This window comes from Canis lupus, chromosome 11, assembly GCF_011100685.1.
Source record: "Canis lupus familiaris isolate Mischka breed German Shepherd chromosome 11, alternate assembly UU_Cfam_GSD_1.0, whole genome shotgun sequence".
Lineage (NCBI taxonomy): Eukaryota > Metazoa > Chordata > Mammalia > Carnivora > Canidae > Canis > Canis lupus.
Genome location: NC_049232.1, coordinates 70,631,251 through 71,756,754, shown reverse-complemented (window position 1 = coordinate 71,756,754; position 1,125,504 = coordinate 70,631,251). Strand labels below are relative to the sequence as shown.

Here is a 1,125,504-nt window from a genome sequence, read left to right as displayed (position 1 = left end):
GGTGGAGGGAGATGCTGACTCCCCACTGAGCCGGGAGCCCGATGTAGGGTTAAGTCCATGAGCCGATGGCAGATGCTTAACTGACTAAACCACACAGGCACCCTGGGAGTAGCTTCAATAATATATTACTAAACTGTCACTGGGGCCCTAAACAGCTTGGGGTTTTTTTATAGATTTTTTTTTTTTAAGTAATCTCTACACTCAATGTGGAGCTTGAACTCACAGACCTGAAACCAAGAGTAGCATGCTTCACCAACTGAACCAGCCACACGCCCCAACAGCTTTGTTTTGATTTGCATTTTCCTGATGATTAATGATGTCAGGGATCTTCTCAAGTGCTTATTGGTCATTTATATCTTCCTTGGAGAAATATCTATTTACGTTATTTGTCCATGTTGAATTGGGTTGTGTCTTTCTTATTGAGATGTAAATGTTCTATATATTTTCTGTTTCTAGTCTCATCAAATACATGACTGGTAGATATTTTCTCTCATTTTATGGGTTGTATTCACTTTCTTGATAGTGTCCTTTGAAACACAAATATTTCATGTTTTGGACTCCAAAGTATTATGTTCATGCTTTTGATGTCATATCTAAAATCCATGGTCATGAGGACTTATCACTATATTTTCTTATAAGAATTTTATAGTTTTGGACACCTGGGTGGCTCAGCGGTTGAGCATCTGCCTTTGGCTTAGGTCGCGACCCTGGGGTGCTGGGATTGAGTCCCACATCGGGCTCCTTGCAGGGAGCCTGCTTCTCCCTCTGCCTATGTCTCTGCCTCTCTCTGTGTCTCTTATGAATAAATAAATAAAATCTTTAAAAAAAACAATTTTATAGGTTTAGCTCCTACATTTACATCTCTGATACATTTTGAGTTAATTTTTGTAAATGATGTGAGGTAAGGATTCATTCTTTTGCATGTGGCTTTCCAGATTTTTTTACCCTCATTTGTTGAAAAGACTCATCTTTTCCCATCAAATTGTCCTGGTGTCTTTATTGAAAATCAGTTGTCACACAGACACACAGCTTTATCTCTGAACTTTTCATTCGATTACCATACTAATCTACATATCTACCTTTACACCAACACTGCACTGTCTTGATTCCTGTTGCTTCATAGTGTGTTTTGAAATCAAAAAATTTCAATCCTCCAACTTTGTTGTTCTTTTTCAGATTGTTTTGTTACCCATGAGTCTCTTGAAATTCCATGCACATTTTAGGATCAGCTCTTCATTTTCTACAAAGAAGCCAGCTGGGATATTGATTAGGATTGCCTTGAGTCTATAGGTCAATTTAGAAAATATTGTCATTTAATCATTTTCAAGTCTTCCAATCCATCTAACAATCTAGCAGTTGTTTCATTTCAGTTATTATACTTTTCAACTCTAGAATTTCTATTTGGTTCATTTTTGTAATTTTCAGGCCTACACTTTAACCTGTATTTCCATTGCACCTACCAGTATCTTCCCAATTACAATTCATCAAATGTGCACTATTTTTGAGAGTGCTCTTGAACTTAAATTCTAGTTTAAATTAAAAAAATTTTTTTTTAATTTAAATTCAATTTGCCAACATATAGAACATAATTAGGTTCAGATGTAGTTTTCAGTAATTCATCAGTTGTGTCTAACACCCAGTGCTCACCACATCTCGTGCTCTCCTTAAGTCCCATCACCCAGTTACCCCCCCACTTCCCCTTCAGCAACCCTCAGTTGGTTTCCCAGCATTAAGAGTCTATCATGATTTATTTTCCTCTCTTATTTTTTTCTCGTTCAGTTTTCCTTCCCCTCCCTTATGGTCCCTTGCACTATTTCTTATATTCTGCATATTAATGAAACCATATGATAATTGTCTTTCTTCGACTGACTTATTTCACTCAGCATAATACCCCCATCCATGTCAATGGATGTTCCATCCATGTCAATGTAAATGATAAGGTCCATCCACATCAATGTAAATGATAAGTATTCATCCTTTCTGATAGCTGAGTAATATTCCATTTTATGTAGATGAATACATAAAGAATATCTCACATCTTCTTTGTCCATTCATCTGTTGAAGGACATCTCAGCTCCTTCCACAGTTTAGCTATTGTGGACGTTGCTGCTATGAACATTGGGGAGCAGGTGCTCCTTTGTTTCACTACATCTGTATCTTTGGGGTAAATACTCAGTAGTGCAATTTCTGGGTCATAGGGTAGCTCTATTTTTAACTTCTTGAGGACCCTCCACACTGCTTTCCACAGTGTCAGCACTAGCTTGCATTCCCACCAACAGTGGAAGAGGGTTTCCATTTCTCCACATCCTCGACGCCATTTGTTGTTTCCTGTATTGCTAATTTCAGCCATTCTCACTGGTGTAAAGTGGCATCTCATTGTGGTTTTGATTTGAATTTCTCTGATGATGAGTGATGTGGAGCATCTTTTCATGTGTCTGTTGGCCATTTGTATTGTTCTCTTTGTATATGTGCTACTAAAGCAATCATATTGTATGTTTTCTTTGGAGAAATGTCTGTTCATGACTTCTGCCCATTTCTTACTGGATTTTTGTTTTGTTTTGTTTTGTTTTGGATGTTTAGTTTGATCAGTTCTTTATAGATCTTGGATACTAGCCCATCACCTGATATGTCATTTGCATATATCTTCTCCCATTCTATAGGTTGCCTTTTAGTTCTGTTGACTGTTTCCTTTGCTGTGCAGAAACTTTTTATCTTTTTATCTTGATGAAGCTCTAATAGTTTATTTTTGCTTTTCTGTTCCTTGCCTTTAGAGATGTGTATTGCAAAAAGTCGCTGTGGCTGAGGTAAAAAAAGGTTGCTGCCTGTGTTCTTCTCTAGGATTTTGGATTCCCGTCTCACATTTAGATTTTTCATCCATTTTGAGTTTATCTTTGTGTATGGAATAGAATGGTCTAGTTTCATTCTTCTGCATGTGGCTGTCCAATTATCCCCACACCATTTTATTGAAGATAAATGATGCCATGTCTTTTCTCTACTGTATTTGTCAAAGATTAGTTGATCATAGAGTTGAGGGTCCATTTCTGGGTTTCCTATTCTCTTCCATTGATCTATGTGTCTGTTTTTGTGCCACTACTCTGCTGTCTTGACGATCACAGTTTTGTAATACAGCTTAAAGTAGAGCACTGTGTTGCCACTAGCTTTATCTTTTTTTCTCCCCAACATTCTTCTGGTTTTTGGGTCTCTTCCGGTTCCATACAAATCTTAGAATTATTTGTTCCAACTCTGTGAAGAATTTTGATGGTATTTTGATAGGGATTTCATTGAATATTCAATTTCATTGAATATACCCAGATTGCCCTGGGTAGCATAGACATTTTCACAACATTAATTCTTCCAATCCATGAGCATGGAATGGTTTTCCATCTCTTTGTGTCTACTTCAGTTTCTTTCATAACTGTTCTGTAGTTTTTAAAGTAGAGATCCTTTACCTCTTTGGTTAGGTTTCTTCCTAGGTATTTTATGAGTTTTGGTGCAATTGTAAATAGGATCGATTCCTTCATTTTTCTTTCTTTAATCTCATTTTTAATATATAGAAATACAACTGTTTTTTGTGCATTGATTTTGTATCTTGCCACATGGCTGAATTCCTGTTTGAGTTCTAGCAATTTTGGAGTGGGGTCATTTGGGTTTTCCAAATACAATATCATGTCATCTGTGAAGAGTAAGGGTTTGACTTCTTCTTTACCAATTTGAATGCCTTTTATTTCTTTATGTTGCCTGATTGCTGAGGCCAGGACTTCTAGTACTATGTTGAATAGCAGTGGTGAGAGTGGACATCTCTGTCGTGTTCCTGATCTTAGGGTAAAAGCTCCCATGTTTTCTCCACTGAGAATGATATTCCCTGTGAGCTTTTTGTTGATGGGTTTTATGAAATTGAGGTTTAGTTCCTTCTGTCCCTACACTTTGAAGAGTTTTAATCAAGAGAAGATTCTATATTTTGTCAAATGCTTTTTCTGCATCAGTTGAGAGGATCATATAGTTTTTGTCTTTTCTTTTATTAATGTGATCTATCACATTGATTGATTTGCGAATGTTGAACCACCCTTGCATCCCAGGAATAAATCCCACTTGGTTATGGTGAATAATCCTTTTAATGTGCTGTTGGATCCTATTGGATATTATTGTGGTGAGTATTTTAACATCCATGTTCATCAAGGATATTGGTCTGTAGTCTTCCCTTTTGATGGGGTCTTTGGTTTGGGGATCAAAGTAATGTTGGCCTCATAGAAAGAGTTTGGAAATTTTCCTTCCATTTCTGTTTTTTTGAAACAGCTTAAGTAGAATAGGTATTATTTCTTCTTTAAATGTTTGGTAAAATTCCCCTAGAAAGTCATCTGGGAAATTTTCAACATTCTTTTGTAAATGAAGTTCATTCCTTTGAGAAGAGATTAGAACTGTCCATGTTAAGGCCTGCTTCTTTCCTCTAGGCAAAACCTCTGAGCCAGGGCTCTATAACTGGGGTTTGGAATGATGCCATGCTTTTAGCTGAGTGACACTACCCCCTTCATTTAGGGGCTGAGTGCTCAGTGGATGGGAGTGGCAGGTCTTCTCGGTCTGCTTCTTCCAGCAGGGAACCACTGCCTTACAAACTGGGACAAGGGAGATTGGTGTCTCGGTATTTTCAGTGGTATGTGCCCAAAGTAGAGCCTTTATCCAATATGGGATGTGGGGGGTGCTGAGGAGAAGAAGGGAGCAGTCACCACTTGGCTGCACACATAAAACCTCAACAACAGGTAGCTGAGAGCAGAATGAGAAATGCTGACAGAGTGTTCCCCTGGGAAGAAAACCCCTTGACCAGGGGCCCGAGAGAGATGGATTCCTGTGTTCCTGATAGCATAAGTCTAAAGTCCAGTTTCTATCTTACTGGGATTGGGGAGCGAGTGAATGTTTCTATGGGAAGTCTGTCTATGCAACTTCTCACATTGTCATACCAGAATTAGAACTCAAAAGTAGGTGATTTTTAAAACAAGGTTTATTTATTTTAGAAAGAGAGAGAGTGAAAATGCACAATCAAGGGGAGGGGGAGAGAATCCCAAGCAGACTCCTTGCTGAGCGTGGAGTGGGCTCCATCACACAACCCTGAGATCTTGATTTGAGCTGAAAATCAAGAATCTGATGTCCAACTGACTGAGCTACCCAGAGACCCCAAAAGTAGGTGATTTTTATACCAAATTTAATATCCTAAAAATAAGGCTAATGATCATAGCACAGATACTTGGCAAGAAGAACAACGAAAAGGAGGTAAGTAGGGCAAAGGAACAGAAAGAGGAAGAGCAGTAAGAAAAGTACGTAATAGAGGGGGAAACGACAGCAAAAAGATGGAAAAGACATTTCAAAACAACCAAGTTTGACTCAAGTTGGGGCAAAATGGACTTGGGTATGAACAGCTGACATGATATTGGTACCCTTCACTTTGGCCCTTCATCATATACGGACCTACCAGCATCACCCAACTATTTCATGTGCGCATGTGTTGAGTTCCATAAAAATGACCTTGAGCTCTTACCAAAAATTATGTTTTCCCCTTATCTATCTCAATATATATAAATCCTCCCTCTCCTTGAAGGATCTGATCAAATTCCACCTCCTCCAGAAAGCATTTCCTTATTCACACAGAGCTGCCGTGATGTCTGTTTGCTCCACTCTCTGATTTTTTCAAATCATTTATCTGTTTTGTGAGGTGATAATTTTTACCTCCCTTCTAGAGCTACCTGGTTCTTGCTTAATTCTGTATCTAATTCTCTAGGATACCCTGAGAGATCCTCCCAACATGTTTCTCTATTCTTATGTAACCAGAGTAAACTTATAATCAATAACCCTAATCAATACAGATACACCATGTTTTTTTTTTAATTACAGAGGTAGATTGGTGATCCTCATAATGATATCTTCATAGTCTTCAAATCATCAAATGTATAACAGATGAATGGAATAAATGAATGCCAGAAATAATGAAATGTGCTTATTATCAGATTAGAAAACTAATAAAAGCAATTCAGTAACCTTGTGGAGAATGTAGTAAAGACAGAACCGGGGAACCTGGATTCTACTCTTCATGGCTCTATCACTAAACTTCCTATGTGATCTTGAGCAAAGCACCTGCAACTCTGCTTCAATTAGTTGATCTATAAAGGAAGGAGGCATATTAAGTTTCTCTCCTGCACAGAGTTTTTGGTATGCTATGCAGAAGCCTATGATAAAACAAAATGAAAAGGGTAACAAATTCCCAGGTAATTTAAATTTAAGAGCAAGATAGTTTTTTTAATTAAGTGAAAAAAAAAACATAATTAAAAAGTGACTGTAGCAATAAGATGTTACATACTCCACTTCAGCTTCAAAAGGACATGTCCCTTCTCCTCCCCCAATTACATAACCAACTTGAACAAAGATCTCATAACCTAGAAATGTTTATTTTTAACCAAGAGAGTACACTGGACATAACATCACAGTTTGGAAAATCTTATCTCCCCAGAGTTTTCAGCCTAGATAATTGGATCAGCCTCATCTCACAAATGCTGCTAGGTCCCAAGTCTATAGAGAAATCTGGTTTAAAATTGCCACTCAGAGCTGTGCAGGACCTTAACATCTCAATTAAATCGTTGACATAAGAACAATCAGAGAAGAAAATGGAAAAGTGAACTGGGTAATTCTGGGGGGAAGGGAATTTGGTTCCTTCAATGCGTAAAATATGATCTTCATTTAAGCACATATTGTCAGATATTATCAGGTCTAAATATGAAGATATAAAACTACAGTAACAAATAATTCAACAAAAGGTATCCAATTTCTCCATAGGGGATTTTAATTCAGCATCTATACAAGAAAAATGAAGCACATTGGACTTTGCCCAGATTACAGAAGGAATCACTCCTGGGTCTGCCATAGGGAATCCTCCAAAGTAGACCAGACTTTGTAACAACAATTTGCCAGCAGCTATATCTGCCAAATGCCAATAAGATATCAGAATCCCACTGATATCAAGGGGAGAAGATACCTTCTAAGGATGTACCAAGCATATGGATTCATCATGTCAAAGATCTGACCTTCAGAAAAATTTTTTTCTAGAGTTTCTGTTCTGCTCAGAAGTCATGTAGTGTTACCTATTGAAGGAAGAACCTACTTCTAAGGAAAAAGCTAGAAAGTTGTAATCTTATCCCCCAAAATAATACTTCCTCACAGTTAAAAAACCTTTCTTACACTTTGAGTAAGTGGTTATGGTCACATTTGGAAATGATACCTGGTAAGGACTGGAAAACAATTCATATGACAAATTTATTCCACTTGAGTGAAAGCCCAGTGTTAGAATGGAGACAGAGCAGACTTGGGGCAGGCAGATTTGAGTTTGAATCTGCTTCACAATTTACCAATTGTGTAACTTTGGGCCTCTATTGTATCTCCATCTATTAACCTGAGCATAAATGTACTTTGCTTATGAGGCTGTCAGAGGAGGACATGACAAACTTCTAGCACAGTGCCTGACACATAGTAGGCATTCTAGATATATAAGATACCACATTGTTTTCAGTTTTTTCCTTCAAATTACAACTTAGAGTGGTCTGTGCCCTTGATTTTCATCTGAGGAATAATGATGGCACTAGAGCAAATAAATATGTTGACCCATAACTAAGGCTGTCTAATCCCCCCCACTGCGTTCTCTTTAGTGTTCCCTTTAGCTTGGATGTATTCTTGGTCGGTGGTATTGGGTTGGAGGAAAGAGCACTAGATCCAGCATTTCCCTAATTCATTGGCAGTATGACCTTGAATACATCCCCTGGCCTTGCAGAGACTTAATTGTCGCATCTGTAAGCAGGAACTCATCATACAAACTCTATACTCCACTATCTGATTTTTTCAAGTCTTCACTATCCCAAATATGCTCCCCAAGTTACCAGCTACCCTACATGGAATCCCCAGCACCTCCTTTAAGTCCAAATAGCATTTTACAATTTAGAACATGCTTTTATTTTTATTTTTTTATTTTTTTTTACTTTTTATTTATTTATGATAGTCACAGAGAGAGAGAGAGAGAGAGAGAGGCAGAGACATAGGCAGAAGGAGAAGCAGGCTCCACGCACCGGGAGCCTGATGTGGGATTCGATCCCAGGGTCTCCAGGATCGCGCCCTGGGCCAAAGGCAGGCGCCAAACCGCTGCGCCACCCAGGGATCCCTAGAAAATGCTTTTAGATTCATTGACTCAGATTAAGTTCCACCAACCAATTCATCTGCCCGGTACTATGACATGAGAGACAATCAAACTTCAAATCTACTTGAACCTTCTCAGTTGAACCAATTAAATAAGGTAACAAATCTAGAAATGTGTTGAGAATAATTCCAGACTCATATTAAGATCAATATATGTAAACTACAGTTGCCATGTACCCCAGGGCCATGCCTTATATCTCCCAAAGTGCATCTCTACAAATCCCAGTGTAGATGTGACAGTGTGGGGCATGGAGGGGATGCACCTAATAAATACTCACTAAATGGATACGTTGGTTTGGGGACATGTCTTGGAAACTAAACACTTTCAGATATTTAATAGGAGAGGTCTTCAGTAGTGAGGAAAAGAGAAATACCTTCCTAGAACAAGTGGATTAAATAATTGTGTGTGTGTGTGTGTGTGTGTGTGTGTTTAACAGCACTTCCTCCAGTCAATGTCCAGCTAACAAAAAGACAGCACATCTTCACAGCAGCCTACCTGTCTGTGTTCCAAAGCCTCGGTGCTAAGATACATCGTAGACTTCATGAAGTTCCATGGAAAGCTGAAAAACTTTCCAGGCTTTTAAGCCTCCAGGAAGGAGTGAGCATACAAGGGCACACGCTGGAATTGCTTAGACCTTATGTTCTACGTGTTCTTCAGTTCAAATATCATCTTCATAAGGCTCTCTGGACAACCCATCTAGAAGTATCTGAACCCCTCTTCTGAGTTTGAGAGTTATCTGTATTTCTTCTAATTTTTATACTTGTTTATTATCTAATGTTATTCACGCACATGGTTTTGTCTTGAGGCAACCCTGGTATAGCAGCAAGAATTTGGATTTTTGGAATCTGGAGGATCATCATTTAAATTCTGGTTCTGTTACTTCCCACCTGAGTGTACTTGGGCAATTTTTCTGAGTTAATGGGATCTACACATATTCTACATATCCTACACATCATTGGTAGGATAAAATAAAATAGCACATGTGGATAGTCAACAAATGTTAGTTTCTTTCTTTTCTTTCCCTCTGTCTCCAACCATATGGCTTTTTATGTTCCTGGATGGCAGGCACTCTTCTCTAGTGAAATGCCCTCCTCAGAGAACTGAACATTTATTTAATTTGTTCTCCTGTCCTAAACACACCTTGGGCGCTCTTTGCAGTGTATTTCTAAACACACTTTGGGCACTGTTAAGACACGCAAACTATCTTTCCTCTCCCACCCATTCAAAAGTGAGGGTGTAGAGCCTTCCTTGGGGTAGTTACTCTAAGAGGAGTGGACAAGTACAGATTATGAATTTTGGTCTCATTCTTTTCTGATCCCCACAAGCACCAAGTGGATTAAACACACACACATACACACAAATAAAACCCCCAGGTACATACAGTGCTTATTCCTGGAGAAGTAAAATCAATCAGTTTATACAGGACTTCAAAGAATTGTTGTGGAAGATATACGATTAAGTCCAGGGAGATCAAAGATCATACCTGACTTTCTGCCTTCACATTGAACAAGAAGTATGTGGTTTCATGGGTGGCCAAGGATTAGGAATACTTACTTGAAATATAATTTTACTTCATGTGAAGGTAATTGGGATCTAAAAGGAACACAAACACACACACACACGCACACACACACAGAATCAAGTACAAGGTAAACACATTAACACACACACACACAGCAGAGTCAGGGACCTGAATCAGTCTGTACTCCTGGGGGAAAACAAGTAATTAAACTGACAGGTAACAAACATTCAAAGATAATTACCGGTAATGCTCAGACACACATTTGATGATTAATAGCAGTAGATTCCATGGAGGTGATTAATAAGGAGGCAGGCGGTGTAGAGACAATATATAAGTGATTAATAATGAAACTCCCTTCAGTCCTTGAAGCAAACAGGATGGAGGACTAAGGAGTTAGTTTGTCTTTCCTCACAGCTGCTGTGAGAAGGGTTTTGTGGCATGGGGAAAACCAGGAATGAGTTGAAGATCGTAACTTGCAAGTAGAAATTATTCATGGAAGTCATTCAGTCACTCAATTTCACTGTCCTCATCTGAAGATGGGACAGGAGGGTAGCTCGGAACTTTTCTAGCTTTACTGAAAGAATGATTATCACCGATTTCTTTAAATGTCTGTTTTTAGACAATGAACAGAGTGGGTGAGAGACTGGAGGCAGATTAGGTCAAGAAAGTTTAATAGTAAAGATTAAGAGAGACAAATGTGGAATATTTTCTAACAATTAAAATTAAGAATCTCTGAGATTCAAGCTTCGAACTACTGATTCATGCACCAGAAAGCATGCACTGAATAATTGTCTATTAACTACATTTATGTAAATTCAGAAGGTTGAACATAGCTCCATCATCCTAAATAGGATGCCTTTTAAAGCTTAATTCTCTGAGAAATTTCAGCAAAAACTTTTCATCCAGAAAAATAATCATCTGCTAAATTATTGAAGTGCAATTGACATATAGGGTTGTGTTAGTTTCAGGTGGGCCACATATTAAATAGGCAATTCTATGCATTACTCAGTGCTCACCATGATACGTATCTGTCGGGGTACAGTGGTACTACAGTGCTGTTGGCTATACTCCCTATGGTGTACTTTTCACCTCTGACTTATTTGTAGCTGGAGATTTTATATCTTAATCCCCTCTCTCTAGTTTGCCCATTCTCCTACCAACCTCCTCTCTGGCAACTATCAGTTTGTGCTCTGTATTTAAGTGTTTTGATTTGTCCTTTAGATTTTTTTAGATTCCACATGTAACTAAAATCACACCATATTTGTCTTTCTAGGTCTGACTTATTTCACTTAGTATCACATCCTCTAGGTCCATCAAAGTCGTCACAAATAGCAAAATTTCATTCTTTCTATGGCTGAATAATATTCCATCATATATGTGCACAGTATCGTTATCCATTCATCTATCAATGGACACTTGGATTGCTTCCATATCTTAGGTATTGTAAATAATGCTTCAATAAACATAAGGATACACATCTTTCTGAATTCATTTTCTGGGGGGCTAATATCCAGTAGTAAATTACTGGATCACATGGTACTTGTATTTTTTAAATTTTTTTGAGGAACCTGGGCAGCCCCGGTGGCTCAGCAGTTTGGCGCCGCCTTCAGCCCAGGGCCTGATCCTGGAGACTCAGGATCGAGTCCCACGTCGGGCTCTCTGCATGGAGCCTGCTTCTCCCTCTGCCTGTGTTTCTCTCAATCTCTCTCTCTCATGAATAAATAAATAAATAAATAAAATCTTTTTAAAAATTTAAAAAAAATTTTTTTGAGGAACCTCCATTCTGTTTCCTACAGTGGTTGCACTAACTTATATTCCCACCAACAGTGTATGAGGGTTCCTTTTTCTCCACAACTTTGCCAACACTTGTTAATTCTTGTCTCCTTAACACTATCCATTCTGCCTGGTATGAGGTGCTATCTCATTTGGGTTTTGATTTGCATTTCCCTGATGATGAGCAATGCTGAGCATCTTTTCATGGATCTGTGAGCCATCTGTATGTCTTCTTTGGTACAGTGTCTATTCAGGTCCTCTGCCCACTTTTAAAATCAGATTTTTTTTTTTTTTTTTTTTTTTTTAGTGTTGGGTTGTATAAGTTCTTTGTATATTTTGGATATTAACCCTTTATTGAATATGTAATTTGCAAATTCTCCTTCTACTTACTAGGCTACCTTTTTTGTTGTTGTTAATAGTTTATTTGCCGTGCAAAAACTATTCGTTTTGGTGTAGTACTAGTAGTTTATTTTTGCTTCCATTTCTAGAAAAATAATAAATCTTGAATGGAATGGAGACCAATAAGAAATCTCTGACTGATGTTCAATATGTTAAATGTGGAATCCCCAAAAGTTCTCCTCCCTCAAATTTTCCTTGATATCTTTGACTGGTAGGTCTTTGAACGTGATACAAAAAATAATAATAACAAAGGAAATATTTCTCCATGAGACATGTCTCAAAAGAAGTGGAAGGTATATCCTTGGTAAAGCCACTGATCTAGTCTTACCATTTTATTGACAAGGAAAATGAAAACAGAGTAATTTTCCCAAATATAAGCAGTTGGGGGAAAACTATATTAAATCTAACTCAATACTGGACTCTGGACTTAGAATAAAAACATCTAGGTAAGGGGCACCTGGGTGGCTCAGTCAGTTAAGCATCTGCCTTCAGCTTAGGCCATGATCTCAGGGTCCTGGGATCCAGCTCCACATCAGGCTCCTTGCTCAGCAGGGAGCTTGCTTCTCCCTCTCCATCTGTCTGCTGCTCCCCCTGCTTGTGCTTGCTTTCTCTCTGTCAAATAAATAGATAAAAATCTTAAAAAAAAATGCACACACATATGAGTGATTTGTCCCTGCTCTGTCACTAACTGTAAACTTCAACAAGTGACATAAAAACTCCCTCTCCGTGTCTCAGAGTAGTCTTCCAGGGCTGTCAGGGCAGACATTTCAGGATTCTGTGACTCTTTTCTGATTAGACACATTCATTAAGAAAAAAAAAAAAAAACATATTAGCTTTAATGCCAAACCTATGAGGATAGGGAGTTGGAAGATTTTCTCCTTCCAAACAAATTCTTATTTAGTATTTCAAACAGAAAGGAAACATGATGATGAATAGACCCCTACAATCTCAAGGTTGTTTTTTTCCTGATACTATTAGGTCCTTGACCTTCAATTCTTACTTATATATTTTTTGAAAGTAAGTTTTCTATTTTCTTGCTATGTGGGAGACCTCTCAGGGGAAAAATGGCTAAATATTTTGGGACACTGTCTACTTAATTTGATTATTTACAAGATTGGTGTACTTTTTAAAGATTTTACCCAACTTCAATAAATTAAAGATTACCTGTTTTGTAGCTACACATAGAATGCTCTTCCCAGACTGGGCCATGCTTGGCCATATCTTTTGCCAACATTGTTAGAGCCAATTTCTCTCCCTACTTTATTCCCTTTAAGTAGAAGCTATCTTATATTTGACAATTAAAATGATGTGGATGGGGGATCTCTATGTGGCTCAGTGGTTTAGCACCTGCCTTTGGCCCAGGACACCATCCTGGAGTCCCAGGATCGAGTCTCACGTCAGGCTTCCATCATGGAGCCTGCTTCTCCCTCTGCCTGTGTCTCTGCCTCTCTCTCTCTCTCTCTCTCTCTCTATCATGAATAAATAAATAAAATCTTAAAAAAATAAAATTATGTGGATGGAAGAGAAATATTTCTTGCCCACTTTTCATTAAATCCCCCAAATCTCTTTTTAACTCATCCTTAATGCTTTGGACAAAATTATATTATTAAAAATGTCTAAAATGAGCACTACTTTCTATTCTTGGTCATGAGATCTAGAAAAGGTCTTCATTAGGATGAAGCATTTGGGGATATCTTACCAAAACTGTTGTTGAGTTTAAGTAGGAGAAAGGAAATAAACAAAGAACAGATAAGCCTGGGGCACCTGGGTGGCTCAGTGGTTGGGCATCTGTCTTGGCTCAGGGCGTGATCCCGGGGTCCTGGGATTGAGCCCCATATTGGGCTCCCTGCAGGGAGCCTGCTTCTCCCTTTGCCTGCATTTCTGCCTCTCTCTGTGTCTCTTATGAATAAATAGATAGATAGATAGATAGATAGATAGATAGATAGATAGATAGATAGATAGATAGATAGATAGATAGATAGATAGATGATAGATAGATAATCAATCTTAAAAAAAAGAACGAATATGTCCCACAATTTTGACATTATCATCACCTTTATCATCATCACCATCATCATCATAGCAAACTCTCATAGCAGTATTCTCTTCCAGGCACTGTTTTGAGTATTTTACACATGTTAATATCGTGAAATAGAAATGAAAATGTATTCACAGCTTGAGTTAAGTTATAAAAATCCTACTTGTAATGGCCTATTGAAAATTGGTCCATTCAAGTACATCTCTCCTGCAAAAAGCCATCCTGGAATAAGAGTACCACCCAGTGGTGATGTTTTTGTCTGTTAAGTTTAATATTCATTCCCATTAGGATGTGTCTTCCCCCTCTAGGAAGGATAGTCATACTACCTTTCACTAGGTAGGATTTATTTCAACCTCAGTTTATCTCTCTATGGCAGACTGTAATAATTTTCCTTCCCTTCCAACCTCTGTCATCATTCACTGAGGACAAATTTTACTTTTCTACTCTGTGAGGACTTGGGTCTTGGGCATGTGACTTGCTTGACCAATGAAATGTGTGTGAATATAAAGCAAGCAGAGGCTTTGCATTGGTTTGTGTTGTCTGACTTGGTCTCTTCCACTCCTGCCTTATACCGTAGGAAGATAATAGTCTTGTAAACACTATGGCTTAAGACCTGAGTTCTACAATGACAGATAGATAGAACCAACCTGAACCAACTCAAGCTTGAACCAGTCTCCCAGTTGACTTGCAGAACTCTGAGGGATAAATAAGTGTCTGCTGTAAACCACTGAAATCTGGGGAGTAATTTGTTATGCAGCATTATTATAGCAATGGCCACCTAATATATTCTCCTATGTCCATAAGCATGCTAATTAACTCCGTTGCTCCCCAGCCCCTTTCTCTCACAATTCTTGTTCAATTACCTTCAACAAATCTACATACTCTTTTCAATTCCTCCCCAGGTTCTATTTATGAGTCTCCAGAGTCTCTAACAATGGCCAGTAAACATAAATAAATTCTACTGATAAACCTTTATCAAAGAAAGAGAATTAAAGTATACTTAATTAGAAATTTGAAAGATAGGGGCAGTGGGTGCTCAGTCAGTTAAGCATCTGCCTTTGGCTCAGGTCATGATCTCAGGGTCCTGGGACCCAGGTCCGCATCAACATCAGGCTCCCTGCTCAGCCAAGAGTCTGCTTCTCCCTCTCCCTTTGCCCTACCCTCACCTCATGCTTGCTCTCTCTTTCTCTCAAATAAACAATTTTTTTAAAAGGAATTTGAAAGATAGTTTTAAAGTGATTTTATGCAATATAACTATATTCTTTTTATTTATTTATTTTTATTTAAATTCAATTAAATTAGCATATAGTGTTTTACTAGTTTCAGAAGTAGAATTCAGTGATTCATCAGTTGCATAGAACACCCAGTGCTCATTCCATCAAGTTACTATTTTCATATTTTCTTTCAATGCTCTTTGCAATATTAGATCCAGATTACCTGGGTTTGGATCCTGTCTTCAACCTCTACTAGCTCTCAGGTCTTAGACCCCTTACTGTCTCAGCTCTTTTACATATAAATCAGAATAACAGCGAGTATCTACTGTGCAAGATTCTTGGCAAGGTAAATTTAGTTCATAGACACAAAATGGTAAAAATAGCCCTGGAAAATGGTAAGAACTCAAAAAAATTTGGCTATTAATTCTATCATCATCACCTACCACATTTCAGAGCCAGAGGATGATGTTATGGTTTACTTAGTTATTCGTGAACGTGCTTGAAATGAATGGATACCTCTAATTCCTTCTAACAGGAAGACATAACTACTACTTACAATTCTAGACAGCATATTACTATTTGCAAAGTGCTTTAATAGGCTTGAAATAAACAGTCTTCAGAATGCCAAGGAGGAGAGTGAAACAAAGACTTTTAGAAAATCTGGTCTAACAACAGCATGGAGCAGGGATTCGAGATCGGCAAAGCGAAGGCAGGGACCCAGTTAGTTGAATATAGAAACCATCCAAGTAAGAGGATCAGAGGATCTATAGGATGCAACAACCACACAGATGAAGATGGGGATGGAAAAAAATGAGTACCTGACAGAAGTTTCAAAAAGTTGTTTTTTGCTGAGTCATTCTGGGAGATTGTTCCCTGAAGATACGTTTGCAAAATGCACACTCTTATAAGTTTGGCAAATCCTAATCATCTCACCAGGATGTCCTGTTCCTTCTTTTCTTATCAAAAGATCAGAATTTTCTGGCCTAACCTCAGATGTAAGAAACCCTCTATCCTCTCCTTACTCACTGAGTGTGGCTGACAGACTTTTAGACCTAATGCCCACCTCCTCCAAGAAGCCTACCCTGGTTGGTCCAGAATCATAATCTTTCCTAGACCCAGGGGTTGAAGGGTGAGCAGAATGATGACAGCTTCAGGATACTACTTTAGCAGCCCTCAAGAGCACAGAATATCTCTATTTGGACTCTCAGACCTCAAGAGCTGAGAAAGGCCTTCTTCACTGCTTAAGCTCTTGGAGGTCACATGAAATCTTTGAAAATCTCATGAGAGCTATGGATTTTCTCCCCAGAAAAATGCATATTTATACATCCATACAATTATGACACATAATTTTTGGGACCTCCCCATGTATGCTTCATTGGGGTATCTGTGAAGAACCCACAGTGTCTAGCCCAGTGCTTGCTGATCTAATACTCTGAAAACTGACTTAATAAAGGGATTTGACAATGTGGCTCACTGAGAATTTCTTCACCCACATCCAATGAACTTCACCCACATCTGGGGATTGTTAATCCATATATGTTAATGAGGGAAAATAAACCAAAGATCCTTTTAGGGACTAAATTGTGTCTCCCCAAAACTGATATGTTGAAGCCCTAACTGACAGTGTGACTGCATTTGGATGTAGGGCCCCTAAAGAGGGATTAGGGTAATGCAGTCATAAGGGTGAGGCCCTAAACCAGTAGGACTGGTGTCCATATAAGAAGAGGATGGGCAACTAGGAGTGCACTGTCACAGAGAAGAGGCTGTGTGAGGACCCAGCGAGAAAGTGGCTGTCAGGCAAGCCAAGGAAAGAGGACTCAGCCCAAACCTGCTGACACCTTGATGCTGGACTTCCAGCCTCCAGAACAGGATGAAAATTAATTTCTGTTGTTTAAGCTCCTTAGTCTGTGGTGGTTTGCAATGGCAGCTCTGAAAGTCTAATATAGGTCCTGTCTCCAAAGAACCATATTCAGAAAGCAAAGGAGAAGCAGCCCGAGGAGAGACAGTGGGTTCTGGGGATCCACGAGAAAAGAGACCACTTTGAGCTTGACTGATCTGGGTTCAAACCCCTACTCAAAACCTCAGAAGTGACATTTTTCTGAAGACCATGTGTCCCCTTGGAGATTTCTTCATCATTTCTAAAACAAATACTTTCCTGGGGGAAAAAAAAAAAAAAGTGTTCTGAGAGTTAAGGGAGAGAATGTAAAGAGCCCAGTGGACAGTTCTGCATACCGTCATCATTGATGGCACAGGGCTCTCACAGGGAGTGGGAGCAAGAGATGAAAGTGATTTTTACCATGTTCAGTCACTGCCAAAATCATCAAAAATGTACAAATCTCTTTGCCCCTTATTGCAGAATATAGCTCTGTCCACCCTGAGAGAGGGTGACAACTCCCACGGTCTTCCTTAGGAAGACTAGCAGAGGGCATATCTCAGGTGCTTGTGGGATAATCTGGTGACACCATGATTTGTTTTAAAAAAGAAAAAAAGCTCAAAATTCTACCTATATATTGGAATTACCTAGGGAGCTTTGGAAAAACAAACAAACAGACACGATATCCAGGCTCTCAGACCTCTGAATTGGAATCTCAGAGGCAAGGTTGGGCTATTTATAGTTGTAAAAATTTCCAGATGATTCTAATGTGCTGAGATTAAGGTCCACTGCTATAGCGCCCCCCCCCCTTTTTTATGGGAAAACTGTGACAGAGGGGGTGGATTGAGGGATGAAGGGCAGAGAGCCAAGTCTCACATCCAGGTCTCTTGATTCCCAGTCTTGGGCTTGCTAAGACATACCAGTATTTTCAAAGGACCACACTGTGGCCATCTACATGAGAATCACCCAGGTCACTGCTAAAAATGTGTATTTATAGGTTCCATCCCATGTTTACTAAATCTGAATCAAAATGAACAAGCTCTCCAGATGATACTCAAGCCTAAATTTGAAAACCACTTCATGACATGATGCCACTGCCACTCTAGTTGAAAGATCCATCTCTCTCTATAGATAGAATCTAATGTTCTTTGCAGGTATAAAAGGCAACATGCAGGAGGGAGATCCCTGGGCTGGGGGTTTCTGGTCTATTTCTGGCCATGGATCTTACCCGTTCCATAAACCAGCCACATGATCCAAGAAGCCATAGGAATGGAGGAAGCTGGATAGCAGTCATTAAGAACTTTTAGGGAGGTTTGCCATTGTTTTTTGCAGCATAAGCCATACTGTTGTGGTTCCCTTAAAGGTAAAATGACTATCAACCATGGATCTCTCAGAAATGTTGAGTATCAGATGTGATATTATTGTACATTACGTGCCTGACACAGCATCTGTCAAGTAACAGGTGCTCAATAAGATCCCCACCTCTGCTTCTCGTTTTGAAAGAGAAAATCCAAGTGGTTACCACCATGATGTTCCTCCCACTGTAGGGAGTCGTTAGTCTGGTTGGGGTTGGGGTAGGGAAGCCTTCACTTCCTGCAGGCTAGTATGATGAAGCAGGTAGCAACTCCAGAATTTCTGCACAGGGGCTACAGGTCAATTAGTGATGGGGTAAGGAGGCATTTGAGTATCTGTGTTCCTGCACCAAACACATGATAATTACCTAGGCCTCCCCACGCAGCGGGAGGTCCCCAGGCCAGCAGCATCAGCATTACCAGGGAGCTTGCTAGGAAGGCAGCATCTCAGGTCTCCCTCTGGATCTGTTGAATCAGAATCTGTATTTTAATGACATAACCAGTGCAGTGGTGTGCACGTTAAAACTTAAACAGGAGCGGCTTGGAAGGACCTTGATGGAAATAGAGGATCGAGGGATACCCCTCTCAAGTCACCCCGGACACCAGCTCTCAGTTAGGAGCAGTACCCCAAGCAGCTGCGGAGAGGTGCCTGAGATCGCCACACGTAGGAGGGGAAGAGAAGGATTAAGAGGGGAGGAGACACAGAACAACTACCCTCCAGTGTTGTTTCCAACAATAAATAAGTAAATGGGCCCAGGAATACTTTTTAAAAACAAAACTTCACAGAAAAGCGAAATCTGAAACAAATATCATCAGAACTGTTCTTGCCTAAAATAGTGGGGAGTCAGAACTGCCCTCCCCCACCTCTGCCCACACCAGCCTGAAGTCCCCTCCAATGAAACCCAGCTCTGAAAACCACTGGCCTACATGTCCTTGCTGCTATGAGTCAATTGGGAGGTGGCGTGTGGAGGCTGGAGGAAGTGGTCTGACCTTATGGCCTCGTCCTTCGCTAAACCAAGTGAGAGACTCAGTCAGGTCAGGTACTCTGTGTGATTGCATTTCGGGCAGAAGTTAACCCACCAGCGTTCGGGCCATGTGACTTCCAGGCCAGCTCCACGCAGAGATCCCGCAGATCTGTGGGTGGCTCCGGCGCTCAGCTAATGAATTAAGGCATTCATGAACAACCGAGACAGACTCCTTCTTGCCCAAGCAGTACATCACCTCAGTGCCTAATGAGGTCCTTCTCGGGACCTGTTACACAGACCTAATAATACACCGGGAAGCAGATGGATCCAGGAAGCAAATGAAACTCACAGTTGCTGGTGCGATCGTTTAAATTGAGAGAGTTGGGCTCAGAACCAAATTATCACTGCCGATTCCTCGAACACATTTTGAGAAGTCTGCGAGAGGAGCAAGTTCATTGCAAGGCATCATCATTTTTGTAAACACAGGTGGAAATAAAGGGATTTCCAAGGGTGAAGGTCTCATTTTCCACTCAGCTTCTTATTAAATGGAAATTCAGAGACTGGAGTTGAGGTCAAACGCAAGGTCCAGTGGAAGATGAAACACATGCAAATGTCTGGAAATTCAAATGTTTGGTCCCAGAGGTCTCTAACCTGCAAAGGGCTGTTTGGACTGTCAGTATATTGAAATCACACATGCACAAGGAGATAAATATATCTAATGGGGGGAATGGTGATTTTTAATAAATAATATTAATGCAAATTATAATTATAACCAAGTTTGATTGAATGGTAATAACTGATCTGCTATAATTATTTGTAACATGTGGTTACTTACAGTTATTAAGTTCCTGCTATCTGCCAAGCAATTTATATGCGTTATGTCACCTTTATTCACTGCTGATTCTCCAGCAGCTTGAACATTGCCTAGTGCATAATAGGGGCTTGACATAGCCGTATGAAATAAATGCACAAATACATGAAAATCCCCTCACTAGCTCCAAAGGATAGCTATTATTATTTTCACTATATGGGAAAAAGTAATCAAGACTTGGAGAAATTAAGTGTCTTTCTCAAGACCAACCAGGTACCATGTGTCAGAATCAGCATGGCGACAGGCTTCTTCCCAAGATGCTGCAGGGACGTGTATACATGTATGGATCGTCATGACAACTAGAATTTGAACACTTCCTTTGTGCCAGATACTACACTAGCAATTTGACATATTTTATTTCCTTTCGTCCTCCTCCCAGCTCCTGATTAGGTAGGTACCAGGACCCCTTCTGACAGAGAAAGGAAATGGAAATTTGCAGGATTGAATAATTGCCCAGGTCCTTGTACACACGTGTGCTAGGGGCAGATGAGGCTGTTTCCAAGGCCAAGATATTCATCACTGTGCTACTCACTGCGTCCCCTGCCAATATATACACGAAACTCACACGCGAAACAAGCCATGAATTACAGTGCCAGGATGTGACTGTCCATCCTGCTCTAAAATTCTGACAAATGAATGTAAGCCTTCAAAGAATAGATTCAAATGTTTGCAAGGAGTTGGTGAGGTGAAAGGCTCTCTACAAATTTTTTTATGAATTAGAACATTCCAGGTAGGTTTTCTTTGACCTGGTCACTAACTAATGATTATGTGGTCCTTAGTGAACAATTGATGGGATTTATTAAATTACCCCAGACTTTGAGACTCTGAAGAGCAGGAACTGTGTTATTTCATTTTTTCTCCCTCACGTAGAGGTTCTTAATAAAGTTCGGAATTAATAAGCAAAGAAAATGATCAATCTGTACATTCTTCCTTCTAGTTCTAGCATTATTACTGTATATGATTCTAATAAACTTGAGGATTAAATTACTTCGGTGGTAAACCATCCCATTTTTGTTCGTTCTATAATAGCCCTAAAGAAACTCTAAGAAGCACCTCACAGTTCCTTACCCAGATGGAGAAGTTAATAAACTGAGAGGCTGAGCCCAGTCTTCCTAAGCCTAGATACCAAAAGTGGTAGATGTACTGCCATTAAAACTAGATTATACCATAAATCCAATGCAAGTTTGATCAACGAGTGGCAGCTTTACCTCAAATTTGACTGGCACCAGCCATGGCCAAGAATACAAGGAGCTAGCTCTCCTACGCCACCCCACTGGATAAAGGGAAATAATGTCACTTTCTGGAAGTAGTAGCTGAGTAAAATTCTTACCTGTACCCTCTTAAACATCAAACAAAATATGGTAAGGTCTGTTATGATAATACCAATTTCTCACTTTCATGAAACACCTAACAGCCTGCCAACCACTTTTGCTTTTATTATTTCATTTGAACCTCAGCAAGCTGGAGAGATACGCAAGCAGGGGTGGGGGATGGGTTTCAAGAAATTATCTGATTTTCCCAAGTGTACAAAGTAACAGAAAAAATACCATAATATGTGTCTTATAATTTCTTCAATGGAATCCTCTGGCCCTTTCCAAACATGAAGCCAGTTCCAGCTGCCTCTTAATGTTCTGGGAGGCAGCCTGGTCTAGTGATGCTGGCATTACTTAGCATCAGAGAGAAAAGTTTAGGTCCATCTTGGCCCATTACCATCAGTATGAATTTAAGTAAGAAATTTAGAGGCAATGATTCCCTCAGCCATAATATAGGTTGGTACTCTCTTTGTCCCAAGGTCAGTTTGATGGCTCATTACGGTGAAGCATGACATGTACCAGCACATATTAAGTATATTATATGTTATTTCTTCTTCACCTTCCTCCTAAAGAATGTGATCACTGCAGAGGGATCTTTCCAAAGAGAGAGAGAGAGAGAGAGAGAGAGAGAGAAAGAAAGATCCTGAGATATTGTGGAAATAGTGAATTTAGGCCAATGGTGGACAGGACTAAACCAAAAAGTACCTGCTGGTTTGCCTAGGAGACTGCCTGAACTGGGTCTTTTTATGGAGGGGAAGCAGATACAATGCATTTTCAGTTGTGGCTGATGAATCAGTATTGTGGTAGACATTGTACTTCAACAGAGACAGGAAAGGACAGTTGGAGGTATCACTTCAAAGTAGCCCCATTAAAGGTTTGCTAAATTCCACGTGGTGAACCTCAGTTACATTGTGATTCCTATTCCCTTCAAGGACTCACACATCCAGATGCTGATGTGAAAAGAGATTAAACCTAGGGAAAAAATTCCAAATGATATTAAGAAAAGCCATAGAGCGGTGCAGCCTGGGTAGCTCCTGGCTCAGTCATTAAGCATTTGCCTTGGGCTCAGGTCATGACCCCGGGGGGACCCACATCATGCTCCCTGCTCAGTGGGAAGTCTGCTTCTCCCTCCCCCTCTGCTGTTCTCCTCACTCGTGCTCTTGGTTCTCTGTGTCAAATAAATACATAAAATTGAAAGAAAGAAAAATAAAGAAAGGAAGAAAGAAAGAAGAGAAAGAAAGAGAGAAAGAAAGAAGAAAGAAAGAAAGAAAGAAAGAAAGAAAGAAAGAAAGAAAGAAAGAAAAAAAAAGAAAGAAAAGAAAGAAAAAAGAAAAGAAAAGAAAAAAGAAAAGAAAGAAAAGAAAAGAAAGAAAAGAAAAAAAAGAAAAGAAAGAAAAGAAAAGAAAAGAAAAGAAAAGAAAAGAAAAGAAAAGAAAAGAAAAGAGGCATAGATAATGCATGGAAGTTTCCAAGTCTTTCTCAGACACATATCATTGCTTGTGGCTCTCCCAGCAACCCTCTGAGGTAGGCATTACTACCCCCTTAAACTTAGAGATAAAATTGAAAGGCACTTGCTGGAAACCATTAAGTTAGTAAATGATAGAGCCAGGGCCTAGACCTGACCCTTAGACCCACTCCCCAGTCTCCTGTTATTTCTATTCCATGATGGGTTGGCTGTACCCTAGAGTTATGAGATGAGCTACAACTCCAGAAATGGAGCTATCTTTTTAAATATCTCATTATTTTTGTCTGGATTACAGTTTATTGAGGGAAGATTGTCCAAATGAAAAGTGATGACCCAGGTTCTAACCCTAGGTCATAGTCTATGCCCTTACCCCTAAACATAGCATAGAGCACTAGACTGTGAAGATTCCCATATCATCCCCAAACTCAAGGCCTTCACAAAAATATCTATCACAGTCCTTTCTCTTGGTTCCACTATGGTGTCTGCCAACCTAGAAAGAAAGAACCATAGGACTGTGAAAAACATCAAAATAAAAACTCAGTATCCTAACCTATTGGCCATATCCACATAGTATGGGTCATTCTAGCACATTCTAACAGATATTAAGAACTCTTAACACTTTGTTTCTTCATTTATACATTTTATTTTCAATGCAATAAGTCTTATTCTCTAGTGTAATTCCCTAATGAATCCAGTGAGCAACTCCCATCAAGACATAACTAAGTACAGTTTTCATAAGGTTTAGACAAATTCTATTAAACCTCTGTGACTAAGATATACCCAGAGATAGAAACAATTCTTAAAAAAACCTTTTTTAGCCACTGCAATAAGTTCAAACAAATGATATGTGCACAGTTACATGTGGTTGAAAGTCTAAGATTCATTTTCAAAAGATAAATGCTCAGACATATTAAATTCAAATAAGCAGTAATTACCTTCTCATCATCTGTCAGTATCAACATATATAAAATAAGAGGATTTTTTTAAAAGATTGGGTTGTATTTATTTATTCATGAGAGGCAGAGACACAGGCAGAGGGAGAGTAGGCTCCCTGCGGGGAGCCTGATGTGGGACTCGATCCAGGGACCCCAGGATCATGACCTGAGCCAAAGGCAGAGACGCTCAACCGCTGAGCCACCCAGATGTGCCAAGAGGATTTTTTTTTTCCCATTACTGGAAGTTTATGCATTCAAGGGACATTGAATGAAAGCCAACCCAGTTCAACTCTGTAAATAGGAAGAGCTAGCTGGTTGGCTGAGGAACTCTGGGTTTGCTCAACCTGGCCCCCGTAGGTAGCACACTGGGGCCTCCCAAGTAACTGTAGAATCTGAAGAAATGCATCCAATTTAATCCAACTAAACCATGAGACTCTCCTTTAGACCCTAACTTCCTTGATACATAGTCCTATGAAGTACACACGGGAGATAAAAAAGAGAAAATCACAAGCTGAGAACAAGGTGATTTCCAGATTATAAGCAAGAAGACAGGAAAAAAAATCATAAAATGCAGGCAGCAAGAATTTAAGAAACAACATAAATGAAGCTATTTGGTAAAAGGGCAAAAAAAAAAAAAAAAAGAAGGATGTCTCTTGTGAGAGTCAGGAGATATTGGATGGATCATTGATCATAATGCCAGGTACAGCGTAAGCACTCAACATACAGAAGGCTCTAAGAGATACTAAAAGGGAAGGTATCATGGCATCACTGTGGGTAGGGTACGGTGTCAGAGCAGATGCTCATGATGTCAATCACAGAAAGATAATATGCAATTTGTCAATATCTTCTGAAACTTTCAGGAAGTTTGTAAGCTTCTATTTAGAAAGATTTCCATAAAACGATTAAAAACGAAAATGTATTTTCTTAAAAAAAAAAAAGAACCAGCTTCAGTGGATTGCCTCATTTTCTGGGAACTCCAGGTCAACAAGAAGGGTCCTGTCCACTTCCGCCTTTTTTGTTTTTACTTTTACATTTGATTAGAAGTGATATGTGCCTTTTCCCAAATCACCTATTTTCCCTTCCAGTGGGTCAGTCAAGCTTTTGCTCATTTGCACCTGGTTCTTTGCTCTCCATTTCCACTTCATGTATGTCGAATGCACAGACTCATTAATATCTTTATTTACCATCTATCTCATTCTACAAAAGATTCAAGGTGGCTTGTAGGGAAAACATACACGCTGATGTTAAGAAACACACACATAAAAATGAGAATCAGGGAATCTATTTCAGTGAAAATACCTGCTTACAGGTAGGCTGCATCCCAAAATAGAGATCAGCTGCGGTGAGCATATCTGGTAAGCGCATGGCCCAAGCGTACGTAAATGCTAGGGAGTACCGTAGGTCTGGGGGGTGGGAGGAGGGGAGGCATTGAGCAGTGTATATGGGCTCCTAAGGGAAGATAAGAGAGGTTGAGTCAGCTGACCCGAGAACAAATTCTAATCGTCAGAGGGAATAATGACTTTAGTTACAGGTACTATGGGTGTTTTTCAAATCTGTTGCTGAGCCAATCAACTGGAAGGGTATGGGGGCTCTAAGTAAACAATATAGGGTCTAATTTAGTGAATTCTGCTAAGTATAGCAGAACTGCCAATAACGCTGTAGGACCTCTCTAACGGAATGTAACGCCAAGTCAGGAGAGGAATCAAATGTCCCCTTGTAGGGGCGCCTGGGGGCTCAGTGGTTGAGCATCTGCCTTTGGCTCAGGGCGTGAACTTGGGGTCCTGGGGTCCTGGTATCGAATCCCGCATCGGGCTCCCCACAGGGAGCCTCCTTCTCCCTCTGCCCGTGTCTCTGCTTCTCTCTCTGTGTCTCTCGTGAATAAATAAATAAAATCTTTAAGAAACAAAACAAATATCCTCTTGAACTGACCTCAGTCTCCTGAGAATCTTTTGCTCGGCAGTGGCCCAAATGTCCAGGGATGGTGACACTTGGCAGGCTGGCGGCAGCCACCCAGAGGGAGCTTGAGAACGGCAGGAGAAACTATGATGCACGGTGGGCAGAGGAAACGAAATCCCCTCCCATGAAAGCCATTCTGCATGGGAGAGGGAGGGCACATCGGGGCTTCATGAAGCACTTGCAGCCACCAGTACAATGTCGCTGATTCAGGGACAGGGCCAGCACTCCTGCGGACTGCTCCACCTTCTAAACATCCTACAATACAAAATTCTTAGCCTTGCCCTTCCTGCTGCCCACTCTGGGGACTCAGGCTTTCCCCACTTTCTTTATCTCTTGCCCTCCAAGGATTATGCTCTAGTCATCTCATTGGTTCTCTAGATTTTTATGATATAGATAATAGAGAAAAAAAAAAAACACAGGGAAGCAGAAAAGAAGGATAAGAGGTGCCTCGAGGTAGCCAAGGGAGAGGCCTTCTCTTGAAGCTCAGAGCAAGGCTGCACACAGATGACGTTGAGAAGGTTTCTGGTTTGGCTTGTTTTGTTTTTAGAGAATGGTGCCAGGGCAGTGATGGGAGGTGAGGGTGGGGCTAGAAGGAGGAGAGGGGTTTAATGAGCCTGGATGTGGTCTCCACATGGCATTGCGGCCATGAGGCTTGAGGACTGCAAGTGTCACTGAAAATGTGTTTGGGGGACGGGGACAGGACCATGTGGCTCGTGGACCGTGTGGCTCGTGGACCGTGTGGCTCGCTAAGGTGCTCTAAGCCTGGCCCTCGAGGGGCCTGGTTCTGTACATGTTATCCCAGCGACGACTTCTTGGCCTTCTGTGTGGATTTCTGGCGTCCAGCACAGCAGCAGTTCCTAACAGAGCAGCAGAAGCTGCAGGAAATGTGTCCATGAGCATATGTGAGAAATTTCCAGGGACTCAAAACACACACACACACACACACACACACACACACACACACACATACACACCACTTAATGGGGAGAGGGAGAAGAGGAGGTTCTGCAGAAGGGAAAATATTTGTAAATTCTGTATCAGCGGCTGGTGGCAGGAGCTCGTGCAACTTGAATTATCGCTGTTGATGAATTCACAGGCAGGTAAAGGGGGGCATGTGCATTCTGTGTGACTTACAATAAAAGGATGTCCCCATATGCTTATTAAAGATGGTTCACAATCACCTAAGAGAAAAAACAGAGATTACTTTGGTACGGCAGACAAAGCCTACGGTGATCTGGCTGTCACGTCAGCCTCGGTTTTCACCTGAATTCTCGAGACGTGGTTCTCAGTTGTGGGAGACCTTTGCTCAAGGATGGTGAGGGCGGGGGGATGCTGCCGGGTCTGGTAAGTACAGGTCAGGAATTGGGCTAAACTTCCTACAATACAGAGGACAGTCCCCAGAGGACCATTCCTACCACTGACCCGAATGCCAGGAGCACTGAGGGCGAGAGACATGGTCTAGATACACTGAATCTCTTATGATTACTCCAGCTTGGCTTGGCTCCCCAGTCCAACCCCCTGTAGGACTGTTCCCTCTTCCTCGAAAGCAGAGCCCAATCCTAAGCAACCACCAAGCTCTTACTCTTCCACTCAACTCTGGTCATGTCTCTGAGAACTGCCTTGGCTCTCAGAGAATGACTTGGTGCCGTTTCCTGGATTCTGTCAATTGTGTACACTTTTATTATGGCAATATTATAATTATTGGTAACGTCCTACCATTTTTCTCTCCCCCCCTTCCACCATATTGGAAATTCACCAAGGCAAAGAGGGGGTCATCTTTGTATTTTTAATCTTTAAATTTCCATCTCTTGGCATAATGTGATCCAAAAGTATTTGTTGAACGGATAAGCAAATACATCATTTAATCTCTGGGGTTTCTTTTCATTTTAAAAATTGGACATAATGATGTCTGCTGTGCCTATTTCATATATTTATTAACATGATTAAATGAGGTAATAGATGGCAAATTATTTTATGTTTGATAAAGATAATAGCTTCCATTTACCAATCACCTTCTATGTGCTTAGAACTTGGCTAGATGCTTTACAACACTTCTAATTCTCCCAAATCGGTAAGAGGAGTGTTGTTATTCCCCTCTGTACAATGAGGACAACTGGGCATAAGGAATTCAAGTGACTTGTCCAAGATCACAGTTAGGGAACAGCAGATTTGAAGCTCAAATCCAAATTTCAGGAGTGGGAAGGTAGTATAGACCTTGACATCAGTGCAAAAGCCTGAGCGTTCAAAGATAGGGAGATTCCAAAAGATAGGGAATTTATCCAAATAGTCAAGGGAAATATTTTTTTCCTGTCACCTGACCAACACTGAGACCTTTCTCAGGGAACCTGGAGTTTTAATAGCACAATTACCCCCACCTGATTAATCAGAATTGCTGTTTGTTTGTGCATGAAAGATAACTCATTATGGCAAATATGCATTAGAAGGCCATAATATATGCATTTATTCAATTAAGTCTAATGTATTATTTAAGGCTCAGTGTGTGATATTTATCACTAGCAAATGCTAATTTATACAGATTATCGGAGTCTAATTAGGTGCACAGTTTATAAGGATAGCCTGCTACTTGGAAGGTACAGCCATGACTTACTCTGCTCTGGGCCAGGACATGAGAGAGTCTGGCAACCGACACCACATGCACACTTTGTCTCCTAAAGAGCGTTAAAAGCAGGCGGTTGGACCCCAGGGCCATGGCCCCTTCCAGTTGCATGTGAAAGCCACTGCCAACACCTTGAAGAAGTACCACTTACTCGGAATCACATTTTGTCTTGAGCATCGATCGCCTCCATCAGGCCACCAACCAGAGTTACTGCCAAGTGAGTACTTGTCTTCCCCATTTAACCAACCCACCTATCGCCATACACATTCACTCGATAAACGCTTCAAATCTGCTCTGTGCCAGGCTCTGTACTCAGCTCAGAGGATACAAAGACAGAAGGCGTGAGGCCCCTGTATCAGGAGATAAGAGTTATGCGGACTTTAAGGGCACAGACTGAACCATCCCGCAAGTCCAGAGACAGAGCCCTGACTGTGATTTGTCAGCTATGTGATTCCAATCAAGTCCCTTTAAACCTCCAATCCCGAATTTCCTCATCTCATACAGGGGAGAACTGACACCCGCTCCTAGGGTTGTTGTTTGTATAAAAGAAGCCAGTACCTTTGATACCAGATGTAGACGTTCCCTCTCACCCATGCAAGGCCAGCCCTTGGGTCCTGCTGTCTTCAGTTATTCAATCACACCCAACATTGCTTGACTCTTTTCTTTTTTAAGACTTTACTATAGCTTTTCCTGTGAAGACAGAGTACAGTTTTAATATTTTTTATACCACCGCAATCCAACCTAAAACATCTTTTTTTTTTTTTTAAAGATTTTATTCATTTATTCATGAGAGACACAGAGAGAGGCAGAGACACTAGGTAGAGGGAGAAGCAGGCCCCATGCAGGGGGCCCGATGTGGGACTCGACCCCAGGACTCCAGGATCAAGCCCTGGGCCAGGAAGGCACTAAACCGCTGAGCCACCCAGGGATCCCCCCACCCTAAAACATCTTTACCAGATTTAATTGTTTTTCCGGTTTGTTTGATCCCTCCATCCTACCAGGCATTGCTTCTCTGTCTTTTCCTAGATGGAATGTATCTTGGTAAAAGTTGTTCTCAGGCATTGGCTCTCTCTTCAAACTTCCATGCCTTGCACCTCAAAAGGAAATTCCTAAAGTTTACAGGCCCGAGTGGGCAAAGGGGCTTTTGAAAAACTCTGCTTCTGTGGGTCAAGATCAGTGGCCATTTGCATGAAATGAACTGTACCCAATTTGGGGAAAAGACTCTATAAACGATCTCTGCGTATGAGCTGCCATAACAAAGAGATTGTTTCTTGGTAACTAAAAGAGGAGGGAAAGGAAGAATTAGATGGGCTTCAAACAAGGAAAGAACTTTATCAAATTTAAATCTTTGGTAAAATCTCTCAAAAGGCTGTCACAAAGCTGCTGGGGTTAAAGTAACAATGTCTTGCAGCTGTGGACTGTTTTTGTTGTCAAGCCGGAGGGCATTTTACCAGAAACGTTGTTGAGATGAACTACTTAGCAAAGTGAAGAAGAATGTAAGTCATCACGATCTTAGTATAACTGTTTCCTCCCAAAAGAGAAGTTACAATGATTGCACTGACCACCATCCACTCCCCACCAGAACTCAGCCTCTGAGATGTTAATCCATTAGTGTCAGCAGTGAAGCAATAAGCGAGTCATCAAGAAGAGGAAGACGTGGTCTCAGCCCATCCTTCCAGCCGATCTTCCTCTATTCCTCACTCCCCCTTTGCTTCCACTAAAGGCAATTCTCCTCATCCCATAAATGTCTTTCAATTCCCCCTAAATTTGGTTTTTCACCTATTATTGCCTTAATCTAGAATGATCTCCCTGGCCACCTCCACCTATACACACCCAAATCTCACCCATCCTTCTAGGCTCAGCCCAAGAACAGTTGACATTTTTTTTAGTCCATGTTACAGACTAGATACTGAGGAGTTGTTTTATTTGCATGAACTCCCTGAATTCTCATATTAAACCTAAGAGGAGCACAAGTATTATCCCCGTTCCACAGATGAAAGGACTGTGGGAGGTTAACGGACTTGGCCTAAATCAAACAGCTAGTACAAGGCAGAGCTGGGATTTGAACCCTAAAATATGACCCTAGAATCTCATGCCCTTAACTTCTATGCTCCGTGCTTTTTGTGCTTGTCCCCTGGAATGTTCTCCTCTCCATGGAGCTTCCATTTTTGTTCATTTCTCCTAAGACTGCTCACATCTTACCTTGCACTGAAAAAGCCTCTCTTCCTTTTCCTCTAATAGATCAGATGAGGGTTGAATCCACATTAGTTTTATCTGTTTACCCAAAACAAAACAAAACAAAAACATACAGGAGGGGCCCGATGACTATAAGAGCACAGACATGGTGGCAAGAGCCAAACTTTACAATTTTTTCCGCAGAATGGATGTGCTCATTTTAACATCCAAAAGGTCATTCCTGAACAGTAGAAATCCAGGGAACTACTCTGTGGTTAAACAAAGGACCCTTCCCCCCTACTCACTGCTCTCCTCTAAGTAATATCTGGGCTGAAAATGTTGGTTTATATAAGCAGACTGATTAAGTATGTGTTGGGGACTTAAAAGAACAAAAAAAGAAAAAAAAGGGTGGGGGGGGGGAGATTTGTCTCCACAGCAGGAAATGAGGAGAGAGAGAGAGGAAGCAACTAGAGAAGCCAATTTGTTTTTCCAAACATGAAAGAAAAAAAAAAATATATATATATATAATTTAACCAGAAAATTATCTCCAAACATCCAGGGAACCCCCTGCCTGTCCAAAGAGACAAAGCACACAAACGTTCTATGTGTGTTTTCGTGGGTTGTTAATTTGGTGTGAGCAGTGCAGGGGAGCAGCATGAGGAGCCCAGCAATGCACACACCCAAGACAAGAGCAGAGCCATTAGGAACCGGAGGACGCGTGAGGCTAGCAAAGGCCGTGGGTCCGAAGAGCCAGGGATGCAAGCAATTCCACTGCAACGTGTGGTGTGACAGGGAGCGGGATCGGACCTCCTACCACCACCAGTTTTTAACTGAAGTGCCTTGGGTCCTTCCAAGCTTGGTAGTAGGAGTCACCTGGGATGATTCAACACAGATTCCCAGCCTCCCTCCCAAGCTTCTCAAGTCAAAATCTCCCCCCGAGGCAGCCTGAAATGTTGAAACTCAACAAGCGCCCAGTGTTTCATAGGGTCAACTGAGGCAGGGCAGCATGGCCTTGAGCAGTTGGAGTGACGTTCCTGTTTTGTGCAGGGATTAGAATGTCCAGGTTCCCAGGATAAGGTGCAGAGGGAAGCCAGATTAGAAACTGGGGGGCCAGCAGGTCATTTCAACTCTCTGGGCCTCACTGGCCTGGGCTGTGAAGTTTCCTTGCCAGCTTTACAGCTCTTCTACTACCTCTAGCCCATGCAGTGCTTCCTGAAGGTGACCTTCTGGTGTCTGAGGGGATGTTTGCCAACAGCCATCCCGTCATGACCACCTAACTACAAAGGCTGAGGCCTTCCCAAAACAAGTCCTGAGCCTGTAGGAAGGACCTTTATGGCAGCCAGTTGTCAATATGGCCTCCGAAGAGTCTATCCGCCAGCCATGGGGCCTCCGAGACACCTGCTTCCAAGTAGGATAATTCATGATGGTAGAAAATCATTCTGTAGAAATAGCAAATTATGGTTCCTAGGCTAGTCACAAATGACACTGCAGCCTCTGCTTTGCTCTTGTGTATCAGTGGATCACTCTCTAGGTGGGGACAGCCACTGAACTGTGAAGAGGTGCAGAAGTTCTTTTTATGTATTATTTATTTATTTATTTATTTATTTATTTATTTATTTATTATTTATTTATTCATGAGAGACACAGAGACAGAGAGAGAGGCAGAGACATAGGCAGAGGGAGAAGCAGGCTCCATGCAGGGAGCCCGATGTGGGACTTGATCCCCGGTCTCCAGGATCGCGCCCTGGGCTGAAGGCAGGCGTTAAACCGCTGCGCCACCCGGGCTGCCCGAGGTGCAGGGGTTCTGTGGAGAACTCCACATGGCTAGGAGCCGAGGCTCCTGCAATGGTCACCTGCAGTCTGCTGGTTGAGCCATCCTGGAATCAGGCCCTCCAGTCTCAACCGGGCCTCTAGATAAGAGCAGCCCAGGCCAACATCTTGACTGTAAACTTCCAAGAGACCGTGAGCCAGAACCACCTCAGTAAGCCTCTTCTGAAATTCTGCTCCACAGAAACTGTGTGAGTTATTGTCATTTCAAGCTGCTGTGTTTTGGGGCGATTGGTTATAGAGTAATAGATAAATATACCATCTCTCACTCGTCTTTGACGATGGCTTCAAGGGGACCTAGAAGTTGATGGTCCACGCGGGTCCTAGCTGGCATAATAACAACGACATGCTTCAAAGGAATACTAACCACTCTACATGTGCAATTTTATGGAAAATTCCTAAGAGACAGACACCGTTATGCCCATTTTATAGATAAAGAAATAAGGTTCGGAAAAGTCAATATGTTCAAGGCCTCTGATTTAATATGGTGAAGTCAGAACATGGAAGAAAGGCGTGCTTCAGAAGGAATTCTCTCTATGTCTTCAGGATGAGTCCCATTCTATTCTACGTGTAGACCACATTTTCTTTATCCATTCATCTGTCAATGGACATTTAATTTATTTCCACATCCTGGCTCTTGCGATAATGCTTACTATGAAGGTAGAAGTACAGATAACTCTTTGAGATCCTGATTTCAATTATTTTGGATAAATAACCAGAAGTGAGATGACTGGATCATCCGGCTGTTCTATTTTTAATTTTTTGAGGCCTTACAAGAGGAGGACATTCTGTAGCATTCCACGACATGCATGAACCTTGAAGAGATTGTGCTAGGTGAAACAGGCCAGTCACAGAACAAATACTGCGGGGGTCTAATTACGTGAGGCATCTAAATGGTCAGGCGCATAGCCGCTGAGAATAGCAAGGTGGTTTCCAGGGGCTGGGGGAAATGGGGAGCTGCCACGCCAAGGGTATAAAGTTTCCGTTATCTAAGATGAGTACGTTCTAGAGCTCGGCTCTACAGCACTGAGCCTGTAGACAACAAAACCGCCTTGTACGCGTAAAATGTGTTAAGAGGGTAAATCTCGTGTTAAATGTTCTTAACGATAATTAAAAAAAAAAAAAACAAAAACAAAAAAAAACACCTTCCAAACACCCTCCCAACTCCTGATCTGCTTGGCTGTCAAGTCCCAGGCGCTTTGTATCTATTTTAACTCCTCCCTAGTGGAAGGCGTTGCATCTCCCCAAGCTGTGGTCCTCACGTCGGTGGGAAGGGAGTCCCTGAGGCCACCCCTGGCTCTGCACGCAGGGGCAGGAGTACGGGTTCAAGAGCAGGCTCTCTGCGTCCTCCGTATAATGGGGATCACAGCTCCTCGACAGGGCCACAAAGAGCTCAGTTGCACCACGCATGTGCCATTGTTCTAGAAACTCAAACACTTAACACCAGAGCAAATTATTGTTTTCCTCATTATGGCTGGTATCTGTATTTGCGCCGAGCTCATAGAGATTATTGGATTAAAAATGCCAATTACGACTGCCCACCTAGGGTCTGTGGGTAGGCCTCAGCTTTAAAGATGACAGTCAATACATCCTTCTTCCCCAGAACGGGAAAGAAGCATCGAATAGCTATTTATTGTCTCCCAGCTATAATTGATTATGGGATAAGAGTTGTTTTGTCAATCTTCCACCACAGTCCTTGAATAAAAGGTTAGTAAATAATAATGTAAACACACACACACACACACACACACACACTACATTCTCTCTTGAATCCTGCCCACGCAACCTCTTTTACATGTGTCTCTTTGAAAATGGTCTTTATGAATATCAACTTCTGGAAAAAAAATGGTTTCTTATGTTGAATCATCGTTAGTAGAGAAAGAACAAATTAAAACAAATGCCTTGTCTCCCCACCCTTGGGACCCACCCTGGTAGACGTGAGGGTGGGGGAGAAGAGAGGGAGTGAGGGCGAAGGGAGGCCAGAGAAAACCCAGGCCCGGAATTTCCAAGCCAGAGGGACACTTTTTCTTTAAAATTAAAAACACAAATCAATTTCATTCAAATTCTAAGAGCAAAAAAGGAATGGGGGATTTGACTGGCAATGTTTAGAAATAAACAATTTCTGGAAATTGATTGAGAGGTTCTGGCTTTTTAAAGAAGAGCAACAATTTCCACATGCACAAAGGCCCCATCTCATCAGCCGTCCCCACTGCCTTCTCCTAGGCATCTCCCTGTCTCTGAGCCCATCTCCCTCCCCATCTCCTCCTCCCCATCTCCTCCTCCCCATCCCTGATCCCCATCTCCTCCTCCCCATCTCCTCCTCCCCATCCCTGATCCCCATCCCTGATCCCCATCTCCTCCTCCCCATCCTTGATCCCCATCTCCTCCTCCCCATCTCCTCCTCCCCTTCCCTGATCCCCATCCCTAATTCCCATCACCTCCTCCCCACCACCTCCTCCCTATCACCTCTTCCCCATCCCTGATCTCCATCTTCTCCTCCCCATCCCTAATCCCCATCACCTCCTCCCCATCTCCTCCTCCCCATCCCTGATCCCCATCCCTAATCTCCATCACCTCCTCCCCATCACCTCCTCCCCATCCCTGATCCCCATCCCTAATCTCCATCTCCTCCTCCCCATCACCTCCTCCCCATCCCTGATCCCCATCCCTAATCTCCATCTCCTCCTCCCCATCACCTCCTCCCCATCCCTGATCCCCATCTCCTCCTTGTCCTGGAACTGGGGCGCACCCCGCCCCCAGCACAGCCTCCTGGACTTGGGGCTGAGCTGCTCCTGCCGCCCCTCCCCTGCAGCTCTCCCCTGGCAAGGGTCCTCCCGCTGCCCTCCGGGTCCCCACCACGTTTCCGTGTGAGGGTCACAGCAGAGGGGGGACTAAGGATGGAGGAAGCTGAAGGGTGGGGTGTGCGGCCATCAAGGCAGAGAAAGAGCAGGACAGGCGCACCGAGTAGGGCGGGAGGCTGAAGACTGAGGGGTCAGAGAAGGCAGGGCTCAAAGAAACCTAAGTCGCAACTTTCTCTGCCTGAGACGCGACTCAAATCACGTCCCAGCCCCCGCCCCCCGGGCCCGTCCTGCCCCCCCCCCCCCCCCCCCCCCCCCCGGCCCCGGCCCCCCGCCGCCGCCGCACCTGCTCCCGCACCCTCCCGGCCCTGGGTCCCCGGGGCTCGGCCTCCTCCTCCTCCTCCTCTCCCGGGGAGGGGTGGGGACCGGCTCCTCGGCTCCTCTCCGCGCGGGGGAGGCCTCGGGGCGCGGGGGCGCCGCAGTCCTCGGCTTTAAGCCCGGGTGAGGGGAGCCCCTGCCCCCCGCCCCCCCAGCCCGGAGCCCCGGAGCCCCGGAGCCCCGGAGCCCCGGAGCCCCGCCCTGCGGCTCTGCTGGGCTCGGCGCGCCCGCGCTTGTGCGGCCCTGCACCGCCACCCTGCGCCCGCCGCCGCCCCTGCACCCGCGCACCCGCCGCCGCCTCGCTGCTCCCCACCCCGCGCGCCCCTGCACCCCGCCCGCGCAGGGACCCCACCCCACCCCCCACGCCCCCGCCCGCTCAGGGCACCCCATCCCCGGGCCCGGCCCAGCTCAGGGCGCCCCCCCTCACCCCGGCTCCACTCAGGGCCCCCCCACCCTGGCCCGACCCCGGCCTCACTCAGCACCCGCTACCCGCCCCCGGCCCCGCTCAGGGCCCCCACCCCCAACCCCGGCCCCGCTCAGGGCCCCCCAGCCCCGGCCGCTCAGGGACCTCCCCACCCTGGCCCCCGCCCCGCTCAGCACCCCCAAACCCCCGCCACCCTCCCCACCCCCACCCCCACCCCCACCCCCACGCCCCGCTGAGCACCCGCCCCCCTGGCCCGCTCAGGGCCCCCCACCCCCCGGCCCCACTCAGCACCCCCTACCCATCCCCAGCCAGCTCAGGGCCCTGCCACCCCCGGCCACGCTCAGCATCTCCCCTGTCCCCCCCCCCGTCCCCGCTCAGCACCCCCAAACCCCCACCACCCTCCCCACCCCCACCCCCACCCCCATCCAAGGCCCCTCTCAGCACCGCCCCCCTGGCCCCACTCAGGGCCTCCCCCCACACACCCTGGCCTCACTCAACACCTGCCCCCCTGGCCCCGTTCAGTGCCTTCCCCCCGGCCCCACTCAGGGCCCACCACCCCCTGGCCCCACTCAGGGCCTCTCCAGAGAGGCCCAGCTCCCCAACCTTCAGACATGTGCCACTGATTGTAGTTGCACGTTTACCAAAACGCGAAACCGTCCTGAAATTAGGTGTGCGTGCGTCTTGTCCTCTACCACGGAGGGAACTGGCAGGTGGTGGTGACCATAGTTTTTTTTTTTCCACACTTTGAGAATAGCAGGAAAGGTGCATGTTGAAGGAGGGAGAAAATACTGCAAACACAGGCCTCCCCGATGGCTCCGCTGCCTCCCCTGCTTACCTGCTGACCCCTTGCTCTTCCCTGCACAGCCGAGCTGGGGCCTACGAGGCCAGCAGGCAGCAGAAGCTGCAGAAGCTGCGGCCCCTGGGCAGGTCCCTCTGTCGCAGCCTTCCTTCTCCCAACTGCGTGGAGAGGGCCCCACCAACCTAATCACGGAGCTCCCATTCAGACAGGGGACGAGGTGGGTTTAAACACACCTGTGCGCAACCAACGGACGTGAGCGTCCGGAGACAGAAGCGATGCGCCACAACTTTGATCTTCCCCAGCTCCCAAGGCACAGAGCTGCCCTGCACCCCCCAGCCACTCGGTCCATATCCAGAAAAAAATCCTAGATGGAGGCAAAGCAAACTGCAACACACAACAGCAAAATGGCCATGGAACCAAGGTGCGTGGGCAACACCGCCGGCCCCACGCAGGACTCATGTTCGATTCCCTCAGTCCTGACACAAGCGTACTGCAAACGCTGTGGGTCAAGAGCAGGGGGCACGGGCAGTGGAGGCTGTGGGGGTGTCTTCAGGGGACACCTCTTAGAAGGTGAGTTGTGTGACCCACCCAAGGGACCAGGCTCCAGACGAAAGGCGAGGGCGGCCTTTGGGAGGAGGTGAAGACAGCCCAGGAGGCCCTGGACACCTGCCTGCAGCATTAGCCGGACTCCGGGCCTGACTTCAGAACCTGTCAGGCTCCGGAAGCCAAAGGGTATCCCGTGACGGATCACCCTGCCCTGTGACCGAAGCCCAAGCAGAAATGTAGGGTGCGCCCCATTCCGTCTCACACGGTGTTGGACATGGTCCAGCCCAACCTCTTCATTTCACAGGTGCCCGGAAAGCAGGGAAGTGCGCGTTGTGCTCAGGAGGCCTCTGCCTACGCCTCGCCGTGGTTGGAAACGGTCTCTGTGCTAAGTCGTTGGGGACAGCGGCCTGTTGGCACTCGTCCTCCCACGGGCATCATCGGACGTGCCAGTGTGAGCCAGGGACAGGCCAGGCAGGCAGCTGCTCCCAGAGCAACCACTGGAAGAATCATTACCCTGGAAGCACAGAGCCAGGAGCTTGGATACTCTCGGTCTCGAATGAAACAGTCGCCGTGAGGCCCTTGGAGTTGGTTAGTGAGAGGCTGGAAGCGTAACCCTAATTGCTGGCTCATGCATCCCTTCTGTGTAGGTTTCCATGATGAATACAGTTATGATTATTTAATTTGTAATGGACCAGAAGGAACTGATTTGACTGTGGCTGATAGCCAGGAACTGAGGATGCTGAGACACGGATTTTTCAAGATGATCTCGAAATAAAAGACAGTAGCCAGGAGTTTTCTTTCCCTCTTGCCAATATGGTACGTGCTTCTCTTCCTATTGAAGTGGAATAAATTACCTCACTTCGTCACCCTGCTGTCTTTCGGGGTTAAGCCACAGGACGGAGGCCGTGGTGGGAATTCTGGGACCATCGAGTTCCCAGGGATGCGGAGATGAACTCGTTTGGGTAGAACAGACACCCAGCCCTGGTGCTGCCATGCAGCGGCCCTGGCTAATCCATCAAGCCATTTGTGTCTCTTTTTTAAAAATATATTTATTTATTTATTCATGAGAGACAGAGAGAGAGAGAGAGAGAGAGAGAGAGAGGAGGGAGAAGCAGGATCCCTGCAGGGAGCCCAATGGGAGACTGGATCCCAGGACCCCAGGGTCACGCCCTGAGCCGAGGGCAGATGCTCAACCGCTGAGCCACCCAGGGATCCCCAAGCTCTTTGTGTCTTGAAGCATCTCCTTGGCGCCGCTCCAGATTAATCAGAGTGGGCACTTCCAACCTTTCGAACCTGAGGTCTTGGGAGGATGACTTCTCAAAGTTGTAGTTAAGATCAGAATCTTCTGATACTCAAAACATCTTCACCTGCCCTTTGAATGGCAAGCTTCATAAGGATGAACAGCATCTCCTTTTTTGCTTTGGGATTTTTAAAGATTCTTCAATCAGTACATGGATTGCATTTGTATCTAGCGTCTATGCAGTCACTATGGGATCCAGAACAAAAGGTCACACTCAGAGAACGTTTCCAGCCTACAGCACCCAACACTCTCTATGCCTTGATGCCTTTTCTTAAACGGTTGTCAGCGCTGAAAATGTCTCCTTTACTTCTTCTACTTGAAGCTCTGCCCAGATGCCACGTTATCCTCAGGAATTCCAGATCTATCTTTACCTAGAACCATCTTCTTTCCCAACAAACATTAACTCTTGCCTCTTCCATTCTTCTGCGACATTTTGTTACATGGCGAAACTAGACCTCGGTTACTCACGTCTCTGCCTATCACCTCCACCAGGCTGTGAGCACAAAACTCCAAAATATGTTGGACTCATACGACGGATAGAGGGTGCCTTGGACAGGACAGGCTTCCAATGAATTTTAGTTGGATCAAATCGAGTTCCTAGAATCATCGCCATTAAATATAAAATCACAGAACTTAAAACTGGGATGGACTTTACAGGTTATGTGATCCAGGATGGGGGATAGGATTTATTTTAATCCCAATCCCAATCAGTTGTCAGTGGCTTCCAGGAGCACCATGTTGGCACAATTCAGGCAAAGTCCAAGGTTGTAGGAAAGAGCGTTGAGTTGGGTGTGTGATGTCTGTCAGCAGCAGGGCAGGAGGAAGTATGAGTGTATGCATCGACTGCCACTAGGAGTCAAGTCCACCCTCAACCAGTTAAGGATGGAGTGGGTAATCTGGGGTTGGGCTGGAACACTGAATTGGAAGCCGTACTATGAAGCGGTTGTATAACTGGATTCAAATATCTGATTCTCTTGGGGCTTTAGTTTCATTGTCTGAGGCAAGCGTAGTGGTTCTCCCTCTCCTTACCTTGCCAGACTCTTGTGATGGTTGAGGATATGGTCCTAAAAGCATTTTACAAACCATAAAACCATGTACAAATAGGTGATGTTCCCGTAGAGCACTGACCTCAGCGGCCATTCGGTACGTGGAGAGAGAGAGGGTCCAATCCTTGAAAAAAAGATCGGCTATTACTGAAAGCGGGTCGGGCACTTTGATATTGAAGCATGCTCCTGGTTTGAGACGATGATTTCTCTACCATGTGAGAAATGGTCACATTCAGGCATCATATACCAAAAAAAAACTGGAAACTGACCAGGAGCGGAGACCATTCAGGCCGGAAAACAGCTGTCTTGTCACTGCTCTTACTCCCTGGCAAGTAACTATGTCACTGGCTAGTGACCTACGGCGTTTGGACTGGACATTTTCTGCTTTCTCTCTCTTCCGCTGGTTTCCATTGCTAGGGCCTAGTTCGTGGTCTCCTTACCTCTCTTTTGTGCTATGGCTTTAGTGTTCTAACGGGTCTCCCCTTCTCTACTATCATCCCCCCGAAATCTAGCCTCCCCGGAGCCGGCGGGGTGATCCTTGAAAAATATAGTAATACCCTGCTACTCTTCAGTTCACAAATCTTCAACAGCAACCTGGTGCCTTCGGGTAAGGTCCAGAATGATTAGAAGGGCAAATATAGGCCTATTAGCAAAGCAACCTCAGCTTAGTCTTCCAGAATCCCCTCCAGCCATACTCCTACTCATTGAACCCTCTAGAAAGAGCCTTTGTGTCTCCTTGTCCTTAATTTTCTGAATTTCCATGTCTTTGGGTCTTGGTTAGCATTGTACAACTCCGAAAGTCCTATTCACCCATCTTATTAGCAAACTTCCATTCCTTATTTAGGATGAAGTGGGGACATCAGGAGGTCACCTCTACTAAGACTGTTGTTCATCCCCAGGCGGAATTAATCATGGCCTCCTCTGTGCCACTCACCTCACGTCGGGTCTATGCTACCCAGGTGTTTCCCTCAAGTTTTCACTCCTTACAGTGTCTAGTCATCAGTAAATATACAGGTTTGTGCACCCCATGTCTTGTGTTCTAGAAAATGCTTTCAACATATTTTGAATCCTCCCCCTGAAGCATAGTCGTCTGTTCGGATGTTTCTCTCTCCTGTGAGACCACGACTTTGTAAGGCGAGAGGCTCCCACCCTTGTCATCTTGCGGTCAACGTCTACAGACTAGCCCATCTGCTGGTAAGTCAGCTTGTCCTACTCTCCTGTGCAAAAGATTTCAAACTTAAAATAAGACCCAAACTCCCCACTGGAGCATCAAGCACCAGGCCCTGTGCGAAGACTTCCAGGCTCTTTCACTGTCACTCTTACCTTCATATTCTAAGCGTCACTATTCCCCAGAGTAAACTTCTTCCCATCTTATTAGGCCTTTGCTTCTCCCCCTACCTGGAAAGCTGGGCCCAAAACTTTCACAAAACCCAGTAGGTGCTGATCCAGCTCTGAATGCAAGGCTAGCTATGAAATCAAAAGTTAATAAAAATCTAATTCACCCAAGGCTCTGGAGAGATGGACAGGCAGGAAGAGAATATTTGTGTAATGAAAGAGACTGACGGGAAGGTGACATCACTTAGGAGTTTTTGGTTCTACTCCCCCCACTCCGTGCTTGTGCCTTAGGTGTTCGTTCTCCATTCAGACACCTTGTCCCTGGGAGGGTGCCAGCGGACCACCATGTCTAAATCCGTTCCAGTTCCGGTCACTTCCCACCTCTTTTATTTTCTGCAGATCACTTCCCATGCCCTGAAATTATCCTGCCTATTTATCTGTTCAGTGTTTACGCTAATGTCCTTCCCCTGGAATCCAAGCACCACGAGGGAGGACACGGTCTCTGCTCTGTTCGCTTCTGCGTTCCCATGGACTAGAAGGTTGTGCTCAGTACGACGTGTGCATTTGTGAAGAGAGGAGATGACTTCATCTGATTCCTTGGTAAGTGTCTGTGGAATGAATTAGCTGATAATTACTTTTAAGGTGGCAGCCACAAACTTTTTAAATTTTAAACCCGAGCTGTTTCCAGTAATCTGGGGATAAATTATTCAAGTTGTACAATATCCAAGAAGGTTCCTGAGGCTCCCTCGTGCCGGGCTTATCTCTGTCGGTTTGGCCCATTAAGCAGAGACTCAACAGGGCAGGTAACTCCATCACAGTAGCATCTTCATAGCGGTCCTGGACGAGAAAGAAGTAAACTAACTCTCTGGTTGGTGCCAGGGTTGAACCTGAAGCCAGAAGGGAAGATCTTATATTTCCCGAAGACGTTATTTTATTTCCGTCTTTCTATTTTCATCTATTTTCTCCTACCCTCCTCCCCGCCACCCACATATAGGTCCAGAGTTTATTTCACTAAATTTTTCACAAACCAAACCAGCAGCTCATTTTCGAGGTCAGCGGGAGCAGGGGGGAATCGGGGCAGTGGGTGAGTGCAGGTGAAAAAAACAGTCATTTAAGAGCGCGCAAATCATCCATCTGGCACGCAACCAGACTTCCTGCCATCGAAGATTCCTCTTGTCCCAACTCTACATGCACAAAAGCATTAGTTCTTCTTCAAAAGCAGGGAGCAGGGAAGCCCAGACAGACAGATTAAGTCACTTGCTCAAGGTCACCCCACAGTTCCAGGTGGCCAAGTCCAGCTGTGAGACCCACAAAAGTCCCTTCAATCAGCAGTTCTCCCTAAGGCTGTCTTGGCACTTGGCTTCTTGCCCGTAATTTTCCTGGCTCTGAATGGGAGGGGAATTATGGAAGAAAAACAAAGTTAATAAAAATCAAACTCACCCAGACCCCGAAGGGATGGACAGACCAAAAGAGACTGTTTATTAGCGCCAGAGATGGCACAGGAAGGAGAACTTTTATTAGTTATTGGTTTATACCTACCCAGGTCTTTCTCAGAGCTGCCCAAGGCTCTTTCTGACTTAAATTTTGAGTTCTGAATTTTCACATGGATCTTTGTGAGCCTAGAGGCATCCAAAAGGCACAAGAAAATAGTGGTGCCAGATTTGTGGGAAGGCCTGTTGTGTAATGTTGGACATGTTACTTGGAAGTGGAAGCCAAACATGCCCCCCCCCCACCGCCCCCTACCATCAAAGCTCGGAAGGGGCACTGTGGTGCATGCCAGGTCAGTTGGAGACATCCTCGCTCCTGTCATCCTGGTCACTGTGACTGGTTCAAAGATAAACCCATGACCCAAGCTAAGCTAATGGCTAATCTACAAAGACACTTCCTCCTGTCTAGGATTTCAAGCAGTAAGTACCAAGCAGGCTTGGTGCTCTGGGGTCAGTCCCCGACGGTCCACCAAAGCTCACTCCAAGATGCGGAAAGGAGCTTCTACCAAGCTGAAGAAACAAGATGGGGTGGAGGGGATTGGGGATTCTGAAGGAAGGGCATAGGTGCTTTCTCTATAAATCCAGAGACCCTTCACCACCCTTTACACCCATGCACACACACACTCCCAGAAGTGCCCATCTTCCTTGCCGATGGCAGACGTGACCTGCTATACTCTCCCTGGGACATGCCTTTGATGGTGCCTCCCCACGCTTTTCTCCTTGTGTCCTCTCTGGTTGGTTCCCTTCTCCTTGTGTTGGTTTCTCCAATCCCTACTCCAAGGCTCTTCCATTCTCACATGATTCCTCCTAGATTCTCCCTACCTGTAACTGCCCCTGAACTCCTGTGACCCCTTACCCCTGCTTCTCATTTCCCCCAGAGAGGTGGTGCTGGCACCATTTCTCAGCACCTGTCACTGTTTCCCACTGCCTTTCCCACAGTGTGGGGGTGGAACATGGAGGTGATGAAAGGCACCAGGCACGGCCTGGAGGGGTCAGGTAAGGCTTTCAGAACAAAGTGACTTATAAGTTGAGTTCTAACAGATGAGTGGGGATTCACTGAAGGACAAGAGGAGCAGAAGAGTGTTCCAGCAAAGCAGCAAAATGTTCTAAGGCATTGGCCTGGAAGAGCTCAGAGTACTCTCTGCATAGATATCGGTAGGACAGAAACGAGAGGAGGCTGATTCTGGAGCAGATTCTGAAGGTTGTGGCATAGTGGTTGGTTTTGCCTAAAGGGAAAGGGAGAGACGCTGAAGATTTAAGCAGGGTTCCTGCCTCTGGGGCCCATCTCGCTCTCTTTGCCTATCGGTGCCTGTCAGTTCACCTCGGTCTTTGCATGAACTCTTGCACCTGCTGCTCTCTCTTATTCCTTTGAGTTAGCTCTGTGTCTCCAAGTCTTATGAATTCTGGCCTTGACTTCTGGTCAGTCACCACCTTCAGAACATTTTGGAGCCTGACAATCTCTCGGGGGCTTGCCCAAACCTCTTAGGACTAGTCGCATGCTCTTCTCATGGCTTATCAGTGACTCTTTTGGCTTCTGTCAGAGTCTGTCATAATTCTGGTTGTCTTTTTACTCCTGAGGTGTTACCATCCTCCATTTTGGACTATAAACCTTTTGTTAATGCATCTGTTTCTGCTTGCAGAGTCTGGCTTGGTGCTCCCTTGTTGACAAGAGAATCAGAGCTCTCTCCTCTGTAGTTAAAGATGAAGCTTCATGGAATTAGCATTATTCACACATTCTCAGGCCAACCTCCTAGAGGTACAGTGTTGTTTGAAGAGATGATAGGACAGACTTCATCACCCATTGGGTTAGGTGCATGCCAATCATAATATCTTGGCCAATTAGCTGTAAAGAAATGAGGAGGTTGGATTCCAAGGACAGAACCTAGAAGCTCACTGGGCAGGTGAGAGTTAGCAGGGGTATTTTTCTCCAGGACCTTGTTAAGAGATGATGTGAGAAGATTACTTTGCCATTGGGTCAGGAAGCAGTACTTCACCCAGGGAAATTAAAACCCAGAGGAGCTTCAGTGGTGGCAGCATTTAATGATACTTCCTGGACACAAATCTAATAGTAGGAGCCTGGAACACAAGCATAATCTTCAAATCTTGCTATAGGATTGGGATGGGGGCAAGGTAGCTATAGACGGGAAGGCAGGAAAGACATGCAAACATTCAGTCAGTCGTTGGCTAAAGGTTATTTTATTTTATTTTTTATTTTTATTTATTTTTAATTTTTTATTGGTGTTTAATTTACTAACATACAGAATAACCCCCAGTGCCCGTCACCCATTCACTCCCACCCCCCGCCCTCCTCCCCTTCTACCACCCCTAGTTCGTTTCCCAGAGTTAGCAGTCTTTACGTTCTGTCTCCCTTTCTGATATTTCCCACACATTTCTTCTCCCTTCCCTTATATTCCCTTTCACTATTATTTATATTCCCCAAATGAATGAGAACATATAATGTTTGTCCTTCACCGACTGACTTACTTCACTCAGCATAATACCCTCCAGTTCCATCCACGTTGAAGCAAATGGTGGGTATTTGTCATTTCTAATAGCTGAGTAATATTCCATTGTATACATAAACCACATCTTCTTTATCCATTCATCTTTCGTTGGACACCGAGGCTCCTTCCACAGTTTGGCTATCGTGGCCATTGCTGCTATAAACATCGGGGTGCAGGTGTCCCGGCGTTTCACTGCATCTGTATCTTTTAGAAAGACAGCAGAGACAAAGGTACAGTTCCGATTCTCATGGGGTCACAAGCAGAAAGGGAGATCCACATGCCGGGTGTCATGGAGACTCAAGTTGTTTCCTGGAAAGGCCAAATTTTGTTTGGGGCGGGGGGTTGCAATGGAGAACCATTGACAAAACAGTGAAGTCACTTTGGAAAGTCAGTTTGGCAGAGGAAGTTGATAGCAGAGGTCGAGAAGGGAGGCAGGGAGACAATTTAGAAGGTTGTGCCCTGGACGGAGACCACAGGTGATAGCCCCCGGGGAGGTGGGTGCGCTGCACCTCAGCGGGCAGCTTCCCCGTTTCTGCAGATAGTTATTACCTGTGTTTGTCTAGCATGTGGTTCTGAGACAGTAACTCCAGACCACCTTACTTCCTTATGGTTGAAAGCAGAATAACCCTAATAACAGTAACTGTACTTATAATAATACTAAGTTATATAAAATAATAGAAATAATATTAACTATATCAAATAACCTATACATATTATATTGTCCTCACAATGACACATAAGATATGTACTCTTATTTTCCCCATTTTAAAGATGAGGACACTAAGGCATAGCAGGTTTCATTTTAACCAGGTCTTTTGAAACTAAATACCGTGCTCTTTACTCTGCTAAATAATCTGCACAGACAGAAAGGGCTCATTTCTTTTTAATTATTATTTTTTGTAAAAATGTCAAAAGAATAAAAAATAAAAATAAATAAAAATGTTAAAGAGTGGTACATATTATATGATGACATTTTTTCTCTTGGCATTAAAAATACATTTTCTATAGAAGAATTTCATATATGTGACCTGTCATAAAAAATCACCTGGCAACCTGATATGAAAATATGTATATCCTTTCTCTCCTCATGGGGATTTTGATTCTGTAAGTCTAGGGTCTGGCCTGTGCTCTTATTAATCACCGTTGGAGACTCCAGTGATCAGACAAGTTTGTCAAACATTCTATATATGATGCTTTTCACTGACTGTATAAGATTTAATTATGTATTTCACAATTTAATTTATAGTTCTCTGCTGTTAGAGTGCCAGTTTTAATGATATTTTGATACCAATAAATACTGTGATGATCAGACAAGTGTACATTTCTGATTATTTCCTTAGAAAACCTTGGCATTATAACTCATCTCTCTAGCTCTGTGATTGAGTTCCCTGTGCATGGGACCCTAGCATGAGTGCTTCTCTACTGCAAATAATTCTTGGAATTTGGTCATTTAAAGATGAGATTTAGGCTATAGATTGGGGGAAAGGAAGCACATAAAGCAAAAATGTTTAAATTGGCCTGTGGTGTGATGAGCACTGGGTGTTGAACGCAACTGATGAATTATTGAAAACTACTTCTGAAACTAGTGATGTACTATAAGTTGGCTAATTGAATTTAAATTAAAAATAAATAAATAGATTGATATGTTTGACTTTTTCCTAACATTTGTCAATTTACACACATTAAACGCCCATTAGCATTATACTGGGTGCTTTCTATTTATCATATTTGAGCACCTCTGCAATCCCACAAGAGAATTTTTTCTTCTTTTATAGATGAGTCAAATTGAGTTTAAACATGTTCCAGTATTTGAGCCTGGATACAGTTCATTCCTGGACCATTTCTGTTTTCCAACACACTATAAGTGTCTTCAATTCCACTATCAACAAACTCTTATTTTTAGATTTAACAATATTTATACATTCCCCACAGCTTCCCTAAAACTTCCATAAAATATGTAACTTTAAAAAGTCCAGGAGCCATCAGTGGGCATATGTTCTGGAAAAGGAGAGGGCAAGCCCCTATTAGCTGAGCCTGTGATAGAGATAAGGCATCTCTTTTGATGCCATTTGGCAGAAACAAACTTTGAGTCCGGAGAAGAAACATGCATGTGGTCCTCTGAACGGGGCTGCAGTTTAATTTCAGCCGCGTGCAGAAAATTGAGGACAGTGAGGCTGACAGACCAGAGATGAACAATATTTATAGTCACATTATCTACTATATCCAAATTATGGAAAGAGCCCTAGTATCTATTGGCTGATGAATGGATAAAGAGGATGTGGCATATTTATGTACAATGGAATATTACTCAGCCATCAAAAAGAATGAAATCTTTCCATTTGCAAGATATGAACAGAACAAAAGAGTATTATGCTAAGTGAAATAAGTCAGGCAGAGAGAGACAAATACAATGTGATTTCACTCACATGTGAAGTTTAAGAAACAAAACAAAGGATCATAGGGGAAAAAAGTGAGAAAGAGAGGAAAATCAAGAAGCTGACCTTTAAATATAGAAAATAAGCTGATGGTTACTAGAGGGAAGGTGGCTGGAGGGATGGGTGAAATAGGGGCTGGAGATTAAGGGGTATACTTGTTGTGATGAGCTCTGGGTGTTGCATGTAAGTGTTGAATCACTAAATTGCACACCTGAAACCAATATTATTACACTGTATGTTAACTAAGTGGAATTTAAATAAAAAATAAAGTGGAAAGAATGAAAATAAAAGAGATGAACAGGTGGCTGGGGAACTGTACCAGTGTAATCTTACTTTTAGTAGGAAAATAAGTCAGGCTATCTGTGTTCCTATTCTGCTACTTTCAGTGGGATAGTCCAGAGGTAGCGTTAGGGAGAGGGCATATTTGGCACCCCCTTGGCATATAGTTGAATCTCTGCTTAATTCCTGAGTGAACCTGCGCTGGTCTCACCATCTCCTGAGCCTAGGTTCCTTCATTTGTAAAGCAAGACAAAATCTAATCAGAGGATGATTGTGGTAATTAAATGTGATAATGTGACTAAAGGGCTTAGTACATTTGGATTCATAGTGTACCCTTATTATTAGATCATTCCCTGCCGTCCCAAAAAGCTCCTTCTTCAGAGTGCATCTACCCTGATTTTCCCAGGAGACTGCACAGCATTCACAGAAACCCACTGCGGTACATGGGGTGGTTTCTGAGGAAGGTTTGTTAGAGGCTGTGGGTACTAATCCTAGAACAGGAAGACGCCTTTGTCTTCAGCTCTTACTTTATAGACGCTATTGACAAATAGCTGAGCTTGCACCAAGGACACCAATTGCAGTGCTGTTAATTTTTTTAAATTTTTTTTTCTAATGCTGTTAATTTTAACCCTGCTATGTACTAAAGGACATTGGTTAAGTCACTTTGGACACAGATGGTATTGTTCTAAAATGGAGATAATAATAATACTAGCAAACATCAGGAACATTACAGACATCAAAGGAGAGATACTGGTAGGCAAGCGCAGTGTGAACACATCTTTGTTTTAATGATGACTCTGCCTCTTTACTGTTTTGACCTGCACGTTTTATTTCTGATGACCAATATTCACACCACCACAAATAAGAGGAGTGTAACTTATGGTTAAAATCTCTTCTATCTCTGGCATTCTGTGTTTCTGTGGCTTGACTAAAGTCCTGCCAAGGTAGATAAAATCTGGGTTACTACAGTCCTAGTTTGGGTGTTTCTATTTTATACATTATCTCAGCTCAGAGATGTATACTTTATGGCTTTCTGGGGAGTCTTGTTCCAATGAAGAGCTGCCTTGTGTGGTTTCTTCAAATTGCAACTTTTTCTAGATCCTTGTAAAACCCACGTCTTATCTGTGTCCCAGGAGCTCACCTGCCTGCCCCAATCCATGCTCTTTCCTTGTTGTGAAGGTCATCACACTGTAATTTACACTATATCGATGAAGAAAACTTAATCACTCATATGTCAAGAGATCTAGTTTCAAGTCCCAGGCATTCTTCTGTGTGGTCTAAGATTAGACTTTCAGGAAAAAAAAAAATTCTAGGAGCACATAAATTTAAAATTTGTGGGCCTACCAGTTAGTCAGAGCTAAGAATGACTCATCGATGGCACAGCAAGTGTTTCAAGGCCTAGAACCCAGACATCAAGTCTGGCTGACAGCAATCAATGAATTGCAGAATCGATGACTAAATTAAGTTATGCTTAAAATGGGTACACCTGGAACTACAAAATCATAGAGTTCTAGATCCCTTCAACCTGAAGACATTGAATTTTACCCAGGATGTGAAAGCCACTGAACTTTGAGTATATTTCTATGGGATATAATAGAGATAACAGGGATCCACACTCACCGCCTGAGTTGTCAACTCACATACACCATTTTCTTGGGGTGCCTGAGTGGCTCAGTTGGTTGAGCATCCAACTCTTGGTTTCATCTCGGGTCATGATGTAGGGATGGTGTGATGGAGCCCTGAATCAGACTCCACAGGGAGTCTGCTTAGGATTCTCTCTCTCTCTCTCTCTCTCTCTCTCTCTCTCTCATCTCTCATCTCTCATCTCTCTCTCTTTCTCTAATAAATACATATTTTTTAAATACACATTTTCTCTATTAACCGAGACATTAAGGAAAACCAAGGCTGAGGCAAACATGAAGGAAATCTACTTTGTCATTTTCTCCCATCCTTAATCCCCCCTGATTATGTGTTTTGGGCTAGTTCACTAAAATTTCTTCACATTTTATACAGGTTTCTGAACACTCATCTCTAGTAAATACGTATTTATTTTTTCCTGCCTATGATCTGTCTAAAGTCCAAATCTGGAATTTTGCTTTAATATGTGAGCCATTATATGTCTTGTTTTTCCAAGGCAGGTTTGAGGTATATGCCTGTCAATTGCAATTGAAAGTTTATCTTCCCAATGGGAAGATTATCTGACTTATTAAAAATAGTTTTTGCTTTTCCACTTATTTATAATATCACCTTATAATATATAATTCCACTTATATATAATATCATCTAAATATCAGACAAATTAGCAGATTTTGATCACTACCCATAGTTCCAGTTCCAGGAACTAGGGTAAGAGTTGAGAATAGAGTGATGAATAAGACATGGTCCCTAGAGAAGCTCAGTCTAGTTGAGGAGATAAGTAAGCATCTATAGAAATAACTAAAACATAGCATGTCTGACCACAGTTATGATGAAATCATGGGAGGAAACCAACTCGTTTCCTTAGAGAAGTTAGAAAGGCTCTATAGAAGAGTTGATATTTGAACTGGATAGGGAAGGCTGATTAGAAATTTTTCAATTTTTCAATAGATGGGTGCCTAGTGGTTCATTTGATTAAGTATCAGACTCTTGGTTTCAGCTTAGGTCATCATTTCAGGATCTTGAGATCAAGGCCTGGGTTGGACTCTGTGCTCAGCAGAGTCTGCTTGAGATTTTCTCCCTCTTCCTCTGCCCCTCCCCATTTAAATAAATAAATAAATAAGTAAATAAATAAATAAATCTTTCTTAAAAAAAAAGAAAATAATGTTTTCAAATAGAGCAAGGGCTGTCAATCAGAGGCACTTTTAACTCCCGGGGTACATTTTGCTTGTCATAACTTGAAGTGTGCCAAGGATGGTACAAAAACATCCTATAATGTATAAACATCTTCCACAGCAAAGAATTATCTGGCCCCAAATACCAATAATCATAAGATTGAAAAACGGCAGTAGGATTATTAAGAAAGAATGTTTTAATCTTTTTTTTTTTTTTACATTTTTTTATTTATTTGTGATAGTCACAGAGAGAGAGAGAGGCAGAGACACAGACAGAGGGAGAAGCAGGCTCCATGCACCGGGAACCCAACGTGGGATTCGATCCCGGGTCTCCAGGATCGCGCCCTGGGCCAAAGGCAGGCGCCAAACCGCTGCGCCATCCAGGGATCCCAGAAAGAATGTTTTAGAACAAGGTACATATAAATCCAGGAATCAGGTTTGCTCAGAATGACAGCATGGCAGTGTCTCGATGCAGGGGAAAATAGGTTGAAGGCAAATGATAAATATTCTCTGAAAGTAAGGACTTTGAACATTGTCCTGCAGGTGTGGGAAGCTGTCTGGGTTCTTTTACGACTGTGATAAGAAAAAAAAAGGCCTCCTAAATTTGAAATCCTAAAAATGGAACAGGTTCTTGTGACTTTGAATGTGTGGGGCTACCAAAGATCAGTGGAGATGAGATTACCATAGAAGACAATCTTCGAGAGCTATGAGGCTAGAATAATCAATGGGTTGTTAACATTACTGCTGAATTTGACCAAAATGGTTCTAATGATACTGATAATGAAGGAAACCACTGGGTCTGGCTTCCCTCTAAAAATGTTTACTGGATACCGAGCCAAGCACAAGCTCTTCCTGCAAAAAGCCTTTCCCATCTCCCCTGTGCCATTTATTCCCACTTTGGACATTGTGCCAATTCATCTAGGAAGAATTAAATATTTTTATAATGAATCAGATGCTAGTGACAGGTGCCAGATTGACGACTCTGGAGGAGGAAGCTTGAAGTGCTCACGTTTCTCACACTGAGATGACAAGAAGAAGAGTTATGTGTGCTGAAAGATTTATCGTCAAGCTGTCCACAGGCACCTCTTTGGCCTCCAGAAAGTGATCTAAAATTAGACACAATCTGGAAGCCTCTTAGAGCCAAAAAGAAGTGTGTCATCATGTTGATGTTCCTCCCTCTTGTTACCTTTGGTGGAAGTAAACTGGAGCTTGTATCCAAACAAAGTCCACAGCAATACTCAAGAGGTTGCACATGGCATTCTCCTACCTTCCTTCTGTGTCATCACCACTTCGTAGTCGCTGAACTTTAGAGTTAAAAGACATCCCAAAGGTCATGTAATTCACCTGCTCTGTTTTACAGATGAAGGAAGTAGAAGCCAGAATCAGATTCATGACTTACTTGGGATTGTACAAGCTGTCGTAGAATAAACTAAGGAGAATTGCTAGTTCTTTCTTCTCTCTTGAGTGCTGTCCCACCCCATTTCTTTCTTTCCTTTTTTTACAGCTTTATTGAGATACAACTGATACAACATTCTATAAGTTTAAGGTGTACAAATGTGATGATTTCATACAGTTATGTATTATAAAATAACTACCACAATAAGGTTAGATGATACATCCTCCGCCTCACATAAATACCCCTTTTTTTGGTAGTGGTCATGGTGAGAACATTTAAGACCTACGCTCAGCAACTTTCAAGCATACGATACAGTATTGTCAACGGCAGTCACCAAGGTGTATGTTAGATTTCCCAGAACTCATCCACCCCATGACTGGAGTTTTGTAACATTTGACCAATGTCTCATTCCGCACCCTCTACCCCAGACCCTGGCAACCGCCACTCTACTCTCAGTGTCTATGAGTTCGAGGTTTCTTTTTGGATTCCACATATAAGCGAGGTCATACAGGATTTGTCTTTCTTTGTCTAATTCATTTCACTTAGCATAATGTCCTCAAGGTTCATCCACGTTGTCACAAAAGGCAGGATTTCCTCCTTTTTATCACTGAACGATATTCCATTGTGTATGTACAACATGTTTTCTCTGTCCACTCATCCCTCAGTTGACACTCAGGTTGTTTCCATATCTTGGCTATTGTGGAACAAGTTTAAAATAAACATGGGGGTGCAGACATCTCTTTGAGATAGGGATTTTGTTTCTTAGAGTACATAACCGGATCTACTTCGTAAGTGGGTGTCCCTTGGCCAACCTGACTCCCCTTCGCATCCCACCACCCTGCTCCTCTCAACTATGAATAACAGTAAAATTATCATTAGAGAGTGCCCAATCTCACCCTGACACCATGCTACACTCTTCACACATATTAACCCTGATTTTCTAACAACCTTGGGAAATAAGAATTATAGTAACCATTCTACAAATGAGGAAACTGAGTCTCACAAAGTTTAAGATGCCCAACAATGATACAGTTAATAAACAGTCATTCAAAGTCAATGCCTATATAATAATGTTATGCTTTATGATCTACACAGGTCGGCTTCAAAAAAATGTCCTTCTATTCCTTTCAGCTTTAAAAACTTTCGTGTCTATCAGGTGGCTCTTTTCAAGCAGTTGTCAGAAAATCAAGCTGACTGACAAAAAAAAAAAATTAAGAAAAAGACTTTTTCCTCATTCCTAATATATCTTTCCATGTGAAGGAAGCTCAGTTTGCATTTTGCAGATGGTTTTTCTCCCTTGCTGGCTGTTATCATGAAAGGGTAGTGGATTTTGTCAACTACTTTTTTTCTGGATTTATCAAGATGATCATGTGGATTTTTCCCTTCTTTTTTCTGGCAATATGTGTATTAAACTGCTTTTTTATATGTTGAACTAGCCTTGTATTCCTGGGATGAATCTCACTTTGCTATAATCCTTTACATGTGTGTGTGTGTGTGTGTGTGTGTGTATACATATATATAGCTGTATTTAGTTGATAGTATTTTATGGATGATTTTTGTGTCTATATTCATAAGGAATATAGGTCTCTCATTTTCTTCCACTGCTCTGGTAATAAAGGCTTTATAAATCTTTCTTTTTTAAAAGTTTTTGTTTAAATTCCAGTTAGTTAACATAAAATGTAATATTAGTTTCAGGTGTATAATATAGTGATTCAACACTTCCATACATGGCCCAGGGCTCACCACAAATGCACTCCTTAACCCCCATCATCTGTTTCAGCCACCTTCCCCTCTGGTCACCATCAGTTTGTTCTCTATAGTTAAGAGTCTGTTTCTTGGTTTGCCTCTCTTTTTCCCTTTCCTCATTTGTGTCGTTTCTTAAATTCCACATATGAATGAAATCGCATAGTATGATACGGTATAATATATGGTATTTGTCTTTCTCTGACTTACTTATTTGGCTTAGCAAAACAGTCTCTGGCTCTAACCACATCATCGCAAATGGCAAAATTTCATTCTTTTATGGCTGAATAATATTCCACACCACATCTTCTTTATGCATTCATCAGTCAATGGACATGTGGGCTCTTTCCATAATTTGGCTCTTGTAGATAATGCTGCTAGAAACATCAGGGTGCATGTATCCCTTTGAGCAAGTTTGTTTGTTTGTTTGTTTGTTTTTGTATTCTTTGGGTAAATACCTAGTAGTGCAATTGTTGCATCCCGGTTAGTTCTATTTTTAACTTTTTGAGGAACCTCCACACTGTTTTCCACAGCGGCTGAACCACTTTGCCTTCCCACCAACAGTGCACAAGAGTTCCCTTTTGTCCACATCCTTGTCGACATCCGTTGTTTCTTGTGTTGTCGATTTTAGCCATTCTTATGGGTGTGAGGTGGTATCTCATTGGTTTTAATTTGTATTTCCTTGATGATAAGTGATATTGAGCATCTTTTCATGTGTCTGTTGGCCATCTGCATGTCTTCTTTGGAAAAATGTCTATTCATGTCTTCTGCCTATTTTTAATTGGGTTATTCATTTTGGGGGTGTTGAGTTTTATAAGTTCTTTATATATTTTGGATACTAACCTTTTATTGGATATGTCATTTGCAAACACCTCTTATTCTGTAGATTGCCTTTTAGTTTTGTTGACTGTTTCCTTTGCTGTGCAGAAAGTTTTGTTTTGTTTTGGTGTAGTCCCATAGTTTATTTTTGCATTTATTTTCCTTGCCTCAGGAGAAAAAGGTTGCTGTACCCAATGTCAAAAAGGTTACTGCCTGTGTTTCCGTCTAGGATTTTTATGATTTCAGGTCTCATATTTATATTTTTTGGGTCTCATATTTAGGTTTTTAATCCATTTTGAATTAATTTTTGTGCATGATATAAGAAAATGGTCCAGTTTCCTGTTTTTGCATGTTACTGTCCAGTTTTCCCAACCCCATTTATGGAAGACATATTCTTTTTCCCACTGAGTATTCTTTCCTGCTTTGTTGAAGATTAATTCATTATATTAATTATGGGTTCATTTCTGGGTTTTCTGTTCTGTTCCACTGATATATGGGTCTATTTTATGGCAATACCATAGTGTTTTGATGACTACAGCTTCATAATATAACTTGAAGTCTAGACTTTTGATGCTTCTAGCTTTGCTTTACTTTTTCAAGATTGCTTTGGCTCCTTGGGGCCTTTTGTGGTTCCTTGCAAATTTTAGGATTGTTTGTTGTAACTCTGTGAGAAATGTGGGTGGTGTTTTGATAGAGATCTTACTGAATGTGTAGATGGCTTTGGGTAGTATAGGCATTTTAGCAATATTTGTTCTTTTAACTCATGAGCATGAATCTTTTACTTCCTTTTAGATCTAGCAGTATTGAAAACAGAAACCTCTGATTGTATCTCCCAGGGAAGGGAGTGGACATAATCAGAGGTTTCTAAAAGTTGCAACAGACATGAACATCAAGAATATAAGATTTGGAACCTGAACCTTTGAATCAAGATTAAAAATGAAATATGCTACATAGTGCTTTCAACCTGTAACAGTGATTTTAACCACTCATCTCCCCGGGGGACTAGCTATACAAGATTAGGTAAGACATTATACCCTCCTAAGCCTCTATTTCCATCTCTGAAATTGGGAATCAAAATATTCACTTTCTAAACTACAAGTATCAGTACAGCATGTGTTGGAGCCTGCTCATGCTGGCTCACAAGGCAAATCTCTTCACAACTCCACTTCAGCTGGAAGATTGAAATCTGCCATGATGGAAGTGATTTTTTCTCAGGACATCAGGGAATGTTACATAAAGGGCTTTTTCCACCCAGAGAACCAGTTGTTAAACATTTACCAGCACACTGCTCCAACCTTGTGTTTCACTAGCATAAGCTAAAGCTTCTACTGCCCCTTCTGTCCTCAGCTGGAACATTCCTGGGTTAGATTTATTTCTTGTCAGGAGATAAGCAAAGGCGAGAAGAATGCAACTCCACTTGGTTTCCCAAGAAACACAGTTTTTATGATTTAAGATTCCTTCATTCCCCATTTATCTCTTGCCAAGTGCAGCTTAGAGAACTTAGTCACCCACAGGAATCGGTATCTTCCAGCCTCTTTGTGGCCCCCTTACCAACCAATCCATCTCCTCTGGATATCCTTTGAAAGATAACAAACCAATAATTGGTATGGTAATTAAAGGTTGACAGTGTGCTCTCAAGGCTTTATTTCATTTATGTTATATGACTCCCTTTATATAGTGGGTTTATTGTCCATATTTTTTCAGTTGAGAAAACTGAAATTCAAGAGCAAGTACAACCATGTGTGTGTTTAAACCCCTCCTCTCTCCCACAGCCTCGAGGTCATCAGTCAATCATGGCCTTTCTCTTTATACGTATCCCTTGGGGATACATGTACAGTGCTTAGCAGAAGACCTAATAGTCAGGAAAGGCCAGGATTATTTTTAGGAGTCTGTGAATTTGACATTTTGGAGTATTCAGTTGTCGACATCATTTTTTGCTTTAGCATCCATGGCTAGATACTCAACTGGTCTTCCCATCTCAAATATGACTTTTCTTTTTCTCTCTCTACTCTAAGCCTCTGTTATGTTTCCTTAAACTTTCCACACTCTTGAAGGTTTGTGTTCCCTGGGGTTGCATCACTGACCTTCTGCTCATGTTACTACACATCCTCTCTAAGTTATCTGCTTGGGTTCTAGTCTGGTTTATAGATAGTGGCTACCAAATAAGTATCTCTTGTCAGACCTCTTTTTAAACTTCAGGATCATGTCTTCAGTTGCATGATTAAGTGCAACTCAAACTTACTACATCCATAATAAGAGAGATCATCATCATTTCCAGACCTGCCCGTCTTTTGTTATTTTCTCTTTCACTTGATGGCACAGCTCTTCACCCTGTTGCCCAGAGTAGGACTTTACATATCAGATGTGACTCTTCTCTCTGACCCTTCTTGATCTTGCAGTTTTTCCATCTTACATGTTGCTAACGTCTGTTATGGTAGTGAGCTGAAGGCACCCCTAAAAATATGTTCCCATCCTAATCCCTGAAGCCTGTAAATGTTACCTTATTTCAGAAACAGCGTTTGCAAATGTGTTTAAGGGTAAATGCTATAACAATGATCCTTAAAGGAGAAAGGCGGAGGAAGATTTAAGGCACACAGGGGAGGAGGTGATGGGAAGGCAGAGAAAGAGATTGGAGGCATGCAACTGCAAGCAAAGGAATGTCAAGGAATGCCAGCAGCCATCAGAAGCTAGAAGAGACAAGGAATGGATCCCCCCCCACCCCCCCCCCGCCACACACACACAAAAAAAAAAAACTGGAGGGAGGAGCATGGCCCTGCCAACACCTGAATTTCAAACTTCTGTCCTCTAGAACTCTCACTGCTGTTTTAAGCCTCTAAGTTTGTAGGAATTTGTTACCATGGTCATAGGAACTAATAAGACTGCTTCTCTCCATCCCTACTTTCATGCCCGTGTTCTGATTCTCACCTTGTCTGATTAGGATGGCAGTAATAACCTCTCTCTCTCTTCCTATTTTCAGTCTGGTCTTCCTCCAAGTTATCCCCCAATAGATGCAAATCAAAATCATATCACTACTCTGAACAAAATACGATAAATTCCAAAATCTTTAATGTTATTTTTAAGTTGTTCACAATCTGATGTTTCTTCTCCTTTTGCAGCCACTTTCCCTTCATTCCATGCTTCACCAACATTGACTCTCAATGGTCTCTGCACTCACACAGTTGTCTCTGCTACTTGCCGTCAAGTTTCTTATGCCTTCTGTTCATTTTATATTTATTTTCTTCTCCACATCTTCTATGTTACTCTGAACTTAGTACACATTTTAATAATTAAACTCTTCTTTCAGTTTTTATCCCTCACCACACTATGAGCTTCTTGAAAGCAGAAGCCACATCTTATTTTTCTGGCACTTCTTTTCCAAATAAATCTTATTCATTTTCCTAATTTCCAGGTATTCCTAGCATGTGGGTGAAAACAGATGTTCAGCAAAAGTAGACTGCTGAAACTTATCTAATATTGAGATAAGTCTCCTAATCCAAACAAGGTAACTCTACCCTAATCCAAACAAGGTAACTCTACCCATGTCATGATGATTTTAATAACATTTTTAAAGGATTATCCCATCCAAATCCAAGTCTACTATCAAGACATTATGTTGCTAATGACATGGCAACACACTACCCGTCACCATCAACTGATCTAGATTTTAGCACTTATCAGTTAAATAATTAATGAAATCCTACCTCTTTCAGGAAGCCTTCTTCAACTGATGAGGGTGAGATTATTCTTTTCTGTATTTCCAACTTATTTTGGCATTATATCTCTCCACTAGATAGTCGTCATTCTCCTTTCTTCTTTTCTTTTATACATACACATATTATACTTTTGTGTGTATATGTATGTACACAAATATGCACGCACATAGGATTGTGTGTATTTATTTGTAAATGTATATTGATATAAACACAAACAGCCATCTGCATTAAACCTACATTCATAAACAAATATGTATATACACATAAAAGCTACATATATATGGTTTATATATGTATAAACTATATATATACAGTTTATTATATGTATATAATATTCACATTATTCACCTCACATTATTGAGTGAATGTATAGGAAACATACTTTGGATAAAGATAAGAACAGATGTGGCTGTAAATCACAGAAATCCGAAGCTGAAGAGAACTTAGCAATTAGTGTTCAATCCCTTTATTTTACAGATGAAAAATGGGAATTCAGAGAAGGAAGTGGCTTACCTATTATTGTTAATTTGGTGAAATAGGAACAGAACTGATACCAAAACTCTGTTAGCTGGCACCATGGCTTATGTGCTGTTCCATTCCTCCCCCTCCACACTGAAGCACAAGATTTAGCTTCTGACATTCTCTGCAATATCTCTAACTTCTTCCCTTAAGATTCTAAATGATTCATTCTTTTTCTGTACTTTTTGGTCAACCCCTAGTCTCCATCACCCTTGCCAGCTTCTATGTGAAATTTTAAAATCTCATTCCCTAGGGAATAAGAGAGACCTGCTAACCAAGTGCCTAAGTGAGACTGGCCTCTTCAGTGAGTATGACATTAATAAGATTTATAACATGATCAGGGCTTGCAATTGGTGGTGACAACTGGAGATTACCCCAATAAATATTTGACATGATTTTGAAAGCAATAAAATATTTTACTTTTTTGCCCACAGTTTTCTCTGAGAGGAAGAAAAGAAAAAGACACTAGAGGGCAAGATAATAGTGCTATAATTCTTCCTGAAGGAGATTATGGTTGTCCAACTCTGGATAGATTTCTCTACAGGTATGAAGAGGTGTCAGACTGGGCTCAGAGTCCCTGTTCTCCACATTGACAATTTCCAGATACTTGGGAAACTATCTTGTGAAACTATTTATGAAGTTTTGGATAAGGAACAACTTCCTAAACTCTGTCGTCAGAATTTGGATAAACTTTCTTTTGATACATCAATTCCTTACATTTGGTTCGTTTGCCATGCCCAGTGCTTCAGGATTTCAATATATAATTCTAAGATGTGAGAATGAAAGAGTATGAAGGCATCATTTTTATAATAAATTTATTTTTTATTGGTGTTCAATTTACCAACATACAGAATAACACCCAGTGCTCATCCCGTCAAGTGCCCCCCTCAGTGCCCGTCACCCATTCACCCCCACCCCCGCCCTCCTCCCCTTTCACCACCTCTAGTTTGTTTCCTAGAGTTAGGAGTCTCTCATGTTCTGTCTCCCTTTCTGATATTTCCCACACATTTCTTCTCCCTTCCCTTATATTCCCTTTCACTATTATTTATATTCCCCAAATGAATGAGAACATATAATGTTTGTCCTTCTCTGATTGACTTACTTCACTCAGCATAATACCCTCCAGTTCCATCCACGGTGAAGCAAATGGTGGGTATTTGCCGTTTCTAATGGCTGAGTAATATTCTATTGTATACATAAACCACATCTTCTTTATCCATTCATCTTTCGATGGACACTGAGGCTCCTTCCACAGTTTGGCTATTGTGGACATTGCTGCTATAAACATCGGGGTGCAGGTATCTCCCTGAAAGTCTCAGAGGGTAGAAGCCATCATTGCATCTATGCAGGCTACAGGTGCAGAGGATGCACAGCTCCAAGAAATAGAGGAGATGATCACAGTCCCTGAACGCCAGCAGCTAGAAACCCTGAAGCGCAACGTCAACAAGTTGGATGCCAGTGAGATCCAGGTGGATGAAACCATCTTCCTGCTGGAGTCCTATATTGAGAGCACCATGAAGAGACAATGACCCAGAAGAAGAGCCTTTCTCAGAAAATCTGAGGAGATTGGAAGGAAAAATAAAGGAGGTGCCTAGGTGGCTCAGTTGGTTGAGTGTCTGCCTTTGGCTCAGGTCATGATCCCGGGGTCCTGAGATTGAGCCCTGTATTGGGCTCCCTGCCTGGTGGGGCATCTGCATCTCCCTCTGCCCTTCCCCCCTGCTCCTGCGCTCGCCCTTTCTCTCTCTCTCTCTCTCTCTTTCTCTCCCCCACCTCAAACAAATAAATAAGATCTTTAAAAAAAAAATGAATCTGAATCTTTGGGGTAAATCCCCAACAGTGCAATTGCTGGGTCCTAGGGCAGGTCTATTTTTAACTCTTTGAGGAACCTCCACACAGTTTTCCAGGGTGGCTGCACCAGTTCACATTCCCACCAACAGTGCAGGAGGGTTCCCCATTCTCCACATCCTCTCCAACATGTGTGGTTTCCTGCCTTGTTAATTTTCCCCATTCTCACTGGGGTGAGGTGGGATCTCATTGTGGTTTTGATTCATTTTGAGTTTATCTTTGTGTATGGTGCAAGAGAGTGGTCTAGCTTCATTCTTCTGCATGTGGATGTCCAATTTTCCCAGCACCATTTATTGAAGAGACTGTCTTTCTTCCAGTGGATAGTCTTTCCTCCTTTATCGAATATTAGTTGACCATAAAGTTCAGGGTCCACTTCTGGATTCTCTATTCTGTTCCATTGATCTATGTGTCTGTTTTTGTGAGTATGAAGGCATCTTAAAGTATATTTCAGTTTAGCCTGTCAGTTGTTTGGATCCTCTTTAATATTCCCAACAAGAAGTCCTCCAATAAATTTCTGTGCATATATCCATTGATTAGGAGCTCACGGACTCATGTGCTAGAATAAGTTAATTCATGAAAACCATTGACTATAAAAACTCATCCTTATCTGAGCTGTACCTTGCATAACATGTATCTGATGGTCCTATTTTTATCCTCTAGACCTACATGGGTTTAAATCAAATCTTTCCTCTCTGTGATAAATCTCAGATATGTGAAGACAACAGTCACTTCTAACCATTCACAGACAGACCCTGTTGGAGACCTTCAAAGCTCTCATTATGTGCTCCAAAAGGGGACCAACAATTGGATACTGGTTGACACACAGGATCTAGAGGCACATTGTCTTGGTTTAAATTCCCCTGGAACTACACCTTGAGACCAGGATTAAAGTTCAAGTAGTTTATAAGAGAGGTGATGTAAAAACAAAACAAAACAAAAACACTCTGTAAGGGAGTAAGGAAGTAAAATAGGGATAAACAATAAACAATGAGCTATGAAGCAAGTTACCACTGAGGACAGTTGTCACTAAATCAGATCTCAATCTGAGAGGTCAGTATGGAACACATGCCTCAATTCCCATAAGGAGAGGGAGGTGGGGGTTTTCTCCACCCCCTCCTCTCAATCATTGCTTTCAGAATGCTTGAGGGCGGCTCTAGAGGAATATTAATTTCCAACCACTTCCAACCTACTACTGCATAGGAAAAATAAGCTCCAGAAACCAGAGAAAACCCTAAGGCAAAGGAATATAGATACTGGCAGTCAAAAGTCAGCCAACTTACATGAAAAATAAATGGATTGAGGGGACATGGATGGATATTGATAGTTTCTGCTACTCCCATTCAATGTTAGCTTAAAGAGTGTTGGCATCCAACAGTGAGAATATAGTAAACTGACCATGGATTGACTTATAAGACTTCTGTCTCCCCTGGTTCAGCTCAGCAAAGTGGGGGCATAAAGATATAGGAGGGATAAATTGTGTCAAAAGTGGACCATATACCCCATACACACCCTCTAATTACAAATTCCCTGAGCAGGCATCTGAAAACTATGGCCTGTGGGCCGAATCCTGTTTCTACACAGCCTATGAGCCAGGTTAGGAAAAAATAGGAAGAAGAAAATTTCAAGACATCTGAAAATTATATGAAATTCAAATTTCAGCGTGTATAAATAAAGTATTATTGGAATACAGCCACACTCATTCATTTATGTATTGTCTATGGTTGCTTTCACACTATAACTGCAGAGTTGAGTAGTTGCGACAGGGAACATATGGCCTACAAAGCCTAAAATATTTACTTTTTGTCCCTTTACAGAAAAAACTTTGCTGGCTCCTACACTAGAAACTTGGATAGGTCTAGTCTGTAGTGGGGAGGTGAGAAGATGAAAATCATAAGGAGAGTTTGACATTAACACTACAGCATCTGGGATTGAGAATTAAATATAATAGCTAGTGTTCTAATATCTTAAAGTGGCTCAGAAGTAAAGGAACAAAACCAAGACATTGTTAAAGAGATTTCTGTAGAGTAGAGTTGGGGTAGTCGTAGGAAGGATTAAAACCACTTCATGTTTGTACTCCAGAAAATATATATTCGTATCCATACATGTTGGTTGTATAAGTTCACGTAGGATGGATCTCAGTCTGAGAACTTCTGGGGAATGTGGAGAGGGGAGGGAGGGTGCCTCTCAGAGGGGGGAAAAGGCAAAGGAGGTTTCTCATTTCCAAAATAGCCTGCCTAGGCCAAGGAAAGTGGGGCCAGAGGCTGCCTCCCTCCACGCAGCCCCTGTGTGTGTTTGTGTGTGCGTGTGTCTCCCTGCACTTAAAATGGAGCCCCGTGACCTTACAGCACCTTTAAGGCTGTACTCATCTGGCTCCTGTTTAACCTTCTGAGCAAATCACTTTCCACCTTCTACTTTGATCCCTAGGACACATCCCCCATTGCTTCCTAATCTACTTGCTCTTCCTCAAACACACCAAACTCTTTCCCTTCCAGGAATCTCTCTTTGTTCTTCTCTACCTGACATCCTTCTCTTTTAGCTCATTAGATAGCTGGTTCATTCTCATGTTTCAGGTGTCAGCCTATATGTCACCCACTCAGGGAAGCCACTTAAACTGGATTTATCCCACCACCTTATTTGTTTTTCTCAGAGCACTGACCTCTATCTAAAGTTGTGTGTATATTTATCTAATACATAAAATAGAAGTTTTGTCTTTTGTTTGCTCTATCCCCAGCTCCTTAAAAGGTCGCATATAATTCCTTCCTCTCAATTTCACCCTGAACATAAAGCTGCACTGAAAAAATTAAATTTAAAAAATTTTTAAAAGATAATTGGCCATTTAAAGCAAAAAAAAAAAGAAAGTATCTTGGGGCTGATGGCATAAGTAGAAGTAAAAGGTACGAGAAAAAAAATGAAGTTCAGCAAAGAGAAATGAAAGTATACTATTTTAAGGTTCTTCTATACATGAATCAGTATAATGTCATTTGAAGGTATACTCTGGTAATTTAGAGTATAAACTCTAAAACAACCATTTTAAAATAACAGCAAAGAATCTTACCCAATCAGCTAGCAAAAGAGATAAGATGAAATCATAAAAAAAAAAAAAAGATGAAATCATGAAAACTACTCAACCCAAATCAAATAAGAGGAAAAAGGGGACCAAGAACAGATGGGACAAATATTAAGCAAATACCAAGTAGTAGCCCTTAACCAAGTAATACTAACAATTACATTAAATATAAAACATCTCATTATTCCATTTGAAAGGCAGAGATTGTCAGAATGGATAAAATAATAAAACCCAAATATATACTATCTATAAGAAACATGCTTTAAGTATAAAGATTCAAGTAGGTTACAAGTAAAAGGATGAGGAAACATGCCTTGCTAAATAAAACAAAAGCTAGAGTGACTGTATTAATATCAAACAAAGTATCATCAAGAGAGATAAGTTACCCTCAGGAGAGGTGGTAAAAGTATTCATTGCTTTATGTAAGTCTAAAATAAAAATGTTACAAAAGAAAAAAAAAGGTGCATCTATTAGGCACTTAGTAAATACTCTTTGAATAAATGAATTACGTGGCTTTGAAGACATCAGAATAGCAAAATTGTAGAAAGTTCAAAAACATTGTCATTTGGTAACATGGTGTCGCCTTCCAGACTTGGGCAAGAGTCCTAGCTCTGCTATTTAAATGAGTATGTAATTACCCTAGGCAAGTTCCTTAATCTCTTTGAACTCCTTTCCTTATTTCTAATTTGGGAAAGAATACCTACCTCTGTGAGAGACTGTAAACATGAATAAGATAATAATGCTTGCAAAGTCCCAAGGCACACAGGAGGGCTAAATAAAGGGTAACAATTCCTGGCCTCTGCTATTATCATTGCTATCAGGCTGAAATTGGAAAAGATCTTCTAGGGGATAACCTTGGCCCACACCTGACATCACAAAGACGCAGAGGTCCAGGGAAAGAAGGTGCTTAATCACCGCCTTGCGGTGAGCTCAGCTGCAGACCAGGCCTGGGGTCCAGATCGACAGTCTCTCGAGTTCTGTGCACTTTTCCTTTGCCAGCCTGCTGCCAGCTTAACACCAGACATCAATTGTGGGCATTCTGCAGAGTTCTTAGAAGTTGAATGCCATGTTGTGTGTAAAAAAAAAAAAAAAAAAAATCCCTTTGCTAACCAAGTAATGTTTGTGTGAAACAGTCTTGCTGCAAACTTGGAGATGGTGTCTCTCGTTCCCCCGGCAGCCTGGAGCCCAAGCAGAGTTCAACAGTGCAGAGTAATCATATTCTGATTTTTCTAGCCCTTTTTTATATACCCATTTGGAGACCTTTCATGTCCTGGGACTTTAGTGCTCACTCTAAATAAAGTAGAAAGATGACTAAGCCATCTTGGCTCTGCTCCCCTCCCTCCTGAGTATCTCATGAGAATGAACCCTCTGTCTCTGGAGCAAACCAAATACTGCAGAGAGAAATACTGCACGAAAGCAAGGATTACTCTGCACTAAATAGTAATTGGCCTAGAGAGTTGAGATTTGACTATACTTCTTATGGCAGAGAATTAGCCTCCAAAGCGAGGGGAAAACAAGATAGAGCAATGCTGCAGGCTGAAAAGAAGCACTGGGCTGGAAATTGGAGACCTGGGTTTTATTACTGAGTCTGCCAAGAGATCTCTGACGGCTCTGGGGAGTTCCTGAAACTGCTTTGGGAGTCAGTTTTCTGGTCTATAACAGGAAGGGGTCGGGATAGGTTATGTCCTCTCCCCTTCCTGGTCTATCTTGCTAGGATCATTCATTTGCTATGAGGAGAGATGAGAGAAAGCAGGGAGGCAAAAAAAAAAAAAAAAATGCTAAGGAATATGGGAGTATGTATAAGAAGGAGTGAAGAGAGGGGCAGAAAATCGAATTAGAAGGAAGGTAGGAATGAAATCAAGACTGAGTCAGGTATGGGGAAGCCGCGTGGATTTTGCAGTCACTCTTGGAGATGTGATACACTAGAGGCTTAGGAGTGAGGCAGCTGAGAAGATTGGCTCCCAGGCTTGAAGAATCTCCATGAGAAATTGTGTTAATGAAATTTGCACACAGTTTGCCCCTTCCTCATGCCTTCTGCTGCCTGGTGGATTATCATCCAGACTGGAGTGTTTCTGATCTCATCTAATTTTCCTCCCCGAGAGAGACGAGGGCACTGAGACCATCTGTTCTGGGGTTCCCTTCTGGATTACACCCCACCTAGGGGCTTGCTGTGGGAAGGAGACAGCCATGTCCCCCCAATTTCTCTGCTCTTGCAAAAAAAAAAAAGGAAAAACCCCACAAAACTTCCATAAATCCAGAGTCTCCCATGTACTAGCCTCTTGTCCCTAGTCAACAGCACCGCCTCCACCCCACCACCAAGCACACAGCTGGCAACAGTGCTGTTTCCATGGTGATAATGAATGGCAACAGGCAGTAATCAAGAAGGGTCGCTGGAGTCATAAGTCATTACAGATTGCATTTAAAGGGACACAGCCACCTTTAAAATGATAAATGACTTCTTTATAGCCTCTCCCTGCTCCAGTCGCCCAGAAAAAAACAACAACAAGGAAAGGTTTACTGGACATTGGTTTTACATGTTTCCTTTTTTTTTTTTTTTTTTTTTTTTTCCACTTGGACAATGGAATCACACTTGTGAGTTTTTCCATGAGGATGTCCTAAGCCTACACACTCAGGTTAAGGGCCCGGGGACAGGCAGCCTAGACAAAAATGAAGTCTTTCTCGATTTCTGTCAGAATTTGAAATCTCTAGATAACAGATTCATCTACCTGGTTCCAAGCGTCCTAGGAATTATGTCCACTGAGATTTCAGCTGCATTCCAGAATAATTGGACATTACATTAAATTTGCGCTCAGAACACACGGGCTTAGGTTTCAGCCGCACCCCCGAAATGGTGACCTTGGGCAATTCCCTTAAGCGTTTTTTGAGCCTCAATGTCTTCATCTTTAAATTAGAAATAATAAAACTTAGCTTGGAGGGTTGTTGTGAGGAGCAATTGAGATCCTAGATTCAGAAACAGTGTATGATACCAAACCGCCCTTTCCTAATGTACAATGTCTTTTACACACATTATTTTAAAATACAGGCTGGCTGGCTCAGTGGTCGAGCATCTAGATGCCTTCAGCTCAGGGTGTGACCCCAGGGTCCCAGGATCCAGTCCTGCATCCGGCTCCCTGCATGGAGCCTGCTTCTCCCTCTGCCTGTGTCTCTGCTTCTCTCTCTGTGTCTCTCATGAATGAATGAATGAATGAATGAATCAATAAATAAATAATAAATAAAATATTTTAAAAAAATACAAGTTTAGAGGTGAGTGTAATAGGCTTCCAGTACAAAAGAAAAAAATATCCTACTTTAGATAAGGCTGGGTAGGGACGGGGCATTTTACTGTGTGACTTTGAGGAAGTCACTTGTCTTTTCTGAATGATTTCTTTCTTAATCTGTAAAATGGGAATGCTGACTTCCATCCTGCCTGTTGGTGGGGTTGCAGCGAACAACAGATGAAATAACCCCTGTCTACGTGCTCCCCATACAAACTGCTCAGTATTATCTACACGTAAGCTATCGTCATTTAAAAAGCATCTTGCAAAAGCAAGATTGGGATAGTAATCACATCCAACTTTCCTTTTTTCTGCTGCAAACCTTCCACTTCAGACCTAAAGTAGTGTCTAATTAAAGTCCAATCCTCCATGAGGTTAAAAATAAATTCCTCGTTTCACCCTGTAATTTATACCGGAGTCTTTACTATTCCCTCCAGTCTCCAAAGCTGAATGCTCCCTAATGGTCTTATTGACAACCTGAGATCAAATAAGCATGTTAATATAGAACAGACATTTATTTGATCTGAAGAGCAAGAGAGTTGGTCCTAAAATGGTTTTTGCATAACAGGTATTCCTCATGGCAAAACATACAATTATTTTTGAGATCTCTTTGTGGACTGAGATTTAAACTAAATTGCATGCCATTAATATTTCTCTCTGACTGCTGGTCTCAGTTTTTTAATTAGGTAACATCTGAGGCAGGGTGCAATTTAGATACACAATGATCCATCTTCTATATTAAGAGATATTAATAATAATATTAGTGATTAATTATGCATGTCACCTCACAGAGGTCCTAATGCAAGCACAAATCAGCTGTGGCAACCTAAGAAATTCAACTCTGCTTATTCACATACTGGGAGGTGTGTGTCTGTGGCCCTCTAGGTGTCTTCATTGCATAAATCTTATCATTAAATTTTCCTTTCAAATTAACTCACATTCAGTGGCTTATTAAAAAAAAAAACTTTCTACTGCCTTGCATCTGGAACTTTAGAAATTTATATTTTATCTGAAAATAGCATCACTAAAGGTTTTGTCAAACAGTTTCTTATGTCACTATAGAAACTTAATACAGCTTCCTTTATTTCATCCAACTCTTCAGGTTGAAGGCAATGTACTAATCTAAAACCACTATCATAATTGTTAGTATCGTCATCATTGTTATTGTTGAATTTCTGTTACTTGAATTAATTTGATCTTATATTTTGATGTTAAAATTTGTAGTTCCAGAAATGATCTTATGTATTTTTGTATTTACTGATCACATCTCTGTCCCTACCTCTGGGGGAGATGATTAACCTGTTGACCACATGTACGTTCATAACAAGAAAAGGGAAGTGGAAATGCCCCAGAGAAAATGCAGCACAGCGTTCCTCTTCTTTCCTAAACCCGACAACCTCAATACACACTGCCCCAGTATTCTCTGGAAGCTCATTCCAAGGCCTGGGTCTAGAAGGCCCACTGGAAGGCGGTCCGATTCATTTGTCATTCATGCCCATTTCCTGCCGTGGAGCAAATCATATCAAAGGAGGGCACGCTCATTCCTGAATCAGTCCACTTAACCCACAGTCCATCTTGCTTCCTCCCAGCCTAACATCTGTTGACTAGCAGTAGCAACTTCGCACTTAGTTTTTCTGTTTCCAGCCTGGCACAGATCACCTCAGCCATAAAACAAGTTTTTCCCATCTTGTCAATATTGACATTTGGGGCCTGATGATTGTGTGTTGCGGGTGGTTGTCCTGTACATTGTAGGATGTCAAAAGCATTCTTGACCTCTACTAACTGAATACCAGTAGCATAACCACTTCCAATTTGTGACGACCAAAACTGTCCCTTGGGGACCAAAATTACCCCCTCTTCAAGCCTACCAGTAAAAAGGAGGTTGGAACCGAAATGTTGATGACCCTGGATTACTAAGACAAACAAAACCATAGATGATATGGGACAATCAAATCATCGTTAAAATGTGAGATATTTTAAAAAGATAACTTATTCAGAAAACAAATTAAAGTAGAGAAAGATTAGGGGAGATAAGTCCAGAAGAACTACAGCAGCCCAGGGTAGAGAGAATTAGGTCCAGAACTATGGCGAGGGCAGGAGGAACAGGGAGAAATAAGGGGTTTGATTGAGAAACATTTTACCAATACAAGTGTAGGACTCAGCGAATATCAGATTGAGGATTGAGAGATGGGAAAGAGTTGAAATGACCTCAAGCTTTCTACTTAGAGGACAGGAATAATTACGATGCTATAATCAAATACAGCTTTATAATCATCTCGCTTTGTTATAGTAACCAGGTAGCATCACATCTTATTTACTACACAGTGAGCATATAGGGGACTAGGTGGGCGTCCTCTTTATCTTTTTGTCTTTGAATCTATTCAATATCTAGAATTAAAGAATACGAGTAGTTGTCTTTTATTGGAAGTAAAGCAATAATTTAGCTAATTGCTAATACCTTAGCAATACAGTGCTAGCACCTATATTAGGTACGTTTCCTATAATCCATAAAGCAGTCTTTGAAAGATCAAGATGTCATCGCCATTTTATAGCTGAGAAAACCGAGAGGCCTAGAAGTGAGGAAATGTGTCCAAAGTGACATATGGATTAGTGGCAATTTCACTGTCTGGTCCCAAAATCAATGTTCTATTATTTGTGCCATCCTACCTCTTAATTAAAAACTTGCCCTAGTTCCATGTATCCCCTCGCCTCTCAACCAGGTGCCTTCTTCCCTGATTTTGGAATAGAAAAGCTGAGCAAGGGCACAGAAGGATTTTTGGCTCATCTGCCTCCCCTTCCTCCTTGCCCTCCTCCCTCCTCACCTTTCCTCCCTCTCCTATTCTTTCTCCTTCTAATGCTCCTGCTTCTCCTTCTTCTCTTCCTCCTTCTCCTCCTCATCCTCTTGGGTTAGGAATTTCTGTCTTTTCCACAAAGAGAAACTTTTCCTCTCTCTGAAGCACAGGGCAACAGCTTAGCAACTGCCTGCAGGCATTGGGAAATTGGACTGTTTTTACAAGGCCAGAATGTTTGGGCTGAATGTCAATGAATTTAAAACATGATCGATTAATGTACCTTTCACCACCACATGTGAGTTAAATGATCAGGAGCAAAATTGCTTGGAGCAAAACTGCAATATTTGATCAAAGCCAGAATGTTAGAAAAATGTCTGCAGTTGGTTTTTCCAACACCGAGTCTTGTTGGTTTTCCACTTCCCTAGCTGAATGCTCAACACCTTGATCTGTGTATAACCAACCTATCTGGGAAGGAGGGGTTGCCTAAGCATGGAGAACCCTTTGTCATTTTTTATTTCATTCAAGGCCTGTACGTAAACATGGTCAGGGGTGCATTGGGAAAGATCCCCCAGGAGGAGGCCAGGGTGGAGACTGGACTGTGTCAATCATCTCTGTGCCTCATGAGACGGTTCAATGTACCAAGCATAATGCTGCCCCCATGGTAAGATATCAGTCAGTGGTGATCAAGAGATTTAGACAATACTGGTCAAGGTTTTTCAACGTTGAGAATAAAAACAATTATGGTGAAAATGAAATGACTATGATGATGGCGGAATACGGACATATGACAGAGGGTTGTCCCGCCAGGAGATTATATGCACATGAGCACTAAGCAAGTTAAAAGCCATTTATGACTTTCTTAGTGAAAGCTGGACCAGAGACTTTAGCTTAATCAGTAGTATTAAATAGTCTTAAATCTTCCCCTTTGATGCTTTATTCAAGGTCAGGATCTTGCTTTTGCAATGTCATAAAAATTAAGCCAAAATCACAGTCACTAGTGTCATAGGAAAAAAGGAGTGAGATAGACAAGAGATAGTACATTCTCCTGTGGTCTCTCATATTAAGATGGCCCAAACTGTGCAGCGTGTGTCCAAACCTCTGCAAAATACCACCAAAAACAGTGTATAGAGATTTCTTGGCTTCCCACTCAAGGAGAAAGTCCTGGTTCTTTCAAGCAGATGAGCATGGACTAGTAGAGATGCAGGATACAGAATTACAGGAAGGGAAAAAATGTAGGTCACTGCCTGCTTCTTTTCTTTAAGGTATGAAGACCCTGCCCACTAATAAAGCATGGCCCTGGTTTTTAACTGACAGCAAACTAGAAAAAATGGTGGGGCAGCAAATTTGAAGATTGCTCTATAAGCAGAAAGGTCCAGAAATTACCCACTTCACTCTATCCTGAGACAGAAACATTCTCTCTCTTTGACATGATGATAAAACAATGCTCTCATTCTGGGCATTGCAAAATAGATGCCAGCCACCACCTCAGCTCCCAGAGATAGTACTTAGCCAAGAAAAGAGATGGACAAGAGGAAGCTCTGTTTCAAACGGAGACTTTCTATTAAGAACTACCTTCCAAAAAGACTAAATGATTTCCCCAAATCCATGGTGGGGCTGCCTTTTAGCTTCACATTTCCCCCAGTTGATGATGACAGCAGCCCAAAGGAGGTACATCATATGTGAGGATAAATGGCATAGATTACAACTATCCTAGGCACAGCACTTATTAACCAAGCACCCCATCACCTCTCTACCTGCCTGATGTTCATTTAAAGATGAATTGAGAAAGTGTGCAGCCTACCCTAATTGCTCAAAGGGAAGGTGCTGAGTAAGCAAATAGACTATATGGTAAAGACCAAGCACATGATATGTAAAAATAATGAAGTGTATCTTCTGTGTTCCTGTATTTGCCTTTCTTCTACCTTTTCCTAATCTATGGCAGAAATTTAAGAATTGAATGGATTGTAGCTCAATGAGTTAGGTGGACCTGGCTCCACCATTTCTTGGCTAAATATCCCTGAACAAGTTATGCAAGTTCCCCAAGGTACAGTTTGCTCCTGGGTAACATAATCTTCTCCCCTGAATGACTATTAGCATAAAGTGATTTAACTCATGTAAAACATCTATTTCTGGTTATAACCTTAGGTAAGTCATTTTTCCTTTCTGATCCTGTAGTCCTTCACCTATAACATGAGGCAACTGCACCTAAAAAAATTTTTTTTAAAGAGCTATCATTTTTAAGTTCATATTATATGGTAGACACCACATTAAATCTCACTTCTCCATACACATACCCGGTCAACATATGTCAAAATTGGCCAAAGGTAAAAAATCCCTTATTTAAATGACTGTTGTCCATACTTTCCCCCAGACTTGGAATGGGATCTGGTGATTTTCTAACTTTGAGAAGTGTTATCTGTGATTTTTATTGTTAGGCAGGCTATGAAAACATGAAGGGTTGTTACCAGGATTAAATGAGACACAGAGTAAAATGCTTGATGCATAGATGGTGTTCAAAGTGTTTTGTCTCTGCTTCCACTTAAATATATTTTTAAAATTTTATTGAAGTACAAAGTACATTTAGAAAAGTGCACTGCTCATAGGCATGCAGTTCAGTAAATGTTCAGACGGCGAGAATGCTGTGGAACACCTAGGTCAGGTAACAGAGGGTCACCAGCCCCCGCGAATAGCCCAGTGCCCACTTCAGTCCCTGTTGCCCCAAGAGTAAACACTCACTGCCCTCAGCTCTAGCACTGTGGAGAGATGTTGCCTGGTTTCGAACTTTATATAAATGGAATTAAACAGCATACACTCTCATTTATGTCTGTCTTCTCTGGCTCAAAATCACACTCATGAAAGTAATCCGTATTATTGAGTATAGCACAGCCTTTCCATTCTTGCCCTTATATCATATTTGATTGTTGTTTCTAAATTCTACTAGACGGACATTTAGTTTCTGAATACTTACAGGCGATCAGAGACGACAGCCTCATCCGTGTGTAACATGCTAAACATGTGTAGACATTCCTGTTGAGTACATATCTGGGTGTGGAAGTCTTGGGCCATAACGTTGGCCTATGCTTGACTTCCAGATATTCTGTAAAGTAGGTTTCCAAAAAGGCTGTGCTGATTGTACGCACGCATCAGTGGTACCCATCGTGTCCACTGCGCCGCATCTTGGACAATGTTTGGTATCACCAGTCTTTTACATTTTGGCCGTTTTGGCAGATGTGTAGCAGTATTTCATTGTGGTCTGAAGACTCATTTCCTTGACATGTGGTAATGTTGAACATCGCTCCATATGCTCACTGGCCATTTTTGTTGTCTTCCCTTGTGACTTACCTATCATCATTTTCTTATTAACACCCAAATTCTTAAGACTCACACACAGTTGAGTCTCATGATTCGTGAATCCTGTACTTTCAAATTCTCCTACTTGCTAAAATTATTTGTGACTCGAAACTAGTACTCATGTGCTTTCATCGGTCATTCACAGACACGTGCAGAACCATGAAAGTTTCATTCTGGCGCACGTGCTCCCCGCTGAGGTTGACAAGCTGATGCTCTGTCTTCTTTGTTTCAGCTCTTGTACTATAAACAAGTGTCCTTTTTGTGGCATGTTTGTCACATTTTTGTGCTTTTTGTTGGTTTGAAATGGCACCCAAGCATAGTGCTGAAATGCTACCCTAGGGTTCCTAAGCTCAAGGAACTTTTGTAAGGCTACGCCTTACAGAGAAAATAAGTATGATAGGTAAGCTTCATTCTGGCCTGAGTTACAGCACTGTTGGCTGTGAGTTCAATGTTAATGAATCAACTATATATATTAAATATGGTATCTTTAAAAGAAACACACATAAACCAAGTTTATATATTGTTCAGTTGGTGGAAATGTGATCAGAGCCTCACAGCAACCCAACCCTGTATTTCCCGTAGGAGCCATGGTTCAGTATTCACCAATTCAGTGTTTGCAGAGATTTTTATAGAACATGACTACTGTAAATAATGTGGATTGACTGTACCTGACACCTTACCTGCTAGCTAAGATGGGCATTATGGCCCTATTTGACAGATGAAGGAAGTGAAGAGCAAAGAGGAACCATAGCTTTTCCAGTACTGCACAGGCAGCTAATTCACATTCAGGCCTCATATCTAGATGCCTAGACTCCCTGCCACGAGTTTTCTGTAGTGGTTTGGCCCTTGTGGTAATCTCTCCCTAGAGCTGTAATTTTTGAGCCCCACAGTAGACTTCTCCTGATCAGATGCACATTGGAACCAATTTCCTTATCAGTTTTGCTTATTAATTCCAAAGGTTCTCTTAGATGCTTCTCTCTGAAAGGATGAACTACAGTTCTGGTGGTTTGTAGTTAATTATATAAACAGCAGCTTGTTTATAGATATCTTGTTTAAGATAACGCTGGACTCTGAGGTGGAATCTAGTTCAAGTTCCAACACCCATAAGTCAGTGGCCTTGAATAACGTGGACATTCCGAGCCGGTTTCTTCAGCTATAAAACAGGCATAATAGTTCCTGCCTACCTTTCATTAGGAAATTGTTCAGCTTTTTAAATCCAATGAGTATAGGTTGGCACTGCACTAACTATGTGGGGAGATATAAAAGATACACAACTTCTTCCCTTAGGAAGCTGGCAACTTGTCAAAGAGAATAAAGAATGTGTATAAATAGCTACAATAAATAAGAAGTACTAAATGCTAAAGAAAGTAAAGAGTTATTGAAAGAGATAAGGGAGATGATACTTCCATCCAGCAGGTATCAGGAATAACCTGAAAAGAGGAGAAGTGAGAAGTAGGTCTAGAAGTAGAAACAATAAAAATGATAGCTATTTTTTATTGGATATTTACCATATACTGGACTCTTTGCATGTACCATATTAAGTCCATATTTAGCAGAATGAATTGTGGTAAATTCATACAATGGAATTTGTGTTTCACAAGGTTTGATCTTGGCACTATTGATATTTTGGGTCAGAAATAATGCCTTGTTGTGAGGCACTGCCCTGTGCATTGTAGCATGCTTAGCAGCATCCCCTGGCCTCTACCCACTAGATGCCAGCAGTGCCTCTTTCTGGTTGTGACAACCAAAATTGTCTCCAGATATTGCCAAATGTCCTCCGGGGGGCAAAATCGCCCAGGTTGAGAAACAGTGCTATGGAGTAATCCACGTGGTGTGCTAGAAGGGGGCATGAGTCTTCATGTCAGACAGCTTCCATTGGCTATTCAAAGGCCCTGTCACCTGCCAATCCTGGGATTTTCTGATCCTTTTTCCTCAGGTATAAAATAGAGGTAGTGATAAGAACAATTGGGATAAGTAAGTTAATTAAGATGCATAAAATACTTCCTTTGGCACAGAACAGGTGTTAGGGAAACAGCAGGTATTATTTTTATTTAACTCTACAATAACCTGACAGTTAAGAATTATCCCTATCTTCATTTTTCAGATCGTACTGGGCACAGAGAGTTTGAATAATTTGTTCAGGGTTACTTTGCTCTCAAAGCACAAAGGCAAGTTGGCCCATCTGAATTGCTTTAACCAATAACCACATTTCAATAGATCGGGTGTGGGGGGTGAGGAGGGGCTTGGCAAGGGGTGGAGGTCATGGAGTAGAAATCAGTTCTCGAGGGTCAAGCATGAATAGGGTGGGGGGAGGGGTGTGAGAATCCAAGGAAATGTTTCAGGTACAAACAGGGAGAAAGCTTTTAAATCTCATTAGAGAGATAATTTGGATAAGGTGGAGAGTGAGAAAGACATTAAATGGAGGAGAGTGTATTTAAATTGAAAATTCAAACCAAAGATATAATTTTGTCAACTCTCATTATAAACACTTAATCATTTACAAAATAACTCTTAAAAACATACCTAGAGGTTTAATGAGTCACACCTTCAATTTTTAAGTGTCAGGTTCCATGCTGTCAAGAAGGGATAACTGTTATTACCACATTTTATTTATTCTGAGATGCTAAGCAAGTGGCAGATGGAAGAAAAATAATGATTTTATTACAGGCGGCAATAAGCAGAACAAAGAAAAAGTTTGTCTTGATGTAGACAAAAATGGGAAGTTGCTGGGCTTTAGGCACAGCTCTGTGGACTTCAAGCCCTGCGACCATGAACGTGTCACCTCTCCCAAGCACACCTTCTGGATCTCAGTGTCCCTACCTGCAAAGCAGAAGGCGGGGATTGCACCAATGCAGTCAGGTCCCTTTCTGCTCCAACAGAACAGGAGTCTGAGTTTGCCCACATTCTGGGCCTGGTGGCAGCCTCTCTGGCTGTCTGCTTTTTAAAAGGCCACCATGTTGCAGCCCTGGCTTGGCAGGGCACTGACCTTTTCAGAAGGAAATACGGTCTGACATCTGTGGTCTGTGGTCCACTGATCCATCCGTTCCACTCCTTTTCTGCTGAAAAAAAAAAAAAAAAAAAAAAAAAAAAAACAACCCACAAGCCCACACCTTGTAAGTAAGGCACATCTTACTGCCTCTCACCTTTTCTGCCTCCTGCATCCCACTCAGCGAGGAACTGTTTGGTTCCTACAGCCAAGGAGGCAGCTACTAATTGTGGGGGCGAATTTTCTCTCATCATCTATGTCTCATCACCTTGCAATTATAAAGTTTTTCTCTCAGGCTCAATGCTCTCAGTCATCTATAGCCTCTTAGCATGTTAGGATAGAGAGGCGAATGGGAGCACCCAGACTTGCTTTACAGGTGAGGAAACCGAGCCCCAAAGAAAAAAATGGAACAATGCAAATGACAGAGCCAGCATGGTACTAGAGTGCTGGGGCCTCAGCACTCAGTCTGGTTTTTACTCGTCTTCTTCTGGACAACCATGGGTTCCATATTGTATTTGGGCCTTGTTTCTTTTGGTGAGATGGGAAAACAGACTTTCAGATTTCAGATTTTTATTTATTTTTTATTTTTTTAAAAATTTTTATTTATTTATGATACACACACACACACACACAGAGAGAGAGAGAGGCAGAGACATAGGCAGAGGGAGAAGCAGGCTCCATGCACCGAGAGCCCGACGTGGGATTCGATTCCGGGTCTCCAGGATCGTGCCCTGGGCCAAAGGCAGGCGCCAAACCACTGCACCACCCAGGGATCCCAAGATTTCAGACTTTTAAATGGAAGAGCAAAAAAATGAAAAAAAAAAAAAGATGGAAATTAGTGGAACGCATGATTAGTTAGTGATGAAATATACAGGATGTGCAGTGCTAGTGGACATAAAATTTATCTTTGACAACAGCTAGTACCTAGGGTGATACCTACTGGATTAGAGTTTTTCATTAAACATCAAACACTGAAATCAACACTCCATGACCAAAGCCTGACTGACCCAGGCTTTCAGCCTGGGAAGGCACGGACCTCATTTTGGGTCTGGAGCTCCACAGGCGCAGGAGGGTTGGTCCGCTTTTGTTCCCTGATGTATCCTAAGTGCCTAGCACAGTGCCTGACACATAGCAGGTTCTCAGTCGGTGTTTGTGAGGGGTTTCTGATTCATGCAAAAATGTTGACACAGCTTGTATTAGTGGATATTTGATAAGAGGAAGAAAACAACCACTCTACTTGAAACCAAAATACCTGGCTTCTATCCTAAACACATTACCATTTCCTTCTTAGTTGGACAAGGCATATTCCTCAAAATAGGGATAATTTATTACTGATTTCAGAGACTGGTAAGGATTCAGTGTATTAACAGATGATAAAAACCTTCAAGGTAATAGGTAATAAAATGCAAATGTGAGGTTTTCTGGCTACGTAAACACAGATTTTCTTCACCTGGGGATTGACTTCGGGGAAACGTCTCAATTCGGTTGTGTGCAAAATCATATGGGCTTTTTTATTTTTCTGACAAATGGCCCTCAGCTATCATCCAAATCTCAAACATTCATGAAATCCAAAACGGAAGCACCTCCACATACAGTTAGTTACTCATAATGGCTATTAAAACTTACTCAGCACATCCTGGTTGATGTGCAGACTCTCTGAGTCCCTGGCTCCTCACCCAACTGGCTCCCACCTCTGGTCCTCTTAACTGGACTCCAAAGCCCACCCCCCAACTTAGGACTTTGCTTCCAAAGCTGTGTGTCTTCCCCCAGCAGTGCCCCCCTCGTGGTCTCTCAGCTTAATCAGTGTCCCTCTGGCCCTCTTCCACTCCCAATAACTGCTCTGAACCTCCGGTGGCCGTAAGGCCCTGTTTCATGTATCTCTGACTCCTTCTGTCAAGTTTCTCCTGGCCCGTTCTGGTTCTGGAGGACCCTGACTGCAGCTGCTGTCCATCTACAATCGATGCCTACTCTCATAGAGCATCATCCTTCTTCTCTGCCTGTCTCCCTTCATCATTTCCTTCAGCAAAGACTTAGAGGCGTCTACCATATGCCATACACTATTAATGAGTTAATTAATGTATTCATTCAACAACTATCATCTGAATGCTTATTATAGGTCTGCAGTGAAGAATAAATCTTATTTTCCCTCGTGGAGCTTACATCTCGGGCGGGGGGGTGGGGTAGGGTGGGGGACAGAAAGATGAATAAGACCTGGCGACGGCCTTCACAGTGAACATAGAATGTCTAAGGTTTTGGCAGCATTGATTTCCGGACTAAGATTTTCAGCCTTTACTTTGCAGACAGTCAGGAGTCGTTGAAGTTTTTAAAGCAGGAAAATGACATGTGCAAAGAGATATTTTAGGACGTTCAATCTGGTGACACCTACAGGGTAGACTGGAAGTGGCAGGGCCTGGGGGCAGGGAGCCGATTGCTGTAATTGTCAAGGAGAAAGGTAATTAAGGTCTAGGCCAGCACGGTGACTTTGGGAGTGGAGACAAGTGGAGAGGTCCTGAAGGCGTTGTGAGGACTCGTGACGGGGTGCAGAACAATGGAAGAATGAACAAAAGATGAACCGAGCATCTTAACAGCCAAGTGGCAGAGCCTCTATCCCATCTCCTCGGCGTCCCTGCCTGTCCCCCCCCCCCATTCCGGGGAGGTTATATAGCTTTTAATATCTCCTTGGCATATATTTTAAGCTTCAACTGCCCTGTCTCCATCCATCGCCCACACTGTCATTAGGGGACTCGTGTAAGAGGCTGAACATCCATGGAGGAAATTGCAGGCTTGGATTGCTCAGGTGTCACCCAGAAAAGACTGTTCCAAAGGCTGTCCCCTCCTCTCCCGGTATCTAATGACCCCTTCATTTCCTGTCACTCCCCTTCCCTAGTGGTATTTCAATTTTTCCATGGGGAAAAGAGGGGGGGAAATCAACAAAATACCCCTGTTTTGTCTGCTGCCCCACTGCGGCTGGCAAGAGCCTGAAGGAAAGGTGGCAAGGGCACCGAAGGAGAGCCAGTGGGAGGAGAGGGGAAGGGCGAGGGAGGCACCCCCACCTGACATCTCAGCCTGCCAAGCAGCTGAGTGCATCTGGTAATTACCAGTAAGCAACAGGATGTCCAACCCTCCAAAAAGGCCAGGCTCTGGGAACGTTGACAGCAATGCTTGAGGCTTCCTGGTTGATGCCTCTTCACTTCTCCATGTGTGTTTCTCCCAGAGGACAGTACCGGAGCCATTCCTGCCCAGGACAGGAAATATCACTATGTGCTTCAGACTCCACATTCAGGGGTCTTGGGCAAGCCATGCATACCTAGGCAGCTTCAAAGTTGCAGTTTCCTCCCCTCCCTATAACCCCACTTCTCACTCAAATAAGCCAGCAGCTGGGAGATAGGCGGCCTACACGGTGCCGGAAACTACGCTGGGATGTAACAGACCCTCCGTATGAAGAGGACACGTTCCTGGCACAGGTGCCTCTCCTCTCTGCTTTCATTGCTTCAGATTCCCTCGACGACTGAGGATTCACCATGACCTTCCGTCACCTTTTGGTAGGTCTTGGGACTGTCTGGTTCTCTCCCGTGTTTGCCGCAAGGGTCTCCTGTCCACCATATTCCTAAAAGAGGGATTGCTATTGTTATAAATGGGAAATTCACAAAAAGCACATTGCAGTTCTACCTGAATCTCAATTTTCACTGTCTGCTTGGGACCTTCTGCTCCCTGGCCCCTGTCTGGGGCTATGCTAGAAGTAGGGAACGTAGATAGGCAAAAGCGTCAGAGTAGAGGATTGACTTTATCAAGATCGATGCAGCTTCTCCTCAACACTGCTGTCACCGTTCAAGCTGCTTTACCTCTAAAGTGCTTCCACATGATTATCTGATTGAGGCTTCCCAATAATCCAGCCCAGGAACAATCCTTTGCTCCCGTTATGCAGATGAGTGGCAAAATCCTGATAGAAGTCCTACAATTGCTGGATAGAATTACCACAAGTGGTAACCACAGCTCCTAAGTCTGGTGCTTTTCCCTTTCAACCAAATCCTTAGGAAAGTGGTAGGTAAGGGAAGGACAACTTTACAGACTATCATTTTCCCCAGAGCTCATTCTAAACACTCTATATCTCAGTGCCTCTGGTATGTCAGTAGGTCACAGCAGGGATGGGACACACATGCACACACGAAAAGTTCAGTATTCCTTTGTGTCATCTAGCCTGTGCCTACTACAGAATTTCAGAGAAAAGGAAGCAGAATATCATGTTGCATACCTTCCACCTGTCAGGTACTATTTTTGATGCTGTGATTGCATGTAATTTCCTATATTAGTCAGACTTCTCTAGAGAAATACAACCGATTATAGATGATACTTTAGATGACTGATAGATAGATAGAGATAAAGACATATAGATATTTGTGTGGACATTATCATATGAATTGGCTCATGTGGTTTTGGGGGCAAGTTGTCCCAGGATCTGCTGTCTGTAAGCTGGAGAACTAGGAAAGCTGGCAGTGAAATTTATTTCTAGTACAAAGGCCTGAGAATGAGGGGAGCCCATGGTGCAAGTTCTAGTCCAAATCTGAAAGCCCAAGAACCAAAAGCACAGATGTCTGAGGGCAGGAGAAGATGGATGCTCAAGCAAAGAGAATAAATTTATCCTTCTTTTATTATATCCTTCTTAGATCCTCAATGGATTGATGTTGCCTACATTGCTAAAGGTGATCCTCTTTACTCAGTCTACCAATGCAAATGCTAATCTCTTCCAGAACACCCTCACAGACACACCCACAAATAATGTTTTACCAGCTGTCCTTCAGCCTCCTCTAGCCCAGTTAAATTGGCACGTAAAGGTAACCGTCCCACGGCCATCGAGTTCCTTAGATTCACAGTCATTCACTCCACAAATATCACTAACTGGTTGGCAGCATTAAACACAACACCAACAGACAATTAAAATAAAGTGTACTAAGTGCTACGTACCCAAGGAGTAGGTATGCACGCCGAGTAGGCACCCAAGGACTGGGCTTGTCATTTTATCACACCCCTTCACCTATGAGGGCACTGATGCTCAGAGACGTCAATTTTTGTGCCCAAGTTTATAAAGACAGTGGTAAGCTCCACGTTTACTCATACAGAACAGTCACCAAGATACATTATTCAGCCAAGTGTAAAACGGTATGACTAATGTACCACTATTTGTGTATTGGGAAAAGCTCATTTATCTGTACTATTGTATAAACATCTTTGAAGAAAACACGAGATACTGGGTAGCTGAGATTACATCCAAGCGGGATCCGGGAGGTAGAGAGAAAGGGAGATTTGGGTTTCACTGTGCAACCCTTTATGGTATTTGAATGTTTTGTTTGTAAATACGTATGACTTGAAGATAAAGGCATAAGGCATGCCTAAGTTAAAAATTGACTGAAGTGATTCAAACTCAAGGCTCAACACACCTCGAGGATTGTTTGTTGAAATAAAGAGCTACTGGGTATGTAACACGAAGCGTACATAAGGCCACAAAAATATAGGGGAAGGCAGGTGGGCTGTAGGTTCAAACGGACTGGGTACAGAGGTATGAATGACAGTGCCGTGTTCTGGAAGACTGGTCCTTCTGACACGGCTGCCTGGTGATGGGCATCCAGGAGAGCGGGGCTGGCTGGAGGTCAGGCTGTAGAGGCGCTTGACGCCTGTGCTCCTGCTTTGGACGGGAATCCAGCTGTCATCAGAGAATGTTATGTTTGGGAGCCACTCTCCTAAATGGGAGCATTATTAGCAATTGTGTCAAATTGCCTTTTCCTAAAGGTCTCCCCATGGCTGCCAGAGCTTTAATGTTAATTGGACAGATTGTCTTTGGATTTGAAACACAAACTGTGATTAATGAAACAACTGTTAACGAGTTTGGCCCGAGGTGGTTGTCTCCACCTTGCTCCTCCTGCTGATAGAGATTCGACGAGGTCCTGCCGTGCATTTTTGGCCACTGTGCCTGGCATGGGGAAACTGGCAGCCTGGCCCGAGAAGGAGGGCAATTTTGAACCGGATGCCATCTTTCAGATCTGTCCCTCCACTTCCCTCATTTTATGGTCAGGGAAATTGAGTCTCAACAAGGGAGAGAGTCTTGTCTAAGGCAACCCAGGGAGTGGGTATCAGAGCAAGGCTACAACCGAGGAACAGGCTTTTATTCCTAGAAGATATTTAACCTCTTTTTCCCTTTCTCTGTCTTTTCTAGCTTTCTCTCCTTGCCTTCTTTGGGCATTTTAGTTATCAGACCTGCCTTTATCTCACCAATCTGTTGTGCTCCAAAGTATGTCACAGACGCATTATTTGTTCCTCCACCTTCCTTGACTGATGTAGGTCTTATGAGCTCATCTTTGGTAGAAGTTGGTGTGGTGACATAGAAATATAGACTTTAGGGCACCTGGGGGGCTCAGTCGGTTAAGCATCCACCTTTGGCTCAGGTCATGATCCCAGGGTTCTGGATTGAGCCTGCTGCTCCCTCTGCCCCTGCACACTGTTGGTTCTCTCTCTCTCTCTCTCTCCCTAAATTTTAAAAATTAATTTAAAAATTAAAAAAAAATAAAAGAAATACGGACTTTACAGTCATGGGAAACAGGGCTTGTGGCTCATCTCTGCTGCCCACAACCTATGTGATCATGGGAAGTTTCCTCAAATCTAAAGCCAGCACAATGATACTTACCTTAGAGGATATGGCAAGCATGAGGAATGTGATGTAGGTCAGGTATTCAGCGTGAGCCTAGGTGACAGGGACTACCTGGTTGCAAGCTCTAGCTCTGTCCTGCCCCACAGATCTATCATATATGGCTGTCACAACGAACCTTCTGAGGTTTGTGCTGGTCTGTGACTTTTAGTTTTGGCGCATTGGCAATCTGAAACAGTACACACCATTCCGCGTTTTTGTCTCTAATACCAGAAATTGCAGTTATTTTCAGCAACAAATAAAGACAAAACAAAGCTCAAGACAGGAAAAAAACCTAAAGTAAAAGAACATTCTTAAATTCCAGAAGTAAGAAGTAAAGAGTGATAAGTATTCTAGGGAATACCAGAGAGAATTTTAGTAATCTTGGACCTAATGTTTGCCCTTTGGGATAGAGGATATAATTTTAACATCATTGCAAGGATAGCTTTTGTCCTATTTCTCTGTGGGTAGAAATATATAACTTATGTTCTATTTCTCCCTATAGATTTATCAATGTATTTTAAATTCCTTTATTAAAAGATGTACCTTTAGGTCATCTTGTCTTCTTAAGGAATTGAATCTTATCATTTTAAAATGTCCCTCTTGATCTCTGGCAATACTTCTTGTCTTAAAATCTACTTTGTTTGGTATCAATATAGCAACTCCAATTTTATTTGCTTTAGAGTTTGTATAGCAGATCTCTTCCTACCCTGTTACTTTGAACTTCTCTGTATCTTAATAAAATGCAATTCTTATAAATAGCATATGCTTGGGACATTTTTTAAATCAAGCCTGAAAAAAACTCCCCACTTTAATCAGTGTTTAATCCATTTACATTTAGTGTAACTATTAATATGATCAAGTTTACGCCAATCATCTTGCTTTTTGTTTCCTATTAGTACCTCCTGTTTCTTGTTTCTATGTCACTTATTTCCATTATTCTTTGGGATTAATCAAGTACTATTAGTATCCCATTATATCTGTCACTTAAAATCTATGCCTCCTTTTATTTAGCTATTATTAAATAGTTTTACTATTTAGACTGCCAAGTTTCTTTAGAAATGCAGGGCTTCTAATTGCTATTTTGCCTGAAAACTACTTGGGTTCTGGTACCACTGATGCTATTAACCTTAAAAATAAAACTTCTAGCTATTTGCATCTTCCATTGTACTCATTAATACTTTAACATTTGTAATGACAAAATTGCTCTAAGTAAAAACAGGTTTACTCAGTAATAGCAGAGAATTGCAATCCAAGAGAAGCAAACTATTGCAAAACCATAGGCAAGTCGAGAGAACAAAATAGAGGATACACTCTTTTATGGAGGAATGGGGCCCTTGGGAAAGGCTGTTATACACTAAAAGTTCATTGGAGTAACTGGAAATGTAAAGACTAGTGGCTTTTCATTCACTGAGTGGTGACATTCTCTTATTGGCTGGACTCTTGCCAGGATGGGGAGGAAACCTTTCTTCTTCCTACTGGAATAGGAGAGTAACAGCTAAAGTAATAGGGACTTGCAAGGTAGGTCTCTTCCAGTTGGGTCTGTAATTGACCAGGAGTGGCAGGGCATGAGAGTTCCCTCCACTGGCCTTCATTACATTTCAATGAGATTTCCCTTTATTAATTTTACAGTGCACAGCTCAGGAGCCAATCAAGGATTCAGGAGCTTATACTCAGATTTTAGAATTCCTCCTTCCGGCATTTCTCCTCTTCAATTTCCAGTTGTCCTGGCTTTCCCAAATTCTGTCATTTGATTTTTTAGGCAAACCAGACTGCCCATCGTGTTTGATCTCCAAGACATATGAATGGGAATGACCTGTTTCACTTCTATGCTGACCCATATAAGCTTCTAAGTTCTTTCCTTCTTTTTGTTGGAAGTAAAAAGATGAAGTTGATGAGGCCCAGGGAATGGCGGAATTTCAAAGGAGAAGAAGATTGCATTACCATAGGAAGACGAGCCACATTTCAAGCAGAACACTCACCCTAGATAGTCATGTTAGTGTGAAATATTTATTATGTTAAAAACTAAAATTTTGGAGTCTATCAGTTCTTATGCAGAACCAACCTCAGTAAAAATGCAATGGATTGCTAAATGTGTGTATGTATGTTTATATGCATTTATTTACTTACAGAAAAATTATTCATAATGTTTTTATTCATAAATTTATTGCTAAACTCATATTAAATAGTATGTATGGAGAGTTCTTGTGTTGCAGTTTTGCTCAAAACTTAAACATGGCAGTAAGTACAAAAGCACATATTTTGTTATACTGTTTTGTTTTAGGAATACCACTGTATGCCTTCTTATGACTCAATTCTCCTACTACTTTTCTTTGTTCAAACAGCTAGGACTATTTGTCCCTATAGCTTGTCATGAGGTCATTTGGCTCTCAAATGTATCATTTATTATGAAGTCTCTGGCAGTACAGTCTTCTCATTAGCCTGCAACATTTAAGATAGTGTGACACTCCCCTTCACTGAATCATTTTCATGATGTCAAATTAAATTCTTAATTTATGAACTAAGTCAGTAAATTAATTTCTTAGTCCATGAAAATATCTTTTGATTACAGCCTATTGCTGAGAAAAAGTAATTTTGTCATTACAAATGTTAAAGTATTAATGAATACAATGGCAGATGCAGAACAAATATTGTCATTTTGACATTCGGACTTGCAAACTACATGCTGTCATACTTGCTTACCAACACATTAGAAGTTAAATGCTGTCACTTGGCATCATAACCTGGCATTGACATAATTATAAAAAACAAATACAAATATGAGCTTTGAAATTAAATGGTAGTCTTGTTTATAATATTGCAATTTAGAAAATGTAAGGAATGCCAACATTAATTATTTTTAGACTATCATCAAAATGATAATTATTAGCATGTGGCCCAAAGACAAGTATATTTTCTGTGACTTTGCTTATAATTGTAAATAATTAAAAACAAGGTAAATGTCCATCAGATTAAAAGCATGACTTCTGGAGTTAAGCTTTCTGAGTTCAAATGCTAACCACCACTTCCTAGATGCATGATCTTGGACAACTCCCTAGAATTCTGAGTTTCTATTCCTTCAAATGTAAAATAATAGTGGCTGTTGTGTGGAATGGTGTCTGTTCATATTTACACTATTCCTGCCTTTCTAACTTCTCCGCTTTATCGCAAGGCCTACAAGATTAGAAACTCTATTTCCTGTACCCGTTCTTGCTAATGTTCCAACCTAGTTTAGCCAAAGAAAAGAATTTCTGCAAGATTATAGGGCAAAAGAAAAGAAAGCCATTCTTTTTTTGATACCAGCCTCAATGGTGGCAGCAGCCTAAGGTGGACTCTGGCCATGGCTGTGATGCTGGTAACAGCAGGCAGGAGATTTCCACCCAGTGGTGACAGCGGTAGTAACAGGCTCTTGCAGTAGCTGCACCATAGCTAACTCTTGCAATGGCAGCAGCAGATGACCTAGTGAAGTGAGTTAGGGCAGGAGTGGCTTCTCACAGTTTTTCATATCTGAAACACTACCCTTTGATGGGGTATGCGGGGGGGAGGCCAGGGGGTTCCAATCCTTCTAATTATTGCATAGCTTGATTATATATATTTATATATTAAATCTCTCTTTGTCTGAAATACCCAAACTGGTTTCTGCTTTCTTGACTTCATATTAATTGATAAAGTAACTGCATCAATATAATAAAGTTGCCATGAATATTTATAGTATAAGCATAAAAATACATAGAGTAAGCCCCAGAACACGGAAAACTTGTATTAAATGTCAGCTTCTGCCTTTGGCATAGCTATTATGTCCTTGAGGATGTGTCCCACGCTCTTGTTCCTCCCTATACGGAGTCTCCTATGGTTATCTCTTGGATATTGAAAATGTTATGTTATAGAGACAATAGATTCTCCTGTATTCTTTCCAAGAGTGAGGCATTTTGTTTGCTTTGCTTTAACAGAAGATGACGTGGTTGGACACAGAATGCAAAGTTTGTCTCTTGGACAGCAGCTCAAAGTTCAGTTCTTTCAGCCATAGGCAGCTTATTTAAACTCTCTACTCCATGCATGAGTGATTCAGCTGTCAGAGATTTGGGGAAAGTTTATGTACAGAGTGTGGGCTTTCCGTCTCTGGCTCTGTCCTTTCCAAGGCCTGCCCCTTTCTAGCAAATATGATTGCTCTAATCTCTAACGAACCTCTGCTTTTGAAGCCAGCAAGGCTGTGAGCATGTTCTCAGAGTTTTAACTGCCCTGCATGATGCAGACTGGGGACTGTCTTCACGCTAAGATAAGCAATGAAAAAGTGGATGCCATTTTCTTTTAAATTTTAACTCTCTATCCAGGATATGCCTACTCTCAGTCACTCTCCATTGCCTTGCAGTAGTAGTTTTTTTTTTTTTTTTTAATATTTTGTCTGTTGCTTATTGTCATCCATGGGAAGGCCAGTCTGATGGAGGTTTCTTTGGCCTTTAGTGGAAGCAGCTGTTGCTGTGCACACTTTAAATATCTTATTGGTATAAGCACATATGCATATTTCATTTACATCTTGCCGCATAACAGACTACTTTAAAACTAAATGATTTGAAATAAGAACATTTTTAATTCTTCACAATTTTATTAGTGAACTGGCTCAGCTGGCTAGGTCTTTTGCTCCATGTGCCCTTAAATACGGTCTCTCGCCCAACTGAATTCGGCTGGCAGGTAGGCTGGAAGTTCCAAGAATTCATTCATATACCTGGAAACTCAATGTGATTCCACTTGGCCTTTCCACGTGGCAAGCTTGGGCTTCCTCTCTAAATAGTGACCTTGGGGAAGTTGGCCTTATTACATGGCAGCTGGCTTTGCAGAGGGAAGACTCAGAAGCCTTCAGACTTCTTAAGGCCAGGGGTCAGAAGCCCCACAGTGTCACCTCTGCTGCCTTCTATTGGTCAATACAGGTCACAAGCCCAGTTTTAAGAAGAAAGAAAATAGACTCCACCTCTTTTTTTTTTTTTTTTGTAAATTTATTTTTTATTGGTGTTCAATTTGCCAACATATAGAATAACACCCAGTGCTCATCCCATCAAGTGTCCCCCTCAGTGCCCGTCACCCAGTCTTGATAAGAAGAGTGCCATAAGCATGCAAGAAAGGGAGGAATGTAAAAAAAAAAAAAAAATGAAGGAATGTGTGACAGCCTATTTTGCTGACTAGAGACACACACACACAAACACACACACGCACGCATGCTCACAAATATAAAATTTTGGTGGACCTAAAGGAGCAGAGCTGTACAAGGTAGAGTCTTTAATTTTCCCTGTGGGGTATTTTATTTCTTAAGTGGTAGGCAAAATAAGGAAATATAAATATTTGTTAATTCTGAGCAGCCAAGTGGATGGTTGTTTGCTCTATTATTCTGTTATGTTTTGGCTTGTCTGGTTTGTTCTGCATGTTTAAAGCTCTTCCTAATAAAAGGCTCGTCAGCTTCTTGAACTCATAAGGCTGTATCTGTGGGTCACGCTGGCCCCTCTTGATTGGCACAGATCCACAGGTCTTAGACTCCTCCTATACTAACAGTAATTCCACCTCGAGGGAGGGAAAGGACCAGATGACCTCTGGAAGCCCCTCTGAGCTCTGCTTTCTGCTGTCTCTGGATCATTTCATTCCCAACATTGCTCCTTAATCACTCGCCTAGTCATTCTGCTCAAAAACAGTTCCCTTTATCATGATGTTTTCATACCCTGAACTCTGCTCATTACTCTGCTCCCCACCTCATTACCAGAATGTGTTGCTTGAGTCTTGCTCACTTAAAAATGATCTACCATTCCGACTCTGTAGAAATTACCCAGCCAACAGGCATCTATCTCCTTCAGCATCCATCAAGCTGAAGAGAGTGATTAGTGAAATTGCAGGGACCGGGACACTCCACCAGGGTCACACTGGTGATTTCCATCCTCTAGTGCTACAGAGGAGTACCTTCCAGTAGACCCATTTTGAAATGAAAGGCAAAGAGTTCAGATAGGCTTTGCTGACTGATGAGAGGGAATCCATTTGTTAACCAAACTTTCCAACTACTTAAATAGAAATAATAATAATCTAATATAGGAAAACATTGTAGAAAATAAGCGGGGAGACATAGGACTAACATGTTCACTCAGTCTTCTTTGTAAGAATAGAGTAGTAAAAACAGCCTAATAGACTTCTTCTGAGGGAATAAGGACATAAATCACAGTATTTGTACCCAAAGGATCAGAATTTGACCACTTTAGATATTGAGGTAATGTCTTAAGCCCTGATGTGGAAAAGTGCTCATGCTATTTAAATTAAGGCCAAAATTTTCAGGAAGAGTTGTATAGTTTTATAATATGATCCTATTTTATAAAGATTTTAGATGATTGTATATTCAGAAGAAAGAAAAAAAAGAATGAACAATAGCTTTCTGTTGTTGAATGCCTCCTAGATGTCACACACCATGCAAGTAGTGTGCACACATTGAATTACCTAATCATTCCTCACAGCATGGGGTTGGCTTTATCATCACCACTCCGCACATGTGGAAACTAAAGCTTAGAAAAGTTAAGGAACTCGTCCATGAATGCCTCGCTAGGAAGTAACTAAATTTGTATATGCTTCTTGGCTTTCCCACCACCAGCGCCTGAATACTTAACCAATTCCAACATTACCGAACTTCTCACGTTTCAATTTCTCTCACTGTCAAGATCATCGTACTTCCTGTCTTTACCTACACCCCACAGTCTTCCTCTGATATTCTTGGCAGACTTTCTTTCACCCTAATGAAACTTTTTTTTTTTCTTTTACTGGGGCATTCTAACATATGGTAACTTTTACCTGAGGATTCTTAAATGTGTTTCTAATAGTTAAAACACATAGTTCAAAATACAAAAGGATCCATCATCCCATCCCCCAGCCACCCCAGTACTGCGCGCCAAAGGTGACCACTGTTCTCTATTTCCTGGGTCTGAACCTCCAGCAGAAATTTATTCATGTAGAAGCGAATACATGGATATTCTTTTCCATCCTTTTGCTCAAACAGTGGCACATGATTCACACCGTTTCTCACTTTCTGTATAGCAATATAACTTACAAATAATTCATAGCTGTAGGTGAAAAGATTCCTCATTCTTTTTTTTTTTTTTTTTTTTTTTTGGCTTCGTAGTATTATTCTAGTACATGAAAGTCATCTATGTAAGCAAGTTTCCTACTGATGGACATAAAGGTTGTTTGCAATTCTTTGCTTTTATAAACAATGCAACAATTATTTTTATTCATTATTTTGCGTGCATTTATGCATCTTGTTAATGAATGAGTATATTTATGATTTAAGTGTATACTTTCAAATTGTCTCTGAGTTCTTGCCAAATGAGAATCCTGCCAGCAATGTGTAAGATTATCCTATTTCCTCACATCCTGATCAATACAGTGTATAGTCAGACTTTTGGATCTTGGATTATCTGAAAAGTGAAAACTACTGTCTTGGTAATTTTAATTAGCCTTTCCACAGATTCACAGCTGTTTTCCCACTTGTTCAAGTCTTCAAGAACATTTTACATTTACATTTACATTTTTCTTCATATAGACCATGGGCATCTCATATTTGTTGCTATTTTAAATTGAATCTTTTCTTCCATTATATTTCATAACTGTTTTAACTTTGTGTTACTTGTATTATGAAAGTTATTGATTTCAGTATATTAACATTTTCCAATCTACTTTATTGAATTCTCTGATTATTTGTCATAGTTTTCATTTTATTCTCTTAGATTTTTCCAAATATATAATTATATTACTTGCAGTAGTGATAATTTTACATATTCATTCTCAATATGTATATCTGTGGTTCCTTCTTTTGTCCCATGGCACTGTCTAGCACCTTCTGCAGAAAAAAAATATATTAATTCATAGTTGCAGGTTTTGTCACTGTTTTTGTTGACAGTGAGTTCTTTATTTCTAATGTTAATGAAAGTGCTTTTACTGTTTAGTGTTTCTCTCCATTAAGCAGAATATTTATCTTATTAAGAAAATAGTTATTTTTGAAGATATTATTAAATATGATAATATATTCAGTCTTTTAAAAGCCTCTAATGAAGCACTGTTTAATAGAAATATAAGCCATTAGTGCAGGATATATATATATATATATATATATATATATATATATATATATATACAAATACAGATATAGATAATTTTAATTTTTTAGTAGCCACACTTTAAATAGTAAAAAATAAACGAGTAAGATTTTTTTACTTTATATAGTAAAAAATAAATGAGTAAGATTAATTTTCAAAACAGTTTTATTTAACTTAATATATCAACATATTATCATCCTAACATGTATTGAATGTAATAATTATTTTCTTAAAATATTTTACCTTTAATTAATCTCTACAGCACTCCACATGGGGCTCAAACTCACAACCCTGAGATCAAGAGTCACATACTTTTCAGACTTAGCCAGGTAGGCGCCTCTTGATATTATTGCTAATGAAATATTTTATATAGTTTTCTAGCACTAAGTCTTTGAAATCTTGTGTGTATTTTTCAGTTTCAGCACATCAGGATGAGCCATAGTCCATAGCTCAGTAGTCACATGACTCTAGCATCTACTTTACGAGACAGCACAGCTCTGTTTCGGTATCTTCAGGATAAGCTCTAAGCATCAGATTGGCCTTCACAGATGGGCCTCTGCTGGGAACTCTACATCATTACCTCCTCTCTGGGCTTTTGAAGGCCTATTCTTTCTGCTTGGGACATTCTAACACCTCTTTTCACCTCATTAACTCTTAGCTATCTTCAGCTCAAAGCCAATCTTACCTACTCCCAGGAAGCCGTACTTGTCTCAAGTCGAGGTTGGGTTCCTATTCTCTACATTCACATCATAACATGTGTCTATACTTCTTCCACCAGACTGTGTGCTTCTTGAGATGAAGGACTCTACTTTGCTTCTCTCACCCCTAATACATACCAACAAATACTTGTGGCATAAGGGAAAAGTATCGTTGCTTGAGATAAGAGCCTTCACGCAGAGCAGAGGAAAACAGTATGTCCTGTATGCCTTTTGAATGAGGCAAAAGAAAACTTTGAATACCACAGAAAAGGAAGGAAGAGTTAGGGTAGAGTCTTAGAAGTGGCTGGATTAACAGAAAGACAGTAAAGCATTAGGCACACACGACAACATGCAAGTTATGACATCTCAGTGTCTAGGTTGCAATTTAAGAAAGAGGAGGAAGTAGGAGGTGTCTGTCCATATCTCCTTGGAGAAAGGAGATGTAATTTGCAGGAAGCAGACGATAAGATCAACAGCTTTCAATTCCCCTGGGCCACTTTTTTTTTTTTTAAGATTTTATTTATTTATTCATGAGAAACACAGATTGAGAGAGAAAGAGAGGCAGAGACACAGGCAGAGGGAGCTGCAGGCTCCATGCAGGGAGACTGGGACTCCAGGATCATGCCTTGGGCCGAAGGCAGGCACTAAACCACTGAGCCACCCAGGTGCCCTCACCAGCCACTTTTAAGTTTAATGCTTTTTGTTCCCTGGTTGGTATAATGTCATGAATAAATTGCCATCTACCAGTTACCACACTAAAGGAATCTGCCCCATCAGGGTGACCCTTTATTAAGAGAGGTCATTATCCATAGCAACCTGGAAACGTACTACTAGGTATTTCAATGCTGAAACTCTCTCTCTCCCTCTCTGGACTTATTTTTTAAAAATATTTTATTTATTTATGAGAGAGAGAAAGAGAGGGAGAAAGGGGGAGGAGGAGCATAAGGAGAAGGACATGCAGACTCCACACTGAGCATGGAGCTGGACGCAGGGCTTGATCTCACGACCCTGAGATCATGACCTGAGCAGAAACCGAGAATCAGATGCTTAACCAACTGAGCCACTCAGGCACCCCATGGTCTTACACTTTTAAATTTTTTACTTCCTAAGACACATACATAGATTCTGATCCATCCTATATAATCCTATCTGATCCACCCCTTTATAATGGAAGAAAGATGCATTAGCTTTCAAACACTCAGCCAATGTTTGAGACTTGTGGAGCCTATCTTGGGAAAATTACTAAATAATAACAACAATAACAGTCAAATGGTTACCATGTGCTGCACACTTACTATGTATCAGGCACTGAGCTGAGCACTTTATCTACATCATCTCATTTAAATGTCACAGACTTTACAAATAAGTCATGGACCCAAGGTCAAATAACTCATAATTAACCAAGCTGGGACTTGTTCCCAATATGTCTAATGTCAGAGCCCATATATCCATATATTATATGTTATTACTTGCAATTTATCAAACCCATATAGAATTCTATTACTGAAAATCTCAGTCATCCATCTTTGCTTTTGGCCAACATGAGAGCATTTGGATTTCACTCTGGGTCACTCTTCTGCAGGGAGAACTTCAACCCCCTCTTGTTTAGCCTTTTGATTAGACCAAGGAAAGATGCTTCCGTGTGTCTGCTACTCTCTTTCCCATGAGAAAATGGGCCAAATGATTGACTCAGACCCTTTTGCACACACGGAGCCCACAGCAGCTCATCAGATGTCTTCTGTGTAAGGGTCAATTACCATGTGTGCTTGATAGTAAACCAAGGAAATAAAGGACAGATGGAGGAATTTGGTACAGTGACTGAAGACACTTTCACAGCTGCTGTGGTGATTACATCACCAGCCACTTGGCTTTCAGTGAAGATTGCCTCTTGATAACTCTTAAAGAGAAGCAAAAGCATTTGTCTTTGCGATGCCATATTTAGAGGTTTAACGCATAGGGGCAGAAAAGTTGCCAGGTCCTAAATCTTAGTGGTGCTAAGCTTTGACTATACATTCAAGTCCCAGGTTGTACACCCTGGAGACCAATTTCATCAGAATTGCTGGAGGTGTGATCCAGGCTTCAGTATTTATTATAGTTCCCTGGATTTATCCAATGTTCAAATCAATAAGAGAACCACTGCCCAAGATTAATGTTTCGCTTAGCTTATGTTAGTTACCAAATGTAAAGTAACAATTCACCTCTATTTTATTGTCATTTTCTAAGTCATCGGCATTGCAAAAAGAAAATGTGGTCTATTCAATATCAGTTCTTTGAAATATCTGATAATTTCTTCATGATCACATGTCATAAATATGTGTATAGATAGGTCCACAGATAGATATGTTATCAGATATATCAATGTACCTTATATATTTTAGAAAAATTGCATTACTATTTTTGTGTAGAGTATATTTTTATATATGACAAAGCTTGTTAATCCTGGAACTTTTTTATCTGTTAAATCTATCCTTTTGTGATAAAGATATTTTAAAACCTGTCAATGATTGGATGTTTCCCTGTTTTGCAAAAAGTGATATCAATGTTGCTTTTATATTTTGAAGATATGTTAAGTGCATCAATATTCTTTAAATTATGTTTCCTTGATTTTTTTATTTTGCTATTAAGTAATATTTCTTTATCTCTAGTAATGTTTTCTGCCTTGTATTTCATTTTGTTGGTATATTGCCTCATTATGTTTTGTTATGTTAATACTTGCATAATATGTCATTTACTTTACTTTTCTCTTTTCCTTCCTTTTATGTGATTTTATTTTAAGTGGCTCTCTATCAAAAGATATTATTACTGGATTTTTAGAAATCCATTATGATAGTATATCTTATATGGATAAAAGTATTCAGAATTTTTATGTCTTCCTAAACATAGCAAATACCTTAGAATTAATACCCTAGAGCTAACTAATGTGTTACCACTGAACTCCAGGGCTCATGATGATAATTATCTTTTAGAATTTGTTTTACATTTTTCGCAGAAACATAATTATTAATTTTGCATTCAGTTAACTAAATGTACTAATATATTCTCAATTTCTGTGTGCATAAAAATATCTTTTATTATTTTCTTTTTTAAACTTTTACCACTGTTTTTTATATCCCACATCTGCATTTTGGGTTAGCATCTCCATTTTTATAAAACACACCCTGTATTTTTTTTTTTTCTAGAAAGAGCCTGGGAGTATTAACCCCCTTTTATGTCTTTTGGAACTCTTATAAGGTTTAGGTTGGAGAATTTCAAGCTATTCTTGATATTTCTTTATTTTTCTCCTTTAGTTCCTCCTCTGGTGGAGAATTCTGGGTAAAGTTCTTAATATTCCCTTCCCTATCATTATTTTTTATTGGGTTTATTAGTAGGGTTTTAATCCATTCTATTTGTTTTCTACTTAAATGTATCCATTTTCAGCATTTCTAATTGGTTCTTATTTATGTCCACAGTTCTCCAGTTTCATTTTTTGTTTGTTTCCTAATTTCAGATGTGATTTGAGTGTTTTTTCCCCTCTGTGATGCATACACATTTTTATTATGAATCTTTGTCAAACATTTTGTAGAATTAAATTAATTCATGGTGAATTTATGTTTGATTTTTGGGTTTTGTTAGCTAATTTTCTTAGTATAACTTTCCTCCTATGGCAAAAAAAAAAAAAAAGTGTTTTTGTGTTTATTTTGGTGTTGGATTTTTTGCCTATTCCTCTTCTTACCCCTCCCTGTATCATCAACACATTTATATGCAGATACTCCTTGAGTAGCTACTATGCACCCATCCCTGTTCTAGCCCTGGGAATATCTAGTGTGCAAAATACACAAATATCACTCCCTACAAGGAGCTTACATTCCAGAGGGAGAAAACAGACAATAAATATAACACATATACAAATCATACAGCATGTTAATGATCTTGTAGTTGTCCACACCTGTTCCTCCAGGACTCCCGGTCCAGAACGTTGGTCAGGCGCTCCTGCTCCGCGGAGCTATTGAGCAATAGTGCTCAAAGTGAAGTACATACATGGGTGCTGATCTACAAACTCTTTGTAGCTTTTCCATGACATGACAAGTGTAGAGATTTAGACAGAGGCTTTGGAAACTCTTATATCGATTTGACAAAGCAATTTTGTTCCTGTCAAATCTGACAGGAACAAAATTCGTCCTTGTATTTTGTAGCTCTACTTTTTATTTTATTTCTCAATTTTCTTTAATTATATTTTACTTAAAAAACTCTGTGGTGAAATGGGGGGCGGGGATCTGTGTTCTTTCAACACAGAGTCTGAGAAGCATCAATATAGAAGTTCTTCTGATGTGGGAACTAAACCAGCAGGGGCTTTGTTAACGTCTCGATCGAAAGGCTATGGGCTATGTCTGTGTCCTCATTCCTCTGTAAGTGTGCAGTGTTATGGAAACCAGAACCTATAGTAGCAGTCGATAGTTTGTGTTTCTCAACTTCTTTTTATTGCGGGGGCATCTGAGCCCCAACTTGAAGCAGTAAACTTGCCATAGAACATTTTAGTTCCAATTATCTGGTGAGCATAGAAGAGATTCTCAAAATACATCTAACTCTGCCACTTGACAGAAATACAAGTTCTCCTCCTTCTGAGAATTTTGCTTGGTCCAAACTGACCCCTGGAAGAAAGTGAAAAAGTACTAAACTGCCTGCCAAAATTCATAATCTCCAATATTGGCTCGGCCATTGACTAACTGGTGACCTTATCGAGTCACCTAGCCCCTTTTACAATTTAAGCTTTATAATTTTTTACAACTCTTTGAGACTAGTAGGGGAGGGGTCTTTTTTGTAAAGAAGGAAAGTACATTCAGGAATGTGCAGTGATGTATCCAAGGCCAGTGATTCAGACAAACCCAGGTCTGTCCCAAAGTGCATATGTGCTATCCTATAAGATACTAAAATTGGATGGAGTCCTCTCCTTGGGAATATCAAAGATGGTAAAACTCAAATCCTGTTTTAATAGCAGCATTCTTTTCATAGCAGGGATCTGGAACCTAATCCCAGTTGGGAAGTGCTCACTGAACCCTGCCTGTAGCTGCTCTAGCATTGCTTGAAGATGCTCGGGTGTTACAGCTAACACAGCACTAAACTCTCTTCCATTGTCAGAGTTTAGAAGCTGTGACTGAAAGGCACTAGTCAAGGTAAGGAGAGCACATGGCCTTGACAATGATGTGTGTTTACACAGATATGGCATGGAAGCTGCTGTGGAAAGGATTTGACTCAACTGGAGGCTGATCTAGACCGTCCTGATAATGCTCATCATTTTTCCCTCTCTCCTTTACATTCTTCTTCTTTAGTGGAAGTTGTCTTATACACACCCTGACTCCAACTTCTAGCTGCACTCTCCCTTGAATATAGGTCAACTTCCATTTCAAAAAATTACAATAACAAAGAAGAATTCTGGAGATCAAAGCTTTACCTGTACTCTGACATTTGACTCCTAGGAACATTGGGTTCCTTGTGTAGTTAAAACAAAATTTGAGCTCTTGTATACACACGTTCCTTTAACACTATCTGTATGATATTTATTCTCAAAGCAGTATTTCCTCATGTGTGCATCTCTCATGAAAGATTAAAGTGCATATATTTTCAAGTGTTGTATTGTTTGATCTTGACAACAGCAGCTGATTATTAGAATACCAAAAGTACTCCTATTTTATAGATTAAGAAACCAAGGTTCAAAGAAGTAAATCAACCAAAATTTCATAACCCTTAAGTGCAGGAACTGAGGACCTCAGCTTCTAAGTATGCTCTCTCCTGTGTAGTATTCTATTTTACAGAAAGCTCAATGAGAACCATTTTTTTCGAGGAAACTAAGAGTAGTAGCTAAACTGTTTGTATGTTTTATGCTCTGCCAGCGGGAGCAAATGCCAAGTGTGTGAGTCGCTAAGTATTTAGTAGGATGAGCTATGCCTTTAATATCCTTTATTCTCTTTCTACCTCAAACATCCCAGCTGCCAAAACAAAATAGGGGGGAGGGGATGAAGATCGTCACATTACAAAGGTAAAAGGGAATGAGGATGGTGCCTTTTCTCCCATTCTAGTTTGAAATACTGAGATTTCAGTACAAACAGGGAATCACCCTGTTTGACCTCCCGTTCTAGGGAATGCAATGTTTTCAGTAAGCCAATGAATGCAGAACAATGGAGATAGACAGCTATGGGGTTGAAGAGAAGCAGCCCTGCCACTTAGCACACCTAGGACAGGTTGCTTACCCGCTGTGCACTACAGCTTTCTAATCTGTATGAAGATTCTGGTCATAACAATATACACACTAGGCTTTTCAGCAAAGCTGTTTTTAAACTGTAAAGAGTTATTCAAATATTAGTTCTTATTTTGTCCATTTTGCACTTTTCCCAAGAGTATAAATTCTACTCTAAACACGGGTTAACTTGCAGAGATCCCAAACACTGGACATGTGTGGCAGTAGCAATTGCAATCAAGCATAGTGTGACCTTGGGAACATCACATAAGTTTTCTGTTGTTCCTGTGATCCTCACAGAACAACCAAATATTATCCTTACTCTCACTTTGAGATGAGCAAGGTTGTATATAATTAGGAGTACATAATCGCATGTTTATGATCTTGGGTCATGTGTGTGTGTGTGTGTGTGTGTACATACACATATATATGCATGCATGCACACAAGTATGCCCTCTTCTTTTGCAAATGAAATGTAAATTTCTGCAAGTTGAGAACTGTATTTCCTCTTATCTCTTACTTTTATAGCCCTGGGGAATAGAAATATAATTACTGACTATCAAAGCAGGAGGAGACTTTAGCCTCATTTAGTCTGACTCTTTTCATTTTATAGATAAAAAAAATAGGAACCCAAATGTACAAATAATAGGTGATTTGCCTAAGATCACCCAGCAGAGGTTGGTTTAAACCAGACCACATTTTCATCTCAGATCCTTGTTCTTTCCATTATATATTACAGTAGATATTTGATATATAATTTTCAAATGAAGAAGGAATAACTAAAAATCATTTAGATTTGCATTTTACATAGTAGAAAGCAAGTGCAGTGATCAAACATACTTTAACAAATGCTGTATTTCCAGAGCTTTGTTTCTTTATGCTAATACAACTTAAGAATCTTCAAAAGATAGTAGGTTGGTTTTTTCAAAGTTCTTTGAATGAAGAATCCTTTTGAAGGACAACAGCTATTAGAATATAATAAGTATCCAATAAATATAAATGGATAGGTGAACAAAAAATAAACAACAGTATCCTAGGGTTTCAACCTGAAACTTGACTACCTGTTTTGTTTAGCTTTTTATAACCTGCATAACCTTGGATGGGACTCTCCAGTCTGTAGCAAGATTCCTCTTCCTAAAACGGAGAGAGGATGCCCTGCCCAACCTACTTTAAGAGGCATCGAGGGGGATCCCTGGGTGGCGCAGCGGTTTGGCGCCTGCCTTTGGCCCAGGGCGCGATCCTGGAGATCCAGGATCGAATCCCACGTCGGGCTTCCGGTGCATGGAGCCTGCTTCTCCCTCTGCCTGTGTCTCTGCCTCTCTCTCTCTCTCTCTCTCTGTGTGACTATCATAAATAAAGAAAAGCAAAAAAATTAAAAAAAAAAAAAAAAAGAGGCATCGAGGAAGGTCAAACTGGTGTAACTGCAGAACCTGGTGTAAAGAATGAGTCTCGTGGGCACCAACCACTCTACTTTCATTTGGGGAACAACATTATCTTCCCCCCACCCCAGCAACTACTTTTTCCTTTCCCTCAATCCATGTGATTCCTATTGGAGCCACAATGTTCTGATATAAACTTGACCCTCCTCCAGCTGGACTTCACAGGTCAAGAGCTGCATACCACACTTGGAATTCTCTCCATTGGGATGTCAGCCTTGGAGCTGAGGGAGAATCAGTTGAGAGTTAGCAGGTATTTAAAGAGCTGTAGGCATTTCCTTTGTTCACTAGCCACCAGTCACAGCCCTCAGATAATTCAAATTGTGTCCCCACCTGATGGCTTTTCCACGTATTGCTTCCTGTCCCCCCCTCAGATATTGGCAGAGCTGGCCCCCTGTCTCCATTCATGTCTCAACTCTAATGTCACCTCTTCATATTCCTCCTCTGACCACATAACCAAGAAAGCACCCCATGTCATTCTGTGCCACTGACTGTTTCATCTTCCGCATAGCTCATCTCAGAAGCTGAAACCATTTTGTTTACTTACGTGTTTCTCATGTCTGACTCCCCTGCAAACCAGAGGCTCCTTGAGGGCAGCAACTTTGTCTTGTTTACCCCTACTTCCCCAGCCCTCAGACGGATGCCTAACCATATTCATTGATTCATAAGCTGGTAAAGTCTCTAGGCTCACAATGATCTTTCAAGGTCAGCAACATTGTCCTCTTCTGAGAGCGGAAGGAGCACAAACTCCAAGGATGCATTCATTTTTTTCAAGACTCCACGGTTATAAAAGAAAGAGAGCAGTGGTCATTTTCCATCTGGCCAGGATGGTTTCTCTAGAATCCATCTGCTGTCAGATGATTCATTTTAAATCAAAAATAAAATTTTGTTTTTGTTTTGTTTTGTTTTGTTTTGTTTTCTGGCAGGGAAGGGGAGATAGTTGGGTAGAGGTGTGTCCATGTAGGTATCACATGCCAATGGCACCATTTGGAACCATTAGGCATCACAGAAAAACTCTACCATACAACCACAATGCCTTTTTTCTCCCGCCTGTGTCCAGACTTGTTTTTGGATCGGTCCTTGCTTACAAGTCTGGGGCTGGAAGACTTGGAAGGCCCCAGGTATCACTACAGTGGCAGCTGCCAACCTACTAACACTGATATTGCCTTCACACCAGTAGGCCTGGATAAGCATTAGTAATAAGGGAGAGGAGAAGGGATGCCTCCCTCTGCTTGCTGCTTTTCAGTTGGACATCGGTGGGCTTTGTTTTACCAGTGAAATATATATTTTTAAATGTCCAGAAAAGAAAGCCAATATTTGGCAGAGCAAGAGTGACCCCTACACATGCTCCTTCCTGTGGGGATTTGGAATAAGATTCTGTTTGTTTGAGTTTATGCAAGGTCAGACCTAGCTGCGATTGGCAGAGGTAACTATTCCCACCTTTACTCTGCTGCCAAGTCAGGAAAGAAGCTGAGTTCTGGCCCATTTTTCATGTTGGATGAACCTCATTCAAGACAGGTAGAAAAATAAATCCAAGGTCACACAGAGAGTCTGATATTATTAATAGTCTGAAATATTTTACTTAATGCCCCACACTTTGCATCATTAACTCATTTAATACTTACAGCAATCCTACAAAGTAGACATTATTACCTCAAAGGAAGTTAAAACCAAGAGAGGTTAAATGATTAGTCCAAGACCACACAGCCAGGCAATCACATATAATTTGAACCTATGAATGCTACACTAAGTCTATGCTCTTACCTGTGTTATCACGGCCAACTACTATTTTGGAGAACATGTCTCCCCGTGATTATCCCACCTCCACATACCTTCACAGGAGAATATTCCCATTTCATACAACTTTATGAGTGTCACCACCCAGAACAGGGCTTCAAAGCCTCCTGCATTTCCATGGCAACTGTCACATCTGTCTCATTCCTTGTTCTCCATTTCCTATTATTCATCTCAAAGCAATTTTGCGGACTGGTGTGATTCCAGGTTACTACAGGGAGGTACCAATGGCAAAAACAAGTCAGCAGCAGATCTCACATCCAGAATGCTCAGTTGACTCCACAAAGGCCAGAAGCCACAGTCAGTACCAAGCTGTCTTAAGGAAAATGGCTAGCAAACCAATGTTTCTCCAATAACCCTTCCCTTCTGGGTAAACGATTAGCCTGGAAGTCTCCCCACCTGTGTACCTTGTGACCCCAGGTGGATAGTTTAACCTCTTCAAACTTCAAAGTTTTAATTTAAATGGTGATGTGTTATAGTACCATCTATATCATAAGACTACTGAACAGAGTAAATATTCCAGTGCACATGAAGTATCTAGGGCAATGTCTGATATTTAATAAGTGCTCTGCAAGCTGTTCTTTGTAGCTCCTTTTGTTCTCAATCACTGTTTGCAATGACCTGGAACAAGCTAAACACCGTGTATACTGACAGACTGACTTTTTGAGTCTTCTTTCTCCCCCATAAGGCTGATTTTAGCATTTGTTTAAATTTTCCTGAATAAACATTTGTGACTTGTTTGTTTGATTACCTATAATCCTCTGGAGTTTCCTGTGTCTGTGTGTTATTCTCTGGAAAGGGTGTGGGGCCATGGGGCTCACCTATTTCTATCACCCATAAGACTAGCCCTTTCCCAGGGAACAGCTGCTGGGCTTCCGCCAGACATGTCAGAGACCCAGGCCAGTAGGTCTGCTTGGACTAATCGATCCCGAGGAGATCCCTGTACACAAGCATATGCATGCTGGGAGCTCCTTATGGGAAAGAACCCGTTGTATCCATTTCCATATCTCAGCATCTGGCTCAAGCACAAGACAGAGACAGCAATCAGTATGTGATGCCAGGAGAAATCCTATGCAAATCCCTACTTTGTTGTGAGCTCTTTAATAACAACAAACAACAACAGCAATTTAATGATTACTATGGTTAGTGACTGCGCTGAGCACTATATATGGATCATCTTAGGAAATCCACAGAACCTGTGAAAATATACTATGATTATCCCCATTTTACAGATTAAAGAACTAAAGCTCAGAGTCAGCAACGGTAACAGAGCCAAGATTGAACCCAGGCTACCAGACTGCAGAGACCATTATTCGAAGCTAATGGCAACGGTTATCTCTTCCCTGCTTGTACCCGATGGCGTAACTCCTGCTATCCTGGCTGCAGCTCATGGGAAGCCAGCTTCTCCATTGGGGGGGGTGGGGGGAGCTTACTGCTTCACAGGGCAGAATTAGTCTCAGATTGTGCCAACTGCCAGAAAGTTCTTCCTCATATTGAGTTTAATTATTTCTTGGAGTCCCCCCCCCCCCATCTACTCTACATCTGTCCTCTGGAGGACCACAGAAACAAGGTCTCGTGTCTTTCCCATATGTTAGCTCTTGTGCTCTAATGAAACCAGTCTCCTGCTCACTCCAACTAAGGAAGACGGATCTTAAGCAGAGAAGAGGACGGTATGTTAAAAATTAACCAGTTATTTATAAAAAATAATCTATGATAATGATGCTAGCTAACATTTATAAAGTACTTTTTTTTCCTTTTAACACCAGTCTTTCTCCATACCTGAGTGTATGCCTCTGAGTTTCCAAGCAGAAAACGTCCCCTCGTTGCTGTTAAAACAGCTCTCCGGATCCCTGGGTGGCTCAGTGGTTTGGTGCCTGCCTTCAGGCCAGGGCATGATCCTGGAATCCCGGGATCGAGTCCCACATCGGGCTCCCTATATGGAGGCTGTTTCTCCCTCTGCCTGTGTCTCTGCCTCTCTCTCTGTGTCTCTCAGGAATAAATAAAATCTTAAAAAAAAAAAAAAACAGCTCTCATCAGACCTGTGAACCATACTATCTACGGATATTGGCTACCTCGTTAATCCTACATCTGTGTTTCACATGGGTAAATGACAGGCTGGGATGATTTAGTGGATTGAGACAACATTGCTTTGATTTCTTTCCCACTAAAATTGAATCATGCCAGAGTAAATGCAAACTGGAGTCTTTGTGGGTTCTGGGAAGAGAGAGGGCTTGGAAAAATTAGAGGCCTTATTAGTTTAAAGCCCCTTCCCAGAGATTGACCTCAGCCCTCCCTTTAGCTCTTGGACTGATAATAGTTTCCAGTGGAAACAAAAGAGGAATAAATAATGGGTGAGTGTCAGGAAAAATAGCATCATGCATGCATTTGAGACTTAGTGTCTATGGCATATACTGTTGGTACCCCACCTTCATGTACCCCCTTGGTCCATGCCATCTGAAGGTTCCATGGACAATTCCTGCCTCTAGTACCTATTCATCTTCCCTAAAGGCATCCTCTGGCTTCAGGAATGGTGTCAATCTACATGTGGGGCAAGATGGAAGATCTAAGGGGTTAATGACCCCAAGAGCAAACTTCATCAACAAGACTCATAAGAGTTAGTGATTAAATATCCCAGCCTCCTTGCTCCTTAGTGGGACAGTTATGAGGTGTGTTCTATAGTCCTTATAAGGATCCTCAGAAGGACTGTTAGTTGCTCCCTCAATGACACATCTTTTGGCATCCCTCCTTCCCTGACTTATTTGCTCACTCCCTCACCTTGTTTCCTAGGATTGCCTCCCAGATAGACTGAATTCAGAACCTTGTTTCAGTGTCTCCTTGTGGAGAAACCCAACCTTAGACGTGTTCTTGACAATACTTAAATGAGAATCATAACCTACTTTATAGGATTGTTGGGGGAATTAAATGGTGTTTGTAACATTATGGCACAGAGCCTGGCCCATGAGTTCCAGGCAAAACAACAACAAAATGCAGTGCTTCCTCTCTTTATCCTTGGCACATCATCCTTGTTCTCATTTTCCTTTTCCTCTTTCTACTGGTTCTCTTCCTCACTCAGTCAGGGTGAGTGAGAATTGAGAATTTTATTTGAGAAGCAAATTTTATTAGCCATCAAATAGAAAATTTAAAAATATTAATTCAAGGGATGCCTGGGTGGCTCAGCGGTTGAATGTCTGCCTTTGGCTCAGGGTGTGATCTTGGAGTCCCGGATGGAGTCCCACATCGGGCTCCCTGCATGGAGCCTGCTTCTCCTTCTGCCTGTGTCTCTGCCTCTCTTTATGTGTGTCTTTCATGAATAAATAAATAAATAAATGAATAAATAAATAAATATTTAAAAAAATAAAAATATTAACTCAAGACAAATCAAAAGTGGGGGACACAAAAATTAGTTAGAATTTGGAAAAGAATTTCATAGCTTTGATTAAAACAAAGTGCTATCATTCCCAGGACTCACTTTTATTGAGTGCTGGCTCTACTGCACGTAAGTAGATTAAACTGAGCAACCTTTCTAAGTGATAAATTAGACATAGAGTTACTCAGTAAACTATATATGATATAAAAAGGGCAGAAATAGACATTCTTAGAATAACAAAAAAAAAACCTCAAAAACCTTGTGATATTATTATATGTGGAGGTCTTGGGCAAGGGTTAACAAATATGCCTCAACACCTGCTTTTGTAAATAAAGTTTATTGGAACACAGGCATAGTCATTTGTTAACTTATCACCTATGGTTGCTTTTGTGTTATAAGGTAGACGTGGATACTTGCAACAGAGACAATGGAGTCCACAAAGCCTAAAAGATTTATTATCTGGCCCCAGAAAAAGTTTACTAACTCCTGGTCAAAAACACTGCCTTGACATTAAAAAAATGTATAGAGTACCAAAAACATATATATCTTTTTTTATAATCCCATGCCATGAATAGTATCTGCTATCCCATGATTTTTCAACCATACTTTCCTTTCTCGGTTTTTTGGTCTGAAGAACACTTTAATGGGCAATAGAGCAGGCCATCCAAAAACAAAAGCAAAACCAGCCTTCCCCTTTTGAGTTATAAAAGAGTTATATGAAAATTTAGGTTAGAAAAGACAAGATTTGACAAGGCAACACTGTTGACCAATGGGTAGCCACACACCCCCACCTCCATCCTAATGGTAAAATAAAATCTATTCCAAGAGTTGTCCAGGCCTTAGCAGCTCTATATATAACAAACATGAAACATGATCTTTTTAAAAACAACCCAAATTATACATAATGCATGCTCATATTCTTAAACTGATCTGTTAGAGATGCTAAAAAAAGATTGCATATATTTCAATTTTCCCAAAATGTCTCTTTCTCCAACACCAACTATTTTTTCTCCTTTACAGAGCTCCAAAAATTCTGGAGATCTTCCTAAAAATAAAAAAAAAAAAGAAGAAGCAGGTCTGAACATGCTATTCCACTGCTTAAAACCTCCAAAGATTATCTTTTTATACAGATTAATTTCAGAGACTTTGATTCCTCACATCTACTTAACTTTTCAATCTTGTATCCTGATAGCAACATCCCCACACAGTGTCACTTTGCATACCCCAGGCCATAGTCTTTTTCTGCCACTTTCTATGCCACGTACTCTTTCAACCCAGGCTTTTGTTTACATCGTTCTCTCTGCCTAGAACAACCCCCTTTGCTCAAATTAATCTTTTTTTAATGTCCTTTATGGATATTATACTTATACTTACCTATAGAAGTCTTCCTGAGTTCTCTTAGTGTCGATGTCTACTCAAACTTCTGCATCTCTAGTTAATAATCCTTTCATTTACCCAGTTGCTTAAGCCTAGAATCTGGAATCATTCTTATGTCTCTCCCTCCTTCACCCCTAATATCCAATTTATTTCCAAGCTTTGTCCATCCAACACTCAACGTATGTATTGAACCTGCCATGCTTACATCAAGACACAGGGATCTCCTTAATGGCCAACTGTTTATCTTTCCATCTCATATCCATCCTTGACTGCCTCCAATCTATTCTCTACTCCGGTAAACTAATTTTTTTTAAAATCGTAAATCAGATTATATCTCTCCTCTGCTTAAACTTTCCAGTGCTTCTCTCCTTACGTTTGGAATAAAATTCAAATATCTTGACAAGGCCTGCAAAGTAACCCATGATCCAGCCCCTACGCCCTCACCCTGGCCATTCTCCAAATCACTGTCCTCCAGAACTAGATGCAGGCAACTTTCTGATGCAGTCTTCAGAAACTTTGTGATTCTTTGCCCTACATCTGAATACTCTTCTACTCACTCTTTACTCACTTGCCTTCATTCTTTATTCCTACTAAACAAGAAAGTCGATTTGTTTGGGATGCTTTTCATAACTCCTAAAACCAAATCAGAGTGCCCTTCATTATCTTGCTTCATAGTACTCGGTTTTCTTCATTCATAGACTCACTGCAACTTGCCACTCTGTATTTACTTATAAGTAACTCTAGAATGTTTGTCTTTCCTACTAGTCTGCAATCTATAAATGTATGAACACGTTGTCTTATTCAACACTCAACACCAAGTGTCTCTCAGTGTTTAGTACACAATAGGCCCTTATTAAATATTTGCTCAAAGGAGAAATGAACAAATGAATAATTGAATGAATGAATGAATTATATATATCATATTGAACATTTATCACATAGTTGAACCAGTTATTGCACTTAAAACAGTTTACCTGTTATCAGATTTTTAAGTGTATATTCCTCTTTCTCTTTCTGAATTGTAAGGCCTTAGAGCTGATTGTACTAATTATTCAGAATGATAACTCCCACAGATCCTAGAAACTGGACCTTCCATTAATATAAGTTGGTAGAAATTAATTGCCTTACTCATTTGACTGTAATGTAACCTAAGGACAATATAAGCATAATATATACAGCTTTTAGTCTCCAGTGCCTGGCACATAGTAAATGCTTGATGATAGATGCATGCATGCCTGTCTCTTTATCAGGAAGAGGACAAGTCAGTACTCCACGAAGGGGCCTGGGAATGCAGGAAGAAGAACCTTTGGCCTTTTTCCTAATGACATTGATATTCCCTTTTAGCATTGCTCAATCTTTTTTTTTTTTTTTCCTGGGTTCATTCTTGTTCATTAAATGTGTCTGAAAGTCCACTCTATGCAAGCATGATGCTAGGCTTGGAGGCCAGAAGGCTGAGTAGGACCGTGTTCCTTATTTAAGGAAAGGTAGAGAAGAACATAAGCAATAAGGATGATATAGGTGTGGTAGAGATTATTGGTGCCTCACCCAGATGATGTGCTGGGTCTGTTGCACTGAGCTCCACCTCTTAAGAGTGCTGGCTACTTGGATTCACAGCTGCCTTCATTTCCAGGGAAAGATACACTTGAATGCTTGGAGCCATGTACCTGCACTAGTGATGGGCCACAATCAAATGGATACAGATGTACAAACGGCAGCTATATTACCCTAGGGAGGGAGACAACCTTGTGGTGTGGTTTTGCTTCAGAGTCCCATCTCTATAGATTGGGCCAAGGCTAGGCTATGCTTTAGAGCACATCTGTACTTGGCTCTTTTCCCCTTCTTTTCCGTACTTCAGTCTCTACCTTACAGATTTTTGCTAATGAACTCTTCCTCTGTAAATCACATGGACCTAAACCCCTGTCTCAGGCTCTGCTTCTGGAGAACACCACTTAACTCATAATATGATAGGTGTTTTGATAGGATAAGTGCATGTAGCTATAACAGCACAGGAGAGAGTATCAGAGATGTGGTCTAGAGTTAACGAGCCTGGGAGGGCTTCACAGGAGGGGGCATCCTGAACTGAATCTTCTTGTAGGTATAAAAGACTTCAAATCTATCGAAATGAACGAGAATAATATAAAACCCATACTCTCCACCTAGATTTAACTAATGTCAACATTTTTTCATAGATTTTTCAACACTTACCCAGAATCAAAGATTACCAATATGGCAGAAAATTTCTTTGTAGGCTTTTTAAATTCTATATCCTTTCTTTTATCTCCAGAAGCAACTTTTAGCCTGGTGATGGAATTAGTAATTCACAATCATAGTTTTGTATTTGGACATATACTTAAACAATAAGTGAGATTTTGTGTGTTATGATAAATACATGTTAACACCATACATAAACCTGGCAACTTTTCATTTTACTCTGGATGTCCAATCTTTGGGTTTACCCATGTTAATACATACAGATGTAGGCATTCATTTCCATTGCTACGTAGCACTCAATTACTGTGTCTTGTTTTGGCTTCTTTTTGTGTTCTTTCCTATTTTCTATTGTAGTGAAAAAAGTTATCCTTATTTCCCTTTTTAAAATTGGAAGTACATTCCATTGGGGTTAATTTAGAGATTACTTTTTAATTTTAAACATGCATGACATATTTAATAAGGTTTAAAATTAGTCAACATGTCTGTTTTCTGTGTGAATGTTGTGAGACACATAGGACCTTCTCACTATGAAATCTTTTTCCAAATATCATATTTAATTGGCAATTTGTTTTCTAATTTTAAAAACACATATAAGTAGATACTTCTTTAGGAAAAAAAAAAGGGTGGGGTGCCTGGATGGGACAACAGTTTGAACATCTGACTCTTGGTTTTAGCTCAGGTCATGATCTCAGGGTCCTGAGTTCATGCCCTACATTGGGCTCTACACTTAGCAAAGAGTCTGCTTAAGATTTTCTCTCTCTCTCTGCCTCTTCACCAGCTTGCATGCACCTTCTTTTTCTCTCTAATAAATAAATAAATCTTTTTAAAAAATAGGAAAATACTATATGATTCCTTTTATATGAGGTGCATTAAGTAGTCCACTTCATAGTAACAAAAAGTAGAATGATAGTTCTGGGGCTTGGAAGGGAAAGGAGGAATAGTGTAATGGGTATGCAGTTTCAGATTTATAAGATGAAAAAGTTCTGGAGTTCGGTTTCATACTAATGTGAATATATGTCATACTATTGGATTGTATGCTTAAAAATGGCTAACATAATAAATGTTGTATTATGAGGGGCTTTTTTTAGCACAATTTCAAAACACCAGAAAAAAATTAGCCTGTTTTCCCGTGACCATCACTGTCCTCTGGATTTACATTCTCTCTTGTTAGATGCGTGCTAGATATTCCTAGTATATCTTACAGGTCTAATTTTATCTTTCTTTTCCTTATATCTGTGAGCTGCATTTTGGGTAATTTCCTCAAAGCTATATTCCAGCTCACTAATTCTTTTCTGTTCTAGTCTACTGTAGTATCCATCCATTGGGTTTTTAATGTCTACAAATACCTTAATTTCTAGAATTTCTATTTTTTAATCCACCTATTAATTTTCCATCTTCTATTGCTCTTAACTAACAGACACTACTTTCATTTATCATTTTATCACTATAAATATACTTGCTTTGAAATCTCCTTCAGATAGTTCAATCATCCAGCCATTTGGTACAAATTCCATTTGTTTCATGTGTGGACTCCCCTACTTTGTGACTGTTTCCTTGTGTGGCATGTAGTTTTTTACCAGGATGTCATCTCAGTAGGGGTGTGTATTATGGGAGTCACTTGTGTTTTGCCTTATGGAAGCATCCCAATGGGTTAATTTGAGATTATTTGCTTTTTTATATTATGTTTTAAAAAAATATTTGAATTCAATTTAGGTAACATATACTCTATTATTAGTTTTAGGGGTAGAATTTAGTGATTCATCAGTTGCATATAACACCCAGTGCTCATTACATCTTACATTAGCTTTTTATCTTTGGAGTCTTAACCCAAAGATTACATGAGTTTGAACTCTGCAAGTATAGTTGGTTTTGGCCAAGGATTCTGACTTCTCATAGGTTCTGATTTCCACATATGGCCGGGTGTGGGGGCGGGGAGAGAGGTAGTGGTAAAATCACTATTTCACAGATAAGACATTCTTGAAGGCTCCTATCCTGGCTCAAGGTTTCAGTTCACCCAGGTGAGCAAAGCCCACATTCACTTATATAACCTCTCCCACTCCTGTGAGTTAGAAATCAGCCTGTATTCGCAGCTCCGATGCCAGGTCCCTCTTCCATGCTGGCATTGTGGATTTCCCTCTCTATGTGTTAAGGTTGGCTGTGTATTATTTACTTTTATTATATTTTATCTAACTTTTTTTTTTATGTATGTAGAGTGGGAAGTGAGATGAATCTTTCCATATATGCCCAGGCATCCATTTACTGGATCAGAGCTAAGTCTTAAAACATGAGTGAGTTAGGCAAAAAGAAGAGGGAGAAAATGTCAAGCAGAGAAAATAGCAGAAGGAAAGATGTGGGAAATAGCATTATGAGCTCCTTCTTGGGGACTTAGTGTAGGTGGAGCCTGGGGCTCCAGGCTGCCTCTATGCAGGCTGCTCCCTGGAGCCGACAGAGTCAGTTACTAGAAGGAGAGGCTACACAGATGGCAGACATGACTCGGTCCTTCTGGAGAACGACTGGGGTCAGAGATGATGTCACTGTGTCAGCCATGAAACCAGGGATGTGGAGAGGGGGCAGGTATGCTGCTGTAAACAAAAGCCAAATCAGAACATGCAGTAAACACATGAGTCTGCTGTGATCAGCTCTCAACACATGCTGAGTCTGGGGCAGGTTCAACTGGACATTTTCCCAGAGCAGCACCCAGGGCCGAGAGGACTGATGCCTTATGTGTGAGTGTGAAAGGTGCCTGGGCGTGTGCCTTGCTGTAGAGGGGATTTAAGGTTGGGAAGAAACTTTCCAGCAGAATATGCTGCTTCTCCAAAGTCCTCATGGCTGGCCTTTCATGGTGAATGTGGGTGGTATAAAAACTTGGCTCCCAAATGTGTGAGGAACTTGGTGCCAGGGAGGGAGCAGTCTGCATCTGGAGTACCTGCACGAGCTGGAGAGGGAAGGCATGTAGAGCTGGAGAGGGAAGGCATGTATTGCTGGAGGGGGAAGGCATGGGTCGAAGTGTTGCACTATCTTCCCTACTCAGGGGATCTGCTCCCAGGACAAGGTGACCGGTGCCTTAAGACACCAGGGGAAAGGAGGCCACGGTGTGCAGAGCTTCAGGCAATGGGTTTCCCACTGGCTCCTGAGAGCCCCAGGGTTGTTCTGGAGATGGGGCTCAAGGCTTATTCTTGGGAGCAAGAGCAAGGCTGAGCTAAGACATCCTCCTATTCCTATTCCCAACAGAGTTGCTTCTATTTTTCTCTGGGGGATGGGAGTAGGCAAAAATGTTCTAGACATTTTTTTACTCATTTTATTGAGTTAAAATTCTCATAACACAGAATTCATCATTTTAACCATTTTGAAGTATACAATTTGGTATCTTTTGGTATATTCACAATGTCGTACAGCTATCATCATTGTCTAATTCCAGAATATGTCCATCGTCCCAAAAATGACCCCTATATTCATTAAAGTCACTCTTTATTCCCACCTTCCCCGAGCTTCTTGGCAACCTCTAATCTCTTTACTATATGATTTGCCTATTCTGACATTTCATATACGTGGACTCAACAATGTTTGACTTTTGTGCCTGGCTTCTTTTACTTAACATCATGTTTCAAGTTCACCTATGTTGTAACATGTATGGCTATTTCATTCCTTTCCATGGTGGAAAAAGAGTCTATGAATAGACCATGTTTTGTTTATCTATTCACCAGTTGATGGACATTTGGTTTGTTTCCACCTTTGGGTGTTATGAATAACGCTGCCATAAACATTCATGTGCAAGTTTTTGTTTGAACACGTGTTTTTAATTTTCTTCGGTTTCTAGGTTGTCTTTAAAAAAAAATATTTATTTATTCATGAGAGACACAGAGAGGGACAGAGACACAGGCAGAGGGAGAAGCAGGCTCCCTACGGGGAGCCCAATGTGGGACTCGATTCCAGGACCCCAGGATCATGCTCTGAGCCGAAGGCAGACGCTCAACTGCTGAGCTACCCAAGTGTCCCAGGTTTCTAGGGTTTTAAATGAAAAATATTCCTCCGCTCCTCCCTTTACCCACCCTCCCAAATATGCTCCATATCAGTGACTCTGGGAAACGATATAATTAATGTTTCTTAAATGGGAATATGAATACTCCTGGGTGTTTGCATTTACATGCCAGTGGGTATACGAAGCCAAAGGAGAAACACGGCACATCTTTTTGAAGTAAGCTTACTTAAAGATTGGGGGAATGGGGAAAATTATGTTTTATATTAAATATAGATAAATACCAAGTATTTTATTGATTCTCAGACATTCATATATTAACACCTTCAAAATTAGAATGCATTTTACAATCGATGTTGTGTCACAATTTAATTTGCAGTGTTTGGGTTTTTTTTTTTTCTTTCCTCCTTAGTGATAAAACAATGATGTGTCTTACAATAAATGCATCATAGCTTTTATGGATTACAGTGTTATGGAATACAATCTACAAATCACATATTTTTAAGATAGAAATGGGAGACTTCAGAGTTTTTTGGAGCCACAACCTTCCCTGACTAGTCTTCATCCCCTGGGGCTGTGGAATGCAGTGGTATTGGCTGTGCCAAGGACACCAAGGTACCCGAGAGCCCCACGTAGACGGCTTTGCATCATGACCCACCCTAGGGGCCTTAATCTACTCTTGCTCTCTGATTTGCTTTGTGTTGCCACCCTCATCACAGAGGGTGATACTAAGATACACACACTCTCTCCAGCACTCTACCCCAATAGTGGATAATCCCCCTCCTTTATCTCCCCTCAGTGTAGCTGAGACAGGGTGACATTTTCAAGAAGAATTTTACATAAAAGCCAATGAAAAAGGAAAAGGAAAAAGAAATAAGGAAATAAAAATAGTACTGAAATTGTCATATTTTCCCATAATTGCATTTCTGATGTTACCATTCTACAAGAGGAAGAATTTCAAGAAGACCCCTCAATTTTGGCAGAAATTGGGGACTAAGAGAAAACCTTGGCTCATGATTTGCCTCAGTTCAGATCAGCTATAGCTGCCATTCACCTTCTCCTTGCTATAGAGTGAGAGCCTGAACCGCATGATTTCTCGGATTCCTCCACTGCTAACATCCTACAACTTAGTGTTTTTGTTTTTTGTTTTAAAGTTCTGGCCCAAGCAAAATGCCACATGTTTTGTCCATAAAATGGCTTGGAGATCACTTGAATAGTTATGAAAGTAAAATCTCTTGCCAAAATCATAAAGAGAGAAAAAGAAAATATGATCTCCCTGGTTTAACTAATGAAAACTAGCTCTGCATTTTCTTTTTTTTTTTTAATTTTTATTTATTTATGATAGTCACAGAGAGAGAAAGAGAGAGAGACAGAGACATAGGCAGAGGGAGAAGCAGGCTCCATGCACCAGGAGCCTGATGTGGGATTCGATCCCGGGTATCCAGGATCGCGCCCTGGGCCAAAGGCAGGCACCAAACCGCTGCGCCACTCAGGGATCCCTAGCTCTGCATTTTCAAAGTACTTGAGTCCCAAGAAGGAGTTAGTTCAGAGGTGAGTGGTAAATTAGCAAAACTTTGCTAACAACCATTCCATAGCAGTCTCTTAGGGAAAACAACTCAAAATTAATGAACACATTTTTCCAGATTTAAGAAATATAACAACAACAAAAACTTAACTTTGAATCTAAATCGGAAACACTCAATGTTCCAGTGACTGGGTGTGTGCTTCTGAAGTCGGGTGAGGGGGCCACACTGCCTAACACCTCCCCACCCTATTAAATGCTTCCTTGTCTTTGTACGTCAATCTGTAAGAGTAGGAGGGCTTCTCTTTGGGAGCTGATTATTTTTGACACCTGAGAGTCCTCCTTTTCCAACGCAGTCTGCCTTGGGAGAGGAGCACTTTTGACAGGGGAGAAGGAGCATCGCATCACTGCCTTCACTCTGGAGAGCAAACTAACTAAAGAAGACTAAAGACAGGTTGAGGCATGTTACAAAAAAAAATCTATCGAAGTTGTGAGTGCAATCAAAATCATGTCTATGGGAAAAGTAGAAGGAAATGAGATTCTATAACCTAGAAAAGAGGATACTCATGAATCTAGGGGTCAAAAGGGAACTATCTGTGGATGCATGAAGATATATTATGTGAAAGCAAGATTGGGTTCATTGTGTAACATCAAGAAGACAGCTATTGGTACAATATGAAGTGAACTGTACAAATTTCTAACAGTTAAATTGGCCCGAGATATCACGGCATGCTTTCACAAGATCTCAGTTCTTCAGGAAAGGAGGTGTTCAGGCAAAGCCTGCTCATAATCAGTTGCAAGAGCTCTCTAATTGAATTTCAATAGTTAAGTAGTAGAACTTCATTTTTAACAATGTTTTAATCCTGAAGTTCAAATGACTCCCAGTCTGTGACAAGGGAACTGAAATTCTCAGCTGTTCCACAAGGAAGGAAGAGAATAGGCATTGACAGCATTCGGGGCCTTTTGATTCAAGTTGAAATGCAACCCAACATGGCAAGAATTTCAAGAACAACAGCAAAAAGCTCAGCCTGCCTCACTCCCGCAATGTCTCGGTCATACAAATTAGAGATCACGGGTCACCCCTTTCCATCAGGTTTACGTCTCCCTCCTGACTCTTAGGCCTCTCTGCAGGTTGCAGCCATCCTTCCGAAAACTGCACTGTTCCCTACATACCACTTGGGGGAAAACTGCTGGCCAAGGCACCGTCATGTTCAGACCAGCTGAGCTCTCTCATGGTGTGCTGCAATTCAGGCAAAAATGTTCTCTTTCAAGATGGATGACCCTCTTGCCGGCAATTGCTTGGATAGAGTGTTCGTTCAAACATGCTGGGCTTGTTACCAGCTCAGAGGACAGAAATTGTGCAGGTAATTTCTACTCACTGTCCAATCTGTTGCTTGCCCACCCTGATGCCAGCTCCTGTTCAGTCCTTCCCAAGATAGATGTGACATTATACACACCACTTTACGATTCCTAACACAGCAGGTGCAGTTAGATACATCCAACACCATGTTAATAAGAGTTCTAATGACGAACCAAAATAACCTACCTGTCACAGAAGCTATGTCACTCCCTAGGAAAATTAAAGTGGCAAATCATCCCACGCATGGTCTATTTTTCCTTTGTCTCCACTTCATCCCTTCCACCTGCCCCTCAAACCTCTCTTCCTTCCTATGAGCGGTTTCAGCAGACCCGGTTTGGTTGCTAAATCACCATTTGCTGTGCCAGTGGTGGGATGTGCACTGAGCCAGGAAACAGAAGAGCTGGGTAGGAGTTCAGTATCCCCTCTACTTCCTTCCCCGGTGGAAGTGTCCACTTCAAGAATCCACCACAGGCCATGCTGAAATGCTCCTGCTGCAGGGATTACAGACCCAGAATGACCCTCCTCCTGTAGCATGGACTGCGGCACATTCAGAAATGCCCTAAAAATGGTCATAACCTGGAATAAGGGCCAGAGAACTTTTCCTAAAAAGGGCCAGATAGCAAATAGTTTAGGCTCTACAAGCCAGATAGTGTCTGAAGCAACTGTCCAACTCTGCTGCTGTAGCTCAAGAAAAGTCATAGATCATCTATAAACAAATGACCATGGACATGTTTCAATAAAACTTTATTTGTAAAAACAGCTAGGGAACCAGATTTGACTCTCAAAATGTGGTTTACAGACCCATGATCTAGTGGGAGAGACCAACGAGTGATCCTACTGTTACAGTATTCAACAGTGAGTGACAAGATGAGAGGGAAGCGGCTGGACGTGGTTAAGGAAGGTTTTCTGGAGGAGGTGAGGTTTGGGTCATAACTTGAAGGAAGAAGAGCTGTTGGTTCACTTGCCTGCCTCTTCCGCTTCCACCACCATCCGCCCCAGTGGATTCTCTATCTGTGATTAGACTCCACTGGATGTTGAGGTTTCTGAGAGCTATAACTGCGTCTTTGCCACCTCTGTATCTCCAGGGTCAAGCTCAGTGCCTATATATCATCAGGATTTCACATATGTTTACTGGATTAACTTTTACCCATTTTGACCACTCTTCCCTTTGTTTCTTCGAAGGTGGCATTTATGTTTCATTCTGCTACAGCCTCGTGGAGACTTAGTTACAAGGCAAGGGAGTCCTTATAATGTGCTGGCTACTGGTCCATCTCATAGAGCCAGACTGCCTTTGATTTCAGGTTCTGTGTCTTTTATGCTCTTCTGACCTCTCTGTGACTCAGTTTCCTCTTCTGTTAAAGGAGACTAATGACAGTATTTACCCCATGATCTGTGTGAAGATCAAATGAGTTAAAGTGAATACAGTATTTGGAAGGGTTCCTGGCAGCAAGGAGCTATTCATTAAATGCTGGCTATTATCAACATTACAAAGCTGGGCCTAGTCTCTTCATAATGCTCTTGCACCTCCATGGTGGGAGGGGAAAGAGGTGCTGCTAGAAGCTGCTGACATTCATTTGGAAATTCTAACCAACTTCCTAGCTCCAGCCTTATTTGTTTGTTGTTTTAATCTCTCTGCCCTCAGCTGCTGCACAAGGAGAGGAGTTGATTGGCAGCTTAACTGTTTAAAATCAATATAAGAAGCACTTGGAGATTAAAGCAATTTAAGCAAGGTACTGGCTGGGGTTGGGAGCAAAACTGCTCTTGAAGGAAACAAGCAAAGGAGATGAAGAAAGTGGGTCAGAAATGAAACCGCGTGAAACTGAGTGGAGGTGAGATCACAACAATAGAGCAGCACGACTTTTTCATCAGAGAGAGATCATTTCTTTTTATAAAAAATAAAATCAAATAGAACCTGAAGCCCTAATCTCAAAATTGCTCCTGCCTGGTACTGATTGTTCTGCTGATTTAAACACACTTGTCTCTACCCTCTGCTCCCCGCTGCCATGCCCCCCACCCACACGTGCACTAGCTTTCCCCTTCTCTGATCTCTGCAGGAACTTGCCACATAGGGATAGAGAGAGAACATGTCAGCCTTGTTGCTGACACCCATAAAACCAAATCCCACTGGGTGAGCCAGAGAGACGAAGTGAGCAGATGCTAGGGTGTCATGGTAGACAGCCACCTCTACTACGATGGCAGCCCCCATCAGACACTTGAATCCCTTAACCCAGTCCGGCCTCACCTAGCAGTGAGCTCCCCTGCAGGGAGCTGAATCTATGTTAAATCCACAGAAAGATCAATGGGTTCTGAAGTAGACAAGAGATCTGCAGTGTCCCCCTTTCTTACCTGTCTCTGACATACATTGGAACCTCCATCTCTTGCTCATTCCCCTTTAATCCTCCTGCCTTACTCAGTCTGTGCACTAGGACTTAGGTTTTTATGAGCTTGACAGTGCTTAATCATGTCCCTTACTACAACTCTTCAAATCTGCACCCTTCTCTCTCCCACCCTGTTTACACCACAAACTGGTCCCCTAGTGGGTTAACTTCATCTCTAATGAGGAATCGCATGTGTATAGTTCACAAGAGTGATTCCACACTTTTGATTCTAGGTGGATGATCTAAATTCTTCATAAAATGTGGGTGATTTTACGTGCTTAGAGAGCTGGGAAGAAACAGGCACCTGTGGTGTTGGGACATCCAATGATTCGGAGGATTTGCAACTCACATCAAAGAAGAAGGACAATAGAGGAAATCACCTAACCACATGTAGAACATTTTAAGCAAGATGTGGTCCATACTGTGGGCGTTATTCCTATGCACTCTTAGGTCTTGTCTTCAAGACACAATCTGCATCTCCCCTTTCAAAAGAGAAAGGGAGAGTTCTTTACAAAAGATTGCAAACTAATATATGTTATTGGAAGAATAGAATAGAATAGAATAGAATAGAATAGAATAGAATAGAATAGAATAGAATAGAATAGAATGTCACCATTTGGTAACCATCAAGAAATAATGGATCAATGACAGAAGTTTAAGCCATTGGGTAAAGGGTTCTTAAGAGACAGGATATTCAGGGGCATCTGGGTGGCTCAGTCAGTTGGGTATCTGCCTTTGGCTCAGGTTGATCCTCAGGTCCTGGGATCCAGCCCCACATCAGGCACCCTGCTCAGTGGGGAGTCTGCTTCTCTCCACCCCCCCTCATTATTCTCTCTCTCTTTCTCTCTGTCTTTCTCAAAAACAGTAAATAAAATATTTTTAAAAAACCTTACTCCCTTTATAACCACCACCACCACCACCAACAACAACAACAACAACAACCACAACAACAGGATATTCATGGGATTTCAAACCATGGTCCCATAGGTAACTTCTTAAATAAGGAAAGAGAATCATCATAATGGGGACACCTAATGGCTACTATCTTAAATCAAGTGATCAAACTTAGCAACACCAATAATAGGATAAACTGGTATTATGTGCCTCCTGATGTAATTCAAAGTCAATTATACAATATCTTCCCAAAATGTTTACCTTGAATCTATTCATGAGGAAAAAGGAAAATCCAAAGTTTGGGGAAATTCTGCAAGACAACTAGCCTGGAATCTCAAAAAAAAATTGCACTTGAATAAAAATAAATAACTGGGATGCCTGGATAGCTCAGTTAGTTAAGCATGCAACTTGATGATTTTGGCTCAGGTTGTGATCTCAGAGTCATAGGATCTAGCCCACAGTGGGCTCCAGACTCAGCAAGTTTCTCTCTCTCTCTCTCTCTCTCTCTCTCTCTCTCTCTCCCCCTCTCTCTTTCTCTCAACATGGACAAATAAATCTTTAAAATAAATAAATAAATAAATAAATAAATAAATAAATAAATAAACAAACATCCATATATACATGAACAAAGGGGGGACTGTATATCAAAGGACAATAAAGAAAGATAAAAGCCAAATGCAATAGGAGACCTTTACTTGGATCTTGGATTTGTTAAAACAACTATGAAGTATATTTGAGGAGCTCTTGGATAATTCTACTAAAGACCACAGGTTTCGAGTTACCACATCAGGGTCAAATTTCTTGTGTATGACAAGGTCCTTGTTCTTTATACATAGATATAGTCTAAGGTATTTGGGACTGAAATTTTATGATGACTGCAAGTTACTTTCAAAAGATTCAGATAAAGGGGGCACCTGGGTAGCTCAGTTGGTTGAGTGACCGACACTTTTGGCTCAGGTCATGATCTCAGCGGTGTGAGATCGAACCCTGTGTTAGGCTCTGCACTGGGCATGGAACCTGCTTAAGATTCTCTCTCCCTCTCCCTCTGCCCCCACCACTTGTGTGTGTGCCCTCTCTCTTTCTCTCTCTCTCTCCCTCTAAGAATAGGTGGGGCACCTGGGTAGCTCAGTCAGTTCAGTGTCATGATCTTTGGCTCAGGTCATGATCTCAGGGTCCTGAGATAGAACCAGTGATGGGCTCCGTACTCAGCAGGGAATCTGCTTCTCCCTCTGCCTCTGTCCTTCCCTCTGGCTCAGGCTCATTTTCTCTCTCTCTCTCTCTCTCTCTCAAATAAATAAATAAATAAAATCTTAAAAAAAAGATTAAGAAAAAAAGCCCTTTTGTGTGCACATGTGTGCCCGTGCATGTATATATGCAGATAAAGTAAATGTGACAAAATGCTAGCATCTGTGAATCTAAATGGAGGATATATGTATATTCACTACAGCATTCCTTCAGTTTTCTCTGAAGGTTGGAAAGTTTTTCAAATAAAAATTCAGGGAGATGGAAACCCACACACACACTTTAAGAAAACTGTAACTTTCTTAGAAAGTCACCTGAGCTTTGGGACAAAGTCCCTGGAATGCCCCTATCCTTTCCTCTCCCCTAATCATTACAAAAGCTTTTGACTTTGTCACTAAATTTTTCACCTCACTCCATACATGTTTTTTCTTGTAATAAGGAAAATTTATGTGGGGTACAGTGATGCTGAATCAGGATAAGGAAGAAGAGAAGGGGGGATCCCTGGGTGGTGCAGTGGTTTGGCACCTGCCTTTGGCCCAGGGCATGATCCTGGAGACCCGGGATCGAATCCCATGTCAGGCTCCCGGTGCATGGAGCCTGCTTCTCCTTCTGCCTGTGTCTCTGCCTCTCTCTCTCTCTCTGTGTGACTATCATAAAAAAAAAAAAAAAAAGGAAGAAGAGAAGGGACATGGGCTAAAATCAGAGAAAAGTGTGCTGAGGAAAGGCAGAAGAGAAAAAGATGACTAGTGGCAGTAAGGGTTGCTGATAGAAATTGTGAGGGCGACTAAATGTCTGCCCCAGGGGAGCCCTTTGCCATGACCATCACCACCTCCTTATTGTGGACACATTACTCTTTCCCCACTCTCTATGGTCTTCTAACCTGCCTCAGTAGCCTACCAGACCATGTCTACCCCATGTAAGGACCTGAATTGGGGCTGTGGGTGCAACCACATCTGACTGAACATCTACAGCCACCATCATGAGACAGGAACATGTCTGATTGCTTGGAGCCTTCTATCTGATTCTGTCTTCCAGAAACTCTGGCTCATGCCCTCTCCACACACAGTGGGCAGAGCTGTTTTCCCCTACACACCCCTGCCTACAAAGCAGAGGACCAAAGACCTGTGGGGCTCCGTCCTCCACTGCTGCCAAGCAGTGTGATGCTCCCGTGATCTTTGCTCTGCTCATTTGCCTTTCGAAAATCCCTACTAAATATTCTGTTTTGCAAAACAAGCAAGGTCTCTCAACTCTCCTGCTTCTGTTGTTGTTGCTATTGTCTTGCCCTTTAATTAAATCTGACAGCCAGGCAGGCATGTTTGAGCTGGAGGTAAACCAAGGCCAAGCAGAATTGGAGCAGGGCATTCTTCCTCTTGAGAGCTGGAGTCTCAGTACAAAGCCAAGAGTAAAGCAATGAGAAAACCAATAGACGTCAGCCAAATTAATTTTCATATGTGAATGGTGCTTGTGATTACCAAGGGTGGTATATGGTGAACACTTCTTCTCTTGAGTCATTTTTATCATTGTGCATACGGTTGTTGTCTTATGGTCTTTGCTCACTGGTCTAGCTCACCATTTCAATGCCAGCTTTAGATTAGATAATGGTTCATTCAGAAAAATGACAGTTACCACATTTGAAGTGTCTCCTACGGGCTTATTCAATGGACAGCTTTTGAGACCCTACTAAGTACATAGTGGTAGAGTCGGCTTGTATCACTTATCAAATCACATCCCAAAGACATAGTCACCTACATTGAAACATAGAGTAGTAAAGGTGATCCACCTGCAGGACTGACCCAGTCAGGAAAGGGGCAGAGAAGGTGTTGAGGAGGAAGTTATATTGAGCCGAGATATTCAAAACAACAAAGAGTTAGCTAGGCAAAGCGTGTGTGTGCATGTCTACATTAATATTCACTACAGCATCATTCACAATAACCAAAATGTAGAAACAGCTCCAATGACCATCAACAGATTAATGGATAAACAAAATGTGAGATGTGGGTGTGTGTTTGTGTGTGTGTGTGTGTGTGTGTGTACACACGTGGACTATGACTCAATGTAAAAAAAAAAAAGGAATGAAACTTTGATGTGTGTTAAAACATGAATGGACCTTCAAAACAGCATATTGAGTGAAATAAGCCAGCGACAGGTAGACAAATGTCGTATGACCCCTCTTACATGAGGTACCTAAAATAAACAAAGTCAGAGACAAAGTAGAACAGGGGTCACCGTGGGCTGAGGAATTTTCATTTAATGGATACAGAGTATTTGTTGAGGATGATGAAGAAGTTTTGGGTAGGGCTAGTGGTGATGGATAGCCAACATTATGGATGTAGTCAATGTCACGGAACTGTACACTTATGAATAGTTAAAATGACAAATATTTTGTGTATATTTAACCACAAAAAAAAGGGATTTTTAGCTTCCTGGATAAACCCAAGAAAAGAGTCGAGTAGAACTAGTTATCGGGTGAGGACAAAGGCCATCATGTGTGTGGTGTATATATGTGTGCACAGGCATGCATCCCTGGAGATGGGCTAGATCTTGGGGTGGGGTGGGGGAACCAAGGGCACTTAGCCTGAGGAGGAGATAACCAATGAGGAAATTCAGGTGCTCTAATGACCATGGAGGGACTTTGATGAGTGGGAATGTTTAAATTTACCTAGCATTCATATTTTGGGTTGAAGGAGATGGATAAATAACACCTCTCTCTTCCCCACTGGGAAGAAAACATGAGACAGAGAGAAATGAAAATGAAGAGGAAGGCTATGAACCCCCGAAATTAAAACATTTTTTCTGTCACTTTCAATTTTAGGTTTCACAGCAATGTTGTGATTTAGGTTCCATCAGGACCCCAAATCTCTTTGTGAGCAATATGTTGCGGACCTCAAGGAAAAATGTCTGAACTTCATGATTTCATGACAGAGAAGAAGGAAAATCTTTAGGCGGTAAGACGGGAATGAGATAAATAATTTAAATGTGTGGAATAAGAGAAAGATGTGATGAGGGGGAAATGGAAGAATTTCATGATGATTAGAAGAAGGCTGGTATTCTAGATATCAGCAAAGATGCACCTGATTATTTTTGTAAAGCAGTAAGTGGATGTGTTAGAAGACGCACATAACACACATAAGAAAAATCATTTCTTTAATAAAATATTTTTATATTCTGCTCAAGAAAACATAGCACAAAATGAAAAACAAAACAAAACGAAGCAAAAATCCCATACCCGACCTGCTTCTTGGCCTGTTCCTGGGGTGGATTCCTTCATTTTTTTTTTTTTTCATTTTTAGGAGGAATGAAGATGCCACCTTCTTTTCCCATCTTAGAAGAGGCAAGCAACCAGGTCAATCACTCCTCTTAGCTGCTGCAGTAGATCAAACCTTCACATTTCTTCTCCTGGAGGGTAAGGAGCCTGCATCCCTCACTGACTCAGCATGCCTGACAGTAGTAACATCCACTCACAGCTTTTCCTTCTGTGTGGGAAGGGGCTCTGTGGGTGGGACTCCCTCTCTTGTCTAGCAAAACTATTGCAAAGTAGGCCAAGGCTCTCCTATTTATTAACAGGAATATGACAAAGTAGTAAGCATGTAACTTAGAGCGTCATGATGGGAGATAAGACTATAGGATACCTCAGTATTTATTCTCTACTTTTATGGCAATTTACACACAAATTCTGCCTTCAGACTTGAAGGGCTCACACCTGTGTTCTAAGTCTCCATGCCACAGTGTATCAAGTCCATTCTTGTCCCCAGAGGAAGGAATGGTTGTAATCATGAAAATGGCCAAAATGCCTAGGCTTTCAAGGAAAGATTTTTCTGAGAGTCTCTGACACCTTTTATCATTTAATTTTCCCTATTAATGGAATCTTGTCTCACATTTAGATCTTTCATCCATTTTGAGTTTATCTTTGTGTATGGTGAAAGAGAGTGGTCTAGTTTCATTCTTCTGCATGTGCCCTACGACCCAGCAATTGCACTGTTGGGGATTTACCCCAAAGATACAAATGTAATTTTCCCTATTAAAAAAATTTTCCCTATTATTTGAGAAAAAAAAAAAAAGCTGAATGATGGACACTTCAAGGTATAGAAATCCTTGCATCTGGCCAGCATTCTATGGTAAATTAATGTAGGAAGCTACTGTTTCCTGGCACCATAGAGTGGGTCACCAAAACAACAGTTAACCCTTGTGTGTGTGTGTGTGTGTGTGTGTTGTAAAATATTGGGTCCATGCATTTTCAACTTTATACAGGATGACCTACAAATAAAGTAAATTCTAATTCAACCCAAAATGTCGTCTTTAAGAATGATACTCTTGCACCCTAAAACATTTGAGCCAAACATTGTAGACTCCTTCTGAGGTGCATCACTTACCCTCAAGCCAATAAAGGGATGCTAATAGTTAGGTATCCATACCCCTAAAGGTGGGGCCCTCCCAGGAGCACTGTCAGAAATATGTATCCCTCTATTTGCATGGAGACACACAGGTTCTCCATCCATTACTGAAACCATCTCATATTTTCTCACCATTTCAGAAATGGTCATCTATGGCCTCTAACTGTTCCTTAGAGCAAAACCAGTGAGTTTGACAGAAGCTTCAAGGAGCAGGTCTTTGGGACTCTGATCTGAGCTGGAAAAATGGTGCCTCGTGACCCAGTGGCATACACTCAGGAGGTGTGGATACTTGGGGTAGTTACAAATTTAACACAATTGCTTGGAAGAACAAAAGTAGAATGATACTTCTGGGAGTCATGTCTAGACAACATTACTTCCCAGGCAGATCTTACTTTTTATACCCAACAGAGATCTTATAAATAAAAGCCTACCCAAGACATGAGGCAGGGTTTTCATCTAGTTCTCTCTTATTAACTCCCTAACTATTGCCAATTTTTCTTCCTGTATGGACTCACAAATTGTAGAGCATGACTCATTTTGAAACACTACTTTCTATTTTTCTAAGCCTATAAAATAGTTTTATTATCCCTGTGGTTATTTTGTCCAATTCACAACTTCAGTACTTTGGGCACTGATGTCTTATTGGAGAGTCTAGCTCATTATATGGTAGATGAACATTGCCTGGATCATACATCGTGAGCCATGGCTGCAAATTCCCAGGATCAGCCCCCCTCCTGCCGACCGTGACCTTTGGAGCAGGGTTGGTTGTTTCCCCCCAGGAATCCTGCATGTCTACACGGTGTCTTATTTTAGTGAATGCTGCTCTCTGTTGCATGGAATTTTTAAGGCGTGGATAGCTTCAGAGCAATTTGGGGACGTTTTATCTACCCCAGAGCAATTTAGGTCCGCAGGGAGACTTAAAGTGCTCCTTCCTTCTACCTCATATCCTTTACGGTTCTACTCCCAAAGGGGCTCAGAAGGTTGTGCCCTCCTCTGTGAGGGATTCCAATTATATCAGACAGGTTCATTACCCCAGACCGAGGTATAGACAGTAATTTCTTGGAGGCTTCCACCACTTAGAGTACCAGTGAACTCTTAGTGAATATTCTTTCATGTTAATACAGGCCTCACTTTAAATGTGCAGTCACTAGTTACACTACAGGATACTTTTAAAAAATCATGTTCGCACGTCAATCAGCTAAAGTTTGTCATGTATCTTATTTGACATAGTAATTATTAGCGCACTGACACTCCACTGAATACCTTCTCCACTTAATCAAATAGAACAATGTGGTTTTGTGGTTGAGATCTCCAGTGTTTACACAGCTCTGGTGGCACTCTCCTTCCAGGCACAGGATAATATCACATTTCCATAGTGCCTCATAGGTACCCAGATAGGACCGTGTGTCCAGTGCTGGTCAGTGGGTTGGGAGAGGAAGTGCTGTGCATCGTGTCCAAGATGAGATATTTAATAGCCGATAGAAGATCCTTTTTCATTCCCTTTGCCTGCCTCATTGGCCATGAGAGCCATGTGTGCCAGATGACACAGGTGTGGTATGATGGGGCCTCCGTCAGCCTATATCACTGAGTCACCGCATGAAGAATATTTGGTCTGGACGGTCTCCTAGACTTTACACGAGTGAGAAATATTCCTGAGTTTTTGCTAAACCCCTGAGATTTTGGGTTTATCACTGCAGCTAATCTACCTTTTCTCACCCATAAAGGTTTCACCCATAATTGATCATAATGTCACATGGCCCGACTTCCATTTGCAGTTCACGTTTAGTGTGACCCAGGTGTCATTGAGATTCAGAGCTCATGGCTCATCTCCGTATAGTGCCACCCAGGCTGCCACGAGCAACCACAAGAGGCTGTACTACAGTTACTGTAAATTGCGTCCCTTCTTAAAGTCCAAGTTCCATGCATGAAATAGGCGGGCGCAATTCTGGTGAGGTGAACGGCACCTTGAAAAACGTGTAGTTTTTACCAGAATAACAGGTGGGCCGCCTGGGTGGCTCAGTCGGTTAAGTGTCTGCCTTCAGCTCAGGTCATGATCCCGGGGTCTTGGGAGCGAGCCCCGCATCAGGCTCCCTGCTCAGTGGGGAGCCTGCTTCTCCCTCTCCCTCTGCTCATTTCTCTCTCTCTTTCTCTCGTGTTCTCTATCAAATAAATAAAAAAATAGTTTTTTTTAAAAAAAGCACTAACAGGCATATGTAGACTAGAGTAGCCAAATATTACTGTGATGATGTCACATTGAATCTGGGTAGTTCTACGGCAAAATCATTTACCAGGCTGCTTCTTTCACTCACAGGTTTACGGGTTGCGCCCACAGGAGATGGGGGATGCTCTACCACAGGTCATGTGTCGTTCACATCATAAGGCTTCATTATGGTCCCAGAGGCCATCCAGGCCATGATCTTCTCACGCTGGGTAGCAAAAGCACAAGAAACGGAGACACATCAAGCAAGCACATCTAAAGCTTCTGCTCATGGTGTATCTGCTAACCCATCATTGGCCAAAGTAAGCCAGATAGCCAAGCCTAGGGTTGGGGTGGGGGTGTGTTCTCCACTTAATCTATCTACAGTCACTTCAAAGCCATGTGGGAAAGAGGCATATAATTCTATTAAAGGGAAGGATTGGAAAAAAGAGAAAAAAAAGTCATTCTACCAGACAAATCAGACTAGAATAAGAAAAAAATAACTAAAGGTCTTTTATTCCAAATGACTATGAAATCTTAAATTATCTTTCCCCATGATATCATTCAACTACATATTCAGTATTCCCTGAGCCTGAAATATGTGTGCTTGTTATTTATTTATGTATTAATCTATTTACTTGGTTTTTGATTATTTATTTATGGTTTTTTGGGTCTTGGCCACCCGCTAGCTAATTCTTATCTTACCTTCTCCTCCTTTGGCAAAGGGCATTTTCATTTCCCTACATACTTAATTCTTCTTCATAAATTATAAAATGACAGATAACTCCTGATTCAATCAGAGGGTTGTCATAATATTGCTCCCTTGAATTGTGTGAACAAAAGTATATATTCAACACAATATACTTTTTCCTTTCTTAGTTTATGGCTGATTTCTTTAGGATTTATTTATTTGAGAGAGGGAGAGAGGGATCCCTGGGTGGCGCAGCGGTTTGGCGCCTGCCTTTGGCCCAGGGCGCGATCCTGGAGACCCGGGATCGAATCCCACATCGGGCTCTCGGTGCATGGAGCCTGCTTCTCCCTCTGCCTGTGTCTCTGCCTCTCTCTCTCTCTCTCTGTGTGACTATCATAAATAAATAAAAATTAAAAAAAAAATTTAAAAAAAAAAAAAAAAAAAAAAAAAAGAGAGAGGGAGAGAGAGAGAGCAAGCAAGATCAGGAGGGGCAGAAGGAGAGGAAGGGAGAATTTCAAGCAGACCCCAGGCTGAGTGTGGAGCCTGATGAGGGGCTCAGTCTCATGACCCTGAGATAGCAACCTGAGCCAAAACCAGGAGTCAGATGTTCAACCCACTATACCACCCAGCCACTCCGACAATTGTTGGGTGTTGTTTTTTTTTTTTTAACAATAAAATACCAATTGATTAAATAAGTCATCTCTACTACTTTTTCCATTGCGACTTAACAAAGAAAAATTCAGGATTCCTTACTTATTTGTCATCAGACACATTTCTGGGGCCTGTCACAGTGAATGGCCTTACTAATACTTGTATTCCATCTTTCTTATCCATCCCTCGGTCCTATACATCATGAAGGCATGTGCTTGGACACACAGTCTATAAAGTGACTAATGAGAAGATAAACAGTGTGAGAACCATCAACTACTCAGCTGCATTTTCAGCTATTGAGGTTTTAAGCTGGGACTTGAAGCCTTGTATGGTTCTATTCTAGGTGCTGAGACTGAGGGGACAGGTAGAAAAAAAGCATTTAATATTCAAAATGTGAGCCTATTCTTGGAGCATAAGTGCTGTGAACTGAGCTACCTGGTACTAACAGAAAACATTTATTGAACGTCTGTGTTTCAGCACTGTCCTAAGCTCAGGGGATATAGCAACAAACAATTCAGACAAAAATCCCTGGTCTTGGGAACCCTGGGTGGCGCAGCGGTTTGGTGCCTGCCTTTGGCCCAGGGCGCGATCCCGGAGACCCGGGATCGAGTCCCACATTGGGCTCCTGGTGCATGGAGCCTGCTTCTCCCTCTGCTTCTCTCTCTCTCTCTCTCTCTCTGTCTCTCTGTTACTATCATAAATAAATAAAAATTAAAAAAAAAAGATTTTAAAAAATCCCTGGTCTTATGGTGCTAACATTTTATTGGGATCATAAGGAATCAGGAAATAAAATCTTTAATAACTTTCAAAGGAAGATTCTAATATAAAAATTCCTCAAATGGCTGCTTTTACTTTGGACACACCCTTACAATCAAACTATGGAAAAAACTGAGAACTTATTCCATGTTTATTTAAATATTAGTAGTAAGGGTGGCTGACCCTAGCAGGTTGAAATACTTTGACACAACCAGAGGACTGCTATTGAAAATATAGAAAAGGTAACAAAGAGTGTGTTTTATCTTCTGAACTCTCCTGATTATAAGAATACACATCCCTAACCTCTTTCCCTAGAGATATTAATTCAATATACTTTGGGTGGGCTCTGGAATCAGGATGACTAACAACAAATGGCTCAGCGATTCCTATCATCAGCCATGTTTGAAAAACACTGCAGGAGGAATAATGAGAGTGTAGGTCCAGGCTCTGAACCTCATTTTCTTTAATCATCTCAACAACCTTGCAGTGTAGACATCTTTGTCTTTCTTTTCAGGCAACAAGAATACTATCTCCAAGATGACAAAGTTAGTAAGAAGTAGATGTGAAGTTTAAACCCGGGGTGCTTGAGTGGCTCAGTCAGTAGAATGTGCAACTCTTGATCTCAAGGTTATAAGTTTGAGCCTTACATTGGGTATAGAGATTGCTGAAAAATTAAAATCCTTAAATAAATAAGTAAATTAAAAAAAAACAACCCCAAAATAAAAAAGTGTAAAAACCAAAGTCTATATCTGAGGTTCATAGGTTATTTTTTGGTTTTCTATCACAGCATACTGTCTTTTTATTTGCTCATGAATTCATTTGTTTATTCCAGTTTTGTTTCAAAAGATATATATTAAGTATACGTCCTTGAGACAGATGATATGGGATTAATAAGAGCCAAGGAACTGCACATCTACGAAGTATGACAGTTGAGTGAAGTCCGTAAGACATCCGGCGGGATCTCAGAGGAAAGGTCAGTTGCAACTGGGTCAGTTATGCCTCCTTCAGAGGAGGTGGCGTCTTCGAGTGTGGACAGCTGGGTCAGAGGGGCAAGAGTTCTAGATACAGGAAACAGCATGAAGCCAATGCAAGGGTCAGAAAACAACAGATAACAGAGAACTGCAGGACTAAAGAAGAGAGGTTTCTATAGCCATATGCCTAATTTCAGGACATTTGGAACAATACTTAAGATGGGCAGATTTCACATATATATCAGAGTCCTGAAAGTTTGGAATTTATGGTAGCTCCAGGCCAACCTTCCTGCTGGACACACTCTGCCGACGTGTGTAACAGCTGCCCCCTTTACACCAGCATCTTCCCCGCTTCTCTTGCCTGATGTACACGTTTATGTCATCTCCGCAGCCCCTGTGCGCATTTGAGTTAAACCCTGTGATTCGAGGACATAGAGGAAGCAGCAACAGATGAAGCTGGGAAGAGAGGGTGCGGCATTGGCGGGTTTCTTTCCTCGGGGGACCAGTTGATGGACAAGTCAGCTAAGGGGCCTGGGCCTGTCTGGTGTTAGCTGCTTAAAGAAGCTTTTAGCACCTCCCTGTGTGGGGAGCCAGAGCCCGGACGCAGTGACAGCCTGAGACAAGTCCACTCCTGCCCAGGAATTTACAGTCTGTGAGGCCTGCTGGGTACGTACCCCCTAGACAGAGGGTGGGCACCCGGGAGGGGTAGGGCTGCGGAATTGCCGACTCGGTCAACAGCCTTTGCTTAAAAGGTGAAACTAGTCAGTGATTAGTGAAGTCCCACTCCTCCGTTATTACCTCGGGGCCTGTTCTGTGACTTAAATGTTAGCTTTATTTAGCCAGCCGGGGAAATTACCGTGGCTCAGGGAAGCGGGGAGCCCCATGAATTTCTAAGATTGGTTTGGCATTTTCTTAACCTAGAGATAAATGTTGGACCACGTGTCGAGGGAAGAGGGAGACAAAGAAAGAGAGAGAGACAGAGACCACTACAAAAAGAGAAAAATTCAACAAATACTTTCCTGGTGGTCAAGATGGTGACCATATGGTGGAGAACATGCTAGACATGACTTTTTTTTTTTTTCACCAAAAACAAATACTGTAGAAGTTATTTATCTGAATACCAAAGTGCACAACTATGAAGGCTCTCAGTCGGCTAAGCCCAGAGCAGATGGAAATCCGGGGACAGGAACCAGCCAGTTGGGTGACGTGCATCTGAAGACTGATGCTCATTCTAAGAAATGGGCGAAGGAACGTTCCCCGAGGAGGCCGGGGAGGTCAGCGTCGTGGCAAGAGCATGCATTTTGGAGCTCGGCATTTCACACCTTAAACGGTGTTCATTGCTCGCAAGCTCTGCGGTGATGAGCAAGTCTCTTTGAGCCTCCGTTTCCTCTTCTATAAAAATAGGAATTATAACTTTTTCGTTACAAAGTTTGAACGAGGATTAAATGATGGCACCCCGTCAGACACCCAGTGGGCACTTTATAGATAAGAAATCACACTCCCTCTTCAGCTTTCTCAGTGACATGGCCCAAGTCATTAGCAATCCCCACTAGCTGTATTCATGCCAAGGCATAAGAGACAAACACAGGTCCCAGAACCTCTAAATGAAAACTAATGAAAAATATATGTCCTCTCACTGCCTTATTTGGCTGCCTGCAAATTATGTCTCTTGACGCATGCGGGTTCCTCTGCTATTCCATGACTTCAGACACTGAACTTTGAGTCTTTGTCACATCAGCAGCACCAAGTAATTCTATACAGAAGTCTGACATTTCCAGTTGAAAAAAATAAATTGATTAAAATTCAAAAGGCATGTAGCGTTCAACATTTAAAGGTCGAGGAATCTGGGGAACTATCAACTGTAAGATAATTCAACATTTAACGTGGGTGGGGGCAATGAGGATGTGTCTCCTTCCTTCATTGCCCCAGCATGTGACTGCTGGGAACGTAATTGTGGCAAGTGTAATTATGGCCTCAAGATGGGCCATCCGTCTTTGGGGATCCTTAGCAGTTGGACTTCCGGAGAGTAAGGAAAGATTAGTTTGATTTAACAGGGATTATGTCTTTATTTTTGTTAGGTAAGAAAGAATCTTTGCTTTATTTTCCTTTTGAAATTCCCAAGATGGCTGCAGGCCAGTTGGTCTTTGCTCAAAGAGAGAATGGGGGCAGAAGACCTGTAGACCATGAGCTCAAGGATTTGACTTATCAGGCTCCATGCTTGGCTTATTACACTGGGGCGGTGGAAGTCCCACTCATCATTATGTAACAAATGCCTACCGTAAGACTGGCATGTAGTACGTAAGCATGCCATAAATATGTATTTATCGAATGAATTAAAAGACCATGTTTAGGCTCTTTTAGATACTATTAGATCTTGGGCCTACTTCTCAATTGTTACGTTATTTGTCAATCATCTGTTAGCTTTCTGCTTCCTCCATCAGACAGTGCTCTTCTTTAATTCAGGGACTGCTTTTTGTTTTATTTTTTTTTCTTTTGTTTTGTTCTTGTTTTTGTTTTTGTTTTTTTAGGTCAACACTTAACCCCATTCCTGACAGTGCCCAGCACAGTGTCTGGCAAAGAGTAGGTGTTCATTGGAGCAAAATGTGTTAGAACCTGAGCCGTGTAGCAGTGAGAATCCTGAAATGGAATGCAGGAAACCAGTGTTCTAAACCTCTGTCCCACCACCAATGTGTGATGTGGCCTATACTATAGGTCTTACTTTGCTCATCTGTCAAACGAGAAGTTTATGTTCAAATATCTCCAGCGTCCCATTGACTTCTGGTATTCTTTGATCCTTATTCCTGTTTTATCAGGGCTTGATTCATTAAAGATCATTTATTGAACCTCTGTAGGGACTTGAAATTATTGCAAATAAAAGAGATGTCTTGCGGAAACACACAATGACTAAGGAATGACATGACTGCTCAGAGCAAATATCTAAGGAGTTTTTATGATGGGGCTGCTGATCATTCGTTCTCATTTTTACTAAGAGGGACAAGCTTTGGTTACTGCAGGCAAGGATGCAATTAGACATATGGAGAGATTTCTTGATTACTACGGGGATAAAATGATGCTTACTTTCAGTCTCTACAGGTGAGAGCTAGCGTCCCCAATGAGTCAATCAATGCACCAACAAATATTTGCTAAGCCTGCTTGCTGCTCATTTTCCTCTTCACAACATTTTGCTCAAAGTGTGGATCATGAACCACCTGCATCAGAATCACCTGGAGCTCATGTTAAAAATGTAGATTCTTAGACTCACTCCTACTGAATCTAACTCTCTGGGGCTAATGTCTAGAACCTGTGTTTTAATAAGCTCCCCAAGTGACATTTCTCTGCATCCTAAAGTTAGGCAAATGCTCTTCTTGAATTTAATAGTCTTAAGCAATATTTTCTCACAACCTGGTAGCTGTTAAAATTGACAATGATCAATACTATTTGTTGAGCATCAACTGTGGACCAAATATTTCACCTGTGTCATTTACAGCAGTCACACTAACCCCATGAAGTAGGCATTATCCCACCAAAGACATGAATAAAACAGACACTGAGTAACAAAGTGATAGAACCAGGAAATGGCAGAACCCAGGTCTCCTGACCTTCAATCCACAAAGACATAGCTGCTTTTCTGACATGCTAACATCCGGGAAGAACACTCTGTGAGACACACGTTCTGTAGCCTTGACCTTGCTTATATCTAAAAGGGGAGAAGAGGCAAAGAAGGTCACAGAGATGCAAGCTCATCCATATTCAGCTTGGTCTGTTAGTCTTGGAGAGAAGACTGAGCAGGAGATGGGTCTCTAGGTCCCTACAGAGATCCTGAAGTATAAAAATTCACAGATTTTTTTTTTCCTTTTCTTGCAAGGAGAGTGTGGGACTTTGTGTGTGATCCTACTGTGACCCCTGCAGGTCACTCAAAGCAGAATAAACTGAAGACCTCCATCACAGATGTCAGTCCAAAGGAAGGACTCTGGGGAGTCCCTTTCAAATGGCTCTTATTTGCATTATTCCTTGTAATTGCAAAATAAAATCTCCCTTCAGATTCTCAGCTTCTGGAGGTCAGCAAAGGTCATAGAGGACCTGCCCCCTCCTTGCTTTAAACAAGGGAAGGTAATAGCTTATTAACTGGTAGAACCGACAATTTCACAGTGAAACAAATAACCATTTATGTCTATTATCAATGACTACCTGACAGGTATGTCAAAAGTGAAAGGCAGGGGCACCTAGCTGGCAGTCCGTTGATAATCTCACTCTTGGTTTTGGCTCGGGTCATGATCTCAGGGTTGTGGGATCAAGCCCCATGTTGGGCTTCATGCTGAGCATGGTGCCTGCTTGAGATTCTCTCTCTCACTCTGCCCCTCCCCCTATCCCTCTCTATCCCTCTCAAAAAAAAAAAAAAAAGTGGAAGGCAAGTTTGAGATAAGTAAAGTGAGCCGGTGGTATACAAATGCAGGTGACTTCAGTGGACTTGCTTAGTTTTTTCCTACCATCATCTAAATATTTGGAATATAGTCCAAGATCTTCAGTCAGTATCCAACTGAATTCTTTAAAGGTTAAAAAGTCACGCAACCAACTCATCTTGGAATGGTTAAGAGAAAGCATTATAGAAGCAGAAGAATGTTGAAATGACTTTATTTCTCACTGAGGCTTCATTTTCTCTACTTGCCAGGCTAAGTGGACTGGAGGTTGCAGAAATAACCGAGTCATAGTCCCATTTTTGAAGAGCTTATGGCCTTGTGTTTAATTTGCTATGTTAGGAAGAAAAACAAAATAGCCTATTGCTGGGGAATTCTCAATTTAAAAGAGACCTTAAGGCAGGATTAGCTTAAGAAAATCAGATAAAATTAAGGTCATGAGGACTAGGTGAAGAGCATGGCCAGGAAATTGCTTGAGTGCCCTTGGATAAGTCACTTAACCTCTCTAGACCCAGGTCTCCTTATCTCAGATGTAAGGGGGTTGGATTAGGTGATCTCTATAGTCCTTTGTGACTCTGAGAAACTATGATTCTACTTCTATTTTTATAAACTTACAAGCTACTGAACTAAAATGCATGACTTGTCCAGAAATACTAAATCCATTAAAATACATTCCCCCACTGCTCGAAAAACCTGAAATCCACCTTAGTATCTCAGGCTCCTTAGTGAAAACCTGGACTAACCCTATCAATTTAGAAATGAAGATACTAAAGTCCAGACAGGGAAAGGAACTTGCCCAATGTCACGTGTAAATTAGTGGCTCATACTCTTACAAGGCTGGTTTCTAGATTCTTAGTTAGGAAGGAAGCCCATCCAGTGCACTTCCCACCCCACTGCCTTGCTGCCTATACACTCAGTACTGAGTAATTTTTAGAATTTTTTAGCAAATATAAAATCACTTTATTAGTTTTGGAACATAAAATATATTATGCATTACTTTTAGATTGCTTTTAGAACCAACAGTTTTACTGTTATGAAAGATGCAGGAAAAACAGGAGGATTTTTTTTAAATGCCAAAAATATTAACAGAAAACAGAATATCTTCTTACCATGTTTCTACATGTCTTTCCTTCATACTTGTACTTTGATCTCCAATCAAGGACTCTAGAGATGTTGTAGAGGCAGACATTGAAATGGTAGAGTTATTGAATTAGTGATATTTGTTTTGATGAAGTTAGTGAAGGACATTAGTTTGATTATATAATTTTGGATGCTTTTTGTAGCCAAACAAATTCAGACATAGACCGTAAAGGAAACTTATTGCATCAAATACAAAAATGTACACAGGGCAAGCTTGAGGTCAGAATTGATCCAATAGAGCAACAGTATCAACAAGAAAAACACCAAGCACATCTCTGTCACTCTTTCTACTTCAGCATGGTTTCGTCCTAAGGTTGGTTCCTTTTATAGTCACAAGGTGCTTTCCAGAAATATCCTGGGCTATGTACTTCCTGATGTATGTCCAGTGAGAGATGAGTCATCTTTTTCTCTTAACTGATCCACAGAGTTATGAATCTGACTTTTAGTGGACAGACTTGGATCACTTATTCTTCTTGAACTAATAAGTATAATAAGATAAAACAACTATTATCATAGTAACGTGTTTGTTGGCTTAGTGGAATCACTGCCAACCTGTTTAGCTGAAGGGGGAGAATTTAATTCCTTCTCAAACTCCATGTGTTCTACACAGTACTTAAGAGGAAGGATGGATGTTGAGGAGAATGCCATAATTTGCAATGCTTAGAGTAAATGTAATACTGACAGTGGTACAGATGATGAAGATGACCAAGTCCCAAAGAAGAATGCACTTGATAGAGGTGGTTATGTTGGTGAAGGTGGTAAAGCCATAAAGATAATAAAGATAATGATGCTAATGGTGGTGGTAACAAAGATAGAGAGGTGTTACAAGTGAAGGTGATGATAATAATGAGGTTAATAATAAGGAAAAAAGCAATAGGTCAACATCTAGTTAACATAAGCTTATTAAATTTGCATACCTTTATCATGCATTCTTACATAATTTGTCTCTGGCCACAGCTCTTCCCATAATGCTAGTGTATCCTCTTTTCCTGACCACTATTGATTGGCCCAAGGATGGACACCTGATCCAAGAAAAACAATCCATAGTTTGGGCTATCCTAAATGAATTGGAACCTATATCAAGAATTTTCACCCTGGGATCCCTGGGTGGCGCAGCGGTTTGGCGCCTGCCTTTGGCCCAGGGCGCGATCCTGGAGATCCGGGATCGAATCCCACATCGGGCTCCTGGTGCATGGAGCCTGCTTCTCCCTCTGCCTGTGTCTCTGCCTCTCTCTCTCTCTCTCTCTGTGACTATCATAAATAAATAAAAAAATTAAAAAAAAAAAAAAAAAGAATTTTCACCCTGACAATAGTTGTAGTCAGAGGATGATGGTCTCTTAAAATGGCAGGTCTAATATCCTTTATTGTTGTATGTTATCTGTTCACAATGATTTATTCCCTCCCCACCCCTGCCATGCTCCTCAGCCCCATTTCTCATGGCTTTGCCATGTAACATATCCCAACCAATCTGTTAAGAGCAAACATGATTCTAGTCTCACATGAACAGAAGCTTTCAATTTGATCGCATGGTTTGGCTGGGTTCTCTCATTCTGGCCACTTCTCTGAAAACAGCATGTCCCAGATAGTGGCTCCTCCTTCAGCCTAGATTGTAGAATAAGAAAACATGTGGAATCCAGCTTAGTCTTCTGGGGCTGTGGTTGACCCAAAACCTTCAAGAAGTGTAAAAATTAAATTTGTGTTGGTAAGATTTTGAGATTGTTATCTAGCATAATCAAGACAAAAACTGATGGATACATACTCAGGCCTACTAAGAACGGAGTTTGCAAAGCCACGTGCACATGTAGATATGAGGAAACAGAGAACCAATAAGAAATCAAAGGTCGTGGAAATAAATAACTAAAGAATATCTCAATATTTCTATCCTGGGAAAAGCTGGAGGAAAAGAGTTGGGCCTCAGGACACTACATTGGCAACCTGAGGGCAGTACGAGATGCAATAGCCCTGGGGCACAATGCTCACACCTTGTAACCTCATCCCTACACCTGTCACTGGAGCAGGAGCAGCTCCACACTAGGCCTTCTCCCTGAGGCCCTTATATTCTATGCAGGGTTCATTGCTCTTTGGCTTATTTCCTCCTGAGACCAGGTGAAGAAGGGGGCATCTCACTACAATTGATTCAACTCCTTTCTCTTACTGAGGACATTATTTCCAATGAATCAAACATTCTTCAATCTGCATCCTGTTTCCTAGACATTAATCTTTTGGCTCAGCTACAGTTTTTGTTAAAACATACACATTCAGCAAACACAGTGGCATTTCCTCTGTTTTCAACAAGAGAGAATTTCTGAAGGTAAAATTTCCCATCAACAATATGAAACTCGCCTTATTTTTTTTAAGTCACATAATATTAGATAATCACAAGCAGACGTTTAAGAAATTATCTCCATAGAATCTCAATTACTTCATCTGTAAAAAAAAAAGAAATAACTATATCTCTATCCCTAAGATAGAGATATATCTATCTTAGGACCATATGAATCTTATATAAAAGAAAGCATGGAGAGTGCCTGACACAGAGCAAATACAAAGTACGACTATTATTATTATTGGCGGAAAGGATGGGGTGGGATACCTGGAAGAAAAGGAAGGGAAAAGAATTTGTGAATTAAATAACAAACATAGAGACTGATAAGGGGCTGTTTGGGAAAAGGCAGAGAACAGTTATGCAAACAGCAAACCTGTCCAAAGCTAACAGGAAAGGAAACCCAGAGTGAATTCCATCTGCTTTCTGCTTGCACCTGCTATTTATTTACTTTTCAGCTTCATCAATCGAGGCCAAATTGTTATTTTTTTTTAAATCTGAAAACATAAGGAGAAAAGAGAGAGACGTGGAGAGAGGGAAAGAGGGAAGGGGAAAGAATAAAACGATAATAGCTGACACGTATTGAGTTCTTACTATGTGCCAGGCACCGTTTTAAGAACCCTGCATGAATTAATACAGTTACCATTCACAATCACTCTGTAGGGTGGTAGGTTCCTCTTATTGTCCCTATTTTACAAATAAGGACTGACATGTAGAGATATTGAGTGACTTGCCCAAAATCTAATAGCTGATAAAAGGGAGAGTCATCATTTAACCCAGCCAGTCTGGCTATTTAAATCTCCACATTAAATAGCCTCACAAGGTGAGCAGTATGGAATGGAGAAATATCCTAGGTAGGGGGATGGGGAGAGAGGAAAAAGCACATCACCTTCTCCCTGTGGTTGGGCAGATCTTTATACATGAGATGGAAAGCAGTTCTGATTTGGGAGCAGATCAGTTTAAGACTCATTCTAACTTTTTACTTGGATGTGTCATTCAGTTTATGACTCTTGAAGTTTCAGTAAATCTCTGAACCTCAGTTTCCTCATTTGCAAAAACCTATAGCTTTCCAACTCATCTGTGTGGGTAAAATAATAATAGGACAACACTTATCTGCTGTAAAAATTAAATCATGTAATTTAGGTAAAATAATTAGCGCATAGCAACTGCTCAGTAAATGATAGCTATTATCATGATAATTATATGTTATTATTAAGTTAGTTGGAGAGCAAGAATCAAGAAATTCTCCATGAAAGAAGTGGTATTTCAAGAACTTCTGGCGGATGGGAGGATTTGCACAGGTAGAAATCAGATGGATTGGTCTAGGAGAAGGAGAGCATGAACAAAGCCTAGTCATAGGAAAACACAGAATTGATGTTCAGAATTCACTATTTCAAGAATCAAAGGAAGCATGTGGTACATTTTAGAAATGCACTACTCTACAGAATCGTTGAAAGGCAACCCTTAGGAGCTTACCATGGCAGTCCCCCAGTCATCTAGGAACTTTTACCAAGTGGAAAGACAGTCTGAGGGGCATCTCTATAGTGGAAGTTCTATTCCACAAGACACAGGGACCCATGATCAGCAGGACTGCCAAGGAGTATCCATTGGAGATCCTCTCCTGTCAGAAGAGTTGGCTTCTCCCCTTATTTTCTTCTAGTTTTAAAAGAGACACTGACCAAAACCATTTGGGGATCAGACTCCACGTCCAGAATCTTATTATTTAAGCCAAGTCCAGATGTGTTTGAAGCTCCTCAGATACATCTCCTTATGTATCACTCTTCTTTATCCAGAACTCTATGACCTAAAAAGGCAAAACCTTCCCCCACTGCCCCAACATACAATGGTGAGTGGCGACGGAATGAAGGACATGAAGGACATGAAAAAAAAAAAAGAAAAAAAATTTCTCCCACTATAAAAGGGAGAAATGGAAGGGCTATAGCTGTCACAGTTCTGGGTACATGTTGTCAGGTCCCCCCTGATCTAGGAGCAGGTCATGTCCTTTGAATAAGGTCTGGATCTACTCCCCATAGCTCTCAAGATCATTAATATCTTTAGCTTCTCACTTGGCCCTCAGGGATCTTGACTCTACCCTCTGAATTGTTTTCACTATTTTATAAGAGATTGTAAACCTTGTTCACAAGCAAGTAAATTCCTTAGCCTATTTCCTGCCTGTAAGCACGTTGAGGGCTTAGAGACTTCAGAAACATGAACCATCTCAGTCGCTTCCAATACAAGCTGGTATTACACTGGCAATCCAATTCCCTAAAAAGCTTTATGGGCTTTCTACATATCAGTATAGAAATGTAGAACCATTTGACAGAAGCAATAGCTACAATTCTTCCGACATGCCTCACTTTACTTCAGCCATGTGTTGTTTCTTACGCTGCTGTGGGACAGATGCCCTTGAGATTCTCAGAAACCCTGTGACAGTGCAGGTTTACTGGGTACAACTTTAAATCCTTCTGGTCCCTTAAAACCTTAATTTTGATACCATCCAGCAATTTCTTACTTTATGAATTATTTAAAATTTTAACGAAGGCCAGATTTTGGCCAAAAATTAATCTCTTATTCATGATTTTTCACATACCACTTCGGTCCAAAATGACAATGGTTTTGCCAATCTTAATCCATCTTTGGCCTTTAAAATAATTTCCCAAACCAGTGTTCCTCAAAAATAAAAGCCAATTATAATACTTTCTTGACCATATTTCATTTCCTAATTTAACTCCACAATTACATTCATAAAATAGGATTAAAATTTACATTTTGCTGTTTTAAAAAAAAGGCTCGGAGAGGTTAATTTTCATTCGAAAATTACATTGCTATTAACATAACTGGCGCTTAAACTTCAATTTGTCTGTCTTCAAAGCTAGAAAATTGACCAATTTCACTCCACTGTGTTTCATCATAATAATCTTACCCTCTGGCACTACACTTTACAGTTTACCAAGCATGATCTCATTTGATCTCATTTAATCCAAGCCTGAGCATTTGGAAAAGAATTCTCTATCATGGCCAAGTAGAGGGATAAATTGTAATATAAAACTCCCTCTTTCCTCATTTCACCAACAAAACAAAAGTAAATAATTTCAATATAACTTCTCTTCTACCCTATGGCAAAAAAAAGAAAGAAAGAAAAAGAAAGAAAGAAAGAAAGAAAGAAAGAAAGAAAGAAAGAAAGAAAGAAAAAAGGAATAATGCGAATTAAGACTGAAGGAATGATCCTTAAGGAAGATTCGTCCTTCCTACCTTACCATCCTCCCCTCCCCCCTCCAACGATCACAGAAAGAAAGAAAGAAAGAAAGAAAATGATTTGCTAGTCATTTTCAACCAACCTATCCTAGAGTTCCTGATAAACTTATCAACTATTAATGATGTTCACCAGTTTTCTTTCCTTCCACTGAGTTGGGTTGATCTGTGTAATACGAAGGATGGGTGTGTGGTTGGGGAGAAACATAAGACTGGAAAGTATTTATACAAACCATGGACACTATCCTTTGTGGACATGGTCACTAAGTCTTTCACATGGAGAGTGTGGTTGATGCCCAAGGCTTAGGAGGACCCAAACTTTCTACACCCATTTCTAAACTTCACTCAACAGTATAAAAAAATGTGAATTTGGATTTCTGTGCATTTGTTGATCATTCAACATTTTGAGCTACCACCTAGTGGCACTGCATGCCAGCCAACAGTTCAGAGTGGACAGCTTTGCTCTGTTCTCCGTATAGCTGGGTTTGCTTGTCCAAGTGATTGCCTTTTTTGTTGTATTTTGACCTTCCTATCTTATAATTGTGAATGGAAAGTAGAAAAAAATGCAAGTGCTGCTACATGCAGCAAGAGCAGAGATATAATAAGCTTAATATAATCAAGGAAAATGTGGAAATCACTCCAGCATAATGGTGTAGTATGTGTGTGGGCTTTGAATGCAGAGCTTTCTGCTTTGGATTTAGGCTCTGTCACTTATCAGGGGATGACCTTAGGCAAAATGCTTTTTTGTCTTCTATAAAATAGGGATTATAATAAAATTCCTTTCTCATATGTTGTGTGAGGATTAAGTCACATAATCGTGAAAGATGTTACTTAGAGACCCTACAAGACAGTGGTTTTCAAAGTAGGATTTTTCTGACCAGCAGCATCAGCATCGCCTAGGATCTTGTTGAAGTACAAATTCTCTAGTCCTGCTCCAGGCTCAGAAACCCTGGGAGTGGGCCCAGGAACCTGGGCAACACCAAACCATCCAGGAGATTCTCACGCCGATTCTAATGCCGATGATGCTGTAAATTGTGATGGGGAAGAGCAGGCTCAGAAGTTAAATGATCTAGATTTAAATTCCAGTTATAAAATAATAAAATAAAATAAAATAAATAAAATAAAATAAAATAAAATAAAATAAAATAAAATAAAATAAAATAAAAATAAAAATAAAATAAATAAAAATAAAATAAATAAATTCCAGTTCTGCTTCTAATTGCATGATTTGGGGTGAACTCCATAGCCTGTTAGTATCTCAGTTTTCTCATCAGCGAATTTAGATCGACACTATGTGTATTCTAGATTTTCAATGAAATCTTAAAGCCTATCTGTCATTTAGCAAGTCTTCAATACCTGATACCTACGTGTTTATGTGGTTCTGGCTATTGTTTTACTACTTCTGACTTTAACAACGCTTAATCCAAATGGCCTTATAATTAAATGTGAAGAAAAATCAAAATTAAAGAGCATGTATGAAATATTGAAAACATATCATGGGAGGTTTTTTTTTTCCTAAAATCAAAGACAACTATGAATTTTATTGGTTTCCTAGCTATTTGGAAAATGACCCTCTTCTACAATGTGGTAGTTTATAGCTTGATTTCTGTATTTTTGACAATCATGTACTTTTTAAGGAATGTATTCTTTCAAAATGTACTGCCTTATCAAAATATCACTGTCCCAAAGCTGGATTCCTTCAGCAGGGACTTCCTAGCCTGCCAAGACGGACAGAGAAAGAAGGAAAATTTCCATAGCCTTACAGTCAGGACTCTGAAGGCAGTCCCTCTCAGTACAGGACTGGTATTTGCTTTGGCCAGAGACTCACTCCAAGAAGTACCACTGGGGACAAGTTGCTCCATGCCCCATCTCTCAGAGGCAACCTGAGGAGATAGGATCAGCAGACTCTGATGGTGGCAGGTAGGCATAGCACAGGAACTGAAGGCAGAGGAAACAGAAAAGACAGCAATTGTGGGCCAAGCTGCTGGGAGTATCAGAGAGTCTTGGCAAGTGAGGCCAGGACCCAGGGCAAAAGCAACCCTCCTCCTATAGAGGAAGAGAGAATCGATTGTGCTCCTACTCATTTTTTAAAATTTATTTATTCATGAGAAACACAGACAGAGAGAGAGAGAGAGAGAGAGAGGCAGAGGGAGAAGCAGGCTCCAAGCAGGGAGCCTGATGTGGGACTCGATCCTGGGTCTCCAGGATCAGGCCCTGGGCTGAAGGCCACGCTAAACCACTGAGCCACCCGGGCTGCCTTCCTACTCATTTTTCAGCCACTAACTCATTATGAGACTCAAGACAAGTCTCCGGCCTTCTGAGTTCCTTTATCTGAAAAGTAAAGTGAGAGCTACTGTAAAAACCCAGGATTTTAATGATTTGTATGTAAGTCAAAAAACTACCCATGATGGGTGTGTTTTCTAAGAAATGCTCTTGACCATGATGCTCTTTTGCCACCCCCCACCCCCCAATGCTGTTGCACATCTTTCCATGCACCTTGGAACTGCAACACTGGCATCCCCTAGGCCTGACCTCAGGCCTTGCCTCTAAAGGTAGGGTTTTGGGCATGGCTGTGTTTCCCCCTCCCTGATGATTGGCCTGGTAACAGCCATTGTTGTCATGGATGGCCTAGACATGCCTTTACCCACAGGACATCAGGCTACTTCTGACTTCCTAGCATTTCCTAACTTGCTAACCTTCCAGAAGAAAGGGGTCTTCATTTTCCCTCATTCCCTTCCTCTGCATTTTCCTTTCCTTCCCTTCACTCCCATCTCCTCTAAAATTAGTTAGAGAGAATAAATATTATTTGGGTCACAGTTGAACTTCATCATGTCACATGACTTCACTGAGTCTCTATTCCCTCATCTGTATAACCCGGATGGCAACACAGACCTCGTACCTTCATCAGGAAGACTAAACAAGGAGATACACGTGATGTGCTCAGCACAGGGCCTGGTCCAGAGTAAGCTCTCAACAAACAAGCACTAATTTTATCATCACCATCATCTTCATCATGACCCTATGGCAGTTATCTCTGGGCTTATCTACCTGCTTCAATGGGCATCCTGTTTTGCTCACTACTGGTTATTAACCCAGAGGCAGGTGGTACACAGAATAGGTCCAAAATATTTGTGAAATGAATATTGGAAAGCAGAATGTGGGCAATGACTTCTAAAGTATGGTGTGTGTGTGTGCGTGTGTGTCTGCATGTGTATGAATGTGTGTGATGCTGTGTGTGTGCTACAGTCCTGCAGGGGCTAGTTCTCTCCTCCACAGCACCTGTAGCTCTTCCTCACATTCAGACCCTAATTGACTGGAATGGCTGTATGGGGACTCCTTAGGGCTACTCTGTTTTAGTCTTTCCCCTGAGCCACTTGGCCCAGCAGCCCTCGTCCCCAGGGAGCCACAAGATCAGAGCCAGGGGCATTTAGTACCTGTGCTTAGTAACTGGTGTGAAAGATGGTGACTAAAAATTGAAGAGAATAAGGAGCTTATCTACAGTTAATGTTTTCAAAACACGAATGGAAAAATGAAGGTCATTTTGCATAGTTAAAATCCCAAAACAGACTCCAAGAAATAGGCACCTAGCAGGCTCATTTAGTCTCAGCCATATCATGGGCTCACTAACAAACACGGACTGAGAATGCACTATGCGTCGAGCCATGCCAAGTACTGTGGTTGTCAAGCTCTGTTGGTAAGGGAAGGAGCAGGAGCCAGAAAAATGTTAACAGAATTACAATACAGGGCAGCCCGGGGGGCTCAGCGGTTTAGCGCTGCCTTCAGCCCAGGACCTGATCCTGGAGACCTGAGATTGAATCCCTTGTCGGCCTCCCTGCATGGAGCCTCCTTCTCCCTCTGTGTCTCTGCCTCTCTCTGTGTGTTCTCATGAATAAATAAATAAAATCTTTAAAAAAAAAAAAGAATTACAGTACAATATGGTAAATGTGACTACTCTACTGGAAGAGGACTGGAAGAAAAAGAGTCACTGCTTTCAGCTGAATGAAGCCAAGGAAGTTTTTCCAGAATTTTCTTGGGAGTGTTACAGTTCAGCAAATGAAGGAGAGATGTGTGTATGCATGAGGAGGTGAGAACGTGATGCTTGCTGGGAAATCAGGTAGTTCAATGAGAGTGCTGATAATGACAGCGATCATAGTAATAATAATAACAGGAATACACCGGCTAGCATGTCTATAGTACTTGCTGTTCTGGGCACTTTACATACTACGACTCTTCGCACAATTGGAACTCAGTGGTCCAGGAGTTAAAAGGAGTTGGGAAAGGCCAGCGTCAGAAATAGACGGCTCCAGATCTCAGTAGTTTTATGAATATGCTTGGAGGTTAGAATTTGACTATGAGATGACGGATGGTTGTAGAAGGGCATGATCTGATCTTGTTTTAGAATGAGTATTCTCATCACCTGGTGGTGGGTGGAGGGGGGTGAGCTGTAGACAGGAGGCTGGGAGAGCAGTGGACAGGTTTGCTGGAGCCATCCAGGTGAGAGCTTTGGGCACCTGAACCAAGAAGCAATGTTGGGAAGAGTCACTATAGATTGACTGGCTGAGGGCCATTCAGCTAGATTCAGAGCTCATGATTTTTTTCCAGCCTTACTAACGTATACTTAATTTACAAAACACTTCAAGTATTTAATGTATGCATTTTGATGAGTTTGGACATATGCATATTCTCTCTGAGTCTACAGTGATTTACTGCCTTTCCTGCATCACAGTGTCTGTCAGATACCAGATAACTTGGGGTATCACTGACCTCATTCTCTGGCCTTTACCACTTACTAGTTTGGTTATCTTATATGCCACTTTCTTTCTCTGAGCCTCCAGTTTTCTTATATATTAAGTGATGGCAATAAGACCTGCTCCGCTTGTATGTGTTTGTGCTTTACAAATGTTAAATTGTGATATAAATGTGAAGGCTTATTATGTGGATACTGAAGATGAAGATGGGGGTGACGAAGACCAGCCTTCCCAGAAAACATTTTCCCTTTGGTTTCACAGACCAAGTTCTACCCATTTATTTACTCTGTCTCAGTACCTTGCCCTAACCCTTTCTCCCCTTCCAGAAAAAAAAAAAAAAACAAACACTTCTCTCTCTTCTCTAGTCACATTAAATCTGTTCACAACTCAGCCTTTATGTCAGAAAGACCACAACACTTAAATAATGACAAATTCTGGGTAGGTGATTATTGATGTCTGGTTTAAGACTTGCCCTCCTCCAACATCTAGGGATTATGAGAAAAAATTTAAATATATATATATTTTAAATGCACATATACACACACACCTACACACGCACACACACACACACACCCTTATGTTTAGTCTTGAAGACCAGAGTCTTTTTATTGCTGCATTATTTAATTATTCAGAATAGAAGTTGCCAGCTACGGGAAATGACTGCTTGCAACATGTAATTTGCCTTCCAAACAAGCTCATTTGGGCTTTGACATTTGACAGAGAAAGGTCTGGGAAGATGAGCTGTTCAGAAAGGGTGTCTGTGCATCTGACACCGCCTGAACTTTGGTAAGTTGATTTTTACAATCGCCAGATCATCAAAGGTTAAACTCATTTAAATTCTCCCTTTACTAGCAAAGAAAGAAAACAAAATGCCACAAGCTGCCTTAACCTGCTGTCCTCAACTGCATGCACTAGCTGGGGACTCAGGAAATTCTTAATGTCTGCAAAAGGTGCTGTGAAGTTGGTAAAGTTAATCTACCACAACCCCCCTGTGCACTTTCTGCATCCTTTTCTCCCTTTGGAAATCTAGAGATCTCTTGCTCTGTTGGATCTGTGTTATATAAACCCTCTCTCCCATCAGTATTCACCCAACACTCCCTTTCTCCCATTTCCAAATATCCTTGGGGTGGTTGATGGAACACCCCCAGAGCTGGGGACTGGGCACCTACAGCTGAGTGTGTGTCTTTGCCCAGGCCTCTGTCCTCATCTCTCCCACGATGCTGCACTAATCTGCTGACTAGTGTCCCTTCCCCATTTCACCCTAGTTCTGCCTCCACAGGCACACCGGAGCACTTTGATAAAGTGCTAATGTGACTGTTTCACTCGAGTGACCGCAAAAATTGCCATTATACAGCTGAATCCTGGACATAGGGTCTTTGTTTTATTAATTCACTTTACAAATAATTTTCTGGTACTCAATGTATGCTGGGCATTGTGCACGAGGTATCTGGGAGATATCGCAGTGATTAAAACAGCCAATGGTCTTAGCTCCCACAATAGATAAGTAAGTAAATAAGTAAACAACGCACAAATATATAGCTTCAAACTATCTGGTTAAAGAACAAACACTACTATAAGAGAGAATAAGATAGAACACCCAGCTTAGGCCGGTGTGAGGAGACCAAGGGAGGTCTTGTGGAGTCTGAGAGTGACAGTGTAAGTAAAGCCTGGAGCGTGAGTAGGGCATGAGAAAGCTCAAGGAGGACAGTGTGGCCAGAACCTACTGAGTGAGGGAGATGGGAAGGTGGACAGGTAGGCCAGGGCCTGGCCGCATCAGACCTTACAAGATGATAGTCCTCAGCCCTGATGTTCAGTGCTGGGGGGTTATGTCCTTGTTGCTGTTTTTTAAAAAAACTACAGATACCTTTTCCTTACTCCCAATCAATTCACTCTGAATCTTAGGGAGAGAGGCCTGAGCATCCTGCAGTTTGCAGAGCTCTCCAGGTGACTCCACTGTGCAGCCAGAGTTGAGAACACCTGCTGTAGTCTTTACGACTTGGCCAAACTTTCCTCCATGGTTTCACCTCTGTCTTGTCCATTAATTCCCTAACACTATTGTCATTTCTTCCTATTTGGTTTCCTCAGCATAACATTCAACTCCCCTTTCCCTATATAGGTTAGAGGAGTTTCTGTCTGCAAGTAACCCAAATCTTGACTAAGAATAGCTTAAATAAACAGAGGCTTATGTTAGTTACTCATGTTGCAAATGTCAAGCAGGTGTCGGCTAGCATTGGTTCAGGTGCTCACTAACACCAGGGCCTGCAAGTCACCCTTCCACGCAGGAAGAAGGAAAGAAAGATGGACCTCTGGTTCCTTTAATCGGGAAAACAAGTTTTCCTAGAAGCCCCACTCTGGAGACTTCACCTCTATCTCATTAGCCAAATCTGTATGACAAGCCATCCTTAGCTGCAAGAGAGCCTGGGAGAGTAAAGAGTGGGTTTGAGATGATCAACTTAGATCATGTTCCATACATAACTTTGGGCTTGGTGCTGGCACTCTATTAAAAGGAACAAGAGGGGATCCCTGGGTGGCGCAGCGGTTTAGCGCCTGCCTTTGGCCCAGTGCGCGATCCTGGAGACCCAGGATCGAATCCCACATCAGGCTCCCGGTGCATGGAGCCTGCTTCTCCCTCTGCCTGTGTCTCTGCCTCTCTCTCTCTCTGTGACTATCATAAATAAATAAAAATTAAGAAAAAAAAAGAATGTAAAAGAACAAGAGAAGTAGCTATTGTTCAGACAACAAAAACTATCTGCCACACGTGTTCTTAATCTGTTCAATGGACTCCTACCACCTCTCACTAAATGAAAATTGTGGTCCAGACAAGGAATGCTACACACTCAAGTTAACTTGTGCTAGAGGCTATGAGAGATGAAATGAAGTAGGAGTGGTTCTTGCACCTAAAGTGCTTATACTCCAGTTTGAAGTTAGAGACTTTTAGTGAGTGGTGAGTGGTGTGGGGCACATGGAGGCAAGGTAAAGGGCACAGGAATTGTGGTGTTTTATCAATTCAAGGACTTTGGAGAAGGAGGAGAACAGTGTAGGATTGGGGAGGAACCACCTCTTGAAAGGCCCTAGAAGATATGGGATCTAATAGGTCTTCTTAGGTAGGTAGAGAAAGAAAAAGGTCCAGACTGCAATGAACACAGCTCTGATCCCACTGCCAGTATCTCCATAAGTTTGGGAAGAGGATGAGTGGAAAGAGAGGAGCCAAAGCTCTGCCTGGACCAGGCGTTAAGATTGTTCTGGTTATTTTCAGCCTCCTCTGTGATCAGCACACACACATAATTCAGGAAGGGACTGCTCCTTCCAAATGATTCCTTTTGGACCATATGCTTGTATTTGGATCATATTCTCAGATGTCTCTGACATTTAAAAACAAAAACCTATTCTAAATTTTTTTCTGCTGTAAATAGTGGAGTAGACAATAGGCTCTCACTCCAGAGAAATGTATTTGCTTTGCAGCATCTACTTTCAGCTCCTGACCCTAGACTTAAATGTGGATACAAATTGATAGCATCTTTGGATAATTCTAACTACAATAGTAACTACCATTGTATGCATTATTTCGTTAAATTTTCATAACCTGAAGAGGTAGATTTCATTATTATCCCTTTCATTATTATCACTTCTTCACTTTTCAGTTGAAGAAGTGGAGGCACAGAGAGGTGAGGTAAGTCTAACTGGAGTGGTCAGGACTAGCATCTAGCCAGTCTGGCTCCAGAGTCTATGCTCTTAAGTAGTATTCAACTTTCTTCCATAAACACATTATAGTGTGTGGCCTCTCAATTAGAAATTTCTTCCCCATACCACCTTAGATCAGGCTTTTTGTTGTCCACACTAAACGCAAGACTATTACAGTCCTCCTGTCCTAGCCACTATGTAATCAGAGGCCAGCAAAGTGAGCTGCGATGACCCATGAATAGTCTTAAGAACCAGTTGTTATCTCTCCCTCCTACCCCTTCTTCCCATGTTCTCTCTGTTCCCTTATCTATCCCTTCCCTTGGCACTGCCTCCAGCCCCATGGCTGCCTCTACAATTGAACTGAATTTGGCTTTCACAGTTTTAAACCATTATGCTTTAAATGATAGGGATGGTCTGGCTTTCCCACTCTGCCCTCAACCTGGATCTCCAGGAAGCTTTGTGTAATTTTATGAAGCCAGTTCAAGGCCCCATGACCCCAATTTGAGTGTCAACTATGTCTAATGCAGCCCCTCGAGAAGGGGTGCCATCTGCCTTTCAGTTTTGCTGTACAGTACTGTCTGTGTTTGTTGTCAGTGTTCATGGAGTTCTTGCTTTGTACTGAGCACTGAGCTAAGCACTTGATGTGGTTTGTCTAACGTAATCTACCCCTTCCCAATCCTGTAGGCTGTGTGTACCTCTATTGTACAGAAAGTTTCAATCACCTGTGTAGGGTCACACTACTAAACGTGGAAAAGTAGAGCTTGAATCCATGTCTAACGAAGAGCACATAGCTCTTTTCTAGGGCTTCACAGAACAAGCCAAAATCCTCCTTCATGTCAATCCTTCAAATGTTTGTTGACAGTTCTTACATTTTCCAGAGTCTCATCTAGTGTCAACAGCCAAAGTTCCAACTGCCATTCTTCTTTGCCACGATTTCACCTTCATCTTCCCATCTCTATCTCTACTCAGTGTGTCCAATGTTAATCTACTTTTATAATTGGTGTAGACCTGTATTCACTGTTCCAGGTGTGGTCTGATTACACAACATATACAGTTGGCCTATCACCTCCTTCATCTTTTATGGTCTACTTCTGGCAATGAAGCCATACATTATTTTGGCAGCCTCTACAACCCCAATCAACAGAATGACTCCAGAGGGAAATTGCTTCTGAATGCATCTGCTATTTATTAACTGTGAAAATAGCTAAAGTGAGTGGAAGTAGAGGGGATACTTGGAGAAAAGATGCCCAGTGAGGAAGACTGTTAGAAGACCCTTTGTGTTGGGAGTGGTGGTGGTGTTGACCATGGATGCATTGGCTTGGCTCATAGGTGAAATATTAGCCCACACCTAACTGCCAAGGACCAAGCTTTTTCCTGGAAATTCCTCAGGTGGAAAGGCCATCTTGATGCCATCAGATGTGCTTACCTTTGTGTGCTGCTCAGCAGTTAGTGTTTTTGATGCTGGGCCCCCTTGGTCCTTGTGATCCTGTGACATAATGGAATCAAATTAAAGGCCCATTTACCAGCTTTATTGTCGATTATTTATAATACTCTGATTCCAAAGTGCCTCTTTATAGAGTGCTTAAGCTGCCATCACTGGATAGAGCTTGCCATAAATGCCTTCACATGCACAGCACATTATGTTCCTTAGCCGCAGCAAAAAGGGAAAAGATTATTCTCAATTATTTCATATAGTCTATTTTATTGTTTTATTGTAATAAACTGCCATACCTTACACCACTTTAAAATCAATAGTTTGCATTAAAAATAATGAAACGCAGCTATTAATCTTGCTTAGCATTTCTGCTATTACTTTCTGATAGTGAATCTGTAATATAGAGAAGGTAATAATTATTCACTTCCAATCAATAGGAACATTTTCAAATGCTCCTATGTGTCCCGCTGCTATTGCATCAATGGAAGCTGATGACAATAGGGGCATAGATCTAAAGACTCCTGGTTGGCATGAAGCTCTTCATGTCTGCCCTGCACCTATATAGACCTTCCCCAACTCTCAGGCCATCCTTTTTAATTCCTTGAGATACTATGATAGGATTGTTAAGTACCCGGGCTGAGGAATCAGACAAGGCTCAATTGTTAATTCTAACACTCACCAGTGCTATGTCACCTCTGGCCTGCAATTTAGCCATTCCCTGCCTCAGTCTCCTCATCTAAAAAAAAAAAAAAAAAAAAGGAATGGATAATGTCTGCTTTGCAGGGTTATTGTGAATATCATATGCAACATTTCACAGGACATGCTTATCACAGTATCTAAATTTTAAGCCCACTAGAAATGATAGCTACTATTATTATGCTCTGTACACTGGTTTTAATGAATAACTTGATAGATAGCTGTTGTTTCCTGAAGAGTTAGTAGCAAAGGCAAGTGGAATGGCTGCTGCCATTTCTATCCTCATACTTCTTCATCTCAACCTGACATAAGAAGATCCAGCTGTGCTTTGTGCTGGTACTCAGCATCTGGACTTGAAGCCCTGACAGAAGAAATTGAGCCATCAATTTGGTTGTGTTGCAAGAGGCCTTTTAACTCCCAACCCTTTGCTTTTGAGCAAAGTCTCTGTGGAGACAGTATTGGAGTGAATACATGCTTTTGTCAGTAAATAGTCTTTGATCAACACTCAAGTCAAATATAAGAAGAGTGGAGATGGTGATGCTTAAAGCTGTAATTGATGGCATGGCTTTTCCTATCCTGTTTAATTTAATTCAACAACTGTTTATTGAACAGCTAACATGTGCCAGAAGAAAGCCTAGGTGTTGAATGGTAAAGAGATTCAAAGATTAATAAAGCATAATATTTGCTGTCAAAATATGTTAAAATCTAGACAAAGAGACACATGTCACCTGAATAACATGAATTCAGAGTACAGAAAGAAAGATGGATTCTCTCTGGTGGGGAGAGGTTATTTCAACTCAAGCACAAGTGAGTAAACCTTCACAGGGAAAATGGAGGAAAAAGAATATTCTAGGGAGAAGGAACAACAAAGGCAAATGCCAAAAGGTGAACAAGCATATATCTTAATATAACTCTACAAGCATAAAATCTTTCTAGATTCCCTGCTGCCTAAAACATATCTTGGAGCTCTAGTCTCTTTGCCTGAGTTTTTACTCCATTCACTATATTTTCCTGTACACTCTAGCCTCCTAAAACTACAATACAAAATATTTGTACCTTTTGAACATGATGACCTCTGTTTCATGCCTCTATAAGCTTGCATTTACTGTCTCTTGGACTGAAAATTGATTTATCCACGTTAAAAGCCATTCTCCTGGAAGACTGAGATCAAACATTACCTCCTCTATGAGCCTTTCCTGATACTCTCAGATCATATCACACTGTGTCACAATTCTTTGTTTGCATGTCTAATGCCATCTTGAATGGATAAATGAATGATGAATGGATGGAAGAATGAATGAATACACATGTGAGTGAAGGAATGAATGATATATCATGTATAATATATTCGGAAAATGTATCATGTATAATGTATTCGGAAAATGGCAAATGTGGCAGGATTGGACCCCCAAATATGGTCTATTTGGGGGTCCAGTGAACTGTACTTATATGACAGGCTAAAATTTAGATTTTATTGGGCATAGATTATGTAAATAAATGAATCATCCCCCGATAAGATTAATCTAACAAGGGCATGCAGAAAATTTTGGCAGCAAAGAAACTAGAGGCAGAGAGATAACTCTAGATGGTTAGATACCAAAATGAAATAGTTATAGCTGGAATGAAGAGAAGAAAATGGGAAATATTTTCAGAGAAGGAAAGCAGAAGTTGGCAATGGATTGATTCAAAAAGGAACAAGGAGTAAATCTCAAATCCATCTTCTTACTGCAAACACTGTTGGGAAGGGATTCCTCTCCCTACCCCACTCTGCTTTAAAGAAAGAGTGACTAATCTCTTTAGCTGAGACTCTAGGACAGAGATAGAGAGAATATACCCCAGGGCAGGGCCACTGGGTTATGCTCAAAACTGTCATGCAGTCCATTCTTTTTGTTCATTGCAGCCCAGATCAATAAGTTAACAGATCAAGCTTGCAACTTCCCCTTCTCTCTCCTGTCAGGAACCCTAGGACCTTGGTACTCAAAATGCAGTCTGTGAACCCGCTGCAGCAGGGACAGGGAGCTTGTAGAAATGTAGATTCTTGGATCCCATTCCAGGCTACTAACTCAGAGTCTGCATTTTGACAAGATGTTAAGGGATTCCTATGCACATTCACGTTGGAGAAATACTGCTCTAGGAAATCGTCCCTTCAGTGTCTGATGGCCAGAGAACAGGACTCTCAACCTGGGCTGCATACTAGAATCACCTAGGGAACTCTTAAACCTCCTCATTCTCTAGGCTGCATCCTAGACCCATTAAGTAAAAATCTTTGGGGGTAGGACCCAGGTAGTAAAAGCTACCCAGGTGATTCCAATATACACTCAAGATTAAAAATTACTAGACTCAAGGTAAGGTTTAGATTTGTACATTATGAGAGAAATAATCTCCTTTTCTCCTCCCCCATCCCATCCTGGTCCAGTTTAACGAAGAGATCAGATTTAGGTTTCTGGCACAGGCCTTGCTGGAAAGAAAGTGAAAGTTTGATTTCCGACTTGCTGTCATTGTTTATGTGTTCATTGCCCTTGGGAATTCTTGCAAGGAAAAGGAATAGTTGGAGTCAGGTAGGATTCAGGTATTCCATCTGTCTCCTAGCCAAACATTATTTGATAGTGCTCTAACATTTAACCATTATTAAGATGGAGTTTGGGGGATCCCTGGGTGGCGCAGCGGTTTGGCGCCTGCCTTTGGCCCAGGGCGCAATCCTGGAGACCCGGGATCGAATCCCACGTCGGGCTCCCGGCGCATGGAGCCTGCTTCTCCCTCTGCCTGTGTCTCTGCCTCTCTCTCTCTCTCTGTGTGTGACTATCATAAATAAATAAAAATTAAAAAAAAAAAAAGATGGAGTTTGGACCTCCATATTAGTGAGGAGATAAATGCCATTGACCAAAACAGAGGACATAGAACAGCTTAGATTAAGGAGGAAACTTTAAATGGAGAACATCTGTCTCCTCTCTTTGTGAACACACATCAGACATTCTCCACTGATTGTTCCACACTGTAGTTTTCACCCGTTGATTTCAGTGGTTGAGTCCCCCACACCTCCTTCAATATCATAGAAGAAACTATCTGACCAGAGGTTTGATTTAGTCCATATTTCATACAATGAAGCAGTAATGAAAAAAAAGGGGGGGACATTAATTCTCTGTGATGATATCAAGAAAAGGAGAAAAAAATATTATTCTGTGGCATTGGTTTTATTGTACTAATACAGGGCAAGCATTTATCTGAGTCAGGAGCTGCAGCTGCTGCTTAGAAACCACCGTGATAATGAAGACCAGATTGAATTATCTTCAGCCATGATTAAAGATCAAAGAAGATTTTTTTTTTTAATAAACCCAGTCTTGTTTTTCATTGTCAAAAACGGTTTAGGTTAAGTTATATGGCTAAATAGAGAGATGGGAAACTGAAAGCCTTTTCAACAAATAAGCCAAACAGGAGAGAATTATAGAAATCACCAAAGGTGGGTGGTGGGTGGCCAGGTGGATGGGTATCTAGATAAAAAAAGAGCAGTGTCGTTGGTACACAGAACCTTTTGAAGGGCAGTCAGGGGACATGGCCTGGTCTCTTGCTGCTGGTAATCATATGTAAATGAGACTTAATAAGTTCTGGTGAAAATCCCAAGCATGAGTTTCTCTCAGGTCAAAAGAGTATACATAGCTGAGTCACTCAGACACTCGTATAGAAATAAGAAAGCTCCCGTTGAAGCTACCCACTTACAAATTCTGCACATAAGAGCTGAGACACACTGAGTAATAGAACGATTCGCCTTGCAGACTTGATCCAAAGAGTTTCCTCAGAAAAGGTATAACAAAGCCGTGAGAGAAGGAAAAGCGTGTGGTAGCTGGAGCAATAGGCATTAAGACTTTTCATGCTATGAATGGAGAAACTAGGCCCAGGAAAGTTAAATGATTTGTTCAAGGCCACATAATGCACTTGCAGAACACCGAAGTGTTTTCTACCTACTGATTTAGAAGGATCCGAGATGGAGTTCATGGGCCGGTCTCCAGATACCTCTTGGCACATGGAAAAATACCTGATGCTATCTTCCTAAATATATGCCATAAATTACTAATTTACAGCTAGCATTTATATGCTAAATTACTTAAGCACATATAGGGTAAACTTATGTGAGTCTAACTCTCCAATAATTTCATGTGAGAAATGTGCCCATTTGGTTGACTTGGGTTGGTCACTCCTGACTCCATTAAATACAAAACTCAGAGATCCCATTGGTTACCACTCTGAAAAACAAACAAAAAAACATAAAAAGAAATAAAAAGAAAGAAAAGAAAAATCATAATAATAATGTCAGCTTTCACTTTCTGAATACCTCCTACATTCATATACATATTGAATTAGATGCTCTAAATATTTATTTAGCTTATTTGATTAACTGATTTAAATAATGACCTTAGAGGGCAATAAGGAGTCTAAGGAGCAGAGATATTTACTAATTTGTTCAAGAAATTTATAGAGCTGGAGTTTAAATCCCTCTTACTCTCAAAAACCTATGACTCTTTTCACAGTACATTGTTTCTTCCAATTAATGTAATAATTCTTAACATTGGCATGGTGGGGGAATAGATATTTTACACAACCCTTTGTGAGTATGAGATACTCTCTCAAAAAAAAAAGCTTTTTCTCCCATGTATAAAACTGGATGAAATTTCAGGGTGTTTCTTGACCCCCCTAAATCCATATAGAGTTCCAAATTAAGAAGCCCATCCCCATAGACTTAAAGAAGTAATAAGTAGGAGTGAGAAGGAAAGAGGACAAACAAGAAAACTTGCACTCTTTGGAGCAACTGTATTTCTGAAATTTGGTTCTCTTAAAATTGCTTTTTAAATTAACATGTAATATACATATATTTGCATAATTGCAAGTTAGTGCTTAAATACTGCTATCAGCCAAACCTATCTGGAAAAAAAAAAATCACTGCCACTTAGACTTCTGTGATGTCATGGTTATTGTCCATGAAAACCCACACCATGTTGTAGCTGTGAAGTGGCCTGAACTATGCTGATATCAACAGCGGTCATTTCCTGCCCATAAGATCATACTGTCATCACACTCTTCGTTGTAATGAGGCATGCTTTATGACAGTGCAGTGGTTTTGTTTTTGATGGATGCTCTCTGAATATAGTGCCTTTTAAAATGTGCTAGTGTCTAGTGTCCTATATTTCTCTTGATTAATTTGAAATAACGCAGCCTTCCATGTATATACAATCAACCCATAATGTATAATGGCCCTTCCCATCAGCGGCACAGGGCATTGACTTTCCCTGATTTCATGGACATTCAAATGCACTTTGTAACTTCGCTTTAACCATTCTGCTTTACTCTGTGCATTCTATTTAGATTTTTTTTCTCAAGGATGTCCTTCCTTTCCATGTTTTTCTGCTATCATTTGGATTAATTCAATCAATTTGCAATTAAGAAGATTTTCACTTGATGTGGACTCCACAGCCTTATAGCCACTGTTGGAGATTGAGGCTTTAATAAGTATAGACATAGGAGAAGGGAAAATGTTGGCTTGGAATTTTGGAATTGCACCTTGTACTATTTAGGGGATATTTTGATCAGTGATATTTGTATGACTTGATCTTTATATTATCAAAAGACATTAATGCATTCAACTGACATATGCATTGAGTTTTTAATACGTGCTTAGTCCTATGGAGCTAGCCCACGGCACACAGCCCCAGATAAGATCATTAACATTAGCTGAATGAGTCAAAGAATACCCAAGATCACTTAATGACGAATGGCTAAAACAAGAATATGGCTTGATACCATATTCTGTGTTCTTTTCAAAAAATCTTTCTGTCTTTGAATTTTTTGTGTGTCCAGATATGGTCTGAGGATAAAAATTTGCAGATAAGTGTACTTTCATTCTCAGGGAGTTGATGTTCAATCAAAGTTAGAATCAATCAAACCCCACAATAAAAACAGATGACATAACAAAATTAGGTTGAAAAGGGACTTTTTAAAAAGATTTATTTATTGGGATGCCTGGATGGCTCAGTAGTTGAGCATCTGCCTTCTACTCAGGGCGTGATCCCGGGGTCTGGGATATAGTCCCACATCAGGTTCTTTGTGGGGAGCCTGCTTCTCCCTCTGCCTGTGTCTCTGCCTTTCTCTCTCTCTCTGTCTCTCATAAATAAATCTTTTTTAAAAATTTTTTTTATTTGAGAGAGAGAAAAAAAGAGAGTAGGGGTGGGAAGCAGAGGGAGAAGGAGAGAATCTCAAGAAGATTTCCCACTGAGCTCAGAGCTCCATATGGGGCTTGATCCCACAACCCTGAGATCATGACCTGAGCTGAAATCAAGAGTTTGATATTTAACTGACTGAGCCACCCATGTGCCCCGAAAAAGGGGCTTTTTTAAAAAAGATTTTATTTATTTATTCATGAGAGAGAGAGAGAGAGAGAGAGAGGCAGAGACACAGGCAGAGGGAGAAGCAGGCTCCATATAGGGAGCCCAACGTGGGACTCGATCCCAGGACTCCAGGGTCATGCCCTGGACTGAAGGCGGTGCTGAACCGCTGAGCCATCTGGGCTGCCCAAAAAGGGGCTTTTTAATGCCTCTGGATCTAAGGAACCAATAAATATCTCATTCTAGCTAACCACCGTGATCTCACACTGAGGCCAAAGTTATTATATTAACATGTAACAAAACTCAGATCAGTAAGAGGTAAGGAGCAGTTTGTAGAGTGTTTCTGGACAAGGCTGCCTGTACTTCTCAGAGACAGTCTCTAGATATGGTCAAAGAGGTATGTAGCTGTGGCCACTCCAATAGTCAGTTTATGATTAAGAAATGGGGCCAGTGTGGGGTGCCTGAATGACGCAGTTGGCTAAGCAGCTGGCTCTTGATTTCAGCTCAAATTGTGATCTTGGGGTCCTGGGATTGAGCCTCGCATTGGGGCTCCCTGCTAAGTGGGAAGTGTGCTTCAGGATTCTTTCTCTCCCTCTGCCCCTCCCTACACCTCAAATAAATAAATAGATCTTTAAAAAAAATAGATGTGGGGCCAGATTTAGGATAAAATTAACACTGTAGAAGGTAGATCAAATTAACAGGAAGAAATCAGGGCCTTGGTGACATGATAGAGCCAGTGAATCAAACCAAGCTGAAGTCCACCCTACTTCTACCAACCTGCTGGCAATTATGATTGAGCTATGTGTCCCTTACAATCAAACCTCATCCTGTGGCGCCTGAATGGCTCAGTTGGTTAATCATCTGCTGTGGTTAAGTGTCTGCCTTTGGCTCAGGTTATGATCCCAGGGTCCTGGGATGGAGCTCCATGACAGGCTCCCTGCTCAGTGGGGAGTCCGCCTCTCCCTCTGTCCTTCCTCACTTGGGCTCTCTCTCTCTCTCATAAATAAATAAATAGAATTTTTTTTAAAACACCTCATTCCTAAAATATACCAATTTTGTGCTACTCCTTGACTCACGGCTCCCAAATTGGTTCCGCTTATGTTCAGTGACTTTTTAAATCTTGCTCAAGAACTATTTCTTTAGTTTTTTGGTCCTAATCCCTATCTCAGAGATGTTCGAACAAAGTCCACCAAGGGAGGATGAGTCAGTGACCATTCCATTCATTGCCATTTTTCTGATCCCTCTCTTCCTCCCCAGAGTCTCTTCTCTTGTGCTTCAGCCAACACCAGATGTTCCTATGGACAGTAATTCATGTAAATAAATGCCTACTTTATTTGCTTCCTAAATTGTTTCTCTAATAAGTATCTATGTCCCTGGATTGAGCCCTCTGGATGTGTTAGACCTCTAAGTTCCAAGGACTTGGCTGGAAAAGGAGCCTCTGGCCCTTGCTCCCTACAAAAACCCTATGAGAGACAATAACATTTTTAAAGAGTTCATCACAGAATGTGGGCTTTAGTATCACACAAATCGTGATTTTTGTCTTGACACTGACACTATGTCACCCTGGGCAAGTTGCTTAGCCAACAGATTTCTCAGCTTTCCCCTTTGTAAAATGGGTATGAGTGTTACAATCCACACTTCAACTAAAAGTGGTGAATATTAAATAAGATTATGTAAATTAAGAGCTTAGCAGAATTCCAGGCACATCAAAGACCCTCAGTGAGTAATAGTTATGATGGGTATCTTTCAAATGATTCCTGCTTCCTGGCACTCAAGTCCTTATGTAATCCCCTTCCTTAGTGAATCACTTCTAGAAAATAGAATACAGCAAATATAATGGAATGTCACCGCTATGGGTAGATTATGAAAGGCTGTGATTTCTATCTTCGGGCTCTCTCTATTGCCTCCTCATCTTACACATGTTGATGAAGCCAGCTACCATGTTGGAGAGGTTCCTGCAACAAGGAACTGAGGGTGACCTCAGGCCAACAGCCAGCAAGAAACTGAGGCCTTCAATTCAACATCCTATAAAAAATTGAATCCTACCAACAAACACTGAGTGATCTTGCAAAGGGATCTTTCCCTAATCAGGCCTTCATTTTTTTTTAAAGATTTTATTTATTTATTCATGACAGACACAGAGAGAGAGAGAGAGAGAGAGAGAGAGAGAGAGGCAGAGATACAGGCAGAGAAAGAAGGAGAAAAGCAGGCTCCATGCAGGGAGCCCGACGTGGGACTCGATCCCAGGTCTCCAGGGTCTCCAGGATCACACCCCGGCCTGAAGGCGGTGCCAACCCACTGGGCCACCGGGGCTGCCCCCAATCAGGCCTTCAAATGAGACTACGGCCCCAGTCAAGAGTGTAATCACAGGATGTAGGAACAAGAAGCAAAGAACCTATCAAGCCATGTCCTGATTCCTGACCCCCAGAAACTGAAATAATAAATGTGTGATTTTTTTGAGCCTATAAATTTGGGGATCATTTGTTATTCATTGATAGATAATATAGTAGCTTTGAGGCTATTACCACTACACTATTCCTCCTGCTACTTCTGCTGCTGCTGTTACTGCGAACAGCAGACAGATGAAAAGCCTATCCCCAGGGTTTCAGGACATACTTGAAGAGTTATCCAAATCTTCTGTTTGTCATAAATTCACTCAAAATTTCAAGATTTGCTTTCTACTCTTTAACATGTGCATGATTCTTTAAAACAAAACAAAACCAAAAACGAAATACCTACCAGTTAAATGTATTAATTTCCCCAACCCAAAATATTTAAATAAGATAGTTGATTTAGGACCTTTTGTCTTATTCATTTCTATCTAGGCATCCTTTACCCCTACTATGTTACCTATCACCCAACTCAAACAGATGCATCGTGAGAAAATTGCCAGTCTACACTTAAAACTGGTTTTGATGGTAGGACCAGAGACTGAACCTATTGTCTTCATCTCTAAAGTAGAGATAATTCCTCTATCCTCAGAGTGTAGTTTTGAGGCTATAGTGAGAGAATATTTATCAAGTGCCTGAGCTGTAAGTGTCAACAAATGTATCTTTCATTTCAAATCTCTCTTATGCATGAATCACAGTATCTTGGAACATTATGGATCTTAATCTGCCATAGGAAATTACACTGAGAAATAACAAAACTATATCAAAAGTGAAAAAGGAAAATAAGTAACTATAAATTCACAACAAACTCGTTTTTTAGGTTATCATGGGACTTCATTTCATCAGGGTTCTACAGACATATCTGTGTATTCTTTTTCCTCAGGGGAAATATAACAGGTTCTTTCTCCTCTGAGGGTCTGGGGTGGCCACACATAGAGATGTTTAGACAAAATCTGCCTAACATCTGCTGGGATTTCATGACCTCAGATCGAATGCAAGGAAGTAAAGATGGGGTAGCAGCTGAGACATTGTATCCAGTAAGGGGAGCAGACCAATCAATACAAAGTGCCCAGGGTCCTCTGGAAACAGGTCTTAGGTTTTCCACCCAATAGGCCCCATAAGTCCAGTTACCCACATCCCAGTCAGCCTCCTATGCATGGTATGACCACAATAAATGGTCTTGTTTTCTGGAAAAAGGGAATAATGGCAGAAGCTAGCCAGTGTTGTATAGCTTGGTGCTCTTCCAGCTTCATATACAAATCACCTGGAGATTTTGTCAAATTGCAGATTCAGATTCAGTAGGTCTGGAGTGGGCCTGAGACACCTCTGCCCCTGAAATGCTTCTAGGCTTCCAGGTGATGCTGAATAGCTGGTCCATGGATCACATTGTGAGTAGTAAAGGTGTAGTGGAAAGGGTATGGGCTTTGGAACCAGACAGATTTGAGTTTGAGACCTAGCTCAATCATGTATTAAGGGAGTGGCCTCAGGCAAATCACTTGATCACTCTGAACCTATTTCCTCACCTGCAAAATGATTTGATTTATCTCCCAGGATTTTTGTAAAAGTTAAAGGGGAAAAAACATGTTTGTAAATGCTTAGCAAAATATTCTAGCATGGTAAATCATAGGGCGAGGAAAACCAAGCCTCCTCTGCTCTTATTTCGGCCAGCTCCTTTAGTAGCCGATCTGCATGGTCACCTCCAGGACATTGAACCCGCTATGTTCATGTCCAGGGCTCGACCTGCTCCTGAGGAATAAGCACATCCGGGCATCTTTTGCCTCCTTGGAGAAATACAAGCCAAGTCGGTATATCTACCCTACTTCATGCATGCCAATAGCTGAGTGAATATCTTGTGCCATAACTTCCTCTGTAGACTCAGCCACCTCAAAGTTAAGGAAAGGAGTTAAATAGAACAGATTAGATTTCTAAGCCTCCGGCTGCAAGTAGGCTTTTACCAGAGTTCATCATTGGGAGGTGTGGCGTACTGGTTCAGCTGTTAATAAAGAAGAGCTATGGGGCACCTGGATGGTTCAGTAGGTTTGATGTTGAACTCTTGGTTTTGGCTCAGGTCATGATATCATGGGTTGTGGGATCAAGCCCTGTACGGGGCTCTGTGCTCACTGGGGAGTCTGTTTGAGACTCTCTCCCTCTCCCTAGGCCCCTCCCCCAACTTGCTCTCTCTCAAATAAATAAATAAATCTTTTTTTTTTTTAATAAAGAAGAGCTTTGTCTCCCATATGGATATTTTCCTTATGTACATAGTCACCTCAGTTGAGTGTCACCAGGTTGTGTGAGCAGCAGGCCAGACTTTGAGCATTTATCCAGTTCTTGGTATAATACATTTCAAATTTGCAAAACGTCACTCTGATCCCTTAATTGTAGCTGCCATCATCCTACTACCACCATACTCCTGCTATCATCATCATCATAATCATCATCGGCCCCAGCAAGACTCAGACCCAATTTTGTTCAGTTCAATTTGAATTGAATTTGCTGAATGTCTGCAATGTGCCATATGGTGTGGTCTTGTCCTCTACATTTGTGTTGTTGGATGGAGCAGGTCTGTTTGAATGCTCTGAGTGCATTGGACATACCGATATTAGATATTGGGGATGAAGAGATATGAGAAGCAGCTTAACTCAGGCACTGGAGCAAACTTGAGTCTCAAGTGGTAATCCCCATTGGTGAACCCAGCTTTAGGAAGCAATGAGAGAGGAGGGCCAGGAAGCAAGGTTGAGTACATCCTCATCTCAGTGAGGTCTCCCCTAGCTTAGAGCAGTGGTGTGGAAGGGGGATGGTGTTACCATAGACACCGGCAGCACCAGGAGATCTGCTCATACTACCAATGGGCTTCTTATCTACTTTGGACGTTATCTGAAATTAAAATCATACCTGACATATGAGGCCCTGGAAGAAATGCATCGTGCTCTTCCACCTGAGATTATCTCAGCCTAGTTCTTTTGCAGTAAGAAGGACTTGACAGCGTGTTCAATTGCCCTTCCTGGCCAGAAAATGGTCTTTCTGTAGGCCATGGCTTTGGAAGAGAATTCTTCTGAGAGTGGCTGTCCTGGAGAGAAAGTGAAGCACTGACTTTTGTTTGGAAGATCATGTCTGTGTCCGTGTAAATGTCGTCCTGTCCTCCTCAAGCTTCACACAGAACTAGCTACCAAGCTGCCTATTTACAATCACATTTTCTAAGGAAGTCCTGCCAAAACTATAATACATACAGAATGAGTAATCCCGCTCTACAGTTGAGGATACTGCACCTCAGATGGTGCAGGAACTTTAAAATATGTACAAACTTTGCATACTTACTCATGTACTTTGACTCCATCTCAATGCCTTTATCTTTAGGATCAAATAGTAAATATTTCAGGCTTTGTGGCCCATCAAGTCTCTGTAGCAACTACTCCATCTCTGTTGCTACAGCATGAAAACAGCCATAGACGATGCATAAACACATGAATGTAGCTGTGTTCTGGCAATGTTCTCCTGTGTCTATTTATAAAACAGGGAGCCGCCTACAGGCAAGAATTGTGTGACCTCTGTTCTAGAATGCTCTCTGGACTCCCACCCTTGATACCTGGCGATAAGCCAGGGAAATAGGGAAATAAACATCTGTGGCCTCTGAGTTCCCATTCTGTCCAATAAATACCTTGTGACCAAAGCCTGGTCTCATGTCCTAAATCTCATGCTGTGGTATTTTTCGTGTCAGCTATGGCCCACATCAATCACTGACTATGTCATATCCTTTCATTGGGGCATGTACATCATGGAGGAACACAGCCCACATGCTCCTTACTTAGCTTCAAGGTATGACCCATTATTTAGTTTTAGGACTCCTTCTATAATATAAATAGAGACTTTGGAGTCCATCGAGTTAAATAGTGGATCCAATCTTCAATCACAGTTTCGGAAAAATACAGACATGCTTTTTTCTTCTGGGCAGTTTTCCTATCGACCCTCCGTAAAAGCAAAGAGCAAAATATTAAGTCGTAACTCAGGGAAAGCATTTCTGCCATGGGCTGAGATAATGTGACTCAGGTATTTCCTTTCCAGTAGAGACTAGAGATGAATGGATAGTTAGCATGTCTATTAGACTTTCTCTATCAAACATCAGATATCGTAAACGAGCTTCTGAAAAGTGCTGGCTCTCATTCGATTCACAATAAAATCCTCTAACAAGAACTTAGAGTGCAGATAATCTCCATTGTGGATTAAAGTAAAACCCATAGATTTGGCCGCTGTGTGATACAGAGAGGTAAAGATGCCATCCTTCTGGGAACACTTAAGAATGGATCATTTACTGCCTTCTGAGAGAAACAGCCAAACCACTTGAGTACAAATATGATCAGACTATTATCCTCTCATTGGATGCCTTGGCATGGGGTGGTCTTTGGAGACCATACTCAATAGAAACTAGTGGGTGCTAGAATCCAAAAAGAATGATGATCCGAGAGTTGAATAGGAAGCCCAGTCAAGATGCGGAAAGAGAAGTTTTGAGAAAATGCCAGAAATTGATTTTATTGTTTATGCACGATATCAGTGGTATGGTGAAGTGTGGGCCAACCTCACCTAAAGAGCCAAAATAGAAAGACGGTGGGTTTGTTTGGCTAAAGCTATGAAAATGGGTAAGGTTTTTAATTAGTGAAAATCAGCTTGTACTCCAGAAATTTTGGTGAAAGTACAATACAACCATATGTGAAAGAAACTTTGTCAACTTTTCTGTGAGAGACAAACCCAAGAACCAGGAATCCAGCCTCCCAGTCATTCATTCAAATTCATGCATGCATATTCTTACTCATTTATGCATGTAAGCATTCATCTGTTTTTGGACTAGTTTGCATAGTAGGCTCCTATAGTATTTTTGAATGCATAAGTACACAAATTCATTAATTCATCCATGCACAAAGTCACTTATTCACGCATCCATGCAAGTTGGATTCAACTCCGTCATTTATGGGTTCTTAAAAGTATTCATTAATCTGTTCAACAAATTGCCATTTAAGACTTGCCATATGAAAGGCACTGAATTAAGCCATGTGTGGAATGAAGATGATTCCCCATCTTCATGGAATGTGCACTTAAGAGAGAGAGGGGACAAAAAAAGCAAAACAAAACAAAACAAAAAAACCCAGGAGCATAAAAAAAATATATTCACGCAAAACAAAACAAAGACCCATAAATACAAAAAAATATAATATCATAGATATTAGATCAATTAAAAGATATGGGTTGCAAGTAAAGCATTGTGGAAGGTCACAAGCAGGGAAGATTTACTTCCATTTGGGGCAGAGATATGGGGGGTGAGAAGAGTATCATTCCCCAGGAGGTGGTCTTTAAGCTGAAGCAGGATGAGTAGACAGGATGCGGACAGGGTCTGCTAGGTCGGGGGAACCATGAGTTGATAAAGTACACTGGGTCTGCTGAGGGGGACAAAGGCGCTCTGTACAGTGGAGCACAGGGACCCAAGACACATGGGACGCTAACAGAGGCCTGCCAGACGGGAGAGCCAGCCCATGAGGGACCTTGAATGCCAAGCTAAGGATTTAGGACTTTATCCTGTAGATGGTAGTGAGCTGCCGGAGGATTTGGGAGAGGAATCATACCATCAGGAATGGACTTCAGGAGGTTTTCTTTGGCGGTCATGCACAGAGAGGCTGCAGAAGAGCTAAGAAGGTATTAGGGGAAGATACTGACAGCCAGACCTGGAGCCATGAAAAAGGAGGAGGGGTGTGTGTGTGTGTGTGTGAAAGAGAGAGTGTATGAGAGTGTATGAGTGTGTGTGAGGGTGGGTCAGAGTGAGGGTGACTGTGAGGATGTGAGAGAGTAGGAGTGTGTGTGAAAGAGGGCAGGTGTGAGGGTATGTGAGAGTGTGGGTGTGAGTGGGTGCGAGCAGGAGGGTGTGTGTGAAAGACTGTGACTGTGAGTGTAAGAGTAGGAGATAGCACGTGTGAAAGTGTGTGTATGAGTGTGTGTGTATGATTGTGTGACTATCTGGGGAACGGAGAGTATGTGTGAGTGTGTATGGGTGTGTGAGTGTATATGGGAAGCAGCTGAGAGTACGTGTGAGTGTGTGTATGAGTGTGAGGGTGAGCGTGTGAGGATGCACGAGGGAGGCAGCGTGAGAGTCTGAGTGGGCGTGCATGAGTGTGCCAGAATGTGAGCCTCTGAGTGTGTGTGAGAGTGTATGTGAGTGTGCAAGACTGTGGGGGAGGGCACGTGGGCGTGGGAGTGGGGCGGGGAGGAAGGCAGAGAGGGAAGGGGGCGGTGGGGGGGCGCCCGGGGCTCCGGGGAGGAGGGAGCCGAGGAAGAGGTGAGCGCTGCGAAGGGGGATGAGGGTGTGGGGCCCGGATCACACTCTGCGGCCCTAGATCCTCGGTCCTTGGTCCTGGGTCCTGAGTCCTCGGTCCTCGGTCCTCGGTTGTTGGTCCTGGGTCCTCGGTCCTGGGTCCTTGGTCTTTGGTCCTGAGTCCTGGGTCCTTGGTCCTGGGTCCTGAGTCCTGGGCTCTGGGTCCTGGGTCCTCAATCCTGGGTCCTTGGTCCTTGGTCCTTGGTCCTTGGTCCTGAGTCCTGGGTCCTGGGTCCTCGGTCCTGTGTTCTGTGTCCTCGGTCCTGGGTCCTGGGTCCTGAGTCTTGAGTCCTGGGTCCTGGGTCCTGAGTCCTGGGTCCTGGGTCTTGGGTCCTGGGTCCTCAATCCTGGGTCCTGGATCCTTGGCCGTCAGTCCTGCATCCTCGGTCCTTGTGTTCTGTGTCCTCGGTCCTGGGTCCTGGGTCCTGAGTCCTGCGTCCTGGGTCCTGGGTCCTTGTGATGCTGCCAACGTCCGGGAAGCAGAGGCGTGGATGTGGGCTCCGAGGAGGCAGCAGCCCCAAGAGCCCCCGACGCCCCACCGGCCGTCAGCCCCCGTCCTCTCCCTGCCACCCACTCCCACTCCCACACCCACTCCGACCCCGGGGAGTAGGAGCCCAGGGAGCAGTGGAGGAAGGCCTGGGTGTCGGAGAGGAGGCCTGGCGGTGGGCATGGGGGGGGCGAGAATTGCCCACAAAGTGACTTCTGGAGCCCGCCTGCTTCCAGCGCGTCTTCTCAACCTTGGCCTGAGCTAATGAACCTCAGAGAGCAAAGCTGTCTTTTGTTTGTTTGTCATTTTGAGGTTTTCTGGTTGATTAAGATCTAAGCCAGCAGGAGGGTTTAAAATCACCAGCAATTCTTAGTTTGAGGATCACAGGGCATTTTCATCCCCTCCTGACAAAATGCTGAACTTAATATAAACACATGGTCCCATCCACTTTAGATGAGAGAAATTGTTAAAAGGTTTTTTTTTTCTTTCTCCTTTTTCCATTTGAATTGTTATTTTTTCCCTCCTCTTATCATTTTCTGCTTTGTTTCACACCCCCTGTAAATCAGGTTTCTTTTAAAAGAGCAAAAATTGAATTCTTAGTTACAGACAAAAACTACAAATGAATCTCTCTTTGAATGAGGCCAAGGGAAGAAAAAAAAAAATATATATATATGGTTAGTGGGTGACACTTTGAGGTTTATTTTTTCTCATCAAACCTTGGTCTTTTCTTTTCTGTGGACCATTTTGTCTCCCTCCCACCAATGCCTACCGTGCATCCTTGAAACCCCTAACTCTTGCCGGAAAAAAAAAAAAATAGAATGCAGCCCTCAGAGCTCCTGTTTTCTGGGGGAATGTAATTATCTAAGCTGGCATGGATCCAGAATTCAGCTACCCCTGGAAAGGATTTCTTATGAAAGATTAAGTGGTTAACACGGATGTCAGCAGTGCTCCCAGCCCTGGAGTCATCCTGAGCAAACAGGGAGAAGGCGACAGGGCCCGGCTCCAGCCTGGAAGCTTCCCCGGCTCTTTCTTGCCCGGGTTGGCACAGCTCTTGAACTTGTCCTGGCCTTGGGTGGTGGCAGGCAGGAGCCACATGGCGGGGACAGCTGGTCATCCGCGGGGGCCTTACGGGAATGGGAGCCTGGGGAGCCCGGGGAGCCGCGGGCCTGCAGGCCGCCCCCGAGCCCAGGGGTTCAGGGATGCTGCGCGGCCCCTGGGCCCGGCCCTCCCGGCGCCCTTGGCCTTGGCCGGCATGGCAACACTGCCCTCTGCTGGAGCAGCGCTGCCACCGCGCCCCACCTGGGAGGGGGATGGGGTCCAGGATGGGGGGGCCGGGACGGGGATGCTGGCCCAGGATGGAGGGGAGGGGATGCGGGTCCAGGATGGGGGGGACGGAGGATGCGGGTCAAGGATGAGGGGGAAGGGGATGCAGGTCAAGGATGGGGGGGCCAGGAGGGGGATGCTGGTCCAGGATGGGGGGGACGGAGGATGCGGGTCAAGGATGGGGGGGAGGGGGATGCTGGTCCAGGATGGAGGGGAGGGGGATGCAGGTCCAGGATGGGGGGGGGGCAGGGGGGGATGCGGGTCAAGGATGGGCGCGGGAGGCGGATGCAGGTCCAGGATGTGGGGAGGTAGGGGGATGCGGGTCCAGGATGGAGGCGGCCGGGAGGGGGATGCGGGTCAAAGATGGGCGCAGGAGGCGGATGCGGGTCCAGGATGTGGGGAGGTAAGGGGATGCGGGTCAAGGATGAGGGGGAAGGGGATGCAGGTCAAGGATGCGGGGGCCAGGAGGGGGATGTGGGTCCAGGACAGTGGCCAGGAGGGGGATGCGGCCCGGGAGGGGGATGCAGGGAGGAGAACAGCCCGACACAAAGCAACCTCCAGAGTCAGCTCTCACGTGCCTGGCGTGTCAAGTGTCCCCGTCCCTGATGTCAGCCTTGAGCCGGGGCTTTGGAATCAGCGCTGTCATGCATTTGCTAGGGGACCCTGGGCACAGTCCCTGTGTTCTGAGCTTCAGCACAGAGAAAGTCACCTTACATTTCGGGGCTTTGGAGAAGAGACAATGAATGACACCTCTTCGGCAAGGGTGACCATACCTCCCGGCCTGCCCACCGTGGTCTCAGGTCACCCCGTGGTCCCAATGCCAGTGTTGACAGCACCCCTTGTCGTTCTCTGGGTGATATATGGCATGGTCATCCTAGGGCACCCTGCAGGTGGAGGAGTTACTCAGTGAAGCCTACTTCCTCTGTCCTTTATCAGGCCACTGGTGTTTTTTGTTTTTTTCTTTTAAGATTTTTATTTATTTATTCGAGAGAGAGAGAGAGACAGAGAGACAGAGACAGAGGGAGAAGCAGACACCCTGCAGGGAGCCCGATGTGGGCCTCGATCCCAGGACCCCGGGGTCACGCCCTGAGCCGGAGGCAGGCTCACCCACGGAGCCCCCCGGGCGTCCCCAGGCTGCTGGTCTTCTAACCTGAATGTGCATGTCCGCTTTTAAAGGACCAGGTGATGCGGTTTCCTTTCCCTTTCTTTCTGTAAGAGAGAGAGAAAAAGACACAAGGTCTCCTGCATTCCAACTAAGAAAGTAACACAGCTCGGGGAGGAAGAGTCCAAGAGTCCGTGGTGAGGAAGGTAGGCCACATGGAAGGACCAGCCAGGCCAACGACGCCCAGGGATATCCTGAGAAAACCCCGTCACCCCGTCTGCTGCCTCTCGAAGAAGGGAAAGCACGTTTTTCCTTGGGGGGAGGCCGGCGGCAAGCCCCAAATGCAGCACGGTGACAGGGCAGTGCTAGACGTCATCTCATTTTCAATGGATACCAACGATCCACGGTTGGGAAAATACCTCTTAGAGAGAAAATGCAGAATTCCAGCACGCATAGGCACAGAGCTATAGAGTACGCGTTTATTTCTTCCAAGCCTGAGAAATGTGGGGAATTCTTGAAATGTCTACCGCTATGATAGCTCAAATCAGCGACAATGGCCAAATTTTGTTGCATCAACATCCCTGACGGGAAGCTGGCGCCAATGCCAGGGTAGCAGCTGATCTGCATGTCTATTTACATAAATTTGCATTGGTGTGATGTTAAAAAATAAAGGCTGATATTAAGGAACGTGGTTTTCCCCCAGTGTTAGTCATCCCCACAGAGCACAGTGGCGACGAGCACGGACTCTGGAAACTGGCCTCTTACCTTCTATGTGTGTGACCTTGATGATGAGTTATAACCTTGTGCTGTTTCCTCGTCTAGAAATGGGAATAGCAAAAATACCACCTACTAGAGGACTGGTGCAAGGATTAAATGAGCTAATGTGTATGAAGGGTTTAGAGCGTCGCCGGGCCTATTAAGTGCTCAGGTATTAGCTGCTATTATTATCCTAGGGCTCGTCTATTGTCTCCCACTATCAACCTTTGTAACGAGGCCTCTGCTTTCTTCCTTCTATAAATCATAAAAGTTGGAAATTTGGGGCTGGGAGGGATCTCAGAACATCTAATCAGTCACTTTCAAACTTTCATTTTGTTCCTTTTAAAATAACCATGGAACACTTTCTGGAAATGAAAGCTTGTGTGGAAACCCAGCATGGGGGGCCATGTAGCATTGTGGTTAAGAAAATGGGCTTTGCAGACGGACAGGTCTGATTTCCAGTTCTGGCAAAGCTGCCTATTAGCCTGGCGACTCGGGGCAGATGATTTACCTTGGCTTTAAGCCTCCATTTTGTAAAGTGCAAAATAGCAATCGTAATTGTAAATATTTCGTAGGGTTGATATGAAGCTAAAGGACTTAGCACCTATTGAGTGTTTAGTGCAAGGGCTGGCACATACCAAGGACCCAGTTGTGTTGACTCCTGAGGTTTCAACCTGTGCAATAGATACAAGCAGAGGCCTGTCCGGGTGCAGCAGGGCAGAGAACTAGGAGCGCAGGGCGAGGGGCCGAGGGGGGTGCTCCCGGGGAACTCCTGTGACTTTGCAGAAGGCAGTTTAAAAGCTCCAGGTTGGGGCACCTGGAGCAGTTGGCTGAGTGTCTGGGTCTTGATTTCTGCTCAGGCCATGCTCTCGGGGTTGTGAGACGCAGCCCCGTGTCCAGCTCTGTGCTCGAGATTCTCTCTCCCTCTCTCTCTGCCCCTTCCACCCATGCTTTCTCTGTCAAATAAATAAATACATCTTAAAAGAAAAAAAAAAAAACATCCTGGGGATCCCTGGGTGGCTCCGCAGTTTAGTGCCGCCTTCAGCCCAGGGAGTCATCCTGGAGTCCCGGGATCGAGTCTCACATCGGGCTCCCCGCATGGAGCCTGCTTCTCCCACTGCCTGTGTCTCTGCCTCTCTCTCTGTCTGTGTCTCTCATGAATAAATAAATAAAATTAAAAAAAAATCCTGATTTAAGCCAACATCTGGTGAACCCAGTTCCAGAGATCCTCCAGCCCCTGACCACACCGCTTCCACTCGTAGCCAGGGTTCTAATTCCACCACCATCACTGGCTGTGTGTTTGCCCTTCCTTCGCCTTGCCCTTCAAACCACAACACAGAGCCCGCCTCTTCGTTTTAAACACCTTTTCCCGGGACCTATTAAGCTGAGTAAAGGTGTATGACATCCCCTGTGGCTGGCTCCCAAAGGGGCCAAAGTGTCCTGAACTCGCACTTCTAACATCTCCTGCTCCCTCCCTGAGCCTTCAACAGCTCACAGCCAGAGGGAGAATGAGTCATTTTGTTAAAAATAAAAACACTAGCATCTTCCCTCTAATGGCTTTGTTCATGATCACTGCAGGCTGGCTCTGAGATGCATGCCAAGCAGCCAGGGACAGCCAGTGGGCAGCCCGGGAAGCCGGCCTACCTGAAGTCACTGCTTTGCCATCATCTCTGCTCTGCTGAATTGCAGGGACCTAGCCACCCCCACATCGGCTCGGTCGTGGGTGATGTGGGGGCCTGAACAACATCAGCCTGGGGTGGGGTGAAGGCCACTCTCCCCAGGGGAGGGCCAGTGTAGACCCAAGAGCCGCCTCCTCGGAGGACAGAGGATAAGATTCATAATCCACAGAGAGCTCCTCTAGTCTCTTGTTTTACAGGAAACCAGAAAAGGAGAGTAGCTTCTCCAGGCTCCCTGAGCTGCGGGCAGGAGAAGCAAGACAAGAATTCAGGGTTCCTGTCTATAATTATAACACCTTCTGCATCTGCTGCTCTCACTTTCACATGCTACGCAACTCAGTCCTATGGGGGTGACGCTCTTATCGTTCCCGTTTTGCAGATGAGAAAACTGAAGCTCCGGGAGGTTATGTCACTCGCCTGAGCTCCCCCAGCTGGGACGCAGTGGGGATATAGGAGGATATAACATTAGTTCATCTGGGTCCAGAGCCTGGTTTCTCAAGCACCAGATGCTCGCGGGTTGGGCGGTGGAGAGTGTTTATTCGCCCGTGCAACTGCTGAAAGAGCAGGGACCACGTCTTGTCCGTGGCTGACTCCTCGGTGCCTGGAGGGGAGCGGGCATTCCCTAAGTAGCCACCGAGTTTCTGTGTGCTGACCGTGAATGTTGGCTCCACTGGGGCCCCGGGGTCTTGCCCCTCCAGGTGAGGGTGTGGGGGATATGACTCTCTGGCCGCTTTGGGGCGATATCTCATTTTGGGGTGACGTCTGTCTTCTTTCCCCATAAGACCCTGTCTACATACCTGACCCTTGCTCCGGTTTAGGAGAGGCTAATAATAAGTGTTCGGGGGATCCCTGGGTGGTGCAGCGGTTTGGCGCCTGCCTTTGGCCCAGGGCGTGATCCTGGAGACCCGGGATCGAATTCCACGTCGGGCTCCCAATGCATGGAGCCTGCTTCTCCCTCTGCCTATGTCTCTGCCTCTCTCTCTCTCTCTCTCTGTGTGACTATCATAAATAAATAAAAAAATAAAAAAAAAGATTAAAAAAAAATAAGTGTTTAGGCCGAACTGAGAGCTATGGAAGCACAGCAATAGTGCACCGTCCACTCTGGAAAAGTCACACCTGTTCACTGGACCCGGACTAACTCAGCAAGAAGGAGACCAGATGGTGTTCAAGGGCCCCAACCGACAAGAGCTCCCGTCAGGCGTGGCGTAGGCAGGTTTTCTCAACCTCAGCGTGATGGACACTGAGAGCTGAATGAACTCCTTGCTGGGGAGACCCGTCCTACGGACCGCAGGAGGCTTAGCAGCATGCCCAGCCTCTACCCATCGGAGGCCGGTAGCACTTGCCCAGTTGTGACCAATGAAAATGTCTTCAGAAATTGTCAAATATCAGGACGCCTGGGTGGCTCAGTCTGTTAAACATTTGACCTCAGCTCAGGTGATGATCTTGGGGTCCTGGGATTGAGCCCTGCATTGGGCTCCCTGCTCAGTGGAGAATCTGCTTTGCCCTCTGCCCCACCCCTGTTCATATTCTCTCTCTCTCTTTAAAATAAATAAATAAAAATTGAAATATCTAGAACAAGAAGGAGGAAGAGGAGGAGACGGAGAAGATGAAGACAAAGAAGATGAAGATGATGAAGACGAAGATGAAGACAAAGAAGATGAAGACGAAGAAGACGATGAAGAAGACAAAGAAGATGAAGACAAAGACGACAAAGAAGAAGAAGATGAAGACGAAGATGAAGAAGACGAAGAAGAAGACGAAGAAGAAGAAGAAGACGAAGAAGAAGAAGAAGAAGAATAAGCCTAAGAATCCTCAACACCAAAAAGACTAAAACATAATAGCAGACTCCTGATTCTGATTCCGTCTTCCATCATCCTCCTCATCCTCCTCCTCCTCCTCCTACTCCCATCCTCCTCCGCTCATATCCTCCTCCTCCTCTTCCTCCTCCTCTTCTTTCTTCTTCTCTCCTTCTCCTTCCTCCTCCTCCTCCTCCTCCTCCTCCTCCTCCTCTCCCTCCGCCTCCTCCTCCTCCTCCTCCCTCTCCTCCTCCTCCTCCGCCGCGAAGAAGAAAAGTGTCAAATATCTCTTGGGGAATGAGGGAAAAAAGACCCTGGTAGATGATAACCCCAGTTCTGCCCTGACGTGGACATTCTCTGCCTCAGTGTCCCCTTTGGTGGGTCCCTCATCCTCTCTGGGCCTGACCTCTCACCTGCAAAAGGAAGCTGTTGTCCTACTTGTCTAGGACGGTAGACGGGAACGCACCGCAGCTGTGGTCCCTTCCTGCCCGTGCCGGGGTGGAGAGTCAGAACGAGTCTCTAGAGTCGGTCCATTGCAGACCTGCCACCAGCTCCACCAGCCCACACGGCAAGTTCCTGACTGTCATGTACCATCGTGTGCACCGGCCCAACTCCCAGCTCGTGACACTCGACTCTAGGGCCATCTTTTTTGCTTTGAAAAGCTGTTACCTCTGACAGGAGTATCCATGTCTCCACCATGTATGATAAACTCTGGATTTCATTGGTGCAAACCGGGGTTCGCTCCCCACAAGCAGTCCCCCCGGCCCACCTGCACACACACTGAGCCTCTGGGCCTTTCCTGTGTGGCACAGCGGCCGCCGCAGGTGAGAGCCGGATGCGTAGCCTTACTCCTGGGTGTTTCTTCATTTGTGAGATATGGCTCTGTTCCTCTGGAGAACCCCGAGGGACCTGCACGCATCATCATCACCGCCATCACCGCGGTGGTTCACAGACCATTCAGTCCAACGTGCGGTGGCAGACGCGGTGCTAGACCCCGGGTTTGTAAGAATCAGACACCGCTTCTCAGCAAGGATCGAGGGCTCATCGTACGTCTCTCCGCTCCATGGCCACAAGCTCCTCCCAGGAAGCGTTCGTAGCGCTCCCCGGCCCCCTGGCTCCCGGGGACCTGCCGAGAGCCTCCAGCGGGAGCAGCCATGTAGGAGCCCTTTGTAACGTCAGAAGTCTCTCCATCCCCGTAAGCATCATTACTTAGGGTAGAATTGGGAAGACAGTCACCTGCTGAGTAGATGCTACGCGCTCCGGAGCCGGGATTTTGCCTGCGTGGTCCACTGCTGGACACCTGTCGGCTCAAGCGGGGCCTTGTTGGGAGAATAAATCCAAGGCCTTACTTCCCTGGTCTCCGGCTCACGAGGCCGGGATGACTCCTCTGCACGTTCACAGGGATACGGAGATAAATACCCCATCACAGGAGGAAACCCAAACCTGTCCAAACTTGGATAGGTTCACAGCGCTTTCTGTGATCCTCCTGGAGCAGTTGTTTCCAGATTTTCTTTGAGGGGCAGGCCGGCTTGTCGCTTCTCCTACTCTCTCTTTTTCTAACTCTTCTGGAAAACCTGACATCTCTGGAGACGCCACCGGAAAAGAATTGGCCATGGGTATTTTGAGTAAAAGTCTAGTGTAATGGGCAGACCCTCGGGCCCGGGGCCTCGGTGTTTGGCTTGGCCTTCTCCCAGCCTCTGACTCACCGCGAGTCATCTGAGAGGCACCGTCCCTTCCTCCACTCAGTTTTCCCACCTGTGAAGTGGGACAGATGGAATAACGCTGAATGGTCCGACCAGATGTAACACTCTCGAACAAAGGAAGGAGCACTTCTATTTGTTTGTCCCAACTCCTCCCTCCGGAGGAAATCGAGGGCCCAACGGGGACCTGGTGCCACGTATCCAGACGACAGAGCATCTTCATGGGGTCGCTGCGGCAGCCTGAGCTCTCGAATGGTGCAGCTAGGTGTCCCCGTGTCCTGATTAGAAATGACAAGGGATATAACAAAAGACCCAACTTTGTGACAGCAGCTGGGGCCCCACGTTTGGCCCAAGCATGGTGGAGGCGCGGTGCCAGGGCCGTATTCCAGGCAGTTAAAAGAAATACCAGCATCTATTTGCCAACTAATAACAGAATATCATTGAAACACCATCCAGCCAGAGCCTGCTCGCTGGTCCCCCCGGGGCCTGGCTGAGAGCAGGCTTCTCTGCCCTCTTCTCATCACCTGCTAATATGGGATGAACATCTACCTTCGCGTGGCACGAGCTTGGCGACGACGGGACTTGCTCCCTCAAGATTCTCTCTTCTGACACAGAAATGCGCGCATCTCCCCGCCTGATGTTTGGGCTCAGAGGTTCCCACTTCTTGCTTCTCCCTGCATCCCACCATGGGTCAGGGAGCCAGGAAACCTAACCCCAAATCTCGCATCTGCCCTTTCTTCCTGGCGTCATCTTGGACTCCTCCTCTGAGTCTCCGTCTTCATACCCATTTGTGCCTTCTCCATCCGGTTCCCGGGGTTACGAGATAATCAAACTGTCCCATGCATTTTTAAAAATTTATTTATGATAGTCACAGAGAGAGAGAGAGAGAGAGAGACATAGGCAGAGGGAGAAGCAGGCTCCATGCACCGGGAGCCCGACGTGGGATTCGATCCCGGGTCTCCAGGATCGCGCCCTGGGCCAAAGGCAGGTGCTAAACCGCTGCACCACCCAGGGATCCCTGTCCCATGCATTTTACAGTGCATTATAAACGACGACAATATCGCACGAATGTTCATGTGTTTCGGGGGGGTCTGAATGGCTATTTATGTTTTACAAAAACCTCTTTACTTCCTCAGATTTCCCATATCGGGTGCCAGGAAAGTCTACCTGTATGAAATAATAAATGTTCTCTAGAGGAAAAAAAAAATTAAGGGTTTACAGAAAACATAATATGGAATTTTCAATGATGCAAATTTCGTTATGCAGACCTCCTCAGTGCCTTTAAGCTAGAAATATTATCCGACCACAGAAGCTTTTGTTTTCCCTTGGAAATCCGCTCTTGTCTATTCTAGAACTAGGCTGGCAGGAAATAAAATTTGTTACTGAACTACACTCCCTTCTATTAAGACAAGTGAATTATAACAACTGGTTCAAAATTGGAAAAAAAAAAAAAAAAAAAAGCTAGGGGAGTCTAAGGAAGACAAATCAGATCCTTCCATTTCTTCCTAGGCTCCGGAGTTGCTTTCCCTTGCGTGTTTCTTTTTCCTTCTTCCTCCCTCCAACCACCACCCTCCGGATCGCTTGGTAACCTGCCATGGATACAAATCTTCGTGCCCCTCCCCGGGCCTACGGAATCAGAAACAAGCCCTGCAAAGCGGTTCTGACGCACACCGACATTGCACTTAGACCCGCCGATTCGGCTGCCTATTAATCGTGCCCTCATTCGATTCCAAAAGTTCCAGCTTGGACAATAAATTACACGGTTACCCTAAATAGAGCTACGTTGGCTCAAATATTTTGTTAGGAACTTCTGTTCCTGTCGGCAAACAGCAGCTGCGCGCTCGCACACGCACACGCACACGCACACCTACACCTGGGCCGCCCAGCCTCCCCCGCCACGACACAATGGATAAATAGACAATTCCAAAAAAATAAAATAAAATAAAATAAAATAAAATAAAATAAAATAAAATAAAATAAAATAATAAAATAAAATAAAATAAAATAAAATAAAATAAAATAAAAATCGACAATTCAGCTCCTAAGGAGTTCATGCCGGGCACTGCAAGTGGCCGGGCGCTCCGTCTACTGCCCCGGCCGGGCCCCCCGAGGGTCAGGACCTGCTTCATGACAATCCAAGGAGAAGGTGTCAAGAGCTCGGCGCGGCTGCCCCACAGGAGGAGGCCGATAAACGGCTGCTACGTACATTCATCTTCCTTTGCTGCCGTGTTCCCCGTGTCAGGAGCCGTGGCGGGGTCTGGGCATTAAGAAGTGAGGCCCGATCCCTAGGGGGCTCAGCGGTTTAGCGTCTGCCTTCAGCCCAGGCTGTGACCCCAGGGTCCTGGGATCGAATCCCACATCGGGCTCCCCGCATGGAGCTGCTTCTCCCTCTGCCTGTGTCTCGGCCTCTCTCTGCGTCTCTCATGATAAATAAGAAGTGAGGCCCGCGGACAGGACCCCTTCCCTCAGGACTCCGGATCTGGTGGCCCGGGGCGGCCTCAGGTCAGGCCGTGCGTGCTGGGGGGCGTCAGGGAGGAGGCCACAGTCCCGGGGGCATGGGCACCTGCAGGCAGCTGGGCTGGGAGCAATGGGGGAGAAGTGGGGGGTGTGGGGGAGGCGCGGCCGCCGGCAGGGACCCACCCATCAACACAGGGTGTGTGGACCCTTCGGGAAGGTCTGAACACCACTGAGGCCACGGGGAGCCGGGGGAGCATGTGGCCAGGAGGATTTTCTGGATCCATGTGTGGTTGGGCCGATGGGGGGAGACCAGGACAGGGAAGGGACCCCGGGAATAACCGGGTGGGCCCCGCTGGGTGGCCCCCACCCCACCATCGAACTTCGCTCCCCGGGGTCTAGGACGGCGGTCGGGGTGTTCTCTCTCTCTCTGTCACCAACATCACAGGATTTTGCTTCAGAAAAGAAACCAGCAGCACACCGCCCTCCCTCCCCACCCCTCCTCACCAGGCCCTGGGAGCCCCAGAAGAGCTCCGGCCTCCGGGGTCTTGCCCTCTTTATGGCCTTGACCCTGAGCCTCCGGCGAGACCTCCACCAAACGGAATATTGATCAGCTCACCTAAATACCGGATATTTGGATATCGCTACACTGCATCTACCGGTTACTGGGATCTACGAGGATATGCTCGTGTTCTCCCCCCCCCATATCTGGACGGGGCCGCAGTTCCTGGCTCGCAGCTCCCAGAAGGCTGGGGGCTTCCTGAGGGGTCGCAGCACCGGGAGCATCCTTTGTTCCATTCGGTCTCCTCCTAATTCCTGAGATGTTTCAAAGCCACGAAGGTGAAGTGGGGGGGTCCCGTTGTTCGGAACAAGCCCCTTGCCACCACGACTGGGTTTATGCTAATGAGGGGATTTTTGGAAAGCGCCCAAGGATGATGGGGCCTGGTTACCAGGGAAACCAACCTTGTGATTAGAGGGGTCGGTTCTGGGTTGGGGGGGCAGATAGAGGGTGAGTCGATCACCAATGGCCAGTGGCTTAATCACTCATGCCGTGTAATGAAGCTTCCATAGAGACCCAGGAGGGACACCTGGGCGGCTGTAACTGAGCGTCTGCCTTCAGCTCAGGTCGTGACCCCGGGGACCCGGGATCGAGTCCCGCGTCGGGCTCCCTGCACGGAGCCTGCTTCTCCCTCTGCCTGGGTCTCTGCCTCTCTCTCTCTCTCTCTCTCTCTCTCTCTCATGAATAAATAAAATTAAAAAAAAAAAAACAAAAAGGATGGGCTTCAGAGAGCTGCTGGCCCTCCCCTCCCTGCCCTGTGCCTGCCTCCCCTCCGGCTCTCCCCAGGTTACATCCTGTTATAAGAAACCGGTGACCTGCTGAGTCGAGTGTTCCCGAGAGATCCGGGAGCCGGTGTCACGTAGTCGCCGGCCGAGGAGCGGGTGGTTGGGGTGCAGTCGGGCGCCCTGGGGACAGTGGGGCTCGGGCAGGGGTGGGGTGCAGGGCTGTGTCCCCGGCCTCATGGGTCACGGAGGGCTCCGGGGCCCCCTCGGGGTGGGACACGCAGCTAGGGTGGGCTCACCTGTCCGCGTGGACGTGCCGCTCCATACCTGCGCCCACGCGACCCGGACCTGGGAGCAGAATCCTAGTTACTTGGGTCTCCCCGCAGCGGCCCTGAAAGGGTGAGCTGAGGCTGAGCCGGGTGACTGCGGTCATTTGTCTCCAGTCGCATTCTCCTCCGCATCGCTGCTGCCCCGCTCACATGTCTGTGTCAGCAAGACACGGGGGATGGGGGGGTGACAGGTGGGGCCATGTGACCCAAGTCATCCCCCGAGGCACCTGTGACCCGAGTCACCGAGTCACCCCCCGGGCACCTGTGACCTGAGTCACTGAGTCACCGCGCGGGCACCTGTGACCCGAGTCGCCGAATCGCTCCCCGGGTACCTGTGACCCGAGTCACCGAGTCATCCCCCGGGCACCTGGGACCTGAGTCACTGAGTCACCGTGCAGACACCTGTGACCCAAGTCACTGAGTCACCCCTCAAGCGAGTCACTGAGTCACCGAGTCATGCGGGCCTCCTGCCCAGGAGCAGGCGGCGGGGCTGCCGGTGGGGAGCCGGGCGCTGACCTCCCTCCAGCACCGTACGCGCGTTTCTCGCTTCTGTGCTGCATGTCCACCTGTCACAGGAGAGAAGGGGGGAGGCGCCCGGTTCGTGGCTTTCCCTCCGTGGCCTGAGAGTCCTGGGCTGCAGACAGGCCACCGCCCTATGGAATGAGGGATGGAGGCCTAAGCAGCTACGGGGCGGTATTTCAGTCATTGGCTCTGCATTTCCAGAGCTCTGTGTGCTCCTGGCATTTCAAATAACCCAAATTCCTTTCTATCTTTTTTTTTAATTTTTTTGATTTTTTTTTTAAAGATCTTATTTATTTACTCATGAGAGCCACAGAGAGAAAAAGAGGCAGAGACACAGAGAAGCAGGCTCCCTGCAGGGAGCCCGATGCAGGACTCGATCTCAGGACCTCGAGATCATGACCTCAACCAAAGGCAGATGCTCAACCGCTGAGCCACCCAGGCGTCCCTCTTTTTTTTAAGCCGAGTTAATTTCTTAATATATAATATGGGAATGCCCCCTCACACAAAAGAAATAATTGCTACACAAATACAGAATAAAAATAAACAGGGGCGCCTGGGTGGCTCAGTCAGCGGAGCGATTGACTCTTGATGTCGGTTCAGGTCATGATCTCAGGGTCCTGGGATCGAGCTCCGCGAGGGCTCCGTGCTCAGTGCAGAGTCTGCTTGGGATTCTCTCTCTCCCTCTCCCTCTGCCCCTCTCCCCTACTCGTGCTCTCTCTCTCTCTCTCTCTCTCTCAAATAAATAAGATCTTGAAAAATAAATAAACAGGGACGCCTGGGTGGCCCAGTGATTGAGCGTCTGCCTTCGGCTCAGGGCGTGATCCCGGGGTCCTGGGTTCGAGTCCCGCATCGGAGCCCGCTTCTCCCTCTGCCAGTGTCTCTGCCCCTCTCTGGGTAAATAAATAAATAAAATCTTAAAATAAGTAAATAATAAAATCAGCAGACGCCCACGAAGTCGAGCAGGGGGAGTAAGTGGTGCCATTTTCACTAACTTGCTGACATTGTGAAACCTGTCACTCAACCCCTTTGAGCCTCCAGTGACCCATGGTGTTAAACGGTGGTCGCCCCACCTCACTACCTCTTGCGTCCGAAGGCTCACATTTTGGGACAATCCAGCTCATCCTAATGAGTTATCACAACCCCTCTCGCGTACAGACTGATTTACAACTTACCCAGTACTTTGTTAAAGAGCATTATTTCCCAGACTCATAAAATTTCAGAGGTGAGCCTCACCGAGGAACACATCCAGTGGTTTGCACACCCGGCTTCACGCTCCCGGGCAAGAAGAGCCCAGGAGACATGACGGCAGCCAGTGATCTCCTAACAATATTTCAAAACTGCTAACGGGAATCATAGATTTCCCCAATAAAATCAGACTTTAATTGCTTTTGGTGGGAATTATATCAACTAAAATTGGTACTTATTGGAAAACTAATTATCCCTTAATAAATGTAACTTAATAGACATGACCTCTTGAAACATTCACTGGGTGGGGGGGTGGTCTATGGAAAGAAAAGTTGTAGGAGCAAAACTTAGGAGTGAAGTGATGAAGGCGTTGGATGACCCCGAATTTTAAAGAGAGCCCCCTATTTTAAAGATGAGCACAGGGAAGCCCAAAGAAGCAAGCGGAACCCGGAACCTCCTCCTCTTCTCGGCCCCTACCCTAGATCAGGCCTTGTCCGTCCTCTTGTGGACGCGGGCACAGGTCCTGGCTGCTCCGGGCCTCTACTGCCCCTCCCGTCGCCCTTCAAACTGCAGCCCACGTGGCCTCTTTGGTGCAGAGCCCTCTCACCCTCTGACGTCTCCTCACCGCCCTTAGGACAGAGGCACGCTCCTCTCCCGACGCGCAAGGCTCCTCACGACCGGGCCGCACCATCCCTCGAGAGTCACCTCATGCTGCAGCCACACCTAATGGCTTTTGGGTCCTCAACGCACCGGGCCTCCCCACTGCCCCTTGTGCTTTGAACAAACTATCCTTTCGTCTGAATGCCCTTCCTCCCTTGATCACCTGCCAACCCTAACTCACCCATCACGTGGCAGCTTCATCACACCTCCTCCAGGGAGCCTTCCCTGCACAACGGCTTGGCTGCCTGCTTGGGGCCTGTCAGAGCCCCCGGCCTCCACCTGGCACGCGCTTCTCCTACCCCGTGTCCGTCTCGTTTGGAGGTTGAACACGACGTCCCCAAGATCTCATGGCAGAGGCAGGAGGCAGATGCTAGGGCTTCTCCCGGCCCAGGGCGCTGTGTGCTGGAGAACATCGCCAGGGCTCTGAGAACCTCAAACATTCGGCTTTTCCCTCCATAGAGCACACATTTTGAGAAGAAAAAAAAAATGTTGTTCAACATGGAATTTATTAAGGGATCACTTTAGGACTGCCAGAGAGGAAAGAAGGCAGGCCTGTAGGGACCTTAGAAATTGGATTTTGTCCTCCAGACTGGAAACCTACAGGCAAGATTTAAGAGCAAAATCCCAAAGTGGGGCCTCCTAGACAGAGGCACGTAGAGCAGCTTTGCCACAAACCCCGTACAGGTGCCAACGAGGCCACAGAGACCCCGTCTCTTGCGTGGGAGGGAACCCAGCTAACAAGCTGAGGGCCCTGGGCCCATCGTGTCAGGCTTCCTCAAAGGGCATTGTCCTCTGGCCTCTCTGGTTTCTGAGACCTGAAGTACAATGTCAGGCGGAGAAGCCAGCAGCTGCTTTTACCTGCTTACACGTACAGACCCAGCACCCACCAGGGCTTTGGCCTTTAAAGAGCACTGATCCACCTTCAGAAGCTCCAGCTTCCGGCCTCTAGTTGCTGCTTTAAGGACAAAAAAAAAAAAAAAATTGGTACCAGGTAGGAGGATCTCCAAGCTCATAATCAGAAGACCCGTGATTGCAATAATGAGAGACTCTATACTTAATTCACAAGGTACTTTAATCTGCATTATTAGGACTTGAGCAACCCTGGACAGTTGACAAGCCAAGGACATCTAGTATAGTGTCATTTTTCAAATGAGCAAAACCAAGACCTAAAGCAAGTTAATTGACTTCCCTGAAGTTTGACGGACTCAGGTATGAAGGGTCTCTCGAACATGGCAATCGGCCTGACAACGTCAGGCTTTACCCTGACCTTGCTGTGCAATATTGGGCAAGTTACTCAACCTTACTGGTCTTCACGTTCCTCGTCTACAAAAGGGAGATTAAATTATCAATCTCTCAGCCCCCCGCCCCCAGGGGGGGCTCAGCGGTTGAGCATCTGCCTTCAGCTCAGGTCATGACCCTGGGGTCCTGGGATCGAGTCCTGCACCGGGCAACCTGCATGGATCCTGCTTCTCCCTCTGCCTGTGTCTCTGCCTCTCTCTCTCTCTCTGTGTCTCTCATGAATAAATAAATAAAATCTTTATAAATAAATAAATAATCACTCTCTCATGGTCATTGTGAGATGAAGTAAGATAAAGTAACCTACTGCAGTAATGTACACACTCTGATATTCAATACCTAGAACTTAAGGATGCTCATCCTCTGACTGTAAATCCCTTTATCCTTTCTGATCATCCTGCTTCAGACATGCTGTAGGGCTACAATTTTTCCATCAATAAAGGAGGTTCCAGTGACCTTATACCACCTCTCTGAATCTCAGTTCCCAGCTCTAAGTTGGGAGGAATAATTACAGCTTCTCCCTTATAGGGTTATTCTGAGGAATGAAGTAGATAATGCTTAGAAAGCACTTAAGACCATGGCTGGCTCATAGCCAGCACTAAATGTAAATTAACTATTATCACTGTGGTTGTTGCTAATGTTAATATTATTAGTCCCTCCTGTTATAAAATGGAATATATACCCTCTCACTCAGTAAAGTGATCAAAACCCAGTCCTGTTTGGATCAAAGGGAGATCAGAAAGTGCCTGTATTTTCACTACCAAAGCCCCCCCCCCCTTTTCCTTCCTTCAGTTGGTTTTAGAGAACCACAGACTCTAAGGCCCAGAAAGATTTTCACTGCCTCCACTTGACCGATTCTCCAGCGTTCGCGTTCTCTCTACAACGTCCCCACCAAGTGGCATAACATTGAATACCTCTGGTGATGGGGACCTCACCACCTGTACGGCAGCTCCCTCTGTGCACAGTGCCGTGGGCTACACTCTGTTAGAGGAAGACAAAATGCAAGTCACGGTAGCTTCTTCCCTTGGTCCCACTGCTACCCTGCAGCTCTCGCTGGATCCACAGAAGTCACAGAGAATTTGCAGAAGCCCAGCTTCAATAGCATTTCTTTCCAGACTATAACAAACTTGAATCATATTTGTTGGTCATTTTTCTCCTCCCTCCTTCTGAAAAAAAAAAAAAAAAAAGAAAGAAAAAAAAAACTTTAAGCACATTTCACCATTAAAAAGACTTTTTTTTTCTCCCCGTCTGCTGGTTCCCACTGGGATGAAAAGCAATAAAAAGTCAGAAAGAAGTATAGGTTTGCCTTCTGGCTTTGTCACTTAGACGAATAGCACCGTAACAAACGGTGAATGCTATCGGTTAAAGCCGGGGAAAGCGAACTCCTTCCTCTTCCCCCATACATTTCTCCAAGTTCTGATGCAAGGGGTTTGGACAGGGAAACCTTTTTCTGGAGATGAATAAGTTGGTGAGTTAAAGATTTTGCATTAAAAACAGATCCTGGTTGTAATATCTTCCTGACAGTTGCATTTTGCTCCCCATGTTGTGTGAGTCACATAAATAAATCTCAGGGGGCTTAGCAGTTCGAGAGGGGATCTCTGGGAACATTGCAAGGTATCTGCCAATCGCAGGATGATAAGGAAGCACGGCTCCAAGCCAGGCCCTGCAGTCTCGAGGGGGTCTGTGTGCATTCTTTGTCCGTCCCTACCCCCCAACATCATCGTACTTTCTCTTTTCAATGTCCTCTGTATTTCCAATCAGCTTCCCCATCTGGCACTGGCTTCAGGACATCCCATGAATAGACAACATGAGAGGATCTTGTAATATTTCACACTCTCCGATGAAAAATACACCGGTTGGGAATGTTAATATTTAATCACAGATAAAGTGTCTGAAAAGGTGCAGGAGAATTTTCCATTAAGATATGGAGGTACTCAGGAGGTGTCCTCACCTTGTTGGAAAACCTTATCGGGCAAGTCAACAACATGCGGTGTGGGAAGAGATGCTGGGGCAGGACCGTGGGACTGAGTCGCTCGTCCTGCTGGGGGTGAGCCGTGAATTAGGAGTCCAGACTAAACACGATGCCGAGAAAGTGTTCCTCGATGCAGCGCGCCTCTCTGGCCAGCACAAGCAAGATGAGGAACTGGACGTGAGCGCCGGGCCTGGCGGGGAGGCGGTGGGAAGGGCGCAGGCTGGACATCAAAGAAGACTTTGAACTTCTCTCCCGTGAGAACGGAGGCCCCGTGGACCCAGGAATAAACCACCAGCTGAAAGTGACCGTGTTGAAATGTATAAGCCATAAAGTGTCTTCCCACGGGTGGTCGCAGGTGGTCCCCCTGGACATGCCATTACAGGTGAATGACAGGAATCCCCGTTGGTGGAGGCGGGCTCTCAGGCCCAGAGGGGTGAAGTCATGTGCCCAAAGTCATACAGTAGATATATGGTTGGGTGTTCAATGTAGGTCCTTCTGACTCCAAATCTGGTGCTCTTCTTTACTAAAGCATGTTTTCTTTCAACAGGAAAAAGAGGAGCAGGTCTACGGTGGGGCAGCTGATAGTAATCACAACGGTGATGAAGATGATGCTGATAGGTGAACACTTATGTTACCCTCAGGTTTCAAGCCAGACTAAGTGCCAAACCCTACACTAGATGCTCTTCATGAAATCCCTCGTTTAATCCTTATAACATCCATACGATGCCTTATTGTTATTTTTATTGTTATTGTTGTATTTTGTTACAGATAAACAGGCTCAGAGAGGTAAAATGACTTGCCCAAGGTCACATAAAGGGATTATTCAAACCTAGCTGTGGCTAGATTTAAAATTTCCATGCTCCCATTATACAACAGAAAAGGAGAAGAGTGGGAGGTGGGTGAGGAGAGCTTGAGGCTGGGACATGTAGAGTTCAGAGGCAGTTGGGACAATTGATTGACATAGATAATTTCCTTTCAGAACTTCATTCAGTTAGGGGTGCTCATGAGGCAGCTGGAAACCAATGGAGGGCTGGAGTTTTAGGAAGGACACAGGGGTGGGGGGCAGACCTGCAGAGCCAATGGAGTCCTGGGCATGCATTGAGCACCTAGTGCATGCAATTCCAATAAGCATGAGGGCAATGGGACGGGATCCCTAAAACAAGCCTTGACCTTTGTGATGAATCCTAAAAGTCCTCTCAGTAACCATGGTGAATACCTCGTCAGCCGAGAATGGGGTTCTAGATTACAATCCATGCCGGTGTCATAGTGGGAAGCGAGGAAGGGCAGGTAACAGCCAACTATGAAGAGGTCTGTGGTCTAAAGGCGCACAGTGGCAAAATGGCTTAAATGGATTATCAAGGTCGAGGACTGTTTCCCCCACTTCCTTTAAGAGAAGAATTGAACATTGTCATGGGCTACAGGATCCAGTGGAAAGGAGAGGTCAAAGATAGAATCCATGGCCCGGTTGAAGGCAGGGTCAGAGGACGGTGCTTCAGGAAGAATGGTTGCCTTCCCCTAAGACTCCAGGCATGATATCGATTTGGACCAACGAATGCATCGGTATCTGATTGCTGGAGTGAGAAAGTCTCAGGGTATGAGTAAGATGACCTGGGTTCAAATCCAGACTCCGTCACTTTCAAAGTCTGTGATCTTAAATCAAATAACCTCTGTGAGCCTCAGTTTCTGCATCTGTGAAAAGGATCCCACACGAAGATGCCGTCACCCAGGTCACTGGATTGTTCCCAGGCAAAGATTCCAGACACGCCTGATTCATACACCCGTTGACATCCGAGCGACTTTTCACAGGACTGCTAGGCCAAAAGAAGTGCCCAACAGTTCCATTTATAGAGGAGTTGGGTTCAAATGATCTCATAAGTATGTATGTTCTATCACCTTATACGCCTACAAACAGAGTGTGAAAGAAAGATGATGTTATCGTTTCATTTTTAAAAGATTTTTATTTATCGATTTGAGAGAGAGAGAGAGAATGCAGAAGCAGAGGGGAGGGGCAGAGGGAAGAGCAGAGTAGTTGAGCACAGAGCACGGAGTGCATGCAGGGCTCGACCCCAGGGCTCTGGGATCATGACCTGAGCTGAGGGCAGATGCTTAACCTACTGAGCCACACAGAAGCCGCATCATTTTATTTTTAAACAAATGCAATCACTTGCTCACTTATGGAATGTATGGGACAGGGGACACTGCTCCTCTTCTCAAAACGTGGAAAGCTTGGAATCAGGCTGCACACCATGACCTCCGTTTCTTGTTCCATACTGATTTGAATGTTACTTGGTTTATTATTATTATTATTATTATTATTATTATTATTATTATCTTATTGCACCAACCCTCTGAAGCCCAGCATCACCTATATATGACATCACTAAGGGGACTGTAGTGTGATCTGGTCCCAACATGGTGAGCTCCACCACCCTGGTAGTTTCAGGATCCAGCAGATGCTCACTGTCACTGAATTTCTCCCTAAAGTGTCAACTATCTCTTGGTGCCCCTCAAAGTTTTCTGCGGCCCCCTGGGCACCTTGGTGCATCCTGCTAAAGATCAAATTAAAGAATACATGTGTAATATGCATAATATGCCCAAATCCCTTACCAACAGAGAAGAAAAGGTGGATCATCCCCATGGAAGGAAAAAAAATGGAACATCCAAGATTCCAATTTTTCCAAAAATGGAAAAGACCAAGGATGTGACAGGGAACTATCAGAAGAGAAAACCCTAACAGCCAACCTAAGCCCAAAGTTGGAGTAGGCTCCCCTAGTTATTAGAGAAGTACAACAATGAAGTAACGTTTTTTGCCCACCCAATGCATGAAAATTAAAGATGGATTCCATCTGGCTGCTGACGAGGGGTTAGGCAAGTAAAAATTGTCTCATATTGCTGGTGAGAATATAAATTGCTATAACATTTCTAGAAATTAAGCTGGAAGGATCCAATAGATTTTAGAAAACTGTAAACCTTTACCACAGCAATCCCACTTGGAGGAGTCCAGCACCTAGAAATGAAAACCCCCATACGTGTGACTAGACAGCCAGGGATCCCTATTAGATCATTGTTTATCATAATGTAAGGCGCTGTCTGGAAACAATGCGAATGTCCGTCAATAGTAGAATAAGGCTCACACATCTACCCCGTGGAGAGTTGTTTAGTTATTAAAAGTATGAGCTGAATCTATGCGTATTGACAACAAGGGGGGGGTGCTGTGGTTGATGGTTAGTGAAAAAGGCAAAATACAGAGTCAGTGGGTGCAGCTGAATATTGGGGGGGGGGTTGGTAAAGAAAGAGAAGAAAAAGAAGCCACCTATGTTTATACAAGCGTATGGCTAGGCCAGCTAAGACCAAAGCGAACACACTTAATTGTGTGTTATTTATTTATTGCAATGGGTCGGGGCGGGGGTGCCCAGGGGAGAGGGAGATTCCTGGTCTTATATGTGTTCACATCTGAGTTCCTTGGCAAGTATCCACCTATCAACTAGCATTTAGCACCTTTTGTAATTTGACCTGAAAACCCAATGAAGTGTCCCTAATAATAATAATAATAATAATAATAATAAAAAATTTTATATGCCTAGCACTGTGCTTGGCACATAACAGAGATTTTATCTGCCTGCGGGCTCTGCCTCTGGCTTGCTTTCCGTATGCTTCCCTAGGTCTCTGCTGCATTTCTCCCTATGTAGCTGTATGTGTATTTATATCCATAGAAACCTCCATCTCCCTTCTCCTCTCTCTCCCTCTTGCATTTATGCCAGGTGATGGGGACACAGACTCAGGACCAAGGCAGGGTACCTTCCCTTGAGGAGCTTACGATCTGCTGGGCTGAAGATCAATATAGCTTGAGAGAAAAAGGAAGGAAGCAGAGGCCGATGGCACCAGATGGACCTAATTTCAATAAGGAACAGGGCAAGTCGTCTGCTTAGGAAGGAGGAAGCTGGGGGCTTATGGGGAGGACAAGTGGCTTCGACTTCAGACTAGAGTCACCAGGAGATGAACGGCGGGGATTATCGTTCAAGCCATCCCTCCTGGCCTCCTGGGTGGTTTTGGAATTCATCTTTCTGAAGGCGGGAGTCTGGGCTCAGGCACCTCTGAAAGACTCTTCAGGATCTGATTCCTTCATTTTTCAGGTCTGTGTCCAAGATGTATGGGCAGACAGATCCCTTCCCCTACCCAGGGCTCATCTTCTCTGTTTCGGCTGTGCTCAGAGGCTGGCTGTCCTTACCCTTCCCTCCAAAGCCGGCCTCACCCGTAAAGAGAGACATGGGACTCTAACCGACGGGGCCATCCCGGCCGCCTAGCCCCCCCACCCCCCGCCTCCCCCAGCAGGCCCGTGCTCCTAAGGCCGCTCTGCCTCTGTCTCCCTAGACAATGGTCCTGGCAGAGACACAAGGGTCAGGTGGCAGGGCCGCTGGGCTGGGATCCCACAAGCTGTGTCCTAGTTTTCCCGAGAAGCTGTCAGGAGTTGCCTCGTTGCAGTCTTCTCTCCCCAGACCCCCTTCCTGAGGCTGCAGAAGCGGCTGGGCCAGCCCAGGAGAGGCCCCCGGCCCGGGGAGAGCCAGGCCTGAGACGCTGCCATCAGACCCCATTGTCCGTGTCCTGGGACGGCTGCCAAGGCTCAGGCATCCTGGCGGGGCATGTGGAAGTGCCCTGTTCCCATCCCATCTGTTCGGAGCGGGGGAGAGGGGCCAGATCCCCTCCCCTTTCCCTCTCCCCCGGACCCCGAGCTCTGTGGATGAGTGGCTTCTCAGACATGGAAAGCCAGAGCCCTGTCAAACGAGTCTTCTAGCTTGACAAAGATAGAATCTAAATATAGAAAGGTACGGCGACACGCTACGGCAGAGCTGCAGGCCCAGCTGGCGCAGCTTCTGGGGGATCCCTCCCCTGCCGTGGCATCTCTCCCGGGGCCCGGGGCGCAGCCGTCTCGTTGCCTTGGCCTCCTGGACCCTGCCCGCTGCCCCCACCCCCCAGCAGCAGACGTCTCCAGGCCACCCCGTGACACCACCTGGGCCCCCTCGCTCGCCACCTCCAGCCAGCCCCGGCCCCTCCCCGTGGGGAACATCCTTGCAAAAACGCCACCTCCTTCCAAACACACTTGCCTGAAGTGGAGGCGGGGGGCTGATGCACGTATTTTGCTTTTCCACGTGCCAGGTACTATACGTCCACTGCTTCATTCAACCCTCACGATTTCAAGGCTATAGCGACTCCTATTTTTATACATTTGAACCTTGAGGCTAAGAGGTGAACTGACTCATCCAAGACCTCTCCACTGGAAAACTCAGCTCCATCCTCCTGACTCCAGAGAACACCACGTGATGGTGGAGGAGGGAGTCGTGCTGCTAAACCCGACGTCGTAGCCATGGCTTCCCAAAGACCATTTACCGCAGGAGCCCCAGAACCTTTGGTTTAATTGAGAATCGTAAAGTCATACTTCTTGGAGCCAGAAAGAACTCCATGGGAGCGCGCAGCCTAGTCTCCTGTTTTTAAGGAGATAACATGGTACTCAAATGGCACCTTAGTTTTCCAGGACCGTCGTGCAAACAACCCCGTATCTGGTGGCTTAAAACCACAGAAGTTGGTTCCGCCAACTGGTCTGGAAACTAGAGGTCCAGAATCAGGGTGCTGGCAAGGCCGTGCTCCCGAAAAGCCCCCAGGGGAGGATGCTTCCCTGCCTCCTCCCAGCACGTGCCGGTGACCAGCAAGCCTCGGCTAGTAGCTGCATCCTTCCAATCTCTGCCTCTGTCTTCACGCGGGCATCTTCCCTCTTTGGGCGTCTGTGCTTTTGTGTTTGAAACGTCCTCTCCTTTCTCTTCTGTATGAGACACCGGCCAATGGATCCAGGGTCTCCCCTAATTTGGGATGATCTCATCTTAACCAAATTATATCTGCAAAGATGCTATTTCCAAGCAAGGTCACAGTCTGAGTTTCTAGGCGGATGTGAACTCTGGGAGGGACACTGTTCATCCCAATACAGATGCAATAGGATGGGGCCTAGGAGCATGGACTCCGGGCTCAGGCTGCCTGGGACTTTACTCTCAGATCCACCACCCTCTTCCGCTGTGTGACCTAAAACATCTCTTTTTTTTTTTAATTTTTATTTATTTATGATAGTCACAGAGAGAGAGAGAGAGAGAGAGAGAGGCAGAAACACAGGCAGAGGGATAAGCAGGCTCCATGCACCGGGAGCCCGACGTGGGATTCGATTCCGGGTCTCCAGGATCGCGCCCTGGGCCAAAGGCAGGCGCTAAATCACTGCGCCACCCAGGGATCCCTAAAACATCTCTTAACCTTTCTGAATCCCAGGGTCCTCGTCTCTAAGACAGAGATGATAACAGTACCTGCCTCCTAGGCTAGTTGAGGGAAGCCACGAAGGTAATCCACGCCCAGGGCTCAGCCCAACGTTTGGCGCACAGTAAGTGCTCAAATGGTAGCTCCTCTTCCTCCGTGTTGGTCGGTGGGGGTGCAGGGTCCGCAGCCATGCTGCTGGGGTAAAGTCCTGAATCTATCACTTTCAACTGTGGGAAGATGGACCAGCTACTTAACCTCTCTGAGCCATAATCTCAGCATGTACAGAACAGAGAGGTAATGACCATACTATCCTGCGTGTAGCACATTCCCAGTAAATGGTGGCCGTGCTGCTATTGATGTGCCCTATTGGAATGCATGTGACAGCGTGTAGTCCTATCATGCAGTAGGAACAGCTCAGCAGAGGGCTCCTGGGATTCCCACAGAGAAGGACCAGGGCCTGGTGGGCATCAGGCTGCTCAGGAGGGAGGGAGGCATAAGATCTCATGCGCCGAGGCCCATCTGCCCTAGGCAGGGGTCCACGGAGCAGAAGCCCCCTCCCCTGGGGTTGGCTCACACCCAGTGGACACACAGGGGACCTAGGGGGCATCCCTGCCTCTGGGCCACCCCACCCGCCCCCGCCCCCACACATACACTCCCCCCAGGCTCCAGCTTCCAGATGAAGGTGACTTAGGAGCTGCGGGGGTGGGGCAGGGCTGGAGAGCCGGGCGGCGAAGCAGCATGAAGCTCATTACTAACTGACTACTCTGGTGGAACAGGCCTCTCCCGGGGGCCATAACTCTGTCCCCGGAAGAAGGAATGATGACTGAGGGGGTGGCCAAGGCTCCCACAACCCACGTCTGGGGCTGGGCATGGGAAGCAAAGCTGAGTCCCTGCCTTCTCTAAATCCCCAGCATAACCATTGACAAAGAAGAGTTTTGGCATGAAAATAAGAAGGGAGGGGGCGTAAGGAAGCTGGAAGTCATGCTACGGGGCTTCCTTTCCTTGGGCTGCAGCCACCCCAACAGGGCACTGGGACTTACACCACCAAGGCCATGTTCTGGGCAGCGTGGCCCAGGGGCAAGACCCTGAGCTCGGGAGCCAGATTCCTGCAGATTTTATTGATGTGCACACCTCTGGCTAGTCTTGGGTGAGTCCATCTCTTTGGACCTTAGGTCCAAAGGTCTACCTTTGGTCTACCTTTGTAAAATAAAACCATGTTTTGGATTTGTCACAAATCTCAGTCACATGACTGAACCGCTATCAACCTAATTCATCCTGGATCGTCAAACTCAGCTCAGCTGTCCCTCCGTCTCAGGACACGGTCCCCAACAAGGGTTAGGTGACCCTGCTCAAGGCCCTGCCAAGCCCTTGCATATCCCCCCTGTGACACACAAATCCTTTGATGCTGGGTTATAATCGCAGGGCTCCTCGTCATCTCCCATGCCAAGCTAGGCGCTCCCCCGGGGCATCCTCCACGTGGGCATGATTCCTGGCACAAGCTAAGTGAACGGATGAAGGAACGAGTCTGGCTAGCCAGGCTTTTAGGCAGCTGTGGTCCCTAAAGCACTCTGGAAGGCTCACGGGAGGGACACACGGAGGAACGGTTTCCTCTCTCCCCTCGGGTAACCTTGGCAGAGGCATAGTAAGGAACGTTTGCGATGGATGAGAGCCAGCGGATGGGCACGCGCTACTGTGGGCCGGGCCCTGTGCTCTGCATTTCACACAACCATGAACTCGCTGCCAAGCAGCTGTTATTAACCTTGCTGTACACTTAAGGAAACTGAGGCTCAGACACCTCAATTAACTTTCCCAGGATCCCAAAGCAAGTAAATAGGGGTCGTAGGGTAGTGCTCTGATATGCCTGACTACCCACCCAGCTTACGTCTTTTCCTTCGGTCCTTTCCTTTAAAAATATATATATATATATTTATTTATTCATGAGAGATACAGAGAGAGAGAGAGGCAGAGACCCAGGCGGAGGGAGAAGCAGGCTCCAGGTGGGAAGCCCGATGTGGGACTCAATCCCAGGACCCAGGGCTCACGCCCTGGGCTGAAGGCAGATGCTCACTTGCTGAGCCACCCAGGTGCCCCCCTTCAGGTCCTTTCTGATGTAAAACTGAGATTTTTGAAAATGGGTAGCTCTCCATAAAAGAGATGGGGAGAAGCAAGGGGTGAATTTTTCAGGGCTCATTAGATTTCAACAGTGCATAGCATCCTGCTTTTTCTTCCTTACCCACACACAGGCTAAGAAAATGCCAGATAAAGCATTTTGGACCCTGGGATATTGAGGAGCCCTTGCTGAATTAAAACCCTATTTGTCAAGGGTAGATACTGTTCTAGTCCTGATTATAATAGAAGTGACTTCGCGGTCGTAGGAGTCTCAGAAAGGCCTGAAGCTGTGAGGACGCAGAAAGAAGAAGGAGAAACGTGTGCTTTTGATTTTCTCAGAAGGAAAATATTGCCTGGGTATAATAAACTTCCCAAAGTTGAGAGTGAAAATGCCTTGTTGTGGGACGGGGAAAGACCCAAGCATCACTCAGGTGGAGGTCATCCGTTGTCCACTGGGCTTGTACCAGATGCAGGGAGATTTATGTGCATTTGTTTCATTGAGTTTTCCCAAGACAAGCCCACTTTGCAGATGGATCAATGAGTCACGCTGCTGGTGTGCATAACTGAGATTAATAGCCAAGCGTATTGACGACAAAAGGCGCCGCAGCTGGAATGGTTGCCACCAGAATAAGACAGACGCGCAGACACTGGGACTTGCAGTCCATCCTCGCGCAGAGACAAGTTTCGTTTTGTTTTACCCCGAATTATGCAAATATCCCTTCTGAACCCCCTTCCCTCTCATCTTCCATCTCCCTCTTCCTCTGGCCTAAGAAGGGTGTTGATTTTAGGATCCTCGTGATCCCAAGTAACAATGACAAATAACACACCACCCCAAGGACATAATTAAGAACATACATAACGATATAATTACAAGGATGTTTATCACCAAACTATTTATAATATAAAAATAAATAAATAAATAAATAAATAAATAAATAAATAAATAAACCTCCCCACACCAAAAGCAAGCGATTGAACTAATAAACTATGGCACAGCCATTTTTTTACGTGGAATTCCGTGCAGCAGTTGGAAATTTTCGGTGTGATGACATCTAGGCACGCAAACACGATTGTGTGTGTACAGGGCACACGTTAGTCTTTGAAAGCGGGTGGTTAAGACTTTATGACGATTGGCACTATGGGCGGTTTTCCATTCTTTGTGATTCTTAGCCTTTTATCGACTTGCTACGGCGAAGATCTGTTGTTTTTGTAAAAAAGGAACACAATTGAACAGTTATTTATAACATCATAATAAATATTTCAGCCTCAAGTCTCTTTCAGTGGTAATAGTAACGGGACCCGCTTACAGGAACGCAAAAGATAGGCGAGAAACCCGGAGTCTGCATAGAAATCTGACTGCATAATCCGTGTCTTCCTTCAAGGAAAGGGGGGCGTCTGCTTTTCTGTCTCCCCGAGAGGGGACGCATTCGAAGGACAGCAGACCGGACGTGGGCTGAATACCAGGAAGGCCTCTCTCCATGCGGCAGTGATCCAAGGACGCACAGACATGGCCCCAGTGGAGGCTGATAGTCCACATGGGTGGCCAAACCAACAGGCGTCACGTCGTGATGACAGTGGCAGTTGCAGCCCTAGCCACAGCTAGATGGCATATGTGCCACATGCCCTAGACAATTCCGCTGTAATCATCACATGGCACCCAATTAACAGATGAGGAAATAAAGGCTATGTCGGATGCTCAGCAGCACCCGTCCCGAAAGTAGCAGGATTGACCTCAGACCCAGATCCGTCCAGCACTGCCCAACATCCATACACTATGCTGATCCCCTTGGCTTCCTCTTCTACCTAAAAAAAATATTCTCCTAGCCAACCTTGTTGTGGTTCCCAGCATGTTTTAGATGAGCTTTTGAAATTTTAGAATACTTTCAGATGTACACAAAACCCATAAAGATCCCATATAAGCCACCCCCGGCGCTCCCTGTTATTGGCATCTCACCTCAGCAAGCCACAGCTCAGCCATTACTACGTTAGCATCAGTCACCAGGTATGCGGCACCCAGGCTTCCTTAGTTTTTACCTAACACCCTACAGCTGTCCCATATTTCTACATTGCATTCATTCGTAGGGTCTCCTCAGCTCCTTCCCTGAGCTATTTTTCAGACTTTCCTTATTTTTGATGACCTTGACAGTTTGGAGGAGTTCTAGTCGGGCAATTTCATTGAGTGGCCCTCAGTGGGGATTTTTCCGATGTTCTCCTCGTGATTGGACCGAGCGTGTGGGCCTGGGAGAGGAAGATCTCGGAGATGAGATGCCGTTTTCATCACCTCATCTCGAGGGTGCATGTTATCAACAGGACTCATCGCTGATAACGTTCCGCTTGATCACATGGCTAAGGCAGCGCTTTTCGGGCTCCTCCGCTCTACAGTTCCCCTTCCTCCCTTTCCAGACTTCCCCCCTCTTCCTCCTTCCCGTACATGATTTTCCACAAAAATTATCTGAGATTCTTCTGCACAAGAGATTTGTCTATATCCCTGCATTTATTTATCTCCTTAAACCATTTATTTACATCAGTGTGACTCATGGATCCCTTATGTAATACTTTAGGCTCTAATTAAGTCTCATGTAAAATTTCTTGTGTTGTTCCAATTGTCACAACATTGGCCATTGGGAGCTTTTACTAGTGGCTCCTGTGTCCCTTTGACATATCCCCATTAACGTGTGCGTGTGTGTGCATGTGTGTGCGAGCACACGTGTGCAGGTCTTCAATTCTAGCATCATGAGACTCCCCAGGCTCATCTTGGGCATTTCCTGCCACAGTCTTCGAGTGAGACTTTCCTCCAAGGGGCCCTGGTTACTGTTGGTGGAGTATGGTACTAGGAACCAATGTATGGCGCTGCATACGCTTGATGCTCCTGGGGTTTCATCTTGTAGAGCCCCTCGGCTGACACAGCAAGGACGCATAGCTGGTGTGCTCACCCTTGTGTGTACTCACATCTATAAATACTTCTCTGTGACCATCTGTATCCATATTAAGCAACATGAGTCCATCCTGATGTTGCTAACTCTGATCCTATCACTCCAGCCCCTGCTGGCTGGTCCATAATTCCCCCGCCAGAGAGAACAGAGGGAAAGCTGGATCCTACTCTCTGCCATCATTTACTTCACTCTTTAGTTTCGGTGTATGTCACAGTGGTTCCAAGGGCTAATTCGTACTCCATGGGAAACAACATTTCAACTAGGGTACAGTGCTTATGTACAGTTCCTTTTGCCCTTCGTCCTCTGCACTCACTCATTTCCAAGGTCCCCTATTAACACCTCTCCCCCACCACAACTCCCTTCGGTGAGGTTGTGTCATGTATTTGTGAAATAATTAGATTCTTCTGTGACATTCTGCATTTCATCCTGGGATTCTCTTTACTCCCACATTATTTTTTTTTAATCTGCGTGTGTTAGGGTTCACGCGTGGCGCCATAAAGCTCTGTGTGTTTTGACAAGTACCTAATGTCATATACCCCTCGTTAGAGTATCATACAGAACAGTTCCCCTGTCCCAAAGTATGGCCCGTCCTTCACCTATTTGTCTTCTGCCTAATTCAAATCTTTGGCAGCCACTTATCTATTTACCTTTCCTGTAGATTTGCTTTTTCCAGGATATTTTATAAAAGAAATGGTACACTATGTAGCCTTTAAAAAAAAAAAAAAAAAAAAAAAAGATTGTAGGGATCCCTGGGTGGCGCAGCGGTTTGGCGCCTGCCTTTGGCCCCGGGCGCGATCCTGGAGACCCGGGATCGAATCCCACGTCGGGCTCCGGGTGCATGGAGCCTGCTTCTCCCTCTGCCTGTGTCTCTGCCTCTCTCTCTCTGTGACTATCATGAATAAATAAATAAAATCTTAAAAAAAAATAAAATAAAATAAAAAAAAAGATTGTATTTATTTATTCATGAGAGACACACAGAGAGAGGCAAAGACACAGGCAGAGGGAGAAGCAGGATCCCTGTGGGGAGCCCGATGCGGGACTCGATCCCAGGACCCCAGGATCACGCCCTGGGCCAAAGGCATACGCTCAACCGCTGAGCCCCTCAGGTGCCCAATTCGTAGCCTTCTTTGACTGGCTTCCTTCACTTAACCATATTAAGATCCAACCATGTCTTTGGCCAGGAAGCTCATTCCCTTTTATTGCTGAATAATATTCCACGACACGGACCTATCGTAATTTGTTTGTGCACTCACATACTGAAGGACATCTTGGTTGATATCAGTTTTTTTTTTGGCATTTACTAATAAAGCTGTTATAAATATTTAAATGCTAGTTATTGTGTGGCATGAGTTTTCAAGTCAGTTGGGTAAATACCTAGGAGTGAGATTGCTAAAGCGTATGGTAAGGCTATGTTTAGCTTTTGCAAGAAACTGCCAAACTGTCTTCCAAAGTGGTCGTATTATTTTGCATCCCTACCAACAGTGAATGAGAGTTCTTGTTGCACAGAACTCTTGCCAGACATTGGCATTGTCAGCTTTTTGGATCGAAGCCATTCTGATAGGTGTGTGGTGTGGTTTCTCGTTTTAATTAGCATTTTCCTAATGATAAATTGTGTGGAGCATCTTTTCATATGCTTACTTGCCATCTGTATGTCTTCTTTGGTGAAGCGTGTTTAGATCCTTTCCTATTTTTAAATTGATTTGTTTCCTTATTACCCCATCTTTGAGAGTTCTTTGTATATTTGGATACAAGTTCAGATATGTGTTTTGCAAATATTTTCTCCCAGGCTGTGGTTTGTCTTTTCATTCTCTCACGAATGTGATATGTGGAGGAATTTTTTTTTAATTCTAATGAAGATTAACATCATTTTTCTTCTTCTATGGATCATTCATTTTTAATTTTTTTTCTCTTGTTATGATAGCCAATGACTCATCTTCAAATCCAGGGTCATGTAGATTTTCTCTCGTTTCTAGAATTTTTACAATTTTACATTTAAATTTAGGTGTAAAATCCATTGTGACTTAATTTTTGTGGTAGGTCTGTGCCTAGATTCTTGTTTTGTTCTTGTTTTTTGTTTTCTTAACATACAGGTGTCCACTTGACCCAGCACCACCTGTTGAAAAGACGAGTCTTTCTTTCTTCATTAAGTTGCCTTTGCATTTTTGTCAAAGATGAGTTGACTGTATTCCTGCAGATTTCTTTGGGGGCTCTTTCTATCCTGTTGCTCAATCTATTTTCTTCCACTGATACCACAATGTCTTGATTATGGTAGGTTCATAATAAGACTTGAAATTAGGGAGTAGAGTCTTCCAAGTTCATTCTTCATCAATTTTGTGTTGTTTATTATAGATCTTTTGCCTTTCTGCATAAATTTTAGGATGAGTTTTGCAATATCTACAGAATACTCTGCTGGGATTTTGGTTGTGATTCCACTGAATCTATAGATCAAGTTGGGGAGAACTGACATGTTAACAATATTGAATCTTCCAGTCAGTGAATATGAAATATTTCTTCATTTATTTGTTGTTTTTATTTCTTTCATAAGTGTTCTGTAGTTTTCACACACAGTTATTACAACATATTTTGTTAGATTCATATTTAATATTTCATTTTGTGGGTACTACTGTAAGTGGTATTTTTATAGTAAAATTCATTACTGGTTTATAGGAAAGCAGTTGATTTTGTGTGTTATTCTTGTGTCCTGAAACCTTGCTATCATCGCGTACTAGTTTCAGGACATTTTTTTATTGATTCTTTGGGATTTTCTACATAGATAATCATGTCATTGGAGAATAAGGTTGGTTTCACTTCTTCCTTCCCAATCTGTGTACTTTTTATGGCTCTTTCATTTCTGATTGTCCTTGATGGGACTTCCATTATGAGGTTGAATTGAAGTGATGAGAGACAATATTCTTGTCTTGTTCTCAATCTTGAGAGGAGAGTGCACTATATCTCAACATTAAGTATGATGTTACCATAGGATTTTTGTAGCTGTACATTATCAAATTAAGGAAATTCCTCTCTATTCCTAATATTCTGAGTATTTTTATCATGAACTAGTGTTGGCTTTTTTCAAATGCTTTTTTTTAGTGTCACTTGGCATGATTATATGGTTTTTGTTCTTTAATCCATTTATATAGTTGATAACATTGATTTCAATAGTTGAATCAGACTTCCATATTTGGGATTAATTCCATTGGGTCATACTGTATCATTGTTTTTATACAGTGTTGGAATTTATTTGCTATTACTTGGTTAAGAATTTTCACATCTATGATCATTGGAGATATGGGTCTGTAGTTAATCTCTTCTTGTAATGTCTTTGTTCAGTTTTAATATGAGGGTAATGCTGGTCTCATAGAGTTATTTTGCAAACTGTCTCCCCTCTCCCCCCAGTCATCAGTGTCTATTTACTGAAGACATTGTAGGGAATTGATATTATTTTTTCCTGGAATATTTGGTAGAATTCACCAGTGAAACTCTGTGGGCCTGGTATTTTCTTTTTCAGAAGATTGTTCATTATTGATTCAATTTCTTTAACATACATGAGTATATTCAGGTTATATATTTCTCTCTCTGTTTTTTCCTTTCAAAGAATTGATCCATTTTATCTCAGTTGTTAAATTTTGGTCATAAAGTTTTTTTTTTCCATAATATTCCTTTAGTCTATTCTCCATGTGCATGGGATTAATATTCATGATCTCCCCTTCATTTCTAATATTGGAAAATTATATCTTCTCTCTATTTTTATTGGTTAGCCTAGCTAGACATTTATCAGTTTCATGGATCCTCGCAAAGAACCAGCTTTTTTTTTTTCATTTTTTCCTGTTTTCAATGTCATTGATTTCAGCTCTAATTTGTATTATTCTTTTTCTTCTGCTTGCTTTAAGGCTTAAACTTCTCTTCTTTGTCTAGTTTCCATCTCTAGTTATGTTACTCATCTGTTCTTGCATTTTGTATACCTTTTCCATTAGAGTCCTTAACATATGCACCTGGGTTATTTTAAATTCCTTGTCTGATAGTTCCCCAAACAGCTATGTCATACTGAGGCTATTCTGGTGCTAGTTTTGTCACTTCAGACTGTGTTTTTTGTTATGCTTTGGCATGTCTTGTAAGGCAGACATGTTGGCATCAGATAACAAGAAATATGATAATATGATAGATAGTTTCTCTTTTTTTTTTTTATAGTTTCTCAGTGTGAGGTTTTATAGTGGTCTGGCTAGGAATCGGACTGTGTTTAGTGTGGCTTTAGGTTCCAGAAGCTTTGGGGCAGCTCGGGTGGCTCAGCAGTTTGGCGCTGCCTTCAGCCCAGGGCCCAATCCTGGGGACCCGGGATCGAGTCCCACGTCAGGCTTCCTGCATGGAGCCTGCTTCTCCCTCTGCCTGTGTCTCTGCCTCTCTTTCTCTCTGTGTCTCTCATAAATAAATAATTTAAAAAAAAAGTTTCCAGAAGCTTCAAATTCCTCTAGTGTCCTTGTTTTTGTCTCTCCCTTACGTACTAGTTCCCAGAAAGAGTCTGTTTCTCAGCTGCTTTAGGTGTAACTGTAGGGGAGAGGAAGCTCTATGAGTATCTTATGGCTGCTATAATAAATTAAATGTAGTGGCTTAAAACCACACAGATGTATTCTCTTACAGAGAACTTCTGGAGGTCAGAAGTTTGAAATCTGGGTGGTGGGTGGCTCAGTCAGTTAAGCAGCCAACTATTTGTTCTAGCTCAGGTCATGACCTCACAGTCATGGGATCAAGTCCCACATCTCACTCTGTGCTCAGCACACACTCAGCTTCAGATTCTAACTCCCTCTCCCTTTCCTCCACCTCACTCTCTCTCTCTCTCTCTCTTTAATAAATAAGTAAAAAATATATATCTCTCTCATTCTCTCTGTCTCTCTCTCAATATTTTATTTATTTATTTATTTATTTATTTATTTATTTATTTATTTACTCATTCATGAGAGACACACAGAGAGAGACAGAGACACAGGCAGAGGGAGAAGCAGGCTCCCTGCGGTGAACCCAATGCGGGACTCGATCCCAGGACCCCAGGATGACGCTCTGGGCCGAAGGCAGACGCTCAACTGCTGAGCCCCTCAGGTGCCCCAATAAAATCTTAAAAAAAAAAAAAAAAAAGAAGAAGAAGAAGTTTGAAATCTATGTCATTGAGCTTTAGTACTGATGTCCACAAGGCTGGTTTATTCCAAAGGCTTTATGGGAGAATCCATTCATTTGACTTTTAACTTCTGGAGGCTACATACAATCTCTTGGCTGGTGACCCTTTCCTTGAATTACTCCAATCTCATGCTTCTCTTTTCACATTTCCTTCTTCCTGCTTTGACCTTTTTCCTCCTTCTTATTAGGATGATTGTGATTAAATTTAAGACCCACAAGGAAAACCCAGGATAATCTCCAATCTCAGGATTGTTTAACTTAATCATATCTGCAGGTCCCTTTTACCATGTAAGGTAACATACCCACAGGCTTTGGGGATTAAGACATGGATACCTTAGCAGTGGTATGCCACTACTCAGATACCACACGAGCATTCTAAAATCTTCTCATTAAATCTCTGTGTTTTACCGAGCGTTGTGTCTTAGGGCAATGACCGTCACAGGTGCCTCCCCAGTGCTATAACTTCTTTTTTCCACTTGCCTCCTACTCCCTTCCCTGACTACAGCATTCTCAATTTCCTTGAATCCCAGATGCCTATGTACTATGCCATTCTCCTTCTCCCCTTAGGTGAAACAGGAATGCTGGAAGAGCTGGAATGATAAGAATGGCCTTCCTCTTCTCCCAGTGAGGATAATGATCCTCATGCAGTGTCGGATGTTGTTATGGGGGGGCTCTGGGAGTATTTTATAATGATTACTTATTCCTTCCCATCCCTCTATCAGAGATAGAAGGGGTTGTTCTTAGGTCTTCAAAATAAGAATATGCTGGGGTGGTTCCTGGAGGTAAAGCCCATAAAAGTTTAGAGTGTGCCCTAAGATTGAAATCCCCTGGCACCTTTAACTCCCATACTGGGCCAGACTCAGCTACCTGCAATTCTTCGAAATTATCATTCCAATGTTCCTCCCAGTCTATGGCTCCAGCAGCTTTTGCAGGACGTCTAGCTGTGTCTTGCAGGATGAAAGTGTTTCTCCAGATCTCAGAGTGGCAGTTTGCCCCTCAGCCTCAGTTCTCTAGTGGGTCCAAAAAAAAGCATTGATTTTTCAGTTTGTCTGGCTTTTTCTTACTGTTTAAACTGAAGTAATTCCTCTTTATGTGTTAGAGCTGAAATCCAGTGTCCAAAATTTTCAGCATTAGAATATCATTGTGTTGAGTTAAGTCATTGGTATGTGGTCATTGTAGCAGTCATAGATGATCTGGGAACAAAAATAAGGAAACCTATTTATATCAAGTAATAAAGACATGGAAGGCACATTGGCCCCAAAAAGTTTGCTTTTCAAATGAGAAAATTGATCATCCATGGGGGGCAGGGGGAAAAGGTTAAGTGAATACACACAGAGAATTTCATCTGTATTGGCCATTGAGGTCAATTTAAAATGGCCTAACTTCTAGGTTTATTTCAAAGGAGATTTCCAAAGAATAATTCACTAAAAATGATACTTCAGACATGCCTTGGTTTACTTTATATCGTAGCACCGACCAACACTTATGACACAGAGCAGGTATCCAGAAAGGTGTTTCAGTTTGGTTCTTAAATGAATCAAGAGATGAATAGTCATTCCATGGCCTCTTACATTCACGCTATAGGTGGTTGAGAGCTTTTCTACTCAAAAAAGGGCATATTGTTTTTCAACAATAAAAACTGCAATTAGATATTTTATCACAATTTAAAATTTTTAAAACCTCAACTAGAGATTAGACAAATCTGGCTGCTGATAAGCACATGCAAGGTTAGTATTTTTTCACCTTTACTTTGTTTTCCTTTTATAAAGTCACCAAAAAAAAATCACTTTTGAAGATCTCCATTGTGTGTTTATATGAGTTAGTAACCATTGCCTAACAAATCACCTCAAATTTAATGACCTAAAACTACAAATATTATTATTTCTCTTGCGTTTGTGTACCAACAGAGTGGTTCCTCTTTTTTTTTTTAAGATTTTATTTATTTATTTGAGATAGAGGGAGAGAGAGAACATGAACAGGAAGGTGGGTGTGGGCAGGGTACAGAGAATGATGGAGAAGCAGACTCCCTGCTCAGCGGTGAGCCCGACGTGGAGCTTGATCCCAGGACTCTGGGATCATGACCGGAGCCAAAGTAGATGCTTAACCAAATGAGCCACCAGGCACCCTCAGAGTGGTTCCTCTTGTCTTAATTTACCTTACTTGTACATCTGCTGTCAGCTGTGTGTCAGTCAGTGCTGATGACTATAAATAGCTCATGGGTGGCTTCAGCTGGGTTCCCCTCTACAAGGAGTCTGATCCTCTAAAAGGTTAGACAGGGCTTTTGATATGGCCAATGGTTATGTTCCCAAGGAAGTGAGCAAAATAACTTCATGAAGCCTAGACTTAGAGCCATTGTACTGTCACTTCCATCATATTCTCTCAGCCAATTTACATTGCAAGCCCACACTCAAGGGATAAGGGACCAGACTCCGTCTTGATGGAGGGCATAGCTGAGTTGTATTGCAAATGCTGTGGAAACAGAAGGGTGAAGAATTGCAGCCCTGTTCACATTCACTCTACAAGTTTCTAACATTGGAACTATGCTTCTTACATGTCCAAAATACTAGTTGGCATTATACTGCATGGGTGCTGAGTCTAGAATAGATGAAAAGGAAAAATGGTGCCACTTCTCTGGTCAAATTATGTTTAAGAAATGCATTCAATAACAAGCTTCCTGTAAGTTACAAAGTTACTGGAGTCTCTGCTGTGCTGAGGAGGGGGATCTGCTGAGTCGCTCACATATTCCCAGGGAGACAACCTCAGCCCCAGATGGTGTCTCAGCTGGGTGGCCTGATTTCTGAGCATCATAGATGTCTCTCTGGAGCAGCAAGTTCCAACACTACACCCAGGTCATTCCTCTGACTTTATAACTCACTATGAGTCTATTAATAAAGCATACAATTGTTAGGTGTATCTAGGATTCAGATTCCTAGATTCTTTCTGGCCACCCTTGCAAACTGAGCAAATGACCAACAGGACTTTCATATACATCATACCATTTGATCCCCAAAATAGCTTTGCAAGCTGAACTAGGGCTGTCATCCCTGTTTTGCAGATCAGATCATGAAGATGTTAGACTTAGCTAACCTTGTAGACTGGTCAGTCATGGAGCAAGGTCTCTCTGTGGTTTTCTAACTCTGAGGCTCAAATTGCTAGGAGGTTATCTTTCCTCAAGCACGTCCTTCTAATTTGCGGAAAATAGCCAAGTTTTGGGCTGAACCAACACTTCCCTGATGAGCCACTGTCTCAACTACCATGTGTTGCAGCTGCCACCACTGTGGGCTTTAAAACGGACTTTTACAGACTGACTCATTTACTCCATTATTCCAAGTGGGCCTCAGGGAATTTTAAGGGAGACATCAAGAAACACAAAAATAGACAACAAATCCAAATCCAGTTACATTTGGTATAAAGAAAAGAATTAATTTTCCTCCCTCCTACCCTGTAAAGATATAAAGCCACAAAGAACCCTCATTAACCTCATGTCTTATCCTTATTAATTATCAATAATAATAATCAGAGCTGGTAGTTCAATGCTCCGTGGGTTAAATTATGAAGCCAACATTGATGATGTTATTATTGTTCATAATAATGATGGTGTGATTAGATGCTTTTACATTTTCACCTCCCATTTCAAGCCTCCACTGATTAATTCTCATAATACACCCAATTTAATTAAGTATCTTTGCCCTTATTTTGCAAATGGTAAATTAAGGCACACAGAGGTTAAATGCCTTTCTCAGTACCCCCGAGAGAGGTCATTTTCTGGACTACAGCATCTGAGCCTTCTACCCAGAGGAGCCTAGAGACATGAAAAGGACATGGATTTTAAAATAGGATGAATCAGGGTGTGAAGTTACTTATCAGCTCATTAACTTTGAGCAAGAGATTGACTCTCGGAGCCTCAGTTTCCTCTTGTGTAAATGACTTGGCAGGATTATGGTAAAGAAGCTCGTGGCACTCAAGGAATTTGACTGAGTGGGAGACAATCAATCAGGTTTTATTTCCCTCCCAATTCATTCCTAAGATTCTCTTCAGATATAAGACTTGCCCAAAAGAGTAATTCTTGAAGTTGCCAATGCCTTAGTCTACTTGTGCATTAATTCAAAACTCACTTACTGCATACATTTTGTGTGCAAGACATAATTTTCAATGTCACAAAGAAGTGTTTCTGTAAATGTGGCCTTTAAACTTGTGATAGGATCACCTGGGATGATTGCTTATAAAATAGATTCTTGGATGCCACGTGAGATCTACTGAATCAGAATCTCCATAGGTAGAGATCAGTGATCTATATTAGTACCCCAAGTGATCCATCTGTACCACAAAGTTTTAGATCTATGATAACACTTGTAAGCTGCAATCCCTGTTTTCCAGGGTCCTAGAGATTAAGAAGAAAGATAAGCCGTGTGTGTAAATTAATATCACAAAACATATTAAATGATTAAATGCTCTAAGGAATGTTCAAACACACTAACTAGGAAATTCAGGGTAGAAGAGATCACTTGATGCCAAGAGTGATCAGTAAATTTTCCAAGAAAAAGGCGATACAAATTTCCCATGAAAGTCTGACCATGATAAAGACTCAACTCTCCCTAGTAGCTTTGGCCAAAGCTTGGCTTTCTGAAACCCTAAGGGATTGTGTTTACCCTAATGTGGCTTCCGGCATCATGGCAGCAACAGATGTTAGGCCTTTCATTTTTAGTGTCCAGAATCCTGAAATACAAAATCATTTTCTTTTTAACCATTGTTAAAGTTGGAAGGTCCAAAATCTCACTCTGAACCTCAAAGGCTGAGGCCTGATTTCTCTTGTTGCCCACGTTCTACGGGAACAATGCTTCCTGGAGAACATGAAGGGAGAACGTTCCTGCTCGGTTCCTGGTACTGAGGAAGAGCCACACTGTGTAAAGCAATGTAAGACCATGTTAGTAATTCAAAAATTATCCCACTCTATCAATTATTGAAGACCAAGTTCCCCATTGCATCATTTGTAACCCTCCCTCATTTCATTTGCTCCAACACCAGAACATAGCAAGATGAACCCCACAACCATGATAGTAATCAAATCAACACTCTTACCTCCTAATAAAAGGATTGGTGCTAATCGAAATGCTTCAAATGTATTAACTCATCTCCTCATTATTTTAAGCAGGGAAAGGACATTCAATAGAGGCAGAGAAGCAAGACTATAAGGAACCATGGGTTCCTGTTCAGAGACATTTGTGTTCAAAGGTCTTGTCCAGAAAGTTTTATTCTCCTGTGACTCTTGGCATCTTGTAACTTAACACACCCATGAGAAGTTCTAAGAGATTCCCAATATCTTGCTGCAAATCGTGTCCATCTGGTCCTTGCTCCTATCTTGCCTCAATAGATTAGAAATTGAATAAAAATACCTAAATCCTACATATCATCTAGGAGACAAAGTAAAATATTCTAAGAAAAAGGGGGGTGGCTTCTCAACAGTATCTTGATTAATTCATATTTTTAAAAAGATTTTATTTATTTATTAGAGAGAGAGAGGGCACGAGTGTGGTGGGGTGGGGGGTGAGCAGAGGGAGAAGCAGACTCCACGCTGAGTGGGGAGCCTGATCCAGGGCTCGATCCCAGGACCTGGAATCATGACCAGAACTGAAGGCAGACGCTTAACCCACTGAGCCACCCAAGCATCCCATTGTTTAATTAATATTTTAAATGAAACATGTTAGAATGCTGGAAGTGGTTCTTCCCATGTCTGCTGAATAAAGAAGAGGAAGAGTGAATATGAGCAGAGGTTGCTGTGCCCCTAGATCCTTGCCAGCAAAGCGTGGACCCCAGTGTCCCTCCTCTAACTTCAAGTGCATATTTCCTTACTCCTGTGTCAACAGGCAGGAGGATGGATAAAAATTTTAAACTCTGGAAATGTGAGAAGGGGAGATATTCCAAATGGAGGGAACAATTGGATGGACAAAAGCATCAACACCTCCAACAGGATCAGGGCCGTCATCCATCCTTTCCTGGGCTTTATTATGTTTCAGTCAATACAATCTCATTTACTCTCCACAGAACACCTACAAAGTAAGCAGCACCCTAACCATTTTGTAAACGGTGGTCCTGAATTTCAAAGAGGTGGAGTAACTTCATTAAGGCATCACAAATCAAAACTATAAGACACTGCTTCACATCTCCTAGGATGGCTACAATAAAAAAAAAAATTAATCAAAAAAAAAAAAAAAGACAAGCGTTGGCAAGGAAGCAGAGAAATGGGAACCCTTGTGCATTGCCGATGGTAATGTAAAATGGTGCAGCTGCTGTGGAAAGCATTTCAGTGGTTCCTCAAAGAGCTAAACATAGAATTACCATATAACCCAGCAATTCTGCTTTCCAGGAATATTGGTTTATACCCCCAAATAACTGAAATTAGTGATTCACACATCAATGGCACGCCAGTGTTCATGGCAGCGTTGTTGGAGGAGGTAATCAAGAGGACATGACGGGGATCCCTGGGTGGCGCAGCGGTTTGGCGCCTGCCTTTGGCCCAGGGTGCGATCCTGGAGACCCGGGATCGAGTCCCACGTCGGGCTCCTGGTGCATGGAGCCTGCTTCCCCCTCTGCCTGTGTCTCTGCCTCTCTCTCTCTCTCTCTCTGTATGACTATCATAAATAAATTAAAAAAAAAAAAAAGAGGACATGACGGCCAGTTGACCCGCAAGCTGGCCCTAGGCAATCAGAGGCTCCTCCCCACCTCCTTGTCCTCTGAATGTACGTCGTGCCCACTGTTTGCACTGTGGGAGCTGTTTTCAAGGACACGGCCTTGAGAGAGCGATGTGTTGTTAAGACCATCTGGATGGTATATGTGTGACTAAATCCAGTTAAGACCTCCATATGAACTTAAGATTCTGCTGGGTGGGTGCGGAGATGTGCTTATCTTGTGGCCACCCAGGACGAGCCTGGTGTGGACGTTCCCTTGCTACCAGTCCAGAGCGGTCAGCCTCTTCATTTAGTCTCTCCTTGCCCTCCATACATGCGAGCCCTGGTTCAGATTCACCTGGAAAACTCCCAAGATTTCAAACCCACAATCATTATTCTCAAGAGCCAAAAGCTAGAAACAACCCAAGTGCCCATCAACAGAGGAACGGATGAACAAAACGTGGTACATTCATGCGATGGGATAAGAGTATGTCTTTAAAGAGAATGAAATGCTAACACCTGGGACAACATAGATGAATCTTGAAAACGTGATGCTAAGTGGCTTAAGGCAGGCACAAAAGGACACGTATGATTTTGCTTATATGGAAAAAGGGCAAATTCATAGAGATGGAAAAGAAATTACGGAGCTGGGAAAGAAGATTAATGAGGAGTTATTGTTTAATGAGTAGAGAGTTTCTGTCTGGGGTGATAAAATTGTTTTCAAAATAAATAGTAGTGATGATTGCACAACAGTATGAATGCAAATTATACCAATGTTTTGTACACTTAAAAATGGATAAATATATACATACTATTAAAAAATATATGTATATATATGATTTTTAAAAAAAGAGGTCAAATCCTTGCCAAAATCACACAAGGCATAAGTAGCAGAGGGGAGAGGCAAAGCTATATCAGTCTGAATCAGGTCCCTTAAAAATCAGATTGTTCTATCTTTCTAGACTCCTGAGTTGGGGGAAATCGCGGATTGCAATGGAGACACGCACTTAACATCAATTCCTTCATTTTGTGTAGAAAAGACCTCTTTACTCTAACTCTTGCTTTCTTGTCTCCTGCCTCCAGCAGCTTGGAACAAATCACCATTTTCTACAACCTTGGAACTTATGGTTTAAGAATCTTAACCCTTCACCCCCTTACCCACCTCCCCAATTGGTAAAAATAACAAAATTTGAATATGTTTTTATTCATATCCAAACCTTAGAGGGGAAAAAAAAGACATTGCACTATGTCATGAACTTCCTGTTTTCAACATTTTTTTTATTTTAAGTGGAGGGTGGGGGGAGGCAGGGATCTATGAGTCCTGATTATGTGGAAGGAGGTTTCAAGGCCATGGTCAATGCCAGAGTGAACCCAATAACGTCATTGGAACGTATGCTCTGCGTGTGTACGTAAGGGGGATAGACTACAGCGTGGTCAGGCTGCTCTATGTGAGCCTTGCTTACTTTCATCTTTAAAGTATAAAAATAGTAGCAACTGGAAAACCCGGTTTCTGGCCTCTGATTTCCCACTGACTGGAAAGGGGACCTTGGGGGAGTGACGGGCGCACGATCAGTGTGGCATGGACGGTGGCTGCTGTTGCTGCCGCCCCCCGTGGTGTCATGAATATTGTCACCTGACGTCAGGGACCCCTCAGTCACTGTGTCGATAACCTTAAGGAGTTTGATAACTTCCAAGGTTCCTTTTCTGCACGTGTTTTCTAGAATTCCAATTCTGGGGGTGGGGGAGAAAAATTAGGAGAAACCCAATCTGCAAATCTCTCCCCAGCCCCTCTGGTTCCTTGCTGGAGAAACTTGTTTTGTTTTGTTTTGTTTTGTTTTGTTTTGTAACTACCTCCCAAAGGTTGCTCGTGTTGTTAACCGTGACTTACTGGTTTCCCACACTGGGGCCGGTTTTTCTTCCCTGGTCCCGTTCCCCCGCGGGTGAAATCGACACTTTCACGGCGTGGTGAGTGGAGGGTGAAATAATTAAATGTGACAAGCCTATCGCTTTCGGATGGAGTCCGCCTCCCAAAGCAGGATTGATTTTCCTGCGACTTATGACAAGCAATGGGTCTGACACGTCGCTGCCCAAAAGGAGGCTTTCCAGAGAAATCTCAAGCAGGTGAAATTGGGCCTCGCCGCGAACACAGTCCTTCGCGCTGCGATGTGGCTCACCTGAGTCGGCTCTACAACTCATCTACATAGAGCCAGACCTGTCATTTGCACTAATTAAGGGAAGGCCAGTCTACACTCCAGAAGTGCAAGCTTTAGAATTCAATTCAAGTCCCTCCGGGGATCTGCGGATGGGAATAGAAAACGACTCGTTGCAAGCTAAGATGTAACATGCTAGGTATAACTCACTGCTTGCAAACCGTTCTCTAAAGGGGCCTCGGCACCCTGCGGACGCTAGATCGTGCTGCTCCCCCCTTCGGCCAACTGCGCAGGTAACGCACAGAAGAGTTTTGCGCGCTCTGAATGAGCGGACACCTGAAATAGCAGTGGAATCGCTTATGCTCGGCTTCTGTTTCCATGTGGGGGAACTTCCATTAGTGCAATATTCCCAGCCTGCGGATGGTCCCCAAGGAGGATAAGTGACATCTGGTTGGTGGGTTCCCCCGAAAGAAGGGGCCTGCGGAGCTCAGCGTGCACGTTTGTTTGTTCGCTCGTGTTCGCAGGTCTGTGTGTCTGCACGAGGGCACGTTCTCAGCTGCTCTGGGCCACGTGCTAAGCTTACTTGGGCCGGTTCTCCTCTGCGGTGGAGGCCCCTCCAGCCGCGGGGGCTGATTCAGGGGCGAGGTCCCGGCAGGCCCTCTTGTGCGACACGACCACATGATCCAAGACATTTGACAGTAAAGGTGGTGAGAGCCTGATTTTGTCTCTTGGCTCCTGTGTCTGTCTTTCAAATGGTTCTAAACACAGGTGGGAAAATACGGTGTCCTTTAGTGGAATGAGCATTATGTTCCCAGTGCTATCCAGGCCGTGGGCCTAGAATCCGTTTTTCGTGTCTCTGCGCGGTCCAGAAAAGACCAAACACGTATATTTTGTCCACATTTGTGTAAAGGTCACAAGATTGAAGGTTAGGGGATCCAGCTTCGAGTTGAGGCTCTAGCTAAGACGCGAGGCAGCACGGATTCTTGAGCCAAAGCCGCCTGGAATAGCATCCTAGAACTGCCAACTAGTAGCTTTACGGACTTTGGCACGTTCCGTGATTCTCTGCACCTCCTTCCCCTCCCCTGTCGAGGGGAGAGGATAATGCACCCTATGCGGGGCTGAAGGGAAGAGGAGAGGCGACGGCGTGGAGGGAGGACCGGCCCCCACTCCGCTCCCGCGCACAGTGACGGCCACCGTGCTCCGCTGGGAAGGTGACTGCCTCGCACAGCCTCTGTGTCCTCACTTTCAAAAACCAAGGGGCCGGGCGTGGAGGCTTGGAAAGTGCCTGCACACGCCCGCCGGTTGGTCCGTGATGCTGGTCTGCGGGCTCTGCGAGTCCAGAGGTGCTTGGTGTGGATGTGTGTGTGAGCATGGGGTTCACATCCGTGTCCCACGCTTGCGGCCTCCTCTCTGCAGCTCCAGCATTGTACCATTCCTGGAAGACACCAACAGAGGGCATCAGGAGGTAGTCCTGGTTGAGCTGATCCGGGGCTGAGGTTCCGCAGGGCTGGCAGGTCTCCGGGCCAAGCTCTTTCCCGCGGACCGCTGAGCAGGTCTCCCCCGACGTGGCATTGGCCTCGGCCTCTTCCTTCCCGTCTGGCACTGGGGCGTGTGCTTTCTCTTCTGTTTCTAGAGTTTCTCCCAGGGGCCCGCCTTGGCCCGCGATGGGAGACGACAGCATTTATGGGAGCGGAGCGGTGATTAATGGCACGTGAGCCCACGGAGACCCACGGGTGAGGAATCCCCATCCCCCGGGGCAGCCCTCGGGTTTCAGGGGATACCAGGGGACCTTCCAGCAGGCGTGCAGAGCGGGGCGGCCAGCGTAGACAGGGCAGGAGCGGGGGTCCAGCCTCCACCCGGTGCACCCACAGCTCACTGTCAGGAGGGTGACATGCAGCCGGCAGCCCGGCGCCCGGGGTCAGACAGTCAGGGGGACGCACAAACATGCATGGCTCCGGGGCACTTGGCCGTCACCCTGAAGGAAACAGCTACATCTGGGGGTCCAGCATCCTGGCATGACCTCCATCACCTACGACGTGTGTCTCCCGCAAGCAATGCATTCCCAGGGTCTTGCTGACCTGTCTGCAAAATGGGCTCGATCCCATCACAAGGTCGCTCTGGGGTGCTGTTGAGAGGCAGGGGGAGGGATGCGTGGAAAGGCGCTGGAAGGGCGTGCAACGTGTGCATAAAGGGTCACCCGTCGGCAGCTCCTGCTCAAGGTTCTGGTGGTGGTTGCGGGGCCCAGGTCGCGCTTATGGGGCCCGGGCAGCCCCGCCGCTGGGGGCCCAGCCCTGGGTCTGATTCACAGCCTGCGCGTCCCTTACGGTCTACGAAATGGGGCTGAGAGCAGTGGCACAGACCGTACGTTTACAGGCCAGGGGCATCACCTAACGCACCGAGTGCGGGTCCTGGAAGGCAGTGAATGCTTGAGGGATCATAGCTGCCCCTGCTACGGTTACCAGCTCTTTCTAGCAGCCGGCAGCATTCCAGAAGGGCGATCCCTTGCCTCGCATCTGGAGAGCGGATCCCGCTGGCTGTCACTTTCATGTGATCTGAGTAGGAGCCGGGTATCAATTCTGTCCCCCTGGGCATCCCGGGCCCTGCACGCTGGACACCGAGCCGCTCCCCTCCAGCACCCAGGATGTCCGTGTCTCACCTAGCCTCGTCGAGCCGGAAGGGCGCTGACGGAGTTCCGTGTCTCCATCTGACAGGCCAAGTGAGGACCAGAGAGGGGAAGGGACGTGGGCTATGGATCATAAAGGACAAAATGCCAACGCCGTCTATGCTGGTAATTTCTTCTTTCCAGAGCACTACACTGACTCTTAAAGGAAGTGAACGGCACTAGTGAATTCCTAGCAGGCCCTGAAGTTTGCAAACAAGGCTAGAACCCATCTAGAATCCTCCTGTCTTCAAGCTGGTCCCCCCCAGATGCCATCCCAGCCCTCGGCAATCTGGCCACCATGTCTGGCAAGATGCTTTGAAAGGTAATCCATCGCTGCATCCCTGAAGGAAGGCATGCAAGGAGGGAGGGAAGGAAAGAGTGAAGCAAAGGAGAAAGCAGGGCAGGGGGCGGGGGAAGGAGGGAGGGAGGAGCGAAGGAGTTGGGACGCCCAGCGGGCTCAGCAGTTGAACATCTGCCTGGGGCTCAAGGCGTGACCCCAGGGTCCTGGAATCGAGTCCTACATTGGGCTCCCTGCGGGGAGCCTGCTTCTCCCTCTGCCTGTGTCTCTGCCTCTCTCTCCGTGTCTCATGAATAAATAAATAAAATTCTAAAAAAAGAGAGAGAAGGAGGGAGGAAGGAAGGAAAGCAGGCAGGGAGGGAGGAAGGAACAGGGGAAGGGGAGGAGGGTGGGAGGGAGGACTTATTAAATTCTCCTGTAATAGGTACTGTGCTTGGCACTTAACACCCATATGGCATTTTATTTAATCTTCAGCACAATCTTATTAACTAGAAATTGACATCCCTGGTTTACAGACAAAGAAAGTGTTGCCTAGAGAGACAAAGCTGCTTGGGCTGGGATTCTCATCCAGGCTCGTCTAACGGTAAAATCTGTAGGACTTTCGTGATTGCACCACCTCGGACAAAGGTTCGGCTATTTCCAGGCACACGCGTTCACAGTCCCCGGCTTTACACTTTGGGTTAACGGACGTTCCCCCTGCTTCCCTTTGAGGCACATGGTTCTCGCTCATCCACCCGGTCCTGTGTTCCTTCCTCCCACCCTCCTTCGTGTGCTTGGCGAACGTGTGGCACACACCTGTGGCCACGGAGGAGGTGGAAGCCTGGGTGCCTTTTCTCTCCACCCGACGGCAGTGTGGTAGGCTTGCCTGGCCCGGGCCTGCAAATACATGTGCACACACGCACGCACACGGAGTCAGGACACGCCTGCACTCACACTCGCACATGCCGATGCGCCCAGGGCCCCACACCCACACCGGCCAGCTCTCTCCTTGGGGTGTCTTCCCACAGAGGGGCCCAGGAGGTTTGAACTGGAGATGCCCTGTGACCGGGCCTTGGGCCAGTGTCCCTAGAGTCACCCCTGTCCTTGCTGCTGTGTCCCGAGGACTGTGGCGTAGGCCCATTCTCTCGGATGCTCAACTCCAGAGGGGTTTGGTGGCGGGTCGGGCCCTTGGGTCTGTCCAGGTCTTTGCAGGCTGACCCGGTGAGAGAGGAAAAGTCTGAGAACAAAAGGTGATCCGAGTCACAGGGAAGGGGTGGGGAGGGGGGGACCAGCTTGTGTTTTGGGGAGTGACTTCCTCTAGCAGGGGACAAAGGAAAGAATGGTAAATAGTGTTGAGTCTCGTAAAAAAAAATTATGAGGGATCCCTGGGTGGCGCAGCGGTTTGGTGCCTGCCTTTGGCCCAGGGCGCGATCCTGGAGACCCGGGATCGAATCCCACGTCGGGCTCCCGGTGCATGGAGCCTGCTTCTCCCTCTGCCTGTGTCTCTGCCTCTCTCTCTCTCTCTCTCTCTCTGTGACTATCATAAATAAATAAAAAAATTAAAAATATATGAAAGAAATAGCAGCAACAACGACTGCAACAATTTCAACAATGATTGAAATCCCACGTCCTACTAGGTACCGTTAGTTATTTCCCTTGCCCGCTCCCACGACTAATCAGAGCGCTTACTTTGTCGGTCACTGCGCTGAGGACTTTTCCATTCTGCAGCAGTGCCACTAAGGAAGCCCCGTCATGTCTGCGTTGTAAGCATGAGGAGCCCTGAACCTGGGGGGGCCGGGGCTTTCCCTTAAGCTACAAACCAAGCAAGCACAAGCAGGGGTCAGGCTGGAAGCATTTTCCGACGCTCGGCCCCTCCGGTGCTTCCGTTTCCCCACCTGTAGCCCGTGACTGTCAATCCGTGAGGTTCGATCAGAGATGCTTCCATCTGGCGGCTGGCAGCATCCGTAAGAAACTTCTGGAACCTGCTAACACCCAGACCTCTGGGGGCTTAAATGGGCTCCACCATGTGTGTTTTCCATGCTGCCCCCCGTCCTCGGGAGGAGCAGCTGGGCCCTCAGTTCAGGGGATCCCTGGAGACACCTATTTCCAGTGTCCCTTAACCTGTCAGCTGGGAGGTAGGAAAGGGGGGATGGGCCCCATGTGGAGACACCGAAATCGGGCCTGGAGACCGTCTCCGTTCTGCCCCACGGGCCTGCCCATAAATCCCAGCTGTTTGGGAGCGGAGCCAGGGCAGATCCAAAGCCTCTCCCCTCCGAGCAGCTAACGTCTGGGGATGTCGAGCCGGCGAGCAGCAAGTCTGTACAGGATTTGTCGGCTCTGGAAGGCAGCTGCTTGTCCAGACCGACGTCCCTTACCAGCCTGCAAACCCTCCGAGCCGAAATCCTCTTCTCCAAGCAGGGCCGGTGCCACCCGGAGGGCCGGCTGCGTTGTCCCCGCGGCCCCCTCCCCACCTCCAGCCCCACCGGGCGTGGGTCAGCCTTGTCTTCCGAGGTGGTTCTTCCCGAGGGAGATGACATCCGGGACGCGCTGAGAGATCTGAGTTCCAGACCTGTCGATCACCGCTGGGGCATCCAGACAAGTTTCTTCTCTTTCCTCACTCTTAGATCCTCTCTTGGCTTCTTGAACTTGAAAGGGAATAAAAAAAACAGCACCTGTTTACTCAGCCGGGTGTTGCCTGAGGTCACTATGACCTAGTATTTGGGGACAGAGTCTCTGAAATTAGGCAGGCTGGAGTTCTTTCTCCTCTCTGCCCAGCAGGGCAGACTTGGGCGGGTCGCCTTGCCTCTCTGGGTCTTTATTTCTGTAGCTTTGGACCTATCCCCACCCCCAGGCCAACCAGCTTTTTTTCCATTCTTGGCACGTGGCACACGTCCTGAGGTCACTGCCCTGCCCCCCACCAGGTAAGCCCCGCCCACTCTCCCTCTCACCTGGGACTGCACCCCTGAGGCTTGTTTCTGTACCACCTGTACCACCACCCCCTGCCCCCCCCCCAGTTCCTGTCCCTGGTTTTCCTATTCTCTGTCCATGGATTTGCACCAATCTCTTGAATCCAACAGAAGTCCTTGATATTGAGCTCACCTGGTAATGAGCTTGTCCCTTTTTTTTTTTTTAATTTTTATTTTTTTAGATTAGAGCGCCTGTGCTTTTATTTCTGGCTCTTCTGGGTAATATCCACCCCTGCTCTGATCCTAAATACCTCTTCCAGGACACCCGCTACCCACAGGTATGTGCTCTGGAGCTCACGTAGTCTGGGTGGAAGCACAGCTTGTGACAAGGGTACTCCGGAATTAGAGAAAGGTCAAAGGCACTTGGAAAGAATCTTCATTTGTGTATTTATCTAATCAGTAAATATTTGCTTCACTGGCGTCGCTCCAAGAACTAGGCTATCGTTATGAAGAAGGCGCACCTGGCCCCCGCCCTCAGGAGACCGATGGGCCACAGAGGAGGACAGGTGGCTAGGTAGATAGAGGAGCTTAGGAGGTGGGGTTCAGAGGAGGTCCAGGTGGCTGCCAGGGCCACAGAGGAGGGGTAACACCTCAGTTGGGGTTCTTAGCCGGAAGCAACTCCCTTAAGTGAGGTAGGCAAGAAAGGAGTTGATGAAAGGAATAGACTGAAACGGCTCATGGACAGCCAGGTATACCCCTCGTGACACCCAGCCATGGTGTGGGAATGTGGGGGCGGTCCCCACGCTGCGGCCCCCTGTCCAAAGACGGCAGTTCTGGACTCCAGAACTCCCCCCGTCTGCGGCCTGAACACCGGACGCTCCGGCTATCAGCTTCACCAGGAGAGATTTTGTGCAGGTCTCCTCCGCATCCCTGCCTTCCTACTCGAGGTCTACCCTGGGGGTGCCTGGGGGTGCCCGAGTGGTCGGGCTGGGGCAGTAGCCAATGGAGCTGGAACAAGGCGGGACATTGCTCACCAGAGAGGCAGGATGCGGATGCGTTCAGAAGCTGCTGAGTAGCCCAAAAACGCAAGACAAGTATCATTACAAATCTCCGTTACTGGAGAATTTGGTGGCAGGTGGGGCTGGGGGAGGGAGGGGCTGGACTGGCTCCTCAGAGGCATCGATATCTCTGCTGAGCTCGTAACATGGGAAGAAGGCCGCCAGGTAAAGACGGGTCCCAGAGAGTTCAAGGCAGACAGAAGAGCAGGTGCATAAACTTGCAGATGGGGATGGCAACAGTTCAGTGTAGCTGGAATAGATCTGGAAGGGGGATGATCACAGCCGAGGCTGGAGAGGTGCGTAGAGCCAAGGCCCTGAAACCTTAAATCGCCTCCACTGAGAAGCAAAAGCGAAAACTAGACAGCCAATGTTCTCCAGAGAGACAAAGAGAGAAAAAAGGAGATGGTTACACATTCCAAGACCGTCCCTGTAAATGTCTCTGATGTTTCATTTCTTCTTTTATTGAAGACACATCATTGCAGTTCACTTTAAAACACTCTGTAAGTAGAAATCCCTCACCATTATGGAGAATTTCTCCCATAAAATCACACAGGCGTGGGCTGTTTATGGAAGCATGAAACATTCCTTGCGGAAGACGTCATTTCGTATTCATGATGGAGACCTCATCAGACGCTCTTTGGAAATTAGCACAAGAACTGCATTTCCCTGCCTCTCTAGTCTGCAGGGTTCATCTCATACCTCCAGACCCGTGCAAGATGCAGCTCTAATCCCACGCTCTGCATACAGACGCCCTCAGCTGTGCACACCCCCACGATGCCTTCCTGATCCAAGGTCCTCTGGCCTTGAGGGCCTCGTGCACCTCTCGTTCTCAGGTGCAAAACACCGCCCATTACTATAACGTCTTGCAATGAAAAGCCAGGGCAGCTCTCTTGACCCTTTTCAAACGTAAAGATTCCTTTCTGTGAGATCTCTCCAGAGGAGGAAGCCGGAACATAATCTGGGTATTTAGCAAAATCTAACCAGAGCTCCTTCGCACACAGAGGGCTCAGCCTCAATGCCAAAATGATGCGTAAGACAATTCGGGTCTCCTCAAGAAAGTGTCCTCTCCCTGAGACACGATTCCCACCAACAAGCAATGGATGGTTATGATACCTCCTCAGCTATCCCCCAAGGGAAATCATGGGATTCAGAGGGGCAAGATCATTTCCAAAGCTATATGGATTTCTTTTGTTCTTGAATCTGAGTGAATAGGCATCTACTGAAGACATAATTTTCTTAGTTCGGTCCCCATGTGATGAGAGAGAGAGAGTGCGAGAGAGCACACGCAAGCGCATTATCCCTTTAAAGCATAATAAGACTGTGCAAACCAATTTCTCTCAGCCATTTCTTTGCCTTTAAAATAAAGCGATGCAAAGGAAAATATGTTATTACCTTCATGGAACACTGCTTCTTAAGACTTTGAGTCCAGAAACTTTCCTTCCAGGGAAGTATCTTTACATCTGGAAAGGTGGCCATATACGGTTTTATGTCAGGACCACTTAGGGTACATCTTAGATTGGTTTAAATCAAGGAGCCTGAACTTTGATAGAGACCTGGCAACTCAGATTTGGCTTCAAGTCCCCCAAGAAGAGGTACTGAATAGCCACCAGGATCTAAAGCTACTGTCTCCTTTGTGTTTTGTTTCTCTGCTTCTCTCTTGTCTCTTGTCCTTCCCTCAGTCAACAGTATCGTCTGCCTTCTGTTGGGTTTATGGTGGTTGACACAACCCCCAACTCTCTATTATTTTTTTTTTCAGAAGCACTGTCCACCAGGTACTGACTCAGTCTACCAGTTATGCAAACCCAAACTCTTGAATGAGGAACCCGGTTGTGTCCGTGCCTGGCGGTCTGTTCCAGTGAGCTATGGTCAGGCTGAGGAGGTCACTGGGCACATAGCATAGCTGTGCTCATTCATTAAGGATTATATTAAGGTAGCTTCTCTAAGATGAGATATGGACAGAGAAGGGTTTTATTTTTTTATTTTTTATTTTTCAGAGAAGGGTTTTAAAGCTGTATTGGTCAGCTGTTGCTGCATAATACATGGCCCTAGAACTTAAAATAATAGTAAACATGTATTATCTCTCAGTTTGTGTGGGTCAGGAATTTGTTAGCAGTCTAGCTACGTAGTTCCAGCTCATAATCTCTCATATGGTTGCAGTGGAACATCAGCTGGGGCTACGGCCATGTGAAGGCCTGTCCGAGACTGGAGGGTCCCCATCCAATGGGGCTCACTCACAGGCCTGAACACTGATGCTCACACTCTTTCCGGGAGGCCTCCCCTCCTTCCTGTACAGGCATCTCCATGGGCTTCCTGAGTATCTTCATGACACGGCCACTGGTTTCCCCCAAGTAAGCAGTCCGAGAGAGATGAATTAGAAGTCACATTTTTATAACAGCCTCAGAAGTTACAGACTGTCACTTCTGTAATTTCCCATTGGCTAGAAGTTCAGTCGCAGTCACGTTGGGAGGGAACTAAGCAACGGCATGAGTACCAGCTGGTGAGGATCACTGGGGGCCACCTGGAAGGTTGGCTGCTGCAAGAGCCGGCTCTAGCATAGGTTTCTAGGGGCCGAGATGCAACACCATCCTTGAGTGGGTCATGTCAGTATTTTGCCCCTGGGTGATCAAGAGGCTCCTTTTTAGATGCAACCTCAATCTCTCCTGTTTTAAATTCAAAATTAAAACCAACTCGTGTGCCTTAGCATGAGAGATGCTGTACAGCTGGTTAACTACATAGTCATGATTTGTAGGACATCATCCACCCAAGAGTTCTGTTCTCATTTCCCTGGAAATGTGTTGCACAAGTCCCTGCAGAGAGCCATGCCTAGCTCAGTGTGAAGTGACGAGTGGGTCCCCATATGTATTCAAAGATGGCAGTGGCTGATGGGTTGTTGCGTGGAGGAAATCCTCTTAAAAGGTAGGGTAGAAGCAAAGAAACTCACGGCTTCTGGGCAGGAAATGCGAACATTCCGTGGCTTTGTCATCTACAACGTTGGCCACCTTTTCAGAACCCGGAATTGGCAGAGGAAACAAGGAGCTAAGTAGAAAAGAATAGAAGCGAATTGCATGTGCTCATTGCCAAGGAGGAATGGTTCTAGGAAAAAGGTCAAGTTCTGAAGCCTGGGCTGACAAAATAATGTGCGCCTGAAACCTCTTGGAAGTGCAGAGAAGTGTTTTGTGGCAAGACCAGAAAGCCAGAGATCTGGGACCTCATCCTCAAGTCAGGTTTCTAGGGGCCGAGATGCAACATCGTCCTTGAGTGGCTCATGTCGGTATTTTGGCCCTGGGTGATCAAGAGGCTCCTTTTTAGATGCAACCTCGATCTCTCCTGTTTTAAATTCAAAATTAAAACCAACTCGTGTGCCTTAGCATGAGAGATGCTGTACAGCTGTTTAACTACATAGTCATGATTTGTAGGACATCATCCACCCAAGAGATCTGTTCTGGATTGCACTGCCTCTGGATTGTTCTGGATTGCACCGCCTCTGGATTGATTCTCGATGTACGGCGCATCAGGACTCAAAGCAGAGTTTTGAATTTTTTTTTTTTTTAAATTTTTATTTATTTATGATAGTCACAGAGAGAGAGAGAGAGAGGCAGAGACACAGGCAGAGGGAGAAGCAGGCTCCATGCACCAGGAGCCCGATGTGGGATTCGATCCCGGGTCTCCAGGATCACGCCCTGAGCCAAAGGCAGGCGCCAAACCGCTGCGCCACCCAGGGATCCCCAGAGTTTTGAATTTTGATTCCTTGTGCAGAGTCACTGACCAAGAACTTTGCCACTTGACAGCGGTGCAAAATTAGATGGGAAGTGTCCTCTCTCTGAGCCTCTGGTTCTTCATTTGTTGAAGAAGAAGAAGAAGAAGAAGAAGAAGAAGAAGAAGAAGAAGAAGAAGAAGAAGAAGAAGAAGAAGAAGGAGGAGGAAGAGGAGGAGGAGGAGGAGGAGGAGGAGGAGGAGGAGGAGGAGGAGAAGGAGAAGAAGAAGGAGAAGAAGAAGGAGAAGAAGAAGGAGAAGAAGAAGGAGAAGAAGAAGAAAAGTAACCACCGTGCCTACTTCCTGATGCTGTTTCAAGTATCAAATTCTGAACTGCATGTATAGATTGGAAAGAGTTCAAGGAAGTCCCTTTAACCAGCCCAGTAAGGATTGGGGATCCTTGTAAGGTTTTTAGCTTGAAATGCAGCTGCTCCTACCTCAGGCACGTGCGTAGAGTAGGTCAAAGCACCTATTCGAAGCGCCAGACACAGAAATCAATAGAGTTATGTACAACCAGGTCCTCGGTGATAACAAAAATGATATTCACTTTCATTTGGGGCTTTATGGACATATTAGGAGCAAATATTGGATAAGTCTCTCTTTGAATCCAAGGAATGAAACTCAGAATCTGTGGGTATGAGCTTCTCTTCTGTGGAACATTAACTTGCAGGATGCAACTCTGCAGACAGACGGAGTGAAGAAAGCAGGTGCCAGAGATACAAGAAAGAAAGAAGGAAGACACACGGAGAAAGTCCCGGTGATTTTCTAGGTCCCGGTTCCATTTGTTTCTTGTGTCCGGCTGCGTTCCTCCATTGGCTTGCTCAAGAGTCGTCCCCACCACCACCACCACCCCCAATCCGTTTCCCCTTTTGCATAAGTTAAGTAAGGGTCTGATTCCTGTCATTAAAAATCAAAATAGCCCTAAGTAATATCATTCCAAGAAAATGAACAATTTGATTCAATTGATGACTCCAGGAGAATTGGCACGGGCGTTCCTGCAGCAGGCGGCTGGTGCATTGCCGTGAGACGGGAGCGCATGACTGAGAGTGTGAACCCAGGATCCAGGCACCTGGGTTCAAGTATCTGCACAAATCTCCGAACCTCTCTGTGACTCAGTTTCTTTAGCAAATGCTGACCGTGATAATAGCACCCGCCTCGGGGCATTGCTGTGAGGATTAATCGAGTTGTTACATCATCCAGGTCACTTATCATTGCTTCATCTTCTAGGAAAAAAAAAAAAAAAAAAAAAAGTTACAGAGTTCCCAGCCCTGGCTCCCATCTGGACTTTCCAAGAACCTACTTATCATTATACACACAGGGGGGTTGGAAATGCCTTTGAGTGCAGACAGGAGTCATTGTTCCCTATGATAATGGGATGAATTCAAAGTAATTCGAATTCCATGCCGAAATTGGCTACCACCGCCATGGGGAAGCTAGCCGGGCCCCCGCGCTTTTGATGGGAAGCCCCAAGTGAAAATTTACGTCCATGCTCAAAAATCATGGAAACGGGGATTGATAATTGAGATTCTGGCTGAAGCAGAGTGAACAAAGATGCTCTAATTAAATTCTGCATAGGAGCTAATTAACCCATTTCTGTGTTTTCTTCTTTTGTGCAGTAGGGGAAGCACATTATTAGCATCCACATATTTGCAACCCATCGGTATGTTGCGTGTGATTTTCCCCCTTAGTAGCGTGGGAGGAGGGCGATGCCCTCCCCAGGATCCCCGAGCCAGAAGGCATCTGTCCGGGGCTCCCGCTCCGCATGGACGCTAGCTCTGGGAAGCTCATGCGTGCTCCCCTCTTCGGGCAGCCCCCCGAAGTCCTCCCGGCGGGCTCCGGCCACCGATCAGCTCCGTCTCCCGACACAGGGCCCTGCAGGTCCCCGGGCCTGGTGGCTGCGGTCCTCCTGGACGGCTCAGCATTCACGGCCGCTCCCCCTGCAGCCCTGCTAAGCGACTGACAGCCAGGGTGAGGATTTCTGGACGGGAGTCCTCCCGCCCACTCCAGCCATGTGGCAAAGGTATTTGCTTCCTTGGGAAGGAAGTGATTTATCTGTGGGAGAATTGCTGTTTCGGCAAAGTTTGCGTAGGAACAGCCTCTGTCTCTGCAAGCCTGTGTATGTGAGTGAACGCAGAAGGCGGCGGGAGCAGCAGATAAAGACAATGTGAATGCCACAGAGAAGCCACTGCTTTATATGCAGGCTTGAAAACATACGGTGTTGGGCAACTTCGGATCACAGGAATGCGTCTGTGCCTAATTCAACACAGCTCTCCTTCTTTCTTCCCTAGAATTAGGCAGTCGGCATTATCATCGGCTTTATTGTGTAAACCTTCACAGGGAGCACACAGTCTTCAGTAAGAGAAAAGAAGAAAAAAGGGAGGGAAAAAAAAAAAAAGATTGATGGAAGGGGTATGAGGAAGGGAAGAAAAAACACACTTGCTTCAAGTTTGAGTTGGAAGGGTTTACGAGAACTTGGTGCCTTGGTGTAACTACCTGTAATTGCACATGTATAGGTGCAGTGCCTTGGGCCAGATTATCTCAGAAATAACCTGATTATTTGTCCTAATGTTCCAAATTCAGGGAAGAAAGTTTTCTTACTGAGTGGCCTGAGCTTCTTCCAGTGGAGGCTGGGTATGTAACCAAATGCTCTTAACTTCAGATGAATATAAGCTCATGTTATTACCAATTATGCATTCGTTCCTAAACTTCGCCACAGCGCCTATTCCTAAAACATAAGAACACAAACTTTATAACGAAGGAAATTGATTTGGGGTCAATCAGGAAGATACAACTGTTTAACTGCCGTTCACATGGCGAATGATCGTATGTTAAGACTGCACTAAGGTCGAGCCAATGGCCAGCAGCTGTTTTCGGGAACACATTTGGACATATTTTCTCATAATCTAGAGAGTTCACCTAGAGTGGGTTGGATGAGTTTGATTTGTTGGCCACAAAGAGGCCCGGGGCCCATCCCTGGTTGTATCGCGAGAGCTGTGTGGCCTTGACCGAGAGGCTTGTAACCTCATCAGGCCTCCACTTCCTCCTCGGTAAGGTGAGTATCACAGGGCCTTTGCCTAACCTCGTATTATTGTCATGCAGAAGAAATGAGGTACTTGCCGTGGAGATTCTTTGAAAGCTTAAGCCTCTGAACAAAACACAGGTTTTTATGGATACACACACACACACATACACACACACACACACACATGCACTATTCATGATCATTAATACATAATGTACGCCTTGTTGAATATGCTGTAGGTGTTTTGTGCTTTGAATGCACGCGCCTGGAGATCGCAGCCCAGAGCAGCACATAATAGGTGTCCTCTGTGGGATGTAACCTAGGTGACACTCTGCACACGAAGCTGCACCTGTGCTCACAGAGACTGGTGTGTGACGAATTTGGGAGATCAACCTATGCCAAGGCAGAGGGAACACAACCATGCAGTGGCAGCCGCAGGCCTGTACGTTAGTCAAGGCCACGCTGAAATACCACTTGAACCACAGAGCTTTCCAGGACTCCTCTTTCCCCTGGAAGAAGAAAAAAAAAAATCTTTGAAAAAAAATAATAATTCTTTTTTTTTTTTAAGATTTTATTTATTTCAGAGAGAGAGCAAGAAAGCATACGCGTGAGAGGGGGAGGGGCAGATGGAGAAGCAGACTCCCTGCGGAGCAGGGAGCCCGAGGTGGGACAGGATCCCAGGACCCCAGGGTCGTGACCCGAGCCGAAGGCAGACGCCTAACCGAGTCACCCAGGCATCCCTGCTCCCCCACCCAAATAATTTATCTCAAATCTGTGCACTTGTTTCACTTAACTGGTATAGCCTTGAACTTTTTTTCTAAAGAGTGCAGGGAGGGGCAGAGGGAGAAGGAGCGCGAAGATGCCAAGCAGGTCCACGCACGCCCAGTGCAGAGCCTGGCACGGGGCTCGGTCCCACCACCCTGAGATCATGACCTGAGCCGAAATCAGGCGTCGGGTTCTTCACCGACTGAGCCACCCGGGCACCCCTGGTGTAGCCCTGGACTTCATTTACCCACACTATCCCCCACGGCATCCAACAGGCGCCAAATAAGTAGGATTCCCAACCGTCTGGGAGTTTGCAGCCTCGGTTCTGAACTCTGGCCCTGACCCTGAGTCATTCCCCAGATGAGATCCCGCCTCGTTTGCGTTTCTTCTGGCTTCCGAGGGCAGGTCACCTCAATAAGTAGTTAGCAAGCACCTGCCGCCTGCTAGGACTGTGCTGCCCAGCGGGACAGAGCGGAGGGCAATTCGCGGCCCTTGCCTCGTGGAGGCCATGCTCTAGTGGGGTGATAGACACCGCGCGAGCCCAGTCTCCAGACCGGGGGATCCACGGAGGAGTTCCCAGGAAAGGCGATGTCCCGTCTGAGACCAGGAGGCTGAGAGGTGTCGGCCACATGGGAGGTCACTCGAGTCGAAGGCAAGAGAGGCGGTTCCAAGGAGCACAACTGGGAGGCAAGAAGGCCGTGAAACCTGCACTGAAGAGACTGAAAGACGTTCAGTCCCGATGAAGGTAAACAGCAAGCAAGAGCCACTGTCCCCAGCCTGAGCCCTCCCCAGGGCGATGAATCACCTCCCCGGTTTGGCCAAGGCCCGGATCCCTGATTCATATGCTAAAGCCCTCCAGCCCAGCGTGACCGTATTTGGATGTGAGGCCTTGGGGGACACTGGGATTTGGAGAAAATCTGAGAAAGGAGCCTCCCAGGAGACTGGCGCCCTTAGGGGAGGATGAGGAGACCAGAGCTCCCATGTTCGCACTCCCCCCTCCCCCTCCATCTCTCCCTCCATCTCTCCCCTCTGTCTACCCCCCCATCTCCCCTGTCTCCCCTCTGTCTACCCCCTCCGTCTCCCGCTCCGTCTGTCTCCCATCTCTTCCCCCCATCTTCTCCCCTCCGTCTCTCCCCCCATCTCTTCCCCCCCATCTCTACCTCTGTCTGTCCCCCCATCTTTCCCCCCGGTCTCCCCGTCCATCTTTCCTCACCCCATCTGTCCCCCCATCTGTCTCCCCCTCCTCCATCTCCCCCCATCCCTCCCTCCTTCTCTCCCCCTTATCTCCCCTCTGTCTTCCCCTCTGTCTCTCCCCCCTCTGTCTCTCCCTCCATCTCTCCCCTCTGTCTACCCCCTCCATCTCCCCCTCCATCTCTCCCCTGCCCCTCCCCCACCTCCCCCTCCATCTCCCCCTCCGTTTCTCCCCCATCTCTTCCCCTCGTCTCTCTCCTCCCCCCTCCGTCTCTCCCTCCATCTCTCCCCTCTGTCTACCCCTCACGTCTCCCCTCCATCTCCCCCTCCGTCTCTCCCCAATGTCTTCCCCCCGTCTCCTCCCCTCCATCTCTCCCCCATCTCTCCCCCATCTCTCCCTCCTTCTGTCCCCCCATCTCTCCCCCCCGGTCTCCCCCTCCGTCTGTCCCCACCCCGCCTCCCCCCTCCATCTCCCTCCATCTCCCTGTCTCTGGCAAGCGAGGACACGGGGAAGGCAGCCACCTGCAAAGCACCAAGAGGGAGCTCACCAGGTCTTGAGCCTGCGGCCCGATCATGGCCTTCCCACTCAGAACCGTGGTGACCAGTGTGGCCAGGCAGCCCCAGCTAGGCGCCCCGCTTCCCCGGGCCCCCAGGCCGCAACTAGGCCCCCATGTCTTCCCTCCACGGCTCTGAGCCGCGCTGTCCCGCCTCGCTGTTCCCTACGGACTGTCGCGGCCCAGGCAACCCTGTGATCACGGCGCCACGACCGGGGCAGGGCCTGGGCAGGTGTTTGTCTCGAATACGTGTCTAGCATGTCACCTTTGAGTTCGGAGTCCTTCCGCTGACTGCAGGAATTTTGAGGTCGAGCCCTATGCTCAGCCTGTGACCTGCTGGCCTCTCGGCAACCTCTCCCCGTCCCGTTCTCCCTTCCAGCTACGCAGCACCCAGTCCCACTTCTCACTGGCTCCTTGCCCTCCCGCCTTAGAATTACCGCAGGCCTTTCCCCCAGCCCCCCACCGCCCCCTGCTCCCCCCGCCCCCCTGTCCCCCTGCACACCCCTAGCTCAGCTGCAAGGTCGCAGCTTCCACACCTTCTGCGGGGAGGCTTTCCGGCCTGGCTCCTGCTAGGACACGGCACTTGCTGCGCTTTATTGAAATTGCTGGTTGAAAGGTCTGCTCTCCTGCTGTCTCCGGCTCGAGCTGTGGATATCTTGGCCTGGACACCCCATGGGGGTGTCCTGCGCCTGGGAGGACGTCTAGCAGCACGCCCGGCCTTGACCCACCAGACTAGCCCCAATCACCCCCCCACACCCCAGGTCTGGCGACCAAGAGGGTCTCCGGTGTGGCTCCCCATCCCCCGGGGGCACAGCACACCACTCGAGAAGCCCGGTGCCGGACCCTCCAGAAGGCAGCGACTGCGCCTGACCGGCCACGGCACCCAACCCGGCAGGTAGTAGAAAGCCAGGAATCCAGCGTGGCGTGGATGGCCCGGTGTCACTGCCACGAAGCCCTGTTGAGCACACACGCCGGGGAAGAAGGCTGCGCCCGAAGCACGCGTGGTTCGGGGCTGGGCGGGCTCTGATGAGCCGGCGACACCGGGAGAGCGTGGTGGCCTCGGGACTACAGCCCGTCCCCTCCCTGCCCGTTAGCAGCCGGCCTGGTGGCGACACGGTAGCGAGGCCCTAGGGTGGCGCGCACACCTCTTGGGCCGCCCTGCCCGCCCCTCTCCCCTCTGATAGAACAGGAAGAAAGGTGCCGGCTCCCCGAGCGTCCCGCATCAAAGACGTTTAAGCTTTTAATGCGAATCCTGATTAATTAACACGGGCGCACGACTTACATACATTTCAAGTCGCTTTTATCTCTGGAAGAAAAGACGCCTTTTGGCAGATACTTTCTGTTCACTGTCTGGTTCAGCATTTCAAAGGGCAGGCTTTGATGGGCTGGACGGGTTACCACTTTGTGTGCGTGAAGGGCAATGACTAGTCATTAAGGCACAGACCCCTTTATGTCAATTCAAGGGGGAAAAAAAATCAAATTCAATCTCGGCTTCGTCCGCAACTGACTTGCGCGGAAGCCGGAGGGCTCGGGCTGGAGCTGGCGGGCTAAAGCAAGAGGTGGAGAGCGTGTGCCTCGCGGTCATCACATCACGGCCACATCCTTTGCCTTCCAGAGGAAAGCGGACCTTTATTTAGCACCTGCTGTGTACCATGTCCGCTCTCCCACAAACTCTGGCAGACTCCGTATAATGTCACTGTGCACACTGAAGTCACGAAGTTCTGGAGATGGGGAGTGCTTCGCCCAAATTGTAGCAGGTGGGCCAGCCACGTTTAGAATGCCGTGGGCCTGGCCGTATTCTTTCCTTCAAGCTTACGTTCCCCTGCTCTCCCCCCTTGCTTATTCACTCCCACTGGAATGGGACAAAAGAAGGGTTTCTTGTATATTTTTATGCAATTCATTCATTCCATCCGGCAGTCCAAGTCTCATCCACTCAGGGCTCCTGCCCCACCCTGGACTCACCCTATGGGAACCCCCAGCCCAAATTTGGTAAGTCCTGTTTTATTCATCTTCTCATCTAAAGCATAAATTCGGGATGCCTGGGGGGCTCAGCGGTTGAGCGTCTGCCTTGGGCTCAGGGCGTGACCCGGGGTCCCCGGATCGAGTCCCGCATCGGGCTCCCTGCATGGAGCCTGCTTCTCCCTCTGCCTGGGTCTCTCATGAATAAATAAATAAAATCTTTTTTAAAATGAAGCATAAACTCATAGCGAGCAGGGGCCTTAGCTTTCTTGTTGGATCCCGTGTCCTTAACGTTTCCCGCAGGGACGGGCACAGAGTAGGTTTCAAGAATTAGTCGTTGAATATTTACGGCGGACCTACTATGATTGGTTGTTTCCAACAGCTATTTATCCCTTCTTCCTTACGAACATAATTCTCATTTTTTACCTGGAAGGCCATACCTCCACCTGAGTAACTAAAATGACATCCCCAGCTGCTTTGCAGTTAGGAGTGACTGTGTAGCGAAGTCCGGTCCCTAAGATAGAAGCAGAAGTGCTGTGTGGCACTTGCACGAAGCCTCCTCTTACTCTATCCTACTACCTAGATCATACATACGATGGCTGGAACTCAAGCAGCCTTTTTGGACCATGAAGAGCAGAGCCACACCTTAGGGATCAAGAAGCAAAGACACAGAAGTGATCTGAGTTCCTGATGACCATGGGACTGTTAGAAGAGTTCGGCCCTGCATCCCCAGACTTATTTTATGAGGGAGAGAATTAGACGTCTGCCCCATTAAATGCACTGTTTTGGGATTTTTGTTAAATTCCCCCAACCTGATCCCACCTTATAGAATTACTAAGCATGGGGAGCACTTTCTAGGCGGTGTGGGCTGTGCCAACATACCCACCCCGGGCCTGTGTGGAGCTCACAGCCTGCGGGGGAGCTCTGATGCCTCCCTATCTGATAGTTATTTGACACACTTACACCCCAGTCATATTAATTTTCTTTTTCGTTCCCAAATGGTAATCACTACAAAAGAACAGATAAGATGCTCAGTGGGAGATGAATTGGGAGGTACCACGTACAGCAGGGGGCACCATGAAAATTTTCACAGAGAAGACATCCCTTGAGCTTGGCTTTGAATATTCATGAGACTTGGGATCTGCAGGGAATGGGATGAAGTTGAACACCCCAGGAGGAGGAAGCATAGGATGTGTTTGGGAGAAAGCCAGGGAGTCTGTCACATAAAGTGCATGAAGAAAGAGTATCCTCTGGTTTTTAAGAGCATGGGCTCTCCGGTTAGATGTCTTGGGTTTGAGTTCCAGCTTGGCAGCCTGCTGGGTATGTGACATGGGCTGAGCCACTTAACCTTCAAGAACTCTCTGTTTCTCATCTGTAAAATGAGGATAGTCTCTACTGCTTTCCAGGGGCCTGCCTGGATCCAGGTAAAAATGGAAGAGGAGATCCTAAAAAGGGAGGGCTGGGGTTAGAATTAAGTGAGTCCGTACGGATAGAAGGCTCAGAACAGTGGCTCTCTGAAATAAGCATGGCCTGAACGTTCCCGTGACTGTCCTGGAGAAAGACAGGAAGGGCTAGCTGAAGCCACAGCCAGCAGAGCCATGAACCATGAACGGCTAAGACGTTAGCCCGCTATTGTGAAAGCCTCCACAAGGTGCTGAAGGTTTGTAAACAAAATTACGCAGAGTAATTTAGGGGGAAGTCTTCATATGTCAAACACTTACCACGTTGTTAGGCTTCCTCTCCCACACTCACCCCGTCAGCCTACTGACCTGGGCTCTCCTCTTCCCAGGGCACACCTGCACTCAGCGATTCCCCAAGGCCCTTCCTCTGTCCCTGGGGCTCCCTACCTGATTGCTGACTTAGACAAACCTGGTTGCTTTTCAGAGACCTGGCAAAGGAAGCCCTCTGGCTCACAGCTCCTGGGCCCAGTGGTTCCCATGGGATTTGCTTTATAAAGCGTGTGATTCCTGTCTCACTCCTCCACTCCTTCCACCCCTTCCAGAGTGATGTTATCAATACTGACATCCTGACTCTCCGCCTTGAAATATAGGCCAGTGCTTACATCATAACTGGGTAGTATGAGCCTTTTTTTTTCCCTCCTTGGTGACAGTGGGAACCATGAACCTTCGCAAGTGCCTGCAGAGAAAGTTGGCCATACTGTATTCTATGGACTGAATTGTGTCCCTCCCAAAAATGTATATACTGAAGCCCTAACCCCCAAACATAGTAGTTTTTGGAGATAGAGCCTTCAGGAGCTAATTAAGGTTGAATGAGGTCAAGAGGGTGGGGCCCTAACCAGAGGTCATTGGTGGCCTTCTAAGAAGAAGGGATTGGGCATCTGGCTGGCTCAATTGGTAGAACATGAGACTCTTGATCTCAGGGCTGTGAGTTCAAGCCCCACGTTGGGTATAGAGATTACTCAAAAATAAAATCTCAAAAAAATAAAATAAAAAGGGATCTCTCTCTCTTCCTCACCCTGCTCACACCCACACACACCAAGGAAAGGCTATATGAGGATACAGAGAAAAGGCAGCCATCTGCAACCCAAAGACAGAGCTCTCACCAGACACTAATCCAGCTGGCACTTTGATCTTGGACCTCCAGTCTCTAGAACTGTGAGAAAATAAGTTTTCTGTTGTTTAAGCCAACCAGCTTGTAGAATTTTGTTATGGCAACCCAAGCAGACTGATACGGTGTGTGTACATTTACTGTGCATTGTGATGTCTGCGGCTGCACGGATGCTCTTCTGGGCTTGGGGGGCAATCGGAAACCACTGCAGACAGCAGGGCTGCACCTCTCTATTGAGAGCTCAGCAACAACTTCCTAATCGTCTGTGCCAGTTGGTAAAAGAGGCATTGGATTCTCTTGTCCAGATTCTTGGCTGCCACGCTCAAAGTCAGAGTGATATTCCACCTGTGGCCATTTACCAGCCACAGAGCGGTTTCAGCTTACCTCCTGATCCCCCTTTTTTTTTTAATTTACATTTTATTGACGTTTTAAGCATCTTCCACTTAAGGGGTCTGCACATGGCCACCCAGTGAGACTCGCATCACAGCTATAAAGAATATTACAATGCAGGTACTATCAAACCAGGGGCCTGCCTGGATCCAGGTAAAAATAGAACAGGAGAATTAAAAAAAAAAAAAAAAAAAAAAAAAAAAAAAAAAAAAAACTTCAGGCATATTACTGTTTCACCCAATTTTTATTCCTTCGAAAGATAACATGGCGATGAATATTCATAGTGAGAAATGTGAGGCTTCGGCCTTGGAAGCATAATTATTGTTGTTATTTTGAATTTCATTAGCACTTTATATGTGGAGAGCCCGTTCTGGTGAGGCAGTTTGTTCCTTTCCTCCTTTGCCTTTCTCCTTCATCCTCCGCCCGCCCCCCCCCCCAACTCCCTGCCCTCTTCCAAAAGCTAAATCAGATACTGTCATTTTTAAAGAAATGAAAAATCAGGAATGAAGAGGGGAACTGACTTTGACGTAGAAATCACCGGCTGTGGCAATGGAAATAATCACTCTAGGGAAACCTGCTCTGAGGCTGTCGGGCCATCCACATGTTGATGGTGGAGCTTCACGGCCGGCCCCGTGGTGTCTGTGCATTTCCCCGCCTCCTTGAGGAGCCAAAGGGGAAGCCCGGCTACAAGCTGACCCTGAGCTGGCTCCCTCCACCTATGTGCCTGGTGACCCAAATGTCACACTGGCAGGAACTGAGAGTTTTCTGACTAAGGAGGCATGGAAGGGAGCTACTCTTTATTCAGTCGCTATGTTCTTGGGCATAAGTATGTACGATCATTCTCCGTCCCGGTTGCCTGTCATTGCATGATAAACTACCCCAAACTCAGTGACCTAAAACAATGATTTATTATTATCACTTACAGATTAGGAGGTGGATTGGAGTTCAGCTCTGTAGGTGAGGCTCCTCAATGGGGTTGCAAGTCGGCTGGGATTTAGCTCCACGCTGAGCTTGCCCGCAGCATCCTAGCTGGGAAGTCTCTGCTCCACGTGTTTGTCATCCTGCTTCTGAGACCAGGAGGCTAGCCCAGACCTGCGCTTCTCCTTGCGACTAAAGAAGCCTGAGACCTAAAGCAGAAATACACAGGCTCAGAACTAGTCCATTGTCACGTCCACCTCTTTCTTTTGGTCAAAACAAGTCACACAGCTAGGCTCTGGTTTAAAGGGAGGAGGGCGGGAGATAGAGTCTGCCTCTCTTGAAAGAGCAACTGCAAAGACACCTGGCAAAGGTCACAGACACTGGGAAAGGGCGGGGATTGGGCCTTGGTGTAATCCACACTGCATCCCATTTTTCAGATGACTCAGGGGGTACGTGGCGTAGGCTACCGTATGGTGAAGTCAGAGGTAAGTATTTTGGACTTCACAGAGCTTTCCCTTCCTTTTGACCCGTCTCCTACAGTTTCGCCACAAAGGCCACATTCGTGTGTGTGTGTAATTTATATATATATATATTTTTTGAAAGATTTATTTATTTTTAGAGAGAAAGAGAATAGGCAGGCACAGGGGCAAGAGCAGAAAGAGGGCCAGAGGGAGAGAATCTTCAAGCAGAATCCCTGCTGAGCGCAGAGCAGAGACAGAGCCCGACCCAGGCTTGATCTCACCACCCCTGAGATCATGACCTGAGCCGAACCCAAAAGTCGATGCTTAACTAACTGAGGCAACCCCTTAAAGGCCACATTTAAACTTGCATCTATACTCCTCAATCAGTAGTGCCTTTCAGTAGGAACATTCCAGAGAACTACCCTCATGCAGTCACTCTTCTTGTTACTCTCTCTAATAATTATGATTATGATAAGGAAAAGGATGATAATGATGGTGATGTGAGCTTCCATTTCTCGTAGCCTAATCTTGATTATGAGAGGGAATATGGAGTAGCGGTTGTAACCAGGGGTCTGGAATAAGGCTGCCTGAGTTCAAATCCTGACCCCACCACATATTATTTGTGTGACTCTGGATAAGGGATTTTGCCTCTCTGAGTTTTAGCTTCCTCAAATATCAAATGGCAATCTCTACCTTTCCTAGTTCTTAGAGTCGTTGAGCCAGTTGAAATGAGACCTTCACAGCATTTAGCCTGCTGCACGTTACTCTTTATCATTATTGTGCTTTTTGTTGCCACGTGCTAAATAGGGACCTACGCGCTGCCCATGCATTATCACATTTAAATCGCACAATGATTAGAAAGTAGATCTCTGCGGATAGTTGTCTACTTGACCTAAAAGCTGATTTTTTTTTTTAGGCTTGCTATACACCCATTAGGATCTGTGATCATGTCAACGTGTCATTTATGGAAGGTGGTAAAAAGTCTCACCGTATTCTTTCAAGCCAAAAGGTGCTAGTTTTGGAAATAGCCATGCATTTCCTTTTGGAGCGTCATCCTTCAAGCCCTGCAAAAATTGCCCTTTCTCTCCGAGTCCATCTGTCCTCACCACCTGCTCTTTCAAAACATAGATACCAACACAAAACCTTAGGTGATCTGAGAGCACAAGCTGGATGGATTTTATCTCCCAGGGGCTGGTGCCCAAAGCAAGAGAAGCTGGACTTCAGTCTTGGTTCTGATGATGGCCTCCATGATTTAGGAATTCCAGGTCTGCTCCTCATTCCTTGAGTTCCTTCTATCGTGCCATGGAAGTCGTCAGCCACAAGCACCACAGCGACGTCTTTGGAGTGAGCATGTGGGCGAGGCAGGAAAACGTGACAGAAATGCTTAATAATCAGAAACGCTCCCAGAAAAGGGCATTGAGGTCAGACAGTCTTGGATTCAGGTTTTTGACTTACAGATGATAACGGCATTTAGGCTCAGCATGCTGACAGCCTCTCCACAATAGTGGAAAGGGACAGAGGTGTCATTCAGCAATCAGAAAATGACCAACCGATACGTATCCCTATAAATTTCATTTTTACCCCTTGGGTCAGCTTCTACTACTCATTTTCTTCAAATGGATGCAAATTCCTCCCATCTGTCCGGGGATTTGCTCTTAACCTGAGATAATGGGAATCAGCAGCGAGAGAGGGATCTTCTGCTCTTTTCTATCCATTATCACTTCTCTGATTATTTTGGTGCCCTCGCATGTGATTCAAGGATAATCAGAGTTTGCACGTTGACTGCATTATGAATCCCTGGTTCTCAAGCTTTCCCAAGCCACCAAGGAGCACCTAGAAGCCAAGTCTGGTTTGTTTAGCACTGAATACTGTTTTTCTAACACAACGCCTGATGCAACACAAGTACTCGGTAAATTCTTGTTGAACTAATGAGTATATTAGGCTCCTTAATTCTTGAATATCTCTTTATAGCTCTTTACTTATTCACTTATTCATCCATTCATTTGTTCAACAAACACGTATTAGGATAGTGCCTTGGAATTTTGCATGAGTGAAACAAGACGAATCAGACTTTCTCTGGCTTCAAGGTACTCAGAGTACAGGAAAGGAGCTAAGACTTTCTATCAGTCAGTTATAGCCACAATAACACTATGCAATGATGCCACTATAAAACTCAGCGGCTTACAATGGCAATCATAGATTGTCACTCAAGCATCTGATGGTTACCTGGGGGAGTCTCCTGATTTAGGCTGGTTTGGCGAGGCTTGTCTCCAAACCATGGGTTAAGTCCAGATCTGCTCCTGAATCTGTCACCCTACTTGGGCCACTATAATAGCCTTGGCACACATCGTGATGGCCAATATCTCACTAATCAATATGGCCAAGTTCAACACCAAAGGGTTCTGGAGGAGTCTCTCTACCCACTGTGGGAGGAGAAAGGGCATAAATATCTGCTGGACAGTGATCTAAAGTCTCACAGCCTTAACTACAAATAGCATATGTGATTTTAAAAATACCGTGTTATAAATCAATTACACAAAGAGGGACGCCTGGGTGGTTCAGCGGTTTAGCACCTGCTTTCCATCCAGGGCATGATCTTGGGGTCCAGGTGTCCCGGGATCGAGTCCCACCCACGTCGGGCTCCCTCCTCCTGCCTGTGTCTCTGCCTCTCTCTCTCGCTCTGTGTCTCTCATGAATAAATAAATAAAATCCTTTTAAATAAATAAATAAATTACACAAAGAATAAGGGTGTATAAAGGAAAATATAACTATTATATACAAAGAATGTGATGAGAATCAGAAATGGCCAGGAGAGATGAATGCTGCATGTGTGTGCAGAGCTAGTTGGGGGAAAAATAACCTAGACAGAGGTAATAGGAAATTTGGGAGTGTGCACAGGGCGTAGTAGAGAGAACTGTTTTGATGAGGGCGTAAGTTGTAGGAAGAAAAAATAGTAAGAGAGTAGATCAGAAAGACTGTCTTGGAGCTTAAATACTATGCTAATGGGTTACATAAGACTCGGGGCAACCAAAATTAATTAGAGAGAAACAGGTGAGAAAGCTAACCACAAGAAAAAAGAGTGCATCCTGCATGGCAAGGTAGGTGTTAGATAATCTATTAGCTCCTAAGGATCTCCATAGATGTCAGGGAGAATGAACTACCAGTAGACTCAGGTGATGAATACTACACATTACAGCTTTTTCAAGTATTATTTTTTCCCAGTGAATCTAAGTGGGCATCTCAGACCTCAGGCTTAATGCCACAAGTGCACTATATCTCCCCCGTGAAGCCTCCTCCTGCTTTCCCAACCTGTCCCCCCCCAAAAATGATGTCACCATGGATAGGATGCTGAATGGGTGAGTCCTTTAGAGGAGGAAGTGCGTCACGGAAGTCCTCTCTCCAAGGAAGACATTTGCACCGAGACCCAAACAACAAGGAACAAGTGAGCACCCCTTCTATGTCAGCCATGCAACCTGGGATGCATAATGCAAGCTCCCTTGCCTCGGTTTCCTAACTGAGGGATAATACCCTTCCTTCCCAGGCTTCATATGAAGACGATTATGTTCCTCACAAAGTGCTCAGAATAGTACCTGGCACACCAAGTAACTCCATTCTAAAGGTGAAGACAGACAAGTAGATCCTTTTAAAAAAAATCAATTAATTTTTTAGAGAGACAGAGCATGAGGGGGTTGGGGGTGGTGGCAGAGGGATAGGGAGACAGAGAATCCCAAGTAGGCTCCACGCTCAATGTGGAGCCCTATGCGGGTCTCAAGGTCACAAGCCTGAGATCAGGACCTGAGTGGAGATCGAGTTGGAAGCCTGGAAGCCCAACTGACTGAGCCACCCAGGCAGATACTTTTAAGGTTTCACGACGTGTGCTCTGTTCTAGGTAGTTACAAAGTGCTGAGGGTGGAGCAAGGAGGATGCCTAACTCTGCCTGGGGCATTGGGAAGGTCTTCCTAGAGGGAATATTAAAGCAGAAAAAAGATAAATTAACATTTATTGTATAGTAATGCTTGGTGCTAGGGGACTTCTCTTATCATTTATAGAATTTGCTTTTCATAAACAACTTTGTGAGCGAGGAATGATTGTGCCCATTTTACAGATGAACCAAGTCACTGATGAAACACCTTCTCATGACATTATGGCCGAGTTACTGTTCTAAACCAGGGCACCTTGTACTAAACCCACAGCAACCTCTACGTTGCCAGTGTTGCTTTTGGCCAAGAAAGTCTAAAGTGCTACAACAGCTAATATTTTTTATTACATTTTTATCGATTATTAATATTGGCTTGGCAGAGTGCTTCATGCCTTTAATCCATTAGGTCATTCAACTCCACGAGGTAGGTATTTTTGTTGTGCCCAGATAAAGAAACTTAGGTTCAGAAAGTTTAATTTCCCCAAGGTCACACAGTAAGTGTCAGAGTCAGGATTTGAACTTAGACCATCTGACACCAGAAGGCATGAGCTTATCCTCCGCTATGCTGACTCTCGCCCAAAGGTGGGAAGAAGCTTGGAGTAGGAGTGGGACGATTTGATTCAGGACCCGATTCTTCCAATTAATTGTCTCAACCTTGGGTAAATCACATCTTTGAATTTTATTCTTGCCCTTGTAAAGGAAGCTAAAAATTCCTGTCCTGCTGGCTCACAGGTTTATAGAAGTCAAACGTTATGTTGAGGAATGTTCAAACATTCAATGTAAATGGAAGTTGTTGTTTTTATTTTAACCTCAGGCAGAGAAGAGTGGAAGTAGCCAGGACAGTCATGCCTTGAAAGAGAGGGAACAGTAGATGCCTTCAGATACCTGGAAAATTTTCATGAAACTTGCCCCGTAGAGCTTCCCTCCAAATTTTAGACTTTGAATCAGTAAGTGGTAAATTCAACAAGAAAAATATAAATCAGTACCTTCTGTTGGTCGCAGCCAACCAAAGACAGAACCAGGTTTGAATGTAGTTAATGAGTTTCCCACCAGCAGCGTATGCAAGCTGTAGGACCTCATGGTGCGTGAGATCACAATGGGGAAGTCTGCACGCTAGAGAGGCGGACGCCTGGACGCCTGCGATAGAGTCCTTGGTAGACTCCTGCTGTCCTCTCCTGCGCGACTCAGAGCCATCCTCTACCTACAGCCAAAGTAGCATTTTTAAAAATGTGTATCAGACTGTGCCATCCTCTTACATAAAATTGCCCGTGGCTTTCCATTTAAATTAGAATTAAATCCACACTCCTTACCGCGGCCTACATACACCTGAATAACGTAAGCCGTACTAACTTGCCCACACTCATTTCACCCTTTTTTGGTCTTCCCTCTCAACTCTCTAGCCCCACAACACAAAATGTTTGGCTCCCAGAATTTAGCCAGGTCTCCCCCAGGTCCTTTGCACTCGCCGCTCGCTCCCTCTGCCTGGAGCCCTTCTGACCCTCTTTGCCGTTCCAACTCCTACTCATCTGTCCTTGTTTCTGACGAGGTGCCACATGTTCAGAGATTGGTCCTCCAATATCAATTAATAACTCTTTCATTATTTGACTTCATAGAACCATATTCTTTTCCATCACAGAATATTTAAACACTTTCAGTCATATAGTTTGTGTTTTATTGTGTTAGGAACCGTTAGCATGAGATCTACCCTCCTAACAAATCTTTATGTATACAATACAGTATTGTTAACTATAGGCACAGCAGATGTTGTACAGCACATCTCTAGAACTTAATCATCTGTCATAACTGAAACTTTATACCCGTCGAATAGCAATTCCCCATTTCCTCCTCCCATAGATTCGTTTTTGATGATTTGTTTTTGTCCAACTCTTGATTAGACTGTAAGCTCCATGAGTGTAGGGACCACTTTAGTCTTGTTCGTTGCTATATCCCCATGCCTGGAGCATAGTGATTCATGAGGGAGAGGTGATAGGAGAAAGGGAAGGAGGAAGGAAGGGCTCTTTGAGTTCAAGTATTTTTTTTTCTTTGTAAAAAAATTAAAAAGAAAAATAAATAAATTTTTAAACCCCACAAATAAATGAAAAAATCACATATCTATTACATACAGTGCCCAGAGCTGGAAAGAGGGACTTCCAGCCGATTTTGCTGGAAGCCTCGCTAGCGTGACGCGGAGTGCAGGCAGCTGGACCTTCAGGAGACAGAGGGAGCCTGTGGAGCCCCAGCCTTGCTGAGTCTGCAGATTATCATACAATAGTCATCAAATATAGCTTGGTAAGTAGGTCAGGAGCGGGGATGTCCTGTGCCTCTCTGAGACACATCTGGGCGAGGCCTCGGGAGTTATGCTTGCACGAGCTCCTGAAGATAAGGGAGAGAGACAGTGAACGGGGCCATGGAGTTAGGAGTCAGAGCAGTGAGACCTCTGCTGTCGTGAAATGTGCATGAGATGTGCACAGAAGCAGGCAGTCTTGGGGTGAACCCACACCATCAACCAAACTAGCACTTGCCCTTGAGTGTAATAGTAGGATGGTATCATTCCCATCGTAGGCAGGAAGAAGCGACGCTTGAAGAGATAAGTAACTTGCCCAAGGCATCCTAGCTAGCGATCCCGAGAGTGGGTTCTGAACACTTAGTTTATCCAGGTCTGAAGGCTGTTAAATAATATCAGCTAAAAAATCTAACCAGCAAGCATCACCAAACGTAAGGATACACACTTCGAGAAGAAATCTGCCATCTTCCTCCTATGTTCAAGGTCACACAGGTATTAAGTGGCAGAGCTGAAGTTCAAACCCAGTGGTGTCTTTATGCAAGAGATTGTGCTTTTAATATTCACCCATCCACCCATCCATCCATCCATCCATCCATCCATCTATCCATCCATTCATTTAGTCACTCATTCGACAAATAATCAATGATGGCCTAACGCATGAAAGACAGCAGGGAACAAGACTGGCAGGATTTCTGGTGGCCACCAGCATTTAGCAGGGAGGACAAATACTAAAGAGCACATCTGCAAAGTGGTTTTCATCAGCTCTGTTACAAAAGTATGGGCACTCTTAGCCCTCTTACTGTGTTGTTGGAGAAGGTCACCCAGCAGCTGGCCGTGAGCTGACCTGGGGCAACTAGAGGCCCCCCAGCCCCTTCCTCTGCCTGTGACACGTACATTCAGATGAGGGGAACGTGAAATGCCCACCATTCCCACAGCTGGAATTCTTTCAAAGAGGCAACCCTGAGAAAACAATAGGTTGTTGAGACCGCGTAATGGTATAGGACTGAATCCAGGCCCCTGTATGAACTTTTAAGATCTTGGCAGGTGGATGTGGAGATTGGCTTATTTTGTGGTAGCCCGAGGCAAGCCTATCTTGGAGTTCCCTTGCTTATTAACACTGCCACCTACCAATCTGCGTTCTTTCCTCACTCCCTGCTTCCCTCTGCGTACTGGGGCCAGTGTTGAATTTCTACACAAAGAACTTGGAAAGACTATTAGATGTCAGTTGCCAAGCTTATATGAGGCCATACGTTTTCCAAGTGTTCCCAGTTGTGCCCATGTGAAGCAGTGGTTAAAAATTCCATCTTCAGGGACACCTGGGTGGCTCAGCAGTTGAGCGTCTGCCTTCAGCTCCGGGCGTGATCCCCCTCAGGGAGCCTGCTTCTCCCTCTGCCTGTGTCTCTGCCTCTCTCTGTGTATCTCTCATGAACAAGTAAATAAAATCTTAGAAAAAAGAAAAAGTTCCAACTTCGCAGGTGGTTATGAGAATTACCTAAGAAATAAATGTATTATATGCCTTATACTAGGCACACAGATAATGCTGTAGAAATAGCCACTCTACGCTGACATCACCTTTACCAGTTCAAATATAATAGTAAAACTAAGGTGTTGCAGAAAGGAAAATGACCCGGTACTCTATAGCAGAGAAGAAAGCTTATACTTTTAATTAGTAATAGACATTCTAATGCACCAGGTGAGCAGTTCAGCTTGAATAAATACAGAACAGATACTGCAAGGATTTTTTTTTTTTTTTTTATTCCCTAAGTAGGGTCCCAGAGAGAAAAGATTCCAGACTGGAAGAGCCAATGGGACCTGAAAATAGGATTCTGAGAATACACCAGTAGTAAGATTTGTAAAAAAAAGAGATCCAAAGCAACATCGCCGGCTAATGTGTGTTAATGATGAAGGATGACACCTGTATCAAGAGGGAGGGGACACGAATAGGTTAAATGATTAAGTAGGCAATGAGATACAGAGATGTGGGCACACGCAAATGAGTGATGGGGGTGAATTAAGATGAGGGGACGTGAAATAGAAAACGCAAAAGGAGGAAGGAGGAAAGAGACAGAGACTTTCAGGGAGGACTGGGAGGTTTGCAACTGGATGGTGCAAGAAGGGTCGGAAATGACTGCAGTAAATCACAGAACAAGAAGGGGTTGATTTAGAGGACCGAGGACAGGGAGAGCAGAAGGTAGTGAAAGGTATGAGCTGGAGAAAAAAGATAATAAATTTGAGAATTGTTAAGGGAAAGAGTCAGAGAAGTACTGGGTTGAAGCAGAAATCAGTCAAACAGATGCAAGTGGGAATGAAGAAAGACAACGGTGATTAAAATATTCTTTCATTTTTCACGAAAGAGGAGTTAGAGACAATGGTAAAAGTTTGCTCTAAATGAGATATAGTGGAAATGCTCTGAACAGGGAAATGAGAAATAGAGGGTTGGAAGCAGAGAGAGACAAAGAAGTAACGGGAAGACCAAATAAATAGACATTTGCGAGTAGAAGCAAGCTAGTGTTCCTGAGGACCTACTGGGTGCCACAGAGCCCCGGGGGCTTCCATTTATCCCTGCTGGCTCACTCAGTCTTCCCATGACCCCACTTATGGGAAAGGACATGAAGGCTCACAGACGTTGTAAATCACTGCGAATTAGCCAAATAGTAAGTGGTAGGAGAAAAAAATTGGAACTTACACCAGAGAGGTATCTGAGTTGGAGAAATAAACAGAAGCGATAGGTGTATTCGCAGAGGTCTATTTTGGATACAACAACAATAGAAGAGAAAGCTTCCAGATTGACCTTACTCTTGTAATTAATTGATCCTATACCAGCTGATGGAGCTGGGCTGGGCTCCAGGGGGCTCAGGGGGTCAAGGGCATCCCAAGGGTCAGGGGGCTTCAGGGAGCTCCAGGGATTCAAGGGGATCCCAAGGGGCAGGGGGCTCAGGGGGCTCCAGGGGGTCAGGAGGCTCCAGGGAGTCAAGGGGATCCCAGGGGTCAGGGGGTTCAGGGGGCTCCAGGGGGGCTCCCGGGAGTCAGGGGGCACTAGGGGATCAAGGGGCTCTAGGGGATCAAGGGGCTCTAGAGGGTCAAGGGGCTCCAGGGGGTCAGGGGGCTCCAGGGAGTCAAGGGATTCAGAGGGCTCCAGGGGGGCTCAGGGGGCTCCAGGGACTCAGGGGGCATCAGGGGGTGGGCAGCTACCCCACAAGCATCTGGGGGGCAGTGGCCTAAGGGTAGGAAAAGAAACAATAGGCCGGGTGATGAATGGAGTCAATGTGCAGCAGCAAGCAAGGCAGGGTTAAAGCCTGTTAAGTGTCCAAGTCTTGATCTCAGCTCAGGTCTGGATCTGTCGTTTGTGAGCTCAAGCCCGGCTTTGGGCTCCACAGTGTGCATGGAGCCTTTTTTTTTTTTTTTAATTTTATTATTATTTTTTTAATTACTTGACTCATAGAAAGCTGGGAAAGAGGGAAGGAAGGAAAGGAGGGAGGGAGGGACAGACACATGGATAGAGGGAGAATAAGGTGCTCATTGTAGAAAATCTGAAGGACACAGTTTTCTCAGCTGCAGAATTACTAGTAACTGCGTGTCTTGGAGTAAAGCTAACAAATACACGATCATTCACAGACAGGGCCCTGGCTCTACCCCGTGTTCGCGTAGCTCGGGCTAGCTCGGCCTGGGTGGCTGCGCACCGAAGGGGAAGTGGTCTGTTAGCTGACACGGGTACGCAAAAGGTAACAAGGGGAAGTCTGGAGGGAGATCTCTCCGGGCAGAAGGAAGGGCCTGTGTGAAAACACGGGCGCCAAGAGCCTGGAATACTCTGGGAATAGAGAAGAGATACCTGCGGCTAGGACGGAGGGCGGTGGCGGGGAAAAGAGTGAGTGAGATGCCGGACGATGTTTAGATTCGCTCAGAACCGCAGTGAGAACCTAACATAGGCCAGACATTTTCACACATGAGGCCTCATTTAATTCCCATAGTGATCCCGAGAGGTGCGTCCTGCTTTCCCCAGTTCACAAGTGAGAAAATGCAAGGTCTAGGAGGGCCATTTAGTAACCGACTTGACCCAGTAGATAAATGGCAAAGATGATACCAAACCAAAGCCTGCCTGTCTCCCCAGCCTCTGCTTTCCCAACTAAACTGCCTCAGCCACGCGGTATGGATGGAAGGGAAAGAAAAAGGAAGAAAGAATGAAAAAAGGACAGAAGGACAGAAGGAAAGAAGAAAGAAAGAAAGAAAGAAAGAAAGAAAGAAAGAAAGAAAGAAAGAAAGAAAGAAAGAGAAAGAGAGAAAGAGAAAGAAAGAAAGAGAAAAGAAGAAAGAAGAAAAGGAGAAGAAAAGAAAGACTAGAGTATGGGGTGGGGGAGAAAAGAAAAAATGTCACAAAATGACAAAATCTGAAAGATGAAGCAAAATGGATTTGCTGAGAGGGCAGGGAAGGAGGATGAGAAGACCAGTGGAGTCAGGGATGGGGGTGCAAGGGCACCCCAGAGGAGAGCAAGTTGCCTCAATAATGAAATGTCATTAATTAACTCAACAATGAAATGTGACCGAGGGAAGGGGAGAGAAGGGAGACAGAAGCCGAGGGGGACGAGAGTGGTGCTGCCGCGGCCACACGGGAGACTGTGGAGTCGGAGCAGAGTAGTGGCATCACCTGGGGGGTGGGGGGGTGACGAGGCCCTGTCCTCGCCCTCCCGTCGGCATAATGCGGATGCTGGGACCTAACTCCCATGTCGCCGGGAGTTCGCATCTGAGCAGCTGCTGCGGTTTCCGGGCACCGGGATGTGAAGCCCTGGGCAGGGAGGCGGGCAGGTGTGGTCAGCGGGCGCTGGCACCGCGGGCGGCCCCCAGGGCGCGAGGACCCGTGGGGGAGTAGGGGTCCGGCAGCGCTCCTGCCCCGCGAAGTGCACAGCGGACCGGCCTCTCCTCGGCCCTGCCTCCATCTCTGCCCCTCGCCCTGGTCGCACGTCCCCCCTTCCCCACGAGCTCGGCCCGCTGCCCTCCGTTGGCTTCCAGTGTGGGCACCGTCCCCCGGGCGGGCGGGCGCCTTGGTCGCAAGCAACAGACACCAATTCCGGCTGATTTCAGCAGAAGCAGAATTGAGTAGTGAGCTAGATTACCCCGAATCTCCAGGAGGGCGTGGGATCTGGGCAGCGTGTGGGAGGCCGAGAGCACCAGGCCACAGGGCCTGGCCCCCGCCGACTGCTGTCCCGTCGCTGTCAGGCACAGACAGGGCGGTTCACGCCCCTGCCGCCGCCAGTGCCACCAAGCTCCCGGCCGGGGCCCCACAGCCGTGTCCTCTGGCGATAACATCTGGATGGAACTGCCCTGAGTCTTGCCACCTCGGTCCCCGGGGGGATGGTGCCGGATGCCAGCTTCCTTTCCAGCCTCTGCGGTGGGTGCATCTGGTCAGCGAATCCCGAGTCACCTGCCCAAGCCCTAGCTCTGGCGGAGGCTGGAAAGGCATCTGGAAATTTCCGTCTCTTCCTGGGAGGTGGGATGTGGCTCAGAGAGTGAAGCACCCTCTGATGTAGGGAAGGGATCCATTCAGATGCCAAACCGTCGCAGAGGATGCCAAACGCCAGCTTGAACCGGCAATGCCTACCCCCGAGTTTCTAGTCCTTCATGGTTCAACGCCAATGCCACCTCCTCTGGGAAGCTTTCCCCGATTTCTCCAAGCACGTGTTTCAAAACACCTCGTAACACACAGGCCTGCCCGCCTGCCTGGTATCTGAGGTAATTCTGTGCTCGTGTCATCCCCACACCCCACGCCCCCATCATTATGAACTCCCCAAGGGCGGGAGCTGTGTTTATCCAGCTCCGCCTCCCCATATAGTGGCTGGTAGGAGCCCTGGATATTTGGTGGGAATGAATGAATGAAAGTGTTGGTCGCATGCGACAGGCCTTTGTACCAGAGGTCCATGAAGGACTTACATAGACTCTGCCTTACATAAGGGAGCCCTTTTTTCCTGGTGTGCACTTCTATAAATGGACTGTGTCAGCATATTTGAAGAAAGGGGCATAGAGAATCAGAAAGCCCCATTGCAGAGGATAGTGGCGGATTGTAAGGGTACAAAGGAGAGACTGAGGGAGGCAGGACGACATATTTTGGAGAAGTAAATGGACTGGAGCAGGCATCGGAGAGGCAGGGGACGATTTAGAATCAGAGGACTCGAAAGGCCAGATTCCCCCTCCCCCCCCTTTGGGTCCACGGATTAGTAAACTGAGCCGGGAGGGGCATACCTTGCAAACCTCAGGGCGGAGACACACCCAGGGGCACTCATGCAGGTGGGCCCTTCTGGGCTCCCATGGGTGGGTTTTTCCAAGGTCACCGAGGACGGTGTGATTGAAGAGAAACAGCCAAGGCTTTGGCACCTGGAGCTCAGATCTCCGCTCTTTGCTCCCTAGCTATATGACCTTGGGGAGTCCCTTCACCTCCCTGACCTCCCGATCTCAGTTTCTTCACCTGAAAAATGGGAATCATAATAGCCAACTCGTTGGACTATGGTTCTGTAGAAAAGCTACCATATACCCTTGTCAGGCCCCTGGAGAATGCTTAGTGAGCAGTAGTAGGTCCAAGGTCACAAACCAGGGGTTTGGTTTTTCCTTCTTCTCAGCCTTCTGCCTCTGTCCAAAGTCGTAAAACAGTAAATAAAATGTGATGGGAAAGGGGGAAAAAAGGTGATTCGTGCGGAGGGGTAAGGGTAGAAAGGAGAAAAGCAGCCAAAGAGGGAAGAGCTAAGTCGAGAGAAGTTGGGGCTCAGAGAGCAAGCGATATGGAGGGATGGGACACGTCTCAGAAATTCTAGGGAGGGAGCATTTATAGGACCCCAGTCCAGGTGAGGAGGAATGAAACGAGGGGAGCCATGAAAGGGGAAACGGAGAGAGGAGAGATGGAGAAGGGTCAGGTGGGGGACGCCGGGGTCCCCGGGAGGGGATGGCTCCCTGGAGGACCCGGGGCCCAGGGCTGCCTGCTGCTGGGTCTGAGGTCTGAGGCCGCGGTTCGCAGCCCGGCTGGAGCCCGGGGCCAGCACGCGGCCGGGACCTGGGGAGCAGCCCCCTCCCTGGGGGCGGGGCAGAGCCAGCCGCAGCCCGAGTAGCAGGTCTCTACCTCGCACCCTTTTCAGGAATTTCACGCAGAGGAGAGGAGCAGCCGGGAGAGCCGCGGGGCTCCCCGCTCCGCGCAGGGGCTCCAAGCCCCGGGTCCCGGGCTTGCGGGGGGAGCGGGGCTGCGGGGAGCACGAGGGGGTGCAGGGCTCGCCTGCGGGCTGCTGGGGCGCCCAGGTGGAGCCCGGCCTGGGGGGCGGGGCGGGGCGCGTCCAGGTGCGGCCGGGGCGGGAGCCGCGCGGGGGGCGGGGGCGGCCCGGGGGGGGGGGGTCCGGGGGGCGCGGCGAGGGCGGCCTCGGGGGACCCCGGGAGAGCACGAGGCCGGGCGGGGCCTCGGAGCGCGCGGGGTCCGGGGGGCGGCGGGCGGCGGGCGGCGGGCGGCGGGGCCGGGAGGCGGCGCGGGGGGGCGGGCCGGGCCGGGCGGGAGGCGGAGCCCGGAGCCGGGGGCTGTGGCGAGCGGCTCCCGCGGCGCCCGAGCTCCGCGTCCTGCTCGGCTCCGCCGCTCCGCTCCCGCCGCTCCCGCCGCTCCCGCCGCCGCCGCCGCCTCCGCCCGCAGCTCCGCAGCCCCCCCCGCCATGGCCGCCGGCGCCCGGCGCTGCTCCGGCCTCGGCTCCGGCTCGGGGCCCCGGGGGCGGCCGAGGCTCGGCTTCCCGCCGCCGCCGCCGCCGCCGCTGCTCCTGCTCCTGCTCCTGCTGCCGCCGCCCGCCGCCGCCGCCGCCGCCCCGCGGGAGCCCGACAGCCCGTGCCGGCTCAAGACCGTCACGGTGTCCGCGCTGCCCGCCCTGCGGGACGGAGACCTGGGCTGGAGCGGCGGCCGCGCGGGGGCCGGGAGCGGGGCCGGGGCCGGGGCCGGGAGCGGGAGCGGGGCCGGGGCCGCCGCCGCCGCCGCCGCCGCCGCCGCCGCGTCCTCGGGCTCCGCGGGCCCCGCGGGCGCCGCCGCCGACTCGCGCCTCCTGCTCTTTGTGCGCAGCGAGCTGCCGGGGCGCGTGGCGGTGCAGGACGACCTGGACAACACCGAGCTGCCCTTCTTCACCCTCGGTAAGGCTGGGCGCCGGCGCGCGGCCCGGGGCGGGCGCGGGCGCGGGCGGGGGCGCGGGCGGGGGCGCGGGCGGGGGCGCGGAGCCGGGCGGGGGGCGCCCTGGGGATCCCCGCCGCGCGCTGCCCCGAGCGCCCGGGAGGCGCCGGCGGGCCCGGGGAGGGCGCACAGGTGGTTGGCCGGCCCCAGGGCAGCAGCGCCCCCCGCGGGACCCGCCCCGCCCCGCCCCGCCCCGGCCCGCCCCGGCCCGGCCCGGCCCGGACGAGCCGACTCGCAGGCTCCGGGGACCCCCGACCCGCGGGCACCCGCTCCCCGCGCGCGCCGTGACCTTGGCCCAGCCGCCAGCCGCTCCCCCGCACCCCTCCCGCCCCGGCCTCAGTGTTGGCCTCCTGCGAAATGGGGCTGCGGAGCCCCGAGCGGCCCCCGAGCACCGGCCGCTGAGCCCCGCGCCTCCGCTGCGGACTCCGGCCCCCCCACCGCCCCCCCGGCCGCAGTCGCATTCCTCTCCCCTTCCCGCGGGACGGAGAGCGGGTTTGTCCCCGCGGCAGGACTTACAAGGCGAGGAAGCGGGAGGGAAGAGGGAAGGGGTGGGGTGGGCGTGGGGGCTCCAGCGGAAAAGTTGATGGGAAAGTTCGCCAGCAGCTGGTGCCCGCGGGTTCCCAGCGCGCGTCCCCGAGGAGGCGGCCCCGCGCCCCGCGCCCCGCCCCGCGCCCCCATCCCCCCACCCCCCCATCCCCCCCATCCCCCCCATCCCGCCCCCCGCCCCCCGGGACCCGCAGCTGCGTTATCCCGGCCGCGGCTCCCTCCCCTCCCGGGCCCGCGGGGCGCGCTCGGCTGTCGCGGGGCGGAGGACAGCGCGGGGGCTCGGCCGGAGGACCCCGGCTCCATCCGCGCCCCGGGACCCGCGCCCGCCCGGGCTCCCGCTGCGCCCCGGCGCCGGGCGGGGAGGCGCCTTCGGGCCCCGGCCGGAGCCTCCGAGGTCAACCCCTCGCTCGCCCGGGGCGCCCCAAACCCCGCCGCCGCCCGGCAGCCGCCCTCCTGGGAGCCCGCCTATGTCCGGCGAACCTCCGCGGTGCTCGCCCCCCTCCCGGGGGCGGCCGCCCCTGGAGACGTGGGTGGGGGCCCCCAGGTGAGGCCCCCGCTGTCCCCAGCTGGCTGTAACCTGAGCCGGCCGGGCGCCTTGCAGGTTCCCCGGGGACTCCCCGCGGCTAGGCTAGCGTGCGACATGCACACACACGCGCACACACGCGCGCACACCACTAGCTCTTCCCACGTGCACCTGTGGGCCTGCCCATTTCCCGGGAAGGAAAGGAGGGTGCAGACGGGGTGGGTGCCCTAGGGCCCAGGGCTAACCCCCGGCTCTGCAGGGCTAACTCCAGTCGCCTCCTTGCAGGGAAGGGAAGGGGTCTTCCGGAGCCACGAAGCCCCCTGAGCACCGCTTGCACTTCCACCCTCCTGCGTGCGCCCTCCTGATCACTCTCCTGCGGGGTGTCCTGGGAGGTCAGCAGTGGGAATCTTCCTAAATGGCTGTTGGGTGGATGTAAAAGGGGGACACTCTTGGGTTTGGCAGGACTTGGAAGCAAGGAACACCCCCCCCCCAGGGCATTCCAGGTCCCCAAAGATGTGGAAGACTGCGTCCGCTTGGCTGCAGGAGTCGCCTGAAGCGGGCCATCTCTGCCTTTTTAAACTTTGGCTCTCAAGAAGCTGCGGGTGCCTGGGTGCTGGGGCAAGCTGAACGGGGAGCTGGGAGTCTTGAATCCCTTGGGGCCCCAGCTTGGGCTGGAGAGTCCCCTGGCGCCCTCCACTCGGAGCCTTCCTTCCGCCGTCTCTGACGCACAGCAGCTGAGCCTGGCGGCTGGGGACTGCCTGCTGGGGGGGGGGGGTCGCTGTCCCCCTTGGCAGCTCTGAGCCCTTTGGAAGCATGTCGGGAATTGTGTCCCGCCTCCTCCTTCTCCCCCCAGCGCCCTGGACTGGCAGCTCAAGGCGCTCCCTCCGGGGATTTGGCTAGCGAGGTAGTCACCAGATGGCCGAGTGTAGCAGGAGCTGTGTAGGGAGACGTGGGTTTTTTATTTGTGTTGGTCTTCCACTGTTTGCATGTAAACATGGAGTGCACAATGAGCTCCGGGAGGGCCAGGCTGGCTGCAAACTAGGGCCGGTGTGTGTGTTGGGGGGTGTGGGTACTAGGACTCATTTATGGCCTTATCTTTCCCAAGGTCCCAGGGTAGCTCCATCCCATCGTTTCACCCCCAGACCTTTTAAACGGCCTTGCCTAGCGTTGGTCTCCGGTGTGTTGGGTGAGTCTTTCACTTCCTCCAGGCCAGTTCAAGGGATTTGGAGATGGCACCTGCCGGGGTTGCCCATGCAAGTCAGTAAATGCCAAATCTTTCCAATAGTGGGGTGTGTGGAGCCACCACTAGGGGGTGATGGTGTCTGCCGAAGCCCTCGGGCCTCGCTCCGGGTTGTGGACTGAGTAGTTGGTGGTTGGAAGATGTCCCTGGCATTAAAGGGGGTGAACAAACTAATAAAAGATAGGATTCCCGTTTTCCTCTGAGTCTGGTTGGCGGACCTCGGGGTTATTTTGCACACGTTGCCTGCCATCCCCATTCACCGAAGCCACCTACATCCCTGGCCCTGTCTCCCCGCTTCTGCCTCTCTTGTTTGAGTGATTGGCTCTGTTATTGATGATGCCTCTCCCGTCATGTTCCAGCCTGCTTCATGTAGATGGAAGTTTACCTCAGAGCTGAAACTCCCCCCCCCGCCCCCCCCCCCCCCAAGTCTCAGTGTCTGGGCCTCTGATTATAAGCCCGTGGCATTGACAAAGTGAATTTCCCTGAATGTGATCAAGGGAGAGCAGATAGTTATTGCATTTTTAATGAGATGCTAAGAGGTTTACTCCTGCCTTTTAGTATTAATGCACATAAAATACATGAAGTGGCATTCCAGTTATTCCCATTTTACAGATTAGGAGGCATTTTTGGAGCAGTCAGATGCCTAGTCCACGGTCACCCTGTGGGCTGAATGGCAGACCAGCACTGGAATCTCCTTTTTACCAGGTATTTACATTTTTGGTAGTTGTGTATCGGCTAACGTGCGTTGGCAGAGATATGGTCACATTTACGTAGGGCGTGGTGCAGGGTTCTGGACGGAAACACGCCAGTCTTCGGCATGACGAGGACATTCCTTAAAGGAACTTCAGCTACCCCAGGAGGCTAAAGTATGAGAGTTGGAAAGTAAGGCATGACCCTTTGATGACCCTGCCAGTTCAAAGTTCCGTGACTCACGGGATGTCAGAGGGCATTCTCTGTGATGATGCCAGTGAGTGATGGAGATTACGCATTCTGTGACACCAGAGAGGGAACACATCTCTGTAGATTCGGAGGAGGCTGGGGAAACTTCCAGAAAGGAAAAAAAAAAAAATTGAGTGATACCTTAGGAGGATAGGATGGAGGGAGGAGAGGTTGCAAGCTCCAGTGCAGCTTGGGAATTTAGTGTTGGTTAGGATCTGGAAATCTCAGCTGTGGCCCACTGTGACCTTGAACAAGTCATTTATCTCCAGAGCTTCAGTTCTTTGTGCTGTAATATGAGTGGGTAGAGAAGCCCTAAAATAATCCTTCGGTGTAGAGATTCTATGAACTTGAAGTGCCCCGATGCACTGTTACTCTGACTAGCTCCTCGTGCTTCTCCCTGTCTCCTTTCTTTTGCTGGTAACACGGGGTGTTGGGAAGGACTGATTGAAAAGACAGAATTTGAACAGGAGCAGCTGCCGGTACAGGGCTTCAGAGGTGAACCTGCACATCACTCAGTCCTCATTTGCCCCCAGGCAGCCCTGGAGTCTGCTTGTGGATTTAGCTTTCATGCCCACAGGTAGGGAAATGGCATCCTTCTTCCTGCACTTGACAGTGGCCGGGCTGGACTGTTTACCACCAGCCTTGCTTCCGCGAAAAGGGGGGAGAAAGAGGTAAAATTGAGTAAGTGCTCATTGTCAACATTTCTTTCTCAGTTGCCTTGTCATAGACATCGCAGGGCTGGGGAAAGTGCTGTCTCTTTGGGGAAGCCCACCCAGTAGGATGTCAAAATGCACCTGCGTGAACAGATCTGTCTGCGTCTTGAAGTTCTTCCCCAAAAGGATGCCTTTCGCAGGAAACCGATTGGCCTGGCCTGCAAAGACTCCTTGAAATACAAACATAAATGGAGACCAAAGGAGAAAAGCCTCCTGAAGGAATGAAGGATTGCTAGGCAGGAAGGATTGCCAGGCGCGGGGAGCCTAAGAGGGAGAGTTCACAAAGGGAGGAGGAGCTGCCTTCAAATGTCAACGGGGAATGAGGAATGTGCTTTTTACTGTCGGGTTCAAAAGGTGCAAATGCTGTGTGTGTGTGTGTGAGGGGGTGGACTTGAGCCCCCAGGGGAGGAGGGTTCCCGGGGAGCTGTGGGGAGCTCAGCAGCCTGACCCCTCGCAGACTGAGCCTTGGAGGAAGCCTTCAAGCAGAGACTGCACGGCTCTCTGGCAGGCATTTGGAGACAGCACCCAAGGCCTGGGAGACAGCGAGGCTGCCGTCTGCCCTTCTTGGTTTCTGGTTTGATTCTGAAGGTTGATATCAGTTATTAACAGGGAGGAGGAAAAAAAAAAAGATACAAATAGTAGTAATCGGGGTCTTCGGTAGGGGTTTCTGACCACAGAATATTCATTAAAACCAATTCCAGCGTTCTTTTCTGTGTCGGCCAGAGAAAGAGAGAGAGATTGTGGGGTGGATAAGAGGGTGGATTCGATATCCTCACACGAAGCTAGTTCTAAGACTATACGTGTTATTTTCTCAATTGGGCACCAGGTCTCTTACCACTAAGCAGGTATTGAGTGTCCTTAGGCCTGGGGGTCCTGTCCTTCTGTGATGGCCCAGGCTTCTGGGATTTTGTAAATAAAGGTCCCAGGCGGTGTTGGGGGCGGTTAGCGTTCAGGGGTCTCTGATCAGAGTCTTCTTTCCCTTCCCACTCACTTCCCTCTCCCATCCCCAGCCTTTTGCCAGCTCAAACCTGAGGAAGTATGTTTAACAATCAGGGCAGAGAGAGCCGTATTGTCTGCCCTCGGAAAGTCCTAAGGTGCTGAGACACGGCAGTGGGGCAGGGAGGGAGAGGTGGGTTCGTTTCGGCCGGGTCACAGGGGCTCAAGTTCGGTCGAGGCCAGCCAGATTTGCTGTTTCTGGGGGTCAGTGACACCAGCTGAGATAGCACAGCTCTGCAGGCTTTGGTGTGACCCAGAGCTCGATCGTTTTCCTGAACCGGGCCCTCGGGCTGCAGGAGCAGTTCTATAATTTTAATTTACAGCAAGTTCGGCAGGTCTGAAATGGCCTCTGGCAAGCAGAAATCTCCTGCTTCTCGCCTCCTTGCCTTGCTGGGAATTAGGCCTCGGCTGCCACAGGACGGCGTGGATGCGTGTGCTTCGGGGAGCGACAGGGACTTCTTGGGGTGAAGTCCTGGAAACTTCTCTCACGACCGTTAGTGCCGGCGGGCTCGCAGCACCCCAGAGTCTGAGAGCGCGCGGTCTTTTGTAGGTGACCTGGGGGCCCAGACCAGGGAAGGAACCTTCCTGAGGACTCGCAGGGTCAGCCTTGAACCCTGGGAACCCAGTGGCCCTGGGTCCCACGCTGGGCTTCTTTGCATTATGCTGGCCCTTGAGCATGTGGCTCTGGGTCTACACACGTCCCAGTGTCTGAAACTGGGTTGGACACATCCTCCAATGCACCACTCTCCCCTCTCCCTGCAACAAAAGCAACCCCCCCAAAAAAAACCCAAAAACAAAAATCTTGGGGGGAAAACCATCCCTAGGGAAACTGCATTTGTTCTCCCGCCCAAGTACCCAGCTGGTTGGCTCCAGTGTCTCCGGAGAGCCGGAGCTGATAGGTTTGTTCTGGAGGAGGAGGAAGCCTCCTTGCTTTTTACTCTCGCTCCTTGGGGGTGAGCAGAGGAAGCCTCTCCTTCCCAGGAAGGCAAAGGAAGTCGGATTTAACCTTGAGGTGCAGCAGCAGCACGGGGAGGCTTCCTTTCCAGAGCTCCCGCTTTCCCAAGTTCTCTCACTGACCAGCTAGTGGCAACAGAAGATTAACTATAGTGGGAGAGAGAGAGAGAGAGAGAGCTGGCTTCCCTCCTTTCCAACAGAGCCGCAGCCTCTCTGCCCTGGAGGACGCGGGCGGCCGGGCTTGGCGGGGTGTGCTGGAAGGGGGTTGGGTGGCGACGACGCAGGGAGACCCTGGCAGGTGCCCTGCCGGCCCCGCCGTACGGTGTCTACACTGAGGGTCTGCACCCGAAGGGGGGCTGCTAGCCCAGCGCCGTCGTTCCAAGCCCCCGGCAGCCTCCGACCTCCGCACTCCTCGACGACACGTTGGCCATGGACTCGGGCCTCCCTGCCTCCACGCCGATCCCACCTCACCTGCCCTCCGTGTCCCTGCAGACAGAGTGATTTCATGAACAGCCCCCATCTGACGGCGTGGCTGTTCTCACCTAACGCACTTCCCTGGTTCCTCACGGTTTAGTGTGAAGTTCAGGCTTCTTATGGTCCAAGGTCCAAGGTCAGTCTCTGCCCAGAGAACCCTCTGACGAAGGAGCCTCCCTTCTTGTTTGGTAACTTTTCCCCATCGCCCCCTTGGAAGATCCCTTCTTACCTTTCAAGACTCAATTTATTATTATTATTTTTAAAGATTTTGCTTATTTATTAGAGAGAGAGAGAAAGAATGAGCAGGGGGAGAGGGAGAAGCAGACACCCCGATGAGCAGGAGCCCAACCGGGGACTCGATCCCAGGAGCCCAACCGGGGACTCGATCCCAGGACCCCGGGGTCTTGACCTGAGCCGAAAGCAAAACGCTTAGCTGACTGAGCCACCAGGGGCCCCTCAAGACTGAATTTAAAAGTCACCCTATGGTCGCAGCCTTTCCCGGCCTCACCCTGGAGTTGCATCCTGGGGCCTTGGCGCCTGCTAAGAATATAAAAGGGGACTGTGCACATGGCGAATCCCTTAACTGAGCACCTACAACGTGCTGGGCACTGTCCCGGGGCCTTTGGGTGCAACAGAGAGCAGAAGACCTCGATCCTTGTATTCAGAGAGCTCACAGTAGGAAGGAGTGCGTGCGTGGTGGGCGCGTGGGTGGGTGGTGAGCAGCGGGTGATAACAATGCACATGATAAATAAGAAAATTAGGTAGTAAGTGAGGATGTGATGAATTCCATGAACAAAAGAAAATTAAATAAAACGGAGATTGTGGAGATGAGGCGATGGGTTTTCATACTACATGGAGCGGAGCGAGAGGAGCTTGTGGAGAATGTAGGAGTAGAGCCAAGGCTTGAAGGTGGTGAAGGAGGGAGCCGAGCAGGTACCTGGGAGAAGAGTGTGCCAGGCCGGGAAGTGCCCTGCAGCACCCCTGGGGTGTCCAAGGCCTAGCGAGAAGGCCAGGAAGGCGAGTGGGCAGTCACATGGGGCCACAGAAACCACTGTCGGCCAAGTCACTTGAGCCAAGAGGAGAGCCTGGCAGGATTTTAAGCAGAAAGGGCCTCAATATCTGACTTAGGCTTCCAAAGACCTACTTCAACCTCTGTGCTGTAGGAGCAAAGGTGGAAGCGGGCAGGTCCGTAGGAGTCTGGGCAAGGGGTGGTGGCGGCTCGCCCTACAGTGGGAGTCCATCCTGGGCAAACGGGAGACGGGTGGGAACTCCCCTCAGCAGCCGCAACAGCTGGAACACCACCTCTTCCGTAGGGTCTTCCCCCCTCTGGGGCCCCTTTGCCGGTCCCTCTACCTTCTCCTGTGTCCCTGTTGTTCCCGGGGGTGTTGATAGGTTGATAGGATGAGTGATGACGTTAGTCTGATTGGAGACAAGCGTGCCGGGTTTAGGGAAGAACTTCTCTTGAGACTCCTGGAAGGCAGATAAGGGGTTGGAACCTTGCATCGTGGCAAATAGAGAGGCCCTGGATATTTTGGGGAAGATGATACACCATGGTTTCGGGATCACCAAATGTAGTCGTTATAGGATGTTACCTTTTTTTTTAGAGTTGTTTTTAAAGGTTTTATTTATTTATTCATGAGAGACACAGAGAGAGGCAGAGACACAGGCAGAGGAAGAAGCAGGCTCCATATAGGGAGCCCCCGATGCAAGACTCGATCCCGGGATCCCGGGGTCATGCCCTGAGCTGAAGGCAGATAAATGCTCAACCGCTAAGCTCCCCAGGCGCCCCTAGGATGCTGTGTGAAGACAACCCTTCTATATAAAGACGGGGAAATCAAGGTCATATAGCAAGGCAGTGATGAAGCAAGAACCAGGTCCCAGCCCACTGACTTCTGGTCCCAGGTGTCTCCCTCTCCCCACCTCGGGGAGGGGCAGCTGGGCCACTAGGGGTGGGGGGACCTGGTGTTCCAGACGCTGTCATTCTGGCATAGGGGCTGTGAGAACGCTCAGTGAACACTCACGGCCCTGGGTGTTGTGCTGGCACCTCTCTGGCCTCATCCTCTGCGCGGTGCTGAAAGGCCAGCGTCGTCCCGGGTTTCAGGTGGCGCTGAGGCTCAGAGCAGCAGGCACATGCCCAAGACTGCCAGCTGTCGTCCGGCTGGGCTGGGTCCACGCCCAGGTCTGCCTGGTTCTAAACCCTGTGCCCGGGGATCCCTGGGTGGCTCAGCGGTTTGGCGCCTGCCTTTGGCCCAGGGTGTCCCGGGATCGAGTCCTATGTCGGGCTCCCGGCAGGGAGCCTGCTTCTCTCTCCTCCTGTGTCTCTGCCTCTTTCTCTCTCTCTCTGTGTCTATCATAAAAATAAATAAATAAATAAATAAATAAATAAATAAATAAATAAATAATCTTTAAAAAAATAAATAAAGAAACCCTGTGCCCACGCCCCCTGCCCTCCCCGCCCCCAACCATGCCGCCCAGGACTGGTGCTCCTGAGTTTTCATCTCTGTGACAACTCCTCTTACTTTTTCTCTCTTCCTGGTCTCATTACCACGAAGTTGCAGACATGTCTATGTGGGATCTTCAGGTGTGACAGCCTCTCACACCCAAGGGACTGAGCACCTCGTTTCCGTGCTGCCGGGAGCTGACTCAGCATCTCCCCGGGCCCTCGGGCTCCGTGCCCGCCTGCCAGCAGAGCACCAGGCCTTGTCTCATCTTCTCTCCGTGCCACTCATGATCCCCGGGCTCCTCGACAAGCAAATGCCTGCACTTCTCTGCCTTCCAGACTCTCGTCCTTCCCTCCTTCCTCCCCTCCCCTTCCTCCCTCCTCCTCTTGTCCCAGTGCTTATGCTGGGGGTAGCGTCATACTGATGGGGGGCCTCATATCAGGCCCTTTCAGGCTTGTGGGCAAGCTTCTCTTTCTAGAAATTGCCAGGGCATCCGTTGTCAGACACACAGCCCCTCCTGGCCGGGGGCACTCCCTTGCACGCCTCCGGGCCACCCCCGTTAGTTCTTAGTTCTGTCTGCCTAACGCATCTTGGTAGGGTCATGCAGTTGTTGTGTTCCCATCGTGAGAGTGGCGTTTACGTGACCTTATCTCTACATATGGGATATACATAATCATAAACAATCTTTAGAAATACTATAATGCCGTACAAAAATCCCAATAGTGTGTACTTTTCCTAGAATACTAGAGCTGGGCAAAGTAGAAAGCCGCTGACATCCAGCCCCACTCCCTCACGTACCTGTAAGAGAAGTACACTTTCCCGGGCCCCGGAGCTAATCGGCAGTGGAATCCAGGCCGCAGCCAGGCTCCTCTGACCGCCAGGCAGTGTGTGGGGCCGAACGTGCACCAGCTCTAAAGCCCAAGAAGCCCCAGCATCAAATCCCAGAGGCATTACATCTTGGGCATTGCACCTCTCTGAGCCTGTTGGCTCATCGGTAAAGTGAAAACGAGAAAATAATCGCTAATCTGGGTTGCAGTGGCCATCACTTTTGGAGAGCCCTCCATCCCGTAGATTTTCGTCAGGGCCCAGCATCGTGCTCAGTCTAGGCCTTACAGAGAATGGGGTGTGCAAAGCACCTAGCACGGCGTCTGGCACAGCTCGTGCTCTATGTCTCGTAGCCACCTGCAGTCCTTTTTTGGAAGGAGGTGGAGGTATGAATAAATAATGCCTGCAAGCTCCTTCCCCCTGCTCGCTCCTTCACTCCGGCAGGCTGAGCTCACACTTCCCTCCTCCCTCCCGGCTCCCTCCAGCAAGGCCAGAAAAGGATAAAATTGACCATTGATCTCTGCTCCTTCTCCAGCAGCAGGGGGCAGCGGGGGATCCCAGGGTCGTCTGAGGACAGCGTGGACAGAGAGGCTCTTAGACCTCAGGCTGGGGCAGGTGGGTGCTGGAGGAGGCGATCGGGGCGACTTCTCTCCCTTCTGGTGGTGGCGGCCTGACAAAGCCTTGCTCTTAAGCACCCGGGAAAGTCACGAGTGGCTCTGCAAGCAGCCGAGAAGGGAAGGAACATTTCCATTAGCAGAATCAGCAGTAAAGAGATTTCCAGTCACAGTAATAGCTGCATTTGGGGGAATCATTTCGGTGGTGACTGTGGGCGGAGGACGGAAGGGGGCGGGTGGCAGCGAGAGTCACAGAGACGTCTGGTCTCCTTGCACCGAGCCGAGAGGCAGCGCCCGGAGAGCGCCGGGTGCCAGACGCAGAGTGACTGGGAGTTGGGCTGGTGGTTGTGCGAATGTTCTGGACCTTCCGCTTGCCTCGGGATGGACGGGGCTGCACCCTCGAGAGCCCCCACGGGAGGCTGCACACTCACCCTACACCACCTTTGCTCTGATTCCTTGGCTTGCTTTTTTCCAAGATTCCAGAGCCAGCAGCAACGTCCTAGGCTCTTGGGATTTGCAGAAGGGAAAGCTCCCAGATTATTTAGCCCGGCTGTCTCCAAAGTTGACTACTCCTCAGAATGACGTCGGACCCCAGTCTGGCTCTTAGACTCAGGGAGGCACCCGGGGGGCGGGGGGGGGCTGGGAATCTACACCTTAACAAGCGTGCCAACTCCTTGGTCTGTGCCTCCAGGACCTGCCTCGTGGCCCCTGGATGCCTCTTCAGCCTCGTCCCCTGACATTCCACATGGCGCTTGATGCTCTAGGCTCAGGGACAGCCTGCAGATTTCTGAGGGCAGCAGGACCCCCCCCCCCCCGCCCTTGCACCTGACCCTGGAATGGAAATGCTAGTCTGTCTGCCTAGAAAGGCTTTCCAGTCTCTGATTCATGGGGCCAACTCCTAGCCTTAACGCCGCTGTTTAACGTCCTCTGAGTAATCTTCTCTCTCTCCTCCAAGGCTCAGAGATTTTTCTCCCCCTAAATGCTCCTACCCTCCCTGTTAGGGTTGCCGTGCTTTGTGGATAAAAATAGATGCACAGAAAATAAAATACAGGATGCCCAGTTAAACTTGAATTTCAGACTCTCGCTTAGTAGAATTATGTCCCCTGCAGTATTGGGGACATAGTTGGACTTAAAAGGACTCTCTGATGATCAGAAATTCGAATTTAACTAGGCATCCTGTATTTTGTCTGGCAAGCCCCAGGGACCTTGTGTTGCTCTGTCTCCTGTCCAGGATCCCACTGCTAGTATGTGACTCCCCAAACCTGCTCTTCCCACCTCTCCCCCATCAGACGTCGATCCTGCCAATTACTCAGAGGGAAGAGTCATCCTTGAAATTTCCTTTCTCTTGCCCCTTGTTCTTTCTGCAAGCCAACCCTGTTGGTTTTACTTCTAAAATGACTCTCAATATGATTCACTTAAGCTTCCAACTGCCGTGGCCGCCACCAGGCCACCATCCTTGCTCACGTGGGCTGGTACATGAGTCCCCTGTCTTCTGGCTGCCTCTGTGTCCCCGTCCTTGCTCCGTACTACACGGTATTCAGTGCGTGGGCCAAATCCATCTCGCCGCCCACTTCTGTGCAACCCGTGAGCCTATTGATTGACTGATTGATTTACGTAAATAGGTGAAAAGAATCCAAAGGAAAATGACCTTTTATGATACGTGATGATTACATGAAGTCCAAACCTCCGTATCCATACATAAAGATCTGATATTACGCAGCCACACTCACATATGGGCGTATGTGCATCATCTGTGGTGCTTTTGCTTTACAGCAGCAGAGTTGAGAAGTAGCAGCAGTGAGTATCTGGCCCACAGGGCTTAAAATATTTACTCACTACCCCTTTACAGAAAACGTTTGCCAGCCTTGCAATATTCAGTAGCCAGAGTGATCTTTCTAAAAAAAAGCAAATTAGATCTTGTCACTCTCTGCTATTCAAAGCCATTAATTGTGTGTCATTTCTCTTTTTAAAAAATCTTAATTCCTGTTCAGAGTCTTAATTCCTTTAGGATTCAGAAAAATCCTAAAAAGTTTGCCACCTTCTCTGAATTCATCTTCCATCTTCTCCTTTGCTCACAAACCTGAAATATCACCTCCTCCGAGAGGTCTTCCCTGACCAAAGTGGGACCTTGGTACACACTCCCTTCATATCTTTCTATTCCATTTATTTTCAAAAACTCTTATCTCAGGGCTCTTTGGGAATGTGCCTTGTTCATATTTTTGCCCCTCGAGGCATGGAGTGCAGGACACGGCATCTGGTAGGTGCTGAGTGGACATTTTCTGAGCAGACGCCGGAACATGGACAACTGTGGGAGTGCTAGTTTGTGAGCACCACCTGAGTGGGTGCCTGCCTCTTTGTTTTTTTTTTTTTTTAATTTGTTATTTATTTATTCATGACAGTCACAGAGAGAGGCAGAGACACAGGCAGAGGGAGAAGCAGGCTCCCCGCGGGGAACCTGATGTGGGACTCGATCTCGGGACCTGGGTCATGTCTTGGGACAGAGGCAGATGCTCAACCACTGAGCCACCCAGGTGCCCTCATTGGGGTTTTCTGTGGCTTTTTTTGTGAGATCGTTTTGAGGACTCCAAGAAATAAAGTTTGTAGGGCATGTAGAGCAGTGCCTGCCACTCAGCAAATGCTACCTGGGTGTTTGTTAAACAGAAATAAAAGGGCCTGCCCCTTAGCCCCTGGGACCTGCCCCTTCTCTGCTATCTTTGCAGTTGGAGGGATTTGGGGCAACTGAGAGGAGGTCTTTGAGTAAAGGGTTCATGGATCCCAGGGGGCAGCACGATCTGGGGGCCAGGGCTGTGGCCCAGGGGCTCTGGGGTTCCGGGGTGTCCACAGTTTCCCCCTTTCCATATTTTGGGCTCCCCCCATTTCTAGTGTGATGAGATTAAACCCTGTGATCCCGGAGGTTCTTCTGAGCCCCTTCAGCTCCGCTGGAGCCCAGGAGGGAGACAAGGGCTCCCTCCTGGAGTTTCTGAGGCTGGAAACCTTGCAGCAGGATAAAACCTGCCTCCCTGCCTTCTTCCTCTCTGCATCCTTCCCGGGGCCTCTGAAGATCAAACCCTTGGCTCTGAATCCAGGTGCAACTCAAATTCTCCGTCCTGGTCTCACACTAATTTGTTAGGGAACCTTCTTCAATTACTTTCCTGCTCGTCTCCCCCGGGGAGGGAGACCAGAGAAGCTGACCCCCCAAGTCACCAATTACTGGTCTACCAATAGCGCGACTGCCCGTGCCTCCCTCCCTCCCCCTCTCTCTCTCCTTTATTCTCCTGGCCTCCCTGAAGCACCTCTCCTTGCTGCAGACTCCCGGGGGGAAGGCACCCCCCTTTCCCCTGGCTCCCCATCCCAGCTGGGAAACAGCCCTCCCTTCCCCTAAGAGGGACAGCAAAGGAGAAAGGGCAGAGCTGCCAACCTTGGAAAACCAGACTGGTTTTGCTCATCTGCTAAATCCCAAGCCTTGCTGGATTGGGCAGCAAATGTCTTGCTTCTAGTCCTGAGTCTGCCCCTTGGCTCGCTAGATGTCCTCAAATAAATGACCTTTGCCCTTCGGGCCTCAGATAAGATTAAGGAGTATCATCCGAGCCAGCTCTCCTTCAGGAACCTAGGAAAGCTTGGGCTGCAAGACCGAGAACCCTTCCCGTCTTGTCCACGGCGGGGATCCCAGGTCCTGGAGCAAGCCCATTGCTCAGTAGGCCCTCAGGAGGTACCTGCCGAATGAAGTTAATAAATGGGGAAATAGGTGGGATTGAACACTGCTAATCAGCAACTTCATCGCTGCATTAGAGGCCTTTAGCATCTTATCAACTGGGATTTGCAGGAGAGATGAATTCTATTTGCATTTTCTAGACAAAGGCGGTCCACCTGAAACCCCTGGTTCCCGTCTAGCTCCCCTTGCCTGGGGCTAAGCCCCCCAGTCATCATTCAGTGTGCCCAGTCCCTGGGGGCACAGAAATGCAAGAGGTTCACAGTTGACGGGGATGATACCATTTGCACTTTTTGATTTAGAGGCAAAACTAACCCTCCTTTTCATGGGTATTTGTAGTGTCTCCATGTTACCGATGAAGACATGGCCACTCAGAGAGATCAAGTCAATTGTGCAAGGTCACGTAATAAATGGGATTAGCTGCTTTTATTTTTCAAAAGGAGTCTTTGTATCGCTTCACAAATGGAACACCAGAATAACTTGCTATAAATAGAAGATAGCCTGTAAAAGTAGGTATGTAACTATTAAAGAAAATACATACAGATTTATATATATATAAATAGCTATGCATGTACTCAAATAGATAAGTGTACATATGTATGTATTTACATGCCACCTAAATTCATCTCTCATACTATACTTCGGGAACACGTTGATCCAGCCCACCACTGAGAGAAAGATACTCACTGAAAATTTAAATTAAAAAAAAAAAAGAAGAAAATTTAAATTTTGCCCCCTTAATTGTCAGATTTAATACATACATATTTAAAAAATACCTTTTCTGACTCATAGCTTCATAGCTACCACTACCCATTTTTTTTAAGAGAGGGAGAGAGAATGGGGCTCCTGGGGGGCTCAGCGGTTGAGCGTCTGCCTTCAACTCAGGGCATGACCCCGGGGTCCTGGGATCGAGTCCCGCATCAGGCTCCATGCAGCAAGCCTGCTTCTCCCTCTGCCTGTGTCTCTGCCTCTCTCTCGGTGTCTCTCAAGAATAAATAAATAAAATCTCCAAAAAGAGAGAGAGGGAGGGAGAGAGAGAGGAGGGGCAGGGGCAGAGAGAGAGGGTGAATCCTAAGCTGCTCCACACCCAGCTCGGAGCCTGACACAAGGCTCGATCCACAATCTGACCTGAGATCATGACCTGAGCCAGAATCAGGAGTCCGATGCCTAACCGCCTGAGCCACCCAGACGCCCTACCACTACCCATCACTACAAGGTCCAGCTTGAAGATACCTTTGCTTCTTCCAAGGTGACCCTCGGGGCATCGTCCCCAAGAACACTTCTCCCCATGCCCCTGGTGCATTCCCTGCAGTTCTTGTTTTCACGGGAATCTTGGGGTTGGCTAATGGCCTGCCCCCTGCCCCTCTTGCTAGTCTTTCACCTTGGTTTTTCAAGTCAGGGGAATATGAGCCATTTGGGGTTTGGGCTAAAGAGACGGTCCGCTTTCGTTTGTCTGGAACGCTGGGAAACTCCATTTACGTGAATAAAAGGTTGCACGACGTTAAAAAATGTCCTGCGGGCACAGTGCTGTGTGTCGATCACAGCGGCATCCTCCACGCCCCGCGTACCCTGTATTAGGAAGGAGATGGTTAATGTTCCTGCCATAATATTTTATGGCCGTATTGTGATTGGAGGAAGCTCACTGACCACCTTATATTCAACATGAGGCCGACTTTGCAGAGCTGCTCCCTGCGTGCTCAGGCCCCAGACCCTGCCTCCAGATTCACTCTGGCCCTCAGGCAGGGGGTCCTCTTCCTTACTGACCCCTGCTTGAAAAAAAAATGTTTGTAAGTCAAACATATGTGTACGTAAAAATGTGTGTATATTATATATGTTTGCATGTAACATGTATATCCATGTACATGTCACATACGTTATACGTATATACAGATCTATAGGAGGGAGGAAAATAGGATAATAACTCTTCTGTCCCGAGAACTAAAAGAAGAAACTGGACCCAGCAAGGGAGGAGCCAGAAAGGGAAGGATTACCCCAGTGATTTGGGGAGGAGTGGGGGTATTTGACACGACTGATACAGCAATTCTTCTTTTTTACCTTAAACTATTTTTCTCACTGAAATGGGGGAGGCTGACTGTTCAGGGAAGGGTGACCTGGGTTTAGGGTGAGTCGTTTACTTCAGACACCCTCGTCTGTGAAGCTCTGTGGATCGGCAGTTGGTCACTTAGCAGAAAGTCTATTAAAGCAGGGAATCATAAAAGAATAATAATGTACCTTAAACATTTTATTTTAACTCAAGGTACGTGAATGTGTATACGTTTGCCAATTATTTGATGTAGGCTCCGGAACTCTTCTTTGGGTCTGGGTCAGCTGATTGAAGTCCCATGCCATCTTTCTTGCATCAACCACGCTCGTAATGCACCAAATATGGTCTCCAATGGTGTTTTCATTAAAGGGGACTGAGAGCTTACGGAAGCTTGCCAAGTAATTCTCCTAGAGTTTTATGATTCCTTTCTAAATTTTTATAGTTGTCACACCTGACCTAGCTCAATGGCAATATTTAAGTGACTTTCTTTATTTTTATAGTAAAAGCAACTTAGTCCTCCTAGAAACCACTTCCCTTTGATGCTTATAAATTTTTTAATTTGCATAGTATTTCATTAAATTTTCAAATGACAAAAAACATAACAGGCATCCGTAGGTTAGGGAAGCAGATCGGTCCTCTGTAAAAAATGCTTCTGAACCCACAGCGAGCTAGTGGGGCTGGAGAGGACGTCCCTTGCTGGTGGGAGCCTTCAGGGCTCGTGAGCCTCAGGATGTTTCACGGGGAGAATAGAGAGCACCGTAACCCGTTGGCCACCGCAGGGAAGGCCAGCTAAAGGCTTTTGAAATGCACACATGTGTCGGGTTGACAGAGACATTAAGTCACAGACTTTTATTTTTTATTTATTTTTATTTTTTTTAAGTCAGTACTTTTAGAGGCTAAACCCTTAGATAGCATTCTCCCCCCAACACTGACTTATAGGAGAGGAAAAGAACCCAATTTTATACAGATTGTGGCCGTCATTACGGAAAAGATTATGGAAGTTCCTCGGAAAATTTAAAAGAGAATTACTGTATCATGCAGCAGTCCCACTCTGGGTATATGTCCAGGGGAGATACGAATGGGGCCTCGAGCAGGTACGTGTATGTTCAGGTTCACCGAAGCATCGTTCACAATGACCAGGGTAAGGACGCAGAGCTGCGTCCATCAACGGAGGAACGGCAAGAGGAGATATACACCTTAAATGTACACAAGATGACAGGTCAACTCTGGTTTAATAAAGCTGGAAAAAATAATGAAGAAAATAAAGTGAGCTCAGGTCATGATCTCCAGGTCCCGGGATCGAGTCCCTCGTGGGGCTCTCGGCTCAGTGGGGAGTCTGCTTCTTCCTCTCCCTCTCTCTCCCTCTGTGCTCTCTCTATCAAATAAAATATTTTCTTAAAGAAGGATTATTCACAAGAGACAGAGAGGCAGAGAGGCAGAGACACAGGCAGAGGGAGAAGCAGCTCCCTGTGGGGAGCCAGATGCGGGACTTGATCCCAGAACCCCAGGGTCATGACCTGAGCTGAAGGCAGATGCTCAGCCACTGAGCCCCCCAGATGTCCTCTCAAAATCTTAAAAAGAAAATGAACAGGGGACACTGAATCCCAGAGACAAATCCCAAGTCATTGGACTCTTGGGAGTTCATGGCTCCTCCTGAGACTCCATAGCATTTGTCCCTAATGTCCTTTTCCTTTTAGGTGGCCTTTTAAAAATTGATTTGTAATTGGCATGCAATATCATATTCATTTTAGGTGTGCAACGTAGTGATTCAGTATTTTCGTACATCATGAAATGCTTACCTCAACCGATCCAGTTACCATCTGTCGCTGTACAAAGCACAATATTATTAACTGTATTCCCCGTGTTCCACATCCCGTTCCTGTGGCTGACGCCCAACGCTTTTCCCTTTTTGCAGATGAGGAAACTGGTTTCGGTGGTGAACTGACCTAGTCCGGGGCTCAGACAAGCTAAGGCTGCGGCTCTGTTGGCAGGTCACGTTGACTTCCTGAACTCAATACTGTTCCAAGTATTTCTTTGCCCAGTATTCTTTAAAATTTTTTTTAGAAAGATTTCATTTATTTGAGAGAGAGAGGAAGAGAGAGAGAGAGTGTGTGTGTGTGTGTGTGTGTGTGTGTGTAGAGGGAGAAGGATAAGCAGACTCCATGCTGAGCTCAGAGCCCAATTTGGGGCTCAATCCCACAACCCTGAGATCATGACCTGAGCTGAAATCAAGAGTCAGATGCTTAACCAATTGAGCCACCCAGACACCCCTCATTGCCTGATTTTTTAAAAATATAAATAAACCTTATCAAAGATTTTTTTTCCCCACCTGTAGCCACATGACACCCCATCTTCCCATCACCTTGGAAGGAGTTAAAGCAAGCCCTCGCTGCTGGCACCACACGGCCCCTCCATGCACACCCATGGCTGTGCAGTGGCTCCCAAGTCTGTCCATCCACATTCCAGCTCTCCAGGCCACCCAAGCTTCAGGCTCTCAGGCCCCCGGGGCCTGTCCAGACCAGCCTCTGACGGCACAGCAGGTGCCCGAGGCCCAGCGAAGGCCAGTACCTTGCCTAAGGTCAACAGGCTGGGGCTGTGACTGCGTGCAGATCCCAGCCTTCCCTGCCCCGTGTTCTTTTTGCCTCCGTTGGGTGGCCTGCACAAGTCTGGGTGTCCCAGCAAGCCTTCTTGCTGGGAGGATTGGGCAGGTAATAACAGGGCAGCGTGTGTGAGCGGGCTGCCAAGAGTTCCCGTGCTTTATGAGGTGCAGAGTATAATTCAAAACCCATTTTGGGGATGTCTCGCTCCATAAAATCTCCAGCAGGAATGGCTGGGAATTTGTTTTGACTTCCCCAGCACATGTTTTTTAAATACCTCTTCTCTCCATCTCATTTTCCTCTTTTCTTTGCTCCCCCCCCTTTTATTTTCTTTCTACCCAATTATCATTGGATGATAAGCCCCCAGTGGCTTATGAGGAGACACCATGGGGATGGCGCTGGGGGAGGATCCTCCTGCAAGTAGAGGTTAATAGGCTGGTAGGCAGTCGTGGAAAAGTTCACCTTTCTTGGATGGTTCTTCCTCTGCAAAGGCATTGGCTCGGGGAATGACTTCAGGGATCTGCATGCCCCCTTCTAGTGAGACTTCCATACCCCTTTCTTATTTAGGGCAAAATAAGGCCCTCAGACATGTTACAGTGCACTAGCGGCCACTCCTTCCTGGTCTCCTCTATGCCTGTTGTATCCTCTCTCTCCCTCCTGATAGCCTGCTCCACTTTCCTCCTTTGAGTAGCTATGCCCCCCGAAGGCTCATTCCCAAAGGCCATTTCTCCCTTGCTCACTGGAATGCTCGCTGACCCGCCCCCCCGTTTACGGCATTAATAGCAAACTCCTTGGCATGTGAGGCCTGCACCTAAAGACAGAACCCACTGAACTCCAGTATTATCCTCCTCTCTTACTACTCCTCTGCTGACACTTCAGCTCCAGGAAAGCAAGCTCTACTTTTGCATTTCTATGACTTCACCCAAGCCCTATCCTCTGTCATGACGTCCTTGGTGACCTCCGTTTCTGCTGGTGCAACTCTATCCTGTATAAGCTACTTTCCTCTTTGGAAACTTCCATTCTTACTTCGTCTTCCTCTTTCTTTCCTCCCCTAATTCAGATGTGGATACCTTTATTCAGAAAACTTAATGCGTGTCCCTTATAGACCACCTCCTTTATATTAAATATACGTGTTCACGTCTTACCTCATGTTCCACCTGCAGAGTCTCATACAGGGGCCACTGGCCACACGGGGCTGTTGAGCACTTAAGTGTGACGATGACCGAGGGACTGAATTTTTTAAGTTGTACTTAGTTTTAATTAATTCAAATAAAGCTGCACGTGGCTGATGGCGACTGTATTGAACAGCAGGGATATGCAACACGTCCACCAGTGCAGAAAACTCTGTTGGCACTGCTTGTGAGGCCCTTGACGGGGACGAGTGGAGTCCTGTCTCTTCTGTGCCCTATTCCTAGTATGGGGCCTGTGTCAGTAAATATTAAGAGAATTGGCCTTCAGGCCGGACTGTCCAACCATTAACCTCAGAGAACTCCAGTTTTAAGAAGGAAAGTCACAGCAACTTACTTTAAAACACTCCAGGGTTTGCTAATAGAACTGTTGCTTCGTGAGCTTCCATTCGCAGAGTCTGGCGCCTCTGGTCTGGGGTGTCCCAGCGGACTCCGTTACTGACGCCCACTGGTAGGAGCTGCAGGTCTCTGATAGGTCATTTCTGCGCCATGCCCTCCCTGGCCACCTGCCCGTCCTCTCTCCCTGCCCAGGTGAGGTCCAGCCCGCGGCGGGGCCACAGGAGGGGGAGCCCGGGCCTTCTCATTCCCTGTGCACAGGTGTGCGCAGAGCCGCCCAGCATGCACATGCAGCTCCCGGGGTCATTTCTTGGAGGATTTATGAGTGTTTTGTTGAGAGAGAACTTCTGAAGCCTCTCCAGTGATGGATGGGACGAGAGGGCAACACGGGGCAGGACTCCCTTCCCCCTCCCCCATCCTTGTCTTCCTCCTTCTCTTCTTCTCCTGTCTCCTCTTTATTCCCACTTTATCTCTTTACCCCTTTTCTCTGTCCTCCCTGTCTCTTCTGGGTCTTTCTCTCTTTTTTTTTTTTTTTTCTCTTTACTCCTGATGCCTTTTTTCTTCTTTCTACCTGGCTGTGTCTGTCTTTCTCACTCTCCCTCTGTCGGCTCCCATGGCCTTGGGTACCCCTTACGGTCCTCGAGCACTGTCTGCCCCCTCTGACCAGGGAAGCCAGCCCAAGCCTCTTGTGACAATCACGGCCTCATGGACTGCTCCGGGCTCGCTGACTCTGGTCAGAGCCAGACAGACCCTGGGATCACAACCGGAGCAGAGTGCATATGCTCAACCACTAACTAACCCACCCAGGGCCCCTCGTGAGTGACATTGGAGGCCTCAATGAGCACTTGATTTGCTTTTTTTTTTTCTTTTTTTTGTTAAGGAAGGGGAAGGGCACTGAGAGAGGGAGAGAGAGAACCTTAAGCAGGCTCCATGCCCAGTGTAAGGCCCAACATGAGACTCCATCTCACAGCCCTGAAATCATGACCTGAGCTGAAGTCAAGAGTCGAATGCTTGACCGACTGAGCCACCCCAGGTGCCGCTTGGTTCACCTTGTATACATTTTTCCATGACCTTGATTTTCAGCATGGATATTTGAGAGCAGTTGGTAAAAGGATCCAGGTGACTTATTCCCATTTTGCTAAATAGTCAAAGTTCTTTTTTGGTGACTCCGGTGGGCTCCCTTTTCTCAAACCTCCTCTGCTGCTCTTGCACTATTCATCATCAGCTCTGCTTTAAAGCTTTTTTTCCCCTCAGGGTATTAGAAACATCTGCTGGAGAGTTTCAGAAGAAAAGTTGGAAAAATGATAAACCTTCTTAAGAGATCATCCCTTCTAAAATCTCAACCTTTGGCTATAACAGACCATAAGTGGCATGAGTCATGTTATTTTATCCCCAAAATATCACGTACCTTTTTTTTTTTAAGATTTTATTTATTTATTCATGAGAGACACACAGAGAGAGAGAGAGAGACAGAGACCCAGGCAGAGCGAGAAGCAGGCTCCACGCAGGGAGCCCGATGTGGGACTCGATCCCAGGACCCCGGGATCACATCCTGAGCTGAAGGCAGATGCTCAACCGTTGAGCCACCTGGGCATCTCTCACGTACCTTTTTGAATTTGACCTTAAAGGAAGATGCTCAGCCAGCTTGCAAGAGTTTAGTAGTACATCAAAATAGCAATTTGTCTTGAGTCAAGAGGATTTCTTCTTTCAAACAAAGAACAAGACAAAGCTAGAGAAGTAGGAGAGGAAGAGGACAGGAAAGAGGACAGGCTGGTGACTTTTGTGCCTTTTTTTTTTGCAGGGTAGACTTAAATTTGCTTCTCGAGCTTGATTGGAAGTAATTCTTGTTATCCTTGGATTTCTCCCTTTGTTTTCCTCCCTTCCAATATTTAAACAACAGCCAGAGCTTATAATTTCCTCTAATGTGTGTCTTTTGAATCTTTCCCTTTCTTTCCATCTCTGCCCTGGTACGAATTACTCTCATCGCTGACCTGTCATTCAGTAGGACTCGTCACTGGTCCCTCAGATTCATTCTTGGTCTCACTCACTCCCCAGCCCATCCGAACCCGTCCTCACATGCTGCCAGAATGACTTTATCAGCTTGTATGTCAAATCATCCCTCTTCTTTGCTTAAATTCAAAATGACTTTCCATTGTTGTTATAGTGAAATGCAAGGTCCCTAAGCAAGGCCTACAAGATATTAAACCTTAAATATCAGAATATTTGGAAAGCTTTTAAAAATGCTAGGACCTGGATTCCACTGTAGGCCAATTACATGAGTATAACCGGGAATTAGACAATTTGGCAGTTTCTTGCAAAACTAACCGTGCTCTTACTGTAAGATCCACCAACCACACTCCTCGGGGTTTTACTCAAGTGAGTTGAAAACTTATTTCCATGTAGAATCCTGCACCTGAATGTTTTCAGCAGCTTAATTTAAAACTGCCAGAACCTTGGAAGCAACCAAGATGTCCATGAATAGATGAATGGATAAACTGTGATACATCCAGACAATGGAATATTATTCAGTGATAAAAAGAAATGAGCTATCAAGCCACAAAAAGACATGGAGGAGCCTTAAAGTCCTATTTCTAAGTGAGCGAAGCCAATCTGAAAAGGCCACATACCATGTGATTCCAAATAGAGACATTCTGGTAAAGATAAAACTATGGAGACAAGAAAAAAGGTGAGTTGTCAAGGGCCTGGTGGAGGGAGGAGCAGACAAACAGGTGTAGCACGGGGGAGTTTACAGCAGAGAAACTAAACTACCGTGTCATGTAGCAAGGACAGACGGGGTTAGGATGCACCTGTCCAAACTCCTAGAATGCAGGCCACCAAGAGTGAGCTGTGGATTGTAACTAATAACGTTGTATGTATGCTGGCCCATCAGTTTTAACAGATATGCGACCCCGGTACGAGCTGTAAATAATAAGGGGGACCTGTGTGTGCGTGTGTGATTGTGTAGAGTTGTACATGGGAACTCCGTACTTTCCCATCAGTAATTCTGCAAACCTAAAAACTACTCTTAAAAAAATAGTGAGAGAGAAAAGTCCGTTTATTAAAAAAGAAAGAGAAAGAAAAGGTCCTGGACCCTACTGTAGGCCAATTAAATCAGAACCACCAACCCCCCCCAAAAAACAAAACAAAACAAAACAAAACAAAACAAAAAAACAAAAAACAAAACCTCCAAGCATTACTGTTCTGTTTTGTAAACTTTCCAGGTGACTTAGGGGTTTTAACATATATGTGGTGCCCGGAGAGGCCCCGTCCACCTCCACCTTTACCCAGGCCGTATTTTTCTGTTGCTTGCCAGAGGGCTCCTGGAAGCCTGCCCTGACCATCCCAACTCCCAGCTGTACCTCAATAGCTATCTGTCCGTGTTGATGGCCTGTTGGCTCTCCTAGACCACATCCTCTTGGAGGACAGCAGTTCAACGGTGCTTCTCAAAGCTCTGGCTTCACAATTAGCGCTCAATAAATATTGACTGAGGCGGGGGGACCAGATGAATGAATGGGACATGCAATTTACTAGGTTCTTCCCTCTTGACCCCATGTTGGTAAGTCAGAGGGGACCGTGAAAGCTGGGTAAGACCAAGCCTCTGCATACCTCCCTGTCCGCGTCGTGGGAGCTACGGAACACACAGAGAAATCATTTTCTTTCTTTTCTTTTTTTTTTTTTTAAAGATTTTATTTATTTATTCACGAGACACAGAGAGAGGGAGAAGCAGGCTCCATGCAGGGAGCCCGATGTGGAACTCGATCCCAGGACCCCGGGATCACACCCTAAGCCAAAGGCAGATGCTCAACCACTGAGCCACCCAGGCATCCGGAGAAATCATTTTCTTCATGACCCATGAGCATTCCTTTCCGTTCCTTTTGCTCTCTGGTTGGGAGGGCGGGATGGAGGGAGGGCTAAGTCCTAAATTTTAGTTAGGCAATGGATGGGTTAAATTTGTCTCTGTCATTTCCATTTTTTTTTTCTTTCTGTGCAATAAAGTTAGTGATCGCTTGGCCAAACTGCAGTATAATGCAATTAGGCTCATATGTTCCCATCTCCATCAGGTGCCTTGGGACTGTAGTTAGTGAACGAGCTGAAAGAAGAAAAACCAAAAGCCCTCCCTGCCACCCGCCCCAGTGCCAGGCTCCTTTGCTGCTGCTTTCATATAGGAAATTAAATTGCCTTTAGATTGTGAGCAAAGGGAAGAGTGATGGAGAAACAGGATATTCACAGGTGCTTTCTGAAGCAGGGAAAATTGCAAAAAAAGAAATGTCTTTAATCCTTGCTGGGGTGGGAGGGACAGGCACACACATATTGGTGCAGCATAGTAAGGAAGGAGTTGAGGATTTATCTCGTTTTTGTTTGGCTTGAATCCAGCTCCTGGCACAATATCTATCCTTGTTTCTCTGCACTTTCAAATAAATGATTTTGTGGCCGAGTGTGGACTGGCCGATGTCAGATTTATGGTGAAGGACCGCAAGGGCCGGAGTTCAGTGGGAGGATTTAGGAACGGAGGGAGGTGACTCTATTTTTTTGTCCCCATGAGACTTAGGAAAAGAAGCCAGGGATTAAGGGCCCAGTGGACGTGGAGCTGCCAATGGCCACCTGCTGGGGCAGCCTCAGGCCATGGTTGCAGAGCTCTGGTTTCTAACCTGGGGCCCGCTCCCAGCTCTCGGAGTGCCCCAGGCAGGCCGCCCAGGTATTCTTGAGCTCTACTGGGGGCGTTGCAAGCAACAGAAACCAACTCTGTTTCCGTAAGCAGAGGGACCTCAGGGAAGGATGTGAAGTGGCCCAGACAAGGAGGCAGGGCTGAAGAAGCAGGCAGAGCAAGTGCAGCCCTGGGGACCCGAGCATCCCCACTCGGGTGCAGGGGCTCCAAGAGGTCTTGTCTGCCCTTTGCCTCCTCGCTTCAGCAACCCTTGGCTCAGCCTGGCCTCGTGCGTACCCCGCATCTGGGAAGAAGACGACGCCCAGGTTGACAACCCCTCCAGGCACGTGGTTGGTGGGGGAGCTGTCTTTGGAAGGTCGATCTGGGGGCTGATACCGGAGTGGTTGCTCAGGAGCAAAAGAAACCCATGTCTCCACCAGGGGCCTCGCTGCTCTCGTCTGTAAGAGGATGTTATGTTCCAGATCCTCATTTAGCGGAGGAGGTTCTCCGTCATGTGGATTCTTGGGCAGCCTGCTGTAAAAACCCGGGGAAACAGCTGTCCTGGTCGAGGTGGGACCTGCCCTTCAGGCCTCCCCCCTGCCCCCGCAGTGTCCTTGAAACATCTGCTTAGAACCCGACGCTCCGGGAGGTGCACTTAGCCGCCACTGGGCTGTGCCATGCCAGGGCTCTTTTCAGCTTGGCCTCTGTAGCAAAACAGCATCTCAGGTGAGGGATCTCCTAAGGCCTCCGTAGAGGTGAGGCTGGGTCATGGAGGTAGCTGCAGGACTGAGGAACCTGGTTGGCCTGCAAAGGTGGAGACCTTGCTGCGTGGCCCGCCGCACTCATCTCTTACCCATGGGCAGAGGGGTCAGGACGCAGCATCTCCTCTAGACCCAAAGGCTCCACTGTAGGGAAATGATGGTAGCAAGTATATGAGCCTCTGGTCCCAGGACTGTCCACCTCTCCAGCCTCACAATCTACCATTCTCTCCGTTGGCCTCTGCTTTCCATCCCCACTGGGCTGCTTTCAGTCCCTCTCTTGTAGCAATCCCCTCTCTGCCCCTGGGCCTTTGCACAGGCTCTTTTCTTTGCCTGGAAAGGTCTTGCTTACACCCCTCCCCACCTTTTTTTTGCCTGGCTGACTCCTGCTAATTTTTCACAGCCTAAATTAATGTCACTCCCTTAGAGAAGCCTTTCCTGACTCCTCAGATTAGAGCTGGTCTCCTTGTTTTATATATTCTGTCTCTTGGTAGCACTTAATCATAGCCTTAATTACATATATTTTTTTGATATTTGTGTTTTCCACTCTGTTGTAAGCTTGGCAGGGGCAGGAATCATGTCTCTATTAGGTGCTAAGACATGTGTGTGGAATGAAGAAATAAATACAGAGCGTAGTACAACTCTGGAGGTGTCGATTCAGTTCACCGAGCATTGATTGAACCCCTCCTGTATAGCAGGTCCTCTCCTTGGGGCTAGGATGGAGCTCTGAAGACAATGCAGATCCAGCCTTAAGTTGCTTATATTCTTTTTAAAAAATATTTTGCTTATGTATTCACGAGAAACAGAGAGAGAGAGAGAGAGAGAGGCAGAGACAGAGGCAGAGGGAGAAGCGGGCGGGACTCAATGCCAGGACCCCGGGGTCATGCCCTGGGCCCAAGGCAGCCGCTCAGCCCTGGGACCCCCCAGGTGCCCCCTAAGTTGCTTATTTTCTTGGGTAGCAGAGGTTTTCTGTTGTCTCAGTTTAATCCTTAGCCGGTCCCAGGAGGCGACAGGGTGTGGGCTGTGAGGTGCAGAGACAGGGAGGGACTGACTGGGGTCACGGGGTGCGGGGCTGGCTGTGGGGGATGAGCCCCTGCCTCCGCCCCTTCCATCCGGGAGGCCACAGCCATGCTGGGCACTGAGGCCGCTGCCCCTCCCGGGTCAGGTGGCAGTGCTGGGAGAAGGCTGAGGGTGTCACAAGGGGAACACAGGGCGCAGGAGCAGGTGCCAGGGGGGAGGCCTTGAGGTGCAGGCCCCTGCACTGGGGGGAGGGTTCAGGCCCCTGGGGTCCCCAGCTCATGGCCAGGCCCTCAGGGTGTGCTGGCGGCAGCTCGAGCCCCGGCCGGGCGTCTGCGGTGTGGACCCTTGTGGTGTGGACCCTCTCCCGGGCTCCCCGGGGCTCCCTGCCCAGGCCGCTCACCTGCGGGGTGGCACCTGGCTGACCTGGCCTCCCCCCGGGACCCGCTGCCGTGCCCCACTTTGCGGAGGGACAGCTTCTCTGATTAGGCAGCTCACAAGGTGACCTTAGCGACCTGAGCTGCAAAGGAGATGGGGTTCCAGGGGCCCTGGCCCGAGCGCTCCCCGGCCGGGTGGGGCTGCCCCACAGTCTGCGCCGCACCCAGGCCCTGCACCCACACCCAGGGCCCGGCACCTGCACCCAGGTCCCCCACCCAGGCCCCCGCACCCCCACCCACGCCCGCCTGCAGGCCCTGCACCTCCACCCAGGCCCCCACGCCCGCACCCAGGCCCCCACACCCACGCTAGCACCCCAATCCACAGCTGGCATCTGCACCCAGGGCCCCAATCCAGGGCCCACACCCGCACTCAGGGCCCTGCACCCATGCCTGCACCCCCATCCAGGGCCCATGCACTCCGCACCTCCACCCCCACCCAGGCCCCCATGCCCATACGCAGACCCCCCCCCCCGCCCTCACCCAGGCCCTGTGCTTGCACCCAGGGCCCTGCACCCGCACCCAGGCCCCAGCGCCCACACCCAGGGCTCTGCACCCCCACCCAGGCCGGGGCTGGCTCCCGCTGCCTCCAGTGTCTGTACCACAGGCAGGGCAGCCTCAGCCGCGGCCCCTGCAGCCAAGGCTGAAAACTCCCGGCTGCGGCTCTGAGTGCGGAGAATGCCCTGTCCCTGCCCCTGCCCCTGCCCCTGCCCCTGCCCCTGCGCTTCAGCCTCCCAGGGAGCTCTCCTCTCACCCTCTCCCTCCCCTTCTCCCCTCTTCCCTCTATCCTCACCCTCTCCCTCTCTCACCCTCTCCCTCTCTCACCCTCTCCCCTCTCCCTCACCCTCCCTCTCTCTCTCTAGGATAAGCCCCTCTCTGCTTTCTCCACTGCCCCTGTCTTTCCCAGGCCAGGCCTAGGCGGGGACTGATGCACCCTTGGTGGGCATTTCCTGCGCTGAGCCACCCCCCACCCAACCGCCCTGCATCCCCTCTCTTTGCTCCGTGCTCACCCCTGCCCACCCCCCCCACCTCCCAGAGCTCTCCTCTGGGGAATAATTTCCACCTGCCTGCCCCCGTCAGACACACACTCCCTCCTCCCCTGCACCCCATTCACAGATTTCTCTCTTCCTGGCTCCTCATTCAGTGCTCATTGTCTGGGCCACACAATCCAGAAATATATTTTTTTTAATTCTTTTTATTTTTTACACAACATGGTTCCCTGGATCTGAGTCATGCTTCCCAGTAGGTGAAAGATCACATATTCCTTTTGGTTCCTCCATCGTCAGCACGCTAATGGGCGAGATGTGCGCTCACAATTCATGGGCTTGCTCTGAAGTAAGAGGGATGCTCTGGTCTCTTTCCTGAAGTAAGGGCTTCAGAAGGTAGGAGGCCGTAGATAGTGGAATTTACCATAAGCTATCCCTCCGTGTCCTGCAACTAGACCGCGGTGCTGGAGGAGGAGTCAGGTGGGGCCGTTCCCTCTGATTCCTTCTACTTCTCTATCCTTCTGTAATCTCGAAATCCCTCTTGTTCACGATGCATCCAGTCTTCTACCACCGATTAATCCGTCCGCTCTCTAGCTACCCTGCCCCCTTTTCACCCTCTTTATCCAGCCATGTGTCCTCCGTGCTCCCAGTGATGGGGTCGGGGCCCTTAAGGAACACCAGGCCGGGTGCAGGAGGGATAGGAGGAGGGTGGGGGCTCAGCTGGGACGCAGTGTGCAGCCTGCCGGGAAGGGTGAGATGAGCGCCCTGGGTCTTCTGAGCAGGTGGGAGCGGAGACCTCTGAATCTGGGAGTGTCTCTCGAGGTGGTCACCTGCAGGCCTCTCCATATGATCGGGACCCGGAGGAAGTGGCTCGCACCCAGGTACCCCTCAAGTCAGCAGCTGGACGGAAAGAACCGCAGAGCTGGAGCCGATTGCGTGGTTTGCCCTTCTCCTTTCACAGGTGGGGAAGGTGAAGCTTAGCAATGGAAAGGAGCCGGAACCCCATTTCTAGGGGCTCCTCTGGCAGCACAGCTGATGCTGGAGCAGAGATCTCCGACGGGGTTAGGCTCAGGCATGTGCTGGGAGAGGATCTGCGATTCACTCGGAGTGCCTGGTTTCAGCCCATTCTGGTGATTCAGCCAACCACCCCCCTGCATCCCCAGACTTCCCAAGACACCTGGATTTCTGGGTAAAACCCGACTTTGCGCCCATCCCGTCCTCTGCAACCCAGCATCCTCCTGGGCTCGCCTTCCAGAGAACCACCACTTTACCCGGCCCCAGCCCTGCCGGTGGCCCAATCCCACCACCCAGATCTGGGCTCCTCTGCGGATATTCCCAGGCGGCACTGACGCTGGCACATGAAGCCAGATCCCAGGCGCCGAGGAGACGAGGTTCTTGGCCGTGGACGGGAGATAAGTGGAGACGTAAACGGTGATTTTCTGGCCTGTGAGCCCCTGTTCGTGGATTTCATCTTTTAATGGAAGTGCAGTAAATAAAAGACGATTACACAATATGCCAAGCAACAGGTCAGGAACATCTGAGCCGCTGGGATTGATAGAAGGGAGCTGAGCGTAACAAATCTCCCCAAATTGCACCCAGCTCCACTTGTATCAGCTCCCAGACAGCATCCCCCAATTATTGTGCAAAGGCAATTATTTCTGAGCTGGAGCTTTTGGAAAATAAGGCATGTGAATGGGGGTATGCTTCCATTGCTTCTTGCCAAACAGAATTCTTCCCCCCATTTTTTCGTTAATGTTCCAGCCTTGATTGAATCTTCTTACTCTTAGACCCGTCAGCATTTCCTTCCCCACCTCGGAGGCCGAATTTCTTCTTCAAGGATCATCCACACGGCGCCTCCTCCAGGCGACCATTTCTCTCTCTGTCCAGGGTTTCACGTCAAAGCACCCGGTGTCGAATTGAAGTTAAATGTACGTACAATGCAACGCACAGATCTTAAGTGTATACGTCAAGGAGTTTTGACAAACCCTGTAACTAAGAGTTTCCTGGCGACCCCTTGCAGTCGGCCCTCATCCCGCCATAGGCGATCACGGAACTGAAAAGCATCACTGTCCGTTAATTTTAAAAAAGCATCAGTGCTCGCTTATCAGTGCGAACATAAAGAGTAGAGGAGACAGAAAACGACGGTGTGGGGGCCAAATAGAGACCGTCTGTTTTTGACATGACTGGTGAGTGAAAAATGGTTTTTACGTTTCTAAAGAGTTGGAAAGAAAATCAAGAAGAATGATACTTAGTGACACATAAAAAGTATATGAAACTCCAATTTCGGTGTTCATAAATCGTTTTCTTGGCGCACGGCCATGCTCATTGGTTTGTGTATTGTCTATGCTGCCTTCATATCACAGAGGCGCAGTCGAGGAGTCGTAACAGAGATTCTTTGTCCCCCAAACCCTAACGTGTTCATCATCTGATTCTCTACGGAAGACTTTTCTGGGCCCTTGATGGAGAATGCACTCCTTTTTTCTGATGCCCTTGCTTGTAATAATTTTGGCATTCTGCTGCTGTTCAGTGTGTGGGTAGCTCTTTATCCCCTTCAGCTAGATGCGTGTCTTCCTCCCTTGAACTCCCAGAGCAGAGGTGCAAACAGGGTGTGTTTTCCCACCGCTGCCTCCTTTGTGCCTGTGGCTTGTGTTCCCACTTGGTCATGGTCTGTCTTCCTGCCGGGCCTGGGCTCCACTCAGAATTCACCTCAGCCCAGTGCTGCAGGCAGTCACTACGGATAGGTTGTAGCATTGGGTGTGTGTTGAAGGTCTTTGCCATCCCCCTGCCAAGAAGCAGCGTATCGTAGGGCAAGGACGCAAAGAACTTTGACGTCAGACAAGCTAGGATTTGCATCCCTGCACCACCACTTACCAACTGTGTGTATTTGGATGAGTTACTTAGCTCCTCTGAGCGTCCGTTTCCTGGTTCCTGGTGCACACTAGGTGCTGACTAAACGTCTCTAGAACAGACTTGTTCTGATTGCTCAGACCTGCCATGTTTCCCGATTGGTGGACTCACCAATCCTCCCAGTCATTCAATCCCAAAACAGCAGTCGTGGCCTGTTCACTCTGTGTGCACGCCCCCACCCCCATCTCCCTCTCTTGACCTGACATCTTCTCTTGCTTTGACCCGTGCCACTGGTCACCCTCCGTGTTGGCCTTGGCCCCCTCCAGTTCATGCTGCCTAGAACGAAGTGAGCGCATGACACGTGGCTTCCCACCTTACTGCATTATTCTGCGGACAAAGACCAACCAGCTTAAGGCGGCCTAAAAGCCACCCTGATCTACCCACCCCTGCCTATATTTCTAGTCTTACACATTATTCATTAGTCTCTGTTGCTTCCAACCTTCCAGCCACATTAACCTTGCCCTCTGTTCTCCCCATGATCCCCAGAACCGCATCTCCCCTCCGCTCGTCATATATATATTCTCTTCTCTCTAAATAGAGCTCTATTCTTATTTGTACCCTCTTCACCTCGTTCAGTCTTGTTTTTTGAGATACGATTCACAAATCATAAAATTCACCTTTTAAAGAAAGTGTACATTTAAGTGTTTTTAGTGGAAGCACAATCTCTTGCAGCATCACTGCTGTCTACTTGCAGGACATTTCATCACCCTGAAGAGAAATCCCATAACCATTAGCAGTCACTCCCATTCTCTTGCCCCCAGCCACTAATCTACTTTCTGTCTCCGTGACTTGGCATATTCTGGACGTCTCATTTAAGTGGGATCATGCAATATGTGGTCTTATTTTCACGTAGAATAATGTCTTCTTTTCAGCGTTCATCGATGTTGTGGCACATGTCGGTTATTCTTTTTTATTGCTACGTAATCTTCTGTTGTATGGATGTACCACATTTTATTTATCCATGTATCGGTTCATGGACATCTCGATTGCTTCCATCTACTATTTGGCTAATAGTAGGAATGCCCTTAGAAACAGTTTGTGTCCATATTTTTTTATTTCTTCTAGGTATATACCTGGGAGCGGAATGACTGGGTACTAACTGTTTTTAACTTCTTGAGGAACAACCAGTGGTTTTCAAAGTAGCCGCACCATTTTATGTTCTGACCAGCGGTGTGTGAGGGTTCTAATTTCTCCACATTCTTATTAGCAAAACTTCTTGTTGTTTGTCTTTGTGATTATTGCCATCCCAGTGGGACAGAGTGGTACCTCATTAATGTAGTTCATTCCTGCTTATCTATTCTGTCCAAATACATCATCACTCCTTTGAGGAAGGCTTCCTCGGTGGCACCCTACCCAACTAGAACAGATCTCACTGTTCTTTCATAGCATCCCCCTGACCTTTTCTCCAAAGTACATATGTATGAATGCATGTATTTATTTATTTGAGGGGAAGGGTGTGGAGGAACAGAGGGAGAAGGAGAGAGAGAATCTTAAGCAGGCTTCATGCCCAGTGCAGAGCCCGATGTGCGGCTCCATGTCACAGCTCTCATGATCTGAGCCAACACCAAGAGTCGGACGCTTAACTGACTGAGCCACCCCAGTGCTCCTATACGTTTATTTTTATGATGTTATGTTACTATGTGACCCCCACACTCAACTCTGATGTCAAGGAAGGTAGAACCTGCATCGTATTTTAGGGTCGTAGCTTTGCACATAGTAGTAAGTGCTCAGTAGAAAAAAAAAAGAAAAGATCTGTTGGGTACAAGCCTAGATGGATCCCTTCCTCCTTCTAGAGCCTACCCTCTCCTGCCATATACTCTTTCACATTAGATTCTCTTGTTTTTTTTTTTTTCCTCCTGGCCTCTAGCCTTGTCCATTTTTACTCATCATCTGCAAAACTGTCAGATCGATCTTTGTAAAATACTTCTAAAAATCGTGACGTTTCATGGAAGTCCTTCAAGGTGATATGTACTGCAGTTGAGTTCCCAATAAAATATACAGGGGAGAGAACCTGTGTGGAATTTTCTTTGTCTTTCACCTAACTTTTGAATTTTTCCCCTTGTCTTCAGTTGTTTGGCACGAATCTTACTGTTTCTAGTGAGCGATAAGCTCCTGGAAGGCAGGAAAGTATTGCATTCATCTTTGGATGTCCCACTACACCTCACAAGTGCCTGGTGTAGAGCAACTGTCAGTAAATGTCTATTCACTTGGATTACATTTTATTATTCCTCCCAAGAGAAACGTCTGTATGCTAACAGAGGCCTTCAAAGACTTAACCGGAAGGACTAATGGTGGAATCGCAGGCATCTGGTACAGGCAGGTTGGGGAGCTATATTTGAAACTAGCTTGTCACCATCACTTCACCTTGTCAAAGCAGCCCTGCTCTATGTGGGCTCGGGGATGGGTCTCTTTGGGTCAGTGGGAGATAGTTTGGTGACTTCCTTGCCAGCTTCAGAAGAACATGGGGACCCTTTTTTCCCCAAGGGGCATCTTGCCTTACATGCCTTTTCCTCTGCAGTTGACCCTGGCCCCAGACCCCAGAGATGGGGAAGCACATTGAAACCGTTGCTCCTGATGACAGCAGCGTGACCCAAAGACATCTTTATTTTTCTTCCTGATAAGTAGGAAGGACCCAAAGGGATTGAGAAACTTGAGGAGAGGTAGCAATGAAGTGAAGAGAATGTTTTCATACTTTTTCAAATGCTACCAGGTGGGTCTAGTGTATAGCAGAAATTTAAACCCTTAGCTTTGGGACACACTCAACCTAGTTGTCTCTCAATTTTTCCAGGAGTGGCATCCCTCTTAGAAAGGAGGGGGGAGGGAATGAGTATTTCATCGACAGGAGGGAGGAAAATTAATGTTTGATGTTCATAATATCTCATAACACCATGAGAAAGGTGGGGTTGACTCCATGTCGCAGGTAAGAAATCAGTCTCAGTGGGAAAAAAAATGAACTTGGTTGAGGCCCCAGGCTAGCCAGCGGCAGAAATAGCATCCTGACCCAGGCCTCTACAGCACGCTGCCCCCATGTAGCTGGTAATTAAAGTTCGCCTGCTATCTAGTGGCAATTTGCCTTTGTAACATGGACACTCGAGGACCGACCCCGGACCTTTCCAGTGGTAGAGAGAGCTCTGCACTGGGTGCTGGGAGCTCTGGGTCAACTGTCACTCCATTAGGTGACCTTGGACTGATCCCTCCTCCATCTCTGCCTGCCGTCCCCATCTGAGAAATGAAGGACTTGAATCCACCTGCCAAGCCTCGTTCTGGTCCCATTAGCTGCAGAAATGGTTTTCATTTTGTAACATATTTTTCTAAGTTGCATAAGTAATAATGTATAAAGCCATTCTTTTGATAAAAATATAAACAAAGTAAAACCACAGGGAGTAAAAAGTGACAGTTTGCTCCTGGTCTTCTCTATCTCACTTCCCTACCCAGAGATAATCGCTGTGAACTGATTGGTGTATATCCTTCTCAATTATTTTTCTCTTTATTTGCATCCGCATGTGCGTATAAATCCGAATACGCCTCTGTGTTTTCCCCATATGCAGGATCATTGCTCTATTATTCTGAGACTTGTATGTGTATGTTTTTCATTTAAAAATGATTGGAAATCTTTCATTATCACAACATTTCGATCTACTTCATTATTTCGAATGACCTCATTCTGTATTAAGGGTATGCTGTAATTTATCCAACCCATTTTCCTATTGATGGACATTTATGTTGCTTCTAATCTTTCATTTCAAAAGCACGCTACGGTGAACTCTTTTGTCTATGTAGCTTTCAGAGTGTATTTCTTTTTTCTTAGGATTTTGAGAGAGTGCAGAGTTCACGTGTACACGCAGAGGGGGAGGGAGCAGAGGGAGAGGAAAGGAAGAAAATCTCAAGCAGACTCCACACTGAGCATGGAACCCAATGCGGGGCTCAGCCTCATGACCGAGATCATGACCTGAGCAGAAGCCGTAATCACACGCTTAACTGACTGAGCCACCCAGGCGCCCCAAGTGTGTGAATATTTCAGTAGGTTAGATCCCTAGGGGTAGTTAGAGAATACGGGCATTTTCACGTTGCATAGACACCACTGAATTGGCCTCCAAAAGAGTTGTACCAGTTTATACTCAGAGAGAGCTCCAGTGGGATTTTATTTTATTTTTTAAAAGATTTTATTTATTCATGAGAGACAGAGAGATGGAGAGAGAGAGAGAGGCAGAGACACAGGCAGAGGGAGAAGCAGGCTCCATGCAGGGAGCCCGATGCAAGACTCGATCCCAGGACTCTAGGATCACACCCTGACCCGAAGGCAGATGCTCAACCGCTGAGCCCCCCAGGAATCCCCACCCAGTGGGATTTTAGATGTGGCAACAGAGGTAAGAGCATCTTTTCGGGCGTGGGACGCTGCCTGTCACCCCTGCACACTGTTAGTGCTTCTGTTTACCGGCGAGGCTGGTCCTGCCCGCAGCGCCTTCCGCATCGGGCCTCTCACAGCACAGTCGGTTTATGGCTTCCAAAACACGGTTTTAGTAAAGGCTTTCCAGAGCCGGGAGGTGGCTCGATTAACCTGCTGCCCAGCTCGGAGCGCTGCGTTTCCTGAGAAGGTCCCAGTACATGTGCAGGGGCTGAGTGGGGACGGTGGCATCTGGCCTCCTTTGGAGACCAGCCAAGTCCCGAGGAGTTCACACGGCCTCTCCTGCTCCCTTGCCCATTCCCGACAGAAGCCTGACACCGATACCCTGAATAATGCATTGTGTTTGTCCTCTTGGTCTGGAGGGTCCACCGCCTGCCTTCCCTCCTTGGTCGCCTGTGTGTCTCAGCCTCCAGCCAAGCCTTGAGCACAGGCAGGAGGGCGGAGTGGCTGGTTTTTTTAAAGGTGAGCTGCACAGCCAGCCATCCTTCTTGAAACAAAAGTGTCTTCGTTTCTTTCTCTTAAACCTAAGTCAGAACAGAGAAGGAAAGAACTTGAAGATGTCCATGATTATCACGCCCCTACCATGTGCGGATGCGGGGTTGGACACCACACAGGTATTACCTCGCTGGCTCATCCCAGGCAGACATCTCTGCCTCTACTTTGAAATGAGGAAGCTAAGCCCAAAGAAGTGACAGAAACCACTTGTGGCCGGAGTCGGATGGTCTGGGACCTGAATCCATATTTGTCATACTTCCTGCAACAGCCTTTTTCTTCTACTCTGCATCCTGCTGAGAAAGAGTTTATTATTTATTTATTTATTTATTTATTTATTTATTTATTTATTTATTTTTTACCTTTATCTACACTCCTCAGCATTCAGCTAACCCTCAAACATCTATTTGTTGGTATTTCCAAAAGCACCAGCATCATATCATCCACAGTCATTTCCCACCAGTCCAGAGAGAGAGTCACCGAGTCTGTCTTGCAACCTTCCTGGACGATGATTAATTTAGATCTGACTGCTTATCCATTTGAATGTGCTGGATGGTTTATCTGTCTGCAGCATTTTCCTGGGGCCTATGTGTGCTGTGGAAAGGGGAAAATGGACTCTGAAGTTAGACCAATCTGAGTTTAGATTTACACCTTGCCACTTGCACACATGTTCCCAAAGACTCATTTTACCTCTGTGCCTTTATTTTTTTTAATTTTTTAAAAAATATTTTATTTATTTATTCATGAGAGACACAGAGAGAGAGAGAGGCAGAGACAGGGGCAGAGGGAGAAGCAGGCTCCCTGTGGGGAGCCCGATGCGGGACTCGATCCCAGGACTCCGGGATCATGACCTGAGACAAAGGCAGATGTTCAACCACTGAGCCACCCAGGCGTCCCCCTCAATGTCTTTATTATTTATAGTTTCTACTATAGTTAAGTATGATTCCGCTGTCCTATGTAGATGGAATAATGCCCCCACACCCATAGATGTCTACGTCTTAACCCCCAAATATCTTTGGCACACGACGAGAGGAACTTTGTAGGTGTGATTAAGTAAAGGAGCTTGAGATGGGAAGATTATCTTGAATTATCTGGGTGGGCCCAATATAATTGCGTGAGTCTTTTTAAGAGTGAGAGACCAGCATTAGAGTCAGGGGAGGGGTGTGGAGGGCCTCAGAGGGAGACCCAGGGATGCCGTGCTACAAGCTTTGAAGAAGGACAAAGGGACTAGGAGCCAAGGAAGGCAGCTCTGGGAGTTAGAAAAGACCAGGAAAGGGATTCTTCTTTGGATCCTCCAGAAAGGAATGCTGCCCTGGCAATACCTTGATTTTTGCCCCAGTGAAACCCTTTTTGAACTTCTGACCTCCAGAGCTGTAAGGTCATGAGTTTGTATTGTTTTATGTTTCTGAGATTTTGGCAGTTCGTTGTAGCGGCAGTAGACATACGCATCCTTGCTAAGCGGTGGGCTTCTTAAAGACTCTGAGGCTTGGGGCCTGGAGAGAGCTTGGATCTCTCACTTCTCTACATACAAACGACTTATGACCTTGTGCCTCTTCAAGCCTTCCTTTCCTCACGTGCAATATAGGTTAATAATGACTCTTTAATAGGATTTATGAAGATTCGTTGAGAACCCCTGCTAAGCAAAATGCCCGGCACAAGATAGATGCGCAATTTTTAAAGTCATCATTTTCCTGGGCCTACCTACAGCCGTGCACTGGTGGCCCGGATGTCCATTGTAGATGATTTTGGTGAGTTTGTGTAGTAAAGACACAGATTTGAATGCCAGCTCTGGCATTGGCTCACTCTGTGGCCTTGAACCATATACCTAAACCTCAGTGAAGGGTGATGAGTCTTCTGAGCATAAATTCAAGCAAGATTAAATCATGCACAGCAAGCCCCAGGTCAAACACCCTTCACAGGCTTGAGCTTCTCGAATGCAGAGCAAAGACTGCTGCCTTGCTCGTCTTCTGTCTTTAGGGCCAAAGATGGTGTGTGACACACAGTTGTGTGGGGACACGTTTGTTGCATTAACTGATGGGAAAGACTTTGGTACTACCCCTGAACTCCAGATCTTAGGGGGTCATCTAGGTAAGGACTAGGGATCAGGGACTCCATCAGGAGGAAGAATTGGTTCTAGAAATCACCCTGCTGGCCAATTGGAAAGGATTGGATGGAGACCACCCTAGTCAGGGAGGACCTCACATGTGGCAGCCCAATCCTGGGTTGAGGGTGTTTGGTTCCCCCAGATGTTGAGGCTCCTGTTCAGCCTGACTCATTCCTCCTTAATGCATCGCTCACAGTTCCTCCTTTGTAGCTGCTAATGGTGAGAGAGGAGAGTAGCCCTCGTCTGGGCCTTTCTTCCTTTATTAACTCCAGGCCTCAAAATGAGGCTTCACTCAAGACTCTCCTCCTCCTGGTACCTTGACTCAGGCGTGCGGTGCATTACTAACTAGCTGGGAAGATTCATGAAATGACATTATGGGGGGCTTTGAGCTTCCCCAGACTTGGTGCCTTCCTTTGTGTTTGAATCATTTCCACCATTATTCTTTGTTTACTGCCTTTGAGCTAATTTCTGAGGCTTGCAGTTTTGCAGCCCCTCCTAGCTTATTTGAATTAATTTTGCAAGAGACGTTTTTGAGTTATTGTGGTCCAGATTAAGTCATCTTGTGATCTTTTCATCCACTGTCTTGGTAATGCTATTGAAAAGCTATCATGTTTGCGGGCTGTGATTGGTGCTGTTTTTATAACCCCAGTCTTATGCAGTCTCATAATTCCTTTGTTTTCCTGGGTTGTGTCCAATTTGTTAATCTTTCTTGTAGAAGAGCAATAAAAAGGGTAAGACATAGTCCCTGCCAGAGCAAGGCAGAGACTGGGGTTGAGTCCCAGCTCAGGAAACGATTAGCGGCCGTCCCTGGACAGTTTGCTTCCCCGTCCAGAGACCTGGCTTCCTGTTCTGGAAAATGGGAAGAAGCCAGGCCTGGCTTGCAAGTGGATGGTCCAACGGGATGCTCTTTCTGCAAGTGCCTGTCATGTACTGGCTGGAAGTATTTCTCTCTTCTCTTAGTTCTTAAAGCTCCTGCTTCATGCATTTTTCCCTTCTTTCTAAAAGATAAATATGACATTTGATGTTTTAGAAAATTTAAGTATATATTCCGCTGCTGTTCTAGCGTGACTTTTCAGAAATAATTGTGAGTGCTTCAGTAACTATATTAGCTCTTCCCTGGAACACCTTCGGATACATGCTGTCCAACCTGCTGATTTGTGTTTTTCCCCAAATCACTAAGTATTCCCTTAACTGCTATCTGTCATAGCTCTTTCTGTGAGATCTTAATTACTTCCTAATTGTCCACATTTCTTCTCTTTTTTTTTTTTTTCTCGTGTTTCTGGCAAAAGACAGATTATCAAAGATGGGTTCAGGATCTTTGCCACCTCAGAGTCATCATTAATTTCCTTTCTCCCTCATTATGAAGGTGGGAATCTGTTCCAGTTTGCGCTCTGATTTCCCACCTGGGTTCCTTCTGAGCACTCTTGATAACCCCAGCATCTCTGTAATCACATTTCTTCTTCAAAAGAGGCCTTTCTAAGCAGATGCTTCTAACTCTGGAAGAGCACATTTCACTGGGCTGCATCCTTTTGTTTGACTTGGTGGGTTTTCACTTCACTGGACATTAATTTAGGCACCGTGTGAGATACCAGGGATGCAGAAATGAAGGTAACTCTGTCCTTGGTTTGAGCACCTCAGAGAGATAAACGTGTGCTCAGAAACAAAGTGTTGAAGACGCCGTTAGCGGAGAAAGGAAGGCAAGCCAGGTTTATGGAGTTTGAGCAGGTGGGCATCAGAGAAAGTTGTAGAAGTGCAGTTGTTTTCTTTTTTTTTTTTTTAAGGTTTTATTTATTTATTCACGAGAGACACACAGAGAGAGGCAGAGACACAGGCAGAGGGAGAAGCAGGCTCCATGCAGAAAGCCTGATGGGGGACTCGATCCCAGGACCCTGGGGTCATAGCCTGAGCCAAAGGCAGATGCTCAACCCCTGAGCACCTCCAGGGGCCTGAAGTGAAGTTTTAACTAGTTTCTTTATATTCATAATTCCTACATCTGTAAAATGGGATTCACACTGAGTTTTCAGTGTCAGCGCAAAACGAGGTAAATGTTTAAGTGCGGGGCCCATACATGGTACTCAGGAAATATGAATACACTCATCCACCGACAGCAATAACAACAATGCTAGTGACAGCAACAAAAACGTGTGTACCTCCCTTCCCCACACTCACATGCAGGTGGCACATCCGGAAATGCCATCACCCCCAGTGAGGAAACTGAGTCTCCGGGAAATCCAGTGACTTCTCAGATATAATGCTACGGCTTAGAAGTGTTAAAGCTACGGGGAATTCAGTGGAAATCTGGCTCTATATTCGAGTTTGCGCTTTACGCTGCAGCTTTCCAATGTGCTTGCAAACAAGAACCTGCGTGATACATTTGCAGAGTGTTTTTCCAGGCAGCCAACATCAGCCAGGGTTTGCAGGGAAGAGGTGGAGAGCTGCAGAACCTCAGGATTTGGAGTACACATTAGCCAGAATGTATTTTTTAAGACTTAAAAAAAAATACCCTGAAGTGTAGTTCACATACAAAGTTATATTAGTTTCAGGTGTACAGCATATTGATTCAACGGCTCTGTCCATTACTCAGTGCTCAATAAGGGTAGTCGGGATTCAAAATAAATTATTTTATTTTATTATTATTTTTTAAAGATTTATTTATTTATTTATTTATTTATTTATTTATTTATGATAGGCAGAGAGAGAGGGAGAGAGAGAGAGAGAGAGGCAGAGACACTGGAGGAGGAAGAAGCAGGCTCCATGCCGGGAGCCCGATGTGGGACTCGATCCCAGGACTCCAGGATCACACCTGGGCCTAAGGCAGGTGCTAAACCGCTGAGCCACCCAGGGATCCCTTTATTTTATTATTTTTTAAGGATTTTGTCAAAATCACTTTTAATAATGGATAAAATACATCCAGTATCTACTATATGGCAAGCACTGTCCTGTATGTCTTGCTTTTATCATTTCATGTAATTTTTGCAACCTTTGGGGTAGGTGATCTTGTTCTTAGCTTATAGATGGAGAGACCGAGACTCAGTGGGGCAAAGTAGGTGGCCTAAATTCACATGGCTAGTAAGTGACAGCAGTGGTACTCGAACCGTCCACGTCCGGGGTCCCAGTCCGTGATTGTGGAAACACCCCTCAGCCCTCAAGTGCCTGCGTGAATGGGGTCGGTGTTTGCAGAGGCAGCCTTGGCACCCGACGGCGTGGGAAGACCCACTACCTCCTGCTAGCGCCCGACTGATCGGCAGCTCAGAGGCTCTCCCCTTCCCTCCTCACCCTCTGCGGGGAAGGGTCCATGAGCCATGCAACAGCCAAGGGACATCCGATAGAGGGACGGAAAGCCAGGCGCAAGGCTGATCCACCCAGGCCACCACCTCCCTTGAATCCTTTCATTGGCTGAAAGGTCGCGCACCTGCGCTGGCCCAGGGGCTGCAGTCTGGCCTCGTGCAGCTTCGGGACCAAGGATGTTCGACGAGACGTGGGAAATAGCAGCAGCTGCTCTGCCGATGAGCGTTGCAGGATCCCCTGAAAGCCCCGCTCAGCCTCGGCCACCTCGCTTGCGGCCACAGGTGGGCAAGGGAACCCGCCCTCAGGTGCACAGCTGCACAGAAGGAAGGAAGGAAGCATGAGGCTTCGAGAAGGGCATGTGAGTGCAGCACAGGCCCGTCCGCGCTCCGGAGCCTGGCTGCCGCCGGCTGGCAGGGTGCAGCGGGCTGGGCGGGGGCCCAGCTTCCTGGCCCGGACTCCGTCCTCTCCCCCGCAGAGTAAGCATGCTAGACTAGATGGTTCTGCAAGGGCCTCCCCGATGGAGGAGGGCTGTGCCATCTAGCCACGGTCATAACAAAATTACCAAGTGTGCTCCATCTTCCAGACGCTGCGTAAGGGCTCCAGGTCTCACTCGTGAGCCGGTCCCGCCCTGGGGGGTGAGGTGCAACTGCTGTGCTCACTTTGTGGATCAGGAGCTTGGGGCCCAAGGAGGTAACAAGCCTTATTCCAGGTCAGGCAGCCAGTAAGGGTGAGACTGGGATTCAAGGTCACGTCGCCCAGCTCCCGAGGTCACGTCCTTGCTGTGGGGCCTCACTGCCTGCCGGGCAGGCGTCCTGGGCCGCGTTGCTCCCTGGCTCCCCAGGGGCAGGCGAACAGACCCTCTGACCGGAACAGCGCTCATGGAATTTAAAGCATTGCTATTTTGGTTCCAGTTGTGCTTGGATGTGGGGGGGCGAGGCAGGGAATGATGCCTCCCTATTGAGATACACACAGCCCTTGTAGTTCCCTTGCTGGGATGGCTTGAATGGAATAGAAAAAGCGTGCATGTGTGCAAATGTCCAGCTGGATTCCGTCTCCGTCTCCGTCTCCCTTGGGTCCTAGGGGCCCTTCGGTAATGTAGAGTTTAAGGGTTTGGCCTTTGGGGTCGCAAGGACCTGGGTGCACATCCCCGCCACTTACTAGTCGATGCTGAGTGTGTTATGTAATGACTCCCATCCACTCTCTCATTTATAAAAATAGGAATTATAATATGACCCATTTCCAAAGGTTTGGTGACCAAAGGGAGGCAAAGTGTTTTCGGAACTGTGAAGGCTGCTTCATGTGATGGAAGGTGGTGGGGAATGCAGATAACCTTTCACGGGTCTGCTCTTTCTCTGCCCGATCCTTGTCTCTCCTCCACCGGGCCCTGAGGACCGACCCGGAGCTCAGAGGGCCTGCGCCTTTGGTGCTCACCGAGGCATTGCCGGGCCGGGCGAGAAAGAGCGTGATTGATTTGCTTTGCATTGACTGCACACGATGAAAAGTTGTTTTCTTTTCTCCTTTCCTTTTTCAGTCCTGGGAATTATATTTTTCTTAGAATGTTGTTAATGGAAAGCACTGAACCAAATTCCCTCAAATTGAATTTGGCTGCCTGAATTGTCAGCTCTGCATCTACTACCCTCTCCAACCTCATCCAATCCCAAACGGGAGCCTCCACGTTTACGCTCACAGTCATCCATGGGCTTCCACCCGGGCTGACAGGGGGGCGGGGACGTGGGGACAGGTGGGCAGTACCCGGGTTTAGGGCTGGCCTGCAGCTCCTGCCCGCCGCTCCTCAGCCAACCCGCCGTGACACAGCAGATGCACCTGCCTTGCTGCAGTAAGGAGGCAGCTGAGGGCTGAGGATGGCCAATGACACCAAGGGCCAGACGGCTTAGGGTAGGGTCCTGTCCCTAGCACTTACCTTTGGGGCCTTTGGGGAAGTCGCTCTACCTCTTCGAGTCATCACATCCCTGCTTCTATTAACAGAGAAAACAGCAAGTAATCTCCTCGGCTCAGAAGAGATGTGTGCGGACTTCTTGGGTCCTTCTTTTAGCAGATACTCCTCAACTGCCTGTCGTGTCGCAAGGATCGTGCTAGGTAGCGGCTTGATGGCTCTGAACAGCACACGTTTCCTGCCTCCAAAGAGCGTTTAGTCTTCAAGGGTGCCAGATGCTAGATAGTAAACCGGCGATGTCAAGGTCCCAGGAAATGCCATAGTTGGAATGATGATGGCCTGTGCCTTGGGGCCCGGCAAGCACGAGTTTTACTATCACCTCCACCGCTCAGGAGTTAGGGCCTCACGCGGCCTCGGTCTTCTCCCGTATGGAATGGGTGTTCACAGCCTCCTTGCAGGGATATCGTGAGGATTATAGACATCGTGTTTACCGTTCGCTGAACAGTGCCTGGCCCCTAAAAAGCATACAACGAATGGTAGCTATTATTATTAATAATGATAATATAAATAATGGATGGCAAGTGTTTTCTAGGCTACAAAACCCTACGCAAATATAATGAATCATTATAATCACGTTACACAGAGACTCGTTTCCCAAGAGATTCCAAGAGCAATCAGGATCACTGGCGCTTTTATATTATTTTGTAATATAAAATAATGTCATTAACAACCAGAGGAAGAACTTTACGTTTGAGTAGCACTCATGTCGTTCTAACGCAGAGCATGGCAGGGAAGGACACTTAGCACGGATTTGTTACTCTGGGCTGGCCTGTACGTTTGTTGGCAAGTATCGTCCTGTGTTTGTCGTAAGATTCTCTGTCTTCGTTAACAGCACTTTCGTTTCCCTTAAGTAAATGATGACTTACATAGATCTGCCCCATGTTACCTGACCTAAGTTCGGGCAGGACTGTGCTGTGCCAATACCTGGAATCAAGGTTCGGGGCATTTCTAAAGCCTACAAGTGATTATTTTTCCTACTGTGTTAAATGCACAGTAATCCTTGGAGACTGGGCTGACTGTGGCTCTGTGATAATGGGATTTTATATTTATAAACCAACATGTTAAAAGCGCGTGTTATTTTTATACATGTTTTTTAGATCAGAACTCTTAGCACATGGCAATCATCCTTCTGGTTCCCGGGAAACCAAAGCAGTTTCTTGATGTTTGCCTTTAGCCTTCGATACGGGCTGAGGACGCTCTCCCACTCTCCGGTGCCCTTAACTCAGAGATAACTGGCGAGCGTACACACAGTGGGGAAGACGAAGGAGAGTGACGGGAGATGCAATTGCATGCTTACCTTCCCCCAGTGCATGGGATTCATTTATTCCAAAAACTTTGCAGTGAGGCAGAGGCACCATAATGGAAACCGTGGAAGAGAATCTTCTTTGGCAGATCTTACCACCCCATGGTCGTGTTTACCGAACCCATGAAAAGAGGTCCCTGTTTCGTGCATTATAGCTACCTTGAGTGGTTTAAAAACAAATGCCCAACAACCTAGGAGTCTTTCTTGTCATTGTTTGTTTTTGTTTCAGTGGATCCTACTTTAGCTTGTGTTGAGTGTAAGATTCAAAGCTCTGACCCCGTGTGTGTGTGTGTGTGTGTGTGTGTCCTTACGGTGTGTTTCCCAGAACCCCTGTTTAAGAATTCTAGAGCTCTCATACCTGTTCTTGTCAACTATTGTACTTTCCCAAGGTTGATGAAGACTTACTGCATAAACATTGCATGGCTTTAGTGAATCCCTGATCCTTTGCTGTTGTTTTAAGTCCTGCCCGCCTCCAGATTGTTAGCTACGGGAAAGTCATTGTTGACTCCCCCTTGCTTTTCTTGGGGTCAGGTGGAGACCCGGGATTGCTATTCTGTTTTGGAAATGAGAACCTGCAGGGTTACAAGTGGAGATTGTTATGGTGGCACCTACCTCACGCTGTGCAGGGGGGTATAGTACAGAGCTCATCGTGTGGAGACGGGACAGGGCCTTGTGGAGATAGATGACTCTCGCAAGTAAGTGGTTGGGGGCTGCTGTAAAGTGCCTCTTTCCTCAAGGTCTCTGTGATTCTAGGCAGACCTAGAAATAACAGCCGATGAGAGCTAGCCAAGTTCTCTATGTCTGAGAAGCAACAGCTCCAGTGATTTTATAGAGAAATCAGATACCTGTGGGAACTCCATCAAGTCTCCTAATAATTACAAGAGTTCATAAAGCACTGAACAAGGCCCAGTCACTGTGTTAGCCTCTGGGGAAACGGCCGTGGACCAGCAAAGAGGGCCTTAGCCTTTCGGGCCTTCCCACCTAGAGGGAAAGCAGACGTGAGTGATGTAATTCACGTGCTCAGTGCTTATCATGAGCAGGTCCCTCTGCAAGAGCCTCATATGCATTCTCTCATTTGTCTTTACAACAACCGTAAGAGGATTGGGAACGTGTCCCTACTTTACAGAGAATGAATTTGAGACTTAGAGGTGTTAGTGCCAGAAGGTCACAGAGCTCAGAAGCAGCAGCGCTCACACTAGAACCCAGATTTGGCTGATTCTTTTTTTTTTTTTTTTTTTTTTCTAAAGACTTATATATTAGAGAGAGAGAGAATGAAAGAATGAGTGGGGGTAGGGGTGGGGCAGAGGAGGAGAGAGGGACAGCAGACTCCGTGAGGAGCACAGAGCCTGATGCGGGGCTGGATCCTATAATCCTGGGATCATGACCTGAGCTGAAATCGAGAGTCAGATGCCCGACTGACTGAGCCACCCAGGCGCCCCCAGCTTTGGCTGAATCTTGTGGCTCATGCTCTTAACTAGCCACTATACGGTCTTTTCTGTCACTTAATCTGTAGACCCCAAGCTCTTGGTCTGTTCAGTGAGTGGCCCTGCCCCCCACAAAGCGCCATTGCAGGGAATTGCTAAGAGAAGCTTACATAATAAGCTTCTTTTATTGCAGTTCGCTTGTGTTTATCATGGTTACAAAGCATCACCCAAAATGGGGTAGTGACGTCATATAAGACTGAGCCTCCATTCTGCTCTGAAAACATCCCCACCAATTAAAGGACTCACTGAAGAACATGGAATTGATGCTATTTGTGGTTCAGAGCAGGTGTCCCTGAGACCTGAGTTGCTTGAGCAGGGAGGCAAAGTGGATGGCTGTAGTGGGGTTGGGGAGCTCAGACACCACGCCTCAGGCCGCAAGGATGACTCAGAAGTCTAATCTGTAAGATGCAGGGAAAATTGTGGTCTGTGTGTTACAACAAGGGCTTATTCATGCTATAGGAAGAGTCGAGGAGAGGAGAAGATTTCTTATGGAAAACTCATGGGCAAAGAGCGCTAGGCCTACTCTTCTAATCCAGCTCTACCTTGACTAGCTGTGTGACCTTGGCAAAATCCCGTTACCTCTTGGGACCTCAACTTCCTCATCTTTACCTCTGCTTCCCACGTAGTGTTAATGAGAACATTAAAACAGAGAATAGCAGTGAAGAGGATCTGTAAACTGGTGCTGCATGCATGTTTTTTTTATTATTATTATTAGTATTTATCATCAATCTTTATCAGCTGATCCTTGACGTTGTCGGTTTTATCATTGCACGGATTCCTTGGAACGTCCACAGTTGGCTAGACCGAGTCCTTCAAGCCTTCGTTTTCAGAAAATGTAATCTGTTCATTTATTAAATAAACATGTAGGCAGTGCCTCCGGCTCGTAAAGAACCGTGCTAGGTTTTTGCAAGATGAGTAAGACAAGGCCTCTGCCCTCAAGTTTACAAGGCCTTGGGTGACAGCAGAACGGGGCTCAGTTATGTAACATGTCAGGGGCACCGAGCAAACGGAATGCTGTGTTAACTTGTCACACTCTGCCAAGGAGGATCCGTGCTCGGAAGGAGCAGGCGAGAGGCTCACAGAGCCTCCCCCTCGTGCTGCAGAGAGAGCGGCCTGCCTGGCGTGCATGCGGACTCCCAGGCCAGTGCCTTTCCACCCACCAATCCAAGCTACCTCCACCCTCTGCTAAGCTCAGAGGCTTGCTGAGCGCTCCCTGCACCCCATCCCAGGTCATCAGAACATGGCGGGTTTTCTTGCAAGGGTCTGTTGGCCAAACTGTCAGTGCTCTTCTGTCCAGTATTTCTGATCCCTCTCCTCTCTGGGCTCACGCTAGGGTCGCACTTCTCTGCCTGCCTATGGTCAAACGGCTCATGTAACTACAGGTGTGAGTGCAAGTGTTGGGTGCCACTTGTGGGTCAGAGCGTTCACCTGTCGGGGGAAGATATTCCAGAACTTTCTCCTTCCTTCCCCCATGGAGAGGGCCGATGTTTCAGCTGGTGGCTGCCCTGTGTGCCGGCGTCATTGAGAGATTGTAATGAGTGGAGGCTCCCAGCCAACCGGGGATGAACCTGAGTCAAACACACACCACTTTCCTTTGGGGGTTGCTCCTAAGGCATACCCTCGTGTTAGGTGGTATGGGAGCAGCACCATGATGGAGGAGGGCAGAGTCCAGTGAAGCCACTATTCTATTTACTGTGCCTCTTTTTTTTTTTTTTTTTTTTTTTACTGCGCCTCTTGATAGAGTCCTTGAGGATGCAGTGTGGGAGCTCAGAGTTCCCGGGAACTCAAGTTGGAGTCCAGCTCCTTCTGGAAGGCCAGGCTGCTTTTCTCGGGCTTACTCAACAAGCATCTTCTCTTCTTTGCAGATACCAGACCTTTGTGTCCCGAGGCTTACCTGCCTCCTGTTCCGTCAACCACCTTTTATACCCCATCCCCTCGTTATTTAGCCTTTTCAGTAGTTTTTCACGTGGTATCTCATCAACAGCATTTGGAAAAACTAGGTAAATCATGCCTGCCTTTTATTCTGTACTTGATCAAACTTGTCAGAGAATTTAGGCAAGTTCGAAAGGCTCGTATTTCTTTCTACTCACAGAAAGACTCACCTGGCCTGTTTTCTCGTTTGAACCTCCCATCTGCAATACCAGACAGAAGTCAGCAACCTGTGACCCATGGCCTACACAACGGGCCGTTGGGGATGAGTGCTAAGAGTTAGTCTTTACTGGGCTGATGCCCTGAAGGAGCCATTAATGTGCTTGGTGACTTTGGATAAGTCATTACCTCCCTGGTCCTTGATTTTTCCAAGTTAGCCAAGGAGGAGGCTGGACCACATTAATTTGCTGTTCTGCAAGCATTTATTGGATGCCGCCCTGTATTAGGTACTACACAGGTTTCAGAGGGAAACATGTACGGGTTATGCCCTCAGTCACATGGTTTAGAGGCTCGTGGATGTGAACGGGTAAGACAAGATGTAAGTTAATGTGAATTTGAGTCCCAAAGTATGTACTCTTTGGTTCCACTACTATGATGCTCCAGGGGACTTAATCCATGCCTAAGCAAGTGGATATAAAACAAAGCATATATTCTAGATGGGGAAACTGAGGTTCTTTGAAAGTGCAGTGTGCACTACACAGTCTCAGTGGGTTAGGGGAAGAGGTATATTCATGACTGGGCAAGGCACGGCTAGACTACATAGGCAGTGACGGCTGATGACACGTGACGTCTTTAAGCCCAGATTCAGCATATCTGTCCTTCATCTCCCTGTTATGTCCCCAGTGCTGTTCCGAGACCCTCTTTGTAGAGCCCGTCCATATGTGGAAATCCCACGCATGCTTGCAGGCCTGTTACACAGTGCTGCTCAACGGTCCCTCAACCTTACCCACAAATGGCTTTTCCCTGAGCTGATGGTTCACAGCTTGCTCTGCGTGTATGCCCTCCCATGGCCTACCCCATATGGTGACATCATGCCTGTGTCTTCACGAAGAGTGGAGGAGGGTTGGAGTGGGGTCAATCCTAGTTTCCTGCCTCCCCATTGCCATGAACGGGCTCTGTCACCTTGGACAATTTTCTTTTCGCACTTTGGTTTACCAGTTGGCCACAGCGATGCCAAATCTGCAGGGCTGTTGAGAGAATGAAATAAGATGTTGCATATGAAGTATTTGTTTCATTTCCCATACTTTAAAGCTGTCCTCCACCACTAGTTCTGCTCAGACACAAGGTAACTTGCACAAGTTGGGGATGAACAGATGCTTAATGAATGAACAGGCTCTGGGGCCTTCAGTGTTGTATCATTCAGGGTGCTGGCAGGAAGCAGATGGCTTCTTTCTGAGTACATTCAGGAGACGGAGCAGTGGAGGGTTTACTGAAGGGTGTGATAGAACTAAGGGGACCAGCCAGGGGTCATGAGGCCTTAGAGGTGAGCATCGGGGTGTTTCTGTCACCCTGCAAATGCAAGAGATAATCCCATCCCAAATTGAGTTTAGATGTTGAAATGATGATACTAACATATACACAGAGTAGGTATATAAAGGTTGATTATTCCCATAATTCATGTCTTTGGGGTTGAGCAGGGCAGGCCTCTCCAGCAGGTCCAGAATGGCTGGAGAGAGCCAGCACAAGGATAGGGCTGGGCAAGGACTTGCATCGTCGGAGTCTGTAGCCAGCACCGAGGAGGGAGCACCCAGGTTTCCTTAGCAGCTTGCCCAGACAGGGAGCACATGGGGAAAGGTGAGGCCTAACAGCTCTCTGTATCCAAACACCAGAAATAGGAACCAGATTCTCCATTTCAAGGGAGAAGCTTTTGCTCACCTGGAGGAACCAGATGAGGAAATAGTGATCCTGGGAAGAGGGCCCCTTCTAAGGACTGCTCACAGGTTCTCCCTTCCACTGTTGAGAGCACAGCCTGACAGAGGGGAGGGGGAGGGAGGACCATAAATAGCCCGACTTCTCTCCCCTGCCGCTCCCTGCTCTGCCCGTGTCTCTCTGGAGCAGATCCTACCTGGAAGCAGAAGGCAAAAGAACCTGGATGGTACAGTCTGTAGAGGTCCGTCAGCCTCCTGGGGCAAAGGGGGTCACAGGAAGTGGTTTTGGGGGTGGAGCAGATCACACAGAGGCAAGCCAGCCAATAGAGATCCTGGAGAAACCAGCAAGGTCCTGAAGCGCTGCTATAGCCATCATTCACCGCGCGTTCGTCAGGTGCCAGGTGTCATCCTAAGTGCTTGATGTGCAGAATCAGCCTAAGTCCTAAAATAACCCGAGCTAGGTACTGTTTTGTGCACCTGAGGAGCCTGGGGCTCAGAAAGGATGGGAACGTCTTAAACATGGAGTAGAAGGAAATCCCCACCCAACCCTGGTGAGACCCCGGTTGCCTGTAGGTGCACACTCACGGGTGCTGGGACCTGGGGACCTCACCCACTTGTGAGACGTTGGGCACCGGAAGGCGAAGAAGCGGGGACATTCCCTGCCAGTGCCCCACGGAGGCCCCGCCTTGGTTTGCCCTCAACTCCTCCTCCTGGAGTATTTTCTGGCCCCATGCATTGCCGCCCAGGCCATTTTGTTTTATCCTTTCAGCAGCTCTCTGAGGAGGTGATGGTCTGCACTCCACAGTCCAGAAAGCCCGGTGTCAGGAGTGGGATGGTGGCAGGGGCCACACAGATCCTAGGGGGTCGCCCCCGGGGCCCAGGTTTGGGCGTTCCTGCTGGGCCTGGCCGTCTCCCACCTGGGCCCAGCAACTTTCCATCTGAGAATAAAAATCAGGGAGCCCCACACTGGGTCCCCTCGGGGTCTTGGAGGTGCATCCAGACAGACGCTGCTTCTTTGGCCCTTTCAAGACTGCTCAGCTCTAGGTGTCCATCTTTCTTGCCTCTCTCTCTCTCTCTTTTTTTTTTTAAGGCCCCCCACCCCCTCCAGCCTGGCTTGGTGCAGCATTTTCCTTGGCTGGAGTGTCGGAGCCGGCTCCCTGATGGAGGTCACAGGAGTGGCAACCCCCATTTATCTCCATCCCCCTGAGAGGGAGAATTTATCTGTGATGTCAGGCCTGGGCAAGATTTAGAATAATTCAAGGATTTAAGTCCTGAGGATATAAGAAATAAATAATGTCACCCATTCCACATAAAGGGGCATAATGTGGAAGAAAAGAAGAAGAAGAAAAAAAAAAAGCAAACCAACTGTGATTCTATTAGAAGTAAAGAACAAATGCTGAAAATTGCTAAGTCATGCCGGAGCACGGGGTTCTCAGTGGGAAGTTCATCCGTGGGTATGTGGTGTGGCGTCCTCGCGGGGACAGTGAGGCTGGGGGCGGGGGAGGTGGCCCAGGGCTGTCGTAGGGCCAGGCCTTGCCATCAGGCTGGCTGCTCAGTTCCTGTGTCCCCCACCACCCGCTGTGGGTGCAGCCACGGAGCCCGGACGGACCCTCCTGCGGTGCTGGTGACCCGTCGGCTTGGCCCGCACTGGGGATGGAAATGCCTGCTTCCCAAGGCCCCGAGCATGACTATGCCGCCAGCACCACGGGGGCAGGAACCGTGTCTGCTCACCCCTGTGTCCCCAGCGCCCCTGCTCTTTCCTGTCTTGAGGACCTTTTCCAGCCTTCTTTGCCTGGCCACCTGCTGTGGGTTCTTCAGTTCGGGCACGATGTCCTCTTTCTGCTGACAGGCGAGGTGGGCCTGCCCTCTTGCACGTGGCCGCACCGCCTGCCCTCTTTGCTGCCTTCCAGCACCTTCCACTGCAGCCCCATTCTGTTTGGTTGTCTGTCTTGCCCGCTAGACTGTAAGCTCCGAGAGGGCAGGGGTCGTGGCTGCCGTGCTTACTCTCGGTTTCCCCAGTAGGTATGCTTAACACAGGCCAGGTACGTGCGGGGTGCAGGCGGCATGCTTCCAACCTGGGAGCAGACTCCATGGATCTGAGGGCCCGACAGCTGCCCAGCTGCCCCAGGAGTCAGTCATGAAGACGTTTATTGATGTTTGTTACTCGATGCTTAGCAAACAGTCAAAGCCAGTGGGTTTGCACGCACTTTTTTTTGTTGTTGTTTTTGTCTTAAGATTTTATTTATTTATTTGTGAGACACAGAGAGAGAGAGAGAGGCGGAGACATAGGCAGAGGGAGATGCGGGGAGCCTGATCCTGATGCGGGACTTGATCCAGGGACCCCAGGGTCACACCCTGAGCCCAAGGCAGATGCTCAACTGCTGAGCCCCTTGGGGGCCCCGAGGACCCATCGCCTTTAAAAACCATATGATTTAACAGAATTAAGGCCCCGGGGGCTCATTCTTGGCGTGTTTCGATGCTCTCTCTATTGCTGGAACCCGGTTGGGTACACGGAAGGTGCTTAGCAGTATCTTTTAATTCATAGTTGAATGACTAAACTATCCTAGCATCCGACAGACAAATCTCAAAGAGAGTGTTTGCCTTTCTTGAGCTGAAAAAAGAGCAACATCAAGTTTGTTACTTCCCTTAACACATCAGCTGTTCTTATTGGAGTGATAATAGCCATTTCTTGCATTTGTACTGCACGTCACTGCCTACCATCATGTGTTTTTTTTTTCTTTTCGCTTTCTTTAATCCTCAAAATAACCCACTAATGTTTAATGGGCTTCTCCCTATTTTGCAGATGGGGTGTCTGAAGAGCATGCCTGAGGGCACAGCTTTGGGAGGGAGCACAACCGGAGCAGTACCCAGGGGGTCCGGAATGCAGCATTTGTCCTTTTCCATTAGCCAGTGTTTCTTATTGAATCTCTGCCTTGTGTTGCCCGGGAAAACTCGAGGGGGGTGGGCTCCGGGTGACATTGGGGTGGAAGCAGTGTTTACTCATAGAGCACTTACATTTGGGTTGAATTCGAACCATGCTGGACTTCTCGCCCACTTCACGGGTGACAGAGGTGACCGTTGCAGGAGGGGGCAGTGGGCGGCGAGTTGGGCTGGGCAGGTTCTTGGCAGGTTCTTGGGGGAAGGTGGGACTTTGGAAGGCAAGTGTTGAGGGAGGGTGGGAGCTTGAGCAGCAGGGGGAGGGAGTGGGCGAGGGAGACAGGAAGAGGCCAGTTTTGGGGCGAGGCTTAGACTGCTGGATGCCAAGGGAGGAGATCCCATTTCTCCAGCAAGCCCCAGAGCTTTCTTCATTTCGTGGCTCTCCAGACGACTGGGGAACAGATGCTGAGAAAGTCACTTTCAGGCACCGCCTGTCTGTCGTAAATTATGCGATAATTTCCACGCTCCAGATCATTGCCACCAGGGGCCGGTGGTCTGCAAGTTTGTGATTAGAATCGGTGCCCAGGGTGTTATTCTGTATGTTAGTAAATTGAACACCAATAAAAAAAAAAAAAAAAAAAAAAAAAAAAAAAAAGAATCGGTGCCCAGGGTGATGTAAAGACAATTGCCCCCGGTTTAATGTTGGCCCCTTTCTCATTCAAATGATCGGAAGGGAAATGGGATTTCTCATTCAGCTGTCCTGCCCGGGAGCAGGGGTTGTAAGTCCAGGACCGAGGTATCCATAATGGGACAATTCTCGCCCGCACCCTGCCCTGTCCCCAGGGCTTGAACCTGGCATTGCCCCTGATTTGCCCTGCCTGTGTGGGGGCAACCTGTCTGACCTTTACTCCGCCTCTGCAGATTCTTAGGAATGATACTGTCTGTGCCTGACCCCATGGGCCTATCCTTGCTTTTGACAAAATAGAAGGCTTCTTGAGCGCCGCCACGATACGTCCTCACTACAACACCGGTTTTACTGGGAGGGATCTGTGATAGGACCATCCATAACATCCTGCATGTTCCATGTTACAGGATCTGTCAAATTTGCCAGTCAACTCCTAGGCCAATAACTCACCTTTCTCAGACATGGGACGCTAAGGCCCAGAGAGGAAGTGACTTGCCCAGCTCATCAAAATTTACGACTGAATCGTTACTGCAGGCCGCGGCTTCTCACTGACGTTCAGGTGCTACGTCCATCCCTCAAGCCATGTGGCACCCGAACTCGCAGATGGGTCTCAGGATAAGGAATCCTTGCAATAATGCAAAGAAAGCAACGTTTGTGGATTTTTCGGTCTTAAAAAAGCAAAAGGAAAGACTGGAGCTGGAATCAGCAGGATTTGGGCGAGGCATGAAAGACCTGCTTAACCAGAGTTTAGATGTTGATTCCAATCTCCGGGGTAACATTTGGTCCCAAGGACCCGTAATAGGTGTGATTTTTTTTGAGATGGAGAAAATGACAAAGCTAAAGGTGACTTTTAATTTAGCCTTTTCTGCTAGGTATAGCCCGCAGAGAGATGCCACCTACACACAGAGGCATAATTCTAGTTTTCTTGGTAATACTCGGGACCTCAGCTCTGCCCATGCGAGTTCATCAGAACATACCTGACAACCTTCTACCCCGATCCCACTCGTTCCCATTAGCTCATTCAGCTCCACATCCAATGGCCAAGATTATACAGTAACAAAGTCAGCATGCAGGACAACTTTATGACTCCCGAGGGCTCAGGGCGCGTAGGCACTTTTGTCTTTGTGGATCATTCTTCCCTAACATTAACAAATTACTTAATATCATTTTTTTTCCTTTGGAAGTATTTTATAGTGGTGTTTGCATAAAGGTGGTTATATTAATAATATTATTTGAAACATTGTCTTTGACCTACACATATAACTTGCTTCGCTTCTGGTTTTTAGAAAGATTAAAACATTTTTTTAAATCTTTTTAAAGATTTTATTGATTTATCCATGAGAGACACAGAAAGAGAGGCAGAGACACAGGCAGAGGGAGAAGCAGGCTCCATGAGGGGAGCCCGATGTGGGACTCGATCTCGGGACCCTGGGATCACGCCCTGAGCCGGAGGCAGAGATGCTCAACCGCTGAGCCCCCCAGGTGTCCCAAGATTAAAACATTTATTTACATTACCCCTAAAAGTCCCCTGGGCCCTGGATGCAGTGCCTGAGGGGTAGGTCAGCCCTTCCAGAACATGCTTGGTAGGCAGGTGGTCATCTTTCCCAGGGTGATACGGACAGAAGTCTCTTTCTGCCCTTCCCGTTACCTTCTCTCATTTGTTTTCCTTCCTTACCCACTCTTGACACGCTTTAATTTTCTTTTCAGGGGATCCCTGGGTGGCTTAGCGGTTTAGCGCCTGCCTTTGGCCCAGGGCGCGATCCTGGGGTCCCGGGATCGAGTCCCGCATGGGGCTCCCTGTAGGGAGCCTGCTTCTCCCTCTACCTGTGTCCCTGCCTCTCTCTCTCTCTCTCTCTCTCCATCTATCATGAATAAATAAATAAAATATTAAAAAAAAATAATTTTCTTTTCATGTTCTAAGCCACCACAGTTTCCTTGGAAGTCCATGGAAATTGGAAATCCGATTGAACAGAAGTGGTACCACCACCTTTTAGGGTAGAGCCAGCCCCAGCACATGGCTTGGAAGCCAGTAAAGGACGCGTCCTCCCGGCATTGCTTTTGCTTCCCAGATTGGCAGCATGAAATCAAAAGAACTTGGTCTGGCCTTCGCCGCCGGCCCTGGCACCTGCGGACAATGATTTCACCCTGCAGAAAGAACCAAACTCCGTTTCATTGCTCCATACCTGGAATGATCATCTCAACCATCTGGGCAAATGCCTGCTGGCACATAGTAGGTGTCCAAGAAGAATCCAGATCCATGATCGCCTTCCTGGGAACTCTGATCCCTGTCAGTATTTGCAGGCTTTGACCTTATGCCGGAGACTCTTGCTCCGGATTGCAGGGTGGTGGGTAGAGGCGGGCGGACTTGGAGTTCTCCGGAGTCCTAACCTTATAACGCTGAGGACGACCTGGGCCCTCTACCTGGGCCTAGCTGTGTGCATCCGTCAAATGGAGGTTATGATACGGATCTTTCAGCGCTCAGGGAGGGGCTACTGGAAATATGAGTATTTGCACACTCCGCAGCCATTAGGGATGATTCCCTCCCACGGCTCTGTCCCCAGGTCGCCAGGCAAGCCGCTCCCCTTCCGGAGCAGCCTTCGCTAGGGTGCTGGGAATAGACAAATCCGACATCTGCCACTTGAGCTCCAGCCTAAGACTGAGCTCCCCCCGAGCCCCCGGGCCTGGCCCCCAGCCACAGGCCATCCTCTGTCTCTAGGTTTCCAGTTCCAGCTGCTCAGTGTAGCCAGGAGGAGTTTGATTGCCCACAGACTCTGGCATCGCAGCACAACCCAATCAACTCTCTTTCAGCAGAAGAATCCCCCTCAGATTGTAATCAGGGTCCATTCTGTCTCTCCCCATCCGGCGCTGGCCCCCAGGGATCCGCAGGGCTTGTTTGGCCTCTCTGTCCCGGCAGCGTCCCAGCTTCCCAGCCCTCACCCTGTCCCTTTCCGGGAGCTGGGCAGCCTGTTACACGTGGACGGGCACGTTCTTTCTCTGAACGCAGTCACCTGTGGAAGCTAGACGTGGGTTTCATTACCCAACAAGTAACAGGGCCAAAAGAATAAGGGAAGAGAGCCTGCTTGCAAGATATTTGGTGGTAAATGAAAAACACACAAAAAAAAACCCCCAAAACTGTCCTCAACCTCAAAGCATCATTTTTGTATACACTCGGCAGCGGCCTCTTCAGTCTGAGACTCTGCGTATGGTGCTAAACAGTGTCTACCATGAAGAGGATGAAGAGGTGGGGTGGTTCATTTGTGCAAGGATGTCTGAACCTCTCCTTCCTCCCTCCCTTCCTTCCTTCCTTCCTTCCTTCCTTCCTTCCTTCCTTCCTTCCTTCCTTCCTTCCTTCTTTTCTCCTTTCCTTCCTCCTTCCCTTCCTTCCATCTTCCCTTCCTCCCTTCCATCCTCCCATCCATCCTCCCATCCATCCTCTCATCCATCCTTCTTCCATCCTTCCTTCCTCCCTCCCTCCCCTTTCTTCCTTCTTCCTCCCTTCCTCCCATCCTCTCCTTCCTTCCTTCCTTCCTTCCTTCCTTCCTTCCTTCCTTCCTTCCTTCCTTCCTTCCACAAATGCTGAATGTGCTGACCACTCCTTCTGTGTCAGGAACTCCCCTAAACCCTGGAGATCAGAGAACTACAGCCATTTTACAAATAGTTAGTACGCGCCCACCCGGATCCTGAGCATAGAGAAATTAATCCATTTATTCACAAGTATATGCTGGGAACCTCAGATATGGCAGGAACTAGAAATAAAACTGTGAGGAAAAAGAAGAAGAAGAAGAAAAAAAAAAGAACAAAAGCAGCCGAATGAGGAGCTTACAGCCTAAAGGAAGAGATAAAAATTAAACAAATACTCTCATACACAGTTATTTAGACACATTTTTCCTTGAAGGCAAACCCATCTTGTATTTTCAGAACGTATAACTGGGGCATTTATTTCGGTCTGGGAAATCAGGGAAGGCTTTCCTGAGGGGCGGGGCTGGAGAGGAAGGATGGGTTTGAGTCGGCTGGGAGGGGGTCCTGGAAGGAGGAAGGGGGGCGTGTTGTAGGCCTCCAGGAGGGCTGTGTGGCTGTGAGGCCGGGCAGGTGGAGCCTTCAGAGGCTGCCTGGGGCCGGGTCAAGCAGGAGGTGCTGGAGAGGAGTGAGACCTACCCTGGAGCAACCCAGAAGTTGTTAGAAGAGACAGACCCCTAGCAGAACAAGGGTACATGCTGTGATAGTTATTCCGTGCCTGGACGCACAGCGGGGAGTCGTTAACTCCATTTTCCTGGCTCAAGGAAGCATCCAAAGAGGGGAGGTTGGGGTTGGGAAGTAGAAGGGAGCTGGCCCGGCTGCTCCAGGAGAGACCTGAAGAGGGCTCAGAGGCAAGAGCTGTGGCAAGGCTTGTGCTGGATGACCCCTGCTGTGGGGGGGTGGGGGGGCGGGCAGCGAGAAAGGGGACCCGGAAGAAGCAGGAGCCAGATGCCCAGGGACCCCTCCCCTGTCCCCAGGAGCCCTGGGGTGGTGAGTTTTAGTGGTGCTTTTACCTTCTTCTTTTGTTTGACTTTTTTCTTTTTTTTTAAGATTTTATTTATTTGAGAGAGAGAGAGCAAGAGAGCAAGCATGAGCAGGGGGAGGGGTGGAGGGAGGGGGAGAGGCAGGCTTCCCGGGGAGCAGAGAGCCCTATGTGGGCTCCGTCCCAGGACCTCTGCATCCTGACCTGAGCCCAAGGCAGGTGGCTAACTGACTGAGCCACCCAGGCGCCCCACATTGACTTTTTTTAAAAAAAAGATTTTATTTATTTATTCATGAGAGACACTGAGAGAGGCAGAGACACAGACAGAGGGAGAAGCAGGCTCCCTGCAGGGAGCCCGACGTGGGACCCGGGGTCACGCCCTGAGCTGAAGGCAGGCGCTTAACTGCTGAGCGTCCCTTGACGTTGTTTTCTGGGGCACTTTCGGGTTCACGGCAAAATCGAGCAGCCATAGGCGGAGCTGCATAGACCCTCTGGCCCCCACCCTGCCCCCGGCCTCCCCACCCGCACCGCCCTGCCGCCCAGATGCACGCTGGCAGCTGCTGAACCCACACGGACACGTCTTCAGCGCTCAGCATCCGCGGTTTACATCAGGGTGGTACTTTCTGTGGGTTTTGACAAACATATGAGGACCTGTGTCTACCGCTATTATTCCTACGAAATAGTTCCTAAAAAACCTCCTGTTTTGCCTATTTATCCCTCCTATCCCCCCGCACCCCTTGGCAGCCACTGATCTTTTTACCGTCTCCATAGTTCTGCATTTTTCAGGCTGTTACGTAATTGGAATCCTACAGTATGTAGCCCTTTCAGGCGGGCTTATTTCACTCCGTCTGTGCATTGAAGGTTCCTGTTTAGTGGAGTTTTCAGAAAGCAGATGACATAATCGGGGCTGCTGTCACCAAGACGGCTCTTCCTGATGGATGGATTGCAGGTGGAGGTGAGCCAAAATCAAGGAGGCAGGTTAGGCTGTGCTGGCAATCTTCAGAGCTTCGGGTTTATGTCTTTAAAAACCAAAGCCTTAACTTGAAAGACTCTCTGTAGTCACTGGGATGTCATCCTTCTCTTACGATGTCTCCTCAGGCGTTTGTGATTCTCTTGATCTGTGCTATCCAACAAGTGGCCGGTACATAAATTAAAATTAATTAAATTTTAAATAAAACAAGAACTTCAATTGCTTAGGCAACTTTGGCCACGTTTGAAGTTCTCCGTGCCCATACGCGGTTGGCGGCGTCTACGTCTACGGGCGCAGAACATGTTCGTTGTTTTGGAAGTTCCGTGAATCAGCGTGGATTTACATCTTTGAGGACCTCTTTATGGTTTGGTAGAAAGATTACAGATTTTGGATTCAGACATAGCTTTTAAGTTGCTGTCAAAACATTTATTAGTGATACAATTTTTTTACTGTAGTAATATATATATACTTACATATATAATATATATATTTGCCATTTAAAACTTTTTTTGAAGATTTTATTTATTTATGAGAGAGAGAGAGAGAGAGAGAGAGAGGCAGAGACACAGGCAGAGGGAGAAGCAGGCTCCCTGTGGGGAGCCCGATGTGGGACGCGATCCCAGGACCCGGGGTCACGCCCTGAGCCGAAGGCAGATGCTTCACCGCTGAGCCACCCAGGTGCCCCGAAAACTTGCCATTTTAACTGTTTTTCAGTGTACAATTCGGTGCATTAATTATGTTCACAGTATTGTGCAACCGTCACCACTATTTCTTTCCAAAGCCTTTTTATCACCCCAAACAGAAACTCTGCAATCATGATCATTAACTCCCCATTCTACACGTGCGCGCACACACCCGCACACACCACCTCCCAATCCCGGTGTTCTCAGTCTACTTTCTGTCTCTACAAATTTACCAATTCTAGGTATTTCATATAAATAGAATCATTCAGTATCTTCCCTTTAGTGTCTGGCTTCTTTCATGTAGCCTCACGTCTTCAAAGTTCATCCAGGTTGTAACATGTATAGAGCTCAATTCCTTTTTAGAGTTGAATGATATTCCATTGTGTGGACATAACACTTTTTTTTTTTTTTTGATCTGACCCATCTCTTGATAGACATCGTGGTTGTTTCTACCTTTTGGCCTAGCGATACAATTTTGAATCATTTCTCTGAGCTCCATTTCAGGGAAATGGTTCTATGAATCCTGAAGTCCTCGGGTTATTGTGAAGATTAGAAGACCCACCAAATATAAAGCATGGGCATAAAGTTTCTAGTTCAGCCTTTGTTTTTTTTTTATTTTTTTATTAAAAATATTTATTTATTTATTCATGAGAGACACAGAGAGAGAGGCAGAGACACAGGCAGAGGGAGAAGCAGGCTCCCTCCGGGGAGCCTGATGTGGGACTCGATCCCAGGACCCCGGGGTCACGCCCTGGGCTAAGGGGAGCCACCCAAGCACTGAGCCCCTGGGTGCCCCCCGTTCAACCCTTGTGAATTTTGCTTAACCCCCCCACCCCCTGTCCATTTCCCTCTACCAGACCCTCGGTGCCTAGATGCCTGTGCATCAGAAGCTCAGCAACAGTCGGCCAATTGTTGATACTCCAGGGGCTCAGTGGTGCAGCTCTGATTCTTGGACTGGAAAATGCGAAGAGAATATTTTATTTGACCTCCGTGGTGTAATGTGTGGGAGGTTCCAGGTTGGTGGAGATAATACCTCTCGAGTGTCACAAGTCCTGGGATGCAGATGACGGCCCGTGTTCCTCATTAAACAATAATTCGTCTCCAGGGAAGTAGGACGAAAATCAGCACTTGACATTTAAAGGTAGATGAAGTCGGAAGGAGATGATGCCTTGGCCTTAGATAGTGTTTCTCGAGCCAGATTAGAAATTCACACGAGGGAGTAATTGTTTTCCGGGGTCAGACGCGGTGTGCTCTGCAGTGCGGGCCTGGAGGCATAGAGCCTGAGTTCCAAGGGGCTCTTGCTCGCTGATGGAGGCACCTGGGGGAGGCCGAGGGGGCTCAAATGTTAGGGAATCCTCACGTTCAATTAGCAAGATATTTCACAGTGTCTTCCTTAGGATGCTTCTACTTGTGTCCTGGAAACTGAGACAGTGAGGCTGTTTGATGATTAAAAGCTTAGAGACAAGTGACTTTGCGGCTCTAGATGTCAGTGCCCGGGGGGCGGAGGAGGGGGTTCCTTTGTTGTCTTGGCCTTCTTCTTGGGACTCCAAGGCGGTTCCTGCACCCCAAGGTGCACGAATGAACACGGTGTCTAAAGCGGGGACGGAGGGAAGGCAGGCAGAAAGCAGAGCTCTCTCCGTGAGCTTTTTCCTTTACTAGAAGACACATATATTTTTTAAAGACTTTAATTATCTATTTGTGGAGACAGGGAGAGAGAGAGACAGAGACATAGACAGTGGGAGGGAGGTAGAGGCAGAGGCAGGCTCCCATGGAGCAGGGAGCCTCGATCCCAGGACCCTGGGATCACCACCTGAGCCAAAGGCAGATGCTTCACCGGCTGAGCCACCCAGGCTCCCCAGGAGATGAGTATTTTTCAGAAGTGCCTCCAAACATTTCACCTGATGATTCAGCCCACAGGAGTCTCAGGGTCGCCCCATATGCAGCTGGAGTCCGCGAAAGTGAGCTCTTCCTCCTTTATAGGGGGAGTTAGATGAGGAGGATGTTGGCAGGGAGGAGTGTGGGGTAGCCCGGCAGCACTGCTGACCTGGACGTCTGTGTGATGGGGGCAGGGTGCTTCCTGACCCCAGGGACACGTGCGTGTGCCCAGCTCACCCAAAACGGTTACCGGACGGAGTGAGTCCTACAAGACATACGTGAAAAAGTAGCATCGTAACAACCTAAGGAGTCAGTTGTCTGTAGCAGGGAAGGCCTCGTGGAAGCCGTGGGGTGTGTCCTTGGCTCAAGTCAGGGCAACTCAGGCTAACAGAATAGCGTATACACACGCACAGGAATGGAAACTCAGGGGTTTTCTTTTTCTTTTTTTCCTTAAAAACGTGCTGTTGGCTTAGCTGTGGTAAAATACAGTGAGGGGGGGAGTGACCTACAAAGGAAGTTTATTGCAAATATGATATGCTTTGAGCGTCATGCTTGGGTGTTTGGACCTCATTCTGGAGCACTGGGTAGGATATTCAGGTTTTTGAGCTGGGATGGCCATGACTTCTTCTCCCAGTTGCTGTTTTTTGTTTGTTTGTTTGTTTGTTTGTTTGTTTGTTTTTTAAGCCAAGTGATAGACTTGCCATCATGGATTTAACATCATTTTTTTAATGGCTCCATTTCCTAGTTATTCCCAGTTGCCTGTATCTTTCCCAGAATCCTCTGCTGCTTGTCTCTTTTGGGGGGGGGTAGCGGTGTAGACACGGGGTGTGCAAGCAGAAGGAGCAGGCTTCCCTCTTCATGACCTTCACGGTTTCAAGTCAAAAGCAGGAAAAGCAGCCCCAGGTTCTCCCACCGACCATTCAACACACAAGTCATGCCAACGCCGGTCCCACGTAGCATGGCCTAATGGTGCTTCTACTCGGTGCTTTCTCCACTTTGCTGCCTCACTGCTAAACACGACTGGCCAGCTTTGCCAGCTCATCTGATTTCTAGACTTTTCGTTCGTATTTCACAGGCTTTCTCTGTGCTAGGTCCTTCATTGACTCACTAGCTTTTTTTTTTTTTTCCCCTAAAGATTGTATTCACTTATTCATGAGAGACACAGAGAGGCGGAGACACAGGCAGAGGGAGAAGCAGGCTCCCTGGAGGGAGGCTGATGGGGACTCGATCCTGGGACCCCAGGGTCACGCCCTGAGCTGAGAAGGCAGACGCTCAACCGCTGAGCCCCCCAGATGCCCCGATTCACTCACATTCCAACATGATGCTAACCTTCTTAGCTTAACCTGGAAGATTCTTCATGCGATTGTCCATGTTCCTCTCACCTCGTGCCCCTGCCCCGCCTGCCCTCCCATCGCGTCAGGTACGCACAGTGCTCTGAACCCATTCTCTCCGGTTTTGGTGTTTCCCTCTGACTACAGTGTCTTTCTATGATTTTCATTCCCGTCTCCCCCAAACTCCTTTACAGAAGTAATTAATCTCTTAAAGCCCTTAGTAAGCACTGCTTCTCTCTCTCTTTCTTTTTCTTAGACTTCTGGTTTTGGCATAGTTTTAGATGTATAGAAACTTGGCACAGATAGTACAGAGGCTTTCTATAGACCCTGTAGCGAGCCTCTCCCACTCTTGACATCTTCTATCACCACGGCACATCTGTCAAAGCTAAGGAATTGACATTTTTACATAATTATTAACCACGCTACAGACTTTATGTAGATGTCACACCGTTTCCACAAGTGTCCTTTTTCTTCCCCCAGACCCAATCCACATTGCTTTTAGCCATCATGTCTCCTGGGGTTTTTCTTTCCTCTGTTATGTGGCTGTTTTATTTAATTTTCTCCTCTTTTTTCCTCTTTTCTTCTTCCTCCCTCCCCTCCCTCTCCCCTTCCATCCCCTCTCCTTTCTTTTCCTTCTTAAGAGCTGTGAATAGTACTGGTCTAGTATTTTGTAGACTGCCCTTCACTTTGGGTGTGTGTACTGTTTTCTCATGACTGGATCTGGGTCTCGTGGGTTTGGAGGAGCTCCACGGAGGTGAACTGTCCGAGCCACCGTGTGGCATCAGAGAGTACATGGGGGTAGCAGCCTGATTTAACCCTGATCCCTTGGTTAAGCTGGTATCTTCCTGTTTTCCCCATCACAGACTATTTCCCTCTTCTTTGCTCTGTTACCAGACGTGAGTCACTGAGTCCTTGTCTGCACTTGAAGGAGAGGGGCATTTAGCTGCACCTCCTGGAGGGGAGAATAATCCTCTCCTTTTTTAGAGACTTTGTAGCTCTTTGGAGTCAAGGAGTCTCCTTCAGTGGGTGGTCACTTGTCTGTCCCCAGGCCCCCCACCCTCCCAGCCGTGGATGCTGGAAGGCAGGGGCCACATGTGGTTTGTCTGTCTCCTTGCAATGTGGTCGGTGATGGAGTCTGGAGTCGCAGCAATAAGTCTGACCCACACTTAACCTCTCCCCAAAAGAGTTGTTTCCGCCTCCTGTGACCTTGGAGACCTCTGTGTGGAAGGGGCTGGTGAGGGAAGGAGGGAGTCTTGTGGGACCCTCCACCTCCCGTCTGCTGCATCTGTGCTCCAGCTTGCCATTTGGATTTGAGGACAGAAGATAAAATCCTTTTTGACCCAAGTGCCTGATGATCAATGGGCTTCCCGGCATGCTTCGCTGCCCGCGCCTAGCTCTCTCTATGGCACCAGTTGCCACTCGATAAATCCATAAAGAGACAACTCAATTGTTTTGACTTTCGTCCACCTTTTCCAGCGATTCTTCTTTTCCAAGTTAATGGGGCAGAGGGAGGGGAGGCACATGATTAGAAGCTCCACATACTTTCTTTTTGGGCAGAGACAAATGCCTCTATGTGCTGACAGGATCATAAAACACGAATTAAGAGATCAGTTATTAATGAAATACTACTACCTAATGTCATAGCATGAAGCCCTTGGCTTTACGCAACGTGTTTGGCACTTGTGAAGTAGAAGGCTGAGGTGTCTTCCCTTGCCTCTCGTTTTCCCCACAGCGAAGTAAGGCCGGGACAGCGTAAACCAGAGTTTTCCAAGCTCTGGTCCAGACAGTGTGTGGATAAACACGCACATACATGGCCCCATCAGGGGTTCATACTACAAAGGAGCATATCAAGTGAAGAGACTGAGCAGCTTTATGGGACATGGACCCATTTTCTTTTGCTTACTTTGAACATTTCCTGAATTTATTTGACTCTAGAACATCCTGTTTGCTGTGAATGTCGTACGGGTATGGGGCTCCATGGCACGCAGTTTGAGAAACATGCATTTAGCTGCTAACTGCCTGCGCTTCCTGGATCACGTGTCTGCAAACTAAGCGTGCTGGATAGAAGTAAGGGTCTGTAGGCTTAAAAGGGAAACAAAGCCAATCGCCGGTATTTTGCTTTTGTTCTCAGCTGCCCTGCTGCTTGCAGTTAGACTGGTAGGTTTTAGATGGAAATACCTGGAAAATCGCCCTGAACTTCTGCTTCATTGCACGTTTGGCTAAGTTGCTCAATTCGCCCTCTGTGCCCTGGGCGCAGGGTTGACCTGAAGTCTCCGTCCTAGGCTGAGCAGGCCTCCTCAATTACCTTCCTACTTACTTGTAAACAGATTACACTCCCCTCTGATTTTAAGCTTGGTGCAATGTTGGTTGAAAACATTAAAAATAATGAGAATGTAAGTTAAGTATAATCTTCTGATCTGGTAATAGACTCTCTTGATTAGCATTTTTTCGTTTCCTCTAGATTCCAGCTAAACAGCATGCACGGGGCTTTTGAATCTAAATTAATAGGCCATTTTAGTCTTTTTCATAAAGCTGAGCGTGTACATAGGTCCCTGAGCTTTCCCGGCCCTTCAGCACGTAGGTCCTCGTCACCCAGGACTGAGGGCAGAGCCTGGGTTTGAAAGCAAAGCCCAGAGGCATGAGGTTGGATGCCCCTGTTTGTTCTCTTTTAGCAATTTTCCCCTTCTCTGTTCTCAAGAGCCTGCTTCTGCCTTTGTGTGGTTCTAGCCATCACCTTCTCCTTCCTGATTTATCACCTATTTCTTATTCCAGAAACACATATGTATTTACATATAAGGGACAGAGAGTTGAGTATAATGGGAAAAGCAGAAGGCCTTACCCACTGGCTATGTGATTCTGGGTAGATTGTTGACTTCCCTGAACCATGGTTTTCTCTTTTATGCACTGGGACTCATGGTAGGACCTACTCAGGGGGTTGTGGGGGAGGGTCTGAGGAGTGCCCAACGTGCAGTGTGTTTAGTGAAGAGCTGACTTTTTTTTTTAGAAAAAAAAATTTTTAAATATTTTTTTATTTATTCATGAGAGACACACAGAGAGAGAGAGAGAGAGAGAGGCAGAGACACAGGCAGAGGGAGAAGCAGGCTCCATGCACCGGGAGCCCAACGTGGGACTCAATCCCAGGTCTCCAGGATCAGGCCCTGGGCTGAAGGTGGTGCTAAACCGCTGAGCCACCCGGGCTGCCCAAGAGCTGATTTTTGAACAAGAAGATAGTCTCCCAGGGTGAAGGCGAGAGCAAATGAGGTACTGAACTAGGTCGTGCCTTCACCATTGCCGAGAGCCCTCTACGTGTGAGCTATCTGTACGATGTATTTGTAGAGTACGTTTAACGTGTCTCACTCAAAAATCCTCCTGTCCCACAGAGCCCGTTACCCATTATGGGGAGTGCTTCCCAACTCTCTACCCCTTAGTGATTTTGGAGAAATGTTGCACGTGCCTGTTCTCCTTGGCCTCACTTCCATCATGTTTCCCATAGTTTCTGCTCCGAAGCCTTCTCCTTGGATGTTCATGGGTGCTAGATATACCAGGCCACCTAGCGCGGGTGACACACATCACGGATGCGGCAGGAAACCCTTCAGCTTGTAGGCTGGTGGTAGACTAGTAAGCTCTGACCCATGTAAGGATAATTCATTGTATCTCTCACTCTCATTGGTCCCCTTACATAACCCAGAGTTAAAGGGAATGCGCATGCCTTGAGCACAGATTATTTGTCAGCATTCGATTCGGTTCTTCACGTGTGTTCCCGTGCAATCCTCATGGCAACCTTCTTTTATAGACAAAAGTTAAGCTTAATGAAATGACATGATTCAGTCAAGGTTAGCAGTGGTAGGATTTGAACTCAGGTCTGTGTCATGTTGGCACCCGTGTACTGTGGACATCACCTTGAGGGAAGAGAGAAGGCTCAGGGCAGATTCCTTCATGCCACCGGCAGGTGAAGGGGGTGGAGGAGAAACCCTGAGGCACCTGCATCACTCTTCCACATACGGGGGCGGAGTGGATTTTCTTCCATTTTTAATGGCTTGTTTCTGCTTAATGATCTATCTGTAGACCTAACTTCTGTTTCTGGCTTGGTCTCAGCTTCTGTGTCTGTGAAGTGAAAGCATCAGACAGCCCTTCAGGCACCGAGAGAATAGGAATGGAGACAATGAGTGTGGGTGGGTGGGTTTGGAGTTTGGTGGATTGTTTGGACAAATGCTGTCTGAATAGGTGGCTGGGTTCAGGGCTTAGAAGGACGTGCAGATTTGAGTTCTACTTGAGAAACTAAAAAATACGGCATTGGTCTGTTTCCTAGTTTTCTGTGCCTTTTCTTTTCTTTCTTTCTTTTTTTTTTTTTAAAGATGTTATTTATTTATTCATGAGAGACACAGAGAGAGGCAGAGACACAGGCAGAGGGAGAAGCAGGCTCCACTCGGGGAGCCCGATGTGGGGCTCAATCCTGGGACCCCGGGGTCATGCCCTTGGCAGAAGGGAGGTGCTTAACCGCTGAGCCACCCAGGCATCCCTCTGTGCTTTTTCTTACTTGATATGGGCAAATCCTTTGAAAAGTAACCCACACTCTGGTGGGATAGTGTGCTGTGCCCGATGGAGAATCAGCACGCACGGGTTTAGTCTGGACTGGAAAAAAAAAAAAATCTACGTGGACCACATAGTTTTGGACAAATTTCCTAGCACCCCTGAACCTCCTCCAGGGAGTGGACAAGATAAAATCTAGAAAAGGCCGGTGTACTCCTCCCCTGCCCTCCTTCCTTTTCCCCACCCCCTGGTTTACATAGCTGCAAGATGAGGATTCAAATCTAGGCCGTGATGGGAGCGGGAATAAGGAAGAGGGGGTATAACTAACTCATAGGAATAGGAAAGTCTAAGACTGGAGAGAGACACTGCCGCAGACCTGAGGGGGCTGTTGGCAGAGCGAGGGAGAAGAAGGGGGTGGGTAGGGAGAGAAAGAAGTCACGGGATCTAGCAGAGTAGACTAAGAAAGCAGACGTGTTTCTTGGAGGTCTTTCTCTTTGGGCGTGGCTCATCTTTCACCTTCACTTTCAGCGTCCCCTCCTCCGAGAAGCCTTCCCTGACCGTCCTGTCCAGCTAGGCTCTATCAGGGCATCCTGTCTCTTTCCCACCGTTGACCCCGACTGTAACCTCTTCCATGTCTCTGTCTTTTGCTTTGTTTGGGATTTTGGGTAAGGACCAGAGCACCTGGGTTTGAAAACCCAGCTCTGCCCCCTACCAGCTGTGTGACCTCAGGCAAGTTCATGGGCTCGCTGAGTCACACAGCCTCCTCATCTATCATCTGCGGGGTTCGTGAGGATGGAATGATTGACTACCTTTTAAGCACTTGGAATTGCGCAAGGTACGTCGAGAGCTCTCAAACAGCAGCCGGGGCGATGATTCATACTTGTTTATGTCCTTTTGCTTCTCTGGGTTGTAAATCCGCGAGGGCAAGGCTTGTATCCTTTCCTTCTCTGCGGATCGCCCGGGACCCGGTGTACGTTTGACGCGTATCCGGAACTCGGCGTATGTGGGGTGCATGAGTGGAAGGATGAAAGTTAGAAAGAGAAATAATTAAACACGGTAAGGACAGCCACACACAGAGCAGGCCCGGCGGGCTGCAGGGGCGGGGGCCTCAGGCTGGGCTCAAGGCAGGCCCTCCCTGGGCTCCTATGCGCTGAGCGGGACAGCTCCTAGGAGGACCCCTGGGTGGCCTCTGGTGCAGCCTCCCACACCCACCCCGGGCCTCCCGGGGTCCCGGGTCTCTCACCGAGGCCCACCTGCCCGTGCCCCGGGGGAAGGGTGGCCCCGCTCCCTCTCGCTCAGGCTGCAAGTGTCCGCGTTCTCTGCATCCTGGGGGAGAGAAAACCAAAACACAACAGACCTGATTTGGGTTTGGATGAACAGTACGTTGGTGCCCCGAGGGAAGTGAGCCCCGAGGGAAGTGAGGCTGCTTCACGGGAAGCAGGTGCTCTCCCTCGCCTGCACCGCGTGCTCCCCCTTCTCCTTGCTCCTAGGTCCCGGCCTGAAGCCTGCCTCCGTTCTTCCCTCGTTCCTTAGCTTTAGGCTCCGGGATGAAGAAACGAAAACAAAATAAATCATCAAGGAGTCGGGGGCCGGAGAGGAAGCGCGGCCTCGCGTCGGGGCGATGTGCCATGTGTGTGACCGTGTCGCTCTGTGGGGTGCCTGGCCTTGGCTTGTGTGTGTACGTGTGCAAATTACCACCGCCGCCGCCCCGCACCCTGTGCCGTCTTCCAGGATCCGGGTGTTTTCCCCGAATGTCCGTGGTGCGGACGGTTAGCAGAGCCCCTTTGCGCTTGGGGTTCCAGAGTCCTGGGGTGGACAAAGCCGGGTGGGCCCGGGGCTCCGGGATTCTGGGCTGTGGAGGCCCAGGGCATCTCCCCACTGCCAGCCCACCCCCCAACTGCTTGCAGGGTTCATTTCCAGATGGAGGGGGCTTTGCAGTCTTAGCTGTGCCCTGGTGTGGGGCTTAATTGTCTCCTGTTCATGTTGCTTTCGGGGGTGGGTGTCTCTTCCACCTGTTGGCGTGGACACTTGTGCGGTTTTGCTGGCTTATTTTTCTTCAGTCGTGCTCCTCTTTCTCTCCCCTTCCTCCCTTCTTCTTTCCCACCCTCTTTCTCCATGTCTCTCTATTAAACCTAGTGCTGGGGTCACCTTGGAGTTGCCTTTCCTGTTTCAGGAGTTTTGGGCTCCACATGGAAGAGGAAGGCGCCCCGGGTGTTGGTATGTGAGTAGTTCTGGTCCCTCCTCCCTCCTCCTTCCCCGGACCCTCTGCCTCCTTTCTCTTCCCTCCAGCCCTCTCTGCCTTCCTTGATCTCTTCTTCCTTAATTCATCTCTTTTTCCTTTTTTATTTATTCTTGGCATCCTCCTGTTCTCATTCCTGGAAACAGGGATTAGGCCAGGCGCAGGAGGGGTGCAAACCACAGGGAACGCTGGCTCAGTCTTTTTTAATTTATTATTTTTTAAGGATTTTATTTATTTGAGAGAGGGCATGCTTGAGAGAGAGAGAGAGAGAGCATGAGCAGGGGGAGGGAGGGAGAAGCAGGCTCCCCATTGAGCAGAGAGCCGGGCATGGGGCTTGATCCTAGGACCCTGAGATCACGACCCGAGCAGAAGACAGATGCTTCACTGGCTGAGCTACCCAGGGGCCCTGGCTCAGTCTTTAAGAAAGGCGTATTCTATGAGGAAAGATGAAGCTGGTGCAGAACAAATTGATGCCGGGTGGAATGGCCTAAGGAGGAAGGCAGCAGGCAGGAGAGGTTGTAGGTCGTTGGAGCTGGGACCCCGGAAGCAGGCAGGTGCGTGCAGTCGGAACGGCCTTCCCACCCCTGGCTAGCTGAGCGACCTTGAGCAAGCGACCCCAAATCTCAGTCTTCTTGTCTGTCAATTGGGCTGAACAATAAAGGGACGTGCCTCTTGGGGTGCTCGTGAGGATGCTGCGGTGCTCGGCATGCAGAGCATCAGCACAGTGCCCGAGCGACAGTGAGGGCGGCGCAAGCATCTCGTCGCCAGTTGTCGATGGCATCGTGACAGTTCAGTTAATGTTTTCTGTGAGTCTCTCCCGGGGAAAGGCAAGTTCAGGCACTGGGGTGATCTGAGAAAGCTTCCTGGATGAGTTATTTTCAAACCGATTCTTAAGGGTGAGTAGGTTGTGTACAAGGGAATTTGGGGTGAGAGCCGAGTGTCGTTCTAACAAATGGAACAGATGAACAAAGTCACAAAGGGGCCCCGGAGATTTCTCTTTATGTTTGTAGAGTTTAAAAACCTTCCATGGGTGAATTATCAGGTGTACTTGTCTGTATCCTTCAAGTTTGCACTGTGACTGCGAAAAAGGAAACGTGTGGTGGGCTGAATTAGGCGGCCCCCATAGCAAGGTATCCACATCCTAATCCCTGGACCCTGTGAACGCTGTGCCTTATATTTGCCTTCCATGGAAGAAAGATCTGGGTAGATGCAATTAAGTTAATGATCTTGAGACAGGGAGATTATCCTCAGGGGCTTAAAAGTACTCGCACGCATCCAGATAAGAGGGAAGCAGAAGGAGATTTGGCTTTAGACAGAAGGGGAGAAGCCACCGTGATCACAGAGGTGGGGACTGGATGTGATGCGGCCACAGGCCAACCTGGAAGAGGCGTCCTGCTACTGCCCTAGAACCTCCAGAGGAAAGTGTGGCTCAGCTGACACCTTGGCGTAGGCTTTCGTGAAACTGATGTTGGACTTTGGCCTCCAGAAGTGTGAGAGGACACGTTTCTGTTGGTTTGAGACTGACTTTGTGGTAACTTGCTCCAACAGCCGTGGGAAACAAACACCAACCGTCATGGTACTTGCAGGACTTTCAGACCATCGCAGGGAGACCCTATGTGATACACTCTCCCTGTGCGGGAATGGAGCGCCAGTGCACGTGGGTCCTATTGGCTGCTTTTTGTTTATTTCTTTTTTTTTTTTTTTTAAGATTTATTTATTTATTTAAGGGGGAGAGAGAGAGCAAGTGAGCATGCCAAGTGTGAAGGGGGCACAGGGACAGGGAGAGAGAGAATCTGAAGCAGACTCTGCTGAGCAGGGAGCCCCTCGCAGGGCTCCGTCTCATGACCCTGAGATCATGACCTGAGCCCGAATCCAGAGTCAGACGCTTAACCCCCTGAGCCACCCAGGCGCCCCTACTACCTTTTGTTTCTTCGACTATTACGTCTGCTGTGGGCTCATCTCTGCCTTGGTTTTCCTGTGATGAGAGGGAAAGAGCCAGCATGGTGAGTAGCCAGCTTTGGAAGGAAGGAGCTAAGGTCAGGAAAGAGCCATCCAACCTATCAGACTTCTGAAATTCCCAGGCCACGTCTCTCTGCTTCTTGCAGAAGGTCATCAGAGGAGACCTCAGTGTCCCCGAGGCAGTGGCTTTTCTCACTCTACTCCATGATGCTCTGGGGCTTCGCAGGCCAGACCCTGCTAGGGACGGTCAGGGGCACGAGTACAAAGGGGGCTCTGACGCTCACGTCCGTTCCCTACTCGCTCTCGTTTGTTAGGCATATTTCTATTTCTGTATAAAGCTGTGGGTGAAGACAGGATTGTGTTCTGAAAACACAGTTTGAAAACCGCTCGATTGCCAAATCAAGCCCACCCCTTCCCACTCACCACGGAAGCAGTTGACCCAGCCAGGGGAGACAAAGCTAATGTTCCTAGTAAATGGGTGCCAGTACTCGGAGTTAAATCTGAGGTCTCGGGGCTTCCATTCCAGCACCGGCAACCCCACTCTAAGCCCACAAACTCGCGTACAGAGGAGGGTCTTGCAGAGGGAGCACCAAAGCCCCCTGCCAACCAGCCTTCCCCAAGTTCCCTATGCCTCTCGCTAGACTTTGCATCGTCCCTGCCACATTACACTGAATTATCCCAACAAACACCTATCATTTTTTCTGTTTCCTCTTCACCTGATGGAACTGTTTCAGCAGGGCTAAGTGACCTGCCAACAGTCAAGCAGCTAGAAATGTCAGAATGGGGGATTCAGTCTCCTGACCATCTGGCTCTTCGGCTTCTGTGCTCTTCCGTCTCTGACCCAGCTCGTTGCATTCACAGAATGGAAATGCCTGTGCGGGTGTGGACCATCCGGGGACCTGTGCTGGGTGAACAACAACAGTTCATGAGTAGCTGGTATTGCCTGGTAATGTATGACGTGGAAAGGAGTTGCAAAACTCTCTCTTCACCTGTGGGGAGAGGTGATATTTGACTGGGTCCCCGCCAAGCCACCCATAGGGAACTAGCCGTGGGGATCACTGTAGACTTGGGTCCACGCTTCAACCTGAGTCAAACAGCTCATATATTCTTGTTTCCCTAAATGAAGGATGCACTCAGGCAATTGAAAAGAACTTCTGGGACAATCTTGTTCCATTACGTCTAATGGAATTGAGTGTGCGTGGCACACAGTGTGTGCTGATATTTTGTAGAAACAGGCGGGATTTTCCCATTACTCTGAGGATGGATGAGACGTGAAATGAACTCCTCGGGGACCTCTCACTTTGTCACAATAGAGCCAGTGAGTCACGTTGGAAGATTTCAGGGAACCAAACGCATTTTGGGTTCCCGCTTTGTGCCTTCCTGTACACCGCATTTCTCCCTCGGCTAATAAATTGGATGGCAAGAGGCTCATGTAAAAAGGCCCACTTGAAAGGATTCGCTTTGTCATTGAAGGAAATGTCACTGCTGTTTGGAATACAAAGCCCCCCCCCCCCAATGTGGCATTGTCTTTCTCCTGATTGTTTGCTATTTTGCATTTTTCCCCCCTTTCCATTTCTCTTTCTGTTTCCTTAACCTTCTGCTCACAAAGAACAGGGAAGTTTCCGCCTTTAGCTTGGAGGCTGTGTCTGCCTCTGTCTCTCGCCATCTGCCTGTGTGCCTCTGTCTCTTGTGTGTAAAAATGTTTTTGGCAGATCCTTCCTATCTCAGTGAATAAAGTGCCCATGACAGAGCGAAACGCAGCGACCAGGAAAGAAACTATTTGATTCATGAACATCTACTCTCTCTGGGGTCCATTTCTACCTGAAGTATTTCCTTATTCCTTTCTGTCCTCCCTTTTATTAAGTTGTTTTCTCCTCAGAGCATGACAGGAGATTTCCTTACTCGGGGACTTTAAGAGGCACAAAATGTCCCATCTCTCAAAATGTGAGAAGTGCAGTAGTTCCAAGACGTCGTCTGGTCCCTCAATACCTCTCCACTCCGACCTTAACCAAGGATAACCTTGGGTCTCTAGAGAACCCAGCATCATAATGTCTGGCCTCCTTCTGAAATCTCTTGAGCTGCCGTAGATACGAGGCTGTGCAAAGGCCGTGCCGAAGGAGTGGTCCAGCCTGGCCATGTTGTTGCTGGGCACGCCGAGGTCCAGAGGGACGAAGGGACTTGCCCAAGGTCAAAAGTAATAGTTTGCAGAGCTTCGACTGGTGTCCTGGCCTCCTTTGCTTTCACTTCCCAGCTCATCACATGGACATAAAAGGGATGGGATGTCTTGTAAAAACAGCCACATCATATGTTTTATGGCACTCTACAGTTTATATTAAGAACTGCCCTGCCCATGACCTCATTTAACCACCGTGACAATGATTCCGGGAGACAAGCTAAAGCCACTATTAGCATCTTGTTCCCAGGCAGGAAGTGGCGGGAGCTGTCCAAGGTACCAACGTGATGCAACAGGGAAGGGGGGTCCGAAGCAGACCCAGCTCTGTGGATGCTGCTTTCTGGCCTCACCCCCCTTCATGGGCCTAGCATGGTAGAGATTGGTGACCGTGGGGCAGTGGAATATTCTTTAGAGGGGGAGGCAGGATTCAGCAGGGTACACAAGGAATTTTTCTTTTACATCAGCTATCCCTGCAAACTGAATATCTCTCCCGAACTGGGCCACACTTCCCCTTCTGCCCATGTCCCTGTCTCCTGGCATGGAAGGGTATGGGTGGGGGATGGGGGTATGACATCTCAGGAGAACGGTCCTTTGTGTCTCCTTTCCAGGGAACAAAGGTTTCTCCCTGGGCCTTGCCTTTTCCTCAAGAAGCTTCAGTTCCCATCTCAGTAAACCTCAACGGTGTCAGGTGGGGTCCTCTTTCTCTCCCTTTAAAAAAAAATTAGTGAAAGAGAGTATTTCCAGACTTAACAGATCAGTGCATTAAAATCCATAAATATTTAATCAGCATGTGGTCCTTGGAGAGGCTCTTGGCAGAAAGCTGAGTGGGTATGTGTGCCTCTCTCCCCCTTTCTCCTTCTTCCTTCACCCCAAACATTTGGGTAATCTATTTACTAATGAACTCAATATTAATGTATCCATTTTTCTCCGTTAGTGTCAGATTTCATTAGGAAACATGGGAGGCTTGACATTAATTGTATGAAAAATGGGTCTCAAGAAAGCTGTTGGGTTCTTGCTTCTTAACAGAGAAAAAGTTCCTCCAAGAAAAAAAAAAAAAGTGCAGTGTTTCTCTGCTGGTCTGCTGACACTGGAGATGTTGGCAGCAACAGATCGTGTGAGTGCGTGTGTGCACGCGTGCATGTATGCACACTCTTAGGGGGCCGTTGGGCGTGGGAGATTTCCCTTGTTTCCTTCTGTGTCCACAATAAATAGATCCTGTGTACTCTTCACAGTCTCAGCTCTGGTGTGGCGTGCTGGAGAGAGCACTACAGCATGGGGTCGGACACATTTCAGGTCCTCTTCTGCCCTGCCCCTTAAGATTTCTGTGACCTGGAACAAATTCAGGTCCCTCTCTGAACCTCAGTTTCCTTATTGGCAAAGTGTGAAATACTAATACTGATTGTTGAGAGAAAACTGGGAGGTTTTTTTTTAAAGATTTTATTTATTTGTTCATGAGAAACAGAGAGAGAGAGAGAGGAAGAGACACAGGCAGAGGGAGAAGTAGGCTCCATGCAGGGAGCCCGACATAGGACTCAATCCCGGGTCTCCACGATCACGCCCTGGGCTGAAGGCAGCGCCAAACCGCTGAGCCATCCAGGCTGCCCAAAACTGAGAGTTTTGATAGGATGGTAGCCAGGAATTCAGTGATGCCTAACTCCTACTGTGTCCTTCTTCTGAGAGTCCTAAGATTCCTCTGAGGGATACTTTGCAGAGCATGAAGGAAGGCTGGGTGGAGCAGTAGCTAAAGCAGCAGCCCAGTGGGGTGGGGTCCGTGAGTCCTCCACCAACTCCCAGCCAGTCTAGATCACGGGTGCTCCCCGGAGACCTCTGGAGAGCTGCATGAACTCACATAGCTGATGAGAGACAGCAGTCACATCTGGATGGTTGAATTTACCTGCCCATCTGTGAGGTCAGGCGAGATAGGAAAACGAGTTTCCCGTGGATGGGTGTGCTGTTCAATTTCAGTGACCTAGCATGAACGTGAAGGTGACCCGGTCAATTGTATTGGCTTCACCAAGCCATATAAGAGCTGGAGCTTGGTAGATGTGTGGTAGTGATTGTGGGAAGATCAGAAACTCCTGCCCCTGTATATATCTCATATGATTCATTCGTGTCATGTCCACTCTGGTCCCCACCACCACCTTTCTCTGTACTTGCATGGAGAGACACGTCTTACACTGATGCGTTTATCACTTTCTTCTATATCTCAGAGAATGCTGTGGATATTGCCTGTTTTTCTATTTAGTTGCTAAGCCCTCAGGGCAAGGGCCCTGTCTCGTGTGTGTCCAGCACAAGATAGGCCATCAGAAAAAGTTTTGGGGAAGATCTGCACATGAGTGGATGGATGCATGAATGTGTGGATGAACACATAAATGGAGAAGAGCCATGAGGCTGAATGTTTGCATGCTTAAAGAAGGGAGTTAAGTATAGATCTAAGAATGGATAGAGGCTAAGTGGGACATTTTATTTGGGGAATGAAAAGATTGAGAAGGCATATTCATTAAGGTCATGTTGAGCATGGGGCTGGCTCAGGATATTAGATGTCCTAAAAAATATTTTGAATAGAAAAATAATAATGTTTTTAAAAATAGTCCTATATTGCATAGAGGACTAGTCTGACTTCCCCGTTGGCAAAATTGGAATCTTTTCTAATCTCTCTATTTTCTTTAGCTAGTCTGTGATGATGAGAGGGTTGACTAGGGAGTATTGGGGAATTATAGACAGATAAGTGATCGATCGATCCGTTGATCTCCACCAGTTCCCTATTTGTTTCATTTTTCATTGAGTAAGAACAGAATTAGGTTCCCATAAATCCACAGAATATGGATTTTTGTTAACACTGTGGCTGTTGGAAGATGAACCAGCTTATAATACCCATTAGATTGGCTGCCCAAGGTCAGTAGCACTCATTGCGCTCACTACCCCCTGCCCCCCATGGATATGAGGTTAGTGTGTGTGCTTCTGCTTCTCCCCTCGACTGTGAGCTAACTCAGGGAGCCCTATACTGTTTTCATTTAAAACAGAGTTTCTGCTTGTATATGTAGAGGAATTCCCTACCTTTTCTCCCCTGTAATGCCTCATTTTCTGACATCTGCATCACTAAGAGGGGATGTCAGCAGTGAAAATCATACACATTGCACTCAAATGTGCAAGCTACATTTATTTTTTTTACAATTCAATTATTTTTAAGTATATATATGTATATATTTTAAATTGGTGTTTGATTTGCCAACATATAGTATAAACACCCAGCCCTCATCCCATCAAGTGCATTTAAAAGCTGTGTTGTCTCCAGGAAGTCATTATCTTTCTCTAGTCCTCAGTATCCTGAACTGAACAATGGGTCTACTACGTTTATTTCATGGGTTGTTAAGAGGGTAGGATGAGATTATGTTTTGCAAACCACCCAGTTTAGTGCCAGGCACCATCATGCTCATGATTTTGTGCAATGTGTGGTACATAATAAAGAAATGAAAATGACCTTTCTTTTCATTGCTTGCAATTCTAACTTATTGAAGATTTTTAGTTTGGGCCTAATGTAAAGGAATTTTGAATCCTGGAACCCAGACGTCCTAGGTTTTTGCCCTGCAACTGAACAATTTTAATTCCTTGAATCAGCCAGTTAACTTATGGCTGCCTTCCCTCCCATTGGCCTCTGGAGACCCATCTATAAAATGGGAAGTCCCTACTTCACGAGAATTTGTTGCATTGAGCTGAAGTACGGTAGGGAGATGTGCAATTCCTCGGGTTCCTCACATTAAATGTGATTTGCAATACATATTTTTAAACCCGTCTTCATTAATTCAGTGTTAACATTATTTATTCTCATTTGTGTATTTATTTATTTATATTGCTTCTCTTTCCAAAAATAATGTTAGATGGCTTATTTATTCATCCAAACTGTGACAGCAAACAGATACACAGCTAAAGGGAAAAATGGAAGGTCCATACTTTAGAGTCTGTGCCCGATGGTGTCTTGCATTTCTTTTAAAATCCACCCTTTATGGCAGAAATCTTCACAAAGGTGAAAGCTTCCAGTTGTGGGGGAGTGACGGGATGTGGCCTCCCTGGAGGCACAGAGGATGCATAATTCTGGAGCTTCTGTGAGTAGAGAACAAAGGGGTGGGGGGCCATCAGGGAGGTGGGAGGTGGGAGGAGTGGGGATGGTCCTTGAGTGCCTTAAGCCATTGGCCGGAGGGTAAAGAGTCCCACAAGGGAGGTGAGGTTAGCAACACTGCGATGGGGCTTTGCAAAGCACCCATCAGAGACCGGGTGCAGAATAACTAGGAGATGCTATTATTAAGTGTGATGTGGTGGCCGAGATGGGCTCCCCCCCCCCCATAGATAGAATTAGGTCCAGATTAAGGCAAGCTTCCTCTTGGTCCCCACAGGAAGCAGTGCAGCAAATGTTGATCCCCCACTGCTCCGGGGCTCCAAAGCCCTGACTTCCCCTTTCACCTCTTGAAGAACTTTCTTTAATTCTTCAGAGATCACCCCTGCTGACTGTCAAGGAAACAAAGAACAAATTAATCCCTGCATGGGGGGGGGGTGGCAGTGTGTGGAGGTTAATTTGTATGAAAAGATGAGTGACATCTCACGAATGGATTAGTCCTCCGTGCCGTCTCGTGGGAGCTGTGCGCACATGTGAACGCGTGCGTGTGTGCATCGCGCACACTCACATGCCACGGCCGCAGCTCCTTCAAACGTCTACTGTATCCCAACATCTCCTGTCTGAGCCCTTGTTTCGTAGACAAGCTGCGAAAAGAGCAGAACGGGAAGATTTCTGTGTGTCTGGTGGTCTTTTTTTTTTTTTTTTTCCTCCTCTTTCTCTTTCCAGACCTCCTGTCTCCTTAAGCTGCCTACACTGGCTGCCAATTTGTTCAATGAAGCTGTCGTGTGTTGTTAATATTGTCAGGATTTATTGCAATGTGTGCCTGGAATGATTTCTTTTCCTTTTCTTTCTGTTTCTCTCCAGAGAGCAGCATGGATGGCTAGTGGTGTGATTCCAACTCTGGGTGTAAACACACGCGGGATTTAGTCCTAATACTGCTCCTGCTGTGCTGTGTGATCTTGGGCAAGTCCCTTCTCCTCTCGTGCTCTGAGTTCTCCATCTGTATGATCAGATGGGGTGACGTTTGAGATTATGGCTCTAGAATGTTAATGACTTGATTAATGTAAGGGCTTCCTCATTCATTGAAGAACAAGACTGTGAGAAAGTCATTTGAACCTCAGTCTCGCCCACAGCAAAATATACGTAGGGTTGCAGTTAAGGGACCCCAGCAGGTCTAATTTAATATGGAGATTGATGAAATAGCTTTCCTACAGTCCGGGTGCAATGCCAGCTCGTGGCAGTTAATGTCATCGGGGACCCAGATCATCGCAAACAGGGGATCTCTGTGCTCCAGGTAAATCAGTGCCCAAGTGAGAGACATATCATGAGATCGACCTTCCTAACCTGGAGGTGTTCGCACTGTGTCCAGACCTAGTACTTCCCCAATGTAGGGGCTTAAGGAGGGAGGATAATTCAGAAACTTAGAGCAGTTTGAGGATCATCATACCTATATTTTTCTTTCAACACATTTTTGCTGAGTGCTTGATAGGTTCCAGCCTCCATTCTTTTTTTAAAAAAAAAATTTGAGTATAATTGACACATGATGCTGTGTTAGATTCAGGTGCACAATGTAGTGATTCAGTAACTCTGTGTGTTACGTGATGTTGACAACAAGGATAGCTGCGCCCCGTCACCATTCACCATACAATACTTTGACCATATTCCCCGCGCTGTACCTTTTATTCTTGTGCCGTATTCATTCCGTAGCTGGAAGCCTACATCTCCTACTCCCCTGCACCCATTGTGTCCAGCCTCCCTCTGGTGACCATCGGTTTATTCTCTGTATGTATAGGTCTGATTCTGCTTTTTTGTTTGCCTTTTCATTGGTTTTGTTTTAGATTCCATGTGTAAGAGAAATCATATGGTATTTGTCTTCTGTCGGAATTATTTCACTTACCGTACCTTCTAGGTCCATGCACATTGTTGCAAATGGCGCATCCTTTTTTATGGCTAGTAATATTCCTGTGTGTCTGTGTGTGTGTGTGTGCAAGCATGGATACACACACACACACACACACGCACGCATACCATGACTTCTTTATCCGTTCATCTGTGACTCCATTCTCAATTCTAGGAAGCTGGAAAGATCCAGTAAGATCCTTATGGAGCTTACAAAGAGACAGACATTAAACAAGTAAATGAACACTTGAGTGGTGAAATTTAAGACAGCAGGTAAAGCTATGAGGAAAAGAAAGCAGGGTTATGTAATGGGATGCCTAGGGGTGCACAGTAGGGGTTGCTATGTTAGTGTCATTCGGAAGAGCCTCCCAAAAGTGGCAGTGCAGCTGAGCCTCATAGAGTGAGGAGGTTAAGCCACAGGAAGGTCTGGAGAAAAGCATTCCAAGGAGGAAAGTGGTGAATGTGAAGGTGCACAGGCTGGGAGTGGGGGCGGGTGGGGGTGCCCTGTGGCTCAGTCGGTTGGGTAGTCAACTCCTGATCTGAGCTCAGGTCCTGAGATTGAGCCCCACATTGGGCTCTGTGCTGAATGTGGAGCCTGCTTGAGATGCTCGCTCTCCTCTCCCTCTGGCCTCGCTGCAGTCTTGGGCATGTGCGCATGCTCGCTCTCAATAAATAAATTCATACATAAAATAGAGGTGCACTGCCTGGGACAGGCTCCACGTGCAGAGGACTCCAGCAAGGAGGCCTCTGGGGCTGGAGGCAGGTGAGTAAAAGGAGCCAGGTGAATAAAAGCAGAGTGGTGGGAGATGATGGTGGGGAGCGGAGCTGGCCTGCCTGTCATCATCTTCTCCCCAGTTTCAAAGGGAGTTCTCATGTTCCGCTTCTTGGGTGATGCTTGTAATGACCCTGAGGGTGAGCCTTGTTGTCCTCATGATGCTTGTAAAGCAGGCCTCAGAGGTGCCTGCCTTCTCCTGGTCTCAGAGTTAGAATGGGTGGAAACCAGGGCCCGAGAGCAGAGCTGCCCGACCTCAGGTGCTGTGTTTTCCACTCCACTACGTGGCCAGTTCCAACAGAGGCCCTCGAGGCCGGGGGGGATCCCTCCCTCATCCCGGGCCATCCCTTTCCTCCCTGAGAGCAGAAGGGCCTGCCTGTGCTGATTGGTGTTATCTGCTCAGGGCAGGAGCCACTAACTCTGGTCCCCCTACCTGTTTTATTGGAATCCAGCCACACCCCTTTTCCATGTATCGTCTATGGCTCCTTTCCCACTACAGTGGCCAAGTTAATTGCTAAATTCACCATATGGCCTGCAAAGCCAAAACTATTTACCATCTGGCCTTTACAGAAAAGGTTGCTGCCCTCTGGTTTGGAACACGAGTTGGTGAACAGAACCAAGATCTCCAGCCTAGTCTTGTATCAGGCCATTAATCTGGACTAAAAGGAATGTGTGATGGAGGGAGAAGAGAACTGGCCCCCTGCCCAGCACTAATATTAGCTCGCCATGTGAACCAGAGACCTTTTTCCACTCCTGTTTAAATTATCTTCTGTTTAAAATGGGCGAGTTGGACAAGATCAGTGGCTTCCAAACCGTCTTAGCAGTATTTTCAATTAAAGTCGTGGAAGCACACGATCTAAAATAGAATTTAGAAACTGCTCTAAATTTAACTTCCCCGTTCCCCTGCGGTGACCCCTGAGCACCTGCATGGGCATTGGTAGGGCATGGCACTGGGGGGGGGGGCAGTTTGAAGACCATGAGGTTAGACCATCTCCTGGTCTGTTCTGCCTCCCACAATTGCTGTTTATAACGAACACGGGTGGGTACCTCACATAGGGAGATGTGGAGAAAATCAGTTTTCTTCTCTGTAAATTAAATTTTCTTTTGGAAGGAGAACTCATTATTTTTCCTCTCTGGCCCTCAGTTTCTTCATCTATGAAATGACAACAGTCATCCCCACCTCACAGAACCATCCTGTGGATTCTGTGAGGTGGAGCATGCCGGGGGCCAGTGTCAAGGTAGGAGATACAGGAGCCTTCCAGACATGGGTCAGACATTACCTTTTTAATTTTTTTTAACAGTTTTATTGAGATACAACTCCCATACTATATATTTCACCCACTTAGATGATAACTTAATAGATTATAGTATCTTGGCAGATAATGTGCAACCAGCCCCAGTCAATCTTAGAACATTTTGATCACATCCAAAAGAAACCTCTTACTCTTTAGCTGTCCCCTCCCAAAGCAGCCGCTAATCTACTTCCTGGTCATTTCATATACAAGAAATCCTAGGATATGCTGTATTTTGTGACTGGCTTCTTTGCTTAGCATAATGTTTTCAAGGTTCATCCATGTTATAGCAGGTGTCAGCAGCTCATTCCTTTTGAAGGCGGTCGAATATCCCGTTGTATGGATGGTACCACATTTAGTGAATCGTGCATCAGTTGGCCATTTGGGTAGCCCTTTGGCTGTTGTGAGCGATGCTGTTATGAACATTTGTGTGCACGCTTGCGTGTGGGCAGGTGTCGGGGCCTGCCTTGGGTAGGTAGCTTAATTAAGCCCCCGAACCTCCATTTTCTTAATTCTCTCCATTTTCTTTTTGTTTTTCCTTTCCCCCCCATCTCTCAAATAGGCTGCGCCTGCATCCTTATGGGTTTGCTGTGAGGAGATGTGATAGAGCGCCATGAGACATCTAGCATGGGGCCTGGCGGAGTAGATAGCTGATGAATAGTGTACTATGGTTATAGGATGAAGTAGGTCCTCCAAAACCAAAAGCAAGCTCTACTCCTTCTTCTTTCCCTTTTGCGTTAGTCTAGAGGCTCCTTGATAGCGGCGAGCCAACCCCGCACGGGCCCTCTGTTTTCTAGCTTTGTGACCGAAGCCGAGGAGCCTGCCCAGTGAAGTCTGAAAGACATTTAGCATCTTGGAATATATGCAGAAATTAAATAGAACATGAATGGAGGGGGGTCATTGGGAAGAGAACAGAAAGGGGAAGGTAAGTATCTTTTTGCCTTCCACCTTTAAAAAGGGCAAGGATGGGGCATCCTGGGTGGCTGAGAGTTTTAGCGCTGCCTTCGGCCCAGGGCGTGATCCTGGGGACCCGGGATCGAGTCCCACGTCAGGCTCCCTGCATGGAGCCTGCTTCGCCCTCTGCCTGTGTCTCTGCCTCTCTCTCTCTTTGTCTCTCATGAATAAATAAAATCTTTAAAAATATAAATAAATAAAAAGGGCAAGGAGACCCTTCTAAATGGTTTTGTAGTCAAACCCAGAAATTTGACTGATGGAGCTAGTTGTGAGTTTCCTGCCCCCCAGCTCTGCTCGGCTTACTGTTTAATCTTCAAAGTTCCAATGGGAAAGGCCTTTCAGTTCTGTGTCGGTGGTTAATAATGTTTCTAGAGCGTCCGTAATGGGTCTCATACTTGGTGTACACTGTCCATTTATTCATGGGTTCTTCATCTGGCTTGTGCTGTGTGCCAGTTACGTTTTGCTAACCCTGGTGGATGGATGGAGACATCAGTGAATAAGATAGATATAGCCCTTCCTCCATGAAGGTACAGCTTATTCTGTTTCCTCCTCAGAACCCCATTTAATGGATGAGAACACTGAGGCTCAGTAAGCTTCAGCTGCCTAGTAGGTGCTAGGAACCTGTCGGAATTCTTGTTGGTCTCCAAAGTCCTGTTCTTTCTGTTAAACCACTGGAGGTAAACACAAGACATGGGAAATGTGATGTCTGAGATCAAGACACAGCGTCCCCACCATCTAATGCCTTCTCCCTGTGTTAGTATGGATTCAGCGATAAGTGACAGAAAGCCCACCATTCCAATGACTCCCCTGGACCGGTGTCTGTCTCTCCTGTAGGTGTCCGTGCTGTAGGAAACCTAGGCCCTTTGATCTTGCTGCTCTGTTGTGCGTGGCCTGCGATCCCAAGTCCGTCACACGCATCAACACGGCTGTGCCAGCGATACCTGTTGTGTCCAAATTCTAGCCAGAGGAAGGAGAACAGTTCAGGAGAAGACATGTCCCCTGCATTTCAGGAGCCATCTGCAAGTTAAGCTAACTTCTGAGCCAGGTCTCCATAGTCCAAACGAGCTCCAGGGGAAGGTGGAAATTGCCTCGCTGGCATGAGGGGGTTCTGTGAGTGCTGACAGGGAAGGCTGTGCTTTCAGCGGGGTGGGGACAGGGTGGGGACGGGGTGGGGTGTGAGCCATCTCCCTTGCCCCCCCCCCCCGCCCGTGCTCATGGAGGCTCACACAGAGCAGGGAGAGGCTGTGAGGAGAGGGCAGAGAGTAGGTTAATTGGGCGGGAGACAGAGTCTTGCACCAAAAGTCACGTGTTGAAGTCAGGATGGCTTCACGTGAGCTATTGGCTCCTTTCATGCCTGGAGTCCAAGGCTTCACAGCTCCCTGTCTTCCCTTCTGTTCTCTGCATTGGCATCACTGACCAATAATCGGAGAGTCCCCAGGGTGGGTTTGGAGAAGGGTCCAGGGTGGGTTTCCATGTGCCCCTGACCTTTGGCTAAGCTCTCTTTCTGTCTTGACTGGGCTCATTTCTTGCCATGTGGGTTGGGTTTGTTTCTTTCTTTCTTTCTTTTAAATATTTTGTTTATTTATTCATGAGAGAAACACCGGCAGAGAGAGAAGCAAGGCTTCCTGTGGGGAGCCGGATGCGGGACTCGATCTCAGGACCCCGGGATCATAGCTTGAGCCAAAGGTCGATGCTCAACTGCTGAGCCACCCAGGTGCCCCGTGAGTTGGGTTTCTTGAAGCCTCAGGCAGAGCATATGGAAATGGGCAGGTGTTCTTTACTACCTTTAGGCCTGTGAATGCAAACTGCAAACTTGCAAACTGGCTGGAGTGGCCTGGGAGTGGGGTCGGGTGTAGTGGGACAAGCCAGGCTGTCTTGGGTACAAGACACCTTGGCTTCAGGGTGTCTGGTCACATCAGCTAATTTTTTTTTTTTTTTTTTTTTTTTGGTAATGGAGAAGCGCTAGGTCCAGAGAAACAAGTCCTCAAATGGGTGCCCAGTGGTTAAGAGCCAGGGCTGTGGAGTCGCAGGGACCCGGGCTTGAGTCCATGCTCCGCCAGTTACTGGTGACCTTGGTGAAACTGCTTAACCCCAGTGAGTCCCAGTTTCTTCACGTAGAAATAGGAAAGATAACAGTTCACACTTCACAGGGCAGTTTGAGAATGAAAAGAGATCGTGCATGAGCAGTGCCAAGCGCAAGCTCCTAGGACATCGTGTGCTTGAAAACGGTGGTCACATCCATTATTATTTTAGTGTCGAGCCCAATTCCTGGAACACAGTAAACAATAAATGGTAGCTATGATCATTGCAAGCTCCTGGCTTTTCTGCGCCCTGCATTTATGGCCCCAGCCGCCAGTGAGCGTGGCCACTTTATAGGGAGTCCTGAGAGCCAGCACCTCTTGCCAAGTCCTCTTGGAGAAGGAAGTACGCGTGGCCCCCCCTTCTCCCCTTCCCTCCCTGCCCCCATCCTTCCTCATTTAGTTGATTAAAAACAGCAGGGTTTCTTCTCCCCCTTTCTTGGTGGTTCTCCTCCTCTCTGCCTTCCTTCGGAACCCTCTCCTAATTCATCCTCACCCATCAGTGACAGGGACCCTGATTGCATGTTTAAAAATGAGGAACTTGAAAGCAATGAGTTGGACAAATTAACTGCTTAGCCTGACGAAGGCAGGGCAGCTGCCTCTTGCTCAGAGCTGTGACACTAGCTTAATGTGTCTGGTCTTTTTTTGTTTTGTTTTGACTTTTTCTTTTCTTTTTTCTTTCTCTTTTCTTTTCTTTTCTTTCTTTTCTTTTCTCTTCTTTTCTTTTCTTTTCCTTTTCTTTTCTTTCTTTTCTTTCTTTTCTTTCTTTCTCTTCTTTTCTTTCTCCTTAAGGAGGCTCCATGCCCAGTATGGAGCCCAACCTGGGGCATGAACCTGAGATTGAGACCAAGAGTCAGACCCTTAACTGACTGAGCCACCCCAAGCACCCTGGACCTGCAGTCCTTGAAGGGTGGTCAGCTTAAATACCTCCTCTTCCAGTAAGTCTTCCCTGGCCTCTTATAAAAGGTCATCCAGCCCTGATTCCCAGCTGGAAGGCACCCTTCTCTGCTCCTCCAGCTGGAGGTCACATTCTCTGCTCTTCCTGCCAGTGGTCACCTTCTCCTGATCCTCTAGTTAGAGGAGCACCTTCTGCAACCCTCTTCCCAGAAGTCGCTTTTCTCTGCTCCACCCTTCCCTTCTGTGAATCCCAGTGGAAGTTAGACCGCTCCCATAGAGTCCAGACTCATTGGGATGATATCCAAACCTTCAATTTACCTTCCTTTCCCTTGCAGGCTCTCACCAACACCCGCTCTTCTTATCCTCCCTGTGACACTGCTATTTGTTCCCTACTCTGGAAGGGATTCACCATCCCTTTGTTCTCAAAGTGACTCGTCCCCCACCTGGCTCAGTCACTCTGTTTTTCTGGCTCGGTCAGCCCCCGGGGCTGGTGATGAATGGCTGGAGAAGGGTCCCAGCCTCCAGTCCTGAATCAGCCTGAGCCCAGCTGAGTGACCTTGCAGCTCTCTTCTGTGCCCATTTCACGGGGATGAAACAGGAGGCCACTTAGCAGTCACTGCCATGCGCAGGGATGGTGAGGGATTAATTAGCAGTCATCAGCAAAGTGCTTTTCCACAGTGTAGGGAGGACCTAGGAAACACCAATGAACTCAGCAATTACAGTAATGTGAGTGATGGGAAACAGCAGTGGCCACTCAGCCTGAGTAAGGTCGTGCCAGGGACAGGTCAAGGTAAGAGACATGGTTCTGGAAGTTGACTGCTGTCCAGCTCCATGGCTCCGAGCAGTCCCAAATGTTCCCAGATCTGGCTTTCCTCCCCTTCCTCTTCCTGCTACTCTATTTTTCTGGCATTGGAGATTCTGTGCACCCTATACTGCCCCCCCCCATCAACCCCATTTTGTCATGTTTTCAAGTTCATGTGTGACCTTTGAGACATAGGACCTTGGAACTAGCCAAGCCCTTTGATTCTGCAGATGTGGAAACCCACCCTCAGGTTGGGAAGGGGATCCTTCAAGGCTGCGTAACAATCACGAAGACTGGCCACACCCTAATCCTGATTTCAGGGTCAGCTATCTTTCATGCCACTGGGCATCTTCTCTCTGTTCAAACTGCGCTCCTCCCTTCACCTGAGCCTTTGGGCCTTGGTTTTGGGCCAAACCACTCCTGAGCGTTGACTCTGTGTCAGGCTCTGGGCTCAGCCTGAACCGAATGGGGCTGAAACTGTGCTCTCAGAGGGTGCTTGGTCCCTAACTAGGTGGGCAGTAAATGGTTATTTATTCATCCCGGGATCCTCAGCTCCTAGCATAGTGCCTAGAACATGGTAGCTCAACAAATACTTATTATTGGACAAGCATGAGTGAGCTCTTAGCATCCCCCCGCCCCCAGGGACTTCTGCATCAGTTTGTAGCCTCTAGTTCGCAGTATACCTACTGCCAGGTGTAAGGATAGTGTCACAACACCAATAGTGTCACACGACCTGTGTTCCTGGCTCACAGATTGCAGCAGCCGCTCATTTCCTGCCTGATACATACATACTTCGTTGCTTGGCACGCTCGGTCTTTAGGATGTGGGCTCCACTTGCTTCTTCAGCCCGGCTGCTCAAGACCACCTTCGTGAACGTAGACTCTAGCTATACTGACCTTCGTTTTCCAGCTACCTTTTGCTAATATGGGGACTATTGCTTATGTGTTCTCACTGCCTGTTAGGCATGCCCTCCACTAGGTCTCAAATGGTCCGTCCAATCCTCTGCATCTAAATCCACTGATTCCTATCCGTTGGTAAAATATTCACCTGTCAGACTCCCTCTTAAGTGCCATCTTGTCTTTGAGGACCTTATCATCACTTCCTCAGAGACTTCACAGCCTGTCTCTGGCTCACCCCAGTTTCTTTCTTTCTTTCTTTCTTTCTTTCTTTCTTTCTTTCTTTCTTTCTTTCTTTCTTTCTTTCTTTCTTTCTTTCTCTTTCTTTCTTTCTTTCTTTCTTTCTTTTTCTTCTTTCTTTCTTTCTTTCTTTCTTTCTTTCTTTCTTTCTTTCTTCTTTCTTTCTTTCTTTCTTTCTTTCTTTCTTTCTTTCTTTCTTTCTTCTTTCTTTCTTCTTTCTCTTTCCTTTCTTTCTTTCTTTCTTTCTTTCTTTCTTTCTTTCTTTCTTTCTTCTTTCTTCTTTCTTTCTCTTTCCTCTTTCTTTCTTTCCTAAAGATTGATTGATTGATTGATTGATGTGTTTGAGAGAGAGAGAGAGAGAGAGAGAGAAAGGATATGAGTGGTGGAGAGGTAGATGGAGAAGGCCAGAGGTAGAGAATCCTCAAGCAGACTCCCCGCTGAGCCTAGAGACCGATGCCCGACTCCATCCCAGGACCCCGAGATCATGACCTGAGCCAAAATCAGGAGCTGGATGCCCAACCAACTGAGCCATCCAGGAGCCCCTGCTCACCCCAGTTTCTTGAAGATACTCTCTCTTGGCTCTTCCAGCAGTTTATCCCTCCTTTCAATTCGTAGGTCTGCTTCCTTACATATAAGATTCTTATATTGAGACAATACATGGTTCGGTCCCTACTACATGAAGCCTTTTGTCTCCCCTTCCTCCTTCCCCCACAGCCACCACTGGAAAGTGATCTCTTTCTTTTCTGCTGCAGAATTTTCTTTGTGCAGTTTGGTATCTCTGCACGCACTCACTGGTATTTACACACCTGTTTTACTCCTGTGATCTGTGATCGGCCTCCAGTTTTTAGTATTGTGGAGGACGGGAGGGTGACGAGCAAAAGCTTCTTGGAGTCCTGGCTCAACCACGAGCTTGCTTGGCGACCTTGGGCAAGGCTCTCTTCATCTCTGAGCATCCATTAAGTTTCCATGTCCGTAAACGAGGCATTGGGTTAAAATTAGCCATCTCAAACTGGCTGCCCCCAGGCCACATCTGTCTCACAGATACCCTTTTGCTTGGCTCGCAAAATATTTTGTGGGTTTTTGTTGTTGTTTTTTTGTTTTTAAAGCGAATAAGTTTCCAAAAGGAAGAAAGTAAATGAGAGATTTCATACAACAGCTGGATTTCCAGCTTCTCTGGAAGAACGAGAAGAGCCGCCCAACCCGGGCATCCTGCCTGGCCGTGCGCCCACGTCCTCTGTCCCCTTCTAAATAAAAGAGTGACCCATCACTCTGTCATGGTCACTCCCTAAGGCTGGGTGTCAGTTGTCATTTGTCATCATGCACGTGCTGCTGAGTTTCTTCCACTGATTCTGCTTCACTCATTTGCCTGCCTGTCTGGGGCCCCGAGGCACTGCTGTTGGGATTTCTGATCATGGTTAAGGGCCGCTTCAGCTCTGAATCGTGCAACCCACCCTCTTGTTCCACTCCACTCCCCTCACTCCCCTCCCGGCCTCTCCGTCTCTACAGATCCCCACATCCCGCCAGATCATTTGTCAGTAAAGGGATTGGTGGGAAAGTGGTATTATCTTGACGGTGGTACATTTCCCCCTTCCTGTAATCCCAGCATGTCCATCCTAATTACCTCCTTATCGGTCTCCGTGAGGACATACAGCAGGTAATTAGTAGGGGAATGGATGAGACACTCTTCGTCATTAAGGAGTCCATTGGGAAAGTGAGAAGGGAAGAGGAGACTCTGAATCCGGGAAGGAGACAGGGGTTCGGGTCCACGTGCGCAGCTCCTGGGTCATGTGGCCAGTCTGGGTCTGCCCAGCGTTGACTCAGGACTGCTGTCAAGAACATCAGAGGGGCGCCTGGGGAGCCCGTGGCGACAGAGGCAGCGGCGGGAGGGCTGCGCTCCCCATGCCTGGTCGTGGGGCTGGAGGTGAGAGGCGAGCCCCCGTGCTCTGGCACAGGCCTCATCATGTGCCTAATCCACGGCGCCCCGGTCCGTCGGGAGGCCAGGCCAGACTCCGTGCTGGACCTGCAGGAGTCTGGCCTGTCATCAGCCTCTCCCCGAGGGATCAGAGCCAAGAATCTACACTTCAGATGGCGTCGTTTGTCTGCCTGTTTTATTATTAAATAAGTTACATGAATGATGCCACGGTCTCTCGCCAACCAGCTGCTCTGGCAACATCTGACTCCTGTCCCTTTGTGTTTAATGCTCCTGAAGCACAACACACAGTGTCCTAGGCCGGCTGTGGCTCGGGGTGCCCACCCTTGCCGCTCCAGCTGTGGGGTCATCCAGGTAAGCCCTACCTCCTGTAGGGCTCAGCACTGCCCCCCTCCCCCTCCCAAGTGCCTTTGCATCCCATCCCTCCCATTTGGAGGTGGGAAAGACAGAAGCCAGCCTACCTCTCTTGTCTCTTTTCAAGCTTACTCTCCGCAGAGGCTCCCCATGGGTATCAGGGCAAATTCCTCAGCCTAAGCACGGCCTGCAAGTCCTGGTGTGGTTCATGCCCGGCCTCATCACTGACTATGGCCTCTCCCTGCTTCCTCAAATCTGTGTACCAACCGTGCTGAATTTTTTTCTAAGTTTTTTGAGGGATCCATATTCACTGTTTGCTTCTGGATATTCATATCTCCTCCCACTCTGGTTGGATGGAGTGCTTTTGTTCTTCTTCTTCCCCTTGGTAACTTACTCATCCTATAACTCTTAATGTAGGTTGTCTTCCAGTGAGTCTGCGAGACCATAGCTGGGTTGGGTCTCCTCCCACTGCAGGGTTGGGTTGGGTCTTGACTCCCACTGCCATGCCCACCCCATCACATGCTTCTCACGTGGCGTTGGGTCGCATACAGGCTGCTCAGCACATGTTTCTCCCCAGTTACGATGGCACATGGCCATATCTGTCTTGTTTCTCATTTGTCCCCTGAGTCTACACAGTACCCAGCTGATAGTTAGGCGGTTAGTAAATGTTTGTTGGTTGATTGCAAGAATCAGGTGAAATATAGGTAGACTCAACTCAGTTTTCTTCTGAGTCTTTGTGTCCTCACCTACAGAGTGTATGTCAAAATGCCTACCTGCCTACCTGCCTACAATAAGGATGAAAAGCAAAACACAGGAAGAATGAAAAAACAATTAAAATGCCTGCTATGTTCTTCCATATAATACGAGGGAAATACTTCACATGAGGATAAGAATCAATCCTGGACATATTACACAATGAAGGCATGTTGACCTGTAGTATTGAAGGTTTCTTTGTGGTCGTGGATCAGATGGTGGTGGGGATGGTCAGCTAGAGGGAACGTCTTCACTGATTGCAAAACATCAGCTTACATTTGAGAATGTGGCTTTAGGAGTCTGAAGTGGGGCAGACAGATCGGGCCCAGATCAGTTTAATCAGCCAGTTTTTGGTTTTGTAAAAGAAATTGTTTTTTTCAAGCTCTGTGTGTGTGTGTGTGTGTGTGTATGCACGTGCATGCATAAAAATGACTGAAACTCTATGTCTGGACGAGACCTGTTTAGGGAATGGATAAATTTCAGCCCTCAGGACTGTCAATCTAACATCATGGCTGAAACTAGATAAAAATAATAATAATAATCTGTAGAGAGGAGGAATTGGAATGCCTTAGTACTTTTTTTTAACCTTTATTAAATTCTGGACTTGACTCCAGGAGAGGGGGGAGAAATCATTGTTTTTGTTCCAGCCCCCGAAGGTCCCCATTACTGGATAGGTTGGAGGAGTGTAATAACACCGCAAGAGACGGGAGAGTGTGTTGAAAATGCCCATAGTCCTCTGCTTAGGTCTGTGCCACTGTGCAGGGAAGCTCGGCTGCCTCGCCAGAGCACCCCCCCTCCCCGCCCGTGCCTTTGCTGGGGGTTGGGGCACACACATCATCACCACCCATGCTCACCTGCCTGCCTCTCTGCTGCCCAGAGTCAACAGGGTCAGGGGCCCTGGGAAGAGGGACTAGCGGGTGCCTTTGGGTGGACCAAGGTCCAAAGGCAGAGGCTGCTTTAGGAAGCGGGGCAGGGTAGCTCACAAGTGGAAAGATAGAAGGTTGGACCTGCAGAGTGGGAGCCACACAGACTTCAGTCCACATGCTCGCTTGCTCCACTTGCTGCCTGTATTGCCCTGGATGAGTTACTTCTGCTCTCTGGGAGTCAGTTACACTCTAGAAGCATGTGGTAATAATTGCCTAGGACGCAACCTAGACATTGAGGGGAGGATGTGCTTATAGGCTGCATGGTGGACCTGGCCTACAGGAGGGAATCATTAAGTGTTAGTCTTCTGTTCATGCATTTATTCATTCAGTCCTTGGCCATGGTGTTAGGAACTGGAATTTAAGCATGAATAGGATGGGGACCCTGTCCTCACAGAATGCAAGGTTTAGTTCAGGGGTGGCAAGAAATAACCACACGTAGCAGACCAGAGCATGACTTGCTTTCTTAAATGGCAAGTGTCTCTGACCGTGCCCCCCCGCTCCATTTAGGAGGCCCTGGAGGGTTTCACAAATGAAGTGACCTCTGAGTTGAGGAGCAGTAGATGTTTGCTAGGTGTTGAGGTGGGATTGGGGTGGGGGGAGAGAAGATTCCAGGAAGAGGAATGTGCAGTGTTAGTGGCGAGAGACACCATGGTCTGTTCAAGAACCTGGGATCGATGAGTACGACCTTACCAGATGAGCAGATTTTTGTTATTTTCACTCTAGAGCATTGCTTCTCAGTAGGAAACCATTTTGCCCCCTAGAATACATTTGGCCATGTTTGAAACCATTTTTAATTGTCCCAGTTGGTGGATGGGGAGGTGCTGCTGGCATCTGGTGGGTGGAATGCTCTCCGGGAACCTACAATCCACGAGAGAAAAATCCCCACAACAATGAATGTTAATAGTCTTGACGTTGTGACACCTGACTCTGGAACCTCAGAACCTGGCCTGCCAGAGAAGGTGGTTGTCTGTTGGGCTTGATTTTGGTCACAGACTCATTCCCTAATGTTGTCACCGTGCTGACCACTCCCATCTTAGAACAGAATGTTCAGGGCAATGCATGAAATGCAGATGGGGTCTAGGACTTGGTTCCATCCATCTCAGTCAGTCACTCAGCAGCCATTTATACCTTAGCCTCATTGGGTCATCAGATCATCCAGGTGTTTAGCAAGGAAGTGCAAGAATGAGACCTGTAGCCTTGGATGGAGACCTGGGGAGTTCTGGAACGGGTTGCATAGAGGGCGAGGAAAGCCAGACAGGGCTCCGTGATCTGAACTGATTCTGGTAGCCGGAGAGGCAGAAGTGGTTTTCCCAGAGGCACAAATATTTGGTGCAGGACCTGCTCTTGACCTCGTACTGACCTAGGCACGTCACTGTATCATTTTCCACAGGCCTCGTCATTGCCTCCATTCACACTACAAATATTCACTGCCAGGCACTGTGCGAAGTGCTGGACCTCATGGTTTGACTACTTCCATCCCATTTCACAGGTGAGGAAACTGAAGCCTAGAGCAGGGATGTCTCTGCCGGAAGCCACAGAACCTGGACTAACAACCAGGGCTCCTATGACCATCACAGCTCCTTCCCTTGGGTTGAAGGGGCCGTGTTCCTCCCACCAGCTGGTTTGGGTCTGTGCTGGAGGGCATCCAGTGCAAGAGGCTGCCAGGATGCAGTGTGTGCCCCTGCCTGGCGGAGCGGTGGAGGAGATGTGCATTTTTATGCATCTCGAATGTGCATGAGCAAACAAGGAGCTGGAACTGCGGGCTGCGCATCAGCCCAGGCCGCCTCTGCATGCTTCCCATTTTAATTTCTAAAGGCTCTCTTTATTCTAGCTGTCGTGTGTGTCCCAGGCAAGCATGCAAAGAAGAGGTGGTCTGCCCCTCTTCAGACTGGCCATGCTGAGGGACGAGTTGTAGGCAGGTGGCAGTCTGGGGGAGCTTGGGGTTGCAGAGGGACCGCCTGACTCCTTGTTAGGCGGTAGTAGGTAAGGAAGCAAAGAGCTGTGGCAGCGGCGATTGGTGCATTGACAGGGCTGTCTAGGGTCTGGGAACGCAGCGGAGTTTCTGCCCTTTGGGGTACCTTGCACAGACGGAAGCACAGCGTGCTGGTCCTGGTCGTGAAGAAGGGGCACAGTGACAATACACAGTTAGGCCTTCAGGGTGAGTAAGGTCCAGAGCGACCACTGGACCTGTGACTAGCTCTGTGACTTTGTACAAGTTACTTAACCTCTCTGAGCCTGCTTCCTAATTGGAAGGGAGGAAATATAGGATCCTCTGTGGGAAAAGCCTGGCATGTGGCAAGACCTTTCATCTTCTCTTCTGAGATGCTTGCAGAAATTTCACTGGATGATTCTCATAAAATCATCCCAGGTAGAAGCTGATTAAAATGCAGATGCCTCGGCCTCAGCCAGATGCCTATTTGAGCCCAGTGAATGCAGGCCCTGGGAATATACATTTCCAGGAGCATCCCAGTGGTCTTTCTTGCTTCAGTTTCCCCAGCAGAGAAACGGGGGAAACAACGTTTGATGAGCTCTTAAACCAGTGTGTCTCTTTAGTGCCACGAAGGCAAGCTCCCTGGATTGTTTGGCTCTCCTTGCTGCCCTGTCAAGTCCAGGTTTCCACTGTGTCCATTTTGTGGATGACAAGGACCAAAGGGCAACTCCTACACTTGAGTGGGCTTCAGTGCATCAGTTCCCACATTATTAACTTGAACCTGCAGAGGGCTGAGACATCAGGGCAGCCTGTGTCTCCCACTCGGTGTCTTGTGGGTCCTGGTGATTCGTGTCTCCATGATCACAGCTCTTGACCTCAGTTTACTGACGTGCAAAGCAGAGGCCACTGCCAGGGAGTGAACTCGGCCTCCTCGTTTACCCGTGGGGTAGATTGGGATGCATTGGTTATTCCCATCTTCCGGGGCAGTGATGTAACTCGTCTGAGGTTGTACGGTTATAAAGTGGTCAAATCCAGGTTTTATTTTATTTTTCCTGCTGCACAACTGCCTTGTGGGGCTGCCCAGAGAAGGCACAGGACTGAAATGTGGGTGATTTCTCAGTGAGTCTTAGACTGGCCCGTGGCAGGTGCAACTATAGATCTACACGAAACAACCCGTTGTAGGGCCTCACTCCATATTTAATAAAAAAAAGCACATCCAGAGAAAAGCACGGCCCCTAATGATTACTTCGATCTTATCAGAATAAATGGTTCTCTTAGAGCAACAAGCTCACCCCTTTGGAAAAGAAGGATTTTTTTCCCCAGGAGACTTTGGAAGGAGCAATTCTCTAAGTGGTGCCCTGTATAAAACAAATGTGCCTTAATTTGCCTCCCACCGTGACTAGCTGAGTCCCCTCCACCCAGAGGAGCAGCAGAACCAGTGCCAGGCTCGCTCCTTCCAGAATACTTGATTTTTTACAAAGTGCTTTATAACAATAAGGCCGCAGAACCTCTGCAACCCCAGGCCTCCCACTGAGCTGCACCATGTGGGAGAAGCAGCAACTAATGGTGGAAACACAGGGCTTAGGTGACCCGCCAGCATTGGCACCTGCCAGGGGTGACCGTGGGTGTGCCTCTTCCCCACTGGGGTCCTCGGTGTCCCATCACGAGATGAGGGCCTGGAGTATGCTCATCCTAAAGCCCCTCCAGTGTTATGTGTGGTGGCGAGGCTGGCTCATGTGTACCTGGAGGCTGCTGGGGAGAGCCCCAGGCTGGGCAAACAGGAAAGGGGTGACACATTCTAGAGAGGGCATGGCACAGCCCGATTGGCCCTGGCGTTGGAGTCCCGGCTTCCCTTGTCCCAGAGCCTCTTCAGTGTCCAGTGTTCCTCCCCAGGGCTGTTTTCTTCTAACCGGGAAGGAGAAAAGGCCAAGGTTGCATGAGCCTCGAGAGGGGACCTGGAAGCATGCAGTGAACCTGAACTACAAGACTGTGCAGCCTTGGTCCAAATACACCAGAATAATAACCACTAATATCTGCACAATGTACATTTTCCCACCAGGCCAGGTTGTGTGTTGCACATAAGAACATACCCAGTCCTCCCCAAATCTCAGAGATAGAGGCCTTCTTGGCACCCCCATTTCCAGAGGGGAACACTGAGGCAACAGGCATGTGCTGGGAAGTGCACAAATCAGTGAGTTGCAGCAGTGGGATCTGCCCCTGTCGGGCTCTCCCCCAGACCACACCCCATGTCCGTGCCGCTTTGCCTCACTGGTGGCTACAGTTCTGTGCTGCCTGCGTCTCACCCTGGCCCCAACAGGAGCCCCAAGGAAAGGAGGGGGCTATTCCCAGTTCCCTTGGATCTGGCACCTTGCCGGGTCCCCGGCATCCCTGCCCAGGGGTTAGACTGCCCTCTGTACCCCCGTCCTGCTGGTTCTCTGGGCTGGGTCCCAGTTGCTTCCTGGGGTGGAAAGATAGGGACCGGCACTCGGCCTGCCCGGCGTGCCCGGTTCCTGCCTGAGCTGGCGCCGATGAGAGCTGCCTTTGCGTCCAGGACTTGGCCCTCTGGGGTATCCCCACTTTCCTTCTCCCACGGCTGAGGGTCAGTCTCCGCTGCAGTATTAAAGGCTGGCCGCGGAGGAAGTGCGGCCTCTCCCCAGAGGACCCGCAGCCTACAGGGCCGCGTGCGGTGCCTTAAAGAAGAGACCTGGGCTTGACGGTCCTGATAGCGGGCGGTTACCAAAAGAGCTGGGCATCAGGAGATGCAAGTTAAAGTCTCATTATTAACTCAGTGGGATCCTGGATGGGGAGACTTAGCCGTCCTGAAGCCTTGGTTGGCCCACCTGTAAAATGGGATCAAGAGCTTCTGCTTCTTAATTTATTCATTTAGCAAATCTGCGTTGAGTGCCTATTACTTTCTGGTGTTGTTTTAGGCTCTGCTGACTGCAGTGAAGGACGATGGAGTAGGAGCAGCCTGAGTTCCCTTTCAGTCCTGGCTTTTGATGGGTCTATGGCAGCCAAGGAGCTCGGGGTATGGGGTGGGGCGTATATGGAGCAGAGACACGGGGCTGCTTCCTGAGGCTTCGAAATGCCCTCTAAGAGTGCAAAGCTTTTTGACAACAGAAAAGGTCCCACAGTTGTCTGCTTTCAGTGTCCTGAAGAAGGTGGGATTCTGTGTGTGTGTGTGTGTGTGTGTGTGTGTGTGTATGTGTGTGTGAGTGTGTGTGTGTATGTGTGTGGGGGGGGAGGGAGAGAGGGAGATGGAGAGAGAGAGAGAGATGGAACAAGAGGAAGAGGGGAAGGGAGAGAGACAGAGAGAGAGAGGGAGAGAGAGGGAGAGGGAGAGAAGTCACAGAGGAGGAACAATGCAGGAAAAGGAGAAGTTAACACGGGGGAAAGATAAGAAGACAAGAGAATAAACAGACCCGAAGCGCTCCCCACTTATGCTTCCGAGGCCCAGGTATCCCCACAGAGCTACCCTCCTGATGTCCATTCAGCACCTTCGTCTTCCATGGCCTCCGGGACGTGCAGGGACATGCATGTCAGGGGTAAGATCCTGAGCAGGGGGCATCTTAGCAAGGGGAGCATCATCCCTTATCACTCTTGGGTGGGGTTCCAGGCTCTTCCCGGCCGCTTAGAGTACCACGGCCCAGAAATCAGGGTCCATGAACCGTAGCAGCACTTCTCCTCCCTTGGGCCTGCAAGAGGCTCTTGTTTTTTTATTTATTTTTTGTTTGTTTGTTTCTTCTTGGATTTTATTTATTCATTTGAGAGAGAGAGAGAGCATGAGTTGGGGGAGGGGGAGGAAGTAGGAGAGGGAGAAGCAGAGTCCCCGCTGAGCAGGGAGCCCAACATGGGGCTCTATCCCAGGACCTGGGGTCATGACTGAGCCCAAGGCAGATACTTAACTGAGGGGGCCACCCAGGCGTCCCTCAAGGGGCTCTTGTGAGGGAGAAGGTTAAGGTACTGCCATGTAGAGTGAGCCCCCCATACATTCTCCTTCTTGTCTCTCTCTGTGAATTTGCAAGTTAGGTGATTTTTAATTAATTACCTGGTGTCTGGATGAGACCCCCAAGCACAGAGGGAGGAACTGGCTTACCTGGAGGGCCCCTAGAAACCTGTGCTGGAGGAGACCTGCCTCCCAGTGCTGCCCACTTCCCAAGGCCACAGCCAGGGAAGCCGTGCTGGCGGAGTGGTGCATCGCTGGGCTGCAGAGCCGGAGGGTAGAGACTTGGAGTCTGAGCTACGTAGTTAGCCACCCATTATCAAATCTTGGAGGCACTTCACTTTTTTTCAGCTGCACGGAGGGCTTGTCATGAGTATCTCCCTCCTAGCATTGGGAAGGTGACATGAGGTATTTCATTTAGATCGCTTGGAAGACCGGGGCACACGGCAAGGACTCTGTAGACGTGACCTATGTGATCACCATCGCCCCCGATTTTGTGTGGAGTCAGGGCAGCTTCTACCTGCATGCGTGGAGGTTTATTCTCTGAAGCTCTTCTATGTCCAAATACCTTGTATTGGATTTTTTTTTTCAATTTCTATCGATGAGTGGGAGTTTCTTTTTTCTTTTTTAAATTTTATTTTATTTATTTATGATAGGCACACAGTGAGAGAGAGAGAGAGGCAGAGACATAGGCAGAGGGAGAAGCAGGCTCCATGCACCGGGAGCCCGACGTGGGATTCGATCCCGGGTCTCCAGGATCTCGCCCTGGGCCGAAGGCGGGCGCCAAACCGCTGCGCCACCCAGGGATCCCTGAGTGGGAGTTTCAAATTAAGAAGGCTTCCAGGCAGAGATGAATCTCCAAGGGTCAGAACTGGGGAGAGCTGACCCCCTCTCTTCTGGGCCAGATGTAGGGAGCTGAAAGGGCACATGATGAAGAGTGCTGTGCACGGATTCAAAGAAACAATTGTGCAGAGTTTTGAAGAAAGACACAAGAGAACAGATGTTTACTGAGAACTGCCGGTGCACCAGGTTCAACACGAAGGACAGCAGGCCTGGCTACGGAGGTGGCGTGATCCGTGGGTATAGGCAGGGAGTCTGAGCCTCGGACGGGCTGAGGGGTTGGCCTGAGTTCATGGGTGTGGCGAGGAGTCCGGCAGAGATCAGAATCCAGGCTGGCTCTAGAGCCACGGGCCTGCCGCGTACCCATGGGTGGGCCCTTGGGTGGGCCCCGGGGGAGGATCTGGCAAGGCAGCGTGCCCCGGAGATACTGTCCCGGGGTGGGTGTTCCAGAGAAACCTGGGAGACAGGCGTGGTCTCGGTGCCGAGGATTCCACAGGTCTTCTCAAGCATTGCTGTGCTTATTCCTGGAAATACAGAAAACGGGACAAAACTATCGCGTATAATATTTTGAAGTTCATAGGACATTCTAAAATGCCTTAGGTCACTTAGGCGAAGGGGTTGTTCCTGTTCTTGCAAAGCTAGACGCTCCAAATTCAGGGGATTTTGATGGAAAACACCAGGGTAGATTGGAGCAAGCTATTTGGCCTTAGTGCCATGGATGTGTTTCGAAGGGGCTGGAAATTCTTCTGTCATGAACCTGCTGCCGTATCTCAGTTGAATATGGTTCTTGGTTCTTTCTATTGAGAAGCGCTTCCCAAGAGGGTTTTGTTGTTGTTGTTGTTGTTGTTGTTGTTGTTGTTGTTGTTTTCCTGATGACCTCAGGGAAGAATCTTGGTGAAATGAGCAAGAGTAAGAGTAAGAATAAGAGCCCACCAGCTATAGGATGTCCAACGGTAGAGCACACCTGGGGTAGGTTTTGGTGAGCAGTAGGGAAAAGATTGGAGAGTTTGTCATTAGATCACCCTCTTCAGGTGAGAGGTGAGTAGGGGATGCATGGAGAAAACCCAGGCAGTGAAGTAGGGCCCCTGGGCCTTAGCTTAAAGTCTGTAAAGGTGGAGCTCTATTCAGATCTTGGTAGAAGAGATCCGGGCTGAGTTTCGGGAAATGGAGGTGACCCCTCAGGTTTGGCCACTGAGCTCCGTTCTCTGAACCTTGCGTCTTCACCAACCGCAGACCTGGGTCCTCCTGGGATGCTGGATGTTCAGAATGAATCAGTCCTCCATCTATATGTCGCTTCACTTGAACATCCGGGTGGGGGTGGGCACACCAACTCTGTGTGCGTCTACCTGTGAGTGAAACAGACACTTCTTGGCAATGTTTTATGAAAACAATAAAATCCAAAGCCCCGGTAACTACGGAATCTCTATCCTTTTCAGCGAGGTGTCCTTGGGGATTCAAGCCTTGAGGCACCGTCTAGCAGTGCATTAGAAATCTGCTAAAAGCCTCCACCTGTTAGTTAGGGAAGTGATACATAGTGCTTCTGTTTTGCCGCCGAAAAGGAGGGTATTTGAGGGACGCGGGAGCGTGAAGGAGAGCTTAGGAAGCAGGGGCATGGCGTCAAAGCACAAAGGAAAAGGAGATGCAGGGAAAATGTGGAAGGTTGAGACCAGGTCTCATTGGATCTGGTTTTTGAGACTCTCTGTACTCGTTCCAGACCGCCTTGCCACACTGAGGCCTTCTTCCTCCGTGCAGATCCGGGCAGTAACCCGAGCCACCTGTTCACAGGTGGACCACGTGTCTGGCATGGCAGTCCTTCCGGAGCGTCTGACACCTGTTGGAACTCAGTGTTCCAGAGGCTCATGCCTTGGGGAAGTTTGCTGGCTTTACAGGATCGCCCAGACGGCGGCCCCAGCCTGGTGAGCCAGTGGCACCTAAACAACGTGCCTATCTTCATTGTGGTGTCTTGCACTTTTACGCTCAGAAAGCTTTTCCCCACCTTCCCCTTTATCCGTCCAGTCTTCATGACCATCCTCAGACGTCACGTTTCGAGGGAATGTCCCGTGCTGGCCCCCGAAGGCAGCGTTGATCATTGCCTCCCCTGTGCGACCTCCGTGTCATGTGCGTGCGTCCAGGGCCGTCCTTCTCACGCTGTATCCTGGTGCATCTGATGAGCTGAATATCCTCCCCACCAACCCGGGGCCTCAGGGAGGCAGGGGCAACCGAGTGTGACCCTCCCGTCCCACCACCTCTTGGGCCCTCTGAGCTCACAGGCTGCCTTGGAGCTGGAGCTCAGTAAAGACGAACTAATCCAAAGAGAAGAGCCAGGCCAGAAGCAAAGCCCACTTTCCACTTTCCTTGAGAATCTGCCCTAACCGCATGTGCCCTCCCCAAGGCTCTTTGTGCGAAGCACCATACGGGGGACTTAAGTGCAGAAAGTGTGGGGCGAAGGAAGTTGGAAGTGGCACCCCAGCGCTATGTGTGAACACCCTGGGTGCCGTAATGAGTGAGGTTTCTAAACATGGGTTCTTAAATGCTCTCTTTATTTCCTTTGTTAGGAGTTCGGCAGGGAGGGGAAAGCGACATAAAAAGTGAAACCGTGTTAATAAACAAATTGGCGCCAAGGAGTCTCTGTACTTTGCAAACTTTCACCTGGGAGGGAGAAGTCATGGAGACAGGCAGGTGGCCACATGGCCTCGATGCATTTTCCATGGACTGGTTACAGTTTTTATGGGAATCCTAAAAGGATTCAGCACGTTTCAAACATCTTCATAGCCTGGGACTTCTGATCCCTTCGTTTTAGAGACAGGAGGACTGAACCCCGGCGGGGAGGAGGAGAGGCTCGTTCCAAGTCACAGGGTGCAAGTCGCTGGCAGGGCTGGGTCTGAAGCCCTGGACCCGTCGCCCCTGCCTGGGGGGACTTACGAGTCAACCCTAGACCACAGTTCCCATACCCTGGTCATTTCAGGGACATGATCATCACCTTGACCATATCTGCATTCTCTTTTTCACTATAATTTTTTCCCCTAAAACAATATACACGTGATAAGTGGAAACTTTAATATTATGAAGATAAATGGAAAACTAACATCGCTTCCTAAAATTAGAAGGCCGCTACGAGCGTAAGGACGATGGAAGCAAAGCAGTGCTGTCGCCTTCTAGCCGGCTGGTGCTCGCAGCCAGGGGGCCGAGCCTCAGGCCTGCTCTCCCGGGCTTGGCAAAGACGTGATAGCGCCTCACTGACACTTCCTCCCGGAGGTTAGCAAAAGGGCCGGAAGACAGTGGAGAGGATCTAACTTCCTCATGTTATTATTCTCTGTTCATTAATTCAATGAGAATGGATGGCGTGCAGTCATCCTCTGTACCAGCATTAGTGCGTTTTTCCACACTTTGGAAAATTTCTTCTCGTATGTTACCAGCAAAAGTGAGCCAGGAGGGCTTTTCTTTTTCTTTTTTTCTTTTTCTTTTTCTTTTTTTAAATCTTAATAATAGCTAATCTGTACTGAGCACTTACCCTGGGGTTGGTTTTCACCTGCTGCACTTCTTAGTAAATACTGTCAGCTGCCCTATTTAAAGATGGGGAGACTGAGGGTGAGTCAGTTGCCCAAAGTCTTGAGGGGTTGTCTGGTGGAGCTAGGGTCCACCTTGGTGGTCTGGCCCCAGGGCCCCCATCCTAGCTGTGCTGTTCTGATCGGGGCGGGGGGCTGGCTCTGAGGCCCTCTGGAAGTGTTCCCCACTGGGCGGGCCGGGAAGAGCTTCAGCAGGGGTATACGATGGGTATCGTAAGAAAGGATTTCTTCATTAATAAATATTGAGCACTTAGTACATGCCAGACACTGTGCTGAGCTCCAGTGAACAGAACGGGTGGAAATCTTGCATCTGTGGAGCTTACCTTCTAGTATGTATGCGCATGTGCATTGGGACAATTACAGAGAATTAACAAATCAGTAAATAATGAGGTTTATTTGGAGCATAGGTGGCAGCCACCTGGATTCTTCTGAACTTGCCCTTCACACACTACAGTCTTGGAGCATATTTCCATCCCTTAGTTTCTGTGTCTGTAAAACAAAGGGGTAGACAAGATGTCTGATCCCTGGGCTCTGAGCTTTTGGGTGGCTTTGTGCTTCCCTTTAGTTGCTAAAGCCAGGAAGGAAGTAGATGGTGATTCCATGAGCTTTTACTTTGGAGTGGACCCTGGGGACCAGAATGACTGGCATCTGCCTCCGGTGGGAAGTGGGGCCCTGAAAAATCATCCTGACTGGTCATGAGCAGGGTCTGCCTGGAGATGATTTCATTAGGAGGATAAATTTAGAAATCAATTATAAACGTGCTGTCGTCTCCCTCATGTCTTCTTATAAAGTGGCTGTTTTTTTTTTTTTTTTTTTGGTAGGCCTACCATTTATTGAGGGCTTGTGTCTATGCCCGATGCTGTATTAAGCACTTTACATGCATTATCTCAATTAAGCTCACAGCAGCTCTGTCTGAAATTGGGTTCTCCAGAAGCAGACACTGAGAAGAGAAGATGAGTTCAAGTGATTTATCTGGGAGGTGGTCCCAGGAAGCACAAGTAGGGCAAGTGAGGCAGGGCAAGGAAGGGAGCCAGCGAAGGGTGTTTAGGGGAGCAGGGGGCAGCTATAGGCAGCTGGGGCCCAGTCCACTGAGGGACTTGGGGGAGCACAAAGCCATTCCAGGCACTATCCCAGGCTGGGGCGTGTACCCTACACCTCCTATCTGCCATTGGTTATGAGCTGCTACAGGTTGAGGGCTGGGGGGAAATGGGTGGAGGACATTTAAAATCCCCGTAATTCCTGGTGTGCCCAAGCACCAGGCTTAGGAAGGTGCTCGGCAGAGAGCAGGTGCCTATGGGAGAAAGCCCTTTGGGCCTCTACTGGAAAGGGGAGCGCCGAGGGGGATGTGGGCAAGACCCAGACTCCCTGTTAGGTTAGCCCCGTTAACTAACCTCATTGAAAGTTGAGGGAGCAGAGGAGGCTCCGGAAGATGAAGAGACAGAGGTAGGCTCGGCTACATCATTTGCAGGGCCCAGTGCAAAAAAGGAAGATGTGGGGCCCCTTGTTCAAAAATTATGAAGACCTCCAAGATGGTAACCGCAGTGAAACGAAGCGTGGCAGCCTTCTGAATGCCACACCCGTGTGAACTCACAGGCCATACACCCATAAGCCAGGCCTGGTCGGCGGGCTCAGAGTTGATAAGTGACACCTTAGGAACCACCGGGCCATCTGTCTCCAGTCCTCGTCTTCTCAGCCTCTGCACTCAGTGGCCTTCAGAGTAGATTCTGTAGGAAAAGACCCTGGGTCTTGTTTGACAGGGCTGCTCCATTTCTGCTTAGGCAAGTCCTTTCCTCTCTCTGGGCTGCATTTGTTTCTTCTGTCAAATTCCTTTGCTAATCCTGTGGCCGCAGGGGTAGAAGGATTGCTTTCCCTCCAGCCTTCACCCCTGCGTAGTAGAGGGGAGCTCAGAAGCGTCTCCATCCTCATAGCTGCTTTCCTGCGTCCAGGTCAGTGACCTCAGGATGAGGATAGCTCGTCTTGAAAATGCATAGCCGGCCATAAAGCTCACTGGGGAAAGAGCGTCGGTCTTGGGGTCAGGAGGGCAGGCCCTGGTGCCCGTCCTGACATTTACTGTCCAGTGACCTTAGCCAAGCCACTTCACCTCTGCCAACCTTCGTATCGTTGCCTCCAGAGTATGTCTGAGGGTTCATGCAGCTGTGCTGTCCGATGCTAGACAACCAGGGTTGTGGGAGTTGATTAGCCATCACACACCCAGTGGACGGAGCTGCAGGAGGGGCAGCAAGAGGACTGTCTCAGGACGAGGACCCAGAGCGAGGCCGAGGGGGTCTGCGTGCCACCTCTCCCACTGGAATCCTGAGTGATCGTCGCTAGCGGCTTCATTACTGTGAGTATGTACATGTGTAGGTCCCCGTGTGCGTGCATACCCGCATGTGCACATACGTGCACACGCATAGGCACACGGATTTACAGTGAGATAGGATAGCTTTCTTGAACGGTAGTTGTGCGGATTACGTGGGAACGTGTGTCCAAAGCTTAATGGATGGTCATTGCCCGTCCTTGTGCGCAGACTTAGGGCAGGGCACAGGTGTGTTGGAGGCCATTTTGCACCTCTCTTTCTTCACTGTTTTGGAAAGTTATTTTACGGATTTTTAAAAACATCTGGTCAAGCTTTAATATGACCTGTAAAACAGACTTTGGCCCCACCCGTCCAGGAGCTTCCTGGACGGAAGGCCTGCTCCATCCCCTCAGCAGCGCAGGTCTCTCTTTGTCTCTCTCTCTTTTTACATTTTTTTTTTTAAATATTTTGCACAGAGAGAAAGAGAGAGCACACAAGCAGGAGGAGTGGCGGGCAGAGGGAGAAGGAGAAGCAGGGAGCTCAGCAGGGAGCCTGATGACGTGGGGCTGGATCCCAGGATCATGACCTGAGCCGAAGGCAGGTGCTTACCCGACTGAGCCCCCCAGGCGCCCCCACTGCAGCATCTGCTGTGGGGCTGCCCAGGGAAGGCACTCAGGCTGTGCTACTAGAAGAAAAGAAGGATGGAGTCTGCTGCCTTTTAAGGCTGCTTCCTTACTTCCCCGTGTCTCAACACCGGCCCATCGCCCCTCCTGACTCCTCCTCTTGTCCTCCACCTCTCTCCTCCCTGGTCTCCTTATCCAGTTCCTCGTCCTTGCATCAAGCTGGGGAGATATCCCTGCATCCCACCGAGTGCTCTTCTGCGGACTAAAACTCCTGCCGGTGCCACTCGCAAGATTCTAGAGGAACATGAGAGACTCCTAACTCCGGGAAACAAACAAGGGGTAGTGGAGGGGAAGGTGGGCGGGGGATGGGGTGACTGGGTGACGGGCACTGAGGGGGCACTTGACGGGATGAGCACTGGGTGAGATGCTATATGTTGGCAAATTGAACTCCAAAAAAAAAAAAAAAAAGATTCCAGAGGAAGATTCCAGAGGCCGTGCAGTAACACGTGGTGGGCCGGCTTCTTTCCAGGTGCGCCTGAGTTTAGAAGGTGCTTTGGGGCAGACTGCCCTGAGTTCGCATCTCCAGTCCTGCTCCTTGTTTGCTGCCCTCAGCACCATAGTCAGGGCCCTTCACTTCTTCCTCTGTAAAATGGGCGTGCTTATAGCTCCCGTGACAGCCTCCTGAGGGTCCTGTGATTTGCCGTGCGTGACCGTGTCGAGCGTGGCGTGTGGCTGTAAGAGCAGGAGCAGGAGCAGCGTTGTCCTGTTGTTTCTGCTTCTGGATTCTGCCCCTGCGTCCAGGAGAGTGATGTGGCCTTCCTGGCCAGGCTCCCCACGCAGTACTTGGAGTTGGAGCCCCTGGGGGCTGTCACTCGGGCCGCCTGGGGCCCAGCATCAGCGGGCCTCTTTCTGCCTCTGTCTCTTTCAAGGACATCAGGCTGAAGGGATGAAATAGCAATTCGGTGGAATTTTTTTCCCCATAACACAATCAGAAAGGATTAAGTGGATGGACAGCCCGGGAACAGAGGCTGTTCTGCTCTCCTTTGCTCCACGATGGCCTGTCAGTCAGACGAGCAAAGAGGAAATAGCTTCCCGAGACTGTGTGGGAGAGGATTTGATCTTCCTCTTGGAGTACAAAACCAGGCTCCTTGGAGGACAGATCCGGAGATATTCCCGGGGCTTAGAGGGACATCTCCTGATGTCAGTCATGCGCCTGTGGATGTGGGGACATAAATGAGGGCTTAGGCATGTGCTTAGGTCAAGCGTGCCAGTATCTGTAGGCAGGGCCATGCCGGAGCACACATTTGGGTTTCTGCACATGCACGTGGCCACATGTATCTACATGTAGAGATACCAGCCCACATACGTGTGCGTTTGAGCATGCAGGATGGGGCGTGCACCCTGTGAGCAGATGGGCTGAGCCAGTTGAACACACTGAGAGAATACGCGGCTGGGAGGGCCCTGGGCACGCCCGTCTGTGTTATCAGAGTGCTCACGCGTGTACGCGGGCGTGTGCATGGAGGTGCTGGGCTGCACGTACCGGGGAGCACACCATGCACACATACTCTGCACGCAAGTGTAAGGAAGGGAGCAGTTTTGCAAAGTGTGTGCGTGAGTCCACAGTTGACAACCGTGTGCTTGGTGTTTGTGTTCATACGTGGACACACCGGTCTGTGGGTTCACGTGCGCATGAGAGGAAATGACCGCACGCGGACACGTGACATGCGTGTTGCAAGGAGACGTGGCTGCTTTCCGGGCAGCACACAGATGCATACATTCATGAGGATGTGCGTGTGTCTGGGGCACACTGTTGCTCTGGGAGCACGGATCTCTGAAGGTGGGCTCACCTAGCTGGGGTCTCTGCAGCTGTTTTTAGGTTGTGTTAACTCGACTTCCTAGGTACCTGTAACTCCCTGGCGTGATGCTCTCATAGTCTCTAGAGATGGTTCGTCTAACTTGATCCTCACTCCCCGGGCCAGCAAACCGCCTGGTGCTCCCTGTACACAGGCACGCTTGGCCCATCATAAAGTTTTCTGGCAACATGGTTCCTTCTGGTATATTCTCTGTTATGCACTGGACAGGCACCAGGTGGTGGCGATGGTGGTCCCAAGAGGTAAACCACCAGTGGTCATTGAAGAGGGATCCTCAGGAAAGGTAAAATGCCCACGCTGGAGGTGCATGGGATGCCACGTGGGTAGGCCCCGCTTTTCTCAGAACCGACACATACGGATGGACCGTGGGGTGGAAGGCATAGGTCCCTGGGTTCTCTGATGGCGGCAGTTTCCATTAAGTGGAGAGTAAGGTTCCAGCACCTTTCCCACCAGGGCATTCTCAGTAACTACTCTGAGCAGCCTCTAAGGATGGCTGCTCCTATTTTACGGTTGAGAAAAATAAGATTCAGGGAGGAACGCACCTTTCCCTGGGGAAAACAGCAAGTCTGGTGGCGCCAGGAGGCTACTCAGAAATTGGCAGGCACAGGACAAGTGTCTGTCCTTGGGGTCAAGAGGCCGGATTCTCGCCAGCCCAGCCCTGGCCTTGCTGTGTAATCTGGGTCAACTCCCTGAGTTTGGATTCTCTTGACTCTAAGTGAGAAGTGGAGATTTGGGGAAATGATGCCTGAATGCCCCAGCAAAGGGCTTGTTGTAGTGGAGCCCCCCCCCCCCGAAGTGTTTGTTGAGCCGACTCAGTCTGCATTTGGTTTCTGTGGTCCTGGAAGCAGAGCCAGCAAGGCGGGGTGAGGGCTGGGGAGGGTGGGGCACGACGATTCCGGGGGCGTGATTTCGAGCCCCATACCCTGCTGATGTTCCGGATTGTAACCACGATGCTCTACAGAGGTCATTGGACACTCACGATTCCTGGTCTCCAGAGATTCACCATCAGAGGCAGGCCCCAGAGCTCCGGAGCACGCAGTCCCAAATGTGTGTACGGAGCGGGGTAAAGGCCACGTGTCTGTGTAGCTCGGACGAGGCAGTGGGAGGAGCAGCGTGCACCGTGGCGGGCCTCATTGAGCCTGTGCTGGTGCCAGGTCTCGTGCTGACATATTATCTCAACACTACACGCACGTGGATTTATTATTATCTGCAAGTCCTCGGGATGTCGGGAGGACGAATGGAGAAAATCTGTGCAAACAGCTGGCAGCAGAGCCTTGCACACAGTAAGCACTTCATGACTGTCAGTCACTCTGTTATTTAGATTAAGTGGCTACATTATACCAGACGCTGTTCCGGGCCCTGGGACGTGGCCCAGTCCCGACCCTTCTGACAGTCGCTCTCCCGTGATGATTATGACGTTATTCTCCTCGGTTTCTATGGGGAAGTGAGGCCTTGAGAAGTTAGGTGACTTCTAGAGGGTAGAGGAAGCTAGAGGCTGGAAGAGCCGAGGCGGCCCCCGGTGAGCCTGTGCTGCGTCAGGAGCCGGGTGTTAGCAATGGGAAGGGATTTCAGCCTTTCCCATCGAGCCGTGTGGTTTCCCGTTTCCGGGCATCTTCCATCGCTCCGTCGGGGTGATTAGTACGAAACGCAACTAGGACCTTGCCACAGAGTTTACGCCGAGTATGTTCTCATGAGTTTTTCCCTTTATGTTACTTTCTCTAGCGACCCAGTGAGGGAGTCAGGAGAGCAGTTAGTCCTCCCATTTGACGGATGAGAAGACTGAGGTCCACAGGTACAAATGCCTCATGCGGGGCCACAGAACCAAGAGTAGAGCGCGGTTTGTCTTTCCTGACCGCTGGCCTGGCCGCATGGGAACAACGTTCCATCATCTCACTGGGGAACTTGGCATTCGTTTATTTTTATTTTTTTAAAGATTTATTTGGGAGAGAGAGAGCGAGAGAGAGCTCATGGGGGGGCGAGGGGCATGGGGAGAGGGGGAGAGGGACTCTCCAGGACACTCCCCGCTGAGTGAGGAGCCCGATGCCAGGCTCCATCCCAGGTCCCTAAGATCATGACCTGAGCTGAAATCAAGACTTGGTCGCTTAACCGACTGAGCCACCCAGGCACCCAGGAGTCTGGCATTTAAAACAAATAAAAAGCTGTCTAGGGGCCCCTGGGTGGCTCAGTGGTTGAGCGTCGGCGTTCGGCTTAGGGCGTGACCTGGGGTCCTGGGTTCGTTCCCACATGGGGGTCCCCAGGGGGAGCCTGCTTCTCCCTCTGCCTGTGTCTCTGCCTCTATGTGTGTCTTTCATGAATAAGTGCATACAATCTTTAAAAAAAGTAAATAAAAATAAAATAAAATAAAATAAAATAAAATAAAATAAAAAAAAGATGTCGAGCCATGGTCGCAGCAGTTCTTGTGCCCCACGCTGTTTGCCATCAGGAAGTCGCTGTAGTGGCCGGGAGGGGCCCTGGGGATGGCCTGGGCCTCCTGCCACCTCCTCTGAGGCCCTCAGCGGTTCACGCACCCCCCCCTCGGCCGGCAGCCTGGCCGCCTGGCCTTTGCCCTTCCCAGCCACGGGGCGCCGTGGGCGCCAGGTCTCGGTGGGACCGCGTGGTGGGGCTGCAGGTGGGAGGGGTCCTCGGCGGCCAGGGCAGTGTGGGGTGCCCACCACGGAGCACTGAGGGCGGGCAGGCGCGGGGCCTACCCACGGGCCGTCAGTCCCCACTCGTGCTTGCGCATCAGGGCCTGGGGGCCCCAGGCAGGAGGCGCCGGGCCCGGGCGGCGGGGTGGGTGAGGGTGGGCCGCCGGGGCAGCGGCCGTACCCCCTGGGAAGCTGGGAGGTGCGGGGAGCAGGGCAGGCGGGGGCGGGTGGGGGGAGAAGCCCAACTCCCCCCATGTCGGCTTCACGGGGTGGGGACACTGAGTGTGTCCAACACCACGAGGAACTTAGTGATCAAGCATCTTATTTTTCGTCGTTATTCTTTTTCTTTCGTTCTGGCGGGTTTGGAGGGATGAGGTAGGGGTGGGGGTGGGATGGGGAGGTGAGGGGGGAGGGAGGTGAGGGAGGTGAGGGAGGAGGGGGGGGAGGGAGGAGGGAGGAGGGGGGAGGGATGGAGGAGGAGGGAGGTAGGGCAGGAGGGAGGAGGAGGTCTGAGGAGTATGTCTGAGGTTTGGTGGGGAGTTCTTTTGATTTCTTTCGTTTTATTTCTTTCTTCTTTCTTTCTTTCTTTCTTCTTTCTTTCTTTCTTTCTTTCTTTCTTTCTCTTTCTTTCTTTTTTCTTTCTCTTTCTTTCTTTCTTTCTTTCTTTCTTTCTTTCTTTCTTTCTTTCTTCTCTTTCTTTCTTTCTTTCTTCTTTTTTCTTTTTTTTTTTTTTTTTGAAGCTCATGATGACTGGAGCTGGTAGTTGGGGCCGGGCCGGCCGGGCAGCTGTCCCCAGGGCCGGTGTCGTCTGGCCGCCCTCGTGGCTGCTGGTGGCCCAGGGAGGTGCCCAGCTGGGCGGGGAGGCCGCACAGGCCGTGTCGGGGGCCAGAGGGGGAGGGGAGGAGGCGGAGACGCCCCTTGGTGGCAGGGCGGCGGGGACACGTGAGGACCACCACCGACCGCTCGGTGTGCTGGCAGCAGCATGGCCTCGGCGGCCTGGGGGGCAGGAGAGGGCGCAGCAGTGAGCCCCGGCCCCGTGCTGCCCGCCCACCGCTCCTGAGTGACCATGTCCACGGCCACTGGACGTGCAGGGGCGCCGCCAAGGGAGGGGGTGAGCCGGGCACGGGGGACCCGTGTGTTCTTAGGCTAAGAGACCTTCACCCGGTTCCTCCCGCTTCTGGGCCTCAATCTCTCTGACCCTTTGCACCTACTGGGCCTCAGTGTCCCATCTGTGACGATGGAGCAGGAAGTCTCACCGTCTTGGGCCTTGAATTAAAAAAAAAAAAAAATTTAAAGATTTATTTATTTGAGAGACAGAGGGAGAGAGGTGGGCGTGGGCAGAGAGACTCCCTGAGGTCAGGAGCTGAGTGGAAACCATGAGTAGGGCTGAAGGTGTGCTGGAGGTACGAGGCAATTCTGTAAACCATGTTTAGGAGTCCGGGAGGCTCCACCCCCACCCCAATCTTTGTCTCTAGCCCCCAGTGATCCTTGCAGATATTTATTTATTTATTTATTTATTTATTTATTTATTTATTTATCTTGCAGATCGTTAGATTATGAGGCTGTGTGACTCAGGGCAAGCTCCTACCCCTCTCTGGTCCACATTTTCTAGCCAGTAAAATGGTGCATTAGCTCATTCCTCTCCATCCCTTTACACTCCTTCATCTGTGAGGTTTTCTGTGATTCCAGGCTTTAGCCACTAGAGATGACTTAAAAAGGAAGGGGTGGCTGCAGGGAACCAGACAGAAGGGTCGTGGTCGTGGAGACCGTTTCCAAGTGAAGCAGGAAGTTGGATCTGTGACCTCTGCCTTCTTTTCCTCTGTGTCTGGTACTGTGCCATCCCCCACGGCGTCCTCCAACAACCCGATTCTTGTCTCGACAGTGGTGGGACGGGCAAAGGGTGACAGGGGTGGGCAGTCTGCTGTCAGCGAATATGTAGGCACCAAAGGCCGTGCTGGCTCCTTCCAACGCGAGTCACCCTGAATTCTCGGGACATTCGTCAGAGATTGCTTTTAGGATTCCCATTCTCCCGATGAGGCAAGCGAAGCTCAGAGGGGTGAACCTAACTTGGATGGGTTGCTCAGCCGGAGGGACCAAAGTGATCTTAGAAGCTTAATTCACCCCCAGACACAAAGCTTCACCTCCGTCTCTGGGAGAGATTTGCATTTTATCTTTTATTTTTTTTTATTTTTATCTTTTTTAAAAAATATTTTATTTATTTATTCATGAGAGACACAGAGAGAGAGGCAGAGACACAGGCAGAGGGAGAAGCAGGCTCCATTCCAGGTCTACAGGATCACACCCTGGGCTGAAGGCAGCGCTAAACTGCTGAGCAACCCGGGCTGCCCAAGATTTGCATTTTAAAAGCAGAGGGCTCCACAGCGACCCTGAACCCCAGCAAAGGACTTCCTAATGCTGGAATGTAGGATCTGAGATCTGGCAGCTGGGGGGATGCTGTCCTGATCCTCGCATCACACCCCCAGCATGCACTCCGTCCCTCTGCCTTTGTACTCAACGTGCAAACTCCTTTTCTGCGCCTGGTTGGGGCAGCGGAGAGCCCACTGGGCTCAGAGTCGCGAGCAGAGCTGGAGGCCCTCCCTGCGCTGCCGCTTACTAGATGGAAGACAGCGGAGAGTGCAGGCGCCCGCGGGCCTCGGGCTCGAGCCCACTGCACCCTCCTTGCTCCCTGGGGCACGTGGGCTCCCCACGCCTCACCCAGGGCCTGCGTGCAAGCAGGTGTGGGCGGACGTCAGTCACCGCCCTGGTTCCTTGGGCTCACTGTCCCCATCAGTTTGCAGCCTTGCGGACTGGGGGTGGGGGAGAAAAAGTCATCGATCGATCAGGTGCATTAAGAAAAGAAAAGGAAGCGAGAAACAGTGAACACATGGAGAAACCAAGGACATGGGCCGAAGCTAAATGACAAAGGAAGACCTGGTGGAAAAAATGCAGCAAGGAGAGAGGTAAATGGTTCAGAAGAGAATAACCAGGAGTAATAGGATTCAGTTCCATCAACTCTCTATTTTCAAATAGAATCTGAAGCGATGTGCTTTTCTTCCTTGCCAATAACTCTTAATTTTCTTCCCCTCCCTTATTTAGCCGGATAGAACTGTATTATTTATCTCCACTGGGTGGCTAGGGAAAACAGGGTTTTTTTTGTTTGTTTTTTGTTTTATTTTTTATTTATGTATGTATGTATGTATGTATGTATGTATGTATTTATTTATTTATTTATTTATTTATTTATTTTTGGTAAAAGTTCCTCAAGGAGATGGGACAGGGTGGATGGATGGGGGTTGAGGAAAGAGAGGGTCTGAGGTCCTCCTGCAGCGTTCCCCTCCACCTGCCACAGCCTGGCTATGTCCCCGCCCGCGCTGTCACCTCCACCAACCTCCCAGGCTGCACACCACAGTGATGCATCTACGGACGTGTAACCTGGTCCGACATCAGGATCTCGTAGACTTATAAAATGTCCAGATTATAGACTCGGCCTGCTTACCTTGTCCAGACCCTGATAAATGAGGAGCATTAACGCCCTCCTCACGTGTGCTCCCGTGACACCCTGCGCATGCTCCTTCTCGTGGCCAGAACCGCGGGATTGTCACCTTCATTGATTTTCCTCTTCTGCTCTCCTCGACTGTGATTTTCTTGAGGGCAGGGAACTCATAAAATGTGCATTGAGTGACGCATCCGTTCAACCGATATTTATTGGGTACCTCCTGTATGCTAAGCACTCCGGATAGCAATTACCTAGCAGATGCGATCTTGCACTAGGATTGCATGAATGATTAATGGGCAAATGGATGAAGAAACAGAAGGAGGGGAAGATGCCGTGTTGCTGCAGCTTAGTGGCGGTGGAGGGACATCCATCCCGCAATGGAAGGTCTGTGAGGGCAGCAATCAAACTGATCTTTTTACCTAGTCTATGCACGGGATCTAGCGCTGTGCCCTGGCACGTTTTAGAGAGTCAATAAATATTTATTGGAAGCTAGCTTCTATTTTTTTTAAGATTTTTATTTTGAGTAATCTCTCCACCCAAAGTGGGGCTCAGACCTACAACCCCTAGATCAAGAGTTGCACACTCTACCCACTGAGCCAGCTGGGTGCGCCCCCAGGGAACCTATGTTCTTGAATGATAGGGATGGTAATTGCATTTGCTTTTAGGACTAAGTGTGGGACTTTGCAGATGTCCAAGCACATTGCTAGGCATGGCTTTATTTTCTCTTGATTCTACGTGTGATATACGTAAGACAGCTGGTAACCCTTCCCACCGCATACACACTTTACAAATAAAGAAAATCATAGAGGCTTTAATTTACGGTATTTGGAAGGCTTCACTAGCCTCTAAACTAGGGCTCAGTCTGATTGCGTGAAATTTCCCCTGTGGGACCTAATATTTCTTTGCTCCGCTGGGAGGCAGCCCATGGGTAAGGCATGGAAGCCCGCGCTTTACTTCCCTCTCTGCAGACTTGCTGTAGCCTTCTGTCTCTGCTTCCTCTGTAATGAAGAGCCCCTGCCTTTGCTATGACTTGCCCCCACTGCACCCCTTGGCACATCTGCAGTCCTGCCGCCTTGTGTTTGTGCCCTTCCTCCATCTACGATGCCCTCTGACAACGGCCACTTGTTGAAATCTTGCCCATGCTTTAAGGCTCCTCCACAAAGCAGCTTTCTAGATCCAGCCAGAAGTCCTCTCCTCTCTTTTAAGCTCTCTACTTTGATTTATAGTTATTTATAGCACACTTTTTCTCCAATTCCTTGGCCCAAGCTCCGGAGGATAGAGTCCCTCACTGCCAGATTTCAGAAAAGTTTGGTTGACTAAGTGAATCTTAAAGCGAGCATGTATCTGCATCTAGCAGATGCAGAGGTGATGCATGTTCAATGGAGGAGATGTGGAGGAACAGGAATCAGATCATGATGAAGATCACCTGTGATCTTGCCAGTTAAAGAGCAGTGTTCTTGATCCCGTGTTTGTTTCCAGTCTGTTTCTTTCCGGGGGAATATACACATCTATTCTCTCTATAAACTTCTTGTGTGTCTCCATGAGAAATGCAAATTCCTAGAACGTTTAACGTCTTTCTCTTCATTTGCATTCTCCAGGGGGCCTCAACTTGAGCCAGATGTTAAATAAATTTTTGTACTATTGTTATAAGGGAATGAAGCCATGGTGGCTATCCTGAGTTGGCATTTCTTCTCTCTGTCCCTTGGAGTACCCTTGTGAATTCAGATATGGGGACAGCTCAGTTCAACTCAACAAACATTTACAGAGCCCTCTGCCCTGCATTTGGCCACTGTCTCAGGCACTTGGGTATACAAAAGGCTCTGATGTGTCCCCGCACTAGAGTCCAGTGAGAGAGGTCAGCTGTATAAACATATCATCTTAACATAGGTAAATACCAAATACTGCATAGATAAATACCAAAGACCAAGACGGTGGTAAAATAGGTTGCTATAATAGTGTGTATGACATCATATGTAACACAGGTAGCTGGAATGCCTACCAAGGGCCAAGATTGATGCTAAAACAACTCTATGTTATCTCATTTAATTCTCAAAATTAACACTATGAGGTAGCACCATTCTTACCCTCGTTTGACAGATGAGGAAACTGAGGCACAAACAATGAGTTTGTCCAAAGATACATAGCTTGAACATAGGGAAGCTGGGATTCAGATTCAAGCAGTTGGTCTCTCAGGGTCTGTGATCTTATGTAGAATGCAAGATTCCCTCTTTATGGAAGCAGAAAGGAGTGTCTAGCTCATATAGGTCATGGAAACCTTCCAGAGCAGAGGATGGGGTTGAGTAGTAAAGGCTGTCCCGGACTCTGAAGAAGCCTTTTCAGTCGAGGCAACTAAATGATGTGTTATAGAATTAAACTGATTTCTCTTGGCCTTGAAAAAAAACAAAAACGCATCTTCAAAGACATCGAGTTAGGAAAGAGCGTAGTAGATGTGGAGATTGCATAAATATTTGATAAGATTTAATGTGTCAGTGCAGGGAAAGGAGTGGAGAGAGGTACAGGGGAGAAATGCAGGTGCCAGGCTGATGAAATTAGGTTTTATCCTGAGGGGAATCAGGAACCATCAAAAGTTTTTTTTTTTTTTAATATTTTATTTATTTAATTCATGAGAGACAGAGACACAGGCAGAGGGAGAAGCAGGCTCCACGAAGGGAGTCTGCCATCGAAAGGTTTCAAGTAAGGAATGATGTGGTCAGATTTATAGGTTAGAAAATTAACCCTGGTAGCCATTTGCATGAGGGTTGGAAGGAAGCCTGGAAGTAAGCATATCGGGGCCTTCCAGATGGTCTCCATTGGCCCCTTGAGATCCACTCTTCACCCTTCCGTCCCTGCTGAGGGCCCTGGAAGGCTGACCTGTATGATTTGCTCCACCCTTGGGTGTTTGGTTGGAGTTGGTCCATGTAAGGCACCTGTAAGAGATTAGCAGGTAGGAGGAGAGTGAAGTTGGATCATTTGTTACCCCACGACCTCCATGATGGGCCATTCCTTGTCAGTAGTGGGATTATTCTACTGAAGGCCACAGCTCCTGTCTGGCAGTCCTGTCCTACAGCGATGGCTCTTCCATGGTTTTAGACGCCGCCCTCCCCTCACCCCTTTCAGGCCTGGGGGGGTGACAGCTTCTTGTTATTGCCAGCCTTGAGGTGCTTCATCACCGGTTTGCCTTATTCCTGCCTGTGATGATGAATTTCACATGTCAACTTGACTTGGCTTATGGGATGTCGGGAGAGCTGGTAAAATAATATTTCTGAATGTGTCTGTGAAGGTGTTTCTGGAAGAGACTAGCATTTGAATCAATAGACAAAGTGAAGGAGAAAGGCCTTTATCCATGCAGGTGGGCATCACTCAACCCTTTGAGGGCCTGAACAGAACCAGAAGGTAGGGGAAAGGCAAATTTGCTTTCTGCTAGAGCTGGGACATCCATCTTCTCCTGCTTTTAAGCACTGGCACATCGGGTTCTTGGGCCTTTGGACTCAGAGTGGGATTTATACCATGGGCTCCCTTCATGCTCAGGACTTCACGTTTGGACTGGACTCTATCACTGGCTTTCCTCGGCCTCCAGCTTGACGATGGCAGATTTGGGGACTTCTTAGTTTCGATAATCCTACAAGCTGACCCTTCAAAATAAGTCTTTTTTTCTATATACTGATATATGTCCTGTTGGTTCTGTTTCTCTGCAGAACCCTGATTAACGTACTTCCAAAGTCTTTCTCAGCGGTCCCGTCATTAAATACTTCTCAGTGACCTTGCCGAGTGGGTCTTCTCTTCTGTGATGAGACCCTGGCTGGCCCAAGGCCATTTGAGATACTCCACAAGCGGGGTGATGAAGGTCGGCATTAAGGCAACCACTGTGGAGATGAAAGGGAGGGCGTGTGTGTGAGATCTGCTTCCCAAAGTCACTCAGTAGGACTTGCCTCGTAGCGATGACGGCTCCTCCCTGTGAATGCTGGGATAGCTGGTGGCAAGGGCAGTTGAAGTCACCATCTCTACTTTTCTCAATTCTTTGTACCTAGGCAGTGAGTTCATCTCATGAAATGTCTACCTTCCCGCCCCCAGTGAAGCAAAGACCATTTGCACACTCATCAGAAGTGCTCTCTGGCCTTCTGCGAATAATCTGCTGGAGGGTCAGCTGGAGCTGTGGAATCAGAAGGCGGGTTAGTTAGCCACTTGGGAGATGTTACCAAGATGGCTGGTGATCAGAAGAGCTGCTTATTTTCATAATGACCTTCAGGAATTAAATAAAAATACAATGAGTGCCATAGATTAGGAAGAACGAGCCAATTAAAAGCACAACACGCCTTCGGGAATTTTTATTTCTTTTCCAGGAGGCTGAAAGGCATCTGTGGCTGCTGAGGCAGGATGGCGGTCTACCCAGAATCACTGATGAAGGCTGATCCTCTCGCTTGGCTTTAGCGGGGCGGTTGAGGGGATTTGAGCCCTGTTGAATATTTCACGAGTTGCAGCCCATGGGGGGAGAACAGAGAAAGGTGAAAAGGCAATCCCTGTGTTTCTTTATGATTCCAATATGAAACCAAGCTATCGGAGGTGGGAGGGAGGCGGGCACCGGCGTCGGCCTACCGCCGGAAGGCATGGTGCACCAATTCTCCCACTTTAATATCTGCTGTTTCATTTTATATTCATCATGTCAGCATAATCTGCCTTTATGGGAATCGTCTTGGTTCCCGACCAAATGCGTTTAGTCCCCCTTTTGCTTTAAGTTTGATTGTAATGTGACTTGAAGACTTCAATGAAATGTTTATATGGAAGGACTAGGGGAAGAGGAAGGGGAAAATGCAATTGGAAAATCAATCAGCAGGGAATTTCAAGAGCTGGCCTTGGTTATGCTAGTATTTCTTTGGCCTGTTTTTAATGGACACAGGACTGGCTCTCTGATCAAGTGTGCTTCGCTGTTTCCCGACTGCCTGCTGAAGAGAATACACTCTGTCGCCAGGGATTCAAAGCCCTAAACCTTGCGTCTGAAGTACATTTCCAACTGACACTCCGCCACACTCCTGCTTGCACGTGCGGCTTCGGTGCCCTGAGAAACCCAGCCACCCAGGCCGTCTCCCTGCCTCCTCCTCTCCTCTGGAGGCCAGTGATACGCTCATTCAATGCGATGCTCGTGCTGCCGTGTTTTTAGAGTAGCTCTTTGTCCCTCAGCCAGGAGGGTCCTGTCACACCTTCAAATTCCCAATGGACCTTTGCTTATTTTTTCTTTAATTTTGCAATGAAGCTTAACACTACATCCATAATCTTATTATGTGTGTGTGTGTGTGTGTGTGTGTGTGTGTGTATTCATCATTGGCAATTCAGTCATTTTTTTTTTTTCTTTCACTGAGCACTTATTATGTGCCAAGCACTTTTAGAGATCCTTGAGATAGGGCAGGAAATAAGCAAGGTCTCTGCTCTCCTGGAGAGACAGGCCTTAAATACATGCTTAAGAAAATACAGACACTTTCTAATAGTCCTCAGCACTATAAAAACTTTTTGTACAGGGGGTCCCATAGAGCGTAGATGTGTGGAGAGAGGAGAGCTTCAGCTACACCTGGCAAAGGCTCTCTGAGCAGGTGTCACTTGGACAGAGAGGCCACCACTGAGAGGAAGGTGGCTTGCAGGGTCTCGGAGGAGAGTTCTAGACAGATAAGATAGAGTCCTTATGTCTGGGCTGTTTGAGGAGTAGTCATAAGCCCTGCAGGACTGGGGTGCATGAGGAGGGGATGGTGGTAGCTGGAGACCCAGGGTCATGGGCGGGGTCTGAGGCCAGAGTATGTGGGCATGGGCAGTATATGCATGTGTGGGCAGTGGGGTGCCAGCTGGGGAGTACCACAGAAGGGCTGAGCTTCCTAAAGGCAGGGCTGTGCCTCATTTCCCTCCACATTCTGAGCCACTACGGGGGCCACAGTTGAGTAGGTCCTCAATCCTGTGTTGTACGAGTGAACAAACACACACATAGGAATGAATGAATGCTTCCGCCGGGGCGGTTTTCTCTTTGAGGGTCCGTGGCCTTCCTCTCCGTCTCAGCAACAGTTTCCTTCCTTTGTAATAGAGTGAGTCCAGAGCTGATCTCTGTGATTCAATATTTACTGTGTTTCACACACTGTTATTATCATTTAACGTTTACTGTCTGCTGACTGTGCACTCATCGCTGTAGCAAACAAAGAGCTCAATCTAGTTTTGGTTCATGGGCTAATTTAGTCAAGGAAAAGGAGATGTTGTAAAAGCCACTGGCATGGTAGAAATTGTGTGGCCTGTAAATCCACTGGGTCCAGCTGGGTATAAATTCACCAGTGGCCTTAAGCGAGGGACTAACCCTTCGTGACCCTCTGTTTCCTAATCTGAGCGTGGGGAGGACGGGCTTCTTCACTGGTGGGGTTTTGAGCACGGGCTGTGGGAGGGCTTCAGGAGTGAAAAGCATGGATTTCAGCAAGCCTTCCTTTACTTACTCCACCTCTGCTACCCCAGGCTGTGTCAGCCAGATGTGGCACGGCAAGTGCCTGCTTGACCATTGGCACATGAGTCATTTTTCTCCAGCTGCTGAATGAGAGACAGCTATTTGCAGAGGCAGCTTGTAGCCCGGGGCTCCCTGGGCTTCTGGTTCTGGGCTTTGATGCATTGAGGGAAACCTGAGTGAGGTCCCAGGCAAGGCCATTTACCATAATGTCTTCACCTTGGCTTGGCCCAGCTGGCTGGCGGCCAGAGAAGCTGCTGCCAGCGCCCCGGGTGCTGAGGCCAGGAGATGGGGCAGTGGGGAGAGAGACGGTGCTAGGGAGAGGCACCCAGCCAGTCTCCTCCCCTGGTACCCCACAGTGAGCTCGGGGGTCCTTTGGGGCCCATGTCCTAAGAGCTGATGATGTGTCGTGATCATCTCCATCGCCACTCAACCCTTGGCACAGCAAGGGAAGCCCAGGCGGGTTTTCACTTGGACTCATAACTTACCACATCCTGGCCACATTGTCCTTTCCTTGGAGTGAGGTAGAGGCTGTTGAGGGTTTCGAGCAGAGGAGTGATGGGAGCTAATAGGTTGTGGCAGGATTCCTCTGTCTTCTGGGTGTGAATAACCAAGAGGACAAGGCGGCAAGAGAAGAGTCCAGTGAGGAAGCCCAGTGTGCAGTAAGTCAGGCAAGAGAGGGTAGTGACTTGGCCCAGGTGGTTGCAGGAGAGGAGCCGAGGGGGGGCGGCACATTCGGGGTGGCTTGAAAGGCCTCCTAGTGGACTGGGGTGGGAGAGAAAGCAAGCAGTCAAGGGTGTCTCAAGGATTTTTTCCGTGGCAGCTGAAGGATCAATTAGATCCTGTCCCTGTTAATAATAATAATAAATATTAATAGCTAAGTTTTTATAGCACTTATTAAGTGCCAGATGCTCTTCCCTGAGGACTGTTGATTATGAACCTCAAGGAGTTAGTCTATGGGGAGTGCATGACACAAGAATAATTCAGTAGAATTTGGTAAGCAGCCTCATCCCTTCAAGGTGACTCTTTTTCCTTCAGTGTCGCCAGACACGATGAGGGCTGCAGTGGGGCACGGGGAGAGCCGAGTGGATAAGAAGTTCTAACTCAGCTTCCCTATCAGTCGTCCTCAGGTGTGTGTGTGTACACACACGCGTGTACGAGGTCTGTGATGGTTGTGGGAATGCCACCTCTAGGTCAGCTCCGTGTCCTGGGAAGAGGGTCCAGAGTTCCAAGCCTCATTGCGACGTCATTGCGACTACTGATCTATGATGGAGCGCCTCTGTCTCTGTGGTACCTCTTGCTTGAATGAAGCCTTCATAATTCCCCAGGAACTCTACTACCCTTCCCCTTTCTTTGTAAGATACCTGGGTAGGCCTTGTCCTTTTAGGACAAGCATGTAACCTGCTAGCAGGTCCTAATGTCCCCTTGGTCATATGAGAACACTGGGGATGGGCAGGTGGTTTTCAAAGTCTTTTCAAGCCATGGAAACTTTGGTGCCCATGCTCCCTTGCTGCTCATGCAATAGATACACTAGCAAAAAATGGAGCTGATGGGACTGACGTAGGAGAAGCAGGCTCAGAACAACCCACTTGCCAAGGTCCTTTCCTATGAAGGATGATAATCCTGAGGCACCTAGGCTGGGCTGGGTGTTCTCTGGGCCTTTCCAGCTCTGAGGTTCTGCAGGTCTGCTGTGAGCCTTTCCAGCCCAGCCTGCGAAGAATTCACACTCGGAACCCCTGCTCTTCCCGGAGTTGGAGATGTCCTCCCTTCACCTTCTTGGAGCTCCATGCCCTCCTGGGGCAATGTCAGCACTCGCATCCCGTGCTTAGTTTGATTGAGAGGAATGAATTCCCTTATCACGTGTGGCGCTGTGCAGAAGGGCCCCAGACAGACCCGGGTTCAGAGTCTGCCTCTGCCAGTCTGTTGCTTGGGGACATTCCTGGTCACCGATGACCCGCCTGTAAGTGGGAGCCGTGGTCTCCGGCTCACAGATGCTGCGAAGGCCAAGGTGTCCTGGGGACAGAGTGGGGCCTTCTCATCTCCTGCACCTGTGCGCCTCCGCCCCTCCCCGGGATCCCGAGGCCAGGCGTGCCGCTCACCCAGCACCTTCGGTCTTGTCTTGCAGAGATGTCTGGCACAGCGGCGGACATCTCCCTGGTCCACTGGAGGCAGCAGTGGCTGGAGAACGGGACCTTGTATTTCCACGTCTCCATGAGCAGTGCCGGCCAGCTGGCCCGGGCCACCGCGCCTACGCTCCAGGAGCCCTCAGAGATTGTAGAAGAGCAGTTGCACATTCTCCACATTTCCGTGATGGTGAGTGAGTGGGAGTGGCGTGAGGTGCCGGGGTGGGGGTGGGAGGTGAGGGAGGAGGTGGGCAGACTAGGGAGGGGGGAGGGGGTTGCTGGCTGATGGAGGAAGAGAATGGGCTGAGTGCAAGAGGGTAGAACGATCAACAGAAGGTCAGATGGGTTCTGTGGTGTCACTTGGACTGATGCGTACCCATCCATCATCTGTCAGCTGTGACAAACTAATTGTACTTCAGAGAAGAGAAGGAAGGGTCTCCAGCTCCTTGGCCTTTTGGCTGACATATCTAGGAATAGCTGTTTAACATCCATCACGTGCTTGGCCTGTTCCGCCGGGGGCTGGGAGCCGTGCTCCAAAATACAACTGGCCTTTCCAGGAACGACTGAACAAACAAAACCAGGGCAAACCTGGAACAGGTGCTGCCCTTTCCTAGGTGCCCTTGATGTGCTAGATACTTTGACCCTCGTCAGACCCCCTGGAGTGTAGATAGTACGTGGTGGCCCTTGGGGCTGGCCTAGGCCTGGCTGCAATCACATGGGGAAGCCCCTCCATTGCCCTCGTGTTACAGTTGTGAATACTGAGTCGGAGGGACAAAGACACTTACCCAAGGTCACAGAGCTAGCAAGAGGTGGAGCTGCTCTTGGAGCTCTGTGTCGGAACCCCCAGGTGTGTCTACCTACAAAGCCTGAACTATGTCCTCAACACGCTTTCCCTCGGTGTAGGAATTTATTGACCATCTAGACCTGTGTCAAGCACTGTGCTGGGCACATTCGTGGACATTATCTCGTTGCCTTTTTGCCATGAAAGCATGAAGTCAGGCATGTCGCCTCCACGTTAGAGATGAAGTTATGGGCAGGGAGAAGAGGGAGTGGCCTTCCGTCTCGGCCGGCCCCATGACCCGGAGCTCTTGGAGTCTGCTGTCTCTTCAGAGAAGGCTGCTAGGGCTTAAATTGCTTGAATGGTGGTCTAAAATGTATGTAGGCTCATATTAATGATTTCTTTAAAAAGCTGGAGTTAATGGCTCTGCATGGTAGATAGGAAAAAACAAATTCATTATGCAGAATGTACAGGGTCTAATTGGCTCAAGAAGAGATCTGATAATAGCTACGAGTGACATCTCCCTAGTGCCTTTCACTCTTCAAGTCATTATTTTCTCTTTTAGCACAGCTCCGCCAGATGCACGAGGGTAGGGGATGTTATTCCCAATCCATGTGTGAGAAAGGTACGGCTCAGAGAGGTGAAGAAATTGGCATGAGGCCACCCAGCGCAGTAGCACTACCGCCCACTCCTTCTCAATAGTATTTATTGAGCGTCTACAGTGGGGCAGCGTTTTGCTTTCGGTCTCGGTTCTTCTGGTTCCTCTAACAGTGCATTAGACATTCTGATTAGGGCTGAGTAAGAGCTTGGAAGTTTTCTCTTTTTGGAAAAACACACACATACCCCAGCCAGACAGCAATGTTAATTTTGGACCTAACGCATGCTCATCACGTGGAAGAACAAATCAAGGCCTTTGTGTTATTCATGGAATGAGTGTGATAGACTTTTCCCATATATATATTTTGCAAATGATGCAGCCACATGCCAGGCAAAGTGAGTGCCTGCATGCTAACTTTGGGGTGCAAGTGTGTAAGCACTATCTCAGGGTACTTGCTAAAGCCCTCATGGGACGTGGGACACCATCTGATGCGAAGAAGGCTCGAGAGGTGTGACTTTTTTTAATGTCTGAGAGTGAGGCTCCGTTTTGATTAATATTTACTAAGCATTGTCTGTGTTGGGCACCACGTTTACTTCTATACAACCTTCCTGTAACACCATAACCTAGATGGTATAACCTCAATTATAAATGAGCCCCGAATGGGCTTCCTCTGCTTCCAGGTTCGGTGTTAGTTCCACTAAATCACACTCTCTCCCCGAGGACCGTAGGTGTTCTTCATCTTTTTTATTCTGCTCAGTGAGTTCCGCTTAAAGGGAAGAACTAAGACCCACGTGAATCTGAAATTCCCCGTAAGTCCAGATTGGCTGGCAGAGTAGTGGCTGGCAGAGGAGGCCCTGTGGTGGTTGGGACAATCCAGATCTTCTCTGCCCACACACTAAAGTGGCCCAAGGCTACCACCTTGTGGTCCCTATGGTTCTTTTCCGCCTTCAGGGCTCCAAAATCTGGATCTTTCTTGTCCTCACCTTAAGCCTCTGGAGGCAGAGTCATGACTGGAAAACTGTGAACCCTAAGGCATTCATTGATGGCATCCTGGCTTCTCTGAGGTGGGACACACCTGCCCCTTATCCAGAAGTTGGGTGACGTGGAGGTTAGAGCCTGGGTGCCTGCCTGGATGTAAAGTCCTATTTTCCACTTAGCACTCTAGAAGATCTTGGACAAAGTTTTAAATTTCCCTGTGCCTGGAGTTTGTCATCTATAAATGAGGGTGTCACTACTACTTGTTGTGTAGGTACACCAAAGACTTGCATCAGAGGAGCTTGGCATACCAGACCATCAGCTCTTCTTACGGGCACTTTAGTTGAAACCTTTATGATGTGCTGGTTTATTATACTCTTTCATTTCATAAATGGATCAACAGGAGTCCAAATATAGACTACAATTGTCTAGGATTCCCCCAGGCAGTCAGCACGGCCTGGCCTGAAGGATATGCCTCTCTGTGGCTTAGATAAGGTTCTGTCCTTGCCGATCTGGCCACAGATAATTCAGCAGGGACAAAAAAAAAAAAGTGTTTCTTCTCCCCTAAGCAGTCATTCAAAATGGCACTCACGGGGGCTGGGATCTGTTTCCCCATTTCACAGATGAGAAACTTGAGACTCGTTGAGTACAATTGACTTGCCTAAAGCTAACAAGAGGCAGTTCTGGGATCAGGCTTTTCCTAAGATTCTAAACTAATGGCTCATGACAAGATGGATCCTGGTCTATCAGGTTTTGCATTGTTTGCATCTTTGGTGAAAATCTGAAATAGTTTGTGAGAAGACCCAAATCGTCTAGTCAAATGTCTAAGAAATATCAGGCAGGGTCAGTGTTCTGCATTCCCTTTACGCAGGACAAACCTCCTGCTCACCCATGCAGGGCAACCAGCTTCAGCTCAGTCATTGGAACCTGCTTCAGTCCAGGCCTACTGGAGTAGAACCGGCTTGCTCTTTGGGCTTGTTAATTCCTGAGCCTGAGATATTAATACAATCGGTAGCTATTGGTGTGATGTGGTCACACCAAAATTAAATGGTAAACCCAGTATTTCACTCTATATGGGCTGATTCCAGAACCTTCACCCTTACAGTGCAAATATAGACTACCATTACTCTTCCCTCTGAATCAGCTTTTGGCTTAAATTAGAAGGTCGAAGGAGCAAATGCATGCACAGACTCCCTCCTTAAGTGGAATCTATGGGTAGATGAAGCGGGGGTTATGACTTGGAAGTCAACTCCAAGGTTGAACGGTGTTCTTGCTAGCTTTATGACCTTGGTCAGATCAAAATCACCATCTGTGAAACTGGAATAATATTCCCCAATTCTGAGAGGGTTTTTTTAGGTACTGAATGAGCTTACACGTGCCTGTGTCCTGCACAATGAGGGTAATAGCCACCATCATCGAGGACTTGCTGTATGCCTGGTGTAGTCTAGATGTAGCGTATGCATCATTCCATTGAATTGTTCTAATACTCTAAAAGATAGATGCTGCTATTCCTCTCATTTACACACGAGGAACCTGGGAATTAATAAGGTTTTGCAACGTGCTCAAGTTTATTTTATTTTATTTTTTTATTTAAAAAAATTATTTATTTATGATAGTCACACAGAGAGAGAGAGAGAGGCAGAGACATAGGCAGAGGGAGAAGCAGGCTCCATGCACCGGGAGCCCAATGTGGGATTCGATCCCGGGTTTCCAGGATCGCGCCCTGGGCCAAAGGCAGGCGCTAAACTGCTGCGCCACCCAGGGATCCCCGTGCTCAAGTTTATACCACCAATGAGTTCAGAAGCTGGGATTGTGATTCTAGTCTGCCCAGATTGAGAGTCTTTGCTCTTGAGCATAATTCTGCATGAAGCAGTGCCTGGTATTCAGTAAGTGCTCAAAAAGTGGTAGCTGTTATCGGAATGTTGGCTCCCATGACCACAGTGGTGGCAAACATTGGTGACAAATGTTGAGAAAGAGGATGAAATGAAATGTTGGGTTTGGTGTGGAGGAAAAGAAGACCTTCGAGAATACATTTGTTTCCAAAGGACCACTCCATAGAAAATGCTGCAGATTTATATTGGTGGGTCCTAGTAAGGGGGCGGTGACGAGGGATCAACATCCCTGTCCGTGGCAGGACAGACCTTTCCAAGTGTTCGAGCTATCTGATACTGGACTGAGTCAGGGGGTAGTGAGTTCCTTGTCTCTGAGGGTATGCAAGCAAAAGCTAGAAGCACTATTCATCAGGATTTTGAGAGGAATAACAGTTAATTTAGAAGAGTATTGTGGCTCCTTCAAACTTGCAGGATGTATGATTCTGTGGCATAATAATATATAGAAAAATACTTTGAGGATTATAAAATGCCACATAAATCTAAGAAATTATTATTACCATTTTCAATCAGAAGCTTTGTTTAAAGGATTTGTGTGATATGGGGATAATTCTTTTTAAAGCTTTCTGTGAAAAATGACTTTAGATCATTTCCCCAACCATTCCAGTGTTCGTTCACAGCATACCATGCCTTCCCTGGTTCATTGATTTAATCACTCAATCATGCAATGGTTTACTTGCCTACTAAACCTAACGATGACAATCCTATCTGCAAGAAAAAAGGGGGAAAAAAGCTTTTAAAAAGTCAACCACGAGCTCAGAATGAGCCAACTATCTGGGCTCTGATTGCTAAAAAGATTCCACATTTTAAGTTGTGTTAATGAAAGATGGGTTTTCTGAAAAAGAGTTTTAGAGGTTCTGGATGAGACCTGAAACAGTGTCTTTACTTTTGGGGATCACATGTTTGGAGAAACAACAACTAGAAAAAGTATGAGAAAATAGAACAGTGAAGAATCTTAATAATTTTAATGAGAACTGCTATGACACTTAGTGTTATACTGTCAGCATATATTTCACTCATTCAATTCTTTAAATAATCCCAACGCAACAGATGTCATCTTTAGTCCTGTTCTCCTTATGGGAACACGCAGGCACAGCGAATGTGACTCATGTCCAACGACTCTGGATCGGGGTCCCTGGGGTCACATTTTGGCTCCATGGCTGACTTCCTACCCGTGTCACGAGGGCCTCTTTCCTGCCTCTGTTTCCATTTCCTTATCTGGAATGGGGTGAGGATGGAGGGACCTGCCTAAAGGGGTTGTTGTAAGATGATGCACATAAAGAACATATGCCAGAGCCTGACGCGTAGTCCGGTCTTCATAGGTGTTAGGACTCTGCTCTTTCTAAGTGTATTAGTTTCCAAGGGCTGCCATAACAAAGTACACAAACTGAGTGACTTACCAAATGTGTTGTCTCACACTTCTGGAGGCTAGATGTCTGAGATCGAGGCGTGGGCAGGGCCGCGCTCCTTCCGAAGGCAGTAGGGGAAAGATCTGTTCCAGACCACACCCCCCAGCTCCTGGTAGTTCCTTGGCTCAGGACAGCATAGCTCTGATTCTCACATGGCGTCATCCTTGTGCGTGTGTCTGTCTCTACATCTACATTTTCCACTTTTTACAAAGACACCAGTTATATTGGATTGGGGCGTACCGTAATGAGCTCATTGTAACTGGATTACCTCCGTAAAGACCCAGTCTCCATATAAGGTCACATTCTGAGGATCTGGACAACAGGAATGCAACGTATGTTTTGGAGGAGGGGACAGTTTCACTAATAAATGCCACTGCTGTATTATTTATAAGCAATATTCCTGAAGAATGCCCAGGGCAGCCAAAGTAGGAGAAGCTAAGCTGTTATAGACTGCAGGTCCCATAAGCCTTTTGGGTAGAAAGCAGAGTGGTGGGGAAATTATCCTAAGAGACATTATTCTAAAAGGGAAGGTGACAAAAATCTAGCGGTTGGAAAAAAACTTGATACACACCTAGCCCACGGAACTGTGGCCTGGGACTCAAGTGTCCCAGCCCTGCCACTCATGTGCTCCATGACCTTAGGCAGGTCACATCCCTCCTTCGTCTTAGGACCCCCATCTATAAATCAAGATCGTCAAGCTTATATCAGTTGCAAGACATAATGAAATTTGCCAATACAGATATAAGTACATTTTTATGTAAGTGGGCCATACCATATGAATCCCATTTATTTTTTTTTAGAAAGTGGAATTTTTAAAATCACAAATACGTTTATGAATTTTTAAAAATCTGAATCACACGTACCTTGTAGCTTGGTCTTGACTTGCCTCAACAACAAGGATTCACTAAACGGGTCTCTAGCTAGACTTACGGGAACATGAGAAGAATAAGCCATATAGGAAATGGGGCTTATCTCCCACAATGTTTAGGGGTGTCGCATAGTGAAGTAGAGACACCATAGTTTGGTGTCAGGAGCTGAGAGTCTACTGCGTAGCAGGTGTAGGGATTGGGATGTCTTCACTTCTCTGAGCTGCTTGTTTGGTCATTTGCAAAAATGGAGATAAAATTAAAATCGTAACATTGAGCTGAGACCATGTGCATGGAAGCATCTGGCTAGGTGTCCCCAGAAGCAACAGAACTACAAAATACGGTTGGAACGTCGGAGTCGAAAGCGCCTTAGAGCTCACCGAACCCAACTCTTCTGGATGAGTCAGCCTTCACACGTTCGTGCCACAAACAGATGACTCTGAATCTCGGTGACTGACCAAACAGTGCTTTATTGCTCACACACCTTCCATGTTGGCGGCTGCAGTCAGCTCTACGTGTCTCCTCGTTCCGGAACTTTGGCTCAAGGAGAGCCCCAGTCTGAGACCTCTTTGGTTTCCATGGCAGAGGGAATGAGCAAAAGAACGGGCAGAAAGCTAGGATGTTTCTTAAAGCTGGTGCTGAGACAGGGCTTCTCGCCCATTCTGTGGCCAAAACACTATGTGGCCAAGTCCAGAGCCACCAGCAGGTGTCCACTGTCCTTTATGGAGGACGGGCATGTGGGCAGTCGCACGGCATGTGGGGGCAGCTGGCCGTACCCCCGCCTTCATTTTACAGGTGGAGGAAAGGAGGCCAGAAAACGGATGTTCTCCATTCTGATGACCCCATTCATCTGGGCCAACAGTCAAGCCCAGACAGAAAATCCTGGGGGCGGCAGGGGGCAGTGGCTTGAACCTTCTGGGCAAAATGGAATGCAGGATGGGAATAAGAAAAAAAAAATGAATCATAAAAAAAATCTGTATCATGAGACAGAGGGAGGCAGAGAGAGACAGGAAAAATATAGACATCTGCTAATATTTATTGAGTGCCCCTTCTATGCGAGGTCTACAGAAACTATCAGGGACAGAGAGAAATAAACCAAGAAAAAGGGAATCAAAGTCAATGAGAGAGATGTAGAAACTACAGGGAGATTGGCAGGAATGGACAGGAAAGGATTAAGAGACAGAGCAGAGGCAGGGAAAGAGGGAAACAGAATAAAAGGGAGGAAGGAGCCACATAGTGAAGTGAAGAGGGAAAGAGAAACAGGGGCTGAGTCTGGGGGCTCAGCGGTTGAGCACCTGCCTTCAGCCCAGGGTGTGACCCTGGGGTCCTGGGATCGAGTCCCGCATCGGGCTCCCTGCAGGGAGCCTGCTTCTCCCTCTGCCTGTGCCTCCACCTCTCTCTGGGTCTGTCAGGAATAAATAAATAAAATATTTTAAAGAAATGAAAGAGAAACAGAAGGAGAGTGGGAAGGGCAGATAGAACCCAAGCCCCAGAAAAAGCGGTGGCCGGGCCTTGGCGTGAGCAGGGCGGGGCGAGGTCAGCAGGCAGGTTGGCAGAGTCGAGGGGATGATCCCCCCATAGTCATCCCACACCTTTACACTCCAGCTGCTGCTCCTATTTTTTTTTATTTTATTTATTTTATTAAAGAGAGAGAGCACACATGAGTAGGGGAGAGAGGGAGAGGGAGAAGCAAACTCCCCACTGACAGGGAGCCCGGTGCGGGATTCTATCCCAGGACCCCGGGACCATGACCTCAGCTGCAGACAGACCTTACCTGACCGAGCAGCCCAGGCGTCCCCTCCTCTAGCTTCTTGTCGCACCTGCCTAATCTGGGGCTTCTGTGCAGTAAGCTCACAGCACAGGATGAGCGGCGGGGGCTGTGTCCATGCATGGAGCAGCGTTGGTGCTGTTGACTCCCCTTCTCCCCAAGCCCTGAGTCACCCCCATGTCCAGTGAGTGTGGCTTTGGGTGCAGTAGAGCTTCCAGCTCCTCCTTCAGTTAATTTATCCCCCTCTCCTGATCCTCAGAAGACACTGTATTTGGTGGAAATAACATAGGTTTGGACAGACAGGTGTGGGTTCAAATTGTGACCCTGTCCCTGACTGCTGTTTGTCCTTAGGCACATTTCTGAGCCTCTCTGGTTCTTTCTCCTGAACATACAGTGAGGCTGTGGATCCCCCGTTCATGTGGCTGAGGGGAGAGGTAAATGATAAAAGACACACAGAACATTTTGGAACAGCACTCAGAGAAGATCCCTTTCTTTTCCTTTTGCCCTTTAAAATAGTTTCCCCTTGGGATCCCTGGGTGGCGCAGCGGTTTGGCACCTGCCTTTGGCCCAGGGCGCGATCCTGGAGACCCGGGATCGAATCCCACATCAGGCTCCCAGTGCATGGAGCCTGCTTCTCCCTCTGCCTGTGTCTCTGCCTCTCTCTCTGTGTGTGTGACTGTCATAAATAAATAAATAAATAAATAAACAAATAAAATAAAATAGTTTCCCCTAATTCGCCCTCATGCTTGGCCTTCACAAACATCCTTTGAGCTAAGTTGGGCAGGAGTTACTGAGAATATTGACTCAAATACTGATGGAAATAATCGACTAAATAAATAAATGGGATAGAAGACATAACTCTTTCTTACGATCATATCCCAATTAATAAATGTAGAGGGAAAGAGGGAAAGTGGAAAATCACCATTACGCAGTCACCACTGTAATAATTACTACTGACAAGATCCACTGATGTATACTGAAATTAATGGGTGAAACTTCAAGAAGCAGCAGGATATTTGCAGAATTTCAAAGTATCACCCCCCCCCGATATTTATTAATTATAAAAGGAAAATGGTGGCTTTAGAGTAGAGAATCTAGTGGATACTCGTACACCTTCCTGGGGCTGCTGTAACAAATCGCTGCAAACAGGGGGCTTAACACAACAACAGTCCAAACTCAGTGTTGTCAGTAGGGCTGTGTTCGCTCCGAGGCTCTAGGGGTTAATCCATCTCCTGCCTCTTCTAGTTTATGGGGAGGCGCCAGGCGTTTTGTGGCTCATGGCTGCGTAGCTCCGAACGTCTGCCTTCGTCTTCACATCACTTTCTCCTCCATGTCCTCTCATCTGTGTGTCTCTCGTAAGGACATGTGTCATTGGATTTAGGACCCTCCTGGATAATTCAGGATGACCTTTGCAAGATCCTTGACTTAATTACATCTGCAAAGACCCTGCTAATATTTATTGTGCACGTCTCCTATGCCAGGTACACAGGAACTAGCAGAGACAGAGAGAAATAAACTGAGAAAAAGGGAGTAACACCCACAGGTTCTGGGGTCAAGGATGTGTGCCTATCTTTTCTTGGGTTCACCATTCAACCCAGTAACTCACTTTAAGGAAGTGATCAAGGTTAACATCCCCAGGAATAAGACAGACACATATCATGGATCCCCTGATAGGAAGCATCTAGAAAGGCAGGATGCCATTTCTGTGGTGTGCTTGCCCCAAATGCGTGCCCTCATTCTAATCATGAGACTCCATCAGTCACACCCCAAAGTGAGCAACCTTCTACAAAAACTGGCCAGCGCTCTTCAGAAGTGTCAAGATCACAAAGGACAGGAACGGCCGAGGAATCGTCACAGCTAAGAGAGGACTGGGGAGACTTGGAAACTCAATGCCTCGAGGGAGCCTGGACCCAAACGGGAACATTAGTGAAAAACCTGGTAACGTCCAAGTAAGGTCTGTGGTTTGGTTAATGGTGTTATATCGTTGTTAGTTTCCTGGTTTTGATTATTTTTTTATGTGTGATTTTAACTTTGGAGGGAGCTGAGTGGGGAAGATATACCGGAGCTCTCTGTACCAGCTTTGCAAGTTCTCATGAGTCAACAGTCAGTCCCAGGACTGCCTGGGATGGAATCCTGGCATTACCGCTTAACTGACAGTGTGACGTTGGTTATGTTACTGCTCTGTGCCTCAGTTTCCCCCACTAAAAATGGCGAGATTAATAGTTTCTACCTCATGGAATTAAAATGAGGTAACACAGGGGCACTGGGGTGGCTCAGTCAGTGAAGCATCTGCCTTCTGCCCAAGTCATGATCCCAGGATCCTGGGATCGAGCCACACATCTGGCTCCCTGCTCTGTGGGGAGCCTACATCTCCTCTCCCTCAGCCCCCACCTCCACTTGTGTTCTCCCTCTTGCTCTCTGTCTCAAATAAATAAAATCTTTTTAAAAATATTTTTATTTATTTATTCATGAGAGACACACAGAGAGAGGCAGAGACACAGGCAGAGGGAGATGCAGGCTCCCCGCAGGGGAGCGATCCCAGGACCCCGAGGTCACGTCCTGAACTGAAGGCAGGTGCTCATCCACTGAGCCACTCAGGCGTCCTTAAATAAAATCTTTTAAAAAAATTTAAAATTATGTAATAGGTAAACTCTACAAATGTTGTATCATCAAATTCATTGATATTGCTACTATTATTGTTCCTCTTTGACTCATGATAAAACTGAGGATGAGGAAGTGAAGACATCTCTATTCTAAGATCACCCAGCCAATGCCTGAGCCCAGGATCAAACTGTAGTTTCTGATTCTAGGGGCCCCTGACTCGCTCAACCAGTAGAGCATGCGACTCTTGATCTTGGGGTTGTGAGTTTGAACCTACTTGTGCATAGAATTTACTTAAAAAAAATGTTTCTGGGGATGCCTGGGTGGCTCAGCAGTTGGGCACCTGCAGTCAGCTCAGTTCATGATCCTGGGATCCAGGATCGAGTCCCACATCAGGCTCCCTGTGAGGAGCTTGCTTCTCCCTCTGCCTATGTCTCTGCCTCTCTCTCTCTCTCTCTCAGTCTGTGTCTCTCATGAATAAATAAATAAATCTTAAAAAAATGTTTCTGAATCCAAGTGACCTCTCTAAGACATCTCTTCTCCTACCAAGACAAAGAGGCAGAAGGACCTTTCAGAGGCCCATCTCCATACCCATCTAGCTACACGACTCCATGGGTTGGTAGGACAGGCCTGAGTCTGGACTGTGGAAAATGGGCAGCTGGCTCTTCCTCTTCATGAAGGCTTGAGAATGAGGACAACAGAAACAACTGACTTCATTCTCAAAAAAAAAAAAAAAAAAAAAAAAAATTCCACACTCAAAACCCCCCCAGCCTCTTCAAAACAACATCTAGTCCAATGCCATCCTTTTAGGGTGAAAACACAGAAACTCAGCCCACAGGCCGGAGTGACTCAGTGCCCTGTGGCAGGTCAGTGCCACGTGCACGCACGGCCTTGTGGGTGGTGTGGGTGGGTGTGGGTGGTGTGGATGGGTGGTCCCCGCACCACAATGCACGTCCCCTGGCCTCGATCCGTGCTCAGCGGAAGGCATCTGGCTCGGTGTGCGGGAGCCGTAAGCGCACCGGTTCCGCGCAGCTATATTTCACTTCCTCGTGGTAATCATCCTGTCGGCCCATCCGCCAATACAGTCAAACAATTACCCAATTCAAACTTCTGCTAATGTTCCCCAGCTCAAGGGCGTCTTTAATAGCAAAATAATACTTGTTTTTTCTTCCTTCCCTCTCTGTTTTTTTCCTAATCTCTCCCCAATGAGACATAACATTAATTACAGCAGTTAACAGAAATTCTGTCTCCATTACCGCCTGCCACCTTTTCTGTCTTGGCTTCCGCCTCCAAAATTCTTCTCTTGAATGAAGAGAGGATGGGGGTGGTGGTGGTTGTGCAGACGTGTGATTGTGTATATTTACCGCGTCGTCTCTGCTTACCTCCTTTGTGCTGGATTGGAAGCCAAGCGGAATCCGTGTTTTCACCGGGGGGGGGGGGGGGGGGGGGGGGGGGGGGGTGTGCGTGAGTGTGAATGTGTGTATGTCGTTTGCGTGTGCCTGCTTCCTAATCTAGCTGTCATTTTGAGCTAATTGTGTTGTTTCCTCTTGTGTGGAAGGAAATCTTATCTGTTTTGGATTAAAATTCAATGAAGGTCATAACGGCTGGAAAACTTACCAGACTGCTGCAATTAATGTTCATTTGGCTTTGATAAATTGGAACGTTCCCCTCAATAGGACTGGAGTGGATTTCAGAAGCAATAATTCTTCCATTAACTCAATGATTCCGCCTGTGATGGAGGACCTTGTCCTGCTTTTGTTTGTCATCTGTCACTTGGAGGAGCCGGGCATATGTCGGAGATGATTTATCGTGATTGCTGTGCCTGGTTGTATCAAAGCATTTAAAACCACCAATTATTTTTGCCTCCTGTAAGTTGCTTGGTGAAACAAAACGTGAGGTTGGAATCAAGGTAGAAAAAACTCTTGCACCCGTTTCTACTCATCGGTTTCCGCAGTTGTGAGGTATTACAAGATCCTTTTGAGGGCTGGCTTGATGTGTCAGGGCCTGCCTTGATGTGCTGTGTTTTACCTCTTAATACAGTTGTTTAGGGGGTTTTGTCCACATCACCTGGGAGGAGACCAAAGTCCGTGGATGATAAGCATTTCCTGCGACACAAACAGCGCAAGATTGGAAGCCAAGTATCTTGATTCTAAAGCTTTGCGTTACCCTCATATATTAGGGTTTAAAAAAAATTGCTTAATAGTAAGTCCTACTGTTTTTGGCTGGTATTTCACTGGGTGTGGAGCAAGACCCCCTTCCCACATTAGGATTACCTGAGGTGTTTGTTTAAAAAGCAGTTTCCTGGGTTCTGTCCCTGGTATGCCAGAGCTGAATTCCTGGTGGGGGCTTCTGGGGAATCTGTATTCTGGAAAGCCCTGCAGCTGACGTTTGTGGAGATTCCCTAACCTGCAGCTCATTGAGACCAGCAGGGAGAGAGTCATACCTTGGTGTGCTCATTAAAAAAAAATATGTATATCTATATATAGATATACACATATTATATTTAATTCTTCCAAAAACCTTCCCTGCCAGGTGGACATTGCTGTCTCCATTTTATAGATTGAAATATTGAGGTGCATCCAGTGAAATGGCCTTGCCCCAGGTCACATAGCTAGGGAGAGACTGAATGGGGATCTAGACGCTGCATTTGCCTCGCTGGCCAGACGCACCTGCTCTTCTTCCCTGGCATCTCCATCTCCCGCTCCCGTCCAGCTCCATCTGTAGCCTCCCTTCCTTCTCTAAAATTCTGCAGGGCCACAAGCAGCTGGGCTTTCCCCATGGACACCCTCTTCGGCTCTTGTTTTATTATAGTCCTTGTGTGTCCTGATGGTCCCATAATGAAGCATCTAGAGGCCTGCCCTGTCTTGGCTTTCTTTAATAAGGAGTGAGATATGTTGGTGTTCGTGCCAGGAGCTTTGTTTAGCTGGTTCACAGAGCCACCAGAGGCCTTCTGGGGGGAGGTAAAGGGCAGCACCCCGCTTTGCAGATGGTCGCAGGTAAAGGATGCTCACCTGCAGGGCAGGTAGGCCCCGTTACAGTAATACAGCGGCATGGCTGAGGGGAGAAGAGAATCAGCCCGACGTGGTTTGATGAGCCTTTGCAAACCGCGTGATCTTGGGCTAGCGCCTTGCCCTCTCTGAGCCTTGAGGTGCAATGGGTAGAAGAGTGGCACCTCCTCTACTAAAATCGTTGCCACGAACAGAAGCACCCAGGTTATGTGCAAGCTCGGGCTCTGAGAAGTAGAAATTCCTCCACAGATCGGAGTCTTCTTGAAGCTCAAATACTGTTGACCCTCTCACGTTAATAGAACACGTTCCCATTGAACGTGCCATTAAAACCTCCTGACGGTATATACAGCAGATGTTCTTTCTAATGCCTTTTACAGCTGAACCTCAGGGAAAGTTCATGCTTGGAGTCACACAGCGGGTCAGTGCCAGAAAAAGGGGTCCCTGTGTCTCTGTCAGAACTGCCTTGGTGGGGCCAGGGGTGAGCATTCGCCTAAAGGTTTGTAGACAGGTCATTGACAGTTCAGGGCTGGAAACGGGCTGGCCTCATTTCGGGACTGGGGGCTGCAGGATGAACTGCCCCCTCCCCCCCGCTGTCCTAGGCTGAGGCCCTGCACCCCCACGTGACTGTCTTTGAGGATGGAGCCTTTAAGAAAGTAATCAAGGTTCAGTAAGGTCGTAAGAGTGAGGCCCTAATCCAATAGGACTGGTTCCCTTGTAAGACGAGGAAGAGATGCCAGCGGAGCACGTTCACAATGGAAAGGCCACGTGAGGACACCGTGGGACGGCAGCCGTGTGCCAGCCGCAAGTCGGCCCTGTCCGGGCCTTGACCTTAGGCCTCCGGCCTCGAGGATGGAGAAGAGAAGAGTCTGTGCTGTGGAAGCCTCTGAGCCTGTGGAATCCCATTAGGGCAGGCTGAGCTGCCAGGGCGGAGTGTTGTGATTGGCACCCCACCCCCTCCCGGTGGCGGGGGAGGGGGCGTGAGGGAAGCTGGAAGGATGTTTTCCTTTTCCTCCGAAATTGTTCCTGGTAACAAAGGGGAAAAGCAGAAGGAGTGTGGTGGGGGCGAGGTGCTCACGAAGCAGCAAGGGGACAGACTGGAGAGGGAAGAGAGGACAGGAGGGGGCTGTTAGGAGCAGCGGGGGCGTGCCTGGCACCTAATAGCAGCTCAGGAAACTTTCAGGTGAATGGGCTGGGAGAGAGGCGGTTGGAGGATCTCGTCATGTGTTCCAGTCATGAACTTTTCACAGCGTCAAGGGCTGGGTGTGGATTCACAGATTGCTGGGAGACAGCTGAGGATCACAGCTTCCACTTAGTTATTGCGAGACAAAAATTGTCGAGTGCCTTTCATATGTCACTCTCGTCTTTGTCACACGCGACTTCGTGAAGTTCTACAAAAATCTGCCTGCTAATGATGATTTACGGATGGGGTGGGTAAGCATGTGCCCATTTGTTGGAAGAGAAGACTTGAGATTGCCCGAGGCCGCGCAGGACCCGGATTCTGGGTCTGGAGCCCACGTCCTCGGCGCGAGGGCAGTGGTCAGCACCGGGAAGAGGGAGGGACAGCTGACCTAGGGAGGGGCCTGCACCTCCCAGGCTTCTAGTTTTCCTGGCACAGGTCGTCTATCCTGTTTGAGCCTCAGTGAGGCCCCAGCGAGGTGCTGGGGAAGCGCCTGGGGCCCTGCCAGTAGGACGTGCTCCGTGCGAGGGAGCTGGAAGGTGCAAAACCTCTCCTCGTCTCTCCAGTATCCTGTCTTCTGGGCTTTAGACTGAGGACTCTAACTCCTATCTTCACAGATCGTGTTGAATGGAATGAGATAAGACAGGAGAATTCTCGGGATTGCTCTGGTGCATAATAGATGTTGAGTTCGCGCCAACTGTGACCATCCTTGCCGGTGTCCTAGACGCCGTGTAGACTGGAGGTTCGGCAGTTGGTGAGTCTCTTAGATAAATCAAAGACCAGGCTGATGGTTTTCTGGTCTGTGTCCCCGCCCCCCCGCCCCTCCAGGCTGCTTGTTGGGAAAAGGCCAGCAGCCACGGGAGGTGACAGCTGGGGTCTCAGAGCCACCCCGGGAACCACCTCCTGCTCCTCAGAAGGTGAAGACATGGCTGGCCTGCCCAAGTGGTGCAAAGTGAAAAATGAGCTTGTGAAACAGTAACAACATCTGTGTCATCATTTCTGCATCAGGAGGTCAACCGGCTTCATAAACTGTGCGGCTGCCAGAGCGGTCTTTGTTTAGGAATTAATTAGGAGCCGCAGAGAACTGCTGCCCGTGCAGATTTTGGTCTCTGGAAGTTATAAAAAGCAGATGGATTTTAAACAAATGTGTTTTTCACCCTTTACCGCTATGTGAAAGGGTACGTGTCTGAGCAGGGGCACGGGGAGACGGGCACTGAAAAGGAACTCCTGGGCCCTCCTGCCCGTCCCACTCCCACGAGTCCAAGGGCCATCCTTTCGGCTGCTGCATTTGGGGCGCGTCGGTAACATTTTGGTATTAATAATAGCATAGTCTTCTGAGTCTTTTTGTGCCAGGCATGGTACCTTATCTGATTTATTGGTAACTGCCTTTTAAGTGTGAGATAACCAGGACTCAGTCTCTGTTGTTAGACGTGATGGAGCTCAGGCTGGAACGCTGGGTTATAAGAGGCCCAGGGCTGTGCCTCTAGCTTCTGTGCTGTAGCAGAACCTCCTCATCTTCCCAATAATGTTCTGAGTAATCGTTTGAAAGTGTCTGTTAAAAGCGAAGCGAGGGATTGCAAAGGGTGGATCTTGCAAAACATAGGGATTCTCATGTGGGGACCAGTGAGGACCATTTATGCTTTCATCAGTCAACTCTGTGTTGACGTAGGCTCCCCTCAATGAATGCATTGCACTTTATGAATAATGGCAATAATAACAACAATAAAGCTAGCTCATATTTGTACAATGCTTGGACAGTTTTAAGACAATAATCAGCTGATGGGTTTTATCTTCGAAACCATTCTTAGTTATGTAGGCATTGGTATTGTAGCTATTATTATTAGTCTTAATAGCCCTGGTTGACACTTAGGAAAATTTTTCATGTCTAAGATCACACAGCAACTCAAGAGTAAAGCCAAACCTGCCTTTTGCCAACTATCTCAGCATCCCCCGGGGATAATTAAAAAGTTAGGGGTGCCCTGAGGTGGCAAAGAGAGAACAGCTCATGTCAGAAAAGCACAGAAAATCATGATATGTGAGAGGTAGAAGGAAATTTGAAGATCTTTGCTTATAAGACCCTCGTTTTTAAAATGTCAAAAACCAATGCCCGTTGATGGGAACTCCCTTCTTCAAACTCACGACGAAAGTTAGTATGACATTGAGGATTAAAAAAAAAAAAAAGCATAAACAGATATGTTTGCATTTAAATCCCAGATTTATATTACCTCTACTTGTGGCCTTGGAGAAGTGAATTAATTTATTTCAGCCTCGGTTTTCTCTTTTGTAAAATAGAGAAAACACGACTGAATGGGATACAGATTCAGTGAGATGATGTGTGTGAAACTAGTGGCAAAATGCATAGATGTCATAGAACATGTGTCCCCTAAGTGAAAGCCACTGGGACAACAGATGGGGAAGACGACACATGGACTTGGGGCTAGACTGTTCAGCCCCAAGGGTCTCAGTCCTTAACTATGTGACCCTGGGAAAATGACTCAAATCTTCCTAACCTCAGTTTCCTTCCATAAAAATTGGAATGGTTTCTATCTACACCATTTTGTTTGCTCTGTGTATCGAAAATAATCTGTGGTAGAGATCACCCCAGAGCCTTGTCCACAGTGAACCTCAGCTCTCATGAGTCCCCTTGTGTTCTGCTCTTCCCATACCATGGTTTTCTTTCTCAGCTAGATGTTCTCCAAGCAAACAGAGAAAGCCCACAGCTCCTTCCCTGAAGCACCACTGTTGACATTTTTCCTTTGGGCATTGGAGCTAAGAAGCACTTCTGGATTCCAGCCATTTCTATAAAAATCTTCCCAAGTTGGTGGAGTTTTGTGTCCCCTCCAAGCACAGAGCTGGAGGGAAAAGATGGCATTAAGTGTAATTAAATATGCACTCCTGTGTTTGGGGAATGCATTGGGGGGATTTGTCTTTAAAGTGTCATTCTTGTAGCAAAGACACCTGTTATGCTAATGGTGCTGTGTTAGTCTCTCAACTGGGGGCCTGGATGTTTTCTTAGCTGAATACTGTGAATACATTATACCCCATGCTGCACTCCATGGTCTAGCATCTTTTGCTTTTTCTCAAATGTAAGCACCTTGGATTCTTAATTTGGCCTCCATAATGAAGCACATGGCTGGGAGAAGTGCTTAAGTTAGTCCCCTCATTGGAGAAAATACCTGATGGGGAAAGACTAGAAGGGAAACAAGCATTTATGGAGCAATTGCCATGCACCAGGCGTCATGCTCAATGCACAACTGTGCTCTGCTATTTAATCTCACTACAGTGATGCAAGGTAGGCACTTGTATTATTTTACAGATAAAGGAACTGAAGCTCAGAGAGGCTACAGTGTAGTTATTTATTCAACTAATAATTTCTTGAACACCCACCCACTGTGTCTAGTACTGTGTTGGACCCCAACCAGAGGCTGGCTTGAGATGGTGGCCCTAGGGGCATTAAGCATCTTGTCTAAGTTTACGCTACAGGAAATGGCAGACCTGGATTCAAACTGTCAGGCTCTTGTTTTGAAGTCCTTGAAACAAGGCTTAGAGCTTATTCATCCACTCCTTCAACGTTCATGACACATCTCATACGCATAGAGCACCATGGTAAGGGCTGCATGAGGTCCATGGTGAAGGCTTCTGTGTCATCGGGTAGGATTGTTGGGGAAAGTATTCAGGGAAGACAGGAAAGCACCATGTCAGAGGCATAGACCAAAGGCAGTGCAGACACAGAGGAAGAAGAGGTCACGTCCAGCTGGAGGAATCAGGGCAGCTTCCTAGAGGAAGGGAAACTGATTCAGGTCCTAAAATGTGGCAAGGATGGGGACATCGGTCAGTAATTTACAGCTTTGCCGCTTAATCAAGACCTCTTGGCAGTGGAAGATACTAGCAAGCCTCTGGGGTCGGGGATATGTTTCACACTCACTTTCCAAGAGGAGCTTAGTGGATTTCTAGCATCCAGCCCAGCACCTGAGTACCTGGTACTGACTACTCTGTCCCACAACACAGGCTGGGGACTGATCAACAGAGGTAAACAGGCATGACTTCCACCCACAGAAAACTCCCAGCGAGGGAGGGGAGTCTCTAAGTCATTCTTAGTTAATTCAGAGAAGACGTGGCGGGGGAGGATGAATATAAGTTTAGAAAGAAACCTTGTAAATGATCTATTCCGGTCCTGTCTTTCAACATTTTACACCAGAAACCTTTCACCAAATGAAATGTTATATGGACGCCTAATACATGAACGTGGATCTGCTCTGGCTGGAAGCTTGGAGTTGGTGAGGGGGACAAGGATCTGTTAGCTTTAGTTCACCCTGCACACCACCAGAGCTCTGCCCTAATGATCAGGGCTTGAAAACCACAAGTCCCTCTACCCCGCATCATGTAGCAGGTGGAAGGACTGTGTCCTGAGAGAGGAATTTCCTTCAAGGCCAGAATCCCTGAGCAAGCTGAAGCCAGGAACCAGCTCCCTGGCATACCGTCCCGAGGCTTTCAACACTATCACTGAGAAAAGAGATTGGTTTTGGTTTTGGTTTCGTGTTTTTTAACTTTTTAAAGACAGATTTTATTTATTTGAGAGACAGAGCGAGACAGGGAGCACAGGCGAGGTGAGGAGCAGAAGGAGAAGCAGATTCCCCGCTGAGCAAGGTGCCCTATGCGGGACTGGATCCTGGGACCCCAGGATCATGACCTGAGCTGAAGGCAGACGCTTAATGGACTGAGCCTCTCAGGTGCCCTTAACTCTTGATTTTGAAATAATTTTAGGTTTTACGAAAGAATTGTAAATAAAATACAGAGAATTCTCATACAGCCTTTAATCAGCTTCCCCTACTGTCAACCTCTTTCTTAACCTTGGGACATTTATCAAAACTGAGATGTGAACATCGCTACAGTACTGCTAACTGAACATTTTATTCCTTTGGCCTGAATTTCTTCACTGATGTACTTTTTCTGTTCCAGAATCCAATCCCAGGTACCATACTGCCTTTAGTTGTCCTGTTTCCTTAGTTTCTTCCTCCTCAGGCTTTTCTTGCATTTATCACCTTGATATTTTTGAAGAGTAGTGGTCAGGTATTTTGCAGGTTTTCCCTCATTTTGGATTTGCCTGATGCTTTCTCATAATTAGGCTGAGACTACAGATTCAGAGGAAGAACATTGCAAACATGGCATGGCCTTCCGGCATCATCATATCAGGAGATACATGCTCTCGATAAGCCTCAGGACAGCTCACGTTAGGGTGGTGTCTGCCAAGTTTCTCCATTCTGAAGTTCCCAGTTTTCTCTCTCCATACCCTATTAGAAGTCAGGTACTGAGTCCAGCATGCCCAAGGAGGAGGGGATTAAGGTCTGCCTTCTGGAGGACGATGTGCCAAAGAATGTGTGGTTATTTGTCGAAACCACCGCCGTAATTAATAAATATTTGGGAGAGAGACTTTGAGACTCTGCAAATATCCTCTTTCTTTGTGAGGTTTCCCCCACTCATTTTAGCATTCATCAGTGATCTTGCTGGCAGTGATGTATTACTGCAGTGGAGGAAAAGGATCTTAAAGAAAAACAAAAACAAAAATACAAAGAGGAGAAAAAAAAAAAAAGGAGACAGGAAAGGAAGAAGAGAAAAGGTGCCACTTAGTAAAGCCAACCTCTTTTCAAGGTGGTAGACATGGGTCAGGGTAGGTGTCAAGGAGAAAGGGGCTGTGCTGTCCTTACCAGCTTTGCTGCCCTCATTCTAACATAGGGGCTTTTAATTGACGTCACCATGACACCGTCAGTAACCATCACACTGAAGCTCAGGGAGGCTCTTTTTAACTCAATTAGGAAAAGGTCATTGTGGATCGGTACAAAAACACCTAACTTGCCCCATCTTGTACCCGGGTTTTATCTTAAAATATACCTAGCTGGGGAAGGGGGGTAGAGCCGTGTCTCTTACACTGATAGCCTCTATGCTTCTGTATGCATGTGTTGTATGTTACTTGTGTTGTATGTTGTATGCATGCTTCCTTTTAGCTTCGAACATGTGTTTACTACCAGTTCCCATGGTATTTGGCAAGGAAGGGAGTTACAGATCCTTCCTATTCCTCTCTCTTAGCTTTGGGCAGTCACTTAGAACAGCTTGAATTGTTGGAATGGTTCCATGAGAACTCAATGACAAAAGATGGCTGGCTTGAAGCTCAGGGTTGGGGAATGCAGGGATGTGTATCAACTGCCCATGCCTGGCATGCCTTGGGGGTATCTGGTGTGGGTCACTGGGAGTTAAGCATGTTAGATTATCTCGTTTAGTCCTTGGAACAAATCTCATGGAAGAAGTGGCCTTTGAGATGGTTCTTGAAAGATTGAGGTTGACAGGAAGTATTCCAGACACAAATTAGCATGCACGAACCTCAGGATATTAGGAGACTTCTTACCCATTAAAATCGCGGGGGGGATTCTCACCCATGTTACCTAGAATTATTTCTGATTCCGAAGAACTGTTGTCTAGGGATGTGGCTACTTGCATCAACGGAGTCATCAAGCACTTGGATATTTTTTTCTCTGTATCTCCAACATCTCAGAAAGCCAGCGTGGGACTCATAATTATTTCTGAATTGGTCCGTGGGTTGGTAGCGTAAGGCTCATTCAGAGAGTCTGTCTCATTGTTATTTGAACTTTGTAGCAGACGCTGTTGGGGTCCAGCTCAGATCTGCTTAGCACTGACCCTTCCCATGAATGCTGGATCACCTTCCAGTTGCCAGCACATGTGACACCGGCTAAAGGCTCTGTGACAGCTTGATGCCTTTCTGCCCACCCTTGAGGCAGGATCGAGTGCCGGAGAACCATCGGACCTTCAGGGACAGCTCTTAACTGATGATTGCAGGGATGGGTGGCGGGAGGTGGTTAATACATACCCCACTACCTTTGCCACCCTAGCAGGATAAACCTCTCTCCTGTTGCCCACTGTAACATCTACTGGCTTAATAAAGCATCCCTCATTGGCTTCCCTCCTTTTCCTGATTTCCCCATCTCCTACCAGTGTTTCCCTGTAATCACTTTCCAGACATCCATGTATGCTCAAATCCTGGTTTTCCAAATTTCTTCTGGAGAAAGACAAACTCAAATGAGCTTCTTTCATGGCCTGTTGGTCCAGGAAGTTTGGGTCCAGGTGAGAAAAAATAAAAAATAAAAAAAAAAAACAAAAAAACAAATGACCCCAACTTCTAATTGGTTCAGAAACAGATCTGCTCGCTGAAGCAGAGCAAAACAGTATCACTGTCTGGGGCCACATTCCTGATGAATAAGGGGAGACACTGGCTCAGATGTTCCCAGAATCCCTCCCAAAGTTTTCATTCTGAGGTTTCAGTTCCCAAACACCTTGATTTCTCCTGTAGGTATATGGTTTTCAGGAGTTTATTTCTTGTTTTAAGGAAATCTGTATGCTTTCTGCCTACCAGTTCCCATTTTTAAGATGAACTCCTAAATTTAACATGCTCAGGATTAGGGAAGTGTGGATGTCCTGTTTTCTAAGAACATTGGTCTTTGCCTTTGGATGTAAACCCAGAATATAGGAAGGCTGATCATATTGCCTCATTCCTAGTTCCCCCACCCTCCTCAGTCTTCTCTTCCTGCACTAACATTTTCATTTGCACACATGGAAGAGGACAATCCTGAGCTTGAAAGCTCTGACCTATTTTTTTTTCTGACTGAATATAATAATAGGTACCATTTTCCGAGAGCATAGTACATACCAGGCACTATGCCAAGCGTTTTCCATATATTATCTTGTTTGTTTTGACAACAGCCCTCTGTGGAAGGTACTATTATTGTTTTATTATGAGGGAGGTAGGGTTGGGAGGGATTATGTAGTTGCCAAAGTTCAGGTGGCTGTTGGTGGTAAAGCCAGGATTTGAATCCAGGCTTGCCTGAATTGAAATCCTGTGTTTTACTCATTATCTGCTTCTCTACATGATGAAATTCAGTAGGTGTAAACGGAAAGACCTGTGTGCACTTCAAAACATTATTCATAAGTAAATGAGGGAGAAATGTAGGGTGTGCGTGCAGAAACGGGCAGAGAAATGACTCAGCAGCAGCTATAGGAAAAGCACATGTGGATTTTGCTGGATGATAAGCTGAGTGAAGTAACAGTGTTCAACAACAACAACAACAAAAAAGCTTACTTTTTTTTTTCTATTTAGATTTCATCAATAAAAGTGTCTCACCTAGAACAGGGATGTTCTGGTTTGGTTAGTCATTTCCTGGAATATTGTACTAAAAAAAAAAATCCTGATGAGAAATGAATGTGCCCAGAGAAGATTAACCACAGGGTAGTGAAATCCATCAACACCATACTACCACCTTTCCGAAAATAACTGGGAGCATTTAACCTGGAGAAGAGAACACTTGGGGATCTTATCTTGGTAGGGATTATTATTTCAAATCTTAAATATCTCTTACAGAGAGGTGGGAGTTAAATTTGTCCTGTGTGGCCTTAGGACAGAAGAAGCATTGGGGAGAAAGCCACATGGCAGCTGATTCTAGCTCTATTTTAAAAAAGACACAATAACAAAAGTACCCAAAATTGGAATAGGATATTTCGAGAAGTGGTGTTTTCTCCACTGTGCCTATGTTAGGATTTTTTTTTTTTAATTTGCAAGTGATATAAATCCAACTCAAACTGGCTAAAGGACAAATAAGGTCTTTAATTCCTCAAGGAACTGAAGTATCTAAGGCTACCTTTAGTGCAGGAATGGCTAGGTCAAAATGTCCACACAACACCGTCAGGAATATGTCTCTGTTCCTTTACTCTGGTTTCCTCTGGGTAGGTTTCATTCTTGGGCAAACTCTCCCCAGGTCATGATAAGATTATTTGATACTTAAGCATCTGTGTTAGTTTTCTACTGATGCTGCAACAAATCGCCACAAACTTAGTGACCTAAAACAACACAAATCTATTATCTTTCGGTTCAGCAGTTCATAAATTTGAAATGTTTCTCAGTAGGTTATCATCAGTGGCAGTGGCAGGGCTGCGTTCCTTCCACGGGCTCTAGGGGAGTAGCTGTGTCCTTGCCTTCCCATCCTGTCGAGGCTGCCCATATCCCTTGATTTGTGGCCTCTTTTTCCATTTAGGGAACCAATACAAGTGAGCCGAGTTCTTCTCAGACCACACCATTCTTACCTCTTCTTCTGTCTCCCTCTTTCATTTGTAAAGACACTTGTGATTATACTGGGCTCATCTGTAGAATCAAGCACTACTTACCCATCAGAAATTTAACTGATGAGCACCTTTAGTTCCATCTGCAGCCTTAGTTCTCCCTTCCATGTAACCTAACATACTCACAAGTTCCAGGGATAAAGACATCAGCATCTTTGGGGCATTATTCTACCTACCACAAGCCCCAAATAAGTCCCTGTGCTGTGCCAACTGGTCAACCCTGGGTCAAGTGGCTACTCCTGAACCTAGACTAGGGTAATTCAGAGATAGACCACATATATTGTAAGTGTTGAAAGGGGTATCATTTAGTCTCTCAAAGGAAAAGTACATCCTTGTTATAAGAGAAGAAGAAAGAGATGCTAAGGAGGTTTTAAAAAATCAACCACAATGTGGGGTGGGGTATCCAATATTAGGCAGGGGATGAAATTATGAATTTTTAAATATTTTTTTCTTATATCCTGAAGTTTGGAGTTCGTATCTTATGGTCATGCCTAACACCAGCAAAAGTAAATACCTGATCCTAATAATATAAATTCTATTCTCTATTCCTAGATGAGGCCCTGGGAATCCCTAGGCCCAGATTTACTATCTTGTTTATATGGTTCCCTGGTTCCTAGATGATGAAATCAGCTAGTGAGAATCATGGGAGACATTTTAGGAGAAGTGATGTTTTGTTTTGTTTTGTTTTGTTTTGTTTTCTGGATTTTAGAGTCTCAAGTATTTAAGGAAAAAGCTAATATAATGCTGATCAAAAAAAAAAAAGTGTTGATATAATATTTTTTCTAAGCAATAAAGAATACTATCTCTCCCAAGAAGGATATTTTTAAGGATATATCCTAAAAGATTTCATGAAAGTATTCAGCAAGATAATTCCAAAGGGAAAAAGTTCCCTAGAGGAGGAAGAAGGAGAAGGAGGGGAAGAGAAGGGGGAGGAGGAGGAGGGAGGAGGAGAAGAAAAGGAACAGAACAAAAACAACAACCTTTCTTTCCAAAGTTTGTTTTAACAAAAGCAAAAAGTATGGGGTTGCCTATAACTGAACATTTTCCCCTCCTTGCCTGCTGCTAGCTGAAATTGGATGGAACCATGAGATCCTAACCAATTTCAATCCACCACAGGTGCCTCGAGTGATACATTTCCAGTCAAATGCACACTTTAGGGCTACAGATGGTAGAGGAGATAGAGACCAGAGGTAAGAATGAGGAGAGAGTCATTGGAGACATTTTTAAAGAAGTAATGTGGTATTGCTTTTTATTTCTGACTTTTGAGTCCACCGTGTTTAAGGAGGAAGCTTGGCTGGGCACTTATTGGGAAAACCTTTGGCTATGTAGACAACTCCTGAACAAATTAGGCATGATGAAAGTGGCATCCACTGCTGTACATACATCCACCTGCTCTGAGGCTCTGTAAGGTCTTTCAAGTCATTTTAACAGATGAGTTCCCTTAGCTTAGGGACAGGATGGAAGGGATGGGATGGACGTGGTGGGAGGGGGTGGGGTGCTGTCCCTGGTGCTGAAAAATCAGATTCCCAAACTACTGTGCCGCTTGGCCTGATTTCAGCTGAAGAATTCAGCCTCAGCTTGTCTCGGTTCCTATTTAGGATCAAAGGCCCGCCTGCCATTATGCCTCCGTAACTAAGTGGAAAAGCCCCTGGCTCCTTCTTATCCCTCTCAAATGTGACTTTCTTATCACTAAAAGGTAAGCTTTATGAAAGTAGAGACTTGGCTATATTTGCTGTTCTGTCCACAGTGCCTAGGAGAACATCTCATTCATACTAAACACTTGGGGGTCAGAGGGATGTATTTACTAATCATATGGTCCTCGAATTTCTACGCACTCACTGGAATAACACACGTACACACGCATACACCTATATACCTACACACAATTGAAAGAGTTACAGAGTGTTTCTGTAGCACACTTTGTAATGTATGAAGTGCTTTCAAAATCGGTCTTTCCAACTGATTTAATCTATAAGGTCTTTGTCTCTGCATCTGTGTCTAGCTTCATGTCTGGAAGGCACATGGTGGGTGTCCAGTATTTTTCACTGAGCTGAACTAGGTTTATTTTTACAGATTAAAAAAAGTAAAGTTCAGAGAGAAATGGATGGCCCAAGGTCATACAGTTAATTAATGGTAGGGAGCTATGACATTCCCTTTACCTCCCCCTTCACAATGTTACTCTCAAGCCCTTTCAGGTCCCTCACTTGGTGACTCCATTTAAAGACCACATCAAGAAATCACAATTCCTGACCTTTTTTTTTTTTTTTTCCTTCTCAATAACATTGACGTTTTCCTGACACCAGGTAGGATGTGGGTCCCTGAAACACAGATTCTGACAAGCTTGGAGAAATTTACTTAGATACTAAGGGATATGAATATGTTACCAAGACATCAGGTTTGGATCTGAAACCGCATGGCTTGGGATTTTTCCCTTAGTCTTGGCACTTCTTTGCTAGGCAGTAGAGTGAGATGATGAGATGAGCTTCTAATGATGGGTCCTTAGAAAAACAGCAGGAGTTCTCTCACTCTCAGCTCACATGGTTACTTGCTCAAGGAGCCCAGAACCCAGCACATGTAACATTTAGCAGGGACAGAATCACTGCCATCTCCCCGTTCTGCACCCATGTGTCCGGCTGAAAGGGCAGATGGCTTAAAAGTTGTGTGGTGGTCCTCAGGGGTAAAGTTAGGCTGTGCCTGAGTCGCTTCCCCCAGGGCCACGAGAGTTTCAAAAATTTTGCCTTCGGGAGAAAGGAAGATGGTAGGAGCTAGTAATAAAAGAAGGGAAGGAAGAAAGGGAGTAGTAGAAGAGGATGGGAGATAAAGAGGTAGAAAGATTTCATGGAGCATCCACTCTGTACCTCATCCTGTGGTCATCACTTTTCCATTCATTGTTTCAATAATTTGCCTCTGACATATATACTAAAAGCAAGGATGAATAAATGATGTCTCTCAATTTCTCCAACCCGCTGAGTTTCAGTAAATACTTATTTTTTTTAAAGATTTTATTTATTTATTCATGAGAGACAGAGAGACAGAGGCAGACACGGGCAGAGGGAGAAGAAGGCTCCATGCAGGGAGCCCGATGTGGGACTTGATCCCAGGTCTCCAGGATCAGGCCCTGGGCTGAAGGCAGCGCTAAACCACTGAGCCACCTGGGGCTGCCCAAATACTTTCTATATAAGGAAACTGAGCTGCAGAGAAATGAAGCACAGGGCAGCTGAGGGAGAAGCATTTGGGAGGGCAAGAGCTACATTGATAATTTCACCCAGGGAGGGCTCTCAAAGTCACTGAGAAGGGAGGTGTCCTTCATGAGTAGTCATACTAATATATGTGTGGGAGCTGGTTTTATTATTTTTATCGTTTTTCATCTGAGAAAACGGAGGGATGGAAACTTGAAATGCCTTGTCCAAAGTCACACGGTCGTTAATTCATTGATTCTACTTATATTGAGTGTCCCCTCTGGGCAAAAAGTGAAATTAGCAATCCCTGCCTCTAAAGGATCTGCTTGTTTGGCATTTGCCTTTTTCTCTGGCCAGCGTTCTCTGGAGTAAAGGATCATGGATGTGGGCGAGATGGAGAACAGAGAGGGGCAAATAGAGGTGTTCCAGGCAGAGGGCACAGCACATGCAGACAGGCTTCAAGATCTGAGGGCGCAGCACTTTTTTGGGAGTGGAGGTGATGTGTTGTGACTGAGGCACAGGTTATTTGAGGAAGCATGGTGGGTGGTAAGGGTTGATAAGTCCAATGGTAAAGACTTGGATTTTATTCTGCTGGCTATGGAGAAGCAGCAGATATTTATAAACAAGCAAAGAATGGGCTTTAGAAACAAGAGTGCAAGGTGGGGGAGTGGGGATGCTGGCTCCAGGCTTTGTGTGGCCCTGAATTCGTGCTGCTACGTCCAGCCACCTCCCCTGCTGCAAGCTGTAGCAAAGACAATGACCAGGCAGGTGCTTCCAAATGAGCAGGAAAAGGGAACAAATGCGTAACCCAGTTTGAGTCTGAGTTGTGGTTGAGAGGCTGAGCAGCGTGGTAACAATTTGCAACATTAAATTGAAATTGGGTCTGATTGGCTGCAAAGCACTTGGCCTACATTAATGCCAGAGGAGACTCTCTGGGTCTGATTAAGCTGCAGATTTTCCTAGGCCCTCTCCTGGTGATCCATCATTATTCATGTCAGCACCAGGCCTGTCAGCCTCCCTCCACCACCAAAATTAATGAATTGAACTCCATGACCCACACATTTGATGGGATGAGTCTCTCTAAGTCAGCACAAGGCCACGGGCATGGGCCATAATCGTTCCTTCCTTCTTCCCTCAAAGGTGTATCTAAGTCGCTCTCCGTTCTCCCTTTACCGTCCTCAGCTGCTGAGCTGACGTCGTGAGCACAGACGGGGGAATCCAGGAGTAAGGCTCTGGGACACCTAGAAACTGAGGATTGCAGTAGTCTTTGGAGATGTAGTTCAGCTGTCTCCCCACTGCATAGCAGAGGAAAATGAGGCTGGCCCTGTGGCCTACAATGAGAAAAGAAAGAAGGGAACTAAAACACATCTCCCCTTCTCTCTGATTTCCTGTACTCTTCTCTACCTTCGATTCCTCCCCCTAGACTGCTGTTTTGCTCCTCATTTTCTCTATTTTCTCAGAGTGGAGAGAGGTGTATTACATCTCCCAGTTTGCTGGTGGAACCAACATTCAGCATCTCTATTTCTCCTCCGTGCCCTCTGACTCTGACATCAAAAACAAAATTTCCTGTGATGGCTGCTGTCATAGGGAGAAAAATGAGAAAAATACATTAAATTGTGTGTCAGACCTAGAAAGAAACTTAGAGGTCACCTTCAATTCTATCTACAGCATCCTTGTCAAGTGATCTGCAGGTTCACTTGCATAGCTCCAGGTCTAGGGAGCTCACTACTTCCTAAGGCGATTTTTCTATTTTTGGACAGTTTTGCCTATTTCGAAAGACCTCTTTATTTTGACCTAAATTTTGTGTTCATTTATTTTCCTCTCTTTGGTCATAGTCCTGCCATTTCTAGCAGTGAAGCATGAATCTATTTTTTTTTCCTTCCATGTGGGATTCCTTTGGATCCTTTGGGCTACTTCTCATGCTTTTATGCCCTGAAACTCACTCCTGTGTTTGACCCTTTACTAAGATATTAAATCCATGTAATGTTTCAGGAACAGCATTTTCTGCAACAAAATGGAATGAGATGTGCTATATAATTATTATTATTCATGAGAGACACAGAGAGCGGCAGAGACCTAGTCAGAGGGAGAAGCAGGCTCCCTGCAGGGACCCCAGGATCATGACCTGAGCAAAAGGCAGACGCTCAACTGCTGAGCCACCCAGGTGTCCTGGGATGGAGTGTATAGAATAGGGAATATCAGAATGGATTGGAGAAAGTGAGGATAAGCCTTGTTTCTGAAGTTTTGATGTGTGTGTGTATATGTTTGTGTGTGTGTGTGTGTGTGTGTGTGTGTGTGTATGTTTGTGGACTGAGTCCCATTGAAAAATGTCTTCCATGTCTTGACTGTTGTGAATAATGCTGCAGTGAGCATAATAAGCATCCAGATATCTCTATGAGATTGTGATTCCATTTCCTTTGGATCTACACCCAGAAGTAGGATCACTGGGTCATACCGTACTTCCATTTGTAATTTTTGGAGAAACTTATACTATTTTCCATAATGGCGGCACCAGTTCATCTTCTCACCAATAGTATGAAAAGAAAGGGTCTTAAATTTATATAATATCACTTGTCAATGATATCTCACTAAAGCTGGGGGGAAAAAGGAAATTTTATCATCATTATTATCATTGTTTTTTTTACCATGAGTGGTACTATAAAAACAGCCCAAGGAGTACTGTTGAAAGTCTTCCCTTTTATCAGGCTAAAACTTTCTGAATTCAATTCCGTTTAGGTTTATAGCTGAATATCCATCAACAGTTAACCTCTCTGAACTTCAATCAGCCCATCACTTAGATGCAGAAAAAGTGGTATGTGTTCTTCTTGCCACATCAAGTATGATGTTGAACGTGAAACTAATTTAGAAAGGGAGAGAGGGGGCCTGAGTTACGGTAGTGGCAGTGGAATGGTGGTAGTCATGGGAGAAAGAGTATTACCAATTTCTCTTCTTCTGTCTCGCCTCCCTTCTTCCCCTTTCCTACTTCTCCCTTTTTATGTTAGGTTAGCACAGTCTAGGGTTCCCATTATATCATAATCAAGGGACGTCATAATATGGTGAGATGAACTTGGGCTTTGTGTACGCACCAACCAAAGTTTGAATCCAACCCCTTTCGTTCATCAATTGGATGACCTTGACACGTCTTTGAAGCTCTCTCTAGGCCTCAGCTGCTTTACCTTTAACACGGGAATCCCAGCACATAGGCAGTGGTGAAGCATCACAGTCGAATGAGTTATCCACGATTGAATGAGTTAAGCACCATGCGTGCATGACATGCCATAGAACTCAATAACTAACAGCTCCCTATATCCTCTCTCACCCACTCCCCAACTCCCCATCTTCAGAAAGGCTCATGTGCATCAATTGAAGTCATTCTCTTCACCCAGGGTTGTGCCAAGGTCATACTCACCTACAGGGAAGGGAGATGTGTCTAATCTCTCCAAGAGGGTCTTTTTTTTTTTTTTTTTTAAAGAGGGTCTTTTTAACGATAAAGTTTGTCCCTAATGCTCTTCTGGAAACAGTGGTATTTCTGGGGCTTGTGGCTCAGACTGAGGAGCAGACACCTCGGGATTCTAGGAACCAGTGATGGTGCTGCTCCACTTTCCTAGCAGCCTCTGCTCAAGGAACAGGGAATTGGCTCCCTGGAAGGCATGGGAAGAGGCAGCCCAGGGCCGTACCAGGAGCTCTGGGTGAGGGTGGGTCTTGACTCTCATGTCTTCGTCTCCCCATCATCCAGTAGAGGAAATGATCTTCTTCACTTGCCTCCCTTCCGGGCTGGGTCCAGGCATCAGTGAAACTGAGAATGAGGAAATGTTTTGTTAGTGATCCAAGTGGGAGGATTTTATTTATGTGGAGATCATTTTAATTCAGACCAAATATATATTTTTTTTCTTGGAGAGATGGCCATCTCTAGTTGTATGCTTCCAAAGAAGTAATTGTTTCCTGCCACGAGCTGTGCCTTTCCCATATCCGGGCTGAGGCTTAATATCAGCCAGCAGCCTGTCAACCCTGCCCTTCAGCGTGGACTTGCCCTGGAGGGCCCCAGCCAGACACAGCTGTAGAGGGAGTTGAGCTGCCCTCGTCCTCCCCCCTTTCTGCACAGTATAACTTTCATGCACCGCTGAAATCCTCTCTCTCATGCATTCTGGGATCCAGCAAACCCTGGCTCCTCCATAGCCTTCTTCCTGTATTTTGCTCACACTATTCTGCTTTGTGAGGGGAGGGGCTTTCCTTCACCACTATAAATAGATATATCTCAGAGACCTCTTCTGATACCCATTCTCAGATGGCTCCAGTGAGAAGTAAAGAATCTGGGTTCTAGCAACCTAGGTTTAAATCCCACTCTAATGTGGATCACTGCATGAACGTAGGCTACTTCTGACCTAGTGTCCTCATCTGTAAAATGGGTGAAAGCTCAATAGTGTCTCAGGGGAACCATGCAGGCTTAATGTGATGCTTTAGTACATGGTAGGCATTTGATATAATTTCATTGAGGGCAAGGTTCATCTTCTTGCTTCCTGCACCAGCCCCAGCAGTAGGTGTGGCACACAGTAGGCATCTGACATGCATAGAAAATAACTGAATTAATTAAAATTTTAAGTTATCTCCCTCCCACCCTTTCTCTGAATGCAGAGAAGGGGGTACTTTATAATCAACCTCAGTCCTAAATTGTCCTCACCAGTTAGTTTGTGTCTAGAGACATGGAGACACCCCGTCAGTTCTGAGTGTTCACCCTCTGCAGCCAGAGTAGCTCCAATCACTTGTTTAACAATTATTAAGATTCTGGTGTTAGCTAGGTTGTCATTTCAAGAATGATTCTCAGGTATGCACAACTAGTATATCAGTACTTTTTGAAAGATGGGTTGAAACTATTTAATGAATCGTAAGATACCAAGTGGCTCACAGCAAGTATTTTTAAGAGGCATGGAAGAGAGTAAGAGAATAGAATGGAATTAAATAGAAAATAATAGAACAGAATGCAATGGAAAGGAACAAAATCAGAATGGAATGAAATAGGATAGAGGAGGATAGAACGTGACAGACTGGAATCCAAAAAGAAAAGAAAAAGAAAAGAATGGGGTGGAACAGAATGTACTGGAATAGAATAGAGGAGATTAGAACCGATTCTGGCACACAGCCATTATAGCAAAGGCAAGTTTTTTTGTTTTTTTGTTTTGTTTTGTTTTTTTTTTTTAGTGTGAAACTCTGAGGTCCGAGATCTGTGTGTGCACAAATTTGTGGACTGTGTGTATGATCTTGGGCTTCAGTGGGAGATACGGCAAATGCCACTACTTTATTTTCTCGGTAGTCAGGAATGCCCTAATTGTATTGCTTACGTTGAATCTAAGCTCCCCAATGAGGAACCGCAACTGATCCCCATCTGGTTCTCCCGTCCCCGCAACCCGTGAAGGCCTCGCCCTTCATAGACGCTCCAGATCTGTTGGTCGAATTGGATGGCTGAGCAAACGCTGGGCTTAAGGAAACATACCAGTGACGACAATAAGCCTTCTTTAAGGCTGTTAATCACTGTCACATGCTTAGGACAGGGTCTGGCACATAGTAAATGCTCAGTAAACGGTAGCCTTCGTCATTAGTACCCCACTTCCTCAGTTATCTAAAGCTTGCCAGGTGCTTCAGGGCCTCTGGGCATGTATTCCTCACACCATCCTGCGGAGGCAGCTGTTGATGCGCCCATGCTGCAGGTGGGAAAACCTGAGGCTCGCAGAGAGTGACTGCTTAAGGAAGGAACTCCCCACAGAAGCAGAGCCGCCCTTGGAATTCTCGTGCACCCTCCCCGCTGTCAGAGTTTTGTGCTCTCTCCTCACGTGAGAGGCTGCTCAAGGCAGGTAACGCGGGCCATGACTGTGCAGACCCAGAGAGCCTCCGCGAAGCTGGCACTCGACGCAGATCCAACCCTCTGAGAGTGTGGCTGGACGGGGTGCCCAACAGAAAGCACAGCAGTGGGTCAGGCAACTGATTTTCTGAAGCCAGTCGTCCCAGAGCCGAGTTCAGCTTTGTTCTCTCCCACGAGGGTGACTGGGGGACTAGGGGTCATCACAGACCCACTACCCCCTGCATCGTGCCCTGATCCCCTCCTTCATGGCTGCTGGACACGGACGTCAGGTATTGCCCGGTCAGGGGGACAGAGGCAGCCAGTGACTGTTACACGACTTTCCAAACTTCAATTTCCTTGTATCCGGTGGGGCAAGCGATCCCTGCTTATTTTAGAAATGTGATGTGAATCAGAATGGGGCCCCCAGGCAGGGGAGGCAGAGGCCTCACTGAACGTGGGTGTGCTTTGCTCTTTGGTGGCAGTGCCCAGCTGGACTGGACTCGCTGGGTTCCTGCCATGCCTGCTCTTTCTAGCCCAGGGGAGCCTTTCCATGGGTGGGAGACATCCTTGGCAGTGGCCGACCCAGGTCTCCGGGCATGGCCCTGAACCTGGAGCTCTGACTGCCACAAGGCATTCCAGAGGGCATTGCTATTCCCGGCCTCATGCCCTAGCACCTCCTTCCACCTCCTCCCACCCTCCTCCCCCTTTTCCCTCCCCTCGCACGAAAGAAATGGGGCATAACAGAACAGATGTGGGCGACTGCGTGACCTTCCTAACCTGTAGCCCCAGGTGTGGAAAGTAAAATAGCCTCATCAGAGGCCCCCCTCTGTGTCCAGGCCCGGTGCTGCCCTTCAGAGTTTCAGGAGTGCCCTGAGGTCAAGCACCCCCGCTCTGCTACCGAGGAGCACCCAGCGCACAAGGCAGCAAACTGGACACATTCTGTGCCATCTCTTGAAGTCTTCGTAATTCTGGCCCAAACTCTGATGCATCAGTGTTCGCATTTCAGCGCATTTCACTGCCCTGTACTCAGGGATGAAGTAACTTACGTGAGGATAACAGCATCAAGGGCAGATCTTCTCATTCGGCACCTACTGAGAGCCAGACACCCTTCTAAGCGTCTCAAGGCACATCACGTGAGGCACCAAACTGCGCAGGACACCGCGAGGGCTTTGCAAGGAAACCTGGTGTGGGTTGAAGTCCGTGCTCCCAAGTCACCGGCTGCCTCGTCTCTGGCAAATCCCTACAAGTCTCTGAACCTCAGCTTCCTTCTTTGACAAATGAGAGTGATGATAATTGCCTCCTAGAGTTGCTGATTAAGTGGTACAAGACATGTCCGGTTCCTAACAAATAGAAAACACTCTAAAACATAATGATAATTTGATTTTTTTTTTAAAGGCCTCATGCAAAGAACACAGGCAGGAATCTCGAGGCTGTTCACACCATGGAGACAGAGACCAGGTCCGTGGTACTGCTCCCTCTGCCCTCTTGGAAGTGCTGCTCCTGGCACTTGGGAGGGTGTCAGTAAGCATTTGCCGAAAGGCTCTCTGGTGGAGGGATTGGCTGAATGAATGAATGAATGAATGAACAAGTGAATGCATGCAACTATAGTAGGTATTTGCAGCCTCTTCTGAATTCCCTTCCAGGATTGTGGAATGAAAATTGCCACCTCTTAGTTCTGTCTCTCCAGTCTTGGCCACAAACGGGCAGGCATGCGCAAGAGAGTGTGCAGGAGGCTAGAAGCCCTGTCCGGGGGCGGGTGACCTGCGACCCCTCAACTGTCAGGCTCTGTCCCTCCAGAGGAATCTGCCTCTCTGACTATCAAGTGAGCCTGGTCCTGACTTCCATAGTTTGGATGCTGATCCCCGTCATCATTAGGCAATGCAAAAATCTATTCCTTTTTTTCAAAGACACCACTCCTCCAGCCTATCCAGGATGTACTTTTATCAGAGGCTGTTCTGGAAAAATTTAATTTGAGCGACTCTTTTAGCCATTCTCGTGTATAGTCCTCAGAAATGGGAAGAGCTCAGCCTTCTTGGATTGTGACCATCCTTCTCTGATGTCTTCTCTTAGTTGGCTCTGAAGTCTTGGGGTGGACGGTCTGCCTGAGGCTTTGGGTTTAACAGGGGCCTCTCCCCTCCATTCCACTTACCGCCGGTCTAGACTATCATCTTCCCTGGCAAGGGATAGTGTGGTTGTCCCTTCTCTGTTTTCCTGGCCTCTAGATTTGCCTTTCTGTGCAAATTCATTCTCCATACTGCTACCAGCATGGATGTTCCAAAGATAATCCTATCTCCTTATTCTCCTGCCATAGCCAGCTAAGGTCAAAGGCTCCCCATCGGTCTTAGGAGCATAATACAGCATTGAGTTTCAGGGTTTTATGGAGATCGCAATTTGTTCATTCATCCAACCTTCCATATGCAAGATGCTGTTATAAGCATCAGGTATACCCCATGAATAAATCCAAGTTTTTAATTCTCATGGACCTTATGTTTTTGTCAGAGAAGAAGGGAATGCACAAATACGTGAATTTATGTTATCAAATAGTAGTATGTGTCATGAGGGAAAATGAAGTAAGGTGATGGGTAGAGAATGGTAGGTGGTTCTACTTTAAATAAGGAAACCAGGAAGGATTTCTCTGAGAAAATTGCATTTACTTGGAGTTGAGAATGAGGCAAGAGGATGAGCCAACCACGCAGGTATCTGGGAGGAGTAGAGTCCTGGGTTGACATTCTACCTCCACTGCTTTCCGTCTGTGCCCTTGGGTAAGTTACTCCATCTCTGTTGTTCTCAATTTCTCGTCTGTAAGGAAAGGATGCTGTGACACTTCTGACTTCATAGCTTTGCTTACAGAACCGTTCGTGCTCTGACCCCTGGTTATTCCTGACCCCACCTCCTCCCAGACCACTCTCTGCCTGGTCCAACCACGTGGTAGCACTCTGGGCCCCACTTTCCACTTGATCTTCCCTCCATCTGGATGGTCCTCCACCTCCCATGCTCTTATCTCCACTCTACTTGACCTGGCTCACTCCAACACAACCTTCAGGTATTAGTTCAAACATCACTTCTTCCCAGCGGTCTTTGGTGCCCTCTCACCCCAAGACTGGGATATGCATCCCTAAGTACTTCCATCCCTCCCTTCCTAGCACTGCCCACAGGGTCAATAGTGTCTATGCCTCTCATGAGACTGTGAGCTTTGTGAAGCCATCAGAGACCAACGTTTGGCACCTAGTAGGTGTTTCCTGAGTTTGGTGCCTACTGCATGTCAACCACTGGCTCTGATGGCCTCATAAACCTCACTATCCCATGGTTTTGGTAAAGGTCAGGATCAAATAATGATTAGAAATGTCTTTTCAGAAAGCCTCCGTCAATAAATTAATAGCCAAATGGAAATACTTAAGCATTAACTGACATTGATGAAATACTTAAGTCCGGCCTAAGGGAAAATGCTGAAAGGTTTACCAAATAAAATCATGCCTTACATGTATGAAGCACTTTACAGGTTATTGATCCTTCTGCCTTCATTATCTCAGTGGGAACCCACAGCAGTCTTTCAAGGCTGCTGGTGTGGGATATGAAGACCCGGAGACGCAAAGAAACGTGTTTCCGACAGTATCAACCAGGTGGAAAGGATGCGGCCGGCGCTCAAACCCAGTGTTCAACTCTCGGTTCACTGCAGGTTTTGGCAGCTCCGTGTGCAGCTCTGAAGAGAGTGTGTGTGTGTGTGTGTGTGTGTGTGTGTGTGTGTGTGTGTGTCTGCGCCCGCGCCTGTGGGAGGGAAGGGCATTCGAGAGGAAGCCTTCTGGTTCCTCCTAGACTCAGAAGTCCCAGTGGGGACAGCAGGCTGTGGAAAAGCCCAGGGCTCTGAGAATATGTCTGCTGGGTCAGGAGAGGCTAATCCGTCTGTTTCCAGAACACAGAGTTGGCGCTGCGTGTGGGTGGTTAGAGAGCAGATCCTCCAAGGGAAGGGGGGGGGGGAGATGAGGAGGCGGTGGCGTGCTCTGGGGAGAGCATCACCCCGAGGGCCCTCTGAGGCTGAGGTGTCAGCAGGCTGGGACGGAGGGAGCAGATGGGACAGACGCCTCCTCGGTGGCCAGGGAGACCTGGTTCTGACTCGGTTACCTTCTAGGAGCGCTGCTTGAGCAAGAGCTTTCTTCCATCTGGGACCCGGCCTCGCCACCTGCGAAAGTACGGACAAATGCAGCAGGTCGGTGGCTCTTGAGTCACGCTCCTTGGGGCTGCAGGGATCTGTGGCTGTGTTTCTGAGCCAGCAGGGAAGGTGGTCGAGGGCGAGTGGAGGGGCCACATGCTCCCTCCCTCTGAAGGAAATGTCCCCGTCTCTTGTATAGGCCGGTCCGGGGAGTTCTGAGTATAAAATATCTTTTTGAACAAAGGGTTCTGTTGCAGAAGGAAGGTTGAAAGCATCTGGCCAAAATGATCTTTTTTTTTTTATAATAAATTTATTTTTTATTGGTGTTCAATTTGCCAACATACAGAATAACACCCAGTGCTCATCCTGTCAAGTGCCCCCCTCAGAAGGAGCCTCGGTGTCCATCGAAAGATGAATGGACAAAATGATCTTAAACAGCTTTCCAGTTTGGACGGTCCGTGAAGGGAGAATGCACGGGAAGAAAGCCTTCGGTGCAGGTGGTCCGTGGAGGAGAGCAAGCCAGGCTGCGGGCCGGCAGGTGTGGGTTGCAACAGGGGCAGGAAGACGCTGCATCATTCTCTGTGACTGCAACTCCCGTCTGGGGAGGAGAGGCCTCTACGCAGCCCTTCTTTCCTTCCTTTCCTCCAGCATCCTACCCCTTTTCTCCTCCTTCTCCGCAGCAGGGAGCTAGTTGGGAGACTTGATGGGATGTCAGGTTACAGGTGAGCAGCAGGCCACGACTCGATACAGAACTTCCTTCCGTACGAAGGTGACCGACCGCGACCCCGAGGGTGACTGTGGCAGATGCTCGCTGGGAAGCCTGTGGGAAAGGAGGCCTCGTCACATGCATAGGCGGACGCTCCCCGGAGAGCTGCTGCTCCGTGTAGAAATGGGAAACCTGAACCTGGAGAGGGAAGAGCCTTGGCCGGAGTTCAGTGTGAGCGGCGAGCAAGCTGGACTGTGTGGCCGGCCAGGCCGCAGTTCCTGAGTGGGGCGGGACACACCGCCAGGTGGCTCAAGGAGGGTGTGGGCATCGCCGACCCCGACTCCAAGAGCGGATGGTTGACACCGTGCCTTCCATGTCTCGCCTCCCCTGGATGGCCTGTTTGGGGCCTGCGCTGGGCCATCTTTCTGCTTTTGGGTCTAGCGTGTGATGGTGTAGACTGCACCCGGCGCGTGTCTCCAGGATGATGCAGTCGGTGCAGACTTTGCGTTGTTGATGCTCAAGATCATCAGACGAGGGCGGAGAGGCCAGCGGGGTCCCTGAACACACATCTGTTCGTTTCTTCTCCCTGGATGGGATGTTCCCTTCTCGTTTTTTCAGGGCTTATTAGGTCCTGGCTCCTCAGCCTCACTCCTGAGGCTCTCTGTGGCCCAAAGCAGGCAGCTTCTCCGGCCCCTGCCCCCCCAACAATCTCCCATTTTACGTCTGTGTTGGATCCTGTGACTCCCTGTAGCATCCAGGATGCCCCCTGAGGTTTAAACCAGAAGACCTTTGCTTGCACCGTTCCCTCTATGTGGAGCACACATTCCTCCCTTTATTTGATTCCACTTTTTTTTTTTTAGAAGATTTTACGAAAAAAAAAAAAAGATTTTATGTATTTATTCATGAGAGACACACAGAGAGAGAGGCAGAGACACAGGCAGAGGGAGAAGCAGGCTCCCTGCAGGAAGCCCGACGTGGGACTTGATCCCAGGACCCCAGGGTCACCCCCTGAGCCCAAGACAGATGCTCCACCCTGAGCCCCACAGGTGTCCCTGGTTGATTCCACTTAAGCCAAAAGCAACTAGTACCCATTGTTCACAAGTCCGTTCAAGTCTTAGCTTCTCCAGGAAACCAGCCTGGCTTTCAGCCTGACCATTTTAAGTGCGGCCAGACCGTCTCAGGCTCACTTGTGCTCTCCGACTTCAGTCTGGGTAGTCAAGGTATCCCTACCCCCACCCCTGCAGTCCCGCAGGATGGGCAGGTGGTGCATCAGAGACCAAGCCTCCCCTCCTGGGTGTACTCCAGAGCCCCGCACAGAACGGTGTTAGGGAACTGCACCTGCCGTGTCCTTTTCCCGAAATGCACCTCAGCCCTTTGGAAGTTCATTTTCCATGTCTGGGCCTAATAAGGACATTGGCCGGGGGACCCTGAGAGGAACAAATGAAGAGTGCATGTGTTAAAGGGCTTCGGAGGCCATGCCTCCTGCAAATAAAGAGGTTGTCGCTGTTCAGAGCCATACACGCGGGAGGGATCTCGTGAGCACCCCGTGCGTCCCAGAGCCTGGGGCTGCCAGGGGCCTGGGGTACCTGGGAAGGGAGGATGCTGCAGCCCTTCGGCCTCGCCCCCACCCTCAGAGATGGGCTCCGTGTCCAGGAGCGCAGCTCAGGCCCCTCTGAGGGCCAGTCCCATGGTGATGTGCACGGCTGCTGGCCTGTGACGCCGCAGCACCTTGGCCACCAGCCTGGGCAACAGGCTTAGACCCTGGGTCTCCTAGGCCAGAAACCCAGTGTGACTCTAGCATTGAGTCTAGGACAAATGATTGCTCGCCCCCTCCCAGGACCCTTACACCTTGCTTGCTTGCTATCTATCTGTCTGTCTATTTTTCCCTTCAAAGTAGCTTACAGATCTTCTTATCCCAGCAGGCTATAGAGGGGGTATGCAGCAGGAGGGGTGTAGGAATTCAGGGAGCGTAAGGAAGAAGTTGGCACCTGTCTCCACTTGAAACTACCCAAGGTGGGAGAACCAGAAGATGTATTTCATTGCAGACATCCTCTCACCCTTCGGCCGGTGTGCTTTTATAAATAAGACAATGAAGGGACAGAGCAGAAGGGCTTTTCCCCAAGTCATACATTAAAGTAAGAGGGGAAGGACCGGAGCTGGGGACCCCCCCGGCCACTGGCCAGAGTCCCACTGCCCTGCCACTCATCCAGTGTCCTTCCTTTTCTCATCTCTTCCCCTTGTTTTCCTCCTTGCAAACTCTGGAGTCTGGTCGCCTTGTATAGGAGATCCTTTCCAGCAGTGGTGTATGTGTATTAATTTAATTTTATTTATTTGGTGGGGGGAAGGGGAAGGAGGATGAGTAGGGAGGGGGCAGAGAGAGCAGCAGACCCCCGCTGAGTAGGGAGCCCCACCGAGTGCTGGAGCCCAGGCCCCCGGATCATGACCTGAGCAGAAGGCAGATGCTTACTTGACTGAGGCCCCCAGGCACCCTTCCATATTCATTTTATAACACAACAGTGTTTGAAGTTAAAATACGCCCCCTTCATTCAATCATTTATTACAATTTTATTCAGTATTCACTGAACAGTAGGCAGCGTCTTAGGTATAATGTTCAATGGAGAGACCCTGCTCTCATGAAGTTTGAACTCCAGCAGATATTTTAGATTTAAACGAAATCAGGATGACCTTAAAAGTGTCCACAGGTCAGGGGCGCCTGGGTGACGCAGTCCATTAAGCATCCGGCTCTTGATTTCGGCTCAGGTCGCGATCGCAGGGTCATGAGATGGAGCCCGAGTCAGGCTCCGTGCTGGGTGTGGCACCTGCTTGAGATTCTCTCTCTCCCTCTCCCTGCCCCTCCCCCCTCAAGTGTGCATGCTCTCTCTCTTTCTCTTAAAGAAACCCTAAAACTCCATAGGCCAAAAAATAATAATAATAATAAAATTTTTGCCTTGTGATTCTGGTTAAAAAGTAGTCTTGCCAAAAGTATCATGTCTGTACCGTGGGAACATTTTCAGGACTTTTTCATTACTGCTAATTTCTTACATTTGTATATCAATTTAGAGATTTGCAAAGTGATTTTTTTCAACACCAGATTCCATTTGCCTCTTAATCTACAGTTCAGTGGAATGGGCACCAGAATTTCTGCTGCGTTCTCATAGGACCCTAATTACCCTAATAGTGGCCCCTTATGAAGTCATCAAGGTTGGAAACAGCCATTTTATTGATGAGGAAACCAAGGTCCGAAAGGGTGGGGTCATTTTTCTTAGGTTCCCAGAAGGCAAATAATTCTTTGTGAGAGGCATCCACATAAACTGGCAGGGGTTTTGTCCGGGCCCAGGTGATGGGACTGGAGAGGGAGCCTTTTAGGGGGCCGCCAAGCTTTGGGAACAACTCTTGCACACTAGGGCTCTGCTCGCATCTGTCAGCCCCTGTTGGGAAGAGGCTCTCCTGAGCCACAGGACCAGCTCTCCTATCATGGATCACAGCCGCAGGACCTGGCTGCAATGGGGGCAAAAGAGGTTTGGGTTGTCCAAGGGCTTGGCAGGGCCCTTCCCTCTTTCCCTCTTAGCCTCAGGTCCCGTATCTATCTGCACGGTTGGGCTGATGCTGCTCTGTCCGCCTCACAGCAGTGTGGAGTGCCCAGGGAGGCCTGGCGAGCTCCTTGAGCACGATCCTGAGCGAGGCATCACATTCCCCCATGCCTGGCACGCAGCAAGTGCTCAGCATTGTTCGCTGGACGTGGGTAGGGGGTTAGGCAGAGGGGTGAGGGAAGGGGAGGGCCATGCAAGTGCTCCTGGGTCCGAGGAACTAGTGCTCCTTGATGCACTCTTCCCAGGACCCTCCCATCACGGTGGTTGCAGATAGAGCAGTTACGTATCTCCCCACCTCACCCAGGCCCCATAGACCAGAGCAGGGCTCAGAATCCACATCCGTGCTTTCCCTCTGCTCCCCACGCCTTCCTGGGTGACTGAGAGGCTGGGCAGGCTTCCGTCCTGCAGCCGGGAGTGCGGCCTGAGTGATGAATGGTGTAGGCAGTGCACGGCCTCCGAAGGCCTTCAGATAAGGAGGTGAGCCATTAATCCTCGCTGTTTCTGTCTTTATTTTTACAAGTCCCTTATTAGACATTCTTTCCTCATATTTTCAATTAACATACCTTTCTGACTCCCTCTTTTTCCTCCCGTTTTGTTACACGGTTTCTATTTCCATTCTTTTTCTGCAAAATTCTGAGTAGATTCTTGGTGTGGTCTCCCTTATCAGTGCTTTTGCCTCTTTGCCTCTTTTCCAGAATGTTCTTTCAGCTGGTGAATCTGCTCTGGTACTTTTCCTGTTCAAAATCCCTGACAAGATAGAGTCCATGCATCGCCACCTATTCCAGAAGGTCCTTCAGAATCGGGCCTGGGCAGTCCCACCAGGGTCAGTGTCCACCGTGCCTCCATCCCACAAGCCCACAGCTCTGCACAGGCACCCTATTGTCTTCACCTGTCTGTTTGCCTCACCCCCCCCACCCCTAGACTGGAAGGTCTTTGAGGGCAGGGCATGTTTGGGTCACCTGCTATCCCCTAACCTCTAGCACATGCCAAATGGTTAGTAAATACTTAGTGCACTTGGTGGAGAAATGCATCAGACACCCCACATTTTTTTTTTTTACCTCTGTCTTCTTCTTCCCCAGGATTTAGAGACTAGAAATCTGAGTTCTAACAAATACTGTTCAGGAGACCCCAGCAGGATGCTATTGAAGTGACACTTCCATAGCATTTTACAGATTCCAGGCCGTTCTGTACACATTAACTGCGTTTGATTTTCACAACAACCTGTGAGCTTGGTGGTGGAAATCTGAATTCCATTCTACGCGGGAGGACGCCGGGGCTCAAAGGGGCTGTGTGCCTTGTCGAGGGCCGCACAGCCAGTGCGTCATCATGCCAGGGCTTATGCACCCTGCATGATTTCTGCTGCTCCGGACCTTGGTTTCTCCCCTAACAAAAACACTATGTCTTAATTACAACGAATGAGGGAAGGGAAAGCCAGGGTAATTATTGGTGACACATTGAGCAAGTGTGAAGCTCTTGGAAGAATTGAAATGCTTTATTTCTGTACCTTCAAGGACTTTTTCATTACTGCTAATTTCTTACATTTGTATATCAATTTAGAGATTTGCAAAGTGATTTTTTTTCAACCCCAGATTCCATTTGCCTCTTAATCTACAGTTCAGTGGAATGGGCAGAGCAAGGCTTTAGCAAACACACTTTTATTTTGCCTCTTCTGTGCCACCCGCTATGCCAAGCACCAAAGATGCAGTTGTGAGCAGTGAGAGCTGGCCTCTGCCATCAGGGAGCTCGGAGTTCAACCTGGGAGGTGGGCTAGTAGATGCAGAGTTGCAACAGAGTGCAGTATTCACTGGGACCCCGGCTGGGATCCCGTGTGGCACAGAGAGCCCTGGGTAAAGCGGCAGTGTCTGGAGGCAGCTTCCTGAAGGAAGCATCAACCCAAAAAATAGGAAGTGGTTAACCAGGAAAAGCGTGGTGGGAAAGGATGTCCTGGGTAGAGGGTCTAGGTGTGAATACCGGGAAGCAGAAGGCTGGTTCGAGGTTACCGTGGTACTGCCATGGTGGCTAGGACGTGGAGATGGTCTAGATGTCTGTTGATGAGTGGATGAAGGAAAAAGCATATGCCCACACATACAGATGCAATGGAATATGACTTGACCTTAAAAGGGAAGGAAATCCTGCCATGTGTAACTGCATGGGGTAAGCCAGGCACAAAAAGACAAAGACTGTGTGATTGCACTTAAATGGTGTATCTAAATTAGTCAGATGCATAGAAGCAGAGAGTAGAAAAGTGGCTGCCAGGGGCCGGGAGAGAGGGGAATGGAGAATTGCTCGTCAAGGGGTACAAGGTTTCAGTGACCCAAGAGGAGTAAGTTCTGGAGCTCTGCTGTACAATATAGCATCTGTATTAACAATACTGTATGGTACAGTTAAAATTTTGTGAAGAGGGTCGATTTTAGGTTAAGTGTTCTTAATGCAATTAAACAAACAAACAAACAAACAAACAAAAAAGAGGCCATAGTGCAAAGGAGTAAGTTGAAACCATACAGGAGGGGAAGGGCCTTTGCTTGAGTCACCCAGTGGATTCAGGGTGTATCTGAAGCCATAGCAGAGACCTGAGACCTCCCGCCTCCTGGCCTCTGTGGCTGCGTGGTGGGTCTCCCCTGCCCAGGGAGCAGAGCGCAGTTAGAAGAGCCTGGGCCGCCGGGGTCCACCCCCAGACGTGGGGGACTGGCCAGGGCCGGCTCCAGCTGCCCAGACCCTGGAACCCCGGAGCCCCTCCCTCCGCCGCTCAGCAAACTGGGCCACCCGCCACTTGAAGATTAGTCACAGATGCTGCGAACGCATCCACAATATTGTGTCAAAAAAAGACGTGCAGCGGCATTCAGATGGTAGGCTTATTAGCCTGTTATTATCCATTCACCCAAATATTCCGACTAATCAGCCTTCAGATGGGCAGGATTAATTGGTTACAATCCTAGCACTGGGCACGTGTAATTGAAATGGATGCATTCGCCTTTCAGAATGGACAGCTTATCCATTGCCATTACACAGAGAGCGTGCCCTGGCCCGGGGATGCTGCTGCCAGGGCCGTGACGATGGAGGCCACAGGAGGATGAATGGGGAGCCCCCTGTCACCTTTGTTCAGGGCTGTGACCACCTTCTTGTACCTTGGTTATCTGTTGGCTCTGCGGATCCATCTTCTCTGCAGGACTGTGAGCTACTTGAGGGCAGATCTGTATCAATTAGCGTGAGGTCTGATGGCAGGTAACCAGAAAGCCGGAATAATGGTGCCTTAGACAAGATGACATCGTTTTTTCTTCCTAATAAAAAACAAGTCTGATGACAGGATGGCCAGGGCTGGCGTAGTGTCTCCATTGTGCCTCAAAGAACTTAGCCCTTCCTTCTGTCCCTCCTTCTCTCCCTCCCTCTCTCCTACGTGCTTCCCTCCCTCCTCCCTCATCTAAGATGTGGCCTCCATACTCCTGGTCCAAGGTGACTGCGGGCAAGTCAGCCGTCTTATTCAGGTCCCGAGCAGCAGGAGACGGGGGAAAGAAAGGGAAGACGAGGCACGCCTTTCCACAGAAGCCGTGCCCTTTATGGAGCCTCTGAGAAGGCTCGCGAGGCACTTACAGTTGCATCTCAGTGGCCAGAATCTAGTCACTTGACTCAGGTGCACTTGTTAGCTGGAGGTGTACCCATTGCGATAAAATCAGTGCCTGTTACTAAGGAAGAAAACGAGAAGGCATGTTGGACAGGCGCCTCGAGGCTCTTTGACAGGGTGTCTGGGTCTGATTCAGCCTCAGCCTCTCTCACAAGGTGCCCCTTGCACATCATGGGGTCAAGAATTGGGTTAAGAATTTGGGTCAAATAGACCTTGGTATAAATGCTGGCTTTCCTGTTCATGAGCTGTGTAGCTTGGGTGCGCTTTGTTCAATTTTTTGAACCCTGTTTCTTTATTATAGTCATAGTCACACCGACTTTGTAGGACAGTTATGAGGAATCAGTGGGTGGATTCTATTCAAGGGCTTAGCGGGGCTTCTGGTACATCCATAATTGCCAAGCTCCGGGATTGTTAATGATTGTCATCGTCACTGAGGGAACCCTCTAGGTGGGCGTTGAATCCTGTTTTCAGGAATGTTGGGTTCAGAGTCAGGAGACCTACGCCGGAGACCCATGTGACGGCGGTGTGGTCTCCGGAGAATCACTTCACTTGTCTGAGACTCGGCCTCATTTCTGGACGATAAAGGGGTAATTACATTTACTCTGAGTTATGAAAATCGAAGACTTCCTTTCCAACACACTACAAAACATTATAGCGTGATTAGGGTAATGCTCCGGAGTGAGAAGACGGTAGTCTGGGGGGTCAGACAACCTTGTTTCACACCGTAGCTCTGCTGTTTCTTAGACGTGTGCTTTTTAGCCCCATCCCGTGATCTTGCCCAGCCTTGGCTTCATTATTAGTAAAAGGGAATAGCGACGCTTTCCTTGTAGATTTCTTGTCAGAATCAAAGGGAATTATCTATGCAAATGTCAAGTGCCTGAGAAACAGGAACCTGAATAAATGACAGCGGCGATCGTGGTGATGAGAACGATGGTGATGGCCGATCGCTCAGTATTTAGGCAGTGGATGAATAAATGAAAGGCGGGATGGGTGAACGAGAAAACCGCGAGTCTGGAGTTAGGGTCGTCCCTCTGCGGAGCCACACAGAGGGAACACACGGGAACCAAGTTCCCCGTCGAATTGTGGAGCCGGCTCTGGCCCTGGGCAGCCCCCGCCGCCCTTGACGGGCTCCATGCACCTACAGGGACCACTCGATAGGTGTCGAGGGACCTCCCCAGGGAAGCCGCCTTATCATATGGGTAGGGAAACGGGTTCCCCAACCACCCATGGCGTGCCGCCCTCCTCGGGCCCACTGGCCTCCTCCTGGGAACTGCCTTCCAGCAGCGGCCGCATCCTCCTCTCTGTCTCCAGGCCTCCTGAGTGCGTGTAGCTGGGCAGGGCACCGTAAAACCTTTATTACACGAGATTGAGATGATAACATTACTTAGGCTTTTCTCTTCTAACAAGAGGCGATAAAACCTTTATGATACCTCGAGCCCGCATATCCCTGTTCCGTTTCCGTGTTATTCTTGCTTTTCCTGACTCCCGACTTTCCTCTATTAAGTACATCGAGTACTAAGAACTCAGAGCTCATTTGGTACAGAGAGAAACTCAATTATATCCACCAACAGAGTGTAAAAGGAACGGAGGTTTGAGATATATTCATAGGTTACAGCCTCTAAATGGAAACTTGCCAATTTTCACTCCAGCAATCTATAGGAATGCTCAGGAGGATGTAGGCTACGTCCAGGGGAACCATTCCAAGTGGGAAACACTCTCTAAGAGGATTTGTAGTAATGCAAATGTCAAAGTTAGCTCCAAGTTAAGTGAAACTAATTGGACCCCATAGAGCAGAGTTTGTACACTGAGGGTCAAGGCCCAATGCCCAATGGCCACAGATGGGTTTCCATTTGCCTCGAGGTTAGCCACCCAGTTTAAAAGAAAAAAAAAATTGGTGTTCACAATTTTCGGAAGATCGGATCTGAAATGAAAATATAGATTGTGTGTGTGAGAGAAAGAGAGAGAGAGAGGGAGACGGAGAATTGTGTACTCTCTCTACAATGAGTCCACACCCATGGATGGTGTCCGGGACTCTCCTTTCAAGATACTCACCGTTTGGACTGATACAAATGTCAAAATGACCTCTAGCTTGAATGAAACCAGATGGATTCTTTAGAAGATACTCCTGGCTTGTAGGAGTCTGGTTGTCAGAGTGTCTTCTAGCTGAAAATGTACCCAAACTAATCCATTAGAAAGAGCTCATGAGTCATGCAGACTCTGAGGAGCTACTGTGTCAACTCTGAAAAGCATCAAAAGGACAAATTCACCTCAGTGGAGTTTTGTTTATTGGGCTCAGTTCATGTCAGAGCTGACGGTCCCACTGGCTTTGAATGGCCTTAGGCTGGGAAAGAGCAGCTGGCATGGAGAGAATTGTCCTTTTCTGTCTCCTCCTGAGTGGCTCTGTTACGGTGGACAAAGGGGAAGCCCAGAAAGGCCCAGATGGAAAGGACGGTTGTCACCAGGTCTTGGGCAGTTTGGGAGTGAATGTGAGCCTTACCCTAAAGCCCAGTGGTGGACAGAAAACGTGAGCTGAGAGGCTATGACGTGGAGAGCTGGGTAGTGCCCCCCCACCCCGGGAGGCACAGAGCCTGAGTCAGACCCTCCTTCTGGCCCCTGAGGTGCTTAGGGAGCCTGGGCCAAACCCTTCCTTTGCTGGGCTTTAGACTCCCACTTGCAAAATGAGGATTGGCCTAGATATGTCTTTCAGAGATCCTTATCCTAGAGGAAGAACCAGTACACGCAGCTGAGGAAAGACGCAGACTGGAAACCAAGTCTGTAGGAGGATTTTAGCCAAGGTGGCTCCGACGCCCGCCAGGAATTTATGGCAACCACGCTGACCGGTTCTCACGGCCTGGTCCCTGGGCCTGCTGGGAGCTTGCGATGCTCCCGCCTCATCTCACTGCCTCTCCCCTCCCTGACTCTTCCAGCCACGGGCCCCTGGGAGGAGACAGTGCTTCTTCCTCCTTGAAACCTTTCAGCCGTCCTTGCCCATGTACACACACACACACACACACACACACACACACACACACAGAGTCCTCTGGCTTTGGGATTTCAAAGCCCAGCTCTGCCATTCACCAAGAGTACCACCCAGTTCCTGAGGATGGCTGGGCTATGCACACCCCACCCTGGATCTTCCCACCAACTCACTGGACCTCCCACTGCACCTAGGGCCCATCTGGGTCACCGGGGTGACCACGGGGCAGTTACTTGACCTCTCTGAGTTTCAGTTTCTATGTAAAGGGAAAGATGGATGACAATCCTATTTATCTCATAGTGTGGAGAGACTTGAGGAGGGTGCACGGTAACCAGCCACGTGAGGCCTGGTACCTGGTAAGCACACAGCAAGCGCTTTCCCTACCTGGGGTCTGTGCTCCCTTACAGCCCAGGCCAGAGCTGAGGACACACATGACGCTTCTCTTGGGGTCTGGTGACTTGAAGCTTGGGCCCTGGCTCCCTGGTTAGTTCGGTGATTTGGGGCTGGAATCTTGGCTTCCCAGAGCCTCGGTTTTGCCTTCTAAGAAATGGAAATGGCTCTACCTGGCTTTCCAGCAGCTTCTCGCTGGCATCACTCTCCGGGAGGATGAATGGCAGTGGGTGGGGTGGGACGTCTCTAGAAACCGGAGGAAGAGCTATGCAAATGAGAGCTCTCTATTATTATTCCAAACACCAACAGCTTTCCTCCAGCGGCTGCCCAGAGCCACTTGCTGCCCCACAACAGTAGCCCAGATGTCGCCAACATCTGTCTGCTTCTCTGGGCCTTTTGTGGGAGAGAGGGAACAAAGGAGCGAGGAAGAATGGCATTGGAGGGATGTGTGGGCAGGTTTCCTTAACCCCCCCCAACCGCCTCCCCAGTCGGAGTTCCCTGGGGAGGGGCCACCTCCCCTTCCCCTCTGCACTTCCCTCCTCTCTCCCAATGTGCCTGAGTTCTTAGGGAAGCTTAGGGAAGCACAGGCTGTGTCAGCTGTGGGACTCAGGCCTGCCTTTTGCCTCTGGGGTGATGCCCTCAGCCAAGAACGGCAGGGGCTCTCCGTTACCCAGGTGGGAATCTGATGGGCTGGGGCTTCAGGGCTCCTCATCTGCCACCGCTTTGCTCTGTGACCTCAGGCAAGGTAGTCACACAGGCTCCAGCCTCGGCCTCGGGTTGCGCATGGATAAAGTGATGCAGCCAAGGTTCTCCGGTGAACCCCATGCCCTGAATAATTGTGGGGCATCCTCCAGCTGGGGAAGGCTGGAAAAAATTCAGTGTCTGCGTGTGAACAGAGCACGTTCTTTCTTCCTTTTTATTTGTTTCTACTTGAGAGAGTGGCAGCCTGGAGAGGAAGAACAGCCAGGGCTTTTGAGTCGCTCCTGAGGGCCGGGAGCTTCACCGCCTTAGTTCATCTAATCCCTACAGCCTCCAAGAGGTGAGCACCTGCATCCCTGTTTCTCTAGGGAGTGAACGGAGCATCGGGGAAGAGAAGTCCCCCTTCAGCCCCCCTGCTAGCCAGGGAGAGAGCCATCCAGGATCCCTTCGGGGCTGCTCTGCCACCAACAAGTAATGAGTTTCTCCTCACTGAAGGGCAAGTTGCGGGAGACGCGGCCACAGGCTGGCTGGAGCTGGAGATGCAGGCTGTGGTTTTATCAGTTCACAGACTCCTGAGACGTTTGCCACCGGGAAGACCCTTGCAGACCATCTGTACAACCTCCTTTTTTGTAGATGGGGAAACTGAGGCTCTGACAGCGGCCAGGAACTGACCAATGTATTTATAAGCTTCCCTGGGTCAGGCGACCTGGGTTCGAATTCTGTCTCTGTCAGCTACTTCCCGATGTTCCGCTGGAGACAGAAGGACCTACCATTAGTTCCCTGGGAATGTTCTTTAATGTTCTGAGCCTCGCCTTACTCACCTGCAAAATTGGCGCGAAAGTACGTTTTCTCGCAGGTCCGCCAACTGCAGGGCCAAGGCTGGGGAGGCTCAGGAGGGAGAAGATTTTCCCTGGAGGTCTGAAGAAACCCTCTCAGATTTTCTCCCGGGCCTCACAGATCTGGGTTCCAGCGACAAGTCCGTCCCAGACTAGGTTTGTGACCTGGAGCAAATGGCTTAACCTCTTTGAGTTTTCTTATCTGCAGAAATGGGCATATTAACAGGATCTGCACACATTTCCTGTGAAGACCGACTCGGGTATCGCATTGAATCTGTCAGTGCCAAGGAAGGGCTTGATGTCTCTCTTTACAAAATGAAAGAATACTTTTGTCTAGTTCTGCTCCATGGAGCCTTAGAAATTTCAGATTCCCAACATGCACTTGAACTGAACTAGGTTTTTTTGTTTTTTTTTTTAAATAAATGGGTGCTCAGATAGGATTTTCATGGGAAGATTTGATTTATTTATTTGAGACAGAGAAAGAGAAAATGTGGGGATGGGGGGAGCAGGCAGAGGGAGGCAGAGAGGCAGGCTCCCCGCTGAGTGGGGGACCCGACGTGGGACTCCATCCCAGGACCTTGTAATCATGACTTGAGCTGAAGGCAGACGCTTCACTGACTGAGCCACCCAGGTGCCCCAACTTTATTTTTTTTAAGGAAAGTGTCACAAGCGGTACTAATCATAGCAATGTTGGCTAACCTTACGACCTCTGAGCTCCTTTTTTTCGTTTCTGTCATTTGCAAAGTGAGATTTTAGAAGGATGAATGTGTCCCTGGGCTTCCCTCCTGCCCCTGCTGAGCCTGGTGTAAGGGCAGGAGACACACGGCCTGCTCCTCTGCAGGCATTAGCTAGCACTGGAGTGGCGGAGAGCGGGGAGCCCGGCTCGTGGTGCGGTGGCCTGGACCCCAGGCTCGTCTGTGCTGTGTCTGCTGAGATACCGGCCTCACCCTCCTGCCAGATATCCCCTCTCCCTGCCTGAGGCCCCCTTTGCAGCCCGGATGCAGGCAGCTGGGCAGCACTGCTGCCTTCTCTGGTCTGGGGAGAGGGCTTAGCCCTGCCTCTTGCCCTCGGCCAGGTTACATAGGCCCCACCTTTTCCTAAAACCTTCCTTCCGGCTGCCCAGCCCCTGTGTACCACGTACTGTGAAGACACGTGCTGCAAATGCACGATGTTTTTAGCAAGGAGTCCTGGGTCCAAATAGAATTATTCTAGAGAATTCCAGTGCATAAGATAGACAGAAGCAGTGTTTTATAACAACTGGGGTCCTCTCGTATGTACATTGGAATTTGCATGAATTAACTTACATATATTTTAGGACAAGAGATACAGAAATGGAGATGGGAAGTTAGGTCATTTTCCCCATCATTACACTCGATGAACATCTATAACCCAGAGTGAAAACGGACAGAAACACGAAAGTGCTGTCTTCTTTGGTCAGTGTCAGTGCCCACGACTCGCAGTCAATGCCACTCCGCCCAGAGTGCAATTCTCTTGTTCAAATATATCTTTTTCTTTTTGAATCACGACTCTAAAATGCAAGCCAATTATTTTAGGTTCTGAGTTAAATAGTAACAGGGACACTTCAGCTGGATTTGAAGGGTAAGCAGAACTGTGTTTAGCAGCTCTCACTCTTTATGATGTAGGGATAGTTTTGAGACTATGTTTTAATTTTATGTATGTGCGTGCACACATCCATATTCATATATAAATAGCACTTCATAATTTCCCAAGCCTCCCATGCCCAGCCCCCTGCATCATCTCCTGTGATTCTCCCCGACTGCCCTGGGAGTCGGGGGAGGTAAGTTGTTGTTGCCACTTGACTAGTGAGGAAAAGGAGGCAGCGGGAGGGAGCTTGAGTGATTTGCCTAAAATCTCATTAAGGGGGTTAAGGCCCGGAGGACTTGGCTTCCACTGAGCCTTCTACTGGTTTAGGTACAGGGATTTTCCACAATACCGGGCTTTTGAATCAGTGCTAGACCCAGTGCTAGAGGGGAGCTAGAGACCCAGTGTCCTTCCAGGGCAGCAGCCCCTCCCTGATTGTTTCTGAAGGCCTCCTGCTGGCCTGCTCTTCTGGAAGGATGCACAGCCCTGCATCCAGGGGGTGGGGGTGGAGCTCCGTGACCAAGACCCAAGGAGCAGGAGACTCTGGTCAGATCCCCTAGAAAACTCGCTTGTTGACAGCAACAGGAGAGGGGTTACAGAAGCCAGGCAGAGACAATGGGAAGAAGGGAATAATGCCAGAACCTGTCCCTGCACAGATGAAAGGAGCAAATGTTCAGATTGAAAGGGTCCACGGAATCCCAAACACGATGCATGAGGAACAGAAGGGGAAAGAAAAGCCCACACCGAGAGGCATTGTGGTGCAATTTCAGAATGGTATAGATAAAACAGAGGGAAAGGCAAAGGCTTTCAGGGAGTGAGAGAAAAAAAAGCCCCCCCCCCCCCCCCCCCCCCGCCAGAATGTTCCCTGCAAAGGGAGGAGAGACAATGGAGTTCCTCGTGAATGCAAAAATAATCACAGAACAATCTACTGAGAACGTTCTCTGCACCAGGTAGTGGGGTTTGTAGAGGCCCCATGTTTTCTCCACCTGAAATCAGGACAACTTTAAAGCTTAGGAAAAGGAGCAAAGCAGATGGATGTTAACATTTTACCCTTATTATTAAGAAAGGTTGGTTTGAAGGGCATGGCAAAAAATGGGTATTTTCTCAACTAAGGTACCGAGGGTTAGTGCTGGGTCCTCAGCCCGGATGCCGAGGGTTAGTGCTGGGTACCTGGACTCTGTCCCTGTAAAATGGAAGAGGTGGAGGTGCAGCTCAAGGGGCTGCTTCTGGAAGGCAGCTGGCCTGCAGAATGAAAGGGCAAGAGGAAAGGAAAGAGCTTTGGAAGCCCAGGTCCTCATTGCCCCCTCACCCATCAGGAGAATCCATGAACCCAGGAGGCAGGAGTAAAGGCAGTGGGACAAGAGACAGTGTGTTTGAGGAAGTTTACCGTGATCACAGACGCCCGTAGGAGAAATACTTTCCTCCAGCCCTGTAGCACTTTGATGCTACAATAAGTACAGTAAATTCTATTACATTAGGTTAGGATCAACACGATGCTTGTTGAATAGATGAGTAAAAAGAGGCTCCTAGAGTCTTTGATCAGACATTTACCTTTTGCAGCTACTTCTGTAACAGCACTTACTTGGGTAGCTTGCGTGACCTTGTTAGGGCCCCAAGGATACGGCAGGGCCGGGATTTTACTGCAGTTCTGTCTGACTCCAAAGCTCCTCTCGCTCCTCTTCTGCACTGCTTCCTAGACTGAAGCTCCTAAAGGCAGTGAAGATAAAGGGAAGGTGTGCGCCTGGCCCCAGTGGGCAGCCTCAAGATCTGGATGGGGGGACATGGAGGATATTATGACCATAGAAGAAGAGATCCCTGTGTGCATATGGGCTGAGGACTTAGATGCTCCCACCACTTGAGGTCCTTGAAAAAGCCACTTTTCCCTTTTGTTCCTTCTACTCCCACTTCCTTTCCCTCCCCACTTTGGATTCTCATCCCTTTTTCATTTTCTTCCTAAATCCTTGGCTACTTGGACTTCTCCAGGGACAAGGAGCTCCCTCCTCTCCCATTTCTCCAAATTTCCTCCGAAATTGACTCCCAGTTTGGATTTTAAATCAATTCAAACCAGTAATATTGATGACTTTGTTTTATTGACACAAACATATGAGGGCTAATTGCTTATCATCTGAATTTTCTAGATATAGAGTAATTTGTCCAAGGCCACACAACTGGAAGAGTAGTTCTAGGATTTAAACTCAGATTTGGTGGATTCAGACTCTGAGTTTTCACCACTGTTGGGGAGAGGAAAGTTTCCTCTTACTCCTCTTGATTCTTTTGGCTGACCTGATAATTAGATTGACACAAAGCAGATTAACAGAAGAAAAAAGAAAAACAAATGTAATTTCCTGTATACAGCGGCCCCAAAGATAGGAGACCCAAGAAGTGACCAAAACCAGCTGTTTATATACTTTTAGAGAAATAAACAATAAGTTTATGAAAGAACTGATGAGTGAAAAAAAAAAAAAAAACAGGCTTGGGTACTAATTAGTAAGGAAACTAAGCAGAATTGTGGGGTTTTTTGGTTTGTGTATGTTTTGTTTTGTTTTGTTTTGTTTTGTTTTGTTTTGTTTTACAGCCTTCTCTTCCCCGAATTCCCTATCTCTGGTAGTAGGGATGTCCTTCTACTTTTGGTGTAGGGACAGTACCTTTCATGTGGGAGATTTATTATCTGCTTTCAGGGGGACAGAGAGGAGGGTCAGAGTGTCACAGAACCAGCCGTTTCTCAAGTAACTTTAATTCAAACAACTCAGTATGCCACAGTGGCATATTCTGAGGTGGTCTGCCCTAAGGCTTACCGCCAACAGGCTAAATTGTCATGTGTGAAAGAGGGGTAAGGAAGAGGTCAATCGAGGCTACCTTTCTCCATATCAACCCATGAGCCAATCACTAAGTCAGCTTTACCAAGCCCAGCTGTTGGTAAGGGCCCCTGCAGCTGATTCTGTAGGGCTACACAAAGCCCAGAAACATGTATTTTTAATGAGCATTCCCCAGGGGATTCTTAGGCTCACGGAGGTATGGGAAACTTATCTGTCTTTGTCTATTCAGGAGGCTATAACAAAATACCCCAGACTGGGTGGCTTATAAACAGGATAAATTTATTTCTCAGTCATGAAGGCTGGAAGTCTGAGATCAAGGTGTCTGTGAGCTCAGGTGAGGGGCCTCTTGGGGATTGTAGACTTCTTGTTGTATGCTCATGGCAGAAGTAGTGAGCTAGCTCTGCAGCCTTTTTTATAAAGTCATGAATCCCATTCATGAAGGTTCCACCTCATGGTCTGATCACCTCTGATGGGCCCTATTTCCTAATACCATCACTTTCTTCAAGGTCCAGTTGGTTGGAGAATATCGCTCAGAATTCATCCTCACTGGACCCTGAGAGGGGAACCTTATTTGGAAATTGGGTCTTTGTAGATGTATTTAGTTAAGGATCTCAAGATGAAATCATCCCAGACTTAGGGTGTGCTCTACATCCAATGACTGGTGCCCCCATAAGAAGAAAAGAGGACATAAAAAGGCACAGGGAGAAGGAGGTGATGTAAAGACACACACAGAGATTGGAACAATGCTGCCATATGCCAAAGACTTCCAGGAGCCACCAGGTACTGGAAGGTGCGAGGAAAGACTTTTCCCTAGAGCCCTGGGAGGGAACATGACTCTGATGATACCTTGGTTTTAGACTCCTAGCTTCCTGAAGAAAAATAGAAAATAACTTTTTCTTGTTTTAAGCCACCTGGTTTGTGGTGATTTTGAGCGCCCTAGGAAATGAATTCCCTCAGCTAATCTTCGGAGGCTTAGATTCAGAAACAAAGACTTTCTCTGAGACCCTATCCTGTTCTTCTAGAACATTCTGACTGGTTCAAAATGCACAGGGTTGTGCATGAGCCCAGACCCCTCACCAGTATGGGCAGTAGGTGGCTCTACGACATGGGCATTTAATCCAGCAGCTACAGGATTAAGTTGAACTACGTCTCATTCATCTGCAGTTTAGGCAATTCCAGGCTCTTCCAGACCTCATCCTTCCAGCTTCAGGCTCTCACCTCAAATAACATGTCATTGTGGGTGGCTGGCTTTGGGGACCTATCACTGACTCCTTCAAGCCACAACATGCTGAAGCTTTGGGTTCCTGTACTTACCCCAGACCTAAGCTAAGGATGCTGTACCGTCATGTAAGCCCAGCTGGGACTGGATCTGAGGGTGGGCCTTGGGAGGAGGTAGACGCAGAATCTAAAGGGAGTGTGTGTTTGGGGGAAGCAGGACCTGGAGAGCCACCTTGGACCAACGCAGCTTGTGTGATACCAAGGTCTCCAGGAACAGATTACCAGGGGTGTTTAGTACTCACGGTGGGGTGGGGTGGGGGTTATCAGTGGTACAATTAGAATGTTCCCCGAACAAGGAAAGAAAGAAAGCATTGCCACCCAACAGCTCCTTTTGCAGCCTGGACCCTGGGCACCTGATGTGTTTGGTAGGGTGTAGGGCATCCCAGAGGTAAGAGGGGTCACTAAGAGTGAGGTAGTAGGCGTCTCCTGACTTGAGGGCACAGCAAATGCTAAATCCCATGTTTCCAGAAAACTCCAGGTGACATGGAGCGGGAAGGTGACAAGGGACAGGATAAACCTACCAGGTCAGCCCTGGTGGGTGCAATAAGGACACTGAGCAGCTTTTGCTTCTAGCTCCTGCCACAGCCCAGAGCAGCTTCCAGTCGAGGCGTCTCTCTTTTCCCTTTTCTTAGCTTGGTATCTTGTGCTTGACTCTCTGCCCTTCGTAACTAACTTTCCTGGGGCTTTCCTGATCAAGCCCAGTAGGGGAGATCCCGAGGCCATCACAACACGCCTTCAAGACAATTGACAACTCCATCACCAGTGCTGGGAAATGGCAGCAAAACAGTGCCTCTAAAAGACCCCTATTGTGTGACTTGTAATACGTTTCGAAGAAGCTTGATGAACGACGATGGAGGCATCAGAAATAGCAGAAAGCCTCTGGATTTGCAGTGTGGCTGTTTGTGACTTGAGTTACTCTCTGCCCGAGACCCCACTGGTGGCTTTCCTCCCTCTCTCTCAGCACTTTTTTTTTTTTTTTAACTAAGCACCAATACATATCAGTAAAATCACTGGGCAGCATATAAAGTTCTCTTATAAACGTGATTCTCAGTGGGATCCTTGTATGAGGAGGGAGAGACACCTGTTGTCTTGATCACTTTAGAGCTGGGGTATCTGAGATTCAGAAAGGTAGAGTGGCTGGCCTAGGGCTACCCAGCTCAGCAGCGACAGTCAGGATTTGAACCAGATCCAGTAGTCTCTGAGCTACATCCTGGATGCCCCCTTTCATGTAACAGCCTATCATTTCCGTCCTGACACAAGAGTAGGAACAGCAAACAGAGCCATCAGTTTGCATTCTGTGGAAGGTGATTGTGCGGGATAGTTGGGTCAGACATCCCCTCACCCTTTGGCTTTTCTCGGTCGGTGTCTCCTCAATATTTACAAATAAGTAAGTGATTGAACAAATTTGGAATTCAGATAAACTTTTCTCCTTTGCCCCAGTGGTGGAGAGAAACAGTTGGACATTTAATCAGATTTGCCTCCAAATTACTTCTATAACAAGCACCCCTTTCTAGGCCCCAGGAGGAACTAACGGCAGAGTGTGTGTGTGTGTGTGTGTGTGTGTGTGTAGACGCTTGTATTCATGAAGTGTCTTCCAGTCTGGCCATGGAGCAGGATTCAAAGATGATTGACCTTTAGAGTTACCAAGTCATTTGAGGAGATTCATATCCATCCATCCACCATCCAGCCATCCATCCAAAAGCTATTTAGTAAGCGCCAACAAAGCACTAAGTTGCTTTGTCGATGATAAATAAACAAAACAAAGTTTCTGCCTTGTGGAAGTTCTGTTCCATTAGAGCCATAAACAAAGCTAACACATCAATGTTACGGTAACAGTAGAGAGAAGAAAATGCTATAAATAAAGCTAAAGCATCTGTGTTGGAGACAAGCATGAGGGGCACGGTCCCCCGGGGGTGCGGAGGGAAGTCTTCTCGGAGGAGGCTGCGTCTTAGTGGTAGGATGGCACCCCGCCCTGCCCCCCACACTGAACTTCCTTTCCCCACCGGTGATTTCCCAAGAAGCCAGCTCACTCTGGAAGCTTGTTGCCCGTATGAAAGTCACTATCCAAGAGTTAAGGATTTCCTAGGCTCTTAGTGGCCTCCAGCTCTTTGGAGTCTCAGCTCTCCTTCCCATCTTGGAAGGCCGAGCTGTTGGGCGTAGTGGCCTACAGTGTGCACACTGTTGGGGTCTCTCCTTGGACCATGTGGGTCCTCAACACGATCCCAGAGAATAATGCATCAAGTAGAGGATATAGGCTCCGTATAGTGGCAGCTCGAGGGACACACAGAGGGTCTCAGGATTATTGCAGTAGTCTGCAGCACACAGACTTTGGATTCTGGAACCTTGGGCAACGTCACCTCTTGGAGGCTCACTTCCCTCATCTGTGAAATGCAGAATGCTGAGCTCATGTGGCTGCTGTGGCCACCTTGTTTTAAAAAAAAAAAAAATGTGTGTGAGGACCCGGGAGCATCCTGCACACTTCTCTAGTTTATAAAGGGGCCGGAGCAGGATTGGGACTAAGTGTTCCGATTTCCTTCTCAATGTGTTTTCCCTCTGCCAGCATTTTCTTAAACCACCATTTATTGACCACGGCTGTGCTCGAGACACTGCACTGAATCCCTTTTGTGCATTGTTTAATCTCACCATAGCCTCGTTTCGGGGAGGACTGCTGTCCTCAGCTTTCCAGATGAGAAAGCTGAGCTCAGAGGAGTGCAGTGACCTGCTCAAGGCTCCAGAGCTGGTCGGTGGCAGCTCAGGTCCTCAGATCCCAGTTCTCCAATGTCAGGGCCTGCACCATCAGCGATCACGCTGTGTGGTTGTTATCTACTCCGTCACATGGGGGTGCAGGTGCACCTGATTGGATGGGCTGGTCCACTGCCACACCTTGAACTTGACTGTACTTGGAATGACACGGAAGCCCGCTTTATTCCCACTTCCCGTATGCTCTGCACTTAGAAGCTTTAAGAAAACTCTTTGCTTCTCGCTATGTTTCCCTCTGGCACAGAGTTTATTCAACTGTGCGTTAGTCATTATCTGCTTACTTATCTGTTTCCACAAACCGACCGCAAGTTCTTCCAGGCCATGTCTGCTGTAGTCCTAGATCCAGGCGAAAGGCTTACACGGGGATGGAGCATAATGATAGGTCACGAAGTAACAATGATGCCAATACCCAGTGGGGGTAAACTATTTGCTATAGGCCAAGGGTTGTGTGATGTCATGTAGATAGAGCTATCCTTTCACCTAGTCCCCACAACAGACCTCTTCGGTGAATGGTATTATTCCCATGTTGGAGCTCATAAGAGAGAGGTTACCAAGGTCACACCCCCTGGTGGGTGGAGGAAAAAGAACTTGAATTCTGGTCTGCCTGCTTCCAGGCCTGCCCCTCGCCGGGCGAATGAGCACGCCGGTGCATGAGAGCAGTGCTCCTCTCCAGTCATGTGAGTTCATCTGTTTGTCTTCATGACTCAAAGAGGAGGAGGAAAATCAATCCTCTCAAAGATGCTTTCTCCCACCCTCTCCATTCATCCTTCCTTCAGAGTGGGATTTCAGACAGAACTTGAGAGGCCACCTGAGGATTTGGAGTAGGGTACCGATTTGTGCTGAATGGCTCCTGTGAATTATCTTCAGCGTTCTCGCACACAAATGAAGAATTGCCAAACAGATGTAGGTACATTTCAGCCACCTAGCCTCATAGAGGAGTTTCTAATGGATTCGTTCATTAATTCTTCTAGCAAGTAATTGAGGATCTACTGTGTGTCATGTAACATTCAAATTTGTTCAGAAATAAATAAAACCCAGCCCTTCTTCCTCACTGCCGCTCAGCGTGAAACTCCAGTAAGTGCATTATGAGGCCTCCTCAGTGTCCGATCTACCCAGCTAAGTCTTGAGTACACAGGGGTGGTGGGAGGGTAACCTGGCATGATTCATGGGGTGGGGGTCGGGGTCTGAAAGTTGTGTACTTAACCCAGATAGAGGCAGCAGGTTTCAGAAAGGCTTGTTGAGATCTCCTGACCCAAGAGCTGGGGTTTAAAGGACTAGACCGAGAAGCAAAGGAGGGGTATTTCAGGCAGAGTGAGCAGCGTGAGCAAGCACACGGATGTGTGAGACAGTGGGAGGGATACGGGACGTTTAACCCGTGTCCTACCTGCATCGACAGCTGCAGTGCTGGGCAGGTCGTCCTAAGAATGTGTGTTTCATCTGTTCAGGAATGCTTTCAAGTTTGCCTTTGCCCTTCTGCTCTGGGGTATTGGGGCTGGAGTTACTGTCAGAAACCAACCAGTCTCACCTGCTCACCCCAAAGAAGAGAAGAGACTGGTTACGAGCATAGCGCATGGAGCCTGGAGGACGCGAGAGGGGATGGTCACGGGCATGCAGCCGGGAAACTGCACATATACCTCACGATATCGTGGAAGGGAAGTGGTGGCGCCGCCACTACTTTGCATCTAATTTTTTCAGGGAACGAGGCCTTGCATCAATAATAAGGATGCTGGTGTTTCCTGAGAGCCACCACTTGCAAGTCGCTGTACTCTGTGTTCCGTAATGCAGACTCATTTAATCGTCCCCAGGCGCCCCTCCGCCCCCGGCTGGTGTTACTAACCCAATTTCTAGATGAGACAGTGGAGGAAACTCAGAGCACAGACCCAAAGGCACAACGGCTGAAAGGTTGGGCAGCGAGGCTAAATTCCACGTCCGCGTGGCGCCTGGGCAAGCACATGGTCTCAATGTTCCTTCATTAGCTTTCCCCTTGATAAATCTCCATAGGATTCAGATTAATCTCTCAGGATTCAGGCCTCATTCTGATCTGATCTAAAGATGATTAAGGAAGGTTGATCTGAGTGGGGAATGACTGTGTTCCAAAGAACTGCTACATTTTTCCTGTATTCCCTTGGCATTATCTTGGGAAATGTGTCTCTAATAGATACATTATAAGTAGATGACTAGGTTTTTTTTTTTTTTTTTATTCTTTAAAGTTTCATTTTCTATAATGGGACCTCCTTAAATAGGTCACCTTCTATCTGTCTAGACACAAAGAGATTGCTATAGATAAATATAGCTAACTATAGATACATAAAGATAAGTGTGAGTATATTTTTATACATATGAATATATACATACACACGTGCATGTATAAATGGATACAGGTCTTTATCAGTTGTTGTGCGTTTATCTTCTAATTGTTCACACATAGGACGTTGTCTCTTCATTTGATTATGTGCTGGGATCGTTCATAACCTTCTGAGAGCCTACCCAGGAATAAATGAACAGGAAGTTTCCTCTCCGATCCAGTTGCAGAATCCACACCACGGAGTCGTTGTTGGCTCCTTCCTCCTCTCCTGTCTTGCTAATCAAACACCAGGTCTTCCCATCATCCCCTGGCATGTCTTATGTCTACGCCACTCCCTAACCGTCTGCTTTAATTGCCCTCCTGGCAGGTCTCATCACCTCTCTCTCAGATCAGGGCTTTCTCAATCTCTGTCCATTGTCATGGCCAGCTAGGTCAATGTTTGGTCTAGATGTCCTTTGCATGTAGGATGCTCACAGAGTGCCTGACCTCCACCCACGAAATACCAGTAGCACCCTCTCTCCAGTCATGATAACCCAAAATGTCCCAATTACCAAATGTCTTCTGGGTGGGAGGGAGCAAAATTGAGGATTGCTCTTCTAGGCTATCATGAAAAGCTACCTCAGTGGTCTCCTTACTTCTAGTCTCCCCACCATATGCATTCAGTGCTATCTTGCCACCTTATTGCTTAAAGAAAAAGAGAAAAAAAAATCTGAGAAACATGAATGCCTAAACAAGGGTCCAGTATGGGTGCCCGAGTGGCTCAGTGGTCGAGCATCTGTCTTTGGCTCAGGGTGTGATCTCAGGGTCCTGGGATTGAGTCCTGCATCAGGCTCCCTATAGGGAGCCTGCTTCTCCCTCTGCCTGTGTCTCTCCCTCTCTCTCACTGTCTCTCATGAATAAATAAATATAAAATCTTAAAGAAAAAGAACGGTCATGCCTTTTGCAATATAGTTCTCATTTTGTTCTCTCCTTTACAAGGTCCAGTAGACATTTCCAGTCCAGAGAGTGAGCCTATAGTTTACTGGGGACTGCCTCAGTTGGGCGGCCTTATCCCATATCTTTGCCACCTAATTGTGTCCTCTCAAGCAGATTTATGGTCTGAGCCTCACTTTTTCATCTGTGCAATGGGTTTAATAATCTAACCAGTAGGGAAGCTAAATACTGAGCTCCAGTAACTCTAATACAAGGTAGAAAATGCTAAAGCTCCTTAAGCAAAGGTTCAGATGAAAACACTGTGTGAGTTCAGAGGATAAAGAGATTTCTTCTGGCTGAGCCTGAAGAGGGGAGATCCCAGCAGAGTTTACCAAGGAAATTGCATTGCTGTTACCCTTGAAGGTGGTACTTGGAGGTGTAGACGAGGTGAGGATAGCAATGAGGCTGGCCTTCCAAGCAGAAGAAATGGCTTGGATGAAAATCTCGGGACATTTAATAGAAACAGGGAGTTCTGACGCGGTTGGGCACTCAGCATTGTGCCTGCTGTATGTAGTACACGCTCAGTGGGGTTGGTGGCATGGGTGATTAAAGCATATATTTTGAGAAAGTTACCTCAAAGGCATGTTTTGAGATCAGATTATCCAGAGAGGCAGGGGCCTGATTGATGAGAACCCTGAACTGTCACACCACGGACTCTCCATCTTAGTGAGGAGGGGCCCTGTGTCCAGCTGTACCTCAGCCATGGTGGGAAAGATGGACTGAGAACAGGAGGGAGGAGGGGACAAAGCCTGGAAGGTCATCCAGAGAGTCTCCAAATGATCACAATGAGAGGCCCTGGTGACCGGGAGATCGGACGGCCAATGGATAGAGAGGAGGGGAAGGTGGTGACGTTCTGGTGTAGATAACTGTCAGCGTTCACATGATTTCTCAGCAGCGTTGGGGGATACGGGCTGCAAATCCTGCCGCCAATACCATTTTAGGATGTTCTATGAACTTGGTCAAGTCACTTCTCTCTGAATCTCAGTTTTCCTTATCTGTAATGTCAAAGGTCTAGACTATCTTCCAGTAATCACTCCATCATAAGCATAGACTGAAGCCCAAAGGGAGACTTCCCAGAGAACTTGGAGCCCTTACCCTCCTAGCTCCGTCACTCGGCAGATGGCCAGAGTACACCCAGTGGATCATCAGTCTTCCGCCATCCTGGGGCTGGCTGTCGAGACCAGACACAAGTGACGAGAAGAGAAGGACATTACTTGGGAGAATATGCATGTTCACAGCTCTGAGGATTAAAGGCCCGTGTTCTTATCACTGCTGAACAGAGTATTATAAATCCAGTCTTAGAATACCAAATCCCCTTGCAGCTTGGCCGTTGTGAGGGAATATTAAAAAGGCCAGAGACAGAAATAATCAGTTTCCCAATGACACATTGTCAAATAAAGCATTTCTCACATTATCCTTTTTTTTTAATTTTTTTTTTTCTTTCCCAGGCTCCTTCTCCCGTGCCTGGATAGTTAACATGAAAAAATTAGATTAAAATGAGGCCAGGCTGAATGGAGTTCTAAGTTAGACTTTTCAGAAGGCTCGCTCAGTGGGGTAGTTTGGGGGTACTTTCTATTTTTCATCTTTATATATTTTTCAGTGTTTGATATTGTGTCTGTAAGCAAATCATCTGGAGGTACTCGCATGGGGAGGGGCCACGCGAGATGTGATCAGATGCTCTTTGGATGCTGAGGTCAGAGCTCCATGGGAACTATAAGGTTTATATTTCTCTGGCGTGTCTGGGTGAGATTTTAGGCTTCTGAATATTTACTAAGAACCTTCTCTGGGCCAAATACCACATCTTAGGCTGGGTATGTGGCAGGAGTAGATGGCAGCGCAGGATGTAGAGTGGGAACGTGGTCAACCAGATGACCGTAGTGCAGGAGCGTAGCAGATAACTGAAAAGCACCAGGGGCTGCGAGACAGGACATCACAGACCTGCTCCAGCCTGAAGAGGCAAAGGTACTCCCTGAGGAAGTGATCTCTGAGCTGAGATGGCTGAGTGCGTTGAGATGAGCAGATGGAAGAGAGTATATTCGGTTGCTGGGGCTCCGTAACAAATCACCACCAAGTGAGAGGCTTACAATCATAGAAATCAACTCCCTCACACTTCTGGAGGCTGGAAGTCCAAAACCAAGATGCATGTCAGCAGGGTTTGCTCACTCTGGAGACTGAGGGAGAATCTGTCCCATGCCTCCCAATAGCTTCTGATCGCCGTGGACAATCCCAGGCATTCCTTGGCTTGTGATGCGTCACTACAATCCCTGTCTCCACCCTCACGTGGCTACCCTCTCCTCTGTGTGTCTGTGTCTGTGTGTGTCTGTCTGTGTCCTCTACTCTTCTTATAATAAGAATATCACTCGTTGGATTTAGGGCCCACCCAATCCAGGATGGCCTCATCTCAACCAATTGCAGCTGCAACAACACTATTTCCAAATAAGACCACATTCTGAAGTTCTGGGTGGACCTGAATTTTTTTTTTCTTTTTTTGGGGGGGTGGTGGGGGGAGGTTTCATTATTTAAACCACTAATGGAATGAGAGCACTCTGGGCTGAGGGAGCAGCCAGTGTAGAAGAGCCTAGAGCATCGCACTTTGGAGAAGTACTCATTGCTCAATGTGGCTCCAGGACAGGGTATGGGATTTGTGGGGAGCTGGGCGTGAGAAGGAAGCAAGCACCTCATCCTGAAGGGCCTTGGGTGCCAGGCAAGGAGTCTGGACATTATTCTGAGGGCTCTGGAGAGCCAAGAAGGGGTTCTAAGCAAGGGCGGAGGTGCAGAAGATTTGGTTTGGGATAGAGAAATCTAAAGGTTGATACTTGTTGAGTATTTTGGTGCCAGACCTTTATATTTTCTTGCTCAATCCTTGGCATAACTTTTCATGTTGGGAATCATCAGCACATCTTATAGGTGAGCCTGTATGCAGCCCAGGGAGGTAAAATGTCACAGCCAGCTTGTCACACGTGGCCAGGAGGGGATCGGGGTCCCCCCACACACTGGTCTCCGAGCCCCCAGACACCTGCTTTCCCCATCGTGGCACTCTGCCCTTGGCATCGCCCACCTACAACTTTGTCTGGCTCCATTGGGGGGGATCTGTGACTCATTATCAGTAACAGAATGACAGCAGTGGGCTGATCCTGCTCTAGAGAGACTTCTAGTGGGGAAGGCTCCATAGGAGATAAGGACACACATTCCTCCTGCTGTCTGTCTCTTTCTCACTTCCTATCTGACAGCTTAGTGAAATCCTCAGATCTGTAAGAAAAAGGTAAAACTGATCACCCCAAGACCTGTGATGCTTGCAGACTTGCAGAAACCAAACCCTAACAGACTGGCATTTTTATTTCTGGAAATCACCAACACTTCTCCAACCTTGTTTGTCTTGGGCTGCCTGAGAGTGACCACAGTCCAAATCGGATTTGGCATCGGGTCATCCCTGAGGCCGGCAGGGCCTCGCCCCCGCTCACGCCTTGGCATCTTCTTAACCTGCTTTCTAAAAATGCACAGCCTCTCCCTATGTCCTCTTCTCCCTCCTTGGCTTGCTGTTGCCCTGCTGTGTTTCCTTCACCTCCAGGGGCTCGTGTTGGCTCCTGGCGTGCAGACTCAGTGGCTGGACCCTGTGGCCCTGCTTACCTTCCTAGAGTCCTCTCCCGCTTTTCTCTTCACTTGACCTTGGTGGAGAAAGACCATAAGAAAAGGGGGGTACATCTCCATGTGAGTGTGGACTAGCCCAGCAGCCTGGACCAAGGACCACCCGTGAGGATGCGGATGACAGTGTCTCCTTGCTTCTGAGCTACTCATCTGCTTTCTTCGGGTGGAATGGCCCACTGGGAAGAGGTGGCCACGTGGTTCTCTTGAGCTTGTGCACAGCACCCTTCAGTTTGTAAAGGCCATCACAGCAGTGCCCAGATGTGCTTTTCCCAGCAACCCCGTGTAAAGCGTGAATGAGATCTTACCATAGGTTTAACTATGTTACCGGGCACAGAGTGCGGCTCTCCACGTCCACGAGCCCACATCGGACCTCTCTCTATATGGACGATTTTGACTCAGTCTTATGGATGAAACGATTGTGACTGAGATAGAAAGCTTGAGTCTTAAGGGTAGGAGGGATCACAGTCCAGGAGCAGGCGAGTTGGTGGGGGTGGGGATGGCTCACTGGGTGAACAGCTGGTGGCCTAGGGCTGGGCCAAGGGCAGGTCTGCCACGGGCCCAGGTCACCTTCCTTTCAGATTTCCAGGTACCCAGAAAAGCCACTTGGTCTTGATTTCTGACCGACCTCCTCCTCCTCCCTTGCACTCCTCTGAGGCAGAGTAGATTGATGTAAAACTCTTTCCTGTGTGACAAGCCAGTCCTTAATTTTCTGGAGTTTTTGAAGCATTTCATGGCTCCGCCCTCAGCCCAGCCACCCTCAGTACAGTAGGACCTGCCATCTGCCACCAGAGCACGGGAGGATGAGGACTGTGGATCCAAAGCCCCAGCCACTGTCGGCCGTGCACTAAGGGGCAGACATCCTATTGAATTGTCGTGAGCAACATGGAGTCCCCTGTTTCTGTTGGGGTTATCAGGGATGAAGAAGACCACAATCAAGTGAAGCTCCAGAAAGTGTCTCAAAGAGCAGGCATTGGTCTACTGTCCCCAGGCGGCCCCGGACCGTCTTGACCTTGACCTAGAACAGCTACTGAAGAGCAGACAGGCACCTTCCTGGGCCTCATGCCAGGCCTGGGAGCAGCCACCATCCACCCCCACGCCTTCTCATGCCGAGACGGCACACGGGCCCCGTTTTTATGCTCCTTGCCTAAACTTGTATTTTGTTTCTCTGGTAGAGATGGTTTCCTCTGGATCGATTTACGCTGTCCTCACGGCGCATCACCTCCCTGCCCCCCGACCCCACCCCCAGGCTGCTTGTGTTAGGCAGACTGAGCGAGGTGCTCAAACATCACCAGCAGCCTTGCAGACAGAGTAAAACAGACCCCACCCAGGTTCCCATCAACTGTCCTATGAGGTACTGGTTTCTCTCTCTTCACATGATGTGCCACTATATTTTGCATTTGTATCTTGGTATTACACTCTTTTGTAGGTTTGCTTTTATAAATGACATGTAAATAGTTTTCCATTATTCTCCCTTCTCAAATACCTATGGCGCCTCTTTTTTTTTTTTTTTTGGTCCAGTACATTTTTTTTTTTCTGTATATGACTCTGTTTTTTGAATCCACATCTCTCCGTAGTATTTTTTTTTAGATAAATGTTTACAACATTAAGAAAAAAAAATAGACTGGATAGACTGACTGTCCCTTTGTCCAGGTTTGCCCAGCTTATAGGTGGTAGCATGAGAGCTAAGGAAGTCTTTCTGACCCTTAAATCTTTCTCTGCCCTTGGCTATGCCTTGCTCTTCCAGGTATTGCTAAGTCCCATTTACAGATGAGTAAACTGAGGGCCCGGGAGGGAATCTGAGAAATTCAAGCTCAGACACAGTGAGTCACTTGAACTCAGAACCTGTTTGCTGCGTGCTTGGAGCCTGTCCACAGCGCCCTGTACTCCTCTACTTTCTCTGGCTCTAGGGACCTGCTGCTTGTAACACCGCCTGAGCTGCTGCTGTGTTTCAAGCGAAGTCCCCTCAGCCTTTCAGGAGCCCAGCGCGGGGACGTTTGTTTCAGTAGGGCATGGCACAGTGAACCCTTGAATGCTGAGCTTCTCCTTTGGCCAAATGTTCACGATGAAAATCTGATCTGAAGCAGAAGCCACATGGTTGGTGGCTCACCTGAGGCTGGTGGAAGCAGAGGTCAGGGTAAATAGGGAGGGCCAGAGCCCCTGGCCTGGGATCCCCTCAAATGGATCATTAAGCTAAAGGCACTCTCCCATCACAGCGGGGCCAAGGGAGGTGGGTGGTATTCCTCTGCACGACCTTCTGGAAGTTTCCTGTGCTGGAAATCTACACCTGGAATTGCCCAGGTGATGTGAGGGAGGCACATGTGAGGCTGGACAGGGGCGACTCAGGCCTTGGTGCTCCGTCCCTTCCCACTCCAAGCAGAACTCTGTAGCCGTGCTGAAGCTAGTGTGAATCTCAGCTGGGCTACCTTGCATCATGGACCTCCTGTCTCTGTGCCTCAGTTTCCTTATTTCACCTCAGACAAGGATGCCTAGTGTGCATGGTTGTAAAACGGTAAATGACAGAGCACGTGTGATGTGCTTGGTTCAGATTAAGAAGGATTTGGGGACTCCAGACAAGTTTTGCAGAACAGGCCTTTGGGCGCAGAAGGTCAAGCTGTATTCATTCATTCCTTCATTTATTCACTTACATTAAATATACCCTTGCTGAGTGCCGTTGGCCCCAGCAGGAGCTAATAGTCTGTGAGCGGTTGCCATGTGCCCCACGCGGTACTGAGCACTGCACACACACCTCACTTAGCCTCCCAGTGACCCAGGGAGCTGACACTCTCAACACTGCCTCTATTTAACTCATCACAAAGCCAGGGCTCTGCAAGGGAAAGTGACCCTAGTCAAGGTCCCAGAGCCCCTCAGTAGTAGAGTCCGGACTCAAACTGTGTCACTCTGAGGCCGGCTCTTAGCCCCTCTTCCGGGCCCTGCTGGAGGGTGCGGCTTCCTGCCTGCTGGGAGCTCCCGGGGAAGATTCAGGAGCAGAGGCAGGACCTCGGGGTGACCAGGGTGGGCGGTTTGGATGCAGCGGAGGCAGGGAGGGGCGGTAGTGGTCGGAAGCGGACAGTGTGGCTGGGCCTTATCTTTCCCAGGTCAGGGTTAATTCTGGGATCTGACCATGGGTTCAGACTCTCGTGAATGGGGTGGACACAGGGGTGGAAAATGAGGGGCCCTGGGCCAGGCAGGGCCTGACCCTGCCAGCCACCGAAGTGCCCAGAGGGGTGAAGATAGGCAGGGAGATTTCTCCAAGGTTTTCGGGAGCCCACAGGAAACACTGTGCTCAAGGGCAGCCTCGGGACCTGCCCACGAATCCCGGATTGGAAGATGACGTTTGCCTTTCCCCTGCTCGTGATTCGCTCTCTCTCTGTGCACCCCTGTCATCTTTCCCATTTTCTCCTCTCCCCTCTGTGGTCCCTGACAACCATCATGCTGTCACGTAGGCGGTGGCTGTGCCGTGGAGCCTTGGGTTCAGACCCCTGCTTTGCCACATCCTGGCCTTTCGTACCCAGATGGACCGAGGATCCAAACCTGTGTGACTTCAAGCGAGGTCCTTAACCTCCCTGAACCACCTTGCCCTCATCTCATCAATAGAACAGACGCTGTAATCCCATCACGTGGGATTGTCTTGAAGTTCAAATAACATGGAGTCCAAGCAGTTAGGAGAGGGCCGGCTGCTGTCTCAGCGACTGCTCTTCCTGCCTCCTCTGTCTTCACTGTCCTTGCTCTTCAAGCTCTTTCCTCCCCCCTCCTCCTCTCCCTCCTCCTCTTTCCTCTTCCTCTGTCGTCCTCCTCCTCCCTCCTTCTTCCCCCTCCTCCTCCTCCCTCTTCCCCCTCCTCCTTCCCCTCCTCCTTTTTCTCTTCCTCCGTCCTCCTCCCCCCTCCTCCTTTCCTCTTCTTCCTCCTCCCTTCCTCTTCCTCCTTCCTCCTCTCCCTCTTCCTGCCCTTCCTCCCATCTCCTCCCCCTCCTCTTCCCCCTCCTTCCTCTTCCCCCTTCCCCCTCCTTCCTCCTCCTACCCCTTCCTCCCTCCTCCCTCCTCCTCCTCCTCTTACCCCCTCCTCCTCCCTCTCTCTGGCTCCTCCCTTTCTTCTCTATGGTGGAAAACTGAGAAGGAACACCCTGTTACAGGAGACTTCTAGACACAGAGCAGTCACCCATTGTATGTTCCACAGAGGGGAAGAAGGATCTATTTTGGGGGAGCATGCACACGTGCCCTTTTGACACGTATTTGACAGAGTCCACGTGCACACACACGCACACACACGCACACGCACGTACTTACCCATCTGTTTGGTTCATACAGTCGTGTCCAAGTTCCACTGCCCAGGGACAGCTTCCCAGGGACCGTGCGTGAGCTCACGCCGGTAGGGGCCACACATGCACCTGCCGCCACGGGACCTCGGACCGTGGGACCTTGCACCCGGGGACCACACATGCACCTGCACCTGTGGGACCTGGCACCCATGGGACTTCGCACCTGCGGGCTGCACGCGCACCTGCACCCGCGGGACCTCACACTTGCAGGACCTCACACCTGCAGGCCACTCGTGCACCTGCACCCGCCCCGGCGGGACCTCACACCCGCGTTCCCGCCTGGTGGAGACGCATCAGCGGTGGCAGGATGGCGACTCATCCATGTGTCGTGCTCCCCTGGCCCCTATGGCTTGCCCCGCAGGCAGGAGTCGCTGCCCAGGCCCGTCACATCCCCGGCGTGAACACCTGTCCCCTTCGGCAGAGGCCACACAAGTGCTTCTCAGAAACTGGCCCCACCTCTGTGGGGTCACCGTCGGGGAGCCATAGCCCCGGGCGTGCAGGTGGTGACACGCAGGCCTTCGACTGACGCGCGAGACCGAACCGCGGGACGCGAAGCTCGGCCCCGTCTCTGCTGCTCTCAGGACTCCGGGGCGCATGGCTTCCATGCCCCTTGGCTCCCCGTGCCCGGCCGAGCCCTCCCCAGCCTCGTGCCTACCCCCAGGGGCTCCGCACCCAGGCTCCCCCCAGCCCCCCAGCCCAGCACACGACGCTGGGGGGAGAGGAAGCCGAGTAGCTGCGGGGAGGCTGCTCTGCTCCCTGAAGGTGTTTCTGGCTCAGAGCGAGCAGGCGGGGTGGGGGAAGGCCAGCGGGTCCCCGCCCCGGCAGGTGCCAGGTGATGCTGGTTTGCCAGGAGCCCTGCTCCTAGGGACCTCCCAGGAAGGGCCTCTCCTGAGTCGCCTGAATGTGGTAGGACGGGTTCCTAAGTGCCCTAACCTGCCCCGGGGCCGGGTGTGCTAAGCAGACTAGACACAGCCCAGTGTTTGCCGGGGATGTGTTAAAGGAAAAGTCGGCTTCACCTTGCTGTGCTGGTTAAAGGGCCCTAGAAAGATGTGTGTGGTGTTTTTGTTTATTCATTCAACAGATACTGATGAAGCCCCTTTGTCCCCGTCCCCCTATAGGGAAGACTAGAGTTTCTTTTTTTTTTTTATCTTTTTTTTTCTTTAACTTTTTTTTGGTTTTAATTTTAATTTTTTTAATAATAAATTTATTTTTTATTGGTGTTCAATTTGCCAACATACAGAATAACACCCAGTGCTCATCCTGTCAAGTGCCCCCCTCAGTGCCCGTCACCCATTCACCCCCAACCCCCGCCTTCCTCCCCTTCCCCCACCCCTAGTTCGTTTCCCAGAGTTAGGAGTCTCTCATGTTCTGTCTCCCTTTCTGATATTTCCTACCCATTTCTTCTCCATTCCCCTCTTTTCCCTTTCATTATTATTTACATTCCCCAAATGAATGAGACCATATAATGTTTGTCCTTCTCCGATTGACTTATTTCACTCAGCATAATACCCTCCAGTTCCATCCACGTCGAAGCAAATGGTGGGTATTTGTCATTTCTAATGGCTGAGGAATATTCCATTGTATACAGAAACCACATCTTCTTTATCCATTCATCTTTCGATGGACACCGAGGCTCCTTCCACAGTTTGGCTATTGTGGACATTGCTGCTAGAAACATCGGGGTGCAGGTGTCCCGGTGTTTCATTGCATCTGTATCTTTGGGGTAAATCCCCAACAGTGCAATTGCTGGGGCATAGGGCAGGTCTATCTTTAGCTCTTTGAGGAACCTCCACACAGTTTTCCAGAGTGGCTGCACCAGTTCACATTCCCACCAACAGTGCAGGAGGGTTCCCCTTTCTCCACATCCTCTCCAACATGTGTGGTTTCCTGCCTTGTTAATTTTCCCCATTCTCACTGGTGTGAGGTGGGATCTCATTGTGGTTTTGATTTGTGTTTCCCTGAAGGCAAGTGATGCAGAGCATGTTCTCATGTGCGTGTTGGCCATGTCTATGTCTTCCTCTGTGAGATTTCTGTTCATGTCTTTTGCCCATTTCATGATTGGATTGTTTGTTTCTTTGGTGTTGAGTTTAATCAGTTCTTATAGATCTTGGAAACTAGCCCTTTATCTGATAGGTAACTTGCAAATATCTTCTCCCATTCTGTAGGTTGTCTTTTAGTTTTGTTGACGGTATCCTTTGCTGTGCAAAAGCTTCTTATCTGGATGAAGTCCCAATAGTTCATTTTTGCTTTTGTTTCTTTTGCCTTCGTGGATGTATCTTGCAAGAAGTTACTGTGGCCGAGTTCAAAAAGGGTGTGGCCTGTGTTCTCCTCTAGGATTTTGATGGAATCTTGTCTCACATTTAGATCTTTCATCCATTTTAAGTTTATCTTTGTGTATGGTGAAAGAGAGTTTCATTCTTCTGCATGTGGATGTTGGTTTGTTTTTAGATTTTATTTATTTATTCAGGAGAGACCGAGAGAGAGGTAGAGACACAGGCAGAGGGAAAAGCAGGCTCCCCACAGGGAGCCCGATGCGGGACTCGATCCCAGGACCCCAGGATCACTATTTGCAGTAGGTTGGAAGCAAGGCCACAGTGCCCTGGTCCCTCAGTGGACTCGTCCTAGAGACAAGGAAGCAAAGCTGAGAGCGAGCGGGTGTAGGCCCTGGGGGCGAGACTCAGGGCCTCAGCCGGGTGAAGCCCCAGGCCTGGGCTCCTCCGAGCATCTCGCCACCTGCGTGGCTCCCACGGGGCATTGTCGCGGCAACCTAGTGCAGGAGAATGGGTGGGGGTTCTCGCTTGTCCTCATGCAGGTGCAGGCTGAGAGGCTGGGGGGCGCACCCCGGGTCACACGGGGGTGGGGGGTGTGCCCCGGGTCATGCAGGGGGTGTGTGTGTGCTCCAGGTCACGTGGCGGGGGGTGCGTGTGCCCCGGGTCACGCGGGGGTGGGGGGCGTGCCCCAGATCACGGATGGGGATGCGCCCTGGGTCATGCTGGGGGGGCGCCCTGGGTCACTGGGGTGGGTGGCATGTGCCCCAGGTCATGCAGAGGCAGCCAGGTGTGCGAGTGGCGTTCGAGCCACAGCTGGTGACCCTGGAGGCCTTAGGGAGCGGACGCCGCGCAGGTGCAGGGGCAGCCCCGAGGCCCGGAGCCCGCAGCCCACCGGCGTGTCTTCCTCCCTCTGCTCCAGGGTGGCCTCATCGCGCTGCTGCTGCTGCTGCTGGTGTTCACCGTGGCGCTGTACGCGCAGCGCCGCTGGCAGAAACGCCGCCGGGTGCCCCAGAAGAGCGCGAGCACGGAAGCCACGCACGAGATTCACTACATCCCGTCAGTGCTGCTGGGACCCCAGGCCCGGGAAAGCTTCCGCGCGTCTCGGCTGCAGGCTCACAACTCCGTCATCGGGGTACCCATCCGGGAGACCCCCATCCTGGATGACTACGACTACGAGGACGACGAGGACCTGCCCCGGCGCACCAACCATGTGTCCCGGGAGGATGAGTTTGGCAGCCAGGTGACCCACACCCTGGACAGTCTGGGCCGGCCCGGAGAGGAGAAGGGGGACTTTGAGAAGAAAGGTGAGTCTCCCCTGTCACATCCCACCTTGGCGGGGGGTAGGCATCTGGGGGAGCCGGGCGGTGATGGGGGCGCAGGTGGTGCCTTCTGGGCTGAGCCTTTCTGGGTTTGTGGCCAGTCTCCCTGCCGGGTTATCAGCGTTTGTCTTCTCTCATCCTTCAGTAGCGATGGGAGGAAAAAAAAGAACAAGAGAGTCTGTGTTCTTGCAGTTTTGAGGAGCACGGGAAGTTAGGTAGTTCCGTATCCCTCCATTGTCTCTTGATTACCTCCCTTGATGACCTCCTCACTCCACAGAGGAGAGAACCCATCTCACTTTCAGGCCCTCCTGTTAGGAAAACTTTCCTTCCGTTGAACCGACATCTGTTTCCCCAGGCCTTTGTGTCTGCAAAGAAAACGAATCCGATCTTCCTTCTCTAAGGCAGCTCTTGGAAAATTTGACAAGGGCAAAAAAGAAAAAAAAAAAAAAAAGATGCCCTGTAACTTCTGGAAATCAACCTAAATAATCCCAGTCTCTTTGGCTGGACTCATGTGATGTAGGTTTCGGACATTTCAGCCTCCCGGTCGCGGTCCTGTAGGAGGAGAGTCTGACTTTTCGTGCGTTAGGCCACAGGCCCAAGGAACAGTCCTCCGCTCACGGGGGCGATGCTCCTGTGCTAAGCAAACCGCGCCTTTCCCCCCTCTTGCCGGCTGCCGTGCTCCGCCGATGCAGCTCGAGATCACCGAGCTTTTGAGCTGCGGCCGCTGGTTCCTAGGGGGCTTTCTGGTGACCGTAGCCTCTTACCCTTCCTCCCACGTGCTGTTGCAAAGACCCGTTTCCCTGACGTCGGAGGACAATCGATTATTTGGACGTCAGCACAGAGTACATGCGTATCTGTCTTCATTCACTGTCGGGGGCACCGGCCCGTTTATAGATGGAGTTTGACTCCTGTCCCATAAATGCTGCAAAGGCACCGTTTTGCTCATTTCCCCTCATCGTCTCTGTGATACGGGTGGTGACGACGGGTTGAAGGCTGGGCCTGGAGACCCCATCCTGACAGCCACCCGCTGCATCTGTGAATCCAGCGGATGCCCCGCTGGTTGGGCCAGCCCTCGAGCTCTGACCTCTGCGTCCTACTTCTCTCCTTCCTCTTGGACCCATCTTCCCATGGTGCTCAGGGGGCGAACAAGAACTCTAGGGGGGTTCTTCAAAGGTTCTTAAAAGGTCTTTGTAAGAGGAGACGTTTTTTTCCAGCCTGGAAGCCCATTGAGGGAAGAGAATGAGACAGTAGTCCCAGAGTGCAGGTTTTGGAGTCCCCTGGACCCGGGTTCAAATCCTGACTCCCTTATTTACCACGTGACCTTGGAAAAACAGAATCCAACCCTCTGGGTCTCAGTTCCTTCACTGAAGGGTTCCGGAAGGATCCACCATGAAAATGAAATGTGTGCCAGTTACCTGCCCCGGGGCCTGGTACGGGGCACGTGTCGGATCCCGAGAGCCGTGCTTGTAGACCTCAGGCCCCTGCTCTCAGGGGGCCTTCCAGAGTATGCTTCACCCCGGTCCACTGCTCACCCCCCGCCTCCCTGTATGCTCCAGCCGCCACAGTCTCGGATGTTTCCCTGGTTCTCCGGGTCACTCCTGTCTCTAAACAGATGGTTTACTGACACCCCCCGCCCCCGGGAAGTGGAGATGAGCAGGTTGAGCTGAAAACCCCGCTCCTCGGGCCGTCCTCGCGTGGCCTGGCTTTGGGCAAACCTCCTCACCGTCCCCTGTGCCAGGCCGGGCCTTCACCTCACCTATTTTCGTCTGACCCACAGTATTTTTTTTTTTAATGTTTCTGCCTCGGCTTTAAAAGGAAGTGCAGTTTGTCAGAACACAAAGCCCTTCATTTAGCACTGTCTCCGCCCCCCTTAGATCCCATAAGGAGGGAAGAGGAAGAGATGCAGGCAAGAGGAAGTGGAGGGCACACTTCTGGTCCCACCCGGGATTCTGTCACCCTGACCGCCTGGAGGCGGCTGCTAGGGGCTGGTCTTGCAACCATAGGGCCCTGAGCACTGGGTCCTCCCCTATAGGCAGGAGAGGGGGAGGTTCCACTGGCGGATGGCGGACGACCTCGCAGCAGCTCAGACCAAATGGGTGCTCTGTTACCTCGGCTGGCGACTTGGGGAGAGGAGGTGCTCTCTTTAGGGGGGGGGACCTGAGGCCTGGGTTTTGTCAAGAGCGAGCAACTCGTCGGAGGCTGGGCACCCCAACAGCAGTCATCCCACAGCGGTTCAGAGATCGTATTGCCAAAGGCTAATCCCACCTGCACCTTCCCCACTCAGAATTTGCCTGTAACGTCAAGTGCCTTGGCCGTTCTCAGGCTCGGTGGGCCCCCGTTTGGTTTGGAACTGCAGGTGACGGGGGGCAGGGGGGGCATGCTCTGGAGAGCAGAGGGAGGAAGTTCCCTGACCAAGGGGCCACGGCTTGGCCTTTAGACCCCGAGAGTGGTGTCCTGAGGGGTTTGACGTTCAGCGGATGACCCCACTCCTGTCCCCCCCCCATGGCCAGACTGACCCTTCGTCAGGTCGGGAGGTGGCCCGCTGCCCCGAGCTCTCCAATACCCCGTACCAGCCCCACCCTGGAGGCCCCTCCTGCAGCTCCCAGCCTCTAGGAACCTGGTGGCCTCAGAAGCCTCTCCGGTCGTGCTGTGGCCGGCGTCGTTCGCGCCATGCCCGCTCCTCAGAAGGTCCCAGGTCTTCTGCACCCCGCTGCTGAGAGCTGGCCACCGCGCCTTGCTGCGGGCTCAGTCGTGCAGGTGTGTGACCGCCCAGCGCTGTGTCGGGCGTGCAACGGATACGTGGGGCGTTTTCCTCCCAGTTCTTACCCGTCCTTACGTTTACGTTTCCCTTCCCTGAGTATTATGCGTGCAAGCTCGAGGCAATGAAAATAACGAATTTATCACTTTATCCAGGGAGAAGGTGGGGAGGGGGGTGGCTGAGTGGATACCGGGTTTTCTTAATTTTGTGATATTATTGTGAAAAAACAAAAGAAGAAAAAAATAAGGCATGCTGTTTGTGATTAAAGGAAGGGAAAGGAGCAAGAAGGAAAAAGGAATAGAGAGAGAGAGACCTCTACTTAGTTATCCCCTGTTCTGGGAAGTTTCTTTTCTTTTCTTTTCTTTTTCTTTTTTTAAGATTTATTTATGAGAGACACAGAGAGAGAGAGGCAGAGACACAGGCAGAGGGAGAAGCAGGCTCCCTGCGGGGAGCCCGATTTGGGACTCGAACCCAGGACCCTGGGATCTGACCTGAGCCAAAGGCAGATGCTCAACCTCTGAGCCCCCCCAGGCGTCCCTGAAAGATAATTTCTTTATCGTAAAAAGCAGAAACCTGTGTGTGTGACCTCCTTACACTCAACGGCCGTGGCGTCGTATTCCCAACTGCTCCTTGTGGAAAGTACTTCCTGGAGTCTGCAGAGTAGAGGCCTGTGTCCTCTGTGCTCCGCGTCTTCCTTGCACTGTCGCCGGCTCCTGCCGAGGGGTGGGCTGACACTCGGTCCCCGCATCCTCTTTCGGGTGCCCTCTTCCCTCGCCGCTCATCCATTCACTCACTCGCTCAACTAGTAAACAGGTGTTTAATGAGCACCTACTATGAGCAGGACGTTGCATTTAATGATGAAGAGACGGAGCACGAAGGGAAATGGTTTTCTTCTCGGAGCTCGTGGTTTCGGGGACATAAAACAGTAGCAGCCGCTTTATTTTATGCAGTCCTTTAACATTTACAGAACGGCTTCATAAACATTATATGTACTCTGTATGTCACCGAGCCCCTTCGGGGACACGCAGAGCCCTACGGGGCTCGGAGAAGTTTCATCACTGGCCCCTCCGCGACACGGAGTGAGCCGGGGGGGGGGGAGGGGGACATTCTCCTGGGCTCCGCAGGCCCCGAGTCAGGCTCAGGCAAGGCTGGGGAGCCGTGGGCCCCGGGATGGGTGTGGCGGGGCTGCAGGTGAAATGCGATGGGCGATTCCTTCTGGTTCGCAGGTGGCGAAATGTCAGCTTCGTCTGTTTCCCTTCAGTTTTCTTGTTTGGGCTTAGGAAGGAAAGCGGGGCAAGATCTGTGCTTGAATGAACAGACTCCCTAGACCGAGCCCGCCTGGCAAGAATTCCTTTTTTTTTTTTTTTTCTGGCAAGAATTCCTAAATGAGAAGTCCTTTTCTTTTTTTTTTTCTTTCTTTCTTCCCTTTTCTTCCCTTCTTTCTTCCTTCCTTTCTTCCTTTCCCTCCTTCCCTTCCTTTTCTTCCTTTCCTTCTTTTCCTTCCTTTCATTCCTTCTTTTCTTTCTTCTTTCTCTCTTTCTCTCTCTCTCCCTCCTTCCTTCCCTCCCCCTCCCTCCCTCCTCCTTCCCTCCCTCCTTCTCTCCCTGTCTCCCTCCCTCTCTCCCTCCCTCCCTCCCTTCCCCCCTCCCTCCCTCAACTGGCGTCTTGTAGAATAGTAGAACATGTATTTTCTCTCTAATTAATGTTACCAAATAGTGGAGTTAACAGGGCTGCGGACTCCGGGCCCTGACTCTGCAGCAGAGCTGCTTCTGCTTTGACATGTGCACCCCCCGCCCCCCCCCACACACACACACAGTGGCCCTGGTGCCTGGATGCAGAGGCTGGGCACGGCCTGCACCACACAGGAGCTCGTTTCCCCGCACCGCCGTCCTCCGAGCTGTCTCCACACTCTCTAGAATAAGATGTACACAGAGATTTGTCATGGGATCACAAACAGGAATGTCACCAAAGCTGTCACCAGAGCCCCTTAAAATGTCACTTCCCAGCATTAATTGCCACGATAGCAAAACAAACGGGCGTTCTCTGAACATTTGCTCTCCCCGTCCCCCCTCTGTGATCCTTTCCCCACCTCCCAGCCTCTCCTTTCTCCTTTCTCCCTTCTACCCGGGGCGGGGGTGGGGGGGGGCTCCTGCTCGTCTCCAGGGCTGTGCCGGGCATTCTGACTTGATTGGTCTGCTCCCTGGAGAGGCAGCCCCCCCCCCCCCCCGCCCCCGCACGCTGACACATGAGGGTGGAGGAGGTTTGATAAATGCCAGGGGCTGAAGAGACTGTTCCCTGATTGATCCGAGCTGGAGCCATTTCCCAGCAGGCGGGGGCTCTGTGGCTCCGGTCCCTGGTCCCAGCCTCCGTGGAGGGAGCTGGACCTCACCCAGCGGGGCCCCGACGGCCACCAGCAGAGTCCGGGTGGCTCAGGCCCACCGCCTCCTGGGGGGCCCCCACCTGCCTCTGGCCCCCATGTGCTGGGCCGCCCGGGGCTGTCGGAAATCACCATCCCCCTCCACACCTACGATCGGTGTTCACTTTTCTAATATTTTCTCCATATAAAAGTGAGTAAGCTCATCATAGGGAACTGTTCAAAGAGCCTCCATTAGTGGGTTTTCATAACGCCTCATCAATAGCCAAAGTAACTGTTTGCAGTGTTTTCCTATTTTTTTCTTCTCCTCTTTTACATATTGAAACTTGAAAAGCTATGATTTTATATCTTACACACTTTTACGAAATATTATGTCATAATATTTCAACATGCTTATCATTCCATCTTAGGACTGTCTCATAGCTTATCTATTGGTGAACCTTTCAGTTACTTCCTTCTTATTTGGTGCTCGTTAGCAGCAAGCATCTTGGGGCTTCATGTTGCTTTTTGCTATTCTGTATTATTTTCCCAGGATACATTCCCAGGAGTGGAATCACTGGGTCAAACCATCTGACTGTTTTAAAGTCCTTGATACACGTTTATCTCAACACCTCTTGTCATAACATCTCAGTAAACAGTTGTTAAATAAGGAAACCGTTGTTAATCTGGTTTTCTTTTTTAGGATTTTATTTATTTGAGAGAGAGAGAGAGCATGAGTCGGGGAGGGGAGAAAGACTAGCAGACTCCCCACTAAGAGCAGATCCTAAAGCGAGGCTCGATCCCAGGACCCTGAGATCACAACCTGAGCCATAGTCAGACCTTTAACTGACTGAGCCGCCCAGGCGCCCCTGTTAGTGTCTATTTTTTAATTTATTTATTCAGCAAGCTCTAATTATGTCTCTACTATGTGTCCGGGCACAAAAGATAAAGCAGTTAATACACAAGCATGTTTCCATTAAGCTTACTTTCTAATATAGAAAGGCCCATAAGGAAATGAACAAGAAAAAAAATATGTCAATGTAAAAACATAGGATTATATATAAAATAGAAATATTTTATAAGCATAAATATATCAAAATACATATAATATCATATATATAATCATACGTATAATCATAAGTATTATATATATGATATATGCAATTATATATATGATATTATATGTATTTCGATATATGTATAATATCATGTATGATATTACATATTGATCATATGTATGATTATATATAATATCAACTCATGATCACTGCAGCGAGGAAGAAATAAAACAAGGAAGGAAATTAGGGCCCTGAGGAAAGGTTTCACTTATTTGAGGACCAGACAATAGTAGATGAAGAAGTAAGCCGTTTGGATATTTGAGGAAAGAACTCTGCAGGCAGGGTGAAGAGCAAGTGCAAAGGCCCTGTGGCATCACGGTGCTGGCGCGGCGTTCAAGAACAGGAACAAGCAGCCTGGGGAAGAGCAGTGGAACAAATTGGGTCACAGAGACATTGAAAAGAAGGTCATGTCGAGCCTGGTAGGTAAGGGTGTTAGCTTTTGCTGTCAGTGAGATGAGGAGTCATTGGGAAAGAGGGGATGATTTCTCACAAAGGTGTTAAGCAGTTGGAGTCAAGACGAGAAGGGGGGGGGTGTTGGGTGGTGTTGACTCTCAGAGGGGAAGGTGCCGGGGATACCGGAGAATACGGGTTACCTTCTGGAGTCCCCAGGGTCGAGCCTGGCCCCCAGGGGCGTCTCTCTGGTCTTGTATCGCGTGCGCCGGGAGTGCCTTTCACACTTTCAGCCGAGTCCCTAATCATCCCGACCTGGACCTGCGTTTCCGCCTCCCCCATTGTTGGAGACTCTGGGAGGCCTGGGTTCCCCAGCATAGCAGGAGCCAAGGGGTGGCGCCTCCTCCAGGAGGGCTGTTCTTGGGGTCACTGCTGCCCTGTCCCGGCCCTTGGGCCCCAGCGTTCCTCCAGAGGGAGGGGACTCGAGGTCGCCCTCACCGCCCCAGCCGTGGGCGCAGAGGCCCATGGGAAGCAGCAGTCCACCTCCTGTGTGTGTCCCGGGGAGCCCAGGGCCTCCTGGGAGGCATATGTCCACACTGCCCGTCCTCGCCTCCCTGCCCTGGGAGCTCCCAGCCAGACGGAGGCTATCAGGGGCCAGAGGCCAGGGACGCGGGGTGGGGAGGGGCCCAGCTGGCACCAGACTCCCCCTCCCTGTAGTGCACTGAGCATGAGGCCAAGAGCAAGTCCCTGGCACCCCGGACTCGGGCTCCCCTTCCTTTGTGCAGGATGCCCAGCCCAGGAGGTGGTCAAGCCTGAAGCGGTCCGCGAAGATAGCGACTCTAAACACCAGTCACCACAGTTTGTCTGGAGCGCTCACCGTATCCAGCGCGCAGGGGCGCCAGGAGGGGCAGGGCAGCAGGTGCTGCTGGGTGTGGGCCGTGGGGCCTGGCTAACTCCAGCCAGCGTCGCCCGCCTGCCCCCCGCTTCTCAAGGGATGCTTTTCCCTCTGCAACCCTGGAAGTGGACCTTGGCCCAGGCACGTAGTGTGTACGTCCTGTATGAGCGTAGGATGACGGACACCCAGGGGCCGGCGGCTGAGCGTCTGCCTCTGGCCCAGGGCGTGACCCCAGGGTCCCGGGATCGAGTCCCACGTTGGGCTCCCTGCAGGGAGCCTGCTTCTCCCTCTGCCTGTGTTTCCGCCTCGCTCTGTGTGTCTCTCATAAATCAATACATTAAAAAAAATCTTAAAAACAAGCTGTGGTCCCTCAAACCAGCTGTTTGCTCGCTGTGCGTGTTCCCTCATCCGTGGAATGAATACTGAAGTTGGGAGTATCCTTGTACGTCGTCCAGGAGCCATGCTGTTGGGGCAGTGGACACCACGGGGGGCAGGAGTCTGCTCCCGAAGAGCTGTTGGCCCTCCGGCGACCACACAGCCGTGGGCCCGGGCTTCCTCCTCCCCTGCCTGGGCCACTCGCAGCTTGAGACCCACCCGCGGCCCCCCCTCCCTCTTGGTCACCTTCCCTGCCCACCCCCACCCCCCGCTCCTGGCCTAATTGCCTGGGCTCCATCCCAGGACCCCGGGATCATGACCTGAGCTGAAGGCAGATGCGTAGCCGACTGAGCCCCCCGGGGACCCCCAGTGCCCCCCTGTTTTTTTTTTCCCCAAATGAGGCATCCAGAGTGGGGACAGCTCTGGATGGTGTCCCTGCTTCGTGCTCACCCCCGGATGTGTACCTCGGTCTGTGTGACCTTGGCACGCTCGCTTCGCACCGGTGCCCCACTGCCTGAAGGTCGGAGAAGCCAGGGACCCGGGACGATGAGAAAGCGGCCCCAGGAGTCGTGGAGGAAGAGCCATTGTGGGGCCGACAAGGGCCAGCAGGCTGTGTGCACCACACGTGGTGCCGCCGACCTCACGGATCCATGTCCGCGTCTCGGGCCCTGCCCGTGGCTACCGCGTCACGGCATCCGTGCCCGACTCTGCTCCGTGCCTCGTCACGTAAGCTGATCTGACTCTTCTGTGTCCCCCGTCCAGAGGCCCTATGAGGGAATTCCGCATGCCCAGGACATAATGTCCTCACAGACCGGTCCCCACCCAGGCCATGCCGCCACCCGCCCTCTAAGCCGGCGCGGTCCCTGCCCAGACGTGGAGCTCACGCCCACCAGCTCTGCCCAGACGGCGGAGTCTCAGCGCGCCCAGCAGGGCAGACCCTGGGCTCCGAAGCACCTGCAGCTGCCTTTCACCAAGGCGGGCACCTGCGGGGATGGCAGGCCCTCAAAGCATCATACCCTGTCCACAGCAGCGGGGAGGCCATCTGCTCGGAGCAGGACTGGTGTGTCTTGCTTCCAAAGGATCTGGTTTGTGAATAGCTCAGCTTAGCAAAGAGATAAATCAGGGAATGATGGATTATTTTCCTAAATGGTTCTTTATTTTTACAAAAGCATTCTCCGCAGGATCCCCTTCAATAGCGAGCACCCCAGCAATGCATGCAAAAGAGGGTGGCATTTAACCGACTTTTGACTCACCAAAATGTTCAAGGACACACTGGTCCATCGGTCAAAGCAAAAGTAATGGGAAGGTTTTCTGGCAAGTGGCCAGCCAGCAGTAAGACAATGGGTTTGGAACCGGGGGCAGTCACGGGTGTCAATCCTGTCCCCACCTAGCGCCTTGATGTTGGACAAGCTAACTCACTTCTTTAAGTCTCAGATTCTTGATCTGTGAAGCCGGTTGAATGCTAACGTTGGACTGCTAGAGTTGTTTTGAGAATGGAATGCAATAATGCATGAATAGCCTGGCGCAGAGGCCACACGTCATACACATGAATGGTCTTGGGAAAAATCATATATTCCTGAGCCTCAGTCTTCTCATCTGCCCTTAATGAGCAGCTTGGACCCTTTCAGGGCTAAACTCCTACGTCTTTCTGCTTCTGCCCCTTTCACCAGAATTCTGGGGCTGGGGATACACATCGGGCACAGGGCCAATGGAGGTTGAACCAGAACTTAGTGCCATATGCCCAGCTGGCAGGACTAACAGGGTGTGGGTGGGGAGGAGGAGAAGTTCTTAGAAAAGCCAGGAGCTCTTTAAGAGGAAAGGGAAGACGTTGTCTCATGCAGACTCTGATCTCCTGGTATGTCCTTACACAGAAATGCTGCAGAAGGGACAAAGGACGCCAGTAATTCTCGTTCTAGCTGGGCTAATAGGTGGCAGAGGTCAGTCTCAAGCCTCTTTGTATAGCCTCCTGGCTCCAGGACTATACGGTTAGAGTCCCAGGAGGTTGGCAGAGAGAGAGAGAGAGAGAGAGAGAGAGAGAGACATCACTTCCTCATCATTTCCCTGGTGAACGAAGCCTTGGGAGGCCAGATGCAGCCACTTCATTATAATTATGTTAAGTGCCGCCTGATTGGCGCTGTTCATCACCCTGGGAGAGAGCCTCCCTCAGTGGATACATAGGCAGCCAGCTTTGGTGCAGCACCGCGTTGTCCCATCCTGCTGTGTCCTTGGCAATGGCCGCTTGTTGTACCTGTAGTTCTCCTTCAGGGAAGAGAAAGCAGGGGGAGACAGAGCGGAGGGCACTGGAGGGGGATGAGGGAGCCCGGCTCTGCCTTCAGCGTGCCACGCGGCCCAAGTCAAGCCCTCTTTGTCCCTGGGCCTCCGCCAGACTCTTGATGCATGGCCAAGTGCATGTGAGGTCTCCACTTCCCTTACCAGCTCTTAGGTCCTGGGACTCTCAGGACAGAGGTGATATCAGAACTCTAAGAAGGGAGGGTGCTCCTGGCTGTTAGGTTGGTTGTGTTCTGGAGTGTGAGTGTTACCCTGGAGGGCCTGGGAGGAGAAAGCAACTTCCCTACTCTAAGAAATATCCCCTGTAGAAACAGAAATCTTTCCCCACATTGTAGGAAAATAAAGTTTGCCTCTTCCTACCCAAAGGCCAGATGGTGGTAGAGAATATTCTGATTGCAAGGGCCACATGTTGTAATTCCAGTTGTCTGTGCAAGGGTCTGGGGAAAGGGGGTGTGGGTTTCCAAAAAGGAAGAGAATAGGGATGGAAAATTAGGAAGGACTTCATGAGAGAGGGAGAGCCTTCAACTAGGGTCTTTCAGGCCAAGAAAGATCCAAGAGGGAAGATGGAGTGGAGATTAGATCTCTCTGGAGGCCGTTAGGCATGTGGGCTCGAGCTAGGCTGTCCCCGTTTACCCCTGGTAGTTCCTGATACTAGCTGTGCATACCCTTGGACAAATGAGTGAATGTCCCAACCTCTCACTGTCCCCATCTCTAAAGCAGGGAAAATGAGACAATGCATCTCCCTGTTGGCAAACGAAATGAGTTGAACATGTCACAGCACGTGAAATAGTGTGTTTGCAAAGAAAAGGCTCAATGAATGCTAGTGATTCTTGTGTTGAGCATCCTCTGCAAACAGATCAGGCCCTTCGTGTGCTACTTTGCTTAATTCCCACAGCTCCCCACCGCCCCCGGTTCACTCACACATTTGTGACAAGGTCCTGGTTGGGACTGAGCAGAGGCTGGATGAACCCTGCCCTCCGACGCATCGCCTACCAGTGGAACATGGACTTATGACCTGTTCCAACTCATCGCACATTTCCAAATTTAATACACAGCTGCCAGCAGGGGAATGTACTAAGGTCTCTGGGAGAGGAAAGGGGAGCATGGCCTCAGTGTGGCTGTCCTGCAGGCCTTTCTGAGGAGGGGAGACCTAAGCCCACGTCGGAGGGATATGTAGCATTTAGCCAAATGAAGAGCCAAAATGCTGAGGAAGTGACTTTTGCAAAGAAAAAGCTTGGCCCATTTGGTGACCCGGAGGCCAGCAAGACTAGAACACAGTGTGGGACCTGGGCCCGAGTGTTCTGTTACACAGAGATGGGGAAACTGAGGCATGGCAAGCTAAAGTGGCTTTCCAGAGATAATGTGTCTGGGATGGAGGGCTTGGGGTCGTTCTGAGATGAAAACGTTCCTTCCAGGATCCCTGGGTGGCGCAGCGGTTTGGCGCCTGCCTTTGGCCCAGGGCGCGATCCTGGAGACCCGGGATCGAATCCCACGTTGGGCTCCCGGTGCATGGAGCCTGCTTCTCCCTCTGCCTGTGTCTCTGCCTCTCTCTCTCTCTCTCTCTCTGTGACTATCATAAATAAATAAAAAATGAAAAAAAAAACAAAAAACGAAAACGTTCCTTCCACCGTCCCTGGGGAGGGCGTCATGGAAGCTGGGTCTGGTTGGCTGTCACAGGGAATAGAGAGCATCTGGGTCTGAGCTGAGGGATGGTCTAGGTGGACAACAGTGACTTCAGGAGTGGTGGGGCAGGCTTCATGTGCCCCACTGAGTTTGGGCCTTATCCGTTTTAATTCCCCTAGGGTTATGGGGGTAGAACTAGATTAATTTTAAAATAACCCTATCCATGCTCCAGGGTTTAATATCTCCCATGTCCCCTGGGTCATTCTTGGCATCAGATGCTCTGCTCAGATCAGTGGTATAAAGTGTTTTCAGTTTCCCCTAGTTGTGTGTGTGTGTGTGTGTGTGTGTGTGTGTGTGTGTGTGTGTGTGGTTTTTCTTCCCTGAAGCATGCTGAGTTCACTGAGGGAAATGCACGAGACTTGGGTGAAATCTTATTTATTTTTGGGGAAGGCAGGCAGTACAAAATCATTTCTCTCCCTGCATAAATATGCATGAGGCTGGCCTGTTCGCCCCTCCTCGGGAAGCACAGGCGGGGGGGGGGGGCGTCCCACGTGACCGGTGTCATGGCCCTGCCCATGGCTGCTGGCACCTCATTCATCAGGGGGGAGCAGCAGCATCATGAACTGTGAAATTGGCAGCCCCCTGACATATCTGGGGCCCATTCGAGCAGGGACTCTATTTCACAGCTGGAAGGTGGCAGCGTGGTGGACGGGGGTGCTGGGCTTAGTGGGCCAGCACGGCCATGCTCCCCTCTCAGCCCGCACAGACCCCAAGCAAGTCCTGCTGAGGGGCCATGCCTCTTGATTAAGGAGAGTCACGGGGTGGAGGGGAGAGAGAGAAAGAGAGAGAGAGAGAGAGAACAAACTAGAATGAGAAGGAACCCAGTGAGTGATAGGTCTTGGCAGCCACAGCCAAGACCTATTGAGTACCTGCTGGCTGTTGAGTTCCAGGCACTATGCTATGTACTTTTTATGCATTTCTTTCTTTAATCCTTACGATTATCCTACAGGTTTTCATCATGAGCCCTGTTCTACAGCCCAGGAAAACGGGGAGTCAGAGAGCTTAACTGTTTCAAGCTGCAGGATGTAAGAGAGCGAGGATTTACATCGGGGTCTCTGGGTCTGCTGGGCCCGAGTCCGTGTGTTGCAGACACCTCACCGTCCTACTGTCTAGCATGCTTTGAAAACAAAAAAGCAAGAGAGAAGGGGCCCTGGGTTCAGTGGCCATTTACAAGTCCGCAGGCTGTGCAGGGGTTCAAGTCAGAGTGCCAAGTGCTAGGGTTCTAGGGGCCTCAGCAAGCTGACTAGTTCATGGTGTGTGAGAGAGATTTGGATAAACGGGGAATCACAGCCGTATGGCATATTAGAGAGTGCAGGCGGTGGACAATCTGCTGTGACCTTCACAGCTCTACGACCTGGGGCTCAGTTTCCCCATCCCTGAAACGGGCATATGAGCGTTGCCAGATTAAAATTTGCTGTGAAGATTCAATGCAATTTTCCAAGTAAATTGTTTAGAACAGTGCTCTGTGCGTAGTGAGCCGTCCATAAATTATTGCCGGGAAGGTGCCAGAATGTGAATATGAGCATGCATTCTAGGAATACGTGGGAAATAGCATTTATTTATTTTTTTAAGGATTTATTTATTTATTCATGAGAGACACACAGAAAAAGGCAGAGACACAGGCAGAAGGAGAAGCAGACTCCCTGCGGGGAACCCGGTGCAGAACTTGATCTCAGGACCCAGGATCATGCTCTGAGCCAAAGGCAGACACTCAACCACTGAGCCACGCAGGCGCCCCGGGAAATAGCATATAAATGTGCTGAGGATGACGGGGAAGGCTGCCCTTCAGGAGGTGACACGTGAGCTGAACCCTGAAGAGAAGAAATACATCATTTAACCCAATGTGCACAGGTCCTGGGGTTTGCAAGAAAGAACGAAGAGTGGCATATTCTGGGAACTGCAAGGTGTCTAGAGGGAGCAGAGCAAGGGGCCATGCATGGGAAGAGCAGACTGGGAGGCGAGACAGGGTCCAGATCCTGGGGACATGGACTTTATCTGGAAGGCACTAGGCAGCCACTGAAAACTTCTGCATAGGGAGCGCCATGCCCAGATATTTTTCTTCCCAGAAGGATTCCTAAGGTGGCGGCATCAGCGTAGATTAGAATAAGGGCAGGGAGCTCCATGGAAGACTGTCACTGTGACACGAGGAGCTGGGAGGCTCCAGGAGATGCCATCGTGCATGCCTGGGAGCGGACGTCCCTGTGCTTTATTCAGACTCTTTTGCAGATGTGCTGTTTGTTTTGACTCAGGCGCCCTACGCTGGACCTCCATCCCCCTCTTCGTTCCATGGAACGGGAGGGAACATCCAGTCCCGTGTCCTAGGATCCTGTGTCCTTAGGAGGGAGGGTAAAGAGGAAGGACATGATCTGCAGAAAAGAGATGACAAAATAAAGAGAGGAGGGGGTGGGCTGAGTCCCTAACCACCGGTTTTCACCAGATCTAGGAAGGGGCAGGTCTGCAGCGAGCCAGGACGGGAGGTTGGGGGCTGGGAGCATAAGATGGAGTAAGGCAGGGGGGCCTGCCCTGCCCTGCCTGCCAGCTCCGTATGTCTGCCTGTGCATCCATCACACAGACACAGCACAGCCCACCTTTGGACGGGAGTTTTCACCATAAATTTGTTAGGTTATGACATTTGAAGTGGGAGCCCCGTTCTCTTGACAATTCAGAATCGCCAGATGGAGCAAATAAAAAAATACCAGCCGCCAGGCACCCCCCCCCCCCGCCCCGCCCCATGTCCTGGTGTGGCACCTAGATCTACTGAGGGAACTTACAGGTAGGGGGAGAGACGGCCAGGGAGGGGTGTGAGGAGGGGAAGCAGCTGGAAGAGGAAGAGGCGGTACCTCCTTTCAGGAGCAAGGGGAGCATCTCTGGACTTTCTCCTACCACTGCAACCCATGGTGTTTGTATCCGGGTGAGTGTCATACGCTACTTAGTCCATCGTACCTCTTGGGGACTCTTCCATCCTGTGGGAGCCAGAAATGGTTTGTATGCTGGCTCACTTATCTCCAGGTGATGATGTATATGCAGTATCTGGTATTTTATATATAGATATATAAAAAATATAAATATATATAATATATATAATTTATATATTTTTTTTAATAATAAATTTATTTTTTACGCTTTGGGGTGAGCGGAGTGGGAAACGTGAAAGCTATAGGCGGTGAGAACCTACTGGAACCTAACGTAGGGCAGATCGCGGGGCCGAAGTGGTGATGGTACGATGCTGGGATTTTGTCCTGAAGCCGTTGGAAGGTGTGGAGCAAAGGAGCGTCAAGGTCACGTTTGTGTTGCTGAGGGGAGGCTAGAGGACGTAGGGAACAGGTGGAGGCTGGGAGAACGGGGCATCCTGCATGTAGGCCTGATGGTAGTCACTGCGGCGAACACAGCTGGTGCCTACTGTGTGCCCCTGGGTAATCGCATCCACAGTCCTTGCAAATGAACAACTTCTGTCCGTGGCTCCGCGATGAGAATCTACGATCCATTCACTCCTTTCTCGAGTGGGGAGCTTTTCGTGCCGGGTCCGGGTCTGAGCTTTTCTTCTAAGAGGATTTGCAGAGTCGGGGGCAGCTCCGATTGCTTGGCAAGAAGATTCAGAGCCTGGGCCCTCAGGCCAAGCGTTTCCGGGCGTAAGGAAGGGGAGGGCGCACCAGTGCAGCTGTTCCCAAGACGCAGTTGCAGGGAAAGTCTGATGCCCCCGACGGGGGCGAGCTGAGGATGTTGGCTCATACCTCACACCAGGCTCACGACAGCGACATCAGTCCAGGACTTGGAGCCGGGACGGCTGTGTTCTCTGGCCACACGGTTATTTTAATTTCATGGGAATCTGAATCTGACAGCCCGGTTTTCCCCCTGGCGCTGGCTGCCTGCTGCGACGCGGGGGTCCATCGTGACACCGAAGCTCTAGAATCGTGTGTGCTCCTCCGAGTACCGCTTTTTCCCGTGGCTTCGTCTTTGTTTCCTCCCGTGCGGCGTCCGCTCTCTTGAACGGCATCTCTTTGAAGGTCCTCCTGCGGTGTAGGTGATGCGCTCCTTTGACCAGACAGTAAATCAATATATGAATAGAAATATTCTTACCACCAAATTATAGCAAAATGTTATTCTGTGGTATACATCAGATTTTAAAAATATATTTATTTATTTATTTTAGGGAGGGAGGGGCCGAGGGAGAGAGAAAATCTCAAGCAGACTCCAGAGCGTGACACGGGGCTCAATCTCGCAACCCTTGAGATCGTGACCTGAGCCGAAATCAAGAGTTGGATGTTTAACCAACTGCTGCCGCCTTGGATATTTTCTTTTCTTTTTTCTTTTCTTTCTTTTCTTTTCTTTCTTTTCTTTTCTTTTCTTCTTTTCTTTTCTTTTCTTTCTTTTCTTTTTCTTCTTTCTTTTCTTTTCTTTTCTTTCTTTCTTTCTTTCTTTCTTTCTTTCTTTCTTTCTTTCTTTCTTTCTCTCTCTTTCTTTCTCTTCTTATTTTATGTATTTGACACAGAGAGAAAGAACTTGCATAAGCAGGGGTGGCTATAGCAGGAGAGGGAGAAGCAGGGAGCCCAACATGGACCCCCATCCCAGGACCCTGGGCTGAAGGCAGACACTGAACTGACTGCCCCCCAGATGCCCCCAGATACTTTTTGTATAAATAAAATTTGAAATTACCCAGCTAAATTATCGCCTTCCCTGATTCCCTTCTTCATACCCTAAAGTTGGTGTTCCCCTCCTGTTTGAGTGTTTATACTTCTACTTCATGTATGGTCGTTGTGATGACATCTAGGACTCTCCTTCATGCTTTTCAATCGTGTACCTTATCACACACCCACCAGCCATGTATAAAAGCTACTGTTTTCCCAAATTCTCAGTAACACTTATTATCAGATGATTTACATTTTGCCCATCTGTAGGATATAAAATTATAACTTCAAAGCTAATTTAATTTGCATGTCAGAGATTACTAATGAGGTTAAACCTCTTATATTCAGTTTTGTTCTTCCGACTTCCTGATTCTATCCATTGCACGTTTTCCTTTTTCTTATTAATTGAAAGAAGTTCTTTATAAATATTGATAATAATCTCATAAAAAATAAGTTGCCCTTGGTCTTTTTGAAAATATCTTCTAATCTGTGACTTATGTTTTCATTTTGTTGGGAGAATTGCTTCCTCATTTTGAAGACTTTGATTTGAATGCTACAGAATTTATTATTATTATTATTATTACTATTTTATTATTATTATTTTCATTTCTCATTTATGCTTCTTGTGACTTTGGGAATAAATCTCTTACTATCCTAATGTCTTAAAGATGCTCCTGTATTTTATTTTAGATTCTTAGGGTTTGGCTTATTACATGTAGGTCGTTAGCCCTAGACTTGTTTGTATATGTGATGAGTTATAAATCTAATTAGCTTTATTTTTTCACGTGGATAAAGAGTCCCTCTTTACTCGTGGATTTCTAACACCACCACCATAGACAAAGTCTCTGTGTCTGGGGACCAGTTCCTGATCTCTCTATTGCTTTTCACTGGTCGATATACTGATGCTTGTTCTAGTAACACACTTTGAATTATTATAGTTCTATAATGTCTTGGTATCAGATAGGGCAGGACCCCTCATTGTTCTTACTGAAGTGTCTTGGCTCTTCTTTTCTCTTTACTCTTCTATGTGAATATGTGAATTTTAAGATAACCTTCTCCTATTTTAGAAAGAGCAGTGCTGGAATTGGGATTGAATTAAATTTATAAAATCAATTTGTGAAATTCACAAAACTCGGACTTCCTATCCATGAAATAATATATATCTTTTTTTTTAGGCCTTCTTTTATGCCTTTGAACATAGTTTTTAAATTTTCTCTATACGCATATCACACCCTTTTGTTGTATGTAATTTCTAGGGACATTGCCACTTCCACAACTAGAGCAAATTGTGTCTTTTCATTTTTACGGCGTTTCTTAATTGTTGTTTCTTTGTGTATAGAAATAGATTCTCATTGATCACAAGTCCAGAAAATATGATTCATTATTTTATTACCCTTTGCCTCTAGATTTTCTTTTATTTCCATGTGAAAAAATCATATAATTAACAGTCATTTTGCAAGTCTGTGTATCTTGTATTTGTTTTCTTTTATCCTGTTGCCCCTGTAAACGGGGCCTCTTATTCAGTGCTGAATTCAGGTGATGACAGACCATGTCATTTTTCTTCCTGACCTTAAAGGGAAGAATCCTAAAAAATCTGTCATAATGTATGACATTTTTGTAGTAGCTTTGGATACTAAAGAAATTCCTCCTCTGTTCCTAGTGTACTAAGAATTTTTAAAATTGTAATTGGGGTTACATTTTATTAAACAGTCTTAATGCATGAAGTAGGATGATGATGTGTTCTCTTCGGGCTGTATAGTGTATTATGGTGATATGTATTCTATTAGTAAAAGAGTCTGATATCTTCTAACCTCTTTGACAACTTTCAATATCAGTGTTATCCTTATTACATAAAACACAAGGTTGAGCAGCTTCCCTCTTATACTATCATGCTGTTATGTATGACTATTGGTATATGTAATTATTGCATGGAATTGAGGACTCTCTCCTGACATTTTTTAGAATTTATGCCTCAATCTGTCTGGGCCTGTTATTTTTGTTTGTTTCTTTGTTAGATGTAAATCCTCTATTGATTCAGTTATTTTTTTATGGCTATTTCAGTTATCTGTTTCTTCCTGAGTCAGTTTTGGTATTGGGCACTTTTCCTTAGGGTCACTGATTTTGGTCTAAGTTGCTCCATTTATGGACATAATGCTTTGTGTTTTTTATAGTGTTAAATGTACGTATTTGGGAGCACCTGGGTGGCTCAGTTGGTTGAGCATCTGCCTTCAGCTGAGGTCATGATCTCAGAGTCCTGGGATCAAGCCCCACTCGGGCTCCCTGCTCAGTGGGGAGTCTGCTTCTCTCTCTCCTTCTGCTGCTCCTCCCTGCTTGTGCTCTCTCTCTCTCTCAAACAAATGAAAACTTAAAAAAAAAATTATATGTACATATTTGTATGGGTATCTTTAAATCCATATGTGTGTCTGTGTATATCCCAACTCTCTACCATATTTATCATCATATCCTCATTTTAGTTCCATATATGGGTTTATTTGGGCTTTTCTCAATCTTGTTGATATTCTATGTGTTTCATTAGTATTTTTTAAATTAGGTCATGGTTTATTGATACTCTATACTGTTTCTTTTCTACATCATTAATTTCCATCTTAATCATTTTCTTCTCTCTACATCCTTTATTATTACCATTATTCTTTTTAAGACTCTTGAATTAAAAGTCTAGCTCATTAATTTTCAGTCTTTCTCCCTGACTAATATTTCCATTAAATATCTAATTTTTTTTTAGGTATTGCTTTATTTGTAGAACTTGTGTTGCTATATGGTGTACATTTAGTTCTAAATATTTTTCAAATTTCTTTGTTTCTTCTTTGAAGCATTAATTATATCAAACATTTTTAAGGTTTTTATTGCAATTCCAATGAGTTAACATACAATGTAGTATTACTTTCAGGTGTACAATATAGTGATTAAACACTTTTGTCCATTACCCACTGGTCATCACAAGTGTGCTCCTTAATCCCCATCACTTATTTCAGCCACCCACCCCCACCAATTTGTGTTTTTTAAAAAGATTTCATTTATTTGTTTGTTTATTTACGTATTTATTTATTTAGAGGTGTGAGTAGGGGGAGAGTGGTAGGATGAGAGAGAGAAAAATATCAAGGACCCCAAGTGGACTCTGCACTCAACGCCTGGAGCCTGACTCTGGCAGATTCCATGGCCCAGAGACCATGACCCCAGCTAAAATCAAGGAGTCCAGTGCTCAACTGATTGAGCCTCACCCCACCAATTATAAACATAAATCTTCAGAAGATTTTGGTTATATATATTTTTTAAGATTTTGGTTATTGACACTCATTTTATTTTGTTTTGTTAGAGAGTATGATCTGGATGCTTACTCAGTTCTTAGTTATTTGTTGAGGCTTGCTTTGTACTGTGGGAAATGGTTACTCTTTATAAATGCTTCCTATGTGTTTGAGAAACCTCCTACATTTTCCAATTATCAGACAAAAGATTTCATGTTTAACCATTAGATCCTACCTGTTAATTGTATTGACCAAAATATCTATATCTAAGTTTCTATCCACCTAGTTTTTTGTTGTTACTGTTATTTCTGAGACAATTGTGCTAAAATCTTCTATTGAAAATCTAGACTGGTAAGTTTTCCTTATTTCTGGCAATTTTTTTTTTTTATGTTTTAGGACTACGTTGTTAAGTGAATAAACTTGTGGGACTGCTATTTATTTTTTGTAGGGAATTGATCTTTTACCATTATGTAATGAATGTTTTGGCTACTAATAATGTTTTTCGCCTTTCTTTTAGTTAGTATTTTTTCCCACTATGTCTTCTTCATCCTTTATTTTATAAATGGAAGAGCTAAGGCACAGAAAAACAACGAGGCTAGTCAGCTCCAGAAAGAATCAAGATTCAAGTCTAGGATTTTCTGACAGTAAATAGATAGCTAATAGATGCTTAGTTGAGTCTGATTTCACAGTTTGGCTCATGGTCAAGTCACCTCAGGTAAGGGATTCTCCATGGTGTTCAGAATGTAAAGTGACCAAAGACTTCTGCTGTCAGCTCCATGAAAAAAAGGACTTTTCTTTGCTTTGTCCACTGCTCCATGCCAAGCACCTGGAATAGTGCCTGGCATTTAGCAGGTGCTCAAAAAAGTATGGATTGAATTAATGAATCGTTGCATGGAACTGGCTCAGCAGGGTCATTTTGTATTGCCTTTTTCCCATTTGTAAGAAGGGGCTTGCGTGGACTTGTCCTCTACCCTGCCATTTATGAGCTCTGTGCAACCACTTGAGAACCACAGCCACCTGCCTGAGCCTCGGTTTAGCTACTGCAGGAAGGACCACAATTGTTCTCCCACATTGCACTGGGTTTGCAAGGAGCAAGTGAGGTGATGTATGTGCATTCATAATCCTAGCTAACTTTCGAAGGCTGGCACACATATACGGTAAAGTCTATAAATTACACAAATCTTAAGTATATCTGTGATGCATTTTTTAACCTATACATATGCTCATGTTACCACCATCCAGTCTGAGATTTAGAACTGCGCTCACAGGGGGCACCTGGGTGGCTCAGTCAGTTGAGCAACTGACTTTGGATTTTGGCTCAGGTCATGACCTCAGGGTCCTGGGATCGAGCCCCCTGAGGTCTGGCTCTGTATTCAACAGGAAGCCTTCATAGGGACTCTCTCCTTCTCCCTCTGCCCCTCCCTCTACCACTTGTGCTTGCTCACTCTTGATCTCTCTATAAAATAATAAAGTAAAATTAACTAAACATCTAGTTCCTTGTTCACACAAGCCACATTTCTTTCTTTTTTTTTTTTTTTTGCAAGCCACATTTCAAAGACTCAGAAGTCACATGTGCCTTTTGTATTATACAGTGACCTGCATTGCACGACACAGAACATGAACAACCCTCTTCTCCCAGAAGGTTCTAGTGGGCAGTCTTATGCTTCCAGCACTCCTGAAGTTTCCTTCTTGTACCTTCCTAGAAGATATCTTTCAAAAGCAACCAGTATTCCGACCTCTCCCATCAGTTCATTTTTCCTATTCTTTATTTTAAAAAATTATTTATTTATTTGAGAGAGAGAGCAGATTGAGAGAGAGAACACGAGCAGTGGGGAGGGGTAGAGGGAGAGGGAGAAGCAGACTCCCTGCTGAGCAGGGAGCCCCATGTGGGGCTGGATCCCAAGACCCTGAGACCATGACCTGAAGGCAGATACTCAACCGCCTGAGCCTGCCTGGTGCCCTTTCCTATTCTTTATAGATACGGGATCCTATGGTGTGCCCTCTTGTGTGTCTAGCTTCTTCTTATTCAACTATCATCCATGAGGTTCATCCATGTTGTTACAGGTACTCATGATTCATTTTATTTTATTGCTGTGTAGTGTTCTGTATATGAATTTATAGAAATGTGTATATCCGTCCTCCCAAACATTAACTAACTTTTATGATCATTTACTCCAAGCCAGGTACGGTTCTACACATTTACCCAGATTAATTCATTTTATTCTAACATAAATCCTTTGGGATAAGCTTATCTCGAGGTTTATTATCATTCGTGTTTGTTTTTAAATATTTTATTTATTTATTTAGCACTAGCTGGGAGAGGGGCACGAGGAGCTAAAGAATCTTGAGCAGCCTCCATGCTGAGCATGGAGCCCGACCCAGAGCTTGATCCCATGATCCCGAGATCATGACCACAGCTGAAATCAATAGACAGCCGTCAACCGACTGAGCCACCCAGGTGCCCCTATTATTTTTATTTCCTTGATGGAGGAATTATGCACAGAGAGATTAAGCAGACTTTTCCAAGTCACACAGCTAGGTCAGGAACCCAGGCAGGCAAGTTCTTCTGTGGCCCTTACTCTTTCTTTATACTTGACATTTACCCTCTCATTTGTGCTCTGGGAAACACCATGCACTTGTGAACATTTGAATTAATTCAGCAAAAAGAACTATATTTATTCCATGCCTCCTTTCTTTTTTTCTTTTTCTCCTTGTGTTTCTTGATTTTGCTTTGTTTCCATCCCCGTGTGAGACCCTACTGTTGTCAAAGATTATTCCAGTCTGTGCTCTTGGATGCTGCTGAGAGCTCTGGCCTTGGTAAAGCTCAGAGCCTGAGAGGGACGTGGTTGGTAGTGATGGTGCTGTCAGCAAGCCCAGGGCCAGAACACACAGTCAGGCATCTGTGCATGGATTTGCAGAGTCTAACGTGAACACTGGCAAGGTACAGATTGCTTCTCATTAGTGTGTGGGAAAAATAGACTTGGGTTGTGAAATTGGATCAATCTTCTCCTTTCTTCCCTTTAGAAGGCCAAAGTGAGAGACGGTCTGAGGCCCAATGTGCTCCCCACTCAGGGCAAGTTTACATGCTCTTCTGTTTCCTCAGGTTCTCTCCCCTTAGACACCCACCTGGCTGTGTGATGACCTCACCAGGTCCCTGCACAGATGTTACTCTCTCCATAACCCAGGACTGGTTTAAGTAGCATCCCCCTTCCCCAGAAATTCCTGCTCTTCTTCCTGGCCTTTCCTTTCCTTTCAGTGTTAGCACCCCCTGACCTAGCCTGCATTGGGCTCACTCGTGCACGTAATTGCCACCTTTCCCCCATGGGAAGGTTCATGGAGATATTTCATCTCTCTCCTTCTTTGAATCCCAAGTGCCCACACCAGGGGTGTCACATGACAGATGCTCAATCAATATTAGTGAACCAATATTAATGGTATTAGCTGTTCAGTGAACACATTAACGGACAAATTATGAAGCCGACTGAGCCCGGGGTCAGGGAAGGAGAATACCCTTGGTGGGGAGTGGAGGGGTAGCAGTGATATAGAAGCATCCTGCGGTTGGAGTGGCCAGGACATTGGTGCAATTTTGAATCCAATTAATATTCTCAAGCAAGGACAGGAGGAGGAGGAGGAGGAGGAGGAGGAGAAGGAGGAGGAGGAGGAGGAAGAGGAGGAGGAGGAGGAGACAGACGTACTATTTATTTAGCACCTACTATATGCTAAATATGTGTCCATAGTAATACGATTAAATATGTACTATTTAAAGAATGTTTACATATGTCTAGCAGTTCACGTGGATTTTCTTTTTTTTTTAATTTTTTTTTTTATTTTATTTATGATAGGCACACAGTGAGAGAGAGAGAGGCAGAGACACAGGCAGAGGGAGAAGCAGGCTCCATGCACCGGGAGCCCGATGTGGGATTCGATCCCGGGTCTCCAGGATCGCGCCCTGGGCCAAAGGCAGGCGCCAAACCGCTGCGACACCCAGGGATCCCTCACGTGGATTTTCATATTTAATCCCAGCTGTGACCTTTGCCAGGGAGGTATGATCACATTGCTGTCACAAGTGGGATGGCCGTAGCATACCTGAGATCACAGAGCCAGGAGGCATGAGAGCAAGGGGTCTAAACCCGCCAGAGCCTGATCCCAAAGCTGCGCTGCCCCCAGGACCAGGATGCCTCCTGAGAGGGGTTTTTTCCCCCTGTTTTGCCCTTCCCAGCATGCTTAGTGCAGGGGCACTTGCCCCCCTCAAGTGTGCTTTGGTATTTACACACCTCCTCCCTCCTTGGCTGGGTGCTCCCTCCCTTCACTCCGAGATGAGTTAGAAAGGGTCTAATTCATCGTTGACCCCTCCCCGTGGTTGGCGCAGCCCCCAGGCGGAACACAGTGGGTGCCCGCAGCGTGTGTGTTTAAATGAGTTTTGCCAAGGGTTGGCTCTGTGGGAAAGCATGTGCTGGCAATCCTAAGCCCTCCTTTCTGGTGGCTTCCTTCTGCTGCATCATCCTGTCATTGTTTGGGGGAGCAGTGTGGGCTGTTTTTTCTGGTCTGTGTTTTAATAATTAATACCTTCTGCTTGGAAGTGAAGTTCATCCAAGAACAATCATAAGCAAATGGAAGCGAAGCTGTGAAATTGTGGTGGAAAGGAAAACAGGGAGTCACTATAAATAAATCCCGAGCTCACGTGCCCTTTTATTTTTTATTTTTATTTTTTTGACTCTCACACACAACTATAAATGTTTGATGAAGCATTTTACTTATTTATAAATCCTGTCACAGCAAACAGAGGCATTTGGAGTAGGGTCCCCTCCCCTCAGCAAATAGTTACATTTGGGAAACAGAAAGACCCCCTGGGTAGAAAATGACTGGGATTTTTTTCCCTTCATCTTCCTTCCCAGCCCCCCAGGCAAGAGGGAGTTAGCTCTGCTCTAATTCCCCTATTAGCAGCCTCTGTAATCACTACCATTTATTGAACACCTATTTTGTGCGGGGGGAAATCTATGTGGTGATTTCCCCTGGTGTTAACCCCAGTTTGTTCAGCTCTTAACGTAGGCATCATTATCTCTGTTTCACAGTTGAAGGAACTAAGGCTCAGAGGGGATGTGTTTTGTCCGTTGATCATACTACCAATCGCAGAGGCCAAACTCAAAAGTATGCTTGTCATCCTTTCAACGGTGTTATTCGAACTGCAAGTAGGATCAACATATTGAATCGTTGTCAGCATTTGAAAACATGAAAAAAGCCGAACTGCAATAAAATATAACAAAACAAAAAAATAGAGTAGGAGAGAATAGCAAACAGCGTAGAATGATCACATTCATCTTGCTTCAGGCAACTTGTGTTCATTTGGGTGGCCGTAGAGAATGTAGTTCCTTATGGGTTCCAGCCCAACACGTAAGAACAGTACTCCTGTGGTGACTCTGCTTTCTTTTAACCCTGGGGTTCCTAGCCTGACGTCTTGGTATTTGTGCCTGAAAACCAGTGGGGATTGTAGACCATTGTCTTACACTAGCATTTTCTAAGAAAAGGCCCTTTCATTAAATTCTCAAGGATGTGGAGCTCCCACCTGCAAGTATACTTTAAAGACCCCAGTACATCACCAGGTTCCCCTCAAGGGACTGAGTGTAAGCCATCACACTATCCATATCGTGTGCGGAACATGAAGGTATTGATGAAGCACCGCTGTTTCCCATCAATTTAATGTGCACAGCATTTTCAGGTTGTGCAGTGTTAGCACATCAGTCTTTTTTCTAGCTCCTCCATCATCCACTCTCCTAGCTGCTCCCAGAAAGTTTGTAATAGAGGCAGAAAGATTGCAGCCCCTAATTTTATTTTAATTTGATTTAACTTTTACTTTTTTTCTGACTTTTGAAAACTCTAGTATAGCTAACATATATTATATATATTAGTTTCAGGTATACAATATAGTGATTTAGCAGATCTCTGTATTACTCCGTGCTCATCATGACAAGTACACTCTTTATTTGTTTTTAAATATTTTATTTATTTATCCATGAGAGACACACACAGAGAGGCAGAGACACAGGCAGAGGGAGAAGCAGGCTCCATGCAGGGAGCCTGATGCGGGACTGGATCCCAGGACCCCGGGGTCACGCCCTGAGCTGAAGGCAGGTGCTCAACCCCTGAGCCACCCAGGTGTCCCGACAAGTGCACTCTTTAATCCCCATCCCTTATTTCACCTTCCTCTCTGGGAAAACCTGTTTGTTTTCTATAGTTAAGAGTCTGTTCTCTGGTCTGTATCTTTTCCCTTTGTTCATTTGTCTCATTTCTTACATTGCACGTATGAGCGAAATAATAAGGTATTTGTCTTTCTCTCATTTCACTTAGCATAATACTCTCTAGCTCCATCCATGCCACTGAAAATGGCAAGATTTCATTCTTTTTTATGGCTGAGCAATATTCATATATATTATGAATATAAAATATTATATATATAATGTATATATGTGGGGTGCTTCCGTATTGTGGCTATTATAAATAATGGTACAATAAGCATAGCACTGCATATATCTTTTCAGATTAGTCGTACCCCTATTTTAGAGGTGAGGAAACTCATTCTGGAAGAAGCTGACTCAGTTAGTGATCTCCCCTGGCATCTGCCCCCTGCCTATGGTCCTTTCTCCTCAAAGCCTCTTGGGTAATATTTCTAAAATGTAGGTAAATTCTTATCACTCTCATGACTAAAAACAATTATCTTGAGCATAAAGGCAGTCAGATGCCAGCTCAGATATTCTTTCCTCAGGAGAAAGTTTGCTGAGCTCCTAGATCACATTAGAGTTCCCCATTACATGCTCACAGAGCCTCCTGTGCGACGCCTGTCATTCAGGAAATAACTAGAGTTTTTCTCTGTCTCCCTTTCGAGAATGTAGGTCCCATACAGAAAGGGTGTCGGTGTCTCCCTTATTCACAGCCTCGTATATAATAAGTGCTTAATATTTACTAAATGGATGACTTTTTTTTTTTCTAATAGTGAGTTTTGTCCAGTACACTCAGGTTCAACAGAGACAGTAGTATTTTCAACCATATTTTCAAAATCCCAGAAAGTAATTTCTTGGTTTATGAGTTCATGTATCCACATTATTTTCAGCATTTAATCTAATTTGATTTTGAGGATTGCTCTTTTTTCTTAGCATGGCATTGTATTTGGGAAAGGTTATAAAGGTGTGAGGGGAGAAAAACAGTGGTTTTTAAGGACCTTCTTTAAATCATTCCAAAGGCTCCTGGACATTCAGATGTAATTGCCAGATAATGTTTTAGGGATTTAATTAGATGCCTCAGAACTATATGGATTTCTATTCTCTTTAAACTCCTAAGAATTTAGCAATTAAGGAATAATGTTTTCAGGGAAAAAAATTAATGTGATCAACACCAGATAGATAGACAGATAAAGACAGAGAAATAGGTACAGAGAGTACATTGCACTAGTCATGAAATTTGGGGATTTTTCAGGGTCCAACTGATGGTATGTTCCCTGTTTGTTCATCTGAGCTCTCAAAGCCCCTAGTTCTATTTCGATTAAGTTTGTTTTTGCCTTTTTTAGGTCATCTTTCCAAATTAAAAAAAAAAAAAGAAAAGAAAGAAAGAAAAGTATCTGCTGTGTGAACAGTAATGGAAGTTTTAATATCACTCTCTCAGATGTGTCCTTTTATCTTCCCCAAAACCCAGTGTCACAGGAAGAATGGATGTTTCAGCATCATTAGCCTTTCAGAAAACTGAGGCAGAGAGAGGGAAGGAGTCAGACATCACATTGTATGCCTGCTACCGGCTGGGCTCTTAGGCCAGGACTCCCTTCTTTGAATCTAAAACATTCTGCAGCCTGTGGAGAAGAAGATAATGAACAATAAGCATATATTATGAGAAGAGTGAGGTGGTGCCGTGAGCCATTTACAGAGACCCTCCTAGTCCAGAGGGTCAGTGAGGTTTCTCCGACTGATCAACAGCTGAGTGGAGGTGTCATGGACAAGTAGAGCCTTGCTGAGGGAAGATGGGGGAGGGGAAGGTGCCTTAGGAAGGTCGGTTTGGCTGGGTGTGGTCAAAAAGGAATGGACAGAAGCAAGTGATGGGGAGGCTCCATCCCAGGACCCAGAGATTAGGACCTGAGCTGAAATCAAGGGTTGCTTAACTGACTGAGCCACCCAGGCGCCTCCTCCACACTGATTTTCATTATGTTGGTAGGACCCAGTGCCTGGGTATTGGATCACCCACTAGGTTGAGAACTGTTTGTTATCGGTGTTTTAAGAGCTAAAGAGATATTTTTCACTGCATGATTATGCTTTCATGATAATTTTTGTTAATGGACACTTACTATGGGTTAGACCTTTTATATCTAATTTCTCATTTCATCTCCCAAATAGTTTGGTAGGGAGGTGGTATGATCTGTCTTGATGGACACAGAGTAGAGTTCAAGGAACATGAAGTGACCTGCTCAGCAACTCACAGCTGAATGTGTGGAGAAAAGGAACCATGTTTTGTGTCTGCCACTCGAATGTCAAATATCTGTGGTGAGCAAGGTGCTGGGCTCAGGGCTCATGGGGAAGAAAGGCATGGCTCTGACCCTCAGGAACCCACAGTCTCATGGCATGAGATACCAGCATGAATCACTATGGGATGTTCATGCAATGTAGTTCTGTATTCTGTGAGCATGAGAGAGGGCCAGGGACAGAGCAATGGCAGTGGAGAGGTGAGGGAACCTCTTCTTTGAGCTGGGACAGCCAGGCAGGGCTACCTTAAAGCACTCAGAAAGGAGCCCAGGCCTCCCACTCAGAATCCCACCTTGTCTCTTGCTGGCGAGGCTGAGGTCCTCCACCTGTCTGGGCCTCCATGTGCTCAACTGTGTGGCAGGGGTAACAATACCTACTTTGCAGAGGTTGAATTAAAGTCTTAAGTGTAATGCACTCAACTCATACAAGGAACGTAGTACGTGGTCGGCCAATTATACACAGTCTCTAGGTGAGCGCAAATGCATATGGCAGGAGAGACATGGAATGGGTAGGGCAGCAGGGGGAAGGCATTTTGAGGAGCCATGACCTCTCCAAGCTATTGCCTGGCCACCATGTGGGCAGTGGGAGTCATGAAGCTTAGTGCTTGCCCGTGGGCTCTGAAGTCAGTCTGGGTGTTGCGCATTTCCTCCGTCCTGCGCTAGCCCTGTGACCGTGGGGGGAGTTGATTAACCTTCCTGAGCTGCACTTTCTTCATCTGTAATATGGCTGTAATAAGTTATTTAACTCACAGGATTGCTGCAGGAAATAAAAGACCGTCCATATGTGTGCTCAGCACAGTGTCAACACAGAGAAGGCACGGAGTCCACGTTGGCCATCACCATGTGTCCTCTTGCATATGTGCTGAGAATCAGATGCCCGGGGAAGGGAGAGGCTCCCAGCAGACTTCATGCAAGAGGGGTGAGGCAGGTGCCAGGACAGCTGTACCAAAGCCTGACACAGTGTCTGGCAAAGTCAGGAATCCCTGAGTTCGGTTCTCAGAGGAGCTTCACTGCTTCAGCCCAGACCTGTGCCTCATAAAGATGTTTCATTAACAGCTCAAACCCAGCCATGAATAACGTACTTCAGGGCCCACTGGCTGCCTAGAGGGGGTGTGGCGGAGGTCTAGGCAGACCAGGAGGCTCAAGATCTGTTTTGACTTGATGGTTATTGATCTTTCTCCAAACTTCACGCAACATTAGGCTGGAATCTGCCGTGTGTTCATTAATGCCAGCGTGGAGGCTTCCTCCAGGCTTCTGTTCACTTTTCATTTACACCCAGTGACAGCCTCACCAGGTGATGCCCTGGGGTGTGAATCCATGCAAACACTCAGTGACACAGGGCCAAAGGGTTCTCCAGCCAGCTGGGCACCGCTGAGAACACTGAACTGAGCCCTCCTGCCTTCCTCTTCTGACCCTGGCTCGGGTGCCATCCCTCTGTCTGGGACTCAGTTTTGCCATCTGTAAATGGTGCTTTTGAAGATTTCATGTAGTTCTCAAGGGTGATACTGCTAAAATTGATTTTTAAAAACCAACAGAAAGATACCATAGGATGTCACTCACGTGGAATTTGAGAAACAGAACAGATGAACATAAGGGAAGGGAAGGAAAAATAGAATAAGATGAAAACAGAGAGGGAGGCAAACCATACGAGACTCTTAACTCTGGGAAACTGAGGTTTGCTGGAGGGGAGGGGGTATGGGGGTAACTGAGTGATGAGCATTGAGGAGGGCATGTGATATAGTGAGCACCCAACTGGGTGTTAGATGCAGCTGGTGAATCACTAAATTCTACCTCTGAAACTAATAATATACTATATGTCAACTAAATTGAATTTATTTATTTATTTATTTATTTTTTCTAAATTGAATTTAAATTTAGAAAATGTAAGAGATATTTTAGTTGGGAATATATTTTAAGATAAAACTTTATGTATGAAACCAGTTGTTTAGAAATCAAAAAAAAATCACTTATCCCACAAAGGTTAGTGGTTTGAAAACTCAGTGGTAAGTCCCTACTAATTAATCCATCAATTCATTCATTTATCTGGCATGCACTGAATGTCTACTCTGTGCCAGGTACTATGCACCGGAGAAATACTGGAGAAACAGTAGTCAATTATGCAACTATGGTCTGTGTCTACGTGGAACTCCTCTCCGGTGGAGGAAGGTAGCAATCACGCATCATTGCAAATATGAGACATGTTATAAGAGCAAGGAGTCAATGATAAAATGGTTAACAATTAGGGGAAGTATCTAACTTCTTATTCCGTTGGGAATAAGACTTAATGATCAATCCCCCTTTGAATGAAACGGGGAGAATGGATTATTTGGACCACTGAATTGTGTACGCTGATTGAGTCATGGCATAGAGAAATGGCTCATGAGTTGGGAGAGCAACACTCAAGTCAAATTCTGCTACTTATCTGCTAAATAATTTTTTATCTGGATGCATTGCAATGATTCTCTTAAATCAAAACCAAAAAGAAAGCCCTTTTTGAAATGGGAAAAGCTGTATTAATATAATGCAAAAGTAAATGTAACAAAAATAGTATTAGAAACTTGTAACCCGGGATAGGGCCCCTGGGTGGCTCAGTCGGTTAAGTGTCTGCCTTTAGCTCAGGTCATGATTCCAAGGTCCTGGGATGGAGCTCTGCATTGGGGTCCCTGTTCATTGAGGAGTCTTGCTTTTCCCTCTGTCCCTTCCCCTTGTGTGCTCTCTCTCTCTCTCTCTCTCTCTCTCTGATAAATAAAATATCAGAAAAAAAATAGACAACCTGATATATTGTCCAGGAATGGCCCATAGGATATAGTCACAAACCATCTTTAGCTTTCTCTTCTATTACCTCTTCATATTTGTATTAATATCTCCTCTGCCCCATGTAAAAACAGAATGACTTTTCTGTCAGGTAATGCAAAGTCCAACAGTTACTTAACGTAGCAAAACACAGTCTCAACACGGGGATGCCCCAGATCGAGTAATAAGCAAGCCCTTAGTCTCCGTTAAGCAGTGAGCTTCCCTCTCCAGTTCTGCTCTTCCAACTAGGGTGTACTTACCTTGGCAGCTGAGAGATGTAGGTGACCCCTGGTTTTTGTCCCTGCTTACTGCCTCCCCTTACCTTGTAGCTATTTCTAACCCTTCAGGGGGGCTAGAGTGTATCAACAATGGGAGGAAACCTAAGAGGATCAGGGAAGGTCTGGCCTGACGGCACTGTCATCACTTGACTTCAACAGCTGGTGACCTTGGTACAGGAAGTGCTGGCTCTTTGAAGGCAAGTTCACGGTTTCCTCAGTGACCCAACTCCTTTCTTAAAGATCCCTCCTCTGAGGTCCTTTACTGTGTTGGGATGCATCCCTGTTTCCCTGTGTTCATTGACTCATTCTATGACTCCAGAAATTTCCCCAGCTTCCCTCTAGTGAGGTCTGGCCCCCTGTCTAGGCAATTCCTTTTAACTTCACATAATTGGGGCAGTTAATACTTGTGCAGCACTGGCAGCATGCTCAATGTTTTCCCCGTGTGTACTCATTTAATCCTCATAAGGCCCCGTGTTACTATGATTATTATCCCTGTTTTACAGTAAAGAACCTGAGCCTTAAAAAACTTAGCAGACTTGCCCAAAGCTCGCACAGCTGGAATGTGGAGGGGCCAGGATGTGAGCCCGCACGGTCTAGCTTAGCGTCCTCCTCTAATGGCTATCCTGCATTTCAACCTCGGACTGGTCTTCTCCGGCTCATCATCCTACTGGGCTGCAGAGAACGCTGGTGATGCAAGCTGAGCCCCACACAGGCCCCTCTGCCTTGCTGTCACCAGAACAGATTGCCAGCCCATCTCTCTCTGGACACCAGCTCACCGGCAAGGGCCACATGTGAAGCTCTCAGAATGGTGCCATGAGAGCCCTTCTCATTGGGCTTGCTCAAGGGCAGATGTTCCCACCATCATCATTCCCTCCCCCGAGCAGGAGGAGATGGGGCTCATGGTGATGCTATTTCCCAAGTAGTGACCCATGTACCCTTCCTTCAAAAAATTATCTGTCAAGCCCCTCATGAGGTTGATGGATCTACTAGTTCACTAACTGGTTCTCAACTACTCACTTTTCATAGGATCCACTGGGTGATCCATATTCAGACTTTTGATGTCTATGTGTGTCACTTTGGGGTCTCAGCTAAGATCTCCATTTCTCATCCAGTTGCAGAGTCATAGACTGTATTTGAGCCTCTGCTTTTTCATCTATAACATAGTGATAGTAAGTCTTGTATATTTTATAATGGTTATTCTTTTTTTTTACTTTCATAAATTTATTTTTTATTGGTGTTCAATTTGCCAACATATAGAACAATACACAGTGCTTCTGTAGATCAACTAATATAATAAATCTAGAGTTGCTTAGATAAACCAAAAAATTCTAGAGCAAGTGTGAAGCTTATTTGAAGAGTTATAGCTGTTACCTCCACCTTTTCTTCCTTCTGGAAGTTCCTTGTATTGTTTCTCCTTTCTGGGATTTCGCTCTCCCATTTCCCCATATGTGAATCTAACATGGTCTTTAAGAACTAGTTCAAAAGGCTCTTGCTCCATGAAACTGTCTCCAAGTTTTAACCCCCAACCCTTTGCTATACATTTTATGAGGTTTAATCCTGCTTACTTGTGTAAGAGCTATTTTTAATATACCTTTCCTAAGAAAAACTACAAGAGACTACTCATGATCATCATGATCATCATGATCATCATTCCACTGTATCTCTCAAAAAACCTGTCCCTTATTTAGAGCATAAGACAGTCCCTAGATTGGTAGAGATTGAGGTTTTTTTTTTTTTTTTTTTTGGTCTTGCATGTGTGGAGTTTTCAGGAGCTAGGGTTCACATATTTGCATTTCATTTATTTAAAAACATCTTTATCATGTGCCTCCCACATTCCAGTCAATGCCATAGGTGCTGCTGATATTACAGTTAACAAAATAGACAATGTCTTTTTATTTATTTAATGTACATTTGGAAGAGCAGTTAATAAAATAAATACATAACAAGGTCAAGAGTGTGATATGTTTAATGGAGAAAAATAAAGCAGAGAAGAGGGATAAAGCATGAGGTTACAAAGAAGCACTGTACATTTAAAAACTCCATTATAGGCATCTCCGTAGCCCTTCCACAGCATTACTGTCATTTATATGAATAAGGAAGTCTCCAGGTCATGTAATTGGTTACCACTTCTGTGTCACCATGGCCACATCTCTTTGACCTGACCCCCTACATTCTAGGAGCTTAGATCCTACATGGTATAGATGTCATCTCATAGATTACATTGAGAAAATATTCACTCTCCATCCACCACTTGAGGAGAACGTGCTTTCCTGTCCCAGTGATACCGGCCTTGGCCATCTCACTGGCTTTGACCACTGAGATGTTAGCAAGTATGACACAGACAAAAGCTTGAAATATACTTACACAGTGGAGTTTCCTTCTTGTGCCTTCTCACATCTCTGTGGGAATATGCCCCAGAGATCCTGCTGGTCCAAAGAGGATGAGAGAGGTGTGAAGTAGACCTAAAACCAGCCTGCAGCTTGCAGCAAGCAAAGCCCAGTCTGAACAACCTGACCCTGACTTGACCCATAGACACGTGAATGAACACAATTGTGAATGAAAAAAAAAATTTTAGAGTGGCTCTTCATGGTGGTAACTAGCTAATACAAGAATCAAGGATTACATTTCAGCTTATCCATTCTAGGTCTTCACCTTGGCCAACTTTCTTAACTCCTTAGACTCTCAGTTTCTTTATCTGTAAAATGGTAATTAAAAAAAAAAAAACAAGCATCATGGATTTGTTTCGATGAGGAAATCAGTCAATATATATGAAGTATCTTGTGAATGCGCAGTAACTTTTTTTCTCTCAATATCTGAAAGCTTTGAGCATGCTTCCTGGTTGCCTCCTGGAAATATCCAGCAAGCTCAGCTCCCAGACATGGACTCTGGCTAGGTTTTTTGGACTGCTCTGACTTCCTCCTTGCTGACTTCACCAGTCTTCATTTTTCTCTCTCAGTGGTGACTCTAACATTTTTTTTCTTTTTTGCTTGAGAAATTTCAATAAGCGTGTAGCTCTAGTTGGATAGTCCATGCTGGCATTTGAGCTTCCAATATGTGTTTATAATTATGCTGCATTATCTTAATTACAAGGATGTGAGGAAGGGAGTAGGGGGGAAGGATTTAAAAAGAAAACTGTTCAGAAAAATGCTCCATGAAAAATAACCCACAGTTAGGGGAAGACAGGCCTGTGATTGGGGTTGTAATTGGAAATGGCACTATTAATACAATACTTATTCATTCTATATAATAAAAAGATGGGAGCGCTTTTCACAATTACCCAGTTCCAAATGAAATTAACATTCCGTGGCATTTCCCATAAATGGTTGGTTTGCACACATCAGTGGAGACAATTAGCTTGGAAGTGAGTGACGGCAGTGACTGGAGAGAGGGTGAGGTAGGAAGGGTCAGGCCCATCCAGGCAGACAAGGGTGAAAATGGGAAGACAGTGAAGATCAGAGCAGACCAGGACAAACAGTGAGACTCCAGTGTTTGGACTTGCAGGTCTAAGCCACAGAAGTCTTTATGGTAAGCTCACTGAGCAGGTGAGTGCAAATATTTGCATGAGTTGAGTTTCCTTAAGTTTCAAATTCAGCTGTCCACAAGCCCTCCTGCTCATTAAACCCATGCCCTCCTTGGCTCTCTGCCTGAACCCTCTAGTTCTCTGGGAATCCCAGAGTCTGAGTTTTGGTCTTGCCCGACAGTCTCTGCCCTGCTGCCACTGAACTCGCTGAGGTGGATGGTTAAGATGAAATTTCTTCACACCGTGACTTTATTTTTTCTTTTCTGTAACGAATATTCTGATTAGGTTTTGTAGGCAAGTTGGCTGCAGTAAGGAACACATCACTGATGTTTTTCCATGTTTTTGAAGGATTTTATTTATTTGTTCATGAGAGACAGAGAGAGATAGAGACACAGGTAGAGGGAGAACCAGGCTCCATGCAGGGAGCCCGATGCGGGACTCGATCCCAGGACCCCGGGATCACAGCCTGAGCTGAAGGCAGATGCTCAACCACTGAGCCACCCAGGTGTCCCTGTTTTTCCTTTTCGATTACAAAAGGGGAACATTCAGATAACTTTTAGATATATTGGGGTGTTGTTACCTCTCAAATCATAGTTGGATACCATTCCCAGGATTCATACTTGATTTCTCTGTATCTCTTCCAATTTAGATCTAAGTCCAATCATTCCTATCTATTCTAATCCCTAAATTTATTTATATATATGTGTATATATATATATATATATATATATATATATATATATATATTTCTGGATACATATCTTGTTTTCTCTGTCCTTTGACATTGCCATAGTCAAGATCTGTATTTTCTTTTGTCTAAACTTACACAGCCTTTTGAATAAATGCATAGTCATTAAAATTGGACCAGGGTTAGTATCTTGACTCAACCAATAATTAATATTGGGACCCTGAACACATTTTAAATTCAAAGCTTAAATTCTTCTGCAAAAAGCAATTTATTGAAGTGCTTAGGGCATGTGGTTGTTGTATTAAATTGGAAAATTCAGGTAAAACGCTTAGCACAGTTACTGGCACATGCTGAGTGGCTCAGGACATTTAAGCTCTTGTTATCATGAATATCATTATCCATTATTTTCCCTCTTCCAAACTGGCAGTCCTATTAATCTTTCTTAAGTACATCTCTGACAGTGCCACCCTTCTGACCAGAATCTTCCTGTATATCTATATATCTCGTAAGACATGTATGTATAATCTTTCCTATTATACAGAGTAAAGTTCAAGTGCTTAGCTTGGCATTCAAGTTTCTCCCTGAGGTGTTCACAACCCCGTCCGTTCTCACCTCATTGGCAGCACTGACCCTCCAGGAGCACTGAGCTCCAGTCATTATAAATGACTTGTCATTTTTTTAACTGAAGAGGACTTTGAACTTCTGCGTCTTTGTGCATGCCACTTTGGAAAACTCTCTCATCCTTGTTTGCTATGCCACATGCTGCCTGAGAGCATTGCTTTAGTCCCTGTGCTTTGCAGGTGAATGCTGAAGTCAACCAGACAGGTGGACTTCTCTCTCCACTTGGCTTTGTGGATATAGGAGCTCCCGATCTACCTCTTGTCTTTTTAAATTTTTGTTTTTTAATTTTGGTGCTTGAGTTAGAGTTAATTGGGGAACTTTTTTTTTTTTTTTAAGTTTAGCCCAGTTCTGTCCTCTTTAATTTAACTTCATCTTGGTGTAATTCATTGCATCATCAGGCTCTTTTGAGGACTGACTCTGAAATTTCACCTGGATGAATGATTTCCAGCAGATTTCTCCCTGACTTGGATTTATTTCTTTTTTTCATTCCAGTCTATAATTGCTAGAGATGTGCATGTCTCCCCCTCCTTTTCCTCCTCTGCATTCAAATACAGCTCAAGAGTAGATGCTCTGACCATGAAGAGAGGCAGGCAGGAGGTTAATGGGCTTCCTTCTTGTCAGTGTCTTCCTTGCTCGGGCATCATTAATTTACTACAAACAGGTGGAAACTTGCCAATCCGCTGCCCAGCTGAAGACTTGCTACTGTACCTTCGCTATCTTCTACCTAGAACCAGGCAATGGATCAGTTGATTCTGAGCCCAGATGCATGGACAAGAGGGTTCATGCCTGTGTGTGTGTTGGAAGGAGGAAGAAAGGGAACTGGGAGGGGCATCTTCTTGATCTTGTACACATGAGAGCAAGGTCAATTTCTTTGAGTTTCTACAAAGGGGAAGACAGTTCAGATTGAAATTTTTTTCTTCGATAATTCTCAAAAAGGATTTAGAATAAAAGTTAGAACCTCATGTTTTAAATTTATTGAATAATGGACCTCTAGGGTCATCATTGGCCTGATGTTTTCACTGTTAGGTAATATTTGGATTTCTTCCATGTTATTTTTTGAATGTGTCTTCTCTGTCTGATTACTTCCAGTTTCAGACGACTTGTCACCTCCACCAACTCTTTTTTTCCATAGTTTGAAAGCTCTGCCATATAGTAGACTCATAATATAATAACTATTATTATTATTATAGTTGATATTAATACTATTATTCTTAAGATTATGGATCTCGGTACCAGACATATCTAAATCTGAATCCCAGCCATCCCACTTATCAGCTAGATTACCTTAGGGCAGTGGTTCTCAACCAAGGTGATTTTGCCTCTCCAGGGGTATTGGACAATACCTGGAGACACTTTTGGTTGCCACAACTTGAGGAGGGGACTAACAGCATCTCACTGGCAGCAGCCAGGGTTGCTGCTAAAAATCCTACAATACTCAGGACCGTCCTCACAACAAGGCATTATCTAGTCTCAAACATGAGTAATGCCGAGGCGGAGAAAGCTTGCTTTCATCAGGAACTGGAACTATCTCAGGGCCAATCTTTCCATCTGTAGAAAAGAGATGTAAATAGTGTTTGCTTCACAGCATCATTGAAAATTTCATGAAATTTTATCTTGGACACTTTAGCAGGTGCCTGGCCTACCGTAAGCACTCACAAGAAACTAGCTCCTGCAATTAATAATAAAGCATGCATCATGGTGCATGGGGCTTAGTGATAGTAAGAAGGATGTTAAACATTGGTACTAGTACTAGTACTGTGGCCCTTCAGGTAACTTTTCTTCTCCCCTCTGTCTTCCTGTTCCTCATGATACCATTCTAAGCCTTCATATTGGACTAGCTTTCCATACCTGGCCTGTTCTGCTTTGCTAGTTATATCTTTCTTTATTTTTCTTTTTAAGATTTAATTTATTTATGATAGAGAGAGAGAGAGAGAGAAAGAGAGAGAGAGGCAGAGACACAGGCAGAGGGAGAGGCAGGCTCCATGCCAGAGCCCAACGTGGGACTCAATCCTGGGACTCCAGGATCGCGCCCTGGGCCAAAAGCAGGTGCTAAACCGCTGAGCCACCCAGGGATCCCCTGCTTTGCTAGTTATGTCTTTCATGTGACATTCAGATCTCAACACAGTCCTCCAGGCGTGGTCTGAGCTAGACACAGTGGAGCTGATGCCTTTGGGTTCTAAGACTTTATGTTTCTATTCATGTTGCTTTCTTAGCTGTTGCCTTACTGTTAACTTTCACTGGGATCTCTGAGGCCTCAATTATTGAATGGAAATGACATAAGGAGAGGAAGGAAGAAAAGCTGGCTGAATGTATGTTTATAAAATGTACATTTTTGGTGGGGACTCAAAAAAAAAAAAAACCCATTTGGACCCTTCTATCTAACCCAGGGTCCAACTTCCAGAGGTTGAAACCAGGAGGTGACTGATGAGAGATAAAAGGTGAGGAAGGAGAGGCAGACACTCAGGAGAGACATAGCACCTGTTGTTTATAATCCCTGAATGCGGGATCCCTGGGTGGCGCAGCGGTTTGGCGCCTGCCTTTGGCCCAGGGCGCGATCCTGGAGACCCGGGATCGAATCCCACATCGGGCATCCCGGTGCATGGAGCCTGCTTATCCCTCTGCCTATGTCTCTGCCTCTCTCTCTCTCTCTATCATAAATAAGTGAAAGTTGAAAAAAAAAACTAAAAAAACAAACAAACAAACAAAAAAAATGTATAATCCCTGAATGCTCCTTTATCAGAACAGTAGCAGGAGCATGAGATTCCTGCCAGGGTTCTCAGAACCCGCAGTTGTGTTACTACGTGAGCTTTGTTTGAGGTTCTATCATCACAGCCTCCCCACCCCCGCCCCGTCTTTCCTTTATCACATTTCTCTACCTCATTGTGCACATCGAGCAAAATGAGAGCATTCCTCAAGACCCATCCACCCGTGCACACAGGCTCCCTGTGCAAATGGCTCCCTAGGATGGATCTCTATTATTTCACCAAAAAACATCAGAGGAAGAATTTGTTCTGCTCCACTAAAGACATGATTTCCAGTTCTTTCTACTGTCTTAGCTTAGTTTTTTTGGCTGCTCCCTGGGAAAAGGATGGAGAAAAAAAGAGGTATCCATAATACTTAGCTGAGCGAGTTTAACCAGGACTGCATAAGGAAAGAAGACGATAATTCAGGATTATCTAGCCATGGAATAAAAATAATTCCTCAGATACAGCTGTGACACCATATCCACATCGTAGCCCCCATAGGTGTTTGGGACAGCCCCAACATGCCACAGCCTGGTCCCTTCTCTGCTCCTTCCACATCCTTCTTTCGTTCCTCTTAGTATGTGCATCACTTCAGCAGTGGTTCAAACCACAGGCCTCCGACCAGCCTGGGTTCCAGACTGAGCTGTGTCCCTATAGGGTGGTACTAATGTCACTCATTTCCCAGGCTTGTGGTGAGTGGGATATGAGGTCATGGTGTCTGGCATAGAGTAAACACTCAACAAATCAACAGAGATGAGGCAGTGGTATCACTGCTGTGCTTATGTGAACCTTTCCTGTAGGTAGCCCCATCTCCATTTAGTAAGTGAAGAACACCTAAAGATCAGAGAGGCCGTGTCACTGTGCTCCAGGAGAAATGTATGCGACAGGTCCAGGATTTGAACCTCGGTGTAATAAGATCATTTTGCACAATGTTTCTGTCATGTTATTTTCTCACTTCTTGGCGTGGACACTGGCAATATGATTAAGGATGTGAAGAACAGAATTTAGAAGGCCTGTGTTTACTAAGCTATAGCAAAGTGGCACTATTGCCAACTTGAATTGTCTGACTCTTTTTGTTTTTCTTTTTTTTTTAAGATTTTATTTATTTATTCATGAGAGACACAGAGAGAGGGAGGCATAGACACAGGCAGAGGGAGAAGCAGGCTCCATGCAGGAAGCCTGACATGGGACTCGATCCCAGGTTCCCAGGATCATGACCTGAGCCAAAGGCAGACGCTCAACCCCTGAGCCACCCAGTGTCCCTCAATATTGCCAACTTCATAGTGGCCCAGCTGATCAAAGGCTTTCATGTGCATCTCACAGAAATAATGTATTTCCTGAAGCTCAGAGAGGCTTGGCGAGGTGGCCAAAGTCACACAACAGCTGAACTGAATTCAAGAGTGAGTCTTCTCCTAGATCTGCTGAGTTTTCAATTAGGGATCCTCTGCTCTCCCCTCCCACTGATGTTGCTCGCCAGTGGTTTCTCTTTTCAGTTTTGTGTGGTGGCGGCATGTAATCACGACTAATAAAGCAAGCTCGCTCTCACTGTCATGGAGGAATGGGAAATTGAAATTATAAGTCATTAAATGGAAAATCCCGAGCCTTATAGTAACGCCAACTCAGCCTCAATCCATTACTGCCTATATATTTAGCCAGTCTATTTTTAAGAGTTTAATATTGAGAAATAGGACATATTTATAATGCAGCTGCATTAATTTCATTCCCAAATCCCTACCATTTGCTATAGTTGACTTACATGTGTTTAAATTTATAACCACCCTTTTGCACTGGGAAGATAATGCCCTTAGTTTCAAGGAAGATGGGTGGAAAATCTGCCAGTTGAAGTAGTAAGATTGTACAAACTCCGTATTCCACTCCGTGATAAACTCCTCCCTCCCTCCACCATAGCATGGCTTGGTAATGGACTTATGTGGCAACGTGTGTTTTTCATAGCCCAGATTCAGTGCCCAGTCATAGACACACCTTGAATCACTTGTTCACTCACTCACCAAGTGTAGCCCTGCAAGCCCTGAATGGGTGTGTTCATTATGCCACTGAAGAGGGACACTTCAGTTTCAGGTCATTGTTATTCCTGAGATATTCTCCATAATTATCATTAATGTGGATTAAAGGGAAGCCAGCTGAGAGGGGTTATTTTCATCTACTCCAATATGCAAGTCAGTTCGTTAGATCACGTTTATGGGCCACACTCCAAGATAATCCGTGGAGTAGCTTTTGAAGATATCTGTCCAACTCTGCTATTCATAGGTTGTATGATACTTGAAAAATTAATTAATCTTGGTGTGCCTCACTTACCCATTTGTAAGATGGAAATAATAATATGCTTCTTGACAGGTTGTATACCAATCACTGCCACAATAGTGCTGTGTAACAAACAGCTACAAAATCTCAATGGCATCCAATAATAAACATCAATTTGTCATGTGTCTAAGGAATAGATGGAGTGTTGCGCTCATCTTAGATGGGTTTATTTATCATCTACAGGTTGGCAAGGGTCAGTGCCCTAGACTATAAGAGAAGGGTCAATGCTCCATGCTGCAGAGCTGTGACTCTACCATGTGCCATTCACCTTCCTTGGACCAACAGGCCAGCTGAGGCAGGTCCTCCTTGTGGTGGTGGCAGGTGTAAGCATGTGAGCAGAAGCATGTGGTACCTCTTAAAGCCTATTCTCATAATTAACATACGTTAACTTTCACCCACATAACATTGGCCAAAACAAGTCACTCGGAAAATCAAGGAGCAATGAATGAAGTACATTCCACCCACAAAGAGGCTATAGCAGTGGTATGGGTGAGGGGTGAGGCGAAGAAATGAGGCTAATTATTATTCCATGCACCACAGTCATTATGAGAATTACATTAAATCATAGCTGTTTACCTTAATGCCTATCACATTATAAACACTCCATAAATGGCATAAACTTTATTATTACTGTTATTATGATTACATGACTAATGAGATGTCCTTGACAAATTGGAGCAGTACATTTTAGTGAACTTTGGGAACAGATCAACCAGAGAAGTCTAAGCTAACTCTCTGGTGAGAAAAAGTAAAATCATGAAAAGGTTAAATTCCTGGGGAGGAAGAGAATAGGGGTAAGAGGGTGGGCATCTCCCCCCACCCTTTGCTTCCAGAAAACCGTTTCCTCTGGCTTGTGATGATGGAACAAGATCTTTATCAGCTGTATATTTGAGACCTGGGAATCCCTTAGAGGTCAGAGCACAAACTTGATGAGCATCACGTAGTGAGGCATGAGGGCAGACAGAAGCCATGAGCGGAAGTTCTGGACTTCACAGCAGCCACGGATGATAGTAAAGTTTATACATGAGAGGACGACAGGGAGTTAGAGTCCATAGTCCTGAGTCAAAGGCGATGAGTTACCCAAAGGGGAAGGGAAGAACACAGCATGCGTTAAGCTTTGAGTCAGCACAAGGCCCTCTGCAAGCTTATCTCACTTAAGCCGGCTAACAATAATGATAATAAAGGCTATACTTCGTTGAGTGCTTAATCCGTTTTGGGTACTGAGCTAAGCACATTGCATATATTATTGCATTGAATTTTAACCAGAAAAAAACCCACAGAACCCCACACTTCTGGAGGGAGATTTAGGCTCATGGTTTTACAGGAACTGGGGCTTAGGGCCATTAAGAAACATACCCAATACCTAAAGCCACATGGTGCCTTGGTGAGAGAATGGAGGTGAAACCCAAATCTGTGGGACTCCTGCACCGCACGCACACCATGCCCAGAGGATCTGAGATAGCTGGGTAGGCACTGGAAACGGTAATGGGGCCAGAGGGCAAGGCTCCCAAAGTAGGTGGGCTTTTTGAAGTAAGGTTTGGGAAAGGAGTAGGAATGATAATGAGACCACCCTCTTCTTAGTTGAAGATGGACTTTCTTGGTAATGAAATCATCTCTCACTTTAAGCTCTGGAAGAACCAAACTGCAGAGTTTTCTGTACAGTCCTTGCCCCTGTCGCCTGCTGGTGGCACTCTTAATATCGTCCCCTTCACCTGGTTCTGCATTTGATAAGGCTCTGATGATTGGCTTCTCCTCCAGGAATTTTCTAGAGCCTTACCACTTGCCGAAGGAATTGGAGAACATTGCATGTTCTCAGTGGTCTTGTCACTCTTCTCTGGTTATTTAGCATACTCCTTTCATCATGTTTACCTGTCTCTCCCACTTAAAGAGTGTTGTGCTTTCAAAAAGGGGCCACATTCTGTTCATCACGGCATCCCCAGTGTCCATGTCCGGATACAGCACCCAGTGCCGGTGTTGGCTGCAGAATCCCAGCTGTAAAATAGGTGGCACACTGGTCCCAGGGAGCGCAGACCCGCATACTTGGCCTTCCTGTGCAGTTATAGAAAGGATGAATCTGGGAGAAGAAGCTGGCTAGTGTCTGTGAGTCCCAACAGATTCTGGACTTGCCTCTGCCCTGCAGGTTTGGGCAGAAGATGCTGATTTGCTATGACTGATGGTTTAAGATCTTTTTGGCCATGAAAATAACAGTATTAACTCTCATTGCCTAAATGCTTACTCCGCATCAGGCACTGTGATAAGCATTTTAGCATCTCATTTAATCCAAAAACAGCTTTATGAATTTGGAATTGCAAACCTCAGCTTAACACTTGGGAAGTCTGAGACTTTGAATGGTTAAGTGGTTTGCCTACATCTCACAGCTGGTAAGAAGCAGGGCTTCACATTCCAGATTGCAGCCGATCCCAAAGCCTTCCCATAGCCATGCCTTGCTCTCCTGGTGCTACTCAAGTGACCGAGAAGGCTTTGACCCTGTCTGTCCAGTTACTTGACCCTTTCTCTCTTACAGAGGACTTGTCAGCTTGATGTTTCAACTTCAGCCCAAACTTTGGAAATCTTCTGTGCCTCTCTGGGCCCTATAAAGATAGGAGAATGTAGGGGACAGCATTCTCAAGAGATACGAAGGCCCTGCAAACTCAAGAGTGCAGTTCTTGTGGTTACTGCATTCATCTTATTGAAGCACAGTTTCATTTACATTTAGAACCACAGGGCCACGGAGTTGGAAAGAATCTTCAAGACCATCTCTGTCCTGGCTAGGGACTGTGGAACCAGCTCCAGAGAACCTGGAAGGTATTGTTTTTAAGACAACAGAGGAATATATTACTAATTTTTATTCCATCATTCCAGCTTAATACAGTTCTCCAGCAGAAATTATGACCACCCTCCAAGTCTGCTGTGCTAGCTGACAGGCCCGAGATCTTGTATGTAAGAAAAGGCTGTTCCCAAGTTTTCCAATTTATATTTGCTGCTGTTTGTTCATTTGTCTTGCCTGTAGGCGCTTGCTTGAAGATAAGCTGTAGCAGGCATCAAAGGTTTAAGAAAATGTGTGGGAGAAAAAAAAAAAAACACTAAAAAGTGAGAAAATTCTATCCATCAACTTTTTAACCCTGAGAATTGGGAAGAGGTGGCCATTTTAAAAAATGTGTATATGGGTTTTGTTTTCAATTTATTCTACTAGTGGAGTATTGTCATCTGGCTAAGGAATACTGACTTCTTTTTGTTCGTTTTTTTCTTTTCATGAAGAGATGGCTTCTGTATGAAAATTCATGCTAGATTCAGCAACTGGATTCTTACAACTTCCAAATGTGATGGTTCTTTGCATTTATACTAGGTCTTCCTAGCTGGTGTGTGCTTTAGGACTGGGGTGTCTTCTTATTTACTGTCACCACAATCCTGGCGTCTAAGTGTGCTCAGTCCAAAGCCAAAGGGAATATGAACCATGAATGAACCATGTAATAATCAGGGTTGTCCAGAGAAACAGAACCAATAGGAGGTATCTATATCTCTATTACCTATTGATTATATATATATAGATTTTTTTTCTATCTCTCTAGCTATGTACCTATATCTCTGTCAACATCTATATAGAGATTTGTTTCTGTGTTTATTTGTTTTAAGGAAATGACTCCTATGATGCTGAAGGCTGACAAGTCCCAGATCTTCAGGGTATACCATTAGGCTAGAGATGCAGGTAATAGGGATGCCTGGGTGGCTCAGCCTTTTAGTGTCTGTCTTTGGCCCAGGGTGTGATCCCAGAGTCCCGGGATCGAGTCCTGCATTGGGCTTCATCCATGGAGCCTGCTTCTCTGCCTATGTCTCTGCCTCTCTCTCTCCCTCTCTCCATGTCTCTAATGAATAAATAAAATCTAAAAAGAAAAAAAGAGATGCAAGGAACATTTAATGTTGTAGTTCAAGTTTGGTGACTTGTGGGCAGAAATCTTCCTTTAGAGGAGGTCAGGCTTCTTTCTGTGAAGACCTTCAACTACTTGGAGGAAGCCCATTCTCATTACAGTCAAAGTGTGAGCATGCTCAAAGTCTGCCAGGCTAAATGGTAATCTAAAAAATCTAAACAACAACAAAACAAACCTTCACAGAAATATCAAGAATAACGCTCAACCAACTATCTTGGTACCATATCCCAGACAAGTTGATACAGAAAATTAAGCATCACTGGATCGGAGGTTAAAATTATCTTAGAATTTGGGGACTTAGAATAATAAACACAGGAGACCTGAGGGCTAGACCTTGATCTTCTGTGGACTTTTGTCATGACTTTGTCTCTTGGTGCCTTTGTTTTCACAAATGAATAAAAGAGGAATGATATACTCTCTGAAAGAATTTTCAAAGTGGATATTTAATAATGCAGGTGATGTTCCAATGAATGACTGAATGAATGAATACCTGAATGGGTAGTTGGACGGTTGGGTGAAATGATTGACCAGTCATGAAGCTGAAGGGTAAGCAAGAGGAAGTTTGGTAATGAGTGCTCTTGAGCACTTGCTATGTTCTAGGAGCTCCGTCGGACAAGTTATGTACATAATTACATACAGTCGTCCCACAGCCCTACAGACATTTACAAAGGAAGAAGGAGAGCGAGTGACTCAATGGCACACAATGGCAGAGCTAACATTGGAATCGAGTCTCTTTCTCTTGCACTGGATGGTAAAGCCAGTGAATACTTGCCTGTGGCTGGTTCTCTGAACCTAGTTCTGTAGGGAGACAAAGCTCACAAAATGGAGCATGACTTGAGCCTGAGACCTGTAGGGTGGACTGTGTTGACCATCAACATGGAGCAAGATTTCTCTGGCATAGCTGGCCAGTCTCCAGTCAAGGTGGACCCCTGGCTCCAGCCAGGGCCAGGTTGCCTGGGCTCTTTGCCTGGATCATTTAGGAGGGGCTGGGCTGTCAGAGTCCCTTTCCAGGCCCTGAGAAGTAACATTCAAACCCCAAGACCGGGATATCCTTTTCCATCCACCAACGAACCAGAAGGATGTGTGTAGGGTGGTGCGTGGAGTGGGCCAGGGTCCTCTGTGTCACTGTAACCTGGGCCCAGATCCCAGGTCTGCCATCCCTAAGCTGTGTGACCCTAGGAGATGGTGTGACTTCTCTGAGTCTCAGTTTCCTCATTTCTAAACACCAGCTAATGACACTTAACCTTTCAAGCCTGTTAGGAGGAGTAAGTGGGAAACCATAAGGAGATGCCAGGCTCCTCGTCTAGCAAAGAGCTGGTATTCAAGAATGGTGGATTTTCTTCCTGCATAGGCTTGATGAGTCTAGAAAAATTAAAGAGGGTGATAAAAGTGATGCCAGAACCAGAACCAGAACCTATACAAGCGTTGGTGGTGGAGCAGCCCAGGCTGTGTGTGTCGAGGGGGGGCTGTCGTATAATTACTGGGTTCTAAGGTAGACACAGCGTGAAGGGCAGAGGATCAGCCCGGAGCTTGTCTGGTACCTGGGAATCATATGCCTTTGCAAAGGCCCTGGAGCCCCGGCCTCTCTTCCACCTCTGTTTTCCCTTCTCCTGCCTTCTCTGTCTCCTCTCCTGTCCTTGCCTCTCCCCTTCCTGTTCCCTCTGCTGCCTCTGCCCTTCCACTTTTCTGGGCCTCTTCCTTTCTTGCCCCTTGCCTTTATTACTGAGCTCTCTTTTCCTTTGCATTCTTGTTTCCCTCTCCCTCCCTCCTCCCCTGTTCTCTCCTCCCCTCTCTGTGTCTCCTCTGCTGGCCCCAGCGGTTCATAGCCATTAAACTTGACAGTGTCTCATATGGTGGAAAGAGGCAGCTCCCCCTCCTCCCCTCCCTTCCTGGGCTGACACGATGCTCACATCAGGCACCATCTGTTGCGTTCATCCAGGCGACGGGTGAGCATTTTGCTGCTCTGGGGAGGCAGAGCTCAGCGGGGACCAGGAGGTGGTGTGGCTTGTTTGGACAACTTGATATATTGATATTGATAGAGCTACCGAAAGGGCTCGGAGGGGCGGGGGTGGTGGAGAGAGGGAGGCAGGATGCAGTGGGCCATGGAGGGCCCGCACAGGCACTTCCCCATAAGTGTGGGCACCTGCCACTGCTGCAAAGGCCAGAGCAGCCAGACAGGTGAGTGAGATCTGCTACCGCTGGGATCAGAAACCCTTGCAGCTCGGAGGAGCAATCCTCCCCTCTCCATGTCATCCTCACCTCCCGGCCAGTCCAGTCTGCATCCGTTTTGGAGAAAGGAAAGCAGAAATAGCAGGATGGGAGGAGGCTGATCGTTAGGATTGGTGAGTGGTAGAGGCACCACAGAAGGGGGGGTGTATCAGTTGAGGTCTCCCCTGGACAAAGAAGGCACCCTCAGATGGGACTTGCAGGAGGAATTGAATGAAGCAGGTATTTATAGGGGCGTGGGCAGAGGGAAGAGGGTCGACATGAGGGTATTGAAGACCCAGGGACAAGGAATATCAGGAAGCCACCACTGACTCTTGGAATCATTGAGGAGGTGGGGAGAGGCATTGGTTTTCCTGGAGCCTTTGAGGACAGGATCTGCAGCCAGGGGCCCCCCACAGAAGCTGGAATTGTCAAGGGCCCCAGACTCTCAGGAATGGGGTGCAGAGAGGGATAAGGGGTGAGGGAAGACCCGTCTCCAAATTCTCTCCTCCTGTATCCCCCCAAGGGCTTCCCACTGGGCAAAGCCAACTGCGAGGAGCAGGGGTGTGGTCACAGAGGGTCTGTCCCCAGGACATAGAGTGGGGTGGGGATGGATGGAGGGCAGGGGAGCAGATGGAGAACAGCCAGTGCAGATCAGGACTGAACATGTGTTCCGGTGACTGCCCGTGCCAGGAGCTCGTGTCCTTAACCACCATGCACAAGGCTCCTGTACCTTTTCCAAGGAGTGCGTGCGTGGAGGGTCCATAGAGTCCAGCTCTATCTTGCAAGTGTGAGACCGCATCACCCAACCCCCAGCCTACTCGACCTCTCTCCTCAAACGTGTGCCGGACACCAGGGGTTCACAGCTCCGACCAGCTCGTGGTCTCAGTCCTCTGGAACATGTTGTCTCCCAGAGCTCCTGCTCATTTTGAGAGGTGCCTTCATGAGGCCTCTGTGGATGCCAGGCCAGACTCCATCCTCCGACCCCGCCTCATCCTCGTCTTCCAATCAGCCACCACCTCCAGAGGGAGCGGTGCCTGCAAGGGAGCTCTGAAGCGTGCCCACTTCTCTGCCTCTCCCTCTGCTACCCTATCCAGGGGATCACCTCGTAGGTGGGCTTCTGCACAACTGCCCCGTCATCCTGGTTGGTCGTCTTACTTCCATTTCTGCCCATCCCCCGTGAATCCTGCTCTTTGCTGCCGGAACAATCTTTCCGAAATGAATATCTGGTCAAGCCACTCTTCTGTTGAAAACTGTCAGGGCGTCCTGTCTCTAATAAGGCCCAGAGGGTTGGGGTCGGTGGTGGGGTTAGGACTTCCTACCTCTCCAGCATGATCTCACGTCACTTGCTTTGGGTGTTTGAGGACCAGTGGGTGGTGGTGCAGCCCCCTCCATCCACCTTCCCCTCAGAGGGCTCTTGGTCTGGTTCTTCCTCTCCTCACTTCCCCGCTCCCTACCGCTTCCTTCTTTCAGTCCCAGTACCCACTCCTCGAAGCAAGTGCCCAGGATTTTCCTAAACTAGGTCACATTCTGCTAACAGAGCCTCCGCATCCTCTCTCACCTCTCCTTTGTGACATATGTCACTTAAAAATTTTTACACGTGTAAGTCAATCATTTCATTAATCGTGGTCCGTCCTATCTTTATGGCGAGCATCATGCCAGGGGCTGTTCATCATTTCACCACCGCACCTTGTTATGGACCATACCCCCACCCCCACACAGAGCCATGTGTTGAAGTCTTAACCTCAGGATGACTGTGTGTTTATCTACTTGGGCTGACATAACAAAATACCGTAGATAGGGTGGCTTCAACGACAGACACTTATTTTCTCCCAGTTCCGGAGGCTAGAAGGCCAAGATTAGGACGCCAGCACAGTTGGGTTCTGGCTTACAGATGGCTGTGCTCACAGGGCCTTTCCTGTATGTGGGGAAAGAGAGGGGGGAGAGAGAGAAAGAGATTTCTTCCTCTTCTTCTATAGACACGGATCCTATTGGATTAAGACCTCACTGTCATGACCTCATTTAACTTTAATTACCTATTGAAGGCCCTGTCTCCAAGTACAGTCACACTGGGCATTTAGGGCTTTAACACAAGAAATTTGGAGGGACACAGTTCAATCCATGGTGACTATATTTGGAGATAGGATCTTTAAAAAGTAATTAAAATGAAATGAGATCATTAAGGTGGAGCCCTAATCGGATAGGACCGTGGTGTCAGTAAACGAGGACGAGATCTCTGTCTCTTTCCCTCTGTCTCTGCCTCCCTGCCTGTGGCTCTCTCTCCCTACCATGTGAGCACACTGTGAGAAGATGGCTGTCGGTGAGCCAAGGAGAGAGACCTCGCTAGAACCCAACCACCCTGGCACCCTGATCTCACACTTCCGGCCTCCAGAGCTGTGAGAACATAAATTTTTGTGAAGTTACCCAATCGATGATTTCTGTTCTGGTGGCCCGAGCTAAGACAACACCTCCTGTACTTGACACAGATACATTATGTTTTTTGTTTTTTGTTTTTTTTCTGAAAACACTGTTGAATGGATGAGTGAACGGATAAGAAAATGAATGAAGGCATGAATGTTGGCCAACCTGAATGGGCCCTGCCCTTGGAGGATTCCAGACTTTTGACCACAGTATAGTCCAGCTCTTACAATTTGGGGCCAGTCACGCTCATCTCTGGGTTTAAGCCATCAGGACTGGGCGTGGGGAAGTGCTTCTCAGAATTGGAGCGTAGCCTCTTGCGGGAAGGCTGTGCATCATAGGCTTGGAGTAGGTGTCCCATGTTTGGGTTGTTCTCGGTTCACCTTTAAGGAGACCTAATGGAGAAATATAGGGAGACAGCAAGACAGGCAGATGAGAAAGTTATGCCACCTCATGGCCCATTTGTAGAGTCAGTTGTCTTTCCTTAGCAAACATGGATTACCCCCTCTCCCCAGCCTGTGTCCTCAAAGACAGAGCTTCTCGCAGAGCCCCATGCCCAAAACAGCCTTCTGGATGTGAGCTACGCCCCAGTCACATCTGTCTAAGCTGAAAAGCTTACCTGGGAAAACAGGAGCTCCTTAGAAATTGGTGTTGGGATGTTCAGAAGCCTTCTTTGTCCAGTCCGGTGAAATCCCTTCAAAGAAACAGGAATCTTTTGCACATACCATCTCCTGGCCTCAGACAGCAGGTAGCTCCAACTGAAGAAGCGTCCTTGCCTCTGGAGACATAGATGGAGGGAGGGCTGAGCTTGGAGGCTTCAAAGTTGGGACTCTCTTTGGGAATTTCTCAGAACAAAGGCAGTGAGGCCATTTAGATGATTTCCTTTGCTTCTTTCCCATTTCCTCCCCTTACCTTTTATGTTGTCCTCCTCCTTCCTTCTTAAGCTTTTGTTTCTTTTTTGTTTTTCTTTTATCTTCACCTTTTTTTTCTCTGTCCGTCTTGACCTCACTCTTACCATTCTCTGGAACTTCCTACCAGTTTCAATTTTGAAATTTTACAGAAACGAGACTACTAACAAATCCATCCAGGGTATTGATAAAAATAGAGCATTGGACTGGGATTTAGGAGGCTTGACTTTGCCACTGGCTAGCCTGGAGTGAGTCACATGCCTTGTTTGGCTGGGCTGGGGGGTGAGGGGTGTGGCTCAGTTTCCCTTTCAGTAAAATTGGGATATTGTACCAAGTGATCTCCATGTCACAGTACTGCAGTTTTATCTTCTCAAATGTTACTTGACCCATGATGTCGTCTTCCCCCACCGCCACTGTTCTGGTTCTGGCTGGCTACGCCAAAGCCTCTCTGCACTGGTCTCTCCACCTCTGCATGCATCCTCCGCATTCTTACTAGGAATTGTTGTCGGATGAGACTTATTTTGAACATGCCAATTTTCTGCGAATTTTCAGTGAATAGCTTTTGCCATTAGGGTACATTCCAGACTCCTCAATGTGACTCACAGTGATCTTACCCGCCTGGCCTCGTCTCCTCTTTGCATGCTCCCTTGGAGCCACATTGAACTCACGCCTTGCTCTTTCGGGCTTCGGATCTTTGCCCATGCCTCTCCTCCTACCCAGGTGCTCTTTCTTATCCCAGATCTCTTTAGTAACCCTACTCTGATTCAACTCCCTTTGCTAATTCCTATTCCTCCTTCAGGTGTCCCTCTCTCTAAATAGTACCTCCTCCAGAAAGCCTGCCTTGACCTCCAGGATGGGTGAGAGGACCCTTCTTGGTGCTACTCTGGTACTCTGAACTCTCCTAGCACTAAAGTATTGCAGTATTGGGAATGCCTGGATGGGTGTCTTCCCAAACTACAAATTCCTTGAATCACAAATTGGGTCTGACTTCTTCTCACCCTATCTCAAGGGCTCGGGGCAATGCCTGGAATGGAGTGTGTGCTGAATGCCTCAGTGAGGAGCCAACAGATACCGGTGCCTGTGGCTTCCGTCTCATCGTGGAGGGAGGGAGCTCCAGGGACTCAGGGTGGCCAGGCCCAGTCCTCTAGGGGCTGGGGGCAGGCCGAGCCCTAACCTCAGCCCCATTGCCCACCCTGTAGCAGCAGCTGAGGCGACGCAGGAGACCGTGGAGTCCCTGATGCAGAAGTTCAAGGAGAGTTTCCGCGCTAACACGCCCATCGAGATCGGTCAGCTGCAGCCAGCCCCACGCAGGGCCTCGGCAGGGAGGCGGAAGCGGAGGAGCAAGTCTCGAGGTAGGCCCTCCCTCGGCGGGCTGTCCCCAGGTTCTGAACGTACCAGGAGGAGATGTGCCCCCTTCCCTTGTTTCCCAGTCCTCCCATAATCATGCCGTACTGTCCCTGATCAGTCATCTCAGCTGAGGCTTGAAGACAGCTGACCTGTGCCCCGGGGGGGTGGCGCTAGTGTCACTGAGCCCCAGCTGCCTCATCTGAGATGGGACTGGACCATCCGTCTCCTAGAGCAGCTGAGAAGATTAGCAACAGGCACCTCAAAGCTCCCTACATTTAGTGGGTGGCTCTCCAGAGAGCACGGGAGATGCAGATGTTCTCGTGGAAGGCATCCTCACGCTGGGATCCCGGAGCAGGTTTGGGAGTCGCTCTTCGATAGAATAGCATCGTGGTCAGGGGTGGGAGCACTGTAAAGTAGGTAGAACTGGATTCAAAATTTCGATTCTGCTGTTAACTAACCGCGTCACTGTGGGCAGGTCGCTCTGCTTCTCCACACCACTCCGAACCCATGGGATTGTTACGATATCTTAGCACAGTGCCCAGCCCAGCATGCAATAAAAAGTAGATGTTTCCCTCCTCCCCTTCTCTTCCTCCTCTTCCCATCATCTCCTCCTCCTCCTCCTCCTTTTCCTCCTCCTCCTCCTCCTTGTCATCACCATCGTCACCTCTTTCTTCCTCTTGTCATCTGTATGACTCTGTAGATGGGATGGGCCCCCTTATCATTGCTTGGCATCCGAATCCCTTCCCTTCCCTGTAAGCTTACTCAGTAGCCTCCAGCTCCTCTCTTCTTCTGGCCTCTCATGTCTCTAGTCCCTGTGAACATTGTTCTGATGGTGCCATTCCTCTTCTCCCAGAGCTTTAGTGGCTGTCCAGGGCCTTCAGAAGTGCCCAGGATTGTGGAAAGGACCATCCAAGGCCATTGTGGAGCCCTGGTCTCTGCTGTCCCACCTAAATCTGCGTGTTCCACTACCATGTTCCTTTTCATGCCGTTCTCCCTGCCTTAAATGACCTATCCGGACCCTAGGAGCAATTGCTGTCATTTATGGACACTTAGTTACTCCAGGCAGCAAGCTAAATACTATATACCTCTCTCTTTTTTTCTTTTTTTTCAATTTGATTCTCAGCAACACTACATAGAAGGTACAGCTAAATATCATTTTATAGATGATAAGGCTAAGTCACGGGAAGCTGTGGGCACTTGCCCAAAGGGATGCCCTCATCAGTAGGAGAGCCTGGAAGAACTAACCCAGCTGAATTCCAGATCTTTGAACTGAACCACTGTACTCAGAACTGGCCAGGCCCTGCCTGTGTTCCCAACCTAACTTGCATGGCACATTCCACGAAGACGCCGCTGGCTGTCACGGCCAGAATTCACTCTGAATGCCCATGTGTGAGTTTGCCCACATACGTGTCAAGCACTGATTTCGTTGTTGTGGAATATAATGTCATCTTGTTTGGGACAGAGAATTGTGTGGAGGTGGGACTCGTCTGGCTGCCTGAAGCATCTTTGCACTTCTGGGCCTAGATTGGTACCTGCACACATGGTAGATGTTGTTATTTGTTGAGAGGATGTCTAGGTCTTTGTCCTGTGAAATCCTGAACCCTGGCACAAACCAAGGATCGACACATTAAACTGAGGTCGTAAATCAAGGCAGAAGCCGATGCCGGGGTTCCTTTTGGGAATCCACACAGTAACCCCCAGTTTGAACCGATGTGTAATGGTGAGTAAGTCGCTTTGAGGTCAGCCGTGTCTGGTTGCCAGTCCCAGCCCAGTCAGCTTCAACTTGAATGGCTTCTAAAGAGTCACAGGGTATCTCTGAGGCCCAGGCTCTTCTTCTGCACAATGGGATGTCAGTTCCTGCCCCAGGGCATTGCTGTGAAGACATGTGAACCGGTGAATGTAGACACCATGGAACGCTCAGCCCATGTGTCGGGAGCTGAGTAAATGCTGCCTTGTGTGTGTCCCATCTTATATTTGTGCAGGGTCACTTGTTGTAGTTTCATTTAGCCTTACCTACCCATCTTTTTCCTTCTATCAGTCACCAAGAAATCCCTTCCGAGATACGCTCCTGGCAAATACAGCCCCCATGAGTACAAGTGACTCCCAGTCCTTAACCTCCCCTGTTCTCACTGCCTGTCTGAATTATCTCCTTAGTGTCCTATCCAAAAGATTTGTTATACTACTGAATTCCTTCCCCCCAAATCCCTCTTTTACAACGTAACTGTCTTAACAAGGCCTCCACTCTTGGGCATTTGGGCTGTTTCTGATTGCTCACTATTACACAGTGCCGTAAACTAGGCCACATGGGGCTTCTTTTAGTGGGAGGGGAATTAGGCTTGGCCTTTGCTTTGGAATCTGTCTCCCCTCTTGGGGCAGAATTTCAGAATTTGATTATTAATGAAAATCTGCTGTTTGACTTAGATGATGAGTGGATATCAAGTTGCTTTTGATTTACAAGTCAAATTGGGCCTAAGAGAACTAAGGCAAGAAAAAATTCTTTTTTTTTTTTTCTCCCTAAATGTATCTTGAATCTGTCCTCCCTTTCTTTGTCACCAGTATGAGCACCTCTTACCTCCCGCTGGCAACTATACCCTCTTGGGATTCCATCTCCTTAAAGTAGCCAGAGTAATCTTTTTAAAATTTTTTTAAAGATTTTATTTATTTATTCACGAAACAGAGAGAGAGAGGCAGAGACACAGGCAGAGGGAGAAGCAGGCACCATGCAGGGAGCCCAATGCGGGACTCGATCCCAGGACCCCAGGATCACACCCTGAGCTGAAGGCAGATGCTCAACCACTGAGCCCCCCAGGTGTCCCAAGAGTAATCTTTTTAGACACATAACCCGGATAAGGCCACTTTCTGATGAAAATCATTCTGTGGTTTCCTGCTGTCCTTAGAATACATCCCAAACTACTTGCCAGTCTCCTCCACCATCTGGATCTGGCTCCTGTCCTCTTGACTCGCTTGGCATTTCCTTGTGATCCAGCCTCACTGTCTTCCTTCGATTGCTGGAACACAGCAAATGGTTCCCCAGTTTAGAACCTGACGACGTGCTGTCTTCCCCGTACTGTGTCTCTTTACGTGCCCCACCCCCAGCTGCTCCCCTGGCAGTTCTCCCACCATTCAGCTCTCAGCTCTGATCCTAGTTCATCCGAACGGGCTTCCCTGACCACCCAGTCCAATGCTCTCTACCCCAAGACGGTGCTGTGTTACGCTTTTTATTGACTTGTTCCACAATCGTGTGGTCTAAAATGATTTTTGTTTCTTGGCTTATTTACTAACCTCAAAAAACGTGGTTCATACTCGTACGCGAAATACATAGAAAGGGCTTAATACGTATTTGTTGAATAAATGACTGTATTAACCTCCAAAGATCATTCAAAAGTGGCTCAGGTTTGTAACTTCCGGATTGGTGCTGTAAGAGGGATCCAGGATAAGCCGGAGCCTCTTGCTACAGACCTCTGGGGAGTCTTGTTTCCCCTAGAGATAGGCTTGCTGATGGATAACACATTAACTGTGCTCAAGTGGATGCTGTTAAGGCAATTTTGAAAATGGCTTAATAACATTGTGTTCGTGATTTTACTGCCACCATTGGATAGGGTTTTTAGCAAGACAGAAGAAGGATAGTGTGCACCAGCCCCACGCTTCCCGGCTCGCATGCTTACTGCTGCAGGTCCTCAGGATTATCTCGGACTGGGGAACCCCACGGGCGATACAAGTCAGAGAAATTGTGCATTCTCCATCTGCCTCTTGGACATTTCTGAATGCATTCTAGACTCTTGAAGACCCTAGGAAGTCCTGCAGGACAGGAAGCTGGGCTTCTTTGTTTGGCTCCACGTCTGTGCAACCATCTTGACCACAGACTCTATGTTTCCTCCTGGAACATTTATTAGCATCTCAAGGAACAGAAGCAACCACAGAAATGCAGGGTTGGAAGTGCTCCGTTAGCCTGCATGACCATCAGAAGCCCCAGATCCCGTAAGAGGGACTGGATTCTATCTTTTTTTTTTTTTTAAGATTATTTATCTATGAGAGACACAGAGAGAAAGAAGCAGAGACACAGGCAGAGGGAGAAGCAGGCTCCCTGGAAGGACCCAGATGTGGGACTCGATCCCAGGACCCCAGGGACATGACCTGAGCCAAAGGCAGATGCTCAACTGCTGAGCCACCTGGGTGCCCCTGGAGGGTCTGGATTCTCAGTGCAACTCCTCCACCTGCTGCTGAGGTGGCGTCGGGCCTTCTGGCCCAGAGTGGCAGCACCTGGCCTCTCTCTGCCTCTGTGGTGCCCAGTGGTTTGCAGCAGATGGAGCGGGAAGTGGGCAACCGGTGTCGTGGGATGGAGCACGGTTCACAGCAGCTCCAGTGTGTTTCTGTGACTCTGGCTTTCTCCTGAGAGGCCTCGTGGATGTTCAAGTGCATCATCCTTAGGCGGACAGAGGGAGGTGGTGGGGGACTTGATTGCTGTCCTCCTGTCTCCGACAGGGTTTTATGAGGCAGCTGTTGAGCAGGCACTGCCCCCCACCCGAACCCTGCCCACGGCCACAGGCAGTGAAAAGTGAATGTGTCGGGGCTAAAATAAAGCAGGGGAAGATTGCTTTTGATGGGAGGAAGAGCTTCCCGAGGCTCATGAGGTTTAGCTAGGGATTTAAAAGTGGGATTTTTGTATTTAAAATGGAACTAACCAGGTATTATCCAACTACCCATATAGGACATTGGTATTATTGACACTATTTTGCAGATGGGGAAACTGAGGCTAACATAGCTTCTTCAATCGCTTAAGATCAATCAGTCAGCTCATGGGGGTTAGTTCCATTTTAAATACAAAAATCCCACTCTCCGTAATGAGTAGCTGATGTTATTACTGTCATCGGGTCCTGCTCATGTGGCCTGCAGAGGCTCCCAGGTCTGCCCCATGCTCTCTGGGCCACTGCCTCTGACCTGGCTGAGGTTTCATTATTCCTCGTCCAGAGTCCTGCAACAGCCCCTTCATCCACAAATCCATCTACCACTGTGGTGGCTGGAGCGATCTTTTGAAAACACACTAAATCTGGCCACGTCGCTCTCTAGGCTACAACAGTTTCCAAACCGTCTGTCACTGACATTAGGGCATCTCAAGCTTCTGCGGGGAGGTCTTCTAAAGACAGGTGAGAATCAACACACTCCCAAAGGGTCTACAGCTGGGCTCGATAGACATTGGCCATAAGCCCCAAATACCAGACATCACCTAAAAAACCCCCAAAACCCCATGATATTCTATTTCATAATACGTACATGCTTATTTCAGTTTAAATTATACTTCATTAGCTTTTCAGTGAAATCATTTAACATTTTCTCAAGTCTTTAGGTTGTAGGGATGTCCCAGGAAGAAGGACCAAGCTTATGCTGAGGATGTTGGGATGGTGAGGGTGCCACCTTCAAAGGGTTTCTATAGGGTCGAATGACACAATGCCTGTAGAGCGGAGAGCCCAGCAAAAGGTGCACGTGGAACATAGGTTCCCCATTGTTTTATTGGTTGTTATGTTTATCACTGTTGTTTCATTGTTGCTCTGATGCCTGTCAGTATCCTTACCCACTTGGGGTGTCTGTGCTCAGCTTTAAGAGCAAGAATCTGTAAGATGCAGGGGACATGTTTAATAGAGTGGAAAGGTGCCGTAGTCTGCTACACAGGCTCCTTCCTCGCCGACTCCAGCCTGCCCCCAGCTCCGTCCAGGTCCCAAGCCTCTGCAATCTGTGGCTTCCGGCACACTGGCCATTTTTCCATTCAGCCAATCTGCCTCGCTTCCCAAGTCTGTGTCCAGATCACGTTCTGCCTAGAACGCCCTCCCTTTCTCCCCTCTCTCTGTCCCAGGCAGCAAATTACTACTCATTTTTCAGAATTCAGTTTCAAAGTCTTCGCTGGGAAGGAACACCCCCTCAGCCCGCCCTCAGCCCTAACCTCGGCTCAGCGAGCCGCTCCTTTGTCCGGGCCCATGCAGCCCGGTGCTGCTTTCCGTCTCAGCCTTTATCACAATCCATCGTAAATACGTGCGGACGCATCTGTCTCCCTCCCCGGCTCTGACAGTCCCATGATGGGAAGGACAGTGATTTATGTCTCTCTGTAGCTCCAGTGTGTAACAGAGCTGGCACGGAATAGCAATCGGCAGAATGAGAGAATGTGGGGACAGATGGATGGAAGGATGGATGGATACGAGGAGATAGCTGGGAGCACCACAGAATGCAAATGGTTAATGAGATGTGGTGCACCAGCATCTCCTCAGCATTTAGTGTATTTCATGCATTTTTTTTAAAGACTTTATTTATTTATTCATAAGAGACACAGAGAGAGAGAGAGAGAGAGAGAGAGAGAGGCAGAGACACAGGCAGAGGGAGAAGCAGGCTCCACGCAGGGAGCCAGATGCGGGACTCTATCCCGGGTCTCCAGGATCACGCCCTGGGCTGAAGGCAGACGCCAAACCGCTGAGCCACCCAGGGATCCCCTATTTCGTGTATTTTAAGTACTGTGCGCATCACTCATTACCTCATTTAAAAGCTTCCCAGATCCCATAGGGTAAGGCTTATCATTATCCCAGGCTACAGGAGAGGAAGGTCAGACATAGGTTAAGGGACTTGCCCAAGTTGGTCCAGCCAGTGGATGTGGACCTGTGAGCTCAGGGCCCAGACACAGCCCACACTGCATTCCCACGCAACTTGGGTTTTCGTTGCGGCCGGTCCAGGTGAGGCCTTCAAGCCGTGAAGCGGTGCCCGCCCAGGCTAGACCCTGGAAGCAAGTGGCTGAAGCTTCTCTTGTGTTGACAAGTGTTTCTGCATCCCCCGTGCTGCTGTGGGGGAGTTCAGGGGCTAGAAGACCCTGGAGGGTGAGGCCTCTCTCTCCGCTCCAGAATGAGAGTCAGGACCCCTACTTCAGACCCCCTTCAGCCCCAGGGAGCATGCCATGGCCTCAGGGGCATGCGGGAAGTAGGCCTGCTAGTCATTCGGGACGACTTTGAAGACTTCCCAAAGAGTCACCATAAAGCATCGTTTGGAAGGGCGAGCAGACTCTTAGCGCCCGGCGGTGGGCTGGGGAGGTGAGCCAGGGCTGAGCCAGGGCTCGAAGGTGGCGGAACAGAAGAGCAGCGGCATCACGGACAAAGGGCCAGACCCCAGGCCGCTGCCGTGGTCCCCAGGACAGCCTCACTCCCAGGAGGCCGGTTCAAGACTTGCTGCGGCACCTCGGGCAGGGACCTCCACCCCCACGTCCCCGTAGGAAGGGAAGGCTGCTAAGCGGGCAGAGGCTCCGGGGACCAAGACAGCTAGAAACACAGAAAAATAAAAACTGGACCCGGGGCTTGTGTTCCGCATTTATGCATAACAACAGCCCAGTAAGGCAGATAATTTAAAGCCATTAATGTTTCCGAATATTTTCTTCCAACTAAGTGAATAATTTATAGCCAGTTACCAATAAACAGGAAAAAAATAATATATTTACATAAGCCTACATTCTGAGGACAGTGTGTTGCAGTAAAAGGGCATATCGGGGTGTATCTGTCAGGGAGGGTAAAGGAGCCAGAAGCTCGGATAACCTCTTCTCTATCTTCCTTGTGGTATTTGTCATTTATTACCTTTTATTAGAGTAATTTATGGCCACCTCTCTTCTCCCTTAATTAAACTCATGAAGTGCAGTGGCTATGTCCAGGTCATGCCTGTGCTTTCATAGACTAGCCTAGCTCCTGACAAATAGCAGATGCTCAGTTAATGCTTGATGGATTAATGGACAATTAATGACCTTGGACAAGACCTTCAGCCCCCCGGGCCTCAGTGTCCCCATCTAAGAGGCTGTGTGTTTTTGTGGAAAGAAGCTCTCGGGTTTGGGAGTCAGATGGATGTACATTCATATCCCATTTCTGCCTCTGACTCACTCAACTTTGAGAAGTGACTTTTTGTGCTAAATTGGCATTACCTAATCTACAAATTGTATAATCGGCCACCTCCTGGGGGGCTGGGGGATTAGAGTTAATGCATGTAAAGTGCTCAGCAGGCTGCACTAAACATGGTAAGTACCCAATAAATCTCTGTTGTTGTTAATTTGGAAAGCAAAGGTGATGTGCTAGATAATTTCCACAGGTCTCCTCTGACTTAAATGGTTTTTGATGATAAATCTGATTGGGGAGCACTGTTGTGTGTTGAAAGGCCGAGTATTCAGAGGCTGGAACTCCAGCTCTTAAGTGCAGCTGGGTCCTCAGGGAAACTGCTTAAGCTCCCCGGGTTCCGTCCCCAGCACCTGGAGATGCGAGCACACCTGCCATTCTTGTTTCCGAGGGCCGTTGTGAGAATGTGCTGCTTCTGGCCATGTTCCTATAAGCACTCTGTGGATTAGCTGCATCCTGAAATCAGAGTCTTGGCGCCTTCAAACACAGGGATGCTGTGAACAGTTGCTGGGGAAGCCTTATCCCCAGGGCTCCGGCCGTCTTTTTCTTGGCATGAGGCCCTTCCCAAGAAGGCCGGTGCCACCAGCAGCCCCGTGATTCCCGGGCCGTGTTGGGCTGAGGTAAGGGAGAGCTGATTTGTAGTCAGAGTACACAGCTGCCTCCATAAATCTCCTACGTGTCTTTCAGAGAAGTTTGCGTTGCTGGAAGTGTGTGTCTCCTCCGGGCGGTTTTCCTTGTCTGTCTGAAATATGTCAGGGGGCTCTTAGTCAATTCCGGCTGGCCTGGCGGGGTGCACAGGCAATCACAAGTGGCCACAGCAGAAGGGGGGCCGGGGGCTGGTGGGGCCTGCGGTCACAACTCTTAAGATACTTCTTTTACCAGAATGTCACAAATGTTGTGTCTGGATCGTAGCATAATAACCCCAAAACTCTGTGACTTAGGACAGCCACCATTTATTTGGCTTTTAATCCAAGTTGAGCATTTGGAATGGGATCAGCTGGGCAGTTCTGGTCTGGGTGGGGTAGGCTCAGCGGACTCGGCCAGCCAGCTATCCAAAGCTGGTTCAAATGGTGGATGGTGGGATCCCCGGGTAGCTCAGCAGTTGAGCGTCTGCCTTCAGCTCAGGATGTGATCCTGGGGCCCCAGGGGGTCTGCATGGAGCCTGCTTCTCCCTCTGCCTATGTCTCTGTCTCTCTCTGTGTCTCTCATGAATAAATAAATAAATTCTTCAAACAAAAATGAAAACAAATGGTGGATGGTTCCCAAAACAGCAAAAATAGGAGCTGCAAGTTTTTTTTGAAGCCCAAACCTGGAAGGCACACATTCCTTCTGCTTCGTTCTATTGCTCAAAGCAAGTCTTGGGGTCATCTTAGATTCAGGAGGTGGCCAAATAAGAGTTCACCTCTTTAAGGGTGAAGAGACACAATATTGGACTGTGTTTTTTTTTTTAATTTATTTTAGAAAGAGAGAGTGGGTGAGGGGCAGAGGGAGAAGGAGAGAGAGAATCTCAAGCAGACTCCATGCCCAGCACAGAGCCCGATGCAGGGCTTGATCCGGGACCCTGAAATCATGACCTGAGCTGAAATCAAGAGTCGACACTCAACCAACTGAGCCACCCAGGTGCCCCTATTGATTTTTTACAACCTATAGGTACTGATGTTTTATTAAGCCTCTGTCTTATGTTAAAGCCTGGAGTGATCTGCACAGTCTTCTGAGGCAAGTGTAATTATTCCTAATTTACTGATGGAAAAGTGGAGGCTCAGATCTGTGAAGGAACTTCTATAATGTGTGGTACAGCTGGTTTAGGGAGGACCCTGTCCCAGATTCTAGTCTTTTGACCATTTACAGCTGGTCAAAGACCATATGTAATGTTTACACCTCTGTTAACCAGCTTTTTTATAACAGGGCTAAAGAGGTTGGCTCACGAGCCGTTGTTGGATCTGGCCTGGCTTGTGGTATATGGAAGGTAGTCGATTTTGGACACTAGCTCCATCCTCACAAAGGCCTATGGTCTAATGAAGGATCATCATATTTTTCCTGTAAAGGGCTAGATAGGAAATATTTTAAGCTTTGCTGACCGAGAGGCACACTTTGATCATATTATGTAGGCATTTATACAGTGAGAGAAAATTCTCCACAAATCTGACATCATTCAAAATACGATAATAATAACTAAGCATCATTTTTGGTAATAGAGTTCTTCTAATCAAAAGAATGGAACGCATTTATGGATATTAAAATGTGAATTTTGTATGATTTTTACGTCTTAACATATTCCCCTTTTGATTTGTTTTAACCACTTAAAGGTGTAAAAACCATTGTTAGCACCTGGACCACACAAAAACAGGCAGTGGATTGGATTTGACCTGCACTCCCTGCAGTATGGGAACATCTCAGATGTGGACTGAGAGGATCATAGACTTAACCCCTGCCGGTCTGCTTGCTGGCTAACTCTAGGTCAATGGAGATGTCTCAGAGGCCTCATAGTCACAGGCTTTCAGGCGCACAGTTGAGGGAAATAACTCCTTATATTCTCTTAGTCCAACAGAGATGGAAATGAATTTCAAGGTCATCCAATCCTTCCTGCTCGTAGATGCAGAAAATGATGGATGGGAAGACCTCATCCATGCCACAGAAAAGAATTAGAGTCCCCTGACTTAACAAAATGGTCCTCTTTTCATGCCATTTGAACATGTAGAATCACATAGGTCATGTTACCTGCACAAGGACTGACTGTTGGGGGATTTGGAGAAAACCCATCGTAGCTGGCAGCCTGTGCCTTTTTCTGACTTAACTGTAATCAAATGGGTAAATCACTTAGAAGATTATAAAGAGAAGGCTTTGCATTTTCCCGTGCTTGAGATAGATGTGGTTAAACACACTGAGGATCCCGACTAGAGCTCCTGGGCTGTTAGCCAGAGTAGTCCGGTGGGCAGGGGAATGTGGCTGAGGAAGAAGGACTCTTTCATCAAGCTCCTATTTCATATTTACATATTGGACTTCAATATTTTGGGGTAACGTCCCAATTCTAGAATATTTACTGTTAAAAACAAGCATGCTTTTGTTTACAACAAGAGCTCCCATATCTAAATGAAAAGAATGTGGGGAGGAGCGTGGTAAACTTGCAACAGCATGGCACGCAAAGCTGACCTTCCTGCTCCATATACACATTCTTGCACACGTGTGGACATGCACACATACGTTGAATAAAATATAACTTTTTAAAAAAATGTAAGTTTATCAAAGATGAGGAAAGGTGACTCCTCAGGTGTAAAGAATGGAAAGGAAATGCAAAGCTCAGGCTTTAGAAGCTGATGCCTGGTGACTCCAGGTGGGCAGTGGGGTGTGGTGGGATACAGGTAAAGAGAAAGCAGGAACAAGAAGAGAATGGTTTGCTCTTTCTTTTGTTCTCCTCTGATTTTGTTGTTATTGTTGTTGTTTCCTAAATTCCACATATGAGTGAAGTCATAGGTATTTGTCCTCCTCTGACTGACTGACTTCACTTAGCATTATACTGTCTAGCTCCATCCATGTCATTGCCAAGTGGCAGGGTTTCATTCTTCTTTATGGCTAAGTCATATTCCATTCTGTATCTACACCACATCTTCTTTATCCACTCATCAGTCTGTGGACACTTGGGCTGTTTCCATAATTTGGCTCTTGTAGATAATGCTGCTATAAACATCAGGGTACAGATATCCCTTTGAATTACTATTTTTGTATCCTTTGGGTAAATACCTAGTAGTGCACTTGCTGGATCATAGGGTAGCCCTATTTTTAACTTTTTGAGGAACCTCCATACTGTTTTCCAGAGTGGCTGCACCAGTTGGCATTCCCACCAGCAATGTAAGAGGCTTCCCCTTTCTCCACATCCTTGCCAACACCTGTTGTTTCCTGAGTTGTTAATTTTAGCCATTCTGACAGGTTGAGGTGGTATCTCACTGTAGTTTTGATTTGTATTTCCATGATGTTGGTGATGTTGAGCAAGAAATAGACTCTTTAACTATTGAGAACAAACTGATGGTTTCCAGAAGGGATGGGGAGATGGGTTTAACAGGTGATGGGGCTTGAGGAGGGCACTTGTGATGAGCACTGGGTGTTGTATGGAAGTGTTGAATCACTAATTTCTACACTTGAAACTAATTGCACAGTATGTTAACTAACTGACATTTAAATAAAAACTTAAAAAATATTGGGATGCCTGGGAGGCTCAGTGGTTGAGCATCTATCTGCCTTTGGCTCAGGGCGTGATCCCAGGGTCCTGGGATAGAGTCTCACATTGGGCTCCCTGCAAGGAGCCTGCTTCTCCCTCTGCCTGTGTCTCTGCCTCTCTCCATGTGTCTCTCATGAATAAATAAATAAAATCTTAAAAAAAATAAAATAAAAAAACTTAAAAAAAGAACAGACTGAAATATAACATGGTAGAAATAAGCCCCCAAGCATGAGTAATTATAATAAATATAATTTGCAAACTGAAATTCAGAGATAGATTTGCATTAAGTAAAATCCAATTGCATGCTGTTTATCAGATCTTCCTAAAACATAAAGATATGGAAAGTTTGACAGTGAAGGAATGGAAAAATATATAGTAGGCAAATACTAATCAAATGGAAGCATGGGGAGAAGTAGAAATATACGGCAAAATAAACTTTATAACAAGAAACAAAAAAATTCTTAGGAATAAAGAGGGTCATTAATCATAAAAGGAGCAGTTCACCAGAGACAAATGAAATCTGTACTTATGTACCAAAACAACAAAGCTTCAAAATATATAAAGAAAAAAATGGAAGTACAATGACAGGTTGACTAATACATAATCTTCCTATTAGATCAAGTAGGCAAAATGAGAATGCAGCATATTAAACTATACTATTAAAAATATAATCAAATGAACATATATAAAATTCTGCCCCAAGAATTAGAGTTTAAAGATTTTGCACAAGAAGTAAGAAATTCTCTTTATGGGTCTTGACATTTTATGATCTCAGTTTTCTGGCTGTGGCCCAATTTCCTGAAATTTTATTTTATTTTCAATGATGACTCTTGGCAATTTCTGATGAAATGTGGCTTAATTTTCACCCCTCTGAAAGATATTTCTTTCAATCAACTGTAGAAATAGGGAGAAACAATCTGTGTACACTGGTTTTATCTTTTGTTTGTTTTGTTTTGTTTTTATGGAGAAGGAGAAGGGAGGTGTATAGGTGAAGTTGTAGTTGAACACTTCCAGAAAAATATTCGCTGTCAAGACAAAGTAGTAGTATTTTGTTGCAATCCACATTCTTCATATTTCTTCTTCGGGCCACAGAAATAGTTCATTTTGTCAGGATCTCTTCTGGAAATAGAAAGGCCTTATGTATGGTCTAGTGGAGCAGATAAGGTTCCAGGGAATAGCTGTATTGCCAACCTCCTTCTCTGTCAGCCTGGTTACCTTACCAAAGGTGTTGAGTGAGGTGGGTCAGTGTGATCCCCTTCAGCAGAGTGTTGTAGCATTCATAGCAATCCACACAGATTCCACGGTGGGGAAAGGTCTTGAAGAAGTCGTGCTTTCAGGCAGGAGTACCTAAAAATACCTTGACAAGATCTTGAGAATGCAAGAAGAGGTCATTCCCCTGATCATTACAGCATCCCAGAATGGCTAGGATCTCTGATAGACTCTGGACTCATTCTAAGATCAGCTTCTGTGGTCCCAGCACAGCCAGACAAGTCAGATCATCCATCCTTATGGCATCATCCCCAGCACAGAATGAGTGTCTCCCTAGCTGTTCGCTAATGCTATTGCACCCGATTCCCATTCCTCGACTCCAGCCCTTCTTGCTACGTCTCTGCCCAGGGCCTCCAACCTCACTTCCATTCGTACTTTCAATGAGTGCCTACCAAGTGTGAGCCATCATTCTAGGTCCTGAGATGACAGTAGGTAACCAGACACATGAGGCCCTCACCCTCAGGGTGCTCAAGTTACGGAGGAGGAAACAGGTAGGCAGCCAACTAGCAATTACAGGTTGTTATAAGTGCACTGGAATAAATGACTGGTGTTGACCATTATGGGTGTCCACCAAGCATGCAGTGAAACCAGGTAGGCTTCCTATTCCTTGCCTTGGCTGGAAACCATCACTACCCATGACTGCCCCAGCCAGGATGACGGTGCAGGAGGAACAGATCTTGAGGTTGTGGTTTGTTTCTTCCCTTCGGACATAGATCTGACAGGAAGCAGCAGCAATAATTGGCCACCTACTATGTGCCAGTCACTGTTCTAGGTGCTTTCAAATATACTATTATAACTTCTCTTCTGTAACATGATTCTGGAAAGCAAATTGATGTTCAGAGATGTGAAGTATGTAGCCCCGCTCACATGGCCAGTCAGTGGTAGAGCCTGGACGTACACTTCTATCTGCTTCCAACACTATTGTCCCTGCTCCTGCATTGTAGCTGTGCCTGTTTGCAGCACCTGCTTCCAAGACTTGCATTCCCATCACCTGCAGGAGCCTCTGCAGACATACGGCTGCACAGAGGTTGGACTGAAATTCAGCAGAGATAAAGGCAGCAAAAAAAAAAAAAAAAAAAAAAAAAAAAAAAAGAAAGAAAGAAAGAAAAAAAAAATCCCTTTCCTGAATCCCTGAATTACCCTGGTGGGATTTGCATTCATTTTCTTGCCTAATTATTATTAATAATATGCCATCTGTGTAAATGAAATTTTATGATTTTGTTGTAAACTTTTGTGCAATATAACTTAAAAGATATCTAATCTTTAATCTCATTGCATGATGGAAATGTTGGTCTGATACACAAGGTCTAATTGTCCCCACCACGTGTTAGAAATCCAAATGTAGCTAAACATTAAGGTTAAATGATGATATCACAACTTCCTCGGTTTGCATTTTACATTCAATTGAAAACACAAACCCCTCGCCTCATTAATCCTTTGCAATCCAATTTTTCCCCCCCTAAATGAAATGATCCTTTTGGGACACATTTATATCCTTTTAACAGCCGCCTGACAGTTCTGCTGATGGAGTTGGTATCCAACTTTGTTACTGGATAGTGACAACTTGCCCTGACGGATATGTGTACATAATTATTCTCTCGCAGTTAGATTTAATTAATGCTTACCCTCATCATGATCTTGCAGCTAGCGAGCTCTCTCTGCAGGAACAGTTAATGGCAAAAGGATTTCTCCTTTAGCCAAGAGAGACTCCAAAAGGCTTTGTAAAATGTACACTTTTTTTTTTTAAGGAGGGAAAAAAAAAGAAAAAAATGCATCTGAGCTTATTTCTTCCCTTTCTCCATTAATGCCACCTGTGAATGGATTTGAGGCTACATATGGTGATGGGGTTGTTAAATCTAATTTCAGACTAAGTATTACTAATAGGAGGGTCTGTGGCAGACCCACAAGGAAGATGTATATTTTTTAATATCTAGCATAAAATCGAGGTGTCCTTGCTTCATTTCATTTACATCTCTGTACAAAATATGGATGTGTGTATTTTCCTGACAAACTCTCTCCCCAAATGCCAACCCAGAGTTCAGTAATAGATGGCTGTGTGAGAGAGGAGATATTAAGAAGAAATGACAGGGGAGACAAAAGGAATGTGAAGATGAGCTTTAGAAAGGGATTATTAGGAAGTTCATAATAAGGGCAGGGAGTGTGTATTTGTAAAACCCTATTAGATGGGGGTACTTTATAAGTAATCTGTCCCAGTCCATGCTTGTGAAATATTCATGTGCCATTTGCTTTTTATTACCATAATGGCAGTGCCTTGTGTTTGCAGAGAGCTCTACAGTTTACAACAGATTCTCACATCCATTATCTTAGGTGATCTTCGTAACAACCCTGGGAGGAGGGTGGAGAAGCATTCACCGTGGAGGAAACTGAGGCCCAGATGGACTGAGTCACTTGCCCAGAGTCACACAGCTAGATAGTAAAAGCACTTAGCAGTGAAGCCACAGCTTTTAAAGCCCAATCCAAGGCTGTCTTCATTGCCTTATACCAGTTAAGGGTTAAAATGCATGTAGAGAAGATTCAAGTGAGTGGCTCAGACAGTAGTCCCTCTTTGCCTTCATTTGTCTTGCTAAAGCGTCAGTGAACTCTCATTTAAAAGATACCATGTGAGTTGAGAATCATATGATGCTACTTTAATGACTGCCTGCAATATTAATAATCGTTATTACTGTGTGTTATTATGGGAGATTTCATCCAGTAGGATCTGAGAGGCCTCCCGTGAAATGTGGCCACTTCAGGATCAAAGGAAACACACTCCTTCCCCATCATGTCAAACGCTGCTTAAATGCCTTGACTTTGAGCCCCAAAGAAGCCTAAAATCAAATATTCTAGAAATTCATGACCTTGGAATGAGAGACAGGTACTTAGACATCATCCCATAATGCAGATGAGATAGCCAAGGCCCAGGACTGTGAGTTAGTGACAGATCTGGGCCTGCCCCCCCCCCCCGGCCCCCCAATGTCGCTTACCAGCCTCTTGTTCAGATCTCTGTCTAGGACATCACAGCTGTAACCTGCAGCTGGAATGGGAAATGGCAGATGGGAAACTGAGGCCCGTAGGAGGGGTGAGGCTTATCCAAGGTCATGCACTGACCCAGACACAATCCTGGGCCCAACCTAAATCCTATCCCCTTAATATCTGTACATTTCAGTTCAACAAAAAATGTCTGTGTGAGTGTTAAGGGCCAGGTGTGGTGCTTACCTCGGTGAGCATCATCCCGCAAAAGCACAGACAGGTGTTCTAGAGATGGGAGGGGAGAATTTGGCTGCTCACCCTGGCTCTGCACTGTGGGTGAGGAAAAATGGGCAACTGTTTCCCCGGGGAAGTCCCAAGTCCAGATGTAAACAAGATGACCTTGGAGAGGAGGGCTGGGGGCGGGGTGGGGTGCAGAGGGTGAGTGAGGAGGGGCGGAGAGGGAGGAGTCACAACCCCCACTGCACAGTCTCTTTCCTTTGCTTCCTTCCTAATATTGCCCTGCTATGTCCCAGACGATGACAATTTGAGTTGAAAAACTATGTGCCCATGGAAGGCAGTCTCTTGTATTTGCTGGCCCTTTACAGTTTGCAGAGCACTGGCATTGCTGCTGTCATTGGATCCTTATTTGCCAAGGGCTTACTTTGTGCCAAGCACCATGCCCATTGTTTTCCAGTATATCTAATTAAACCTCCGCGCTATCCCGGTAAGCTTGATCTTATTACGACTCTCATTTTACATGAGGAAATTGAGGCTCACAAGGTAAAGTCCATTTGCCACAGGTCGCATAGCTGCTCATTGGCAGAGTCTGGACTTGAACGCAGATCAGAGAAACCCCAAAGCCCAGACTCTGAAGTGTAACGCGTGCGGCCTCCATCGCTGTGAGGACAGGGCGTGTCGGATCCTGGAGTGCTGCCCGTAAGGTCGGCCTCTGGGTCCCCGGGGCTCTGGGTTAGGGACACTTGAAGGGTGGTTTCTCAACAGCCTCTGAGAACTTGCTGGAGATACAGACTCTCAGCCCCTGCCCCTCTGTGCTGGAGCCCAGAAATCTGCATTTCAACAGCTTTCCAGGTGATTCCGATGCACGATTTAGGGAGAGAGGAAGGGCACTGGGAAAATATTGCCATCGTTGGCCCCTTTGTCTTGGAATCCCAGCGCCAGAGGGACCTGTAGATCGCCGCTTCCAGCCCTTGTGGAGCTTTTCACCACTTTCGGAGCTTTTCGCCACCAGTCTGGTCTCTCTTGGTTTTGATATGATGCTCTTTCCGTCGGTAGTCATAGGCAGCTTAAAAGAGGTGGAGGGCTGAAATTTTGTAAGCAGGCTCTAGGGGGCTGGGACGTGTACCGTGTGGAGCGTGGAGCTGTGACGTGTCTGAACCACTGAAAGGGAGAGGACAAGCCCCACAGTCATCTCTCTGCACCCGCCCGCCCCCCCAAAAAAAACCCACCACCAATTGATAACCGCTGCCAAGGATGACTTGCTAACTTCTCAAAGGTGTTTGGTTAAATTGGTGTTGGACAAGCAAGGTGTCTTGCTCTGAGGGGGGGTTCCTGACAGGCCAGAGAAGTCATGTATCCAGGGATCTCTTGCCGTGAACCTCTTTCCTTGCTTCACAATGTAGGTGACCACCTGCACCCTTTGAAGTCCTGGACATGGTGTATTTTTGGCCTGTATGCATCACATGGAGCCAATAACTCTTTGCAAAACTTGCGTGGCCTTCTGGCCTTCCAGGCCACCCCCAGGCAGCGGCCATCAATATAACGTGTGCTAGCTCTGGACGACGTGGGGTCAGGGCCATTTACCGGTGCCGTGTACTTGTACTGGCCTTGCTGGGGCCCAATCCTAGGTGCGCCACTTCCACGTGTCTTCTCTCCTTACCTGGCTTGTTGAATCTCACAGAATCTAGCTCACAATTGGCGGCTCTGGCTGCCTGGTCTCTTGATAGGACCCAGTAGCATTACCAGGGACTCTCCCCTCTCCTCAGCTCTGCAAATGCATGCCTCTCTGCTGCAGGTGGCATGGACTCAATTCTAGAAGCTTGGGGACCGACTTTATGAGTCTCCTAATTGGCACTTGCCATAACCTCTACATAGTATTTTTTATGACCAGTGACTCTTGCATTACGGGGGCCACTGGATCAAATGGTACAAATGGCAGGGTTGCACGCACCACAGCCTGACCTGCTGCAGAACCTTCTGCTAATCTCTGCTCCACCTGGACCTGGCAACCTTCCATGCTATGGGGAAAATGGGTCAGGGCAGGATCCCCAAGTGTTTTTGCCATGCTGCCTCAGAACCCAAAGAGGCCGAGCAAGCATTCTGCTTCTTTCTTAGAAGGGTGAAGTATAACATGTAGGGATTTCTAATTTATTTTGGAACAGATGTATGACCTGCCACAGACCATAGAGACCTACAGTCTTCACTGATGCGGCAAGCCCCCGATTCTTCATAGGATCTGTCTTGTACTTTTTGGAGCATGTCTATCTTATCACGTTCTTGAATATGCTTCCTTTCCTTATTCCTCTGGTCCAATTAGCATGATGCATCAACAAAGCAAACCAGTGTGACATTCAAACTGTCCACATGATCCATGGCCCTTCAGACTATTACGATGGAGGGTAGGATAGTTAATATGGCCCTGGGGCAAGACCTTAAGTGTGGACTGGAGCCTACCCTATGTGAATAGAAACTGCTCCTGATCCTCCTTCCAGATAGGGATGGGAAAAAACTTATTTTCCAGATCGATGGCCGCAGACTGTATGCCCAAGGCTGTGTTAATTGGCTGTAGCATAGACGCCGCATCTGGCAGCTGCAATTGAACTGACAATTTGTCTGAGTTTGTCGTAGCTCACTGCCATCCTTTCTGGATCCATCTGAGTTGTTAAAGGACCAGGTTGGTGGATTAAGCAGAGATAAGATAGACCACCACTGCTGCATCTTTAGGGTCTTTAGGAGGATCACTTACCACATCCATAACCCTCGGTATGAGAGACTGGTTCTGGTGTCCTCTCTTGGCTGAGGATGGAAATGCCTCTACTTGGAAATGAATATGGAAATGCCCCACCTGGCTAGTTTCCCATAGAGGAAGAATGAGAAAGAAACAAGAAAACAATGGGAAGAGGGCTCCGCCACCCATCACCTATGTCTGTGTATATTATGCCCTTGGGGACTGGGGAAATGATCATCTCACATGACACCGACCGAGGGGAGGGCTCCATTTGGTTACCTGGCATTCCATACGTCCCCCATTCTGAATTTGCGTCCCTGGTATCAGGGTCAACTTGTATCCAACTGTCCTTGAAAAATCTGGATATTCCTCTTACCTGGGCTTATGGCTACCCAAATCAAAGGCCCTAAGTCTCTCTGAGGAAGGCCTGACTTACTGCGCACACTCGCTATAGTGTTTCAACCCTCCTCATGGGCACCCAGCCTCTGCTTCAGCTGGTGGGTCCCGTCTGAAACTGGGCATACCGTAGAGGCTCAGCAAACACTTGCCATCCGAACGTGATGACTCATCTTGCCGGAAGTGTTTGGCGTGTGTGTAGGAAGGTGGAGTTTTCAGCCATTCACAAAGAGGTAGGATAAAATTTTCCTATGAGCCACCACTTTCTTCTATTTCAGGGTTTTGCCTCCCTCCCTCATACCCAAAAGGAGCCAAAATATTTTGTAATTGTTCAGTACTTCACAATTACATAATCTCTGAATACAAATCACTTCCTTTGATGCAAAGTAATAGCTGTGCAGTGTTACGAATTATCGTTTCCCATTCCAGTGCTGCGTGTCTGTTCACCTCCACCTGGCACATTCCACCTGCAGAAAGGATTCTAAAGTCAGGCTTCATCACCTGCCTGGGAAATTGAGGGTAACCTCCATGTCACACTGGGATCCCTTAATTTTTGTTACTCACCGATGCCTCATCTCAGAGAAGAGCTGGCGAGGTGGGAATCAGTGACCAAAAAAAAAAAATAAAATAAATAAAATAAAAAATAAAAAATCAGAGAGTCAAGAAGGTTAAGTCGTTTTCTCAAAATTGTGCAACAAGGAAGACTCTGAGCGTAAATCTAGTTAGTTAGTCCCCAGTCATGGTTTCTTCCTAGCACTGGTTAGGGTGAACTTTGTTATTAACTGTCAAGTGAAAAATTCTACAACCGGTGGACAAGGGGGGATGGTGGAAGAGGTGTTGGAGGGGGCAAGGACCCTGGAGAGACCACTCCCTGGGCTGCCTTTCCCTCATAACACAAGCCCATCTGGTCCTCCCCAGGGGCCTTTCTGTCCTGGCAGCACCAGGCCTTGGCCCCCTCACTCCTTAAGCCCGAAGCCATTTCCTGAGAAATTCTGAGCAATTTGGGAAATAGCACACCATGCCTAGCAAAATGAAATTCATTATTATTTTTTTCATTTCTCCAACGAGCTCCTCGTGTAACCAAATAGGCGCGTTCCTGAAACGTAGATGTGTTTGCGAGGGACTCCCAGGCCTACTTGTAAATCCTCTCTTTCTCAAGGCAGAAGGGCTGATAATGTGTGACTTTCCCTTCAGCTCTGAAGCTTTGAACTTCTCTACATGTTTTCACATGCATTATCTATTCATTCATTCCACAGATAGTTCTGGAGTGCCTCCTATATGCCAGGCTCCCGAGTAAGTGCAGAGCACTGTGATGGAAAGACAGTGATCCTAATCTCCCGGTGGCTCTATAGTGATGGAAGACCGAGGCAACCAAGCTACGGCGTCATTTCAGATAGGAATAAGTGCCAAGAAGCAAAGGGAAGCAGGTTATGGAGGATGTGGGAGTAGAAGAAAGGGGGTATCTCAGGCAGGGTGGTAAGGAAAGCCTCCTCTAAAGTGATGCTGGGTAGGGGCCCTTATGACGTGCAGAGAGGACATTCCAGGAAGGAGCAATGTCATGACCCTGAGACAAGAACGAGGTTCACGTGTTTGATGACCAGCAAAGAGGCGGGGGAGAGTGAGAAGGTCAGAAAGGAGGAAGGATGGGCTGGCCGCTCTGGAAGAGAGCCAAGGGACCAGGACGGGGCGGCTGGCGGGGTAGCAGGTTGAGGAGGGACCGACAAGAATTCGGACTTGGCCATGTGAGAACTTCTCATCCGGACAGAATCGTGGCTTTGCAGAATATCGGGCAGAAGGTATAATTATTTTTCTCCGATGGAAAAAACAGAGAAGGTGAAAGACCTACCTGAAGCCACAACTGTGGTAGACCGGGGACCCAGGGATGCTCCGTGTTGGTTAATGACTTTGTAAAACTTGACAGTGAACCCATTTCTGAATGACAGTGAAATCATTTGGCCCTTTTGCTCTTGTAGGAGCTGGGAACGTTTTTTGTTTGTTGTTGTCTTGGTTTGGGTTGGGTTTGTTTGTTTGTTTGTTTGTTTTTTGCATAACCGTGTTTTTCGTTTGGGGATTTCACCTACCTCCTGCCCTGCCATTGGAAGGTGCTGGAACCTCTGGGTGAGATTTTGCACCGAGAGATGCGGTTCACCCTGGGATTGCCATGTCTGAAGGGACCTGCAGTGTGGGGTCTGCTTTGACAAGATACTGTTTGTGCTGGGATGGGACTGGGGGAGGGCTGAGTGGGGGGAGGTAGTGAGCGGGAAGGGCAAGGCGCCCCTGCACGTGGCAGGGCGTTTCTGCTTGAGGGTAACAAGCCAGGACCCCGGCACTCAAGGTTCCATCAGACACCATCTCTTCCAAGCGACTGCAGCATGGCACCCTGGGGTGCTGGTGAGAACAGGCCCTCCTGCTGCATTCCTTCTGGCCTACGCTTGTTGGAGTCCACTGGGTGCCGGGTGCCGCGCCGGGAGGAGGCGCCCACTGGGTGCCGGGTGCTGCGCTGGGAGGCGGTGCTTACTGGGTGCCGGGTGCCACGCTGGGAGGTGGCGCCTACTGGGTGCTGGGTGCCATGCTGGGAGGAGGTGCCCACTGGGTGCTGGGTGCCGTGCCGGGAGGAGGTGGCTACTGGGTGCTGGGTGCCGCACCGGGAGGAGGCGCCCACTGGGTGCCATGCTGGGAGGTGGCGCCTACTGGGTGCTGGGTGCCATGCTGGGAGGAGGCGCCCACTGGGTGCCGTGCTGGGAGGAGGCGCCCACTGGGTGCCACGCTGGGAGGTGGAGCCTACTGAGTGCTGGGTGCCACGCTGGGAGGAGGCACCCACTGGGTGCCACACTGGGAGGTAGCACCTACTGGGTGCCAGGTGCCGTGCCGGGAGGAGGCGCCTACTGGCTGCCAGGTGCCACACTGGGAGGAGACACCTACTGGGTGCCAGGTACCACTAAGGCAGGCAAACACCCCGTCCACATTATGAGATGATTCGCGGAAAGCTTCTCCCGCCTCCTGACGATGTCCCCCAGTCTTACCTAGAACGACTTGATGGGCGCAACTCTGGGCATTAGACGGCTTTCTTTTTCATTTTCTTTCTTTCCTTCTTTTTTTAACTTTACTTCTTTTCCCCTCTCTCTGAGCTATTTAAAGCCCTTAAACTTCTCCAAGGGAGAAAAGAAGGAGTGCAAATAGCAAATTGAATTTAGTTCATTTCACTTGAATCTGAGCTAATTAAATTTGGCATTTGCATAGAACCCCTCATGTGTCCAGCACATGAAAGTAGTGGACTTTTCCCAGCCGAGGGGGGACAGTGAATTTCCTTGTTCCAAATAGGATTCCCTTCTGTCTCTTCTCTACCTGTCTGAGGCCTGGCTGCCTCTGGAAGCTCCACGGTTAATCACTGTCTGCCCCTGCTCTTACAGGTCCGCAGAGGTATCCAGGAGGAGCCCTGCGTGTAGAGGGCCGGGGCTGACCGTGAATCGGCTCCTCTGGACACACGGCCTTACACGTGACCTCTAAGATGCTCTGCTCCTCCTGGTCATGCATGGACTTGTTAAATGGCCCTGCTGAAATGATGAATGGAAAAGTGCCTTCCTGTTTGTTTTGTTTTAGCTGGTGCATACCCCCAAACACACGCACACACACTTTGTGAGAGTGATCATGGTCATCTGACAACCAAGGAATACTTGCACTGGCCATAGGACAACCATTGCACCACAAGAGGCACGCATCAGATCCCTTAGGAAGCCTGACTTGGAAAAAAGGGCTTTGCCGAGATATTGGAGTCAGGTTTCCACGGCTGCCCCCCAGCCCCCCATTCTCCATCCCTGCATTGAGCAGAATTAGATGTTTCTGGTGAACCTTGTACCTTCACCTTGTTTTCTGCTTTGCTCATCCAGGGTCATAACCATTATTTAAGATAGCAGTTACTTGGCATCTGTTGTTCTAGATTCCTTCTTTGCCTATTTATTTTTTCATTCTCATGTGCCCAGAAAGATGCATGGAAGGCAGACACTACAGTGTCTCCATCATGCCTCAAAAGGGTCTGTTTTCACCCAAGATTTGCATAGGCCACCTTCTCTGCGTATGGCAGTGCGCATGCCTTGCTCAGTTTCCACTCACTTCTAACAGAGCCAAGCCAGATGCTGTTTTCTCTGTGACAATGACCTCTCTCCACTCTCCTGCTTCCTTCCATCTCTGCATACCCAGTCCAGAACCTGACCATTCTCTGCACCATGCCCCGGATTGTGGGAGCAAGCCCCTACAACGTGTCCCCACGGTTCCCACATTGACTTATGTCATGGTCTTATTGCCCTTCAGCCCATTGCCTGGCTTCTTGACCACTTCCTCCATCCAAATCTGAGTCCTACTGCACAGTCCTGACATATAGTAGGTGTCCAATAAGTGCGTGTAAACATACCAGTAAGTGTATAAGATGAAACTACAAGTATTTGCTCTGTACTCTGAGGTTTGAAGGATTCTATTAAGCCTTGTCACGGTGCTGAGACTAGATGATATTCCTGTTGGAGATGGAAGACCAGAGAGTTGAAAGAGGTCAAGTGACTCACCCAAGATCACAGTTACAAGTGATTGTTGCTGCCTAAGAAAATACTCCAACATGGCAGTGGCTAAAAACAATCACCATCTTATTTTATACACAGTTTTTTGAGAAGGATTCGGCTGAGCAATTCTGGCTTGGGGTCTCTTCTGTGGTTACAGTCAAACGTCAGGTGGGGCTGCAGTCTTCTGAGGACTCGGCTGAGCTGGATGTACAAAATGGCCCACTGGCATGGCTGGCAGCTGATGCCAGTCATTGGCTAGGGATTCAACTGGGGCAGGTGACCCATGCATGCGTCTACAGGTGGCCTCTCCGACATAGTAGTCTCTAGGACGTCAGACTTCTTGGATAGTGCAACCCTCTCAAGAGAACCAGGTAAAACTACTTGATCTTTTTTGACTGAGCTGTAGAACCTCTGTAGGCTTACCCTCCGCCATCCTCTTTCAGCCAAAACACTAACAGTCCACCCAGATCCAAGGGTGGGAGATTGCACCTCGTAATGGGAGCTGTGCCCAGGTATCAGGGGGCTATGTTCAAAACACCACAGGACCACATAATCGAAGGACTAAGACTCAAACTCAGGGGTCTCGACTACAAACCCAATCATATTTTACTAGTACACGATGACTGCACACATGCATGTGCGCATGCACGTGTGTCTGTGTGTATAAAATGAATTTTGCATACACAATTCAGAGCTAATGCAGTGTGTCAGCAAGGGCCTCAGTTCTCCACATAGCTGCAGAAAGAATTATTTCACTAAAAACACAATTCATGGTAAATTATTGAATTGTCTCTGTTCCAATTTCATGCCTGAAATGTAGAGGAGAAGGGAGAGCACTTATCCCTCTGGGATTACCTCTCTGCCCTTAAGTCTGATAAACAAGAGTCGTATTATTTGCAAATGATATCTTAGACAGAAGTACATATTTTAGTTATACATTTAACCAGGGAAAGGATGCCTACCTAATCTGCCAAAGATTGGTTTATTTTTTTTTAATTTAAAATAATTTATGTTCATTAAGGAAAGTTTGTCATGTTACTAGAAGTGAAACCATAAAAATGAAAATTTCCTATAACCTCATCATCCAAATACTACTATCATTTTAATTTTGTTCTAATTTCTTTCCAAGCTTGAATTACGCTTTTCTATACGCAATTTAAAAATCAGCTTTTCTGAGGGTATACTTTATGTACAGTAAATTGCATCCATTTAGAGTATACAATTCAGTGAGTTTTTGGAATTTATATGTACCAGTGAATATTTCCATCACCCCCAAAAGATTTCTTGCAACCTTTTTGTTGTAGTACCTTCTTTCCAGCTACAAGCATCAGGCAACCATGGACCTGCTTCTATCCCTCTATAGATGGGATTTGCCTTTTCTAGAATTCCATATGAATGGAATAATACAGTATGTATTCTTGGTGTCTGGTATCTTTCACTCACTGATTTTGAGATTCATCTATCTTGTTGCATATATCATGAGTTCCTTTTTAATGCTGAATAATATTCCATCGTATGGTTATGCTTTATCTGTTCATGTTGAATGGACATTTGGGTTGATCTCAGTTTTTTTTTTTTTTTTTTTTTTTTTGCTACAGTGAATAAAGCTTCTCTGAAGCAAAGTCTTTTGCATGAATATGTTTTATTTCTCTTTATAAAAAACTAGGAATGAGGATCCCTGGGTGGCTCAGCATTTTAGCGCCTACCTTTGGCCCCGGGTGTGATCCTGGGGTCCCGGGATCGAATCCCACATTGGGCTCCCTGCATGGAGCCTGCTTCTCCCTCTGCCTGTGTCTCTGCCTCTCTCTGTGTGTCTCTCATGAATAAATAAATAAAAATTAAAACAAAACTAGGAATAGAATATATGGGTCATATGGTTGTTGTAGGTTTAAGCTTTTGAGAAAGTTGTTTTCTTTTTTTAGAAGATTTTATTTGAGAGAGAGAGAGTGAGCAGGGGGGGCTGAGGGAGAGAGAGAGAGAGAGAGAGAGAGAGAGAAACTCAAGCCAACTCCACGCTTAGGACAGGGCCCCCCTGGGGGTTCAACCTCATGACCCTGAGATCATGACCTGAGCCAAAATCAAGAGATGGACACTTAACTGTCTGAACCACCCAGGTGCCCCAACTTTGTTTTTTTTGTTGTTGTTGTTGTTCAAAGTAGTTACATAATACACATTTTTTAAAAAATGATTTCATTTATTTACCTATTTTAGAAAGAGCATGTACACATGCACACACACAAGTCAGGGTAGGGGGACAGTTAAAGGGAGAGGGAGAAAATTTCAAGCAGACTCTGCTGAACGCGAAGCCTTATGAGGGGCTTGATCCCAGGACCCTGACATCATGATCTGAGCTGAAATCAAGAGTAGGATGCTTACTCAGGTGCTTGATACTCATTCTCAGTAGCAGTGTATGAGCATTTTACATGCTCCCAAACCTTGTTGAAATTGGCAAGGCTGATCTTTTTTTCTTTTAAATTTACCCATTCTAAACAAACAAACAAAAAAATACCCAATTCTCATGTTGTGTAGTGGTATCTCGTGGTTTCATTTGCATTTCCCTGATGACCAAAGAGGTTGAGTATCTTTTCATGTGCTTATTGTCATTTTGTTTGTTTTTTCAAGTATCTCTTCAAATAATTTGCAGATTTTTGACCAAGATTTTCGACTTCCTTTAAAATGATAAGGAATCTTTATAGATTCTCAACACAAGTCGTTTGTCAGATATATGTACCAGATGCCCCTCTTACCCTCAGTTTTGCTTCCTGTGGTTTCTTTCTTTTTTTTTTTTAAGATTTTATTTATTTATTCATAGAGATGCAGAGAGAGAGAGAGAGGCAGAGGCACAGGCAGAGGGAGAAGCAGGCTCCATGCAGGGAGCCTGATGTGGGACTCGATCCAGGGTCTCCAGGATCACGCCCTGGGCTGTAGGTGGTGCTAAACCGCTGCACCACCAGGGCTGCCCTCCTGTGGTTTCTATTACCCATGATTAACTGCAGTCCCTGGCAGATGCTCCTCCTCCTCCTATCCCTGGTTTCAGGCCCTCACTAGCTGTCTTGGAGCATATTCCCTGTAGATGAAGGGAGGACTACTGTATTAGCAACCTTGTCTCCCCTTTAATGGTTTAATGGCTTGCCTCTACTTTTTTTAGTGGTGTCTTTAGAAGAGCAACATTTTTCACCTTTATACGATATATATATATATTTCTTTTATGATTCATGCATTTGGTTCTTTACCTATTCCAAAGTCACAAAGAATTTTACCCTGTTTTCTACTGGAAGGTTTATAGTTTTAATATTTACTGTTAGTTCTATGACCTGTTTTGAGTTAATATGTGTCTATGGCATGATCTAAGGTCCATGTTCATTTCTTTCAGCATATGGCTCTCCAGCTTTTCCAGCACCATTTGCTGAAAAGGCTTTCCTTTGACCATTTGTTGAAAAGACTTTCCTTTGACAACTTTATAAAAAATCTGTTGTATGCGATTCTGAACTCTGTTTCATTGATCTATATGCCTCTGCATTCACTAACAATACGCTGTCTTGGTTACTATAGTTTGATTGCAAGTCTTGCAAACAAGTAGTATAAGCCCTCCAATTTTGTTCTATTTTAAAATTGCTTGACAATTCTAGGTTATTTGCACTTCAATATAAATTTTTAAATCACCTTGTCAATTTCTATCAAAAAACCAAACCAAACCAAACCAAACACCCCAAACCCTGCTGGGATTATAAATAGGGTTCCATTTAAACTATAGATATATCTATATACCTATAGATATATATAGGGTAATGATATCATAATGCCATTGAGTCTTATAGTCCACAAACATTGTATCTCTTTCCATTTATTTAGTTTTTCTTAACTTTCTCTTAGCAGTTTTCTGCTGTTTTCATTGAAGAAATCTCATATGCCTTTTGTTAAACTAAGTAGAATTTCTTGCACTCTTGTAATTGAAATTGTTTTTGAAATCTTATTTTCTGTGTGTGCTGCCTTTATTTAGAAATATAATTATCTTTCATTTATCAGTTAACATTTTATCTTTCAATCATGCTAATATTACTTATTCTAATAGTTTTATAGATTCCTTGTGATTATTTTTCTAAATGATCATGTCATCTGAAACAATCCTTTCCAATCTTTATGGCTTTCTTTTTCTTTTTCTTGCCATATAGAAATGGCTACAGCAAGGATGTTTCTCTAAGTTTGATTTCCAGCGATTTGACGATCAGCATAGGCCTATCCCGCCCCCCCCCCCATACTTATCCCATTCAGTGTTTGCTGAGCTTTGTGAATTTGCTAGCTTGTCTTTTTTACACCAAATTTGGTAAATCCCTTCCTTCCTTCCTTCCTTCCTTCCTTCCTTCCTTCCTTCCTTCCTTCCTTCCTTCCTTCCTTCCTTCCCTCCTCTCTCTCTCTCTCTCCCCCTCCTCCCCCCTCACCCCATTCTCTCTCCTTGCCTTCTGCAACTCTGCGTATCTGTATTTAGAACTTCTGATATTGCCCTATGGCTACCCTAGACCAGACCCTGTTAAATATTTTTCAATATTTCCTCTTTTTCTTCTTCTGATTAGACAGTTTTATTTATCTATAAGGCCAATGATTGCTCCTTCTTTATCTCTTTTAAAACCATCCGGTAATTTTTTTAACTTCATTTATTTGTTTCATTTTTTCAGTTTTAAAATCTTGATTTGCTCTGTGTGTGTGTGTGATTCTTCTAGTAATTCTTGTATTTTTTATTCATTTTAATCATCTTGTATCTTTTATTCATTTTAATCATCTTCTTCTTTACCCTAGTCAGCACAGTTGTAGTAGTTGTGTTAAAATCCTTGTCCATCTGACTGTCTTGCCTGTCTTGAGCTAGGCATGCCAATCTCAGTTGTTTTTTTCTTTTTTCTTAAAGATTTTATTTATTATTCATGAGAGACACAGAGAGAGAGTGAGGCAGAGACACAGGCAGAGGGAGAAGCAGGCTCCATGCAGGGAGCCCGATGTGGGACTCGATCCCAGGTCTCCAGGATCAGGCCCTGGACTGAAGGCGGCGCTAAACTGCTGAGCCACCGGGGCTGCCCCAGTTGTTTTTTTCTGTCATTAACTATCCTGCTTGCAATTTGCCTTATGTGTATGTGGCTCGGAGGTCAGCCAGAGATGTGGGCAAAGCTTCCACACAGATTATGAGACCCTTTCTGGATCTCTTCTTTTTTGGATCCTTCTTTCCCTTCCTGGTGGCAGTGGTTGATCTGAATCCATCCATAGGGTCCTCAGACCAGAAAGGCTGCAGTTTTCTTGATATTTCAAATGCTCTGAGCCAGACTGCAGCCATGACCTACACTCAGGATAAAGCTTGAAACCTGGGAAATTTACCTGTGCTTCCTGCTTTCTCCATGCTTCAACTCTTTCCAAAACATACCTGTTCATATTTCGTTTCCAGAATCCTCAGGTGTGTGTGTGTATGTGTGGCGGGATGGGGCAGGGGAGGGGGGGGGGGGGCTTTCTTTCTTTCTTTCTTTCTTTCTTTCTTTCTTTCTTTCTTTTCTATCTTTCTTTTTTTGGTTTTAAATGTATTGTTATCTGTAGGAGAGTAGGCCCATTAATATATTACCCCTCTGGACCATAAGCAGACCCTCTGCTCTATTTCATAGTAATCATTTTGCAAATACAGATTGCATGATTTTTACCACCATTCTTAAAATTAGTATTGGATCCAAGTATTTTCTATATATCTCATTATCATCATGGCCCATTTAATGTTCCAACATAATTAACCATTCCCTTCAAGTTGGGCATTAAGGTTATTTTCCACTTTCCTATATTTATAAATAACATTGCAATGAGTATAATGCTGCATAAAGCCTTTCCTATATTTAGGATGGTCTCCTTAGGGTGAATTCCCAGAAGTGGGTCAAAAAGGATGAATATTCTTAAGGCTCTTTTTTATATTGCCAAATTGCTTCCCAAAAGGGCCATACAAATTTGCACTGCTTGCAACAATTTAGGAAAATGATTATTTCATAAAACCTTTGCCAGTACTGGATATTATTAAACTAAGAAATAACACTTATATTTCAAAAGGTAAAAAATTATAACCAAGAATTTATGAACACATATACACGTAATATTTTAATGTCAGAAAATAGATTTTTTCTGGTTCTGTGACCAGAGACTCTAAAATGAAATAGATGTATTACAGAGAGGAAGACTCTGAAAAACTAAATTCTGAGCAAATAATCACAGAAAATTATGATGAAGGAGAGATTTGGGAAGCTTAGAGGGAAAACATTTCTTTGCACAGGAAGCTCAAAGATGAAAAACAGGCCCAAAATGCATGAAAGTTCAGCCCAAACTTATGAGAATACTTCCAGGAAGGCTGAGCTTTCAAATTTGTCAGTTCATGGTGGAAAATTTTGGAAAAAAATAAAAAAAGAAGAAGAAGGAAAAATGAAAAGAAAAGAAAATAAGCTTTTAAAATTGCCTTTGGAATAATAAGAACAAGAAAATGATTGTCCCATTGCATGAATCAACTGAAACCTTATTACCAGATGAAAGTATAAAACTAAATTCATTCTGAATCTGTCAGATATGTCACTTATATCAAGAAAGAATCTGAAAACTAGAAAAGGGAGAATAAAGATATTTCATAAGAAATTCAGTTCTAACATACAGAGGAAGTACTAAGTATTTACTTTGAAGTGTCTGCCTCAATTTCAGTCCCCAGACTCAAGCAAATTACTTTTCCAGGGCTGACGGGATGTGACGATAGGTGTTTAGAACACAGAGTTAGTTATATTCTTAGAGGAATCAAGGGTAAGTAGAGAAGCTTCCACAATTCTGAAGGACAAATGGTATCCTCCTTTCAAATAGGTGAAGCACTTTTGAAACTTGATTTGATTCCCAAGAATGAGGTCCGTTGGTCAAATTCACATAGTGAGCATATGTGAAAGGAAGTTGGAAGCTCTCGGAGCCATCGTGGGTTCACTAAGAATAAATCGTGCCTAACAAACTACATTTCTACCTTGGATAGGTTTGTGATGGGAGTTCAGGGAGATACCACAGAAACAGGATATCCAAATGTCAGCAAGCTATTTGTCAAAGCTTCTGTAGGTGTAGTGATTTTATATGCGTTTATCATCCCAATTAAGTGCAAGCTCTGTGATGGCAGGGAACATTTCAGTTTTAGTCCCCAGTGCGGATCTGCTTTCTGGAGCATTATAAGCTCTCCACAGATATTTTTGAATGAACAATATTTTGTTGTTGCTGTTTTCAAAGGAAGAAATTGTGGAGTGTTTGATAATGTAGTCAGATTCTTCAATTGTACTCAATTACATGGTCCCAAAGAGCTTTCATTGAGGGACCGATGTCAGTCTAAAGGAATTTTCTAACTATAAACGATCATATTTTATTCTTCATCTAGTTCTCCTCAGCACCAGTCTCCTTGCCATACAGCAGGGAAGACCTGGCATGGGATAGAAAGAATAGCAAGAACCACTGTTCGACTTTCCAACCCATCCTTCCTCCTTCCTGGCTATGTGGCCTTTCCCAAGACAGATAATTCCTGCAAACATCAATTTCTTCATATTTAAAACAAAGGTATCAGCATTAATTTGTACTACATGTTTGACATGTTGCACACACTCCTTAACTCTTCATTCCTTTTTTTTTCATCTCCTTAGGGTGCCTTTCTCCAGGTCAGAGAGGTCATCTAGTCAGGGGATAATAAAAGGATGAGATCACAGGACTAGAACCCAAAAATATCTTGAGATGCTAGGAAGAGAGTGCCAAACTATACAGACATGATTGTGTAGTATAAATGTTCTTTGCTTTGGTTTAGAAGAAAAAAAAATCAATTCAATGAATACATGATGGGAAAGAGCAGATTTGTTTGCAGTGCATGGGAACAAAGAACTGAGACCTACTGAATACAAGTCAGCTGCCAGGAAAGTGCAAGCAGTCCTGGGCTGCATTATTATAAGACTCATGTTCAGATAAATGGAAGTGGTAGTTCATTTCTGCTCTGTGGGGTCAGATTATACCTGGATTATCATGCCTAGGTCTGGACGTCATAAATCAAAAAGGACTTGAGCACACTGGGGTATGCTTGAAAAGAATATGACCAAATGAATTTGAAATATGGGATGCATATCAAAAACACTAAGATTGGAAAACTGTGATGTAACACCCAGTATTACAGAGGGTGTAGTGAAATAATTACCCCTGTATATAACTGGTCAAGATGAAATTGGTATAACCTTCCTGGAGGACTTCTTGACAATATGGTACCAAAACTTTAAATATATCAATACTCTTTGACCCAGCAGTTTGTCATTTTACTCTCAAGAAAATGCTACACATGGATGCCCATGGATGTGTAGAAAGATTTATCTTTGGGAACATGTGGTGCGATATTATAGTGAAAAATTGGAAACAGTATAAAATTCAAACAATAGGGAATTGATGAAGTGCATGATGATACATCGGTACAATGGAATATATTGCAGGCATTAAATGATACTGCAGTCAATACTTAATGACATGGGATAATGTATATGACATATTTTATGTAGCTTCATTTTAATTCCATAAGCAATCTCAATTCATTTTCCTTTTTTTTAAGATTTTATTTATTTATTCATGAGAGGCATAGAGGGAGGCAGGTACATAGGTAGAGGGAGAGGCAAGCTCCCTGCAGAGATCCCGATGCAGGACTCGATCCCAAGACCCCAGGATCATGACCTGAGCCAAAGGCAGACACTCAAACACTGAGCCACCCAGGTGCCCCTCAATTCATTTTCAAGGGAAAAAAATGGAAAATAAGAAAAGTCAACAAAAAGAAGAAAATCTCAGTATTCAGAGAAACTCACTATTAACACATCGGTGGATATAGGTGTAGATATGTGTCCAGATGAAGATGGTGGTATACACATAAACCTAGATATGGATTAGAAGTGTGCATATACAGACATACATGATATATGAAATTTATGTAATAGCAAAAGTGCTAAGCATATAGCTGGATCCCAACATGTATTTCTGACATCAATGAATGAATCAATTTATTTATTTATTTTTTAAACCTAGATATTTTTAAACAAGACTCACAAGATGTGCTCAAGTTACAAGACGATAAAGTCTAGTTGTGAAAACATACCCATACAAATGCACAGTTAAAAACTAGAAATAAGGCAAAACTGTTGGGAGGGGGAGTATTAGCTTGATTATTACTTTCGTCTTTGTGCTTCCTAACTTGTTTTTTCTAATTTTCTACAACATACACACATTGACTTCGTAATCCAAAAGAGTCATAATTTTTGTAAAGCATACAATATAAGGGTTGGCTGACGGTATTAGGAGGAATATTTCACTCGAAGGGAAAGATTATAAATGGGCCCATGTGTGATCTTCAGGCAGCTGAAGGTCCTTCGTATGGGGTTATAGAATCACGTGAGCCTGTAACTCCAAAAGGACGGAGTCTAGAGGTGAAAATTGCTGGGAACTTGATTCTTGGCCAACCTCACGGACTAGAGTCTGCTCTCTTCCTCTGTGGTACCTTCTGTTGCCCCCGTATTCGTGTCTCTGCTCTACCGTTTATGAGATGTGTGACCTTGAACAAGTCACTTGTGGTGTCTGTGACCTTCAGGCTCCTCGGGTTGCAAATGGCGGTAGCAAAGTCTGTCTCATGCAGTTATTGTGAGGGTCAGAGGAGCTGCCGTTACTGGGAAGCCAGTAAAGATGTTAAGCGTTCTGTGATATTTGCCAGACATTACTGTCTTTTCCAGGCGTACAGCATGTTAGTAACAGGACACACTCAGGGCCTGAGACTCTAGACACCCAGTTCATCTTTCCACTGCCTAGCGCTGCCTTATGGTGACAGGTAGGAAGGAGTGCAGATATTTTTGTAACACTGGACAAGGGAGTGTTCTGGTTACCTCCTGCTGCACAATACGCCACTCCAAACGTAATGCCTTAAGACAACAACCCTGTGTTCATGGATTCTAGGAGTCAGGAATTCATAAACGACAAAGTCCCTGCTCTACAATGACTGGGACTCAGCTGGAAATACTCCCAACATCTATGGGTGACTCAGGAGCTTGGAGGGGGGATCTTCTAGAAACTTCTTCTCTCTCAGCTCAGTGGGACTGTTGATGGCACCACTTACACATGACTCCTTCCTGTGGCTAAGACCTCTCGTGGTGCAGGGGCAGGTTTCCAAAGAAGGGGTAAGCATCTGAGTGTCAGTGTTTTCAAGAAAGCCAGGCAGCAGCTGCATGGCCTTTTATGACTCCTTCCTAGAGGTCATGCAGAGTCATTTCCTCTGCAGCCCTATTATTAAAAAAAAAAAAAAATCCTTAAGACAGCCCAGGTTCAAGGTTAGATAGAGGGGGTTGAGGCGGAGCAGGCTTCACCTTTTTGGTAGGGGGTGGCACGGGTCACATGGCCAAATAGAGTGTGGGGTGGGAGATTCTGTTATTGGCCTCTTTGCAAAATGCAGCCTCCCACAGGGAACAGCTGGATATTCCCGAAGACAAAGCTTTACTTTCCTGAGATGCTGAGTTAAGCTGGATCAAATTGCTTCTCTCCTGCATAGATATTTCTTTGGGCCAAAGTTTGGGGAGGAACTGAGATACCTCCATTCTTGGGCAGTGGGATGATTACCTCTGGGACGGCCACATTACATTCAAGTTTAAGTGAAGAATGAGCCTCCACTGCAGCAGTAAGAAAATTCATTTAAAAAAAATAAACATAACTTTTATTAAGTGTTTTTTAAAAATTACTAAGCGTTAGATGTTCAGAGGAGGAAAATTCTAAAATGCACATGAACAACAATAAGGAAAACATTTTAAATACCCTAAATGTTAACTACTCAGAAAATAGCCACTGTAGCACCTTAAATGTATTTCTTTCAATATCTTTGTATGCACATGTGTATGTATATGCGTACATTTATATACTTGAGTGGGTATGTATTTTTGAAACAGAATAGGGTCGTTTTGCACTTACAGTTTTGAGGCATGCTTTTTAAAATTTAGTTTAGAATTCCAGATCATAAACATCTCAGATTGACTTTTACGTTTTTATTTTTTTAATTAAAATATTTTTATTTTCTATTACACATACTCAGTAGAATTCACACTAAATATCAGCAAATGTGTGTACATTTACACGAGTGGAATCTCTCTTTGCATTTTTCCCTGTGTATTTTTTCACTCAACAACATATCATGGAGAGGCTTGCACATCAATAAGTATACATTTGTGTCACTATATTTATTGTCACATATATTTCATGGAAATCTTTCTAAGAGTATTGCCATCACTTAAAAAAAAAATCAGCCCCCTAAAAATGGGCCTCTAGGTCATTGCCTTTTTTTTTTCTGAATTAATTAACTGTCATTTTTAATTCTATTTTACCAAAAAAGATTTTTTAAACCATGATGATCAATGTTAACAGTTCAACGTGAATCTCAAGAATTTTATAAAATCCTCTTTCTTGGGGGATCAGGTAACCCAGGGTTTGAATCCATGTCTTACCACTCACTGGCTGTATGGTTGCAGATAAGGAGCTCAGTGTCTTCAGCCTCTGTTTGCAGGAATAGGGATGGAGTAAGTCACCTCTGGGCAAAGCGCCTGGCCTGTAGCGGTGCCCTGTGACATGTAGCAATTGTGGTCAGAGCCTCTCCAAGCGGTAGGTGCGTGTGGACATCTGTGGTTTAGCCCTAGAGCGCAGAGCATTCGTGAGTTGTGTGGTTTGGGGGTTGTGGGAAGTTGTGGCCGCTTTTGTCCTCTTCTGACAACTGGCACCATTTGTATTCCCCGGATGGCTGGGGGTCAGATGGGTTTTTGCATTCCCAAGCTACATATTTCTCTATCTGGTGCAGTTCTGGGCAATCTAAAAATGCAATATCGCTGTCACCAGCTCGAGGAAGACACGGAGCCTGAATAATTTAACATGTCACCACCATCCATCATGATACCAAGAGCGCGGGAGATGGAGTGTGGAGGGGTGGGTCTACCAGAGGCTGGCACAGCAGGTTTGTGGAAGGCCAGCATAGTCAGAGAAGGTAGATTTGCAAAGAAGAGCAGTGACTTAATTCTCACAGGGCCAGGAAAGACCATCGTCCCCGATCGTGCTCCAGACTTTCCCATAATTTGACTTTCAATTTGTTCAGTTGCCTTGCTTTGCCCCAGAGCAAACCTGGGGCATCAGGTTTTTTGTTTGCCATCAAATATCTATCCCCTCTTGGGAAAGCCTCTCAATGCCTCTGAATATCTTCATTTATTTATCAGTATCATTGAAATGATTCTTATGTAGAGAGGGCTTAGTTAGCTTCGTGCCTGGAATATCTTAATTGCTTCCCCAATTGCGAAGCTCCAGGAAGTCAGGCAGGTTTTGTGTGCTGCATTCACTGTCTTATCCTTAGCACCCAGAACAGCGTTTGGCACAGAGTGGGCACCTGGTCAGTAATTGCTAAGTGAGTGAATAAACAAATGGGGGAGTGCGGTGATTACTCCTGGTGGTGCCGGGGGCCAGGACTCCGAATGCCTGAGCTGGGCCCCGGGCAGCATGGCTCTGCGTTCCCCCTCCGTGTCCCCACATGCCTTCTCCCTGTGGGGGGCGGCTCTCACGTGCCCCCCATTCAACCCTTCTACCACCAGCCTTGTGATGTTACAGAGGGGCCCTTGGTTTTAGCATTTTATGTGTTGAGGTAACGTTCACATTCCATAAAATCAACCACGAACTCTTTTAAAGTGCATAAATCATTGCCGTTTGGTACGCTCACACGCTTGCGCAACCATCACCTGCATCTGGTTCCAAGACATTTCCATCATCCCAAGAGGAAACCTCAAGTATTTGTTGGCAGTCACTCCCTCTTCCCCTCCTCTGTCTACCCAGCCCAGACAGCCACAGCTTTGTGTCTCAATGGATTTACTAATTCTGGATGTTTTATGTAAATAGAATCATAAAATATACGACCTTCTATGTCTGGCTTCTTTCCCTTAGCAGAACCTTTGCAAGGTCCATCCGTGTTGTAGCAGGTGTTCGCCTCCTTTTACGGCTGAGTGATAGTCCCTTTTGTGGATACAACACATTTGGTTTTTCCGTTCATCAGTCGGTGAGCATTTGTGTTGTTCCGCCCCTTTGGCTAGTGTAAGTAGTGCCGTAATCAACATTCGTGTACACCTGCTTACGTGAATACCCTACCTTCAGTTCTTTTGGGGTATGCCTATGAGCAGAATTGCTGGGCCCTGTGGTAGTTTGGGGTTTAGCCTCCTGAGGAACTGTCAAACTGTTTCCCAAGCCTTGTCCACGTCACTTGGCATTCTCATCAGCCTTGCACGAGGATTCCCATTTCCCTATAGCTTCTCTAACACCTACTATTTTCTTATTATTTTGATTATGGCCAACCTCTTGGATGTGAAATGGTGTCTCATAGTGGCTTTGATTTGCATTTCCCTGATGACCAGTGACTCACCTTTTCATGAGAACAGAGGGTTGTAAAATCAGACAAAAGTCAGGTTCAAACTTGGCGGCTCTTCCATATGTGATGGGTGTGATCTCTGATAAGCAACATCAAGAATATGCAGGTCGGCTTGCCCCTCAAGAAAATTGAGGTGGTACTTACCTCCCTGGTCTCTTGTGAAGGGCACATGGGCTACTGCATAGGACGTGCCCAGAGCAGCACTTATCACACAGGAGAATGTGCCTCACCGTCTTCTTCAGGCTGCGTCCCAGACCCTTCAGGACCAGAAGAACCAGGGGAACGTTACCCGAACATCTTCACAAGGGTGAGGATGGTGCCAGTTCCTCTCCTCTTTTCTTGCCAGTCCCGGGCCATTCTCATGTCCTCTCAGCCCTAAATGGAAATACTCGAGTAGTCCTGTATAATTAATGGCTGCACTTTACTTCACGAAATCACCAATTTCATATTAAAATGATAGCAGAGGGGGCCCTTTGCTGTCTGTCTGAATCCTCTCCAAGTTCATGTGTAATTGGCCTGTGGCCCCTGCAGCTTATATGGACGCTCAGAGGCTGCAGGACTTGGGTGTCTGCCACCTGCCGAGGGTGTCCCGGAAGCCAGAGCCCCGCGCCCACCCGGCAGCACTGCCTTTTCCTCTATTAACCCAGGCAGACAGTGAATGAATGAGGACCGCGCCCCCACCCTCACTTCTTTGGTCTTCGTGCTGTTTACATACATGCTCTCAGTTTCCTCACAATGACCGTGTGAGCTGCGGACTGCTGTTCCCCTGTCCAAGGTGAACTCAGAGAGGGTAGATGCCTCACCCACGTTCACACAGCTAATAGGTAAGGCCCAGATTAGAACTTGTGTCAGACCCCAGTGTGGTAGTGGGTTTCTACAGAAGTGCATTACCTCTTGTGGTTCATGGATGACATCAGGGTAGAAACCTGCTAGACTCTAAGTGTTTGAGGACACAGACCATGGCTATTTGATGTCATTAATATAAAAAAATAAAGATTTGGGATCCCTGGGTGGCTCAGTGGTTGAGCATCTGCCTTCGGCTCAGGGCGTGATCCTGAGGTCCCAGAATGGAGTTCCACATCCCGCTTCTCCCTCTACCTGTGTCTTTGCCTCTCTCTGTGTATCTAATAAACAAATAAAATCTTTCAAAAAAGATTTAATACCTTAGTGGGGTCTTGACTCACTCATCTCTCTCTGTGGCCAGATCCCCGCCCTTAATTATACCTGTTTTCTAATGCCTCCAGAAGTAATGACCTCTGATGTGGTGGGCATTTGCAATGCAGCTGGTCTATATTGCGATGTGCTGTAAGAGTAAAATATACGCTGGATTTCAAAAGCTTACCATGAAAAAAATATATATAAAATATTTTACTAATGATAATTTTATGTTAATTGCATATTAAAATATGATTTTTAATATATTGGGTTAAATACTATATATTCTGAAAATCAATTTTACCTGTTTGTTTTTTCCCATTTTCTTAAAGATTTGTGTATTTTTTTAGTTGAGAGAGAGAGAGAGAGAGAGAGATAAGGGGAGGAAGTTATGGGCAAGAGCAGGGGGAGGGACAGAGGGAGAGAATCTCAAGCAGACTCCCTGCTGAGGGCGAGCCCTATACTGGGCTTGATCTCATGACTCTTAGATCAGGACCTGAGCCAAAATCAAGAGTCGGATGCTTAACCCACTGAACCACCCAGGCGCCCTGTTGTTTCTCTTTCTGATGTGGCTACTGGGGCATTTAAAATGACATATGCAGCTTGCATTAGATTTCTATTGGACAGGTTGGTGTGGAGACAACTTCTCTTAGCCTCAGCTTCTACTCTGGAAATGGTAGCTTGGTACCTACAGGAAGGAGGTGAGGTCAGAGGTGTGGGAGTAGGAGGGAACTGGAGAAGCCTTCGTGGTAGTCAGGGGCATGATGACCATGTGCTTGGGCATGTGGGATGGTGGAGGCGTCACTAGGATCCAGCTAAGCCTGAATGGTGTTCTCACCAATAATACAAGTGCACAGGTCTAAGGGGGGAGCTGCAAGAAGCCGAAAATGCTCCCTACTGGTGTTGGGAGCAAGTAACACCTGCTAATCCTCATAGGTCAAATCATCAAGTTCTTGCCGGTGTGTGCACACACATGCACACATGCATGCACACACACACACACGTGCATGTGCACACACAGTGTCCCAGGCCGTTTAGCCACAAGTCAGGTTTTGCAGGTAGGCGACCTAATTTAGTCTCAGCTCCCCTGCTTACTACCTCACATCAGCTCCTGAGACGCAGTTTATTCACCTCTAAGACAAGGTGCATAATGCCTTCCTTACAGGGATGGCTGTGGACATTTAATGAACTATCTGTTCATATTTTATCATACGCTGCTATAGGGACCAAGGGAATAAACGCTGCAGCCATTGTCTGGATTTGAATTGTGGTTCTACTACCGAACAAGCTGTGTGACCCTGGGCAAATTACTTAATTTCCTTGTGCCTTCATTTCCTCATCCATTAAAAAGGGAATAAAAGTAGTAACCTCCTTCGTAGGGTTATTTAAGGATTAAACAAGTGAATACACATAAAGAGGTAGAGCAGTGCCTGGCAGAGACAGTGCTATGCAATGGTTAGCTTTTGCCTGGTGACTTTCTCTTACCCCTGCTGGATTGTCCTGATAGGGAAAGGTCCCTGTCTGAGTCCTGTCTGTCATGTTCACCAAGGCAGGAGCACAGTAGCTCATTTGTTTGGGAGAGGAAGGAAAATGAGAGAGAGAAGGAGGGAGAATTTGGCTGGAACGGTTTAAATAGGAGGGGTGGTGGAGCATGGAGGGGGAGGGGGAGGTGTCTCAGGCCGACTCCTCCTGAGCGGATCCCTGCCTCCCTTTTTCTCTGATGCCCAAACACAATAGGAAGTATGACAGATGCTTTCTGTACATAAGGCAGCTATTGTATCCAACGCCTTCATTTTCCCCTTGGCCAAGAATTACGTGTAGATGAACACAAACCCTCCCTTCCTCCCTCCTTCCTTCCCAATTCCTTCTTTCCTCCCTCCGTTCATTTGTTCATCCATTGCTTCCTTCCTTCCTTCTTTCCTTCCTTCCTTCCTTCTTACCTTCTCTTTCCTTTTTCTGTAACAGTAAAATATTTCTTTTTTTGAAGATTTTATTTATTTATTTATTTATTTATTTATTTTTAAGAGATACAGAGAGAGAGAGAGAAAGAGGCAAAGACACAGGCAGAGGGAGAAGCAAGCTCCCTGCAGGGAGCTTGATGGGGGGACTGGACCCCGGGGTCATGACCTGAGCCAAAGGCAGCTGCTCAACCGCTGAGCCACCCAGGTACCCAGTAAAATATTTCAATGGCAGTTGAAAAAGCCTTCCTGGCCTTTGGAGACCTCTGCTCTTTTGCTGCTTCCAGAGTACCATGGGGCCTCCGTCAACTCCATTTCAAAGGAGAGCCTTCAAATGAAGGGCTGCATCTAGTAGAATCCGGAGTCTCCTGCTGTCTCCAGCGCCCCCCCCCCTTAATTGCTGGAGGTTGGGGATGTTGACACTAAGGGGCAGGGACACAGTCAAGGACAAAGATCAGACATTGTTGTTCCCTATAGTCTCCCCTCCATGACAACCTACCATCTCAGGGAAGGGAGAGGGCAAGCATTAATCTTCCCATTTCACAGAGCATTAATTTGAGAGACAGTGTCACAAATGGTTAAACATTTGAACTTGACCATCAGTCACACATGGGTCCCAGGTCCAACTTCACTCATTATTAGCAGATCATTTTCTCTTTCTGAAACATGGTCGCTTCACCTGTAAAGTGAGCATCAGTAAACCTCCCTCCAAGGAGTACTGTGAGTTTGGAATGGGAAGATGGATATGGTTAAAGGACAATCCGCCTTCGCTAAGGTTGCCTCCTGAGGTGTTTCCAGGAAAGTAGTTTGCTTTCTAGAAAGCTTAGATGTGGAGCTGGACAGACCAGCCCTGAATCCTAATTCCCATACTCATCAGCTGAGTGACTCTTGGCACATATGTAACTTTGCCCACACATGTCTTTCTGTCTTTGTTCTATTATCTAATTTGTTAGTTACACTTAAAAAAAAACGATTTTATATATTCATGAGAGACGCAGAGAGAGGCAGAGACACAGGCAGAGGGAGAAGCAGGCTCCTTGCAGGGAGCCTGATGGGGTACTCGATCCCAGGACCCAGGATCATGCCTTGGGCTCCACCACTGAGCCACCCAGGCGTCCCAATTACACTTTTGTTATGAGTATATCATGAAGAGAATTGTATGCAATAATGTATCAGCATCTTCTAAGCACATAGCAGATCACTCACCATGTTACTGGAATGAATGAATGAATGAATGAATGCATGCATGCACCGTAACCGTATTGCAGACGGAGCGTCTTCCAGTGCGATTTCTGAATACTGAGTGTCCCGTAAGAGGAAATGGTGTAAGAAACTCTTCTTTGCATTGAGCAACATTCCCCTCTGATCTATGGTTTCCTTTTCCTCGGGTAGAACTTCCGAGTAGGTAATAGGTTTGCGTGGTGCTTGATTCAGAAGATGCAAGATATTTATATTTCATATACTTTATAAATCTGTCCCCTGCCTTCAGCCACTTCTCCATCCAAGACAGCCGCTGCTGCTGGGTCCTTGACGCTCCTCCCAGAGACAGTCAGTCGATGTCCGCGTATGAGGATCTGTACCCAAACCACAGGCCCCTGCTTCCCGCCCGCCGTGCGCCCCACCATGCTCTAAGCTCTCCTCTCACTGTCTCCTCTCTAGAGCAGAGAGCTCACCAATGCTTTAATCTCTTTAATTCTCCTGCACTCTGTGCTCTTTTTGTTAACAACAACAAAAAATACATAATACAGAAAAGCACAAAGACAATAAAAAAAAATATCTATTCCTCCCTGCGGAATTAACTGCTGTTAGTATTTTGGCCTATTTCTTTCGGGCCTTTTATCTTTATCATCTTTGGCATCCAGTGCTCATGGCGTGTGAATGCATCGCCCATCGGCCTCCACATTCATGAGTGTGTCTCTGCAACATGCCTTGCTCCCCCCCTCCTCCCCTCATCCCCACTGCCCCCTGCCTCACCCACACCCTCATGGCCTCTCACTGAGCCTCCTGGCTTCCTCCCCTCCGCAGCACCCCTTCTGAGGCCTGCGCGTCCCTGCCACGTCCTTCGTGCTGCACAATGAGCTCACCCCTTGCCCTGGAACCTTCTGTGACACCCACGTAAGGCCCCTCGTCCTCAGTGTGGCACTCAGGGACTTCACTGTGGGGCTCCTGTGGTCCTTCCCGTCAGCACTACACTCAGCGTGGCCGCCATCCCCAGGGATGCTCTAGCTCCTCACCTTTCCCTGGAACTCCCATTTTCTGCCACTGAAGCCCCATTCATCCTTCCAGCCCTGACTTAAATCCCCCTTCCTCCATAAAACCTTCCCCGGCCCTCCGTGTTGGGATGGATTGCTCTCCCCCATATTCTCAGCATCTCATTGTGTGGAAAAACAGAACCATGAATTAGGGTAAAGGCTCCTTAGGATCCCATTTGTCTCCTTGACTAGCTTATGATCCCCTGGCTGGCAAGGGGCTGGGCTATATCTATCTTTGTACCTCCAGGCTCTGGCTCTTGGCCTGGCATATAGGAAGCTCTTGCTTGAAATGTGTGTGGAATTAAGTTGCCTGAAGTGTTTTCCTAGAGGCAACCTCATCATACGAAGCAATAATCACAGCTATCCGTTAGTTAGGACCCACCCCGGGACAGATATTTTATGCATCATATCTCCTTTAATCTTCATAGCAACCCTACAAGGTCAATAGATATGGTCCCCGTTTTATTAAGAGAGAACCCAGCACTCAGAAAGGGGAGGCGTCCCCTCAAGGTCACACAGCTCGCAGCTGCCAAGTCATGGTTAGAACCCAGACCCGCCTCACCGCAGAGCCCGGGAGCCCATCCATAAATCATGCCAGCTCCTGGGTCACTTGGGATTTCCAGAAGGAAGTCTGGGGATGGGGTTGCTGATCTTTGGGTCGGAGGAGGGATTTAACAAGCTGCAGGAGGCTTATGTGACTAATGGATTGCTCTTCCTTTCAGGGGGAATCAGCTTTGGGAGAACCAAGGGGACTTCGGGTTCAGAGGCAGATGATGAAACGCAGCTGACGTTTTATACGGAGCAGTACCGTAGTCGCCGCCGCAGCAAAGGTAAGGGAGTCTTTGGGAAGGTTCCAGAACCCGCCAGCATTGGTAGGAGGAAAGCCTGGGAGGCAGACACCTTGCTCAGTGACACACCTCAACTTTTCCTCGACCTGGTCTTGGTCCGGTTAACACAGCCTGGCATCCGAAACCCGGGCTAGACGAGTGACGGTTACTTATGGCTTCTCCTTCCATTCTTCGTTTGTTCTCTGTCCTCATTCCTCAAAGCATTTGGGGAAGATTTTTTAAGTTTATGCGGTCTAAAAAAAAAAAAAAAAATCCAGCGCTGGAATGCAATAAGTAAGGGAACCCGGTTGAAAGCAAAATAGGAATAAGGAAAATTATTCAAACCCAGGTTAGATCAATGCAGGGGGATCTACGCCAGGCTGTGCCGCGTGTTCTTAGGCGGAGCTGGCAATTCAACGCAGAGATTTAGCAATCAGAGTGCGAAGGGAGCATGCTCCGTGATACGATGTGCAGGGTCTATGGGATAGAACCGTGTATTTGTTCAGGAAATTCTCTTCCCCTGACGCCGAGGCCAGAGAGAACGTTGTCTAGTTGTTTCCTCCCAAGAGGACTCCTTTTGACTCTCCAGACGGCGTCTCCAACAGATGAAATCCATAGCGAGGCCCAGTCATTTCTCACAATGGTGCTCCAGGGGAGGAGGCGTCCGATGCAGAAGCAGGTCTCCATGAAGGCCTCACGGCACCTTGGGGCTGAGGTCCCCGCTTCTCTGAGGATCACACATGCTCTCAAGGCGGAGACTAGAGCGTATTTCAGGCAACCACCTGTGCGTGTCATTCTTCATCCCTGTTTTATAAGGATGGGGAAGTGGCAAGGTCAAGGTTGCCGTGTTGGAGGAGAACAGGGTTGGGGGGGGGACGGGTACGTGCACGTATTCCTTGCCAATGATTAAGGAGAGATCCAAGAACTTAGACGGGGGTCCAGAAAGGAGTAAGGGTCCTCTGGCAAATCAAGACATGTTGACCCCGTCCCCCCCATCTGACGCATCCCCCCCGGCCCTCCCACCTGACCCCGTCCCCTCCATCTGACCCCATCCCCCCTGGCCCTCCCACTTGACCCCGTCCCATCCATCTGACCCCATCCCCCCTGGCCCTCCCACTTGACCCCATCCCCGCATCTGACCCCGTCCCCTCCGGCCCTCCCAGTTGACCCCATCCCCCCATCGGACCCATCCCCCTGGCTCTCCCACCTGACCCCGTCCCTACCAGCCCTCCCATCTGACCCCATCCCCCCCAGCCCTCCCGCCTGAACCCGTCCCCCCCCACCTGACCCCATACCCCTGGCCCTCCCACTTGACCCCGTCCCCCCCAGCCCTCCCACCTGACCCCGTTCCCCCCATCTGACCCCCGCATGGAAGTGAGCTGAAGAGGTCCTGGGGGGAGGGTAGATGGAAGAAGTCTTGTGGAACAGTTCTGCGTGCTTTCCATGCATGCACCGTGGGCACTTGAAGAGCATGGGTCCCATTGCTTCTCTTGGCAACTTTTGCTCTTGGTCAGCTTATCTATCTTCCCTGTACCTCAGTTTTGTCATCTCTAGAATGGGCCTCATGATTGCCTCGTAGACTTGGGGATGAGTTTTGGTGAGGTTATAGAAAATGTTTGTCAAGGGGGCTCCTGGGTGGCTCGCTGAGTCGAGCGTCCAGCTCTTGGTTGTAGCTCTGGTCGGGAGCTCAGGGTCCTAGACTGAGCCTTGTGTGGGGATCTGCGCTCACTGGGGGTTCAGCTTGGGGGTCCTGGCCCTCTGCCCCGCCCCAACTCACGTTCTCTCTCTCTCTCTCTCTCTTTCTCTCAAATAAATAAATCTTTAAAACACAGTTTGTCACGGCACCTGGTACACACTAGGAGCAAACACAGTAGACGTAGTAATGTCAATTCAGTTGTCGTTGTGGGATTTTCCTACGTCCCTGCGCCTGGCACCTTTCACTGGAGGGCCCTGTGTGGGGAGTATCGCTTTGGACGCATCACCTGGGAAGGTTTTGCAGCCTCTGCAGTGACTGGAACATTCGGGCCTGCCTCTCACGGCTTCCCAAGAAGCCTTGGCTCTCTGCTATCTGCTGCGTTGGAGGTTTTGAAGTCGGTGATGGATGATTCTTGACCTGTCTTCTCCCTCCCCCAACCCAGCAGCCAGAATGAGAGCAGGGGGAAGTCGGTGGGTCTCCTCTGCACCATGGGGCTGTTTACAGCTAATTGGAAAAAAAACATTCATCACAGAGCACGCCTGTCATAAATCGGAGTTAAACTTTAAAAAGAAAAGCAAAAGCGAGCCACAGGACTCGAGATAAACGGCTTGGCTCAGTGCCTCCGTAGGCTGCAGCGGGGCCAGGCTGTGCTTCCCGGGCGGGGGGACGGGGCTGTGATGCCTCCCCGCTATGACGCTGAATCCCACTGGTCTCCTGCCTGATCCCCCCGGCCCTCCCACCTGACCCCATACCCCCATCTGACCCTGCCCCGCCCCCGCCCTCCCACCTGACTCCATCCCCCCCCCCCCCCCCCCCGGCCCTCCCACCTGACCCTGTCCCTCCCATCTGACCCCGTCCCCCCAGGCCCTCCCACCTGACCCATTCCCTCCTGGCCCTCCCACCTGACCTTGTCCCCCGGCCCTCCCACCTGACCCCATCCCCCCCCACCGCCCCCCGCCTGAACCCATCCCCCCTCCCCCCTGGCCCTCCTGCCAGCCCAGTGCCACTGCTTTGTCCCTCTGAAGGTCCCCTGGTGGTAGGTCCTCCCTCGCCTTGTGCTTCCAGCTGCATCTTTCTCTTCCTCCTCAGGGTTTTGGGATGCTCGCTTGCCTGATTGTTTAATTTCTATTTCTTATTCTTGTTCTCTCCTTTTCTTCTCTCTGTCCCTCCTCCCTGTATCACGGCTTCCTGCTCTTCATTCCTCCCTTGCCTTTGTTCTCTTCTGTGTTCTCTGCTGTTCTCTCCTTATTATCCTCTTCTCTCTTCCCTTTTCCTACCAATTTCCTGATGGATCCTTCCTTCCTTCTTCCCTTCCTTCCCCATTCCTCCCTCCCTCTCTCCCTCCCTCTCTCCCTCTCTCCTGTGCATACATTTCAAATATTTGTCAAGCACCAGCTGTGTGTCTGACACTCTTCTAGGCGTTGGGGACACAAATCAAGCAACAGTTTTTAAAAGACCTATGCTCGTGGAGCTTGTATTGTGTCAAACTAGAAATATGTTAGGTGGGGACAAAGGCACAGGAAAAAGCCTGCAGCAAGGAAGGGAGTGGATAGAGCAGGGAAGGGACTGCTGGTGTGGATGCCCTTTAGCGGAGGAGGTTACTGCACCCTCTTTTCAGGGGTGCAAGGAAGCCTCCCTGGCCCTGAGCGAGGTGGTGTCAGGGTTCCCGCTGCTGCTGCTCTGGTTCCTGGTGGGACATCGACCGTGAATTCGGTCCCAGTACAGCTTCTGCTCCAGCCAGACGAACTCAGGGCCGGTGCCTCTCCCTGCAGACCCCGCAGCCCCCCGGGAAGGGCTGCGACCCTTTTCTGCTTCTCGTCTGGGTATGGCGGGCATGGGGGCGGGCGGTGGGGAAGCAGCTTTCGGACTCACTGCCATGATGGGAGAAACGCAGGACACAGAGGTGAGCTGCGGGAAGTTCAGGAGGCCTCGGGGCTGAGCGAGCAGTGGTGCCGGGCACCAGAGCATGGGCGCTCGTGGGGGGCCGCCCCGTTGCCGGCCCCCACGCCACCTGCTCACGGTGCCTCCTTGAACATGGACCTCAGCCCCCACCTCCCTGTGTATCAGTGTCCTGCTCTGACAGGTGAGGACTAAGGTTCAGGCCCTCGGGGCAGTGGTGAGGACTGAGGTCCCTCTGCGTCCTGAGCCCGCAGGCCGGGGAAGGAGGAGGGAAGATGTGCGGGTGAAGGAGAGAAGGCTGCTCTGAAGGGAGCACCTGGTGAGCATGGCCTGGATCTCAGGCCTCCTGCCAGCGTGAGTCACGCCCCCCTCCCGGCTTCTGATGCCCTATGTGAAGCCTACAGGGAGCCCGGGTCTCCCAGGTCCCTTCTCGCTGGCGCCAGCGGGACAGGCTGCGTGTCGGTGAGAATCCCTGGTCATGGGGCGCACTGGCCGCCCGTGCATCGTGTCGGCTCCCATCCCTGGTGCCTCTCTCCTTCCCTGGTCTTCTTTTCAGAGAGGGTGGCAGTCCCTCATCAGAGAGTGACTTCTGTCATCCAGTGTGGCTGCACCGTCACCCCCAGGACGGCCGGACTCCCAGCACGCGGCCCCCTCCCCTCTGCCATCCGCATCCTGCTCTTCTTTATAAACGCAGTGAGGCAGAAGCTCCCCGCGGTGCTCCCCTCCCACCCCCACCCGGGGCCGTGCAAGCCATCCTGGTTGTCACACCGGAAGGTGACCAAGTGCAAAGAGGTGGAAGAAGAGAGAGATAGAGGCACCAAGAAGGGCAGATCTCCGTGCTGGGGAGCCTGGGACCTCAATCCGTTCACCAGCCCCCCTTCCGTTCCAGCTGCAAACAAGACCTGGGCTGTGTGTCCCTCCCCAGGGGCAGGTGGCCTGGGATCAGGCCGTCAGCCGTCCCGGGGCTCGGGAGGAAGTCGGCGCCATGGGGTCATCCGAGGGCTGGGGGCCGTGGTTTCCAGTCCTGCATTTGCTCCCAGTTTTCTGTGTGACCTTGGCCCACAAGCTTGGCCCCGTCCCTGCCCGTGTGTGGGTCTCACCTGCCCCATCGATGAGTAGAGGTGGAAAGGTGGCCTCAAGAGCAAGTCAGCGAGCATTGGTGACGATCTCCCTGAGGGCCCCGTGCGGCGCTGGCGAAGGTGGTAGATACACTGGAAGATGAGGATTGGCCAGTTCCTCAGATGGTTCAGACTATCCCAGCCTTGGGACACACAAGACAGACAGAGGAACACTTGGGACATGTGGGAAGGCTTCCTGGAAGAGTGGGAACTGGACTCTGACCCTGGCCCAGACCCGGCCTTGTCTCTGCGCATCCATCCACATGACCCGAGCCCATCATCTCGGTATCCTTGGCTTTAAAATGGGGTGGCGGCCGCGCCCTCCTGGGGTGACTGCGAGGATCAGCCGGGAGCAGGAGCCACCCCTTTGTAACTGCCGCGCCCAGCAGCCAGCTCTCCCATGCCATCGCTGTCACCCCGGGGTCCCTCTCACCTCCATCCCTTGTTGCAAACCCTGAGATCCCCGTCCAGCCGTCTCACTCACCGCACTCCAGCCCGTTCTCAACCCTGCAGCCCGAGCGCACATTTCTAAAATGTAAATAGGGACCATGTCGCCTCTCCGCTTGGAAGCTTCCTCAGGTCTTCACTCTGGTGTTGAGGATGGACGTGGTGAGCGGTCCCCCCGTTCCCCGGGGCTCTTCTCCAGCATGCCCATGTCTGCCCCACGGGGTCCTTCACAGACTCTCCCCCTGCCGCCCCCGCTCTCTGAATGGTGCCACCTCCTCTTAGATGGCATTTCTTCAGCTGTCCCGACCCATGTCCAATCCCCTGCGTCATGCTGTAGTAGCTCCTGTGGCCTTACCCCTGTGCACACTTCATCCCCACTGTAATCTCCTGCGTACCAGTGACGATGTGTGCATCCCGCATGGACCTGCAAGCGTCGCGAAGCTAGGCACATGGCCTTCTGCACCTAGCTTCCCATCCCTGGCACCCAACATGGGGATGGGCCCATGGTGAGCACATGGGTTAACATTTTTGAATGAATGCTTCACGAATGAATGAAAGAGATTCCTGGCCAGGCGTCTGGATTATTGTAAGCGCCCAGGGTGGATGCTGCTTTTCTGTCTGCTGCTCTCATCTTTACTCACTCCATTTCCACTTGCAAGAACAGAGTCTGCGCTCCTTTTCTCTTCCCTGCTCCTGGTGAGCAGAACTGAGGCCTCAGCCCTGCCCGTTCTTCCTTTTCAAGGTCCCCAGGGAAGGACATCCCAGGTAGTGGGAGGAAGGCCCGGGGACTGGAGTTGAAAACCCAGACTGCCTGGTTCTTTGAGCATTCGGGGAGTGCGGGTGATTTGAAGGGATGTGACAAGTTCAGGAGGTTCCCCAGCAGAGAAGGCTACACCTGGGGAGGATGGTAGAGAGGACGTGGAGGGGAAGGAGAGAGGGAACATCTAATGGGGTTTTCCTACCTGGGTCTCTCTCTAGCATGTGCCATGAAAGAAGTAGAAGTGGTGTCGGATCCAGCCATAGACCTGGCGGTGAATCCTGACTTCACCTCCTCCCCTTGGTGTGGCCCTGGTGGGCTTCCCATCTCCAGGCACTTCCTTCTGTATAACACAGAGCTGTGGACACCTACCCCCCCGGAGTGAGCAAATCCAGAGGTGCGAGATCCCAGGACTCTGAAATTTTGTTCTTTCTCCTGAATTTTCCCTTTCCTTGAGAGCATCCTGAGCCCAAAATGAAGTCAGCTGAAATTGCATTTTTGGCAACAGGAGCTGCCGGAGAAGAGATTTATGGTGCAGTCTGAGAATCACCCCTGGCTTCCCCGAGTCTCGGGGGTGTTGTAAGGGAACGGGGTGTGTCATTCAGAGGCATCTGGTGTACGCAGGTAGACCGCCGTAGGCAGAGAAGCGTCGTAATCGGTCTGGTGAGCGGACACACAGGGAGGGAGACTGGGCCTGTCTGCTGGGACTGCCTCCATCAAGAGTCAGCCACCTCTTTCTGTACACGGCCGCCATAAGCGTCTCCATCCTTGCAGGTCATGTAGTTACTGTTGGAACTACTCAACTCTGCGGCTGTTCCCTGAAAGCTACCAAAGATGGCACGCAAATGAGTGAACATGCGTGTATATCCTAAGGAAACTTTGTTTCCAAGAGCAGGTGCTGGTCCAGACTTCACCTGTGGCTCACAGATTGCTGACCCCCTGCCCTGAAACCTCCACATCCTACAGGTGGCCTTCACCTGGAGGAGCAGTGCAGGAAGCAAGAGGGAAATCTCACCATGCTCTGCGATGAATCTGATTTCCTATCGCGCGTGATCCTTCTGCCTAAAGGAGTCTATTTGTCAAGCGCAGAGGTCTGTGTATGGTCAAGTAGATAACCACTCAATCCGTCCCTTGTTTGGGCTTTGACAATTCTGACCGTATCCCCCAGGACTGACTAATGAAGGAGCTGGATTTGATAGATTCCCATTGGGCAGAAGTTCACCTTTATTAACCAGAGATGACGCTGCACACGACCAAGGACAGCGGGCCCAGAGTCAAGAGATGTGCACTGAAGCCTGGACCCCTCCAGGTAACTCACTTGGTGACCCTGGTCAAGCAGGTACCCTCTTAGGGCCTCAGGTTCCTCTCTGTCAAACAAGGATATTTATGCCTCATGTCATCAGGTCTGAAGCTCATTCTAGTCTCACATATATTTATGGAATGATCAACCTTACTATAAGCATTGTGGGAAATAGGGCCTGGGCTGCCAGCCTCAAAGTGGTTATAAACTCCTAGGGGGTGCTGCAGTTCACGCAGAGAAGCAGTGCTGATCGGGAGAAGCCGGCGTATAATTGAAGGTCCAGATGAGAAGGGCAGATGGCCTGCCCAGCCCCAGGCACAGTACTGAGCAGCAGACAGAGCAGCCACAGCTGCTGGAAGATTCCAGCAGCACAAGCACTCGACATGGGCCTCCCGGCCCAGCTCCGCGCGGGTGGCTCTGTGGCCTTGGGCTACCATCTCTCCCTCTCTGGACCGAGTTCTTCTCATCAGCAGGTTGCCCAGCCGGTTTGAGCAGCTCACATTTTCTTATCCCCAGTCTCATGCACATTCCTCTAAGCTTTGCCAATTAGCTCCCCAGCAGAGAGAACCAGAGCATGAATGCCCCCACTCCTGCCCAGTTTTGCCTCTTTCTTTGTTTTAGTTGCTTGTTTTAATTTGGCGATTTCCTAAACTGAGATTTTCTGTAATGATAAGAACTCTTGAATCATAAACAAAATTTTGTGCTAATCTAGACGGATGTATGATTTTTTTTTTCTTTTTGATTCTCCCCACCAACACACACATACACACATGGTTTAATCCTCTTTTTGTGGGAGAGGACAGATGAGGACAAGTTCAAGCCTTATCTGCAGAAAAGGAGGCGTTTGGGGATTGAGGGTAGAAGACTGCATGGGAGGGTGATAGTTGGAGTGGAGGAGAGGCTCCATGAAATGGCAATGGGATGAGGTGAAAGTCTGAAACAACAAGACCTGCCCAGTGTGAGGGCAGAGGCTACATGGCGAAGGGGATGGGATGGGAGAGAAGGCAGGAACTGGGAAGAGCCTGAGGCTGTGGTGGAGATCCTGGCAGGTGAGCCTGAGAAATGGGCAGGAGCCGGGCCCTGACCACTGTGGTACCCATCCCATCCTTTATCCATCCTTTCCCATCAAACCACAGGGTTTTTTCAGTCCTAGGGAAAGGACTTCTGACATTTTCTGCCGATAGAAATCAATGCTCAGGGAAGGGAAGCATATTCCCCAAGTTTACGATGTTGCCTTTTCAAATGGCAGAGCAGCCCGGGCAACATTTTTCACAGTAGGTGAATCTGGGCAAAGGGCATAGGGATGCTTTTTGTACTATTCTTATCCGTGTAGCTTTTCCATCTGTTTGAAATTATATCCAGACTAAAATATTAAGTCAATAGTTGTCCTTCTAAGTTAATTACAGGCTTCTGAAATAGCAGGCAGGGGTCCAAATCCTCGCTCTGCTGTTTCCTAGCCACGTGGCTTAGGGAAAGGCACTTTCCTTCTCTGAGCTTCCATTTGTCCTACATTAAGGAGGAAAACATCTAGTATTAGTCCTTTTACTCATTCTTTAGTGTGAAGATTAAAGGAGAGAACATACGCCCAGGACATGTTTAGCCACGTGTGCTCTATTGGAGCCTGGTGATCACTGTTCACTAGGTGGTAACCAGGGAAGCACAGCAAAATGAGTGTTTCAGACGGGGTGCTGTGGCCTTTTCCCCGGACGGGTTGTCCTATGCATTAGTCTTGCTTCTAGGGAAAAAAAAAAAAAAAAAGAAGACTAAACATTTTCAGTAAGAACATGAATTTGATGGGACTGACCTCCTGGGGGCATTGTGATGTGGGTTTGCCCTTTGCCATCCTTGCCTGGCCTAAGGTCAGCCTCTTTTTGCAGGCACATCTGCAGGCTGCTCTAAGCCAGCCTACAGGGCACACCCCGAAGACCGACTACTCAGAAAAGAGTAAATAAACACCAAAGACAGATGGGTTGGTATTTCATCAATCTCTAAGCCTTTGTAGCTAGACTGGCCTGGAAAGAGTGATCCAGGCTGTGGAGGGAGGGAATGGTCTCAGTGAAGAGGGACAGGTGGTCCTGTCGGAGGGTTTCCAGGACAGAGGAGCAAGGCTCTGAAGCCCTTAATTCTCTCAACTTCATTGGCTCAGCTGTTCTGCTCCTCCCTTCCCAGCAGGGACTCCTAAAGAGGACAGCATGATAAGGCTTAGCTGGGGGTGCAGAGGTGAGAGCCGGCCCTCAGAGGTAGTTCTGTTGGGTGATCCAAGGTGTGGACATGGGCATGGAGACAGCAGGGACAGACTTATGGTAAGGTAGAAAGCCAGGGAGCAGGGGTGCTGGATGAGCAGGGAGGGAACGAGGGAGAGAGGGAGGAGCCACCAAGCAAGATAATGCCATGACTCCTGGAAGGTTCCCATCCCAAGTGTGTGTTTATGAGACTTGAGCAAGGCTTCGGGCCTCTGGTGCCTGTCAACCAAGGAGGTAGAACCTAAAGTTCTCTAAGTTCTTGGCAGTACCATTCTGAGTGTCCATGATAGAAGCATAGACAACCAGGAGGGAGGAAGACGGTAGGAACAGAAGAAACAGCCCGTGATTTATTGAACTCCTTCTTACACCAATCTGTGCTCTGGATATGTGTCGTCCCGTATGTTTTGGAACAAGACCATAGAAAGGGGACTGTTTTCATACTCATTTTGTAGATAAGGAAACTGAGATCTAGACAACCAGGAAGTAAGGGCAGTTGGGATTTGAACTTAAGCTGTTTGGGTTCAAAATCTGGTCAAACCGATGTATGATTGAGGTAATGCGTGAAAAGTGCGTACCAGGGTACCTGGAACAAGGCGTGTGCTAGAGACGGGAGGTCGACACCCACGTCTGTGGTGGTGCAGAAAGCCTGATCGGATCCCGGGCAGCTTCGTGGTGTCGACTCGAAGCCCTCCAAGGGACATCTGCCCCGGGAGAAGCTAAGACCAGGAATAAGAGCGGTCAGAGGCAGCTCGGCTGCTTGGGAAGTTAGTTCAGTATGGAGGACAGAGGTGGCACCGTGGGGACCACCTTCCCGGGGCACCGCCGACAGTGGGGGTCCTGGTATTCGGCCCAAGTAGGAAAACGTGATAGAAGCTGTAGTGCTCTATTGGAGCCCACCCGTCCCAGTTTGTAAGAGCTACGGTGCTTTCCATTCCCGACTGCGCTGAGTCCATTGCCCACTCTACTGAGGGTCACATCAGTAGCTCATAATCAGCCGCGGTGGGGTGAAGTACTCACACCGTGGAAATCAGGCAGACGCTCCAATGGAAGCTTCGTCTTCCTCCTCAGAGAGCCCGTTGTTAAACATTTACCAGGCTGCCACTGAGAAGAACTGTCAGTAAGAAGGAAGAATTTAACCGCAGGCTGGGGTGCAAGGACCATTTTGTAGAAATAATCTGAGCAATCCAGAATTTTCCCCTGGGGACAGTGCAGTAGGAGTGAGAGTGGGACAGAGCAAACCACAAAGCCCATGGGTCCGTGCACTGGTTCTCATCTTAGAAATAGATGGCAGGGTCACCTGGGGAGGCTGGATGTTTAGGGCCTGACTAGGAGGTTGGACCTTCTGGTGCTTGAGGGAATGATGAGACCTGGGACCTGGGTCAGGGCAGGTGTCCCCAGCTGTGCGGTAAGAAGGGTAGTTCTGTGGCCGAACTGAATCTTAGAATCACTCGGAAAGCTTTATAAAAACACCAGTTGCAAATAAATACTGATCTCAGACCCCTTACCTGGGAATGTCTGGTTAAGGGGTGTGAGTATCGGTATGAAATCCTTTCCAGATTCTGATCTTCAGCCAGAGTTGAGAAAATGACTCTACACTTTCCTTGACCTCTTAGCCTCCAGGATGTACCTGTTCCTCTCCTGGCATTGGATTCCCGTGGAGTATCCCCCCCTTCCCAAGCCAGGAGCTTGACTAACAATGATAAGAGGAAGAAGAGAATGCAGCAACCATTTATCTAGTGCTGCTTTTGTGCCAGGTCCGTTGCATAGTCACCGATCTTACTAGTACGTGATGAGTTATTATCCTGGTTCCTATATGTTAAAGAATGACATTGACACCAGACAGAGTCACTTCTCTAAGGTCACAGAATCAAAATGATCTTGCAGGTCTGAGGCTTGACCCCCATTTTGGTGGGTTCCAAAATCTGTTGTCATCACACCCGAGTGTTGACCTCTAGGAGAATCTTCCTTTTTATCATGACTCTAGCCCTGCTTGTTAGCTATTTGTGATTTGCGGTAGGTGGATACCTTCCTCCAGAGGTTTCCGGTAGCTCATGCAGGCTTTCTGGAGAGATTCTAGTTTCCCTCATGGAGCTATGAGACTGGGAGTTTGGATTTCTGTCCCTGAAAGAACAGTCAGATACAGAAACCTCGCTTTGATCTACACCTGCGTTTGGCCTTATTTAAGGAGACACACGAGGAGAGAAAATTATGTATTCTGAATTGTTATGGGCTAAAAGTCCTCTGTCTGATGTCTCTCTTCTCTCCCTTCCCTCAAACCTCAGAAGAAATAGACATTGTGTTTTTGTTGTTGGGTTGTTTTTTCTTTTAACGATCCCTTCCCAGGCTACCTCTCCCCAAACCCGCAGAAACATCAAGCGTGCCAAACATCGTGTTGGCAAATGAGGGTTCCTTGAATGCAGTGAGGGAGGCAGACCGTTCAGAAACTCCCTCCCCAGGCCAGCGATGGTCCCTGAAATACTGTTTAAACTGTTCTCAGTTCTCCTCCTCCTTTGCGATGCCAACAAGCTCAGCACCTGACAGCCCAGCCCTGCATCGGAGGGAGGGAGACGGCTGTCAGGAATCAAATGGGAGACCAAAGGCGATAAAGCAAACATGTCGTTTTTAGTTGCTTACACTAGCGAGAAGGAATAATCAGTCTCTCTCGCTTTCTTGCTTTTCAACTAGGCTCAGCAGGATTTCCCCCCCTTTTCCGTACACTGAGAGATTGCGACTCTCTGCTTCCTGCCCCAAGCATGAACACTCTGTCATCCCCTTTTCTGGCAGTCCTGTGGGACAGCCAGGATTCTCTTACCTTGCAAAGCTCTTTCCCAGATAAAGAGGTGAAAGTACTGGTCATGAGTGTCTTCTATGTGTCAGGTGCGTTACGAGATGCTGCGCGCATGACCCTATTCAGTTCCGACTCCTGCTTTGGGTGATCTTGGACAAATTGGTTTGCTTCCCAGGTCTCGGTTTCTTTCTCTCAAAAATGAAAGTTATAATCCTACTTTATAGGATTTATGTGATTACTAAGCAGAATTGTGCATTGCTAGGGTATAAGGTATATGAATGAAGATAGTGAGAAAAAAGACTAGGAAGGCATCAAGAAAGACATTGAATGCCAAGCTCATCCATCCTATTCATTCATTTCACGAAGTAATATTTATTTACTAAGTACCTAATTCTGCTGAGGGTCTATGCTAAGGTCCAGGTGTATAATGGCAGATAGACCAATGGTGTGGCTGCCCTTGTGAATCTTGCAGTCTTGCCAGGAAGAAAAGGAGAAGGGAAAGAGTATTTGACAAATAAACACATAAATGAAATATCATTTCAAATGGTGAGAAGTGACTTTGAAAAAGAAAAGACAGGAGGAACCAATATAATGGGGAAATTGATGAAAGGCGTCCTCAAGAACCAAGATTGAAGCTTATACCTGAGGGATGGATGCGGGAGGTGGCCAGGGGCTGAACTAATGCATCTCCATGTGAGCCAGAGAGTTTGCACTTGAAAGGCAGGAGCCTAAGACCATTTTGGAAGGAGAGAAACCCATCATCCTATTTCTGTTGTAGGAAGATCACTCTCTCCCCAGGGGAAGCAGGACAGACTAGAGGCGGTAGGCAGGTTCCAAGCGTATTGAGCGAGGAAGGGAGTTCAGTGGGGCTCCGTGGCTTGGGCTGCCCATCGGGACATGTGGAAACGCAGGTAGGGCCCAGGGGCTGTCCGGCTGGAAGAAGGTGGGCCTGTGAGGAGCGACAATGGGCATCAGACTCTGGCCCAGAAGCTGGAGAGAGAATCCCGGCGCGAGGGAAGGACGGAGCGCAGATCCTCAGGGGAGAAGGGGATGAGCTCAGCATCGGAGCTGCTGCCCTCGGGGCACCTGCAGGGCGGCCAGGTGCGACGCTGGGAGCAAGCTCCGAGTGCAGGGCAGCGCGCCCTGGGAGGGGGAGAGGCGCCTGGCGCTCTGTGGCTGGAAAGTGACTTCCTCTTTCAGTGTCAGGCTTTGCCAGCAACGTGGCAGCTCCGGGCAGCACATACGTGTCATCTCCCAGTGGCTCTGCAGGTGCAGCGTCCAGTAGGTCGGAGCTGGGTTCTCCGCTCAGGGTGTGAGATCAGCCATGGGCCGGGGCCCCCACCTCAGCTGGGCGCCCTCTTCAGCGAAGCTGTTAGCGTAAGGCATTTCTTGCGGCTCTACAGCTGACGTGACTGTTGGGCTGCTGCTGTCGCCGGGGATGCTTCTAGCTTTTGGAGGTCACCTTCAGGCCCATGGTCCCATGCATGGGGCAGTTCACAGCATTACCCTTGGCTTCTTTAATGCTGGCAGGAGGGCATCTTTTAGACTTAGATTCTCCGCCTTCAAGGCCTCAGTCTCTATTTTTTTTTTTTTTTTGATAGAGTGTGTGCTTGTGCATATGAGCAAAGGGAGGGGCAGAGAGAGAGAATCTTAAGCAGACTCCAAACCTAGCATAGAGCCCAGTGCAGGGCTCGATCTCATGACCCGGCGATCATGACCTGAGCAGAAAACAAGAGTCTGACGCTTAACCAACTGAACCACCCAGGCGCCCCAGCCTCAGCCTCATTTTCAGGAGAGGGCTCATTTGATTTGACCAAACCCATCCAGGATAAATTCCTTTGTGGTCAATTCATAGTCAACTATGGGATTTGGGACCATAATTACATCTGAAAAATCCCTCACTTTTGTCAGAAAAGGTAACTTAATCTTGGAGTGATATCCCATCATATTCACGGTCTCACCCCCACTCAAGTGGAAGAAGACATACAGTATGTTTAGAGGAGGAGAATCTTGGGGCCATTTTAGTTTTGAACCCCCCCCACCCAAGAACTAGGTGGTAAATGAAGGCACAGCAGGAAGAGACCATCCGAGGAGAGGGTGTAGACCAGAAACTGAAAAGGCCCAGGGTGTTCTGTTCTCCCAGAACCAGTCATGCATCCTGGTTCAAAAATATTCTTCTTTCAATGTTCCAGGTACAGTCAAACCACTGGGTGCTCCATGGGAAGGAAGCTGATGCCTCAGGTCAGAGACATTTTTCATGGGAACAGCTTAGAGCCTCAGGACATAGGGATTTAGGAGAGATCTGTAACTAACTCAAGATGTATGACATTGTGAAGTAGCCCAGGTCACTGAGTCATACTCATTCTGCGTTGGACGGGTGAAGGACTTCTCCCCCATGGCTCCCATTGAACAAATTGGCTAACCATCTGCTTCTTCTAATTTAGAATAGAATTTTAGAAAAAAAATGGAGTCAACTCTAGCTCTTGCAGTCATATGTTGGGGGAACCTTGGGCAAGTCTTTTTGGCTTTCCCTCCATTCAGCTGGGATGTGGTGTTTGAATAAATTATATATGAGGCCTCTTCATGCTATGAAATTCTATCCTTTTATCACTTACCACACTTTGTGGATTCCAGGAATAGTATGGCTTTCTTAGGAATCCAGGGTTAGTAAGACATAGTTCCAGCCTTTTAGAAGCTCTTCCTGGGGTTGCTGTCCACAGAATAAGTCAAGATCACTGACCTCTAAGCTCATCTCTTCATTCTGAGGACATCTGGGGAACTAAGATGTTTCGACCCCACTATGGATGACATTCTTCTTTCTTTCTTTCTTTCTTTCTTTTTTTCACCAGTATAAACTCATAATAATATCACTGGAGGAAAATAGAAAAATAGACTCTAGCAAGAACCTCCTAGAACAAAGAGCTCATTTCATTTTTTCCCCATTCTCATTTACATATATATTCTTTCTCAGGATTGTAACTATAATCAACACACACATTTGCATTCGTTTTATTTTACTTGACATTTTATCATGACCATATTTTTTTCCATGACGCTACCCATTTTTCATCATGCTGTAAACCTGAAGATAGTCATTGTAGCATAATCTATAATACTGAAAAATTAGAATGAGCTTAAATATCCAACAATAGGGGAATGGCTAAGTAAACTATGATGCATCAACTTGATGGAATATTATACAACCAGATAATTGTGAAGAATGTTTTTTTAAGAAGAGTGGAATTCATAAACCACAATAATTACTTTCGAGGACAAACAGAACAATTCATTTTTTAAAAATATGTGGGTAAATCACAATATGTTATATATGTTTGTATGTATTTATCCTTCTGTTTATCATTCATACCTTACCTGTCCTCAAAATGCATTTGAGGAGAGTACTTTACTGGAGGTAACCTATTGTACAGTGTTTAATTTCTGGGCTTTGGAGCCAAACACAGCTAGTCACAAGTCTTGGCAGAGTGGCCTGGGGAAGGTTACTCTAATGTTTATTTTTTTTTAAAGATTTGTATTTATTTATTCATAGAGACACACACACAGAGAGAGAGAGAGAGGCAGAGACACAGGCAGAGGGAGAAGCAGGCTCCATGCAGGGAGCCCGACGTGGGACTCGATCCAGGGTCTCCAGGATCACGCCCTGGGCTGCAGGCGGCACTAAACCGCTGCACCACTGGGGCTTCCCAAGGTTACTCTAATGTATCAGCTCCTGTTCTCCTCAGCTGTGTAATGGCGTACACATAGTTACTTCTGCTAAGAATGGTTTTGAGGTTGAAATGAAATAGTACAAGGAAAGCACTTAGCATAGTTCATGGCAGGTGTCAAGTGATGGATAGATGGTGGCATCAGGTCTGGCCACTACACTTTATACACTAGGAAACTGTATCCCAAGTAACTAGATCAGATGATATCAAAAGTGTTCAAATTTATTTGGAATTTTGAAAAATGTTGTCTCTCCCTCTTTCATTACTCATGCAAACCATTGTGTGTCTGGTCTTGGGACCCCAGGAGGCATGAAAGTTAGTTCATCTTTAACTAATGGGGTAAAAATAAAAGAGGATAAAGAAGAATCAAAACTAAATATCCAGGTAGGAAGAGTCATGGACCATGAGAATGACCTTCTTGAACTCTGTCCTTGAATGGTATTTTGAGTAAAGGTTACTATTCCCTCTTCTCATGGTTCACAACCCCGTGTACATAGGAAGCATGTATGGCCTTAAGAAAACAAATACTTATGTTTGGACCCTCCCTACCCTCTGCTCAGAGTTTGATTTATGAGGTTTTGGGTGGAGCTTGGACATCTCCAGTTTTTTTTAGGGATGCTCTCCAGGAGTAGCCATCATTGAGGATTTCTGCTTTACGGAACTACATCAAAGATGGGTAAGACTGGTGACCCCTGCTCTGAAGGCATTTTCTAGACTGCAGAGGTAGGAAGAAATAATGGAGAATGCCAGACCAATCAAATTCTGTGGCTTCAGTCTCCCTTTAGCAAAAGAGATTATACTTCTGTGGTGACCTTCCTGGCTCTGCAATTCTGTGATTTCAATGGCCAGGTTAATTATTGTTTTTGTCTTTGTTCTTTTGACAAAGATGATAATGTAGTATAAGCCATGTGCTAACGGTTGAGGAGGTTGGCAGTGGGAGTCTTGAGTTACATGGGGTCTATAAATCAAGGATGGCTCTCCAGAGGAGCAAACCAACAGGTAAAGAAAGAATGAGAATGAAATGAAAACGAGGACAAAAGAAGCTTCTGCAATCTCCAAAAGAGACCTACTATAGGCATTGCACCATTCAAGTTCAAGGCGATTTCAATTCACCAGACTCTTCCTGCTCTGCCTGCTCTGTGGGCTCTGGAAATAGGGACATAAGTGAAGCACAGCCTTTGCCCCAGTGGGTCTCACAGTGTGGTAGGGGGAGACAATCCAATGGACAATGTTATTAGAGTGTGGAAAGCCCTGTGATGGATGGGGAGGGGGTAGTGAGTTCCCCACCTGCCCAGAGGAAGAGCACCTGACCAGCCCATTGGAATCACAGCAGGCGCACTGGCATAGGAAATATTCGGGCTGAGTTTTGAAGAACAAGATGGCACTGTTGACTGAAAGAAGGTAGGAGAAGGCTCTTCTAGACAGAAGGACCTGGAAATAGAGTGAGATGGAGCGGGATGCCTGGCATAGTGTAGGCCCCCAATTCCTGTTGAAAAAGACAGAAGGAAGGCAGAGAGGGAGGGAGAGAGAGGGAGGGTAGGGAGGGGGAAGGTCTAGTTCACCTCATTGAAATATAAAGCTTGGGGAGAGGGAGCTAGGGTGACATTGGCTAAGTGATTTGGACTTTATCGGGATGACAATGAGAACCCATCACAGGATTTCAACAAAGAAGTGATGTTTTCAGATATGTGTGGTTGAAAGGTCGCCCTGGCTTTCATGGAAGCTGGGCCGGGGAGGGACAAGAGGGGTGGAGGAGACCGGGTAGGAGATTGTTGAAATAATTCAAGCGGAAAATGATACCTAGTGGAGGTGGAGAGCATCTCCTTCATTACAGGATGTAGTCACAGGCCACACCCACCTACCTGCCTCATGTGGTCCAGCCCCATCACCATGGCAACAGCCTCTTTAACATCCCTGGCCAGAGAGAGTGATAACGACTCTTACATCTGTTCCTGGAGGTCCTGCCTGCCTCTCTCTCTCGCATCCGCTCTCTCTCTATCTCTCTTTTTTTTTTCTTCTTCTTCTTCTTTTTTTCCCCCTTTGATTGTATCTGATCCAGCCTCACTGGGTAATTGAGTGTTTGAGAGTGAAAAATTATCTCAGCAGCTTGGCCCTTATCTTGACAGCGAAGCAGCACTTTTAATTTAATTTTGTTCGGAGACGCATGGGTAACAAATTTCACTAATCGCCCGGCTGTCGCCTTCCGCATGGTAACGAGCCGTTTGTTACCAGGCAGCCCAGCGTAAATACATGTGGAGGAGCAGCGAGGGCCAGAGACAGGGGCTGGGGAGGGAGGAAGGAAGGGACAGCTGCAGTCAGTACGAGCTGGGCTGGGGCTCTGCCGTCAGGTGTGGGACCAGAGATGGGAAGCCGGCCGTGGAACACACGTTAGATTCCCCGGAGCTCCTGTCCTTGCTCTGACTCCTCCAGTCGGGCGCAGCCTTGAGCCTGCAGCCTCACTCTTCTGCATCCTCAGTCTTCAGTCTGTAGAGTGGGGATGTTAATAGCCCCTACCTGGCGGGGTGGTGTGAGTTAAATGAGAAACTATATAGTAAGTTAATAGCACCTCTAAGCATGACGCTGTGATATTTTCAGTGCTTACAAGGACCTTCAAGGAACAAGTCCCTCCACCCCCAACCCATCCAAAGTTTAAATTTCTTCCAGAACATCCATCCCAGACTGTCATCCATCTTTTGCTTGCATTCCTCCAGTGATGGGGAGCTCACTTGCTAGTGAGGCAACCAGTAGCTCAGGCTCTCAGAAGCATCTTGTGAGTGTGGGTGTGAAATCCCTCAAGCTTTCGAGCCTAGTTTAGCCCCTGCCCTGTCTTCTGGAGCCCAGCAAAAAGTCAGTGTGCAACGTTTTTCGAAGTGAGCCCTCTCCCCCTCAGATTTGGGCATGGAACTAATATTGTTTCTCCTCACACACCAGTCTTTTCCTATCCAGCTAAAAATACCCAGAGGAAATCAGTGCTGGAGAAGCCCTTGTGTGTCGTGTGGCACAACTTTGCATTTTACCTATGGGGAAGCTGAGGGCCAGAGGGAGGAAAGGAAATTTTAAAATAGCTTTTATGTATCGGATACCCATCGTCAGTCAGACACTTCGCCTGTATTATCTCATTTAATCCTTGCAACACCAGGTCTCAACCCGGCTTTATAGACGAGAAAAACGGAGATTCAGAGAGGGAAAGCAGCTTGCCCGCGTGAACCGAGATTGAAGAGCAGATTGAAGCTCGTGTCTCACTCCAAGGTCTGCAAGCTTTTGGGTGGCAATGGTTTGCCTCAAATTGCACAGCGACTCAGTGGGAGATGCAGGGCTAGGAATGAGGCTCCTGACTCTGGTCATGTAGCCACGCTAGACAGAAGTACATCTCTGGAGATTCTTGTGTCGACGGTGGTAGAGGTTCCCAGCCTCTGTGTAGTGCCTGGACCAGAAAGCAGGGGAGACTGCGGCAAAGAAGGCCAGAGAGCCCAGCCTGTCCCTGCCCCTCCCCTCTCCTACCACTGCCAGACTCCAGTCGATGGATCCTTGGTCCTGGATTTATGAGCCTTCTTGGTGTCTTTCTTTCCATCCGAGAGGACTTGACTCTTCCCTCTCTCAGCTAATTAAAAACCCCAGCCTGGGCCGCCAGCCTTGGATCATAGGCTGCTGGGCAGAGGCGCTGACGCTGCTCTGATAAATCACTCCCTGGGGCCAGGGGAGGCTGGAGCATTTGTCAGAGGGGCTGGACCCATCCTGCGCTCCCCTGGGAGACTTGGGGACTGCTACAAATGGACCATATCCGCCCTAGTCACCTTCATTAGGACAAGGAAGGTGGGAATCACCCAAAGCTGATAGGATACAAGTGGCACCGGAGTCATCTTCAGAAAGCATTTGTTAGATTGTGTCACTCCCTTGTATTCCTTTGATGGCTCCCACTTGGCCTTTGCGATAAATTCCCCACTTCTTAGCCTGACATCGGGCGAGGTGGAGTGTAGCATTTGAGAGCATTGCCTTTGGAGACGGACCCTAGTGTAGATTCGGGCTTGACTGTTCGCCTACCGTGGACGTGTTACCTCACCCCTCCCGGCTTCGTGTTCTTCACTTACGAGATGGAAATAAAACCACATATTGAGATATAGGTAGAGCACATGTGTATGCAGATGTGCGGGTTCCACCTGTAGGACCCCGACAGGCACTGTTGGCACAGTCCTGGCCACCGTGCTCCATCGGGGCACCCGCCTCAGGCCTCCTATAGCGGCAGCCGTTCCCACCTGCTGTCGCTGCTTCTCCGAATCCCCTTCCTATTACCTCTTGTTACCATTAGCCAAACTGGCCTCGTGGGCCTTAACTTCGATTCCACCTCGTGCTCAAAGCTCCTCAAATGCACCCTGCGCATCTTCACTTGCCAGTGTCTGCTGGTTCCTTGGCCTGGAGCACCGTGTCCACCCAGTTCTGTCTAATAAAACCCGAGTGTCCTTCTTCTAGAAGTGGTGGGAACGCACATCACCACCTTTCTGCAGCTTGCCCCGATGCCCCTGGTCAGAATGTCACCACGACGTGGAACCTATGTCTCTTTTATTATCAAGTCCTCGTCTCTTTTAGAATCCTGGTTAGTCCTGCGTCTCCGCTCCCCCCCCCCGCCCCGGAGAGCTGGAGACCCGGAGACCCGGGGGGTGACTTGCTCACACCCGTATTACGAGTGTCCGAAATCACGTTTGTGTAGGAGGTACGGGAACAAGGTCGCCAATTAGAACAAGAATCCGAGACAACCTCACTTCTTGTATCGTTAAGGTTTCTTCCCTAGTAGATCAGAGAGTGCCGTCATGCTCCTTCGTGCCACTCTCCTTGACCCCTGAGGGCCCCGGGCTGGTGTGAATGGTGGAGGCTGTTGCCCTTTACTGCTGAGTCCCCCCAAGCCACAGACTGGACTCCCCTTCTTCTGAGTTTCATGTAGGTCTTTCACCCACCAGGGCAGGCTTTATTCCTCCCCGCAGCCTCCTTGGTGGAGTCTGGAAGGACCGCTCCAGGTTTGAGTTACTCTTGCCTTCTCTCTCTTCTGAGGAGGTGTTTGGTAGAGACAAATTCTGCTCGGGGCTCCCCCGGGGTCCACGGCTGGAGTGACCCAGGAGCACCCCCCAGTGGCCACCCACGTACCTGTTTGCTCCCGGGAGAGAGGGAGCACGCCCTCCAATCCTGTGCTCATCAGCTGGGCTTCCACCAGGCAGCCCTGAGTGCGTGACAACACGCCTTCCTCATGGGAAGCCTGGAGAGGTAAGATGAGTCATGCCTAGTTCCTCTACCCCCGCCCCCCGGGAGGGTGACAGTAAAACAGAGATTTCAAGTCCAGCGGGATAAACATGAGCGGGGGCGTGGCTGGGTTATGGATGTCACGGGGACGCAGAGGAGAGGCTTCCAACTCCGGACCCGAGGGTGGACAGTAGGCAGAGGTGAGGGGAGGACTTCTGGAAGGAGGGGGGTCTGCAGGGAGCAGGGGAAGGGTAGAGCAGAGCAAAGGGAGAGTAGAGAGGAAGGCGCCCCCGAGGCAGGAAGCTGGGCAGGGGCTCGGAGGCCTGGGGCCCACACCTGCCCAGCGCGGGGACGTGCAGAAGCATCGTCATCAGAGGGTTTGACGCTGGATCTGTGTGAGTTTGTTTTGTTGCCTGTGTCCTCTTTGGCTTCCCCAGCGTCTCACCTCTCCACATCGGCCAGCTCTGTTCTTCTTCTCCTTTGTAGATGCCTTGCGTTCGATTTCCATCTCTCCATCCCTCCTTCCTCCCATCTGCCATCTTTTAAGTCTTAAACTCTGTTTGGCCTTCCCTGCAAACCCCCCTTTTTTTGCGTACCTCTATTTTTTATTTGGAGGCTTGACCTCTGTATGCTACAGAGCACTGGACTGGAAGTCAGGGTTCCTGGTCCTGCCGTTACCTTGCTGACTGGTTGGTGGAGCTGCTTAACTTCTCTGTGCCCTAGTTGCATCCACTGTTTAAAAGAAGAAAAAAAGCTGGACTGTATCTGTGTTACCATACTCCACGACTCTGGGAGCCACCTTTCAGTTCCTTGGATGACGGCTCATAGACCCATGAGATAGGCCCTGGGACTGGGTTACAAGGGTCCTGCCCTAGATGAGCTCTGAGCACCCGTTTGCATTGGTGACACCCATCCCCCTCCCCTCTCCGTCTCCCGGTCCCCCATTCCTACTCAGTTCCAAGTAGAGCCAGACTGCAAGAAGCCTGCATGCAAAGGGAAGCGCTTCCAAATGGAGGGAGTGATCTGTAATTGAAAGACGATGGTTTGGGCAGAAGGCATTTGTTTTCATACTGCTGGCATTACGATTCACAACGTCTCAAACCAGCTGAGACTCGGGGGACTGTATTAGATGCGGATTTAGAGGCCTCCCAAGGAGCCTGAAGACTGAACAAGATAAATTCAAGGATGTGAGCTATTCTGGGGAGGATTTGATTTTGGAAATAATAGAAAAAAAACAACAACTTTTTTTTATCACTCAGCAAATGGATTTGGAGAATCTTGATGTGGTGGTAGGGAGCCCCGGGATTCTGTAGACCGTGTTGTTGAAGACCGTAGACTTCACTAATCCTGAGTTCAAATCATGCCATGCACTTATTACCTGCACCACCCAGAGCAATTCACCTCTGGATTTGAGGTTTTAACCTGTAAAACAGGGACGAAGGTGCTTTGGAAAGGGGTTGTCGTTCAGCTTACTTGCATTCGCTTATTTAGTCTTTTACTACCTATGTTTTAAAGTTGAGGGCTCTGAAGTTAAGAAAGGTAAATTTACTTGCTAGAAAGTAATAGAGTCAGGGCATACGTTTGGGTGTGTTTGACTCCACAGATCTTTGACATTATACTACCTCATGTCTGGGCCCGAAAGGTCTCTAAACTTACATTTTACTAGCCTTCGCGTTAAGAGGTAGAGAAAGGCTGGGTAGGTTTGGAGATGCGGTGGGTATGGGTTTCTTTAACCGGAAAGGAAGGAAAAACAAGGATGAAGTCATCCATTTATGCTCACACTAGTTCTACAGACTTTTCCCAAACACTCGTATGGACATGACTGGTTCTTGGGTCCAGCACTGAATGAGATGTGGCCCATGCTCTAGGCAAACCCGGAGTCAGGTAGGGGAAAGGGACCGCTAGCTAAAGACTGAGCTACAGATGGTGAGAGGCATGTACACTGGGGGAGACCAAGGAAGGTGGGACCAGCTCTAGTCGGAGGCTAAGTCGGGAAGGCTCGCACACAGGCTGGCAGCAATATTATAACTGGATCTTAAAAGAGCAGTAGGTACTCACCATATGGAAGAGGTGTGGAAGGTGGAGGTGCATACCAGCTTCCTGAGGTTGCTGTAACAAATCACCCCCAAGTTGGCAGCTCCAAACAACAGAAGCTTGTCCTGCCATCGTTCTGGAGGCCAGGAGTCCAAACTCAGCGTGTTGGCTGGATGCATTTCTTCTGGAAGCTCTGATGGAGAATCCATTCCATGCCTCTCTCTCGTCTTCTGGTGGCTGCCGGCTACCTTGGGGCTGTATTGCTGCGGTCTCTGCCTCCGCCTTCACGTGGCCTTCTCCTCCCAATGTCTCACGTCTCCCTTAGTCTTTCTCTTTTAAGGACCTGCGTCATTGGATCTAGAGCCTGTCCTAAATCCAGGATGATCTCATCTTGAGATCCTGAACCTAAATACATCTGTGAAGACCCTTTTTCCAAGTAGGATGGCATGACGAGGTGGACATATCTTGTGGAGGCTACAATTCAACCACCTGGCAGTGGAAAGCAAAGAAGAAGTTCCTAGATGGTAGGAAGGAGCCAACCAGGTGGGGTTCTCTGTCAATGATAGGGGGCTCTTTGGGGCATCTCCGGAAGCTTGGATTCTTGCTTGGGTGACACTGGATCACTCTTCCCTCTACAACTGTTTCTCCATTTGAAACAACAGCCCCGAGCTGAGATGATATTTAACATCTCTTCAGTGTTGATATTCTGGGACCTTGAGGCTCAGGCAAAGACTCTTTTTGCCCAACTGGTCCCCAAATAGCAATCTGGACCCAAGCTGGACCACAGCAGCTTGGAGGAAAGAGCGGTGGTCCCAGAGGCCCTGGCTGGACCGTGCTAACAGCTCTCTAACACCGCTGTTAATCTTTAATTGGTATTTGATTTGATTTAACATGATCTTCTGCTTGTAAAACACCTTGAGATGTTTCTGCATTGCGAGCGCATCCTGGAGACTCCAGTTTATTGTATTAACAAGTCTCGGCCTGAACATAAAGGGAGATAATTAGAAACAGCAAAGTCCCTTGACACGCTCAGGGCAGCCAAAACGCTCTCGGGAAAACAATCCTTTCGGTTGCTTTCATGTATCCGAAAGAGAAAGCTGTTGGAGCAGCCCCAGTGGATAGAGAGCTTGTTAGGGTCACTTGGCACACTATTTATAGCTCTCAGCTAGCATTGCCTTTATCCAGCTTTTGTGGTCCTGTGGCCCATAACAGCCCTGGTAAGTTTTTGCCGCAACCCCTAGCCACCCAAGCTCGGAGCCCACGGGGATGCCAGCAATTTGTTTGTAAGATTTTTTGGCATGCACAGTATGCTTTCTCATAAAAAACAAACACAGACAAGGGCAAAGTTCCTAGGCTGGCCCACAAAAGTTGACTTACCTCCTAGTGGATCGGCAACATTACAATCCTGTCGAGGGGCCCAGCAGGTCCCCAGCTGAGCCCCTGAATGGTTATTTAACCTGAAGAAAGGTACCTTCAGGGTGACAAGGTCATAAACAGGTGATTTCTAAGAATAGCACTAATTGGCACTTTACCATGTGATATATTTGATTTAGAATTATACCTGGCTTATCAACTGTATAACAGAAATCTGCATAAACTCAGGTGGTTGGGCTCTAAGGCTATTCTATAAAGACTGTACTCACCCTAGAATGCACATTGGAAATAAGAGAATACAACAGTTTGTTAGCTTCTGAGGCTGCACAGAGCATTCTGTTTATTTTTTTAATTATTTTTTAAAAAATTTATTTATTTATGATAGAGAGAGAGAGAGAGAGAGAGAGAGAGAAACACAGAGACACAGGATGAGGGAGAAGCAGGCTCCATGCCAGGAACCCGACATGGGACTCGATCCCAGGACTCCAGGATCACACCCTGGGCCAAAGGCAGGCACTAAACCGCTGAGCCACCCAGGGATCCCTGAGCATTCTGTTTAATCTCTGGTCTGGCGTGCCTGAGTTACGGCCCTAGTAAAAGTGCTGGTTTGGGGCTAGGGCTAGCCCCTTGAAAGGTTTTCCGGGCCGATAGTCTTCCTGCATATTGATAGGATTATGAATAAGGATTATGTTTCCAGTCTTATCTACAAGCCTAATTAACTTGTTATAAATGAGAAATATGGATAGTATTGCATTCACTACACAAAAATATCCTTTGTGCAGTTAATTTTCAAGAAATCCATCTTCTATAACTCTGTATTGTACTAGAAGAGCAGGTGTGCATGTGTGGGCGTGTGCCTATGTGCATGTGTGTACCCGCGCGCGCACACACGCTCACACCATCACCCCTCCTCTGACGGCATCGACGTCTATGGGTTCTATGGGCACCCAAGGGCATGGCTAGGGACCTGAGCAGAGATTCCACTGAACGTATAGCTCATCTGTGTGTAGTTTTAAAACAGCCTTTCTCTGATTTTCCATCTGCAGGAACAATGGTTAATAATTCTGGAGGGAAAAGAAAACTTTAAAAATCAGATTTCTGGACTGTGCCTCCAGAGATTCTTGTTCTTATGAGTAGGGCCCAGAACGCTGCATTTTTAATAAGCCCCATAAAGGATTCTGAGCTAGAGACCAAGCAAAGCTATATCTGCCCAATAAGGCGAAAGTGCTCTTGAAAGAAAGCTCCCTTTTAGGTGCTAGGCATAGTTGAGTGGCTTTCCAGAGGTAGTGGTGGCCTTGTTCTTATCCAAGAAGAGAAGATGCGCACATGGTGACTGGATCAGGCAGGGGTGAATGACACCTTGATAATGCACGGGCATGGCGATGTGGGCAGGCCGGGCCACTCAGCAGCCTCACCATAGGGCCAATCCTGCTGGAGGGAGGTGACCACAAAAGGGGTCATGCTTCTTGCTGTGCAGAGTCCCATGTGCTGCACAAGGGAGGGCTCATCCTTGGAACTCACACCTGCCTTAAGGTCCTGGGCAAGTGAGAGGAGTGCCTGAGCCCCGTGTCTTGATCTGTAGAAGTACTGAGAGTGTAGTGATGTGGCTTAGGAAAATAATGTGGGCAAAGAAGGCATTGCATTATGTGGCACAGAGCAGGTTTCTAAACGTCCCCTCCTCTCCCTTCCTCCTTCTCTCTTTCCATAGGGACAAGAAAATCTTCTGAGGACTGAATTAGGGGCCTTTTTTTCCCCTCTTCACTCTCCTGTTGGAAGTTCAAGGATGACAGTATTTATTTCCTTGTTCACAGAATGTAAACAAGCCACAGCCCAGGCCGGCATTAATAATTTATACAACAAATCACATAATGTGCATTTGGAATACACAATTTATAGCCTCCCACTAACTTCAGGATTCACCTACTTGACTACCTCCCATGTGTCAAGGGCTCAAGCTGGACACTTCAGATGCATTTAAATGATCTCTGTGCAAAGATACCACCTAGAAACAGGCAGGCAACCTCTCCCCGATGAGCCTATGTAAATGTTTGGAATAATAAAACTAAACTACAAATTAGAAAAGCTGATGGGCGGGGTGGGGAGGATGTGATGGTAGGAAGCTATCTTTCTATTAAAAAGAAGAAGAAGAAGAAAATGAACAGGAAGTGGGCTGAATTTGGGTGAGCAAGTATTGATGCCTAGTAAAAGGGAGGGTACAGTGGGCAATAGGAGAAAGCATGGTAGTGGGCTGTTCTGATTCCACGCCGCCACACAGCCAGGTTCTCTGCGGACTCCAGAGATGTCCCATTTATTGGTTCATTTATGGACAAATAGATTGGCATCCTGAACCTCAGTTCTTCCCTTTAAAAATGGGATCTGTCGCTAATGTAGCTTTTCCAACATGGCTGGCATGTGCTAGTCTTGTTTCTTACTCATTTTTATTTATTTTTTTTATTTTTTTAAAGATTTTATTTATGTATTCATTTGAGACAGGGAGAGAGAGAGAGAGAGAGAGAGAGAGAGGCAGAGACACAGGCAGAGAGACAAGCAGGCTCCATGCAGGGAGCCCAACATGGGATTCGATCCTGGGTTTCCAGGATCAGGCCCTGGGCTGAAGGCAGCGCTAAACCTCTGAGCCACCCGGGCGGCCCTCTTACTCAGTTTTATGCCACAGTAGTCCCCACAAAGCATGGCAGAAACAATCGGAAATCCCCCCCACCCCCACCGTACCATGAGGCATTTTTAACCTGTGTTTACCAGATACCTATTTTGAACATACTAATTAATTTGATCTTTGATAAAGATCCTCTGAGTACAAATATACACACGAGGACATTAAGGCAAAGAGAGGTTATGTGACTTGCCTCAAGCCACACAGCCAGCACACATCGGGCTGGAATTTATAAATTCGGTTCTTTGGTTCCACGGCCCCTGCTGTCCTTGTACCAGTTCATCAGTAGAGTAGACAAAATTTATATTGCACCCTTGATTGTTTTGGTCGCTGACCTTGACACAACTTGAATAATTTAATATGCTTGTAGCAAATGTTTGCACAGCACATTGTTAAGTAAGTGAAAACAATTGATAGAAATTACACTGTTATCTGGTTAACAGACATCTCTGTTATACCCAGAACTGACTAGAGATGGAATGGGTTGCATCTAGAGTTGTGAGATCCCTGCTCCAGGAAGGGTGTAAGTGAAGGCTGGGTGCTGCTGGGAATAATTGAGAGTGCACACGAGTACATAATAGGAGAAAGAAGAGCAGTAATGACAATGCATGTCAAGGGTTCCATGCACTGTGGGTGGGAATGCAGGCTGGGGCAGCTGCTGTGCACGGCGGTATGGAGGGTCCTCAGAAGGTTAAAAATAGAACGACCATATGACCCAGTAATTCCACCACTGGGTATTTACCCAAATGTGAAGACACTAATTCAAAAAGATATATGCACTCCCGTGTTTACTGCAGCATTATCTACAAGAGCCAACTTACGGAAGCAGTCCAAGTGCCCATCGATAGATGAATGGATAAAGAAGACCTGATAGATGCATATAACACACACACGCACGTATACAGCAATGGAATATTACTCAACCATAAAAAATGAAATCTTGCCATGTGTAGCACCATGGATGGATCTAGAGGGTATAATGCTGAGTGAAATAAATCAGGCGGAGAAAGACAAATACCATGTGATTTCACTCATATGTGGAATTTAAGAAACAAAACAATGAACAAAGGGAAAAAAAAGAGACCAAAAACTAGACTCTTAACTATAAAGGACAAACTGCTGGTTACCAGGGGTGAGGGAGGCGGGGAGTTGAGTGAATTAGGTGAAGGGGGTGAAGAGTACTTCCTGTGATGAGCCCCGAGTCATGTGTGGAATTGTTGAATCACTATGTGGTATGCCTGAAACTAATATTTATATAACACTGCACATTATACTGAAATGAAAATAAAGAAATACCTCTTTTAAAAGATATACAGAAATAAATAAAATCTTTTTTAAAAAAGATACACAGAAAGAGTTCTTAAAACAAATGATAATGCGTATCGTTCAGTGAGTGCTTACTAAGTACTGGGCACTGTGCAAAGCACTTGCAAGCATCATAGTACATATGCATTATCTCCATATTAACGGCAGGGGAAAGAGGATGAGAACCATAAAGTAAGTCGCCTGATCTGGATCATCAGGGAGCGCTTGCAGCACGATTCACACCCAGGTCTGTCTGGCTCCAGGGTCTACAATTTGGCCCTGAAATTACTACATTTTTTTGTTGAAAAGGATTGGTGGGTAGTTTGAAACCCTCACCTAGGTTTTCACGTACAGTTTTGATTTCTCTGGACTCTGAAGAGAAACTACCAGACTGTCAGCCCCATCGAGGCAACTCGATCCAACCCAGTAGTGTGCTGGCAAGCTGGCTCGCTGAAGGAAAAAAAAAAAAAATCACGTAAAAAGCCTTCTTTGTAGCATTTGCCAATTTCCATGGTGTAAATTCTCCCGTCATGTCCGATCTCAGGTCATTAGGTTTGACCGCTACGATGCCACATCCCTGAGCATCTAACAGGTAGCTCCCGGGAGCCAGCTGGGGTGGGTCCGGCACACCATTGCCCCAGTGCCCCCCCACAAACCCAAGTGTATCTCTTAGGAATTACGGTCTTGTCTTTATGTGTATTTCCAGTGCCTGGCACAGTTTGGCCCACGTAGGGAGTACAGAAACCCAGCACATATTTGTTGCTTAAAGGAATAAATAAACAACTGGATGATGAGTGAATAATCACAACTGAGGAGGAGGATGGGAGCTGTATCTTCAGCCCTGAAAACGAGAAGAGCACATACCCTCCTACTGTGTCCTTACCCGAACTTCTCTGTGGCCGTGAGATGATCCGCCAAAGGAGAGTTTGGGCGTAGGTGTTGAAGCATCCCTGATGCCCTCCCCTTCCTGCCTCCCAGAAGATCTGATCTGCCACGAGCCAGCGACCCCCCTCCAAATGCACCTGCATCAGATGACTTCTGTCCCTCCCTAGTGTTGCAACCACAATCAAGTCGTGTCACCTCTTGGTCCTCGTTGCCACTCTGGTAGCGACAGCATTGTCCCCCAGCAGCCAGCCTGAGTATCATTAACACATAGCTTCATCCTGCCGTCTCCTTTCTCCGTGTCCGCTGATGGCTCTCTCGCGTGGCCCTGCCCACCTCCCCAGTCTTAGCTCATGGGACTCATCATTGTTTTCCTACTGTATCCCACCCTGGAATATGCCTTCGGGTGCTTAGAATACCCTTCCTTCCTACTCGCGGGAGTGGGCTTAACTGTCCCTTTCTAAAGGAGGTCCTTAGGCTATGCTTTCGTGTCTCACCCTGTCCTCCAACATCCGAGCATAAATCCGAGTAAAAACAATGTTGTATTCACATCTGTAAATTCCCACCCCTTACAGATTGAGACATTCATGAGGCGGGGGTGGGGGGCACCCCTGTTTCTGTCTGGCTCCCTAGGCCTACCAGTGTTGGGAAATTGGCCATGTTGGGTTGGGAGGCCTCCTCCCGTGAGTCAGAAGGCTGTCACCTGACAAGCAGCGCGGCAAAGAGTTTTTGAAGCCTGCACTGTGGGGTCAGCCTCCTCAGTTCAAATTCTTAGCTCTGTGATGTTAGGTAGGTAATTGCATTCATAAGGACTTCGTTTTCTCCTCTGTAAAATGGATATATAACAGTCACTTCATCACATCATGTTAGAAGGATTGGATAATTCCATATACAACACTGAGTCCAGGACCCAGCACAGAGTTAAAACACTTAACCATGGAAGTTATTATTTTTATTGTGAGATAAAGTGATAGGTACCTCAGTCATTAAACTGCATTTTGCTTTTCTCAGAAAGATCCCAGGGAGCCTACTCCTTCTCTCTGGAAAAAAAAAGTCATTGGTTGGGGACTCTGTGTCTTCATTCATTTATCAAGTTATTCATTAACCAGATATTAACTGTACCTCCTACTCAGTACTGGGCCAAGTGCTAGAGAGAGTAAAGAGGGTCCATGCCATTGAGGGAGATGTAGTCACACGGGGAGAGGACAGCAGGTCTACATCCCTCTCTCCCTCCTTAGACGGACTTTACTAAATACACTTTGCAAGTAGTCACTTGGGAGCTTGGTCTAGAAAAATGGTAACCTTTGATTTGCCCTGTTATTGGTAGTTTCAAATAGGAGGGAAAGGATAAAAGGAAGGAGAGAGTACCCATCTCCTATATTAGGCTTCGGGTAGGATTGAGGCAATCTTCTGCCCATTTTATCATTTGAGGAACCTGATAATGACAAAAAAAGAGAGAGATGTCCCAGGTCATATAGCCTGAAACTGGTGAACCCGGGAATTTGGACCCTGCTGACTCTTGCAATGGTGTTTTCCATTCTTTGAGCTGCTGACTGCTTGGGAAACCAAGAAGGGAGCAACGTTGCTAATGCTGGTCCTGGTCGACGATTGAAATGGAAGAGGAAATTCATAGTTATGATTCCCAGGGCTGTTGTTACTTCCACTCTGTGCGAACCTACATCCTAATCTCCATTCTTATACACTCACACATATATTCACATCCCCACACATATACATAGGTTTCTATAAAATTTAGTAGGGCTTCTACTTTCACTCTTCAGGCTGTTCAGGTGTGGGCATTTTATAAATAAATATGCACTAATGGTGTTACTATTATTGCTGCCCCATAAATTTAACAGCACATGCAGGGAAGCTCCAGGTGTGCGTAGCACCTGAGTTACGGTTACTTAGGGAACCACTGTTACCGAGTCCCTGCCATGTCTACCTGAGTGATGCCTCGGTACAGCTCCTCCTGCAGAAATAATCTGTGCCCTTCCATCTGAGCACAAGGAGCCAAGTGCCCCTGAGGGTGAGGAACGGAGCATTTTTATAAATATGCAAGGATGTGTGACGGGGATGCCAGCCCTTAGTCTAGGAGGAGCCAGGACACTGCACTGGGCCTCGGGGCCTCCACTGATAACATGAACAGGTCTAGCAGCCGACAGTTACTGAGTGCTCAGTATATGCCAGGCAACGTGCTGAGGGCTTGAAATGCGTAACGAGGCGGAAAGAAGTTAAGGAAGCTTCCCAGCGATGTTAGCTCACGATAACTGAGCCTTGCTCATCATCAGCCACTGTGCTGGACACTTGTTGCTTTAGCCCAAGCAATCTGGTGAGAAGCAGGTATTTTAATTATTTTTGCTGTATAAATGGGCACATTGAAACGTAGGAAGATCAGAGTACTGGTACCGGGATCTTCAAATAGGAAGGGGCCGTGCCGGTGCTTGATCCCAGCTCTGTTGGGATCCTGAGGACTGTGCTCCTAACTCTTCCTTTTATATGACTACAGAAGTTCGCGGTGTTAAGAAATTATCGAGCTGGGTCTCGAGCTTTTTCTGTCTGATTGCAGAGCTCGGAAACCGTCCGTGTCAACAACGTCTCTTCTGTGATCATGACGTAGCATCTCCCAGACAGAAATGCCTTTATGGAGATAAAAGGGACTTCATCCCCTAGGAAGCCAGCCCCGGTTTTGGCCGGGACCCTCGGTGTCCCCTTCTTCTCAGCCCTCACCGGGTTGCGACATCCTCAGGAAAGCAACCTAGCAGTTTTCCTGGTACAGTGTCATTGTGTCTCCTGGGGACCTTTTCGCCGCTCTGACCATCGTCCCTCCAGGTGTGGGCTGTGACTGTCTCCCCAGTGAGTCTTGCAGCCTGCCCAGGCCACGGCACACACCAAGTGCATGGGGAAACTTTCCAGTGAAAGGGGTGGGGTGGGGGTCTCTTCTAAACTTGAACATCCCTGAGTTTCCTTCTGGGAATGGGGACTTCCCGTCTTTCCCATTTACGCACTAAGTAGGGTCCTGGGTTCTTGTGACCTATTGCTGTGTAACCAACGGCCCCCAAATGTGCAGGTTGAAACAGCAAACACATATTATGCCTTTCTTATCTCAACAAACATGTATTTATTATTTGTTGCTTTGACAGACATTTACTCCGTGGGTCAGGGACCCTGGCGCCAGGCACCCGCTCCTCCAGCCTGGGGTGTGTCGTGAGACTTCAGGTCAAGTTGTCAGCCAGGACTGTGGTGCCCTCCCTCTCAAGGCTTGACTGGGGAAGGATCTGCTTCCCAGCTCCCTCACGTGGTTGTTGGCGGGATTCGGTTCCACAGGGGCTGTGAGCCCGAGGCCACCCTCACTTCCTTGTTGTATGGGGCTCTCTAGGTGGCAGCTGACAGAAGGGCATCTGGCTTCACCAGAGCAAGAAAGAGAGAGGAGGCAGAGAGAGCGTGAGCGAGATGGAAGTCACAACCCTCTGTACCCTGGTCGTGGAAGTGACATCTCACACTTCCTTGGTATTCCATGTGAGAGAAGCAAGTTGGTAGGGGAGGGGATTATACGAGGCTGGGGATTCCAGGAGGCAAGACCGTCTGGAGCCATTTTTGGAAGCAGCCTACCTTGGTCCCCTGCCCTCTTTTCTTTTCTTCAAACCAGATCTTTCTTTCATTTCAGGCGATTGGTGCCTTTTTATGTCCGTAGACTTGAAGAATGATAGATGGCCAAGCTTCAGGTTCTCGTGTTCTAGCCAGAATGTTCTTTGCCTCCCAGTAGGAACATCCTCTGGTTTTCTTATAGGCTGTCTTTGCAGATTATGATTTCTCCCTCTAACCCAAGAGCCTCTTCTTGCTTTCCACCCCAGAGATGTACTTGTAGATCTCTTCCTTTATCACAAAGTCTTTGGGTCCCACTCCTTGAGATCATGAAGTCCCTGCAGTATCCTCAGCACCCAACACAACGTCTGGTGCTTAGGAGATACCTACCACATCTTTGCTGACCAGGTGCATGATTGAAGGTGTGTTTGGGGTTAGTAGGGAGCCAAGAGGGCTGGCCTTTCATCATCATGAAAGATGATACATGAAGTATCATCTAGGATAAAGCCCACTCTCCTGGCAGTGGACTGCCACGTAAGCTGCTCCCTCCCGGCCTCTCTGGCCTCCTCTGCCAACAGTGTCCCATTGTCCCTGCCACTCCATTTTTTAGGCAATGTCCTGTCACACATCTCCTGGATCACCTGTTCACCTTTCCGCTCTGCTGACTCTCATCTTACAAGCCTCAGCTCTCGGGAATGGTCCTCTGATGCCCAAACCTGGATCCCAATCCCCTCTACTGCACTGACCTCTGGCACCACGGCAGTCTCCTTGCATTGCATTCTCTTCAGATCCTACTACCTCCGCTGGACATTGAGACCCTTAGCAGTTCTGGTCTTTTTACTCTGGCTTAGAGCACAGAGCTCAATGCAGAATGGGCCCTTAAGAAATATTTGTTGAATGCATGGGTTGCCTCCTGTTACAGACAGGGAGACAGATGTCCAGAGAGGGGAGGGATTTTGCTGAAGGTTGCTTAGTGCATCATGGCTGAGCAATATTCAGGTTTACTCTCTTGTTCCCTCAGACGCAGCTCTTTGCACAGGCCCCAGGCACTTCCTTGCTGCTAAAGGACAAGACAGACTGTGAGTCTAGCATGTCCCTTGGGTTAAAACCACTATTGTTCTTTTGGAGGTGGCACATTTAAACCAGCAAGCTTGAAAGGTTTAAGCCCAAAATGTCAGCCTGAACTGGGTAGAGGCCTCTGCATGGAAATGTGCTGGGGCAGACATGCTGCATGGGAACATTCCCTCTGCGCTCATTTTTTCCTTCTTTTGTTCTCCTTTATATTCTCGCCTCAAAGGTCTAAAGGCAAAGCTGTTTATCTCCAAATGGCTGTTTAAACACAATGCAAATGTGCTTTTACTGAAATGTTGTGGTCTGAAGAAGAGGCAATGGATTGGAAAACCTGAGGAAAAATGCCCCTGTATTTAAAGAGCTGGAGGCAGGTGTGTTTATTCTAATAAAGTCCCCGGGTGCTTAGCAGCCAAACTCCTCCATCTGAGAAAGGAAAGAGTCCTCTGTCCCAGGCAGGGCCCTAGTGCCTTCCTTGGCAAGGGGGAGAGGGTTTGGCTGCCAAGGAGACTCCCCGCCGAGAAGACAATGTGCTTCTCAGACCACATCTCCATCTAGTACCCTAGACCTGATGCTGCATAAGCCCTGCAGTGATGCGAGAAGAATGCAGATGATGCTGGGGTCACAGAGACCAAGGTGCAGTTCCAGCTGTGCCTCAGACTGTGTAATTTGGGACAAGTGTTGGATCTCCCTGAACCTCATTTTTCTCATTTGTAAAATGGAGATTGTGGTGCCGAGCCCAAAGGGTTGTTTAAGGACTAGGTGAAACAATGCAAGTCAGGTACCTGGGCCAGGGCCTTGGATCTCAAAGTTGCTCCTGTAGGTCATCACATTATCACATAGACCCGCGTTACATTTCCAGCTCTGCAGCTTACGAGGTGAGTGTCCTTGAGCAGAGCACTTCTCTTCCCTGAGCTTCACTTCCCTGATCCATAAAATGGGAATTCCAAGGATTGCTTTGAGGAGCAAACAGAATAATAGAATAATGGGTACAAAGGGTCCAGCAGAGGCTTAGCATGTAGCAGGTGCTCTGCATGCATTTGAACCTTCTCTTGCTGAAACCTCACTATCCTTCCAGGCTTACAGTCATTTTTCCACTTCTGAGTCATCCTGAATTTATTCAGATAGTTTCCTGGATATAAAGGCCGGGCTATGTATATACGGGTTTTACATTTCATGATGATGATGATGATGAAGGCTACTCTTCTTGAGTACTCTGCAGTGTACGTTTTCCTATTTAATCTTTCTGATGATGCTGGAGTAGATGCCATTCACATTTTACATATCAGGATAATGAGACTTACCAAAGGGCAACCAGAAAATAGCAGAGCTGGGATCTGAACCCAAGGTTCTCTAACTCTAAAGTCCATATTCTTCCCATGACCTTAGTGTACTATGCTTTAGACTTTGCACCAGTATGTTGAGGTTGTTTTGTGGGAATACTTGAGCATGGTTTATTTTGAATGTTTGACCAAAGTATCCTAGTTCAGCTCACCTAATATACAGTCACTTGTGGGATCCTATGGCCAGTGTGTCACATGGACAGAGAGTGTAGGATGCACTACACTCTGGATGTCTATTCCAGAAGATCCTGGCTAAGGTGGGAGATACTGGTTAATAAATGACAACTATCCCAAGTGATAAACTGAGAAACACTTGCTGTGGGAGCTGGGACCAAGAGAATCTTGATCTGGCTCTACACGTCATGACTCTGGTCAGGGCTCTCCTCCTGTCCTCTTTCTAACCATTTCCATAGTGAATTCAACTCACTAATCTAAAGGCACTCTTCCAGCCAACTCTCTGGCTCCATGATTATTTACTGCATGTGGGAATCAAAGGATAGAAAATGTGTTTGAAGCAAAAAGAGTATGAGGAACCTACCTTCCAACTTCAAAACCAAAGGACTGCCTGAGAGAGGAGGAATGGAGATGAGACTATGGGATCTTAAGGAAAGGAACATGTCCAACTGGTTATAGCCCTAGGAGGTGACTTATGGAAGGTTAACAGTGAAGGGAGATTTCATAGTGTATTGTTAAGAGCTTTGGGATCTACATCTGGATTTGAATCCTGGCTTTGCTGCTCAATAGCCTTCTAGCCTTGGGCTAGACTCAGTTTCTTCATTTGAAAAATGAAATGCTAACAAAAATTTATGATTGATCCAATAAAATAATTACCTAAAATATTTAGCACAACATGTCATACATAGTAAGTGCTCCAAAAATAAAAGATTACCACCACTACTATCATCATCATCATCATCATCATCATCATCATCATCATCCATCATCATCGAAATGGGTTTTCTTTTGGGCTAACAACCTCCCAGTTCAGGTGATGTTCAGACACAGGTTGGATCACCATGGGGCAGAGCACTGTAGGGAACTACCTGTATTGTGTGATCTATTAGAGTCAAAGCCTTCTTAGTCCCTCATGAATCTGAGATCCCATGACTCAGAACACATGATACATGTGACAGGAGTTAAAGAGGGCATGAGGTTTCTGTGAGTTAGGGCAACTTCCAGGAGGTGGGAATTCCCTGGTCTTACAAAGTAGGTCTGCCTTGGACATGTTGATAAAAATAGGAAGAGCAACACACGGCCGTGTGGAGTGTGTGCAGCTTGTCACAAGGAGAGGTGCAGGCAAATCGAAGTGCAGCAAGGGGTTTACGGGCCGTCAGACAAAGCCTTGTTTCCCATGATTTCCCAGGTGCATTCTGAGACTCAAGACAAAGGTGTGAGGAGGGAGGAGCACGGAGATTTGGTGGAACTCCCTTCCCTTAGAGGCAGTGTGATGCAGTGGAAGAAACAGTGAATTTGGAGGTCGATAGGTTGGTTATATGACCTCTTGCCCTTAACTTGTTATGAGCCTTTGGGCAAGTGAATTAAGCTCTCTGCGTTTCCATTTCCTCCAAGTATCAACACTGGCAGCATCGCCTAGAGTTTACGACGGATAGAGGGAACAGGGGAGATTTGTAGGTACAGGACGGCATGGCTGACCTAGTGAATGTTAAATATACAACACACATTGTTCCGCGCCTCCTACTTCCACAAACCTTGGACCAACATCCAGTGATGTCTTCTTGGAGGACAGGATACTGACTTTTTCAGCATGCTCTGAGGAAAAGCAGCTAAAAATGTGCCTTTCGTGGAAATGGGAGACGATTGGTCCCATCTTCCTCAGTAGCCATGGAAACGTGCAGTTGCTCTTTGCTCTGTCCTTCGGCACCCACTACTTGGTCCCCCGCTCTTCTTGGCCACTCCTCGTTCCATCAGGGGTGTGGGCTGAATGTGGCGGGTCTAAGAGGGTGAAGACAGGGGTCAGGCACCAGGGTCTTAAGAACATTTTTATTTTGTAAGTCATTACCAGCTGATGATCACCTGTGGCTCTGGAAATCAAGGGCCACCTTACCTTCCTGCTTTCCCATTTATTTCTGAGCCTTTCTGGAACTTTAGCTCTTAGAATTGTCACCACAGTTTCTCCCGCACACTGCACTTTCATGCACTGAGGACAGCGTGTTTTTCCTTCCCCTAATGCACTCCATCAGGCTGCTAAATATCAGTTGAACAGTCTTTAACCTTTCAAGCTGGCCCCTTGTACCTGCTATTTTCCTTCTTTGCATATATTTTTCTGTGACTCTGAAATTCCATTTTCTGTAAACAATCTTCTTCCAATTGAGAGATAATTGACATGCACCACTGTAGAAGTTTAAGGTGTACAGCGCATATTGGTTTGACTTACATATTTTGTGAAATGATTACTGCAATAAATATAGTCAGCATCCATCATCTCCTATAAATGCAGTGAAAAGAAAAAGCAAAAAAAAAAAGAGAAAGAAAAAGAATGCTTTCACTATGATGAGAACCCATTTACCCTCTTAATAACTTTGATGTGTGCCATATTGCAATGTTAGCTGTAGTAATCATGTGCCACGTTGCACTCCTGGTACTTAATTTGTCTTATAACTGCAAGTCTGTACATTTTGACCACCTCCTCCTTTTCCTCTCCCTTCCCACCCTTGGGCCTCTGGCAACCACAAAGTTAATCTCTTCGACTTGGGTTTGTTTTAGTTTCTGTTCTTTTTTAGATTCCACATATAAATAAGATCATATAGCATTTGTCTTTCCTCTGACCTATTTCACTTAGCATTATGCCCTCAGAGGCCATCCGTGTTGTCAAAAATCGTAGGATCTTTCTCATTTTTGATGGGTGAATAATACTCCATCGTACTTGTGTATGTATGAATATGTGCCTCTATATGTGCACACATACATCTGTCCATGGATAGTTAGGTTGTTTCATGTCTTGGTTTTAGTGAATAATTCTGCCGTGAACATAAGGGTGCAGATTATCTTTTTAGGTCACTGTAAAACTCCATTGTCTTTTAACGCTTGGGAACCAGACGCATTTAGACATTGGAGTCAGACAAGACTGACCATCACAGTTTCCTCGGTTTTCCCAGTGATTAGGCTTGGGGTTCCATTTTTAGCTAGAGGTAGTAACCTCTGCTTTGGGAGACTATTGTAACTAGAATCTTTAACACGGAGCCTGGCATAGGGGAAACAGTTAATTATTGGGAACTGCAGGTGTAAATAATAGTCACCTTTGTATACATGTTTGCAGTGGCTCATTTTTTCTACTTTGTTTCATTGAATAATGGCTCCATAATATATTAATAGTTTTGGAAAACATCAGGTTAAATTCTGCTAAAGAGAATGCAGTACAGGCCTGTTCAGAGATTTTAATACCAGATACGTAAATGTACGTACTCTAGGACTTCAGGAGGTGAATATAGAATGTGGCACGGCCCAGAATTCCTTGAAAATGGAAATTTTGTTTTCAAGATATATTTTGTTTGATGAGAAATACAGCTGTGGCTCTTCAAGACATTTAGGTGTGGACAGTAGGCCCATGGGTGGGGGCACAGGTTCTCATCTTGCCTCCACACCTCGCCATTGAGACCTGGGTATAGTGTCCTGAAAAAGGCACTAGGCTGTGGGTCAGATGTGGCTCCCAGGCCCAGTTATTCCTCTGATGTCTAAGCATGAGTTCACCATTAAGTCTCAGGCTCATTTCTATAGTGGAATAGTCGCAATGCTTACGGCATGGAATTTTGGTGAAAAGTGAGTGAGGTATTTGGGAATAATTTGTAAATTAATAAGCAGTGGAAAAATGTGGTGCCACCGGTGCCATCTTTGTCACCAACACCATTGTTAGGTCTCCACTGTCATCACCTTAAAGTTACGTCCGTACTTCCAGGCCCAGCCGTCTGCAGCTGCCATAGAGAGACCCCAAGAGCCTCGTTCTGCAACTGCCACCTGTGGCTTTATCATCAATAGGGTGCCACAATCCAAGCTTTATCCATGGAGCAGAGCCAGCCAGAGTTGTTTGCCCACTGGCCTCACAGGAGTCCGCTGAACTAGTCAAGGCCATGTAATATCTTCTGCAGCTCAGAAAGGAACAGAAAGAGCCATCCTACCTGCCCCTTCACTGTCCAGTCTCCTTGTAACATTCCCTCAGGTGATGTGGAGAAGCTCCCTTGAAGACCTGAGGTCAACACCCAATTGTAGTCCCCATGGGCTCCAGGGTAAGCTAAGGTCTATAAGCAGCTTGATAGTTAGGGTTAATTTTTCAAGCCATATCTGGCATGTTGATAAAAAAAAAAGTTATGGAGGTAGTGGCTAAGAACTTCTAAAGTCAAATGGTTTTTCATTTCATAAACTTTGAGCTGCCTGGCCCTCGCTGAGTGGTGAGCTTAGTTTCCTCATGTGTAAAATATGAGTGATAATAGCACCTCATGAAGTTTCTGTAAAGATTAAGTACCCTGTGAAAAATGTTTCGTTATATTGTCTGGCACGTAAATGTTTTCATAAATAATAGTGATGCTGATGGTGATGGTAACTGATGACAGTGATGGTGGCAGTGGTGATATTCTCTGCTAGGAAAGTCATTGTAAAAAAAAAAGAAAATCTATGCAAAATATGAATTTGGAGAAATAAAGTCAAACTAGCAGTGTTTGGTTTAGAAGAAAGAAGACTCAAGACAACCTAACTACCACCTTTCACTAACTACATAGCTGCCCCCAAAGAGGAGGTATTAGAGGCTTCTTATTTGGCCTGGGCAGCAGAAGCTGGCTTGTAGAGTGAGTGTCCAGGGCTGTGAGTACAACTGCCTGAGAGGGGAATTGCTGCTTCACGGGGATTGAGTTTGCTGTCTCTCTAGGTATGCGAGGCTAGATGAACGCTTGCACAGACTTACATATTTTCTTAAGATTTTATTTATTTATTTGAGAGACAGAGCACGAGTGTGTGAGAGAGAGAGAGCATGAGCAAGGGTGAGGGACAGAGGAAGAAGCAGACTCCCCTCTGGGCAGGGAGCCTGACATGGGACGCGACTCCAGGACCCTGAGGTCACGACCTGAGCCGAAGGCAGACACGTAACTGACTGAGCACCCCAGACGCCCCTGCACAGGCTTACAAAGGATGACCTTATGGAAGATGGAAGATTGGGAACACTGCAAATGATGGAAAGGGTACTGTGGATTTGAGAGTGCCAAGGTCAAAGAGCCAGAGAATGCAAGAAACTAGTTCATGACCAAGATAGAAGGAGATGAGGAGAGACTTGGCTCCAGGGGGGCAAAACAGGGACCGAGGGGAGGAAACGATTGGTCCCACCACCCCCCCTCCGCTGACACCTCACACTAAAGTAGTATGTGCACTCTCCAGCCATGAGGCAGGCTGAGGATAGGGAGCCCCCTTCCATAGAGTCCCGAGAGTCACGGTTTTAAGGATTCTTTCCTCTGGCCGCCAGTGTGACACTTGCACTTGTCAGAGGATGTGTCCCAATTTTAGTTTCCAGAAATACACGAGGAAGCACAGAGGTGCTGGAGCTCAGGGATGGCAGGGATCTCATGAGGCATTCAGTGAGGTTAGTGGGGAGCACCTGGATGCACGTGCTCGCCCTGACATGTAGCAGGATTAGCAGCCTCTCAACGGCCTTTCATATGATTTCTGCCTGGAGAGGTGGTGGTGGCGGGGAGACCAGTCGTTGCCAAAGAGAGTGAATGAATGCATTTGACTGGAGAAGGAGCAGTAGCAGTAGTTCAGTACTGACAACCCGTGGGTAGAATGGAAGCATAGAATAGTGAATAGCATAGAATAGGTAGAATAGTGAAGCATTCATTCATTCATTTACTCATTCATCAAATCGATGTTTATTGAGCGACTAACACATTCAGACACTCTTATAAACCCTGGAAATAAGAGGAGGGCACAAGATAGGAGGTCTGGGACGTAGTAGATGCACATCAAGTAACTACTTATTGAATGAGCTCATTCTCAGGTAAGGTCATTGAGGTTTAGAGGAGTGAGGTGACTTGCCCATGGGGGCCAGCAGCTAAGTGTAAGAGCCAGAAGTCCAGCCTGAGACAAAGAGCCTTCTGTCCTGCTGATCTCTGTAAGCAGCAGGGATTTGGAGAACTGAGAAGAAAGGAAAAATACGATGTGTGTGCTTAGCATTGCACTTAACGATCTCTCATTTCATCTAAACAGCTTCTCCACCAGTTATGGGTTGTAATCACCATTTCATAGACCAGAACACTGAGCCCCTGAGAGTGTAGGTAACTTGCCACAATTTAACAGTGAAATGGGAGAGTCTGAATTTAAATCTCTATGTTTAAAACCCAAATCCAGCCTCTCCCTCCTATCCTAGGTGGCTTTTCTACCTTTTCAGCTCCTCCGCTCTAATGTCCTGGCCTCCTAAGATCCTCGCTCCTGACCCTGACCCCATATGCCATTTGAAGGAAGAAATGATTTCTCAGCTGAGGACTTAGTCTCCTGTCCCCCAGAGATATATCAGGAGGAAGGGATCAATAGGAGTATGGCAGCTTTAAGTTTTCTGCACACAGTGGTCTGATGGGGTTAGATCTATTTTCTTCATTGTAAAATGTGATTGATTCAATTCCAAATTTAGCTTAAATGTGATTTTCCTCCCTCAACCTGGCATCTCCAAACTGAGAATCAATCAAACCCCAAATTATAGGCAGCGTGTGGATCAACAATACTGAGTTATTTCCGGTCGAATTTCTCCAGCAATGCGTTTTATGCCATTCTCTGTTGCCATGAGAAGAGTTGAGGGGTAGGAGGGAGGGGAAATGAAAGGGAAATTAGATTATTAACTTTCTCCAGTTCCAGCAATCAATACGCCCTGGTGTAATTCTATTCCTACAGCACAGCACTCTCTCTCTCTCTCTTTCTTTCTCTCTCTCTCTTGCAAGTGATGAGAGGGGAAACTACGAACCAGGATGTGAAACAGGTATAACTATGACCCTAGCCATCTGACGACGCTCATGTGACGATCTGGAGCTATCATGTATTGATCTGAGCTACCATTTATTGATTTTTTTTTCCAATCGCATTTGCTATCTTTTGTCTTCCAATCAGCTCTGAAAGAAGAACACCCTTTCTGTTTTTCAGACGGGAATATTTTGTCTTATTAGGGCTAGATTGAATGGCAAGCATCCCATGGAGATTCTGTGGTTAAGCCGGGACTTGAACACAGCCATATCTAGCTTCAGAGGCTATGCTCTTTCTGCAACTACATGATGCCACTGTGTGACCTTTGTTCTGGAGTGAGGTGGAAGATAATGTGATATGGGGGAGAGGATGGAAAGAACTGGTTCTCATCTCTCCTCTGCCATGTACAAGTTGAGTGACCTGAGAATCATATGGTTGTTATTTTCTTCTGTTCATGTGTAAAATGGGGATAGTAGTAACAGTTCATTGTAAGGATTAAAGGAGGTAATTCCACTCTACTAAAATGTAAGCTTCAAGAACTTTGGCTTTGTTCACTATAATTTCCTCTTTGCCTAGAACAATATAGAGAAAGAAGTGATGTTCAATAAAAGTCGGTTGGATGGATGGATGGGTGGGTGGGTAGGTAGGTGGGTGAATGGGTGGGTGGGTGGACGGATGGGCAGATGGAAAGGTAGACGTAAGGGCTAGGTGTAGAGCCTGGATCACGGCAGGCATTCCACAAATGGAGGTTCTCTTCCCTGTCTCTGCTTCCTACGATGCCATACGAGCCTGGAGGAGAAGGAGGTGGGTTTTTTGGGAGAGGTAGTTTCTACCTTGCCGCTGTCAACAGCTCCTACTCTGAGCTAAATGCTGATGATCAGTTCCCTGGGCCAGGACCTCTGAAGAAGTCACCTCTGTTTGAGTTCCACTGTGAAGTTTCTGCCAGATACAGTTGCCATGGAAACTCCCCAAGCCCCATGGACGGCTCCACAGGCATCTGGCCTAAGTGCAGTCTTGACCTGCATGTTTTCTTCTTCCCGGACTTCAGAGACAACCATGGTGATTCAGGCATTCGGCTGAATAAATGGCTGCCCCAGGACACTGTTCATTCACATTCTCCCCTCCACTCCCTCCCTCTTCATCTGACTCTCCCTTACTATCCACTCTTTTTGTCTTCAGTTCCTTAAAGAGCAAGTCAGTTCCTGATATGTTCTGATAATGTGCTGGACACAGAACTCAATGCGTCCTGGTTTCTGCCATCGATGATTAGATAAATACTGATACTCAGCTTGGAAATGATCATTTACCAAGGGTCTGCCATGTGCCAAAAACTGTGCTAGGCGTTTGGCATTTGCTGTCTCATTTAGTTCCCACCATACCATTAAAGGATATGCTGTCTTGTTCTTATTTTCCAGAGGCGAAAACTGAGAGGCCATAAGCTGATGCAACTTGACTCCCTCCCCCACTGATTCTTATTGAGTGTTGATTACTGTGAAGGTTTAAATGACATAGGACATAGGACAGTCAGGCCAGCGTGAGTCCAGCGAGACAGTGTGAACAATCCCATACCTGCCCCTCTGCCTTCTTCCCATGGAGCCTGGGTGGCATTTCTGGTAGTTGGTTAATTAGTGAAAAGAATGTCTTGGTCACATCTGCCTCTGCTGCTGTGTGGGCTGTGTCTGGGAGATGCATTCCAGGAGCCCCACAGGGGCTGTTCTCCATCCAGGGCATCTGCCTCCCCAGTGCCTAGAGCCTCTACCTCCCACATCTCACTCTCTGGGTCACTGTCCCAAGATTATGTTCATGCTGGACTCATCCTTACATGTTCGTCCCCTCAGAACAGACTCCATAGAATCTCGAGTGGAAACTCAGCGCTGCTGCTGACTGCTATTTTGGGGGGTTTTATTGAGTATCTAGGCTTGGGGTAATATGTTGACTTTTTGAAGAAAGATTTGTGCAAAGCACCAACTCCTAGTCCATACCCTTTGTAAGAGACAATGTCGATGTTAGGTTGCTTATATTAGTTAGTCACTAAAGCATTTATATTTCAGAGTTTGGAATAGCTTTCTGTGGCTCCCAGAAGAGAGAGAAAATACATTCCCCCCTTTATTTTTGTAGCCATTTTAGGCTTAGGAATTTCCTATCTACCTGACACCAGGACCAACTTTTAAATTTTTATTGCTATTCCATTTAATAGATATCCAACAATTAGTAAATACAGCAACCACAAATAAATAGTCTGTACCATAAGCTATGCCTTGTCCTAGGACTAGCAATAAAGATAAGCACGCTATTCTTAAGTTAAGGAACTTCTAGGTTCCAGGCACTGAGCTTAGTGTGAGAGATATAAAGATGGTGAAGATGGGATCCCTTCCTTCAAGAAGCTCACTGTTTATTAAGAAAAATAAATACCCATATGAAAAATCCAAAGTCAGCTGTCCATGAGGCTTCCTACTGTATTAGGATTCACCATCTGGCAGTGTTGCTTGTTTATGGTTGGCGTACTTTTTGATTGGTCACCACCTGCGTCTGCTTACTAATATGTTACTCTCATCCCTGGAAGTGCAGATGTGTTTACTGAGAATCTATCATGTTCCAGACACAGTGATAGGCATTGGAATACAGTGGTACACAAAGGACTTGGTGCCTGTCCTCGAGGAGTTTACTGTCTAGTTACTAGAATCTAGTGTTTGAACAAGATATTTTGAGAGACACAACACATGCAGGCTGTTTGCCTAGAGGGAGAGCAATTTACATTTGAGGTTAATCTCAATGAGCAATGAGGGTCAAGGAAACAAGTGGATTTCTATGCAAAACAAATAATACCTATGGTAATGTTAGCACGATGAAGTGTTGACTGGGATGGCACTGCAGTTATGCAGCCCTGCCCACACCTGGCCAGGTAAGGGAGGACAACAGGAGGTGTGGGTGCAGAGGCCCACCGTGAAAGGCATCAGATGCCAGGTTAATGAGCATGGACAGCATCCTGTATCCAGATGCTATAAGACAGGTCAAGGGGTTCCAGCAGGGAATGAGGTGGGACAATGTGCCTATAGCTCACTCATTCTACAAGCAAACGGACAATAGAAGAGAGGAGGGGAAAGAGGTGAACCTACTAAGGACGTAGAATAAATAGGACTGCGTGATTGTACAGATGCTATAAAGGAAGAAGCCGGAAGAGTGAAGGGAATCTAAGCTTCTGGCCAGTTTTAATGGTGGTGTTCTCAATAAGTTGGGGAGTGGGGAGGAGGAGGAGGAGGAGCAGAAGAGGGAAGTAGATGAGGCAGTAAAGGTTTAAAGAGAAGATGACATGTCCAGTTTCAAACATGTTTATGTCATGCCCTTGGGACTTCCAGAGGGAGAGGTCTGGGAGGTTTGGGCATAAAGATTTGCTCAAAAGAAGAGCCTAGTGGGTGATAGAAATTTGGGAGCCATTGCTCTAAAAATAGTAATCAAAACCTTGAAAGTAGATGTGAATAGCAGAATTTAAAGAATGAGACCCAGTGGGGGCTTAGTTAGGACACAGTCCACAGACTTTCTTTGCTGGCCCAATGCTCTGCTGGCCATGCAAATCCAATCTACTCATTCTACTGTATCCATTAAATTGTCTTTAATTTTCCTGAGCAAAAACTCCCCTCCCCATCCTGTGCCCTCTCTATTAGTTCTTCATACAACTTACCTTGAATTGTAACTAGCTGTGGATAAGCCTGCCTTTGCCCCCTACCCTGGAAGCTCCCGAAGAGCAGAAACTATTCTATTCCTGCTCTGTGTGTGTCTATATAGCAGGCGCTCACTAAAAACCTGTGAAATTGGGATCCCTGGGTGGCGCAGCGGTTTGGCGCCTGCCTTTGGCCCAGGGCGCGATCCTGGAGACCCGGGATCGAATCCCACGTCGGGCTCCCGGTGCATGGAGCCTGCTTCTCCCTCTGCCTGTGTCTCTGCGCCTCTCTCTCTCTCTGTGACTATCATAAATAAATAAAAATTAAAAAAAAAACAAACCTGTGAAATTAATTTAAACTGATTAGCTTCCACCATTCTGTGAAACCCAGTTAGTTGACATTGTGTGTACACACCATGCGGAGTAATCATCACCACAAACTGTGAGCTGTTTCTTACTATCCTCATCATACACATATGGAAACTGGGGTTCACAGAATGAAACAGCTCACGACACACCCATTGAGGGCTAAAGCCCAAAGTTGAAGCTATGGTTGTCAAACTCCAGAGCCCATGCTCATTCCTCTAGGCTCTATGAATTCAGCACTTCTCACTTCCCTCCTACTTGCTGCTAAAGCCAGTAGAGAATTTAATATCATTTAAATAATTATCAATGATGACCAGGCTAATTAGGAAGGGAGGAAGGGGAATTGCACAGTTTTCATGAGGCTTGTTTCTTTCATCTACACTGAAGGGTATAATAAGCCCATTTTCTAGAGAGTGAAGTTGAGACCCAAAAAAGGCTGCTATGTCATGACAAGCACAGAAGTTGGAAAAAATGGTTTCCTTCCCCAGCTTTCCATTTGGAAAATAGGAAGATTCCCAAATTCCGTGCTATTCCTATTTTATCACCTCATGAACTTATGTATCTTTGTGTATATTTTTGTTATTAGGTTTGCTGAAAAGCCCAGTGAACAAGACAGCCTTGACGTTGATTGCTGTGAGCTCCTGCATCCTGGCCATGGTGTGTGGCACTCAGATGTCCTGTCCACTCACCGTGAAGGTGACTCTGCACGTGCCTGAGCACTTCATTGCAGATGGTAAGAATCAAGAATAAAAGATGCCCCATACCTGCTCATCACCTTGCACCCATCTGGTCAAATGTCCTCCACAAATGGCACACAATTAGATTATTTAAAAAAGAGGGGGGAGCATCTAAAGGGCTTGAAAGAAGCCCTTATGACTTGGAATCCTGGATTATCTCAACGGAACCACAGACTGCTCTTTGCCATGGGCAAGGTTAAATTTTGTTAAATAGAGGAAGAATTCAAATGTGAGTGCAGAAAGATTGAGCTACTCTAGAGAACCTACTCTTTCTTATTGCTTATGAATCTATTCCTAACTAAAAATATCCACCCCCAAATACTATTTGCTAATTAAAAAACATGACAAACAAGATCATATGAGCTTTGTTGGAATTTCCCAAATATCCTGGAGAATACTCATATCTCATTCCCTGTAAATGTTATATCCTACTCTTCACCCAATTAATTTGAATTAATGAGACACTGTAGCCACTATAATCATTTGCAAAGCATGGCCCAAGAAATTGATTAAGGTGCTTGATAGCTATTGTTAAAGTGCCCTTCAGAAATCTGTTCCACTTTATATACTCCAACAGGATGCGGTGGCACCTATTTCCCCAAATGCTTGTCCAAGTGCTTGGTACTACTGTGTTTAAGTGTATTAAAAGTTATCATAAATACAATGAAGAAGACATATGAAGTATGCAGCTTAATAAATTTTTCCATAAGAGTCCACCAAGATCAAACAATAAGATATTCCCAGTATCTACAACTTCCTTATGCTCCCTCCCCATGAAAGCCCTCCCAGAGGTAACCAACCACCCATCTGACTTCTTGCACCATATTAGCACCATTAATTTTTTAGAGATTTTTCCAGCTGGATGTCTTGGATGTTTTTGAGATCCTTGCTCAGTATTTGTTAGATTTATCTCACTGTAACTCACTTTTGTGTTTAATTTGTAAGTTCATGTTCAGAACATAGCACCAATCCCTTTAGTATATTTTATCCAAAGCAGAACTTCTACTTCCTTTCTCTGTAACATTCAGGCTTCTATTAATGCATCCTGTGATTGCTCCCACTTCACCATGTGATTGAGCCTCTTTCATCTGAACTGCAAATAAGTTTAGTTTTTCTCATTTTATATACATGCAGTTGATTTTCTGTCCTAAGCACAATACTTCTGGTACATTCCTGTCAAATCACATGCGCATGTATAACAGGCAAAAATGTTGAGTATGAGATAACAAAGGGGTAGTGGAGGGAGGCAAAAGGAATTGAACTTACAGAAGCATCTAAGTCATAGAGGCTCATGAAGATTGGGATTGGAAGAATTACCAGAGCCTGGATGTGGTTGGCATATAGAGATGAAAGACTAAGAGTGATGAACAATGAGTTTGGAAAAACCAAAAGGACAAATTTTGGCCACTGTTGAAAGCATGTGACCTTATTTTAGCTTCAATAGTCTCTGCTCTTTAACTGTAGAATGATAGGCCTTAGCAACATTCAAATTTTGAATATTTTCATGCATGTAAAAATAGAGCTCCTAAGAGTCTAAGTAACCTGCTCAGGGTCATGGTAAATACTTTAGTGGCTAAGAGCAGAGGTTATAGAACAATACAAATATGAATTCAAATAGCTGAATCTGTTATCTTCTGTGTCTATAGCTAAGTGAATGACTTACTCTCTGAGCCTCAGTCTGCATCTACAATATAAGTATAATAACAATGCCTATCTTATTGGGTTATTGTTAAACCTACAATTCCATATTTATCAGATTTTCAGATAACATATAGTTGGTAAATTGCAAAATCAAGGGATTCCCCCAAGAAAACTCCAAAATTGTTGTGATGGCTCAGAAGGATAGACAAAAATGTGATGAATTAAGAGAGGCCCCTTTCTCAGTGGTCCTTATTCTGTCCTCTGTCATAAATTAAAAACTTTACAACTTCCTGTACAGTTATCTGTTTCTACCTCTAGAATGGAAACCCTGTGAGGGCAGGAGTTGTGGCCTCTGGGAGAGATATCATATCCCTGATAACAAGCACACTGCCTGGTAGATGCCCAGTAAATATGTGTTGAATGAATGAACAGAACCTGAATTAAAGCAGACTTAAGATTGGTTGCATGGGAAATCTTCTATTAGATCTCAATAAAGAAAGGGGAGACTGAGTCTAGGAAAACTAAAGCAGGAATTACATAGAGATCAAGGATAATTGAAACTGACCATGGAGTGTACAAGTACTGGAGAGTTCAAATATGGCAGGCACCGCTAGGGGAGCTAGCCCAAAAGGTCTCATCTCAAGGTTAAATGGAACCCCCTTTCCCTACATTTTGCATTGTTTTGGTTAGGAATGTGTCCTTTAAAATGAGTCTGTTTGGGTTCAAATCTCAGTTTCCTTATTTTATTGCTGTAAAATATAGGAGAGTCAGTTAACCTTCCTGAGTCTCAATTTTTCTCATCTGTAAAATGGAGATTATTTTGAAAAGATTGAATAACATCATGTGAATAAAATACCAGTAAAAGATCTAAAACATTATTATTGCTCAATAAATAGCAACAGTTATTACTATTATCCCTAAAATGATGCATAAAGGAAGAGACATTAGAAGCTGGGACACATCAGAACAAGAAGGCAAAATAAATTAAATAGATGAGATCCTTCTATTCTGATAGATTCTAATAGAATCTAACAGATTCTACTATGATTCTTTTGGGGATCAACAGGAATCCTGAGAGCAATGAATACTTAAAGTCAGGTGCATAACTGTCCAGTAGTTCTCGGCAAGCAGACCTTTCCCAGCATGATCCCAGTGCCTCCTGTGGGTGGATAATCTGTGTGTGTTGCACATTCCATTCCCCCGCCAGCTCTCCAAAGTGATCTTTATTAAATTCATTTCACAGATAAGAAAACTAGGACTTGAAAAAGGGTGGAATCCAGTTTTCTATGGAGGTCGGGCAGGGCCTGACAAAGAACAATTTATATGAATTGGACTAGTGGGGTTTCCAGCTCTGATTTCTGGAGATCCTAGAGTGTTATACAGGAAGGCAAGAGGGGAAGTGATGCTGGTGTCTATTTTCCTGAACCTTTATTATCAGTTGGCATTAATATTTGTAAATGCATTGATACATAGCATAAATACAGTAAGCAATATTTTATATATATTACATATATATGGTTATATATATATATATATATATATATATATATATATGGTTTCTGATAAGGGGCTTTGGTTTCTTCCATCTTTGATTTTATCAACACATACACATACATACACACCACACACACACACACACACACACACACACACACCATAATATTGGCCCCCACCTACAGCTACTGGCTGAGTTATAAACAACATCATAACAAGGCCTATCAGGATGAAAGCAGCCCCCATTAAATGGGAAAGACTCCATTGAGACAAAGCCACCCAAGGATCAAGGCCAAGACAGTTCTCATGTCTCTCACCTTCCTCAGAAACCTTACCTGAGCTGCCAGCCTGCCAGCCCTTAGAGCACTCATCCAACCATGGATGTTGGGCTGTCTGTGGTGCTGAAGCCTGAAGAAGGGACCTGAGAAATGAAACTCGTCTTCAGAAAGAAAATAAATTCTGCATTTGTGTTATACCTGATGCTTACTTCCCATTATAGGTAAAGGTCAGCACAGTGTAGCACTTGTCCAGACCCCAGTTGGCATGAACAATAAATCCTGCAGCCTGTATCCAAACCCTTGGTAAATATCGCCCCTTTCTTTGTCTAGTCTTCTCAAGGCCAGTAGTGACTGGCTTTTTTTCCCTGCTAAGTACACAGTGAAGATGTAGACTAGGTTTGTGTCTAAACTTACTGAATTCAGCTCTTTTTTTTTTTTTTTTTTTTTTTTTAGCTGTGGCCTGTAGGTCATCTGCATTTAGGTCATTTGGGCTGGTGCGCCTTAGAAATAGTGAATCACATTCTCGAGGAGTGGAGGCCAAGTATTAATATTCTTAATGAGAATTCTGTGATCAATCAACAGAAGTTTGAGAGCTGCATTAATACATTAATATCTCTGTCATTTTTTTCCCATCCAGCAGATGTAATAACTCCTTGAGACCCCTTGGGTTTCTGATAAGGGGTTTTGATTTCTTCCATCTTTGATTTTATCAAAGTCATATTAATGGAGCTGCCTCATGCTGTAGCTCCAGTAGTTGTGATCACACCAAATACAATGTGAATATGAGTTTTATAATAAAGCATCCCTGGGAACATGGATTTGGGTTTCATCCAAATTGTCATGTCGGTGGCATTATGAATGAGTGGTTATTGGTTAATTTTAAAATCTGATCTTATTTGAGATGTCAGTTTGTGCATTCCTTGAGGCTCCCAGTATAAGTCAGGATATATTTATCCAATATGCTACCGCTGCAGTAAGCCAGTAGAAGAGACAACTTTTTTTTTCTACAGGGGAGAGAGAGAGAGAGAGAGAGAGAGAGAGAGAGAGAGAGAATCCCACAATGCTGAGATCATGACCTGAGCCAAAATCAAGAGTCAGATGCTGAACCAACTGAGCCACCCAGGCACCCTAGAAGAAACAACTTTTAAAGGAATAAATTGTTTAGATTAAATGGGTGAGATTGCTCCATTCTAGTGTAGAGAAATAACACTACATCCAGAGTTCTCTTTTATATTCTTTTATATTCTGGGAATTAGGTTTTGAGAAGGTGAGTGATATTTTGGAAGTTGTCCAAAAGAGAGGCTTTGTAGGTGAGACTGGAAAAACATTATAGACACCTAATGACCTCTTAAGGAAAGGGTGGAAGAGAATTGTTTTATAAGAAGTTGAAGGAAACTAATCAAAAAGTGAACCTAATATTATTGAGTAAATCTATTATAAATATGGCAGTATGCATACACTTGCATGGAGTTATTTAATCATTCAAGTCTCATAGCAGAACTGTGAGGCAGCATTTAGCATCCCCATTTTGCATACATGGAGGGTAGGTATCAAGAGATGTTAAGTGATTCGGCCAGACTGACACAGAAGTAAAGCAAGGTATATGAAATTCCAAGTCTACCTGAACCCCTGGTCCAAGGTCCTTCCATGTTCCACTCTTTGACAAATATGAACATAGCTATTATTACTTGTATTGAAAAGGGGACAGACTTGAAAGTCCCTAGGAAGTAAAATTAGAGCTACCTTGGTGATAAGGGTGGCCAGAGATGAGATCAAATGATCCTTAGTCTGAAAATGTCTTCACTTTCTTAGCTTCAGCCTCATTATCTATAAAGTGGGGATAGTAGCGATACTTATCTCATAGAGTTATTGTGAAGAATAAATGAAATAATGCTCATAAAGCTTTTAGCTCAGTTCCAGAGACCTGGTAATGGCTCAATAAATCATATAAATGTTAGTAGTTGTGATCATTTTTGTATAATATTGGAAAGGGGTCATTGCAAGGTAAAGAGTTCCCCATCATAGGAAATTTCCTGAGAAGAGATGACCATATTTCCGTGAAGCCATAGAGGAAAAGTGAAGTTGACTTGGGTACATGATATTTTGATTCAGAGCCATTTTATCAGAAAATAAAATTTTAAAATAGTTAATTTCTGTACTTTCAAAGTATGTTTGTTTATTCTTTACTACCTCATCCCTAAGCATCACTCATTCTTTGCCTAGGCTCAAAAATGGAGTAAAACTCAGGAAAGACTGAAGTCTAGGGATATCTCTTGAATGCTTTACTTGGCTAAATACACACACACACACACACACACTCACATATGCACAGATACAGTTTTTTTATGTGTTATGTAAATTGCATCAAAACATTCATAGAAAAATATTTATTTATTAAGATCAAGTTAAGTTGTTAGCATTGCCTTTTGGATCAGACTAGGTGATATTCAAATCCTCTTTGTTTTCTATGACTGTGGAATTTGGGGTATAAGTATTCCTTACCAGCCTATGAAATCCTGAAGTGGAAATGCCCATCATTAGAATGGCCTACTTTATTAATAAGCCACGTGTGTAGCTGCTTTTGGACACAAACATTGTATACAGTGAGTCTCAGTCTTTCATTTGCTCCTACTCCTACTTCATGCTTTTCAACCCAAGAGAGAGAGCTAACATGTTGGCTTCGTGCTTTTAATGAAGAATAAGGTTATAACTGACTTTAGAGCTAGTGTGTAGTGATTCGATTACATGGAAGGAGTATTTTCAACTCTTGGAAGGAAAAAATAGACCACGATGAAGGTGGCTGCTTAATCACAAACTGCAAAGAAACTTGTCTAACAAGAGTAGTTCCTTGGACCTTCTACTCTCTGGCAGGGTCTTGGATTCTATTTTAAAATGTTCGGTGTTGATTACAGACCTTTGAGCATCAGAGAACATATTCAGGTATAAAAGTTCTCCACAGCAAAGTCTCTGCCCTGTTTGTCTTTCACTGCTTTGCATGCATTCCATGCTCTTATGGCAGATGGGCTTCCTTGCCTGTGTTTTCCTCCCTGTATGTAGTTGCCTAAACCATGAGTACCCTTCCTAAATTTCCATGCTCTGCAACCCTACCATCTCTAAAACCTAACTTAATTTTCTCCTTCCTCTAGAAAACTTTCTTTAGCAAAACCTCAAAAACTTCTTTAAAAAAAAAAACAAAACCCAAAACCCTCTAGTCCAAAATAATCTCCCCTTCCTTGAAAACTACATAGCATTGTATTTGTACCTTTTTAATAATCCTACAGTCTACCTTCCATAACTGTTATTGATATGAATATGCCATTGGAACAACTGCCATAGTCGTAGAAACTGGCCTCCTGTGTCAAATCTGGCTCCCCTCCAGTCTGTTCTCAACAGTACAAACAGAGTGATATTTTAAAATGAATTATCTTGACATATTGCATCTTCTCCTAAAACCTGTTTAAGTACCTCCTATTATAATTGTTCTAAAGACTGAACTTTATAACATGACTTTTAAGTCCCTGTAAGATCAGGTCCCTGCCTACATCTCTAACTAGCCTCAACTTAACTCCACTGCCTCTATATAGGTTCCTTAAATAAACTCGGCTGCCTTCTGCCTCAGGGCCTTTGCACAAGTTGTTCCCACTGCTTGAAAAATTTTCTCCCCACTTCTTTCATTTCTCTTGGACAAATTTATTTACCATAAAGTGATTGACCCCCCCCCTTTTTCATATCCCAGCCTCTTTTAAGTCCCTTCCTAATCATTCTCCATGAGACCTGCACTATTCCCTGATTTTAGCTATTTCAGTTGGTAATTATTTATCATCTAGTTAATGTTGGGCTCTCCCTCCCAAGTTGTAAGCTCCGTAAGGCTAGAGATACTCTTTGTTTTGCTCATTATATTCAGCACCTAGGACAGTGTCCAAAACAGAGTGTGTGTCACCAAGAAGCATTCACTGAATGAAAACAGAGGGCCACAGCTTATTCATGTCCTAACCTATTGTGAAACCTAACAGAGGCTTCAGTAGACAGATAAAGCATTGTGTCCATGAGATGAGTGGAGGGCAGGGAGGCAGGTGGACCTCGATGCCCTAAGAAGATACATCCTGGGGAATGACAGTACACAAAATCTGAGTTTGCCTTTCCTCTGTGATTGACTTTGCTCCCCACCATTTTCGTTCCCATCCCCCAAAATAAGAAACTCCGATAAAAATCACATTCCCTCCCCCCCCGCCCCACAACACCAAAATGAAGCAAGCTTCATCCAGAAGCCCAGGAAGAGGGGAAAATATAAATTGAGCTGAGATTCGGAACACCCAAGGGGGGGAGGTGGCAATGAAATACCAATAAACTATATTAATATGCTGAAATAAGAAAGAAAAGGTTGAACTCTAACCCAGATTTAATAACTATACATGAGAGGGTGCAGGGAGAAGGCCAGGCTAGTTTCAGTCAGAATTAAAATGAGATCTGTAATGAAACTGGTAATATAATTATAAACTGTGAAAACTTCTTTCCCTTCTCCCTCTTCATGTACTTAATGGGCAGTTTGCTCAGCAATGGCTTGGAGCTGATGCTTGGAGGGGTGAGGGATCTAGATATCCCTCTAGAGTGGAATCTGGTATTTCTTCCCCTCCAACCTTTTCATTAGAAAAGTCTAAATCCACACATCCATGGAAGGAAAAAAAAAATGCTTCAAGCCATTTCTTCCTTAAATAGTCACTGATCCCCAGGTTAAAAGTGACAAGGGGCTTGAGGGAGAATAAACCCTGGAAAACCATGCTAAGCAGCTGAACATGCTCAAGCTTTTCAAGATATCACAACAGCCAGTTGGGTTAGGTTTTCTAATGACACTCTGTGCTAAGATGTTGGCTTGGCATCTGACCAGGATGAATTGTTATTAATTCCCTTCCTTAACAAAAGGGATAACTGAGTTTGACGTCCAAAATTGGAGACTAATTTCTGTGTTTTGATAGCACATTGAGTCCAAAAATCCATTCCTATGAACTGGGGGCAGAGAACGATTGAAAGGGGGGTAGGGAAATTTAATTTATTCTCATTAATAATTCCATTCCACTGTTGTGAGCAGAAGACGACTTTGACTTTGTGACGGGGAGGAGAGAGTGATGGATGGCAGCTTCAATGAGATGGAGTTTGAGGTTATACTTAGATGTTTCATCCTTGCTGGCTTGGTGTCTGCAGAGTAGTGTAGGGGTGAGGCAGGGGTGCAGTGCTGGGAGGGGGAAGGTGACCTGGGGCAGTGGTTAAGTGCATTGACCTGTGACCCAGGAGATGTGAGCTTTATTCCCAGGTATTCTGTTTTCTAGGTTTATTTTGTTTGTTTTTTGGAGGTTTTTGTTTTGTTTTGTTTTTACCTTCAGCCTCAGTTTCCTCATCCCAAAAGCATTGTTAATACTCCGTGTTTCAAGTGAGTGTCATGGCTGATGAATGTGGAATCACTTGGCCAACTCTGAGGCTAGTTCTGATGATGAGAACGTGGTGCTGTTCCCTTTCTGTTGTTCATAACGTTATTATTTATAAAGACATTAAAGGAGTTGGAAAGAGCTCTTGGTGGGTATGGCCACATCTGTAGAAGGTACCACATTAGGGAGGCTTAGCTTGGGCAAAAGGAAGAAATTAAATAATTAAGAATGAGTTCATAGCAATACTTCCTTGTTGATGCACAATGCCTGTTTTCTTGCCTCTCTTCCTCCCTCCTTCCCTTCCCTTGATCAACAAGTATTACACATCCCCTGCTCCGTGGCATGTGCAGATGTCTGGGGTGCAGACACGAATAAAACACATCTCTGACCTCTCCCGGAGAGAGAGAGAGATTGTCGTCCTGGATGCTGTGGGGACAGAGAAGAAGGGCAGTCGCACACCCCAAACTGGAGGTGGGGAGTACAGCCAAGGGGGGGACGTCTTGCAGGATCCTACCTGAGCTGGGTCTCGGAGCCACTGATGGTTACCCAGAGCTGGGTGACGGAAGGTGGCAGGCTTCCCGGAGGGGCGTGGACGCTTTGGGTGCATGGAGACCCTGCTGGTCGAGCCTCCCAGTGATGAGCTCATACCAACACTAATAATTGGTGACATTTACAAAACACTGCGAAGTGCCAGGCCCTTTGCTAAGTACCTTGCAAAGGGTTATCTCATTTAATTCTAATACCGCATGAAGGAGATCCAGACATTATCCTAACCATTTTAAATTTAAGAGCAACTAAAGCCCAGGGAGTTTATGTGACCACCTCAGTGTCATACAGGAAGGAAGGGGTCGAGAAAAAAAGATTTCCAATTAGTGGATACAGAAGGTGGTAGACAGAGAATTAGATGCTTGCAGTTGGACTGTGCCTCTGCCATGAATTCCCCAGGACTTTGGCAATCTCTGCTTACCCGGGCCTCAGTTTTGTTTTTGTGGGTTTTTTTCCCCCCTTTTACAATCTGGGAAGGGAACAAGATGGTACTTAAAATTCCTCCCTGCCCTAACATTCTAAAAGTGGAATGACAAATATTGAGATTCAAAGTCCCCTTTTACTATTCCCATTGGGTACGGGACTCTGGAGTTTTGATGCCACCATCCCATTAGCAGCCCCATCTCTTCTGACTCCTGTCTGGGCCTCTCTGGGCTGGGCAGCCCCTGAGCGAGGATCTTGGGAGCAAAGGCAGCTGAGCAAACCTTTCACAGCCCACAAGTTGCCATTTGAAGAAAGCTTAGAAGGATCACAGCCAAGCTTGGGCAGGGACTGTGGGCTCCCAAGGCTTCTGGGATGAAAAAAGAAGTGGTGGGGAGCCGGGCCATGGTGGGAAAGATGCCTCCCCATCCCCAGTTCCCAGCTTCAGCTGCCAAGGGACCTTGAACATCTCGGATGCCAGAAAGAGTATGGGAGGGAGAGAATGTATCATATGCAGAGGGTAGAGATGAGATGGGAGGAATAATTAAAACCTGCACATCCCTCCTGCCTCTCTGCACTCCCTCCATCAGGTCCCTGATGCCCAGCAGAGCCTTGCTGTTTGGCTTTCCTCCCCAGCCACCCCTCTGGATGATCTAAGCCAAACATATCGCAGCTGTTCAGCCTTGGTTTGGAGGCAGCTGTTGGCAACTTTCTGAACCTTTGCTAAAGGCCTGGGCATCTTACCTGCAGCTTGAATGGTTCCCAGAGCCCAGAGCACCCCTAAGCTCTCCATGTATTCCCTCTTGCGTGTATTCCCGTTTGGGCTTTATTGGTGAATCCATATATTAAGGCTTTCAGCTGACTGTTGCTGAGCATCTGTGCAGGGTAAGAAGTCATACTCTGGGACACCGTCAACTCTGAAGGAGGCCGAGATGCAAAAACACAAGAGATTTAGAATCAGACAACCACAGGTGCAAGTCTGCATCTCTCTCCCTACTAAATATGGGTCTTGGGCGAGTCACTCACTCCTCTGAGCCAGCAATTTCACCATCTACCAAAGTAAAGCTCTTAGCCCCTACTTCACAAGGTGATGCTGAAGATGAAATAGAGGCTGGTATGAAAATATCCCATAGCAGGTGCTCAGTAAATGCTAATCATATCCTCAAAAAGATCACACCTGTTATTTAAAGTGACAGGATAACCATAAAGCAGAAGACTACAATAGAAGGTAAATCATAATCTGGACCAGGTAGGGCACGTAGGCCATAGTCAGCAAGGTTGCCGGGGAAACCTGGAGTAGTCTCCACTTTCCAGACCTGGGTGAAGCCTTAGGGAGTGAGAGGATTTGTCCCATTGGAAGGAGCTGGATGGGCAGGATTGGGAGTGAGAGGATACTCTGTTGGAGATCCAGGAGACAGTGAGGACAAGACAATGTTCCAGACAAAGAACGCAGCATAAGAAAAGGTGTGGCAGGAACAGGTGACGCCCAAAGCATCCCAGGCTCCAAGGGGCACAACGGGAACTAACAGGAGGGACAGACGGAAGAGCAGAGTCTCTTTGCTGAGCTCTCCTCATGGGAGTGATTGGAAGTCCTAGAGCCGCTAAAGGACTTAAACGGGAATGTAGAGGTCGCGGTTGCTCTTACAAAAGGCCATGCAAGATGGTAATGAAGGGTTCAGGCTGGAGAGTCAGATGCATCCGGATTCAAATGCTGGCTCTGGGAATTAATAGCTGTTTGATATTACAGATGTTACTTAACCTTTCTGGCCTATCTCTTAATCTATAGTGTGCACATGATAATAATAGCTTCCTCCCAGGAAAATTAAATGAGATAATATCTGTCAAGCATTGAGCACAATGTTTGACAAACAGGAGGCCCTCAGTAATACGCACTTTCATTGGCATTTCACCCTCCTCGTCTAAGTTCGGTCTCCCTGATAAACGTGCACTCAGCACATTCGCAACTGCGATTTGCAATGCGACCTCTGATTTGGTGACGAGTCTGGGATGTAGGATCACACTCCCTACGTTCCCTACTTGGCTCTGGTATTTTCTATCTGTGTAGCAGTGAACTTGTTATTTAATTCCTAAGCCTCTGTTTGCATATCTGTGAAATGAGGGCAAGAGCAGTAAAGCACCTCCGAGGGCAGTCGAGTGACAGAATATGAAGCGGTGGATGCGCACATGGCACATAGTCAGTGCTCAGCTAGTGCTCCCTTCAGCCCCTTAGGGGCACAGAGTAGCTATCTTGTTCCTGTGAAACCTCCAGGGACTCAGTGGGTGTTCAGTAAAGGCTCGCGGACTGACCACAGTGTAGAAGGGGAGTCCGAGTGGCCACCGCGGAAGGCGGGGCACCCTCTAAGGGGCTGTTCCATTTAGCCTGTATGATGGTGTCTAAACCAGGGTATTCGAAGTGAGAGGGAGGACAAGGAAGTCCCAGTAGGGCTGGAGCCATGGACGTTTAGGGAGTCACTGCGAGGAGGGGCTGAGGAGAGGGAAGGAGCCACAGATGGCCCTGCACCTGCCTCCTGGCCTCCTGGTGTCCCTGAGAGCTGGTGACCCCACACGTGAAGTGTGGCGGTTAAGACCACGAATGCCAGTGGCAGAGTACATGGCTTCGCACCCTAACTCCACCCCTCCCGTAGCACAGCTCCATCCTCTGGAAAATGGGGGTGCCAGCGTGCCAGGACTCAGGCCCTGCTTGCAAGGAGGAAACAGGTGGCTGAAGGCTGGAACCTAAGCAGTAGAAACATGCTCGGGGGCGAGCCATCCTGACCGTTGTGCTCATGATCGTCCCATGAGAAGATCAAGAGCCAGATGCCCACTTCTCGGCTATGTTTGTAGGAAAAAAAGGAGATGAAAAAAAAGTGCAGGCAACTTTGAAGATGACACGGCATTAGGACCTTCCAGATCCTGCCGCATGAAAATCACTAGCAAGCCATGTCACCAGGTGAGCAAAACTAATCCGGCGGATTTCTAACGGCGCTGCCCGGAAGGCTGGAGGGTGTGACAGTATTTCAGGTGGAGTCTCACTGCGTGGTCGGGCCCGGTGGGGCCTCGGGAGCTGGCATGGCCCGCGAGCACCAGGGCTCCGGGCGGCCGGTCCCTCACAGACCCAGAGCCGTGTGAATGGGCTGAGCATGTGGACCAGCCACGGAAGCGAGACCTGAGGGGAGGTGCGGGGCGGCCGCCGTGGGGCTGGGGTCACAGGTGAAGTAGGGGACCGATGAAAGGTGGCAGCTGCCTGCCCCGTCGGAGGGCGAAGGCGGTGCAGAGTGGCTGGCTCCGCGGGTTGCTCGTCAGGAGGCCAGGAGCTACCCTGGGCCCTTCTCTGCCCGTTTCCCGCTTCACAGCTCGCCCGCCCCATGACAGGGCTGTTCCCTGAAGGCCCTGAAGGGTCTTTTTTGTTGCTTTGCAAACATCCCTTTCTTTCTGCCTAGATTGCCTACTCCATCCCCTCCACCTAGCTGTCGCCTTCTCATACTTCAGCATTCAGCCCCGACGTGGCCATCCTGAGCCTTCAGAGGAGGCAAGGCTCTGCTCTGTGTGCCCAGAGGTGCCTGGGACAGCTTCATCACAGCGCTGGCCATGCTCTCTGATGTCTCCGTCTGGTTATCTCCCAGGCTGAACCATGTCCTACTTTGAGGCAAGCAACATTTCCTCTACTTTCTAGGCTCCAGATTTTGTCAGTCTCCAACATGGAGTGGAGCCTAGTATGTTTTTAGATCTATTCCCCATTCAAGACATGAGCTAATGAGGAGATGGATGTTTGAACAGCAGCCTTGAGCCAGGAAACATAAGCTGCATGGTTTACAAAGCTGTGTCTTCTGGAAGAGAATGGAAGCTGGAGAAGACAGTTGTCACTGAGGCAGATCTCAAAGGATTCTTATTTTATTTTTTATTTTATTTTATTTTATTTTATTTATTTATTTTTTTTAGAGAGAGAATGCACATAAGCAGGGTGAGAAGAGGCTAGAGGGGAAGAGAAAGAGAGATAGAGAGAGAATCCCAAGCAGGCTCCATGCCAAGTGCAGAACATGATGCAGAACTTCTTCTCACGACCCTGAGATCATGACCTGAGCCAAAACCAAGAGTCAGATGCTTAACCAGCTGTGCCACCAGGTGCCCCAGATCTCAAAGGATTCTTGGAGAAAGTAGGGGTTGAGCTGAGCATCAAGGATAGGTTGATCTTGGACAGATTCATCCTCCTCCTCAAAGAATTTGTTTGAGGGTAAGATGAAACTGGTTTGTGCAAAAGAGAACTGGTCTCAGCTTCCCCCCTCTCCCTGATGGACCTGCTGTGTCAGCCTTCTGCACCACTCCCTCCCCGTCCTCAGGCTCCCCAGTAAGATCCCTTGTACACAGCCATCTGTGTTACAGCACATCGGGGGTTCCAGACACAATGCGAAGACAGCAACTCGGTATTTGGAGCCCTCCGGGTGCCTTCTCCGTCTCTCCATCCTTCTGCCCTCCCGGAATCAAGCTCACTGCTAGAATCTAAATCAATATAATATTAGATGATTCTAAAAATATCAGCTAAAAGTCATCATGTGCCTCTGATATGACGGCAGTGTACTAGGTGTTCGACCTGCGATGTCTTATTTAATCTTCACCGAACTTACTCACACATTGGACAGATACTTATTTCATGTATCCTTATGTGTCCTGGAGCAAGAGAGATGCTGTCCTGAAAATGACATTATGAATGCCTCTGCCTTCATAACACTTTGATTCTCAGCAAGAGACAGACACCAAAGAAAATTAGCAAAATACCGAAATACATTGTGGCAGTGAAATAAATGAGAGCCGCTGTGAAAATAATTGAAATGGTGGAAAACAATTAAAACCAAGAGGCGCGTTGGGAAGGCAAGCTCAGATCTGGTGGTCAGAGAAGACCTCTCTGAGGACGTGCCATTTAAACCCAGACGTGCAGGGTATGAAGGAGGAAAGTGTGTTCCAGGCAGAGCACGTTCAGAGCCACTAGACTGATGGACCATCTGGAATGAGATCTGCACGGCTTCGGGGGGCCTGGGTGAGGTAGGGGTGCAGAGGCGAGCAGTCATCCACTCTTCTGTGGAATAGGCGTTCTGGTTGCCTTTCCACCAGCCAGGGAACTGGTGTTCAGTGAAGTAGGGTTCTGATGCGTGTTCTTTGTTCGAGGGCATTTGCTATCCGCTTCAACTTTGTGTGTTAAAATTCAACGGGGCCACCTCCCTTCCAGCCCACTGAGACTCACAGGAAGTCTCAGCATCCTGGTTACTTCTCTCCCTGGCATCTCCCTCCCCGCCCTATGTATCACCTTCAGCTCATTTTCTGTATCTTCCTGGTTCCTGGTAGTCTTTGGTGTTTTTCGTAGTTGTTTTTTCCCCCTCTGCCTGTCTCCATGCTGCACTGAGAACAAATTGACCTCCCCCTTGGACTTGCCACCCTGCTCTGTCTGGAACACAGCCTTCCTGCCCACTCGGATCTCATCCATGATGGTGCCCCAGGAACCAGCTCACTTAATCATCTTGGAACCCAGTCCCCAGTGTCCAGCTGGTGCTTGTCAGCTCATTGTTTGAGACCCCTGATTTGAAGGGGATTGGAATTTTACTAAGCAACCCGAGTCCTTGAAATTTTAAGGGATAGATGAATTGGTCATGTGGAATGTCGGGCAGTGGGCGACAATTATTTTTTAAGAGGAATTTGCCCCCACCTCCCACTCCTTTAAGTCTGGTTTTCAAAATCAGTACCCTTGTCTGTTGCCATAGAAGACGCTGCTTGGGGAATTTCAGGGCACTTTCCCGTAATGGAAATGAGAAAGTCAAAAAAGAAACACACCAGCTAATAATATTCCTTTTTGCCCTGGGATACCGCTCATGATTATTTCTCAGAAGTGATCTTTAATTGTTTCATCTAAAGAGTATGCATCTTCTTCCCTCTGACTACCTCTTCATAGAGGTTTGTGAATTGGATCCAGCTATTAGTACCACTTACTAATTTCCTCTGAGCCTTGCTGGCTGAAGCACTGGGCTTGGAACAACTTTTAATTTTGTTTTTAATTAAATTTCAGTTGTTTCAAATCACTCACTTTTAATGCCATTTCTTTGCAGCCCCCAGAAGCAACAGGAGCCGGGTGTTCTTGTTTACGCACACACACAATCTGATGTGTACGTATCCGTGGCATGGCTAAAGACGGACTCCTGGCTGAGGTCCAAAGCAAGAGTGGCAATTAAGAAAATAGAAATGAGTCAAGAATGAGCTTTTGTTTACACTGTTACATCCAGAGCTAATATGTTGTTTAAGCAGGAATCTGGGTTATTGTGTTTGTTTTTCCCAAACTGTATTTGAACGAGGCAACGTTCCCTTGTATTTCACAATAGAATCATCAAATATATGTAGGTAGAAATAGTATAAGAAGAGCTAACACCTATTAAGCCTTTAGTACGTACTAGGTACTGTTTTAAGGACTTTACGTGTATTACCTCATTTACATTAAAACTGAGTAATTTGAAACAACAGAAATTTAATTTACATACATTACCTCCCACATTCCTATGAGATTATTATCCACCATTTTATAGCTGAGAAACCAAGGCCCATTTAACTGAATCGTTATCACTTGGTTAGTTCCTGGCAGGGCCAGACGTGAATACTGACCACCTGACTTCATATTTCTGCCCTGAAACACTGCACTGGACACACTCTCCGTGAAGAGACAGAAGGGCTTCATCATCTCAATGACCTTAACAACAGAAAAATGGAGAAAATGGACTAGTTCTTTGCAAAAGCGAAATGATGTTAGTTTTAGATTTGGTCTTTCGTGTGGCCTTTGCTCGTGCCCATTCCTTTTGTGTAAACCATGAGGCTGCAGCGTGGGGTTTGGCTTAGAGTCACAAAATCGTGGTTTGGGTCGCTAACTGTGCTCCTTCAGATACTAAGCGCTCCAGGAAGGACAATTAAATTTGAAAACAAAAACGTATCCATGTGCCAAATGTCCTGCACATCCCCTGGGTTCTCTAACATTGTTTGCTGCTGCTCATTCCCACTGGGAACAGAACCCAACTGATTCGCAATCTCAGAAATGTCAAGTGTCTTATTTTCTTTGCAAGGAGCACTATTTCACTGTTGTCGCCACCCTCCCTCCTCTACCCCAACACACACACACATACAGTTGGATTCTCACAACAGCCTGTTGCCTAATCCACAGCTCTCCCTTTTTATTTGAGGTCCTATAAGTGTTGATGCATTTACCTGTTTAGTTCTCGTCTCTTACTCAGCACTGTGCACTTTTTACAGCCAAGTGCTATGGTGCTGCATCTTTCTGGCTCCCTGCTAAATGTTCAGTTCTTACACACCCAGGCCCTGGGGTACATATGGCACTCAGTAACTGTTTGTTGAATGTATGATTAAATACATTCAGACTTCAGCACAGGGGCAGTAGATGAAGCCCAGAGTCTGGACATCCAGACTATAGTCTCAGGTTCGTCATTAAATAATTGTATGTAACTCAGGCAAGAAGCACCCTCAGTGCCTTCAACATCTTTGTGACATGGGAATGATAACTCATAGCACATATGGGCTTTTACACACAGAGGATGGTAGGATTGAATGCCAACCCGTCTTAAAACACAGTTTATATTCATTAACTTACTTCTTCCTGACAGGGATCCTAAAGGAAGTGACTATTACTTTCCTCTCCTTTTTTTTTTTTTTTCCAAATGAAAATTAAGTCCCAACCAGGGTAATAGGTTTCTCCGAACTTGCACAGCTGCTGAGCAAGATGTCTGACCAGAACCGCCAATATTCCTTGCCCGAGGACCAAGTGAGATGTTGGTTGTAAAGGTGTCATGCAGCACCTACGTCTAAACAAAAACTGTCTGCCACTGAGGCTCATCAGCAAGTGTTGAGTGACATTTGAAGCACCATTGGAGAGTGGGTGCGGAGAGCTGCGTGGTTTCCCTCTTTCCGTTCCATGGGATAGTGTCTAAGGTGGTGTTCTTCATTTTGAAAGCGCCATTTCTCACTTCATCCATCCATCCACTCATAATGTGTCCTGATCGCCCACTAAGCACCCAACACTGGGCTGAGAAACAGTAATTTGAAGATGTGTTAGACGTGGACTATCCCTCAGAAAGCTCACTCTGTTCTGAGGTGGCCAAAACAGCAGCATGCCCCAGACCTGGCCACCTGGCAGGGTGGGGGTTGCTTAGTTAGCGTGTGCTGAACTCCCAGGCATTAGCAGTGACTCTGATGTAAGGACAGAGGTGCAGAGGCCGGGGCATTCAGGACAGAAGAAGGACAGGTCACATCCAGGTGAGGGGACAAGGGAAGGAAGAGTTTGGCATGGTGAGGAGGACATCCAGGATATGAGAGCAATCTGCACAAAGTCAGGGAGGGGGCGTGGTGAGCTGGGAAGGAACGGCCCAGTCCAGTCTTCATCCAATGCCCCCTGGGTTCCAAGGGAGGGAAACTACAGTCTTCAGTTGCTGGAGACAAAGAAAGAAAGAACAAACACATTTTGATCACCTACTATGTGCTGGACTCGATACTATAACTCTTTCTCTATCCTATCCCTTATTTCTTCCAAACCTTCTGAAGTAGTTGGCATCAATACTGGTAGTGTTAGTAGTAATAATAGCAGTAGTGGTAATAGGAGGGGAGCAGCAGCAGCAGCACTCATACTACAGAAATACTACAGGAGGGGATGAAACAGTGCTAAATATGCCCTCCTTCATATGCCTGGTCCTAGTCTATTGGGTTAATGACGCCGTGTGAATCCTTCCAGAATTTTTACTACTCCACACACATGCACATACACACACACTCTCTGAATTGCTGTTTGTTTGTTGGAAACCTGAGATAAAGTCCTACATATTCTTGGCCACCTTGCTTTCCTCACCAACCATGGATATCTCAATGCGCCTTTACACACCGAGTTATGCACTTGGTACTGTTGTCCCTGTTTGATAGAGTAGGAACCCCGAGGTTCACAAGGTCAGCTAATGGACCTAAGTCAGCTGATGGAAGAGTGGCAGGATTGGGCTCCCACCCATCGTGTCTGGCTCCAGGGCCTGGCTCCCTGAAGCCCTACCAGCCCTCCCTCTGGGAACAAGATGAAATAACTCCTCCTTCGCCTGTCATATACCAGAAGTGTGGATCTCAGCCATCCTGTGTCCTGTTTGAGCCCCAAAGCCTTCCTTTGGCCCTCAAATCAAATCTCGTCCTTCCTCTCCTTACCGTTCTCATAATTCATCGTAGGGTCTGGCTGGTGAAGGGCTCACGGTGTGGCTGAGCCGCACGTCTCTTTTGTTAATGTTGCTCCAGGTACCAATATTGTATATTTAGGCAGCTGCTCTCATCTGTGCCAGACAGGGAAATCTGTTCCATCGACACGACTGTTGAAGCCTCGACATTTTTGGAACCTTTCTCCTATGTAGTCCTTTGTAGCCTCATAAAACAATTAGATTTAGGCTTAGCATTAATTTGAATTATTGTCCAGTTTCCAGAAAATATCTTCTGGAAATGTCATGAGGATGTATTACATGTCTCTGGAGATATTAAGTATTGAATTACAATACTGTGTCACCTCTCCCTGCCATCTCTCACTCTCTCACACACTCAACACGGTCTGATTTATGTTTCAGCCACCACCATGAGATGCTTAGTACTTCAAGAAATAACCAGAGATGACTATTGACAGAAGTCAAACATAAGAACACACACAGGGTCACACACATGCACGCACACATGCAGGCGTGCACACAGACATCCAGCAGTGAGAGGAACTGGAGGCAGCCTAGTTTGACAGAGCTCTAGACTCAGAGACCAGTGGATGAGTCCTACTTTGGAATCCTCAACCTCCTAGCTGTGCAACGGATGACATGTACCTTTCACGTCCTTCAGCTTGAGTTTTCTTGTCTGTGAAATGGGGATAACACCTGCCCTCCAGAGTTATTTCGAGGATCAATTAGGTTAACGACAACAGCAGCAGTAAAATCTCCCATTTGATAAGCACATCAAGGAAGTCAGGTTCACACACAGTCATGTTTAATATGCATGCGAATGCTCCAGGGTAAGTAGTATTCATTCCGTGTTGGAGGAGGAGGCTGAGAAAAGAAATAAGAAGCATTTTCTGAGGTAATTCACCTAGTAAGTGGTAAGGGCACTTGTTGAATGTGGGTTTGCCAGTTTCAGGGTCTGTGCTTTTGCCACTGAATTGATTTCTAGACAGAAGAGAGAGAGAGGAGAGGAGAGGGGAGGAGAAGAGAGAAGAGAGAGAAGAGAAGAGAAGAGAAGAGAAGAGAAGAGAAGAGAAGAGAAGAGAAGAGAAGAGAAGAGAAGAGAAGAGAAGAAGGGAAAAGAGAAGGCCAGAGACCTAGAGAGAGAGGAGCAGACATGAGCACACGGTGAAGCAGAAGAGACGCTAAGGCAGGCAGGTGCCTGGGCCTAATTTGGTCCGTTGGCATCGAACCCACAGTGTAGTAATGAAACATACCCGGGAGGAATTGCTAATATGGTTATTCTTAGTGCTCGCAGTTGTGAGCCATCTTTGCCAAACAGCCCCTGACGTTTGTGCAGATTCTTTGGGAAAAGTAGAAAAAAGTGTATGTCCTAGAAGAGGGGAGACCCGAAGAAGGAATAGCAGGGCCAGGTTGGGCAACAAAGTTAAGCGGATAAATCTGGAAAGTCACATGGTGCCTTCATTCCTTTGGTCCTGCAGTCAGCCAGGCCTGTCTTAGCTACACGCATAGTATGTTCCTTAGGGATTTACTGGACCTAGTATGTGCCAGGCACTCTTCTTGGGCCTCTACAAGGTTACTTCACTGCTGACACACATGTTAAAGTTGTATTCCTTATTCTTGTATTACCCAACTCACCCTGAATTACAGTGAAGATTGGAGGTGCTACTGGGACAAGCCATAGCTCAGCACAGGGGAAATGAGCAGACTCAGTTGAGCAGGCAGGAGAAAGGTGTGTATTTTTTTTTTTTTTTTAATGAAACTATTGTCTACGTCCTGGGCAGGACCACCATGGAGCACAGCTCCAAGAGGCATCATCCATATGGGATACAATTATTCATAGAATTATCTGTGCTTGTGTGTATATACACATATGCTTGCATATCTACATGGTCACGTGATTATCCAGTTATATGTATATATATGAAATATACAAAAATATCTATGTGGGTAAACATGCAATTATATGTAGAATGCATGGTTTTCTATGTCAGTTTTGTCTCCCAGAATAGTACAACGCAGAGGCCCTAGCCAGCCATGGTCCTGTCCTTAGGCAATTCAAATGCATTTTATGTAACGGTCATAGAAGCTCTATGATGTAAGCATTGCCACTGTACAGATAAGGAAACGGAGGAGGACTTGGCCAAGATTAAATGATTTGTTCAGGGTCACATAGCAGGCCAGAGTCTGGACTAGGATTTACACCATGCCTGGTTTGACCTTGTAGTCCAGCCTTCTGCTTCTCATCTGAGCTCCTGTTTACATGGACAACTAAGAATGAGAAATTTTTCGACACAGTAGGCACCCATATTTGTGGTTTCAGTTCCCTGAGGTCAACCAGAGTCCGAAAGCAGATGATCCTCTTCCTGAGTTATCGTCAGGAGGTCAATGGATGCCTCATACCACACAATGCCTGCATTCATTCCCCTCACTTCATCTCATTGCATAAGCATTCTATCATTTCACATCATCACAAGAAGAAGGTTGATACACTGAAGTAATATATTTAGGGAGAGACAACATTCATATAAATTATATTACAGTATATTTTTACAGTTCTGTTTTATTATTAATTATTATTAATCTCTTACTGTGCCTAATTTATAAGTTAAACTTTATCATAGGGATGTATGTAAAGGAAAAAAAAAACATATGTAGAGTTTGGTATTATCTGCAGTTCCGTGCACCCACAGTGGGCCCTGGGATGTTTCCCCTGTGCATAATAGGGCAGGATGTATTAGCAAATCAGAGCTATGGGATTTTTGAGTTCTTGGGAGCAACTTTCCACCATGTTCATTCAAGAAGCATTGATCTTAGAGCAAAAAGAAATCCAACATTGAGATTGGGTTTGATGCATATGAAGTCATGAAGAAAGTTAAAAAAAGAAAAAAAAGAAAAAGAAAAAAAATTCTTAAATTAAAAGCAAATAGTTCCATTCAATCTTTAACAGCTCTTCTTTAAAAAAATTAAGTGACTTAAAGGAAAACAAGAGGCATTTCGTGACTTTGTTCTTTTTCCCCTGCTGCCTCGCTTGGTACCAAATTGTTATATCGCTGGGGAGAAAAATAATTTTTTGAAGTCTCAGCACTTGAAATCTCTTTTGCCCAGACTCAGACACCACTAACTCAACTTTGAAGCAAGACCAGTGATACGTTAAGGCATGTGGAATTTGGTGGCAATCTGTTTTAGCCAGACTTTGATCACAATTTGAAGTGGGGAAGGCACAAAATAGTAAAAACACAATTGCCTGGAGGAAATCAAGGAAACTTCCATTGGGAAGAGAAAACAGGGCTTTGATCTAGCTTTGTTGGGAAGTAACTCTTTCTCTAACTCTATGTTATAGTTATGTCCAAATACCAGTGACCTGTCCATCTCCATGCTTCCTTTTAAGGGATATTTAGTGATGAGTCCCTCCATGTGCGTGACATGGACCTCACAAATTTACAGTCATTTGACACAGTGAGGGAGTGTTAGCCTTGAGACAACTTAGCTCCTTGGGATCTATTCTCAGTTATCAGTGTGGAATACCAGGACAAACCCTGAGCACTTGGGGCACCGCACTTGGGCTCTGGCCCAGTCCCAACACTTTACACCTCTGTTGCCTTGGGAAAGTCAGTCCATCTGTGACCCTCACATCACTCAGCTAGCTGTAGATATTTTGCTAATCCCAGTGGAATCTTGGGCAGTTCCTTTCTTTCATAGCCCTCAGTTTATCTCTAACTAGAGCATTCATTCTCAGTGAGGACAAGAAAACTCCAAAAACATGAAAATTGATTCTGGGGTAAGGGGACCTCCTTTTGCTCTATTTTAATGTATAGCAAAAGCCCATTACATGCAGACATACATAGCATATCTGCAGTATTAAAACTAAATGGGTTGGGGGTGGTCGAGGAAAAGAGTGCCTAAAAAGACTCCTTCACAGGTGTTAGTAAAAAAAAAAAAAAAAAAAAAAAAAAAACTGAGCTCCTCTGTCCTACAGAAACTCAAAGTTTTCTAACCTTCTTTAAAATTAAATACGTAACTTAGCTTCATAAAATTGTGATCTATTGTGTGATTGTTCTAAGAAGATTCTAATTTTAACCAAGTTTCTATCTTCTTCAGAGCTTAAAAAAAAAAAAGTATTTGAACCAAAAGAAAGAGGCCGACCCTCTTTAAAATAGCCAGTGGAACTTCTCCGTGTTTTCTTCGTTTTCTTCTTCTCTTTGTCATTTGCATCTCGTTCACATGTTTCAGGAGGATTGCATATTCATTATAATCTGGCTGCCACTCCCTTGTCCATCCAACAATGTTGGAGTGTTTGGAACCGGGTCAGGTAGCAGACTGGGCATCTGTGGAATGGATAGAAATAGCTTAGCTTAGACTAGGGTTTTTATCCTGGGCTTCACAATCTCAGAGAGGGGCGGGGGGGGGGTGTCCATGGATAGAACTGTTTCAGCTACCGGTTCCCTTTGTAATAGTATGCATTATATTTTATGTATTTGAAAACTTTCTTCTGAAAAGTGGTCCATCGGGATTGATGGCAAAAACAAAGGTCAATAAACAGGGCAGATACTGGGTTTAAGAAGTAGTTGTTATCAAATAAGACAGAGAGAGTACGTTAGTTCGCTAGGGCTGCTATAGCAAAGTACCACGACTGTGTGGTCAAACAACAGGAATTTATTTCCTCCCAGTTCTTGAGGTGGGAAGTCTGAAATCAAGGTATTGGCAAGGCTGGTTTCTTCTGACGACCTCTCCTGGGCTTGTAGATGGCCGTCTTCTCTCTGGGCCCTCACATGGTCTTCCCTCTGTGTTTGTGTCCTAATCTCTTCTTATAAGGACACCAGTCCTATTAGATTAGGACCCAACCTGACGACCTAATTTAATCCTAGTTACCTCTTTAAAGACCCCCATCTCCAAATATGGTCACACTCAAAGGTACAGAGGGTTAGGCCTCCCAACATCTGACTTTTGGGGAAGGCACAGATCAGCCCAAGATGGGGAGACAATACAGAGGAATAGGTTGCAGTTGATCCAAGGAAAGGGGGAAGAACAGGGTGGAAGGGGTGAGAGCTATAAGGACTCAGGAGATGACCGTATAGAGAAGAGTGGCTGATGATAGTTGTAAGAGAGCCTACCCACCCCACAACCCGCCCCACGACCCTAGAGAGCTGTTGCTCTCAGGGATTGAGAGCTCCCAGCCTTCCAGGCTCTTTGCCTATGTTCACAAATCCCCAAACTGCTGTTTTTAACCTCAGGTTTGCAGATTTGGTTGCTCATTCTTTAAATGGTGTTCAGCCAATGGCAGGGGGTGGAATGTATTCAAACCTGACTTGAGGCTCTGAGGATAAGGGGAGGCATGGAAGTGGATGCACTCTTCATGGGTTTGTTGGGCTGAAGTCAGGTGGGCTCCTCAAGTCTGCTGTTTCTTGGTTTGGTTTTTCATCCTGTGCCCTGAAAAGACCTTTCTCCCAGGTCCAAGACCCTGACAGATGGGATCATCATGGGAATGCCCGATGTAACATTGAGAAATAAACCTTTAATTCTTTTTTACTCAAAAAGAATGAGGAGGGGGAAAAGAGGTGAATACATTTGGCCAAAAACTTCACTGGGTGCCGTGTGTGAAGACCATCTTTCCACCACACAACCTTTCATCTCTCCGCTTCCCATTCACCACTGTGACCAGAGCCTTCTTTTGAAATCTATCCATGGTTCTCAGAGGTCTGTCTCCTGATTCGAGGTATAATGAAAGGGATTTGCAGCTGCCGTCTGGCTCGCCAGGCAATTTTGTCTGGTGATACCTCCTTCCGTGGTATTTTTAGTTCTCATCTGTAGCTTTATGTTTCTTTAGGGACCGAGGTGCCTCTGGCTTTTCAGAGAACACTACGGAGTGGCCTGAGCTCCCCAGCTCACCTCTGATCTATGCTGCACAATTACAGGAGCAGGCTTATAATCAATGTAATTGAAGATCAGAGTTAATGAGGACCTCCGTGCCCGTGCGGTCCCCTGAGCAACGCTGAGCTTCAGATGCTAGATAAGGAAACGATTGGGCTGAACTGAAAATCCATTTGGCTAATTAGATGATGTATATTCCCACAAGCCAGTGGGAGAAAAAAAAAATATATATATAGTGAAAAATAAGGAAACATGACATTTTGAAGTTGAGATTTTGGCAAAGATTCATTTCAGAGTCACTGCTCTCTGGGGAGATTGATTTGAGCACAAAGAGGGGTCTCAGAGCACCCAGAAAATGGGGCTACTTTTGATCTGAAGCCAAGAAAAGAAAATTGGGTCCACTGGAAAACTAGAGATATATGAGACACATGGAATAATACATTTCTATTCCTGTGTATTTATTCTCAAAGTTATGCTAGAACCTACCCAGAGAGCTGCTTGCCACTCTTTGGCCTTACTGTGCTTGTGCATTCTCTCTCTCTCCTTCTCCCCCCCTCCCCCTCCCTCTTTCCCTCCTCATCATCTACACACATATTCCCCAACATCTTCTGAATCTAAGCACTATGGTGATTGCAGAGTAAGACAAGGCAGAGTCAGTTTTTAAGAAACATGCGATTCAAATGGAAGAATAATAAAAGGGAAATTAAAAAACCAACTCATGTTTTGCCTTAGATTTGCTAAATCTGAGCTCCCTTCCTGGACTATGAGCTCTGAGTAGACAGACACCCTATTTTGCTCATCCAGAGACTGGGGCAAGACCCAGCACATAGTATGTGCTTTATTTGTTAAATGAAAAAAAAATATGTGGATGAATGAATAAAGCTCCAACATGACATCTGTAGCTGGTAGTTGAGTAGAGTATCTTATGAGAGAGACTAAGAGGAGCACAAACCAAGTCTGAACGTGAACCTGAAGGGGCAAGTGCCACCTCGCCTTTTGCCAGGTGTGTTGTTCTCCTTTGTATCCTTCAAGCTCTAGCTTAAAAGCCAACTCTTGGGACGCCCGGGTGGCTCAGTGGTTGAGCGCCAGCCTTTGGCTCAGGGCATGATCCCGGGGTCCTGGGATCGAGTCCCACGTCGGGCTCCCTGCAGAAAGCTTGCTTCTCCCTCTGCCTGTGTCTCTGCCTCTATCTCTGTGTCTCCCATGAATAAATAATTATAATCTTTTTTTTTTTAAAAAAGGCTAACTCTTCAGTGATTCCTGACACACCCTTTGCCTTCCGCTTATACTCAAAGATGCCCATCCTTGTCATGCAGTTCTTCCAACACTCTAGGTTGCATTAGATCTATCTGTGCACACATTTGATCTCCCTTGTTGGTCTATAATTTTTTGATGGATTCAATCCATTTATCATTCTCTCTGCCTTTTTCTTATGCAAAGAGAGGCTTAATAAATGTTGGTTAAGCGAACATGTGGATTAAGGCGTGGTAGTTACGTTTTGTGCAGACTTCCTTTCATTTTCATTCACTATCTGATGTGACATCTCTGCCACACATGCTTGCTCCTTCACACTGAATCCCTCCAGCATCTGTGTGGTGCTGGCTTATCCACACCCCAAGCCCGTGGGCCAAATGAGAGCTCAGGAGCCATGATTGTCAATTCAGTTTTGGCTTAGGAGACACTGAAGGGCTAATCTTGTATTTGGACTCTCCTAGGATAAAAACCATAAAACAAAGAAACAAAAACCTGTGGGATCAATGTGGAGGCATTCCTGCTTCACAATCCCATGAAGTCAGTTGGAATTCCTTCCGATCAAGCATGGAACTGTAATTTCATTAATTCATTCAACATTCTCTGAACTCCTAGTATGTGCTAGACACTTTTTTTTTTTTAACTGAGGGCTGGGTTGATAAGGACAAATGAATGAGTCATGACATCTTCCCTGTGGGAAAGCACTGTCTATCAGAGAAAGCAAAAGACCTCCCACACTACAAGATACATCCCCCACTGGGGGATGCACAGACTATCAGAAAAGAAGCATGACCACCATGGAAGGCAGCACTGCCTAATACCCAGCCAAAGTTCTAACTCTCAAGACGGCCTGGAATAATGGACAGGTCCCATCTTTGGATGCTGAAAAACCTAGAGTCAGTGTCTACTTCTGCTACTTACTAGGTGTAAATTTGGTTAAATCACTTTTTCTCTGAACTTCAGGTTGTCCTTCTGTGAAATGGAGGAAATACCTACCTCATAAGGCTGTTGTAAAAATTAAGTGAACAGGATGTGTAACACATTCATCCCAGAGTCTGGAATAGAGAAGGCATTCAAATGATAGTAACTCCCTTCTGCCATTAAACCAATAGTTTCCTTCAAAGAGTACCTTTTATTTATTTTATTTTACTTTTTATTTAAATTTAAATTAAACTTGCCAACATGTAGTATAACACCCTGTCCTCATTCCATCACGTGCCCACCTCAATCCCTGTCACCCAGTCACCCTATCCCCCCACCCACCTCCCTTCTACACCCTTTTGTTTGTTTCCCAAAGTTAGGAATCTTTCAGAGCTTATCTTCCTCTCTAATTTTTCTCACTCAGTTTTCCTCCTTCCTTTATGGTCCCTTTCACTATTTCTTATATTCCACGTGTGAGTGAGACCATATGATGATTGTCCTTCTCCGATTGACTTATTTCACTCAGCATAATACCCTCCAGTTCCATCCATGTTGATGTAAATGGTAGGTATTCATCCTTTCTGACGGCTGAATCATATACCATTGTATATATATAAACCACATCTTTTTGTCCATTCATCTGTCGAAGGACATCATGGCTCCTTCCAGAGTTTGGCTATTGTGGATGTTGCTGCTGTGAACATTGGGGTGTAGGGTGTCCCGGCATTTCACTACATCTGTATCTTTGGGGTAGATACCCAGTAGTTCAATTGCTGGATCATAGGGTACCTCTATTTATAACTTCTTCAGGAACCTCCACACAGTTTCCAGAGTGGCTGCACCAGTTCACATTCCCACCAACAGTGCAAGAGGGTTTCCCTTTCTCCACAGCCTTGCCAACATTTATTGTTTCCTGTCCTGTTAATTTTCGCCATTCTCACTGCTGTGGGGTGGTATCTCATTGTGGTTTTGAGTTGTATTTCCCTGATGGCAAGTGATGTGGAACATTTTTTCATGTGCTTGTTGGCCATGTGTAGGTCTTCTTTGGAGAAATTTCTGTAAAGAACTTATCAAACTCAACACCCAAGAAACAAACAATCCAATCATGAAATGGGTAGAGTATCTTTTAAAGATACTTAAAAAATATCTCTCTTATTTATTTCTTTGTGGAGGGGCATGCATTGAAGTGGGGGAAGGGTCAGAGAGAGAGGAGGAGAGAGTAGAGACTCTTAAGTAGGCTCCACATCCAGTGTGGAACCCAACTCAGGGCTCAAACTCATGACCCAGAGATTATGACCTGAGCCAAAATCAAGGATTGGATGCTTAACGGACTGAGCCACCCAAGTGCCCTGAGTTACTCCCTTTCTGCAGACTCATTTCTTATATGTAAGAGAGATCGGTTAACTAGTATTGGATTCAGAACTTCCCAGTTTGTAAGAAGTCCAAATAATGACTAAATTACTCCTGCTAGTTGAGATTTCACAATATGCTGGGGGCTTCACATACTGCAGTGGATGTTGTCATGCTGTGTCCAAATCTCTCATTAGAACACAGGCACTAGGGCACCTGGATGGCTCAGTGGTTGAGCGTCTACCTTTAGTTCAGGTCATGATCCCCAGGGTCCTGGGAGGGAGTCCCACATCAGGCTCCCTTTGAGGTCCTTTCCTTCTGGTGACCATTAGTTTGCTCTATATAGTTAGGAGTCTGTCTCTTGGTTTCTTCCTCTCTTTTTTTTTCTTTGATCATTCATTTTCTTTCTTAAATTCCACATATGAGTGAAATCATATGGCATTTGTCTGACTTATTTTGCTTAGCTTAATACTCTAGCTCCATCTCTCTCTTTCTCATGAATAAATAAATAAAATCTTTAAAAAAAAAAAAAAACGTAGGCACTGTTCCCCAGCTGCCAGGAATGTTGGTGGTTGACTACATGCTCTGAGTCTTTCTAGGAGAAATGTCCTTCATTGAAAAGGATGACTTCACCCAAGTCCATGTCCCTTCCCCAAGGATAGCTTATAGCCTATGACTGGTTAAGGTGGAGGTAGGTACAAAGGCCGACACATTGTCTTGATTAAGAACAACTCTGAAGGACCATCCCAGCTCCAGAACTTACCCCTGGGATCAGCTGAGTGCTTGGTCACAACTGCATGGCAATTTGAAATCTCTCTCTGCTCAATTCCACGTTGCTCATTTCCTTACTGGAGAACTCCCAACAAACCTTCTGCATGCCAGTCTCTGATCTTGAGTTTCATTTCTGGTAAACTTGACCTAAGATACATGCATTGTCTCACTTAATCTTTGTATCAACATTATAAAGGAGAAATTCATAACTGCATTTCTCATGGGAGTTGACTGAGGGGTTGTCCAGGTTTACAGAGCTTGTAAGCGGCAGAGGGAAGATCTGAATTCATGTCTTGCTGACTCTTTTCTCTGCATCACTGCACTGTGTAGCTTTCCTGAAGTAGTGGGATTAGCCAAACTCAGCCCTGGGACACAATTCAATATCCATCCCTCAGTCTTTAGTGAGAATAAATACAAGAATTATCCATTTAAACAGCATGACTGTGCTTTTTAAAAGAAAAATCTGTGGTTGATACTAATGTTCGGTGCCTTACACAGGGACCCATGTGACATGTTTCTGCTCGGGCTTAGTTCCAGAGGGGAAAATATGGCTTTGCAGATAGATTTGCATATCTTCCCTTGCCAGAAATTTGAAATATGGAATCCAGCAGACTTTTTTTTTTCTTTAGCTGCCAAGGATTTTAAGGCCAGCTTCAAATGTGGTCATTTCCTTATCTCTGAGCTCGATGCTATCTATCCCTTATGTTTTTCACATAGAATCCTCTTTCATCCTCACCAAAAATCATACTATTCACTGTGCTTCTACTGAGGAACTCATTCTGTAAGATGATAAAAATCACATTGTCTGTGTGAGCTAGAGAAGATAAGGTTGCCTGCCATGCCCGTATCCTTTTCAAGGAATCTTAGATCCTCAGGGCATCCAGGTAGGGTCTGATGTGATCCTGCCTCCCTGGCCATCGCCCATTGGACCACAGCTAGTCACCAGGGCCAAGAGGAGCCCAACCATTGTGGTCAGCTAGCAGGGTCTCTTGTGACCTGACAGAGAGGCTACTGTCAAGCCCATATGATGCACAGTAGCTGAGTTTGTCTTGGGAAAATTTAAATTGCATATATGGAAAGATTTTGTTGGTTGACAGGCAGAGAGAAGCACATGCAGGGAGAGAAGCTGAGTCATGTTAATAGTGAAACAATTAAAGATCTCCTGCTGCTGAAGTCTGTAGATCTGCCTAAGTCTAGAACCCGTCTCCAAGTCCAGCGTTATGAAGCCTGGTCCTACTTACATGTTTTGTTTTTTTCTTTCCCCCTGTGAAATTTGACCTTTACTGTATTTTTTTACATGCATTTTCTCAACTTTTATTTTTTTCATTCATTAAGTTTTTAAAAATTTTAGTTTCAGTATGTTTAACATAGAGTGTTACATTAGTTTCAGGTTTATAATAAAGTGATTCAGCAGTTCTATGCATGACTCAGGGCTCATCACGATAAGTAGACTCTTAATCCCCTTCATTTATTCCACCCATCCTCCCACTGCTTTCCTTCTGGTGACCATTAGTTTGCTCTGTATACTTAGGAGTCTGTCTCTTGGTTTCTTTCTCTCTTTTTTGATTTGATCATTCATTTTCTTTCTTAAATTCCACATATGAGTGAAATCATATGGTATTTGTCTGAATTATTTTGCTTAGCTTAATACTCTCTAGTTCCATCTATGTTGTTGCAAGAGGCAAGATATCATTATTTTCTGTGGTTGAGTAATATTCCACTGTATATATGCATCACATCTTCTTTACCCAAGCGTCTATTGGTGGAGACTTGGGCTACTTCTGTAGTTTAGCTTTTGTAAATAATGTTGCTATAAACATGAGGGGTGCACATATCTCTTTGAGTTCGTGTTCTTGTGTTCTTTGAGTAAATACACAATAGTGTGATTGTTGAATCATATAGTAATTCTATTTTTGATTTTTTGAGGACCCCCCCCCCAGTTTTCCATAGTGGCTGCACCAGTTTGCATTCCCACCAATAGTGTAAGAGGGTTCCCTTTTCTTCACATTCTTGCCAACACCTGCTGTTTCTTGTGTTGTTGATTTTAGCCATTCTGAAAAGTGTGAGGTGACAGCTCATTGTGATTTTGATTTGCATTTCCCTGATGATGAGTGGTGTTGAGCATCTTTGCATGTGCCTGTTGGCCATCTGGATGTCTTCTTTGGAAAAATGTCTGTTCATGTCTTCTGCCTATTTTTAAATTGGATTATTCATATTTAGGTTGTTGATTTTTATACATTCTTTATATATTTTGGATACTAACCCTTTATCAGATAAGTCATTTGCAAATATCTTCTCTCATTCAGCAGGTTGCCTTTTAGTTTTGTTGATTGTTTCCTTTGCTGTGCAGTTTTTCTTTTGATGTAGTCCCAGTGACTTACTTTTTCTTTTATTTCCCTTGCCTCAGGAGACATATCTAAAAAAATGTTGCTACGACCAATATCAAAGAAGTTACTACCCATGCTCTCTTCTAGGATTTTTATGATTTCAGCTCTCACATTTAGGTCTTTAACCCATTCTGAGTTTATGAAGGTGTATGGTGCATGAAAGTGGTTTCATTCTTTTGCATATAGTTGTCTAGTTTTCCCAACGTCATTTGTTGAAGAGACATTCTTTTTCCCATTGGATATTCTTTTCTCCTTCATTGAAGATTAATTGACCATATGACTGCAGGATTTATTTCTGGGTTTTCTGTTCTGTTCTATTGATCCGGGTGTCTATTTTTACCATACTGTTTCAATTACTACAGTTTTGTAATATAACTTGAAGTCTGGAATTGTGATACCTCCAGTTTTTCCTTTTTCAAGATTGCTTTGGCTATCCATAGTCATTTGTGGTTCATACAACTTTGTTTGTTCTAGTTCTGTGAAAAATGCTGTTGATATTTTGATAGGGATTACATTAAATCTGTAGATTGCTTTGGGTAGTATAGACAGTTTAACAATATTTGTTCTTCCAAACCATGAGCATGGAATGTCTTTCCATTTCTTTACATCATCTTGAATTTCTTTCATCAGTGTTTTATAGTTTTCAGAGTACAGGTCTTTCACTTCTATGGTTAAGTTTTTTTATTGTTTTTGGTGCAATTCTAAATGGGATTGTTTTCTCAATTTCACTTTCTGCTGCTTCATTATTAGTATATAGGAATGGAGCAGATTTCTGAATATTGATTTTGTATCATATGACTTTACTGAATTCATTTATCAACTCTAATCATTTTTTGGTAGAGTCTTCAGCGTTTTCTTTTCTTTTTTTAAAATTGTATTTATTTATTCATGAGACAAAAAAAGAGAGTGGCAGAGACATAGGCAGAGGGAGAAGCAGGCTGCCTGCAGGGAGCCTGATGTGGGACTTGATCCCCCTCAGGATCACGCCCTGAGCTGAAGGCAGATGCTCAACCACTGAGCCACCCAGGCATCCCTTTCGGGTTTTCTATATACAGCATCACATCCTCTGTAAATAGTAGAAGGCTTACTTCCTCCTTACCAATTTGGATGTCTTTTATTCCTTTTTGTTGTCTAATTGCTGTGAGCTATCTTTGCTATATTACTACATACATAAACTTACCATTTCCACCCAATATGTAGCCACCCTACACAGGCTTCTGTTCTTTGTCCTCAAAGAATATGTGTGTGTGTAAAATGTAATCCATATATGTATGTGTTCATGTATGTATACATGTGTGTATAGATGCATGTGTATGTGTGTACATATATGCATATGTTAAGGGGAGTATTTTATTTATTTATTATTTATTTATTTATTTATTTATTTATTTAAAAAAATTTTTATTGGAGTTCAATTTGCCAACATTTAGCATAACACCCAGTGCTCATCCCTCCAAGTGCCCCCCTCAGTGCCCATCACCCAGTCACCCCAACCCCCCGCCTACCTCCCCTTCCACTACCCCTTGTTTCCCAGAGTTAGGTGTCTCTCATGTTTTGTCACCCTCACTAATATTTTCACTCATTTTCTCTCCTTTCCCTTTATTCCCTTTCACTATTTTTTATATTCCCCAAATGAATGAGACCATATAATGTTTGTCCTTTTCCGATTGACTTACTTCACTCAGCATAATACTAAGGGGAGTATTTTAAAGCAATTATTCCAAAGTAGAGTCTTTTGTTTGACTTACACAAATTTTTTTTATGATTTATGTATTTTAGAGAATGAGAGTGTGTGAGCAAGCTGAGGGAGGGGCAGAGGGAGAGGGAGAGAGAGAGAATCCTGAAGCAAATTCCCTGCTGAGCGGGGTGCCTGACATGGGGCTTGATCCCAAGATCCTGAGATCACGACCTGAGCCAAGATCAAGAATTGGTGTCTTAACCAACTGTGCCACGCAGGCACCCCTGACTTACACAAGCATAAGAACAAATTTAAGTCATTATTTCTAAATTGACTGATTGCAATCAAAATCTGAATTTTTAGCCTCTCCTAAAGAAAAGCTGACACTCTGGTACTGCTGGTTTTTAGATCCATTTGTGGCCAGAGTTGGCTGGAGCGGGCCTGCAGCTACTCCAGTCTGTTAGAACCTGCAGTGCCAGTTCACCCTAAATTCCATTGTTCCCCAACATTAAGGCATTTTATGTGGCACAAATGCGGGTTTTTTTTTTAGAGGTGCCTTGGATTTCTTTGAATTCCTCTCTCTCCCCATACCTCCCTCTCTTTCTCTAATACAAAAAAAAAAAAAAAAAAAAAAGTGGGCCAGGAGGCCAAGAAGCTATTCAGCTAGTCTCTCCCATTAATGTCTCATACCTGGCCTTTGTTGCATGAATGACCCCTGTTGGGGGTGGGGAGAGGGTGGGAGAGGTGGCCTGGGTGACAGGGATAGTAGCAGGGTTTTTTTGTTTGTTTGTTTCAAGTTTTAATATTTAAATATTCTTTACTAGGACAAGTCAGGCCCCAGCTAAGCATAGCATTTTATCACATTAATTTATTCCATTTTTACAACAACGAGGTGGGTTCCATTGATACTCCTTTTTTTTTTTTAAAGATTTTATTTATTTATTCACGAGAGACACACAGAGAGAGGCAGAGACCCAGGCAGAGGGAGAAGCAGGCTCCAGGTAGGCCTGATGTGGGACTCGATCCCAAGACTCCAGGATCACGCCCTGGGCTGAAGGCATTGCTAAAACACTGAGCCACCCGGGGATCCCCTCCATTGATATTCCTATTTACAGATGATGTCACCAAGGCCCAGAGGTATTTAGTAACTTGCACAGTCAATGGCAGGTAAGGGTGGATTCTGGATTTGAATCTGAGTCCTAAGAGCCCAATGTCTATGCACTAGGCTGACCTGTCTCTGTGTCTGATTTGTCCTTTTCTCTACTAGCTGCTGATACTATGGCACATGCAAAAATGCCCTGTTGTTGTGGGTAGACAACTGAGCACAGGGGACATGGGGTGGAGGGATTGCTCGCAGGCACCCACCTCTGTTCTCAACCTGCAGCATCAGCAGCAGGACACATCCTCATCCTACAGTTGGGAAGACAGCAGCCGTCTTTCTCTCTGTTCACCCACAGGAAGCAGTTTCGTGGTGAGTGAAGGGAGCTACCTGGACGTCTCAGACTGGCTAAACCCGGCCAAGCTGTCCCTGTATTACCAGATCAATGCCACCTCCCCATGGGTGAGGGACCTCTGCGGACAGCGGACAACAGACGCCTGCGAGCAGCTTTGCGACCCCGAAACTGGTGAGCCGTGGGGCCAGGCTGGGGTTGGAGGGAGGGAGGAGGCGAGCTGCAAGATGGCCTGCGCGTCTTCTGCCTGAAGCATCATGGTTTCCAAGCCATGGACAATGAGTTTTACCTGAAGGCCCATTATTAGTTCCATTGGTAGTTAAACTGTGTGCTGCCATCACTAGGTCAGGCAGAAAGTTCTATAAAACTACAGAATCCCAGAAGTAGAAAGGCCCACAGACAGCATCTGGTCCAGTTTCAGCAAAGCAAGGTATCTGAACATCATCAGATCCTATTCACCTCTCACTAGCTGGATGTTCTTTGCCATATTTTCTAGCTTTGCTGAGACATAATTGACATAACATTGCGAGCGTGTAAGGCGTACTCTGTGATGATGTCATGAGTGGATACACTATGAGATGATTACCACGTTAAGACTCATTAACACCCCCATCACTTCACATACCATTTTTTAATGATGATAACATTTAAGATCTATGCTCTTAGCAACAGTCAAGTGTATAACACAGCATTTTTTTAAAGATTTTATTTATTCATGATAGGCAGAGAGACAGAGTGAGGCAGAGACACAGGCAGAGGGAGGAGCAGGCTCCATGCTGGGAGCACGATGCGGGACTCGATCCCAGGTCTCCAGGATCACGCCCTGGGCCAAAGGCAGGCGCTAAACCGATGAGCCACCCAGGGATCCCCTATAACACAGCATTGTTAACAGTTCACTCTGTTGTATGTTAGGTCCCCAGGACTTACTCATCTTAAATGGGGAGATGTTGGTCACAGGGTGCAAACTAGCCAGGTGTTCTTCAGAAAGACGCTTCCTCTCTCTCAGGTACCAGAGAATGAAAATAGCATCTAACCCACGAGATTGTTGTTAGGATTCAATGAGATAATGCATGGAAAGCCCCTAGTATATTCATTTACTGAGACATCTCACAGGTGTTTATTGAATAGGCACACACTTTCCCAGGCATTCAGGATATAGCAGTGGAAAACAATAGGCATAATCTCTGCTCTAATTAAGTTTATATTCTAAGGAGATGTTTGGTCTATACCGTCTAACAAGGTAGCCACTAGCCACATGTGGCTGTTTAAATTTAAATTAAGTAGAATTAAATGAAGTCAGCAATCATTTCCCCAGGCACATTCACCATATATCCAGTGCTGTGTTGCTCCATGTGACTAATGGCTACCTCTTGGACACTCAGATGTAGAACATTACCACCCCTGCAGAAAGTTCTGTTGGACCGTGCTGCAGCAGGCAGACAGGATGATGATATATGCGCTCGGTCAGGTGATGCTGCATGCTGGGGGAGAGCACACAGCATAAGGGATGCTAAGCCGGGAGTGGGAGTGGAGCTGTTATTACACGCAATGGTCAGGGGAACCATTATTCCAATGTAGGCAAGCGTTGGCAATGGCTTGACCCACCAGGGTAAGGGGAAAAAGATGATCACATTCTAGACATGTTCAGAGGGTAGAATTAACAGGACTTGTTCCTGGATATGAAAGGTGAGAAGTGGAGAGGAGTCAAATGTGGTTCCAAATGGTTCAATCTGAGCAGTGGGATGAAGAAGCGGGACTTCTCTTTCATTGAGTCAGAGGATGATGCTATAGGAGGGTCGGGATTGAGGTGAGGGGGATCAAGGCTACTGTTTTGGATGTAAGTTCAAGATGACTACTAAACATCAAGTAGAGACAGAAAATAGGCAGCGAGGTCCAAAAGTCAAATGCAAAGAAATTTTAGCTGTAGACAGAAATTTGGGAGTCAACAGCAGGTACATGGTATTTAATCCCAGGAGACACTGTCTTATTTATAGTAAATGCTTAGAAAGTGGACAGTATCTTCTTTATAGTTGTTACCTTTTTTGGTGAGATTTTATTTATTTATTTATTTATTTATTTATTTATTTATTTATTTATTTATTCCTGAGAGACATGGAATGAGAGAAGCAGAGACACAGGCAGATAGAGAAGCAGGCTTCATGCAGGGAGCCCAATGTGGGACTCCATCCCGGACCCCGAGATCATGCCCTGGGCTGAAAGCAGACGCTAAACCGCTGAGCCACCCAAGCATCCCTATAGTTGTTGCTTAATCAATGGTGTCTGTTCATGTCCACAAATAAGGAGATATAAATTAGAGAGAAGGTTGTTGCCAAGGTGCCAGAGCAAGTTAGAAATGAAGCTGTTCTTGCTCCCAGTCCTGTGCTCTTCCCCACAGCGTATCTTGCTATAGTCCCTGTGGAACTTCTTTTCTTTCTTCATTAACAAGAGTCTGGCCATCTTGCTTGGAAAACCCACTGCACGATGTCCATGGGGCAGCCCCTGCCGAGCTGCAGGCTCTCAGTAGCCCAGGTCAAGGAGATGCTCCCTCTATTCCAGTTCTCCTCCATTTCTCCTGGGGCAACAGTTCAGGGGTGAAGAGAGGGTTTCTCCAGGTTGATCCTTGAGTCTCTGCAGAGCTGGGCAAGGATTTGGTTTTCTGACCACCATCCCCTCTTATTCTTTCGTTGGGAGCCTGTTTAGACATTTTTTTGCAGCCTTTACATAGGCCTATTGGGGAGACTATTTGGAAAATGCAATGCAGCTCTAGTGTACCATTTGACCAGACAGCTGAATCTTCTTTCTCTTAATTAAAAGAGGCTTTAAGGCACTGTCACCCTAAGCAGTACCTCTTTATTCCCCAAACATGTGCATGCCTACACACACACACAGACACACACACACACACACGATTATCCTCACACAACAGCCAGGAGAGTCCTCGTGGAATTATGTGCCTCTGGATCTGATCCTGTACATTCTTTTTCTTTTTCCTTCCTTAAAACGCAGGCAAGATTATTGGAGAAAGGGAAGAGAAGGGATCCCCTCCCCTCTCTCCCTACACAAAGCCCCAGCTAGCAGAGCTGTGAGCGCCTGAGGGTCTGACCTTCTGGTTTCCCAGCTGATTTGCTTTCAGGTGCAAGTTCATTGTTTTTGATGATCTTTTCCTTTAGCTGCAAGCTTGAGGGCATAATTCCAAACAGGGGGTCATTCAAGGAGGAGGCATTTAGCCAGTTTTGGAAAAGATCAGCTCTCCTACCAAAATCCCCTAGAATTAAACACACACACATACACACCATAGACCTGAAAATGCTACTAGAATCCACCGGGTTGACCTTCTCAACTTTATCACTGACAATATTGATGCCAGAGAAGAAAAGTGAGAGGATCAAAGTCAACGTAGCCAGCAGATACAGAGCCAGGATTCAAACTTAGGAGCCTTTGCTCTTAACAAAGTGTTTTTCAAGCCTCTGCAGGTCTAGTGTGGATTTAAGAGTCCACATTTCTAAAAAGCTACCAGCTGTTGCTGATACTTCTGGCAAAGGACGACTCTTGGTGCACCAAGGCTCTCAACATTCTTCCTCCCAAATAGTCCTCTTGTTTTCCACACAAACAGTAGAAGTCCCAGCTGCCATCTTTGTTAATTTATCTGATAAGGTGATGCTCACATCTGCCACTTTATATTCTTTTTTAAAAAAAAAAATTTTATCTTTATCCATTCATGAGAGACACAGAGGCAGAGACACAGGCAGAGGGAGATCCTGATGCAGGGAGCCTGATGCAGGACTAGATCTCAGGACCCCAGGGTCATACCTTGAGACAAAGGCAGACACTCAACTGCTGAGCCACCCAGGTGCCCCTGCCACTTTATATTCTATCTCTGTTTGCCACACACCCGAGGCTCCAGGTACACTGGTTACCTGTCATTCCCTAAAGGCTCTGCCATCTCATGCCTACATCCCTTTAGTGGGCTGTTTTTTCCCTCTTGTAATGTCTTTCTCCCCCTTTTACTGGAAGACCAAGCGTTATTTTTTATTTCCATTCCATTCAGCCCAAAGCCCTACCAGATTGAGGAGCCCTCCTCTCTGCTCTCATGTACTCTGTACTCTCTCTGCCTCTGCACTTCTCTGTGTCATAGTCCTCATCCCCATACCCAGCCATTGTTCTTTCCTTGTCTGGGGCTGTCACCAGATCGTAAGTTTGGTTAAGGGCTAACAAAGGGAGATTCAAAGCCTGTGTCTTGCTTATCTCTATATCTTTAAAACTTAGCCTAATGCTGACATATAATTAGTGCACAGAAAATCATGAAAGGATAAAGGAAATTTATATGTTCCTTGAAACAATTTTATATACCGATTTTTAGTTTCTTTCTCCATTTTCATTTACACCAGAACTCAAATTAACTATTTCCCAGAGTCACCAGGAACCATCCAAGCTACAAGGCTCCAGCCTCATTCTCCCATTTCCCCCTTCCCCAAGAGCACTGGCCTTGCGGTCTTCACTCTGCTCATCTTCACAATAGTCCTCTCAAGCACTCCATGCAAAGTTTTACCTTATGACTAGAGTTCAGGATCCTCTGTCTACCTGAAATGTATCCCATCCTTTAATCGTCTACTTTGTAAAAATCCCATTCACTGATTACCTCTCCTTTCCTCTTGGTAGAATGGATGACTTCTTCTACAGTATCATCAGAGTTTTCTGTTGACTCAAAATCTGATTAAAACTTGAATTATTGTTTGGAAATTTGCCTACCCTGCCTAATATAAGGTCCTTAAAGCAGGAACTGTATCTAATTTACTCCTGTATCCTTTCCACACCAGTGTCCAACAAAGTGCCTTACTCTTAGAAGTCATTCAAGACATAAATATATGGGATTATGTACAGGTAAAGAGTGGAAATGGGAACATAAGATCCCTGAATATATTTTCATGGTTCTTGACTCAGACCCATTTTGAAAAATTTATTTCAATTTGTTAGATTCAATTCAAGCAAGATTTTCTTAATTCCACAACTCATAAGTCTTGTGTGTTAGGTGCTATGGGAAATCACAGACAAATTGGACAATGTTCCTGCCTTCATGGATTTCACATTTTCACAGGGATAAAAATAATATGCTCATATATAGCTATTATAAAAGACACAAAGTGGGATAAATCAAGAACAGGCATTAACAAAGTAGCTCATGCCTGGAGAAAAGGGAGAAATGTATTCTAGATGGGTATTTCAGGAGATGCATCATGGAGTGCATGACCTTTTAGCTGAACCTTGTAGAATCAGTAGGGAGTGTGAGTAGGAAGGTCCCTTTAACAGAGGGACCTTAATGATTGAAATCAGGAGGAAGAAAGTTTATAATTATTCTAGGGACCAGAAAGCAGTGTAGCTAGGCTGGCATCTAGAGAATGTGCTGCGTATGAGGTGGAGGAGGAGAACTGGGAGGAGGCAGGTGATGAAGTTGGACAGGTAAGATGAAGAGAACTCCTAGAAAGATAAAGATCTGAAGATTCTGATAACTGCTAAGTGATTTAATAAGACTATGTTGGCCACTGGAAAAGGGAAACTACCCTCCATATCTGTCCAGGTGTTTTGGGGAACCTCTAACTGTCCAAAGGAATAGCTGGGCCTCTCCTCTTTTGCTTTCCATCAAGAATTAGACTATGGGTATCGTCATGGAAAAACTAATCCCCCAACCCCTGTGCATATTCAGGCCTTAGATCTATCAAAAGTGGCTTTGCTTCCTTTCAGTAAGCTCCTCCTTCTATCGGACTGAACAAAGTCATAGAGTCCCAACATTGCTCATCATGTCTTAAAGCCTTAGTGGATGTGTCAATAAGAAGGATCATTCCTCTAAACTTAGCAAGAAGAAGGAAAAAAGTAGGGACGTAGTGCTGCTGAAGAATATATAATTGCCATGATGCATGGATAAACTTGGCCAAGTTTTCCTGGCTGTATGCCATAGCCCAGCTCGAGTGTGTTCTTCCAGGGATTTCAACAATTAGTACCACCCACAGGGCTGATTATGGAAGTGGTTACATGGTGTGCTGGAGCTGGCCTGTATGACAGCTCGTGAGACTCATGAGAGTTGGTTGTTGTCATCTCTTCCCAACTCTTTGTTTGGATATGTCATGTAAATAGCTTGAAAATTGGCCATGGTGAAGGTATGTATACCAACAAAATTGGTTAATGTTACAAGTCATGGCTTATTTTTCTTTAGAAGGTCAGTCATTGAACATTTACCTTTATTATGGTGAATGGGATGAGAACAAACCAATACAGGACCAAGGCAAGGGAAGGATTCAATGAAGGCTTAGAGAAGGCCTGAAAATGTTGCCAGAGGGTGGTGTTATGCTCCTTTCCAGAATAGGCTACCATCATGCTTCATCTCCCTGAGGACAGAAGTGAATATTCAAGAACTACCTGCTATAGTCCCATACAATGCAGTGCCAGACTATTTAAATGATCTGGCTTTGACTCTTCAGAATGTCATGGAGGGAAAATCCTATGGTGAAACAGCTTTACTAAAGTTCTGCACATGTGTGGTATCATGCTAAATTCTGTACACAAAATCTTTGACAGTATGGATTCACCCACACAAAGGAAGTAACAGCAGAACAGTAATGCATTTAGTCAGTAATTCATTCATTTCTTTATTTATTCATTCAAGTATTTAGTGAACTTGAGTAGAATTGGAATATCCTTTCGAGTCAGAGCAGGTTCAAATCTTTGCCTCTCTGTGTACTGGAAGTAGGGCTTTGGGAAAGTCGTTTAATATATTCAAGCCTTCTTTTTTTGTGTATGTAAAAAATGAGAGCAAGTCCTATTTGGCAGGGTGCTGTGAGAATGAGATGAAAAATAACATTTCAGATACACCCAGCACAGTACTTAATGTATGGTAGGCACTCAAAACATAGTGTCTAATGCTATTTTATAATCAGTTTTGCAGGCCCTAGGGGCTTCGCATAGTTAATTCAATATATTTTTCAATTAATTTAATAAATATTTCATGAGACACCTCTAATACATCATTGTGTACTGTGTTAAATTATTTAAAAAGAAAATAGGATATTGTCCCTGACCTCTAGCAGCTGATCACCTAACAGAGAAACTTACCATAACCTGGACTTCCTATCTGCTGGCCTTTCATTTAGTCCTCATGTGACTTTTAAACTAGTGCAATATAAAAAGTCCCAGGTTCTCAATCCTAGTGCCAGCTTGGCCACAGATTTGTCATTTGACCTTGAGTATGGCATACACTGTGAACTTTATGTTCATTCTCTTCCACAAAGAAATTAGTGGAAACAACTTTTACTGCAAGAAAGATCCCTAGTGATCATCTAGTCTGATCTAATGAGGCTGAAGGCCACTGAGGCTAAGCAAGTTGCCCAGTGTCGCTCAGTAAATTAGCGGCAAGATATGAATTACAACGCTGAATAATTCCTAAGATATTTCTCAGCTCAAAATTCATGTTTCTATGACCTTTTGCGCACTAATAACTTACAGTGTAAGTATGATTGAAACAATTTGTAAATGGCATTTAAAGCAGATTGAATTTTCTTTTCAAATTGATGTGAACTTCAGTCATGTTCACCATCATATTCAGTTTATTTTCATGTCTTCAGCAGCCACTTCGCATTTGCAATAAGATATGAAATGAGAATACATTGAATGTGGTTATGTCACATATATGTCTTATACTGTACTAAATATTTCTGATGTTTATAGGTTATTCTTGTTATTTACTAAGCCTTGTATTATTAAAGTTTAATGGGACACAAGGACTTTGTGAAGTTGTAAGTTCAAGAATTCAGAGATGGAGAATGTCCCTGCCTTGAGCAGACTGTAGCATGGGTGTTTCCAGGTACCAGATATGTAGGATTTAAGTAAGTTGGAGCATGGATAAGATACACAGTTAAGTAAATTGAGATTATTCATTGAGAGCCAACTTCCTGGCAGACCAAAGAAGAGAGATTTGTGTATGAGAACATAAGTTTTATTGAAACTTGTCCTGTGCTCATCCTATTTATTGCTGTAGCTCAGTCACAGAAACAGTTCCTGCATCAATACCTCTTTTCTTGGATGGATGGATGGATGGATGGATGGATGGATGGATGGATGGATGGATGGATGATTAAATGAATAGCTGAATGAATGGATGGGAAACCACTTTTGTTGAGATATCAGGGCTTGATCAGTGGGTTGGGTGCATGGTTCTGTTGTCAGAACCATGGACAGCTCTCTAAATATTGACAATGACATTTTGGCTAAGGGTTTTTGCTAAAGACTTTTACCTGGTACAGCTCTCTTCTGAAAGTCTCCTTCTTTGAGGTGGGTACCACTAGTCTTTTGAACTCAAAGTAAGTTCTATCCTTTATAGGTTTATAATTACTGTATCAAACCAGGTTCTTATTCCAGTGGGCCTCAACTAGGGAAATCAAACTTCCATGAAGTGAGTCACTCTTATTCTCAGAATTCATAATGCTCTCTGCATCACCATTCTTTGGTTCAGAGCTTTACTAGAACCTGAATTAAACAAAATTCATCTAAACTTATTGTCAATTAATGGACCCTGTGCCTCATTATTCAAACATGTGAGATAATGAAATCAAACTTTAAAAAAATTTTTTTCCAACAAAAACATTCAAAACCAAGTGTTTTTTTTTTTTTTCTGTTTAAAGGCCACAAAATGAATGTTAACCATAAAATACCATTTATCTCATCAGATCCATTTGATGCAGGTTCATTGCCTATATATTATAGATGGGGGTGGGGGTGTTAGGCAATGGCCAGAGATAGCTTACAGTTAAGAGAGGCATGGTGGAGTTTTAGTATGATATCATGGGGTACATTAATACTGGGGTAACAATAATAACATCTACAGTTTATTATGCACTTATTGTGTACCAAGCATAATTGCTGTGGCTTTCTATAACTATCTTGAGTTTGATAGCAATATGTCTATATAGTTATTGTTGCTTCTACTTTTCATACAAGAAGCTATGTCTTAAAGCAGGTTGAATGAAATTCCCAAGGTCATATATTTACTAAGTATCACAGCTGGGATTTGGACCCAGACTGAGTAAGAAGCTACTATTTGAGAAGTCAGTGTTTGAGAAGTTTGCTTAGCATTGAAAAGAAAGAGACATTCTGGCATTCTCTCTTTGATAAGTATTTGCAGAGAATTCTCAGAGGTAGGCATGAATCCTTTGGACAAAGAATTTACAGAATAAGTTGACTTGAAAAAAAATAAAAGGACCCATCAGACTGGGGGCGAGGGAGAAATACAGCACTGAGGGATGGAACTGTGACAGCATTTATGAGTTGTAGGGAAACCATTTTATATCTCTATTCAGGAGTCTTGCTAGATTTGGTCTAGATGCGTTGTTAAATGTTATGTCGTAGAAGAGGGTTGAGGTCTTTTGAAGAAGGACAATCTGTGTCAATGATGAGGTCATAAAATTTCAGAAAGCCCACAACAGAAAGCAGCAGGAATGACTGTTCAAAAATTTGGAAGGACAAGAAGGTTAGAATGGACTGCAAAAAAGGAACTTGAAAATGTTTTCTTACAGGGAGGTTGCCAGCCTCACCAAAGTCCAAGGTAGCCTTTGCTTCTGACCTTGAAAGGAAGAGGCTATGAGAGGTCTGAAGCATCATCTGGTAAAGTTGCAAGTGGGAAGATAACTTGGGGGTATCTCTGATTATTACCTCTCGAGTGAATATGCCAAAAAGAAGGGAAGCTCTCAGCTTTTAAGATTAGCTTCATCATCAAAAATATAATTTACAGGCATTTAGAGACTACATTTAATTTTATTCAGCAAGTGTATTACAAAGGTATTTTGGTGTTTCTGTAAGTGGTGCCTGCCCTACTGTTTAAATATACCTGTAATACCTTACTGATACTGAAGTATCAATAAACAAACGTATGGAAAAGGAAGATGATGGTAAAGTTATGTTGTGAAGCATTCTACAGTGGGTAATCATGAGTCATTTCCAGCACCCATTGTGACGGGGCCTTTGCAGGTGCTGTTCCCTCTGCATGCGACAGTCTACTCTCCACCCACCCTCTCTCCTTATGAGCCTTATTCTTCCCTTTCTTTCCTCCTTCTCCTCACCCTTCATGTTTCAGCTTAAATGTCTCATCCACAAGGAGGTTTTTGCTGACCTTCTAGACTCAGTTATTCCCAATGAGTAGCAACATTATACTACTTTATTTTTCCTTCAGAGTAAATAATAGTAATAATAATAATAATAATAATAATAATGCCCATTGTACAGGCTATGTGTCAGGGTCTCTTCACAGGGCTTCACATATATTATTTAATCCCCTCAATAGCCCTAGAAGGTAGATACAATCATATTTTAACTGAAGCAAGACACGGTTAGATACATGTGCCAATATTTCATTTACCACTAAGAAAAAATCCATTAAGATATTAACAACACACAAGCCCTCATTTCAAGAGTATGAAAATGTGGAAAGCCATGTGTCTTAGAATTGGTGTAATATGCTGCTATGACCATTTTACAGATGAGGAAATCAAATCATGTGAGTTAATAGATTTTCCCAAAGTCACATATTTAGGAAGTGGTAGAGTCTAGTTTGGAATACTAGAAGTTGGGGTTCAGAGCATATCCTCTTAACCACTAATCTGTGTTATCTGGGCACAACTTCTTTTTTTTAAATAAATTTATTTTTTATTGGTGTTCAATTTGCCAACATACAGAATAACACCCAGTGCTCATCCCGTCAAGTGGGCACAACTTCTAATTATATGTTCAATTCCTAGCTCTCCAAGAGACCACGTGCTATATAAAGGTGAAGATTGCACCTGTGGTATATGTCATTTAACCCCAAACCCAGCAAATTGTCCAGTACACTGTTGATGTTTAATCATGAATGATGGAATGAGTGAATGAAAGAACAAACATTGGATTTGGAGACAAAGTCCATGAGCTTCACTACTAGATTTTCAATTTTGACTGATAGTATGACCTTTGACATGTCACTTTGTTCTCTGGGCCTCAGTTTCTCTGTGTATAATATAAGAGGAAATTAGAGTTGACCCATGAACAACACAGGCTTGGACCGTGCAGGTCTGCTTACATGCAAATTTTTTTCGAGAAACACAGTATGATACTGATGTACAGATGTACTTTCTCTTTTTTATGATTTTCTTAATAACATTTTCTTTTCTCTAGTCTACTTTATTGTAATAATACAAGATATAATACATACAACATACAGAATATGTGTTCATTGATTATTTAGGTTGTCAGTAAGGCTTCCCAGTCAACAGTAGGCTATTAGTAATTAAATTTTGGAGAGTCAAAAATTATACACGGATTTTCAATTGTGCCTAGGGCCTGGCACCCCATCCCTCATGTTGTTCAAGGATCAGCTGTACATTAGATTTTCTCTGAGTGCTCTCCAACTTTGAATGCATATTGCAAATATGCATTGAAAGTCAGTGCTCTACCCAGCATTAAACCAGATAAAATGTACTCAGCACTTAGCACAGTGCATGGTACACAAAGCTCAAGCTCAATGAACACTAAGTATTGTTATAGCTATGGTCAAAACATGAATTGCATGAAATGAGAATCGTAGGATTAAAAAAAAAAAAGACAGTTACCGTGAGCCTTAGAAGTCAGGTCAGATTTCCTGGGGGCCGGGGGGACTAGAGTTGGATCATGAAGCAAAACAATGTTGTGATTGAGCTACTGTGTCCAATTGGCTGCCTCCTACCCATATGTGGCTATTTAATTAATTCACATCGCATTTCAAGTGTTCAATAGCTACATGTGGCTAGTGGTTGCCATATTGGAGAGTATAGATGTAGAACATTTCCAATACAGCAAGTTCACTGGGACAGCGCTGTGACACAGGGTAAAGAGTAGAACTACATTTCACACGTATGTTGCTTCTTTCAAATTATTTCTTGAGTAGCAGTGCTGTGCTAGGTGCTATGCTGTGCCCTGATGGAGCTTAGTCTAGTTTAGGGGTCCACAGACTACAGCCCACAGCACAACTGCTGTTTTTCATTAATAAAGTTGTATTGAAATACAGCCATACCCATTAGTTTACATATTGCCTATGAGTCTTTGCTACCATAACATGGTTGAGAAGTCATGACTGTTGCTTGCAAAAGCTAATATATTTACCAACTGAGCCTTCACAGGAAAAAATTGCCAATCTGTTGTTGGTCTAGTAAATTGATTTTGACATCTGAGTTAAAGAAGTGGTTTTGGTATTCATTCATTTATGTATTTGTTCATTTAATATTCAACTGGTATTTATTTCTCAATCATCTAATTCAAGCTGGATCTCAGGTGCTGACAAGAATGAACAGAATAGATAAAAATTGTGGCCATCATAGAGGTCATACCCTAGTGGGGGCAGGAGACAAACAGATAATTAGAGTATATGTAATAACAAATAAATTATATCCTATGTTAGAAGATGATTTTTTTTATAAAGAAGCTGCAGGAAGAGTGGGCTGTGAATGAGAAGGAGAGGGGTGGTTGCAAATTTAAGTAGGGTGTTCAAGGCGGGCATGACCAGGGAGGTGTGGGAGCAAAGCATACTTTGTGGATATCTAGGGAAGGCAGAGTGCAGGCGGAGGGAATGGCCGAGACAAAGGCTCTGAGAGAAGGCTGTGCCTCGAATATTTGAGGAAGATCACATAGGAGAATGTTCATGAGCTTCATTGGACACTAGGTGAGTATTAGGAGCTGGGATCAGCAGGGGACCAGAAGGCCAGAGCCTTGCAGGACATTGTAAGAACATTAGCTTTCATCCTGAGCTCAGTAAGAAGCCAGAGGAGCGTTCTGACCTGAGGACTGATGTCACCTAACTTAATTTTAAAAGGATCACTGTGGCCACTCCATTGAGAAAAATCTATAGGGAACAGGCAAGACTGGTAGCAGGGGATGCTATGTAGGAGACTGATTGGATTATCCAGGTTAGAAGCGATGGTGGCTTGGGCCAGGGTGGTCACGGTGGTGCAGAAAGAAGTTATTGGAATCAAGATACTGCATTTCATTCATTGCAATGATTCACTGAACACAAATTATATGTTGGGCATTGTGCCCAGTGTTGGGGAGAATCAACAAAAGAAGCTGCCATCTCTGTCCCTTGGTGTTTTCTAACAAACTGGTTCCATACTTTTGACATCAGAAAGGAGGGATACAAAGCTATGTCCCCCACATGTGTATGAGATCCAGGACCAGTTTTCACACTGTCTCTGAAGATCCGGGAGAGGATGACACTGTCTTAGTCACTTGGGCTGTTATAACAAAATATCTAGTGGCTTGAACAACAGAACCTTATTTCTCACAGCCCAGGAGACTGGTAAGTCTAACATCAAGATACCACTGAATTGGTTCCTGGTGAGAGTTACCTTTCTGCTTGTGGAAGACCAACTTCTTGACTTTTCTCTGTGTCCTCACGTGACCTTTCTGCAGTGTGTGTGGAGAAAGTACGAGATCTACCTCCTTGTTTCTTATAATCCCATCACAAGGGCCCGCTTCATGACCTCATCTCACCCTGATTATTTCCGAAGGGCTCCACCTCCAAATACCATCATGTTGGGTGTTAGGGGCTCCAACATATGAATTTGGGGAGACACAAACATTTGGACAATAACAGACACCCATGACCTAGGATGACAGGAGAAGTGAACCAGTGACATGAACATGCACTACAAGTGGAGCTCACTACAGTGAGCACTGTGCCAAGCAGGGCTGGGACTCAGGGAGGCATGAGGGAGGAGGCTTGGGCACAAAATCTCAGGGGGCGCTTATCTGAGGGTGTCAACCCTTCATTGCACAGCCCTGAGCACCCCTTAATCTTGGGAGGGAAAAGTATTAACTCATGACAGTGGCCTCTCTAACCTTTCCCCTGAGAAGCCTTTGAAGATTCTGCTGTAGGACCCAGCTAGAGGTGCAAAGAGCAAAGAGGTCCAGGCTGGGAAGAGCCATGCAGACCCTCCAGTCTAACACCTTTCTACAGCTGATGAGGCTGGGGCTCATAGAGCATCAGGGACTTTGTTCAAGTCATTCAGGAAGTTCGTGGTAGAGTAGAGGTCTCCTGACCACCATGCTCAAGCTTGCTTTCTCCATCCCTTGAGAACAACTTCAGCAATCAGATTATTTTATCCCTGGTATGTAGGCCCCCGGCTGGGCCAATGCCTTCAGAAATCTTTTACAACATTTGAAGGTGGTGGTATCAGCTTCTGGCAGTGTTTTTTCAGGTTTGTCTCCAGGCTTATGATCCAATCCACCCATTCATGCAAATAAGTGTTTCTGTGCAGGACATCTGGGGCATGGCGAGTTCCTCGTCAGCTTCATTAACGTCTTTCTTTCACAAACATTGACTGAGACTCAGGCTGAGTCAGTCACCAGGAAGAGAAGCAGATGAGACACTGCCACCACCTCCATTTGCTCAAAATCAAGCTGCCCCCAGTGTGGGCTGTTTTGTTTTTGGAGAGGCAGTCAGAGGAAAAGGGGAAAAAAATGGAAGCACTGAAGTCAGGCAGACCTGGGTTAAAATCTTGGCTCTGCCTGAAACTATCGGGGCAGTTGTGAGCAAATTGCTTAATTTTCCCCAAGCTTCAATTTCCTGCTCTCTTTTATCAAAGGAAAAGGTATTCACCTTTACTAGGTTATTGTGATGATTGTAATCAGTACAAAGTACCTGCTACATAATATGGCAAATATATGTGTTCAACAAATGAGAATTATTGAATCAGGGGCAAAAAGAACCCCCAGTGCTGACAACGCTTAACCCACAAGTCTTAATCATGGTGGAATGGAAGGCGTGCTGACAGATTTCTGAGCAGAAGTGGCCTCCACAAAACTGGTTAAAACACATCGCTCCACAATAGCACTAGCCTTTTCTGGTTGCTTGATGGGAGCCAGCCCATTACACCACACTGCCCTTTCTCTTCTCCTACACTGAGGGCAGCTTCCACTTCAATGCAGGTGATGAAGGGGAAGGTCTCTGAGAAGTGTGTGTGTGTGTGTGTGTGTGTGTGTTGTTCCAGTCTTTTGGTTATTTTTTGTTAAATGGTCTTTTTAATTAAAATTCAATAGATGAGTTTCTACCAGACAACAGGGGTCAGGAGGTGTATGGATTTGATGCTGATCACACCGAGGCTGTCCCTCAGGACAGGGCATCCAGGAATTCAGGATGCTTCACACAAGTCAGGCGAGGTCAGTGGCTCACCCTGTACAGTATGAAGGGTCTGCTACAACCTTTCAAAAGGCCCGAAATGGACTTAATAGCAAAGCCTGACTCCCTGGTGAAGCCTGGTACAGGCCACGTAGACACATGTTGCTTAATTTTAATGATTCATAAAGATTCTCCATCATATACCAGTAAATGTACCATAAAAATATTTTGTGAAAAAATGTGTGTCTTAGTATAATGGGAACCTGTGCTGTTCTGTAATTAAATCATTGTCAGAATGTGGGGGCTTTTTGGGGTAGGGGGAGAGGGGCAGAGACTGGGGCTGGGATTGAGGAGTTGGCCTGGGGTAGGGGTGGCTGAAGGGTAGACCCTGAGGAAGGGTAAGGAAGGGATAGAGGGGCGGGGCCTGGAGAGGGGTGGAGCCTGGGGAAAGGTAAAGGGGCGGGGCCTGGAGAGGGGTAAGGGGGTGGAGCCTTGGGATAGGTAAAGGGGTGGGGCCTGGAAAGTGATAAAGGGGCGGGGCCTGGAGATGGGTGGAGCCTGGGAAGAGGTAAAGGGGTAAGATCTGGGGAGGGGTAAGGGGGTGGGAAATGGGAAGGGATAAGGGGTGGAGCCTGGGGAGTCGTAAAGGGGTGGGATCTGGAGAGGGTTAAAGGGGTAAAGGGGTGGGATCTAGGGAGGGGTAAAGGGGTGGGATCTGGGGAGGGGTAAGGGGGTGGATCCCATTAGGGGCAGAAGGGTAAGAGGGCGAGGTCTGGGGATGGATAAGGGAGAGGGCCTGGGGCAGCGGGTGAGGCAGGGGCTCAGGTGTGTGTGCCTGTGTGAGAATGGGACTAAGAGCGAATAGATGGGAAGTGACGGGAAAGGAGGGGAATGCAGAAAACTCCAGATAAAGAGGAAGAAAAGTAGGGGGAGTGGAATTACCGGGATGTGACTGTGTTCTCTGCTCTAGGCACCTTTACTTACCTTATCTTATGTAATCATTACATTAACCCTCGAAGTAGGCAGACTGCCCTTGTTTCGTCTCTTTTGTGGACAAAGTGGGTCTGGGGACTTACCTTGCGCCTGTCTGACTTACCCTCAAGTTCCTTTCACTGTTGAGGGCTACAGAGGAACCAGGCTTACAGGAGGGTGCGCAGTGAGGAAGGAAGAGGTGCACAATGAGAGAACGGCACACACAGAAAACACAGAGACCAAAGAGGGAAACTGAGGCAGGAGCAAACGCACAAAGACTGAAACACAGAAAGGGTGACGGAGAAGAGAAGAGAGAACTGTTGCCCAGAAGAGAGCCCAGAAGGAGGGGGAGAGGAAGACCATGAATATGGATATAATCAGAAATGAGATTAGCAAAGTGGAACTTAGCTGGGTTCAGCTGAACATACACATTATGTAAAATGGTATCATATTCCAGATGGAAGTGCTGCAGATGACAGTTCTCCAGTTTCCCAGGGAAGCTATAGCTGTGACCCTGCCCATCTGCCTCGAGCTGAGGCTGAGGTCACTCTGAGGAAGAGCCCCCTCTGAACAGAGTGCAGATGCCACATGCTGCCCACCGGTTCTCTTTGTTTTCCCCCAAGTCCTCACCAGCAGGAGACAAAGGCTCCATCCTTGGGGCGTCCGGACCCCCTTACTTCAGGGCGTGGATGGCTGGCTCAGAACACATCCCTGTGTGTGGCCCATTGTACTCCGTGCACATCTGGAAAATCATCATTCTTTCTCGCTTTAATTTTATAAATGAGATTTGATTTTTAAGCTCGCAAAGATAGCTGGTGCTTGAAGAAAGAACCATCAGTGCATCTCTTTTGTAGAGTGAAGAACTCTTTTGCAAAATGAATAATTACCCTCTGCTTAATCTATTTTGTATATTTCACTTTGCCGGTTCAGGTTTTGTGCAAGTGGGAGAACAACTGCATTATTAATCATCCTGTGTCCTGAACAGAATAGTGTATATTTTATCCTTACCGCATCCTTGTGAATAGGACAGGACAGAACTTATGTTCCCCGTCTTCCGGGTAAGAAAGATGAGGCTCAGAGAGATGGAGGATCTTGAGCGAGGCCACCCATCAGCTAGTGGAGAAGCAGAGCCCCAGGGGCCCCTCTTGTCTACATCCTGGCACACTCCGGTGGAGGCGCGGTAGGCGGCCCGGGCCCGGTAGAGCCACCACCGTGGGTCATTTTGAGTGACGTGCAGGATCGTGCTGAGCCATCTTACCTGGGACAGGGTGAGGAGAGCTCTGGCTCCAGAGGCGAGCAGAATGGGATTCGAATCCTGATCCTGTTTCTTTCTTTCTGTGCAAACTGGAGGCCAGTTGTTTAACCCCCCGGGGGCTTCAGTTTCCTCATCTGTAAAATCAGGATGTTAGCCCCTGCTTCACAGAGTGGCTGGGTGGACAAAAGGTGAGAAAGTAGATCAAACATGGCATGCTTAATGAGATCCGTAAGCCGCCCTTAGCCTTTTCTTCCCTTTTGCCAAATTACAGCCAAGGGGTCCGAGTGGGAGCCACGGGCAGGAAAGAACATGAAGGCAGCCAATTTCCCTGTAATGATCATCGTAAAAGCAGGCTGTGCTATGGAGCCCATATGGGGACAGAGCATTCTGGACGCTGTTCAGTGACGGGGGCAGGCCTCATCAACCTTGTGGAACTGAGGGGATAGGGTCTTGGCCAGAGACAGGAAACTGTGCAAAGTCACGGAGCCTCTGGGTGAAAAACGCAGAGCTCAAACCCTGTCCTCGCCCCAGTACCTGGAGTACCTTCTCTGCTTTGAACATCCTCTCTCCATGCACGATGCTTGGATCCAGCGTCTGGACAGGACTCTCTTTGTAGAGGGGATATGGGGGTTTCCAGGAGTTTCCGGACACCTGCAGAATAAGGTGCCTGCTGTGCCCTCTGGCTCTGCTGATTGGAGAAGCAAAAGGGCCCCTATTTCTCACTGTGCTATGACCTTCCTCTGCTCCCACCCTTTCCTCTGCCTGGCAAGTTCCTCTACCCCCGTGGGAGAGAGGCAGAACTCTAGCCTGGGGCCAGGGCCCTGTCTCTGGATTGCAGTCCTGGCCTTGGCACTCTTCAGTTTGTGACATCACGCCACAACCCCTCAGGGCCTCAGTCTCTTCATCTGTACCATGGAGTTGAAACTAGAACCTGCCTGTAGGCTTGTTGTGAGGGCCACATGCGCTACATTACAGTGTCCCCTCTTGTGATTATCCCTCCTCTTCACTGGCACCTCTGGGACCTTGGGGCTGAGTCCGATGCCCTTTCCCGTGACCCTGCAGCTCTCTGCACACGCCCCCCTCCCCAGCCCCAATCACACCTTGTGGCAGCGTGTATTTTCTTCTCAGTGGTACCTGAGTGTCAGCTGCTGGTGGTAGAGAATCGGATGGATTCGTCTTGCGACACGATCCCGCCGGTGCTGGGTGCAGAGGAAGGACACTACTGAGGAATGGTCAGAAGTAAGATCTGACAGAACATGGAAGACTCCTAACTCTGGGAAATGAACTAGGGGTGATGGAAGGGGAAGAGGGCAGGGGGTGGGGAGGACTGGGTGGCGGGCACTGAGGGGGGCACTTGATGGGATGAGCACCGGGTGTTATTCTGTATGTATTCTGTATTTTTATTGGTAAAATAAAAAATAAAAATAAAATAAAATTTTATTAATAAAATAAATAAAAATAAAAATAATAAAATAAAAATAAAAAATAAATTTATTAGTTTAAAAAAAAAAAGATATGGGCCAGAGATGAGGCAGGAGCCATGTGGGGAGGGGAAAGGGAAGAAAGAACCAACCTCTGCAGCAGGAAGCCCGGTCAGGGGCTGCGGCCCTGAGGGGCTGGGGGAGGAAGCCAGAGAGGAAGTAGGGCCCGGGGGAGGGGGAGCCCGGTGACCCCAGCAGCAATGACAGCAACTCACACTTACCTGAGGCCATCTGCATGCACCTCTGGTGACATGGTAATTGGGTTGTTGTTGTTTGGTTTTATTTTAAGAGAGGGAGTGCATGCGGGGAGGAGGAGGGAAGGGCAGAGGGAGAGAGGATCCAGGTGGATCCACGCTGAGCACAGAGCCTGACGTGGGGCTCGGTCTCATGACCCTGAGATCATGACCTGAGCTGAAATCAGGAGTCAGAGGCTTAACCCACTGCGCCACTCAGGCACCCCATGATCTTGTGTAATATGTTCCTGCCAGTCCTTGTGACAGTTTTAAAAATTGGGGTTAAGATGTCCATTTCCTGGACACCTGGGTGGCTCGGTGGTGAGCATCTGCCTTTGGCTCAGGTCATGATCCCGGGGTTCTGGGATCAAGTCCACGTTGGGCTCCCCGCAGGGAGCCTGCTTCTCCCTCTGCCTGTGTCTCTGACTCTCTCCATGTGTCTCTCATGAATAAATAAATAAAACGTTAAAAAAAAAAAAGATGTGTGTTTCCTGATGAGGAAACTGAGGCCCAGAGTAGTGCAGCAGCCAGTGGAGGCCACTAGGTCTGTGCGAAGCAAGCGGAGGCTTCAGCCCCCCCCCCCCCATGGCCTTAATTCCCGTGGGGCTGCTGATTTCCCTCGCCGCGTGTGTTCCCCTTGCCCAGCCCTTCAGGGCCCCCCTTCAGGTGACTTGGGGCGGCGGGGGCAGTGGGGGAGGGCAAGGCCCGCTCGGGCGCCCGTGTGAGGAGTGCTGCGACCCTCCTGGTGCCTGGGACCGGCTGCCTCTGGTTTGATCCCGCGGCTGGTGAGGTTGCCTCAGCCCCTCCGTCCTCACTCTGCCGTAATTTTAATGGATCTCTTCCCCTCGTGCTCTCCTCCTAGACATGATGTGTAGACAGTTGTGCACAGGGCCTGCTCAGGGACAGCCGCGGCCAGGGCACGGGGCCCGCCCTGGGCAAGACCCTGAGGTGGGCGCTCAGGCAGGGCCTGCCACCGGCCCTCAGCGCCCAGGCCATTCCCCACGGCTGAGTCCATGCCTGTAGCCCCCGGTGGCCTTGATGAAGGACTCTGATCTCCATCAGGCCTGACCGCCAGCCTGGGCCACCAGGACCCTTTGGCCTCTGTTGTCTTTTTGTTTTTGTTTTCTTCTTCTTCCTCTTGGCCTCAGAGGCATGAGGGTGAATGGTGTTGAGGGGCCGGCAGCCATCACGGGGATGTCCAGATGTGTCTCAGGTGCTTCTGGAAGAACAAGGAGGAAACGTGTCACTGCAACAGTGTAAGGAACAAAGGGACAGCAGAGGCACCCTTGCGAGGTTGCTTGGATGTCATCCAGACCAACCTTCTCAGGGCACAGATAGGGAGACTGAGTCCCAGGGAGGAAGGAGCCCTGCCCTGGGTCGCACAGCACAGTTGACTGAGCAGACTTCTAGAGAAGTCTTCCTCACTTTCTGAAGATCCCGGTCCTTCCTCTTGTTACTTGGCTGCCCTCAGGCCTTCCTGCCTCCCCCCTCCGTCCCTAGGGAAACACTGACTTCAAGAGACAAGACCTGCGTGTGTTAAAAGAAGAATCAAGGACTGGGATTTGAACAGGGCTTGGAAGGGTGTTTGGGGATCTCTGTGTATTAGCCGCTCATCTTCCTGCACAGGAAGACGGCAGCCTAGAAAAGCAGAAAGATTTGCTCAAGGTTGCAGAGGAGTCATCGTTGTGAAATACATTCCCTGAGGATGCTGCTTGCATTCAGAACTGCCCAGATGAGCTCATGCCTTTACTAAATACCATTTTGCCGCTTAATTTTCTCTTCGCCTCCTACTCACTCTCAACCTCTGGTCTCTCCTCTGCTGAACATCTCTCTCTCCGAGTCTCAGGTTCTGTTCTTCTCAGGGAGTGGGATCAGGACAGACCTGCTGCAAAAAGCAGACCCGGGTCTGCAGGTGGGTCCCAGATGGCCCTGTTATGATCAGTGAACCCAAGAGGAGGTTAGGGCAAGAAAGGTGCAAACAAGGGAGGGAGAGCCATTGAGAAGGCTGGGACAGTTGGCTGGGGCCTAGTCATGAAGGGCTTTGGATGTTAGACTCTGTCCTGAGAGCAGCAGGGAGCCACTGAGAATTTGGGGAATGAGCCATGGGTGTAGCTGCTCTTTGAAAAGATAACTGGCTATCACTCAGATTGATGGAAGGACACGGAAAGCTTACCACCAGTGATGAAACTTTTTCAGCAGTGTTTTTCCAACAGTGTTGAGGGCCTTCCCTGGGCCACTGATAGTAGGAAAGATGGGAAGCGATGGGTCTGAGTGACAACAAAGATGTAGAATCAGTGGCATTGAGGTGCCATTTGGATGTTGAGGGTGAAAAAATGGAGTCAGGTCAGAATTTTCTAGGGTTTCCATTTTAGGAAGAAAGTGGGACCATTATTCATAGAAGGGGGGAATGCACATTGGAGGTGCATCAGCCTTTGTTACACCAAGTCTGCATAACAAACAACCACAATGTTTTATTGTCAACAACTAGAAGCATTTTCCCCTTTGTTATGCAGTTGGATGGACCAGTCTAGCCAGGACTCAGTTGCACTTGTCTCTCAGCTCTGGCTGCATCCAGTTCTGTTCCACATCCCCTGCATCCTCCTTGGACCAGCCACTTCTTAGAGCATGGTTTTCTCATGGCAAGAGAACAAGCCCAGCCAAACAGCACATTTCAAACCTTGGTTCACATCACGCCTGCGATCATCCCATTGGTCAAAGCAGGTAACACACTAAGCCCGCAGACACAGGCTGGGGAAGAAATCTCACTCTTCCCACAGTCAGCCATGGCAAGGTTGTGTGTGCATCCTCCTGTAGGAAGTGAGGACACCAGTCATTCATTCTACCACAGGGCACATTTTCCTTCACCGCAGTCTCCTATGCTCACGCCATTTTCCACAGTCTCTTAAAGCACAGCCTCAGAGAACCATCACATAGCTTGGCAAGTCTCAGAAAGAGACTGGGCTTGGATATCCAGAACCCTGGGCAACCTACCCACCCTCTCCAGGCCTCAGCTTCATAGATACTTACAGTGGAACCAATAACATCATCCTTCCAGTATCATCATATGTACCAAAAGTCATTTGAGTAAGATCAGAACATAGTAGATGCCCAATTAGAAGGTACTGTGCTTCCCCTGTGGGTTATCCCTGCTAGCAGGAACTCAACCTCCATTACATAGGTATTATGTATGGATTTACTGTAATCCACACATAAAATATTTACATTTGAACAGGGGCTCTTTGAAAGAGTGATTTTAATCTTTAGTTATAGTCAGATTTTAGAAATCAGCCCGATGCTAATTTTGGTGTGGGTGAACTGGAGATTCCTCTTCTTCCAAATGCTTATCATCTAGCAACTGATAATTGTCACATTATGGGTGGTTGTCCTTAGCTCCTGTCCTGGTGGTCATGTCTGCTGTTATGATGTTTGTGATTATGTGAAGGAGCATGAGATTTGAAGAGTCTGTGACCTTGAATGAATGACTAGTTTGCATCTAAGCTTTTGTTTCAGACTAGTAGTCCCTTCCGCCTGGTACTGGTCATGAGTATGACCTCTGAGATGACATGCAGTGACATATGGCAAGTGTCTTCACCACTCCTGCCACAGAGCAGGCTCCCAGTGAGGTCATGCTCAGCCCATACCTCTCCTACCATGCTCCTGACCCTGAGCTGGGCTCCAGTGACACAGAGATAGACATGAAGAAGCCCAAGGTGGCCCACTCAGAGTCAGAACAAGAAAGGATGCCATACACACTTACTGCTCTGAGGGCACAGGGAGATTTTTTTCCAAGCTACAGTGACAAGAAGAATAGGAAAATGAACAGCAGCCAGTGTCCCTGGCCTGCGATGATAAGTGATGACTGAGTCGGAAGCAAGTGAAAATGGAATCGTAAGAGGATGACAAGGTGGGAGGTGGGGAGCTGGACAGCAGGCAGACTTGGGAAGAAGGATTTGCACTTATCTAGCTGTTGTGGGCAGGTGATGAGCTTCTCTGAGCTGTGGGGGACGGGGAGGTGGGGGGGGCGGGGGGTGGCAGCCTCTGGCTGATGCTCTCCTCCATGCCCGTGTGTCCTTCAGTAGGAGGAGCAAAGACAAAGGTGACAAGTGTTGCCGGTTCTGGGAATATGGTGACCAGCTTCGGAGATTATTTCATTCAGGTTGCCCCAAATTTACAGATAAAGAAACTGAGATCCCCTTGACTTTGCAGAGGGCCTACCTTGAAATTGCAACCATCCTTCATCTACAAAGCACTTTTTCTTTCCACTAAAACAATTAATGAAATTGGCCCCACCTCTCCAGGAGCAATAATTACAAAAACTCAAACATCCATGATGCTTTCAGCAAGAAGAAATGTGCCAAAGCCTCTACTGCAGACTTTTCAAAGACATCACAGATCTTTCTAGCAGATAGGTGATATCAGTGCTGTTACAGATTAGAAAACAGGTGCAGGGATCCCTGGGTGGCGCAGCGGTTTGGCGCCTGCCTTTGGCCCAGGGCGCGATCTTGGAGACCCGGGATCGAATCCCACGTCAGGCTCCCGGTGCATGGAGCCTGCTTCTCCCTCTGCCTGTGTCTCTGCCTCTCTCTCTCTCTTTCTCTGTGATGACTATCATAAATAAATAAAATCTTAAAAAAAAAAAAAAAGAAAAAAGAAAACAGGTGCAGAGAGGTGAAGCCACTTGATCAAATTTGTGCAAACTCTAAGTGGCAGGTCCAGGATTTGAATCCAAAGCAAGATGATTCCAGGGAAAGTGCTCTGAACTACTTTCTCTGCCTGCTGGTCTTACATGATTAACATGAAGGCAAAGTCCACTCTGAAGTCATTTGGAAGAATCCACACAAGCTAAACTCAAGATGGCTCGTAATTGAGGCATTCTGTTGTTTTCACCCAAGGTTTTATGGAGTGGGAATGTATGTCACATAAAATGAGAACTGAATGAATGGGACCTAGGAGACATGAAGGGTAAATATTTTAAAGCCAGTGCAACTCATCTATAGCTGATAATACAGAGTTTTAGTAACTAGCACGATGAAAATCCACCTAAGTGAATTCTCTTATGGGAACAACTTTAATGAAGAGATTAAGCCCTTTTTAAGGTCTGCATTATCAGTCACATAAATGCATATTTTAAATCTGTTAAAGGTATCTCAGATTCATGATATTAAAAAATAATCCCTGTTTATAAATGTAATAGATTCTCATTATAGGAAATGCAGAGATGTCAGAGGAATACAGCGGGGAAAAAAATCCTAGAAAATGTTGCCAAGTGTACTGAAGCATTGAGATCACCCATGCAGTGGGAAGGATGCCACAGTAGCGGCCAAGTACCCTGGGTCCTAATCTCTACTGGGCCCGAGGCTAGTCTAGTGATTTGACCAAATGTCTTCACTCTTGACGTTGCACTTTCCCTTCTGAGAAATGAAGCTGAGAAGATGTGACCGAGATGATCTTTAAGAGCTGTTTCTGCTCTGTTATGAAATAGAATTCTATTTTAGACATTTCATCAACACTCATGTTTATACTCTCCATTTCCTTGGCAAATACCTGTCCTGGTTATAAGAAAGTTTCTTCTAGTCCTCAGCAGAACTATCATTTTCTAAATGAATTCAGCCTGAATTCATGATAACTACAATATATTTATGTAATCACTCATTCATTCATTCATTCAGCCAATGAGTGGCCTACCCTTCATCAGATTTATAGTAGTTACTAGCATGTGGAGAGGATTATAAAAAGATTTCCGTGATCAAGAAGCTCCCAGCTTCGTGGGAAGAACAGTCAAATTTAAAAAAAAAAAAAAAAGGTTTCTTTATCACATTGGCATAGACATTACTATTGTAAAATATACCTCCTCATTTATTTATGTACCAGGCAGCTCAGCAGATGCTGGGTGCAGCAGTGAGCAAGATGGGTGTGGTTCCTTCGCTCAAGGAAGTTCTTTGTGACAGGAGTAAGGGGACACAGGTGATCGTGGTCAGCACGTGGAAACCAAGTAAACCTGTGTCTCTGGAGAGCTGTCCTTTGATACCCTGGCTGCCCTGGGTATGCAGAAGCAGGGTTGAGGAAAGGACTCACAGAAGGAAGGGGTTAATACTCAGGTCTGGCTGTCAAAAGCTTGCATCTTGCAAGAAGAAAATGCTTGGTTGCAAAGAGTAGAGAGTTAGCTGAGCCAGCAAAATAGGAAATCGCAGTCAATAAAGCCAATAGCCATGGCACTGATGGAAGTCTTCCTGGAGACACCCAGCCCAACTGCTGAGAGTGATCACAGCTCACGCTCAAACAGTGTCCAGAAAGCAAGAATTTAGGGCTTCAGAAAGGCAGCATAAATGACTGACTCTCATCAGCACTCAGAATTGATGACCTTCTCCTTCCAACTTTCCGTTTTGCAGATTGGGAAATTAAGGTCCAGCAAGAAGAAATTGCGTATCCAGTGTGTCTAACGTTATATTCCAGTGTGTATCATAATGGAGGGCTGTCTTGGAATGGAAGGGAAAGAGGAAGAAATTTCTTGAGTATCCACTCCTTAGGTCTTCCTTGAGCCATGAGCCTTATCCTTCACTACTTCAATTTATTCTCACAGTCAGCTCTGTGAGGTTGACATACTATCATTTCCATTCTGTGGATGAGAAAACTGAGACCCACAAAGGTGGAGTGACTTCCTCAAGACCACACATCCAAGGAGAGAGAAAGTGAGGATTGGAACTTAGACCGGTCTGCCTCCAACCATCTCTGCCCTCCCCCGCCGCCACTCCCACTTCCTGTTCTCTAGGCAGCCTTTTAGGGGTCTCGGGGTGGATGCTTCTCCTTCGCAAAATACATATTTGTTGTATAATGAGTGTCAGTAATTAAGGTCTGTCCTGAGAAATGGGAAACTTGCCTGGTAAGCGCATGGGAAAGAAACACAAAAGACAGCCCCGTTTTTCTGTGTGGATTCTCATTCTCACTAATTCCCAAGAGGAGGGAGAGGAGACAGTGGACCTGTGCCCTTTCCTGCAGAGTCACAGATTGATTGGAGAAATCTGAGCCCACGCTGTGCTCTTTCCCTGAAAAAGAAAGGCCCTCCCTTCCCGTGGCTTCCTGCCCTCTCCAGCCTGGCTTCCTGTCCCTCTGCGGGAGGCAGCCATACACTTCTCCCATTATGAATCATGAGGTGTGTGGTTGTGGCAGATCATAAATCAGTCCTGGGAGCCTCGGGGACAAATGCCAGGACTTTTAATATTTAATATTAGACGTATTTAAAGTGGTGAATATTTCATGATGGGACTGTCGCATTTTAACACATCATTAGTGACTCCTACCCCTCCCCATTTTGGTAAATTATTCTCATCCAAATCTCAAGGATCTCAGCCCTCCATTCTCCTCACCTCCGGCAATAGTCAGCTCATTAGGTTGCACACATTCGTCGGAAGACTGGAACTTGCTATTGGAGAGGAGAGTTATGGAGAACATTCCTGCCTGCAAGCAGCCTCCTCCTATTTACCAGGTATCCAGAGAAGAAGGAAAGTACATCACTCTCCCTCTCTCTTCTTTTGGCAATCTTATTCTGAATATTTTTAATACTATCTCTGACACATAATCCTTTACTCTTTCTTCTGTCTTACTACCATTTCAGTTCAACCAACATTTATCAAGCCTCAGCTCTTTGCTAGATACTTGCTAATGCTGAGGTTACAGAGATTAAGCAGCATTATAATGTATAAAACAAATTAGAGAGGGTTTCTTTTTTTAACACTCAGAATGCTTTGTATAAGGTCAAATGTATAACATCTTTAGTGAATCAGTGAAAACAATTGTTGTTTGATGAATATAAACGCTTTGAAGTCAGGAGTTATGGGTGATAGTTGTAGAACCTGTCTTGCCCTAATATATATTCCCTGCTGTGTTTTGTTTTTGTAGCACAAAGTTGAAAAAAAAAAAAAAGACTTGTTTCACAACATCTGTAATTGTAAAAAGCCTGGGCTTGTTGGCACTTTGGCTCCCAGTCTCCATCTCTTCCTCAATGAAACAGAGATGACAGGAGAAGGTGTTTTTATGGGCTTGGTGGTGGTTGTTGGTTTTCAATGAATTTTGCATAAAATGTGTTTACCTGCCAACTGGAGTGAATGTAAGTGTGCTCTCCTGCGTCTGAAATTCTAGTATGTAACATCTGAACGTTTAGCCTTCATTTTCTTTTTACTATTAATGAGATTTAAAAATAAAAGATTTTAAGGGAAATTAAAATCAATCTAAAAGTTGCAAATATCCTAAATCTCTGCCATTGAATTATAAATTTCCGGGAAACATGGTTCGAAAACTCTCTCAGGTCAGGCTAATCAGAATCACTGTAGGATTGAAGAGCTGCAGGTTCATCTGTGTGTGTGTGAGAGAGAGAGAGAGAGCGAGAGAGAGAGTATATGAGTATGATCATCTGAGGATGAGGAAGAAGGCAACCTGATGCCCATAGTCTAGAAATTTATGAGCTATAACAGATAATTATTCATTTAGCTCACCGTATTGAGCACCTGGTCTGTTCTAGGCAGGGGGCTAAGGCAGGGCAGTTCCTATGAGCATCTTCCAAGGTGTGGTCCATAGCACAGTAATCTCATGACCTGTCCCACCAGCAAGCTTCTCAGGATGAAATAGGATTTGGGAAAACTGTTTAGGTATCACTTTCATGAAGAACCACACACACTTGCTCTACAGATAGTCTAGTGTTTCCCATTCATTTTATTTTATAGAATCTATGGTAAGGCATCTGTGAACATTCCACAAATACACCTTAGGGAAAACAAATAACAAATTGAACCATATTCACTACCATCTTAAGGAGTGTACGGTGGAGCAGAACTGATAACTGAAGAGAGGACAGAGAGCTTTGGAAAAACTCTTACTGGATTCTGAACTCTGAAGATATACAAGGAAACTAGACATGTGCTCCTGCCCAAAGTGAGCTTGGGCCAAAGGGAGAAGATGCTAAAGGCAATGTGGGATACTAGCAAGCATTCATGCAACCAGATATAAGATATGGCCAAAATAAAATGATGTATGGATACCTGGGTGGATGGATGGATGGATGGATGGATAGAGAGGAAAAGGGTAGGAGGAGAAAAGGGGAGAGGGAAGAAGAGGAAAGGAAAACCAACTAAGACAAACAACAATAACAACAAAACAAAATAAAATCCAGAAATGATAAATGAAAACAAATTATCCAGAAGGGGAAATCAAAGGTATCTTGGAGAGGGTGACATTTGATTTGAGACTTATGGATGAACATGAGTTGTTCATTCAAGTGGAGAGAATCCCAATGTCTGATTATACTCAATGCAAATGTACTTTATCATAAGTTAAATATTTGAAGATGGGACCTCCATCTGTTGCCACCAGGTCACTTCCTGTTTCCCTCATTAACCCATGGGCCCCATCAGTGTCCTATCTCTGCATCCTCGTGTGAGGCCAAGAATCTGGCTGGGAGTATGGTCAGGACTTGTTGAATGAGTAAGTGAGCAGATGAACAAATGAATAAACTCTTTATTAACCACCATGGTGGGTAGACCAGAACATGCTCTTTCCCTGGGCCTTTTCTAAAACCAGGCAACCCATTGAGAAAACAAGGATGCCAGAGGAGAAGGCTGTTTGGGGCAGATAGTATTTCACAAGACTCCTTTTTCTTTTTTGTTTTCAGGAGAGTGCAGCTGTCATGAAGGCTATGCCCCCGACCCGGTTCATAGACACCTGTGTGTGCGCAGTGACTGGGGACAGAGTGAAGGGTGAGTGGCAAAGGACATCATAGCAGGGACAATGGAGGGCCATCCCCACCTCCTCTGCTCTGTTACTACAGGCCCCAGAACCACTCCACAGAGAGGAGTCTTCTCTACAACAGTTGTGTTCTTATAAAACTAGATGGGTACTGAATCCCATTTCCCACTGAATAACATTTTTGTATTAAAGGCACATGATTGATGAATCTTCTAAAGAGCAAAGGCTCAAATTTAACTCCCTCTCCCAAACTGTAAGTAATCATTGAACACTTCCTTAATCGGACTGATAAAGAAAGAAAATCAGGTTCTGGTCCATAAACTCCAGAATGGACAAGTGGTCATTAAAGTGCAGAGCCCTTTTGTGAAATGGAGACATTCTCTTATAAATAGTCTTACCCAGTACATGGGTTTGAACAACATGAGTTTAAACCACATGGGTCCACTTACATGCGGATTTTTTTTTTCAATAAATACAGTACAGGACTGTTTGTGTATTTTCTTTATGATTTTCTCAACATTTTCTTTTCTCTAAGCCTACATTATTGTAACAATAAAGCATATGATACATATAACCTATAAAATATGTGTTAATCAATGGATTGTGTTACTGGTAAGCCTTCCAGTGAACAGTAGACTATTAGTGAGGTGTTTGGCTGGCTCATTCAGTAGAGAATGCAACTCCATCCCGGGATCATGGCTATGGGCATGATACTTATTACTTATAATACTACTTATTAAAAAAAAAAAAAAGAAGAAGAAGAAGAAGAACAGTAACAACAACAACAAAATAAAACAGTAGGCTATTAGAGTTTGGGGGAATCAGAAGCTACAGGCAGATTTTGGACTGTGTGGGGGTGCCAGTGCCCCTAAACCCCCAGTGTTGTTTAAGGATCAACTATAGTTACTTCTGTGAAATTTGTCTGTAAAGCTACTTTTAAGCAGTGTGCACACGTGAATCCCACCTGCCTCTGACTAATATCATCTCCTATCCCCTTTCTTTCCCTCCCTCCATTCTTCCCACAGACCTTGGCCGTACACTACACTTGAGAGAGGTTATGACCTAGTAACGGGAGAGCAAGCTCCTGAAAAGATCCTCAGGTGAGTTGACAGTCTTGTTGGGGTATGATGTTGGGAATCAGAGGAGGGCCGAGGGAGGAAGTCATGCATTCTTAGTTAGTAGGGCCTGTGAACCTTTAGGGTCTGCTGACTATAGAGAAACCCTCATTGGCATGAATGTACCATCATGGCCCAGGTTGCTATGGGAATCGAATTCCCATTTGTCTGGCATCTAGACCTACAGACTCAGATATTTGAAATGGGCAAGACATTGCTGATTATCTAGTCCAGTGCTTTAAAAATATTCTGAAGCCAGAGAACCTCTTCATGCCACCTCCACGAAATCTTGTGTGAAACTTCAATACTTCAGCTGAGAAAGACATACAGCAAATTAAGTGGCAGAACTGGGAATCAGATTTTGGTTCAAATTGATTCAGAGTCCATGCTCTTCACCTTTGTGCAGACGGCCCCTGCTGACTTAGCAGTCACTTCTGGAACTCCTGCTGGCTCTCAGGACTGCCAGGGAAAGTAAAGCTGAAATCACCCCTGTCCTCACAGAGCCCACTGTTTATTGGGAGTCAGGACCGGTGGGCAGGAAAAGAAAACTAGCAACCCAGAGCAATGCATGGGCTGAAGTGATTAATACGTTTAAGAGATGGTCATCCAGGTCTGGGCAAGCTTGGTCAGAATGGCACCTTAGAGAATGCAGCGGGCCTCAGCTGAGTGGAGGAAGTAAGAAATGGTCCTAGAAGGGGTGGCAGGAGGGGCCCCTATTTGCTATTTTCTCTCTGCTTCCCAGGGAGTTCCCCAATGGAAACTCTTACATTGCAGGTCTACTTTCAGCTTGGGCCAAGGACTCTGGCTTCCGGTCAGCAAAAGCTTTGTGGTTCCGCCTGTGGAGCTGTCCATCAACCCCCTGGCTAGCTGCAAGACGGACGTGCTCGTCACAGAAGACCCTGCGGATGTCAGGTAGGGAAGTCAACCCCGGTGTCCTGTACCAAGGACTCTTCAGCACACTGCAAACCCCTCTGTTTGAGGATCCCAGGGACTGGTGCAAAGAAGTGGTCTTCATATTGTTGAAGTAGGCACCTGCCCAGTAGGTGATGTGAAGAACACTGTCCAATAGGCCATGCTCCACACTCCTAGAAGTGTGCTCCTGTGATGGGCCTCAGTGCCTTATATTTCAACATTATTGCACTCCTTCTGGGTTTATATAAAATATAAGGGAAGCTAACCCATTATCTGGCTCATCCTGGGATTATTAACGATTATGTCTTATGAGAGAACATCACTTAATAGTATACTGGAGAATCATGAAGGTGAAAGATTTGAGAATGAGATGCTTTCTATTTCATGACTGTGGTATTGGGAGCAGACTTTGGGCTAATCCATAGTTCTTGATGTCCAGGTCAAATTTATTTGTTCCTTATTCGTGAAAGGATGAAGACTACATCTTTTCTTTCATGCTTTGCACCTTGTAGTTAACTTCATTATAGACTCACCCTACTGTGTTGTAATTAGTTGCTTACATATCATTCTGTCCCATTATGTGGTGAATCTCTCAAGGTCAAAGAAAATAACTTATTTAGCTTTCTAATCTCCAGCTCCCAGTACATATTGGACAACTACTAGATGTTTATTGATTTAATTAAACCAGTGGTCTTAGATCTGATCCCATCACTATTCTGGAGCTTTTTAGAGGAGGCAGTTTTTGTTTTTGTTTTGTTTTTCCCTACAATTTGATTAAGGGAAGCATTTCAGAAATTTTAATGTTACCAAAAATGGTCCCTGACTTTACTTTTTTTTTTGAGAGAAAGAGAAAGAGAGAGAGAGAATGCGAGTGTGCGGGCATGCATAACCGAGGGTGGGGACGGCAGGGGTGGAGAGAGAAAATCTTAAGTGGACTCCATGCCCAGCGTGAAGCCAGACATGGGGCTCAAACTCATAACCCTGAGATCATGACCTGAGCCAAAAATCAATAGTCAGACGCTTAACCAACTGAGCCACCAAGGCACCCCTCTGATTTTACTTTAAAAAAAAACAGATTTTATTTATTTGCTCATGAATGACACAGAGAGAGACAGAGACACAGGCAGAGGGAGAAGCAGGCTCCATGCAGGGAGCTCGATGTGGGACTCGATCCCGGGTCTCCAGGATCACACCCTGGGCCAAAGGCAGACGCTAAACCACTGAGCCACCCAGACGTCCCTGATTTTACTTTTGAAATGGGCTCATACACAGCTTGTTTGCTCCTACATAGGGGCTCAGAATCACACCTTACCACCCCAACTCTTTGTAATTATCATTCTATTGCTGCATAGCTGGCTTTGGGCCATTTTGAATCAAGTTGTTATCAATATGTCTGTGGCATCTTGATAGAAAGCTTTCAAACCCATCTCCTGGGGTTGTGTTTGGGTTGGTCTCTGCTTGGCAATTTGTTTATTCTCACCTTCTCAAATTTTCATGGACAGATGAACCTAGCATGATTTTTCAGGATGTTGATATTTCCCAAAAGAGGTAGTTTTAAAAAGAATAGTTTGTTAAAGGGTAGCACTTAGGAAATGGAGTGGTAATTAGTAAGAACTAAGGTGGTTTTACACACACACATTTTCATGGCAGATTGCCATTATTTCTATTCTTGATAGACTTGAAGTCGGTGAGACTTTGGTAAAGCATGTGCTAAGGTTTCTCTGCATTGCATATTTTTAAAGATGGAGCACAGACCATCTGGTTGAAGACCTATTCTCAAAAGAGACCCAGTGACCTTGATTGAAATCAGCTGAAAGAAGGTCTCCCCTAGCTTTCTTCTAAGTTCTGTACTGTTGACATTGAATTTGTAATTTCAGTGAAGCTACAGATATTAGGCTGTCTGATAATAGTACTCATTCTGGAGCTGAACAGGTCTGAGTTAGAATCCTATCTCTACCATGTATGGACTATGTGATCCTGGCTAAATTCAACTAGCTTACTCTCCATTTTCTTAGCAAAATGGGGATAATAGTAATGCCTTCTTCACCTAGTCTAATGATAATAACTCATAGCTATTGATTATTGACTACCTGCCAAACATTTTGCTAATATTATCTCATTATATTCTTACAACAACCCCATAGGGTGATTTATTATTATTTTAATTCAGATGTTTTTTTTAAGATTTTATTTATTTATTCATGAGAGACACAGAGAGAGAGGCAGAGACACAGGCAGAGGGAGAAGCAGACTCCATGCAGGGAGCCTGACGTGGGACTCGATCCCGGGACCCCAGGATCATGCCCTGGGCCGAAAGGCAGGCGCCAAACCGCTGAGCCACCCAGGGATCCCTAATTCAGATGTTTTCTAAAAATGATGGCTTCACTACTAAGTGATGAAGCCAAGATTCAACCCATTGTCTCTTCAGCTCCAGAACCCATGTTCTGTTAAGAACATTTTATTTTATTGAAACATCTCCCAAGACTTGTAATGATTAAATAACATAAGATATGTCAACACTGGTATAAAACATATTTCTAGTGTTACATTATATCAATGTTAGCTGAATTGAATTCCAACTATAGTAGAGTTCTGTAGAAACTAGTGATGGTGGGGAAGGCAGCATCAGGAAGGTGGTATACTATGTAAGACTGTTGTGAATGACCATAATCCACAGGATCGCTCAGTTGGCTTTTCTAATCCAATCTAAATTATGCTGAATAGCAAGCCAGACAATAAAGGGCCCGGATATTAATCTACATAGACTCTAATAAAACATCTTTGGGAATGAAAAAGAAGAAAGAAAGAAAGAAAGAAAGAAAGAAAGAAAGAAAGAAAGAAAGAAAGAGAGAGAGAGAGAAAGAAAGAAAGAAAGAAAGAAAGAAAGAAAGAAAGAAAGAAAGAAAGAGAAAGAAAGAAAGAGAAAGAAAAGAAAGAAAGAAAGAAAGAAAGAAAGAGAAAGAAAGAAAGAAAGAAAGAAAGAAGAAAGAAAGAAAGAAAGAAAGAAAGAAAGAAAGAAAGAAAGAAAGAAAGAAAGAAAGAAATAGTACTAGCATTCATTTCAGAGAGTTATATGTAATTGGAAGGAATATAGCACTAAGTTGAAAGGGGTGAGAACTTCAAGGGCCATGAGCCAATAACAACGAGACGAGAAGGTTCTTCTGAACTCTTGCTAAGAATGCTGTGCCTGGTTACGTGGAGTGTATCCTATCACCAACTTGAGGCCAGAGCAGGGCTGCTCAGGATGGGAGAGGGGATGGTACTCTGCAGCTATGGGTACTTCTTCTCAAACCTTTCTTTACGAACCACTAAGTTTCTCCTTTAAAGAAAAGTTACACAAACGTTTGAAGAATATTTGGTTTGATTAGGGCACCCAATTATTTTCCTGCTTGGGGATGCCCTCATGCGTTCATCTGGTCTTAGAGCAATAGATGACAGCCTTTGAAATCTTACTTCCCAACAATGTCCATTGGTTTCCCTGCAAGGGAGGATAAAAGATTGCAATTGTCACCATTCAAAAGAATCTGTGCTGTGTAAGTTGAGTTTTCCAAGCTGCACTAATAAAGCTTGTTTGACATGACATTGCCCAGGCAAGTGATCATGGGTGTTTAAAGAATTAATAAGTTCCAGTCAGACGATGTGTTAGAAATTAATAAATAATAGATCATAATTATAGATAGCCAATAATAAGCCATAGAATCACAACCAAGAGATTAGAGGAAAGGCTGTCCCAAAGCCAAGTCAGAGAGAAAAAAGATAAGCATTACAGCAGAATTGGAAGGAAAACTTAAAGATGCTTTGCTTGTTGATTTGTTGTTGTTGTTGTTGTGTATTAGTTTGCGACAAGTTATTTGGAAAGTAAAGAATCGCACACTATGGAAGACAGAGCAATTTAGAAGTCAAATATATGGGCTCTTCCCAGTTGGGTGGCTAAATTTAAAACAACTGCTGATAACAAATGTTTGTGAGCTGGAACTCTCATACCTTTATAGTGGGAATATAAATTAATATGACCAGTATGTAAATCTGTTGGGCAGCATCTACTGAAGTTGAATGTACAAAAATGTGTGTCCGGAAATGTGTGTATATGTGCTGCAAATGATACACTCAAGAATGCTAATAGCAGCATTCATTTATACTGCCAAAAAAAGGGTGGAAAAAATCCATGAATGCCCATCAATGACAAAACAGACAATAAATCATAAAATGGTCATACAATGGAATGCTATAATGATGAATATTCACAAAAACAACAGCCACACATATTGCCAACAGTGAACCTCACACATATAATACGGAGTTATGGAAGAGACACAAAAAAATATGTTTACATGAAGATCAAAAAGAGTAAAAAATGAGTCTGTGCTGTTAGAAGAAATGATAAGCATTGCCTTTGGGTGAGAGAGAGAGCAGTGACTGGGGGGAAGGATTTATGTGATGCTGACAATGTTTGATTTCTTGATCTGGGTGGTGGTTATAGGAATGTTTTCACCTGTAAAAATTCACCAAGCTGTACAGAGATGATTTACACACTTTTCTCTATGTATGCTGTATTTCGCTTAAACATGCAGCTTATTATGTAAGGTGGTTCTTTTTTTTTTCTTTTTCTTTCTTTCTTTCTTTCTTTCTTTCTTTCTTTCTTTCTTTTTTCTTTTTCTTTTTCTTTTTCTTTTTCTTTTTCTTTTTCTTTTTCTTTTCTTTCTTTTTCTTTTTCTTTTTCTTTTTCTTTTTCTTTTTCTTTTTCTTTTTCTTTTTCTTTTTCTTTTTCTTTTTCTTTCTTTTTTTAAAGCATAGGCTACAGGAGCCCAGCTGAATTGCATAAGTTCAAATCCCACCTCTACTGCTTGCTCCATTCTTGAGCTTTTCTGGAGCTGTGTTTCTCCTTGTGGATAATGTGGGTAGAAGATTATACCATGTGGGGTGTGTTGAGACTCAAATGACATAATGCATTGTAAAGCATGGAGTTTGGCACATGGGAATTTTCTAGAAGCATTAGTTATTGTGTTTGTTTTTACTGTAGCATAGTAGAATGTAATTTTGTTCTCTTTTTTTTTTTCTTTAAATTCAATCGGCCAACATATAGTAAGCCATTAGGTTCAGATGTGGTTTGCAGTGATTCATCAGCTGCATGTAACACCCAGTCCTCATCCCCCCACCCACCTCCCCTCCAGGACCGTCAGTTGATTTCCGAGAGTTAAGAGTCTTTCATGATTTGTCTCCCTTTCTGATTTTTCCCCATTCAGCTTTCCCTCCCTTCCCTTTCTCCCTCTTTTTTATTATTTTGATTATCCCCTCCCTTCCCTTTCTCTCTCTTTTTGATTATTTTCTCCTTCTTTTGCTAAAAGGCTGCATCCAATCTATGATACATCTTAAAATCAGTAGTGTCTTAGTATTGAGAGCTCCCATTCATCCCTTTGTCATGGGGCTCGAGGTAGACTGAAATGAACCTACAGAGTCTGGTATGGTGTGGTAGGTCTGCTGGCTTTACGTATATGGCAATACGTGCAGAAGGAATGCAGGGACACGTTTGCCGTACACATGGGGTGCCTGGGGAGAGGGTGAAAAGGGAAGAAGCAATTCCTGACCAAAAGAATTAGGAAAAGTATTTTCAGGAGAGAACATTAGCAATTAACCTTGAGTTGTGGATAGATTTGGCTACGAAGAATCTAAGGCAAGAGAGAAGGCTTTCAAGTCTAAGGGGTTGGAGGGCCAAAGAAGAGAACTCTCCCCTGGGGGACAGCTCCCATGCCTCAGCCTGTCCCAGCAGGCAGCTGCCGGGAATGAGATTGTCAGACACTAACGATGTCAGCCTCAAAGGTACTCGACTGAGTTCTAGTTAAATTGCATAGACTCCTTTCAATTCTAAAAGCCTTAGCTGGGCCCCTTCTGTGTGCCAGGCACCGTGCCAGGTACCCTAGGAATACAGAGATAATAAGGCCCACCTCTGCTTTCAGGAATTTCACTCTAGCCAGGAGCACGGAACAAGATACTGACTTGAGAGATGAAATAAAAGATACTCGTGGAGAGAAAAGGGTGGCAAACAACACTTATTTCTACACACTGGGCCTTCTTCACAGTTTCACCCAGAGCCGATTCTTCTTGTAAGAGAGACGCAAGAATAGCTATTATAGTTGGAATAATAATCATCCACGAAGCCCAGCTTTTGGAGCCCCTCAGTGATTTTTCTATGATCTCAAATCAATGAAAATGAAACAGTGAACTACTGTTAATTCCTGCACAATTTTGAAAGAATAATAGGATATCAGAATGAAAGTTAGCGCTGCTCACTTGGTGACAGTTTTCACATTGAATTAGTTCAAAATAGAATTAGGAATGGTTCCTTGTTCTTTTGGCCTTTCAGTTGCGAGCCCTAAGGATTTACTGAGCACCTACTATACACCAGGCTAAGTGTTAGATAAAAATCTTCAAACAGGGATCCCAGTTGCATTAGCTGAGACAAAATTGCAAACAAAAAGATGTCGTACTTGGTGACAGTGGAAGAGGATGGAGGGAAAGGTCAGGACAGAGAAGGATACAAGGGTGGAGGTGAGTAAGCTCCCCAGGAGGATAAAAGGGGAAGCCTTACAGAGGAGCGACCTCCGAGCCCGACTGGGAAGTATTGGCGGGAAGTCACCAAGTCACTGGGTCTCAGACTGTGGTCCCTGGACCAGTACCGTCAGGGTACCTGGGAAGTTGTTGGGAAGGCAATGTTGTGGGAGACTGATGATGACCCCAGAGGTATGAGCACCAATTCCTAGAACCTGTAAGTGTCCCCTTATTTGGAAAAAGGATTTTTGCAGAAGTGGTTAAGCACCTTAAGATAGGTTGATTATCCTGGATTCTCTGAATGGGCCCAAAGTACCCTAATAAGTATCCTTATAAGAGAGCAATGGTGTAAGTGCTTTAGTGAAATGAGCTCATTGAATCCTCACCCATTATGAGCTCTGGAGCTCCCGTTAATGCAGGAGGAAGCTAAGGCTCAGAGAGGTCATGCAGCTTGGCAGCTGACAACAGCCAGCTGATAAGGGGCAGAAGCATGATTCGAATCCTGAGAATCTGCCCCCTGACTCTGTGCTTCTCATGTCTAGGCTGTGATGGCTCCATTTGTCCTTCTGGGAGACACTTGCCAGGGTCCCAGGTCAGTGTCTGCAGGGGCAAAGTGCTCTGTCTGCATAGCCAGCCCTGGGTCCCTGAGCCGCCCTCGAAGCCGGTGAGGGCACAGGCTGCTTTACTGTGTGGATTGAGGTTACAGACCGCTCCAGCCCGCTCCCCAGGGCTGACGGCCAGTGGATGGATGCTGGGACAAAACCCACAGAGGTTCTCTCCCTGGACAAGGCACGGGGTCTGGAAGGGGCAGGCTTGACAGGGGAGCCTCTGGTTCCACGTGTCTGGAGTGGGGTGCAGTGGGCACGTGGCAGAGGGCACAGTGACTGTAGGAGCGGAATCAGAACAAGGGCGCTGTCTTCCTCTTTCCTTCCTCAGCTGTGGGCCACCTGGCCTAGTGGAACCCCTGAGGGCACTCGCGGAGAGCGCCCCCAGCAGGTACTCCTATGTGAATGCTCCGGATCCTGGAATCTGGCTTTTGCCCAGATGCTACCTCCAGTCAGATGCAGTGTGTTCTGGAGATGTGGGCCGAGCATCTTAAGGTGGCAGCCTCAACAGAAGCGCTCTAGATGCTTCCCTGTGGGATGGACGCTGTGCTAGTTCTAAAAAATAAATCATAAAGGGAAGAAGCAGTTGGAAAGAGCGTAGGATTGGCATCCTACGGACCCGGATATGAATCTTGGTGCACGATTTGTGACCTGAGCTCTTTGGGTCAAGTAACCTGCCTTCTCCCATCTTTCCCTTTTGGAACCTAGAAGACAGGGATGGTTGTGTTTTCCGCAGATGGTTGTGAAGATTATATAATGCGCTTAGAGGAACTAGTAGAGCACCTTACATGCGATGGGTGTTCAATGAGTCAAGTGTTTCAGAAGCTTTACAGATGTTGTACAACAAATAAAGGAGTAACCGCAGGATACATTTGGATCAGGTGATAAAAGACATAGTTCACAGTGAAGAGAAGGGAGGTGTTCATGCTTCCTCTTGATCCTACCTAGGCATGGATGGCAGAGGCGAGGGGAGGTACGAGCAGCAGGGCATGAGGATACGTAGGGTAGGCAGGACTGAGGCAGGTGATAGCATTACCCTGGGGTGCCTGGATGGGAAGACCTGGGAAAGCAGAGTCTGGGGAGGGGAGGCCGTTGATTCAGGCCTTATATGGTTCAGTACTCACGAGGCCTCCCTCCTTGTCTTTGCCTTCCTCATAACCTCAACAGCTTTTATTAATGATGGTGATGTGTGTCTACTCATGGCGGACAACTTTGAAGTTCATCCCGGCGGGGACGTGGAGACAGAGCGGGCTTCCTCAGCCTTCAGTGTACGGATTCCCCGCCGTGCTTCACCCACGTTCCCTTCCTTACTGGTTACTCACATAGCGTTCCTTTCTCAGAGGTGCGAGAGAACTTGGGTAGGCAACCTACTTGCCCCCTTGAAACACACAACAGACGAGGACTGAGCAAAAGGAATGGTGTGGGTTCCAGAAAAGTGCCTGAGTTCAAATCCCAGCCCCACTACTCATGAGGTGCCCTTGGGCAAGTGACTTAAACTTTCTGAGTCTCTGTTTCTTATCGTAAACGTGACAGAATTGTCAATATATCTTTGGATGTTTTTGAGACTTGAATCACGTATAAACTCTTAGCCCCACGGTCCTAGATAATAATGACTAACATGTATTGAACACTTACTTTGTGCCAGGCCCTGTCCAAGCCTGTGCTAGTGCTGACTTTTCACAAGAGCTCAATGATGGGGTCATTATTACTTATAGGTGAAGAAACTGAGGCACAAAACATTTAATGTCTTGCTGCAGCGTGTCATGAGTAGTGAGTGGCAAAATCAAGACTTGAACTCAAGTTCAAACAGTCTGGTGACTGCTCAGTATTGTTGATGCGGGGGGATCTCTAATTGAGCTCTGGGCCCTTTGGATTTTCTGTCTTCATCTTTGTTGACCGAATAGTGCATTGAGTATGTATGTGTGTGTGTGGGTGGGGGGGCTGTGTGCAAGTCCATTCCATGCTAGTGAAAGATGAAATAGGAAATAGGAAAAGGGGGAGGCCATGAGAGGACGGTAAGGAGCCTGTTTGGCACTCACGGCTGGGTTCATGGAGTTTAGCATTAGTATTTGCCCTGTACCACCACATGGCTCCCTCCCTCTAGGAGGGTGAGGCCCCTCTGAGAAGCATTACTTTAAAGGCCTCCCACAGTCCCGCAAAAGGACCTCAGCCATCCCTCCATCTCTTCACGTCCTCGCTGCCTGTCACTCAGCCAAGTGAGCCTGGAGACATATATATTTTCCCCCATTTCAGTTTAGCGATCATAATAAAAGTGAAGTCTATTAGGATGAGTTTCTGCCTAGGCTCGGTAAATCTCTTCAAACAGCATTCAGCACCAGATTTCTGTTAGTCTTTGCCACTGGGGAGGCTGGAGCGCGCGCCAACTGTGAGCTCAGGCTCAGAACCCACGACACAGCCTCTGCTAAATGAAACTCAAATGGAGACTTCGGAATATAAATATTGAAGTGACCCAGGTTGGATAAAGGGGAACCAGTTAGCTAAGCTTCTCTCTTACATGCAGGAGATGCTAAATTATTAAAACTTTAATAAATGTAATAATAAATATTTGATGTTGAATTATAGAAGGCTTTGCAGATACAGTGAATCTGAGAAACGACTTGTTATATCTGCATTAGAAGTTAAACACTTTTCAAATGGGACTTTGGATGTTGAAAGGGGACTGCAGCTCTTTAGATAAGAAGAGAGACAGGGAGACGTGAAAGTGTAATTTTTGGCAAGCATGCTGGGCAGGTGGTCAGGATGCCTGGGTCCGGGTCCTGACATTACATAAAGACAGTTTTAAGTGGCATTCTGGGCATGCCTGCCCTGCCAGAGGCCTTCTGCACAGCACCTCATAAGTGATCCTTAGAGTCATCTTCCCAAGGTCAATGCTACTTTTGTCCCCCCATTTCGCAGATGAGGATGTGACATTCTAAGATCTGAAGCAGCACAGCTGGTGAGAAGGGTCAGGATTTGAACACAGAGCTTCGGGCTTCAGGGACCTACTGCACCCATGATGCCTCCATGCCCCCCTTCCTCTGCTTCACTGTGTAGCAACCCTTTTGGCTCACTATCAGCGTGTTTTTGGTTTCAGGAGGCAAAAGCCCAACTCAAATGAGCTTAACGACAGCTTTATTGGAAGGGTGCCATGGGAAGAGGGGGATATTAGCTGAGCCACAGCGGCGAGAGGGGTTGAAGAATTATATGACATTAGGGTTCCATCTTGCTTCTGCATCATCCCACGATGACTTCTTTCTCTCCTTGTACACAGTGACATCCTCCCCACTCCCACCCCATGGCAGGGGTTGTGATAACCATGAGTCCCCCAGACTTTTGTGCTCTTACTCCCCCAAATAGTGAATGCTTCTCCTTCTGGAGTTGCAGTTTGAAAAATACTAGAGAAGAAATCTTGTTGGCCTGGCATGGGTTAGGAGCTCCCCTCCAGATGAGCCATCGCTGGTTATGGAGCAGGATCACAAAGTACAGACACAGCCATGGAAGGAAGGGGGGCAGGAACCATGAGCTGAACGTGTACTCCAACCCCATGTCTTCAGAACCCTCCTTGGCCTTCTAGTTCTTCATCACCCTAGAGACTGGACTGAACCACAGATGGTGGCTATCGGACATCTCATGTGCTAACTCTAGTTAATGGGTTGGGGCTGTCTATGATATTACAATAAGATTTCTAAGGCTGCAGACCAGACTCAGCTGGGAAAAGCCTCATGATCAACCCATAATGCCGGCCTTCCGTGTCGGATGGGAGTTGTGACAGAAGGATCAGGCGTTTGCCAGCTCTGATCTTGGTGGTATTCAGAGGTCCTTTCCTTTTTGTGTCTGACAACTCAATGGCTGTGTTCCCTGGTAAAACTGAAGAGAGATTTTTGGTTGCTGAGGTGCAGGAGACAGATAATCACGTGGATTGAGATATTGAGGATGAATTAGAAATGGAGCTTACTCCGTCTACCTGTTTTTATCCATCTATCTGTTATCTCAGGGGGGTGTATTTGGATAATTTCATCTTGGCTCCAACAAGTTTCCTGAAATAGATTTCTGGCTTGAGATAGAGTTGAGGCCTCCCTATAGGTGCTTCCTAGCTACTGTCTGGCACCATCACTGTCACTTGTAATGTATTAAAAATGGAACACTCTAATTTAGGCTGTAAACAAACCACCCACATTATAAGGGTCTCGAACTGCACCTTAGAATTCCAAAGGCATGTTGAAACAATTACAAGCTCACCAACCGAAAGTGACCTTCTGAGTCATTTTTTCCCTCTCCATGCAATGACATGGATGGTTCTGGGTCAGTAAAATCCACCCTCTGCCTACAGGTGTCTCACGGCCTCCTGCTATGTTGGCTGTCGTGGTCTCACAATGCTCCCTTCGATATCCTTGCTCTGGTCTCACCAAAACCAGCCAGGCTTTAAATTTTTCAGGTAGTTACTGATGGAAAGTGATCATCACGATAAACTAAATTAAGCAAGCATTTGCCTTCAAAGACCTACTCATTGGGATTGGGTAGGACCACCCATATCCTTAGTACATCTTCTGCTAGGTAAGTCCCAACCCCCCTTTTACCCAACACACACACATACATGCCCCAATGCAGTCTGATCAGAAAGATGATTTGGATATTTCACTGAATAATGAACTAATCTGGATATTGGGCCTAAGTCTTTTTCCCAGCATTCACCAAGGAAACCAATATCAAAGAGGGCCCCAGCAGAAGTAGGTGGGTTGCTCAAGCTGGGAAGGGTCTGAAAAGAGGCTGTTCACAAAGTTGGGGAAGGTCTAGAAAAGCAACAAGGGATATGCAGTAGACCAGCTGGTGTCAGTGGGTTAAGGTGAGGGGTGAGGGTACCAGAACCTGGAGAGAGAATTGCACGCAGAATACTGCCTGACAGGAGCTATGGCCTTCAGTCTAGAGACACAGGCAGGACAAAATCCGGGGGAATAAGTGACCCAACCTCACTCCACCGGTTCCCATCAGACCTTCTGCTGGTACCCCCTGTCCCTGCCATTGGCAGACCCAATGGGAGCCCAGACAAGAGAGTCCATTGAGCCTGTCCACCAGAGTCAGCCTCCTGAGGCACAAAGGAAGGAAAAGATGGGCTGAGGGTTGACACAGGGGAATAAATGGAAGAGACCCAGCATCAAAGCACAACCTTTCCATTCTACCTTCAAAATATCCTCAAAATGTCCATGTCTCTCTATCTTCCCTGATACTCCCAGGCTCAGACTCTCCCAAAGAATCTCCCTGCTTTCGGTACCTGCCCCCCCACCCCCATACACATGCCCAATCCAAACACTACCCACATTGGGCCATGCCTACCTCCTGCTGGAACCATTTGGAGCCCCTCAACCTCCCTCTCACCAGCCTCAGAATCAACATCCAAGCCATTTCACCAGGCACACAGTAACACTTCAGGATCTGGGGACTGTCCCCTCTGTGATCTCATTTCCCACCCTGTCCCTATTTACCATTCCCTCAAAATGCCAGATGCTTTCCTATCTCATTGTCTTCACGCATGTCATTCCTCTGCCTAAAATGTCCTCCTACTCACACAGGCTGCCGTGTCCCTGGCACACACCTCCCCATCCACCACAGCCTTGCAGAAGTGGCACTGCCTCTGAGCAGCCTTTCCAGAACATGTCCTCCTTCCATCTACTGGAGGCATGACCCCCTTCTCACATTGTTTATTATGCTGTATTGTAAAAATCCATCTTGCCTTAGAGGGGTTCCAAACAAAACCAGTGCTTTGTGGTTAGGAAATGTAACATTTTTTTTAATTTTTAAAATTTATTTATGATAGTCACAGAGAGAGAGAGAGAGAGGCAGAGACACAGGCAGAGGGAGAAGCAGGCTTCATGCACTGGGAGCCCGATGTGGGATTCCATCCCGGGTCTCCAGGATCACGCCCTGGGCCAAAGGCAGGCACCAAACCGCTGTGCCACCCAGGGATCCCTGTAACAACATTTTTAAAAAAGGAAAGGTGTCTAATCTGAAGGTTTAAGAAATCCTATGATAAATGCAGTTGCTACATTGATTTCCTTAGTGGAAGCATTCCTAAGGATGGAATGAGCATCTCGAGTCTTTAGGACGCGGGATCTGCACACGGTCTCCCCAAGGGTATCTAATGATGTTAGGCTCAGGACCAACATTCCTGGAGACCCACTTCAGGTAGTTCCGCAGTAGTCCACTGAGGTTCATAGGCCACACAGGTGACACCAAACAGTAGAGAAAGGGAGGACGACACACATTTCTTGGGAAGGCCAGAGTGGAAGAGAGCCTGACTCTCTCTGATGAGCTAATGAGTCAGGCCAGCTGCTGCCGAGATCCACATTCTGTCTCCTTGACCCTGGAGAAGGCACATGGCCCTCATGGAAGGTGCAGGCTTAGAAACATGCCTATGTTTCCATTCCTCATAGAGTAGGCATGTTTGGATGCTCCACAGGAGGATCAAATCCTGGTTGAGTAGAGCTATAGGATCACCTAGAACCGGGAGGGAAGGAAAAGGGAGTTAGCAAGGAGAGAAAGTAGTGAAAAAGAAGAAAACCTTCATAACCACCTAGCCTTGTGGGACCTTTAGCTCAGAATAGCCCAGACATCCATGGCACCGGCTGTGGTGCTGGATGCTCTCCTTCAAAACCCAACAGGGCCACCCCTATCCGGGTATGGGGACCTTGCTCTGCCTGTTTCCACATTTACAAACAAAGACGGTTGCCCATACCCCATCAGATCACTTTGAAAATCAAATGAGTTTTTGTGTGATGAGTTTGGCACAAAAAATATCGGCCATCATAGGGAGCCTTCATTAGGCTTTTAAAGACAATCTTGCCATTCAAAAGGAATTATGATTCACATTCTTTGCAAACTCCATTTTCCCTTCTTTGGACTTTGCATTCAGTAAGTACTCAGTACGTACGTGATGATTGAGTCATTGGAATAGAACCAAAGAGGACTAAGAGATTCTTGTCATTGTGCACAACAGCTAAGATGTGGAAACAACGTTGTAGGGGTCTGTCAACAGTTGAATAGATAAGCAAAATGTGGTACATACGTACAATGGGATACTATCCAGCCTTAAAAAGGAAGAGGATTTTGACGTGCTACCACGCGGATGAACCCGGAGGTTATATTAAGGGAAATAACCTGTCACAAAAGCACAAACGCTATGCAGTTCCACTTGCATGAGGTATTTAGAGCACTCAGAAATCACAGAGATGGAAAGTAGAATGGTGATTGCCAAGGGCTGAGGGGAGAGGGGAAGGGGTTATTGTTTAATAGGTTTAGAGTTTCAGCTTTACAGGATGAAACAGTTCTGGAGGTGGATAGTGGTGATGGTAGCATAATGTGAGTGTACACAATGTCACTGAACTGCACACTTAAAAAAGATGAAGATAGCTAAATGTTTCTACATTAAAAAAAAAAAAAAAGGAAAAAAATGAGGAAATGGGAGAGAATGGTTTTAGGGGGAAGGCAGAAGCATGCATGGCCATCCCGGCCAGTCCTAGGAAGCCACGCCAGACACCTCAGAGGCATCTTAGGTAGAGAGTCCCTGGAGCAGAGTATGGCTCTGTAGTGCATCCTTCCCACCCTCCTCCCCTCCAGGGCCTCTTTTAGCCCTGGTGACATCCTCCTGTGTACAGTGAGACTGGGTTAGCCACACTGAAATGGAACAGCTTGAGAGGGTGTGTGACATTTGCACCCTGGGCTCGCACAGGTGTTGTAGGATGGCTGAGTCAGCTGTGAGGGTGTCCAGCCCAGTGGCGTGAATACAGGTTCAGGAAATGGGAAGGGAATCTACATATCCCAGAAGGGCCTGGTCTTGGGGGAAGGAACTTGGTTGCCCATGATAGCCAAGAGACTATAGGTCAAAAGAGAAAGCCTCGCTTCCCTCATCCACAAGATGGGCTTTAGAGGAATGATTCAGTTCCTGGGGGGCGGGGGTGGCAATCTCTGGGAATATTTTTTGGTGGCTACAGTGGGCACGTGCTGCTGGTATCTAGAGGGTAGAGGTAGGGATGTTGTCAAACGTTCTACAGTGCACAGTCCACCCCCTCCAGAAAGGAATTCCCCAGCTCCCAAAGTCAATAAAGAATCACCCAAACCCAAATTTCGATCGTGTCAAGGTTGGGAAGCCCTACTTAGACGAAGTCGTATTATCCCCATTGAACAGATGAGAAATGAGGCTCAGGAGGTAGGATTTCAAATTCATGGACCTTCCATTACAGCACAGCCTCCCAGAGCACCCAGCCTCAAGGGGCGAGGGCACAGTGCAGATGATGAAGCTACGGGTGAAGCAAATACAAGGACGGGCCAGCCCACGTGGACTTAGTCCCAGGGAGCCAGGAGGCAGGGCAGTGTCCTGAGCCCGGGGCAGGGAGGCCGGCTGGGCTGCTTGGTCCCTGTCTGGCCTGGCACTGGGGTGAGGAGGGGCACGGTGGCAGGTCGCCCTCTTGGGGGGAGGACACGGCAGCAGGTGATCCTTGGGGGGGGAGCACGGCAGCAGGTCACCTCCCAGGGGACACGGCAGCAGTAGGTCTCCCTCCGGGGGTGGGGGGCCACGGCGGCAGGCCACCCTCCTGGGGGCACAGTGGCAGGTCACCCTGGGGGGGGGGGCACAGCAGCAGGTCACCCTCCCAGGGGACACGGTGGCAGGTCGCCCTCCCAGGGGGCACCACAGCAGCCTGCGCCTCCGAAAGGGAACCGGGCCCACCCCTCCCTCCCTCGCCGTGATGGATTTTGAACATTAAAAAAAAGTTTAGAGCCCCAGCCGGGCCGGCATAAATCGCAGGGCTCGGTACAGCAGCAGCAGCAGACGCGACTTCTGGCCCCGTCACCTTGGCAACGGGAGCACAGCTTGCACGCGCACAAAAGCGCTGCTCCCGCCGGCCTGCGCGGCCTGATGGAGAGCCAAGCGCTCGGAGAAAGGACGTGTTCTCTGGAACTCACTGGCCATTTGTCTTCATTGGGCACCGAGCGAGCCCCTTGCTCTTTCTCTCCTCTCCCCGTCCCCAGCCAACAGGTTGTTCTCCATCCTCTCCTCTGCGTGGAGGCTGTCTTCTTTTTATTTTATTAAAATTTTTTTTATTGAAGTTCAATTTGCCAACATATAGCATAACACCCAGTGCTCATCCCATCGAGCACCCCCCTCAGTGCCCGTTACCCAGTCACCCCGCCCCCGCCCACCTCCCCTTCCACCACCCCTAGTTCGTTTCCCAGAGTTAGGAGTCTCTCAGGTTCTGTCTCCCTCTCTGATATTTCCCACTCATTATATGGTCTCATTCATTTGGGGAATATAAAAAATAGTGAAAGGGAATAGAGGGGAAAGGAGAGAAAATGAATGTCTTCTTCTTTTTAACCTGTGCTCCCAAGAGCAGGCAGAGAAGATCCCAATTGGAGCCTGCAAAGACGCTAATGGGCCTGGCCTCCCCCCTCCCCCCAGAGCTTGGAGCTCACACCGTAGCTCCCACGTGTTGAGCACCAGTCCGTGGGGGCAGCATGCAAGGATTTCCTCCACGACCGTGGCCCACAGCTCTCTTGGATTGTCTTCCCACCTCCCTGACCCTGGCCTCCGAGTCATCCTCTGCATGCAGCTGGAGTGGATTCCTGAGGTGTCAAACCTGCTTTAGACCTTCCCATCCCTCCCCTTGCCTGCGGTCCAGGAGACAGAGCCCAGACCTCTCAGTGTGACCCACAACCGTGGGGGTCTGTCCCTGCTCCCCTCTCTCTCTCTCTCCAGCTACATCCTCAAGGTCCTTCCTCCAGGCTCCAGCCTGCTTGAGCACTTTTAGTACCCACCACGTTTCTTGTTCTTCCTGCCTAGAATGTGGGCTTCAGTTGCCCCTTCATCTTGGTGCCTTGTACTCATCCAACAGAACTCAGCCTATGCCACCTCCTCCAGGAAGCCTTACCTGATCCTGCAACCCTTTCTCCATGCGTGTCCACAGCACCTGACGTCTCCCCTTGTCACGCTCAACTTCAGACAGTGCCGTTCAGTGAGCCCTAGTGTATTGTCCAGTCACTGTTTCCTCTCTCTGGGCATCGCTATCCTCTCCGCACATCACCTCCTGCTTTCACTGCTGACATTCATATGCTGAGGCTCCACATGGTAGCCAAGGGATCTTTTTCCCCCCAACACAATCACCTGGTTATGTCATTCCCCTGATTGGACTCATTTCGTGGGTCTCTCCCAACACAAGAAGCTCAGACTCCTTGCATGTTCCCTGCCTCTACCTACGGCCAACATCCTACCCTGCTCTGTGCCTGGCCACCTGCCTTGGTTCATTTCTGGGTGTCTTTTCTTTTTTTTAAGATTGTATTTCCTTATTCATGAGAGACACAGAGAGAGAGACAGAGACACAGGCAGAGGGGGAAGCAAGTTCCCTGCAGAGAACCTGATGCGGAACTTGATCCCAGGGCCCTGGGATCACGGCCTGAGCTGAAGGCAGATGCTCAGCCACAGAGCCCCCCAGGTGCCTCTTTTTCTGGGTGTCTTTTATGCATGCTTGTCTTCAGGCCTTTTCTGAACCCAGAACATCTGCCCTCTCACCACCAGTTTCAAGGAGTATGGCTATTTCTACTCCTCCTTCAGACTTCAGTTTAAATGTTCTTCCAGAGGATTAGGTCTTATTAGATAAGGGTAATTCAGTGGCTCTCAACCCCAAATAATGCATGTAACCTGGTGAATTTTTAAAAATCATGGAAGCATGCCACCACTGATGGTTGGAAGAGGAACAGGAGAGGCATGTCTGGGTGGCTGAGTCACTTAAGCATCCAACGCTTGGTTTCGGCTCGTCATGACCTCCTGGTCATGGTTTGGAGCCTCACGTCAGGCTCTGTGCTCAGCATAGACTCTGCCTCAAGTTCTCCCTCCCTCTCCCTCCCACTCACTCACTTATTCTCAAATAAATAAAATCGTTAAAAAAAAAAAAGGAGGGACAGGATATTTGCATAATCTGAAAGTATCTCTCCAGAAGTAACCTTCTGATATGAGCCACTGAGATGGGCAGAGCATCACTTCTGGGGTATTTCTCCCCAGAACGCAAAACCTGAGTGTAATTCGGAAGAAACATGAGGCAGAGCCAGATTGAGGGAAATTCTACAAAGTAGCTGACCTATGTCTTTAAGAACATGTGGGTCACCAAAGACACAGCTGGCCAAGGAGCTGTCCACATTAAAAGAACCCCAAGAGGCTGACAACTGAGTCTAGTGCCTGAGCTTGGGTTTTTTATTCTCTTTTTTTTTTCAGCTTTACTGAGGTATGATTGACAAATAAAATTGTGATATATTTAAAGTGTACAACATGATGAGTTGATACATGTTTACATTGTGAGAGGATGCCTACCACGCTGAGATTTTCTTTGGTTGTAAAGAATATTGGTGGAGGGTGCCTGGCTGATAGTCCGTGGAGCATGTGGCTCTTGATCTTGGGTTTGTGCGCTTGAGCCCCATGTGGGGTGTCGGAGATGACTTAAAAATAAAATCTTAAAGTCAGTGGGACACTTGAAGAAATCTGTACATTAGGTGATAGTACTGCATCACTGATAATCTCCTGATGTACATAATTATACTAGAAAAGTTATAAAAAACATATCTTTGGGTTTGGAAAATTCATACTGAGGTATTAAAGGTAAAGGAACATCATGTCTTTAACTTAATCTCGAATAGTTAAGAAGCAATAATGTGCGTCTGTGCCATGCGAACATATAGATCACACACATTCACACTTGCACACACTCTGTATCCAGAGAGGGAGACAGAGTAAACAGGAAAAAACATGAGAAATTGGGATGTATGAGTCCTCAACTTTGTTCATTTTTTAGATTGTTTCAATTCTTCTAAGTTCCTTATATTTTCTTATGAATTCTGGGATGAGCTTGTACATTTCTTGGGCAGCTCCGGTGGCTCAGCAGTTTAGCGCTGCCTTCAGCCCAGGGCGTGATCCTAGAGACCTGGGATCGAGTCCCATGTCAGGCTTTCTGCATGGAGCCTGCTTCTCCCTCTGCCTCTCTCTCTCTCTCTCTTTGTGTGTGTGTGTGTCTAATAAATAATTAAAATCTTAAAAAAAATCAATTGGGATATGATAGGGACTCAAGGACTTTGCAGATCACTCTGGCAAGTGTTGCCATCTTAATGGTATCAGATGCCCTAATTCATGAACATGGGATGTCCTTCCATTTATTTAGACTTTCTGTATTTTCTTTCAGTGCTATCTTAGTTTTCAGTGCATAGGTCTTTACACCTCTTTTGTGAAATTTATTTCTAAGTATTTTATTCTTTCTGGTGCTGTGGAAAATGGAGTCATTTTCTTAATTTCATTTTTGACATTTTCATTGCTAGTGTATAGAAATACAGTTGGGTTTTGGACATTGACTTTGTAACCTGAAGCCGTACTGAGCTCATTTATTAATTCAAACTCTGTGTGTATGTGTGTGTGTGTGTGTGTGTGTGTGTGTGTGTGTATGTATGCCTTAGAATTTTCTATATGTAAAAACATGACATCTCCAAATACAATTTTATTTCTTCTCCAATCGGGATGACTTTTTTTTTTCTGCCTAATTTCTCTGACTATAGCCTTCAGTGCAATGCTAAATAGATATGGCAAGAGTTATGCTTACCCTTAAAACCATTCTGTATGTCTGATACCATGCTACCATAAAAAGTTCAGAAAAGAAATAGTGAAGGCCCTACCTTTAGGAATTATAATTTGTGTGGTCTGGGGTGGCACTCAAGCAGCACCATCTTTAAATTTTTCCAGTTGATACTAATGTGCAGCTAGGATTGAGAAGGTCTGGATCAACATCTCTGAAAAGAGGCTTTTGTCCTCCCACCATAGCATGTGTCCTAGTTGACTAATTATTTAGGTTTCCAGTTAATCTGCAAATCCTGCATGAGCAGGGATGATTTACTTCTTGCTCACCATTATATCCACAGCAAGAGTACCTAGTACAGAATAGATTGAAAAAAAAAAAAAAAGACAGTTTGTAACCCTCATAACTACCCCATGTGAAATGCAACACTGGCCCATTTGAAAGGGCTCAGAAAGGGGAAGCAGCTTGCTGAAGATGGCACCAGTTCGATGGTAGAGCAGAAGTGGGTTCAGATCTTTGCTCATACAGATCCAAAGCTGTTGCTTATTCTACTTCTAACACACCTCAGGCACACACCTGGGGGGAAACGTGACCCCCTCCAAGCTCACATAGTGGCCAAGTCAAGAATGTGGATAAGCACAAGAGCCTCTGGCTCTGAGCCCATTGCATGGCCCTCTCCACACCACCAGAATTGCCAGAAATACCTGAGTTTCAGTTTCCCCACTGTGAACGACTAACCAAACCAGGTAGCTACGAGGTGTAAATGATTGAGGATCAACCACAGAGTGCTGAGCACCTAGCTCAGGGCCTGGCACTCAGGACATCTCAAACAGGACACTCTGAACATCTTCCTTGAGGGAAAGAGAAAGAGAGAGAGAGAGAGAGAGAGAGAGAGAGAGAGAGAGAGAGAAAGAAATATCCCATAGGCAGCAGCTACCCTGGAGGACCCAAAGAAGCTTCTCAACATTCCTGTTGGCCAACCACCTGGACTCTATAACTTGAGCCCTAACCAAGAGCTTGAAAAATTCAAACTGGAAACTGGAGATATAGACATTAGCCCCAAACCCCTCTAGGCCTCCCTTCCTTCCTGTGAGCAGATATTGGGCCCTAGCAGCACCTGGAACCCACAGAAAGAGCAGGAGATTGGCTTGGTTAGAATGACTTAATGGCCTACTCTCTAGCCAAAACAATTCCTAGCAGAAAGGGCATGGGTTTTGGCATCAAGCAGATTTGGATCCAGTTCCGACTCTACACTAATGCAACCTCTCTGTGGCTTTGGGCAGCTCGGTTAACCTTTCTGTGCCTCCGTTTCCTTCATCAGTGAAATGTGATAATTATACGTTCTTCTCAGCTGTGAAAAGTCAATGAACCACTGCACTGATGCCAAACAACCGACAGTTAATAAGTGTTATTTGCCTTGGTGAGTGGAGGAGTTAAAGCCACAAACTGCCCTTCCAATAGAAGATATCTGTGGAGGGCCTCCTGGGCCAGAGATAGAGATGTGAGAGGCAGATGACTCCATGCCTTCCCTTTAGAGTAGAGATGCTGAGGGGGCAGAGATGACATGAGGCTGGCCCACCGTCACACGGTAGAACAGTGGGACAGACCACCTGGGTCCCTGCCAGGGGCCCATCACATTTTATTCGGCTGCATCTCCAAGGCCTGGATCAGCAGAGAGGTCTTTTTTTCCGGAGTCACCAGTGGCAGAGCAGGAACCGGGCCCTTCATCCGAGGTTGTAATCAAAAGAAGCCTTGAGCCTTGGGGAGGCGGCTCCAAAGGCTGTTACTTCGCAGGCTGAGGCAGAGGCTTGAGGCCAATATCAGCGGCCCTGGGCTCCTGACAGCAGGTGTGGATGATGAATGGGCAGCTTAACGTGATGGAGCAAATTGATCATTGCATCAGCGACCACAACTTATTCATTTCTGCAAAGAGGGCAATTCATTACCCTGCATGTCACACTGCCCATGTCATCGCCAGAGATAAAAGCCCGAGGCCTTACAGCCTGTGCCTCTCATCACATCTCACCTCTTCTTAATGGGAGGGCAAGGATGCTGAAATAGAGCGCCGGATGCTCAAGGCTGCTCCAGGGTCCTTCTTCGCCTGCCCAGAACCCAGGGGCCATTTCTCTTCCAGCAGCAAATGAAGAACAAACCACAGGAGCTTTTGTAGCCGTTGACAATAGCAAATAAGTTGCTTCTTTCAGGCTGGCCTTGTACTTGCTGGAGCACGGTGTTGAGAAGGATTCTGAGGCTGCATGTGGGCCCAATAAAAGTGAAAGCTGGAATTGATTGGTGATGTGGGCAGTGGGTCTAGAATAAGGAGGCAGACATATACCATGTGTAATTCCCCCTCCAGTGATGGTTGGACTATTTTCATACAACTCTCAAGTACTCTCAGATGCTCCACAGCATTAAGAATAAACTAGAAGGCAGTGAACAATCGAGTGTGCGTTATAGACAGTTAATGAACACTTACATTTTCTTCTCTCGGGCAGTGCAGCAGCTCTAACCCACTGTAGCACAACCCCCAGGTTTGTCCAAATAAATTCCTGGGTGAGTTGCAAGAAATGTTACACTAACAGTAGTCAAATCACTCAAGTTATTCTGGCTTATAATATTTGAAACTGCAGGGTCTCAACCTAGATTTTAGATAATTTGCAAGAAACAATACTATACTAGTAACAGTCAAATTACTCAAGCTTGAAAATACCTTCTCTCTTCAAGGGATTTTTTAAAGAATGTAGAGCGTTCAAAATTGTAAGTGAAATCTCAGTCTTCGCTTGAATTCTGAAATGCTTTCTGGAGTGGAAGAGAGAAAAATGGGATCGTAGATGACGATGAAACCTTGCACATGCAGTTCCCCACTGCCAATCTGCAGTACGTCCCTGACCTTCTGCCACTAAGTCAGCAACTGGGCTTCATCCGTGTCCACCCCTTTCCAAGTGATCCCCAGGATACGGCCCTTCCTGCGTCAGGCAGGTTCTCCTGCCTGAGTCCTGGATCCCATGCCCTCAGGTTTACTGAAGGACCTTGTCCTATTGATTAAATCCTCTCTCTGCTTTATCTTCGCAATAGGAATCAGTCTACTTCAGTCATCGTAAAAGCCAGTCCTAAACAACTTAACCATAAGTGGGAAATAGAGATTCTCATGAATGGAGATGATTGTGGCAGAGATGGGCTCACATATGGCAGTATCCAGAGAGACAGTTTCTCTCTCCCTCCATCTCTCCCTTTCTTATCCCGGCTCCTGTCTCTGTGCCGACCACATTATACCCATGTCCTCCGTAAGGTATGGGATGCAGGCACCAGGAACTCTGGAGACATATGCTTACATCTAGAACATAAAGGAAACAGAATGTCTTTTCTTTGGTGTGTTGTGTAAAATCCCGGAATCTTTGGGAAGAATTTGTACTGGCCCAGGCAGGTGCATATGTCCTTCTGTGGGACAGGTAAAGGGGATTGGGTGATCTGATTGGTCTGGCAAATGCTTGCTACCAGAATGGCAAGGTGCTCACATATTGGCCCTCCGCCCCCCGCCATAGCCACGTGGAATAAGAAGCAATTCTGGAAAATTCTCAGGTTACTGAAAAACAGCCTCCTATAAATAGCCTTGTGGTTTGTAACCAAGGAGAATTTTGCCTCCTCTCTCTACCTCCCCCCCAGCCCGGGGGACATTTGGCAATGCCTGGAAGTGATTTTGGTGATTACAACTGGCAGGTGCTACTGGCATCCAGTAGGTAGAGGCCAGGGACACGGCTAAGCTTTCTACAATACACAGGACAGTCCCTCCAACAGAGAACTGAATAGCCCAAAGTATTAGCATGGAGACTGAGCAATCCTGGGCCCCCCGTCTTAGCACTGTTTCCTTCATTCCTGATTGTCTTGCATATCCTTTTATAGACCTCCCTGAGAGACTATCCAAACTCTCAACTGATGCTGAAATAACAACCATCACCAAAAAAAGAAATGCCAATTATTGAGCATTTACCATATGCCAGGCAATGGGCTAAGTATGTTTCATGCAGCTGCCATGTCTAATCCTCACAAAGGCATGATAAGATAGGTACTATTATTGTTCGTAAAGTCACACATCCTTCTTGGAGGACAAGCCAAGAATCACATGCAAATCGAATTCCGAAGTCTGTGTCTGTAACCACTAAGCAGTAAAGGCTCCGTAACTTCAGGAATCTCACTACAGATACTAAAAAGCCGTGAGGGTGAGGGTAGGCTTCATCCTTCCTCCTCCTCACCTTGCCTGCTTGGACTCCAACGTGTCCCAGAATAGGATGTGCCTGACTCTTGGCCCCAGGCCCTCACACCTGCATGGACTCTGGTACCGTCTGAGCTCACTGTCTTCTCGTCTCAGCCTCCCCAGGAGAATAGTGATCTCAGCATTCTATGAAGCAGGGGTCTATGAGGGGCAGAGGGGAGGGAGCAGGGAAGGGAATCAATATTTCTCTAGTGTATTTGCAAACAGTGATAATAAATATGTTAGAAGTCAAGTACGATTTTTAAATATATTATCAGTTTTTAATCACAAGCAGCAATGATTCCAGCACTGGGACTGCCGTATAAATAGATACGACATAGTCCATAGCCTTTTGGATGGCCACCAAGTACAGGAGCATATTGGTGTTTGGCAGACCCAGTTGACCTTGGATCTCTCTTTTTCATAGAGTATTTATTAACAGTTTATTGGAATCTATAGGAGAAGTGCTATCATCTAATTAAGGTTGTTATAATATAAAAATAAATCAAAATATCCCCCCCTTTCTATCTTTGACATAAACACACACATACACACACGATACGTAAAACTCCATCTACTGAAGGTGAAGGGCCTGGCAACAGCAACTACCCTCCCCTCTCACACACAGTACACACGATAGCACGAGCATTCCTAGGGTCCTGATCTTGGTTTCTAAATACAACTCCACTAAAAGGAATCTGGGCTCTTTGCAGAAATGGGTGGGACAAGGAAAACAAAACATCTTGTGTCAGGAGGCAAGTCAGAGAGTTGGGGACATGTCAAAGGATACAAGAGCCAGCTTCAAGAGGCTTCAACTGGTCTAATCTTGTACAATTTAAGCATCAAAATTAAAATATATATATATATATGATAACATATCACATAGGAAATAGTCGGTAATATAGGAAACCACCATTCAATTCTAATATATATTAAGAAACGAATACTTGAATGTTTGATGAGGAAAGAGATATTGCCATAGTTTCAAAGTACATCTCCACAAAAGACGTAATAATTACAGAGGGGAAAAGACTTACTTAAGTAGAGAACGCTGGCAGACCATACTTTAATGGAATGTATGAAGTGAATATCACCCTAAGTGAGACAAATCAAAGTCATGTGCCACCTGATAGGATGCCCTGACAAAGGAACGTGACTTCTTTGATATTCTTATCCAGAGATGTATCACCTGATCAGGAAAAGGCATCAGACAAACCCAAACTGAAAGGGGACTGTAATCAAACGCTTCAAGATTATAAAGGACAAGAGAAAAATGAGGACACACTCTGGATTGAAGACTAGAAGACATGACACATAAAGACGACACATGATTCTGACCTGGATTCTTTTCCTGAAAGGATATTTTTTTGGGACATTTAGCAAAATTTGAGCGGAGCTTGAGATTTCTATAGTGCTGATGTTTCTGTGTTAAATTCCTGGTTTTGATGATCATGTCATGGTTATACATGAGACTGTTTTCCTTTTGTAGAAAATATGACCAAAGTGTTTGGGGTCGTGGAGAACCTGGCCAGCAACTTCCTCTCTAACGGTTTATAGGAAATGATTCTTTCATCTGACAGGAATGTAAAAATATTGCCTGCACCAGAATTAATTAATTAATTTATTAATTAATTTATTTATTTTTTGCAAATGAGTCTGTTTTTCTGTGGGCCAAATGTGGATATCTTCAAGAGTCACAACAAGATGTAGCCTATCTCCCTCTACTCCCTTCTTTTTTTTTTTTAAAGATTTATTCATTTATTAATTTACTTGACAGAGCGTGTGCATGTGTGCAAGAGAGAAAGAAAGAGAGAGAGAGAGAGCGCACACAGCAGGGGGAGCAGCAGAGGGAGAAGGGGAGGGAGTAGCAGGCTCCCCCGCTGAGCAGCGAGCCTGACCCAGGGCTTGATCCCAGGACCCTGAGATCATGACCTGAGCCAGATCATGACCTGAGCCAGAGGTGGGAGGCAGATGCTTAACTAACTGAGCCACCCAGGCGCACGCCCTCCCCCTACTCCCTTCTTTCAGCAGAGTCTAGAGATATGAGATCTACAGAGGCAGAGAAGAGAGGGAGTCATTGAAATGGAAAATCAAAGTTGTTTACACGTTAATTACTCAGTGAGATCTGCTATGTGGTCCCTTTGGGAAGCGAGAAGTATCTTCCCAGAAGAAATAACAACCTCATCAACTTAACTCAGATGTCTCTATGAGACTTCCACATTCATTATCCCATTTGTTCCTCAAACAGCCCATAGAGGCAGAACGCTCAGAGAATATGGATCCCATTTCACACAGCAAGAAACTAACTCCCCCAGAAGTTAAGTGACTTCCCAATACCACACATCTGGCAGATAATGGTACCAGTGAATCAGACTCAAAACTGTCTGATTCCAAAGACCCTTTAGAGTTCCTCAACTGCCTTCCAAGATGCACATCCGATAGCCTCCCTTAAAGAAATAGCATTGATTGGTCTACACCTACTGTAGAGGCGTCATTGCTCTCTTTTGCCCATATCCTGTTATTAGCTCAAAACAAGTTGGAGAACTCTGTCCGACTGTTTCTCATCCTGAAATTTAAAGGCAGTCTCATTTTTGTAAAATGCATGCCTAGCAGCTGATCACTGACGCTAGTTGAATGCTGAAGTCCCAATTCCAGGAATGGAGGGGGCGGGGTGTGGGGTGGGGAAAAAACTTCGCAGACAAAAGCGTTGCATTAATCCTCTGGTCCACTTAGGTCCTGGATCACTCAGGGCTCCTGTGTACCCCACCCTCTTCCCACCTCACACCCTTCCTGTCTCAAGAGCTTGGGATAAGATCCCTTTCCCTCTCTTAAAGGCTCAATTCCCTGGTCTCACTGACCAGCACTCTGGGTGTGGATAGGTTTGATCGCCCCACACCCACATCGCCTTCCTCTCCTTCCTTCCCTGCTTCTGTTTTATTGCCTACATCCTTCGTTCCAGTGCTAACAGTCGAAGATCATTATTAGATTCCAAGAAAGTTGTGTGGCTGAGGAATTTATTAATTTTGCCCTTTGGCTACAGAAAACCAATAATCGTTACCAGGGAATTTTAAAAGAGAGTGGAAGGAGGAGAGAGGGGTTTAAGTTGGGGGTGGGGCAAATAAACAGACACTGTCTAGTTCCGAGATGCTTTGAGTGTCCACAGATTCTCCCCTAGGATATCTTCCTGTTTTCTCACACAGGGTTCCGCATGAATTGTCAAGCAGCCTCAGGGACGGTAAGAAAACACTTGATAGCAGAGAGATCACTGAGGGCTGGAGTGCTCATAAAAGGCTTTGTGCAGGAGGAGGGTGGATGGGCCAGTTGCAGGGAGACAACGACCCACGGTCACGTAGAAGACAGGAAGGGCCTGTGTGTGTGTGTGTGTGTGTGTGTGTGTGTGTGTGTGCTGCTCGCGACTGTGATTCCATCACTAAGAATAATATTGGACGAGGTATAATAGAAACCTCAACAGTTTGTGTTCAATGGAAGGAAAGTGGAAAGAAAGAAGGAAAAATGGAAGGAAAGGAGGAAGAAGGGGAGGAGACATGAATGCCAGAATGAGTGGTAAAAGGCAATGGAAGCATGAAGAAAAGACGGCTTCTGAACCTCAGTGTGGTTGTGTCTTCACTTTGACTACCCTGCTCTTGCCAGCCCTACCCCCACCTGTATCACCTTCAGGAAAAAGGTTAAGCTTTTCTCTGAGAAATGCTGGAAATGCTGGCTGCCTACTTGCCATGCAGCCCCCCTTTCTTTGCTCCCAAAACCTATGACTCAGGGAGAGGTGAGCCCCATCCCTTTCTAGGAGCTAAGTCATGATTTGACCAAACCAACATGGCGAATTCTCCTTGGCGGCCACGGGTCAGGGCTGGTAGGCGAACCTCCGCTTTGGCCCGCGAGACATAAGCGGGAGGGTCTTCTGGAAAAGATACCCTTGTTTTTAAGAAGGAGACACCGTATGCCATGGTTGCTTTCTGATTTTGGACTTTGCTGTATCTGGCCAGGAAGCCTGAAAATGTTTTGCTTTTTGAGACCATGAAGCGAGTCATCCTGAGAGATTAGTCAACAGCGAGCATGCCAGAGTGAAGAGATGGAAACCCAGGATGCCTGATAACACAGCTGAGCTGCTGAATTGAACAACTCTGAAATCTTCCCTATCTCTGGACTCTGTGATATAAGCAACAATACAGGGGTTTATGGTTTAAACCAATTTCAGTCATGCTTTTCTGCTTCTTGGAGGCAAAGTCATGCTAAGCAATACAGCACCTCAGCCTGTCGCGGCACGCTTCCTCAACCACGTGTCAAGCCTCATCCAACAAGCCTGCCCAGCCCCCCATCGAGTCCCACCTCACCAGGGTGTGCAGATCCCCTGAACACACCCCACTGTATACATTCATATCTTCCTCCCACTTTTCACTCAGTCTCCCCTTCTAAGTGTCATAGGCGGATTATACCTCCTTTCCCAGCACTAACCGGGGTGTCACCGCAGAGAACCTTTCTACCGTCCGTCTGTGTGTCTGTAGTGTGAAGCTAAAGTGTGTGTGAGCTCAGGAGATGGGAAGCCTGGGTTTGAATTCCAGCTTTGCCACCAACTAGTGTTGTGACCTGGAACATTTTGCTTAACCCTTTCCAGCTTTAGTTCCTTCCTTTGTAAAAATGGAAATAATAATAGGACCTCCTCTATAGGGTAGTTGTAAAAAAAAATGAGATGTGCCCTCGTGCATAAAAGTGTAGAGCGCAGTGCCTGGCACGTAGTAGGCACCGCCGTGGTTCTATTTGTTTTCATATGTGTTTTCACGATGGATGCGCAATCTACAGACCCCATGAGGGCAGAACTTATTTTCGTTTCTTTCTCACCGACCACAGAGCCCTGTATTGCCAAAGTGAATGCTTACAGCAAAACATACACAGTGTTGTGGGATGGAATGACGTGGAATGAAGTGGGATGGGAAGTGGGATGCTAGAATGAGATGCATCCTGCAACCACGTGGGAGGCCAGTCCCACTGAGGACACTGGGCAGAGCTAAGCCTTACTGCTTGTAGCGTTTCAAATGTCAGGCCAAAGGTATGGATTTTATCTTGAAGAAATTAAGGAAGTATTGATGAATTTGATCTGCAGAACAAACAAGGAAATCTAGAAGAGGAATCCACCCTTTGGTTTTCAGTGTGTGCCGGGACGTACTTTGCATGCCACGGTACTCGCTCATCTAAAGTGTGCATTTCAGTGAGCCTTGGTAAGTTTACAGCATTGCATAACCGCCACCAAAATACAATTTTAGAAGATTTGAATCTGGCTTCCTTAGCCGGGTGGGTTGAACTCTAGATGCTCTTATGTGAGCAGGCCACTTAGGGTCCCAGACTCATAGAAGAGGCCAGAAATGAGGAGGGAGTATCCATCTCCCCTCTCAGCCTTAGCCCTGGAAAGTGTGGACTGTGGCCTCTGCATCCCTCTTCTTGCAGGTGTGTCATGAGCTCAGTTTCCTTCAGCTTTCCTCCTTCCCCCTGAGCTCCAGCATTTATACATAATTCATTCCATGGCTTTTTCCCACTCACCCTTCTACCCAGTCTTCAAGATCCTTGATGTTTAGAATCATGGCTAACTGACTTTTTCTCCCCAGTTCATTCCTAGTGGCAGCAGGACCTGGCCCATAGTAGGTGGAGATGTAGGCGGGTTGAGCAACCCAAGCACATCATTAGCTATAATTCTGGCTTTGATTCCACTGTGGAGAAGGGCTGGCATCCCTGTAGTGCATACCCATCCAGGAGAGGGTCTTGAAACGGTACAGCAGACAGGAGAGCTACGAATATAAAGACGGTAAATTATTACTGCCCATTTGGCAATTTCAGGTCAGGTGCACTAACCCCCCTGTCTTTCACGATTCTTGCCTCTGAGTGAAGGTCACTTGGCTATTTCCTGAGCCTCTTTGCTTTGTGTTGTACAAAACTTGGACTCTCATTGTTTCAATATTCTTCACTCTTCAAGGCATCTAGAAGTGATTTCTAAATGAAACACCACTTGTCTCCAGCTAGCTTCTTCAGTATAGAAAGGTGACCGGCACAGGGAAGCCCCCATGAGCTGTCCCTGACAGGCAGAGTGTGTGTGTGCACGCACGCCTCTGAGCAGTAAATCAGCTTGTGCAAGAAAGGCAGGGTGTTTGTTGCAGGCACATATTCCTAAAATAAAAATGAAGATGAGATAAGCAGTTTGAAGCTAGAGGCGACACCGGGCTGGGAGCCTGAACCCAGATGACCAGAGGGCCATCTAGGTCTGGTACCCAAGAAGTCCAAGGCAAAGGGCCAAGTCATGAAAACTGGCAGAGAGGATGGGAAGCCACAGACTCCAACAGGAAGGTGGAAGACCAGGAGTCAGAGAAGAGGGACAGATCAGACAGGAGGCCCAGCATGAGAGATCAGAGGGATGACTTCAGGGGAGTTCAAGGTGAGCTGAGAGGGCGGATAGCTGTGACTGGGGAAGGGTCAAGGCTTAGAGTGAACTTGCTGGCACTGAGAGCTTAGGGCCAAAGTGGCACACTCAAATGGATAAGGAGGGGACCTTTGGGCCGCAGGACCACCTTGGTCTGTGTGTGCATGAGTGTGTACATGAGTGCATGTGTGTGTGCGTGCGTGTGTGCGTGTGTGTGTGTGTGAAAGAGAGATGTTCTCCTCCTTAAATCTCTATAGACTTTGAGAGATTGAAGGGACTTTTTTGGCTTATTGAGTTAGATTTTTTTTTTTAAATAAAGAATCAGAAAGATGCCACAATTTCCACAAGGACCTAGAGTCTTTTAATAGCAAAGCTAGGATTGGAATCCAGGTATTTAGACTACTGGGCCAGTGTTCCTTCTATTCTTCTGTTCTTGCTGAACATCTTGGTCTGTGTTGGTAGTACAGATCCAGGAGTCCTGACTTAGATGCCTGGCTCCACTGTCATTTGGTGTGCGTAGAGACTATTCTAATGAAAAGGCAATTGACATCCAAATAATGTCTTCAGTTTGTTAATAGGATTGTTTCGGTGCTAATTTCTTAGTTTTGGTAAATATACTATGGCACATGATGATTAATTATATGTCTCAACTTGACTGGGTGATGGAGTGCCTAGATATTTGGTTAAACATTATTCTAGGTGTTTCTCTGAGTGTATTTTTGGATGAGATTAGCATTTAAATCGATAGACTGAATAAAGCAGATTGCCTTCCCTCGTATGGGTGAGCCTCATCCAATCTGTTGAAGGACTGAATAGAACAAAAGGCTGACCCTTCCCCAACTAAGGGAGAATTTTCCTGCTTGACAGCCCTTGGGCTGAGAAATCAGCTTTTCCTGGTTCTAACACAGCCTGCCAACCTTGGAATTCAAAATGGGCCTTTGGCTCTGCAAATTTTGGACTTGCCAGCCTCTCTAATCAAGTGAGCCAATTCTTTATAATACATTTCTCTATGTAGAATTTATAATTCTACTGGTCCTGTTTTTCCAGAGAACCCTAACTGATACACAGGGTTATATAAGATGTTAGCATTAGGATAGCTGGGTCAAGGGTATACAAAGTTTTTCTGTACTGACTTTGCAACTCTTCTCTAAATCTAAAAATGTTTTACAATAAAAAGTTCCCCCCCCAAAAAAAGGCCAGAATCTCAGTATCCCAGATTATGATAATTTTCCCATAAAGGGACATCAAAGTCCTAAGAGGGCAAAGGGGTCAAATTTGATGCTAAGCGATGCTCTATAACCAGGACTTCCAGATCCCCAACCAGTAGCCCGAGTTTTCTTCTATATGCTGTCATTTTTCATCTGAATCACTGGAAGACTCAATGCTGTTTTTTCTTGTTCCTTCCCTTCCTCATGGCATCTTGGATCTAAAGCTTTAGGAGAGCAGGGATGGTGTTTTCTTTTTCTATCTCCAGCCCTCCACACTGGGCACACATACAGTGGGCTTCCACTAAACAGTTTTGTTTAACTTAGTCAATTTGAAAAGAATGACATGGATGGTTTCATTTCTGCCTGTATGTCTAAAATAGACTTTATTTGTTAACTAAGAGTCAAATATATGATGAGCTTTGCTGGGTATGAGAGATGAGTGAGGGGTAACAAAGAAAAGCATGCAATCCTGGGGAGGGCCAGGTGAGTTGAAAAAATACTACTGAAACCAGGATATATATTGGGCACTTACTATGTGCAAGTTAATCTACAGAATTTTCTATACGCTAGCCTCTGTCATCCTTCGGTGGGGCATTGATGTTGGTACTGCCACTGTCTTCATTATGCCAGACAAGGAAATCACAACTGTATGAGGTTAAGTCGCTGGCCCAAGGACTTGATGCTAGTTAATGGCAAACTGGGATTTGAACTCATGATTGGCCTGCCAGCAAAGCCTGATCTTTTTACCTGAACTGTGCTACACAGTCATTTGGAGTTAGAGCTCTTTTTTCACATATCTGTTTTAATACAGTGGGTACCCTAAGAAGAAGGGCCTCAATTGTATTTATCTTAGTTCTTGCAAATCTTAACAGCTGGGCAACACAGTAAAGAAAGGAAATGCTTGTTGAGTTGAATTAAGAGAAACAAAGCTTTGGGAAACAATGAGAGACAGAGGGAATCCCTTCCTGTGAATAGTTTTCTCCTTTTTTATTATTATTATTTTTTAAAGCAAGAAGTATCTCAGGGAGATGATCAATTCTCCTCTGAAATGATCCCCCTGTGTACTTATAATAATGAATCACTATCAGTCTGGGGAAAATTATATTGTGATAATATATTGAGTCCCAGCTTATGTGCTAGGGTCTAGGCCAATGTGCTGTCCTCAAATGGTACCAAGAGCTGGCCATAGTCTCCAGGGCCCTTTCATATTTCAGCTGAATGGGGAGCAATGGAGAGAAGGCCTGAACGCAAACTTAATGTAGGCGCTACTCAGGGACCATGGGGCTCGCTGAGGACCTCTCGGCCTGAAAAACTACAGTCACCCAGCTCTAGGGCATTGCCACCAATCTACCCTGAGAAAGAAATATTGGTCCTCCTTGTGGACAAAAGGAGTTACATGTTTGGGGTTGGAAGGACAGTTGAACAACACTGGTTTGGATGCCAGGTCCACTTATGTGCAGATTTCTTTCTGTAACTATAGTATGGCAGCGTAAATGGTTTTCCTTTTCCTTATGACTTTCTTACAACACTTCCTTCCCCCTAGCTTACTTTATTGTAAGAATATAGCATAGAATATGTATAACCTACACAGTATGTGTTAATCCACTGTTTATGTTATTGGTAAGGCTTCTGGTCAACAATAGGCTGTTAGTAGTTGAGTTTTGGGGGGAGTCAAAAGTGACATGCAATTTTCAACACCACCATGGGTGAGCACTCCTAACCCCTGTGTTGTTCAAGGGTCAACTCTATTTGAAAAGTGACAAGGAGAAGAGCCCATCGTCAAGAAGCATGAGTTCTGTTCCTGCTGGCCTAATTACGTGATGTGGGAGATTGTCACCTAGCCTCAGGCTCTCAGCCTTTTTATTGGTAAATTGTAGATTGTAATATCATCCTTGTCTACATCATAAGCAGTGCTCTGTAGGGCTGGAATGAGATAATATGTATAAAAAGGATGGCAAATGTACAAAGTGATGTTCAAGTGTATTAATAGCAGAGTGGAGTGTGAATTGAAATAGTATAGCAAAACGAGCACGGGTGTTGAGCACCAGTTCCTTTCTATGATTCCATTGCCTGCTTGAACAAAGGAAAGGTACCTACTTAAATCTCTCTGAACTTCAGGATCCTTCCTCATCTGTAAAAAATGATTTCAATGCTTGTCTTGTAAGTTGCAGAGAAAATTACAGATGATGAGTGAAAGAGTTTGGTACAGGGTATGGCCTCCAAAGCTGATATGTATTTCATGAGCTTCTCTTTGCTGTATCTTTCCCCCATTAGACTATGAGCTTTCTGAGGGGGTTAAAAAAAATATATATATATATAAATAAAATGGGGATAAGAATAGTACTTACCTCAACGTGGTAAGCATGAATATATATCTTTGCAGCTGAGTCTAGCACATTGCTTGACAATCCAGTAAAAAACTAACAACTATTTATAAAATGAGTTCTGTATAATACCAAGATCAACTAGGAATCAAAGAAAAAAACAATATTTTTTTTAAGATTTCTATTCCATTTGCATCTTTATCTTGTCCTAAACCTCCATCATATTTCTTCTTTTTTACCTATCCTCTAAAACATCAGGTAGCTGTTGGGGCACCTGGGTGGTTCATTCATTTAAGCATCTGACTCTTAGTCCACCTTGGGTCATGATCTGGGGGCATGAGATTGAGCCCCGTGTCAGGCTCCATGCTAAGTAGGGAGTCTGCTTGAGATTCTCTCCCCTCCCTCTGTGCCTCACTCCCCCTTCTCTAAAATAAAGTAAATAAATAAAATATTTTACCAAAAAAAAAAAAAAAGTAAGGCAGTTGTTAATCCTGGGGAAAGTTCATTTATTTATTCATTCAACCAGTAAATATTTATGAAAGGCCCGCCCACCCGCTGTGTCAGACTCTGAGATACATGGTACAAGACTATACACAGTCCGTGACCAGTAGGAGATGATAAATAGTGCCGGCAAATAAGGGATTCGAGGATGGACAGATTCGAACTATCCTGGCTGGCTTCTCAGAGAAATGTGAGGTCCCAGGTGAATTGTGAAGGACAAGGGGGGACAGGGGAAATAATATTTAGCACATGCAGGGAAAGGCAAGTTGTTTTGGATAACTGGAGTGAAGACCGAGGATGGGAGTGAGGGAGGATGGGGAGAAGGCAGTGAGGAGGGAGTGGTTGGTGCAGGGACCAATTATGGAGAGCCTGGGAGATTATATTCAGCGGTCCTGTCTTTTCTCCTGAGGGCAATTGGAAGCCACAGAAGGATTTTAAGGAGGAGAAATCATTACTGGATCTCCATTCTGGAACCATTACTCTGGCTCAGTGTGAGAGATGGATAGGCAGGAAAAGCAAGGTCACTATGTTAGAATTGGCTGAGCCCAATGTTCTCCTGTGAGATACTCGGCCTGTGTTTATCAAATTAAACCAAGTTAGAAATGTGACACACACAATCCAAACAACGATGGGTTGTTCACACCTTCTCTTATATTCAGGGTCCCCAAAATCATACAAATATGTTCTCTCATCCTTCGATGTGTCCACCCCTAAGGAGATAGGCAGGCGTCTGCCTCCCACTTTTGCTGATTTTTCTTCTTCCAAAGACATAAACAAGGTCCCAGGCGTTGGGCAGAGCTGTGCTAAATGAGAGCAAGGTAGAGATGTATGTGGGTTCATTTGTTATCTGAAACCATCAGACTCACCCTTCAAATTAGACAGGGAGAAAAGATTGATACCAAAATGCTCATGGGCTGTCAGAAAATGCAACCTTTATAGCTTGAAAATTCCTGGAAGAGCGAAATGCCTTTCGGAGGATGTCAGTTATGTGCCCGGTGAGGTGTCGGGTATGTTCCCAGCCTCAACAGTCTAATTAGAAGGCCTAAGAGCCGGGACATTGGGGTCAGAGGGTCTGAAATCAAGTGCAAGCACTGGTATGCGCGGAGTGACCTTGGGCAAGTCACCTAACCCACCCCACACAGTTGGTGTATGTAAATAAAATGAGGCTGTGCCTATAAAGTGCTTGGAAAAAATAAAATTAAAAAAAAATAAAGTGCTTGGCACTTCATTAGGACCCGATGGATGTGGTTGTGGTGGTGGTTAGAAGTGGTGGTTTTTCTTGCAGTGGCTGTGGCATTGGTGATGGTAACGGCCCCACAGCATGGTGATGAAGCTAAAATATATTAAGATCAAATCCCAAGTCTGCCAGTCACTAACTGTAGGACCTTGGGCAAGTTACCCAGTATCTCATTCAATTTCCCATCTGTATAATGGGGATAAGCATAGTACTTACCTCAAAAGGTTGATATGAAGATTGAATTTAGTGAGCCACAACTATAAAATGTGAGGATGGTGCCTGCAACGGGGTAAGCATGAATAAGTGACAAATAGACGTATAAGCTGATTCCCCCTCAAAACAACCAGGTGGGGTATGTGTAAGCCCCACAGAGGAAAAGCGGCTTCCTTATCTCACAGGCAAAAGACTGAAACAGAGAGAGAACGTGAATTTTCCCTGTCACACAGCCAGTTAAGAATAGAAATGGAATTTGAATTCTGTTTTGCCAAATACAATATTGGTGCTTTAGACTGTGGGCCTAGAAGCCTTACTTTATCCCACTTGTGACCCCAAGAGGAACATGCTTCTAGAATAATGGAAATCTCCTTAAAAGCTCACATTTATGGAGTGACTTTGTGTGCTAAGTCTACACTTTCCATCACTCGATTCTCGCAGGAATCTTTTTTTTTTTTTAAGATTTTATCTATTTATTCATGAGAGACACAGAGACAGAGAGAGGCAGAGACACAGGCAGAGGAAGAAGGAGAAGCAGGCTCCATGCAGGGAGCCTGACGCGGGACTCGATCCCAGGTCTCCAGGATCACACCCTGGGCTGAAGGTGGCACTAAACCGCTGAACCACCCGGGCTGCCCCACAGCAATCTTTTTTAGCTTAAAGATATTATTCCCATGTTAACGATGAAGACAAATGAGGGTCAGAGACTTTCTATCACCTGCCCAAGATCACACAACTCTTGTCAAATAGCAGGCATAGGATTCAAATGCAGGCAGGAATGGAAAGCTTTAAGACCCATGCACTTGAGCACCTGTCACTTTTAGTCTTAATTCCCCCAAAAGGGGATTGAACAATGAGAGGCGCTTCTGGGAATATGCTCCAGTCCATTTTGTTTTATTTAACATGCGAGACGTAGAAGTATATATTCAGCCGGCATAGACGTGCAGATTGCTAAGGGAATCACCTTCCCTTACTCACAGCAAGATCCTAGCAGCGTAGTATCCTGTCCCCCACCCCTAACCTTTTCACGGATGAGCAAAATAAAAGCTCAGAGAATGTAAGTAAGTTCCCCAAGTCTGCACAGGTAAAACGGTAAGAGCCGGAATGTGCGTGCATAACCACCTGACTCTAGAAAATTGAACCTATTTCTCCAAAAGCCACCGTATATGGGAGTGCATATAAATGTCAACAGAAAATAATGGAACAGCCATCATTTGTCTGCACCATGCCTCAGCCTGCAGAGCTAAATGAGTTCAAAAGCCATTTTTTTTTACAAGGCCATCACTTAGGTGTTTACCAGCCTGACTAACTTCATTACGCTCCGCCGCTTACTTGGGGGTATTGCCTTCCTCATAAGGTTGTCTTAATGGCGCACTCAGCTCTGTTAATTGCAGAGTGTTTTGTGTGCATTAGCTGCAGCTGGCACTGCTCTTGATGGGTACTCCAGGGCCCTTTATGGGGTTTGGAAGAAAACTTGCAGAACGTCGGCACCTCTGCGGCTGTTGACAAAAGAAACGGGGCTACTTTGATCCAAGGCATCAAGCCACCTCTTCGGAGCAGTAGCGACTCGTTTATGGGAGCAGGGCTAATATTTAGCAGGTACACAGTAGGACACTGTGGTGGCTGCTAAAATATTGAAGTGCAGTTGGACCGGTTCTTAAAGAGGTGCTTTTTGAGACCCCCTCGGAGCTCTGACCAGTTCAGCTTCTCTGCGAGGACTCCCCAGTTGTCCCTTTGATCCAGAAAATGAAGGCCTAGCACCTGACACAACAGAGGCCTCCTGGACCCACCATATATGGATCAGCTGATTGGCGGTGCCCTCCGTGGAGCCACCGTTAAAATCTTTGACTTCTACCTCCGCGCTCAGACCTCATACAGCTAGAAGACGGAGCAGGCCGGAGCAGTCGGACCGCCCATACCATCTCTCCTCAGTATTGTTTTTTTTTGCCTCATCTAGAATTTTGTACAGATCCACGTGGATTCCAACATAATTGGTACATTCCACCTCTTACGTTCAAATGGTGGTGGTTTAGTCCATGCTGAATTTTCCCGAGCCTTTTCTTTCCCCCCTTACTAAAATTCAGGAGTGATCTTGGTGAATAAGTAATGACTTCAAAAAGGCTGCCATCTCCTGATCTTAGGTTCTGTTTCCATTCGGTTCTTCTCCCACCTTGTGAAATGAATGCTCTGTGCTCCTGTTTCTAATCTAAACTTGTCTTGGCCCACCCGTCTCAGAGGAGTGAGCTAGGCGGACTCGCCTGACTTCTCTGCGGGGAGGGACAGCCTCCCACTGACCTTCACTCTGGCTCCTGTCCTGTCTGCTTGAAGGGGGCCCGAGGGGAGCCAGGGAAGCAGGAACAAAACCACCCTGAGGTCTCAGAGAGAGCCAGTCTTACTCATCCCTGCAGCATTGAGCTGGGGAGGAGAGGAGGGCGGGTAATGAGAAGGAACTAGAATAGAAGCTCGGAGTAAATGGAAGCAATTTGTTTTCAAGGAAGTGGAATTAGTTTCTTATCTCCGAATGCCCATAACAGTTTCCTCCCTCCACCCTTTATTAGTGCAGGTAACTCTTAGGATTCAGTCAGTCTGCACGAATGGAAACCCAGAACACAACCTGCTTCTCCATGAGGCGGATGTGCGTGTGTGTCTCTCGGGTGAAAGTTCAGAGGTGGGAATCCAGGGGTGGCACGGCAGCTCTTTGCTGCAGGAGTGCGTGCAGATGCAGACTCCTGCCAGCTTCTTGCCCTGCCCTCCCTGAGGTCCAGCTCTCGCTGCATCCATGCGCCCTGTAGGAGGATGGAAGCCGGGGCAAGAGCAGCAGAACCTAAAACCAGCCATCCCCCAAGGCGCGACCCTGGGGCTGCTGTAATTTACCTCGAAGCCACAAAGTCCTCTTGTGGCCACACCCAGTTTCGAGGAAGGTTGGGGACTGTGGAAAGAAGTCCAGGGAGCTGGAAATATCAAACTACAATGTCTCTTCCTGTAGAAGGAGAGAGCTGCCGTTGGGATCCACCCTCAGTCTGTTTGTTCTCACATCGCATCACGTACCTGGCTGTGTGTCTCCATTAGACTGAACCCTAAGAAGGCGGGGGCTGTATCTACTTCATTGCTGCGCGTTCCCTGTCCCGCACTGGGCTTCACCTAGGACAAGTGCTCGAGGGGAATCTCGACCCAGCGGTGTCATCATCTTACAGCTTAAGTCCTGCAACCGCCTCCCACTGACCTTGGTGTCTAATCCAGACTTACCACCACGGCCTATAAGGTCCCTCCCCTCTAGACTCATAGGCACCATACCTCCCACCCTTCCTTACTGGGATTCAATCAGACCAGTGTTATTCCTGCTTCTGCAACTTGCCAAACTATGTTCCTGCCCAGGCCCTTTGTGCGTGCTGTTAGCTCTGCCTGGAATGCTCTTCCCTGGCTCCTGTTCCTTTAGTTGGCTTTTCTTTATGAAGATCTTGGCTCAGATGGCTCTCTTAATATCTCTCTAACGTTGCCCAACCCCACATATGCCTGTCTTACCGTCACTGTTGGGTCTCCTTATGCTGAGATGTGGCCTTTATGTTTCTGAGCAGTCTCTGAAATTGTTCTATGGATGTATGTATGCATGCTTATTTGTATGCCTGTATGTACAGATTTAGCTGTTGGATTATTGCCTCCCAAACTAGAATATAAGTTCCTGGTGGGCAGAGACCATGCCTACTTTTTGTCCATGGTATCCTGGGCACCTAAGATGGTGTCTCATACTTACAAGCTGTCCATAAGAAGTGGTAGCATTGATTGTTCAATTAGCAGTGTGATGAGATCATATCTTCAGAAGCTAAATACCCTTTTTCTTTTTGTTTTTATATCTCCCCACAAAGCTGCCAAGTAAAACCTAGAAGTCAGCCTTGAAACATATGTGAATTCACAACCTTATTGCCCAATGCCCCTCCCAGGTTAAGAATCTGTCTTTATGCCTCTCCCATGAGATGGAAGTAAAGTCTCTCTCTAGGGGCTAACTTCCTACCCAGATATTATAGTCTGCCAGGCCTCCCTATCCTCGTCTGTAACCCAGATTGACATCATTATGAAATGAAGAGGATCAGAGGGATAGGCAGATGGACCCAGGAGTAAAGAGGAAGCATCAGTTGGAATGATGCAGCTCAGGGAGATGGAACCCAGCGTGTGTTGAACAGATGTGTCACAGAAGCTTGGTGCCCTGCTTTAGAGATGCTGAAACAAAAGCTCTGAATGGAAGCAGGGAGCCTGGCTGGTGTGTTTGGGGAACAGAGTAAACCGGAGGGAGTAGTAGGAGATGAAGTCAAAAAGGTCACAGCGGGGAAGGGTGGGAGCATGGAGATCCAGTAACAGTGATACTGCGGTGGGAACCCAGCAAGCAGTGGACCAGAGGAAGGAGAAATGGGGATGGAGAAGAAAGTGAATTCTGGAAGCATTGGTGAAGGAGAATCAGAACCTCAGGGAGCAGCCCAGTGGAGGGGAGGGAGGAGTGGGTATTTGTGAAATAGAAGTAAAAGTCAAGGATGATTCCCCCAAAATGTCTGCCCTAGGAGTTTGCACTGGAAACTCAAGTCTTTATCATGCATACAAAGTGCTCAGTAAATATTTATTGAATCAAGTCCAATTTCTCTCCCTTTTCTGCCCTTCTACTGAGGTTTGCTTTGTCCTAGACTAAATACAGGGTTCTGTGAGGCCTGGTCTTGGCTGACATCTCCTCTTTGTTGCCCCGGGTCTTGCTGAATGAAGCCTGACAGAGACCTCTCTTGACCCACAGCGTAATGGTGCCAAAGTCAGGACTAAATCCCAAGACATCAGCCGGCGTGGGAGCCTACGGCTGGGTCACTGTGAGCCCAGATCAGCAGTCTTAAATTGTATACCTTCTCCTGGGTGTTTACCAGCTACTTCCTCATACCCGACAGCTCTCCAGAACTCCAGACACACAGCCTCGTTAGTAAGCTCTCCGGGGCCAGGCCCACAGTGATACATGCTGAAAATCCATCAGGTGGGCCATCCCAGTGGTACCCACTTGGTGCCATGAAGCTGTTCTGGGCTATCCTCGCCTCTGTGTTCAGTGTCCACCCCTTTCTATGCTCATCACAGGTTCCCATTAGCTCTACCAACAGGAAGTCACCAACCTTGCATGTACATCCAGTGAACTGGACACCCTGGGCCTCCAGCAAGCACCCTTCCCAGTACATCCCACTGACTTCCATTAATATTCAGGGACTGACAACTAAGATTGACTGCCTCATTAGCAGGCGTCGTGTGGAACTCTGACAATAATTAACAACTCAACAGTCTCATTTGCTGGCCTATCAGAGAAGTATTCAATCAAAAATGTAATTTGCCCGATGCCTCCATTTAGCATGGGAAGACTATTCCTTCTAAGTTTTAAATAGTCTAATTAAGAGGGAAGAAATAGAAGGGGAAAAATTATTAACAGTATAGGTTTAATGTGAAATTGCTGGAGCGAATTAATAATGCAATAACCATTTTTAGCAGCTGTCTATCAGTTTGTGGGCCAGCGTAATTCAATTAGTCAGCAAAGGACTGTTCAGATTAGGTGGTGGGGAACAAGTGCCATTTCTCTCCGGAAAGTGCTGGGGACTTCATTTCCTGGGGTGTGGGAGGGGTCTGTACCAAACATCCCAAGGCTCTGCACAGGGGCCACGTCCGGGGATCAAGTCAGCCTAGTGGCTGGTGTGAGCGCACTTGCTTTCTCAGGGTCCCCCCAGAACAGTCGCACTGCCTCTCCTTGGGGTTTACTTCCGGCACAGTCAACTCTGCAGTGTCAACACCCTTGATTCAAAGCAAACAGTCTGTCAAAGTCAAGCATTCTAGCTCAGCCTAGTGGGATTCTGGTCATGTCCTCTCCCAGCAGCGTAACACTGTGGGCCATGGCTTTTTTTCTTTCCTCCCGTGTGCATGCCACTTGCACATCTCCAGCCTGTGCTTGTCGAGACCTTTCTCTCGAGGATGCCTTCCCAGGATCTGTGTGCTAAATCCTACCAGCTCTTGGGGCCAGCCCAGATTTGACCTAAATAAGGCCGTCTTTCCCCCGTCAGGCCTGCTGGTTTCCAGGTGGTTCCCAGCCCTCAGGTTCTACACCTCCTCTTTACCTGTAAATGCAATCACATGACAGATCCAACAGGGTGGTGGCGCAGAGGCTCAGAAATGCCAGGAGTGCAGGCAGCGAGCCAGTCTAGCAGTAAGAATGCAGCTTGGGAGGATGGTAGAGAATGTGCGAAAAGTCAATAGCACATAATAGGTGCTATAGGGACGCCTGAGTGGCTCAGACGGTTAAGCATCTGACTCTTGATTTCGGCTCAGGTGGTGATCTCAGGGTCGTGAGATCCAGCCCCGTGTCAGGGTCCTCTCTGGGGAGGTGGTCTGCTTGAGAGTCTCTCCCTTTCCCTCTGCCCCTCCCCTGCTCATTCAAGTGCCCTGCACATTCTCTTTCTTTTTCTCTCTCTCTCTGTCAAATAAATAAATAAACCTTTAAAAAAAAATAGGTGCTTTAAAACAGCCACTGTTTTATTAATGCACTTAATACAGTACCAGGCCTGCAGTCAATGTCAGCTTCTTTACCCTTCCCGACATTCTCCTTGGCATTTCCACAGCCTTTGTTTCAATGAGAGCAGCCTAACAGCTCTCTTAATGTAGTTTTCTTTTTCTTTCCTTTCTTCATTCCTCATCTCCCAGTTCCTCTGTCAACTCAGGGAGGGCACGATTTCCATCACATGCAGGCTGTACCCCATGCAGTGACCAGCCTTCCACCTTGCAGGCAGGAGCTGGACTACCTACGGCAGAAGCTGCAGGTGTATCGGGGGTTGGAGGGAGAGGAGCTGTTGTTGCATGAAGCTTTGGGTGCCAGGGCGCCTGGGTGGCTCAGTCGGTGAGGCGGCCGACTGTGGGTTTCGACTCAGGTCATGATCTCAGGGTGGTGGGACGGAGCCCTGCGTCACTGGGTCTGCTTGAGACTCTCTCCCACTCTGTGCCTCCCCCAACTGGCTTACATGCTCTCTTTATATATATAAAAAATAGAAAATAAAAAAAAAAATCATGAGGCAGAGGTAGTGGGGAGATGGGATGTGGTGGGGAGGGAGGCTGAGGTGGCTATGGAGTGTCAGGGGCATGCTGACTGTCAGCAAGCCTGGAAGCCGAGAGGAGACAGATGGGCTGTTGCACAAGTATGAAGGGATGTGTGGAGAGAGCTGTGGCGAAAGCTAGACTGGTAGGGTGTGCGGGGAAGGCAACTGCACTACAGGGGGCTGTGGACACAGCCCGATTTATGGAACAGTGGGGCAGTGCAGTGGCCTTTCCCATCACCGGCTCACGTTCTTCACAGACACTCCCTAAGCATCCGCCTCAGGCATCAACCTGCAATCAGGGCTGTGTGGGACACAAGCCCCCTCCCCTGAGATGTTCACGTCCAGAGGGGCGAGAGCACTCGGGTAGACTAGGGGTTAGTGCCTAATGGAGCCCAAGCACCGTTCTTGGGAGCCCGCAGGTGTCACAGGGAGGACTCACTGGTACAGATTTCTGTTGTGACTATATATTCACTGTGGCCAAGACAATTCTAATAGAGCCAATCAATCCAAAGCAGCGTGCTCTATGAATACTCATGAGTGTGTTGCTACACAAGTGAGTTACTGGGGCTGGCTGAAGGAGGAATCTGAACACCAGAGGAAGCCAGAGAAACAAAACCCATTAGCTTCCTGTTAGTAACAATGAATAGAAAAATAATAAGCCCCATGGTTATTGAAGCTTAACACAGCTCGACGTGTATCGCCATTCGGGCCACGTGATGGGTTCAGGTGGAAGGGGCTCCACAGGCGTTACCTCCTTAGTGGTAGAGATCAATCTTTGGGGCGTGCACCCCAGGGAGGGGTTCTGACGAAGGAAGCCGCTGCGACCTGGCCTGAGGATGGAAGGGGCGGGCATCTCGCCACCTGTGCTGCTGAGTATATGCTCCAGGTTTTCTGAACTATCCAGTAAAAATGAGTTTCTTTGGTTTTCCAGTCCAGCCTGCCCACGGGTAGGCTTCAGGCTGACCCCTTTGCTATATTCCAACTAATTAGTTTACCCAAATCTTGTAAACCACAATTCATTGTTCTCAGACTGGCTGCTCAAATTGCTCTCCGTTTTCTCCTTGCTCTCTTTGGAATCCTGTCTTTTCTTTCATTTCTAAATAACGGCCTGGCCGTGTGGCTGTCTCCCTCCCCAGGACACGGCATGTAACTACCTAGGTGTCTCAGGGTTAGTCTCTGATTAAGAGTCTGGGCTTTGGAGTCAACCACACCTGGGTTCAAATCCTAGCTCTGTTACTCTGGGTGACCTTGCACAAGTGAGCTAACTTCTCCAAACCTTGGTTTTCTCATCCGTGAAATGGGACTACAAGAAGAGTACCCGGCTCATCAGTTGTGTGAGATATTTAAATCAATCAATGCATAGAAAGCCCTTAAGATAATACCTAAGGTGGAGCTCAGTAATCACATGCCTTATTCACTGTATTATTATCAGCATGACCTGGTTGTATTAAAAGAGTTGGCCAAATGTTTTTTATAAAACCAGTGAAAAATAATAGCTATGCCAAATTACCTACACTTTTTAAAAAGAGTTTTACTTATTTATTCACAAGAGACGCAGAGAGAGAGGCAGAGACACAGGCAGAAGGAGAAGTAGGCTCCCTGCAAGGAGCCTGATGTGGGACTGGATCCCAGGACCCCGGGGTGACGACCTGAGCCCAAGGCGGACACTCAACCCCTGAGCCACCCAGACGTCCCTACCTACACTTGTTTTCTGAAGGCAAATGTTGAAATGGGACCTGATGATACTAATGCAGGGAACAAAAGGAAGACAGAAGGTGACAAAGGATCCTATGGGAGCAGATGAAGCTGCCAAGACTACAAGATGTACCAGAGAGAGTCTTGCATTAAAAGGAAATTTCTGAGTTGGAGGGTGGTGGGATGCGTGGTAACAATTCAAACTCCTGAATCAATTGTCGAGATCAATATGTGTTTTGAGGCAATTTTTGAAAATGATCCTAAGAGCTCTGATGAGAGAGATCATTTACTGCAGGAGTCCTATGAATATCCTTGCCAGTTTCATTGATGTTGTGGTATTTGAAGTAAGCCTCGGTGATGGAATGGGGCGGGGGGTGGCATTTTAGCCAGAGGGCAAAGGCCAATAGACCACTTTGGATGGAGCAGGACAAAGAATGGAGGAAGTCAGTTTTGGAAGGAAGAATGGGACTTAATCATAAAGGACCTTGTTTCCAGGCTTGGGTGGGATAAAAGAAGGTGGCTTCAGGGAGGGAGAGGTACTTGTGATCCAGGCTAACCATCAAGAAACGGGGTCTCCCTTAAACAATATCTACAAAAACAAACAAGTCAATAAGGGCTGCAGAGCCAGGTTTGGGCCTGTTTGAGAAGCTAGAAGAAATGCTCAGAGATTGTAGATGTTTCCAACTGAGAAGGCAGTTCCTGGAGCCAGCCCCGAGCTCCCTTTACCAGTGCATCAGGGAGCCTGTATGAGCACGTGTGTGTCTTGTGTGCACACACATGCATCTGCATTTCCTTTTAGGCCTAGGAAAAGCAGCCTGACTTTCCTGTTGCTCTGAGACTACAAGCCCCAGATCATGAGGTCTGGCAGGAAGAAGCTCATCCTCTGCTTTGTTGAAAAGCTCTTTGAAAGACAACCGTCATACTAGGTGGGGTTGGCTCTCCTCATTGGAAGATTCCTTAGCCCTCCCATAAGACTCTTAAAAAGTAGCCAGTGAGTGTGCAGCACTTAGCAGAATGCCTGGCACATGGTACATTCTCTGTATAATCACTGTTGCCATGATGATGGTGGTGGTGGTGGTGGTGGTGGTGGTGGTGGTGGTGATTAAGTAGGGGCTGGAGCTGTCAGCAAAGTCTACTTAAAAAGAAATGTCTGCTATTTTGGTAAATGGGGTTAATTAGATGATTCCTTATTTTTTTTTTAAGATTTTATTTATTTATTTGAGAGAGAGAGGCAGAGAGCACAAGCAGGGGGAGCAGCAGAGGGAGAGGGAGAAGCAGGCTCCCCACTGAGCAGGGAGCCAAATGCAGGGCTCCATCCATCCCAGGGCCCTAGGATCATGACCTGAGCCGAAGGCAGGCAGTTAACCAACCAAGCAACCAGAATGCCATGATTTCTCCTCCTCCTCCATCTCCTCCTCCTCCTGCTCCTCCTCCTCCTTCTTTTTTTAAGATTTTGTTTATTCATAAGAGACACACATAGAAAGGCAGAGACACAGGCAGAGGGAAAAGCAGGCTCCATGCAGGGAACCCAATGCAGGACTTGACCCTGGGACCCTGGGATCACACCCTGAGCCCAAGGCAGACGCTCAACCACTGAGTCATCCAAGTGTACCTCCTTATTATTTTTTTATATCGAGGAAGTAAACATGGACATATTCTTTGCTCTGAGGATTAAGACACTTGGATTTCAATAAAACATCCACTCGCTGGATCTCATCTTTCCCATTCGTAAAGTGAGGGGTTCTAAGAATGCCAAGTGCCTTGGGCAACTTGTCCTGAGTCTTATACTAGTCAAGGGCCAAGCTTCCAGCCCTGTGAGCTCAGAATCTTGCTCCCCATTCCCTGGGTTGAGGTTTCAGGAGAGGCCAGTCTGGGCACCACCGGCAAGTGTGTGCTGCTAGTGGCACCAGTTCATGGATGGAGCATGCTCCTTCGTGGAGTCCTGGGCTCCCTGGCACTGGAGCAGTGTATGGCAGCTGCCCTGGGGGGATGCTCCAGAGAGCTCCCTTCCATGGGTCAGAATTGGATTAAGTCACCTCCACTAAGAGTCTGAGATGTAAGGATGCTAATCTGAATCCTTGGTTCGCACTCTCCGGCCCCTCTTGAGATGTCCCCTTGCTCGGTGCAGGCCAGCCAGCATCTGGGGCAGTCACCTTCCCCAGGGTTTGTGAAAGCTGGTGTTGGCTCTGCGCAACCTGATCGATCAACTCTGGGTCTAATCACAAAACGGCTTCCTACTTTCCTCCCTGCCACCCACGTCTTCTCAAAAAAATGCAGATGGCACCACTCTTGCAGGGGCAGAACCTGAGTGTGCCAGGAAAACCCGCTCTAACCGTGGAGTCCAGAGAAGCCCTGTGAGCGTTGATTTAGAGAGCTGAGGAGTGCATATGCCGTTGTGGAAGAGTGGTCAGCCCAGACCTGGGGGCAAAGAAATAAAATGCACAGCCTCTGCCTTCCGAAGGGTAAAGTGGCGGGTTGAGGTGATGACCTCCACATGTGAGAAGCACACACGGCTCCACGGCTCCATCCACCAAACACACTTGGATTAGAATCTTAGTGCTGAGCTCTTGAGGAGCAGAAGCCTGACGTTGCGAGTCTGGACTTCAGTGTCCTCACCCATAAATTGGCACAGTTAGTGTTTACCTCCCGGGCTTTGTTAGGATGTGTCCGTGAGGAGTGAATTCAAAAGGCCTCACCCATCTTGGGCAGGCGGTAAACCCTCAGCCAACACAACCCCTTGCTGTACCACGTCTGCCCTTGTAGGGTCCCTTCCTGTCGTCATGCCCTATGAATCTGTAATTTTAAATCGCCCAAATTAGTAATTTTTAGAAAAGCATTTTCTGACCAAAAAAAATAAAAAGGGCAGAGATCTTCTTACTCGCCAGACTTACAGTCTTGCCCAAAAGTGCCCACTGCTTAACAATTTGAGGTGCATACTTCCAGAATTGCTGACATGCATTTACATAGGTAAATTTTAACTCAAATGGGATCACACTGTATACTTTCTCTGAAATTTGCCTTTTCTGACTAATACAAAATTTTAAAGATCTCTCCATCTCTCCATGTCGATTCACACAAGTCTACGATATTCTTTTTCACAGCTGGTTAATATTCCATAGTACAAATCCATTTAACCACCTACCAACCTGGGTCTTTAAGTCATGGCATTTTTTTAAGTTACTGTATTTTTTAACCATTAGAAACAGTACTATGATAATCAGCCCCATGAATGTGTTTCTGTGACTGCATTTCAGTATCTTTACGTTCTTTCAAGTGAAATTATATTGAAAAAGGAAAGTGACTTTAAATATTGATAGGCACTGCCAAATTGCTCCCTGAATCTATGATCCCAAGGGTTAAACTCAACATTATTGAACAGCTATTGATTAAGAACCCACTATGAGTCAGGCATTCTGGCAATATACAAAATTAATCAGACACAGAGACTTCCTCGAAACGCTTGTAATTTGTTATGGGCACACTTAGTAAACATTGACAATTCCAGGTATAAAGTACTCAGTCAGGCACAGCTTGGGGTAGATAGATGATAAGGGGCCTTTGGGGGCAGGACAGGGGGGCTGGGGGTTGTGTCATTCTTAGACATGATCAAGGAAGCAATCGAGGAAGACTTGCAGAAGAAGGTGGTTCTGAATGGTTCTGGTGGTTCTTAAATAGAGAGGTGGAGAGGGTTGGGCATTGCCGGTGGGTGTGGGGTCTGAAATAACACAGACTTTGAGATCAGTTAGGCCTGAATTCTGGATCCACTCCCTACCCAGCTGCGTTCCCCAGGACAAGTAAGACCCGTCAGGAACTCCAGTGTACTCATCTGCAAAATAGAGGTGGCCACTCAGCGAGTGGCTGTTTGTCACAGCGACGAAGACTTAGTGCACACAAGGGGTTTAGGGCTGTTCTAGACGGTGGGGATAGAACAGTGAACAAACCGCATGGACCTCCCTCCCCTCATTCGCTTAGAGCTGACACGTAGTTGAGGGTGAAGTGAAGCGATGTGCGGTCAAGACCTTGACCTAGTGCCTAGAACATAATAAAGCTATTGAAGCAAGAAGGTGTCCTGAGCATGAGAAGGGCTTTTGAGAGACAGGTGGGCTGTTGACCGAGGATTTTTTAAGGGATCCTGAAAGTTGGTTGTTCCCATTCTTCCCTCACTTTCAGCCTGCCCCAGTCATGCTCTCCCCTTTAAATTATGCCCTGTTCACTGAGGTGGGCACTTGATGGGATGAGCACTGGGTGTTATTCTATATGTTGACAAATTGAACACCAATAAAAAATAAATTTATAAAAAAATAAAAAAATAAAGTACTCCAAAAAAATAAATAAATAAATAATAAAAATAAAAAAAATAAAAAATAAATTATGCCCTGTTCATGTTGGAGCTGAAGGACGACTCTGGCTTTTCCGCCGTTCAGATTCCGTCGGGCCTGCGTGTAGACAGAGCCAGCCGGCCTGGCTCCTCTGAGCCTACAGATCGATGGAGGGGACAGAGAGAGGGGCTGCTTTGGAGACAGAGCTGCGTGCTCGGGGGCTGGTGGGGGGACCCTCCTTCATCCGCAGGAACTGCTGCTGTCCCAAGAGGAGGAGACTGGCAGGACTCACAGTCTCTTCACCTCTGACCCGCCCCCAACCCCTCTGAACAGCACTGGCAGGAAGGGGAGGCGGTTTGAAACAAGACTTGTCAATTTTAAGAACTGAGTTGCAGGACTTCTGAGCGGAGTGCTTGCCAGCCACAGCGGAGGGGCCACCACACCCCAGTTCCTAACATAAATATGGCACTTTTTCTAACAATCGACGATCTAAGAACCTCCCAGAATTGTCTGCGGTCTGCAGGGGAAGCGGGGTCTTGTAGCTCGTAGGAAGCAACTGTGAGAGACCTTAATAGAGCTGGACCTTTTTTCTTCCATCAATACCTGGCAGAGAGCTAACGGACATTTGAAAGTGGTCGTGGCATTTGTCCGGTCAAATTATTAGGACTGTTAAAGCATTTACACTGTGAATTCCAGGGGAGTTGAGATACTGTCTTTTGGACACGTGACAGTAAGTTCTGTTGATCTTGGGGGCTGTGTTCCTCTTCAACGTTTAGGAAAACCAAAGCCCAGACAGAGGAAGAGACTTACCAAGGTCACACAGCCACTTAAGAGCAAAATTAATTCAAAGTTCAGGAATTTGTAAACAGTGACTTCCTGTCTGCGTCCTCCATCCCTACCACATCAGAGTTGTCCTTTGTCCTATGCCTCGATTGATCCACACCTGCCCTGAACAGGTAAGCCGGGAACTGATCACCAAAAATGATGGTTAACTGCTATGGGTTGAGCTTTCTTCTCATGCCAAGACCCGTTCCGAGCGCTTGATGAACACAATCTCAGAACAGCCTTGTGGGAAGCACAGCTCTTGGCCCCTCTTTTAGAGATGAGAAAACCAAGGCTCAGGGAGATTAACAAACGCACCCAAAATGACATGGTAAATAAATAGCAGCAGTTTTAAATTTTTGTTATTTATTTATTTTCCTATTTGTAAAAGAACTCTCATTATTAAAAAAAAAAAAAGGAAAATAGAGAAACTTTTAATATATGTCAAAGGCCCCATTCACACATCAATATTGGTTGACGCATTCTAGAATTTTACTTTGTTTGTTTGTTTTTTAACTATTCATGGTGTTTTTATAAGACTGTAATCATCAATCCATATGATTTTGCCCCCTGCTTCCTATTGTAACCTAAGCATGTTCCATGTTATTACACATTCTTTGTAAACATCATTGCTAATAGCTGCATAATAATACACCTAATGGATGTGCCAAAAGAAATCTAGGGAGGGACGTGGGGAAGGGGGGAAGAAAACCCAGAGGGAGAGGAGAAGAAGGTGCACAGTTGGCATTGGGAGGCAGAAGGTAAATGAGTAAAGAGCGAGGGAGGCCTGGGCCATGGGATTGGCCATTATTTGATTCACAGTGTATTTTAGGCAGGGTCTGCATGCAGCAGAGAGCCGGGGAGAGTGCTGGAGGGAGAGCCAGACCTGGTTGCATTGCTAGTCCGGTTTATGGCAGCCACCTCCTGCCCCATCCACCAGTCTGTAGTTTGAGCACATGCGGACAGGAAATTCCACTGAGCATGAGGCAGCTCATCTACCTACCACACTGCCAGTCACCACCTGCAGGAAGGCCTCCCTGGATGATGAGCATCCCCCCGCCCCCGCCCCAATGCCTTGCACATCCAAGCAGGCATGAGACACTCCTTTAAGGCAGACGCCATATCCACCATGTTCACACCAGAGTCCCAGGACCTAACACAGCCCTAGATAATTTTGCTGGATTAATTGGTTAACCAATTAACTGATTCATGAATGTGGATCACCTCATCCTTCTACCTTCCTTTCTCCTTTGAAATGCTGATCACGTATTCGTGTGTGTAGTAATTACCAGGTAGACCATGTTAAAATGCAAATTTTGATCCTGGTGGTTTGGGATAGGACCTGACATTCTTTTTTTTTTTTAATTTTTTTTATTGGAGTTCAATTTGCCAACATATAGCATATCACCTAGTGCTCATCTCATCAAGTGCCCCCCTCAGTGCCCATCACCCAGTCACCCCAACCCCCCTTCCACCTCCCTTTCCACTACCCCTTGTTCATTTCCCAGAGTTAGGTGTCTCTCATGTTTTGTAACCCTCACTCATTTTCTCTCCTTTCCCTTTATTCCCTTTCACTAATTCTTATATTCCCCAAATGAATGAGACCATATAATGTTTATCTTTCTCCGATTGACTTATTTCACTCAGCATAATACCCTCCAGTTCCATCCAGAACCTGACATTCTGCATTCCTAATAAGCTCCAAGAAGAAAGCTATGCCTCCTAAAAGCACAGGTTAGGAAATGTTATTGTCTTCAGACCCAGGCATTTAAGCAACCTGTATTCTAATGCTTTCATATATTCATTCAGTAAATACTGGTTGAGCATTTACTATGTCCAAAGCCCAGTGCTTAGAACTGAGAACTCAATCATGATCCAAGCAGATGTGGTCCTCGTCCCCTTAGAGCTTTTGGTTTAGCGACAGAGGCTGGTATTAACCCAACAACTCCCAGTTAGTCAATACTTGCAAACTGAGCCAGGTGCCAGAAGAAAGAAATGCTGTGCTATGCGAGAGTTACCTGGGACTGGGGAAGGCTGGGGGGGTCACGTAGCGAGGTGGGGAGGATAAGGGCAAAGTCTCTGAGAAAGTCACGATTGATATGAAATCTAAAAGATGAGCAGCGTTAAATAAAGAAACAGGCAAGGGGAAAGCATTTCAGACAGAGGGAACAGCATGTGCAAGGACTCTGTGGGTAGCAAGAACACAGTCTTCGTCACTGGGGCTTTTGCAATCCACAGGAGCCTACAAGAATTCTTACTCACTTGAGCAAAAAAAAAAAAATATATATATATATATATATATATTAGATTAAATTAAATTTAAAAACTTTAAAAATCTCTCTAGATAAATTAACACCTTTGCTACCCAAATGGCTATAATAATGGCATTTCCTAAACTATTGAAAAATCTTGGATGAGTGAGAAAGCTGAAGATGGAGGTGAGAGAGGAGACAGCCAAATCTATGTTTTTCCTGGCATAGGAGGACATGTGCAGTAGCCAAAAAGGATATGGGTTTTTGATGTCGGAAGACTGCAGACTTGCTTTCAAATCTTGCTTCTATCACTTGGGAAGGTCACTTAAACCTTTCTGAACTTCATTTTTTTCATCTGTAAAATGGGTATGATAATATAGGATCTACCTTCAGGGCTGTGATTGGATATTTTTGAGGATATTTTGAGTATAAAGCAGCCAAGCCCATCCTCCCTATCCCTGCTCCCTCCCAGCTTCCCAACCCTCAGATGCCCCAAAGTGATATCCAGAGGGCTCCACCGGTACTTTGTGTTGTTGGCAGACCATCAGTGGTAGGGAAGGCAGTGGTAAGAAACCCCAACGTAGAGACATGAGGTGGCCTTCTGAAGAGTCAATGGTGAAAGGTCAACCTCTAGAACTTGTGTCGTCGGCTGGTCTGAAGCCTTTGCCCCAAGGGGAAGGGGGTCCCAGACATGGGAATTGCTTGATCGCCTATGAGTATAAAGCTAATGCCATGTGAATGGTTAAAGGATATCAGCCCAAGTATTCACCTTGTAACAATGGCATTGACCTGTCTATGTGGACAGTGCTCCTCAGGGCAGGAGAGAACAGTATGGAAGTTTGGCAAAATGGTGCATTGTTGCGAGAAGTTTGCAGAGAACATCTCATTCTTTGGGAGAAGGAATTGTGGAGTTTTCTTTAACCTCTATGAATCTGAACACAGAAATCTCCCAAGGCAGTGTCTGGAGCTTTGATACGAGGCAGATCTGAGGCCAAAGCCCAGCTATGCCCCACGCTGGTTTTATGACGTGGGGCTGGTGATTTCTCCTCTTAGAAACTTAGTTTACTCATCTATAAAACAAGGATCCCAGGATCTACCTTGAAGGTGAGCTGGTGGGCATTAAACATCTCCACAGTGCTCTTGGACCTCGGAGAAGCTGTTACTGCGATGGCAAGGAGAAAAGGAGAAGGCGGGCATGACTCCTGGCCCTGCCACCCAGCGCGGGCTGACACGAGCACATCCTCTCACCTCTCAGAGGTGAAAGCTTGACAGTTGCTGCGTGATGGGCCTCTGATGATGGTGGTCAAGTTCCAGGAGTGTCCAGAAAGCTCGTCAGAGTGCCTGGCCCTTCGGAAAAAGGTATTGACATTATTTTATAAACAATATTATTATTATTATTATTATTACTATTACTATTAATCAAATAACAGGGACTGGGACAAGCTCAGTTGACACTTGGCCCAGATGGCCGGAAGAGAAAAAAGATCCAAGAGTCGGATGTGTTCTGCTGACATTTAGAGCTACTGTCCTGGAAGCTACTGAAGATTTATTGGATGGCGTACTTTGTTCCCATTTGACAGATGGAGATGTGAGGCCCAGGAAGGAGAAGTGACTTCCCTGTGTTCACACAGCTAGTGAGTAACAGCCTGACCTGATCCCACCTCACAGCCCCGTGCTCGTGCTCCCCGCGGCTGCTGTGCCACTTGAGAGCCTCATCACCGTGGCCCATGCTCCTCGTCCAGGCATATCCCGCAGCCCTGCCTTAAAAAGACCTCTGTGCCCCACACCGCTCTCCTCTCTATTAGTCAAAAACACTCTACATTCTCCAGCCTTCGCACCTTGGGCCCATGGTCCTCTTCTGCAGAATGCCCACCCACCCTTTACCTAAGGACACCTTTCATGTTCCCTCTTTTGCCTTTGGAACTAAGAGGTACACCCACAGAGGTGTAAACCATGAGAGAATGAGTTTTCAGATCTCACCGAGGCTCAAGCCCCCCATAATTTCCATGAGGAATGGGTATGAAGAACTTGGTCCACGTGGCTCCACTCACCTTCTCGCACACACCCGAGAGTTACGAGCAGTATAGATTATTTTAATGACGGTATTACTTCCAACTGCGTCTCTCCCATCTGTTCTTCCCCAATTACGAATGCAGAAACCCAGCATGTGTCTCCATTCTGGCAGTAGAGAATGAAATATAAGTGCTATAAAAGGGAGTATATTCTTTGAACAATGCAGTTGGCACCTGGGAAGCTGGCCTTGTGTTTCAGACTCTTCCTGCATCTTCGAGAGGGAGCCAGAGCCCCCTTGAAAAAAATGCCACAGCATGCCCGAAGCATCCTCCCCCTTCCCCCTAAACCCAGGGCTACTGAGATGTGACAAAGCCCCGGCGAGGTTTTGTCCGAGAAAGAGCCCCGGGTTCTCGTGGAAATGGGCCAAGCCAAGATGAGAAGGAAACCGAGTAAATGGGGAGTCTGCGTCATATCAGATGCACGAGGTAGGGGTTGAGGCAGAGAGAGGGATGAGATAAAGCAGCCTCTGTGGATATCGCAGAATAGAAGGATCCAGAAGCATGTCGGGCAGTGTAAACTGGGGGCGTTATTGCCATTTTTGAACACAAGGAAACAGAGGCCCAGCGAGGTCAGGCTCCTGCGTGAGCGCACACGGCGAGGAGATGGCTCTGCTGAGGCAGCGGGGGCCCCGCAGCCCCTAAGACGTGAACCCACCGCGCCAGCCCCGGCCGCAGGTGAACCGATGGCACACCTGTACCTTCCAGGTCATCCAGGCCGCCGGCTCTCCCCCCTCCCCCCCGCCACAGCCATGGCCAGAGTGAGACGGGGGCGAGGAAAAGAAAGGGGGAAAAAAAAAAAAAAGAAAGGGGGGACAGCCAAGTCCTCGATTTCAGAAAACAAATCATTCTCCCGGCGAAATATACTTCAGGGAGGGAAGAGATCCCTAAATGTTTTATTACAGGAATTCAACAACTACAAATATTAACAGCAAGGCTATGAATTATTTAAAATTCAACTACCTAAACCAGCCCATAAATTAAACATGAAAGGTTCTTGTCGGAAAGAAAGAGGCTGGGTTCGCTCTCGGTTCTCAGCTCTTAAGCAGAAAGAAGGCTGACCTCATGTTTACTGAGCACCTACTGTGTACCAAGTGCTGTGTTTCCCCCGTTTCCGCGTGGAGTGTCGCACGCAGCCCCCCCCCCCCCGGCGGTGGGGGGATCATCGGTTGCATTCCAGAGATGCAGGGACAAAGGGGACAAAGGCTGGGGCCTGCTGTGGGTCTCCACAGACGCACACTTCACAGAGGAGCCGCGGCGCTGGCGGCGTGTGCGTGGATCCAGAGCCGCCCCGGTCACTGTGCCAGGCTGCCTCTCAGTGGGAGGACACGCGTGGGCACAGCTGGAAAGCAGAGGCCGTGGATGCAGCGCACCCACTGCAGGAAGGTGTGGGCACGGGGTGCGCCTGCGGATGCCAAGGCCCCAGACGTAGAGGCACAGCTCCCGGCTGCACCGTTGTCCTGGGTTCTGGGAGAGTTTGCGTTTCAAACAAATTCTAGACTCACACACACACACACACACACACACAAAAAATCACAGAGATAGCACAGAGGGTCACGGTTGGCACGTCCGGCATCTGTGTTCCTCCAATGTCGATGCCTTACCTTACCGGGGCACGTTTGTCACAAATAAGAAACCAGCATCGTGACATTACTGTGAACTGAACGCTGGACCATCCGTTCGAATTTCGCCAATTCCGGGAATAGCCTCTTTTCGGTTCCAGAATCCAGCCCCGGATGCACACACTACTGGATTTTAGTTCTCATCTTTCCTCAGTCTCCTCTGCCTGAGACGGCTTCGCGGACTTTATCGGTGACCTTGACGATGATGGGGAATCCCACTCAGGCATCGGGTAGATGGTTCCTCGGTTTGGGCTGTACCATTCCTACCAGCGGTGTGACAGTGGATACGTGGCTTAAACTTTTCTCAAACTCTTTATTTTTGAAAGATTTTATTTATTTATTCATGAGAGACACATAGAGAGAGAGAGGCGGAGACCCAGACAGAGGGAGAAGCAGGCTCCCTGCAGGGAGCCCTACATGGGACTCGATCCCGGGACCCTGAGGGTCATGCCCTGGGCCGAAGGCGGCGCTAAACCGCTGAGCCACCCGGGCTGCCCTTTTCTCAAATTCTTAATGTCGTTGTGAGTATTAAATGAAGCGGAGCGTGGAAGGGCCCACGCGGGGCTCGTGCTCCCAGGCACCAGGGCCGTTGCGTTGTGAGACTGGATCTCACTCTCCTGTGAGCGAGGGCGCCGTGGGGTGACCTGCACTGTGTGCTCCGGGGCATCGGGGTGCTTTGCTGGAAAGTCAGGGATTCTCAGAACAGGGAGGAGCAGTAAGCTCCCTTGGTCGTTGGCTCCAAAGCCTACCAGAGGGCAGATTGCTCCGCCAATGAGGCACCCTCGCCATGCTCCAGCCGCTGCGACTGGCCTTCTCTACGCCACTTCCCATCTGTCATGAGGCTCATAGGAATCCTAGTCTGCAGTCCTGCTCTGCGGGATGACTGCCTTACCCCTTCCCTCTAACACAGAACTCTGCCACGGTCTCCTGCTGTCACCTTCTCGATGGATGCCCTTGCTTGTTACCATGCTGAGAAAACTCAACAGGCAAGGAGAAGGTTCGAGTCTGCTAGCTCACTGGCATCTGCACCCGGGACTCCGCGTTGCCATCTCTCAGGATGGCTGCTCTCGCTGCTGCCGTCAAAGTGCAAGGCCTCAGCTGGAGCAGAGGTGGATTTATCAGAGGCAAAGGAAGCCCAAGCTTCTGAGACCCTCACTGGCCTGGCCCTTGTCCGTGCTGGGGGTTTCTGGGTCTTGTAGAACATCTGACATAGAGATCGCAACCCAGAGTATTTGTATGCAAGCATTTCAATCAAGTAAGTTCCCTAGAGCGTGGTTCTCCAGGTAGTAGCGGGCAACGTCTTGGGACGTTTTTGGTTGTCACGGTTGGGTGTACAGGGTACTAACCGGCATCTAGTGAGTAGACGCCAGGCATTCTGCAAAACGTCCTGCCGTGCCCAGGACAGACCCCGGGAACGAAGAATCATGTGGCCCAAAACGTCAGTCTTGCAGAAGCCGAGAACTCCTGGCCCAAGGAGATCTCAGAAGAAACACGCCTGCATCTTTAAAGTGCGGCCCGTGCGTGACGATGTCTTTTCTTGCACTGAGTGAATGTTCATTCCCATCCCTAATTCTGAATTCGTGACGTGGAATTCTTTTTGTCCGAGAGGCCTCTCCAAATTACATTAGCCCGGGCGCCACAAAATTCGGGCCGTCCTTGCCCTCAGGCACTGGATTCCGTTTTTTCCCATTAGAGGCTGTGCGTGTGGGTTTTCTGCCCTCCACGGGGTCACGCCCGCCCACGTGAACAGGAGTTAAGACCTCTTGTGTTACAGAACGCAGTGCTCTCGTTGGCCTCTGGATGCGTGGGCCTCACCCCACTTCTCAGCCCTCCTCGTACAGCATGACCCTCGGCACAGTGACCTGTATCCACCGCCACCTCCCGTCCCTCAGCTTCCTCCTCTCTTGCACCCACTTCCACCAGCTTCTCACCCCCGTCCCAGTTACACGCCGACGTTCCCTTGCCAGCGTCCCCAGTAACCTTCATCTTGCCAAATTTCAGTGGCCAGTTCCCCGTCTCCATTTGCCGGACCCTTCATCGTGCGTAACATAGCTGAGGACTCCTCCGGCCGCGAGCAGCTGCCTTGCTGGGCTCCCCACGTAACGGCCTCTCCTGGTTCTCTGCCTACGTCGTCGTAGGCCTCTCGCTCCCACTCCGCCTGCTGGATCCTCCCCACTCGCTGACCTCTAAATGTTACAGGGCACCACTGCCAGTCCTCCGACTGCTCCTCCCGCAGCAATTTCGTGGTTTTAAATGCCAAATCACTCCAGCCCCAACCTCGCAAATGCCTCCATTTGAATGGCTAATGGACATGGCCAGCGTTGCATGTCTGCAGCCCAGCTCCTCATTCCCCCAACCTGCTCCTCCCACAGTATGTCCCATCCTGGAAAAGGCACTGACATGTGTCCTCTTACTCAGACCGAAGCATTTGGAGTTAACTCCTCACTAGGTCTTCCTGCCTCTCAAATCCACATCCGAACTGTCACCAAATCCTATATGCTGCACCATGAAAACATACCCACGTGATTCAGAATTTCTCGCCCCTACTCGGCCTCCTAGCTCAAGCCAGCCAGCATCATCCCTCACGTGGAGGATAGCGGTGGCCTCGAGAGTGGCTTCACTCATCCCCACCCCCCAACACCACCAAGTCCATTCTCCACCCAACAGCTGGAACTTTCATTTCAAAGAGGAATCGGATCGTGTCACAAGCCCCGTTGTGGCATACTTGGAGTGAATCCAGCATCCTCTCCGCTACCTGCACCCTTGCAGGTCTGATCCCTGCCTCTCTGTGCCATATCCTGCCACCACCGCCCTCACTCTTCCCTCGTAAGGGAGCACACTTCTCCCAGATGTCGCAGCAGCTCTTTGCTTCCCTCCACCCAGGTCTCTTGAATGCACTTCATGCAGCCACATGTTGTTCATGTATAATATATGCATTACTATAACATCACGTCTTTTGCACTTAGGGCTGTATCCTATTCCAAATACCCGGGCCCTAAAACAATGCGCAGAGAAGATATGCCAAAGGCATGCCAGTGTCCTACCCTGCCTCTCCCTTACCTTCCCCTACCGTTTGTGTTTGTGGATCCCAGCTTCCCCCGGGACCACACAGAACAGGGCCCTCCTTCTGCTCTGGGAGAGCCTTTAGAGAAACACAGTAAGAAGTGAGAGCGTCCTTGTCCAGGCAAAAGGCGGTGATGAGGCTGGTGATGCTTTTGGTGGAGAGAAGGAGTGTGTAGGTGGAGTCCGTTGCCTACGAGGCTCTGTGCTAGGAATTGAAAAAGCCTCATTCCATGTAATACTCACAGTAGCCCTGTGAAGATCCCCATCTTACAGATGAGGGAGGAGGCTGGCTCCGCGCAGACCTGCAGCTTGCCTGGGTTCACGGAGCCAACAGATGGCAGGCAGGTGTCCCCTTGTGCTCATCTGTTGAACCCTGAAGTCAGCTTTTGTCTTATCCTCGCTCCTCTCCTCTTTCATTCCCTTTCTGAAATTGTTGCCTCCAAATTATCAACCTGTAGGCTCAGCAGAAGCACAAAGGCCCATCTACCCCGTAACCTCCGTCCTTCCCATTACCTGTGCACCTCAGCCCGCATGCCTTTATGCTCCGGTTTTGGGGTTCCACGGCCAGAGGTCTCTGCCTCTCCAAAAGGAGGCAGGGGACTGATCCCATCATCTCTTGGCTAAAATACTCCAGTCCGGGCGGGCGTTCTTAGAGTTTGAGCTAGCCCTGTCCTCAGGTTGTGGCTGCCTCCAAGGGATGCCTCCTTCATGGCACCCGAGTGACCCAAGACCTCGGAGGCCATCAGCCTCTCATTGCGGAGGGGTCGGGGGGGGGGGGGAGGCAGACTGAGGCCGGGGGAGGGGCCGACCTGCCCAGCCTTCCCCGTCAGTCACTGGCAGAGCTGGGGGCGCTTCGGGCACGGACCTGTGGTTCCCTGTGGTTCCCTGCGGTTCCGGGGACCAGGCTCCTCCCGCTGCACGGCGTTTCCCTGCAGTGCCCTTGCTCTGCGTCTCTCTCTGCCCCCTTCCCCCCTCCCATTCTTCACCACCTCCGCCACATTCTGTTTTCTAGTTCAAATGGTAATGATCTTGCTCTTACATAGGCCCTTTCTGCCAAATAGATCCCTGTGCACTGTACAGGTGTTGGTAACGGATATTACCCACCATCCGTCTTTCTTAATCACACTCTGCTCCTGAAATGCAACCACTTTTCGGGTGAAATACGGCCCCCATTTAGCTGTGCAGAATGCCAAAGGGAGAGCCCATGAAGGCAGGCCTGATTTTCCAGATGAAGGTGCAGCGTGCTCCCAAACAGAGGCTGGAAGCTTCTCCTGGGTCTGGGATTTGGGCGGGCCATCACTTCTTGGAGACCTTTCTGTGAGCCCGCAGCTCACTCTCTGGTACCCTTCAGGGATCCACGTGAAGACTCAGGTGTCTTGGCCCCAAGAAGAGCCTGGAGCATGGGGAACCCTAACCTCTAGGCCTCTAAGCTCAAGTGAGAGAAATGCATTCCCCAGCTCTGTGACCCCAGGCCCAGGGAAAGGGGAACTGGTCCTGCAAAGTACTGGACCCCTCCCTTACTCCCGTTCGGCAATCGTAAATACATACCGTGGATTCCCATGCGCATTTTATTTTTTTATTTTTTTATTTTTATTTTTTTATTTTTATTTTTTATTGGAGTTCAATTTGCCAACATATAGCATAACACCCAGTGCTCGTCCCGCCAGGTGCCCCCGTCAGTGCCCATCACCGATGCACATTTTAGCCCTTCACGGCTGAGTGATCTCGGACACATCTCTTCATTTCTCTGAGTTACCAGTTTTCTCATTTGTGTAAAGGGAATCAAGGTCCGAGCAGAAAGGATTGTTCTGGGGGTTAGATAAGAAAATGCCAGCAATGCTCTTAGTAAAGGCTGCATAATAGTTCCTCAATGAATGTTAACAATTATTCCTCCTGTTAAGTCAGTAAGAGGATTAATGGAGCAATGCTAATAGAGAAATAAAATTTCAAAAGTACTACAATAGAGAAATTTTCAGAGCTTATCGATATTTATTATATTTATTGATATAGTAATAATAGTAATGAGGCTTGGGCAGCCCTGGTGGCGCAGTGGTTTAGTGCCGCCTGCAGCCTGCGGTGTGATCCTGGAGACCCGGGATCAAGTCCCGCGTCGGGCTCCCTGCATGGAGCCTGCTTCTCCCTCTGCCTGTGTCTATGCCTCCCTCTCTCTGTGTCTCTCATGAATAAATAAATAAAATCTTTAAAAAAAAATAGTAATGAGGCTTTCATGTCAAGGTATTTTTAGCTTCCTAAAATCCCTTTTTCTCTCTGGTTTCTGTCTTTCATAGATTTCTCACCACTGTTTTTCCTTGCTTTTCTAAAAAGGATTTCAAACATCCCACCACCCGAATGATCTCATAAGAAGTCCCACCACATTCTGATTCTGGGCTGGCTTCTCTCCCTTGGTCCATTTCAACTCACTGCCTGCGCGGCCACCAGGTGCCAGACTCCAGGGTACAACAGGGAACGAGGTCTCAGCTGCATTTCTCAGAAGCTGGAAAGTCTACAGTGGGTGATGGTCACAGAACAAACCACACTCCCTCTAAATTTGGACCAAAACAACAGTATTAAAAATGGGGCCTGCCCAGACACCTGGCATTCCCTGGGCAGCAGGTCCTCTGCCTGCGGGAGAGAGAAGGGAGGGTGGGGTGGAGGCTGGAAGCCCCATGCCCCGCCCCCCAACCCTGCTTCAACCTGAGAGAACAGCAGCCGGGCTCTCAGGTCCATGTGTCCAGAGCCCACATAAAGCAAAGTAGAAGGTTCTACTGCTATTTCTTTTTTCTACCATTGAACACAGATGTTCCCCTGGTCCCTTTCTGGGCTGACATCCCAGGATTTGCTCCCCAGATGTGTCTGCTTTGCCCATCATCCACTTTGATGGCACGTGGCCCTGGCTCTTCCATCTCCCCCCTTAGCCTGCGAGCTCTGCAGGGCAGGGTCCGATCGGCCTTCCAGGGCTAGCTGCAACCCCCAGGGCAGGGCCTGGCGCACGGGTGTCGCCTGGACTTCGGCTGGTCAGCGGAGAACAGAGATCGGTTTCTTCTGTGTGGCTGTGAAAGGCAGGAGTGAAACTTAGGTTCAAGGGCACCACGTGTTTCCTGTATGTCCTCGTGAGGACATGTGATTCCAGGGCTCTCAAAGCTAAAGAGAAAAAAAAAAACAAAAAAACAAACAAACAAAAAAACGAAATAAACCCGGGACTGCCTTAGTCCCATCCTTCCCATAACCATGCCTCTGGCTGCCCTGGGCACCGTGAGTTGGCAGGGGGGTCACCCTGGGGTCCCCTACCCTTCCAAGAAAATCCAAGGAAGCTGATTTTGAGCCTCACCTTCCCGGTTGTCATGAAGGTATACTTGTCAGTTTAGGAGGATAACACACATGTATTGAGTGGCTTGTTACTTGGACGTGCAACTTCTTAATATTTAGTCTTATTACATCTGGTTTCTGTTTGTGCTCTTGCCCTGGGCACTGCGGATCTTAGGGGAGGCCCGTCTGCCTAGGAAGACAAAGGCAGGTGCCTGAGCAGGAGGCCCACGAGGAAGACAGCCCTGGCCTTTCACACCTGCATTCACGCAGACATCCCGTCCCTGCTGGAGGTGCCCGTGGTGGCCTCGTTCAGAGGATAAAGGCTGTGTGTTGGGGTCTGGTGATGGGCCATCCTGCATTCAGGGCACGTCGCTTTCCTGGCAGATACCTCCAGCCCTTCGTCTCCTTTTATATCCCATGCATGTCTTGGTAAAGTGCTAAGTGTTTTGTGCTGTTACAAATGCCCCTTTTGTATCACAGCAACTCCTGCTGGTGGCTCCTCACGGTTTACAATAGGTGGCACATTTATTTCCGCTAGGACTTTTCAAAAAGAACACGCGCTCTTCTGTACAGGAAAATCTGCCTCCCCCACCCACCCCCGGATCCCCTAGAAGTGAGGCCCAAGATGAGTTCCCTGGGTGGTCTTTGCGGTTTCCTGAAATAGCCAAGACGCCAAGGAAGGGGGTGGTGGTAGGAGGCCTCCAGGTGGGGAAGGTTTCGGAAGGCTGGGCTCGCTCTTCATTTTCCGCAAAAGGTAGGGCCAAAGAGGGGCCTTTGAAGGGTTTGAGGGAGATTTGGAGGCAGGGATGCTGGAGGGCATTTGGCCTGGGCCTCAGAGTCCCCGACCGCAGACGCAGAGCTCTGACATGACACCCAGTGAAGCTCTGGAGCATACAGTAGCCGGAGGATTGAAAGATGTTCATCTTTAATCTTACAACCTTAATCTTGAGTTTCTTTTTGTCACTGTGTTTATCATGGGAGTTTTTTGAGGCATGGAAGTGGCCCAGGTCTTTCTGTTCTGGAGAACCAGATACAGATCCTACTCGACCGGCGGATGAATGAGACACTTCAGAGGCACTTAAACCAGGCCGAACATCATTCTCCGTGCACTACACGTATTCATTCATTTAATCCCCCTGATTCCCACCCTCTGGGATAGGTGATGTCATTATTCCCATTTTACAGTTGAGGAAACTGAGGCCCGGAAGACTTAAGCATGTTGTTGGAGGCCGATAAGTGACATAGTCAAGATCAGACAGCAGGTAGGCTGGCTCCCAGGATGAGGTCTCACCCACAACACCTCAGCTTCTTGGATATAAACCGCCAGCTGGAGTCTCAGTGGAGTCCTGCGGTGCTGCCTGGCATCTCAAGGTTGCCCCCACACCCCCCGCCGACTCTCTGGGTCCTAAGAAGAAACCATCACGCAGCCTGATGAGAGTGTCTGTCCCTACAACATAGGGACCTCCTCCCACCTGAACCCTTGACGCTCCTGTGTTCTGGAGAGACGCACATTTCCCAGCTGTCTGTGCGCTGACATGGTGCAGGGCCCTGTGGTAGGCTCTGGAGCTGCACCAATCCCAAGAAAATTCCTGTTCCTATCCTCCCCACATGCAGGCACATGAGTGGGATGGACGGCACGCATGCTCTGGTGTGACATGAGCAGGATGGTGGAGGGACAGCTGCCCCGGGCCATATAGCAGAAATTCCAACCGTAGGAGGCTTCTAGATGCAAGTAATAATTAATCGGAGCCTCAACCAATTCACTGGTTGTGGATTAGCCGAGGAGGAAGAGGGGAGGGCGGCAGGGAGGGTGACGAGAATAGAGACCTGGGGGCAGGTGAGAGTCCGTTCCTTGTCAGCTGTGTCAGTTCCTGTGGGCACATCTGCAGGGTGCCTGCCTATCCAGAGAGATAAAGGGGCCTCTCCACATGTGTTTCCTTTGGACCCCAGACATCTGCATGGAAGGAAAAGAACATCAAATAGCAATGTCATGGCTGTCACATGTCATACTCCGGTCTGCACCCTTTAACTGTCACCCCATTGACTCCTTCCCACAAAGAGCCTGAGGTTCAGAGACAGAATTTACTCCGTGTCCAGAAAGAGCGTGGGATGTTTCTGAGCCTGGGCAGTGATTTAAATGCTGTTGGCAGAACTCTGACCATAGTGGTCCAATTCAGGCCTGGTGGGCCGGCTGAGGCAACGCTGTTGTCCTGATCGCTTATTTTGTTCATCAATCTACTATCAGGCAAGGTTCAGCAAGAGTGGTTCAGCAAGGATGGTTCAGTGCAAGTCGCAAGTCAGCTAGATGGGCTGACCTGGGCTCGAAGGTCAACTCTCAAGATGGTGCACTCCGACGGCTGGCAAGCTGGTGCTAGCTGCCACCTGGGAGCTTCGGTGGGGCTATGGGCCGAGGGCCCCAGTACCTTCTCCAGTGGGGTTTCGCCGGGGACCGCAGGGGCTCACACACAGTGTGGTGGATGAGATCTAAGAGAGCAAGGTGGAAGTGCATGGCATTTTTATGGCCTCGCCTCTGAAGTCACAGAGCCTCATTTCCACTGTACTCTGTTGGTTGAGGCAGTCTTGCACATCAAGCCAGTTTCAAGGAAGAGGGGCAGAGACCCCGTCTATCATGCAATGGGAGGAATGCCAAGGCCACATTGTAGGAGGTGCGTGTGGGATGGGAGAGCTTTGGAAAATACCCTCCGTCACAAATATCTCCTATGTGTTAGGTACCACTGTAGGTGCTAAGTACAGTTTGGAAAACAAAACAAAGACTTCTCCCAGCATGGGGCTGACTTTCTAGGGGGAAGACAGGCAATCACATGATGAATAACTAAATTACGTAGTAAGGCAGAGGTGAGAAGTGCTATTAGAAGGAGAGAAAGGAGGGATCCCTGGGTGGCGCAGCGGTTTGGAGCCTGCCTTTGGCCCAGGGCGCGATCCTGGAGACCCGGGATCGAATCCCACATCGGGCTCCCGGTGCATGGAGCCTGCTTCTCCCTCTGCCTGTGTCTCTGCCTCTCTCTCTCTCTCTCTGTGACTATCATAAATAAATAAAAAAAAAAAAAAAAAGAAGGAGAGAAAGGAGGAGGAGAGGATCTGAAGTGCTGAGGGTTGGGGCAAGGGTGGCAGCTTTGAATAAGATAGGAGAAGTTTCTCCAAGAATATAGCATTTGAACAAAATAATTGAAGAAGAGAGAATGTGTGTGTGTGTGTGTGTGTGTGTGTGTGTCTGGGAAAAGAGCATTGCAAAAAAAATGAACCTCTAGTGCAAAGGACCTGAGGCACAGAATATCTGGGGTGTTTGAAGAAAGATGAGATCGGTGTCCTTGAGGAGGGAATTAGGATAGTAAGTGGTCATATCAAAGAAGCAGTGGGTGGTCAGATGAAAGGAGATCTTTAGGTTTTACCCTGAAAGAAACGGGAAGCTGTTGGAGGACTCCACCTTGAGTTTCAACATGTGTGCTCCGGGCTGCTTTGTTGAGAATAGACAGTAGGGGAGCAAGGACACAGGTAAGGAGGACAGGTGGGAGTGTTGTGATACCCCAGCGAGGCACGGTGATGGCTCGGATGGATGGGGGCACTGGGGCCGGGGCAGGGGTGGAGAGCCAGGAGGCAATCTGATGTTCAGATCTCCTCGGACAGTGAGGAGAGGCGAGCGGGGTCAGGGCATGTCCCACGGTGCGCTCATCCGCCCTGTGAAATCCGTTCGCCTCTGCAGAGGAAGGGAGGCAGGCCCCTTATCTTGGCTCACCCTTGGCCTCTTCCTTAAGAAATGGCTTTTTAAAAAAAAAATTTCCAGATAATTTCACTGGACTCTTCCTCCCCCCATCCCCGGCCTTGTGTCCTAGCATGTTTCTGGTGGAAGAGGAGCCCCGTGCAATGCTCCGGGGCCGCGGTTTCTATGGTTACCTAAATGGGAAAAATCCTACCTTCATTTTTCTCCTTTTGAATATTTACAATGTGTGCTTGCTCTCAAAAGTCCTGAAGTTGAAGACCTTGCTTGACGTAACTTCAACACAGCATTCCTTCAATAGTTTTGACTCCAGGAACGTCTTGCACTCGCATACATCCTCCGAACAGGTGACCAAGGACTGGTCTTATTTCGCTCACAGACCACCTTCTCAAGAGGGGAGTCATCCGGGTCCCGGTTACCCGCGTGATTTGGAGCACCCCAACCCCAGCCTGTTTGGGGGAGGCCGTGCTGGCGCCTCCGGCCTCCTGTGCTCTGTCTTGTTGCCTTGGAGGCCCTGCAGATGCTGCTTTAACAGGATTACACGGCCCCGTCCATGCCGCCCTCCGCCCTGAAATGTCCTGGGAAGGAAAGCTTAGGGGGCAGCACAGTGACAAGTGAGCTTGGCCCCGGCCCTTCCATTTGCTCCATGTCACTTGCTGGCACTTCTTCTGTGCCTGGCATGATGCTAAATGAGCTGGAAGACGTACAGAAGAATCAAAGTCAGGTCCTGCTCTCAGTGTGGTTCCTGCCACCAATAATGGTCATTAAGGGAGGATAAAACAGAGCTTGCTGAAAATACTGCAGCCACACACACACACACACACACACACACACACACACAGCAGTATCAGTAGCCAGAGACGGTGTTGGATTCAGAACTTCCTTCAAATTGCAGCCACAGCCACTGTGTTTGACCTTGGACCAATTCCTTCACACTTCTATCTAGCTTTTCAGAAAATCCAGTTTAAAGAGAAAAAAAAAATATCTTTGATGTGGTAAGCGATCTTACCCCCTGGCAAGCCAGGAGCGAACCCAAGGCAAAGAAACCAGGCTCTGGTTCCCTCCCAGAGTAATGGATGGTCCCCTCCACTTATTACCTTGAAAGAAGGTGTGAGGAGAGAAGAGAGGGGAGGAAGGAGAAGGGGGAGAAAGGGGGAGGAGGGAGCAGGAGAGGGCCCGCCTGGCTGGTGTCTGAGACCTGGTCTGGGAGGCTCCCCAGCCATAGAAGGAGCCCGTGGGCGGGGGGACGGATGCTGCTCTGGAAGCTGCTGGAGCTCCGACCTCCCCCGTGGGTAGCTCTCAGGTGTCGCACCGGTAGCCGCGTGTCCAGCGGGCCTCCTTCATCTCCTCATCCATCTTGTAGGGTTCGCTGGTGGGAATGGTGAGCCTCCTGCCTTGTCTACCCCCTGGGTCTCCTGCTTTGTTTATACCCCAGCTCTAAAGAAAAATGGATCTTACTTTAGGGTCATTTCATAAAGGGCCCCATCTTTCTCTCTGATTGGTGCTTTAACTTTAAAACTTTCTGTTTCTGAAGGATAAGCTCAAGGAGTCCAGCCCTGATAAGGAAAATCTTTGAACAGGATTTCTCTCTATATATAAGTCACATCACACAGAAACCATAGACCCCTGAAAGCCATGAACATGTTAAGGGAGATTAAGGGTCAAAAAGCAGAGCCCTTGGAAAATGGTGGCTCCCCCTTCCCTTTGCATGCTCTCTGGCCCTTGGTTTCTTCATCTCTAAAATGGGGACATGGATGCTTGGTTTTCAGGATTGCCCTGTGCAGATTCGGTCAGAACCCAGCATGGGCCCAGGGAACTAACGTTGCTTTCTGTAGATGGCAGCTGTTAGCAGCATCACGATCATTATTATGGGGAGGGGTGGAGAGAGAGACCCACGAAGGCCACATGGAAAAAGTGCCATAAAGAGAACGAGGATGTGGGCATGTGAACTCTGGGGGAGAAGATAGAATTTCAGGTAGAAGACAAGCCAAGTAAGAGCACAGGGTCCCAGAAGCCTAGAGCTGCTGCAGCAGATGCTCCTCTGCTCGGAGGGCTTCTCCGATGGGACGTGACCCCAGCAGTTCTAATCCAGGGCCGTCAAGTCTGACTTGTTAGCACCCCTGGTGTGGTCCTCCTGGAGCGGCCTCCGCAACACTCAGGATACCCACAGAACAAGGTGAAAGGGTGCTCTCAGGCTCCGCTGCAACCCTGCTTAATTCCAACGCTGACACTATGACCATTAGGAAAACATGAAAAACCTCATTAGTTCCTGAGTCCATTAAATCAGAATCCCGATTCTACGGAAATTAGGCAGGAACCTCACCTTTCAACTCAATAAAGGAATGATTTTTTTTTTTCATAGTATCAGAAACACGGGGGAGGGGGGAAGGTCTTGTTTTCTAGACAGCTGGAAATCCAATAGGAGGTGAATACAAATTCTGTCCCGAAGGGAAGATCCTGTCACTTTGTTGGTGCTCAGCTCGGTCAAGTAGTATCTCCTGCCTGTTTTGAAACTGGAGAGTCGGAGACTCTCAGCCGAGGAGCTTTTTACTAGGATTGCTAGGATTGATCCTGTTTGCTGAACTCTTCCCACATTGCCATGAAGTCTTGTTATTCCAGCCTATGTACTAGACATTTCTTGTTTTTCAGCTCACTTAAAAATGTACGAATCAATTTGGCTTTGAGGATTAGAATAATATCACTAAAGCTAGAATCACACTACCCCACCCATAGTCATCATCACTAGTCACATCCCTCCCTCTCTTGTCCCAACTTCTCCTCCCCAAAAGTAGCCACTCATGTAAATGTGGTTTTAATCTTTCCAAGTCTTTCCAAAATAACTTTAAATGAGTTTGTGTTGTCCCTTTTCAGTCCTTTAAAAATACTTTTCCATATATGTAGCCTAAACCCGGCAGGAAAGCTGTAACGCGTGCATGTTTTCTTAAATGGTGCCATACTATATATAACATTTTGCATCTTGCTTTTTCCCTCAGAACATTTTTTGAGCTCTACCCATGTTGACACATATAGATTCAGTTCATTCCTTTTAACTGCAGAGAACATTCCAGCACACGAATATACCAATTTTATTCGGTTCTGCCCTGATTGAAGGCTATTTAGGGTGTTTCCAAGTTTTTTTGCTATTACAAACAATGCCTCAGTGATCATCTTGTTCATATATATCTCCGTGTGTATATTCGAATGCTCGAAATGCTCACACTTAAAAGCTAACAAGTGGAATGCTCATTATAGATCATTTTTATCTGTGTGAGAAGTAGTTTCCTCAAGGGCTTCTAATCCTCAATTCTGTGTTTGACCATCTGGTCTTCAGAGTTTCTGACACTCAGTCTGGGAGGGAATGTGAAGATCCGCATCTCAAGCTTTAGAGTATTCGGATGCCCTGAGAGGGGGAAGGACTGACCGTGGTCACCATGCCCACCCTGCAGTCCCTTAGCTAGAACGACTCCTTACCTGTGTCCTTTTCATCTCCACTTGGCTCTTGGCAGTGATCACCTGCAGCTGCCCCTGAATCTCTCTGTCTATGGGTAAAAAAAAAAGGGGGGGGGGGTTGGGTAGTACCCTCAGTAAATGACCTGAATCTTTCTGCCTTTAGGGTTGAAAAAAAGTGGGAGGGGGAGGTCAGTATCTTCAACAAATGGCACAGCCCTCAAACAAATTTGGTGGGAAGTTATCCCAGGTTCCTTGGCCCTTGGAGGAAAGATGCTGGGTGCATCCCACCCCATCTCTCCAGCAGGACTTGAGCCCCCGTGTCTCACATGGTGGCCCATTCATTAGCACACCCTTTTGGCTTTCCTTTCTTTCTTGCCTCACCTCTCCATCCTTTGCTTGACTCCTGGAATCACCTCCCAAATCAACGACAGGGACCCACATCTTTGACTCACATCTTGTCTTCACAGAACTCAATGAAAGACTCGGTCTGGATGCTGGGGTCTGGGCTGGGCAAAGGGGATACAAAAAAAAAAAAAAAAAAAAAAAGAATGATCTATGATTTGGGGCTCTTCACAAGTCACAGGCCAGTGACCGAAGTCTTCTGACTCCCAATGCAGTGCTCTTCCTGCCACATCATATCCGTGCATTTTAATTCAGTGATGTTCTTAAAGGAAAATCAATCCGTCTTCCCAGCAATCAGCCTGACTTAACGAAGTTTTATTGTAATAACTTCATCCCATTGCCGTGTGCATATGTGTGCAAAGACTTGACTAAAATATTAATCCTTCAATGGAGACCTTAACTGGAACCCAAGCCGCTGCCCTGATGCTCTCATCGGCATATCCATTTCTCTGATATATGTTTCTCCTCCCTCTGCTCTTTGTAAATGTTGATGTTCGGTTTACCCTGATCAGTATTTAGCTCTTTTGGTCAATTTATCTTATTTATTGACCTGAGCAGAAAATCAATATAGTCTTCATTTGCCGTCCTGTTTAATTCGGGCGAATTTGATCCTGTGCAAACTCTGTCCAAGTTCCTTAAGGCCTCGATCGGATACCACAGACTCCAGAAAGCCTTCCAGGGTCCCGCTGTAATTGACCTCCCGCCACCCCACCTCTTGAAGAATAGAGACAGCCGCAACTCGATTCCCCATGCTTAGTAAGTACACAGAAATGTATTAAGTTTGCTTTCGGAATGTGCTGGGTCTCTGAGCGCTCTGGCCTCCTCGTGGCAGGGCCACTTTCATAAATGCACAGGGAGGTAAAATGCCTCTGCAATAAATAACACTTCTGGAGAGCCCGGTGCTCTCACATCCTAGCAACTGCTGGGAGGCTTCAAGTCTGTACTTGCTATGGGAGTGTTTGTGTCAAACAGACCTCCGAGTGGAATCCCGGTTTCTCTCTGGATTAGCTGAGACCTTGGGTGAATTACTTAACCTCTCTAACTCTCCCCGATAAAATGAGGATTTGGGATTGTTGTTGTGATTGCATAATGCAGGTGGAGCTCACAGCAGAGCCCGGGCTCCTATTGTTATGTGATGGTTACCGTTGGGCTTTTTTCTTTTTAAATTATAATGGAGTCATTGTGTTTTTAAAACGCACAATTTGTTGGGATGCTTGGGTGGCTCAGAGGTTGAGCGTCTGCCTTTGGCTCAGGTCGTGATCCTGGGGTCCCAGTATAGATAGAGTCCATCTGGCATTGGGCTCCCGCAGGGAGCCCGCTTCTCCCTCTGCCTTGTCTCTGCCTCTCTCTGTGTCTCTCATGAATAAATACATAAATAAAATCTTAAAACACACACACACACACACAATTTATAACTACTTTGGCCACCTTCACAGGTCAATTATCCACACCATTCTCCTACCTACCACTTCCTTTTGAAAATCAGTTTAAAGCCTAATTTAGCCCCACATCTGGGGTGCAGTTGTTTTCCTTCTAGAAACCAGATAGGAAATACCTGTTTTGATATTGGGATCCCTCTCTCTACACTGCATCTGAGGTGGGTCAGCACGGAGGAGGGTCTTGGTCAGTATCTCCAGGAAGGGAGCAAGGATGGCTGGTCATTGCCCATTGCCGCCCAGAGGTTGCCAGTGACACCCAGCAGTGGATAACTGCAACATTAGGGATCTGTTTATACTAAAAGTTATTTGCTGTTCATCTGAAATCCAATTGTAAACGAGTGTCCTGTATTTTTATTCTGTTAAATCTGGGAGGCCTGATATTAGGCGGTCATCCGATGACCTCGAGTAGGTGACATTTGAGCCAGGAGACTCTGGGGAAAGAGCATTCTTGGATCAAAGAGAGCAAAATAACAGTTATAGCTCTCACTGGGCAGTGGGATTAATGGATTTGTTTTTCTTCTTCTTTTTCATTGTTGTCTAAATATCTTACAATAGCAATGTATGACTTCTCTAATAAGCAAAGAGATTAAAAGTCAATGAGCTGGATACAGTGTGGCCTGGTCTGACCAGAACTGACATTTTCCTTGGTCCATCTTCCTTCCAGTCCTTCTGACAGCTTCCAGCAAACCAGGCTCCCTGCATCCCATGCAGTACCCTGTCCTTTGCCTGGTGAACAAATCATCCCCCCCCGCCCCTGTATCCCTAGCTATATGTACTCCACAAAGCCACCCCTCAGAAAAGATGCTGTCACCTTGGGTATGGCTTTCTCACACATGAAGGGCATTTTCTCAGCTAATTTCTTTTAAACAATAACTGCCTGGAGAAGATACATTAGATCAGGAATAGTAGGTGAAGAAGAGTTGGAATAAAGAAGTGTTATTCATACAAAAGAGTGGGCAAGAGCAGTGTTCCTAAATATACTTATCACTGTGTATAATATGCAATTTTAAATAGGTATGAGTATCATCAAAGTAATAAATGAAATACTCTAAGTAGATCTATGACTGGTTCGTTTCCATTTCTAAGCAAAGTTTAGGCGGATTGAACAACTCTTAAAATCTTCCCAAGAACATGGGTGTGGGTGGTTTGGCTTATGTTCAGGAGTATGTGGGGAAGGGCATACTAGACCCTTTGAGCAGTGCAGGCTTTCCCACTTAGCTGTAACAGTGAATAACAGCTAAGATGCCTTGAATACTCACAGGGTGACGAGTCCTAAATGCTTTGCATGAATTCATTTTATCCTGACAGCAACCCCATGTCCGCGGTGGTATTGCTATGCCACAGTTAAAACCTTAGGCTGTCTGGCTCCAGAACCTGTACTTTTTTTTTTTTTTTTTTTAAATTTAGGTTTATTTTTTATTTCTTATTTTTCTGAGAGAGGGAGAGAGAGCGAGCCAGGGTAGGGAGGGGCAGAGGGAGAGCAAGAATCTCAAGCAGACTCCATGTTCAGCACAGAGCCCGACTCGATCTTATCGCCCTGAGATCATGACCTGAGCTGAAATGAAGAATAGGATGCTTACCTGACTATACCCCCGGGCATCCTCAGAGGCTGTACTTTTGAAAAAATACATACAGATTTTATTAGGAAAATGTCAAACATGTGCAAAAGAGGAAAAAAAAATTGTGCAGTGGCTTCCCCATGTGCCCATCACCCAGCTGTAATAAGCTCACCCATGGCCCAGGGCCCAGCTGTCAATCAGATGACACCATCTGGCTCGTCACAGGTCATATTCAAATCTTTGCTCCTCCACTGGCATGATGGGTGACACTGTGCCTGTCCCTGCGCCTCACTATGCCTGTCTCCTCATCTGTAAAATGGGGGTAAACAACACAGTTGCTACTTCATGGATTTGCACCAATAGAGCATGAGAAAAGTGGCACACTCACTGTTTGACACCGAGGAAACAGCACGGTTGGAGTAATGTTGGTCTCCCCACTCTAGTAGAAGCTACAACAGGGACACAGCACCTGAACACTGAACAATAGGTATTCAGTAAATGTCTGTGAGTAAATGAAAGCAAAATATCTTGTGTCTTGGCCCAAAAGCTCCACCACATGTGGCTCTTTGTCTTTCAACAGAGAAATTTTCCTGCCCAAGTTAATAGTTAGAACTATTCAAAACCTTTTCAAAATATAAACAGTCTTTAAGAGAAATTGTATATTAATGCAAATGTCAAGGTACCTCTGGCTACTGTTAGCAAAATAAACTCAACAATGAATACATTAGATACATCAACACCGGGCATTTGGGTTCTAAGAATTTTGCTTTGATGACTTGGAGCTTGAAGAATTATTTCTAGATGGACTGGAAGTGCTTTGTTTATGTGGTTAGAAAAACAAAATTCAACTGAGTAAATTTGAAGATCTAATTGGCTTTATTTAATGATTCATGAATAGGTCAGCATCCCTTCTAGCAAATACAAAGGAGCTCTGAAGGGCTGTAGAAATGGAACGGTTTTTAAAGGCTGAGAGGGGATGGGTCAAGGAAGTCTTACATGGGAAGGAAAAAAAAAAGACTATATTGGGTAAGGTAACCTTTCTCTCAGTGACAGAGAAGTATCTATTAGGCAGATTGCCTCACTGGTGCTGACCAGAGGATTCCAGGCCACCCAGTTAAGGTGACATTCCTAGGGGAGGTTGAAACTGCAGTTAGGTTAGGTATTAGTTTTGGTTTGGTGACTTGGGCTCAGCACAGGTGACTCCATTTTGGGCCTGTGTGTCATTTTTTGAACAATGCGAAGGCTACCAGAAAGCTCTGCTCACCTCGACCTAGGCTAACCCCGAGGCCACTGGCACCAAATGGAATTTTCAGGCGGGCATAGGAGCAAACTCACTAATAAGATTAACGATAAACTGTCTTTCTGTCAGCTGTTGCCTAACACAGAGCTGGGCCTCTGTCGTGATTCCGGCACTTACCAGCCTGCAACAGGTTACTTCCTCCGTTGGAAGTGTTTTTTCCTTGCCTGTAGAATGGGGATGGCCATCCCAGGCCTCATTTTGGGAGCTAATGAGTTAGTATTACAAGTGTCCTTCCCCCTTCGGAGCTGTACCCGGTTTACTATTGTTACCTCCTGTTTTCTGCATCACCGGTGCCATTCACAACGCAGCCACCACTTTCAGGCAAGAAGGCTGAAGCCCAGAGAGGCCAAGTGACTTACTCAGAATCACACAGTTTCTGCAAGAGACTTTTAACTTCAAGTTCCGCATGCCAGCAAACCATTCTGCAGCCACGTGCTTGGACATCACTGATGTAAAGGTGGGGAGACAGGGGCAGTGAATGCAATCATCTTTGGTTCTGTGCACAGAATCGAGATGCCAGGGAAAGTGGGTTCTTATGATTATATCATGCAGAAACGGGAAGATTTCCTTTAACTACCATGTTGAGCTATTGCTGGCAATTTGAAATGTTTATGTGAGTCCCAGGCAGCCGATCATCTGGGTGGCAGGTGCAGTTAGAAACATGGAATAAGAAGGGAGTTTATTTCTAAAGGGCCTGATGAATCCCCAAAATGAACTTGTCAGTCAACCCAAGAAATGTAACTGTGAAGGAACAGGAAATTAATGATTGTCCCCCTTGGCACAGACAGGCACTCCACTACCAGGGCTATGATTTGCTAGCTGTCAGCATGTTTCTCTCTCCCCTAGCCTTGTTGGTAGTTACTTCTGTCAATAGAAACGGAGTTCAATACCTCAGCAATGTTGATCGATAAACTCGGAGCACTTGTTGGCTGAAAGGAGCTTCAGCATGACCAGGGGAAGGAGGAGGAAAGAACTGGGTTCCTTTTCTTCTCTTCCTACCTCCGTCCCATCCTCTCTCCCTCCTTTCTTTTCTGTCTCCTGCACATGTGTATTACTCCAGCCGTGTGTCAGACCCCGGGCCCATCACGGAGGAGACACAGATAGATAATAAATGTCGTGACCCCATAGCCTGTGTGTACCCGCCCCGTGATGCACCTCCGGAAAGGTAGATGTGGGGCCCTGGAAGGTGAACAGCCAGGTAAATGGCAGTTCAGCCTGAGTGGTACAGTGGACAGCAGGCTTCTGGCTTCCTGGAGGAGGTAATGCATGAGCTGGGCTCTGGAATGCAAATAGGAGTCCCCCAGCGACTGATTAGAGAGGAAGGGCAAAGCCAGATACTCAGACCTACAGCGGGGAGAAATGTCATGTCCCTGCTCCTTCCTGCATTATTTCTTTCTCCTTTTTTTTTTTTTTTTCCTTGTGTGGCTTCCTTTTTTCTGAGAATGATCTTCTGATAGATTTTAATTTTTTTTTCCGATAGATTTTTAATAATGTCATTTATGGAGCAAGGGAGAGGAAAAATATGAATGCTATGTTATTCATATAACACATAATAGTTCATATCAAGTAATAATAACAGTGAATATCCACACTGTGCCAATAAAACCCTCAGAAGATCCCTGAGGACAAGGAGCAGTGGTTGCCTCTGTGTGCGCTGCTGTACCTCGTGACCTACACGTAGTAGGCATGTAATGAATGTATTTATTTTAGAATGAGTGCCAGACACTTGGCATACGTTGCCTCTGATCTCATGATACATCCATCACAGGTGAATATATACTGTTACCTGCACAGAGTGCTCAGAGTTATCCTTCTGAAACTGTAAATCAGATTTGCACATACTGCTCAAAACCCTCCAGTGCCTTCACATTTTACCTGTAATAAAACCCGGAGTCCTTCCCGTTACCTTCAGGATGCTCTGTGATCTGGCCTCTGCTGCTCCTTGCAGGGCAGACCCCTCCCCTGCCTCTGGACCCGGCACCTGCTGCTCCCCCCACTTGCAACGTGACTTCCCGGGCCTGCTTCTCTCCAGCACTTCCTTCCTGCTTCTGCTCAAAGTTCCTCTCCTCAGGCCCCAGGTGGCCCTTTCCTGACCCACCTTCTGCACCCTGCCCAGCCTCTCTCCCCCAGGAGTCTCCTCTGTCTCAGTCCCTGCCTTCCTTCCCTTCACTTACCCCTCTGGCTTTATGCTGTGTATTTATAGTTTGTCTATGGCTGTCTCCCTTGAAACAGCAGGCTCTCAATAATCACTCATTGTATTTGTCATTAAATTTATTTTTGTATATTTCCACATTCAATCTACTCAGCGATCCTATGAAATAGGCATTAATGTCTGCATATTCAGAAAAGGGACTTAGAACATCATTAACAATAACAATGACAGCAGCAATTTATTGGGCACTTGCTCCAGCCAGGTGCTGTGTTAATCGCTCTGCATTCATTATCCCATTTTATGATCTTAATGACCCCACCGAGCTTCCCTGACCCCCTTACTGTACCAGCAGGGGACCCCCTCGGACCCCGCAGCACTGCCAAGCCTCCTTCCACCTCCATAACTGTTTAACGCTTTAGCTCTTTAACTTTTGATTCCTCCTTCATTTGTGTCCCCCTGCTAGACTAGAAACGGCGGGAGAGAAGGGACTCTTTTTTATTTTCCCTTAAATATGCCACCTCCTTTGCTATACGCAGCACCATGCCCAGCACGCAGTAGGTCCTCAGTAAATATCTTTTGACATTTCTGAAATGTCACCTGCTTTCCTGTACAGGAGAAAGAGCCCAGCCTGGAGAAGAGGTGGGTCCTGACCCCCTGTGTGCGGTAGGCACCGAGTACTTCACAGACCCTAAGTAGCCCTAGCCCGTGAGCGCTGGCTTCTGCTCCCGTCGCCCACGCTCCTTCTTTCCCAAGCCTCCAGCAGGCCAAATAGTGGCCTTGTGTGGAACAAGAAGGGCAGAGCAAGGCTGTGGGCAGGTAATTGCATCTTCCCGGGGCTGTGGATCTCACTGACTGCGCTTCTGTGGCCAGGATCAGGCTCTTTGCTGCCTGGGGCCATCCAAGGGAGACGAGGCGATTAGTGCAGAAGTGAGGGGTGCACAGCTCCCCCATCCTCTCCGTGGTAGAGGCACACAGCCTACCCACACTTCTGATGTACAGAAAGAACTTATTTTCCCTGTTTTCCTGCATAAGCTTAAACCAGCAGTAAATGATAGTAGTAGGTGCTCAATAGACATTTGTGAGATGAATGAATGAATGAATGAATGAATGAACGTGCTTTCATATGAATGAGTGAACACCCCGCTGAAAATAGAACAACTGAGGCTCAAAAAAGGGAAGCGACTAAGACGTCTTAAATTCAGCAAGTGCACAATGTGAGCCTCCTTCTCTCGGATTCCAGGCTTGCCGGCTTTCGTCTGCACCCAAGGCCTCCCAGGCAGCACAGGTCTCCAAGCTCAGCCCTAAATTTATAGGACATGGCACTTCTTCCAGGTAAAGGCTGCCTGCCCGGCTGCCCGGCCATGAGTGTGAATTCACCCAGTGACTCTAAGAACATTGGAGTACATCATACCTCAGAGTACATTTCTCTGCTTTTTCTCCTCTCCTCCCACTTGCTCGGTGCTCTTCCTGGTGGAGGCAGGACCTCAATGGAGGAGGCCTTCCCTCCTTGGCCTGCTGCCTTCCGTGGGTGTCCCTCTGGGAAGGCAGGAGACCAGCATCCCTACTGGTCACGACTGCCTGGAACAGCATCCTCTCCCAAACACCCTTCAAAGACCCTGAGTCCTCATCGTGATCTCCTTTTGGCAAAACTCAGGATGGACTGAGCTGAATCTAGACGCTCTACATTGATATATCTCTTAACCACTGGTAGGCACCGCTCTGTTTATGTCATTCCCCTGTCCAGAAACTTCCAGTGGGGAGCAATTTATTTAAAAAAAAAAATGGTGTAAAGGATGAGGATCATACAGGTTGGAAATCAACTGCTACCATGCCCATGTACCTTTAGGGAAGTTTTTCAAGCTACCACTATGCTGTATGTCTACTTTGGTTTCCTGACTGCTGTCAAAACCATTAGAAGTTTCTTTTTTTTTTTTAAGATTTTATTTATTTATTCATGAGAGACACATGGAGAGAGGCAGAGACACTGGCAGAAAGAGAAGCAGGCTCCATGCAGGGAGCCCGATGCGGGACTCGATCCCGGGACTCCGGGATCGCGCCCTGAGCCGAAGGCAGACACGCTCAAACCCTGAGCCCCCCAGGTGCCCCCCTTTATGCCGTTCAGCTTAGGATTCAGATTCCAAGGGTCAGCCTCTAATTGGCCTAGTTCTGGGTTGATTGCGCACCTGTAGGCCAGAGGACTGCAGGCCACCCTGACGGGGGCATCCATGAGACCACCTCCAGTTTCGTATGTTCATGAGGAGAGTGGTGTGAATTTCTACAAAACTAACAGGGGAAAAAAAAAAAAAAAACTAACAGGGGTGCAGTTACCAGAAGGGAAAGTAGACATGATGTGATCACATCGAAGGGTCATGTACTCCATGGTCTTACCCCCATTGCCACATATCCACCCCAGAGAAATGCTACCTCCTTCTTTATTATTTTCTCCCAAATACGGGTACATTTTTGTCTATGTAATGTTTTCTTGCTTTTTCTGAAAAACGGAACAAAACAAAACCAAAACTTATTATTATAAAATTTTCCATATAATCAGCTCTTCCTAAAAATCCTGATTTTTAAATCTTCACTTATTATAGGGATGAACCATAGTGTTCGTAACCATGATGTCACTGTGGAATATTTAGAGCATTCTGACACTTAGCTGTGTTTAAGCGAGACGGGTAAGAGCATGTCCGTGGATACATCTTAAAGTGCATTACTGATTTCTCCTTTAAAAGGTACTACTTTGATCCCTGGGTCAGACTGTACGAACACTTGAGGAGTTTTGATATATTTTGCCAAATTGCTTTTCAAAAATTTTATACAGTACAAGTTGAATAAGGAAAAATATTTCACTCTACCCTCGTCAGCACTGAGAGTTATCATTTGACAAAAATATTTGACAACTTGGTTGGCAGAAACTAGTACCTTCTTATCAAATCAATGCAAATTAAGACATACGCAAGCTTCTGGAGAATAGTTGACATTTGGATTTCATTTGTTCAACCCCATTTTCTTTGAATCCAGTTTTCTAATTTTTTTTTTTTTTTTTTGCTATTTGCCCTAACACTCAAATACAATGACCTATTTTCCATCCATAATCTCCCCCTTCTTCTCCTTTTTTTCCTCCTTTTCCTCTTTTCCTTAGTATCATCACTGATTTTTTCAGGTAAATAAGATACTTAGCTTTTGAATAAGCATATACATGTGCACGGCTCAAAATACCAAAGACCCAAGACGGTTGAAGTCTTTCTCAATCTGCAGACCCAGCTCTCACCCGTTCCCCTGACCCCACATTGGAAACATCTTCCTTTTTTTTTTTTTTTTAAGATTTTATTTATTCATGAGAGATACAGAGAAAGGCAGAGACACAGGTAGAGGGAGAAGCAAGCTCCCTGCAGGGAGCCCAATGTGAGACTCGATCCCACGAACCCAGGGTCACGCCCTGAGCCAAAGGCAGGTGCTCACCACTGAGCCACCCAGGTGGCCAGCATCTTCCTTTCTTTCTGACCTCCACAGACCTTTTACCCATGTCTTCCCTCCTCTTCGAAATGGGTGGCTTCGTTGAGGGCAGAGGCCATGGCTTGCTCTCGTCTGTACTTCTGACTGCTGCTAGCACAGGGACAGGCGTAGCAGGTGCTCACTAAGTATCTTTGCAATGGATAGATACATGGAATGTTGGGCAGAGGGATGGATGGATGGATGGATGGATGGATGGATGGATGATTCTCGTGTTGCTTCTAGAGAGATTAAGAATCATCCTTTTAGGCTTTGGATACCTAACAGTCTTATAATTATGAATGATCTGTGGGAAATTACCTGGTGATTTTCACCACATGTAAACTCCATTCATTAAACTGTGCTACAGATAATCCTGATGCTTCAAAGTAACAATAGTTCTTGTTCAACCAATGAATTGGCTAATGTTTAATTACCATAACTCACTGTCCCCTACAACAATTTTATTTATTTATTTATTTATTTATTTATTTATTTATTTAGAAATAGCTGATAGACTGGCACAGCTTTTTCCTGCCTGGAATTTCCATTTTCCATTTTATAGAGTAAAATAACGTTTTGGGGGGTAGCTGGAAGTGCCTTGTGTTCTACATGAGATGGAGTCTTCTGCAAAATTGCATTTTCTTCTAATCAGCCACCACTATGCCAGGACAGCAGCCACCCCAGGTGCTGGCTGAGAGGTGCTGCTAAAAGGGAAATTACACTGTCTGGACTCTTACTCTGCGCCAGGCCACGTGTGAGCTGTTCTGGGTGGTTTATGTCATTTCGTTTCCACGTCTGTCTTGAGAGGTAGGTGCTATACTACCCATTTGGCAAACAAGGAAGCCAAGGTCAAGGCGACCCTGTGACTCGAGGTCACGCAGTGAGGTCCAAGCAGAGCTGGAATTCTAACCTGACTCCTCTGAGTGGGTTCCTGAATGCTGTCCAGTGTCCCTGACTATTCTCTTTAAACATTTCTTTCTTTCCTTTGTTCTAACACTGCTTGAGATTTTGTCTCCTTCCTACATCCGTGTCGTAGAATAGATTCCCCCACATTATAGAACAGGATTGCATTCTCCAGTATTCCTTTCTCTTTGCTGCTGCTTGGTCCCCTCCGTTCCCCATACGTACTACCCCGGATGCATATGTTTTATCCTGCAGCCACACTCAACACATCTCAAACCCTCTGTCTTCCGAGCAGCACCCCCCTGCCCCCAGCCACTGAGGAAACATGGACACTGCTCCAAACATCAGGAGGTCAGATTTTAGGCGAACCATTTTGCCTCTCAGGGACTCAGTTTGTTCATCTATAAAATGGAAACAAGATGGGGCACAACTGTCAAAGCCCATTAAAGTGATGCATCACCTTAAAAATGCTTCCCGCCCCCAACTCTTCTAGCTCCAGGTTTGTTTAGCTAAGAAGCATTTTGGGATTACAGAGTCCTGTCCAGGTCTGGGAGTCCCTGCTACCCTCCATTTCCCTGAGGGCGTCAGTCCACTCCCTTCCTGCAACTTTGCTCAATTTCTCCCTGTGCACCTGCCTGCCACATGGAAGCCGCAGCTGTCCAGGAGCTGGGAGAGCACAGGGCCGTGGCCACCTATGAGGTCAGGAGGTAATCAGGGCACCGGGGGTAGGACAAGGAAGCCACCTCAATGGATATATAGAGAGGGAGAGTTTCTCAGCTGGAGACTGCTCTGTTGCTGTGAAGTCTGCAGGACACTGTGACCTTGTCAGTGGCTTGGATTCCAAGGGCGCTTGTTTGTTTGGTTTGTTTGTTTGTTTTTGAGAGAGAGAGAGAGAGAGAGAAAGTGTGCAAGCCAGGGGAGGGACAGAGGGACAGGGAGAAGATTTTAAGCAGGCTCCACCCTGAGATCATGATCTGAGCTGAAATCAAGAGTTGGATGCTCAACCATCTGAGCCACTCAGGCTCCCATCAAGGGCATTTTACTGATTATTTTACAGAGTGGCAGCTAGATTGAGGTATAATTGATATATCCCTAAAAACTGCACATATTCAGTGTATACAGTTGGATGCGTTTGGACATGTGCACACACCTGTGAAACCATTCGCACCATCAAGGTGGGTACTAACTGCATCCATCACTTTCCAAAGCTGTCTCCTGCCCCTTCCGTTTTTGTTGTTGTTTTTGTCGGTCTGTTGATTGGTTTACATTTGACATGAGATTTACTCTTGTAAAAAAAAAATTTAGATATTTTTTAAGATTTTAGGTATTTATTTGAGAGAGAGAAAGAAAAAGAGAGAGTGCACAAGCATGAGCAGGGGAGGGGCAGAGGGAGAGGGAGAAGCAGACTCCCTGCTGAGCAATGAGCCCCATGTGGGGCTGATGTGGGACTCGATCCCAGGACCCCAGGACCCTGACCTGAGCCGAAGGCTGATGCTTAACCGACTGAGCCACCCAAGGGCCCCTCCTTGTAACAAAATTTCAGATCCCACTACACCTGTTGTCAGCCACAGGCACTGCATCGTATGGTGGATCTCTGGATCGCACTGCAGGCCTGCTGAAGGACGGCTCCCATTTCAAGGGGCCTCGTGGGCGGAGAGTACCAGGTTGACCTGTGGTTTTATCACTACATCTTCCTAAACTGCTGCCCTGTAATTCCCACAAGGGGGGGGCAGGCATTAGGGGGACGAAGCCTTGGGCTCTTGAAAGCTCAGATTCTTTCAAAGACCAATTTCCCGGGAAATGAGGTTAGTGTATTTGTTCTTTGAGGAATTCCTCAGTGGCTTCTCCTGCTGTCTGTTTACGCATCCATCCATTCATTTAAATATTCAACAAATATGTGCCACCTCCCTGTGAAATGTCTTTGGACTAGGCCCTGCAGGTGCAGAGACTCCTGCCTTCAGAAACACACAGTGTGTTGGGAAAATAAAACCTGCCAAGGCTCCTTCCTTGCTTACTCTCTCTTGAAGCGCTCCTGTCTTTCCTTCTCAGCTTAAACATCCCCCATACCTGGGTCCTGTCTGTGGGGTCGCTTACAGGGGAGGCAGGATGTATACACTGACTTCATGAAATGGGTTAAAATGGGAGGGTGGGTGGGCTTGGAAGTTAAAAATGCCTCTGGCTTTGAAGTCAGGGAGAGCTGGAGTTGGAATCAATGGGCTCTGCGACCTCAAGCTTCCCTTAGGGTCAGGGGTGCATCTGTCCAGTGGGGTGGCATTCGCCTCTCTGGCGGGGGTGCCGGGAGCATCACAGGAGACGGTGCAGGGGGGTCGGGTGGGGGCACTCACCCTGGTGGCTGCCACCCTACTGTTGGGGAAGGAAGTATCCTTCAGCATTCAGTGAGGCCACAGAGAACCCTATTAGTTTGGCTTAGCCGAGTGAAGGGAAGAAGGCGTCTTCAGGGACGATGAGGATTGGTCAGCAGAGTGAGTCTAACGTGCCCCAGCCCAGGAGATGCTCCTTTAGAACCGTCTCCCCGTCTCAGCAGCGGGCGCCATGCCTGAGCTCTGGGACCTGCCACCGGCACCGGCCAGTGCTCTGGGGGAGGCGGGGCGCATGGACCTGTGCGTGGCCCTGGGACCCATGTGGCGGCGACAGGAGCCAGGAGCAGAGGCCGCTGGCGGGGTGGGGGTGCAGGGGGCAGGAGAGAAGCCCCCCAGGGCCCGCCTAGCCTGGCCGCAGGGTGACACTCCTTGGAGATGCGGTCACCACCACCCAGGCGTCCCCTGCAGGCTCGGGGCTGGAACCTCCAGCAGTGGGAGACAGATGGAATGTAAGGCGAGGAAGGGGGGCGGAGGAAGGGCCGCCTTTAGGGGGAAAGCAGTGTTTCCCCCATCACGAGACCTAACCCTAAAGCCTTCTGGTTCCCGATGCTGAGTTTTGGGGGGTGGGGTGCTTTCCGGAAAGCGCGGGCTTCTCCAAGGTGCCATTCAGTCCACACTAGGGGAGAGCGTAGGCCCCAGAGCCTGGCTGGATTCCTGCTATGGCTCCACTTTAGGGAACCACAGGACCCTATGGGACTTTACCACCCTGAGCCTCAGCTTTCTTATCTGTCCAGCGAGGTACTAAGTTCTGCTTTCGGGGCTTGAGCCCGTGAGCTTCCTTTTCCGTCCGAGGGCTCACCCCTCGCTTGTATACTAGGCTCTCTGCTTATTTCTCCAGCACTCTCTCCTCCCTACCCCCCAACACATTTTAGTTGCCCTGATTGTGCCACCCTCTGAAGCCTGTCCTGCCTTTCTTCTTCCTTCCTTCTTCCTCCCCCTTCTTCCCTCCTCCTCCTCCTGATTGCCCTCATCTTCCCTGAAAAGCCAATGTATGGCTGCCTCCTCCAGGAAGGAAGCTTCATTGCTTCCTCTTGGGGATCCCCTGCTTTTGTATGCATCCGTGCTGTGCTTCCTCTGCTTCATGTGAATCTCGCTGTCCTTGGCCCCAGGCCCTGCGCTTCTTGGGAACCGGGCTTTGCCTGGGCACCTCTGGGTGCTGAGGATCCAGCAGATGGCCTGGTACCCCGCGGGTGCTGAGGAATGCAGAAATGCATCCCGGCCACGCTACAGGGGGCAGCTAGCTCTGAGTGTGGATGGCTGCAATAAACTCGTCTCACCCCTGGAGGAACAGACAAGCAAGAGGGGGGCTAGCGTTTGCACCTTTGCACAGGTGCACTGGCTTGTTTCTCTCACCCCGTCCCGCAGCCACCCTGCAGGAAACACAGCAGTGATGCATTTAATGATGCATTTATAGATGAGGAAACAGAGGCTCAGGGAAGGGGGTCCCCCGCGCAAGGACACACCGCTGAGAGCTTTGTGAAATTTCTGCCAGAAGCCCAAGCCTGCCCTCCCTGTAGCACCCCGCCCAGGCCCTGCTGAGAGGGAGCGATGTTGGGGAGATCCTAGCGGGGTTTGAACATCCTGCCTCTGCTTCTCTAGATCCAAGCTTTGGGCTCTACTCACACACCAGCAGATATTCAGGGAGAAACGTCCTCTGCCAAAGTGTCGGTCTAGGCAGAGGCTCTCAACCTGGCGTCATGCTGGAGGTCCATGAAATAACATGGAAAAATAACGCATTTCTACTTTCGCCAACCGCTATTGAAATTTAGCATGTTCTTCTACGACAGACGTGGGTGTGCTAGCAGCACCTCTGACTTTGTCACTAAAAGAAATCACATGCATTTTTGTATCATCCTTCATTTTTGCAGATCTCGAAATGTAGTTTATGCTCATCCCTAGTTCCAGTTTATGGTCATTATTGCATCTGTTACTAGATCTTTTTAGTTAATGTGTCAACAAAGAAGCTTATATATTATTATATTGCAGCTGGCTCTTTAAAAACTGCGTTTGTTAAGTGGCTTCTTTTGTAATGTTTTCTGCATTTGATTTTAGGCATTTAAAAACATTATTCTGAGACGTGGCGCGTATACCTCTGGGCTGGCAAAGGGGTCTTGGGCACCGAGTTGAGAGCCCCTGGTCCCTGGTTTGAATAACTTTCAGGACTGAGGAAAAGTCTGCTATCGTTAGTAACAACACAACGATCAAAATGAGTGCATAGGCGGAGCAGTTGACAGCAGTTTGCATTCATTTATTTGTGCAATAATCTGGAAGCCTGTCCAGCGCTGGACTGGGGGTGAGGGCACCAGAGCCCTGGCCTCATGGAGCTTTTATTATCTCGTGATCATCAGCGTCCCCTAAGAGTTAGGTGCTGTGGCCTCGCTTGAGGATGCTGAGCCCCAGGGAGTCGAAATGAGTTGTGACAGTTTCCTCCACGGAGAAGTGGTGGGGCCTGGTTTGAGCCCACGGCTTCCTCGTGGTAGCACACGGTGATACGCTCAGATTTCCCTGCAGATTGTGTAAGTCCCTTGATTCCCGTAGGTACCCAACACTGGCAATGACACATACAGTGGAAGCAATGGGTATTGTCTGTCCCCACGACCCCAGCCTTATATTTCCACTCTGTCTTTAAACCTGAGCTGTAAGGACCCTTCGCGATCACCCTGTCGTATACACGTGGAACCTGAGAGGCTCAGAGAGGATGGAAAGTCACCTAGGGACACACCGCAGAGCCGGACACAGGTCGCATGCCTGGAGCCTCCAGCCCGTGCTCTTCCTACTGGAGGACACAACCCCATTTACCCTCTGCTGGCTCCAGGCAGCACCCCCTGGCACCCCAGGGCACTGGGGTCTCCCTCCCCTCCCTGGGCAGCAGGCATGCTCCCACCTGAACTTTCTGAGCAGCTGCCCCTGAGAACCCAGTGCCCTCCCACCCCTGGGGCCCTTCCTAATGAGCTTCTCAAGGAGGTGAGAACCCTAAGGAGCCCTCAATGACGCCATGGGAGTATTGCATAAATAAATAATCCTCAAGCCTCAGCATTTGTCACTGAACTTCCTAAATAATAGTTCCTTTTTTTAATAGGATGATGGGGATTCCCAAGGGGCAGGAGAAACGGGGCGGGGGGCGGTGAGGAGGAAGATTTCTATGACTGAGCAGTTGGGACAAGGTGGTGGCTTTTTGCCAAGGAGTGACGGCCTCAGAGATCAGATGGACTCCACGGTCATGGTGCACGTCAGGGGGGCGTCACACGTTCTCCCCACGCTCCTGGGGACAGCCCCGGCGTGACAAAACTTCACCAGGCCAATGGCAGATTTAGCCTCAGGGCCTGATGCTCTGTGGGGAAATGAGCTCCTGCTAGTCCCCAGCTCCCATCCTCACCTCCCTAGATTAGACTGGCCCCTCTGACGTATGCCCTCCGAGTACCCTCTTTTTAAAGCATCTATCCCAGTCTGTAACTATAGATACAGACACAGACGTAGGCACAGGTTTATTTTTTTAAAAGATTTTATTTATTTATTCATGAGAAACCCAAAGAGAGAGGCAGAGACACAGGCAGAGGGAGATGCAGGCTCCCTTCAGGGAGCCCGATGCGGGACTCCCACCCGGGACTCCGGGGTCACGCCCTGAGCCCAAGGCAGACACTCAACCGCTGAGCCACCCAGTGGCCCGAGGCACAGGTCTAGAAGGAGGCATAGACACGGGGACTTGCTGGGTGACTCTGTGCCACTAACTGGGCTGTGTGTTGCAAGAGAACAAAGCCCTTGCCCTTTTGCTCTTCCCTGTGTCCTGAAGCTCCAGCCGCCCCCGCTCCAGGGCTGGGTAAATATTCACGAGATGAACAAATGCACTTCTGAAACACAGCAGCCCCTCATGGAGGCCGCTGTTGGGTCTGCTGAAGAGCAGGGGCTCTGATAGCTTTTATCTCCTGGAGTCCTGACCACAGCCCCCGTGAGCTGATGAGACTGTCCTCATTTCACAGAGGGGCAGCGAACACTCGCAGTCATTTTCCCTTTGTCCCCAAGACCACACAGCTGATGGGCCCCATTTGTGCCTCCTCTTCCTTCACCGCCTGTGCTTATTCACCGAACAGCTGCAGCGCACCCAGCACACTGGGGGAAGCGAGTGAGCAAGAATGTCAGCATGCAGGAAGCCTGCAAGCCACTCCCAGGAAGCTAGGAGACCACTCTGCCCAGCAATAGATATTCTTGACCTAAATTAGCACAAGCCATAATTGCTAGAGGAAGGGGGATGATAAGTGTCAGCTGGAACTGCAGCCCCAGAAGCTCCAGCTGGGAAGGGATCATAAGGAGGAAAACAGGACACCATTGGCTTGGAGTCGGATGCACCAGGGCAGACCCCCGCTGTGTGACACGGGCCAACCCCCCACACACACCCCAAGTGCTGGTCCCTGCATACAAGAGTGTGCCTTTCTTTAGTCAACAGAAGGGCACCCCATAGCACCCTCCCACAGGGCTATGGCAAGAAATAGCCTTGTTTCATCAAAGCTTTGGTGTCCTGGGGCACCTGGGTGGCTCCATCGGCTAAGTGTCTGCCTTGGGCTCAGGTCATGACCCCGGGGTCCTGGGATCCAGCCCAGTGTTGGGCTCTCTGCTCAGCAGGGAGCCTGCTTTTCCCTCTCCTTCTGCCTGCCACTCCCCCTGCTTGTGCTCTCTCTCTCTCTCTCTCTCTGCAAAATAAAATAATAAAATAAATAAAATTTAAAAATAAAATATCTTTCATTGTCTTAAGTTGTCAGTAGACATTATCCGTGGTTTTTCCCATCACTGTACAGCCCTCCCTGGAAGCTGGACTCTCCCCCACAACCAGCCCAGAAAATGGCCATCCGTCCTCAGTTTTGCAATCCCACAGTGGCCAACAGCAGCGGGACCTGGCTCGGTGGCTCTAATGTTAGAAAAGCCCAAATCTGCCTCCCTGTGGCCTGTGCCAGTGTTCCCCTGCCCGGAAGCCTCTTATAACTGATGTTTATAAAGCGGTTGCCGTGTGCCAGCCACTGTCCTGGGACTGTACCTACATTGTCTTCCGTTGGTCTCAGCACAGCCTTCATCCTCAAAATGATGCCTCAGTTTCTTCTTCTGTCAAATGGGGTTGACCATATAATTTACATCATTTTTTTTTAATGAGGATTAAGTAGGTTGACACAAGCAATGCTTGATGCATTTCCGGGCGTTATGAATGCCCAAGAAGCACGAACTATCGTTGTTGTTCTTATCACCGTAACAATTTATATAAAATGTCTTTGTTGTCAGTCTAAATAAAAGTAGGATCTGCTTTTAGCAACCCCTGGAGGCCACCTCATGGCTCCCAGAGTAAGTCCAGAAGTGCCTGGACTGGCCTGCTGGCGGCCTCTGCTGCCCCATCCTTTGCCACCCCCCACCTCCTCCCAACACTTGCTTAAAATTCCCCTACCTCTCTGGGGCTTAACATATTCTGTTCCCTCTGCCTGGGATATTCTTATCCCACACCACTCTCCTTCATCTGGCCAATTCCTGCTCATCCTTCATGTCTCAGGTTCAATACACCCCCGTCTTAAAAGCCTTGTCTCGGGACACCTGTGGGGCTCAGGGGTTGAGCGTCTGCCTTGGGCTCAGGGCATGATCCTGGGGTCCCGGGATCGAGTCCCACATCGGGCTCCCCGCAGGGAACCTGCTTCTCCCTCTGCCTGGGTCTCTCATGAATAAGTAAATTAAATCTAAATAAATAAATAAATAAATAAAAGCCTCATCTGACTCCCCACTTCCAGAGTCTGACTGAGGGGGCTTCTTCTTTATGATCCCATAGCCCCCGTTCAATTGCTAGTTTAACGTGTGTGTGTGTGTGTGGGTTTCTATCTTCCTAGCACATGCTGGGTCACACCTATGGCTACGTGCTCCAGGAACCAGTTTGGGCCCCAGAAAAAATTAGGCATCGGTGAAAAATTTGGATGAGTAAATGGACAATACGAGTTCCCAGGACCTTCCTTCTCCTACCTGGAGCTCCTTACATTCTCTCTCTCTTTTTAATATTATTTTTTTAAAGGTTTTATTTATTTATTCATGAGAGACACAGGAAGAGAAACAGAGACCCAGGCAGAGGGAGAAGCAGGCTCCCTGCGGGGAGCCCGGGGTCACACTCTGAGCCGAAGGCAGACTCTCAACCACTGAGCCACCCAGGCGTCCCAGCTCCTTACATTCTCGAGTCATGGTTCTTGCAACTTTGACGGACGCTCAGATGGTACTGATTAATTACTACGAGGCACGGGGCACTTTCTGTGTGGGGAACATCCTACGTGTGTTGTCTACTTTATTGCTCATGCTAGCTCAGCCAGGTAGGTGTTCATATACCCCTTTTTCAGATGAGACAGTGGAGGCTCAGAAGGTAAGGGGCTTGTCCAACATCTCACAGTGGCTGAAGCCAGGAGACATAGCTGCTGCGTATCCACTGGTCTACACTGCTGCTCATATTGCTGGGGCGGAGACGCCTGTCCCAGGTTCTTCCCTCCTTGGGAGTTTAGGAAACAAGGCTGCTGGCTGTTGTTAGAGAATGATTAGTCTGCATCCATGGGGTCTTGTCAGTGTGTGAGCCCTGAGTCATCCATTCACACCTCCCTGTGAGTGACACAGACCTCCCCTGGAGTTTATTAAGAGCAGGCCATGTCAGCATCTGTTCCCAGCTGCCCTCCCTAATGCTCACTCTGTGTGGGGCTCTGCTGACTCAGCCGAACGGATCCCAGGTGAGGCATCTGCACTTGAGCAGTCAGGTAGCGTGGAGACGGCAACCTCACTCGGCCTGCTGGGGTCTGGTTGACTCAGTTTTGAAACCAGTATTATCAGGAAGAAAGAATCCGGATGCCAGAGCTGGAGAGGCGCTTGGAAACACCACAGACAGCGTCTGAACCCTGGCAGGTGCAGGAACAGAGGCCTGGAGAGGCCGGAGGAGAGCCGGTGGATGGTCAGCTCAGTACGCGGCCCGCCGTGGGTGCCCAAAGGTGTCTTGGATGAATGGCTGATGAATAGATTTGCGTCGGGCTTCTGTGCATCGTGTCCTTGCGTTCTCGCAATGACCCTACAATGTCGGGAGCTAGAAACCTCCTGTTTCCACTTTACAGATGAGAAGACTCAGATACAGATGAAACTTCATGTAGGAGAAGGAATGTGGGTTGGAGAGTTGGGCATACCTGGGTTCAAATCCGGACTCCAACAGGACCTGTGGGCGTTCCCATAAAAAAAGAACAAACAAACAAGAAAACGTGCACCCGGAGCACACACCAGCCTGCTGTGTCTTTTTGTACGTGCCGTTTTATGGAAACGTACCCGCGTTAACACACTGCATTTTGCATATCATCGTCGCATATTTTCTGTGGCTGCTTGGATGTGGTAAAAGCAGAATTGAGTAGTTGGCTACCCAGAGACTGTATGGCTTGCAAAGCCTAAGATACTCACTATGGAGTCCTATAAAGAGAAGCTCGCCGCTCCCCGTGCTGCCTGGGGTGTGTTACGTACTTGATCAAAGTTGGTCTCTTCTCTCAAATGAAGGAGACGTGGCTTCATCGTGGTCCTTTGTCTGAGACCTTACAGGCCTCGTAAATGGTGTGACATGCAGGCCGTGGAGCCGGAAGGGTTGCCGTGGGGTCAGGAGCCCTGGAGTAGGAGCAAGGACCGCCGTGTTCTAGTCCCGCCTCTGTCCTACTGCGTGAGCTTGAGGACTTTCCTCGGAGCCACGGGCAAGCGGGTTGAGTCACATCGCCCCAAAATTCCTGTCCACCGGGCCCCTCAGAATGGGACCTTCTTTGGAAATAGGGTGTTTGCCGCTATGATTGAGGTCAGGTGGTCATGGGTTGGGGTGAACGCTGGCTCGGAGGATGGTGTCGCTGTGAGAAGAGGTGAAGACGCAGGAGGAAGGTCATTTGAGGATGGAGGCAGAGGTTAGGGTGGCTTGGCCCTCGCCAGGGGATGGCTGGGGGTACCAGGCGCCACGGGAAACTGCGGGGGCACGCAAGGATTCTCCCCGAGAGCCTGCGGAGGAGGCAGAGCTCTGCTGACACCTTGGGTGCGGACGTCCAACCTTCAGAACTGGGAGGAAGTAAGCTCCTCTTGTTCTGGATCATCCGGCTTCAGGCAGCGGTTGGGGCGGCTCTGGGAAGTGAGGGCACCGCACGCCCCCCCTTATGCCAGCACGGACGGAGGCCAGGACGCAGCACCGGAGGCCTGAGATGCTGCGGATGCCCCATGGGTTTCTGCCCTTCCCAGTCTTCCTCCTCCAGGACGCAGAGGGATTGCACGCAGATCACCACCGGCTCTCCTGTTAGGAGAGTTCAGACTCGGCCAGGGGCACAGGGCAGGTTGGCCCAGCTCAGCCACAGCACAGACTAAGCTCCGGACCTGACGTCAGGCAGACCTGATGCCACCACCCCCCCCCCGCCGGGTCCCTCCACCTCCTGAACCAGGGCAAGTGCAGGGAGCACCCTCACCGCCCCCCACCCACCCACCACCAAGACCCGGTCTCTCCAGCTGCAGGTTGGAGTCAGAGGCCCGGGGAGGGAGCCTCGCACGGTGGCCACGCACAAGAGGTGCCCTGGAGGTTGCAGGTGGAGATGTGCTGGTGGTGATTTCTGGCAAGGCTGTGGCCCACCCAGATCTCTCCTCCACCCGCAGTGCTAATCCCCTGATCCTTTGCCCCAGCTCCTGGGGCCCCCTGGAGCTCCAACAGCCCCCAGATCCTGAACCCAGCAGCTGGGATGAGGGATGAAGCCAGGAGTCAAAAAAAAATGTCAGAGTCTGCCTTGAGCTACTTCTCTCACTTGCGCCTGATGATTCTTCATTTCTCCAGCCTGACACAACCGCTGCTAGACTCAGTAACAGCCCCGGTGTCAGGTCTTTGTGTTTTAAATAATGTTCCCCTCATGTAACTGATGTTTATGCAGAATCAATCCTTTTAAAAGCTAACAGCCTTCTTATTTGTATAGCCTGAGCTGTCTCCAGGTTCCACTGCAAGGTGACATTTTTTGCTTGTTTTTCTCTTCTCGTCCTTTGTTTCTCTTTGTCATTCTCCGACTGCTCTCCGTGTCCCTGTGTGTGTTCTCCTCCACTCGCTCAGGCTCTTTTTCTTCACTTTCATTCTCTGTTTTTCTGAGGCGGCCTCCTTCGCCATCCACTCCCCTGCCCCCCCTTCCCCTCTCCCCGGAGCTCCCCCTCCCCGTGTAACTGCATATGCGACACCCTTGTTCTGTTTACCTTGATGTTTTCTCCTTTGTTAATCTCTGTTTCCTACTCCTGTTTCTTTCTAGTCTAGCTCTTCATTTCTGTGTCTTTTCACATACTTTCTCTGCCTCCATATTCCTCTCTTTTAATCTCTATGTGACACTTCTCTGGATGTGTCTCTCTGTGTGTCCATCCACCCACCCATCCATGCATCCATCCATTCATCCATCCATCCCTTTCTAGCAATTTCTCTACATGTTTATCTCTTTACGTGGCCTCATACCTTCTCAGCTCATCTCTCCTGCTGTCTTTATCTCCTCTTTTTACTTCTCACTTCTTCTCCAAGGATATTAATATTTTAATAGCTTTAATGTCTTCTCAATCCTCATCTCTTTCTGTGACTCAAAAGTGGCAAGTTGGGACACCCAGGTGGCTCAGCAGTTGAACACCTGCTTTTGGTCCAGGGTGTGATCCTGGAGTCCCAGGACATTGGGCTCCCTGCAGGGAGCCTGCTTCTCCCTCTGCCTGTGTCTCTGCCTCTCTCTCTCTCTGTCTCTCATGAATAAATAAATAAAATCTTAAAAAAAAAAAAGTGGCAAGTCTCCCAAGAGTCTCTATGCCTCAGCCACCTGCCATCCTGACCTCATTCTGTGTCAGGTTGGGAAGTGAGCGATAGTCCAGCAGCTCTCTGGAGTCTTCTCTGTTGTCCCTATACTACAGATCTGACCCTGAAGGACTTGGGAGTTGGGGGTGGGCAGGGGAGTATCCTGTTGGAGAGACTCTTGGTGAAACCAGTGATAGGTGGAGGCTGCATCCATGCCTCCTGGTGTTTTCTCAGTTTCTTCTGGAAAATATTTACTTATCACAAGTTTTTGCCAGGCCTTGTGCTGGGGGCTAGACAGGGATGAGTAACTCTTGAGCCATTTGCTCAAAAGGCTTATAGTCTTTCTGGGAAATCATAGGGCTGATGATTAAGACCAGTGAGCTAATAGATTCAAACAGTGTGCTCAGAAAAGAAATTAATTGTGGTTGGGGGATGTAGACAGGGCTTCATCAAGGAGGTCATAGCAAGCTCTGGGGAGGTGAGGTCTTTGTCATCTGTCACTTCTGCATCCCAAGTACCCGGAATAGTGCCTGCTATGGGAGTAAGCACTCAGTAAATACGTGCAATATATGGATGGATGGATGGATGGTTGGATGGATGGATGGATGGATGGATGGATGGATGGATGGATGGATGTGAATAGTTTTGAAGTATTCTTAGGATTTTTGTCAAGGAGAGAAGTTAGAGATAAGCATTCCAGACCCAAGAGCATGATTAAGGATTCAGAGAGGTAAAGGTACATACTATACTCAGATCCCTTCCTCAGGGCTGACCTGCCCATCTCCTGGATTGTGCCTCATGGCCTGTAGTGGTGTTCCTCACTGGGTATTGCCCTCAGCCACAGGGAACTGCCTCACCCAAGGATACCATCATCCAGATGGCAGCCCTTGGCCAGTGACTGGCCAACATGGTGATGCGGGGCGGGGGGGATGGGGGATCTCTTATCTCTAATCAGAACATCCTTAAAAGACCACCCAGCTCTAGGGCTCCCCTAAGGACAAACGGAAGCTTCAGATCTATATGCATTCACTACATTGCAGGTCAGCCTCTGCCTTGTCCAGTCCTGCCTTGCTCACTTCCTACAAGTATATAAGAGGGATCCTTGAAAAACCTACTGTGTGCACCTCTGTTTCAGAGTCTGTTCTCAGAGAACCTAACCTAAGATAGTGTGTTTAGGGAATGAGAAGAGACCTATGGCTAACTAGTAGAGAGGATGAGGACAGGGTAAATGGGGCTGGACAGGTAGGCAGGGACCAAATTATGAAGGACCTCAAGTGCCAGAGAAACTACTTGAGATTTTCTTCTGTAAGTAATGGAGAGCTATTATTGATGGTGTGGTGTCTAATTAGAGCTGGAATTTACAAGGTTCGCTGGCAGTTAGTATGAAAGATAGTGCAGAAGGGGACTATTCTGGAGGTAAAAAATAAATAAATAAATAAAATAAGCTAGGACACCAAAACCTAGAACTCCATGCTTATGGAGGGAACAGTGGGAGAAAGATGAAGGATGGTCCAAGGGCATCACCAGTAGTGCTCCCTGGCCTCTTCTTGCAACAAGCATCTCCTTTCTTTCACACTTCTGGATTCCACGAGTCCTAGGTCCATAGGATAACAGGTTCCTCTTCCCACTGTGGTATCCCTTTAATATCTCTTGCAACTGTGGGCATTACAGATGCTCCAGTGCTAGGATATCCTTTTCCAGAAAATAGCATCCAAAAACTCCTGTCTGTATATCTCCTCTAATAAAATTTTGGCAGATCCATGGATTATGGAACCTAGTCCAGTCTTATTCTTGGGAACCTCATTTGGGAGGAAGGATGCATTCGCCTAGAATTCCATGACCTTTCAAACCGCTGTTGCTGCCAGTCTGGATGGTGTGATTTTAATGTAATAGTATGAAAAATAAACTTCTAAGGTTCTAGAGTCAGACAATCCTGTGTCTGTGTCTTGGCTCTGTTGTTTATAGGCTTTGTAATTTGCGGTAAGTCCCCTACCATTTAGAGTTTCAATTTGTATCTTAAGTGGGAATAACAGGAATGGCCCATTTTGCTGAGTTGCTATGGGGAGATCTGGAATCTGTAGAAAAATATAGTGTGAGCTAAGGCGTCGTATAGTGGAAAGAACTTTCTCCCTTTTGGACTCAGATGGAGCTTATCATAGGCTTTGGTTCTGCCAAATTATAAGCTGGGTGCACTTCAGCAAGACACTTCACTTTTCTGAGCCACGGTTCACTTATTGGTGAAATGGAAATCTTGGGACTATCTTCCCAAATTATGAAAGTTGATGAAATAAAAAGTGCAGAGTTCCAAGCATATTCCTCTTTATCACAAGTAGACAAATATCAGGTCATATGATGGTAAACCTGTTGGATTTTCTTTTACTGTTTTCTTTTTAAATATGTATTGACATGATTTCCTTGATTACAGGTATCATAAATGACGCTCTTAAATGGAATGAATGCATATTTATTTTTTTTAATCTAATGACACACGTGTCTCTGGGGTTTAACCATCTATTTTGTCTCCAAGGGAAGAAGCGATGCTGTCCACATACTTTGAAACCATCAACGACCTGCTGTCCTCCTTTGGGCCTGTGCGTGACTGCTCTCGGAACAATGGTGGCTGCACACGAAACTTCAAGTGCGTGTCTGACCGCCAGGTAGACTCCTCGGGATGTGTGGTAAGTGCCATTGGCCTGTGAACATGGCGTGGGCCCAGGTGCCAAGGATGCTTGCTCGAGGCACCTCCCTGAGAGGGGGATCTTGTGAAAGAGAATCACAGTACTCATAGTGTCTACCTCTATGGCCTTTGGCACGCCAGGCTACCTCGGTGTCTTCATCTGCAAACTGGGAGAATTAAGCTTACCTTGTGGAATTGTCGGAAGAAGGAAATGAGATATCAGAAATTTAGTGCCCAATATGCAATAGGTCCTTGAGAGCTCCTGGCCTCAGGAAGGTTACTGTTCATTTGGGGGTGAGGTAGGGCATGTATCATCCCTGTGGACACAGTGGGATCATGTCAATGAGATGTTTCCAGAAGAGAAAGTTTCAGCTGAGACCTTAAAGTTGGTAGAAGTTGGGAAAGTTGGTGTTTAACTGGCTTCAAAAAATGAGTCAGCTTACGTTAGGAAAAGAGTGGGATGGTCAAGGCAAGGGCATGGAGGGGAAATGCCAGACTTGTCTGCCTGGAGCTCTAGTATCTAGCCTGGGATAAGGGCACAGAGGATCTTTGAGGATCTTTGTTGCCTATAGAAGAAACTTTCAAACTGGATGGTTTGTTTTATAGGAATGACCTAGGATGCTTGTTTAAAGTGTAGGTTCTAGAGTCCCCCCTATAGAGGACGTTAGGTCCCAGGATCCTGATTTTGTAATAATTTAATGAGTATTATATGTGTGGGGAGAGAGTGCTCATGGAAGCTCACTTGTTAGACATCGCCCTACAGACTGAATTTATTTGTCTGGCATTCGATGCCTTCGTGATTTGGCCTTTTGCAACCTGTCCATCACTTTGCCTCATTCTACACCAAAGCCAGTAGAGTAAATTAGATGTAGTTCTTTGAACACACTTGCCCATTTAATGCCTCAGAGCCTTTGCTCCTAGCGTCCTTTTGCAGAGTAAATTGCTCTCCCTGCCCCAGCCTGTGTAGCAAACAAGTAGACATCTTTCCAGATTTATCTTCTTTTCCCTCCTCACCTTGCAGTAGTGACCATACTCTTCTAAGGATTATTCCTGTTTTCACGTGCCTACTATATCCCTTATATCCCCTGTGATCATTTGTCTTGAAAAAGAGACCAGCTTTTTTCAACTTTATCCCACCCAGTAAACTGAGGGAGCACCCAGGGGATCTGTTGTTTCAACTTAGCACCTGAACCATCTCAATAAATAAGGAAGAAAGAAAGAAAGGATGGAGGGAGGGAGGAATGGGGCCAGGGATGTGGGTCAGGGCTGCGTCTCTGGGAGAGGCTGCAGGAAATAGAATACGCAGTCAGCTCTTAATGTGCCTGCACCACAGGTAGGGAAATAGACAATGGCAAGGAGACCAATACAGTGAAGAAACTCCTAGAGAATGAGGTAATGTAATAAACTGTATTGTAGACTCAAAGATCAACAGATCTTCAGAGGTAGATGGGCAGTTAGAGATTTTTAAATTAGAATTCTTAGGATTATAAGTGACAGAAACTCAGAACTAGCTTAGGCAAAAAGAAGAAATGTGTTAGATCAAATAGAAATCTAAGCAGTAGGATTAAGGGGATCAAGCAGTGTCATTGATCCCTCTTCTCTTCGCTCTGCTTTCCTCAGCATCATGCCATTCTCTGGACAACTAGAACTTCCCCACTGAAAAGGAGCATCTTTTTCCTAGTTCCTCCAGCTAAAGTCACAGGATTTCATCTATTGGGCCAGCTTGGTCCTCATGCCCGTTGGTGTCACAGTTGCTGTGGTCAGGGTTAAGGACTGGGCTCATTGGAGACCCAGTCATACCTGGGACTTTGGCCAAGTGGCACCCGCACTGAAAATGCATGGTAGTGAGAATCTCAAGGAAAAGTAGGGTGTAAGCAACAGAAAGGGAGGGGTTGGAGTTAGTAGCTATCTACTTCAGACTATTGCAACCCAGCCCTCCATTTTGCGTAATAGAAAAGTGAGACGCAGAGACGTCTGGGGGGCTCAGTGGTTGAGTGTCTGCCTTGGCTCAGGTCATGATCCTGGAATCCTGGGATCGAGTCCCGCATCAGGCTCCCCACAGGCCTGCTTCTCCCTCTGCCTGTGTCTCTGCCTCTCTCTCTCTCTCTCTCTGTGTTTCTCATGAATAAATAAAATCTTATAAAAAAATACAAGAAAGACAAAGGGTCACCTGGGTGGCTCAGTGGTTGAGCATCTGCCTTTGGCTCAGGACATGATCCTGGGGTCCTGGGATGGAGTCCCACATCGGGCTCCCTGCAAGGAGCCTGCTTCTCCCTCTGCCTGTGTCTCTGCCTCTCTCTGTGTGTCTCTCATGAATGAATAAATAAAATCTTAAAAAAAAGGAAGGAAGGAAGGAAGGAAGGAAGGAAGGAAGGAAGGAAGGAAGGAAGGAAGGAAGGAAGGAAGGAAAGAAGGTAGGAAGGTGAGGCCCAGTAAGAGAGAGAAGGATTGGCCCGTGTCGTAAAGCTAGGCAGTGGACACACACCTCAAAATTTGATGTCCCAAATCAGCAGTGTTATCTCCAACATAGGAAGCTGATATTTCTGAAAGGCATACATTGTCTGCCTCTATTCCCTTTATCCATCAGTTCTGTTTCCTGAATTAATTAAACTCCCTTTCCTTGAAGATAGATGTCCCAGAAGAATGAAACCTCAGAACGCAGAGATGTGTGCGCACATGTGTGTGTCTAGGCGGGATGTGTCTCTTTTTCCCTCTTCAGTGCAAAGTGGCGAGAGAGAGAGAGAGAGAGAGAGAGAGAGAGAGAGAGAGAGAGAATATTCATTCCTTGGAGGTTTAGAGAAAATTCAGCCTCCTGATGCAGTTTCAGAGACCATCCCTCTCTAAAGATCTAATGTTAAAACTGCAACTTCAGGACTCAATGGAGGTAAGCTCTTCCCTGCACCATCAGAGTGGGTGGGCAGACACCCACTTTTACTCCGAACTTTAAAACCTCTCTTATTTCACTGTAGATGCTTTGTCCTACCTGCAGAGAGAAACTTTTTCTTGCAGCCCCTCTCCTAAGAAACCCCATCTGGCAGTTTCTTAGGTAATAATAAAAAGGTAATAATAGCTTTTCTTTTTAGAGCACTTTAGAGTTCTCAAGGCATGTCTGCATCCAATAACTCATGGTCACAACAAGCCTGGGCAGCAGCGCCCCCAGCAGGGCCCCCACCCCTTGGGAAGCAGTGGCTTCCCAAGGCACCACCACACGGTTGTCAGGCAGAGGTCCAGGGACACGTTTTCAATATTATTCTTCTTGCCCGAACCATGCTGGTTTGCTTCCCTGTGATGCAGAAAGGAGATGGTGGCAGAGAAAGAAGGCTGGGCTGAGTGAACTGAGCTTACGTTCTGGCCTGGTCATTGGTGAGCTTTGGAATCTACGTTGACCTTGTTAGTCTACGTTTCTTGATCTCTCAGAAGGGGGCAGTAGCTCTTGAACTCATAGGTTTTCTGAAAAAAAAAAAAATCAAAGAAAATAAATGGAAATGATTAGGGATTTACAAAGTGCCATTTCTGTGCAAGATGACGAGACCACGATTGCAGATGTTTTAGTGCAGTGGTTATGAAATTTGGGGCCACAGAAAATCAGGAGCACAGCCTATTTAATTTTCTGTAGCGTTTCTGTACGTGAATTTCATTTCTGTGCTAGTCCATCCGTTGGTGGTAGAAACTTCGAGTTCAACTTAGGTGTTCTGCTTCCCACCTCTTCCTGAATGTCTGAGTTCAAAGGGGGCTGTTGTATGTCTATGCATGGGGGCTAAAGGGGATATTGGGTACTGGACCACTGCCCATCACGCCTAATGCCTGTGTTATCTGGCCCTTGTCCATCACTCTCTTTCCTTTCTCGTATTGTGCCAGGACCCCTCTGTCCCCATGTGATTTATGGGCGCGTGGTTTATCCTGGCATCTGGTTCCTGGCTCCCTCCATCCCCCTCCCCAAGGTCATTTGTGGCCGTTGGCTCTATCAGATGGCCTTTCTGTGCCTCTGAGGATATCCACTCTTCTACTTCACATGGAGGGCATGAGGGTCTGAGGGGAGCTAGCTGAAGACCTCTTGACTTAGGTAGGCCTTGAAGGCACTTGTAGTTGGCTGCTGTCATGCCAAGGAAGAGCACTCGACCATACTTGCCATCCACCAGATACTATCTGGCAAGGGAGGCAGAGACACTCTTTGCTTTCCAGTCCCTCAAACTCACCGGATTTTCTATAGCCTCTCATTCTCCCCAACCACCCCAAGGACAGGGCTGGCACAAATGGAGCACAGGATCTCTTTGGAAGACATACTCTAGCATTTGAAAGACTATCTTGTTTGATTTCCAACATTCCTCTCTTTCCGAGCTCAAATAATCCTTAGTTCTTCCCTGGGACAAGGGTTGAAAGGTGGAGAAGCCAATTGTCTAACACATCACCAATTCCCCATTACCATTATTATTATCATTATATTTCACCTTCCATCTAGACCTCAATTTCTGAATCTCCAAATTAAAGAAGAAGAAAAAAAAAAGTTACTCATTTGGCTTGGTTTTCTGGTTCTTCTGTGGTAATCTTGGGATATTTTGGTCTTTAGGTATAGAGTTGCCCAAATTGGAGAGGGTCACTTGGTGTGTGGTAGTCAGAGTAATAGCTCCTGCGGCCCTAATGCCTGAAGCCTGTGAATATTTTACTTTGTACAACAAAGGTGGAGATTAAATTTGCATATGGAAGTAAGGTTGCTAATAAGCCAATTTTTAAAAGTGGAGATTGCCCTGGATTATCAGGGTGAGCCCAGTGTAATCCCAGTGTCCTTTAATGTGGAAGAGGGGGAGGCAGCAGAGGAATTTGGAGTGACACAACATTGCTGCCTTTCCAAATGGGGAGAGGGGTGGGTTACAAACTCAGGAAAGTCTCTAACAGTTGGAAAAGGCAAGGAAATGGATTCGCCCCCTCCAGCCTCCAGCAAGCAACGCAGCCCTGCCAATACCTTGGTTTTAGCCAAGTAAGAACTTTGCTGGACTTCTAACCTATGGAACCATGAGGTAATAATAAATGTGTGCTGTTTTCAGCCACCAAGCTCGTGGTCATCTGTTTCAGCAGTGATGGGACATTAGTGCAGGGTGAACAATAACACGAGGAGGGAGGGGGATCCAGGAGATACCATGTAAAGAATTACCTCGTTATTTAGGTAAGTTCAATTATTTCCAGGGAGACCCTCACCTCTTGACCAGGGATGGAGGAAGTAACAGTGAACAAAGCATCAGAAAGGGGAGGGAGCCTGGTGTTCCCCATTCAATGTGCTAAAGAGTAAAGAATTGTCATCTATTAGAAATGGTATAAATCTGACAAACATAAGGATGTCAGCAAGGCACAGTTGGAAGAGTAAGCTGTGCTTCCATTTATTCTGTGTGGCAGTATAAACACTGCAGAATTTTAATCAAGATAGAGGACAAAACCAAAGAAAACCAGAGGTACTTCATCATAATACTGTGTGGAGGACACTCTCACCATCTCTGTGTAGCTGCTGCCCCCTGAAGCCTTCCGCTCATGCTGTTCCTCCGTTACCCTGGTTTTCCCAGCGTGGGAAGCAGCCCTTTGATGGAGTCAACCCTCAGACAACGCGGTGATCAAAATCTGTTCTCGGCCCCTTTTGAAATAGGAAGTCACAGCTTATCTTCGTTTTTCCAATGTTTTCGCTCACATTCTATGGGTCCGGGCTATGGGAAGGGTTCGTTGAGCTGGGTGGTCTGCCTCTGATCCATGACAGGTGGGCCGTCTGGAGCTGGGAGATTTCTTTCAAGAGGGTCCCTTCACGTATGCAGACAGGGTTGGACCTCAACTCAGCTGGGGCTGTCAACCGGAGTGCGTCCCGTGGCCTCTCCAGGCTAGGTTTGCAAAGGGAGCAGCCCGAGATTGAGTGTTCCAAGAAGCTGCAAGGCTTCTCCGCACCCAACCTTGGAAGTCCCAGGACATCATCCTCCCCCCACCCCCACCCCCATTCTGCTTCTCAGGTGTGTCATTAAGGTCAGTGTGGATTCAGGGAGAGGAAACTGGACTTTGCCTGTAGACGAGAAGAAGAGCAGAGAGTTCAGGGCTGTCTTTATGCTACCTTTGACCTACAGCATGGACCCCCAGGCCGGGGCTCTCGGAGCAGGAAGGCAGCCTCGAGATCTAACCAGGCCAGCACCTCTCCCGTGATACAGAAGGGAAAGCAAAAGCCTAGAAAGATGTACAAGCTGCTCAAGTTCATGTAGGGAAGCGGTGACGGAATCAAGATGTGATCCCAAGACCCCTACCTCCCAGTTGCACCTGCCTGGGTAATGGGCCCTGTAGTATCAGCTTGGCCACTGCCACAGTCCAGAGATTTATTTAGCAACAGTTCTGTATCCTGCATGGTGAATGGAACAGGAGACAGCAGGAGAGAGCCCCACCGTGGTTCCGAGGGTAACTCTGAGGACCGCAGGGGCTTCGAACAAACCATTTCATCTCTGCCCGAGAATATCTCAGGAGGTGGACACGAGTACGAGAGAAGGGAGCTGGGGTAGGAGCGAGGGACACCCACCCATGCCCCTGCCGGTTCGTGAATGCCCACGACACTCCATGCTTGTAAGTCGCCCCCGAGATGGGCTTTGCTGTAGCCACTTTATCAAAGACAGAGGCTGGTAAATTAAGAATGACGGTGCCGACGGGACTCGGAGGGCTGAGCTTGTGTTAAATAGCGTGACTGGCCCAGCCCTCCTGTGAGCTAGGTTGTGTGCTTATCTCCACGTGACACGAGGGGCAAAGGGAACTGCCTGGTAGGACGGGAGGGTCTGCAGAGCAGCACCGGGAAGGGGGCGGGAGGGGGGTGAGCGCGCAGGCCGGGCCTTCAGAGAAAGTTAGGGCAGCCGAGGGGGCCGCCGGGCTTGGCGTGCTTGCTACCCGCATCCTGCAGAGTCTGGGGTCTTCTAGGACACGTGTCTCAGGGTCAGCCGCCAGCCCTGCTTTTGGGTTCCAGACCAACCCCACTCCACCCCAGCCCTAGAGATCCCCCAGCCGCATTCTCCTCCCTCCCTGTGCTTTTTCCATTTTGACCTAAAACACCATCTGGCCTCCCAGATATTGGGAAGGACTGCAGGACCCCTGATTGCCGTGAGATGCCGAATGGCAACAACAAAAAATGCTTCATTTTTAAAAGTCAAGATGCATAAAGAGAGGAACGACCATTTATTATAGGCCGGGCACCTCTTGGGCACCACTCAGGAGGAGGCGAGAAGTAGAATCTGGTTCGTAGGGGGAGAGAGAGGCTGCTTCTCTCCCATGTCTCATCGTCCCCCTGCCCCTTAATGACTCAATCGGGCTGTGATTAAAAGAAACGGAACTTAAGGGTGAGGAAGGCACGGAGTGCCTCAGTGCCTCAGCTGAGTGCGAAACAGCGTTGGAGCGCAGCCCAGGGACTGCTGACTGGGGCCCTGGGAGCCCCGGGGCCTGGCATTCCGCCCTCCGGGTTGGGGGAGCAGGGCCAAGCCGCAGTGGGGTCTGGCCCCTAGGAAGGGGTTTTTCTTCCCCAGATATGGACTCTTTGAGGTTTACTCCATCCCAGCAGACCATTAACAGGGAGTGTGATAGATAAGGTACGACCAGGATAGCTTTTCCCAGACTCTAAAATAGGAGGAACGATGCCTGACACCTTTTTATTTTTCTTAAAAACATCCACAAATATGCAAAGTCAGGGGGCAACACATCTTTATGGAAACTCTTTCAGAGACTCTTGGGCTGGGAAATAGTCTTCTTCAGGGGTAGAGTATCTCCTCTATCGTGACCTCATCAGAGCACCCTCTGATCAAACAGGTCCGTAGATGGAACATTCTCTAGATGCACCTTCATCAGCGATACTGGTCCTGATAGTATTATTGAGAGCATGAATCGGTTGATGCCACTGATAAACGAATTAGTGCGAGCAATAATATCAGCAATAGTGTTACTAATAGGGGTACAAGTAGAGAGGTCTTGAGAGCTGATTTCATGCCAGGCCCTGTGATAAATGCTGGAAACGCATCATTGCATTGGATCCTCAGAGCAGCCTGATGGGGTGAGCACTATTGGTACTCCTATTTTGTCTGTGGGGAAACAGATTTTGAAAGCATGAGAAACTTGCCCAGAGTCCAACCAGCTGGATAAAGGCAGAGCAGAAATTCGAGTCCAGGTATATCTAACTCCAAAGCCCATTCTCTTAACTCATCAGATGGCAACATCCAGAAGCTGCAGATCTGTTCCCCAAAGCAAGCGTCCCCAATGTCAGGGGGCAGAAAGGGAGGGGCCGCTGCTCTCTCCCCCATCCTCCTTCTGTGTCTCAGACTTCTTCTTTCTCTGCATCCAAGAGATCTACAGGAAGACAAAAGGAGAGTGAGTATCGGCCAAGGGGGTGGGGTCGTCAGAAAAGGAGGTTGGAACTGTGCCTGCTGACTCAGAGCCTGCACAGAAGGACCAAACTTTAGGGAATGAAAAAGAAGGGAGTCGCCCCTCGGTGGGGAGCTGTGCATTTGCGTCTTCCCTCTGTGAGCTCAGAATATACCCCTCCTCCCTTCTGAGGGGGTGGCAGTGGGCCTCGGGTTTTCCAAGATTATAATGTGTGGCTTTCTCATAAAGCCTCTGCACCTTTTTATGATATCAAATATTTTATTCTTCCCGTGACATTTGAAGCCTTCTCTGTTTTTTTTCCCCCCTCATTTTATTTCTTTGGGACCCAGATTTGCTGGGTCTGATGGTATTTCTGGTAAGCTGGTTTTATTGTGTGGAAGTCATTAGCCGTTAAAGTCAGGGAGCAGCCCTTGCCCTTCCAAAGTGATGGGTTTTACCCTTTGATTCCTGGAAGAATGGTGCATGGGGCGGGGGGGGGAGCCCCAAAAGAGGGGTGAGGGGGCAGGGAATGGGAGCTGCTGGCTCTGCCACCTGTTGGCTACAGGAGTGGAATAAATCACTTCAGGGAAGGCGGGTGGCCATCTGCGTGTAGACTGCACGCTGCCACCAGAGAGGGAGCGTCAGCCCGGCCTGGGGAGGCGCCAATGAAATGCCAAGCTGCGTCTCCGTTCCCGAAATCTGTGACCTCATGATATACGTTCTCAGGGGGCAGCTTTCTAACAGTGGAAGGACCCGAGGGTGGGGAAGGGCAGCATGAGCTGGGGGATGAGGCTTAATTCACAGTTGGGTGGGAAAGCAAATATAGAGGGGGGCAAAAAAGTCTCCATCCCTTCGCTTCCCTTTTGTAAGCATCTCTGGAGTGATCGTTGACATTTCAATTGCTTGTTTCATGCACCTGCCTCAGAAAGCTCTTTGCCTTCCAGACGGTGCCGTGGTGAGACAAGGTGTTCACTCCCACCATCACCTCTACCTCCAAGGGGTCAGTGTGGTGCTTAAGAGCACGGTTTCTGGCATCAGAGAAACCTGGGCCCGAAATCTGCTCAGTCACTCATGAGCTGTGTGACCCAGGGACACATTAAACCTCTGAGTCCCGGGTTCCTGGTGAGTAAAATGAGGCTGATAATTACCCGGCAGAGCAGCCCTGGGCGCTAGCTGAGATAATGCATTCACAAGGGGCCGGCGCCTGGCCCTAAGTAGACACAGAGCGTGGCTGCTGCTTCCTATTATCTGGCATTTCATGTGGGGATGATGGGGATGGTGAGAGCTGAGATGGCCTGGGTGCTCGCTGCGTCCCGAAGCCTCTGCCGTGGATCTCATTATTACCCCTTTCTTAGAGACAGGAGAATTGAGACGGAGTGAGCCTGGGCACCTCACTCGGGGTCACACAGCTTCAGAGTTCTAGAGCAGGAAGTTCAAGCGGAGCACCCTGAGGCCAGGGCCCTCGCCCTTAGTCAGGGCAGAGCCTTCATAAGCATCACTGGCCCTGGTTGCCTAGGATGTCTCGGAGGGGGCTATTGTAGTGCTTACGTCGGCCGATTGGTGGGCGTCTTGAGTGTTTTCAATCCTAATCTATTATAAACAGTGTTGCTCTGAGCATCTTTGGGGAGAAGGCTCTTTTGTGTTCTTTAGAATAGACGCCCCGCAGTCTTTAAGGACGGTTTTCAAATTCCATGATTTAGGGGAAGGTGTAGGATGGATTAAAACAAAGAGGAGCAGCTCAGCCTCTGGTTTCCTGGACCACGCCTGGGTTAGGGGTCCTGCTTTGCTCTCAGGATGCACTTCAGGCAGGTCAAAGGCAGGCGAGGGTGTTGGCCGGAAGCGTCCCCCTGAGGAGGCAAGTGATCAAATAAAAACGGTGTTTTGGGGAGTAGAGCCCAGTGATGTATGCATGATGCACGTGGGAGAGAGCGCAAATGCAGAGGACCGGGCAGGCGGAAGGAAGCGGGGTGGCTGGACCGTTGTGTCCTTGAGGACACGAGCAGATCGGGGACCGTGGCCGCAGCGTTGCGGGTGGCTGTGCCCAGCACCTGTGAAGAGGCGCTCCCAGGCCCTTGGGACGCTGGAAGCTAGACGCCCTTTGTCTTTGCTCTGAAACAAAAACCTGGAGTGACTGTGTTTGTCTAAATTGTGGTAATAGGATTGTCACATTTATAAGGTATTTTCCCCATAGAGTCTTTCAGTCTTCTTTTTTGTTTTTCTTTTTTGTTTGTTTCAAGTAGCTCATGCTCTTTGGAAAATCAGACCAGTGTATATACGGTTGAAATTTATAAAGAAAAAACACAAACCACTGTCCGCTTTCTCTTCCGCTTGGGTTTCTCGTGCTCTTTCTCTTCCTATACATTTCCCCCCATGCATATGCAAATCTAAACAAGAATTTATAGCCAGAAGTTTAAAAATAGGAGCATAAAAAGCATACAGTCGTTGTGTTTCTATGCGGTAACTTGGTGTGTCAGAGCTGCTTGTCTTTCTGCAAACTTTTCCCTTTTATTCAAGACAACTGGCTTCTTAACTTGAGCTGAACTGTATGCAAATCTCCTTCCTTCTGTCAAGGATAAAGATGAACAAATTGAGGCCAAAAAGCTCAGGAAGTATGCTTGGCTTCACCCGTGTCCTAACCTCCAGGCTAGGTTTCTGTCTTCCACACCGTATCATAGCCTTCTTTTATTTTTATCACAGGTCTGGGGGTACATGGACAAGAAACGATGTCATTAGCATTAGCATTATTAATCTGGAAAGTTAGCCTTTTCCCCGTTTCGTCCAGCTTCTCCTGGAGCCCTGCCTCCTATATCTTCACCACCAGCCCAGGTATTCTTGGAGGTTGTGGAAGCCATCGGGGGATGGCAAAGAGTTAGCTTGGAGCACAGGCCACCAGCCTCAATCTTGAAACCGTTGCGCTTGGGGTAGCTGGTAAGCAGTGGGGAGGTTCATAAACCCCTCACTGGCCTTTCTTCTCACCGCGAAGGTAGCACCTGAACAGCATTATGTACAGTCCTGGGGCAGCAGCTGGTTCGTCAGAACTCTTCCCTTGCAAAGGGCGGACGTGGCTGTGAAACAGAGGTGGGTTCGCCTCCCGTCCCTGACGCCGGGCAGCTGTGGGACTGAGGGTCAGCTGAGTGTGTCTGAGTCTCTGTTGCACTGTCCAGAAACTGGGAATGATCCCTCCCTGCACCTTAGGATGTTGACCAAGCCCAGTGGGAATAGGCAGGCATGAGCCGGACCCAGTTCTGTAACCTCTCGCTCCAGGGCCAGTTCCTGTCAGGTAGGGGAAAGCTTGGTGAGCTAGGAAACAAGATCCACTGTGTGCTTTGCTATTTGACACCACCTGGCAGTTCTCCAGCTTCTCAGGAGACAGGGATTCTGTGTCCTACGATCCAACTGAACTGGGATCCCACATGTTAGAGGGTCAGTTCTACAAGACGGCCCATCCCAACGCCAGAGGCCAGGCACATGCCCAGCCTGTCTCCTGTACTTCTGATTGAGCACGTATGGGTTGGAGGTCTCTGCGACCCCCCCCTTGGACTTGATTAATTTGCTAGAGTGGCTCCCAGAGCTGAGAGAAACACTGACTTCCGCTCACCAGTTCATTGTAAAAGATACTATAAAGGATACAGATGAACAACCAGGTGAAAGGGTATGTTGCACAAGGTTTAGGGGAAGAAGCATGGAGCTTCCTTGGTATTCCCACACCTCAATGCGTTCCCCAACTGGGAAGCTCTCTGAGCCCTCTCCTTTCTGGGTTTTTATGGAGGCTTTATTTACATGGACATAATTGATTAAATCAGTGTCCATCGGCAGCTCATGCAACCTCCAGCCCCCGTCCTCTTACTGGACCCTGAAGATTCCAACCCTCTAACCACATGGTGTTCCCCTGGCAACCAGCACCCCATGCTTAGGTTCTTTCCAAAGGCAACCTCATTTACATAAACCCAGGTGTGATTGAAAGGAGTCCCTTACAAATATCAAGACACCTTATTTGCTCTTATCACTTAAGGAAATTCCAAGGGCTTTAGGAACTCTGTCTAGAAGTGAGGATGAAGATTAAAATATCTGTATTTCTTATTAGAAGTCACAACATCACCCAACGGATCTTTTTCTGGTTTTCGTTGATCTTTAAGGATTTTTCTCATCATCAATGTGAGAAAAAGTGATTTCAGAAGCCCACTGTCGTGGGGATGATACGGACCTAGGTAATAAAATGACCCTATTTTTCATCCTGGCTCTGCTTATTGTGTATTCTTAGTTAAGCCCCTTAGGCTTTGTAAAACTTTCAAGAGTTGAACTTGATTTTCTCTGGGGCTCCTTCCCTCCCTGCGACAGTCCACAAGTCAACGCTATACTTGGGTCTCTGGAGGGAAGACCCTGATCAGCCTACCTGGCACCCGATGGGGCTTGTGCTCCTCCCACTCCTGTTGCCCCTGCAGAGCTAAGGAACCCTTAGGGAGAAGACGGAGTTCTCCATACGGTGGGATTTCAGGCGGAAGCGTCGTAACCAACCTCCATAATTGTGTTGTTGCCTTGTTTCGATAATGAGGCATCTCAACTGAAAACCTACTTTTCTTCCTCTACGTTTCTTTTTCCAATGATGAAGTTATTGTACACACACCTAAGAATGTTCAGAACGCAGAGAAGGAAGGAGAAAGGGCAGTATCACCCATAGTCGTGCCGTCTGCGTTCACCACCATTTACGTTTTGGTATTTCCTCTTAGTAGCTTTTCTACGTGATATATATTTACCACTTTCATCGTGGAATATCAACTACATGTAGAAAAATGTATAAAAACATCACATGCAGGTTCATGAGTAGTAAGTATGCGATACCTATGTGATCGTCACCCAGGTCAAGAATTAGAATATTGCCTGCATTCCCGAAGCCGTTTCTGAACACACCCACCGTGACTCCGTTGTCCATTTTCCTGTTTCCTCTCCTTGCAGAAGTAGCCACAACCCTGACTTTTATGATAACCGTGCCCCTTATCTTTTCTATGTATAGTCTCCCCATGTCTATGTACATAGAACAACTATATTTTATTTTTGCTTTGCAGTGGCGGATTCTCTGGCATTCAGCACTAGGTAAAACCCATCTTCTCTTTTGGTCGAAGCAGAAGTTGGTTATCAGCTGGTCCATAGTTTCAAATCTTAGCTGCGCTCAGAATGTAACACCTGAGTCCCTAGTGTGGTCAGACCCTCCGCTAGGCTCCAGAGTCCCAGGAGTGAAGTGTGTCGTGGCTGACAAAGACATCCGTCTATTTCCCCAGCCAGGAATTGATACTTCAGATCCTACCACCCAGAATACATGTGGATGCCTTTTTCCAGCACATACACAGGGTAAACTCTCCTTTCCGAATGATTCCCTCTGGTGTAGACTCGGGCCTGGGCTGGGCTGCTTCTTCCTGTCCTTTGAGTTTTTGGCACCCACACGAGCGTGATTTTTTTTTCCCCAGCTGGTCCAAACCTTGCAGGCTTTTTCTAAGGCATATTTTTAGATGTTACATCCTGAGTTCATCCTGGGTGAGAGGAAAACCTTTTAGGCAAGAGGTGGGGGTAGAGAGAGAAAGGGAACTGATGTCTCTTGAGCTGCGTTTCAGTGTAACGTTGGATCTTGGAATCCACATAGCACACCAGCCAAATGGTATCGCCATCCCCATTCTGCAAGTGTAGCAGCCAGCCCAGGATGGGGAGTGGTGTGCCCAATGCCACTCACATTGGGATTGGCAGCCTTTGGGTCAGAACCAAAATCCCAAGAGCTACCAAGAGCTCCTTGATGGAAGGGTTGAGGGCACTGGTCTGGGGTCAGGCTGCCTGCAGCACAGATTCCGCTGCTCTAGTAGATGACGCTGGGCGATGATGTAGTAACGTTGTCCTATGCACAGCAGCTCCTCAGTGTGGGCTCGCCTGGAGACTTAGCTGGGTGGTGTGCCCTAGCCCGGGTCTGGCTGATTTTTAGTCCTTAGAACATAGCAGCTAGGGGACAGGCAGGCTGCTGTTGAGGACTTGGAAAGAAAGACTGGAAGCACGGTGCCCGGGGGCCGGATGGCTAGTGGTCTTGAGTTTCCTCTCACCCACCTCCAGTTCCCAAAACACTGGACTCAGGAAACCTCAAGGTCCAGCATCTCTGGCATCCCTCTCCATTTAGGGGTGGATTTTTTTTTTCTTCTTTCTCTTAAATTGCTCTCCGCAACAAAAAAATAAAGTAAAATATGCAAACCACCCAAAATTACACTCAACATACGCTGAATAAATATATACCCACAGAAGCATATGTTCGATGGCTGCTGCTCCATGCTTTTTGAAGCCAACTAGCTTATAAAATCATTTCTCACACAGAGTCCGGGTGATCGATGAGAAGGTGCGGCGTGAGGACACAGCCGCAAGCTGCAAAATAGAGTTTTTAGTTGCAAAGGCTGGGGGACGGAATGAGCCAGCGAAACCTAGCCGGCGTGGAAAGACCAGGTCTTCAGCCTGTCCTGAGAAAAGCCTGGCTCCGGGCCCTGAATCACCAGCTCACTACTCGGCACGGTAGTGGGGGAGAAGCAGCTCTTTGGGGTCAGGGTCCGTGGGTTCCATCCTGGCTCGGCCACTTCACTATGTTAATACTGAGATAGGTGGCCTTAAACCCTTTTGTATCTTAGTGTCTCGGTGTCAAAAATATGGGTAAAATAATAGTACCTACCTTACGTGGTTGTTGGGTGAGGAGGTTATAGCCAAAGGGTTGGGGAGACAGACTCTGGCACCGGCTTTCCTGGGTACGCCATTCCCCCCCTGTGTGACCTTGGGCAAGTTAATGAACCTTACTGTGCCTCAGATGCCCCGTCGGGGACGTGAGTGTGATAATAGCATCCACTGCCGAGGGTTGCTCTGAGGAGGGGCCGGGTCAGGTGCGTTCAGCACTGAGAATGGGACCCGGTTCCACAGTAAGCGCTCACATACCCTCAGAAAGCCTTTTTGTTTGTTTGTTTGTTTTGTTTTGTCTTGGGGGGGGGGTGATGCATAGTCTTTTTTTTATTATTATCATTTACTTATTTTTAATATATATGTATTTTTTATTGGAGTTCGATTAGCCGACATATAGCAACACCCAGTGCTCATCCCGTCGCGTGCCCCCCCCCCCCCCAGTGCCCAGAAAGCCATTTTTGCCTCTGCTGTGTGCACAGGGGCGTGCAGCGTGCGTGCTTGCCAACCTTCTCGTGGCTCCGTGCCGCTCACGGAGAGAACGAGACGTGAGGCTGCCTAAGCCTCAAATGTCAGCATCTATAAGGTTCACCTGAAGCAAGTGCTCTCCCCTCGACAACCTCGGTTTCCCACCTGTGAGTGGCGAAAAGACTAGCGCACGCTTTCCTGAGGAGGCGGGAAGAGGGACCGTGTGCCCGGCGTCGGGGGAGTGCGGGACCCACGTCCACTTCCCTCCAGGCACCATCGCACCACAAAGGGACCGACCCGGGAAGGCGGCCGAGCCCTGTGCCCGCAGCACAAGGCTCCAGGAGGCCCAGCGTGGCAATGAGGCCTGAGCTGCCCCTCGGCCCCGCCGGCCCCACGGAGGCGCGCTGTGTGACCTTGGTGCGGCCCCTCTGCGCCCTGGGAGCTGCTTCTGGAAGAAGATTGCAGAGCATGACCTGACATATGTGCTTGCCCCGTGGCCTTGGGACGAGTCACTAAAGCCGTCTGTGCCTCAGTTTCCTCCTCTAAAAAATGAGAACACTAGTACCTACACCACCAGGCTGTTGTTAACATTATGAGTTAATGTTCTTTTTTTTTCTTTTTCTTTTTTAAAGATTTTATTTATTTATTCATGATAGTCACACAGAGAGAGACAGAGACACAGGCAGAAGGAGAAGCAGGCTCCATGCACCGGGAGCCCGATGTGGGATTCGATCCCGGGTCTCCAGGATCACGCCCTGGGCCAAAGGCAGGCACCAAACCGCTGCGCCACCCAGGGATCCCTTTTTTTCCTTTTCTTGAGATTGATTTATTTATTTGAGAGAGAGAGAGAAAATGTGAGCAAGGGGGAGGGGCAGAGGGGGAGGGGAGAGAGAACACCGGGCTCCCTCCCAGGCCCCTGAGGCCACGACCTGGGCCGAAATCAAGGGTCGGATGCTTAACCGACTGAGCCACCCAGGGGCCCCAACGTTACAAGCTGATATTCCAAACACACTGAGACTAGTGCCTGGCACGTGTAGCGCTGGTAAGTGTCCGCTGTTCGTATTATTATTTTTTAAATGAGTTTTTTTTTTAAGATTTTATTTACTTATTTATGAGACACACAGAGAGAGAGAGAGAGAGGCAGAGACATAGGCAGAGGGAGAAGCAGGCTCCATGCAGGGAGCCTGACGTGGGACTCGATCCAGGGTATCCAGGGTCACGCCCTGGGCTGAAGGCGGCGCTAAACCGCTGGGCCACCTGGGCCGCCCAGCTGTTCGTATTATTAATGAACCAAACAGAGGCTCTTTATTATAATCACCAGACAGTTCTTGAACAGACATTCGGCAGGACTCCTGGAGGATTTTCTGGGGAAGTCTTCTCTCCTTTACCTCAGCTCTCTGTGCTTATTTGTACCATATTAAACAACAACAACAACTCCAAGGACTATAAGAATATCACTACTTATTTCATCTTTTTTGAAGGCCGGCCTAAGGCTTTGTAAACTCGATGGCCCGAAGGACAGCAGGCTTCGAATAGGGCGTTTGCCGAACGGAACCCCTACTCTGTGCGGTGTCCTGGGGAGCTCCGGAGAGAGGTGGAGGGCCTTAGGACTCCAGCCAGGCGGGGAGGACCAGCCACGGGAGGGGGCTGCCTGGGTGGGCTGTGACCCAGGTCCTCAAGCCACTCCCACAAGCGCGGCCCTGCTCCAGGGTTCCCCAGTTCAGGGGCCACCCCGTACCCAGGTCTACCACCTGAACCTCTTGGAATTCCCGCGAGCCTCGTGCAGGGAACCGCAGGATGTGTCCGAGCTGCAAGGCCCTTGGAAACCTGCTGAGGCAGAAGAAGGCCAGAGAATTGCCCAGAGCAGAGGCCGGCATCTGCATCCCCTGTGCACCAGTGCCCCTCTAGTGGGAGAGGCGGGCGGCCGTCACCTCCGAGAGCTAGCCATGGTCCACACGCGTGCCCGCGAGCCCAGCCACGCCTTTCAAGGCTGCTGTGGTTCTTGAGCAGATTACTGTTCCGGAGCAGAGCCGACTTGAACGGGACTCACCGCCCTCTGGGGTCACCCGCTGCCTCCAGCATCAGACCTCCAGGCCTTCTGCTCCCTCACGGCCCCGTGGGGAGCCCGTGGTGCCAGAGCTCGGCTTCAGAGCCGGTGCCCTGTGCTCGCATCCCGCCTCTGCCTCGGGAAGCTGAGCCAGCTCAGGAAAGCACGTCTGGCCCCCAGCCTGGCCCCCCTTCTGGGACATCGGGCCCCTAATAGCAGGCTCGCAGGGGCGTGGGCCTCGAGTAACGGAGAGCCAGGAGAGCGCCAGGGTGGTGTCTGGTCACGGGCGGCACCCCGAGCAGTGTCTTGTGTCTCCAGGGAGCGTGTCCAGCCCTGGATGGACGGCGGGCGCGGCGGGCCCATGGGTGTCTCCCGGGAACTCAGAACCTCCCAACAGGTTGCTGCATTCCAAAAATATCTACCGGGAATCAAATATTAAAGTGATGATTATCACAGTGACACCTCGTGTGACAGTCGAGGTCTTGTCGCGTACCCGGCTCCGTGCTAGGGGTACCCGATGTCCAACTCTCACCCCCGTGGTGGTGCTGCTGGGGGGGTGGGCTTGGCCTCAGTTTACACCAAGGGACTTAAGCCTCAGGGTGTCCGTGCAGGGATGGCCGGCATTACTGGGGAGCCAGAGGCAAAGCCAGGTGGGATCTAGCCCGGGCCGGCCTGATGCCAGAGGCCACGCCAGTTCCCCCGAGCTGGGCGCCGGGACCCAGTGGGGAAGAGGGAGCTGGGTGTCTTACACTGTGTGTCCCGGGGACACAGACTGTGAACTGGAAGCTGTCTGCCTGCCAGAGCAATGTCTGTGCCGGAACAATGCTCAACATAGGAGAGAAGGGCAGACTCCCGGGCATCCGAAGGAAGTGGGAACTTGCACACGAGGGCTCCGTGGCCCCCGTGGGGCTCCCAGCAAGGACCTACTAGCAGGTCCATTTTACCATTTTAAAATGGAGAAACAAAAATCAGAAAGGTATGGTCACCGACCCAAATCACATAGTCAGGAAGAAGCAGCGTCTGGATTATTAAACCTCTTTTTATTATTATTATTATTATTATTATTATTATTATTATTAATTATTATTATTTGGTCTCTCCAGCTTCCATCTGCTTCTGGAGTTGGGAGGGGATCTGCAGAGGGGAGATTGATTGAGCTCTAGCTTATAGGCTACACAGAATTCTTTAGGAACAGGAGGGGAGGCCTGGCTGGGGGCAGAGCATGGACAAAGGTACTGAGGTTGGACCTGGCAGGTGCAGTTGGGTGTTTGCCTATGTGGCTCCCACATCCAGGTGGGGGGACACATGGAGCAGGGTCGTGGTTCGGCCAGTGCACCTGGGAGCCCCCTGGAAGCCTCTCCCCGCTGAGGGCCAAGGCGCCCCTCCCCAGGGTGCCTGCAGCCACAATCCTACAGTACCTGCTATCGATCCCTGTAATCCTTTTCTGCATGCCCACCCCCTTCCCCCGTGTCAGCATCAAACTGAGCGACGGCTGAATTGGCATGAGTTGATTAAAACTCCTCGTAATTATGGGCCCTCGCCCAGCCTGGTCGTCCAGATCAATGTCTGCGGTAATAGGCGGGCTCGCTGGCCCTGTTGACAGATGGGGGCCGTCGCTGCACGGACACCCCAGGGCAGCCGGGCCCACTCGGCGTCTGATCGAGGGGATGGTCCCTCCTGAGGGACTCCACCGCCCTTGCTCAGCTGTGCCATCGTCCGTCGCCTCGCCTGCCCAACGAGTGGGTGTCGGAGGTGCCCCCAAGCTTTGCTGCGAGGATGTGAGGGGACGGCCTAGGGAAACATGGCTCGCACATGGTTCATCGTGGCTTCCCCCCTCCCTTCTGTTCTTCCTGGGGGGTTAGGTATCCGGTCTGTCCTCTAGGCTCTGCTGCCGACAACCCCGCTCTGTGCCCTCCTAACCCCGGGCGTGACCTTCTTACACAGTCCTAGGAATTCTTGTGGAGCCCTAACCACTTGTGACATCACGGACAGACCACCTTCATGTGGATGATGGAGAAAGAGGCTCTTTTTTTTTTTTTTTTGCAATCAGGAGACATCAGTGGTAGGCCCAGGCTGCCTCTCACAGGCTGTGTGATCTCAGGCACATCACCCGGCCTCTCTGGGCTTTAGTTTCCTCATCCACAGAATGAGCACGATGATGCTGGTCCTACCTTAGCACGGCTGAGAGTAGCAAAAACTGCCCGTGGCCATGTGCCTCTTGCCCACTGCAGGTCTGCAGCCCTCTTCTGTTGCCTCCTGAGTGCATTTCCTATTCGGGGGAGAGTAACAAGGGATCCAAACAGCAGTTACCGCTGCTTGAGCACCTGCCATCGTGTCTGACGTCTGTCAGGTGTGTGCTCTGGTTTGGCTCTCATAAGCCCAGGGAGGTAGGAGTGATGTGGAAACTGAGGCTCAGAAGCACAGGGGCAGGGAGGAGGGGGAGGCTTCGCTCACGGCTGTGGGATCCTATACGGCTGACTGTATGCTCAGCCCTCTGCTCACAAATGTTCTCGTTGCTTTTGCTTCGTCTTACATAACCTTTACCCTGATCTTCTCATGGGGCAGTTCTGTGGGTAAGAGGTGGGGCATTTCCTAGGAGGTCAATCTGTTACTGTGCTTCACTGATGATGAGAGAGATCGATCCTCGCTGAGCCCTTGGAGGAGGACAAGGCTCCGGCCATCATCTTGGGCAGGTGTGGCGTCATCTCGGTGATGCCTTAAAACAAGCTCCGTGCCCTCAAAGGGGAGTCTCCACTCCCTTCTGAAATAGTTTGGAGTTAGTTCTCTCCTTTGCACAATCCGCCGTTGCTTTGACCAAAAACAAAACAAAACAAAACAAAAAACAAAAACAGCAGCTCAGAGCTAAGAGTCTTGTCCGACTTCCACTTGTCCAACGCCTTCATTTTCTAGCATAGGAAACAGACCCAGACAGTGGGATGTGCTGCCGGAAGCTACCCAGCCGGTTAGAGAACGGGGGAGGCAGAGCAGAGATCCATTAGTCACATGGGTTTGTTTATTGAAGGCAGGCTCAGGTTTGGCTGTTGGTCTCCATCAAAACATTTGCCTGCCACATTCGCTTTGAGAAAGGTCTTCCAGATGGAGAAACTGAGGCTCAGAGAAGCATGAGCAGCTCTAGGTGACCGCCATCAGAGGCTGGGTCCAAGGACAGAGTCATTTCCATCGTCCCACCCGATCTCTCAGGCCCAAGGTTGTAGAAGAGAAAGAAGGGAGGTGGCACCCTGTTGGCTCCCGAGGCCAGAGGGCGGGCAGGGCTCTTCCTGTAGCACCATCTTGCAAATCCCAGAGGTTTATTTGCCAGCTGAGTCACTCAGGCCCCAGGAAAAGTTATTTTTACTTGTAAGTTGGTTGTTTTTCCTTCTGCTCAGAACAGCTGGCCCACCTTCTAGACCCGGGGGTGGGGTAGTAGAGCAGCTCTTTACAAATTCTGTACTTGAAGCAATTTGCATTCCATAATTAATGAACATTAAAATGCATAATTACAAATGGAAACAAATGGCTTGGTGATGTTGAAAACAGGGCTGGGAAGGAGTGAGAGAAAGGGGGCCGGGAGGAGTAAGGCAGGCCCAGCGTGCGGGAAGACGGCTGAGAATCCCCCAGGTAGCCCCCCCCCCCCACTCAGATCCTCAAGACCTCAAGGCTCAGGGACTCGGGGTCTTCCTGTGGGTCCTCACCTGAAGGGAACAGAATGGAGGCTATGAGGCTCTGGAACTCAGCTGAACTGGGTTTCTTATCCACTTACTAAAAAACCTCTGGCAAAAGAGCAGCCCTCCAAGGAATGAGGTCATTCTGAGATGGACCTGCTCCTTTTCTTTTGCTCACCCCTAGCCCCACAGAGTCTGCCTCTCGAGGCTTCTTTTGTCAACCCCAAGAAAGGGCTTACAGATAACTGAATTCACTGACTTCAGTAATCTCTTCAAAGTAGCAAACTGAATCAGTTTGCAACCTTCAATGCCTTCCAGTTGTACTTAAAATAAACTCAAGATACCTTCCCATGGCTGGAGTCAGGGTCAACAACTTTGTTGTATAAAGAACCATGGAGAAAATATTTTAGGCTTTGCAAGTTACATGAGTGTGCTGATATTGTTTGGTCCCATATATATATTTTTAAGATTTTATTTATTTGAGAGATCAAGTGAGCCCAGGGGAGGGACAGAAGGAAATGGAGAAGCAGACTCCTCACTGAGAACAGAGCCTGACTTAGGACACCATCCCAGGATGCTGAGATCATGACCTGAGCTGAAGACAGATGCTTAACTGACTGAGCCACCCAGGTGCCCCTGGTGTCATATTCTTCCTTCCTTCCTTCCTTCCTTCCTTCCTTCCTTCCTTCCTTCCTTCCTTCCTTCCTTTATTTAAATATTTTGTTTTTATTTATTCATGAGAAACACAGACAGAGAGAGAGAAAGCAAGAGCAGCAGAGGGAGAAGCAGGCTCCATTCAGGGAGCCGGACATGGGACTCAATCCCAGGTCTCCAGGATCAAGTCCTGGGCTGAAGGCGGCGCTAAACCGCTGAGCCACCCGGGCTGCCCATATTCTTCCTTTAAAAAAAAAAAAAAAAAAAAAAAAAACAACAACAACAACAACAAGCTTTAAAAGTGTAACATTCTTAGTCCTATGCAAAACAGGCTGTGGGGCAGTAGATGTCTTTTCTCCCTTTTACCTACTAAATACAATTAAACATGCTAGAGGTTACATATAAAAACATGAGTCTCTGAGAGGTAGAGAGAAGAAGGCAGACCAGCTAGGAACGTGGGGGCCCAGGGAGATTTGGTGGATAGTAACTTGAGTTGTTTTTTTGTTGTTGTTTATTTATTTATTTATTTTTTGCCTCATATGTTCCAAATTTGGAGCTGAAGGAGCCAGCAAGTCAGAAATGCCAATAGTTAAAGACAAACAAACAAACCAGAAACAACCCAAAACCCCAAACCTGCTTTCTTTAGCCAAAGTCCCAGGAAAATGGTAGCCTATAAAAACAGAAAATGTTTTGACAGTAATCACTTTAGCCAAGCATCTCAGAAAAAAACATGGTCCCTCCCCAGCCCATTCTAACAAAGGCCAGGTAGGGAGCTAGACTTCATTCTTACCAGACTGTATACAGTCTGACAATGCAGTCCTCCCCTTTCCTTGCTATACTGATGTCAGAGAAGGCCAAAAGGGGAAACAGGGATTCTACTTCCCCTGACAGTAATGAGAGTAATGACACAGTTTCCCTACTGAAACAGTGTCAGAGGAATCCAGATAAAATACAAGGTTTAAATAAGATCCAGAATTAAAACATAATAATATGACATAATGTCCCAAGTCCTTCAGGCTTCCATCAAGAATTACTTGTCATACCAAGGCCCTGAAAGATCTCAAACAACGCAGAAAAGGATTGCCAATAGATGCCATTATGAAGATAACAGAGATATTGGAATTTAATAATAAATACGTTAAAATAACCGTCATAAAAATGCTTAAACAAGCAGTTATAAGCACAAATGAGAAAAAGCTTTATCAAAGAAGTAGAATAAATAAAGGAGGAACAAATGAAAATTATATAATTGAAAAACAATCAAAATATTTTTTTGAAAACTCAGTAGATTCATTCAACTAGCAAATGGAGAAGACAAAGGAAATAACCAATGAATTTAAAGACAGAACAATAGAAATCGCCCATAATTTAAAGAATTCAAGCCATAGAGAGTGTGTTCTCTAGGTATAGTAGAATAAAACTACAAAGCAATAACAAATAACAGAAAAATCTTTAAATATTTGGAAACCACACAACACATTTCTAAATAATCCATGGATTGAAGAGAAAATCTCAAGGAAAATTTTTAAAAAATACACTGAACTGAAAGAAAGAAACACACAGTGTATCAGAATTTGTGGGACACAGCGTGATGAAATATGCTTTCCTTATAATTTCTCTGTCTTGGGGATCCCTGGGTGGTGCAGCGGTTTGGCGCCTGCCTTTGGCCCAGGGCGTGATCTTGGAGACCCGGGATCGAGTCCCACATCGGGCTCCCGGTGCATGGAGCCTGCTTCTCCCTCTGCCTGTGTCTCTGCCTCTCTCTCTCTCTGTGACTATCATAAATAAATAAATTTTAAAAAATAATTTCTCTGTCTTTATATTTAATGAGGAGTAAAGTTATAGTCATGAATGCATGCATTAGAAAAGAAGTTTCAGTTAGTAATCTAAGCTTCTACCTTAAGAACCTACATAAAAGAGAACAAAATAAACCCAAAGCAAGCAGGAGAAAGGAAATCAATGTACTTAGAAAGAAAAATAAAATACACAAAAGTCAGTGAAACCAAAAACTGACTCTTTGAAAACATGAAGAAAATTGGAAAAAAAATTGGTAAGACTGATAAAAGGGAGAGAAAATACAAGTTATTAGTATGAAGAATGAAACAGGTGACATAAAATACCATTTACAATGCCTAAAACTAATGAAATACTTTGATGTAAATTCAACAAAACATGCATGGGACATGTACGCTGAAAACTACAGAATGCTGATAAAGATATTTTTAAAAGATCTAAGTAAATGAAGAGACAAACTGTGTTTATGGGTTGGAAGACTCAACATCATAAAGATCTCCATTATCTTCAAATTGATATAAAGTTTTAGGATAATTCCTATCAAAAACCTCAGCGTGATTTTTTTTTATGGATGTAGACAAGATTTTCCTGAAATTAATATAGAAGGACAAAGGAACTAGGAGAAGCAAAATTCCTTTTGATAAAGAAGAATAAAGTGGAAGAAATCAATCTACCCTATCTCTAGATGCATATAGCTATGGTGACCAAGACTGCAGTGTCAGTAGAAGGACAGACCTACAGATCAATGGACAGACTAGAAATCCAGAAATGACCTACACAGATAACCTCAGTTTGGTTTTTGTTTATTCGTTGGGGGGGATTTTTGTTGTTGTTGTTTTTACAAAGAGGTAAAAGCAATTTAATGGAGAAAAGGGAGCCTTTTCAACAAAGGGTGCTGGCACAATTGCACATTCCCAAGCAAGAAAACAAACCTCAGTGTAAGTCTCACACCTCATGCAAAAATTAACTCAAAATGTATCACAGAATTAATTGTGAAACATAAAGCCATAACACTTCTCGAAAAATACACACACACAAGGAGAAAAATCTTTGAGATTTGGGCTTGGCAAAATGTTCTTAGATTCTAAAAGTATGATCCATAAAAGAAAATGGTAACTTGGATTTCATCAAAATTAAAAACATTTGCTCTGTGAAAGCTCATTTGAAGAAGATGAGAAGACAAGTTACAAACTGGGAGAGAAAATATATTTGCAAGCCACATCTCTGACAAAAGTCTAATGTCTAGAATATGTAAAGAACTCTCAAAACTTCACAGTAAAAAAACCCAAATCATTCTATCGGAAAATGGGCAAAAGACATCAAGAGGCATCTCACTGAAAAGGATATACAGATGGAAATCGAGCACAGGAGGTATTCAGCATCACTAACTACTAGGGAAATTCAAATTAAAACCACAGTGAAAGTACTACTACGCACATATCAGGATGGCTAAAATCTATACGTCTATGTATCTATATGGACGACATCAAAAGCTGTCGAGGGTGAATCACACTCATTACTTGTGGGAATTTAAAATAGTACAGCCACTCTGGGAAACAGTTTGGCAGCTTCCTGAAAAATTTAAATATACAACTATCCTATGACCCAGAAATTCTATTTCTTGGCTTTTTTTTTTTTCAAAGACGTGAAACTTATATTTACATAAAAACTTGTATGCTGTTGTTCATAGCCACTGTTCATAAGAGCTAAGAACTGGAAACGACCCACATGTCCTTCAACAGGCGAATGGTTAAACACACGATGGTATGTCCATACGATGGAATACTACTGTGCAAGAAAAAGGAGCTAAATGTTGATCCATCTGGAGGCGTATGGAAAGGGTGCTGAGTGGGGAGTGGGGGGGAACCAATGCCCAAAGCTCACATACTATATGATTTTATTGATGCTATATTCCTGAAATGACAGAAATCCTATCATGCATTCTGAAGAATTCTATAACGTAAAGGAATGGAGAGCATGGTGGTTCCTGGGCATAAAGGAAAGGAGTCAGGCGAGAAGTAGGTGTGGTTTTAAAAGGGCAAACAAAGAATTTCTGCAGTGATGGAAATGCTCCGCATCTTGATTATCAATGTATATATCCCAGCTGTGATATTTCTTTTTTAGTTTTCCAAGATGTTTCCATTGGAGGAAAACTGGTCAAGAGGTACATGGGATTTCTCTATATCATATTATTTCTTATAACTGCATGCGAATTTACAATTATCTCAAAATTTTTAAAAATAGTAATTTTTTTTAAAGATTTCATTTATTCATGAGAGACACAGAGAGAGAGAGAGAGGCAGAGACACAGGCAGAGGGAGAAGCAGGCTCCGTGCAGGGGGCCCAACATGGGACTCGATCTTGGGACCCCGGGGTCATGCCCTGGGCTGAAGGCAGATGCTCCCCCACTGAGCTCCCCAGGTGTCCCTCTCCCCCTTTAAAGAAAGGAAACTAAAAAAAAAAAATAAAATAAAATAAAGAAAGGAAACTGAGGCCCAGCTGGGTTCAGGGACTTGTCCAGTTACCCCACGAGGCCAGTGAGCTAACGTGCCTGGACAGGGGTCCTGACCTTCCTCTTTCTCATATGGTGGCGTGTCTCCTATTTGCTCAGGGACACCTTCTCCTCGCCAAGGGGAAGGCTGCTCTGAGCAAGTCCTCTCTGCTCCATTACCTGCTCATCACTCACACTTGCAGGGTTTTTATTTTCTCTTTCAAATTATACTGCGCTTGTTTAACCTGTTACTAGTCCTCTGTCTGACAGGGACGTAATAGGCCTCATCCCTCACGCTAGACTCCTAGCTCCTTCCAATTACCCAGAGCCACAGCTGCCACTTGTGGAGCGCCGTGCTGAGCATTTGACACATTTCGTTCACTGTATTAGTCATCGACGGCTGCATAACAAATTATCCCCAAATCGAGCTGCTGAACACTAAAAGGTTTTACTGTGTCGGATAATATTTGAAGGTTAGAGATTCAGGAGTTGGGTGGGGGGGATGGGGTAACTGGGGGACGGGCCCTGAGGAGGGCACTTGATGGGATACTCTATGTTGACAAATCAAATTTAAATTTAAAAAATGTAAAAAGCAATTATTAAAAAAAAAAAAGAAAGAAATTCAGGAGTGGCTTCAGCTGGGTGGGTCTGGCTACTGTGAGGCTGACTGGTCTGATTGGGGCTGGAGGCTCAGCTTCCACGCGGAGTCCTGGGCCGCCGGCAGGTCGGCTGGCTGTTGGCCGGGGGCTTCGGGTGCCTGCCCCACGCGACCCCCTCTAGTGCTGCTCATGCCACGGCAGCTGGATTTCACCACAGCAAGTGGAAGAGAGGGAGGGAGACAGAGGCAAGTCTTTTCTAATCTAATCTGGGAAGCGATGTACCATCGGTGCCACCATATGCTATTGGTCACGCAGCCTGCGCTGGTGCTGGTGGGAGGAGACGGCACGGGGTGCGAACGCCAGGAGGCGGGGGCCCTTGGGGAGCATCTTCTACGCGGGATACGACTCTGTTTACTCCTTACAGTGATCACATGGAGACAGATGAGGCTGAGTCGCTGGCAAGGGGTGCGGCGGCCGCTGAGAAGCGGAGTCTGGGTGCAGACCCCAAGTCAACACCCAGGCGCGCTGTCCTTCCTGCCGGGCACCCAGAGGCCTCACTCAGAGAGCAGCGAGTGGCCTCTGGGTTGCAGACACTGCGCTCGGCGTGCACAGCAGGAGGGGGACGAGGCAGGAAGGTCCTGAACTACCGGCTCAGCGTTTGGGTGGGGGAGACGGAGGACACGCAGTGAAATGATGGACCTAAAACGCAAGTCATCTGCTAGATCTAGGCTGCCCTCGCCCACCTGCAAGGACTCGGGGCGTCATGTCCACGCCGGATGAAGGGACGAGCATGTGGGGTGATTGGCAACCCCGCTTCAGCTGCTCAGAACAGCTCTCCCATGGTCGCAGACCAAATGCGAGTTTCATTCCAGCTCTGCCTGTCGTTGGCTGGGTTGTGTCAATCAAGGGCCTTCCCCTCCCTGAGCCTCAGTTTCCCACCTGTAAGTCATCCTCCAATTTGTCTTCAGCCGTAACGTGCTTCCATGTCAAGGGTAGTAAGTACGGTGGGCGGAGCCCCAAGCTGCGACCAGGGCCCTGCACCCTCTGCTCATGTGTCAGGGGGTTTGGGGTGATGGACATTCTTCTCCTCTCTGAGCCTCGATTTTAAAGTCAGGACGTTAGGTCAGCTCTGCATCCCTCTTGGCCCCGGTTCCCGAGCCAGGACCGACCGGGGAGTGGAGTGGGTTGCCCCAGTTGGGAGCTACGGAGCCAGAGGGCCTGGAGAGCGGCGTCTTCTGATCTGTGAAATGGGACTTAAGGACACTGCCCCCTGAGCTGGTTCCGGTGGCCGCCGTACCAAACCACCGCAAACTGTGTGGCCTCAGATGCCGGGGCTGTACCCTCTCTCGGTTCCAGAGGGTGGAGGTCTGAAGTGATGATGTTGTCAGGGTCCTGCTCTCCTCACACCCCCTGCCCTGGGGGCTCCCTGGCTTCCTTCCATCTCCCTGGGGTTGTGGCCTTTGCTGACTTGGGGCCACACCGCTGAGGTCTCCGCCTGCCCGCACACGGCCTTCTCCTCTGTGCCTCTAGGACATTCAGGGCCACGTTTACATCCACCTTGATAATCCACGTGGGCCGCTTAATGCAAGAATTTGTTTAATCCCGTCTGCCAAAGCTTTTACCGTAGCAGGTGACATTCCCAGGCTTCAGGGCTCAGGACAGAAACGTATCTTGGGGAGACACATCGTCAGCCTCCCATGCTGCCTCATAGGTCTGCCCTAAGGGCCAGCCGAGTGAAAACAGTTAAGTGTTTAGGTCTTGCCTGGATTACGGAACCTGCATTCCATTCATTCATTCATTCATTCATTCATTCATTCATTCATAATTGTTTAAAATTGTTATTGGAGTTCAATTTGCCAACATGTAGTCTAACACCCAGTGCTCATCCCGTCAAGTGCCCCCCTCAGTGCCCGTCACCCAGTCACCCCATCCCCCCGCCCGCCTCCCCTTCCACCACCCCTTTGTGTGCTCCCCAGAGTCAGGAGTCTCTCATGGTTTGTCTCCCTCTCTGATTTTCCCCACTCAGGTCCCCGCCTTTCCCTTATAATCCCTTTCTTTATTTCTTATATTCCCCGTATGAGTGACACCGTAGGATGATTGTCCTTCTCAGAACCTACTTTTTTAAAAGAACAAAAGTAGCAGAGAATCAGCAGGGGGTGGGAAGCACTCTGAGTGACTCCGAGCTGGGATGTATCCTGTCACCTGGTGAGAAGGTCAGTCATTCCTCCCAGCGCTCACCCCCGAGTCCCTGCGGACAGACACACCAGCCCCGAGGACCCGTAAGTGGCTCCCGAACGACCCCAGGAGCCGGTGCCCTCCTGTCCGACCATAGGTACTCCCAGACAAGCAGGGCCTTCCTCCGAGCTTGTATTAATATTTACAGCACTTCACTCACATGGAAAATTGATTTTTCTTTTTAAGCACAAAATGTGGCCGGTTTTATAACCTTTCTGCAGCTTGACAAAGGCCATTTATAACCTACTTTCTCCGTCACCCTCCCCGGCGCCAGTCTCAAATGTCTCGGAGGACTCTCGTGCATTTGTAATTATGGATTCTTCTTAGGCAAAATTTAATTTCCAGGAGGGTGACCTTTTGTTGTTGTTAGTGTTGTTGTTGTTACTTGTGGTCTTTGTAAATAATTGATTTTTGCGTGTGTGTGTGTTATTGACGCCTCGCAGGATGGCGGCTTGGGGGAAGGGCCCGGGGAGCAGGGCGTGGGCGGGCAGGTGTACTGTGGGGGCACTTTAATCAGTGATGTCCAGTGATGGATGAGGAGGGCTGAGCTCTGGGTGTTCATCTCTGTGGACAGGAAATGCCAGCAGGGTGACTGAAATTAAAGCCCGGTACCTGGTTTTCAGTCCCAGATGCAGGAAACTTGGTACTGCTTCTCCGTCCTGCCACACAGGGCGAGATGAGCTCGGCTCATCAAATGATGGAAAATAAATGGCCAGTTGTCCCTACGGCATGGGATCTTCCATTGACGGGGCTCTTGGCAGATGCCAGGCAAGGCGATAAGAGCATTTATTTGACTGCGGCCACTCCCCTGGGATTCATTGGGGGTTTTAGGGCCCGGAGGGCTGCTGGTTTGGTTACCTGGAGAGAGGTGGCCATGGCCGGCCGAGGATCTGAAGCACCGGCAGAGGACCTCACCTCTTGGCGTAAGGGAGATTCCAGACGTGGTCCTTGTGGACAATGCATTTATTTACTTCAGCTGGGGAGGGATGATTTAGAGGCACCCCTCTGTTGGCCGTTAGGAGGATGGTGTGGAGGAGACCAGACTGCAGTTTGTGGGCTCCAGCTGTGGGCATCCCAGAGGAGGCCCCATTCAGGACCCCGGAGACAGGGATGGAGACGAAGGGGCACATTCAATACAGGAAGGGGGAGAACTCGTGGGACGGGTCCCACGTTGCCGAATTCTGAAGTTAGGTGCACGCTCCCACCATCCAGTCTAAGCTTCGGCCAAACCCGTAGGTGCAGGTGCCGCGCCCCAGGAATAGGTAAGGAGGCTGAGGCCCGGCGTCGGTGAATCCCTGGCCCGGATGGCAGAGGGGGAAGAAGAAGAGCTGGGATGTAGATTCATATGGGCTGCAACTCTGTATCTGGCTGCCTGTCAGAGTGACGTATATATATTTTTGTACCCGCGGCAGACCCGACTGTGCTACAATAAGTAGGGGGCGATGGGAGCCCCGGCGATGCCCGTGGGATTGCAGCGTGCGGCCCGCGCCCCCGCGCTTCGCTGCCGGGACCTCCTTTGGTTCCCACGAGGCTGCTGAGATGCTGATGACAAAAGGCCCGTCCCCCAGGCAGGCACCTGAGGGTCCGCGTGGCCACAGGATGGTTCGCCGGCCCCATGGAACGGTCTCCGTGGTCCCCCGAGGCGTGGCCCGTCCCAGAGGGTGGGGGGAGAGGGCGTGACGGACGGCACCCAGGCCCTGACCGCCCTGTTGCTCTCTCCCGAGCAGTGCCCCGAGGAGCTGAGGCCCATGAAGGACGGCTCGGGATGCTACGACCACTCCAAAGGGATCGACTGCTCTGACGGCTTCAATGGCGGCTGTGAGCAGCTGTGCCTGCAGCAGACGCTGCCTTTGCCCTACGACGCCACCTCCAGCACCATCTTCATGTTCTGCGGGTGAGTGTCGGCCGCTGAGGCCGCAGCAGGGGGGACCCGGGGAAGGTCGGGAGCTGCGGGCGGGCCCCCGGAAGGGCCTCTCCCTGCCCGCTCTTCCAGACAAGGCCACAGGACTGTCTTCTCTTGGGTAGAGGGACGAGGACAGGAAGAAGTAAAATAAGTCACTGGCGAAGACTCAGAATCAATGGGATCCGTGCCCAGGCTGAGTCCCGGGGCGGGGACTGTTTTGTGCTGGAGCCTCCTGCCCCTTCGGTGTCCCCTGGAGCCCCCAGCTAGGAGCCGGCACCTGGAAGGGGCTGTGGAGAAGCCAGCAGGTGCGTGCTGAGGCCAGGCTTCCAGCCTCGTTCATGCAGGACCTGGCGGGCGGTCAGGGACGGGCTGCCTGTGCCCTGGAGCCCTAAGTGAGAGGAGACCTGCCTGGGGGGGGGCGGGGGGCAAGAAGGAAGCCCCATGGGCCATTGCTAGACCTCGGTGGGATGTAAAAATCCCTCAGAAACTGCAGGAAGAGCACGTTGGGAGCAGCTTGCAGAGCGCCCCGGGGCAAGCCACTTGTCCTCGGGCCACTCTGACCCCCTGTAAAATGACAACTTTGGACGGCGGCCCCACCATTTCGTCCTGTTTGCCTCGTTCTGAGCGCGGAGTTACCTCCGTCACAAGTGGCACCCCACACAGGACATTTTCTTCTCTCCGTCACTCTCCTTGTGGTGACATCTTCGTTTTTAAAAATCAGCTCATCCAAATAAAAATAATAATAATTATTTTTTTAAAAAATCAGCTCATCCCTTGACCTTCGGTGACTCGCACAGATGATCCGTGCTGCTCCTGCAGGAGCGTCGGTCCCCGAGATAGGCTCAGGGCTTTGCTCAGATGGAAAAACTGTGAGATTGAACGAGAACTTTTTCAGAACTACGGTATCTGGCACAAAAGGGTGGGGCCGCGTGTCGGAGTTTAATCCCAGTTTAACAGGAAATTAGTTTTACCCGCCTGGCTCTAGTCCTGGGCTCCCGAGTTTTCCTTCTGGGACATGTTTTGGGGTCTCGCCCTCTTGCCCCGGTTACACTTGGGGCTGCAGGTGCCTCTGAGCAGCTGTCGGAGCAGCTTGCTGGAGGCCCGAGATATGTACCCGTAAAATAAATAAGAAATAAATTAGTGTATGCAGACCTGAATTTATAGCTGTCTCTCCTCCGCGTAAGTGACTGCAGGGCAGTGTTGAGTAAATTATGCATGGGCTTAGATCTGAGGCTTGAATACACAAGCAGCGGTGTTCTTATCATTATTTTTCTCCCTGTGCACTTGCGGTTGTGTGTGTGTGTGTGTGGGGGGGTCCTTCTGTGGCAAACAACAACAGGACCGGTGGCAGCAGGGTCCCAGGAATGGGCTGGGCTGCCTCCCCTCCCCGCGCCCTGCAGGGGTCAGGCGGCGTCCGCAGACGTTGACCCTCCTTCGAGCTCCCCGGAGAACAGGCCTCCCAGGACACCCTGCTCTTCGGTTTCCTCGTCTCTAGACTTTTTAGTAATATTGACCTCAACGTAAAGATGGTCGTGAAGAATGCAAAGTGCTTACGGTTTATAAGTCCAATAAGGTTAAATCAGGTGCCCAAGGTCGCGGGGCTAGTACGGCTTGCTCACTGCCTCTCATGAAGTTTTGGAACACAGGTGAGGTTTGCTGGGGTGAGGTCCGGAGCGGACACCAGGAACGAATTCTTGAGGCATCTTGGGTGCAAAATGGTGGTTTTATTAAAGCCCGGGGCCAGGACCCGTGGGCAGGGAGAGCTGCTGCCCCGGGCCTGTGACGGGAGGCTGATGACGTGCCTGGGAGTCGGGAGGGGTTTGGGGATAGCTGCTCTCTAAGGGATTCTGGAAGCAAGGTTTCCAGAACCTTCCAGAAGGTTTCCCCCTTGTAGGGGGCTGGCTATTGTTGGGAAAAGGTCACTTCCTACCGTCTAATAAAGCCTGAGTCATGAGCCCCTCAGATGTGTATCCGTGGGCCACGTGCTTGGGGGGGATGATCACCCACACATGTCTTGGGGGGTTAGAGATAAAGGAAATTTCTAAAGGAATTTTTTATATGTTAAAGTAGACTCACAGGGTCCTGGGGGTGGGGCTAAGATTGCCTTTTGTCCTGAGCCAAGTATGAGCATCGAGGCAGCTGAGTCTGTCCAGGAAGGTCCCTCTGCCTGTTTCAAGGGCTTGTCAACGTGCCACCCGCGCTCGGGCTTCGTCCTCAGCCAGCCCCGTGCTCCCCCATCACCTCCTGCCTGTGTGACCTTGAGCAAGTTCCTTACCATCCCTGTGCCTCCCTCTCCTCACCTGTGAAACAGGGATGGTGATAGCATCTCTGTGTGGAGTTGTCGTGAGGACTGAGATGCGTTACACCGCGGTGGGTGTGACTACCTGTACCTGTACCCCCCCACCCCCCGCCGAGCTCCCACACAGCACCTTTTGAAGTACAATTGAGACACAATATATCCGTCTTAGATGCACAACCTAGTGATTCGACATTATTCCGAGGTGCTCACCTCTGGGTGCAGTTACGACGTGTCAAAGCTATCACACCACTCTGGACTGTATTTGCTAAGTCATCCGTTCCCACCCCCTCCAACCCTTTCCTTATTGATAACTGACCTTTGTTCCCGCATCCCCCCCATCCCCCCTCCTGTCTCACCTGTCCCTCCGCCTCCCCTCCCTCCCCTCTGGCGACCACCTGTCTGCTCTTTGTATTCCTGTTTCTGTTTCATTTTGTGTGTTGTGATGTTTAGATCCCACAGAGGAGCGAAATCCTATGGTATTTTTCCTTCTCTGACCTCTCTCAAGAAGCATAACGCCCTCCGGGCCCATCCTGTTGTCACAAATGGCAGGACGGCATCCTGTTGGTACGGCTGGTGAGATCCCACTGCATCTCTACCCCGCGTCTTCTCTACCCATCCATCCCCGGATGGACACGGGGGCTGCTTCTGCGTCTTGGCTCTTGTAAATGGTGCTGCGACAGACATCGGGGCGCGTGCATCTTTCCCAATTAGTGTTTTTCGTTTCCTTCAGGTAAATACCCAGAAGTAGAAGTGCTGGATCTCACCGTGGTTCTATTTTTGATTTTTTTTTTTTTTTTTGAGGAACCTCCATACTGTTTTCCACAGTGGCTGCACCAATTTACGTTGCCACCAGCAGTGCACGGAGGCTCCCTTTCTCCCACATCCTCGCCAGCTCCTGCTATTTCCTGTCTTTTTGATACCAGCCTTTCTGACAGGTTTGAGGGGCTAGCTCATTGTGGTTTTGATTTGCATTTTTCTGATATTTAGTGATGTTGAACATCTTTTCACGTGTCTGGTGGCCTCTGGAAGGTCTTGTCAGAGATGGTGGCTCTTCAGGTCCTCTGGCCATTTTCTAATGGGGTTGTTTGTCGGTGTGTTGGGTGATGATGTACCGGGTATGGAGTCAGTATCCAAAGTATATGAAGAGCTCTGAAAATCTTAATTAAATAAGACTGAATGGGCACGGGGGTGTGCTGGGAGCTGTTGAAGCCCATCCAGATGCTGAGGAGCAGGACAGAAAAGACAGGAAAACCCCGGGTCTCCTAAAACCCACTGCAGTGTCAGGAGGACAGGACGTGTTTTGAAAATTGCCTATTAGGGATGCAAATGAGAAGTTACCCACACTTGTTAGAAGCACTATAAACAAAACAATGAAAGCCATTAGCAGGTACTTGTGAGAAAGTTGGTGGAGAGAAGCCGCAGGCCTTTGCTTTAAGCAAGGAAAACAAACCTGTGCTCAAGGACACCTTCCAGAGGTGCTCTGAGCTCCCTGACCTTTCTGAGCTTCCCCGCCCGCCCCGTGCAGGCTTAATAGAGTCGGTGCAGCTCTTAGGAGGTGTGTCCTACGTGCCCTGACCCTGCTAAGTGCTTTGATTACAATGTGATTCTCATAACAACTCTACAAGGGAGGGTCTATTAGGATCCCCCGTTATCACCAAGAAAACCAGGCACAGAGTGGCTCTGTGACTTGCCCAAGGTCACACAACTGCTAAATGGAGGCATTAGGGTTTCAACCCAGGCTGTGTGGCTCTAGTCTGTGTCATTCCTGGCCTTTGGCCACTTCTAGCTATGGAGCCTTTTTTTTTTTTTTAAGACTTTATTTATTCATGAGACACACACACACACAGAGAGAGAGAGAGAGAGAGAGAGAGAGAGGCAGAGACACAGGCAGAGGGAGAAGCAGGCTCCATGCAGGGATCCGGATGCAGGAGGGACTCGATCCCAGGACCCCGGGATCACGCCCTGAGCCCAAGGCAGATGCTCATTCCCTGAGCTCCCCCAGGGGCCCCAAAAGGGTTGTATCCTTGCTGTTGTCAGGTTAAGGTTGCTTTTCCTTCTAGGAAGGCATTAACATTAAGATCCTTGGGAGCTTCCTGGAGGAATATTCATCAGTGGACTGCAAGTTGTAAGGACATTTAACCTTCTGGAAGCGAGGTTATTGATAAAAATGCTTTGTTCTGGAAAATTACTAAGACATTTGTGAACTGAGGGCGACACTTCTTGCAGGGTTGTGATGTCTGTAGGTGAACTGTTTGTGTTTCCCCTCCTAGCCTTCGGGCAGCCAGGAGAGCCTGCGGAGGCCACGCAGATCCCACGGGGGAGGACGTGGGCGTCCACTTCTGCTTTGTCCTCAGCTTGCCTTCCTTTCCCCTCATCACAGCCCGGAATTCCAGTTTATCCCAGGGGCATCTGGGCAAGCTTGCAGACTGGACCTCTTGCCAGCTGCCCTGATCGTCAGCCCCTAGTCAGGCCAAGGTCCGCACGACTGCGTAAAGTATCTGGCCCTGGCGTCACCCCCTGCTCCTGCCCCCCCAGCCTGAGCTTCTCTCTGTGGTTGCCCCATGGCTCTTTGGACCTACCTGTCTTCCCCTGTGGTCCTCATCACACTGCGGACGCCTCATGGCCGGCGACGAGGCCTCAGTCATCTGTGGACATCCTTTGTCACTCCGCTTTGGTTGTGATACGGGAGGGCTTGGTTCTTGTCTCACGGAGTCAAAGAATGAATCTCACAGACACAGGAGTGAGCAAAGGGATAGAAGTTTATTAAGATACAGAGAGAGCTCCCGGGAGTGAGAGGGGGACCACCGAGGGCTTGAGGGTTGGTCTTTTATTGAGAGCCTCACCAGGAGACCTAAATCCTTTTAACATTATCTACTGGCATCACCACTGAGTAAGGACTGGTGGTAACATCTTTAATGGCTTGCTTCTTCTTTGGGGTCTGGTTATTGTCCGTTGGTCACAGATGAGTGTCATAACAAGACGCGCTCCCCCCACACCCAGGGCAGGGTGCTCTGGCTTCTTCCTTTATCTCTGGTTACCTTACACCTCTGTATTTTTGGGATTTTCGTGGGCCTGCTTCTGTGGCCCTCCACCTAGCCCGTTTGTCCTTCACTCAGTTGTCCCCAGAACTGCTTCAAAACTGCAATTGTCGAATTAAAGAATTCATCTCCCTAGGATTTGTTGTGCTTACTCTGTGCCTGGTCCTTTGTGGGGACTTGAGTACAAGTCCTTGCCCACCAGGGACAGAGGGGACACTGAGGATAGGCGGCTGAGCCTCACCTGGCCCGATTGATGTTGATGGAGCACAGGCGGCCTCATGGCAGAGAAAAGCAGGTGAATTTGAGAGAAGTGGAGAAGGTCATTGGAAACTGAGCAGAAGCATTCAGAACGAATCTTACAGGTGAGGGAGCAGCGTCCCCCCCACCTCTGTAGGTTACCTAGCAACCAAGTTTGTATCATTTGTAGAGTGTGTGTATAATGGATTCCGTGCATTCTTTGGTGAGAACTTAGTATTATCCACATAAACCCAACGTATAACACACACACACACACACACACACAATATAAAGACAGGACCAACCAGAGCCATTTGTAAGGAGAGAAGCAGAAAGGGAGGAAGGGTTTCAGGAGCCTGACATGGGGGCGTCACTCAATGTGAGATAAATTCAGCTCTGGGCTTCTTGGCAATGAGAGTCAACACGGGAAGGAACAACAACAACAACAACAACAAAAAACCCCAAACCCATAGTGGATTATACAGTTGTCTTGACTTGACAAAAGGAAGGCTGAGGTTTCTTTTGCTTTAGGAGGTAAACTACCTTTTCCTGGCATAATTTGCTGGGAGACACGTTCCCTGTATGTTTTTAAAATAAATCGTGGTCAAGTCCATTAATATGCTTGAAGTTTCGAGTGTTTCTCGGATCTTTCTGAGGAGGGAACTGAGGCCCGGCAGGGTCTCACAGCCACTTAGGAGGTGACACTGGGACAAGAGGCTCCCAAGCTTCTCTCTCTAAAAGGGGATGTGTTTAATGTATTTGCATGTAATTTAATTTAAAATGTAATGAAAATGTATTGAAAACCAGGGGCTCACAGAGCATGTCCAGCCTCACATAGTCCTTACCAGCATATGCATATCGTTTTAATGTCAATTTTTATGTGATTTTAGGAGGGAGAGGAGGTCAACACATGTGTTTGATATCCATCATGAACTGGATGCCGCTCACTCTCCCCGTCAAAGCTTGCACGCTCTCTAGTAGAGGGAAACGCCGGCCTCTGGGAGGGAGACACTGATCTGAGCTCTAACCACCAGTAACTAGTTGCAGAGGTGTGGGAGGCATTCGTTTGGACGCTTGTTTTGTTGTGGTTTCTGACTTTTAGGCTACATCCCCCTTCCCCCGACTTCTGATGGCAGGAAGAGGAGTTTACCTCCCAGGGTTCACACAGAACATCCACGTTCTTGTCAAGCATTACAACCTTATGCTCCCAGCCGCTTGAAACATTTTGCACAAAAGCTCAGGTGTAAGACATCTTCATGGACAGTTGATGGAAGCGCACACAAGTTCGTCTACTCGTTCAGAGAGGGTGTTTCCACGATGGGCTCCGTGAAGCCTTAGTCCCGTATGCAGCTGAAAGCCAAAAGGGGCAGCTCAGGGGTCAAGACCCACATGGGAAAGTCTGTAGTCTAGACCTGCCTTTAAGGTTCGCTGTGCACCTGGGGATAGGAAAGGCCCTGACAAATCCTGCAGTGGTCAAACATATATCTCTGGTTGTAAAGTGACCACATTTTCCATTTTCACATCTCCAAAATTAGGATGCATTTTACATTCCATACTTTGACAGTTAAAAAAAAAAGTTTTTCTTAGTGTTAGGTGAAATGCTAGTTTTAAGGGTCTTATGGTAGATACATTGTTATATAATTTAATCACAATTGCCCATGGAATTCTGTTTCCCTTCCCTTCTTCTTTCTTCTTTTTTAAAGAATACCCCTAGATACCTTACATTCAAAATGGATTTTCTATAAACTAAAGTTTTCCCTCACATGAAACCTTCAGATAGAGACCACTCTGAGGACAGTCTTACTAATCTTTATTTTGGTTAATGTTGGGACAAGCCTGAGGGCCTTCATGAGAAAGACCCCCATGACGTTGGTTGGAAGGATTTGTGTGGCTGAGGACCTTACCTTCTAGGCCACAGAGAGCCCTGGTCCTGACAGCCCCAGGCTGGCATTCATCACAAGTGTCAGATTCAGCAAAGCTGGAAGAGCACCTGTTGCCCTCTTGTCTTGGTGGTAGGATGCTCGAATCATCCCCGACACTGGTCCAAGCCTATAAGGTGTGCAGTTTTTTGAGCTCTTCTTACCTGACCTTTTCTCTGTTTTTAGTTTTTTTTTTTTCCCCTAGGATTTGATTCTCTCCCCTATTAAAAAAAAAAAAGTTTCTAGTCTATGCATTTCAATATATAATTTTTGGTTCTGTGAACCACTGAGGAATGAATGAATACCTGAGCACATAACTACACGAATAGATAAATAAATACTCTGCTACTCTGAGGATCTGTGTAAACGCCCTATCTCTATAAGGTCCTGATTTCCTCTTTGGAAAGACAAGGAGATTGGAAGTAGTCATTTTTGCTGAAGTAGAAGGAGCGCTAGATTCGGAGTAATACGATCCAGGTCAAGGCACTGGTTGTTCAAAGTGCTCCTGTGATCTTGGTCATGGAATTTTAAAGTGCCAAGCCTTGGGGTCCTTGGTGGCGGTATTGAAATGAAACTCCCCATCTCATGATACTGCTCTAAGGATTAAATAAAATATGCTGTTGGCTAAACACGCATAGGTTTTATGGTGCAATCTCTAAGGACCCATCTAGTTCTAGTGTTCTCTATAATGTGATAGGTGTGTTAAGGGTAACACATTCATTGCCTTCAGCTAAAATGCCCAGTTTGTATCTTTGTACTTATTTTATGTTTTTCATTTTGGCATATGTATAAATATAGTTTCATGCAGATCTTGGCTGGTTTCCTGTGAGCCTACACGCTTTAGAATTTCTGTAAGAAAATCTCCCAGACGACAGAATGTTCTAAAGAAACTGTATAATTATGTCGCATGGAAAAAAAAAAAAAGAACAGAAACCAACAACTAAACAGACCTTTGCATAAATCATCCATCTTTGCCCTGAGGTAGCTTGGGGGAGAGAGTTCCTCATGTTTCAAAACTCAGAGGATCATTTACCTCTGAGTCCCTGTGTTTTTAGGAGTCCCTGGTTTTTCCACCTCCCTGAATCTCTTCAGTGTCTTACTAAGTATAATAAGGGGCCTTTTATCTCCCCTCACTCCTCTTCTGCTGAGCCACACACAATCCTTTCCTACCTCCAGACAAAAAACAAAACAAAATCACCATGAACCTACAATTGTAATATGCCTAAAATCTCACACACACACACATACACGCACACTCACACTCACTTGCTTTGAAATATGAACCCCCAGGTCTACATCCTGCCACCGCTGTCAACAAGTGTCAACACCGCTTCATGGGCAAGTCACTGAACCACTCTAAACTAATTTTCCTATCTGAAAATAGGAGCCATACCTCCGTTAGGATCTTGCATTGGTTTCCTAATCAGTCACCACAGACTTAGTGGCTTAAAACGTCACAGAGTTATTATTTACAGCTGTGGAGGTCAGAATTCCCAAAATCCAGGCATCAGTAAGACTTGAAGGCCAGAGGAACAGCCTGTTTCTGTCTCTGTCTCTTCTCTGTTTCCACATTGTATCTCCTTCTCGGGCACATACGTCTACTTCTCATGCTCTTAGAAGGACCCTTACGATTACACTGAGCCGACCCATATAATGCAGAACAGTCTTCCCATCTCAAAAGTCTTAATCACACGTGCAAAGTTCCTTTTGCCACGTGTGGTAACATATTTGTGGGCTCTGCAAATTATGACACAGACATTTGGGGGGCAGTATTATTCTACTTATTACAGGTTGTGATAGGAAGCTAGTCAGTTCATCCATAGAAAAAAGACTCCAGTAGACTGTGCAATCCGGACTGTAGGGCTGAGCTGTGCATATGTGCACGTGTGTACGCATGTTTGTGTATACATATGTCATACGGATGCACGGATGCATGTGTAGGTATGTAATGTACATATTTAAATGTAATAATTGCATATGCAAGTGCTCATATATTTAAAATATATAAATAGTAAATGTATTTCCGATGGATGGCACATCAAAGTTCCCAATTATGTAGCTTGAATAATAATAATAAAGAGTCGAAGAAAGGCCACTCTGTTGGCTTTAAGAAATCTGGATCTAGAGAGAACTCTACACGTAGAATTTGAGAAGCACTGGAAATGATTTTACACTCTCTGGTAAATGTAAATGGGCTAACATGAAATAATTGGAGCGAGCAATATATGACCATAATAGTACTAATAACTAGCAGCAGCAGCGTTGAAATGCCACCATGTGTGACAGGAGTCTGCGTCATGATAGATACAATGTTGTCCTTTATGTAGGTTATCTCTGTTCTCACATTGACCCTGTGATCAGGATAACTATTATCCCCACTGAATAGATTGTGACACTGAGGCCTAGAAAAGTTAACAGATGGGATCAAGGTTATATGGCTGGTAGGGGGCATAGCCTCTGTTTGAACCCAGTTTTAATTAGATCCAAACTCTGAGCTCAACACCTGTCTCCCTTGAGTAAGGGGCATGAAATCTCAATAAATTCACCAAAGTAGAAATTATGCAAGCTTTATTCTGAGACTAGAATGCAGTATTATTACATATTAATAGCAATCTAGCTAGTAGATGAATGTCTCTACTTGAAAACTAAAAAACAAAAACAAAAATAAAAACAAAATGTCTAAGTAACAGTTGGGTGAAGAAAAAAAAAAATCAAACTCAAATGACCACTTCTTTAGAAATGAGTAGGAGCAGGAAAGCTGCATATCAAATTCATAGAATATAGGCTAAGCAATCAGAAGCCCCATGGCATTTATTGAGAAGCAAGGCAGATTGAAAGTAAACAAAATAAAGCATCCAAATCAAGAAGCCAGAAAAAGAATTATAAAGCAAAGTCAAAGAAAGCAGCAGGAAGGAATTAATACAAATAAAAGCTGAAATAAATGAAATAGAAAAAAAAAGAGAGAGGGGCTCATCAATAAAATGCAAAAGCCTGTTCAAATGAGAGAGAGAGAGAGAGAGAGAGAGAGAGAGAAAACACAAATAAACACATTAAGAATGAGCTAGGGACATAACCATGGAAGCACAGAAGATAAAACAAATTTAATGAGAATCCTATGTACAACTTTATACCAATAAATTTGAAAGTCTTGATAAAATGCATTATTTTCTAAGAAAATGTAAATTACCAAGTTTGAGTCATGATGGTGTAGAAAGTCTAAACAGAGAGATAACATAAAATAAAATGATCAGAGAACTGAATATCTACAACTGAAAAGAAGACATGAACTCACAGGATTTATAGGCAGGTCCTATCAAATCATTAAGGAATGCATAACCACTATCTCATATAAACTGAACCAGAGAAAGAAAATAAAAGGGCAGTTTTCTAATTTATTCCAAAATCCTGGCGAAGTTCTAATACCCAAACTTGGCAAATGTATCCTCATCCATCTAGAAAAATCTGGTAGATGTGTTAGAACTGATGAGCTCCTTATGTGGTAGGATGAAAAATCAAGCCACAGAAATCAGTAATAGCTTTCCTCAATATCAGCAAAAACTAACTAGAAAATATAAGGGAAAACATAAGTGAAAAACGGATCCTATTCCTGGAGTGGAAGACATTGTAATAATAGCAGCCATTACCAACTGTATGCTTGGGCACCCCAAATTCCAGAGGTTTATCCTCAGAATGGCTTTGTGAGATGGGACCCACTTATAGGTAAGCAAAGGAAGTATAGAGAGGTTAAGCGTTTTGTCCAAGGCCACACAGTCAATAGGAGATGCGATCAGGATTTGGCCTCTAGTGGTCTGGATCCAAAATGCATGTCTATAAACTCTGGAGCATCTTATGTTGCATAAATACCTGTGAATAAGCTCCAACGCGATATGTGCAAGACAAGACTTTCATGACCAGGAGTCTAAAACTTCAGTGCAGGTAATAAAGGAATACTTTATATATGGAGATGCAAACTATGTTTCTGAATTAGAAAACTTGCAACTGTAAAGATGCTAGGATGTGATAAAGTAGGTTGCGGTAACAAAGGAAGGTGCTCAAGCTGGAAGCTTGTACACAGAAGCTTATTGTAAGCTTTCCCTGCGAGATCCATTGTGATCGAAGCAACCCTCTTCCGTCCCACAGTGTGCATTCGGAGCATGTGGTCTCCAAGCTCCGTAGCAAGAGGAGAGAAGGCTTGGGAATCATACAGGGTGTCTTGAAGGGCTGAGACTGGTAGCAATTTATATCACATCAGCACAGATTCCATTATTCAGAATTCCGTCACATGGTCCCTCTAGCTCAACTGCCAGAGAGATGATTGGATGCATGCAGAGTCTACACTGCATATCCAGGAGGAAGACCCAGGCTGGTGAGCAGAAGACATGGTCTCCGCCACAGTTGGTGGAATTGCCTAGCACAGAGTTGACTCCCTCTATATATCTCTCACAGGAAAAAGAAAATTAAATCTTCCCCAAACTGGTCTACAAATTCAATGCAATATGACCCAAAATTGGACTTGGGATTTTTTTTTTAAGATTTTATTTATTTATTCATGAGAGACATTCAGAGAGAGAGACACACACACAGGCAGAGGGAGAAGCAGGCTCCCTGCGGGGAGCCCAATGTGGGACTCGATCCTGGGACCCCAGGATCATGCCCTGAGCCGAAGGCAGATGCTCAACCGCTGAGCCACCCAGGTGCCTCCCACTTGGGTTTTATATACAATTTGACAAGTCAACTCCAAAATTCATTTCAAGGGAAAAATAGTAAGAGCAGTGAGGAAGTTTTGAGATAGAAAATCAGTGTTTATGATGGGGAGGAGACTTATTTTATTGTATCCAAACCGTGCTGTACAGCCACAATAATTCAAGTAGCATAGAATTATTGCAGGAATATACAGACCACTAAATAGCAAGAGTTCCAACCGTGTGTACAGGGTATGCATAGTGATTTAGTATATGACAAAATAGCATTTTACATTAGCTAGTGAACCAGATGGACCCTCCAGGTAATGGTTACTCATTTTAAAAATAATTAAGTTAAAATAATCACTCCCCCATGGGCAAAATTAAATCCATACAGATTAAAAAGCCAAAGATGAAAAAAACTCATATAAATACTAAAATAAAATACAGAAATGTGTTTTATCATCTTGTGGCTTCCTAAGCAATGCGCCAAATTTAGAAGCAATGAAGGGCCAGGATTGAGAGGTTGTAAGATAACAAAACTAAGATTAAAATACAACTACAGGGGCACCTGGGTGGCTCAGTCAGTTAAGGGTCTGCCTTCGGCTCAGGTCATGATCCCGGGGTCCTCGGATCTGGAGCCCTGTGTCGGGCTCCCTGCTGATCAGGGAGTCTGCTTCTCTCTCTCCCTCTGCTGCTCTCCCTGCTTGTGCTCTCTCTCTCTCTCTCTCTCTGTCAAAGAAATAAGAATCTTAAAAATAAATAAATAAAATACAAGTACAGAGTAGAGGAAAATTTCAATATATATGGAAGGCGAAGGATAACTATCCAGAAAATATGCAAAGTGTATACAAGCCAGTAAGGAAAAAGACAAGTATCACAATAAAAAAAATAAAAATAAAAAAAATAAAAAATAAAAAAAAAACATGATCAAAGCATATGGATGGACAAGCTACAGAAGAAGAAGTACCTATGGCTGTGACATGCAACGGTGGTGGACCTCAGCAATAATCAGGGAAATGCAAACCAAAACCAAATTGAGTTGGGGTGCCTGGGTGGCTCCATTGGTTGAGCGTCCAACTCTTGATTTCAGCTCAGGTCCTGATCTTAGGGTTGTAGAATCGTGCCCCATGTCTGGCTCTGTGCTTGACATGGAGTCTGTTTGGGATTCTTTCTTTTCTTCTGTACCTCCTCCAGTCTCTCTCTCTCTCTCTCTCTCTCTTGTTCTTGCTTAAATAAGTAAAGGAATAAGAGAAAGAAAGAAAGAAAGAAAGAAAGAAAGAAAGAAAGAAAGAAAGAAAGAAAGAAAGAAAGAAAGAGAAAGAAAGAGAAAGAAAGAAAATCTTTTAAAAGATGAATTATTTTTCCCATCCCAGATTGGTAATAATGAACATGAAAGATATGGGGAAATGGGCTATCTCATTCATCAGTGATGGGATTGTAAACTGGTAGATGCTCTACAGATAGCCATTTAGTAAATCGACCAAAATTTTAAAATTCATATACCATTGACTCAGCAATCCCTTTTCTAAGATTTTTTTAAAGAAACATATGCATGTGCACAATGATACATGTGCAAAGATCTTCATTATGACACCATTTGCAATACCAATGGCTATAAACAACCAAGATGCCCATCAATAAAGATTAGCCCAAAGCACTAGGGTACACTTACACTAAGCAATGCCAAGTAACCATCAGAAAGACACATATGAATACTGATTTGAAGAGATCTCTAAGAAATAGTATTAGGTACAAATGCAGTACTTATAACGATGCATGGTGTACTTAAGAGTTTGCTATGTAATATAATTTTTATTATACACATGATATTGTATTTCTAAATGCATTGGAAAAGCCCTAGAAGAATATATAATAGTTAACAATGATGACTACTGAAATGGGAAGTGAGCATATGTGAGGAGTGGGAATGAACCTCCACATTTCACTCTATAGACTTTGATAACGTTTAATCATCTACAACAAAAGTAGGTATTCACAGGTGCACATGTGTGTGTGAAAACAGAAAGTTCTACTTCAGTAAACCTTTTTTTTTAAGATTTTATTTATTTATTCATGAGAGAGGCTGAGACACAGGCAGAGGGAGAAGCAGGTTCCTCGTGGGGAGCCCGATGTAGGACTCGATTCCCGGACCTGGGATCACGCCCTGAGCTGAAGGCAGACCCTCAACCCCTGAGCTACCCAGGCGTCCCAGGAAACCAGTTCTCATATTTGCTGGGAACCTCCTAGGGTAAATGGATGAAACTAGACTTTATTAAAAACTTACCATATAATTTGTCCATTCATACAACCCGTATCATCTGTACTCCAACTTTACCAAGGGAGAGTTTAATTATATTTGACAAATGCAAAAGGAAGGGGAAATAGACTTGATGAGGGAACCAGGACAGGCTTTCTTCCAAGATCTTTCCACTGTACTCGGGCAGGTGCAGGGAAGCATGAGAAAGACGGTGCATCTGTGCAACACACTGGAGGTTAGAAGAGAACAAGGGAAGAGTGACAACTTCCTGTGTGAGATGTCCCTGGCCTCTCACTAGAGTGATCTTGGGTCAGGTTTTCAGATCTGCCTCTTTACTTCCAGTCTCCAGTTGGGTTCCATGTCTCTAACATCAGCTACTGGTTCCTTCAACCTAGAAATATTTTCACCCCAAACTATCTCACAGAGCCTCTCCCTTCTTCCATATGAGCACCTGAGTATCTCTGCAGTCAGACTCAATAGATTTTTCGCTCTATATCCTAGAAAAAAAGGCAAATAATAGGCTGTCTGCTTTCTACTGCCTCCACCCGGCTCAGGCTAACCAGGGTCATGTCACGCAAATAGAAACGGGGGTGCCTTTGTTGCTAACCGGACCTGAATTTGAACGCCACGTCGCCACTTGCTCACAGTGTGTGACATGCTTCATACTTCTTGGTTCCTCATTTTGATTCTGGGCAAAGCATGAATGATGAAATTACTTGTTCTCATGGTTAAGAAAATAAATATACAAAGTACCCCTGGCAAGTATATGCTCAGTAAACACCACCATTGCCACCATTACTGTAATTATTTTGTGAAATACCTTGCAATTCCTGTTTTTGCAGCCAGTGTGTCATAGGGCCTTGTAGCAGGCTAGGGAATTAATATAGGAGAAGAGTTTCTACCCCATTTTGCAATTGAGGAAGCTGAAGATCAAATAAGTTAAATGACTTGCTGGGGTTCACAGAGGTCCAAAGGAGCAAAGGTGACATTTATACAAGTTTTTTCAGTTGAGCAACCTGTTCTCTTGTGTGTCTTATCTATTATGTGTACCCTATTCCCAGTGCCTAGCAAAGGAACATAGACAGGTAGACACTAAAAGAATTCCAGTTTCTGGATTGATTTTTCAGAGGCCTCAGACCTCTGTTTCCTCCCCTTCCCCATGCCTAAGAGATATTTTTTTTTTTTCACTGCAAACATCCCCAAATAGCAAATATTATTTCCACATCCTATTCCAATGCCTGTTTGGTCCATAGAGGAGGACCTGTTTGGTCCTGGCCTCAGAGGCATGTTAAGGGCCCTTCTGCTGTTATGATTGGGTAGTTAGAGGCCTACAGAGGCTGCTCACCTTGCTAATTGAGCAGAAGCAGTGGCTGCAGGTCCGTGAGCTGTCTGTGGTCCTGGAAGTATCACCTCTGAGTTACAAGGGCAATAACAACCTTGTTTTTGCTACAGTCTTCAACCTTAGTCGACAGATACACTGGGAATAGATTTTGGTTCAAGGAACTCGTTGATAATTCCCTGTGAATTGGTCTGTCATGCTTTTTAAAGTCTGTGTGTTCATGGAAAACAGTTTTTAAATTTGCTTTGTGCGTAGATGTGCACTGTGGTTTCCCCCTCGACTCTTCCAAAATGTCACAAATGACTTTCCCTGAATTTACCAATTTGCAGGATTAATGTGCTTCTCTCTAGACACCTGTGCCCTAGATAGATTCCAGCCAGAATAGCTGTCTCCATTCCTAAACTCTGACCTGTTTTGCAGGCAAAAGAGGCCTTGGTTGTAGGTCACCCACAATGGGGGCATCCAGCATGCGGAGCTAACTCTCGGCTCTGTTTTATCATGCAGTTGTGTGGAGGAGTACAAGCTGGCTCCTGATGGAAAATCCTGCCTAATGCTCTCAGATGTCTGCGAGGGCCCCAAATGCCTCAAACCTGACTCCAAATTCAACGACACCCTCTTTGGAGAGATGCTACATGGTTACAACAACCGGACCCAGCATGTGAACCAAGGCCAAGTCTTCCAGATGACCTTTAGGTATGGGGCAGACACTTGCACTTCACTGGAGGGATTATTCACCCAAAATCTGGGCCGGGGGAGGAAGCCATGGGCATCATGGAAATGAATTCTGTTAGACTGGCCAGCATCTCCCCAGGCTTACCAATGTCTATCTGATGAAGTGTGAGAACTCAGCAAAATTCATTCCGTGAGGTTGCTTTCCCACTGACCTAGTCCTTATTTATCCTGCCCTTCCATTTCTCTAACTCTATCCACATTTTTTTAAAATTCAGTCTTAAATCATTCTGTAAGTACAGTTAATGGAATTTTAAAATGTTTAAATTAATCTTTCAGTCTATTAAAAAGTAAGTATCCTATGTAGGCTATTCAGGCAGTTCAAAAATAAAGACATTTAATGAAGTAGAAAATAAAATTCCCATCACCCAGAAATACCCAGAATTAACATTTTCCTGAACATTCTTAAAATGCCTCTCCTTTCTGTCTGCACGCACATGCACGAACAGACACACACACACTCACACTCACACCATATCTCAGTAGATCTGTTTAGAAATTGCTGTTTTTTGCTCAACAATATGTCAAAAACCTCATTCTCTATTAATAAATATAGAGGTACCTGTGAAATTAAAAGATAAGGCTACTCTCATATGAGAGCAAACAGAATAGGGAATGGGTTGGCTAAATTATATGAAGATTAGACATGCAGTCTCATTATTAAAGGCTCCCTGGGAGAGTCAAAGAAGCTGGATTTATTCATGCTTCAAAATCTGAAGAACCATAAGATGGTAGAGTGAGAGGAATTGTTCCATGTATAAGAAATGATTATTTTTTAAAAATAAACTGTACTTTTAGACAACGTTGCATGAAAATGTAATAGGATATTATCACAAAGCAGGGTTCAACCCAGCATTTGAGGTCATCTCAACAGAAGTCAGAATTGGGAAGGAATGTCACGTCACCATTATCATCATCATCATCATCCCCTTTCCATCACCTAATTAATAATAGTGGAATTTATAATAGGAATGATACTAATGACCATTATTTATTAAGAATTACTCCATGTCAGACTCTTTATCAAGTATTTTTGGTAATAATAATAATAGTGATGATGATGATGATGGCATTCAGCACAAGCTGAGGACATTCTAAGCACTTGCCATCTATTAATTTGATCCTCGCAATGGCCCTGGGAAACAGGGGCTCTTGTCATCCCCTATGTACAGATGAGAAATGGAAATGTTAAGTGGCTCTCCCAAACCTCCCTTCTAGGAAGTGAGAGAGCCAGGATAAAACCATTTTAGCTTCATTACCAAAACCCTTTGAGGCACCATGACCTCAATTTTCTAGCTGAGAAATCCCCACCAGAGAGGTAAAATGACTCTCCCAAGGTCACCATCCAATGAGAGGCAGAGTAAAGAATCAGTTGTAAATCTGGCTGATTCCCAAGCCTTGCTCTTGTCTTTTAAGCCAACATACCTCATCACTTCCCATTTTATAGAACAAGGATGGAAATGTGAATTCCTTAAAACCATTCACTTATGTAGTTATCACATGCTGCTTGAGCATCTACTAGGTCCCAGGTACTGTGCTGGTTACTTGAGATACAATGAAAAATGAGATAAAAGTGGCCCAAGACCCTGTGGTGCTTTGGTACTGTGTGTGTGTGTGTGTGTGTGTGTGTGTGTGTGTGTGTTTGTAAACTTATGTACTTATTTAATTTGTGGGAGGTGCTATGAAATAAAGGAACACTGTTGTTCCAAGATAGCAATTAACCGTAGGATCTAAATTAGTTAGAGCACAGTAGTAGGTGTGCATCTCCTGGCTTAGAAAGCAATAATAAGACTTTGGAGTCTACTTTCCAGATGAAGTGTTGTTTAACTAATACCTGGAAGGTAAGTGGGACTTATTAGCACCGAGAAAGGTTTCAAGCAGAGACAGATGTCCTAAGCAGGAAAAGAACATGTCTGGCTTTAAGAAATTAAGAAGTCTGGTGTGGTTTTGGCCGAGTAAGTAAGGGAAGAATGGTGGGAGGTGAAGCCAGAACAGTATATAGAGGCAGATCATGGGGGTCTTGCAGGTCAAGTCTGTATTCTAACAGCAAATGGGAGAACCTAAAATGATTGAAGACGTGGAGCATGCCATGGTCGCATTTCATTTTTCAACCTCAAGGTGGCTGCATGGAAGTGGATTGCAATGAGGATGGCATGGGAAAGTGTGGAATGGGGACTCAATTATGGACTTATTGTGAAAGCCACATCAAAGTGTTGGATGATGGGAACAGTTTGGAGAAAAAGGGGGATTTTGTAAGATAGCTGTGAGGCATGGTACACCATGGCCAGTGAGAAGTGGTAGGCAGAGGGTAGTGTTGAGGGAGGATTTAGGGGTAGTAGGAGTGACGGGTAGCTACACAGCAATTTAGTAGCAGAGTTGAGTCCTGCAAATCCCAGCGATGTTTCCTCTCTACCACGCAGATGCTCAAACAGCAGCAGAGTGCTACTTTATTGGAAAAACCTGGGAGAAACTTAAGGCCAATCCAGACGAACTTCTCAATACTGAGAGTCACAGTGCTGACTTCCTATAGTTTTAAGACTCTTTGAAACTGTCTTGAGCATCATAATGGATAAAATAATGCTGTGTGGAATCCAAAAGAAAGAAAAATCCCTTGTTTTTGAGAAGGGGATTTATAGACTTGCACAACGACACACACAATTGACAAAAATATATGGAAATTTAATTTGCAAAGCAGTGTTCCAGTAGTTTTCAAAGAATTTCCGTGTGAAGCCTTTTGAGAAGAATTAGAAGGAATGATAAGGGGTTTCTCAGAGGGTGAGGGTTATGAACTGGAGTTTGAAGTGATAGCAAAGAACAGTGTCTCTTGGGAGGGATAACAGCTGGGAGGGCATTTTCTTGTCTAGGAAGGAGTCTGTAGAAGCAGAGACAGAGATGAGCAGGTGTGGGGAATAAGCAGAACAGATCTCCAAGTAGACCCAGCTCCAAATCTGGCCCCACCTCTGACAAGCACAGCCCTACTGCCTCCTGTTTACTTTCTTAATAAAGATTTTATTTCTTTATTAGATGGAGAGCATGAGCAGGGGCAGAGGGAGAGGCAGAAGGAGACTCCCTGGTGAACAGGGAGCCCGACACAGGGCTCGATCCCAGGACCCTGGGATCATGAACTGAGCCAAAGGCAGATGCTTAACCCACTGAGTCACCCAGGCACCCCATATTGCCTCCCATATAAGAAGAGGTATTATATCAGATTCCGGCCCTGTGATGGGCATATTGCATTTTTTATGTAGTTTGATTTCTCACAGCAGTTATCAGACTGGCTGGCATGTGATAAGTGGTCAGATGTGCTAGTTCTCATTCTCTCTTGGGAAGATTAGCTTGGTACAAAAGAAGGATCCAAACTCGGTAGGAAGATGCTAGGTCCAAAGGAGATTCATGGGACCCCAGATCTCATTTACATATGGCGAAGGGACTTGGCCAAGGTCACAAAACAGGTCACTGCAGAGCAGAGCTAGTTCATGCCCTCAGATCAGATCCCAGCATGCTTGCCTTTCTACTACCAACAAACAGGTCATTAAGAGGGAGCATGGTGTCTTACAGGCCGTCCTGGAAGTCTTCTGGCTCAGAGAGTTTTAACCCCATCAGGAATCCTCATTCTGCTTCACTCTGCTCATTGTTCCCAACCCTTCAATCTTGGGCTGTTTCTAAATAGCCACCAATCTGTGTCTGCCTTGATTTGCTCGGTGAAAAGAGTATAGTGAACAGACCACATTTTCTCTTTTGACAACAGCCTCAAGATATCAGGAACTCCTCAGACCTCCATTGTGTTTGAGCAGCCCATTTCACATACGCTCTCTTATCCTTGGCTTCAGTTAGACTTTCTTTACAATTATTTCCATCCTTAGACCATGTCACCTCTTGGAGCCACCTGCTAAGGCAGTGGACTTCCCATGGTGGGAAGGTGAGTGGCTTCTGATGAATCTAAATTTATCCCTTTCAAGTCTCCCTCACTGAGCCTCAGACAGGGAGGAAGCTGCGGCTCCTTTGTCCTCCGTGCTCTAGAAGGCAGGCCTGCAAAATTTCCATTTCTCACCTCTTCTCTGCTCCTTTTTTCTCTCTCCTCCAAGTAATCTTCGGTCCAGCCCTCCAGAGTAGCCAGCAGGCCCCCCACCAGCCGTCCTGCCATATGCCACATTTCCTGACAACTGGCTGGCCTGGGATTTCAAACTGTCTACCAGCTGGAGTCTTCTGCATGACAGCCACCATTCTGCTGTGTTCCCCTCCCTGCCCCTACCTCAACCCTCACACCTACCAACTGCTGATAGGAGACAGGTGTGCATTCTCCTTTCCTCTCTTGAATCTCCAAAAGAGCAACCTGGATTTCTGCTCTATTAAAGGCCTCTCATTTCAAGAATCTGAACTGGACTAGACTTAACAGTTAGTGTAGACATAACCCCTTATTGTACATGTAGAGAAACTGAGACCCAGGAAAGGATAGGACTTATCTAGTGCCCACCATGACCTGGGGCCCCTCTGAGACTCCAAGTTAGAGTCTGTGTCTCTCAAACCAGTGTTCTCTGGTTTCTGGTTCTGTTGTAAGGGATGTGTATCATTTCTTCCTATCCCTTTAACGGCATGGTCAGCAGAGAGGGAAGACTCAGGTTTCATAAGAGGGTGACTGGTTCTTAATTAAGGGAGGACAGTAGGGAAAAGCCACCCCCGAGCACATGATTCTGCAGGAACTTGATTCCATTGCTGGCCACCTTGCCACATTGCCGTGTGGAGGCTGCAGTCTGCCCATGAGAGATGAGTGAGTGGAGATGCTTAGGACCCTGGCAAGCCTGGCACACACAATCCACTTGTGTGTGAGGATTAAATACACGAAGAGACCATACAGAAAGATAGAGATAGGGCAAGAGTGATAAGAAGAAGCAGTCAGAGCGACCAAGCAGGGATGAAAGGCGGAGGAGGTGGGAAGGTTTGCAGGAGAGACCTCAAGTGAGAGACAAAGAAGATAGAGCTCATCCTCAAGTCACAGTAGAATTTATTGCCAGGACAGGTGGAGGTCATTTTAAGAACCTTGGTGGCCCCTGGAGAGAGGTCTGGCTTAGGAATCAGTTTGCTAATCAGATGGACATGGGTGGACATAAATCTCTGTGAAACTGTCAGGTTCTGTCCAAACACGAAGAGTCAAAGATTTCACTTCCGGATTCCTCCGGAACCTAGGAAGCGATGTCAAGCTCTGCTGGTTCCAATCTCTTTTGGTTCTCTGGGTTGGTCTTAATGACTCACCGAGGGTCACCGTCAGAATTTCCTCCTCTTAGCTCTCCATTAGTGAGGGAATGGGTAAAGACTGCTGGAGTGAGATAAACTCCTCAAAGGTTGCTGGTATTTGATGTTTTGTTTGTATTTCATTTCCCTCCCTCCCCTATCTTCCCCCATCCTACCTCGTTCCTGTAAAAAAGAAAGGTCAACTTTGGTTATAGATTGCATGGATTTAGATAAACATCAGGCAAGAGCTCTTACTGAGCCTGGGAGTCTCAGAAATTGCAGTGAGGAGCAGTTGCTTGGGAATGGGGGGCTGCGCAAATTACAATTGTAGATTTTCCAAAAGCCTCATCGAAAATAAGATGGTTCTGTTGGCAGTAGCTATTTGCCCAAGGCCTTCAAGACTGACCTACAAAGAGCAGGAGGATCTCATGGACGGTTTGCTAGAAAGGCGCTCTTCAATCTGGCATGCTTATCGGATGTGCATATTGTACAGGATAAGAGGAAAGTTTCGGGTAAGATGTGGGATTGCAGGATGAGGCACCACCAGCCCACGCCTGGTGAGACAGAAGGATTCTCTTTCAGCATCTGAGAAAAGCTGGCTTTTGTTAGTGGCACCCACTTGTTTCCCAGAGAGGGTCCTGAGTCACATCTTATTAAGTGGCCTCGACAGCTATTTTTCTAGTGCCTTCCTGGAAGATGGTTAATGATAGATGCTGCTTCTGAATCCTTCTCTTCCCTCTCTTCTCCCCCTCTCTTGCCCTCTGCGTTTAGCCAAGTGCGTTTTCACTACGTGCCAGATCCGGTATCACATACTTTATAGATTTTCTCATTTCTCAGTACCTATCACAAAATAGCCCTGAACAACTTGGTTTCCTAAAAAAAGGAAAGGAAATATATCAGCCAGAATGTATTAGGCTGTGTTCCTATCACATGCCCTGCCCAGAATTGCAAGGGTGCCATTCATTCTGGCATTTGGGAATCCCAGCTGGCAGGAGCATCATCTTCATGTGCCCCCGTGGACACTGTGGTAGTGGGAACGAAATTTGGCTCTCATTACTTCTTCCCAGGAGTGACATTCTGCTCACATTGCATTGGTCACATCCAGTCCTGTGGAAACAGCACCCTTCAAAGTGTTGAGCAGGCACATGAAATCCTATCATGTGCTGAGAAGACCCAGAAATAAATGAGACATCAATACAATGCTCTACGCTGAGGTACACGTGTGGTGAGCCACCGGGCCTGGTAGTCCTGTAGCTATCACATGAGAGAACTCAAGTCTAACAGCAAAGCCCACCTAGCAGCACACCTTTCAGGATCCTAACATTCTCCCCTTTGACATCATCCCCCCAACAACTGTGATAAGACCCTCTAGTCTTTTTTTTAATAATAAATTTATTTTTTATTGTTGTTCAATTTGCCAACTTACAGAATAACACACAGTGCTCATCCCATCAAGTGCCCCCCTCAGTGCCCGTCACCCATTCACCCCCACCCCCCGTCCTCCTCCCCCCCTTCCATCACCCCTAGTTCGTTTCCCAGAGTTAGGAAGGACCCTTTAGTCTTTTCTTGACCATTTTCTTCATTCAACTCCCAAAGAATCATCGACTTTATAGATGGATGAACCTCAGAGCACAGTCTCTACACTGCCCTCCTTTTGTGGATGAGATGCCTGGGCCTCACAGTGTTTAAGTGAATTACTTAAAATCATGTAACTAGTAAATGAATAATTCAGGCTTCCAGCTTCCAGTCTGCTGGGCTGCACTATATCCGCTCGGAAGGCTTAGAAACTTGTGATCCAACTCCCACACTATACAGATGGCAACATCAAGGTCAAGGTTCCACAGAGAATTAATGGTGGAGCCAGGGCTGGAAGCTGTTTTTCTGCAATTTCAGGTCTGGATGTTCTGTGATACACCACGATCGTATTATGACAAGATAAAGCAAAGGAGGCTGACAGTGGAGAGGTTATTAATTAGAAGTGGCATTAGCTTGTGATTTTCAGGGCGATTCCCAAGCCTCCCTATACAATGATATCCTAGCTTTTGGCAAAATCCTCAACTTGGCACTTGGAAACACAGCTGTATGCTACCCACCCTGGGGTCTACTGGTGAGACCTTGGAAGTGAGCTGAGGACAGAAATTAGAGGCTGGTTCAGAGCAGTTGAGGGGTGACTCTCCCTGGGGCCCTGACCCTTAGGCTGTCTGTAGAAGGATCTCTCGCTTTATCTCCATTTTCTCAAGGTTTTCGTACATATTCTGCAGGAGTCAAGGCCAGCATGTCCCATATACCAGAGGCCCTGAAATCCAAAAGCTCTTTCCATACATGTGCTGGCACTTCCTATTGGATCACCCTTGCTCATCCTCTCCTGATTTCTGTTGGCTTTTTCTATAAATTAAGGTTAGGGCAGAGTTTGGGTACAGACTGAGCAATATAGTCTCTTTCTATTCAAACCCGATCGCCACGGGCTTACTGAAGCTTTTCCTACTCACCGGATCCTAAGAGTCACCTAGGGCTGCACCAAGACCTACCAATTTATTTTCTCTTAAATGAAGGACCTGGGAAAATTAATTGTCATCATATTCCTGGGTGGTTCACATTGTCCATTAATTTAGGGATATATTGGGCTGAGTGTCGAAGACGTCAGGCTCTAGAGTCTGAGTCTTAGCTTGCCACCTGCTAACTGTGTGACCTTGGGCACATGTGTTCAGTAAGCCTCAGTTTCCTCATCTCCACATTGGGAATAATGACAATACCCACTTTTTGATGTTTTGTGATGATTAAGTGGGATTGGCACCTATTGCATCCCTGTCCTCACCAGACAGGGAGGACCCAGGTGCCACAGGGGGCTGCCAGATAGAAACTGGAGGACTCTTAGTGACAAGGCCATCCCCATGTGCATGACTCTGCAGGAATTTGATCCCATTCCTAGCTGGGACCCAACACAAGGTGTCAGGGTGCCACCATGAGAAATAATGAGGTCTAAATCTCAAATCTACCGTTCCACAGCTGTGTGGCTTTCGACAAATCTCTTAACCTCTATGAACTTCAAGATCTTCAACTATAAAGTGGGGTTTTAACCTGAAAGTATCTTTTTTTTTTTTTTTTAACCTGAAAGTATCTTCAGAGGGCTGTCAACTTCCTCTGACCAGTGCATTCTGGTGAATGCATTGCTTTGGCAAAATGCCAGGGTAGGGACAGAAACACAGCCCTTCGTGCTCTGAGGGTCTATGGGAGGGGGACACCTCAGCCAGCAGTGTGGAATAAGTAGCAGGCCACGGTCACCTTCTCTTGGAAAGCCGTTATCTTTCCCATGTATTACCTGTACCCTATAGGGTAGCCTCCTTTGTTTTTGTAGGAATTACCTACAGGGAAATGCATCCAATCAGGAAGGTGGGTTTTATTTATTTATTTATTTATTTATTTATTTATTTATTTATTTATTTTTAATGATAGTCACAGAGAGAGAGAGAGGCAGAGACACAGGCAGAGGAAGAAGCAGGCTCCATGCACCGGAAGCCCGATGTGGGATTCGATCCCGGGTCTCCAGGATCGCGCCCTGGGCCAAAGGCAGGCGCCAAACCGCTGCGCCACCCAGGGATCCCGGAAGGTGGGTTTTAGATGCTCATGCCTGCTGTGTGGCATTTGATAATGGGCCAGGGCCTATGCCCAAAAGTTCTAGAGGTGTGGAGTGCTTCTGCATTAATATTAAAAATATATGACAAGTAGCTTACAAGTGGCCCTACCCTATAGGAAAGGATATGCATCCAAACACAATGAAGGTCAGCCCATAAGTCCCATGGTCTGCACATTGGTCTTGCTCACTTCCTACTTTTCCTTCTGGTAAATTTCCCAGGATCCTTAAGCATGATTGATACACTAAACTCTTTTTTCTTTACTTTTCAAAGCCTGACTTTAAGGGGTATAGACAGATATTTCTCCCACAACACGTGTGGACAGAGCAGGTTCACTGCCATACTTCTTACATGAGAAAACTGAAGCTCAGAGAGGTGAAGAATGGCATCCAAGGTCCTGCAGCTGGTACGTGATGGAGCCGAGAGTCACGGCCTGCCCTCTTCTCCACTCTATAGCCTCTAGATAATGTGTGCAAATGCACATACATATGGCTCCAACCAGATGATCCGCAAAGAGCAGGAAAGCAAGTAATAGGTCATCATCATTATTATACACAAAAACCCTAACCGAGGGTAGAACTTTTCCATGTGTCTGCTTATGGCCAGGATACAAGGCGCATGAAATACACTAGTAATTCTCAAACTCTAATATGCATACACATCGCCAAGGAACCCCGCTAAAATACAGGCTCTGGTTCAGTGGATTGCAGGTAAGACCTGAGACTCTGCTTTTCAAATGAGCTCCTGGACAGCTTTGCACAGCAAGGTGTTAAACTAAGCTTTTCATGAGATGTGAGCCCAGGTTATGCTTGAGAATGGAGAAGGATTGTCGCTTCTCCATTTGCCAGTTAGAAGGCAAGAACTGAGTTTAGGGCCAGTGGCACTTAGAAGGCCATGCAGTACCAAGGAGTCTCCTTGCAGAGTGACCAAGCTCAGAGCCTGTATTTTGGATTTGCAGCAGCCCAGGTGACAATCCCGCCCTATCATCCAGCAGGCCCCTAGTGCACAATGTAGCACCCATCCGCTCTGCTTAGTGATGGGTATAGGATGCTCTCAGTGTCAGCCCCAGTGTGGGAGGCACTTACCCTGCGTCCAGTGTCCTGAAGCCATCCGTGGCTGCGCACCCAGATCAGAGCTGCCCGTGAAGAGATGACTTCCAGTTAGTGAGGACCCTATAATTCTTCCATCATTGGATGCCCAATGGGCTGGGCTGCAGTCAGCGTCAGGACACAGGTGGAAGCCAGACTCCTGAAAAAGTAATGAGAAATCCATTTGGGAGGGGACACTGGCCCCGGGTGAATCTTTATTATTCTTAAGTTCTTAGACAAAAATCTCATACCCTCAACACTCGTTAGTATAATTGGGGATAGGAAGAAAGCAGTAAAATTAAGACCTAGTGAAAGATGTTTTTTTATTTTTTTGCATGCGGGGAGCAGGGAATTGCAATCCGTTTTTAAACAAAGCCTCTCTAATCTCTCTCCCTAATTATAGTAAGAGAAGAAAGACAAATAGTCACTTTAATTAAAAAAAAATATATATATATATTCTCAATGTTCACATCTCTAAATATACCAAACATGGTCATTTTATGAGAAAAACAATTATATATAGCATATTTTGAATGCTCTCCAACTAACCTAAAAAAGTGTCTAGTTGGCTAAAGGTGCTAAAGCAACAGAACCAAGCAGGTTCATCTCACTTCTCCTCTCGCTTCTCCTTCCCCCTTTTTGTGTGTGTGTGTGTGTTTTTTTTTAATTCTCTGACTTCAAAATCCCTGACTCTGTTTTTTTTTCTTTCTTTCTTTCTTTCTTTCTTTCTTTCTTTCTTTCTTTCTTTCTTTCTTTCTTTCTTTCTTTCTTCTTTCTTTCTTCTTTTCTTTTCTTTTCTTTTTTTCTTTTTTCTTTCCTTTTTTTTTTTTTTTTTTTTAAGGACAGGGAAGCCTCTCGGAACCATTGAGCCATCTAAGGTAGAGACAGTTTTTATAAAGAAGCACAATTTCGTTACACGAAAATGTAGGCAGTAACTCAGGCTGGCCCAAGTGCTCAAAAGGAAAAAAAGTCCATAGAGAACCTATGGAACAGATAAGGATAGATTGTAATTAGCACAGTAATTGTAATTAGCAGAGCAATTGTAATTAGCACAGTGATTGTTTGTTCATAATGGGTGCTTCCAAAGTGACTCCAGGCAGTTTGTTCTCTTAAGTATCTCTGCCATTTCCCTGGTGATCTTATTTACACTGCTAATGTACTAATGTGCTTAGCAATCTCTTTTATAAATAAACACTCCAAAGGTACAAGCCAGCCCAGCCCCTGGCCAAGCATTATGCATCCTTAATTAATGGAGTCCGCAACACTGAAATTTTACTATATTTGCATTATGTGGAGGCAACGTCGTCGGGAATATTACTCTCTGAAGAACTCACACCTCAGAAGTCATTTGCTGTTGCTCTTGTGGTTTTGTGAATTCCAGGAGGGAGTAAGGTGACCAGAGGACCACACTTGAGGGCAGAGATTCCCGTCCTGGCTTTACCACTTGTTCTTATTTGTTATTTGGCAAGGTTTTGTGGAGCACCTGTGATATATAAGCTTTGAGGATGAAAAGATGAAGGAGGCAGTGCAGGTCCCTACCCTTACACAGAGGGGACCACTGGCCCTAGCATTGGTGTGGATGAGCAGAGGTAGGGAAGGCGTCCTGCCAGCTGCCAGCTGAGACCTGGAAGATATGATTAAGTGTTAGCTAGGTGGGAGTAGGGGCATAGAGCATCTGCAGATGTGAACATCCAGGGGCCCGTGTAGAGGGTGAGGGAATGGGGTTATAGAGATAAACCATGGGGAAGGATGGGGTTATTTACACACCGCGGTAAAGGGACCATTAGGGGCCCTGAGACTTTGCAGGGTCTTATAACCTTCTGTGGCCAGTTTGCTCACCACTGAATCAGAGAGCATAATAATACCAACCCCGCGGGAGAATTATGGTGCGGAGGGAGAGGTGATGAGAAAAGTCAGGTTAAAATACTTTGTAAAGTGTAAAGACATGGGCAAACGTTAGTGACATTTTCCTAACATGAATCTAAGGATCTGTGAGATGCCACTTACCCTGAAATTTTGTGTTGGAGTGCACATCCTGGCACACTTGAGATCTTGTGAGATGCAAATTCACCAGCATTACTTTCTTTGTGTTCCTTCCAGAGAAATGAAAAAAGTAAGTCTATTCTAAGCTCACATTAATAAGCCTACGCATGTGTATCAAGAAAATTAATTTTTAGGGAAATATTTCCATTTCAGGGAGATGCCCTGAATAGAAATGTATTTAGTAACAATTCTAATGAAAGATATGATCACAGTTTATTGGATGTGAATTAATACAGAAAGCTCCAAGGGCAGTGACTGGGGTTTTATGTAACATCACCGCTGAATAATTTCTATTAATGATAATCTAGTGAAACACCTCAAAGGTGGCTTTTAAGAGTCTAAAATGAGCATTTATTTTTATGTCTCATCAGATCCTCAGAGGAACCCATTAAGTGGGCAATTAATTAGCAGGCATAAGCCAGGAGCCGAAGCTGCAGGCATTTGGTTAGCCCCGTCATGGTTAATTCAGTATATTCCTGACCGTGTTGCAAGAACCTCAATCCCCAAATCAGCTAGCTGCCGCTCCATTCTCTGTGAGGATCCTGGCACTTGCCGTGACCTTGAAGATACTTCAGCTTGTGTGGGGGTGCTTTGTAGAGTAGCAAGAAAGACATAGGATAAAGGGATTGGTCTTCCTTGCTAACTCATGGTTCAGAGAACTACAGTTGCACCAAAGTTGTAATACTAGAGTTACACCTACCAGTTTGTCTGAATTCCCAAACTATTTCTGAGGAGTTAGTGAGGACCCAGCCACTGGGAGTATACAAGCCCATAGGCAATCTTGCAGCTGTGTTTGCAAAGGAGGTGGAAACCTAGCTTGAAATTAAACTAAATAGCAATTAAATTCTCCTTCAGCTGTGTGATTCAACTAATAAATATACACTGAGTACGTATCATGTGCCAGGTTCTGGAAATACTAGCCGAACAGGACTCACAGAGCCCAACGTTGGTGTAAAGAGGAAAAGGATATAGGTTTTTATTGGTATTATCTAAGTTTGTGTGTCTTAACCTTTTCTTTCTTACTTTCTCAGAGACCTGGGAGCCATCTCTTTGAAATGTAATCTTTGAGAAAGATAAATACATTTGCAAATTCAGAATAACTCAATGTGCTGGACACACCCAGGGATCAAACTCTCCTCTTCCCTGCCCCCAAGTCCTCCGGTTCTTTCCCACCTACTCACCCCAGCCTCAAAAATCCTTCCGTCCTTTATCTCAATGGAATTGAGTGCAGGCCCTTCTCCCCTATTTCGATAGCCTTTAGTAAGGGCAGGTATCCAGATTATCTTAGTTTTTACGAATGTCCTTTTGTTCTGCTCTGAGAGTTTAACCAGTGCTGTGACTTTCAAAGTACTGGACGGTGTCAAACGGGCAAGGAAGACTTTATTCAAGGCTATTGCAACAGGGGAGAAAGGTCTGAACTCAATTCCATTCAGACAAAGGGCAGGAGGGTTTTTATGGCTGCAGTAAGCGACGGGGAAGGTACCGGATGACTTCAGGGGGAGGTTCACTAATGAAATATATCTTGCAAGTTGACTTATTCTGAACCCACGGGTGTATTTCTCTGCTACCATCCTTGGTGATTACATTTCAAAGAGATGACTTCCAGATCCTTGAGAAAGACATTCCTGGGTTGTAGAACTGGCCAGAGGTATGTGTGTGTGTGTGTGTGTGTGTGTGTGTGTGTTAAAGATTTTAATGTTAAAGGTGCAGAGAAGGAAATTTCCAGTGACACTTATCTAAAGCCAATAGTTTAAGAAAATATATGCGAGGGGCACCTGGGTGGCTCAGTGGTTGAGCATCTGCCCTCGGGTCAGGGCGTGATCCTGGGGTCCTGGGATCAAGTCCTGCATCAGGCTCCCATGAGGAAGCCTGCTTCTCCCTCTGCCTGTGTCTCTGCCTCTCTCTGTGTCTCAAATGAATGAATGAATGAATGAATGAATGAATGAATGAATAAAAAGAAAATGGAAGTCAGGCACCTAGAGTCAGGAAGAAGCCTGTTTAAAGTTCAGTCAAGCTAAGGGACTCCTAAGGCCAAGTTTAAGACTCTCCTGGGCTGTCTCCTGGGCTCCTCTTGGCTGTGACAATTTGGAAGACTTATATTTTTTTATACACGTCAAGTTCACAATGTTCAAAATCAAAATCAGCATAAAAGACATCCAGTAATAGTGTTAATTCTTTCCCCTGTCTACTTCCATCTCTTTTCCTCTATCTCTACCTCACTGGTACTCCTTTCTTGGGTGTCTTTCCATTGTTGTTGTTTTTTTTTCGATATAAATCCAAGCAAGTAATATTAAATATTATTCCTCTCCTTCCTTTCATAAAAGGTACACAAAGTATAGTGTTTTTTTTTTTTTTTACTCCCTCCTCCACCTCTGCTTAGTGATCTCTTAAAGGTCTTTCCATACATGATGAATTTTTTAAAAAAGACACAGAGAACATTCTTTTTTTTTTTAATTTATTTTTTTATTGGTGTTCAATTTACTAACAAACACCAAAACTACAATGAGATACCACCTCACACCAGTGAGAATGGGGAAAATTAACAAGGCAGGAAACAACAAATGTTGGAGAGGATACGGAGAAAAGGGAACCCTCTTACACTGTTGGTGGGAATGTGAACTGGTGCAGCCACTCTGGAAAACTGTGTGGAGGTTCCTCAAACAGTTAAAAATACACAGAGAACATTCTGATGTAGGATTCCCATTGGTGCTACATGATGCCATCATGGAAAAAGTAGAGGGTCCAGAGAGGTGGAAGGGAGCTGGGTTTTGTAGTTCTTTCTCTGGGACTAGTGTTTTGTTTTCTTGTTTTCTTAAGATTTTATTTATTTATTAATTCATGAGAGACACAGAGAGAGAGGCAGCGACACAAGCAGAGGTAGAAGCAGGCTCGATGCGGGGAGCCCAGTGTGGGACTTGATCCCAGGACCCCAGGATCACGCCTGAGCTGAAGGCAGATGCTCAACTACTGAGCCACCTAGGCGTCCTTCCTCCCCTTGGGTGATTGTGACTCACGCAGGTAACTTCTCCCTTCTCAGCCTAACCCCTTCATCTGTACAATGAGGTTCTTGTGTCTTGTTGTGTTGTTGTGGGACAACTAAGATAAATGTAAGGAGTTTAGTCCCAGTAAAAGTAATAGTAGCAGTAGTACTAGTAATAGTAACGAAAATAGCAGTACTTACCTTGTACCCATCACCATCCTGTCTGTCTTTAACCAAACCATTTACTGAGTGCCTGTTTATGTGAGTGCCTACTCACTGTTCTGGGAAGCCAGAAATACCACAGTGAACAAACTCCTAAAATCCCTGCCCTGGTGAGTTGTATGCTAGTGTGGGAGACAATCGACAAGTAAATACAGACTGTGTCAAGCGTGCACACTATGGAGGAAAGCAGGATAAGAGGGCTGGCGAGCGCTAGGCAGAGGAGCCTGTTGAATACAGCCTGGACAGGAAAGACCTCTTTGATAAGGTGACACTGGTGCATAGATCTTAGCTGAGACACTGAGCCTGCAGGTGTCTATGGAAGAGCTTCCATGCAGAGGGCACAGCAGGTTCATACACCCCTGGCATGTTCCAAGAAGGAGCCCAGGTGGCAGTGGGTGGATGGCTCAGTTGATTGGGCATCCAACCCTTGATTGCAGCTCAGGTCATGATCTCAGGTGAGATCAAGCCCCGTGTCAGGGGGGAGGGGGTGTCCATGCTCAGTGGGAACTCTGCTGGAGATTCTCTCCCTCTTCCCCTCCCCTCATTCTTTTCTTTCTTTCAAATAATAAATAAATAAATAAATATTTTTAGAAAGGAGCCCAGGTAGATGGAACATAGTGAAAGAGGGGGTGAGTTGTAGGAGAGCATGTTCTAAGTAAAAAAAAAAAAAAAAAAATGGATGTCAAGTGGAGCAGTGTGGCAATCTGTGCAGAGTTCTGTGAGTCACGTAAGTGCAATACTTTGGATTTGATCCTGAGTGAGAAGAGAAAGAAGCCAGTGAATGGTTTGAGCAGAACAGGGCTATAATCTCACTCATATTTTTAAAAGACCACTCCATCTGGGGTGTGAAGAATAGACTTTAGTGTCCAGGATGGAAGCAGGGAAAGCAGCCGAGGCTCCTGCAGCGGTTCAGGTGGAAGACAGCGGAGCATGGCTGGGTGAGCTGACATGGTGGGAGGTGGGCAGATTCCGGGTCTCTCCTCCAGGTAGGCCAAGAGAATTGGCTGATGAGGGAGATGAAGCTGGAGGCAAGTGTGTTTTTTGTGTCTCTGAGCCCCTGGACCGATGAAAGTCCCATTGTTGGAGACAGGAGGAAGAGTAGGCCTAAGGGAGAGAAGCACAAACAGAAATTTAGTTTCAGCCATATTAAAAAATGAACTCATGAAGCACCCAGGAGGCTCTGTGGTTGAGCGTCTGCCTTTGGCTCAGGTTGTGATCCCAGGGTCCTGGGATTGAGTCCCACAATCGGGCTCCCTGCATGGAGCCTGCTTCTCCCTCTGCCTGTGTCTCCGCCTCTCTCTGTGTCTCTCATGAATAAATAAATAAAATCTTAAAAATAAATGAACTCATTTGTGGAAAATTCCAGTCACAAAATTGGACAGCAATGTCCTAACCCCCGGGGTATGCATCATCCTGCTTCAGGAACCCATCATCTGGCCAAGTCTAATATATTTCCTCATGGAGATGTCTAGCCAGTTGGACATACCAACCCAGAAAAGAGACTAGACTTGAAATGCTAATTTCAGATTATTTAGCATATGAATAATACAAAAGAGAAGAGACGGACTCACCAGAGAGAAGGGATGAACCCAGGCCCAGAGCCCAGGGGCTCCCATACTCATAGGTCAGATAGATGAAGAGCCCACCAGCAAAAGAGGGTGAGAATAAGCTCCCAGTGACTTAAGAGGAGAGCGCACAGAGTAGCTTCACCCATTTAAACCCATTCGGCTCTGACAACAGTGTGATGTCCAGATATGACCCTTATTTTCTCAGCATCATGCAGCTCGGAAATGGTGGAGCCAGGACTAGAATCTGAGCTGTGTGGCTCCAAGCCCATGCTCAAATACCCAGCCCTCCCTCCACCAGCGCCACACGGTCACACGTCCTGCACCATGCATACCACTGCTAGGCCTAGGGGCTGCAGGGGGGTGGCGGCTGGGGAGTGGGAGAAGGTTGTAAGAAGATGCCCACATTAAAAGTTAAGCAGCCACACAGCACACGCAAGGACACGGTGTAAGTGCTGGACCACCAGATTACCTTAGTCGATACTTCAGTGCTGCCTCATAATACTAATGATGATGATAATGGCTATTTGCTGAGCACCCATGTATGGGGCAGAGACGCTGCCATGTGCGCCAGGTGCTCATCTTCTGGAATCCTCACAATAAGTTCATGGAGATGAGCCAACCTTTTCTCTACTCTGCATAGAAAGACATTGAGGTTTAAGAGCTTAGAAAGTGGTGGCGAGGGATTTGCTGTGTTCCACCAGTGACTTTAAGGTCACACTGTCCAGACGGAAAGGAGGGAAGGAAGGGCGACACAGGCTTTGTGACCAGGGGGTCCGGGTTCAAATCCTAGCTCTCTGCAATATGATCCTCATGACTCATCATCCACCAGCCTGTTTCTTTAGCCATGAAAATAATGCTGAGAAAAAAATCTTGTTTTGCTTTGTACAATTTTTCTACTGAAATATTTACTAAAAACTAACATAAATTAATATTTGTGTGGTTGGTTATAGACTTTAGTGGCCAGGATGGAAGCAGGGAAAGCAGCCGAGGCTCCTGCAACGGTTCAGGGAGCATGGTGTGTGAGCTGACATGGTGACATGGTGACAGGTGGGCAGATTCCGGGTGTCTCCTCCAGGTAGGCCAAGAGAATTGGCTGATGAGGGAGATGAAGCCGGAGGCAAGTGTGTTTTTTGTGTCTCTGAGCCCCTGGACCGATGAAAGTCCCATTGTTGGAGACAGGAGGAAGAGTAGGCCTAAGGGAGGGAAGCACAAACAGAAATTTAGTTTCAGAAATGGTGGAGCCAAGACTCAGGATCTGTGCAACGTGTTCAACTCTGCAATTTCACCTTTAAGCAATTCAGTATGTCTAATCTTCACTCCCCAAACATTTTCCTCCAAAGCACTAACCAGCAACCAATTTCTGCCGTTGTTGGAATCTAAGCAGGGTGGCTGCGGTCTACCTTCCCTGCTGAGATGAGACCCGGAACATCTTGGACTGTTTGTCAGTATGAATCCCCAGGAGGTAGCAAAGTGTCTACACAGCTAAGGTCTTGACATATAGTAGCTGTAAGTTCGACGTTGTTGGGTTTTTTTGTTTTGTTTTGTTTTCTTTTTCTTTGAGCTTTTGGGTAAAGTACATGAGAGTTGTGGCTCAGAGATGCTTTTGTACCCATCTGCAGACTGAGGAGCCTTTCTCTGTCACGATCTTCACACACTGCACCACTTTCTATTTTAGTTTCCCTCTACAAAGGCAGGAGGATAGTTTAATGATGAGATTCCTGCAGACCTGGAATTAAATCTTTTTTTTTTTTTTTTTTAATTTTTATTTATTTATGATAGTCACAGAGAGAGAGAGAGAGAGAGAGGCAGAGACACAGGCAGAGGGAGAAGCAGGCTCCATGCACCGGGAGCCCGACGTGGGATTCGATCCCGGGTCTCCAGGATCGCGCCCTGGGCCAAAGGCAGGCGCTAAACCACTGCGCCACCCAGGGATCCCCAGACCTGGAATTAAATTCAGCCTCTGCTGTTATTAGCTGTATGACCTTGGTCAAGTCACCTGACCTCTCTGGGCTTCATTGTCCTCATTTGTACAAGGTGAATCTATTAACTACCTCATTGGTCAGGTGGCTAAGCCAGGGTTTAAATCAGCTGACCCATAGTAGGGGCTCGGTATATTCTAATTATTTTCTCTTCTCACCCTCAAGGCAGAAACCATGTTTATTTATATGCTCAGTGATAAAAAATAAATAAATAAACGAGGCTTGACGAATAGAAGGTGACTTATAAATTGGAAGGCAGGAATGGAGAAAAAGAAGGAACAGGGAGGGATGAAAGAGGGAGGGTGAGATTACAGAGGCAATAAAGAAGGAAGTGAGAAAGGTTCTGTGAGCTTCTTTAGGACTAATTAAGAGAAAAGGACCCGTTTCATTCATTCATTCATTCATTCATTCATTCAATAAGTACCCTGCTCTCACTAAATTTTAATCAAAGAGATGGAGATACAAAGAGTTGTAGGACATCCCAGTTATGCCAGGACAGTTCTGGTTGACGACTTTTGCCCCAGAGTCCTAATGTAACGTTTATCCCAGGTAAACGTCACCTGGATTAGATGCTAACTTCTATAGTGTCTTTACCTGTTGAGCTCCTAGATCACATGAGAAAGAGGCTGGTTGTAGTGAAATTCAGTCAAGAGAGCTGGGAGTGCAACCTGTAGAAGTCCGGGTACCCCGGGAGCAAACGTCGGGGGCCCACATGGGGTTTAGGAGTTCAGGTAGGTGCTCCGCAGGAGGCCATGTCTAAGCTGGGATGTGAAGGTGGGTAAGAGCTCCTTAGGTGACGGCAGACAGGAGGACGGAATGGTGAGCTCCCAAGAGTCACTATGTTGGGCAGAGTGCTCCAAATGTAAAGACTAAGCGGAGCTCAGCTGGGCGTTCAGAAAGCATCACCTATGCTGGGGAGTCTCTTTTCCGGTCTTCATTCCCCTCAGTAGGTCCCTAAGGGGGGAGGAGCACCTCTCTGACTGCCCATCCCGCTGCAGTGGCAATGCCCAGGGAGGGGGAAGGAGAATGGAAGTTTATGAAACATGCACTCCGGCTTTGACCCAAAGACACCTGCCTCAGAGGTGTGGGAAAAGGCAGAGAAGAATGCCCATCTCCCCCAAAATTAGCTTCTCTTGAAAAGACGCAGGGGAAGCTTTTGTTCCGACAAAGTTATGTTAATATTGTCAAGTTGGTGCATTGGGCCGCTGAACTGGTACTTGGGGACTGTCACAATATTGATGGGGAGTTTGGCAAGTTAATTTTCAATCTGTCACTTTACTCTTCTACGACTCTTGCTCCTTAATAAAACTCCACAGTGATTGTGGGCTCAGCTGACAGCTGGAGAGTGATCTTTGAGTCCGAACCTGGCATGAAATGATTCTTTCTCCTCTCACTTTCTCCCTCTGCCCCCCTCCTTTTCTCAAAAAAAAAAAAAAGGTTGCCAACTTGAAGCGAGAAAGCCTTTCTCTTACAAAAGAGATCCCGTTGTCGGGGGCTGCGTGGGGCCCTGGAGAGGACACAGGTTTCGTAGTCAGACCGACTGGGGCACGGATGCCAGTTCTGCTACTGACTAGCTGTGTGACCTTGTGAAAGCTCCTTGAGCCATCTGATTCTCTGGTGCCTCTAGTTGCCGCGACATAAAATAATACATGTCAAAGCACGGGCTGCAGCTCACCACTTGCCAGGTCCCTGTCTTCCTCTCAAAGATATGTGTGACCTGAGCTGCAGGTGTCTGGCCCTGAGCTCAAATGCCAAGTGAGCCAGAAGCTATCCCTCCCTATGTGCCTTTAATAGATCTCATGCTCGGACAGTATCGAGAAACCCATGGAGGAATCCGAAGGAGTGTAATTATAACACATGCGCAGCACTTTTAAGAGCCCTAGTGAGTTTCTAATGAGCTTTTTGCACCACAGACTAATAACAATTCTAATAAAATCCACTCTGCGGAAGCTAAAACCTTCATTTTCTCCACACCTGTAAGACTTTTCTCTGCTGGGGCTCCTGAACCAGTGCTCATTGCCAGGGAATTGTGCAAATATCCAGACAATGTGGGCACGCAGCATTTCCTCTCTGGGTCTGTTGTCTGTGGCCCATCTCCTGTCTCTGCTTTTAAGACAGTCCTACATGCTCACTCAAGTCCCCAGATTTGATCCGCCCCCCACCTTATGCATGGATTCAATTTCACCCTGTGCTTGAATCTAAACTTTTCTTATCAACTTGGACTTTGCTTATGTCTCTAGTCATCACAGTCACTCCATATCATGCTAGAGGATGAATGCTAGAGGAAGCATATCACCAGCCTTCCAGGATCCAGTTGGTTCCAACTCCTTGCTTAGTGGGCAGCCCTGCTCAGCCAACTTACTCCTCTCTGCTCTTTCTGGTTTTGTTGTTGTTGTTGTTGTTGTTTTAAAATATTTAATATATTTTATTCATGAGAGACACAGAGAAGCAGGACACAGGCAGAGGGAGAAGCAGGCTCCATGCAGGGAACCTGATGGGGGACTTGATCCCATGACCCCGGGGTCACGACCTGAGCTGAAGGCAGACACTCAAACACTGAGCCACCCAGGTGTCCATCTCTCTGCTCTTTCTAACGTCCCCTTCTAGGCCATGTGCGGTCGACTGTAGAGTATTTGGCATTCGCTCTATGCAGGTTAATTTAGCAACTACGCTATGGGCAGGTTCTGCGCTAAGTCCTAGGATTTACAGCAGAACGTCAGACGGCTCACAGTCGTGGTGAGAGCAACAGGAATGAAGACGATGAAGGGAGGGTTATGGAAGGGCCCTGCGGGGATGAACATGCCTGCCTTTACCCGTGAGATTCTCCAGATGCCCCGGCTGGGTCTCCATCCTTATCTCCTCTTCAGTTGCAGCCTTCTCTCTCTCTGCACTTGGAGGGACAAACTCCTTGATGGAAACTCATCGCTTCCACTTCTTCACTTTCCAATTGCTTCTCACACCTTTCTAATTGGATTTTTCCCACATCACTCCCCAGAAATTCTAGTCTAAACTCAGGTCGCCAGTGGTATTACCGGTGAATACAGCAGAGAGCTTAAGACTTTGGAGAGTGCAAAGGAAATGCGTGGGCGCAGATCTGCACTGGGTCTATTTACTACGTAAATCCAATTTCATCACCTATGGGAAGGGAGCATGTAAATCAGAACAGGCATGATAGGTACCGAGGACAGAGTAGCCATGCAGTGATTACTACTTTTTCTTTCAGCATCTTGCCCTCCTCTGCTTCACTCTGGCCACACAGCGTTTGCAATTTTATGTTTGTCTCTCTGTCTTCTTCATTGGTTTGTGAATTTCTCAAAAGCAGCGGCTGCACCTTCGACAGATCAGTGTCTAAGGCAGATCCTGACCAAGTGAGCACCCAGTGAGCGGTGTGGATGTTCAGTGAATAAATGAGTAGAATGAAAGAATGTATGACTAGAGAACTGATGTGGATGGCACGTGGAATGGACCGCTCAGTGGACGCACACATACGTATGTTCATTTGTATTCATATATAATTCACATACTGATGAATACGTCTGAGAATAAATACATGGATGAATGAATCCACGAATGGATTAGCAATGTGTTCAATGAACGGTGGAGTCAGTGAAGGAGTCACTGGGGGCAGGAATGTTATTGAGGAAATGAAAAAAATGACCCCATGAAAAGGCGAATGAATGAATAAATAAATAACCAACCCCAGGTGGACTTAGGAGGACCTAGACTTGATATTGGCCAAGGAGAGCCATAAGTAAGGCACGTGGCTTTGGAGGGGGAATCCGTGTTCCTCGGGAAAAGTGGAAAAAAGAGACTGGGATATGCACCAAAACTAGGGATTTCTACCCTGGCCTTTGAGGAACATTGAGAAATAAATCAGTATTTGGAATTTGCTGTGGTGATGGGCACTGGTTAGAGAATGCTAGAGGAAGCATGAGAAGTAGGTAAGGAGAGGAGAATGAGAGGAATTCCTTGAGGCTGGGAGACCGTGCAGAGTGGGGTTCTGTTTGTTACAAGGTCCTTAACCATCAAGCTTAAAGGGTCGCTGGTTTTTTAGCGTATAATAGTAATAATCACAATAAGAATTAGCCGTTCCTTTCCTCCTGTTCCTCCCTGTCTATGACCGTCCTATGGTTTCCCTCTCTTGAGCTCAATAAATGCCTCAAGAGAAGGATGAGCAAGAGCCCTCACTCCTTCCGTTCGCATTCACTTAATCAGTAGTTCAGGTGTAGAATCTTTCTGCTCTTCTAAAGGAAGTAGACAAGCGGCAATAAATTGCATACATGCAACGAGGCAGTTAAAGCAGAGGGGTGTATTTTATAATGGAGTGATTCTAGAACTATGATAAAATCACTGTAGATGGGTCCAGGGACCGTTTTGGCAATGAGAAGTATACTGAGTCCCATTTGCCTGCAGAAGGAGGCACAGTGAGTCACTGGGGGGAGAGAGACGAGTTAGCACTGCATCCTGAGAATAGTTTTACGGGTGGCTGCCCACACGAGCTTGCTGAGCCGTACCACAGGGTGTGTCCACGGCAACGGTTTTGACAAATCCACAAGCATTTTCTCTATGGACCATTCTTTAAATAAATTGGCCATTGAATCAAAGTCTTGGTGTTAAAGAATAATGATCATCACAACAAGAATAATGAGTGTTAATTTGAATAATGGTGCTAACGAAGTTAAAGAAGTTCCTCTAACCATAAAGGAAGTGAAAGGAAGGAAAGGCCACGTTTGGAATCCAAAGCTTCCAAATTATGTCTTTTCTACAAATCATTTTTTCCTGTATGTTTTAAGACCTTCCTCTACTTTGGATTCCAGAGTAGATTCTTGAGTCATGGTGCTGTCTTTCTGGATTTCTTGTTCCCCAACATCATGGCTTGCTGCTCCAGAAGTGCCGTACCCAACAGTGTGGCCACCACCTGGGACCTTATTAGAAATGCAGAATTCCTCCATTCTTCAGAAGACCTACTGACCATGGCGTCTGGGTGGCTCAGTCATTTAAGCATCCAACTCTTGATTTCAGCTCAGGTCATGATCTCAGGGTTATGAGATGGAGCCCCACGTCCAGCTCCACGCTAGGGGTGGAGCCTGTGTGAGATTCTCTCTCTCCTTCTCCCTCTGCCCCTCCCCTCCAAAAAGACCTACTGATCAGAATCTGCATTTTAACAAGATTTCCAGGCGAGTCATATGCAAATTAATATCCAGGAAGACCTGCACTAGAGCAATGGTTCAAGTGTGGTCCTTGAACTTACAGTGTCAGCATCCCCTGGGAACTTGTAGAAATGCCCATCCTCAAGCCCCATTCCAGATCTACTGGATCAGAAACTCTGGGAGTGGGCCCAGCTGTGTCTAACAACCCTCCCCCACCTGACCCTTGACCCACCCACACCCCTGGCCTGGCGATTCCTCTGTATGCATAGTGTGAGAACCTCAGAGGAAAGTACAACAGTCACTAGACTCAGAAACGGGTGCTTTCACTTCCTGTCTATGTGGTCAGCCACTCCCTCTCTGACCCTCGGTTCATTAGGAGCTAAATGAGGATGATGGCGATTGATGCAACTAGGAGCTAAATGAGGATGATGGCGATTGATGCAACGACAAAGATGATAGGGGTAATGACACCTGCCCCATAGGGAGGTTGTGATAATCAAATTATCTATAAAATGTCCTTTCCCTTCTGATGCCTCAGGGTCTTCCACTGTTTTAAAGATGTCTGCATTTCTTGCCTGTGATCCCAGGGGCCCTGCTGCCACTCCCTTCCGGACCACAGAGTGGGGTGAGGAAGTCTCGGGTCCTGGCCCCTGGAGCAGTCCTATATATCAGCACCTGATGGCTCTGTTCCCCAACCAGATTCAATAATAGCACTAATCCGCATAACACAGCTTGAATCAGAGGCAATTTGAATTAATTTGGCAAGTTGAACATCACATGTGACACTATTCAATATTTTGCTGGAGCTCAGATCCATAATCTTTACTGCATCTCCTTCATCCACTAATTTTGTAATTTTGTCAGGAAAAGCTATCAAGTTGTCCAGGATGATTTCTTCTACATGAACCTCCAGTGCTCCTTATCGCTCACTATTCCATTATCTCTCAAATGCTTGCAGATTTTCTCTGGGCACATTTGTCCAATTATTTTACTAAATATTGACACCAGGCTTACTGGACAGTGATTTTCAGGATTACCTCTCATTAACCTCCTTGGAAGACCAGTTTCCCTGCCTCGGCGCCCCGACCTCCTGCCTCGTGCTGCACAAACCCATCAACTCCTATCAGGTGATGTCACCTGTTGTTTGATTTGGACAGCAGTCGAATTCCTCGTCCCCTGCCCCTAACACTCCAATAACCAAGGTCATTTTCCCTACAGAATCAGAGAAAACTAGAGGTGGAAACAGCCTTAAGGAGGAGGCATGTTGCCCAGACATAGTCCACTTGCAGACCTTGCTTCTCTACTCAGCTGTTTTGTGACCTGGGGCAGGTGACCGCGACTCCTTGAGCTTTACTTTGTCTCCATCTGTAAGAGGAGACCAAGTAAACCTCAAGGGGATTACTGAAAGTATTAATTAAGGCAGATGCTTCATACTCTCAGCACTGTGCCTGCCGGGAGCTCAGTGTTTTCACGGTAGCCCCTTCCCCTGCACCTTATCTCATGCCCTCCCTTTACAAAGAGGGAATTTATCTAGGAAAGGGATGTACTCGTGATCCCAGAATGTGAACCTCACAGAACACATGTCTCTGCGTCTTGGTTCACTGTAACTCCCTAGACCTACCTCTGGTTCTTCCCTGTTAATTATATGGTGGTGGATGCAACCCCGTGCAAGAACCCACTCATCCAGTATGGCATGGGCTAGGTCGCAGTCTCCATTCACCTCTCAACGGGGCGCCTTTGCACAACCTACATAGGGGTATGAAGAGACCCTGCATCTTCCTCTATGTCACGAAAGATGCAATTTTAATGCCTCTTCCAGCCTGGATTCTCGTATCGGCTTCTCTTCTTTGAGGTGTCGTAGACAAATATGCCTGAAGTCCTGGCTTGGCTTTTTATCCCCACCTTTGCTCTTGTGGGTAAAGACAGTGGGTGGAGAAAAGATGAGCAGGTCTATAGGGGTATCTCATACAACTTGCTGTAGCAAAACAAACATAAAGAATGGGCCCACATTAAATTAATTTCATTGATTTTTTTTTCCTTCTCCTTTGAAACCTCAGAGTGCGGAGGTTATAATTGCGCCGTTTATTATACTCTGTGGAGGGACTTGTTGGAACCGGTATCTCGGGGACCTGGAGCTTCTTGTTTACATATCACCCTTCAGGACGGATAACAGATAGTCCTCCTTTCCGGCCTGAGTCCCATTCCATTCCCTTTTATTATGTGTCCCTGCAATTCTATTACCTGCCTGCGGTCTCAGTGATTCAGCCACTGTGGCTGCAGTAATGATGGCTTTCAGAGCTCAGCTAATGACGCAGGCACTGAGGTGTCTCCAGACCCAACAGCCGGCTGAATCTCAATTTAGCAGGATTTGAGACCGCGGTGGCATGCATTATGCATGAGCGCGTGCCCGCACCTGTGTACGCGTGCGTGTGGGCTTGTTGCGGGGGGGGGCGGGGAACACACATTTATACCCAAGACCTTGCACACTGGCGGTCACGCTGAGGAAAATGAGATGTCTGATCGTGCAGAGAGTTTGCCGGGAGATTGGCAGGAGGGGAGGGGAGGATATGTTGGTAAATACCAACCAGCCTTTGCCAGGAAGACAGGTGGCCGGCTGGTTAAGAGCTGGGCTCTGGGGCAAGAAGGCTGGGGATTGAATCCCCCCACCACAGCTTACTGGCTGGGCCACCTAATCCCTAGTCATTGAGAGCCGGCTTCCCCATCCCCTGAATGGGATCCTTATCTGTTGCAGGGATTAAAAGGAATAATGCAGGCAAAGCTCTCCGCCCTGCGCCTAACACCATAGAAGGTGCTCAGGGTGGTGGGTCACTGTCGTGAGTGATGAACTCCCTGCCAGAGGGAAGTTTCTGTCTCCAGAACCCACTCCCGCTCCCGCATTGCCTGCTTGCCTAGACCCCAGAGCATCTTCTCATCCACTGTCATCCAATGACTCGGCCTTTGTATAGAAAGGAGAAAACTAGCAACAGTGGACGCGGATTCCTGCCCCGGGGCCGCCTCAAGGTCATTGAGTAACCTTGGGCAAGCCCCTGCTGACCTTGGTCTGCCTCCTCCGAAAATGAGGAGCCCAAACAGGTCAGACTGCATTTCTTCGGAAGAAAAACCTCCAGGACTCCCTTCGGGAGGGGGCAGAGGGAGGGCTGGGCTAGGGAGGACTCTGCGACCTGCTTCATGCATGCGGGCTCCAAATTCCCATTCTGCCACAAAGAAAGAAAAGAAACTGGGAAACCACTGATTTAGCAGGTCACTAATATGTTTATGGTTTCAGTGGTTCATGATTCTACAGCTTCCTCATGGAAGGAGCCAGACCAGCAGGGGGACAGGGATGGCTCATCACTGAAACTCTGAAAGATAGTTATCTGGGGATTTGGGGCTAGTTCGGGGGAAAGGCATGTTTTAAAAGTGTGGGGACATCCTGAGTCCATTTACCTAGGTGATGGGTTTGTTTTTTTAGGAGTGGGGGAATGAATGGCTTTACAGTCAGTGCTGATTGCATTCTGGGCTCTAACCTTGACTCGTTTGGTGATATTGAAGAAGATTCTTAACCTCTCTGAACCTGAGCGTTCTCATCTGTGAAATGGGGACACAGTGGCTTCTGTTGCAAGGGACGATGGGGCTATTAAGTGAGACAATACATCCTCTCACGATGCTTGGTTTGTGGCGTACACTCGGTGTGTGTTTCCTCTTTCCTATCTCCCCACCTGAATTCAGGATCCTGTAACGATTCCCACTCCTCAGAGTCCTGTCCTTGCGTGAAGTACTCCCTCCTGGAGGAGATGGGGTCCCACCCACCTTCCCTGTCATTAGCTATCTTCTCGGTAACACCTGCTCTTCCACATGACATCCCCACTAGCCTGCTTCATTTCCTTCTTCACATTCACAGATCCCTGGGGCAAAGCCTTCCCAGGAGACTTCCAGAAAGGAAGAGGCATGACTGCAGCAGGTTGGAAAATCCAGTAGAGGCCCCCTTGGGCAGTGCAGATATATGCTGGCTCAGAGTCCGGGCTCAGAACTTTGCAGTGTGAGTTAGGTTATGTTTCAAGGATGGAAGACCCCAAATAGGGGGCAAAAATCTGGGGCCAGTGTTCTGTCTCCTAGAGGGAAGCCATCAGGGATCAAAAGATCATAGCTCACGGGGCAGTTATCAAGACAGTCATTGCGAAACTAGGATAGAGGCCTGCTGGATAACACTGGTTCCTAAAATGAGAGCAAAACCAGGGGCGCCTGGGTGGCTCAGTCAGTTAAGTGTCCGACTCTTGATTTCAGCTCAGGTCATGATCTTAGGGGCGTGAGATGGAGCCCTGGGTCAGGCTCCATGCTCAGTGAGGAATCTGCTTGGGAGTCTCCCTCCACCTCCCTCTGCCGCCCCCCACTGATGCTCTCTTTTTCTTTCTCTCTGCTCACCCTACCCCCCACAAAAAAAGTCTTAAAAAATAAATAAAAGGAGACCAAAACCAGAAGCGAGCTTAATTTCTTCTTCCATTCTTTTGTTTCTCTTTCTCTTCTCTTCTCTTCTCTTCTCTTCTCTTCTCTTCTCTTCTCTTCTCTTCTCTTCTCTTCTCTTCTCTTCTCTTCTCTTCCTTCCTTCTCTTCTTCCTTCCTTCCTTCCTTCCTTCCTTCCTTCCTTCCTTCCTTCCTTCCTTTCCTTTCTCCCTTCCTCCCTTCCTCCTTTCCTTCCTTCCTTTCTTTTTCTTTTTTAAAACCTCATTGCTTCTAGGAAAGCCTCAGGCTAGCAGGAAAGACACATCTGTAAAGAAATAATGACTGTCCCACCGGGTCCAGGCTTAGCAGACATAAGTACCAAGTGCTAATGCGAAGCTAAGACCCCTGAGCGCTGACCTAGAGGTTCATAAATTTCCTTTGACTAGACTCAGCCCCAGTGACTGCAGCCAAGGTGAGGCTGCCGGCTGGAGTCACATGGCTCTGGGATAGGGAGAAGACAGCTGGGGGGATGGTGGTTGAGGGGGAAGGCAGTCTTCTGAGTGGTGGCTTATATGCAAGGCTCAGATTGCTATTGCACTGACTCCACGAGGTGGCCGGCTCTCGCCTAACTTGAACTCTGTTCTTTCCTCTTAGCTGTGGCCACCTGTAATCTAGGCTTTGGGTTCCTCATCCTCTAGCTGTGTTCTTCATCCCTTTCCCCAGTCCAACTGGGAATCTAGGATCCCAGTGTTTCAGGGAAAGGGTAGTATTTAATATATACTAAATGTGTAGTATTAGGATGGTATTTAATATATCATAAATGTAATGGCATGGAGGCCAAACAACCAGAAAGCGACCCTGGAGCCATAAACAGGAAACGCTGTGTGCCCGAGCGCCCGTGGAATGTCAGTCTCGATGCAGAACTCCCACCTCTCCACTCAACTTCGATCTTTTCTTGCCGACTTAACACTGTTGGCCGCCTAGCCATTGGTCTCCACCTCTTCTAAACGGTCGTAAGTTCCAGTCGGGGATGGCCACCGCCACTGCGCATGGTCTTACGTGGAGCCTGGTACTTGACCCATACATCTCCTCCTCATCAAGTCAATCCTTGGGGAGGTCTCCTGCGTTTCAGATGAGGAGGATATATCTCATCCCTTATCTTCTCTCAAAACATATGGAAATGAAATAGGTAATTTCAGATGATGAGATTACAGGGACAATATACACTGAGGCAACTTAGCTTCACCTGTTCCTTTATTCATGAGCCTCTATTGTGTGGTCCACCATGAGCAAGATGCTAGAGATGGAAGCACGGATCGGATGCCGTCCCTGCCCTCTTGGTTCTTTCTCATGGGCTGGAGGGGACGACACAAGCATAAGCTAAATAGAGTTCCTGTTTGACGAGCAGTACAGGAGCAGCTGCCGTTCATTCCGTGCTGAGCGCCGTGCCGGGTGCTCTACGTGCTTTCGGCTTGCTTGTCCACAGCAGCCCCGTGGGCGAGGCCCACACCGTCCCTATCCTAGAGCTGAGAAAACGGGGGCATCAAAAGGTTCGGTGACACAAGTAGTCAGTGCCTTACCCCAGGTCTTGTCTAATCTGATGGATCCACTAACCCCGTCACATCGTCACTGTCTCTGCTTGTTCTGTGTTCCAACAGGAGCAGCACAAAATCCAGGGGGAGCCTGATGTGGCCACCTGAGGGTGTTTCTCAGGGGCGATGCCTGAGTTGAATCTTGAAGGGCACGTGTTGGCTAGGAAAGGGCTAAGGAAGGGAGAGATCAGGAGGTGAAGAAGTGCAAAACTTGAGAAGAAAGCACATGAGACTCCCAGTGGCTTGGTCTTTCTGGAGCATGGGCATCGGTGTTTGGAGGGAGAGGGAGAGAGGTGCTCAGGGCCTCGGGATGCCAGGCTCTGTGCTTCTGGCTCCTCAAAGGACATCTTAGTTGGCAGATTGGTTTAGGGAGGAAACTAGAAGGAAACATGCGCTAGTTTCCTTGGGGAAAACCCTCTGGAGTCTTCAAGAACTTTCTACTAAGGAGGCTTGGCTTTCCCATAGGGAACTCATTACCACCTTGAAAAAAAGCACCTGTGCATACACATGTTCAGGAACGGGAAACTAACAAACTGCAAGGGAGGACGGGAGAGTGAGGGGACGGGGAATGAGGTCCCCAAAGGAAGTGTTCAAAGCTTGGAGTTGTTCAGCCCTCGTGGAGCAGACACTCGGGGAAGATGAGAGCTCAAGTCAAGTCTCCAAGGTTGGGACTAGACACAGACTAAGGGAAAGAGCTCAGGCTTTGGAGTCAGATAAGCTTGTGAAACCTTGTGAAAATTACATCACTAATCTGGGACTCGAGCTCCCCTGGGCCAGAGGGGGACTACTTAGTGGTTCTGGGGCCCTATCTTGGGCATTAGAGATACGGTGTGGAAGGCACTTGGCACATCATCCACAAAATGGCAGCTGCTGTAATTACTGTCCTGTAGATGCAGGTGAGCAAAGGACCAGTGTCGCGTGGACCCGGGCCCTGAACCCACCCAGTCAGTTCTCCTCCTTCCAGCCTGGGGACAGCCATATGTAGCTTGGGGGGACCGCACCACTGTGCACACTGGCACCAGTACCCACCCATGGCCTGTCCCAGTGACAGCCGCATGCTCCACACCAGTAGGCAGTCTCCTGCCGCCCTCTCACTTCTCCCCATCTCTGTACTGGATTTGTCAAACCATCAGAGCCCCGTTGTTTTCTCCTGCAACACAAGCTCAGCACCACCTTCCTCTCGGTTCTTTTTCTTTTTCTTTTTTTTTTTTTTTTTTTAAGATTTCATTTATTTATTCATGAGAGACACAGAGAAGCAGAGACACAGGCAGAGGGAGAAGCAGGCTCGATGCAGGACTCGAACCCGGGACCCCGGGGTCACCCCCTGAGCCCAAGGCAGACGCTCAACTGCTGAGCCACCCAGGCATCCCTCCTCTCGGTTCTACTAATTTAAAAACCAAATGGGAGACCGTCCTGTGAGACACAGCGTAACTGCCGGGCCTCTTCCGCAGGTACCTGCAGGCACACCCACTCTTGTATTAGGGGAAGGGGATTTCCTGCCGTCTCATGCTGATCTCACCCACTCTGATCTTTTAGAAACCCGATGTCATCAATGAACCCCTCCTTTTTTAAATTTACAGATTTTATCCATTTATTCATGAGACACACAGTGACACAACAGATTACTTAGGGGAGGGGACGGGAGAAACCAGCCAAGGGGACAGGGACAGAGCGGCTGGGGAGGCAGGGGAAAGAGGGAGCAGCAGATGGGAGGATGCCGCGGGGTGTGCAGAACACGCTCCCCAGGGGAAGGCTGCCGTCTGCGGCCTGAGCCTGTCAGTGGGCACCTGAGATGAAGGGGGAGACCGGTGGGTGCGGGAGGTCGTGGGTGGGGGTGGTGGGGAGCACGACGTGTGCGCAGGAACGTAGCAGGCGGCCCTGGATGAGTGAGGTGAGGCCGCAGGGTGAGAAAGGGGAGCACGGGTGCTCGTGCAGGGGCGGTGACCCTTCTTCAAGGAGGGGTTTTGCTAGAAAAGGGAGACAGGGCGTGGGATTTGGGGGAGGTGCCCGTGTCACAGTGGGGTCTTCAGCTGTAGACGCCCCTGCCGGACCGCTGCGTGCTGGAAGGTGGGGGCCCGTTCCTTGCCTTGGGCACCGGGGGTCCCACGGAAGCAGGTGTCTGGCAGCTTTTGGCCTTTGTTAGCCAGAATCCTGCACGTTCGTGAAGGTCCTCGACGGAGGTGACGAGCTGTCTTTTGCTACAGATGAGCAGAGACAGCACAGCGCGCCTTCCTCCCTCTCCAGCCCCCCTGCCTCGCTACCCGCCCCCGCAGGCAGGGCCCTGGCACCGGGGCTCTCTGGACGTGCCTGGCGGTCGGGCCGCGGGGACCCTGCCAGCAGGGGGAGTCAGGGCTCCGCAACGGGCACTCTGCCTGCGGTGACACGCGGGGCACAGAAGGTGCTGGAACAGAGGCCGTGCGGGGTCAGCGGGTCAGCGGGCCTTTGAAGGAGGCTAGTGGGCCCCTGGAGACCCGGGTTCCTAGCGTCTCCTCGGACATGCTAGGAGATGCTGTCAGCCCCCCCATTCCTATTGCTCTTCCCGCCTTGAAGTGTTTGGGCAGGCGGCCGGGTGCCAGGAGAGCAAGGGGTCCTAGTGCGGCGGCTGCCTCCAGCCAGTTCCAAGCATCATGCTTCACTGGCCCCTGAGGTCACCCTCGCGTCTGCCAGGCCCCCTCCCTCTCTGTCCCCGCGGGGAGCTGGCCCAGGGCAGCCACCATCTGGGCCCAGGGGACCGGGCGGGGCACGGGCAGGTGGCAGCTGGGTGGATTCCGCAGTGTGGTCCCCTCGGGCTCCTGGCCGTGCGCGCCAGTGCGGTGTGCTTGTGTCTCTGCACCTGTGTGCATCCGTCTGCGTGTGCCCGAAGCCTCTGTGCAGTTGCCTAGAGCTTACACGTACGTCTCCGTGTGCCTTGGCGTCTATGGGCCTGAGTGTGTGAGTGTGAGTGTTGGCGTGTGTGCTTACACGTAAGTGTGAATGCTGAGTAGTGTGGGTTATCGGTGAACGTGCGTGTGAGCATGTGTGTATATGTGAATGGGGATGCGTGTGCATGTGTGAGCGTGGTCCTGCGGGAGCGGAAGAGAGGACGACTGGCCCATTCGGGTTGTCGTTTCTGTCCCTGCCCTCGGCCACTCACCAGCGTGCCGGCCTGGTCCCTGCCTCTGTGTAAAAACTGTCACCGGGGACCGTTTATTGATGCTCGTCGTGGCTTCGGCTCCTAGATACATTTTGACATAATATTCAATAGTCTTATGAATAGGTAATATTAGACCCCTCTTCACTATGGGTGATGAGGGAAAATTATTTACCCAGGCCACACAGCCTTTATTGGCTGCCCCCATGCAGTTAATAGATAATTGTAGAAAAAAAAAAAAAAAACAGCAATATATATATATATATATATATATTTTTTTTAACAAGATGTTTAAAATCACCTGAGGTCTCACCTGTAGTGAACCTTTTTCCAATGTCCCCCTTGCGCTTCTGCTCACGTATTATACCCTGAAACATTGGTACGACTAGGATGGCACAGGGTATGCTGGCTGCGTTTTCACTTTACCGTATCCCCTAACGATCTCTCTCCCCTGATTTATAAAGATCCGCTATATGTTTTCAATGCCTGCACAGTATTCCATTGCCCAGGCTCATAATTCATTTATTTGCTGACAGACATTGAGATGTTTCCCAGCTCCTCGCTGTCATAAACTGTGTTGTGATGAGCATCTTTGTAAATACAGCTGCGTGCACGTGACTGGGTGTCTCCTTAGGATGAATCTGGGAAGCAGAACCTTGGGCAGGACTCGTGCACATGGAACTGCTGTCACCTAATGCCACATAGGCCCAGGAAAGGGCCGGCCTTTACCTGTGAGCCTCCGGATGTCGTGGCTTAGCAGGCGAGGTAGCCAGAGGGGATGCAGCTGCTGTTGTTTGGGTCCTGCTTTAACTCCAGGCATTGCTGTGTGTTACGTGGCCTCCAGACGCTGGCCGGTCCAGGACTGGGGCCTGGAGCTTCTGCTACACGATTCCTGGAAGACAGATACAGGGGCAGGGGAACAGGGCTGCTCTGCGAGGAGAGGCACATTAGGTTTCTCTGCATCAGACAGTGCTCGCAGGTAGGAGCCCTTTCCACTCGGAAGGAATCCTCTTGGGCTGAATTACCCTAATTCCGCCCCATACTGTCTTGGTCCTCAAATCTGTCATTAGCAAGCATGCTGGAGAGGCCTGTGCCTCTCACACAGGGGCTCTCAAAGATAAAGAGGATTATTACCAAACTAAATGAGGGGGAAAGGTGGGCAAAGCCGAGCGGTGGGGCTGAGGATGTAGGAACCGAAGAAACTGGGGAGCAGATCGATGCCTGCCTTGGACTGTTACTATTTTAAAATACACACTGGCCTCAACGGCTAATTGAAACGACAGAGGGCAGTTAAGATACGCAGAGGTAGGAGCTCACGTAAAGGTGGGGAGACAGCGACATTAGCAACAGTAAATGTCACTTTATTATCCTCTAAGCTCCTCCGAGGATCCCTGTCCTCGGGAAATCCCGTGGATGGTCAGAGACATCCATGAACAGCTTCAGTTGTGTGGTCACGCAGGAGGAGGTTCCACCGGAGAGCGAGACGGGTGCGGTCCGGGTGTTGGCTTCATCACTCACTAGCTGCCCTCTCAGGTGAGGTTTGCTATGGAAGAAGAGTCCAGGGCTCCACGGGCTACAAGGGAGAAGCTTGGGATCCATATGTGAGCAAACAGGATGGGGCAGGAGTTGTGCGGGGCCAGAGTGGCTCCTGGGCTTTGGCCCGCACTGGGCCGAGATGTCTAGGCCCTCGTACCCTTGCAGGGAGCAGCCATGGGTGCAGGCCACCCTGGGCAGGGGCAGCACTTGGGCGATGCAGCGCTCTGTGGCCCAGGCAGTCCCAGAAGGGCAGGTCCAGCATTGGGAGAAGTCCTTACCTAAAAGGGAACCTGGGTGGAAAGTCGCAGGGCCTGATGCACTGGCTGCATGGCCTGGGACCGGCCGCGTTATGTCTCTGAGCAGCTTTCTTTTCTTTTCTTTTCTTTTTTTTTTTTTTTAAGATTTTATTTATTTATTCATAAGAGATGCAGAGAGAGAGGCAGAGACACAGGCAGAGGAAGAAGCAGGCTCCATGCAGGGAGCCCCATGCAGGACTGGATCCTGGGACCCTGGGGTCATGACCTGAGATGAAGGCAGATGCTCAACCGCTGAGCCACGCAGGCGCCCCTCTGATCAGCTTTCTTCTCCATGCAACAGAGACAATGCACCTTATATACTAGGGATGCTGGAAGCGTTAAGAGGGTCTCTGAGACAAGTGGCCAGCACAAGTTTGGCCCAGGGGATCCTTGGTAAAGTCACGTTCTTGTTTCTCTTCCTCCGGGCTCCCTCCGCAGCCCTCTTACCTGGCCCCTGCCTCCATCCCCAGTGCCTGGTACGGTGCTCTGCACCTTGTAGGAAAGGCACCTGCACTGCAGTAGAGCTCACTGGGTGTGTCCCGTGGGCCACATGCTGCAGGGAGCTTTCTCCACCTGTTATCTCCTGTCCAGTCCTCTCTCCAACCCCGACAGCCGGGGTTCAGCAGCCACACTTTACTTACAAGGAAACCGAATCTCAGAAAGGCAAGGAAAATCTTGCCTTAGGTCACACAGCAGATGCTTGCTGGGGTTGGGATGCAATGAGAAACAAGGTCCCCCGGACTGACTCTACATGCCCACACGCAGGCAGCGTTTCCTGTCGGTGCTCTGCCTGTTTTCAGGATGTCTGAACGGTGCGCGTTGCCTGCAGAAGTAGGAATAGGGGATATTTGAAGACGGCCGTCAGGGGCCCGGAGCCGCCTTGCAGAGACAGAAAGAGGTGGGCTGGTGTCCATCACAGGAGTTGCTTGCCACGAAGCAGCAGGCTCTTACCGCCGGGCTCCTGTCGAGAAAGTAAACTGAGCCCGCAGACATCGACTCGCTGCATCCGGGGGGCAGATTTACACTCATTTCCAGAAAAGAAAGAAGAAAAGGAGTTTATCTTATAAATTAATGGCTGATAACCATGAATGCCAGGGTGGGGAGGGGGTACATGACAGAGCAAGAAGGCCGACCCCGCCACATGTGTCCAGAGGAGCAAGAGTGATTTATGGAGCTCCTACTGCGTGTCAAGCACCGTGGTAGGCATTGCATGGCGTGGGGTACGGGGCACCCTTAGTCTTCACCCTCAGTGAGTTTAGAGTCTGGTGGACCCGTGATTACTGGGTGTCTTGAGAGAAGGAGGGGAATTGGCCCCTTATGGGGGAAGAGTCAGGATGGGGTGCAAAGAGAATGGGCTGTGAAATAAAGTTTTCATTCTGTGTCTCTTTGGGCGAGTGAGTTTTTCTGGGCCTTCGTTTCTCCATCTATAAATGGAGAGGAAGCAAGATCCCTGTCTCGTAGGGCTGTAACCTACGGCAATACTCGGGGTAGTGTACCTAAAGGGGAGGGGTCAGGAAACTGTCTTGGCAGAGCGACTGAGCTGTGCTGCAGGGTGATCTTTGGTGCCGATAACCAGCTCTGCAGCCGACCTGGCAGGAAAGCCACAGACGTCGCACGAACGAATGCCCCCTCCACCTGTCTGCCTGGTGTGCCGGGGTGTACTCCTGTGAGACTCTATTTATGGACACGAAGTCTTCAATTTCCTAGAATTTTTACATGTCACACAAAGTAGTTTGCTCTCCTTGATGTTTCCCATAGTCGTTTAAGAATTTTTTAAAAAACGTTCTTAGGGCGCCTGCGTGGCTCAGATGGTTGAGTGTCTCGATTTTGGCCCAGGTGGTGATCTCAGGGTCCTGAGATTGAGCGTGCGTCGGGGTGTGCGCTGGGCATGGAGCCTGCTTGGGGTTCTCGCTCGCTCCCTCTCCCTCCGTGCCTCCCCTGCTCACACAGGCTTTCTCTCTGTCTCCCTCCATCTCTTTTTAAAATAAATAAATAAAAGAGTCAAAAACCATTCCTAGCCTATGGCCTGTACAAAAGACAGGCGGAGGGCAGCCCGGGTGGCTCAGCGGTTTAGCGCCGCCTTCGGCCCAGGACGTGACCCTGGAGACCCGGGATCGAGTCCCACGCCGGGTTCCCTACATGGAGCCTGCTCCTCCCTCTGCCTGTGTCTCTGCCTCTGTCTCTCTCTGTGTCTCTCATGAATAAATAAATAAAATCTTTAAAAAACAAAAAAGACAGGTGGAGGGCTAGATCTGGCATGCACACTGGGCTGCTAATCTGAAATGTGGGGCCCAGGAAGTCCGTGGATACGCGTTCACACCCGCTTGCTACTCAAGGTGCTAAAGATACGTGCTCGTCAGACACTGGAGCGTCCGCCAGCCATCCGGGTCAGTCCTCAGGAGAGTCCTAAAAGGGAGGTGAAGAGAAGAGTATTATCCCCATTTCAGAGATGCAGAAATGGAAGCCTGGAGCTTCAGCAGAGTCACAGGACGGTCAGATGGCAACGGCGAATGTCTGCCCCTGCCCGCATCTTCGGCCCCCAGAGCCCAAGCCCCGTGCACATGGCTGAAGGCCCGGCTGCCTCCGGCCCGAGTCCCCAACAGCCCCCTGCCTCCCCTCCCACTCCTCGGCGTCTGTTCTCCCCGCTGCAGCCGGGTCCTCTTCCTAAAGTGCACAGCGTACTGTGTCGCTCCTCTGCTCAGAACCGCCCCAGGAGGCTCCAGTCGCTCCCGGGATAGGACTCAGCTCCTTTGCACCATGGACCAGGCTCCACGTGGTGGCTCGAGCCGACCTCCCTGACTCCTGGCCCCCGCCTGCCTTGGGTCGTCTCCTGCTGCCGAGCTGTGATTCCCGGAGACCCCTGGAGTCTCCCTCGCTTCCCTGATTTTGCACGTGCTCCCCCCTGTAGCCGGAGCGCTCTTGCTCTTTCTCCAACACACCCCCAGTTCGCTCTTGATTGGCTCAGAGGTCTGTGACCTGTGGGGGGGTGGGGGGAGGTGGCCGCGAGCGCAGGTGGATGGACCGCTGCGGAGTGAAAAGGCCACCCGGGCCCACGCGGCGGCCCTGAAGGGGCAGCGGGGATAGTTGTAGGGGACGCTGACCCCTTACCCGCGCTGCCACGTGCAGCGGGCACCGGCCAGAGCCGCACCCCTGGCCCCCACTCCAGCGTCTCCTCACATCTCCTCTTCCCTAAAAGTGCTGAGAAGCTGGTTTCCCCACCTCCGCGTCCTCCTCCCCCCACCCCTGAGAGTAGGTTTGGTGTTCCTACAGATGTTTGTATTCTCTGCAGCTGATGAAAATATTCATTATCTTGTTAGCTGCGGCGGGGAAGGAAGTGCCGATTTGCATTTTCCCAGCTAATCAGGGTGGCACAAGTGGTGCCTGTCACCCAGGCCCGTTCCCGGCCGCCCCCACCCCCTCCTGCGTGCGCGCGAGGGGGCCTCCCAGCCCGCAGACTCTGTCTGTGTCCCCTCCCCTTCCCGAGGGCGCTCTAGGAGGGGACGAGGAGCCCCGAGGCCCAGCCGGGGGTACACGCCCTCCCGGGGGCCCAGCTGTCAGTCAGCCCCGGCCTCCTGGCTCCTCTTCGTCCTCCCGCGTCTGTGCCAAGCCGTCCGCGTCACTGAGTGCTTTCCCTCCGTCCTAGCACGTGCCCTCCGAGGTGGGGGTTGGCATCGCTTTGGGTTTGTGTGCGAGGCCATAAAGCAAAATGACGTCCCCGCTACTGTTGCCACTAACTGGTGCCGTCAGGAAAACCGCCCCCTGCCCGCCTGTCCCTAACCAGCCGGTGCCACCTTCGCCCCTCGTCTTAGTGAAGTCCGGGGTGCGGGCCTGTGTGGGCAGGGGCGGGGCTGCGAGGGCGGGAGGGGCGTCCAGCCTCGCAGGCGGCGGCCTTCAGCAGGACCTGGGCCCTTAACCCTCGGATGTGGCAAAGGGCCTGTGTCCACAAGACGTGCGCACAGGTGTTTCATGAATAATAATAATTATTATTATTATTAATAATAACATCGTGTATTTTGGCGAGTTCGCACACTTGTCCCGATGGCCCCTGTCATACATCCAGGCGATGTCCCGTCCGGCATCCGTGTCTTGCCCGACTGATGAAGAAGCAGCGCCGGAGAATGAGAAAGGAAATGTCAGATGCTAAACAGACACTTAAATGACAGACCCGAGGCTCTCCAACCGCCCTTCCAGTCACTTCAGAGATACGTGTCGGGCACTGTTCCGTGTCGGGCGCCGTTCTGGATGTTGGTGAAATAGCAGTTAACAAGACAGATAAGGTCCCTGCCCTCAGAGCGCTCACCTTCTGGGAAAGGACGGGGACGGGCAGGCAGCCAAGAGAAAACCCACAGGCCTTTCTGGCGGTGGGTCGGCAGCGGGGAGAGGAATGAGGTGGGGTAAGGGATCGGAGAGTTCTACTTACTCCGGCGTGGTCATGGCAGGCTTCCTGGAGGAGGAGGTGACCGTAGAGCACAGATCGAATAAAGTGACTGGGCGAGCGCGTGGAGGGGACGCGCAGCAGAGGGAGCCGTAGGTCTCCTGATAGCTCACCCGTCGCCGTAAGGACCCGGAGAGGAAGGCCTGGTGGTTAAAAGGGGCGCTGGAGGCCTGCGAGTGAATGATGAGTATGTGTACGGGCCCCACCCCCCCATCCCGGCCCCTGAGGCCAAAGCGGGGGTGCAGACCTGGCTTCGGAAGAAACGTGAGTGGGGAATTAGCTGCTCTGATGGGGGAGGTCCCCACCCTCTGAACTGCCCTCACAGCACCCCCCGCTCATTCCTTCCTTCATTCTTCCACCCCGTGGTGGCTCATGAGCGATGCCGTGAAGGGCCCCGGCCCCGGTCAGGGAAGGGGAGGCCGGGCACAGAGTCCCACACAGGCCCCACGCTGTGTTGGGTCAGAGCGGCACCCGAGGGAGAGAGATCCCGAGGCCGAGGGGGACGAGTGGTGAGCGCAGGAGAGTTCCAGAACCCACACAGGCAAACAAAAGGCAGGAAACACCACTCGTAATGTCAGCACTGCCCACGGCGAGCCCCTCGGCCGCGTGGAGCCTCGGCGTCCTCACCCGCACATCGCCTGCAGCCCTGGGAGCCTCCGCGCGGGCCGCTGAGACGAGCGGATGACACACGTAGGACCCGTATGTGTATGTGTCCCCGACGGGGTCGCTGCTCGGTAGATCCGCTACTGCCAGTGCAGGTGCCCGACGGCATCCCCGGTTCTCCCGCTACGCCAGGCGCTGACTCCCCGCCCGCGCTCGGATCTGCGACCGGTTGTAGAAGCACAGCGGCTCATTGATCCACTAAGGATTTGCTCGAGCGACCTCTGGCCCGGCCTGGTGCCAGGCACCCGGGATGGAACCATGAGGGTTGGCGCCAGTCCTGCGCCCAGGACCATCAGCCCCACGTCCTCCAGCGCCCGGGCTGCCCGTGAGCCCCGGAGGAAGCCCAAGGCCGCAGGTGCCAATAGGACAGCAGTGTAGGAAGCCGACCAAAGAGACTTCTTGGGGCAGACGCAGCCCCGTGTGGACGTGGCGTGCAGCTTGCCGAGCGGGGCTGGATTTTGCTCTCTGTTTGTTTTCTTCGCTACGGCGCCATCTGCGAAAGCTTATGTAGGAGCCCCCAGGGTCCCCACGAAGGGCAGACTCTCTGTGGACACTGGTCAGATGGTCCCTGGGCTCCGACTCGCTCCTTAGTCTGAGCGTCCGCCCAGGGGGGCGGCGTGGGGGGCCCTGTCTCCCTCCTTATCCCAGGGGCCCCTGAGCGCAGGTCCACGCCGCTCAGAAACAGTCGTGGGCAGAGAGGAGGGGCCTTGAGTTCAGTCCAGGATATGCCACACACTGCTGTTGTATTATTTTTTTTTAAAGATTTTTATTTACTTATTCATGAGAGACACAGAGAGAGAGGCAGAGACACAGGCAGAGGGAGAAGCAGGCCCCATGCAGGGAGCCCAACGTGGGACTCGATCCCAGGACTCCAGGATCATGCCCCGGGCTGAAGGCAGGCGCAAAACTGCTGAGCCACCCGGGCTGCCCCTGCTGTATTATTATTATTATTATTATTATTATTATTATTATTATTATTGCTGAAGTACGTGCTTTATTCTTTTTACATTTGTTTCTATTGAAGTTCGATTTGCCAACATACCATATAACACCCAGTGCTCACCCATCAGGTGCCCCCCTCAGTGCCCGTCACCCAGTCACCCATCCGCCCGCCCGCCTCCCCTTCCGCAGCCTTCATGTGTCTCCCAGAGTCAGGAGTCTCTCATGGTTTGTCTCTCTCTGATTTTCCCCACTCAGGTCCCCTCCTTCCCCTTCTAATCCCTCTCACTATTTCTTCTATTCCGTGTATAAGTGAGACCATGGGGTGACTGTCCGCGTCACCATTTTATTATCATTTATTATCATTCGCACCCCAGGAGCAGCGCCTACTGAGTGCTTGCCCCGTCCCAGGCACCCTCCGCAAAGGTCTGCTATGGTCGTGTCGTTCAGTCCTCAGGTGACCTCACCAGGGGAGTGATCGTATTGCCCCCGTTTTACAGGTGGGGCAGCTAAGGCACAGCTGTAGGACCGGACGGGGTTCTGACCCCGGGCTTCTTCCAGCGCTGACATCCAGGGGCCCCTTCGTGCTGCCGCCCATTCGCTCATCCATTCATCCGTCCAGTGCAGCATTCCTGAGCACCTCTCATTAGGTCAGGGATCCGGCTCCCTGGGCTTGAGCTCATTTAATCCTCGCAGAATGGTGGGGTGATCCATCCCGCGGATGAGGCAGCAAAGGCCGGCAGGGCAGGTGGGTTTTTCGGAGCGCCCCTTCTTTGTTCCTTGGACACCTTCTCTGTGGTCGGCCCGCCCCACGTCTGGGGAGACGGAGTAGCCTAGGATGGACCTGGAGGACGGTGGCTGACCAGAGAATGAACTCTCTGCGTTCCCCTGTGCAAGGAGGCTGGCCTTTTTTTGAGGATGCTCGCCAAAACACACAGATGGGGCCTCGTGACATCGTGTCCCAGCCTCATCGCAGCCGCGTGAAAGCCCCATCCTCAGCTGATCGAGTGGGCCTCTCTGTTCTCCATCGCTCAGACCCTCGGCCGCCCACATGCCCCATCGCCAAGCCTTGGGCTTTCTCCGTGACCCTCATGCCCACCACACTCCCGGGAGGCTAGGAGCTCCCCATGGCTTCAGTAATTAAGTTCACACATGCCAAAAAAGAGAAATAGCATCACAGATGCGGTCGCAAATTTTAGCTAATTAACCATATGGTCTGGATTGCTGACAGAGCGGGAAGGCACTCTGGGTAAGAGCTGGTTTCCTAGTTTCCCGGGGGGAGGGAGGACTATTAGGTGTGTCGCCAAATTCTCCCAGCACAAGGGCACAGAGCCTCAGGGCTTCCCACCACCTGCCTGGAGTCCTCCCAGCTGTCTCCTTACCAGGCGCTGCCCTGGGGAAGGAAGTCCCCGGAAGACGGAAAGGACAAGGACGGAGTCTGGCCTTAGGAACAGGAGATGCCCACGCCCGGTTCAGGAAGGGCTGTGGGTGGGAGCCCGGTGTTGGGGGGGTTGGAGTTGGAGTGGATAGCACTTGGGAAACCTGGACTTGAATTCCCGGGGTGGTCATTTATTGGCTGTGTGACCTTGGGCGAGCCACTTAGCCTCTCTGAACTGAAGCCGCTCAACCTCCCTCGAGTGCCAAATAGCAGAGCTGGAGTCACTGATGTCCGCACTCTTGATTCTGCGCGTCTCGCCGGCAGTCGGGGACACCCGTCCCGTGAACGAGACAGGGAGTCGCTGGCGCAAACTCACGGAATCGGTACCCGCGCTAAGCCCCAAACCGTGGTTTGCAGTCCCTTATCAGCTCGGAGAAGAGAAAATCGGGCCAACTCAGGACTCGTGGAGAGTCCAACGCGGTTAGTGATGGCCATCGTCACGATTACTGACTGAGGACATTAAGCACCGACTTTATTCCAGGAAATTTTGCCTGGGTCATTTCAGATGCTCGCAACACCCCTAGAGGCTCCAGAGCGTGTTTCCCATTCAGTGACTGAAATTGAGGTTTAAACAGGTTATGCCCGGGGGCCCGTAGACCGACACTCTGTGGAATGGACGTTCAGATGCAACCCCGGCTGGTGCCAGGGCATGTGCTCCTCAGAGCTCCTGCCAAGATTGCTCCTATGAACTTGCCACGCTTCCCAGGACAGGGAATTGGCGAAGTGGTCTCTGGCTCCTGCCTGAGAGCTGGGAGGACACCCAGAAAGCGGGGTCTGGAGACCAAGCTAAACCAGAAACGGTATTTATCTGAGAAACTGCATCTATTAGTTTCACGTGGCTGCTGCGACACATTGCCACACACTTTGTGGTTGAAACCACGTCCATTTCTTCTCTTACCCCCCTGGAGGCCAGAAGTCCTGCCTGAGTCTGATGGGACTACGATCAAGGTACTAGGAGGAGTCCCTTTTAGAAGCTTCTGGGGAGAGTCGGCTGCTTTCTTTTCTATCTGCTGGCATTCCTTGGCCTGTGGTCACATCACTGCAGTCTCTCCTCCCATCTGCACATCACCTCCTGCCCCTTCTGTAGGCACATCCCTGCTTCCTTCTTATGGGGACGTGTGTGATGACAGTAGGGCCCACCTATACCATCCAGGATTATCTCCTCATCTTAGGATCCTTAACTTAGTGTGGATGGGCAGGTTGGACTAGGAACTGTTGCTCTGAAATGTCCCATTTGCCATAAAAGGTATATTCATTTGCTTGGGCTGTCGCGACAAAATACCAGAAACCGGGTGGATATTTATTTCCTCACAGTTGGTTCTGGAGGCTGGAGGTCTGAGACTAAGGTGTCAGCAGGTTTGGTTTCTTCTCGGGCCTCTCTCCTTGACTGATAGATGGCCACCTTCTCACCCTGTCCTCACATGGTGTCCCTCATGCATCTTTGGTGTCTCCGTGTGTCCAGGATTTTCCTTCTTCTAAGAACACGGGTCAGGCTGGATTAGAACCCACCCTGATGGCCCCATTTTAACTTGATCACTTTTTTCCAAGATCCTGTCTCCAAATAGAGACATGCTCTGAGGTGCTGGGAGATACTGTGAAGATTTCAATGTATGAATTTTGCAGGGAGACTCAGTTCAGTCCATAGCATATAGTAATGTTCATAGGTTCTAGGAATTAAGACCTGGATCTCTCTGGGGGCCATTATGTTGCCAACAGTAGAGCCTTGAACAACTGGGTTGAACTGGGTAGAACATGGGTTTGAACTGCATGGATCCACTTACATGGGTTTTTGTTTTTGTTTTTCCGATACAGTATAGCACTATATTTTCTCTTCCTTATGATTTCCTTAATGACATTTTCTTTCCTCTAATTTACTTGATTATCAGAATACAGTACACATACAGATAACATACATAATATGTGTCCATTGACTACGTTATGTGTAAGCCAACTGTAGGTCAACATAGTCTATTGGTAAAGTCTTTGAGGAGTTTAAGCAAAACTTAAATGCAGATTTTTTTTTTAACTGCACAGGGGGGTTGATGCCTTTTTAACCCCCTGCCTTGTTCAAGGGTCAACTTACTTTTCAATTTAAGTGGAGCAAAAGGAGCCAGAACCATAGCTGGGGTACCTCCTTCTGGCCTCAGAAACAGCATCTGGGGGCATGGGTATGAACAGAAAGGTCAATAACCAGGAAATTCAGAAGCAGGCTGAGATTGGATCAAAAGTGTGGTCCAGAAAAAAAGGCCGAGAGCGGTGTGTGGATGCCCACGTTTTACTCTGACATCATATTTCTAGGTCAGAAAGAATGGGCTTGGAGAATCAGAGGAATAGCGGAGGCTGGTTTTGAATGCCAAGATTAATGTGCAGGAGTTCACACCAGCTGGAGAGGTTAGACTGGGGAACTGCTCCTCCTGGGATGATATGGTAGTAAGGATCCCAGAATTTATTAGGTAATTGAACTGAACTACTTCTCAGTCTAACAGTCCCTAACAGGAGTCAGCAAAAATCTTCTCGAAAGGGCCACGTAGCAGATCTTTTCAGCTCCTGAGCCATACAGACTATACCACAGCTACTCGGCGGTGCCATTCTGATACAAAAGCAACCGCAGACCATATATGCATAAATGGATGTAGCTTTGTTCCAGTTCAACGTTATCTACAAAAATAGGTTGGAAGCCATTAGACCAATAAAAGTGAATGCAACAGCTATCTTGCCTATGCATATTATTATTATTATTATTATTATTATTATTTTAATTAACAGAATTTTAGAGCACGCTTAGATTTTTCAGAATAATTGAGTAGAAAGTACAGAGTTCCCATCATTCCCCTCGCTACCCCCCACCTTACAGTTCCTCCCATTGTTAATATCTTGTGTTAAAATCGATGAGCCAACATTGACACAATATTAAGTAAAGCACACGGTATACATTTTTAAATTTTTTTTTTAACACGGTATACTTTGTGTTGTACATTCTGTGGGTTTTTGGCAAATGCATAATGTCACACCATTACAGTGTCCTACAGAAGAGTTCCATCGTCCTGAAGCCCCCCTGGTGCCACCTACTTACCCCTCCATCTCTCTTCCCCAACTCCCAGCAGCCTCTGATCTTTCCTCTGCTTTCCCAGCTCCACCTTTTCCAGAATGCAGTAGAGCCGGAATCATACAGGATGTGGCCCTTTTAGACCTGCTCTTTACATGGAGCAACGTGCATTGTAACTTCTTCTCCGACTTGACTCATTTATTGTTGTTGCTGCACATGATCGCATTCATGGGTGCACCGTGGTCTGTTCATCCAGTCACTCATGGGAGGATAGCTCAGTTGCTCCCAAATTTTGGCAAGTACGCTCAAGGTTGCCGTAAACATGCATGTGCTGGGTTTTGTGTAGACGTGTTTTCCATTCGCTTGGGTGAGTATCAAGGGGCGTGATTGCAGGACCGTGTGGTACGGGCATGTTTAGCTTCCTAAAACCCTGCCAGACTACCTGCCGAAGGGCCGGTACCGTTTGGCTTCCCACCCGTGACGAGCTCTTCCTTTTTGGTCCACATCCTCCCCGGCATTTGGTGTCGTTAGTGCTTTAGACTGTAGCCTTTCCAACAGTTACAGAGTGGTAGCTCATGGTTGTTTAATTTGCAATTACAGAATGACATGTGTTGTGCATGTATTCATAAGCTTCTTTGCTATCTCTATATCTTCTTTGGTGCTACGTCTGCTCAACTCTTTTGCCCCTTTTTAAATCTGGTTGTTTGTTTTCTTATTGTGGAATTTTAAGTGTTCTCTGTGTAATTCGGATGCAAGTCTTTTATCAGATATGTGTTTTGCAAATATTTTCTCCCAATCTGTGCCTTGTCTTTTCGTTTTCTTAACAGTGTCTTTCACAGAGCAGAAGTTTTTAATTTTAATAAAGCCCAACATATCCTTTTTTTGTTCTTTAATGGATTGTGCTTTTGGCGTTGTATCCAAAAATGCATCAACATACCCAAGATCACCAAGATTTTCTCTGATGTTATCTTCTAGAGGTTTTGTAGTTTTGTATTTTATATTTAGTTCTGTGATTCCCTTGGGGTCAGATTTTTTGTGAAAGGTATAGGTTCTGTGTCTAGATTTTTTTTCCGCTGGTACATGGATGTCCATTTGTTCCAGCACCATTTTTATTTTTTTTTGAAAAGACTATCCTTTCTCCATTGAATTGCTTCTGCTCCTTTATCAAAGATTAGTTGACTAGATTTTCTGGGTCTATTTCTGGGCTCTCCATTCTGTTCCCTAATTTATTTGTCTGTGATTTCACCAATACCATACTGTCTTAATTACTGTAGCTTTATAATAAGTCTTAAAGTTGGATAATGCCAATTTTCTAACTTTGTTTTTCTCCTTCAATTTTTGGCTGTTTTGGGTCTTTGGCCTTCCCATGTAAACTTTAGAATTAGTATGTTGATCTCCATAGAATAACTTAGTGGGATTTTGATTGGGATGTGCTAAATCTATAGATCAACTTGGCAAGAACTGACATTTTAACTACATGAAAATGAACGTGGAATACCTTTCCACTTATTTAGATTTTCTTTATCTCTTTCATCAGTTTTGAAGCTATTCTTACACAGATCTTGTATGCATTTTGCTAATTTATACCTATTTCAATTTTTTTGGATGCCACCATAGTGGTATTGTGGGATTTTTAAATTTAAACTCAATTAGCCAACATATAGTACATCATTAGTTTCAGATGTAGTGTTCAATAATTTATCAGTTGTGTATTGTGCTTTTAATTTCAAATTCCAACTGTTCATTTCCATCATATAAGAAAGAATTTGACTTTCATATGTTGACCTTATATTCTGTGCTTTTGCCGTAATCACTTATTGGTTTCAGGAATTTTTTTGTTGCCATTGTTATTGATTCTTTGGGATTTAACACTGTGTAATATTTTTTTTTAAGATTTATTGATTTATTTGAGAGAGAGAGAGAGAGAGAGAGTGTGTGTGTGTGTGTGTGTGTGTGTGCAAGCAAGGGGAGGCACAGAGGTAGAGAGAGGAACTCCAGCAGACTCCATGAAGCCCGACATGGGACTCGATCTCCCAACCCTGAGATCATGACCCGAGCTGAAGTCAAGAGTCAGATGCTTAACCGAGTGAGCCACCCAGGTGCCCCCAACCATATATATTAAAAAAAATAACTGGCATCACATTCCTGTTATTAATAATAATAATTAATAACGTAATTAACATTATGGAATGCATAGGATGCTGTGACAGGTATCATTCTGTATTTGTTATTCTCATTTAACTCCATGACAGCTTAGAATCACCAGCACCGTTATTTAGTCCCTGCTACAAATGAGGAACCTGAAGTTGATTCAGTGACAGAGGCAAGTCTATCCAAAAGGCAGAGGCTAGACGTTGACCCGGCCCTTCTTACTGGGAAATGAACAGAAGCCAGCACACAGTTACATACATACCAGGCTGTTTAGATCCCTTATCCCTTTCGATCCTCATAATTGTAAATACTAGTCTGATTCTTCATTTTACAAACTGAGGGTCCTGAAATGAATTAACTCGCTCAAGATCACACACCCGGTAAGAAGTGGAGTTTAATACCCATTCTCAGCGCCTGTGGGCAGGATTATTACAGACGAGCCCGAGGCTCAGCCTGGCCAATGTCATATGGCCATGCGACAACATGGTCAGTAACTAGCAAGGCTAGAAGCTAGAGCTCGGGTCTTGGGAACTGAACTGAATAATAGTTTGGTGTCACATTTTGAAAAGACCCAAAATCATACTCATTTTTTAGATTTTTGTTTTCCTAGGCTCTTTTTTTTTAAGTCACAACATCCATTGTTTTTAAAGAATACTTAAACCCATTTCCAGTTGTCCTTTGTTTTTCTTTTTTTTTAAGATTTTATTTATTTATTCATGAGAGACACAGAGAGAGAGGCAGAGACACAGGCAGAGGGAGAAGCAGGCTCCATGCAGGGAGCCCGATGTGGGACTCGATCCCGGGACTCCAGGATCACACCCTGGGCTGGAGGCGGTGCTAAACCACTGAGCCACCCAGGGATTCCCTCCAGTTGTCCTGTAAGAGTACTCACACTTCACTTTGGCTATGATGTAAACTAGCTAATGTCCACCCTAGCTGGGGTCTGCATTTGGCTGTAACTGAAGCTGGATCTATTGATATTGAAAAAGAAGGGATATGAGAGATGGTCAGGGTTCTTCATTAGCTCAGTGTTGCAGAAAGCACGTGCAAATATTGCTGCCTTTCTACTGCCTTTGGGTGTTTTCTTTCTCTGTTGCTAATGACTAATATAAAAAAGGAGAAAGCAAGAGGAGAGGGAGCAAACAAGAAAGCAATTGCTATTAGATTTTCTTCTACTGCAGCAGGTTTCTCATTTTGTAAAGCTCATTAGAGGTGGCTATATGGGAAAGACTTGCGAGGTGCCCCAGGGAGAAGGGGAAAGACAAAGGGAAGGAGGGACTTTCAGAGATACGACCCCTGCCACAAACTCACGCCAGAAACAGCTGTTCCTGGACCACATGTCCTGATTCTAAAATGTACCTCATTGCTTGGTTTTAAATGTTAACAGGGAAGGAAGAAAGGAAGGGAGGGACCGAGGGAGGGAGAGAGGGGAGAGGGAAGGAGAAAGATAAGAAAAAGTTTCTCTCTCTCTAACTACTACCAGGAATCAAGTCTATAAATGCATTGATGCTGTGTGATTAGTTAAAATGTGGCTTTGATTTTTTTTTTTTCCTGTTTCTTTGCCTAAAGTTAGCAGTCTTGAAATACCTTTTTAACATTTAATGTGGAGTCCGATCTACTGGAGGTTCAATTTCACATATGTTTTCGAGAGTCTTCTATGTACCTAATGTGTTGTTGGGAACTGGAGAAGGAGAGAGAAGATCCAGTCTCGGCCCCCCATGTGCGGGGCATAGACACAGCACAACGGTTTCAGTGTGCCCTGTGATAAGAAGAGAGGTGTTCCACATATGGCACTGGGGACACTGCCTTTAGCATTAATGACTCTCCTGGGTATCAGGGGTAGTGTGTGAGGTTAGGAACAAATCAAGTCCACCAGCCAAAAAAAAAAAAAAAAAGAAAAAAAAAATCCCAGGATAGAAACAACTCCAAATTAGTAGCCACCTGTCCTGAGTTCTCATTATAGTCCCATCATGTGACTTGGACAAGCTGTGTCTGCTGCCTGGAAAGGAGAAGAAAAGAATTTGAGGTTCATCCCAGCTCTAAAATTTGCATCTTACTCCTATTCAAGACAGGCTTTTTGAGAATGTTAAATAAAACTGCTCCACAGCCGTGTTGGCTACCATTTATCAAGAGTCTGTTATTGTCAGGCCTTCATCTAAGCAGTTCAGACCATGGGCTCTTTTAATCTTTACAGCAAGTATGTAGGGCTAGGATGGATGATGATTATTCCCATTTTTTTCTGATGAGAAAACAGAGGCCCAGAAACGGTTCAGGGTTTTGTCTAGCCAGAGCCATGTAAGGGATGGGGGCTTGAACCACGGTGTAAACGCATGTGCCACGTGACAGGGCTCCCCTTCTCCAGACCTCCTCTTAGCCATCTGTGCTAGAGCCATTAGGGGATACCTGTTTTCACCAAACACATGACCCCAGGGCTTAAAAGACGCCCCAGGGATGGGAAGGGGCTTGCCGAAGGCCACACAGCACAGCCTCACAGACCTGGCTCCTTGTCCAGGTACGTGCAGAATGGTGAGAGCACACCCCAGGATCCAGACACTCTGTGATCCACCCTTGGACTCATTCAGCAAGTGCTTTAGCACACCTGTTCTGTGTCTGCTGTTAAGCTGCATCCTTGAGACGGACATGAGTGGAGGTGCGGGGGTCAGGGTGCCCTGAGGACACAGAATGCCCTGAAAACCAGAATCTGAAGATCTTAATTGCAATTGAGATTTTTTTTTTAAGATTTTATTTATTTGAGTTAGAGAAAATAGAGTGAGGGAGAGCAAGGGTAGGTGGGGAGGGGCAGAGGGAGAAGCAGGCTCCAGGCTGAGCAGGGACCCCGAGGCGGGGCTCCATCCCAGGACCTGGAGATCATGACCTGAGCCAAAGGCAAGCATGTAACCAACCAGGCCTCCCAGGTGCCTTGCAATTGAGATTTTTTTTTAAATTTAATTTAATTTAATTTAATTTAATTTAATATTTATTTATTTATTTATTTATTTATTTATTTATTTATTGCAATTGAGATGTTTTTAAGGGAACGGGGATATAGGCTTCTGCCTTTGACTGTGATATAAGCAGCTATACCCTTCCGGAATCGGGGCGGGGGGGGGGGCACTGTAAACCTCGATGTGCAGTTGGGGCTGTGGCTATAGAGAGTCAGTGACCAGGTCTGAGTGTGCTCCTCCCTCCAAGCCTCAGCAGCCACTCGGACCAAGGGATTCTTCACTTAGACCCTACGGATCTGGGTTCCGAGGCAGCCTGTAGGTCCGGATCTCCGTCTCTGGTAGATTTGGGCCAAGGCTAATTCTCCTTAGATCTCCGTAATAGCATCTGAAAAGCAGAGATAACTTGGTCAGAAAAAAATGCAGAGATTGGGCCGAGTGATGTCGACCTTTCACCACCCCTGCCTATGGGGGCCTTTGATTCCCTCCCCTGAGAACTGGAGGGACAAGTTGGGCAAGCAGCTCCAGAGGCCCCAGTGACAGTGATCCGGCCTGCTCCCGGCATCAGGACACAATGAGGAGTCCCTGTGCCGACACACCAGGCAAGGAGATGGAGGGCGAAGGGGATGAAGAGAAGATAATGTTTCTCTAGCCTGCAATTTCTTTCAATTTCAGGGATTGCAATTACCGGGGCAGGAGTTAGTAGCAGCCATGCCTGGAATGCTTAAGTGAGTTTGGTGCCACTGGTGGAAATGGTTTTGCATTTAGAGAGGGAAGGCATGTGCGATGTGTCTCCCAGGCTGCACAGCGTGTGCACGCCCACGTGTTCGTGCACACCTGCGTATGCACGCGGGAGGGGCAGGAGACCGTGTGAGCCTAGGGACGTGACCTCACCTCGCTGAGGTCCGGTTTCCTCGCCTCCACCATCGAGAGTCAGAATAACGACTTTCCGAGGTATTAGCGGTGTCTTCGTCCGTGGGGCTGTGTAACAAACTACCATCAACAGCACGCTTGAGCGACAAACGTGTTATTTCTGCAAGTTCTGGAGGCTGCAAAGTCCAAGTTCCAGGTGCTGGCAGGTTCGGTGTCGGCTGAGGGTCTGTTCCCTGGTTCATAGACGGCACCTTTCCTTGCTTGGCGGAGGGGACAGGGCGCTCTCGGGGCCTCGGTCATAGGGCACCAATCCCATTCACGAAGGGCCTACCCTTATGACCCGATTGCCTCCAACGGCCCCACCTCCGGGTGTCACCACACTGGGCATTGGGTTTCGACATGGGGATTTGGAGGGGGGAACACAAACGTTCAGTCTGTAGCAAAAAAAAAAAAAAAAAAAAAAGTGAGAAACAAAGCCTGCAGAGCACCTAGCGCTGGTGTGCCTTCAATAAAGAGCAGTTACTGTCATTAATGTGGGCATCCATCTGGCACATTCAGCCAGCACTGGTGTTTTCAGCGAGCTGACTTTGACTTTTCAGCCTCGCATTTAGGGGCGAAATTAAACATCACTAGCATAGCTTCGCCTCGTCTTTAAGAACATGGAGTTTAATTGTTCAAAGTCCAGCTTACTAGTTTTGTGCACTGATTAATCTCTTCATCTTCTGCTCCCTTATTTAAAAAAATAATAATAATAAAAATTTAAAAAAAGAACAAGAGTGCTTACCTCGCGGGGATGCTGTGTGAAATGAGACGTATGTAAAACCCTTAGACTAATGCCTAGTACATTGTAAGGAATCAGTCGGTATTAGCTTAAAAATTATGCTTGTTATTCTGATACAAGATATAACTAGGGAAGAACGAGGATAGGGATGGAGACCTGAATAAGGCAGTGACCCAAGCCTCACCGAAAGGAGATTGCGGTACCACAGCTGGATGGGGTGTCTCTTTTACATTTCCATTCAGCTGGGAGGCATTCATTCATTCATTCATTCATTCATGGTGTAAGGGCTTACTGAGCTTTCTAGTATGTGTTTCAGCCACTGGGTCAAGGTTGGATGTATGACAGCAAGTGAGACAGACGTGGTCTTTGCCTCCAAGCACCCTTGGTCCAGTAGACAGTGAATGACCAGGAGCCACAGTCCAGTGTGAAAATGCTAGGATAGGGGAGGGGTGGGTGCTGTGGAAACCCAGAGAAGGGGTATCAAACCCTCAAATGAAGAGAGACGATTCAGCAAAGCTCTCCTGGGGGAATGGATGGAGTATCGTAGGCAGAATAATGCCCCCCAGATGTCCACGTTTAATCCCCGGACCCTGTGAATACATTACCTTGTTACGTGGCTAAGGTGATTAAAAGTATAAAGTAGAAATAAAGTTGCTGATCTTGAGATAAAGGGATTATCGCCTGGATTATCCAGGTGGGCCAAATGTCATCCCAAGGATCCTTAAAGTGTTAGTGGGAGGTACGAGAGGAGGCCAGAGGGAGGCTATTCCAGAAGGACTTGCCTTGGCTAGCTTTGATGCTGGTGGAAGGGGGCCCGGAGCCAAGAAATGTGGCCAGTCTCAAAATCTGGCAAAGCAAGGGAGTGGCTTCTCCTCTGGCGCCTCCAGAAAACATGCAGCCCTGCCCACACCTGACTGACTGTAGCCCCGAAACCCATGATCAGACACCTGACCTGGAGAACTGTAACAGGTGCGTGTGTTGGTTTAAGCCGCGGAACACTAATCCATGGAGCCAGTGATACATGTGAGTTAGGACCCCCATTTTAGAAAATCATTCTGGCCACAGATGGTACATGAATTGGAGGGTCAAGGCTGAATGCAGAGCCCTCATTGGCAGGCCGTTGCAGCAGACCCTGGGAGAAGGGGTGGCGGCCTGTGTCTGCGTAGACCCTTGGAAGCAGGGTGTGTAGATGAGGAGGGCGCAGAGGCTACTCAGCCAAATAGGTCCCTGCAACCGAGAACTACAGAACCTGGAATGGGTAACAGGCATGCAGAGGACTAGCCCACCCGCCAGAGGCTGGCGTCAGGGTTGGGGTCAGGAGCTGTGGAAGCAGGAGAAGGGGCTCAGAGATGCCTTCTGGAGAAGATGACTCGATGCAGGCTCTCTGGGAAGCCCTCGAGAGGGCTCAGAGGAGGTTGCCATGGAGAATCAAACGCAGCCCCTGCTTTGGAGGAGCCCACGGGTCAGAGGGGTCAGGCAGGCAGTGTGGCCATTCTTACTGACCCTCCAGAACATGCAAGTGGAAGCAGCTCTGGGCTGGAAGTTAAGACTATGGATGTGTAGACTCTTCTGGTCTTGCAAACCCAGAAGCCTTTACATAAATCACTTCTCTGCCCTGCCTTTGTCTCCTCTCTCTTCATTGTTGTGGGCCTCGGCTGAGCTAAGAATGGCCCCATGCACTGCAGGGCCAGTGAGGTGACTTTGCACCCATGATCCCTAAAACAGCCCAGAGGGTGGAGGTCGTGAACTGTGTCCTGCCAAGGACGAGAGGCTGCTCTGGGAGCCTCCCTCTGGAGGCGGCAGAGCTTGCACAGAACGCTGGGGGTTTTCCCTGGGAGTCTCACACATAGCAGTTACGCGGAGATGGGCCGCCAGCTGGTAGATGCAGGAAGAAGATGAGGACTTCCTGATGGGCCACGACACCCTGGGCCACTCTCCGGCCAAGGGGAGTGAAAACCAGGCTGGAGAGCTCTGGCGTTTCAGGGCAGGGGGCCTGGCTCCCCGACGTGCAGCTGCTGACGGGCAGCGGGCTGCAGCTGGCCTTCTGTGTCTCTGCTGTGTCTGCTCTCAATACCCTGTCCCACGGCCTCCACCCTGCTGGTCTGGGCTGCTGCAAGGCCCCGTGACAGCTCTCCCTCGCTCCAGCCTTATTCCTTTTTCCACTCATCCCCCGCGCTGTGGCCAGCCTGTCTTTCCAGAAAGCTCTGGCCAGACACTATTGCTCCCCTGCTTCAAACCCTGCAGTGGGGGTCTCCTCGGCCTCAGGATAAAGCCTGTGTTCCTTAGCATCACTCTGAAGACCCGTAAGATCTGACCCCTCCACCAGCCCCTCTTTGCTTTTTTTTTTTTTTTTTTTAAGATTTTATTTACTTATTCATGAGAGACACAGAGAGAGAAACAGGCAGAGACACAGGCAGAGGGAGAAGCAGGCTCCATGCGGGGAGCCCGATGCGGGACTTGATCCCGGGACCCCGGGGTCACACCCTGGGCTGAAGGCGGCGCTAAGCCACTGAGCCACCGGGGCTGCCCCTGTCTTTGCTTTTTACTCAATGCTTTGACATCTTGAATCTTAGTTTCTTTCATTTCCAGAATGTGCTATTTGAGTGTTCCATCTTCTCTCTCTCTCACACACACACGTCCCACTTTGGACTTTTGCACGTGCTGTTCTTTCTGCCCTCTTTCCTCGCTCTTTCCTGGATCACCCCTCCCCATCAGTCAAGGCTCACCTCCTCCAGGCAGCCTTCCTCCCCTGACCCGTCTGTGTTAAGTGCCCCTCCTCGGTACTCCCTTGGTCTCTGAGCCTCCCTTATGACACTTTCACTTTATTATTATTATTTTTTTTGAATCTTAAACTTTATCACTCCAACCTCTAACCATCTCTTTAAACAGTAAAAGATCTAAACTTTGTCCTCCCAGTACAACTCAGTTATGCGAAACTCTGTAGTCTTCTTCATCTCCTACCACGGATACAATCTTTCTCACCAGTTTCCATTCCACTGATAGCAAAAAAAGTATTTCAAATTGCCAATTAAGGATACAGAGCATCCTCTTTAGGGAAACTGTTTAGTCCATTCAATGCCGAACTCCTCACCGACCAGCCCTGTGTCTTCCTCCCGAAGCACGCCCCCCACCACTTGGCCTCAGGGTTCAGGTGGTGCGGACGGCGGAAGGACTGTGGTGTAGACGTGGCCTGCTGGGTGCTTGCTGGAGCCCTTACGTGATTTCTTACTGGAGCTGGGCTCCAAGCCCCCTTGCACTGGGGCGGTCTTCGGAGAAGGGATCTGTGCCAGAATCCAGAATCTAAGGCCAAGTCCAAAGTCACGACGTCCCACACTCCGAAGCCCCCTTGTTCTAATCTCAGGTGGCCTTCCCCACGGGCGCCGGGGGCTATGCCAGGACGTGTGGTCAGCTCTATTCTCTCCATCCTGCGGGTGCAAAAGTTGGAGGCTGACTTCTCCCAGCCGCTTGTTCACCCACTGCTTCTGTCTCCTGGGAGCTCCCGTCGGCCTGCTGGATAAAGGGGCTCCCCAGCCCCTCAGACTAACCCCCGACCTGGGGGTGGCTGCCAGGTCCTGCCACCTGCCCCGGGGCTTGCCACCTGCCCTGGGGCTTGCCCCAAACCCTTGTCAGTATCGTAAGCATTTGTAGGCGCTGCCCTCGAGGCTGGGGTGGGTGGGGAGGGGGGTGCTGACTTCTAATAGTCCAGAAAGGGGTTGTCTGCCCTTGGGTCTGACCTCCTGCCCCCGCACCCTCACCTTCTCTCCTCGGCGGCCCCTCCCAGCACTGCTGGCAGAAAGAAGGGTTTCCTCCGTCCTTTCCCTATCTGGTGGCAACGCCCCTGAGGTCAGAGCCTCTACCATCCGTACATTAAAATAAGACGCTATGATCTGAGCCAGCCAGGCCTGGCTTTGATATATAAGGGGACCTTCACTTCTGGCACAGGGCAGCTTTCAGAACTCTTATCTCGCTCAAGACACTACAAAGTCAGCTTTGAGATGCAAAGCTGGGCAGTGACCCCCTTTCTTCTCTAGATGGTATCTGCCCTTCTACCTAAGGGATGAGTGCTTTTTGATTTAGTGGGTGGGGTGCCATAGACAAATATGATTTATGGGGCATGAAAAATGCTTCCTTTTAACCTTTTCAAAACCATTATTCACCTTGTGCACGTTTGCACCCGTATATAGAAGCATTTGTATACATGTATCTCCTACTAGGCTGTGGGAGCTTGGGGACAGACAATGTCTATCTTGTCCCTGTATCCCCAAGGCCTGGTATGTAATGATGCAGATTTGTTGGTTATGCAAATGAATGAGTGAATGATGATGAGAGGCTGAGTGCTAAAGAATGACTAAGTCTAGGCTTGAGCAGAGAGCGTAAACAAAGATCCTTACGTAAGAAGCAGATCTCAGGAGAACAGTTTCGGATTGCTCCTGGAGAAGGGCAGGGCTGGAGGGTGTCCGTGGATGGGCATCAGCTTTGCTTTAAACGCCAGTTTCTGGGACTCCGGCACCTGCAGAATGGCTATGGGATCCAGCCCACTACCTCTCCATCTGGGGTTCAGAGAAACCCAAATATTTTGTACCAACCGTTCGCCCCTCCCAGTCCCGGGGGTGGGGAGTGGCTTCCCCAGACCCCCAGTTAGACAGCCACAGAGCCGAGATGAGCATCCCAGCTCATTGATCCCAGAGGAAACCCCATCACAGCCATGGACACTGTTCTCACTTGGCAGGAAAGGCTCAGTTTAGTCGTAGGTGAGGGATGGGGCGTTGTTTAAACCGGAGGAGATGTCCTCATTCGTGGTGGGGGTTCGTTGCCGCCCTTTGAGAGGCTGTGGGCAGCCTGGGGAGAGCCAGGGACAGCAGACCAACCGCTCCCTGCAGACTCACCAGCTTGCAGGCCACAGCTCCCGGCCTGCCTTCCACTAAGAAGGGCTGCAGACAGTGCTGGCTGGCTCTGGGATGATTTACTTCCCTGAAATACCTCAATTTAAATGCTAATTTCCCCAGAACTGAGGGGTGATCGGCTCTTGCATGCTGGTGGCTGTGTATTAATGTATCCAAAACACTCACACATATTCTTAAATTGGGGCAGGAGGGAGGGAAGACCTGAGGAGGGGTGGGGAGGGTGGTGGAGGAGCCCAGCTTCCCTTGCTTGTCATTCTTGTCTGCGTGGCTGATGCGAGTGGAGCTAGACAAGGTGCCTCCTCCGTGGAAACGCTCTGTAGGTCAGAGTCCCTTAGAGGTGGGGTGCAGGTGGCGTGGAGGGCGAAGAGGCCTGCCTCTCACCTCTGCACACAACTGGACAGATGCTTAGGGGGCTTCTGCTAGGAATAGGTGCTGTCTGGGGTCCTCTGAGGCTCTCGAAGAGATTCAGGATCTAGTGTGGGATTCAGGACATGGGACCATGAATCCTCCTCCCAACCCCCTTGAAGTCCCAAACTCCTTACTCCGGTTTTTACAGGTGAGGTCACTAAGGTTCCTGAAATGGAAGTGACCTCCCCAAAGCCACGCAGCCAGCATGTGGATCCATGTCTGAGGACTTCTGAGCCCACCAAGGCCAGACCAAGGCCACCTCTGGGATCTAATCACAAACAAGATCAATGAGGGAAAAGTGATTGGAAGGTTTTATTCCACCTGGGGGGCAATTGAGATGATGACATGGAAGAGGAGGTGGTTTCTTACCTGGGCCTCTTGCTTCCTGCTGGCATCCCTCACCCACCCCCTGCCTGGCTTCTCCGCCCCAGCGCAAGTGCACACACGTACACATGGGTCCATCAAGAGCGGGAGGTCTGATCAACGTCTGCTTAGAGAGCTCCCCTTTTCCCACCCGGTCCCTGCGAGCTCAGGGATGGGGGGGCTCTGGGGCCCCTGGCTCCTATCTGAGCTATATAGGAGCCGGGCACCTGTGCACTCAGGAAGAGGGAAAATCTCTGGGTGGAAGCTCCATGTGGAAGAGCTGGAATTTTATTTTATTTTGTTATTATTTTTAAAGATATTTATTTATTTATTTATTTATTTATTTATTTAAGAGAGACACAGGGGGTGAGGGGGGGCAGAGACTCAGGCAGAGGGAGAAGCAGGCTCCATGCAGGGAGTCCCGACATGGGACTCGATCCCAGGGTCTCCAGGATCACGCCCTGGGCTGAAGGCGGCGCTAAACCGCTGAGCCACCCGGGCTTCCCAAGAGCTGGAATTTTAGAACAAATTCCCAATATCCCTTAGATGGAGTGTTCATCGAGCACCCACTTTGTACGCAGTTTGCACTGTGCTAGGCCCTGGGGAGGCAGCACAGAGGCAGGGACCCCCGGTCCTGGCCCCCCCAGAGCTCATAGTCCAGGGGCCAAGGTAGGTAGGTGTCCAGCAAGGTCCCCATGAGCATATCGACAGTCAGGAGCTGGGACGCTCACTCTTCATGGAAGGAAAGAGCCAGATGCTATGGGAGAGCGTGACAGGGAGAACCGGTCCCAGGCAGATTGCTCAAGTTCGAATGATCAGTCGGTGATGGCCGGGGGCAGGGGGCAGGGGGCAGGGATGAGAACTTTCCAGACAGGGGGCAAATCCCCAGTGGGCCCTTTGTAGGAAGCGAGTGTGCCCTGCAAGAGGAACATAAGCGCAGTCAGTGTAGCTGGAGAACAGTGGCCGAGGGGCCGGGGGCTCAAAGCACGGGGCCGGAGCGGTAGGCAGGGGCTAGATTGCGAAGGCCCCGCGGACCCCCGTGCCTTGCTCGCATTCCCTCCTGGTCCTCGTGCACGGAGGCAGCCTCCTGTCCACTGCTGTGTCCTCGTGTGCAGAGCCACCCCTGCAGCACGAGAGGCCTGACTAAATGCCCGTGGAACGAACGAGACCTCCCACTCCCAGAGTTCTCCTGAGTCCCCAGAGCCCAGGATCTGCTAGCTTAAAAATTTGATTAATCGTTTTCATATGACATCAACTGAGATGGAACTCTTTTCGTGGCTATTTTGGGGGAGATGTTTGTCTAAAGAAACAAGGGCCTTCGGGGCCCCTGGATGGTGCAGTCGGTGCAGGCCGACTCTTGGTTTCAGCTCAGGGCGTGATCTTACAGTTGAGACCAAGCCCTGTGTCCGGTGCCACGCTCAGCGTGGACTCTGCTGCAGACTCTCTCCTCTCCGTCTGCCCCTACTGCTCGTGCTCTCTCACTCTGTCTCTGGCATAAATAAGTCTTTAAAAAAAAAATGCAAAAAGAAAAGAAAGAAAAGAAGCAGGGCCCCTGTCACTGAAACAGGACATCCACTTAGGCGCACACACAGACACACGCATGCAGACGCATCTTGGGCACCAGAGCGCACCCACTCTGATGGCAAACAGCGGACCCGCCTGGTCTCAGGCTGTCCCAGGGACCAGGAGCTTGGACTTCGGGTGACCCACTGGACAGGTGCTGCGTCCCAGGCGCTGGGCTAGGACCCCCAACCCCCCGGCTCCAGGTGGTCTTGGCCACTGTCCACGTCCTAACTGCACCTCAGCTGGGCGAGTTCCTTCACCTCCCTGAGGGCCCTTTGCTTTATTCATAAAATGGGAATAAGGGCAGCTGTGTCACAGAGCTCCCGTGCAGAGATCCCGTGCACACACACACGCGCCCCGTCTAGGCGGTGGCTGATGATCAACCAACGTGATTGATAAATGAATATTGCTCATTCTTCTTCCTGTCTTCCTATTATTAGGAGTGGTTGTCTTATAGGTTTTTTTTTTCCTACACCATGCATGCACACAAGCCCTGAGAATCTGAATCCACTTTCTGCCAACTGCATGTAGCCAGCACCCCGCCGCCCCCCCCCCCCCACGCCTCCTTTTCCCAGGTCAGGGTGAGGGGCGGATTCCGAAGCAGCTGTCTGGGTTCCCTCTGAGGTTCTGGGCCTGGTGGAACTTTCTCGGTGGTGCAGTTCCCCTCGGTGCTCACCTCCCCAGAGAGCTGGGCGATGCAAAGGCCCTGCGCGCCCTCTGCTGGCGGCGGCCATGCAGGACGCATGGCCCATCCCCCGGCGGCCGCCAAGGGCCCAGGCCTGAGGGTCAGCCTCCCTTGGTCTGTGCCCTTGGGGTCTGGCTCACCCGGCTTCGCCTGGCCTGCGGACTCCCAGCCTCCTCATCAGCGCTTCCTCGGGATCCTCCCCGCTTCCTGGCAAAAGCTCCGGTCGGGGGGGGGGGGCACCTTCCTCGGGAGCCAGGCCCCCAGCCATCCTCTGGTGGCCGCTGTGTGCTTTCCCCCTGGGGTCAGATTGGCCCAGCGGGTGGAGGCTGGCCTGCCGGGACGCAGAGAGATAGGGCTGACGACAGTGGCTCTGCCTCTAGAAGCGGTGCCAGGGCAGATGTCAAATGGATCCACACACACACACACACAATGGGGAAGTGGCAACCAAACCAAAGCAAAGGAGTTTGCATTCAGCTCGGTCTCCCCAGCTGCAGGGTGCATGCACCCAGGGAGGCACCGCACGGCCCGGAGCCCCCGCCTCCCCCCTGGCCTGGGGTGCTCAGCTCCGGCCGCCGGCGTGAGGACGGGGGAGGTTGCAGGGACAGCAGAGCCCCTGGTGCGGCTGGGTCATCATGCGCGGCGCTCTGTGTGGGCGCAGTGCACCCATGGGTGCTCCTCCTCTGGCTTCAACAGCTCCCCGCACCTGAGCACTGGGGCAAGGAATGGGAGCGTTGGCGCCGGACCAGCCGGGGGCTCCATCTGCCTCACGCATCACCTGTTCAGCCTTGCACGGAGCGGCACCCGCTTCTCAGGGTTGGGAGAGGACAAACGTCCCGGCTCGGAGCAGAGCCTGCTGCACAGCGGGTGCTCACGGAAAGGCCGTGCTTGCCGTGCGCCTTGCCATCTCATGAAGGCCCACTGAACGCGTCATCCTCTTTCCCAGATGACATGATGGGGGTCTGCGGGGTCCGCCCTGGCTGAGCAGCTGGGGTGTGGTGTGGGCAGACCTGGGGCCCGGGGGTCAGAGCCCTTGGCACCTTCTGCTGCCTCCCCTCGCCTGCTAGGGGCGCAGATGCTTGGGTCTCCCGGGACGGCCCCAGAAGCATGAAGCCCACCCCGTGTCCCTGAGAGCCGGGCCCACTGCCTCCTCCGCATGGCTCGTTTGTTGTCCCCGGGTTAGCTGAGGAGACCTGGAGGACCAGGGCGGGGTGCAGTCCCTGTGAGGCCCTAGGGCCCAGCTCGGCCCCACACGTGCATGTGTTCGGCTGCCTAGGGCAGGGGACACCCTACCCACGGCCTTATCTTTGTGGGAAGAGCTGTATCCCCACAGGCCCCGCTCGGGGGAGACAGGAGGAACGGCAGTCCCGCAAACCCTGGCAAGGGTACGTGCTCCTTGGGGGGCACTCCCAGGGCCCCAGAAGCCTCCCTTGTTCTATTCACGTCGCAGTTCCGCATGCCCAGGTGTGCAAACAGACCAGATGCTGACCAGGCGCCTAGGAACAGCCGTGATGCTGGGCCAGGTGTGCACACGTACACGCGCAGCCCTGGACAGGCGGGGGGGGCACCGCTGTGACACACGCAACAGCATGTGGGGCGACTAGAAGTGCACCGCCGTGCACACACGCGCCCAGCACACACTCGTGCCCGCCGCCCACCTAGCGGGAGCAACCCCCAGACCCGGCTTCCCCTCCGCACGCTCGCCCCCTCTGAACTCGGAGCCTCGGTGTTCATCAGCTGCAGAAAGGATACAGTTAACAGCCATCTTGCTGCGAAGGTTCAGCCGTTAGACGCACACAGAGCACGGCGCCGGGCCCTAGCAACTGATGAGGATTCTGGATGTTGTGAGCAATGGTGGTGACAGGGATGATGATGGGGATGAAGATGGGGATGAAAATGGGGATGAAGATGGTGATGAAGATGGGGATGATGGAGATGATGGTGATGAAGATGGGGATGATGAAGATGGGGATGATGAAGATGGGGATGATGATGGGGATGATGATGAAGATGGGGATGATGAAGATGGGGATGATGATGAAGATGGGGATGATGAAGATGGGGATGATGATGGAGATGATGGTGATGAAGATGGGAATGATGAAGATGGGGATGATGATGATGAGGTGAAGATGGGGACAATGATGGGGATGAAGATGGGGATGAAATGGTGATGATGGGCATGAAGATGAGGAAGACAATGGGGATGAAGATGGGGATGAAGATGGTGATGAAAATGAGGATGAAGATGGGGATGATGATGATGGGGATGAAGATGATGGGTATAAAAATGGGGATGATGTCTCCTCCTCTGGCCCCCAAGGGGTGCTCAGGAGTCAAGGCACAGGGCGGGTACTCACCAAGGGAATGAATCTTGGGGGCAGGTGGGGGCGGTTGACAGGTGCCTAGGGTGAGGTGTGTGCCATGGGGTGTGACCTACAGACCAGAAGTGACCCAGCTGTGCCACCCCCCCCACACCTGCATCTTGAGGGCAGGGAGGGTTGACAGATGCCTAGGGTGAGGTGCGTGCTGCGGGGCGTGGCATACAGACCAGAAGTGAGGCAGCTGCGCCCCCCACACACCTGCAGTTTGGGGGTAGTCGGGTGGGGCATTGACAGATGCCTAGGGTGAGGTGTGTGCCACAGGGCATGGCCTACAGGCTGGAAGTGACCCAGCTGCGCCCCCCCTACACTCCTGCATCTTGGGGGCGGTGGGGGGTGTTGACAGATGCCTAGGGTGAGGTGCGTGCTGCGGGGCGTGGCATACAGAGCATAGCAGCTTGAGAACTGCCAGAGATCCAGGCTCTGGAGGCATCACCTTGGCATTCCCTGGTTGGGTGTTCCTCTTTCTGGTTTTCATGTCACAGTGGCCCATTCCAGGGGGCAGAGTGAAGTGATGAATACCCTCTTCCCTTTGTCTATCTCCTCCCCTCCTCCTCCTCTTCTCCAGACTGTAATTTGTGTCTCGGAATGTGAAGGGACCCCAAATGTCAGATTTTAATGCAGAAATGCCCCCGAAACTGTTCCTACCAAGTGGCTGTCCAGGTCCCTGCTTGCACACTCTCAGGAACGGGAAGCTTACCACCTCTCCTGGCAGGCTGTTGTATTTTAAGGCAGGTCTGTTGTGTAAACGATGGATGCCTGCCTCTGTGGGGTGCACCGAGACCATCCCACCTGCCCTAAAGACTCCCTTTGTTCAGGGTTCAGTCCCCTGAGGCCACCCTGAGGACTGCCTTGGAAACAGAGCTTCCCAGGATGGCCCGGGGAACGAGCACTAGCCCGGAGCGGGGGGCAGTGGGCATCTGAGAGCAAGTTGCTCCCCTTCCCTGGGCCTCAGTTTCCCCATCTGTAAAAGGAGGAGTCTGATCCAAAAGATCCCTTAGGACCCTTCCACTTTAGCAGACGCCCATTCTTTCAAGCCTCCCGGCCCTTCCTCTCCATGCACCCCACGCTGGTCTCCGTCCTCTCCCACTCTGGCTCGCCCCCATCACTGCTTATGCAGCGGGGGCGGTTAGCAGCCAAACGCACTGTTTGTGGAGCATCAGACTGTGTCTTAAGCAACTGGCAGCCCTGTCCCGTTAAGTGGTTCCGGGCACCCTGAGCTCTCACGTCATAGCGAGGAGCCCGAGGTCCTGAGTGGACCAGTAGCTTCCCGTGGACCCCACGGCTCGTGAACGGTGGGTCAGGACTCAGGCCACGTGCTCTGAGCTGGGCTCGGGGGGCCAGGGGCAAGGCAGCCAGGACCCGCTCTGAGCCTGTGTGTGTGGCTCCGGGCCCCCCGCGGCCCCAGCAGCCTCCGCTCCCTCATCTGGCGGTCCTTGTGCTCCTCTCCGCAGGGAGAACAACTTCATCAAGGACTTCCCTCAGCTGGCCGATGGGCTGTTGGTGATCCCGTTGCCGGTGGAGGAGCAGTGCCGGGGGGTCCTCTCCGAGCCCCTCCCAGACCTCCAGCTGCTCACTGGTAAGACCTCTCCCAGCCCCCGACCACACGCCTGGCCTGCAGGTGCTGTCAGGCCTCAGCACCCCCGAGACGGGCCTCTCCAGGCCGATGCCTCCGTGAGGGGTGCGGGAGGGACCTGCCAAGCTGGGGGCTCCCACGGTGGGCTGTGCGGAACCAGGGGATCCCCTGAGACTCCCGACTCTGAGCTGAGCCTCATTTACCCCCAGCACGTTAACTGTAGTCACCTCGCTGTGCATTCGACCCACAGGACGTCCTCATCTCCCATAACTGGACCGTTGCACCCTTTGACCAACGCCTCCCGTTTCCCCTAACCCCCAACCATCCCGCCCTCCACTTTTATGAGTTCGACCTTTTCAGCCGCTACCTAAGACCGTGCACTGTTTATCTTTCTGTCTGACTTCTTTCCCTCCATTTAATCTTTAAATCGTCCTAAAGTAAAATCCCTGGACCCCTCGACCAGGAGCCTCTCTTACTTTGCAGGCATTTCTTACACAACTTGATTTCGAACAAGGGCGCTGAGCCATTCTGTGGGGTGGGTATTATTTTTCCTGTTTTATATACAAGGAATCTAGCCTCAGAGAGGACTGGGACCAGCCCAGGTCACGCAGCACACCTGTCAGGATGAGACCCAGGTGCCACGGCCCCGGGACTTCTGTGCTTGGCTTCCACTTGGCTCTGCAGCCCTCCCCCTCCATCCCTCCCCATCCCCAGGAAGCTGTCTTCTGCAGGCTCCCCCGGGGCTCCAGATAGTCTATCCCCCCACTCCCGGGATGTCCTCTGCTCCCCTGCATCCTCTTCCCCTTCCTCTCCTATCCTTTCTGGAGGGACTTCCCTAGGATGCAAGGGGCCTGGCTCTGCTTCTGTGATGCAGATGTTGGGGTGGCTCAACCACTGCCCAGGGAGAATGGTGGCCCTGACGAGTGATTGACGTCTCACCGAGAGGGAAATGCCCCCCAGGGATGACCCTGCAATGTGGCAGACTTGGGTTTCAAACCCCCTCCACTGCTCGTGAGCCCTTGGAAGCTCCACGAGCCTTTCCCGCTGCGTGATACAGACAGGACGGAGGCCCCACGTGAGCTGAGGGCCCCCCTCCCCAGGGCCGTGCACCGTCCCCGTCGTAATCCAGGCCACCCCCCTTGTAAACTGATTAAAGAGAGCATTTAACTAGTCCCAGGCCACATGACTAGTGTGTGTCTGTGGCCGAGTCAGGAGTGCAGCCCCGTGGGTCCTGATGCTGTCTCCGCTGGCCCCACATCACCTTCCTGACCTGGCTTCCTTCCGAAAGGGCCCAGATACAGATCAAATGAAATCTTAGATACAAAAATGCTTTGTAAAATCTGTCTAAAAACTGCTGTGCCTTCCTTAATTTCCATAAGATCATGGAATCTCAGAGCTGACAGGGGCTGGAAAGGGCATCTAGTCTAATCGTCCTCACCCATGAAGAAATCAGGCCTGTCCTATCCCCCCTGAGTGCTGATTCCTCTTGGATACCCCCAGTCATAGGGAGCTCATCACCCCTTAAAACAGATATGACCCAGGTCCATGGGAAGGTAGGTGCGGTGCTCTGACAGGAAGGACCTTGGATCTGTCACTGATCTTTGTGTGCTCTTGAGCACTTTCTTCTCCGAGCTTCAGTTTCTTCTTCTGAAATATGGACTTTAAGTTATTTTTGAGCATTGGGTAAGTACTGGAGATCGTAGGTGTAAGATGCTCGGTGCATCATGGTTCTGTATTAGTGGCACAAATCATTGCGGTTATTTGTTTTGATCTGAGGATCTTTGGAGACATCCTAATAAGGAAACTGTTACATTTCTAGAGTTAAAAAAAAAAAAAAGTAATTTCCAGGAAAAACACCTCCCTCCATTGCAGAGCTTCGTTTTACCCCTGATCTTCGGCGGGTAAGAGTCGGGTAACATAGGGGTCAAGGATGAGTAAGGACCAGGGGAATAGGATGCAGGTGAGGAGGTGAGCCAGGAACTCGGTGTTCGTTGCGAGCCTATTATGACCCAGGCTCTGTTCTAGGCTCTGCAGGAGTGAGAATAATAAAGACCATGAGTTCAACCTCATAGAAGCTGACAACCCCCTGGAGGAGGTCATATTCCAGGCTGGAATCTGGGAAGGACCAGGGATGGAAGGAAGTGAAGGGCAAAGTGATGACTGCTTAGCGGGGGTGAGAGGCAACGATGACGGCTCTATGAGTGTCTTGAGAAAGAAAAGGGGTAGCATTTTTTTTTTCCTTTTGGACATCAGAGCACCCAGCGCATGAGCTACACCCATGGCCTGCTCCGGGATGCGCTGCCTCCCTCTCTTGAGGATGGGCCCCTCTTGCCAATACCGGCCCAAGCCTGCAGGGACTCGGGACGACCACCGACGGGTGGGGCGGAGGCTACGTGGCCACGGGTGTCTGGTCTTCCTCCCCCACCCGTTCTCCTTCTCTCCCCGGCCTCTCTCGGAGGAAGGCCGGGACAGGCAGAGGAGATAAACAGAGAGGACATTCTGATAACAAAACAAGCTCGCTCCGGGAGACAGATAGTTGGAGATCATGAATATTTTACTTTAAAATGAAAGCTTCTTACAAAAAAAATTCTGTTATTCCTGAAAAGGCTAAGGAGGGGAAAAAAAAAAAAAAAGTTGACAGCTAATGGACAACTTTAATACTGCAGTAACATCCAGGAAGAAATCACTTGTTCCAATGAGAGTCTCATTTTAATCTTGGTATCAAATATCTCCTTAAGTGCCTCCTCACCAGGGGACAAGAGAAAAGGACAGAAAATGTGCCTGCAGCTTGCAGAGGATACGTAACAACAATCATATTAGCTGCTGATGTGACTGGCATTTCTTTCTCATGTATTTCCTCCTGATTGTAAACAAAAGAGAGGTTTCAATGCTGAGAGCAGAAAATTTAGAAAATGCAGATGAATATAAATCAGAAAACAAGACCCTTTAATACGCTCACCGGCCAGAGCTAACCACTTGCCGACGCCGTGTTGTTCTTGTCTTTGCTTATGCTTGGTCTATACCTGTGTTTCCCCCAAAAAATGCACTCTATGGACCATGAGGCCCCGTGAACCCTCTGGAAAAACGTGATTCCTTGGTCAAAAAGGTTTGCAAAATGCTGTGCCTGGGACTACCTTCCAAGGGCTTTAGGACGCGTATTGATCTAGTCGAGGTGCTAAGAAATTACACAGAGTTTTAAAGATCTTGCTTAACTTCATTTAACTTGATCTTCCTCGAAACGTGAGCCTTTGTGTCTGGGCAGGTGTAGCTCATGGGATCCCTAGGCATGTCCCATGATTTCACATTAGAAAACGATGGGCTGTGCAGGGGTCAGCGAACACCGGGGCCCGGGGCCCGAAGGCGCCCACCCAACGCCGCGGGCATCGTGTGAAGGCGGCCCGGAGGCGATACTGGGAGGACGGGCTGTGGTTTGCTGGCCTCCAGCCTGCACGGTGTCCAGGTCACCGCAAGGCTTCCCGCTTCTGTCGCCTTCCTTGAGTCTCACGATGCGCCTCTGAAGGAATGTCAGCCTAGGGAGCCGTAGTGTCAGAAGGGGAAACCGAGGCATCGAGCTGTCGAATGACCCGTGGCAAGCTGCCCGCAGGGTTACGCGGGATCCCAGATCTGCTTTGGCTTTGTCTGTGCAAGCAGGGTCGGGGCTGAGAGCAGAGGCCGGGAAGAGGCCCGGAGGCAGGTGCAGACCGAGCTGCTGGCTCCAGGGAGGGCCTGCACACCAAGGCTGGGCCTCGGCCCACTTAGAAGCGGTGGTTATTACACGGGCTGGGGGGGGGGGTGTGCAGCGGTTTCGGTGAGTGCTCCCCAAACGCAGGCCACCCGTCACCTTCTCATTCTGTCCTCCAGGAGACGTCAGGTACGACGAGGCCATGGGTTACCCGATGGTGCAGCAGTGGCGGGTTCGAAGCAACCTCTACCGTGTGAAGCTCAGCACCATCACCCTCTCAGCAGGTGAGGAGCGCCGCCCGGGCAGCGGGGGGCTTGGGGTGACGCAGCACGCGTTCCCAAGCACTGAGGGTGTGCGGGCCCTGGGCTGGGGATGCTGAGGGAACGAGGCCATGCCCTCGCTGCCATGAAGGGGCTCACGGGGACCGTGCATGGACAAGCAGACAGACAGTGACATCCTGATGCAGTAGGTTCTGTGCAATAGTGGGGCGGCGGTTCCCCAGAGGAGGGAGCTGTGTGTCCCGAGGAGTCAGGGAGGCTTCCTGGAGGAAGGGGCATCCTAGCTGTGTGGGGAAGGGTGGCTAGGAGAGGGGCTGAATGGCAGTCCAAGTCGCCTGTACAGTCTATATATTTCAGGCTTGCGGACTACGTTCTTCTGGTCTCCCCTGGGTGATTCTCGTTCTTACCCCTGCCCTACACAGCGATACGGTGTCCTATACACGCTGCCCTCCCACACACGTACGCACACACTGCCCACGCTCCGCCTGCACGAGCCCTGCGTCTCGGCGGACGGGGACGATTTGTAATTCTTAGGACGGGGCGTGTTCTTTCGTGCCTCTGTGACTTTGCACGTGCTCTTCCCTGGGCCTGGATCTCCTTGCCCAGAACACATCCCGCAGGACTGGCCGGCCCGGCCCGCGTTCCCTGCTTCTGCAGGAATCCCGTGCAACTCCCTGTACTAAGGCCCTCGTGTGCTTGACTCGTATCTGAGCCACGTGTTTCCCTCACTGACCCAAGAACTGGGGGTTCGGAGTGGGCCCCGCCCGTCCCTGAGCCTACGTTCCTGTGGCCCCTGTAACTAACAGACCATCAACACATCGTCGATACTTCTGTTTGACGAAGAAGTAAAAGAAAAGTGAAAACTGAAGAATCTAGAATGAGTGGAGGACTCTGGAAAAGAGGGGGTTTTCTACTCTGGCTTTTACTCAAGACGCTGCCCTTGGGTGATGGTCTGGGCGCTTCCTGTGCATTTGCCAGCTCTTTTCTTATCTTCTCTGTTTTCGGTATCATTTTGTTCATGAGGAACACGAGACTCTTAGCCCGGGAAGCAGAGGGCTGTCCCATCGGGATGTACAACTGGTCATTACTGCTGACGTTGACTAATAAGCACTTTATGATGTCTCGTATCTTAGGATTTCTATCAGTCCTGCAAGGAAGACATTATTCATCCCCCACCCCCCCGCCTTTTTTCCGATAAGGAAACTGAGGGTCAGAGAGGTTAACTAACTTGCCCAAGGTCACACAGCTTAGCAAGGGGCCAAACAGGAGGAGAGCAGGGATTCGATCACAGGTTTGTCTGCCTCGAAAAAGAGCCACAGGCCATCCCCGTGGTGGCGTTCTTCGTTATTTAAGAGAAGCAATGTCACGATGAACACCGCCGTATTCATTACGCAGTTGCATGAGTTAGCAGGTGGGTGGAGAGGGGTTGTCCTAATCAAGCATCCACTCTCTGAGGCGTGTTTCTGTTTCCCCCACCTCCCCACACCCTCCCACCTCACTTGTGGATCCGACTGCAGTGTTGCTGTTAGAACTACAGAGGTGTTATCAGCTTGGATTAATCAGGGATGATGCTCCTGAGGACCCCCTTGTAAGGCAGCTGTCGGCAAATCAGAGCTCAGTTTTAATGTTGAAGGAGGGCTCGCTGGCTCTTTGACATTTTACTTTGACGTGGCGCGGACTCCATTGCACTTGCCACAGTGGCGGTTGGTGTCCCCGCCGTGTGCCGGCGCCGTGCCCCGTACCTGGTTAGGGTGGTGGTGGGGAAGGGTGCATGTGCACAGTCAAAGACAAGTGGAGGAGAGCTTCTGCTTTCAAGGTGGTGCCCACTGAAGGTGCAAAGAGTCGGTGCCCTTGGCCTGGATTGTGTGAATAGCTTCTTGTGGGAGGTGGTAAGGGGGTGACTTTCTGGAGACTCAGAGCACAGGAATGACGTAAGGAGGAGGTGAGGAGCCCATTTCTGGTGAACGGCGCTGTGTATGTGTGTGCGCCTTGCAGTTTGGGGGCTGTACGTGAAGAAAGGTTGGTGGAAATCTCTCTCACCGGCTGGGCCCCAAGGGCTGACTTGTGTGGGCCCTTGCTGTGGCTGGAAGTATAGACTGATGTAGGTGGCTCGTGGGCGATGCCCTCAGAGGCCTGGGATACCAGGTAAGGTCACTGGGGAACTGGTCATCCAGGGTCGGGAGGAGCTCCCACGAGTCTTCAGGCTCTTGGCCCAACAGCTAGGTGACCTGCCTGTCGGAGGAAGGAGAGAGGTGGGGAGCTGCAGTCATGGAGTGACTCCCATGCTGCTCCGTGTGAGGCTCTGAGGGCCTAGGTGTCCTTGGCATGGGACCAAGGACAATAGAGCAGCAAGGAGGCCCTCGAGATGTCAGGAGAGAGACATCACTGTGCAAGGGAGGTGGAGACGGAGGCAGGAGGGAAGCAGCGCTATGGTAAGCCAGGCCGGGGATCAGATCAGGACATAGGGTGATTGGCAAACCCGGGGTCCCTCTGGGGACAGCTGGAGCCCTGGGTGATGGGCTGCGGTCGGAGGAACTCGTGTGTGTTTCGAGTGAGAGCAGAGGGGTTGGAATCCTAGCGGCTCCGCCCGGAGGACTGAGGAAATCGCTCCCAGTGTGACCTTTGACTTGCTCGTGTGCACCGTGGGGGCTGCCGTGTGGGGGCTTCGGCTCACCCGGAACAAGGGGGCGAGACCACCATGTGCGTGGTGCTCCTCAGTTGTACGGGACAGACTTCGGCTCTGACTTCCTCACGCTGACTTTCAGGTCCCGTGATCTCGGTGGCCAGGCGTGAGGCCTTCCTCCGCGGTCGGTTCCCTCTTGGCAGTAGTGTCTCGTGTGTCCCCGGGAGAGAGCAGCCTCTGCGGGGCGGCCAGGGGCGGCTGCTGTGCGCACTCAGATGGCGGCAGCCACCGGGTGACCCGTGGTGACACCAGATCCACACTGACCCCGTGGTGATGCCACCAGGTGACCCTGTGGTGATGCCATTAGGTGACCCCGTGGTGATGCCACCAGGTGACCCTGTGCTGACGCCATCAGGTGACCCCATGGTGACGCGGCCAGGTGCCCGTGGTGACGCCAGCCCCCGGCCTCCCCGGGCTGACCGCCTCCACGTGCTCCTCCTCTGTCCAGGCTTCACCAACGTCCTCAAGATCCTGACGAGGGAGAGCAGCCGGGACGAGCTGCTGTCCTTCATCCAGCACTACGGCTCGCATTACGTCGCCGAGGCCCTGTACGGCTCCGAGCTCACCTGCCTCATCCACTTCCCCAGCAAGAAGGTCCAGCAGCAGCTGTGGCTCCAGTATCAGAAAGGTAAGCGCAGGCTCGGCGGCGGGGCGGCCCGTGGGCCGCGGAGGTGGGGCTGCTCCGTGGTGACCCCCGGCTCTGGCGCCTGCCAGTGGTGTGGCCTCCGGCGTCCCTGCCCCTCTCCGGCTTCAGTGTCCCAGGACGGAGGGCGACAGCTCCAACCCTTTCCGTGCGGGCACTTCCTGAGCCCGAAGCTGGCAGCTGGGTGCCAGGGCCCCTGCCCCGTTACCGCAGGCCCCGCCTTGTCCACGGTCTCTCCCGAAGCCGTGGAAGAGTTGAGGGACGGGCGTCATGTCCCTGGATGCCTCCTCCTTCCCAGGTGTCTCGGAAGACCCAGACCCCTGTGCTGTGCTCACCTTGCGTCTGAGGGGACGGGGACGGTCCCGAGCCTCTCCGGGGGGCAGGGTGGGGGGACCAGGTCTTGCTTCCCTCCGCTGCTCGGATGCTCCCAGGACTGGATTTCCTCGGCCGATGCGGGAGACCAGTCTCCGCCGCCCCCGCGGGAGCTCCGTTCCCTTCCCGCCTGAGCGCGGCCCTCCCGGGGCCCCAGGCGCCCAGGTGGCTCCCTTGTCCGCCTTCCAGGGCGAGGGGAGCGGTTCCTGTAGCGGCGTTTGGAAAAAGACAGACGCGTGACCTGCTCGCGTTGGGGGTTCCAGCAGGTCCATGTCCGGGGGCCAGTGAGTCTCGTGTGTGCCACGTGCCCAAAGGTTCACGGGGAGCAGGTGGCAGGTGGCAGGGCTGCTTCCTGTCGCCACCGCTACGATTATCACCAATTAACTGGGGGAGGAGAGCTCTCTCCAGTGGGCGGGCGGGCTGGGCAGCGACTGGAAGCAAATCGGCTCCGAACCACAGGACGTGGCGGCCGGAGGGGGGACCTTAGGAGTCTCACTGGGCTTAGCGCCCCAAGCTTGCCGGCAGGGAAACTGAGGCCCAGAGGGAGGAGAGCTCAGCATGGCCGATCCCCCCGGGCAGGCGGGTCCAAGACCACCTGGGGTGCTCCGTGCTCCCCGTTGAGGGCTTTTCGTGCTGCCCCTCCTCCCCGGCTGGACGAAGCCCCGATGCACCTGCCTTTGCCCTGTCCGGAACCTTTCCTCTTGCCCCCGGGGGGCTCGCGCCTGCCACCGTGGCCTCAGCCCCTCCCTGCCTCCTGGGTGCCACGGCGTGGGGCGCGGGGCGGTTTATAGACGCAGGGGCCGTAATTGAGTTGTCTGGGAATGGCTCTGTTTTTATGGCTGTGACAATGACGGTCTTTAAGGAAGTGCATTAAATCAATAGAAGTCTCGTTGTCCTGCCCTATAAATAACGTGACACATCATTAAGCAGGGCAATAAGCTTCAGGACTTTGAAGTAATACAATTAGGTTATGTTTGTAGAAACCTTCGCTCACCGTGGCCACTGAGCTAACTCGCCGGGGCCTGCGCTCCGGGCCCGGGACCCCGCCGTCATGCTACATGCCGCGCCATCTCCATCCTCAGCTGCTCCCAGGCCTTGCGCGCTTCCAGCCCAGGAGACCCCACTCTCTCTGGGTTGCATGGGCGGAGGCGCGCTTCCTCCACTTGTTCCCGGGAAGGGTGCAGGGTTGTGCTGAGGCCACCGTGCCGCCTCTGTGTGTGCGCATCCCCCTCCTGTCTCCCCACGGGCTCAGACCTCGATGGCACCTGAAACGCTACAGTCTTATTTCTTCAGTGTGGGACTAGTGACGTTTGCAAGTGGGGGACTGAGAAGCTGGGGGTTTTCCCCTGAAGAGGTTGGAAGCACTCTGCACTTGGAGACAGCAGGTGACCCCCTGCAGCCATCGACTCTGTGTGCTGGGCGTGTGCTAGGCCAGGGCCCCCTGCACCCCCACCTCCGGGGGGAAGCGGGTCACGATGGATCTGGGGTTGGGAGCGGATGGCCGAGGGGGCAGAGCTGTGGGAACAGGAGAGAGCTAGCACGGTGCGGAGCGGGACAGACAGGCTTCAGGTCCCCGTGGTCTTCCCACATCCCTGCCGGGGTCACCTCGGGCAAGTAACTTCTAAGCTCCTGTTTCCTTGTGCGTTACACTGGGGGCAGGGAGGGCGATGATTCTTGCATGTGGCTCGTGGGAGAGCGAGGTGAGATAATACAGGTACGATGTCTGGCACGTAGCAAGCACCTGAAGAACGGCGGCCAAAGTCGAGCCGAGCTTGTGGGCATCTCGGCCGAGGATCCTAGTCCTGGCCACGGCTCCTGCTCACCCGTGATGCACCTTATTCTCCCTGTGATTCACCTGTGTCTGTGTCACCAGAAGAGGACACTCCCTGCGGATGTCCTTACAACCTGGAGAGCGGAGGGCGGAGGGCTTCCGGGATCCCTTGAAACCTCCCATTTCGCCCTTTGACTTACTGTCCACACACTCTGCCTTGCTGTGACCGTGACGCACGCCTTTTTATCACCATTAAGACTCTCTGTAGGAAGTTACCCATCCTCGGGTGACCTGGGATGAAGACTTCCTCATTTGGAGATACAAGAGGTTTTGCAGTCAGACAGGCTCAGGTTCAAGTCCCAGCCGTACCTCTTACGGGCTGTGCGATCTTGGGCAAGGCGACCCACTCTCTATATGGCTTTCCTCATATGCAAAATACAGACGCCAGGGAAAGCCTAGGCCATCGGTGGGCCCGTCCTGCACGGAGCTGGGCTCAACCCGTTCCCTCCCGCCACAGCTGCCCAGCTGCTCAGGTAACTCTGCTCCCAGGTGTGTGTAGGTACACGTGTGTTTTTATGGTGAGGTCGCTAGTTTCCTCCCGTCCCTTGCCGACTGACTCAGGACCAAGGACAAGGGTGGGTTGGGCTGAGTGGAGCCAGTGGGAGGGGAGGTGGGGGGTGGGGGGATCTGCTCCCTGCATTTTGGTCGTTCCCTGTCGTTCTCTGGGAGGATGGTGATGGGTGCAGAAACCTCGGTCGGATTTCAGGGGACCCTGAAATCTCAATTACTCCTTTCCCGTGGAGAAAGTGACTATGGAAGCTGAAGGGTGTGTGCATGTGAAGGAATCGTTCATTGTGTGTGTGTGTGTGTGAGAGAGAGAGAGAGAGAGAGAGAGACCAACCGAGGGAGGTAGGAGGAGTCAGAAAAACACAGAGAGATAGACAAGTGCACACCAGAGTGCATGCATGTGCGCTCACACACACACACACGATGGAGAGATAAAGTGTAGAAGAGGAAACGTATGCAATTAATACAACTTTCCCAAGTGTGTAGACTCGGTGACCCTGGGAAAGGACATTTTCTAGCGAAGGTTACGCTGCTCTTAAGACTGGGGTGGTCCGTGGTTATTGAGACGTCCTCACAGATAAATGCCTGTTGCCACCTTTAGAAGACGTTTTATCTCTATTATAATTTCCCAAGACCGTCCAAGGGAATGAATTTCTGCATTTCCATTTGAATTACAATGCAGTTTTGAATGTCAGCTGCAGCATTCCCAGACCACTGTTTAAAGGAGTCCTGGCTGTTTGAGAAGGTTGAGGTGGGAGGGGAGCGGGGGGGGGGGGGGGCGGGGACAAGGGAAAGATGGTCAAATGTTGGGGCCTTTGGCGAGGACACTTGTGGCTGAGGGGCGGAGGGGTGGACTGGGCTGGAGGACTCTCCTGGGCTTTCTGTTCCCGAGGGAGCTGGCTTCAAAGGCAGCATCCGCACATGAAAGGAGCCCTCTCGGCGGAGACCTGCCGGGGTACCGGTTCACTGCTCTGTACACTTAATTATCCGGGGACAGTTGCCGGTTGCCGTGTGCTTGACCTTGAGTTAGCATTCGATGGAGCTGGCCGTGTCCTGCTTGAGGCGCTCTCTGTGTTTGTGGCCAGGGTCCCAGACCGTCCTTGTGCATCACCCCCCGCCCCCCGCTTCCTCCTGGCGTCTTCCACGTCTGCTTTGCAGGCTCACCCTCCTCTGCCAACCCGGACCATGGGGCTTCACGGGACCCTGGCCTGGGCCCCTCCTCCTGGACTGTTCTTCTCTCTCTGGGGACCCTGTTACTGTCCTTCCACTGACGACTCCCGCTTTATGCCTCTGCCTGCAGGCGCTCTGCTCACAGTTGCTCGCATGCCAGCCCCCTTGCCCCCGCCCCCCCCCCCCGCCGCCCATTCCGTCCCACACAACCTAGTACTTTTCTAGTGTCTCAGTGAAACATGCCGTGACCTGTTTGTAGGCAGGGCCAGAAACTGAGTCCTTCTTAACATCCCCCCCCCATTTCCCAGATCTTACCCATTTTAATTGCCAACTAGGTCTTGAATTTGCCCATTTCTTTCCATGTCACTGCTGTGCCCTGTGCCAGACCACCATCATGGCTTGCCTGGACTCTAGGGTTGACATGCTACCTGGACCTCTTGCTTCTGCTCTTGTCTCCCATCAGTCCAGACCACACAGCAGCCCTGAGGATGTGGGCCAGTCAGTTTTCTCCAGAGAGAACCCACAGGGTGGATGGATGGATGGATGGATGGATGGATGGATGGATGGATAGATAACAGTCTCTATTATATATAATATTCATAATATAAGACATATGATATAAATATATACATATACAGAGAGAGTAAAAGAGAGAGAGAGAGAGAGATTTATTATGAGAGATTGGCTCATGTGATTATTCTGCAGGCTGAGAAGCTCCAAGCCAAGATCTGCTCAGCAAACTGGGAATTCAGGAGAATTCCCAAAGCTGGTAGCCTTGAGACCTAAGAAGAACCAGTCCTTCAGTTTGGGTCCAAAGGCAAGAAGAGAATGATGTCCCAGCTCAGAGGTTTAAGCAGGAGGGGTTCTTGCATACTCCTGGGAGGGTCGGCCTTTTTGTTCTAGTCAGGCCTTCAACTGATTGGATGAGGCCCACCCACATTCGGGAGGGCAGTCTGCTTTACTCAGTCTACTGATTGTTTCTTTTTTTTTTTTATTTTATTGGTGTTCAATTTACTAACATACAGAATAAACCCCAGTGCCCGTCACCCATTCACTCCCACCCCCCGCCCTCCTCCCCTTCCACCACCCCTAGTTCGCTTCCCAGAGTTAGCAGTCTTTACGTTCTGTCTCCCTTTCTGATATTTCCCACACATTTCTTCTCCCTTCCCTTATATTCCCTTTCACTATTATTTATATTCCCCAAATGAATGAGAACATATAATGTTTGTCCTTCTCCGACTGACTTACTTCACTCAGCATAATACCCTCCAGTGTTTCATCCAAAACATCGTCCCCGACACCCTCACACACACACACATCCACGATAGTGTTTGACCAACTATCTGAACACCCCATGGCCCAGTCAAGCTTACATATAAAATTAACCATTAACAGACTTGCCCTCCTGCTGCTTCTTGGATGGAAACTCCTGGGTGCTTTGTCATTGCCCCGAGGCTGATTTCCAACCTGTTCCCCACGACCTCAGGGCCCTCTCAGATCTGATGTGTCCCCGGCCCGCCCCCCCCCCCCCCCCCCCCCCGCTCCAGGCTGTCCGCCTCTCGGGCACACCCAGCCCAGCCTCACAATCCTAAACCACAGCGGAAGTCGGGGATCGGCTAGGCAGGGTCCCAGGGAGGGCGAGGCGGGAGCTGAGTACCCTGCCCCCTGCCCCTGCCCCGTGGCCTCCGTGCAGTTACTGGTAGGGTACGTCTAGCTGGGAGGTAGGGGGTTCAGAGCGGGTCAAGCCTGAGCTGGACGCTCACTGGTCTGCAGCCCGTCAGAGGAGAGAACGAACTTCTTTCTCCCCAGAACCTTGCAGGAAGACGATACAGGATGTGGTTCATTAAACACAAATAGGCCCATGAGACTTCCATTTCCACCAGATGAAATTACCAAAAAAAAAGCATTTGTTCCCCGGTTTAGATTGAGTCCATCTGGAACGGAACACCCTAGTCATTTTCCTATTGGTGCACACCAAGAATAATAATCCCTCGCCGTGCTCTGCGCGCAGCGGCTCGCCAACCGCTTTCACGTACGTGCATTTTTTTTTCATCCAATTTACTCCTCGCACAAGCCTGGGAGGGAGGCTCTGGTATCTGCATTTCATGCTTGAGGAGACTGAGGCGCGCGAGGGTAAGATGGCCTGCGGGGGTTCACACCAGGGGAGCTTGGCACGGTGGGTGGGGATTTGAACCCAGGCTGCTTTCATCACGGGGACCATGTGTGTCCATACGGCGGCAGCTTCAGAGAACTCTCCAGATGCTGGCGTCGCGTCCGACCCAAGGGGACCGTCTGCACTCCTGTTCCGTTGCCCCATCCACTGCTGGAAGACCTGCGGGAGGCAGAGGCTCCGCGTGCTGGCCCACGGGGGTGCAGTGGGCAGGGGAGGAGGTACTCTATGCACCCCACCCCACCCCCACCCCCCACCCCCGTTTAGCGGCAGCATCGCAAGGCAGGGCCCAGTCCGGGCTCGTCACCGTGGCCATCCCAGAGCCGGGGGAGCTTCTCTCTGAGGGCCGGCCGTGGTTGCAAGGCGGCGGGGAGCTGCTGCCTGGAGTGCCACGGGTCCAGACCGGGCGTGGTGGCAGGAAGGCAGTGATGGCTCAGCACCACCAGCCGAGGGCAGGGGAGGAGGCAGCGGCGACTCTTGAGTAAGGGTGTTTCCTATTCTCGGCCCACCTGGCTCTTCCCGTTCAACAGATGGGCAAGTTGAGGTCAGCTCCCGCAGTCAGAACCTGCCGTTGCGGAGGGGGACACTTAATAACCAGGTAGCAATGGGGTTTGGTTGGTTGGTTGGTTTTTGGTCTTCACCTTCCTGGAAACTCAGAGCAAAATCAACTCTGATTTTGCTCCCTGGGGGCCAAGGCCCCCCACATCCTCCAAGGGGGCCGAGTTCCTGGAGGATAGACCGCACGTTTTCTTCGTTCAGGGTGCGTGCACACACGAGCTCCTCATTACCTGAGGCGTTGGAGACTGTGCCTCTTGTCCTTCCGCTTAGGGAAGCAAGGAGAGGTTGCTACTGTTGTACACCAGGTCCCCGGATTCTGTTCGGACAGGGGCCTGCTGGGCTGCTTGACCCCTCTCACAGTCGGATGCCAGGCAAGCGCCACAGGGGCGGAGGGCGGAGGGCTGTCAGGTGGGACCTTCTGACTCAGCAGGCTCGCACTGAGGATGTGGAATGTGCCTGGAGATGAACGTGGGGCTTTTGTCCTCTCTTTGCCTTCGACGCCTTAGTGAGGACAGGGGGGCCTGCAGGGAACACAGGTGCACCGAGGGACGCTTGTGCCTTCCCCAGGTGGTCATCGGCAGGTGGCGGAGCCTCCCTCCAGATTCCACATCACCAGGGTGCGTCCCTTGCCGCTGTGTCTCCTGTCCTTCCTTCGTCCCTTTTCGCCCCTCTCCTCACGAGTGTGTCCAGCCCCTGCTATACGGCAGGCTCTGTATCAGGTGCTGAGGCTGGCACGGTGAGCGAGACCCTCTTCCTGCTCTCGGGAGGCTCACAATCGAATGGCACAGGTTAACCTGGGAGCAGACAACTAACAAAGCTTTTGATGGATGATGCTGTGGCGGGGAAGCTTGCGCGTGTGCATGTGCGCGTGTGTAGGGTCGGGAGTGGAGAAACCGAGGCCAGGAGACTGGTCCTAACTGCATAGGGCAGCCGGGAACTTCCCTGGAGCAGAGGACAGCTCAGCAGAGCCCTGGGGGGTCTGGGCATTATCACCCCGGTGGTAGGGGTGGGTTGCAGGGGTTGCAGGGGGCAGGACACGAATCTGGGGATGTGGAGAAGCCTGCCGAGTGCTGAGCCCACTCAGACCAGCCGGGAGCAGTGAGCCTGGATGTCTTCAGGTGCTCTTGAGGGATGCCACTGGCCTTGTTTTTTTTTTTTTTTTTTTTTTTTAGATCTTTATGCCCCAGTCCTCTAAGTAGTCCAAGAAACTGCCGTTGCCTCTGCCCCCAGCCGCGTACTCTCAGGAGAGGCTGAGTCTTCGGGGGCCTGCAGTGAAGTCAGACCCCGGGGCCCATTTCGGAAGTACCTGGGGAATAGTTGGAAAAGCACCTGAACCGTTCGGGTTGTCGTGAAGATGGGATGAGATCACGGGGTTAGTTGGCTCCTGGTAGGAGCTCAACGCCAATCAGTGGTCGTTGCCCACTCCTCCCCAGAGGAGCACCTTTCAACAAACACCAACGTCCGCGTCAGGTGTGTGTGGTCCTCTGACCCATGTGCCACATGTGTGACGGAGGACAAGGCACCTTGATTTCTCAGAGTCTCAGCTGAGCCTTAAGGTGGCTGCAGTGCCGCTTGCTCCGCAGTATTGTTAGAATGAACTGGAACAATGCCTGTGAAGTGATTATCACGGCACCTGGCATGTAAGAAGTGGTCAGGAAATCGGGCTCTTATTATGATTATCATTTATTCTTGTGGGACACGATCGCGTGGGTGAGGATTATGGTGACCATCGGCTTTCTGCCGCGGGAGGCCTAATGGTGCAGCTCTTTCCAGTCCTGGGTGCGGGAGCCCGAGGGAACCCTGAAGCCACGGCTGCTTTCTCTCTTGCGTGATCCGCCAACCTGCGTTTGAGTCCTGCCTGAACCTGGGGGTGGGAGTAGAAAGCAGAATTACGGGAAAGTGCAGCCTGGAGCCCAGCACGGGGGCGCGGGGCCTGGCTGCGGAGCGGACGGCGCACGAGAAGAATGTGTAGTAGGGCTGTGTGTGCTGCCGAAGGGGGGAGCCGGCTGGGCCCCAAGGGCTGACTTGTGTGGGCCCTTGCTACGGGCCCTGAATCACGTGGTCTCGCCTTGTTCTTAATAAGAACCGCCCCCCCAACCCCTTGTCCCCATGAGGTCCTGGGTATTATATCCATCCTCCAAATGAGAAAACTCACCTGCTCAGGGTCACCTGGCTGGTAATAAACAGGCAGAGGCAGGGCTCCATCCCGGGACGGCGCGACTCCACAGCCCCCTTGCCCTAACCTATCGTGTAAGGACAGACACCACGTACTGAGAACCTCTTTTGCCGGCAGGCACGCTGGGCACTTGGCATCTCATTTGATCCTCACGATGACCTTCTAAAGAGGGAGGGGGGCTTTCCGCCTAGGAAGCTGAGAATCAGGAGGTGCCAAGGTGGGGGGGGATGTATATAACTGGGAGGCACAAGGTCGGTGGAAGTACTTGCTCTTCCCTTTCTTTTCTTGCTTGGGGCCCTCTCGCCATTTATGCTTTGCTATTACTTAACCACAAAGGGTGCTCCAAAAAAAAAAAAAAAAAAGACTGTTCTTTGTGAGAGGCATCTGAACCGGGCAGAAGGACTTGAGGAGTGAAAACAGGCAGGCAGGGCAGCATGAGGCCCGCCTCCGAGATGTCATCAGGCGGCGGGCGCCAGGTCCTCGTTGCCTAACGCCGTGGCTCCGGGTGAGGGTGCAGGCTTTGAGCTGGGCCTTAGAAATCAACTTGACCATGGATCCATTGGGCAGGAGCTGGTCTTAGTTGTTTTTATCTGACACTTAAGCCCTAGACCCCAAGGGTCCCTCCTTGGGTGCCCAAGGAGATGGAAGGCTCCTTTTAGAGATCTTGGTCCAAGAAGCCCCTGAGGTCAGGAGCATCAGAATCGCTGAAATTTATGGCTGCAAAGATTCTTAATTCAATAAATCTATTATGATGGATGATGGAATGGGTGATGAGAAACTTGCTCAGAGGGAACTATAAATTAGTGACAGGGTTGGGACTCCAACCAGCTCCCTTTTCATTCTCTCTCCGTCCTCCTTCCACGGTGTGCTGAGAGGCAACTCAAGAGGCCCTGGGTCTGAAGGGGTCCCCTCTTGCATGTGATGGCCTCATTGAGACGTATCTTTTGTGAGCCTTCTCTTCCAGGGGTGGTTTTGCACAAAGACAGCATTTAGGGTTTTCCATGGGAAACACAACTTGTCATGATTTTGTTGTTGAGAAGGTTTCTTTAAGGAAAACGGAAGCTGGGGTAACCACTCCTCCCACCTTTTAACCACATCCCATTTTCTGTCCCAACGGGCTTACTGTCAGCGATTCAGGGAGGCAGCTGGTGGGAGGGGCGCAAGGTGGCACCGCAGCTGGTGCTAAATGGGACACCAAGTGTTCATTTATATCAAGAGATGAGTGAGGCTGACCGCCCCCCCCCACCGCCCCCAGGCCCTGGTTTTGTCCAGCAATGGTCTTTAGTGCCTACTCGGTGGGAATGCAGCGGTAAATTAAATGTGGCTCTGCCTTCACGGAGCTCGGTGTAGACTTGGAGGGAGACAGGTAACGAGGAAATCACAACACAGCGTGTAAACGCCGGGAGGGGGAAGTGCAAAGTGCGGTTTGGACGCCCGACTCCCAACTGTGTGGTGGGTCAGGAAGGGGGCATCCCAGAAAACCTGCAGGAGGCAAGAGGGAGCAACAGAAGTGGTCCAGGAGAAGGAAAGTATCACGGGGCAAGAAAAGCAGGTATAAATAAATAAATAAATAAATAAACAAACAAACAAACAAACCCTGCGATAAGAGGGGAGAAAAAACCTGTCTGGAGCAGATTGCTAGGAAACAGTGCTGAGATAATCGTAGGAAGATAGAGGGGCAGGAGCCGAATCCCACTGGGTGTGTGGACCACATTCAGAAATGTGTCCTTTTACCGGGAGCAATTTAAGGTCGTTTAAAGATTTTATGCAGTATTATTTGCCTCTTACAGTTTGATTCCGGTTGATTATGATAGGGTTTGGCTTGGGATTGGAGGAATGTTAGATTGAGTCGGGAAGATCAGTTAGGAAGTGGTAGACGTGTTTCAGGAGAAAAATAATAGCGGCTTGCCGTTTAGTAGCCATGCAGCTGGAGATTTAAAAAAAAAAAAAAGTAAATAAGTAAATGGGTGAGAAACGGTGGCACTGATGTGTTTCTCAAAGTAGAACAAAAGAACAGCGGGTGTTGGAGTGCTGAGCTCAGGTTGCGTCTGGGGTTTCTCAGGGACATCTTCATCGGACACAGCAGCCCACGGCTGACAAGCTAGTTGGCAGGATGAGGTGGGCAGCTGGGCATAGACCAGTCTGGTGATCCAGAAAAGAAAAAAAAAAGGTAAGACCTGAAAATGCAGGTTTGGGACCTCGTTGCAGAGGTGATCATCACAGGAGATGAAGCTTTGGGTGAAAAAAATCACAGTTCCCCTTTTGCAACTTGTTTCCTCAGGGAGCAACTCACCCTATTGTGTAGTATTTGTTTGGGCAAATACTTTTATTTGGAAAGCCTTTCTTTCATTCAGAGAGGCCGTCCTCACGTCTCATGTCTGGCCAGCTTTAACTTCTGTAAAACCTTACGGGACACCGAGGATCAGTCCTAGTGCAGAGTAGGCTGGAGCTCACATCTCCCGATTCGTTGAGGAGGGCAACGGGCCTACGCAGCCAACATCGTGGAGCAGAAGGGAAGGATACACACTTAAAGGGGTTGGGCTTCATCATGTGCACCTTTCATTTGGCTAAGAGCTTTGTGTGTGTGTGTTAAAGATTTTATTTATTTATTCATGAGAGACACAGAGAAGGCAGAGACCCAGGCAGAGGGAGAAGCAGGCTCCATGCAGGGATCTGGATGCGGGACTCGATCCCAGGACCCCAGGGTCACACCCTGAGCCAAAGGCAGATGCTCAACCACTGAGCCCCCCAGGTGTCCCTGGCTAAGAGTGAATCAGCCTCTATGGGAAGTCCAGTGTATAGTGCCCAGTAGTGTACACATCACAAGTTACCTCCCATCCGTGCACGTTCCATTCTCCTATATCCGGCCCCTGCATCATGATTAGGTGAGACTGGCATCCCTGCCCCTTTCCCACCCTTTGAGCCATGATATTTCCAATTTATTTCTAACACTTGTGCAGAATCATTCGATTTTTGTTGTTGTTGTTGTTGTTAAACAAGTTTCAGATGCTTGGGCCTGAGTTTTTATTCTTAAGTTTAAATACGAAGTGTCATTCCCTGAAAATGGGTCTTATCCGTGTGGTTGCTCATAAATTACATTCATAAAAATGTGTCATATATATTGTTTTAATGTTGATCTCTAAATCTCGGTCGTCACTCGAAAGTAGTGGGATGGACTGCAGCCTGGTATGTGTGGTTCAGAGGGTGGAACTGATGCTGCCGCACACACACCCCGATATAAAAGGACCTAAGACTCACATGATGAAGCTTTCTGCTCCCAAGCAGGTCCGAAGTGGCTTGAGAAAACAGGGAAAGGAGACTGGCTTGGCTTGTATGGGATGGGTGGGGGGTGGAGTAGGGTGGAGGTGGGTCGCCGTGGTCCCAACTTCCCTCTGGCACCAAAGGTAGGAGTACCTAGGTTTGCCAAGTGAGGCCTTGAATGCTGTCAGGCTTCAAGCGTCAGATGTGGAAGTCAGAATCTTTATTACAATTCACTCTGGATGTTTGACGTGGTTGAACGCGCACTTGCGTAAGCAAACCATCATGGCGCTCTATGAGTGCTGCAGTCTGATGGTGGTAGAGGAAATGAAAATTCTACTAAATGCCTTGTATTGAGAGCCCAACATTGTCTATTTTGTGCAGTGAAATGAGGGCTTCGGCCACGATCCATAATGTCTGGAATTCTGTGGGCGATAAGGAGGGTTTTGGTGAGGCCTTTTATCATGGATTTAGTATGTGTAAAGACAGGTGCGATTCTGATTTAGGTTTTCGGGTATCTGTGACACAAGAAATTCCCAGAGATCTGCAACCTTGGAGAGAGACTTGTTGCTGTTGGCTGGGCCAGATGAGCACATCATTGGCAATGGCCCAAGAGTCTATAAAGATGTGGAGATAGAGCTGCAAAGAGAACTGCATGAAGTTTGGCCAGTTGTGCAGACTCTTGGGTCCTGTCCCATGATCAGGAACATCCCAGTTAAGGGCTGAAAAGTAGCAGCCTTCCAGCAAACTCCATCACATATGGTGGTGGTGACACCACTTATAAAGTATATAAGCTGTTTGCTCTTCACTTGGTGGATCCCAGGGGACTCCTCAGATAGCCAAGGGGTCTGGGAGAGGGGGTGACAAGGCATCTGGCAAAGGACCGAGGATGGAGGGGGCACCCTGTCCTGCAGGTGAGGTATGCCGAGGCCTAGGTTTGGCTCTAGGCTATAGCAAGGGCGCCTCAGTAGCTGTGCTAAACTTTCAAGGTGCTGCTTCCATGACTCAAGGTATAACGGGTGGGCTAGGGATGGAGGGCCTCGGGCTCAGGTCTGTAACAACCAGCCTTTGTTTCTAGGAGAGCCCACGTGGCAGCCAGCGGTTGCATTCTAATGCCGTGTGTTAATTTTTGTAGTTATTTGAGTTAATGGATATTGACCTGGAGGAAAAATCCTTTTATGCTAGCCATCTATAGGAAGACCTAAACACACATATTTCTGTTTTAAAACAAATACACATACACATACATAAAATTTGTGTGCGTGCACGTGTGTGTGTATATATATATAATATATAATATTTTATATATATATATATAAAATCTTGACTCCATTTAACCTCTCAGAGTGTCGGGATGACATCCTGACTACTTTAATCAAAAAACAACCCTTTAGGCTTTATGTGCAGCTTTCCTTGTGGGAGACAATACTGTGAGTTTTGCCTCTGCCCCTCCGGCCATCCCAGCCTCCCTCCAATAGGTTTTTAATTAAGAAGCCGAGCAGTGCCACTGCTTCACCGACACAGGTCTGCAATCTCCCCTGGCATTAGCCTGAAAATTTTACATCAGTACACCGTGGTGGGGGGGGAGTCTTTGCCTCCTACCAGGGGAGCCAGGTTTTCTGAGCACCTCACACGTTCAGAATTAGGTACCTCTACATACGCTACCCCATGTATAGCTTTCGAGTCTCACAACAGTGCTTTAAAACCTAAGCTGTCCTTGCCTTCCAGCAGATGAGGAAACGACAGTTGGACAGAATGACGCCAGCTAGTAAGTGACCCACGGGTACAAGAATCGGGGTGTGGTAAAGCAACTGGACCGAACTGGAGTATAACGTTATTTACAAAGTGCAGGTTCTTTCTACCACTTCAAACACAATTTTAGGAGGCATTAGGCAAAAACACGGAGGCAAAACTCAACTCAGTGTCTAGCTGGTTAAAAGTTAACTGAAACCATAGCGCCAAAAGGGGCTTTACTGGTCATCTAGTCCAACCTCTCCCCAGGCAGGGAAACTGAGGCAGAGGTATGTGATCACCCGAAGCCACATAGGGAGGTCAGAGGCAGAGCCGTGATGCAGACCTAGACCAGATCCGGCGACTTTCCCACTAGAATCCGCTGCCCGTCCCAGAGCTGCCTCACCAACTTCAGACTTAGCCAGGGTAGCATGAATATTAATGGTATTGACAGGATACAGCCATAGGTCTGCAGCGTAAGTGTGTATTTTGCTAAAGAGCCTCCTACCTCACCATTGCCCTGCTTGTAAAATTCATCCAGGCAGCTGCTGTAATTTGTTTTGAGATCCCTTGAGGGGCTGTACGTCCTGAGTACAAATCAACAGCCTAGTCAGGTGCAAGATAGAGCCCTGAGTTTCATACTAGGCTCTGCCTTCCGCTTCCCTCCTACGGAGCTGGGTAACACTTCACTTTTAAGAGGCCATTAATTAGTACTAGATTAAAAGTACAGCTACTTAAGCATTACTTGCCTTACCCACAGGGGCACTGCAGGACTCCAGCCAAGTTTATCCTACTGACTTGAATAATGGAGTATCCCTCTGTGGACTGTCTCAGGCTGCAGTGTACGTTGGGATTGGCCCTTACCATCACTCAGGCAGCGCCTATCCCTGGCCTTTGAGGAAGTCTAGGGCTATGGAACACTAGGTTTCAAGTATCTTAGGAAAGACGGCAATGATTTCTGAAGAAGTAGGCTCGTTAACATCATTTATCACATTGCTTTTCCTTCCCTTCTGAACACTTGGCATAGTGCCTGGCCCACAGTAGGTAGTCAGCAAGTACTGAATGGAGGATTGCTCTAAAACCCTAAATTCTATATACTCAGACTGATAAAGGGAAGCCAGGACTTAACCAAACTATAAGCCATTAGCTTGCCTTTAGGTTCTCATGTACCTTATTAAAGAACTTCCTACGAATACCTTTTTATCCAATGTAAGGGGTTGTGTTAAGAAAACTAAGGTTAGTGGAGGCCCATCATCATTAGCGAGTCAAGTAAATAACAGCCAATTAGATGCCTGAGGATATATATATACACACACACACTGTGTTAGGCACCACGCGACATGCTCACAGTAATTTATACAATTAAAGAAACATGAAATAGGGAGAGTGATAATAAAAAGGAACAGGTGATGCAGGGAGAGGACGCGCCGGAGAAAAGTTTTGGTTGACGACTAGGAACCTGTAAAATAGGAAAGAGGTGAAGTATCGTTTGGAGGGGTTGGACTGCCTCACACCACTCGTTTTAACCACGCAAGGAAAGAAGGTTGTAATAGCTACCACTTACTGAGTATGCCAAGGATTTTTCACATCATTTATCTCACATCTTAACACCCTTCCTTCGGAAAATCATTTTCATCATTTCCCCAAAAGGGGAAAAGTGAAGTGCCTGGCCCTGGCCTGCGTGAAGACCAGCAGGGCTGTAGTTCAATGGTTTCCGGAAAGTGCCCCGTAGATTCACAGGAGTTTTGCAGAGTGGGGGTGGGGGTGGGAGGGGTGCGCAGGTTAGGTGAGGGGATAAAGCCTGTTCTGCAGGGCCCACAAACCTGCTTCAACCAGAGCAGCTGCTCTTTGATCTACTTTACGTAACCGACTCCCACGTTAAGACTGTTCCTAGAATCAGGGAACCACTGCTTAAAAACAAGAAACAACAAACAAAAACTGCTATCATTGAGGAAACGAGTTTCCTAGGGTTGTGCTATGTACGTAACAGAGTCGACAGGGTAGATCACTGAAAATTGATTGCACTAAGCACAGCCTCTAAAATATTCACATCGAAGAAATAAAAACAGTCAGGTTACACTTATGTCCACTCTGGGCCAGCAGACAGCTGCTTGGTGAGGACCAAGGCAGGAGTGTTGGTCAGCGATGGGTGGCCCTAAAGGCCAAATACCAACAGTGAGCAGTTGCCCTGCCTTCCAAAAGCACTGGCAGCTGGGGGTTTCTGGCCCACGGACGTCAAGCCAGTCCATAGTATACATGTCTGTGCTGCCAACCGTGTGCCAAAGGCCTCGACCAATGTTACTACCTTAGCAAGCCCCCCTCACTGACAGCAAAGACAGATCTCCTCCTGCCAGGTGCTATCAGATAAAGTGGCTCTAATAACTAGTGGAGTTATTTGTGATGCACTTTTAATTGGATCAATTTCCTCTCAATTATACAATCTTTGGAAATTGGGAGGCAATTTCATAATCAGAACATGGGGCTTTCTCCAGGTGTAACGTGCAAGACAAACTAGCTTGACATCGCACCAATTATTTCCTTTCCTATTCTTTGGCAGCTATTACAACAGAAGCCGAAAAAAAAAAAAAATGCTACCACCAAAAAAACAAAACAATTTTGAGTAGCCCAGCTTAGCAAATCTGGTTTCTTTAAAAAGCAGGGTGATGGCTCTTTGGCTTGCCATCAGCCCTGCATCTACAGAGCAAAACTCTGTTGCTCAGTAAAAACCGAGCCTGAGGATCCTTGTCACAAATTCCCTCACCCCCTTCTGGTCTTTTTTTTTTTTCAAAAGACAAGGCTTCTTCCTTTTTTGAACTCTAATGACAAAGATATAAAATGGCGGAGGCTCAATTTCTAACAGGACGTTGGTGACTCTGTAGACCTTGGGGGGTGATTCTGTACACGTGTGTGTCGGAGTAAACTTTGGAATTCTTTACCTAATGGTGCCTTAGGCTGAATTTTGATTGGGGGTAGGTCCTTAATGGTCTCAAAGACTGCAGTGTCAGATACGGAGGCGAAACAGCCTGGTACAACTTATCCCTCTCATCTCCCAAATCCCATATTTAATTAAAAGACATGAACACCAGCGATGAAGAAACAGTTATCAATTATTTAATTCTTGATGGAGAAATGGAAATAAATCTCAAAACCAAGTATTAGGCAGTCACTTGAGGAAAATACAGAATAAAGACCGAACAGTTCTAATGAAAATGAGATGTGTCCACCTCCCCACTTGGTGGACCCTGGCCTGTGTTGCGCAGTTCTGCAGACAACTCTTGGCAGAGGCCAGTGGAGAGAGGTAATATGAAAAACGATGAGCTCTAGAAACTATCCAAGAGTATTAACTGACTAGGTTATAGCATTTGTTTTCGTTTATTCGCATCGTTCTGTGCTTTGAAATAATTCCAATCTATACGCTGCTGGAAAAGGCAAGCACTTTCCAGGCTAAAGTCTTCAACATCAACCAACTAGGGTCAATCCATTCTCTGTCACATCTGCAATTAGAGACCGATCCAAGATGGCACAAAACCCCCAGAACCAAGACGGACTGCTTCCCAAAAGGACTGCAGGTCTCCCTTGATGGCACTGAATGAATGAGCTTCCACTCTGATAAAGGTGACGAGAGACCGGCGACATCATGCCACAGGGATATGATGTCTAAAACGAAAGGCGGAGCAGATCCCACTGGAGCTTGCACACTAAATGCAGCAGAATCGAAGAGAAAGTGTCACGTATGAAGTGCATTATAGTAAGAGGGAAATACGAGACCAGGGTTAGCCAAGCCAAAAGAGGGAAATCAACAAGGATTCAGTACAAGGGCAAATTCCAAACACGGGGGCAAAAGGCTCTCTACTGAAGCCTCAGAAGTGCCTAAGTTCTAATCAAACTTCAGCTAACCCCATATCAGATGTCCTGTTTGGGGAAATACATCTGTTCAAACTCTAAATTTAGGAGGGAAATAATGCAAAACAACAGCAACAACAACAAAAAAAAACCCACCCACTAAAAGACAGCTTCTAAAATTCTAGGACTAGCCAGCGGGAATAAAGACACAGGCCCAGTGCACTCTACAGTATCACTAATAACCGAGGGATAAGGGGAAGGAGGCTGGCTGGGAAGCAGAAGAAATTGTTCTCTCTTATCCCCTAAGGGGTAGAGTATCTTCTCAGATGGTAGCTGTAAATCTTGATGCAGTGATCCCAACAGTCCAAGACCAGGAGCTGCCCTTTAGGAGTGAGGGCGATGCCCACCGGACACGTGAGCCCCTCTCGAATGAGGACGCTATAGCCCCCACCCTTGGGAAAGTGGAGAATTTCCTTTCGACTACTGTCAGCCACGATGAGGTCACCACGAGCATCCACACACATGCCGGCGATGCAGCGGAAATCCTCATTCTCTGAGAAGAAGTGGCTGATCTGGCGACCCAGCTGGCCATCGGGGCCCACGGAGCCGATGGAGAAGCCGCCCTCCAGGTGGTGCTCATTCTGCCGATTCTCCAGATTGAGGCCCAAGCCCTGGGTGAAGTAGACGGTGCCCTCCGCGTCACAGGTGACAAACTTGGGCCGCACGGCGCTACAGAGGCAGCTGTATTTGACCACCCCTGCTCCTCGGTCAACGGTGAAGCACCAGAGCTTTCCGCCCTCCACGTCAGTTACCACAAACTGGCCGGACGGAAGGGCCGTGATGCCCCAGGGTTTGCTCAGCTGGCTCCTGTGACAGGCCACGCAGTGGCCATCCAGGGTATACACCTTGAGGGAGTTGTCATAGCTGTCGGTTACACCGATCAGTCCTTGGCAGTTCATGGCCACTGAGAGAGGAGTGAGATTGGGCAGATCGGCGCCAAGGAAGCTCAGCACGAAGCTGTCGATGCCACTAGGGCTGCGGCGGATCTCCTTCAAAAAGCCTTTCCGAGTAAAGACTTGTATACGGTAGTTGCCCCGGTCAGCAACCAGCACCTCGCCTTGACTGGTCACGTAGAGACTGACCGGAAGGTTGAACATGCCTGGAGTGCTGCCCTTGGCCCCCATCTTCTTGAGGAAGAGGCACTGCTGCATATTGGCGGCTGGCTCGGCACCCCGCTGCTTAGCAGGTGAGGCCCGGGGGCTGGCAGCCACTTCCTCGGGGCTCATGTCCATCTCTCTGAACGTAACGGAGGTAGAGGCAGCAGAGGCTGCAGCCTCCATGGCCCAGGAATCTTCCATGTTGACTGTCCGGGGCTTTTTAACAGCCTGCCCGATTTGGAGGGGGCCGACATGGCCCACCTTAAGCAGCTCCACATCCTGTAGGGTGAGCTCCCGGGGCAGGCTGGCCGTGAGCTCCGGCTCCTCCTCATCCGCTGTCTCCTCCAGTAGTGCTACATCGGCCTGCTTGATCTTGGCCAGGAAGTAGTCACAGCGAGACACCGCCTGCACCTCTGCAATGTTAAGCAGGTAACTCTGCTCCTCTACCACTTGGCTGTTGGACTTCTCAACCTCAGCCAAAGAGCCTGTGAAGAACTTGCGAGAGCGAGCCAGCTCTTCCTGGACCCTGCGCTCCTCGTGCCCATACTCCTGGAGAACCGCTTTATACCTTGCCTGAAGGTCCTTGGAGACCCCTTCCAAGGCCACCTTCCGCCGCTGCAGCTCCCCCATCAGCTCCCGCAGACGGGCCAGCTTCTCTCCGAAGTCCTGACGCCGCTCCTCAGCTGCCTCTTTGACAGGGAGTGTACAGTGGCTGGGGGGCTGGTGGTCCGCCTCCCGACAGGGCTCACACAGCACCACACCGCAGCTCCTGCAGAACTGCCTGGGCAGCCGCCGCCCACAGGACCGGCACATGAGCAGCCCCACAGCCTCACTCAGCCCAGCGGTGTCAATGATCTTCAGCACCGTCAGGTTGTCTGTCAGCTGGGTGAGGCTGGTGATGCGGGTAATCTTGCTGCAAAAGGGACAGCGGACACCATTGATGCTACTGGCCAGGAGCTTCTCCAGGCACTGGCGGCAGATGGTATGGCCACAGTGCAGGAGCTTGGGCCGCAACTGCTCCTCTGTGAAGGACTCCATGCAGATGGGGCATTCCAGCACTTCCCGGAGGGCGTCCAGGTTCAGGTGAGACGCTGCTGCTGCCGCGGTGGCCATTGCACTTCCCTTGAGGGGCCTGCTAACACAGCCCAGAACTGAATAGCTTGGTATTCATGCTCCAGAGGGTCAAATCCTGCTAACAAGAATAAGAAGACATTATTCCACTGCCTGTATGAGCTAATTCACTCAAGAAACATTTAGAGAATGGTTATCACTCATTCAGCCACTGACTTCACAAAAATTTATGGAAGTCTGCTCTGCTAGGTGATGGTGATACACAAGGAAGTAAAACAGACAAAGCATTACACAGTGGGTAAGAAATCAGGGTCTGGATTCTCTGATGCTTAGCTGTGTGACCGTAAGGAAGTAACCGAACCCTCACAAAGCTCAGTTTCCCGTCACACATCTATGAAGTTGAAGTAGTGATTGTTATCTACTTTATATAGTTTTCAAAAGGGTTAAAGAGCATGATGAACGTGATGTACTTCATATAGCCCATGGTAAGCAGTATGGTTGAAAAATGCCAGTTTTTAGTGAGGTCTACAACTCAATTTATATTAGGAGAAAAGCGTAAGAAAATTACATACAGGAAAGGATGATACAGAAAATTCCACAGGGGCATAGAGGATAGTGTGACAGTTCCTGGAGGAACTGGAGAGGGCTCCCCAGAAGCAGTGACACTTCTGATATATGTCTGGAAAGAAACAAGGCCTTGAGGGGTAAAGGTATTTTAAGCAAAGAGAACTATGTGAACAAAAGCACAGAGTCTCTTTTATCATGTTCTAGAGAGTTTACCGTGTCACCTTTGGGGTCCTCGGAAGCATACAGTAGGGAAACAGAAAATTATGATTAGCTTTAGGTATTCGGTAGAACATTAGATCAGGAAATGCATGTATTTTTTCATTTTCTATCCTCCCATCTACTCACTGGTCCACCCAACTAAGGCTGGGCGCCATGTACTGTACCACACTAAGTTATCAAGACACAAATCCTGCCTGACAGATGCTCAAACTTCAGTAAAGGAGACAAGACATGTAGGTAAACAATAGCCAAGGCATAAAACAGTATCATAAATAAGATACAAACTCAATTTGATGGAGGCTAAGAGACACTCTAATTTGAAGGGCAACAGCATTTTCTGGGGGTGCAGGATGGCACTGGATATGGTCCTGGATATGTGGAGACCAGGGGGAAAGGAAGTACCAGACAAGGACAGTCTTAACAAAGGTAAGAAAACAAGGGAAAGAGCAAGAGCTTCAGGGTATTAGGAAGAGAACAGAGAACATGGAGCCTCTATAGGTTTCCATCTGCAAAATGAAATAATAATACTGCCTCCACAAGGTCAGTGCAGAGATTAAATGGGATAATATAGGTAGTGTGTAAACTTCTAAGTTTTGGCTTAGTACCGAAAGTCTTAGGTAGATTTTAGTTCTCTTTTCCCTCATTCTTAGGTTAAAATTGTGGGAGAATTTAGGGAGATCAGAGTAACTGGTTTGACTATGAGATGATTGTAAGAAATCCTCGGAGCCAAAATGCGACCTTTAGATTTCATTTTGATGGGCACAGGGAAGCAACACGTTTTGAAGCATAGAACTAATAGGATCAAGGCTTGAATGGAGTAGGTGAAAAGGCAGAGAAACTAGTTTGGAAAACAGCTGCAAAACTGCCTTGGGGAGGTGATGGGGAGCCTGAACCAGGGAGCAGGTGGTGGAAATGGAAAGATGCATTTGAGCCATATTACAGAATTATAATCACCAAGATGAGTAGATAAATTGGGGAAGTGGTGTAGCAAGACAGCCAAAGACTCAAACCCAATGATTTAAAAACCAGTACTGCCTTATCAAGACAATTTATTTTTGGCCTGGAACACCCCCTACTTCACAAAGTACGAGCCATGAATGCTCCCACCCACCTTGATCCACATATGCTCATGAAACAGAACAGAGATCTCAGCGCTCTGCAGACTTCTGTCACTGTCATTTTATACCCCAAATTAGAATGAATAGGCCTCGCAAGGTGAGGCACAGGGATAAATTGCAGCCCTTCTTAAGTGCAAATTCTACAGCTGTGTCCCTGCAGTCTCCTGATAATGCAGATGGTCAGCCATCAAGGAGAAAAGGAGGGCAAGTTAGCTTGGTTTAAGGATAATGCAGCAAGGTGAGAAAAGCTTTGCAAATGTCATCAACTCTTTTCTCCACGCATACAGAGGAAGGGGAGTCTATGCAGAGATTCAGATAATGGAACTTCCCCATATTTAGCTTTGCATGGCAATCTGACAAATATTCAATAGCAGACACACATAATTTATCCAAAGTCAATCCCACTTCTCTTCTACTGGAAGGGATACAGCGTACATCTAGTACCTTCCATGTGCTAGATACCACACTAGATGTTTCGTGTACTTAATCTCATTTAATCCTCATAATGACCCTATAAAGTAGGTACTATTTTTATCATCTTATTTCAAGACGAGGAAACTAAGGCTCAGAAAAACTGGCTCAAGGTCACAAAGTTCAAACGTGGTGTAATCCTGGAGTACAAATACCTTTAACTCAGAATTACTTCCAGTTTGGGTTTTGTTCCACCCCCCACCCCCCCACCCCCGTCATGTAACATTTTTTCACAACTGTTCTCTAGAAATGAGAACTTTGAAAAATGCTGCCTTGTAACAATTTTCTCCACAAATAAGAAAGAACAATACTATTGTAAAGAGATTTAGCTCCAATGGAGTCGGTTGGCAACACTGACTTATTAGCTGGGCGACCCATTCTCCTGCACCGGCCTTGCAACCCATTCCGACTCAAACCCATGTCTCCACAAAATAAAACACTATCATATATCAGGAACCTCTCTTAGAGGTTGTCATGTGAATATGTGAAACTTACTACTGAATTCTTAAATGCCATCGGTCTGGGCACAGTAGTATAGAAAAACTGATAGAAACCTCAACTCAGAATCCATGCAAACTTTAGTTCTAAACCAATAGCTTCAGCTCCTTCTTCCATCATCTGGCACAACAGACTGAGGGCAACATTTGGTGTTTAGATCCAGAGCATGTTACCTTACAATGCAAGGGACATCTGTTCTTCCCAAAGCTGGCACTGCAGATCAGCTAATGAAACAAGTCTGCCAACTTGTAAAAATACTAGCAAATTCTTTCCCCAGCTTTCTGGAATATCATACCACCTCCTTCAGTTAAAAAGCCTCTTGCCTCCCTTTCTAAGCCATCCACTTTGAAAAATGAATTTACTATGCCCACATCCATATCCCAAATTATCTCAGCTATCTGCAGCTTCACTGGGCTCTCCGAGGCAGAAGAGAATGTCAAGGATTCCTACTTTAAAGCGGGCTTGCCTTGCCAGGAAAACATGAGTTCCCATCACGGAAGCATCAGGTATGAAGCCTCAGACTTGGAAAAGCCTGAGCTACGTCTCCCAGGTCTATGACCTGTGAATGCTGCCTTCAGCAGGATCCTAGCCTGATAGAGAGCTGTGTGACAGGCAGGTACATTCCCTCTCCTGCAGAAACATTGGTCTAGCCGTTACTGTTAATACTGAGAATGATTCAGATGGGAAGCCAATTCGAACTCAGTTCCCCTGAAAGGACTAGAGGAGTGACAGGAATTGTCTTATCCCAAGGCTCTTTGTTAGCTGCCCATTCTGTCATGTAAAACCAATCAGAATGAACCAACATGTTACTTGTATCTTGTCTACCTTCATGATACCTTGAACGTGTTTCCTGTTGCACACTTTGTACTCTCAACTTTTGACCTCTCACCTCACTGCTCCGATCTCAGGATTACTGCACATCCCTTACTACTACTAGCCCAGCTCTTCAGCTCCAGATAAGAACGTACCCCTTGAGCTGTGTTTGCTTCAGCTGCGATAAGACTCAGGAAAATTCTATAGTCATACCCTAACCTGATCTAGCCCCAGACTTTCCCCAGTCCATGATTTAAATAACCAGGATAGCAGAGAAAACAAAAACAAAAAAACAAAACCCATGAACCTTGAAATCACAACTGGGATCAAATCAGCACAGCCATTTACAAGTTGTGAGATAACAGGCAAGTTATTTAACCTCGCTAAACCTACGTCTTACTTTACAAAAAGTAAGAACCTTGGGATAATGCATATCAAGTGCCTAGTCTGGTAAAAGGCAGGTGTGGAACGAAAAACTGTTATTTATCATAATTTTAGTAACAATCAGCAACAGTATTAACAATAATAACAACTAGTACTAGTTTTAACAAAGCACTAATTTTTTAGCAAAACTAGTTTAACCAGTTTACAAACTACATTTTCCAAGGGATGAAAACCCCCTCCTGGCAGATAAAAGCACATAAAGATCAATAAAAGGACAAGCCAGCTTTGGAAGAACGTGATTGAGGACACTAGGTATCCGTGCTAGAAACTGATGGGCAAATGAATTCACAACCTCTCTTCTCCAGAAAATAAGCTCCTCCTAGCAGGGACTAAATATCGAATGCTAGAATTAGTAGAGAGCTCAAAGAATAAAATAGATGAGTAAACGGAGAGATCAAGAACTCATTAATCGCATGTCAGAACTAGGACTAAAAGACAGGCCCTGGGAGTGACCAGTATCCTACGGATGAAGAAAGCGGGCTCAGGGATCAGGCTTTTTGGATGTGTATCCTGGCTCTACTGCTTACTGTGGACACCTGGACAAGTTAACTAACCTCTCTAGTTCTCAGTTTATCTAAGAAAGAGGGTTTTAACACAGAATCTCCCTCACCAGGTTACACCAGGTTACTGTAAAGGTTAAATGGGCTTATGTGTATAACACACTTAGTACAGCACCAAAGGAGGCATACAGTTAACTGTGCAGGATGTGACACTGTAGTGGAAGCCACCACCCAGCCAATGAGAAGAAAGAGGCACTTTTCAAAAGGCATCCTGTACCCAAGATATCAGATCTGTAAATTCCAAAAATAAAAATTCTGAGCCTTCACTAGAGAGCTTTACCTGGTCTCAGGATCAAAAGACTAGCGATGACCAAAGGTCATACCTCCTCAGCCTCTTGAGGGCTTAGGCCATCAGCATCACTGAAGAGCCCTCAGCGATTAATTACATGAATCTTTACTGAGCACCTATGAATCGAGCCCCATACAAACCCTAGGGATATAATTTTGAACGAAACCAAACATGAATAGAGCTCTTTACCTAAAAAGTAGAAACCATGTAAAATAGTACTAGTACATTTTCTTTCACAAGGCATGAAGGCCCATCCTACCACTGACACACTCCTTGGGTTTGACAGGGGGTTTTGCAACCCTTTACCTTTCTGAACTGTGTTTGGTCCTCTTGCATTTGAATGGAATGGTAATCCAGTGCCTGGCAGAGTCTGTGAGGGCCCCAAGTGACACTCACCTACTCTGTGTGGAAGAGGGTTTGGAGTTGACTCAGGGCATTTAAGGTTACCTGTAAACAGCTCAGAAAAAGCCAACAAGTAGAAGCTTATAGGGAAACACAGACATGACCCCTGGAGCTGTATGGTCTGAGACATACAACCCAGAAGGAAATGTTTGTGGAAAAGGAAACCTTAGCTAAATAAAATATGTCAAGGACAGGTTAAATCAATAATAGAGTTTGCTGGAAAGACATTTGTCTGTTCTCTGTCTTCTAAAACTGCAGGAGCTGGAAAGGTTCCCTTGCATCTTCCACAAACATTTGCGTAGTATCGGTGCTGCCAAAGCGACTCAAGAGAATCTAGGACAAGGGGAAAAGCCAACAGTCCTTTTTCAGAGGACCTTCAACTCATCTCCACCCACCCACCCACCTCTCTTCCAGTTCTTTTATCTACATATAACACATGTTCACTTAATCATGAGCTTCTGATGAAAGGAGCAGGAAGCAGAGCCCGGGAAAGGTACAAGAGGAGATGGGAATTTGGAGAGACTGGTGGGGGCAGCTTAGGGGCACTGAAACTTGGCAAAGCAACCCTTAGTTCCTTTCTAGCAATGCCTTCCTCTTATAATTGCTACCTCTCATAAAACTATCACTTTTTGATTGTCAGGCAGCTTTTATTACAGTATCTCCTATTCTCATAATAACTATGTGAAATATGTGTTAATTCCTCTTTATGAATAAGGAAACCAAAGTTCAGAGAAAAGTAATCTAAGGTCTCAAAGCTAGTAGGTGGTAGACCTGAGATTCAAATCCAGGTGTGTCAACTCCCAGCCGTAAAACCACACGGGCTCAAAAAGTGTGTTACTGTTCCCGTAACTGATGAGGCTACTATTATCTAGATAGGCTACTACTATCTAGGCAGTCTGGTTGAGGATGGTGGTAAAGGCTCCTAGGAATGATTTTTTAAATCGAATTGTTTCTTATACCAAAAAGAAAAAAAAAAAAAAAAAACCCAGAGGGAGGGTCACAGAGGCAGCACGTCAGTGTGCAGGGACAGTGATCTACTTAAAGGGCTTCGTAAACCTAACTACCAAATTCTCCAGACATAGGTGTGTGGGCTGTAAGTGTTGGAAAAGCCTTTCTAATAAAACTACTATAATAGTACCTCGGAGTCAAACTGGGCTCACAGCCCCACTTTGCCCCTTGCTGTGTAGCCTCGAGTAAAGCATTTAGCCTATTCGTTTTCTCACCTGCAAAATACGGAATAACATCTACACTGTTGGCAGGATCACTGGCAGGATTAACAGAGTTAATGTGCATAATAAACAATAAATGATTGTTATTCTTATTTTTAATAGACTGAGGCTGATCAGAAGTATCTGTCCAAGGTCGCCTGGTAAATTAGCTGCAGTTGGAGGGATTTTGGACTTCAAGCCTCTAATTCCCAGGGTGAATCCATCACCGTGACATAGTTTCCCTAAAGTGGTGTGTATGGATACCCCAGCTAGGTCTCTTGCTTTCCGATGCGGTCCTACTATGTTTTGAACCGCCTTCAGCAATGCTGTGGCTAGTCCTGGAGCAGACAGCGCGAATGCTGTTCTGTCGCAGGGGAGAGAGGCCCAAGCGGTCCTTTGGAAGCAGGGGTTATCTTCCAGAGTAGGACTGCCTTCAGTTTTAGTCCCTGCTGAAAGCCAGGGCCTCTACACCTCACCCTTCAGTCTCCGGCACTTCATCCTAACCTCAGGCTCCTCCCCGTATCTGCTCACTGGTCCTGGTCTAAGAGCAAATCAAGAACAAAGTCCAGGGTTACTCCCTGCGTAATGAGAGAGTTCTGTCCCCTTTAGAGTTCAGTTTGATACTCAGCGATACTCACTGGGCAATCCTTTCATTAGAGGGGAATGGGCTGGGACAGTAAGACGGAGCAGACCCCAGCAAGAAGAAACACAAAGAAACAGGGAATATCCAGGATTACGGAGAATCTGAATATGAGCCTAGCTCTGCATCCCTAAGCTAGGCAACCCTAACCACGCCACTTCCTAAGCCTCAGCTTCCTTACGTATAAAACTAGACACAGTAGGGCCTGCTTAGGAGTGCTGTGATGGAAACGCGAGTCACAAAGGAGATATAAACATCAAAACTACTAAAACCTGAGTGCTCGCCGGGCGCCAGACACCAACCGCTCTGATTTACTTCACCTGGGTCTTCACGATAATCTACGGCGCAGTCCTGCTCTTAACTCCATTTGACAGGTGAAGAGCCAGGGAACAGGGAGGCTAAGTAACTCGTTCAAGATCGCACAGCCAAGAAGGGATAGAGGCAGGATCTGAATCCAGGATATCTGACTCCTCGGGAGTGTTCTGCAGCTCTGGCACTGTTGACAGCCAGATAATTCTTTGTTGTGGGGAGGGAGAAGGAAAGGGAGGGGGGGTGTCCAATGCACCTTAGAATGTTTAGCAGTATCCTTGGTTTCCGCCTATGAGAGGCTGGTAGTCCCCTGTACTCCAACTGTGACAACGGGAAGAGGTCTCCCGACATTGCCAAGTGTCCCCTGGGGGGGACCCCTCCTAGAACTTGGAGCCAGGCTAAGTACTCAGCGTTCCCCTTCTCTGTGTCCTCCCCAGACCCCTCACTCACAGGGCTACAGCCTCCGGGGCAGTCAGGCTGTGATGGACCCTACCTCGGATCGATTCAGTCACCTTACATAAGTGATCAAGAAAACAAGGCCTGCGATCTAGTTCCACCCATCCCTTGGAGGTCGCCTGTGGTCTGCTCTCACGGCTTGGAGGCACAGGCCAAGGGGTGCTGGGGCACATGACCTTGGGTGGTTTGCTGCTCCATGGCCTCCTCGACCTCGCGGACCTGACCGGACCCGCCGCCTGCTCCTCCCAGGCCTGCAGCATCCCCTGAGCTCTGCTAAACTTCATACACTCCAACCCGGCGCATGCATCATCCCTAGGTCCTTGGGGCGCCAGTGTTGCCTGCTTCCCGTGCAGGCTCCTGGGGAAACTCCCTCTGCAGCCCGAGGCGCCCAGAGCCTCTCAGTCTGCAGCCCAGGGAGCGCCCTCCACCCTGGCCCTCGACCCTCCCGGAGAGGATCCGGCCTTCACCCTCTCCGACTCTGGGCTCCGGTGCCCCGAATCCCCCCGGTGCAGACCCCGTAGGCCGTGCCCGCCGCTCCGCAGCCTCCAGCCCCGCCTCTGCCCTCCCGCGACCGCAGCCAGGTCCCTCCAGGCTAACAGGGCGCCGCCTCCCCGGGCGCCCCGAGAACCCAGCCCTGATGTCCCCCATCCCACCTGGAGACGCCCCCCCGCCCCCGGGGCAATCGCAGAGCCCCAGGCCCCGCCCTCTGCGACCTCAGGTCGGGCCCCGGATTCCCTCGGGCCTCCCGGGGTGCAGCACCCCGGATCGCAGACCCCTCCTGTTTCCGAGGCTCTGCACCCCGATGCCCCCGGGGCCCTCCCAGCTCCCGGCTCCCGGCTCCGGCCGCTGCACCGCCCGGTGCTCGGGGCCCACGTTACCTGGGGCCGCCCAGATGCTGCACCGCGGGGTCCGGGGCCGCATCCCCTCCGAGCTCCTCTGCCCCCGCGGCCCCACCCCCACCCCCAGCCCCAGCCGGTCCTGCCCCTCCGATCCCGCCCCCAGACCCGGCTGGTCGGGCGTGTCCAGCCGCCGCACGCCAGCCCCCCCCGCCCCACCTCCGGCCGCGACCTCCCTCCCGCCCCCCCGCCCGCCCCTTACCTGACCGCCCGCGGCCCCGACGCGTCCACCGCCGCCAGCCCACCCGCCCGCCCGTCGCTCACTGCGCACGCGCCGCCGGGCGCCCCTTGGCGGCCGCTAATTCGCAGAGCCGCCTGTCCGTCAGCGCGCCCCGCCCCGGGGCATGCTGGGACTTGTAGTCGCGCGGGCCCGAGCCTCCGCGGCCCAGCGGCTGCAACCCGGGTGGGGGGAACCTTGGGCCGCGGCTCGCAGCTCTGTGCCCCCGTTGTGCGGACTGCGAAACTGAGGCTAGAGCAGCCTGCCCGGGCCCCTCAGCGTGTGTGAAGCGCTGCGCTGGCCGCTGAGGTCCCGGTCCAGGAGCCGGCCTCCGCAGGGCCTTGGCCGCGGGCAGCACCTGGGGAGAGCAGGGGGGCCTGTGTGACCAGTGGCCGCACGTGCGGGGGGGGGGGGGAGGGGGACAGAGCCCCCGGGGGGCGGCCGCAGAGCCTGGACTCGCCTCGAAAGGCCGGCTTCGGTTCCTGGGATGCACCGCAGCCTCCGTGCAAGGTGGTGGGATGGCCGCAGCGCTGGGTCAGGCGTCTCTAACCTGCTCCGCGGGGAGGCTACAGCGGGGGGCGGGGGGGAAGACGGGACCCGCTTTGCACCTGCTGCCCCTGCACACCGAAGCTCCCCGGACCCAAACCCATTCTGCTCCCGGCGTGGGGGTGGGGGGGGCGGTGCACAGGGCGACCCGGTGGGAGGCCTCAGGCCTAGGGCCGCTGAGCACCTGTGGGCCCTTCCGTAGTGCCAGGCCGAGCACCTGCTCCTGCAGGTGACCGCGCGGTGCGGTAGCCTGGCCCCGAGCTGGAACTCCCACTTAGATCCGGGACGCTGCACAAGGGTAACACAACAAGCAGAAATAAGAGCCAAACTATCCTCTTTGAGCACTTAGTGTGCAGCCGAGGCTAAGCGCTTCCCATGCACAGTCCCTTAATTCCCATAACCTCCCTGTTTAGATACGCAGCACACGCTCAGGTGGTTCTGCAGCAAAGCCTGGAGGCTAAAGCCCAGCCTGGGACCCTAAGATTAGATGAGAATCCACCCTGATTATCTTGTTTCACCTCTCGGTGGCCCATTTCCTTATTTCTAAATGGAGATGATAAGGTTTGCTATGATGATTAGCTAAGATTATGAATACATAGTGGTTTGCACTTAACAGTATTTTTTTTTAAATTGTGATTCTTAACACTTTTCAGATTGCTGATTCCAGAAGCCCCCCAGCACCCAGCATTTCAGATATTAAGGACAATGAGGGTCTGGATTGATATACTTATGACATACTTTGAACAGGCCTGGGGGCTCCAGATGCTTGAAAGAACTCTGGGGGCTATTTATTTATTTTTTAGTATTTAAAAATATTTTATGGGATCCCTGGGTGGCGCAGCGGTTTGGCGCCTGCCTTTGGCCCAGGGCGCGATCCTGGAGACCGGGGATCGAATCCCATGTCGGGCTCCTGGTGCATGGAGCCTGCTTCTCCCTCTGCCTGTGTCTCTGCCTCTCTCTCTCTCTCTCTGTGCGTGACTATCATAAATAAATAAAAACATAAAAAATAAATAAAAAAAAGAAAAGAAACTGATATTTTTTTAAAAAAAGATTTTATTTACTCATTCATGAGAGACACACAGAAAGAGGCAGGGACGCAGGCAGAGGGAGAAGCAGGCGTCCTGCGGGGAGCTCCATGTGGGCCTAGATCCCAGGATCCTGGGGTCACGTCCTGAGCCAAAGGCAGGTGCTCCACCACGGAGCCACCCTGGCGTCCCTCTGGGGGCTATTTAGACCTCAAGGATATATTTGCAGCCCATGACCAGCCAGGATTTGACTAGATCAACCAGGAATAAGTTGAGTCAGGAGTGGGCTAAAGAGGGAGCCCAGCTGGGCTGGGGACTGAAGGGCCCTGGGGCAGATTTTGCTCAAAATTGGCAGCCAGCCAGTGGGTGCAAACAGAACCCTGTAGGGCCAAGGGAGGAGGAATGCTTGCCTCTGTTAGCACAGTGCCCAGCACAGAAGAGTTGCTGAGTAAGTGAGTCAGACTCAGAAATGTGACTTGAAGGAAATTGCATTTCCTGTCTGATTTCCGCTTATTCTAGCTACAAGATAACTCAAAGGGGTCAATTAAGTGAGAGGGGACCATTTTTTTGAACACCAGCAATATACCATGCACTTCATAGTGTCACATGTCAAAATTAATCCCCTCAGCAATGATTCAAATAGATATTGGTAGCCTCATCTTACAAAGAGGAATCAGATTCAGCAGGACCAGAGAGCTCGGCTACCTTAGCCTCCCAGGAAGTGGGAGGGCCGAGGTACCTGGACCACGTAGGCCCACAGACATGCTCCGTACCACCATCCGAAGACTACTCACATTTTATGACACCAGTTATCTATTTTATTGAGTAAGGTTTGTTTATAAGGACCCAAAGAGGAGGAGAGATGACGATGTTTAGCAACTGAAGGAATATGGGGCAAATCCTGGCCGCTAGGACCACGGAGCATGAACCTGTCAAGGCAGTGACACTCAATGAGCTCTTCTGAGCAGCACTGCCAGAGAACAGCAGGAATCGCCTTCTGCCCTGAATTTCTTTCATGTTGGAGACCCAGAGTGGCCGGTTTCACCAGACTGGCAAGAAACCTTTCTGGACAGGGACCCTGGGTACTTCTCACAAGTCCCTGTCTTGCAGGTTGGGAATGGGAGGTTACTGTCAAATAGCTTCTTCCCGAGCTTAAGATCCTACTTACACCCTCTCCTCAGACCAGATGGGGAGATACCACTCTGTGTGCTGAAAACCACAGTTCCCAGCGCCCAGAACCCAGCATCTCAATTCAGGACTCATTGTATTTTTATACCCGTGTTTCCCCACTCCCAGAGAGGAGCCTGGTGATGTGCCTCTTAAGGTCTGGGGATGTCGAACAAGCATGCCTTTAAAGAACAATGACGAAAGACCCTTTCTTCTCTTAAAAAAAAAAAAAAAAAAAAAAAAAGTTTGTTTGACTGTCTTTTTTTTTTTTTTTTTAGTGTTTAAATTACTTACCAGTTAAATTAATTACTACTCTTCCCACAAAAATCTCAGAGTAAAATAAATACCCTGGGAAAAAGGCACTCATTTTAATTCCGTGGCTTTGCCTACTCTGGCACAATATTAGCATTCCTCATACATAGACATTTTTAAAAATACTCTTTGTGGAGTACTTTAAATACTCTTTATTCAGCATTTTAACATAACCTTTTTTTTTTTTTTTTCCCACTTAACGTTAAGCGCTACCTGGATCAGTTTCCTAGGACTGTCATAACAAAGTATCACAAAGTGGGTGGCTTAACACAGGAGAAATTTATTTCTTTCGCAGTTCTGGAGGCGAGATGTCTGAGATCAAGGTATCAGTGTGACCAGGTTTTCTCTGAAGTCTCTAAGGGAGGAGGATCCTTCCTTTCCTTTTCCAGCTCCTGCTCACTACAGGCATCCCTTGGCTTGTGGTAGCAACTCCAGTGTCTGCCTCTATCTCCTCGTGGTCAGTTTCTGTCTCTGTGTCTCCACCGTCACACGTCATTCTCCTCAATGGATGTGTCAGTGTTTTCTTTTAAGGGCAACAGTCACAGTAGATTAAGTGTGACCGTTATCTTAGCCAATTACATCTACAAGGACCCTATTTCCAAATAAAGTCACATTCTGATGTACAGGATGTCAACCTATCTTTTGGGGGGACACAGTTCAACCAATAGCATCACCCTGTGAGATACACACTATTTTCTCCATTTCCTAAGATTTCTAGTTTAGCCTCTCTCTCTCTTTTTTCTTAAAGATGAGAATAATAGGAGCTAACTCACAGGATTGGGGGCAGGGGCAAAATGAGAGATATTAGATGTTAAGCCTTCACGTTTTAGGATGTTATCTGACATGTAGTAATGTCCATGTTACAGCACTTATTATTATTAATAAGAAGTTAGTTTGCTTGTTGAGTCCACAATTGTGTAGCAGGAAGGGAAAGGGCTTGTGGAAACCCAAGACCTGGAAAGTTATTGTGAGGAAAAGATGAAAAGATGATTTGAGGCAAAGCTTGGTAACTTGTTGCAACTGACAAGCTGTAGAACCTTGGAGAATTCACTTAGCCTTTGCTGTACATTACTTTCTACCTCTGCCAAATGAGAGGAAAAAGAATATTGTGAATTTTGGATGACTTAACAGAGCTCAAGTTTTCAGAGCACTGCCTGGTAGAGAGTGTTCTGTGAATGTTAGCTCTTGTCATTATTATCATTACTGTGATTTATACTATTCTTGACAAAATCTTTTCTTTTTTTCCTCTTGCTAGCAATGAATTCTGAGGCAGATGAGGAATTTTTGCTTATAGAGTATAAGGGAGAAAAATGGAAGGAATTAAAACCAATACTTCCTAACCAAGTTTGTTTGAGTCTAGAGGTTTAAAATTGCTAAAATTTCCATGAAATGAAATAATAAAATTATATCCATCTATTGTTATTACTTATGTTTAAACTGAATAATAAATTACCCCAAAGTGTTGTGGTTTAAAACAACACACATTTCTTTTCATTTTTTTTTAATTTAAACTTAATTTAGTTAAGGTATATTATCAGTTTCAGGAGCAGAATTTAGTGATTCATCAGTTGCATAGAACACCCAGTGCTCTCTTTGGGACTCCTGGGTGGCTCAGTGGTTGAGCACCTACCTGCCTTGGGCTCAGGTCGTGATCTTGAGGTCCTGGAATCGAGTCCCACATCTGGCTCCCCACAGGAAGCCTGCTTCTCCCTCTGCCTGTGTCTCTGCCTCTCTCTCTGTGTCTCTCATGAATAAATAAGTAAAATCTTTTTTTTTAAAGTGCCCTTCTTAATGCCCATCACTCAGTTACCCCATCCACCCAGCCTCCTCCCCTCCAGCAACTTTCAATTTGTTTCATAGAGCTAAGAGTCTCTTATGGTTTGCCTCCTTCTCTGTTTTCATCCTACTTCTTCCTTCCCTTCCCCTATGTTCGTGAAACAAAACCAACAAAGCAACATACATTTCTTATTTCACAGACTCTGAGAGTCAGGAATCTGAGCACAGCTTAGGTGGATCCTCTACTTCATGGTTTCTCGTAGGACTCCAATTAGCTGTCAGCCAGAGCTGGAAGTTTGACGGGGAAAGGATCCAATTCCAAGATCATTTACATAGTTGATGGCAGGATTCAGCTCTTTAAGGGTTTTTGGACCGACGGCCTCCGTTTCTTGCTGCCTTTTGGCTAGAGACTTCCAGTAGTTCCCTGACATGTGATCCACTCCCTGAGAGCCTGTTTCATCAAAGCAAGAGAGAGTCTGAGCAAAGCAGAAGTCAGTGTTTTGTAACCTAATCACAGCAGTGACATCCCTTATTGCCATATTCTATTGGTTGAAAGCAAGTTACTCAAAATGAGATACTGGAAGTTAAGCATTTACATTTTAGGATGTTGCCCGACATGTAGTGACGTTTACTTTAGTGCACTCATTATTAAGTTACTCAAGTGGAAGAGATTCTAATAGGCCATGCAGATCACTCCAGACCATTTTAGAGGCTCCATTGCTCCCACCTACCTTTTGTCTTCCACTCTTTCCTTTTCTCCTTCTTCAATCTCTTATCCTGTTTATGTATCCCTCTATCCACCATCTCTATATCTGTCATTAGTCTACTTTCTGCCAAAACTGACTCTGATCTACATATGCCATACTCAATACTCGTGCATTTCTTAGTCTGACCTTCACTCAGGACGTGGTAATGTTCAATACATATTTGAATTCAATTTAAATATACAGCATAAAAAAGCATAGAAAAGGAGTCAACTTTCTCCATCACTTTAATATAACCATTATGTTGGTTATATTCATCTAAGTGTAAACATTTACATGGTTCTCCTTTAATATATTCATGCATACTTATGACCAAGTTGGGTATCCAACAAATGTTTTTCTAATAAATACAAGTTTTTCTATTTACTTAATATAGGAAAATGTTTGAGATCAGTTTTTCCTCCAGTCTTCATAGTCAAACTGGCTACATGAAACATTATCAGATTGACAGGCCTTTGTTGAACATTTAACCATCACAAATAAGGCTGCATACATGTTATTGTGCGGGGAGGATTTTTTTTTTTTTAATTTTCTTGAACTGATATGGAGACAGCTGGTTCAGAGTTTTGAAACCTTATTTTAATATCATACACATTTCTGTGCATTGGCCAGATCCACTTTCTAATAGTTTCAACTAGTGCGTATAGTCCAAGGTCGGCAGTAATCAAACACTGACTGAGTTGGAGCTTGATAAATGTCTGTAGCATTTGAAGGCTTGCCCAGAGAACATTCCCTGTGTAGCACCATCAACCTCAACTCAACCCAATGTTAAATGAGGGTTGCTGAAAAATTTCCCATGGGCCTTATTTCTACAAAGTCCCACATCTCAACCCTGTTACATATTTCCTGTTATCAGAGCTCTGGGATTTCTTTCACCTTTCTCTTTATGGTGTCTACCATGGTCCACTTCATAGATCCATATCGGCAAGACTGGGTGGCGGTAGACAAAGAGACAGTCTCCTTTCCCCAAACCCCTCCCCCATCTCATGTCACTGCTAACCATTATTCTAATTTATTCTTACAAAAGTAGGAACCTCTAATTGCTATTTAAAAGAAAAATTTAAACATAATACAAGTGAAAATGCACTTAGAAGAAAGCATCTAAACATTACATACTGTAGATGTGAAAAATTACTCCTCATTCTACTCCCCAGCAATAATTGCCTTTACCGATTTTGTGTAATCCTCTGGCAGCCCTCTTTTCTCTGTGTTTTATTGAGAAAAGTACATATGCAAGGAGAGAAAATGGTAGAGTGGATCCCTGTGCACCCATCACCCTGCAATAATTGTTGCCATTAGTTTGCTGATTTTGTTTCAGCTGTCCCTCACCCCCAATTTGTTTGTTGTTGCTGAAGTCTTTTAAAGTAAATCCCAGATATCCTATCATTCCTCCTTTAAATACCTCAGTATGCATCTCTAACAGACAATTATTTTTCAGCATAATCTCTCAGCATCATTATCACATCTAGCAGTTCATATTCAAGCATCCTCAACTGCTTCAAAATATATCTATTTTTTAGTAGGTATCTTTAAATAAGGATCAAAATGTCTACATGTCATATTAGGTGTTCTTTGGTCTGTTAATAGTCACACCTATTACACCCATGCCATTGTTTGTTGAAGACATTGACTCATATGTTCTTTAGAATTGTCTACTTTGCAGATTTAGGTAATGGCTCCCTCTTTGTGTTAATTTGTTCTTTTTCCTAGGGATTCATCACTTTTTTTGGTCCCATGGACCTATTTTGTAGAATGATAGACTATAGACCCACTTATATCAGAATAATGTTTTAAAAATTCATAACATCAAATTCATGGAGACTACTGAAGAAAGAAATTGCATCAAGATATAGTTATCAAAATATTGAAGAAACATATCTGTAGTGTAAGACATGTACTACTTTATTAATGACCAGATCTAGTGGAGAGTCTATTAACTGTTATAATTGCTAAGTAGTATTGAATGTAAGTATTTAGAAATATTTGTAACAACTGTAATGTGATAAAAATACATGTGAATTTGTGTCAAAGTCATAGGAAATCATACACTACTATAGTTTGTTGCCTGCATTCATAATTTAGGGAAATGCTAAATTGCTTTTACAGGATACTTAAAATAAAGGTGTATTTTTTCCCCTATACAAGTCACAGACCCTTGAATCTTATCCACAGGTCCAATGAACATCAGCACACAGGCCACTGTGTGCTTCCTCTGGCACCTTATCAAAGGTACTTCATTGTCTGGTTTACTACTTTCAGTGATACCAGGTTTGATCAGCAGGTCAGGTGGTATAAGTCTGATCATTGATGAGACATTTTCCCATCAGCCTTTCTCCGAATGGTCTTAGGCTTCATTGATGATAGCTGTCTAGATCTCTTGTTTTATTAGAGCTTGCAAGATGGCAATTTTTTTTTTAATTCTTTCATTCTTTCTCCCTGCAACACTGCCCTAAAAAAAAAGGTAGTTACCCTGAAATCCAGGTCATAGGATTAAAGCTTGATTAATACTTGATTCTTTTATCAATTTTCAGATAATGATCTAGTTTCCTAGCTGTCCCCAGTGGTGATCAGTGGGCTTTGTTTGCTTTTTGGTTGTAGTTTTGGCTTTGGTATTGGTTTGAAGTACATTGTGAATTACAGGAAACTTATTTATTTGATCTATTTCAATCAATCGCAGCCATTATTCTCTTTGATGTTCAGTTTATTCAATGTTAGGCCAGTGTGAGCCCCTCTAGATTGGCTTCTATGTCCTTTTGAAATGACCACATTAGTCGTTGGCAGATCTCTCTTTTTGGCACAGCAAGATGTCCCAGGCTCAGCTTGCACCATACCTATTTCAGAGTTGGAATAAGGAATTTTTCCAAGAATCTTTTGTTTCTTTTAGCGGGATATGGTATTTCAAAACAAGAGTCTAGGCATTAAGAAAATTATGGCTATTAGGTTACCATTATTTCTAGGTCTTTTCAGTGGAGAACACTATGAAATGTCTATTTTTTAAAAGATAAAAATGAACTATAAGTTTATTTCTGGTTCACATTTCAGTGTACAGAATTTTTCTCACCTTTTTTGATTTTATACCTGAAGTGATTACCTCTTACACTTATAATGTTAGTTCCTAACTAATGGTTAGGAACGCTGATGGTAAGCGAATGGCTTATTTGCTATAGCCCACAATCTATACCTAATAGTTTCAAAATAACCATACCAATATTACAGCTAGCAATAAATCCTTTATATTTAAGATTTATTTGCACATTTTTTTCCTTTGGAATATTTCTCACTACACATATACAATCAAAATATTGCATTTGCATTTCAAAGCCACTTAAAATAATTATTTTCTCTCTGTGGTTATGCCAACATATTGATATATAGCTAGGTTTTTTCAGTTTACATATAACTTACAGATTGTTTTTGTCTTTTTTGATTAAAAAAATACATAATAGTTTTATGTGATTCCAAACTAAAACTTTCAAAGAAGATACACTCAAACAACTTTGGTAAGAAAAAAAAAAAAAACAACTTTGGCTTCTGCCCTTGTCTCCTTGACCCTATTTCCTTGCTCCCTCTGTGGTCAACTTTTTTTTTTATTTTACTTTTGGTTAATTGTTTTAGTGTTGCTTAGTGAAAAATTCTATCTACCTGATATATAGATCATATGTACATTATATAGAAATCTTTATATAATGTGTGTGCGTATATATATGTGTATATATATATATATATTCCTTTCTTGTACAAAGGAAAGCACTATAATATTGCTCTGCACACAGCTTTTCCCATTTAATAAAATACATTTGTGATTACTGTATTACATATAAAGATTGTCCTAATTTCTTTTTAAATAGAGACTCCACTGTGTAGATGCACCATAATTTTTCAACCAATTACCTATTGATTTTCCATAGATTCTTATTTTAAGGTTTTTATTGCTAATCACTATGATGTAATGGGCAGAAGTAACAGAAATTGCACTTTAAATGTTCAGAATTTATAACTGTCTAGCTCTGAATTGTCAGTAGTCTAGCAGATTGGAGCTTAAGATGCTGGAAAAGTGCTTAGAAGTAGAACAGGTCCGAATGGCATGAGGTCCAGTTCACCCCAACCCCTGATTTCACTTCTGTGAGCTTCCATTTCTTCATCCTTAAAATGTGGTAAGGGAGGGTGTGTGGGTTAAGAATCAGACTCTTGATCTCAGCTCTTGAGTTCAGATCTCTGGGTTGTGAGTTCAATCCCTGTATTAGAGCACTTAAAATAAATGCATGCATGCATGCATGAATGAATGAATAAATAAGTAACGATAAGGAAACCTGCTTCTCACTATTGCTAGGGTTTGTTCAGACCGCAGAAGACAGTGTATGCAAAGCAAATAGCAGAACACCTGACCTGTAATATGCCCCCGTAAAATCATAGCTATCATTAATAATAATTTTACTGATTTCCTCAGCAATAAGGAAGGGAGTCCCTCATGGGTCTTAGTCCTTTATTTTTATTTTATTTTATTTTTTGATGGGTGGACGCATTAGTCCCTCTCTCTACCCCTAGCAGCACAGCTAAAGGGAGGAGGGATGCTAATTGGAGAAGTAACTCACTTTGAATCTGTTCTCCCAAAGTATTGCCTGTTGGCATGTTTAAAGATGATCTTTTAACCTGAGTATTAAGATTTCAGTGGAAATAAAGAGTTAGAAGGGTGACAACAAGACTGGAGCCTCCTAGGAACTGGCCAGAGAGTAGAAGTTTGTTTTCTGATAGCTCTTCACACCAAAGCCTCCAACTGACTCCACCTAGGGTCCCACCCTCCTTGATGATCAAATCTGGCAACCTCCCACTGGCCCCAGGGTGGCCTGGTGTGCCTTGTTGGCTTGCTGTACTGTGTCAGGATCATGCCCAAGCAGGATGATCTGGGAGTCTCCATTTGAAGCAGTTTATTAGCATCCCAGAGACCTCCAATTCCCTAAGCCCTGTTCTGGAATGATTCCCTCTGAGCATTTCATCCTTGACCCCTAGGCTAAGAAGCTACTGGAAGAAGAAGAAAGGAATTAAGGAAGAACTAACCTTGGAATACTTCCTTGAGGAGATCAATTCTAAGCAGACTTTTGAAGAAAGAGGGAGAATGGGATCCCAGTAGAGGAAGGCAGGCCTCCTATTAACGATGCTTCTGTGATCCATAGGACAGAAAACGGGCTTTGTATTTATCCTGAATACCTAACGGACTTTGGCTTCAGTCTTTCACCTTCCAAAACCTCTGTTTCCTCACATGTAAGATATAGTTATAAAAATTGTAATACTCCTAGTTCAAAGCACTGTTTTTTTATGAGGAGACAGTGTGATTCATAATGTCTTGTACTTGACGAAGAAGACTAGGAGCTCAGGAAATACAAATTCCCTTTCCAGCTTTTCCCTTTTTTCAAGGACTTATCCCATCACATCTTAAAAATAAAACTAGATTGAGGCACCTGGTAGCTCAATCGGTTAAGTGTCCCATTCTTGATTTCAGCTCAGGTCATGATCTCAGGGTTGTGAGATGGAGCCTCATGTCAGGCTTCACTCTGGGCTTGGACTCTGCTTGGGATTCTCTGTCTCTCCTTCTGCCCCTCTCCCTGCTACCTTTCTTTCTCTATTTAAAAAAATAAAAATAAAAAACCCTTGGTTGTTATAATTACAGAAAGAACTGAAATTTCTTGGCTGGCATGGGCATTACATTATCTCAAATTCTAAGAACTTTGTGTTGTCGGGGATACTAGCCTTACTTTACGCATAATAGAGCTTATCAGAGCCTCAGCTTGTGCATGGTTATATGCAGGGCCTCCACTAGCCCATAAGTTAGCTTTTGTGTAAATTAGGAAATAGGACTCTTCCATTTGGAGTCAATCCTGTGGGCATGAGCATGACCAGTGGGGCTGAGGCTGCCCACTTGCCCCCTTGCCTTGTCACCATCATGCAGTACACAACTTGTAGAGATGTACTCAGACGCCCTGGTCTCATGATCAAATTCTGCCTTAGATTGGTCTTACATTCAGACCACATCCTTCCCAGTGTTACCTGGGAGTTCATTTCTACCTGATTCCTAGAGGATCCCATCCCACTGATTATCTTTTCTCTCTGCCTTATCTCCAGTCTCTCCCCTCTCCTCCTCTTCTGGTGTTTCCTTCCTCGCTGATACACTCAATCACATCTCTACACTTGGGTATCACTAGGATTGGAACAAATCATTGCTCATAATATCACCCCCCTGGCCCCCCCCCCATGCCTAGCTCCAAAACTGGCACTGAATAGGCCTTCTAAGCAAAGTCTTGTTGGTAACCCTCATAGTCATTACACTAGGCTTCCTTTTATCATAGCCAAGCCTTTACTGTCATACCTGCTGTCCTCAGAACCTAGCAAGTTGGTTTGCGCACAGTAATCATTCTTTGGCATAAAGCAAAATTTTTCCCAAGAGCAATCATCTTAAGCAGGCACTAGAGGGCAGCAGGAGATCACACATGGCTTTTTTTTTTTTTTTTTTTTTTTTCAGCTTCTCCTGTCTGGCCACAGCCCACCTTAGCTCACTAGAGTCAGGAATACATGATGAGCTTCTATGCTGACTGTTAACCTTAACAATAAGAGGGATAAAAGTCTGGAAGGGGGCGAGGGAGCCTGGGTACACCTTTGTCTGTGGGAAGGCCCACTTTTGGGTCCTCTCAACTATACTGGGATTCTTCACTGTGCCCATTACTTTCTTTAGGACAAATAGCACAGCAGAGCCGTGCAGGTATTTTAGCACTTAAAAAAATAAATGTGAAGAATCCTAATTTGCAAACAAACCAACAAATGATATTAGCCACTGCTGTGGGATACTGGGCAGTGTCCAGGGGTCCCACTCCCTGCCATGCAGAGAGTATGGCTTTCCTTATATTTAACTGCTTACTCGGAGATTTAACTGCTTTCACTCAGAATAGGTAAGGTTATACTATCACTTATAAGGTTATAGTACATCATGCTGAGCCTCAGTCTCCTCATCTGTAAAAGGGGGCAATGATTCCTACTTTGTAGTGTGATAATGAGAACCTTATGAGATGATAGGTGTAAATCAGCTCGAGCTGCATCTCCTGTCTGACACTCAGAACAATTAATGAGGAATTAGTCTCCCTATTTTACAAATGAGGAAACCAAGGTTGGAGAGGTAGTGACTTGCCCAGAAGGATCCTGAATCAGGTGTTCTTAACTCAGTAACTTTGGACTTAAGTTTTCAATTCTACCTTCGTCTACTGAATCATCTACCTTTGTCTACTGTGTTCCCCTAGGTAGGAAGTGGGTGGTTTAAACAGAAATTCCTGACACAGTGGTTAAATCGCTAACAGATAACAAGGGAAGATTTTTGCAGATCCAGACTCGCACAAGAACTGAGTAATGCTGAGGTAAAGACCAGGGCTGGAACAAACGACTCTGATGATGCTCTGGACACCCTAGAATTTGTAAATTCCTCATTGGGTTCTGTTTCTCATTGATCCACCAAATACTCCAAGATGTAGGTACCAACGTTATCAACATTTTTACACATGAGAAAATGGAGCCTCTGAGAGGTTAAGTGACCTGTCCGAGGTCACCCACCTGGAAATGGAAGAGGTCGATTCAAACCCAGGCAAGTCACTGCGCGGTGGCTGCCCCTCTGCAATTGGGCTTATTACTTGTGTATTTTGGGAAGAAGCTGTGAATTAGGTTAGATCAGGAGATCAGTCATCCCAGGATTTGGCAGTTTTGTAGACCTGTCTTCTTTTTAGAGTCTTCACTGAGGCCTTTCCTTCTGTTTTGTAGATATGTCCTCACAGGTGCAGGCGCACACCCATGCATGCTTATCTTTTACTGAGACACGTAAACCTCATCAGAAGCCACCTGAGAATGCCTCCACAATTCCTGGGGTCAGGAGCTCCCCTAGTTAGTTGGTTAATCTTAGCATGACCTGGCAGGTAGTGGGCAGGCTTGAGTACCACAGTGAGGGTGTCTAAATAGCAACAAGTCTGTAACTACAGGGCTGCATCTGATGCTTAGGATGACAAATGCTGTTTCGGGATGGGAAGCCGCCTAGATTTAACAGAGCTGTCCCATAATGGAACTGGAGGCCTAAAGACGTAATGAGTTTTATATCATTAGAAGTTTCCAAAAAGAAGTTAGAGGATGGTTTGGTGGTGAATGAAACATTACATGGGATTCCTGACTTGACCTTTAAAATGCCTATTGCCCCTGAGATGCCTTAGCCCATGGAAGAGGGGTGAGGGAGCCTGCAAGTGTTGTCTGGGAGTGACAGGAACAGAGAAGGCCCGAGTCCCTGCAAAGGAGACAACTCACTGTGCAAGAGTGAGACTTGGTGCTACAAGCTATCATTTGTACGTCAATAAAGTAAGGTTAAGACCATCTGCCTTTGGGGCTATGGTGATAAACTGAGAGGTTGAGTTTGAAGTCTCATGAGTGTTATGGGAATGGAATGGATTAAAGGGAAAGAGGCTCATGTTCATCTGTTCCTTTATTCAGATACGTACCTGCAAACCATCGAACACTACGTTAGATAGTGAACTCTGTGCTGGGGTGCAGATGATCACTAAAACAGGCCATGGTCCTCCCTTTAATGGAGCTCACAGTTTAGTTGGGGGGGGGCAGACATTCATTGAACTAGCACATTAAGTAAAATTAAAAACGTGATAAGCACTATGATGGTGATGTAAATGTTTCAGTTGATGATAAAAATTGAAAGTAATCACTGTGAATTTATGTGTTCAAGAATATACATGTGAGTTGGTTGGTGAATCTATGTACATGTGAGAGTATACATGTGAGTTGATTCCCATGATCCTTCTTAATGTATTCAGTGGGGTGATCTTCCTCTGCTCCTAGGTGATGAGGTTAGTAGGGCACATCTAATCTATTTTCACTTTTATGGACTAGACCATGATAGACATTGTCACTTGCTAACATCATTTCCAGCCAGGAATTAAGATGTCCAGTCCAAGAATTTTAATCATATCTCTAAATCTGACAAGTCAAGTCTCCTCGCCCTCCCCAGTGGTGGGGCATGAAGAGGGTGGGACAAGATTGCCCTTCATTCTGTTTTTCTACCTCGCATTTCTTTTTTCCTCTCCCTCCGTTATAAAGCAGAGGGAGGGAGAAGTGGTAAGGATTAGGAAGGTCATGCTTGCTGTGGTCCCCTTATATCTGTCTTGTTTTCCACTCCTTGCCAGTTTTTAAAGCTAGCCAAAAGTGGGGAGGCTTTTCAAAGGCTCTTCCCAAGGCTTAGGATGTTGCAGTTTCCCCTTGGCTGGTTGCCAGCGAATCGATCCCCTTCCACCTATGTTTCTCTGGGGGCCTACCACATAGGGATTTTCAGTGGGGGACACCCCCTCAATCTTTGTTAGAATTCCTTTTGGGTAGGACTGGAAGTGTTCTAGCTGCCTCTTTTTCCTGTGTGACTCACACCTGGTCCAAGGGAAACACTGGAGTGTTTTTCACACCATACAGCCTCCCCTGTTCTGCTGCCACAGGCCACTAGAGCTTTTGCAGGTGGAATAGGATCCTAGTCCACTATCTCCTCAGCAGGTGGGGAACACACAGCAAGTTCTCCAAGAGGCACTCTTTTTTTTTTAATTTTTTTTTGGAGTTCAATTTGCCAACATTTAGCCTAACACCCAGTGCTCATCCCACCAAGTGCCTTCCTCAGTGCCCATCACCAGGTCACCCCAACTCCCCGCCCACCTCCCTTTCCACTACCCCTTGTTCATTTCCCAGAGTTAGGTGTCTCCAAGAGGCACTCTTTAGGCTTCTTCTTACAGAACAGGATTAGAAGGTAGCATGCTCTACATGTCTCACCTGGGGCGCTGGAAATTCTAAACATTAGGTAACAGCCTGTCTCAAACAAATCTCTCCTAAATCCCTCCTGCCTACTTTCTGACCTTGTTTTATTTCCTTGTACTGGCTGAGGTTTCTGAAGTTATGAAACGAGTTAGGATTCATCTCCTTTGTACATTCTGCATATTGGGGCTTGGTTTGGGGATTTCATCTCTATTCTATCTTGGTGCCTCAATGGAAATTTCAGTTGTAACATCTTGTTACAACAGCAGCACTGAGAATTATAACAACCACAGCATTAGCAGCAACAACAACTAGAAAGGATTGAGTGCTTAACCTTTGTTAGGCACCGTGTTTGATCCTCACAAGAACTCAGTCAGGTTGGTACCATGACTTATGAAGGGCACCCCAAGGATGCAGGACCTTGACTGGGAGGCTGGGAAGTTTGGATTGCACAGTGCAGAAGCACAGGCCTTGCTGACGGCCTTTTGGCTGGCTACTTTCCCTCTGTTAAGGATAAATTTGTGTGGGTCCTTGAGGCAGACCTCAGAGCAATTGCTTTCCTCCAACAGGAGACAGTAACTCCGCCTAAGAAATGATCCCATTTCAGCAATTCCTGGGAGGCCATTGCTGTAATAAAGGCCATTCTTTATGATATAAAAGTCTCACCCTCTTTCCCCCACCCTTAACGTTTCTAATTTGAGCCCCTCTGGTCCCCGTGGAGCCTTTAAATGCTTCAAGTGCAAGCCTATTGCCAAAGCAAGCCTGTCTGACTTGGGAGGCAGCGCCCTGCGCTGTTGCCGAATATTGAACAAACATTCGCACAGCTTTGGCTCTCCCAGGAGCCCTTAGTCTGCTGCCTTTGTTTTGTTTTCTGGATGAGGGCAAGCAGTGCCATCACCTCCTGCCGAAAAGCCCTGGCTGCCCTCCCAACAAGGAGTTGTCACTTCAACTGAGGCTGCCTTTTTTTTTTTTTTTTTTTTTTTTTTTTTTGGTGGCAACAAAATAATACCCAGCAGGAATTTGGGAAGAGAAAAAAGAGAGTTCAGTTGGCAGGTTCTCAAATGAATGGGTTGTAGTGTCATTGGAACTGAATTGGGCTTAAAACCAGACATGATCCTATTTTGGAAGCATTGTTCAGAGGGATGGGAAATGTGAACAGAGGATACGTCTCTTCAAAAATGCTCTTTATCCTTGCCTGTTAAAGACAGCCTGTTTTAACTGAGCTCTCCCATCCTCTCAATGGAAGGGCCTATGTGAAAACCCAGAGGAGGTCAGAACAACTGGCAAATTGATCAGCTATTCATCTGTAAACCTTCCAATTGAGGAAGCTAATTTTTCACTTTGGGAAGAGTTGGCACTTGATTATAAGCCACCAGTTAATTGTCGGTCTTGAAATTCATAAATCTTGACTCTTAGACTTATCAATGCTCTGATAAGCTAGCACAGCACTTTGGGTCAATATATATATATACCCAACAAATTTGTATCAAAACTATTACTGTAATCCTAACATGTTCCAGGTTATATGTAAAGTTGATATGGGCATAGGGAAAATTGATACTGTCTTCTTGTCCTCATGGAGTTTACAGTCTGGGAAGAGAGGATGGATGGAACAGGATGCTATGAGAATCTTTGATGTGAAGCCCTGTATAGATTGGTGGCATGGGGATGGAAGTCAAGGAAGGCTTTTCTGAAGAACTGGCATTTGAACTAAAGATGACTTTAACCACAGAGTAAGGTTGGATCAGAAATAATTAGCTTTCACAATAATCATAATGTCTACAGAGGAATAATTAATGGAATGGTTAATGGTCTTCCCTGTTGTAACTCTCATCCAGATCGTAATTTAAGCACGATAAAATCTTTACCAAAAAAAAAAAAAAAGATAATTGTTAATAAATGTGCACACAATACAGATGTAAATCTCTTTCTCTGTTAAAGTCTCTGGTTCTTCATTTGTTGAGCAATGGGATGGGACCATGGGATGCTCAAGTGCCCTCTTTTTTAAAACCAGCCCTTAAGTTCAGCTATGAATTCTATATTGCTACTGCAATGCAGTTGTCAGCCTAGACTCTGGGCTTCTAACTCACCGGTTGGATTGATAGATTTTGAAAAAAAAAAAAAAAAAAGATTTATTGGAAAAAAAAAACAGACCAGCAGAGATCTATAACTTGTTTTGTTGTTAAATGGTTAGTTACATCTTTAGCCCAGTATCTATGTGTGTTCATTTGATCAAGGGCATTTTTACTTCCAGCACCACATTTCGTTTCCAATTAAATTATGTGCATATGGTAAAATGCTGTGAGGTGTAGGCCATCTATGTTTTAAAATATGAGATTAAAATAGTCATTTAAATGACAAATTGGTTAATAGAAAAGACTGGGATCATGTGATGAAAGGAACACTAACTCACCATATGACCTTGGAAAGTCTTCCTTTGGGACACAGTTCCCCCTTGTGTAAAATGGGAGGGTTGTACCAGATTAACATTTTTCAAAGGTGTGCTTTTTCAATAGCTTTTGAAAGATGTTTTATGGAGAAAGAATGCCCCCCTCTATGTTTTCCTCATTGGAGATTCACAGTTTACATGTATGATGGCCTAATTGATTCCAGTGTTTTCAGTTTAATTCATTATACTGCCACACTGACCAAAGACAGAGTCTCCTTCTGAGACTCAATTTCCCAAGCGATTACCTAGGACTGGAACCAAGGTACCCAAACTTATTCTGTAAAGGAGCAGATAGTAAGTATTTTAGTCTCTATGGGTCATAGCATCTTTGTTGAAACTACTCGATTGTGCACTTGTGTGTGCCCAGCCACACATAACACATCAATAAATGAAGGTGCCTGTGTTCCAATAAAACTTTATTTACAGAGAGAGAGAGAGAGAGAGGGCTAGCTTTGCCCCATGGACCACTTAGTTTACTGACCTCTGAGGTCAGAGTGTGAGATAACCCCCCTAATGTCTTGTAGCTCTGGCTGTCCTCTAACCCTCTCTCCTCAATGGTTATTCTCTCCCAAGTTTGAAGTCACCCTTCTCCAAAACTAGTCCTCTGGCCTGCACTTCCAAAAGTCATCATCATCATCTTCTTTCAACTTGTCTGTGTATAAGAGTGTCTCTGTCTGCCCAGATGCTGAGATGCCTTCTTCACAGCTTTGTTTTGTTTATCTTGTAACTACCCTTCTTTAATCCCTCTGAAGGATTGGTTAGCTGGAATTTGCCTTGTCTTCCTCCCTCAGAGCCTTTGATCTGATGCTCATAAGCATTTGTTGACAGCCAGACAGAAAAGGTGGAGCCCAGATCCCAGGCCCGAGGGCCCAGAGAGTAATGAATGAAGGCTGCATTTATTTGTATTTCTAATTGGCAAGCCCATTTCCAGATCAGCTGCATGTCACTGCAAGCTGAGAGCTAGAGCAGGAGATAACCCTACTTTTTCTTAGTCCTTGGTGCCCAGGGCTCTTGTCTCCACTGAGGCAGGAGCACACCTTAAGTTTACCAGGATTGGAAGAAGCTGATGTCTCGACCAAATTCTGTCCCTTATTGCAGGCCACCCTGTTTGCCACTCAGATTATGCATTACACAAGTCTGAGAACACCATTCATATGGTCTGTGATGTAAATGGAACTCTTCAGGTTGTACAAATCACTTTGCTTTTTGATATAGCCATAGCCATTCTCTTTTTATGAAGTCTTATATAGAAGGCCAGTCTATAAAAAGAGATACAAGTGGAACTGCTCTATTTGAAGCTGAGATGTGGGTCTTGGGTTTCATCTACCCAGTTTCCCTCCTGCCCTCTGCAACCATCCGTTGAGGTGCTTCTTGGGATCCATAGAATTCCTCGGAAGGATTTCAGAGGCTCAAAACTAGATCATGAATGTCAGTCTAGCCATTCAGAGTTCTACAGCCTCCCTCTTTGATGAAGTCTCAAGTACATCCCTAGCACTGTGCTAGACACTGAAGCAGATGGCGGGGAGAAGGAGACAGGAGTGGGTGACATGGTACCAACTCCAGGAGTTGAAAATACAGTTGTAGAGGTTGGCAGAAAATGGGATGAAAAAATGATCTTAACAAGATTAGGGTTTATCAACAGAAATACTCAGAGAAGAAGAGCTAGAGCAAGGAGAAAAGACTTCTGAAGAGGGTGATGTTGGAATGGAGCACTGATAGGTGGCAAACATTTGAAGAGGCAGAGGGGAAGAATAGGGCAGGTGAGCAAAGACACAGAGGTGGGAAATGCTAGTTGTATGGATCAAGAGAGACAGCACTGAACAGAGCGTGGGTAATTAGATCTCAGTGTGCACAAGAAGAAGGCAGGGAAGGACTTTTGAACAAGGGAACAGATGAGCACAGAAAGAAAGAGGAAATCATTTCTTTTCCAGACAGGTCCACCTCCTTCTGTCTCATTTACCACTCATAACTGTTTTAGTCAGTATTATAACTCCATTTTACAGAATTAATCCTCACAGGCTTTTGGGTATTAGGAGATCTTCCCAAGGCCCATTGCTATTATCAAGCAGAATTGAGATTTAAATGGAAATTGACTTGACTTCAGCTTGCGTTTCCCCCATAACATGAAACTTCATGGAAAATATAGGACTGGAGCAAGTTTTCAAAAGAAAGTTATAATTTGTATAAATTGACACTAGACAGAAATTCCTTATTGGGAAAATATCTTTGAATATTTACACCTTACAGGGCCCTTGGAGAATCCTCTTGTCTTACCAATCAACTTTAAATATGGAAAAAGTGAGGTCCAGAGAAAGTAAATAAGGAGTTATTTGATATAAATAATAAAACAAGACACCACCTGACATCTGAGTCATCAGACTAGTGCTCTTTCTAAGGCATCAGGAGCAAACCACTCTATCATCTTTTTTCCTTTCCATGGAATACCACCTCCTTAGCACATTGGATTCTACGGGTTCAAGAGTCTGACCTTTTGAACAATATTGAATTTCTCTCCCCTCTCCAGAGACCACAGAGCTGGGCAGCAAGAAGGAACTCAAGTCCATGCCCTTCATCACCTACCTCTCAGGTCTGCTGACAGCCCAAATGCTGTCGGATGACCAGCTCATCTCAGGTGTGGAGATCCGCTGTGAGGAGAAAGGCCGTTGTCCATCTACCTGCCACCTTTGCCGCCGACCAGGCAAGGAGCAGCTGAGCCCCACACCAGTGCTGCTGGAAATCAACCGTGTGGTACCACTTTACACCCTTATCCAAGATAATGGTACCAAGGAGGTGAGTTCCCCTGACACAGCCACTAAGTCACATCTAAGTACCAATCTTCCTGCCACCTGCCCTTGTGGGCCAATTGTCTATTGGGATTGTCTTGTCATCATTATCATCATGGTGATTGGCATTTATTGATTCATTTACCATGTTTTAAGTACATATATAGCTGCTATAACCAATAATTCCTCAAATCTCAATGGCTTAATATAATAGAAGTTATTTTATGTTTATGTGGAGTCCCAAATAAATGTTTTCGATGATGAGTGGCTTCACTCTGAGAAGTGGTTCAGTGACACACCTTGTTCTATCTTGTGCCTTCATCAACCTGATGCTTCAATACTTGCTGTGGAAGAAGAAAGAACATGGAAGATCATACATGAGAGGTTTAAACAGGCCAAGCCCGAAAATGACAAATATCAGCTCCATTCCATTGGCAAGAGCTCAGCCATTGGGCACACCTATCTGCGAACAAAAACAGGGAGATATACTCTATCTAGTGACCTTGGGGAAGAAGATATATGGAATTGTTGAAACCTAACAGTCTTTGTCTCAGTATTATACTTGGATTATCTCATTTAATCTGCCCCCCCCCCACAGATCAGGTTTATGTATAAGTATTGGTTTGACTCCTATGAAATTGCCAGCATTTGATCTTTTTTTTTTTTTAATTTATAGAAATAGTAATTCCAGGGAGCACCTGGGTGGTGCAGTCAGTTAAGCATTCAACTCTTGGTTTCTGTTCAGGTCATGATCTCAGGGTCATGAGATTGAGCCCCACTTTGGTCTCTGAGCTCAGCATGGAGTGTGCTAAAGTTTCTCTCTGCCCCTTCCATGCACATGCTTGTGTGCTCTCTCTTTCAAATAAATATATTTTTTTTAAAAAATGGTAATTCCATATGGTTCATCCTAATGTCATTCCCACTTTAGAAGTGAGGAACCCTCAAAGATGTTTAGTGATTTGCCAAAGTTGGTGTGCTTCAGAGCCTATGTGCTTAATTGTGAAACTGTATCTCCTATTTTTCTTTTTTCTGCATTTCTCATTTTCCATTATAGCATGCCTGGGCTTGAAGAGACCATATAAATGATTCATTCACTGGTTTGCAAAACTTTATTCATGGAACACCTTTTCTAAATGCAGTCTTTCATTTAGAAAACGAGATCCATAAAACCAAGAATAGCAATACCACTCCTTCAGTTGGGGAGAGGAAGGTAGACAAAGCATCTCTACTTTGTCCCCACTCTTCCCTCTGCAGCAATTCCCAGATAGCACTGGGCCCCAAAGAAGATAGTCTGGTAGATCCCTGACCAATACCAATAGGGTACTATGGATTATGCACTCCTCCTGTAGTATTCTATCAGACTAAATTCTAGAGAGTGATATGTGGTCAGGTAGGGCTTCATAGAGGACAGAGAGAGGATGAGAGTAAGGAGGTGGGGACAGTGTCAGGTAGATGACCAGAAGCAGAAAAGTACATGATCTGTACAAAGACTGGAAGACATCCCATGGCTAAGATCAAGAGATAGAAGGAAAGCAGAGATGAGGCCAGAGAGATCAGAAGGAGCCTGATCATATAAGTTGTTGTAAACTAGCTCACAGGAATTTGGACCCTGTCTAAAGGAGAGTGAGATGCTTAGGATATGCAGGAAGGATCCAATAGGATTAGATTCATGCAGCTGAAAGAGCCCTCTGGAAACAATCCAGATGACCATCAGTAGGAGAGCAATTAAATAAGCATAAAATGGAAGATACATACAGTGGAAAACTCTACAACAGACAAAACAAATGAACTATAGTGTCACTTAATATGAGATGAATGAACATAATATTAAATGAAGAATTAACTCCTAAAGGTATATTTTATATAACATGATACCCTTTCCCCTATTTTAAGTTAAAACAGATACATGCCAGATACACTACATTTTTGGAATGAATACAGGTGCTATAAATTATTTAAAAAGGGAACCAAGGAAATCTTCAATGTAGAGTTCAGGATGATGGTAGTCTTGAGTCGGGGAGGGCGGGGCAATGGCATGAGGGAGTCCTCATTACATGGAGGTATCACGTACCTAGCTGGCATTTTGGGTGGTGGATTTGTGGGAGTTTTCTTCTAAAGTATTAAACTAGGTAATGAGTGAACACTAAGTAGTTGGATATATTAGGCCTAACCATACATGGTGCAATAATTAGCTTAAGTCATGAGCATCATAGATAACCTAATTCTGTGCATCAGAGGTCCCCACATTCACTACAACAAAAAATCAAACATATCTATCTATCTGTATCTCTACCCCTCCAGCTTTAAGGTGAGAGTTGGGTGTGAAAATGCGAATGTGGAAATAGGGAGCCCTGTGAGGAGGCTGTTGAAGCTTCCAGTAAATACCAACGATGATCTGACCAGTGTTGTATCAGTGAGGATGAGCGAAGCAGCATGATTAGCTGCACAGGGCCGGAGTCTCCAGGACTTGGTGGGTGAGGCTGGGAAAATCCTCACTTACTGCTCCATAAACTTGGCCCAGTGCTGCCTCCCTGGACCACACTCTCCTCATCTGTAATGTGGCACAGTCCTAGCTAAGTCACAGGACTTTTGTGATGTGTTCTTGGCACATGTGGTAGCAAGAGGAGTGGTGGTTCTTTCCCTCCTTGCGTAGGAGTCAGATTCCCCATGTCTGGATTCTATGCCAGCTTCCCTCGGCATGATCAAAATATCCGTTTCTTTGGAAATCCAGCAAGATGTTTTCCAGGCCAGTTGGTGGGTGTTATCAGAGAAGCCCAAGTGTGAACTCAGTCACTAGATGTCACTATTCTCCTTGTAGGAGATGTGGAACACTCGGAGCTCTAGTCATTCATTCATTCAGTAGATTTGAGTATATGCCAGGACTGTGTCATGCCCTGAGAAGTGAAGAGTGCAACGAGTAGACTTGGTCTTTATCTCCATGGAGTTTACGGGTTTGTATTAATGAATTAATGGAACAATCACCAGTAGAAACAGACTGCAAGGTACCAAGAGGAGTCCAGGCCAGTGGGTTGAAAATATGTGATAGGAGATCTTGTGGAGTTAGGGAAGGCTTTCCTGAGGAAGTGACATTTAAACTGAGTTTTAGGGGGTCGGGCATAAAGTGAATGTGGAGGGCTAGGTCTGGGGGAGTGGGAGGAGCCTGAGCACAAGCAAGTTTGAAGACCCAACTCCTGCAAAGGCCTGAAGAATGAGCAGGTGTGGCCCATTTCCTTGAGAAACTGTGTGAGAACCCATGTGGCAAGGGCCAAGACTAAGGGCTGCTCCATGGGCAGTGCTGAGGACCAAGCAGCAGGGCCAGTCCAGGCAGAGGTGCAGAGGCGGCAGTGATGAGTAGTTTGGCACCAGGTGGTGGGAAGCCAGAGAATAGTTTAGGCAGGTAGCCAGGCAGGGGTGCCATCTTCTCTTGGGCTCGCCTTCTCTTAGTCATCCCTGCTCGAAAACGTTAGAGCTCGGTGATAATCTGGCTTCATTGACATTCCGGCTTCTTCTCCCTGGCCCCAAACCCCAATGGTAGGCCCTTTTAAACTTGTGTTACAGCCTAAGGGCTGTGATACATTAGGTTTTTCCAGTGGAGCCAGGATAATGTAGGAGTAGGTGGGACAGGCCGACTGTAGGTATGGAAATGATCTGGAGGGAATATGGTCACTGAGTGAGGCTGGTGTGATGAGAGGGCAGCCATTCTCCTTGTAATCACTATTTGTTTTCTGAGTCCTCTCCAAACCTCATCACTCCTTCTCCCATGGCTTATCCATGTCTTTGCTTTGCTCTGCAGCCAGAGGTAGAGGAAACATGGATAAAACACGAAAGAACCTTGGTCTGGGCTCTGACACTGAGATACAGTAAGGCTGGGGCAAGTCCTTTTTTCCCTTTCTGGGTTTTTCTTTTCCTACCTGAAAAGGAAGAGAGGCTAAAAAAGTTTCTTTGAGTTTTCTGCAAGAGACTTTGTCTAAGTGGAATCAGGTAGCAGAGGCTCTGTGCTCTCTTTAGAATCCTGCCTCAACCTCCTGTTCACTGTGTGATGTTGAATCATTTCAAACCTCAGTTCCCTCATCTGTAAAATGTGATCTTTATGGAGATCAAATGAGATAACAGATGCCTAGTGCCTGGCACATAGCATGTGATAGACAAACATTTTTCTGTGAATATGATAAAAATTATGTGCATCTAAACTTGACCCTTCTAGTTTTTTTAATGATTCCCTTGGTACTTCCTCTTCTAAGTAGTACTGGCTAACTTTACAGAAGCCCAAAATGCGAGGAACATGACATTTTAGAGTAAGATCTGTGTTTTTGCATGGGAGAGGTCACTGGTTAACCCACAAGGGCAGATCATGATTGGAGGGATTATAGGAACATTTTCTCACTTTATAAACATTGCTGGAGTTCATATTCTGTTGGTAAGGGATACTGTAGGTGGAGTTACCCATGAGTACAAGGATTTTCTTCTATAGATCTCCTGAAACAGAATGGAACCATTCTTCTATGTAAGAACTCCTGACTCCCTTGAGTTATTTGAGGTGTTCAGTCAACTTCTGAGTGCCATTGTATGGCATGGTCAGGAAGTGTCAGAGAGGAAGTGTGACTTGCGCGAGATCTGTGGGGCAGTTGTGGCTTCTGATTTAGGAACAGAATTAGGATATGCTCTGGATAGCCCTGGGGAACATTAGACACTGCTCCTTTGATGGTTGGGATCTCCTCGTATCCATCATCATAAATCGTATCCATCACCATGGTAAAGGATGATGACTTGTGCCTCAGTTGGAAAGGAGCCCTTCATTACATGTCATGCTGTGATTTAGAACAAGGAAAAAAAAATTTTTATCATGGCCAGTTTGATTAATACATAGATGTCCTCCTCCACCTGTTAAATGACCCCACATAGCCCGAAGCCATAGTACAGCTAGTTGTATAATATACAAGACTTTGTGTGGTTGTTAATTTAGCCTTTGAGTGAGGAAGAAGAAGCTCCAAGTGGGGGAAACAAAACAGTGTCATTGTGAAGAGCCAGACAGAGCGGGATTTGAAACCCATCTCTGCCATTGACTACTGGGTGACCTTACTTTTACTTATTTGTAAAGGAAACATGTGGTATCTGCCTCTATCCATGTTGGGATTGGGAATTCTCTTTGGAAGAGCTAGAGAACTGAGACACCTGGAATCTGAATTAGTCTCTGTCCTTGATTCTTATATGACATTGGACACAAATGCTTCTACCATTTTGATCTTGGTTTCTTTATCTGTACTATGAAAATTCTGGGCTAACTTTATCTCTTTCTCTTGCCCCCCACCATCCCCTACTTCCTGGTGCTGTGATAGCATCAGATCTAACTTTTACCCTGAAAAAAGGGCAATATTTTGAGGTTAGAAGAGTCATCCTGTGACCTGCAATTTATTTCTCATCCGGAGACATTAACAGTTTTATTCCTTAAATTAATAGGGATGAGAAAGATGTACATATCTTGTACTTTATTGCAGTGACATAGAACTTTTGAGTAGAGAGGGGTATTAAAGTCATATCCCGTACATTTTACAGATCAAACTTTTTATTTTACAAATAGTGAAAATAAAAGTAAGACTTAAAGATGAAGAATGATTTCCCTTGAGTCACATAACCAGTTCTGAATTTGAAGTAGTTAGGCATGACTTCTGGCCTCAGCAATACCTTTCATCTCTCCGAGAGTCAGTCTCCTCATCTGTAAAATGGGTAGTCATAACTTTCCCCACAGGGCTCTCATGCAGAAAAATAAGACACTCCTTGCTAGCAATTTGAGGACTGTAAACTACTCTATAGAGGGATGATTCTTTCCTAGTGCTCAGGTCTCCTGACTTCCAATCATGTGAGTTTTGTTTTGTTTTGTTTTTTTCTTTTTCTTTTCATGCTGCTCTAGGAAGAGCCATGTATAATTTTGGTCTTGTTGTGGTTGTCTGACCTTCCAGCAGATCCTCTCTCTCTGCCAGAAAAACTTGTTTGCTCTATTTACACTTCTTGGCTCTCACTGAGAAGAGAATTCCAAATGACTGCTCTTTGAAAGAAATTAACAGCCAAGATCGCCCCCCCCCCCCCAATGATCACCACCACCACCATCACCACCACCATGATCACAACTGCTGTCACCATTACTGTAGCACCATTGCCGCCATCTCCTTGTCTTGGTTGCTTAGCGTGTGCCAGATACTGTGCCAGGAAAAAGGATACAGAGGGGGAATACGACACAGATTGTGCCTTCAAGGAGCTCACAGTCTAATAGATGAAGCAGAAGAGCCACATAAGTAACTATAATTACTTGCATATGTTACATTCATGCATGACTTATTTTCAAATAATACAATTGACATTCCAGCAGTGTTAGAAAATTGGGAGAAAGAAACTCAGAGAAAGTCTGGAAAAGATTCTTGGGGCAGGAAAGGTGGATATGGGCAGATCATGGAACAGCTTGAGGCAAGTCTGCGGATGAGGATAATACCATCTACGAGATGCCTATCATATGCCAAAAACTGTACTGAGGGCTTAATGTGCTTTATCTCATTTAATCACCCAACAACTTATTAGGGCAGTACTATTACTGTCCCTGTTTAATAGATGAGGACACTGAAGCTCGCAGAAGCTTGAACTTGGTTCTATAAAGTTCCAAAGCTAGTCCAGGTCAAAGTTGGAAAACTGTGGCCCATGGGTGCAATCCAGCATGCCACCTGTTTTTATAAATATATTTATGAAACATAGTCATACATTTGTTTCCATATCATCTTTTTTTATTAATTTATTTTTATTGGTGTTCAATTTGCCAACATCTAGAGCACCCAGTGCTCATCCCATCAAGTGCCCCCTTCAGTGCCCATCACCCAGTTACCGCCCACCCCCTGCCCACCTCCCTTTTTACCACACCTCGTTCATTTCCCAGAGTTAGGAGTCTCTCATGTTCTGTCTCCCTTTCTGATATTTCCCACTCATTTTTTCTCCTTACCCCTTTATTCCCTTTCACTATTTTTTATATTCCCAAAATGAATGAGACCATATAATGTTTGTCCTTCTCCGATTGACTTATTTCACTCAGCATAATCCCCTTCAGTTCCATCCATGTCAAAGCAAATGGTGGGTATTTGTCGTTTCTAATGGCTGAGGAATATCCCATTGTATACATAAACCACATCTTCTTTATCCATTCATCTTTCGATGGACACCGAGGCTCCTTCCACAGTTTGGCTATTGTGGCCATTGCTGCTATAAACATCGGGGTGCAGGTGTCCCGGTGTTTCACTGCATCTGTATCTTTGGGGTAAATCCCCAGCAGTGCAGTTGCTGGGTCATAGGGCAGGTCTATTTTTAACTCTTTGAGGAACCTCCACACAGTTTTCCAGAGTGGCTATCCCAGTTCGCATTCCCACCAACAGTGCAGGAGGGTTCCCCTCTCTCCACATCCTCTCCAACATTTGTTGCTTCCTGCCTTGTTAATTTTCCCCATTCTCACTGGTGTGAGGTGGGATCTCATTGTGGTTTTGATTTGTATTTCCCTGATGGCAAGTGATGCGGAGCATTTTCTCATGTGCATGTTGGCCATGTCTATGTCTTCCTCTGTGAGATTTCTGTTCACGTCTTTTGCCCATTTCATGATTGGATTGTTTGTTTCTTTGCAGTTTACATATCATCTATGGCTGCTTTCAGGCAACAATAGCAGGGTAGAGCAGTAGCCACAGAATAGAGTATGGCGCACAAAGCCAAAAACATTAACTTCTAGTTCTTTCCAAAAAAATGTTTGACAAAATTTGGTCTAGACTAAGGAATATTAGAAAGGAAGGGGAAAGAAAGTTAAGTTATGTCAAATCCTGTATGCCAAACATATTAGAATAGAAGGATAAAACCCAACAATTATTGATTGCCAACTATATGCCTGGCATTTTTAAGTGCTTTGTGTATATTAATATGCACTCATTATATCAGTGATGTCTCCCTCTACCCCCCAACACATTTGAATATGCACTGTTATGCCCATTTCACAAATTAAAAGGCAAAACTGAGGACTTATAGTGATAAGCAAGTTATCTAAGATCACATACCTAGTGTCTTATGGGGTCAGAATTCAAGCCGGGGATGACAGTGTCTAAAATGTACGTGTGTGTTTTGTTTTTAAGAGAGAAAGAGAGGGTGTGTGTGTGAGCAGGGGTTGGGGGGCAGAAGGAGAAAGGGAATCTCAAGTGGGGTCTACTCCCAGCGCTGACCCTAACACAGGGCTCAGTCTCATGATCCTGAGATCATGACCTGAGCCGAAATTGAGAGTGGATGCTTAACCAACTGAGCCACGCATGCGCCCCTAAAGCGTTTATGTTTAATCAGTCACTCTGCAACAGGTCTGAGAGATTTAGGAGAGATCAAACTGGAAAGATGATGTGCAGAAGGCTGAGCTGTGGGCAACTTAGAATGCTGCCTCAAGGCAGTTGGAAACCATGTAAACAATGGGGAGTCCTCCTTCAGGATTTGAGTCAAGGGAAAAACATGATGAAATGTGACTTTTTAGGGTCACCTGGCTGACTCAGTCCATAGAGTATACAACTCGTGATCTCAGGGTTGTAAGTTCAAGTTGCAAATAGGTTATAGAGATTACTTAAACATAAAATCTTAAAAAATAAAAATAAATGTGACTTTTAGATGACTAACTGCATCAACAGTTGCAAGGTGAATATCAGGGATGAGGGCTGTGTAAATAACCAAGGATTAGTAATTTGAGGTATGCAGATCTCTGATTTTTTTGGTATATTTTTTTATTGGAGTTCGATTTGCTGACGTTAGTATAACACCTAGTGCTCATCCCGTCAAGTGCCCCCCTCAGGGCCCGTCACCCAGTCACCCCATCCCCCTGCCCACCTCCTCTTCCACTGCCCCTTGTTCATTTCCCAGAGTTAGGATTCTCTCATGTTTTGTCTCCCTTTCTGATTTTTCCCACTCAGATCTCTGATTTTGAATGGTATTTTGATCTCCATCCTCAGAAAATTATGCCAAATTATACATTACCAGATTATTTTTCTTGGCAAAAAAGATACATGGCATCTGCACATTTTATAGATGCTCTTGACCCAAATGTTCTAGAAGACTTAAATAAGATGACCAGTTAGTAAGCTTTCCACCGCAGAAGTTCATATATGAGATGACTGGGAGTGTGGGGACTCAATTTAAATAATTTTAGCAAAGTATTTACAAGGGTTTTCTCTAGGTCAGGCACTATTCTGGGTATTTGAGATACATTAGAGAGCAAAACAGGCACTTATTTTGACCATCCGGAGACTTAGTTTATACTGGAGCATGTGTGGGAGACAAAAAGCAAACAATCAGAACAGTAAATAATATTGTATATTACAAGGTAAAGAGAAAAAAAAAAGCAAAGCAAACAAGTGAGGCCAGGAGTACCTAGTGGAAGATGGAGACTTGGATTTCAGAGGGTCTCAAAGTCACTCTGAATCAGTTGGGATGGGGATGCAGGAAGTATTTGTTAACAATGCAGGTTCCTGGCTTCGTCCTACTGATTATTTTTCTCTGGTAGGGTGAGGCTGAGAATCTTCATTTTCACAGGCTTCCAAAGGTGATTCTGATACACATTGAGCTTGAGAACCACTATCCAAAACCATGGTTCATATGTCTTCTTTCATTCTGAATTTCCTTCAGGGAATTCCTTGTTTAGGGATTAGGAAAGTCAAGTCCTTATAATCTGGCGTAAATCTCTGCTATTGTGGGCCACTTCCTCTCCATCTCGGTGCATTCTGAGGAGGTGCACTGGCCAGAAACCAGACTGTCAGGCAGTCCTTGGCAAGAGGGAAGATCAAAGAAAAGAGGGAGAAATAATCCACATATTACTCAACACGCTCATGGTCAATTACAAAAGAGGAACTTAATGCTTGGCTTGCCTACTTGCAAAACTGGAAAATGTAGTTATTTCATGGGACCAGAAGACTCCTAGATTCAATAAGATACAGGAGACACCCAGACTTAACAAATGCAAACATTTTTGCATGTCAGAGCACAGGATGCCCTCTCCATACCTCTGCTCCGTGGGACATTGAATTTGGTTAGCAAATGTGATAAAAAAGAGAATGGCATCATGTCTTTCCCTCGTACTTTTAATAACAGCTATTCGCTGAGCACTTCAGTTGCACTGGGAGCTCAGCTCCAGCCCTTCATGTACTTAGCTTACTGAACCCTTTTATGAACCCCGCATGGTGGGTATTATTATTATCTTTTTTTCCCATTGTGTAAACTGAGGCATGGAGAAGTGAGACCACTTGCCCCTAGTCCCTAGAAATAGGAACTAGTAGAACCATGGTTTGACTTGGGTACCTGAGCTTTTTTTCTCATTTCGCCGTATTCTCTATTAGCTACTTCCCTTCAACTTTTTAAATAATCGTACATGGAAGTCAATGTATAATGAAGACACTATCACTGCATATTACCTTCACCAGCTACTGGATCTTCATTTCTTTACTTAATAGCCATTTTTTTTAATAAAAACTACTACTGTCTATACTGATATACTCGCATTCATTCCAGGGTTAGGTCTCTTCACCCAATGGGGAAAAAAAGTGTCTTCTCATTTACAAGTCTTGCAGACCCTGTTTGCTATAAAAAGACTTTCTCTTTCAATGGTGTTTTCTAGGTCAGTTTTTGAATTCTGAAACCAATGAGATATTTTTTTTCCTTCCTGCACTACTCCCCCTAAAACTATAGTCCTTTATCAAGTCTTATAGACTTTTATTCTTGAGAACTTCTCCATAACTTCACTTTTACCCAGTCTAGTTCAAGTTTTGCCTGGACTATTGCAGTTGCCTCCTCATTGGCTAATAATGAGCCTTGCCTCCTTGTGTTAACTTTCTTCCTTGTAGCTAGAGTAGAATTTTCAAAACTCAAAACTTTCTCTCATCACTTCCCTCATTCAGATCCTTAACTGCCTTCCAATTCCTTAGGATCAAGACAGAGGTGCTTACTGTGGCCTACATAAGGCTGCTTGGATGGGCCCTTCCAATTTCTAAAAAAAATTCACCTTAACTTTACCCTTTTTGCTTTCCATTTTCTAGTCACTGGCAATCTTGCAGTTTCTGGAAAGGCCATACTTTGTCATGCCAAAGAGCCTTTGCACATGCTGTTCCCTCTAATTGGCATGCATTTCACCTCTTCCACTCCTTTTTTTCTGAATTAACTGCTACTTATGCACCAGAATGCCTCCAAAGCTTCTGGATTTGATAAGCTCCCCATTCATTTATGTACTTTCGTGAGTCTTTTTATCTTTCTCCCATGGCAGTTATCAAAGTTTCTAATTATCATTATTTTCTTTTGAGAGAGAGAGTGTGTGTACTTGTGAATAGGGGGAGTGGTGGAGAGAGAGAGGGAGAGAGAGAATCTTAAGCAGATTCCATGCATGCATGTGAGATGGGGCTCCATCTCACAACCCTGAGACAATGACCTGAGTCAAAATCAAGAGTCAGGCACTTAACCGACTGAGCCATCCACACACACTCAAAGTTTCTAATTAAACTTTTATGTTTTGTAATAGATTAATTCCTATGTCTCCTCCTCCTTCACATTTTATTATTTTATTTTATGGTGATAGCAGTGCCAGTGAAGAAGGAAGAGAGGTAAACTCAGGAATGAAAGTATTATACAAGCATTTGGTCCATCCTTAGTCTGCTTCTTGATTCCTTTCTGCCATACCTTGCAAATGTAGTCGGGTCTGTGAACATTCCCAGTAACAGCTTGCTCAGTGATCACAAGCACCCTGTTTCCCTCACTTCTAGGATATCCTACCTGATATTGAGTCAAACAATTGTCCTGTAAACTCCCTAAGGCCAGGGTCTGGGCAAACTTTCGCTCAGCATTGCACCAGCAGCTTCTGGTATCATGCCTGACTCAGTAGAAATTCGATAAATGCTCAATGAGTATAGATGAATGCGTGAGTGAAAAGTGAATGAGTTACCAACTTACACTGGTATGCTTATATGGTGCTTTCAGGTACACTGGCCCCCTTAACCCCTCGATAGGCCTATGAAGGTAGCAATGTTTATCTTCATTTTACAGATAAGGAAACTGAAGATCAGAGAGGATAGGTGCCACCCCTTGAATTCCCAAAGGCTAACACATAGCAGAACCCTTTTCTAGCTCACCCACAACCACTTATTCATCACATGACCATGCAAAGACTGCCCCCAGCCAGGGCAGTGTTGGGCTTCCAGAAACAGAGCAAGCTGTAGGCCCCATCCCTCCTGGAGCTTAGCCCTGTTCACCAGGAGCTCTTCTTGGGTCATTAGAGAACTTCAGTCAGCAGTGATGCAAAGGGCCCAGAAGAATTCACAAACAGCTCTACTCAATCCTCTGTTTCTCTCTAAGAACCAAAAAGTCGTTCCAGATGTGTCTCACAATTCACCAGGCAGATGCGGCTGAAAGCAGCATGAGTTTGTACCATTATAGTCAGTCTGTGCAGTGGCTTCTCTGGTCAACAGAATCATGTCATCCCTGGTATTTCTGAGTGGAAGGGTTCCAAGGTATAAACTCAGGCCCTGAGAGGAGGAGAAACCCTTGAAGAATGGGGCCTCTCCTGGGGCCACATGTTTCTTTTCTCTTTCAGCTTCATCTCCACACTTACCCATTTTGGAGGACACTGTTAAACCCCTGGGTCTTCTGCTATCCAACCCAAAACAATTTAGTTTAGAAAACTCTAATGTATACAAGAGCAGAGAGCCTAGTGTAATGAACCTCCACGTACCTCTCACCTTCTAGTTACAACAGTGACCAACTCATACCAAGCCTATGTCACCTGATGTCTCACCTCAAACATTATGGAATTTTATGTGTAAATGTTAAAGTTCAAGAGATTAGGGCTAAAAATATAGCTTCAATACCATTGTCATTACTATGTTCTCCAAATTAACAGTTCTTCAGTACCATCAAATATCCAGTCATTGCTCACATTTAACAAATTGTTTTATATTTTTGGTACAAATTTGTTCAAAATGGGATCTAAATAAAATCCAAACATCGTGATTGGTTGATAAGTTTCTTTTAATCTATAGGCTCCTTCCTTCCTTTCTCTCTCTTTTTATTCCTTGTGATATTTTACCAAGAAAACCAGATCATTTGTCCAGTAGCATTCCCCACAGCCTGGATTTTGCTCATTGCATCCCCATGGTATCATTTAATACGTTCCTCTGCCCCTCTATTTCTTATAACTTGGTAGTTAGGTACCTAGATGTTTGACTAGGTTTGATTTGTTGGCAGTCTCCCGCAACCAGTATTGACACACCCCTAGACCAAGGTGATGTAATAGAATAACTTGAGCTTTCTAATCTAGTAGTGAAGTGTTTGTTTTCGAGGCTGGTCAAATCTGTCATTAAGTCCTGGCTGTTCCTTTTCCTCTATGTGACTTTTGGCAAGGAATTCTGAGACTTAGTCCCCTCAGATGTGTGGTTGGGGTTAATAATAATAATAATAATAATAATAATAATACCTAATTTCTCAGGTTATTTTATTAAATGAGGTGGGCTTGGGGGTCCCTGGGTGGCGCAGCGGTTTAGCGCCTGCCTTTGGCCCAGGGCGCGATCCTGGAGACCCGGGATCGAATCCCACGTCGGGCTCCCGGTGCATGGAGCCTGCTTCTCCCTCTGCCTGTGTCTCTGCCTCTCTCTCTCTCTCTCTGTGTGTGACTATCATAAATAAATAAAATTTTAAAAAAATGAGGTGGGCTTCTAACATGCTTAGCTTTCTGCCTGGTACATAGTAAGTGGAGTATGGACAGGCTCTTACTTGTCTTCTCCCTCCCATTCATCCTTTTGCTTTCCAACGTCTCCTTTTCCACATTTCATTATTTTATGATCACAATGCCTATGAGAAAGAAAGAGCAGGAAAACTCAGAAGTGGAAGGGATTATCCTGGCATCTAGTCCTACCCTAGTCTATTGCTTAAATCTTTCCCACTGTACCCTACAAGAGTCTATGTTTGAATGTTCTGTGTAAAGCTTGCCTAGTAATCCCTAAGCAGCTTGTTCACTTACTACTAGAATGTTTTGTTTATTAAGTCGAAACATTTTCCTATATATTTCCTCCTCTTGTTTCTAGTTCCATTCATCAAAACAATACTGAAATAGACTTACTTATTGACTTACTGGACAGAGCATATACTTTGGGATCAGAGAGATGAAGGTTCAAATATCAGCTTTGCTGCAAAATCCCTTTGTGTTTTGGGGCATATAAATTTTTAGAATTCTGTTTTCTTACCAGTGAAATGGGATTAACAGTGTCTACTTTATAGAATTGTTTCCAACTAAAGTGACTAAAATAACAGATTATTAACTAAAATAATCCAGGTAAGGTGCTTAGCAGCAATGTGTGGCACATCTGTCCTCTCTCTCGGTTTTAAGCGACAGTCTTTCAGTTATTTAGATCTTAGTTCTGGCAAACATCCTCTGCTCCTTTAATAACTTTCCATCAAATGAGTCTGTTCTTAATTCTGACTTAGTTTTATCCCAGCCATCTTGATTATGAGCCTCTGAAAAAACCTCCAGAATGTTTTTTGTCCTTCTTAATGATGATTTATGAAGAGTTAGGACACACAGAGACTGCATCACTTGCCTATAGAAATAAGGGTGGAATTCAAGTCTCTTGCTTCTTTCTAGATTTGTCCTTCTGTCTTTAGTGTCATGTATAGAGTAAGCACTCGAAACTTAACTTTTGTGTGGTGGGCTTACTGAAGCTCAGAAGGAGAAATCTCTTATCAATGTCACATGGCAATAGTTATGGAACTAGGATTTAAACATGTTTGTCTGGTTCTACAGCCTGTAGTCTCAGCATATAAGCTGCAGAGACTGCCTCATCATTGGCTCCTTCCTCTACACATTGACATAGACAAGCCTATTTTATCATCAAATAACCTTTTTTGGATTCTACAGTCTTTCCTGTCACTCTCTTTTTCTTCACTTTTCCTTGGTGGTGAAACGTGTGCTCTGTTTTCAACTCTCAGTCACCTCTCAACTTGGAAGCTATTCCGCCATCTAATTGAAGTTCTTGTCTCAAAGCTCAACAAAGACCCCCTCTTCATGCTCCTAGATGTAATTGATGCATAATGGTATATTGTTTCAGGTGCACAACATAATGATTCAGTATTTGTGCACATTGCAAAATGATCACCATGATAAGTCTAGCTAATAATTAACATCCATCATCACATCGTTATAATTCTTTTCTTGTGATGGAAACTTTTAAGGTCTATTCTCTTAGCATCTTTTAGGTATACAATTCAGTATTACTAACTATAGTTGCAAACCTGTACATGACATCCCCATAACGTACTTATTTTATAACGGCAGTTTCTACCTTTTGATCTCTTTCACCCATTTTCTCCACTCCTATCACCTGCCTCTGAGAAAACTCTATCTATGAGCTTTTTTCCCCCTCAAGATTCCACATACAGTATTTGTCTTTAAGCATAAGTGTCTTTTGAACACTTAGCATAATGTGTTCAAAATTTATCCATGTTTGTCTGGCAAGATTTTATTTTTTTATGGCTAAATGATATTTGTGTGTGTGTGTGTTTCTATATACACAATACACACACACTACATTTTCTTAATCCATTTATCCGTCAGTGGACACTTAGATTGGTTTCATATCTTGCTGCTATAGATAATATTGCAGTGAACATTGGGGTGAATATCTATTTTAATTTTCTTTGGTTGGATAAGTAACCCAGAATTGAAGTTGCTGGCTCATGTAGTAGTTCTATTTTTAATTTTTCAAGGAGCCTCTATACTGTTTTCCATAGTCACGGCACCAATTAACATTCCCATTAACAATGCCCAGGTATTCCCTTTTCTCCCCAGCCTCCCCAACACTTGTTACTTCTTTTCTTTTTTATAATGGCCATTCTAACAGGTATGAAGTGATTGATGACCTGTTAACTCAATCCAAAATCCTGTTCTCAATTCTTTCTGAGAAGCATCAATCCATTCTTAAAAGAGCTTGACTTGACTCCTTGACTTTAGTTTGCTCATCCTGAATCTTTACCGGAAGTTATTACTTCCTTTCAAAAAAAAAAAAAAATGAAGGGAATACCAGGAAATGGAAGTATGGTAGCTGCTTTGGGATTGAGGTATACACTCAGTGGGGCTCTGCCCATGCCTCTGTGTTGCTTCTTTCATAGTTTTTTTCTCAAATTTTCAGCTATTTATTTTGAAGGAATCTGGAGAAAGCATAGATATATACACATTCCTATAAGTAGGTATATATTGGTGTGGTGTGTGTGTATATATTATATTATATTATATTATATTATATTATATTATATTATATATGTGTATATAAATATATATGCTTATGCATATTTCATATGCAGGAGGGTATTATTTATATTCAAGGCAAAACAGGCTTATCATGAGATTTTGAGGCATTCCAGTGAAATGTCATTGAGATCCAATTTTTGGAGTCAATGAGATCTAGATTTGAATTTTGGATTTTATGCTTACTGGTTGGATAGTACTGCACAAGTGACTTGTCTTGCCTGAGCTCCCTTGTCTTATCTGTAAGAAGATTTGCTTCCTAGGATGGCTCTGGATATAACATAATATGATATATGCAGAGAAAAGAAGGTTCAAGAATCAAAATGACGTAGGCTTATATTCTTGTTTTGTCACATACAATGAAGATACAACTTAATTATTCAGAATCTCAATGAAGATAGCATGAAGATCATGTAAGTCATAGAATTATTGCTAGCTTAAGTACGATTATGTATATACGTCACTTAGCAGTGCCTAGTATGATTAAAAATTTGATCAATATTAGTTGCAGCTTCTTTCCTCTTTCTTCATCTTCAACTTTTCCCTTTCTCTTTCTTTTCTTCCTTGTCTTTTATGCTTCTGCTCTTGATGCTGATGAAACATCCAGCACAGAGTAGGTGTATAGTTAAGAGTTATTGCCTTACCCTCAGAAATCCATTGATTAAAAAAAAACAGAAGGGTAGTCAGTTCGCAGAAATTCAGAAAGGCATACCTCTCTAAAGGCAAAGATAAGCTTAACGTCTTTTTGGCAGCTGGTTCTAATGATTTATTTTTTCCCCATTGAAAAAATAATTAACAAGAATAAGAATTATTCTGAGCATAGATGTGCCTAGAATAACTTTTGTCTATAAATAATCATAAGTAATAACTTCATTATGTTCATAATAAATAATAATTCAAAATAATTATGTTGCTTCCATGTAGAGAATATCCAAATTTAGAGCTTTGTCAACATTCATCTAATTGTCAAATATATATACATGTGTAGACACATGCATGGATCTGGCATTATTTTAGATACTTTATAAATGATCCTTAAACATTCCTTTCTGTAGGCAATATATCCCCATTTTACACAAGTGGAAATGAAACATGGAGAGTTGAAGTCCCTTTATTAGTTTGCTTAGTGATAACCCTAAAATTTGAATCCAGGGATTTGGTTCCAAAGACCATACTCCATGTCCTGTCCCTCCAGGATGTATAACATCATTTTATGGGTTAAGGGATCTAGACTGCAGAGTCTCAATATACCATGATGGAAATATGACTGCAATGAATGAGATAGGACTCTCCCTTTTTATAACCTCCCCTGCTAAATTTCTAAGTCTCCCTTTCAAAGGCAAAGATAAACTTAGTTTGTGTCTAGACTGAGCATGTCCCCTTCTGTCCTCTGACCTTTCTCTCCCTGCCCCCACCCACAGGCCCAACCATGGAATCCTTCTCAGCTGGAGCGACTGCATCCTTTAGATGCCTCCTAAGGGAAAATGGGCGTACTGGAAAAGTGAGGTCACCAGTGGCCACGGAAGAGAAATTTTGTAGTCCTTTACTCAGAAACTCACCATTAAATTAAGCTAGAATTTAGCGACATATAAACTCCACAATTTTGGACAAATCTTCCAGTTGAAACCTTCCCACTCGCCTCCCATCTCCAGATGTTCTCACCACAGGGGAGAGGAGTTACTATCTGTCAAAGGACAGCAGGCCATAGAAGGCAGGTCTTGCCTATTGGGTGGGGCTGGGAGCCTTGGCTAAAAGCTTCCCTTAGGAAAAGTGTGAGTTCCATCCAGGTTTTCCCTTCTAGGACTGAGTGGGCCAGGAGCAACGCCTTATAGGAGACAGGCTGAGAGAAGGAGCTGTTCTCTGAAGAACTTGGATTTGTACAAGACTAAGAAGCCCTTGGCAGTTCAAGGTCACAAGGCAAGATGCCTTGGGAAGATGACTCATGATTAGATGGATGAGGCTACTGATATGGCTGCGTCTTCTCCCTGGAGTTATAACTGATGTTTCCTGTTGCTCATAATTGGTCTGCTATTCATCACTTTCACAACTGCTATCAGCTCAGTGACAGGCAGGACAAATGGTCTGGAGATAGTTTGGAAAAATGTAAGCACAATCTATTGCCCTGGTGATTGAGAAGGTCTACTAGGATAACATAGATTAGACATCCCAAGCACTCTCAGTCTTCTATTCCTCAGTTGGCCACTCATCTGCATGACATTTAGTCAGGCAACAAACATTTATGAAGTACCTATCCTGGGCCAGGAGCTTCTGGTAAAATAAGGCAAGGAAAATTTCAGTGGAGAGGATAGGCATATAAATAAATAATTCAGTGAAATATTATATCTTACTTCAGATATGTTGTCCAAGATTCAATGGAAGCCTTCAGTTCTGCTGGGAAATCAGAAAGGGGTTTCCGGAGAAGATGGCAGTAGTAGTGGGTCTTAATGGTAGAATGGAGGAAAGGCCTTCTAGGATGACAAAAGTTTCTTACTTGTCTGGTCTATGACAAGTGGTTTGGTGTCACTGGTATGTAAGACTGGGGCAGACTGCAGTGGTGGGACATGAGGCTTGTTGTTGGACACATTTGTGGGAAGGGCCTTTTGGGCCAGGCCAAGAACAGAGTATTTATACTCCTCTTGGTCAAAGCTCTTTCATTGGTGGGAAGTAGAGACCCACTGAAATATTTTAAGGAAAAAATGGAGAAAATATTATAATGATATAATTGATGTCTCATGTAAGCCAAGCGCAGAGAACACAGCAGAGCCCCCAGCATCTAGGAAGCTACTCTCAGTAGTAACTCTGGAGCCTGCCATCTCTGCTTCTCTCTCTTTCTCTAACTCCCTTCCTGACATTTTCTGGTCTCTGTGAAAGCAGCTCAACATGCCAAGACCCTGCAGCCAAGTTTAGCTTTATATCTCATGCCAGTTCAAGCACTCACAGACCTATGACCATTTGAATCTAATTCCTGGAGCCGGGGGTGGGGGCAGGAAACCCTAATTGGTCCAGGTTAGGCGAAGTGATGAATTTTGGTCCCACCACCCTTGGATAAAGCAACAAGATTATTTAGTTCAAATATGACTGCCAAACTGTTCATTGTATCTGATACCTGAATGATATCTATTAAAAAAAAAATCCTGTAGGTTTTTATTCTCAAGCTGAAGTACCTTAACTTAGAGGGATACACTACGGTATGCCAAAATATACCCAAAGCCACAAGATAAAGAGACAGGGGACTCTTGAACTAATAGTCTATAAGAATCACCCGGGAGTACATTAAATCCAATTCTGGATCACCTCTCCCAGGATTCTGGCTCATTGTGACTGAGTTTGGCCAGGAATCTGAGTTTCTAGTAAGTGCTTCAGGTCATTAATAAAAGAAGAGGCTCAAAGATCACACTATGAGAAACATTTTTTTTTGGGGGGGGGGAAATCATTGTTTTAATAGTAAATCCAACTCAAATGTATTGTAAAGTAGAATATGCAATTTGTATACATATTTAAGAAAGAGACTTCCAAGTAATTCTGCACTAGTCCTTTCTGGATATTTGGTATGTTTTGTGTGAAAAGCTGAAAATACCCTTCCATATTTTACTGGAAGATGTGGAAGGTTTTTAAATGTTGTGAGCTTTGGCTCTTAGATCTCGTAGGCTAGCTAGTCTTAGAAGTAAAGTTGGCATGTGATAGGAGCATGGAAAAGGTTAAGAACACAGAATTACCCTAAGGCCCTCGGCAGAGGAGAGATCTTCTAAGTTAAGGCCAAAAGGATAAGAGATACAACAAGATCATAACTTGATGTTCTTAACATTCATTAATTTATCATAGACTAATTGATTAATCAATTACGGAGCCCCTACTCTATGTCAGGTGCTAGGGATTAAATAATAAACAAAGCAGACAGGAGGGCTCCAATCTCAATTTGTACAGTCTATAAGAAGAGACAGATACGCAATGAAACAGACAATAAAATATCACACAGTAAAATAAGTTTTATGATAGGGGAAGGTGGGAGAAGATGTGTTACAAAGGAAGAGGTGTATTCCAGCTTGAGAGGGTCGAGGAATGTTCCCTGCAAGAGGTGGTTTCCAAGCTGAGACTTGATAGATTAATCAGTGGGGGAGATTATGGGATGGAGGAAGAGTTCCAGGAGAGGAAATAGCATATAAATGGCTAAAGGTGAGAAAACATGGCTAGAGAATGGAGTCTAAAAAGAGGAGTGGCAAGAGGTGATGCTGGAAGGAGAAGCAGAGATTTGAGGGGCCTGACATCAGCACAAAGGCATCCAAATAATTCATAGCCACCAAGTGGGATGTCCCACAATCTGTGGCCAGGAGGCCAACCATGGAGGGCTCAGGTCATCAGAGAGGTCCAGGACCTAGTCTGCAAGCACCTGAGCGGGATGGAGCAGCATCGGTGGGAGTTACAAATACTTCTAGCACTCATGGTGTTGCCAGAAGGTTAGAGCCTCTGCAATAAAAATATTCAACACCCTTATTTTATAGACAAGATAACTGAGTCCCAGAGAGGGAGACCGACTTGGCCAAAGTTACGCAGTTACTTACAGACAGAGCTGGGATGATCTCTCTATCCTGAGTCGCTCTTGGCAGAGAGCTTTGTGTCCAGCCTAGAATCTAGATTAGCACAATATGGAGGAGACTCTGCCAAGTATCGGATCCCTGGGTGCCATGTGTGTGTGGGGGGGAAGGTTTCATGGACAAAGATGTTTGGAAAATGCTTCCTTCTATGCATTACCTTAGGGTTTCCCATTGACCATTAATATATGAATGGCCCTGAAAAGTTCTATGTAGAACAATCTGTCTTTTTAATATAGTCTTTTCCAAATTTATTTGACCACAGAGACAACCTCTCCAACCACCTCCCCCCACCTTTTTTTTTTTTTTTGAACTTTAAAATCAGTTAGCATCCCATTGAACTCATATTCCTGGAAACACACTATGGAGTGTTGTTCTGGCCAGTCAGGGCTTAGGACTGAAGAGAACAAGGCTACCTGCTCACCCTGTCCTGTCCTGAGACTACGCCATGCACCTCAACCCCCACCTATCTTCATTACTTAAGAAAAATGGGGCAGGAAAGAGATATCCTATCTTGGGAATCAGTTTGGCGTTTGAATCCTAACTCCGAAGTATCCTAGGTTTGTGACATTGCTCAAGTCACTTGATCATACATGACCCAAAGTTTAAGTTTCAACCGTTTTCAAAGATTTCATGGAGATAGTACAATATAGGCTTATCTGAAGATTAAATTAGCTCGTGGTGGTGACACATTTAGGAATGTGAGGAGCTGAGTTTGAATTTTGCTCTGCCAAATACTGGTTATGTAACATCGGAAAGGAACCCAAACCCTCTGGGGCCTCAGTCTTGCCCTCTCTAGAAGGAGAGTGATAGGAGGGCCCAAATCATGACATGGTGGTCCAAATAAGATGTTTCTCTTCCTGGCAGGCACCGAGCACTGTGTCTGACATATAGGTATACTCAAAAATGCTTACTGTTATTTTTAATGCATTGAAACCTAGCACTTTATTCTTTAGATGAGATGGATGGGAACTGAAATACGGGGTGAACTGACAAGAAAAATAGCTCCTTGCCCGGGGATCATATAACCTCATCATCTTGTCTCTGTACATCTTGAAAAACAGACAGCTGACAGTGCCCCATGCAGGAGCATCTCAGTGGGTTGTATATTTATTTCTCTAATATTTTTTCATTAGCAGAAGTAAGTGTGGCAAGAGGGGGGTTTGGCTGGCTTTAAATGTCTTCCCCCTGTCACCCAGATTAACAAGCTGTTCTGTTGGGCTCTCATCATTCAGGGGAGAATGGCTTGAAAAGAGAAGTTGATCCTGACAGGGGAAATTAGGTGTCATTTCTGTGATTTATGGAGCCATAGATTAAGCGGCACAATTTCTCATATAGGAAACGGGTTCTTGCCAGAGTTCCTTTGCTGTGTTGCCTTGTGAATAGGGGGATCTGATACAGAAGCTGAAAAGGACGGGTGGGACCAGAGAAGTCAGGGGCCAAAGCTTGGGATTTGAAGTTAGAGACTCAGCTCTATTGTGTTCTATTTGGGGGGCACTGGGCTGCTGTCTTCTCTGACTCTATACTTGCTCATCTCTAAGGATTACTGCAGAGCGTAAGAGCTGCACATCCGAAAGTTGTTGAGAGGCATAGGAAGGCTCGAGCATCAGAGTAGAATAAGGATATGGCTAATATCTTTCACTCCCTTCATGCTCATACCTCTTTCTTCAAAAACCGTCCATGGGATGCTCACAGTCTGGTGAGACCTTTTTTACGAAAAACATGCTAGCTGGCAGGAGGTTTTAAATACAGACTTTATTTTCTCTTGATTAGTTTTAGTTTTTCAGCGAAATTGGACATGAAGTACAAAGCGTTGCTGTATACCTCATGCCCCCCACACTGCCCCGTCCAGCAGAGTCTCCACCCCCCCCCCAATCATAATCTCAAATTGCACTGGAACATTTGTTACGATTGACGAACCTATACTGACACATCATTATCAGCCAAAGTCCATAGTTTATATGAGGGTTTGCTCTTGGTGTGCATTCTGAGTTTTGACAAATGTATAATGATGTATATCCACCAAGTAGCATACAAAATGGTTCAACTACCCTAAAATCCTGTGCTTTCCTTTCACCCGGCTCCTGCCAATCACTGACCCTTTTACTGTCTCCCTAGATTTGTCTGCTGGTAAGAACTATTAAAGGATCCCAGACAGTATGTCTAGGATGAGAAAATTGTGGGCAGTTTAGAGAAAAAGTAAAATCCAGGACATGAATCAGAAAATTATCAGAACCAGCAATGCTGGGGAGTGTATATACAAGTCGAAGACATTATGGGACATTAAGGCCAAGAGAGGGGAAATGACTTACTGAGGTCACATAGCAAGTTAGTCAGGAAAGGTTAGAGTCCCTGGGGTTCTGCTGTCTTAGGCACTTGACTTTTTTCATGCTCTATATCCTCTTCCTGTGGAATTTTATTCACGCCTGTGGCTGCTATTACATTGAGCCATGGGACATTGCTGACATTTGACTTACAAAAATGGAAATTACACACGGTATTTTCATAGGTCTATTCCCATGGATACAGTGAGAGATCACAATATATACTAAGGGTGGAAGGAATCAGGGGTGTAAATAACATTAAAAAAGAAAACATGGATTGTCTCCATCAAAGTTTGTATTTGGAGGCTTCATGTTTCAGAGCACAGGCTCTAGAGCTAGAGTTCCTGGGTTCAAATCCTGACTGTGTCCCCATGACAAGCCCTATGACCTTGGGCACAAATGTAAAAGAGAACGTAATAATTCTACTTACCTCACAGGTTGTTGGGAAAATTAAATGAGCTAATATATCTTTTTTTTTTTTATTGGAGTTCAATTTGCCAACATATAACATAACACCAAGTGCTCATCCCATCAAGTGCCCCCCTCAGTGCCCGTCACCCAGTCACCCCCACCCCCCGCCCACCTCCCTTTCTTCCACCCCTCGTTCGTTTCCCAGAGTTAGAAGTCTTTCATGTTCTGTCTCCCTCTCTGATATTTCCCACTCATTTTTTCTCCTTTCCCTTTTATTCCCTTTCACTATTTTTTATATTCCCCAAATGAATGAGACCATATAATGTTTGTCCTTCTCCGATTGACTTATTTCACTCAGCATAATACCCTCCAGTTCCATCCACGTCAAAGCAAATGGTGGGTATTTGTCGTTTCTAATGGCTGAGGAATATTCCATTGTATATATAGACCACATCTTCTTTATCTATCATCTTTCGATAGACACCGAGGCTCCTTCCACAGTTTGGCTATTGTGGACATTGCTGCTACAAACATCGGGGTGCAAGTGTCTTGGCATTTCACTGCATGAGCTGATATATCTAATGTACTTAGAGCTATTGTGAGGAGTAATACATGGAAAGGGTAAGGGTGCTTAGCTTGTGGTAAGCACTCAATAAATGTCCTCTCATCAGTGAGAATGTTACTTGCCCATAATGGTTGTGGCTGAGAGAATGGGCTTCAGGATCAAATGTAACAGGAGTTCAAGTTGTCATTCTACCACTTTATAGCTGGTGACTCTGACTAGGCCACTTCACCCTTTGAACCTCAGTTTCTTCATCCGTACAATGGGGATGGTAACAGCAGAATCTGCTTCATAAGGTAGCCATAAGATTAAATAAGATAACGTGTATTAAAGAACTCAGTACATTCTCAGTAAGTATTGTCAGTATGGTTGTTTCCTGTCTAGCAGCATAATAGATGAGTAGCTTGAAGCCAGATCCAAATGTAGGCAGCCTCATGTAGTGAAGGTTATTGATATGAAAATCTTGGTTTATTCTCTGCCAGATTCTTGTGGTGTGAACTCGGACAAGTCTCCTCCCCTATTTGGGCCTCTTAGCTTGCAAAATTGCAAAGGTCATTTATCACTTTTAGGGCTCTTCTAGATTGGACATACCAGGGATCTGTGGCATTGTGTATGTGTGTATGCACATTAGAGCCCTCTAGCTCCTGAGATATGTATGTAGTCTACAGGTTTCTAATTCCCTTTGCTGGACTCTTTCCTAGTTGCTACCTCCTCTAAACAATCTTTCAGGATTGTTCAGAGGTGAATTACCTGCTGTCCCAGTTACGTATTGCCATGGAACCCCAGAAATTGTTGACTTAAAACAACAGTGATCATTTTATTAGTCTCTCTAATGGATCTGGGTTTGAGCTTCATAGTTCTTACTTGGCTCTCTCATGTGGTTGCAATCAGCTGGTGGATATGGCTGGAGTTATCTCAAAGGCTTCCATGCTCACATATCCGACACATGACCCTGGCTGTTGGCTGGGGCCTCAGTTAGTTCTGTTGGCTGGAATACCTCCATATGGCCTCTCCATGTGGCCTGGGCTTCCTCACAGCATGGTGGTTGGGCTCCAAGAGTGAGTATCCCCAGAGACATGATGTGGAAGCTGCCAGTTTCTTAAGGCCTGGGGCCAGAAATGGAAGCAGTAGTACTTCTTTTGGTTACATTTATAGAGCCTGGACCCAAGGGGAGAGGACCTAGATCCCACTACATGACAAAGGAAATGTCAGAGATATCGAGGGTCATGTTTTAAAGTCACTATCCCTGCCTTCCTGCTCTGTTTGTGAATAAGAAGACTTAAGTCAACTGACATTATTTACATCTCTCCCAAATGTGTTTACACACAGGCTGCTTAATTTTGCAGTCATTGATTTGTAACAAGATGACCAACTAATCTCCTCAAGCTCAGGACATGCCAACATCTTTGGTTCTCTTCCCAAAGAATGGGGGCTCCGCTCCCTGGCCTCCAACTCCTGTAACTACCAGGGAAATGAGTGGTTGGCATCACCTGCAGCTGCTACTAGGGAGTATGCTGATGACTGGATGGCAAATGGCCCAGAGAGGGTCTATCCCAGAGGTCGAGGTTGAGCTGGATACTATTAATTCTGCTTCCACACAAACACTACCATGATCTCCTCTTCAATCCTTCCTATGTTCATCAATCCTAGTCCCTCTTGACCAATCACATGTATGGCATGGGCTCAGTAATTAGTCTCCCTACAAAGATAGGATGTCAACCACTCCCATCTCTCTTCCTCCCATCTTTCTCTAGAGACGTAGGAGATTCTTTATACCCAATTCCTCCCCTGGCAAAAAACTATCAACCTACTTACCTTGGATTGCTAATTCTAAATGTCTCCAGACGAGATTCTACTTCCATACCCCACCCAAATGTATCTTCAGTGGCTTTGTGGAGATTTAGTCTTTTTATGGTGACCAGTTGCATTTATCATCTTTTTTTTGCTAGAAAAGAAAAACAATGTCAAGTTTATAAGTTTAATACTGGCAGAGCATCCTATTACATGTCTGTGGAATCTAACACATAGTTTTGGGGCCCTAATATGTGTTGCTCTTTTACTAAGAGCTGGGGGCACAGAGATTAATCAAATACATTACCTTGGCCTGGAGGAGTTCACAGTATCATAAGCAAGAAGGACACATAAATAAGCAAATTGCAAGGAAATGTGAAATGAGAACATTGAGAGTAGGTCGAGACAGAATTTCTCAAGTGTGGCAGGGTCCTGGGGGACATAAAGTTTCCTGGAATTCAGCAAGGAGAACAAAATGGGGAAAGGGTATTTTAGAACAAAGGCACAGCATGAGAGAAGGCTTGGCTTGTGCAGGGGATCATAGAGTAGGGTACAGTGGGGAGAGCCTGGGAGAGGAGCCACAGGCGGAACAACAAAGGATTTTGTTTTGTTTTGTTTTGTTTTTATACATTTATTTTTTATTGGTGTTCAATTTGCCAACATATAGAATAATACCCAGTGCTCATCCCATCAAGTGCCCCCCTCAGGTCCCGTCACCCAGTCACCCCCACCCCTGCTCACCTCCCCTTCCACCACCCCTAGTTCGTTTCCCAGAGTTAGGAGTCTCTCATGTTCTGTCTCCCTTTCTGATATTTCCCACTCATTTTTGCTAAGTGAAATAAGTCAATCGGAGAAGGACAAACATTATTATATGGTCTCATTCATTTGGGCAATATGAAAAATAGTGAAAGGGAATAAAGGGGAAAGGAGAAAAAATGAGTGGGAAATATTAACAAAGGATTTTGAATGTCAGGTTAAGAAGCAGCAGAGGCTTTAACCAGAAGGAGGTGGGACTTTGAAGGAGTCCAAGCAAGAGGGTGGAATCAGCCATGATGTTACAGAAAACTGGGAGAGGAGGTGCTGGAAAAGGTGACACTGGAGCTTGAAGGCCAGTCCAGAGGCTACGACAATCGCCTAGAGAGGAGATTCAAACAGCCACAGGACCGATCTTAATAGCACCGTGGAGATAACAAAATCCATTAAGCTTTGAGTGAGGACTTCAGGGCATGCTTTTTGGTCAGACAGACCAGAATCATCTCAGTATCAAAAATAACAGACCTGGAGTCAGCCTCTGAGTATGATTTGCACTGTAAAAATAAAGTCATTCTAAATACAGAGCATGAAATTTAATTCACGGGTTTAGTGACATTCTATATAGATGGTCCCAAGTATCTTAGTCAAATACAGAGTATTAAAGTTAAGATTGCTAAGACATTGTCGGAATTTTATAGCTGGAAGAGCCCCCTTCTTTGGTATTCCCAAAGGCCTCCTGTGTGTATTACTTCATAGCATTTGAATAAATAGTATTTATTATGATTATGTCTTCACCATTAAACTGTGAGTCCTTTGAAGTTAGCTACTGGGTCTTGTTCAACTCATTTTTTAGCATCTAGACAGCAGATGGTATGGAGTAGGAAGATCAGTGAATGTTTACTGAACTGAACTAAACTTTCAAAAATATATCTTCCGTGTCCTCATTTTACAGATGGAGAAATTAAGGCTTAAAGAGAGGGATAACTCAATAATTTAAACGAGGCAAGTTCAAATGGGGAAGTAACCATCGAGTCAGAAATAAATCCTAGTTTATTTTGATTGCTTAACATTTTTGTGGCTGTTTTCTCCTCCTGCCCTGTTTGGTTTGCTAGCTAATTAGCCAGAAGTTGGAAGCATTTCTTTGTTATGAAAACCAATGGTCATGCAAATGCAGTCCTTACCCGTGTTTAAGTACAGGATTTGTTTCTTAAGTCCCTTCGCTGACTCCAAAGCCAGGAGTCAACAATGCCTCCAGTGTAAGGTTTCATCTTCCTCTGAGAACATGCACACACACACACACACACACACACACACACACACACATGCACAAGGACTAGCAGGCACACAAACAGCACATAAGCACGTGATCTAAAACAGAGCAGCTGAAAAGGATGTTTTGGATGAAATCTTGGCATTTATGGTTCCTGTGTGACCTGGGAAGGTCCAGGGTGCCAGGATTCAGATGGACTTCAGTTCAAGTCTTCCGTGCTCACTTGTGAATGAGGATAGGACGTCCATCTCAAAGAGTAATTTTAGGATTAAATGGAGGAATAGAATCATTTCATCACAGAGCTGCTCCCTCACCTTGGACCAACCCACTTGCCTTTCCCAGCCACTGTATCTGATCTGTCAAATGGATTAGATTAGATGATTTACAGAGTCCCTTGAAGCTGGAACATTCTATGATTCTCCTCCCCTGGGATGGAATTGGATTCGGGATGGGATGTTGCAAGGGCTGGAGACATAAGGAAAGAGTGATCCTGTCCTGACACAATGCTGGCTTCTGCTGCCTAGCCAGGGCTCCCTCTTTGATGTAGGCCTTTTATCAGGGTGTGTTTGTGCTCTCTCCAGGGTTTGCCTGGCCACTGCACCAGTCCCCATTCTGTTCCTCATGGTTTGGGGAAGAGCCAGTAGATGTGGAGATTCCCAGGCAGGGTTTCTTCCCAAGAGCAGCTTGGATGGTGAAACTCACAAAGTCCGGAGAGATTTCCTGTTTTGTTTTGCACAAGCTCAAGCGACTATTGATTACAAAACACACACTCACACAAAAACAAAAACACATACACAAACAAAACAGGATGTTCTCTCTCTCCTCTCATTGCTAGAGTCAAAGCCATCTCTTACCATCTGGGTCACTTTCACCCGTGGCCCTGGATTTCACCATTGTAGTATTAAGCCCTTAGTGCTGGCTGGAGATGTTACGGAATCTGAAGCCATTCTGCACATTAATTTTAGTAAAAGGGAACCTGCAGATGGAGGGAAAAGAAGGTCCTTCAGTCAGCATGACCTCACGTGATCCCATTTGGTTTCTGTCCTCATGAGACCTCACCCCCTCCCCACCCCCACCTCGTACTGAATAACAGACATTTATTTCCAACACAGGTTCTGACTTGTAGCAGGAATAGTGCGATTACTGTGTGCCACACTCTGACCTATGTACTTTATATGCAAACGCTGAGAGAGATGGGCTTAAAAAAATTCTTATTCACTTGAAATTTGATTTTTAACTAGGCATCCTGTATTTTTATTTACTGAATCTGGCAACCTTAGTTGGGGTTTACCCCCACTGCCCCACTTGGTTAAATAGAAAAGGGCTGTGCTTGTGAGTCACAGCGATCTGGGTTGGGATTTTACTCCCACTATTTAATTGCTGTGTGATCTTGGGAAAACCGCTTCACTGCTCTAATTCCCAGTTCTTTCACCTGTGAGTGAAGGTCATACTATCTGTATCTCAGTACCATTGTGAGGAATATATTTTTTTCAATGCCCTTAAAACACTTACACTGTGTAATAGGTGCTTCATGAACATTAGTTTTTATAATTCTTTTCAAAATGTCTTTAGTCGCTACTCTTAATTCAGAAGAAGTTAGAGGGGATCCCTGGGTGGCGCAGCGGTTTGGTGCCTGCCTTCGTCCCAGGATGCGATCCTGGAGACCCGGGATCGAATCCCACTTCGGGCTCCCGGTGCATGGAGCCTGCTTCTCCCTCGGCCTGTGTCTCTGACTCTCTCTCTCTCTCTCTGTGTGTGACTATCATAAATAAAAATAAAAAAAAGAAGAAGAAGTTAGATCATTTGTTCAGTTCCTAGCAGAGAATATGGGTGAGAACATTCAGCAGTAATATTGGAGTCTCCTCATCAAATGCACTGAGGGAAATATGGTGGAAGCTCACACAATAGCATTCTTTTTGTTGTTGTTGTTGTTGTTTGTTTGTTTGCCTGCCTTTTCCTCTGAAAAGCTTTATTGTGTCCATTTGGCCCAGGACTTGGGAAATGGGTCTGGGGTGGTTAAAAAGCTGCCTACTGGATGCAGGGAGAGACTTAGGTAGAAGCCCCTACATCAGGAGGGATGCCAGGGAGGGTCCTCCTAAGCTACTGAGTTTCAGAGGCTTGGAATTGTGCTTAATGGTAAGCCTTTCAAAGAGATACTAGCCCAGCCCTGCCACGGGGTCAGCCAGCATGACAAGAGGAGTCAGGTGGTTGCCATCTTTTTTTTTTTTTTTTAAGATTTTATTTATTTATTTATGACAGAGAGAGAGAGAGAGAGAGAGAGAGAGAGGCAGAGACACAGGCCGAGGGAGAAGCAGGCTCCAAGCAGGGAGCCTGACGCGGGACTCAATCCCGGGACTTCCAGGATCACGCTCTGGGCTGAAGGCAGGGCTAAACTGCTGAGCCACCCCACACCTGAGTCTTTGACAATGCAGGCTGCAAAACGACACCTGGGTAACCAGGTGTCCATAGTTACAGGCAGCGTGAAACTTTCATTTTAAAAAGAACAAAGAAAGTAACATAAAAGAAAAAGAAAGGACATAGGGTGTGTTTCCTGGTAAAAGGGTAAGAGACTAGTATTCTCTAAAGTCCGTAAGTTTAAAAAAGAGCTGTCAAACATTCTGAATCCCCAGGGCCTTGAAACATCGGTGTAAATGGAATGACTAGAGCACGAAGCACACCCAAACCTGAGCCTGAGCCTAATGATGTTTTTCAGTGTCCATTTATTTATTCAGTAAATATTGACTGGATATCTGGGCCAGGTCCTGTGAGAATGCTTGTGTGAATAAGGCATGGCCTGTACCCTTGGTGCGGTCAGAATCTGTTGCGGAAGGCAGGCAACGGAATGTGACAGTAGGTGTGGTCTAGTGTGTTTAGTGTGTTATGGTGTCCAAGAGAGGAGCATGATTCAAGGCTTAAGAAACTTAAGAACCCTTAAGACGTAGGGTTCCCGGAGCAAAGGAATGTTTCATTGAAGACCAAAAGAGTGAATTGGAGTACAGGGAAGGGGGCAGGGAATGTTCCAGCAGGGAGAAAAGGTTTTTTTTTTTTTTTTTTAATTAAAAAACAATGAGGCACATTGCAATTCTCTAGAATGTTAATCATAATTTATAGCAAGGGTCAGCAAACTGTCTAGACCAAACTTAGCCTGCTTCCAGTCTTTGTAAATAAAGCTTTATCAGAACACAATTATGCCCCTTCATTTAAAGTATTATCTACATCGATTTCATGAATGCAAAGGTAGAGCTAACTCACTGTGGCAGAGACTACCTGGCCACAAAGCCAAAATTATTTGCTATCTGGCCCTTTACAGAAGCAATTTATTGTCTCCTAATTTAGAGCATGTTTTCCATAAGCAGGAATTTTCTGTTGGTGGGTATGTTAGTGGTTGCATGAGGGTGGACCGTAGCATGCAAGGAAAAGTCAGAGGAGTGGTGAACAACAATACCGTGGAAGTGGTCAGGAGCTAGAGTAAAGATCTTATACTTTATCCTGAGAGCCATGGGGAGCCTCTGAAGGTCTCTACGCAGGGAAGTGAGATGGTCAGCCATGTGCAAGAAGCAGCACAGCAACAGGTGGTGACTACACTTGCTGTGGTAGGCTCTGAGCAGTGTACGGAATGGTTGAGTCCTTCCATTGTACACTTGATGCTACTAAAACACTGTTAATTATACTTCAGTTAAAAAAAAAAAAGAGTTGGGGCAGGGTCTGGAGCCACACTGCTTTTATCAGATGCCCGCTCTCTCACTGGTTGTGAACCGCAGGCAAGTTATTTCTGTGTGCCTCAGTTTTCCAATTGGTAGAAGGGGAAATGATAATGGTAATAATAATTATATCCATTGCATGAGGTTAAATTAGTTAATCTGGGCCCCAGAGGAGGTTCTTAGTGGTTGTTGTTAATATTGTCCTGCCTCAATGATCATTCTGGCTGAGGGGGAGAGAACGACGGCTCAAAACAGGAGAGCCTGGTGGTAGAGTGTGAGGTGTTTGGGCGAGAGATGGTGTCCCGTGCCGAGGTGGATTGCTGTGAAGCTTGGGTCAGCTGTTGTGGTCACTGGAACCTTCACTCTCAATCTCTCCACCATGGTCATCATCATCTCTTCTGCCCTCCTTTATTCCAGGCTTTCAAGAGTGCACTGATGAGCTCCTACTGGTGCTCAGGGAAAGGGGACGTGATCGATGACTGGTGCAGATGTGACCTCAGCGCCTTTGATGCCAGTGGGCTCCCCAACTGCAGCCCCCTCCCGCAGCCAGTGTACGTATGTATGGTCCTCTTCCTTTGGCCACCCCTTGTCATGGAATCACCAGTTCTGTCCTGCCAGGCCAGGCCGGGGCTTGCATGAGCATGTCACCAGATGAAGTTGCTAGGCCCTGCCTCCTTCCTGCCTGCTCCCAAAAGTGGGGAGTTTTGGCAGCATAGAAACTGGCTTTTTAAAATGCTAACCTGGGTTTATCATTACTTCCTCACTCAACTGCTCAGAGAGGTTTACAGGGCCCTGACTGTTGCTTTATCAGTGCCTGTGGTGGACATTGGGGCCACTGAGATGAAGAGAGTGTAGAACCTTTTCAAAGGAACATCACTTCGTTCATTCAACAAATAATTTCTGAACACCTGCTATGTGTCAGACATTGGGGAATTCATCAGTGAACAAGACAGTCTGTGCCCTTAGGGAGCTGGCCATTTAGTGAGGGGACATATATCAAAGCAAAAAACAGGAAAATATGATACAGTTTAAAAAGTTAATAAAAACATGAAAGAAAAACAAACAGGTGCTGGAAGAGAAAATAATGGGGGTTGGTGTGTTGGAGGGGAGGGACTTAGGGAATCCTCTCTGAAAAGACCTGAATTAGAGTAGTTTTCCAGATAATAAATGGTAACAGTCATAGTTCAGGCAATAGGAAGAGCACATGTGAAAATCCTGATGTGGGAAATTGACCCTTCAAAGAATTAAGAGAAGGTCATCTTGACTGAGGGAGTGGGATTAAGACCGTGCTGTGAGGAGCATAGGAGAGTGGGACAGGAGCCAGTATGGGGGAACCAAAGTTTCCTAACATGTCTGTGTGTGTGTTGGGTAGATTATGCTGTAAGATGGTTCTTGAAGAGGCGTGGTTTAGTGTAGTGGAAAGAGAGAAGGAACTGAGCTGGGGACAAGCAAAGTTACTACCATCACGGTTCTGTCCCCAACTTGCAAATACTTTTCTTGCAAATAAGTAAGGAGTAAGGAGTAAGGAGTCTGGACCTTACTCCCCCATCTGTGAAATGAGGTGATTATACTTCTCAGCCTCTAAGGACCTCTCCAGTTCTAACCTTCAATCATTCTGCTATGCCTTACCTTATAAAAGGATTTGCTGGGACTCCTGCCCTCTCCGAGGGAGTATCGATTCAAGCATATTAACAAGTTAGCTGATCTGTTGGGGGACGGGAGAGAATGGCAGGAAGGCTGAGGCTACTGTGTTCGAAGGCGTTGTCAACTGATGATGAAGCATCACTGAGAATACGGTTTAGACAGATGGAAAGCTGATCAATTTTCTGTGAGCATGTATTGTGCGCTTGGATTAATTTACTGGATCCCACATTGATGCTGAAAGGTAGCCATTCGTTATCCCTATTTTATGGACAAGGAAATGCAGGCTGAGAGAGGTATACCAAGTTGCCAGAGTCCATAAAAAAGCTTGTTGGTGGGTTGAAACCGGATTTGAGCGCAGGCTGGACCCTGTGCTTTTAATCCTGAGACACTGCAGACTCTTTGGGGACCCAGACCGTACTGGCTGGCAAACAACCAACCTTCCCTGTCGCCCTCTCTAGGCTTCGTCTGTCCCCAACAGTAGAGCCCTCCAGCACAGTGGTCTCCTTGGAGTGGGTGGATGTTCAGCCAGCTATTGGGACCAAGGTCTCGGACTATATTCTGCAGCATAAGAAAGTGGATGAATATACGGATACGGACCTCTACACAGGTAAGTAGGAAGCCTGTGACTTTGCATTTTGTTGCGATAGTGTGACGGAGATGAGGAATGGATTTTCCAAATGCCTTTGGAGACTTCTTGTCATCTGATGTGGGAAGGCATTTAAGGTTTCATTAGCAGTTGTCACTGGTGCCTATGCCCATGTTTTTGTTTGTTTGGTGTGTTTTTTTCCATAGGATTTTCAGTAGGGTAAGATAGTAAATTGTAGTCAAAGGGATTTCTGATTCTCTGAGTTCAAGTCCTCTCTCAAGGGGTTAGTTAATTCAGAAGAGGACTTACCCTTTTCTGCTTGGAAAGGCCTATAGGTCACATGCTTGAATCCTGAGTCTGAAATATATTCTCTCTGGGACTGAAATTTAAAAATTCAAGGAATTGCCTTTTCTGGTGAGACACATCTCCAGTGAGATAGTTTTGAGGAAGAGGGATTTGGAAATGATTCAGGCATAAAGAAGATGAGGAAAGGGAACTTTTTAAGAGTGGTAGGATGGTTATAGCTCTTGAGTGTTCTCCTTGAGTTCTGAATGTCTGACGTACCTGAGAAGCTGTGCCATCCTGGAGGTGGGCCCTGTGGGGGCTGGTTTTGCTCCAAGGCAGGTTGGGAGTCTGGGTCTGTGGTAGGTAGCCTAACGCTGGGACCAACTGGAGCCTGGGCCACAGGGACTGCCCCTGGGCCTGTTGGAACTGGCAGGCACCAGGATGGTTTGGGAGTCTGAGTTCATGGGAGCCCGGCATCATGGAATTTTCTGGGGCCTTGATAGTTGGAGGCTCAAGCCAGGGTCCTGGGGTTCTAAGAGCCTGCTAGGAGCCACCTACATTCAAGGAAGTTGGCCTGGTGCCTGGAGCAGGGTAGTTACAGGGTTTGTAGTGATGTCAGGCACACACACTTCTCTCTCCTTCTTCCATGGGATGGTTTCTCTCTCTGTATTGGACGTCCAGTCTTGGGGGAGGGTTGCAACAGTGGATCTGTCTTTCCTAACCTGCTTAATATAGCTTTTCCCAATTTTTGCTTCACCCAGGTGCTATAATCCCTTATCTAGAAACCTTAGTTCCGTGGAGGTATTTTTCTGCATGTGTAGTTGTTGAAATTGATTTTGGGGGGTGAGGGGGGCAAAGGAACAACTGACATTATTTTTTTTAACTTCATTCTACAAACGATTACCAGCCTTGGTTTTACAGTCCAAGTGAGTCCTGAAGAGATGTGACTTTCCCAAAGTTCTACAATCAGTACCTGGTAGAGCCAGGCTTTGCAATCAGGTCTTACTCCTAGCACAGTGTCGGTTCTTTATGTAACATCATACTTAATGATGAAAGACTAAACGCTCATTTGCTGAGAGATTTTTGTTTTGTTTTCATTAGAAATGGAATTTTAATGTTCTGAGTCTATGACCATGATCATATAATTTATGTTTCTTAGTTTGTTAATATGATAAATTACATTAAAAATATGATAAATTACATTGATGGATTTTCAAATGATGAAACAACCTTACATTTCCAGAGTAAATAAATCCCACATGGTCATGATGCATTCTCTCTGGGAATTCTCTCTCTATTTATATATATATATATATATATAGAGAGAGAGAGAGAGAGAGAGAGAGAGAGAGTTGGGTTTGATATGTTAAAACTTTGTTTAGAATTTTTGCATCTATGTTTGTGAGAGATTCTGATCTCTTGTTTTCTTGTAATACTTTTGTCTATTTTTGTTATCAGGGTTAATTCTGCCCTCACAAAATAAATTGCAAAATATTTCCCCCCTTTATCCATTTTCTAAAAGAGTTTGGGTAGAATTAATAATATTTCTCCCTTAAGTATTTAGTAGAATTCACCAGTGAAATTATCTGGGCTTCAAGCTTCCCCTGTATAAAGGTTTTAACTACCAATTTGTCTGGTTGGATACAGAGTGTTTCAAGGAATTTGTCCATTTTGTGTAAGTTATAAAATTTACTGGCAAGAAGTTGTTCATAACATTCTATAATTATTCTTTTAATATCTGTGGAAATTATAGTAATATCACTGTCTCATTCTTGTATTTTGGTAATTTGCCTTTTCTTTTTCCTCTGATCGATCTAGCTACAGGTTATGCAATTTATTTACCTTGTCAAACCAATCAACTTTGATTTCATTGGTTTTTACTATTGTTTTCTGTTTTACTGAGTTCTGTTGGGGTCTTTGTTCTTTCTTTGGCCGAATTTGGATTTAGTTCATTCCTCTTTTTTTCCACATTTTTAAGGTAGTAGCTGAGGTTATTGATTTGAGATTTTCCTTGTAATATAAATATTCCCTCTAACTACTGCTTTAGTGGCTAACCACTGTTTGATAAGTTATATTTTAATTTTCATTCAATTCAAAGTATGTTCCAATTTCCCATTTGTTTTCTTCTTTTATTTATGGATTCTTTATTATTATATATTTGTTACTTATTTCCCAAACATTTGGGGATTTTACAGACATCTTTTTTGTTATTTAATTTTAGTTTGATTTCACTATATCAAAGAACATAACTTTAAATCTATTGAGACTGGTTTTATGGTCCTGAATCTGGTCTTATCTATTTTTAAAAATTATTTAAGAGGCAGAGAAAGTAAAAGAAAGAGCACACACACACAAGCAGAGGGGAGGGACAGAGGGAGAGGGGAAGCTGGATAAGGGGCACCATCCCAAGACCCTGAGATCATGACCTGAGCCAAAGGCAGAGACTTAACCAACTGAGCCACAGGTGCTCCAGGTCTGTCCATTTTAAGAGAGTATATATTCTCCTTTTTGTGGATGGGATATTATTTTAAATGTCAACTAGATCAAATCAGTTAATTATGTCATTCAACTCTTCTAAATGCTTTCTGATTTTCTGTCTTGTTGTATCAATATTTGAGACCTTCGTATTGAAACCTCTGACAATAATTGTAGATTTATCTATTTCTTCCTATAGTTCTATTAGTTTTTACTCCAGTTCTATCCAGTTTTTTGAAGCTCTGTTATTAAGAACACAAAGATTTAGAATCACTAGATCCCCTGATGAATTGGTCTCTTTATCACTGTGAAACGTTTGTCTGTATCCTTGTTATACTTTTTGCTATGAAATCTACTGTTATTGATACAACTACTTCAGCTTTCTTAGGATTAGTGTTAGATTGCTCTTACATTTTCCATTCTTTTACTTTTATATTATTTGTGCCTGTATATGTAAAATGTATTTCTTGTAGGCAACATATATGTAGGTCATTTTTTTATTATTTTTTAAAATCCAGTCTGATTTGTTACCTTTAAACTGAGGTATTTAAACTATTCATATTTTATGTGATATTTTTTGTGGGCAGCTTTAAGTTCATCATCTTTTTACTTGTTTTCTATTGTTTCCAGCTTTCTTTGTTTCCCTTTTATTCTTTTTCTTTTTTTTTGGATTGGGTGCTTTTATGATTCCATTTTATTTCCTTTGTTGATTTATTAACTATAAATCTTTTAAATTTTAATTTAGTGGTTACTATAGTGTTTATGTATGCATATTCAACATAACATAGTATACTGTTAAAGCTATTATACCACTCTATATATTTAGTATGGGAATCTTATAATAGTATACCTTTATTTCTCCCCACTTAGCCTTTATAGTATGTCATATATTTTGCATATATATGTATATGTTATGTTTCATAATTCATTATTGTTATTTTCCTTAAATAGTAAATTATATTTTAAAGATATTTAATAAAAATAATTTTATTCTTTACAAAAAATAATTTTATATATTTACCTATAGTTACCAATTTTGCTGCTCATCATTCCTTCACATATATAATTTCACCTGATTTTATTGTCCTGCCTGATGGGTGTCTTTTTCTATTTTATTTTAGATCTGTTAGTGATCAGTTCTTTCTGCTTTTGCTTTTAGAAGTTATTGCTGGATACAGAATTCTAGATTGACAGATTTTTCTTTTAGTAATTTAAAAGTATTGTTCCTCTGTCTTGCTTGCATTATTTGCATTGAGAAATCTGCTTTTATTCCTGTCTTTGTTCCCCTGTACATATGTACTAGTTTTGTCCTTTGACTCTAAGATCTTTTCTTTAATACAAGTTTTGAGTAATTGTATTATTTTCTTGTGCTTGAGGTTCATTGAGCTTCTTGGATGTGTGGGTTTATAGTTCTATCATATTTGGAAATCGTTCCAACCATCTTTCTTCCCCGTCAGTAACTCCAATTACATGTATTTTTGGCCATGTGAAGTGATTCTTTTTATTTTTAAAAATTCTTTCTTCTTTCTTTGTTTCATTGTTTCTAGAGCTATGTCTTCAATGCTTTCTGTAAAGTCTAACCTGTCGTTCACCCCATCTGGTGAATATTTCATCTCAGACATTATAATTTTCACCTTTAGAAGTTCAATTTGGGTCTTGTTAATATATCACATACCTTAACATTTTTGACATATGGAATAGAGTTAAAATTGTTTTAATGTCTTTATATGCTAATTCTAATGTCTGGGTCAGTTTAAATGGATTGGTTTCTCTCCTCATTATGGGTTGCATTTTCCTGCTTTTTTGCATGCCAGGTAATTTTTGACTGAATGCCAGACATTTTGATTTTTTTTTCCTTGTTGGGTGCTGGATATTTTTGTATTCCTATAAATATTTTTGAACCCTGTTCTAAGGCACAGTTAACTTACTTGGAAATAGTTTTATTCTTTTGGATCTCACTTTTAAGATTTGTTAGGTGGAGCCAGAGCAGTGTTTAGTCTAGGCCTAATTATTTCCTACTACTGAGGCAAGACCCTTCTGTGTGCTCCACACAATAGCCCATGAATTATGAGATTTTCCAGTATGCCTGGTAGGAACAGGCACTATTTTTGGCCCCTATATGTGCACTTAGCACTGTTCCATCTAATCCTCTTGAGGTAGTAGTTTCCTCACATACATTCATCAGTCTATACTGTGCTGAATAGTGAAACAAGACCTTCCTCAAATCTCTTCAATTTCTTTCTGTGTAGCTTTCTCCTCTTCATTCCTATTCCTATAGTCATTGTGGTCTCTCCTGACTGAGAACTCTGACTTCTCAGTGTAGGGAACCTTGCAGCCATCTGTCTCTGCACAGTGCCCTGGAAACTCTCTAGTGGCAGTGATCTGGGGAAATTTTAGTGCTCACATAATTTATTTTCCATCTTTCAGGATCTCTGTTCTTTGTTGCCTGAGTTCCAGTTTGAACATTATTTAAGGCTCTTTTTAATTTTTTAAAGATTTATTTATTTATCCATGAGAGACACACAGAGAGAGGCAGAGACATAGGCAGAGGGAGAAGCAGGCTCCCTGCAGGGAGCCCAATGTGGGGCTTGATCCCAGGATTCCAGGATCGCACCCCAAGCACAAGGCAGATGCTCAACCACTGAGCCACCCAGGTGTCCCTTAATGCTCTTTTCTTTTTTTAATTTGTTTCAGGCAGTAAGAAATTAATCTAGTCCCCATTTCTCCATCTACTTCAGAAATGGAAATTCAAGATTTTTACTCTTGAATGTCCAGGAACCAGCACTCCGATCCAAGAGTTTCTTTTCTTTCTTTCTTTTTCTTTTTCTTTTTTTCTTTTTTCTTTTTTTTTTTGATAGAGATGAAACTTACTTATTTTTAGGTAATGGACTGGCATCACCCCATACAGATATCACTCCTTCTTCTTCCACTTCCATCAGAAGTTTGAAGGTGATGACATAGTTACCTCCATCTTTACAGGTTCTTCTAGTCTCTTCTTGTGTGACTTGACTTGCATTCTTCCCATGGTCAATTCTTGAATTTTTTAGTGGGCAGTTATCTATAAAGAAAGAAGGCAGTGACTCTTGTGTCTTTATGATTTGCAGGCCTCCTACAGTGCGTGACATATATAGATTTTCAATGTTCAGTGAATTGATATCTATGGGTAAAACTTGATATCTACATTTGTGTATATATATAGATATAATTATCTTAATTTTTCAACTCTGACATTAGCTCCTTGAGTGCTGTATGATCTTACAGGGGCTTATATAGCCCTAGAAATTAGCTGGAATACATAATAAGCCTTCTAAAATGTATCATGATCTAACTGATGCTATGGATGATTGGGGGTTGCTATCTGAAGCCAGAACTTTTTTTTTTTTTTTTTTGGCCTCTCTGCCATCTTCACCATGTCTCAACCATCTAGAAAGTTCACTTGGCCCAAATTTAAATATTTCAGCCCAAGGATACCTGGGTGGCTCAATTTTTTAGGCTTTGGACTCTTGATTTTGACTCAGGTAGTGATCTCAGAGTCATGGGATCAATCCCTGTATCAGGCTCTGTATTTAGAAGGAGACTGCTTGAGATTCTCTTTCTCTATGCCCCTCTTCTTGCTCATGCTCTCTTTCACTAAAATAAGTATTTGAAATCTAAGTAAATAAATAAATCAGCTCATTTGATTGAGTTTTACCTTAGAGGATAAAAGCCTAATGAGGGAGTAATGGACTTTATAAAACCTGACTTCTTTCCGTTTCTACCACTCTGCACTGATAAATCGAAGACCAGTCATAATCTTCTCTATATCTCAGTTTCCTTATCTTTTGAATGGGAAAAATAACACTTAATAAGCTATCTTGAAGGTCGAATGCAGCACAGTTCTTGGGAAAGAGTGGGTACTAATAGATTTTAGTTGCTTCTCATTTCCATGAATTAAAAAAAAATGAAAGGAAAATTAAATGCTAGGAAGAAAACAACAAAGTAAGGTTTAACGGCTTGTTTTGGATAGAGAGTGAGGATTACTCACACATTTGGCCAGGTGAGGCCAGAATGGGGAAATGTGGGTTTTCTCCTTTGATCTCTGGATTTTTGCCAACAGCCAAGTCCAGTGCTGGAATTGTTTATTTATTTGCAAGCTCACAAGTGTGTGTGCACAGAGACACCTGCATACATACTCTTTCTCTTTCTCACTTTCTCTCTCTCACACACACAAACACACACACTTTATTGCAGCCATCTGTTAGACATCCTTTTGAACTAGCTGTTGAAATGCTCACTCTCCCTCTCTGTCTCCTTCCCCTACCCCCCACCCCTGGGTTTGGCGCTCTCTTTGTTTCTTTCAGAGAAGCCATTGCTTTGTCGGTTCTGGGACTCTATTGGGAAAGCCAAACATAAGTAGCCTCCTGTTCCAGTTGTTTTGAGCAGAAGTGGGGCTTGTTTTGGGGGGTGACTAAATTCCCCACATGCTAATCTGTCATCGATATTAAAAACAGACGTCTGGTTCTCCCACGTGGCCTCATCAGAGCAATTGGCATGAGTTTTAGCCTTTTGGGCAGGGGTAGAGGCAGGGGGTGGGAATATGAAGTGGGGGCTGAGGCACAAGCAGATTTAATAAAGCCAAATCCCCTGATTGACTTATGGAGAAACTGGCTGGGAACGGGTGGGGACTTGTCTGGAGGTCACATATACAATGAGTTAGTAGCAGAGTTGGAGATAGAATGGGGATTCTGGTTTCTTTACCTGCTTTCCCCACCAAATCCAGCCATCTTTTCCCCAGTCCATATTATCTCTAGTACACTACGCTCTTGTTGAGAAAAAAACTAACCAAGAGGCAGAAGGAAATTTGGGTGTATGGGGCATCTGTATGCCTGGGCATAATGAAGTAACTAGCCATTTGGCAGCAGCTGGAGGGCTCTGACCTTCTAAGGAATGTAGCCCCTCAGACTCCTCACTTCTTGGCAGCTTTTATATATATATATATATATATATATATCAGCTTCTGTAAATCCCAAAAGTTCAGAGTAGAAGGAGCTCAACCATTGAGTCCACCTCCCTCATAGTAAGGAACAGAAGAGTGAAGTGAGGCAGTGGAAGGATCTTCCTCACAGTCATAATCTCTCATGACACTCCCCTGCATTTTCTTTGACAATTTGCTGCAATTTTTAAAAATCTTTTAAAAATCAGAGACTTCTCTCTTGTAGCATGGGCTTTCCAGCTTCAACTTGTTTTGTTTGGTTCAAGGCTGGAAGGCCAGTTGTCTCTCTTGGCCCCCACAGAGGCAGTAGGCCCTCTCCACCATTCCCTCAACCTCCTCATGGAAGGCAGCAACATCTGGAGCTGGCCAGTGCCCCTTTCTGTTTTGGCATGTGGGAGCCTGCTGGGCTGCTCCCCAAGCTGATCAGTACCAGGTTCCCCTTCTGCTAGCTCTCAGCTTTTGTATTTGTTTCCCCCTTTCTCTGCCCTATCCTGACTCTCCTTTTCTTTGCTCAATGTGGGTCTCCTCTTGATATCTGTCTCTTCCTTTGTCTCTCTCTCTTTTTTAAATTTCATGTCATCTTCTGTCTATGTCTCACTCCATCATTTCTATGTTTGTCTCTCTGAACTGGCTTACATAGGAGCTGCTCATATCTAGATTTATCTAGATCTGGGTCAAGAATGATGTCCAGAATGGCAAGAAGACACCTCTGTCCACCCCAACCCTATTCTGTATCCTCTTCCTCCCTGTTTCCATTGAATCTAATCCAAATGAAAGACACCCCCTACCTGCACACACCTCATGCCATCTTAGACCTCAGACTAAAGGCCTTCTCAGATGAAGGCAAGAAGTTATGGAGATGGTTTTGTGTTGGGGAGTAACTGAGGGCAAGGGACAACATGGCCCCAGTTTCCCCAGGAGCTGAGAGGATGGAGGCAGCAGCAGCTGTGATAAAAGTATTGATAAAATACTGTGGAAATGAATCATAGCTCCTCAAGCAGCTTGAGCCATGTCTCAGCCATAATCTTTGTCTGAGAAGCTAGAGGGGCCCTCACCCGCCTGCCTTGGCCTGCCCTGGACCAGCTTGAGGGAGGTGATGTCATTGGAGACTGGGCCTCACTCCCTCAGCTAGAGTGGAGGGGGGGAGTGGATGAAGGAAATATGTTTTACAGGGTGAGGTACAAACCGACATGACTGCAAACATCTGGAACTGATATTAGGTCCTCAGAAAATGTTTCTGTCACTCCAGCTGCTCTTCGGATGAGAGGTTTCTAAAGTCAAGTGCCTCCAAAGGGAAAATGTACTTGGAGGATCTTAATTCTCTCCATTCCTGTATGCCACCCAGTCTGCTTTCTGTATCAGAGTTTTGGTTTTTTTTACAGTTCATAAAGAACATTCATTCATCCCATTAGTTTATATGGAGCTCTTACTATGATCCAGGCACTGCAGAACATGCTGGGCATGGAAGAGTAATAAGACAGGCATGATTCCTGTCCTCAATTAGGAGAGAGTTAGAATATAGAAAGAAATTGTTCTGTAGTATGAGAGGTGGTGAGATAATTCAGATGCTATAAGAGCACAAGATAGGGGCTTCAAACTCAGTCCAGTGGTATCAGTAAAGGCTACCTAGAGGAAGTGAGGCAATTGTTTGAGATTCTGGTCCGTAATTAATCATATTGATCAACCCCTCTTATTCAAGACTATCTGGCCAAAAAGACTGCTCTTCAGATCTCACTTCTTCCCTGCTGCTTATACATACAGTCAAGCAGAGAAAAACACACAGTTGAGAATATTTGGCACCGGTGTATCATCTGTCACCAATATCAACTGGACTCTTCATGCTACCAGGCAATCCTACTAGACTTCTCCTGTCAGTTTAGTTCCTTCTTCATCATCTTTCAACTCATGAACACCCTATCTTCACCACATCCCCCATATTAACCCATGACTCTGTTCCTTCATTCACAGAGAAAATAGTATAGGGAGTTCAACTTCCCTCTCAAATTTCAAATCTGTATGCTCCTCTCTGCATACTTGTCCACTTCCCTCATGATACAGTGTAGGAGGCGTTCTTTATCCTCTCTAGAATTAGTCCTTTTATTCACATTGCATCTCATACCCTTTTAAATTCTTAAGAAACTTTACATATTATTTATCTCCCTATGTTTTATGTTTCCATCTCTATTCCTTTGTAGGTTATTTTTAACCATAATTTAAATATGCTCATAGGGTTTTCTTCTTAAGGAAACAAAACACTCCATCTTCCACCCCATTGATAGGTCTCTCTCTTTTTTAAATAATGAACACACTTTTCTAAAGTAGTTGACCCCGTTTCTTCACTTTCCACTTCCTGCTTGCCTCAGTTCACTTCGCTGTGTCTCCTATCACCAAGTTACTGACATGTTTTTCCCTGCAAATGGCTCTGTCTTCCATGTTATTGAATCCGAGGACTTTATTTATTTATTTATTTATTTATTTATTTATTTGGTTGTGAACTTACTTGATATCTTTAGTCATTCTGTGAGATTGGCCATCTTATCCCGAAACCATTGCTTTTCTTGCTTTCTTTGATCACACTCTCCTGATTTTCTGCTAGCCTCTCTGACTCCAACTCAGCCTTACTTGCTGGGTCCTCCAGTTTGCTCTTTAAATTTTAGTCCTTGGATCTTGGTTTTCTCTCTCTTCTTAATTTAAACTGTCTCTGGGCTACCACATCCACTCCCATAGTTAAAATCAGTACACCCACTGCTCTTATATTTGCATTTTAACCTCTTGCTTCTGAGCTCTCTACCCATATCCAGCTGACTGAAGGCATTTGCAGTTTGACATCTCACAAACAACCCAAACTCAACACGTCCAAACCTGAGCTTGTTACCATCTCTCCACAGATGTGCTCTTGTCCAAGTGCTCATTTACTCTCTGTGACTGGTACCACTATAAACTCTCTGTGACTGGTACCACTACAAACCACACAAACTCTTTTCTCTTGTTCATCCTTGTATTCAATTCATAATCAAGTTATTTTGCTTTGATCGACATAATCTCTTTTCCTTCCAGCTTTATTAAGGTATAATTGACATATAACATTATCTCTTATTATACCCCTTTCTTTCATATTACCTATTCTAAGCCACCATCATCTATCCCTTCATCCATCTACCTTCTAATTAGTTTTCATATTAGCTTCCTTTTATCCCTCTCAGTTCTCAGTTCTAAAGCCAGAGCTACCCTTCAAACTACAACTGTTGATCATAGTCAATACCTAACACAGTGCCTGGCTCACCATGGATACTCAATTAATACTTGATGAATAGATATCTGATTTATAATATTACTCTCCTGACTTAAACCTTTTAAGAGCTTTCCATAACTCTTCTAACTGAATGAAAAAAAAATTGACATGGCCTACAAGGTTATGAATAATTGTTCTTGCCTGCTTCTCCAGTCTCTCATCTATTCTTGATATCACCAATTTTCTTTCCCACTGGGGTCTATACAATCAGGTCTCAGCTTAAATGTCACTTATCTAAATCTTTAGATTCTATTTGACCCTTTCATTGATTATGTGAACTTTTAGCATTTAATACTCCCTTGATAGCACTTATTATAATTATAATGAATGCATTTTGATTTTGGAGGGGATGGGCTTAGCATTTGCCTTTCTCACTAGAATATCAGCTCTTCCAAAGTAGGATTATGTTCCTCTTTTTCATCACTCCATCCCCAGTGCCTAGTAAAACGTCAGGCATCTAGTAGGTACCTAATAATAAAGGATCTGAAGTGTGAGTAGGAAATAGTGAGAATAAGTGAAGGTTGAAGGAAGGATGAGTAAGGAGAATATTCTAGATAGAGGGAAAGCATGTGGAGTTGCCTTAAGGAATAAAAGGGTAGCAAGTCTGGAGTTTAAATCTCAAGTGGTAGAATTAGAAGAGACTATAGAAGGGGTGAGATTATGGTGAGTTGTTTAAGGCATACTAAGAAATGCACACTTTATTTACCCTGGCTGCTCTATGGGAAATGAGTTGAAACATCTTTGAATATAGTGTCTCATTTCATCCACAAATTCATCCTTTCAAGTAGGAGGGAATGATTATCTCCATTTATAGGTGAAGGAATTAAAGATCAGGATTGTGAAGTTGATAGTTGTAGGTCCAACTATTAAGAAGAGTGGGGGTCATGAATTGAATTTTGATCTCCTGATTGTTTAATCTACATTTATCTCCATTTCTCACTGCCACTGTAATACCAGTCAGAGGCAAGAAGCCTCTGGCTCTGGGGATCAAGAACAGTGGCTAAATGGTTTTTCTACAGAACATCATTGCCCTAAGAAATGATTCTGTGTGACATCAAGGAGTAGACTAGGTGACCCAGTCTATAGGACTGAGATTAAGCTTCTGTTCCCTACCTGGAGGGATAGCTGCCATGGGACTGAGTAGAGGTATCACAGGTAGCCTAAAGATGAAAAGAAAAAAAAAAGATGAAAAGAAAATAAGAGAAAAAGAATGTAGCTGTAAGTCCCTATGTACCCCCATCAGACTCAGCAATGTGGAGGAAGTAGGAATTCCCTCTATGAAGCTATTTATTGACTTCAAAAAAATCTTAGTTAATTACTTGTCCATTATACTTTGAATCTTTCTTCCTGAGGCCACTCTAGATACTTCCAATATAACTTCCTCACCAGTCTTTACTACCTCTTGTCCTGCCCCTATATGCAGTCTTCCTCATGCTGTCAGAGTCTTATCTATCTATACCAGGTTCCCCAAAGTACATTCCCTATATGTAAATATATTAAGGGAAAAAAATCAGAAGTAAACATCAGCATTGCTCAGTATTGTTGTGAGCAACAAATTAAATTATATATGATGTATGTAACATGCCTGGTGCATAGAAGTTATGTGTCCTTACCTCCTTACCACTTTCTTTTGTCCTTGCCATCCTCTTTGAAAATCTACACAATACTCTTCCTTCCTGGAATAATTGGCCTTAACTAGAGGTAGCAAACAGGTGGCTACATAGTGTTTTTTTTTTTTTTTTAATATTTGAGAAAGTTGTCATCATTTGAAATCTGGAATACTTTTACTCAAAAACCTGGATTCTTAGCTTCTGTTGAAAAAGAGTAGGTTCTGGCAAGCATGGGCATATTCCCATATGACAGCAGTGAACAGGATTGCTGAGTAGCAGCTGCCCACTTTAGAGAATGCATGTAAACTCTACTTTGCCACAGTCTCCCTCTTCCAAGTTGTCTGACATCCAACCCACTACATTAATTTGTATTATCTGCTTTGCTCCTGAAGATGTTTGAATGTGCTATCTATAACCCAGGCCAGGGACAGAAAACATCTTCCCTTCTGCCCACCTTGTTGCCCGTTATGTGAGCAGGGGATTTGAGCTGATTGTTCATAATAATAGAAATATCTTATTAAAATGGCTTCAATTTCTGAATGTTTCCTATGTGCCCCACAAGACTTCTAGTTCTGTGAGGATCTTTCTCTAGTTCATTGCTGTATTCATTTGATCTTTCTCTCCTGACATAGAATATGGTTCACCGTAGAAGCCTAATGAGTAACCATTAAAGAGGAGTACATTGAATGAACAAAGTAGAGATGCTATGGTAAACTCAGTGCTCACAGTAATTCTTTGATAAAGTTACTATTATTACTTTCACTTTGACAGAAGCATAAACTGTGACTCAGAAGTAGCCCCACTGGGTCAAATGCTTCTAGAATCCTAATATCCTATCATGCCTCCTCAGGGAAAGATTTGGGGTACATCCCTGGAGTCATGTAAGATGAGATTGAGGGGTTGGGTTCACCTGACTCTAAACTCCCCAGGGAGAACTCAGTTACTCTACCCTGATACAGCCACTCCTACCCCGGTGGGGAAAGTTAAGGGTGGAGTACCTTGGAAAAAGGGAGTTTGGTTATTAAACAACAATGAAGATGGGCTCAGAATAATTATGGGCCCTGTTGTAATTTCCCTTTAATCCATAATTGCTAGGTTTCTCTCCAGCTCATCTTTGTAGACAGTTGACCCATTTAAAAGCCTCAGGCACAGCTGACATAGTGATGCAAGATAGCTTTCCAACGCATAAAAGTTCCCTGGGAGTATTCACTCGATGATTCTAGAGTACCTTATAGAAACACAGGAAATCTGGAAGGAACTATAGAGATCACAGACAAACTTCTATCCAATTTCCCACACCCACCCCTCACCTCTCTCACTCAATCATATAGAGGAGGGGTAAGATTCAGAAGAGAAGTGACCCCACTGAGGTCATTTTGTAGTTCATGAATATAATTCCATAGGCCTTAGAAGTCCTATCAAGAGTCCTAGAGTATTTGATTTATTTATTCATGAGAGACACATTTCATGGTTTGCATTTCATGGTAAACTGAGCTGAGAGCCCCCTCCCACCCTCTCTGATTTAAACCAGTTTCCCTGCTCCAATGTTTGGGCATCCTGTAGGTTCAAGCACCCCTATTCTTTCTGTGACTTTGGGAATCTTGAGACATCACCGTCCCATCTGGGATCCTGCCCCACTTCACTATTGAGCACCTTTCAGGCAGGGAAGTCTTTCACTACAGCAGATTATAAAGGTCCCAATTTTGAGCTCCAGGGCTGTAACACTGTCCAGTAGCTGGCTAATGCAGGATCCGCACCACCACCATTTATCTTCTGATATATCCTGTTTCTCTTCTCTGTACTCCTACCATGCAAAAAGTGGTCACTTTTCTATTTGTATAATTCCAGCCATTCTTTTCTTACATCTCAGGTTGCATTCATAGGTATTCAGGATGATTTGATAGTTATCTAGCTAAATTAAGGTACCAGATGTAACGAGAACCCCTACTCTTCTTCCATCTTGCCTCTCCCTGATATGCTCTGATCCTTATTATTTCCTTCTTCTACTCACAATGGACTTAGTTTGTTCTTTAGGAAAAAATACTTTGAAAATAAAATCAGTACCTGATAGTGATTTAGAGCAGGTATATCAAACATTGCTTAATTTAATTTCATTGGTCCTATATCCATATAGACTGTGTTCTCTTTCTTGTTAGGAGGTATATCTACCATCCCTGTTTGATGTGAATAAGCTATAGCAGTGCTCTAGATCCTACCCACAGCCGTGCTCCACTACACTTTTTCCTTTCAGCTATATAACTAAAATATAATTACATTTAATATTTTATTTAACAAACTGCCCCTATTCAAAGTGTATATTTTGACACCTGTGGTGAGCACAGCGTAACATAAAGAGTTGTTGGTTGAATCACTATATTGTACAGGAAACTAATATAACACTGTGTATCAACTATACTTCAACAAAAATAAGTAAAGTTGCATTTTGCTGCATTAAAAGGGTTGTACAAAAAAAAAAAGAGTCCTAGAGTAATTGCTGCCATCAGCACTAGCCATTCAAGTGCTGAGGACCTGGGTTACCACACCTGTATATTTGGGTTCACTCACTTATTATTTCAGACCCCTGAATAGCAGCCATCCTTTGGGGAAGTATGAGTTCTGGGGAGCATAGGCTTCAGGAAAGGGGCATACCATTTCCAAAGGCCAGAAAAGATGGAAGCCATCCATTCTAGTAGGCAAGAAAGCAAATTCCTTTCTATAACCATCTTTGAGAGGTATTTGGAAAAAAGAACAATACAACCCAGACTCTTTCACTTCTTGAACTGGCTCTCAGGAAACTGATGACTGACTTAACACGGAAGGGCAGGAACCATACTCGTCTTCTTTCTCATTCTCAGACACACCAAGCTGCTTGCTTCACAACGCCTTCCCTCTCCCTAGAATTTTCTCCTCCCAGTTGTGTGGACTATTGGTTGTTTATTGGCATTTGGTGTCTTTATCCTCCTGTCTTCGCTTAGAGGCCCCCCTGACCACCCAAGTATGAGGTTCCTTCTCTGTCACTCTTTGTCACATCCTCTAATTTTATTAGCCTCATGTCACTTACCATTGTCTGAAATAATTTCATCTACTTCTGTTTTTGCCTACTTATTTTTTGTTCCCCTACTCCTGAATGTATGTTAGCTCTATAAGACTGAGGACAGGGGATCCCTGGGTGCCTCAGCGGTTTAGCACCTGCCTTTGGCCCAGGGCGTGATCCTGGAGACCCGGGATCGAGTCCCACATTGGGCTCCCTGCATGGAGCCTGCTTCTCCCTCTGCCTGTGTTTGCCTGTGTCTCTACTTCTCTCTCTCTCTCTCTCTCTGTGTCTCTCATGGATAAATAAATAAAATATTTTAAAAAAAGACTGAGGACATTATCTCAACTGTCTCATTCTATGCCATATTTCTAGTACCAAAAATGTAAATTATGCAGTTATCAGAAGTCATGGAGCAAGGCAGTCAAGGCAAAAGTGACAAAGCAGAAAGTTAGCCAATACAAAGAGAGCAAGAATGAAGCAAGAGGAGTGGCATTTGTTAAGCACCTTTTCTATACCAGGAACTTTGTAAGCATTGGAGGAAGTGCAAAGCTAATTAAAAGGGAAGGGAGAGAACCAAGGACGCATATACCGAGGACTCACATATGATATTTAATTATCAGAATTGTTCTGAAAAGTAGTTGTTATTATCTTTATAGTGCAGATGGGAAAATCAAGATTCAGGGAACAGAATCCCTTGCCTAGGGACAGAGAGTTATTAAGTGAGAGTTAGGATTTGAATCTAATTCTTTCTCAGTCAGAAGTCCATGTTCTTTATCTCTACTCCTGATCAATTCCAAGGAATCCCTGAAGGGAGAAGGCTTATTATTATTATTACTATTATTTAAATTATTACTATTATTGTTACTATTTTAATTAATATTAACTTTTAAATTGATAATTATTACTGTTATTTTAATTAATAACATTGTTTTAATTATTTAGTTTTTAATTACTATTTTAATTTAATTTTAATTATACTAATTTTAACTTATTACTAATTATTTTAACTTACTATCATTATTACTATTATTAACTAATTAATATGAATTAACTTACCATAAACTTACCATGGAAGAAATATTAGTTTGCATTGGGGAACTGGTGATCAAGGAGGCCCTTGTGAAAATAGTGGCCATTGACCCACAGCCTGGAAGGATGAGAAGAGTTTCAACAGTACAAATGAGTAAGGAAATCCAGATGAGGAAAGAGCGGGAACCAAGAAAGACATGAAAGCAGGAAAGGAGTAATTAAAATAATAGGAATTTTAAATAATTCTAAATAATTTTAATGAAAGAAAGGAAAGGAGTATATAATAGAAAATATAATTATTTTCTATATAATAGAAAATAAAAATTTTTGATTACAGATGTGGAGGAGGTGAGCTTCATTTTCAAGGCAGAAATTGTGGCATAAATTAAGCTCTGAGCTACTTGGATTATATCCTGGGCCAGGGCCTATAGGTCACCGTATTTTATGCATTGGGTACAGATGAGCTGCTGTCATCTGATGTGTGTGAGGTGTCACAACTTAGGAAGATCAGATGTGACTCTTCTGCAGAACCTCTCAGGGGAGCTTTGGGCCTATATCATAAGGAGACATGAGGTATTGAAACTGAGATCCAGTGAATATACTCCTGGCTGAACCTAAAGTGACAACAAAATCAAATGTTGGTGAGATTGGAGTCTCCTAGTGTTTCTCACCTAGAATTAGCCATGTAGTCAACTACCTTGATGATTATGTTCATAAGTGGGGCTTTTCTCTACATTCTAATTTGACTAGTGGCTCATATTTTAAAAATTTATTTCTAGTCAACAAATAGTTATGGATTATCTATTGTATGCCATAGTTGGTTCCAGGCACTGGGGAAATGCTAGAGACAGTTTATTGTATTACCTAACTATAATTGAGAGCAGAGGACATGTATTCATCCTGTTTTGTGTTTTATTTTATTTTTCATCTTGATTAACCTAGAAATAGAGCCTGAGCAAGGACTGGGAGCAGGTAATTTACTTGGTAGGTACTCACAGAAAACACTTATGATGGAGCTTGGACAGGGCCACCAGAAGGTGAGAAAGCCAATACGGGGTGTGTTCACAAGGTTATTATTAAGGTAGTGTGGGCTCTAGTCCACTGGCACCTTCTGAGGAGGAAACAAATGCCTCCCAGAATTGCTGCCAGACTTAAGAATGCAAAGCAGGAGTATGTCTGCTCTGGCTCCCTACCTGTGTTGTTTGAAGATTTCCATTTATTACACTTCTGGGCTGTGCTTGCCCATATGAGCTGATGCCTGTGGCATCAGGTAAGGCCTCAGGGCAGGAAGCAGAAAGGCACACCTGATTTGTACTCAAGGTGGGGCAACCCAGGGTGAGTCTGAGCTCACACTGGAACTTTCTATTGCAGTTGAGGCTGAAATTAGAGACTTAGGGATGTGTGATGACCCCAAAAAGATTTGCTTCCATACTCCTTCAGAAAATATGGTTGTTTACAACTACATATGCCAGTCATATTGCTGTGTAAGTAAGTACTATCTCTTCGTTCTTGGAGTTCTCAATCTGGGAAGAGAGATGAAAAATGGACAACTACATAACAGTATGGTAAAAATGAAATATGACTAAATAGAAACAAAAACTTACCACGAAAGAAAGATTAGTTTGGATTGGGGAACTGGTGATCAAGGAGGCCCTTGTGAAAATAATGGCCATTGACCCACAGCCTGGAAGGATGAGAAGAGTTTCAACAAGTAGAAATGAATGAGAGGAAATCCAGATGAGGAAAGAGCAGAAACCAAGAAAGACATGAAGATAAAAAAGAAAAGTGCCTTGAGAAACATGGGAACATGACAAGCTGAAGTAGTTTGTGGTCAAGTGGATGAGTGCCTTAAATGCCAGACTGATATTTGGTGTCCCTTCTCTGGGCAATGGAGAGTGATGGAGGGTATTTATGGGTCTAAATAGTGATTGGATTATACCTTCTCATTGGCAGTTAAGAATGGCTAGGTGCAGGTGAGGTATCATGGGTGGTTGCATTTTAGAGTGGGCCCCGCCAGTCTTGGCTTGCATAAGGTGTTGGCAGCAGAACTGAGGCTCTAATTTGGACAAGTGCGATGAGGGTAAAGATATAAAGCAGGTTAGTTCCCTCCAGACGTTCTCTGCCTTTGGCGTCCACATGGAGAATGGCATTAGCATTCTATTCCACCAACCAGGACAGTTTGATAATTTTTATTAATGTGTAGCCCAGTGAGTTTCCTCAGCCTCCATCCATCAAACACTGCATCATGCCTTCAACAGCAGCCCACACCCAGTGCCTCGGAAGCCCATATATCATACCTCGAGTCGGGGAAACAGACTCCCTTTTATCTTTCTTGCAAAAGCACAGATGTTTGGAATGCCAGTAAATGCACCCAGCCTTCTCTTGGGTGCAACCAGCTTCTCCCTAGATGACCTCTTTGGAATTCTCATTCCCAGTCGATTCTGGGTAGACAAGCTTTTCTTTTGTTCCTTTAGAGCTGCCTCTTCCTTACTCTTCCAACCCATGTGTCACAGGCAACACATTTATGTGGTCACATCTGCCTTGTCCCAGCTGCCTGAGGCTGTTTGCAAGGCAGATATTAGCATCTAAAAAACGTTATACCTTGGTGTCCTGCTGCATGGATTATTTTTAGACTTCGCTCATATCTCCCCTTGATCAGCTGAAGAAAGAAAGGAATATTATGAAGGGCTGGATTGTAGGAGAAATGATCTAACACTAAGTCCCTATGTGATCTTGGGCCTCTCCTATGTGGACCTCATTTTCCCTGTCTCTGAAATGAGGTGGTTGAAACTGATCACCTCGGAAGCTTTTCTGTCTTTCAGATTTTATGATTTCATGTCTCTAGGGTATTTTTATATATATATATATATATATATATATATATACACACACACACACACACACACTATCCTTTCTTTTATTCATTTTTGGCAGGGTTCCTTTGTTTTTTGAAATTTCTATAGAAGTATACCATCCATACACAAAAGTGTACTAATAGTAAGTGTATATCTTGATGAATTTTCACAAAGTGAACACAGTCCTGTAACCAGTACCCAGATCAAGAAACAGGACATTGTGAGCTTCTCAGAAGCCAACCTGTGCTTTCATTCAGGCATTTGCCCCTGACTCAAGGGTACATCTCTATTCTGACTTTTATTTATTTTTATTTTTTTATCTTAGTTTATTAGTCTGCAGACTAATTTGCCTTTTTTTCAAGCTATCAATAAAATATGCAATATACGTTCTGTTGTGTCTGGGTTCATTTGCTCATATCGTAAGATTCATTCATAATGTTAGGGAGAGTTGTAGTTTATTATTTTCTCATTAACAAGGGGAGCGGCCATTCAAAAAGCTGGCAGCAGTTTTTGTATAGACTATAAGTAATGTTGGAGCTGAGCTTTTTTTTTTTTTTTTTTTTTTTTTTTTTTTTTTTTTATTTTTTTTTATTTTTTTTTTATTTTTTTTTTTTATTGGTGTTCAATTTACTAACATACAGAATAACACCCAGTGCCCGTCACCCATTCACTCCCACCCCCCGCCCTCCTCCCCTTCTACCACCCCTAGTTCGTTTCCCAGAGTTAGCAGTCTTTATGTTCTGTCACCCTTTCTGATATTTCCCACACATTTCTTCTCCCTTCCCTTATTTTCCCTTTCACTATTATTTATATTCCCCAAATGAATGAGAACATATAATGTTTGTCCTTCTCCGACTGACTTACTTCACTCAGCATAATACCCTCCAGTTCCATCCACGTTGAAGCAAATGGTGGGTATTTGTCATTTCTAATAGCTGAGTAATATTCCATTGTATACATAAACCACATCTTCTTTATCCATTCATCTTTCGTTGGACACCGAGGCTCCTTCCACAGTTTGGCTATCGTGGCCATTGCTGCTAGAAACATCGGGGTGCAGGTGTCCCAGCGTTTCATTGCATTTGTATCTTTGGGGTAAATCCCCAACAGTGCAATTACTGGGTCGTAGGGCAGGTATATTTTTAACTGTTTGAGGAGCTTTTTTGTCTGAGAAAGTTCTTGTAAATGGTGTTTCTTTTTTTTTTTTTTTTTAATCTTTTTTTTTTTTTAATTTTTATTTATTTATGATAGGCACACAGTGAGAGAGAGAGAGAGAGGCAGAGACAGAGGCAGAGGGAGAAGCAGGCTCCATGCACTGGGAGCCTGACGTGGGATTTGATCCTGGGTCTCCAGGATCACGCCCTGGGCCAAAGGCAGGCGCTAAACCGCTGCGCCACCCAGGGATCCCTAAAGGGTGTTTCTTAAATATATAAGTCCGTTTGTGATTACTCTGGGGGAAGGATTTAATTGGGGGCATTTTGTGGCCTGAAAAAGGCTATCCTCTCAGTGACATTTCATATGTAGCACTCAAGAGGATCAACTCTGAAAAATCTGATTTAAAATCGAGTTGCTACTGGAAACAAATGAGTGGAGGATCCTGACCGCCTTCCTTTGTGAGATATAGAATCTACAGGGTGAGGTAAGATGGTCTCGGCATCTAGGGGAGCTCTGTGTGAGGGAAGACACATCTGGTATGTCAGGCTCAAAGCCACAGTATGCACAGCCACACTGGCACAGTAGGCATGACCTGAGAATGAGGAATGAAACATCTAAAGAGTTGTAGACTTGGGAGCCTAAGTCCAGACCTCTCGTGGCTGAGGAGTGTGATGGTCCTCCTGGGAAAATCACTGTGGTCCATGTCAGACAACTTTTCTAATGCCCTCCTCCTCACAATGACCTGGTGTAGAGCCTCAGTGAACTCCTGTTTTCCAAAGTGGCATCACATGGCAGTGGCAGGAATTGCAGGGCAAAAAGAGGCCCACTGGGGACCTGATGTTATCCTCCCTTCTCTCTCCACAATTCTTTTACAATCCAGAGGCAAAGAACTTGCCCTTTAGGAGACACTGGATTTCTCAGCAATGTGTGCATAGAAGTCTAAGAAAACAATTATTCCAAACATTAAAGGAAGTGTTTGCATTCCAAGTTGATGAAGTGGTTTTTAGGTCACTGATTGATTGATTGATTCATTCATTCATTCATTCATTCATTCAGCTCTTGTTTATTGAATTTCTTTTAACCATTTATTCAGTATGCCTGGTACTTGCATAATTAATACATCTTCTATTACAATCTATCACTCCCTTCAGTATTCTTTTATTCCTCATCTCTTTCTTAATGTAACTGGTAGGATGACCTATGGTTAGATGTCTCCTTTTGGCTACATCACTTTCAATATGGCTAACGATGAAGCATTTAGTGGGGAGAGCTATCTTCCTGAGACATATTAAACACCAAATAGGTATTTGATAATTATCAGGATCATTTTTATCATTGTAGAAATATATGACCTTCTACCACATTCACCTACCCAAATCAGTTCTCTATGCCTCAGTTTCCTTATGGAAAGAAAAAGAAAAAAATTGTTATACAACTTCATGTATACATTCCCTCATAGTTATGTGTTTCCTAGATCCCAGAGGAATAATCTCTTTTCCTTTATCTGGCCTAAGGGTCTACGACTTGGGTTAACCACTCACGTAAAATGGAGAATCTAGCCTTTTTTTTTTTTTCAAAAACATTGAGGTATGAACTATGTACTTAAGATCTATGAATTTTATTGTATGTAAATCATATCCCTCAATTAAAAAAATCAGTGTGAGAAGTCAGAGAGGGCTTTATAGTATCATTTGGCATCATGATATTCATTGGTAATAATGAAATAGGAAGTATGTCCTCCATTTTATTGATGAAGGTACTCATGTTCTGAGATGCTAAGTAACATATCCGAGGTCAAATGGTGTTCAGTTTTGACCATTGTTGTTCCAAAACCTATGGCAATTATAACAGCTGTACCTTTTCCATGAACTCTTTCCTCATTCTCTCCCCAGAACCCATTACTGCTCTGGGTTCTGAGATATCTTTGCCCCAGAAACCCTTGGCATAGGCACCATCTTGTCTGTTGCTACCACGCCTACTGTCTGCACTCAGTGAATAAACAGACTTTTGGTTCCCAAGGCTGTCAATTGGCCCCACTTTATAAGTCCTAAATTTGCTGCTAAAGTGTTTTACAAGATACAACCAAACAAAAGCAAGCCTTTGAACAGAAGGTCACAGTTTTGGAAGGGCCTTTTTGGGTTTTAACACTAATGCTGGGCATTAAATTAATCTTAAGCAGAGATGAATTTTCCCTCTGGATTAGAGGGATGGGTTTTCAATGACCAGTGTCATTTGGGATCCTGGAAAGCAGAGGGTGGATATTTTTGGCATGGTTTATGCCCAGTGCCTCATTCTTCAGTTGACTCAGATTTCTGGGTGGAGTTTTAATTTTGTAGTAAGATTCTGGACTTAGGACAACAGTCTGGCCAGTTTCCCCTCAGGTCACTCTAAATGACAAGAAAAAAAAAGCTGGTAGCATTTTCATAGGGCAGAGATAGAAATGGGACCTCCAAATTCTCATGTACAGGGAAGTACAATCACTTTCAGATTAGAAGAATAAAAGGCAGATGCTGCAATGCTGCTGTAAAAGGGCCTGCACATAGCCATGAGCTTCTCCTGCCTTTGGGTAATGCCTTCTATTTTATAAAAACTTTTTCATACTTTGCCCATCGATTGCTTATAACAGTTCTATGATGTAGAGTATCCTTGGACTCATTTTCCAGGTATGAAAATAGAGACTCAGAGAAGGAAAGTGATTTGACCAAGTATACATAACTAGTAAGAGGTGCAGGAGTACTGAGGACTCCTGCTCTTGTTGCCAACCATCTACCCTGCAAGAACTTGGGGTTACCATAGCCAATCATTTCAGCAATTCCCAGATGCTTATATCATCATCCCTACCATGTAAGTGGGAAAACTGAAACCCCATATGGTAATGTGGGTGGTCCAAAATTAATTACATGGCTCAGTCTTTGGCAGAAGTTATCCTACCTTGGGTCCATACCAAGGTGCCTCTTACCCTCCATATGGAAAGGATGGTTTCCTCCGAAGCCACCCTGAGACCTGGATGCTCTGTATTTCTTTTTAAACATGGCCAGTTGATTTGAGGAAAGCCGGTTTCATCAGCTGTGGATGGGTGGCCTCTATTGACAAGCAGTTGCTGATGAATTAGAAAGATCTTTAACTTGAGAACATGGTTCCTTCTAAACTCAAAGTCTCTTGTAAGATTTTATCTATAGAGGTCTCATTCTTGAAATCAGTCATTCATTAGACAAAGTCCAACGACTTGCTCGGAGTGATCACTATCATTCACTGCATATGTCTATATGCCAGATGCTGTGCTAAAGACATGGAATATATTTTCTCAAATCCTTACAGCAATTCTGTGAACTGCAAGTTTTACTCTCCTTTAAAGGAGAGAAAACTGGTGCTCAGTGAAGTGAAATCATGTGTCCAGTACAGAATTAGGAATTGGACAAGGCCAGAGTCCCTGCCCTTTTTGATATGCCAAACTGTCTCTCAGTTATTGAACCACTGGCTATAGATGTTGGACGGGACGACGGGACTTTAGATATTATCTAAGTCAACTTCCTATCAACTTCCAGGATGTTGCAGGTTAAGGCTCAGAGAAGGAAAAGGATTATTGGTTAAGAAGAATTGTCTCCTATTCTGATTAGTCTAATCAAGTAGGTTTTGGAGGCTGGAGCTCTCCTCCAGGATTCCCTGGGCTTGAGAATAAAGATCTTCACTGATATCAGACCAATCATCCAGGGTAGGAATCAGAATGTACCTATAGATGACTCAGGGATTTAGGGCAAGAGTAGGAGAGCCTTCTTCACCCTCATGGCTCTCCTAAAGTCAACCTTGACTCAAGCATTGTTTTAGGGACCAAAATATTGAAATGTGGAGGGCCACACTACTCAACTTGTCCTGGAAAATTCTCTGTAATGAATGACCCACCCATTTTTCTCCATGTTCCTCCCCTTCTTCCTGAGTGAGACATAACTCTAGCAACTGGGTTATGTCACATTTCACTTTGTTTGGAGAGGATAAGATTTTCCCTACTCTTAATTGAGTGATTGAGTCTTTGTGAGCTCACAGATCTAATCTTGAGATGCGGGTGGGTTAAATGTAGTTGCTGAGACATAATAGGAAATAGGGTTTGGGAGAGTTTGGGTTAGAGGGAGCGATTGAATCTTTATCTCAGTCAGAGGTTGTCGTTGGGGCAGACTAGAGTTTCTCCCATGCGGATGGGCTCCTCTTGCTCAGGAACAAACCCACACAGTGACTGAGATAAATACATATACAGCAAAAGTCGAAGGACCGTGTCTGTCCAGTTATGTACTCTTTCCCCCTGAGGCTGTATCTTCCTGGCCATTTGAGGCCCATGGTTCATGAATGGGTGTGGTGTCACAGGAGTTCTGGACATCAGATTCTCTCTGGTTCTGACCTCACTTAAACTACCAACTCTCTGTAGTCTTTGCAAAGTTGTTTCTCCTTTCAGGCTCTATTTCCCTATCTGAAAAAAAAAATGGGTAAGGCTGTCTCTGTCACAGTCTCCTTTTGAATTAAGGTTTTAAGAATCGTTAAGGGTGATTTAATGTAACCAATGTATGTTCCAAATATCAACAGTGTGAGCAGTGTGCAAGCACTGGGCTAAGTGCTGGGAATTCAGCAATGAAGAAGAATAGGCAAGAACTCTGCCTCCTTGAAATTTAGAGTTGAGTAAGGGAGATGGATAATAAGCAATCAACTTGAAGTTCCTTATAAGGCTTATTGGGCAAGAAACACCTGATGGGATGGGAGGCCTTGCAACTAATGGGGCTGGACCACGGGAAGCTCAATGGAATGCCGAAGTCTGCATTAATGTGATAATTTGGTTAATATCTGTAAGCACCAGGAGAGGAGGGCCTGCATCTTTGCCACTCAGCATTGCCTTCCAAACACTCTAGTACAGTGTCTGGCACATGGCTAATATTTAACAAGTGCTGAATGAATGCAGTTGAAAGGAGATGAGACAGGAGCCAGATCACAGCGGGATTAGACAACGGGCTAAGCTGTTTGGACTTCATCCTGTAGGCAAAGGGGAGCCCTGGAAGCCTTTCGAGAAGGATCATACACATGACCAGAGTGGCACTTTGGAAGAAAAAATTTTTCTAAATGTCCTGACCATAGTTTCTTGTTTCTTTAGCCAATTTGTCAACTTCTTGTTGGATCCTTTCTCATCCTTCCTTGTGTTTAGCACAGTTCCACGCACAGAGAACCTACTCAGGGAATGTCTGTAACACAAATGAATGGATGAGTGAGCAAAGGCACAGCAACAAAAATGGTTGTACAGATGGGGAGTATAGTGTCCAACACAGCCTCGAAATAAGTCAGTGTGTGGTTTGAAATCTCAGCTGTATCATGTATTAGCCACTGAGTACAATACTCAACTTTTTAATTTTTTGGCTTTTTAAGTTTTTATTTTAATTCCAGTCATTTAACATACAGTGTTATATTAGTCTCAGGTGTACAATATAGTGATTCAACAATTCTATGTATCACCCAGTGCTCACCATGACAAGTGTCCTCATTATTCCCTGTCACCTATTTACTGCTCTGCTTGGGCTGGGTCCATAGTACGGCTATTATAAATAATGCTGCTGCAAACTTAGGGGTGCACGTATTCCTCTGAATTTGTGTTCTTGTGTCCTCCAAGTGAATATCCAGTGATGTAATTGCTGGATCATGGGGTAGTTGTATTCTTAACTTTCTGAGGGACCTCCATACTGCTTCCACAGTGGCTGTACCAGTTTGCATTCCCACCAACAGTGTACGATTTCAATTTTTTTTCTCTTAATTGTAGACATTAGTGTGTGGTATATAATTGGTGCTCAGTAAATTTCATCTGTTGTTATTTATATCATTCTGTTCTTGGGGAAAATGCATGATTTTCTAGAGAATCTGCAAAAGAGAACCCCTGGACCCCTCTCTCATTCTCTGCACAGTTTATAACAGTCCTATAGACCTTTAAGCTGCCAGAGCCCATGTAAATCACTCAGTACAATCCCTTTATTTATAGAGGAGATGATGAAGCCCTGGAGAGTAGGGGATAATCCAGGTCCTGTGGTGAGTTAGAGACAGAGGCAGAACTTGGACCCAAGTCCTCTGGTTTATGATTCTTCAATAATATATAGACAATGCAATCATCAATGAAACTGGCCTTACAATTTCAAATATTTTAGTGAAAGAGTGTAGACATAGGCCTTTAGACATTCTCAAGGTAAGATGAAATTATTCTTTTAGCTTGTGCAATACATCATGTTGTCCATTCTCTTCCTTTTACCCAAAGGAGTTGTGATAATTTTTGTGTTTTTGTTTTGTTTTTCAACTGAGGGAGATGAGCAATCACAAGGGGTGGGATTAGTGAAAACAAAGATAAGATTTACACCAGAGGCTGCTCTTGCTGGGCCCTATGATGTCTCATTAAACTTAAACTCTTCCAAGGGTTCTTGGGACCATGCTGTGGATGGATCCAGAGATTGTAATAGACCGCAGGTGAGCTGAGGAAGAGACAATCACCACCAAGTTGTTGCACAATGTCAGAGCAAGGACATGCTCAGAGAGCAGCTCACTCAGCTTTCCCATTTTGCACAGAGATAGGGCATGATTGGCTCAGATCATACAATGTCAGGCCAGAGATAAAATCACCTGGATGTGCCATTGCACCAGACAGAAGGTGGAGGATTATGTTAGCCAAGGATAATATGTGGATGAATGGGAGAATGGGGATGTTCTTTCTGGAGAGTGGACCTGATTAAGGTGAAATATCCTCAGTTCAGTTTTGGATATGTTGTATCTGAGTTACTTGAAAACATTCAAGTAAAGATGAATGTAGCAACACAGTTGGATATGAGGAGCCAACAAGGGAGAAGATGTGGCCAGGCAATAGGACTCGGAGGGTTAATGGGACGAAGGGTGAAACAATGCATGTAGATACATTATTTTGATAAAGTCAGGTGACCGATGGAAATGTGTTTGGGACTGAGCCTCCAGCAACTCCAGCAACTAACTTCTAGGTGGATGAGCTTGAACCTACAAAAGATATTAAGCAGGAGCAACCTGATGGGACAGTAAGAAGAGTGTGGGGGTGAATCAGGCAACCAGCAGGAAACGAGAGCTTCAAGGAGTAAGGGAGTGATCAACAGATTGCAGACTGGAGTTGTCCAGAGTCACTCTGGTGGTAAACCGCCAAAACCCGAGCATAGGTCTGTGATTCCAAAAGCCATTCCCCTTCCCAAATGCTATATGTTGTAACCCAGCTAGGAGACAGACTGGATGGTAAAATGTCCATGACTGCAAGCAGAATTGTCCTCCCCGCCCTGCCTCTCTGGCTCCCTAGACCCCAAATGCCCTTAGAAAAGACTGAGCCTTAACGGAAGGGAGGTCAACCAGAACTTGAAACTTACTCAGAGAACACTAAGGCTCCTTTCTGCCAAACTTTCTCCCCTCCCCCATCCCTGGGGAAAGGAGTCCAACAAAACTTCAATTCACTTGTAATTGTTCCACTCCCAGAATTAGAAAGATTTTTTTTTTGTTGTTTTTTGGTTTGGGTGTTTTTTTTTTTTTTTTTTGTTATTGGTCTCCTTCTAATACCCTCAACTGATGCTTTTACAAAACTGTTATTTTAGGGCTGTTTGGACTTGTTTTCTACATAGCTCTTGTTTTCTATTATTTCCCTCTTTTTCCAGGGTTCAGACTAATTAAAGGAAGTGTAAATCACACCTCGTTTGCACAAAATACCTTTCATGAGGTCTGGAAGCAATTTAGCTTCTGTTTGCCAAAGATCTTTAGGAAAGAAAAAAAATCCCCTTGGTTTAAAAAAGATTAATTTCTTGGTGCCAAAAAACCCCATTAAGTGCACCTCCCATTTCTGGGATCTTTTATGGTTTTCATGTGAAAATGGCAACCAGGAAAAAAAGCGAGGGAAGACCAGGCCGGATTTGCAATTACATCTGGCCCTTGTATGCCACCAACCCGGCTGTCCTGCAGCAAAGAGCCGATTGAGAACATAGCCTGGTTTTGCACAGAATCTGGAGTGAATGAAAGATCTATCACTGGCTGTCTTTTGCTCCTTTTCCTCCATCGCAGATCCCAGTCACCCCCACAAACATGTTCTTCCAGGGCCAGGGGTCCTTGATTTGAGATGAAGCTTATCAGCAAGGCTCTAGAGGAGAGTGGACTGCCTTTTGGCCCCACTATTGGAGACCTCCTCCCTATTCCCATCCTTCTTGCTCCTTCTCTCTGCATCATCTCTGCCTCTTCTGTCCTTTGTATGGTCATCTTTGCCCAGAGAACTGACCCACTGCATTTCTTCTGAGATGTTAACATCCTAGAATATGGAACCATAAAGGGCCCCTCATTACTTTCTAACATCCTATCTGTAAAGTTAGGACTTTACAGATGGTGACCAGTAAGGGAGACCAGTTAGGGTGTTAGGGCTAGTTAGAGAGACCATTTCTCTGTGGGCCCATACCTATAGCCTAGCAGAGTTAGGGTTAGACTTCAGGGCCTGACTCTCAGCCCAGTGGTCCTTCCATTCTTTCATTAGGAGAACTCTAATAGCAGGATGGTGGGAGAAAAAGGTGTAGGTTTGGAGAGGTGGTGTGTGCTCTGTTCCTCACGTTAAACACCGATGATGCTTGCATCTGCTACCTTCTCATGAAATGAGTCATGGGCAAAACAAAGATATGAGCTAGACTATTGAGGTAGATGCAGTAAATTATAGGCAGAAGAGAAAAACATTGGTGACAGATCCTGTATTCAAGTCCTAGGTCCTTCCATTTCTATGTCGGTGACAGTGGGCAAGTGACTTCATCATTCTAGGTATCAGTGACTCCCTCTGTAAAATACAGATCATAGTACCGCTCCCCTGGGATAGCCAGGCCAATTAAATGGAGCTGGGTGGGAATAATGGACCCATAGTAGGGGATCGATAATTGCCGGCTGCGGTTTTTCCAGGTGCTTTCCTTCTTGAGAGTGAATCCAACCCTGTGTATGTGGCCACTTCTTGGCCTCTCTCCTTCCTCCCTGTGTGGAATTCACTTCCTAAGAAAATAAGTAAATAATAATTCAAAAATATTTGGAACTTGTTAAAGCATGAAATTTCCAGGCTGCTTTTCTGCTGATTTGAACCTTTTGTAATTTTTCTGAGGGGGAGAATCACTATGGACAAAAATAACTTTATCCAGGAAGGTTCTACACACTCTATTTCCTCAGTTGGTATTTTTTCCATTTGAAAAAAATCCCAACATAAAAAAAATGTTGATGGGGGGAGGCAGAGGTATGGTGTGGGGAAGAGGGACCCGTGGTATTGTATGACAGAGTGGGGGAAACGTGTAGGCTTTGCATTCAAATCCTGGCACCGCTAAATCCCATTTACATAATTTTAGACACAATTGTTTCTTTGCTTTTCTGAGCTCATGATTTCATGTTTTTAAAATGAGAGGCATAAAATTTATATCCAGATAATTAAAAAATATACTCACACTGTTTGAGAGAGAGAATTCTTGAAAAAGAAAAAAGGATGCATGCAATTCTAGAATGGGCCCTCAAAGTCCGAAGACCAGAGTTTGTATCCCAGTTCCAATAGTAGCCAGGACTTACCTTTCTGAGCCTCAGTTTCCCATTAATAAAATTATTTTATTGGTGTCATTTCAGAGCACACTGGCCCTTAGCCTTGTCCCTGTCCTCATCATGTTCTTCTGGGTTATTGTAATATTTTCCCAACTCATCTCCCTGTCTCCATCCATCCTTCCCCTGTTCCCCGTCTGATTTTCACTTTGTAGTCAGTGGGAGTATTCTAAAACCCATCATCATGCTCCTTTGTCTTCAGAATAAGGTTCTCATTTCTTAGTGTGGTTATAAGGATCTCCAAAATTTTACTCCTTCTTGTCTCTCCAGCCCCATCTCTCCTCACTTCTGGTCCAGCCTCATCACCCTTACCTCTCACTGCACATTGTAATCCCACTGCTGAAATACCCTGCCATACGTACCACCCACCCTTTTTTTTTTTAATTTAAATTTTGCTTAGTTAACATACAGTTCAGTGTTGGTTTCTGGAGTAGAAGTCAGTGATTCATCACTGCCATACAGCACCCGGTACTCATGACGACAAGTGCTCTTCTTAATACCCGTCACCCATCCCCTCCATCCCCCCACCTCCTCCCATCAACCCTCAGTTGGTTCTCTATCCTTAAGAGTCTCCTATGGTTTGTTTCCCTCTCTCCTCCCCACCTCTGCCTTCCCATAGGTTCATCTGTTTCCTTCTTAAATTCCACCTCTGAGTGAGATCATATGGTATTTTCTTTCTCTGACTTATTTTATTTAGCGTAATACCCTCTAGCTCCATCCGTGTCATTGCAAATGGCAAGATTTCATTCTTTTTGAAGGCTGAGTAATATTCCAATGTGTGGAATATTACATTACGTACGTACACATATACATATATAATCACATACATACACACCACATCTTCTTTATCCATTCATCAGTCAATAGACATTTGGACTCTCCCCATAGTTGGGCTATTGCTGATAACACTGCTATAAACATTGGGGGTGTCTGTACCTGTTCAAATCTGTATTTTTGTATCCTTTGAGTAAATACCTAGTAGTGCAATTGCTGGGTCGTAGGATAGCTCTATTTTTAGCTTTTTGAAGAACCTCCATACTGTTTTCTACACTGGCTGCACCAATTTGCATTCCCACCAGCAGCACACGAGGGTTCCCCTTTCCCTGATCCTCACCAACACTTGTTGCTTCTTGTCTTGTTAATTTTAGCCATTCTGACAGTTGTGTGTACCTCACCATGGTTTTGACTTGCTTTTCCCTGATGAGTGACATTGAGCACCTTTTCATGTGTCTGTTAGCCATCTAGATAGCTTCTTTAGACCAATGTCTGTTCATGTGTTCTGCCCATTGCTTAACTAGATTATTTTTTTTGGGGGGGTGTTGAGTTTGATAAGCTCTTTATAGATATTGTTTTTTAACCCTTTATCTGACACATCATTTGCAAATATTTCCTTCCATTCTGCAGGTTCCCTTTTAGTGTTGTTGATTGTTTCCTTGGCTTTGCAGAAGCTTTTTATCTTGATGAAGTCCCAGTCGTTCATTTTTGCTTTAGTTTCCCTTGTGTCTGGCAATGTGTCTAGTAAGAAGTTGCTAAAACTGAGGTCAGAGAGGTTGCTGTCTGTGTTGTCTTTGAGGATTTTGATGGTTTCCTGTCTCATATTCAGGTCTTTCATCCATTTTGAACTTATTTTTGTGTATGTGGTCAGAAAATGGTCCAGTTTCATTCTGCACATTACTGTCCAGTTTTCCCAACACTGTTGAGATACTCTTTGCTACTTTGTCAGAGATTAGTTGCTCATATGGATGTGGGTCCATTTCTGGGTTCTCTATTCTTTTCTTTTTTTTGGGGGGGGGTTCTCTATTCTGTTCATTGTTCTCTTGTCAGTTTTTGTGCCATTACCATGCTGTCTGGATTATAGCATTGTAACCTAGCTTGTGGTCTGAAATCGTGAGACCCCCAGCTTTGCTTTTCCTTTTCAAGATTGCTTTGCCAATTGTGGGTCTTTTGTGGTTCCATACAAATTTTAGGATCACTTATTCTAGCTCTATGAAAAATGCTGTTGGCACACCCACCCTTTTTTAAGAGCCCACCCTCAACTTGAAACTTCAAGTTGCGGGATCCCTGGGTGGCGCAGCGGTTTGGCGCCTGCCTTTGGCCCAGGGCGCGATCCTGGAGACCCGGGATCGAATCCCACGTCGGGCTCCCGGTGCATGGAGCCTGCTTCTCCCTCTGCCTGTGTCTCTGCCTCTCTCTCTCTCTCTCTCTCTCTCTCTCTCTCTGTGACTATCATAAATAAATAAAAATTTAAAAAAAAAGAAACTTCAAGTTGCTTAGGAGCTTCACCTAAAAGCCCCCTCATAATTGGACTGACATCTTAGATCACGTGACTCAACTTCTATGAGCCCCATATTGCCTGCCTGCAAAATGGGCATGTCAATTGCCTCTCCCTAGGGTTGAAGGAAGAATTAAATGAGACAACCAACATAACGAACATTGTTTGGCATGGCATATATTAAGTACTTTTCACAAGGTTAGTTTTCCCTCATTTTCTTCTCATGACTTGTCTCCTGGTCATCACCTCAGACTCAGATTCTGTGTGCTCAGAAGCTTTGTGCTCAACACATAGCACTTTCCTGTGTCTTCCTCTTTCCCTGGACTGTGAGCTAGTTCCTTGAGAGTCTTTGGATTTCTGTGTGTGGGTTCAGATTTCATAGATTTTTTTTTATTTTTTATTTTTTTTATGATAGTCACACAGAGAGAGAGAGAGAGAGAGAGAGGCAGAGAGAGAAGCAGGCTCCATGCACCGGGAGCCCGACGTGGGATTCGATCCTGGATCTCCAGGATCGCGCCCTGGACCAAAGGCAGGCGCCAAACCGCTGCGCCACCCAGGGATCCCTGGGTTCAGATTTCAGATCCTAATTCCACCACTTAGTGTATGTTACTTTGGATGAGTTAGTCTGAGCCTCAATTTAGTTTGTAAAGTGGTTAACAATGACAGCGTCTACCTCTTAAGGTTGCTGGTTAGAATTAGGCAAGAAAATGCACATAAAGCACTTAGTAGTAAAAAAATAAATAAAAAATAAAAAATAAATAAAATAAAGCACTTAGTAGAGCTTCTGGCACATAGAAGGAACTAGAGAGATGGTTTCTGTGACTGTTGTTATTCTTTCTGTATCACTAGTGCCAGGCCCAGAGACAAGGCACTGCTCATTGAAAGGATGAAAGGGCTTTATAAGCAAGGGGGGAGTGTGGGATGAGTTTTCTGACGGTTTTCAAAGGAGAGTTGGTAACAGATCCAGGGTGGGGCATACTTTATGTGATTATGGGATCAGGCCAGGGTACTCTTGTTTCCCTGAGCCCTACTGTCTTCTTCTTTTGTTTGAAGCTTGGGAAGGGGATGAGAAGAAGAGAGTGCCCAAATGTTCACCATGGGGCAGGCACAGGCACACAGAACCAAAAGCATGTGAGCCTTTGGGGCCGTCCTTGCCAACGTGCCATAATCCTGTCCTGAAGCATTTCCTGTATTCCTGCCCTAGCCTGGTATCCTCTCACGCTACCCCTATAGCCATGCCAGCTGACAGGGTCATCATCCCCTCTCTCCTGGCCCTTCTGGGGGCTACCTAAATCACCTGGCGTTTTCTGAGTCTGAGCCAAAGCTGGTTTTTGGCTAAAATGCCATGGGCCTTGATGGTAAACCATCCTGAGTTTGAATTCCAACTTCCCTACTTACCAGGTTTATAATTATGTCCAATGACTCAAGATTTCTGAGCCCCGCTTTCCTCGCCTGTAAAACAGGGACATTAATCCCCATTCACAAGGTTGTCATGAGGGTTATACGAAACAACGTAGGTAGTACGCCCAGTCAGCACCTGACGTATGGTAAGTGCTTCTTAGGGGATTAGGCCCCCTTCTTTGTATTGTCTACACTCGCATCCTGGACACTGCTCTGCACCAGCTTCCTGGTTATAGATGAATTTAGTTTTCTGTAACTGGAAAGGTTCAAGGTAGGGCCAAATGGCACTGAATTGTCCGCCAAGGGGTCGGCCTCAGTGACCTTTTGTGTTCTTCCAAATTTAGGATCATGCTACTCTGTAAAGTACTTTCCAGGTTGCAAAGGTCAGTGTGCAGACATGGGGGCTAATCATGCTCATTCTTCCCCACTGTTGTTTGCCTTGCTTCTTCCTCCCCCTGTGCCCTGAGCTGCTCCCCTTCTAGCATGCCACCTGATAATTGCCCTTTTAATGGCTAATTCTCCATTTTGTATCTTTCTGCTTTCCCTCCGCAGCTCACGGTGGAGCTTATCCAGTCTTACTCTCTCGTCTAGCTTCAGCACACGTGCTGGTATAGATGGCGAGGCAGTGGATGTTTTAAGGGGGAAATGATTAAGGGATTAGTTTATGGGACCATTTGCAGGAGCCAGTCCTCCTGAGTTTTTTTATGCAGACTGTCTCAATGCCTTTCCTGTATGAACAACGTCAGGAAATCTAGGTGGAGATGTTTTCTCAGCTTAAGACCACCAACTCCAATCTTATATTAATTTAACAAATATTATTGATCACCTACCATGTGTGAAACTAGGTCCTTAGTGGGGATATACCATATATTTTCTTGTTTTTTTTTCCCCCCCAGCAATCTCTAAATCAAGACTCAATGAAATTTAGAATTTAGGAGACCAACAATGGCAAAAAAAAAAAAAAAAAAAAAAGAATTTAGGTGCTCTGGCCCATCATCGTCCCAGTTTTCTCTCCTGTCATTCCTCTGTAGGGACCCCACTCAGCTACACAAAGCAGTTGCATTCCCTGAAAGACAGTGTCATATTACCCCTTTTCATCTTTTTGGACTTTATCACCCTTCTGAGTTTCGTTCTTTTTTTTTTTTTCATTATAATTTCTAGAATGCTTGGACATTTTAAACAGTAGGCTTGAGTTTTTTATAATCATTAACAAGTTAGTTTCATTTTGGGAAAAAACAAAACAAAACACAAGCTAAGGAAAGTGACACTGCTCATACTAAACTCAAATATCTGAGTTGTGGCAATTTAGAGGGAAGAATGGGGTATCTCCACCAAGAAGGAGGAGTTAAGAGTACAGCCCTGTAAATCAGGATAGGACTTGGGTAAAAGGAAGGAAGAAGGAGGGCACTTCAGGTACAAGTGCCAAGTCCTGAAGGATGGAGCTTATAAATCACGCACAAAGGCCCAGAGACAAATGTAGTTTAGCTGGAGTGGCTACTGGAGATAATAAGACTTGAGTCTTAGATTAAGGTTACATGTACAGAGCCTTGAGGCCAGACTGGAGCACTTGATTTTGATCCTGCATGAAGTAGAGAGCTCCTGAAGTTTAATGTGCAAGGAGTAATACCCCTATAGGCCTGTGCTTAGGGATAAGGAATGGAGAAGTAGTTCTGTTACACTACACTTGGTAAATACCAGAACCTCTGCAAATCATCTTAGCTCTCTGCAAAGGGGCAGTTGGTCCACATCCTAGTATTTAGAAACAGGGAAACACTTTAGCATCAGCCTTGACTTTTTGGAAGGAGAAAAGTCCAGTCCCTTGTTCAGGAAGGAACTAGTTGTATTGGCTTTCTCTGCCTTCCCAACAGACTGAATCCAGGCACACATTTCACAAGCACCTTCCGCTGGGATGGGTGAACTGTTTGTTCAGCTTATCTCAAATGCAGACAGCTTTCTCTTTGCATAGCTGCAGTAAGCTCACCCTCAGGGCTTAGACCACAATTGAATTGAATTGAATCGGGGCTGCAGTGGAGTGGGGGACAGAAAGGGAACAGTTATGAGCAGTCCTGGTGCTGGCCTTTGAGTGTACTGCTGACTGCATTTGTAGAAGAGATTCTCTTAGTCCAGAAAGGTCCCATTCTCCCTTTTCTTTCACCTAACTCAAAAAATTGGTAAACTAGGGCCCATGGACTGGCTGCCTGTTTTGCAAATAAAGTTTTATTGGGACACAACCATGTCTGTTCATTTATGTATCGTCTATGGCTGTTTTCATGCTCCAAAAGCTATGTCAAGTACTTACAACAGAGACTGCATGGCTCATGTGCAAAAATATTTACTATATGGCCCTTTACCTTGAGTAAAAAGTTGCTGACCCCTTTCTAACCAAGTCTTCTCCATCCTTCAGAGCCCAGTTTAAACTCCCGTCCTCTAGGAAGCTTTCCTATGACCTTCCCAGTTCTTTTTCTTTCCCTTACCTGCCATAGGTGATGCCAATTATCATCCACTAAATTTTAGCATTATGTTTTTTAAAAGGTCTCTCTTTTTTCATTTTTAAGAAAGGGAGAGGGGAGGTGCAGAGGAAGATAGGGAGAGAGAATCTTTTTTTGTTTTTTTGTTTTTTTTTTGTTTTTTTTGTTTTTTTTTTTGGGGAGAGAGAATCTTAAGTAGATTCCACACCCAGCGCATGGAACACATGGGGCTCAATCTCACAACCCTGATGACATGACCTGAGCTGAAATCAAGGGTTAGACACTTAACTGACTGAGCTACTCAGGGGCCCCTCTTGTACTAAAAGGTCTCTGTAAGTACAATGTACAGCTTTTGTCAACAGGGACCATGTTTTAAACTTTTTGTCAAATTAAACTCAGCAGTAGTTAGTAAAGAAGAAGTATATGTGTTTTTGGAGAGAGACTTGTCTGTTTTGAAGTCTTATTTCATCGCTGACCAATATCATGATTTGGGACAAGTTGCCTTACCTCCCTGAGCCTGTCTTCTCATCTGTAATTTAGCATGAAAACATAGTACTTCCCTATCCAAGTCATTTTAAGATGCAAAGAGATAAATTAAACAAACCTACAATAACAAAGTACATGATTATTGCAGTAAGTGGGAATTTAATAGTAATTGACTTACACCTCTTGGGATCTTGCTTTGCCAATGTGTACATTTACATTTTTTCTCCCATAAATTTCGAGGAGAGAAGAAAATTCTATTTATGTGCTTTGAGAAACACTACATGCAACTTCTCCTTTTTCAGAAATTCATAAGCTGCATTATCATATTAAAGGCTCTGAGAAAATGCGTGGGAAAGAAATCTGCTAAGCTTTATTTAACCCTCTGTTTTTCATTTATTTATTTAGGGAGTGCAAGCAGGGTGGAGGGAGAGGGAGAGAGAAGCTCAAGCAGATTTCATACAGAGCACAGAGCCCAATGTGGGGCTTGATCTTAGAACCCTGAGATCATGACCCAAGCCAAAATTAAGAATTGGACTCTTGACCGACTGAACCACCAGGTATCCCTAACCCTCAAATTTATTTTGCTATACCTTGAAATAATTATTGTCTCATGAGAAGTAGTGTTCTGAAAAACACACTTTAGGCCGATTGGGTCATGCAGTCCTTGGGACCCCCTGCAACTCTCTCATACTGAATTTACAGAAACAACCATAGCGTATCAGCATCCTTTTAATCACCCGCAGAAGGAATGCAGTGAAAAATCCATGTTTTTGTGTAAAGTAATGCCCTTTAGGTGTGTTTCTTCAATAAGTGAAGAAGTAGTAAATATGCATGCCCCCAGGCCCCAGAGATATTTGCCACCAAGGTTGCTGTGCTTGATATGGGTAGGTGTGTTTGTGCAGGCCTGGCCACACGTGAGCACATGGCTCCTTGCTCCTGCTGTTGAGGTTCTTATGATCACACACCTGGGGCGCTGCAAGTCGTGGGTACATCCATCACGCTTCCCTTCTCTGCCACTAAGCGTAACCCTCTCCACAGGGGGTGTCTTTACTTATGTTCAACTTCCTTACGCTCAAGCCACTGGAAACTCTGTGGTGTTTATCTTGTCCTGTTGGTGCCTCCCTCTGTCTGCAGTAGAACCCCTGGGTTTCAACCTTGGGTCCTGGTTTTTTGTTTTAAGATTTAGTTTATGTATTCATGAGAGAGACAAAGAGAGAAGCAGAGACACAGGCAGAGGGAGAAGCAGGCTCCCCGCAGGGAGCCCGGTCGCTTGCTTGGATCCTGTTGTAAAGGGGAAGTCGAAGCCTTGGGAAATTATTCCTGGGGAAGTGGGGGGAAGCATGAAGTTATCAGGTGAGATTCTCAGCTGCGTGAACGTAAATTGGAAGTAGCTGTTACTTTCACCAGTGAGGGCCAGTGCACACTTTTCACCCTTGTTTCCATGGGACTGTGACCGGAGTAGGTGGTCAGGGGAAGCCTTTACCATCCACTTCAGATGCTTCTGGTGTGCACCCAGCACCTCAGCACACTTAATAACACCTTCTTCCAACCTCAAGTGTCTTTCTTTGAATGTCGGGCCCTTTCTTAATGAGGCTGGAAGTCTCTTGGGGGTGGTCTGGAAAGGGGAGAGAAAGGCCTCGCTGGAGGGCCCTTCGTGGCCCACATGACCAACAGAGGGCGCTCCCACACCACACAACACTGGAGTCTCAGAATCTGGGCAGGCCTGGCGAGAAGGTGGCCAGCTGACCTTTCTCCAGGCTGTTCTCGGGTTGCCAGAGCAGCGGAGGTGTCAGCTGAGACCGGTCACAGCCTAGGGAGGAGACGGGAGGGAGGGAGGCTGGGGCACCCGAAGGGGAGGAAGAGCTGGCAGGGGAAACACAGACACATTTCACAGAGACAGGGACGCAGAGAAACATGCAGCATATGCACATTGTAACTCCAAACAGCAAATACAATAAATACACCCTACGTGGACGTAGCATACAACCAAGAGCTTTTTCAGCAACACCCGGGATGCAGAACCACAACATGGATGCAGTTCATCGCACACAAATACACGTAACACAGGTCACCTCGCCTATCTGAGGAACAACAAAGACAACACATAGACACACTCGCGTGTATGTAAACACGTTATCCCCCAGGGACTTGCAAGCCATGTACGGTATACAAAAAGCAGGTAACAAAGACACACGTAGTAAGCATGTAGTCACACATAGTGTGCCACACACAGTGGACCCACAGTGCATACAGAGCCACACAGCTTGGGGATTGCTCTCCACACACAATAGACACTCCCAGGGGCACATCCTAGACAAGCAACAGAAGCATGCAAGATGCATAAACATAGCCAGCTCCCCACGGGCGGACTGCAAAGACATATATTACATACCATGGGCCGTGTCACTCCCCCCAACACAAACAGGCACACGTAACACATTACGTGGCATCCACTCGCACAGCACACACCATGCAACACACACGCTCCCTGTGTGGACACAGGTCCGCACGCATCAGAAGCACTTGGAGTTAGTAAATGTTTCAAACAAGAGCAAACAGAGGGAGGCCAGAAAAGGGTGAAAGAAGAAAAAAGAGGGCTGAGGAAGATGGAAATGAGTGAAACAAGGCAGAGCGAGGAGCAGACCCTGGGGAGGAGAGCTGGACACCAGATCTGGTCCTTGGCTTGGCCTCTTCTCCCTTCTCCACTCTCGTCGCTGGAGCAAAGAGAAAGCTGGTTTGGGATGGCACCCCTGGGGAGGCCATACACATGTGGTGTCTGCAGCTCGGGTGGGTGGTGCCCCTAGGAGGGTGAGCCACCAGCCTGGGGCCAGGGCTTGGGCCTCAGCCCCAGCAGGGACAGAGGCACCAAACTGCCTCATTTAATCCTGATCTAGGCATTGCCTGCAGTCCACAGTCTGACTTTCCCCAGGCTGCAGCATTGCAAAGAAACTATTTCTCAAAACTCTCAGGATATAGTCTATTCTCTTTTTTTAAAGTGTGCTTTTTAAAAATTAAAAGGGAAAACTTGTGTGAAACCTCAGAGGGGTTGTGCCTCCGGAGAAGATGGGGAAGGTCAGGAAGGTAAAGGACTCGGCAAAGCGTGCTTATTATGTAACTAAGCAAATAAAACTCTCTTCTTGGAATCACAGGATTTTCAGTGAAACAGATTCTGATCAGCAAACCTTCTTGAGCAACTATCCTGGTCCAGACTAATGCAGGGTGCTGGGGTATAGAAATAAGAGACTCGAAACCCACCTTCCAAAATAGAGTCTAATGGGGGATAGAGGTCTAGAATGTAAAACTTTTAAAACAAAGAACAAAGGATTATATTAATATATAGCATGTGATTTCTTTTTATACTGATAAGGAAAGGGAGTCGGGGGGTGACCCCCTAATTGAAAGCCTACTACATGCACTGTGCTGGGCTCTGTATACCCATTGTCTCAGTTAATGCTCACAAAACAAACTGTGGAAAATCGGGATTAACAGCTCATGCTACAGATGAAGAAACCAAGACTGAAAATGTGAAGCCACCTGCCCAAGGCAGCACAGTTCGGAAATCTAGATTCAAACCAAACAGTATGACTTCAAAGACCCCTGTCTTTTCCACTCATGGTAATAATTATTTCCTCTGGCTTTTCAGATCTTGATCAAGAGCCAATAGAAAGGGGAGAAGGACAAACATTATATGGTCTCATTCATTTGGGGAATATAAATAATAGTGAAAGGGAATATAAGGGAAGGGAGAAGAAGTGTGTGGGAAATATCAGAAAGGGAGACAGAACATAAAGACTCCTGACTCTGGGAAACAAACTAGGGGTGGTGGAAGGGGAGGAGGGCAGGGGGTGAGGGTGAATGGGTGATGGGCACTGAGGGAGGCACTTGACGGGATGAGCACTGGGTGTTATTCTGTAAGTTGGCAAATTGAACACCAATAAAAAATAAATTTAAATAAAAAAAGTGGGGAGAGAGACAGTCACAGCGAAAAGATTCTGAGTTAGTGGGATGATGGGAGTACACTTTGGACTCTCCCACAAATAAGAGGAATCTGGGGTTGTGATGTTGGTCCTTCCTCAAGGGCCTCTGCCCTCCAGTGTGTGGGCCTACCATTAGGTCTCACCTTGGGTGCTACCATGCTGGTACCCACCGCTGCCCATTAGGGCCTCGGCTCCATCATCACACTGCCTACTCTGTGTGAGTTGGGTGTCAGGGCTGGATCTCTGGCTTCTTGGGTTTTCCTAGGTGTCTGTAGGTCAAGAAAAGAAGAAGTGGTGGGAAAACTCATGGGTCCAAATGTGGATTGAGGCTGAACAGAATAGAATTCTGTTCCCCAGTTTGTGTGGTCTAGGGCACCTATTTCTTTTTTTGTATTGCTAAGTATCTGTTGTGGGTTATCAGAAACAGCAGGGGTGGAAGGAATATTTGGGATCATCTGGTCATTTTACAGGTAGAAATGCTGAATTCCGGTAACATGCCTTTATTATTAATGCTATGTTTTGGTTAATAATCCTATTAGCAGCTATTTATTAAGTACTTAATGCCCTGCCAGGAGCTACACTAAACACTTTGCACGTGTTGTTTTATAAAATGCTCACAGTGGTGCAGTGAGTCTTGGTCATTTTCACACACAAGCAAAACCAGGTTCAGAGACATGTGGTTGGCCTACCAGGGGTTGCACCGTTAGCCAACGATGGCACTCAGATGCCCACCAGGCCTGTGAGACTCTTAGCCCTCACTCCTCACTGGTCTGTGGCCTCCCTGACCAGTATGGAAATGTGGTCAGGGGGCAGTTACCTCTGATTTAGAGAGAACTCAGGCCAGAGAAGATGACTATCTTGTTCAAGGTCACAGAGCCGATTTTCAAGACCCAGAACCCCTAATCTCACTCCTCCCTTCCTGCCTCCTTGGACCAAGCTTGGTGCTATCATTTTTCTTTCTGGATTGGTAAAGCAGTCAATGTCAGAATCAAAAAATGGCCTCACCTTGCCTAGAAAAGGATCTTTTTGGAATAGTAGAAAATGGACACCCCCCCCCCCACCTCATTGTTCTCTTTAGCACATAATCTAGTTGTTGTCTTGTTTGGTCCCTTTCAGAAGGGGGGCCCTCTACCCCTTGAATCTCATCTGGCTCAGTTTGGTCAAGATTCTGCTCCATCTTATATGGCATTTCCTCTTTTCATTCCAGGCCTGTCCTTGTCCATTGCATGTAATATGTGGTCGTGGGCCCTATGCTCAGAGGGCGACCAGACTCACTCTGGTGAAATAAATGGTCCAGAGTCTCCCCTCAAAGGCTATATATGTTGAGAATGGCTGGCTGGCTGGTAAAGCCAGGAGGCCATAGCATTCAATTATTGTTGTTTATTCTGGTGGGATCTCTTACTCAGCAAGGGGATTTACACTGGAATTATCCAGCTGTGTCTGCTGAGATTTGGCTGCAGACTCCAATTCCCAGGATGGAGAGGTCAGTGGCTGCTTTTGTTCTCAAATATATTTAATTTTCTTTCTAGCTATTCTTGGTCTTTAGTCTACTTAGCATAAAACATCTCCAAAACTTCCTCTATGTGATGAGTTCACTGAGGGCTGGTCCACTGATACAGTCCTATACTGGAATTCCAAGCATCCTTGCCACAATAGGGAGAGTACCCTGGGTTTTCCATCTGCAAAGATGGGTCTCAGAATCTTTCCTTTTTGCATTGTGCATTTCCTAAACACGGTCCTTATTCAGGAAGGAGAAATGAAAAAGACTATTTTATGACTTTGGGGACTTAATATGTGTTATTAATGGCATCTACAGTAGGATACTTAGACCTTGGTCAAGAGATAAAGTGCCAGGATTATAGTTTCAGCTCCTACATTTATTAGTAGTTGAAGCCCATCTTTAAAGTGAGATGATGATGATAATAGCCCGTAGGGTTGCTGGGGAGACTCAAAGAATGTTAGTTGCCATTTTTGCTATCTCTTTCATTGTTGTTATTCAAGACATAGCCTCTTTGAGGCTCAGTTTCTATGTTTGTAACACAGGAGATGATACTTTTCACCTTGGCATGGGGGGTGGTGAAATAAGAAAGTGCTTAGTATGAGCTTCTCTCCTTCAATCAGCTTGCACATCACAGCCAGAGAGGTCATCCAAGGCCATTTTTGTGTCACTAGTCTTCTCTAAGAATATAGCAAATGACTGCTCCCACCTAGCAGAGCCTACATTTCTTTTTCTTTTTTTAAAGATTTAAGTTATTCATTTGAGAGACAAAGAGAGTGTGTCACTAGAGGGAGGAGGTACAGAAGGAGAGAGAACATCTCAAGCAGACTCCATGCTGAGCTCAGAACCCGACATGGGGCTTGATCCCAGTACCCTAAGATCATGACTTAAGCTGAAATCAAGAGTTTGACGCTTAATTGGCTAAGCCACCCAGGTGCCCCTAGCAGAGCCTACATTTCTAGGATCAGTAGAGCCCCCCATCCATCTCCTAGACCCTTGGAGAAGCTACAGGTCCACAAGGTTTTGGGCCCAATGACCTGATAGAAACTTCCAGAATAGTCTTGCTGCAGGGCACTCAGGAGTGGACAGAACTGCAGGGGGCTATCCAAAGATGCCCAGCGGAGAGACAGAAACTTTGACTTGTAAGCCTCACAGAGGTGCTCTGGAGCCAGTTTGCACTGGATCCTCAAGACAACTGTGCACATCTCTCTCCAAGTCCATGTTCAGAGATGTCACAATGGGCAGTGTGAAACTGGTTGTTGTGGAGGTATTTACACTCTTAAGGTCAACCAGTGCTATAAATCAGCATCTCCCCCCCTACCCCAAGAGCCTATTGTTAAGCATTTACCAGCACACCACCGAACCTTGGTTACATCGGTTGTTCATAAGTCACGTCACCTATAGATACTGAAAATAGTGTGTTAGTTCAGGTCCTTCAAGAAGCACATACTGAGATGGGATGGAACAACCAAGGATTTTACTACGGGAAACACCTGTATAAGAGAAGATGAGCAGTTGCTGCCAAGGCTGGGAGAGGCATCAGACTGTGGTGGAAAGTTGACTCTGAATGGAGGAAAGAGAGAAGGGAGGTTTAAGTAATGGTTGGCAAGGTCATCAGGGAGTCCTGAAGACAATCTACCATCTGAGAGGGAGGTCTTGTTTCTCCTAGGAGTGGGCCAGTCACTGGCTGGCAGCAGCCTCAGTGCAAATGTGGTGATGGAATTTGGAGCACTCAGACCTGGGCTCTTGGTTAGTTAAGACCCCTGTAGTTGGATTTCTTCGGTGCCTTCTCAGGGTTGCCATAGATATTAACACATCAAATCTCATCTTACCCAGAGCACATCGTACACCTTTAAAAATATTTTCTAAGCACCTAATCTGTGCCAAAAACTGTGCTGAGTCCAGGGGATGAAGAGAAGTCAGAAACTTGGGCCTTGACCCAAACAGGGGAGAATGACAAACAGACATTCAGGATAGTATAAAAAAAAAGGGGTGGGGGATGGTTGAGGAGGCCCCTTGATAGAGGTGGCATAGAAATCTCTGTGATTTGGTGGTTCCTTGAACAAGGCCAGTATTGGGTAGAATGGGAATTCTAGACAGAAAAATCTTCAAAAGTGAAGGCTCAGAGACATAAAAGAGCAACTCAACATGGATTCAGCATAAGATACAAGAGTGGAATTAGGGAGAAGTGGCCCTGCAGAAAGAATAAAGGACAGGGAAGCCTAAGGAATTAGATATATTTATTTATTTTGTAGAGTACAAGTAAGTACGGAGCATTATAGGCTTTTCATCAAATGCATATTTTAGAATGATCACTGGCTGCAATTTGGAGGATGGAGTGGAGGGGTAAGCCTGGAGGCAGGAAGTCAGGCCCATTTGAGGGGAGATGGCAGGGATAGTGAATGCAGGGAAGCAAAGTCAGTCAAGAGGCATTTAAGAGATGACACCTATACAAGTAGATAGATGGCTGTTGGATTTGGAAGATTGAGGGCAGAGTTTACAATGGTATCCAAATAGCTGTCTTGCATTAAATGTTCTTGAACTATTTCTCTAGACCTTCTAGACTATAGTATTTAAACTTCCAGTCATCACCCATTAGTGGGTCATGGAATCAACTTACTGGATTTTGGCCAACATTTTTTTTAAGTCAATATATTCATTATATTGTGTGTAGCAAGGCTCAGTATAATTTCATACAGCTTTGTTTCAGTCATATATACATGGATGTGTAGAGCTAAGTTGGGATGTAAAATACATAAATCACAGTAAAAAAAAGTTTGAAAGATGTTTTTCTAGGCTATGAACTCTTGTAGAGGTGGGTTTATCTTAAACTCCCGGAATTAGAGAATTGGAGGAGGCCTTTGGTCATAACTGTGTTAGAAGTCTGTGCCATTGAGACCCCCTGCTTTACCTCTGTCAGTGAGAAAACGATGCTTGGAGAGGTGAAATCCAATCTACAAGATCAAATGATTCTCATAATATCTTTTAAAATATCCAATTTGATTAAGAGAATGAGTGGATCAATGTATGCCTTTATGAGTGAGTGTGAGTGAATACTGATTATAAATTATGTAGGAGTAATATATGAGTAAATGAGTGAAAGAATAGATGAACTCATGAATGAATGACTAGATGAATGTGTAACTGCATGAAAAACTAGATGGTTGAATTAACAAAGGTAGGAGGAAAAGGTGGGAGGAAATGAGGGAGGGAGGGAGAGAGAAAGGAAATTCTCAAATCCCCTAACAAACACTATGAGTCTGTAGACTCTCAGCCAAGGAGTGAAAGATTTCTGAATGACCCCAGGCAAGGAGACCACAGCCAGTTGGAATTAATCATGTGGCTAGCACAGAGATCAGCCAAATTTGACCGAGTGATGACGGCCTTGCAGTAGACTTTGTTACGCACCCGTTTATAGGGTGAGCTATTAACTGGCTCAGCATGGGGGTAGTCAGGCGCCTGACATCACAGAATGAATGAGGTGTTTGGGGTGGGGAGAGATGGGCTCTACGGCTCTGGTCTGCTGAGTCATCCTCAGCCCCGAAGGCTGCCATGCCATTATTCATTGGTCCCATGACTAGGAGCCAACCAGATCCATTTACTCTGGGCCACCTCAGAAAGCTGCATATTTATTTCAGAGGAGAAATGCATTAAGGTGAAGACCAAGAACCCAAAGAACCACCTAAGATCACTAAAAGTTGACCAAGCCTAAGTCATTTTAATGATTTGAATCAGATCTGGGTTTGAGTCTGGGCTTTTCTCTTACTTGCTCTGTGGCGCTGGGCAAATCACTTTACCTTTCTGAGCTTCAGTTTACTCATCTATAAAATGTACGTAATATCAATCTTATATTTCTTTTTTTTTAAAGATTTTATTTGTTTATTTTAGAGAGTGTGTGTGTAAGCGGGAGAGGGGTAGAGGTGGAAGGAGAGTGCAATGTGGAGCATGATCTCACAACCCCTAGATCATGACCAGAGCTGAAATCAAGATCAGACACATGACCAACTAAGCCACCCAGGCACCTTGACTTTGTAATATTGCTGTGATCCACGTACAAAGAGTTAATGCTAAACATTTACTCTCTCCGTTCCATTTTTATCCTTCAGATTTCCCCACATTTTATTCATTGATCCATTAATTCAACAAATATTTAGTGAATGCTTACTCTACCAGATGCTATGGGCTGGTAATAAACCAAAGAAATAAAACCTCTTGTTTTTATAGAGTCAGCATTCTGGAGGATGGGAGGGTCACAATGTCACAGAACTCTTAGATCACCCTCACCTATCGTTCTAGAAGAAGAGGGAGATTGAGGGTAAAAATCAGTAAATAAATATAAGTATATACAATTTATCAGATTATGCTAAATGATACCAAAGGGAGAAGTATAAGTGGTGTTAGAATTGGAAGGGGGCTACATCATTTTAAATGAGGTGGTCAAAAAAGAGAAACATTTGAGCAAAGACCCAAAGGAGATGAGGAATCTGGAAGAAGAGAGTCTCTGGCAGAGGGAAGAGCAAGTGCAAAGGCCCTGAGGTAGGAGTGTGCCTCCTGTATTCAAGGGATGGCAAAGGAACAACCCTTGTTCACGTTGTTCTACTTCAGATTCCTTTCTCTGCCACTCTGCTGAGAGAATTCGTAACTAACCTTCAGGTCCTAGCTCCCTTTCCCTGGCCATCTTGGTAGAGGAATTGGTCTGTAACCATCTACTTACATCTTTCCTTTCCACTGCGGAATGCGGGTTCCAAGACATCACAGTTTGTGTTTCTCTTGATCGTCTCCGTGTCTTCATCATAAGGAATGTTCTCTAGGTCAGAGTGGGCCCCAAATGAATGTTTACTGAGTGTGTTATGAGAAGAACAAAATGGCCTTCAGAACCTTCCCTGTCATCTCTGCCTAATCCAGGCCCACTGCCTCTTCCTACATTATCTTTAAGGTCCTGCATAGACCTTGCATCCTCTAAGAAGCATTCTTTCGCTGTCAAGGTCATGCTTACTTCTCCTGGACCTCAACTCCACAGAGTCCACACGGGATGGGATTCTAATTAGCAAGCCACATGAAACATAAAAAGAGTTCTGGGGAATCCCTAGGTGGCTCAGCGGTTTGGCACCTGCCTTTGGCCCAGGGCATGATCCTGGGGTCCCAGGATCGAGTCCCACATTGGGCTCCCTGCATGGAGCCTGCTTCTCCCTCTGCCTGTGTCTCTGCCTTTCTCTCTGTCTCTCTCATGAATAAATAAATAAAATCTTTTTTTAAAAAAAAGAGTTCTGGGATCAGTTAGTTTGGAAGGTTGTTGGTTAATCAAACCTAAGTGGGTCTCTATACTCAGCAACTTCTCGGAGACTTTGATAAGGATGTTGTGAATCTCGAAGAGAGGGATTGACAAGGAATGTTTCCTAAATATATTTGACTATGATGCACCCTTTTCCCAAAGGAGCCATCTTCAGAAACCCTCTCTGGGAAATACGGGATTGAAGCTTAGCTGGGCTCTCCCAGCTTTTGGAATATTTTTTGGTTTAACCTCATCTGACCTCTGTCATTCTAGCTTCATGGCCCAAGGCAGCCACCTTGGTTTTGGTTTCTACCTCCTACTTGCCTGCTGAGAAAAAGGCTGTTCAGGAAGGAGAAATGACCTCAGACTTTAAAATTTTCCTGGCCATAGGGAACCCTTAATGAAGTATAAAGAGTCACAATTATGAGAATTGGGAGAAAGCCAAGGGAATGAAAAGGGGATGACCCAGGTCTGTGGAAGAAGAGGGCATGGCTTTTTACTTCTTACCTTTTGTAGCTGCCTTCTCAGGCCATCTCGACAATAACAATTTGGCAGGTCAGTCCAGGCTGTAAAAATTAAATTAGTGGTTGTATGTAGTGGATGCAGTTTGATACCCACAGGGACGGGATTTTTATCTTCGCTCCCTGGGGCTGACGGGAGATGCCAGCAGGCCCTTCCAGATTTTGACAAGGAGACTCCTGTGGTTTCTCAGATTCATTTTGTCTGTGTCTTTCTCAAATTCGTTCTTGGGTTCTGTTCCTCTCTTTGGTGGTCTCCCTCATCTCTTAAAGTTGGAATGATTTTTTTGGTTCTGGAACCTGATGAGCTAAAGTTTAGGAAGTGGAGGATGACAGCTGGTACAGTACAGAGATGAGGAAATGCAACGGACTTTTCCCCCTCGACTTATTTCATTTCACTTCAGTTCATTTTAAGTCAACAGACGTTTCCACCAGCACCCCTATTATAGGCATCAGGGAGACTAAGGTGAATAAGTGAGAGCCATTTTCACAAGAACTTTATAATCTAATAGGGGAAGACAGAAAAGTGACTGAATGCATCAGGATATACACTGGGCTGGAGGGGGAGACAGGAGTGTTTGGGGGGGTTTGGTCTCAAGGGATGAATTTGAAGCAGAGACACTCTGTCTTTCTCTCTTTTTAGAACATTGCTTTTCAACATGTATGATGTCTTCAGACTTATTTTTCCTAAACTCTCTCAGCTCCATTTTTATAAACAACCTAGGGTTCATCTAGACTCTCCTATGTTCAGCCCTCCCAGCAGATTAACTTTGCTCTCGTGGTAACTTTCCCAGCTTCTTTGACTGTCAGACACCAGTTACAACTGCCAGTTGAGATAACTTCATTTTCTCTAATAAGCTTTATTTTTTCCCCCACTAACTTCTTTCTCTGCCTTGTGACTAGGTCTAAATGTTGGTACTAAGTTCTGTGCCTCTAAAACAACTTAAGTTTCTATCCGTGAATGTGTGGATAAAGAAAATATGTGTGTGTGTGTGTATTGTGTATGCATATTATATATATGTATATATATATTTATGATACATACACATATATCCCTTTATACATATTTATAAAGGAGTATTATTCAGCCTTAAAAGAGAAGGAAATCTCACCTTTGGCAGCAACATGGATGGACTCTGAGGGCATAATACTAAGCAAAATAAGTCAGAGAAGACAAATATGTATGTTCTCCCTTACGTGTAAAATCTAAAAAACCTGAATTAGAGAAATAGAGAGTAGAATGGTGAGAGCCAATAGTTGTTGGTCAAAGGTTACTAATGTCTATCTATAACATGAATAATTTCTGGGGATCTGATGTACAGCATGGTAACTACAGTTAACAGTACTGTATTATGTACTGGAAAGTTGTTAAGAGAGTAGGTCTTAAAAAGTGTTTACCACACACAAAAAGATAATTTTGAGGAGGGTTGTTAACTAACCTTACTGTAGTACTCATTTCACAATATATGAATGTTATCAAATCATCACATTATACACCTTGAACTTATGTACATTGTATGTCAATAAAAGTTTGGGAGGAAAAAAATGATCAGTAATTAGCCCCAGGAAACTAAAAGAAGTTCTACAAGAAAATAAATGTCGTAATTGTATTCCACCTGGCTCAGCATTAAAAAGAGTTCTGTACCTCTAACATAGTATTTATCACCTTCACTTATCCCAAAAGTATTTATTAAATGCCCCTAGGAGCCCCAGATATATATTGCTAGAAGTTGAGATAAGAAAAGGCATAGCCCTTCCCACATGGTACTTAAGAGTCTAGTGGGAGACACACACATTAATTGAATTATAAAACTAGTGAGTGGGTAAGGAAAAACACTTCCAAAAAAAGAACTCTCACATGCCCCAGGATTTGAGGCTGGGGGAAGCTGGAGTGATGGACAGACTCACTGCAAGTAAAGGAGACAGTGAGGGGAAAACAAGAAGAGAGGAGGAAGGATGGGGAGGTTCCTGGTTTTAATATTAAGGCTTTGGGATTTTGTTGTAAATAGAATGGAAATAAGGCAAAGAGTTTGATGTTTCATAAAGGGCTAGACTTCTTTTTGTCACTCTCTTCTTAGTGACCAGAAAAATGCCAAGCATGAGGTCTCAACAAATGTTTATTGAGTGAATGAGTTAGTGATTTAGGGATATGATCAGATTTTCTTTTACAACTATTGCTGTGCTGTTATGTGAAGAATGAATTGCAAAGAAAGCAAGAGAGTAGATGTATATAAGCCAAAGGAACCTGCAGGTCATATGTAATTGCAGCCCATCATGGACCTCAATGGGTTGAGGCACTGTGTGCATGTGTGCGTGCGCGCGTATACATACATATGGCAGTACACACACACACATAGTGAAGAATAAGGGCACTGGGGCCAGATGGCCCTAAGTTCAAATCCCAATCCTGCTACCTATTAAGCAGCATGACCTTATATATGTTGGTTTTAGCAATTGTTCCTTTATCAACAAAATACCGACAATAGTAGTAATTACCTGTTTGATTGTTGTGTAGATTAAACGGGGGAAAAAAAACATAAAATGCCTGGCACACATAAATAGTTTAGGGAGTAAGGAGAGTGAATAATATAGAGATCAAGAATTATGCATTCTGAAATCAGGCTTCCAGGGGTCAAATCCTGATTCTGTTACAGCTGTGTGACCTTGGACAAATTCTTTAGGTTCCCTGTAGCTTAGCTTTTTATATCTGTAAGTAAGAAAATAATATGACAAGTCCATCATCCCTTATCCAGAATTCGTGGTACTAGATGTGTTTCTGGATTCAGGATTTTTTTCTTTTTTGATTTTTTGAAAGCTAACGCAGTGCCTACATCATATATTTGTAACATTCTCATTGGGTTCTCTGACAGCACCTGCATAATCAAACTTTTTTTTCCACAGCTGTACATACATTTACACATTAACACATCAAATGGAATTAAAGGAAAAAGACCGTTAACAGCTCACAATTAATTCAGATCAGAATTTTCCTCTAAATAAATGGTGGAAAAAAATGGGTGTGCGCTCCGTCTTCTTTCTCAGCACCAGTAGCATAGGACCTGGCGGAGAGATGTGTTCAGCATGTGTCTGTTGAATTTCCTCTCCCTAAATTATTTTCTTGTCCATCTGGTCTGATGAGATTTCCAAGGTCTCAGCCTTCTGTATTAGTCTGTGAATTGGAATAAGGTTAAGGCAAAGGACTAATGCTGGAACAAAGGCCCAGTGTGGAGTTTCCCAGGGTCCTTCTAAGAGCAGCATTTACACTTGAGGGAAGACGGAGATCTCCTCCAGCCTTACAGGGCTCGGGCCTTTCACAGGAGGCATGCTCCTCGGTCACCGGCTGGCAAGAAAGAGGGTGAGGAGGGTGGAATGAGAACTGCTTCTCCTGCCCCCCACGTGTAACCTCCACAAAGGTGAAAATCTATTGTTTGTCTTGTTGTCTTTGTTCTATTGACTGGTCTGTTTTGAGCACCTGCAAGAATGACAGACTCAAGGTAGATACTCAAGAAATTAAATGAAAAAATATTATATGGTCTCATTCATTTGGGGAATATAAAAAATAGTGAAAGGGAATAAAGGGGAAAGGAGAAAAAATGAGTGGGAAATATCAGGGAGGGAGACAGAACATGAGAGACTCCTAACTCTGGGAAACGAACTAGGGGTGGTGGAAAGGGAGGAGGGTGGGGGGTGGGGGTGACTGGGCGATGGACACTGAGGTGGGCACTTGACGGGATGAGCACTGGGTGTTATTCTATATGTTGGCAAATTGAACACCAATAAAAAATAAATATATAAAAAAAGAAATTAAATGAAAAAAGTAAATGAGCATTTATTAAATATCTACCACGAGGCAGGCAGCCTTTCAGAGTCCACTAGATCCTCACATCAGTCTTATGGAGTCCATAGTATTTTTGTCTCTGTTTTACAGCTGAGGAAACTGAGGCCCCAACAAGCTCACATCATCAGGACCCACATCTTGGCCATAGTAGCCCTGGCTTACTCTTCTGTGTCACACAGTGTGAGGTGCCTTGAGAAAGGGAGGATAATTTGGTAACTGGCAAGTGCCTCCTGTCAGCCAGAGCAGAGCAGGGTGGGGTAATTGGGCTCAGGCTGAGCTGGGTGGTCTGAGAGAGTCCAGCCCAATCAGAACCCTCGGCTCAGCAGAGTTGAGCAGATGTGACTTCCTCAGATCTGATACTCCTGGGCTGCTTAGGTCTGCCTCCCTGAGGCAAGTGTCCTGGGCTAGAGGAATACCAGGTCATTGGCCTGTGACTGTGAGCCCTGATTGTGCTGGGGAATGGCTGGTGCCCTTCCACAAACTTTGATCCACGGAAGCGACAGAGAGAACCTTCCATAACTCCTCTCAGCCACTTGCTGACTGTGTGACCCTAGGCAAGTAGTTTTTTTTTTCTCTTCCATCCAGTTTAAAAAGGGGTGACTGTATTTACCTTGTAGAGGTAAGGAGAGAATCTGAGGCGGTGAATACAGGGTGTTTGGCACAGTTTCTGTTACAGTGATAATCTCTCGTAAATGCTGTTGGTTGAGAGAGAGAGAAAGAGAGAGAGCAAGCATGCATATGCATGCAAGCGAGAGGAGGGGATCGAGAGGGGCAGAGGGAGAGAATCTTTTTTTTTTAATGTATTTTTTATTGGTGTTCAATTTACTAACATACAGAATAACCCCCAGTGCCCGTCACCCATTCACTCCCACCCCCCGCCCTCCTCCCCTTCTACCACCCCTAGTTCGTTTCCCAGAGTTAGCAGTCTTTACGTTCTGTCTCCCTTTCTGATATTTCCCACACATTTCTTCTGAGGGAGAGAATCTTAAGCAGACTCCCTGCCCAGTGCACAGCTCAATTCGTGGCTCAATCTCATGACCCCAAGATCATGACCTGAGTTCAATCAAGAGTTGGATGCTCAACCAACTGAGCCTCACTGGCTCCCCTGCTGCTGCTGTTGTATTGATATTTTCTCTGAGAGTCTCCAGATGGTTCACCATGACACTTACTGAATTTGGGACCCAAGGTTGGGATGGTGGCTATGTGCAGACATCAGTCTCAGAGCTCCGGGAGCATGGGGGTAGTGCCCTTCATCTCAGGCCCTATCACATAGGATGTGATGGATCATGGTGAGAGTCCAGGACTCAGTTGCCAAAAGACTGATCCACAGTGGGGTGGGCACAGTCATTCTATTTCTGTGTTTGTAGTTTTCTAATGGGGCTTGTGCAAAAACAGAAATCCAACAACGTATGTTCAATCGTAGTCTCTTGGAATGTGGACAGAGCTTGAAGTGAATGCCAGTTCAGGGCTGTTGAGGAACCAGAGAACAAAATGAGAGGGGTGTATGTGTTTGTTTTAGTGTTTTGTTTGTCTGTATTATCACTATGCCTCTTTCATCCCAGGGGTTTATAATTGCTCAGAGACGTAGAAAATATTATGTTTGTTTATATATACTTAGAAAAAAAGTATGGGAAATGCACACCGAGATGGCACCAGTGGTTATTTTGAAATGGATTGATTGCAGGTAATTTTAATTTTTTTTATATCTTTGCTTATATATGCTTCCCACTATTCCAGTGGAGGACCATGCATTACTATGATGAGTTATATAGGAATGAGAAGAGACTCAATCTAAGATCCTCCAAATTACAGTCCTTTCACTTCTGTACCAACCTGGGATTTCTTGAGGGACAATTTCCAACTGGCAGTGGCTCTGTCAAAATTGAGAGTAAGAAGGACACAGAGCAAAAATTCTGGCCATCCATGCCTGGGCATTGAGGAAGAGGCATAAAAGCAAAAGAACATCATCATTTACAGGTTTCTCTTGCTCACTACCCACCACAGTGGCTGCTATAATTACACTGTTATTTAATCCATTCAAGAATCCTGCAAAGGTACACAGTACTCTTCCAGTTTCACAGAAAAAGGGACTGAGACTTGGAACCCTTAAGTCAGTTCCTCAAATCTACATATCCAGGAAGTGGTCATTTAGATTCAAAAAGCTGTCCCTTTTAACCATTACATTGCTAAATTGAACAATACTTAGTCACACTCAGAGGTGCATATATGTTATGCTTGTGTGTGTGTGTGTGTGTGTGTGTGTGTCCCTGTATACACTAATGACCTCAGCCTTCTGGGTGCTTACAAAAAAAAAAAAAAAATATATATATATATATATATATATATATATATATATATATAGAGAGAGAGAGAGAGAGAGAGAGAGAGGGACGTCTGGGTGTCTCAGTGGTTGAGCGTCTGCCTTTGGCTCAGGCTGTGATCCTGACTCGGTCCTGGGATGGAGTCCTGCATTGGGTTTCCCATGAAAGCCTTCCCTCTGCCTATGTCCTGCTTCTCTATGTGTGTCTCTCATGGATAAAATAAAATCTTTAAAAACAAAACAAAATAATGGATAAAGTGGGTAGAAAACTCTTCCAGTATGTGAAAATGGTCATAGTTCTAGCTTTTCATACAACCCAGCAGCACCAGGTTAAAGTCCAGGACGTTTGTGTCACCGCTGCCATAGAAACCTCAAACCAGAGGGAATCTTGGTGACCATCTTAAGTTACCAATCTCCTTCTTGCTTTCTTTCATGATTTCTGATTTCTTTTCTTTCTTTTTTTCTCAACAAGATACTAGCCAATAGGATACAACAATACATTAAGGAGATTATTCACCATGACCAAGTGGGATTTATCCCCGGGATGCAAGGCTGGTTCAACACTCGTAAAACAATCAATGTGATTCATCATATCAGCAAGAGAAAAAACAAGAACCATATGAGCCTCTTTTTTTTCTTTTTTGATATTTCTCTTTCCCTCCTTCCCTTCCCTCTTTTTCTCCTCCTCCCCTTCCTCCTCCTTTTAATATCAGAACTTTTCCCGTAAAACACAACTTACAAAGGCCCAATATACAAAACCAAGTATAAGCAGGAGCTGAGGGAACTTAAAGGCATGAATCTAGACCCCCATGCTTGCCACCAATGAGGAAACTCCAGACCAGGGACACTGAGACACTTCTCCAGGTTTCTCTGAAACGTCTCAGCACAAGTGAGATGACACTCAAGCACTTGCTCGCTTCAGAGCTCTCTTCAGATGTCATTGCAACTAGTTATTCAAGTTTTCTGTTTTTCCTGCTGGAAAGTAAAGTACTTGGAGGGCAGAGACAGCATCTGGACTGTTTGCCACTGTCCTCTCGGTGCGTAGCTCTGAGCCTTGCAGCTGGTAGGGGTTGACTTCACTGTTGTTGAGCAAGTGATCTTATAGATGAGCATAGAAGATCCTTTTTGCCCAGCGCTGCCAGGCTGTGAGTATGCACCGTGTCCCCTGATGGGTCGATGTACTCCCAGAACTAGTAACCCTCAACTCGAGATGCTAATTATCCTGAATAAAAATCCATCCCTCTGTAAGCTCCTATACCCTGAGGCCTCTCTTCATTCCATAACCAGCAGCTTCTGTCATTCAGCTGTCAGGTCCAGGGTTGGAATGGGTTTTGTTTGTTTGTTTAGGTGGCCATGTTATTATTTAGTAAATATTAAATCTTTGGAGAAATCCATCCCCTTCCTTTTCTCCTCCCCCTCCAGGACTGGGGACCTCCTCCTCCTCCGCAGTGTCTTCAGAGTCCCTATCCAATAGCTTTCCCTGAGGTCAGCTTCAGCCAGAGGTCTTGGTGAACTCTGATGGCCTCGGGGTGGGGTGGGGTGGGGTGGGAGGTGGAATATACTGAGTGCGGAGGAGAGAACCCACCCCCATCCCACTGAAACCCATTTTCTGCAATTTGGGCTTGTCCTGGTTTTACCCTCTTGCTCTGCTATGTTTCAAACTTAGGTGGGGTGTGCGTGCAGGAGAAGGGGACTGTATCCGGGCCCCTGACTTGCCTTGGCTCAGAGATCCAGCTGTGCGTGAGTGGGCTGGCCTGTGCAGCTGGCCTTGCCTCTCTTCTTGGCCAGGGAGTGGAGAGGCCCAGGCCGGGGAGCTCAGAGAAATCAGAGGGCCTCAGCTGCTTGCTGGGGTGGCAGCTGGGGACTGTTTTCTGTGGTCTCTAAAGTCATGGAGGCCTATTTTCTTTCCAGGGCCTGTGTAGCCCCACTTCTCTCCCATACGGGCAGTTGCTTGAGGAGAATAAATGCTCCTCAACATCCTGGTATCACTTTATATGAATTATTTTTCCAAGAAACCAAAACCTGGTTTCCCTGAAAAACAGAGTTCATTTGATCCCCTTCAGAATGTTCTGGCTGGCAGTTTCAGAGTTTGGAGAGCTCAGATAATCCCAGAGTTTCCCTCCTCGAAGGACCCCAGAAAATCATCCAGCACACTTTCTCCTAGCCCTCACTTGAGCATCGCCTTCACAGTTTTGTCATACCTGAGATATTAGTAACTTGATGTGCTCTTCTTGACACTGACTCCTTTCTTTTTTTGTTATTACTTTTATTTTTGGTTAAATCGATGATTTCAAAATGGGAAATTTATGTCACTACCAGTAAATGGAAAACCAGGATTATTTGCCATAAATAGAAGATAACTCTAAAAATCAATACAGTAAAAACAAAACAATTTTATATAATTCTGGACAGATGGTATTGCCTCTAGAAGGTTCTGAGCCAGAGGCTTATTCTTTTAAAGAAAGGAGGTTGGCACATGTTACAGAATTGTCAAAAAGAATATCAGCACTTATCCAAGCCATTCTCTGAAACTAAATTTAAAGAACTGAAAGAAAATTAGAAGGTGGTTGTTTTATTTTTTTTTCATTAGCTGATTTAATTTTGATGTGTCCCACACTTTGGTAAACACCATGTGACCCAGTAGAATGCTTTTTACCAGGGAAGGGACTGGCTGCCCGTCACACACTGAATCTGTGACAATGGTGGGACTAGACCCAGGACTCTGAACTCCAGAGTAGGTTTTCCCCTGCCCCCTAAACACACACCAATGGCCTCTATGAAGGGAATAACTCATTTTTTCAGGAGCAGGGTCTCACTGGGTAAGGATTTTGTCAAGAAAAAGATTGTCATTTTTTTTTCCCACCTCACCACTCTGTGTCTGAGGTATTAAGACGGGTACTAGGTTTTCAGCATTCTAGTTATTGCTGTATATTTTTCTACCCTAGTTAAGAAGTACAGTGGAATCAAACAATTATTTTAGTGAGAGGGTAATTTGTGCTAAATTATGAAAACTTGAGAGTAAATCAGTTACAAGCAGGCTGAACTCTGACAATGAATAGTTTAATAATTCACTCATCATTCAATGCTCTTGAGCAACTTACACCTTTAGCTATGCCCACTTATTACTAGTAGAACACCCTTTGCTTATCAACCCTCTTGATTTTTTCTTTCTTGATTTCTTAATTTCTTTTTTCTTTTGTTTTTGATACATCTTTCTTTCCCTTCATTCCCGTCTTTTCTCCCCCACCCTTCCTTCTTATTTTATTTTATTTTATTAGAGCATGAGAAGGGTAGGAGGGAAAGGGAGAGAGAGAATCTTAAGCAGTGCAGAGCCAGATGCTAGGTTGGGATCTCATGACCTTGAGACCATGACCTGAGCCAAAATCAAGAGTCAGACACTTAACTGACTGAGCCACCCAGGTGCTCCATCCTCCTCCGTTTAATATCAGCAGACCTTTCCTTAAAATACAATTTAGAAAGGCCCAATGTACAAAACTAAATGTAAGGAGGGGCTTAGGTGTTCTGTTCTTCCAATGGAAACCTACCAAACTTCAACATTTGCTCAAGGTCAAAGAACTGAGAGACAAGTTCACCCCAACTTTGACTTCCCCAGATTTTCTAGGAGACTGAGGGAAGACAGTAACTTTCACTGAGTACCAACTATGTGCTCAGGGCTGTGCTAGGTGGGTGCTATTATTGCAACTTCATGCATGGAGCAGTGGAGATTCAGCGGCAGCACTGTGCCCAAGTCACAGGAGCCTAGGCAGGTAGAAATTTGATTTGTGCTCATATCTTTTCTATTCCAAAGCCAGCACTCTTTCTGCTGTATTCCAGAGATGTGTGCTTATAAGTTATTTGAGAGCATTTTTTTTCCACATGTGCTTTTCATTTCTCAAGGCCTAACACTGTGCCTTATGCACAGTGTCTGCTCAGTAAATATCTGTGAAGGATAATGATAATAAAACAGATGGGAGAAGTTGAGGCCCAAAAGAGAAAAGTGAAGGAAAGTGAGTACCTGTCCTTGGCCCCATGCTGTCTGGACTTCACTACCTCACCTAGGGTTCCTTGTAGGTAAATGCTGTAAACATCTAAAGTTGCATCCTTTTAATTTATTCTTAATTTGGGAACTAAAATGAACTGGGGTAAGACTGATTATTGATCAGTCTTATTTTAGAGTCAAAGGTAGACTCTCTGGCCTCTTTCCTGGCATGTCTGTAGATTTGCAGACCATTAAAAAAAAAGAAATTTATGAAACAAAAAAGCAAAGAGAGAGAGGAAAAACTTGGTCTTTGAGAGGGGGTATGCCAAAGCTGGGCTCAGACATCTCGTAGACTCTGAGTCTTACCTGGCCTCATCCTTTGATCCTGCCTCTGACTTCTCTGTACTTGGCCTCTTGCTTTCAGCCTTAGTGACCCCCACCCCTACCACTGAACCTTTCCCATTCTTGTCATGATACAAACAATTTCATGTATTTCCGAAGAAAGCTATAGAATCCCACCCAAAACCCTTGACTTCCCTACAGACGCTGGGTTTGTTCATTTGCTGTGACCATGGTGGCTTAGACCAGAGTGGCTGGACCCGAGCTTAGTCCCAGGCAATGCCCAGTTTCAGGGTACCAGGCCTTGGATCTTCTCCATCTTTCCTTTGACCCCTGAATTAGGTTTTTACCCCAGGATGCACAGCAGAACCACTGAGCTAGAGGAACACTGGTGTGGGAGTTGGTCATCAGGGATTCACATTCTAGTTCTTACTATGGCTACTATCTCCCTCTTTCACTCTCAAGATAAGGAGTTTGGATTAGATCAACAGTTTTCAAACTACGTTATTAGAACTTGAAGGATACTTTAAGGCACCTCAAGAACTCCTGAGGGAAGCAAACTAGAATGGACAGGAAATTGTACTCACTTACCTCCTGCTGCTAGCAGAGAGCCTAACCTTTACCTGGTAGGTTTCCTCAAAGATCTTATTAGAAATAAGTGGTTCTCTGTTTAAATAAGAGTTTAAAAAACCCACTCTTTTTTTCTAAACTCACTTCCAGCTAAGATAAGCAGTTACCTCCCCATATACAATAATACCCCCAAAGAAAAGAAATGAAAATGAACAAAATACATGATTTCCTAATAATACGTCTATTTTGGATTGATTAAGTGAGGCATGGGGTGGAAGTTGGTTAAAAAAATGCTATGATCGCTCACCCACACCTTCACACATCCCACAGATGAAGAATAATCTGAGTTGTTACAAGAGTCCAGTGAGCCACCTCTGGTCTTTGGCACCTCCTGAAGAAAGGGAGCAATGTCTTTGTGGGTTCTTCTGTTTTCCTAAAATTTGTTACAGTACAGTGTATAATTGTATAATTATATATATTCACATAAATATATATAAATATGTGTGTTATATGCACATGTTTATGTGTGTATGTATATGCACAAGTATATGTTCACACATACATTTTTGTATATATTATATGTGTGTACTTGTGTTTACACAATGTATGGGTACAATATGGAAAGCTATTTTAGAATTTGTTGGCCATATCTTTGTGGATAGGCCATAAAGTTTATCATATGGATAAACTTGGCTGGGCATCATCTTCCCTTCTCTGAGTTGCCCTAATTCTCCACAGCTCCTCCTATTTCCTGAGAATATGAGACGAGAGGATCCTGCTCCCTTGCTCCCAGCTTGATACCTTACTCCTCAAACTCCTCTCCAATCTCACTGAACTGTGGTGCTCCTGGGGAAAATAAGGACTAGGGTTATGACAATGAGGATGGTGTGGGGAGAGATGCTGAGAGGTGGAATCCACAGGACAGTGAAGGTGGTGGTGGTGGTGGTGGTGGTGGTGGTGGTGGTGGTGGTGGTGTGTGTGTGTGTATGTTTCAGTGGAGGGTTGCTAGAGCAGAAGACTGAACAGGAAGAGTGGATGTAGACTTTGAAGGTTGAGCTGAGACCATTGACTATGTGGAGCTTGGGGCCAGTCCCCCAAAAGGAAAGGTGTATAGAAGAAGCAGCAATTCTGGAGGAAGGGAACTATAGTAACTGATAGAAATAAGTCCTGGAAGAGTCAAGATGTGGAGCTTCAACGATCTGAAGCCCATGGGTAGGGTCTGACCTTGCATAGGTAATGGGGTGCTGCTGCGCCATCATATTCTTGTCTCCTAGTCCAGACTAAGAGGAAACAGGATGGGAAGAAATAATAGGTGACGGCAGAGGAAAGGGAAGGGAGTATACATGTCAAATTAAACAGTATTCTCTCATGGAAGACTCCTAACTCTGGGAAACGAACTAGGGGTGGTGGAAGGGGAGGAGAGCGGGGGGTGGGGGTGACTGGTTGGCGGGCACTGAGGGGGGCACTTGACGGGATGAGCACTGGGTGTTATTCTGTATGTTGGCAAATTGAACACCAATAAAAAATAAATTTATTATTTAAAAAAATAAAAATAAACAGTGTTCTCAGCAAAAGACAATTCTGAGCAAGTGGGCAGGCTATGCTGGGAGAAGAGAGAGATGGTTTAGGCTGGAGCATGGGCTAAAGTGTTTTGCAATGTGTGGTCCATTTATATCAGAATCACCAGGGAGAACAAGTTAATAATGCAAATTATAGGGTTGACTCCAAAGCTACTGAATCAGAATTTCTGGGAATTTTTTATTTTTTTGCATGCCCCCCCCCCACGTGATTCCATGTCTATTAATGTTTGAGAGTCACCATGATTGAGAATCAACTTGGAATGATGAAACCAAATAAATGTTTTCCCAAAGTGTTCTGAGGGCCTTGGAATTCCTCTTCTCTTCTCCCCACTCCGCGTCCTGGCATCCTGGGAAGGGCAGAAGGCAGGTTTTCCCTGAGTGTGTTTTGCTTCCTTTTGGCTCTCGGGTCCCATTGTGCCCAAAGGCTGACATCTGCTGACAGTGGGGCCAGCCTGCTTGTCTTCCGGACAGGCAACAGAGCCATAGAGCAAGACTAGGTCTCTAGAAGTCAGGAGGGTCCGAGTTCTAATCTGGCCTTGGCCCAAGCTTTCTGACACTAGATAGAGTCTGTCTCCATTTTTACAGACCAGAACTCCTACCTTTCTCTCAGTGCTAATAGGAGGAGGGGAGGCAGTCTTGAGTATAATGTTTTTCTCAGATCTTCCAGGCTATTTCCTCATTAGTAAAAGAGCCTAACAGCATTCTTACTTTTAGGCTTCACTCTTACTTTCTCTTTTTTCTCCTTTCCTGATCTCTTCCTCACCCACACTGCTGAGGGTGATGGTCACAATTACCCTAGGAGGTAAGAAGTGACGCCCTATCTCTCAGATGAGGGTGCTGTCACTCAAAGCACACATAAAGCACGTGTCTGTCCAGTGCCACTGTCCGTAGACATCATATGGACATAATCTGGTCACCTAGGAACTTTTGGTTCTGTGGTTTGATCCAGTAGTCACTCTGGGGTGGTGGGTGTTGCAGGAGAGGGACAGGACACTTGATGGAATGTGGAAATGTAGAGGAGGAAGGGAGTGATTTTGACTTGTAGAGGTCTTGAGAAGGCTATTTGGAAGAAGCGAAATTAAAACAGGAGTACCTCTTGTGAGGTTTTTGTAAGTTTGGAGCATGAAGGATGCCTGTGGAATCCATGGGATGGAAGAGTGTGTGATAAGCCAAGGTATGGAGATAGGACACTTCTCTTCATGTCTGGGGAAATTACTGGCCTTACAGGTAGAGTAAAAAGCCTGGAGGAGGATGTGAGTAAAGCTATTACAGGACCAGATGTGGGAGGCCTTGAATTCCATGTTAGGTAGGATGTCTGTAGGGACAGGCACTCCAGTGGGCATCAGATACAGGCCTGGGGGCAGAAGAGGGTAGGCCTCTTTGGGATTCATACAGGGTCTCCCTTTCACATCTGTTCCCTACCCGGAGCCAGAATTCTTTCCTAAAGGTTCAAGGCCCTCTCTGCTGGGATCACCTTGCAATAGAGCATCCGTCCCGCCTGCTGCCTGGATTGAGCAAGAGGCTGGAAGCCGGGTGAGGAAGCAGCTGTGAGTCAGACCGCCCCCACGCAGGCTCCAGCCTGGGCCTGGGGCCCCAGCTGGGATCGGAGTTCTTGCCCTGGTTGCATTTGCCGAATACGCGCTGTACCGCCAAGTGTGGCTCAGAGCTGCCCTGACTCACTGGGAACACTCGGAGTGGCTCGTGCCCCTGCCGTGGCTTTTCTTTCTTTCTTCCTCCTCGACACACCCACCTTCTCCTCCCTTGCCTCCTCTTCTTTTACATCCTTCTCTCCCTTTTAAAATTTGCCCTCCTCTGCCTTTCCTTTCTTGCTTTCCTTTCAGCTGCTTCTCACCCTTCCTTTGAATCCTTTTATTATCTTTATTGTGGTATTTGTGATATGACTCAGGAGACCCAGGTTTAGACTGGGCTACCGGTGACTCACTAGATGGCTTTAGACTCATCCATTCTCTTTGGGCCTGTTTGCCCATCTGTCCGATGAGGCTCTTTGATTAGATGGAGGTTTAAAGACAAAAAACCATCAGGATTTCTCCTTCTAGAATTCTCTGCCTCTACCCTTTCACCTCTTTCATAGAATGGCTGAATGAGAGAGTTCACATGGCTCTCAGAATTCCCCTAGCCCCGTGGATCTAGATGTTGGGTGCCTACTGGATTCACCTGTTGAGTTTCTGAAGCCTACTACTGCCCAGACCCTATACCAGACCAATTTGATGAGAATCTATGGGGGAGAGGTTCAGGCATTTATTTTTTCAAAGCTATCCTTGTGATTCCCTCAAACAACCAGAGTGGAGAATTACTGAGTTAGAAAAAGCAACTTTTGGTAAAAGTGGGGATACCGAGGTTGAAAGCAGAAAACGAGGCAGGCCTAGCATCACATGGTAAGTCATCACAGTCAGACCCAGAACCAAGCCTCCCTCCATCTCCGCCCCCTTGGCCTGGACTTTGAATCACCTTAAGCAAATGCCACTGCGTGCAGTGGGGCCAAGGCAGGAGAGCAGCCTTCTACCTCTGCCAGAGCCTGGCTTAGAGGCAAGGCCCAGACACAGCCCCATTAAGCCAGGCGTGCCTTACGGGAATCGCTCCTGGCTCCAGCTTAGAAAACAAACAGAGTGCTTTGGTTTTCCTTGGCTCTATCTCCTGGTGGGGGAGCTAGGAGGAGAGCACCTGAGGACGCAGGTTTGCTGCTCTACTCCCAGGCAAAGCGGGGCTGCCAGCTGGGAGGACTGGAGACAGGTGGGCAGGGCCACTTTGGGGATGAGCTGCGGAGTACGTGCCTGAGAAGCACCCCACACAGGAGCTGATGCCTGAGGGGGAAGAAACGGGGGCTGGGAACCTCAGCTTGGGTGGCAGCTGCACCTTGACCTGCCTCCAGACAGACCACTTCTGGTGCAAGCCCCACTCCTTCCTTCCAGGCAGTGGTTAGAGTGGGAGGAGGTCTTGGTTGGGATCTTCATTCAAGCTGCTGTTGACTGAGAGCTCCCTCTCTGCCAGGCACTATGGTAAGTTATTCATACTGTAGGTGCAATGCCCCTGTGAATTCCTTACAGCTTATTGATGTAGGAGTGATTAGTGTGTCCACTTCACGTATCAAGAAACAAGATCAGAGAAATGAGGTAGACCATGGCAGGCCTCCAGCTCTGAAGAAACATAGTAGGTGCAGAACTCTTGGTAGGTCCACCTGATTCCAAAGCTCAGCCTCTTAACCAGCATACAGCAGCACTTTTGTGCAGACCTGGGTTTTTGTCTACACTTCTCTCATGACAGGCTGTGTGTCTTCAGGCAAATTAATTGACCTCTCCGGGCCTCAGTTTCCTCTTCTGTAAATTGCTCGCTCTGCTTATTTTACATGACTGATGTGGGGATCAAGTAAAGTTGGACATGAAAGAGGCTAGTAAACAACAGAGATATACAAAGTAAGAGATTACTGCTGTTATCGCCAAACACAGCTGTGTCCCCACTTGGGGAGCCATCATCACACATACACCTGTCCATACTTGTGACCTTGGCCATCCCTGACAACCTCTTGGTTCCCAAGGACTCAGGTGGAGCAGTAGAAGGGGAGAGAGGCAATAAAGGAACCTGTTTATTAAACACTTCACATCGCTCAGATGAAAGCTCCTAGATAAATATCACAGCACCACATCAATAAAACATAAATGAAATAATATTATTCCTACCCGCTCCCACCAACATGCCTGCAGATGCTTCCATTGAAGCTAAGGGCAGCTAGGTGAAGTCCAAAGAGCTGAACTCCAGAGTGAGTGGAGGTCAAATCCTTCTCCTCCCGTGTACTGGCTGCATGACCTGGGGACTGGTTACTTAGCCTCTCTGAGTCTCCATGGTCTCCTTGAGTTGGGAATAAAATACACCTATCACCTGGTTACTGCAATTAAACCATCCTCTATACATATATCTGGTCTAGGATTCATCATACCAGGTACTATTTACCCCTTGACATGCCTGCCTTCCCCATTCTGCTATAGGAGTCCAGGCAGTAACTGCTTTATCTTGATATGATGGTTATACTCAGTACAAGTCCATCCCTTTCTTCTTTAATTTTCTCAAAGTCACTCCCATTTTCCTACTCCCAGGCCAAAGTTTAGACTCATGCCTGTTTCTAACTTAGTACATTACTACTTGAACAGAAGATGTGGGGATGCCCGACTTGTTGAGATGTCCAGGCTCAGCTTTCAGTTGTCTGACCTTGGGAAGTCTTCTTAGATCTCTGGGGCTTGGTTTATACATCTCTAAGATGGAGATAGGTTCCCTCCTATGCACCTAAATCCTTGCTAGGAGGATCAAATGTGATACTACCAATGAAAATGCTTTGCAAATTGTAAGGCATTTGGAGAGTAAGGAGGAACGTTATCTGTTGGGAACTCGTTGTCTCCTACACTGATATATTTGGGTTGACAGTGTTCTTCATGTTAGGCTCTGGCACCCTCCCCGTGGAGGCCTTTCACACCACCATCTAAGACAGAATGTCTTCAGCCCTTCATCTTTGTGTCAGGAGACCCAGGCACCACCACTATCCCTGCAATTTTCCATTCCTTTTCATCAGTATTTCCTCACTGACCTTTCCCATACTCTGCAGTCAGGGAGTCTGAAATGCTGCTCATTTGGAAGCCAGGAGACCAGAAGTTGAGGCTAGGCCTTCAGCCTGATAGCTCGCTCTGGAACCCAGCTTGTCCTAGTGGAAACTGAAGAGACTCCAGATGACAATAATCATCAGCTCTCACATGGTTAGCACATTTACTTTGCAAGGACGTGAAGCAAGAGAGATACAAGTAGCTTTCCTAATGCCACTCAGCAACAATTCAATATTAGATTATCTCTTATTTATCTCTTTATCTCCACTGCCTAGCACAGTGCCTGGCCTACACCCTATACCCCGAAGATGTTTATTGAGTGCCTTCTGACACTTGACTACATGTGAATTTACTTAATTCGCCCACCCCCGCTAAAAATTGGCGATTTTGAAATTGGATTTTAGAAAGATTTAAGTTGTTTATAAAAATCCTTAAACCATGGTTTTCAAATATGTTTCTCAGAGCTTAAGGGATCTGTGGCTAGACCTCAGGGGACCACAGGCTGTGCAGTGGAAGAGCTGATGGGATGGAGGAGGTATTGCCTATAATCAGATGGCCCCACTGTCATCGGGTCTCCTACAGGATGTGCGGGTAAGATTTTTAGGAAAGGTGGAGTCTGTTGCTTTGAAGTATTTGAAAAAATGAATGCTTTCAGACAATGAGAAGGAATTGGGATATCCCAAATTAGGCACTGAGCATAGAATGATGGGGTGCCTATGAGGATTTGGTCTGCAGTTCACTCTCCAATTTGGGGAGCAATGCTTTCTATATAAATCTTTAGGGTATTTCCACAAGACCATGTTTAATAGGTACAGAAACCCACTGGCATCAAACGACAGCTTAGGGCCAAAACCTTAGGCCTTCTCAAACCCTGTTTTCTTGAGGATAGCCCATGGCCCCAGGCAGGCGGCCCCCCATGCCAGGTCTGGCATCCCCAGCTGTGAGTTGGCACATCTGAGAATTTGGCCTAGCTCTGCGCCAGGAGCTACTAGTGCAGTCCAAGAACATCGCTGGGAAGCTGGAAGGAGCTGTCCCAGAGGCTGCAGAGGAGCAGGGCCCATCCACGTTTGCTCAGGCATCCAGAGAGCAGGTAACTGGGCTAGAAGCAGGCCATTGGCATTCTCTCTAAGGGTCTTCTGGCTCTGATCCCAAAAGAGCTATGGAGAGTGTTTCTGGAGCTGGGAAGAAAGGTGGGGGAAATCCCCCTGAGACTGTTTTCTCCTTTGTGACTTTTTACGTGCTTAAGACAGCCCCCAAAATAGCTCTCAGCTTCATCTTCTTTGCCATGTTTCCCACTGATTTGGCTCCTGGAAAATGACTGTTGTGTTTGCTCCTGTGGTCTAGAGGCCTGGCCCCTAGCATCTAATCCAAAGTGTGACCTTTGGTGTCAATAATATCAGGTCTTTGTGCCCGTACTGTGTTCCAGTGTAAACTTCTGATAGCCCCAGAAATGAATCAACCAGACAACCAAGGACGGCCAGGTATGTGATGGAATGGTTCAAGGCACTTCAAATCTGTGTAAATAGAGGAGCCCAGATAGTCACCCTTTCCTTGTGTTCTGGCGCGTGTAAGTGTAGCAAATTGTCCATAAAAATGGGGTGGAGATGACCGTATCAGAGAAGGACTACCACCATCCTGTCTAAGATGCCTGTGGGTTTTTTTTTTGTCAGCGGTAATGCTTGATGATAAACATACTTTTGGAGGGATGGAGGGAGAGAGGGATGCTGTCATAGGTGAGTCACTTGATTAGCCAGGGAGGGCTATTGGTTTGACTCCTGTCTCCTCCCCCTAACTGTTTTGGGGGCACCCCATTTTTCATGCAGATATCTCACTTCTCCCCAGACACTATATGTTCCTTAGTATGACCACCTCAGTGCAAGTTCCAGGGTTGATTCACCATTGACTACTAGAACGTCAGTCATCAAGTGCTGTTGGAGAATTTTGAGTGCAACCCCCTTAGTTTACAAAAGAGGTCTTGTTTGGCAGTTTCTTCCCAAGTGCTTCCAAAGGGAATTTGAAGTGGTTAACCCATTCCCTGGTCTCTCTGTTAAAAACTAGGCTCTGCCATGTTTTAATGGAGGAAAAGATAGTGAAAGATTTGGTGGGCCACTCCAGGTCACATTGGCTTTGTGGGGTAGTGACAAAGTGTGAACTCTTAAGTCCTCATCGCTGCTTGTCCAGCTGGGCCCCATGGCTCAGCAGAAGGTACCAACAGGAACCTCAGAAGCATCATCCTGACGTCACAGATAGTTCTGGGGCCAGCGGGTTTGTCAGCAGGTCCCAGCAAGGAGCTGAGAAGCTTCTATCAGCTCCAAATTCACATGAGAGGAAAACAAAATTCCATCATAATGTTGACCATCTGTGGATGAGGATGATTTTTCAAGAGAGGCCACTGGCGAAGGGGACGAGGAAAATAGAGACTATTGTCTTAAGGGAACATGATTTAAAAGGAAGCACTGGTTCAACTAAGCAAATAGGATATGGCATAGTGCTGTGTTACTCTCCCTTACCCGACTCCTGACTTTTAAGCAATTTTAAGCTTTTTAAAAAGTATTTTATTGTGGTAAGAACACATAACATGAGTCCTATCCTCTTAGGAAAATTTTAAATGTACAATATAGTATTACTGACTATAGGTACAGCGTACATCAGATCTCTGGAAATTACTCCTTGCAGAATTGAAACATTATCCCCACTACCCCCTCCTGGAGCCCCTCAAAACCACTATTCTACTCTCTGATTCTATGTTTGACTATTTTTAATATCTCATATATGTGGAATCATGTAGTATTTTCCTTCTGTGTACTTCCTCCAGCATAATGTCCTCATGGTTCATTCATGTTGCCACATATGTCACAATCTCTTTCTTTTTAAAGACCACTAATCCATTATTGGTCTATTCCACAGTTCCCTTATCTTTTCATCCAGTGACAGACATTTGGTTATTTCTACATCTTGGCTATTGTGAATCAAAACCACAGTGAGTCATCACCTCCCACCTGTTAGGATAGCTTTTATCAAAAGAACAAAAGAAAGAAGTGTTGGTGGGGATGTGGAGAAACAGGAAGCCTTGTGCACCATTGATGGGAATGTAAAATGGTGCATCCACTTTGGGACAGTATGGAGGTTCCTCAAAAAATTAAGAATTCAACCACCATATTTTCCAGCCATCCCATGTCTGAATATATATCCAAAAGAATTGAAGTCAGGGTCTTGAAGAGATCTTAACACTTCTGTATTCACTTAATCTTCTTTTTCTTAAGGACAGTCTGTTTCAAAACTATGTCATAATCAACAAAGGAGAGTATTAATCTCCCTTTATGCTATAATCCTGAAACCCATGAGTATGAAGAACTCCCTCATTTTTTTTTCAAAGCTTTCCTTTCTATCAAAAAACTTGCCAGATGGTCCTTAGGATGCATATTTAGTAGAGCTAATATTCAGCTTAAAATAGTTCCAAAAAAGCTATATTGCTGTCCAACACAGCTACTATATGACTTGGGGGGGGACTAGATGATTCAAAAGATGAAACATCAAGGTTATTCCAAAAATAATATTCTTAAAACAACACTTTGATGAATAGGACTGATGATGCTCTTTAAAAACTCCAAAATGTTATCTCTTTTCCCAAGAATCTATAACTTGGCTTTGTTTGGATTTTTTCTTGTTATTTTTAAATTTCACATTGAACTTGACATTTTTTTCCAAACACCCTTCCAGTGATCTTTGACCATAAATAGTAAATGTATCAACTTGAATTGTTCTGAATTTCAGACAGTTTATTCAACTGAAGTGACAGGATTTATTAGGTCCTCTTATGAACAATAGCTCTTAGAGGATCTTATAAACCACTAAATTTTGTCACATTTTTATTTCAATAAAAATTGTGTAAAGTTTATTAGACCTTATTTTAGTTTGGTGATTATAATGTAAATTAGTAAAACTTTCCTTTTTTAAAAGATTTTACTTATTTATTCGTGAGTGACACACAGAGAGAGGCAGAGACACAGGCAGAGGGAGAAGCAGGCTCCCTGCGGGGAGCCCAACGTGGAACTCGATCCTGGGATCATGACCTGAGCTGAAGGAACATGCTCAACCACTGAGCCACCCAGGAGCCCCAATAAAACTTTCTTAAAGGCGGATTATCAATCTGTATCAGAAGACAACTTATTCTAGGAAAAATTGTTCATAAAATATTTACATGAGAGGATATTCAGGACAGTGTTAACTACAAAGGAAATCATCTCAATAATACTACCAAACAAAGCCAGTTACAAAATATTATATAGTAGGTCTTAAAACACTTTTGGCTACAGGGATGTGAATGTCTTTATTGAAAATTAAAGGGGGAATCTCATCATTCAAAAAGATCTAGGTTGGGCATCTGGGTGGCTCAGTGGTGCCTTTGTCTTAGGCCATTATCTCATGAGATCCTGGGATCAAGTACCACATCAGGCTCCCTGTAGGGAGCCTGCTTCTCCCTCTACCTGTGTCTCTGCCTCTCTCTTTGTGTCTTTCATGAATAAATAAACAAAATCTTAAAAAGAAGACCTGGGTTACTGGGAATCACAGTGCTGTTCTCTCAGTCTTCCAAAATCCTGCCATCTGTTGCCTCTGCTTATGAGGTAGAGTCACTGCCCCATCCAGTGTCTCAGCCAGCTGAGTATTCTCTCTGTACCTTACTGTTACCAACTTTAAGCCCCAGGAGAATATTCATGTTTGGCCACATTTATACTCTTGATTCATTTGGCTATGATTAAAGAGATGGGGTTACCTGGGAAAACCATGGCTGAAACACTCAGCACTATATGTGTTGGAGACAGTTATCAGAAAGCAGAGTAGTTATAGGCTGAGTAAACTTCACAGCGGTTCATACTATCGCATGTGCGTGTGTGTGCATGTGTGTGCATTGTGTCTTGATTAATGCAACAGTGACTCTAAGACTATATATACTAAAATGTCACCGTACGTCGTTTTCTTTGTGTTAGGTCTAGGCAAATTTATTTTCATTTCCTTAATTTATCTATAATGGATTTTGTTTTCTTAAGCATTCAATTTTTTTTTAAGATTGATTTATTTGAAAGGGGCAGGTAGGACCAGAGAGAGGGAGAGAGAAACTTAAGCAGACTCTACACTGAGCATAGAGCCTGACATGACAGGAGGTCAATCCCACAACCTGAGCAGAAACCAAGAGTTGGTCACCTAACCAGCTGTGCCACCCAGGTGCCTCTCTTTTTAATTATTTTTTTAAAGATTTTATTGATTTATTTAGAGAAAGTGAGAGAGCGCTCCTGCACATATGCAAGGGGGAGGGGCAGAGGGAAAGGATATCAAGGAGACTCCCGGCTGAGTACGTAAGACTTGACTCCACAACCCTGAGATCATCACCTGCACTAAAGCCAAGAGTTGGACACTCAACCGGCTGCACCACTCAGGCAGGCACCCCAAGCAACTCTTGGTCTCAGCTCAGGTCTTGATCTCAAGATCATGAGTTCAAGCCCTGCACAGGGCTCCATGCTGTGCATGGAGGCCACTTAAAAACAAACAAAACAAAAAAATATGGTGTTGCACGTTTATTACAGAATGGGGATTCAGGTAACAAAGCTCTCAGAACCAAATAGGTCTGAGATGGTCAGAATTTTGGTGTGTTCCCTTCCCAGTAAGTGCATATTTTTAAAATAGTGGAAAACAAAATGCATTCTACTTTTTTTTTCTACTTCTTTTTTCTTGCTGGAGGAATCCAAACCTTTCTTCAAAAATTAAAAAAAAAAAGTTTTGCAAACTTTTTAGTGTCTGTATACAGTTTGATAATATGGATAGCCCAGATCTTATTTAACATTTCACCAGTGTTTGGCATTTAGGCCTTTCCAGTGTCTCACTTATTTTGAAGATTGCTGAATAAACAGGGGCCTTTGCATTTTAGACAAAAATAATCTTGAGTGTGCAGTCTGGTAACCAAAGGAATTCTTGAACCTACTAAAAAGGATTTTCTCTGATGGCTCTCATAAGCCTTTCTCCTTTCCCATTGTGTTTCTCTTCTTTTTGGAAATCCTGTCTCCATGTGCGCTCCCGCTGGGGTTAGTCCCGTAGGTGTCCTGGTTGCTGCCCTGCACACAGATCATCAGGAAGCCACCTACAGGCTGGACAGTTACACGCCAAAAACTCATCCAAAACTCATCCAAAGCTGCCGCCCAAGCAGTTGGCTGCCACAGTGAGCACATTTTGACCACAGGCCCAGAGTTTCCCCTCTTAATGTGTTATTCCATTCACTGTCAGATCTCTGGGGATCTGGGATTCAGAGAGGATTAAGAAATGAAACTCTGCAGATAATCAAGGGAAAAGTACAAGAAGTCATTTTACCTTTCTCTTCCAGCATATTCCTTTCAGTAGAAGGAAATGAAGTTTAGGTGGATGAGGGGCCCCTGGGTGGCTCAGTGGTTGAGCGTCTGCTTTTGGCACAGGGTGTGATCCCAAGATCCTGGATGGAGCCCACGTCGGGCTCCCTGCAGGGAGCCTGCTTCTCCCTCTGCCTGCGTCTCTGCCCCCGCCCCCGCTCTGTCTCTCATGAATAAATAAATAAAATCTTTTTTAAAAAAACAAATTTAGGTGGATGTGATGGTTTCCTCTGTCCCTTACATTCCAAGGCCTCGATCTGGTGTAGGATCTAACAATTGGTGAATTTTTCAACAGACCTGAATAGAAATTTAGATCAGAGCTAGAACATCTGAGAGCCAGGAGGAGCCTTAGAAATAAATCCACAAAGAGAGGTGAGAGCTCCAGAATGGAGGAGGGTCTTTCCAGTATTTCATAGCTCGTCACTGACTGGAGACACCAGCCTCCAGTAGCTGAAACTCAAATGCTGTACTTCATCGCATTGACAAGTCTCCTTGATCTTAAGAGCCACTTTGTTTTAGGTGCCATTAAGAAAGAAAACGCTGCCAACTAAGCTACAATCCAGTGCTTTCCTACCAATTAAATTTCTAGACTTATTAAAAGAGCCCATTTATTTTGATTGTATTTTTATAATATATCACTTTTGTGACATAAAAGTAAAATAAATGTTCACATATTCATAAAATTTCTTTACATTCAGCTTTTGACTTTCCTGAATCACTTTCTGATGCAAGGTTATTGAATTCTGGGTTTTTCCATATGCTGTTGTTCTTTTTGCTGGTCAGAGGACTACTTACACTGCATTTCTTCTTCCTCTGCCCATAGTTTTTTTTTTTTTTTTTAAACAGTATTATTGAGATATAAGTAGCATACCATACAATTTGCCTATTTAAAGTGTACAGTTTGGTGATCCCTGGGTGGCTCAGTGGTTTAGCGCCTGCCTTCAGCCCAGGGCATGATCCTGGAGACCCGGGATCGAGTTCCACGTCGGGCTCCCTGTGTGGAGCCTGCTTCTTCCTCTGCCTGTGTCTCTACCTCTCTCTCTGTATCTCTTATGAATAGATAAATAAAATCTTAAAAATAATAAAATGATAAAATGTACAATTTAGTAGTTTTTTTTGTATATCCACAGAGTTGTGACTATCAACATAATTACATAATTTTAGGATATTGTCAGCACCCCCCAAATAAACCCCATCTCCATTTGCATCCACTCCCTTCTTCCTCCTTTTTCGAGTCCCACACAACCACTAATCTACTTTCTATCTCCATGGATTTGCCCATTCTGGACATGTCAGAGAAACGGAATCTTAACAGTACGTGGTCTTTAGTGATTGGGCTTCTTTCTTGGTTCATCCGTGTTGCAGCGCGTATAGTAGGGCAAACATTTTTTTTTTTAATGCATTTCTTTGAAGAAGCCTCCATTATGATCCCTGGGATTTTCCTTCCAGTTTTTTTTTAATAATAAATTTATTTTTTATTGGTGTTCAATTTGCCAACATACAGAATAACACCCAGTGCTCATCCCGTCAAGTGCCCCCCTCAGTGCCCACCACCCAGTCATCCCCACCCCCCGCCCACCTCCCCTTCCACCACCCCTAGTTTGTTTCCCAGAGTTAGGAGTCTTCCATGTTCTGTCTTCCTCTCTGATATTTCCCACTCATTTTTTTCTCCTTTCCCCTTTATTCCCTTTCACTATTATTTATATTCCCCAAATGAATGAGACCATATAATTTTTGTCCTTCTCCGATTGACTTATTTCACTCAGCAAATACCCTCCAGTTTTAATGCTGGTGCTTTCCTGATCTTACTGGCCGCTGTCAATGAAGCCTGTCAGATGAGAGTCAGGACTCGTGTCTCTTTCACAATTAGTTCTTAGCTAGTTTGTGGCCTGAACCATCAGGGGCCGTCTGTACCCAGTTGTACCACCAGGAATGCCAGCCAGGCGCACACAAGGCACACACGGTGACATCTGCTGCCTGGCTGATGGAAACTGTTCGTATGGCAGCATCATTCGTAAGACGCATCTCAATTTCAGATATATGGAAAGACAAAAAAAGATATGTAATTTATAATTAATGAAGCATGCATCTTTAGTACCTTTCCTTGGATTGATATGAAGAGCTCTCCCTCTGGGCACCAGCAAGCAGGGAGACTTGGGACTTAAAGCCCAGACACTGGAAAGGATGTTAGAAGTCACACGTCCAACACCACAGCCAGAGCAGGAGTCCCCTCCAGATCCGTGGTTGTCTGCCCTTGGGTACTGAGCCACCCGGAGAGTGTGTCACATATGAAGTCCCAGGTCACGACCCTGAATATCCTTTTTCAGTAGGGCTGGCGCTGAACCAGGATACCTTTCTCTTGCTCTCTTGCTCCTTCACTCTCTTTCTTTGTCTCGTCTTTTCCCCTTCCTTTTCCTTCCTTCTCTTCCCCTTCCTCCTTCCTTCCCTCCTTTCTTGCCCTTTTTTCTTTTGCGATAGAAGCTAATCCAGTATCGGGAACACAGCTCTGGCTCATTCTGGACAGATCAGCTAGAGGCAGCCTAAGCATCAAAGCAGGAGGCATTGTCACAGAGCAGGGTTAGTTGTGCATTTGGAGCGGACAGATCTGGTTTCCAATCCTGACATGGTCTCTTAGGATGAGTGTGACCTTGGGCAGGCTGTTAAGCCTCCTGACCCTCCATCACCTTCCCTGTACGACGGCGGCAGCCTAGAAGGGTTGCTGCAATAACCATGGCAAGTCACACAGGAGAGTGCCTCATGTGTACAGGTGCCCTGGCTCATATCTTCTCTGGCTTGAGTCACTACCATTATCCTTCAGTACCTATGATTTGAAAAGCTTTTTTAAGGTTTTATTTATTTATTCATGAGAGACACACAGAGAGAAGCAGAGACACAGGCAGAGGGAGAAGCAGGCTCCCTGCAGGAAGCCCGATGTGGGGCTCGATCCCGGGACCCTAGGGTCATGACCTGAGCCAACGAGACACTCAACTGAGCCACCCAGATGCCCCTGAAATTTTTTTTTTTGCCCCTACACTAGTATCCTGTTTCCCCACGTGGAAGCTGGCAGCTTCCCCAGCTCTTCTGATTCCATGATGTTCAGTGAAGTTCTCTGATTTCTCCTATTTGCAGGGGACACGTTTTCCAAATCCTGACCCATCTATAAAACTCTTTTCCAAGAGACTCTGCTGGGTTTTCTGGCTTTGAAAACCTGGGGGAGACAGATTCTATCAAAGTTCATTATTTTCCCTCCTCCATTATTTGCCCTCCTCCATTATCCACGTTATGTGTGCCACTCCATCTTGTACGATGTCCATAGGTCCAAGACAGAAAGGAAAGGTGCGCTTGTCAGCAATATGATAGAACTATCAAATGAACATGAGGTTACCAATGTAAATTGTAAAACCAAAGTTTTGGTCTTGTTTGCTCCACCATCGTATAAATATGGAGAAATTTTGGTGAATAGAGAAGCCAAGTAAAAGGGAAAGTGTATGAGCATCAGCAAGCAGAGGGTCCTTGAACTGCATGTCAGAACTTCACAGTGTGGTTGTGCCCTGTGACTATGCTTCAGCCCCCACTGTTTGCAGTGAGAACATGGGCTGATGATAGACCATTCTGTCTGGGAGATCACAGTACAGGAGGCAGGCACGTGAGGACAAGTGCTATAGAATGTGTTTCCACGGGGGAAGCGCAAGAGGCAATGGGAGCAAAGACTGGGCCTCTAACCCAGACTAGGGGATGAGATGGGGGCAAGAAGGAAGACATCTCTGCTTACGTTAATGGTTATTGAGTGAATGCCTTCACCTTTCATCTGGGCATGGTTTTCTGTTTTTATAAGTACAAATACCAGTGTCTTCTTTCATTTGGCAGATACATATTTAGTGCTGTGCTAGGTGTTGATTGGACAAAAGAGAAATGGTCCCCATCATTGGGGGAATTGTCAGATGCAACTGAGACAGATTAGACCAACAGACTACAGAGACTGTTCATGATGTGATAGGTTATGTGAAGAGGATGATTAAGTGTCATGAAAAGGAATGTCAGAGAACCCTAATTTAATTGGATGGGGAAGGGGTCATTCTTATGTTGAAAGGAGTCTTCTCTCCTGTTTCCTGACTCTTACTTGATTCGGGATTGTGTGTGTGTGCTGTTTTTGGTTTTGTTTTTATGTTTTATTCATCAGATATTTCTAATTTGTGCTGGGTCAGAATTGGATCTGAGCATCTAGGATATAGAGATTAGGCCGGCCTCACTGAAGACAAACACAAAAGCCAGCTTGGGGTGGCATACTAAAAATCACAATGACAAATCTATCATGTTTCCAAAATTAAAATTTACTTCCATTTCTTTTGTTGCTTATACCACCTCCATGAAGTAGGTAATATGTTATCTCCCTATAAGAAATATAAGGAAAAAGAAGCTTTTAGAGGTTTCCATGATGTGGCAGGCATGCACATAGGTACATTGTGCATAAACTGAATCCCTCTGATATCTTGTAGTTTGCGTAAATGAAATTAGTGCCAAATAGTAGAGATCTCGGTGGATGAGAGGATGAGGAATGGAGGGGACTGTGGAGGGGGTTTTGGATCAGGAGAGGTTTTCTGTAGAAGATGGCATTGAGCTGGACCTTGGAAATGAGTCAGATTTCGGTAAGACTCTGCTGTCAGCCAGCAAGGAGATGGGGCGAAGTGGTCTACCAAGTTGGGGGAACAGCCAGCACAAAAGCTGGAAGGTATGGAATTGTGACCCATTTGGGGATGAATCCAGAAGGGACGGTTTTTGGAAAGAGAGGACTTGGAATGGTGGTTGGGACTCTTTTAGGGTAACTTTGAAGAGTTTTGAACTTTTTCTGAGGCCCATGAATAATCAAAGACCTTTCAGCAGGGGAACATTGTAGTAAGAATTGTGCTTAGGGCCAGCACCTGCAGGATAAGGGGTCAGGAAGGCTCCCTTGCCACGTTGGGAATTCTCAATACATCCTTCTGTCACTGCTGTTGGGTGCGGCGGTGGGTGGTTTTGATAAATCTCAGGTGCTTCCTGCTCTGTGGAACAGTATCACTCAATCTAAGAACGAATAGTAGAGATGAGATCAGTACCTTTTGGATACAGATTTTAATCTGATGCTTAATTTATTGATAGGATACAGCAGCCATAGAGGGCAGAAGCTGTCAGCGACACTAGGTTCTCAGGCTGGATGAAGGTAGAGAATGTGGAGAAATCCCACCCCCTGAGCTGGGAAATCACCAGCCCCTGTGCCGCACCTTCCACCCTCCACCCTGAGCTCTGTCAGCTGGGCCCCAGGCAGGAGCATGATCTATACCACATATTGTCCACATGTGTTACGATAATTGCTCCTTTTCAGTTTTCTTTATCTTGGAGCTTATGAATTTTAGAAGTTGAAGCTTTTAGATAGAGAGACCTGGGCAGCGTAGAAACAGAAGCAGGCACGTCTCCATAGAGAGGACTGGGGCCTTGGCCATGAAGCCCTGAGAAGTGAATGCCCGCTTTCATGTAGAAGTTGTGTCGGTGTGTAGGGGGGCTTACATCCTAACAGACTCGAGAGTTACTAACAACTCTTCAAAATTGTACAGGGGCTTTACAGTTTTCAAAGTGATCCTGCAAACATTATTTTCCTTTAAGCTCAAAAGACCCCAGAGAAGTAGGAGATTTCATGCCTGCTTGACAGATAAAGAAACTGAGACTGAGAGTCCAAGGGTCATTCAACTAATAGAGTAGGAAAACTGGGACCGGAACTCATGTCATCTTGTTCTAAATATAGAGCTCTTTCCATTACACACCACGTAGCCCCACAGAAATCAGTGAAAGGCTGCAAGGGAAAGGTGTTCCTGGCACCTCAGCTCGGAAGGGAACTCTGACCACATTTTCCCATGGAAACATGTTTACCCACGGTGGTTAAGATCTATGGCTCAAATAGTAAAGCACTGTGTTTCAGCAATTCACTTGCCTTCCAGTCAACTCGGTTACATTTCACGTAGCTCCTACTGGGTAAAACGAGAACAGAATTTTTTTTAAAAGACCTTTTTTATACTCTGGTGGAGAATGTAGACTTTTGCAGAAGCCACTCAAAAATAGGTCCCTCATTCTTTCTCTTGCCAAGAATTGCCTTTCTTTTACCTTCACCAAGGTGTCCAACCCGTGTTGGAAATACTCTGTCAGTGAAACAGAGGCAGCATCCTAATGTTTAGAGTTTTAGAGTGAGACAGAGTTCAGTCCAAATCTAAGCATCTAAGCTATGTGATTTTTTTTTTTTTCTAAAGCATTTTGGCCCTTCTCTCCTTGCTAAAAATCTAACTTCCAGCACTGGCCAAAAATATATATTTAATGCATCTATGGCCCCTGAGACAATGCTTTCCCCGTGGTACTCAGCTCTGACTCTCTGTCTGATTTGTGGAGGGCTGGTTCTAGTTATGGGAGGCCTTTGAAACAGCAAAGTAATAATTTGTGAAGTAAGGCCCGTGAACTGGTTGGTTTAGCAAATTACAGCTGTAGAAGCTAATATTTGAACTTGGCATCCAAGGCCTGGTTAAATAAGAAATGCCCACGTCTACCCAAGCTGAACCTGCTATTCATGGATCTGAACCTCTTCCTTGCCCCCTGTCTCACACATGTTCATTCTTAGGACCTCACTAAAATAGTTATCATTATCAAAATCAAAAGAGCTTTCTATTATTTAGGGCCTATTTTGGGTCAAAGACTGTTAGGATCTTTCTATATAATACCGCCAGTAGTCACAATTCTGCAAAGAAGGTGTTATGATGTTGAATTTTAAAGCCAAAGAAATCGATGCTCAGACAGGTTTAGTAACTCACCCAAGAGTACCATGTCTACATCATGCCATCCCAATAGGCTGAGTCTGCTTTGCTAGTGTTTCTGAAGCAAGAAGTTAACCTTCCTTTGGAAGTTGAAATAGCCCTTGAATTCCTGAACTTTCTGATTCTTATTCATAGTTAACTCCTGTGCCAACTTACTGAAAATATCATTGCTTACTAAAGAGAATGCAGAACTTAATGATGGAGAAACCTGGGTTTGACTCTTGGCTCAGGAATTTACTGGTTTGACAGGGACAAATCATTCAACCTCAATTTCCACATCTGTACAATGGGAGTTATCTTCTTCACTCTCCTTCTAGTCCACCCCTTTCTCTTCTTCCTTTTCATTCTCTTCCCATTTAATCGTAATGATTGATTGTCCTCACAGCGTTGTTATGGAGGTTAGATGAGATGATGGATGTGAAAGAAATTTAGTACCATTTTGATTTCATAGATATATTAGCTAGGGGACGAAGATAAGAACCTCATCCTGTGTTGACACTCTATCACTGTGCCTATGTCCTAGACTACCTGGATCTGAAACAATAAGCATCTGGAACCTTAGATCTCAATCTTCATTTCCATACAACACCCATGAATGATGTAGTCAATGCAAGACACATTCCTCTAGATTTTTCCAGGCATTCAAGGACTAATTATAGTTTCCTTTTCTTTTTCTCCTCTCCAAGAAGTCATATTTATGTGCAAATAAGTGTGAGAGACGTTAAATTATTTGAATCACTTGCTTGCAAAATGTGGTGTTGAGACCAGCAGCAATGGCAATATCTAGGAATTTGAAAGAAATGTCAATTATCAAGCTCCACCATAGACTTACTGAATTAGTAACTCTGGGGTGGGGTCCAGTAATCCATGTTTTAACAAGAACCTCCCATTAGGTGATTCTGATGATGATAAAGTTTGAGAACAGTTGGTCTAGATGATATAAAAAGTCAGGCTTTCTTAAATATTTTAATGTTTAAAAGAGAAAGTGGACCCTCTTCCCATGTTTCCAACTTAAGAGAGAAAGGAAACCTTTCTTAGAAGCCCTCCAGCACATGTTCCCTACCTCTGGCCCATGTGATCCCCACTAAAGCAACCCTTTCCAAACACCCATTGGTTTATGATGTAGGCTTTGCCATTTTCTGAGGGGGTGACCTCTAATCAGAATCAGGATTCTATCCCTAGATAAAAGGGGGAAAATCAAGATTCATATTCATATCTAAATGAGAACTGTTTAAAAATTCAGCTTATTAGGGGATGTGTTTAAAAATTCAGAGGTAGAGGAGGGATATGGGGTGGAAATGGTGCTCTAGAGGCTGAGTGCCAAATCTCACTACCCCCGGGGTCTTCTGAAACCGTCTCATACAGGTGTCCCAAGCTGCCCTTCCTGTGCCATCACCCTGACTTTTGTTGATCTTCCCGTCACTTTCTTCCATGGAAGCTCTCTCCTGTGAGCTCTAATCATACTTTATCTTGTGCATGGAGATGCTGAAGAAGGGTCACCTGACAGGGGGTTAGCAGAGCTGGGTCCAGGTTCTAAACCCCTTACAAGAATCCCCCATCTCACATTTATCACTGTGGCAGGTCAGCTCCCCTTTCTGGTCCTCAGCTTTCCTCATCTGTAAGGCAAAAGTAGCATCACCTACTCAGAAGTGTTGCTGTAAGGATCATAAGAAAAGAGCCCTGTAAACTATAAAGTGCCCTGCATGAGGACAAGGATGTCCATGATGTCTTCATGAATCAAGGCTTCCCAGTGCGGGGTGTTTAGCACACATGTACACACTCACCCCTACTTCACAGGCAGCTGACTGGACCAGTTGTTGGATACGTTGAAAGGAAATTGAAGTTCTAGGAGGGTGAGTGGAACTTGTTGAAACTCTACCAGGTGGTGGGACTAGGTGAGGTGATGAAGACTGTGACCATGTAGCAAGCATGTCACTCGCACCTCATTGACCTCTCCCGATGTCACAGATCCTCACAGCAGCTCTCGGGGGACTCTGCTACCATCCCTATTGTGTAGATGAGGAAACTGAGGCTCAGAAAAGCCAGTGGTCTTGCCCAGATTTATATGCTGATAAAGTCCCTGTGAATTAAGATGGGCTGTAGAAAGAGAAGGCATTAGGGATGGGCATGAGCCTTAGCCTGGGTCCTCAAGACGCTGTTTGGGAAGATGGAAGGAGTGATTAATCTGTGAATTCATTCCTTCAAAAATATCTCGAATATCCACCAGGCACCAACAGCGTGCTGGGCTGTGGGAATATTGTGGTCTGGAAGGCAAGGCTTGGAAGGGCCCTTGTCCTAGGAAACCCTGCCCTTTGACATGCAGGCTGCCCACCTTCTTCTTGCCTGGCTAATGATGGAATGTACACTACCATTGAACATCCATTCACTTTTTAGTTCAGTAGGAAAGTCTGGCTTGGTTCTAATTAGACTCTGCCTGTATCCTGCTGTGTGATCTCAGGCAAGACACTTTCCTTTTGTGCCTGTTTATCTGTCCAGGAGACAGGGGATTTACTTCAGTGCTTTCTAAGGGCCCTGACTCTGACTCTGAGGATGTCAGGTGACAATACCCCAACTCTGCATTTAAGGAGGACAAATTGTTAAGAGCCCAGATAGCTCTTGGTTCTGATCCCAACACCGTTTTCACTATTGGTGTGATTTTGGACTTGGTTGTTGATCTTATACCCCTATTTCTCCAACTACAAAAAGAACATGATAATGCCAACATCGTGTATTTCTGTAAGGATTAAGGAGATCATGTATATGGAGCACTGTGACACACAGCACAGGCCTATCGCATGCCCACGTTTTTTTATTATTATTATTTATTTATTTATTTATTTAGCCCACATTTTTTTAAATACCCTCTCTCCAAACCAATCCCCAGAGTTCCTCTAGGCCCAATATTTCTTTTAATAGGTGAGTGAGTTGATGTCCAGGGAGGGCAGGTGAGTCACAGAGGAAGTCAGATCCCAACCCAAGGCCCAGCCCAGGCCTTTGCTCCCCAGAGAACCCAAGAGCTAGTGAATCTCTCCTTCCCCTGCAAGACTTGGCTGTCCCCAGGAGGCAAGTGGAAACCTCAGGGCAATGAAGTAAGTCATCACCTCTTCATAGAGCGGAAACTGCTCTAAAAGGGAAATTGAACTACTGCCTTCTGGCTCTCTGGAGCCTTGAAGAGGACTATACAATCCCTTCCACCCTCTTCCTCCGTTCTCCCAATTTGATACCAAGCCCCTCCTTTTGGCTGCTGGTAGCTGTTCTGGAACATGGGTGGTGTCTGCTTCCCACTGAGGACCAGTGCTCTGGTTTATCCACAGCATGGCACTGGCAAGGCTTGTGTCTGGGTGGAGAACAAATGGAGAATTCACTCCTAACACCTCCATCTCCTGTGGCTTCTCATTTAAGTAGTGGAATCTCAAATAGCAGCCACTCCCCAGTACATACTTAGAGATGAAGGGGAGTGATAATAGGAAATGCAGTTTGGTGGGATAGAGAAAAATCTGGACTACAGTCTGATGACTCGGTGTGCCTGTCCCACCTTTATCCCTTAGCAGCTGAAGTTTGGAGACATTTCCTCACCTCCCTGAGCCTCAGTGTTTATTCATGTGTAAGATTGGAGTCAGAATCCCAGTCTGGTTAGCCTCTTGGTGTTTTGTGAGGAACTATGGGTTAGGTTATTTAAAGGCAGGCGCCAAACCGCTGCGCCACCCAGGGATCCCGGTTAGGTTATTTAATACACACTTAATGAGCATCTACTATGCAGCAAAACCTATTTTAGAAGCTGAGATACAGCATCAAAGAAGACAAAATGCAGGGGAAGGGAGACGGTGAAGATAAAATAATTGACATACAATATAATATAATATCAAAGAGTTACATGGCTTTGAAGTAGAATAAAGATGGGTATAGGGATGGAGGCTTGAGGATGCCACTCTACTTAAGGTGACCAGGGAATACCTCTGATGATGTGACTTCCAGTTCTTAAAGTACTGCCAGCAGAAGGGCTCTAGCTGCAGTGTTAGTGAGCTCCTGGACCACTTAGGGCTTATAGACCATGGCAAGGATGGATATGAACTACCATGAACATTGTAAAGTTCTAGTCCAGAGTGAGTGACCCTGGCCAATAACCACTTCTCCTTATTTTCCAGTCTGTAGAACAAAGCTCTGAATGCATCATGGGCAAGCATTGGGCCAGAAACTTTGTATCACATTAAATCCTTAAAACACTTCATCAAAGTAGGAGTACTTAATTCCCGTTTATATAAGAGCATGCTGAAGACAGAAAGGCCACTTCCACTCATATCCAAAGATGTTGCTTCACTTCTTGTGGCAGGCTCCTGGCTTTAATTTCATTTTGCCCTGCCTTTTTTTTTTTTAATTTCTGATGATTATCCACATCTGTTTGCATCCAAAATGGGAAGCTAGTGAAGGAAAGGTGGAAACACAGAGGCAAGCTAGGCCGGAGCCACCATCATGGCTTCAGAGCATAGGTGCTGTGAACACATTGTCCATATGACTCTATTCAACAGCCTTGGTGAGAGGCAGGGGATGGGTAGACTGTGGGATGCTGTAAAGCACAGAGAATGTGGAATCAGAGAAATGCTTTAATTCTGGGCTGGTGCTTCCTGCGAGGTGGCTTTCGGGACATTGGTTCCCTTTGCTGAATGTAGATCCCTATATACAAAGTAGGGTGTGGTTTGCTAGAAGAGTCCATACCAATTGAGTGGATAGAGGCTGTTAGTCCTCTTCAGAGAATGTGGAGGGACCTGACCTTTGCCTTCCCCTCACAAAACTCAGATCTCAGCCCCACAGTTTGCTGCGAGAAGTTGGGCAAGTTGCTGCATTTCTGTTAGTCTAGTTCCCTTCTTCTCTAAATGTGGGGAGATTGCACTTAGAGTTCTTGCAAGGCTGAAATGAGGTGAAATAAATGAAATACCAGGAATATAACCTAACAGGTTGTGGATGCTCAAATGAAGAAGAAAAGAAGGCAGGGGAGCAATAGAGATGTGTCCCACCCAAGGGTTACTGTAACTTTCAGATGTAATTAAGTGCTTGGTAAACACTAGTGATTATTTTTCTCCTGTTAAAGTGAAAGGAGTCATCTTCTCAGACCTCAACTATCTCGGTTGTTTCTCTCTCATGTGACCTTCCCTAACCTCTCTCTTGTCCTCCTCTCTGGCCTAACTTTGGTTGAACACCCTCCTGGGAATGCCACATACAGTTGCACCAGCTTTGCCTTGCAGGGTCCTAGCACTCCTAATCCTCTGCACCATTCCAGTTGTAGACATCATAGCCACATATTAATCATCAGTCAGTTTTCTTATTCTAATAAATTAGGATATTAGGACAATTTTCAGATACATAGAGGGAAAGTATTTAAGGAAGGGATGCTTTTCTTTTTTTTCTTTTTTTTTTTTTTTCCCGGATTTGCAGAGGCACCAGTGAGCCACTGAGCTTTAGCCTTCCAGTGTGTAAAATGGAGCCTGAAACAGATGATACCTTAGGCTCTCCTTAGATTTTAGGTTCTTGAAGATCCAGAAGTAGGCATTGCCTGACCTGTTATGATATATAATCAGCCTGTGGGACTGCAGAGGGGAACTGTCACTAGGCTGTGGCCCCTTGGAGACGTGTGGGTCCCTGGAGCCTCTGCTTTGACTCCAGTTATCTATAAAAGGGGGGATGACATCTCACCCTGCCTACCCCCTAGGGTTATTATGAGGATCGAATGCGAGAGATTGTTTTCTAAACTCCTAATGAGATGTCGAATTTGAGAGATTACTTACACACACAGACTCATATATGTGAGTATATATGTGTGTGTGTGTATATATGTGTGTGTGTAGATGCACACATACATACACATGTATTTTATGTATGTATACCATATATGTGACCACTACACATGTATACTATACTATAATTTATATATATACTTCATTTATACACACACATATATATGCTGTAAACTTGCAGGGCTAGTTATGAATTAGAAGCTTATAAACCATGTTTACTCATTCAGTGTAACCTAAGGCATGTATTAAACAGTAGGAAAAAATGACCAGCCAAATTTTCCAAGCTTAAAAACCCTTTTATAGCCTTCATTGTGGGTTGAAGAGAGAACTTGTTTCCCCTTCTCTATTTAAAGGAAAAATTTAATATAAATTGGGAAGCAAGGAAGTCATTTTAAGAGAGTGAAAAAAAAATCTTGTATGTATGTGGGAGGGGTAGAGGAGGGGATTTGGGTGAAAATGGCTGTTACCTGTATGCTCTCCCTTCTTTACCTCCCAGGTCATCCCCCCCCCCCCCGCCCCCCGGGAGAGATGGGACCACTAAAGTTGACCTGATCAAATGCTCAAGGGTCACCATCTCTTGTGGAGGCCCTTCTGGCCTCTGGGGACCTCTAGAAAGTCACCTTCCCTGTGAGATTTCAGGGGAACCCCAAGGCTCTCTTCTAGCCAGGTTGTGGAACCATAGAACCTTTGACTGGCTTGGCTTTTGGTTCAAAGCTGAGAGGGAAGGGAGCAGCATTCACCCTCTGGGCCTCAGGTCCGACCAGGTAAGACCATGGAGAATGGATTGAGAGGAAGGGACATTAGCCAGCCCTTGGGAGAGCCAAGGTGGTGCAGTGGCAATTGCCAGGCCTTGTCCTCTGTCCCTCATCATGCAGGGGCAGTTTTCAGTGTCCCCCTCTCTTACTCTCTATTTCCTTTTCTGCCTCTTTTCTCTCCTGTTTTTTTTTTTTTTTTTTTTGTCTTTGTATTATTTGTCTTTTGGGATCGTACTACCCCCTCCATCCCTTCTGGTTTTTCTCAGTCTTGGTCACCCTCTGTCTCCATTTTTCTTTGCTTTCTTTGTCTCTCCTTCAGTCTCTCCATCTGTGTATGACTCTCCCCCGCCCCCCATTCTGTTCCTATCTATTGCTCTCTATTTCTACTCCAGCCTCTCTGTCTCTGAGTGTTTCCTGGCTGTGGTTCCTTCTCATTTCCTTCTCTTTCTCTGTCTCTCTTTCATTTGGAAATCTACCTCTCTCTGCCACCTCTCAGGTCCCACCTCTTCTCAGTGATTCACCTCAGCCTGAAGGAATGGTGTTGCTCGCACGACTATAAAAACTGACTCATCTTTGCTGGCCTTCTCTCTACTTTCCTGGAGTCTCCTTGCTGTAAGGCCTGGGCACAGGGATGTGATGAGGAGGGGGATGTGCTTGTGTGTGTGTGAGTGTATGTGAGAGAGAGAGAGAGTGTGTGTGTGTGTGTATGTGTGTATTGGGGGAAGTTGGCTGAGGGACTGGAACAGCCTTAGGACCGCATTCATTCTTGGTGCCTTATTGGGGTCCCCAGATGCTACCTGTGGAGAGTCTTGGTCAGATCTGGCTTTGAAGCTTGGTCCCACCCCAGGAGGGACAAAGACAAACAAGGCTCCCTTATCTATAGAAGATACCCCAGCTATCTGCTAACCGTAGCCTTTGATGTTTATATTTAGAAGAGGGAGGGAAGCTTTGGGCATTCAGCAAGTTTTAATCTCAGGACACATAGTTTATGGAGTTCTGGTTTGGGCAGAGGGAGAGGTGCTAAATTCAGGAGGATAATTCACTTTGCTGGACTGTCGAATCTTTCCTCTCCACTTCCTTCAAATGAAATGTTTTTTGGCTTGATATTGTCCATAAAGTAAGAATGACAATAAAGCTGCCATTTATTGAGTGCTTACCGTGTGCCAAGGCACTGTGCTAAGTGCTTTGCATACATCATCTAAATTAACTCTCAGTCTGATTCCATCGATTCTGTTGAGGTGGGCATTTTCACATGCGTTTTTCAGTTGAAGAAAATGAGGGTAAAAGAGATTAAGTAACTTGCTTAGAGGAGGCATTTAGCAAAGCCAGGGTTTAAAACCTAGGAGTACAGTGTTGCGCTTCCTGCTACTTTTCCCTCCCCAACAGAGATCTGATACTGATGTCTTAGTAGACGTAATTATCTAAATCAATAAGCGTGTGGAGGCCTCAGCAAAGGTTAGTGCCTCATTAGGTACCACAGGGTGTGGCTGTAAACCGTGTTAGTCACCGTTGGGCTCACAGTCTGGATGAGGAGATGAGAACACATGGTTCAGCTCCTAAAACACTGGATCACGAGTCAGGAAATGTGGGATCCAGCTCCAGGGCCTCTTTGGTAGACACGTTGCTTTCCTGAGCTTCAGTGTTCTTTCTGCCCCATCTTGTCCACATCACTGAACACTTGCAAAGTCTGAGTATAATGGCAAAAGGGGTCGGGGTATGCATTATAAACTTGAAAGGGCTTTACAAAGGGAGAGGGTTGTAAGAAGAGAGTGGCAGTCTTCATCAGAGAGACAAGAGTCAAAGGATTCATAGGCAGCCAGTGTGGATGCTGAGGTGATGCAGCAGCATGCTTGGCTGGGCAGAGACACCAGAGCTGGGCAGAGACCAAGAAGCAATACTACAAATGAGGGAAATTTCTGGGGGTGTGGGGGTTTGGCATCTAGACAAAGCCCAGACAGGCTCAGACTGAGAAATTCTGCAAAGTGATAGGTAAATATAGAAGAAAATAAAGAGGGTCTCATTGTTGGACTTAGTTGCAAGATCAGATCGGGTAAAGGCGGGATCCCTGGGTGGCTCAGTGGTTTAGCGCTGCCCTTGGCTCTGGGCGTGATCCTGGAGCCCCAGGATCGAGTCCTGCATCAGGCTCCCTGCATGGAGCCTGCTTCTCCCTCTGCCTGTGTCTCTGCCTCTCTCTCTGTGTTTCTCTTAATAAAATCTTAATAAAAAGATCAGGTAAAGGCTTGGCAAGTGTTTGATGCACTTGCTTTCTCTTAGGGCCATTTGCTGTGGCAGAGATATGAACAGATTTACACAGTCTTACAGGAAGACGGAGGTGCCGCTCATACCCTTTTACCCCAGAAGAGGTGTTCCTTCACACAAGACCCACTGGCCTCTTGGGATTGCCTTCCGGACACCATTCAAAAGTCAGTGTGCAGGGAAACCCTAGTCCACCCCTTCCCTAGTGGGCCTTCTTCTAGCTGGGAAGGAAGCCATGCTGGTTTATCTACTTGGTCATCTGCACACCCAGGCACTGGGCTCAGATGATGAATAAGACAGACCAGTCCCTTTCCATAAGTCCTCCTGGTTGATGAGGGTGGGAGACACTAAACAGATGTCGCAGGACAGTGGGTTAAGGACCACGGTGGTGGGAAGCCATCCTGTTACCTGACCCTTGCTGGATGCAAGGGTGACCAAGGCAAGCTTTGGAAAGGTATCTGGATACGAACGAAAGCCTAAGTTGCGTCCACATGTTGCAAAGTCGTGGCTGAGCCACTCATTGCTTATCTCTCTGTCCTCACCCCTCCTTGAGTCATCCAGTGAATCTTTAATGAATGTGTCCCCCTCACCCCACTCTTTGCTAGACACTGGGAAACCATGAACAAGATGGAACCAGATGGATCATGCTTATGAACTCGTGGAACTAACGTTTTAGTAATCACGTGAAAATAAAGAGGTACATAAATAAATGTAGTAGGTGTTTAGAAGAAAATTGAGAGTTCTACGATGAGGAGTGACTGACAGTTGGCAGCATAGATCTACTGTAGAGAGGGTGGCCACAGAGGGCTCTAAAGGGGTGTAGGACTGCAGCTGAACAGAAGGAAGAGAAGCCAGCTTTCAGAGCTAGGAGTTCTAGAAGCTCCACTCCCAACATGCTAGCCCTAAATTCCCCTGCGTTGTACTGTCCTCATCCCCCAATGCCTTTCTCCTTCCTGTGACACTGGAATCCCTCTGTGCCGCTGATGGGTGTGTTTGTGTCCTTGGGGCTGAACACTGACATACCTCAGCTCCTTCCAAAGGATGGCCTCCCATCCCTCCTTCTAACTACAGAAGGACCCATCTGATGTTTTCACCCTCTTGCCTGGCACGCGTCACCAACAATCCCTTACATGCACACCACACTTTGCAGATCGTAAAGCACTTTTATATTTTTTTACAGACTTAATTTAATTCACGCCTCATGACCCTCTTGCAGAGTAGATACCGACATCCTTGTGTAAGAGACGAGGAGACTGAGGCCGGTAGAGACAGAACAGTTAGGAAGTGCGCGTTATGGTGAAAAGAACCCACAAGCTCTGGAACTGGATCAACATAGGTTCAAGTCCTCCCTTCACTGTGCAGTAGTTGTGTGGTTGGGCAACTTGCCCTGACTCTCTGAGCCTGTTTTCTGGACGAAATGAGAATGGTAACCCTAGCTCCACCAGACTATGAGCTGTTTCATCACACCTGCGGTCAGAGAGGCCCTTCGGGCCCACCGGCAGCACACAAGCTTTCTGCCTCTTTACCCAGGGAGGGAGACGTTGAATGAAGCGCTCGACCCAGACGAAGTTGGAAGTGTTAGAGGAGCCGAGACTCTGATGAGAAGCACATTTTGTACATTCGGTTCTTTCCACTTCACCATAGTGTAACATGTAGGAATGCAAGGGAAAAAAGGAAAGGCTGAAAAGGAAGCCCTCTGTAGATGCACGCTGTGAGGGCAGCGAACACACACCGTGGTCCTTGGAGAGTGATGGCAAGGGGGCTTTGGCTGTCCTTCCACCTTGTTCCTCCCACACAGCCCGGCCCCCAGACCAGCTCTCCTCACACATGTTAGCAATACCCGCTCCAGCCAAATGCATGAGCATCATTTGTCCTCGGGATGGCGGGGATGACGAGGGCTTGTATGGCCCTGATTAATCCAACCGTAGAAAAGGTCAGGCTCTATTAGCCAAGTGCATATTAATACTGAGGTTAAAAAAAAATACTGAGGTTAATATTATTAAATTCTGTATTAATAATCAGTTGCAGGACTCTTTGGTGGGTCCCTCACAAAAGCAAGCAATGCAGTTGTGCCTGGCTAGGTTGTGAGCACACAGGGAAAGAAAGTGTGGCTCGGTGCTCCATCCACAGTGGGTAGTCCTTTCCTTGAAACCTAGTGGGTGTTTAACAACTGTCTGTGGATGGTTTCAACAGTGTAGGGGGGGGCAGGGGTTTACAGTTCTGCCCTAGATCTCAGTGAGGAAGGCACATCAGCTGCTCTTTTTATGAATTTCTCGAAGGCAGAGACTGGGTCTTTGTAGCAGACACCTCTGGGGTCTTGGCATGTGGCTCTTTGAGCTGCAGCTGTGGTAGGAAGCACTGTCTCCACCAAGGCTCACCTTGTACTGTCAGTGCCCTTAAAACAAGTTTCCACTTTCTGCCCCATGGGGTTGTATGAGACTAAGGGAGCTGCCCACGCCCATGTGCATGCACCACTGAAAAAGAGAAGTGTGGAGAAATTTTCACTCTCAGGGAGGCTCTTTTTTTTTGAATAAATTTATTTTTTATTGGTGTTCAATTTACCAACATACAGAATAACACCCAGTGCTCATCCCGTCAAGTGCCCCCCTCAGTGCCCGTCACCCATTCACCCCCATCCCCTGCCCTCCTCCCCTTCCCTCACCCCTAGTTCGTTTCCCAGAGTTAGGAGTCTTCATGTTCTGTCTCCCTTTCTGATATTTCCTACACATTTCTTCTCCCTTCCCTTATACTCCCTTTCACTATGCAGGGAGGCTCTTAACCAGTGGTCATCACAAATCAGGGAATACACTCTCTAGCTTCTAGCTTTCAGCCAAACAATTCTGAGAGACATCCTGCTCACTTCTTAGAAGGTCCCTGTAGAATAGAGTTCCCATTTCTCATCACTCACGGTGGCAAACTTAATGACGCACTTTTATATTGACGTTTCCTTTACCTTATTTGATTCTTTCCTCTCCCCCATGCCCAATTCTTGGAATCACCTCCCAAATAAACCCTCTGTACCTTGACTCTTTTCCTAGTCTCTGCTTTTCAGGGAACACAAACTAAGACATTCTTCTTCATGTTGGGTTCCCAACCATCACCTCAGGTTACAGCACCCAGTAAATACATTCACTCCCTAGACAAATATTGATGGAGAATCAGCTGTGCATAGTCGCTGTGGTAAGTCAACAAAGTCACGTCCTCATGGGGCTCCTAGTGGGGGATACAGACAAAGTAATAATTCATTAGTATATGTGAGGAATTGATAAGTTTTATGAAAATAAATAAAATAGAAAAAGAGGATAGGGAATGATTAGATGAAACTGAGTAGCTGGAGAAGGCCTTTCTGAGGAAGTGATATTTAAGCAGCCATCTGGGCAAGGTGTGGGGAAGAGCTTTCCAGACATGGAAGGCACAGGTGCAAAGGCCCTGTGGCTAGAGCATGCACAGCCCATTAGAGGAGGAGGAAGAATGCCAGCATCACTGGAATGAGTGAGTGAGGAAGACAATGTAAGCAATGAGGCCAGAAGTCAGGGATAGAGAAAGCAGGAATTGGAAATTCTCAGTGATTTTTGTTGAATAATAGAATCTCTGTATCCCTTGCCCTAGGGATATGGGAAGGCTCAGGTTTTGGAGTCTGAAAGCTATGGATTTGAAGCTCAGACCTGTTATTTAGAATGGAGTGTGACCTTAGACAATCTGCTTGAGACCTGTGAGCATTTTTTTTTCATTTACAAAATGGCAATCATAAAATCTACTTCACAGGATTTATATCTGGTAGGACTCCTAGTTGCAAGTACAGAAAACAAATGGAAAGTACTTTGGCAGAAAAGGGAAAATACTGACTCACGTATTTGAAATATCCAAGGGTATATCTAGCTTCAGACCCAACTGATCCAAGGCTTCAAGTGATGTCATCATCAGGACTTGGACTCTGTCCCAGGAGTTAGTATGATTGATCAGGCCTGAGTCACTTGTTCCTCTCTCATCGGCCTTTGACGTGGAATATCAGGTCGCTGACCACATGCCCATCTCTGGAGGACAGGCTAGGCCTTACCTCCAGCAAAATCACATAGATTAAAGTTGGCAGAGAGCTGGTTCCCCAGTAGAAACCTGGGGTGCTCTTCATAGAAGGAGGCATGGATTTAGTGCAGGTCCAACCAACAGGTGTCCACTAGAGAACAGGCATGGGGATGAGCTGGAAATCCCCGTGCACAACTTTTGTCACATAAGCGTTCTTATGTGACATCTACATCTTATGTAGATGTTCACCTGACCACCATTGCTTTTTTGAGAGTCATTTTTTTGGGGGGGAGCAGTCCCTTTTCTCTTATACTGTTGGAGTCCGATGCACTCCTTAAAGGGGTCACTCAGGAGGCAGCCTGAGGGTTTTAATATACGGTATTGGGGAGATGGGGGCGGATTCAGGCTTCAGCCACTGGAGTTCAGTTTTGTGGACTGCCACATATTATCTGCATGGCCAGCCTGACGCTGGGTCCTGACGACACAGAGGTGTCCAGAACACAACCTGCTAGGAGAGCATCTCACAGTCTGTTGGCACATGTGCAGTGGGGAAAGTATAGGAAGCTATAAGGTAAGTCGCTTGGCCTACCTTCAGCCTATTTCCTCACTTAAAAAAGCACAAGTTAACCTAAATCTTTACATTTTATTGAACATTAGTCAAGATGGGGTTGTTTTGATTGCTTAATCCAGACAATGTAAGTAAAACTGTGATGCTATATGATGAGAGCGAAGTTAACACTTCCTTTTTCACTCTCCTTCTCTCTTTGTCTGCCCTCCATCCTTCTTCCCTCCCTTATTTTTAAACATTACTTTCTTTTGGAAAAAAAAAAGTAAGTTTAGAGAGTTAGGTATTATATAATGTATCTAAAAGCAACTGAGTTTCACCACTAAAAATTTTGTCATGAGACAAACCGAGGAGACCCGACGGAAGTATGGTAACAGGGAGAAGAGAGCACTCACATTGGTAAACCATCCATGTAGCTGGAATCCTGCATAAATTATTGATTCCTTACCCGATTCTCTGGTGCTACAGAAGCAGTCTCTAAAAGTTGAAGTAAGTTCCTGATGATGGGGCCTGGCTTCAAAACCAGGTCTCATCTGCCCCCCCAAACCCACTGCCTTTCCTCTATCTCATATGGGCCACTATGATAAAGGTAAGAGTCAGACCCTGGCTCTTCAGATTTAAAATACCACGTTTGGCAGAAACAAACCAACTGCAGCTGATAAGTGTGAGCCTCTCAAAAAAAAAAAAAAAAAAGCATCTTGTCTGTGACCGTGAATTTCTACATTTGCCCAAGCAAAGGCCAGGTGGGAGAGCCAGAGTCCTGCTTCTCCTGGGCACCACAGCAGGGAGCATCCGCAGGTTAGAGCAAGGCCAGGCCCAGAGTGGCCTCCAGATCCCCTTGGCGTTTCCTGAAAAGAGCACGGAGGCCTGAGCCGGGGACCTTTCTCCCCACCTGGGCTAAATAACTCACGACTCCCGCCCCTTACGTTTGGGAATTCTTTGCTGGTTTTCTCCCAGCCTGTTTTCAATTTGCTCTTGTGGCCAGCTTTGACTGTGACCTCAACTCAATCAGAAGCGAGAGGGTGAGGGGGGAGAGAAAGAGAGAGAGAGAGAGAGAGAGAGAGATGGAGAAATCAAGGAGGCAGAGGATTTGAGGGAGTGAGAAAAGGAGAAGGGATTGAGGCTGGGGGTGGGGCCTTTACAAAAATTACTCTGTGCTTTGTTGGGTTGGTTCTGAGGCTTCAGCAGAATCGTGATTGACCTTTTCTGTGGATTGTAATGAGAGCGGGGCTTGAGTCTGAGTGGATAAAGAAATGTGTGGGGGTCTGGCCCAAGCCCACTCGGGTTACAGCCCCAGAAGAGCCGTAATGGGGAACAGGCACATTCCTGTACAGCGACTCCCAACTCCCTATCTGTTTTCAAGGAAAGAAAAACAGAGAAAGAATGTTAGAATCTTGGACAGGCATGGGTGAGGCGGTGGCGGCAGCAGCCTGGGCCTGGGAGGGCCCTGCCACACGGCCACACCATGCCAGGGAGGAGAGGACAGGGGTCGTGCAGGCAGAGAGTCCTACAGGAAGGCCACGTGGAGCTCAGAAGCCAAAGGGATAGGTTTGATCCTGGACGCTGCCCCAGAGTGGCTGCGACGCCTTAAGTGGGGGTGCAACATTCCTGAACCTCGTATTTCTATCGGGGAATGTGGCAGGGTTTTAGGATTCAAACATTTTTAGCAGTAAAACTTACAAGCAAACATTTAAAAAAAAAAAAAAAACAGTGTTTTCCCCGATTTAAATAAGACCTAGACCATCAGTATATACAATAGATCAAACTGGTGTTGATCTGGTTTGAAGTTAGCGTGGAGATGGAGGAGAAAGACTTGAGCCCCGACCACGTCTGCCATTCCTCGTCAACCCTGGAGTTCTGCACATTCTAATTGGCAAACCCCTGCTAGAGTAGATTACAACAGTGGAAACCTGTTGAATCGTGTCTTTCCTGGGTTTTTTATCTTTCTCAGGGAGTCCACGTTTAGGAAGATGGCAGGGTGGAACTGTGTGCCTAGCACAGCACCTGGCCCAAAATAAATAGAGTTCACATTCATGTTGAATATAGTTGGTCAGAAGTTGGAGAACAAGTCTTCAGTTCTCAGCGATTTTATCTCCTAGGCTGGCTGATAAGAATTATCACATAGGTTGTAAGAGTCAAGAGATGAAACTTTTGTTCCAAGTTGACTTCCTACTTTGTGTGTGGCCATGGATGTGCCACTTTCCTTCACTAGGCTTCAGTTCCCAACTGTAAAAGGATAGGATACAAGGTTAGGTAAAAATAAAAATAAATAAAAATAAAAATAAAAATAAAAATAATAAAAATAAAAATAAAAATAAAAAAATAAAAATAAAAATGAAAATGAAAATAAAAATATAAAAATAATAATAATTTATTTTTTAAAATAGTTCCTAAGAGTCCTTATATTTCTTCTCTGTTATGATGACAATAATAACAAAAACAATGAGAGTTAACATATTTTTGAGCCCTTACTGTATCATGTGCCAGACATTGTGCTAATTGATTTGTAAGCAATATATGCAATTCTATATGATATTCACAATGCTATGTTAGATACTATTATGATATCCATTTTACAGATGAGGAAATAGATGTAGAGAGTCAAGAAACCTGTCAAAGGCAAGCTGTAAGTGGGAGTAAACCAGGATTTAATCCGAGGCAGCATAGTAAATTCAGACCCCAGCACCTTAACCACTGTCCTATAGTATTGTTCATTCAGTTGTCCCACTGCCAGACTTCGGGTACAGTGGAACCCCAATGCATGTATTGGATGGCCCTGATTTTCTTTTTTTTTTTTTTTTTTTCTGATTTTCATTTGTGCATAAAAAAGCCTTTCTTAGTACCCCCTCCACTGAGTGAGCAAGGACAGTGAAGGATTGCCTCATTCACCTGTCTCCACCTAGGTTACATTTAAACCTTCTGGAATAGAGTGCCAAGAACAGCAATCTCACAGTTTACTTTATGGGCCTGTTCTTGTATTTGGGAACTCTTCCTGTTGTCAGATTACAAGCCATAGAAGGTCAGGGACCATTTCTTTTGTTGTTTCATTCCGCAAGCCCGTAGATCTAAGAGTGGCATGAACTCAGTTGCAAACCGAACAGTGGCAAATTCTCACTGAATTGAGAAAGCTCACTTTCTAACACTGTTGTTTTTCACCTTTCTCTAGGAGGCAGCATACTATAAAAGAAAAGGTATGGCTTTGGAGTTAGGAGGGTATGGGTTCCAACCTCAGCTCTGTCCCTCCCTAAATTTATGAGCTTGACCTCAGCTTTACAACGAAGATACTAACATTTAACTCACTGAATTAATGATTGAATATTGTGACAAACAAACAAACAAACAAAAAAGAAAATTTGGTACTAAATGTCAATTTCCTTCCTTTTAACTCTTCTCATTTGAAGGTCATTATGTGTTTATAGTTCCAAACAGAATGGGCCCTATGAATCTTTATAATGCCCTCGATAAGACTAGTTATATATGACATGCTATCCAGTTTCTTCACTTGAACTGAGCCTATAAACCTTTAGAACTGTGTGCCTATCTTACTGACCTATCAGACATGTTATGAGGCTTTGATCCAGGGTCCAAATTATTCTGAAATGGATTGAAATCTCTGGAAAGCTATGCCCATTTGTAAGTGAATGTCAACCATATTTTGGCTTGAAGATAGTTCATACAGGCCACAGGAATACTGAGTTCCCTCATGAGGGGCCAACTCTTTCAATGGCTATCTAGAAACAAATTGAAAAGCAGACAGACATGGGTCCAAGCTCAAAGAAAACAACTGTAAGCTGCCAGACTTGAAATCCTAAGAAACCAAGAGAAACAAAGCCCTTACTCCCTCCTGTGAGTAATTTCATGCCCCCCCCCACCCCGCCCCTTTCTTCCTTTTTCACCCTGTACATTGTTCTGCTTTGGTACCTGTTGGCAGAGAGGCATTGTTAGTTTATGTTTTTACTATGGAAGAAGCTCACATAAGAGGCCTGTGGAAGAAATAGGGGAGGCCCAAATCTTCAGTGAATAAAGCTTTCATTTACCTTTTCATTTTCCAGCAAAACTGCTGGTTCTAGACAAAGAATTTCTTCTTAGCCTTGGCCTTTCTTTCTAGACTCCAAACTCAGTAAGAGTTACTGACCCCATATTACAGAAAGGAGAACCGAGACTTTGAAAGGTGAGGAGACTTGCAGTAAATGGTGGAAACAGAATTCAGTCCCAAGTCTGTGTGACAATAGCAGGTAAACTTGCATGTTGCTGACGTCAGCCTGATTCAGACACTTGCTCTGGCACCTATGTATCATGTCTATGAACCGTAGTTGTCTTTGTAAAGGGTGGAAAACAAAGAACGCTACACATCAGATCTGCTATATTGGGCCATAGGGACAAATACTTTATAGAACTGTTGTTTACCTGAAATCCCAGGGCCGTCCAGACAGTTCAGGTGAAGAGGTGCTACATCATTTATTTAGAGTGAAGAATGAAACTTTTCTTTGAAAGACCAAGAGGGGGTGATCTGTATGTCCTGTCCTCCCAGTTCCCTGCCTCCCTTGGGTCACAGACTTCTCAGACAATTGGCCAATATTACTCTTCCATGATAGTTCCATTATATTGGATTATCCTTAACATTGAGTAGAGAGGATTTAGTTGAATGGACATCTTCCTCTTGCTTGTTACTAAGAATAAGTGAGTAGAGAGTATGAGCCATTCCATGTCACACAAGAAAGAGAAAGAATGAACAGAAGGGAGGCCTCATATTATTCCATACTCTGTGGTATAAAATAACTCACATGTTTGCTTTGCTCCTAAATCACCCAATTTTAGAATTGGAAGGGAACTTAGAGGCCATTTAGTCTGGCTCATGTATTTTATCTATTTTTAAGTAATTTTTTATTGATTTTTTTCCTTGTTACGAAAGTAATACATGTTCATTGTAGATAATTTTTTTTAAAAAAGCAGGTAATGGATATTTTTTCTCTCTTATTTTTGCTTATCTCACTTTACAGACAAAGCCACTATTATGCATTTGCTATAATTTCTTCCTTCTCTTTCTAAATAGATATACATGTACAATTTCCACTAAAAATTAGATTATTCTATAACAGTGTAGCCTGTTTTTTAACTTAGTATCTTTTCATATTATTTCATATTCTTCCACAATATTGTTTTTAATAGCTGTAAAATATTCCATTGTATCATTGAACTATAATTGATATTGCTGTTTCTATATCATTGAACGTTTAGTTGTTTCTAAATTCTTCTTGGTTTATTTTTATTTTTTTAAGATTTTATTTATTTATTCATGAGAGACACACAGAGAGAGGCAGAGACACAGGCAGATCAGATAGAGAAGCAGGCTCCTCATGGGGAGCCTGACGTGGGACTCGATCCTGGGACCCCGGGGTCATGACCTGAGCTGAAGGCAGATGTTCAACCACTGAGCCACCCAGGCGCCCCTAAATCCTTCTTGGTTTAGATAGTACTGTGATGTTTGTCCACATAGCTTAATCTTTGTGCACATCTGTGTTTCCATTTTATTTTTTTAAAAGCTCTAATAGTGATTTTACCACTTTGACTCTACAGAGGAGAAAACTAAGGCACAGAAATGGGAATTCAGTTGTCCAAAGCTATCCAACAACTTCTTATCAGACCTAAGAGTAGATCCCAAGATCTTAAATGTTCAGTTATTCTTTTTAGTCAGGGCTACTTCTGGTAAACTTCAACTGCTTCCTGAAATCCAGTGGCTTCAATCGACTTTAGAAATCATGGCGTTCAAGGCACTTGTTCTTCCACTGTCCCTTCGGGTCTCACGGCTTCATCATTCATCAGTCATAGAACTCTTTCCCCCTTAGTTGGACCAGGTTTCTGTCCATCTCAACATAACACTTCATGAATCTAGTAGCACCACATGAAGAGTGACCATGTGATTGGAAACCTGTCTTACATCCCTGGTCCAATTTCTTTGTTATACCGGGAAGGAGATTGCAATCCCAAGAAGGAAGGGCCTTGCTCAGGTAATTAAGAGGAAAGTTATTGCAGTAACAAGACCAGAAAAGTTACTCTGGACAGAAAGCACTATCCCCCTGTTGCTTTTCATGCATTTCTGGTACACAATAATTTATGTCATTTGAGCCTTGCTGTAGTTTCATATAGGTAGGTATTAGTATGCCCACTTTTGAGAAAATTCCAGCATAAATTTAAACAGAGTCATTAGGGCTAGACGCTAATCTGTGTCATTTCATGTGCTGTGCTTGTTTTGTCCACTAATCCTCCTGATGATGATATCCAGACATTTTATGGGTCTGGACAGCAGTAAGACTGTCTGCTCACCAAGGCCTGAGCTGGGGAGCTCATCTTTCTTTGTCTCCCCCCAGGAGAGTTCCTGAGTTTTGCGGATGACTTACTCTCGGGCCTGGGCACATCATGTGTAGCAGCTGGTCGGAGCCATGGAGAGGTCCCTGAAGTCAGTATCTACTCTGTCATCTTCAAGTGTCTGGAGCCCGACGGTCTCTACAAGTAAGATTTTTTATTTTAAGATTATTTATTTATTTATTCATGAAAGACACACAGAGGCAGAGACACAGGCAGAGGGAGAAGCAGGCTCCCTGTTAGGAGCCTGATGAGGAACTCTATCCTGAGACTCAGGGACCATGCATCGAGCGAAGGCAGATTCTCAACTGCTGAGCCACCCAGGTATCCCTCTACAAGTAAGATATGCTGGGTGCATGGGGAGTGTGAAATAGGACAGTTTTAAGTCTGAGAGGCAAGGCACAAGTAATCTGTCCAGGCCAACCAAATGTCTTGTAGGCCAGTCTATATGTGCACCTTGAGATTCTGAGATTTAGAAGTGTCCATTGGAGAAGTGTGGCCACAGTAAGCCATAGAATCATACAGGGTTAGTGCTAAAGGGCCCAGGGAGACCAGGGAACTCAAACTATTTCTTCTACTAATGAAGAATCTGTGACCCAGAGAGGAAATGTGGCAAGTTACCAAGAAGGGCTGGGACAGGAGTACCTGTCTGGTGTTCCTTTCTCAATTCCATGAGATCTTTTCTGAAAAAGATTATATTAGCATATCTGAAATACATATATATTTGTATACATATATATTTGTTAGTTTGTTTTACTAGATTCAGCTGCTCCCCTTAGAAATACTGCCATTATCACCCCTTCACAGAGTGCATGGAGTCATTGCATTCAAATTTCTAAAGATGCAAAAGGATGTAGTTCTGAGGTGCATCTGTTAATCTCAGAGGGAAAAGGGGCTCATCTTTCTTTTGTTCCCCTCTCAGTGAGTATTGTCACATTGGGATGCATCCATCATAAGCTATAACATAGGATTCTAGAGACAACCTGTCTTCGTGTACCCTAATTATAAAAACTATAAGCCCCTTCCCTTAGCAACCAATTTCACCAATTATTGAAATCGTTTATGTTTTTTTATCTACTCAGTGATCCACCCATGTACCCATTTTCCCAAAATCATTAATCCCTCCCTCCTTCTATCCCTTTCTCTCCCCTTTCCTTTTCTCTACCATCCATCCATCCATTTATTCATCTGTTCATCCACTCTTACTCCATAATTCATTCACTTACTTATTCATCATTTTTTTCATTCATTTATATTTTTACTTACTCATTTGTAACTCACTTACTTACTCAGCAGACGGTTCCTGAGGGGTCCCTACAACTTGGTACAAAGCTAAAAATTGCGGGTATGAATCTGATGAGACAAAGGTTCTCTTCTCAAATGACTTCTAACTTAATGGTGATACAAAAGGCCACAGACTGTGGATTCAGATCTGGCTTTGACATTTTTAGTTATGTCGCCTTAGATAAATTGCTTTTCCTCGATAAGCCTCAGTAAAAAAGTAATAATAAAACCTAGGCCATAGAGTCGCATGAGAATTAAAGAAGAAACACCTCCACAGTCCAAATCTCCTTCACCTCCAAACCACATCCCATCCCTACTTCCTCTGGAAGATATAACTTTTCTAAAGACCATGGCACTCCTTTGATTACACAACATATTTGGGCTCATTGATAACACCCAAGAGATTCATGCACCAAACTCAGGAATATCACTGTATTCTAGAAATTGGGCCTCTGACCCTGGCTTTGCCACTGACTGTCTCATAGATGTTGGAGCCCGAGTTTTATTTTGTCAGAATAGCAAAATCGATTGGGAACAATGAGAGCTCTGGGAATGGAATCTCTAAAATACGGTAGGCTATCAGATCTCTTCTGGTGGGACATCTCGGCAAACTCTCCAGAGGCAGTAGTGTTTGCCTCAGGCCTTAAGTGATGACTTGGGATCCGGATATTGAGAGCATGACTCCATAGCTACTTAATCAATAAGTGCTGACAGTAACCTCTTAGGCTCTAGGATTGCTCCAAAATACAAGTATGTGCCTGGATTAAGAGGTATAAGGCCTTTTCCAACTCTAAAAACTGTGATTATATGAAGAAAGTTAACATTTTTGAAAGATTTCATGATGGCTGACTTTTGGTTCCTCTGTCCCTCATTATGGGCATATACTGAAGGCAGACAGGTCTGGGTTCAAATCTCTATAACCTGCACTTATGAGTTACATGACACTGAGTGAGCTTTTCAACCTTCCGAGCTTCCCTTTTCTCCTCTTTGAAGATGTGGGTAATAACGGTGTCTGACTCCCTGGGACCTGAAGAGGATTTGATGAGATGGTTTGTGAACAAAAGCTCTCCAGTTGGTGATGAGCTCCCAGGAAGAATCTTAAGAAGAGTTAGCTATGACCACTGTTACCTCTGTTGTCCTTGTTATGCTAATAATTAATTTTAACTCTCTTCTCCTCCTTTTGCCAACTTACTGGGATAGTATCTAGCAGAGAGGGACAGAGCCCTGGCAGGTGGTTCCTATTCATTGAGATACAAGTAGTAACCCTGTCTCTGGGTGACATTGTGGAATCCTACGGGCCCATTATGTAGAGAGCAATGCAATGTTTTAGGGAACCCCCAAAGCAGTTAACACCCAGAGCTGACAAATCAGTTGACATTCTTGAAAAGTGATGGTAGTTTTCCCCTCACCTCTTCTTTTCCTTTTGCTCAACACCCCCTACCCCTTTCCCACCTCTTGAAGTAGGACCATCCTTTCTTCTTCTATCCTGGAAATGTGTTTGTCATGAGCTTGTCATCCCTATCTCTGAACACTCCTGTATTTTATTTTTTAAAATTGATTGTATTAATGGCTCTGGAATCTGGGCTGCTCTGACAAGGAGCCCAGGATGTGGTTTGGACCCTTCTCTCATCCTGCTGGTGGCTCTCCTATAAAGTCTAACCAACTGAGTCTTGAGTTTTAAAATAGTTGCATTGTCAGTTCTTGGGGTTTCTCATTTTCTGCTTGCTTGTTCCTTACCAGGATTAGTTTTCTTACTCTTGGGTCAAAAAGGCTGTGTGTGGCAGTAGGAGGAACACAGGCTTTGGGGACTGGCTGAGCTGAGTGCAAATCCTGATACTGCCCTTTTGTTACTCATAACCTGCCCTGGGGAAAGCCATTTCTCACTGCTCTATGCAACAGTGTCTTCTTCAGAAAACAGGGAGCTGGTAATTGTCTTGATCCTATGGGGTTAAAGAGAAGAGCATTAAGTGAGAAACTCCACAGACAGGGTTTACAGAATGCCTTGCATATAGTCACTGCTTTGTTCTCCTTGACTCTGTTGCTGATTATCTGCATCTTTAATAAGGACAATCCTGGAGGAGCCATTCCCCATGGGGCAGGTTGGGTTGCTGCTAGCCCTGGGAAAAAATGACCATCCAGCATCCTTTGGGAATGAAATAGGATGGAAAGAGAGCCTGGGTCCAAAGAGCATGGGTTTTAATTAAGCCCAGGGCATCAAGTCCCCCACTGATACTGCCAGAGGTATGATAGGATTCAGGTGGCACAGGCGTAGAGGACGCGGCTCTCAGGCAGGTGGTCTGAGTTCACATCTCGCTGCTACCACTTCTATGTCTGGGACCTTGGGCTAAATCTTCATGTCGCCTCCTTATTTTGCAGTTTCAGAACCTTCAACATGAAAGTGTGTTCGATCCACCCCAGCTTGGGAGTTCAAGAAATGCACACTTTGGCCACAGGATTCTTCTCGTTCTCTCTCTCCTTCTCCTCCTGGGCTCCTGCCCTCCCTACTTTCCTACCTCTCTCACTTTTGTTTTATCCCACTGTGCCTCCTTGCATCTCTGTCCATCTCTCCTCCCTTCCACTCCCTCTCTCTGTGCTAGTGTATTCTGCATAGCTCACTGTCTTTGTCCCTCTGCCACTCGCCCCATCGTTCCTTCTCTGCCTTTCTCTTTGTTATTCTCTTAACTTCTGTTTGTCTCTGTATCTCAGTTTCTCTGTCCTATTTCTTACTGGAGTCTGGGTTCCTCTCTGTCTGTCTGCCTCTCTTTCTGAATCTCCACCCCACCTAGGAAAGCAAATTGCTTTTGCGGCCCCTTCATCCGTGTAATTTTACACAGCACCGCAGGGTTGAGACCAATTGGAGGAGTGAAAGTCAAGGCTGATTTTCTGTCCTAAGCTCACCCCGGTGTAGCAAAACAGAAACATCAGCATTTGGGCCCTGTTTAAATTGAATTTCCTTGTTTGTTCCATTTGTTTTGCTTTTGAATGAAAACAAACAAAGAGCAGCAGAGCAGAGGGTCCCCGGAAGGTCTGACAGTGTGGCCAGCTCCTGCACCCTTGGGTTATTGGAGCTGGTGAGTGACCCCTGGGCAGGAATCTCCACTCAGGGTTGATGGGTCAGGCCGGGCTAGGCATCCGTGGGCCCTGCCCTTGCCTGGCTAAAGGCCTAGACACCCTTCTTGTCGCCGTTCCCCAATTTCCTATTACCCAAGGTAATTAGCCTCTGTCTTGTCTTGGCGGCCTTGCCTTTCTCTAATCATGGATGACTGCCAAAGGGTCCTGAGCAAACATGCAGCAGCAGCCAGGCCCAATTCCTGGGGCGGGGGGAAGCTCATTCCCACACATTCGGAGGCTTGCCCCAGGCCCGTCCTTCACCTCCCTGGCCTCAGCTCTGTGAAAAGAATGCCAAGGGAGCCTGGGTACTGCAACCATGTGCCAACATCCATGGTGGGACCAGAGGCTCAGGGAAGGGGAGGAGTTCCTTCTCAGCAGGGATGGGTGGAGTTGGAGCAAAGGAGTAAAAGGAAAACCAGGGCCCTAGAGCAGAGAAGGCGTTGTGAAAAAAGAGCCCGAGGTCAGGAGTCAGACAGCAATTCCCACACTTGCTCCCAGTGAGACCTGGGGCCAGCTCGTCTCCCCTCCCCTGACCCTGATATTCTCATCTGTGAGATGGAAAGGTTAAACTCTGTGCTCTATGACCTGCACACAGAGGTGGGGAATAGACACTACCCCAAAGTCCTGATTCTCGGTGCTCTCAGTACTTCCTGGATAATAACAGTAGTCGGGGTGGTGGTAGTAGACTGAGCATCTACCACGCGCCAGGAACCACTCCAGGGATGTTACGTGGCCTGTCTCATTTCATCCTCACTGTAACCCTGTGGGTCTGATATCATTGGCGCCACCATCATTGTCACCTCCTGTTCCATCAGTGGGAAAACTGGGGCTTAAAGGGGTAAACATTTTGCCCAAAATGATATGACAAGAAGAAATAGAGCTGAGATCCATAGCCAGGCTGACTCTATTACTCCACCCCCCACCACTACCACATGCGGTCCCCTCCTTGCCCTTCACACGGTGTGGAGTTGTCAGAGCATGAGTGCAAGAGGGTCTCCAAACTACAAGCATCCCTGTTGGCAATGGTAGGAACACTGGGGCCCAGAAGACCCAGACTGCAGCCCCCAGGTCCCCGGGTAGGGCATTTCATGCTCATCCTCCTCATCTGTGAAATGGAGCTGATTAATCTGATCCATAAAATGAGATGACTAGTTATACCTCCTCATGTCAGAAGGATTGACGTGAGTAGTAGAGGAGGAAGTACTTTGATTTTTTTTTTTTTTATATATAAGGTTATGGGCTCTTGAAGGGTTTTCTTGATCACTCCGTTTGTCAAAGATCAACAATGGGGAGGGTAGTAGACATTTTGAATCCATATGCCGCTTCCCACCCCCACCTCATGTACGTATTTAAAAATATGCCTTCGAACTCAGACAGAAGGAGGCCTTTACGTTGTCTCCAGCACCTACTGACAGTGTGGCCTTGCGCAGATTTCTTAAGCTTTCTGAGTTTCAGCTTTTCATCTGTAAAATGGAATGGCAAGAGGACCTTTCTCGTAGGGTTGTGAGGATTCTGTGAACTGAAACGTACAAAGGGCACAGGACGACGTCTAGCTCACTGTCGGTACTTAATAAGCGGCAGGAGGAGGAGTACCACCGTCCTTACCATCTGTGGCCGCAATCCTCACTGAAGCAGTCGGGCCTGGGGTTGCCACATTGGCACCAGTGTTCACAGCTTTCCAGTTGAAGAGCATGTTTAACCTTTATCTCCGACATCGGCCCTTTACTCATCGTCCCCAGACACACGTGCTAGAATGTAGCAGTTTCTTCCTTCCTCAAGGTCTCTGCATCTACCTCTTCCCTTTTCCCAGGGTGGACTTGTCCTGGCTCTTCCCAGGAGTAATGCCGTGAGGGTTCCCTTTCTCCTTCATGTTTGTAATTGCATGTCATCACGCTGTCTCCTTAGAAAGGCCTTCCTTGACCCAATTATCTGCAGTGGATCCCGCCTGCCATACATATGATGCAGAAAGCCATGGTGCTTCCTAAAGCTGTAATGATTTAGTATCTGCTTGTTTGTTTGTTTGTTTGTTTGTTTTTTGTCTCTTTTCTCACCCGACTGTCAGCTGCCTAGAGTAGGGTCTGTGTCTGCCGGTCTGTCCTGGTGTCTAGAATAGTGACTGATGCCAGTAAAGAATCTCATACCTAGCTGTTGAATGATTTGAATCAATTTCCAAATCAGTGCAGAAATCTGGAGACATTGACTTTTCCCCTTCCCTCATTCACAACCGCCAACCCCCTTTCTTACCGATACGCACTATGTGCCCGGCTGTTGTCCAGTACCCATCTCTGTATCTCTATATCTATCATGAGATTTGTCTGCCTGCCTACCTACCTACATACCTATCATAAACTTTATCTAATTTAATCCTCTAAACAACTAAGGCCACTACTATTATTCTTGTCAAACAGATTCGGCTACGAAGGCACAGAGAGTTCAGATAACTTGACCAAAGCCTCAAAGCTAATAAGAGGAGAAGCCAAGCTTTGAATTCAGCTGATTTATTTCCACAGCCTGAACTCCGTATTTCCACGTGGCCAGACCATGATACTAGCCATGTAGAAATGGTGGGGGTCAAGGATTAGAATCTGTTCAGAAGGATCTTTTGTGGAAGCCCAGATGAGTTGGAAACAATATGGAAAACAGATTTTTCAGTCCTGATACCAAAAGCTTCATGGCTGCTACCACCGAAGCCCAAACTTCCTCCTTCCTCCTGCCTCTGCAGTCCTGGCCCTGCTACATCCACACGTGAGTTCTGAATCTGTACAAGGACCTTTGCTTCCCTTAGTGATATAGTCCCAGTGCCATTTTTGAGATACTCAGGATCCTCAGCTCCCATCTTGCTGTGTTGTTTCCCAGTGTCTGCAGACTGCCATGTGTTTCTGCAAACAAATCCAGGCTCCTGGCCCAAAGATGCTGTTCCAAAAGCCCAGGGGGATTGGAGCCTTGGATGGAGGGAGCATTGCTGGGCACCCATCACCCCAGGACACCACCCCTGCTTGGGCACAGCCCAGGCAGCACATTGCAGAAGCAGCCAAGGCCACCGCCATGGATACTATAATTATATATTAGATGAAATCCCAAAGTTTCCCTTTATTTACATTCCTACCCTACCCTCTTCATTTCCTCTCTTTGTGCCAAGAATCAGCACAGACTTTACTGGAAACAGCATGAAAGTCATCAGGAGCCCTCTAAGGCTGGCTTCCAAAGTGCTTGCCCAGATGATGGGAGACGAGAGACCCGAGGGTCATCTTGCTTCTGGCTCTAAGCAGCTGTGAGGCCATGGGCAAGGATTTTCCCCATTGGAGGACTCTGGATCTCCATGCACAGAAGAGAGATTGAATGAGGCCAACAGGAAGGACCACTTCATGAATTTGGAGGCGAGGAGATGGACTCAAGCCCCTGGTGACTAGAGAGTTTGAGTATGGGTGGAAGAGCTTCATTCAGCTTTAAGCCCCCCCCCCCCCATACTTCTGTCTTTCAGTCTCCATAACCCCATCTGGTTAGGGGACCTCCTGAGCCAAGTCCCTGATGTGACTAGGCCCCATTTCTGAGGAGACTTTCAGCATATAGAAGAAAGGAGGTGGGCACAGAAGAAGCCTTCCAGGCTGACCAGGGCTCTGGGCCACAGCCTCTGGACCAGTATGAGCTGAGACTGAGGCCCGGGGTTGATCCAGACACACCGGGGCAAGAAGCCAGGACAGGCCTGACAATTCTTGTCCTGCTCTTTACTAGCTGTTTCTTCCCAGTGTCAAACTTTTGCAGTTCTTTTTTTCTTCTCTTCAGCCCTCCTTCCCTCCCTCCCTCCTGCCACTTCCTCTATCCCTCTTTCTCCACCTTTTCTCCTTCCTCCCCTCCATCTGTCCATCCCCTTCCCTTATTCTCTCCCTACATCATCTCCTATTTTTCAATATCAATTCTCTCCTTTCCCCTCTGTGCACCTCTTTATTGTTTGATTCTTGTCTTTCCCCCTGCCTTCTTCCCCTCTCACTTTCTTGTTCTTACTCTTTCGTGGTCACGGATGCTGCCTCTCTCTTGATGTCAGTCTGACTTCCCATCCATCTATCTTTTTTTTTTTTTAATCTTTATGTCCTCTTATACTTGACCTCTCTGCATGCCATCTCTGCTTGTCTCTTTCTCATTTACTTACTACTTCTCAATCTCTGTCTCACTCTCAAGATCTCTATTCTTTCATCCTTCCATGCATTCCCCACCCACACCACTCCCTTCCTACCCCAGCCTAAATATAAGGGTCTGAGCTGGGACTATAATAGGATTCTGGAGCAAACAGCCAAGATGTGGCCAAGTGTCCCAGAGCTAAGCAGGGGCCAGGGGCTTCTGATGCCTCCGAAACAGAATGGAACGTGAATGCTCCCTGGCTATGGTGCTCTGTCCTGTTGATGGGGAAGTGGGGTTGGGGGGTAGTGACAGAGGCAGCCTAGCGATGTAAGACTCAATTCCCTCTAGCGTCAGGTCATGCTGACCTCTCCAAAGTGCACAGTTGGGGCCCCAGAGAGAAGAGCTGTCCTTAAGCCAGAAGCATATACAGCCATGCATCTCAAGCCAAGAGAGACTCGTAGAGGAAAAATAAAGCTGTTTTTCAGCTGACAGACAGTGAGGCTCCTAAAACCTGCTGGGGACTCTAAGGCAGGCTGTTTCTTTCCTCAAACTGCGTCAAGATTTCATCCAGGAATGGGACACTGGCCAGAGTTCGGGAGGGACAGGGCACAGACTGCTCATATGAACTCATGGAGGGTGGATGGGTGGGAGCTGAGGCCATGCTGCAAAGCTAGGCCTTGAATGCTGCACAGAGAAGCTGGACTTTATCCTGCAGGCAAATGGGGAATAAAGAAAATCTTGAGGAGGGGCAGGTTATAGTTAAACCTATGTTTTGTGATGACTAGTCTGACCCTCTGCCTGTGGTATGTAGAATAGGCTGGGTTGACTTGAGGGTCAGAGAGCCATTTGGTGTAGATAGAGGGGAAGGGTGGGGTCCTCACACATTTGGGAACCAATGAGTGGTTCCCTGAGTAGGGCATGTGTTGGGCCAAAGTAGAGCAGTATGGGCTCAGCTCAGTTCTGGAAACCTCTAAGAACAGCTTTTCCTATTCTTAGTAACTGACTGCAATGCAGAGTGCTTAGGTAAAGGACATATTTGTTGGGCATCTACAGTGTGTTTCCCACTAAGCTGGGTACTTGGGATGCAGAACTAACCCACACAGAGGTCACAGTTATGGTGGGGAAGCAGAAGAGATGAGACTGTTCCATGATGCTTCACTTCATACTCTGATGGGAAAGCCTAGGGACTTGAGGATACTGAGGAAGGGCTGCTAATCCATCCAGGTCTACTGCAGGTCTACTGGAAAGTCTTCCTGAGGAACTAAGAAGAGGGGTTGCACTGGGTTGAATAGTACACCACCTCAACTCCCACCCCTACTCTCACCCACCCCACCCCCAAAAAAATAACCATGTCTACCCAAAACCTCAGAATATACCCTTTTAAGAAATAAAGTCTTTGTAAATGTAGTGAGTTAAGTATCAAGATGAACTCCTTCTGGATTAGCTTAGTTCCTAAATCCAATGCAGTTACTGGTAGCTACCATGTGAATACAGAGGCAGAGATTAGAGTTTTGCTAGGTCACTGTCAGAAAACATTCCGATGCTGGCCCTCAATGGGATGGTAATCCCAGAGGGATGGTGAGAACCCTATGCTCAGGGCATCAGGAGGCTAAAGGAGGTGGGGTAAACTCTCAGCTGGGCTTTGTAAGGAGGAACTTTTTTTTTTTTTTTTTTTTTTTTTGGTAAGGAGGAACTTTTAAGTGACGTCAATAGGTCAACATGGCCAGTTGGTTATTTGTGATAGGGAGTGGTGGGGACTCTCTAGACTAGAAATGGAGCAGAGAATACTTAGCTCCAGATGATTATTACTATGTGAGAGGGAAGACCCAGTGTTGAAAAATACTCTAAGCTATAAATCTAGAAGTTTAAGTAAAATCTCTGAATTAGTTCTTGCTGGCAACCAATTAAAGCTGGTCACATAGATCAATTTTGTAAGTCATAATTAGTCTGCAGATTGATTCCACGTGTCTTATATAGGTCAACTCTCTCAGTGTATAGATGTGGAAGCTGAGGCCCTGAGAGACTTATGGACTTCATGGTCAAAGCAGAGTCAGGAGTAACATATAGTGGTCCTGACAGCTGATCTAGGCTTCTTTCCAAGAAGCCTTGACCCCCACCTTCTACCTCAGCATCACCTTGTTAGAGGGGAAGCACAGAGACAGCTCAGCATGGTGAGAGCTTCCTGGGATGGGGTCACAAGTCACTCTAGGTTCTGCATTCAGCTTTGCTACCCATTCACGAGGGACCTTAGCCAAAGAGCTTCCTTTTCTTGAACTGCAGTTTCTTCCTTGTTACAATGAGAGGATTGGAGGAGAAATCTCTTCCTCTCTCATTTCTAGGACCATAGGATCTCCTGAAGATAGAAGCCAGACCTCCTGACATTTCCATGTTCCCATGGTCTTGGCTGTGGGTCCATCACTGCATGCCACAGGGCTGCCTACCCTGCTGACTCTCACCTCCACCTGTAAAGGAGGCTGTTTCTGGGAGCAGTCTTGAGGGTCATCCATGGAAAGATGTTAGCAGACTGCAGGGGATCACTGTGAATGATGTGTGGAAACTCAGACGCAAGACAAAATCCAGATTTCTGGCATTTTTCTTTCTGCTCTGTCCTCCTCTCCCCCAAGGACAGTCTCTCCCATTTACCTACAACCCTGTTGTGCTTTCACATTTGAAATACAGCATAATAGAGCTTGAGGCTTTGGAAATCATTGACCTGAGCCTTCTCTCTTTATGGGAGAAACTGAAGCTTGGGGAGGGTATGGGCCTGCCCTCCATCACTCAGAGAATCAGTGTCAGAGCTGAGCTAGACAAGGGCTCTTAACTCCCATACAGACCATGTGCTGCTCTCTTGTCCTGGATCCAAGCATACATGGGCCCCTGATCATTCTGGGTGTCTAAGAGGCTAAGAGCCTAGGGTTTGGAGTCAGATTGCTCTAGGGTCAGTTCAAATGTCAGATAGTTTCTGGCTATACAAGATACTTATTTTCCCTGGGTCTCAATTTCCCTGGGTCTTATTTTCCCTGTAAGATGAGGGTACTGCTATTTCCTACATTAGTTTCCCTGTGAGGCAAGTATTCAGTGGTTAACACATGCGCAGCTCCCAGGTAAAGATGTTCAGCACACAGTAGGCACTCAATATTAAGTACATACCGAGTGCATGCAAGATGTTTCTTCAGTAGATCTTCTTCAAGGGTGAGCATAAAGGGACTCATGATTAGCTATTTGTCCTGCCCACTATGACGCTGCTCACATTTCTGTTCTCTCTGAGCATCTTCCAGGGACCCTTTGGACATAAGATGTGACAAATGGGAGATTGTTTTCACCAAATACCTGATGTAACAGGAGATGCCTTCCCTTTTTCTTTTATTCCTCTATTGTTCCCTGAACCCATCCCAAATATAGTTCTCATGGTGATAGGGAGCATACAGTGATAGGGATTGTCTGTCAATGATCCAAGAGTAGAACACATTTTAGAACCCACACTTTAGGAGTCTGTGAGCCCCTAACATAAGGCCTGGCATTTAGTAGGTGACCAATTCAGCAAACACCAGAGGTCAGTAATAGGTATTGCAGGTTGAATGGATGGAGTCAGTACTTCACATAAGCATCTATGGCTCTTAGCCAAGATCGTAGCAATGACATGGCCCCGGCCTTCTGGTCACTGTTGTCATTGACCATTTATCAAGTTCTGACTACTTGTTACACTAACTCTTTGAGCCTTCACAATATGATACCCTCTAAGGTAGGTACTGTATTATCCTTGTTTATGTATATAAGGCTAAGTGCCTTGTTCAAGGTCATCTAATTCATAAATCACAGAACTGTGAGCCTAATACAAGATGCCTAACTCTAGAGTCCACACTTGTATGTTCTCATGTATTCCTCTTATAGGCAGTCATGTGGCTGAAACTTGAAATCTTATGGCTCAGATTGAGAGAGCTCTGTCCAGTGTCGGGGACAAACTTGTAAGCAGTTAATTATTCTAGAGTGGAGGGTGGTTTGCCCGTAATAAAGGCATGGAAATTCTGAGGAGGTTGTGATCTCTAGCAGCCAGTGTACCTTGGGGGAAGTGAATTTGAGCTAGAGCTGGAAGAGTGGATAGCATTGACCACTTAGAATTAGGAAAGTTAATACATCCAAGGCAGAGGGAACAGTTGAAATAAAGACAAGAAGGTGGGAAATTAAAGGGACACATAAGGGAACAACAAAAAGTTCAGGACAGTTGAGATATGTACTCTATGAGGCTGGAGAGACAGCACTTGGAAGGGCTCGGAATGCAGAGTAAGGAAGCAATGATTCATTCTCTGCAGCAGTGAGAAGGCTACATTTGGACTTTAGAATGATGTCTGTGGAGTGTGGGTTGGATTAGGGACACTTAGGGAGCTGTTGTAATAGTCTTGGTGTAAGAGATAAGGAATCTGGAGTTAGAAGAGTGACAGAAAGGGATGAGAAGAGGGAGTGGATGAAGAGGTTCATTGGATGTGGGCTTGTGGTGCTTACAGATTGTTTTTGGAAATCCATAAGCCAGCCTCCTTGAGAAGATACAGCACAGAATTCAAAATTTTAAAATCTGGGTTTAAATTTCATAGTTGGGTAACCTTCGAAAAAAATATGTCTAACTTTTGAGACCAAGCCTTGTTCTGGATCCAGAAAGTGGGAGTAAAAAAATTCTATCTAGAAATGTGTATGTCAGATTAAAAAAACAAAAACAAAAACAAAAACAAAAAACTATTCTATATGCCAATTCCTGGCACCTGATAGACCTTTTGTTTATATTAATTTCCTCCCATCATTTCCATTTGTTTCCATCTTACAGCAGTAAGCATTCACATTCACTCTCCCTCTCCCTCCACCCCCTAACTGCCCAGCTTCCCTCTCTGGGTCCCTCATTCCCCAGGATGCCAGAAATGAAATAACATTCTTTGCATGTTTGTTCTAAAGCTCCTGGCAGCCTTCCCGCAGACCCCTGGCTGGGTCAGGACTCATTTGCATTAGCATGTGTGAGGCCAGCGTGAAGGGGAGGGAGAGGCCCTGTTTTCAAGGAGTTTCATCAGGCACCCCTGCCAGAAAAAGGAGAAGTTACTATTTCTTTCTGGGAAACATTCACAGATTGAAACAAGCAAGGAAGGCCAGGGGGCTGTCTGACTTGTGGGGAGGGTGGCGGTTGGGTAAGCTGCCTGCCTGACTCCCACGACTGTATCCAGCCCTCTCCTCCTTATCACAGGCCTGCCCCTAGAACTCTCCCCTTCAAGTGTGTAGTAACTTAAGACCTAAATAGATATTTCTTAACTGTATCTCTGGCCTGTGACAGGGAGAGGAGAGAGAGTGCACAGGCAAGGAAGATCCTCAGAAGCTAAAGAAGAAAGAAACAGCAATGTTGCTGGCTTCTAGATAGATATTAAATCAACAAAAGCATCTTAAAAAAAAAAAAGCAGAGGTAATCCCTGGAGTTTTTTATTTGTTTGTTTTTGCTTTAATCCTGTGAATTTTTAAATAATACACTGTCTTAGGGTTATACTTTCTTCCCAGAATCTCAGTAACCTTGTCCAAATCCAGCTAACCAGTGTTGGGCCAAAGGGAGTCCCCTGGAGGCATCTCAGGAGTGCCATTGGCATCATAAAATGTGCTGACCCTAGAGGCAAGGATTATACCATTTACAAAGAGGCAAACCAAGTTCCTGGTATTTTATTGGACAAACTCCCATAATTTCCCATTATTCTCTTTTTCATTTCCTAGCTCGGATATGTCTTCTTCAGAAAAAGACCTTTGCCTCTTGCTTTATAATAGTATCCATGTAAATACTTCAGAGAGGAAAAGAAAAGAATTAATGATATGAATGGCTGTTATTTAAAGAGCGCTATCGATATGCCAGACACTGTTCTAAATGCTTTACATAAATTACCTCGTCTAGTCCTCTCAGTAACTCAATGAGGACAGAGCTCTATTATTCCCATTTTACACATGAGATGACCAAAGCCCAGAGAATTAAGAAATTTGCCTCGAGTCATGCACTAGTCAGTAGCAGAGCCAGGATTTAAATTCAGGCTGGCTGGTTCTGGAGCCCAAGCTCCTCATCGCTAATGAGTCCCACCTCCCCTGATGTCACATCAGCATTTAATGAGCCTGCTACACGCCAGACTGTGCACTCTCCATCACAGGGCCTTGGCACATGCTACATCTCTTATTCATTCTCAAATTATCATCCTAAATGTTGCTTCCTCAGAATGTCATCCCCCAACCAGTAATCAAAATTATGCCTCCTTACTCCTTTCCTTCATTGCAATTACTTAAACTTGCAAATGACATATTTACGTGAGTGTTAATGTCTGTCCCCTTAATAGGGGACTTTAACAGTCAGTGAGAGTAAACATGCTGTTGGTTTTATTTCTATGTACTCAACTGGACACATGCAGAAGCCATTCAGTGAATATTCATTGGATAAACAAATGCACATAATATTACATTTCATCATCGCTATAATCCTATGAGGCAGACACTTTTCTCCCCTCGTTTTAGAAATAAATGAAAGCTTACAGAGGTTCAGTAAAATGGGCAGAGTCACTAGGGAATAAATGGCAGAACTAGTGTTTGAAAACAGGTCTTTTCTGATCTCTGAACTTGTGCACAGTATTCCTTCCTGTGAAGCTCTCTAAGGGACACATGGAGCAATGAGGCACAATGCCCTGAACAGCTCCCTCTTCTGCTGGGCGGAGCCAGGCGTGTATGCAAACCACTATACCACAAGGCAATTAAAATCAGCCAACTGGCTCTACAATATCATTACTGATTATGAGCTATAGAAAAAGGCAGAGATAAAGAGGAATCTTCGGACAGTCAAGAAGGATGTCCTCTAGCTTTTCCTTACTTATCCAGTGCACACTTAATCTCTTAGGGTGTGCTCACATGCAGCATCCTCTTTATTAGCACTGGTATTCATTCATTCCACTCATTTTAGAGTCTTTACATCTCTGTAGGGCCCTGACATACATTCTGGGAACCCCGAGATGAACAACACATTGTCCCTGCTGCCATGGAGCTCATGATAAAATGTGGCTCATGATATGAGAGCCCAGAGTAGAGACTGGCTCTCAGTCCAGTGAAAGCTGGCCAGGAAGAGTGACATTTTAGTGGAGCTTTAAAGGACGGACAGGATCAGTAAGACAGGGAGAGAAGGGAGAATGGTTTTCCATGGAGAAGGAGTCCTACGTGCGAAGTTGCTGAAGAGCAAAGCAACATAGCAATTTACAGAGCCGACTCAAGTTATCCTGAGGCAATGGGACAAGTTTGGTTGATGAGGCTGATGAGACTGAGAGGGGTCAAATCATAAAGGGACTTTATTTCGAGGCTAAGAAGTGTGGACTTTCTCTTAAGGGAGTCATTAAGGGTTTTAGGCCAGCTGCTCAGTAGACATTGTCAGATTTGCACTTTAGAAAGATCAGACTGGCTGATATACTGGCAGTAGGTTGGAAGTGGAAGAAAACTGTAGGAAGCAAATAAGGAAGCTATTCCCAAGGCCTGAACGAGAGGCATTGAGGTCTCATGTTAGCCAGAATTGGACAGCGTGGAACTAAAATGAGTGGAATTAATGAATACCAGCGCTAAAGGACTCTGGTTGTTTTGCTTGGAGAGTGGTTAAAATCTATAGCATCAGATGAACGGGACGAGACAGGGTGAGGGATGAGCCAGAAACAGCTCATCAGCATGCACAGATTTGTCCTGCCTGATGCTTATTTGTAAGAACTCTACTTCACTTCTTTGCCTCTTAGGCTGGCCCAGGGTAGAGCAGTACTGTTGGCTACCAGAAAGCATTTTCTAAGCACTTACTGTGGACCCTACCCTTTGGAAGATGAAAAAAACAAAACAAAACAAAACAAAAAAACAACGAGTTTCTGTGGATTGGCCAAAGTCCCCATTATTCCCTTTCTAATCTTCAGGAGTACTCAGTGCTCATCTGTTTATGAAACAGCAAGAAATTCTTTAGGAGTTACCCCTACCATGTGAGGGACTGATGGGGTTGAAAGAAGGATGAGATGTGGTTTCCTTCTCCCAGAGAGCCCCACACACCCGTAGGGATGCCAGCGAGTGAAGGAGAGATGAGAACAGTGTCATTCACAGCTTCATGTCCTAGGTACTAAGACACTCAGAGGAAGAAGCAATTAGCCCCAACAAAGCAGGTATGAGTCTTCCTCAGAGCCTGGAAATTTGGTTCTGGGCCTGGCAGAGAGAGAGCTGGCCAGGGTCACATGACCAGGCAGGGGCAGAGGTGTTATTTGCTGGTTACTAAGCCAGACTGGGGAGCCGAGCAGAAGGGCAGTCCTCCTTCTGGGACAAGAGTCCTCCACAGTCCTGTTGATGATAACAGTTACCTCCCACCATCACCACCACCAACCTCCTCCTCCTCCACAGCTTGGGCATTTTGGAAATGCACCAGATACTATATTGAGTGCATGATTAAACATTATCTTGTATAATCAATAGCTTTCTAAAGGGTGTTTCAGAAGGACATATGAGACCTAGACTCACGGATTCAAGTAACAGAAATGCAAATCAAAACTGCTTGTGGGGAAAATGGAATTTATTCAGTTACGTATCTGGGAAATTCAACAGGTGTGCTGACTTCAGACCTAGCAGAACCTAGGAGTGTGGATGGTATAGTACGGACTCTACTTCTGTCTCAACTTGGTACGAGTTGGCTGCATTTTGAGTCGTGTTTTTCCTCACGTGGGGATGGAGATGGACTCTGGCAGCTATAGGTTTGATGGTCCTTCATGCCTACGATCATAGAGCAAGCCATACCCCTTTCCTACATCTCTGTCAATCCCAAGGAAGGGACTCTGGTTGTTTGCTTGGATGGCATCACCATTTCTGTGGCAGGGGTCAGGGACATGAAATGGATAGTCCCATCCAAATCGTAGTAAGAGGCGGGAAAATTGTTCTTAAGTGAACCCAGGCACCATGCTTCCAGAAAAAGGAGTAAGAAAGGCTAGGTAAAGTAAGCAAAACTGAAAAAACAACAACAACAACCTGTTGTCCTTAGAGTTTTATTAACCCTATTATATGGTGAAGGAAATAGAGGCTCATAGGGGTGAAGCACAGAACAGGATCCATGCATAGGTCTCTCTGATGCCAATACCCCAGATCCTTAACCACTGTGCCACATTGCACTGCCTTACCTCATAGTCCGTGTTCCATCTGAGGGAGGTCGGAAGGTGGAAAACCCTACGCAGGTGCAGCATCCCAGCTCACAAAGAGAAGACAGGCAAGAGAGTTCCCAGAGAGAATGGGCTGGTGTGATTATGAAGCAGGGTGCTGTAGAGAACTACCTGGGAGTCCCAGCCTTATATCTGGGCTCTAGGAAACATTTACTGGACCAGTGACATCGAGGTTCATTGTTGGGGAGCAGAGTGATGTGAAGGTGGGCTAACTGGCAGAGAAGCTGGAGCTCAGAAGTGTCTTGGTACCATCTTTGTCCTTGGACCAACCCAAACCTTGTAGAGATTTTTCTGTAAGAAGGAGCAGTTGTGTCTTCAATGTCAAGGTGAATGTAGCACAAGGAGCCCTCAACCCGGGGTTGAATTGAGCGCCAGCTCTATCACTCTACCACTGTGAGTCTGTCCTTGATTAGAAAGTCCCCTCCCCACCCTCCCTGCAAACATCAAATTCTCTGAATGTAAAACGTGGCCAGTAAACCCTGCTTTGTCTTGCTTTCAAGGTTATTTGTGTAATAAGCTTTGCAAAGTGTAAATTGATAGATGTCAGGGATGTCTTCATTTGTTGGCTTGAATCATGAAAATGAAAATAAAATGCAGAGAGACAATACAGTGAGCCACCATGTGCTCACAGGATTAATGCCTGCCAGGGCCCTGTCACACTTGCTTCAGAGCTCGTCCCTCTGTCCTAAAAGAAATTAAAATTAAAGATGCACTTGAAGATTATCCTTTCCCCGTCATCAGCCTGATTTCTGCTCCCCCTTCTCTCTCAAGATACAACCACTGTCCTAAATCTGTATCAGTCTAGTCCAAAGAGCAAAGCGAGTTTGTGTTTGTTTGCTTGCTTTTTGGCTTTTTAATTTCAACTGGCATCCCTAGTTTCACCTGTTAGCAAACTGAAAGTACAGCTGCTTCCAGCTGACACGGTTTTTGTTATTATTTATTAATAATATTAACTTAATTTCTGTAACAATCATATATTCAAAACCAAGGCACAGAAAGTCTCACTGGGTCTTATCTCTCCTAGGAAACTTTTCCCCCCCATTTTATGTCAATACCTATAAGAAAACAAATAAATATTTTAATAATGTATTCTTCTAATCTCATGCTTACGCAAAGCCTTACGTCTCTGAGAGCTTGTCCAGCCGTGGCGAGGTCTTATCAGGCCCGGATGCCCCAACTGTGCCCAGCCGGCCCGTTGTCCTTATTCTGGTGGTTCAAGGTTCCTAAGGCCGATGTGTCCAGTCGACCAAAGAGGCTTATCTTCATGGGGCAAAGGGAGCCGGATGGCGGCTGGGATTCTGAGATATTAGACAAAGGCTATGTGAGGTTGCCCGAGTTCACAGCAGTGATCAGCCCTGCTGGCTGGAACAAAGAAGGACAACCTGGTGGCGAGTATGCAGCCCCGGTGGTGGAGGCAGCCAGCCCTGGGTTTGAATGCAGAAGTGTCCTGTGCTGTGTCTTGAGCACACGTCCTTCCAGGAGGACCACACCACGCTGAGCTTGTTACTGCAGTGTGCACGGAGGGGAGGCTGAAGTGCATTCTTTGCAAAATCCCTTCCTTGAGAAGACAGAGATCAGTCCTGTGGTACCTACAGGGGTTGACGTTTCTTACCAGACATAATGGCTACTGGGAGGAAGTGTCTAAGTTGGGCCATATGGGCGAGCAGAGGACAGGGCAGTGTGGCCCAGAGGGCAAGCGTCAGTGGAGAGGAGGAAAAATAAAGTCAAAACAGAGCTGAAACTGTCCAGTGTAAAAGCTGTGTGGGGACCCTCCGGGCTGGTCATGCTAAGTAGAATGGAGACAGAATGACACCTTTGGGGACGAGCACCCTGCTCTCCGCCCTGTTCTTAGTTTTCACTGTGAATCTGCTCACTGTGCTAAGTGTCTACACAGCATCCTGCCTCGGAGGCAGGGGTTCTCCATTCAAATACTGGATTTGCTTTCAACTTACTGTGTGACCTAGGACAAGTTGATTGACCTCTCAGAGCCTTAGTAAAATAAGCTACTTGACAAGATCGTATCCTGGTGCCAATAACCACGTCTCAGCTTGTGAGAATCCTTTGAGTTCTCGGTGGAACTCAGGCCTGACGTAGACAAGGCCTCCTTCAGGACTTCCTGGGCAGCCGCTCCCAGCTCTTCTGCTTGCCACCCCTGTTGGCAGCTCTACAGAGATGCTACACGTCCAAGTCCAGCGTGCTTTTGTCACCTTTGGCCTGTTTATTGGCAGCCTGGCTCGGAGCACTGATCTTTAAGCCCTGCTGTTCGCACCACTTAGCTTTACCCTCTTTTGCGTGGCCTCCCCAAACTGCTGAAGGTACCAGCTCTCCCCCAAGGAAGGGCTTTCCCAACTTCCTTACGCCTTCTCTGACGAGCTCTACGGGTACCTAACTTTCTGTCCTATCTTGTTCATCATGCTCATGGGGGCATGTTTTGTCTGTTCAAGTAGGATCATAAGTGCCTTTTGGATGAAGACTAAAGTGTTGTTAAATTCATGGTGGTCATACTGTGTAATACAAAGAATGCAGACTTGGGGTCAGGTCAGCTCCGGGACTGGACTCAGCTCTGGAATGTATTCCCAGTGCAACTCAAGCATCTCATTTTATCCCTGAGACTTTGTTTTTTCATCTGCAAACATAGATATAGATAATACAATCTACTTAAGATTATTTTACGGGTCAACTAGATAGCACATAGGCAGCGATTGGCAAAGATGATATGTATATGTGAGATGTGTGGGGGGTGTATGTAGTCAAGTAAACTGGGAGCCCCTTGCTGGGCAGGGACTATGATTTATGTTTCTTTTTAATCTCCCTTTACATAATGTCCACTGGTGCATAGGGCTGCTGGGCTGCACCTGCTTTTATAATAGCTACAGCCAAAGCACTCGGGTGCACACAGGTCTCTAGAAATACTGTAAAGTGAGCAAACAGTTGGTTAAATAGCCGCAAAGGGACTAGCCGTCCTGAGTCTTCGAGTTTCTGAAAACTGTAATGTAATACCTTCTCCTCCTCTTTCTCCACCTCCTCCTTCCCCTAGCTTTCCAATGATGAGTGTGGGAGAAAGGACCCACCCTTGCCCTGAGCAATGCACATGCAATGCCTCACGTTCTACTGGTACTCCACACACACGGACATGTGTACGTATCCATAGGTGCACGTCCGGGTGTTCAGTCAACCTCTGTCGAAGGCCTGCCATGTGATCTAGCTCAGTTTTTGGCACTGGGGGATAGGTCAATGAATAAAACAGACTAAATCTTTGCTTTTGTGAATTTTATATTCAAGCAGAGTGATGAAATCAATAAGTATAACAAACAAGGAAATGATATAATGTATTCGAAGATTGTAAATAATATGAAAAAATAGAGCTGGGTAAATGGTATTCTCATATACTTCTAGGTATAACAGTTTGGATGTAGCTGAAATTTAAAAAAGAATCTCACTGGATAAATAAATACAAGGGAACCTCACTGAGAAGGAGGCATTGGTGCAAAGATTTGAAGGAGATGAGAGAAGGAACCGGAAGGAGAAAGTCCCAGGCAGAGAGGGGAGCCAGTGCAGGTTGTTGGGAGTATGCCACAGGTTCAAGGTGAAGCTGCACTGCATCGGAAATAGTTATTTTTGTTTATCAAAGACGTAGGACATGCAGAGGATGATCATTAAAAATAGTAATTCCGGGAAGCCTGGGTGGCTCAGTGGTTTAGCGCTGCCTTCAGCCCAGGGCATGATCCTGGCGTCCTGGGATCGAGTCCCACGTCGGGCTCGCTGCATGGAGCCCACTTCTCCCTCTGCCTGCGTCTCTGCCTCTCTCTCTCTGTCTCTCATGAATAAATAAATAAAATCTTTTAAAAAATAGTAATTCCAACTATGGATTGAATTGTTATTATCTGTCAAGAATTGAGCTACAGGGAGCCTTATCTACCCTGAGGACTCCTCCTGATAACCCGGTGAGGTTGATGGAACCGTGTTTATTTTATTGACAAGGAAACTGAGGCTGGAGGAAGTAAAGGACCTAAGTGTCACACAACCTGTAAGCGACGGCACGATGTACCCCACTTCTGAGTCCACGTCTCTAAGTTCCACATCATACTGAGGTTTTGAGTGGTTCTGCTGGCGTCTGCAGACTCCTCTACGAATAAACCAGAGCCATAGCTGTCCACTTAAGGTTTCATTGAAGGTCTCCTGTGTCCCCTTTCTGCTTATATGAGCTAATATGGGACAGGAGTTGAGGCAGGCAGTGTTTGTTCAAACTAAGAAATCAGAAAGCTACAGATATTAGAGATCCAGGCCCCAAATTCTTTCCATGGCCACCTTTATGGATGTAGGATTCTTCTAGACTGACGCCATTGGTTTTATTTGTTTATAGAGCTTTATTTATTTTTTTTTGAGATCTAATTCACATGCCATAAAATCCATCCTTTTAAAAATATATAATTCAGTGAATTTTAGGATACTCAGAAAGTTGTGCAATCATCACAATGAATTCCAGAACATTTTAATTGTCTGAAAAAGAAACTGCGTATCCATTAGCAATCACTCCCATTTCCCCCTCCTCCCAGTCCTGGCCACCACTAATTTACTTGCTGTCTCTAGGAATTTGCCTATTGAAGACATTTCATAGAAATGGAATCATACAATATATGACCTTTCTGTCTGAATTCTTTCACTTTGCATCATGTTTTCAAGGTTCAGTGATATTGTACTGTTAGGACTTCATTTCTTTTTATGGTTGAATAATATTCAGTTGTATGGATATTTTGTTTATTCATTTGTTGATGGACATTTGAGTTGTTTTCCACTTTTTGGCTCTTAAGAATAATGCAGCTATGAAAATTTGTTTTTTTATGGACATATGTTTTCAGTTCTCTTGGGTCTATACCTAGGATTAGAATTACTAAGTCCTATGTTAAAACTCTATGTTTGACTTTGAGAGGAACTGCCAAACGGTTTTCTAGTGTGGCTGCACTATTTTATATTCCCATCAGCAGTGTATGAGGATTCCAATTTCTCCCGTCTTTGCCAACACTTGTTATTTTTTGTCTTTTCTGTTAGGCAACTTCATGGATAAGAGGTGGTGTCCCATTATGGTTTTGGTTTGCATTTCCCTAATGATTAGTGATGTGAGCATATTTTCATGTGTTTATTGCCCATTTGTGTATCTTATCTGAGAAATATGTACTCAGATCTTTTATTTTTAAATTGTGCTATTTGTCTTTTCATTGTTGAGTTGCAATGCTTCTTTATATATTCCGAGTATTAGTCTTGTATCACGTATATGATTTACACATATTTTCTCCTGTTTTATGGTGTATTTTTTTTTCATTTTCTTAATGTCATCCTTTAGAACACAAAATGTTTTAATTTGATAAAAAATCCTATTTATCTTTTTTTCCCCCTTTGATTGTACTTTTGGGGTCATAGCTAAGAAATCATCCTCTTACCTAAGGTCACAAATATTTGCTTTTTAATTTTTTTTCTAAGAGTTTTTAGTTTTTGCTTTTACATGTAGGTCTTTGATCCATTTTGAGTTTTTTTTTTTAATATATATGGTGTGAGATAGGGGTCCAATTCCATTCTCTTCTTTTGTATGTGGTTATCCAGTTATCCCAGCATCATTTGCTAAAGAAGCAATTGTTAAAAATGACCCTTTTTTTCACTGTTGTTAAAAATCAATTGGCCATAAATGCATGAGTTTATTTCTGGGCTCTCAATTTTATTCCATCGATCTCTATCTATTTTTATATTAGTACCAGACAGTCTTGATTACTGTCATCTTGTAGTAAATTTTGAAATGGTGATGTGGGAATCTTCCAGCTTTGTGTTCTTTTTCAGGATTATTTTGGCTATTCTGGGTACCTTATATTTCTATATAAATTTTAAGAGCAGCTAGTCATTTTCTGAAAAAAAAAAAAAGCTGGGATTTTGATGGAGATTGTGTTGAATCTATAGATAAATTTGAGAGTATTTCCATATTAATGATGTTAAATTTTATAATCCGTGAACACAACATACAATTCCATTTATTTAGGTCTTCTTTAATTTCTTTCTATATCTTTTGTGGTTTTCAGTATATAAGTCTTGTAAGCCTTTTGTTAATACATTTATTCACAAGTGTTTTATTTTGTGTTGTTGTTACTAATAATGGGATTATTTCTTAATTTCATTTCCTTGTAATTCATTGCTAGTATATAAGAATATAATTGATTTTTGTTTATTAATCTTTTCGCTTGTAACCTTGCTGAACTTCCTTTTTTTTTTCTTTTAGATTGTGTGTGTATTCCTTTGCTTTTCTATATAAAATATCATGTCATCTGCAAATGGAGATAGTTTTATACTTTACTACATGGGTGACTTTTTTTTTCTCTTGCCTAAATGCCCTGTCTAGGACCTTCAGTACAGTGCTGAATAGAAGTAGTGACAATTGACCTAGGGGGAAAGTTTTCAGCCTTTACCATTAAGTAGGAGATAAGCTGTGAGTTTTCCACAGATATCCTTTGTCAGGTTGGGGTAGTTTTCTTCTATTCATAGTTTAAGTGTTTTTATTTTTATTTTTTTAAAGATTTTACTTATTTACTCATGGGAGACACATGAGAGAGACGTAGAGACATAGGCAAAAGAAAAGCAGGCTCCCTGCAGGAAGCCCAATGTGGGACTCCATCCTGCCACTCCGGGATCATGACCTGAGCTGAAGAGAGTAGCTAAACCACTGAGCCACCCAGGTGTCCCTTAAGTGTTTTTATTACAGTGTTTCATGAAAGGTTGTTGAATTTTATGAAAGCTTTTTCTGTGTCTATTGAGATGATCAGTAATTTTTGTCCTTTATTCTGTTAATATGATGAGTTATATTAGTTGATTTTCATATGCTGAATCAGTCTTGCTTTTCTGGGCTACATCTCGCTTGGTCATAGTGTATAATCCTTTTTATATGTTACTGAATTTGATTATTGTTTTGTGTGTCTATATTTATAAGGGATATTAGACTATCGTTTTCCTTCCTGTAGTGACTTTGTCTGGTTTGGGTGTCAGGATAATACTGGCTTCATACAATTAATGGACAATGTTCCTTCCTCTTTTGTATTTTTGGAAGAGTTTACGTAGGATTGGTGTTAATTGGTGTTATTTGGTAGAATTCACCAGTGAAGACATCTAGTAACACACTGTTTTGTAGGAAAAGAAAGCAAGTCCATGAGGAAGGATTTCACCCAAGGTCACAGTATTGGTGGGGGCAAAGCCAGGGCAAGCCAGGGTTCAGACTTTGCTGAACCTTACTGGATAGTAACCCAGTTAGTAGCTTACTGTGTGCATTGTCTCTAATTCTCATACAATTAAAAGCAGATATTGTTAAAGAAGATGTGATATGTATGCACAGGAACTATTACTCAGCAGTAAAAACAAGAATGAAGGGATCCCTGGGTGGCGCAGTGATTTAGCGCCTGCCTTTGGCCCAGGGCGCGATCCTGGAGATCCGGGATCGAATCCCACGTCGGGCTCCCAGCGCATGGAGCCTGCTTCTCCCTCTGCCCTGCCTCTCTCTCTCTCTCTCTCTCTCTCTCTCTGTGTGACTATCATAAATAAATAAAAATTAAAAAAAAAAAAACAAGAATGAAATCTTGCCATTTGCAACAACATGGCTGGATGGATCTAGAGAGTACAATGCTAAAGCAAAATAAGTCAGAGGAAGACAAATACCATATGATTTAACTCGTATGTGAAATTTAAGAAATAAAACAAATGAACAAAGGGGAAAAAAGTGGCAAACCAAAAAAACAGACTCTTAACTAAAGAGGACAGATGGTTACCAGAGGGAAGTAAGATGGGTGGGAGAATGGGTGAAGAAGGTGAAGGAGATTAAGAGCACATTTATCTTAATAAGAACTGAGTAATGTATAAAATTGTTGAATTATTGTGTTGTACACCAGGAACTAATATAATATATGATAAGTATACTGCGTTTAAAATTTAAAAGTAAGTAAATTGCAATTGATTAACAAGAGCAATCAATTCCATGAAGAAGGAGAAAAAAGGCAGGTATTGCATATTTTTCTTATTTTTTAAGATTTTATTATTGAAGGACATTTTTAGTTAGGTATACAACATAGTGATTCAATGATTCTGTACATCACTCCTTGCTCACCATGGGAAGTGTAGCTACTACCTGTCACCATACAACATTGTTACAATATTACTGAATGTATTTTCTATGCTGTACTTTTCATCTCCATCAGGTAAATTTATTTTATAACTAGAACTCTGTTTCTCTTAATCCCCCCTTTTATTGCCCATCCCCCCACATGCTTATCATCAGGCAACTACCAGTTTGTTCTCTGTACTTAGGAATCTGTTTCTGTTTATTGGTGGGTTGGTTGGTCGGTTCTGCTTTTGTCTTTCTTTGCCATATGTATTTTGCTTGGCATAATATTCTCTAGGTTCATCCATGTTGTTACAAATGGCAAGATTTAATTCTTTTCTATGGCCGAGTAATATTCCATTTGGTATATATACCACATTTTTATCCATCCCTTATGAGGAGACACTGAGGTTGCTTCCATGTCTTGGTTATTGTAAATAATGCTGTAATAAACATGGGGGGCATATATCTTTTCAGTTTAGTGTTTTCATTTTCCTTGGGTGGATAGTCAGAAATGCAAGTATTGGATTGTAGGGTAGTTCTATTTTTGATTTTTTGAGGAACTCCCTACTGTTTTCCACAGTGGCTGCACCAGTTGGCATTCCCACCAACAGTGCACAAGGGTTCTCTTTTCTCCACATCCTCATCAGCACCTGTTATTCCGTGTCTTTTTGATACTAGCCATTCCGACTGGTGTGAGGTGATATTTCATTGTGGTTTTGATTTATGTTTCTTTGATGATGAGTTGATGTTAAACATCTTTTCATGTATCTGTTGGCCATCTGTATGTCTTCTTTGGAGAAATATCTATTCCAGTCCTCTGCCCATTTTTTGATCTGATTGTTTTCTTGGTGTTGAGTTGTTTGAGTTCGTGATATTTTGAATATTAACCTCCTATCAGATAGGTCATTTGCAAATATCTTTTCCCATTCAGTAAGTTGCCTTTTCATTTTGTTGATAGTTTTTTTTTCACTATGCAAAACCTTTTCAGTTTGATGTAATCCCAACTGTTTATTTGTTTCCCATGCCTGGGGAGAGAAAGCAGCTATCTGATGAGGAAAATGAGGTTCAGAGACATGGTGTGATTTGCCTACACACCCAGGGGCTGAGCTGGAGTTCTAACCAAACCTTATGGAAACCAGTGGTCTGATTGCCATAATACCTTCCAGGAGGATTTCCTTTGCCCAGGGGTTTGATTTCAAGAAGCATTGTTTCTACTTTTTCCATTTGAATATCATAAATAGGCAAAACAAGCAAGATAATGTTTATTGTACCAAGCGCTGTTCTAGGTATTTTCCTTGTTATTTAATTGTTAGAACAATCTTGGGAGGCAGATATTGTTAACTCCATTTTACAGATATGGAAACCAAATCCCTTAAAGGAAATAGAAACAGGAAATAGACTCCCAAGTACAGAGTTTGGTCCTTCTCCCCATACCCATTCCTCCAACCTGTGGGAAAATACTGCTCATACATCAGGTGGAGACTGAGCTTAGCTTGAAGTAGTTAAGAACCATCCTGCCTAAAGTATTTGATGACTTAACATCCAAGGGTAAAGCCAAGTTGGGGACCTCTGCTTGGCCGCCTCTTCTCTGACCTTGATTTGCCAATTTGCAATTTTAAAAGGCACCAAGGAAGAAGAGAAAGACTTCATGGTGAGACACAGAAAGAGGAGCAATGTCAGGGTTGAAAGGGGATGACGGGCGATGGTGTTGCTGTACAGAGAGCTCTTCCTTGTCAAAAGTTGGGAACATGGAGTTCATCCTCCTCATGAACTCTAAGTTCCTCCAAACTGTGACTCAAGACCCAGTTGGGACCAATGAATACCTACCAATTGTATCTATTTGGAAATAGCACTAGGAACTTTGAGTTGGGAGACCTATGCTGGGGGGCCTGGCTGAACTATCTGTGCAGCCTTGGAAAAGTCAATTCAAATTTTCGTGGCTCATTTGCCTCCTTGTAAAATGGATTTAATAGTACACACTCCTTAGGCAATTCTAAAGAGAACAGAAGACAACTGTGTAAAAGCCCCCAGCACAGAGTCTGATAGAGTGAGTGCCCAGGAAATGTGTGGGGTCTCTAAGGCACTTTCACATCCATAATGAACATTTGGTCCTCACAGTATCCCTGTGGGGTTATCAATAGTATCCAGGCTACAGAGAGGTCAAATCATCTGACCAAAGCCACATAGCTAGTTAAAGACAAAGTTAAACTCCACATCATGCCCTCTGTCTCTCACTGCCATATATCTGTAAGTTATACTTCCCTGTAAAAAATTCCTATAACTGAAGTCATTTAAGAATTACTGATTTTATCTGGGTATTATAGAGGCTGTCCGGGATATAATAAAGACATAAGAAAAGGGCCACAGGAATATAGAGATCCCAGGAATATAAATTGAATTGGAATAATAAGACATTCCATGCTTAATTCATTCCTTGATTTGAAACCATAAAATTTGTCTGCTTTGCCCTAAAACAGCCTGTTACAAGAGGAACATCCTCCAACTAGGAGCAATGGTCAGTCTAACTGTGTATTGTCATGTAAGCCACTCCCTGAAGAAAGAGAAGGAGAAGTGAGGGGACAGGCAAGAAGAAGGGAAGGAAGACAAAACCTGAATTTCCCTTTCAAGAGAGGTCAGATTACACTTGATGGGTGAATGAACAAGCTCAAATGGACCATTTACCTAGTTTTATACATTAAAATCCTTTGGCATGTTCACTCCTCTAAGGCTTTCAGGGTGGGGGGTATGAGGATTGTCACCCTTTTGTGTGTGTGTGTGTGTGTATGTGTGTGTGTGTGTGTGTGTTTATGGTTCTTTTTTTTTTTTCTGGTAGAAGAGAACGTGATTTTCATAGGTAGTTGGCATTCCCTGTAAGTTGCAGCTGACCATGGATCCAGAGAGTCCTCGAATGTGTATCCATAGCTTAGTCCATTGGTTTAAGAAAGGAAGAAAGAGCACACTTGAAGGAAATGTAAAGACAATAATTAATTTTTATTGAGGTGCTCCTAGCACTGCATCCCATTTCTTGTTCACTTGACCATCTCCATCTCCCTGCTCTTCTGTGAGCTCCTGGAAAGCAAGGCCCACACTCTTCTTGCCCATTAAGTATTTTCATCCTGCTTGGGAGAGTGCCGGGCACCTAGCAGGTGTTCTGCTGGGAGCAGGCATACAGTGGGTGGCACAGCCGTGAGGATCATTCACTCCTCAGTCGGATACTGCAGCACACTTTAATTTCAAATCAATTTATATTTATTTAATTTTAAATACCATTACTATAATCATTCATTGCTGAGGTCTGGTATTGTTGGCACTATGAAGATTATAGTAATGTTCACATATGAGTGAATGGGGGGGGGGGCTTTGACAGGCACAGCAGTAGATGTCTAGTACTTATTCTACATTGTTGTTGCCTGTGCTTGAACTTAGCACCCATGTTGGTTCCAGATTGGGGCTTCCCCCAGGACCCCAGAGCTCTCTGCTGGCTGCCCTGGCCCCCCGCCCCACTCCCCTGATTCTTTACCTGTGTGCTCATGCAGTCGGAGGAGTTGAAGGGAGTGCAAGTGGTAGGAGCTGATGTTTGGAGTACAGCCACGGGCCGCCTCACCTTTGGTCCCAAGCACAGCCTCCCAGTCATGCCTCGGCCTGGGTTGTTTTGAAAGTAGAAACCAGGACTGGAGTCCTTAATACCATGGCGGTCTCTCTGTGCTGGGCACCGGAATTAAATATTTATGTTGGCAGAAAGCACGAGTCATCAGCCCAAGTTGGGAGATAAAAAGGTTGGTTTTTGGCCCTGGGGAGGAGGTGGGCTGCACGGAGATCAGAGCAGGGCTCCATAGCAACCCCTCACTGTTCATTCTCAGGTCTGACTCTGACACTCTCGACGGCCAGCACCCCACTGGGGAAGACGTTGGGCATCCGAATTTTGTCAGCCAGTTCATACCAATGCTCTCACTTCACAGGCTGGGAAACTGAGAGCACATCACAGTGCTTGTCCAGTGTCAGAGTCCAGACTGGAGTCCAGATCTTCAGCAAGTAGTTGTGACGTTAGACCTGAGGTCAGGAGAGCTGCGTCACCTTGAATACGTCACCTGAGCCCACTGAGCCTGTCTAAAGCAGGAAGGATGCCTAACCCTGGGATCAAAGGAGATAACGTAAATAAATGATTTATACAAGATGCTGTCAAAACTTTAGCTCAAGCTTTCCTCGAGAGGTCCAGATAGTACGTATTTTAGACTTTATGGGTCAGGTGGTCTCCGCTGCAGTTACTCAGCTCTGCCACTGTAGTGTGAAAGCATCTACAGAAAATACATTTTAAGAAACTGAGTGTGGCTGTGCTCCATTAAGACCTTATTTACAGAAACATGCGGCAAGCCAGATTTGGCCGTGGGCCGTGGTTTGCCGACCCTGGCTGTAGATGCTTGGAACTTGTGAGACTCGATGATGTAATAAATGACCCCAAATTTGAGTGGTTTAAAACAAAACTATCTGATTATGCCGATAGATTTGGTGGGTCAGGCCCCGGGACAGGGCACAGTGGGCTTGGCTGTCTTTACTTCATGAAGTCTGGAGCATCAGTGGCAGGATGAGCGACCTGACTGCTTGGGCTGCAGTTACCTGAAGGTTCCTTTACTTACCCAGCTGGGGCCTGGGCTGGAATGACCCAGACACCAGGCCTGCTGACATGCCTGCCGTAACCACTTTCTCCATGTGGCTGGGCTTCCTCACTCCAGGGTGGCCTCAGCGTAGCTGGATGTCTTGCATGGAGGCTTGGGGCTGCGAGCAAGCAGGTTCCAGCGAGAGAGGTAGAAGTTGCACAGCCTTTTATGATCCAGACTGAGTCATACAGCATCCCTTCTGCCGAGCTCTATTAGTCCAAACATTCCTGACGCCACCAGCATCCAAAGTGGAGGGACAGAGAACCCCCACCTCTCAGTGAGAGCAAAGCTAAAGAATTGGGGGAGGGAGCTCACTTTTAGAACCATCGTGGAAGAGATTAATAATTCAAACACACACATGGAATAGTGGCAGACGCTTATTTTAGCACTTTCTGTGTGCTACATCCCTTTGAAGGAGGTAATATTATTGTCCACACTTTATTTTTATTATCATCCCCATTTTAAAGACAGGATACACTAAAGAACGGAGATGTTAATTAACTTGCCCATGGTAAAGAGTCACACCAAGAACCCGAGTCTTTGGGCTGCCTGGTGTCTAGCTACCTTCCTACCAGTAGTCACTTGAAGACATTATCACACACCTGCTCTGAGCACAACTGTTCTGTGCATTCTGGGTCGTCCAAGGGAAGAGGTATGACACTGAGTTTCATTCATAAAAAACCTAAAATGTGGGTGAGGGGATTAAATTCTGATTTAATTCTCACAACCCTGTGAGATGGAACCTTGGTCCCATGTTACAGATAAGGAAACCAAGGCCCACAGTTAAGTCACTACTTGCCCGGTAGCTGATAGAGTCTAGCTAGACTCAAGGCCAGCGCAGTTTGATATGCAATCACATGCTGTTTGTCATAGACTGCAATGAGGAAAGATCTGGAACAATTAATACTGACTCTTTCAGAGGAAAACAATTTTTTTTTTCAATCCCTAACATGTCAGATCTAGCCTATCCTTAGAGGTGATACTGGTTGAGTTTCTTCACCACAGAGACGGGAGACTGAGGCCCATCGGAGAAGGGCAGTTAGGCGTCCCTGGCCGGCCAGCTGCTCAGATGCAGAGCCGGAGCTGGGACTCTGCTTTTCCCACCACATCGACTGCCACGTTGTGGCGGGAATGGCGGGGAGGGGAGTGATGGTAGGTTGGGTGTGGGGCAGTGGGGTGGGGGTAGGAGTGGGGGTGGGGTTTAGACTAACTGGGAAGTTGTTTGCCAAAGCTGTGTGGGGGGAAGGAGCATTTTACAAGACCAGGGCCTCTGGCCTGGAAACATCTGTTTCCCTTCAAATCAGCGAGGAGACTTTTGCCTCCCCAGAATGCCTAAATCATGTGGCGGCTGGGGAAGAGCAGGCGTTGGCCTGGAGACTTCAAACGCATTCTCCGGTACTCTCGGGGACCTGGTCCTGATGTGGGCCTCTGGGGCTCCATCCCAGCTCTTACCCCCTGTCAGATCCGTGAGAAGCTCTCACCGCCAATTAACTTCTCGGTTTCATTCTCTCACCCCTGCTGCGAGGGGGTCTGGAGGTCTTGGATGGGACCAACAACAGCTTCCTCTCCACCCACTCTCCTCTGATTTCCACTAGGATGACTTCTTCTAGATGTCTGGGGGAGACGGGGGAGAGGGGTGCTCAGAGCCTCGTGCAGTCTCATGATAACTATTGATGATGACACCGCAACTGTCCCTCGCTGAGCGTCAGCACATGCCAGGCAGCATAGTGAGCACTTCCCCATGTCGCTTTTTACTCTGGCAGCTACGCTCTACAGTGGGTTTTAATATCATGATTCCTATTTCACAGGTGAGTACATCGACACAAGGCCTCACACAGGCAATAAATGGGGAGCCAGAATTTAAAACCGAACAGCCTCATTCCAGGCTCATGTGTTCAGCCATTCTGTCATTCTATCTCTTATAATGACCTTTCAACCAAACCCCCTTTTGTTCATTTCACAGACAGGGAAGCTGATTTCCAGACAGGGGAACTACGACTTCCTAGTCGATTGAGTCATTCATTCAGTATGTCATTCATTCTGGCAAGTACTTGCCGAGCATCGCGTGATTTAGATGTCTGAGCACCAGATGTCGGTGGGTGGATAGAGATGGGCAGTGCCGTATTCCGTAGTCCTGAAGATGCGTACTCCTGGGGGCAAGAGAGAAGTGTATGAGCACTGACCTAGTCGTGCGGCATGTGCTGTAACAGGGCACCGTGGGCAGAGGAAGGTTTACTGGAGGAGATGGGGCTCCACTGATGCTCCAAGCACAAGGTAGAAGGGGTCAACTGGGGAAGGGCAAGGATGAGCCACACAGAGGTGTAGTCATGTGCAAAGGTCCAGAGGTAGATTCCATATCATGGAACCATTGGCAGTTTGCTATGGTTCTACTATGAAACAAGAATAGGAAGCAAAGATCGGTAAACGAGGCTGGATGTGTAGCCAGAGTTTGAGGTTCAGTGATATTAGGACAGTCAAACGAGTGAAGATCAAAGAGCTGCACTGAGCCTCTGGTAAGGGATTTGGATTTAGTTCCAAGGGTGATGAAGAAACATTAAATAATACTTTGCATTTGTGTAGTCAATCCCAAGGCACTTGCCCGCACTTTGAAATCGCAGTACATGGAAGAGCCATATTGTTTAGTCATCCAAGATCTCCCAGGCCTCAGTCTGTGGAAAACCTGGGACAAGGGCTCAGTTTTCTCTTCTTTTAATTCAGGGATAGCTGGCACACTATATTACATTAGTTTCAGGTGTACAACGTAGTGATTCAACAACTCTCTACATCATGCAGGGGTAGCTACCCTCTGTCACCAGGCAACACTATTAGATGCCATCGACCATATTCCCCATGCTGGACCTTTCATCCCCTGACTTCTTCATAACTGGACGGCCATGCCTCCTACTTCCCATCACCTGTCTTGCTTATCCCCTTACACCCGAGCCCTCTGAAAACCACTGGTTTGTTCTGTGTACTTGTGTGTGTGTGTGTGTGTGTGTGTGTGTGTGTGTGTGTGTGTTCATTTTGTTTGTTTCAGGCACCTTGGCCACTGTTCTTTCCCCTAAAACAAAGTCGGAGAAAAGAATAGGGTTTGAGCCTGGAACTTCAGTTCCTAAATCGCCCATCCCGCTCCATCCTTGGAGCTACCTCTTTTGTAATAAAAGTTCCCGTAGGTGCAGTGGGACCTAACTCAGCCAGTGGTACCAGAAGCAGGATAGTGTATGGAAGGAGCACCGGGGCGGGGGTCAGAAAAGCCAACGTCTACTCTGATTTTATTAAGCATCTTTCCTCTCTGGGCCTCCGTTTCCCCACATGGAAATAAGGATATGGAGTTTGGTGATGGCTCAGGGGCTCTAATTCAGATTATCGGTGGACCTCAGCCTGCTCCGGTGGGCAAAGAGAAGATGGAAGAACTGAGGTGAAGGCAGCTGGCACCCTTCCTGAATCCCCTGAGCGACCCTGAGGTCCACCTGCACCCTCTCTCTCTCCATCCCCACTTTCCACTCTGCTGTGTGGGTGTGTCCCTACGTCTGCTTCTCGGTCTCTAGCTCGCTCTCCTTTTCCACATGAGGGGCCGCCACTTTCTTCCCCTCACAAAAAGCCCCCTCCAAGCCCTGCCGGGTCCCCTAACAGCTTTCAGATGTGTCTCTGGAACAGTTCTACAATTACAGCTGAGCCGGGCAGAAAGCGCTTGGCCTTGTGACTTTTGACCCAGGCCTGTGAGGTTGACATCTTCCTCTTTTTCCACCCCTCCGCCCCCGCCAGCAGGGTGGCCTGAGGCCTCCTCCACACCGAGGCCTCCACTGACACATTTGGTTTACTCTAATGACACAAATAGAAGCTACCTTTTGGGGAGCAAAGATTGAGCCAGGCCTGATCTATCGTTGTATCATTGAGTCTTGGCCCCAAACCTGTGAGGGATGGATAGCTTCACCCTCTCTACCGAGACTGAAGCCCAGAGAATACTCAGCCAGCAGCTGAGGAAAGCAAGGATTCTTCCCAGGTTTTATTATTATCTTTTTAATATTTTATTTATTTGTTCATGAAAGACAGAGAAGCAGGCTCCTTGTAGGAAGCCCAATGTGGGACTTGATCCCCGGACTCTGGGATCATGCCCTGAGCCAAAGGCAGACGCTCAACCCCTGAGCCCCCCCAGGGGCCCCTCTATGTAGGTTTCGTAACTTGAAAATCTAAGGCGGCTTCTTCCCCGGCATGCTGTTATTCATGCTGCTTGGCTACGCAGGGAGGTGACCCTAGACCCTCTTGGTGGAGTGTATTGCAGAAGTGCCATGGAAACATCAGTGGCCAGTGGGAAAGTCGTGTTTAAAAAAAGTTTCCAACTCCTCATGTTTTGAGGCTAATTCACATATTCCATTCACTACATCCTTCCGTGTTACCCTCACTTGAAATGCATCGCCTCTTCTCCAAGAAAGCATTTTTTAAATGTGTACTCTTGTACAAATCCGTGCTGTTTACATGGTCTTTATAAAAATCTGCAGCTTACAAGCCACTTCTCGTGTATCACTCTATGGGATCTCTGAGACAGTCATGCACTGTCTCTATAATTATCCCCATCTTGTTGATGTAGAAATGACTAGGAAATGAGATGTGATATGCTCGGGTTCATTCATTTACTCAGATATTTACCGAGTACCTCCCATCCATACCCAGCCCTGGTAAGTGCCAGGACATTGCTGTACTCGAGCTGCGGTATATAGGTATATACTCCCTCTGGGAGCCGCAGACCAGGGTTTGGATCCCGCCTCTGCCGCTTTCTAGATGGGTTGCTGGGAGGGTAGTAAGTGCTTACGCAGTGTTACCCAGGACTGTCCCTACCTCCCTACTCTGCTGCTGGCTCATTCTCACTTCCTGGAGTTTGTCATCTTACTTCTAACGCCTCTGTAAGGCTTTTCAATGATAACTCACCCATGTAGCCTTTAGAGATGCCTGATTCAGAGAGATGAAGTAAGCACAGAGAAGTGACTCAACTGAGGTCACAGAGCAAGGGAAGAGAATAGAATAGAATGTGAGCCCACGTCTGGCTGTCTTCAAGACCAGGCTCCTTCCTCTGTCACCACTGCTTCTCTTGGCTAACACAGTACTAGAGGTAGTAAGCCCTACAACTGAGCTCCACTCACAGTGCTGAGATACAACAGGAGAGATGTAGTGCCCACATCACAGTGCTGTTGTTCTTATACCAAAGGTGGAAGCCAAAAACCCAGAAAGCAGATGAATAGATTAGCTTTTTAATGAATATGCGGCCAACATACCCCATGTTTAGGCCTCTTAAGACCTATGTTTTAGGGACAGCCCCACCCTTCCTTACCTTTGCCAGCACTCCAAGCCAGCTAATGAAAGATAAAAGGTGGAATTAGATTTGACAGTGTGGTTAGGTATCTAATCTTTGGATCCAGGCAGACCTAAGTTCTGGTCCCCTGTTGCTACTTCCTTAATATGTAATAAATAATAGGGCAATTACATGACCTCTTTGGAACCAGTGTCCTTCTTGATAAAATGCAGTCATAGTACGCAGCTCATGCAGTATAGGGATAAAAGAGCTCCTGGCACACAGTTAATGCTCAGTAACTGTTAAGTGGATGAATGAAAGAACATGTAAATGAGCATGTCCAGCCATGCCAGGTAACTCTGGGGTTCACTTCCAAAGCCCAGGACTCAGACTGCTCTGTCCCTAAGTAACTGTGAGACCACAGGAAGATGTAAAATCAAATTTCAGTTTCCTCACTGAGGTGCAGGTGACACTAATCCCCACCTTCCAGACTTGCCTACTTGGAAAATAAGAGAGTAAGTGCAAAGTGCCCAGCAGGCATTTGGTGCCCAATAAATGCTTCACAGTTGCTTTTTTTTTTTTCCCCCAAATCTCTTCTTTTGTAGTCTCAGCATCCCTGACACCTTTTGACTGCTGATCTTACAGTATGATTTCGTGTTCCACCTTACAACTTCCAGAGCCTTCTCTGAAGCCACAACCCAGTACCCTGTTTTCTTGCTCTGCTACAGGTTCACTTTGTATGCTGTGGATACACGAGGGAGGCACTCAGAGCTCAGCACAGTGACCCTGAGGACAGCCTGTCCGTTGGTGGATGACAACAAGGCAGAAGGTGGGTTATCCATTTCTTCACTTCCCAGGTAACTCCCATATTTCCTCTCTAAGTTCTATACCCAACAGTCCCTAACCACTACCCCTTTCCTGCCTCATACACGTATTGGCACAAGTTGAACAAAGTGTGAAGAGACTAAGAGGACAGAAGAAATAGGGAACTAAATTAATCAAAGCCATGAAGGAAGTTGAGATTGACCAGCAAGATCTTAGCCAGTGGAAAGACTTGCCCTTCTTTCAAGCATGTGTCTGTGTTCTGACTTAGAGGCAAGGAGTGGTGGAGAGTCAGAGCGCCATGACTATGTCCTGCCCCTTAGCCTAGGCTTTTTAGAGACCACTTTTTTCCACTTCTGTTTATGCTAGGGTTGGCATGTGCGTGACAATAGACCACTCCACCACTAAGCCCATGGCAGGTACCAATAGCTCATCACAGCATGCATCTCCATCTAGTCTAGGGGTGGCCTCAGACCCCTCAGCATTGATCTATAGGCAGTGACTATCCGAGTTGGCAAGTAGGATTAAACCTTTATGCTGCTCCTGGCCCGTAACGCTGTAAGCATCAGGCACCTGGAAAAAAAAAAAAAAGAAAAAGAAAAAAAGAAAAGGAAAGAAAAGAAAAGAAAAGAACTGGTCAGTCAGACCCACCATGTACTTAGTTCTTAGCTGACATGAGGATGAAGTGTCCATAGCAGGACTGGCAAAAACCTGGTGTAGACTGTGAGAACCTGATGGTTCACTTCAAGTTGAGCAAATGTCTTCTAAGAGCACTGGTACACAAGCAATGCAGAAGAGACATGCTCTTCACCTTTTAGGAACTCACATTCTAGTCTCTCTAGAGAGAGAGACATTTCTACAAATGGCTCAATAATAAGCTCCATAATACATGCTTTGTATGCTACCAGACAAGAGGAAATAGTCTTCCTGTTGAGGAGCTATCGAATCTCAAAGGTAAGGGGGTTCGAGATGGTTTCCTGATCATTGATGATGATGATGATTAATAATAATAATCATCATCATCATAATTATTTTAAAATAACACATGCGTATGGTTAAAAAAAAAAGACAGAAAAATTAAAACCAGAGTGGAAATACTATGAACTAAATGCTCCTTCCATCCTAAACCTGAGTCCCCCAGATTCTTCTAGAGGCAATCACTGTTAGCAATGACTTGGGGATGTGCATAAATTTTGATCAGAGTCTTCACAGATGAAAGAACGGGCCTTCCATTCAAAGGGAGCTACCCATGATGACTTTAAGTTACATCAATTTCTAGGAACAACTGAAGGAGCAGAAATTGCCATATATGGTGAGCAGAAGAGTCTGGTTTTTCTTTGAGAGGTGTTTTGAATGGAAACTTCTTAGACCTGATCACAGAACTATGTTGGAAAAACTACAGAGAGGAGATAGAAGTAGACTGCTGAGATGAGCCCAAGACAGTAGATTTAAGCCTCTGCATTTGTTTGGAATTTTATGTGAAATCATGGATACCAAATATATGTTAATAACAAAGCTTGCGAATTAGGAGCACTAACTCTGTGCCAGGGCCTGTGTTGTGTGCTTTACGTTCACTTTTTAATTTCATCCTCCCAGCACATCCCCAGAATAGACATTGCTATTTGCAGCTGATAGTCGGTCGGCCCTTGAATATCACACACTTGAATTCCAGCACAAATGTGCCTTCCTTGTTGCAAGGTGTGTTTCCATGCTCACTTTTTCCTGCTGTCCAGTGATCCGTGCCTGCACTTCTCCCCCTCAGAGATAGCAGACAAGATCTACAATCTGTACAATGGGTATACAAGTGGAAAGGAGCAGCAGACTGCCTACAACACGCTGATGGAGGTCTCGGCCTCAATGCTGTTCCGAGTCCAGCACCACTACAACTCTCACTACGAGAAGTTTGGCGACTTTGTCTGGAGGAGTGAGGATGAGCTTGGGCCCAGGTATGGACAGTGTGTGAGTGTGAATGGAGTGGTGGATCCTTCTGGCTTCTATTTGAATTTATGAGAGCCTTTATTCCATAGGCTAACAATGGCTTTGTCAACTAAATAAGAGTGTCATCTACCTTAGTCATGTCAGGGTGAGAAATTGGAAAGGGGCAGAGAGAATGACAGATTCTTGGAATTTTAGCTTCTCAGACTTCTGGAATGTCAGATAAGACATTCAGCACTGTTTCCCTCAGTTACTCCCCTTACCCACCTTCCACCTTTAGTGTTGGAGACGGGAACCATGAACTCCTGGAGGAGATCTGTCCTAACCAAGACCGTGAAAGGGTATAGCGGCAGGCTCATGGCCCTTAATCTAGGGCTTTCCTCCCACTTCCATAAGAAATCTGACGTTTTCTAAGGGCACCTGGATGGCTCAGTTGGTTAAAGGTCCGACTCTTGATTTTGGCTCAGGTCATGACCTCAGGGTCAAGAGATCAAGCCCTGCATCAGGCTCTACATTGGAGCCTGCCTGAGCCTGAGATTCTCTATCTCCTTCTCTTTCTTCCCCATTCCCCTGACTCACTCACTCTCTCTCTCTCTCTCTCTCTCTCTCCCTCCCGTCCTCTCTCCCCCTTAAAAAAAAAAAAAAAAGAACAACTCTGAGGTTTCTAGAATAAAGTCCATTAGTGACCATGACTAAATACATTCCTAAATTCAATGTGTATTAAGACATGATCTTTATCACCAGCAGTGACTGTACCAATCGTTGTGCTAGGAACCATGGAGGACGCAAACGTACCTAAGACAATCACTATCTTCTGAAGCTTCATAAAGTAGTATATGAAGTAGTGGTTATGTTTTTATGCCTTGCACCTAACAACATTCATTCATTCATTCATCACTTACTTAGTAGCACCTCTTACCAGTTGGTTGTTGACCATGCAGCGACAAAAACGGATAAGCTCACTGTTGGAGGTAATTAAACAAGCAATTGAAAAGAATAGGAATGGTAAGTATAATGAGCACAGAACAGGGCCCTTTGGGGAGGCACAGCAGAATCATCTGGTCTAGGTAACCCAGCGAAACCTTCCCAGCGGCTGAGACTGAGACTGACAGAATGAATAGGGGTCAGACAAGAGGAAGGAGAAGAGGTTTGGAGAGTTTGGGGCAGAGTGACCAGCCTGGGAAATACACAAAGGAGATAATGTCACCTTAGGGCAGGGTTTTCCTCAAATTTTCATCATTTGCCTGCCGCTTTTATTATTTTGGGCATATCACCATGCTGTAAGCACTTTTTGTTTTGGTATTTCATAGATTTACATCTCACTGAAAATCTGTTTGAAAACACTGTATCATTTTATAAAGGGAAGAGTAGTACCATCCATGTTTAATAGAAAATTAAATGTAAACATTTGATACAATGGAAGGGAAAAAATAATAACAAGAAACAATGCTCTTCAATCCTGGTAGAGCATGAGGCTCTGCATTTAAAAAGGAGATTAGCAAGTGTTAGGGAGTACTGAGGACACAGTCTCGAACCAAGAGTTTCTTTTTTAAAGTAATCTGGAGCAGAGGAAGAGAATGAAAAAGAGAATTTGACTGCCTTTCCCAGTGTGATTCATTGTTGTTTAATGCTGAGTCTGTGATTATCTGTAGCACCACCTAAAATCCTTTCTCTTGCCCCTGGGGAACCCCTTTTACACTTTGGTAAACACTATGTGTAGAGGAACTGAAAGAATTTCCCTATAGTTGGAGCAAAGTGTGTGACAGCAGGAGTGATAAAAGATAAGAAGGGAGAGGTCAGTAGGGGCCAGTCCTGAATGCCCTGTAAGTAGGGTTAAATTATTTGGATTATCTCCCTAAGGTAATGGGAAGCTTTTCAAGTGTTTTTCACAAGGGGGTGATATTAGCAGATCTTCGGGAGGGATAAAGATCCCTCTGACCACAGTTGGGAGCTTAGACGTTCAAGAGGGGTCAAGACAGGAGGGAGGTAGTGAGGCCCTCGAGGCTACTCTTACAGTCGTCCGGGGGAGATAGCGTGGTGTTCTGGGGCAGGGTAGTACTGGTAGCATAGGAGAGAATTGCCTGACTTGCTGAAATACTTAGTCAGTGGCACTCTGTGCTTTAAAAAGCTTTAAAATTACCCTGTAAACTGGGCAAAGTAGGATATTCTCATCTTGCAGATGATAAGGAATTGGGGGCCCCATGCGGTTAAATGAGCTGCCAACAGTTGCATAGTTTGATATGGAGGCTGGTTCTGCCCTGAGCTCTCATTCTGAGCCCTTACAACACTGGCAGTATCCTTCCAAGGACTGGAGGCCCTCAAGGGAACGGATGAGAGCCTGGTCAGGGATAAAAGGGATCTCTCCCTGGAATAGACCTTATCTGCCCATTGGGTCCTGGACTATAACTTTTTCTCTTTCACATGAAAGGAAGCTTCTTTAGATAAAAGCTAAAAGAAGGCAGACAGGCAGAAGCCCAGAGCCCCAGATGAAAGCCACTGTGTGAGTCATCCGGGCTGCCATCTTGCCCATGGACAGGGAAAGGCATCCCACTTTATGGGGCTTTCCCACAGGGCTCAGAGAGTTTGGGTGGAAGCTAAACCAGAGCTCCGCTCCTGACTTTGTCTTTACAACCTTCTGGGTTCCTTTATGACCTTCCAGAACATAAATCTTCTGGAAAGGGTGCCTGGCCTCCCACAGAGGCAGGACAACCCACTTGGTAATGGACTGTGATAACCCAGTAACCTCCAGCCAACCCGTCACCAGTCACTGTCCGCCAACCCAGATTGGTGTCACCCAGTTTCCTCCCTTCTCAGTCTGTCTAGTCTCTGGGGGAGGATATGAGATTCCGCTAACATCCCACATGGGCATGTCAGCAGGGATCAAGATAGCTGCATCCTAATCTATCCTCACTGGGCTACCTTGGGTTCTGGTTCTCTCTTTGGCCCTCAGCTTCCTCATCTTTAAAATGATGATGATGAACTAGGGCAGAGGTACCCTTTCTTTTTAGCAGTAATTTTTTTTTCTAAATAGATCTTATATATAACCCCCAGGTCTTAACTAGAATGGTACTTTCTCAGAGAATCCTCTAAAATTTCTACCTGTTCTCCTAATCAACACCCTCATGTTTTAATTTTCTGCATCATACCTACTAGTCTCAGTATCTTGTGTTGCTTATGTGTTTACCATTGTGTTCTCTCTCTTCTGCACTACGATGTCTGCTTATATGTACTTAGTGATTCTTTATGTCCTAGTCTCTCTTCTAAGTGAGTGCCAAATAACTACTTGTTAAATAATTGGATAACAGGATGAGTGGATTTGTGGCTCAGAAGATTGAACGGTTGTTCTGGTAGAAGCTAGAGAGGGTGGCCTGGAGCCCCACCTGATGGGTCTCCATTCAATTACTCTTTCTCCCAGTCCCAAGGGACCCTTAGGTCTCTCTGAGCTCTCAAAGATCTGTGGGTCACAGTTGGAAACAATTGAATCCCATGAACTCTAAGGTCTTTCCTACTCAAAAATAGGAATCAAAAAATGTATTGTCCTTGCAAATACTGAGAGAGCTGAGGAGACCACACTTCATTAATTTATTTATTCACTAATTCATTTAATGTGCCCACTATGTGCCCAGCTCTGTGCTATGGGCTGGAGAATATATGAATGAAGAAGATAGATCCTGCCTTTACAGGGAGCAGCATCTAGTAAGAAAAAGTCTGAAGGCAGTTGTAATGAAATGCGATAGGAAGCATGTGCCATAAAAAGGAGGGCAGGGAGTTTGCTTTACAGCAGAGGGCTTCTCTAATTGGAATGTGCATGAGAATCCCCTGAGAGTGTTGCTGAGTTTCAAGTTGACTTAGTGGCTTAGGATTGGCCTGAGATTCTGCATTTCTATTAAGCTCTGGGGTGATGCCCCTGTTGCTATTCCCAAAAGCACACTTGGGAGTGATAAGGTCCTAGATGGCAATAGCTGGCACAGCTGATCTAGACCTGGACCTCAAAGAATGATCCACAGGGAAGAACATGAGGTCTGTGCCTAGTGTCAAACGATGAACTGGAGTCCTCCAGGCAGAAGGGAGAGGATGTTCTCATCACAAGGAACAGCCAGTGCAAAGATGAGTGTTGGGGTGGGTCGTTAAGAGGATACACTTGAGCCAAGAAGTACAGATCTCACTGGAACAGAGAGTTCAAGGTGAGGAGGTGGGGGAACCAAGGTGGCGAGGTCAGCAGAGGGCAGATCATGATGGCTCTTGTGAGCTCTGTTCAGGAGATTGTTCTCTCTCCCAAAAGCCAGGTAAAGGTCTTAAACAGAGGAGCAGTTTGGGTAAATGTGCCATGACTCTGAAGGGTTTGCAAAGTGTAAAGGCGAGAGGGCAAGACACTGCCCTGGAGCCAGGAACCTTTGGTTCCTGTCCTACATCTGCCATCTGCTTGCTGTGTGACCTTGGACAAATTCCATTGCCATTCTGGACCCCACTTGTAACATAAAAGGGCTGGGCTCCAAAGTCCCCTTCCAGCTGGGAAGCCAAGGAACCAAAATCCCTAAAGCTCATAAAGGGCAGAGAGGCACACTCAGACTGTCCTTTCCCCTCCACTCAGCACACCCTGATTCTCAGGGACCTAGGCTGGTCAGGATGTTAAGAGCTCCTCCCAGGAGGACTTATGCCATGGGACGAACTCTATTAGGATTCTCTTGGCCCTAATCACCAAACCCCAAAATATTCTGTACCTCTCCCTATATCTGTAGTCACATAGCTCCATGTAGCTTAGTGATAAAAGGGCATCTCTTACCTCTGCCTAGGAAGTCTATCAGGCCAGTGGCCTCCAGATCCTGGTTCCCGTGGCAGCCACAGGTGTCACAAACAGCTGCTCAGAGGAGACCTGCTGACAGCCGGCTGTCCCAGCCATACGGTTCCTATTAGGAGACGTGAGGAACTGAGCTCATAGGTGGCTAAGGACCAGAATTGCCTTCAGTCAGAACACCCTTGACCACTCTTGGGCTTCTCGATCCTCTCAGCTACATTTGGCTGAAATGATAGAGTAGAAAGAAGAGAGCAAGCACAGAAGAGATGTTTCAGCGAATTCATCTCTCTGGACTAGTAATAGTATATTTACTATCTCAGCCCCTCTTTCTTCCATGGCAGACATTGCTAATAGATTGCAGACATCGTCACAGGCTTGGTTTAGCCTGGGATTTTTCTCAACATAGCAAGACAAGCCTTTCCCATCTGAGGAGAGTTGGCACATTTCTATGAACCATGGTTTCTGTGTCCAGAGAGAAAATAAGCAAATTTGATGTCACTGTACATTCTTGCAGGTCAAGATAATATTAGCTCTTTCCTTAAGCTATCATGGATTAAGTCTTTTGGAATTTCTAGGATATTGGGAACAAAAGCACACTTAGGCTTCTAGGGCCATATTCCTATGGATCTCAGAGACACTTGTAATTTTTCTGCATATTTTGACATTTCTGAAATCAGGATGGACAGTGTACAATGGATGTGCACGCTAAGTGTTACATTCTTCTTTCCTTAAAAGGCTGCTATTAAGTCGGTGGCATTTCATGTAACTTAAGTTGCCTTAGAGTGGATAAATACAAACAAAACACAGTAGGCCTTTGAACAAGTGTCCCATGGATCATTGTTCCCACTGATGGTATAACAAGTTTGGCTGCTGTCTTGAAGTCTGTATCCATTCCACACTGAAACCACTGGGTTAGTTGACATTCTGTCAAACTCAACCTCAGTTAAGGAATGGATTTTGGGGCAGGTCTTGTGGTTTCTTGTGAGAGAATAAGAGGATGAAATATAAATATTTTCACTGTTTATCTTATGAATCACATTTCAAACCTGGTGTTGAAGATACATAACCAGGTGGCAGTATTTGTACTGCAGGTTTTCTGTTTTGGGGGGAGTAGTCCAAGGCTAGATTTGATGTGTATTTATTCTGAAAATGACCCCAGTGAACAACTGGGAATCCATAAAACCATGGTTTCATTGCACAAATTCATCACACCAACTATAAAATATATGTTTATATACACATTATCTTCGAAATGGAAATGCCTTATTGTATTTTGTTCTAAAAATAATTCTTACTCTATGACATCTGCATGATGTGGGTGTATACATAAAATGGAAAGTGGGGATCCCTGGGTGGCTCAACAGTTTAGTGCCTACCTTCAGCCCAGGGCGTAATCCTGGAGACCTGGGATCGAGTCCCACATCGGGCTCCCTGCATGGAGCCTGCTTCTCCCTCTGCCTGTGTCTGTCTGTCTGTCTCTCTCTCATAAATAAATAAATAAAATCTTTTTAAAAAATGGAAAGTGAACAGTTTGCACCTCTGAATCCCATTATCCCAACCCAGAGATAAAATCATTAGCCCTGCGCTTTCCAGATGTTGATACAGGTATTCCATGGATGTGCACATGAATAGGGATGCTGGTACAGGCCTATGGATATACCTGCATCTACAGCCACAGCCCTATTTCCACCAATTCTGAAATGTTCAACAAATATGTATACTAGATTCTGGTATCTGCCTGTTTACACTTAACAAGTCTTTTCTCCTGGATGCATATGTTATCTGGAAGGGCCCTTTAGCCATGCAATTTTATGAATGTATCATATGTTAACTGAGCCTTTTATTAAAGACCAACAAGGTTTCTTCCAAATGCTTTGCTATTATAAGCAAATCTATATAAACATTTTGCCCATTTGCCAGATTACTTCCCTAGGTCCACATCGATGCTCTTGTGCCATTTCATTCTGTTTATCAATTCCTGCAAGAGAATTACTGGATTTTAAAAGCTAGGGACTGAGAATTTCCTCAGTTCAAGCCAGTTTACCCTTGTTATTCCTTCTTCTTGTGCAACCAGGACCTGGGAAACAGGGGGACTCCACACAGTCCAAGAAGCAGTGGGAGATATTAGTCGAGCTCCTATTATGGGCCCAGTCATTTATATGTCATTTCATCTCCTGAACCATCGATTTTGAAGAGTAAGCACTGGAGAATCAGTGGAATTGAATTGAATTGTTTAGGGTTACACAGCTAGTAACTATCAGGGGTCAAATTTAAACTAACCTCAAAATGCAAAATTAAAACCAATATCCTGTCCATTATAGCACATTGCATCCCAAGATAAGTACACAACTAAGGCAGAACATAGTATGTATCACAACAGAGAAACAAAAGGATTCAGTAGCAAAAGGGGGGTGGGTGGGAATATGGCTTATGATAGCTGGGAAAATCTGGAAGACTTCCTGAAGATGAAATTTCGGCATGACTTTGAAGCATGAACCTCAACACATGTGGTCCTCTCCCGTGAGGAACTCCATGTCTCTACAGTTGTGTCACACCAGGTTCTGTTGTGAAGTGCTCATCAGATGCCCATCAGATGGCATTTCTCTGTGAACAAAGCCCCTAATTCCTTTTAGATTGAAAGAAAACAAAACAACACAAATCTTCTCCAACTTCTACATTATTCAGAATTATTAGATTCTGCTATGGTCTGAATATTGTATCCCTGAAAATTCTCAGGTCCCAAATCTAATGTCCAAGGTGATAATATTTAGGGATGGGGCTTTTGGGAGGCAATTAGGTCATGAGAATGGATCCCTTTTGAATGGGAATCTCCACTCTTACAGAAGAGGCATCAAAGAGATCCTTTACCCCTTCCACCATGTGAAGGCATAGCCAGAATGGACTGTCTATGGACCAGGAGGCTACCTCGCACCAACCACTGCACTGCGTCTTCCAGTGCTATGAGCCTGGACTTCCTGACCTTCAGAACTCGGAGAACTAATCTGTGTTGTTTATAAACTACCCAGCCTGTGGTATTTTGTTGCATAAGCCCAAACAGACTAAAACTCCTTTCTAAAACATACTTGATTTGATCATCTCCAGGGAAGGAAGCCCACTGAAAATATGGAAGGATCCATTCTATATTCAGAGGGCTCCAGTTTTATTTTTTTTTAATTATATTGAGTCAACATTTGCCTTCTGTTAATTTGAAGGTGATGTCATTGATAACACTGGGGTGCCTTGCAACAGAGGTCTAGATGCTGTTTCCACATGGTTAACCCTGGTCAAATTATATGACCAGCCTGAGCTCACTTTTACTACCTAAACATTGGGACTAAAGTATAACTCTAGAACTGTGGCGAGGATTATATTTAGTTTCAGTTTCCACCCCTCCCACACACACACAACCTTTATTTATTAGGACAACACAACCATTTGCCTAAATATCTCCCTTCTGTGGACACATTCCATTCCTGCTTCCCACACTTTCTCCTAAGACTTGCTTTTAAGACAATTTTCAGCATCATGATCTGACTAGAGTTTGCACAGGTCCCTCTTACCAGAAGTGACTGGGGTTCTCCAGATGTGGCCTGACCAGGGCAATATGAATGAAGTCATTCTTTCTCTTAATCTGCCCTATCTGCTTCTGGAGGTTGTGTCCCATTTTTGTGCAACCACGTCATGCCCTCAACTCTCATTAAGCTTGAGGTCAGCTAACACAGAGACATTTAAGCTCAACTCAAGGAGATAGGGAGGAGGGAGAGAGGCCAATAGGAATGTTTCCTTACTGCCTCTTTTTTTATCCCTCTCCATTCCAAGGCCCCCTTAGAAATTAGGTCTCTATCCACTAACTGTGTCAACAGCTGATTGGGTAATGGTGCTGGGAATAGAATGATCGGTCAAAGGTTCTACAGTTCCCGGAGAAGTGGCATCAGAACTCAGCCCCTGACTCCTCCACAAGCCATTCCTGTCTCAGTCTCGCTTGCTAATACAACCATAAATTAATGTGTGGTGTCACTCCTTTACCTTTGGCTTCCTATTCCAGTGGGCCTGGGTCCTGTCTCTGTGAGGAAGATTTCATTTCCGGTATTTGAGAAAAGTGGTCACTCTGACCTACGATTCCCTCTCCAGGGAAAGCTTGGACCATGCCTGGCCTTTGATTTATGCTTCTCCATTGCCTACAAATTTATTGCCGAGCAGTCTTGCCTTTGGTCTCTCACTCCTGCCTCCTCCTCTCTGGCCTTTGAGCACCTCCAACCCTTCTCTCCATGGCGTCACCTCCTGACTTCTCCTGTCTTTGTTGACTAAATGCAAGCCAAGGTCTGAGGCGGTGTGTGCACTGGAAAAAGAACAGGGATAGTTAAGTGAACTGACACAGGTTTAGTGCCTATTGTGTACAGACTTCTGTGCTGGATGCCTAGGGCAGGCACTTCATTTCAGGCTAACAACAGCACTAGAAATAAGCATCTCTAATCCCATTTTACAAATGGGCAGACAGACTTACAGAGCAGAAGTGACCACTCTAATGGCCTCTGAAGCCTGTGTCCTGTCTACTACAGTATGCTATTTGGATCTTGGCTAACATTTACTAGGAGTAAGCAAACTACTCAGATTATCTCTGTCTCCCCAAAACACTGCAATCACCTGCATTTTATTGATGCCATAACGAAGAGTGGCATCAAAGAACTTGCTGATGATCCACAGAGCTGTTAAGTTATAGAGCTAGGATTTGAATCTGTGACTCCAGGTTCATGTATTTCAATTTGGCTCTGTACAGTCAGGTGCTTTGGTTCCTGCTCTGCCCCTGTTACTAATTTAAGTTGTTCTCTTAAACGACTTTCTCACTCCAAACCTCAGTGTTCCCATCCATTCAACTTGGTTCAGTTGAGTTCCAGGATTCTCCTTGAGGACGTGGCTGGGCCGTTGGGGGCAAAGCTTTTGGACATGTTGGAGGAATTTCCCTTTCCAACCTCATTTTATATTTGTAGCTTGTTTCTTGTGACTGTCTGCAGCAGTCACTCTCCATTGCCTCCAAAGTATAATACTTCACCATGACTTTGAAGAGCCTTAATGGTCTGATGTCTGCCAAACTGACTAGTCTCTCACCCGTTCTTCACTCTATTTCAAAGCACTGGTGGTTCATTTTTTCTCTTATCTAACTTTAGGTAGGCTCTTTCCTCTGCCACCCATCTATCTGAAAAACCTGTCTTGTCATTGAAGTCCTGATGCAGACGTTACAACCCTTGGGAAGATTTCCAAGCCCCCAAATTTATGATTAGGTGGCCTCTTTTTATATTCTCAGAGCACACACTGTGTCTCCAACCCAGAACTCTGACCCCAAATTAGAAGCTGTTACTATTTCTGTCTCCTGCCATTGACTTGCAAAGGTGCTCTAGGCTTACACGGGTACACAAATAAGGATACTGATAGGAGGTGGTTATATATTTATATATCATTTGTTGAAGGTTTGTTATAGATTCATCATTTTTTTTAAACAAGCTTTGTGGCAGATACAGGTATTATTCCCATTTCATCCATTTCATGGATAAAGAAACTGGGTCACACTTGATTAAACAATTCCCTCAATATCACAGAGCTAGTAAGTGACTGAGCCTGGATTTGAACCTGAGCAGTCATGCTCCAGAGCCTGGGTGGTGTACCATTATTCTGTACAACCAACATCCTAAGCTTCAATGGCCTGGCTCCTGCCACTTCTCCAGCTTCCCCACTGTGTGCCCACTTGCACATGGTATTCCAGCCATAAATCCTCAGAACTCCTATGTAATCTCTAATCTTTATGCCTTTACCTCTGCCTTTTATTATGCCTTTGTCATCTTTCACCCCCAACTCATTTTTGAGACTCAACACAATTTGCCTGTCTACCAGGAAGCCTCTTTGGATATTCCCACTCCTACCTAGATACCTTCCTGTACTCCCCTCAACCCCTACACCTCCTCTTTATCACTCTTGCTATTTGTGTTATAATTTTCCATCTGTCTGTCTTTCACACCAAAGTGGGAACCCTACTGTAAAATAAATGCTTAGTAAATGATCAGTCAATGACTTTATCTCCTGTAACTTCACAACAGCTCCATCTTTCAAGTGAAGACATGGGTTTAGAGACATTAAGTAGATTTCCAAGGACACAGAGCTATTAAAGAACAGAGCAAGGGCTCAAACCAGGAGGAGATGGACTTGTCAGGCTCCTCTTTGGGAGGTGCCTGCCAGCGGGAAGAGAGGACTGTGGGCAGAGTGGCAACTCGAGTGTGATTATGAAGCTATGAATTCTTGGCACCTCAGGAAATATTCCACCCAAGTGGTGAACTATACAAAGAGGACTTTTTGAAATGTACCTCATAAATCATGCCCACAAAACACACACACAGAAGCCAGGCCCTTTTCCAGCTGCCATGCAGGTGCCTAACACAGTCTCCCATTTGTGGGGTCTGTTGTTGTAAAACACCCTCCCTCCTGGGGTCTCAGAGGGGCATTGAGAGGACAACATGAGAGAGCTGCTCATTTAGCCCTTGGGTATCTTGAAGGTATTGGAATGTAGAGAAAATTGGATTCCGCATGGTGACAGACACCTTGACAGTGAAGCTAACATATGGTATGACCCAGGAAAAGGGCATCCCTTTCACTCTCTGAGCCTTAGTTTTCACATCTTTAATAAGGGTAGGTCAGACCAGGTCAGTGGTTCCCAGTTGGGGCAATTTTTACCCCCAAGAGGACAATTCACAATGCCTGGAGACAATTTCATTGCTATGACTGGGCCAAAGGAGTGTTATTGGTATTTAAAGGGCAGCAAGCAGCCCAGGGATGCTGCTAGACTTCCTAAAAGACAGTCCCTACAGCAGAGAACTATCTGGCCCAAATGTCAATAGTGCTGTCATCAAGAAACCCAAGGATCTGGGAGATCCTTGCTAGCTTTGATTTTTCTATGCAGCTGTCAGACCTCCTGAGGGATGCCCTCTCTGGTTCTAGTTAAAGGGTGACAGATACATTACTAATGATGATCACCACAGGACAGAGTGATTCTTGCTTAGAGTGCTCAGTATGACCTTGACCCTAAGACACCATCACAACAATACTTTATAATCACAGGTATCATTTATTAGGAGCTTACTCTGTGCCAGGCTTTGGGCATTTCTCATGGTGAATCTTCACCACCACTTATAATGCTAAGACTATCACCCCTGTTTTAGAAGTGAGTAAAATGAGATGCCCAGAGAAATCTGATTTGGGGACCTAGATATTAAGGATTTGATGAACGATTTCCAAATTTCCTGACTGTGAGAAATGAAAGAATATGAGAAAACTAGAGAAACACAAAAGCAGAAGTTAGGGAGGGACTATGTGGGTGTTCAGGCCTAGATCTGAATGCCTAGCCCCAATGGCCGACTTTATGTTTGACCTTGGTCATGCAATGTCATTTCTCTGAGCTTGGCTTCACATGCATTTGATGTGAGTGGAAAGAAGAGTATGGTCAGGGCTGTTGTGAAGATTACATAAGATTTTAAAATATTGGTAAAGCACTTACTCTGCATCTAGTGTGGCAGGTGTCAGTAGATTATAGTTGTGATTGCTATTTCTGTGTAGCATTATTATAATAATTTCTACTTGTTCAGAGTCCCAAGACTGGTGACCTTATAATTCCTGGGACTCTCATATCTTAGAAATAAAAAGACTGGTTCAAAAGGTTATATGTCGCTTTCATTTTCTACACATGACGTGATTGAAGAGGACAAATTCGGAGGTGATTTTCGAATAGGTGTTTGAAATACCCACACTCTGGCCAGGAATGGGTAGGAGATTGTTGGGACAGGAAGTCCTCATCTCTCAGTTGATCTTTATCCATCACTCAAGGGCTTACCTCTTAATCACTGTCTCGTCCTCCCTTTCAGGAAGGCCCACCTGATCCTGCGGCGACTGGAGAGGGTGAGCAGCCACTGCTCCAGCCTCCTGCGAAGCGCTTACATCCAGAGCCGTGTGGACACCGTGCCCTACCTTTTCTGCCGCAGCGAGGAGGTCCGGCCTGCGGGTATGGTGTGGTACAGCATCCTCAAGGACACCAAAATCACGTGCGAGGAGAAGATGGTGTCCATGGCCCGAAACACGTATGGGGAGTCCAAGGGCCGGTGAGGGAGGGTGCTGCCCTCCGTGAGCACAGAGACTCTCCGTGGGAGGGGGAGCAGTACTCTCATGGATCCTGGGGCCTGGGGGGGGCTGGGGGACAGCTGAGGATGGGCCTGGCAGATGAGGCTTGCCAGCAAGGCCAAAGCAAACTCTTTCTCTTGTGGATAGCCGGCAGAGAACTTTGTAACCACTGGAATTATCCGTTTTTCTCTTTTATTTTTTCTAAGATATTATTTGACTCTATCAAAGTCTCTCCTTTTTAAACTTTTTCTTATGGATGGCAGTCAATCCCGAGGCAGGAGCTTTCAGGTGGAGACCAAGCGGCCTTTGCTCTTCTTCCTTCCTCCTGCCACACTCAGCTTCCTTCCTGCAATGGACCCCGAAGGAGACCTATGGAGAGACAATCTGACCTCTTCAGCATCAGGAAGGAGGCCCTGAGGATTGTTGCAGTGAGGAATCCTGGGTCTTTATGACTTTTTTTTTTCCAGACGTTATTGAGTTTGCAGGAGCCCTGCCTCTTCCTGCTACCTGTGGGTCTGCCCAGAGTCCCTGCAGGACTTTCCATGCATTAAAAATTCTTATTGTCTCTCTTTCTGCTTGGGGAGTGTTTCTTGTCACTGGGGGACCTCTCTTTATTCACTCAACCGGTACTTATTGATTCCCTACTACATGCCAGGCAATGGGCCTGCAACTAGAGTGAGAAGCTCCCTGCTCTCAGGGAACTTACAGTCCAATGGAAGTTGTAAAGAAGGACTAAAGCAATTTCAGGCTATACTAGGGCAAGAATGGGCAACTTATTGTTGGGCTGTGAGACAACCTAGAGGAGTTCTGAAATGCTTCCTTGAAAAAGTGATGCCTGAAGCCCAAAGGATGGGGAGAAGAAACCAGACAGAAGGGAAGGATGAGATAGGACACCATGAGCAAAAGTCCAGAAATAAGAGAAAACAGAACACATGCAAGGGCTGAAAGCACGTTTTTATACAAGATTTTATTTGTTTGTTTGTTTGTTTGTTTGTTTGTTTAAGAGAGATGGGATGAGAGTGTGTGAGTATGGAGAAGGGCAGAGGAAGAGGGACTCTCAAGTGGACTCCACGCTGAGCGCAGAGCCCAGAGTGGAACTCAATCTTGTAACCCAGGAATCAGGACCCAATTCAAAATCAAGAGTCTGATGCTTAACAGACAGGGCCACCCAGGTGCCCCATGGACTGAAAGGACTTTTTTTTTAAGGTTTATTTATTTACTTTAGAGAGAAAGCATGTGAGTGGATGATGGGGCAGAGGGAGCAGGAGAGTGAGAATCCTCAAGCAGACTCCACACTGAGTGAAGAACCTGATGCAGGATTTGATCCCTGGATCCTGAAATCATGACCTGAGCCAAAATCAGGAGTCGATTGCCCAACCAACTGAGCCAGACAGGTGCCCCTGAAAGCTCTTTCAATGAAGATATAGACCCAAGAAGTTGAAGGAAAAGCTAGAACTAGGCAGGGTTCTGAAAGCTTGGGACAGAAAGTTTGACAATATTGGAAGTAACTGGGAGCCACCCCAGAATGTTAACAGAGTAAAATGCCAAGCTTGCTCTTTAAGAAAAATTGTTTTGGCCACAGGGGTGGAAGTGAGGCTGGAGAAATCCCCAAAAAGGGTGACTGTTGTTATTTTCCAGGCAAGAAGTGATGGCAACTTGGATCTTGAGGTCATGGAGAGATATTCAGCCACTGGAGTCTCCTTTTAAAAGGCAGATGAACTGCCTCCAATGTGTTACCTGGGAGGGTAATGAGTATAAAGAGGCATTATAGATTTTTAACATTCTGGTAATAGCTCCCAGGAGCTAGCTTGCTTGAGGAAGTAAGGATGTAGGTCAGGTGTTTCATAATGCAAGGATGGCACCTGTTAGAAGAGAGTAGGGCACTGTGGGAATTCAGAGAAGGGGAGAAACTGAACACCAGTAAAAGATAAGCAGTTAAACATATGCCTACTTCTTAGTTTTGATGCGTGCCTATGAGGTCAACATAGGCTCAACCACCACCCACCCCCTGACTCTAACACACATGGGGAAACAAAGCACAGGGACATCTTTTCAAACAACTCAGGTGCCTAGAGATCTGCTCAACTTCCAGCAATCTAAGCTCAAAGATACTCTTTCAAGAAGTTTTGTTATGATTGAATTTACATTTCCACAAGTATGTAGGTAGAGGTTAGATGAATGGATTTCTCCTACAGTGTTGCTGACTCTTCTCCTCCTAGGCATAATATAGTCAGAAAGGAACCAACATCAGAAAGAAAGGGAGGGAGGGAGGAAGGAAGGAATGAGAAAAGGAAGGAAGGAAGGAAGGAAGGAAGGAAGGAAGGAAGGAAGGAAGGAAGGAAGGAAGGAAGGAAGGAAGAGAAGAGAGAGAGAGAAAGAAAGAAAGAAAGAAAGAAAGAAAGAAAGAAAGAAAAGAAAGAAGAAGAAAGAAGAAAGAAAAGAAAGAAAGAAAGAAAGAAAGAAAGAAAGAAAGAAAGAAAGAAAGAAAGAAAGAAAGTTCTATTCATTGAACACTTACTTGCCTATCTTCGTTAGTTGGCTGTCTTAGTTTGGGTTAGAATAGAATACTGGTATAAACAACCCGGGTTTGTTTCTCACAGTTCTGGTGCTGCCAAGTCTATCAGGGTGCCAGCCGATTGAGTGTCTGGTGAGAGTCTCCTGTTCATAAACAGCTGTATTCTTCCTGGGTCTCTCCAGTAAAGGCCCTAATCCCATTCAAGAGGCTCCCCTTCATGACCTGGTCAGCTCCCAGAGGCACCACCTCCTCCTACCATCACACTGGGGATTAGGTTTCAACACAGGAATTGCAGGGGGACACCAATATTCAGTATATAGCATTGCCACATGCCAAACCCTGTTCTAAATTCCTCTCGTGTATACCCTTTCCTGAACCCTAGGTCCCTGGTCTTCGCTGAGTCACCCCATTGTTGTAGCTTTCCATTGTATTGACCCAACCTGAGGAAAAAATTAGCTCAACAGTTGCAGAAAATTAAACTCCCCAATGTGCTGGGGCTGTGATCTGAGCCTGATTAAATTGACCCTGTCTCTATCGCCATTCACCAGCTATTACCTTGGGTAAGTAACCTGCCATCAGAACCTTGGTTTTCTCATCCACAAAATGGGGTTAGTAGAAATTTCACCTTCTGGGGTTATTATGAGACTTGAACAAGACAGGAACTATAATGTGTTCAGTACAACGTACATTATGGTGTTTTTTTTCTTTAATTAGATAATATTCATCACGCTCTGAATCTTGGAGAGATGACAAGGAAGTTTTGTCTGGGAGAGGCCTAGAGAATTCTGATTAACAGAAGGAATTAATGATTAGCAGTCCTGTGCCATATGTGGACTGAAAATAGTATCACAAGTTTAACTCCAGGAGTATCAGGAAGAACTTACAATATTGGAGCCGCAAGGAAAAAGTATGTGGCTTTCTCTGAGGCTCTCATAGACATCTGTGGCCTCTGGATAGCCACCCAGTTGGCCAGAGTTGGCTGGCACCTGAGAATATGTGCCATCGGCTTGTCCCCAACTCACTCAGGTGCTCATGCCCTCTCTGGTTTCTACCCCTTTCTCCTGGCACTGTGGAACATTGCTGTTCTTCCTAGCCACTGTCTCTCCAGAGTGGGATTCCAGAAGCTGGGAGAGACAGGTATGTGTGTGTCTGCCCTGCCATGGCAGGGAAGTTGGTCAGACCAATATGTGTTCAGATGTTTCATGGGGAAAAAGAAACAGGAAAATTCTTGAAGTGCAGATGAGGCGGCTTAACTGAAGGCCCTCGCCTCTGCGTGGCCAGACTGATCCACAAACCACCATAGAAAATGCCCAGGGAGCTCCCATCCCACTGTGCTGACAAAGATGGGACTTTTCATGTGGTCTCCATCCCTGAAGAAAGAAAGCGTGTGTTAGAGGTGCACAGGAAATCACCCCTACATGACTTTCCCCTCCTGTATGGTTGAGGAAATACTCCTTCAGGCAAGCTTCATGGTAAAGAGGGGTCTGCGTAGAGAAATGCTCACAACTACTGTTGAGGGAGTCCTCATCACATCAGTGACTACTGATCACTGATCTCCTGTAACCATGTGCAAAACAGTCATATGCTACTATTGCTATTTTCCAGTTAAAGGAAGTGAGGTTTAAACCAGTTGAATAAGAGGCTCCAAATCCTATAGTTAGTAATGACATTGAAATACTGACATCGAAACTTGGACAGATGAAGTCATTCAAACCAGTGATAACTCTGCTTCCTAGAACAACTGGGTATAGCACCACACTTCCCCATCCTAAGTCAAAAACTAAGTCCCTCTACAACTTCCAGCCAATGCCTGAGGACTGATTTCCAGATCTGGAGTACTGAGATGAACAGGACCCAGAGCCTGCCTTTAAGAAACTCTTGGAACTTAGCTAATTTAATATAATGTGATAAAATCAGACACTTTGGAGTCAAGCCAATCTGGGTTTAAATATTGGCTGTTCAATTTACAGGAGGCACAGGGGTTGGGTGTTGAGAGAAATTTCTAAGGCAAACTCAACAGGTCTTGCTAATTAAGAGGCTCAAGTTAGCTGACATTACCTTAACCTCTCTAAGCCCCACTTTCTTCATCTTTAAAGAGGATAAATACATTGCCTCGAAGGACTGTTGGAAAGATTACATTAGCTAATGTATATAAAGCCATTGGGTGCTTGAAAACAAAAGCTCTCAATAAATAGTTATTGCAACAGCTTGTGTACACAAGAAAGGATAGACCAGATTAACTCTGCCATTGAAAGGCAAGCATCGGGAAAGCCCTCACAGTCAGAGGCTGTGTGTGAAATAGCAATCTGAAAGAGTGTGACATATTTGAGAGAAGGGGAGCAACTACTGTGGGCGGATAGATGGAGGGTGTTTGGAGAGGTAGGTAGAGCAGACTAGATGGCCATTGGAAGGCATTGGATTGAAAGCAGGGTGTGACATAGGCAGGTGAGCATTTTGAAAAAAAAAAAAAACCCTCTGGCTGTAGAGGAGGAAAGCAGAGAGAAGGGAAGTGCCAATAGCACAGAGACCAGGTAGGGGAGGGTAGAGCAGGGTTAGATAGGGTGGGAGAGAAGAGAGAAATGCCTTGTTGCAATAGTGAGGCTGAATCTGAGCAATATGAAGGAGCTTGACTCAACAGAACTTGCTAAGAAGCCTGGGAATTGGGGTCTTCCTCCCCCCTGGTGTCTGAGTGTTAGATGGGCAGGACATGGGACATGAAGCGGTGATAAATCCATGTGGGCTCGATGGACAGCAATGGATGAGTAACGATTTATTTGTACCACGCAGTTATAATTCCGCTTTACGTGGAAATTATACGTGGACCTATGGATGTGCCATGACTTCCAAATGCAAGTAGGTGAGCTATGCTTAGGGGCTATGTAAAGCTTTTATGGAAAAGGATGTAGACTTAAGGAAAGAGCACTCCTCCTCATCTTCGTCTACCCCTTCCACTTCTGCCTCCTTATCCTTGCCCTCCTCCTCCTCCTCCTCCCTCTCCTCCTCCTCCTCCTCCTCCTCCTCTTTTTTCTCACTTCTAGTCTTGCCTCTTGGCAGAGTGGCTGTGTGGCCTTTAGCAAGCTATTCAACCTCTGTGGGCCTTGGCTTCTTATATGCCACCACCATACTGAGGAGGATGTGCCAGGGACATGAGGGATTATATTAGGTGGTGATTCATGTACAGATAAGGTTTTTAACTTCTCTCTCCCTTTTATCTTCATTACTTTTCATTGAGGTTGACAGTGGGAGAACGAATGGCTCCTCTAGAGAGGGTTAAGGGCCCAGCAAGTCTGGAGCAGAGTCTGGATCCTGAGCCAACTCTACTGACCTAAAGACAACTCAAGTCCCTCTCATGGTCATACAAGATGCTAATTGTTAAGAGTCCAACAAGCCCTGGGCAAGTGACCACCTCTATGTGCCTTGGTGTTCTCCTCCGCCAATTAGGGGAAATAATAGCAGCTGCCACAGGATCTTAGTGAGGGTGGGTCAACATATGTCAGATACTTAGAATAGTACCTGGTGTGTAACAAGTACTATGCAAGTGTTAGTTATTACTGTCGTTCTTGTCCTCCACAACCTACTTTACAGCCGCACTGAAAAAAATCTCCACGTCTTCTCACACCTTCCTTCTCAGCCTTTGCATGTGCTATTCTCTCTGCTGGGGATGCCCTTCCAGGTTACACAGATGTAGTTCAAACATCTTTCATTGCCTCCCTAAGACATTTTGCCTCTCTCAGAAGGAGTTGGTAACTCTCTCCTCTGGGGTCTTATAGTGAGGACTTCCCTGCCTCCATTCCAGCATTTTTCTCTCTCAGTGTCACTGTCCCTCATAGGATGATGAACAACACAAAGACATGGTCTGGGTAGGATTCTGTTTGTATCCTGGAGTCTAGTGCTGGGCCTCGCTCTTGGCTTGGTGTCATGAACAAGGGGGGAGCCTAAGGGAGGGTCCCAGGAAGCATATGAATACCCAGAATCCCCTGAGACCAGGGACCCTTCCAATCTACCATCAATGCAGCACATGGGGGCCTGAAGAGGAGGCTGTAGCCAAACAAAATCCACAGGTTTTGTGTGGGGGTGTGCTTTTTAATTGGCTTCTGCCCATAAAATTGCCAGACCCTGAAAGGCACTCACTGTCTGCCTACCTTTGGAAACTTCACTGCATGTGTTTGTATATGCTATAGCTGAAGCCAAGCTGCTCTGTTTTCCTGTTTTACAGGAGTTGGCTGCAAGGGAGCATGAGGGGCCACAGGTGTGCTCTGCTGGACAAGTGCATGTGGGGTGGGGCAGGGGGAAGGAGAGAAAAAAGGAAGGAAAAGAAAGAAGGGAAAGAGGCACAGAAAGAACAGAAAGAAGGGAAGAAGGAAGGAATGGAGGGAGGGAAGGAAGAGAAGGAAGAAAAGGAAAAAACAAGGAGACAAGGGAGGAGGTTGTTAGTCCAGGTGGCAGTGAGTGCCCCAAATGAAAAGTTAAAAATTTAGATTTTGCCCCTGGCTCTGCCACTAACAGGCTGTGGGACCTTGGGCCAGTCTCTCAGTCTTACCCTCGGGATCTTTTCACGAACAGATTAGTGGGACTGAGACATCCTTGAAGAATCCTTCTAATCTAATGTTCCAGGATTCCCAAGCCCTCAAGGACCATAGCTGGAAATGGAGGGAGTAAACATTCCTGTATTATTTGTAGAAGATACTGATGTTCCCCAAGCACACACCCAGAGGAGAACTGTTATTTATCTCAGGAAAGTTGATCTGACCATATCCCCCCAAAATTCTGGATAGGAGCTCCCCCATTTGGTTCTTACCATACCCATACATCTGTGATGCTTCCACCTAACCCATCGAGTTCTAATTATCCTTTTAAGTTCCTGTTTCCCCTAAGATGTCACCTCCTTGCTAGGGCCGTGTTTTATGTCTCCTGTGCCCAGGTCAGGTGGGAGCAGATGTTAGGTGCTCAGAAAATGTGTGCCGATTTGAATCTTCCAGGACAGTGTTCATGAAGCCCATCCTATGCAGGCTTTATACTTTGTAAAGAGGAAACTGAGGCTGGATTTGTGTTCACAGGGTCTCTACACCAGAGCAGGTCTTTGGGCATCTCTCTTCTGACCCCCTTGGGCTCTGCCAAGAGATACACTCATGGAGTGCTGAGGAGCCCCAGAGGACCAAGGAGATCATTTGTGAAAGAACTGGTGAAGTTTGTTCAAATGTCAGGCCTCCACATTCTCCCCTCGTTCAGAGAGGCTGGTCTCTTGGAGATTCCGATTAGAATGACCAATTCTAACCACAACAAGAGCAGTAATTACCATTTGTTGAGCATTTTCCATGGCCAGGGTCTGGACCAAGCCATGATTGTAGTATCTCATTTAGGTGGCACTCACATCCTGTAACCCGGCTGTTGACATCCCCATTGTACAGAATAAATCCGGAGGCACAGAGGGTAGGGGATGTGCTTGGAGTGATACCGTCAGTAAGGAGCTGGGATGGAGTTCCAATTCAAGATGTGGTGTCTCTGCTGCTCTGTTCTCATGACCACTCCAGAACATTTCTAAAATTCTCCCATTTTAGAAATAAGAAGACTGAAGGCAAAGAAGGAAAAAGTACTTGTCCAGGGTCATGCAGCTGACAGAACCAAGAGTGGAATATTCCCTGATTTTTATCTCTAGTGCTTCCCTGACCCCTGGGCAACCCCAGGCCCATCCCCTTTCCTGACGTCTTTGCAGGTAGGGAGGGGCAGGGAAGAAAGCCTTAACCTCTGCTCAAGAAGCGAGGTCAGTGCCAAGTGTGGCCAGCCTTCCCAGGAGGTTTTGTAGTACAAATACCAGCCCGGTTGCAGTTCACTAGGTTTTATGATCAGAGATGACGTAGTTTCTTCACTCACTTGTAAGCTGTTCTACTCCTTAGTCCGTGAACTGCCTTCCCAGAGCAGAGGGAGAGGCAGGGTCTAGAGGGGCTGTCGTCGGGCATCAGCAAGGCTGGCCTTGCCCTATCGGAAAGTAAAAGCGTGACTGATCGGCTGGGGTGGCTTTGGGCTAATTTCTTCCCCTCTTTGGACCTTGGTCTCCCATGCAATGTAATTTGGAGCATCGGACTGAAACATCCAAATGCCTGGGAGCTCGAGGGAAATACAGATTGCCCCCGCCGCCTTGAGACTCTAGTTGAGTGAGTGAGTCTTGGGAGACACCTGGGAGTCTATATTTTTGCAAGTCTCCTAGGGTGACTTTGGTGTTTGCCTTGTTTAAGAACCAGAGATCTAGATGATTTTCAAGAACTTCTGCAACCAGAGAAGGGAGAATTTGTGAGTTTATATGGAGAATACACTGAGGTGCAATCTCATCTTCAGATATTGTCATAGTAAACATGCAGCTGAAGAAACGGGATCCCTTTTGGGGGTTCAAGAAGGCAGAGTGGAGACAAGAGGATTTCTCAGAAAGGCCAGTTTTGTCTCCCTACTTAAAGGGCTATTCTTTTTGTATGTGAGGCGGTGAGCTTTACATCACTAGAGAGGTACAGATCGACAGTCCATCAAGTTGAGGTTCAGGTCCCTGTGGCAAGGAACTAAACTCAGAAAGAACTATTAAAGGACAGAAAAATTATGAGGAATGAATATTGGCCTTTAGAGTCAAACAAACTTAGATTTAAATTCTAGCTTCCCCAAATGTGGCAACTTTACAGACCTGGAATTTAGTTTTATCAACAGAAAAACAGGAATCATCAGTTTCATATACTTTACTGCAATGTTCATCGTGGGGAAGGCATTATCAATAAATAAGAAAAGGCCTGACATAGACACAGAGTAGGTGCTCAATAGAGTCTTGTGGCGTTTTTTTTGTTTGTTTGTTTTGTTTTGTTTTTGTTTTGTTTTGTTTTTTAGTTTGCACTTGGTCATGCCTTTGGCATCACTATTAGTTCCAAGAAAACCTAACTTCAGGGAGAAAGCTTCTCACCCAGCCATGTGTTCAGTTACATAAGACACTGGGGTCTGTGTTAAAAACAAAATCAACAAACAAAAACACAGCAAAGGATGATTATTGGGCAGCAGAGGTTTCCGTGGTTGGCTGGGGGCATGGGGCATGGGCCACAGATGAGAATTTTTCACCCTTGTTCCTTTTCAGTCTTCAAGTGAAACTTCCAGTTGGGGATGGGCCAAGGTCAGAGCCCGCTCAGCACATCTGTAATTGGGTTAATGGTGTTTGGACGTGTTTAATCTATTTGTCCCGTATCCATGGGGTATGTGACAGTCACGGAACAGGCTGCAGCCCTTGATGCTGGGCATAAACAACACACTATTTCCAAGCAGCAGTGACATGGACAAGGGTGACACTGGACTCCATAGCCTGCCCCAAGCATAGCACACTGTTTGGTGTTTGCCTTGTTTAAGAACCAGAGATCTAGATGATTTTCAAGAACTTTTGCAACCAGAGAAGGGAGAGTTTCTGCAATTTCAAGTATCACCATATTGTGCCCCTGCTCATACCCAGTTATTTTTTAATCTCATGCCTTATACCCAAGTAATGCCAAGCTTTTTGAAATCCCCTGCCCATTCCTTATTTTTCTAGGCCTCTATAATTTTGCTCATCCAGCTTCCATGATCGTGCACACTCTTGCCACCTTTCTTTCTGCCCACCTCTGAACCTCAACCGTCATATCTCCCACTGAAGACAGAAGCATGCGACCTGCATGTACAAACTAGAATCTCACTCCAAGGACTCTGAATCTTGAGCAGAGTGATACTAGAGAGGGACGGTTGGGGTTTGTAAAGCCTGGGCACAATTTTTGAGCTCTTCTTGCTACCAAGGCCCTGAAATTGCCTGGCTTCTTGTCTCATGTCTTATTTTCCAGCCTTCCCTCACAGATAGAAACCCATGGGCCACATGCTCCCCAAATGCTCTCTGTGCCAGATTCTGTTGCTGCCATTTGCAAACTATGAGCCCTGGCACATGTATTCAGCCATGGTCCATGAGTGTTTTCCTTGGGAAGTCTTCCTTGAAATCTCATATATATATATGGGGCCCATTTATTCATGATATTGCTATGAAGACTTAGGATGTATTTGCTTCAATCCTGTGGTCAGGCCACGTGAAGGCTGGGTACCTGTCCCTCCTTTGAGGTCTCCCAAGTGCCAGGGATCACTTCTATGTTAGCCCTACCAAAGCCCATCTATGTTAGTCAGAAAGCTCTGGGTTTTATGACTGTCTCCCCTAAAGGTTACACTGTCTCCAACAACACTGCAGTGTTTCATTCACCTCTGGGACTCTGGGGCCCAGCACGGTGCCTGATGCTGAATAAATGTGTATTGAACTGAACTGACTTGCTTTTGGGGATTTCTTACAAAACAGTCTCAGCCTTAAATCCAAAACTGCTTTGCGAACTAACCCAGACGGTGTTGTGTTTGGGAAAGCAAAGAGGAAAAATGGTTGGGGAAAAAATTGCAATGGATGTGTGTTTTGATTCAATGAAGCATTCTTTCGCTGTTGGCCTACTTTACAAAAAAAATCACATTCTAGCAGTAGCCATGACCCACCAAGGGCTTTGGTGACTGGATGGAAAGATTTCATCTAGGGGTGCTTGTTAAAGTCCAAGTGAAAGGGATTCCCATTCCCTCCCTCTCTCCACACCCTCCTCTCTTCCCATAAGAAGCCTTAATGGACCCTCTGTGCAACCCTGACATGATGGAAACTGCAAAAAGATGGAATTTCCACACTGGAAAGAGAACAGAAGAATGTTATGGCTCTTGCTCCAAACCTGGAACTGGCAAACCGCCCCCGGGTGGGAGAAGGGGCTGTGTGTGGAAAGGAAGTAGAGCAGGAGGGGAAAGGGCAGCATGGGTTAAGATGATGGAAGGCCAGGCCTCCAGATGTTTGTGCCTTGCAGATGTGTCAGCGATGGCTTGGCCCACACATCTGGGAGCTAAGCATCACCATGGCTCACATCTGGAGAGCACTTTGCAGGTCACAGAGTCCTCCCACTGATGTCTCCAGTCAAATTCCCACAGCAAAGTGGTCAGAGTAGATATCATTAGCCTCAGTGGACCAATGAGGTTCCTAAAGTGGTCACATGCCCTTGCTTTAGGCAACAATGACAAGAGCAAAGACACAAAGCACTCGCCATGGGACAGGCACTGGTCTGTGCATTTTTCATCGATAGTATTGGTCATTGAACCTACATGACATTTCTCCAAGATGGGTGCTCTTACCCCCACTTTATAGGCAAGGGGGACAAGTCACACAAGGGTCTAGCAATTTTCTGAAGATCATACAGCAAGTGGCAGGGTCAGCACCCAAACCCAGGCCGTTTGCCTCACAAATCTATGCTTTCAACCGTTATTTCTTGCCTGCCTGCATGCCTGCCTGCCTCCTTCCTGTCAAGGCAGGGGTGGGAAACAGATCTGACTCCTAATTTCACTTCACTGCTTGTTGCATTGTGTGAAGATAAAGTGTGATTCTGGTAGGAAACATTGATTCACTCAAACATGTGCCGGGTGTCTACAGTGTGTCCGGGTTGGACAGTGGGTTTGCAGTGGAGGGAACGTGGTCTTACCATCCCATTCCAGTTGGTTGTAAGTGACTGAGCATGGTGATCATTCTAATGTGCCATTAGAATGTCACATTCTAATGTGATCATTCATGGTGCCATTCCTAATGGCACACTTCATAAATATGTGTTGAATGAGTAAGTTGTCCCTCCCCTTGAGCAGTTAGTTGACAATCTAAAGCAGACATGTTTATGGGTGGGTTTATATTCATGTTTATTGCATATTATATAATTGTAATGACATATTATGTGTGTTCCAGAGTGTTGAGAGCAACAGTGTGGTCTGGACGTGGAATGGATGAGCATGAATGTGGGAGGTTTTCCGGCACTGGCACTAGTTCAGCACACCTGAAACAGGTATTATAGGCGGAGTACCGTCAGATAAGGCCGGACAGGTAAGCAGCGGCCTGTGCTGAAGAGTTGGGCATTACCTTACAGGATAGAGATAGCAAACTTTTTTTCTTTCAAGGGTCAGAGAGTAAATGTTTTAGGCTTTCTGGGCCAAACGGTCTCTATCACGACTAACTATTCCCTTCTGTTTCACAAAAGCAGCTATAAACGGTATGTAAATGAATGAGCATAGCTGTATTCCAGTAAAGTTTTATTTACAAAGATAGATGGCAGGCTGGATTTGGCCTGTGGGCTAGGGTATGCCAATCCCTACTGTAGCGTATTGCAGCACAACCAGATTAGGTCTCCCTCCTTCCCTCATGAGTACTTATGAGCACCTACTGTGTGCCATATATAGTAGCATTTTTTTTCACTTTTGTTGCTTATATTCCAGGGGAGCAGAAGGAATTCATTATAGTAGCATGACAAGTGCTGTGATAGATGGAAACAGACAGGGTCATGAGGTCACAGAGACCCAAATTTGGGAAGGCTGGCCACATACCGCAGTATTCCAAAGAAGTAATATCTGAACTCTGGCACAAAGGCTGAGTAAGAGTGAATTACGTGAAAAACTGCTCTAGATAAATAAAGGCTAGGGGAGTAACAGAGGACTTGTCCAGCATATCTGGAGCCTTGACTGTGGTAGGATGTGTAACGGGAATTGAGGCTGAATATACAATAGAAGTACAATGTGAGCCACATGTAATTTTAAATTTTCTGGTAGCCACATTGAAAAATTAAAAAAAAAAGTGAAGTTAAATTTAATGATATATTTTATGTAACTCAAAGTATCCAGAATACTACTGTCTCAATATGTGACCAATATGAACAACAGTTAATGAAATTTTACATCATTATTTATTATTTATTTATTTATTTATTTATTTATTTATTTATTTATTTATTTATTTATTTTTGGTACAATGTCTTTGACATCCAATGTGGAATTTCCACTTACAGTGCATCTCAGTTCAGATTGCCTGTGTTTCAAGTGGTCAATAGCCACTTGTGTCTAGTGGCTGCTGTGTTGGACAGCGCCAGGCTAGGTCATTCGGAGCCATGTATGCCATCCACAGAGCCCGAGCTTTAGAATAAGGGCAATGGGACTTTTATGTATCATTTTGGTAGAAGGATAGTTATTTTTAGGTGTTTGGTTTCCTTCTGGCCAACTGCATTGAGGTAGGGAGCTCAAAGAAGTAAAACAAAAAGCAAAAAGTAAAAGAAAGAAGAAGGGAGAATGGCCAACTTTGCATGAGAAAGAGAAAGAGTATGTGGCTTTATCAGAAAACCTGTGAAAATTGAAAATAAGTAGATTTTTAAGTTTTTACATAAATTCCAGTTTAAAATACAGTGTAATATTAGTTCCAGGTATACAATATAAGCAGTTCAATGCTTCCAAATATCACCTGGTGATCATCACAACAAGTACCCTCCTTAATCCCCACCACCTGTGTAACCCATGCCACCCCCACCCCCACCTCCCTTTTGGTGACTGTCATATTGTTCTCTAGAATTGAGTCTCTTTCTTGGTTTGCCTCTCTCTCATTTTTTTCCCTTTGCTTGTTTTGTTTACTAAATTCTACATATGAGTGAAATCATATGGTATTTGAATTTCTCTGATGTATTTCACTTAGCAAAATACTATCTAGCTCCATCCATGCAAATGTCATTGCAAATGGCAAGATTTCATTCTTTTGATGGCTGTGTAATATTCCTGTGTGTGTGTGTGTGTGTGTGTGTGTGTGTACCTACATATAGCATCTTCTTTATCCATTCATCAATCAACAGACATTCGGGCTGTTTCCATAGTTTGGTTGTTGTAGATATGTTACTATAAACATAAATATCAGGGTGCATATATTTCTTTGATTTAGTATTTTTGTATTCCTTGGGTAAATACCCAGGACTGCAACTGCTGGATCTTAGGGTAGTTCTATGTTTAACTTTCTGAGGAACCTCTTTATTGTTTTTCAGAGTGACCTCAGCAGTTTGCTTTTCCACTAACAGTACAGGAGGGTTACCCTTTCTCATATCCTTGCCAAGGACCTCTTGTTTCTTGTGTTGATTTTAGCCATTCTGACAGGTGTGAGATGATATCTCATTGTAGTTTTGATTTGTATTTCCCTAACAAGAAGTGATGTTGAGCATCTTTTCATGTCTCTGTTGGCCATCTGTATGCCTTCTTTGGAAAAACATCTATTCATGTCTTCTACCCATTTTTAATTGGATTATTCATTTTGGGTCATATTGAGTTTTATAATTTCTTTATATATTTTGGATACTATTTATCAGATATATCACTTACAAATATCTCTCCTATGCAGTATATTGCTTTTTAGTTTTGTTATTTCCTTCATTGCACAAAAACTTTTTGATATCTTCCCAGTAGTTTATTTTTGGCTTTTTTTTTCCCTTGCCTCAGGAGACATATCTAGAAAAAAGTTGCTATGGCCAATATCAAAGAAATTACTTTAGGTCTTTAAACAATTTCGAATTTATTTTTTGTGTATGATGTAAGAAAGTGGTCCAATTTCATTCTTTGGCATGTTGCTGTCCAGTTTCTCCAACACCATTTGTTGGAGAGACATTCTTTTTCCCATTGGATTTTCTTTCCTGCTTTGTCAAAGACTAGTTGGCCACATAATTATGGGTTCATTTCTGGGTTTTCTATTCTATTTCATTGATCTAGATTTTTGTGCCAGTACCACAGTATTTTGATTACTACAGCTTTGTAATATAACTTGAATTTTGGAATTATGATACCTCCAGCTTTCTTTTTCTTTTTTTTTTAAGATTTTATTTATTTGAGTGAGAGAGAGCACAGGCAGGGGAAGGACAGAGGGAGAAGTAGACCCCTACTGAGCAGAGAGTCTAATGTGCGGCTCGATCCCAGGAGCTCATGACTGAGCTGAAGGCAGACACTAACTGACTGAGCCACTCAGGTGCCCCTGTTTTTCTTTTTTTCAGAATTGCTTTCACTATTCAGGGCATTTTGGGGTGGAACCAGATTTTTTAAAGATTTTATTTATTCATGAGAGATACAGAAAGAGAGAGGCAGAGACATAGGCAGAGGGAGAAGCAGGGTCCATGCAGGAAGCCAGACACGGGACTCAATCCCAAGACTCCAGGATCACGCCCCAGGACAAAGGCAAGCGTTAAACGCTGAGCCACCCAGGGATCCCCCATTTTTTAAGTATTTTATTTATTTATTGGAACCAGATTTTTAATTGACCTAGATACAGTTATGGTGGAGAGGTCAGAGGTCTGGGTAAAGTTGGTCACATGGTGAAGTCACAACCTAGGAATCTGGTAAATTACCAGCTCTCTGAACTGAGTGGTGACGAGCACCCCTCTCCTTTAGAACCCAAGAGTGTCAAGAGAGGAAGGGCAGGTCAACCCAGGATACCACCTCATTCTTTTTTATTGCCAATTGGAGGTTCAGGCTGTAAAACTCATCCTGCCCTGAAGGAGAGGACTTTGGCGATCCCTCACATTTGAGTCTATAAAGGCTGAGACCCATCTTCACATGAAACTCACTAGACTTCCTGGGTTGGTGGGCTGTAGTCTCTGTTTTACCAACCCCCTTCCCTGGTCTCAGATGTCCTTGTGTTTCCCATCTGACATCAAACTTTGAACATACCTTTCTATTCAGTCAGCCAAACTCATCCAGATATGACTCTATTTGTTTATTTTAAACACAAGCAATCGACATGTACTAAATGTTGAATTACTGATTATTATTTTATTTAATTAAGCTTTCTTATCTATAAGCACTTGCTCATCATAGGAAGCTTTAGCAATTAGAAGTCTTTGGAACACCTTCTTTCATGAATAAATGAAAAAGGTCGGTAATTGATGTATGATTTTTGTGTTAGCAGGCATTATCAAAGTGCTGAAAAATTTTGTTCTTTTAATTAGTTTAGTTACAGCCTGGGGTATATATCACTAATTGGATTAGCATGTATTTTCTTGTGAGTGGAAATTGACTCAGGCTCTGTCCAAATTTATTCATGTCCTCTTTAAACAATCACAGACCTACTGTGAGCCAGGGGATACCGGTTGAATGAAAAACAGCTTCTATGTGTTTTGTAGAAATAGAAGAACTAAGTGGACAATTAGTGTAGTATGGTTAGGACAGTTTGGCAAGTAATAGGGATTGGTGGGAACCTGCAAGACTATTAGCCTTAGCTTAACTAGAGAAAGCTTTAAGAGCATCGTTAGACAGTTATATTCAGGGTGTTCAGAATCAGATTGTCTGGGTTCAAATTCAGATTTTATCTTTGACTAGTCATTATGACCTTGGGGAAGTTATTTACAATTTCTTACTTTTGTTTCCTCATTTATAAAATGATAATACTGATAATTCTATCTACTTCAGTGGGTTATTATATATATTAACTAAATGATTGCATGCAAAGTACTTAATTTCATGTCAGGCCCATCGTGAGCCTGCAGTCAATGTAAGCTATAATAATTATTATTATACTCTGATCATCTAAGCTGAGACATAAAGAATGAGTAGGAGTAAGCTATGCATAGTTAGGGGAGGGTGTTCTAGCTAAAGGGCAGATCCTGAGTCCAAAGCTGAGAACTAGGAAAAGTTGGTATGTTAAAGTAACTAAAGGAAGTTCATTTTGGAGAGAGCATAAAGGGATGGGTGGGTAGGTGATGGGAGGGACGGTAGCAAAAGACAAGTTTAGCAAGGCAGGCAGGATCTACGTGAAGGGTTTAGGCAAGCTAAAACTTTGACCAGCTGTATTCCTAAGATTTGAGCCTGTTAACGAATTTTGGGCTCTGAAGACAACTTAAACTTATAGGTGAAGTAACCACTGCTGTGTGTATTAACATGAGTTACAGGAAAGCTACACATGTTTGGGATGAAAGCATTTGGCAGGTAGCTTTGTGGAAATATTCTTAAAATGTCAACACAGTGAAAAAATGTGTAATACCCAAAAACCATTCTCCCAGCAGAGGAGAAATATCAAGATATGGGTTTAGGTCTCAGATGATGCACTAAATGTCTGGAAACTGAGTTCTCTCTTTGGCTCCTTGGGAAGAGGTTTTGTGGTTGATCCTCAGCAATTGTGCCTCCCTAGCCTGTGCTGCTAGAGAAGGGATGTGCGTGTGTGCATGTGGGTGTCACACAGATGAATTGGTGGATAGATGGGTTATATCTATTTCTTAGGGATTGGAGAAAACAGGGTGTCTGGTCACTTCCCTTCCTACATGTGGTGTGTGTTATGTTAATGTGTTTTTAATCCTGGAAATGAACGTGTTCCATACGGCACAACGGTATCAAGAATGAGCCGCTCCTTTTCCGTGCAAAGCCCAGACAGGGCTTTGGGGAGGATGCTACCTCCTAGACAAACTTTTGTGAAAGGATACAGCTCTTGTGTTTCTCATATATTTGAAGGAGAAGGAAGAAATGAGGGAGGCAATATAGGGTCCTAAAGTCAGGTGGATGTGAGGTTTTCTCAGCCACCCACCCTTCCTTGTTTTTTCTCAAGTCCTACTGGTTCTTCAAGGGTCATCTCAAGTCCTATTGCTACCTCCTCTAAGATGTCCCCTAGGTTCTTCTCCAGCCCTGTCTCTTGGGATTGCTTCCTGCCCCACCAGCAGCAACTATATCATATGGAAAATGTTTAGAAATGCAAATTCTTGGACCCTACTCCAGAACTGCTGAATCAGAAACTCTGGGGTGGGGCCCAGAAATCTTAAAAAGCCTTTCATGGGATTCTGATGCCTGACAAAGTTTGAGAACCATTGATCTAAGAGAAAGTCTTGTACAACACTGGTAAGAATGGCATAGTTCCTAAGAGGTTCCATTGCCCCTAGCTTCAGTAGAACTCAAGGGCATCATGCACAATGGACAAAAAGTTCTTTACTCTGTTTGGAGGCTAATCCTGGGAACTCAGGGACAGTTTTCTATAGATTTAAATTATTAAAAGGACTCATGCAAGCATCTATGTCTGTCATACTCCCTGCACTAAATTCTCCTTTTCTATAAAAAATGAATTGCTATGTATTTGGCTCCTTGTAGTCCTTATATCTTTTCTGGCAATATTTTGGCCCCTAAACACCCTGAATATCCAGTTGACCATGGCAAATGTGAGTATTCTAAGTAAATCATGCTATCACTTTTTCCCCCAGTCCTCAATATCAGATTAATCAATGATGCTATCCTACTACTTCCTACAACTCTCTTGATCCCAACTGTGTTTTCCATCACTGCTTTATCACCACCGGGTCATTTCTCACCTAGACCACTGATCCAGCCTCCATTTTGGTCTCCACACATCCTGGTTCTCTCCTGCAATTCTTGTTACACATCAAGAATTCTACCTTGGAATTAAAATTTGTTCTTGACCTTGCTTTTCCTGAAAATGTCCATGTCTGTCCATTACCATCAGAACGATGTCCAAACACTTTAGTGCTATAGCAGATGTGTTGGGTGATTAATGCCCCAGAGGAATCTCTCAACCAGTGACAATGGGAGTTACTGGATAAATACCCCACCTCCCTAGCATCGCAGGTGGGGTAACTCTGAGGGGTTGGACATCCACTGGCTCAGAGTTCCCAGGGGATTGAGTTGCAGTTGTTACAGTAGTAATATGTTTGATGAGACACCCTCTCTTGGCTACCTTCCCATTCTTGTCTCATGTCCCCTCTACTCTATTGGTGGTTACTGGGATCATCATCCAGCTAAACTACTTGTACTTGAATCCTTGATTCAAGATTTTCTTCTAAAGGAACCTAAACGAAGATACTCATTTACTGAGGTTTTGACAGTTTGTGACCTATATAATTCCCTGGTATCAGCTGACACCTTTCCCCAGTGTGGTTTCTCAATTATCCTTAGCTCCAGTTCAGATCCCAGTAGCCTGAACATTTGCATTCCCCAAACAAGCCATGCCCTGTTTTACCCCCTAGATCTTTACATACTCTGTTATCTGTGCCTACAACATTTACAGTTTTCCTTCTGGGATGATTTCCCCCCATCTACAGCACTGCACTCCAGTGAGCTAATGGCTTACCTCTGTCTATAGTTACCTCTGTCTACAGCTTTATCAGTGCTTACTCTAATGCAGTGCACATAGTGATGCTCAATAAAACAATTATTCAACATTTAATGGGATAAGTGATTATATATACACATTATTAAATATGAAATATTAAGTGGTGCTATATAGAAGGAGCTATTTGTGCAATGATTTTAGCAAGTTGACACCCATACATTGGCCAGGGGATGTGGTCACCATCTGGGCATCCTTTGGGAAGAGTTCTGCTTGGATTGAGGGTCACAGGTTAAGGACGGAAATGAAAGCATTCAGCCAGGCATGTAGCCTAAGCTGGGATATGCATGGTATAGCCTCAAAGCAATATGAGAATAAGAAATCCCCCACTCGTAGGAGTGGACAATGGCCAGGATGCATGTCAAGAAGAGGGAAAACACACCAGAGCATCTAAAAAACTGTGGACCTTGACTACCGCCAGACCCCCTCCTCTCATTTTTTTCTCTGGGCATGGAGCCCAGGCTCAAGAACCCACAGATGACTGCCGCCCTTCAAGACCTTTGTGTGGAGAGCCCCAGCACCAGGTAGCAGCAGAGCGTGTTACTCAGCAATGCTACTTTGTACTCTACTTGGGCTCTGGGCAATGGACAATGACAGTTGTCAATGTACAAAGGTTTCTGGTTCTGGTTTCTCCAAGTTCTGATTGAGCCTCTGACAACTTCCCCATCTGTATAATAGACTAGATGAGGTTAGGTGCTTTTACATCAGGTTCTCTGGGACCCCAGAGCTCTAGGGAATTATTGCTGGGGTGATCCTGGGCTAGTTAGAGAAGATAGGCAGGGGCCAACTAAGGGAGTCCCTCATCCCCTCTTCGATTAAAAAAGCTCTTTTGATGTGTTGACATTTCATATAATATTGCACTTGGCCAAACGTTTGAGAATCTTTGACCTGATTACATCTGAGCCAGTCTCCTAAGGATATGAGGCAAGGGAAGGAAGGCTCCTTGGGTAAAGCAGATTAAAAACTGTGATATCTCTAGTTTGGGGTAGGATGAGTTTCCCAAGAGAATGAGCTCCATTCATTTGGCTGCTTTTCTACCCACTTGTCCATAACCTCCCTCCCTCCCTACTTCCCCCTCTTCCTTCCCTCCTTTCTTTTCAGACTTATTTACTTATTTTACAGAGACAGAGATAGTAGGAGAGAGGGAGAAGCAGGCTCCCTGCTGAGCAGGGAGCCCAATTCAGAGCTCGATCCCAGGACCCTGGAAATGACCTGAGCTGGAGGCAGATGCTCAACCAACTGAGACACCCTGGCGCCCCTCTCCATGACATTTCTTGCAGTTCTATCACATTACTCAGCTTGAGAGCAATAGATTCAGACCAACTCATTTCATCTTGGTCATTATTATGCTCAGTGTTCAAATGAGGAATCCTGAGGTTCAGCGCCAAGGAAGCTTCTCTGTGGTCAGATAGTGCTTTATGGCAGAAGAGTGGAGCTGGAGCCCAGGGCTCCTGACTACCCTGTTCCCACAACACCAGCACCCTGCTTCCCCTCCCCACCCACTGTATAGTCAAGCTTTGTCATGTTTTAAAGAATCATTGCTAATTTGGGGGAAGATGTGGATGGCAGTGTAAGCTGCTGAACTGAAATGGGATCTTACTCCATTTCAGAAAAATATTCTATAAAAATGTCTCCTTTCTAAGGAAGCATCTTTGCCAGTGAATCTTTTTTAAAACTTTGATATAAAAAAAAAACTTTGGTATAGATATAATATACATAAAGAAAACTATGTAAACTTATTGTAAGTACTGGATGAATTTCATAAAATCAGACGTGTAACCAGCACTCAAATCAAGAAGTGGGACATTACTAGCCTTCCAGAAGTCCCCTTTATTTTCCCTTCCAGTGATACCCTTTCTACTTCTCAGAAGGATCCATTATCCTATCCTGACTTCTAACAGCACTGAAAGTTTTCTCTTCCCCCTTCTCATCTTCTTCCTTCTCCTCCTCCTCTTCTTCCTCCTCCTCCTGCTTATTATTATTATTATTAATTTATGTATTTTTTTGCTATTCACATCTGGGTTTTTTCCAGTCTCTCTTTTTAAATTTCTTTAAATTTATTTTTTATTGGTGTTCAATTTACTACCATACAGAATAACCCCCAGTGCCCGTCACCCATTCACTCCACCCCCGCCCTTCTCCCCTTCCACCACCCCTAGTTTTTTTAAAGATTTATTTATTTATTTATTTATTTATTTATTTATTTATTTATTTGAGAGACTGAGCACCAGCAGGATGAGAGCAGGGGAAGAGGGAGAGAGAGAATCCATAAGCAGACTCTGCTGAGCCGTGTGCCCAATGCAGGGCTTGATCCTCAGACCCTGAGATTATGACCTGAGCTGAAACCAAGAGTTGGCTGCTTAACTAACTGAGCCACCCAGGCACCCCTCCAGTCTCTTTTTAGAAATAATTTATGTGGGTGAAATCCACATAACAAAATTAACGACTTTAAAATGAACAGTTTGATGGTCTTTAATATATTCACAACCTTGGGATGCCCCCACCTTTGTCTAGTTCCAAACATTTCTGTCACAGCAGATCAAAATCCTTTACCCAGTAAGCAGCTTCTCCCCATTTGACCTTCTTCAAGCCTCTGGCAACTGCCAATATGTGTCTTTCTGTGTGCATTTATCTATTCTGATATCATAACTGGAATTATACAGTATGTAACCTTTTGGTTACTGGCTTTGAACACATTATCTTGGAGGCTTATCGACTTTGCAACACACATCAATACTGAATTCTTTTTTATGACTGAATAAATGTCCTTCTGTTTGTGTCTACCACAGTTGGCTTATCCATTCATTTGTTTTTGTTGTTGTTTTTAAAGATTTTATTTATATATTCATGACAGACACACAGGGAAAGGAAGAGACATAAGCAGAAGGAGAAGCAGGCTCCATGCAGGGAGCCCGATGTGAGACTCGATCCCAGGACTCCGGGATCACGCCCTGAGCCAAAGGCAGATGCTCAACCGCTGAGCCCCCAGGCATCCCTATCCATTCATTTGTTGATGTATATTAAGGTTGTTTTACCTTTTGTGTATTATGAATAGTGCAGCTACAAACGTGTATACTTGTTTGAGTATCCGTTTTTAATTAATTGGGGCATATACCTTCAAGTGGAATTTGGGGATTATATGGCAATTCTACATTTACGTTTTTGAGGAACGCAAAAACTGTTTTCCACAGTGGCGGCATTTTATGCCAGCAATGTACAAGGGTTCTGGTTTCTCCACATCTTCACCAACGCTGGTTATTTTTTACTGCTTTAGTATACCCATCCTTTGTCTTTAATCTGTGGATAAATGTCTATTCAATTTATTTTTGTTCCATTTTCAACTGGGTTCTTTGTCTTTTTGTAATAGTTCTTTATATATTCTTTATAAACAATTTAGAAATATTTTATCCAATTTCTTCATAGTGTCCTTTGAAGCACACAAGTTTTTTATTTTGATGAAGTTTATTTTTTCTTCTTTCGTTTGTGCTTTGGTGCCATATCTAAAAATCTATCACCAAATCCAAGGTTATTAAGATTTACCTTTATGAAAAAAAAGATTTACCTCTATGTGTTCTTCTAAGAATTTTAAAATTTTAGCTTTCATATCTAGGTCTTTGATCCATTTTGAGTCAGTTCAAGTATATGGTATGAGGTAGGGGTCCAATTTCATTCTTTTGCATGTAGATCCTGTTGCCCCAGCAATGGGGTGCTTTGCTTATTTCTATACTTCATAAAATGGAAAACCCATAGTATTTTGTGTCTTCTTTTGCTTGCCATCATTTTTTTGTGGGATTTATGTGTATTATTGCATAAAGTTGTAGATAATTTGTTCTTATTGGTTTTTTTTTAAAGATTTTATTTATTTACTCATGAGAAACAGAGAGACAGAGAGGCAGAGACACAGGCAGAGGGAGAAGCAGGCTACATGCAGGGAGCCCTACATGGGACTCGATCCCGGATCTTCAGGATCACGCCCCGGGCCGAAGGCAGTGCTAAACCGCCAAGCCACCCAGGCTGCCCTGTTCTTATTGTTGTATAGGATTTAATTGCATTAATATATTCTGCTTATTTGCCCATAATACTGTTCATGGGCATTTGGTAAATTTCCAAGTTTGGGCTGTCATCAATTGTGCTACTATAAACATTCTAGAGGTTGTTTTTGGTGACTCTATTTATGCATTTCTTCTGGGTGTACTCTTAGAAGTGGAATTGCTGGGTCTTAGGGCATTATCTTTGGCATTAGAAACTGTCGTAGCATCTTTTTTTAATTTAAATTCAATTTGCCAACCTACAGTACATCATTAGTTTCAGATGTAGGTTTCAATGATGCATCAGTTGTGTGTAACACCCAGTGCTCATCACATCTCATGCCCTCCTTAATCTCCTTAATGCCCATCACCCAGTTACCCCAACCCCCCACCCATCTCCCCTTCAGCAACCCTCAGTTGGTTTCCCAGAGTTAACAGTCTCTCATGATTTGTCTTCCTCTCTGATTTTCCCTGTTCAGTTTCCCCTCCTTCCCTTGCACTATTTCTTATATTCTGCATATGAGTGAAACCATATGATAATTTTCTTTCTTCGATTGACTTATTTCACTTAGTATCTTCTTAATCAGGAGAATACTAAGAGTCCTTTTTAATGACTCTCTTTATGAATAGGCACCCTGACTACTTTTATTGAATATAGGAAGTAAGGCAGTGGAAAAGGTAGATATGTGGAAGTTGAATGAGCTAGAAATAAACTTAACGTTTCCCTACTGCCTGCTTTAACTGCCATCCCAGATTCCCTTCAGCTGTGGACTGTGCTTCTTCATTCTACAAACCAACATTGAACCTTTCCAAAGATGGCATAAATTATGCTCTCAAAAGTAGCAGATGTACAAGTGAACTAGAATGGCTTGAATACTCCTTCCTGTTTCCTCAGATAAACTCTACTTTTATGCCCAGAACTTTTGAGACTATCCATCTCAGAATCACTAATGGTAAGAAATGGAAAGGTCCTTAGTTCATACTATCGTTTTGCAAATGGAAGTCTGAGGACCAGAGAGAGAAATTCGCTCTAGCTAGTGTAAATACCGGAACAAACCTTTTCCCATTTGTACTATGATAAGAAGAAAGGATAACATAAGAAATAAAAGTGTGGGTTTAGAAATCTCACATGCCTGGCCAAAATCCTGCTCTACTACTTGTTTACTGTGTGTTTGGGCAAAGTATCTCATATCTGTGGATCTTGATATTCATACAATGGACTTAAAAATATGTGTCTAAAAAAAAATATGTGTCTATAGCATTGCTTTTAGGATTAAATTAAAGAATGGATAAAGGTGATTTCTCAGTAAATGTAACTAACCTTCTTTAGAGATTATTACATACACTGTCTTCCCCACCCAAACTGGTCAGTAGAGGATAGGGTAGCTAGAGAAGTGAACATAATCTGTTCTATTGGCTTGAGACAAGTTCGGTGTCCTTCCAAGAAACAAGACTCTACCAATCATGGATGGAAACTTCTAGAAAAAAATGCTCATTTGGCACCAGTCATGGTACAAATTGGTAACTTGTTCAAGGGGTTCCAGATAACACAAAGATGATGAGGTCTCTCATCAAGTTAGACAAGAGTCATCCTGGTCAAAGAGAATATTAACCAAGGAGGCTGAAGAGGGGCTCTGTGTCTGGCATGAGCTGTAGCCCTGGGGAATCTTCCCCCCACCCCCACCCAATCTTCAATTTATATTTGAAAAATAAAGAAACTATAGTAAGTATAGAAAAGCAATGAGAACATTCATACTGCCACTTCCCTTCCATTTCCACGATGGGCAAGCATGGATGAGGAAACAAGTTCAGGGAGATGAGATGACCTTCCCGGGGTCACATTACCTTTTCCCCTGTAGCTTGGATGAATTATAAAACCTTCCTCAACCCAGCATTGCAATCACTACCAGTCTCAATCTGTGTTGAGATTAAGTTGAAACAATTTCCATCCTTGGAGTATTTAAATAACACTGCTTTTAGCTCAAACAGACCTAAGATAATTGTGAGAATTGAGAATCAGTATAAAGTAGTGTTTGCATACAACTCAACAAGATTGGGATTTGACTTTTGGGGCCATTCACTATGAAAATTCACTTAAACTTTGATCCTCAGTTTCTCTCATCTGTGAAAATGGGACTAATGATCCCTATATCACAGTACTTGTGTGAGAAATAAAAGAGAAGCTAATTATTTCCTCGTCTTAAAGAAAGGCACCCCTTCCCAACTTTTGCTCTTGTCACTCTCCTTTTATTTATTTTTTTTTATTATTTTCTTTTGTCGTTCTCCTTTTAAAGTACAAGCTAGGAGAATAATAATGATTTTAATTTTTTATTGGTCTTTACTCTAGACCTGTTCAGTCTCTTAGGCATGTAACGGGGATTTATCATTTCATAGAGATGGAAGCAAGTTTAGTATCCTGCAAACTTCAGTCTTGGTAATGTGAAAGCGGTGTATATTTCTTCCCATGTAAATACTGGGGAGCTGGGCTGTGTATACCTCTTTCCCTCCCCATACCATCCCACATCCGCTGCAAAGCACCCCAATGTTTCTAGCAGCAATATCCACAATAGCCACACTGTGGAAGGAGCCTCGGTGTCAACTGAAAGATGAATGGATAAAGGAGATGTGGTTTATGTATACAATGGAATATTACTCAGCCATTAGAAACGACAAATACCCACCATTTTCTTCGATGTGGATGGAACTGGAGGGTATTATGCTGAGTGAAATAAGTCAATCGGAGAAGGACAAACATTATATGGTCTTATTCATTTGGGGAATATAAATAATAGTGAAAGGGAATAGAGGGGAAGGGAGAAGAAATGGGTGGGAAATATCAGAAAGGGAGACAGAACATGGAAGACTCCTAACTCTGGGAAACGAACTAGGGGTGGTGGAAGGGGAAGAGGGCGGGGGTGGGGGTGACTGGGTGGCGGGCATTGAAGGGGGCGCTTGACGGGATGAGCACGGGTGTTATTCTGTATGTTGGCAAATTGAACACCAATAAAAAAATAAATTTATTATTAAAAAAAATTTCAGCTAGAAAAAAAAAAAGGAATGACAAACACCCACCATTTTCTTCGACGTGGATGGAACTGGAGGGTATTATGCTGAGTAAATAAATCAATCAGAGAAGGACAAACAAAAAACAAACAACAACAAAAAACTGCCCTTGTAAATCCCTTTCTGAAAAACTTCAATGGCTCCACATTGTTGATAAGATAAACCTGAAAGTCTCAACATGGCTCATGATAACGTCTCCATCCTCTTGTTGGTCCACCAGTACCCTCTCGGCTTCCTAAGTGCATTGGCCTTTTATTCAATTTCTCCTCGAAGGTGCCATGCTTTTTTCTTCCTTGGTTAGTCCCATTCGCTTAAACATACCACTTGCCTTAAACATACTAGGTTTTTTTTTTTAAGATTTTATTTATTTATTCATGATAGTCACACAGAGAGAGACAGAGAGGCAGAGACACAGGCAGAGGGAGAAGCAGGCTCCATGCACCGGGAGCCCGACGTGGGATTCGATCCCGGGTCTCCAGGATCGTGCCCCGGGCCAAAGGCAGGCGCCAAACTGCTGCGCCACCCAGGGATCCCAACATACTAGGTTTTTAAACATACCACATACCTTATCTCATTGCCAACTCCCAGCACTGCTTTCTACCTCAAATCACAGTTCTTTACAGAGGTGAAGAAGGAAGCCTCCTCCTGAGTGGAAGGCAAGAGAGGCTATACTTTTGTCCTAGGTTCTTATTCATGGCCCTAAAGGTTAAGAACTGGATAGATTCACCAATGTCAGCATAGCCTGATACAATGTAGGCCCTATCCTTTTTAAAAAAAAAAAAAAAAAGATTTTTTATTTATTCATGAGACACAGAGGAGAGAGAGAGAGAGAGAGAGAGAGAGAGAGAGAGAGAGAGAGAGAGAGGCAGAGACACAGGCAGAGGGAGAAGCAGGCTCCACGCAGGGTCTCCAGGACGACACCCCGGGCCGAAGGTGGCACTAAACCATTGAGCCACCCAGGCTGCCCCACCCCCATCCTTTTATTTTTTTAACTGTAAAACCAATTCCTTAAAACCTGGATGACAAATATAAATAGATGAAAATACTGAATATCTCTACCTGCTTTTGAAGTGAGAAGGGAGTCATTTTCCCATTTGACAGATTAAGCAACTAAAGCCCAGTGAACTTTTTCCATTACTCTGTGTGTGTGTGTGTGTGTGTGTGTGTGAGTGTGTGAGAGAGAGAAAGAGAGAGTGTGTTAGAGGAGGAAGGGAGAAGACAATAGAATTAATATCTTCTTTCTACCAAGAGAAATGTATATATATATATGAAACTATTCA

At 46.3% G+C, this 1,125,504-nt stretch overlaps 2 protein-coding genes and 2 long non-coding RNA genes across 14 annotated transcripts; 1 reads left to right on the top strand and 3 right to left on the bottom strand.

Annotated features, from left to right (window-relative positions):
* Nucleotides 1–246,092: 246,092 nt before the first annotated feature.
* On the top strand, nt 246,093–1,098,204 carry ASTN2 (astrotactin 2). 6 transcript variants are annotated; one of them, XM_038553225.1, is made up of 23 exons: nt 246,093–246,555; nt 367,827–368,014; nt 440,932–441,316; nt 493,200–493,352; nt 537,173–537,280; nt 584,297–584,443; nt 619,154–619,321; nt 647,913–647,997; nt 649,012–649,086; nt 649,888–650,013; nt 745,299–745,449; nt 776,168–776,334; nt 792,622–792,810; nt 856,755–856,879; nt 860,738–860,842; nt 863,968–864,147; nt 913,496–913,761; nt 945,894–946,027; nt 947,579–947,727; nt 1,046,135–1,046,276; nt 1,082,651–1,082,751; nt 1,084,507–1,084,690; nt 1,097,379–1,098,204. In XM_038553225.1, exons 1-23 carry the CDS (start codon nt 246,093–246,095, stop codon nt 1,097,614–1,097,616), a joined length of 4,029 nt encoding a protein of 1,342 aa, XP_038409153.1. In that variant the 3' UTR covers nt 1,097,617–1,098,204. The 6 variants fall into 6 exon arrangements, with proteins under 6 accessions (XP_038409153.1, XP_038409152.1, XP_038409154.1 ...); XM_038553224.1 differs by having other exon boundaries at nt 649,876–650,013; XM_038553226.1 differs by lacking the exon at nt 493,200–493,352 and having other exon boundaries at nt 649,876–650,013.
* On the bottom strand, nt 569,933–574,677 carry LOC119873988. Its single transcript, XR_005367228.1, has 3 exons — nt 574,448–574,677; nt 572,181–572,351; nt 569,933–570,147 (listed from the first exon to the last, which is right to left on the bottom strand). It is a non-coding gene; the product is annotated as an uncharacterized LOC119873988 (long non-coding RNA).
* Nucleotides 881,025–893,155, bottom strand: TRIM32 (tripartite motif containing 32). Of its 5 annotated transcripts, none has more exons than XM_038553230.1 (2): nt 893,099–893,155; nt 881,025–884,124 (listed from the first exon to the last, which is right to left on the bottom strand). In XM_038553230.1, exon 2 carries the CDS (start codon nt 884,046–884,048, stop codon nt 882,081–882,083), a length of 1,968 nt encoding a protein of 655 aa, XP_038409158.1. In that variant the 5' UTR covers nt 884,049–884,124; nt 893,099–893,155; the 3' UTR covers nt 881,025–882,080. The 5 variants fall into 5 exon arrangements, with proteins under 5 accessions (XP_038409158.1, XP_038409159.1, XP_038409160.1 ...); XM_038553231.1 differs by having other exon boundaries at nt 881,025–884,127; nt 893,099–893,142; XM_038553232.1 differs by lacking the exon at nt 893,099–893,155 and adding an exon at nt 892,879–892,962.
* Nucleotides 1,074,951–1,078,244, bottom strand: LOC111097891. 2 transcript variants are annotated; one of them, XR_005367227.1, is made up of 4 exons: nt 1,078,088–1,078,244; nt 1,076,615–1,076,924; nt 1,075,501–1,076,111; nt 1,074,951–1,075,205 (listed from the first exon to the last, which is right to left on the bottom strand). It is a non-coding gene; the product is annotated as an uncharacterized LOC111097891 (long non-coding RNA). The 2 variants fall into 2 exon arrangements; XR_005367226.1 differs by having other exon boundaries at nt 1,074,951–1,076,111.
* Nucleotides 1,098,205–1,125,504: the final 27,300 nt, after the last annotated feature.

Excerpts from the sequence above, each read along its gene's own strand:
- ASTN2 (XM_038553224.1), top strand. The coding sequence starts at position 246,093 with ATGGCCGCCGGCGCCCGGCGCTGCTCCGGCCTCGGCTCCGGCTCGGGG. Across the intron at positions 856,880-860,737 it reads AGACCTCCAGCTGCTCACTG|GAGACGTCAGGTACGACGAG; the intron begins GTAAGACCTCTC and ends TCTGTCCTCCAG. Across the intron at positions 946,028-947,578 it reads AGCCCCCTCCCGCAGCCAGT|GCTTCGTCTGTCCCCAACAG; the intron begins GTACGTATGTAT and ends CGCCCTCTCTAG.
- TRIM32 (XM_038553230.1), bottom strand. The coding sequence starts at position 884,048 with ATGGCCACCGCGGCAGCAGCAGCGTCTCACCTGAACCTGGACGCCCTC.